The 816,604-nt window shown below is 35.8% G+C and overlaps 4 protein-coding genes and 3 pseudogenes across 15 annotated transcripts; 4 read left to right on the top strand and 3 right to left on the bottom strand.

Moving 5' to 3' along the window:
- Nucleotides 1-10,722: 10,722 nt before the first annotated feature.
- LOC124982858 (T-complex protein 1 subunit gamma-like) lies at nucleotides 10,723-25,494 on the top strand (annotated as a pseudogene).
- An 80,266-nt stretch (nucleotides 25,495-105,760) lies between these two features.
- Nucleotides 105,761-582,179, bottom strand: Tmem117 (transmembrane protein 117). Of its 4 annotated transcripts, none has more exons than XM_047551639.1 (8): nucleotides 581,826-582,179; nucleotides 572,679-572,983; nucleotides 485,004-485,136; nucleotides 316,132-316,231; nucleotides 259,550-259,647; nucleotides 183,587-183,746; nucleotides 118,337-118,466; nucleotides 105,761-107,474 (listed from the first exon to the last, which is right to left on the bottom strand). In XM_047551639.1, the coding sequence occupies exons 2-8, from the start codon at nucleotides 572,953-572,955 to the stop codon at nucleotides 106,828-106,830; spliced, it is 1,545 nt and encodes a 514-aa protein (XP_047407595.1). In that variant the 5' UTR covers nucleotides 572,956-572,983; nucleotides 581,826-582,179; the 3' UTR covers nucleotides 105,761-106,827. The 4 variants fall into 4 exon arrangements, with proteins under 4 accessions (XP_047407595.1, XP_047407596.1, XP_047407598.1 ...); XM_047551640.1 differs by lacking the exon at nucleotides 581,826-582,179 and adding an exon at nucleotides 547,856-547,923 and having other exon boundaries at nucleotides 572,679-572,748; XM_047551642.1 differs by lacking the exons at nucleotides 572,679-572,983; nucleotides 581,826-582,179 and adding an exon at nucleotides 569,844-569,923.
- Nucleotides 304,865-305,290, top strand: LOC124982165 (40S ribosomal protein S10-like; annotated as a pseudogene).
- Nucleotides 582,180-609,582: 27,403 nt separating the features above from the next.
- On the top strand, nucleotides 609,583-621,970 carry Twf1 (twinfilin actin binding protein 1). Its single transcript, XM_047551676.1, has 9 exons — nucleotides 609,583-609,708; nucleotides 611,260-611,337; nucleotides 613,363-613,541; nucleotides 614,819-614,914; nucleotides 615,974-616,078; nucleotides 617,728-617,853; nucleotides 618,115-618,265; nucleotides 618,435-618,556; nucleotides 619,837-621,970. The coding sequence occupies exons 1-9, from the start codon at nucleotides 609,684-609,686 to the stop codon at nucleotides 620,005-620,007; spliced, it is 1,053 nt and encodes a 350-aa protein (XP_047407632.1). The 5' UTR covers nucleotides 609,583-609,683; the 3' UTR covers nucleotides 620,008-621,970.
- Nucleotides 621,971-640,977: 19,007 nt separating this feature from the next.
- On the bottom strand, nucleotides 640,978-665,750 carry Irak4 (interleukin 1 receptor associated kinase 4). Of its 7 annotated transcripts, XM_047551193.1 has the most exons (13): nucleotides 665,672-665,719; nucleotides 664,710-665,423; nucleotides 659,862-660,031; nucleotides 657,617-657,762; nucleotides 656,628-656,810; nucleotides 655,864-656,024; nucleotides 654,960-655,024; nucleotides 652,267-652,381; nucleotides 651,739-651,848; nucleotides 646,798-646,981; nucleotides 645,930-645,992; nucleotides 643,180-643,338; nucleotides 640,978-643,054 (listed from the first exon to the last, which is right to left on the bottom strand). In XM_047551193.1, the coding sequence occupies exons 3-13, from the start codon at nucleotides 660,020-660,022 to the stop codon at nucleotides 643,019-643,021; spliced, it is 1,383 nt and encodes a 460-aa protein (XP_047407149.1). In that variant the 5' UTR covers nucleotides 660,023-660,031; nucleotides 664,710-665,423; nucleotides 665,672-665,719; the 3' UTR covers nucleotides 640,978-643,018. The 7 variants fall into 7 exon arrangements, with proteins under 7 accessions (XP_047407149.1, XP_047407147.1, XP_047407148.1 ...); XM_047551191.1 differs by lacking the exon at nucleotides 664,710-665,423 and having other exon boundaries at nucleotides 665,672-665,750; XM_047551192.1 differs by lacking the exon at nucleotides 665,672-665,719 and having other exon boundaries at nucleotides 664,710-665,663.
- Nucleotides 665,751-665,921: 171 nt separating this feature from the next.
- Nucleotides 665,922-700,901, top strand: Pus7l (pseudouridine synthase 7 like). 3 transcript variants are annotated; one of them, XM_047549392.1, is made up of 9 exons: nucleotides 665,922-666,019; nucleotides 669,040-669,963; nucleotides 676,287-676,446; nucleotides 678,219-678,411; nucleotides 681,789-681,887; nucleotides 685,165-685,246; nucleotides 688,706-688,983; nucleotides 692,094-692,147; nucleotides 693,360-700,901. In XM_047549392.1, the coding sequence occupies exons 2-9, from the start codon at nucleotides 669,057-669,059 to the stop codon at nucleotides 693,678-693,680; spliced, it is 2,094 nt and encodes a 697-aa protein (XP_047405348.1). In that variant the 5' UTR covers nucleotides 665,922-666,019; nucleotides 669,040-669,056; the 3' UTR covers nucleotides 693,681-700,901. The 3 variants fall into 3 exon arrangements, with proteins under 3 accessions (XP_047405348.1, XP_047405347.1, XP_047405349.1); XM_047549391.1 differs by having other exon boundaries at nucleotides 665,950-666,358; XM_047549393.1 differs by lacking the exon at nucleotides 681,789-681,887 and having other exon boundaries at nucleotides 665,950-666,358.
- LOC124982164 (40S ribosomal protein S6-like) lies at nucleotides 685,427-686,172 on the bottom strand (annotated as a pseudogene).
- Nucleotides 700,902-816,604: the final 115,703 nt, after the last annotated feature.

The following is an 816,604-nucleotide window of genomic DNA, read 5'->3' as shown; positions in this document are numbered from 1 at the left end:
GTGCCATCTGTTCACTGCCAGAATTCTGACAGATATACATAAGGAGGGGAATGTGTGAAGGTTGGAAATGTCTTCAGGAACTGGTCCTTCACATTGATATATAAATCCTTCTCAAGGTTAGGAGGAATTATTACATTCCATGTTAAATCTTTCCATGCACCAAAATCTCAGATGAAAAACAGGCTATTCCCAATAACAGAAGTTATTCCAGTAGAGCTCGATACTTATATTTTTGTACTAAGGTGAAAAGGAAGTACAAGTATTGTTAAATTAATTTTTACTTGCGTGGAGGCATTTTTCTTTAAAGAAAAACTGAAATGAAGGGGAGATGACCACTACAAGCTACAGAAATGGTAAAGTGGCTTTTTTTCCATTGCTATGGAAACAAACTAACATAAGGTAAGCTGGGGAAAATTTATAAATTTTTTAATACTTTGGCATGTGTGATATTTATTGCATGTGTAAATTCAAGTATCTCTATATTAAATATAATGATTTTTCTGCTGCCTTTTTATATTTAATCTAAAATTTCAGCAGAATATAAGGCTTATTTTTATCAGCAATATTACTATGATAAATAGCAATTGAGTATCCAAGAGAACTAATTTAAAGTTTTTTCCACACGATTTTTTTCTCTTATGTAGGTTTGAGATTTCATATTAAATTCTACTGAAAAAAAATATGGTTTACTTGTTTTTATGAGGAGAGTAATAAATTGTGTATGTGTGCATGCTCACACATCTACATCTGAATACATATATATTCTTTATTTAGAAATGTCATGTCTTTCTGGAAAGAAGGGAAAAGCTGGAATTTTATATCCCACATCTTTTTCTAAGTTCTTACAGTGTTTTGAGCATACTGGTCGCTTGCAGACTTCTGCTTTCATATACAAATGAAAGAAAGAAAGTCCTTAAAATGCTAAGAATAAAAAAGGGAAAAAAACAAGACCATGGCTCTTCCTGGTACCATAAATCTGCTCACATTGAACTCCCCACCACCCCTGCCACCCCCCCACTCAAGGTTTAAACCATCAATACTTTATCCCCAGGAAAATTATTATTTTATCTATAGACTCCTGCAACAAATAATAAATGTTTATTAAGAACCTTGTCCCTTGAAAATGAGGTGTTTAATGCTTTGTATCTCTCTGGTGGTAATAGACAAAAGTGCCAACCTTCTGGGAAAGTGAGAACTAAGAGGCATGAATTTAATTTGAAAGTGCTTGACTCCTTTAAGTTAACCCAAGCTTTGGTAGAAATAGTCCTCAGTACATTTCCTATATACCCTTTTCTGAAATAAAACAAAAAGCACAAGAACGTTTAAATATGATTCTTTGGTAAGTAATATATGGTAACCTGTATCATTTATCTCCTTTTTTAAAGACCACTGTATTGCTTTTTTGTTCTGCTTTATATGCTGGTAAAGAGAGTCATGGGTTTGTTCAATTACACTGTAATATCACAGAATCCCTTTTATCTTCCCAATAACTTGGCTATCTATAGCCAATGTTGAGATGCTCTGTAATTGCCTTTACAAAATGAACGGTATATCAAAGCTCTAAAACAGCAGTCAATACTCTCGAGTGTTGGAATACAGAAGTTATTCAGCTGAACAAAGCTGAAACTACATGTACTGAATAAAAGATGAGCTTCAGTTCACTAAGCATTATCTCATCTATCAAAATTCCACATTGCTGACTAGTTAGGAGTTCTGAAGGTCACCAGATCCCACTAACATCTGTGTGGTCCCAGTCCCCATGGATCTAGGGCTTAAGCACTGATGATACCAATTGCTTTTAGAACAAGGCTTTTTGCTTTTTAGTTTTTCAGTGTAGAGTGTTCTTGGTGCAAGAGCAAATTGATCTCAGAGAGTTTCATGCTGAAAGGATCCTTGAAGGCAGTAAGTGAATGCTTAAGCTCTGTGTACGTGCCAGGAACTGTGGCACCTAGATGCTCCCCCTCTGCAGGGGCTGTTGCAGTGAAGTTGGCTCCTTGTGTTCTCACTGACCTTTCATTATTGATGTACTGTTTTCCACCTTAGAATTCAATATCTTCCATAAAGGAATTGTCACCTCTTTGCAGAGTAATTGCCCTTAGTTAATAGACCTGCAGGTAGAAAGGCAAGAGTGCCTTGGACTATAGTGGCTCTAGATCTGTGGCAACATAAATTGGTAAAGAACAGAACCATTGGAGGAGTTTGGAACAGTATAAACTGAGTAACAATTTTTTTTTTTTACATTCTTTCTATTTTCCAGGAGGCAAGAACAACTCCTCCAAACCTTTAGTGTCTGTCCTAAGATTAAATCATTTTCCACAGACTGTTTGCATAACAGATTCTGAAATTCCTCTTTATTCTGAATGACAGATGACACAACATATTACCGTCACCACCAAAATATTGCATTTAAAACATGTTCTCCTATTTATCTCTAGTGCTAGGTACTTTAAAAAAAAATGGTCTGAAATAAGAGAGTGACTATATGCAAGAGTATAAATTATATTGAGTTTATTTTTGAATAATTTTATGCATGTAACCATAAATAAGGAAAAATAGAAAATTTAATTTTCTGAAAAATATAAGAAATCCAGGAAATATCTCTATCAAAAGAGATGTATGACCTTATGGAGAAAATGTAAACCCATACTTAACAAGTCTATGTGAGGACCTATTGATATCCCAGACACTGTACTGGGCACTGTGTACAACTTACCTCTTGTACGAAATTCACTGCAACAGAGTCACTACAAAGAGGAAATTTCCAGGCATCACAATAAACAAAATATGACAGACCATAAGCATTTATTTATTGTTTTCTCATTTAGTACACATTTCAGAGGAAGAAAAAATTAGCAAATAAGTAGATACTATTTTAGGTGGTAATTAAGTGCTATGAAGAAAATTAAGCAGGGTTAGGGTAGTAATGAGAACAGGGTGATAGTTTAGATAGAGTGGTAAGAAAGACCTCTAAGGTCAAAAGGCATTGGAGCAAATACTTGAAGTGAGAGAATGTGCCATCTGCATACTGGGAGGGGAGGATTACAAGCAGGGGGACTGTGCTACAGATCTGAGGTGGGAACTTCCTATATGCATCAGTGGCGTGAGCAAGCTGAGGCCTGCTTGTGGACAATGCAGTCAGAGCAGTCCCTGGTGACTAAGTGAGGTCTTCTGAGACCGTTAGTAGGGTTTTGGAATTTTATTCTCAGTGATATGGGATTCATTAGACAGTTTTGAGCAGAGCTACATCATCCTCTGATGGTTGAAAGATTTACCCTGGCGATTGTGTGGAAAATAGGGGTGGGAGGAAGGGTGTGGGAAGTGGTAAGTAGGAAGCAGGAGGTTCATTTTAACCACAGAATTTCAGACACAATGTGAGTGGTTTGGACTAGAATAACTAACTGTGGAAACCAAAAGGACCTAATGCTAAAGAAGATCCAGTTAAAGAAAGAAATGTGTAAGAAGGTTAAATATCATCAGAAAATGCCAATTCTCCCTAGTAATTCTAGCAAGGAAAAAAAAAAAAAGAGTTCCTAAAGCTGACTCTGAAGTATTAGAAAAAAACAAATGGTCGAAACTATTTTGAAGAATTACATTTAAGAACAAAGGAAGCTATATACCAGGAAGATATAAAGTTGTAGGAATTAAGAGTGACTATGGCAATAAAAAAGAGAAGTCACGGATCAGTATAATAGATATAAAAAGTAGCAGCAAGACCTCAGAAACCAATCAACCCATGCATATTTAGATACTTGATAAATAATAGATGTTACACTGGACAAGTGGACCTGTAAAGATTGGTTATGGGAAAACCAAATCATAAAGGTTTATCCTTATTTCATACTAGTCAATTCCACATGGGTCAATGGCCTTGATATGGAAAGTAAAATAAATTTATAAAAATATGTAGAACTTTATTATTCTCAAAATATTTTAAAACAGACTCAAAAAATCATATACTAAAACCATAATTAAATTCTCCTATAGTTAATAAATGAAAAGATCAAACACTTGAAAAGATAATGCTATTATGTATGTAATCACAAAAATGTGGTAACTGGAAGGAGCGGGTTGCCTGCTGCCCAGCAACTCTCTCATCCATCTGCCTGAATCCAACCTAACATCCCAACCTTTTTGGTGATCTAGGGTGCTGAAGTCCATCTGGCTACTTCCTGCTTATTAGGACGTGTCGTGGGGAAGGGAAGATTTGGTTGCCGATTTGGTGGGGAGGCGGCTATGAGGGTGCAGCAGCATTTGGTTGTATGTTACCCTGGCAACTTCACTTACACAGCTCCGGGCAAACCTGAGGAGACAGGGAGAAATCATTGAGTCCTATCACTAGTATGGGAGTGAGGATGGGGGTCAGCCAGGTGACAAGAGTGGGGTTCAGCCATCCTGGCCAAGGGTCATTCGATTGTTGTTGCTTCAGCTTCTCACTCAGACGTCTGAGAGTTTTGACGGTCTTCTCCACCGCCCAGTTTCATTGATGTAGTAGCACCATTCTTCTTTTACGAACAGACATGTTCCCCCTTTGTCTGCTGTCAGGAAATTCAGCGCTCGGCGGTTCTGTAAGGAAACTTGGGCAATAGATGTTATTTGTCTTTGTAGGGAGGCCAGGGAGGCAGCAGATGCCTCTACTACCTCTTGGAGTTGCTGTTCCAGCCTTTGGGTGGCAGTGACTGCATACCAAGTCCTCCTGCTCCCAACCCCAAGGCATGAGTGAGGAGGCTAGGGAGAGTCCAAACACAACCAGTGGGAAAATGGCCTGTTTCACCCTAGGGATGGAATTTTGAGCAAGCCAGATTAATTCAGCCCAAAGGAGTCCGTACCCCACTCCCCTCTCTCATCCATCCGCCTGAATCCAACCTAACATCATCTATATCTATAGATTTTTTAAATTCCTAACGAAGAAGAAAAACAAAGTATCCCAGAGAAAAATGGACAAAAGACATGTATAGTAGGTATTTCACAAGAAAGGAAACCCCAAATGTCTAATGAACATGTGAAAACTGTTTGATCTCACTAGTAATCAAGTAAATAAGTGTACCTAAAAACCACAACAAAACTTGGAAAAAGTGAAAAAAGAGGAACTCATTCACACTGTATACACTTCTAAAGCCACTTTGGAGGACAGTTTCACAGTGTGTAAAACTGAGTCTTCGCACCACTCATGACCTAGATATACATCTAAGCATCTGAGTTCACAATCTAGACCTCCACGGTCAATGACCATTGGCCATCTGTGACTACTACATTTAAATTAAATTAAAGTGAATAAATATTCAGTTCCTTGGTTGCATGATCCACATTTCAAGAACTCAGTTGCCACTCTGTCACTAGTGTCTAGAGATTTACTATTTTAGACAGCACATTCTACATTTCTTTTTTTTTTTATTGTAAACAAATGGGATACATCTTGTTTCTCTGTTTGTACATGGAGTCAAGGCATACCATTTGTGTAATCATAAATTTACATAGGGCAATGTTGTTTGATTCATTCTGTTATTTTTTTTCCCTTGCCCCCCACCCCTCCCACCCCTCCCACCCCTCTTTTCCCTCTATACAGTCCTTCCTTCCTCCATTCTTACCACCCTCCTTATCCCTAACCCTAAACCTAACCCTAACCCTAACACTAACCCCTCCCACCCCCCATTATATGACCTCATCCACTTATCAGCGAGATCATTACATTTCTATTCATTGTAGAAAGTTCTATTGAACAGCACTAATGTAAAAAATTTCTTATGCATGTGTACAAGAGGACACATAAAAGATATTCAAAATAGTATTAATTATAATGATAAAATATCAGAAACCATGCAAATATCAATCAATAGGCTCACTAATAAAACATAGTATATTTGGAACACTCTACAGCAATGAAAATTAATAAGAATTGCATATAGCAAAATGGATGAGGCTCAGGAACAATGTTAGGAAACTATTAAAATACATGACTGCACCACCAGTGAAACTCCACATCATGTACAGCCACAAGAATGGGATCCTAATTAGAATAAGTTATACTCCATGTATGTATATGTCAAAATACGCTCTACTGACATGTATATCTAAAAAGAACAATGAAAAAACAAGAATATCAAGAGGCAGAATATAGATACATAACAAGGTATTTATATATATATTTTTTTAAATCTGAAAACTAATTTGTGTTAAGGAATCTATATATATATATGTGCAAATATTTAAAATGCATGGGAATGATAACCATCAAATTAAGACAGTAATTATCTTTAAAAGGCAGAAGAAGAGTGCCAGATATATAGGATGTATAACTGTGGTATTAACATTCATATTATTTCAAATATACTATTTCCAAATAATGCTATTTCTAATATTCAGGAACATGAATTTACAAATTGATTAAATGTGTTATTTATTTATTTTTCATTCTAGAAATATGTGTATATTTGTATTCAAATATACTAAATATAACACACAATTTTATTCTAAACATATATTTATATTTATACTCTCCAGATTAAACCAGTTGGTTTTTTATATGCATATGGAAATGTTATGTTTATTGAAGCAAATCTTCAAAAAAGTGTACACAGTTATGCCTAAAAAATTTTCGTTCCTGATTTTTTACTTAAATATAGTGTGACTTTAAAGACAAACTATAAAAGAAATACTGATAATCTTGCCACCTTTGTTATTACTTTTACTTTTTGCTCTTTGCTTATTCATCTGTCTAAATACTTAGTTACAGTCATGATATGCATTATTTTTATTTCTACCTTTGCTACCATTTTATCACAAATAATTATTATAATAAAATTATTGTTTTCCCACAAAATTTTAATGACAGGTAAATTTTTTTTTTATTTTTTGGAAATACAGTTTATTTCTATTTTCTTTTGCTATTTTAGATGCCTCCGTAACTCACGTAAGTTATTTTCTAAGACAACATCAAGAGTTGATTTAATGAAGTCAGCTCTGAACACCTCTTTATGGTATGATTTAACTTGTGTTATTGCTTGTCTGAAGACTATACCAATGTATAATACCACCAGTGATATATGGAATTAGTTTTAAAACAATATTGCCACTGTTAGATAGTACCAATTTAATTTTAGTCCTCTACTGTGTTTCTTTTATATACAGTGATACACTTATTTTATTTTGAATTTCTTTAAATAACTGTAAGGTTAAAGATTTTCAGTGTTTATTCTATCATGTGTGAGCTATCCACTTATGAAGACATTGTTAATGTGTCCTATGTCCTGGGTTCATGTATCTACTGTGTTTTGTTTTATAAATCAGAATGAGATACTCATGTGTGATTGTTAGAAATCTAACACTTTTTTTTTTTTTTTTTTTGCCTATGGTTTCCTCAATATGTTAGGTGATTTTATATTTTATTTATTTTATTTTTATTATAAACAATTTTAATATATCTTCAATGATTTCTATTTTAACCTATTTATTCCTTTAAATTCAGAATTATTATTCTTCCAAATAACTATATATGCATATTCCAGAAATGGGATTCTTACCACCTCCAGAAACTATCCACTTCATTTTTGGAATCTTCTATTTGAATTCTTGTGAACCTTCACCTAAAATTTGTTTTCCTTAAATTTCAATTAACTTATAGAATGTTGGTCCTAATTTTACTAACTACATCATACTGACAAGCTCTTCTACCAATGTCCTTCCAGAATCCTCTTCAAGAGCAAATGCCCTCTGTTCTCACGAAAGATCTCAGTTGCTCTTTTCCTCACGTTCTCTAGTTGCTCACTTGCCTGTGTGTACATCATGGCCAGAGCCAACCACCTAGGCCAGGAATATTTTTAGCAAAAATTTACTTGATTAAGAATCTGAGACTGAATTGGGACTCCTTTACTGGACGTCTCTATCTTACTATGAAGAAAAATATATTTTCCCCCAATATACCAAGTGATCTCTTCTGATATATCTGAAATTCATAAAAATTGTAAAATACTAAATAAGAATACATTTGTATTCAAATTATGCCCTCCCAAGTGTGTTTATGAAATCATCTTTCTAAAAGCATATTCAACACTGTGTAAAATCACTTTCTACTCAGTAGTATATAACTATTCCATAAAGAATCCAATAGCATGTATTTTCTACTTGAAATTGAATTTTTCTAGTAATTTGGGTTTTTTGTCTATAGTAAACACATTTCTCAGCACAGGATTATAGTAAACAGCATTTTTCACAGGTCTTTGTACATTATTTCATCATTTCTAACAGATATTCCAAGGAAAGTTACCTTTGCCTTGCTACAAATAAAATAACTTGATTTTATTTTTGTAGTTTGAAACATTTTAACTGCAAAACAATGTCAACAGAGATAGAATTATATCACCTTGATTAAATTCTCACTACATAGAATAAGACATTAGTAAGACACTTCACCAAGTGATTAACAATAAAGACAGAACTGTTGCATTGACACATTCAGCCCATGTTTTCTACACATTAGTTTTAATTTTATATGTGACATATATTAGCAATTCCAGAGTTTTGTTTTTTATCCAACTGCTTGAAGATTGCTCTCCTTTGAGTTTAATCAGACATGATCTATTTTTATGCACCACTTTATTCATTTTTTAAAAAAATTACTGCTTCCATAATTTCTTTCCATCCTATCACTTATACTGTCTGAGAAGAGTCACTTGTTCATTATTCTGAGGGACAAGATCACCTATGCTGCTGTGCTCTGAACCTTAAAGAAACACCTTTAACACTGTTCTGATGCAAGGACAAAACTGACACTGATGTGCTTGAATAGGAGAGCAGGGAAGACCATGGAAGACTCTTAGCCTCTAACTCGCCCCTTCATCGAAGGATGAAGAATGTTCTTCCTCACATGGGGTCCAGGGAGTTGACCACAGGTAGGTTTGAAGCTAAAGCCACCTTTGCATCCCCTCAACTCTCCACTGTGGGACAAAAGCAGCTGTATTTGAAATGTAAATGAACAAGAGCAACTGTGTTCCAACCAAACTTTGTTTACAGAAACAGATGGCAGGTCGTTCAGGATCTATGGGCCATAGTTTTTTGACCTCTACTCTAGGGGACAGACACCCTAGGAAATCTGCTACAGCAATGAACATAGCCTACTGACTATTCAACACCAAATTTATTTTTCCACTTTTTTATATGGAAACACAGAAGAAATTCATGATTGAACTCTCAAAAGCAGTTTAGGAAATCCAAAGTGAAGGAGACCACATTTTCAGACCATGAATTCAAATGTAGCCATGCTGCCCAACCAAATCAATCTTGCCCCCCTCTCCCTTTAGCACTCAAACTCCCTGCTGTTCACTCTGAGTCAATTAACACTGAAGATCTATGACCACAGTAAGGCCTCTGCCTGTCTAATAACCTACCAAGGTTTTAACGTTATAAATGTCAAGACCTCAGAGCTCGAGAAACTGATTCTTAGGATTTTCTAGGCATATGGGTCAGAACAGGCAAACCAGCATCCAGGATTTTCTCTCCTTATTTGAGTATACAAGCAAGGGAGTGTACTTTCCCTAATTCATGGGCAGAATAGAACTGCCATTTTTGAAACCCAGGGAGGCTGACTCAGATATCTTCTAAAGGCTTTGGAGCTTCAGTGTGTTCATCTATAAAATGGAATTAACAAAATTGCCTACCTCATAGGGTTTTTTTGAGGATTTAATGAAAATATCCAGAATCTCCTGAAATATCCTAAAAGATCTGAAAGATTTTAGAAACAAAGAATGTGTTGAACTTGGGTCTACATTCCTGTTCTACACTTACTAACTTAAATTCGTTGAGCCTTATGGGTATATACTTAACATAAAATATGTTTTGATTAAAAATAATAGCTATAGCTAACATATAAGGTTCAAGAACATTATATTCTTTTATTTCTTTAATTTTATTTAGTATCTAAAACTAAATAAGACTTAACTTGGAAAATAAAATTCAAAAAGATTAATCATAGGACAAAATATGCAGTGAAGTTTGATATAAATAATTTTGTGAGTTCTAAAATTAAATGAAGGAAATTTAATAGTTATTCCTGAACTTTAAAATTACAAAAAAAACAAATACAATGAAAGACATGATCAATATAAAGAAAGAGTGGAAGAGTAAGAGCTTTCCCTGGATCCTGGTCATCTCAGATACCATGCTAGGGTGCCCTTAGGAGGGGAAGTGTAACAGCTACTTAGTGTCCTTTCTCTGCCATGGGCTGGGTCCTATAGCTGAGGCTAATATGTACCTCTCTGCTGACTGGAGTTTCTGGATCATTACTATCTATGGAGAGTTCAGGAGATATTTTAAGAGCTCAGTTCTCTGGTAGTTGACTTCAGTGAATCTTGTTCTTCATATGGATCTAACATTTGGTGTAATTTGACTAAGTTTTAATGCTTCTCTAATTTCTCAATTCCTATTTATTCCCTGCAGTACATTCTCAGAAACTTTATGTTTGGAACCTTAAATTGCTCTTTCAAATTCCTTTCCAAAAACTAGAGTCTGAATCACTGTATAGAAAGCTTCTCTGTGAACATCAAATTGGATTATGGCATAGATGAGAAATGAAATTTAATTATGTTAAACTACTACAATTTTAAGGTTGTTTTCTACATCACTTAGCCTAACTAATAGCTAAAAATTCCATCAGAAATTAAGGAATTTGCTCTTTCCAGAAGGTTCTGCTGTTCTTCCAGCTCTAGGTACCCAGATCTGCATTGTGTTGCCATGATAGGCCACCGTTCTGTGCTTGTGCTTAACCAGAATACAAAGTGTTAATCTGGAAGAAAAGTTCAATCTGGAAACATCAATGCTGCTAAGACTATTGCAGATATTATCTGAACATATGTGGGACCCAAGTCCATGATGAAGATGCTTTTGGACCCAATGGGAGGCATGGTGGTGACCACTTATGGCAATGCCATTCTTCAAGAGATTAAGTTCAACACCCAGAAGCCAAGTCCATGATTGAAATTAGCAGGACCCAGGATGAAGAGGTTGGAGATGGAACCACATCAGAAACTATTCTTGTGGGAGAAATGCTGTCAGTAGTTGAGCACTTCCTAGAGCAGCAGATACACCAAACAGTGGTAATCAGTGCTTACCACAAGACACTGGATGATATGATCAGCACTGTGAAGAACATCAATATCCCTGTTGACATCAATAAATGTGACATGATGTTGAACAACACAAACAGTTCCATTACCACCAAAGTAATTAGTTGGTGGTCCTATTTGGCTTGCAACATCACCCTGGATTCTGTTAAGACTGTACAATTTGAAAATGGTTGGAAGGAGATTGACATCAAGAAATATGCAAGAGTGGAAAAGATACCTGGGGGCATCATTGAAAACTCATGTGGAGTCATGATTAACAAAGATGTGACCCATCCATGAATGTGGTGTTATATTAAGAACCTTCATATTACGCTGCTGGATTCTTCTCTGGAATATAAGAAAGGAGAAAGACAGACTGACATTGAGATTACCTGAGAGGAAGACTTCACCTGAATCCTTCAAATGGAAGAAAAGTATATCAAGCAGCTCTGTGAGGACATTATCCAAGTGAAGCCTGATGTGGTCATCACAGAAAAAGACATCTCATGTTTAGCTCAGCAGTACCTCATGTGGAACAATATCACAACCATCCGCAGAGTCCAGAAAACAGACAATAATCACATTGCTAGAGCCTGTGGAGCCCAGATAATCAGCTGACCAGAGGAACTGAGAGAAGACGATCTTGGAATAGGTGCAGGCCTGTTGGAAATCAGGAAAACTGGAGATAAGTACTTTACATTCATCATTGAGTGCAGAGACCCCAAGGCCTGCACTGTTCTCCTCAGGGGAGCCAGCAAAGAATTCTCTCAGAAGTAGAATGCAACTCCCAGGATGCTATGCATGTGTACCAAAAGGGACTAGGGCCTCTGAGATGGCTGTGGCCCATGCCTTGACAGAAAAATCCAAGGCCATGACTGGTGTGGAACAATGGCTGTACAGGGATGTTGCCCAGGCTTTCAAATCATCCCTGGTACCTTGATTCAGAACTGTGGGGCCGGCACTATCTGTCTACTTATTTCCCTTCAGGCCAAGCACACCCAGGAGAACTGCAAGACCTGGGGTATAAATGGTGAGACGAGAACTTTGGTGGACATGAATGAACTAGGCATATGGGAGCCATTGGCTGTGAAGCTGTAAACATATAAGACAGCAGTGGAGATGATAGTTCTGCTACTGTGGATTGATGACATCATCTCAGGCCACAAAAAGAAGAGTGATGACCAGAGCTGGTCAGGAGTGAGTGGTGGGCAAGGCAATTTCAATGCACAAAACCAGCAGTCTCCCTCTTCCTGAGGCAGAGAGCCAGGAACACTGTGGACATCTTTGTTTGAAAGGGATCAAACTGAGGGGCAGCCTCTAATCCATTTCTGCCCTAAATCAGTTTGCAAAAGACACTGACATGCAATTCTTTCTATTGTAAGCTTCCCATTTAGTTTGCTTGTGATAATTAAATATAAGTCATTTGAAAAAAAAAAGTAGTAAACAAGGGAATCTGACATATCAGTAGGAAGGTGCACAGAAAGCTGAAAATCGGGAAAAGTATGCTGCGGAGAAGACATTTGCAATATTGTGTTGCCGGTAGTAATTTGGTAGCTAGATGTGCTTCTTGCATAGATCTAGAGGGAGAGTTGGAAAACAATGTTAATAGTGTAGATCAGCTAGTACTTGGCAGGGTATGTGAGAAAGAGATCAGTTTAGGAAAGAGTTGGTCACTTCGTAAGAAGAAATGAGAGAAAATATAAATGGCTAAAAATCTAAGCTATTCAACAATTGGAAATATCTATTACTATGGCATTAAGATCCCAAACACAAAGTCATGTGATTGAGAAAGACTTTGAGTAACCAAAACGTCTGTGGATCAAAGTGAATAGTCTAGCAAAAAAAATCACATTAATATATATTTTAAGCCACCTTAAAATAGCTGAATGGTTTTAGCCATCTTAAATTAAAAGACAAGTTGTCAATTCTGAAAATAAAATCAAGCTGATTTGGGACCAACACTGAGAAGCAACTTTGAATATTGTCTTAGTTCATTTTGTGTTGCTAGAACAAAATGGGTGGTTTGGGTAGATTGTAAAGAAGAAAGGTCTGCTTTAACTCACAGTTCTAACAGTCCAAGAGCATGGTGTTGGCATCTTCTTGGCTATGATAAGGGCCTTGTGGTAGATAGCATTACATGGCAGCAATATGCAGAAGACATCACATAGAAAGAAAGAAGCAAAAATCTGGGAAAAGGGTATACTTGCTTTCTGTAACACCTGCTCTTATGGGGACTAAACTGATCATTTGAAAACTACAATAATCCAGTCCAAAAGTTATGCCCCATGACCTAATTACCTTCTATTCGGCCTCACCTCTTAAAGATTCTGCCATGTTAACATCATTACACATGAAATTCAAGCTTCCTGTATTTGAATCCCTAGGGAATTAAGCCTCAACATGATTTTTGGTAGTGACAAACCACATTCAAACCCTAGCAGGTGTGGCCACAAGTATAGTACTAATTGCATCCAAACATCTGCAGTTTTTTTTTTTTTTTTTAATAAGGACATTGCATGTCAGATAAAACCACAGGATGGTCTGAAGGAGTTGTAATTACATAAAGGTGCCAAAGCTATGCAACCCTAAGAAAGTGGTAGGTAACTTCAGCTGTACCAAGGAAGATAAGAAAGAACCTTCCAGAGGGTCGAGTGGTGGGGAGGGTATAAAATAATGTGCAGGGGAGTGTCTTTCAGACAGCACATCTAGGAAGGACTCGAGGGTCTGAGAGTCTCCTGTGCTCTCACAGTTGGAAGCCTTCAGTGTTTGCCCAGTTGGATTATCCTTGGCCAGTCATGGCTCTGTCTCCCTTTTTTGCCCTTTCTAAGTGAGATTATTGTTACAGTGTATATCAGGGACATAGGCTATAGAACAATGAGACATTACCACTGATATGATATGAAGAACTTGCATTATAATAAGGTCCAAGACTTTGAGCTGGACTTTGGAAGTGAGTATAATCTACATGTAGAAATAGGTGGGGGGAAATGAAAATTTGGTCACTAGAAAGAGCAAACTATGATAGAGATGTATTTGCACAAATCCATGTGCTCTTCTTTTAAACAGAGAAACTATGGTTTCCCAGCCCCAGCCTCCCTTGCAGTTTTGTATGGTCAGTTGATTGGGTTCTAGCTTATGGAACATGAGAAGAAATGAAGTCTAATTCTAGCACAGATCACAAAACATCTTAGTTCAGTGAAGAACTCTGAAACCCTACAAGTCAGAAAATGACAGCTCACATCTGACTCATTTACCTATCTTTGTACAGCCTAAAACACTAAAATGACTATGTTCTAAAATTTTTATATTTTAAAAATATGAATAATATTTCATAACACAAAAATTATTTAAAAATTTAATTTTAATATCACAAATAAAGTTTTATCAGAACACATACATGTTCACATTTATTTGTATATTAACTATTGCTATTTTCATGCTACAATGGAAGAGTCAAGTGGTTGCCACAGAGAATATATAAGGTTTTCTTATTTCTATATTCTGCTAATTACATATTATTGAAGGGATATTGTTATAACTTGGCATTATTTGAGCCATGAGTATTGGTTATTTTTCATGACATTTTATTTTATGTTATTTATTTATTTATTTATTTATTTATCTTACTATCTTCATACCCATCAGGCCAAGGGGAAAAATAACAAAGAAAAAGAAAAAGGAAAAAATAAGTAGACTTTAAATGGTGCACTTTTAAGGCATAGTGGAATGTGGATTATTTTGTTATAAAATTAGATGGCAAAACACTTTGTATTATATACAATGATATTCTACTATGTTAGGCAAAATAAGAGCCTCCCAAAGATGTTCATATCGTGATCTCTGGAACCTGTTAATATGTTATCTTAGATATTAAAAGGGACTTTGTAGATATGGTTGAGTTAAGGAATCTTGGAATGGAGAGATTAAGGTAATGGTTTCAATGTAATTATAATGGTCCTTAGAAGAAGGAAACAAGAGTGTCAGTGTCATAAGAGGAAATGGGACAATGGGAAACAAAACTAGAGTAGTGTGATTGCTGATGGGAATAGCAGACTGTGACAGAAATGCTAATCTTCACCAAATCCATGTTCCCTTTTTTGAACACACAGATCAACTATGATTTCCCTGGGAGCTATGGGGTGAGGAATTCAGGAATCCTAGAATCTGCAAAAAAAGCAACAAATTTTTCAATAGATCCTCCAAAAGAGAAACAGCTCAACTCCTTGATTTTAATCCAGTACTACTCCCTTTAGATTTCTAGTCTCCAGAACTATAAGTCAAATCTGTGTTGTTTTTAATTACTACATTTGTGGTAATTTGTTAGAACAGCAAAAGAAAACTAACATAATACTCACTCATAATTTCAAACTAAGTACTCATCACAATATTCCCAATTCACAAAAAAGCAATGTCCAAAAGGGAAAATTTAAAATAAGGTATCTTACACATTAGAAATTCTTTATAAAAACAAAAAAAAGGAATATGAGACTGCGACCTAAGTAATTTTCCATGTGTCTGATTTTGTTAGCTATGCAAATAAAGTGGTTAACTGATGGCGAATTAAACTGTTTGATTATAGTAGCCAAAGAAATGTGTCCAAAGAAAATGAATCCTTTCCATCAAAATTAACCTTTTGATAAAAATGAGGCATTCAAAGAGTTAAGGATATTGGGAGCAATATCAACAGTCAAAAAAACATGGCAAAAGTTTTGAGTCATGTATCTTGGTTCCTAATAAGTAGATGTTACACACACACACACACACACACACACACATATTTGTTGTTCTTAGTTACTCAACATTGAGTTTGAAGTTTTTGAATCATTGGTGTGGAATAAATATAGATGACCATATTTTAAAGAAGCTGAAATACTATTAATTTAGTACAACCTGAAGTAGAATCTGTTAAGATGTGTTACAATGGATGATAATAAAATCATGTAGAGCAGAAAAAAAAAGGTTTAGTTGAACAAATTCACATATGCAAAAAAATAAAGCATTTAAAGTATATGGTTGTGAGTGTTACCTTGCAGAAAATATTTAAATGATCATGTATTATTGAACCAGAAGAATCAACAGTGATTTTTATTTGCTCTCATAGATTTACCCATCATTGGTTCCATTAATTTTTGTCATAAATAGAAACTGTATATATTGACTTTTCCTACCATATAGCAGATCAATGGTTATGGTTTAGTGTTTTTAGTGATTTCTTGTTTTTGTTGTTGCTTTTCTTTTGCGACCAGGGTCAAAATTGAAAATTTTCTGAACAAGTGAAACTACTCAGCCATTTTAATAAACACTAAATGACTTTGGAAAACAGCTTTTCTCACAAAATTGATAGCATTATTGATTGCTACCTAAAATTTTGAGGTAAAATATAAAACTTTAGGAAGTGATTTCCATAGAAACTGATGCTGTTTGAGTAGCAAACTATATCAACATGTTTTATATAGTTCCTGTGCTGTACATTTAAATCAAAAAACAAATCTCTATTCTCACACTAATTTGTTGTGATTTTTTTTGCTCCAGTTCTAACTATCATTCCAATATTAGTATTGGTATCACAATGAAAGTTCAAAAGAATTTTCCATATTTCAAAGTTCATATGTCCATGACTCAAAATTTTTAAATTAAGAAACTTCCTCTTAATCTTCAGTTAAAGGTGATTTGTCTGCAATGTAATGACATATTACAAGGAACTAACATAATAGAATCCCACAAATGCCTTTCAAGAGATAATATGGCCAAGTAAAATTATGTTTACAGACCAATATTTAGCAAAATTTACCTCCATGAAAAGACATTTTCAATAGATGAAGTGTAGAAAGATGAAATACATAAATATTTTTTATAGATCAGCTTTAACTTATGAGAATTCATGATCATTTTGATAAGGAAACTAATTTTGAACACAAATAGGTAAAAGCATATCCTCCCCAACAAAATAATTCAATTTTTTTCTCATTAGTAGGGTTGTATTACAAAAAATTTTACCCTTATTATATTTTAAATTTCATCAAAATAATACTTCATTTTTTTTCTTGTTATATGAGTACCTAGATGATATTTTTGATTTTTATCATTTGACTGACAAATCTAAAATACTCACTAGCTGGCCTTTTATAAAAATATTTTCTGATCCTTGCTGTAGAAGATGGTGGAGTCACTTGATGCAAAGTATTCCCAAGCCCTATGTGAAAGACTGATTGCTGAACATTCAATTGAATAGTGGCATGAATGACAAATTAACTTTCATCCTGATAAGCCATTAAGATTTATGGATTGTTTGTTACAGAAGCCAGTGTTATTTACATGACTAAAACCACCTCTTAATTCCATGATGAAAATCTACATTTAAAGAAATCTTGGAAGACACAAGTATCTCCAGGAAATATGAAGTGACTTCAGGAAATGACTACCAAATGCATTATCTGACACAAAGTGAATCAGCTTGGTGAATGCATTCTTTCATTAATTCAGTCAACATTTGTTCAAGGTACTGTGATAAAGGTAGTATGAAAAGTTGATCTGAATTTTTTTTGAAATTATAAATTTTCATTATTGTTGAATTGAGCAATTTAATATATTTAAATCAATAAATCATCAGAAGCTCCATGCAATCATTTGTTCTTTGCTCAAAGAGAGAACAGAATTTTTTCCTTTTCTAAAATGAAAAATTTCTCTTTCTTTTAGAATGATGCTAAACTGTTCCCTGCTTGAAAACTAAAAGAGAATGAATTTCAAGGTCTGAATGGGACATTACTTTGAAATACCCCAAGAGAGAGCATTAGGAAAACTCCTGTAATAAAATGCAGTCATCAGATTGCCAACATTTGTCCCAATTGTGTGGGGAACTAGAGAGCAAAACACAAAGGAGAGAATTTTTTTCTCCATTTGGCAATGTGGAGAACAATTACCTGAGGTGAAAAATGTTTCACTTTCTGATTCAGAGGAGAATTGGGTCTATAAAATTAAATGATATGTCTGGCCCAGTCTTAATAATTTAAAATCACACCTTTCAAAACATATTTTTGGACATATGTACTATGAATGAGTATCTCAGATCTCATCCTGATCATCTCAAATATTCCCAAATATTTTGCAGCATAAAAATTACTGAGGAGGTGTCTGTTAACACACTGGTTCTTGTTTCCCAGAATCTAATTCAATAGTATGTGAGGAAGGCCCAAGATTACACACTTCGCTAATTCACTTTGAGGTTAAAAATGTATGCTGGATATTATGAAGTGACCAACTTGGCCTCTGTTCTGACTTTTTAGACTCCCTTGCAGCTAGGGTTCTGGCTGCAAATTAATTTCACTAATTAGATGCACTCGCAGAAAATTCAGAAGATGAAGCAAGGTAGAAAATATTTTTTGCCTGGTTTTGGCTATTTTTGCTATTGAGCATGGCTGTAGTCATGAATTTTCACAGGTAATATTTCAATGTCTATCATTTGGTATTCCATGTGTTGAGCACTGGCAGTTTTAGGGGGATCAAGGGTGTCTTTTTTTCCTGGCAGAGTTTCAGTGGTTACCTATTGTTCTAGAACCGACCCTGAAGGCCTAGACAGGAAATTACCTTAAATGACTTTCAGCTATTTTGTGAGCATCGGATTCCCTATATTAAGCCAGTTCCTGTTTGAAATACCTAGAATGGTTTTGTTTCTTGAACTAAAATGTTGAATAATAAAGAACATGACATCAGTGTTGCCATTAAGCTACTGTGATTGTAGAGCAGCATTCGCATTTGTAGCTCTTAGATACGTAGTTTCTCATCATATGGGAAAGCATTAGTGAGAAGAATTCACTATTTAGCATCAACACTGCTACCCTACACCCCACATACCTACCAAAGGACCAAGGATCACAGTGTTTAACCACGGCTGGAGACTGCCCTGAGGTGGACTACAGGCCCTTTCAGGGAAGATTGGAAAACACATGATAGATGAAGGACACATACCAGAATATAAACTTCATGAGCTTAGATGTGTTTGCTTGTTCCCCACCCCTCTTCAATGCTATAATCACTCCACCCAGGAAGTGCCTGGTGATTGATTATAATTATAGAAGTCATTCAATAAACATAAAAATGCATTAATGATGAATTAGTGTTGGATAGTATAAAGAAATTACTGCTTTTTATTAAGGTAAAGCTTCCAGAGCCATTTGTTTCCTCAGGACTAGAGTGGAATTGTAGGGCTTTAAAAATGAGTTACCAAGGTTTAGCAACAAGCAGAGGATCTAAGAAGCCTGGGTTTTGTCTCTAACACTGAATTTCCAAATACCATTATTCTTACCTTTATGATTTGCCAACAGGTTAGGGTACCCTGTGACCCCGTGTTTTGTTCTCAGCTGTTCTTCTGAGCTACTATTTCTCTATGGTCAGTCCTCAAGTCTTAAGCAGTAGAACCAACTGCTATATTCCACCAGAAGCCCAAATCTAGCCTTGCACTGTCTTGGCTTTTAAAGCCCTTTGAAACTGACTGTGTTGAGTAGAAGCTATGTTTTAGTAAAAAGAACAAAATCTACATTAGCAAAATCAGCACCCACCTCTATAATCAAGCAACCATCAGGAGACTTAAAATTGAATCCCACACCACTGGACTTGTGTTGATTCTATTCCTCCTACCTATAGTCAAGATAGGTCACAGTTTTGGAAGAGCAAGTAAGTAGTGGTGGATATCAAGGTATAAGAGCTATGAGAATAAGTGAGTTACATGGGTTGAAATAAGTTTTAGTGAGAAAATTTTCATTTTATGTATTTGCAAAATTACTTAATGATCCTCATAATCAGAGATGAACTTCCCATGATTTTAACTGATGGAAGGTCTGAGATGAGAATCTCTGAGCAATGTTCGTCTAATTCCATGACTTACACCTTCCTCCCAGGGCTCCCCAGTCCCATTATCATTGTCACTATTCATGCATTAAAACTCTGATCCCAGAATTGAAAAAAAAAAGTCTACTAAAACTATTAACCTTCAACAAAACTGAGATATTTGGCCTTTAAAAATTACTAGTGCCTTTGCAGTAGATAAAATTAAATGAGAATAGAATCAATAAATGGGATGGACTCAAACTAAAAAGCTTTTTCTCAGCAAAGAATATAATCAATAATGTGAAAAGAGTCTACAGAGTGGGAGAATCTTTTCACATGCATTTCAGATAGAGTACTTATCTCCAAAATTTATAAAGAACTTACAAGACTTTACACCAAAAATACAAAGAACCTAATCAATAAATGGCCAAGGAACTGGACAGACACTTTACAGAAAAAGACATACAGGTGATTAATAAACATATGAAAAAGTGTTCAACATCTCTAGTAATTAGAGAAGCACTAATTAAAACAACTAAGATTTCATCTTCCTCCAATTAGAATGGCTGTTATCAAGAATACAAACCATAATAGATTTTGGCATGGATGTGGGTAAAAAGGCACACTTATACATTTCTGGTGGAGTTGCTAATTGGTGCAGCCATTCTGGAAAGCAGTGTGGAGAATTCTCAGAAAACATGGAATGGACCCACCTTTTCACCCAGTTATCCCACTCCTCAGTTTATACCCAAAAGACTTAAAATTAGCATACTACAGTGACTCAGCCACATCAATGTTTATAGTGGCTCAATTCGCAATAGCTACATTGTGGAACCAACCTAGATATCCTTCAACAGATGAATGGATAAAGAAACTGTGGTATATATGCACAATAGAATATTATTCAGCCATAAAGAATAACAATATTATGGTATTTGCAGATAAATGGATGGAACTGGAGAATATCATGCTAAGTGAAATAAGCCAATCCCAAAAAAACCAAAGCCTGAATGTTTTCCCTGATAAGTGGATGATGATATATACTGGGGGTGGGGAGGCAGGGAGTGAGAGAAAAATAGAGGAACTTTAGATTATGCAGAAGGAAATGAGAGGGAGTGGGGTATGACAAATGGCAGAATGAGACAGACATCATTACCCTATGTACATGTATGATTACATGAATGGTATGAATCTACATCATGTACAACCATAGAAATGAAAAGATGTACCCCATTTTTATACAATGAATCAAAATGCAGTCTGTAAAAAATAAAAAATAATTTTTTAAAACATGAAAAAAAAAAAAACAGAAAACAAAGCAAAAACAAAAACAAAAAAAGGAATAAAAGAAACTCCCTTCTGGCTTGCATAAAGGCCTGATTTCCACTCTCTTTGATTCTCACCTATTTCCATGAAACAAGTACCATTATATCTCTGTCTCAGATTTTCTGATGAATTTACCAATCTTCTTTCTTAGACAAAAATACCTTACACTCCAGTATTTATTGAAGCTCTTCCCCCACAACTTCCTAGTGTTTCTAAATCACTAAATCTACATCACTCGGCCCACATCAGAGAAAAAGAGTAGATTTTATTTTGATGAGACACTTTCCAATAACTGTTAAAACCTGGTACAGAACCACAGAGTTAATGTAGTGAACATATATTGAAACCCTCTCATGTATCAAGTTCTGTGCAAGGTTCTAGGTATACAGGGACCAGCAGCCACTGCATTTCCCTTCAAAAAACTGCCTGCAGTACTGTTATGGTTTAGATATTAGGTGTTCCTGAAAAACTCATATGAGAAACAGTGCAAGAAACAATGCAAGGTGAAATAACTGGGTTATGAGAATCTTAACCTAATGGGTGCATTAATCCACTGAGAGGAATTAACTGAGTGGTGACTTTAGGTGGTGGGTGGCTGGAATAGATGGGTCCCTGGGGGTATGCCTTTGGGATATGTATTTCATCCTTGTTGAGCAGATCTCGATCTCTCTCTCTCTCTCTCTCTCTCTCTCTCTCTCTCTCGATCTCTCTCTCTCTCTCTCTCTCTCTCTCTCTCTCTCTCTCTCTCTTTCAATTCCTGGTGGTCATGTCCTGAACTGCCTTCTCCCTCACACTCTTCCACTATGATGTCCTGCCTTACCTTGGGTCCTGAGGGATGGAGTCAGCCATCTCTGTTGAAACCATGACCCCCACATAAACTTTCCTTCTTCTAAAATTATACTTGTCAGGTCCTCTGGTCACAGCAGTGAAAAAGTTGACTAAAACAAGTAAAATGGATAGTTCTACAAAAACCCAAAAGCAGGCAAACCATGATAAGATTTGAACTGAACGATAAAACTAAATTATCAAGGTAACTACCAAATTTGGCAGGCATTGAGAGAAAGAAATGTTCCAGTTTGTTGGATACAGCAAATACCCACTGGAGACATTTAAGAGAGTAATTTTGGCAAGTTTAGACTGTACTGTCTTTAAGATATAACATTTCTAAAAAATATTACATAAATTTTGAAAAAAGTCCCTTAGTTTATATTGAGTGATTTTTTAATATTTAAAATAAATAATCTGGGGTCAAAACAATCTTCAATGGTTTATGTTTGTTTTGGTTTTTAAAACCCCTTTCATTTGAAAAGAGGAACCTACAAAAAACTTGACCATAAATTAAAGAATTAGAAAGTTAAAATTTACTAACAAATAGGCTTTATAGATTGATCTTATTCTTTCTAAATCTCAAGAAATCAGCAATTGAAAGACACAGCCAATCTTATGAGTATTCAATAAATCTTCTCATGTACTAATTAGCCGTTTCTTATTTTCTAAATAGATATGGCTTCATTTAAAACAACAACAACTTATTTTAGAATAATTCTCACAAAATTTCCTAACTTGGGGACTACTTGTTGCCTTGGAATGTCTCTCACTGCTAAACATTTTCACTTTTACTTAACAAGACAAAGAGTCAATGGACTTATTACAAGAAACTATGGATCCACACAATTGTTCCAATGTGCCTGAAACATTCACATTTGGTATCAACACTTGCACAGTGTCACTGAAAGAAGAGTTCTGGGAATTATTGAATCCAGTTCCCTCTTTTTACTGAGGAGACTCAGAAAACGAACCAGTGTGTTCAGGGCCACGCATTTTTCTTAGTTTATGGCAAAAATGAGAATAAAACCCACAGTTCTACCTTCCTATTTTAGGACCCTTTTATTATAATACAAATACCTCCTTAATTAACTATAAAATGGTAAAAGGTCACTTTGAAGTAAAAGTTTCTTTATTATGCCCCAGACACTTAAATATACTGTGATAAATACTGGTATGAAATCTCAGCTTTACAACTCAGGACATTTAAGAAAATTTCACTTAAAGCAATGTTTGACTTAAGAGATAAGCAAGGTGTAATTGTAAGTCAACATAATACTCTAATAGGTATTATTGTAAATCCTTTCAATCAATAAGCATTTTTTTTTTAACATTCCTCTCTGCAGAGCACTGTCCCAGTTCTCAGGGAAGGCAGTTGGGGTGTTTGGGAAGGACTAAAGAGAAGGAAAGGACATGGTTTTTCATATTTCAATAAAACTTCAATGAGAAGTGGGAAAAATTCATGAACAAATAAAACAACTTTCTTATTGATTTTTGAAGGTCTTCTAAATTTTTTATTTGCTAAGATATAGCAAGAGAGGGAATCACTCCCAAACTCCTCTCTTACACCCAAATCCTATTCCAAGTATAAATATTATACCTGTTCTTAAAAATAGCTCCAGAATCTGATCACCTCTTACATCTCTACTGTTATGTAGTAAAAAGTCTGGCTCAAGCTTTTGATATTTGACTGTTTACAGTTTTTAAGCAGCCTTCTTTCTCTTACGCCCCGTATCAGGGAAAACTGATGAGGGAGCCCAGGTGCCCTCTTTTTGCATTAGTGAAAGTTTAACTCTCAACTTAGCCTCCTTCCCTGACTGCCTGCCATAAAACCCCAAGCTAGTCCACTTTCCCTGCTCTCTACCAAGGGCAGCTTTGGTCTTTATGGATCATTTCAGGAGGTCTGACTTGTTCTCCTCAAATCCCATTGTGTGAGTAATAAGCCTTTTCATGCTCTCTTAGATTATGTGTGTGTCATTACCAATCTCAATGTCAGAGTCAATTTTGTGGGGGAGGGAGGACATCTCACTTTTGTGGAGTGGCCACCACCTGTGATCAGGTTAGTTTAAGTTGTCACCATGTGCTTGGATTATCATGACTTTCTACCTTCTCACCTCCCAGCTTTAACTGTTATCCACTTTTGTCTGTTTTCCACAGGACAAGGAAGGTGATCATTTAACAATATGTTTGATGTGTTGCTCCTTCATTCAGCTATTCCCATGGAGTCATTCAGAGAAAGAGTCAGAGTCCTCACCATGCACAAGATCTTTTACAGTGTTCTGTGATCTTCCGTCTCCTATCACTTGCATCATATCTTGCCTCTTACCGTTCTCCCCCTCTACCCTTTCTCCCTGCCTAGAGCAGCAGCTTCCTTATTCCTTAAGTGTGCTAAGCCTGCTCCTCCTCATTTTCACTGGCTGTGCCCTCTGCTGGCTTTCTGCTCCTTTGCTGTTTCTCTAGATTCCTTACTGCCTGATTTCTCCATTTATAGCATATTTCTGCTCAAATTCTACTTTATCAGTGGCACCTTCTCAGACCACCCATATAAAAATTGTAATTCCTTCACTCTCTGACACCCCCAGCTTGGTCTCCCCGCTTTATTTGTCATAGCATTCATTATCCCTGTGCATATTACACATTATCACTACATCTGCTTATTTTGTTTCCAAGCAGAAGTTAAGCTTCCTGAGGTTGGGGACCTTGTTCATTACTATAGCTCCACTACTTATCAGTTCCTGGCACAGAAGATGTCTTCACTTAATATTTGTTAACACACACACACACACACACACACACACACACACCCTGGAATCCATAGTTTAAAAACATACCCTGTATAGGAGATCCAAGATGGAGGACTAGAGGGAGGCTGTCTTTCCTTGTTACTCTGTAACTTGGGATTCAAATAGCAGAAAATCTGTTTCTCTGTGAGACAGTCTTTGCTGCTCATCAATCCCCTGCTGTTTATACCATTCATCCATCGTGACCACTTGCCATCTGCCAGCATATTGCCTACTTTTTGAGTGCAGATCGCTTACTGACTGCTGCCTATCATCCACCATTTGACCATTTGCCTGCCTCTTGCCTGCCCATTACCTGCCTTTCACCTACCCATCACCCACTGCCCAAGGTTCATCTGCCGACCATCGCCATTAGCCTGCAGACTTCCCACAGACAACCAGCAGATTGCCTGCTGTCCATCATTGCCTGGAAGTCCACTGTCACAGAATAGGCAGGTTTTGTTACATGTATCTGCCACTATTTTGGACAACAGCCAGGACCTTCAGAAACCCTGGGCTACCCACACCCCATGCAGACTTGGCACCCACATCTGGTCACACCCATGCTGCAGTCCTCATTTGCCAACACTTTGGAAGCTAGTGCAGCCATCTTGGATTATTCTGGAAGCAGAAACCGCCATCATTAGGTGGGGAAACTCCCATACTGAGAAGCCTGCTAGAGTCTGAAAGCTGATTGTCATGTACTTCTCATGCATCAGGCTACTGAAGACTGGGAGGTTTGAATAGTATATGACTGTCAGAGTGTAGATTTTTTTCTCCTTTTTGGAATTTTTAAGCTCTTATTTCTTTATTTTTCTGGCTCTATTTTCCTTTTGTTTACCTATTTCCTCAGAGTTTCTTTGTCCCTTTTCTCATGCTAACAATCAACTTCTTTTGATCCCATTTTCACTCTTCCTAAGATCTAGTACCACTACATACTCTTTTCTTACGCCATTAACAGTAACATCCTACAACCCTCCCTATCACCTTTGCCCACCATTAGAAACTGCAGACCTCATTGCAAATCTTTTGGTTATACCATAGATAATAATTGAACTCATTCTTTCTGTTTATTATAACAATACTGTTAACACCTTCATAGGGGCTATTTGGTTTAGGGCTGCATATTGTCTGTACTGGGTGCTGCTATTATTGATCTCCTGCATAAAGGAGAGGTTTTGGAAACCTGCAGGTCACTGTAAGCCTATGGGGGGAAACTGCAGTACCCCAGATCTGCACTGCTAGAGGGGAAGAAGGGAAAGATACATGAACAACATGAAAAAACAAGGGAAAAAAGTGTTCCAAACAAACCAAGATTCTATATTAATAGAATCCTGTAGAATCCAGCATGGTAGAAAAAATGTCAGAAAAGGAGTTCAGAATATACATAATTAAAATGATCCATGAAGCAAACCATGAGATAAGAGAGCAAATGCAGGCAATGAATGATAACTCCAATAAACAGTTAAAAGAGCAGTTGCTAAAGATCATTTCAATAAAGAGAGATTCTGGAAAAAAAAAAAAACAGAAATACTTGAAATGAAGAAAGCAATAAACCAAATAAAAAACTCAATAGAAAGCATCACCAACAGACTAGATCATTTGGAAGACAGAACCTCAGACAATGAAGACAAAATAATTAATCTTGAAAATAAAGTTGTCCAAACAGAGAAGATGATAAGAAATTGGGAACAGAATCTCTAAGAACTATTTGATATCATGAAAAGACCAAATTTAAGAATTATCAGGATTGAGGAAGGCATAGAGATACAAATCAAAGGAATGAACAACCTATTCAATGAAATAACATCAGAAATTTTCACAAACATGAAGAATGAAATGGAAAATCAAATACAAGAGACTTACAGAACACCAAGTGAACAAAATTACAGCAGATCCACACCAAGGAACATTGTAATGAAAATGCATAATATCCAAAATATAGAATTTTAAAGACTGTGAAAAGCATCAGATTACATAAAGGGGATATTAAAACATATATCAGCAGATTTCTCAGCCCAGATCCTAAAAGCTAGAAGGACCTGGAATAACATATTTCAAGCTTTGAAGGAACATGGTTGCCAACCAGAATCTTATGCCCATAAAAGCTAACCTTCAGATTTGAGGACAAACTAAAATCCTTCCATGATTAACTAAAGTTAAAAGAATTTACAAATAGAAAGCCTGCACTACAGAACATTCTCAGAAAAATATTCCATGAGGAGAAAATGAAAAATAACAATGTATTTCAGCAAAGGGAGGAACTACCCTAAAGTTAAAGCCAGTCAAAGGAGAAATTGAGCCAAATTAAAAACCGATAATAAGTCAAAATGACTAGGAATACAAATTATATCTCAATGATAACCCTGAATGTTAATGGCCTAAACTCATTAATCAAAAGACATAGACTGGAAGATTGGATTAAAAATAAAGACCAAACACTATGCTGCCTTCAAGAAACTCATCTCATAGTAAAAGTCATCCATACACTAAAGGTGAGAGAATAGCGAAAAATAAACCATGCACATGGACTCAGTAAAAAAGCGGGGGTTTCTGTCCTCATATCAGATAAAGTGGACTTCAAGCCTAAGTTAGTCAGAAGGGATAAAGAAGGACATTTCATACTGCTTAAGGGAACCATAAATCAGGAAGACATAGCAATCATAAATATTTATGCCCCAAACAACTGCACATCCATGTATGTCAAGCAAATCCTTCTCAATTCCAGGAACCAAATACACCACAACACAATAATTCTGGGTGACTTTAACACACCACTCAGACCACTGGATAGGTCTTTCAAACAAAAACTGAACAAAGAAACCATAGAACTCAATAACACAATCAATAACTTAGACTTAACACACATATGTAGAATATTCTATCCATCAACTCATGAATACACTTTCTTCTCAGCAGCACATGGCTCCTGCTCTAAAATAGATCATATGTTATGCCACAAAGCAACCATTAGTAAATACAAAAAAATAGAGATACTACTTTGTATTCTATCACATCATAATGGAATATAATTAGAAATCATTGATAAAATAAAAAACAGAAACTACTCCAACACCTGGAGATTAATTAATACACAATTGAATGATTCATGGATAACAGAATACATCAGGGAGGAGATAAAAAATTCTTAAAGGTAAATGATAATGACTATACAACATATCAAAATCTCTGGGACACTATGAAAGCAGTACTAAGAGGAAAATTCATTGCATGGAGTGCATTCAAGAAAAGAATAAAAAGTCAACAACTAAATGACCTAACATTACATCTCAAAGACCTAGAAAAAGAACAGAACAACACCAAAAGTAGTAGAAGACAGGAAATAATTAAAATCAGAGCTGAAATCAATGAAATTGAAACAAAAGAAACAATTCAAAAAAAAAAAAGAAACAATTCAAAAAATTGACAAAACAAAAAGTTGGCTCTTGGAAAAAGTAAGCGAAATAGATAAACCTTTAGCCACACTACTGAAGAGAAGGAGAGAGAAAACTCAAATTACTAAAATTCATGATGAAAAAGGAACTATCACAACAGACACCATTGAAATATATAACATAATTAGAAGCTACTTTGAAAATCTATACTCCAACAAAATAGAAAATATCGAAGACACTAACAAATTTCTAGAGACATATGATCCACCCAAACTGAATCAGGAGGACATACACAATTTAAACAGATCAACTTCAAGTCATGAAATAGATGACATCAAAAGCCTACCAACCAAGAAAAGCCCAGGACCAGACAAATTCTCAGCTGAGTTCTACAAGACCTTCAAAGATGAACTTACACCAATACTCCTCTAAGTATTCCATGAAATAGAGAAGGAGGGAACCCTTCCAAACTCATTTTATGAAACTATTATCACCCTGATACCAAAACCAGACAAAGACACATCATGGACAACTTTAGACCAATATCTCTGATGAACATAGGCACAAAAATCTTTAACAAAATGCTGGCAAATTGCATACAAAAACATATTAAAAAGAATACATCACAATCAAGTGGGGTTCATCCTGGGGATGCAAGGTTGGTTCAATATCTGGAAATCAGTACATGTAATTCATCATATCAATAGACTTAAGGTTAAGAATCATGATTATTTCAATAGATGTGAAGAAAGCATATAATAAAATATAACCCCCTTCATGGTCAAGACATTAGAAAAAATAGGGATAGTAGAAACACAAACTCAACATTGTAAAGACTATCTATGCTAAGCCCAAAGCTAACATCATTCTTTTTTTCTTTTTTCTTTTCTTTTTTCTTTTTACAGACTGTGATTAGGTTCACTGTACATAAATGGGGTGCAATTTTTCATTTCTATGGTTGTGCACAATGTACATTCATACCATTCGTGTAAACATACATGTACATAGGCTAATGATGTCTGTCTCATTCCACCATTTTTCATACCCCTACCCCCTCCTCCTTCTCATTTCCCTCTATGTAATCTTAAATTCCTCCCTTCCTGTCTCACCCCCCCCACCTCCCTACTCCCATTATATATCATCTTTCACTTACCAGGGAAAACATTCAACCTTTGGTTCTTTTGGAGTTGGCTTATTTCACTTAGCACGATAGTCTCCAATTCCACTGCAAATGCCATAATATTATTCTTCTTTATGACTGAATAATATTTCATTGTGTATATATACACAAACATCATTCTTAACACAAAACACTTAAAGCATTCCCTCTCAAAACTGCAAAACAACAGGGATACCCTCTTTTACAACTTCTATTCCACATCATTCTTGAAATACTAGCCAGAGCAATTAGGCAGATCAAAGAAATTAAAGGGATACAAATTGGAAAAGAAGAACTCAAGCTATCACTATTTGTCGATGACATGATTCTATATTTAGTGGGTCAAAAAAAAAAATCCAGCAGAAAACTTATAAAACTCAAAAATGAATTCAGCAAAGTAGGATATAAAATCAATACACATAAATCTAATGAATTTTTATTCATAAATGATGACTCTCTGATAGAGAAATTAGGAAAACTAACCCATTCACAATAGCTTCAAAAAAAAAAAAAAACAAGAATACTTGTGAATAAATCTAACAGAAAAGGTGAAAGACCTCTACAATGAGAACTACAGAACACTAAAGAAAGAAATTAAAGAAAACCTTAGAAGATAGAAACATCTCCCATGTTCTTGGGTAGGCAGAATTCATATTGTCAAAATGGCCATACTTCCAAAGGTGCTATGCAGATTTAACACAATTCCAATTAAAATCCCTATGACATTCCTCATAGAAATAGAGAAAGCAATCATCAAATTCATGTGGAACAACAAATGACCCAGAATAGCCAAAGCAATACTGGGCAGGAAGAGTGATGCAGGAGGTATCATAATACCAGACTTCAAATTCTACTATAGAGCGATAGTAACAAAAACAGCATGGTTTGAGCACCAAAACAGACAGGTAGACCAATGATACAGAATAGAAGACACAGAGACAAACTCACATAAGTACAGTTATCTCATACTAAACAAAGGTGCCAAAAACATACAGTGGAGAAAAGATAGCCTCTTCAACAAATGGTGCTGGCACAATTGGAAATCCATATGCACTAAAATGAAATTAAACTCCTATCTCCCACCCTGTACAAAACTCAACACAAAATGTATCAAGGATCTAGAAGTTAGATCTGAGACCCTTCACCAAATAGAAGAAGAAGTAGGCCTGAATCTCCATCTTGTTGGCTTAGGACCAGACTTCCTTAACAAGACTCCCAGAGGGCAAGAAATAAAAGCAAGAATCAATAAATGGAATGGATTCAAATTAAAAATGCTTTTTCTCAGTAAAGGAAAATTCAAGAATGTGAAAAGAGAGTCGAAAGATTAGGAGAAAATCTTTTCCACATGCACTTCAGACAGAGCACTAATATCCAAAATTTATAAAAAATTTACAAAACTTTACACCAAAAATACAAATAACCCAATCAATAAATGTGCTAAGGAACTGGGCAGAAACTTCACAGAAGAAGATATACAGGTGATCAACAAAAAATATTTGAAAAAGTGCTCATCATCTCTAGTAATTAGAGAAATGCAAATCAAAACTACTGTAAGATTTCATCTAGCTCCAATTAGAATGGCTATTATCAAGAACACAAGCAATAATAAGTGTTGGCATGGATTTGGGGGAAAAGGCACACTCATACATTGCTGGTGGAGTTGCAAATTGGTGCAACCACTCTGGAAAGCAGTATGAAGATTCCTCAGAAAACTTAGAATGGAACCACCATTTGACCCAGCTATCCCCTCTTTGATTTATACTCAAAGAACTTAAAATCTACATACTAGAGTAAAGCAACCACATCAATGTTTATAGCTGCTCAATTCACAATAGCCAGATTATGGAACCAACCTAGAAGCCCTTCAGCTGATGAATGGATAGAGAGACTGTGGTATATATACACAATGGAATATTATTCAGTCATAAAGAAGAACAAAATTATAGCATTTGCTGGTAAATGGATAGAGTTGGAGAATATCTTGCTAAGTGAAATAAGCCAATCCCAAAACACCAAAGACCGAATGTTTTCTCTGAGAAGTAGATGAAGATACATAACAGGGGATTGTGGGGGTGGGTAAGAGAAGAATGGAGGAACTTTGGATTGTGTATAGGAAAATGGGATGGGAAGGAGTGGGGGAAGGAAAGATATTGGACCGAGACAAACATTATTATCCTATGTATATGTATGATTACACAAATGGTGTGAATCTACATTGTGTACCCTCATAGAAATAAAAATGTGTACCCTGTTTGTGTACAATGAGTCAAAATGTAGTCTGTAAACATTTTTAAAAATTTTCAAACAGGAAAAAAATATCCTGCTTAGTTAGCTAACTAATTAATCCCTTCTGCTTTCTATAAACACACAGATACATAATGAAGAACATTCACAGTCTTTTCTGATCTTTCTCCCAAATCTCTATTCCCCCTGGGCAAGCGGAAAAGGAGCACTATGCAGAATTAAAGAGTAACACTAAAAGCATTTAGTTTTCCTTTCTGATATTATTCTGGACATAGCTTTTGCCACAAGGAATTTCAAATGGTCTAGTGTTTCTATGGAGAATATTAAGCTACATCTTAAACCTGGAGCTGTGTGCATGGTTTACATCCAGGGAGATGGAAAGGGGGAAAGCTAGGTTCAGCTGGGCATGACCCTGATCACGTTAGCCTAGTTTGACATCAGACATGGTGGTAATTAGATAATCAAATTATTCTACAAGCTGTTTTCTGATATCTTCTCCTTTTCCTTTGATTTCTGCCCAGCCAATTTTAGGTGGAGGGGCTTGCAGGTGCTATTCAGAAAGCTGCATCATCTTAACTTTCTGTGCTATTGAGTTGAATTGGTGTGACTTTTTTGAAGTCATTGAGAGCTGTGTGTTTGCATTTCCTCCAGAGAGGCACACTTGTTAAAAGCTTAATGGAGAATGTAAAAATCAGATCATGCCAAGCAAGTGGGTTCCTACAGAAAGTTTCATGAAGCAAGAGTCTCACAGGAGCCTGCACATTTAATACATTTTTATTTTCTATATCTTTTGTTGTTGTTGTTGTTTAAAAGTACATGTCAACTATACTTGGATGCAAGGACTGAGGGTACAAAGTGCCCTGACAAACAAATCATGGAGATCTGGTCTTACTGCATTTTAGCCTTGTAGCAATTCTGGCACTAGATGTGAAGTAAAACTCTGGGTTTCTCTTAACCCGTCTTTAAATAAGCCACTTTGAAAAAAAAAAAAAGTTTTAATACTTCAACTTTGCCTTTACTTTTAGCTCTCTTTAGGACACTTAACATGTTATGTATGCCTTGTAAACTTTTGTTTCTACCATTTTTCTTTTCATTTTTAGTTGGTCTATCTATTGAAGTTGGAATATATATAGGTTGGTCTTCCCCAGAGTAAAAGTTGCTTGAAAGCAAGGAAGGTTATTTTGGGTAAGCGTCATAACCTTGAGCCACATTCACCAGAAATCAGGGAGTTTGGATGCAGTGTAAAATCGTGCTACTTACTGTAAGGCAGCATCAGGGTTCCTTAGCCTGGACCACAGGTTTCTGTCCATTAAGAAATAATGTATAAAATAAAAATAAAACAATAGCCCTTTTAAGCCACTGTTCAGCTGTCAAAGGTAGCTCATTAAAGGGGCAGGAGGATGAGGGACCTCCAAGGGTAAGATTGCCACACCCCATATGTGACTCTTGTTCCAACAGCTATTCCTCCTTGTGGGGCTTTCCAGCTGTCTTGTTTATCAGAAGAGACAGTGGCCTGTTTCCTCTATATTTTTAGATTCAAACAAATTTAGAATTGTTACATATTTTTGGTGGATTAGCACTTATCCTAATGGAATGTCTCTTTGGGTCTCAAATAATGCTCTTTTCCTTATAGTCTTACATTGTTTTTTCAAGAAGTGATTGTATCAGGTCTTTTTCCTACCATTTGTTTTCAGTCTTTTCTTACTGCATGCTTCTGTAGGTAGTCTATCTTTACTTTTTCACCAATAACTTGGCTTTTAATGTATAATAAAAATAATTACTTTTCCTATATCCCTAGTGAGGTTAGAGCCTTGGAACTTTTAAATTTCATTTTCTTTTCCCTCCTATTTTTTTGTTCTAGTCTCTTTTGTGAAAGATAGCATTCCATTGTTCCCTGGCTATTGTCATTTCTTTGCTGTATTAAAACAGCCACATTTCTGCTCGCTAGCTTATTGCTTTTATCTTTTCTTGTTTTTAGGCAGTTTTACTATGATGTCTATGTATGTTCTACTATTATTTGACTAGGGTTTATAGAAATTCTTGACAAAGTGGCCTGATGTCTTTCATCAATTTTGGAAAATATTGTTGAATACTGACTATTCAAATATTATTTCTGCTCTATTCTCGTACTCCTTTCTACTGAAATTCCCTCCATAATATAATGTTCTTCTTTAAACTCTTTAATGTCTTTAACCCGAAATTCCATTTTGACCGATTTCAATATTGCTGCGCCTGCTTCATGTTTGCATTTTCCCAGTCCTGTGTTACCCATCAGTCTCCTTTTTCACAAAAGGATTTCATTATTACTTTATTTGTGCAGGTTACATAGAAGCAACATGAAGCTCCTTTTGTTTTGTTTTAAACACAATCTGACAGTTTCTGCCCTCAAATTTTTCACCTACATGGAGTATAATAACCAGTATATGTGATTTTTATGTGCTCATTTTCACTATACCAGCTTTTTCGTATTCCAGCAGTTGCTTGACTCTAGACAAATAAGCACTTTGGAGCTGTTTAGGAAAAGGAGACTGAATTCGGGTACCTATGCTGCCAGAATCCCCCCATACATGCCTCTTATATGACATCTCATTTAATCCTCCTACACAACCTTTTCAAGGAATATATTTATTTCTCCAAGGTCTGTGTTAGGATAACCTATGTGATATTACATAGTGGCACTCACCTCTCTTTGGAGCTCAGATGAAGCACAGATTTCTCCCTGGGTACAATGTGAAGTCTATTCACCCCTCTGGAAACATCTCCACTTTATCAAATACCACAAATAGTAGGAAGCTTTTCTATGTTACCTCTTCATACAACTCAGGTCTGCGTCCACAGCGGCATCCCATGGCTCCTCAAGACAGAGAGTAATACAATAACAACAGCAACTACAATGATGTTTGTTACCAATAAATGATTGTTCACTTTGCACCACAAAGCAATGAGCAGAAAATATTAACCTTCAAAACTTCACAGGCCAGTGTAATTATCCTCTTATTGTAGATGAAGAAACTCAGGCTTTAGAGAGTAATAAACTTGCTCAAATTCATTCACCTCCTCAGTGAGTGAGCCTGTGGCAGGCCACCTTAGTCTTCCTATTCTTCTTTTCTATTGCATGACAGGTGATTATCCTAGACTCAGAGAAGCCCCAGGGTTTCCTTGGAGCCACCTATGGTAGGAAGGATTGAAGTGGTATAGTTCCCGCCTCATCATGCTTACACCCGAGAATCGCAGCTCAGGTGGTAACTGTAATTGAGCATGGCCTGTCTACCTCTTCTATTTGGATTAACTTCTTTTCTTCCAACAATTTCTTTATTGTATGCTATGCCAGGTGGCATGTTGAAGTTCTTTTCCTTCTCACTAATATCCTCATTTTCCACCTCTGTTTCCTAATTCCTATTGTGAGCCCTGAACCGTATTCTTTTTTCTCTCTTTCTTTTTTTTTTTTTTTTTGGTACCAGGGATTGAGCCCACAAGTGCTTAATTACTGAGCCTCATCCCCAGTCTTTTTTTATGTTTTTTTCCCAATCTTTTTATTTAGAGACAGGATCTTGCTGAATTACTTAGATGCTTTCTAAGTTGCTGAGGCTGGTTTTGAACCTGCAACCCTCCTGTCTTAGCCTCCAGAGTTGCTGGGATTATAGGCATGTGACACCATGCTCAACTGTGAACCTTAATCTTAACTTTGACTGATTCCTGTAAACCTTTAAATAATCACTAGTAAAACTCAAGTTGCAAGGAGACTTTAGAGACAAGATGGGCCCACCCTCTTTCCAATAGTAGATGAGGCAGTAACTGAGGCTTCAGGAAGTTTTATGGCCTGCTGGAGGTGAGGCCCCAACTCACGGCTTGTCCCTTACCACATGTGCCTTCTGTGAGACCAATGTCTTGGCTCATGTGTTTGAAGGCATGATTTCTCTCAAAGATTATCCAGGAAAATACTTGAAGAAGTAATGCCATATGAACATTGGTTTCCCTCACCCTACTTCCTCCAAAACATACTAACTTTGATCTTGAGAAAATAAAATTCATAAAATTCATATTCTGACTTTCTTTCATTACATATAGCAGAATTGATGGGTAAAGACTGAAGCTATGAAAACTAAATGTGATGTCTACCTGCCTACTAATGGCTATCACTGGCTATCAATTTATATAATTGTGCTTTTATCTTAACTATTTACTTATGCTTTGTAACTTAAATTTATATTAAGGATTAAATAAAATGTTCCCTGGAGGCCTGTTCTGGTGTGTAAGTGTGTTCTTTAAACAATGCCCTGAACTTGTCAGAGCTGATACAAAAATAAAATCACTGCTTTGGACTCAAGTTCTAAAATTATCACAGTAGATTCTAACACACATTTACTGTCCCTTGTCTATTACTTTCCCTCTCTGTCTCCTCTTTCTTCATGCAGTTGTGAGAGACAATTGTTTTCTGCAGGTGGGCAAGTGTTTCTTCTCTAGGTCTTCTTTTCTCTTGAGGCAGGAGGAAAGGAAGTCTCTGAAGCTTCAAATTAGAGCAGAGGCACTATGAACTTGGTACCTCACTTTTATATATGAAGTCAGAGGACAAAACATTGGTGCTTTAGTTAAAGATTTTTAATTGCAAGCAACAGAAATCAACTTTAGCTTATGTAAGCCAATAAAATATTGAAAAGATTTTGGGAACTCATAAAATCTTGAGAAGTATGGAAAGCCAGGCTTAGAAAATAGTCCTAAATAAAAAAGTCTTGGCAGCAAGAAACACAGCTGGTCCTAGTACAGATAGATCTAGTGAGAGCAACTAAGTAGCCACCACTACTAATCAACAGTCCACAATCGGCTATCATTAGATTCACAATCTTGCTTCTGGAAATAGGGTGTTGTAGTACATTCAGGTTGCTATAACAAAAAATATCCCCTATAGTCTGAGTAGTTTATGAACAACACTTATTTATCATAGTTCTGGTAGTTGGAAAGTCCAAGATCAAAGTGTCAGTAGATTGTGTCTGGTGTGGTCTTGCTCTCTTTCAGAAATGGTAACTTGCTGCTGCGTCCTCAAATGGTAGAAGGACAAACAGGCTCCCTCAATCCTCCTTTAGAAGGGCATTAATCTTCACCATGAGGGCAGGACTTAAACGGCCCCACTTCTTAATGTTATCACACTGGGGATTAGGTTCCAGCATATGAATTTGGGGGGAATATCAACATATGGTAACAATTTTCTCTGCCTTTTTGCCCAGTTGTCTTCAGATTCGAAGTTCAAGGTGAGCGCATTTGACTGTGCTAGCCTGAGTCACATACCTGACACTGGGGGGTGAGAAGAGAGGGTCTCTTGCTCCTTCCATTCTGCATTCTTACATGATCAGTAGAGTACTCAAACATTAGTTAAAGAATTCACTATGAAAAAACAAATAAGTAAAAAAAAATACACTCAGTGAAAAAAAAAAAAAAAAGAATTCACTATGAAATAAACAATTTCCCAGTTCATCAGAGAGTTATCTTGGCCTAATTTCACATTATTCTGATGAATCTCAACAGAGTCTTTATAGTTCTAAATTAACTGGGTGAATGATGACGGTCCCTTTTGTCTGTGAGTCCTGATCAAAGTAGAGGAAGACCCTTTTCTGTGAGAAATACATATGGAGGAAATAATCTCGATAATGAGGGTACTTCAACTTCAAAATAATTCCAGGCTGAAATGGCCTTCAAATCTAGAGAAAAAGTAGTCTTTATAAAACAACATTTCATGTTATGCCTGCTACATAGTAATGCTCAATGCATGGTTTTTTAATGAATACTAGTTAAGAGGCCACTTTTTACTTGGCATGTAGCTATATACCAGGCATTGTGAAAAGCAGTTTATATTCATTATCTAATCTGATGGTCACTAATATTTTCCTTATTTTATAATGAAGCAACAAATGTGATAAGGTTAAATAACCTGTTCAAGTTCACAGTAGTATCTAGTGGCAGCATGACCAGAGTCCTGATCTGTCTAGAGTGAGCCTGGAAATGGGGTACTTCCTCCAACATGTGTCCTACACTGCTCCCAAGAAAGGGCTGCTGTCACTTTTATTTTGTCTCAAACATTATTGAGCTAAGTTTTATCATCATGTAAAGTGTATTTTAGAATATAAACAGAACAGAAACTAGAAATTTTATCTTCCCCCTCCATCTGTAACTGTTTACTTGGGCAGTTTAACCTGACTTTTATTTCTTCTCTTAGTGAGGTTAGCGAGGACCTAGACAGGAACAAACACTATCACCTACAAGAGTGACAGGATTTGGGGACATGGTCCAAGGCTATGACTTTAGGGGCAGAAAGAAACAGGAAGAATTTTCTATTCCATTATAAAGGTAGTATGTAAGTCAATTCTTAGACAGAAATTTAACATAGAAAAGAAGCCATGCATCCTTGAGAGTTTAAACAAAAAAAGTTGACAGCTGCTAATTGGTTAATTAGTTTGTAAGTAAAGTGACTCCAAATTGATCACTCCCAGATGAACAGTAGGCAAAGTAAACAGGAAGCAAACTCACTGCCCTGATGTGGGTGCATGTGGCTGTTAGATAGCAACTGGCCTGTTTTTCTACCCACTCTTCTTGAGGTGGTCCAGTATTTTCCTGAGGCAACTTGGGAAAATGCATGGAACAAAAGGGATCGTCAATAAATAGTTCAGTTTCCTCTTCCATCCCACCTTACTTCCTGCCTATAAAGAGGGGATCTCAGGTTACTCCACACATGCATTCCTTCCTTCCACAGCTTTGCCTGCGTGTCTGTTACATGTCATGCATTGGGCCCCAAGTGAGACACCAAAGCAAACAGACATAGCACTTCCCATTGCTAACAATTAAGCAAACAGACAAGGTTCCTCTTCTTGCTTAATTTGTCTTTCACAGGAATACACTTGAAATAAATGATCAACTGATCTTCATTATATAAATTATGATGATAAAAGGGGCAATGATGAAGAATCTAATAAATGTAAAGGAAGAAAGTCCAGATCCTGAAACAGTCTCTTTTCTTTCTTCTTCCTTCCCCAGCTGGAGATGACACACCTGACAAAATCGGCAAGATTTGAAGAAGAGGATGTGATGGTGTCAGCACTGGCCTAAGTCAGGTTGCACCTTTACTCCAGCTCAGAGGCAGACCAAAACCTCTGGAGAAGTGTGTGTGGAGTTTGATCCAGTGCTCCTACTGAGCCTGCGTGTGTTCAGCCACTTTGAGATTCCCTCTTTCCTCAGGAAAGCTCCTGGCAATGTGTTCTTAGCCAGAATCTCAGGTATGCTTAAAATAGTCCAGTAAAAGGATGTCTGAGATGGCAATTACTGTGGCTTCCATGTCATATAAGGATGATAAGTTTGCATAGTCACATTCTCTGTGCCCTTAAATCTCCATGTGGCTTCACAGCTAAGCCACTGCTCTCATTGAGGCACTGAGTTTTCAAGATCTTTATATCATAAAATTACAGGCATACCAAAGTTGCCTAATGTTTCTGGAAGCTGAAAACAATTTCTTAATAATAATAGCTAACATTTATGAAGTACTTACATATTATTTCATACATGATATCGTAAAGGCATTGTTAACTGTTACAATTTAGATATTAGATGTCCTCCAAAAGCTTATGTGTGAGACAAGGCAAGAAGTTTTAGAGGTGAAATGTTATGATTATGAGATCCTTAACCAAATCAGTGAATTAATCCCCTGAGAGGGATTATCCGAGTAGTAACTGAAGGCAGGTAGAGTGCAGCTGGAGGAGGCGGGTCACGAGGTGTGCACATTTGGAGTTTATATTTTGTCTGTGGTGAGGAATGTCTCTTTCTCTCTCCCTCTCTGCTTCCTTGTGCCATGTCTGCAGCTGTTTTTCTCTGCCACACACTTCTGCCATGATGTTCTGCCTCACTTCAGGCCCCAAAGAATGTCGTGGGCTGTCTAAGGACTGAGACCTCTGAAACCATGAGCCCCAAAATGAACTTGTCCTCCTCTAATTGTTCTTGGCAGGTCTTTTGATTACAGTGGCAAGAAAACTGACTAAAATATTATCCTACTTCATGGAGCCTGTGAGGCTATAGCAAGCCAGGACTGGGGGTTTTGAAATTTACTTCATTCCCTAAAAGCTTAAGCATTTCATGTCTAACAGACGACTTCAAGTCAGGATCTCAAGCTCTATTTAATTTCAGGGCAATGCTTTTTACAATGTCACTTAAGGCAAGTTATTTAGACCTTTGGGCATTGCTCTTAAAATGAAGAGGTTAAACTAGATCAACTTTAAGTTCCTTTCCAGCTGTATGATCTTTCTAATTCAAACCCATGAATCTTGCCTTTTGCATAAAAGAGAGGGTGGTCATAGGGAGTTTAAAATCATCTGCTTTCACTATTCAAGGGGATACACTCAAAAAGGAAAAAGAAAATCTTATGTGAATGTCACCTAACAGAAGCAGTATTTCGTGTCTGTTTAGAAAAATGTTTTCCATTTTCCCATGGGTATTCTTTAGAAATTTTAGAAGTGAAGCTGAGTCTTTTCCAATGAATCTAAAATGAAATCCTAATGAGGATATGCTATGTCTATGTAATGGTGAAGGTAAGAGGGTGATGATTTTCCCTACTATATTTTCAGCAATTTAGATTTTTCAGTCATCCCACACTGTCTAGAATTCAAACCTCTAGGAAGTTGGAAATGAGTACTGTCCTCTCAACCAGAGCACAGACTAAGTTCTATTTTCTGCCTTATCCCCAAAGTTTTTGTGTGATTGTTAAAAAAATAAAATATTTAAAGTGACTCTTGCAAATTTTTCTGCCTTCAAGCAGAGAAAATAAAATATTTCATGCCTCACCAGAGTGCTATGAGAACTCATTTTTGTTTGTAAATGTTAATCAAATGATAGGCATGGATACTTGCAAAATACAGTTTCTCTCAAATTTAAAATTGGCCAGGTTACTGACTGAGGTCTGAATAATTATTATAGCTTGAGTTTGGTGTGTAATTTGGTGACATTCTTCCCTTCACATTAATTTGGAGCTACATGGGAGCTTTAGGGCTTTTCATGGAGACAGTGCCTATAATGATTTATTTAAATTCTGAACATGCTTTCTAATTATGTAAATATTCAATCATCTATCTTGCTGACTTGACTCTTAAGATGTTGAGAACATTTTCTATACATAATACTTGGCAAAGTTTCTTGGTTCCTATGCATTAAAAGCTATGAGAAAATATCTGTTGCAAAGAAAGAAGAATGAAGCAGCATGCTTTTCAATAATTCATCACTCTTTCAAGGTGAAAATCCAGCACTTACATTTATAGGCAATATCCATACACCTAGCAAAGCTAAAATTGCTTTTCTACACTGGAAGAGCTGGGTGTCACCAGAACCTTTCATCCTTTAGGTGTGCAAACACCTGAGTGGTAACTTTTGGCTGTTTCAGGAGTGGTAGTATATACTTGGTTCTTGACTGAATTTGTAGTGATGAGCTTTGGGTGTTCAAACCTATTCACGTGTGCTCCCAGAGAAAAGAACCAAATATTAGTAACTTTAATAATTTCTCATTCTTACACTCTGTTATCTCCCACTTTCTCCCAAATTTTCTGACTTCCATCTGCCAGAACTCTCCCTTCTACTTACTGCATTGCAGCTATAACGACTTTCTTTTTGTTTCCTCCAATTCCATGAGGCAAAAACCACCTACCTGCATCACTTGGGGCCAGAACTACTAATCCTACAAAGACTGCAAGGTCTGCTCTCTACTTCCTTCTGATCTCAAATGCTATTTACTACAAATATCTTCCCTGACTATCCTCAATGCACCTCCCTGCCTACTTTCCCTCTGGACAATTATCTATCTTCTCAAACTGCTTGGTTTACTTTCTTCATTTGACACCATTACTTGGCATATATGTATTTCTTTACCTATCTTCCCTCACTTATTATCTCAACATTTTTCTCAACGATTCTCTCCATATGCCATTTATATACTGACTATATGTGATTTTCGTCTCTCTCCTACCTTATGCTCATGGTTTGAATAATACATCCTCAAACAATGAATACCTGTTGATTAAATGAATGACAAATCATGATCAATAAGATTTTCTAGAACTTAACCTGGTTATGAAATATCCCACTATCTTAAAAATATCTCAAGTTTTTAGCATAACATTGAAGGTCTCTTAAAGTTAGGTTCTCATTTTCTCGTATAATCTTAACTCCAGCATATTCAATCTTCTCTTAATATCTTGGTGGGTACTTCCTGCACCTCTTGCAGATGTCAAAATCCATGCTGATATCAAATTCCTTATACAAAATGACATAGTATTTGCACATGACCTATGTATATACTCCAGCATACTTCATTTTATTTTTACATATGTACTTTCTATCATTTCTAGATTACTCACAATACCTAGTACAATGTAAATGCTATGCAAATAGTTGTCATACTGTGTTGTTTAAGGAATACTAACAACAAAAAGTCTATACATGTTCAAAACAGACACAATTTGTTTTTGAATATTGTGGGTGTGTGATTGATTGAATCTGCAGAAGTGAAATCCATGGATATAATGCTGACTATATGTCTTCTAGCCCTTGCAACATCTGTTTGACTCTCAGGGAATATTGATTGTTCCTAGGATACACTCAGCATTCTTCACACTCTAGGCCTTTGTTCAAGCTGTACTGTGCTGCATTCATTTACCTGAGGGAATCTGACCTTTCTGTATTAGACTGTTAGAGCTGCCACAATAAAGTAGTGCAAACTGGATGGCTGAAACAACAGAAATTTATTGTGCACAGTTCTGAAGGCATTATGTCTGAAATCAGATGTCAGCGGGGCTCTTTCTGAAGGTTGTCAGGCAAAGACTCTTCTGTGCCTCTTTCTGCTAACATCTGAAGCTTTGCTTGCAATTCTTGGTCTCTGATACATTTCCTGGCCTCTACATTCATCTTCACATGGTGTTGTGCCTGTGTGTGTGCTGTGTTTGAATTTCCCCTTTTCCTAAAGATTCTGGTTGTATGGATTAGGGACTCATTCTACTTGGGTTATGACCTCTTCGTAAGTTCTCATATCTACAACAAGTTTATTTCTAAATAAGGTTGCTTTATGAAGTACTGGGAATTAGTACTTCAACATATGAATTCACTGGTGACTGAGGGTGGGGGGGTGTATGTGCACAGTTCAATTCATGGAACTGTACTCAAAATCTAGAGAAAATATCACTTTCTCCAAAATGTTTTCATCAAAGCTTTTAGTTAAACTCTCTTTCTTCTGTGTTCTCCTGTTGCTGGGTTCATATATGAATTCTTCCTTTTATAATACTTATTTCATTGGCTCATTCATTATCCATTCAATACTTATGAGTGAGCTGGAAACAATAATGATTTTTTCTTAATCAATAGGTTCCTATTTGGAACAGACCTCTATAATGAAAAACAGATTAACAAAAGAAAATCAAACAGAAGTTTATTGGCTTGTATATTTCACAGGGAATGAGTCATTCTCTAAGAGGTGGCTTTGAATTCCAGCTTACATAGAATTTTCAGTAAAGAACCATGTATTTTTAGAGAAGTGGCATGACTATGGAATAGGACAAGTCTCTAGGGTGGCAACTTGTGCAAACGTAAACAAATGGCAGGTAAAGTCTGGTTAGTAAAGTTTGTTGACGTGATCCCTCTGACTCCATCTCCAGAAAATAAAGGGTCTATAGCTGTCTTCAGTAGTTAGCCTTTGTTGTTCCTGGTAGAAAGGAACGCCTTTTATCTTCATGAATCTACTTCTTGTGTTTAGGAAAAGAGAGGGAGGACAGAATATCTCCTGTTTCTGCTTCATGGCAACAATCTTTCATGTTTTGAGGAGGCGTGAGCTGATTTCCCACAGGTGTTAACTCTGTATCTGGAAACAAGAATGAGACATACCTTCTGTCCCTATGGAGTTTTACACTAATCAGAATGAGACTATAAACTACAGAAGGGCAGAAAATACATCTCTTGGTAAATAGTCCATAAATTTTGATTGAATTCAATAATCTTCAACATAATAGCTTTTAATGATAGATATATAAAGAAGCAGTGGGTAACAAAGGAAGGATATTTCTTGGGACAAATGCTTGCTTACTTCAGGATAAATGGATGAGCATTTGGCAAACTAAGTAGGGAACAGCAGAGATTTCGAGCATAGGTGGCAAGAGTTTGGGAGAGGTAGGAAAGAACCAGTCATGTGTGGGATGCTCCAAGAAGTGAGAACACCTGGAATGTAGGATCACCTGGCAAGGTCTGAGAAGTAACCAGGAGTCAGAGCTTGAAAACCTTTTGAGTAATAATTAAGAAATTAGATGTGACTGCATATTGAATTATTCTATTCAATTTTATTTAAAGACTCAAAGTTGAGGACAAGTGCCTTTAAGAGGTACAGCAGACACCTCATTAGTTCTTATCAAGAACAGTCCAGAGTTGTTTTTCTCCTCTTCTCTTCACCCTTCCTTCTAGCTTATTTAAGAATTCAAGGTGTTGAAGAGAGGGTTAATAGAGGCAGTGACTCAGGTTTAACAGGAAGGGACTTTGCATTTCTTCATCCCTTCCCTTCCTCTCCTAAGCCAAGAATGAAAGAGAGTAGGTGAGGCCAGTATTTCATTCCTGAGCTGATGCCTGCTTAACTATGTTCCTTTCCATGAGTGCTGCCAGTGTAAAAGGTCACAAGTGGATCCCTGGGAAACACAAGTGACCCAGAGGCTGTGTATGTTTCCTGACTAGGGAATCCTGAAGGTGACCAGCTGAGTGGAGGTACATGTGGCAGCAAGCCTGGAGCAAGGGTAACAGTCAGGCAGTTTGTACTCTCAGTCTTATTGTGACCCATCCTGCCTCATCGATGGCCACCTACGGAAGAACTGGGTCCCAGGGTGATGATGCCTTGGTGATAAGGCACAGTGCCCAGTGTTCCTGTCCAGCCAGGGCAGGAAATGGTAGGGGTTGTGGAAGGGTCTCAAACAGGCTCCCCAGAGAATGCTTCACCCAGTGCATGAATCGTGTCTTGTAAGGATTCCTCTAGAGAGCCTGCAGATGCATTTCACAAGAGATTTAGCATTTAGTTGCTAACACTGGGAAGGCACTAAGGGTTAAAAGAGAGTTAGATGGAGTCCCATCTGACTGAATAACTCTACCACCAATTTGTCTTAACCCATTTTTCACTACCCCAAATCCTAGAACTAGAAGTAACTAAAGAGGGGAAAGAAAAGCAAGTGTTCCCGTACCTCTTCCTTATTGCAGGACCCTGAGCTTTGAATTGAATACTACACTTGGGTTTTCATTCAGACTGGGCTTGATTTATTTTTACATCTAGCTGCAAATTTTACTTTCTCACTCAGTTAATTTAATAAGCCTGTTACACACACCTCATCTTGTAAGGGAAGCAGAGTGGCTAAAGCTTTTAGGTCGAGGAGTCATGTCATTTCAGAAGATAACAACAGTAAAATCTGCACTTCACTCACAGTTGGACCATTACTTTCTCAGGTGAGCCTCTCCCTCCTTCACCTTGATCAGTTATTCCTATTTCTAATATTTGTGCTGATAGTAGTTTTTGCCTTTCTTGTAGAGAAGTTAGACTGATTATTCACTTCTTGTGAACGTTCTTTGATCAATGCTTCTCTGCCACCCTTACCTGGATACTTAATGAGGATAAAAACTGATTTTCTTTCTTTCTTCTTTTTGCTGTTATATTCATGAAAACCCTAGATAAAGGAAGAAAAGTTCAAGTGTGTACATATATATTGTTTTCTATGACTACACTGTTAATTACCTGAAAGTGGAGACCATGACCTGTGCAGATTTATATCCATAAATTTACCTGGAAGAGTAGTAAATAACTCTTTGTTGAAATAAACTTAATTTTAAATTCTTTCTAGTGACTGAGATCTACTAACTCCCATATGACACTGGAGCCTCTGGGTGTTCCCTGTTGTCTATTCTTTTCTGCTCATTTTCACTCGTGTTCTTTTCTCCTCATGGGCTTTGTTTTATCATTGACTGTGTGCAGGACTTTGGTTCGAAAAAAAAATCCCAGAAATAATTTGAATAATAGAGTAATATTATATTCCTCTAGGAGAACATTTTATTTGCTTCTGCAAGTCCCTGGGAACATTAATAACCAGGGATTATTTTAATCCAATTTCAAAGTGAAATTTTTCTGGGCAATCTGATATTGAGGAATCAGGCTACAGTGAGGGAGAGGCTGGTTTACTTCTTGGTCATATTTACTCATGAAATATAGTGATCCAAAATGCTGGTGGTTTACCAAGCTTGTTGTTCAGTTCCTACCCTTTTAAGAGTGTGAAAATTCTGTTAAGTCCTCAGCAGTCTCATTAAGATCACAAATTCTCCTAGGGCAAAACCAGTCCAAACTCATGGGCTAACCTTTCAGGATTTGCACTCCCTTCTCTTTTTCATCTTGGCCTTATATTTCTCATTACTTTGTCTTCTCTGATTCTTTCAGGTAGATGATTTAGATCTCTGGTCCATCTTTTCTAGCTGTCCTCAGGGACTGAGTTGGTTCAAATTACCTAGTTCACTATTATAGATGCTAAAGATTTGGAAAACCATAACGTTGAATTGACTTAATGTTTATTTTCTAACTTTAAAAGAAGGACCGTTGGCTCTGGTGGATTTTAAATTAGGCATAGCAGGATTCCTGGATTGTTGCCTGAGCACTGGGTAACAATCTGAAAGCCCTAGGAAATGTTAATGAAATATCAGATTCAATGCCTCCACAGTTCAGCCAAGTGCCTCCTCAGTTTCAGACTGATATGGAATACATTTAAACTTCCAGGCAAGTCAGTTTCAATTCCCTATGAATCTGCTTTTATCTTGGTTACAGTAAAGTATAAGAATTAACATTGTGGTAGCTTAAATTGTTTCCGTGGAGAGTTCACTTATGAAAACAACAGGACTTGTGAAAAGGCAGAAAGAGAGAAATTAAACAAAGAAGGCAGGCAAATCAGACCCCAAGTACAAGATTTCCTTCTACAGTGACTAACATTATTGATCCATTCCTGCTTACCCAAACATTTATTAGAACACTGTGGTAAGCCAGGAATGGTGATGGATGCTGGAAGAGGAAAGAAAAATTGAAAAAGGAAGCCAAAGTTCCAGTTCTTCCACTGTACTGTTACTCCCCACCACTGCTTAATGTATTATTGCTCTTAAAACTTTCCAAACACAGCCCAAGTGTTTTATTTGTTCCACTTCCCAAACACATTTGGAGTAAGTCCAAAAAGTGGAGCTTCATGGCAACAAGAGGAGACCATCTGCTGAGAGCACAGTGAAGAGGGGAAGACAAGAAGAATTGGCCTGAGATGGGTATTTCTGACAGTGCTGGTTGGACAAGGTGGCAGGGAAACCAATCTTCCTGGTCTCCTGAGTTCAACTTCCCCATCAGTATCTTCCCTGTGTGTGGACAGATCATTCTTGTAAGAGAATCCCTTTCTTACACCTCATGTCTCTAACTATAACCACACAAATACTGTAGGGAGAGTTCTGATCAGACGAATTGGCAGCTACCTGGAATGGCTTCACAGGTAGAATAGTATGGCTCCCTCCATTTTTATAGAGGAAAAGCTTTTTTTTTTTTTTTAAAGGCTGAGTGAGAGAACTAAACATTTTCAAATTCAGTAAACTTATTCCCTAGACCCTTTCTAGGAATTCCTGACATTCCCAAGGGAAGCGACTGCTGTCTTAACACATTTCTTAAGTATGAAAGAGAATTTGGAAATTAAACAGACTAAAAAAAAATGCTGTGGAAATTAATCAAGCTTCTCATATTGATTTTTCTTGTGTCTTAGAACCGGGACTAACTCTAGCAAGTCAGAATGCCTCCCTTTCTTTTCTCTGTCCATTGTAAATCATTCAACCAAAGCGACACATCTCGGTGAAATTCAAATATTTATGAATACGCTGGCTGAACAAACCTGCCTTGCAGCTTGGATGTGGAAACCAAGCAGACATTATAATATGACAGAGTTAAGGAAAAGGTAGTCTAAGGGTTACAAATATGAAATATTTGAGAATTCAAGGGCCAAAATTGGACAGTAAATACAATTGCATTACCACCACAATAATTCACATTTCCTGGGGAAGCTAATTTGATTTTGGCTATCTTAATTGCAAAATTGCACTGTTTTTACTGTTAGGTTTCTATTATATTAGTTAGTTAGCTAAATAATTGAAACTGAGCTTGTTTGTTCAACTACATTTTAATTAATACAATAATTGGAACCAGTCACAGAAAGCATTGCTTACTAGCAGCCCTTTGAGCCCTGTTTAATGAACAGATCAAAATGATTTATAATTAGGTGTCAACTATTTATATGTAAATGATATTACTAAAGAGCCTGAGGGCATCTTGAAAGTTTGTTCTTAAGAGGTTTAAATTTTCTTCCTATGTATAACCTTCCATATATACATAAAAATATATATAAAATGTATATATATAAATTTCTTAGAATAACATTTCACAGAGACTAAAACAAGACTACAAGGAGTATAAATTTGTTTGTATAAATTCTAAACATATGGCAAGTGAATTAGTAATGTTTTCTTATATTTTATTTGGTTTAATCATTCTGAAAAAAGTTCATCAGTGAGAGTATTGTGTCTATCAAGAATCAGATGGAATAAATTCAACTTAAATGAGATTCTTTTATTTCTGGTTTTTAGAGAAAGCCTGTCATAAACTAGATTGACTGATGGAGTCTCTCCCTTTCTTTCCATCTTTCCTCTTTCCCTCCATCCCTTATTTCTTTCCTGCTACTTTGCAAAACAGCCCTAAACCTTTATGTCTGTGCATGGGAACACATGGATCAAGTTTTTATTAAATTTAGTTTTTATCAAAGACATTTTGTATACATGGAGAGCTTGTGTGGACTTTTTTCTTTTAATCCTCATAAATATTTGAATATATTTAGAAGCAACATTTTTTTCCATTTTAAAGATTGGAAACTAAGGTCCATAAAAGCAAAGTATCAAACTTATGATTGACAATTACTAAGTAATGGAATTACTATTATTGTAATACTCACTGATATAGACCAATTTTACATGTTGTAAAATTATAGGGTAAAATACCTGTGTAAGTTTTTGTCATTATGTCTCAGGCATATGACAGATCCTGATCTGCCTACCAATATTTTTTGTCTTTCTATTCACTGATTTATCCCACCTCTCTCCTGATGCTAAGAGAAAACTAGCCTCTCTCATTTTTGCTCTCCAGAGTCCTAAAATTCAACTTGAAAAATTCAGAATATTTTAAATGGTCTTTTTCCTCTTTAATTTTGCCTGCAAATGTTCACTTTTGACCCTAGGTCAAGACTACTTTGTATGTTGCTTACAAGATGAGATCTGGGTCCTTATGTAATGCTTTTCCCATGAAACTAGACAAAAGGGTCACACAATCTAAATGGAACTTTGACTTGTGATTTTTGTTAATGTACCTACATTGAACCAGTGTCACCTTGCCTATTACAGTTTTACATTTGTACTTGTATAAATGCCCAAAACTAAGCATTTTTTTTAATTTTTAAAATGTCTAAAGCAGTTTTCTTTAACAAGTACATCTCTCCCTGTAACCTTTCTGAAAACGTTAAAATTTCCTAACTAGATGGATTTATGAATTTAAAAAAATGATTGATAGGACAACATGTCCCCCATTAACCTAGGACAAAAGTGGGCTCATCCATTAGAATCCACTGCCCCAAAACAACAAAAAACAGAACAACAACATTCCATGAAAATATTCCTAAAGAGTCAAATACAGTTACAGTTGAAGAGTTGATAATAGAAATAGGAATTTGAACCATAAATACCAAATATATATGAAACATATATGTGTGTACATAAAAGTAAAAATATGTTTGAACATGTGCACATAAGCTAATATTTATGTCTGTATTGTTTTTGTCACAATAATATTTTATATCTTTATTAGTATATTATAATTATACATAATATTGGAATACGTTGTGACAAATTCATATATGCACATAGCATAATTTGCTCCATTTAAATCTGTATATATTTTATACAGAAACATTGTGTATATTCATGCCAGAAGATTTTCTCACTTCTCCTTAGGTGAGCAATAAAAACATGATTATATTGACAGATTTACTTCATTATATTTTAGCAAAAGATACAGTGTTTTAACTGAGGCTCTGACTTATGGCTTTATTATTGTGTACATTTTGCTCTCATTTCTACAGTGACTAAAGCCCTAGCAGAAGAAATAGAAACAGGAACTGGAAGATATGGGAGAACATTGGAATTGTATGAAAAATTAGTGGATGTAAACAGCTGCATACATTACAATTATGCCAATTACACTGTAGTTAAATAACCTTAACTACCATAGCTCATGGAAACATGTTGCCTATTTAGAGGTCCTCTCTCATCCCATTCCACCCTCTGTAATCCTACAAGCCCAATTGATAGAAGCTAAACAGGATAAAATTTGATTTGAGTTTATAAGGCATTTTTAGCTTGTGGGTAGAAATGAGGTTATTGTTGGAGTATTTATTTTATTACTTATAATTTCATAATTTATTTTTATAATAAAACTAAATAATATTAGAAATAGATTTCATACTATCTTATATCCATTTGTACTCAGCTTCTGCATTGTTCACCACCAAGTATTTCTAGGAAAGCCAAAGGGTGGTTCATGTGTTCTCATGAACAATTATGCCGACTTAGGACTTTGCTGCTGCTCCATTAGCTTCCAAATGTACCTTTGGGCACCATAATCTTCTAGTAGGCTCTGCCATTGCTCCCCTAAGCATCATTGCCAATGCATGCAAATCCCATAGTAGATAAATGTAGGGGTAGAATGCCTCTCTTTCCTTTGTTTTATAATTTGTCAGAGGAGTCCTGAAGCAGCACTACCTATACACCAACATTGTCAGTGTTTTTATGTGAAATCACTCTTTCGGTTTTACAGTATGTTTTCCTCTACTTCTAGACAGGTATCTGGGCTGGAGATGTGTTTGAGTGACAACCACTATGTTGTACTCAAATTTCTTATTCTCCTTCAACAACAAATCTTTGTTATAATTGTGTCATGGCTGATTCCTCCTTCAGTATAGATGAATTCTTTTCCAAGAATCTTCTCAGACCTCACGAAAATAAACTTATGAGTCAAGGCCATACCAAAGTTTTCTAGACATATCAGAATGTCAGTGTATGACAGAGATAAAATTTTCGCTGCAAAAATATGAATAGTAGAAAGGAAAGGTCAGTTAATACTCTGATGTTTCATTCAAAGATAAATTAATGATAATTTCAGAGGAGAACAACTTAATTCTTAATAGTCATAGTCTTTTGGAAAGATGAACCTAAGTGAAAACTGTATAACTAAGTGTTCCAAAACTGACCAAAAGTTCTTGAAGAAAATAATTCTGGAGATGGAGGCTTGGTTTCATCAATTATTTCTCATTAAATCTCTTATGAAATCTCTCATTTGGTCCTAATAGAATATGGAGAAGGTTATGAACTTAAGTGCTGCAATCCTCCCTTTAATATAAAACTGCAATAATTTTTTGTTCCTTTCAAAAAAAGGAATTTCTTGAATTTTATTTTTAAAGTGATAATATTTGTGTCTTTTATAAAATGATACTTGTAATGCATGGACAGCAAGGGAAGGTTATTTTGATGGTTCACAATTATATAACTTAGACAAATCAGGATAAGACAGCCTGGATAGAGGCTCCTTCTCACACGAGCCCCCCTAACCTGGCTGCATTGTTCTCTGGGCTGGTTCTTCAGAATGGCGTGCTTAAGGTTGCTGCTCAGAGACTAAGCTGGAACAGAGGAGGGAAGAAAAGGTCCACATTGATGCTGGTTATATCTCTCCTTTTTCCTGGGGACCCTGGAGAGTACTATAGAAAAGTGAGGAGGGGATGCTAAGACTGAAGGCATTTTATTTGCACATGCTGAGCACTCTGAGCTGCTTTATATTTAAGCCCTGAATTTCTCAGTCTGATTAAGAACCAGAGATTAAAGTGGAAGTTCTTGATTCTTCGCTCAGAGTTCACCAAGCTCTTCCCTTGGACCCCATTTTTTCTCTCATTATTGAACTGCTGAGGTGACTTGGTATACAGTAAAGCATCATATGAATGTTATTGGAGTAATTGTCTTGTGTGGCAGAATATCAGCTGATTCATTAAGCAGGATTTACTGATCCTACTGAGGACAAGAGTTCCAGGGAAGAGTGAAGTTATGTATTATGAATGTGATGCCTATCACCTAGCATATCAGCCAAGAAATAGAAATTGAAGTTCCAACAACAGAATCCATTCTCCACTCTTAACAGGTCACCTTGATTAAGGTCCTTTTATTCTGGGAGTCTTTGGGGTAATTTCTCTTTGTGCCCTATCCTGTTCTCCACTGAGATCATATTTGTTATCATTGAAGCCAAACATGTGCAGTCACCAAGACAGGACATCCTCCCGGTCCTCAGTATTGTGACTATTCTAGATGTTAATTGTTCTGGCTTAATGTTGGGGTGGCTATGTCCACACTATGCTTCAAATTGAGCTAGAAATGGGGATCCACATTTTCTGCTCTATGGTGTAGACTCCCAGGCTGCAGAGAAGAGCTACCTTGTCCTCAGCCATGTCTAAAATCTTGGTACGATAGCTCTTTCAGGTTGCTTTTGGATTTCCCCACTTTTTGTCAAGGGGATGGGTGAGAAACTCCATGTTTCACCCAAAATTGTCCTTCCCTTTTGTCATTAATTTTATTTTCTTTAATGACCCATTGCCCTTTGCCCAAACTTATGGACCTCAATCTTCAATTCCTTTAGATAAACTTTTCCTCAGAGGACTGTGTTTTCTGTTAAAAAAGCAAATAAATTTATGGAATGTTCATTATCATTGTCTTCCAGAATTATTTTAGTCAAGTCTAAACTTAAGAATGAAATAAAGAAGTCCCATGTTTGCCAGAGTGGGTCTCTCTGCTATAAAAATAAAATCCACTTGTACATTCTTTACTGTGGGACATTTTTTTAAAGAAGATTATGCAACTAGTTGTCTGAAAAGTTATTCTTCTTTTTTAAAATGTAAGGGAGAGAAATCTGTGATTCAATTGGTGGACTTTAAACTAAATTTCTACTAAAACTTCAGTATTTCATCCTCAGGTAAGGTTCCTTAAAGGAAACATATCACTTCTGGAAAAAAAAAAAACCTTATCTTTACACTATTGCTTATTTGTTTAAGAATTGCTAGTATGTACTGTGTGCATCATTCAGTATCCCAAGTGCTGGGCTGTGGCAGTGAACAAGGTGACAGTGTCCTAGCCCTATGGAGTTAAACAAACAAACAAGATAAATCCAGGTGGTGATATACAGTTTAGGAAATTGTGTTAATGTGGGCTGCCATTTGTAAAATACTATAAACTACGTGGTATAACAACAGAAATTTATTTCTCACAGTTCTAGAGACTGAAAAAATTCAAAATCAAGGTTTCTGGCAGAGTTCAGTTTCTGGTGAGACCTCTCCATGGAGTTTGCTGGCTCACGTTCTCTCTGTGTCCTCAGATGGTAGAGAGAGGTGGAGAGAGTAGTCTCTCTGGTGTCTCCTTATAAGAGCACTAGTTCCATCATGGGAATCTAAAGCTAATCACCTCCCAAAGGCGCCATCTCCAGATACCATTATACTGGGTTAGGGCTTCAAACTGTGCATTTTGGGGGGACACAGTTCAGACAATGCAGAAATAAGTACAGTAATGTGGCACAGGGATAAAAGACATACTTCTGCATGGAAAGGAAGAACTCTCTGGGAAAATGATATGGAGTTGAAAACTGAGAAGTTAACCACCTTTTGAGAAGCTTAGGTGACAATCATTCTGGACTCAGGAACAGCAAATACAAAGTCCCAAATCTATGGAGTACAGAAGATCTATATATGATGTCACTGATTAGGATGGTGGCTCTGTAGTTATAGGGCAATGAATGAATCAGAAACACAGGACTCATGAATTTGATGTGGAAGATGAGGAAGAGGAATCAAGATGACTTCTGAAAAGCTAGATTCACTGTCCACTCAGGAGTGGCTTGTGACCTTATGATTCAGGAGAGCAAGAGTGACTCTTTGCTTTTCTGTGTAGAAAACCATCACACAAATGACCTCACAAAGATACATAGCTATATGTTGATCATTCTGAAATATAATAATGCTTCATCAGAATAAGTTCTTACCCCATATAAGTTTCTAAAATTTCAAGGCTGGTAAAAAAAAAAAAATGGAACTGATCAAAATCAAGTCATGGGTCATGAATTAATATATTACATTTGGATGTTCCTTCGCTCTAATTATTTTACAATTGTGAAATAATATCTTTGCTTATAATAAATTATATTCTATGCTAAAATAAACCATGAATAATTATAATAACCAATGTTTATATTACATCCACTTTGTTCTACTAAAGGTTTCATATGTATTAACCAAGTTATTTAAATAATTAATTCTTTCTTACAACAGTGCTATTATTAGGCTCACTTTATACATGGTGAAACTGAGGCATAATTAGCTGAAATGAGGCATCAGAGCTGGTGTGCGGGCAAAGGCAGGGCTTAAGCTCAGCAATCTGGAACAGAGTTCCTGTTGTCATCCCTTCACTAAAATGTCCTCATTCAAGATTAAGAAGACCTAAGAGACAGACATCATTACCCTATGTACAGGTACGATTACACAAATGGTATGAATCTACATTGTGCTCAACCATAGAAATGAAAAGTTGTACTCCATTTGTGTACAATGAATCAAAATGTAGTCTAGAAAAATTAAAAAAAAATTTAAAGTGAAAAAAAAAAAAAAAGAAGAAGAAGACCTAAGAGGTTGGGGCAGTGTTAGCCTAATGGATTAAATACACTTGCTTATAGGACTAATGATTTTGGAAAAGGTATTTGTACTAGATAGATCAAATAAAGCACAACTTCCAAGTATGTGAAGATCTTTATGAGACAATGAGGACCTGTGTGTGTCAATCAAATGAACTAGCTGTGAGAGGAAATGAACCTGTATTATGATTTCTCTCTGGAATTTGAGTATTGCTCCTTATTGCCCTCTATAAGTTGTTTGGTCCATTTCACTGTGAACTATTAAATTCATGCCAGTTAATCACATTTACTTGTTTGTCAAGCTGTCAGCAGATGTCTTGATCTAAGAATTATGGTCTGACAAATCAAAAGCAAATACATATATATTTTTCCAGTGTGTGTGTGTGTGTGTGTGTGTGTGTGTGTGTGTAAATATATATATAAATATATATATATATATATATATATACATATATATATATATATTTATTTCCCATGTATCGGCCACTGTCCTAGGCATTGGGTCTATCACAGTTTTAATTCCTTCTTATGGACATGAAGCTTAGCTTCCTAATTTGAATACATTAAAAGATAATGCCTGAATTTTTAATGTGACATTTTTAGACCCAAAAGTTACTTTCTATTCATTTCATCTTTTCTTCTTCATCATGATGCTGTTTTCTTCCAATGAGTAATACATGAATGCCTCTGAAATGATCCAACTGTCTAGAATGATTTTTCTGGAAGAATATGGTTTTTTTTAAATGTCATCTATTTGCAGAGAAGGAAGCGTTATTAATAGTTAACATGCTAGTCTAGCATCGCACTTAATGGCAGAATAAACCTTTAAATGTTTCATACAATGGTAACTTGCTTTGTGTTCTGAGTGGTACTTTCTAATTAGTTCTACATGTTGTCAAAACTTTTCCAACATTTCATTTTTATAGCATAATAACCTTGGCCTACTTCTTACCAGGAATGTACTTCTGCTACTTTTCCTCTACAGATTGTATGGTGTGAGGAAAATCAATAGCTCATTTTTATCATCAGTGAGATGGATAAGCCCAGAAGAATTTCAGCCAAGCTTTGCATCCTCCTGACAGGGAAATACATGTTTTTCCTATTTCAAGCTGCACAGTTTACAAGCAACAATTGACAGTTTAGCAGAACTTCCTGAGTTAGATCTATCACAGTGGCTCTTTAAAGTCTTACTGAGTGTGCTATGAGTGTATCTATAACCCTTTCCTGCCAAGTTCAATTCCATAAGAGTTTTCTACCCTTGATTGTACTCAATAAAAGTTAAGGCTGGCGAAGTAACAGGAAGAAAGCTGTTAATCACCTGCAAAACCAGATGGTAGTGATTGAATAGTGAGAAACCCGAATGCTTCCTATATGCCAAAAGGTGCAAGGTTAGTGTGGATTGTGTTTTTCACTTTAACTACCTGTCAAAGGTAGCATGAACTGCAATCTACTTCATTTTGCTGATGGTTAAAGAAAGGAATGGTGGGAAGCTCAGAGATGAAGGCCATTTTTGTGCCCTTGAGCATAATTAATTCATGCATATATCCTGGAGGGTTTATAGCTATTACTTCTTTTTAGAACATCTGAGTGGGAAATTACTTGGGAACAAAAATCCTTTCTTGTTATTGCTTATAATGTTAGCATGCATCTTTATTAAAAATTATAACTCCTAGAGAGAAACAAAAGTAGTCACGATCTGGAATGTCATTGAAATAAACACCGCTAGGGCTCAGCAATTACGAAAATAATCTCAGTATTTCTGCACAGCTCTAAGCCACTTGCATCAATTGCCTGTTCATGTGGGGGCTCCACATCAGGATGATTGAATGAAAATCTCTTTTAAGAGATTTAAATAATATTACATGGAACTCCAATGCATTCTCAGTCTGAAAATACCTGTGTCCTTTCATGACATCTTTGAGAAAATCATGATTTGTTTCATTAAATATGAGACTTTGAGAAAAACTGTATGCTTTGTTTCCTTGTACGTTAGATCTTTGAATGAGCTTTATCTGTTTGTTTAATGCGTTCCATTCTTAGAACAAATCCTGCTGTTGCAGGTAACAGGCATCCATTTTCCTGCCTCTCTTTCCCCAGTGCCTCTGTAGATGGAGATTGAGACAATGACAGGAAAAGGAATTTGCCCAAAGTCACACAGTACATTCCAGTTTTGAAAGCATTTTTGCCATTTAGTTATACAGTACAACCACTAGAAATCATTTGAGCACGTCAACTTTGCTAAGTGAATCTGCATTAGATGGGGAAAATACTTATGTTTCAGTAATGTTCCTTTCCGTGGTGTGGTTTGTGTCAGTGCAGACATTGTGAATGGAGTGTAGATCTTTTTCACTAGGAGTAATGAGCAAATCTCCACCAAAAATACGATACAGTTCTTTGAGGGCTAGTTTTCACTCAAGTTCCAATTGATTGTATTATATGTTTGGGTCTCCAAAGGTCTAATTAGAGAAAACAGATGTGATAAATTCAAAGCCCTCATGATGGGTTGAGGGGAATGCATTCTTTGGTTAGAAGAATGATATTAGATTGACTGATAACTCTACTAATATGGAAAACATGGTCTTTGACTAATGGTACCTTCAGATTTTGGTGTCATTTTTGAGAACTTTTCTATTTGAGGTACTGAGAAGGAACGTGACATTCACCTAAGATGATATTTTTTATTTTCTGCAGTAAAAACTCATGTGCAATGGCATGGCAAATTACCATTAAAAATAGCAAGCCAAGCAAAAATAGCAAGGAAGTTCCTTATTGAATAGATTAGTAACTCATTATTTTATCACTTCCCCTTCCCCCATTTCCCAAGGTTATATCCCCTTCCTGCAGAGTTCAAGTCCTTTTCTCAATCTGGGGCACTCTGAAGGACCCCTTCAGCTCTAGAGCTCTCTTGGGGTTGGATGAGAGTCTTGTTGGAACTCCCCTCAAGTCCATGTCTCCTTCTCCCAATCCCACTTCTTATCACAGGTATAGATATTACAAAGAAAAAATTTTCCAACACACCTAATGTATACAAATCTCAGTCTGTCTCTAGAAAAGCAGTCCCACAAGTGAGTCTTTAAAAGACAATGGGTAAACATTGCCTTCAAATTTAATAAAGGGTGCTGAATACATGCTGAACACACTGAACAGGGAGAAGAACTAGTCTGAGTCTATGATGCTTTAGCAAACATTTCAGCCTGTTTGAAGCAAGAATTGAAGAATGAGCACAGACTTGAAGAAAAATTAGATTTTCTCATTCCTTCCCTGTGACCCTCCTTTGCCCATCATTTCATGTCAAGGAAGGGAGTCCTAGAAGAGCTTTCAATTGAGTTTGGGGGTGTCCACACAGAGAGACATTTTATCACTCAACTGAAATTTACCAGACCTGTAGAATTTTGAAACCTGAGGTTTTTATGTGGCCCTGCAAAAATACTGTGAGAGAGTTCTTGAAGAGCTGGACAAACATCATCTAAAGTTTGGGGTACAAGTTAATATTTTGATCATTTTACTTTTCAAGAAGACTAAAGGTAGATAGGAGGTTGGAATAACTTTGGTAGGAGAGGGAAGAAGAGAGTAGCATAGAAATCTGTAGCAAGGGACATGAATGTTCATATTCCAGGTGGATGCTATGGAAGGTGACTGTCCTAGAGCTGTCTTGATATGACCCAAGTAGTAAAGGGCCAACTGATGTACATCCAGGGACAAAATCTGAAGGAAAGGCACAGGATATTAGCTGGAGAGGGCACAACTCATGCCAGTTCCTGGGCTCTGCTTCCAGATCTCCTGAGGGACTTTCATTGGCCATCACTTCTCTGCAGACTCTATATCCCCAGGGTTTATATATCCATTTCTCTCTTCAGTCTCCTCTCCTTCATCCCTTCTCCCCAAATGATTTCCTTTCAATCCTTTCAAATTCTCCTTAAGTGAGTGAGGTAGTTCGGCTATCTTGCTTTTTATCTATAATGAATAAGTTCTTTGGTTAACTCAGTGGTTCTCAAATTTTCTGAATTCAGAACACCTTAATATCTGCCGAAAGTGTAAAAGTTACAATTTATTCTTATTCATTATCAATTTACTTTATTTACTTATTCAAAATTATTTGTTGGTATTTTAAACGAAAAAAATATTAGAAAGAGGAGACAATCCCTTAACTTTATGAAAAAGAATTCATTGTTATCAGTTACCCAAGATGATTTGATTACTATAATTGGGTCTTAAATATAGCTGAATTAAATTTCCTGGCAGTAGAGCAAAGAGAGAGGATGTGTGACTTATGACATATTGACATTCTAGCAGAAGCAGGCATTCAAATTTGTCAGTAGAGAAATTTTCACAAATTAAATGCAAGCATGAAATAATTGCAAGAGTTATTAAGAGAAACTATGACTTTCAAAAGATACACACGTTATTAGAATACACATCTCTTGAGTGAACACTCTAGAGACCTGATGGTATAATATTACATTGTTTTAGGGCAATTCTGTGCAATAGTGGCAAACACACCAGAACTGGAATCAAAAGATCTGGGTTTGAATCCTGGATTTACAACTGGAGGGAGTTTGTTAAATTTACTGATTTCTTATCTCTGGATGTCTTCTTGTGGGTCTTTGTTTTTTCTTTTGTGGAATTAAAATAGTATACATGAAATGCATACATTTGCGTGACTCAACCTAGGAGATCATTGTTTCTTAAATTTTAATATGAGAAGAAATGGAAATAAATTCATCTATCAAGTAAAAATATTTTTCCATAGCATTTGCTCTTAATTTTACATTTTATGTACATGATGTTCCTTCTCTCAGGATTCTTTTACCTAGAAAATGAAGATTTGGGATCTCAGAATGAGCGTAGTCAGCAGAGTTCCCTAGACTTTCAACAGTCAAAACAATAATACTACAGTAGTACCATCTTGCTCATCTGTTCTTTTGAGGACTTGGTGGCATTCTTGGCTTCTGAGGCATTTCAGGGCAGGTCTGTAGAGGCTGGGCACTCTATCTCTGACCTGGGGAGATGAATAGGTTTCATAATTGATAGGCGACAAAGCAGAGCATTTTCTGGAACCCAAGAAGGAAACTGATGGCTCTCCAAATTAGCCCACAGGAAAAGCAACTGCTACATTAGCCCACAGGAAAAGCAACTGCTACATTCTCCCAGCACGCCAAGGAATGCTGCTGCCCCAGAAGCACCAGTAGCTCAGCTAAGCGCAGTGGGAATATCTCCACATGTGGCCAGCAAAACAGTCACTTCTAGGGACCAAGGTACCTAGACAGTAAATTATAGCTCCTTAAAGGGCTTGTGTGTATATATATATATATATATATATTTATTTTAATAATTTGTAGTTAGAAAGAATGACTTTATTTTATTTGTTTAATGTTATGTGGTGCTAAAGCTTGAACCCAGTGCCTCACCCATGTTAGGCACTCAAGCACTCTGCCTCTGAGCTATAGCCCCAGTACTGATTTTTCAACTTAAAACATTTAATGAATGAATAAAAGAAAAGATTTGTCACTAGTGAGACTCAAAATTAAAACCTAAAGATTAAGTGGAAGAAATGTTTTGGAGCATAGAGAAAAGAAATACAAAAGGAGGAAAACCATGAGGGAATGCATAAAAGACTGGAAAGCAGATCTAATGAACTTAAATAATGGGGATTCCAAAATAAGAAAAAGAAATATATGGAAGGAAGATTATATTTTTAAAAAATAAGTAAGAAAATTTACCTCAGTTAAAGAATGACTTGAATCTCAATATGTGGATTAGAAGGACTTGCTGAGATCCAGCAAGATAGGAACAAAAATTATAAAATTAAAAAAAAATTAAAAGGCATACATGTTTGGATATCCAGGCAAAATTTTTTAATACCAGAGGAACATTTATCAATTTCCCATGAAAATTCCATACAAAAGAAAAACAATTTGGCATCAGGCTTTTCAGTAGCAGCAATAAAAAATGCCAGAAAATGAAGAAGAAAACCTTATAAGTTCATGAGAAAAAAATACAGCAGCCCATAATCTCACATCTGGGGATGATAGTATATACCAATTAGAGTGAAAAATATTTGGGAAAATGCAAGAATTCAAATAATTTCTGTTCTACTCCTCTTCTCAGAAAATATTCAGTTATATATATGTGTATATATAATAATCTAGAAGAGAACATTTAATTTCTAAGAAGAGAAACATATGTAAATAATTCTGTATCTTGCCAAATTGAAATGGATAATATAATGATAGAGTGATAGGTAATATACAGACAAGATACTAAATCATATAATTAAAAAGAAGAGACACATAGGAGGCAGGAAGATTCCTAAGAGACACGAGAGACAGGTGTCCCAGAACACCTTAGACAGTGTGTAGTAGGGAGAATAATGTTCTGCCCAATGTAGGTCCACATCAGAATTCCAATAATACAAGAATATATTATTTTATGTGGCAAAAGGATTTTGCAATGTGACTAATCTGTGAGCCTTCAGATGGAGATATTAATCTAGATTATTTGGGTTGACTCAATCTGAGGACACAAATCCTTCCAAGACTTGGAAGCTCCCTGAGTATGGTCAGTGGGAAGTCTGATTACAGAAAATGCTCAGAAAGGTGCAACATTGCTGGATTTGAAGGAGAAAGAGGGCTCCACTCAACAAGTGCAGGAGGAACCTGGATGCTGAACTGAGCAAGGAAGCAAATGCTTCCCAGAGCCTCCAGAGAGAAACACAAAACCCAGTGAACGCCATGTCAGAGTTCTCATCAAGAGGACTATACAATAATAGGTATGTGTTACTTTAAGTCACCGAGTTTGTGGTAATTTGTATTAATGTACCACGTCATCCACTCAAGTTGTTCTTGAAAGAAGACCACATGGTAACAGATAGCATGATATGTGACAGGAGTGGTCAGTGGGTTAAAAAGTTTGCCTAAGTATATTAAAGTAGTTTAATAAGTATACTAATGTATATTAAAATGATAAAATATAGAAAATAATGAATACAAAGTTATGCTGACAATATTACTTATCAAGTAAGGGAGAATTTAAGTCTAAAAGCCCTAAATAGTCAAGATGTTCATGAAGACAAGAAAGAGTACATTATATACAACTCATAGTATTGCAGCCAAGCAAGTCCTTATTAGAAATGCAAGAAAAATATTTAAAATATTGTTATACTAGGGGATTTCATAGTATTTCCTTCAGAACTAGACAAATAACATAAACTAAAAATGAGCAAGAATGGCATTTGGATGAATTCAATCAATGAGAAAAGATTATGTTTTGAAAGGGGAAGAGTATACTTACATTTTGTTACATGCCTGCAATACTGTAAAAATTGGTCACATACTTGTCCACATATACATGAAAAAAGTTGTAAAATTCTCAAAAGATTTACATATTTCAGGCCACATTTTTTACTTAGAATTAAAGAAGATAATCTGAAAAACACATTTTCTGTTTTGTATTAAGGAGCATCCTCCCAGAGCTGGGGTTGTGACTCAGTGGTAGGGCACTTGATAGCACATGTGAGGCAGGGGGTTTGATCCTCAGCAACACATAAAAAATAAATAAAATAAATTTATTAAAAAAATGGTTAAAATGATAAATTAAAAAGAAACACCTTCCTAAATAACCATTGAAAATAGAAAGGCTACTTAAAAATATACTATCCTGAAAGCAAGCACTAGAGCACACAATGCTGAAATCCATGGGTACTAACTTATATTCAGAGAATGTACGGTCCTGAGTGTCATTAAAAAAAACTACCCATAAAAGAACCTTAAATTTATCTTAAGAAATAGAAGGAAAAAGATAATCTGTATGAAAGAAAAGATGAGAAGGGGTAAAATGCAGAAAGTGATGGATGCTTAAAGGAAACAGTTCAATTTGTTGAAATAGAAAAGATAGAAAGAATAAGAGTTTAAGCAGGGCTCTGAAAAGGTCAATAAATGGAGAGCAATCCCTTGTGAACTTGGTTATGGAAAAAAGGAGAAATAGGGAAAATACACGTATTTAGGCATTAGGAAGAGGACATCACAAAATCATAAGAAATTGGGAAAGAGATAAAACAAAGACAAGAAAGGTTAAAATAATCATAAGAAGTTACTAAATCAATTTAGAAATAACAATTATAGTAAAGTATAAAGTACTAAAATTAACCACCTTAAACTTTTTAAAAAGTTTGATTTCTCAGACAAAGGGGCCAAAAATATGCAATGGAGAAAAGATAGCCTCTTCAACAAATGGTGCTGGGAGAATTGGAAAACCATATGCAACAGAATGAAACTAAACCCATATCTCTCACCATGCACGAAACTAAACTCAAAATGGATTAAGGACCTCGGAATCAGACCAGAGACCTTGCATCTTATAGAAGAAAAAGTAGGTCCAGAGCTTCAACATGTCGGTTTAGGACCAGACTTCCTCAGCAGGACTCCCATAGCACAAGAAATAAAAGCAAGAATCAATAACTGGGATAGATTCAAATTAAAAAGCTTTCTCTCAGCAAAGGAAACTATCAGCAATGCGAAGAAAGAGCCTACAGAGTGGGAGAAAATCTTTGCCAATCATACTTCAGATAGAGCACTAATCTCCAGAATCTATAAAGAACTCAAAAAACTCTACACCAAGAATACAAATAATCCAATCGACAAATGGGCTAAGGAAATGGACACTTCACAGAAGAAGATCTACAAGCAATCAACAAATACATGGAAAAATGTTCAACATCTCTAGTAATAAGAGAAATGCAAATCAAAACCACCCTAAGATTCCATCTCACCCCAATTAGAATGGCGATTATCAAGAATACAAGCAAGAACAGGTGTTGGCGAGGATGTGGGCAGAAAGGAACACTCATACATTGCTGGTGGGACTGCAAATTAGTGCAGTCACTCTGGAAAGCAGTGTGGAGACTCCTTAGAAAACTTGGAATGGAACCGCCATTTGACCCAGCTATCCCACTCCTTGGCCTATACCCAAAGGACTTAAAATCAGCATACTACAGAGATACAGCCACATCAATGTTCATAGCTGCTCAGTTCACAATAGCCAGATTGTGGAACCAACCTAGATGTCCTTCAATTGATGAATGGATAAAGAAACTGTGGTATATATATACAATGGAATATTACTCAGCCATAAAGAATGATGAAATTATGGCATTTGCAGGCAAATGGATGAAATTGGAGAATATCATGCTAAGTGAGATAAGCCAATCTCAAAAAACCAAAGGAAGAATGATATCGCTAATAAGTGGATGATGACACATAATGGGGGATGGGAGGAGTTAGTGTTAGGATTAGAGTTATGGTTAGGGAGGGGGCAAGAATGGAGGAAGGAAGGACTGTATAGGGGGAAAAGAGGAGTGGGAGGGGTGGGGGGAAGGGAAAAAATAACAGAATGAATCAAACAACATTACCCTATGTAAATTTATGATTACACAAATGCTATGCCTTTATGCCATGTACAAACAGAGAAACAACATATATCCCATTTGTTTACAATAAAAAAAAGAAAATAATGAAATATTATTTTAAGAAATTTGCTAATGTGAAGCAATCCCTGCATTACTAGAATATCATACTTATTCATATTAAATAATTTTAGAGACACACTGATGGATTCTGTTTGGTAGTATTTTATTTAGTAAATTTTTCACCTATAGACATAATAATATATTTAAATGTTTGTACTAATTTTAATCAGATTTATTAATAAAGGGAACTAGCTTCCCACACTTTTCCTAAAGATTACATAGTTCTGAGAAAAAAATACTTTAAGTTAAGAAAGAATTTAAATTTGAGATAATGTCTTGTAACTGGTCATTTCTTTTTTTTAATTTAATTTTATTGTAAACAAATGGGATACATCTTGTTTCTCTGTTTGTACATGAAGTAGAGGCATACCATTTGTGTAATCATACATTTACATAGGGTAATGGTGTTTGATTCATTCTGTTATTTTTTCCTTCCCCCCACCCCTCCCACCCCTCCCACCCCTCTTTTCCCTTTATAGAGTCCCTCCTTCCTCCATTCTTGCCTCCCTCCCACCCACCCACCATTATGTGTCATCATTTGCTTATCAGCAAGATCATTTATCCTTTGGTTTTTTGAGATTGGCTTAGTTTCTTTAGTCATTCATCAACTGAAGGGCATCTAGGTTGGTTCCACAATCTGGCTATGGTGAATTGAGCAGCTATGAACATTGATGTGGCTGTATCTCTGTAGTATGCTGATTTTAAGTCCTTTGGGTATAGGCCGAGGAGTGGGATAGCTGGGTCAAATGGCGGTTCCATTCCAAGTTTTCTATGAAATCTCCACACTGCTTTTCAGAGTGGCTGCACTAATTTGCAACCCCACCAGCAATGTATGAGTGTATCTTTTTCCCCACATCCTTGCCAACACCTGTTGTTGCTTGTATTCTTGATAATCGCCATTCTAATTGGGGTGAGATGGAATCTTAGGGTGGTTTTGATTTGCATTTCTCTTATTACTAGGGATGTTGAACATTTTTTCATATGTCCGTTGATTGCTTGTAGATCTTCTGTGAAGTGTCTGTTCATTTCCTTAGCCCATTTGTTGATTGGATTATTTGTATTCTTGGTGTAGAGTTTTTTGAGTTCTTTATATATTCTGGAACTCAGCGCTCTATCTGAAGTATGGTTGGCAAAGATATTCTCCCACTCTGTAGGCTCTCTCTTCACATTGCTGATCGTTTCCTTTGCTGAGAGAAAGCTTTTTAGTTTGAATCTATCCCAGTTATTGATTCTTGGTTTTACTTCTCTATAGTATTACATCATTTACATTTTCTTTTCTAAGAAGTTAAATTGGGTAATTTGCATTTTATTAAGAAAATTGTTTACCATTGTTGTCACTGAATTTTATTTGGTATTTCCTCATATGTTTAAAAAATATCTTCCTCCTTTTTTTTTTTTTTGGTTCTCCATAGTTGGGCTTTACTCATATTTGTACCTCCAACCTGAGTTATTCCTGTTTCTCACTCATCGCCAAGCATCAGCAAATTGTCCACTCCTTCCATGTTCATTCTCATTGAATGTTCTCTTGGCCTTCATGCTCTGATTGAAGTTAGTTTTCTCCTTAATTTATCACTTCCCATGAAGCCTTTTCCTACTAGAGAAAGGCCGCCTGTCCTTTTTACTCTTACTGCTATTTCCAGACCACTCCAAACTTTCCTCTTCTGCACCTTGGTAAAAATTCCATGTGACATCCAACAGCATTCCTTTTTAGTAGTCCTCTGTACTCCATTCTTCCTCATTTTTTCCCCAAGATTTTAGGACCTGGATCACTGTGTTAACTTCAATAGTACTTTGTGTCAAATATGATGATTAACTGTCCTGGTTTAGCTGGGCCTGAGGGACAGTTCCAGTAAAAGTACTGATCTCTGTCTGCAATTGAGTTTTCTGGGACGCAAGATTTTCAATACTAAAACCAGGATTTGGAAGAGTTTCTTCCACCTCGCTCTAACTGGTGATTTTAGTGTCTTCTGATGATTCCTCCAATGTCTTGACTCCTCAGCTCTTTCACCCCTTCCTTGTGAACTTGACCAGTGCTCCTAAAAACTTTTTAAAAAACCCATTGATGGATATTATTAGCATCTATAATTTCTGATCTAAGTCAATGCATTACCATTTTACCACAATGCATACTTGTTATTTCCTATTAGGCCAAAACACACTTATCACATTCAATTTTTAAAATCTCAAAACTTCTTGTATTTCAATAGTTGTAAAGAATTGTGACACCCATCTTTGAAGTCAATGAGAACAAAAATTGTTGTATTTATTTCTTAAGTAATAGCCATTATAATTGTTTTCCTCATTTTCTGGAACATAAATAAAAGCCTTTCATAAAAATAAAGAAAGGAAGTACCTCCTCTTACAGAAACCCTAGAATATAACAATGTTAGTAGCTTCTGAACCATGATATGAATTTTAATCCTCCTCTCTGATTAAAACCTATTCATGTTTGCTCTTATTATCCAAGAGTCAAATTTCCTGAACCCATTCTCAGAGACTCATGCTCAAATTATCTATCACCTTTACTCTGTCTCAGTGTTTGCGTTATAGCTATTAGATTTCAGGTCCCTTCAATTTCACTGTTGTTTTCCTATATTCTGTTCTCCTGTACCTTTGTCTCCCTGTATTGTATTTGTCAGGAAAAACCCTGTTTGTTTGTTTGTTTTTAATTTATTTTTATTGTAAACAAATGGGATACATGTTGATTCTCTATTTGTACATGGAGTAAAGGCATACCATTTGTGTAATCATACATTTACATAGGGTAATGGTGTTTGATTTATTCTGTTTTTTTTTTTCCCTACCCTCCCACCCCTCCCACCCCTCCCACCCCTCTATATAGTCCCTCCTTCCTCCATTCTTGCCCCCTTCCCCCATTATGTGTCATCATCCACTTATCAGCAAGATCATTCTTCCTTTGGTTTTTTGAGATTGGTTCATCTCACTTAACATGATATTCTCCAGTTTCATCCATTTGCCCACACATGCCATAAGTTTATTATTCTTTATGGCAGAGTAATATTCCATTGTATAAATATACCACAGTTTCTTTACCCATTCATCAATTGAAGGGCATCTAGGTTGGTTCCACATTCTGGCTATTGTGAATTGAGCAGCTATGAACATTGATGTGGCTGCATCTTTGTAGTATTCTGCTTTTAAGTCCTTTGGGCATAGACCGAGGAGTGGGATAGTGGGATAGTAGGTCAAATGGTGGTTCCATTCCAAGCTTTCTGAGGAATCTCCACACTGCTTTCCAAATTGGCTGCACTAATTTGCAACCCCACCAGCAATGTATGAGTGTACCTTTTTCCCCACATCCTCGCCAATACCCGTTGTTGCTTGTATTCTTGATAATCGCCATTCTAATTGGAGTGAGATGGAATCTTAGGGTGGTTTTGATTTGCATTTCTCTTATTACTAGAGATGTTGAACATTTTTTCATATGTCTGTTGATTGCTTGTAGATCTTCTTCTGTGAAGTGTATGTTCATATCCTTAGCCCATTTGTTGATTGGATTATTTGTATTCTTGGTGTAGAGTTTTTTGAGTTCTTTATAGATTCTGGAAATTAGCACTCTATCTGTAGTATGAATGGCAAAGATTTTCTCCCACTCTGTAGGCTCTCTCTTCACATTACTGATAGTTTCCTTTGCTGAGAGAAAGCTTTTTAGTTTGAATCTATCCCAGTTGTTGATCCTTGCTTTTATTTCTTGTGCTATGGGAGTCCTGTTAAGGAAGTCTGATCCTAAGCCAACATGTTGAAGCTCTGGACCTACCTTTTCTTCTATAAGATGCAGGGTCTCTGATCTGATTCCGAGGTCCTTGATCCATTTTGAGTTGAGTTTTGTGCAGGGTGAGATATAGGGGTTTAGTTTCATTCTGTTGCATATGGTTTTCCAGTTTTCTCAGCACATTTGTTAAGAGGCTATCTTTTCTTCATTGCATATTTTTGGCACCAATGTCTAGTATGAGAAAATTGTATTTATTTGGGTTTGTGTTTGTGTCCTCTATTCTGTACCATTGATCTACCTGTCTATTTTGGTACCAATACCATGCTGTTTTTGTTACTATTGCTTTGTAGTATAGTTGAAGTTCTGGTATTGTGATACCCCAGCTTCATTTTTCCTGCTAAGGATTGCTTTAGCTATTCTGGTTTTCTTATTCTTCCAGATGAATTTCATGATTGCTTGCTCTATTTCTGTAAGGTACATCATTGGGATTTTAATTGGAATTGTATTAAATCTGTATAGCACTTTTGGTAGTATGGCCATTTTGACAATATTAATTCTGTCTATCCAAGAACATGGGAGATCTTTCCATCTTCTAAGGTTTTTTTTTAAATTTCTTTCTTTAGTGTTCTGTAGTTCTCATTGTAGAGGTCTTTCACCTCTTTTGTTAGATTGATTCCCAAGTAAGGAAAAACCCTGTTTAACTCCAACACTCTACCTACATTCACCAGAGTTTATATCTTGTTTAGAAAAACAAACAACAGTCAAGTTCACCTTGATTTCTCCCCCTCTAACCTCTGTGCTGCTGCTGGTCAGGTAACATTTCCTGGGTTCAGCCTTTCTCCCACCCTCTGTATTACTGTCACAATCTACCCACTCTTTTCAGATCCTTAGCATCTTTTCTCCCTCCTGAGCTAATGGTCTTGCCTTCTCCTTCATTGAAAAATCAGAAACAATGAGAAATTCCACAAGTTCATACCACATCTACCTACTTCTTTTGATCTAAACGCATACACTCTACCCACCCCTCTGTCACTGAGGCTCTGAGGCCACTCTCTCCTTTATTCTCTCACCTCTTCAAGGACCTCACCCAGTAATTATACCTTATCTTTGTCTATTATATAATACCTAAAAACTTGCAATGTTTAGTTCTAGTTTCTATCATAAATGTTCCTACCATGAGTACTTTTCCTTCATCTACATCTCATTTTTTCCATCTTCCCTTATACCAAAGCTGTACTAAAAGAGCTGTATAAACTCATTGTTTCTACTTCCTCCTCTTTAATTATCTCAAAATCCCATTCTAATAGGCGTTCACACCCACCATTTCAGCAAAACAACACTTTGAAAAGTCATCCATGATTCCGACATTCCCAAATCCAACCACCATTCGTAATTGACCTACTGATGGATTAACACTGTGGTCACTCCCTCCTTGAAAACTCTTCATGATTTGGCTTCTTCATCACCACCATTCTCTTGATTTTCACATTTCACTGCCTATTTACGCCAGCAGCCTCCTTTACTGGATCCATCTAAATCTCCTAAATTTCAGAATTCACCCAGGCTGAATACACATCTCTCTGCACTCACTTGGTGATCTCATCTCAGGACATAAAGTATAATTTATGCCCACACTACTTTTAAATTTATATCCCAAACTTGGACCTTGCCCCTGAACTATAGACATAATATTTTACTTGCCAGGACCAAATCCTTGAATCAAGCTTGACCTTGTCTCTTGCTCTCACATAGAGAATTTTATTATATTTACATGTACTTGCATACTTTTATATATTCTGAACATAATTCCTATGTCAAAAATTGCAAATTTTCCCATTGTTGCTTGCCTTTTCATTTTCTTAACATCATATTTTAAAGGGCACAGGTTAAATACATCTTTCTCTACTTCATTCTTTTTATGACTGAAAAATCTTTGCTTTCTGCAGTGTAACATTTTAAAGGCAAGATTTATCTCTGGTTTAAGGAATTTCACACAGGTATCAGTAGAAATATTTATGTGATTGTTGAACTTATGGTTATCAGACCTGGAGAAGCATGGATTCAAAGCAGCTAATTGTCAGCACAGCTGTTTAGTTGAAGTTTAAATATATAAGTGGTTAGCTCAAGCCATATGGAACCCCATCAAAATGGGATTTCATCTGTTACAATGTTCTCACCAACTGATTTGAGCAGCAACTCTTTTCTACAGGCACCGAACAAGTACAAATTCATTATCAGTCACAGAGTTACAAGCAATGGAAACCAGACTTATTTAAAACAATAAATGGATTCATAGGAAGGGTATTGAATAGCTCACAAGATCTGAGAGAATCTGAAAAAGGAGTCTTGGCAAATAAACAGGAATCAAGAAGGCTTTGGAGACTGAAAGGCAGGAAGATTCTGTGATGCTGCTTCTTCTGGCAGTGCTCAGTAAGTTTGTTGACTGCATCTTTGTTGAATATGTCCACTAAGCATCTGAACTACTGCTATCTACCAGTTAAAATGAACTTGAACTCCCTCTTAATTTGTCATTATTTGTTCATAAAATATTTTGGAAAGAAGTACCAAATTTATTCCACATGTCTTTGTTGATCACCTTCTTGTGTGTCAGGCAGTGTTTTAGAATCAGGGGTTTATTGATGAATAAATAGATACAAATACTTCCATTGGTGAAGCTTATGGTAGTGGGAAAAAGACAGGAAATAACAGTATGCTCAATAATCAGTAAAATATTCAATGTGATAATATATTTAGTCCAGGTTCCCATGAAGTAACAAGTCTATCTCCTCATTTGGGTTTGTAAAATAATCAAAATAGGCACTTTTCTGCACATGTGCAATGGGGAGTTCCTCCAATATGAGGAAAGAATTGGGTGCTGAGGAAACAAAAAGAAAGAAAGAAAAATATAACATAGATATTGTCTAAAGAACAGATGAATGATCTTATTTCATACTCTGATATTTTTTTCTAAGCACAGTACAATGTATATTATGTCATTTTATTTTATACTATTTGTATAACTTTAAAATCAGTATTTACTCTTTTTTAAGATTAGGCAACTAGAAGGTCAGAGTGATTATTTAGTTTGTTTGAGGACAGGATTCAAAACCAAGTGCTTTAATTCTATGCCCTATGCATCTTTCTTAATAGAAAATTTTAGTTATTGGAATCCTAAATAAAGGGAAGTTCATTGTGTGTTTGTCTACCATTACATGTCCCTACCTCCATACATGATAAATTCCACCAATGTCCTAATCCCAGAATCAACTTTAATGATTTTACCCATGGCCTTTACCAATATTTCAAAATAATGACCAGCCCCTACCGCAGTCCAGGGCTGATTATTTCCACTTCTGGGAATAAGAAATTGGAGAAAGAGAAGCAATGATTGCATCTGGCTCCAACTGATGTGGTATTGCTCATCCATATCCAGTCAGATCATAAAATATATAAAACTGCATAAGAATTATCAGCAAGTAGTAAAGTGTTTCCACTGACCTCAAAAGTAATCAGAGTCACTGGTCTGGGGGTTACAAGAAGGACCATTATTGTTGCTTGTTTTCTTCCATTAAGTGTTTACACTTGGCATTCTATTTGGCAATAAGCTCAAGGTTATGCTGTCAGTGCAACATCATTAGCTTTACAATTTTTCAAAAAGCGTTTGCCTTAGCAAATGTGCATCCCAACCACCGTGCACATGTTTATGTCCAGGTGTAAATCCTGTTGCTGGAAGAACTGCTTGCTAATTACACTGGCTGCTGTTCTTTATTTCTCTGTGCATGAATTGGGCAGCAGAAATTCATCAGAAACCTTCTCTTCCTGAACGGCATTAGCTGAAGTTTTAGCATAAACTTGGGTAGGTGTGCCTTGGTAAGCAATTTTCTCCTTTCATTAATCCAAGACAAGTTCCAAAGAGCTGTGCCCCTGTCGCTCCAGCATCATCAAGGAAAAAGTGACAAATGTCTAGCTATTTTTTGGTTACATAATGTCAGTTTAATGTTAGAAAATGTTCTGCCTGATGAATATCTCCTCTTTCTGTTTCTCTGAAGATTCCTTAAAAAGGAAGGTTATCATGTTTGGTAGGGGTAAGGGGATTTGGAGGTGACATGAACCTTTATAGAGCAATTAGAGTATGATAGGAACTGTTCTTGGGCTTGTTCTACAAGAATAGCATTGCTGTACTTTCAAAAAAGTGAAAAGCACAATCCTCAGTCTAGGAGAAAGAAGGACATGTAAAGAAATAATTGCTGTGATGTATGGTAATTAGAATAAGTGAATTACCTTTCTTCACAGAGGAAAGAACACAGAGACAAAAGAGATTTTTTTTATTGGAGCAGCCTAATGAGACTTTAAAAAGGAGGTGAGATTATTTGTTGATCTCATAGCAAATATTTGAAATATTTGATATTTTATGGTACAGGGGATTGAACCCAGGGGCACATAATTATTGAGCCCATTCTACCAGCCCTTTTTTTGAATTTTATTTAGAGACAGGGTCTCACTGAGTTGCTTAAGGTCTCGCTAAGTTGCTGAGGTTGACTTTGAACTCGTGATCCTCCTGCCTCAGCTTCCTGAGCTGCTGGGATTATAGGTGTGTGTCACCAGGTTTAGCTTTGGAATATTTCATTTAAAAATATGTTTTGCATTTTACATTTTCAATGTTAAATTGGAATTATACAGTTAATATACGTTATTTCTTTTTCTCACTTGTGCCCTCAGTGACTCTTGAAATACATTTTGTATAACATCAAATCCCAACTTATATATATTTACATTCTTAATTGATTGCTGCCAGCAGTGATTAGGAAACAGTAGTGTTAAACAGAATTCTACCAAATGTCTAGGTGTGGTAAGCAAGAATACACTAAGTCAGGACTTTGCAGAGTCAGAAAACTTGGGTTCCAGTTTTGGTTTGACCATATTGAAGAGGCTTGACTTTATATAAAATCATCTGACCTACTTGTACTCCAAGGTTATGGAGAGTATCATGTTGAATAATTAGGTATTGATTGCAGTTTCCTAGAGAATCAGAACCAATAGGAAGTGTGTGTGTGTGTGTGTGTGTGTGTGTGTGTGTGCATGTGTGTGCATGTATTTGGAGTTCATTCATTTGTTCAAAGAATTGGCTCATGTGTTGAGTCAATGAAAACTGACAAACCCCAAGATCTCCACTAAGCAAGCTGAAGATGCAGACAGCTTAGAGTCCTAAGGTGAGCAGGCTTGAGATGAAGGAAGAGCCAGTGTTTCAGTGTGAGTTCAAAGGCAGGAAAAAATCCAATATCCCAGCCCAAAGACAGTCAGGCAGGAGTCTATTACTTATAGGGGTCAGCCTTTTAATTCTCTTAGGACCTTGAACTGATTGGATGAGACCCACCCACATCAAAAAAAGCAATCTCCTTTACCCAGTCTACTAATTTAAATATTATCTCATCCAAAGACCCCCTCGCAGAAACAAGTAGAATAATATTTGACCAAATATCTGGGTGCTCCATGGCTTAATAAAGTGAACTAAATGAAATGAACCATCACAGTATGCAGAAGTGCTAAGAAAATTAAAATGGCAAATGACTATAAGATATTCACAGAGGGAGTTCACAGAATCCTTACTCATCTATTACATGCTAAGAAACGTGGGTACTCATTCCTTTATTCAGTCATTCGTTATTCATTGGTATTTAAACCCTATCACATACCAGTCAATGTGTTTAGCCCCAGGATAAAATGGTGAGCAAAACAATTCTCATCCTCATTGACATTATCACGTGCTGAAGAAACACACATTAATCAAGTACTCACAAACATAAACATTGATGAATTGTACTTAAGTAGAAAAAGTACAAGAAGACTATAGTCTTGAACTGAGAGTTGAGTGGGAATGTCAGAGAAGGTTTCTGCGTTGGTCAGCTTTCTGTCACTGAGACAAAATACTTGAGATAAATCAACCTAAAACAAGGAAGTTATTTTTATTTTGGCTTGTGGTTTCAGAGATTTCAATCCATTATTTCTTGGCACAGAGTGTATGTTATAGGAGGCCTGTTCACCTCATGGCAACCAGAAAGCAAGGAGAGAGACTGAAGAGGATCTGGGGTCCCCACATCCCCTTAAAGGGCACACCCCAGAGACCCTAACTTCCTTCTATTAGGCTCCACCTCCTAAAGGTTCCACCACCTCCCAAAAGTACCACAAACTAGGAAACAGTCCTTTAACATGTGGTCCTTAGGGAAGATCCAAACTATGGCATTTCCCTGGGGAACATGGATCATAAAATGACACTAGAGGATGAGAAGGGACCAAAATATATGAAGAAAGCAGAAATAAAAGCACTTTCACATATTTGACAAATATTCACAAGTGCCTTCCGGTGCAAGGCACTGTTCTATGCAGTTGGATTAAATCTCCAAACAAATCAGATAAAACTCCAGTCTGCTAATTTGGCAGATCAGAAGATGCCATATTATTTGGAAATTGTCATAATCTCTGATGGAGCAGAGGTGGGTAGTCTATGCTTCCTTTGCCTTATAACCTTGCTTCCAGATAGGATATTACTCTGAAAGTAAGTCTTAAACCATACTCTACCAAATGCCCAAACATAATTGGCAAGGAAGCATGAAAACAGAGTCACACTCTCCACCAGGAACTTTGTAGAAAAGTCTCATAGGGGGCCTGGGATGTGGCTTGGTGGTAGTGCGCTTCCCTAGCATGTTGAGGCACTGGGTTCAATTCTCAGCACCACATATAAATAAGTGAAAAAAATAAAGATCCATCAACAACTAAAAATATATATATAAATAAATTTAAAAAAAAGAAAAATCTCACAGAAAGTGACTTCAGAACTTTCTGAGTTGAGGGACAGTCAACCTTGTAGTCAGGTGAGATTAGTGTGCCCTCTGTGTCGAGGTGATGCCAAATCCTTGGAGCTTTAGCCTCAGGCTCTGAACCTGAGTCTGAAAGGCTTGCTGGGTTCCTATTCCATGTTTGTGCAAGGGCAGTAGAAACTAGAATATTTCTAGCCAATCACACATTCATTTCTTTAATAATTTTTTTAAAGTTCTAATATTCCTAAAAGATAATCATAAAACTCTATGGTCTTAGATTTTGATAATGTGAATTCAAATATTTAAAGCCATCCTTGAAGTATTGATCTCTGATAGGGTACTTCAAAAAATTTCTAAATCCCCTTTATTCCCACAGGGCATAGATTAGAATTAAGTTATACAACTGTTTAAAAATTAAACATGCTCCACAATCTCTGTAAATAAATATTTTAAATTAAATTACCAATATAGTAGGAAGGTCCTTCAGAAAGTTCTAAACTCACTATATATATCTATGGGAGTACTAGTGTATATGCTTAGCACATATTTTCATCTTTAAATCTAAATTTCAAAACAAAGGTTTTCAAAAAGTACAAATAACCATCATCAAAATAAAGGGCATAGATTAAAAAAAAAAAAAAGGACAGAGTCATAAATTTTTTTGCATAATCGCTTTGGGCAGATTGCCAGATTTCTTTTCCTCAGGATAATAGTCATACCGGCCACACTAATTCCATGTATTTACTTATTTATTTATCACAATAAACCTGTGAGGTAGATGTTATAATTATTATTCTACACATATAAAAGAGGAAATCAAGGTACAAGTAGATAAAGTGACTATCCAGGATCACAGTAAAGCGACACAGTGCCTGTACCCTTCATCTGTCAAAGGAAATAAAAGTCCTGATAGTAGATGATTTTACCAAATGAGGGAAATGCAGGAATTGTTTCTTCTATTTTTAGAATAGAAAATTAAGCTACTTTCTTCAAATAAAAGTATGAAAATATTCTGTTTCTTATGAGGGCCAACTCTAACTTAGAATTTAATGAAGCTTCTTAATGAACAATGTGGTATTTGCAAAATAGTGTATTTTTCGGAAGTTTTCTTATTATGGATAAGATCTTTATCAATAATTTGGGAGAAGGTAAACAACATGAAGAAATGTCATTTAAAAATCCAGGATTGAGAATTATGTGGATGATTTTTTCAAATTTATTTTTATTTTTTATTTGACAGATGAAACTATGTATTTATTATATTTGTGAAGCAGCATTTCTCAGTGATAAGGTTAAAGGGGAAGGCAGTCTGTGAGAGTACCCAGAGGAAGAACCTCAGGGTATAGTGATGCTTAGTTATCTCCCCTGCTCGGAAGGAATTAGATGTTTGGCTCATCAGCAGGTCAGGACCAGGGAGCAATAATATTTGCATAACTCTCCCCATTGATTACTGAGGGAAAAGTCCTTATTGACTGCCCCAGAAAGCAGTGCCTCTTCTCTGGGCCAATGAGGTCCTGAACTGAATTCAAGTTTCTTCTGGGGCTGCCAGGTAGAGAGAAACTGTCCACGCCAGTAGCAACATTGGGTCAGCGTTGTGAATTATTCGTGAAGCCACTGTGAACAAATCCACAAGGTGTTTTTTCCTGGAAGCAGACACAGGCAGTGTGGTAAGCTTCCTCATTAAGATGGTTCCAGGGAAAGCAAGCCCTCCTTTAGGAGCCCTGTAACTGGCAGAGGGTGAGATGAACTGTTTTACACTTACAGGACAAAGACACTCATTTTTAGACATTTCCCATGTCCTTTGCAGGTGACTTTAGATAACGGCAGACACTGAGGAATTTATGGTGATACACACAGTCCACCCAAGTCTGGGTCTCTGGTCTGCCCTTACTAGTTGTGATACCTTGGGCACATCATACTTTAATTTCTTCACCTATGAAACTAGAATGATGGTAATATCTATCTCTTAGCTATTGGGAAGATGTTAACAGCCCCCTGTAGAACATCGTATATGTTCAGTACCTGTTAGTTGCTGTAATAATATTAATTATTATTATTTTTCTATTCAATCAGCAAAACTAAGAAGACTAGGATGTCATATTCATCAGATAACTTCATATGTGTGACTCAGTGTTTGTAAAACAAAAGCATTTTATAACCCAGTATTATCTTTAATAAATCAATTACATTACATGTGTATCATGTATGCTTATTTTTCTATTTAAAACATTTATCAAAGAAATATAGAAAAACATCTGGATCACAGAATTTTTTGTAATTAGTCCTGTTTTGTTCATCACTTTTTAAAAAAATATCTACAAGCCTCAGGAAATGGAAGTGGTGGGGCCACTTCTCATTTCAAAAAGTTTTACATTCCTCATGACAACTGTCATCATTCTAAACTGCACACAGAGTGAGCTGAGCATACTTATTGTTTCCTTTTCCTCAATAATTGTTAAAGCAGTTTTACATTTCCAGAAAAATGGGGCAGAAAAGACAGAGTTTCCACATGCTCTTTCACACAGGTTTCCCTGTTATTAACATCTTACAATAGTATATTTGTTAAAATTGATGAAGAACCAATATTGATACATTACTATTAACTAAAATCTATAGTTTATTCAAATTTCCTTAGGGTTTTTGTTTGTTGTTTGTTTGTTTGTTCGTTTGTTTTTTTTTTTAAACCAAATGTCCCTTTTCTCTTCCAGGATCCGTCCAGGATACCACCTTGCATTAGTTACCCTGTCTCCTTAGGCTGTTCTCGGCTGTGATGTTTTCTCACACTCTTCCTGTTGTTAATGACCTTGACACTTTTGAAGAGTACTAATGAGATAGAATGCCTCACTCTTGTAGTTCACATTGCTTTGTATTATAATTTCCAGTGATTAGATGGAGGTTATAGGCTTTAGAGTGAAGATAACCAAGGTAAAGCAGCATTTTTATCACATACTCTCAAAATGACTTCTGTCTGATTTGTGTTGATCTTGATCACCAGGATGTAACTCTTTTTCCTCCTTTGCATACTGTATTCTTTGGAAGAAAGTCACTCTGTATATTCCACATCAAAGAAATGGAGAATTATGCTCTTTCTCTTTCTAGGTTCAAATATCTGCATAAATGTAATTCTTTTGCATGGGGGATTTGTCCCTCCCCTCCACTTATTAAGTTATTCAGTCATTTATTTATGTAAGCACGGGTTCGTGGGTATATTTTTATACTCTGGGTATAATTCAACATGATTATTACTTTGCAGCTCAAACTGTTAACAACTTTGGCCATTGGAAACTCTTTCAATAGGTTTCTATGTCCCTTTGACAAACCCCATCAATGTTTTTGTTTTTTCAGTTCCCTATTTTCTGGAACTACAAGATGCTCCAGATTCTTAGTGTGTATTTCTTGACCTAGTCCTAGAACTGGCCATTTCTCCAAGAAGCCTTGACTAGAGAATAGTATTTAAACCAAGAACTGGGTCCTATGTTTGCTCATTGCTGCTGGAATGCCATTTTTTTTTAGTCCTGTCAGTTGACAGCAAGGAAATGCATGTGTGTAAACTCACTCATGTATTTACTTGTATTCATAAATATTTCTTTCTGCAACTCTCTGGGACTATGTGAGGACACATTGTCTTCATACCGTTATCTGTGATTTTAATCTTTATTACGTGGATCCTTCTAGTCTAATCCCCTTGATCACCTGTAAATTCCCACTCCAACAGTGAGAAACCTCACTTGATGTAACTGTCTGACTCCAGAACACATGCACAGTCTGTTATGAACTGTAATGCTGTGGATGTAAGTACTTATATGCAGTTCCTTTTGCTTCAGTCTTACAATCTCCACTCATTATCAAGTATACTGAGATCAGTGTCTTTTCTCACCACCTCTTCAGTAAGTTTATTTTATACACTTTTAATATAGATTCTCTTGTAATAGTCTGTTTTTTAAACTGAGATGCTCCAACTTCTAAATGAAGTTTCTTAAAAAATTTCCTTACATTAAGGTTCATACTTTGTGCTTTCAAGTTCTATGGGTTTTAACAAGTATATGATGCCATGTTCCCATTATAACATGCATTATTGTTTCACTACCCTAAAACTCCCCTGTCACTTATTTATCCCTCCTAGGAATCTCTGGCAACCACTGATTTTTTTTTTTTTAACTCTCTCTATAGCTTTTTTTACCCTTTCCAAAATGTCACATATTCAAAATAGTTTAAATAATAGAGTTTGTACTTTTTCAACTGACTTCTTTCACTTACCAATATATATAATATTTCTTTCTTTCATATACTTTTGTGATGTGATCTCATTTATTTTTATTGATGAGTAATATTCCATTGCATTGATGTACCATAGTTATTCTTTGATCTATTGAAGGGCATCTTGGCTTCTTCTGGTTGTTGATGATTATGAATAAAATTACTATAAACATTGATGTCCAGGTTTGTTTGGACCTTAATTTTCAAGTCAATTGGGTAATGTATTAGTCAGGGTTCTCTAGAAGAACAGAATCAACAGGAAGTATGATTATTAAAAGGGGATTTATTAGATTGACTTGCATGACTGGAAGCTAAATAATCCACAATGGCCATCTGCAGGCTGGAGAACTGGAAGAACTAGTAGCTGTGCAGTCCAAGAGGTGGAAGCCTCAGAACAAGAGGGATCAACAGTGCTACCCTAGTCCAAGACCGAGGCTTCTGGAAACTACCTGGAGAATCACTGGTAGAGTCCACTTTGGAAGAGTGAAGAAGCAAGAGTCCCATATCCTCAGATGAAGCAGCAATCAAGAACTCATTCAAGAAGGGTGGAACTTGCATCTGCATCTGCTTCCTTGTCCTTCCAACTTTTATTCCGTATAAGCCACCATCCTATTGAGTGGTACTGCCCAGGCTTAGGGAGGGTCTCCACTTCAGTTCACTATTCCAGTCATTCCTAGACTGGCCCTCATTAACACACCCAGAAGCCTTTTAATCAGTGGCATCTCTTAATCCAATCAAGTTGACAATTCAAATTAACCATTACAGGTAAGTAAGTATGTATGTGATTTCTGGAATATGTGGAAGACTATTTAGTTTATAACAAACTTTCAGGTCGTCTTCACAGTTCCTGTATAACGATACATTATTACCAGTAATGAATGAGAGCTCCTGTTGCTTCTTTTCTTCACCAGTCCTTGGTATTAACAGATTTTTTTTATTTTAATGGATTCTAATGTATGTGTGTTGTTATCTCATTGTTGTTTAAATTTGCAATTCCCTCATGCTAAGTGATACTGAGCATCTTCTTGCATGCTTATTTTTTATCCATGTATCTTCTTTGGCAAGATGTCTGTTTAGAGATTTTATCTTTTAATTAGGCTGTTTGCTTTCTTATTGTTCAATAAGAATGTTCTTTGTATATTTTGATACCAGTCCTCTATCAGTATTGCGTTTTACAAATATTTTCTTCCAGTATGTGACTTATCTTTTCATTTTCTCAGCAGTATCTCAAATTGAGCAGATATTTGTAATTTTACAAAATCCCACTTGGTTTTCTCTTTCATGAATCATACTTTTGGTATTGTGTTGAAAAACATTCAAAGCCTACGTTTTCTCTCATGTTTTCTTTAACTAATTTTGTTGTTTTACATTCCTTAATATGATCCCTTTATTTCTGTGGGAAGTATATGGCCTGTGTATCATTACTTTATTCTTTTTGTTTTTCTTTTTTCTAATGCAAATATTCGAATTTTCCAGCATCATTTGTTGAAAAGACTCTGCTTTCTCCATTGCCCTTTTGTCAGTAATTTGACCATTTATTTCAGTATACTTCTGAGTTCTCTAATTTGTTACACTGCTCTTTGTATCTTTTTCTCTCAATAATCTGCTGTCTTGATTATATACTGTAATATCTATTGTAATGTAATTATATAATGTAATTTGAACATCCCCTCAACTTTGTTCATCTTCAATATTGTGTTGGGTATTCCAGATCTTTTGCTATTCCACATTAACTTAGAATCAGAATCAGTTTGCCAGTATCCACAATACAGCTTACTGTGATTTTGATTGCAATTGAGTTAAATCTATAGATCAAGCTGAGAAGAATTGAAATCTTGATATTGAGTCTTCAAATACATGAATATGGACTATCTCTCCATTTGTTTATAACATCTTGGCTGTCTTGTCATCATATTTTGGAGATCCTCATATGGCTCCTGTGTTCAGTGGGTCCATACCCAAATGTTTCATTTCTTTCAGTGTAAATAAATGGTTGTGTACATAATTTCAATTATAGTTGTTCATTGCTGTTGTATAGGAAAGCAATTGACTTTTGTGTTTTAGCTTTATGTCAGTTTGATTTCTTCTTTCCCCAAATGCATACTTTCAATTGACTTTTATTGTCTTATTGCACTAGTTAGGGCTTCTGGTATGACATGATTCTGGGGGACAGTGTTTAGTTTCTCAACATTATGCATGATGTAATTGCAGGGTTTTGTAGATATTTGTTATCAGGTCAGGGAGGTCTCCCTTTTGTACTAGTTTACCAAGGGGTTTTAAAATTAGAAACAGATTTTGCCCAATGTTTTTCCTATTGCTGTGGTGGATTACATTGATTGATTTTCTATTGTTGCACCCGCATTGCATACCTGGACTAAACCCACGTGCCCATGGTGTATAATTATTCTATGCTGTTGACACTGGCCTGCTCATATTTCTTTACTTCTAGATTCTTGAGAGTTATTAGTCTATAGTGTCCCTTTCTTATAATATCTTTATCTGGTTTTAGAGTTAGGGTAATGCTGGCTTCATAAAATGAATTAGTAAGCATTCTTTCTGCTTCCGTGTTCTGGATCAGATTATAGAACACTAGTATCATGTTTTCTTTGATTGTTTGGTAGAAGCCATAATTAAAACTTGCTGGGCCTACTGCTTTCTATTTAGAAAGCTAATTAATTATTGATTCAACAGATATGGCCCATTCAAATGGGACCAATATCCTCTTCTTGTGTAAGTTGAGTAGCTTATTTCTTACAGGATTGATCCTCCAAGTTATCATATTTGTTGACAGAGGATTGTTCATAATATTTACTTATTATCTTTTTGATGCCTATGGGATCAGTAATGATGATTTCTCTTCATTTTTAATACTGGAAATTTGAGTCTTTTCCCTTTTTGTCTTCATTAGCTTGGTGCTACAGTTTGAATATTTGTCTCATCCAAAGCTCATGTTGAAATGTAGTGGCCATTGTTACAGAATGCAGAAGTGGGAGTATGAAAAGGTAATTAGCTATGAGAATTCTGCCCTCATAAATGGATATTGCTGCTATCATGGAAGTGGATTACCTATGAGAGGATTATTCTTTCTCTCTGTCACACACTCTGTGTGTGTGTGTGTGTGTGTGTGTGTGTGTGTGTGTCTAACTTTCTGTCTCTCTCTCTCTCCATTTCACATTTTGCTATGGGATAACAAAGCAAGAAGGTCCTCATCATATGCTGATCCCTTAATCTTGGACTTTTAAGCCTCTGGAACTGTGAGGAATAAATTTCTATTCAGGTAGAAGACAGAGACTGGGAGGAAGAGAGAAGAGTAAAGGGAGATACTGAGGAACGATATTGATCAAATTATGTTATGTGCATGTAGGAATATGCTACAATGAAGTACCTTATACTGCATAATTATTAGGCACCAATAAAAATTTTTAAAAATCCTATTCATTATTAGTTACTTAGCCTCAGGCATTCTGTTACAGCAGCAAGAAATTGACTAATTTTCCCAACTACTGGTTTATCAGTTTTATTGATTTTTTAAAAATTAATGTTTGAGTTTTTTATATTGATTTTCTAATTTTAATTTCATCTATTTCCATTCTGATCTTTATTATTTCATTGTTTTGCTTGCTTTGGATTTAAATTGACCCTCTTTCTATAATTTTCTAAGGTAGATACTTACATTGTTAGTTTTAGATATTTCTTCTGTTCTAATACAGACATCTAATGCTATATATTTCTCTTAAGCATCAATTTTGCTACATTCTACAAATTCTAATGAATTTGTATTTTAATTTGCACTTAGTTAAAAATATTTATAAATGTCTTATAATTCTTTTTTGACCTTTTATTTTTTTAAGATATGTTGGTTTATATGGGCTTTCCAGGTTTTTTTGTTTTTGGTGTTTAGTTTAATTCTGTTATGATCTGAAAAGATATTTTGTTTGATTTCTATTCTTTTAAATTTGTTGATTTGTGTTTTATTAATTGCCCATATATGGTCTATCTCAGTAATGTTTCTTGTAAGCTTGAGAAGAATGTATTCTGCTATTGTTGGATGAAGTATTCTGTAAGTGTCAACTAGTTCAAGTTGATCAATGGTTCTGTGTTGGTCTATCAGACCCTTGTTGATTTTTTGCCTGCTGAATCTTTTTCAGTTGCTTAAAAGACAGCATGAAATTCTCCAACTGTAAGAGTGAAGTTATAAATTTCTCTTTGAAGTTCTATCAGTTTTTGGCTTATACATTTTGGTAACCTATGTTAGGAGCATACATATTAAGGACTGTTATATCTTCTTTGAAAACTGACCCTTTTCTCATTATATAATGCCCTTCTTTATCCTTCATAATTTTCCTTATTCTGAAGCTTGGTTCATCTGAAATAATATAATTATCTATAATCTATATGTTCTATCTATATCTATTAATATAGATAATTCAGATTTCATTTGATTAGTTTTAGCATGGTATTATATTTCCATTCCTTTACTTTTAATATATATGTGTCTTTGTATTTAAAATGAGTTTCTTACTCACAACGTATAGTTGGGTCTCATTTTTTTTTTTTTTTTTTTTAGTCCAGATAATCCCTAACTTTGAATTGGCAAATTTAGACCATTCACATTTAAAATGGCTGCTATAACCTGAACGTTTGTGTCCTCGAATTAATATTTTGACTCTATAATCCTCACTGTGACTGTACTTGGAGATGGGTCTCTAAGGAGGTAATAAGGTTAAATATGCTCATGGGTGAGGCCCTGATCCAATATGATTAGTGTCTTTATAAGAAGGGACACTAGGTCTCTCTCTTTCATCCCACCTTGTTTCTGTCTTCCCTCCATACTCCAGTCATAACACAGATTATGGAAAGTTCACATGAGGATATAGCTTAAAGGTGACTGCCTACAAGCCAGGAAGAGAGCCCTCACTAGACCTCAATTTAGCTAGAAACTTGATGTTGGACTCAGCCCCAAAACTATGAGAAAATTACTTTCTGTTTAAGCAATCTAGTCTCTGCTGGTTTGAAAGAGTGATTCAAGCAGACTAACAGTGATATGAATTATTTACTACTTACCATGTTTGTGAACAATTTTTGTTTCTTGTCCTTTTTTTAAAAAATCTTACCCTCTTTTCTGCTTCCTTTGGCTGGTTTGAGTTGAACATTTAATAGGATACCATTTTCTCTCCTCTCTCAGTATGTCATTTATACTTATTATTAAGGTTTTTTAAAGAGTTTACTTCATGGATGCTTCCTTTCTTTATGGAGGTCAAAATTATGACTTGTATAATTTTTCTTCTCTCTGATAAATTTCTAACATTTTTTGCTGGATATATGTATTCAGTTTTTGTTTGTTTGAGAAAGACTTTATTTCTCCTCTCAGTTTTTTTAATTGAAAGTTCATTTTGCTAGATAAAATATTTAATATTGGTGTTTTTTCCCAAATACCTTAAATATTTTACTCTGTTTTTGCTTGTCTTGTTTCTGTCAAAAAGTCTACTGTAATTTTTATTCTCATTCCTCTATAGATAAGTTTTTTTTTTTTTACCTTTTGCTTCTATTAAAATTCTGTCTCTTTTTCAGCAGTTTGAATATGATGTACTTCTGTGTAGATTAATTGATATTGATCCTTCTTGATGATGTCTATGTTTTCCATATTTGTGGTTTGGTGTCTGTCATTAATTTTTGAAACTCATGGACACTATTACTCTTCATATTTCTTCTCTGTCCTGTTCTTCTCCTTTTGGTAGTCCCAATGCATGCATGTTACCATTTGAAATTGCCCCACTGTTCTTGGCTGTTCTAGCCTTCATTTTTTAACCTTTAAAAAATTTCTCTTTGTATTTCAGTTTAGAAGATTTTATTACCACATTTTCACTGGTTGCTTTCGTGTCCATGTCCAGTCTACCACAGAGCCCATCAAAGGCATTCTTCATTTCTGTTACATTCCTCATTTCTGGTTTTGATTTCTGGAAAATGCTCTTCATAATTTATTAGGATTTCTATCTCTCTACTCACAAAAGACATCTTTTCTTCCATGTTGTCTACTTTTTCCATTGGAGACCTTAATGGTTAATCATACTGCCTAAATCTACTAATAATTCCAAAATCAATGTCTGAATCTGGTTATTACACTTGTTTTACCTCCTTAGACTGTGGGATTGCTTTTGTCCCCCTTGCCTTTTAGCATGCCTTGCAATATTTTTGTTGAAATCTGAAAATGTATTGATAACAAGAACTGAGGTAAATAGACCTTTAGTGTGAGGTTTTATGCTAATCTGAGAGTTGGGCTGTACTTACTGTTCATTGTAGATATTGGAACTGAAGATTTCAGTTTCCTTTAATGTCCTTGTTTCTTCTTCCATCTTGTCTTTGAGTTTTCCAGAGAACTGCTCTTTAAATGAGTCTTTCTTGCAGTTATTTCAATTATAACCCACTGTTATTTACTGGAGCTCTGTTGATGTGAGGTGTGAGGGAGAAGAAGTGTTGTATAATGAAATCTCAGTCTTTTAATGGGTCTGTGTCCTTGGACTATAACTTTTACCATTGCTTAACTTACTTTTTCTCCCCTTAGGTGAGACAGGAAGGAAAAAGGGGAATGGATTTGGATAATTCTTTTTCTTGCAGGTGGAATAAGGATCTGATAAAGTTATTTCTCTTGGAGATCAGGCTTTTGTTGTAGAGAATGTTGCAACAAAATTATTTTATCCCCTTATTCCTCCAGAAATAGGTGGGTTTTGTTTTATTGTTTACTTTTTGCTGTTTACCATCAGAACTGGGGAATTATGGGAGGTAGAACCCAGGAAAGTGTGAGAGTCCCCTAAGACTGGTTTCTCACTCTTAAGCTCATTTACACTAGCCTCCAACAGTTCATAAAAGTTATCATTGAGGTATTTCTACCAGTTTATGGTTCTTGCAGTTCCTGCTCCAGATAAACTGCTCTTAGTTCTGATTCTATTCGACTGTAATTTTTCTGTAACCATCTGTCCTTCCAATTTTCAGGATGATAGTTTGCCCTGACCTCAATTTTTTAAGAAGTTAAAGAGAAGTTGTTGGTTTTCAGTATGTACAACTTTTTCTTGTTTTAAGGTTGGGAGTGATAAGTTGTTAAAACCAAAAGTGTATTGCTCATTCATTTAGTTGATCAACTACTCATTTGTTTATTGCAGTATGATTGCATTTAAACACTTGGATTGGTAATAGCAGGACTATCACAGACTGGTTGCAAATTGTTTCATGAAACAAGATTCTATTAAGTGTTCTGCTGCTCCTCATCATTTCTGACTTCCCAACCCACTTATTATATTCTGTTAGACAACTTCCAGCATTTTGTGCTTAAAATAAGGAAACAATCAACACTGATGGATTTCTGCAGGTGCTCTTTCAGAACAGTTCAACAGAACAAATGCTGTAAATAAGTTTGCATATCGGTGAAACACTGGGACTCTAATTTCACTGGGTTGTCTTGCTTTAGAAACACAGAACCCAAAGAGATAGCCATTCTTCTCTGCCTACTGGATCTCCAGACTTACTTTCCAGCGTAAGTGTGAGTCTTTCCTCACACTGGCTTACACCAGTATTTCCTTGTTCAGGCTCTGTGACAAACTCATAGATAGGATACGGTTCCATAGCCATCTGTTCAGAATTACCTGAACTCTGGGTTTGAAAGTTCATGTACTAGATACCCCAAGCATGTGAGAACTCGTAAATGTAACTCCCTCTTGCTTCCGCTCCAAAACCACCATGGTTCACTTCTCCACTTCAATTTGAATGTCACAGCTCTTAGATAAACATTCAAGAAACCATGTTAAACTGAGTATGAATGTTGTGTGCAATTCAGAGGTATCAACTGACTTCATATACTTTTTGTGCTCTAAGGAACATGAAATAACATAAAAATATGTGATTTATGCCTCCTCAACACTCACAGCTTACTAGGTGGGACAGTCTAAAACACCTAATTATGACACACATCATACTACATATACATGTAGTAATAGAAGCAGGAAAGATTACTTCAGCTTAAGGAACAGGAAAAATCAGTGGAGGGGGTCATTTTGCATTAATCTCTGAAGAACAGAGAAGGAAAGGAGTGTGTTCTAGGCAGGGGGAGCCCAGGAGCAATAGCAAGGACACTGGCAATAACTGGCATGTGTGTGGCAACAGTGGGAAGACCTGGAAGGGGAGGGGAGACTAGAAAGTAAACTGGTGCTGGACTATGACAGAACTTGAACTCCAGTGGAAGAAATTCTGCTTTATTCTTCCATTTTAAAATGAGAGTTGTTACTGCAGAGTTCCAAACAGTAGGTGATATGATTATCACTGTGAAGTGTTATGACAGAAATGTGAAAGACTAAGATGAAAGACAATGGGGCCACGGTGGTATCCGTGTGATAGATAATAAAGTGTTCATCTGGGTGAGTAGCAGCGAAGGTAGAGAAGAGGGGATCTGGAGTATATGAGAAAGGTTTGGATTTGTCCAGTTCAATTTAGAGAAAAATAAGGGTAATGTCAAATCTGACTCAAGTTTCCTTTGGTGTAAGCGAAAGAGTGGTAACAACAATCAAGTGCAGATTCAAGCCTAGAGGACAGGACCCCTGCCTTAGGTGCTCTATTAAAAGTTTCATTTTTATTTAAATATATTTGTAGCTGATACATAAAAAACTAAAAATTGTACATATTCATGGGTGCCCTGTGATGTTTTGATACATGTATACGTTGTGTAATGTTTAAACGTATCTGTCTCCTCAAACATTTATACTCAGGATTGGAGATAGCTTTAAGTTTACTACCTATCTCTAGATATTTTAGATTTATTATGTTCTTGCTTTCTTTTTAAAAATTATTTATTTTTACAGACTGCATTTTGATTCATTGTACACAAATGGGGTATATCATTTCATTTCTATGGTTGTACACCTTATAGATTCATACCATTCATGTAATCATACATGTACATAGGGTAATGATGTCTGTCTCATTCCACCATTTTTCATACCCCTCTAAAAAATTTATGGTGAAAACATTGAAAATTATTTTGTCTAGTTTTTTTAAATATACAGGATGTCATTATTATGTATAGCTACCCTCCTGTTCAATAGCACACCAGAACTTCTAACTCCTATCTGACCATATACATGTGGTCTCCAAAAGTTTGAGGTAAAGAAGGTTAGCTGCTATGCAATAAGGGTAGAATGCACAATGAAAGCAGTAATCAGATCAAATTCTTCCACATATTTAAACATTTGTTAAATATTTTCTAAATGGCATAAAACAATGCATATGACCTGCCTTAAAACCTTGTTGACATTCCATCTTTTTACCCTTTCAGGTGACTGATGGACGCTCACATTAAAACTTCTACGCTCACATGAAAACTTCTATTGAGGCCAACAATACTTTAGGGGAAGGATCCAGTTATGGTTTTCATAGTTACTAAAACTATCAGGAAACAGGATCCTCTGATTCAGTGGCTATATCCACAGCATCCTCTGGGGATCTAGTCTTAAGTGCCCTCTCTAAGAGCAGAGGTCATAGAGCTTGCTAGGATTCTCATTCAGGATTCATACAAGAATGGAAAGTACCATGAAATCATTCTCAAATCATGACTATCATAAGTTTCATGAAGGAGCATTTGTCCATTTGTTTCTGACATTAATTTTATTACATAGCCACATTAGATAAGTGATAAACATGACTAGAACACTGTAGAAGGTCCTTGGGCAGGTAGCCTTTCTGATGTAATGTTAGTTTGCTAGCAAGAAATGGAAATTACTGTTAGGAACACTGACTTCCCCAGAATATGCCTTAAACAAATATGCATACATTTATATCACTGCTTATGGTGAAGTATTTCAAAGTAAAATTCATATATAGTAACACTAAGAGCCGGAATAAGAAAGGAGAAATGTATTGAGGAAAGAATAATTTGCCTATGTAAATCCTGACATTTTACAAAAATATTCACTATACATAATGGGAAGATGTTTGACCATTATAAAGAAATCTCTTTTAAAATCTGCTTTGTCTTTCTTATCTCTGGAACCATGTAAAATACTCTGCCACTAGAAACAAATAACAAAAACTAAAATCAGCTCTCTGTCAGCATTTTTTTCCTGGGGTCTGCATTTGAGAAAGTTGGTTTTCCTATGGGCAGAAAAGCAAGAGTGTAAGCCAACCCAAGAAATGACACATTCCAACATGTATGGATTTTAAATGTGTTAATTCTCTTAGAAGGCAACAGAAAGTGGAAGCAGATAATATATTTGTAATCAAATGTGACTTGGTGAGAATGAACCCCCCCCACACTTTCAATTCTATGAAGTGCTGCAGAGGGGCATGAAAAATAAATTATGTCTTTATAGCTTAGCAAAGGACCACAGTAGCGAAAAGAATGAGTCAAACCTGTATCCTGAGCCTGTCTCTGCTCACTCCCTTTCATACCTCTTGCTGTCTGCTTGCTCTGCTGCACACATGAAATATGGGTGTATAGCACAGAGCAGTAAGTGCCACAAGTTAGATGCTCTCCATTTGAATTTGGCATTATCAAATCCTGGCCTCAGTTTCCTAATCTGTTAAAAGGAAGTAAGAATTGTGTCAGTCACAGAAATTATGTGGGTATTTAAATGTGCCAATACATGTGAAGTGCTTAACCAAGAGATGGCACACCATGAAGGACTCAATATATGTCAAGTGTAATATATTATCACTGCAGTGCAGGATTGGATGAGCCAGAACTCAAATGTTTTTGCAAGAGAACTAGTTTCTGCATTTTTTTATTCTGTTGGGTAAAATCATCAATTTATCTTACACCAGGATTTCTGCATTCAGGTAAGCCAGTTGAGTAGTACTTGTTACGTTATGTAAAGATGAGGATGGTTTCCCTTGAGAATAAAGGAGCAGAGCATTTGATAGTCTCTCTTAACACCCCACCCCTTGGTACGCAGAGGAGATTAAGTTGGTGCAATGGCCAAGGAGTTTCCTGGGAGGAAGAGAGATCTCTGTCTTCTCTTTAGAGGTTCAATATTATCAGAAACTCTCTAATGGACCCCCCATGATTTGAGATTATTCATATAACAGAAGGAACAAGAGTCCCAAATGGTCATGCACCATATGGAAAATCTAGGTTCAAAATTTAAAAATGTTTTTAGGGCTGGTATAGTTTTAGTTCATAATGGGGACAAGATCAGAGGACTCATTGTACCCAGTTCCAAGTCCATTGTGTGATGCTTTGTTTTATTTTAAAGAATTCCCAGCATGTGAGGATAAACTAAATGAATTTCACCTTGGGAACTCAAATGTGAGACAATTTTGGGGGAGTGATTGTTTTTCCAGGGTTACAAACTGGGCAATCCTCTTGAAGGTTTTCAGTTCATAAGGGATCATTTAAGCAGTGTCAAACAACCCATGTAATTAAAAGGGACCAATTTCCAATAGCAACAATGTATGGCAGTGAAGAGATGAATAACGATAATGGACTAAGCAGACTTACCATGTCTCTTAAAAGAAGGTGGGCCTCAGGAGTACCCAGGACTAACAATTGAAATGAGAACACCTTGGGTAGATGATACTGGATTCTGAATAATTTGGGCAAGAATGTTTCAAGAGATTAGTTGGGAAAATAAAAGTAATAAATATTAGGAAAAGAAAAGTAATATATTATGCAAAACTATCACACCCCTATGTTGTATTAATCCATCTATCAATTCATTTATTTCTTCATTTTTACAAAATGCATTTACTAAAGGTGCTGTTAGGGTTTGAATATAAGGTGTTCCCCAATGCTCCTGTTAATGCAGGAATATTTAGAAATAAAATGATTAGATTATGAGAGTTATAATCTGATCAGTGCATCTTGGTTGGACTAACTGGGTGGTAACTGTTGGCAGGTGGGTGTGGCTGGAAGTGGGTCACTGGGAATGTGTCTTGGAAGGATGCTTGTTCCCTGAAACTCCTTTCTCTCTTTCCCTCTTTTCCCCCCCATCTCACCCCGGCTCCTTCCTGGTCCTGCCATAAGCTGAGCAGCTTTCCTCCTCTGAGCCCTTCCTCATGATGTGCTGTCTCATCTTGGGCCCAGAGCTATGGAGTTGGCCTTCTCTGGACAAAGCATCTGAAGTCATGAACCTCAAATAAACCTTTCCTTTTTTAAGTTGTTCTTGTCAGGTATTTTGGTCACAGTTATGCAAAAGCTGACTGATGCAGGTGCTGTTTAGAAAGCCTTATGAAACAGGGATTTTGTTGCCAAATGTGCTGAAATGTTTTACTCTTGTGTTTGCACAAGCATTTGTGTTTAAAGATTCTTGGAACGACAAAGTATATATGCCACTCATTGCTTTGTTTTAGTTCAGTGACTGCTGTTAGGTGTGGATTTTTTGTTTTGTTTTGTTTTCAACACAAAATAAAAAGTCTGAACCACACCACTTGAAAAAGAAAACTCCAGAAAGCATACCCTGGTGAGTTCTCCCTCATATACCAGTGGAGAAAATTCAGTATCAGACCGCCTCCCATGGAAGCACCAATGGCCTGTTTTTCTGATTACAAAGATAGACTGACCACACCAGAAGAGGCATTGATAGACAACTTTCCTAAGTAATGAACACCCTCTACCTCTACCGTTTCAGCCCTTGATTCTAGAATAAATGAATTCCCACCTGTCATGGATTACCAGTTATCTCTGCATCTGTTCAACAAGAGCAATGTTATTAATAGTACAGTAAAGCTAGGACTGGCTGCATCAATGAGCCACTGTCTTTGTTCCTTTCTAATCTTCTGTATTTTGCTTTTGGATCCCAAAATTCTGGAATAAACATGTCCTTGGGATGCAAGAAGACATCTGATCTGATATTCCTTAATTAACCCAATCTTTAAGAAAACATCCCAGTATTCTTAGAAGGTCTTTGAACACCTATGCAGAATGAGGAAAGAGTTCACTACACTTATTTGAAAATTCCTATTCATAGCAGCATCTCGTTGGAGTATTCTAATCAGCTGTCAGGCAGCCAGGTCTCCCCATAGCTTATGAACAGCCCCAAGGCCCACAGAAAGACAGTGGAGAGGGTCAGATTGACAGATTGTTTTTGCTGTCTTAACGAGCACAAATTAACTGATTTTGCTGAAAAATCTCTCTGGATTATGACAGACAAAAAAATCTTTCACAACGTGACATGTTTTCTTTGGATGACTGGTTTCTTCAGAGAGAGGCTGACAGTTCAGCTTACCTTTTCTAGTTTGTTCATAGTTAACACTATTTTTTTTTTCTACAATGAATCAGCCTCATCATTTTCATGAGAACACAAGAGCTTAGAAAACAAAGGCAATCTAATCACACGTCTTTTTCACTGAGGTGTCCATGACAGAAGCTGACATCTACAGCTGAGTCATTTTGTTTCTTGGTTGTTTAATTCCCCTTCCATGATGATCGTGTGTGTGTGTGTGTGTGTGTGTGTGTGTGTGTGTGTGTGTGTGTGTGTGATGAATATATGATACAAAGATCACATTTTGTGATCACTCACTTATGTTCTTACATGACCCCAACTCGTCAGCTAGGTCACTTACTCTGACCCGTAAGTTTATATATATTCTCTAATCTTTGGTAACTTTTCTTTCCACACAAAGTATGTGAGTAGGTTATCCAGCCAAGGCACTGATCATTGAGAAGACTATTTCTCTCAGTGTCATTCAAAGCCAGCCTTGAAGGAGCCATGGTAGAATTGCTGTCCATTTTCAGGGAGCACCCATATTCTAAACCAAGACATACATAAACCACACTTGGATTTTTTTTTCCTTTCCATTAGTTGGAAATTTAGAGTCCCACATTTATATGCTCTTAGGTATGTTTGAGGGAGGAAGGCTATTGTCATAGAGCGGGATGCCATAGGTCCTCTGACCTACCTGTTCATGCAGCTTCCTTGAGCTCTGATGTCCTGCTTGTTTTTCATACTATTATGCCACTTCCATCTTTTAATCAACCATTGCTGCTCCAGCCCAACCTGGTGCCTGAGTGTGATAGCCCTAGCCTGTAATGGGCAATTGAATCGTATAACCCTGGGTGTAACATGGTGTTTCCCTGTGTCTCCTGAGCACCAGTGCTCTGTCTGGAGCTGATTTTTTAAAAAATAATTCTCAACTCCAGATGGTATGGCCTTTTTTCAGAAACTCAGAGGTCGGTGTTGTGGCCTTTCTCTTGTGCATGATACCCATCCTATTTGGCTCCTTTTCTTGCCACTGACGATTTCCAACATACTTGGGTCTAGTGATCTTATGGCCCAAATATTGCCAGATTTTCTTGCCATGAATTTTGGAGTTGCTACATAATTTTCTTCTGTATCAGACCTAAACCCACTTAAACCTGGAAGTCTTTCCCATTGTCTGGTATACTACTGTAACAGTGTTTCTACATGTAAAATGTAGTCTACTAGGCATTGTTCTTTCTGTGTGTGTGTGTGTGTGTGTGTGTGTGTGTGTATACATGTACATGTGCTAACAAGTGCAAGATACACTAATTTGGAGGAGATTTCAGCAAGTTCCTGATCAGTAGGACCCTAAAAATTTTATGACTATGTCCAATCCCCGAATTTTCTCAGGGCCCATCTCCTACCCTATGGGATTCATATCTATTACCAAGTCCTTCTGTGTGATATCTACCTCATGCTGATCTCCCCATAACATATCATCATTGGTGAAAGGGATCTATGTGAATTTCTGTAGGATGCCCAGATGGTCCAGATTTCTTTGGACTATGTTATGACTGAAGCAGTAGAGTTATTCTTGGATAACACTATAAATATATTTTTCTTGGCTCCTTGTAAAGGCCAAGAGTTTCTGATATTTTTTCTGATTAAGATAGGAAAGAATGTATTTGATAAATCAGTGGTTGCATACCACATGCCTGAGGACATTAATTTGTTCTAGCAAAGATACTGAATTTGGAACTGCATTTCAGTTGAATTTGTGGTAGTCTACTTCCTCCAGCATTTATACAATATTTGCAGAGGTCAAAGAAGTGAATTAAACAGAGATACAAGAAGGATGACCATTCCTCCAACTAGAGAGCTTCAAGAATGGCATTAATTTCTTCTTCCACACCCAGTGAAATATGTAGGTTTTACTTACTTTTTTTCTTTCTTTTTTCTCTTCTTTTTTTTTTTTAACCTGCATAGACGGTCAGTTTCAGAGACTCCTACTTAGTTTTTCCCTTCAAGATAGCTCTTAACTCTGACAACCAAGGACAAAATGTAGAGGTTATTTCACCTGCCAAGCGTGTCGGTCCCAGATGCACATTCTGAGATGAAATAAATGAGCAGGGGGCAGGTCCTTGGGTCCAATTAACTTACTGCAAGCCAGATTTTGATCGGGAGTTTATTTATAATCTACACCCCAAATGTTTCCCCATATAACAAGGGTCTATTATGATACTTTGAGAGTCCAGAAATCGCTGTCAATTCAGACCCCATGTTTAATAGTTTTCAAAATATTTCTATATTCTCCTTTCTTCATGCACACTTATCTCAATATGTGGCCATAGGTCCATCTGGGAGCAGGACTAGGAGAATGATTACCACAATGTGTACTGTGGTGTTTTAGGACACTTCTTCATGGAAACCTGGTTCTCTCTTTGGTCAGAGGACTCTGGGTGTTAAGTTGACTCAAGGTCTAGAAACAGCACAAAGATTATGACTTGTTAGAATGACTATCTTTAGCCTCTGTGTCCTTTGGACTTGGTTTCTTTTGCTAGGACAGGCTTATTAGTACTCTAGTCAAATGCCCATTTTTTTTTTTTCTAAAAACATATCTGGTTCATTTGCCATAGATCAAACCTTTGGAAGTCACTTATATTGGCAGAAATTACAATAGCTGTGACATCCTGGATTCTGTTATTTAATGAACTGACCACATCTCTACTGTTTCAGGGTCTTATAGTGCCAATTGTTTTAAGTCAAGTCTGTCACAGCCTTTCTGACCATCAGTTCCAGGCTTCGAAGGGGACTATCATTCTTCTAGCAAAGACACTACATCTGGCACAGCAGCTGTGATTAGAACTACTATTAGGTTAAGCATGGTTGACTACTTGTGATATTGTTGCTCCTCCTACCAGTGCATTCTTTTGTCTTTGGCAAGTGGTGTTATGTTTGGGATCTCCTTTGGAGCTTGATCATCCAGTTGCTCTTCTGACTGTGTCATAGCTCCATTACAGATTGTGTGTGGCTCCGGGAAGGTTATGCCCCTGGAAAAAGTGGCTGTCAGCAACTGAGGCAGGCAGCTGGAAGATGCTGGCAGCTGGAAGTTTCCCACTGACTACTTCCTCTGCAACTGGCAGCTAGTTTTTGGTAAGGGATCTCCTCATCTATTACCAGTCATTAAGATGTCTTTAAATGGTATGGTTGCTGTTTCATGAAAATTACTTACAGAACTGAGATTGTTTTTTAAAAAGAGAACAAACCATAGATAGAGCAGAGACACCATGATGACTTTTCTACTTTCACACATGTCATCTGAATATAGAAATTTCAACTCATCTGTCTCTTTATGTCCTAATGTCTTGCTTAGGTTAACTTTTGAACTTCAATACATATTTCACTTCATTATATGTGTTGAAATATTTGAAGGTAATCCTTTAGTTTTCACAAAGACCTGAGTTACAAGAGCTTCTTTTGGAGTCCTTTAACTGGGTGGCCAAATCATCTGTCACCATTTCAGGGCTGCCTGCCATGAGCACACTAAATTAGAATCCCTGGGAAAAGTTTGGTGTGATATCTTCACATAAGCAGGTGGTGAATAATTTCATTCAATTGTGGAGAAAGGACCTAGAACACTGAAGTCAAAATTAATTCACTCTTTTTTCCTTTTTTTTTTTCTTTTTTAATATTGAATGGGTTTCAACATCCATTCTTTGTCAGTGTAATTTTTAAACATGCTATATCTGAGGATACCATTCCTACTTAAAATTCTTCAGGGATTTCCCACTATACTTATAAGAAAATGCAAATTTCTCAACATGGTCAAACATAACCTGTCACCTGCCCACCTCCCCATGTCAGCATATTCAAGAGAGACACCGGAGATACAGCAGTGAGTCTTACAAAAACTAGAGAGAGAACTACACAGATAATCCCCTAATGCAGTTATAAGAAATATTGCCTGCTATAGTTTTGACTTGTGTTAAATGCTTGGTCTCCAGGTTGGTGCTATTGGGAGGGGATAAAACTTTGAAGAGATAGGGTCTATTGGGAGGCCTTAGGTCACTGAGTGCATGCCCTTGAAGGGGATTGTGGAACCCCACCCACTCCTATTTCTCTCTTTGCTCCCTGGCCCTGAGGTCGGTGAGCATTTCAGCTCCACCAGGTGCTCCCTGCTATTGGCACTGGGCTCCCCATCAAAGGTCCAAAGCAATGGGTCTCTTGATCTTGGATTAGCACTTCCGAAAACTTGAGACAAAACAAACCTTTTTAAAATTTGTTCTTTTTAGTTATACATGACAGTAGAATGTTTTGATATATTTATACAAGCATGGAATACAACTTATTCTAATTATGATCACAGTCTTGTGGGTGCACATGATGGTGAGATTCACTGTGGTACATATGTGACTATGTGCATAGGAAAGTTGTCAGATTCATTCCACTGTCATTCCTGTTCTTATCTCCCTCAGCCCCCTTCGTCTTATCCACTGAACTTCTATTCTTTCCCTCCCCAACCCTTATTTGGGGTTAGCATCCACAAAGCAGAGAAGACATTTGACTTTGGTTTTTTGGGGGATTTGCTATTTCACATATCATAATATTCTCCAGATCCATCTATTTACTGGCAACTATCATGAAGTCATACTTCTTTATGACTGACTAATATTCCTTTGTTTATATATACCACAATTTCTTATCCTATCTTATGTTGATGGGCATCTTGGTTGGTTCCATAGCTTAGCTATTGTGAATTTGGTGCTAAAAACATTGATGTGGCTACGTAACTATAATAAGCTGATTTTTAACTCCTTTGGATACCGAGGAGTGGGATAACTGAGTCAAATGGTGGTTCTTTACCACCAACACCTCAGATAAGGTGTTAATTTCTAGGATATACAAATAACTCAAAAAACTTTACACCAAAAAAAATAAATAAATAAAAAATTGACAAAGGAATTAAACATACTTCTTCAAAAGAAGAAATACTGAATGGTCAACAAACATGTGAAAAACTGTTCAACATCTCTAACAATTAGAGAAATACAAATTAAACTACACTGAGATTTTACTGCACTCCAACCAGAATGACAATAATCAAGAATACAAGTAACAATAAATGTTGGTGAGGTGTGGGGAAAAGGGTACACTCATACATTGTCAATAGGACTGTAATTTAGTGCGACCACTCTGGGAAGCAGTATGGAGATTCCAAAAAAAAAAAAAAAAACAAGAATGTGTCATTTATCTCAGGTATTTTGTAATGGTGCCAGAACACTGATAAATGTACTACTCATTACTTCTATCTTCCTGTATTTTTGAAGTAGTCTCTAGTAAAAGTAAATATAATCTTTTCTGCCTTAGTAATTCTGGTATTATTTCAGTTCTTCGAGTGTGTATTTGCGTGTGCATATGTTCAGTAATGTCCCTACATTTGTGGATTCAGCTATGTTCGGCACTAACTCCTACCAAAGTCCAGCAGTGTCCCAGGAGCCCCATCCTCATCAACGAGGTCTGTTCTCACAAGTCATTTACTCTTGTTTGGGGGACACTGAGGTATTATCTTCCCCCATAGGGTGTGGCTGGTGGGGAGGACTCATCTACCCTGGCCCCTCATCTGTAGTCCAGTTCTACCTGTATGCTGCCCTAAAGCTGATTGGGTGCCAGTGACTGGTCACAAAGTACAAACTGGTCAATCCGTCAGTGGTGGGTTGTCCCTGTGCCCTCCTTTGGCCTCTTTCAGGGATGATTTCTGCTTAAAACTGGTCAGATTTCTCTGGAACCATGATAGCGCCTTGGCAGTGTTGAAGGTGACACACCTTCTCCCTTATGGGGTCTCCTGGATATAAAGCTTATTCTGCCCTCTTAGACATCTACTCCCTGACCCTCTCAAATAAAAGCACTCTGCAGGAAAATTGGGCCCTTGGCCCTGGTTGCTGTTTCCTCAATGTCAGATTTATTTTCCTCTTTTCAGGCTTGAGCTATGACACATATTTAAGCACTTAGGTTTCTTTAAAAGATAAATCATCTCAGCCCTGTCTGTTCTCCTGAAGGGACAACAATAAGTGGGTTGGGGGAGGGACACACAGGAAAATATCTCTGCATTCACTACCTTGAGTTAAGAGGTGACTGATGATAAAATGCTAAAGGGCAGAAAGAGAGGACATGAGACCGGCCTTCCCTGGTATTTCGCCCTCTCACAGTCAGCACTCTGCAGGATCCAGGCTGGCAGGCTGGCTTGGATGCTCACACTTGGACCCTGCACTATTGATTCACTTAGGGCTGTGTGCCAGGTTTCTCTTCCAGCCCCTACAAATCTAATCAAATTAATGGAGGCTGCTGCTGGTTCTCATCAAATACCATTAAAATATAACTCTTTCATGAATAATTCTAAACATTGACTCAAAGCAATTGATTACAAGAACCACATATTTCAAATGGGAGGAATAATTGATGTTTTCAGCATGTAAATAGTCTTGTAAGGAATTTTGAAATACAAGTTATAAGAGTGCAGCTATAATCAGTTCATTTGGGTTTTAGAACTTCTGACTGGTGTTTATTTTTTAGTTTTGGCTTTCAGAGAACAACATGTAAAAGCTGAAAAACTGCTGTATTTTCACAACTTTACTCTGTCCAGTCTTCCCTACAGAGTCACTAAAAACTATGGAGCTGTACTCCTAGAAGGCATCTCAGGACACACAATCAGTCATCACAGAACTGCCTAATCAACCAATCAGAGTGAACTCACACATCAGTAGAAATAAGGATATAGCCCTCCTGTCTCAGAATTGAGATCAGTGGGCTCCCAGCTGCCCTCTCTGGTTAGCAGCTCTTTATAAAGCCATATCTAATACTTTTCCCTGATTGGACTCTTAGTACCTACCTTAAGTCTCCCTTACTTTATATGTCTTTTTCTGGCTTCATAGTGATACTCTCTTTCAATTGGATTTTAAAAAATTTTCTAGACCTTACCCTCTTCCCCATATCAAATGTAAAAATGACCTTGCCTCCCAACCTAACCTAAAGAGCTTGATTGGCAAAGTCTACACCCTTACAAGAACTCTCAGGGAGAAGATCAGATAATTTGAGAATATTATCGGCCTAAATGAGTCAATTCTAGGTATATTACTTCATTCAATACATAGTTATCCATTCAAATTTCATTGAGTCAAAAACTATGATTAAAGTGATGCGTAACCCCTGCCCGATTCCAGGTAATCATTATAGACAGGATCAAATGGTGTATAATCTAAAATGAGATATAGATTGTAAATATATAGAAGAAAGTGCTAAAGGTACCATAATAGATAAGTTAGGTCACATAGGAATGCAGTGAAGGGGCACTCAATCATACTTGGAAGGTGAAGGATAACTTAATAAAAGTGACGATAGTGGTCAGTGTGAAAAAAGGGAATCTCAACAGAAGACACTGAGCAAAAGCAGTACAGTGGTTCATTAGGAGAGCTGTCAATATTCAACATGCCTGAATGACTAGACCCCCCTTTTATTAGTGATTCTCAAAATAATATTTGTAAGAAAATCACCTATAATAATTTAATAACTCGGGTCCATTCCCAAATCCACCGAATTGGAACTTCTAGGCATCAAACATGTCTGAGTTTATTTTGTAAATGCTTCATGACTAGAAACTACTCAGACCTGTTCCCTGTTCTTTGTGTAGATGAATGGCATTTCCTAGAATTCCCTGATACCTGACCTCATAATTGAGTCAGAAATCAGCTAGATGGAATGTCCAAAAAAAAAAAAAAGTGATGTAAACCACTTCCATATCTGTTCCTGGAATTTCCTACAGGATCTTCCTCACCTTCTCTCCTTCCTAATCAGTCAGCTGGGTATTTGGATGACTCTAAGACCCAAGAGAGTCAAGGAGCTATCTGGAAATGTCCCAGTCCTTGAGTCACTGAGTAGAAGGTTACCTAGGGAATGCACAACTTCAGTATGAGCAAGAAATGGATTTTTATTGTGTTAAGACACTGGAATGTTTGGAGTTGTACACAATACTATGAAAAACCACTGATGAGAAATATTGGCCACTAAAAGAATGAAGTGATAGGAACGTATTTACAATCATTTTGGAAAGATTGTTCTAATAGAAGTGTGGAGAACGGATTGTACTATTGATGAAGTGTGAGTCAGGGAGATCAATTACAGTTATCCTAGGAAAAGAGGAGGAGATTAGTAATGGTGATAGGGGGTGTGAGAGTGGACCAACTGTGGGAGATACCAAACTAACAAAATCTATTCATTCTGGAAACCATTTGGATATGTGAATGGTATTTGAAGCTCTAAATATTGCTCCTCAAATTCAAGAGCATTATAACTTGTTCAAAGGCAATTTTATAGTAATTTCATGGTTACCAAATCTGAATAATAATTGTCAGAGTTGTCTTTCCTGACTTGGCCATTGTTCTTTTTCTTTTCTTATAACATTTTATTTCTGTCAGGAATGACTATTTTTAAAGTAGATCTTTTCTAGTGTGATTAGGTTGAAGTCAACTGGACTATACAGATGAAATACTGCATTCAAGGCAAGTAAATCTATAACCTGAATGGAAAATCATGACTCTTTTAGAACATTATTCTACAACACACCATGGTTTGTACACAGTATTGCCTTTATTCCACTGGATGGTAAGGTGAGTTCTTTCTAAAAGGGCAAGGCTGGGGTGACATCCTGTTTCAGAAATGGTTACCTGGACAGCATCCAAAAGTGCATGATCCTGGAAGGCCTGAGGCTCAGGTGTATGTGTCAGCTCTGTCTAAATGCTAAAGGCACAAGCACTTTCACTTTTGGATTTATAAAAGGTGGTGGATTACTGACATGATGAGAAAATCGTGATAAGAAGCAATCATAAAGGAGGAAACTAATGTAGATCTCCAGAGCCTTAGGAAACATCAAAGAATTAGTTTGGCCCAGCAGCTCCAAAGGATTATAGCCATTTATTTTGGACAACATATCCACTTGTGTTAAACTAAGGGATCTGAACTTCTGTTAAAAGGGAAAAGGGATTATTCTGCAGCTTGTAGAGTTCAAAACAATGACCAAGAGATAGAAAATTGGGAGCAAATGGCTTAGCTCTGTTCAATGGCAACATCGACTTGGAACTGCTAGAGAAGGCAAGCTCAGTGGGTGCTGTTGAAAGCAAGATGCTGGAGGGGAGTGGAGCCCACTTGTGATATTTACCTCACACTGGTATGACTCACTGCAGCTCACAGAAAATTTCCATGTTCATAGTCTTATTTAGTCCCCTTCAAAACCCAGAGAGGTTCTCCCACTCTGGGATGATAATAATAAGACTCATAGTGTTCAAGGTACACATCTTCATGGCCAGTGCTTATCCTGTGAAGATACAGTTTGTTCATCTTGCCAAAGATGTTTTAAAATAGTAAGGTTTGAGAAAAAAAAAAAGTCAGTTTTGAATGGTCACTTCAAAATATTTATTTCAGGACCTATATTCAAATTATGCTTCCTAGAACTTTCCATTAGCCAGTATTATTTTTCTCATTTGAATTTCATAACTACCTATTTCTCCTTTGTCATTTATGAGGCAGGGGGTGTCTAAAACATGCAGAGTTCTATCTTCTCACCTTCCCCAAGAAAGTTTAATCACACACACACACACACACGCACACACACACACACACACACAGCCAATCCCAAGGTTAGAAATTGCTTCAGGACCAATCTATGTTGTGGTGTTGTAAATGTACCTTAAATCAAGATACTTGGCAATGAAGTGACTGCATCTGCCATTTAATTCAACTTTATCTGTTTCAATCATATGATTTAACTTGTAAATTGCATCCAGGCAGCAGTATAAATTTATTTAAAAATATGTAACTTAGGATCTTGAGTGATAAGAATTGCTAGAAATAAGTAACTTGTGTTTTTACAACTATTCCCTATGTGATTCAGTGAAGATCTTGTTTGAAATATGCTGGTTTTGATGGATATTTATGAATGGTTGTAGTGGAAAGTTAGAAGGTTAAGAGGACCAAACAAACCTGAGTTCGAATCTTAGCTTTGCATTTGTCCAACTTTGTAAGCTTGGACAAATCAATAAACTTGTTTGTGCTCAGGTTCAAAATCTGTAGAGTGAAATTAATCATACTTACCTCCAAGGATTAATATGAGGATTAAGTAGGCTATTTATGTGCACATAGAAAATATTCAGAATGGTATTATCAATTTGAGGATTGAGCAAAGGTCTGGATAGAGTAATAAATATAATACGGCAAGGAGCACCCATGAATTGGTTTAGTTACTGTAATTCTTTATTTTATATTTTAGAGTTCTCAGTTATATAGGTAAGATTTATTTATTTTTTTGCAGTACTTGGGATTGAACCCTAGGTTGTTTACCACTGAACTACATCTCCAGCCCCCCACTTTTATTTCTCATTTTAAGACAGGGTCTCGCTATATTGCCTAGGCTATTTTCAACTCACACTCCTTCTGCCTCAACTTCTTGAGCTGCTGAGATTACAGGCACATGGGTTAAGTACTTAAGAGGTCCAGTAGAATGACTATTTGTTGTTAAGCATGTAAGACCTTATGAAACACTGGAGGTTAGAGGTAGGAAATAAATCTGTGAGATATATTATCCATATTTCATATATTCACCAAAGCAAAATCATTGATTCTTTACCCAAGATTAAAATATTATCAGGAGTATTTTACACATACTAAATTAGTAATAATTACTTTTCAATTTTGTTTTCCACTAACATTTTTCAGAATCTCTATCGCAAAGCCCCTGAATAATACTTTTGTTAGGAAGATGTAAATTTTAAATGGGGACAATTGCTTACAAACAGACTTTGCCCCTATGTTTTCCATCAAGAATGTTCCAGTCTTCCTGAAGTGAGTGTTAGTTTTGTCTTTCTTTTATGTTGTTCACTTCCTTTCTCTACCTTTGGGGTTTGCTCCACAGTTGCTACTTCTCCTTTCCCAGGTCTCACCATGCTAACTTGGGTAGACAGAATGAGTTCAATGCTTGTAGATTTAAGAGAATATCCAACTGGTCAACCAGCTTTTTCTGTAATCTCCTCAACAGAACATATCTTTTTGAGTTCTCCACCTAACCCACAGGAGTATTGAACTCATCAGAACTGGATGTTCCTTTTCCTTTTGCAAAGCCCTTGATCCCCTCTCTACAGTTTTGAAGCTTGTTCACAGTCAATTGCCATTCTTATTTCTAAGGTTTCATTGCAACCACCTGGACTGATCCTCTGCCATCTGTCTACTAACCCCTTTCCATCATAAATATCCACCTCTTTTACCTCTTTTTCCAGTTATTGTGGAGTGATTGGTGAGTTACAAGCACTACATCTAAATTTCTCTAGTTGTTCAAATGATAATACAGTGCTAGTCTAGCCTAAAGGTAGTTAGACAAGTATTTATGAGCTTGATTCTTTTATCCATATTGGTTCCCATTAATCATAACCCTTTGCATACAAAAATGTATTAAGTCAAAATAGCGGTATTGGGAAAAATAAGAAAAGTGCCGGATAATCTTCTGAAGAACTGATTTTTTCTTACTTTCTTGTATGTGTGACTGGCTAATAAGACAGCCTTGGGTTCTGAGGGACAAAACTGAAGGAAATCGGGCCACACAAAGAAGTGAGCGAAGACACAGTCTCGGAAAAATCACTGTAAGCACCATATTCAAGGTGCAGTTGCATAACCAAGAGTTGGAGTTTAAAATAGGGATCAGTTCTGAGTGAGGAGAGATAGATGATAAGCAGTGGTGGGGTCCAGAGGTCTTAGCTGACTGTCAGATAATCCAGTTGGCATTATGGGCTATCAGTCATAGGCATAGCTAAAAGTGATTTATTAGCACTGTCTTTTTCATGCTTCATATTGGGTCACATTGCTGACCCAAAGGGCAGCCAAGTAATATAACGGAATTGCTTATGGAGTGTAGTGGTGATATATGGTAGACTCCTACTTTTGCATTTGGGTGTCTGTGTTGAACTTCTTCTCATTGCACTGCCCACTAGTAGTGCTTCTGCACACTATAGGTTATAAAATCTAAAGCTGCAAGAATTAAAGGAGACTTTATGCCTGTTTGACTTGAGTTAAATGAAGAAGAAACAATTCTTAACATTTCTAATAAGAATCACTGGAAGTCTTAGATGTGTGAAAGACAAGATAACCTGATAAGTAGCTACCATAAGGGAGAAAACGTGGTAACTAAATATGGTTATATAATACAGATGGGCATGTGGTGATGAGATTTATGTCTCAGTGTATATTATCAGGCATAAATTCATAGTGTTTATTTAATTTTCCATTTAAACTACAAATGAAGTACTCTATAAATGCAGGATACTGAAATTATGTCAAATTAGTGAAAATTCTGCACTGCATGGAAGAAAATATAGTAATTACTGAACAGTAGATATATAATTGTTTATAGTCCTTAAGTATTTCTCCAGTTAAGATATCATATTTGTTATGTTTTTAGAATCAGTGGTTAGAGTTATTTTTAATCCTTTTTTTTAACTCTTTACCTTCTATGTTTGCTACAAGGTTTTTTAAAAATACTCTTAATAGTTCAAAAACTGGGCAGAGTCATAGTTTATTGGTATATGGCACAGGATTTGGGACTAAATATGAATTAAAAGTTTAATTTTAACTTTGATTTTATTTAATTTTATGATCTTTACTTGGTATAAATATAATATCTAAAAAGATATAGCAAAAGAAGAAAAGGGAGCCATTAGTAGATATAAAAGGTCATTACCAGTATATATAATAGAGTAGTGGAAGATTTAAAAGGTTCAAATCTTAAATGTATTAAAATTCTATCTCTGGAAATTATTCCAAATGTTGCTAAATTTATGGAAACTTTAGATACATATTTTCATAGCTGTTGATATAGTCAGCTTCTCAAGCCAGTTACTGGAAACACATAAGCATGGTGCAGGACAGTTGTTATTTTTTCCATCTTACATCTGCTAATTAGATCTTCTCATTCAACTTTCCCCTTAATACTCATGCAAAAATTCTCAAATAATATATTCATAAGGAATGCACTGGCAATACATGCCTACTTTCTAAATCAACTTCCTGTTTTCATCCTACAAGAAAATGACTCTCAGGATAAATAAAAATATGGCCCCAGATGGTATTATTTACTTGTCCCAGAGCTAAGTTGAATGTTCTAGGCTGTATAAATTTGGTAATGGCTAACATTGCCACATGTCAGGGATCACATTTCTTTGGACAGCATGGTCAACAATTACTCTAGTGAACTTGATCTCTGCATTTTCAGTGCCAGAGATATTTATGATTCTAAGTACATCATGCATAGCTTAAAGGTAAAAGAAACAGCAGGGGCATGGTTCCAACTGCTTAATAAACAATTGTAGAAGGATGTTTATTAAAGCTGGCTCTCAAGTGACAGATAAATGCATAGTCTATTATGCATGCTAAATTCAGCATGTGCAAGCTTAAAAGCAGATAGATCAAAACAAGAGAGATTTAAAAAATCATAAAGACAAAATGCAGCTATGTCTGTATGTGACAGGAAAATAATTTTGTCCTAAAAATGATCTCCCCTTAGCCCCTCAAGAAACATGTAACCACGATTTATGGAATAAAATTAAAAGCAAGTTAGTAGTGTTCCATTCCTTAACTTGCCTTGCATAGAGCTTTAAAAACCCATTAAAATGGGCTCTTGTTAAGTCAAGATACCATTCAATCTATAAACAAAAGACTGCATCACTTAATTATGATGAATAATTCTTATTTATTAATATGCGATGTTTAGTTCTTTAAAAAATGAAACCAAAACCAAAAAACGCACACACATGGAAGACACTAAATATTTTCCTCCTTGTACAGTTTTTTCCATCACACAAGATTCCACTGTAGAGCAGTTCACTTGCTCAGGGTTGGCATACTTTTCAATTTTCACTGTCCAGAACCATATTTACACAAAAATGTCCAAATATTGTAGATGGTGAACTGTGCAGCCTCCACATGATTACAAATTCAATTCCTTGGTTGTCTGGGGCTTTGTGTAAATGCCAATGAGTTTGAGAGTTCACCCAACTGCACCTCTTAACCTTTGTTCCCAAAGGTAAAGGGCAGGATTTTTAATCAAGTAGCAATTTATCTTTAATTAGGAAAACATAATTAGGTATTATCACCTAATTGTAATTACTGGTTGGAGAAAGTCACATTTCATGAGTAGTGACCCACATTGGATTACAGTTCTCGTCTTACTGAATTTTGCATCTGTATTTGTATTTGGCAGACAGCCAATACAATATAAAAGGTGATCACTATGCTTCTCTGCAGTGCAGGTGTCAAAGTCACCAAATCTGCTGCTGAAGAGATAACCAAGAGATCCTTCCTGAACCACACCTTGGCAATATCTGTTTCCTGCTCAGACATCAAGTGTAAATCAAAATAGTTGTATAAAAAAAAAAAATCCAGGTTAGAGAACTGTTCCACACTTCATTTCTGGTACAGTTAAAAACAGTTTAATGTCTCAAGGCACCACTATGGTTGAACATCAGATACATGGGTAATTGGCTAATCTACTATGCTGGAAAGTCAGTACATAGCTTGTGCAATTGTGAAAAGCAATCTCTAGAGGACTGTTAAATATATAGTAGGCACATGTATCATAATACAAATAGAAAACAATGAGTCCTAGAAAAAGCATGTTGAGCACCTTTGTGGCATTGTTCGTATTCTTTACCTAGCACTACGTAAACCTTACATTTACAAAAGGAAAGACTAACCTTTTAAAGTTACACTCAAGGTTACTTTTTGTGCTATCTCCACATAAGTGAACCTAGTTCGTAGGGGTACTTTTAGAAGTCGTTGGGTCTTGATCAGCTTCTGTTGCACTGGTGGATTCATTCAGGTGGGAGCTCAAGTTTTCGGATGTCATGTGGGAGGACTTGTAAATAATTTCGTTGAAGTCAGACCTGATGCAAACCAAAGGAGGGTCGTTCAGTGGGTCTTCCACTGAGACCTGGGTATTTTCTCGTGTGATTCCCATGTCTTTGCTGTGTTCTGATGGGGATTTTCTTTTCATGCGAGTGTAAGTTTTGTCTTGATTCTCCATGCCTTGCTCATTTTTCAAAAACCGTCCAAAGAACCAAATGAAGAATCCAAACCACACAAAAGCTATTAAACTTGGAACAAAGGCCAGACACTTGACATCAAGGCTAGCCCCTATGAATCTGCTGTGCAAGAACATGTCTCCCTCAACATATGTTTTATTAGTCTGAGGGTTAGTATGATTGGCCCTCCATTCCCAGGACAGCTTGGTTCTGTTCAAATCCTTTAAGCTTTCTGAGTCTTTCACTGTATATATCTTCTGCCCTGGGCCAATATACTGCCCATATTCATGAGGTTTATAAAATATTTGGTTCTTCCACATATTAAGATCCAAAATCAAGACGAGAAATATAATTCCATAGTTAAACCATTTACCTGCATTTAAAAAGAAATACTGCATTAATCAAAGACCCACAAAATCGCAAAGGGTTTTCTACAATAAAATGAAGATAATGGTATTAATAGGATAGATTGTTCATATTTTAAACCTGTTAACAATTAAATTTTTGACAGTGCTATGCTGGCATAAAGTGAATTGGCAAAGAAAACTTACTAAATTTATTCTAGACACATGAAAAACTTAACTGTAGATTCCTAAGCCAGTAACTTAGGATATTTATAGTAACAAGATTAAGTCCTTGTTTTGTGGGCACCACAGCTATACTCAAATTTGGTTCCATGTAGGTTACTTTCTAGTACATTTTAATTAATGTGGAAAAACAAAGTTCTAATGAAATTCTTAGAAAGTCCAATGTATGATTGAACAGCTCTTGCAGTTTTATAATTATATTTGGGCAAGAAATAAATCATTTTGTAATGCAAGCACAGTAGTATATCAATTGAATTCACATTGCCGTTGTAGGTAACCTGTTGATTAAACCATTAGTTGATGTGATTCAAATCAATAATCCTTGAGCATTCGTTTCAAGACTTTTAAAATAATTGCATCAAATTATCAATGGATGGAATGAATTCATCACGACTATAACCAAAACTAATGAACTACTTTAAAAGACATGATTTAGAGAGGATATAACTACTATGATTTCTTTGCAGTTTTAAAAATAATATATAAACAAGATGTTATTTAGTAAGACATTATTGAGTGGTATCTTTACATCTGCAAATGGAAAAAATGTAGAGAAACTTCCAAGTGATACTAGAATCCATTATAACATTTGTAATACTTCATTACAAATTTTACAGCATCAAATGTATCATAATAATATAGCAATGCCTACTTTGTTGTTTTGTTGTAGCAAATTGGGTGATACATGTAAGAGATCCTAGAAGTTTCAGTTATAATTTTAGATATTATAGTCAAATTATTTTCTTTTTATTTGAAGATAATAGCATTGGACATTTTAAGTTACTACTTCTTTTCTTGTTTTGTTTTATGGTAGGTTCTTAGTATGTGCCTGTTCTAGTTTTGAAATTCTAAGGAGTAACTTGAACTTAGTGCCAAATGTTATAAATATTTTATCATGTCTGAAAACAATATTCTCACTGTTCTAAGTTATTTCTAGTTTGAGTGTGGAAAAAAAAATCAAACACAAGGGTGACCATCAACACTAAATGTTTATTGTGCTCATAATCACTCTGTGCAGGACACGTTGGTAGATGGCAAAGGCATATATTTCTGCTTTCCAGAGGAATTCATCGTCTAGTTAGGGGAAAGGACAAAGACATCAACACATAACAATAAGAGGCCACATTTGAGAGGTACCAAATGAGTAATACAAACAACAAATGCTGTAGATGTTGAGAACATGAAATAAAAATGGAGGAGTAATTTCTCAGTTTTTAGAATTTTGGAGGAAGTACCAATTCATTAAGTCCTTGAAGGAAAAACAGGACAGAGAACACTAAATTTAGGGGTTTTTTTTCTTTTTCTTTTTAGTTTATGCTTTTTTTGTGCTTCAAATAGAATATCATACTGAAAAGGATGAGGTGATATAGAAGAGAAGAGTCGACAGGAGAGAGAAGGAAAAGACTAGAGACTATTAGAGGAAAAGAAAGGCAGGAGAGGGATAGACAGGTGAAGTGAAAAAGTTCAGAGATTCTCTCCTCGTATCAAGCACAGAGGTTGCTTATTTGTGGTGCTGGGGATTGAATTTAGGGCCTCCTATATAGTAGGCAAGTGCTCTATCCACTGAAACACAAGCTTATCACTTATCTGGTATTAAGGAGGCACTAATGTGTAGTTTCCTCAACAAACAAAGTTGAAGAGGGGCTTTGGGTTCTTCTCTGCTGTAGGAGATTCATATCTATTCTCTTGCTATAAATTACATGTGTGGGCTGGGGAGATAGCTCAGTTGGTAAAGTGCTTGCCTTACATGCACAGGGCCCTGGGTTTGATCCCCAGAATCGCCAAAAAAAAAAAAAAAAAAAAACAACTACATGTGTTATCAAAACCAGATTAAATAATAGAGGTAAGGGACTGGGTTGTAGCTCAGTGGTAGAGTACTTGCCTAGCACGTGTGAGGCACTGGGTTCAATTCTCAGCACCACATAAAAAAATAAATAAATAAAAGGTATTGTGTCTATCTACAACAAAAATATTTTAAAAAATAGTAGAGGTAAGAGATCCTTGAGTTTGTATGACTGTTTGCCATATTCTTAACTCACAGAGATCCCCCTCCTTTTTAGGTCTTTTAAAAATAAAATCACAAAATGGATAATCCCTCATAAAGGGTTTCCTGTTACTAAAGTTAATGGGATATCATAAACTGGAGATAGCAATATTCCAGAATCAGAGGACAGAAGAACACTCATAGAGCTTGGCAAAGGATACTTTCCTAGTAGGGAGAAGATGCTCCGTGTGTTCATGGGCAAAGGAAAAAAATAACAATAAAATCACAGAATCAAAGTGGAAGTGATGGGCACTGACTAAACCAAGAAAAAACACAGAGAAGGTGCGAAGCTTTTCTCTATAGTTTTTAATTGCTTTTCTACCAGTTGAATACTGCTGGATCAGTCTGGCCACTTAATTTCCACATGAAATATCAATTTATTTCTCACATGCCCTCAAGTCTGAATATTTAGATGGGGTAGAGGAGAAGCAAATTAAAACTGTGTTGCCTAACTTCAATTAATGGATATCATCCCCTTGCTCCCACACATCCTTACTGATCTGTGAGATAGAGTTCAGTGGGGGAATAAGCAGATGCAGGTCCCGTCCCAACACCAAACTTCAGTAATATGACCCCAGGTTACCTGTTTAGCCTCATTTCACCGCAGTTATTCTATTTTCAAATTGAGGAAACTAAATGAGATGGCTTGCAGTTCTATGATTTTACCTTCTTCCTCCAAATCCTGCTATTTATTACCTCCAGGTAGAGTCCAATTTTTTATTCTGTGAAATGAAGACTAATACCAGTGTAACTACTCAAAAGATTCTTTTTTGGTAAGAATAAAATAAGAGGTTATATATCTGAAATATATTAAGTTTACCCGGAATTTAGGGTGGTATTATTTCTCCAGTTCCTTTCTTTTGCTTCCTCAGTCCAGATAATGGGAAATCTTGGTGAGAGAATAGAGTGAAAGAAAGGTGTATAAGGGTTGTAACAAAGATATATCATTGAGGTGATCAAGGTTTCCTTTTGTATAAATTAGCATGTCTTTCTGAGTGTTGACATCTATAGGTAGGTCAACTAGAACCAGAAATCCAAGAGGATCCAGACTGTAACTACATGTAAATATGCTTCTTTAAATCAGCATATTTAACATCTGAAAAATCCTTAGCAATTGATAGGTTGTCTACATCTTACACTAGCTCTGGACCTGAGAAGAGTCCTTTTACGTATACAGATTTTGAGACTACACAGCAAGGGGTAGCGTTCCCCAGAGTTGAGAGGCCAAGTGCAGAGGGGAGAGATGAGAGATGGGAGAGAGGCAGGCTGCATACTAACATCCTAATTCCTTTTATTTTTCTGTGGATGGGTCAGTCCCTCCACCCACTGTCATGGCCACTCAGTTGAAACTTGAAGCTGTTTAAAAGGGCAGAAGGAATGGTCCTTTTTATTTTTGTTTGTTTCCAAGCACCTGATATAACCTCTGGTCCATTTATCTATTTGCACAGAGGAAGGATATTCATCTTTACCTCTATCATCCATCTTTCCATTTTCTCACACAGCATTTTGTTACCTTGGTAATGCTTTCTCCTCTTTAAAAAAATTATTTTGCCCTTCGAGATGCGGTAAACCAGAAGGCAAAGTCAGGCAGGGCAGCACAATCTCTGTGCTCTTGTCTATGAAGTGAGGGAGTTGAGCTGTATAATCCTTCAGGTTTCTTCCTAGCCTGAAAAGTCTCTTTGATGAGTCTGTGAAATAAACATTGCCTAAACCTTAATGTTTTATGATGGGCCAGAAAAATCTCACCATTAGAGCAAAACAGATGGAACACACAGTTTTCAGATGGAGAAAGGGTTCCTTTAAAAAAAAAAAATGTATATTCTGAGAAATGCTGTTTACCATAAAAAATTAATTTGAGTCCCTGAAATGACCCACATGGAAAGGATACAGACACAAAAAAGAGATAATAGAAAGTGCTTCTTCTGAAGCCATTTTCCCAAGTGTGTTGTTGTGCATATATGATCAACAGTGACAAGAGGTTCAGTGTTTCCACATTAATCACATGAGAGTTTTGCATTTCCCCCGTTGTTTCAACTACACAGCATGATGTAAATCAGCAAGGAGGTAGACTAAGAATCCATACGTTATTCCTATTAATCTCCTTGTTGAAATATCTCACTGTCTTCTTTAATGAGAAATCACTGCATGGTGTTGGTGGGATTACCACTTTCTTGTATTTTGTGCTTTAATGAATCTTACTGATTGTCAAAATGATATTATAATGGAAATTTTATCTTTTACTTTGTGGGAGTTTATAGAATTCTGGGACAGTTAATTTTAAAAGGATTCTTCATTAAATATCACCCTCACTTAACACAGCAAATGACAACAATTTGGGGGAAGTGCTATTTTTATAAGTAAGGAAAAAGGCAATAAAGTGCTGATATTTCTACCATATAATGAATCATTTATGATTCAAATATACAACTATGAGAGTGTGTGTGTGTGTGTGTGTGTGTGTTTGTGTTTGTGTGCACATGTATGTTATTGGCATTAAACACAGGGGTCCTTGCTACTAAGCTATGTCTCCAGCCTTTTTAATTTTTTTTATTTTTATTTTGAGTCAAGGGCATGCTAAGTTGCTGAGGCTGGTTTTGAACTTGGAATCTCCTACCTCAGCCTTTGGAGTTACAGGGACCACCATGCCAGATAACTCTATTTTTTAATCCTTTACTCAGCACAATTGCCAGTGAGCACTATGATTGAGCTGTGCTGTGGGCACCTCGTCCCCCTGGGATTTGACACTACTTGGCCAGACAACCAGTGCAGATGCATTAGAGTCATGCTCCACAAAGCTCTTCAGTATCCATCATGCGACAGCGGGAAACCACAGCCTTGAAGAAGACAAATTTTGGATAAATAATACAGTTTTCTGTCAATCTTCTTGGCCTTATCCAAAGTTCTCTTATCTTGACAAAGTAGTGAAAACAGGGCTCACTGAGATAGCACCTCTTGCGGTCTCTCCCTAGGTAATTGAGGGATCACTAAAAACCACATTAAGTATTTATGTCATGAACAGACCATTTAGTAAACTGAAGATATTTACTTACTAATTTATGAATTAATAGTAATTGAGTTAGTAAAGTACCTTCTTAAGACTTAAAAGCAAATTGATAAAGCTTCTCAAAGTGCCTCTCTTGTCATTGCTAACTTCCTAAGTGGGAGGCTGTTCCTTTCAGAAGTAATTCAATACGACAAGTACAGGTAGTACTTGGTAGATCACTTTGTGAAAATAAAAATAAAAAGAAGAGGTCATGTGGTTGTACCGGATTAGATGACCATTAGCCTATGACTTTCATGAAAATGTGTCACAGGAATGGTGTCATGCTCATTTCTCTGTACCCTCAATCCTAGCCTGTTTTTTGACATATATTAACTCAGAAAATGTCTGCTTAACAACATACAAATTTTGAGACATTGTGCCCAGAAAAATACAAAGAATGAAGTCTTAGTGTTTCCAATCAAATGCGTGTGTTGCAATCATGTGGTGAATTTCAGATATGGGTGAATTTGGAAATAATCTGTAAAATTGTGAAAAGCAAAATATTCATATCTCAAAAATTATGATTGATTCTATATTCTAAGTCCTTCCTCTGGCTGTGAGGACATTCCTGGAGGGGATGTGAGTTTTACTGTAAAAATGCATGAATGGAGACAGTACACCTCAGCTTGGGTTGAGCAGACTAACTCAGGTCCAGTAAGGGTTCACAGTCTATGGGCAAAGCAACCATGGCCCTGGAGATGAGTTTTGTACAAATAAAAGGAATTGTTGCTTTCTATGAAAGTAAACATAGTTAACTCCTAGACCTGTACAAATGCACTGAAAATGAAAATTGCTTCAGGAGAGATTTGGGGGAAAATTCCCTATTGAGAGAATAGCAAGAGGTTTTCGTGTACTCTGGATAAATTTGTGACCTCTGGGGACCACCATTGTGGACAGGATGCATCATATTTCCCTATAACAAGCCCCTTGCTAATTTTGTCAGGCAGACTCTTCTGCTGGATGGACTATCATCCTGCCCCTCCTCAGCACTACCCCTCAGCTGATTGACGTAGGAGAACTCTTTAAGAAAACAATCTCTGGGAACTCATTTGCCAGAAACCGTACACCTATGGAAATAAAATGAAAGGCTTTTATTCATTAGTTTGCACATCCTCACCGTTGTTGAGCACCTGTGCCTTCACACCACTCAGGTTACTGAAAAGGAACACAGACGCTGTGGAAGCTTGTTTACTTCTACGTTTTCCATTTTTGCCGAAAGGGTTCCCGCGGGCATCATTGTGCCAACAGTGAGAATTCTCTCCTTGTGGCTGCACAGGCCTTCCTTCTGGCCTTTCCCTCAACCCCCTCCTAATTTACTCAGATGATGGCCACCGATGGGACACTTCCTTTGTCTAGCTGGGATGACAGATGGCAGAGTTTCCACCGGGATTGGCATTAATAGGACTCAGAGGAGTTTCTGAGACTGAATTGAGAGGCCATTCCTCTCTCGCCTCCAGAGGTTTAATGCATCACATTTTTAAAATCCATCTCTGTACTCACCTTTTAGGTAAAAGGGAAGAGGGCAGAGGGGATAATTATACAGTTACTTTTAGCATTTTCTTTAAGAGAGGAACAATGGACTTGAGCTAAAGGTACCAATGTGATGAATCACTGATCACTTTTCCCTTTGTTAGCTGAAGTCAAAATTCCAAGAAAAAATATGTTTTAACACACCCTTGGATAAAGATGATTTATTTTTATAAGCTGTAGACCATCTTATAAAATGAAAGCTCATACATACTGCAGCAAACCATCTGTCAAGGGGGATCCAGATGAGCTAAACAGATGCAACAATTCAAGTTATTTCTGACATGCATAAATAAAGCTAGCTTGGAATCAGGATTAAAAAATACTCGAATCCTAAATGCTTTTAAAATGTCAATGGGAACTCATCAGTGTCAGATCACCCTCTGCATAGAGTGTTGTCCTGGGAGAGAGCATTTTCCATTCCAGCTTTCTTCTGCCTGAGGACTCATGACAGTAGGTAACAGCAGAGCACTCAGAATTGTGGATAAATGGTAAGAGAACTCTTTCTCAGGTCACCCAATGTTTAGAATTAAATAGGAAACACAAACTGTGGATGAATGAAAGGGAAAGCTTTAGGTCAATATAGTGAAAGCTTACTAGAGGGCAGGCGGTGTTTCAAGGGCCTTACATGTGTTCATTATTTCTCATAACCACTCTATGGAGTAAGTACCATCACTGTCCTCATTTAGGAGATAAGAAACTGAGCCTCTGAGAAATTAAGGAATTGATGAGGAGGATCACACTACCAATAAGTACAGAGCTGCAGCACATGCATCAAACCTTTACCCTCAGTTGCTTCAGAATGTGCTGAATGCCTTGTCTAGGTCATAGAAATGTGACAGCTGGAGCCAAGGTGGGGTCACCTCTGACTCTGGAAGACCCTTGGCTATCCTTTCCCAGGCTCTGCTAGTGAAGAACAAACCCAGGTAGATAAAGCAATGGAGGAAGCCATCTAAAGAGCCAATAGGGTTCCTTCCTATCCCTGGCTGCTGTTTCCTCTCTGGACACCCAGACTAGCACATTCCCTGCTCATTCTCTACTTTGAGACAATTTCTGTTGGATTCTGCTCTGAACTTTCCAGCTTCTGGAAGGAAGGACTCTGCCATGTGCCTTTCTCCCTGATTACCTCTTTTCTATTGAATTTGCATTGTGCACATTGGCTTTTGATTTTGACCACTGCATATAAAAACTAATCAAAGTTGAGACTAGAGGAATTCTGCCTATAGAAATGTTTCTCCAGCTCCAGTGTGTCTCTAAGAGTACTTCTGTGGCTGCCTGCCCTGTTACTACTTTTGGTGTTGGAGAGAATGCTGAATTCAACACTCTGCTCCCATACCACAGGCTTCAGATCCTGGGTGTATGACTTATGGATTTTTCCCTTTTTCTTTTTTAACAAACTCTTCAGGTGATTCTAGCATACACTAAAGTTTGAGATCCATGATGGATATAGGGGGTTTCATGCTTAACCACCTCAGTGTGATATTATATATGTTTATTAAGGAAAGTATTGACGTTTCCTTTAAAAACAAAGCAAACCATGGAGCAGCTGGTCAACAAGTAAGAATTTGCAGTTTACATGGAACACTGCAAGAAGTTTCTCCAAATAACTTTGGAGAATATTAAAATACATGACAAAGCACAGTATTTTAGAAATTTTATCTAAGCTTTTCCCCCAGAAACTACTGTCTTAAAAGGTGAGATAAAGTAGAAGGCCCTTCAGGACTAGATTCTATTCCGTAGTGACATCTGCACCTTGCCAACTTCTTCAACTGATTCACATAAAGGAGGTAATAAGAGAAATAGAGCACAATGAGAGGGAAAGAGTTCTTTCTTCAGCCTACATTCCCAGGAATTTCGATAGTGGGTCTATGGATGCGAGTGAATGAACTGGATTTACCACAAATTAGAGTTAATGGTGGAATCCTCCATGGCAAAGCCCTCACCTACCCTACTTTATTTTGAATTTAAACTCCAGAATCTTCAAAGCCCTTTCCAGCAGATCCAAGTAATAATTATTTTCATGGCCAATTTCATGGAGACATTCTGGACTCATCTGTGGCTTCTACATCAAAGAGGAGTACTTTGAAATGATCACTGTCACTTGGGGAAGTCTTATCCCCTGACCATTTCATTAGGGATGGAGCCCAGTGGTCCATATAAGGGTCTATCAGTGATTTGGCTATGTTTCCACCTTCTGCAAAACTTAGTTATGTGCAATCTCCATTACAAAAATTTAAGTAGTTTTTCTTCCTTTATAGTTTTTAGAAAATAATACTGGGGGTGGGGCAAAGGTTTGAAGTCATGTGTCTGCTTCCCTCTAAATGTATCATGGGCTTTACTTCAATGTTAATATCACTGGAGCTTCAGGGAGTCCTGTGTGCATAGCCCCCTTCCAAGGCACTTCAGATGATTTTTTGATATAGTTTTGTATTCATCTTTTCAAGTAAAGCATTCAAAATTGTGTAAACATTGCTCATTACAAATCCTGAATCTCCCCCCTTCATAAAAGGAGAGTTCAAAATATTTTTTTACTAATGAGTTCTTTGTTTTCTTTCACTTTTTTCCCCTGAACCCAATGCACTTAAGCAGTATATTTTTGACAGGCATTCTGATAGTCAGAGACAATATTAGCACAGTGATAGCCTGGGACAAGAGCTGGTAGCTAGAACAGATGGTCCAGGCAAAAGCCCACCCAAAGGGATATGCTGATGCCATGTGTATGATAGCTGTTTTAGAAGTCCGGGAGGGTAGCATGCTGCAGAGATTAAGTGGGGTCTCAGAAACCACACTATGTGACCTGAACTCAAATTGATTGATTTACCCAGTGAATTTAATAGATGGGACTCATTCATTTTGAATAGGAAAAGAAACCTGCTGCATCTTCCCTATTCATGAGCTCATTCTCCAATTTAGGAAGGTCGCCTCATGCTCAAAGCAAAAAACAGCCTCCAAGCTGGGAAGCAAAGGTTTTCTGCAGTGCTCAGATGTTAAGGTTTTCTGTGCTTGGGCTATTTTTATTCGGCAGCACAGACGGTAGTGTAAGCACAGATTTCTTCAGCAGTTTTTATTATAGCAGCTGTGGGATCCTAGGCCATTGTCCTTAAAACACACACGCCTTCATTCCCTGCATTTGAACAGCTTGGGAGCTAATGCCAATTTATCTGTGATAATTCAGCTGTCTGCTTCTTGTTATAAGGAAAAAGAGGTATAAAATGTAACTCCAGGAAGTCCTTTTTTCCAGATGAGAATGACTAAGATGTCATGAAAGAATATTATAACATTGTTATTTTAGTCATTTCAAAAGCAGGAAATACTTAAAAATGAAATACTCTGGGGGTCTACAAGAGAATCACTTAGGACAAACCCATACTTGGACATAGTAGTCTAACAAAATGAACAGGTGAGTGTCCTAACTCCATAAGGCCATGTGAACTGACTGGAGCATTGGAATCCCATTGTGTTGATCTTGGTAGAAAATGAGGAAGTTTTAATGTTGAAAATGTATACAAAACATTATGAGGAAAGAAATACCCAATGAGCAAGATCAAAGCCACGTGTACATGGAGAGTGGAAGAAGTGTTATCTGTACCTAAGATGTGTCCTCCCCTTTCCATAATCATATACTGAAATGCTTCCATGGCTACCTGACAGGGGTCTGTACTCCCCTGTTCTATTTGACTCCAAGAAGGAATATATGCCAGTTATTGCAATTGGAACCTGAGTAGATGTGACATATTTCTTTCTCAGGCCAAGGTGGTTAAACAACAGGTAAGCCTTAATCATCTTCCCTAGTCATTTATCCTCATCTGCCTGTTGGATGTTAACACTGAAATTGTCAAGGCCATCAGTAGCCTAAGTCCCAGATTGATGGTGTTCAGTCCCCAAGCCAACATGAACCACCTTAAAATAAAAAAAATAAATTTTAAAAAAATGAGAGATAAAATTGAATTTGTGCCTTTCAAATGTTTTGGTAGCTTGTTTACAGCAAACACTGGATAGGACACAATCAAATGGAGTTCAGTTATATAACATACCTGTTATGTGAATGCGGTATTCTTCCTTGAAGATTTTCTGGAAAAAAGGAATCTTGAATTGCATGTGAGGAGTGTGCAAACCAGGGAGGTTTACATCAACATCTCCCATGAAATGGGGGAATTCCCAGTCCTGTCGGAGAAAATCAACATAAAATCATATTTGTGATTTGTTTCATTCCCAAGTAGCAAAAACTTCCACAACTGACTTCTTAAAAGTACTCATTTTAAAATCATTTAAATGCAGCCAGCTGTCAGATGTATCAGTTTCATTCTGTGATGGTTATTTTATGTACATGAGGTAGCAGTATGCATTCAAAATCAAAATTAAGTCATAACTTAGATCCTTAGATTTTCTCTTTAATGTAGTAATAAGAAACTAACACAGGAATGATTTACATCTATATGTGTTTATCTCTTGCATTCTGGAAAACTGATCTTACATTTTTAGAGGAAGGAAGTGATCTGTATTTAATAAATTCAAATAAATTTGTTATATTTTGTTTTGCTATTTTTCAAAAATATGAACCCCTTAATAACATGTGTTGTAGAAAAAGGCAAAGTAAAGAGGATTTCATTCACTTACCCACGTTCTTCAACTTATACCATGGGGCTTTTATTAATTATCTCTGCTAGCAACTGTTCAGAATGTACAATACTAAAGACTCCTGTCCTAATATCTTGGAATTCAGATCAATTTGAGCCAAAAGATGGAGGACCTGTCATGATGGCATGAGAGACCAACATGGAACTAATTCCCACACTGACATTAGTTATTTCCTCCTTGCTAAGGCAAAATCAAACCAAATGACCCTCTTACTCAGAAGGAAGAGAAATAGGTGCAAATCAGTATAGTTTTAGGTATCTCACCTGCTCTTGGTTTTCAGATAGCAGCACCAAATTAAAGTTCATAATGAGTATGTGAATAAATAATATACTAAATTTGAAGAAACATTTGACATAGATTCACAGGGATTAATACACACAATTCTGCTTTAATAACTAAATTATCATGAAATCATCAGTGCTATATTTAATTACTATTTTTAACCAACATGAATATGAAACTCATGAACAAAATACTAATTTGAAACTGCAAATCTATTAGCTCAATGCAAAATAGTTAAATTTATCCAAACTTCTACCTGTGTAGTTGACAGAAGTTTGTTAATAGTACTGCCTGAACTATTTAGGAGTTTCCATGTCCATTCCACCTCCCTCTCTGCTAAGCAAGCTAGCTAAAAGTGAATAAACCTTGAAGGAAGGAGACTATGTGAGTGGAGTAACCAGAAAAGCCTTCATTGTCTATCAGGAATCATTTCAAGCTGATAATAATAATAAAAAAATAAGTACACAGGAAAAAAAAATGAATCAACGTAGTATCATCTTCTCTATCAGGGTGTGTGTAAATCTCATGCTGGTCTCACCTACCCTCCTCTTTCAGATACCAGTAGCAAATAAGACAATTGGAAAGTTCAGAAAACCCAAAGCACTAGGCTTTGTGAATTTGGAATATTTTGATCTAAAACATTAGTAGAAAATGGATTGGTAATGGTACCTGTGGACTATTTCTAAAGCTGTACAATAGCATTTGCCTTTCTTTTTTCCCTCACTAATACCATCTTTGCTCTCTCTGTGCTACTTGCAAAAAAAATGATATTAAATTTAGGCTTTTGTTAAAATATAACTGATGAAAACATATGCTTGGAAAAGAAAATGACTTGTAACTAGAATATCTTTCAGTTGCCCTGGATAAATGACACCTCATTATCAATACAGCAATTCTCTTTTTATTTCTTGGCTTAGGGAAAAGAATATTTCTTGGTGGTAATTGGGCCATTGTATTTAGATTTGACTTCTTTTTAGAAGGGCATTTCTGGGATGCTCCCATTTGGTTTTTTCTTCTGTGAAACTGAACTTTTTCTACTGGGTGTGAAATTGGTTTTGGTTTGAGAGCAATCTCTAGAGATTTCTTGTGGACTGTGATCAAAACTCCATTCACTAAAAAATGGTTTCTCAATTATTTCCCACCTATACTTGGAGATAGAAAGAAGAGTCAAGGAAGTGGGGAGTAGAGGGAAAAGTGAGAAGTAAAAGTCTTGGTGTTTACGTGGAAGATGACCTTACTTTTGGGATTTTTAAAAGAAGATCAGGGAAGGGAATCAGTGGCAGGGGCTAGGGATTAAGATCTGAGAAAAATAGCAGGTGCCATATAAGAAAATTTTTTCAAAAGAGCCTAAGCAAAAGCAAAAAAGATGATGTCTTACTCATACAGTCTCACAAATCCACTCCTTATATTTTATTTTTTATAATGATCATATTTTGCTTTATCAAAACTCTTAATCTCCTAACTCCCTGCCTCCAATCTTTCCTTCCGTTACTCCAATTGTTGCATTTCAATTCCTATTCTACATATCTCTTCAGATTCAATATTCTTGAATCAGTGTAAACTCTGTCCTAATTTGACTTGAGGTGGGATGGTAAGAATTGCTACCATTTTTCATAACATTTAGAGTGCATCTTAATGGAAAATGGGTGTCTGAGGCTAGTGAAACTATGTTCTTTATTTAAAGAAGGCAGAAAAAGGAGAAGGATGGTATTCTGAGCCTTTCTAGGTTTCAGTCTCTTCATCTGCAGATTGTTCTTGAAAATATCAACCTCATGGGGTTTTTAGGATGATGAGGTGAGGCCTAAACAGAGTGGAAAGCCATGGAAATGGCCAATATGCATAGTTAATTTCCTAGCATGATTCCAAAGTCAGGTTTATTCTGAGAGTAAAGCAGAGGAAGCTGATCTGTTTTCTAAGGGTCACATGTTGGTGGTTTTAAGATCTAAAGGATAGAAAGAAAGTTAACATCTTTTTGCTCATCCCTTGCACAGCACTCCCCGCTACCATGCCTCTGGCTGAGACTTTGGGCCAGAGCTGAAACCCACTCTGGTCACTGCCCTGCGGAGGAGCACCTCCCTCAGAGGTATGTAAGAGTGACCTCATGAGGAAGACTTTAGTGTTTCCTGGTGCAATGTGAGTCACACTGTGGTGACCTGCAGAAATAATCGTGGGAGGTCTAAATGGTGCAGAGAAGGACTTCTATGTATACAGGAGAGTGAGTCAGCAACATGTGTAACCAGAGGTTGAGGAAACCCATAGACATTTGTGTTATAAATTATTGAGCACTCGCAATGTTCTAATATCATCCTAAGTTGTTCTTATTGTGTGTGTGTGTGTGTGTGAATTTAAATTCCACATCTATCTATCTACACACATATTTAAAATGATCCTAAAAGCTTGATATTATTGACACATTTCCCTCAGTTTTATTGAGGTATAGTGTACAAATAAGAACTATATGTCCTTAAGGTAACAATGTGATGTTTTGATATCTGTATACATCATGAATTAACTTCCATAATCAAACTAATTAGTATATCCATCCACAGATGGAAATTTGCCTCAGAGAAGTAATTTGTCCAAAGTGGAATAGATGTCATGCAGCAGAGTCCAAATTTTTTCTGGTTCCAAAGAACCCATACTTTTTTCCAGGCCAAGCTGTCTCTAACCATGAAAAATAACATTATTTTCTGTTTTTAATTCACAACTAGAATTATATTTACCTGCTTTGCATTCTGAATGAGAAGCACCAATGATCCCCTACAGCTCTCACTAAGAACCAATGTCATAAGGGTTTTAAACTTTCTCCCTCCAACTCCAGAGGGTTGCCATTTATCTGACCCTAATATAAACAAAAAGACCCACTTTAACTCTCCATAGAACAACTGCCCAGGGGCTGTTGGATTCTGTCAGATTGCCATGAAGCGGGGGGTTTGACCCTGAGATTGTCTTGGCATCATAAATATGGGTGCATAGCCAATTTCACACACAGGTTCAATATGTTTATGTTATGAGAATCATGGCTTCCTTTCCTTCTGCATAAGTGTAAGAATACATATTTTGAATACAAGACAAAGTACTTATTAGGAGAATGATAAGCAAGATGTGTTCAGTTACTAAGCCCAGGGTAGACAGGCCCATCTTGGAAATGCACACTATGAAATGTTCATTTATTTTTTTCTTCAAGAAGTGCTTAGCAATTCAAAGTCTTTTTACTGTTCTTTGCTATTAAATCCAGCAATAACTGGCAGAAGTCTATCAGATTTGTGGTTCAGTGGTGTGAGAATTATTTAGTCACGAGGTATTTTGCTATTCTGGTTCTCATCAGTTCCTGATGATGTCCACAGTGTGAACAGACTACTAGCTTTGCATCTGCTTCATATATGAGAAATAGTTAATTTTCATTCAGATGGGCATATTTCCATATAAAAATAAATGAGCAGTGTCATGATGTATATCCAATCTTATTTCTTACATACTATGGTTTACTTCTGCCTATGGCAATAAAAAGCAGCTACTGATCCCTATTATTTGTGGCCCACATTTGGACAGAATTTCAGAACAATGTTAAGTACATAAGCAAACCAGTCTCAGGACATCCTGGATCCATCATTTCCCAGTGCTTTCTCATTACAATCCATGCCTCAGGGTCAAGGAAAAGAACTTGGTACTATTCAGAGGAACTCGAGCTTGAAACCAACACTGTTTTGAATTCCCTGACTAGCATTCAATTTCCCAAATCAAATGAAGAGACCTCAATTCTATTTAGGAAAGTATTTGATGATGAAAATGTAATAACACTGATTACTCTATCCTGCAAAACTAAAGCCATAGTATCAGAACAGAAGTTATATTTTCTGGGTTAAAGATTAGCCACCTGTTTTTTGAGAAAAGGAAGAAAGAAATTAGATTTTAATGAAAAGTCGATAGCTCTTTAGAATTGAATTGACAATAGATTATTAAATATTACTAAAAATATCAGAATTTTTCAACATAATTTACATATCTCCTCTTTATAGACATTACATTATTAAATTTCAAATTATTTCAAAAGTCAACTTTATAGATATATTTCTTCCCTTCTTTATTAATCTCTATTCCACCATACTTTAGAACTGAATTTAGATCCCTTAATATCAGAACATTTTGCCAAAGATCTTCCCAGCTTGAAAAGTGTCCTTAGCTTTTCCACGCTTAGCAGTGTCCTAGCAACAGGATTTTAGATGACAGTGAGCAGTGGTGGCCTGAAGAATTGTACTTAGGCTTTGGGTGATATTTTTGTTTCTTATTAAGAGACTAGAGTGCCTGATTTCTTCCAGCAAGTCTGTGCTTCTTCTAATTGGCAAAGTTGCCATAGTATTATTTGGGTGAATTAATCCTTGGAAGTCCTGACATACAGTAGGTTTTGTTATTTATTTGTTTATTGCCTGTCTCCCTCACTGGAATGTAAGCTCCAGGGAGCTTAGAGGAATATTTTCCCGTTTTTTTTTTTTTTTTTCTACTGCTGTGTTTCCCATACCTTAAATAGGGCTCAGCATAGAACAAGAACTCAAATATTTGTTAATTGATGAATGGAGTGCTCTGACAGTCATACTAAATCCCTTTTGGGTTTCATGTAAATGGAAACATAGATGAATTTAGTTAAACAGAAACAACACAATAAAAACTTGTTTTTGAAAATAAATATTACACATCACCTAAGATCTATTATTATGAAGAAATTTGTTGTCTTTTTTTTTTTCTTTATTAACCAGGTATACTGGAATTGTATGGAAAGTGACAAAAAGTCTGCACCATTTGCCAAAGATCACAAAAGAAAGAAGAGAATGGATCATTAGAGCAAAGGGCAAGCATAAATATTGTGAGTTGAGTCACTGAATGTTTGGGAAGTTGTTTAAAAATGTGTGTTGGGGGATGAAGGGGGGGCCCCCTTTCAGTTGCCATTTGCAAATAAGCTCATGAGTTATGTGCTACCAAGTTGTAGAACAGGGATAAGAATATAAAGGAGTATGTGATTTGGAAAGGATGGAGGGATGGCTTCCCACAGGGATGACAGGAGGAGCAGTGTTAAGTCAGGGTGGGATGCAAGATTCACCTGGTAGATGTGAAGGTGTTCAAGAGAGGCCACACGAGGACATTTCTTGAAGACCTTTGACATCGACCCTTTTCTCATACATTATATTTTGATTTTCTCTTAATATTCACTATTGTTTTTCCCCTGATAAGCAAATCCATTCTATAGCCTTTTGTAGTTTTCTTTTAGAAGGTCCAGAGGTTATATAAAAAATGTATAACCTTTGGGGGGAAAGTCTTGACTTTCTGGTTGAAGTAGACTTTTGTCAACTAGTAGTAAAGATGGCAGACCTCATTTATCACTAAAACAAATTGAAGCTGAACTGTAAACCCTTACTCAAAATGTTTTAAAGAACTCTACTCATTCATGTATTTCTGTGTATCCTGAAAAGATCTCAGTATTATTGTGACCTAAAATGCAATTTATATTAAGTGTTTATTTTTCAGTGTCATATATTTTCTTCATCAATATTGTTTTTTACTCACAAGAGCCAAGATGAATTTTCCTGGCTAATTTTGAAGACAACATTTACCAGTGAGATATAAGTGTTAATTTAGTGCCTATGTAAAAAAACAAATAAGTCAACCCCAGAGCAGATCTGAAACTAAGTACAGTCTATTACTTTTTAGAGAACTAGCCTAAAGGCTATGCCAAGGTAGCAGTGAGTTTTTAAAAAGAAGTTTCATTACATCTAGACACCTGAAAGCATCATTCCTTTAAACACCAAGATGGAAACGTGTCTGATGAAATGCACTGAGCCTCATGTTCAGATGTCCTGCCTTGGCAGACTGATGTGATGAAGGACAAAATAAAAGTCAGTCTTATAAGTGTTTACAACTAATGGAAATGCATCATGTGGCATCCAGGAATAATGTAAAATCAATACCCCTTACTAGGGCACTACAGTTCACCAGTACAGAAGGCAAGAGTGCTCAACATCTTAAAGACTCCCATAAAAGCAGGAGGGAGCAAGCCTTTGGCTATTAAGAGTTACTGATCACTAAAGTTAGTGCAAAGTCTAAAGAATGCTCAGTACTGGGTCATTTTAGATAGTCTCCAATTTGATCTCTGAGCACTTTTTAAGAAGAAAAAATGTTAAATATATAATAAATTAACATGTATTTTACTCAAAAAAGAATTCCTCTTATAAGTCTAGTTAAAGAAATCTAGTTAAAGAAAGTTATCAACACATTTTTGTGTTCTTTTTCAGACACCGGCTGCAGCATGATAGCACACATCTCCTTCTTATTCTGTGCTTTGTTGTATTTGCACATTTGGTACAAAGTGCCACTGCTCTACTAGTGTCTGTTCTGGCTCTACAATGGTCACATTCAATTGTCTGAATGACTAATTTCTTCTATGGGCTATTTAGGAAAATTAATTGCATACTGTCAAAAGAGTAGATATTATTGTCCTTCATAAATTCTTTATGTAATATTGAGGTCATTTTTCTCCATGAAAAAATAATGATAATGGATATCAGTGGAAAAATGTGATTCAATATATAAATGCCCATCTCACAAACAATGGAGAGAGTATGAAGTTGATCTAAATGTCAGATGGGTGGTAGAAATAAACGGCCTTTAAAGTTTCTTATAGAGGTTTAATTTCTATTATTTTTTCAGGATTTTCTAATGGATCATATATTCTAGTTGGGGACACAGACCAGTCTGTCAGCAAATGAGAATATAACATGATGTCAAATAGTGATAAATGTTCTGAAGTGAGGCAGGAGAGGGATGGCAAGCAGTGAGCTGTCATGGGTGCTATTTTAAATGGTCAAATGTAAATGTATCTAAGGGTGATCTTTCTAAAGAGTACTGGTTCATATGAAGAGAAAGCCCTGTAAAGCTGTGGTGGAGGATAATATCCGCCAGCACAAAGGCCCTGAAGTATAAAGGCATTATGGTTTGAATGTGAGGTGTTCCCCAAAGATCATTGTGAGACAACGCAGGAAGATTCAGAGGAAAAATGACTGGGTTGTGAGTCTTACCCTAATCAGTGAATGAATCCCTGAGGGGATTGATTGAAGAGGTAGGGTGTGGCTGGAGGAGGTGGGAATTGGGGCATGGCCATGGAGTATATATATCGTTTATATCTGGAGAGTGAGTTTCTCTCTGCTTCCTGATCACCATGCTGTGAGCTGCTTCCTTCTGCCACACTCCCCCGTCATGATGTTCTGCCTCAACTCGAGCCCTGAGAAATGGAGCCAGCCCTCTGTGGACTAAGACCTCTGAAACTATGATCCCTCAAATAAACTTTTCCTCCTTTAAAATTGTTCTGGTCAGATCTTTTAGTCACAGCATTGAAAAAGCTGACTAAAACAGAAGGGATGGGACCTTTCTGTGCTCAAGAAGCAGGAAGGTCAGAATGGTTATGGGAATGTGGGTGATGTGGAGAGTGGTAGGAGGAATACAGTCCACCCAGGAGACTGCTGCGGTAGTTCAGGTGTGAAATGATGTTGATAAAACAAGGACAACCAGATGGTCAGGTCAAGATGCATTTTGGAGTTATTACAACTGGTAAATTGCAATGGCGTTTATGGCAAGGAGGAGGATGGAGGATCAATTCGCTTTCAGAAAATGGGGAAGTGGGTAAGAAATTTAGATAGCTATTCAGAATATTCTGATATGGAAAACTTAATAGGTATCTAAGATGGTTTGAATCGCTCCTCTAAACCTCATGCTGAAATTTAATTGTCATTGTAACAGTATGAAGATATGGGGCCTATAAAAAGTGATTAATGGAGTAATGTCATTGTTATGCACTTAATTGCCCTTCTGTCATGTTATGATGTAGCACAAAGACACATCCCAGAGGCTGGTACCATGTTTTTGAACTTTCTAGGACCATGAGTGTTATGGTTTGGATGTGAGGTGTCCCCCAAAAGCTCATGTGTGAGACAATGCAAAAAGGTTTAGAGGAGAAATGATTGAGCAATGGGAACCTTAACCCAATCAGTGAATTAGTCGCCTGACTGGATTAACTGAGTGGTAACTGAAGGCAGGTAGCATGTGGCTGGAGAAGGTGGGTCACTGGGGGGTGTGCCCTTGGGGTATATATGTTGTATTTGCTGAGTCGAGTCTTTCTCTGCTTCCTGATCATCATGTGAGTTGCTTTGCTCCACCACTCTCTTCTGCCATGGTGTTTTGCCTTACCTCAAGCTCTAAGGAATGTAGTCAGCTGTCTCTGGCATGAGACCTCTGAAACTGTGAGTCTTTAAATAAACTTTTCCTTTTCTAAAACTGTTTGTCAGGTCTTTTAGTCACAGAAGTGAAAAAGCTGACTAAAACAATGAGTCAAATAAACTTCCATTGCTTATAAATTACTAAGTCTGTGGTATTCTGTGATATCAGCAGAAAAGGCTAATCCAACATCCAAGTTGAAGTATTATGTAGGTAGTTGGGAAGTCAAGGAAGAGGCTGAGCCTGGTGATACTGATGTGAAGCAACAAGTATATCTATTGATTTAAGGTCACAGAACTGGATAAAATCACTTAGAAAGGGAATATAGAAAACCAAAAGTAGAGATGCAGGGACCTTGCACTGAGTCACTTCAGCATTTAGAATCTGGAAGAGAAAACAATAAAGTAACCTGAAAAGAATAGTCATGTCCTAGAAGCCAGGATTTAAAAAAAAAAAAAAAAAATGTTTCAAGCAGGAAGGAATGATTAACTTTCAATTGTAGCTGAAGGTTTGAGGAAAAATAGGACTGAATATTAATTAGTAGATTTGGCAGTATGAGTGTCATTGGTCTTAACAAGACCTCTGTGCTCCAGAGAAAGTAAAAGTGAAGGACAAAAATATGATAGGAGTTCGTTGAAAAGAAAATGAAATCAGAAGTATAGTCGACTGGAGAAAGGACAGTCTTTTTAATAGATGGTGCTGGGAAAATTAAGTATACACCCTCAGAAGATGAAATCAGAGCCCTATCTCTCACCAGTTATGAAAATTCAGTTAAAATGGATTAAAGACTGACATAAGACCCAAAACAACGAAACTACTAGAAGAAAACCTGGGAGAAGTGTTTCAGGAAATTGGAATGGGCAAGGATTCCCCCCCCTTTGGATGAGATCCTAAAACACAGAAAACAAAAATTAACATAGACAAGTGGAATTATATCAAACTAAATAGCTTCTGCATAGCAAAGTAAATAATCACTGTAGTGAACAGACAATGTAAGATTGGGTCAAAGTATTTGCAAACTTCATCTGATGAGGGGTTAATATTCAGAATTTATAAGGAACTCCCAAAACTCCATAGCAAAAAAGCAAGTAACTCAATAAGATGGTGCACAAATGGCCAACAGGTATATTAAAAACTAAATGTTCAACGTCACAGATTTTCAGAGAAATACAGGTTAAAACCAAAATGAAATATCATCTTATTCTAGTAAGAACGGGCCAATTATGAAAAAGAGAAGATAACAAGTGCTGGTGAGGATATAAAGAAAAAGAACCCCTTGCACACTACTGGGGACAATACAATGGAAAATAATCTGGAGGTTCCTAATGAAACTATAAATAGAACCACCATATGATCCAGTGACCCTCTCCTGGGTATATATTCAAAGTAAATACAATCAGTATGTCAAACAGATACGGTACTCTCATGTTTATTGCAGCACTAGTTGCAACAGTCAAGAAATGGAAACAACATAAGTGTTCTCAGCTTGTGAACAGATAAAGAGACTGTGCTGCATAAACACAATGGAATACTATTCAGCCACAAAAAGAATGAAATCCTGTCATTTGTGACACCTTGGATGGAACTGGAGATAAGTGAAATGAGCCTGGCATAGAAAGACAAGCACCACATGATCTCACTTATATGTGGATCTAAAAGCATTGATCTCATACAAGTTGAGAGTTGAATAGTAGTTACCAGAGGTTGGGAAGGAGAGGGAAAGAGGAAGGGCAAAATATGATCAGTTGGTACTAAGCTACAGTTAGGAATAAGAAGTTCTGGTGTGTTCTTGGACCACAGGATGACTATAGATACTAATGTCTGTAGGTCTGTACAACTGCTGTGTATCTCAGAAAGCTAGAAAAAATGTTTTGAATGTTTTTGTTAAAAACATTGTGATCACACAGTGTATACATGCATTGAACTATTACATGGCACCACATTACTGTAGATGTTCAGAGACGGGTTTGCTGAGGGTGAGGACGAACAATGCCTACCCTACCTAACCTTACCCTGCGCGCTTACCCAGGCATCGGAGATCAAGCTCTGAAGGCATAGATCTAATTTTATTTAGGGTTGCACAGGACATATATAGACACAATTAACATGCTTGTTAAAGTATAACAGAGTCAACCTATAGGTAAACTATACGTTGAGGGTCCAGGTAGGGTAAACAAACCAAGCATGCCTAAGCAATTCTGCCCAGCAACAGGTCTGAGACAAAGGACTGGGGGAATGGCAAGCTCCTGCACACAGCATGAGGCAAGGCAGCACATGTCAGAACGAGGTCTCCCCTTAGCTCAAACTCAGCCTCAACAGCTACAAAGACCTTCACTCCATGGCGAGTCTTTACCATGACCTCAGTTTCTCTGTTCAGACTGTTTGGCTTACTTAGACCATGGTGTCAGTGACTGCTGTCAGATAAGCTTGAGGAATGTTCCCTACACATTACTATGTACAATTTTCATGTTTTTATGTATAAGTATTAATTTAAATAAAATAATGTATACTGAAATAAAAAAATTAAATAGTAGTGCCAATACATATAGAACTTTTAGGAGCTTTGCTGTAAGTTGGAATAGGTTAAAAAGGAAGTCATTGAGGAGAGACCATGATTAAGTTAGTTTCAGACGATTTCCTTAGTAGAAAATAGGTGAATTTTTGTAGACTAGGGGAGTCTGAGACCTCTGATTTCCTTTTCATATTTTCAGTAGTTTTGCAATGACCAGTGTTAAAAACTGGATTGCATAATATGCACATACCAGTTGTTTACAGGTGTGGTCCATTTCTACTGGGCAGTGTCTATTCAGTACTGACCACTGGTCACTACTGCTTTGGCCAGAAGTTAAACATTCTGACCATCACTATCTATAGACTCAAAATGGCAATTTTTCTGAAAAAGCAGAAGTAGACTGAATTCCCTATTTCTTGAATACAGCAGGCTGGGTCCTCACTGCTCTGTACCCAGTGTGGTTTCCTTCTGTTTTCATCTTCCTTAGTAAAGACTTCAGGCTCTGGAACAATCTCAGAGCCCCTGCTTCTGACCCCTTGGACCACTTAATGATAACATGTAACGGAAAGTAAAACCTTTAGAGCAATGAATTTAAACTGTCAGACTTTCCTTGCCTGTCTTCAGTGAATTTTAGGTCAAGAGTGTGTATCCTTTGAGCTCTAGAGAAAAATCATCCACCCTCAAGTAAGAAACCAAAGACCAGGAAAACAAGATATATTGGGGCAGGTTAGAGGGATGGAAAGAATAAAATACGTTTTGTTGTTTCAGAATTACATCCTCAGTGAATTGAAAAATTTCCTGAAACTATTGTTAGTTCAGAGGTCAATGGCCAACAAAAGTCTAACATACATTGCTTTCCTTGTTCAACACCTATGGGAGGGATATTCCATCACCCTGAGTCCTTTTGGAAACAAAACTACATGCTGGGGTAAAGAATCTTCTGTGCAAGTCAGCAACTGCTTATCTTCCTACTGACACAATCCATTCAGGAAAGTCTGATATGGCACAGTGGGCTTGGCCTGTAGATTTCATAAAGCCCTTCTGGAGTCAGTGTGAGGTCTACATTTCTCAAAGAAGTTCCCAATGACATATTTAAGTTCCCCATAGAATGCCATCACATATCACATTATTAATGAACTAACTCAACAGTTATTAAATGCTTAGTGGATGCAAAGCATATTCTCAAAGAATATAAAATGATATTAATAAGTGGAAAAATACATTAAGTTCTTACTTTTATGATCTTATACAATGATGATTATAGGAATCTAACCCCCCCATGTAACACAACTGATTACTAATACGAAAGAGACCAGATGAAATTAAATCAGTAACCCATGAACTATATTCCATTTTATCCCCATCTATGTTACTGAGAAATCTTCATAAAAGTTCTATTTATGAGATTGGATATATTTTCATATTCATTTCAGACTAAGCAAACAAATATTCATTACAAATTTGCTCTGCACTAGTCATTTGAAATACTTAATCTACTGTAAGCCACATGCAAATATGTATGACAGAATTTTTTCTCTTTTTATATGGGAGTAAACTGAGGCTCAGAGAGCAGTCAAATAGTCTACCCAATGCTGGACAAAAAGGATTTGATCCAAGGGCAGTCTAATTGCAAAGACGTTTTTCCTCGCCATATCAAAATTTCTCGTGACATTTTCTTCTATAGAGTTTAATGTTGCAATTATCTACCCACCTAAAAGCCACCTGTCATGCTAATATGTATTTCTGGTTGATAATAAATTGTATCTGTAATGAAAGTGGTATGTTGCAACTCACCTTGAAATAATGTTTTCTCTGGAATATTTTGCTTCTTGGAGCACATTAGGAAGATATCCTGTCTATCTTCCATTACAAAATGAAGGAGTGTCAGTGGGTCTACTTTTATCATGCAAGACATTAACAAAGTCTGCAAAATATCCAGGCTCAGGTGCACACTTAACTCTAGATGGTTTATAGTCATCTTAGAATTTTTAGGGCCAATGCATAAATTAAGCTCTAAACTTAGAATATTTCAAGTAATGAGTATTATCCTCCAAAAGTATTTACTCTGGTTTTCTCACCTGAGGATATTTTTCATCATACTCAGCCACTCTGATGGCAGAGAAGAGAATAGATTTGGGGATGATTTAGGGTCCATCAGTGATAGTTATCAAACCTTGTAACTTGCTAAAAAAGATACAACTTTTAAGTTTCTTTGGAACTTACATAATGGTAATATTTGTGCTTCTAACATACTGTGACTGCACATATCATTAAGTGGTAAAAGTTTTGTATGTGGCAGAGCAAAAATACATTAAAAGATCTATAAGTGTAATTATATCCACATTTTATAGAAATCTAACAAACTTTTATTTGAAGTCTTCCTTTTCTGTGTTTAATTTTTGTATTATAAGGATCCTCACATTTCAAAGATTAGTTCTTTTTCTCATAATTATGGTTGGGAAATGACATAATGTTCATAAATATAAAATTACTAATCCTCTTATTCAATGTTCTTTCTTAAATTTGATTTTAAACAGAATTATCAGTGTGACAAATATTAAAAAGTACAACTGTAATGTTACTATGAGGTCAAAGCTGCATATCATATCTCTGCAGTATATCAGAAATCTAATGAAATATGTCACACTTAGAAATATTACAACCACTATTCTTAGCATATGTGGAAACAACGTAACAGTGAACTTTGGGAAGGAGGTAAAAATGATGAGAAAATAATTTCATGCTACCTCAGGATAATATCTCATAAAATTTTTGCTCATAAAAAATGGTATGCCTATGGTTCTGAAAATTGACTTTCAATGCACAGAAAAGCTATATGGAAGCAATAATGAAAACTAAACATAAAACATAAAATTTTGCCTTCAAGCATTGGATTGTACTTGGTGAGCCATTGGTAAATGTGAAATTATCACATTTGCCAGTTGCCATAGGCTTTGCTTTATGGATATCTGCAATGTTATATACATAAATCAATTAATATGTTATTTTTTTCTATATAAACCCAGGTGCACTTGATTCATTGCCTCTCACTAGAAGAGAAGTTGGCAAATCAACATTATTATGAGAGTGTTCAAGTGACAGACTATATTTAGAAATTAGTTATCTGAAAAAATTTCCATGTTCCCTATGATTTGCCAACTGGTCCCTACCATTAATTTCCAACTTAGAGAATCCTAGACTTTCAATACTCTATTTATCTTTAATGATAAATCCACTTCAACAACTACAAACATGAATCAAATCCCTTAACTAATCGAGTATCATCTGCCTTTCAATTAGCCTTAGCCAGAAATCAGGACTTCCTCACATCTTGTCTTTGGGAACAATACATAGGCAGAATGATTAGTTGTTTTAATGGGAGCACCTGCAAGATATGCAAATTAGCTCAGAATATGTGAAAGATTTCCTAGCCTCAACTGCATACCATGCAAAAGACCAAACGTTATCATCATAAGTAACAATTTTTTCTGGTTTTCTTTTCTCAAATCATTAATGGTCCATGATTTAGCATGGTCTCGCCAACAATTAAAGAGCCTGATCAATAGGTTATTCATGCTCTGATCTAAAATAAAAAGATGACTTCTAAGCTTATTTAAATGAAAGGAAACAAACAAATATTATTAAGTGTTCTGCTCGTCACTCCTCCAGCTGGGCCATTTAACTGGTGTACTATTTTAACAACAGCTGCCTTGCAAGGAGTTCCTATAAGAAACAGTTTCTGCACCAGGATAGTTCTTCACATATATTTCCCTGGCTATTCTATAAAACAGCTCTATAGCATCCCATTTTGCAATTGTGGACACTGATGTTCAGAGAAGGTAACCGATTTGCCCACTGTAATTTTGCTAATAAGTAGAAGAGTAGGAGCCAACCTAGGCATGCCTAGTCCTGTATGAATGTTTTATATATTCCACTGATGAAGTGAGCTACTTAGCTTATCCTGGCTCTAATTTATGTCACTGTCTTATATTTGCTAAATGTCTGTACAATCAATAATTGTGTCAGTCTCTCCTCTAAGCATTGACAAATAGCAATGAATCAGTCTGATGTGATTTCTAGGTTCTGCCTTCATGTGGCTTACAGTTTGAATGTATGTTAAACACATAAACAGAATAATTTCAGGAAATGATTTGCCCTATAGAGAAAAAAAAACAAAAAACAAAAAACAGGATAGCAGTCTGGCATAAGCTACTTTAGCTAAGGTTGGAAAGATCTCTATGAGGATAGAACCTGTACAGCAAATGGCACCAGGTTCTATAAGGTGTGCTGTGGATGCAACAGGAACCCAAAGAGCATGACAGAGAAGTCTCAAATCTAGTGGGAGCAACAGATAAAAGAACTGGTGAAGAGTCAAATAAATGAAATGAATTACAAAGGAGATAAACTAGGAATTGATAAAGAAAATAACAAGGAGGGCATTTGGGGAGGTATTTAAGTAGTGATGGCATCTGATCTGAGAACAGAGGCCAAAAATGACCCAGATGTATATAAAGTAGAGAACACTGAGCAAAGCAAGTGCTCAGTTATCTACTCTATGCCATGAACTCTTAGATTCTAGGAATTAGATTCTCTAATTTTGGGGAAGTTGATGCCCAAAAACCCATGTATATTCTGGTTTCTTGGAGTTCACAGTCTAGTAGGAAGTTGAACATTAATCAAATAATAACGGAAATAGACTTTACCATTTCTGAGTAAACTTGTAGGATCATGCCTATCAATCACTAACTTACGTATCACAATGTCACAATTTTTGTCTTTTGTAAGTCTTCCTTGCTATTTTACTCAGTAAGAGCACCAAAGAACCTTTTGTTGAAAGTTCATGGTAGACTATTGTGTAGTATTAATTATTTTGGAGGAAGGGGAGGGGGCTAGCTGGTGATTGAACTCAGGGGCTCTCAAACATGGAGCCACATTCCCAGCTCTATTTTTTGTATTTTATTTAGAGACAGGGTCTCACTGAATTGCTTAGCATCTTACTTTTGCTGAGGCTGGTTTTCAACTTGAGATCCTCCTGCCTCAGCTTCCCTAGCCACTGTAACTTTTCATATATATGTATCTACCAATATCCAGGATACTTATGGATATTAAAATCCATGGATGCTCAAATCCTTTATATAAAATGAAAGTGAATTTCCTTAAAATCCATGTGCATCCTCCCATAAACTTCAAATTATCTTTTAGATTACTTACAATACCAAATACAATGTAAATGATAAATAAATAGTTGTCATGCTACATTGTTTAGGGGATGATAAGGAAAGAAGTCTGTACATGTTCAGTGTGGTGAAATTTTTCTCCTGAATATTTTCCATCAATAAGTGGGTTAAATCCACATATGTGGAATCCAAGGATACAGAGCAACAACTATATATGCTATATATATATTCCCTGATGGTATAGTTCTTTGAATTTCTTTCAGTCCTTTACACATGCTAAATACATATTAGGGAGATTAAAAAATATAAAATTGTTTGATCATTTACCAATATTTACTAAGTACTTATTATGTGCCAGAAACCATGCCAGGTCCTGGAACACCAAAGATAGAAATCAAAATTTCTGCCTTCATGAAAGCTCATCCTGCAATAGAAGAAGCAAACAAATTAAACAGTACCTATTACTATAATTTGTTCATATGTCATTATTATAGGATTATAGGGAAGTATCATAGTAGAGACTATGAACCTACTGGAGAAAGCATACCTTAATCAAGCTGCAAGAGAATGAATGAATTAACCAGCCATTGTCTATCTTCCATTTCCATGGTGACCACAGGCTGCCAAGATCATATAGATCAACTCCATGCTTTAGGCATGCACATTGCTATATAAATGGATCATCTTTTTTATAATTTGTGTTATTTAAAGGTTCTGGTGTCCCAGATTATCCTGCATCAGTCTGCACATTTGCATCCAACCATAAAACAGATAAAAATGGGCATGCAAATTTTGATCAACAGAATACCATCAAGAAAAGTGATTGAAACTTCAAAACTGTGAGCCCATGGTTCCGTCTATATTCCTTACTCATATTTAAGCTTGTATTGACTTCATATTCTTGTCATTCAGATTGATTGCCACTGGAGTAACACTGGCCTGGCAGTTTCCTTGGTCAGTATTTACATCACATCATCAATTTTTTTTAATGTTTATCTTAACCAAAGTCAATATTTTTCATCCTTGAGGTAATTACTTTGGTAAATGACTATGGCATAAATCAGATAACTATGGAACAAACCTTCATTGACAATAGTTAGTTATATGCATATCATTTTCCCCAGTGCCTCTATAATTAGAGAGAAACTTTTGCAAAGTTATTTACCTTCTTGAAATGGGGTTTCAGGTATACACACACACATGCACACACACATTCCTAATTGTTTTCATAAACATTTAGCCACATAATTAAAATCAGGATGGAAGAAAAATTACCTCATCTAAGTAAATCTATTTTTTTACATTATGTACGAACTTCTATGTGATTTAACCTTCTCTGTTATCTGGCTCCATACTATTAAAGTAATTGAAATAAATGAAGATGTGATGGAAAATAAAATCAAATGACTTTTTATGCAGAGACAAAAAATGACTAACATTTTCACTTTTGAATTAGCTGCTTTGCTAATTTGTAAACATAGTCTTTAGATATTTTCTTATTATTTCCTTTTCTGTATAACATGCTAATCTGGGAGCATGTTTGTGCAGTCATCTTTTAGTAAACTTATACATCCATATTACTCTGCTAATTATTCTTCTCGAAAACTTCTCTACTGAGGAAATGACTTTCAATCTATTGTTATTTATTAGGTGAAGAAGTGGAAAGAACTTTATAACAGATAAAAGTGAAACAATATAGTATGTCATTCCATGGAAAATTATACAGCTACTCAGAATTAAAATTATGCAAGCTTTACTACATATTGTTAAGTGAAAATACATAATACAAAATTAAATATATGCTATAATTTTAAGTGGCTATTTGCAGATGCAGAGTGAAAACAAAACAAAAACTAACAAAAGATGTTAAGGTAATGTATCAAATTTGTTTTGTCATTATAGTAAAATTATAGTTGGTTTTATAATGATCATGTTTTATGAATTTCTGAAGTACTTGAATATTATTTTAATTTTGTGTACCCACATATTAATATGTACATTCTAGATATTTATGCATACTCTAGACATTTTTCCATTTTCAGAGTAATTTCTTTTTTTCACTTTAAATCTCTCTTTAATTCTAACAGTCAATATCTTTCTTTAAACTCTAACCTTATATCCCACTATAAATCTTGCGCGTATTCAATCTTGCTTTTATTTACTTTCAGTTGGAGCAATTCCTTTTCAGTTCAGGGTTCAAAGGTGATATAATATCACCTGCCTTCCTTTATGTCCCCAGAGTGCTGTGGATTTAATGAGATAATGTCTGCACAGCACTTTGTGCTCCTTAGAGAAAGGTGCTATATAAAAACCAATGCATTATAATTATTTATGTTATTACAAAACCCACAGATATATTAGAGCTACAATTTAGCACAAGTAGACAGGGTTGGACTACCTCCAAGTGCAGGTTCGGCAGGGCACGTTAAGAACAAGCTCCCAGGAACTGGATGCAGTTGCTGCTTCTCTTTCCCTGAACCTATTGGTACTAAAATGCAAATTCCCAGCTCTTCTTGATTTTTAAAACATTTATTTTTACTTGATTCTCTGTCTTTCTCTCTCTCTTCTGCTTAGTTCTAATTGGACACATTCCTCATCTGTTTATGGTAAATAAACTTATAGAGCTAAGGTTAAAAGGCAGCTATCACTGACTGCTGGAAATCAGATGACCCAAGGGATTGTGAATTAATGAAGACTAACACAATTTTTGAGCTGATGTAGTACAGCTAACCATTACCCAATGCACAAACCAGTTACTTAGCTACTCACAAGTAATCAGGCATTTTTCTGAGCATTTATAATGATGGAACAAGGGCTAAATTCTAAAAATAGAAGAAAAAGTCTGACACCTAGAATGTTCTACTCTACGTTCACAGCAAGGAATATTCTGTTCTATTGGAGTAAGGAACAAGAAAGTCTTGTACTAAGAAACTGTTGCAAAAACCTAGGAAAGACATGATAAGGCTCTACAGTCTCTTGGTAAGAAGGCAGGAGTGAAATTTGAGAAAATAACAGCACTGCTGTCAACATACTGGGTATGGGAACCACAGCATCAGGAGAAGCACAAGGTAAAACTTTTCCTTACTTGAGAGACAGGATGGCTGGTGGCATCACTAATAACAACAAAAAAGCAGGGGACAGAGCAATTTGGGGGAGAACACTAGGGCAACAATGAGTTTTGATTTGTTAAGTGTGAGGTTTCTAAAGGATATTCAGGTGCAGATGTCCAGAATAGAGCTGAAAATGTGATGTCCAGAAGAGAGTCAGAAATGGAAATAAACTGGGAAAAAAACACTTAGTTTAAAATATGCAGAAAAAAATAGTTTGGATGACCTCAATTGCATACCTACTGAGATTTACTGTGATCTCCTTTCTTCTGTGAATTCTGTCATTTTTTCCAGAGATGCTGTTGACACCACAAGCTCATTCAGAAGACAATAAAATGAATGGAAATGTATGAATGAGTTTAAGTTAACTGCGTTGTGTTCCTATATGTCATGTATTTGAATTAACATTGTTGGTTCCTTCCCATTTATCGGTTTTTCATGTAATCGTGTTTTTTGTCATTCTTTCCTTATTATATCAGAGTATTCTCTCTTCCCCAGCACACCCTCCAGAGGAAAAGTAACTTAAGGATTTTTAAGAATTTTTATTTAAAAAAAAAATGCCCCCTCCAAACACAGTTTCTGGGAAATTACAAATGGGCCTCACAATCACTCAGACATCCAGTCCTCTCTTTTACCAAGTAGCATGTGCCTTGTCTGTGTTTTTTTCCTTATGACTCACCATAGAAGCCTACTACAGAAGACAATGCCTGTGAACCTGCTGGAAAATGGCAGATAGCCAGTGAGTTACCATTGACCTTTGTGGCACCTTTTCCCTCCAGTGCTGGTTTTGCCTCCAGCTAACACTGCCAAAGAGGTTTCCTGTCCTGCTTCTTCTCCAGGGCAGGTACTAGGAGATCCAGCCTCCTGCTGCACTACTAATTCTGCTCTACGTTCCCCCATTCTTCTGGTACCATACAGGCTACAAAACAGAATGCTTTAGTCTTTCCAAAATTTCTGTAAAATTTTGGGAAAGGTGCAGTTGGACTTTATCAACCGCACACTCTCCTAGGAATCAAGCATATGCTGAGGGTGGCAGAATGAACCATGTAACATTCATGTTTGGTTCCTTCTACTTTAAAGGTTTGAACTTACATCAAGCTTCTCTATTTCAACTCTCTATTCCCATAGGATGGATTATGTCTAAGAGATGTCTCAATTTATCAGGCAAATGGGCTCATGGAAGGCCAATCTTCTAGCACTCTTCAGGTATATCTGATCATGTTTAAATTCAGTGAAATACAGATTGGGTGATCATATGTAATACCATGTATTTTAAGTTAGAAGAACCAGAATAGGGTTTAGTAGCCTCTAGATAGCCAATGGAAAGAAAGTGTTAAATCAAACAGAACTAAACATACCTCAGATTTCCATTTTGAGAAACTCAAAACACCATATCACTATTAAATCCTAATAGAAGTTTGATCAAGTCTAAAGCAATAACTACCAGAAGACAGATAGACTTATAAACAAAATATAGAGCTAAAAATGCCAACTTGTACAAGGAAAACTCATATTTCAAATTACTGTGCATCATTTAATTTTTACAACATCATGCATGAAAGTTTAGTTACCTCAGGCTTGGGAAATAATAATAAAAAAACAGCACTGCATATCCATTTACTTTGGGTCTGCTGAATTTATTATTTTTAATACTAATAAAAATTTATATATTATGAGGAAGCTGATCAGATTAATTCTGACTGCATGCTTTCTCCAATAATTATGGTTCTGCATAAAATTTTAAAAAGAATTGAGAAGACATAAAATTTTTTCTCCTATGACTAATTCTCTTTACAGCTTAATACTACTAAAAATTGTTTCCCAGATTAAAAGTACATTTTACTTTATTTTCAGTGAAAAGCTCCTTTTATAACTTTTAGACACTATGTATATATGTCTGTCTTAATGAAACAAAAGAATAAAAGTGAATTAAAATGAAAGGAAGATAAATTTGTTCACCAGTCTCCTATTTGACCCCAACACAGAAAAGTCTGTCCTGAGGATGATTGCTGGGACATGCAATTTCAGTTTTTTATATGACATGGATATATATCATCTACCTATGTCGATGCTATGTGGGGAACAGGAACTTCTTCCAAAAAGCAGTTCAGTTTTCAGAAATCACTCAGGATGCCTTGTCAAAAATACTCTGAGCTCTGTTCTAATTGTTGTAACTCACTTGCAATAGTTTGGCTTCAGTTTTTAAATTATTGTTATTAAAAACCTTCCGGTAAAATGTGATTAAAATTTCCCTGTACACCTCAAGTCAGATTTCTGTGTCACAATCAGAATTTATTTGTAGGCTCTGACTGAACAAAAAAGTGTGTGAGGCAAGTCTTTCCTAATGAAGATAGGCTATTCCCACCCAGGAACTATATTTAGAAGAGATAGAAAATAATTTTCTCTTTCCTAATGAAGATAGGCGATTCCCACCCAGGAACTATATTTAGAAGAGATAGAAAATAATTTTAAACCTGTTTAAGAATATTCAGTGATGTAAGCATACGTTTTGGATAAGAACTAGGTCAGGTGAAAACATAAGCTATTGCGTGTGTAGTGGTTAGTTCACTTCTTCAACCATCCCTATTTCATTTCCTCAAATTGACATTTTTGAAGCTGATTTTACCAGGCCCTTTCAATGATGCCACAGTTGTTTCCTGACTGAATCAGGTGACCTCAAATGTGGCAAGCTTCTCCGATGTGACTGTATACCTTGAAGCCAAGGACTATGTCTTATGTATCTTTTACATTCTTAGCATGTGATACAGTGCCAGGAAAGCAGCAAATGTACCAATTTACGAAGATATCATCAAAACAATGGATGAGTGAGTGAGAGGGTGAATGAATCTCTGTTCCATGAGACAGCTGCAATTTTCCAAATTAGAAAAAGTTGACAGATTAAGCTCTCCTGGTGAGAAGAATACTACTTCCAAGAGTGCTGGCACTTCTCTAGGAACATAAAATGCAGGTTCTGGAATGTATTCTCACATGGAGAGACAAAGACTTCAGCACTCTGAAGGGGATCTGACAAGAATGTCAACAGCCATGTTGACATTAATAATGGAGGACGAGCACTCAGAGGGGAGCAGCCTGCACTGCTTAAACCAACACGCACTGAACAAGACTAATTTCCTCCATTATGAATTCTGCTAAGCACCCACAACTTGATCCAAGTTCATAGCTGTTTAAATAACTCCCTCATTCATATTTTACTGAATGGGTGGGCATAAAGAAGAAATCAACTTACTATTTGTTTAAATAATAGGAAATAGTTTGTATAACAGAGGCCCTGGAGAATGAGCTAAGTGGGTTTATTAGCAATTAGACACATGAAAAATTAAACACACATTTCCAAAAGTTGGAAGATACACTTCATCATACTTTATAATCCAAGTCTTTGAAAATGATAAGGAAAAGCTTTGTTGATATCAGTCTGAAGTACTTCAAGGGGGGTAAAATGCAATTTCTTTGAACTCTAATATCAGTGGATCTTTGTTAAAATTAAATTCTTTATTGATATTAATAGTTTCAGTACTCACTGGGATTGTGAAAGACTTCCAACTGAAGAAGTTTGTTTTAAATAACACCCTGACTAGGAAGTTAAATCTGTAGCTACGGGCTAAGGTAAAAAGGAAGCACTTCTCTCACAATAGTGACTCTGTTTACCAATGAGTAAAAAGTGCTGGGAAACTGGAAATTCATATGTAGCAAAATGAAATTAAACCCCTATCTCTCACCCTGCACAAAAATCAACTCAAAGTGGATCAAAGACTTAGGCACTAGAACAGAGACCCTGCACCTCGCAGAAGAAAAATTAGGCCACCACGTCAGCTTACAATCTGACTTCCTTAACATTTAAGACTCCTAAAGCACAAGAAGTAAAACCAAGAATCAATAAATGGGATGGATTCAAGCTAAAAAGCTTCTTCTCAGCAAAGTAAACAATCAAATAAGGTGAAGAGAGAGCCTACAGAATGGAAGAAAATCTTTACCACATGCACCTCAGATAGAGCACTAATTTTCAGGATATATAAAAAAATCAAAAAACTTAACACCAAAAACACAAATAACCCAGTCAATAAATGGGCTAAGGAAATGAATGAACACTTCATAGAAGAAGAAATACAATCAATCAATAAACATGAAAAAATGTTCAACATCTCTAGCAATTAGAGAAATGCAATCAAAACTACTCTAAGGTGGCTGGGTTGTGGCTCAGTGGTAGAGAGAGCACTTGCCTAGCATGTGTGAGCACTGGGTTTGATGCTCAGCACCACATATAAATGAATGAATAAAATAAAGGTCTACCAACATCTTTAAAAAATTGAAAAAAGTAACTACTCCAAGATTGCATCTCACTCCAGTTAAAATGGCAATTATCAAGAATACAAGCAATGATAAGTGTTGGCAAGAATGTGGGGGGAAAGGTACACTCATACATTGCTGGTGGGACTGCAACTTGATGCAACCACTATGGAAAGTAGCATGGAGATTCCTCAGAAAACCTGGAATGGAACCACACCATTTGACCCAGCTATCCCACTCCTAGGTTTATACCCAAAGTACTTAAAATCAGCATACTACAGTGAAGCAACCACATCAATGTTTAAATAAGCTCACTTCACAGTAGCTAAACTACAGAACCAACCTAGATTCCCTTCAACAGATGAATGGGTAAAGAAAATGTGGTGTTACATATACACAATGGAATATTACTCAGCCTTAAAGAAGAATGAAATTATGGCATTTGCAGGTAAATGGATGGAGCTGGAGAAGAATATCATGGTAAGCGAAATAAACCAAACTCCCAAACCATAGGTTGAATGTTTTCTCTGATAAGTGGATGTTGATCCATAATAGGGGGGTGGGGAAGTAGGGAAGAATGAAGTAACTTTGGATTGTGCAGAGGGGAATGAAAAAAGGGTTGGGGATGTGGAGACAGGAAGGACGGTGGAATGAGATGGACATTATTACCCTATATATATGTATGATTACACAACCAGTGTGACTCTGCACCATGTACAGCCAGAGGAATGAGAAGTTGTGCTCCATTTGTGTACAATGTGTCAAAATGCATTGTACTGTCATGTATAACTAATTAAAAAAAAAAGTGAACCTTGCAGAGATAAACTTGGTGAGAAAAGAGGACCGTAGATGACCTCAACTCTTTACCCTCAAGTTTGTATCTGTTTTAGGGTTTTATCAACACATTCTTGTCCACACGAATCAATGTTCCTTTGCTTAGTCCAAATGCAGACACTACAAATTGACAAAACACCTCTCCCCTTATTCTTTTAAATATAACTTACCATAGCATTAACTATCCAAAGAAAATTTATAAAACAATTTCAAGTGATATAAATACACACCCCCCACGTGCTTACATGTACATTTCCGAGACTATATTAATTAATACCATCACCTAAAAGGCACTAAGAATTACCATCTGTGCTTTTTAAAATCCAACCTTCGTTACTTTCTGTGATGTCCTGTTGTCAAACAAGGTTCCTGTTTTAAGATGATGTCTGTGATCACAGTTTTTACATCTTTTCAAAGTGAAACACAATCTACCCCAGACCCTCTGTTCTTTCACAACCATGTCCAAGTAGGACTTTGAACAAATGCAGAATAAAGTAGTTTCTATTACTATGCTGGTCACTATTTCCTTGTGATACAACTGCTTAACAATGCAAAACCCTCTAAAGTCATGGTGCTTACTCCTTGCTCAGTGGGCTCTGTCACTTGGATTGCTTTTCAATGAGAACCAGGAGTATTTTTTGTAAGTCCTGAAATTATGATATAGAGTCAGATTTGAAACACTACTCTAAGAACCACGTAAGGAAAAATTCTATTGATAGAGTACTAGTAGTAGTAGTAGTAGTACTAGTTAGTGGTCTTTAACTATTTCTCTAAGTTTTAAGAAAATACTGTCCTTGATTGGGGAACTCTTGTAAGAAATTCATTCCTACTGTTCAGAAAAAAAAAGTTTCCCAAGAAGAAAGTAATATCATATCTGAGATTGTTACCACCTTAAATTCTCTTGGGAACAGTGCAGTTATAAGAAAACTAATTAATTATCTTGATGATTGTGATGGTTGTCTCTCCAGAGATCTCCTCTGCTCATATAGGGAGGACTTGGGGTTTATAAGGTTATAGAAGTTTCCTCCTGAAACAGGTAATGTTGAAAGATAAGAATCATTCAGCAGGACCTTTGTCCTCTGTAAGTACTTCAAACTCAAGTTTGCTCAACCCTATAGTATTCTTGGGAACACATCTGAGACTTTTAGGATTCTATCAGAGGCTATGAATTTTCTGGAGCTTAAATTTATTTCTATATCTTTGTAGCCTGAGAAGAGATTTAAAATTCAGGATTTGTGAAGTCCTTCCAGAATCTGTTACCTGTGGGCAAAATTTCAAACGTTTAATCTAGAAGACTATTTGCCATGAAATGAATGGTTACAGAATAGGTAAGATTGATTTAACTGGAAGATTAGACAATGGGAAAAAAGAGACCAACATATGCTCCCTTTCTGTGTGTGTGCTTGTATGTGTGTAAGACAGATGAAATAAAGTTGTGATGAAGATTTGCCAATAAATTATAAGCAGTGGTTTAAATAAATGACAAATTGATATCCTTCTTAGAAAAAAAAGTGACTAAAACTAACTCACTGGCCTAGAAAAACATTCTCCTTCAATATGGGATCCCTCAGAGGAGCATTATTTTCAATGATATGCTTACTTAATACAACCATTTGTAAAGGAACGACTATTATGCCACTTCAGTGAGCTGAAGATTTTACTTATATTTGACTGTGACATCTTTTCCCCTATGTTGGAAAACTCATCAGTTAAAATCCACATAGATTGTCAACTACAGAGTAGGCACTCAGCTCTGAAATCACTCTGCTGATTCAAATTGTGTTCTGAAGGGAATTGGTCAAGCTGCATTTCATACAATGAGGAACAACTCAGCAACATATGCTGAAGTGACACAGTCTGAGAAACAAGGAATAAAGCATGTCCTGCTGCCTGGGACCACTGGTACTGCACAGTGTGTGCAAGAATCTGCAAGACAAACAGACTCCCTGGGCAGTTTTACTACAGGGAAAAGGAAAAAGAGTGAGAGCAAGAGCAAGAATAAGAGACTCTGTTGTGCATTTTGTGTGCTTCATGCTGCCTGTGTATTTTTGAGGAGGAGATTATAGACAACCACACAGTGCAGATTGCAGCAGAATGAAAGAGGACCACATTTATCTGTTTTGTAAGTGACTGATAGAGAATAGGTGTCATTATTCAGGAGCAGAGGGTTGTGCAGGTAGATTCATTCAGATCCATCGTTGTAGCATATTGCAATGATTTACACCATTACTAGCACAACATGCCATTTTAAAATTACACATACTACCAACCATTTTGTTCAAAATAATCAATTCAAGAGCATAATAAAAGGAGAATAGGAAAATCAAATAAGAGAAGCCTTTTTCTCCCAGCTAAGACTTAGATTGAAATGATTTAAGTTAGCTCATTTTAAGGTAACCAAATTAGACAAATGACATGATTTTATTATTATTGAACTGATAGAAGTTTAGGGGGAAATAATCCAATATTTTAAAAGACATAGTTCCACATATCTCAATTGCTGCATTTATTAAAAGGGGAAATATTATTAGATGATCTGTAAGATCTCATGTGGAGCTAGAATATTATGTTTCTATAAAAGTGAAATAAACAACTGTAGTAGAAAATAAGGGATTACGCTGTCCCTAATTCTACATTTATTTATAGAACCATACAAGAGATTCTAACAGCACTAGCGCTCAATATTCAGACATGTATTTTCAATTTTAAAATGTAGAATTAACACATCTGCACGTATAAAACAATAATGACAATCAGAAAATAAAGGGATGTGTTGACCGGGTAATTGAGTAGGAATTAGTGTTTTATTCACCTCAGTCCTTACAGATTTTTGTACCTGTCTATTTGTTACATTTTTAGCCCTTCACCCTGACTAATAATTACACCACTGATTGTATTAACCAAAGACATGAGTCGTTTGATATCTATTTTGCATTTGACATGTTTTTCCTAATATATGGTTCACAGTAACAGCTGCATGTGTGTTTCATCTGTTTGATAAAATAAGAAACTGTAAATTCATCTCAGAAAGGTAAAGTAACCTACTCAAGGTCTCACATCTCTTGTGATAATTTCAAGAATTGAGTTTGGGTCAGAGTGAAGTTGAGGTGCTGCTCTTTCCACATATAAAGCAACTGAGGGAAAAATGCACTAAAAAAATGGGGACTGAAATGAACAGAAATCCAGAGGTAATAAAATTCTCTCCAGACACCCAGCTCAGAGAACTGTGCCTACACAACAGGCCTTCTTACAGCAAGTCCCCTCGGCATGGGCTGAATTCCCTTCCCACCATGGCATTACATCAAAGGAACTTTATTCTCTCCCTTCTGGGCCAATTTCTGTTTTCTCCACATGAGCTCCCAAGTCCCAGCCCACACTTTGAAATCCATTCCCTGTCCTGAAGTCCAGTAGTTAAAATTTCTGGCCCAGCTCCTGATAACTGGTTTAATGCATCTTCTCTGGGCAGGTCCACCCTGCTGGCAGAATAGAGATGACAGATGATAGCCAAGGCAGGAAAAGCAATGTAAGCAATGAGATGTCCTGGTAGGAAGTGTAGGAAACACTGCAATCCTAGGTCAACCCAACGGGGAAAATAAGAGAGAATGTGGTCTTTTTCCTCCAAGATGTTTTTCACATAGCAATGACAGCATGGGTAGAAAAGAAGTGGTGTGGATGTGTAACTACATGACTATATAATGATGCTGACTGTCTAATGACACGAAGGGCTCCATCCTCAGCAGATTACTGACGGGCATGTGTAGAGTCATGTGTTTATATAGTAGCACACATTTCTCTGTCTGTGTTCCTTCTTCGACTCCACCCAAATTGCCAACAGATATCTCCCTCTGCATGATCTGTACCAACCCCACGTCTTTCTATTAAGATTTTGTGTCTGCCCCAGTTAGACTGTGACTCCACCTCCTTGAACTGCCTTGATAGTTTAACCTGGGCAGCAGTTTGATGTTTGATGTTATTGGTGCCAACAGAACTGGGTACACAATTGAGGATTCCACTGAAAGGTGGAAGCCCTTGTTCAAAAAGTGTTAAACATTTCAAGAAGGCAAGAGCTGCACATTAAGCCAAGCACAGGATTCTTTTGAGTGTGGGAAACAGTGTACCTGCACAAGTTATGTGTCTAGGGAGCTGGCCCACGGTGCCTGTTGTCTTTAGCTCTAATTAGCTGTCCTCTGAGGAGACAAGGTAAAAACCATGGGATGTCTCCATTATCAAAACTATGTAAAGCAGCAGACATTTCCTTCTTCTAATATGGTACAACTCTCAGACAGTATTAATAAGTTTCCTATATTTTCCTGATGTTGTAATTCTAGTTTTTAATTTAAGTTTATTTATCCCTCCTTACTTCCCAATGTTAGTATAAGACCAACTTTTATTTTCTCCCTATCCTTTTGTGTGTGCCCAGCACTGGACAAGCAAGGCCACCAAAAATAAGAGCTACTCAAACCCATCTGGCCTTACCCAGGTTTCCAGGTCCCTGCCATAAGGTTAGGCACAGCCCCAACCTCATAGTCTGCTTCAGTGCTAGCCAATCAGACACAAGGATGAACAGCCTATCACCAGGCTTCTCTGACCCAAAATATTATTGCAGAGGAGATTATGGCACTGAGCATGCAAAACTGGAATTCAAAACTCTAGTCACTGCAAAATTCCCTTTGGTTAATATAATTTATTGATTTTAACTTCATTTTAAATCATGGTAAAATAGGGATAACATAAAACTTACCCTTGTAACCACTTTTAAGTGTACATCTCAATAGTGTTACGTGCATTTATATTTTGGTTAAACTCTTTATCACCCATCTTCAGAAATTTCTTGTCTCCTCAAACTGAAACTCTGTACCCATTAAACAACTCCCCCATTTGAACATTCTCCAGCCTCTGGCAACAAATGTTCCACTTTCTGTCTTTATGAATTTGACTACTCTAGATACCTCATGAATTCGATCTTGAATACCCACTAAAAGCCCATGTGTTAAAGACTTGGTCCTTGGTTTGGTGCTACTAGGAAGAGGTGGAGCCTAGTGGGAGGAAATTAGGTCACTGGGCCATATCATGAAGGGAGTACTGGGACCCCAGTCTCTTTTCTTGCATCCTTGCCACCATGAGGTAAACAGGTCTCAATCTGCCACATGTTCCTGCTAGGATGTACTAGGTTGCCACAGGCCTACAGCAACAAGGCCAAGTGATCACACTCTGATACCTCTGAAACCATGATAAAAAGTAGCAGATTCCCTCCTTACAATTTGATTCTCTCAGGTATTTTGTTATAGTGACAGAAGGCTAACACATGGAATCTTTTGGCACTCATCTTTTTTGTGACTGGTTTGCTTGATTTTAACTTTTAGTGTAAAATTTTTAGGTGAGTGTGGTGAACTGGAGGAAAGTCCCATTAGAGATAATCAGTAGACCACCAGTAAGTTTTAGAGAATCTGCTTATTTCTATAGTAAATATAGCCTGAAAGAGTATTGAATTTGGTCCCTGGGTTGTAATATTCTGTCACCGCTTTCCCCAGGCTAAGTCTCTTTCATGTGCTTCTTCCTTATTTGTCAAGAAGAATGTTAAAATGCCTTGAAGTCAAATATATCAATAGATTTGCAAGGTGGTCTATTTTTTGATTTATTACAAAAGAAAAAAATAGTGTCTTTTTGTCTCATTCTAATAAAACTCAATTTACAAACTCTCCATTGTTAGAGATTTAATGTCTTTAAAATGTTTTTTTTTTTTTTTTTTTTTTTTTTTTTTTTTGGCTAATCAGCACTCGTTTCTGCTTTCTTATTCTGTTCACCCTTTGCACTGGGAACACTTTGCATAGATATGCAAATCTTTGCAGGTTGACCTTGATAAATGGTCTGTGTTTCTGTTATTTAGATTAGTTCAGTAATTGTTTGGAACAGAGGCCAGAAATCTTCCCAGGGGTATTAACCATTCACTTTCAGGACTCCGAGGTCTGTGAAGAAGGAAAGATTAGATCCAAGTTCTTCCATCACCTCTGCCCCAAGCCCACACCTGCTCTTGCTGTCTATACACAGATTCTTGGAATCTACCAGCTGGAAACTGGCTAAGAAGGGGCCATAGTACCTAAGATTGTCCTGGAAAGCTGAGATGAAAAGCTGGCTAACCTTTAGAAAAAAGCAGGAAGCAAAACTGAGTGAAAAGATAATAAAAGTGGTCCTATGACCTTTGGACACAAGCAATCTGCTGTGGCTTGGCTTTAAATAGCTGGTACAATAGAATAGTTATTGAGGAACTTGGTGACTGAATTGTAGTTTTACAACATACTTGAAGTTTGTTGTACCATAAACATCTATTCCTTTTTTGTCCTTTAAAGTATCTGGGAAGCAAGTACAAGGAAGGATTACGATACTCTCTAGAATCCCAGATTTTTTCTCTATTGTTTGCATTTTCCTTATTCAACCTATTGGCTCCCACTATGAGAGAACTCCCTCCCTCCCTTATAGCCTTCCTGCTTAGTGTTCTCCTTCATCATCTATCCAACACTGTTTGCTTTAACATCTTCTCTGATGTAGCCAGATCCTTTGAGCCCACAGCCAATATGTCTAAAGCCTCCAGACTCTTTTCCAAGAACACTGCTCCTTATCCAGTTATGTACCTTCTTTCAGGTGCTTGCATCCTTTATTATCTGCTGTACTGCAAATCCCCTCATGTCATGGTTATGTTTCCCCTAGAATGTTCTGGCTTCTTTACAGACCTCTGGTCCCATCTCAGGCTGGGTTGACCACCTCTCAGCAGAACAACATCAACATCAACCTTGTCCCAGAAACTATGTTTCTTTAAAGATATGAAAAAGTTCACATGGTCAGAAACATACCCATTGGCATCTAGATGCCTCCAATATAAAATCAATTCTCTTTCCTTCTCCAAACCTCCAGTCCTATCTCTTCCACAGGCAACTGGTTGGTACCTTTTCAAAGCACGAATTCTCAATTTGCACACCTAAGGAATTAGATGCTTTGGTCATGGGTCTCTGAGCTGTTTCATCCCCAAGTCTGGTATATTTTTAAGGGGAAAGACTCTTGATATAGCCCATAACTGGTTGAAAACAGAGCAGGTAGAATCCCAGAAGTATTCGAGAACTGAGTTGTGGCAATACTAGCTAATCTTTCTGAAATATTAGAAAACACTTCAAATCACAGTGTTTGTAAATGTGATGAGCCTCTTTGAGAAGTTTATTAACCAATTATATTCATCGATATTTTCTTCATATTCATTACTCATCTTTTACCTTCATACATTTGTTTCATTTGTGTCATATTTATTCTTTTGGTATGAAGAATTAGGTTGCGATCCTATTTTACTTTTCCCCCCCAAATATCTAGTCAGGTGTCTCACCATCTATGGAATAAGCTTACCTTTTCCCTAGAGATGTGCTATACCACCTTCATTTTACATTAAATTATTTCTAACATATTTAAGATACACTCCAATTCTTTAGCCTAATTCATTAAACTTCTATTTCTTCTTAATGCAAAATAATTTTAGTTTTTTCTTCATGAACTATTTCAATATCTGACAGTGTCTCTCAGACTATTCATTGCTAACTTTGTACACATAGTTTTCATTTAAATGTAAAATTGTCAGGCTCAAAAATGTCTTCATTTGGGTATATTCATATAGGTTCTATATGTACATTATGTAAATTAATTGTATATATGTAAATGGAGAAAATAATATACCTATATACATCATACTGATTAATTATATGGTTAATTTCAGTAATATGAGAATACTGATAATGAATCTTTCATTTCAGCAAACTATGTTTTTCTATTTGCTTTTTATTAAATACCTGGACAGAATCTTTTAAGGGTTTCTTCACTTAAGACTTATATCTTTTTTGTTAATTTTATGCCAGCTAGAATATTCTTTTTTATTGCTATAAATAGGATGACTCCTTTCATTGTATTTTATAACTAGTTTCTGATTATAGAAAAGCTATTTGATTTGTACATATCAATGTTACAACCATGATCTTTCTGAAACCTAATTGTTTCTCATAGTGTTTGTGTTGATTCTCTTTGTTTTCCGAGTATAGTACCATGTTACCTGCAAACATGAAAATTCTGCATCCTATTTTATTCCATTGATGACTACTTTCAGAGCAACATTTGATTTAGACCTAATTAAAGGGCAGTTGTTGAAATTATAGCCATTTCATTTTTCTTTTCAAAGACTTATCACTTGTAAGAGCCTGGACAACTAAAGACTACATTTCTTAAGATTCCTTGGGAACTTGGATTTTACCTATAATATAGTTTACACCAAGCAGAAGTCTCCTCATGAGATTTGGAGGTAAGAATTAAGGAAAATTGGGCAGAACTTCTGATCTGTTGATTTTAAAAAACAGAATCCTGGTCATAGAAATTTGGGGGAATCCCAGTGCCAATCCCTAGCTTTGTAGGTTTTGAGAGGCAGTGGGCAGGGTGTTCGTTTTGCTACCTTAGGTCTTACTTGTGACACTATAGCCAAGGAGTCAACTGCTGGGCAGCACTCACCACATTCTCCTGAAGCACAAGGATAGTACAGGTATCAACTCTCTTGGCTGGTCAGTTCTGGGTACAGTATTCTGGGAGACAACTTGGAAGTCTAGATCTACCTGGAAGCTAAGCCCACATCTTGCTCTACCAACTCTTCCAACCATTTCATAATCAATTCTGCCATGTAGTCCTTCCTACTTAAACAAGCTCTACTGCTTTCTGTTTCTGCAACCAACTCTGATAGAACACCTCTCTCATTCCCAACTTTAAAGAAAATATACTGATAATTCTAACATTTTGCCACCAGACGATGCTGACGTTTGAAAATGTTTACATGTGTGTCTATAAATACAATATACATAGTGCTTTAAAAATATTACTGAACTATTCCTGTAATTTTTTCTGTATCTCTGGATGTTTACCCTTCTCCTGCTAATTTTATGGGGCATTTTCTTTCTTGGCAATAGCAAATTTACAAAGAAAGTTAATTTTGGGGGGGGAGGTACCGGGGATTGAACTCAGTGGCGCTTGGCCACTGAGTCACATTCCCAGCCCTATTTTGTATTTTTATTTAGAGACAGGGTCTCACTGAGTTGTTTAGTGCCTCGCTTTTGCTGAGGTTGGCTTTGAGCATGTGATCCTCCTGCCTCAGCCTTCCAAGTTGCTGGGCTTACAGGCATGCGCCACTGTGCCTGGCTGAAAGTTGATTATTTAAAAAAATGTTTTACATGTTACTTTTAAGCCTATTTTCCATCATCCTTTCATGTGTGTATGTGTGTGCTTGTGCATGTGTGTTTAAAGGACAAGACTCAGATTTGTCCTAGAGTTTTATAATCCACTATATTACCTATACCATTGAACTTTGTTTTATCTGTAAATTTTACCAGAATAAAATTCTATTTTACTTAAAAATAAAAGGCTAAAAGAATGGGAGTGAAAATAAGTCTGATGTAAGACCTTTAGAAATCACTTTATAAATTGACATAAATTCATTAAGTGACATTTTTAAGTTATGATTTTTTCCGTTTCAAATACACCAAATTATATTCACATTTATCCCACATTTATTTACCTTAATTTAAAATCATGACATTGTGTTAAATTCCACTAATAATCAATTGCCTAAAGGATCACAGTTTCTTTTTAAACATTTAAAAATATTTAAAAAGTACTACTTACAAAAATATTTTAAAAACAAGATTCTGCAAACTCTAGTTCCAATGGAAAGTCTTAATATCCCTAGAAACGGAAATCAATAGTGCTTATCCTTCTACTTTAAACTTTCAGTCAGCATTTCTCACCCTAGGTCAGTGGTTCTTAATCATTCACTGATGTTCCTTTTGTTCTTTGGTTTGCAAAGGGAAGAAACACTGTTAGGCTACCCTTTTCTTCGACAGCATGTGATTTATATGTTTTTGCCCAATCTTTAATTCATTTAATGCCAAGATACACACACACACACACTCACACACGGTGGGGGGACAGTCATGGAGTCAATCGAATCTCTACCCTTCTTGAGTATGACAAAAAAGAAATGGAGTACTGTATTAATGACTATGAGATGCATTTTGATTTGAAAACACCTGTGTTTGAATGGATTGCATGTTATAGCACAAACTCAAGGATGTCTTTCAAGGCTGATCGTCCTCATCTCAATCAGGAGGCACATTATTTGTTTTTCTTTTTAGACGATTGTATGGTTTAGTCCTTTGGGAATCTGGAGTCAGATTCAGAGTCTGGAGCAGAGGATGTCCCTGAAGGATGAATGGAAGGATTCCTTGGAAGCAGGGTCACCCTTTCATCTCTATGAATCTCCTTCTCCGCTCTTAGCAGTTCTGCTACATTCTTACCCTACTAATGCCACCAGGCACTGCTATGGTCTGAATGTGTCCCCCAAAATTCATTGCTGACATTTCATCACTAGTGTGACAGTATTAAGAACTGGGGACTTTAGGGGGTAATTAAATCATGAGGGTAGAGCCTTCATCAATGGATTGATGTCCTATAAAAGGGCAAGTTGCTCATCCATAATTTCTGCCATGTGAGGACACAGTGCAGTACCCTGTGGGGATACACAACAAGGCACCATCTCGGAAATACAGAGCAGCCGTAACCAGAAACTGAACCTGCCAGCATCTCGTGTGAATTTCCCAGCCTTTGAACTGTGAGGAATAAATTTCTATTCTTACTAATTATCCAGTTTCAGTTATTTTATTAGAGCAGCAAGAATGGACCAAGGTTTTCTAGAACCTTCCAACAAATGCAAAGAAATGCTAAACATAACAGAAAGGAATAGAAGATATTGAAGGCACTGAGCTTCAGATATTTTAAAATATTCATTTATATGTTTAACTTCATAATACTACCCTTGTCATCAACTTCAACTGTATTTTTATATATTTTTAGCAACTGCTGTATCCAGGAGAGTGGATGTAGTTGATAGTTTACTCAAATCATTTTGAAAGAATAATTGTGCAACAGATGTAGAAAACAGCATGAGAGGAAAAGGAGGGCAAGAAAGAAACACTAGATTTAATCATTTGTAAAGTTCATACCCAATGATTGATACCATATTTTACATATATAGCTTAGTTTAGAAAAAAAGCTATGATTTCTAAAAATGCCTATAAAATGCAACCCTCAGGCATTTTTCCAAAGCCTAATGGATTGCTCTAAGACATAAAACCAGGAATCCAGAAATTATTTGTTTCTGGTTTCCCATAAAGCTTCATTAATCATCACAGATCACTAAAAATCAGTAAAATGTCATAAAAGCTTACTTTCCATTTTCCTGAAAATCTAAGTCTGACACTTCCATGGTAAAGGGTTACAAAATTGAATGGATTAAACATGTTCTAGAATACAAATTAGTAGTTCATGACAAATAGGAGATACAGGCATGCATGTATCCAAGTAGGCAATGGATGTATAACTGTGGTTTTGCTGGCATGAGAACTTTTTATGGTTCACTATCAGTTCATTTCTTTGTTCCTTCCCTATTTTAAAAACAATTATAGGTAAAAATATACTGAATTGTTATCCTCATTTTACAGAAAATGACAATAAAACTTATTGATGCTGAGATTTTCATAATATCACATAGCAAATGCAGGGACCAGGATTTTTACCCAGCAAATTTGGCTCTAGAATCTGTCCTCAAAGTATCCAGCAATGAATGATCTCATGCATTATTATAAAGCCAGAGTCTGAATCAACTACTCAAGAAATTAAAAGTTAAACATGTTGACTGCCATATCCCAAATTTGATCTGTTTTTGGAATACATAACATGTCTCTTCTACAGAAAAATCAGTCTTTGCAATAAATCCCAATTTCTTGCTTTATTTCTTATACTTAAAACCTTTCCCCCATTTTAGACTGCAGTAAATATAGTTTTAATGGTAAAAAAAATGGTTTCTGACTACTGATACATAAACTAATTAACACATATTACTGTTTGAGCATTATGATACTTGAGCAATATAAATTCAGTTAATCCAGTGAAATCTGCCTAATTCTCTTCAATGCTGTTGTACGGGCTTACAAACACATACATTTTTAATGTAAAATAAAAAAAAAAACAACTTGAACAAAAATCTCTACATGTTTTTGCCAAGATTATGTAATGAAGTTTTCAGACAATGTGAGTTAAAATATGAACTATATTTTTATTATTGTTAGATAAATTTTAATTTCAATGATAGAGATTTAAAATTCAGGATTTTTACTTCTAATCGAGACTTTGCCATTAACTACAAGATGCCCTTAAACACACCATTTAACCTCTCTAAGTATGTACTTCTTTCTCTATGAAACAAATACATATACTACTTCACCTGTTGAACTGCTATGATAATCAATGAAATAAAGAAAATGAGGGCAAGTTATACAGTTTTGGAGGGGTAGTAGGGATTAAACTTAGGGTCACTCGACCACTGAGCCACATCCCTAATCCTATTTTGTATTTTATTTATAGACAGGGTCTCACTGAATTGCTTAGCACCTTGCTTTTGCTGAGGCTGGTTTTGAACTCCTGATCCTCCTGTAATCCCTAGCCTCTGGGATTACAGGTGTGCCACTATGCCTGGCAGAGATTTTAAAGCACAATTTAAATATAAAGAATTATTTTTAAAAGGTTTTGTTCTGTGTCTTAGTTCATTTACACTTGGTGGATTTACTAAAATCTGCTCTAAATACCCAAAGCCTATATTCTGAACATGTCAGGTTTGTGCTCAAAGGCATGGCTCCCCAATTTTGACCCCATTGAGTGGACATTCCTCTTGGGTTTAAGCACCTCCACAACTTCCTCCAGGCTGCATAGTCACTCTTTGTTCCCTGTGTCAATCACTATTGACTCTACTGCTCTTCTCTACTGCTCTTGTCTCCACACTGTCCAGGTCTCCCTGGTAATGCTCCCGCTGGGTCATGTCTGTCCCCTTTTCTACTTCTGCAAATTTTCTTCCAGTCTTCAAAACCCCAAGTTATCTATCTCTGGAGCCTCTGAAGCATTTATATAGCATATGCCTCATTTTATGATGCCTCCCTTAAATTGTCTGTTTTTGTTGTTGCTGTTGTTGTTGTTGCTATTTGTGTTTTAGTCTAGCTCTCCTCATTAAACTATATTCTCCTTATGGTGAAAGGCCGCTCTTCATGCTTTTTCAGAAGATTTCTACAGGGTTGACTATGTAACTGGTGATTTTTTTTCCTCTTAGATTATGCACCAGATACTCATTCAACAATGTCCCTTAAATGTCAGTCACTGTGCTGTGGAGCAAAATGAATACCATGCCATGTCTCATGGAGAGCCCAGTGGGTTGGAGTCAGTCCTGAGCAGACATTCAATGAAGAATTGCAAGGTTCTTCCTCAGGGAATAACACAAACCCAAACTACAGGATTCATGGCAGGTTTCTTAAAGGTGACCCAAACAATAAAAATCTCAGAAAAAGTAAAAATCACCCAGGTGAATTGGGCACGACCTCACCTTCAGCTTCTCCAATTGAGCTAAAAGGGGCTCAGGGTTCAGTACAGATCTGGGCCTCAGTGACAGTCATGACCCCTAACTCTTTGTTCAGCAGCTTTTCTACTAAATCATGTGACTTTACTCAGTCAAGCTAATGGTATGCACGATGCATGCTATTTTCCTAAAGTCAATGAATTCATTCCTTAATTACATTACCAAACACTGCAGTTCAAATAAAAAACCCTAAATTGAATATCAGTATTTCCACAGAAGATATAATTTTATATTATAATTACTTATGATTTTATATTATAATTACTTGTCTTGAAAGTCTTTGACCTGCGTAGAATCTGGAATAATGCTTAAGAAGACTACAACTTTATTAGGCACTAAGAAAAAGTCTATCATCAAAGAGCAATAAGAAACAGGACGCTATTGCGTATTAAATGCACATGATGTGCCAGTCACTTACAAATATATTTTACAGTCTTCAAAATTTCTAATGAGGTAAATACAGGAACTCTTGTATTATAAATGAGAAGAAGAGATGTATCAGCAAGGTCAATCGTCTTATTTCAGTATACAGCAGGTCAGATTTGAAACTCAAGCTGATGTTCCTCCAAAATCCCTGTCATTTCTCCATCACCATCATCACATGGCTGATCACTCAGTTGATCTCCAACCAGGACATGGCAGTCTCCCCCTTTTCATTGCCCTCATATTCCCCCACACTTTTCCATAACAGAAATCAACACAGCTTATGCCTGGTATTTATCTCTATGATTCATTGATTAGTATCTGCTTCTGCATCCAGATTCCAGGTCCCCAAAGACAGTTCCATTTTTATCTGCCACATTTTATGCCAATTGCCTGGCATGTTGTTGGCATTTAGTATTTTCTTATCAAATTAGTGACACTTGCACCATGCATTCTGAAGCAAGACTCTTACGAGAAGTTGAAAAAAAGACACTTGCAGTTAAGATCAGTGCAGTCTCACATTAAGATCAGTGCATCTCTCACATTGGTGAGAGATGTGCCAAATGTTCTGGCAATTTTAACAACACAATTATCAGTTTGAATCATTAAGAAACACTCTTCAATAAGCTTTTGCTTCTTATCAAATTGCAATGAAGTATATAATGTGATAAGAAACTGAAAGTACAAAAAGATTTTTTAAAATCTCTTGATAGCATTTGCAATGGAATAGGCATAACTTTTACATAAAATTATTTTAAAATAAAATTATTATAAAATAAAATTATTTTAAAATTACAGACTTTTTTAGTACTCTAGTATTAGTTAAAGCTGTGTACCCACACACACCCAGGATTGTACCTGTTATGGAAATACAATCAAGCATTCAATTAGGATATTTTGTTTCTAGTCAAGAATTTGAGTGTGTGTGTGTGTGTGTAATTTGTTTAGTTTTGTTTTTATAAACTAGTTGGGAGCTTGTTCTGCCTAAAAATATTCATAGAATTATTCATGCTGTGCTTGAGAATGTAGACTTTAAGTATGCCAGGGTATAACTTTTACTCAAATGATGACAGGGACTTACAACAGTTTTATCAGTGGTCATATTATTATAAAATATTCAAAGGCAACTTTAAACAAACCCACTTAGTTTCTTTTCATTTGGCCTAGGTTTTTGATTGATACAAAGCAATCTGGCATAATCCAGTGAAAGACTGGCTTCACTATTCTAAGAAGATCTCTTTTCACCCCCTAGTAAGAATTGAAATGCTCTGCACAAACTTACAACATTCCTACAAAGCAAAGAAGGAAAGGTATTTAAATAACACATTACATAACTTATTTATTACAGAACCTCTATGTCTTATTGCTCCCATTTTATTGATAATGAAACCTAAAGTCCAGAGAAGTTAAATAACACAGTGGGGATGCAGGGCTCGTAAGTGAGATGGTTGGGTCTTCTCTGGACCTCAGTTTACACACACATAACAAAAAGGTGACTTTTCCACCTCAATGTGCCTGATTCATGTGATAAATTGAATAATAAGTGAGACGCCCCTAATGCACAATAGGTGCAATAGGTAGGAACTCACACAGAATTACTGAACAGATTTTATTATCTTGATTGAATTTATTTTAGACTGCAAAGATAAACCCCATATTTCAAGGTAACAAGAATGAAAGTTTTTCCTCAATGGATTAGCATGTGTCACTGAGCATTGTGACAGAAGTTGGTGAGGGTTGAAAAAGTTGTAGCTGTCGTGGGTTTAGTCCCTAACTAGCTGCCACTTCCTAGATGGAAGGGGAAAATCCAGCACACCAGAAAGGTAAAAAATTGTTAGATTCTATCAGAAGCTTGGAAAGATAATCAATATTGTTCATTAAATTTCAGTCAACTTCACTGCATCATTATTTCATAAACAATTACCCTGCAATCCAAACTGTCAATGCTTAAGCTTAAATTGACAAGAGTGTCCTTCTTAATTGTTTAAAAGCTCTTTTACTGTTTGGCATGGAGGTTGTACAGAGAAGAAATGAACACACAACCCAGAGGAGCACTGACATGGGATTACACCAGTGGCCAGTAGTGACAGTCAGCCCCTGGAGGGATCTGGTACCAGAAACGGTACAGTTGCTGAAGCCGAAAATGTCTCAAGATCAAATATCTTATGTCACAATTTCTGATCTGGTATCCACGGTGTAACTTAGGTTACACTAGCTTACATTCTGTAGATACTAAAAATACACCTAGATAAAACAAAGAATGTGAATATCACATATGTGACTCAAAGTGTCTCTCTAGAAGAAATATCAGAGCCTTTATTTGGGTTCTAAATCAAATACTTGAGTATATATCTCACATACTGGTTAGCAGGAGGTCCACACATCTGTGATCAGATTCTCCAAGGACCTGAACAATGCCTTTCAATGTAGAGTTTAGCTGAAATATTGTTAAGTCACAAAAAAAAAGTATGAAAAAATGCCACTGCCTTGCAGTAATGTAACAAAACAGTGGTGTCTCATTGCTGCTGTCTGCAAAGTCTTCCGTATGTGCATGTGTGTACTTGTGGTCAATGGGCAGATGATGGTGAGATGGCAGGATGGCTCATCTGTGCACAAACTGCCCCTAAAGACAGGATTTCTGCAAATCACATTTGATAATTGGTTGGTTTTGCCTTATTATTTCTCACTGCATTAATGAATATTTCATTAGAAGCAAGATCTTAGACCTACCCAATATGTGAGTCACTAGCCACATATGGCCCCTGAGGACTAGAAACACAAGTAATCAGAATTGACTTGCATTATAACTCTAAAATGCCTGCTAATAACTTAGCAGGGGAAAAAGTGTGAAATAATAATTTTTACATTGATTACATGTTAAACTGATGGCACTTTGAACATATTGGGTTAAATAAAACATATTGTTAGAATTAATGTCATAGGCATTTTTTTGTGTTTTTACATGTGGCTACTAGAAAACTTATATATGTGGTTTGTTCTGCATTTCCATTGGAAAGAGCTATTTTAAAGTGTGGGATTTTAGGAGGTTTGGGGTTTCTAGGAAGTACAGCTCCAAATAATTTAGCTAGAAATAAAGATTTTCTTTAAACTTGAAGGAAGAGTTCATAGTTTTAAAGAGAAAAAAAAAGTATGGCTTATCAGTAGGAAATGCAAATAGAAACCACAATGAGATATTCCTTCACCCCATTAAGATGGTTATCATTTAAAACAAATGAAAACCACTCTAAAGACAACAACAACAAAAAAAAAAAAAAAAAACAAGAAAAGAACACTATCAAGGAGGATGAGAGGAAATTGGAACTTTGTGCATTGGTTGTGGGAAAATTCTGACACAGGCTATAACATGGATGAATCTTGAAGATATTATGTTAAGTGAAATAAGCCCATCATAAATGGACAAATATCACATAATTCCACTTCTACAAGGTACAGACAGTAGTCAAATAAATAAAAGCAATGTAGAATGCTGGCTGCTAAGCACTGGGTGGGCAGGGAATGAGTTATTGCTTAATAGACAAAGATGAAGTTATAGTTGCTTTAAAAGATGAAGTATTCTGATGCTTGTTAATAATGGTGAGGAAGAGTATACATATATTGAGGACTCTGGTGATAGACGTCAAGACTGTCACAACATGGGAGAGACTGGGTTCAACTCCAATAGAGTCAAGGCAGCTCGGGGAGATTTAGCCAAGGTGGAGAGGGGTGGGGTGGGGTGCTGGATAACAGTGTAGGGACATTCTCACTAAACCATCTTGACAGGATTCTTGCTTAAAAGCAGGCCAGGATGATCAGATATCCAAAAAAGGGATACTCTCTGACTAAGTGGTACTTTTGTTACAACTGGGATAGACAGGCTTGAGGACCAGGCTGGAGGATGAGATCTGGGCAGGAGGAGAGATCAGAGAAGCCTGACTACAGTCTGACCAAGGAGAGTCTGTCAATCTCAAAACAATGTGGATATATTTAATGCCCCCGAACCACGCTTGTAGTTCAAAATGGTTAAAATGGTAAGTTTTATGATCTGTATTTGAGCACAATTTTTTTTTTAAATGAATGGCTTCTACATATCATGAGTTCCTTTCCTCTTTCTCTCATTATCTACTACTTTATTTCTATCTCCTGCCAAGATTAGGGCCTTTGTCCTTAAGACAAAGTTAAGTTCAGCCTTACACTAAGTGCTCCATATTTTATGAAAATTATTTTTGGAGGCTGAAGGGATATCTCAGTGGTAGACTGTGTGCTTAGCATGCACAAAAGATGCTGAGTTAAATACCCAGTACCACCACACACACACACACACACACACACAAAATACTAGTAATAACTTTTATTTATTTCCCTTGAGAACTTTTTTCCAATCACGTCTCACTATCTTGGATAATTTCTCCTAAAAATGCTCCAGTTTTATTTATATCTTTCTGAACAAAATTCTAGATGTGCAGGGGTAACCACTTCAGACTAGTGCCCAATCATCACCTCCAATGTTTCAAATTCCATATTTCTTTTAATACAGCTCTGGTCCTCATAGGGGTGTTTTCATGCCCATTGTTACTAAGCTTCTATTCTGATTGCACTTTGATTTTTCAGAACCTTATACTTCTTCCTGTGTTATTTCTTGTTATATTTGGGTCACTATTATAGAAATGTGGTGTTCAAAATATTTTCCACAGTAAAATCCTGAGAGATACTTATTTTTTAGGAATCTGCAATAAAATTGAAAGTGTTCAGATTGAGGCAGAAGAGTTTACATTCCTTTTATGGACACCTATGGCCCCTGTAGCATCACTGTAGAAGTCAGGATTATGAGAAACACAATTTGTGTCTTAAGCTATGAGGATATGTTTTCTTATTTCTAGCATCACTTCAGGTCCCTGAATTCCTTAAGCATCTCATTCCAATCTCAATATGTCATATATGCAACAGAAAACTTGTACTTTTATAAACTACCTTTTTATAACTATTTCTGAACTTTTGACCTTCCTGGTAATGAGATCTTTCTGCTACAGGAGAACTCTAGAATTCTCTAGAAGTGAATAAATCAAAATAGTAGAAAAAATTAACATGAACATTGGAAAACAGGTCTAAGATATCTTCTACTTATAAATTATAACACTGATTGTAACATTTTTCCCATCTACCTAGAACTTACTGCTGTGGCTAGACTGTAACAATAATTATCCAAAAGCAGTGGAATGAATGAACTGTATAAGTTAATAGTTTTCTCCTGGAGTTATTTACTTACTGTCAGAATAAAGTGCAACTGTTTCTGTGAAGCTTCAAACCCTAATAGAACTGAGAATGTTAACTGAGTTGGGATTTTTTTGTTTTGTTTTGGTGGTTACCAGTTGTTGAACTGAGGGGCACTCCACCACTGAGCCACATCCCCAGTCCTATTTTGTATTTTATTTAGAGACAGGGTTTCACTGAATTGCTTAGTGCCTCTTTTTTGCTGAGACTGGCTTTGAACTTGCATTCCTCCTGCCTCATCTTCCTGATGGTTTTTATCTTCCATGGCAAATGAATTTATCACAACTTGCAAGTCAGTTTGAGTTGGTGCATGAGTCTGGAAACTCTTACTGCAACACACTGGCCAAATGGTGGCCATACTCTAAAGATGATGGCTTGGCCCTTCAAGGAGTCCTTAGTCCAGCAGACTGTGCATTGTTTTGGAACTTCCAAAGGAAGCCGGGCATAACCAAGGCAATTAGTATCAACCCAAGATATTCTATAGTGAAAAACTGAAAGGGTTATGCATCATGTTGAGAAAAAGTTAAGGTGTTCGATCAACTATAGATAATGGTCAAACTACATTTGGATGACAAGTCTACTATTTAGAAATTACTTAACTGGTTCACTGCTCCACAGAGAAACACATTTGTAATCTGTCACAGAAGTTCGGGCCCAGGTCTGGCTGTTCAGCCTGCTGTGTGTAATGTAGCTGGATGCATTTGCCTTAACGGGCATTCCATGACAGCCCATTAGCAAGCTCTGGAAGTGTGGAGATACAAATTAAAATACTGGAGGTGTCTGACCTAGGCAATTTTGGTTCTTAGTGACTGGGAACTTCAGCTGCATGGCACAGTGTTATCTGAGAGCACCAACTCCAAATGCAATATACGTGAGTAATTTGTTCCTTGAAAAACTACAACACCTACTTCAAATTGCTATGTAACAATAGGGGAAAAAATGTCTACTTCTATACAGTGGAAGGGAAAATTATCCATTAATGGCCACAATGAAATATAAATATAACAGATGTTAAAATACATAACACGCTCATTATCCCAAGACGTTCAGTGATTAACTATGCACATTTCCTATTGTTATGCAAAAACATGCAGGCGCTTTATTGAACATTATAAGCATTCCAAAGCAAGTAAAAATGAATGTGTCTTTCAGTTAACATACTGTTTAACACCAATCAAATTTTCAATGGAAGCATAAACATCTTCCACTTAATCATCTTGGTAAAAATTGTGCATTTGGATTCAGAACACAATCCTGCTATTTCTCTATACAACTCAAATGAGTTTAATTCTTTCCTTTGATGTATCCTCCTAAACACTGTATTACTGAGGATAGTTTTATGTCTGAAAGTATTATAAATTAACATAAATTTTGGTAACTGCTAAAATGTGAACTATATGGTTGTGATCCCCTCTCCAATTTTTAAATATTCACTAACACTTCCCATTAAATTTTCATTTTTTTTTAGATATTGAGAATCTCAGGGAAGAAGATACGTATTTTATTTGTCTTTGTAGCCCCAGTAGACTACAGCTAATAAATATTAAATGCATATAAGCATATGTAAATACATATAAATACAAACATATCACTGGGTTTTCAGTGATGTGTTTTCTGGGTAGGTCATATGGGTGACATTTCATAGGCAGGATTATGACAAAAACTGACTCCCAAGGATTCTGCCCTGACTAGGATGTGACGTGTGGCTCAGGTTAGAGGGAAGGGGTCATGGCAGATGAGAAAACTTGGGTGGCATCTTGGGTGAGTAGTGTGTAAATGGAGAAAGCTGAGATTGCCAAATGAGCTTTTAATTGTGAAGGGCCTCATAGAAGCTGAAAAGTCTCCTGAAGGTGACAAAAGCCACAGAAGAATCCCAAATTGAGGAGAGACAGGAGCAGTGCTATTTATAAAGGAAAGCCCACAGGGGAAGGTGGACTCAATGCCAGGTTTCCAGCATGCTGCTTTTAATATACACGGCTTCTGATGCAAAATAGAACAGCTACATTCTCTCTTCCACTTGGCTGTCTCTCAGAAACATGGCAGCTAGCATGTTCCTCCTCAGAGTCTAAGCTTCAAGTTTAACATATTCATTTCCTCCATCGTTCTTCTTATGTTACTCTTTCTTGATCTCTCAGCATCCTGTTTGCTGGCCTTTGGACATGCTCTCCAGTATCTCAGTGTCCCTTTTCTAACAAAGTGCCCACAGCTTATCATAAAAGGCAGATATCACAAAGAAAAACATTGGTAAATAAAACCAGATCTATGCGTGAAAAGCAAAGGAAGATCAGTAGAACAGAGGAAAGGGCCCAGGGGTTTGGAGGAGTAGAGAGAGAGGGAAAGTGCTAGGAAAGGATACTGGACAAATTATATTGGTATATTGCTTGCATGTGTAAATATGTAACAACAAATCCTACCATTATGTACAACTATAAATGCACCAATAAAGATATGTGGAGAAAAATAGTTGCCCAACCTTGTCAGTTAAAGAAATAATAATATTAATGACATCTAATAAAAAATATGTTGAATATAAGCTATAATAAACTAAATTATAGATCTCTGATTATCTATATCAGAGTCACATTTGGGCTAAGAGTCAGATTCCAGAGTTCTACATGGACCTATTACATAAATGTTTTATATGGGCAGGAATTTGCATCAGACATGCAGGCATCAGACCCAGTCCCTGACACACACAGACGTGGATACACACTAACCAGGTGATTCTTGGGCAAGAAGATTGAAAGCAAACACCTGTTGTAATTAATCTTAACATATAAAACTAGGAACAAATATTTGTGACATATGTAACAAGAAAGGGGGTAACATCTTTAATGATCAAAGAGCCAGTGAGAAAAATATTACACTGTTCTAACAGAAAATTGAGTAAAGGATGTAAATAAATGATTCACAAAAGAATAAATATAAATAGCCAAGAAACATAACCAAAAATAAGCATCTTCTCTACATGTACACAATCCCTTGTCCTTAATTTTGAAATATAAAAACTTTAAAAGTAAAGACTTGTCGTCTTTCATCCAGCAGCAAAATCTAAACTGGCCTAAGCTCATTTGATGGCAAAACCTGATGACAACAGAGGACAATAATGGTCCCTTCTGCCCCACTTAACCAAGATTTCCATATGCTTCTCTGTAGAAGTGTGACAGGATTCATTTGTTTACTATTTGCTACTTCAGGGCTCATGAGGTAATTACATAATACACTGTTCCATATTATCTTTTTAAGTCTCAAAACAAATTCCAAATTTTGAAAGAGTTTTTGAATTCTGGGTTGTGACGTGTTTAATTAAAGAAATGTAATCAAAATGAAATATTCTTTCTTTTCTGTCAATCAAATAGTAAGCTATTAATATAAACCCAACACTCTTTGTTAGTATTACTATGGGAAATAATCATCTTTCTATACTCATCATGTAATAAAACAACCCCTATAGAAAAGTTTGGCTAAGCATTTAAAAATCATTATAATGTGTAATGCTTTTAACCTAATAATTCCTATATTTATCACTGCATTATGTTTATGGCAGAACCATAAATAGTAATAAAATGGGAAAAATGTTATCAATAGGAATCTGTTAATACCATCAAAGACAAAATTATATACTCATTAATGATCTTTCTGGTTGCCTTCTACCATCCTCTTTCTTTTAAAGACCCTTTGATTACATCGGACCCTCCCGGATAATCCAAAATAATCTTGCTATGTTAAATTCAGATGGTTAGCAATCCTGATTCCATGAACCTTAATTTCCCTTTGCAATGCAATTTAACATATTAGCAGGTTCCTGGGATTAAGATGTGGATATCTTTTGGGGGAATGGGTTATTATTCTGCCTACAATGCCAGGTATTTCCAGTCACTGTTGGTGGGAGAATATATTCTTACAGGCTTTCTGATAGTTTGACATTAAAATGTCCATGTGGATTACTTTATATCACATGACTATAGTTATATACTAATTGGATTAGAAAGTTTCAGTTTTAAAGCATAATTTAAAAACATTTCTCAAAGAAGTGTAGAAAACATTTACACTGGCATTCTTCCATCAAATCCAGTGGAGATGATCTGCTCTTTATGATGGCCTCAAGCAAGTTCCACTCTATGCAGATATGGGAGTAATCTTTTAAAACACAATTTTTAAGTTGGACTTATTCTTAATGACAGATGAGGGAATTGGAAAACCTTTTAGAAGCTTACTGTGACATTGAGCAGAGACAATGAGGTTATCTAAACACTCTAGGTCTGTGGGAATCAATAATTTTTGAAAGATGTCTCATCATTCATTTAAATATTTGCCTCATTGAGTCAATCTCAGAAAATACACTCTGTATTACCTAGAGAATCTTAGAGGTCACACAGAATGTTTCATAGCTACTAACCATGAGAATGCGGACAGAATTCACACCTGGACCATGCTAAGAAGTGAGAACTTTAGTGTCTTTTTTGTGACACTATTTCATCAACATAAATCACCAATTCATTTTATCCAATCAAATTGTGCTCTTGCTATATAGTTTGTTTTCTCCCAGGTGATTATAGCTAAAGATTTTTTCTAATTTAAAAAAAATCAAATTTTATGAGAATCTGTTTCATGTATTTCAATTTGAACTCTTAAAGCCTGCAAACTTTCTTTCCCTCCTCAACAGATAAAACACAACTTTTATTTTATTATACAAAATGTAGTTAATATGTTTAAAGTTACATTAGTCACTGAGCTTGAAACTTTGAGTCACTCAATATAAAAATATATAACACAAACTAGTATTATTATTAATATCAAGTAGTTCGCAGTTGAAAATAGGTGATTGTTACTTTTGCAAATTAATAGAGCACTATGGATTCTCTGTGGCTAAACTTAAGATCTACAAGCTGCCAAGGTTTTAAACTTTGCATAGTTTTTTTCTTTTAAACCATCCAAATATAAGTTTTTACTCCTAATGTGAAAGTCTGTGATTGCAATTTTCCATTTCTCCATTCTTAAGGAAGCAATTCTGGGTGGAAATCACCAGATCTATTTCAGTAGGCAGCAACAATGAGTCCAGGTTTAGTCTTACTATTCTTCCTTCTTTTTCCTCTTCCAGGGATTCAGAAAAAAATGATAATGATAATTTGGATTCAGTTTCCTCACCTGCTTTGTAACACACAGGGAAACAATAACAGTCCCTAATTTTGCCACATTTTTAGCCTCTTTTACAGTTGTCTATAAGAGGTACATGAATGAAATTTATGGAGGATACTAATTTCAATTAATAATTTACTTGAACAAAATCTGGACTCAGGGATGTATGCAAGACTCAAAGAAAAGACTCTACTCTGAGTCTATGATGGTTGTGCTTTGCAAAATATGAAGAAAACTGATGATATAAGTATTTCTAGAGCCTGTATCACATTTAATACATAAGTTGTCTATTGTCAGCAGGAACTTAAATAAGCCTGTGAAAGAAAACATTCCAGTTTCTGGTTAGTTCGAAAACAAATCTTACAAGAAAATTCATAAAAAGTAGCTCATACAAGTGCACTATTCCCAACCCTAAAAATTTAAAAATATAAAATTGTCCCCTATTGACTATACTCTAAAAGCTTTCATTTAAAACGTGAGTAGTGAGTCTCAGTGACCTGTCAGGTACCGGTTTAGGTATTGGTCTAAGTTTAACCAATATCTGTCGAACATTCTCTGTATTTGACCTGACCTATTCCATATAATTCTCTCTACTTTTTAGTAAGATAACTTTACTAAAGGTAAAGGTGTCCTTTAGTAAGGACACATGCAAGCAAAGAAATTCAATGCAACAGTGGAATGACTATTACTGAAATATCTAAACACTGCCATGGACATATAAGAAGGGGCACTGAAGCTTACCTGTGAGAGGCAGGCAAGATTCCTTAGAGAGGTCAGTGTTTCAGGTGAGGGTGGAGGGTTGCCTGAGGGTCATTTGTGTGACAAGTCAAGCATGCATATTGAGGAGAGGCCCTTCCATTGCATGTACAAAATCCTGCACCATAACAACAGCATCACCACATGGGTAACCAGCAGGTGTTTCATCATGGTAAAGGTAAGGAGTCACGTTATGAGAGGGGGGTGGTGATAGTGACCCTAAACTAAGGCTAGCAGCCAATTCTTGCTAGATGAGAAGATGCCTGTGTGGCATGAAAGAAATGTGTACCTGAAGAATTTGAAGGATCATACTTTTACATCAAAAAGATTACTTTGGGGAAATGGGGTAAGACAAAAAGAGAGAATGTTGCGTGAAAAGTCATGGTAACTGAACTAAAGCAGAGATGAGTCTAGGGGAGAATCGAATTTGAAAGGTATTTAGCCAGAAGAACATCCAGACATGACAATTGACTGGAATATAAGTAAGAAAGAGAAATTTTCACTATTTCCAAGGTTTTTGACTTGAGTGTGTAGATGACAGCTGGAATAATTAATGATAGGTTTGTTTTTGGCATGATGAACCAGAGGTATCCATGAAACACTTAGGTGATAATGTTGCTTGGCAGTTAGGTATCCAGGTCTGAAATTAAGCAGAGACATTTGGACCTGAGAAACATTTGAGGAAAAACCAGCCTAAGAACAGGATTTGAAGCCCAAGGGACAGAAATGCCTTGGAAAACAATTGGGATGATAAGATAAGGGAGACGAGGACAGAACTTCAAAGCCTAAGAGGGAGGCAGAGAAATGGAATCTGACAAAATAGATTAAAAAGAAAGAGCTATATGGTTTGACTTTGAAGAAAATTTTAAAAACAGGTAGTTTCACTGAAACCAAAGGGAAAAATATTTCAAATATTGAATTAAAAGTCACTCATAAGATAAAGAAAATGTAACCACCAGGCCTGATTTCCACACTTACTCTTTAGTGTAGGACAAATCTTCATATTTGTGTCATAAGAATGTACCTTGCCATCCAAGACATTATCTCCCTCTCACTCTTTCCTAGAAAGTCAATCTTGAACCTAAAGAGGAAGATAAGGGTTGGGGGGAAATAATTCCAAAAGAACTAGAAAATATACATATTCTTTTTCTAAAATTTTATTGAGATGCTGGATATAGAATGTAACATTGCATGGGACAGGGGAAACATCCCTAAGAATCCTGTCTCTCAAACTCTATCAGCTGTGGCAGTTGCCATCTTCAGGACTTCTCTCTGTCTTTCCCTAAACTTCCAAACCTCTCTCTATATAGTCCTATTGCATACACAGAAATACCCACATAGGTCCCCCAGTTTTTCAATTTTGAATCCATGCCCTCCTCCCTATTCATTAAAATGAAGAGTCTACCTTGGTATCCACCCTCTTTAGAAGGGCTAGGAAGGGATGGAAGTACTTGTAAACAACTACTTTTATTTTTTTCCTAGACATATGTTTTTACATATTAAGTATTTTTTATATAACTGAAATATACACCTTTTAGTTTCATACTATCCCTGTACTTTAAATTTTATTCAACTTGTCAAATAAATAAACTCAGCTATTAAAATCAAACAAAGATTAAGTAAATGCTAAGCATCTCAGATATAAATAACATTTTAGCAAAGGGATATTTATAAAATGCACTTTCATCAAAATTAGAGAAAAAACTAGTAGCATTTAGTTTTATTTCTTCAGCTTTTCATAATATGTACCATAGGAGCAATGCAGTTTTAGAGGAACATACTAAATATTGAAAAATTCTCCAAACTCCATCAAGTACAATAAATTCAGAGAGCCATTTGGCAGTTTAGATTTTCTTGGGGTTCTATCATGCATAGCCATCTGAATCCAAGCAACAGCAAGCATTCACTTATTACCTAAGAACAGTGAGTTTCAGAAAAATTACAATTGGACTAATTAAAAACTCATACTTCCAACCAAATACCCTAGTGTTTCTGAATCCACTACATGAAAGATGAAGACCCAAGAATTTCCTTTTTTAAGTAGCAACTAAGTGATTGTAGTGTAGGTGACTATGGTGTTATGGTTTGGATATATGAGGTGTCCCCCAAAAGCTCACATGTGAGACAGTGCAGGAAGTTTCAGAGGAGAAATGATTGGGTTGTAAGATTCTTAACCCTATCAGTGAATTAATCCCTGAAGGGATTAATTGAAGGGTAGGATGTGGTTGGAGGAGATTGGAACTGGAGCATGGCTATGGGATATATATATTTGGTATCTGGAGAGTGGAGTCTCTCTCTCTACTTCCTAATGATGAGAGCAGATTCCCTTTGCCACACTCTTCCACCAAGATGTTCAGCCTCACCTTGAGCCCTGAGGAATGAAGCTGGCCTTCTATGGACTAAGACCTCTGAAACCGTGAGCCCTCAAATAAACCCTTACTCCCTTATATTTGTACCAGTCAAGTCCTTTAGTCACAGTAGCAAAATAACTGACTAAAACAGAAATTGGTAACAAGAATTATATGTAATGATGTAAATAAAGATTTCCAGTTGCCACTGTACACTTAACAAAAAAAAAAAAAAAAAAAAAAAAAAAACTTTTAGAGATCTGCTAACCTCACAGTTCATAACTTCATAAAGATTCTGGTGATTCTATAATCAGGTAAGAGAATCACTTCCTTAGTGTACACTTCCATTTGCAGGTTATGGCTACACTGCATGGTTTCTCAGACTCCAACTGCTTTACATACCAAAACATTATAGTCTTCCTTAGCTGAAATTAAAAAAAAAAAAAAAGGAAGTCTGGTTGATCAATTGTAATTCAAAGAAAAATTCTAAACATTTATTTATTTATTTATTTATTTATTTATTTATTCATTCATTCATTCATTCATTCAATCATTCATTCATTCAGTGATACTGGGATCAGGACCTCACACGTTAGGCAAGTGCTCTACCAGAGTTACACCCTAGACCTCTGGATCTTTTTTTTTAAACTAAATTTTCTTTTATCTAGCTTGTGTATTTTTGCTACACAAAAATGTCAGACCTTAAGTTCTTTTTGAAATTGATTACCACAGGAATCCTGTAACAAGGGTCAGGAAATTCTGTCATCCTAAAAATGAGAAAATGGCTTCCTGGAAATGAAATGACTTAACCAAAGTCATCCAGTCACTAAGAAATATAGCCCTCACTTCAGTCTATTGCCAGGAGTGTCTCTAGCAGTCACTAAGCTTCCTGTCACTTGTCAAGTGCTTTTCTGTGGACATTGTGTATATTGTTTCTTTTGATATGCCCAATACTATAATGAACTATGAAAAATGTCTGGGCTTTGGAGTCACAGAAATATGTTTTTGAAATCTTTGTTCTGCTGAATCCAGACCCTATATTTGCCTTGGAATATTCTCATTTGTAAGATTACATAGGTAATAATCTATAGATTATCAATTTAATAATATATACTAATAAGACTAAATAGGTCATAATATGAAGATAATAATATCATTTGTGTAGGTTTTAGAAGATTAAATAAAGTGCATTTGTTTTAGTCAGATTTTTCACTGATATGACTGAAAGACCTGACAAGAACAATTAGAAGAAGAAAAGTTTATTTGGAGGCTCTGGGTTTCAGAGATCTCAGTCCATAGATGGCTGGCTTCATTGCTCTGGGCCTGAGGTGAGGCGGAACATCATGGAGGTGTGGCAGAGGAAAGCAGCTCAGAACATGACTCTGGGAAGCAGAGAGAGAGAGTCAACTAGAGTTCCCCTCACCACGGACAAAATGTAAACCCTAAAGGCATGTGCCCAATGGTCACTGCCTCCAGCTACACCCTGCCTACCTATGGTTACCACCTTGTTAATCCCTATTAGGGGATTAATTCATGGATCAGGGTAAAGCTCCCTAATCCAATCAGTTCAACTCTAAACTTTCTTGCATTTTCTCTCACACACACTTTTGGTGGACATCTTATATCTAAACTGTAACAGCATCCAGGACAGTGCCCACACATAGTGAGTGCTAGTCTTCTGTTTTTCCTCCTCCCTGCCTTTCTGCCTCCATCTGTCTCCTCCTTAGTCCAGTAGTGTTTCCATTGTAACACTCTGCCTTTCTTAGTAGCCTATTCCTCATCTATACTATGAAGGGTTCTCAATATGGACTCCTGTTATTGGACATATCTGTAACTAAACTAGACATTGAAACTCTTGTTTGACATCATTCCCTAAGGCTCATTTTCATGTCCATCTCCAGAGTTAGTGGCCCTTGACTTTGGAACTACATGTTAGGGGAATTGGTGGGGGTTCAGAAGCTCATGTTTCAGACTGGGTCCTGCCACTGACTGACTTTATGACATCTGGCAAATTACAGAACCCTCTGGGCTTCAGCTATAAAAATTGGGACATGAAAAAGTGATCCTAAATATTCTCTCTACTCTAAAATATCATGACTCTGTGATTTACTGAACTTGTCTAAGAAAAAAAAAGCTCTTTTTCATTTTATTTTGGCATGAGTTTTAAAAGAATACTCTGAATTACACAGGATTGTTGGTGCATCTGACCTGGGGAGAGGACATTTGAAACAATTATCTACCATATTTAAAGCTTATGTCTAGGTTCATGTCTACATGCCCCAGAAGGACTGGGGGCCTGATACAATGACTGAATGTGCATATCTTCAACACTGCACTTTTTAATCATGCACAAATGGAACAATGACAAGTGGCAACTGCAAAAGAGACTTGCAGGGTCAGCCACGCTACACTTAGAGATGGAAGTGAGGGTGAGGACTGAGACATTCTTTCAGGGTGATGACTACACACTAACCATGAGAGAGAGAAAGTGAAAAAAAAAATCTCCTGGAGAAATACAAATTTGGAAGAGTTATATCTCAATGCCTCAATGTAGCTTTGAAAAAACTACTGCCCATGTGGAGTAGTATAGAATTTATATCTTTCCAGTTTTTAAATTGTGTTCTAGTTTTCTTTTAAGAAAATACCTTAGGGACTGAAGCATTTTCCTTGAAACTGGAATAAAACTTGAATGTCTCGATTTTCCACTTACTTAACCAAATCTTATAATTCCTTCAAGCTACATTCTTCCCACATTATATTTAAAGACTCGAATGACCTTTCCTGTTCACAATAATCCCTCACAGAACTTCCTGCCTCTTCGAAAACCATGATCCATATTATATGCCAAGTAGGCTCTGGGTTTCATTTCCAAGGGAATGTGTTTGTACTACAGAACTCATGTTGAGATCCTAAAAATTTTTGCCGGATAATCCCAATGCTTCCATCTGTCCTATTACCTTCTCCCAAATGCCCTTTGTACCATGGGTCACCTGTTGAGACATCTCCCGTGGCACTCATGCAGACTGCCCACTTGGCTGGACTCCTTCATTCTTCAGAGACAGATCCACTTTAGTAATTCCACTACTATTTGGAGAACCATTGCAAATCAATATAATGAGATCCCCCTTTCTCATTCTCCTTGAACTGTTTTTCTCTCCACTGGATTAGCAGTGATCTGAGAAGGGCAAATAAAGTTGAGATTCAACCTTTTAGGTGTGTACCATGAAAAGAGTGGGCATTTATCATTAATTCAGGTAGTGCTTAAATTATAAGCCATTTACTCTATGCTCTTAGTTGGGACCTGTAACAGAAATCACCCTTACAGGGTTTTCAAGTAGGAGCATAACCCTAGAGTAAGAAAAGTGAATATATTAAACAAATACAAAGAACAGTTTAAAATACTTTGAAGAAGTTATATAATATATTCCTAAAGCTCAAGAACACGTTAAATCTCAGGGACAGTCATTAAATAAACCTTTCCTTCTAAGTAGCCTGTAAACAAAACTAGTTGGAATAACTGAGCCTGAAAATACATTCCAACTTGTCAAAACACCAAGGTTATTTAATTAAAATAGGTTTCTGCTTGTCTCTTTGCCCTATATTCTGAAAAGATTGAATCCACTTTGTACTACTGTGACTTCAAAAGAAGTGACCTACTACAGTCAGGTCAATGGGGTTTTAAAATGAAGTCTACAAGAGTCATAATGTCTATTTTTTTTAACTAGTCAACCTACTTTGCAAAACTATGTATGAAACAAAGAGTAAGCACACTTTAAATCTGTTGCACAGTGAAATGTTTGTAGAATTTAATTTTCATAATTATGTTCCAGTACATTAAGAACTGCTTTTGGAAATATCACTTCTCTCCAAGTGCTTTTGGACCAGACCAGAGTCCTTTCTAACACTTAGCTCTGCAAGTTATTCAGATTTTATTTAGATACTTAATTACTGTAAGATCATACTTCAGTGGAAATGACCTAATATTTTGGATGGTTCATTTACCTGCTGTTAGTAAATCATTGTACCTCTTGAAAAAAACACATGTTCTTTGCTTTCCTGAAATAATGGTATATTCATTCCTTTGTTTATTCTTTCCTTTGGCAAGATAGTTATAATAAAACTGTAATTCACCAAACATGAGCTTGCTGTGGAAATAAACTATTGGTAAAATATTTCCTCTCCTTGAGGGGCTTACAAGTTACAGCAAGTACCCAGGTACATAAGCAACAAACAGGCACATAAGAGAGAAGTATCAAAAAGATGTATCAACAGCATGGGGATTTACCAGCTCTTGTTCTGTTGGCTTTTTTCTTCTTAACCCATTATGTCCCATTATCCCAGATGTGGAGCATCTATAAAAACTTAAATTTAGCAACAAATAGATCACTTATGATAACTCTGAAACAATTACTGTGCTTTTAGAGGTCTATTCTTTTGAGAAAAGTAATAGATATTAGGGCATTCAAAAGTATTTTTGAATTCATTACAAAAGTGGCATACACTTTACTGCAAAAGTTACTTCTATTAAATGTTCAGCTGAACAAAATATAACATTCATAACTGATATTTAATATAAGAAATGCATTCATGAAAGTATTTCCTAGAACTGCGTTGTCATTTTACTTCAAAGGATGTACTATATTTCAAATTATCATTGGTGGAAAATAGCTGTCCTATAAATAGGACACAGGGACAATGTATACTGCATAGTAATGTGCAATGTGCTTGTCTGGATGTTCTGAGCTGCAGACACGATGTCCACCTGCTCTTGTTATTCTCTATTTATACACCAAAATTCATCTTTGCCCCTCTCTATCCTGCCTTGAGTTCTAGGAGGCTGACCTCTAAGGACCATGTCAGCAAGGCTGTTTTCCCTCTGATTTTCTGTTGGTCTTGCCAACGGAAGACACTTCCAGAATTGAGACACAAGGTCAGAGTACTTATTCTTCATGATCCTGTATCACAGGCTGCAAAATGTTTGAGGGTGACCTCTACCCAGAGCCACAACTTTTGCTGCTTTGGCACTCACTGGTTTTGCTAGCAGTTAATAAAGTGAATAATAACTGCCCCATCTGTTGGTAATCCCTGGGTGATTCTCTCTATATGGTTAGTTTCCATAATCTTGTCTATATCTTTGTAAACAGTTTCATTTTTGCACTGCCTTCAGAGATTTCTTTTGTATGCCATTCTTTTTCTGCTGAGGCCTTGACTAACATAATGTCCCTAGGAAATAGTCTCAAAGCAAGTCACATACATAAGTAAATGACATTTTGTGCCTAATACTGTAATAAAGAAAACCGAAAGTATGATGGATGCACAGGTGGATGTTTCTAGCCATCTTCTCAAAATCTATTTTCATTTTCTTCCTTAGGAGTAAGATATTCTATAAAATCCTAAAATGGCAGAGAATCCACAAACACTGTGGTTTTATTTATTTATTTATTTTTGGTAAATCTATTCATTGGTTATGATTTGTTGGTATACCTTTGAAATATTGGATTCCAAGTTACAGGCACCAGGAAGGAAAAAAAGACTAAATTAGTGTCCTCTAAATCCAAAACATTGATGAAAAAACAAGTAAAAGGATCATTTGATTACAGATTTGACATAAATAATGGAATTTTCATTGCAAACTGGTTGGATAATAAATGTGTCATTTTGGGAACAAACACAGTAGAACCATTTGGCAAAGTTCAACGATGGAAAAAGGAGAGTAGAGCCAGTGTGCCTCAACCAAAGGCAGTCAGTGGGCATCTTCGACATTTTCAACGGGGGTGTGGACAGACACAAGGGGTTGGCTTCCAATTATTTCACATTCTATGGAAAAATGACACTGACCTTTATTCACTAATTGATATGTGTATCATAAATGCATGGATTATTCACAAATTCATGAACAAACATATTATAAATTTGTTGGATTTCAAAAGAGACCTCTGCTCAGCATATCTACAACAGTGCCAAGAGAAGCCATCAGGGGGAAGAAAGTGTATCACTTCCATACCTGCTATCCAAGATGATACCGGATTTGACATGAAAGGCCACATTATTTTCAAACAGCAAGAAGGACAACATTGTCAAAATAAGCAACTTCATGGGAAAATGACAACATGTTGTAAAAAATGTTGTGTAACCCTTTGTTTGAAGTGTTGTTCTCCTTTCCACCAAAAACATTATTGAACAGGTAATGAAAGTTACCTCTTTGTATATTATGTAATGTATGCCTGATGTTCTATTTATAGGATGGTCAATACTTATGTCAAATATATCCCAGTGTCCTATTTATAGAACTATCTCTATTTTTGTTCTCACTGATTATAAAGGAAATATGTTTCAGATTATTATAATGCACCCAAGTCATTGAAGTATTTGCAGAACTGAAAACTTGGGACTTAATAGATTAATAGTCTCTCCTCTACATGGCTTCTCTCATCACCTCAGTGTACCTAATTCTAAGATATTATATACAGACACACACATCCATGCATATTATATATGTATATGTATGCATATGTGCACACATATTTATTTCTATGTATTTAGAAATATAGATTTCTGCTGGGTCTATCACCTACTTTTCAATTTTCATCTGCTTTTTTTGTCTTCTAAAAATTTTTATTTCATTTTTAATTGACATAGCAATTGTGTATATTTATGAGGCATAATGTGATGTTATGATAAATGGATAAATTGTGGAATGCATTAACATATCCATAACTTTACACAGTAAGTATTTGTTTAGGGTAATAACTTATAAAATCTAGTTTTTAAACTACTTTATAATATGTAATACATTATTACCATAGTCACCATGTTGTGCAATAGATCACAAAAACTTACTCCCTTTTTTTAACTGAAACTCTGCACACTATCACCAACATCTCCTTTTTCTCTCTCCATCATTTCCAGACTGGGACATCCTGCCATTCCCGCAGCTCCATGTGCCTTACTTCCAAACTCCTGACATTTTTCTCCAAACTATATACCTTGTCACTTTTTTTTTTTAGTCAAATTTTCCACCATTATTTCAATTTATTACTTGAAATCTTATAGTAGCTATTAGTTAACAACATTTAAAAATATCTATAGTGTTACAGAAGTCCTGTAAGAAGCTATAAAGGAGATGAGTATATAAAAGTAATATGTGATTCCCACTTCAAAGAGCTCACGAAATGGCAGGGTGACCAATCACAGCTAATGATGCTATAATAGTTACTTGAGTAACTTTCCTTCCATCTCAAATATGCATAAACAAAACCTGTTATTTTCATTCTCAAACAATATATTTCTGTGTTTATTTCTATTGCCGCAACCCTAGTGAATCCCCTGCTACTCCATCTATTAAATGCCACACTAACCATGCAAAGCTTTCTTCCTTCTTTCAGTACCTCTTACTAAATCATTCTTCAACCTTTAAGGGAAAATTTCTTAAAAATAACCTTTAGTTTCTAGAATTTATTGCTTAGAACTCTAATTGGCTCAACATTATCCTTAGAATAAAATCCAAATACTTCAGAGTTTTTCAAGCCCTTCGGTGATGTGGCTTCAGTCTACCTCTACAAACTTAAGTTTTAGAACTCACATGTAACTCTATTAGCATTCCACTCATTGTTGAGTAGAGTTAATATTTTGTAGTGCTTACAATTTGCCAGCCACAGTTGTATGCAATTCTGAGCTATAATAAACTGTATGAATTAGACCCTAGTATTAACCCAGGTTAATTAAATACCCAATCTCAAAGTCACACAGCTAGTAAAGGCAGAGGCAGAATTTGAACCGTAGATGTCTGATTCCAGACCCTATATACTTAACCACCAAGCTTTAAAATCCAGGTCTCAGTTAGATAACTACATAATTGGCTTAGGACTAATTGCAAAGATGTAGAAGTGCAAAATCTTTTCAAGCTTACCAATATGTTCATAGAAATTTACCTCCCCAAGGCTTCCTCTGCCTGCTGGACACTTGGTATGCAGTTGCCACCTCAGTGCTACATCACATTGGTCCAAGTATGAAATGGAATGTTTTTTTTCTCTAACACCAATTACCTAGAGTCTGGTTATGTAAAGTATCCATGAGAGATGAAGAATAGGTTGAAACTTAACAATGGACATAGCTCCATCACTCTCCACGGTCATCACCACTGCCTAACCCTGCCCCCCAGCCCATCCACACACACTGGAGAATTGTAGGGCTCCTTCACTCGCCTTCACCTATATTCATCTTTCTAGTTCCTCAAATCTCTTTACCTTCAGTTCCTCTTTCTCTGCCTGCTCTTTTACTCTCTCTCTTTCTTGTCTAGTAAAAAGAACACAAAATGTTCTTTATATTATGAAGAAAAACTTCCTTTATTCAAGTCCTCATTCATACCAGGTATGCTCGTTCCTGCAATAGAGAGAGAGATGAATTTCGAAAGTGGCAAGAGTGTAGATATTCCCTTTATTCTTGAAGAATTCTTCTATATAAAAATGGTCTTCCTAATATTTCTCTACCTTTCTACTCATATGTCTTCTATTAAATTATAAATTCTTCTGCAACTACAAACTCTTGTAGTCTTAGTGGTCTTTGAATATCTTTCACTCTATCCTCTGTTCCCAGCACCTGAGGTACACTAGGAATGATCAATAAATGTTTTCTGAACTGAATGGAGTTCTTATTCGATATTTAGGCTAAAGCACCTGACTGAAAAAACAATGTTCTTGCTTCTTGTTTGGTGTTCTCAAAATCTAACTGCCCTTCAGTTCTCATCTCTTTCTCGAAGTTTTCCCCTTCTACTCTGTCTGCATTGGTCTTCCTTTTATGAACTCCTCTGATACTTTCTTTACTTTACTTATTCTACCGCACACATTTTTAGCTCTAATTTGTCTTAGAGATACCTTTTCCTTAACAAAGCAGGAAAGATAGGTGGGTGGAACATATTACAAATCAAATACTTATGCAATGAAATACAAGGAAATATAAAAACAAATGTCATAATAGCAAACACTAAATAGAATTTGAGATAAAATTCTCAAAAGATGTTTTAAAAATTACTTCTTGTATTCTGTCATATATTCATTTGTACAAGTTATGTTACATTCTTCAGGCATCCATCTATGTCTTAGTTCTTAGTGACTTTACTAAAACAACAGAAAAATGTGAAACAACAAATAGTTTTAATAATAGTTTTAATAATAAATGCAGCAAACTCCTATCTCATGAACACCTATAAAATAATTGTTCTTTATCTAAAAGTATTAATAATTGGCTCTCTGATTTTGTTAAAAATAAAATATTTACAGAAATAATATCAAATTCTTAGGGCTCAATGGTAAACCATCCTCATAGCATGTGTAAGACCCTGGGTTCATTCCTGGTACCAGAAAAAAAAATTAATGGTTTATTTTTTTTTAATCAAATATTAAAGTACCTTTCTATAGTATAAGTGGAATTTTCCTATAATTAGAAAAGCCTAGGTCAATTGCTTTTAAATCACTTAAATAATTCTAATGAGGACAGTTCTTTTAATGAAACTGCTCCTTCCATTTCCATTAATTTTACTACTCTATTTTTATTTTATCTGATATATGTGAATATGGGATGGATGAGATCACAATTTAGTTGGCTATGGACTTGTTAGGCCATTTGTATTACATATTTTCAAATGTCCTGAAGACATGTTTTTGGGGCTGTTTCCCTTATTGATCTCCCTTACCACATGAGCCTGTTCCCAGAACTTCTACATGAGGCTCTCACAGAGTAGTTATTACTCTGGGCCTACCCTGTTTTTGTGAGACACTGTGCTAGCAAGTCTCCAGAGATACAAAGAGTAATAAGAAAAAAGTGGTGTACAGTCTTGCAATACAGGTAAGAGGTGCTACCGAAGTTTCAAAGAGGAAGTAATCCCATGACTTCAGTGAAGAGGGAGTAGAAAAGGTCTTCAGTGGTAAGGTCTAGATGAATAGAGCAGGACAGATAGAGTCTAGGGAGGAGAAAGGGCTCCCAGACATCAAGGGCAAAGCAGCAAGTCCTTGGTCTGGGAAGAATGGAAGCACCTTGGAGATACAGGAGGAAACAGAGTCAGGGCCAGATCCTGGAGGACACTGGAGAGTCCCGACTTTATTCTTGGTCCCTGAGGAGTCACTAACAGTATATGGGGCTGAAAAATTAATTATGTGTAGGTCATGACATTTCTGATTTGAGGGTAATGAGAGCAAGCTGTATAGGACGAAGGGTAGATGGGGACATCTATAAGAAGTTTCCATCAATTGTTTTATAATCATTTAAAGGAGAGTCAAGACTGGAATGATGGCAAAAAAGAAATGAGAAGAAAGGATTGGGAAACAAAGAGATGAAAAGATAAATGAGTAAGCCTGACTGGCTGACTTGGTGTTGGGGAGAGGGCAAAGGAGTTGAGATCTACTTTTCGGGGTTCCTTCTCAACGCTTCTTTATATTTCACATCTATTAACTTCATTTTGAGACTCAGTCTCTCCCCCTTTTCTTTGATCTGCCCTGTCTCCACAGCCTCTCACCCTAACCTAGTCAAATGGGGACAGGTGCAGGATAATCCTAACTATAATTGCTGCGTGGGGATCCAGAATTGGTCCTGACAAGTAGAGAGTAACTGCCTGTTGAGCTGTTGGTTGTGGCCCTTTTCTTTCACATGAACTGGAAAACTAAAAGAGCTGCTTTGCAGTTGTGGGGGCGGAGGGGGGTGTAAAAACAGAAGTGAAAAACAAAGACAAGAGATGGAAAATAAAGGCTAGGACTTGTTATACTTCAGTCTCTGCTTTCAAGTGTCTCTAGAGGCAACTGCAACCGTCCACTTGAAATGTGTAGGATGTCCCTATAATGCAGAAATACATTCTCCCTTTGATTAAGTTGCCTTGGCAGGGCTACTGTTACTTGCAGCCAAAGTGGTCCAAACTGATATATTCCTCAGCATGAACTCTTCATCTTCAGTCAATTGGTCTTGGGTTACTCTCTGAACACTTCAGCATTTACTGACTCCTTGCATTTTATGCCATTCTTTCATCTAGAATGTTTTTTCCTTTCCAGTCTTGCTGACTCTGCCTGAATAAATCCTGGCCATCCTTCTTTTCTTCCATCTGTCTTTATTAAGTTCTGTTTGAGTGAATCTATAATATCTGTAAATTGTAATGTTATATTTTTCTACTTGATGTCCCTGGCTTCAGTGAACTTATTTGGAAGAACACTTAAAATTTACATAAATAGGATAGAAAGCAGAGGATGGTAATGGGCAATTGGGAATGTATGTTCTCACATATATAAATGCAGCAAATGGAGCAAATTTAAGGAGATACATGGTCTACTTGGTTACTTAAGACCTTTGACTTAAAGATGGGTTCAGAGAGGTACCACTAGACCATTTAACCAAAGAGGACATTTAACATTAGGATGTATATTAGAAAGTGAAAGAAGATTAAAATGGCCTTTCTACAGTAATGCTTGATGCATTATTGCATAAGTGCCATAAATTCAATTTGCAGCTATCCAGAGGATGTCCTACAGCTAGTGAGAGACATATGTGGAACCTGCCAATGCTGTTCAACTCCAAGTCTAAGGTTTGTTTCACTGTGCTAAATTACCTTACAGGAAGGGAAAAAGAAATTTGTTAATTTTTAGATGAGACAAAAATATTCAATTTTATGTCTTCAAACAATTTTAGGCTACAATGTATTTTAAGATATCACTCATTAAAAATAATAATATACTCTAAGAACCATCATGAACCTATTGCCTAGGATATATTATGTGCCAGTAAGAAGAAACAAACAAAAAACCCCAAACTATTGTTCTCTTTTGAGACAACACAGAATAGCTCCTATAAAGGTCCCTCTTTGCCTCTAGAAATAAGAAAAACAATCTGCTATCCTGCAAAATCTCACATAAATTCAAAATACAATGGAGTCTCCTTTCCCTTTGGCAGTGGTTCCCTTTGTTCTGATGAGTTATAATGCCTCAGGAGGGGAAAGACCAAAATTGCCTTATGAAAGCAATAGGAAAATGTCTAGCAAATGGATGGACATTTAATGAGCAAGATAAGGCACCAAGAAATAGCTAATATCTCTTTCTGCCCCATTCAAAAACACGATTCCTGAAACCCCAAACATTCACACCAGAAGATTACATGAGTCACGCTGGTTAGTATGATGTTATTGTACAAAAAAAATCTGTTGCTAAGCAGGACAGAAATATTGTTTACATGAAAATGGAATCATCTCTGGTGAATACTGAAAGAAAGTAATAATTTCCATAGCTAGAAAAAGCATCTTTACATCACTCCATTTCAACTACTATAAAACCCTGAGTTGCTTTGACAATTGCTTTTCCCTGCTTTGCTGGCTTTATATCATCCTCATCGCTGCAGCTTTCCATTTGCTAAATGACAGGGGGTTTTTGTTTTTGTTTTTGTCTTCCCAACCCACCCCCAAAGCCTTGGCAGAACATGCCACAATGCTGCATAGATTCTAGGGGCCCACCTTGCAAAGTTAATAAAATGAATTTTTGGTGCCCTTCTCATAAAAGTCCAATTGTCTTTTCCTCCCAGTAAACTGCTGAAAGTATGATCAGCGAAAGCCCCATTAATAGCCACTCTAAACCATGCACTTCTCTGGGTTTACGGAGCCTATAGCTTACAGTGTTTGTTATACTGAGAACAAAGCATAGAGCAACTTCAGTGAGAGGAGGGAAACACAAAGACACTTACCTGCATTACAATAAGAAGGTCAAAGACCAAGATGAAAGAAGCAAGGAACGCTCTGGAAACCTCATCACTGGGCAAAAATCCTCGGTTCAGTTTGTCCCAGCTGATCCAGTCAGTTGTAATGACAAGTACGACCACAGAAGTCAGAGTAAAAAGAACTGTCCTGCAAGGTAGAGGACACTCATTACAGTAGACATAATAATATACTGCTAAAGAGTGCATGCTATCCATGTTGTACTAAATGTGTAGCCAACACCTACTCTAAGGCACATTGGCCAAAAGATAAAAAAATAAATAAATCAAGTGTTTTCTTTCAAAAGCAATTAGAAAAAATTATGATAACAGCTCTTCCAAGATTTCCCTAAAGAGCATTAAGATGATAATAAAACCAATAATTAACAATAAAAATATTACAAATGACCTTGATTAACACTGTAAGTGCCCCAAAGAGAACACTGGTGTGTAGCTCTCAGTACATGTACATTGTTGAACTAAGGCAGTGGACATGTTCATGAAAAGCCCAGGAGCTGGTGAAAGACTAATGAAAGCCTTGGATTCCATTATCCTCTTATAGGAAAGAGGAACAGTATGACCAGTTTCATGACCATCCACATGGTCTGATGAGCTCATTAGAAAAACCACTTCTAAAGGAAAATGCTGTAGCCTCTTCTCCTGATAAGGTACATAAAATAGAAGGCTGTGGCCTAATGACTTCCCCTCTTGAATTATCTGCTCCTTGTCACAGATAGCAGGACCCTGAGATTTATCTTACACATCATTGTAACCCCATAAAATTTTGCATCATTATTCACAGGTGGATTTTAATGGCTATTTGTTGAAATTAAAGCTTTTACAAAATCAAAAAATTAGACAAATTAGTCTTTAATATTAACATTCAAAATAGATCTGAAATGTGGGCGGTAGGAATTTAATCTGCAAGGTAATTGTCCAGAAGTCAGGGAAGTCTCTGCTTCCAGGGTTATATTGGTAACTGCATTTTGTACTAGAATTTTAAAAGGAAAGAAAAATTATTTTAAAATTAATTTAACCAAAAAGCATTAAATAAAAGAAAGAAAAAGCAACTAAAGAAAAAGAAGAAAAATAAAGAAACAATGTGGATGTGGAATAAAACAAATTACATTTGCCCTCAATGTTCTACAATAAATGACACCCCCAAAAGAATAATATGAATCTTCCTGCAAGTCTCTGTTTTAATTGTAAGTGTATCATTCTTAAATAAATATTGGGGGTTTCCTTTTCACAGCCCATTATATGAAGTAATTTATAATTTGATAAAATGAATTAAATGAAAACCTCCCTAAACGTTTTTTTTCTCCCCATGAATGAAAAAGATATACACATTTTAAAAGAATTTGACTTGTGATTTCCAAAGTAGAAATTCCAGATTGTGTGCTGATACCGTTTAAAATAACTTTGATCACAGACATTCAAACAGGTTAAAGAAGCTTAGGTGAAAACCTAAAAAAGTTATTATAATTTAACAGAAATGACAAATATCATACAATTATACATATCGATAGTGATATTTTAATAAGTTTCTTTTTTTTGGCTAGGTTAAAGGTTAAAGCAATTTGTTTTTGGTTTTTGAATTTGAGAAACTTTAAGCCATCTGAATGAAATTAACAGGTCTTTTTTTTTTTTTTTTTTTTTTTTGGTCAACAAGAACTATAATAACAACTTCCACAAAGAATAGGGAAATATGGAATATTCTTCAAAGCTCCTTTTGGTAATAAGGATATTTTCTTGTCACCCTTAGCTTTTCAAACACGTTTACTACAAAGACGTCATGGATATACATACTCCTTCAGAATGCATGGATTGTATTGGCTGGTACATAGGAGAGGGTCCAAATTCTATTAAGTTTCCTCTTATTTGCCTCCTAGCCTCCTTTCTCAGGACCCCTCCTCACCTTCCTGCTACCCAACACTGCCTGGTCATCACTTCTATTCAACATAGTACTTTAAGTCCTGGCCAAAGGAATTAAGTAAGAAAAAGAAATGAGCCATCCAAATCAGAAAGGAAGAAATTACATTATCTGTTTGCAGATGACATGATCTTATATACAGAAACCCAAAAAACTACACACACACACACACACACACACACACACACACACACACAATACACTGCTAGAACTAATAAAACTGAGAGAAACTGGAGGATTCAAAATCAACATACAAAAATCATTTGTGTTTCTAAACACTAACAACAAATTATCTGATGATTAAATCAAGAAAATAATTACAATTACTGAAGAATCAAAAAGAACAATAATACTTAAGAACAGAGTTACCAAGGAAGGAAAAGCTCTATAAACTGAAACTGAAAGACACTGATGAAAAAAATTGAAGAGCAAAGAAATAAATGAAAAGATATCTGGTGTTAATAGATTGAAGAATTAGTATTGTTAAAATATTACCACTCAAATTGATCCATAGATTCATTACAATCCCTATAAAGATTACAGTGGCATTTTTCACAGAAACAGAAAACCAATCCTAAAAGTCACACAGTCATAAAAGATCCTGAATAGCAAAAGAATCTTGAAAAAGAAGACTGGAGACAACCCTTTTCATGATTTCAAATGATATTACAAAGTTATAACAATCAAAATGGCATAGAAAGACATAAAAAAGCCAATTAAAAAAAACTACAGAGCACAGAAATAAATCCACATATATTCAATCAACTCATCTTTGACAAGTTTACCAAGAAAACACGATGGGGAAAGAACAGGCACTCAACAAGTGACACTGGAAAAAAAAAGAAAAAAAGATATACACATGCAAAAGAAAAATTGAATACTAAGCTCACACTATATAAAAAAGGTATTCATAACTCAAATGTAAGGCTGAAAATCACAAGACTCCTAAAAGAAAACAGAGAGAAAGCTCCTTACTTGGTTTTGACAATGATTTTTTTGGCTATGTCACCAAAAGCTGAAGCCACAAAAGCAAAAACAAACAAATAGGATTACACAAAATGGAAAAAAAAATTTAAAAAAAATTCTGCACAGCAAAGAAAACAATCAACAAATGAGAAGGCAACCTGTGAAATGGGAGATGACACTTGCAACCTATACCCAAAACACGTAAGTAACTCAATGACAAAAGTCAAAGAAGAGAAAAATCAAGTAACCCAATTAGAAAATGAGTGAAGGACCTAAAGAGATATTTCTGAAAAAAAGACATACATCAGTCAACAGGTATACGAAAAGACCTCACTAATAATGAGGGAAATGCAAATGAAAATCACAATGGGATATTACCTCACACCTGTTAGAAAAAGTGTTACCAAGAAGACAAGTTTTTTTTTGTTTTGTTTTGTTTTGTTTTGCTTTGCTTTGTTTTGGCGGTTCTGGCGTTTGAACCCAGAGCCTTATGCATGCCATGCAATCACTCTACAACTGAGCCACATCCTCAGAATTACACTATTATGTGTAACTATAATGCACTAAAACATAAAAAGAAAAAATGACAGGGTGAAATAAGAAACTTTTTATCTAAAAAAATATATATGAATGCCAATTAGTGATGATTGAAATGATATTTGAAGTGTATGAAATCGAAGGGAAGCATTTTTTGGTTATCTATTTATAAGGTGGCTTAAATGAATGATTTTTCAATTAAATCAACAAAGCTCTGCAGGTTAAAATAAAAAGACAAGAGATAAGTGTTGATGAGGATGTTGAGAAAAAGGAATCTTTGTACCCTGTTGTGGACTGTCAGTGGTACATTCTTGAAAACTGAGGAAAACGGAGGAATGCTGGTTAAAGGGTACAAATTTTGAGTTATAAGAAAATAAGTTCTAGGGATGGAACATGATGTAGTTACATTAATACTCCATACTAACTAGAGTTATAGGACTGTAATGTTCGCTTGTAATTTGCTGAGAGTAGATATTGAGTTCTCACCACCCACAGACAGTCCTATCCCCAGCAATGATTTTTGATGATGTTAATGGTGTCAATTAATTTTATTGTGGTAACTACTTTACAATGTATATCAAATATATGTACACCTTGACTGTGTACAATTTTTACTTGTCAATTATATCTCATTAAAGCCAGAAAAAAGGAGTTATTAAAATAATCTCATTATGAATGAGATTCTCATTCATATGAATAAAGTCATTAAAATTAGTCATTAAATTTTTGTTATAATTTAGTGGTTACCTTGGCAATTAGAATTTGTTATAATGTTTTTGTGTGACAGCTTCCTGAAACCAAATCAGCTCCTATTCACCTCATGGATGTTTACTTTATTTGATGTATTTCATTTATGCAATATATAACATCCTTAAGAGCTCTTCATAAGTGTTTTGCTGGCTTTATTATGTGCTTCTGTTTTGACAAAGGGTATTGCTACAGACCTCAAGAAATAGTTGCTGGTAACATTTTATTACTCCAAAGGGAAATTAAAGGAGTATTCCTCCCGATATTTAATATTTAATACTACAAAAGGAATAAAAATGACAATCATTAAATATGAATGCATACAGCTCAGAGAAAGGGTCCTAAAAATAAAGCCTGAAGAGAATGGAGAAAAGAAAAGAAAATGGGGATCAAATATATTAAGTGGTCATATGACCTCCAAAGTCTTAATCTATGTTATATATATTCATTCATCCAAATGTATTGAAAGTATTGAAATAGTTTGATTTTTGGGAGCCCCTCTTTATAAAACTGATAGAATTTACCACACTGATAATTCTGGTAAAACTTACAGTTTACGAGTCATGACTCAACAACTCACTAAGGTTATATAAAAACAGTCACTTGTGTGAAACTGCCATTAATGAAATGGCAGATAATAGCATTTACTATAAGCCAGGCAGCTACCTGGCATTCATAACATGCCAGGCACTGGCATATTATGCTGCATACAAATTAACTTACATAATCTTTACCACAACATTACTAACATCACTCCTAATAATCAGGTATAGAAATTGAATTACAGAAAGTTAAATAATAAAAAAATAACCATAACAAAGACTTTATAAGTTATATAGACTATAAGGTAGAAGTGACATAGGATGGCTCAAGTTCAGGCTGATTCATGACAGTCTATTATAACCATTGCCCTACACTGCCTCTCATAGGAGACATTGTAATATTACCCTCCTGTGACTACATTTGTAGCTAGAATTTCCTTTGCTTCCGTTTTCATTGTAAGTATAGTATTAGAAAACCTAAAAGTAGTTAATATTGAAAATAAAACTGGAAAGACTGACAGGTACTGACAGGAAACAGATAAAGTGAATAGTCTTGTGGCAATGAAAATGGAATTAGCTGTCAATGCAACATCCTTAGTTTTTATTTAATCAATATGGTTGAAAAGAAAGATGTTTCCTCTGGACCCCGAGTCTTGGGGAGTTCCAGCTTCTCTTTTTAAGTAGTATCCAATTAAACAATTATTTGGATTATTTTCCTTTCTGTCACAGCCAGTGCCAGCATGACATACTGGCTCATCAATTTCACTCCCTCTAGTTTCTGGCCACCAGTCAAATGGAAAGAACTCATACATAATTATCAGCTTGAGTGGTTAGTCTCTTCCCTCTCATGGTTTCAAATTTCCAGTTAATTTGTTCCCTTTTCCTCAGTTGTTGCTAATACCGCTTAAATTAATAGGAATTAGAATGTGAGACCAGAAGGGTTAACAGAGCTTTTCTAATCCAATAGTTCTCTACCTCTGGGGAGGCTCTCAGGCACCACAGAACTGTTGGTAAAGAAGGGTGAATTCACAAGTGCACTAAGTTGTTGGTAAAGTGGACAAACAAAATGCTTCCACAGAGGTTAGGTCACTTGCTTGTGTCCCAATTTGCTAGTGATATGACTAATACGAGTTCAGGTCTGTGTGATACTGAGTAAGGTCTTGCCCCCTTCAGGCAAACATCTGCAGAAATTATCAAAATTGGATATCATCTTGATTTCATCTGTTGGAAACATATTCATTTTACAGCCTACTCAAATGTCTATTATAGATTGTTTAGAGACAGAGAAGCACATGTAAATAAATCTAGATCATGTGAAACATGGCCTAATTCATAATCTGACCCTCTTTCATCCTAGACTTCTGGATTTTAAAATATTCTGAACTTTATAAAAGTGTCTAAATTGTGATATGATTTTCTTTCATTCATAACCTCTTTATGGTATATTTATTGAGTAGTAAAAACAGGTATCAAAAGACAGAAGGACTGACTGGCATCAGATTTGAATAAACCACAAAAGGCTCACTCATTTAGCATTAACTATCATGCAATTTCATTTTAGTTAAACCGAAGAGGAAGATTGTGAAGAATCATCTAATACAAGTTGAATTAAAAAATTGACAATATTTTATGTTTCTTTTCCCTTTTGTGGTGCTGGGGATCAAACTCAGAGCCTCATGCATGCTATACAAGCACTCTACTACAGAGCCCCTCCACCATTTTTTATCCAACTAAAAATAGCAATTTCATGTGACCAAACATAATAAATATGCTTTTCTGTGTTTTAATATGTTAGCCATTATTCATTTTCTAAAATGTTTAAAATTTTGCTTTCAGTCATATATATCATATTGCTTTCTGATCATGCCACACAATTATAGTCTTAAAAGAAGTTAAAAACTACTTATTTCCTTCTATAATACTCATGTTAAAGTGTTGGAACTCAATCAAAACAAGTCAGATCATGTTTCATAGTTTCTCACTGAAAAATAAAAATCCATGAATCCTATTTAAACTGAAAGAATAAAAAAGCAAAAGAATGCATGAATTGCAGTATTGTCTCATATTTCAAAGTGCTAAGTCCATAAAATGGTGTGGCATGGCAAAGGAATTTAAAAGTATTTAATATCATAATTTCTAACCATGCTGGTTATAAGAAAAAAATACAAGTAAAACAAGCAGTCATAAAGAGAACACTTTCTTTCAATTTTTACTGCAAAACCAAGAGCCAATTCAAACACACGGTTCCCCTCTGAACACTAAGTACCAGCACACTGAAGTCACAGATGGTCATTAGAGAATGCCAACACTTTTCATTCTGCTTGTTTTAATTATCAGTGTTGCCACTGCAACTCTGTAAGAAAAACAATCACATTTATGTCCTCAAGCCAGTTCATCCTGAAATGTGTGTTTCCTCAGTTCCACAGCCTAGCTGATGAAGGCAAGGTTGCACCGTAGGAAGAGCAACCTCCTGGTCTCCCACTCTTGAGATCAGGAAGCACAAAGGGAGCACAAAGAAATGTTTGCCAAGTGACCTAGTGAAACAACACAGCTTCTCCATATGGCTTTCATTAAGTAAATGCTACTGCCAGTTATTGGCCAACCTGAACACATTCATTAAGATAGGCTCCTTGAAAAGGAAGATGCAGTTATTAACTCATCTTGTTTGTGGCTCCATTGGGATCAGGAGTCTGTAAAGGAAATTATTAGACTCTAATATTGTCTATTCAACCATACATTTACGTGTTATTTATCTTAATATCTTCCTATTACTTTACCAAGGAAAGTGCCCTGAACAGAGCAAGAGGTCAGAAAACAAATTGAACAAATTGAAGAAATAACTTAGTAACTCCTATTCCTAAAAGCCACAAAAGAGGTGGCTGTAAAGTCACCTGTGACTTGCAGCCTTTGGCCATACAAACTGTAATGCATTGAGACGGTGCCATGGCACCGTCATCTGTGTAAACAATTCCCCCCGGAGTTCTGCAGCGCCCAAGCATCCAATTATGTGAAACCCTGGGCATTGGCAACTTGATGTAAGAGGTGACAGGTGAAATAACCATAGTTCTTTTAGTGATTTGGATTCCTCTACCTATCTCTGAGTGATGTTGCTGTTTAATCAGAGGCACTTAAAAATCACTCATGGGTACTGAGTATGATTAGTTTTGGTGAGAAGGAACAAATTTAGTTTCTTTGTGTTTCACGGTTTTAAGTATGAAATATAATACATGTATTAGGAAAAATTAGTACCTATGAGAGAGCAAAATCCTTAGGAATATGAGCTACATCATTTATTACCAATTAGTATTGACTGGCACATTATTGGTATTTAATAAACAGCTGAATGAATAAATTCATCTATCTAATCTGGGGTAGAAAATGCTCATCTCTTATTCTTTGCCAGGCACAGATGCTACTGTAATTTATGGTACTTCCTCCAGAGTTCACAGAGCAACAAAAGAGGCCTGGGCAATGCTAAATTAGGTTAGGTGGACCAGGTGGGCTTACTGATCTTGTGTCTGTCTTAGCAAACTCACCAGCTCAGTGTTTCTTCTTAGTAAATTAAGTTGTGCATACTAAATGATTCACCAATTCAACAGAGAAAAGTGAGACATTCTCTTCTAATCTTTACTCCAGGTATAAGATATTGCCAGGGCGAGGGCTGTAGCTCAGTGGCAGAGTGCTTACCTGGCATGTGTGAGGCACTGGGTTCAATTCTTAGCACCACATAAAAATAAAAATAAACATAAAAGTATGCTGTCCATATAAGACTACAAAAATTTTTTTAAAAGATATTGCCAGAAGTTCAAAAATAAAAGTAACAATAAAGATAGAGCTATACAAATTACAGATAATGCCAGCTAGAACTACATTATTATTTATTCAATGAAAGTAAAATGAGAGCTATGACACTCCAAATACAGACTTGACATTTAAAATAACACAGTGAAAATTTTAAACACACCAAGTGGAAATTTCAAACACATTGAGACATTGAGTAGCATCTTTTTCCTGCTCTTAACTATTCTTACCAAAAGTAGAAGTAGAAGGAGAAAAGAAACAAAAACTAGGATACTTTCAGGTGGGGGAGACAGGACAAGAGTATGTTTTACTTTAATTTTTTTAAAAATGATGAATTTATATACTGGGTTAAAGAAAATGGTTCTCATAATATTTGGTAACTCTGATAAACCAAGATGTTTATACAAATCAAAACCAAGGACAAGACTATATTTTGAGTTTCACCTTAAACATCACTTGAAGAATGTATATCATTAGGAGACTTTCTATCAGAAAAAAAATATTTTTGTAACTCCCACAAGTAACCCTGGAGGAGAATATCTTTTCCATGGCAATGTGCAGATAATATAATGTCTAGGAAAGATGTTATAAACACAAAATATTCCTCTGCGATGAAAGAAGATTTTAAATTATGCCACATGAACAGAAAATTTCCCTAATATTATTTTTTAAATATTGGAAGGAAGTAATGCTGTGCCAGAATGAAAGATCAATTACTTAGTATTGGGATTCATAAAAGATTTACTTCACCCTTAAATTCTAAGGGAAAAATTTTACAAAGCATCTCAAACTATATATGTGAAAACACATTTTGGTTTTTTGGGGGGAACTCATGAAGAATAATTTATTTAAGACTAATTCAGAACAAACTGGAAAACAACACTGCTTTACTGAAAAATAAAGGTAAATATGCTGGCACCAGACATCAGGGAACATACTCAGTTTAATTGAGAAGTGATTGTTGGCATTTTAAAGACATAGCAGCAACCTTGTCTGATAAATCTAGTGGAGAATTTCGAAGCTATATAAAAAGTGTAATTTCATCAAAATTTGATATAAAATATTACTTCAGTAATGTAAAGAATGAGAAACAGGATTGGATTTGAATGAGAAAGTCATATTGTCATATATCCCAAAGTAAGGAACTGAGGAAGTGTGTGATGAATATCCACCGTAACAAAGACATATGGTTAGATTGTTGGGACACAGGAGTGATCTCTGCCCTTAAAAACCTTGTCATCCACTGAGGAATGCCAATGTATATACACACAATCAAGTTTAAAGTCAAGTGAAAACCAGGATGCTGTGGAAATTCCTGGGAATATGCTCTTTGTTTTCATTTGAATATAAAGGGTAGCTGGGAAGTTTAATAAAATAAACCTAAAAGAGTGGTAGACATATGCAGTGGAATGCATATTTTAGGCAGAAAGGCAAATTTGAAAGGAAATATGGAAATTGTAGTGAGTGTATAGTGAAATATGGAGAAAGGGTGGCAGATGTTTCCAGTTTCTAGATTGTGTCTCTTAAAGGGTTGTAAAACCATGAACTGAAGGGAGAGATATGAAAGGCAGTAGAACAAAACATGAATTTGATTCTGAACTCAGTGAGTTCAAGGGGCAGGCTAGACATTTATACAGGAATTAACAACACTCAGTTGGAGATAGGAACCTGGGCCCAGGAAATGTCAGGTCCTGAAATTTGAATCATTCAAATACAAATAATTATTACAGACACATTTTTTCAGGTAAACAAAATGAAAAAAAAAAAAATAGAGCAAATCAAGGACGGAATCATGAAGATTATTCATTTTTACAGTATAATTGAGGAAGGATGGAGGCGAATAAGATGTGGCCAGAGATAAAGAGATCAGAAGAAAATAGTATAGGTGTTCACTGACTTAAGATAGAGTTACCCATTGTAAACTTCCGTAAGTCAAAAATGCATTTAATATACCTAACTTACCAAACAGCATGGCTTAGCAACGTAATTCAACGTAATTCACCCTCATGATTGCGTGGTTGACTGGGTGCTGCAGCTCACTACAACTGCCTAGTATATGAGAGAGTATTGTACAACATATTGCTAGTCCAGAAACAGATCAAAATTCAAAATTCAGGGTGCAATTTCTACTGAATGTATATTACTTTTACACCATCATAAAGTTGAAAAATAAAGTCAAAAAATCATAAGTCAGAGATTGTCTCTATTATAGAAGCTAGGGGAGAAGAGAACTTGAAAAATGAAGTGGTAGCCCACATTTCCAAAACCCACACAGAGTATTATGGAATAAAAATTAAAGATGGACTAGCATTGAGACCACCTTTGTTTAACACAAGACTACTTTAAATACTGCACACTTGGATGTAAATAGAATTTTAGATATTTTTCTCTGTAAACTCAGATGGGGACTTAATTAGTATTGGGCAAATTGGCCTTGGGTTAAGCAAAAGGGAAGATTATCTGGTTGGGTCTCAATCACATAAGCTCTTTTTTTTTTTTATTTCTAGATATTTTTTATTTATTTATTTATTTATTTATTTATTTATTTATTTATTGTGAACAAATGGGATACATGTTCTTTCTCTGTTTGTACATAGAGTAAAGGCATACCATTTGTGTAATCATACGTTTACATAGGGTGATGTTGGTTGATTCATTCTGTTATTTTTTCCCCCTTCCCCCCACCCCTCCCATCCCTCTTTTCCCTCTATACAGTCCTTCCTTCCCCCATTCTTGCCCCCCTCCCTAACCCTCACTCTAACCCTAAAACTAACCCCTCCCACGCCCCATTATGTATCATCATCCACTTATCAGCGAGATCATTCTTCCTTGGTTTTTTGAGATTGGCTTATCTCACATAAGCTCTTTAAGAGTAGAGACTTTGTCTGATAGCAGTAGAGGAAGTTAGAGACATTTAAAGCATGAGAAGGAGGTTCCCTGTTGCAAAGACGGCGGGAGTCATAGGGCCAAATTTGAAGGGAACCCTAAGAACTGAGAGCAGTATTGAAATACAGACAGCAAGGAAGTGGGGATTTCAGTACTGTAACACAAGGTACTAAATTCTGCCAATGACAGAAATGAGTTTGCAAAAGAACACCAAACTCCAGTTAAGAATGCAGCCAGTTGACAACCTGATTCTGGCCTGAACACAGAACCCAACCACATAAGGACACATGTCTGACCAGCAGAACTGTAAGATAATTAATAGGTGGGATTTTTTGTTTTGATTTGTTTGTTGGTTTTATTTTTTTTAATACACCAAGTTTCTGGTAATTTATTAGAAAAAAAAATACAGCTCTAGAAACTTAATTTCGAGGATCCTAAAATGATTGTTCATTGGAAATATTTCCTAGACCAAAAATAGAAAAGAAATGCTTAATTCTTAATATTTAAGACAATTAAGATCAACTATAAAGGACTGCCTATCTAATCTGGAAAATGAACCTAAACTTCAGGAGAATTTCTAGTCACAGAAAAATTCTTATTGAGTTAGAAAAATACAATTAGTCTTGAAAGAAAATATGGTCCATATACTTGTCCTCAAGTGCATAAATAACTGTATGGATAAGACTGAATGGATGTCTTTTCTTAAAATTCAACAAGAATATTGCCTTTAATATACATTCAGGCATATTAAATTGCTATCTAAAATCTACATGCAATTTCTTTTGTTAAATTCAACTACTATAGTCCCAGAAAATTATTATTCAGAATCTACTCTATAAGAAAAACTATTCATACATTTAAAAAGTAAAGTTTTCAAAAGAAAGAATCTGGCAACTAGTCTGGCTCACACTTTTTTTTTTTTTTTTTTTTTTTTTTTTTTGCGGTACTAGGGATTGAACTCAGGGCCTTGTGCTTTCGAGGCAAGCACTCTACCAGCTGAGCTATCTCCCCAGCCCTGGCTCACACTTTTTAATTGAATTTTATTTTTTTAAATGACAAGTAAAATTTGCATATGTTTATGATGTACAACATAATGTTTTGATAGATGTATGTGTTAAAGAATGTCTAAATCAAGATATTTAGCATACTTATATTATCTCACATGTTTGAAATTTTGTAGTGAATATACCCCAAACCTCTCTTAGCATCTTATCACTCACAGTTAATAGTTAGAATTGTTTCTACAAGCATCTCCTGGCAGGTGAATTTCCCTTTCAGGAGACTCTCTACTTAAACAACTTCACTGCTAGAATTCAGAAGGGTCTCTTCTAGTAAGTAGTGGTATGTTTGATTGGGAGCATGAAGAAGTGGAAGAGGTTGGAACAGAATTGATGCTTAACTGTACATAGAACTGTGTGACATAAAGAGAGGAAAACCATACTATGAAGAGAAAACAAAGGAAATTAGTTTTTATCCTCTCTTTCTGGTATTTGGAATATGATCCTTAATCCCCATTGAGGCTACTGAATCTCTCTCTTCCACTGGTTGTATTCTATACTTTGCTTTGGCAAATAAGCCATGACATGCCCCATATTGCCTGCTAGTGACAAATTTCAAGTTCTTAAATGCACTTGTCAGTGAAGCATATAATTTGTACTTTTTTTCTCCCATCAGCCTTATTTGCAGAATCTTACTCTAAGCAAAATTTAATTCACAATTATATAAAAAGGAAAAATTAAAGTTTTAGGCAGTTACTGTGATATTCAAAACTAAAATTTTCTACTTCACAATGGATAAATTGAGTACTTTTATTAACCACCCCAGACACTTTATTTTCAATGGAGATAAAAACGTAAGTGAGAACATGAGTGACACAGAAATTTTGATAAATGTTCAGAAGAAGAAAAAATGTTGAAACATGGGAACCAAAGCTCAGCAGAGTGGCCGTTAGTCTAAGTGATGCTCTGAAAAGGATCAAGGCAAGGACAGAAAGGGAGGTGTGTTGCACATAAGGTTCTCTGACTTCTCTTCCTTCTTTTCTCTTACTCACTACCCATGTTCAAGTCATGCTAGAAGTAAGTAAAACATGAACAGTTTTACTTAGGTATGAATCTATCAAAATATGTACAAGATCTTTAGAGAAAAATCATAAAACCTTAATAAAAATAAAAATAGATCAAAATGGAAAAACATTCTACATTGCTGGATAGGAAATTCAATATTGTTAAGAAATCAATTCTGATCGAATTGATCTAAAGATTCACATCAAACTCAATTAAAATCCCATCAACATACTTCATGGATACTGACAAACTGATTCTAAAACTTATACAGTAGAATCTGACAAGCGACACCCTCTAACTGTTATTCTTGTTATTAGGTTACAGTATGGTGTACTGCTGAAAGATTACAAAAGCAGACTGATGAAACAGAAAAGAACCCACAAATACACCCACACAAAGAGTCAACTGACCTTTGGCAAAGGAGTTATAGCAATTCGATGAGGAAAAAATAGTCATTTCAACAAATCTGTTGAAACAAATGGGCAAACACATGCCAGGAAAAATCTAAGCAATTACAGGTATTTCAATTCTCAAAAATTAATGCAAAATAAATCATAGACCTAAATGTAAATGCAAAAGTAGAAAACTCTGGAAGATATCATAGAAGAAAATCTAGGTGGCCTTGTGTTTGGTAATAAGTTTTCAGATATAATTCACAATTCATGGAAGAGTATTAAATTAATATTAAAAACTCCTCTTTGAGAAACAATGAACTTGAGATTAATACAAATTAGGTTGTTTTAAGTTAAGATTTTAATTGTAACTACTAGGGCAACCACTTTTTCAAATAATTTTTAAAAATTTATAGTTAAAAAAAAACAAAAAGGGAATTTAGCTCATACACTAGGAAACTAACGCAAAAGAAGGAAGTAAAGGAAATCTATAAGTGTAAAAAAGATAAGACGATGTAGAAAATAAGTAGCAAAATAACACACATACAAGTTCTGACTACACTAAACATAAACCAAGTTAACACTTAAATTTGAAAGGCAGAGGTTATCAGAATAAATTATTTAAAAAATATAGTATCTACAAGAGACATACTTCAGATGCCAAGACAATTTTGAGGTAAAAGTATAGGAAAATATAAATTATGCAAACTGTAACCAAAAGAGGTGGAGTGACTACACTAACATCATAGAGAAAAGATTTTAAAGTAAAAATTGTGACTGGAAATAAATAATTGTGATTTGTATAATGTGAGCTGTATAACGAAAACAGGGTCAATTCATTAAGAAGACACAATATTTATAAAAATATATGCACCTAACAGATCTCCAAAAGAGAACAAATAAATTCATGCACTTAAAAAAGATGATTTGTGTGGGTTTGTCTCTGTGGCAGTTATCAAGAATACAAGCAACAACAAATGTTGTTGAGGAGGTGTGGAAAAAGGTACACTCATACATTACTGGTGGGAATGCAAAATGGTGCAACCATTACGGAAAGCGGTATGGAGATTCCTCAGTAAACTTGGAATGGAACCACCATTTGACTCAGCTATCCCACTTCTCAGTTTATACCCAAAGGACTTAAAATCAGTGTACTACAGTGACACAGCTACATCAATGTTTATAGCAGCTCAACTCACAATAGCTAAACTATGGAACCAACCTAGATGCCCTTCAACTGATGAATGGGTAAAGAAAAAAAAATATATATATATATATACACACATGATAGAATACCACTCAGCTTTAAAGAATGAAATTATAGCATTTGTTGGTAAGTGGAGGAAATTGGAGAATATCATGTGAAGTGAAATAAGCCAGACCCAAAAACCTAAAGGCTTAATGTTTTCTCTGATATGCAGATGCTAATTCACCACAAAGCAGGGGGGTCTGGGGAAGAATAGATTTACTTTACATTAGGTAGAGGGGAGTGAAGAGAGGGGAAGGGGTAGGAATGATAGCAGTGAAACAGACATTATTACTTCATGTACATGTATGACTGCATAACTGATGTTATCCTACAATACATATAATCAGAAAAATGGGAAATTATACTCCATTTATGTATGATCTATCAATATGTATAAATGTGTTCTACTGTCATGTACAATAAATTAGAACAAATTAAAGAATTAATAGTAATAAAGAAGAAAGATGATTCAACAATAATTGTTCGAAGCTTCAATACTTCTTTTTCAATAATGAACTGAACAGCTATACAGAAGATCAGTGAGGAAATACAAGACTTGAGCAGTACCATACACTAAGTAAAAAAACAAATATGGAATACTCCACCTGCAAAAAGTAGAGTGTACATTATTTTCTTTTTTTATTTGTTCTTTTTAGATATACATGACAGTAGAGTGTATTTTGACATATTATGTATACATGGAGTATAACAACCTAATTAGGATCCCATTCTTGTGGTTGTACATAATGTGGAGAATGTGCATTATTTTCAAGTGCACATGTAAAGACCATGTGGTGGGCTATAAAACAAGCCTCAGTAAATTAAACAGGGTTTAAAATAATAGCGTGTTCTCTGACAATAATAAAATTATATTAGACATTATTAACAGAAGATTGGAAAACTCACAAGTACATTGAAATAAAACAATATACTCCAACCAAGAAAAGAATTCATATTACTACAATCAGAATTGAAAGAAATGCTATCAGTAATGATTTTACAAAAATAAATGGATTATAAAGGAATGCCATGAACAACTGCAAGCCAACAAGTTATAAAACAGAGATGAAATGGACTTTTCCTTAGAAAGACACAAACTACCAAAACAAATTTAAAAATGAACAAAAACTCTAAATCCATAACAAGTTAAAAGAACTCAAACAAGTAAGAAATTAATAATTTTAAAACTTTTCAGCAAAAAAGCCCATGTACAGATGACATCACTGGTGAATTCTATTCAATGTTTAAAGAAGATTTAATACCAATCCTTCACAAGCCACTCCAAAGATAGAGGAGAAGGGAGTAATTCCTAGTTCATAAGGTCAACTTACTTTGATAGTAAAAGCAGATAAGACATCACAATAAAAAATTAAAGATCAATATTTTTATTAATACAAATTCAAAAACACATAGTAAAATACTAGCAATCACAATATAGCAGCATATAAAAGGAGGTCAGACAAGACAGTATTTTTCCTAAGAATGCAATATTGGTTTAACAAATGAAATCAGTCAGTGTGATGAACCACATTAGTAGAAACATGCACAAAAGTAAGCAGATGATCATTTTAGAAAATAGGGAAAAAGCAATTGACAGGTCCAAAAATCCTATGACTTTTAATGATGATAGTACTCAACAAATTAGTAATTAGGAACTTATATAACCTGATAGAAGTTGTCTATGAAAAACTCATAGATGCTATCATATATAATGGTAAAATGTTGAAAACTTTTATACTAGGATCCTGAATAAGACAAGGATGTTCACTCTTGCCATTTCTATTCAAAATAGTACTGGAAGTCCCAGGCAGAAAAATTAGGCATGAAAAAGAAATTAAAAGCATCCAAATTAGAGAGAAAGAAACACAAATTATCTCTATTACATTATCATGTCCTTTGATCTTATCTATAGAAAACCCTAGGACTCAATAAAACAAAATAACTGTTAGAAGTAATAAATGAATTTAGTGGTTACAGGATACACAATCAACATACAGAAATGAAAAATCAGTAGCACTAACAATGAGCTATCTGAAAAAGAATCAAGAAAACGATCTCATTTATAATAGCATCAAAAATTTAAAATAATTTAGGAGTAAACTGAATTAAGTAAGTGAAAGATCTGTATATTGAAAACTATGAAACATTAATGAAAGAAATGGAAAAGGCATGAATTAAGGGGATATTCATGTCTATAGATCACAAAAATGAATATTATCAAAATTGGTACATTATCCCAGATGACCTACAGATTCAATGTTGCAATGGCCGTTTCCACAGAAATAGAAAAAGCAATCCTAAAATTCATATGGAGGCACTAAAAAGCCCTAGGTAGCTGAAACAATCTTGAACAAGAAGAATGAAGCAAAAGATTTGAATTATCTGGATGACATGGGCACATTTCTAGAAAAGCAAAACCTACAAAAACTTAATCATGAAGAAATAGAAAATCTGAATAGACCTATAACTAGCAAGCAAATTGAATCCATAATAAAAAATCTCCTAACAAAGAAAAACCCTGCATTTAATGTTTTTACTAGTGAATTCTACCAAATATTTAAATGGAGAATTAATATCAGATCTTCTCAAACTTTTTGAAAAATTTGAGGAAGATGAAAAACACTTCTAAATCCATTCTATGAGGCTGAAATTACCCCAATACAAAAGTCAAACAAACACTTCAAGAAAACTATATATCAATATCCCATAAGAAAAAGATTAATAATAGAAATACCATATTATCAAGCAATCCCACTACTGGGTATATATCCAAAAGAAATGAAATCAGTATGTTGAAGACATATCTGAGGAGGAGGGGAAGGAAAGGGAAGGTGCTGGGAATGAGATTGGTCAAATTATACCCATATACAAATATGGCATAATGACTCCCACTATTATATATAATTATAATACACTGATAAAAATAATAAAATAAAAAAGAAAAGATGTGTGTGCACTCCCATCTCTACTGCAACATATTCACAACAGTGAGGACACAGAGGCCACCTAAGTGTTGACTGATCAATGAAAATACAAAGAAAATGTGTAATGAATATGTCCTACAGACCTATTATATAGCATACTGCTTGTAGTTAATAATACTGTATTGTGTACTTAAATTGCCAAGAAGCAGATCTAATGTTGGCTGTATTTATCACAAAATAGTAATAATAAATAAAGTGGGTGGGAGCAAACTTTGGATGTGATGGATAGGTTTAAGGTATAGATTGTTGTAATGGTTTCATAGATGTACACCTTTCTTCAAACTCACCAAGTTGTAAACATTGAATATGTGCTGCTTTTTTGTGTCAATTATACCTCAACAAAGTGAATTTTTTAAAAAAATCAACTGGATTTCTATATACCAGAAATGAAAAATCTGAGAAGGCAACCAAGAAAAAAATTAATTTATGATAGCCCCCCAAAAATAAAATATTGGAAAATTAAACAAAAAAGTGTAAGATTGTACTTTGACAACTACAAAACATTACCAAAAAAAAATTAAAGACGAATTAAAGAAGATATTCCACATTCCTGGATTAAAAGACTTAACATTATTAAGATGGAAATATTCCTCATATTGTTACATGTATTCAGTACAATCCCTATCAAAATCCCAGTTGCTTTAATGGCAGGAAGTGACAAGCTGATCTTAAAATTCATGTGGGAATGCAAGGGAACCTTAGAATAAGGAAAGATCTGCAAGTCACTAGAATAGAATTGAGAATCCAGAAATCAAACCATATATCCATGATCAACTGATATCTAACAATGATGTCAAGATCATTCCATGGTGTAAAATAATCTTTCCAACAAATGGTGTTGATACAACTGCAAAAGCATATTAAAAAATAGTGAAGTTGGATACAACCTCACACCACATGTAATGATTAACTCAGGATGAGTCAAAGACTTATAAAGAACCAAACTATAAAAACTCTTATATGAAATTATAGGAAGAATTCTTTTTCAACTTGAATTAGACAACTATTTCTTAGAGGTGATAAGTGGATCTTGATCCAATTGTACTTGATCAAAATTAGAGTCTTCTGTGCTTCAAAGAACATCAAAGAAAATGAAAAACAACTCACAGAATGAGAGAAAAAATTTTGAATCATAGATAAGGATCTTGTATTCAGAATATATAAAGAATTCTTACAAGTTAATCATGAAAAGACAACCCAAATTTTAAAATGTGTAAAGAATTTGAATAAACACTTTTTCCAAGGAAGATTAAAAATGTCCAATAAGCACATGAATAGATGCTCCATATCATTAGACATATATGAAATACAAATTAAAATCATTATGAGACACCACTTCACACCCACTAGGATGACTAAAATATAAGTGTCAGACAACAAGTGTTGGAGAGGATATGGAGAAATTGAAACCATTGTCCATTGCTGGTAGTATTATAAAATGATACTGCCACTTCAATAAGCATTTGGAAGTTCCTCAAAATGTTAAATGTTATTGTAGTGCCCAATAGTTCCTCAAATTGTTGTAGATCTACTGTATTATTCAGAAATTGCACTTCTAGCTATACACTCAAGAGAAATAAAAGTACATATTCATAGAAAAATTGGGCATGAATGTTCATAGCAACAATATTTTTAATAGTCAAAAGTGGAAACAATTTGAATATTCATTATCTGATGAATGGATAAATAAAATATATTTTATTTATACAATGGATTATTAAATTTGTACATAAAGAATGAATTATTGATAAATGATACACAATGGAAAAAACTTGAAAGTTTATGCTAAGTGAAAGAATTCAGTCATAAAAGACTATATAGTGTACAATACCATTTGTATTAAATACACAGAATAGGTAAATATATATAGACAGAACACAGATTGGTGGTAGTCAGGACCTGGGAGAAAGAAGAAGGGGAAGGGTCTCCTTAATAGGTGCAGGGTATTGTTTAGGATGATGAAAATGACTGAATTAGGCTGAATAACAATTTGAATCTATTAAATACTACTGAATTGCATATATCAAATGGTTAATTTTATGTCATGTCAATTTTTCCTCAGTTATGAAAACAAAGAAGGCTGAAGAAAACTATATCCAGAATTTACTCTTGTCTCCAAATCCACTACTAACCCTGTAGTGTAAGCTGCTGACCTACTGTTTTCTCTCTTCTGGGCCACTGGCATAGTCTCATAAATAAAATGACAGCTTATAGTGTACCCCGTGATGCACCCTCCACAAAGCAGTCAGAATGACCTGGTAAAATTAGACAAGGTCCGATGACTCCCTCCCAACAACGGCACTTCACTGCATTTGGAATGAAATCCCAGTACTCTACCTTAGTCTGGCATGGTCTACATCTCCTCTCTCCAGTGTCACCTGGTACCACTCCCTCACTTCATCCTATTTTACTTCCTCACAAGCAATCTTCACAAGCTGATATTTATCTTTCACTTATTTCTCGTTTGTTCATCAACTCCTATTCTCAGAACACATATGTTGGAATCACACTGCTCAGTTTCTAATGTCACTTTGGGGACAACTCATATTATTCATACATAATTCATAAGGTTGTTGTGAGGCTTAAATGTGGTAACATTTATAGAATGCTTAAAAACTTTGTGCTAAAAGGCTGTCAAGTATGCTAGGTATTATTACTACTATTTATTTTTTATTCCTTTAGTAACATTCACATAAATGATGAAATTCAGCATTATTTTCATATAGTCAACCAACATAGTTTATCTTTTTCTGTTAGTCTGAGTATCTAGAAAAGTAACTGTTTTATCAGATTTTGTGGTTTAGGGCTGTTTGATCCTTCTTATACAAACTATCTAAATAACAAGGTGGCCCATGATGTCATTCCTTTGCAATAAGGGGACAGCTCTGCTTTCCTTATGTCTTCTCTTATGTCTTCTCATCATCATTCGCCTCATCCCAGGGCTCTACGAGCACCCTTCTGCACTTTGTTCATCCCTACACATGTATGGACGCACAGGGGTGTGTAGGGACACTCCAGTGTCCTGAGAGTTACATGGTTGAGATAACAAAGGGAAACATCACAACTGGTATGTCACTCTGAGATGCAGTGTAGCATTCACATTTGCGCTTGGTGAGGGAAAGGTAAGTGATGTAGGATGACACTTGACTAATTGTTATAATATCAGGCAAGAGCAGCACCCTGGTAATGGATTTGCATTTCCAGTGAGAATGATACCTTTTAGATAGACAACAACAATGAAAAACAATGATCAAATAAACAGATTTATAAAAAGAACTATTCAGAAACAATTAGATGATCTCCTAAACACCCATTAAGTAGACAGTTTAACCATGTTAACTGTCTACCTCTTACATAGGTAGACAGTCCATATTAGACTACTTGCCATTTTACTGAAAACTCTTCAAATTCTTTAGAAAACCATGAAACTGAATTAGCAGCATTTTAGAGCCTAAAACAGAGATTCTAATTATTGAGTGGAATTGTAAAACATTAAACAATCCTATTACTGTGAAAATGTTAATATGATCCTGCAGGATATAAATGCACCTACACTGAAATAAATCATGAACTAAAAGAACATGGCGTGATTACTCTATTTTGTTCTGCAGGAAAGGAGTATGTATATTTTATATTTATATTTTTCATGTGTAGTACTTTTCATGTGTGGTAATATAGTTTTCAATTATTTTCTATATGAAAGGACATAATGATAAATAATTCCAGAAAGGTACAGATTCACTGGCATCGGGCAGGGAAATGGTCGATTCTCTCCAAGGATAGCCCTTTTATCTAGGTGGTATCATCTTGCCTGGAAGTTATTATATCACAGCAGAAATAGTAAAAAATAATAAATACAGTGGTTTCATGCTTTTCTAAATGACATACAGAATTAGATTAAATAAGCATAGAGAAAAATTAGAATAAAAAACATTATGCTATAGGTAAAAGCAACTCTGAATTTATTTTACCCTATCATTAACTTCCCAAAATGAAAGTCTTATCTATTTCAAACAGCAGCTTATTTAAATTAAAGTGGTTGAGTTACAAATGCCATTACCTCTCTGTGACACAGCAAAAGAAAAGTCATAGCCTTATAAGAAAGTGCAATTTCAATAAAGAATTATTACATAAATATAGAGCAGGGATTAACACAAATTATGGTCATGAAACTTTCCTACTAGCTTCTATCTTAAAGTAACTGCTTCATCTGCTAAGGCAGCAATATCAAAAATGAAACATATGCAATGAAAATAGTGATATATCATATTAATTTAGCTACTATAAAATTGTATTATATCTAAAGCAGACCATGTGAAATTTTTACTCTGGTAGCTAACATAAAACAAAGGTATTTGTATCCAGTGATAACTTTTTTATATTGGAGAAAATACCTCCTTCATTTCTCTGGACAGGAAGGTTTGTGGAAGTGACAGGAATGAACAGATTTCTCCATTACTGTTTTTAACCACTGAGTGAGCAAAGGATCCTGGGTCATGCAAAACTTTCTGCTGTAGTTTTCTACTACCTGCTAAAGGGAGTTTCTTTCTATTTCCTTATTTATAGTTTCCTGAAATAAAAAATGTGTGAATGTGTATATACACATTATGCATGTGGATTTATAGAATCTGTAGTATGCACATGTACATTTCATAATGTGCATGTCAACTAAAAATGTTGTAGTACCATTGACAAATTAGCATGCTACATATAGTTAATGGAACCCTTTTACCCATTTCCTTCTTATTTTTGAGGCAGAATTTATATCTTTATGCATCTTTTACATAAAGATGTTCAGAAAAAGCTCTAGAGAAGTTGGTTCACACCTATGTTGATCTTTACCAGTTTTTCTTTTATACAGTCTGCATAGATTTCCTTTTAATGGCAAAAAAAAAATATTGGCTGTTTACATTCCATTTCATTAAACAAGGTAATTTTCCAACTTTGAACAAAGGTCATTATCTTGTAATTCATATCCAAATCAATAAAGTATTACAATAAGAAAAATTTTATAGAACACAAACAAAGAAAAAGCTTGTTGAGACTTCATTCAGATGGATTTCTTGATTTGTTTATAACGTAGGGCTTTGTTCCATACCCCATTAAGAGTGCTGGCACACACAGTTTTCAGACTCCTACTCTCCATTTACCACTAAGATAGGAAAATTATAATGGTTTCTTTACAAATATAAGGTCACAATAGCACCAACAGGATTGTTGGACAACAGAGTACCTTCCATATACATTCCCATTATTTAAGTTGTACTGCTTCCTTAAACTTTCTTTCCTTGCTGCTAGGATCCAAGGGCCATGAGTAGTTTCCTACTATCAAATTAGTAGGGGGAAGTAAGGGTGAAAGATGATTTAAAACAAAATGCATGTCTATCTGCGAACATTTGTCTTTTTACCAATAAACTCATGGAGCCTGAAATATACGTTGTCATGGTAAATAAGGATTACCAAAGCAGCCAATTTTAAAATTAAGGTTTGAAATAACATTTGCCCACCCTACAAGTAATAAATACTGTACAGATTTTTTATCTTTTTGTATTTACTGAAGATGTTCATAATGGGTGATATTATCAGTGGACTGAAAAGAGGAAAATGGAAAAGTCCTTCATTACTAAGAACTTTTTTGTAAGCTTGAAATAAGGCATCCTTTAGATACAATTTCATCTGAAATCACACGCCTTCTCATCTTACATGAAAGGAGTCTATACCATGTACTTGGTGCCCGAGACAGGATCTGAGGAAAAATTTAGAGCCCACTTTGCAGGAATACAGTTCAGAAAACCACAAGCCACAATCACGTGAGATTGTTTTTGTAAACGCAGTGGAAGTGGCAAATTGCTAAAAAGCCATTCTTTCACGACTTCCTCTAACCTAAGATATCTATGGGAATAATGATCTTGGTGGCCGAGGCAGCCTTCTCTGCAGAACTACTGTGCGCTTTGCAAGGATGTTATCACTACCACCAGTTCCTTCCTCTGCCTGGCAGCAAAAGGGAAGTTGCCTATAGCTGATTCACAAGCCAGAACAACCTAGGACAGGCAGGATTCAACACGATGTATTAAATATTAACTCTTCTCAAATATCCTACATTTCTTTAAAATTTTTCATTTTTTAAAATAAAAAGCTATTGGTTTCTAACAAAAAATTATTCCAAAAACTGATGTGCCTCAATCTTTAGCTCATTAAATATTAGTAGTGCTAAATGGGGGCTGGGTTACAATTTAACAATGAGTTTTTAGTACCCTTTTGTTCCAAATGTTTTTTTCTCTAATTCAGAGATAATTTTAATTCAAAATAGGCAATGCTATTTTTAATATGGTCATCATTATTATTTAGTCATTGTAATGATAATTGTGCACAGAAATATTTAGATAAAGGGCCCACTTCAGTGAATGCCATGGTCTACCATTCCATGGGAACGTATTTAACTGCATGCGAACTAAGTACACCTAAAGTTGGAATCGTCTTCTGCAGCTTTTCACCTCCATCATCTGATCAGCATCATCATCCCAAACATAAGGAGACTTTAAAGTACTCTGTTACAGCCTCATCTCTCAGCTGCAGCAGTTAATTCATAAAAACTGGTGAGGCAGGATGTGGGATTGAGAAAAAACAGACAGAGAGAGAGAGAAATAGGGGCTAGGTGCGACACTGACCTATGATGGGGGAGCAGTGACTCAGAGCTAGTACAGAACATTTATTATATAGGTTTCATCGAAAGGTTATTTGTGGGAAGTTTCAACAAAGCAATCTGAAGGACACGGGACTGGCGAGACATTAGGGTTCTCTTGTTATGCTCAGAATTCTGTCCCCAGGAGATGGTGCCTGATAAAGCCCTGCACTTTTTCAGGGAGCCTCCTCTGACTGGCAGCACCATAGCAACTGGGCCATCTTGACCTGAACTTTTACACAGGAAGTTCCCAGTGCAGGGCAGTCAGAGAGACCATGATTCAAGTCACCACTCTCCACAATACTCCTTGCAATAAATCAATCTCTTTACAGAATTCCTGGAATGCCTTCAGATAAAGGTAAGTAGTTCCGCAGTGAGAGAAGGATGGGCTATGAAGATTTTCAACCTTTGATAGGAATACTGACTTAGTCACTTAAGCAGTTTTGTAATATTTACAGTATTTGTAATATTTTGAACCATCTAGACTAAGTTTTCTCATCTTAAAACTGCAGTTATAATAGCTACATCACAGTCTAGCACATTGTGAAGAATAAGTGAGATCATTAATGTAATTCACTCAGCATATATGAATGCTATCAGCATATATCAGATAACCAGAAAATTTAGATTAAGATTTGCCACCTCATAGGAAGACACAGTTCAGTCCATTCAGGAAGCTTCTCTACCTCACACATAGCTTAGTAAGTAACTATGACTTGGGAAATGCTGTAAGGATAAAAATACTAATATGAAAATGAGGAATAGTTTTATTTAAATGTTTTGTACACAAAGACAGAAATAAGACACAAGGCACAAATATGGGCCTTATATGTAAATTTAATCTTACAGTAATCACATTGAAAGAAATTAAAAAGTGACATTAATTCTAATAGCATTTTGATCCAATATAACCAAAGAATTATTATTATAAGATATAATTGGTATAAAATAATTACTGTGATCCTTCACATTCTTCTTTCTTACTGAATCCTGGACAGTATCCTGTGTCCTGTTACACTACTGCATATTTCAATTCAGACATATTTCAAGTACTCAGTGGCCAAATGTAGCTAGTGGCCCTGTATTAGACAACACAAACTAATGGCACATCCAGAGGAGTGAGCTGAATTTATCCATATTCATCTCAATATTTCAGCATCTTATAGACATAGTCACAACTATACCTTTACTAATTTTGTAAATTTCATATGGAATTCTTGAGAAAATCTATCTTCTCCATTGAGATGCCTTGAAAGAAACCCTGACTATTGAATTGTGAAAAGCTTTCCAAGGTAAAATGTAATTACAAATGTTTTGAATCCATCTTTAATGTTTCTTCAAAAGACTTTGAGTAAATATAGATTCTTTCATCTAACAAGGCTGATTTTTTTTTCTACAGTAAGAGTTTAAATAAAAGAAATGTCAAAACACTCTAATCTTTTTTTCCCTGGTGATACTTGAATGTTAAAAATATTTCCCTAGAATATATACCATATGTCATATGGGAAGAAGAAAAATTTTTGCAAGTGAATGAAACTTCATAATCAGTCATATGAGTTACAAATCTTTTCAACTCTTTCATTTAATATCTTCATTTTATTTATCTATCAATTTATTTTTATGTGGTGCTGAGGATTGAACCAGTGCCTCACACGTGTGAGACAAGTGCTCTACCACTGAACTACAATCCCAGCCACGCCTCTTTTCAGCTCTTGAAAAAAATAGAACAGATAATATACAATAAGGCCAAGTCTGTTCATATGTAATAGACAGTAATTGCCTAAGGTAAGGAGAACTCAGGTAAAACAACAAACATCTAGTTTTAAAAAAACAAAATGGAATAAAGAGGGAGGTTCCTTTAAATTTTGAAAGGATTTGTAATGTCTTACATCAAATTTTATATCACAATAGCTAGATTGTAGAACCAACCTAGATGCCCTTCAATTGATGAATCGATAAAGAAACTGTGGTATATACATACATATATATATATATATATACACACACACACACACACACACACACACACACAATGGAATATTACTCAGCCATAAAGAAGAATAAAATTATGGTATTTTTACTCCTATCCATCACCCAATGCTTGAGGTTCACCTCCTGATGGTCCGACAACAGTCAGCAAACTGCCAACCGCCAGTGGAGCACCAGCTACCTGCTGCTGTCTGGAAGTTCACTGTTACAGTACCTGCAGGTTTGATTACACATGGCTGCTGCCATTTTGAGACAACAGCCAGGCCCCATAGGGCCCCTGGCCGAACTGACTGAGCCCTGTCTCCAGGATCCCTCAGCCCGACCGATCACTCCCTGCCTCTGGGGCCCTCACATTGACTGACTGCTCCCTGCTGCCAGGACCCCCAGACCAACTGACTGCGCCCTATCACCGGGACCCCAGACCGACTGATTGCATCTGGTCTCCAGGATCCCACAACCACACTAAGCACACTGGACCTCCAGGACCCCTGCAGGACCAACAATATCCTGTCTCCAGGACCTCCAGATGACCACGTCCACCCCTGAGCTGCAGCTCCCCATTTGCCAACACATTTGGAAGCCAGAGCGGCCATCTTGGCTAATCCTGGAAGTCTTAGCTCCTATCTTTAGGTGGGGCAAATCCCATCCTGAGATGCCTGCTGGAGGCTTGAAGCTCATGGTCAGGTACCTCTCATGCATCAGGTTAATGAAGACTGGGAGGTTTCATTACTATATGACTGTTGTACTGTAGATTTTCTTTTTTCTCCTTATTGAAAAAATTAAGTTTTTATTTCTTTACTTTTCTTGCTCTCTTTTCCTTTTGTTTACCTGTTTCCTCAGAGTCTCTTTCTGCCTTTTTTGCATGCTAACATCCGATTTCTTTTGATTACACTCTCACCCTTTCTATTATCTAGAACTTCTGTATATTCTTTTCTTATCCCATTAACAGCCACATTCTACATCCCTCTGCATCCTCTTTGTCCTCCATTTGAAACTGCAGACCTTATTGCAAATCTGTTTGTTTTACTGAAGATAATATTTGAACTTATTCTGTTTATTATGACAATTTTGTTATTGTCCTCATAGGGGCTATTTGGTCTAGGATTGCATAGTGTCTGAATTGGGCACTGCTAATATTGATCTCCCCTTAAAGAAAAGGTTTTGGAAACCTATAGGACCACTATAAGCCTATAGGGGAAAATCTGCAATACCCCAGATCTGCACTGCTAGAGGGGAAGATACATGAACAACATGAAAAAACAAGGGAAGAAAATGATTCAAACAAATCTAGATTCTATATTAATAGAATCCAATGGCAGTATGATAGAAGAAATGTCAGAAAAGGACATCAGATTATACATGATTAAGATGATTCATGAAGCAAAGGATGAGATAATAGAGCAAATGCAGGCAATGAATGATAATACCAATATGCAGGAAGCAAAAGGTCATTTCAACAAAGAGATAGAGATTTTCAAAAAAAAAAAAAAAAAAAAAAAAAAAAAACCAAATGGAAATCCTTGAAATGAAGAATACAATAAAACAAATAAAAAACTCAATGGAAAGCATCACCAAAACACTAGACCACTTGGAAGGCAGAACCTCAGACAATGAAGACAAAATATTGAATCTTGAAAATAAAGTTGCCCAAACAGAGAAGATGGTAAGAAATCATGAACAGAATCTCCAAGAACTATGGGACATCATGAAAAAACCAAATTTAAGAATTATTGGGATTGAGAAAGGCACAGAGATACAAACCAAAGGAATGAACAACCTATTCAATGAAATAATATCAGAAAATTTCCCAAACCTGAAGAATGAAATGGAAAATCAAATACAAGAGGCTTACAGAACACCAAATGCACAAAATCACAACAGGTCCACACCAAGGCACATTATAATGAAAACGCCTAACATTTCAAATAAAGATAGGATTTTGAAGGCTGCAAGAGAAAAGTATCAGATTACATATAGGGGGAGACCAACATGGATAGCAACCGACTTCTCAACCCAGACTCTAAAAGCTAGAAGGGCCTGCAACAACGTATTTCAAGCTCTGAAAGAACATGGTTGCCAACCAAGAATCCTATACCTAGCAAAACTAACCTTCAGATTTGAAGATGAAATAAAATCCTTCCATGATAAACAAATTAAAAGAATTTACAAATAGAAAGTCTGTGCTACAGAATGTCTCAACAAAATATTCCATGAGGAGGAAATGAAAAACAACAATGGAGGTCAGCAAAGGGAGGAACTACCTTAGAGAAAAACCACTAAAAGGAGAAACCAAGCCAACTTAAAAACCAAAAATAAGCCAAAGGACTGGGAATACAAATCATATCTCAATAATAACCCTGAATGTTAATGGCCTAAACTCATCAATCAAAAGACATAGACTGGCAGAATGGATTAAAAAGAAAGACTCAACAATATCCTGCCTGCAAGAGACTCATCTCATAGAAAAAGACATTCACAGACTAAAGGTGAAAGGATGGGAAAAAATCTACCACACACATGGACTCAGTAAACAAGTGGGGGTTTCCATCCTTATATCAGATAAAGTGGACTTCAAGCCAAAGTTAGTCAAAAGGGATAAAGAAGGACATTTCATACTAATTAAGGGAACCATAAATCAGGAAGACATAACAATAGTAAATATTTATGCCCAAACAATGGTGCATCCCTGTACATCAAACAAATGCTTCTCAATTTCAGGAATCTCATAGACCACAACACAATAATTCTGGGTGACTTTAATGCACTGCTGTCACCACTAGATAGATCTTCCAAACAAAATCCAACCAGAGAAACCATAGAACTCAAAAATACAATCAATAACCTAGACTTAATAGACATATATAGAAAATTCCATCCATCAACGAGTGAATTCACTTTCTTCTCAGCAGCACAAGGAACCTTCTCCAAAATAGATCATATGTTATGCCACAAAGCAACCCTTAGGAAATGCAAAAAAATAGAGATACTGCCTTGTATTTTATCAGATCATAATGGACTGAGAATAGAAATCAATGGCAAAATAAAAAAGAGAAATTACTCCAACACCTGGAGACTAAATAATATGCTATTGAATGAAACATGGATAACAAAAAACAACAGGGAGGAGATAAAAAAAAATTCTTAGAGGTCAATGAGAACAATGATACAACATATCAAAATCTCTGGGACACTATGAAAGCAGTACTAAGAGGAAAATTCATTGCATGGAGCGCATTCCAGAAAAGAATGAAAAGTCAACAACTAAATGACCTAACATTACAGCTCAAAGCCCTAGAAAAAGAAGAACAGAATAACAGCAAAAGTAGTAGAAGACAGGAAATAATTAAAATCAGAGCTGAAATCAATGAAATTGAAACAAAAGAAACTATTCAAAAAATTGACAAACAAAAAGTTGGTTCTTTGAGAAAGTAAACACAATAGACAAACCCTTAGCCACACTAACAAAGAGAAGGAGAGAGAAAACTCAAATTACTAAAGTTCATGATGAAAAAGGAAATATCACGACAGACACCACTGAGATACAGAACATAATGAGAAACTACTTTGAAAATCTGTATTCCAACAAAATAGAAACTACCGAAGACATTGACAAATTTCTAGAGATATATTCTCCTCCCAAACTGAACCAGGAGGACATACACAATTTAAACAGATCAAAGTCAAGCAATGAAATACAAGTAGCCATTAAAAACCTACCATTCAAGAAAAGCCCAGGACCAGATGGATTCTCAGCCAAGTTCTACAAGACCTTCAAAGAAGAACTCATTCCAACACTTATCAAAGTATTCCAGGAAATAGAAAAGGAGGGCACCCAACCAAACTCATTCTATGAAGTTAATATCACCCTCATACTGAAACCAGGCAAAGACACATCAAGGAAAGAAAATTTTAGACCAATATCCTTGATGAATATAGATACAAAGATCCTTAACAAAATATTGGCAAACCGTATCCAAAAACATATTAAGAATATCGTGCACCACGATCAAGTGGGGTTCATTCCTGGAATGCAAGGATGGTTTAACATCTGTAAATCAATAAACGTAATTCATTATGTCAATAGACTTAAGCATAAGAATCATATGGTTATTTCAATTGATGCAGAAAAAGCGTTAGACAAAATACAACACCCCTTCATGTTCAAAACACTAGAAAAAATAGGGATAGTAGGAACATACCTGAACATTGTAAAGGCTATGCTAAGTCCATGACCAACATCATTCTTCATGGAGAAAAACTGAAACCATTCCCTTTAAAAATGGGAATAAGACAGGGATGTCCTCTTTCACCACTTCTATTCAACATTGTCCTCAAATCTCTGGCCAGAGCAATTAGGCAGACTAAAGAAATTAAAGGGATACGAATAGGAAGAAAGGAACTTAAGCTGTCACTATTTGCTGATGACATGATTCTATATTTAGAGGATCCAAAAACCTACTCCAGAAAAATTCTGGACCTCATCAATGAATTCAGCAAAATAGCAGGCTATAAAACCAACACGCATAAATCTAAAGCATTTTTATAAGCAAGCGACGAAACATATGAAAGGGAAATGAGGAAAACAACTCCATTTGCAATAGCCTCAAAAAAAAATAAAATACTTGGGCATCAATCTAACCAAAGAGGTAAAAGATCTCTACAATGAAAACTACAAAACATTGAAGAAAGAAATTAAGGAAGACCTTAGAAGTTGGACAGATCTCCCATGTTCTTGGATAGGCAGAAGTAATATTGTCAAAATGACCATACTACCAAAAGTGCTATACAGATTCAATGCAATTCCAATTAAAATCCCAATGATGTACCTTATAGAAATAGAGCAAGCAATCATGAAATTCATCTGGAAGAATAAGAAACCCAGAATAGCTAAAGCAATCCTTAGCAGGAAGAATGATATTGCAATATCAGAACTTCAACTACACTACAAAGCAATAGTAACAAAAACGGCGTGGTATCGGCACCAAAATAGACAGGTAGATCAATGGTACAGAATAGAGGACACAGACCAAATAAATACAATTTTCTCATACTAGACAAAGGTGCCAAAAATATGCAATGGAGAAAAGATAGCCTCTTCAACAAATAGTGCTGGGAAAACTGGAAATCCATATACATATGCAACAGAATGAAACTAAACCCCTATCTCTCACCCTGCACAAAAATCAACTCACAATGGATCAAGGATCTTGAAATCAGACCAGGGACTCTGCAGTTTATAGAAGAAAAAGTAGGTCCAAATCTTCAACTTGTTGAATTCAGATCAGACTTCCTTAACAGGACTCCCATAGCACAAGAAATAAAAGCAAGAACCAATATCTGGGATAGATTCAAACTAAATAGCTTTCTCTAAGCAAAGGAAACTATCAGCAATGCGAAGAGAGAGCCTACAGAGTGGGAGAAAATCTTTGCCACTCATACTTCAGATAGAGCACTAATTTCCAGAATATATAAAGAATTCAAAAAACTCTACACCAAGAATACAAATAACCCAATCAACAAATGGGCTAAGGATATGAACAGACACTTCACAGAAGAAGATCAACAAGCTATCAACAAACATATGAAAAAATGTTCACCATCTTTAGTAATAAGAGAAATGCAAATCAAAACTATATTAAGATTCCATCTCACCCCAATCAGAATGGCAATTATCAAGAATATAAGCAACAATAGGTGTTGGAGAGGATGTGGGGTAAAAGGTACACTCATACATTGCTGGTGGGGCTGCAAATTAGTGCAGCCACTCTGGAAATCAGTGTGGAGATTCCTTAGAAAACATGGAATGGACCACCATTGGACGCAGCTATCCCACTCCTTGGCCTATACCCAAAGGACTTAAAATCAGCATACTACAGAGATACAGCCACATCAATGTTCATAGCTGCTCAATTCACAATAGACCGACTGTGGAACCAACCTAGATGTTCTTCAATTGAGGAATGGATAAAGAAACTGTGGTATATATATACAATGGAATATTACTCAGGTATAAAGAACAATAAAATTATGGCATTTGCAGGTAAATTTATGAAATTTGAGAATATCATGCTAAGTGAGATAAGCCAATCTCAAAAAACGAAAGGACAAATGATCTCTCTGATAAGCAGATGATGACACATAATGGGGGGTGGGAGGGGGGCAAGAATGGAGGAAGGAGGGACTGTGTAGAGGGAAAAGAGGGGTGGGAGGGGTGGGGGGGAAGGAAAAATTAGCAGAATGAATCAAACGTCATTACCCTATGTAAATGTATGAATATGCAAATGGTATGCTGTTACTCCATGTACAAACAGAAACAACATGTATCCCATTTGTTTACAATAAAAAAAAATAAATAAAGATAGTTTAAAAAAAGAAAACACAAAATCAAACATTATTGTCTCATACTGGGATTGATAAAGACAATAACCTATAGAATCAAATGTGTCTTTTTAAAAATAATGATGATGTTTTAAAGACACTGAGTTTTTTAAAATAAATGAGACTTTTACAGTGTTTATTCCAAATAATGCTATTCTCGGAAACAGAAATAAGTAAAATAAAAGACTGCATTATGTAATATTTTTAATTGTATTCATAAATATTTTGGGGGGTTTATGACATCCAACTAAATTCTAATGCACATATTACTACTGGTTATATCTTTTGTTGTAAAATCCAAGAATCCACAGTGCTCTAATGCAGCAAAATTCCGTATTGTAAAATCCATATCAAAATTCTCAAGAACTAAACATATATTATTTATAAGAGTAATTTCATCTTATGATTCTGATCAAATCATAAATAATGAGAAGAAGCCCAAAATGGAATTTAGTTTTGCTGAAATATGTGATTGCATATTTCTTCTTTTCCTCCTATTTAAAAGGTTAAAACATGACATTTTGGGTCCATATTCAATCCAGTAAGTAGTTTAAATATAATAATGAGATTCCATATTATCTGATCAACAGAGCTTTAAATGCTGCAGGCTGAATGTGGCTGCAATAAAAAAATGCAGAAATGCAATAAAAATGCATTTTAAAAGTCCTGTACCTTTTGAACCTCATACATACACATACACAATAATCTAAGTATATAAAAATTTATATATATATATATATCTTTATCTGTGAATGTGTATGTGTATATATATATGTATATTATGTGTGTGTGTTTATTTGCAATTTATATTTTTTTACAAAACTGCTGACCACAAATGATCTCACTAACTAGTGTTTTCCATGGAAAATAACTGAACTAATAAATTACGGATATAGTTAGTGGGAAATGCCCTTGGGGATCTGAGGCATTGCTTGAATTGGCTCTCTAAGGCAGGTTATTAACAACTTGCTTCACTGAACAACAATCTCAGTTATTATCAGTGTCCAGTAATATTATCCCCATTCTGATACATGGAGTATTGATTTTCAAAATGTATTTTCAATTTAAAAATTATTTTAAAATGCTCATAAATACAGAAGAGTGTAAAGCAAAAAAAATTGCATATATCCTTATAGTAATTCAATGGTGGTTTTCTTGACTGTATTTTCTTATTCTTTGACTATTTTGTTCCAGTATTTTCTCTGCAGCTATGTGGGGGTGGGAGGGAGGGGATGTGTCATTAGGGAATACATATGGGGGGCAGGGTCAATATAGCATAGCAGTTTTTATGCAAGTCTTGAATTCACACTGCATTTATAACTGTGACTTTAGTGCTCACTAGCACACGACCTTGAACAAATTATCCAGTCTCTCTATGCCCAAAATGTGTAAGTGCAATGCATGGATAACAGTAATGTTGGCCTCATAAGATATAAGAATGGCATGAACTCAGCCTAATAGGCAGCTGCCAAACCAATCAACCCAATCCAGCAACTCAGGGTCTAATCTCCCAGAGTCAACTACTTAGACTACTTAGATGTGCCTGTGGGAAAAGAAGCTCCTTCTAACTAACACCTGAAATTCAGCATCTCTGTCCTGGGGATTTCAATTAAGGAGGCCCATATAGTTTTGTTTTTGTCTTTTTAATTTTTTTCCTGTCCCTCTACTAGGTCTCAGCTTCAGAGTCTTGAGAGGATGATCGGAACCCTGTAGGCAGAGTTAACTTTGCACAACTCATAATTAGAGGCTCAATATGGAGAAGGCTCTACAATCCCTTCCTCCCTTCCTTCTTTCCTTCCTTTCTTCCTCCTCCTCCTCCTCTTTTTGCTACATAATTACCCTGAAAAACCATCCATAAAACCTTACTTCATTAGCTTTATTGTTCCTGTTTTGATAGAGAACAGTAAAATCTTTCTGGAATAGAAGTGGAACTGACATATCCTGGTGTCTTTAATGCCGACTCTGTATCAACAACCTGCTAGACGTTTTCTGCAACTCTGTGAGAAAAAAAGGAGGCTCAGAGGGCTGAATGACCCCGGTTGTTTTGCTGAGAAAGGGATTCCATGCCAGTCTAAATCAAACCCATGGAAATATCAAACTTGAATACTAGGAAAGTATCCCATAAGAATAAACCAATGGAAGTAAAAATGAAGAGGAATGATTATATAATAGGAAAGGGGAGAGGATTCCATAAAAAAATCTTGGATTTGAATGGAGTTTAATAGGTGGAAAAAGGAGGCAGGGCCTAGTGGGCAAGAGTAGAATGTGACCATCATCACCAGCCAGGAGACTCATGGCAAGCTGGTGATACTGTCTGTAGTATGTGGATAAACTAAAGTATAGGTAGGTCAAGAGACAGAAAAAGGGCAAAAGCGGCTGATGAAACAGACGCTGTAAACCTTAAACATTATGCTAAGAAGTATGTTGGTTTTTTCCCTGTAAGTAATGAGTCTGGATGCAGGAAGTAGTAAGGGTGAGGTGGGTTGATCTCTGGGTAGGGAATTAGCGCTAAGTAAAGATTTTAGGTGACCTGATGTAATTCCTTTTTAAGAAGTGAATGCTGAATGTTTTTAATTTGTTCCCTACTTATTTGTAACCTCTGCAGAAGTTACAAATGTGCTTGACTTACGTAGTGGTGACTGATCTCAAATATTATCTTTGACCACCAGGATACACAGGCACTGACTAAAAAAGACTAGTTAGGAGTGTTGGTAGATTCAATGTCAGCTAATAAGATTATTTGGTATATCCAATTATTCTGTGGCATAAATTAATTCAATATATAGCTGTTTAAAATGCACATTACATATAAAGGAACAAGCTGTAAAATGTGTCCTCAGTGAACTAGGAAGTGGCCAAACTACACTTGGTCTCATGTTGCTATCAGACGATTAAATGCTGGTTCTCAAGAGAGCTGAACATATCATCTTATAGCCAACCTTGAGGATTCTCTCAGTATAAGAAAAGCATGCAACTGATGGCCTTAGAGACCTTAAATGCTAGTGTCCTGAAAGAAGCTTTGAAAGCCCTGAGCTTTCAGGGCTCATAAATTGGCTATGGCAGATCTGTCAGTAACCACCTTTTAACGCCTCCCTGGGATTTCAGGTTTCCATTTTAGAAGACCTGTTTTCATTTTATATCCAGTTAAATTATGGTGATGCTTCAGTTTTTTACTTTAATAATGTTGTAAATCTATTTCAGCGATGAATGCATGGGCTTTGTAGTGCATCCATCAGAGATGTCATTCACTCTGGAGTACCAGCTCTCATTTCTACAACCGCTTTCAAGGATGGGATGATCTATAATGCCAAAAGTGTCAGGACATGTACCATCCCAGAGAACCCTCTCCAAATCTTGACCCTATGTAGATTTCTTTGCTCATTGTATAAATTCTAGTCACTTGCTAATTCTATTTGCTGCAGACTTTGGTCTAGAATAATAAATTAGCAAATTTGTACATTAAGAGATTTTAAACCATATACCACATACGTCTGAATGCAAATCCCCAGAAAAGAATGAAAGTCCACAATCTTCCCCTATGTAAAATATTTTTCTTCTGTTATTTAAAAGGATGCTAAAGTATATGAGAATATGTTGCCATTTCCTAATGTAGCTTTTTTCCCCAAAACATATTCATCTTTGATTTAATCAGTAATATTATAACAACTCCATTACTCACTATTGGTATACAGTGCAGCTAGTCACTAATATAAAGATTTCTCTTTGTGAGAGAGAAAAGTAATGATCAGAAAATACAGAATGAAATGATAACATAAGTGAATGGTAATTGGAAGGTCTAAGTACCACTGTTGTGAGCAGAAATGAGGGTTTAGCTAATGCTGATACTTTCTATTAAATGGGCTGTAGATTGTCTGACATACACTTAATAGTGCAAATTTATCAATGAGGTGGTGTTGGGTAGCTGAATGCTAATTCCTAACTCCCATTCTTCCTCTTCTGCCTGTATTTCTTGAGATGATTAAAAATAACCACTGTTTCTGAGTGACTGTCAGTCAAAGCTCTGTGTGGGATGCAGTAGATGCAGGGCTCAGAAATGTTTTTAGCCCATCAAGCATCAGCTCACTGAAAGGTGCTGAATAAATTAAACCAAAAATATAAACCCCAGGTTGATGTGTTTGAACTTCTCAGCAAACATTCTTCATACATATTTAATTGCTCCATTGAGACTGTTACTGTTTGGAGAGGTTCCAGGCATTATTTCCATTCCATTAGTAAGCTTGCAGGGTGTCTACTCTTTAACCCAAAATGATTGATTCTATAAATGCCTTTCCACTTACTGACCTAAACATTAATTGAGTTTGTGTATAGATTAAAATAAAAACTGTGTTTTCTGAAAATGTTTAAAATATATTGCTGTCATTTAAATTTCTTGTTGCAGGAAAAAATGGCACATCTAAATGATGACACTAAAGGACTGTTTAAAACATGGTGTGTAGCAAATTCAGTTACGAAGCTTGAAAAATATATAGCTAAATAGATTTTCAATGCAAAACCAGAATGTCTTCTTTAAAGAAAGAGTAAACATTTGTGGAGGTATTAATATCTTATTCTGGCAGTTTCCAGTTCTTATCATGGTGAATGTACTTATTGTAAGAAGACACACGAATTTCTTGTATCCTATTACAGTAATGTAAAACTCAGAATATCTTATAATTTAGTGCTACATGGGAGAGATAACTAAATGTTTCTTCAGATCTTCTACACACAGACCTAAAAATGGTGAAGTGTACAGTACCCTACTTACAAAATAAAACTTCTATCTTCATACATATTTTGTGAAGATAAGATAAACTTAAATGATGCTTACATAATGTGACTTGGCTTGAGAAACTGAGCTTATGATTTTCATACTTATTCAATTCTTTATTACTCTATAGAAGGTGATCAATTAAAAATTTTAATAATCTAGCCTAATTAAGATGAGTGAAAACAGTTTCAAAAAATGCAATTTATAATAATAGTTTTAATGCTGCACATATTGAATTACAGGAATGCTATGTACATTGTACATGTAATGCATTGCTTGTGAATGCTACATATATTTCATATATAATGTACTTTAAATTTCCATTGCCCTTCTATAACTGTAAGCTATTTTTTGATTATAGAGAATTCTGCTTTCCTGACCCTATTACCTTTATTTATTTATTTATTTGGCTAACACTCATTTTAATGTATGCCAAAAGTGCTCTCTGTAGTCCTATTACTATAATAACCAGAGTTCTCAGCAGTACATTCTTAGTTGCTGCTTAAATTGCTTTTCTTAAATAAGTAAACATAAAGAAATATTGATACACAAATATGAAAGGAAAAGTTGAAATTGTCTCTTTGCTGATATATAAAATCTGTAAAGACTCTACCAAAAAGACAAACTGTTAGAACATTTCTATTTGGTACAGTTTCAGAATATAATAACAACACACAAAATAAGTAATATTTCTAAATGCCAACAATAAAGTATTTGAAAGGGAATTAAGAAAACAGTTCTACTTAGAATAACTTTCAAAAAGTAGAATGCTTACGGGGAAATTTAATCAAGGAGGAGAAAGGTCCTGAAAACTATAAAAACATTGAAATATTGAAAAATAGAACCCATTGATGAAAGAAAATACAAATAAATGGAAAGATATCCCATGTTCATGAATAAGAAGAGTTAATATTGTTAAAATTTCTATATTACCAAAGTGATATACAAATTCAATGCATTCCTTTTTAAAATTACAGTGTATTTTCCTGAGAAACAGAAAAAAGAATCAATCCTAAAAAGTGTATGATATGGAACATGAAAGATTCTGAATAAGTAAGCAATATTGTGCAAAAAGAACAAAGTTGGAAGCATCAATCACCTGATTTCCAAATAAACTACAAAATTCTAATAATCAAAACAGCAAGGAATTGGCATAAAAACACATCATTCGATAGAATAAAATAGAAAGTCTAATCAATTGACTTGCAACAAAAGCACTAAGAAAACACAATAAAGAAAGGTAGTCTTGTCAAAAGATGGCATTGATAAAATAAGACATCTGCAATGCAGCACAATGAAACTGAAGCCTTGGTTCAGCCTACATACAAAACATGAATATAATATATAAAACTATAAAACTTGTAGAAGGAAACACAAGATAAAAGCTTTACAACACTGATTTAGGCAATGATTCCTGCATATGATCTCAAAAATATATGCAACAAAAGCAAAAATAGACAAGTGGGATTTCTTTAAACTCAAAATCTTCTGCACAACACAGAAAACAAACAATAGAGTGAGAAGACAAGATAAAAATAGGAGAACAGATCTGCAAATATATGTGATAAGGGATTAATATTCAAAATATATAAGGAACTAAAAAACTCAATATCAAGAAAACATAGAAGATATACAAGTGGCCAATATATGATAAAATATTCAATAATTTCCAAGGAAATTCAAATTTAAACTATAATGAAATATTACCTCATCCTTATTGAAATGTCATTATCAAAAAGATGAAAAATAACAAGTATTGGTAAGAATGTGGAGAGAAAGGAACATTATCACACTTATGATGGGAATGTAAATTAGTACAGTGCAGTCATCTTGGAAAACATTATGAATATTTCACAAAAAAATTAAAAATACAATTACCAGATTATCCATCAATTCCATTTCTATGTTTATGTACAAAGGAAATAAAATCAATGCCTGCACTCCCATGCTCATTGAAGCATTCATTGTTCAACAAACACCAAGATATGGAATCAACCTAAGTGCCCATTAGTGGATGAATGGATAAAGTAACTGTGGTTTATATATATAATGGAACCCTATTCAACCTTTGAAAAGAAGGGGTGTCATCTACAACAACAAAGATTACCCTGGAAGATATTATATTGAGTGAAATAAACTGGGCACAGAAAGACAAATACTGTATGGTTTCCTTAAAATTAGAATTTCTAAAAGTCAAGCTCATAGAAGTGGAAACCAGAAAGGTTATTTGAAAGGAGAAAGATAAAGGAAGAAAGGGGAGATGTTGGTCAAAGAATACCAAATTTACATTAGACAAGAGGATTAAGTTTCAGTGATGTGCTGAAGAACATGATCCGTTGAAGAACATAGTCATATTCAAAACTGTTGGAGAACAGATTTTAAATGTCACGCATAGAGTTACCTTATTACTCAGAAAATTCACTCCCAGGTGTATGTCCCAGGGAAAAGAAACATATCCACAGAGAGTCTTGCACAAGTATGCTCAAGACAGCATTATTTATAATAGAATGAACAAAATTGACACACATTGACAGGTGTGTTATAGAGGAGACCTGTCCATGGAGCTAAAGTGACCATGGGGATCCACAGCCATTGGTTGTCATAACCCCACAGGAAGCATTTTCAGCAAGTTGTGCAGAGAAACAATCAGGAATTTATTAGAAAGAAAGCATAGACATTAGGTCCAGGCATGATGGCTGCCTCTATGGAGGATGGCACGTCTCTGGGATTTATAGGTATTTCTTCTTTTCCTGTTCTCTTACACTCAAACAATTTATTACCTCTTTGTTGAGTCCTCAGCAAATTTTCTTTGTGATAACGTAGTCACAAGTGGTGGGTTGACATGATCTTGTTATAATTAAATATGGCTGGAGGCATACCGATGTGATTTGGCATACCAATTCCCATTTTGCAGATGTTTACTTTGATAAGGTTCCCTGGGATTCCTAGTTCTGTGACCTATGAACTATTTTCGTTGTATATTTCTGACATCCTCCCTGTAAATTACCACCCTTCACTGTCCTTTAGCATCACTTGTTTTTGGTGACTAGCTACCTAGCAGGTGAATACATAAACAAAATAGACCTATACAATATGACACCATTCATCAATTAAAAAGGAATGAAATAATGATACATGTTATAACATGGATGCATGTGAAGAACATTATGCTTAGTTTTAGAGAAAGAAATCAGATGAAAAGACTTAATAGCGTATAAGTCCATTTATATAAAATGTTCGGAACAGGCGTATCTATGGAGACAAAAAGCATTTCAGTAGTTGCCTGGGGCTGGATGTGGGAGCAGGGATTAATTGTAAGTGGGCATGAGGCAATTCTTTGGTGTAGGGTGATGAAAATGTTTGAAAAGTGTGTAAGAATTGGATTGTGGTGATGGTCACAGGAGTCCCTAACTTTACTAGCACATCACTGAATTGTCCCTTACAATGGGTGAATTTTATGGTATGTAAATTTTGCCTCAATAAGAGTATATTGCATTATAAAAGAAAAAATGTTTACACCACAAGGAAATGATAAGTTTGTGAAGTGTTGGACATATTTATCAGTCTAAATTATTCATTTCACAATGTGTGTACATATGTATGTATTATCACATCACATTGTATTCCATAAACCTATACAATCATTATGTGTTAATTAACAATAAAATTTACAAAAAAAGAAAGGAATTTTGAATTTCTTTGTATTTAGTGTTAAACCTAACTTTTTAAATCCTCAGGAACACGTAAACTCTTAGATTTTAATAATGTGCAGAGAACCCTCCAGAGTTTCTGAGGTTTAGCTTTCTGGTTGAGTCTGTCTTCAAATTATATGTGATAGTGACCTTCTAGTCCATTTCTATATATTCTATGAGGACATTCATTCTACTATGATTAATGCCCACTCTAAAACCAAATAGGAAAGAGAAGAGCAACAAAGAAAACTCTGTAAAAGAAAAAAATTGGGGGACTCATTCTCCAGGTATTAAATTATAATATGAACATATTATAAAGCACCACTAATTTGAAAAGTTTAGTATTGACAAAAGGATGTAAAATGGATCAAAAGAGAAGACTAGAAAGTCCAGAGATTAGTAATAATGACAATAATATTTCAAATTCATGGGAAAAAACATTGGACAAATGGACTGGACTGCCAACTTAAAAAATCATCCAAGTTTTTCACTCATTCTCTAAAAAATTAATTAAAGAATTAAATACAAAGAAAGAAAGTTATAACACCACTAGAAGACGCAGAATTGTTAAATGACATACAAATAAAATATTTTCATATGACAAAAAGTCCATAATAATAAAATAAAAATAAAATTATTCTCATTCAAACTAAGAGTAATACAAATTAAAACTAGAAAGACTTAAAATCTCTTTTTTTATCTATCAAAGGCAAAGATTAAAATTTTTGATCATATACTATGTTAATAAAAGTGGTCTGATAAGATAAATTATCAAATAGTACCATACATTATTCAGCCATAGTGAGATTTGCACAAATTTTAAGATAAACAATTTGACACTACTTACCAAAATTAAAAATGCATGTTCTTTGTCCCGATAACTAAATGTACATCAATACATACTACAGTTTCTTACAAGGGTGAAATAATATATGTAGAAAGATATTCATTAGAAACTAAAGTAAAGTTCATTACAACCAAACATATCAATAGAGAGTGATTAAATAAACTGTGGTATATCTATACGAAGTGGAAAGATCTTCAAAATATATTATTAAATGGAAAGCTTTGCTTAGAATACTCTATAATTACCCTCATAAAAGTTGTATGCAATAAACAAAAAAGAAATAACATTATATGTATATATATATATATATATCAATATATAAATTTATATACACATACCATTTCTTAAGTGATACAAAAGAAATAAGCAAGAGATCCTGAGGAGAAGAACTAAGTAACTGGGAAACAAGAATAAGAGAAGATGGCAAAGGCCACCAGTTATTGCATTTCTATTTCTCTCTTTGTTAAGGAGAGAATAATATTCAAAATGCATATGGCAGTCACATGAAAGATAGCCATGTAACTAGATTTGAACCACTGAGATGTAAATAAATATGAGTCTTAAGTGCAACTTTGGGGAGGTGCCTTAAAAGAAGAGAAAGATGTGTTGCATTGATTATTCTCTTCCTCCTTCACACAGACTACAATGTGAAGATTCAATCATCTATTTGGCCCGTAAGGTAGAATGGCAAAGATAGCAGCGCAGCAAAATATGAGGATGTTGGGAACCTGTATTAGTGCAGCCATAATATTGGCCCTAGATTGCTCACTTTTTGACACTTATTAAGCCACTGTTGCTGTCAAGTCTCTGTCACTCAGTAAAACATAATGTAATTAATATAGCAGGAGAATCACTATTGTCCAAGAATCTTTTAATTTCATTTGAATTCTTTTTATTGGTTTGTGTTTTAGTTATACATGACAGTAGAATCTATTTTTGTTTCATATTCATGCATTTCCTATTCAAAAATAAATTATAATTTTGTAAATTATAATTATAAACAACATAATAAAAAGAATATACAATTTTATTATATGGAAAGCAGAAACTGCCAGTGGTTCTTTGGCTTAGGTCTTTTATGTATTAATAATGATCTTTAAAAATGATTTTTTTTTTGTATCAGGGATTAAACCTAGAGTCATTTAACCACTGAGTAACTTCCTCAGCTCCCCTTTTATTTCCTTTTTTTAAAAAATTTGAGACAAAGTCTCATTAAGTTGCTTAGGATCTCACTAAGTTGCTGAGGATGACTTAGAATTTGTGATCCTCCTGCCTCAGCCTACTGAGGCATATGCCACTGCATCTGGCTAAAACTGAAATTTTAACAAAGACATACGAAGTCACAGCTCAGACTCTTGGAGATATAAAGAGTGAAATAGCTACTATCTCTTTTATACCTTGTGTGTGTGTGTGTGTGTGTGTGTGTGTGTGTGTGTGTGTGTGTTTCATGATTCTAAACATCTGGAATAAAATCTATACATTGGTACTGTTGATTGGTCTTGATAAACTTATGAAGAATAGAAAAGAGGCTAAAGCCATGAAGAGAATCAAATATCCCAATTGCCAAAGTTCTATTTTATATTCCTGAAAACAATATGCTAGGAAATTTGATACCACTCATTGAAAATTTTTAATAATTGATTATTAAAGTGATTTAAATCAGTTTTTTGTTATTTTATCACTGTTGATTATTTTGATGACACATTGTATAGTCAAATGGAAATAATTTTCAAAAATAACTACACTAATGTAGATCTCTCCATTTCATAAACTTTACATTTTCTAGTATATGATAAATATGTTTAATAATCTATTGTTGAACTATTTTGAATGAGTATGGAGATCATTAAAAAGCCGAGAGGGTTCAAGTAGAGCAACAATTTTGTCCAGATGAAGGGTTCAATCATGATAAATAAAAGGATCATTAGTTGTAATCTTGATTCAGTTCATTTGATAACATTTTCTGATGGACAATCCTTAATGCCACAGGTGCAGGTGAAGCTTATTCAATGACCATACCCAAAAAGCAGTATATGGCAAAAGCTATGATGCCGCCTGCAGCAGGCACTAGCATCAAGTTGCCGGGCTTGTGTTCAACCTTTCTCTGTTCTACATTTTTATCAACTATTTAGATAAAAGCTAAGAAAGTATACTTGCACAACTTGTGATTAATAGAAAATTCTAGAAAAAAATGGTCTAAAACTGAAATCATAAGAAAATACATTTAAAGATGGAATATTAAAAACTTTATACTAGAAAATGTTAAGTTTTAAAAAATGGAGTATAGTTATTTTTGAAAATTATTTCAATTTGACTATACAATGTGTCATCAAAATAATCAACAGTGATAAAATAACAAAAATCTAAATTAAGTGCAAGCAAAATTCAAACTACAGTATCCAGGACGACTGGCAATGGTTCAAGAGACAGATCACATGTGGAGTTCCATGATCAATTGAGTGCACCTGTCTTAAACGATACATTGATAGAATTTTCTAATCCACTTGAAAGCAGTTGAATTTGCCAATAGGATCCAAAATTAAACCGAGTCCTTTGACTCTAGAGATGATTAAGAAAACACAACTTTGTCTTTAGATAGTATAAAGACTACTACTGAAAATAAAGTTGGGTTTTTAAAATCATAAAACATCAGATATGGTAAAAACCAGAACACATTGCTTGCCTACTTTCCCCTCCCTCTTTCTTTCCTTTATCCCTTCTATAAATTTTTACTGTGTGTTTACTATTATGTACCATTGTATTGGCATTTGAGATACAAAAATCAATTTAAAAGTCACTCTCCTTATGTACCTAAAATCTCAACTATACTTCACACAGAACTGGTACTTAAGTAATGCTTCACTTTCTTGCCTATGTGCAACTTCTTTAGGCTTTGAAATAAAGGTTCAGTTGCAAAACATACAAATATACACTTGCATTTCTCCTTATATGTAATTTCTTCACATTTGTTTAAGTGATGTGAGAATTTAAGCAGGTCTCATTGGTGGAGCCAAAGTCATAAACATTTATCAAGAAAGAATCACTTTCCTGGCTGTTTTCTCTCCTGATTCTATACTGAACTTTAATATCCTAAAACTCTTCACACAGCAGTGCTCAATAAATACCTGCAGTTAATATTGCTTTATTAAGTATTCTTTCATGGAATATAGAAACAGTTTTTCTATTCACATATAATGAAAATGCACTGACTTGTTTTCAATTTGTACTATTTCATCTGTGACCTTAGATTACTTGGTATTCATTCATTTGTTCAACAGTTAAGTATGTAATGCCTATCATATGCTATGAATTGCACTGGATTCTGATGATTAAATGATCAAAAACGATATAGTCCCTGAATCTAAAGTACTTGGAAACTAACAGGGGGTATAAAAATAAATGTAAATTACAATTTCAAATATGTGCTACAATGCAAAGAATAATAAAAGTTAAGTCTATGAGCAGGGAGTGTTCTAGGCAGATGTAACTAGAGATTTCAGTTTTAGGTCAAAATAGAACTATAAAATCTAGGTTAAATCTATTGCTGAATAAACCTTTAAAAAGCCAAATAATATATAAAAACAATATTCTTTAAAAGCATAAAAATGCTACAAGGAAGCGAGGTATTGAGATAAAATAGAAGATAGAAAGATTCCAACAGGAATGCCTTGCAATCAAAGATGGTTTTACTTGGAAGAGAACTGTGAATTCTGACTTTGGCAACTCTTGGAAGCTCATAATCCCAAAAGAAAGCCTAATTGTCTGAAAAGGTGGAGCTCTGACAAATCATTCCTGTCTGGGAGTATGAACAACCATGCCATAAAGACAAGTTGAACTGTGAATAAAACAGTTCTTGCATAAATACTCACGTGAGTTCTTCTACCCCACGTCTTGACCTTGTATTGAGGAGGTTCTGAAGCATTCCCTAGCACAGACAAAAACCTACTCTGAGACAGAAACCATCTTCTTTTTTTTTTTCTTTATTTCAAAGATTTATTCAATCCTATTGATGTTTCAAACTTGTAATATTTTAATAATAGGTCTGCCTCCAAAAGGATTCTAATCAGAAGTAATTTTCATTTTTTGTAGAAGTTCATTACTTTGTATTCATTTGGTTTATGAAAAAATTAAGGGACAGCATTACATTAACCAGTCATGTAATTCAACTTTAAATTACAGCTTTCTTACACATATCCAGTTCTGGATAATGATAGGATCTAGAAAAAGAAAGCACTGATGAACTTAAAAAAAAAAATCTATGGGGGAAATGTTAAAATCATACTTAAATAATTCAGTGAGATTACAATGCAGCAATTAAATAAACATATAATGCCATTATTTTAATGCTGAGAATGACTCAAGTCATGGCTAAGAAACCATCTTCTTAAACATCAAATTATTCCTTAGTGTGCTTTCAAATGCAAAATACCCATGATAGAGTAGATGATTACTAGGTATCTAAGGAAGCAAAGTATTAATACTGACATCCAAGAAGAGCCACCGAAACACAATCAAAATACCCAAATATAACGACCAAACATGGTCTATTAAATAATAGTGCTTACTGTGTTCCATGAAAGAAAAGTCAAGAAATAAAACTTGTACTGTAAAATTTCAAAAAGGGCCCCAAAATTTGTAAAAGAAGTGGCAAGTCTGAGAAACACACAAAGAGAAATTCCTTAGTAAAAACCAATGACTGAAACTAAGAAATAAATTAACAGAAGACTAAGGAGAAATAGTTGGCGAAAAATAGACTAGAAGAACCTATTCAGAACAAGAAAAGACAAAAGGCCACGCAAAAACAGAGGAGAGTGTAAGAGAATCACAGATACAGTGAGAAATTTTGCTTGGCACCCAGTAGAAAAGTGGAAGACAATAGCGGAGTGGTAATGTATGTGTGTGTGTGTTGTGGGGGTGGAAGACCATAAGCAAAGGGAAAAATAGAAAAGAAATTTCTAAAATGGAGGAATGAAATGAAATCCACTGTTTGAATAATCCCAAGAAATTCCAATCACTATAAATAAACTTCAAAAAATCCAATATAGGCAAATCATTCTAAAAGAGAAAGAGACAAGCAAAGAGGAACTCTCCAGAAAAGCTACAAAGGACAGATTACCTTTAAAGAAACTATTATATTGACCATTACCTTTTTAAGAGAGACAAGGGAAACCAGAAGGCAGTGAAATAATACATTCAAAATTATGTATTCAGCGTGATGAACTAAAAAATGAATTTGAACCTAGAATGATTTTCAAAATTAGGGTGAAATTAAGACAGTTTCCAAGAAACAACTAGGGAATTTTGTCACTAACAGATATATAACTAAAGAAATAAAAATCTTAAAAGTTTACCTTAGGGAGAAATGATGGAAAATAACTCCAGATGGAAATAATAGATGCATAAAAGAATAAAGAGAAAAGAAAGCAAACTGGAATAAGAGAAAAGATACTAATAAGTTAATGATACATTTGTTTCAAATTCTTACAGTAACAACTTTCATTCTGATAAGAGAAAATAAATGGAATTATGGATACTATTGATTCAACCAAAAAATAAAAATGACAAAAAGAATAAAAAGAAAAGCACAAATTTAGATGGTATATTTAAATACAAGAACATTAGTACTTACATTAAACAAACATGGGACAAATGTTTCAATCAAAAGAAGATTTTCAGATTATTTCTAAAAATCAATGTGCACTTACAGACATGGATGTTATACGAACATATATACATCTAAAGTATTTTCTTAGTGGTTGAAAACAAAAGAATGGAAAAAACTACACATGACAAATATTAGACAAAGCAGACTTTAAAAGCAAGATGTATTTCCAAAAATACTCACTTCAAAATGAAAAAAGATATAACAATTTAAAATTGTATGCACAATTTAAGATCTCTTTAAAGTAATAAGTGTTAGCACAATAAAACAACTTTTATCCCATGTAGGTTTTTATATATCTACATATTTATCTCTAACAGAAAGTAAAAATTAGATGAACTAAATGCAACTAATACACTTTATCTATATAGAGAACATATACAGAACTATACATGTCCAAAATATAGAATACAGGTTTTAAAATAAGTCAGAAATTTTTCAAAAGTGATCATAGGATCATAAGTGATAAAGAATGTTTAAACAGCGCAAGCAGCTTCAGGGACCAGGACAGGGCAGCCAGAGACTTCCACAAGCAGCCTGGACCCCTGCGGTGGGAGGTGCCTTTCAAGGCTAGCTTCTTGGAACAGACCGCCCAGTGAGAGCCTTTCTACATAGAGCCAGCCACAAGTCCCCGAGCCAACGGAGAGCTTCGATCCGCAAGCAGCCTCTGGGATCAAGGCAGGGCAGCCAGAGACCTCTTCAGGCGGCTCTACCCACTCCAGCCGCAGGCTCTTTCCACGGGACGATTCAAGATGGTGGCCTAGAGGGTGACTGCATCTCCAATCGCTCCAGAACCCAGGACTCAAGAAGGGGAGGCATTGAGAGACTTGGACAAAAATAGAGTCATGGGGTGAGTCTCCCCCACTGGGTGAAACTTGGCCTGGGCAACAGGCACAGATAGGGGTGGCTTATCAGAGCAGGGCAGGGCAGCTAGGGTCTTCCCCAGGTAGCCTTCCACACTCCGGCAGTGGGCTCCTCCCACATGGCCAGCTGCACAGTGCAGGCCCTCAGTGAGAGCCTTTCTGCACAGAGCCAGCTCCAAACCCTGGAACCAGTAGGGGGCTAGGGGCAGCTTTCTTCGGATGCACTGCATTATTAAATTCCTCCAAGACATCAGGCTACTGAAGGCTGGGAGGTGATACACTGGAAATCTACCGGGACACTATAAGCCAATAGAGGAAATCTGCAATATCTAGGGTCCCACTGACAGCTGACCAATATGAGAAAACAAGGGAAGAAACTGTCCCAAACAAACCTAGATACTACATCAATAAAACCCAATGACAGCACAGCAGAAGAAATGTCAGAAAGGGAGTTCAGAATGTACATAATTAAAACGATCAGGGAAGCAAATGAGGAGATGAAAGAGCAAATACAGGCATTCAAGGAGGAGATGAAAGAGCAAATGCAGGCATTAAATAATCGCACCAATCAACAGTTAAAAGACCAAATACGGGAAGCAAGAGATCATTTCAGTAAAGAGTTAGAGATACTGAAAAAAAATACAAACTGAAATACTTGAAATGCAGGAAACAATAAACCAAGTTAAAAACTCCATAGAAAGCATAACCAATAGGATAGAACACCTGGAAGACAGAACCTCAGACATTGAAGACAAATTATTTAATCTTGAAAACAAAGTTGGCCAAACAGAGAAGATGGTAAGAAATCATGAACAGAATCTACAAGAATTATGGGATATCATGAAAAGGCCAAATTTAAGAATTAGTGGGATTGAGGAAGGCTTAGAGAAATAAACCAAAGGAATGAACAATCTATTCAATGAAATAATATCAGAAAATTTCCCAAATCTGAAGAATGAAATGGAAAACCAAGTACAAGAGGCTTATAGAACTCCAAATATACAAAATTACAACAGACCCACACCAAGGCACATTATTATGAAAATACCTAACATACAAAATAAAGACAGAATTTTAAAGGCCACGAGAGAAAAGAATCAAATTACATTCAGAGGGAAACCAATAAGAATATCAGCAGATTTTTCAATCCAGACCCTGAAAGCTAGAAGGGCCTGGAACAACATTTACCAAGCCCTGAAAGAAAACGGATGCCAACCAAGAATCTTATACCCAGCAAAACTTACCTTCAAATTTGACAATGAAATAAGATCCTTCCATGATAAACAAAAGCTAAAGGAATTTACAAAAAGAAAGCCAGCATTACAGAACATTCTCAGCAAAATATTCCATGAGGAAGAGATGAAAAACAACGATGCAAATCAGCAACAGGAGGCGCTAGCCTAAAGGAATAGCCAAATAAAGGAGAAACCAAATCATGTCAAAAACGAATATGAGTCAAATGACTGGGAATACAAATCATATCACAATAATAACCCTGAATGTTAATGGCCTGAATTCATCAATCAAAAGACATAGACTGGCAGATTGGATTAAAAAGAAAATTTCAACAATATGCTGCCTGCAAGAGACTCATCTCATAGAAAGAGATACCCATAGACTAAAGGTGAAAGGATGGGGAAAAACATACCATGCACACGGACACAGCAAAAAAGATGGAGTAGCCATCCTCATTTCAGATAATGTGGACTTCAAGCCAAAACTAGTCAGAAGGGATAAAGAAGGACATTACATGCTGCTTAAGGGAAGCACAAATCAGCAAGACATAACAATCATAAATATCTATGCCCCGAACATTGGCTCATCCACGTACGTCAAACAAATCCTTCTCAATTCCAGAAATCAAATAGACCACAACACAATAATACTAGGCGATTTTAACACACCTCTCTCACCACTGGATAGATCATCCAAACAAAAATTGAATAAAGAATCTATAGATCTCAATAACACAATCAACAATTTAGACTTAACAGACATATATAGAACATACCATCCAAGAAAGAAGGAATACACTTTCTTCTCAGCAGCATATGGATCCTTCTCTAAAATAGACCATATGTTATGCCACAAAGCTACTGTTAGCAAATACAAGAAGATAGAGATACTACCTTGTACTCTATCAGATCATAATGGATTGAAATTAGAAATAAAAGACAGAATAAAAAACAGAAACTTCTCCAATACCTGGAGATTAAATAATACACTGTATGATGATTGGATAACAGAAGACATCAGGAAGGAAATAAAAAAATTCTTAGAAGTAAACAAGAACAAAGACACATCATATCAAAATCTCTGGGACACTATGAAAGCAGTACTTAGAGGTAGATTTATTTCATGGGGCGCATTCAAAAAAAGAAGTAGAAATCAACAAATAAACGACTTAATACTACCGCTCAAAGCGCTAGAAAAAGAAGAGCAGACCAATACCAAAAGTAGTAGAGACAGGAAATAGTTAAAATCAGAGCCGAAATCAACGAAATTGAAACAAAAGAAACAATTGGAAAAATTAACAAAATAAACAGTTGGTTCTTTGAAAAAATAAACAAAATTGATAAACCCTTAGTCACACTAACAAAGAGAAAGAGGGAGAAAACTCAAATTACTAAAATTCGGAATGAACAAGGAAACATCACAACAGGCACGAGTGAAATACAAAACATAATTAGAAGCTATTTTGAAAATCTGTACTCCAACAAAACAGAAAACCTCAAAGACATCAACAAATTTCTAGAGACATATGAATTACCTAAACTGAACGAGGAGGACATACACAACTTAAATAATTCAATTTCAAGCAATGAAATAGAAGAGGTCATCAAAAGCCTACCAACAAAGAAAAGTCCAGGACCAGATCGGTTCTCAGCCGAGTTCTACAAAACCTTTAAAGAAGAGCTCATTCCAATACTCCTCAAAGTATTCCATGAAATAGAAGAGGAGGGAACCCTCCCAAACTCGTTCTATGAAGCCAATATCACCCTGATACCTAAACCAGACAAAGACACATCGAGGAAAGAAAATTTCAGACCAATATCCTTAATGAACATCGATGCAAAAATTCTCAACAAAATTTAAGCAAATCGCATACAAATATATATTAAAAAGATAGTGCACCATGATCAAGTGGGTTTTATCCCAGGGATGCAAGGTTGGTTCAACATTCGGAAATCAATATATGTCATTCACCATATCAACAGACTTAAAGTTAAGAATCACATGATTATTTCAATAGACGCAGAAAAAGCATTCGATAAAATACAGCATCCCTTCATGCTCAAAACACTAGAAAAAATTGGGGTAGTGGGAACATTCCTTAACATTATAAAGGCCATCTACGCTAAGCCCATGGCTAATATCATTCTAAATGGTGAAAAACTGAAAGCATTCCCCCTAAAAACTGGAACAAGGCAGGGATGCCCTCTTTCACCACTTCTATTCAACATCGTCCTTGAGACTCTAGCCAGAGCAATTAGACAAACCAAAGAAATTAAAGGGATACGAATAGGAAAAGAAGAACTCAAACTATCCCTGTTCGCTGATGACATGATTATATATTTAGAGGAACCTGGAAATTCCACCAGAAAACTTTTAGAACTCATAAGTGAATTCAGTAAAGTAGTAGGTTACAAGATCAATGCTCATAAATCCAATGCATTTTTATACATAAGTGATGAATCTTCGGAAAGAGAAATTAGGAAAACTACCCCATTCACAATAGCCTCGAAAAAAATAAAATACTTGGGAATCAATCTCACAAAAAGAGGTGAAAGACCTCTACAATGAGAACTACAGAACACTAAAGAAAGAAATTAAAGAAAGCCTTAGAAGATGGAAAGATCTCCCATGTTCCTGGATAGGCAGAATTAATATCGTCAAAATGGCTATACTACCTAAAGTGCTATACAGATTCAATGCAATTCCAATTAAAATCCCAATGATGTACCTTGCAGAAATAGAGCAAGCAATTATGAAATTCATCTGGAAGAATAAAAAACCTAGAATCGCTAAAGCAATCCTCAGTAGCAAGAGCGAAGCAGGGGGTATTGCAATACCAGATCTTCAACTCTACTACAAAGCAATAGTAACAAAAACGGCATGGTATTGGTACCAAAATAGACAGGTAGATCAATGGTACAGAATAGAGGACATGGACACAAACCCAAATAAATACAATTTTCTCATACTAGACAAAGGGTCCAAAAATATGCAATGGAGAAAAGATAGCCTCTTCAACAAATGGTGCTGGGAAAACTGGAAAACCATATGCAATAGAATGAAATTAAACCCCTATCCCTCACCCTACACAAAACTCAACTCAAAATGGATCAAGGACCTCGGAATCAGACCAGAGACCCTGCATCTTACAGAAGAAAAAGTAGGTCCAAATCTTCAACTTGTTGGCTTAGGATCAGACTTCCTTAACAGGACTTCCATAGCACAAGAAATAAAAGCAAGAATCAACAACTGGGATAGATTCAAACTAAAAAGCTTTCTCTCAGCAAAGGAAACTATCAGCAATGTGAAGAAAGAGCCTACAGAGTGGGAGAATATCTTTGCCACTCATACTTCAGATAGAGCGCTAATTTCCAGAATCTATAAAGAACTCAAAAAACTCTACACCAAGAATACAAATAATCCAATCAACAAATGGGCTTAGGAAATGAACAGACACTTCACAGAAGAAGATGTACAAGCAATCAACAGATATATGAAAAAATGTTCAACATCCCTAGTAATAAGGGAAATGCAAATCAAAACTACCCTAAGATTTCATCTCACCCCAATTAGAATGGTGATTATCAAGAACACAAGCAACAATAGGTGTTGGCGAGGATGTGGTGAAAAAGGAACACTCATACATTGCTGGTGGGGTTGCAAATTAGTGCAGCCACTCTGGAAAACAGTGTGGAGATTCCTCAGAAAGCTTGGAATGGAAACACCATTTGACCCAGCTATCCCACTCCTTGGCCTATACCCAAAGGACTTAAAATCAGCATACTACAGAGATACAGCCACATCAATGTTCATTGCTGCTCAATTCACCATAGCCAGATTGTGGAACCAACCTAGATGCCGTTCAGTTGATGAATGGATAAAGAAACTGTGGCATATATATACAATGGAATATTACTCCGCAATGAAGAATGATAAAATTATGGCATTTGCAGGCAAATGGATGAAATTGGAGAATATCATGCTAAGTGAGATAAGCCAATCTCAAAAAACTAAAGGACGAATGATCTCGCTGATAATCAGATGAGGACATATGATGGGGGGTGTTAGGGGTTAGCATTAGGTTTAGGGTTAGGTTTAGGGTTAGGGATAAGGAGTGTGGTAAGAATGAAGGAAAGAAGGACTGTATAGAGGGAAAAGAGGGGTGGGAGGGGTGGGGGGGAAGAGAAAAAAATAATCAAACATCATTGCCCTATGTGAACGTATGATTACACAAATGGTATACCTTGATTCCATGTACAAATAGAGAAACAACATGTATCCCATTTGTATACAATAATAATAATTAAAAAAAAGAATCGTTAAACATCTAGACAAAATTTTAAATGTTGATATTCTGCAAAGAATATGCTATGACCACAATTCTATTTTGCTAAAAATCAATAACAAATAGATAACTAAAAATACTGACATGTGGTTTAGTAATTATTTTCTGTAATAGACATGTAAGAAAAGAAGTATGTGAAGTAATGAACTAAATATTCATTTAAAGATATTAGAAACAAGCAAAAAGTAGAAAATAATGAAAAAATAACAACAGAAATTAACAAAATAAACATTCGCTAAAAGGATCAACAAAGAAAAATACTCATTCTTTGAAAAGACTAATAATAAGAGACTAAAGAAACTATTTTTTAAAAAACAGAAAAGCACACATAAACAATATCAGGAATGAAAAAGGAACCATCACTACAAATCCTGCAGGTCTTAAAATACTAAAAGAAAATTAAGAACAACTTCATATAAATAAATCTGAAAATGCAGAAAAAGTGGACAAATGAAAGGTATGTTTCATCAGCACAATCTTAAAACCAAAGGAGAAATATGACTATAAAACTAAAAAAATTGAATAACACAATATTTGACAGAGTTGGAACAGAGATAACTTTCACGCTGCTTCTGAAGATTTCAACTGGTATCAGTGTTTTGGAAAACCATAGAGATTTTCTAGTGAAGGTAAAAATACATAGAACATGGTTATATCAATTTCAAAATGAGGAAAACTAAACTGCCCTGTTTGGGAATGCATGTGCAATTGGTGAAACCATAAAGAAAGGAAGGTAGAAGATGACAGTGAAGTTCAGATATTGGTTAACTGGGGAATTGTGAGGAGGAGACACAGGGAGAATAACATCAAAGACATTGGAGAGTCTCTGGAATGTCAAAGATGCTCTCTTTCCTTCTCACTTTAGCAAAGGACATTCAGGGTTTACTCATATAATACATCATGCTTAAGTCTTTTCTGCATTGTATTTTATTTCACAATTTTTTTTAATTCACATATTTTAAGTGCATTAGGCAGGGGATAAAATACTCAAAGACCCTAAGACAAGTGACAGTGTCATCTAGGAATTAAAGACATGTATTATAGCGAGAGCAAAGGGTGTCAAAGGGCATTTCAGGGGGTAAGTTACAAAGGATGCAGCTGAAGACCCAAGGAGTTTCACAAAATCCTGACAATTTTTTTTCTGGAATTTAAAAGAGCAAGGGGAAGCCACTGAACAACTATATACAGAGTAATGCCAGAATAAGATTTGTGTTTCAGTCTTTTTCTTCTGATATTTAGTGAAGAATGGGTTAAGAGGAAGCAAGGATAATAGGCGAGAAATGATAAATGCCTGTTGTGTATTCTAAGCGAAAAAGGATGATCACCTGGAACTAGCAAAATGGCAGAAGGGAGGGACTGTGGTTGTGCCTTAGTGGTAGAGTGCTTGCCTGGCATGTGTGAGGTCCTGGGATTCATCCTCAGCACCACATATAAATAAATACATTAAATAAAGGTATTGTGTCCACCTACAACTAAAAAAAAAATTAAAAATAAAATAAATATAAGATAGGAGAGCAAACAGTGGACCCCACGATTATGAAAAGGAGGAATTTTCAGGACTTGATGAGATGTGGATATAGAGGTGATGGAAATACAGTGAAACTGAGTGGGAGACAGTGCCATACCAAGACGGAGGGTGAGAGGGGTAGGAGAGAAAGGAGCAGAAAAACCAAATTAAAAGGGGGGGATAATGAGTTCCTTTTGGCAATTTTAAAGTTTTTAGATTCTCTAGGATATTCAAGATGAGATATCCAGTAAGCACTATAGGTTTCTCATCCACTTTGACTTATTTGCTGAATGTCTACTGGTCTAAGCACTGAGAATTCAAGGGTAAAACAGCAGAGGCTCTGGCTCTTATGAATCTTTCATATATCTGAGGCTCAGATGAAAATCAGGATGGAGATAGGAAATTTCAAGTCATCATTTGCTTTACATACATATATTAGAACATGACAATTATTAGTGAGTAAAAGTATTTCTACAAATCATAGCTTGTGATTCAGGAAGCTGGGTAAACAGCAAACCAAAAAGAACAGACATTATTGTAGGGCAGGGTGGCATAATTAATTTTTAGACCAAGCTAACTTGATCATCATTCAAAAGTAGGAAATGGAAAATATAACAGTGGGGAAACTACTCCTTCAGAGAGCTGATATGCTGATTAAATAAGGTAGTATAAAAACACCTTGCTCAGAACGTAATAGAGGCTTGACACAGGAATCTGACTCTGAAATGAGCATAATAGCGTACTTTTAGATAACTGTGAGAAAGCACACCATTAGCACATACATCAGGAATGTGACTGCAGAGTTAAGTAGCTCACAAAATTGACAAAGGTGGATTTTTGAAATGTAAAGTTTTAATGTTCAGTTTGTTATTTTTATAAGTAAATATTTCCATTGATTTATTATGTTGAACGTGGCTCTATAGTAAAAGTATACTGGAATTAAAAGGAAATTTTTCACCAAAGCTTACACACGTAATCTACAATAAATTTTCTTCCTATATAGTTAAAGCTAACACTTGTTAAATGTTACAGCTTAATTATGGCTCCCAGAGGATACCTTAAACAGTGGAATAGGGAAACACAAGCATATATATTGTCTATATCTTTACAAAGTGAGAAGGCATATGTGAGGGAAAGGCTCCCAGGGACTAGAGGGAGTCAAGTGATGCTTTCTAGAAAAGTGAGCAATGGAGGAAAATAAAATTCAGAAGCAAGTTGCCCCCAAACCCCCAATGATGCACACAAGCTGTGCTGTGTGCCTTTTCCTCTGGCAGGTGCATTCACCTGGGCTCCATGAGCAAAACTCTCTGGTAGGTAGGTACAAGGAACTGGGACTACATTTCACAAGATGGAAGGTCATAGTGGTGTGACTCTATTCACACAGGTCTTGGGGGTTTGGTTTGGTTAGGTATTGATTTGTCTAAGGGAAAATGAATTCGTATCTAGGCCAGCATGCTTCATTAGTATTTCCAATATGATGTTTAGTGGACATCTTGTCATCATGTATTTTATTGCTGGAATCATAAACCCTGAAACTCACACATTTTTCCTTTCTTTTTTATTATAATCAACCTATTTAACATCAAAACTTGGAGGTCTGGTAGGCACCTGTCCAAAGAGAAGTCTTGATTTTCTTCTCCAAATCTACTCCTCCACTAATATTTCCATCTCTAAATGGTGTCATCTCCAGTGCTCAAGGACACAAGAGTCATCTTCAAATAGTTTCTTCCTGTTACTCCTCTTATCTACTTTCCTCCCAGACATGTGCTCAAACTTTGTTCTTCTTCATCTCTACTGCTGCCTCTTTGGTTCAAGCCAATATCATGTCTTGCCCAGATCACTGTTTTGTATCTGCCTTCCTATAATCAATTCTCCACACTACAACTAAAGCAATTAAACTGACCTAAAATTTACCCTGGCTTCCTGCTACAAGCTTTAGTGACCCACAAGGCTTCATACCACAACTTGCCTGCAACTACTTCTTAGGCCATCTAAGGGTCATGTCAAATGATCCTTCACCTTTTTTACCACATGGTCCTTCTTCCTATGATTAGAACAAGCCAAGTTTGCTCCCTTCCCAGGCCTTATGCATTAACCATCCCTCTGTATGGGATGTTTTATCCTAGATCTTCACATGGCTTATACCTTCCTGTCATTCAGTTCTCTGATTAGGTATCTATGTTACTGACACATAACAGGTAATAAATACATATCAAATTAATAAATAGTACCTCTCATACATAAAATGTGAGCAGATCTAGTCAGATTTTTTTTTCCCTAAAATATTTCTAGAATCTATCTCCATCTTTTCATTTTAGCTGTTTTGTCTGTAGTCCAAGACACCATGACCTCTCTCAAGGGTGACTGCAATATTTTCTTAATTGGTCTCCTTGCTTCTCTCAGTGGCCACAGCAATCTTCCAAAATGTAAATGAAATCACACCATGCCTCTATTTAAAACCATCCATGGCTTCCATCTCCTAGAAAAAAAAAGTTTTCCACATGTAAGATGAGTTAGCCTCTGCCTGCTGCCAGCTCCCTCCTCAATCCTAATTTCTGGGCTGTGTATCTGTCCTCAGTCCTACTTGTCAAGTAAAATTTCTGGATCTCAGGTTCTTCAGTTATAAAAAGTCAGTGTGGAAAGCCACACACATTTACGAGTCATCTGCTGTATGGCAGGAACTATGCAGAGCCTTAAGAACAGTCATCTGAAAGGCAAAAAGTCGCTGTCTTTGAGAAGATTAACACATACACACACACACACACACGCACACACACAAAAAGTTCAGCACAGTGAAAGCTATCAGGAGGGGAAGCTGAGTGATGAATCAAACATTGTTGAGTCTGGTGGAGCCTGAGAAGACTTCACAGAAGGGGAGAGAATGCTCCAAAGATCCTTTCTATGTTGTGAGACACTATGGAAATGCGAAGTGTGAAAAGTAGTATCTTTGTTTGAATTTAGAAGTATGAGGTTTGTTTTTAGTAAAGTCTTTGCAGCCTTGATACAATATTAGCTGTTTGAATAAACTGAATTCCTAGTCAATCCTCAAAACCCATTTTTTCAACTTGCAAATATTTCTAAAATCTAATAATCCATTCTCTTGCTTTCACAAGTATAATAGACTAAATATGATTGAATATTTCCTTTCATAACCACAAATAATAATGTGCCCCAGGGTCAGGTTTCTGCAAATCAACTTACTTCTGTGGCGCTATAATGCAAATATTGAGTAAGTGGGAGATTGGGCATAACCTGTAATGAGTGAAAAGCATCCAGGCCCTAAAAACTGTCTTTGTAAGAATCTATGACATGAGGTTGTTTTTATATTTTTTAACTCAATTGGGAATTAAGGTTAGTTGGTCTGATTTTACTGTGCTTTTATTCTATATAACCATTAGTTTACTGGGGCTGCCATAACAAAGTCATACAGATTGGATGGCTTAAACAAAAGAAAAAACATTTTCTCAATTCTGAAGGATCGAAGTCTGAGATCAAGGTGTTAGTAGGGTTGACTTCTTCTGAAGCCTTCTTCTTGGCTTGTGGATGACTGTCTTTTCTCTCTCTTCATATGATCTTTACAGTGTGTATATGTCATAATTTCCTCTTCTTATAAGGACACCAGTCATACTGCATTAAAGTTCACCCTAATGGCCTCATTTCAATTACCTCTTTAAAGTCCCTATTTAAAATTTAGTTACATTTTGATAAATTGGGTGTTAGGATTTCAATATATGAATTTTAGGAGAACATATTCAGTCCAAAGCAACATGTACATTATATACAAATAATTATAAGAATTGTACATATATTACATACACAAACACACACATGCACACACAGAGAAATACAGAGAGGATAAGAGATGTGAGTGAGAGGAGCCCTCCTTACTACAGGAGAGAGGAAATCTGATATTAAACCCAGGGAGTATGCTGGTTAATATCTTTAGAAAGAAAGAAATCATGCACTCCCATAAAGATATATAAGTTAAAGGTGGGCCACACATAAGACAAAGCTTTCATAAGATTCTACATTTTAATTCACGTAAGCATAATGTGATGTTCGCCCATCAACAAAATCAACTAAAGATGCATTTCTCAGTGTTCCTGTTAGGTGCCACATACCCATAATTAATTCTATCACTGTGCTATTTTAAGGGTATTTCTAGTGACATCTATCTCTGCCTTCCTCCTCCTATCCTTATCCAGAGAGACCACTTCTCAATCTGAAGCCAACTTACAGAGAGAAAATGACTTAGTGACTTAATGGACTGTAAAACAGAAGCAATAAGGAAAATTTCTGAATACACACCGATGAAATTCTGCCTGACTCTAGGTAATCTTGATGGTTCCCCTAAAGAAGAAAGATGCTTCTCTCTGAGGGATATATTATCTTTTACTTTTCTTAAACATTTGGAGTACCATGTAATGTAGAGTCTGTTTTTGTGACTTAAGTTAAATAAACTGGAGTTTCTTACTATATACAAAAGCAACAATATCTACCTCATCAGGTTTTATTAAAAAGAAGTATGGTAATATATTTAAAGCTCCACCCTTAGTAGAGAGTCTCAGAGATGTCAGTACCCTTCCTCACTCCCCAATTCAGTCTAATACTTTAAACACTGTCAGAACAAATCTATTAAAGACTTTCCTACAGTGCAGAAGATTATGGGCAGCTTAACCAAAGTCTTCTACAGTTTAGGATGGGTGAATAGCAAGCATTGATACTAGGTGTCCAATTCATTAACCTCAAAGACCTGAATTTGGCACTACCATATCTTGCCTAGCAAAAGTGCATAGTCAATGATGAAGATGTTTACATACTAAAATTGCCTTAATAAAAATGAATAGTGAATATCTTCCTATAACAGGTGTAAAACCAGAATTCAGTGGAAGAATATATGATTTTGCACACACACACACATGCACATACACACAAATGCATTTTATGCTAAAAGGAAAAACTAAGCTCACTTTTTCAAAAAGAGAAAAACATACTAAATTGTCTTTGATAGTTTCAACCTTGGCAACATTCTGTTCTTTTAATTCCAGAAACTCTGTCACTGCACTATTTTTGCAATGCAACTGGGGTAATTCAAATGTATGCCAAGTACATTTTAATTTAGTTTCATGGCAGTTTTTTGGCCTGTCATTTCCTCTCTGCAATAGTCAAATTCCATTTCATTAAGTACTACATTACTTCTTGGTATGTTACAAGAGAATCCCAACCAGCTGTATTCTAGAAGTGTTAGGGGAAATCTGAAAGTGTTGTGTTCTCCCTCAATTGGATAAAATATGTAAAGTATTTTCCTTTGAAATATAGTCTTTGTTTCTCTTCCTAATTCAAACTGACCCTCCATGGAGACGCATGAAAATTAAGAAAATAGTGCAGCATTCAGTGATTCTATGTTACCAACACTACAGGTATGAATAAATTATGCAAATCCAGGAGCATTGAGTTAACATTCCCACTCCTTATGGAAGGGGAAAGAAGCAGATGCTGCATAGAAGCCTGGTGTTATTGGTGGTTGTTCTACTTGAAACTTAAAGGACACAGTCTTATGGAAATTGAGAGGAGGACTGGGTAAGACTGAAACCAAGTGGTCCCAAGAAGAACAAAGTTATGGTGATTTTTAAAATTTCTCCATTTACCATATAATGACAACTGTGCTCACTGATTCATCATTGCATATCTTATTGCTTCTAGTGTAGTTTAGTTACTAAGAGTATTTGGAAGTAAGATTTGCTTTACAAAGGGATTGAGGGACCACATTTATGTGATAGTGGTTCAGAGAGGAAAAAAAAAAATGTGAAGCTCCTAATGACTTCAGTATACTGATATATATGCTTTCTAATTCTTGACACTTTGCCAAAGATCTCTTTTCAATTAAGACAATATTTAAAAATACATTAAAATCATTAACTATTCCTGGCTCCCTTTTGTTCTAGATTTGGCACAGATGAATGGGTAGAGAAGAGTTACCAATGGATATGTAGACTCTAAGGGTTATGGATGGGGGAATAATGTTTACCAAAAAAGAGGAGAAAACAGTAAATGCATAGCACACATTAAGATACAGGTAAGCAGCAGATCCACAGACAAGATAATGGTTACCATCCAGAAATCCTCACCTTTGGGAAGTTACAAGCCAGTTGGTTGAGAGAAACAATCATACTTTTCAGAAGTTTCTCTTAGTAATTTCATACTTCTGTTGATTATTCACCTGAATTTCTGTTTTTGAACTGGTTTGCTATATAACCTTTCAGTCAGTATAAATATAGATGACTGACTTAGTTACTAGGATGAAACTACAACATGAATAGTAAGACAGGGCCCCAAAGCTTGGAAAACTCATATTTTTTAAAAGAGAAAGAACATTTTGGATTAAAAAGTGAGCAGCATATCCTGAATAGTAACAGAAGTGCCAGCTTAGAGAAAAGTGGAATATTCTGAATGGTCTTTTTGAAGGAATGCATAAAAATGAATTTTACCTTTGTTTGTAACAAAAAAACTCCATCACTCATGCATATAACTACATCACTCAGGCAAGTAGTTCCAAATGAAGGTTCAGCTAGAAGCCACTATGAGGGAAGAAGGTTTAGGATGGGACATTGACAGGATGGAAAGGTTCAACTCATCTACAAGAATCACAGGTCCTATAATGCTGAATAAGAATAAAAATACCCCAAATCCAGATGGAATAGGGCCTGGAAACTGAGGACTGAAATAAATTTAAGGGAAATTTCTGATACTTCTTTTTTTTTTTTGGGTGCTGGGGATCGACCCCAGGGCCTTGTGCTTGCAAGGCAAGCACTCTACCGACTGAGCTATCTCCCCAGCCCCAAATTTTTGATTCTTGATTTACACCTTTTTACTTTTTGGTACCGGGGAGTAAACCTAGGGGTACATAACCACTGAGCCACATTTCTGGTCCTTTTTATTTTTTTATTTTGAAAGTGGTCTTGATAATTTGCTTAGTGCCTTACTAAGTTGCCAAGGCTGGCTTTGAAATTGTGATTCTCCTGCCTTAGTCTCCAGAGCTGCTGGGCTTATGGGCATGTGCTGCTGTGCCTGGCTTGATTTACAATGTTTTATTGAAGTGCATCCTTCATTCATAGTCTCACATCTTCTTGGATACACAACCACCAAAATATATGATTTACAAACTGTAGCACTCGAAAAATTTATATTTCTACAAAGCTCAATATACGGCATTATAGCATTACTTACCTACAAGATCAGGGCAGAAGTGTAATGGGGTTTGTATTTTGGAAACATCAAGTCAACATGTTTTAATCAATGGTAAGTCCTAGTTTTCAATATCTCAGGGTTCCTATATCAAGAGGCCTGCCTGACTTGACCACAGAGTTGGAAATGAGATAAGAGAAACTCTTGTCCATGGAAACAGGAAATCTGCCTTTTCAACCATGAAGTACTATAAGTAAAAGAAGATGAAGAATGAGAAGGCCAGAGTGCAAGGATCTTGTTCCCCTACACCAACATGGTCCAAACTGAAAAGGGAGTGGTGACATGTACAAATGGTCAGATAAATATGAAAGCACTCAAGCACCTGGGGGTTTCTCTGGATGAAGCACAAGGCAGGTGACAGGTCTTCCCTATTAAAAAATGATGTCACAACGTTAGGGCATTTGTGGAGGGATGGTAGAAGTAACAAGAGACTGGACCAGTTTCACATGCCCTCTCTTCTCCCAATAACACAAAGTTCTGAAAATGATCCAGAAGTTTCTGCACCCACTAAGTGGATAAAAAGGCCCTGAGAGGACAGCAGAAGCCTGGAATCAAGGGGAAGAGACCACTGGAAAATGATGGGGGGATGGCATTTGTGACCAGAAGAACAAGACTAGGAAGCAGAAGATCAGACAGGCCAATTGCTCTTCACCCATCACTTTCCACAGAAAAGCCACGGCCAGCAGCTAAGGTAAGCTAAGATACAAAGACATTTCCCTCCTCCATCCTCAAAGTAAGACAAGAAGTCAAGAGGATGGTGAGGAGGAGTAATAGCTAAAAAACCAATATTTATCCAAAATGGACAGACGAATAACACTGAGTCTTCTGAAAGAGATGATTTTTAAAATTATTTAATTTATTTTTTTAATTGACACAATGTACGTATTTATGGGGCATCACATGATGTTTCAACACATGTCTATCTTATGTAATGTCCTAGTCAGGGTAAGCATGTGTATCTCCTCAAACATTTGCCATTTTTTTGTGGTGAAAACATTAAAAGTTCTTTCTTCTAGCCTTTTTTGAAATATACAGGACATTATCATTATCTGTGAGTCAACCTCCTGTGTAATGTAGACCAAAAAAACCTCATTAATTTGTGACTAAAAGTGTTGTGATGATTCACCACACCCAACATCCTAGCAACTAGGAGTGTGCTCATAAGTAAGATATGAACAATTATGGATCATAAAAGTATTCTAATGAGAATATTACATGTTAATACATAAAATTTCATATTAATATTATGTACTAATACATATTAATACATATATGTATTATGTATATGTGTATATATATATGAGATATCACTAATCTGAGATGAAAATAGTATCTGTAAAAATATTCCATAGTTAGAAACCTATTCTAAGGTTGTCATACTGGTGACATGAAGACTGTGATTGATGCAGCCTTGTGGTCTTTGCACAGGTAGACAACAACAAAATCTCTTGCTATAAACAGCTATAGTTCCTCAGTAATTTGGAATAAGACCCCTCAGGTTATCAGAGAAGTGAATACATAAGATTACCTTTTCTCTTTCTGTTTTTGCACTCTTCCTTACTTCTGGCATGACAAGATGCTCCAGGATCATCTATATTCTCAGCCCCACTCCTGGAATCAGTCATTGCCCAACATCCCTGGTTCCTTTAATTGGAGAATGGTATTATATACCAAGATCTGGACACGGAGTGTGCTCATTGCCACTAAGGAGTGATCCTGATTAAGCCTTCTCCATAGAAAAAGTTAGGTAATGCTGTCATGCTTAACAATGCAGATATGTTCTGAGAAATGTGTCATTAAGTAATTTCATCACTGTGTGAACATCATAGCATGCACTGACATAAATTTAAGTGGGATAGCCTACCACCTGCTTAGCCTATTGCTCCTAGGCTACAAAACAACACAGCATATTATTATACTGGATACCATAGGCAATTGTAACACAATTGTAAATAGTTGTGTATTTAAACATAATTAAATATACCAAAGGTACAATAAAAATATTAAGTGGTAGAAAATTTTCAGCTCCATTATAATCTTATGAAACCATCATTGTATATGTTGTCTGTCATTAACTGAAATGTCATTATATGGTGCATGATGGCACCCATACCTACAAACATCTAAGATTATTTCTGAATCTGTCAATCTGTTTATACATTAAGCTAAACATGAGTTAATACTGATGTCTCTCATTGTAATCCAATTCCATATTGTTCATTATAGTCTTGCTTATCTGCAACAACATGACAACCCTTTAATAGTGAGAACTGGCTTCTACCATCCATTATGCATTTACTCATTGATCAATACCAGTATATATGTGTTTTGGCATTTGGGTTGCTGAGACCAAAATTCTTGACAAGAAAAACTTGGAGCATAAAAAACTTATCTGGGGCTTATGGTTTCAGAGGTCTCATTCCATAGACAGCCAACTCCATTGCTCTGGGCCCAAGGTGAGGTAAAATATCATGGGGGAAGTACCCAGCAGACAAAAGTCACTCAGTTCATGGTAGGGTCAGAAGGCAGGGGAGGAAGGAGAGAAAGAGAGAGAAGAGAGAGAGAGAGAGGGAGAGGAGAGAGAGAGAGAGAGAGAAAGAGAGAGAGAGGAGAGAGAGAGAGAGAGAGAGAGAGAGAGAGAGGACCCTGGGAAGATGCACCCTTCTAGGGCACAATCTCTAAAGATCCACCTCTTCCAGCCATGCCCTACCTGCCAATAGTTACCATCTAGTTAGTCCATTCATGCTAGGATTAACTGTCACAATCCTGCATTAATACTGGAGCTTTTGGGGGACACTTATACAAACCATAACAATATGTAAAGTAGGTTCATAATTATTAACTAATATTCCCATCAGGAATAACTTTATCAGTTAAAACATGGATTTTTTTATCTAACTTATGTTGTCTTTAGTTTTACAGTTACAAGTCAAAATATCATTTTCTAAAGTTAACTACAACATCATCTTTCTTTTCCCCCTCCAATCCCATTCTAAAGCACAAATTCTATTGACTGGATAGTTTTCACAGAATGAGCATGCTCAGACTAACTTAACATTTCCTTAGGGTGTTACTTTGAGTTGCTTTAATCATTATTCTAAGTACTATGTGCCTAACCAAATATATAGGTAAACTTAGATATGAAATAGGTTATGTAGAATGGTAGAATTTTAGAACAAAGAACACTGACTATCACGTAGTCTGTTCTTGAAAAAACTTCTGGAACATTCTCTGACACATGTTTTCTGTTGGACCACTGAATTTGCTATTTTCAAAGGCTATAATTTGCTATAATGTTTCATATCTCCTCAGTGGATCCTACTAAAATGCTGGGGTTTTGTTAGAGTTTTTATTGTCAACCTTTAAGACATCACAGTAATCTTTATTTTCAATCTTAAAAATGTGTTTTAAAGAAATTAAGTCCTTGAAAATCCTGAAGATACATACACCAAACAAGAAAAATATCAGTTAGCTTTTCATATGTGAACTTAAGTAAAGCTTTTGTTAATACATCACATTTTTATTGGCATATTAAACTACATATTGTACATCTTTTTGCTCACCTAATTCCTATAATCGAGAGAAAATGATATACAATTACATCAAGTTAAACTGTGCAGAATGTTTTGATTATTACTACTGTCTTCCAAGAGCTGTTACCTTAATATATCCACTTATCAACATATTCTTTTAGTTTGAATTTATTGAGTTTTTAAACAAATAAACAGAAAAAGAATATATGGAGGCAATATTATTCAGTGGAAAGACTATTAGACTAGGATTCAGCAGCTCTGAGCATTCATTGCCCCTAGGAACAATGATAAATTTTGTGACCTTGAGCAAATTACTTACTGTTATTTCAATCTTTGTCAATAATACAAAGACACTAGACCATAAACAGAAAAATTCCAAGGATTCTTGAATTTCATGTCTTTCTTTAGCCAACATACATGCATTTTCAAGGAGAAAGAAAAAGTTATAGAAAACAGACACATTTAAAATATGAGCAATTGTGGTCGAATGTGTTAAATATATGATGCCATTTACTGTAGTATTTGCAGGATTTTGAGATCAACTTTCTTACACTCAGATCTCAGTTGTTCACCAGCTGTGCAACCTCAGCAACAGGTTTTTGTCCTTAAAATAAAGTTAGTAACAATATGTACCTTGTAGGGTAGTAGTGAAAATTAAATGAAACAGTGACTATGAAGAACCCAGTACTGGTGACACGAAGTATTCACTAAATGACATTTGTTCTGGAATAGGATTATAGAATATTTCAATAGATAGGTAATAATAACTGGTAGTTGGTATGTCTGATGTTACTGACAAGTTAAATGTCTTTCTATGTCTAGATAAAACAATTTTGATATCTTTTTTGTTTGTTTCTGTTTTTCTTGCTCAATTGTTGTGGCTTGGATTCCCCAGTAATATGTTGAATAAAAGTGTGAAGAATTGGCATCCTTGCCTGGTTTAGAAGAAATCTTTCAGTTTTTCACTGTTAAATATGATGTTGGTTATGGGCTTTTCATAAATAGTCTTTGTTGTGTTGAAGTATATTCCTTCTAAGTTTATCAAGAGTTTTTTTCATGAAAAAGTGTTGAATTTTGTCAGATGCTTTTCCTGCATCTATTGAGATGATCATATGACTTTTCCTTCATTCTGTTAATGCATTATAATTACACTGATTAATTTGCATGTGTTGAACCATCCTTACCTCCCAGGGATAAAAACCCACTCGGTTTTGGTGTGTGATCCTTTCAATGTGTTGCTCTGTTTGGTTTCCTAGGTATTTTTGAGGATTTTCACATCTTTGTTCACAAGGTATGTGCTCTTGTTCAGTGTTGTTCAGTGCTCTTGACAGGTACAATGCTTAACACCATCAACACATATAATTACAAATGAATAAACAGGGCATGCTTGCCCTTTTGTCTGACTGATAGCAAAGTTTTCCTAGCAAACACATGGAAACATTGCTTTCTGTTTGGTTTCTGATATGTGAGTCACTCATATGCTCAAGTATTGTAGTTTTTTAATTTAAGCTTTGTGAGAGCAAACTAAAGAGTGACTCATCTGATTTGCGACATCTGCCTGTAGAATTTACCTCTGGTTTGTCATAAAAATTCCTAGGTGCGAAAACAGACATCAAAGCATCTCAAACTTTAACACAGTTAATGCATTATCACTTCTTTTAAAGACAGAAGGCACCCACAGAAGGAACTCTGACCAGAGGTGAAAATAATATTCTGAAAACAAGAGTGGACATTATGTAACCAGCACTGCCTGGGAAATGCATGCTGGATCTGGGTGATAGCAACAGTCTGACCCCAGAAAGACTGATCAATGATGGGTACTGTCACCAGGCTCAATGTGTCCTGGGTGAACATTCCCCTGTACTGTGTACCTCTCTTAGTTTTGATCCATGGCTCACAAAACACATAATGATTCATCTGCACCTTATCATGGTAAATAAGTTGCCCTTAAGAGGACACCAGAATATTAGTTACTAGCAATTCTGAATTGAAAACCAATCAGCTCTCAGTTTCCAACAATGTCTAATGCAGTACAAAATTTAGCTTATGGATTGCCAATCTCAGAACCAGATCTGAATCATGGGGACCAAGCAACCAGCTATATCTTCAGAACACTGTTTCATTGTTCTCCCACTAAATTTGCGAAACAGCCAATGGACAGTTATGATCCAGATTATTTAAAAAAAGAATGACAACTACTCTGATGTAATTTCCCCCTGAACAGAAAATCTTAATTTAAACAAGCAGATCTTGATCAAAGAACACAAAACTAAACTTTGTTTTTATTAAAGAGACCTCTTATGCTAGCAAAATACATTATTGTTAAAGTAACATTTTTTTCAATGAGGAACTTGCATAGTGGTCATAGTAAATATTTGAAAAATGAAGATAAATACCTCAAAGTATTTCACGCAGTCACCAGAAGATGTGAGTAAATAGCAAGAATGAACATATTTGCACTTTCTAATAGGCCAAGTTATAGTGATATTTGAAGTTTCATTTTGTGTGGAAGACCATCATTTTTAACATATAAGAAATGATGGGAGGGATCTGGGCATTAATTATGGAAAAGAATGAAAAGATATGCAGAGATTTCCTACACTGCTGAAATGTGTCAAGTGTCTAGCTAAACTTAAACATTGCTTTCTCTCTTCTATAATTTATTGTTTCTATTTTAAATTTGTGCATTTATACTATTATGTGTGAACTCAGGGACCTTTGAAAACATGGCCTGTATTTTAGAAACATAATAAATATGACTTAGGTCTTCTGGCACAGAAGCATATTCCATTCAACCAACAAATTAAGGTTGAAAAGGAATAACTGTATTCTCCAAAAACTACTATACAGAGAAACTATGCAGTATCTCCAAGACTTTATTAAGGGGCATTTTCTTTCAAAGACTCATAAATCCATGGATTGTTCTTGGGCTCAACGCTCCTATTCCAAGCTTTAGCAGTTGGAATAAAGTTCTATTATTGGGGGTCCTATTTAAGCAAATTACGACTCACTTATTATTTTTCCTTTAACTTTACTCACCTTTAAGAGATGAAGAAAAAATCTCTAAGACAAAAACCTTCAGGGTCAGTACGGGAATGATCTTGTACCACCATAGTTATACCCTCCTTAGTATTTTAATGGACTTCCTACTTATGAGTACATTATTTAGGATCAAATTGATTTCTTAAAGTACTGAAAATAAATACCTAAAGTTTTTCATTAAAAACTCACAAATATTATAAATCTTATAAAGCATCCATTAATCTCAAAGTCAGAATGCTTTTACTTTATCTATCATTTTATTATTTTCAATGAAGTCCTCAGTCTGAATTAATTTTTAGGAACATCATAGACTACAGCAAATTTGAAAGTTCTCACCAAAGGACTCAAGAGGGACGTATGTAATGCTTGCACTGTATCAGGCACTGTGCCAAGTCCTAGGGTCATGGTAAGTAAAACATTATTCTTACTTACATTATTATAACAAGGAAGAAATAAGTAAAAATACTACTTAATATTTTTACTTTAATGTATTTCTTTAAACTAGTAAACAAATTTTAGTTTAAAATCTTACAAAGTATTTATTCTTAATTGTCGTACAAAAAAATCAGGATTACACAAATAACAAATTTTCACCACAGAAAATAATGATGCTTTAACTCAATGCCTATGCAGCAAATATTCAATTCAGCTCCTTCTCTTGAACAAAAAATGTATGTGTTCTGGACAAGGCAAATCAATAAGTAGCAAAACCAGTAAGTATGTTTAATTTTTTTCCTTGTGAATATTCATTTCTAAATATATATGTCTTTTCAATCTTCCCTCTCACCTTTGGGCTACACTCTTTGTTTCCAATTGCTCCTCACATGATCATGATTTGACCTAGGACAAGTCTAACATCAGTCAGCATTGTTCCAGAAAAACACCACAGACTCATTTTCTACCCATTCTTCAATAAAAAAGCACTATAGGATTTACCCTACCAGATCTTTTGTTCTTACTCTGCATCCACTCACATTCCTCTAAACATCAGGTAGATACCCTCTATATTAAGGGTAGAAGTATAAACCGAAAAAGAACTTTTGCTATATTTCTGCCCCTGACCTCATTCCAGAGCTCCATATCCACATACAGAACTGTCTGTTGGATATTTCCACAAGCAACACATGCTCAACATATTCAAGTCTGAGTTCATTATGCCCCTACCTAAGATTTACTTCTCTATCAAGATCTCCTCTCTCTGTGAACAGTGTCATCATCCATTGAGTGGCAAAAGCCTAAACACTCAATGCTACTCTTGACTTCTCCCTCTTCCTTGCTCCACATACCTAACCAATACCATGTCTCCTCCTGTCTGGTTCCTGCTTATCCTAAGATGACACTTCAGCTTTACAAAAGAATACCTGGATCTTACTTAGCACCAGAGCACAGCACCCACACCTGTGATTGATACTGCATCACTCTCTTTTTTTCTCTCTCTTACTCTCTTTGTATTTTTCATTGTACTAAAAATTACACTGTCAAAGTCCTTATTTTGTCTTTCAAAGCTGTATTCTCAGCACCACGGACAGTGCCAGGTTCTCGCAACAATGAAATTATAACAGAGTACTGAGTAGTGAAACCAAAATTAAATGCCAGGCAGGTGACTCAAAAGGTTGTACTGCTAACTACCTTTCAACATTTAGTAAGTATTTATATAAATAAGTCAATTTAATCATGGTTATTCTTAACTCAGCAATATTAAATCAACAATGACCCCGGGTTGAATTAATGCTCCGGCAGAAGTATATGACTGAGAGTTAAATCTCTCAAGCATGAATATAGATTAATTTTTAATAAAAATCTCCTTAAAATACAACAACATAGTAATACAGTATCAATCACCTTTTTATCAAAATGTAGTACTCTTATGTCTGGTGAGAAAATCAGTTGAAGCACACACATCCTTGGACCTTGCTGCTAGAAGGTCTGAAAAGCCACACTTAAATTGGAGTCTGCTAAATTAGTACCATGCTAAAAGTTACAACAGCTCATTTACTAGGTACAGTTATCTGATTGTGACCAAAATTGTTCTGTTTTTCCTCAATTACACAGGCAACTTTTAATCGAGGATAAACAACTGCTTAAAAAGACATGTTGAGAAAGGATTATGTGAATATATTAATTTTAATTAGTACCTCCTCCATTATAAAGTGGAGACATGCAACATTTTTCTTTTTAAAATGTAGTCATAGAATTTACAAGTTTGATAGAAATTTAAAAGTGATCTCTTTTTGTTTCATTGAACATGAAAATCCTTCTATAGCATTCCTAATTGATCATTATCTAGGTTTTGCAAAGAAGTTCTGATGAGGGATTCACGACATCATCAGACAGGCTCATTCAGCACTGAGAAGCTCATTTGTTTTAGGGAATCTTTCATATATGAAAGTAAAGTCTGCTTCTGTATGACTTACACGCTATAGTCCATATTTTTCCCACTGGAGCAAAGTAGAACAATATTATTTCCTTGTCATTATTTTAACCTTATGATGGAAAACAGCAGTATTGAGCTGAAGAGACTGCATAGTTTAACAAAACATATGCCTTTTTACAAAAAGGAAAAAAAAAAGTAAAAAGGAAATGGAAATCTAAAGTAGACATACAGGTTATGTAGTTTGATATCAGCAGAGTTATTACTAAAATTCTGCTTCACATTTTCCCTGAATCATAGGTGTTTTTATTACTTTATTACATTTTTATTAGCATATTAGTCTCTTACAGTATGAATAATGCAAATTAAACTAATAATTTCTTGTTAAACTCTTATCTGATCAAAATTAGATGACTAAGTTAATTTTGCTATACTTTAAAAAGTATGATAAAGTGGGAGAGGGTTTTGTTCATGTTTGCAATATCACTAATCCCCAAACCTCAGAGATTTAACCTTCATTCATGCTATATGCCCACTGAGTTGTTAAGAATGCTTGATTTATCCTGCATTCTTCCAGCTAGACCCTAGCTTCCACAATAACTACCAACCAAAGAACTTTTATAAACATTTTCATTGGTCAAAACAAAGTACATAATTAGTAGGGACAGAAAAGTGGAATCCTCTGATGCGTCTGGAAGGACAATCAGATCCTCCAATTCTTCTGCCAACACTTCTACTGATGAAAAAAGAGTGTCTCCTTTTATTAAAAAAAAAAAAAAGAATAAACCAAGTCTTTGGGAAATATCAACCCAAGATGCTTCCCATCTGAAGCATACCAATGGTGTCTCTGGAGAAAAAATAAAACAGGGATATAGAAGATAACATGAATATCATATCACTTGTTCTTTGCGTATGTGTTGTTTTACTTTAGACATAAGTCAGTAAAAATGGTAGTTGTCATTCCCTCTGAAAAATAGAAGAGCAATTGTATAGGGTTTATATTCTTAGCTCTTTTGTCTTTTTAATTGTCAAAAGTGCTTTGGAATAGATTTATGAATATTCCTCCTTTCCCAGGTAGTATTCTCAAGTACAGTTATAAAAAGTCTCCTCCCCAGTATGAAAGCTTCATCTTTGCACAACTACAGAGATAAATTGAACCACTTTCTTCAATGTAGAGATATCTAACACTAAGAGTCAAGGAAGAAAACAGTTACACAGTTGCAAATGATATAGTTTCTGACAGACACTTGTGAGTTAAAGCAGTCACATGTAGGTAAGAGGTAATTCACTAGAAGAAATTGCACATTGAACAAACTGCAATGTTGTTCAAACTGCTGCATATAATCACACTGCAACTGATGAAAGATTTCCTTTGCAAAAGTTCTTCTCTAACATGGACTTTTATTTTCCAAACTAATCTCTCTTTATTAACTAGAACAAAACCAAAAGAAAATACCTCCTTTTGAGTAAGTGACATGTAGTTTACAAATACTTTCTTTAACTGAATCTAAAGCCTTGCCAATGATTTCTATATTTTTATCTCCTAAGATTACAAAGAAAAAAAATGCCCTTTATATATAATAAATTCTTTTTATCTGGAAAGAATGAACAAAAAGGAAGATGTCTTTGCTTCTCACATCATTCCATTTTCAACAGTTTGTATTGGATTTTCTTTTTTTAAAATTATGAATACTGTTGTCAAGACAATCTAACTAAACAGAAATGGAAAAATAGAAAAACATATTTAAAGTTACATTTACATTTTTCTTCAGTTATTTTGTGCTTTCTATGATTTGAAATACTGCTTTGAATAAAATAGTGAAAAACTCTCAAATATGTTACTAATTATTAATTTACAGAAACAATGACTGTAAGAATAAGTTTGAATTTTAGTTTGTTCTCAGTTGAAGAATATCTATTTTTGCCAGTGACTATAATTATTATTTTGAAACACTTAAGTTATACTTAACATTAAGAGTATGTTATCACACATGCTCAAAACAATCCCATTTATGTGAGATTGATGATATATGAATTTTAATAACAATGTTCAAGGAAAATTTTACAGAGGTGCTTCAGAAAATATCCAGGATGAATTCCTCTCTTCTGAAACAGTAATTATGATTAAGAAGAGCTAATGACAACAATCATAGGGGCCTTCAGATTACTATATGCATGGCTCACCTTTGCAAATAGTATATGGGTGACTTTGGTAAGTGGTAGCAGCAACCATCAAGAGGCTGACTCTGAAGATATATTAACTAATATAGAATGTGTGTAAACATAGTAAGTGGGTATTGTTTTAAGAGGGACATTCCATAAACCCTTTAAATATTAGTCTCTTCCCTTTCAAAATATGATTTTTCAAACCCCATATTGAATTCTGTAGGGTACAAGGACTCCCAGAAACTCATGTTTTTATTTAGCATGAGAATTAAAAATAATCAAGATGTTTAGAAATTTGCACACCAAGCAGCCTATTGCAGTGATTAATGGTATCAGAGACCTGTGCCTATAATAACAGTACCTATTTTATAGGGTTGTCAGGATTAAATGAGTAAATATATAGAATGTCAAGTTCTTAGCCCAGTGCCTGGAGCAGAACATATCCTCAGTAGATATTTGCTATAATTATTATATATTATTCAGACAAGCTATATGAGGAGCTAACAAACAGGAAAATATATGGAGGTTAAATAGTACCAAAAAAACAGGCCACTCTTGACTCATAGAGACAATGTGTGAATAAACATCTACAAGATCATATTCATTTTCACATTATTGAAAAATCTACTTCTGTTTATCTGCTAAGAATTGAGTTCAAAATGTCATATATCTCTAGCAACATTTAATGATAGTGCTAAAGCACAAAATATAATGTAGAATGCTTATTTTCCCCAAGCACCAGGTTACCATGATTTTTGTAGCTTCAAAAAAAAAGTATTAAATCTAAGAATAAACAAAATTTTCTTCTCCCATTTCAAAAGATAGGTGCATAGTCTGGAATTTTCCAGTTCAAGCTATCATCAGTTACAGTGCTTCTGAACATTAGTGTTCATAACTTTTCATATATCTGGCACAACCACTGTGCTGCTGGAATACCCCACAGCCAGATGAAATCCACCTCTCTTGCTGTCTTGAGATTTCTGTCTTTTCTATTTTAATGTGTTCAAATACACATAAATAATAGTGACTCCACAAAAACAAAATCCTATAATATCCTGGTTGCTTTTTAATTGCAATGATTATGATGAGGCACAAAAAGAAATCATATGATGAAGAAACAGCAGTGAACCAGATGATTTGTAAAAAGGTTCCTTCCTTCCCTGAATTACTTTTTCAGAGCAAAATCATATCCTGTCAAATACACTGGGCAATTTAGTGTATACAGGAGCTAGTTTTATGTATCAGATTTCCCTGATGAAAATTATGGCTTATTTTTGCTGAGTCAAAAACTTACCTCTGGTCAAGTGATGCATTACTGTATTAGCAAAACTTCTGCCTTATAAATGTGTGCATAACACTATGTAAGCAGAAATTAATTAATAAAATAACTAGGATAATAATTTTAATGGAGCATGGTAGCATCTCTAGATAGAACTCTATATATCTAAGAAAAAATGCATCCAAAACATTGTTTTCTGAATGATTGTTTTGTGAATAAATAAAGAAAGTAAATAAAACAAATTCTTACCAGAATAAAATGATCCTAACATTTCCTTTCTTCCAGAAAGCTCTTGCAGATTTTCCCCAATCAGGATAAGGTTTGTCCTGCAGCATCATATCAGTGACCTGAAACAATAACAGGAACTTAACACTTTCAGAAATCACAATCTGAATATTCAGCCTGTAATTTATATTCTAGTGAGATAGACTATGTACATATTAAACATTAGAATATGTGAAAAGATAAAAATTAGAATATATTTCATTAAATTAAAAAATTTACAAGTATTTTATATTTTTTGACGTTATTGCAAATGGAGTTGTTTTCCTCATTTCCCTTTCAGATGTTTCATCACTTGCATATAAAAATGCTTTAGATTTATGCATGTTGATTTTATATGCTGCTATTTTGCTGAATTCATTGATGAGGTCTAAAAGTTTTCTGGAGGAGTTTTTTTGATCCTCTAAATATAGAATCATGTCATCAGCAAATAGTGACAGATTAAATTCCTCATTTCTATTTGTATCCCTTTAATTCCTTTAGTCTTCCTAACTACTCTGGCTAGAGTTTCGAGGACAGTGTTGAATAGAAGTGGTGAAAGAGGACATCTCTGTCTTGTTCCCGTTTTTAAAGGGAATGGTTTCAGTTTTTCTCCATTAGAGAAAAACTCCAATCTAACCAAAGAGGTAAAAGATCTCTACAATAAAAACTACAAAACATTGAAGAAAGAAATTGAGGAAGACTTTAGAAGATGAAAAGATCCCCCATGTTCTTGGATAGGCAGAATTAATATTGTCAAAATGGCCATACTACCAAAAGTGCTATACAGATTCAATGCAATTCCAATTAAAATCCCAATGATGTACCTTACAGAAATAGAACAAGCAATCATGAAATTCATCTGGAAGAATAAGAAACTCAGAATAGCTAAAGCAATCCTTAGCAGGAAGAATGAAGCTGGGAGTATCGCAATACCAGAACTTCAACTATACTACAAAGCAATAGTAACAAAAATGACATGGAATTGGCACCAAAATAGACAGGAAGATCAATGGTGCACAATAGAGGACACGGACACAAATACAATTTTCTCATACTAAACAAAGGTGCCAAAAATATGCAATGGAGAAAAGATAGCCTCTTCAACAAATGGCGCTGGGAAAACTGGACATACATATGCAGCAGAATGAAACTAAACTCCTATCTCTCACCCTGCACAAAAATCAACTCACAATGGACCAAGGACCTTGAAATCAGACCAGAGACCCTACAGCTTATAGAAGAAAAAGTAGGTCCAAATCTTCAACTTGTTGGCTTAGGATCAGACTTCCTTAACAGGACTCCCATAGCACAAGAAATAAAAGCAAGAACCAATATCTGGGATAGATTCAAACTAAATAGATTTCTCTCAGCAAAGGAAACTATCAGCAATGTGAAGAGAGAGCCTATGGAGTGGGAGAATATCTTTGCCACTCATACTTCAGATAGAGCACTAATTTCCAGAATATATAAAGAACTCAAAGAACTCTACACAAAGACTACAAATAACCCAATCAACAAATGGGCTAAGGATATGAACATACACTTCACAGAAGAAGATCTACAAGCAATCAACAAACATATGAAAAAATGTTCACCATCTTTAGTAATAAGAGAAATGCAAATCAAAACTATATTAAGATTCCATCTCACCCCAATCAGAATGGCAATTATCAAGAATACAAGCAACAACAGGTGTTGGAGAGGATGTGAGGAAAAAGGTACACTCATACATTGCTGGTGGGGATACAAATTAGTGCAGCCACTCTGGAAATCAGTGTGGAGATTCCTTAGAAAACTTGGAATGGACCTACCATTTGACCCAGCTATCCCACTCCTTGGTCTATACCCAAAGGACTTAAAATCAGCATACTACAGAGATACAGCCACATCAATGTTCATAGCTGCTCAAATCACAATAGCCAGATTGTGGAACCAACCTAGATGTCCTTCAATTGATGAATGGATAAAGAAATTGTGGTATATATATACAATGGAATATTACTCATCTCTAAAGAATAATAAAATTATGGCATTTGCAGGCAATGGATGAAATTGGAGAATATCATGCTAAGTGAGATAAGCCAATCTCAAAAAACCAAAGGAAGAATGATCTCGCTGATAAGTGGATGATGACACATAATGGGGGGTTGGGGGGAAGAATGGAGGAAGGAAGGACTGTATAGAGCGAAAAGAGGGGTGGGAGGGATGGGGGGAAAGGAAAAAATAACAGAATGAATCAAACATCATTACCCTATGTAAATGTATGATTACGCAAATGGTATGCTGTTACTCCATGTGCAAACAGAAACAACATGTATCCCATTTGTTTACAATAAAAATAAATTTTTAAAAATTTAATAGTTTATTTGACTTTACATACTGTATGAGCACATAGAAGATCATTCAACATATCACATATTGAGACCATTTTTTACAAATCAATTAAAATTGCCTTTGATCTAAATCACCCTTAAATATCAGTGTATCCTTAGGAACAAACGTGTCTAACAAAGAAAATATCACATTCTTTCTAAATTTGTCTAAATTAGGAACTTCAAAATCCAGATCCTTTCTGATGTGTCTAGATATTTACCTATATTATTCGTGAAAATATTATCTTCTTCTTTACTCTTCCTTTTTGCATCCAATTCTATGTGCAATACAGTGGGCTCAATATTTGGTTTTACGGTGTATTTATTCCAATTAGCTAACATTCTCCCATCCACAATTTGATGCCTTCTTCCAAAAGCATTCTTCCTCTTTCCCACATGCAGAGACAGTGCCCATCCTCTGAAGGCTACATCAAGTCCTGTTACCCCCACGATGGCTTCACTTTTCTCTGCTCATAGAGACCTGGGGTTCTTAAAACACACTTCTCATGTTATATATCATGTTCCATCTCTTCTTTTATTTACTTATGTATATAATTTCTCTCTGTACTGTCTTTAAAATCTCTAAAGATTATTTAACTCCATCTCCTTTCTAATGTCTAAGAGTCTTTTATATCATAGAATAAAGTATTTACTCAAAAAAGAAAGGACAAAATGAATTAGGATACTAAAGACCCATTAACAAAGTAAATTGCTCATTAGTCACATCACATATTAATGTTTCAGCAAATGCCCAATGTATCATCAACAGGTAACCTATTATAAAAGTATTTTAACAATCTTACGTGGGTATAAGACGAATTTCCTTCTTTTTCTAAAAAACTGAAATATGTCATGTATGTGCACACACACACACACACACACACACACACACCACTTTCTTCCTTGTCCTATAGTATCTATCCTCTCTTCAAGAAATGAAAACCTTATTCCATTAATTATGATTTCAATTAATAATGTTGAAATTCAAACACACAAAGAAGTTCAAAGTTAAGAAAACTGCACAGGGCAGGGTGGCACATGCATATAACCCCAGCAACTCCGGATGTGGGGGCAGGAAGATTGCAAGTTTGAAGCCAGCCTTGGGAACTTAGTGAGATCCTATCTCAAAATAAAAATAAAAAGGGCTGGAGATTTAGTTCAGTGTTGTCGTATCCCTGGGTTAGAGTCCCAATACCACACACGCACACACACACACACACACACACACACACACACACAACAGAATGAAGACAAGAAAGAAAAACTGGTACAAAATGAGGTATACTGCACTGACTAAGGAAGAAGTTTCATTATCCATTAAAGCATACTTTTCTCTTGCCCTTAAAGTTTTAACATCGTATGTAATTGTAACTTCCAACAAATGGCCTTGAAAGAAGAGAGATTTAATCACTTATGACAGAAGATCGTGAGTTCATAGGGAGTCTTTCTGGATCAGTGACCCTTGGGTAGTACTGGGTTTCCCAATGCTTCTCAAGCAAGCCCATCGTATTGTGCATCGCAGTGTCCAATAAACTGTCCCTTGAAAATATTCACTGGCATGCCAATGCCCCTCAAGTTCACCTAAGATGCAATCAGGATGGTGAATAAGAAGCCAAGTTTCCAGGAAAGACTTCAGCTTGATTCTTATTTATTTCCTGTCTCAATGTTATTTCTGAGAACACAGTTCCCAACATTCTCTCCATTAATGAGAACTAAAGTTAGTTCACTGTCATTCAGTGAGTAACAATGCAGATTTATGTCTGCTCTCCCTAACAGTCCTCCAGTAATTTTACTTGATGTAGCTTCACTATTAAATCTGAAGACATTCAACAAGCATTGATGGTTTTAATATAACTCAGTTACTTTGTCACCTGTTTTGATAAATATAGAAGCAACTAATATTAATAATTTAAAAAAGGAAAAACTTGTTTTACTTGTTTTTAAGAGGAACTAGTTTATGGATGGTTTTCTTATCTATAATTTTCTTATTGATCCTTTAAAATTACAGTGTTTCATTTTCTCACTCAGACTAATGCCCATGGATTGTATTTGCCTTCTAAAGTGATTCATGATATTTATCAAAATGAGAAAAGGGAAGACAATAGAGTAAAGATTACCCATGATTCAAGTGAACTATATCATTAGTAAAAAGTAAATAAAAATGAAAGTAAAGAAATTTAAATCTTACACATTTGGGGGCATAAAAGAGTCTTATAACTTCCCTTGAGGGAAGAACTGTTATTCTTTCAAATATAACAATTTCAGTCACTGCTTCTTCATAACCTTGGACAAAGTTCTTGTGTCAAATGTTTTAATAAAACCTCAAGGTTAAGTAAATAAATACTTAATGAATATTTCATGTTAGACCAGATTTGTTAAAGATTTAATGAATTCTGTTCAGCAATATTTATTCTGTTCCTGAAAGAGTCTGCATGATAATAAATATTTTCAAGGAACAAAATGATTACTGGGTAGGTTTTATTCAGTTTTCAATGTTTTCTCCCAGGCACTTTCTGGGAAATACTTACCATATTTTCTAGAAGGAGGCAATCTGCTACTGTATGACCAATTATTACAGAAGCATGTTTTGTGAAAATGACATCAAGGATAAAGCATTTTCTCAGGAAAATGGCAAGATGAGGCCAAGACTCATTCTTTCTGATGGCAGGCAGCTGATCTTTTCCACCCCAGCTCCAACTATTTATTTTAAGTCATATCATCAGATCAATGTCAGGTCACTTGCAGCTAAATTGGCAGTTACAGAGACAGTCATTAAGGGATGCATTCAATAAAGAAAAATCCAATTACCTTCTGCATTAGAGAAATCAAATTCATTTCTTATGTTAGTCAAGGACAGTCTTTGTGGGAAAGAATTCACAAAAGGAAGGCTGAAGACAATAAAAAAAGGTTGCTGTGCAGTATAAATACAACACAAAACCTGTCGATGCTTCTCCCATAGGGAAATATTAGAATGTGAAATTACAGATCTTTCTTTCTATGTGGAGAGAAATTTGTTTCACTCTTTGAGTCTCACCATCCTTCCCTTCCCTGTTCCTGCCTGCACCCAGCACAGAGCCTCACTGTGGCACTTACCACATCACGCTTTGTTAGGCAGACTTTCTCAGAATATAAGCTGTTTTAGGGGATGGATATTGTGCAGTCTGAGCAAGAAAATACATTTTGAGGTTTAAAAATCAGTAAGGATTGTAAAAACAATTTATCTCTACAGGCACCTAATTGAAATCTGTTCATCTGCGAGTTGGGCCTGAAAGATGCTGTGGCAACAGTGACAGTGTGAAAACAGCACTGGGGACAGACATGCCTTCCACTCACCATAGAGCTTCGTGGATTCCCAACTCGTAAGGGTGTGCTCTTCCTGTTAATTGCCACAGCAACTATAAATCCGGGGATGTTTTAGGACACCCTAACCCTTTGATCTGTGGTAACATTTTTCTGGTGGAGGATTTTTTCAGCTGCTGTTGGATTTCCCTGTTATTTTCTTCTTCTTTTATTCCTAGCAATGATATTCTTACATTGCTTCTTTGGGGACTGATTGCCATAGAATGATGTCAGTTTTTCCTGGACTTGCTCTCTGCAAGAGGTTCATGTTGAGGGGTAACAAGGCCCACCTTCAGCTAACATGCACCCCCCTCATTGTTCCAGCATGTGTAGAGTGTGCCACCTACTTGGAAAAACTGTCCTCTGCCAACATTGCCTTTGATGGGCACCCAACATGTCTTCTCTTAGCATTGCCTTGAATCATGGTTGACTATATTTGGCAATCTACCATAATGGATTGTGCTTCAGAGTTAGAGATGTCATTTAGTCTTATTTAAAAGGTAAAGCTAGTGTTCTTTATTCTTCTTCTAAGTTTTCTTTTGTTTGACTCCCAAAGATTCCCTATTTTAAAACAAAAATTCTATAGTACTATTTAAAAGTATCAATCAGAAGCTTATGTATGACACATATTTTTTACAATTTTCAGTTAATACCAACAAAAATAATTACTACATCTGTGTAATGTTTTTATACTTTTTAATTAGTTATATTTTTATTAATGTCTTTCCCAATATGATTTTTTTCAAAATATAATTTAAAATATGAGATTTTGTAGGAATTTGAACATATGCCATTTCAGTTTTTTTTTTTTTTTATTGTAAACAAATGGGATACATGTTGTTTCTCTGTTTGTACATGGAGTAAGTCATACCATTTGTGTAATCATAAATTTACATAGGGTAATGTTGGTTGATTCATTCTGTTATTTTTTCCCTTCCCCCCACCCCTCCCACCCCTCTTTTCCCCTCTATACAGTGCTTCCTTCCTCCATTCTTGCCCCCCTCCCTAACCCTAACTCTAACCCTAACACTAACCCCTCCCATGCCCCATGATGTGTCATCATCCACTTATCAGCGAGATCATTCTTCCTTTGTTTTTTTGAGATTGGTTTATCTCACTTAGAATGATATTATCCAATTTCATCCATTTGCCTGCAAATGCCATAATTTTATTATTCTTTATAGCTGAGTAATATTCCATTGTATATATATACCACATTTTCTTTATCCATTCATCAATTGAAGGACATCTAGGTTGGTTCCACAATCTTGCTACTGTTAATTGAGTAGCTATGAACATTGATGTGGCTGTATCTCTGTAGTATGCTGATTTTAAGTCCTTTGGGTATAGACCAAGGAGTGGGATAGCTGAGTCAAATGGTGGTTCCATTCCAAGTTTTCTAAGGAATCTCCACACTGCTTTCCAGAGTGGCTGCACTAATTTGCAGCCCCACCAGCAATGTATGAGTGTACCTTTCTCCCCACATCCTCTCCAACACCTGTTGTTGCTTGTATTCTTGATAATCGCCATTCTAATTGGGGAGAGATGGAATCTTAGGGTGGTTTTGATTTGCATTTCTCTTATTACTAGAGATGTTGAACATTTTTCCATATGTTTGTTGATTGCTTGTAAATCTTCTTCTGTGAAGTGTCTATTCATTTCCTTAGCCCATTTGTCGATTGGATTATTTGCATTCTGGTGTTGAGTTTTTTGAGTTCTTTATAGATTCTGGAGATTAGTGCCCTATCTGAAGTATGATTGGCAAAGATTTTCTCCCACTCTGTAGGCTCTTTCTTCACATTGCTGATAGTTTCCTTTGCTGAGAGAAAGCTGTTTAGTTTGAATCTATCCCAGTTATTGATTCTCGCTTTTATTTCTTGTGCTATGGGAGTCCTGTTGAGGAAGTCTGGTCCTAAGCCGACATGTTGAAGATCTGGACCTACTTTTTCTTCTATAAGATGCAAGGTCTCTGGTCTGATTCCGAGGTCCTTAATCCATTTTGAGTTTAGTTTCATGCATGGTGAGAAATATGGGTTTAGTTTCATTCTGTTGCATATGGATTTCCAATTTTCCCAGCACCATTTGTTGAAGAGGCTATCTTTTCTCCATTGCATATTTTTGGACCCTTTGTCTAGTATGAGAAAATTGTATTTATGTGGGTTTGTGTCCGTGTCCTCTATTCTGTACCATTGATCTACCTGTCTATTTTGGTACCAATACCATGCCGTTTTTGTTACTATTGCTTTGTAGTAGAGTTGAAGATCTGGTATTGTGATACCCCCAGCTTCATTTTTCCTGCAAATGATTGCTTTAGCTATTCTGGGTTTCTTATTCTTCCAGATGAATTTCATGATTGCTTGTTCTATTTCTGTAAGGTACGTCATTGGGATTTTAATTGGAATTGCATTCAATCTGTATAGCACTTTTGGTAGTATGGCCATTTTGACAATATTAATTCTGCCTATCCAAGAACATGGGAGATCTTTCCATCTTCTAAGGTTTTCTTTAATTTATTTCTTTAGTGCTCTGTAGTTCTCATTGGAGAGGTCTTTCACATCTTTTCTTAGATTGATTCCCAAGTATTTTATTTTTTTCGATGCTATTGTGAATTGGGTAGTTTTCCTAACTTCTGTTTCTGAAGATTCATCACTTACGTATAAAAACGCATTAGATTTATGAGCATTGATCGTATATCCTGCTACTTTACTGAATTCACTTAGGAGTTCTAAAAGTTTTCTGGTGGAATTTCCTGATTCCTCTAAGTATATAATTATATCCTCAGCAAATAGGGATAGTTTGAGTTCTTCTTTTCCTATTCGTATCCCTTTAATTTCTTTGGTCTGTCTAATTGCTCTGGCTAGAGTTTCAAGGACGATATTGAATAGAAGTGGTGAAAGAGGGCATCCCTGCCTTGTTCCAGTTTTTAGGGGGAATGCTTTCAGTTTTTCACCATTTAGAATGATATTAGCCATGGGCTTAGCGTAGATGGCCTTTACAATGTTAAGGAATGTTCCCACTATCCCTATATTTTGTAGTGTTTTGAGCATGAAGGGGTTCTGTATTTTATCAAATGCTTTTTCTGCATCTATTGAAATAATCATGTGATTCTTGACTTTAAGTCTGTTGATATGGTGAAATACATTTATTGATTTCCTGATGTTGAGCCAACCTTGCATCCCTGGGATGAAACCCACTTGATCATGGTGCACTATCTTTTTAATATGATTTTGTATGCGATTTGCTAAAATTTTGTTGAGAATTTTTGCGTCGATGTTCATTAAGGATATTGGTCTGAAATTTTCTTTCCTCGATGTGTCTCTGTCTGGTTTAGTATCAGGGTGATATTGGCTTCATAGAATGAGTTTGGGAGGGTTCCCTCCTCTTCTATTTCATGGAATACTTTGAGGAGTATTGGAATGAGCTCTTCTTTAAAGGTTTTGTAGAACTCGGCTGAGAACCCATCTGGTCCCGGACTTTTCTTTGTTGGTAGGCTTTTGATGACTTCTTCTATTTCATTACTTGAAATTGGTCTATTTAAATTGTGTATGTCCTCCTCATTCAGTTTAGGCAATTCATATGTCTCTAGAAATTTGTTGATGTCATCGAAATTTTCTATTTTGTTGGAGTATAGATTTTCAAAATAGCTTCTAATTATGTTTTGTATTTCAATCATGTCTGTTGTGATATTTCCTTGTTCATTCCGAATATTGGTGATTTGGGTTTTCTCTCATCTTCTCTTTGTTAGTGTGGCCAAGGGTTTATCAATTTTGTTTATTTTCTCGAAGAACCAACTATTTATTTTGTTAATTTTTCCGATTATTTCTTTTGTTTCAATTTCGTTGATTTCAGCTCTGAGTTTAACTATTTCCTGTCTTCTACTACTTTTGGTGTTGGTCTGTTCTTCTTTTTCTAGGGCTTTGAACTGTAGTGTTATGTCGTTTATTTGTTTAGTCTTACTTCTTTTATTAAATGCGCTCCATGAAATAAATTTTCCTCTAAGTACTGCTTTCATAGTGTCCCAGAGATTTTGATATGATGTTTCTTTGTTCTCATTTACCTCTAAGAATTTTTTAATTTCCTTCCTAATATCTTCTGTTATCCATTCATCATATAATAGCATATTGTTTAATCTCCAGGTGTTGGAGTAGTTTCTCTTTTTTACTCTTTCATTTATTTCTAATTTCAATCCATTATGATCTGATAAAATACAAGGTAGTGTCTCTATCTTCTTGTATTTGCTAACTTTAGCTTTGTGGCACAATATATGGTCTATTTTAGAGAAGGATCCATGTGCTGCTGAGAAGAAAGTGTATTCACTCTTCGTTGGATGGTATATTCTATAAATGTCTGTTAAGTCTAAATTGTTGATTGTGTTATTGAGTTCTATGGTTTCTTTGTTCAATTTTTGTTTGGAAGATCTGTCCAGTGGTGAGAGAGTCATGTTAAAATCACCTAGTATTATTGTATTATGGCCTATTTGGTTTCTGAGATTGAGAAGGATTTGTTTGACATACATGGATGAGCCACCGTTTGGGGCATAGATATTTATGATTGTTATGTCTTGCTGATTTGTGCTTCCCTTAAGCAGCATGTAATGTCCTTCTTTATCCCTTCTGACTAGTTTTGGCTTGAAGTCCACATTATCTGAAATGAGGATGGCTACACCAGCTTTTTTGCTGTGTCCGTGTGCATGGTATGTTTTTCCCCATCCTTTCCCCTTAGTCTATGGGTATCTCTTTCTATGAGGTGAGTCTCTTGTAGGCAACATATCGTTGGATCTTTCTTTTTAATCCAATATGCCAGTCTATGTCTTTTGATTGATGAATTCAGGCCATTAATATTCAGAGTTATTATTGAGATATGATTTCTATTCACGGTCATTTGACTCATTTTATTTATTTATTTATTTTTGACACGACTTGGTTCCTCCTTTATTTGACAGTTCCTTTAGATAGCTCCTCCCTTTGCTGATTTGCTTCTTTGTTTTTCATCTCTTCCCCATGGAATGTTTTGCTGAGAATGTTCTGTAATGCTGGCTTTCTTTTTGTAAATTCTTTTAGCTTTTGTTTATCATGGAAGGATTTTATTTCATCGTCAAATCTGAAGGTAAGTTTTGCTGGGTATAAGATTCTTGGTTGGCATCCATTTTTCAGGGCTTGAAAAATGTTGTTCCAGGCCCTTCTAGCTTTTAAGGTCTGGATTGAAAAATTTGCTGATATCCGTTTTGTTTTCCCCCTGAATGTAATTTGGTTCTTTTCTCTCACAGCCTTTAAAATTCTGTCTTTATTTTGTATCTTAGGTATTTTCATTATAATGTGCCTTGGTGTGGGTCTGTTGTAATTTTGTGTATTTGGAGTCCTATAAGTCTCTTGAACTTGATTTTCCATTTCATTCTTCAGATTTGGGAAATTTTCTGATATTATTTCATTGAATAGATTGTTCATTCCTTTGGCTTGTTTCTCTAAGCCTTCCTCAATCCCAATAATTCTTAAATTTGGCCTTTTCATGATATCCCATAGTTCTTGGAGATTCTGTTCATGATTTCTTACCATCTTCTCTGTTTGGTCAACTTTGCTTTCAAGGTTAAATATTTTGTCTTCAATATCTGAGGTTCTGTCTTCCAGGTGTTCTATCCTATTGGTTGTGCTTTCTATGGAGTTCTTAATTTGGTTTATTGTTTCCTTCATTTCAAGCATTTCTGTTTGGTTTTTTTTTTCAATATCTCTAACTCTTTATTGAAATGATCTTTTGCTTCCTGTATTTGCTCTTTTACCTGTCGATTGGTGTGATCATTCAATGCCTGCATTTGCTCTTTCATTTCATCGTTTGCTTCCCTTATCATGTTAATTATGTACATCTGAACTCCCTTTCTGTCATTTCTTCTGCCATGCTGTCATTGGATTTTATTGATATAACATCTAGATTTGTTTGAGGCATTTTCTTCCCTTGTTTTCTAATATTGTTCAGGTATCAGCGGACAGCTGAGATATTGCAGATTTCCTCTATTGACTTATAATATCCCTGAAGATTTCTGGTATATCCCCTTTTAACCTTCAGTAGCCTGAAGTCTTGGAGGAAGTTGATAATTCGGTGCTCCACAAGGAAGCTGCCTCTGTAGGAGTGGTGGCCTTCAGGTGGGGTATATTCCCTGCTATTGGGCAGAGGTGCCTGCACTTGTTGACCAATGGTCATTCAAAGGGGAACTAGACTGCGGGCTGAGGCAAGGCCTGTTTGTGCCTGTGTCTCTGGTTTTACCGTCCTTGTGGGAAAACCTCACCTGGCAGGGAAGACTCACCCAGTGGGGAGGTCTTGCTGGTCAGTTCTCCTCCTGGAGGTTCCCCTCAATCCACAACTACCACCTGGGCAGGGCAGCCTTCCTAGGCAACGTTCCCAGGGGCCCAGACCTACCTCCTGGGCCTGGGAGCCTTGCCCTTCACAGACGAGTCTCCTTAGGCTGCCCCTCCTCAGAGAAGCCTTCTGCAGTCCTAGAACCTTCACTCCGCCCCTCAGCTTGTCTCTGTGCAGCTCTTCCACCGAGAAGCTGCCTAGGTCCCGGGACCGTGCTTGCACCTAATCGCCTGGCTATGCAGTCCCTCCTCTGAGCAGCCACCTGGAGCCTCGTACAGATGCTCGGAGCCCCAGTGACCCGCCGCACGTCTCTTCCTCCAGGCAGCCACCCGGTGTTTTGCGTAGTCGCTTCGAGACCAAGCAATTCACTGCACACCTCCTCCTTCTCAGGGCAGCCCCCCCTGTTGTCCAGGAGGTCGCTCTGAGTCCAAACAGCTGACCACGCAGTTCCTTCTCTGGGCAGCCGCCGGAGTCCCGGCGGGTTGCTCCGAAACCAAGCGCTGTGCTGAGCGGCCTCCTCTACAAAGCTCCCAGTTGTCCGTGTTCACTGCTCCAGCGGGGGGAGGGGTGTCTTGCTGGGCAACTCAACTTCACACAGTTCCCTGTGTTCCGGGACTACCGTCCCATCTGGGACGCCTCCCCAGTGGGAGAGACTCACCTGGTGGCTTTGAGTTGGTCCCAAGTCTCTCAATATCTCCTCTTTTGAATCCTTAGTCCTGGAGCAACATGAAATGCAGCCACCCTCTAGTCCGCCATCTTGAAAGCCTCCATTTCAGTTTTTTAGAGAGCAAATTTTGAAGACTTTGTTATATATTCAGCTTATGAGGTTACATAAACATTTCATTTGTTTATCTGACAACACACAAATAAAAAGTAAAAAGTAGCTAGCGAATTGAATGCTGAGTTCCATAATAGCATTTAGTATGTGGAGTGTTCCTCTCATCTCTTAAAGATAACAAATAAAATGAGATGGCAGACTTGGGAAAGAAATGCAGAGAGAGAAAACTAGAGAAATAATGATCAAATTGGAATTTCCACAAATGTCATACTCCAGTGGTCCCAAGTTGGTAGGGTCTCTCATCTCTTGAAAATTGCAGAAAAATATGGCACCAGCAGTACATGATTTCATAGACTTCCATAATTATCTTCTAAATGTTTGGGGAATGATCCTGGAGTAAGTTTATCATTGTCAATATTTTCTTTTAGTTCCTTAACCATCTCAGAAAATTGAGATAATTAGTGAATCATTGCTCTATCACTAAAGTACACTTCCTGATTTTGTTGCTGACACTTTTATTTGAATTCCATTGAGGTTGTTGTCATTTTATAGGTACACATCAGTTTTAGAAAAACTCTTTAGGTAAAATTATAAGGTAATACTTTAAGCATGTAAAGAAAATTAAAACCAAACTTTCAATATCAACCCATATTTTGGCACATAGTTTGAAATAGGGAATTTCATAGAAAAAGGATTGGGAAGTTACAGGTTTCCCTTTAATTTGTAAGAGCAGACTTCACGTGTAAGGACTTTTGCTGCCCAAAGATGAATTCTCAGGAAATATTGATTTATAATAGCTAACACCAATATCAAAATGAGAGCATCTTCACACACCCAGGCCAAGAGGAAAGATTGCATATCATTATGAATAACATGAGCTACATGTCACTGGTCACAAACCAGGAAATGTGCCTAACTGGAGAGGAGGAGAGGTGGGGAGCAGAGTTTCATTATTTTTTAAATTGTGATTTAACATTCCTGCTTTTGAGTATGTAGACATGAGTCTACATTTGAACTGCAGATATATCTCTCAAACCTTCTCCCAATCATCATAACTGTAGCACAGAGACTGAACCCTTTTTGGCGGTGGGGGATATCTGATTACTTACAACTTTTAAGCCTCATCCTCCTTCTTCCCCTTTTGCCCACATCTGGGAAAGCTGATAAGGAAACTCTGAGGCATCTTTCTTTGGCACCGACAGGAAATTCATACCATGTGTAGAAACTTCTTTCTCAACTTACCCACTATGCACCATAAAAATTCTCTGCCTTTCTTGTCTATTGAGCCATGTTCAGACCTGCCTGGAAGTCGATGTGCTGAGAAATAAATTTTCTGATTTCCTCTTGGTATAAGTGTGACATCATTGGTCTCAACAGCAGAACAAAATTAGGGCATGAGTCTATCCTATTTGTATGGAGTGGCTGCAACAATAACAAAACCAACATCATCATCATCACAAGTAGAATTTTTGTGGTTTTTTTCTGATGTTTTATTGGGGATCTTAACGTTTCATATGGGATGGTGGCATCTTCTGATACAAACATATTCTCATCAATAAATGGCAGTTCAACAGGTCTCAGAAGAATTGAGATATTTCTAAAAGATTGGATCAAGGAAACGTCAATGTAATCCTGAAATTCCAGCCCCACCCATGTACAAAAAACTGATATTATTCAAATCCTTCCTATAAAATATAGAGGAAGTAAAAGATCCCGATTCTGGCTAACTAAATCCCAAACATAAAGGGAAGTTCTATAAAATGCAAGAGATTAAGGTGGTAGAATTAACCCTGAAAATGTCCCACAATTGCAAGGATTTCATCTGTTTTGTTCACATTCTATCCTCATTATCTAGTGTAGAATCTAGGAGATGCAGGCTGTCAGTAAATATTTATTGACTGACTGAATAAATGAATGAATGAATAGATGGATTGGATGAACAAAAGGGAATCAAGAGGAGCATGAAATGCAAAACAGTTGAGTGAAGAAGACTTGGGCAAATGGCACTCTCCAAGGAGCTCCTATACTGTCACCCATTTAAGGTCTCCTCGGCAATTTCTGAGGTGATGGTGGTTGTGGAGGTGGTAGTAGTGGCACTGACAGTGGTACAAGTATAATGGAGCATTCGTTTCCTCCTGCCCCTGCCCCTTTTATGCCTGGAAAGGTGGAACAACAGAGGAGATGTTAAGATCTCAAAAGAAGTATATGCAGACTTTCTTGAATGCTAGAAAAACTTAAAAAAACAAATATGATTTTGAGCAAAAGGGATATCAAGCCTAAGAGGCGAGACTATTCACATTATCCAAGTGCCAAATATATCTATTTTATTGTGAATTATTTACAGATGAACTAAATAAGAATATGTATTAATCATAAATATAAAAAACTGAACTGTAGTATGCTTCTGTATGCATTATTTGCAGTGTTGTTATATCATACAATTCTGGAGGGGGATGGTGAGTTATGGTGAATGTGGCCTCCGGGATTGTACAGTGCTCAGTCTGTGCATCTTTATGTGATGGCTCTGTTTTGTATTTTCTTATGCACCCTACTTATTTTCCCTTTTGTTCTGCCCTCCCAGCTCCCACCACACACACCACACCACATACAGACACTCTTATATGATCAGTCTTACACAACAGCACTTCCAGCTGAGACAAAGAAAAACCCAAGGTCTAACCAGAAAGAATTACACATACTGAGGAACATTAGCTGACTATGCAATTAAGTAAATGGAAACCATGGATTAAAGTTTCCTAAATTACCTAGTGATGCCTTGAATGAATTGCTATAAGAGTATCTGAAAATCGCTGGCAAACATCTACTTGTGAGCATTAAACCTGGAATGTATTCTACAGCTTTCAGAAGCACAACCAGGATTTCATAAGGCATGAATATTAATGCCCTTGCTTATTATCTCCAATGATAACCTGCACTGCTTTTGTGATGTATTGTACCTTATTGCTGGATCCCTACTGATTTACAATGAGTCATGGACTGTTTTATTATTAACTAAGGAAATTGGGCATGTCTCAGAATATAGAATCATTTAGAGAAAGACACCTGAATCACCTGAACACCGAAATATACACAATCGAAAAGTTCTGCAGAGTTTCAAATAGTGTGTTAACAAATACAAAATAAATATGATGTGCTCCAGTACAATTTGCTTTCCACCACACTGAATTATAATTTAGAATGAATAGGAAAAAGTGAGAATGACTATGGGTTTGCTGAGAAAAAAGCAAGCAGAAAAATATTTACAGCATCTTTTGACATGCTATTCCCCATCACTGTCTAAATTATAAAACAGCAATGGCCCAATATTACATGGTTGGGCATTTATTTTTGGATTTTGCCTGAAAGAAGGAATATCTTTCAGTATGCACACCTGCTCTGGATTGTTAATATAGATAGCTAATTCTTACTAGAAAAAATAATGATATAAAAGACATCATCATGTGATGGTTTTCTAACTGAATATATGAATAGAGGGCCAACTGGAAAAAAAAAGTAAAGTGTGTTTTCAGACGTGTGATTTATGAGAACCAGTATTCAACAAGGAGCCCTTGGGACACAGAAAGAGCAAACATCTCTTCAATGGGAAAAATCATTGTTTTAAGGACACCCAGCATTCCAGTTTTCTAAATGTAATGCCTAACATATGCGACCCCTAATGACAGAGTGAAAAACCCTAACTCAGTCTCCCAGTCCCAGCAGCACCATTAGGTGGCTTGCCATACTGCTTGTATAATTATCATTGATCAGGATGGTTCACTTCACTCTATGGGGTAAAGAATCCAAAGCTGTGTGCCAGTGAAGTTCAACTGACTAGATGCTCCAAAAGTCAATAAATGGCAAGTCCAAAAAGACTGATAAATCAACCATCTGACATAATCATAACCACTTGAGAATTTGAGAGAATACAAAGTAAGACAAAGATGAAGTAACATGGCCTCTAAGTTTAAGCAAGCATTATTTCTGTTTTATTACTGTCCAAGACATATATAATTGTGACACAATGACTGCTTAAGTGACAGTTGTGGTAGCAAGATTAGAAAATCAAAAATTATAACCTAAAAGCATGTCTTTATAAAAAAGAAATGCTATGTATCAACATGTAGTGTCTGAAAACAAATGCAACTATTTTCATCTCAAATAAATTGAAATACTGAATTATAGGGCATATTTTAAAAATGATACCTAATAAATGTGCTTTAATCAAGTTGTTTTCTGTTGATCTGTGGGTCTATCAGTGATAGCTACAAATTCAAGATGTTTTCACTAGAATTATTAAGTTTTATATACATATGCACATGATATATATGCAAGTTATAGAGAATAAGCATACATAGAAAGTTTCTACCTCCTGCCTTGAAAAAAGTGGAACAAAAGGCCCTTCCTATACTTGTCCCCAGTCATTATCTTCTCTACCTCCACTGAAGGAAGTCACTATACTAAATGTTGTTTTTTCGCCTATAACTTTTCTGTTTCTTTATGTTCTGGTATGACTCTGAAAACAGCATGTGCTTGGCAGAATTCTCAAGACCTGCAGTGACCCTTGCCCTTCTATGGTCTGGCTGTGACTGTGACTATCTCTCATTGATTGTTATATTCTATGGTAAAAAGATTTTTGAGTGGGTCTAATTCAATCACACTAACCACTTCAAAGCAGTAGAAGACAGAGAGAGATATTTGAAACTTGAGAAGGATTCAATACAAGGGATATTCTTCTTTGCTGACATGGAAGAGACCATTTGAATGGACTTAGAGTAGCCAGGGTTAACAATCAACAAGCAAACAGGGACATGAGCCCAGTGCAAAAGAAACTGCACTCTACCAACAACCTGAAACAGCTTTGAGGTAGATTTTTCCTCAGGTTCTCCAGATAAGAGCCCGTCTGAAGAATGCTTTGGTTTCAGACTTTTGAGATCCTAAGCAGAAATTAGGATAGAGCCCAAGTGAACTTCTGACCTCCAGAACTGTGAGCTAGCAAACACATCATTTTAAGCTGCCAAATTTGTCTTACCTTGTCTAGGCAAGAATAGAAAATTAAAACACAGCATATAGAAGGAAATGATTTAAGCTAATCTGACAGTTTTTGTCCCTTAAAAGAACAGTCTCATTGATTGGGTTTAACTAACAACCAGTTTTTACCCCTTCATTTTATAGCATTTATTGCAATCTTCTTTTCCTTCAGTTTTGTCTTCTTTCAGATAGACTGAGATTTTATTTGCATTTCTTCTGTATTGTCTTGGATATTATTTTGTTTCTAATCACTAGGAAGATGACTTGGAAATTTTACTTTGCTTAATCAAATTAGCAAAATCTAATAACCAGTCAATGTCACAAATGTAGTCAAAATTAACAACAATCAAAAAAAAAAAAAAAAACACCTCACAATAACTGAACTTGAATAACACCTTCCCAACTCTTTAGAGCAGGCTGTGCCCTGCTCTGAGTTACTCCCTGAGGTAGAGAACAGTAATTATCCGACTGTGCCTAACCTATTACTCCATTTTAAAGGTAGTAGTTTTCCCTAAGTTATTCCATTTTGAGTACAAGTGCTAAAATAGAATCACTTTCCACACTGTATGAGTTAACAACAACCATCTGCCTGACCACAAGGCACAAATTGATAAATAAATTAATTGTAGTAACAAAAATGACTGCCTGTGAACTTACAAAATGAATCAGAAGACATGGATGCTGGGAGTATCAATCCCCTATCATAAACACCAAAAACAACACCCTAAGATCCCCAAAAGGAGGATCACGCCAGGACAGGACATGGTGGCACACTGATCCCATCACTTGGTAATTCATCATGAATCTTGCCCAGGAAAATTGACCCAGCAACAAACCTGTGGTTCCTGTCTCTCCAGGCTTCAGCATAACATGGTTTCTTCTGCCCATGATGGCTACACATGGCCCACTCCAAGCCAAGACTTCAAGTTGACATTCTGACACTGCTATCCATCTGAACGCTGGCCTAGAATGAGTTCTGCACTCTGACAGCTCTGTGTCCTGAGCAAGTCCTTCAGCTGGTATCTAATCTTCTTAGTATCTGCTTTCTGCCTTTGCTCTCAGTTCAGTCTCATGAACTCCTGTGGCCACTATAACCCTTTCTTAGCCTTCTGTAATACATATATATGTGTATAAAGTGTGATGTGTGATTTGAATGTTATAGACAGTAGTAGTTAGATTCAGAACAAAAGAACTTGTGATTGCCCAGCCTATGACTATCAGCTGACTGACAAGTATTTTGTGAATTGCAGCTGCTGAAAGTGGTATAGCTTGTGAATTTATTATTATTCAATGAACTCTGACATTGTGAACAGATGGAAACATATTCGGTCTATGCTAATGACATAGTTTACTCATGATATCAACTTATATGTAAATTTTTCCAGAATTTCAATGCAGTCTGGTTTTTATTAACATATATTTTAAAACATAACTCATTTAATATAGTTAATGTTTAATATGGCTTATGTTCATATATATTTAAAAGCATATTAAACATATAGTATCTACAAATCCCACCTTGCATCTTAGATTGCCTTATTAACGTTTTGTTCTTTCATATCAACTCTGACATTATCTTGAAAATGTTCTTTAGTGAGGGTCTGTTAGGGATAAAGTTGACTTTTATTTTTCTTGAAAATATGTATTTGCCTCTTGCCTTTGCAAAAGACTGTCTATGGGGCATTCTATTCTAAAACAGTTTTATTTTAGTACCTGGAAGATACTTCTCCATGGTTGCTAGTCAGAAATCAACTGTTCCTATCATACTTGCTTTGTCTCTGACACTTCTGTGATTAGTGTTACTTTGATGGTAGTCTTACTCTTATGTGTCTGGACATGAGTATTTATTTTTGTTTTGAATTTGTTGTGATTCTCAGATTTGAAGAGTGATACATTTTGACAATTAGGAAAAATTACAATTTTCCCCCAATATTGCTTATCTCCATATTATCATCTTCAGAAATTTTGATTAGATGCAAAATAGTTTTGCCCTGCATGTGTCTTACCTTATATTAATGTTTTCCATTTTTCCATGCATCACTCTGGAAAAATATAATTTGGATGTATACTATACTTTATTATTATCTTTGTCCAATATGCTCTTTAACCCCCAAACTGAACTTTTCATTTCAATCATTTAAAATATTTATTCCTAAAAGTTATTTTGGGGTAATTTTCAAATGACTAGTCTTTTATTCCTTGTTTTACTTCCAGTGTCCTCTTAATTTACATATATTCCTTAATATATTATTGTACATCCCATAGGGATCATTCTAATATCTACAATCTGTGTGGATTTAATTCTGTTAGTTGTATTTACTATTTTTTCTTACAATATGTGTTTCCATGAGTGTTTTATAATGTTTGATTATGCAGTCATGTTTATCAACACTTTATTTAAGGAGATATTTTAAAGATTGATTTGCTAATGTGCTCCCCAAGAGAAAAGTGACTGATTCTGTGAAAGGCCTAAGGACACTTTCAACCTGAGATTAATTTAAAATAAATTCTTAGAGCACAGGTTTTCTAAATTGCAGATAGTGAGAATTTTGGTTTTCAACACCCTGGAGGAAGAGTTTATGGTTAGAAATTTTCAGGGGAGACTTTAGTTTTGCCTCTCTCTAGAACTTATGAGAGGACAACCAAGTTGCTAAGGTACCTTCTTCTTTAGGGCATTTTTCTTTTCAGTCAATACATTCACTGAGAGTGTAATTTTTCAGGGTTCATGGCCTCCTCTTGACTATTTCTGATTTTACAACATACCTTGTCTGGGCTCTTGTTTTCGTCTTCTCTCCCTCAGATGAGTGTAAAAACAAGAGCTTTAAGTCACCAATGATGGGCAGGTGCCCTTAAGCCAGTTTCTTTCCCACTCCATACTTGGATTTGAGTCACATTCTACTTTTGGTCACTAAGAATATCTTTTACTTTCCAAAAATGTAGGAAGGATTTTAAAAAATTACTATTTTTATCTGTTTGATTTTTTAAAAAATATCACACAGCCAGGGTGTTTCACAATAGGATGTTACTGCTACTATTGCTTTTCCCTGGCTATCTAGCCCACCGTATTTCCGAGAACAGTTTGATTTTTTTTTATACACTTTTTGTCTCAGTCTCATTTTAGCATTGTATAGAATGAAATATTTTAACAAAGCATTCAAGCTTTCATCATTAATCTTAGAATGACATGATTAATGTCTACAAAGTATTAATTCTAGTACGAATAAAGATACTCAATAATTTTCAAAGGAATATATATATATATATATATAGCCAAAGAAACCCCATAGATCTCTCTTTATTTTCTAAGGTCATATTTGAGACATACTTCCCCCCCTCCTCACACATACCTCATGTCTACCTTTATTTCTCTGAAGCAGAGGAAAGGCTAACCAAGTTTTCACTTCATACCATTGGGAAACTAACATATGCTTACTGACAACTAATAAACATGTATTTCCTCCATGATCCCAGTATTATTATATTCCCACTTTTATGAAACAGGGACATGCAGCTTGGAGAGACTTGATAGCTAGTCTGTGGTCACAGTGGAACAATGCTAAGATACAGATTAAATGCACGCATGCCTGATTCTGAAGTCTAAGTATTGTGTGTCCATTCACAATGTCCAATGAAATGATTATTTATTTATTTTCTATTTTCAGAAAAATTTATAAAAATCCATTTTATTAACTCATTGCATTGCATTCATTCAATGCTTCCTGACACTAAATATATAATAATTTCAAAGTACTCTGGCATGTGTACCCATAGACATTCAGTGTCTTGGAAGTTTGACAGTCTTCATTGCACAAATGTTGAAACAGACTGGAGAAATTTCATGATCTGCACAGAGTAATTAATTACAGAGTCCAGTTTCTCTGGAGCCCAAGTAGGCCATTTAATTCTTAATTCTCTTCCTTCACTTATACTTATATTTAGAAAATGGCAATTCTGTTACAAAATAACTGAAAACATTGGACATCTATTAGGTCTGAAAGATCATGAAGCCAAAGTAGAAGTCTACAGCCAAGCCACAACTACAGAGGGCCTTGGATGTTGGGTGTGGCCAACTGACTCTGCTACTGAAGATTTTGCTGATGGAGAGGAATGAGGGGGACATGTGCCCACTCTGCATCCTTTTATCTCAAATACACTGTCTACATTACTAGTGTACTCCTCTAAGATTGAACAAATGTCATTAGAGGAAAGTTTATGAAAATGAATGTGATTACTATACGAATATGAAAAATTATGAAGAAATAATTTAGACATAATTCATTGGCAAACCTATCCTTATACATTCATCTGAATGCTGAATCTGAACATAAATATGTAAGTAATATTGTCATTCCTTGACCATTTTATATTTTTTCATGCTTATATGTTTTATTAAAGCATTTATTAAATATTTTGTTTTTTAAAGTTTTTTGGAATAACATGCACATGTATTTCTTAACTTATAGGAAAACAATATTTGCTAGTCCAACTCAGTTTAAATCAAGTTTTAATTTGCTAAGTACCCATGGAATACTCTGGCCTCCACTACACACTGATAATTCATTAAGTCACTCCAGATTGGTCTTCCTTACAATGGGAAAGGCCCCGTATCCCTCAAAAAATTGCTGTGGGGACTGGAGCAAATACTACTTTAAGTTGTGCAATATGTAAGGTTATTATTTCACACAGGGAGCATGCAAAGTCTCCACTCTTAGAGGGTTTAGAACGAGGCAGTAGAATGCTCAAGTTATTTGAGTAGAACAGAACAACATGTCAACTGAGACCATTACTACAAGTCAAGTTGTGCAATATGTAAGGTTATTATTGCACACAGGGAGCATGCAAAGTCTCCACTCTTAGAGGGTTTAGAACGAGGCAGTAGAATGCTCAAGTTATTTGAGTAGAACAGAACAACATGTCGACTGAGACCATTACTACAAGTCAGCATCTCCTTTCCAAAACTTATTGGAGCCAGGCACATTTTAAAATGAATAATTCTTCACCTTCTAAATGGATAATATAGGACCTATACCTCTAAAACCTCATCAAAATAGCATACTTGTATTTCTCTAACAAAACACATGACTCTGTATACTTGTTGAGGTAAATAACGAGCATGAAAAGCCTCGTGTCAATTTGCAGAGCACGTTTTGCCAGGCAAGTTTTATAAAATCTTTTTTTTTCTTTTTCTTTTCTTTATTTCAAAGTTTCTGAGACATTTGAATTTGAATAAGGAGTTGAAAATATCAGGAGTGTTTAAGTGATATGGTTACTTATCCTGTTTGCTACTGTACACATTCTACACATCTAGACATGAAGTTAAGTGAGTTCTCTTGCTGTAATAACTAGAAACCAATAACAGACAGCAGATTCACCAAGCAATTTTCCTGTCATATAGTTGTGGAGTCTTATCTCAGGACATTTGAATCCTGTTTACTGGAAGTAGGACCCAGGATTCTAATTTTTCCAAAGTCCTAAAAATTACTTTCTCTGCTCCCTTCACTAAGAAACACAGCTTGAAGTGATGACATATTAATATTTTATCTATAAGGATAGGTAAAAATACAAAACACTTATATCTATGAGGCTGAATTGCATAAGAAATTCAATAAGCAAGAATATTTCATATAAAATTAACCACTCCAAAAATTCAAAGTTTTTCTAAAGCTTTAGCATTCTGGATGCTACTAAAAAGTATTAGGATATCACAAAAGTGGGTTGCTCATTTATTAAAATCTTTATTTGAAGTGGCCATTTTCATTATTATTACTTTGCCTAGATAGATACTTCCACAGTCTGAACCAATGCTATGTGCTCAGTTCATGTGGACCAATGCTCGGTTACAGCTGGACCTATTTTCAGCTCTATTCAGTGAAATGAGTAATTTAATATGCTGTTGGCATAGATCTGCAAATCCTCTGTCAAAAAATTATGCTCAATTCACAATAGCAAAGCTATGGAATGAGTGTAGGTGCCCTTCGACAGATGAATGGATAAAGAAAATGTGGTATATATACACAATGGAATATTACTCATTCATAAAGAAGAATGAAATTATGGCATTTGTCAGTAAATGGATGGAACTGGAGACTATCAGGCTAAGTGAAATAAGCCAGTCCTCAAAAAACCAAAGGTTGAATGTTCTCTCTGATATGTGGATGCTAACCCACAACAAGGGAGGGTAGAGAGGGGAAGAATAGAAGTTCATTGGATTAGACAAAAGGAATGAAGAGAAGGGAAGGAGGATGGGATTAAGAAAGATGGTAAAATGAATCAGACATAACTTTCTTATGTTCATATATGAATATATGACCAGTGAATCTCCACATCATGTACAACCACAGAATGGGATCCTAATTAGGATAAGTTATATTTCATGTATATCTAAAAAGAAATTAAAAAGTCATGCTTGATTGTTATTCACTTAAAAACAGGTAACTCCAGAATTTCATACAATTCTCAGTCACCTCCTCAATCACATAATTTCCAAGTATTTAGAAGGAATAATTTAAACTCCAGATATTTATCTACAAAATCTATTTTTTTCCGAAATCATGACTATATTCTATAATAGTGATGCAGAGAAGCTGATTTTGACATTATTTTTATGTTCTTTCCTTAAGTGTTGAAGAACCCATGCACATTGTTGCTTTTCTTTCCCTAGTTAAGATTTCTGAACTGATTTTCTTTCCCTTTTACACAAAAGATCTTTAAGCATTGTAGGTTACTTGGCTTTTTATTTTGTTCTGGAGGAGTTGCAAGGCGAAAATTTATTTTTTCTTTCAGTTTTAGCATGCCGTCATCTTCTTTTGGACAATGTAAGCAAGTTAATAAAATTCATGTTCATGATAACATGAGCTTAAGATAAATACATTTATTTCCCAGAGTATTCTATTGTACAGAAATAAATCTAGCCTTCTTTCAGCTTCTCTAGCTTATCAAATCTTTTCTCACATAACTTTACATATTTTCACTCTGATAGCAAATCCTTTCATACTGAACAGAGAAATACCATTTTCTTGTTAACACAACTGAAAGAAAAATTCCTTTCAAGTAGATATTTGAAATCAGTATTAAGAATGCAAAGTAAGTCTAGTACCAATTCTGACAATTATGTGAACATGGACGTTCACATTAAACATTTATTCAGCATTAGCTACATGCTAAGGCACTCTTCTTGATTCCTGGGCTACCTCAATAAAAACAAATATAAATTAGAGTACATATCAGTGAGAGAATCAAACCTTAAACAAGAAACACAATAAATAAGTTACATGATATATTATAAGGCAATAAGTGACAGATACAAGAAAGGATTGAGTGTGATCAATCAGATGGGATGAGCAGGGGGAGGTGGCAGCAGAGTGGATGGTTGCCAATGTATCCAGAGTGGTCAGGGCAGTAATTGTTGAGAAGATGACAGGGGAGTAAGTGGATGGCAGGTGGGAGAACTATACACAAAACGCAGAGCAGCAGGAGCACAGAAGCTATCTACTCAAGTCGACTGGTCCCCTTAATTCATTATCTCTGTAGACAAGAATCAAGAAGCAACTGCTGCCTGTGAGAATCCCCCAGGTCCTCTGGCCTCCGGGACTGGCCTTGTTAGGGCTGACCTTCTCTACAAACCATGATCATCCACCTATACTCTCCAATTCTGCCTCTTTACCAATAATGAGGCCTTAAAATAGTTAAGAAACAAGATGTACCAAGACTAAAGTGAGTACTGGAAAAACAAACAGGAAAAAATGAATCTGTATTTGTATAAAAGGTAAGCAGAAAAGCAAAATCAAAGTTGATTCTTCTCTGTTCAATTGCATGATGACCAAAATCAATGAAAGAGAATACAGAGCTACAGAACTAAAAGGAGTTCAAATCAGGAACAAACAAATTCTGATAGCTCATGTAAATAGCTCACATGGGCCAGCTAATTTAATGTGATCTGTAAGGGCTGCATTTATGCCTTCCTGCCTCTCTATAATGTCCCAACTATTTTACAGTATTTTATAGTTCCTCCTGCACATATGTTCTAAAAGCTCTATGTATATCTTGTCCTCCCCCCATACCAGATTGAATTTTCTTAATCCATTCTCAGCCTCACCTGAAAAAAGTATTTAATTTCATCAACTGCTTCGTGAAAGAGAAAGCGAGCCATATCGATTCTTCCTTAGAGGTAGTGGTTAGACAGATCAATAGTAAGTGAATCACTGGTGAGAGTGCCATGAGTCAGTTAGGATGTTCCAGAGGGTCTCTTGGCTTGGCATTTGTGTACAATATCTGCCTATGTGGAAGCAGCTCTCTTAAAAAAACAAATGCTGTTCATAAAATGGGGTTATTTCAACAGATAATTGATCCTCAAACAGTAGGATACAGTGCATTGACAGAAAAGTGTCCACTTTTTTTGTTTGATATGGTTCTACTCATGACTCAAGACCCAGCACAAAGGCAGCATTCTTGTCTCCATCATTAACCTGAGTTCCTCCAGGTTAATCCATCTTAATCCATCTGAATTCCTCCACACTTTCTTTGACACATAGTATTAATTCAAAAAACATTAACTGAATATAAAGCTTTAAAATATATATGTCCATTCCAGGGATATTCAAATATTTGATAAATTATTACATTTATAAATAAATATCAGGATAACAACAGGAGTCTGTTTGTTTAGTACTAGAGATTGAACCCAGGGGTACTTTACCACTAAGTGACACCCCCAGTCCTTTTATTAATTTTTTTTTTTTTTTTTAATTTTGAGACCAACCTCACTAAGTTGCTGAGTCTGGCCTTGAACTTGTAACCCTTCTGCCTCAGCCTTCCAAGTCACTGGGATTACAGGCATGTACCCCCATGTCTAGTTAACAACATGAGTTCTAAAGGGCATATATGAGGAACAAACAACTCATGGTCAGTTCTACTCTTCTAGTGTATAATACAAAATAATATACTTTTTAAATAGGAAAATGAGAATTTTGCTTCGATAATCATATGGATCAAAGGAACAGATGAAAATATTAAAGATCATGATGACCTTGATTTTTTCCCAATTACATTTGTCCATCTGGAGTATACTGATATGGGAAAACAAATATGCAAATATAAAAGTCTGGATATAATTAAAAAGCACATACATTAAATAACTTTAAGATGCTGCCCTAGTGAGAGCCCATCTGTGTGAAAAACAAATATGTAGAACAAAACTTATTTTCCTTAAAAATTAAATAAGGCTACCCAAATATAAAATTTCCACTGGCTTACTATAGGATTATTTTATATGTACTCCTGGGTTCTCCCACTGTTCAAATCACTCCCGAGGAGTAAGTAAGGTCTGCCTAAAGCTAGCTTCTTCAGTCTAGCAGGGAGCCAGTACCAAGGAGTATTCTCGTGAGTTGAAATTTTAATGTGCTTCCAAAGCACCAAGAACACAGGCACATAGTAACGATAGACTGGAAAAGAAACTCATTTTGCTTTTCTAGTGCCATTATTTTCTAACTCTTTTATTTATGAATTCATAACTTTGTTTCCTCTTAATTTTCTTCCACAGGAATGTTATAAAGTGAGGAATACTAAGCCTATTAGTCACAGTAAAATTAGCCTTATTGGATATCTAGTGCGGCAACTCGAAATGATTTGAAACCAGAGTTCTGAATATTACCAGAATTTTGAAGCATATGCTTTCTACAAAAATAGGCTATTGTGATAGTAAATTATTCTCATTTTCACCTCCTCCATCCCACAGGAAAACAGGCTAAGTGTGACATAACATATGGAGATGTTTGGCAGTAAGCAGTTCACGCATGCATGGCTCCCTCTCTGCATTTTTCTATGTGCATTTAACAGCTCAGAGAGAACTTGCAAAGTTAGCTATCAATTAAACAAACAAGTTGTAGAATGAAGGATACCACTTTCACTAGACTGACTTTTCTTGGTTTGCCAACCCCAGGTCTCTGGAGGAAAAAATGTTCTGATTATTTTCACAGAGTTGTAAGGTTCACTGGGAAGGCAGGCAAAACAGAGGTTCCTTGACTCAGCTGTCAGTGATGGTACTGGAAGCACTTTTCATGATATCTGTAAGAGCAGATGTCACAATCCTAACCACACCTCATTATCAGAACTCCTAATGGTGCTTTCCACAAAACTGGAGTTTGAGGCAGAGATTCTAGCCAACTCATTTGCTGATCATTCTACATTCCACCTGCTGAAATGTCCTAAGGAATATTGGGTATGCATTACTTTCTGTCTCAAGTTGTTGCAGAACATTCTAGTGACCTGTTAGAAAAGGTTTTTGTGTGTTAGAAGGGGTGGTAGGTAAGAAAGGCACAAACTAATAGCATCATTAAAAATCAGGATTATAGACAGGTATGGAAGCCCACTCCTGTAATTCAAGTGGCTCTAGGGGCTGAGGCAGGAGGATCAAGAGTTCAAAGCCAGCCTTAGCAAAAGCGAGGCACTAAGCAGTTCAGTGAGACACTGTTTCTAAATAAAATACAAAATAGGGCTGTAGATATGGCTCAGTGGTTGAGTGCCCATGAGTTTAATCCTCAGTACCTCCACAAAAAAATAGGATCATATGAATACATATATGTATATAAACATACAAGTATGTGTATACATATTTATATACATATTTATATAATGTTCCTACTTTTTAATTTTATAAAATTATATGTCTGTGTGTGATTTTTCATTAGGTAGGATGGACAGGAGAACCATATAGACCCCTATTTCTCAATCATATTATGTTTGCTAGGTATTATGCTAACAGAAGTGGACCAACCATTAAATGACCCCAAATCCCTGATTTTTATAGAGCAGGGACCACCTACCTAATTTAGAAACTAGAATACCAGGAAATCAGTGCTATTTATAGAACATAGTCAAATACTAGGGTATTTGTATCATATAAACTAAGAATAATTTACCCAATTACTAAAAGATGATGAAATTGTATTTACACAATAAAAATTCACACTATAAACATAAGTTCATGAAATAAAGGTCTTTTTCAGCACCATTATTTTTTGCTAAAGGTTTTGTTTTGTGTTGCTATTATTATTAATTTTCTCTTTTCTTCTGCTTTTATGAACTTGTTTTCCTAGAAGAATAGCAGGTGGCAAAAGTCTGAAATATAATTTATAAGATAAAGCTTAAAACTGAGAAGTTTTCATTGCTATGTTTTCTACAAATTTGCAAAAAAAAAATAATTGCCCAATATTTGTGATTGAATATTTTGGTCCAGCTCATCGAACTTGGTCAAGAAGTTATTGCTCCTTCAATTACAGTTTTAGCAATGATGATTTGCATGCCTCCCAGTGGTAGGTATAATAGTTACTGAAGATTCAAAAGTCAGACAAGATACAACACGTATCAATAGTCATTTTAGGTTGAAGAAGAATAGGGACAAGTAAATCCATGATTGGCAGTGGATAAATTAAAACACAGAGGTATGTATGGATTACTATGGCAGTATGGAGCAATGGCATGGAAATCACACTGACTCATATCAAGGGAAGCTTCCTGAAAATGGTAATACAGTCATTTCAAATGATGGGAAAGGGTTATTTCAAGGAACAAAGAAAAAGGAAAAGGAAAAAAGAGGGCTGAAGGCAAAGGTATTGAGCTTTTGGCATAGGAAGTTATTCTTAAAACCATGGGAATTGTATTGGTTTTCTACTGTACCTGTAAAAAATCGCCACAGATTCAGGGGCTTAAAACAACACCCATTTACTAGCAGGCAGTTGTATAGTCAGAAAAATGAGGCACAGTGTGGTTTTCTGTTCAAAGTTTCACAAAGGTGAAAACAAGGTATAGGCAGCACTCTATTCCTTTCATGGGGCTCTAGGAAAAGGATCTGCTTTCTAGCTCAACCTGTGTCTTAGAGAATTCAGTTCCCTGCATTTGTAATACTGAGGTCCCCATTTCCTTGTGGAATGAAAGCTGGAGCTACTCTCAGGTCCAAGAGGACACCTTCCTTCCTCCCTCTTTGAATCAGGCAGTGGAAGGCTAGGAGGGCCTTTTCATGCTTTGAACCTGTGTGAGCTCCCCTTCTGTCTCATCTGCACAGTTGCATCTTCCTAACTCTTCCACTTTTGTCAGATGCTTTTAAGGTTCATGTGATCTCACTGGGCCCAACCAGAAAATCCAGACCAATGTTTCTATTTCAAGGTCACTGGTTAGAAAACTTTTTTTTTTTTAATTTTTTTTTTATTTTTACAAACTGCATTTTGATTCATTGTACACAAATAGAGTGCAACTTTTTGTTTCTATGGTTGTACACGATATAAATTCACACCATTCATGTAATCAAACATGTACATAGGGTAATAATGTCTGCCTCATTCCAACATCTTTCATACCCCAACTTCCCCCTCTCATTTCCCTCTACATAATTTAAAGTTCCTCCATTCTTCTCTCACTCTCCACCCCCGGACCCCATTATATATAATTATCCACTTACCAGGGAAAATATTTAACCTTTGGTTTTTGGGGATTGGCTTATTTCACTCAGCATGATATTCTCCTTAATTCTATGTACAAAGTCCCTCCAGAAGCATCTACATTGATGTTTGAAAAGCTAAGGAATGGGAATCTTGGATACCATTTTTAGAATTCAGTCTATTACAGGGATATATCTTTTAGGTCTTGAGCCTGGGACAATCTCACTAAGTGTGAAGGAAGCAGCCAGTGGATGAATATGTGGGAAAGGGGTTATTTACTGTCAACTCCCTCACTTCCTTATGTGCCAAAACCCAGGACAAAGGTGTGCCCTGCCGCTTTCCCACCCTTTCTCTCAGCAAACTATTCAGTTGCATGTTAATCCTCTGTGATCGTATTTCTTGTCTAGGGGGACTTGGATCTTATTTCTACTTTCACTTTCACAAAACCAATCAGCATGTTCTATAGATACAAGGACTAATTCTAGTTCTCTAAAATAAGTTCTTCCAAAGACCACAATGCATAACCCTCTAAGACTGTCCAGGAAACATATATATGAAAACAATATAGCGATAATAGTACAGGGACTAGGCCAAAACATGTGGATCACATGCCTTTAGTAAAGTATTGTATAATTACTTGTGTACTTTATAATCAGTCATGTCCAGAATTGTGTCACCTAAAACTGTAAATACCCACAACTCTTACACAAAGTAAATAAATATGTAAATTAGGAGATCAGTGAGCTTACTAAGATTATACCCAGCCACATGCTGGCATTTACAACAATCGTATTGACTTTCATTCAATAATAGGGAATGTTCAAATAAACAATGACACTTTTATGTCCTTACAAAATATACAGTCATTAGTTGTAATTCTTCCATATACATAGAAAAAAAGTAGAATTATATCAATATAACTCAATGTATCCTCTAACTGAGGATTTTTGATGACTTCTTTGATTTTTATATATATCTAAATTTTCTAAATCCTGCATGATTATTCATTTATTCCCATGTATACATACAATTATTATAGATATGTGATAAACAACAAACAACTGGTGGTTATAAGTGGTTAACAGTAATGTTCAGAGAAGTATGTCATTACCCAAAACAAACAAAAAATCAACTGAAGATATGTACTTAGAGTAACTCCTAGATCTAGAAAACTATCCTAACTCAATAATTTGATTAAAAGTGTTGTTTGTTTGCCTATACATAAAAGGAACCTATTCATAATAGGACTACCAAACAGTACAAGCAGGGTGTAATGTCCTTCAGTTGCCCTAAATTTCAGCAAGTGGATGCAATGATAAAAGTCACCAGTATTAATGGACTATTTACTATGTGCCAGCATTATGCTGAGCAATTTATATGCAACACCCCATTTAAGTGTTTCCCAGACTCTGCAAACAAGATATATTATTTCCTTTTAAAGGTAGAAAACATAAAAGAACTGCATAATTTACCCTGGGTGATTAAAACAGTGTATCTGTTACACAACAGATTTGGGAATGATGTCTAGGATCTCTGAGTTTTCAACCCATGCTATTAACTACAATGTGATATTTACAGGTTTGAAATTGGACCTTTTCCAAAGAGTTTGATTAATGAAATCATGCCCACCTAGAGGGATGGTTGAGGTTTAATATATCAATCCATGAATTGCGTGAAGATGTACAGTTCTATGTATCAAACCTGCAGGTGACAGGGAGCTAGCAGAGAGAAGTAGACTAGATGAGAGAGAAAGATCAAAGCATTTATTAAAAGAATGCAGGAATGACTTGGATCTTACAAGTTAAATAAAGTTAAATGTAAGTTTCTATTACAATAACCAATAAAGAAATTGGACAGGTACAGAATAGGGAAAGCATGTTTCATCAGTGACAAAAGTTAGGTAAGAAGACATCCATAGATTCAACATGGGTCAGTAAATTGATGTGATAGTCACAAACAAATGTAATCTTGGACTAAATTAACAGAATACCTAGAACATGAGAAGCGACAGCTTAGGTTTTCTTCTATGGTGGTTAGGACATAACTGGAGTAATGGAGTATGTTGTGGAACCACTCTGGGTTGGAGAGAAATATTGGTAAATGGCAGGGATATCAATATCTTGAAGGTAAGTCAACTGAGAAAAGAGTTGCAGATGCTTTTTCAGGAAGGAAAACACCTAGATGCATTATATTGTGCATCTTTAAGTATATAATAGTGTGTCATATGAAAGAGGAAGTTTTGAGATGGCCTCAGCAGTTGGAACAATAATCAAAGAATGTAAGCTAAAAAAAAAAAGTGATTTGACCTTACCATGAGGACAAACTATCAAATAGTCAGACCTAAAACGTCTAGAGTGGTTTGTCCCAGGAGGTAGGGACCCTCCATTACTAGGCAAGCCTCTGCTAGACCAGTCATAACCGTGTTATACAGAACAACCCAGAGATCATTGAAATTAATAAGACGATCATTACCTTTCCCTCTCAAACTGAGAAATGTTAATTAAATGAATGATTTGTAACTGTAAATTTAATCAATTTGTACCCCCAACAGTCCCCCTTTCATAAACTCGGAAGATTGAATTATTAATAACTTTCCTGAGGCATGGTGAATCGGGTGAGGCAAGATCTAAGAAAAAGAAGAAATATGAAGGGTTTCAGGCTGAGTATACCCAGCACATGATTATTAATTAAATTTGCGAACAATCTGCTTCACTGTACCTGCAGAAGCACAGCCACAGGCAAATGTAGAACACAAATAAGCTATAAATAAATAAATATTTCCATTATAGTTCAGGCTGGTGATTGTGGAAAGAGTAGACTGTTTATAAGATTTAGGTGGTGAGACTGCAAAGAGATTGTTCATTTTGTATTGAGCCTTAAATGAGCTATAACAGTAAATCTTCTGCGTAAAGAAGAAAAGAAAGATAGATGTTCAGTAATATTTTGCCCAGCATAAATATATATATTTTCATCTAGCAAAGTTTACAGATTTAGAGACTTGACCACTTAGTTCAAAACAGTTGTGTATCATTCTGTTCTAAAGCAACATTTCTCTTTTGAAATGTACTGCATTATAAACTGAATGTTCCTACAAGAAACCAGTAAAAAGTGGTACTGGGTTTTGAGCTGGAAATATCACATATTTTTTCATGGTTTGTAGCTCAGTTTTTGTTAATCAGAGAAATGCAGCTGGAACAGCTGTTTCTCAACCTGAATAACTTGATTGCATGGCTGGCTCCCCTGCCCCACTCTTTTTTTTTTTTTTTTTTACACTCAGGACTGAAACCAGGGATGCTTTACCCCTTTTTATTTTTTCATTTTGAGACAGGTCTAACTTAGTTGCTGAGGGTCTCACTACATTGCTGAGGTTCTGAGATTGAACTCCAATTTGTGATCCTCCTGCCTCAGCCTCCCAAGTTGCTGGGATTACAGGTGTGTACCACTGGACGTGGTTTGGCAGAACTTCAGCCCCTTCCTTCCTGAGATATTTAGTTCTCCATTATACCATACCAACCTCCAGTCACTGGTTTTTATATTTTTTATATTCTTAACCTTGTTACTCTATCCCTTCTTGTTTTATAAAAGTCTTTGAGGACAGCATTTTCATTTTCTTGAGACCACATTTTAGCGTGGTCTCCATCAACAGCAGAAATTCCATAGTTTTGGAGACACCTTACAATGCAGAGAAGAAAATGGCCATAGCCAAGTGAACTCAACCAGATTTTAATCACCATACAGGATTATCTTCATAAGGAAACATAACTCCTTTTTGGTTAAGTACAGAAGAGCTTAATTAAGAGCTCAAAGCAAACTCTCTGCCTTGGATCCTAAGTTCTTTGAACTTTCTTCCTTCCCCTAATATGTAAGGCAAGATTTAGTCATTCAGCACAAATAGGTTCAAATGACTTAATGACTATTAAGTGCTAAACTCTATACAAGATGACAGGGAATGCAGATTACTAAATTCTGGTCCTTGCCATAAAGGAGGTCAGAGTTAATGGAGATCTATATACATGAGAGTACAGGTTAACAAATACCAGCACACTAAAGATACCATTTAGACACCTCAAATCAACAAAGATGTATTATTCATTCACTCATTCATTCATTTCAAGACATTTATTGAGCATATACTGTTAGTGAGAAATGTGAAGAAACCAAAATCCTTTGTGTTGCAGGTGGGAATATAAAATTGTGCATCAGCTGTGGAAAATAATATGGTGGTTCCTCAAAAAAAAAAATTAAACATAGACTCATCATATGATCCAGCAATTCTATTTCCAGGCATACCCAAAATAGCTGCCAGCAGTTAATTGAAGAGATGATTATACAACGATATTCATAGAAGACATCTTTGAAATGGCCAGAATGTGAAAAGAGTCCAACACAAAAGGACAAATAATAATAATATACAAACAATAAAAATAATGTACAGATGCAAAAAGAGAAAAAGAAATCAAGTGTTAACTATGGTTTTCACAAGGTAGAGGAATTTGAGTGAATTATTTTGTTTTCATTTCCCATTATTTTTTTCTCTTTTATTTTCCATATGTCCATTTTGTCTTGTATAAATAAAATATGTTTTTGAGGGATTGTGTGAAATAATTACGATAGTGGGTTCTTTAAGCCCATCACCAATCTTGCAGACCCAAGATTTTTCTACCTGGCCTAACTGAATATAGACACTTAAGAGACGAGACTTTGGAACTCTCAAGAGGGTAAATAACTTGGAGGTCTGACTGTGCAGGCACTACATTACACATTAGACCAGTACTAGGTGATGCAAACCTGAGAACTGTGTACCTGTGAACATCATTTTATCAACTCTTCTGGGGAAGAGATGAAGAACAACGATTCTAGCTAATTTCTTACTTGTGGATTGAAATTGCAGAGCTGAAACTGGAAACTCATCATCTGATTCTGTAGCTTGTGTTCTCTATACAGTATCTAGTAGCTTTATTCTACTTGGGGAAAGAAGAGTGAAACTAGGCACCAGAAGCATTGCACTGGTGTCTGAGGCACATTTTAAAAGGCCAACTCTATATGCCCAACAGGGCTCCAATACATTCAGTGTCATTGTGCTCCAGGATTTGATAGTAAAACTATTCAATATGGTCCATAACACTTTAAGTTCTAGTAAAATGAAGACATTTAATTGCATATAGTTTCAGGGAAAATATATATATTCTAGGGGCCATATTTTTCTTTGTTTAATTTTATTTTTATTTGTGCTTTCTAGATATACCTGACAGTAGAGTGTATTTTGACATATTATACATATATGCAGTATAACTTATTCTAATTAGGATCTCATTCTTGTGGTTGTAAATGATGTGGTGTCATTTTAGGAGCCATTCTCATGCATGGATTCTATAATTACGTAAAATTCAAGTGAAAAAAAAATAGATGTTTTAAGACTAAAAGAGACTGTGGCAATCCTTACCAAATAAAGCATATTTTGATGAATCATTGCAAAATCAATTTGTTCATTCAACAAATATTTATTAAGCAACTTCAGTGGGCTAGATATAAAACAGGTATGGAACCAAAGATGATAGGTTTTAAATTTGGACAGACTTTAGTATATTTAAGTTATGATCATATTTGTTAAGATACATTGTAAATGTGGGTAGGAAGGCTAAATTCAGAGAGAAGTATTGGAGAACTTGAAATGCTGTGCTGAAATTGCCCTGAACCACTCAATACAGAAGAGTTTGCAGAATGCTTATATTTGTGTGAACATAAGAGTCTCACTAGAGGACTAATAAATATAATCTCTACTGCAAAGCTTGTAGCAGCATGACCACTTAGTAGTAAAACATGTTTATTTTAGAAAATTTTATTTGTCCACTTAGAAACAGACTAGTCTTGTGTAATTCACTCTATAAAAACTGAACTGATTTCCAAACCATAAGCATTTGCAATTTTTAAGCTGGGTTTTTCTCCTAGTATGTTTGTGTTAAGGAAATTAAAGTTGCCTTTGGCACATTTGGTCCAACTACAACATGAAACTTCATTTTTTTGTTAGTAATAATCCCTGACAAAATTGATTTCTATGAAAGGTTAACTTTGGAGGGAGCCGTTTGCTTTTTAACCAGCTGAAGGTATCAGTACTACTAATCATGAATGTGGTTAAGTTATTCCATTGGGATCATGTTTAAACAACTCTCACAGGTTCGCTGTGTTCACACTTTTTGCTTCAACTGCAACACCTACCAAGTCTAAGGCTGTTAGTCCCCCTAATTCAGAATTCCTCTTACTATACCTCAGAGCTTAAGGAATATTTAAGGCTATTATTTTTATTTCAAAATTCTTTTTCCCATTTTTCCATTCTGTGATCTTTTACCAGAATTTTTTCCAGTTCCTTACAGTGGTATGGTTCCCCTACTGTGATTTATGTTTCAACTCCTGAGTGCTACCTCTCAAATCTCTCTTCCTCCAATGTATTATCTATTCATTCCAGAACCACTGGGAATAGAGAAGATATTGTGTCCAATCCTACCTACCTCCTGTCCCAAGCCCTCAGGATCACTGAGAGTCAGTTCAATTATCTTGGGATCCCTCTCATCTGGGAGGGGAAAAGCAAAATAAAATATTTGAGGAAAATCCAGTTGACTTGGCATATTAAGATAAGTAAATTCAATAACTCTACATGTCATTTAAAGGTATGTTTTTCTTGAAATATAAAGATATAAAAATTAATGCTACCTAGAATCTCACATTTTAAAAATCAGATTTCTGAACACCTGCAAATTGATGGCAATCCAACAATGTTATTGGCATTAGTATATTTTTGTAATGCTCACTTTTTTACTCTGAGAGGAGCCAGTGAAATAACTCTTTCAACCATCTATCTGGCTTAAGCAAAACAAAGCCAGTTTTCTTTTTCTTTTTTTACATTCTAGTGCTATATACTCCCATAAATAAAAATGATGACAATCAAAACCCTTTATCACAGTACTTTCAAAAGTGTTGCACATTTACCTATTGCCTCTAAGGCAAAGCATTCAAAGATAAGAATTTATTTAGTGACTGTTTCTATTATCTTTTTGTACCTTCAGTGAAAGATCATTTCAGAAATGCAGACTTGGCTAAAGATAGAAATTCAATACTATTTCTAGATGAATGTAGAGCTCATTCTGGGAAAAACAAAAAAAGTTTGAGAGCATTTTTAAACTTTCCATGTCCCTAAATGTTATGTCATGAAATCATTTTGCAGACAAAAGATATTAAGAAGGTATGAAAAGTCTTGGTAAGCAAACTTAAAATGATGCACTCACAACAGGAAAATTTTAATCTTATTTCTTAAATGTGGTTGGTCTTGAATTTCTGTTTAAATGCAAACATTTTAGATTTGTTAAATAATTCTTTCATCCACAGAAAGAAATAAACTTTATAGTAAGCTATCTCTAAAGTTTTTGGACCCCATTTCTTCAAATGGAGAATTCCTTCTTTAAAATTTCTGAACAAGGCATGTAAATGAGAAAGAAGAGAGGTCTGAGTCTGAACAGGTAGGATCTTTGGTCCCTGGATGGTGTTTTGGAAATTAGGTATGTGAATGGGTTCAATGTAGCTAACCAGTCAATATATACTGACAGAATCAGTGAGAATTGTTCTAGGCTGCAAAAATCATATGGAAAATCTGGGTTTTTAAAAAAATCTTTGATTCAATAATTAATTTTGAGAGAGACCATCATGGAATATCTACTTAGAAGGTCATGCAGCTAAATGTGCTTTAGTCTACCTTTATGAAATAAAGGCAAGACATCAGAGTTGTTTTCAATAGAACAAGTGCAAGGGTCATTGGATGACCAGAATTCATGCAGTCTGAGAACTACCATAACGTTTCCTGTATTCTTTCATTCAATATCAATGCTAGAGTAAATAGACACATCTGGAATGAAGAAAGAAAAAAAAGGACAAGATATTACAGTTCCATGTGAAAGCAATAATATATTGGTAAGATAAACTGCTTAACCAGGGAAGTCCAAGGTTCCTGGTAATGGATATGCATTAGGTTACAGCATGAAGAGGTAAGAGACAGTTTGAGTGATAGATAAGGGAGTGGTTCTAGTAGAAAAGATCATAGATGAGTTATTTTGTCCAACAACATTCAATTCTAGGAAGAAAGAGAAAATATGTCCTGAGAACAGAGAGAACCTACCACTCCTGAAGAAAATATAGAATATTGGGAAATATTAGGGAAACTGGGACACTGTGACTAAGAAGTAGCACTCAGCCAAGTTTGTATGAAGGTATACAAACTCTATGTCTCTCTTATAGAAGAAGTGAATGCACATTCAAAGGCCAGGGTGGATCACATATTCTTTGTCCACATACAGTACATTTTCTGTACTCTCTAGAATGTCCATGTTCTCTGGATCTTCAACACAGCATACTCCTGTTCCTATTCCTTAAATTAACTTTAACAGTTTCAAATAGCAGATATGTTCTGATTATTTCAAATCATATTGTTTATTAAGAAAGGGACATATGCAACCATCTTCAAGAACATTTCATCAAAACACAATAGGATGGTTTTTCTAGTTTTGTGAGGAATGCCATTGGTATTTTGATGGGGATTACAGTGAATTCATATAAATAAAGCTTTTGGTAGTTTGGACATTTTGATAATATTAATTATGTCTATCCAAGAATGTGGGAGGTCTTTCTATCTTTTGAAGACTTTTTCCTTCCTTCAGTGTTCTATAGTTTTAATTATAGAGGTCCTTCATCTCCTTTGTTAGATTAATTTCCAGGGTTTTTTTGTTTTCCTTTTCTTTTTTGAGTTTATCATGAATGGGATTGTTTTCCTGATTTCTTTCTCAGCAGATTCATTATTGGAGTATAGGAAAGAAAGCTAGACCAAAATAAGGGGAGAGGGATCAGGAATCCATTGAAAATAGAAAAGAGATCAATGGGGAATTGAAGGGGAGGGAGGATAGATGGGAAAAGGGAGGAACAATGAAATTATATTGACCAAATTATCCTACATACATATATGAATATACCACAGTGAATTTCACTTTTTTCATATCAATAAAGCACCAATGTTAAAAAGCTATAAATAAATAGGAGGAGATCAGTAGAGGAAGGGAAACAGGAAGGGAGGAGGAAAGGGAAATGGGAATTACTAGAGCAAATTATATCCCTTGCTTGTATAATTATGTCAAAATGAACCCCAATATTATGTATAACTATAATGAACTAATTTTAAAAATGAAAAAATAATTTAATTTAAAACCACAATAATAATCACAAATTTCCAGGAATTAAGTTGCATTCATGTTAAATATTGAGTGAAAAAATATCTAGTGTGAAATGTTATGCAAAATTCATAATAACCCAAGGCTCATGAGACCTCTTATCATCCTTTAATAACTGTGTAAACTTTGCCACACTGCATCTCCATTCTCTTAACTGTAAAATGGGAATAATTTTTTAAAAACCCTAATAGCATTGGGTCTACATAAATCAATAGATTTAAAATATTTAGAAGAAGTTCTCACACATGAGGCTTAATACATTTGTGTTATTATTGTTACTATGGCAACTACAATAATTCAATTCAAATTGCCAGTGTAAATGGAGGTACTGGTAGGGTAATTTATTATACAATGTAATGAAATCAAACATCATTCAATAGTTGGATTCATGAAAAATTATGTATAGACAAAATCTTTAATATATTAAGTAGCACTTTCTTAAGATAAACTTCACTGATGGATTATTCTCCATTTTAACTATTCATTTCCTTTTATCATTTTTTTAAAGTAAATTTTATTTGGCAATTTACTTTGTCTTTCCCCCCACATTTTATACTGGTGCATTATAGTTGCACATGCTGATTGGATTTGTCATTGCATATTCATACATGCACACAATACACACTATAACAATATAATTTGGCCAATATCACACCCCAGCACTTCCCCCCTCCCTTCCCTCCCTTCACCCCTTGGTCTCTTTCATCTACTGATCTCTTTGATTTTATGAGATCCACCCCCATCTTTCTTTTCCTTTTTCCTTCCTAGCTTTCACATATGAGAGAAAAATCCATGTCCCTTGACTTTCTGGATTTGACTTATTTCACTTAATTCAATGGTCTCTGGTTAGATCTATTTCCTGCAAATGACATAATTTCATTTTCTTTATGACTGAATAAAACTACATTGCCAGATTTTTTTTATCCATTCATCTGTTGATGGGCACCTAGGCTGGTTTCACAGTTTGGTTATTGTGAATTGGGTATGCATGTGTGTGATACATGGGTATGTATGTGTCACTGTAGTAAGATGACTTTAACTCCTCAGGACAATTACTGAGGAGTGATAAAGCTGGATCATGTGGTTTTTCCCTGCCTAGTCTTTTGAAGAGCCTACTGATTTCCATAGTGGTTGTACTAGTTTATAATCCCACTAACAGTGTAAAAGTGTTCCTTTTTCTTCACATCCACTCTGGCATTAAATACATTTTTTAAATGGGAAGGGAAAAGTGAAGTAACCTGGATATTAACTTTCTACATGTGAATTACATAAATATGTGTATTTCTGTGTTTGTGTGTAATTTTTTAAAGATATGAACAAAGAAATTTAGATGCTCAATAAAGTACCATCTAAATGACTTGGTGACCTAAAAGAGTTAATGCTGCTTACGAATGCAGGAACCTTACTCTAGGGAGTGGCTTGGACATCTCATTATTTATTTTTATCCTTGGAACACCTTCAGGAAATGTCATGTTGCTTTCCAGGTTAGTAACAGGATCCTGCTAATTTACAATCTGCCACTTCTCTCTCAGCCTTTGGCCACAGATTTTGTGCTTCCATCCACTCTCTGGTTTGAAACTAGGAACCTGGGTGGAGAAGAGCATTATCCCAAATTGCCCACATTTGTTTCTGTGCCTTCTCTGTCATTTCCACACCAGCATTTTGTTTCTCACCAGGCATCTGGTGGTTTGGATTCTTTTTGAAGTTACTTTTTAGTATCCTCAAGAACCATCTCAATTAAGTTCATTGTGTCAATATTTTCAACAAAGCCCCAAAGTAACTAACAATAATTGTGTTCAGATTTTGACTTTTAATGATATATTTGGGTAGAATAGTAAATATACTTATGTTTTAGGGTATTGGTGCTAATTCATAGGCATGCAGGAATGATATGCCTCACAGTTTGACATCAAATCTTGTAATTATCTGGCTACACATTCTACTCATGAATTTCAAGCATGAATGGGCAAAGCCTTCATTAGAAATTATGGACCCACTGTTTGGGGAAAAAAAAAAAAAACACTAACATCAAAAGGAAGGCTGGCATTTGGTAGGCTTTCAAAAGCACAGCTCTGCAACTATTTCAGCCTGATTAACCATTCACACCTTTATATTTGTTTTAGAAAACTAAACCATCTGCAGTTTTTTTGTTTTTGTTTTTGTTTTTAAGGATCTTTGAAAAGTAAATAATGCTATTGGACACTTCAGTCCATTTTTTCTTCAGCTAAACAGGATGAGAGCTAGAGTCCAGGAAGCTGGTAAGTAACATTTTTCAAAGGAAAGGAAAAGTGAAGAAGGCAGGGATTTTAAGGCAGTTAAATGATGTTATCTCTAAAGAGAAGGAGTTAACATTTTGAATCTCTACTACAAGTACCATCTTTCCTTTTGCCACGGCTACACTATTTGGGCATTATCAATTGTCACCCATGGCTGCCATTGCTGAAATATTATTTGAGAGGCTATGCAATTCCTTCCAATGCACTTCCCATTAAACATTGGTCCTTTGCCCACCCCACCACCCCAATCAGTCTAATTATCACAGAATATTCCTGCAGATCCTTTCCCCTGCCAGTACTGGCCATCTCACAGGCAGCACCCCAATCTCGTGGCTGTTGGCATCTTGCACCATGCAACCCCTGTTCCTCCTCACCACCTTTCTTCTCCACTTGCACATTAGTTACAATCTGTCAGCCAGCTGTACCACAGCAAGGATGCCAAAGAGCAGGGCAGGCACCAACGGCTATTGACAACACGGTCAATAATCACTTGCCTTTTGTGTTGAATTCCTATTGTGTAGAACCCATGTAATTGCCTTTCAAGGCTGGCTACTCTTTTTTTTAAGTTCCCAGATGCAATTTAATTTTTGCAATAATATTTCTAAACTTGATTATTTTCCATCCATAATAAAACATCAGTATACCCAACATTTAAAGTCCAACAATATATGATTAATTTTTTAGATGCCATGGCAACCAAAGATTAAATTTGAATTTAAATAAAAGAACTCAGCCTCCCTTAAATTTTTTTCTCTTAGCTGGAAAGAATACTAATATAATTTTATGTGGAGCCTTGTCAAGTGCATTCAAGAAATGTCAAACTATATTTTTAGCCCTGGAGTTTGCTTAATCCCATAAGACTCTATCTCGCCTTTATGTTGACAAATGAACAGCACTGAAATATCAGGGATCTGAGCTTCTGTCAAGATCCACTTCGCATCAAAAGTTGTTGTTCTTGCACAGCTGTTTTCTCAAAACTTCTGAATTAAAATCTACACTTACCTTACCTTTATGATTCCCCTGGGTTTGCTTTGAATTCCTTTGTTGTCACCCCTTAATTGACTCCAAACTTTACTTTTATAGACAAGTCAATGAAGTGTTGTGGAAACATTAAGCAACAGAAAAATCAGATGAGAGTCTCCTGATTAATTGTCATTGACTAGGAAAGTAGCATCTTCACTCATCTGCTTCTCAAGTTTGTTTCCTGTATGGCATATCTGACACCAATTCCCTTCCCTTTACGTTTTTCTGCATATTATTAATTTTAGAGAATACAAAATTAGTATCTTAATAAAATCTTCTACTTGGACTCTACTAAAAGAAGCAGGGCTAAAAAGTGTATGTATTGAAAATATTTAAAAGAGTGTCTTAATTTTGCTTCAAGTGTAGACTTTATTTAGAATTCAAAACCCATCAGGAGGGAAAATTAAAAGACAAATTTTTTTACAGCAGTTAAAAATTCAAGTTATCCACATCGTGCCAAGACTATGTTGCAAGATTTTACATTTTCAACACCTCTTTTTGTCACTACTATTTGGCCACTCAAGACTCTTCTCATCTTTTGAAAAGTATACCTGAGATAAAAGTATTCCTTAGAGAATATAAACTATTCATTGTGCATTTTCATCACTATACATAATTCATGTAATTCATATCTTAATTCCTAAAGCAGAGAAAATTCTGGCAAATGACATAACACTAGCATCAGGTATATTTATAATTTAGAGTGACCTATTTAAAGCTGACCTCATTTGAAGAGGAGGGAAAAAAGCTTGCTCTGTGAAATAGTGATTATACAATCTTGGTATCAGTTCATATTTGGCTGAGCTACACAATGACAGTACAGTGAAAATAAAGAGGTTAAAATTAGTAAAATGTCTTCATTCAGAAAATGCAAATCGTGAACTATATTTTAAGATGTTCTCATTTATGAAACACTATAATTTTTTAAATTAAGTAACACTAACAGTATTAACAGTCGTAATTCTACATGCTTTATCTGTTATCTCACAGCAGTTCACAGCCATATTCTCTAAGTAATAATTACTAAAAGTAAGCCCACCCCCTGGGCAAAGGCAATAATACTTACTATCATTTAATGAGAGGTAAAAAATCAAATTAAAGCACATGGAGAACTGGAAGAGCAGGTCATTTGCTGGTGGGAGGGTAGATTGGAAGAATTTTGTGTAGATGACACTGTATTATAATAGGCAAAATTTTGAAACGGCTGTTCTCAGTATTATGAGCTAAAAGAGTTGGAGATAGAGGTACTTGTCCTGATAGCTACATAGACGAAAAATTCTTGAATAATTTGATCCAAAACCTAGGCATAGTGATCCTTGCCATCTTTTCATCAAATCTGGTATACTTCTAAGGAAATTTGCTATATCACAAGAGTCTACAAAATTGTTCTGTAAGAAGCCCAAACCAAGTTCTAAACTGCACACTGATGACTAGGTAACATTAATTGAACATTCGAATGGCTTTGTAGCCATGTTTCAGCCTTTAGGATGCTGCCTAAGGGGAAGTCATCCCTCTTCTCATCCATCTTTCCTTCATGCCTGCTTCTCCCAGGCATGTTGTACAGTCTCACAGCACCAAAAAATTCCTCCTCTTGGTTCCCCTTCAGCCTTAATACCTTATGGTTATGATTTCATAATGCCTGATGGTTTGACAAAAGTATGTCAAAATATTCCTATGACCAATTTTCTGGAAGTGGGAGTTCCCAATCCTGTCTCTGAGAGTGGGACACAGGTGTCAGTACTCTTTGAAGCTACCAGGTGATACCAATGTGCAGACAGGTTTGAGAACCACTGACCTATGGAATTCAAGTAAAGATTGATCAGGGCAAACAAGTAGGCTTGTTTCACTGTACCTATATATAAACTGCCTAACAGCTTTATAAATACTGACATCTTAATAATATTTGTATTCATTTAAGATTTGCACAATGCATATTCATTAAGAACCCATCTGCGCACCATTCCTGATGATAACCCAAAGCAAGCAAGTCAGTCAACAAATACAGCATGAGCTTGAGGTCTCTCTGCACCCATGCTGGTAACGGCCAACCTGACCGCAATAACAAGCATTTCATTAACACTTCAGTAAGTGTTATTATGAAAATGTTTTTCTGCCCACTTGAGCCTTAAATGTTTGGGTGGAATAAGTGCTGAGTGGTAAAAGGATTCTGGTGGTTCTTATGAGATATGATTACAATGTGGGGATTCTTGTCTTCCCTGAATTTTAATGGTCATATCAAAACAGGGAGGACTAACCCTTTAGAGAATGGATAAGTTTATGTGGTGTGATAGGGACCTTCCAAAGTGGCACCTGCCCCAAATCCATTCCCCACACTGTTCTTCCAACATTTTTGTCACGTGTCCATTTCCAGGTTCAGGAGCCCTGTTTTAAAAGCATAAAATAGGCATGTCCCTTCCTTATGAGGCTGCAGCCACCACAATGGGAATGTCCAAGAAGAACCAAATTGCCATTATGAATTCCTTTTTAAGGAAGCCAAGAAGGATGCCTAAATGCTACAGCACCCAGAACTGGCAGAAAAGAATATGCTCAACCTTTGTGCCATAATGGCCACACAGTCTCTTAAAACTTGGGACTATATAAGAAGCAGTTTTCCTGGAGACATTTCTACAGGCACTTTATAAACAAGGCATCCAGTATCTCCACGATTATCTCCACTTGTCCCCTAGCACCAAAGCTGTCACTCAAAGGTCTGGAGAGTGAACAATCTGCAAGCCTTGCAAGAGGGGCAACAGAGACACCTGCAGAGTGCTGTGCCCTCTGGTGCTGACAAGAAAGCAGGCACTAGGGCTGGGTCAGCAAGGGAAATTCTAGTTCAGAAGAGGATTTAGTCATAGATGTGGTTAGCCTCCTCATTAATCTTGGAGGGCCCTATATTTGTGTTGAACAAACTTGCAACCAGAAAAATGAATAAAAAATTGGCACAAAACAGGAGTCTCTATCTAGTAACCCGTGGGCAAAATGTGTGCTGAAGTTATATCCTACTTAGCATTAGTGGTATTTTTGTGTTAAATCGAATACAGTGTCTCTTTTCAGGGTTCAACACAGCTCCCCCCACCACCCATACACACCACTTTATCTCATACCAGATGTCTCACAGTTTTACTAGATCAGTCAGGCCTTAGGGACATTCGAATTTGTAACTCTGGCATTTATTATTTATGCAAGTTTAACACAGAAAGACACTGTCACTCATTAAAATCTCACCACAAATTGATGACTTAAGATATCTGAAAGAAAGTTGGTAAGATACAAATAGATCAAAAGGAGTTGCAGGACAAGTTCTGAACAGCATGAGCATTTGCCAACATGCCAGTCTCCTGAGGTAAAGTCCGGACATGTTTACCACATGCAATAGAGCAAAATGTGCTTAGTATATACGTAGTAAATGAATATAATAAATACATCAGTGAGACCCTCAGTGGGGTCTGGAATAATACTAAAAGTCTAATTTAATAAAATATTTGATTAAAATGATGCAGACAGACAACTTATGAGTTTTATCATGTAAAAAGATTTTGGAGGAAATATGTTAGTTTGAATAGAGGCAAAAGGTGATATCTTAGGAAATACATGGACTAAAATAAATCTGGATTATTCTCTAGTTAGTAAAAGAAGCTCTGAGCCTCACAAGTCCCTTGATAACAGAGAAAATATTTTCTCCAAAATCTTATGGTCTATATACGTAGTCAGTTTGAGAGGTCAAGAATTTTGGAAAGATAGCAATGGCACTACAACTCAGACTTATAGAGCTAAGAAGGTATGAAAAACAGATAACAGGAATATTTATTCTATCTTTATTTGGAGTATGTTTAGATTATCAAAATAAGGAGCTATTTTTAGATATTTAGGACCTGGTTAGGCAGAAAATTGATTCATTTCACTAATTTTTTATTTAATCAAAATAAAACACATTTTTTAAAAAATCGCATTTGCAGATTTGCAAAAAAAAAAAAATGCAAAAAACAAACAAAATGAAACAAAACCCTTCCATTGATTCTATCATCTCCAGTAGAAATAGAAAATTCTAACTAGCAATTAGGTTAATTATAATACAGTCAAGGATAAAAGAACTCAGATCTTGAAAATTACTAGCTTTCTTTTTCTTCCCAGTAGCTACAGATTCATAGCATCTTTTAAGATGTATTTTAAAATCTTTAGAAGATACTGTTCCTTTCAATGAAAATGGATAGCTTCTCACCAGGTTTCCTGTTTCATCTGAGCATTTGACTCATTTAGGCACTGCTTCTCACATAGCCTCTGGTTAATAGTCAAAGCAAGAACAACTTGGAATTTTTAAATTAGCACATGTGGTATCCTAACTTTCTTTTTGTGAGCCCTTATCTACAGGACTAAAGAAATTATTGATGTCGACTTTATCTTCTGTTTTAATTGATATCTTTGGGAATGGCAAAGGTATTTATTTGATCTCACACTTGAATAGTACGTAATTACAATTTCTTGCTTAATGGAATCCTTTCCTTATACAATATTAAGTTCAAAATGCAACTCAAGATGTTTCATTGAGCAAGTTGGTAGATTGGCAAAATAGTGAACTCGGGTCCGGGTCTGATTTAATACCAGGTTTATCACAGGTTGAGATCTAGGACAAACCTTATCAGCAGTCAGAATAAAAGAAATCTTTTCATTTCCTAATCAGTCTTCAGATATATAGGATAAAGGAGAAAATATGCCAAACATGGTGTTAAGAAAACTCTCAGGACTGGGGCTGTCATTCAGTGGTTAGAGCACTTGCTTAGCATGTGTGAGCCTCTGGATTCAATCCCCAGCACCACAAAAGAAAATAAAGAAAAGAAATGCATAACCATTTTGTATCAAAAAAGTCTCTGATCATTCAAACTCTTCAATCACTTGAAACATGATGTAATAGTGTTTGTAAAGCAATAAGGACAAAACATAAGTACAAGGTACTTCATTGCTATAAATTTCCTTTTGATGTTCATAGAACATTTAACTACAAATGCAACATACTCTATGAATATAAAATCTTTAGTACTTTCAAAATCCTTGGGGCAAACAACTGCTAAAGGATAGCAATTTCACATAAACAAGACACTTAGCACTTAAATAACCAGGAACTGCAGTATCTATCTTAAACAATGATAGTATAACTTATTCTTTCACTTGATTTCAGTTCTAGAAATACCATGCTTTCCACCACCTATATTTGTCAAAAGAGAATCAGAATAAATAGCTGAATTTGATAAAGTTGAAAAGTAATAGTTTGACTGTATGTAATGGAAATATCACTTGGTGCCTGCAAAGATATGCATTCTCCTCCCTCCATCTGGTTATAAACTTCAGCAAATTTAATTGGCATCCTGGTAGAAAAAATTCAAACAAAAATATGTGTCTATTCCATGGCATATTAAGGTCTGCCATTAAATAGTTCCAAGATTATTAGTTAGCTTAGGAAGATAGCATAGCAATTGAAAACTTGGAACCAGTTGAAAACTTGGCCAGGGTTTAAATTCAATTTCTGGACTGACCACTGGCATGACCTTGGGCAAGGATAAGGCCTTTAGTCTCCCTTGGCCTCAATGTGTCCAATTGTTTTAGGGTTAAGTGGGAAATGAGTGTATATATAACATAAAGTCAATGATATAATGAAATGAATACCAGATATTAATGTTAGCTAAGATTAGAACTTGAAAAAAGAAGGTGTTATCACTTTTATAGTACTTTTAGAAGTAACTGGATTACTTTCCTCATTGTTTCCTTTACCTTTATTCACCACCTCCCATGGGTCAAGCTCTATTCTAAATATGCATGTGTACATGTATACATGTGTGCATATATAATATATGTAAGCATTATTTTGAGCATATAATTACATTATATATAAATATACAAGCAGTACTCTAAATAAAATGCACTTGAAGTAGTGTTTGGCCTACAGGAGGTGCTAAGTAATAGCTAAAAGAAATGATGAGGGAAGCAATCCAACCAATTCTAAAAGAACTACAAAAGAAGCACATAGCTTCTTTTTTTAAAAAAATTCCTATCCCACCAAAAATTAACAACCAGACCTCATTTTATTATAGCATTGACTCTCAGGAGGAAAAAATCAAATATCAGTGTCTTCCTGGCATTTATTTAAACTTCTTCAGATAAATTATGGATAAAGGGTATTTTAATAGGTATGGAACATTATGTAGGAAAATCATAAAGAATGTGTGGACATCGTTGGGTACCGTGGCACATGCCTATTATCCCAGTGGTTTGGGAGGCTGAGGCAGGAGGATCGAGAGTTCGAAGCCAGCCTCAGTAAAAGTGAGGCACTAAGCAATTCAGTGAGACCCTGTTTCTAAATAAAAATACAAAATAGGGTTGGGAATGTGGTTCAGTGGTCCAGTGCCCCTGAGTTCAATCCCACATACCCTTCCCCCCAAAAATAAGAATGTGTGGACAAAAGGGACACCTGCCTTGAAGAATTCTAAACCAAATAATAGAAATAAAGAATAATAGAATTGAAAGAGACTAAAACTGGGAATGGAAAAGAAAAAAGTGAATATCTATCCCTTGCCTCTAGTGGGAATGTACTTTCTATAAGAAACATCTTCAGTCTCTTTCATATTTTAATATAGTCTAATTCAATACCTTTTCCTAAGTATCTTTCATACTCTTAGTGCAACATAGTCCATAAATTTTTAATAAATGAATATAAATTACATACACTACACCTATTACATACTATGGATTTTTTTGATATTTTTGAGATACATTGAAGTTATAAGACAGATTGCAAATTTTTTTTTCAGAATTTTTGCTTCTATTCTTAAATATCTATACACTATGTAATAAGCTTTTTTTACTCAAAATTCCTTTTTTTATTTTACAACATACTCTACTTATATTTTTGTAAAATCCTGAAAATTAAGACTCTTGATTGTCATTTGTGATGCTCTCTGAACATAGGAGGTTAGACCCTCCTGTCTTATTAATTTTTTAGTGGGAACTTATTATTTTGAAGGAACATGAAACACAAAGCTAAAATATTTATAGGGACATTAAAATATTTATACATGCAAAAGCAAAATGACCACATTTAGTTCCCTCTATATTTCCTAATGAATAAAAAAGGAAATGTAAAAATTAATTCCTCTCTTATACTCTGCTTCAGTCAAATGATCAAACAAACTGACAATGCTGTTCTGAAAATTGTAGTTGCCATTAAGTTTACTGTCCTTGGGTTTCTTCTGCACACTAGTTCATATTGGTGCCCTGTCTATATCCTGCTGGTGCACTACGTTCCCAAGAGCATAGTATTTGCCTGGTTGACCAGGTCAAGGGCAGATTCTACCTGACCCCTGTGACCATATCTTTGCTTTCCTATTTTACTTCATCTCCTTCCCAGTTTCACTTAAGAGAACTTCCTCTGCAAGTCATGTGCCACCAAATCCCTGATGTATGCTTTTTTTCCTAGGGAATCTCACATAAAACAGAATCTTTATGGAAAGATAATACATTACTTAATTAAATGTTTAATCTAGTTTCATTTTCACTGTATAATGAAAGATAACACAATTTTCCAAACATGGGTTTAACTAATCAGGAAGAAGGCTAAAGTGGTGAAGTGGTTTCAATGAATAGGAAGGAAGAAAAAGCAAGTGGCAAAACTCAGAGTAATGTTTGGCTCTTGTGTCCAGCTCCAGTGGTTAAATACCTGGTTTGTACCCTTCCATTTTTCACATCCTTTTGCTCATTGAGTTTGCTAACTCTGTCCTTATAATCTATGTTTCATAGTTTAAATTATTTTTATCATAAAGTTCAGCAAAGCTATTATTGCTGCTTTATTTCCAGCAATAAATCAAATTCAATTATGCTTTTTATTCTGTCATTTTGAGATATCAGTGGAAGAGAAATAATTAGAAAACTGGCATTGATCATAACATAAATTGTCAAGCTCAATTCCAGACAGAATAACAAGCCAGATTTGATGTTGGTTATATTCCTGGTTATTGTTCATTGATAAACTTAGCATTTGCAAAAGAGTTCAAAATACAGTGACATGTATATACTAGAAAAATTTTAATTCAATAAGTTATATTTAATTTGTGAAATAACAATAACACATAGATGTTTTGTTCTCTCCCTTTCTTCCTTCAAAACTGTGTGATAAGCATGGAACAAAAGAACATTTACCATATTTTAAAATTGTGTGTATATCTAATCATAAATTATTTTATTTTTAAAAATATTTAAGTTGGAAGGAATACTTTTTCTTTCAAACACCAGAGAAGTACTTCCTTCCTCTATTCTGTTCTAAATTGAAAATAAGTATTTACCAAGAAGGCGAATGAATAATTCTCAAATATATACCATATTTTAATCATCTCTGACTCCCCTCTGAAATTTTACCATCCAGTCTGAAGTAGCACTCTCTGACTGCAAGGACATACCTCACCTCGGCTTCCTTCTCCCCTAGAGCTGGGACTCTAGGGACTACACAATGACAATAACGATTACTATTCAAGGAAAGTCTGGCAGGATCTGCAAAGGTCCACCTTTGTTTTATACTCCTACCCTTTACCTGAAAACATCACATCTGGAAGAATCACATTGATAATCTATTACTTTCACTCAAGGCTATCACAGGCATGTGTCTTCATGGTTAGAGAAACAAATTTATCACAAGCATACCTGTCTTGCCTGGTTTCATGTTGGGTATGTGCTGAGTGCAGTTTTGAATAGGATTGCATCACAGCTCCCTTCAAGAAGCTTTTAGTTAGGGAAAGGAGGAGTTTTCAGATTGGCCTTTTTATCAAACAGCCTTTTGAGAAAAAGATAGCACCAACACAAATATTAATTATAAAATCTCTGAAGAAATAGAAAATATGTGACAAATGAGAAGGCAACATATGTCGCTTAAATGTTTAGATAAATAATGTAGTATTTATATATAAAACAGGTACAGTTAAAATATTTCTAAAAAATGCTTTCTTCTAAAAATCTTGTTCTTGCTGGAGCCTCCAAAGAAATCATTAAGAATATTTAGAATTTTTCTTGTTGTAATACAACTACAAAGAGTACGATATCTTATTGATCCAAAAGCATCTCCATAGGAAGGTACTGAATAAGCTTGTTTGGTTCTAATGAAACTCCAAGTTTCAAGGGAAAAAAAAAACAACTTCTTAATATCATACACAATTTTATAAACCGATGATGACCATATGCTCCTGAAATAAAGGCAAACCTACCTGGTAAGTAACTAAATGGTTTCAGGTGTCTATGACATCACTTTATGGTAGAATCACATGTATGTGACATGTCATTCTCAGGATTACCTGGGTAATCAAAGCCAAGCAATGACCTGTCACTGCTGGAAGTTAATATACATGGCACGTGGAATTTAGGATGAAGGATACTTTGTGACTTCAGTGGTTACCATCAGAATTGTCTTCTTAGATCATGGTCCTACTTCTTCTTTGTATCCCCCTCTTACTTCACAAGAACCCCAAGCCCCATCACTGACAGAAGTCATACTATTGCCAGTTTAAGAGAAAAGCAACTAGAACAGGATATAGTGGGGGCTGGGGAAAGGAGATGGTTTGGTAAAAATAAAAAGGAAGTGCTTTTTCCCTCTGGTATTAAATTTGGAAGAAGCAAGTACCACCATGATATCCACAGAGTCCCCTGCCACCTTAAACCTCAGCAGAGGGTGAAGACAGGGTGGCAGAACTGGAGGGACCTAATGGCCCTCTTCCAGCTCCTCCTTGAGTGGCACAGGGCATAGGCACACACACGGACATGTACATGGTGATGCACGAGATAGCCAGTGTTGTTGTTATATGTGCATCTTCACATACAGAGTTATTTCTTCTTCTGCCAACAGCAGAGGGTCAGTTTAGTGCTGGATTACAATGTCCCTTACTTTATATATTATTTGACCTTAATTTTCTTAGAATCTATTTAACACATTACACACTTCTGTCCTCTGCAAGGGCTACTGAGAGCCAGAATATGTCAGAACTGCTCAGGAAATTGGATCTACTAGAGCTTGACACTCAGTATGAGAGGGCTAGAGATATTTCACAGATTGGTTGATATAAACCTTGTCTTTGGATCACATCAGTCCCAATATTCCTTTTAAACCACGGAAAAGCTTTGAATTACTTCCAAAAAAGTAAAATCCTCCTTTCAAAAATACATTAAAAGGCACCCTTTGATTGTTAATGTAAATAGTCACTTGCTTTTCCACGACAGGCACCATCACCATTAATATTCATTTCATGATGAGAATTCTATACGCAGATGAAGGTCAAAGCCACCTGAGACTCCTCTCATGAGGAAAATAATATTTTTAAAATGTTATCAATGCACACATATGTAGACGTATAAATATTTATACAGAAACTTACTGCCCACTCAGTGAATAGAAGTGAGAATAGCAATATATGCTCTGGGAATCCTCCCTGTGTGACTGTACTTTCAAAGCAGAAGAGCTCGGTATTTCCTTTGCTATTTCTATCCCTGCATCTAATGGGGAAAGGTCAATGTTTCATATAGCATAAGCAGAAAAGAGACTCTGGATTCTGTCCCAGTTTACAGAAAGGAAAAGATGAGAGGCCCCAGAAGGCTAGATGGCTTCAGACACACTGGGAGGTTAAACCTAGAACACAATTTTCTTGACCCTCAATCCAGCCCTAGTTTTGTGGTAAAGTAATAATCTTTGGTGTAGGAAAAGGGTATCAGGTTAGCTAGCAGAAATAGAAAGCATTACAATAGTGAATTTAGGACAAACTATAAAGTGTGGCCAGACCTTGAAGTGAGACCAAGACAATAGGCTGAACTGTGGGGTTCTTTCTATTTCTATCCACAAGAGATGTCAGACAAGCACATGGCAGGAAATTCAACCAGAAAGAATTAAAGGTCTTTGATCAAAGCTGCATCATGTATTTTCCTATTAAGTCTGTCCTAGCAATTAAATCCTAGCTTTTCTTTAAAAAAAAAAAAAAAATCCTAAAAAAAAAAGAAAAGAAACATAACCTGGAAATAGTAGCAGAAATGTATATAGGATAAGAAGCACCATCTTGAAGGAAAGTTTGAGGACAGATTAGATAAAACTGGGTCATAAACAAATAATGTTGTCATAATGGAAAAGAAAATGGTTTATGTATCAACTTTGCCATAAGCCTGCAAACTCAAGTGAGCTTCTAAATCCTGGTAGTCTGTCTCTTCTCCCTGGACTTTTGACAGAGTAGCCTTTGAGCAAAGTCAGGAAGCAATATTCCATATCATCTCAGTCCACCTCAGCATTAGTAATTGGAAGAAAACTCCAGATATTCTGGACACAGGCCTGATGTGAGGTGGGATTATCACATTCCTGGGGTTCCATATAAGGGTGAGGAAGCTTAGGCATAGTCAGGATCAGTGATCAGTTCTTCTAAGTTAGTTAATTCTTTATCACTGTGACCAAATATCTGACATGAACTACTTAGAGGAGGAAAAGTTTATTTTGGCTCATGGTTTCAGAAACATCTGTTCTAGTTAAGAAGCAAAGTTATCAGAGATCCAGTTCACACTCAACCAACTCCATAGCTCTGGGCCCAAGGTGAATCAGAACATCATGGTGGAAGGGCATGGCAGAGGAAAGCTGAGCAGCTCATAGTAGCCAGGAAGCAGGGAGTTACGAGAGCCTGAGAAGCCAGGAACAAAATATATAATCCCCAAGGCACAATTCCAGTGACCTACTTCCTTCAGCCAGGCCAATCCTGCCTATAGTTACCACCTAGTAATCCATTCAAATTATTAATCCACCAAGTGGATTAATCCATACATTAGGTTACAGTTCTCATAATCTAATCACTTCACATTGTGCATAAACACAGGAGCTTTTGGGGGAAACCTCATATCCAAACCATAACACCTTGCCATCACTGCAAAGGACTGGGACCAGCCAAAAATGGGAACAACAGCAATAAAACACTTTATATCTACTCTACACTTCAGCATTTTAAGTCTTATCACAGGGTCATACATTTATTCTTTACAGAAAACATGTTATACAGGTAGGAACGATTAAATCCATTTGAGAAAGGTGCGAAGTGAGCTCTGAGGATTGCATATTTATGGAAGGTCAAATCAGAGGTAGCAAAGCCAGAGAATCCTAATTTTTGAACTCTTGATCTAGTTTTTTTTTTTCCTTTTTATTAAGCAGATTCACCATACAGTCAAAAGTATATTCACAATTAATGCAGAACTTTGTCAAAGACATTATCCCAAATTTCAAGGATATTATATTTTTCAAAGTTTATGTATCTTCTTCTAAACAGCTTTTCCTAATGGAAATTAGGCAGCCTGGTCTCAATGTCTAGCCTCTTCCAGTTGCAATTTCTAGTGATTACAGATAAATCATTTTTTAAGTTTAGAACTTAGGGTTAATGAAATGGGATACACCTGGTAATCCATTCTGTTAACATTCAATCAACGGGGTCACAGAAGGCTCAAAAAGAGACCATAAAAACCCTTTTGTGGTTACAGCCATGAGTCAATTAACCATGGGCCAATGTTTTCAGGCATGTGTACTTAGTCAGTTTTGTGGTTATCTGAACACCAGAAAGTGCACTTCCACAAACCTAGATGGTAGGGTCAACTACACACCTAGGCGATGAGGATATGTACTGTTGTAAATGCAGTCACAGTTGGCCAAAACATCTTTATGCAGCTCATGATTGTACCCAACACTTCTGCAGCATAATCACTGGGTATGGTTAAGTTACTGCATTTTGTTCCCTGAGAAACATCTGTTCTAGTTAAGAAGCAAAGTTATCAATAGAAATGGCAGAACCTCTGTTGTGAAAGTCTACCTGTGAAATCTGGGATGCATCTGTAGAGTCATGTCCACACCAAATCTCATTGGGATCAGACATCATCTTTTTTTCAGTTCTCATTTTCAAGTGAATGGACTGACAAAGATAATCAACTGCATTTATGAAAGGTGTCAATAAAGTGTTGTGTCTATATGGGGTTTTATACTTTTTGCACTCTGCGATTCTCTTATAAATTTATAGAACCTAGAGTCTTTTAGTAATATATATCTTCAAGTTTAATTAACCAATAGTTAAAAACAGAAGTTACTGTGTTAACAACTGAACTCAGCATGAAATATGGATTGGCCTATTTGTTGTAGGCTTATAATAATGAAGAGTAAAAATGCACAAAAAAAGATTGAAACAAAATTCTCAAGAAAGTTTAGTTGCCAATAAGTTAGTAGGTTCAATGAGGAAAATAGAGGTATTTTTTAAGTTCTTAGAAAATGTTTCATATGGTCTTGAGACATGCCAGATCATAATTCTTACCTGAAAATTGCACATCCAAAAAAAAAAAAAAAAAAAAAAAAAGGTCTTCACAGCACTATTTAGAATCTCACAGGGAAGAATTTTAGGAACACCTACATGTTTGTATACTCATATACTCAAATACACAGTGTGCATGTGTGTGTTTGGATGTCCTTGTGAAGACATCATTAATACTCAACTTGCACAGATTTTTTTCTAGTTCCACAGATATTTCATAAACCTCTGGACTTATCTATACTCACAAATTTGTTCTACTCAAAAAAGAAATATTTTTTTAAACCATCAAAAGCCAGTGTCTTTCCAACATTAGGAACACATCTTCTGTCCAATACCAGTTTGAAATGGGAGAAGTTAAAATTTTCTTACCATCCAAGCTGTGACAAAGTCCCCCATCCAGGTCCCTACTGCAGCTAATTTCATGAAACTTTCATTGCGGATGCCCATATAGTCTGTAATGATATATGCTCTGTGGAAACAAACACACAAGACATTGCCCGGACTCAGAGAGCCATTTAGTCAAAGCTTGGTTCAGCAACACACAAAAGGGACTTTCCCTTGGGTCTCAACAAGCTACCTTAGTTTGGTCTCACCACATATGCTTATATATTTGAAAGGCTGGGGAGAGTTCTAACGGTGTCTGGGTCAGTTTCAATTAGATCAGAAGGCTGATTGTGGCTCTAGCAATTACCATGTGCATTTCACATTTGAACTGCAATACTGGCAACAGCTTTTGAAAAATCAAACAGAAATACTCAGCAAAGGCATCACTTCATGCTCACTCAAGTATGAACAGAGCAGAAACAATTCCTGAATTAGATAGCTTGAACAGGGAAGGGAGAGCTAAGTTAGCTGCAGTTGTGTCAACTTCAAGAACTACTAAAAAGGTGCTAGGGTTTTAGATATAGTATCACACCTGGATAATGTTCAGGATAATATCAAGATTTGAGAAAAATTTCCACACAAGGAAACAATGTTAAATTCAAATACACGTGATTTAAATTACTACTAAAATAACAATAACCAGAATATTCAATTTTATCATTTTATTTTTGTATATCTAATTCATGTTTGCTTGGGATAACACCAATTCATATTCTCTACCACTCAGAGAGAGAGCTTCAAAGGAGAAAAACTGATCATTTGATACCATCATTAATAAGACCACGGTCATTTATCAAGCATTTACTTTTCAATTTTCTCATATTCTAATTTTCACTAATTAAGTATTATTTTCACATTTTGTGAATTCGTAGAGAAAATTGGGACTCAAGAGATCACTTAACTAACCCAATCAATAACACATAACTAATGAATGGTTGCTAGGAATCAATTTTCTCTTCCTTCCATTTTATTTTTTACTCTATTTCTGTTTGTTTTTATTTTCTTTGTTAATTCAGATTACTTTTTACTTTAGATTGTGTTCTTTTTGTTATAAACGATAGTTGTACAATTAGGAGTATTAAATTTGGTCATTCTTAGATTAATTTTATAATAGATATGCTTCTTATTTTTCTACTGAAATTGTGAAAAAGCAAGTTTTTCAAATTAATAAGAGGTAAATTCTCTAATTCAGTTGTGTCCCCTCCAACAGAGTTATTTCAAGTTCTTTTGTTACCCATATAATAAATATTCTGGATAATGTTCAGAATAATACCAAGATTTGAGAAAAATTTCCATATAAGAAAGTAATGTTAAATTTGATTTAAATGCATGTGATTTAAATTTCTTATGAAATAACAATAACCAGAAGGTTTCATTTAATAACAAAGGTAAACTTATAAATCCTTAAAGCCATTCTTTTTCCCCAAGTTTCATTCACCTACCTTGTGTTAAAGTCTCACCCCCAAATTATAGATCTCCAAATTCTATGGATCCCCATAATAGCCAAAAAAAAAATTACAACTATAATCAATCACATGCTTACAATGTGCACTTTAAAAACTGTCTCCATCAATTTTGAAAGTTATTATTACAATTTTACAGAAATGGAATTGAAATTTACATAGTTTTTGCAACTTGCTCATGGTAAGCACCTAGTACATGAACAGGATTTGACTTTATTGACTCTCAAATATAGGCACTTAAACTTTATGCTATATCTTCTTCCTATAAGTATTAATGGAGATGTAAAAAAACACAGAATATCTAGTCCCAATAGCCCCTTGCACTGAAAATTTCAGTAACAGCAAAAACCAAGACAAAATGTCCTTGAATCTAAGTTATAAGAAGAAACAATAGTAGCATGCAGAAACTTCAGCTACTTAGAGTTACCATCAAGTCTTGGACCCTCATCATTTTAGGTTCACCAAGTTAGGTAGTGGCTTCTACAAGGAACCCCCAAGTTAATTCAGACAGCTTTGTGTTACTCCCTTCAGTACCATGACCACAGAACAGTTCTGGGGAGTAACCTCAATATACTATAGAATATTGGCCCGAGCAACTGTCCATCTCTTTCAGGGACACCTATTTTGAGGAACTTGCTCAATGTCGCTTCCTACCTGTCTACTTTGCCAATGAATTCTAGAACCATTAGCATGGAATGAAAATTTTAGTGTACTTTCCTTGTGGTTGTAGAGATATGTATAAGGGAAAGCATCATTCTGTTATTTCAGTATCTAAAAATATGGATGGTCTGGATATGTTCCAACCAAGAACAACTAAAATCATCTAAATAAAATACAAAAATTACCCACCCAAAATTCTTAAAGGCATTGGAGAGTTGTTGAAGCAATGAGAGCTAGGAAAAACAAAAAACAAACAAACAAAAAACCCCACTAGATTGGAGAGAATTATAAGAAAAGTTACAATCATAGGAAGGTTAGTTATAGTGTCTATGGACACACTTGGTGATTCTACTTGCAAGGTAAGAGGTTAATGATCTGAACTTCATCTGGCAGAGTGTAGACTCATGAGCTGGATAAACAATATTGGGAACTTAAGGAACCAAGGTCCTAGTGAGAAAGGAGGAACCCGGAGGAGAATATGACATACAGTTGTTTTGCCTTTCAAGACATTTACCAGATTCTGAATTTGTCTGGGGACAAGGCTACTAGATTAAGTAAAAGTCTTTAAAAAGCACTTTGGAAGCTGGGAACAGGGATGTACACCTGTAATCTCAGCAATTTGGAACCTGAGGCAGGAGGAGGCCAAGATCTAAGCCAGCCTTGACAACTTAGACTCTGTCTCTAAAGAACAAAACAAAACAAAAAAGGACTGGGGATATAGCTTAGTGGTACAGCACCCCTGGGTTCAATTTCCAGTAGAGCAAAAAAATAAAAATAAAGCATTTGGAGGTTCAGCAACTTCACAATGCTAAGGAGACTTATTACAGTTCAGAAATTGCCAGAGTGTGATCCAAAAGGATAAGGGCTGTGGAAGTCTAGAACAAAGCATAGATGGACAGACATATCCTTGATAAAAGCATACATCAGTCCTTCTCCTGTCCAGTCTATGACAAATTATAGGGTCAATTTCCACTCTTTTCCCCTAACAGAGGAATGAATGAGCTTTTTTCTAGAAAAACAAAATATACTCTAGATCTTGTATAAATTTTTATACATGACATCTGTCAGTTATTCAAAAAATACTATGAAGTCAAGAAATAGGATCATATCACTAAAAACCAAGAAGAAAAAAATTGAAAGCAAGATAATTAGCTTCAGTAAAACAGGGAGATGTTTTGACTGTTTATTCATGGCTGATTTCCCAGTGCCTAGAACATTGCTTGCAAATACTAAGTGATCAGCAAACATTCGTTAAATTTCTAAATTAATGAAGTGACCAAATTATTTATATCTATTTCCATATGACATGGGTGGATGTACCTAGGATTGAATCACAAAGAACCTTTCCATAAAGAAAGACATTAAAAAGTTTTAAATTATTTGATGTGTTGTTCACCTTACTTCCCAAAGACATAGCTCTTTGCTATCCTGTGTTCACCTAGAATGACAGATCAACACAAAATAAATTATCATTTCCTGTGGCTGTGAGCACATAAGTTCTTGTTGCTGTGACAATGCAGATGAGATAGCACAGATAATTTGTGAAATAGTAAATGTATTAAAAAGCAAAAAGTGATATATGAAGATGAGTAATTATTCTTTGCTGCTTTAGAACAATATGAGGAAGAATTAAAAATATGCAGACTTATCATAAAAATTTTCAACTATTACTTCGTTGACTTCATGTCTATTAACAATTTAACAATAATTCCTGGCTGGATTGTAAAGGACAGCGTATGCATATTTTTCATCAGCCAGTTTGAATAAGTGAAGTTGTGGAGCTTCACATACCCATGAGTTTTGGGAAGTGCTCCAGAATTATATATTTGCTAGGAGGCACTGCTAAAACTTCAGTTTTGTTTGGCACTTCAGTTGATTATTTCAAGTATTCATACATCTTTAGTTTGCTTTCGTTTGTACTTTAGCTGTTATTTCCACTATGCATGAATTTAGAAAATAATACACATCTTATTTAGAAAATAATACAAGCCTTTCAGGTAAATATCAATCATTGATACAGTCTTTAAAGATGCTAAATGAATTTCTTCTTAGTCCACAACTTAAGTTTTTATTTTTCCTTGAGACTTCAAACTTAACTGTCAAGTTCATTACAAACAGGTAGAAACTGCAATAAGTAGGAACTGGGAAAGGTTAATAATCGTCAGAACAACATAACAACATGAGCAAGTAACTCTCACCCCTAAGAGACCTATGTGCTAAATGACTAAACAAAACAGACTCTAACATGAGCTAAATAATAAAACTATAATATTATGAATTGGCCTTATGGATGAGAGTCTTAATCATTAACAATGAAAGTTTCAGTTCCCTTCAGTCTGTTACTCATACCTAAGTGGATGTAGTCAATGCCAGGTGATTTAGGGGTTGAATCTCTGAAAGTTTAACAGGAGGCAGTAAACATAGATCACCAAACCAATATGGATTCATGCTTCACTGAAGATCCATCTGTGGCCAGCTGGATTCATAATGTCACAGCTGTCTCTCCCAGTCATGTTTGGGCAGTATAAACAAGATTGGAGGCTTCATATACAAGTAAATCATGGGTAAGGAGTTTAGGTACATGAGAAAAGTCCTGCATTAAACACAATGAAACTAACACAAAAACTCTAAGTATTCTTAACACATGGAGGTGAAAAGTTTTCACTACAAAATGCCAGTGATTATTGTTGATCACATTTTATTCCCTGTGAACTAAGGAACAAAGTATTTGGCAAGATAAAAGGAGTCAGGGAGCAGGAGAGAATTCAGAGACTGATTCATGTAAAGGCGGAAAGAAGAAACAGGAGAGACCATGGGTGATGTGGGAGTCTAATTTCAATGTCTGCCTGAGAACTGCATTCCCACACTTTGGATTCCAAGGGACACACCTGTTACTACTAGTAGTCACCACCTTCACACCATCTTTGTTCTTAACCTTAATTGACTGGTTTCCTATTAGTTCCAGTGAAAAGTTTTGGCAATTATGTACTATGGAAAAGATATTACAGTCTACAAACACGGTATTGAATATTTTATTTAATTTTAACAATACTTTTATCCCTTTGAGAGGTATATCACTAAACTGGATGCAAGAAAAGAGTCACTAGTGTAGCTGATAAACTGAGGCTGGTTTTCATATTATTCCTCATAAGAACAAGGATAATAATATATGTGTGCCCACCCTTTATGACACTGCCCAAGGCAATGGGGAAGCTTCTGTTTACCTGTACAGATTCCGTAAGTTTGCTGACGTTTGGAAGAGTGCTCTCTTCCTCAATAGAAAATGCTTATGCATGCTCTAAATGAGACGAATCTTTTAGAATGTGTCTCCATTTTGAGATATGTGGGGCAAACTAGGAACATATGTCAAATGAGTGACAGTAAGTGAAGTATCTGTGCCTTGAATAGATAAAAAGCTAGATCAGGAGTTCAGATCTCTCAGCTACCTAATGCAAATGGAGCTTGATTTTGAAATAAAAAGTATCAAAAAAAGACAAAGACATATAATGTGTAGCTTGGAGAGAGTGAAGGCTACATTTCTGACAGATCAAACATTTTTATGTCTCATACAAAGTGTCAGAAGAAGGTAAAAGAAGATCAGAACAAGCAGACATCATATAGCATTGTGAAATAGAGTTGAAGACAGCAACACAGGAGCTTGGAAAAGGATTCATCGTACTGAGTTTGGCAATGACATAAGAGTGACTTAGGTTAGCAAAATACAGGACTTTGAAGCATCTTCCTTTACTGTGCTCAGCTATCCCTGAAGCTCATGGGACATCTCTTTAGTCTGATAATGCCTTATTATTATCAAATGACCTTCAAAGTAGGAGTCATATGGTTCCTATTACTCCATGAATTTGTTCTGCGACATTACTAATTATATAGCTTCATTTGATTTAATAGTAAATAAGTTTATACTCAGTTTTTGCAAAGTGGACTTCACAAGCTTCACCACACCAGCTCACAGTTAAAAAAAAAAAAAAGAGAGAGAGAGAGAGAGATAAAGCTGCATTACCACCCACCTTGTGAACATTTCAGGTCTATCAAGTTCCTCCCAAATAGTTCAATAATTTTTCTGAGACTAAATTTTTATGCTTTTGGAGCTAGTGCTTTTAGCTCCCACATAACTAGTTGCCACATTTATCACTCACTGTAATGAAGTCCTGTTGGTACTGAGGCCAAAGGTGGTTCCAAAGATACTCCTTCCTACTGATGTCCACTGAGGACCCTCCTCATGTTGTCAATGTGTTTGCCAAGACCCAATCTAGGCAATGAAGACATCATTCCAAATTCTACTTCTGCATCCCGTGCCACCCTCACAAATTCAAAGATCAGTGTCAATATACCACATCACCTCACCTGCCTGTGCCACCATAACCCAATTTTGACAGTGTCCCTGATGTACTGCAGTCCCAAATTCCCACAAAGACTATGGAGAAATACCTATTTTAACTTTTACTTGTTCTTGTACAATAGTTTCTTACTTTCCGATTCAGGTGTAAGTCAATGGACTAGGAATAAAATAGATTGTTTTATTTATAATAATATCTTTCGGGGCTGGGGATACAGCTCAGTTGGTAGAGTGCTTGCCTAGCATGCACAAGGCCCTGGGTTCAATCCCCAGCACCACCAAAAAAAAACCACAAAATAATAATAATATCTAGGGGCTGGGGAGATAGCTCAGTTGGTAGAGTGCTTGCCTTGCAAGCACAAGGCCCTGAGTTCGATCCCCAGTACCGAAAAAAAAAAAAAAAAAAAAAAAAAAAAAATCTTTCTTTTCAACACCTGCTCATTGTCTTCAAACCAGATATTCTTGCCTCAACTGTCTCTCGGATGTGATTCCCCAGGAGGTCCTTTGGTGCCACATGTAAATATCACTCTAGAGGTACTTTCACACGTCAACTTGGTTGAGTGAAAAATTATGTTTCCCTCCTCTAGAATCTACCTAAATGACAGTAAAGGAATAAAACATAAATAAAAGAATAAACCTACAGAGTAGGCGAAGACATGACAGATGATGAGAAATTTTAATAAAATGTTAGTTGATTGAGGAATGGTTATGGGAATGGTTTCAGCTTCTCTGTTGTAGTAACTCTTTCCAGGGTACGTCATTAAAAAAAAAGGTGAGTTCTGCCTCTGGACCTAAACAATGCTCAGGGGCTGGAAGCTCAGCATTTCTGAAGGATGAAAGAGAGAAAGGATGGACCTTCTCAGGAGGATCAGTGGAAATGCCACATGAGGAGTTATTAGGTCATCAGGAGCTCCGTCCATTCAATAAAACAAGGAAATTACTTTCATCCCACACAGTTTCAATAATTGATCTATCTACTATCTCTATGGATACATACATGAATGTATATATAGATGTATACATAGATCTATATATAGATGTATGTATAGATCTATAGTGATAGATAGCTAGATCAATCTGTAAGAGTTTCACTATTCACTATGCTGTTTGTCTGGGTTGAAAAGAGAAATTCATCTCAAAGAAAAACTGATAAGTTATGGCATTTTCAGGCAAATGGATGAAATTGGAGAATATCATGCTAAGTGAGATAAGCCAATCTCAAAAAAACAAAGGATGAATGATCTTGCTGATATGCGGATGATGACACAAAATGGGGGGTGAGAGGGAGGCAAGAATGGAGGAAGGAGGGACTATATAGAGGGAAAAGAGGGGTGGGAGGGGTGGGGAAGGAAAAAATAACAGAATGAATCAAACACCATTACCCTATGTAAATGTATGATTACACAAATGGTATGCCTCTACTTCATGTACAGAGAAACAAGATGTATCCCATTTGTTTACAATAAAAATAAATTAAAAAAAAAAAGAAAAACTGATAAGTCATCCCTAAAGGTTTATTTAACCACTGAGAGTTCCCCAGTGAAATAGTCAAATGCCCACAATCACAACCTCTCTCCCCCAATTCTTACCTATCAGCTGGCCTGTCCATGCATGGAAACTTCCCAAACATTTTTTGTTGCCCACACTGAAATATGAGCAGATTTCCGACATTTCCATGTATTTGAGGAAAAATTTCAGAAGGGGCAGAAAAAACTCAGTTATATACTCTCTAAAAAAAGAAAAATCTAGAACTAAGGTTGCCTAAAGGTTAAAGTAAAAAAGTAGATAAAGACAACATGCCAACAATAACAAAAAGAAATTTGATGTACTTATATGAATATTAATATTTTAAAGCAAATTATATCATGGATGAATAGGGAGCCTTCCTAAAACTAAGTTTCAACTCATCAGGAAGATGGAATGTGCACTCAAAATAAGTAAATTAAAACAAATCAACAAAATGACAAGGAAAATCCACATGAAAAAATGTGAGATATCAATGATATTCTTTCAGTAGCCGGTGGAACAAGAAAACAAAGGTTGGGGGGCATAAAGGATTTGAATAAGAGGATTAACAAACTCTACCTAATGGGTATAGAGAGAATAACTCATGAATACAGTCCTATGAAAAGGTGTAAAATTGATCATTCCCTGGCAAGACCCAACAAAATATAAATAGGTACAATCAACCCATGTGAGAATGTAAAAGTGGCATTACTAAAGATACTGCAAAAATGAAACAGGATAAGTATGCATATTAAGAAATTTTATACCAATATAAATAAAAATTTAGATGAAACTGACAAATTTCTAAGGACTATAGAATTTACCAAAATATACATAGGAATAAAAAGGAACCAAAAATAGATCTGTAACTAATTACATAATTTAATCTATAATCAGAAACTTTCCCATTAGAAAACCCTCAGCCCAGATGTGTACATAGGAACCAAGAGAAATATACAGGAATGTTTATAGCATCATTATTTATGACAGCATGAAACTGGAAACAACTTGAATGTCCAACAACAGAAGAATAGATAAATATACAATGGCATAGTCATACAATGGAGACTATTCAACAATGAAAAAGAACAAATTATTGTTAGACAAAGCCTGGATAGGTCTCAGAAACTGTTGTACAAAAGGAACCCAACAAAAGAAACGAGAATATATTGTATAATTACAAATAAATAAAGTTTGGAAACAGACAAAACTAAACTATAATGTTGGAGACATATTACAAGTGATAAATTTTTGCAGCAAACAAGAAAGTGAAGAACCAAAAATTAAGACAGGTTGCTTTGGAGTGAGGGTGAATTATTAGAAAATTTAGCCAGAAGGCCTCTAAATGCGAGCAATCTTTCATTTCACATGAATGGTGATAATATGGTAGTCACTTAATAACAATTTATAATAATTTGCTTTGCCATAATTAAGCTACATATATGTATTACATGCATTTTAATGTAGGTATATTTATTTCTACTTTAAACAATTTCCCAGAAAAACAAGCAATCTATCAGTATAGTAGAAACTTCAGAAATAGTAGCTATTATTATCATTTTGTGGTAGAAACACTGAGGCAATCAAAGATTGACATAGCTTTTTAGAAGAAAATTATTTTGATGTTGAATTAGAGGTTGCACAAAAGGAAGCGAAGAAACAATAGAAGATTCCAGAAGTCTGATCCAGACTCTGCCTATTGAAGCAGTGCAATCAGTGACATATCTTAGCTAGAACAAGGACAAAAGTAAAGGAATAATAAAATATGAAGCTTAAAATTAATGATATAGTAAAGAGCAGCAGGTGCCTACAATGTAATTTAGTACTTACTTTAAAGCCTGTAGACAATTCGTATTTAGAAATTAGATTGTTTGAGCTTCTTCCATAAAGTGCAGCATTTTAAACTCTGCTTTTTAACTGATTACGCTCTTTGGTGTCCTTAATAGACAAGTTATAATATAGTTGCATTCCAGGGTTACCATTTTTACATACAGTAATGCCTGATAAGGTAGAAATTAAGTCAAGTGCCATTTGAAAGACCCATAAAAATTTATATCTATTTTATATATCTCAAAGGGTAAAGGAAGAAGTCACCTCGAGGCAGATGTTCCCTCAGTTTCACTGAGTCATTCAGGTAACTTTCCAGTAGTTCTCTGGGTTAAGATAAGAGTTACGGGGGAAAGGGTATGGAAATGGGTGTAAAAAACTTCCATAAATCTAGCACAGCTCTCCAAGACTCCTGCAAAGCTGATCAGCAGGGAGGAAACATGTAGACCTGGTCCCCAGATGGGAACATGGAGACTTGCTGAGGAGGACCCAGTGGTAAGGAAGAACGATGAGACCTCTCCAAACAAAGCCTGGGGAGTGGGTGACAGGTTGAGGCCATGGGGCACTTACTAAGGGGAACCGGTGGAAGAGCTGTTTTCAGTACCCAGTGTGATGAGTGGAAGATCTTCTGAACTCCACCATTGTGGGTTTAGAGACACCATTGTGGCCTAAGCAGAGTTTGGGCCAGAGAAGGAACTACTGCTTAGTGGACAGAAATCCCTACAACAATGCAGTTGCAGCTACAACAGCAACACCACACAGCAGTACTGGAAAGACACATGTGAAGTAGAACAATCAGATGGCATGGCTTTTTCTTAGGCTGCTATTTGAAAAACACAAACTCAATGACCCTATATTGAACTAGGAAGGCATCAAGTTTAAGGTTGACTGGGAGGTAAAACTTCAAAAGGATATTGTACTCTTTGGTAGGGAATACAGGAAAAACTTTAAATCATTAATTAGAAAGGTTAAAACATATCAGGCCCAATTTTGTATTTTGATTTTGTGAAGCATTATACCACCAATATAATGCCAGAGATTTCTGCACAATCAGCCTAAATCTGCTTGGCATACATATAATCCCCCATAAATAATGACAGTATAGGTTTTTGCAGTAATTAAGGGTCTGTGTGGGGATTTCTCTTCAGGCAACACAGGTCTAAGGAGCTTCAAAACATACCCTGCCCTGAAAGACTAGCGTCTTAGCCTGCCTCCCAGCCTTTCTGCAACTTGACATAAAGGTGGCTGCTTATCCCTGAAGGAGAGAGCCAGATAGTTATTCATTCTTTCAACTATATTGATTGAACATCTCCTATGTGCTGGAAACTGTGCTAGATGCTGGGAATACCAAGATGAATAAGACGTGGTTATTACCATTTAGTAAATGAAAAAAGAATTGCAAACAAACCAGCAAGCCCTGGTGGAAAATGCTATGCATGAGAAGAGAAGCAAGGATGAAAGGCGCCTAATTCTTCTAGTGTGAGGGGGAGGAGCAGGGAGAAGAGAAGGACTCACAGAGCGGGGAAAGCGTTTGAAGTACAAGAAATCCTTCCCCAAAGGGAGAGGACCTAAAGCAGGAGGGCATGCCACAGGGAGCAGTGAGGGCAGCTCTGGGCTGCTTCTGGAACACCCAGGGAGACAGGTGACTCAGGAGGCAGAGGCTACATCTGGCAGGTTCTGCACTGCCTTAAGGAAGCTTGCTTTTAAAAACTTCATTGAAATGGGAACATTAGAAGGACAAGCCTCACTCTCCTTCCACAGCACCTACCTGGATGTTTTCTATTTCATATCTGTAAGACGCTTTTCATTTAGGAAATTGTCAGTCAGGGTTCTCCAGAGAAACAGTACTAGCAGGTAATGGTGAATGACTAAATAAATGATAGGGAGTTAGAGAGAATGTGAGATGAAGCCACACACCTACGTGCAGATAACGAGATTTGTTTTAAGGGATTGGCTAATGCAGTTTTGGGGCTCACGAGTTCACAGTCTGCAGGGCAGGACGGTAAGCTGGCATTTCTCAGGCAGAAGCAAATGTTGTAGTTTTTTGTTCTTTCTCTGGGAAACCTCACTTTTTGTACCAAAAGCTGCCAACTGATTGGATGAGACCCACTCACATGGTAAGAACAGGCTCCTTTCCTTAAAGTCATCTGGTTGTAAATGTTATTTACTTCTACAAAACACCTTTGCAGCAAAATCGAGGTATTTGATTAATAACTGGGGAGCCCAGCCTAGCCAAGTTGACTCATAAAACTAACCAACAGAGGAGCCATATTATCAATTTACTTTTAAATATCCATTTGTTTTTATGTCTAAAACTACAATTCCCTTTGACATCTGACACAATATTTAAAAATTCCTGCAATCCCAATTTTATTTTATTTTATTATTATTATTTATTTATTTATTTATTTTTTTGGTGCTGGGGATTGAACCCAGGGCCTTGTGCATGCAAGTCAAGCACTCTACCAACTGAGCTATATCCTCAGCCTGATTTTAAAATTTAACAGAAGTTCTGTAACATTGCCTCCACTTTCCTCAACACACACACACACACACACACACACACACACACACAAAATGGTACCCGCTCATGTAGAAATGGTACTTCTTATCAATACTATCATTCAGAAGTCAGCATACATGTAGTTATCTCTTAATATTTTGTAATTTTAACTATGGGATTTTATAATACTTCTGAAATTCTAATTTTCATGATTCCATATTGTACTGACATCAGTTATGAGTTTTGTTTCATTTCAACACAAAATTACATGTTTCCTTCTTTCCTTCCAGCTCCTTTCTGAAGTTCTTACTTATACCAGAATTATTAGTGCTGTTAAGCATGTAAGTCCTACCCACATCTGAATGGGTACATGGTTAGCAGGTAAATTGTTCACATTCAGGTCCCACCTAAGCATTCCTTTGAAATCCAAAGGTATTCACTTTGATTCCTCTTGACGCGGAAGTCATGTTTAGGTTAGGTATTTTTATCAAATGACCTATTTTTTTCTGTTAAAAATAGACCATCCCTTCAACAGAATCATATTCTGCAACTAGCACACTGAACTCAGCAGTCGTCAACCTGTGAGAAACACTGTAGAAAGTTCAATAACACAGAAATCACCAATAGTCCAAACCTGAAAGATTAGAAGCCAGTTCTAGAATCCTGATAGTTCTAGGGTACTATATGGATCCAGGCAGAAGTACCTAGCCCCAGTTCCTGAGGCTGCAAGCATTCAGTGAATACCAATTCAATCAAAAGAGAAAGGGAAGGAAATTCCACTTGCTGGTGTTGGATGGGTGAAGAACTAGAATTGGATATCAAAACAAACGGAGTATTGTGCATAGTTATAATCAGTTTATTCATAGAATAGCATATATTTATTACAGATTTGAGGTTCACTCATACTCAAAAATATGCTTTTAGACATCTTCATTAAGTCCTTAATTGAGGTGACTCATTACTTGTGAGCTGGAGGCCTGAAGTGCAGGAGAAGGGGACAAAGGATACATTGCTAAAACTGTTAACTATGATTTCCAGTCATATGTTTGTAACCGGAAGCTCAGTCCTTGTCCCCAATGCCAAATAATGCCAATTTAATAATGAGGACACAATTTTAAGTAAAAGGAAAAAGTGGTTTTATTGCTTTGCTAGCAAAGGAGAAACACAGGGATTTCCTGTCCCAGAGACTGTGATTCTGCCAATCAGGAGGAACAGGATTTTAAAGGAGTTCTTCAAAGGCTACATTCCAGGTGTGCCCTGACAGGTGTTAGAATTCACTTGTTAATTTGGGAGATATCCCCTTCCCGTGGAGCACAGATAACTCAGGGTAATCCTGTTTCCCGCCCCCAGGTTAGGGAGCAGGAGAGGGAGAAGAGGAAAAAGAAAACATGTCCTTTTAAAAAGTAAGCCTCAGAACTATATTCAAAAGGTGTAGTGGACCTCTGTTACATGTCCATGTTTCCCAACAGCCAAAAGCAAGAGGGGTTCCTGAGCAAACAGAGACTGAACTGGGATCCCTCATTTAGGGGTTAGCAGGCATTTGAGGCCAAATTAGAAGTTCTCCACCAAAAATCAAGTCACCCAATCCAGGGAGGTGATTTAATAATAATATGGACACCAGGTTAGGCAGGCACCAGGGAAGCCAGCAGCAACTCCTGAGCTGAAAGGCAGGCCCTCTGGTTACACACATAGCTTTTCATCCTGCTCCTGGAGCTGTGAGCTAGGAGTACTTAAAATGGGCAGAACGGGCCTCAGGACTGCCTCTAGATGAATTTCTGTGTCTAAGCCTGGTGAACCGTATCTGATTATTGCAGTCGAGTGATGAGTGTTCAAGGCAAGGAAAAACAGCTAAATAGCAACTTGTGTTTCACCTTGTGTTGATGACATTTCCAGTGACCCTAGTTTGCCTTACAACCCACATTGAGAATCAAAACTGAAAACAGAAGACAACAAACAGAAAACTATAATTTCAACTAATTTGAAATATTTGTGGTCAGTTCAACTGAATTGTCCCATTTTTCCAGTTCTTTCCTCTTTACTGTATGTAACCTTCCCTGTTTTGAGAACACACTTTCACAGACACCAGAGAGTAGTCCAGGAACCATTTCAGGCCCCATCTCCCACACTCTGCCCTGGGTTTTCATATTCTACAAGTTCTCCAGACTCCATCCTTTGACTTCAAGCTCTTCCTTAATGCCTACATTTTTTTTTTATTTTATTTTTTTTAATTGTATACAAATGGGATACATGTTGTTTCTCTATTTGTACATAGAGTCAAGGCATACCATTTGTGTAATCATACATTTACATAGGGCAATGATGTTTATTTTTTTTTCCCTTCCCCCCCACCCCTCCCACCCCTCTTTTCCCTCTATACAGTCCTTCTTTCCTTCATTCTTACCGCTCTCCTTATCCCTAACCCTAAACCTAACCCTAAACCTAATGCTAACCTCTCCCACCCCCCATTATATGTCCTCATCCGCTTATCAGCGAGATCATTCGTCCTTTAGTTTTTTGAGATTGGCTTATCTCACTTAGCATGATATTCTCCAATTTCGTCCATTTGCCTACAAATGCCATAATTTTATCATTCTTCATTGCGGAGTAATATTCCATTGTATAATATGCCACAGTTTCTTTATCCATTCATCAACTGAAGGGCATCTAGGTTGTTTCCACAATCTGGCTATGGTGAATTGAGCAGCAATGAACATTGATGTGGCTGTATCTCTGTAGTATGCTGATTTTAAGTCCTTTGGGTATAGGCCAAGGAGTGGGATAGCTGGGTCAAATGGTGTTTCCATTCCAAGCTTTCTGAGGAATCTCCACACTGCTTTCCAGAGTGGCTGCACTTATTTGCAACCCCACCAGCAATGTATGAGTGTTCCTTTTTCACCACATCCTCGCCAACACCTATTGTTGCTTGTATTCTTGATAATCGCCATTCTAATTGGGGTGAAATGAAATCTTAGGGTAGTTTTGATTTGCATTTCCCTTATTACTAGGGATGTTGAACATTTTTTCATATATATTTTGATTGCTTGTACATCTTCTTCTGTGAAGTGTCTGTTCATTTCCTTAGACCAATTGTTGATTGGATTATTTGTATTCTTCGTGTAGAGTTTTTTGAGTTCTTTATAGATTCTGGAAATTAGCGCTCTATCTGAGGTATGGTAGGCAAAGATATTCTCCCACTCCGTAGGCTCTCTCTTCACATTTCTGATAGTTTCCTTTGCTGAGAGAAAGCTTTTTAGTTTGAATCTATCCCAGTTGTTGATTCTTGCTTTTATTTCTTATGCTATGGAAGTCCTGTTAAGGAAGTCTGATCCTAAGCCAACAAGTTGAAGATTTGGACCTACTTTTTCTTCTATAAGATGCAGGGTCTCTGGTCTGATTCCGAGGTCCTTGATCCATTTTGAGTTGAGTTTTGTGTAGGGTGAGAGATAGGGGTTTAATTTCATTCTATTGCATATGGTTTTCCAGTTTTCCCAGCACCATTTGTTGAAGAGGCTATCTTTTCTCCATTGCATATTTTTGGAACCTTTGTCTAGTATGAGAAAATTGTATTTATTTGGGTTTGTGTCCATGTCCTCTATTCTGTACCATTGATCTACCTGTCTATTTTGGTACCAATACCATGCCGTTTTTGTTACTACTGCTTTGTAGTAGAGTTGAAGATCTGGTATTGCAATACCCCCTGCTTCGCTCTTGCTACTGAGGATTGCTTTAGCTATTCTAGGTTTTTTATTCTTCCAGATGAATTTCATAATTGCTTGCTCTATTTCTGTAAGGTACATCATTGGGATTTTAATTGGAATTGCATTGAATCTGTATAGCACTTTAGGTAGTATAGCCATTTTGACAATATTAATTCTGCCTATCCAGGAACATGGGAGATCTTTCCATCTTCTAAGGTTTTCTTGAATTTCTTTCTTTAGTGTTCTGTAGTTCTCATTGTAGAGGTCTTTCACCTCTTTTGTGAGATTGATTCCCAAGTATTTTATTTTTTCGATGCTATTGTGAATGGGGTAGTTTTCCTAATTTCTCTTTCTGAAGATTCATCACTTATGTATAAAAATGCATTGGATTTATGAGCATTGATCTTGTAACCTGCTACTTTACTGAATTCACTTATGAGTTCTAAAAGTTTTCTGGTGGAATTTCCAGGTTCCTCTAAATATATAATCATGTCATCAGCGAACAGGGATAGTTTGAGTTCTTCTTTTCCTATTCGTATCCCTTTAATTTCTTTGGTTTGTCTGATTGCTCTGGCTAGAGTCTCAAGGATGATGTTGAATAGAAGCAGTGAAAGAGGGCATCCCTGCTTGTTCCAGTTTTTAGGGGGAACGCTTTCAGTTTTTCACCATTTAGAATGATATTAGCCATGGGCTTAGCGTAGATGGCCTTTATAATGTTTAGGAATGTTCCCACTACCCCAATTTTTTCTAGTGTTTTGAGCATGAAGGGATGCTGTATTTTATCGAATGCTTTTTCTGCGTCTATTGAAATAATCATGTGATTCTTAACTTTAAGTCTGTTGATATGGTGAATGACATTTATTGATTTCCGAATGTTGAACCAACCTTGTATCCCTGGGATAAAACCCACTTGATCGTGGTGCACTATCTTTTTAATATATATTTGTATGCGATTTGCTAAAATTTTGTTGAGAATTTTTGCGTTGATGTTCATTAAGGATATTGGTCTGAAATTTTCTTTCCTCGATGTGTCTCTGTCTGGTTTAGGTATCAGGGTGATATTGGCTTCATAGAACAAGTTTGGGAGGGTTCCCTCCTCTTCTATTTCATGGAATAGTTTGAGGAGTATTGGAATGAGCTCTTCTTTAAAGGTTTTGTAGAACTCGGCTGAGAACCCATCTGGTCCTGGACTTTTCTTTGTTGGTAGGCTTTTGATGACCTCTTCTATTTCATTGCTTGAAATTGATTTATTTAAGTTGTGTATGTCCTCCTCGTTCAGTTTAGGTAATTCATATGTCTCTAGAAATTTGTTGATGACTTCGAGGTTTTCTGTTTTGTTGGAGTATAGATTTTCAAAATAGCTTCTAATTATGTTTTGTATTTCACTCGTGTCTGTTGTGATGTTTCCTTGTTCATTCCGAATTTTAGTAATTTGAGTTTTCTCCCTCTTTCTCTTTGTTAGTGTGGCTAAGGGTTTACCAATTTTGTTTATTTTTTCAAAGAACCAACTATTTATTTTGTTAATTTTTCCAATTGTTTCTTTTGTTGGTTTGTTTCAATTTCGTTGATTTCAGCTCTGATTTTAACTATTTCCTATCTTCTACTACTTTTGGTATTGGTCTGCTCTTCTTTTTCTAGCGCTTTGAGCTGTAGTGTTAAGTCGTTTATTTGTTGATTTCTACTTCTTTTTTTGAATGCACCCCATGAAATAAATCTTCCTCTAAGTACTGCTTTCATAGTGTCCCAGAGATATTGATATGATGTTTCTTTGTTCTCGTTTACTTCTAAGAATTTTTTTATTTCCCTCCTGATGTCTTCTGTTATCCATTCATCATATAATAGTGTATTATTTAATCTCCAGGTATTGGAGAAGTTTCTGTTTTTTATTCTGTCTTTTATTTCTAATTTCAATCCATTATGATCTGATAGAGTACAAGGTAGTATCTCTATCTTCTTGTATTTGCTAACAGTAGCTTTGTGGCATAAAATATGGTCTATTTTAGAGAAGGATCCATGTGCTGCTGAGAAGAAAGTGTATTCGTTCTTTGTTGGATGGTATATTCTATATATGTCCGATAAGTCTAAATTGTTGATTGTGTTGTTGAGATCTATAGTTTCTTTATTCAATTTTTGTTTGGACGATCTATCCAGTGGTGAGAGAGGTGTGTTAAAATTGCCTAGTATTATTGTGTTGTGGTCTATTTGATTTCTGGAATTGAGAAGGATTTGTTTGACGTACGTGGATGAGCCAATGTTCGGGGCATAGATATTTATGATTGTTATGTCTTGCTGATTTATGCTTCCCTTAAGAAACATGTAATGTCCTTCTTTATCCCTTCTGACTAGTTTTGGCTTGAAGTCCACATTATCTGAAATGAGGATGGATACTCCAGCTTTTTTGCTGTGTCCGTGTGCATGGTATGTTTTTCCCCATCCTTTCACCTTTAGTCTATGGGTGTCTCTTTCTATGAGAATAGTCTCTTGCAGGCAGCATATTGTTGGATTTTTCTTTTTAATCCAATCTGCCAGTCTGTGTCTTTTGATTGATGAATTCAGGGTTATTATTGTGATATGATTTGTATTCCCAGTCAATTGACTCATATTTGTTTTTGACATGATTTGGTTTCTCCTTTATTTGGCTATTCCTTTAGGCTAGCGCCTCCTGTTGCTGATTTGCATCGTTGTTTTTCATCTCTTCCTCATGGAATATTTTGCTGAGAATGTTCTGTAATGCTGGCTTTCTTTTTGTAAATTCCTTTAGCTTTTGTTTATCATGGAAGGATCTTATTTCATCGTCAAATTTGAAGGTAAGTTTTGCTGGGTATAAGATTCTTGGTTGGCATCCGTTTTCTTTCAGGGCTTGGTATATGTTGTTCCAGGCCCTTCTAGCTTTTAGGGTCTGGATTGAAAAATCTGCTGATATTCTTATTGGTTTCCCTCTGAATGTAATTTGATTCTTTTCTCTCGCGGCCTTTAAAATTCTGTCTTTATTTTGTATGTTAGGTATTTTCATAATAATGTGCCTTGGTGTGGGTCTGTTGTAATTTTGTATGTTTGGAGTTCTATAAGCCTCTTGTACTTGGTTTTCCTTTTCATTCTTCAGATTTGGGAAATTTTCTGTTATTATTTCATTGAATAGGTTGTTCATTCCTTTGGTTTGTTTCTCGAAGCCTTCCTCAATCCCAATAATTCTTAAATTTGGCCTTTTCATGATATCCCATAATTCTTGTAGATTCTGTTCATGATTTCTTACCATCTTCTCTGTTTGGCCAACTTTGTTTTCAAGATTAAATAATTTGTCTTCAATGTCTGAGGTTCTGTCTTCCAGGTGTTCTATCCTATTGGTTATGCTTTCTATGGAGTTTTTAACTTGGTTTATTGTTTCCTTCATTTCAAGTATTTCAGTTTGTTTTTTTTTCAGTATCTCTAACTCTTTATTGAAATGATCTCTTGCTTCCCGTATTTGGTCTTTTAACTGTTGATTGGTGCGATCATTTAATGCCTGCATTTGCTCTTTCATCTCCTCCTTCAATGCCTGCATTTGCTCTTTCATCTCCTCATTAGCTTCCCTGATCGTTTTAATTACGTACATTCTGAGCTCCCTTTCTGACATTTCTTCTGCTGTGCTGTCATTGGGTTTTATTGATGTAGTATCTAGGTTTGTTTGGGACATTTTCTTCCCTTGTTTTCTCATATTGGTCAGCTGTCAGTGGGACCCTGAGATATTGCAGTTTTCCGCTATTGGCTTATAGTGTTCCGGTAGATTTCTAGTGTATCACCTCCCGGCCTTCAGTAGCCTGATGTCTTGGAGGAATCTGATAAAGCAGCGCATCCGAAGAAAACTGCCCCTAGCCCCCTACTGGTTCCACGGTTTGGAACTGGTTCTGTGCGGAAATGCTCTCACTGTGGGCCTGCACCGTGCAGCTGGCCGTGTGGGAGGAGCCCACTGCCGGAGTGTGGAAGGCTACCTTGGGAAGACTCTAGCTGCCCTGCCCGGCTCCGATAAGCCACCTCTATCTGGGCCTGCCCCCCGGGCCGAGCTTTACCCAGTGGGCAGACTCACCTGTGGCTCTATTTCAGTCCGAGTCTCTCAATGCCTCCCCTTCTTAACTCCTGGGTTCTGGAGCGACTGGGGGTGCAGTCTCCCTCTAGGCCGCCATCTTGGATCACCCCGTGAAGAGAGCCTGCAGCTGGAGTTGGCAGAGTCGCCTGAAGAGGTCTCTGGCTGCCCTGCCCTGATCCCAGAGGCTGCTTGCAGATCAAAGCTCTCCGTTGGTTCGGGGACTTGTGGCTGGTTCTATGTAGAAAACCTCTCACTGGGCGGTCTGGTCTGAGAAGCTAGCCTTGAAAGGCACCTCCCACCGCAGGGGTCCAGGCTACTTGGGGAGGTCTCTGGCTGCCCTATCCTGGTCCCTGAAGCTGCTTGTGTGCCGGAGTACGTTGCGCTGCACTGGCTCCGGGACTCGGAGCTTGTTCTGGTCAGAAAGGCTCTCACTAGCGGGCCAGTTCCGTTCCGAGAACCTGGAGAAGCTGGCTGTGTGGGCGAGGCCCACCTACGGAGTGCGCAGGGCTGCGTGTGGATGACTCTAGCTGCCCTGCCCGGCTCCGATAAGCCACCTCTATCTGGGCCTGCCACCCGGGCCGAGCTTTACCCAGTGGGCAGACTCACCTGTGGCTCTATTTCAGTCCGAGTCTCTCAATGCCTCCCCTTCTTAACTCCTGGGTTCTGGAGCAACTGGGGGTGCAGTCTCCCTCTAGGCCGCCATCTTGGATCGCCCCGTGAAGAGAGCCTCAAATGCCTACCTTTATTTTTACTGACACTTTCGCAAGACACTACTTCCAGATACCTCGGTTCCCTTCACTGCCACACAAGGAGAACATACCCAACTTACCCCTCAGTCCTGCCTGGGCCCCTCCTCATTTTCAGTCCCAGTTACATTAAGAGCCCCCTGGTTACTTTTGAAGAGACACCGTCACCTAGGTCATCCCCAAAGGGTCTGACTTAATTAAGTTGTTGTTAGGAGCAGAAATTAGTACATTCATAAACTTTCTAGTAATGCTAACACAAGGGCAGACTTGACAACTACTGGTGTGGTTAAAGCTCCCATATGCTGCCTGGGTGAACTGGAAGGTAATGTGTGATCAGAGTTACCACATGGAGAAAGGGTCTCATAAGTGACCCAAAGGACCATTGGGAAGTAGAATATGCTGCAAGAATCATCAGCACTGTTAAGAATCATAAGCACCATAATAATTATAAGCACCAAAATGACACAAGTAAGTACATTTGGGTAGATTAGGAATGATCAAAGCTAGCACCCATGAAAAGAAAATATGTACAACCTCTAGTCTTCCAACAAAGGGCCCTCATTTATTCATGAGACAGGGTGTTCACCAGATTAGTAGTCATTCTCTTTTAGAAAAACCACAAACATCCTGCCATCAGGAAGTATCTAGAGTCTACCAGGGTGCTCAGCTTTCAACTCCCCGAATTCCCTGTGCACGCTCATGAAAAAATGATGAAAATATCAAAGAGCAGTCTGTTTCAAAATCATTGATTTAAAAGTACACAGCATATGATGACATAATTATATCTTTGGTGATTAACAAAACCAGAATTACTTAAATTAGAGACCTTCTGGTTGAAGCAAGCTGCCGTCATAAGGTGATGTGCCAGGCATACGTCACAAAGTCACATAATAAGTAAAAATAGCCCCACCCAAACTACTTTTGTTCATTTTGGAGTCATTTTTCACCAAAAATAACTATGAAACATGAGTTATGAGTAAAGATGAGCTGCAGTGTATTTTAATGTTCATTTATGTTATTTAAGAAATTGGGGAAGGTCCAGGCATAGTGGCACACACCTATGATCCCAGCAACTGGGCAGAACAGGCCTCAGGACTGCCTGTAGATGAATTTCTGTGTCTGAGCCTAGTGAACCATATCTGATTATTGTACTCGAGTGATGAGTATTCAAGGCAAGGAAAAACAGCTAAATAGCAACTTGTATTTCACCTTGTGTTGATGACATTTCCAGTGGCCCTAGTTTGTCTTACAATCCACATTGAGAATCAAAACTGAAAACAGAAGACAACAAACAGAAACATACCCTGGAAGGAGAATCAAAAGTTTGAGACCAGCGTGAGCAACTTAGTAAGATTCTGTCTCAAAATAAAAATGTAAAAATGGCTGGGAATCTATATAAAATTATATTCTTTTTAATGAACATATTTTCCCTTTATTTCTTTGCCTTTCTTCTTTTAAAGAGTTTTTAATCATAAAAAATATTCCTAATAAAATATGAAAATCATTAAAAATTGGAAGGAAAATACCACCTAATATTCCATCACTGAAAATATATTCCAATATATTTTCTATACATATTTTTATCTTTTAAAATTAATTAATTGATTGATTTTTTTTTGTTTTTTTTTTGTTTTTTTGTTTTGTTTTGTTTTTGGTACTGGGAATTGAACCCAGGGACGTTTAACCACTGAGGCACATCCCTAGCCCTTTCAATATTTTAAATTTTAATATTTTCTTGGAGACAGGGTCTTGCTGTCGCCGCCTGCGGCAACAATTGCACAAGTATTTATCAGAGGTGGACTGGAATACTGAGCTACTTCTATTAACTTTCTCTTTAGTGCACTGCTTTCTTGCTTGCTTGCTAATTCTCTAGCTTATAGAGGAAGAAAAGCTTGCTTGATTTTAGAGAAAGAGAAGTTTTGAGAGAATGATAGATAGGCTTTGCTTACAGAGAAAGTTTTAGAGAAAGACAGGCTTCTACGCTTATCAGAGATCTATTTCTTCTTAGAGTTCTGCTGCTTCTTCTTAGAGGTGCGTCCTGCGTCCTGTGAACTAAAGGTGCGTACTAGAGGTGCGTGCTCAAGGTACTGTCATATCTGAGGTGCTTCTTAGTGATGCATCCCGCGTACTGCGATCTGTGATCTGCTTCTTCTCACTGCCGCTTCTGCTTACTGCAGCTTCTTTCTTCTAGCTGCTTCTTTTTGCCTTCCGCTTACTGCCTGCTTATATTCCCTCCAAGAGGTGGAGGGTAGGGCCACACCAGTTCCAGCTGCCAAATCACGGCAAAGGTCAGTAGGAGCAGGAGCGCTTGGGAACACATGCACACGCGTTGTGTGCGTGGACTCACCTGAATACAGCCAATAACAAAGCACCTGAGTGTGTTTGCTAACCGACTTCCTCACCACCGATGTGATCAAAACAACTTCTGGCTGGCTGCCAGGTGCCATACTGGCGTAGTCCGCATGGCATAGCCCCCAACATCTTGCTAAATTGCTGAGGCTGGCTTTAAATTTGCAATCCTCCTGCTTCAGCCCCCTGCGACACTGGGATTACAGGCATGAACCACTGCACCTGGTTCTATACAAATTTTTAAATAAAGAAATCAAGATGTGTGTAAGGATAAAACATGTCAGAAGATTAGAGAGGAGACAGAAAACTATATAGGTCATGATTTACAAAAATAAAATGATCTACAAACAAAACTGATAATCCACCTAACAATAAATCTATAACGAAGGTGTACTAAAGATTTCTACTAAGATCTCTTAAAGAAGTAGAAGAACTTAAAGGTGGGCCAAATATGGATGCTCCTCAACTCCAGTATGTTTATGTCTCCATAGACTCACAGCAAATCGAAAACAGCATTAGTCAAAAACATACCCACCTACTGCACATGCTAGCTTGGCAACCCGTTGCACTATAGAACCAGGTTTGTTTATCCCCAGAGCCTGTGGCTTGGTGGGAACTGTGCCTCATCGCCACTGTCCAGAAATGTGATACAATATCACATTGCATATCACTAGTCCAGGAAAAGTTCAAAATTCAAAATTCTACATACACTTTCCACTGAATGCATGTTGCTTATGGCACCACCATAAATTTTAAAAAAATAAAATAAAATAATAAAACTAAGTAAAACCATTTAGAGTCAAGGACCATCTATCTGAATTATCATTAAGACACATATCTTGACAGTTTCCATGCCCAGCATGGATATTATCAAAATCATAGGAAGTTGGCAGATTTCTCCCATTTTCTCTCTTCCTTGCTAGTTGAATTTAAGTTCAAACTGTTACATATTGTTTATCACTAGCCACTGCACTTACAATGACTAGCAGAGGAATCAGGCCAAAGGCATGTCCAGGAGCCCAAGGCAGATAACTATGGGGACAGAATAAACCATGGTAAAACTGATTCAACCAACAAGGACTATAGCTAGATAAAAGAGGACTATTGTTACAATTATAACAATGACAACAATATGCTATGGGGTCAGGGAAAGAAACCATGTGGAAATAGCATCCGAATTGAAATTTAAAGGATAAGGTAATTTATTTTTGGCAAGAGAGGTGGGAGAATTTAAGAAGATATAAGATGTGCAAAAATAATGAAGCAAGAGAGACAATGATACATTCAAAGTCCTTAAGGTACCCCAAAACAAAAGCACAACTAAGGATTCAGTTAATAGAGAGGGGACAGGCTAATGAAGGACAAAGCTGGGAAGGCAGGCAGGAACCAGATCCTGCTGGACACCAAGTTAAAGAGTTTAAACTTAATCTTGAGTAAAGGGAAACTTGTAATTATTCTAAACTTGGGAGTCAGGTGCTACAGATTGTATTTTATTAAGACTAAACTGACAACAACAGCTTGGAGACTTGACGGATAGGGCAATGATGAAATGAAATTAAACCTCTTAGGAGGCTACTGCCATGAATCAGGTGACAGAAAAGGGCCTGGCTAAGAAACTAGCAGCAGAAATGAGTGAAAAGTTATTTTATAGTTAAAAAGCTATTAAGAGATTCCTCCTGTGGTCTAGGCACCATACTAGCCCACAATTCTTGCCATCCATGGTCGTGTGGTCTACTGTGGAAAACAGATAGGCCTTTCCAATAACTGGCACAAAGTTTTATGCTTTTCCCTAAATACCATCATCTTCCATCCATGAAAAAAAAGTTTATATGGTAAAGAAAGATGGATAGTGTTGACTTGAATAGTATTACTTTTCTCTCTACTACACTTGCTAATGTATTCTTTCTGGGTTTATCCAGTTTTGTAAAAGAGTGTTGTCCAGAGTCAGTGTTGCAGAGCTGTTAACAGAAAATGCTGTCCTTGTTCATGCTGTGGACTGTTGGGGATTCTGAAATTGTCTTAACTGATTTCATTATTAAAATCATGCGGTTCTTTTAAAACTGGTGTCTAAGATACCGGGGAGAAAACTCAGGACTCTCAAACAACTGGATACAATAAGTAGCCACAAAGTGTGAGCTTTCTGAACTAAGTGTCATGACTTCTTATGCCTTTTGGAGACTTTACTTTTATCAAGAGCATTATGACCTGATGTACATACATGACTGCATGACCTATGTGATCTTACAACATGTACGATCAGAAAAATGAGAAACTATACTCCATTTATGTCTGATTTGTCAAAGTGTATCAATGCATTCTACTGTCATGTACAACAATTAGAACAAATTAAAATTTTTTAAAAAGAAAAAAAAAGAGGGAAATGAATAGAGAAGAGATTTTGGTTTTGTCTGTCAGATTACTGAAATAAACAGAGCACTGGGAAGGTGTATCCTATGACATGTCAATAAACCATGTTTAGCAGGAAAAAAAGGCAAACAGGGATGAGAACTGATGAATTTCATCATTTAGAGCATGAGGGTAGTAAAAAGAAAGAAGGAGTTAGGAGAAACTTTAATTGTTCTTCAGCAACTGGTAAAGCAACAGAGGTGGCGCCATTCACCAAATTCAGAAATATAGAAAGAGGAGCAGATTATAAGGAAAGAGACACATTTCAGTTTTGGAAAAGTTGAGAGATCTGCCCAGTATGTAGCTGAATATACTAGTCTGCACTGAGATGGAAAGTCAGAGAGTGTTCAGGTTAGAGGTGGAATTTGAAGTTTGTAATTAAAACAGTGAGTAAAATCCACAGGGAGAGGAAGAGGAAATCAAGGTCACCAACCTCAAAAGCATTGGAAAAGGAAAAAGAATCCACACTCTTTAGACAGAGGTCTGTGCTAAAACCAAGAAAGTATTAAAATGAAAGATAATAAATAATCAAGAAAATGGAACAAAATAAGAAATTCTAAAAGGGATTGACAATATGAAATACTTAAATGAAGTGAAGAAATTAAGAATTGAAATATATCTGTCAAATTTAACAGTTAGATCATTAATGGCCATAAAAAGAACAGTCTAGGTGATTAAGAATGAAAGTGAGTGATTAAAGCGAAGTGAGATGGGTCTTATGTAAGAAGACAAGAAACAGAGACCATGAGTATAGGCATTTATTTTAATACAAAGTAGAGTCAGAAAGGGATAGAAAGACACACCAAAAATTAGATGTCATAGGTGAAGCACTAGAAGAAACAATCTTGAAAGAAATCGAACTACTAGGCAGTTTATCATGTAGTATGGCTATTTTTGTACGTGACTTGATTTCCCTATTTAGTTCTAAGTTGCTTGAGTGAGGAGACATTAACACAGGTGTAGTGCACACAGTAGTTGCTCCATATATGCTCCATAATCTATGATAACTGGATGAGTCAATGAGAATATGACGAATACACTGAATGCAGCTAAACCTGAAAATGACAGAAACAGCCTGCTGTCATGGATCTAAACTAGGGCAAACATGTACATCTGGGTTTGAGTTCATATGATACCATAAGTAACATATTATATTGCTTCAGTGAATTACCTTAGAATATTTGAGTTTTAGATTTTTTAACTAAAAATACAAAGTCAGAATTGATCAAGAATGACACAGAGCATTTGATGGATTGTTTGGTTTCCTGGAACACTGTGTTGAAAAGAATTCTCAGATTCTGTTTACACTCAGTGGACTAGAAGGTTTTATCAATGATGTCTGCTATGGGTGCAGATGGAGGAAGAGGTAGCACAAATGTTACACATATGTAAACTCTAAAATAGTTAATGTATTAAGCTCATAAAGATTATATACATATAATCTATTATAATTATAATTACATAAAATATGTTATTTTATATATTACATGCACATATATAATTATATATATAATTTTATATAATTATTCATATATAATTATACATGTAACTTTACATGATTATATACTTAACTAATATAATATAACTATTGTATATATCATATAATTATATATAATTATACATAATTTTGTACATAATTCTATATAATTATACAAAGTTATGTATAATTATATAAAGTTATGAATAATTATATAGAATTATGTACAAAATTATTTATATATAATTATATGATATATACAATAACTATATTATATATGTATATGATACATGGTCTTTTTCTGAAGAATCACTTAAAATAAAGATTTTAAGAAAAAATTTTAAATTCTATAGTGAATTGAACTGACGGTTGGAGAGAGGTTTTATCCATGGCTTAGATCAAATTTTTTCTTAGAAAACTAAACAAGCATGCCTAGAATACAAAGTTCACATATAGGAAATTTGAGATTGGTAGCATTTTTATAGGAAATGTTTATTTTATTATTTAAATACACAGAAGGATAATGTTTCTCTGTCCTCATTCCTTACACTTTCACTAATACTTAGAAAGTGACTTTCAGCATCTACTCAATGGACATTCTTTTATTAATCTCAGAAGACTGACATGATGGAGGCTAGTGTTAAGTGTGATTGTCTCACTGACCAGAAGGGACAACAAGCACAGAGAGAATAAACTAGTTTCAGAGGTTACTGAGCAAAGCAAATAGTGGATGTAGAAATGACTTCATTGGTCAAGCAGATGGAAGGGACTATAGTTTGGGTAAGTGTATCCCAAAGAAAGATTTGAAAAACTTGCAGTTTGGCCAAAAAAATGATAGTAAAACTGGGGCTAAGGAAGTTGTGGTTGCTTAAGACTTTACGCCACTAACAAGATATTAAATACTTTGATCAGAGATAATAGGAAATATGGCTAGAGGGCATCTCAGGAATTGACATGACCACACCCATCTCAGGTTCAAGGATATAAAAGTAAAAATTCCTTTGAGGAGAGACCAGTGGGGCACCCTACTTGCACAAGGGGGTCAAGGAAGTTCTTTCACTATGCTGCAGCCCTGGTCCCTGGTGGCTTGGCTACTACAGACTTTGACATCAGCTGTGTGATGCTGGTTCTGCAGGATTACAGGATGATGGAGTTAGGGGGTCACAGAGGCTTCCACCAAGATTTCCAAGGAAGGTTGGGAGGCCAGACAAAGTGAAGCAGGGTCAGAGTCCCATCGGACAGCCGCTGAGAGGGTGGTTGATAAAGATGTGAGAAGGATACCTAAGCTGCAGTGGATACCCCTGTGACTAAGAGATGCCAGAACTGTGGGATAATTGCCAAGGAAAGCTGCAGGAATTAAACAGAAACAAGCCAAGAAAGAGTCCATGTGGTCTGCAACCAGCAAGGCCAGAGAAGCAGAGTTATACAAACCTTTGGAGAAAATATCACGATGCCATGTGCTCCAGAAGCTACTATTTGCCCTGTTGGATTTCAGTCTTGCTTTGGTCCCATCCCATCTTTCTATACTCCTATTTCTCCCTTGTGGAATGGAAATGTTTCCTCTGTGCCTTTATATATTGGATATATGTAAATTGCTTTTGATTTTTACAGGGACTAATGCTGAGAGTTTGCCTTGAGTCTCAGAGGAGACTTTGGACTTGGATTTTTTGACAATGCTGAAATTGTTAAGACTATGGAGACTCTTGGAAATGGACTAAATGTATTTTGCATTTTGAGATGGGCATGAGCTTTTGGGGGGCCAGGGCAGAATGTTAAGGTTTAGATATGAGTTGTCCCCAAAATGCTCATGTGTGAGACAATACAAGAAAGTTTAGAGGTGAAATAATGAGTTAGGAGAGCTTTACCCTAATCAGTGCATGAATCTATTTAAATGGATTAACTTAGTGCAAATTCTAGGCAGGCAGGATGTGGCTGGAGGAGGTAGGTCCCAGGAATGGTACATGGTTTATATTTTGTCCCTGGTGAGCAGAGCTCCCTCTCTCTGCCTCCTGGTGGCCATGTTCTGAGCTGCTTTTCTTCACCTTGTCCTTCTTCTATGATGTTCTGCCTCACCTTAGGCCCAGAGCTATGGAGCTGGCCCATCTATGGACTGAGACCTCTGAAAACTGTGAATCAAAATAAACTTTTCCTCCACTAAGTTGTTCTTGCCAGATCTTTTGGTCACAGCGATTAAACAGCTGACTAAAACAGTTTGGTTGCCAACTGTGGTGCTACTGGAAGATGACAAAACTTTTAAGAGGTGGAATCTAGTGAAAGGACATTAGGACATTGGGATATGTGCCTTCAAAGGAGACATTATGATCCTGTACCACTCTGCTCCCTCTTTGTTTCCTGGCTGCCATAAGAGAGCAGCATCCTTCACTACACATCCTCTCCATGATTTACTGCCTTGCCACAGGCCAAAAGTAACTGGGTAGAGTGACTACGGACTGAAACCTTTGAAACCACTGGACAAAATAAGACTTTTCACATATTAAGTTGATTTATCTTAGGTATTTGTTACAGTGACAGAAGGCTAACAGAGAAGGCTTGATTTAGTCACTTGCTCAGCTGCTCCAGAGCTATCCAGAGAATGATATTTTTGAGGTCGAAGTTCAGTAGACCTGAGTTTTATCATTCATTCAATACTAACCTAAAAGTAGCCCTCAACTCAAAGGTAAATCTCTTAATTTACCAAAACCAAAAGACCTGTCATGTACAATTTAGAGGAGTAGTCTAGATCTAGCCAGATGGAAACTTTATTTCATAGCCACTCATTTAACAGGCACCAGCATTACCTCCTTACTGGCTGCCATTATGAATACATCTAAATGAGAAGTTGCATTTCTCTTTAAAATAGCAACCTAAACTTGCTTAAGTTTGGCATATTAAACCCGCTTAATTGGTAGAACCAATAAAGAAAAAGATCAAATAAACTATCCCTTTTAAATTCAACTTGCATCAATTCAAGTTCAACAGACCTACGAAAGACAGTTTAGTCTACTTTAAACTATTGAGAAGATTTTACTCATTTTACTATGCAGTGTAAGAATTTAAAAAAAAAATTATAGAAATTAATAAACAAATATTGAAAGCATTTATTTGACCAGGCACTCGTAAACTTTTTTTGCCATGTTATTAAATTGGTTCATTACAGGACATGAGCAATTTCTAGAAGCTCTATCCTACAATGATTGCATATCCCTTTCCCAAATTATGAATGACATGTTCCATGGATATTCTAGCCATCTCTCTATAAAAAAAAGATTGGTTTTGGAAAAGTTGACTTGAGAGTTGTAAGTATTAAAATGATCAAAGGAGTAAAACTCTGAATATTTCTTATGGAGGAAATATTACATAAACTCATAATGGGAGGGTAATTAAATATCATTGAAGTACTTTAAGTGTTACTAGCATTATCAGGAAAATCTAAAATTCAGTGTGTGCTTCTGTTTACCCTTCACTAATATATGTTAATTTTTTTGTGATTAATGTATTCATTTTATTTTTTTATATTTATTTTTTTAAATTTTTACAGACTGCATTTTGATTCATTGTACACAATGGGGTACATCATTTCATTTCTATGGTTGTGCATGATATAGATTAATACCATTTGTGTAATTATACATGTACATAGGGTAATGATGTCTGTCTCATTCTACCGTTTTCAATACCCTCCCTCATTTCCCTCTATGTAATATAAAGTTCCTCCATTCTTCTCTCACCCCCACCACTCCACCCCCATTATATATCATCAGACACTTATGAGGGAAAACATTCGACCTTTGGAGTTTTGGGATTGGCTTATTTCACTTAGCATGATATTCTCCAATTCCATCCATTAATTTTCCATGTCAAACCACATTAAAATACAATAATGCAGTTTATGACTCTTCAACTATGACAGTGCTCATGAACTACTCCACAATAGAGTAAAAGAGGTCTAGGTTTTCAGTAGATTCTTACTTCCCTTCTATAAAAATCAGTAATATAAATACAAGGTTAATTCCTCCTCTCTTTTTCATGCTGGTCACAAATCAATGTTTCTTAAAATGTGCTAATTTGACAGATATCAACAAAGTATTTTAACACTGTGAGTTCTGAGGTTAAGGAGGCCCATGTTCAAGCCTTTTCCCTGCATATTACCAGAAAATGGTGAGTTTATACATAGGGTTATTCTGAGAAATAAATGAGATAATTTCTTATAAAATTCTAAACATTATACCTGATCTGTGGTCAGTACTCAATAAATGTATTTTTTTTTTAATTACACCATCATCAACTTTACTAACAGGTAGTCAAATAATCATTCATCCTGATTGCAATGTGAGAGAAGATCCCTTAGCCTACTAGTGCAATGTTAATAGTAAAACAGCACAAAAAGAAAAAAGAGGTGTAAGAATAACAAAATACTCCATAAACTTTGTATAGGAAAGTCTACATATCTGTCTTAGTCTGTTTTTCATCTGCGACCAAAGGACATGTCAAGAACAACTTAGAAGAGGAAAACTTTATTTTGGCACATGGTTTCAGAGATGCAGTCCACGCTCAGCTGATGCCGTAGCTCTAGGTCCAAAGTGAGTCAGAACATAATGGCGGAAGGATGTGGCAGAGGAAAACAGCAGGACATGGTGTCCAGTAAACAGAGATAGCTCAGCTCACCAGGGACAATATATAAACCCCAAAGTCATGCTCCCAGTGACCTACTTTCTTCAGCTACACTCCACCTGCCTTTAGTTAGCACCTGTTCATTCATATCTAATCATTTCACCTTTGAACATTCTTGCATTGTCACACACATAAGATTTTGGGAGACACCTTATATCTAAACCATAATGATTTTTATGAAAGAAATCAAGTTCAGAAATGAGATGGCAAATATCCAATATGCTACTGATTATAATTAGAATTCATCTTTTATTCCACATGTGAAATACTACATAGCTATAACTTTATATCAATTATTAATTTGGATTATATAATCTATAGAAGAAATATTCTATAATTCAAATGTATTTTCCTTGACATAAAATATACTTTTACTTAATTTTTCATTATTTTTCATTATAAATCAACAACTTATAATTGTGTATGGTTATGGGGTACAAAGTGATGTCATGATATATGTATATATATATAACTATTGTTAATCACAGTCACCATACTGTGCAGTAGATCTCAAAATATTCAGTCCTCCTATCTGAGTGAAACTAAGCACCCTTTGACCATTAGGCACCAAGATATATAATTGTTATTCCAAGTAATGATAACACTTAATTGCCATTCAAAACAAAAAGACCATTGGAACAGCTAAGGTATAATAGAAAGAAAATTTGAATACAATTTTTAAAAGTTCTAGATTCTATATTTTATGGTTATGTTCACTCTCAGGCAAGTTATTTAACCACTTTGAAAATTGTGTCTGTTTTCATATTTTTAAAATGGAGATAGTAGACTTAGGTCTCCAGTCCAGGATGTTCAGGGCTTAGAAACCATCACTTCATGCTAACAGCAAGTAGACAGCAGAACAAACAAAAAAATCAACAACTCTTCTTCAATCCTTCAGAGAAGTGAGGTCACAGGGCAAACCTCTGTCCCCATAACTGGAGGGACAGACAGGGGAATACAGAGAATCACAAGGTAAGGAACAGAAGCCCATGAGTAGAATGCTCTGAGGGAAGCAGTGTGGGATCAGGAAAACCTGAACTGTGATTGATGGGCTGCTGGGGGTTCTGTGTGGACAGTCTAAGAGTAAAGAACTCCAGGGCCTAGAGTCATAGGGAGACCTCCACACTTCTGGAAGTTTAATCCCTGGAATTCTACTAGGTTTTCAAAGTGAAAAATGTATTTTTTTAAAAAATCACCTGTGCTTTTTTAGGAAGGGGAAGAGGGAAGTACTCATTTTGAAATATGCCAGAGCACTCTGTTCTTCACAAGGTCTGTCCTCACAATGAACCATTTTACAGGGCCTATTCTTATTAGAGTTTATTTCTGAGTCCAAATAGAACTGGGGAAAGAAAAGTATGCAACTTTAGCCCCTGTTGGTGGGCAGTTGGGAGATAGGAGAAACTAAGTAGTGGCTGTGAAGTTCACATTCCAGGGTCAGGAGCTGACTGAAGGACTGATCCTAATCACAGAAATATAGAACTCTTCCCCTCCCTAAACATCCTACCATCACATTGCTAACAGCCTATTTCCTACAGTTTCTTTCATCCGATGATTGATTTTAAGGCATACTAACAGCCAAAAAAAAAAAAAAAAAATCAGTTTGAAGAGACTGAGCATGCATCAAAATCAAACCCAGATATGGCAAGAATGTTGGAATTATCAGACCAGGAATCTTTTTAAAAAACTATGAAAACTAAGAGTAATATGCTTAGGATTCTAATGTAAAAGGCAAACAACATGCAAGAATGGGTGGATAATGTAAATTCCCATTTCTGAATGGGAATACTAAGAAAAATAATGCTACAGACCAAAAACACAATAACAGAAATCGAGAATGCCTTTGATGGCTCGTTAGTAAACTGGACCTGCCAGAGAAAGAATCTCTCAGCTTAAGGTTATGTCAGCAGACACTTACAATATTGAAAAGCAAAGAGGGAAAAAAAAAAGATGGAAAAACATGGAATAGAATATCTAAGATCTGTGAAACAACTACAAAGTATGTAATATATAGCTAATGGAAAACGGAACAATAGAAATATTTGAAGCAACAATGACTGAGAATTTCCCCCTAATTAATGTCAGATATAAAACCAAAGGACCAGGAAACTCAAAAAATACCCGGCAGGATAATACCAAAAGCTACAGCCAGGCATATCATATTTAAATTGCAGAAAATCAAAGCAAAAGAAAGAAAATCTTGAAGGACGCCAGAGGGAAAAAATTTGAAAAAAACAAAAACAAAAACAAAAAATCTATCTAGAAAAGAGACTTCTCTGCAGAAACTAAGGATGTAAGAAAAGAATGGAGTAAAATATTTAAAGTACTGGTAGAGAAAAAAAAATCTAGAATTCTGTACCTTGGGAAATTATCCATCAAAAAGTGAAGAAGAAATAAAGATTTCTTTGGGCAAACAAAAATTGAAAAAAAAAGTTGTTGCCAGCAGACTTGCTTTTCAAGAAATGCTAAAAAAGAGCTCTTCAGAGAAAAGGGAAATTACATGTTAGAAATTCAATTCTAAATAAAGGAAAGCAATGGAGAAGCAACGAGCAAAGGTAAAACGAAAATAATAATACCAATCTCAGAGCATTTGTAGGTCTTACATGAGTAAATAAGTGAGTTACTAAATTAACTGATGAAACAAGTAAAAAGTAGGTGCTCAATTTATGACAGAAAAAAACCTAAATCTTACCTGATTGAAAATGTTAAAGCCTGATAAAATTTTTGATTGAGCAGACTGTGTTTAAAATGTTTGTTGAAAAAGTAAAGAGAAGGGGGGAGTAGAAAGAAGGATGAAGAGATGAAAGGAGGGTAGAACTCAATGCTATAATTTATGCAACAGACTATTTCTATTACAGGTAATATACTAACTTTTTATTTCACTTCACAGCAACAATATTTACACTCAGTTCCAAATACATTTTCCAAGACAGTTGTTGCTTAACAGCATGTGTTGAAATGATAGTAAAGAGCAGACATTTACAAACTGGGTGCTCCCTGTCTTGTTTTCAATCAGCATGCTTCTTTGTCTTGTTTTGACTTCTTAGAAATGCCATTTTCATTCTTCTTATGAGAATTTATAATGTAAACTTTTAGTTCTGGGGTCCGTTGGGTTCACAATGAATTTGTGCTAATGGACATTAGCTCATCCTCTTTAACTATGACATGAGAGTTAGTGGGGGCAGAGACGGAACAAAATTAAATTAGTGCTATCTTCTAAAGAGCTTGAGGGGAAAAGCTAATAAAGACCAGATTAAAAAGTCAAAGATGAGATATTGTGCCTGCTCAGGAGAAAAGAAAAAGGATTGCATCTATTCAGCCACATGACTTCCCCACAAATAATACAAACTTGAACACTTGTCACCTCATTGCTATGTGGACCCACTCTATGTCAAGGAACAGGATGGCAGAGGAGGTTACATCCACGAGGAGCCAATATCAGTAAAAGACAAGATGAAATTTTCCCCAAAGGGCTGTATATTAAAAAAAGGACTGAGAATGGGAAAGGATCATAGAGGAGAAATGTAAGGCAAATTTAATAAAAGAAAGAGAAGATTGCCACTAACAGCAGCAAGAGAAAGGAAGTGCAAACATAAGTAAAATGATAATATCAGAAACAACTGCAGTCTAGTAAATTCAATGGCTAAAAATGGAGCCTGCAAAATATAGCTTAACGGTAAGCAAGTCATTCCATAGCATTCCTTCCCCTCAGAGCAATAGTACTGATTAATGTCCCCTTCCCTTGGATTTCTAATGTCATGTAATGCAGCAACTTCACAGTTCTCTGGCAAAATATGCTGTTCACAGGTTATAGGGAAAAAATGCTCAAAAGGAAAAGATCTAGAGTTATGCTGAGGGAAGTATATTGCAAAAGGAAGAAAATCTCATTAAATAATATGAAGTGATCACAAAAATGTCTCTCCTCATTCTCATTAAATAGAAATTTTTCTCTAATCCAAAACATATGCAGTGCCAACCCCCCCCACACACCACCAAAAAATAAAATAAAATAAAATAAAATAAAAAATAAATAAAAAAAACAAGGATTTGAAACCAAAAGAGGAAGAAAATAAGTATTTGGTTCATTTCTGAAAATCTTTTGCTTATGATAAAAATTGGGGCTGGGAGAATAGGGGTTCAAATGAAGTATTTGAGCAATAGTGGAAGAAAAAGAAGAGAGGTTAACAGAAAGAATAAAAGACAAAGAGAAAGCAGTGAGATGGATAGTAGCAAGGAGAGACAGAGAATGATACTGAGAAAATGACTTACTGAAAAGAAAAAAAAGACTGCAAGAAATCACCCAATTCACCTCTTTTCATTCTGGCCTTTTCATACCCAAATTGGTTAGACAGACAAAAATATATCTTTTTAGTTCTATAGATAAACAATTTGGAGAAATTGCATGAATAAACTATTTTAGATAGCCAATTCCCTTATGTGGAAAGTGTTCCTTATAGCAATATAAATCCTACATGCTTTGCTGTGCTTTCTTCTCAGTATTAATGGAGGATGGCCTGAGACTATCCTCTAGGAAATAATTTTTCTTTCTTATATCTCCCCTCAGGCTTTTTCTTTTCTTGCCTGAATAATTGTTCCTTTTCCTGTTCTTTGTGATTCTAATTTTCTAAACTTTTAATTATCTTTATTGGTTTCCTGAGCATCCTCTGCCAATCCCCCCGAGCCCACCTGAGAATGATTTAATAGCAAGAATCACATGAATATGTATAGATCACCTTACAGTGCTTGTAGGAAATCAAGCAGTTGCACAGGCCTTGTTTCCTTTGACCATCCCAGTTCCCATTAAAACAGACGCTACAGTCACCAGAGCAGTGAGGAAAAGACACAGAGTGATAAAACCCCCTGGAGATTGCTAGACAGAGAGAGGAAAACAGACATGTGGGCAGACACATGAGTTCAGAGGCAGCCAATTCCTTTGTGGTAGGGAGGAGAGTGGAAAGATGGGAGGCAGAAACAGAACATGGGAGTTGAACTCCGAGGAGGTTTGTGGGTGACCATAAGGATTCTGTCATTTTATCCATTGGCAATGAATGTTTTGAACAATCCAGGGCAGGACCAGGTTTATTTAAAAGGGAGGCTATCTGCCTACAGTGTGGGGTGTGATCTGAAGCAGGCAAGAGAGGTTTAAACCAAATAACCTGTGAGGATTTGGGAGTCTCTTACAATGAACCAGGCAAGAGGCAATGAGTCCCAAATTAAGGTAAAGTTATAGAAATTGAAGATTTGGACACACACATTAAGGGGGCACTAGGGAACAGGAGATAGCTCATGAAAGAGACTGAAAGGAAGTAGCCATAGAGCAGGAAGAGAAGATGAGGAGAGTGAAACCTAAGGCAAATACCTCTGCTATGGTATGAATGTTTGTGTTCTTCCAAAATCCATATGCTGAAATTCTGACCCTCAAAGTGACAATGGTATTAGGAGGTGAGGACTTTGGGAGGGAGTTCACCTACGGGGTGGCACCTTCATATGGGATCACTGCCCTTGTAAAAGAGGACCAAGAGCAGTTCCTCACCCCTTGCACTAAGTGAGGACAGCCAGATGGCACCTTCTGTGAACCCAAAGACAACCCTCCCCCAAACACTGAATCTGCCAGTATCTTGACTTTGGACCTCCCAGCCTCAAGAACCATGAGAACTAATTGCTCTAGTCTATAAGGTGCACAGCTTATACAGTTTTGTTACAGTGGCTCAGATGAAGTAAGAGATGCATCAAACTTAAGAATGGACGGAAGCAGCACAAAGTCTGCCAAGAAGCCAGATTGGATATGTGGCAGTTCACCAAGAACAGCCCTAATCTGGTCCTTCCAGGAAAAGAGGGAACAGGGGCTGCTGTGAGTTGAGAAGTAAATACTGAGAAATAAAAACTATTCTATCTAGAAGTTTTATGGTGATGATGAGAAACAATGCAGTAACTTGAGAGAAATTTAAGAAGCAGAGAAGGAGTTTTGCTTCTTTTGCAGAGAAGCAGAAGGGATGTTATATACAGAGGAGAATAAGCACAATATGAGCAAAGTATCATCAAGCATTACATTTTTGTAGGTGAAAACACATTATCACTTGGCAATGAGTAAGCTTAGCTAAAAATAGAATGAACGTGGTATTAAATATTCCCATGGTATGAAGTATTATAGGCATTAATGTGTGCAGTAAATCTAAAAGACAATTAGGACATTTAAATAGAATTTATTAGTCTCTGCATGCATAGATATTTATATAAATTTCAAATTCTCTACTAGCACTGCCCTCAGGGAAGGGGGAATGACCAGTACTCCAAATAAAAGGAATCAATCCCAATTCTTTTGAATATAAATTCAGTCACTATGTATCCTTGTCCAACATATTAGTAGGTAATAGAATGCTAGTGATTCCCATCTGGCATGTTTATGGGGCATAAAATAACCCATGATTTGAGTTTTTAGCTCCAGCATTATTTTTAGCGCATCACATAATATGAAAGTACCTAGCATTGTGTCTGGTCTATTACAGCATTACTGACGATAAATGAATTGAACTAAACTTTGTCACTTTCTTTGGAGTCCTGATATGTCTGAATTCCTTGTTCAGAAAGAATCATTCATATCTCAATATGATTTTAAACATCACATGAAAGCTGTTCAGTCTGACTTTGCTATTGCTCTACCATCTGTAACTACCACTCCTATTAGTGCCACAGTAGGTCATCGTTATTGGTGTCTCTACACCCACATGACTCCCTCAGCAATCATTCTGCTATGACTTCTAGGCCCATTTTTTTTAGCCTTCTTACTAATATCTCATTTGTCTTGGTGGACTTTTTAAAGCATCCTTCAATAAAATAAACAAAATAAAATTCTGTGTCCTTCTCATTCTGTATTTCACCAACAGCATTTGGCATTGGAATTCTAATCTCTAGATTTAAAATCTGTGTTTTGTGGAGTTCTAAGCCAGGACTCCATCCAATTCAACATAAAGGCTTCATCTAGAGAATCTGTAATGTTAAAATCAGCGTACAATATGAGGGTCTTGAAAGTTAATCTAAAACAGAGTTGCCCTGCTAACCCAAATGTTTAATAAACAGAACAAAACCAGTTTTAAAATTTTTGACACATTACTCTGACTTGGAAGACTGAGGCAAGAGAGCACGAGTTCAAAGCCAGACTCAGCAAGGCCCTAAGTAACTCAGCGAGACTCTGTCTCTATATAAAATATAAAAAGGGCTTGGATATGGCTTAGTGGTTAAGTGCCCCTGGGTTCAACCCCCAGTACCAAAAAATAAAAAATTCTTTAAAAAACCTAATTAAACTGCTACATATTCAAAATGTTATATCCTAAGAAGTGTTCACTATATGACTTTCCATTTCAATTTGGATGATACTATAGTCTGGATGTGATTTGTACTCCAAGGGTTCATATGTTGGGGCTTGGTCCACAATATGGTGATTTGAGCCATGATAGGACTTTCAAGAGGAAAAGACTAGTGAAAGCTGACTGGGTTATTGGAGGCACTGCACTGAGAAGGGCTTAAGGTAGCTCTCATGGGACCCTGAGTTAGTTCCTGGGAGAGAGATTATCATAAAGAGTGAGCCTGACCCATCCCCACTCTCTGGCTTTCAGTCTCACCATGAGACCTCTTCCTCTTACATGTGCTCCTGCCATGATGCCATCTGCCAGGTGACATAGGCAAGAGGGCCCCCACCATAGCAAAACAAATGTCAGCATCAAGCTCTCGAACCTGCAAAACTGTGAGCTAAGTAAAACTCTTTTCTTTACAAACAACACAGTATCAGGTACTTTGTTATGTCAATGGAAATGAACTCAGGTAAATGAATAAAGTGTACCATTAATACAAAGCTTTTCAGTGAAGTCCACTATGGCATGCCATTTGGCTCATAAGAAATGAATTATCACTGAGATCTGCAAAAGACAGTGGTAAAAATAGATTGTTCCTCACTAGCCAGAAATCTATTTAAGTATTTTTTGCTGAAGGATTTTTTTTAAATTAAGGAAAGAAAAATGCTGATACCAAGAAAAGACTGACTTTGTTAAAGGATAATTAGCTGCTGTCCTACTTAAGATCTCTTTAGAATAACGGTAGTAATTTCATGTTGGTTTTTTTTTTTAATTTTTTTTTAAGATAGCCTAAGGTTCACTTTGCCAGTAACCAAATAATAACAGCAGATTTCCAAGCAGATGGACAAGAACCAGATGTCAAAAGCAAATTAACACATCATGAGACTGTTCCATCCCCTGAACAGTTGAAAGACATCCATAAGATGATGGGTTGGCTCTTTGCCAGCCATACCTGAGGCAGTAGAGGTCTGCAATAAGATGAAATCAACGACAAAGGGAACCACAAAGGAAACAAGAAGAAGAAAAAAAAAAGAGTTTATCTAGCCTATCATTGCTTTAAGCAATCAATTGCTTTAAGCATTATCTCCCAGATCCATGTTGAATATTATTTGAAGTAACTGAATAATATCTATTCCTTCCAGAAAATTTCAGACAGAATAAGAACAACTAGCAGATATATCAGGCATCACCAATGAGCCCAGATAGCAGTTTCTCAAGAAACTCAGAAAGAAGTGATAGTACAGAATTTGGCCCCTAGCCTTCAAGACTCAAAAACTTGACTTTGGCAGCAATCCAAGAAGGGATCCATCTCTTTAGGGATGGACTCACAGTAGACTGTTGTAAAACACAGATTGCAAAGGACCACATTTAAATCGAGAAATACAAACATTGCAGTGACTACAGTCTTCACATTTGCTCTACTAGAATATTATTTCCCAATGGGCAAGTACATCTGTGAGTCCCAATTAAAACCAGAAACTACTCTGGTTAGCATGCACTCAGAAAAAAAACCACATTAGTTGTATGATTCAATTCTTTAATAATAACAAGTAAAAATGCCTACTGTTTCTATCTTCAAAAGACAGGTGTTCTGGGCAATAGAGAATGGTATCATTATCACCTCTCTCCTAGATAAAATACTCATCCACATCCAGCCACCATTCAACTCTGAGAATGTAACACCTGTGAGAGGTCAAGGACAGTGTCTGAATTATCACTATATCCCATGTCTGGCCGGAAGAAGACATTCAATATATATTTGCTGACTGCATGAACTTAACTAACCTTTTTCTATGTTTGCAATGCTTACCAATGCATATTTCACTTTCAAATATGTTAATACTCAATCTGGGCAGTATAGAACTTGCTGACCCAGGGACCACTTTGTTCAGAAGCTGACTTTACTCATCTCTGCTCTAACTTATTAAATTGTACTCTTTGGAGAGTCATCATATTTCTTATTTCAAAATTCATTGTGGATATGTGTTGGAACTGTCCCCAAGCACCAGCAACGTTCATTTTGACCTGTTCCAAATTATTTTATTTTCAATTTGGCTATTGGTACGATCTGGAAGCTGTCTAAGGGTCATGAAAAATAATTCTTAAACTATAAATAAGTGGCAACTTTGAATTGAACTTTTTCTTCTCCCTCTCCCCTTCCTCTCCAGTGCTTTTTACCCTCAACTTTGCTTTAAATCTCCAGATCCACTTATACTTTTCCTTTCTATCTTCGTTCTGATGTATACGCCATCCAGCCTCCATTCTATCCAACTTCTAATAAATGATTTCCATTTTCCCCCAACTTCCCTACTTTTTTCCTAGTAATCACATTAAATTTCAATTTCTAAAAATTTTGTATTAATTTTTATTATGTTAATTGTATATATTTATGGGGTACAGTGTGAAAACTCAATGTATGTATATGTTGTAGAATGATCACATCAGAGTAACTCACATGTCCAACTCCTTGTCATTTCTTTGTGCTTGAACCATTTGGGCTTCTCTTTTCTAGTTATTCATAAATTATATAATGTTATTGTGTCACCCCACTGGGCGGCAGAACTAGAATGTAGTACTTCTAACAGAACACCTACCCTCTTGTTCAAATCCATTTTCAGCATGAACTTCGTTTAAATTGACTTCCCAATCCTAAACACTCAATGAGTTTGCTGATTTTTCTCAGTGCTTTTGAGAACGAATTGTCTGTTTTGATAATTCTGAATGAATAGATAAAAATTGAAGAATATTAAACTGAATAAAGCAAATAAAAATGCTAGTGAGTGTTAAGGCTTCATTGACATGCTGGTATGGGTTCATGCAATAGTCCTTACACATGGGACATATATGTGTATAGTGCAGACAAAAGCTCTTTCATTTATAACACTTATCCCACTGCAGAAACAACAAAAACAAGTTGTAGCAATATAGTGAAAGCCTTTATGCCCAAAGGATATATTTGTACTGTGATCCCATTCTTTTTCCTTCAGTTGAGTGTCCCCTATCTACATATATTACACAAAAATATGAAGATATTATTTCCCTAATTTGCTTTATTAATTAGTTAGTAATGAATAAATTTTGAGAAATATCAATCTGAATGCCCTCTAGATGGATTTTCTAGTAATAATGGAATTCCTGATGCAGGTTCATAATGGGAATGGGAAGAATCAAATACTAGACATGAAAGAAGGGATTAAAGTAGATATTCCTACTGATTGATTTATTCTCTCTTATCAGCCATCTGGACTTGATTTTTGGGCTAGTGATGTCAAAGATAATTTTAAAAATCTTTTTCCCTAATGCTTTTCCTTCATCACTTCTTCTGGGACTTTCTATATAATCAGAAAGCTAGCCAAAATAAAAATTTAGGAACCATTACTATTAATAAATGCAGGCTCTTGCTCCTGAGTAAAGTGTCAAAACATTTCCAGAGGACCAGATTTTAACCTCCAATTCATTCTACTCACTTCTGTCCAATTACCAAATGCATGCCGTTCTAACCAAGGAGCACATTTTTTAAGTTTGACATTGACATGCACCACACAGCGATCAGAATTGGGCAGAAGCCCATGACTTACTATGATTTATATTCTGTCATTGAACCTAATGTATAGTGAATGGTTCAAAATCCTCTTTGCTTTCTCCAGAACTTTAAATGGAATCAAACATAGGCACAATATTAATTTTAAAGTTAACTTACTCTAATTGAATGGCAATGCTTTATTATAGCCGTGTATCAAATAAGGGTCATAATATATCATAAGTGACACAGCTAAAGTAGATCCTTCCAAGTTCTGCTTTACATTTTGCTTGATTTTTCATTCACGAGCTTTTTAAATGCCACTGTTAGTAGATTAATATACTCTGTTGGTAAATTAACATTACTAAATCATCCTTATACTAGCCCAAACATTCCTAAATCATGCACAGTGATGTGCAAACAAGTTCACACGTTTTCAAAGGTATTCTTATGCCACAGAAACTCAAGATAAAGAAAACTTAAGTAGCCAGGTAGTCTATATGCCTTTCCAGAAGAAGAATTGATTTTCTCCCATGTGTTCTATCTCTTTGTCCCTTAGATGACTCTCTTTTAGTAGCATCCAAGAAAAGGAAATGAGTTAATGACATTGCTTAAAAGATCTATATAATGCTATTCAATAAAACAGGATTCTCAGTGATATGATTTATAACTTCTTAGAAATTAAAAATAAAAAAAGGAGACTCCCATGGTTATACTGAGAAATCAAACAGGATTTGTATTATTGTCTGTGCGATTATCCCTGTAAATATTCAATTATTCTAGAACAGAACTGTGAGGTTTGTGCTAATGCCCTTCATCCTCCTTGAGAAGGAATCCTGTACACTGTGATACTTGTTCCTATCAATTGTGAGAAAATAAGCAAAGAATTATGTCAAAACACTTTATAATGTTAAAAAAAGAGCAATGATAATAGTTATAAAGATAGGAATAATGAAAGTAAAAATACCAAAGTTAGAGAAAAGAGTCTGACTTTATATTGTGAGGAGCTGGGGACATACAATTTCATTTGAATAATGTGAGAAATTCTGATGCTACTTTTTCTTTGAAAAATAAATATGACTTAGTTTAATCCAACTCCAAGTCACACCAGTGTTCTTACAAATCCAGAACTTTACCAACACTCACTCAAACTTTCAGTCTGTTTCCCTCTCTCTGAAACACTTACCCCCGCTCCACATCCCATTCCCAGTTTCATTTCTAGTGATCCTTCTTTTTTTTCCAAAGGATCAATTGTATTTTTTGTTACTTTTCCATATTTTTATTGGTTCATTATAGTTGTACATATGGTTATACATATAGTTGTACATATTGTTATATATTCATATATGCACACAACATAACAATATAATTTGGTCAACATCATTCCCCAGTATTTCCTCTTTCCCTTCCATTCTCTCTCCTCCTGGTCCCTTTCCCCCAATTTTTTGATCTCACTTCAATTTTCAAGAGATTCCCCCACTTTTCCTTTTTCTTAATTTTCACATATGAGAGAAAACATATGACCTTTGACTTTCTAAGTTTGGCTTATTTCATATTCTCAAGTTACATCCATTTTCCTGCAAATGACATGATTTCATTTTTCTTTATGGTGGATTAAAACTCCATTGTGTATGAATGCTACATTTTTTTATCCACTCACCTATTGATGGACACATAGACTGGGTCCATAGTTTGGTTATTGTGAATTCTGCTTCTATAAACACAGGTATGCATGTATCACTACAGTTCAATGTTTAGTTATCCTTCTGATTGCAACTTAAATGTCATTGCTTTACTTCAAACTAGGTCAGGTCAATTTCCCTTATTACAGATTTTCAAAACCTTTGTACTTCTCCTTATAGCACTTAAGGAAATAATCACAAAGGTATTTCTCTGTAATCTATGCTCTGTCTGCACAGGGCTCTGTATGTCTTGATATTCTACCATCTGGCATAGAAATGGAGCTCAATTTAGTAATTCTTCTTAGTAGAAGAATGAATAACTAGTGCTCAACCTCCCTATTTCTAATGGAGACTGCAGAAGTTCTTGCATATAGGAGTTCTCCCTCTCTCTCCACTCTGCCTCTCAGTAGGTTTCTGGTTTTCTACAGGGTATGGCTGCTTTTACCTGAGTTCATTATTTTTATTCCTGTGAGTTGGTTTAAACATGGGTATTCCTTTGGAAGTATTACTTCTATATGTAGGGCAATAGATAATGTTATTTCAATGCCTCTGGATATTCTCAAGACAGAAATAAAGTTTGTGCCATCTATATCTGCTATGGTTTAGATCTGAGGTATTCTTCAAAAGCTCCTCTGTTAATTCAGGAGGTAAATGATTGCATTATGAGAGCCATAACAAAATCATTGCATCTTAGTTTGAATGGACTAACTGGGTGGTAACTGTAGGCAGATGGGGTATGACTGAAGGAGGTGGGTCAATGGGGTCATGCCCTGATAGGGTACATCTTCCTTGCATCCCCATCCCCTTTCTCTCTCTGTTTTCTGACTGCCATGAACAGAGAAGTGCTCCTTCACCACATCCTTTTGCTGTGATGTTCTGCCTAACCTTGGGTCCAGAACAATGAAGTCAGCCCACCATGAACTGAAATTTTGAAACTGTAAACCAAAATAAATTTTTCCCCTTCTAAGTTGTTCTTATTGGTTATTTTGGTCACAGAGATGAAAAGCTGACTCATACAACCTAAGACATCATTAAAGTACTTTATCTTCCGTCTCCTAGGCAAAGTGTGATCTACTTGCATGCCACTTAGGAAATTCCTAGTTCTAGGTTTCAAGCTCTGCTTTGTGCTCAGACCACTGTGCTGAGCTCATTCGCTCACTACTTTCCTTTTTTAAAGCAACACCCTGCCAGAGGGTGAAAAATGCACTTTCAGAAATTCTATGACCTTATCAACGTGTGAAGAATCTAGAATGTAATAAATGCCTACACAAGATGAACATGTCATCCCACGCACTAGTAAGAGAATGATTTATTTCTATTCTTAGCTCTGTGTTATTTTATTATAAAGAGAAATAGCTGGCACATATCAGATTCTTCACTATGATCAGCATAACAGTGAACCATGCTAATTCATATTCCAAGATGAAGCATCTGAATTTAGCATCTTCTCATGTCACCAGAAATGGCTATGCCTTTTCCCCCTCATCAGTTCCACAAATCTCATAACTTATAATAAATCTTCTCTGGCCCCATCTATACCACCAGAACATGTGGGTGTAGTATTTGCAATAAACAGTTAACATAGCCAAATAGATGGTTATGACACAGTATGAATAAAAACTGATAACTGGACTATATTTATCAGACGTTTTTCTAGTCCAACAGAAAATAAACTGGAAACATGCAATTTTCAATTGTTTCTGTTTTATAATACAGCTTCTCTTGAATAACGATGACATCAAGACTACTGTCCTTTCAAAAGCCCTGAATTTTAAAAAGAATGGAAAGTTGATTGTATTCTGCCCTCTGTTGTGCCAATGGACTGTGCAAAGCTGAGAACAGAAGTATTTCCTTTCTGACCTCAATATCAATCAGTGGACATTGTCAAACCTGACATTTTATTGTCCCTTCCTTAGTGGCATGCTGTAAATAGAAACATTATTGTTATAAATTGTTCTTTGAAATTTGACATTGTACAAATTACACTGTGTACACTATTTTATTAAATGGTAAAACTCAGCAGGCTTTCTATCAGAAGGCTAACCCATGGTACTTTATTCTCCTAAGAATTGAGTGCTATATTGGAAGGCTAAGCAAAAGGCCTCATCATAACCATTCTGTCAGCAAATAAGTCATAAAGTTTTTTATTTTTTTTCTAGGACACACTTTAAAACATTTATCCTGATCTGTTTCACCATATATCTTAACATAAAGAAGTAATACACTGTATCTCAGCATGAGCCCATGCTTGCACTGAGCTAAAAAAAAAAAACAACAACATATAAACACAAGTCCAAGAATTAGTGCATAAACAAAAAGAAAGTAAAGAGAGATCAAGTGTTTTTCTTGTCTTTAAGTGGTGTTTAAGTCAACCACAAATATCTGAACACATTGAACACACTCCACTTAACATAATGGGATTGATGTGTAGAATATAAAGAATGATAAAGTTGTCTTCATAAAACTCTGAGTCTTGTTGCACAAGTATTGGGTAAAAAAATAAGATAGTACACAATAAGTATTGTTAATTACAATTACGTTGATAAGACTGTATTTTGGCAAGTATAACTAATCTCGGGATGTTCTACAACAAGGATTGGAAAACTATAGCTCTTTGTAAATAATTATTATAAAACATCCATAGATAATTTTATTGGATCAAGGATGCTTTTGTTCTACCACAGTAGAATTGAGTAGTTCCAACAGGGACCTATGGTCTACCAAGTCTAAATGTTTACTGTCTGTACAGAAAACGTTTGCCAGCCCTTACTCTACAAAATTAGAGACGAGAGGTAAAGAGAGCAGTGGTAAAGAAAGGCTAGAAGAATGGGAAAAATCATGAGGAAAGGGAAGGAGAGAAGAGTACTCTAAGCTGAGAGAGACACATGAGCAAAAAGCACAGAAATGTGAATCTATGAGTGGGAAAATATTCAAGTCGACCTGGCTTACATTGGTGGGGGCTCTTTTGGGTAAGTGAAGACCAAGTGGAATAGGTAGTTCTGAGTTTGCAACAAGACTATCACAGTCCCTAAATACCAAGTGAAAAAAGAGGAACTTTCTCTTCCCCAGTCCACACAGGAGAGCTCTGTGGTAGTTGTGATTCAATTTGCTTTGCCCATTTTTTAGCAGATAAGTAAAACAATGAAAGATATAGTTTAGAAAATTTCACTGTTTTTAATTTCAACAAAGCAGTCCTTTTATTTCATCTAACTAGATCAGTTTACTGCGGAGAAAAGATCATCATAGAGCTTTTTATACCATCTCTATAAATTCAGCCTTCCTTTTCATTCTTTTCAAAGAACATTTAACATTGTTATTTATAGTTCCTTACCCAACACATACTTGTATCCCTTACACCTGTGATCCATATTTTCTTCATGTTTAATACTTTAAGAATCAAAGCCCTGAGCAGCAACCAGGAAAAAGAATGGTCTTTGACCCTGTCCCTTTTGATTTACAGGGAGTACAGGTGCTGTCATTTTGATTTGCCCAAAGGTTAAGGCTTAAAGACAGTACAGAAAGTACAGTTCTCCAAAGAGTCAAATACACTAGGGCCAGCTCCCAGGCAAATGGTTTTGATATTTTTGCTCCTGGCTGCTGGCTATTTCAGTCTAGCTGGGGGCAACAGTTGAGCCCAGGAAGGCTTGGCAAGTCTGTGCAGGTAAGCAGAGACACCGACTGGTGTATACCAGGTACAAACCATGGCCTCTCCTAAGAGTCCAAAGAACTCTGGCAGAATTACAGTTTATAATAGGTATATTCCCATAACTACCCAGGATCCATCTGAGGAAGACTCCCCAAATCTTCAGGTTACCCTTGAGCCTAAGGGAAAGGGAAGTGGGATAGATCTGAATGGAAATTCAGACTCAAGAGTTAACCAAGAACATTGGTGTTTTTCTAATGCTGCTTAGCCTAAGTGTGGACCAATAGTGTTGACCTAAGTGCTGTATAAACCCCTAGAGTAGCACATTGAAAGGGTCACCCCCTGGTGGTCCCCCCTGCCCTTGCAAGAGGTCTGTTTCTATTCACACTTGAATAAATCCTAGTCCTTTCACTCTGGCCTTCCATTATCCCATGAATTTCATTCTTCAGATCTGTAAGACAAGAACCTGGAAAGAAGTTAGCAGTGAGCTGGTGGAGTCTATTGCAACGCTGTAAGGCACTGCTCCAATTTAGAGCTGCAACACTGAGAGCTGCAACATACCACTTAATGGTAGCAGAAGACTTGGTAGAGATTCACAGCTTACGCAGACTCCACCATCCAACAGAAGCAGAGAATCCAGTTTCATTTCAAACTCCGTTTTCAACAGGTTTAACTCAGCAAAGCTTGTTTTATGGAGAACTTTTAGATTGTCAAGTATGAAGGGAAATATATTGCCATGGAAAAACCACAGGCTCTGAAATTAGAAGATTTGAGTTTAATATTACTAGTGGAACACCCATGAGTCAATCATGTAATTTCCATGAACGTAAGTTTTTCTTATCTATGAAATGAGATAATTGTAATCTCACAATATTATTGAGAGAAGAAAGGAGAAAAAAATTGTAAACCCACTCTGCAAACTTTAAGTTATTCTATACCTATTCCTTTTTATTACCTCTTTGTGTTTTATACAGCAGTTCCTAATGTGTTGTCAGAAAAGGTCCTAGAGATACAGAGGCTCTTTTGTTTCTGCAACAACAAAACTATTTATATAACCAAACTAAATCATTCTTTGACTTTTTGACTTTTGTATCTCAAGTTACAAGGGAGTTTTCCAGAGACCAAGTAGTATATTCTGACATCATTACTCTATCAGCTGATAGAATGGCATGCTTGAATGGCATGCTTTGTTTTCTCAAATTTTCTAAAGTAAATCATTAGGGTCCTTGATAAATTTTAAGAATATAAAGAAGTTCCAGTGACAAAAAAGTTTGAGAACTACTTTTTTACAACATATGTTTAGAGTTCCTTAAATGCACTTTTAAGCAAACAAAGCTCATATTTGCTCCTCCAATAAATATCTGTGTAGATTGGAGACAAATATTTTTGAATAGTACACATTTGTTAACTTATTGACTTAAAAATAACAAGACAGAAAGAAAAAGGATGGCAAGTTCTGTTATATCAACTATGGCACTATGGAGTGCTTTTTATACTTTTAGCATGTTGTTCTAAGGCATATACAAGGAAAGTCCAACATGCTTGCCACACAAAAAACCTTGAACTAATTAGCAAATAAGAGAGTATTTTATAGAGCAATATGACATGCTGATTAAAATTCCAATTGAGCAATTTTCTTTTGTAAAGGTAGTAATATAATTAGGTATAATTTGAAACTAAATGTACTAATCATGTAGTACAGACAAAAGAAATGAATTAGGATAGGAATAGATCTTTGATGGTTAATGTGTACAGTAGTCTCTCCTTAATCTTGGTATCATTTTCTGCAGGTTCAGTCACCAGAGGTCAACTTCAGTTCAAAAATCTTAATGGAACATTTCAGCAAGAAACAATTCAAAACCTTTAAACTGTTATTCTGAGTAGTGCAGCATAATGAAATCTCACAACATCCTGTTCTGTCCTACCTGGGATGTGAACCATCCCTTTGTCCAGTAAATCCATTCTGTATGTGCTACCCGACCTTAACAGATGAGAGACTGAGTATGAGCTCAATTTATATTCCATTATGTTGTTATAACTGTCCTACTATTATCTATTGTTAATCTCTTTCTATACCCAATTTATAAGTTAAACTTTAACATAGGAAAAAGCAGTATATGTAAGGTTCAGTACTATCCATCCACTAGGGGTCTTGGAATGTAGCTCCCTTCAGAAAGAGGGGGCTACTATATACGAAAAAAAGGCATCATAATTTTCTACCAACATTATTTGTAAAGTCATAAAATAAATAAGTCAGTGTTAATTTAATTAAAATCAGATAAAAATTGTTGTCCTTAGGAAATTGATCCTGTTGGTTGTAATATAAGCTGTAAATATTGTTTGGCCTACATGTATTACACTGCTAAATAAAAAATATTTTTAAAAATTGAGCTTTGGTATTTTGTTTGATAATGAAAGAATCTACCAAAATCTCAAATACGCAGCAGAACAACTTGTAAGGTGTCCCCAACCATTTGAATCTCTGATCTCTCCAAATAGATGTTTGTTTGGAATTTGAGTGCAAAGCAGAGAAAGTCATTTAGGTCTGTTTCTGAATAGAACTGGAGTTCAAAGTCAGCATGCAGAACCAACCTAGTTCTTAAATGGAAAACTGGACAAAAGTAGATGCCAGCAAGATGGAAGAGTTGGAAGCAACATCCAGGAGTCTCTGAGCCAAAGCATTTTAAACATTCAGCATCCACTGGAATAGAAGCTATGGCAGAGACTAGCATTGTTCTCCATTGTTCACTTTCTGGATCACTACACTTTGTTAAAACTCATTGTTGAGAGAAAAATGTCCTTAGATGACTTATAAGAGGAAAACTTTAGTAAAGGAGAAAAACATCATTCAATTTAAAAACTGTTTCTCTCTCTCTCTCTCATTCTCTCTCTCTCTCAACTGTGACTCTAGAAGAAGTTACAATTCTAAGAGGAACTTTACTTTTAACAGGAGCTGTACTTTATTTCTTCTTTCTCCTCTTTGGGAAGATACCTGCAAAAGTGGGACCAAAGGGACAGTATTTTCATGCATTTTTTAATTATTATGTCCAGGAATGATTAGGCACAGGGATACTAAAGATCATTTTTTTCTTCCAATGAGAAGTTACAGAATTTCAAACTAATATGGTTTAAACAACGTAACATCTAAGGGCTAAAGTTTATTATTAGAAACTACCTTGCACAGGTTCAAGGACATATTATGCTTTCCTCTAAACTATCACTCTCAATTTTCTGCGCTGTTATACAAGGACCTTTGAACCCAGGAAGGAGGGAGCTGAAGGTGGCATGTTCTTGAGTGTGCACTTGGATCCAGCTCCCTAGGGATAATTTGGTGATAGTGAACCAGACAATCATCATGTCAGAGTGCCCAGAACCTCTAGCCACCTTGAAATGCTAATGGCTTCATAACCATGATTCTTATTTAAGTGTAATGAGTACTTGTTATGTTTCTACTGCCCACCTTTTTTGTTCTTTTACATTTCTTCAATCTATAGTCATATGATAAAGATGCCCTGGTTATCGATTACTAATTTAATCAGAACTATATTTATTGGCCACATATTAGATACGTAAAGCATTTTTCAGGCAATATGGTAAATAAATGATGCAAAGTCTCTGTCAAATTAATTTTAGCTGATTATAAGAAATAAACCAAGTACAAAAGTAGCCTCCCAAAACACTGTGAAAGATGTCCTTATGTTAAAACAAATAGTTTTAATAACATGGCCTTATTTAATAGCAAAATGTAAAGTGTCCTAACAAATACAAAATCAACATCATTTTCTTCCTTGGTAGCATTTAATGAATGTTTACTACATATCAGACACAATTCTCATTTAAACTTCACAGTTCAATGTGATCTTCAGGAAATCTGCTTATTTTAGATGATGCAAAGATGCAAAGGTCACAGGGAAGTCCTCCCCTATAAGTTTCTTATTCTTCAGAAACCGGATGTAAAAGACACTTTTACCCTACCTGGAGAGAGCAGGTTTAAATGTCTGATGATACCAGGAGGACAGAATGCTCTTTTATTCAGGCAGGCAGCACTAGAATATATTCAGCAGGAACCCCAAAGGGTCATTGTAAGTCACTATAAACATAGGAAGTCAACAAGTAAACTATGCTTAGCATGAGGGCCGGAGAGCCAGGAAGGAGCACTGGAAAGGACAGGTCTTCGGAATTCAAGCCATCTCAACAGGCAGAAAAGAGGAAGTGATAATTATCCCCACGCAGTGACCTTTCCTGATACAGAAGAGGAAAGAATAAAAGATAACACACAGGGAAAACTCACAGTTTAAATAACAAACTGACCTCTTACAGTTGAAATATCACTTTGGAAACAATCAGTGTTTAAATTTGTATTTTAAATCATTAGGAAAATGATATTTAAATATCTTTTATATTGATATGTTTTATTGGCACAAGGATATACTACTAGTCAGGACATTAAAAAAAAAATACAGTAAGGTAGCAATAGCAAAAGTAGATGCCACACTGAACTTTTTAATTTCATTGATATTGGAAGTCTTTCCAAACAAAGTTCAAGTGTAACATGATGATTAAATAATAAGAAATAAAAGTTCCCTCAATTTATCCCACCGATTAGAATCTCAAGGTCTTAGGATAAAGAATCACTCTTAATTTTGGGTTAAAAAAAACATAAATATTCTAAGTACCTAAATATGATTTAATCTGTTGTCTAATTTTAAACACAATATTTTGCAAAAGTCAAGCATTTTCTTATTGGAGATCATCTTAAATAAATAATATTTATTGCTTTAGAGCATTTCCATATTTTGAAATTCTATTATATTCAAAGTATTTTGCTGGTTTTTTTTTTAGGTTTTTTTTATTTGTTTGTTTAGGGTGTTTTTACTTTTAAGAATAATGTTAAGAATTACATTAGGGCATTGGCTAGTAAATGGTTGGAGTTGGAGAATATCGTGCTAAGTGGAATAAGTCAAACCCAAAAAATCAAAGGCTGAATATTTTCAGGGGGGAAGGGCATTGATAGGGAAGAATAGAGTTATTTTAGATTAGGTAGAGGGGAATGAAGGGAAGGGAAGGGGCATGTGGGTAGGAAGGATAGTAGAATGAAACAGACATTATTACCTCACATACATATATGACTGCATGACTAATGTGATCCTACAATATGTACAATCAGAAAAATGAGAAATTATATTCCATTTATGTATGATTTATCAAAATGCATTATGTACAAATAATGCACCAATAAAAATGTGGAAAAATGAAAAAAAAAGAATAATGTTTTATTCAGGAAGATGAGTCTAATATAAATCAACAGAAAAAAATCCAATGGAAAATAGGCAAAATATATGACAAGAAAAAAGGCATTTCATAAAAAAAAGTGATAGTAATAAAATATTTTTAAATGTTCAGTCTCATTGATAATCAAGAATATTAAAATTAGGACAAAATTGTATTATTTCATGTCCACAGATTGACACTAAGAAGTCTAAAAATACCAAATGTCAGTGAGGATGTGAATCGGATGGAATATTGCCATAGACAGAATAAATATATACATTCTAAAAAGTGCATTGTAAGGCAATTTCATGGTTGTGCAAACACCATCGAGTGTACTTGTACTGGCCTAGATGTTGAAGCCTACTACTTACCCAGGTCATATGAGACTAACATCACATAGGAGACTCATCATTGACCCAAGTGTTACATGGTACAGAACTGCATTTATGAATGTGTATATTCAATGACTTCAATTATTTATATGTAATGTTACACAATTATGTTACATAATTATGTTACATAATGTTACATAATTATTATTTTATAGTTGTAATTATTTCTACTCTTTATCCTATACTTCCTAGAAAGTATGGTCATGTAACATATTTGCCTCAAATCCATTGTATTAATCATTTATGTGTGTTTCTAAAAACCATAAGAGGAAAAGGTAGCATGGTATTTACTATTTAGTTTATAAGAAAAAGATTTAAGAATATACTTGTCTGTATCTCTACAGATAGAGTGACTTAGAATAGAAAACCTATAGAAAATAGGAGCTATAGAACCTGTAGATAAGACTTCCTTTATACACAATTAGAGGCTATTTAAAATGGTCAGTAGCATAAGTTATATTTTATATATTCCTAATGAAAAAAATGTTGAATTTGGACAAAGTTAAAGACTCTTAAAAATGTTAATTATTAAATCCTTACAAATTTTCTGTACTATTAATAAACATGACTTCATACTTATTAATGATATGAATGTAATTTTGTTTTATATCAAACAGTATAAAGATTTCTATAGTATCAACATCATTCTAATAGAATTATTCTATTTATTTTATAGATGAACAATATGGTCCTTTCATTGAAATAATCTTACATCTCAATTACACAGCTTAATGTTTCATTAAAATTAAGCTAATATTTTCACATTCTTTACTTAGAGAAGTTCTTCTGATGTACCTGTCTGTTTTAAATGGTTTTAAAAGTTCCTCACATTATGATTTATACAACTCCCTCTCACAATGATTCTGGTTCTGGCTCTGAAACCTAATTTTGTATATGTGACATTAAATTATGCTAATGTGTTTTTATTAATAGAATTGTGGGACACCATGTTTCTAATTTATAAGGCTTTCAGTACAATAACCTGCTTGATGAGATTTAGGATTTATTTGTTTACTAACTTCGTCAGAAGTTTTGCATGTTGAACTTACTCCAGTCTCAAAAGAAACCCCAAGGGAGTCATTAACTTTAAAAATAATTAAAATCAATAATGGAAGCCTCAAACTCAGAACTTAAGAGACTACCAGAAGAAAACCAGTTTACAGAAGAAATCTCAGATTTATATTCCAGGCAAACTAATTATTGATTCTCTGCAAATCAATTTCTTTATGTAAAAATGAATGATCACAGATCACAGACGCTTCTGTCTTTCTGTGCAAATAATCTTAGAGATTTGCATATATTTTTAATACTGCACGGCACAAAGCAACCAGAAGAAATGAATTGGTGACATGAAACACTAGAATACCATGCATCTAATTAGGATTACATATAACAGAGTTAAATCATGCACAAATATACTGTGATTCCACAAATGCATTGTTTTCAAATTTATGTCTATTGATTACTTCAGGGACATGACAAATATTCTAATCATAGTCTTCAAAACTACAGTTTAAACTAAATTAGAACAAAAAAGTAGATGGCCAAAATGAACTACTCTTTAAGAACCCATATTTTTCAGACTTATGTGTCAATTTGTTCTTCCACTCCTTAAAAAAATATTTTTGGGAACCTATTACATGTCATAAAATTGCCACTGGAAAATAATGCTATGGTTCAACCAAACCTGTGACAACTATGTCTTCACACACTAGAGCAGATATAACAATAACATAAAGTTCAATTTAATCATAAATGCCACTTACTTTTTAATTTTGCAATTGTATATCAAAAATAAAAATGAAATGAAAAATTTTAGACTAAGACACAAGTTCAAAACCAGCCTCATCAAAAGCAAAGTGCTAACAACTCAGTGAGACCCTGTCTCTAAATAAAATACAAAATAGGACTTGGGATGTGGCTCAGTGGTCTAGTGCAAGTGGTCTAAGTTCAATCTCTGGCACCAAATAAATAAATAAATAAATAACTGAAAAATTTAGAAGAGGAGTTGGCAAACTTCTTCTGTAAAGGGCCAGGCAATAAGTGTTTTAGGCTTTGTCTCTGTTGCCACAACTCTATCCTGCAATTGTGGCACAAAAGCAGTTATATATAAGGCAATATATATCACACAATACATAAACAAATGAGCATGGCTGTGATTCAATAAAACTTTATGGGTAATGTAATTTAAATTTCAAATTTTCATTCATCATAAGATAGTATTCTTTTGAGTTTTCTCCAACCATTTAAAAATGCAAAAATCATTCTTAGCTCATGGACCATACCAGGTGAAGGGAGAAATCTGTCCCATAATCCATGATTTGCCAACCCCAACTTAAAAACATGAAGTTATTCTCTTTTGGAACTGTTCCTTTAAAAAAAAATCACCTTTATGCATGATGAAAAAAGAATTTTGTGTTTATTTCATGTGTGTTTGTGTGTGTGTGTGTGTGTGTGTGTACTGGGGATTGAGCCCAGGGGCATTCTGCCACTGGGCTCAATCCCCAGTCACCACCACCCCTTTTCTTTAAGTTGTCAAAGCTGGCCTGGTACTTGCAATCCTCTAGCCTCAGCCTCTTGAGTTACAGGAATATAAGTATATGCCCAATTCTAATATAATGTTACAAGTTCTATGATATTGCTTGCATATATATTCAGAGAAAGACTCCTTTTAATGTACTTAATTTGAGTTCATTTTAAATTGTATCTCTTTGAGGTTCAAGAAGTTTATAGTTTGTCTTCTCTCTATCTCATAAAATCTTATCTTACTAGTTCATCAGATCTTGTTCAACATATCTTCATATATTTTTAAATATGCAAAAGCAAAACAAATAGTAGTCCTTCCTTATCCATGGGTATGCTTTCAAAGATCCCCAGTGGATGCCCAAAACGAAGTACAGTACTGAATCCTATATATACTTTTTTTTCTTTTGTCTGTATGCCCTGCAGCATTGCCACATAGCACCATAGTTAATCTGTCCTTCCATGTTTTATGTCCTGATGTTTCCTTTGCTTCACGTTTTTTTTTTTTTTTTTTGGGGGGGGGACATTAAGGGTTACTTGAACACAAGCTCTGCAATACTGTGACAACTGATCTATACCTGAGACACCCATTAAGTAACTAATGGGCAGGTAGTACATACAGCATGAATACACAAAACAGAAGGATGATAAAAGGCAGGACAGAGTGGGATGGCATAAGATCTCACCACACTACTAGAATAATGCACGATTTATAATTTAGGAATTGTTTATTTCTGTTATTTACCATTTGTCCTTTTTAGACTATGATTGACAAGAGTTACTAAAACTACAGAAAAGGAAATGATCGATGAGTAAGGACAACCACATTACAAGTGGAACCCCCAAGAGCCTACTCTATGGTTTATTTAATCACATATCAGCTCTTGAGCTGCTCACAAAGTAATTCCTCTACTGCAAAGGATCCACCATGGATGAACAAGATGGTGTACCCAGCGGCAGAGAATCAGTTTTCCTAGGATGTGAAAGATCTATGTCATGTTTGTTCCATGATCTCTATTCTCAGCCAACTGAGCCAACTCCAATTAATGAATACAATTTTATTAAGAAATGAAATAATTCCATGGGATCTGAAATATTTCTGAATAGTTGGCATATCTTTCTGTGCCAAAGGCATGATCCTGAACAATATTGGATGGAGAAAAAAAAAGAAAAAAGAAATGCTAATAATATGAAAATGTCTTTCAAACAAATGGTGTTCTATTTCTCAAAATTAAACATTTTGAATAATTATACCATTTCCTTTTTCTGAGTTTTTATCATCAACACAAAAGTTATGATTATTTAATTCCTGTAATTTTCCTTTCTGAATTCTGTCTCTTGGTTTTTACATTTCTTTTGAGTTACTTGCTTGTAGAGAATGTCAAAGAAATAATGTTTTTTTTTTTTTTTCCTCTTTGTATAATATAAGTACAACAACATATTTCAGGATCAGAGAATTTATCAGGACATATTTCAGGATCAGAGAAAAATATTTTCAATGAATAAGAAAAGACAGGTATGAACCGAGAAACTAGAACTGTCAGCACAAGTAATAATAGTTATGTTGTTGAAATCATTTGTTTAGTTTGGAAGAACTCTGACAAAATCATGAAGCAGTAACATTTCTAATCCTTTTCAAGGTCACGACTTCAGGTGAAATGATCTTGATGCTTCTAAGTTGTTCTTAGAAAGTAACCCCTTCATGCAGAAGGAAGGAAGCAAGGAAGGAAGGGAGGGAGGGAGGGAGGGAGGGAGGGAGGAAGGAAGGAAGAAAGGAAGGAAGAAAAAAGAAGAAGAAAAAAACAAAACTCAGGATATAATTTAGCAATTGAACAGATGGTATTTCAAAGTGAGAGCAAAATCTTCTAGAAGTCTTTCCCTTCAGATCAACACAACAGTGAAGTGAAATAACCAAGTTCAGAGCCAAAATTTACATTATATTGTTTGGTCACTCAAAAGACTGGAAAAATGTATTAGTTCCAGTCGTTATTTATGCTTCTAAGGAATGAATTTAGCTCAGACTATTCAAAGATAAGAGGGGAAAAAAAAGAGAGAGAGTGTTCTTTTTGGCAAACATTCTTACATAGGGTATAAACTAAGATGGTTCAAATATTCAATGAAAATAAAGCTTAGTACATTTTGCAAAACTTCAGCGTTCTTGATCTGTATGCAGCAGCCTATACCTGTGGAAATGTCAGCCTTGGAGTATCAGACAGTAAAGAAACACAGGTTAGGAAAGCCACATCAACGTGACTCATTTGCACGACTGTTTTAATGAACATTTTTCACTGCTTTCAGCAGGTTAAGAATATTAAAGCTTCAGTCCTGCTGAGCATGCCTGGAGATAGCTTCTATTTGTTAACTCCCCAGGAACTTCTTGTAATGTCTCCTGATGAGTATGAGATGGAACCGCATCCTGTAGTTGCCAGCTGGTAGGAACAAAACACCTGGGCAAGGTACTTGTTAAGTGGCATATTTCTTCTCCGTGGCAGGCTCGACAGACGGAGAAACCTGCTTCTTAATTTGGCCCCTTTTTTTTTTAATTACACAAAGTGTCAAATCAATAGTTTAAGGTCCATCTTTACCTTCCCTGCTTCTAGAAATAGCTGTTTTGTTTTGTTTTTTAATATTCCTCTTTGGATTTGTCATTTTACAACCTGCTACAATGAGTCCACCATTTGTTCTTTATCCATCGCTGTTCTCAAAGGGCTATATTTATTATACCAAAGTTCAATTATTAAAGGGACAACTATTTTTATCCATGCATAATCAGAAATTAACATATTGTTGTGTGGACACTGATTATTCAAATACATAATGGCACCAACTAATTGGGTAACTCTGCTGATTTGCTACCCATATTTAAATCTACCCTGTAAGCATAGGATCACAAACAGAATATCCCATGTACTAAATAGCTTTCAACTTCATAAGCTGACAGGTATGAGCAAGACATGAAAATCCTTCTAACACCACAATAATAATCATTATTATTTTTATAAAGAAGAGATGAATTAGTAAACATTTTATTAAGGATTGCTTTTCCCTTGCATTTAGTGTTCAAGTTACAATTTCCTTGAATGTTATATTGCTTTCTATGTAACTAAAATTCAATTCTTCCCATCACTAATTAAAAGAAAAAGAAGCTCATATGTCAAGGTAACTTTGATGTCACAGGCCACACAAACTCAGAATGCAAGACAGGTCTAATTTTATCAACAACCCACATTTCTCTAATGTCATTTGCTCACAACCTTTTAAAGTACCTTACAAAATCCAGGTATTTTTCAAGGAATGCAGGAAATGTCTCACATGTGTTTTTAATACAGCACCTGAGGAACCACCTGGCACCTGCCATCTCCTTTGTTTTCCTCTTCAGACGTCAGTTTATTTTGGTGGTGGGAGTGGCAGTGGGTGTGTCTGCTATTTGGCTCCCTGAGATACCTCAAAATCTGGAAGGGAGGACTGGGGATGTACTCATTGGTGGAGCCCTTGCCTAGCATGTGCAAAGCCCTTTGCTCAATCCCCAGCACTGCAAAACAAAAACAAGGGAAATTCAAAGACAAAAAGGGAACTTTACCTCCACTGTTGCTGCTGCTCCTGGCACTTAGCCATGCCAATCTCCCAAGCTATGGTGCTGATACCACACCAACACTGTGCCCAGCTTTACTGAAGCAAGACACAAAAGTCTTCATACCATATTGCCTGACCGCAATTCCAAAACAAGGCTACCTTGTGCTCACAAACTCTCCTACATGTGTTAATTTAAACGAACACTTCAATTTTTGTCCTTCCTACCCAGGGCAAGCTAGGACAAAAAACAACATAAGAAATGAACATCATGTGATAATCACATTCAACTTTCCTTTTTAATAAATACTTTGGATTAAACTCATTGCCTGATTCTAATTCCACTGGCATATCCTTTCTTAGGAGAATCCTACATACCCTAAGAGGAAAAAAATATGACTGTTCCTGTGTTACAAATGAAAAAACAAAAACAAAAACAAACAAACAAAAAAACTAAGGCTTAGAAACAAAACTGTTTACCTGATTTGAAAAACACAGGGCAAAATGAAAACATGGGAGTTCCTTGTTTAAAAAAATATTACAAATTTCAAGATGGCAACATAAAACACAGGTGGGGCAACTTGGGTCCCTCCTTAGTATGGGGACTGTGCAACTGTGCAGGTCACATGCCCCTAAAACCCACCATATACAGAGAAGGGAAGTAATGTGTCCACAACCACAGAGCCAGAGCATACCTGACTCTGGACTTGAACACAGAGGGCAGATTCTTGTTCCAAGATTCATGCAACATCCCCACCATCCTTCTCACAGGTTCTGGCTTGAGCAAGACCCAAGATTACTCAATGGCTCAGATTCAAGTTGGGAATCATGAAATAACCCTTGTGGACTCTCACATGTGGACACAGCTATTACTGAACCCATCTGAGAAATCAAAATGCATCACTATGAAAAAAGCACAAGGTTTTTTTTATAAGGGTTTAAAACAGTTTCTGAGAAAATTGGACACTGGAGTGAAAAGGACTAGGAAAAATAAGGCATTGGTGTACATGAGTAACAGTTCATATCCTTTTCTAAATTTTGTCTAAATTGCCTTGAAGCAAGAAATTCTGCCATATTTTTAAGAGTTCTAGGAAAAGGGATCCCAGCCTTCATGGAAATGGCCAATCTACCTCTTCCTCTGAATGCTCATGCTATTTCTGAGACACTGTGAATTTTTCTAAGAATTGTAATTTTTAGTTAAAGACGATTATGATGTATCATTCTGCTTTAGCCCAGAACTGTGGATATATAGTCCGTTAAAGTCAAGTAAGACAAATTTGAAATTAAAGTTTTATTTATGTCTATTACTTACTAGCAAAGGAACCTTGAGGTATCAACATAGCTCTGTGAGTTTTTTATCTACGCCTGAGATATAATGCCTACTAAATAAGCATTCAATAAACATTGATTTTTATTTCTTCCTTTTATTTTAATCCCTTAACCTTTCCTATAGCATGTGCATGGCTGAGTTTGTTTGTTTGTTGATTTGGGTACTAGGGATTAAACCCATGGGTGCTTTACCACTGAGCCACATCACCAGCCCCTTTCTATTTTTCATTTTGAGATAGGTTCTCAGTAAGTTGCTGAGCTGACTTTGAACTTGCAATCCTTCTGCCACAGTCCCCTCTGTTGCTGGGATTACAGGTATGCACCACAGCACTCGGCTGGCTGAGTTCTTATAAGCTTATTTTTTTTTTTACAGGAACTATAGATTTATTTCTGGTATTAACTAATAAATGACTAATGAATTATTTCATAAATAAAAACCACAGTCAGCATGCCTATATGTCCCACTTTCCCAAGACAGTTCAGGTCAACCCTTCTGCTTTTGCTAATAGAGAATCCTCTTTGATTGTCAAAAGTGTCCAATTTTGGATGCTAAATTTTGTGATTACCTTGTCCATAATGCAGGTGGTATATCTTCAGAAGTCATGAGTCCTTCCATCCAAGATAAGTTGTTTATTCTCAAAAATTATTTTTATTGGTGGCTTTGCCAAATCAAAAAGGAAATAGAGAAATCATACTGATTTATTAACCAACATTTAAACAAAACTTTTTTCTTGTGACCCTGTTAGGTATGTGAGTTTGACAAAAATAAAAAGACCCTATCACTAGTTTTCTTGTTGTCTTGTACCATTTGTTTATTTTTCCCCCAAATGGCTCAAGGACTAGAGACATCAAGAACCACATTCCTACATGAAAATGATCACATAGTCTTTGGCTTTCTCTTTTTTAACTTTAATTTTTAATTTTTAAATTTTGATTCATTGTACTCAAATGGAGAACACTATCGTTTCTCTTGTACACAAAGTAGAGTCATACCATTTGTGTCATCATACATGTACATAGGGTAATGCTGTCTGTCTCATTCTATTATTGGCTTTCTCTTGCAGAAGTAGTTACCCTTTTTCTTCTGCCACTTAAGTTTTGGACAGCTCTCAATGTGTGTTGTTAAAAATGGAATGTACGGACAATGAAGAACAATGTGCAAATAATAAAAGCATGGTTGTAAGTCTTGCCTATACCATAGCATCAGGACTGGTTCTCTGTGAAGCTCCTCCAACCCCTCTCCTTGCTTCAACCTCCAACAGCACTGCTTTGCTCTGACTGATTTCAGCATTCATCACATTGCTAATCATCATCCTTTTAAATGAAGACATATTTGTATCCCCAGTTCCTCAAGGGCAGTTGAAAAACCTCAATAATATCACTAATTGAAATTTATTAAACACTAAATGTGTGCCAAATGTCTTACAGTATTTCTTTAATCTTTAGAAACATCCTTTAAAGTATACTCTGCAGATTAAAAATAAAGGGGGCGGGTCTGGAGAGGGAAAACAACTTGGATGAGTTCACCTAGCTAACAGGAAGCAGAAGCAAGATGTGACCCATAGTTGGTCTAATGCTTAGCTCTAACATTCTTTTTCACATGACCTGAATACAGAGAGAGTTCTCCAGGCATCATACATAAAAATGTTCAAAAATGAATTATTTATTAATGTTTTAAGAACGTATATAGAATAGGTAAACAAATTTAAAAGTTTTCAGTGGAAACAAAACGTGACTTTCTAAATCAATTCTTTTAATCATAAATTATTTATCTACTTGGAACCTGACACACATCTGACTATCAGTAGTAACCCCTCAATAATCATTTGTGGAAAGAAGGAACACACTTATTGTCAGGCTTCAGCCATGGGTGTTTTTTGTTTTGTTTTGTTGTTTTCATTGCCAGATTGAGCTCCCTATTTAAAATAGAGCCCCTGCACAGCCTGAGCCCCACATAGGGTCAGACTGCCCTCCAGGAGACCTGAATGCTTGACCTCAACATGGATTTTGGAGACTTGACCAGAACGTCAAGAACCTATCACCAAAGAAACTCAGAACTCAAGAACCTAATGCCTGTCAGGCAGAGGCAAAAAAACATGACATTTTCTTGACTGAGGATTCAAGAAGAAAGAGCAATGGGAATGCAAAGCCTGAGGTGACAAGAACAATATTTTTAGCATCTCCTCAGAAGCCCTTCTAGTATGTCTGAATTGATAAGGGAAATAAAAAAACTATAGATCCAAAGCGGGGGAGAGGCATACTGAACATTTTCCTTTTTGAATTTTTTTCCACTTCTGTAATATTAGGTGTTGTTCTGCCTCTTCAATACAGTCGCTGAGTTCTCAATGCTAGCTTGAGTTCAAACTGGAAATATGGGGAAGTAACCATTGGAGATAAATGTGGCAGATTGTTTCCTAATTATTCCTAGATAGGAAGGCTAGACAGGAAGCCTCTGGATGCTTGTTGTGGTTCTGGCTATAGAATTCCAATTGTAAGCAATGTTTCTCAAAAAACATCATTTGCAGAAAACCTGCATCTGGATGCTTTCTTAGTTATAGATTTCTGGACTCTTCCACACCCCTTCTTAACCAGAACCTTTGGGTTGAAGCTCAAGAACTTGAATTTTAAAAGACATTCCTTATATGATTTTAAGCACACAAGTTTGAGAAACAAACACCAACTTGAAGCAGTCTCTGGCATATCCCATTTATAGGATACATCTTGGTACTACCCATTGTGAACACAGTCTCTGAAACTCCTAGAATGTCACTACTATTCCTAATTTTTCCCTTGATTTTTTGACAGAATGTCCAAGATCCTACAGAAAACTGTTAGTAACTGCACAAGTAGAAGAGACCTGCATCTAAATTCCAATTTTTTTTTTATTTACTACTAATTGTAACTCTAAGAAATTTAACTAACTCTAAATTTCAGGATTTTTTTTTTTTCTGTAAAACAGAAAGGAAACCCAAATGCTAATATCTCATAATACTGTTGTATGAATTAAGTGTAGTTTGCATTTCCAGATCATAAATAAGCTAAAATTCCCATTCCTCATCATTTTTGTCCACTTTTATTCTTTATGCCTAAAACGAGGGCATTGCTGTATTCTTTCATAGCCAAGTTGGAGCCTTGGGTCATTAATTATTGCAGTCCCAAGGTCTCTTGGATAAAACAGCATCAGTCATGTGCAAGGGAAGAGTGAATGCACACCTGGACAGAAAATGAATCTGAACAGCAATACAGTCCTCTCCCAGCTGCATCTACTCAGACAGGAGGAAAAACGCTCGTCTGGCACAGAGTGCAGCTGTTCTGCTTCTCAGAGCTACTTGGAAACCCAGTTTAAACATATCTTACATAGAAAACTATAGGTTTAACCAAAGGGCAAGACAATTGTTATTTTGATAAAAAGAATTATAGCATTAATGAAAATATACTGCTTTTACAGAGGGAGGTCTTCGGGTGCATTTTAAAGGTTTCTGTAGAAAATTCAAGGACATTTCATATTCTATCCATGAATTTCAGGGATTCTTTCACTGTATCATAGGTCAGAAGGAGGACTCCTCCTCTTCCCTCCAAAGAATAATGCTTTTCCTTACTCCTTGGCTTTCTGCATTGCCCTGGGGAGCTCAGTTCTCCTGCACCAGAGAAAAGACACAAGGTAACCATAGTCTCTAAGTTCTCAGAGACAGCAGGAACCCTCCAGGAGTCTGTCATTTACAGAAGCTGAATGCAAACGTTAATGCTTGTGTCCAGGACAGAGTCAAGACTTTCCACATGATTCTAAAGTTAGGTACCGGGATATAGTGAAAAAATCAGCAATGTTTGGTCCCTGTTCTGTCATTAAAATACCTATGAGGCAGTCACTTGGCCTGGGCTTTCTCGTCTCTAAGATGGAGCATACTCTCCCTTCCTGGCTTTCCCGGAAGATCATTACTGGACCCAAAAGTAAATGTATCTGAAAGAGTGTGGTAAACTGACACAGCAGCACGGATATAGTGAATCATGACTGTCAGACACTGTAAACTGACTGGCCCAGCACCATCCCTGTGTTAGTCAGCTTTTCATTGCTGTGACAAATACCTACGAAAAACAACTTGCAGAAGGAGAGATTTATTTTGGCCCATGGTTTCAGAGTTTTCAGTTTATGTTTAACTGACTCCATTGCTCCAGGCACGAGGCGAGGCAGAACATCATGGTGGAAGGGTATGGCAGAGGAAAGCTGCTCAGTTCAAGTCAGGGGGATGCAGAGAGGGCAGAGTCAGATGACCAAGGAAGAAGACAGAGACAGGAAAAGCTCTTCTAGGGTATGCCCCTTGTGACCTACGTCCCACACTATGCCTGCCCTCCCAGAGAGCTTCCAGCACCTTCCAGTAGACCATTCAGCCATCAATGAATTAATTCACTGATGACGTCACAGCCCTCACGATACAATCACTTCCTGAAAGCCCCACCTCTGAATGTTGCTGCACTGGGGACCAAGCCTTCAACACAGGAGCCTTTGGGGGACATTCCAGATCCAAACAATGACAATCCCCTAACTCCCTTCTCCCCTTCTTACCTCTCTGTAGGAGTTAAGAAATGCAAATATTTAACTCTCTCATCTTTCTTTATAGCTACAGCTAATCTTAACACAGAGGCAAGACTTTTCAAGTAGATTGGTTAGCACTTCCTTTCCTTCTTTTTACTTGGAGCATGGATGTGCTTTCTGGAACTGTAGTAGCCATCCTATAACCAGGGGGTCAAAAGTACAAGAAGAAAAGCCAATGAGTGAAGCATGATGGAGAAGAAAGATAAAAAGAGCCTAGGTCCCTGATGGAACTGTGGAAAAACTGAACCAATTCCAGAAACCTCTTACATTTAAGAGAAAAATGAGAAAAGTGACCCACTATTTGTTTAAATTACTATAAATAAGATATCCTATTGCATGCAGCCAAAGGTATTCCTGAGACAAATCAGATGCCAGAATCATCCTTTCTAAAACATGTCAAAACATCTCATTTCTCTGCTTCCAAACACTCCGATGACTCCCCACCTCACTCATGGTAAAGACAGTCTTGTGGAGACCCAAAGGTCAGGTCACTTTGCCCCCAGTGAACCCTCTGACCTCATCTCCTGCATCCTTCCCCTGCTTGGTGCACTCCAGTTACATTAAGCCCAGTGGTCTTGACACAGCAGCCCTGCACACTCCTGCCTCTAGCCTTTCTCTTCCTATAGTGGCCTCAGCCTGGAACTCTCCTTCCACTGCCAGGACTTTGCTGGAACGTCTCCTCTCGTGAAGACGTTCTGTCTCCCGACATCAGACTGCAACAACCGGCCACCCCCAGCACTTCCTGCTTGTCCATAATTTTAAAAAATTAATACAGATCCCCTATAGCTCCTGTACACTCCAGTTTCACATAAAAAGCTGATTTAATACTTGAAGGATTTTTTTTTTCTCTGACCCATAAAAAAGATGAACAACATTTAAAAATCACTTTATTATTTATGCCACAATTCCAAGAGAGATTTGAGATACCTTATAAAACAAGCCACATAGTTTATGCATAGGAAGCCATGACCAAAATAAACATAAACAATTTTGATGATGATTCCCCTTTCTCCATATTCTATGCTCTTTAGTAGGCTTAAACTCTGGTGAGAGTCAGGAAAAGTAATTAATTATGACAACAGGCTGTCATCACTGGTAGATACCCACATCATCCTTTGGAAATGCCTCTATAAGTAAATAAAGTCTACCTTCTCCAAGGTCAAAAGGTTACTCCAAACAATGACCTCAAAACAGAAAAAGTGACAAAGGTAACCCAAAACCTTTAGCTTGTTGACTCTAGCTCACCAAGTCAACAGGAAATTCAACAACTCTGAAAATAGTTCTGGAGACAGTACACAATCTTTCATGTCTAACTAAAGTCAAGGCCAGTCCCCATGAACTCCTTTAGTTATCCCTCATGCCCTTGCCAGACTCTCCATCTGATGTTTCTCAAAGATCCTAACTGGATCTCAAAACTTACGTATGGTTTACTCATTTGAATATGATGATCTCCTTAGAGCATCCTTCACATGGAGAGAGGGACCACGTGACAAGAGTAGCTATAGACCTCTGCCCCACCTGCTGAATTTCAGCCACCTCTGTTTACCTGAGCACAGCTGGGCTTTCTTCTTCATCTGCTCACCACACGGACTCATCTCATTCTCTCTTGCCTATCACAACAATTTCAGCTCAGCATTTTTTTATAAAGCCTGCTACCCCAACTGGGGTATGGATATTTACCAAATAAAATGTGTAATTTGGTAGAGTTTTATTTGGGCCAAAATAAAAAATCTAAACCTATAATTACATACATATTTCTTTATGAACAGTTTCTCCAATTTTTAAAAAATAAGTATTTGTTGTGGTCTAAACAGGTTCCAAGACAGTGAGGAATATGACCTAAGACTGTTTCATGGAGTTCTAGTTTATTTTTATTCTCATGTGTTAATTTTATCACATCACATTACTAAAATTAAAGAGCTGTAGTTTTTTTTATAGATATTTAAGACAGATCACACAATGTTTTGATTTACATAGAAAAATAGTTGCTAGTCAGGCAAATTAACATAGCCATCATCTCACTTAGCTACTCTCCTTTTTTTTTTGGTGAGAGCATCTAAAATTTATATTCATAGCAACTATCCTGAATACAGCACCATATTTTAACTATAGTCCTTATTAACTGTAATCCTCATGCTGCTTGTTAGATCTCTAGATTTATTCATCCTACAGAGCTGCAACTTCGTGTCCTTTGACCTACATCTCCCCATATAAAAGACTGTTGTAAGTGAACACTAAATTAAGTGGAAGCTTCCCAGTGCTTAAAACCAAAGAGAGAAATGGCAGTTTATCATATCACATTAGTAATCACACCATTCAGGAGAGAAAATCCTTTGCTTTAAAAAAAAATTAGAGAAATGTATCACTTGACTCATGTACTAATGCCACTACAAAAACATTTCCTAGAAGCTTTCACCCACAGACTGACAGAACACGCACATTTTTCTCTTCAAAGAGCCACTTGATAAAATACCCCTTTAGCTTAAATAACTTCAGCACAAGTCAGTGACAGTATCGTGGATTTATTTTGGGTTTTAATCACAAGCCCTAAATTTCTTGGAAATTACAAAGTAGCATGAATTTCCAAACTGTTTTCTTATTTAAAATATATAAAATGTACATATGCATAAATAATGCAAATAGCTAGTTTAAATTAACTTAAACATCAATATTTAAACACATGCTGTCTTTTTGAAACAAAATACAAATAATGTCAATTGATTCACACTGCTCTGAGGACTCTAAGGAGAAACCTTCTTACGGCATAGACCTACTTAATTTTTATTCAGCTCTAGAAGTTTATCATCACTCTTTTTAGAGAATCTCTCATGAACTCTGAGGTTTTCTTTTCTGATCTAACCAGATGTAGGTCTCTCTCCAGAGTTGTTTCTCAGCAATTCCTTAAGGAGATCCCTAAGAGGCCTGTAAGTTCACTTTGGTATACCAACCTAATGAAAATCTCTCTAACACTGGAAGAGATTTTCCTCTAAGAAATGATTTTAAATTTCCCTCCTTCCATCTGACTGGTACCATGTTTGAAAGAGAACCTGTTAATTCACTGCCTCTTTGTTGGTTGTCCCTAGCAACCACCTTTCCCTATTTTACTCCCTCAGAATCATGCTTCCTTTATAACATCAGGAAATTGCATATAATTTTAATTGGCTCTATTACATCTTCCAAGTGCAAATGTAATAAGAACAATGTACAGAGTAAAGACACCGACCCAGGATTGACAATTCTGGATCCTATTTAACTATACAGGAACTTTCTTTTTTCAATTGGCAAGCATGTTGGAGGTTATTTTGAGCAATTAGATAGCATTTTGAAAAGCAAACTAGCATGGCTAATAAAATATTCAAGGTTATACAGAGAATGCAAACTGTAAGTGAGGAATGTAATGGTTCCATAACATTCCGTCATACATTAAATTTTCTTTTTGCTTCAAAATAGAAATAATTATACATTGGAGAAATACTAGCGTACATTCTTCATGATTCGGTAAATAAGACAATAATTTAAAAAAAAAAAAAGTCTTGGGAGACAGCCTTTTCAAGTCTCAGTGTCTCTTTCCAAGGCTCTGAGCAAGAGAGTAACTTCCTACAGGAGGAGGGATGGTCAGGTTTCAGGTTCTGCAAAATGTTCTGCCTGCTCAACTGAGGAGACATTGCATGACGCAACAGCAGGTGCCTACATGGTTTTACCCATAAGTCAGAGAGTTAATGCTCTTTAAGAGTAAACATTTAAGATTATATTCTTAGGTTTGCATCTTACTGTCATTTTAGAAACTGAAACTGGAAACATGACTAATCCACCATTAGGACCACAATTAGATTTGAGGACATCCTTGCCATTTCAGTAACCAGTTTCTTGCCTTAGCATTTCTTAAGTAAGATTCCCTGGAAAAAGAATGGTAATGGCCTGACACTCTTTTTTACCTCTTCGGCCAGGTCATGGTCTGCAAGTTACTGACTATTGCTTAGCTGCTCCATGTCAGGGGATTCCCATGTTCCAAACAACTGGTTTCCAGATCTAGTCTTCCTACCAAAATATAACCCTAAACTTTATTTACTTCTACTCCAAATGAAAACATTGCTGGAAACTTTATGAAAACTATCTAATGGTTTTCACAACTCTTCCTCTGCTGCTTGGCAGTCAGTTCTTTCATATGCTCAATCAGATAGTTTGCATCATTTGCCTTTTTAGCCTCACATTCCACCCTGCTTCTACTATCAGTGAATGATACTGCTCTCTACTGAACAGGGAGGCAGTAATGTAGGGCATCTTGGCATCACCTTTTATCTTAAGTGTCTTTCCCAAAATTCTTGTAGGCAAAACCACCAATGCACTTACCATATCCCTGTCTTTCCCAAGCATCTCTTTTTCTCTGCCCCTAAGGAAAAAATGCCTACCTCCTATTTATGACTTACAAACCTATTTTTGAGTTCACCTAATCTCACTTCTATACCTTAATTTCTCACTCTCTTCTACTTTCCTCCCTCACGCCACAAATTTAACAACTTAACTACTACAATCTTAAAGCAATATAAAACAACAATGATAAATTAAATACCCTAAATATGGGTCCTCCTCTTTTTGGAGTGATTATTTTAATAATACAGTAACATTGATATAAATCTCTTCTTTCTCACTGGGGAAAAACTAATCATACCAAACACGTCCTAGATTTTGTACTTTGACTGAAATGTGTGAGGATAACAGGAGGTGTCATGTCACATGAAGCACATATTTCCACTCAGAAAAATCACCATTAGATATATCTCTTTCCCCTGTCTCTCTCTTTTCCTCTCAGCCACCATTCCTTGCCTCACAATCCTCCCATTAAAAAGTGCTGAGACCTTCCTCTTGCTCCCTCATTTAACTTGCAGGGTAAATATGTTTACTTTAATAAAAACATAGCCCAATCAAACAATAGTAGCTCCCTCTTATTATTTTCTCAGAAACTTTCTTCCTACCACAAAGAAATTCTCCTATGAGGTGCTAAGAAGACAAAGTGTTCTCTGTATCATGATCCAAAACACCTCCACTGATCCCAGACACCAAAGATCCACCATCTTATTTTTCTTTCATATTATCTCATTGCTCCAGAAAATCTGTCCTCTGCCTCTAACCACCAACATCTCCTTACTCCCCTGCAATGACTCTTTTTAACCCTCAGCTGAAACAACTTTCTAGAACTTCACCAAAGATCTCTTAACTATCACTGCCAATGGGTTTGTCCAATTTTGTTTACTGTGTCTTCTCAGATCATTTTAAACCTTTCTCTTTGAGTTCTTGCCATGACACTGTTATCACAAGAGCACAGAGAGCAGCTTAGAGATAGATGATCCTTGGTTCAGACCCAACTTTATCACTTAATAAGTTTACAGTCCTATTTAATAACTAAAGCCACCTTTTATGTTCCATAATTCTGTGAAAATATGACTTACTTCATTGGGTTGTTATAAAAATAAACATGAGTCAAAACACGTAAAGCTTCGATACAGCGACTGAACTTGGTAGGACATGAATAAGCCTTTTCCCCACCTCCAAATGTGAGAGTCCGGATATTCTCTCCTTAGAGAGCATTCCTTTATTCTTTTACTGGTTTTGCCTCCTCCTATCTACTAAATATAAGTGTTCACCAAAGTTAGTCAAGTCCTCACCCTTCTCCTCCTCCTTTTTCTCCTCCTCTTTTCTCTCTCTCTGAGAAAACCCACTGAATCAATGACTTCGAGATGTATATTTACACACACAGACACACACCTAACCTTTGACCTGTGCTTCTGTGCCTTCCTCATCTCTTACACTCTCCACATATGTAAAAATAAATATTTTTGTCCCTGAAACGTGCTCTTCTCCAGATACTTTTCTATATAAGCATTGTCACTATTATGGAAAGTAAAATTACTCAAACCCTTCCTCAATGCCTAGACAACAAACTGCAGGACATTTCAGATTGAAACCCTCTACAATCAGCCTCACCACCTTCTCTGTCCCCCATTACAACCAAGAAACACCAAGTGAACCCACTATTGAGCCTTTGCTCTTGCAGGTCCCCTTACCACGGATACTTTCCATTTCCCCCAACCTTAAGCTCTCAATTCCAAGACTAGACAAATTCTGCTTCTCCCTGAATTATTCTTCAATTGCCCCAATGTTTTCTGATGAGTACAGCAATGGTTATTGTTTGTATCATACCCTTTCCATGTCACATTTAATTCTTTCAATGGTCTTGAGAAGAAAAACAGGGACAATGCTAGAAGAGAAGGAAAAACTAATTATCTAATTATCTATGAAGTCCCCACATGTCCTTGTCACTGAGCCAGGAGCTTTCACTGGTCCTCATAGTGTTTCTGAGAGAGACACACTATTGCTGCATGTTTTAAAGGTCCAGGTTAGAAGTAGTAATATTTCTTATATTTGGAAATCTCTTGATGATATTCATTTTCTCATTTTTGTTCCAAATTCCCAAGGTACGTGGGATAGCTTGTGCCTAAAATTTGTCATAACAGAAATGTACGGCTATTCATAAGCTATTTCCACTGTGTTCCTCCTATAGGTTGTCATCATTTAGCTAAGTGAGAGGTTGGGTCTCTAACTTTAGTCCATAAAGCTGTCACCACAATCCTCATGGACAATTTGCAGTGACATGCCCATAGGCATGTCAGGAAGAAATACATATAAGTGTCATAGTCAAATAGTTGGTGGCAATTTATTCTGCTTTTTCTGTTGCTGTAATTTTAATGAGCACACTGCACATTCTCATGTGGGACCTGCAATCCATTAGAGAATGTTGCTGTATACACTATGTAGTCTCCTGCCTGTCACAGAGCGATTTGCTGACAAAACGAAAATCATGCCACATTTTCTCAGCGTGACAAGAGGTAAATGGTGAAAAGTTTTGTAAATTACTTACAAAATGAATGTCATAACCCATTCATACATTTAAAAAAAAAAATGACCTCCCCAAAATGAAAGAGTGAAATTATCACTTATTCTTGAACTGCTGAAATACATTTACTTGCACAAATGTTGACAGAATTATCTCAAAAATTGAATTTCTCTCCTTTTAACAATGGCAAGTCTGAAAAACAATAAGTGGCAGGTAATTCTTTCAGTTATTTACTTACACATTTTCCTTTTATCCTAAAGAAATTTTGATGAAGCAACAAGAAAGTGGGTACCTATAAACTTTTTAATAAATCTATATGTTATTCTAATGTATTTCTAGGCATAGATCCTTTGAACAAATTAAAATATATTCTGTCCTTTCATTAAATTTCTCTGATCTGCAAAGTTTACAGAAGAGAATATACAAAATACCTTGACGACACAGTGAAAAAAAGCTGAAAAAAAGCAGAATCCATATGAGTTTAAAGAGCTCAAATTTCATTTGTTTCATATCCACGACACAATTTATTGCAATAATCATATGTCTGTTATGGAAACCACTTTCCTCCCAGAGAAGAAACCCTTTTCAGCATGAATGTGTCTATACATTTTTTAAATCACCATGACAACTTTTGCTCCTTCAGTGGATGAAATTTGTTAACTGCTTGAAACAATGTGAAGGAAGAAGTATTGTGAAACAAGAAGCAGTGTTTGCTCCATCTTTAAATTGATACAGCAGAAAAAAATTACATAAACCTGAGGAAATGATTACATTGGTATTCACAACATAGAAAAACTGATCCAGGTAATACGGCCTACCAATGTCTTTCTAGCAAACACCTGGTGAAATCACTTTCTGTTGTGATTATGGAAGATCATGTTCAGCAAGAAAATGCAGGTTTTAGATTTTGTCATACTGATTTGACTATCTCCTGTGGCATACGTGAGCTTTCATTTTTGACCACAGGTTGCTGAGATGCTTAGTGAATATGTTACTTTGAGCAGGTTAAATTGCCCAGTATCTGATATCAATAACATAGATGATGAATCTTGCAGAAAACAGCATCTCTATTCCTGACATCTCTATACTGCTGATTCACTCCAAATTGAACAAAAATAAATAAAACAGAGCTGCTCTCAAATAGCTTCTAATCAACATAGCTAGAATAAAAAATGTTTCTGTAATCATTTACTTTCCCTTAGAATAAGCTCAGTTAAATAAAACTGGGAAACCTGGTGAACTGACTGAATAGAAGCCGGAGCAGGCCTTAGGTAGATTCGTGCAATCCCCAGTGCTGAACTTGCGGGCACCACTCAACACAGAACAAATTGGCTTCACACAAGGTCTGCTGCCCAGTGTTATCCTGGTGTGCATATTTTATTTCTATTTCAAAATAAAGAAATCAAGGAACAAACAAGTATATGGTTTACCCTATAGTCACACAGCTAATCAGGTGCAGAATTTGGGCCAGAATAGACACTTTGAAATGTTTTCTGGGTTGCCACTCAATGATTTTTAATTGCTTGATTCCTTTTTTCTTTTCTTTTCTTTTTTTTTTTTTTTTGACGAAGTTTCAGTATTCTAATCCATCAACTGACCATATGCTTCCTATCTTTTTATCCCAAACACTTAATGATAGCACTGGCTTTCTGGGACAAATATATATGACAAGTCCTGTATGACATCAACTTGCAGGGACAATCTTTAACTTCCTTCCAGAGATAAAAATAATATGTGCTTACAGGTGCAGTTTGGGAGGTGGGGTGGTGTTCACAAAACAGTTTCTCTGCATATCACACATAAAAATTCCTTAAGAGCAAGTCTCCTGACTGTCTTAGTCCAGAACCTAGCAGGACCATAACTGGACGTAGTGATCAAGAAAGTTTTCTTGAAGCCCCGGGTGTTGGCATATACCTGTAATCCCAGTAACTCAGGAGGCTGATGCAGGAGTATTGCAAGTACAAAGCCAGCCTCAGCAACTTAGCAAAGACCTAAGCAACTTACCAAGACCCTGTCTCAAAATAAAACATAAAAAGGGCTGAGGATGTTGCTCAGTGGTTAAGCATCTCTGGATTCAATTCCTATTACCAAAAAGAAAACAAAAGTTTTTTGAATAAATGATTCATTCAGAAGACACTCTCATTAACTCAGTAGTTTAGACATACAGCTTGCTCCCTTAATGGAGGCAAAGATTCACAAAACACAGCCAGCACTTTGTACCTGACACTTCAATATAAAATATAACTTTTCAAGCTATATAAATGAAAGACAATCATCATTTAAAGTAATTTTCTTCAAAAAGTTCCAAAGCACAAATTGGGTTGTGATCTCTGGCTTTCTTCCAGAGTCAGTGAGAGCTCTCAGGCTTGAGATTTGCTGTGATCAGAGTTCTGGTTCCCACTCTCCACCCTGCACACAGGTACCTGCTTAGCCTCCTTTGCATAAAGACTTGTGCTGGCCTGCTGTTGGAACCACAGCCTTACTTCCTATTTGACTCATTAAGCCTCAGGTGACCTGAATGAGGCTGCTGTTTCTCAATCCTTGAAATGATGTTGCAGGCAGTATTGATGCCTCCGCCTTCTGAAGGAAATCCTCTCCAAACCCAAATATGTGACTTCTTTCTCTTCTTTGATGCATGGATTAAGGAGTTTGGAAAGATAATTGGTGTGAAGCACAGATTCTCAAGCCAGACTAGACTGCCTGGATTTAAATTGAGACTCCCCTCTTACAGTTACGGCAACTTGAGCAAGTTAGAGAACTTCACTGTGACTCATTCCTTCATCTATAAAACAGACATGACATCACCTGTCCAATAAGAATATTATGAGGATTTGAAATTACACACATACCCCCCCAACACACACACACATACACACCAAACAGTGCCTGCAACATAATGCTAGTAGTTGTTGTTTTTATCAAATTGAATGGGCAATCTGTTATCTGTTTTACTCCTACAACACCCAATTTCCCACAGATGTGCATTAAGTATACTTTATGTTAAAATACAAAAGAGAAAGTCAAGATTGAGAAAGCTAAAGCTGCTAAAGTTGCCATACATTTTTTCAAAGCTGTATTCTAACACCCACAACTGCTATTAATTTTACAAAACTCCCTCTAACAAGTTAAGTATAATTAAGATTAAAATAAAAGCTAAAATGTTAACTTGAGAAATGAGAAGGTTTTTATCAGGAACACCTTTTCCAACATGATGTAAGCAAGTGGTTTGAGAAAAGCGTTTTGAAAAAGGGCAGAAAATATTGTCATAAGTGATGCTGGAGGAAAATTAGTGAGATAATACAAAAAGTAATTGTTAATAATTAAAAATGCTTTCAAATGTATATACATGTGTACACTTGTAATTTTGCTTCTCACAGTTTTTCCTAAAATTATTACTTCTGTAAATTTATATAAAGGTTATACTTTAACCTTGCTTTAAAGAATAAGATGACAAGCTGGCCATGGTAGTGCATGCCTGTAATCCCAGTGACTTGGCAGCCTGAGGCAAGAGAATCACAAGTTCAAGACCAGCCTCAGCAACTTTGTGAGGCCCTAAGCAACTCAGTGAGACTCTGTCTCTAAATAAAATTAAAGAAAAGGGGGTGGGGGGTGGGGATGTGGCTCAGTGTTTGAGTGCCCCTGGACTCAATCCCAGGTACCAAAAAAAAAAAAAAAAAAAGGAGATGGAAACAAGCTAAAGGTACAACAAGATTTTTACTATAATTACACAATAAAAACCTCTTAACTTTTATAATAAAACTGTATAGAATATTAAAGATGAGGAAAATTATCATAACATATGTTAAAAAACAAAGTGCCAGATATGCAGCAGGATAAAATTTTTGCTTAAAGAGGAGGTGTGTATATTGTATTCAAAATATATTTATATAGCATTCAATATGTTTAAAATACTGTTCTAAGCACTATGCAAATATTAACTAATTTAATCTTCATAGTGACACTATAAGGTGGTGATAATATTCTTATCACTTTACAAGTGAAGACAGTAGTGCACAGAAAGGGAAGAAAAACTGCCCAATGTCACACAGCTTACTTACTAGTGGACATGCCAGGATCTGAACCTAAGTATTCTGGCACAAGAGTCCATACACTAATTAACTATTTTTTTTTTCCTAAGGTTAACTTTTATCTACCCATATTTTAAAAATATTCCATAGTAAATGTGTATTACTTCTGTTATAACCAAAGCGATTTTAATTGTATAATAGGAGATATGAAGGGTAACAGCCTTTTCTTATCTGCTCGCAACAGTTTATTCTTTGCCAATGTAAGCATTTATTCCATTGATAATGTTCTAAATGTAAATAATCAGTAGAGATATACAAAGTTATATTTAATATGAGTTTCGCCTAATTTTACCTCTCCTTAAATTTCACAGAATCAAAAGCTTCCTGTTAATCATACCACTTTTGTGGGTTCTTAAAGATAAATAGAGTTGCATCACAGATTTATACTTATCAAGGTTGTTTTCTAGATTAACAGTAGCATGTGAATCATCCAATTTTCTACCTGTTATAGAGAGACTAATAGACATGTAGTTCTCCAGTGAGGATCTCAGTAGGATCAACACTTTGGTAGATTCTGGATGTGGTTATTTCGCACACCATTCTCCACTATGGGGACATGCCCATTTTTAAGAGTAAGACCAGACTACACAAACAATCCTATTGGAATCCTAAAGGAAAAAATCACTACTGCATAACCGAACTCATAGGACAAAAAGCTAGAGGAAATTGCGCTCCAAGAGATTAAATAGTATTTCTAATATTTAAAACATATTTTTCAAAGAAATCCAACGTTGAAATTTATTTATAGACCTCTTTTTAAACCTATGCCATATGGTTTTAAGTTAACCTCTCTGTGGAGCTTCCACAGTTATCATAACCAACACTTTGACACAGTTCAGCTGAATTTCAAAACGAATTCTTCATATATTCAGGGAGATTTGCAATAAAATTGATTTTCAGATTACAAAAAAAGCACTCTCAAAAAGTCTCAATATAACCCCAAGGTGTTCGTCAGATTCTAAGCATTTTATTTCTCTCAACATCCTGAAAATTTACAAATTACCCCATGTTATTCCTTTCCAATTCTCGATTAAGATTTATAGGCACATATATTCTTTCTAAGCACAAACCTTTCAAATGGGAAAATATCCTTCTCAATATATGTCATTGCTCTCAAGGCTTTGGTACCCAGGGGATCTCCATCTAAATCAGTTCACCAAAGGCAAGACCTTCAGGGTGTTTTCAACAAACATTAAAATATGTCAGTAGTTATCAGAGATGCAATTTTTCAACAAGTTCTTTGATCTGCATCATTTCCTTTCAAATATAATTACATAACTTGGTGAAAAAAAGTCCAAGAAACATTTAAAGCTATCACACTCAAATTTAAAGACCACACGTGTCCTATCTGAACTAATATTTATGTTGAAATAATTTTGTTGCACTTTCATTCCATAATAAGAAATGGTATTCTTTCTGTCTCACTTTTGGTTTTAAACCCTTAGAAAACAAGTACCAACCACTCCCAAGTTCCAAGGTTGTGGTAAAATAAAAATAACTGTGTTTGTTCTTTGTCCTGGGTTCCTGGCTCAGAGCTTTAAAACCTTTGGAATTTTCTGAGTGACAGGAGGGTCTATTTAAATTCATATAAGCCCCTTTGGTTATACCTGAATTTATGCTAGCAAGGTGATTTATGAGAGTGGGGTGGCAAGATTGGCTGGGCAGCTCCAGTGTGGGGGCTGGTTGCCAGAAAATATAACCATGTGACTAGGCAGGATGGAACCTTCATTTCCAACTCTGGGGGGTGAAGGAGCTGGAGACTGAGCTCAACCCGGTGGCCACTGATTCAATCACTCTATAAATCACTCAATCAGATCTATAAATTGAAAACTTGCTTAAAACTTCAAACAGTGAAGCTGGATGTGGTGGCACACACCTGTAATCCCAGCAGCTCGGGAAGCTGAAGCAGGAGGATCCCAAATCCAAAGTCAGTCCCAGCAATTTAGCAAGACCCTAACCAACTCAGTGAAACCCTAAGCAACTCAGCAAGACCCTGTCTCAAAATAAAACATAAAAAGGGCTGGCGATGTGCCTCAGAGGTTAAGCGTTCCTGGGTTCAATCCCTGGGACAAAACACAAAAACAAAACAAACAAAAAAACCCCTCCAAACAACAAAACTTGGAGAGCTTCCTGGTTGGTGAACATAGTGAGGTAATGGGAAAGTGAAGCAACTGGTGTGTGGAAATTCCGCACCCAGGACCCTTCCAGACTTTGCTGCTGTATCTCTTTATCTGGCCATTCTTTTTCTAGCTTTACAATAAAACGGAAATTGGAAGCACTTCAGTAACCATGGGGGAGTGGGGAGTTGGTTCCAGTAACCCCTATGGATATCAAAATCCATGGATGCTCAGGTCCCTAATACAAAATGACATATTATTTAACATAACCTGTGCTCCTTCTATATATTTTGTCATCTCTAGATTACTTATCATACCTAACACAATGTCAATGTTATGTAAATACATATTATGCTACATTGTCTAGGGAATAATGATTAGAAAACAGTCTGTATATATTCATTAAAATGCAATTTTTTTGCTGGGTGTGGTGGCAAATGCCTGTAATTCCAGCAGCTCAGGAGGCTAAAGCAGGAGGATTGCAAATTCAAAGCTAGGCTTAGCAAGGGTGAGGCACTAAGCAATTCAGTGAGACCCTGACTTTAAATAAAATACGAAATAGGGCTGGGGATGTAGCTCAGCAGTTGAGTGCCTCTGAGTTCAATCCCCGGTACACACACACACCACACACACACAAAATGCAATTTTAAAAATTATTTTCAATTTTCAGTTGACTGAATTCATGGATACAGAATCCAGAGAGAGAGGGTCAACTTCATGGTGCTTTCCTGAGCTCTATGTCATTCCTCACAAAAATTTAAACCTAAAGGAAGCCTGTGGAGATTCCAAATTTTAGGACAAGTGAACAGAGGGACAGTAGCAGGGAAACTCAGGACCGAGAACTGGTATCTGAAGTAAGGGTAGTCACATGAGACTAAGTCCCTTAACCAGTGATGTCTGCATGAACTCAAGGTAGTGTCAGAATTAAACTGAATTTTCAGACACCCAGGTGGTGTCAGAGTCCACTAAACAGATCTTACAAAGGAGGTGATCAAGAAGTTCTCTTGCAATACTGACCTAGACACCCCCTATGAGGGTAGACAGGCTGAAAATAAAAGCTCAAGCCCAGGAAAAGGCATATTAGAAAGGTTCACATGTGTCTCCTAGCACTAATGTGACCTACACCTGAGAAATCTAAAGGGAGAGACTGGCTGGTTACCTGATTTCACTTGCCAAGAGTGGCACAGGGAATAAATAACAATCACAGAAGGTGCAGGACAAAGGTTATGCAACTATTTCCTCTGAGTCAGGGGGACACTCTTGAGAGGGCTAGCAGGGAGTTGTCTTAGACTCTGCCCCAGAGGGTCGTAGGGACAGAATGGAAATACCAGGAATGAAGGTAGAACCAAACTAACCAGCCAGAAGAGATTTATTTGCCCCCATCAAGGGTATGGCATGGGAGAGATTCCCAGAAACTCTGCAGAAGGATCTCCAAAGAACCTGCACAAGTGCCCACAGCTGCTTCAAGAGTCCCACGTGGGCAGACCATGGCTGTTGCAGTCAGTGATGATTTTTCCTGCTCCTTACTTCCTTGCCCTTTGCTGGAGGAATCAAAGGCAGCTGAAAACATTATGGGGAAGATCAAAGTTCTTGCCACCACCTGCCTGCAGCAATCTGAGACAGGAGGAAAGCTTGGTATTGTAGGCTTGGTTATTGCCATGGACTGAAGTGAGACTGTTTAAGAAGAAATAGTTTCAAATAAGTTTGTATTTACCTAAGATGCCAGGAAGGTCATGAGATAGCTTCTATTTCATTCCAAGAGGATGAAGGGATAAATAATCCCATCAGAACTGTTGCTAAAAAATAGCTAGAATCTTTGAAGAGGTCTAATCATTCAATGAGCTATCTTGCTAGAACTTACCAGCTTTGCTAATATTGATTGAGTTTTATTATGTAAGCATGCATTTAATTCACATGATAACCCTATGAGTGGCAGGTACTAGCATTATGACCCTTTGTATTTAATAAGGAAACTGAAACTTAAAGGAACAAAATAACTTGTCAATATTGTACATGACTGAGAGGCACATCCATCATGTTGACTTGCCCTTTGGATACAGGCTTTAGAAATAATATTGACAAATAGTATAATGATGATGAAGTCCATATGATTCCTTGTGAAGTTGCTACTATATATCCAGGTTCATCAGCTTCTCCAGTAACTTCAAATAATAAGCAGGGTGCATATGGACATTGAGGGAATTAATGTCCCATGTTTTCCCACCTCTGTCTCATCACAGCCCCCACTGATAGTCTTTGATATATGTTTTAAGGCATCTCAACCTCCGTACCACGATGATAAGCTTTCTTCTATCACAGAACTTGATCATAGTCAATTTAAATAGATGCCTCTAACTGGTTACCTGATTTACCACTTGACAGAAGGGGAAATATTTAGTGAAAGAATACATAATGTACAATTTTCCTCTTACAACATTAGTTCTTCCAGAGCTAGTTTTACAATAATTTTTAATTATATACCTCCAGGCTTCAAGTATATTTTATTATTCATTTATTCTTGAGAAACGAAGGAAAATCTGACATTTCTTGCATATATACATAGCATAGTTTTTGTTACTGCTGTTCATTAGAACAGATGTGGATATTATCTATTATCATTATTGTTGTCATTATTATTATTATTCTCCCTCCAGCATCGAATTGCCATAGTGACTGTGAGTTGGGGAGGGTTTACAACACCTCTGACACAGGATTTATCATATTTGAGTCTGCAAGTTTCCCTCAGGACATCCAGGGCATCCATGTATATATCTGCACACATTTCTTTCACTACTCTCACGCTCCCGCTCCATACCCTGAACTTTATATGCAGTCTGTGACACACTTGGGAATCTATCAAAATGAATGACTCCATAGTATGTAACACATAAAGGGATGATTATTGTTGTCTTCAATTATCTCAAATCCCAAGGATCATAAGAAATGAAATCTTAGGAATAATGAAATAATAAATTTTCATTTAGAAGGAGTTACAAATTGAATATCCTTAATACATGCCATCACTTTCACTCCTAGACTTCCTAGGACTTGGGTGATATTGCCCTTGAATGTCCTCAGGGCTGTCAGTAAGATTAAATCTTCAGTCTTTACTGATGTAAATTCTTAACTCAAGGGAATATAAGACATTGTTTGCGAAACAAAAGGTGACAGATAAAAATGGTTTAAGAAATCACTCTTTAGAACTATATTAGCAAAAGATCGCCTAATGATTCTTTACCAGACTGAAAGTTCCTTGAAACTATGTACTTAACAAGCACAATGCCACAAAGCATGCCTGTTTCATCCTCTTGATTTTCCATAAAAGACAAAGAAACATACTGAGACGGTTGAGAAAGACACCAGGAAAGAGGTCCATCTACATACCAGTTTCTCAGAACCTGCAAGTGGTTCATTATCCTTAAAGTTCTGACCATGTTAAGAAACTCTGCTGTTCTAAAGTCTAACCCAACAGACAAAGACTGTGGTCATATTCCCCATCATCCAATTGCTGTATTCGTCAACAGAGTTCCTAGCCTTCCCTCCAACCCCACACCTCACTATTCTCCATTCTGCAATAAAACTGTGAATTATTGATTGTTTTCCTTTATCCGTCCCTCAATTCCCATGGCTGATCAAATATTGACTGTAGTTAACTTTTCTGTAAAATTGTCAAATAAAATAAAACTTATTACTTGCTGAGCATCGATCATTATTTGCTCTGGGAAAGCTGTTCTTTACAAGGTGATAAAATATAAATTAATTCCTCAGACCTTTCTTTCCAACTGAAAAATCATTAACCTAGCCCTTTGTTCTAAGGGCACAAATGATTATGTTTGATGTCACTTTTTTAAATGGTTTGCCTACATTTAAGGTAAATTTTGCTTCAATTTTCATTATGTTTTCCTACTGTCTTATCAGCATTTTATTATATATGACTCAATTTTGAACAAAATATTTTGATGAATCCTTTAAAATATAAAAATCAGCATTTATACTCTTTTCCTATTCTGAATGCACAATAATTTGTAGAACTATAGTCATTTACTTTTGCTTAATTCTTCAAATTATTCTCAGAATGTGTTGTAGACAAAAATAGTTTTTACAGATACTTGTAATTTTAGATGAATAATTTTGTAATATAATGAAAAGTTACCATAGTATATACATGAATACAAATAAATTTGTCTCCTGGTATGCTCACAAAATTCTTCTTCTTCTTCTTTTTTTACCAGGGATTGAACTCAGGGGCACTCAACCACTAAGTCACATCCCCAGCCCTATTTGGTATTTTATTTAGAGACAGGGTCTCACTGAGTTGCTTAGCACCTCACTGTTGCTGAGGCTGGCTTTGAACTCATGATCCTCCTGCCTTAGTCTCCTAGGTCACTGGTGTTATATTGTATGTGTTATTGCTCCTGGTCACAAAATTCTTTTGGAGCAAGGAAATAAGCATTGGATAGGAAGAACCTAAGCATTCTTCAGGCACCATTACAACTAGAATGGAATCCTCCACCATTTAATGTATTTCCTAACATCAGTCATGTAAATATCAAAACATAGAAAGAGCTATATGTATATAAACAAAAATGACTATAGCAATCATGAAGTACAATTTGTTTTGATACTATAGTTCTGAAAGAAATACCCTTTATGGAGTGTGTTTGTATCTCCTATGTTCTGAGTGTTGGTATACATTCACAGTCAATGATAGTGCAATGAATACATCCCACACTCTCTTGGTCAATGGTGTTATTATGTCATGCTAAAAATATGCTCAGCAATGAATATGCTACCTTACTAGCAACTGAACATGTTCTCAAACAATACTATTTAGTTAATTGTAGTCCCACTTTTGCCCTTTATTTTGTGCACTGAAAATAGTTTTGACCTACAATGACTAAAAAAGGATTTGTATATGATAGTACATACCAAAATTTGTCAGATTCTGCTAAAGCTGCATTTTGAAATACACAGGAAAATGTATAATCTTTAATACATATAATTTTAAAAAATTGAAAAATAATGAACTATGTATCTCAAAAATGTATAAGATTAACAATAAAATAAATGAAAAGAAAATGGACAAAGGAAACATTAGAGTAGAAACCAAAGAAATAGAAAACAAACAAAAATTAGAAATCAACAAAACCAAAGATGGATCTTTGGTATAAAACCAAACTTGATAATCCCCTGGTAAGAACAATGAAGAATAAAAGGAAAAGAGTGGGAAAGGAAAGTAATAATGTTAGGAATGAAAGGAGTAACATTACTACAAAATCTGTATATATTGAATATTCAAATTAGAAGAGGGAATGATGAGATTTATGGTAATGAATTTGAAAATGAAATGGCTAAATTGCTAAGTAATATAAAATAACACACACACGCACACACACACATGCACACACAAGAAAAATACCAAGAATTTTCAATAGTCCTATAACTACTAAGAAAATTAAATCTATAATTGAAGAAGATTGTGGAATGAGACAGACGTCATTACCTATGTACATTTATGATTACATGAATGGCATGAATCTACATTGCACACAATCATAGAAATGAAAAGTTGTACCCCATTTGTGTACAATGAATCAAAATGCAGTCTGTAAAAATAAAAATTAAAAAATCTAAAATTTTTTTCCCCAAATTTTCAGGCCCAGAAAGCTTCACTGAGAAATACTACCAAATGCTTAAAGGGAAATATAACACCCATTTTATAAAAAGTCTTCCAGGGAATAGATAAAGAGGAAATTATTTTTAACTTATTTTAGAACAGCACAACTTTGATAGCACACTCTCACAAGAAATTAATGCAAAGTAAAAATTATAGGTCAGTTTCTTGTGGAAATAAATGCCAATATCCTACATAAAATAGTGGTCCACTATATCCAGTAATACATAAAACAAAGGATACAATTTGATCAATTTGATATATTTTTCTGAGGGCTTAGTATTTTGGGTTTCATAGTCTATAATCATGTAAGGACTTAGAGACAGAACCCATGGACAACTCAAGTTAATTAAATTATAGACACCTTCCAAAGCAAGAATTTTGAAAAAAACAATAATTTCCATGAAATGGTGATTGAGGTCATAAAACACACCCTGCAGAATGAAGTGAGAAACTTTATATAAAATTATATTGAGTATGAAAGGAAATGGTTGACTTGGAGATTGAGTTCACAATATTTGTGTGATCAAAATAAACCCAAGTCAAGTTTTAATATAAAGGGATCTAAGATTGCTACAGTCTACAGTTTTAGATGAAGCAAACTCAAATTCTTTCTACAGTAAAACCCTTTACATAAAAAGCTCAAAGAATTCCTACAGATAAAGTTCCATGGATTATGAGCTTCAATAAACAACCAAAATATAGAAACATCAGAAAATAGCAAAATAAGACAAAGACTGATAACCCTGTATTTAGCAGATATCTAATATAAAATAACTATGTTTACTGATATTTGAAAAAAATTGTTAAAATGGTTTTAAGAGAGTTTAGCATAGTGGTACACACCTGTAATCCCAGCTACTTGGGAGGCTAAGAAAGGAGGATCACAAGTTTCAGGTGAGCCAGGCAATTTAGCAAAGCCTGTCTCAAAATTTTTAAAAACTTAAAAGGATTTGCAGTATAGCTCAGTGGTAAAGCACACCTGGGTTCAATGTCCTGTAGTGAAAAAAGAAAGTTTTAAGAATTATTTTTAAATAAATGAATAAACCCCAATTTTTTTTAAACCTAAGAGAACTTCAACAATTGAAAACCATAATTATTAAAAATGAAGTGAAATAAATAGAATAAAAGACAGATTATAGATAACTGCACAGTGCATTTATGAAATGGAATATAAAGGTTAAGACAATACTCAGAAGTAGTACAAGAAGCTTAATCATGGTCAGAGAACATTGAACATCTAACAAGACTTCTGTAAAATTTGCCAACATCTGACATATAACTAATCTACCAAATGACCAATTTTGTAAGCATTCCATTATTGGCTAAGAATGCAAGTATTACTGTATTATTGACTGGAATGTTCTATAATTTTCCAGTAGACAAAGGAGATAATTATATTGTTCATGTGTATTTTTTTTCTGTATACTTGTTTTTCTGTTTCTGTTTTTCTTTCTGTCAGTCATTGCTTTTTCATTTTGACACCATGCTATTAGGTATGTCACAAAATATTTCTGGAAATTGAACATTTTTTATAATAAAGTATATGATTATGTCAATAGATACAGAATAATCACATCATAAAATTCAACATCCCCTCATCTCATAACAAGAAGAAATAATTCTTATCTAACTCTGAATAAGACAACTCCTTTTGTCCAACAAATATATAAACAAGAAACATAAAGTACTTATTTAAATTCAGAAGCAAGACGAAAATGCTTTTCATTACCACTAAAATTAAACATTATAGTAGAGATTCATGTCAATGCAATAACAAAGCAATAATACATAAAATACATAGAAATTGGAAATGGAGAAACAAAACTTTCATTATTCAAAATGATAGGATTATCTACAAAGAAATCTAAAAGAATATATAAATAAATCATTCAAATTATAAATGTAGACAGTTTGACAGATATAAGAACATTATGTAAAATCAATTGCATTTTTTTAAACAAGCAACAAATTGTTACAAAACTCAATTTTAAAACACACACAGAAATGTGTGTGGATATACAAATCTATACGTGTGTGTATATACACACACACAAAAAAAAACATTCACACAGGAGACAAAGAACTTTGACGGTGGTTTCAGGGGACCAGCTTGCACTGCTTAAAAGAAGCCATTGCTAAATTTTCAAGGTTGTTATGAGCCGTTGTTAAATACAACCATTACTGAAAAATAAGCTATGTAAGCTACAATTAAATAATTAAGCTATTGCATCTTGCAATTGCTCATATTATTGAGGTTACTGATATCTGTTGGTTGTTTGGTGTGAATACTATATACCAGTGGGCTACTCAACACTATATACCAGTGGGCTAGTCAACATTTCTTCCCAACTCCATATTCAGTGATGTTACCTTAATAACTTGAAATTGGCTATGGTAGAATTTATAACATAGAAGTGAGCATAGTCTACAAATCTTTTCCCTTATCCCATTCCCAAAAAGATTACTGTTAAGCATTTGCTGTCATACCACTGAACCAAGAAATAAATCTATCAAAAGCTGTAAAAAAGCTTTCATGAAGAAAATTATTTTAAAATTAATTTATTGAGCACCTACTGTGTACCAGGCATAATTCTAGGAATACAAAACAGATAAAAAAAATTTTGTTCTCACATTGTATCAAGAAGAAACAATATGTAATATTAGATTAAGCATGATGATAGTAAAATAAAACAATTTCAGAAGAGGAGGGACAGTACTATAACTAGTGCCTACAGAAAACTTTGAAACATTTAGGAAAAAACACAGGACAATACCCTCATGATCTCAGTTTACAGAGGGATTTATTCAACAAAAGGCAAACACACGATACAAAAAGGAAAGAAACTTGTAAAGTAGACTAAGTGGAAACACTTCACTGAGGAGAAAGATGATGATTAAAGACGTGAATAAAGAGAGGGATAAAAACTAAATGGATGGAAAAGTGTAACAGGTTCATAGATTACAACCTCCAAATTTGAAAGGCATAACTTCACCACAAATTTATATTCCTGTGGATTGCCAATGGAAATCCCGAAAGCTTTTGGTAGAACTTGATCATCTAATTCCAAAATTTTATGAAAGAGCAAAGGTCCAAGAATACTTAAGATTTCAAAGAAGAGACAAGTTGATAGTTCCTGCCCTTTGAATCTTAATTTATTATAAAGTTACAGTGATTAAGATAATGTAGCATTGGCATAGGGATAGACCCTTCCCAAGTTTGGAAAATTGATATACCAGAAAAAGTGGTAAGATCAGTGAAGGGGAGGGGGATTATTATAACTGATGCCTAGAGAAAACTTTAAAACATTTAGAAGAAAGCACAGGACAATCCCTCATGATCCATTTGCAGAGGATTTATTTAATAAGATACAAACACACATAGAGGAAAGAACTATATGAATTCAACTACATTATAATCATGATTTTTGTTCATCATAAAGAAAATCAATAAATGGAAAACAGCCACCATAAAATAATATGCTATCTGGCATTTGCTGGGGGAGGAAGGCCATAGGTTATAAGTAGAGGAATAGATGAAACAAGAGTGACCTAAACTGATGGCTTTGAAGCCTGCTGTGGAGCAGTGAGCACCTGGGGTCCATTGCACTACACTCTCTACTTGTGCTTGTGATTGAAATGGCTGCAAAATTGGGGGAAAACAGTCCTACACGCATACTTTGCAAAAAAAAAATTGATATCTAATGTATTTAAATAATTCTAAATTTTAATGAGAAGAAAGAACTCAACAGGAAAGAAAATGGCCCACAGACATGAATATGTTTTCTAAAGAAGAAGAATATAAAGATTAATAAACATGTGAAAAGATGTTCGACCTCCTCTGTAATCATGGAAATTAAAAATGAAAACCACAAACATCACATATTACATAGATTAGTAAAATGTTAGAGAAGTATGTGAATAAGAACTGATATGTAGCTCATAGGAGCATACATTGGTACAATCAATCTGCAGTAGATGCCCATACTCTACAACCTTACAATTTGATTCCTAATTATATTTGTTATTTGCACATACTTTACACAAGGAAATGTTACACGAATGGTCTTAGTGACAATGCTTGAATCAATAAAAAAACAAAAAACTAAAAACACAAAACAAAATTTTCTCTAAGGACAGATAAGACAACTTTTGTGTTAAATTTTCCTATAAGGTAATACAACAGTTAACATAATGTTAACAGTTAACAATGTTGCCATAAATAGCAACATTGATATGTTTCAGGAAATTTAATTTGATAAAAAAGCAAGTCTTAGGATAATACATTATGCATGATTTGTTTATATTAAATTTCCAAAATGCAAAAATATTAATCAAAATATATTTGTAAGTGATAAAAATACAAAGAAAAGAATTACAAATACTTTATATATTGCCACATTTGATAAGATTTCATATAGTACATATATTGTTTTTAAAATGGATGATGTACACAACTTTGGCAGAAGATATTTCTTTTACTACAAGGCAAGATAACAACCTCTGCAATCTGTAATGATCATGATTTAGAGAATTTCTACTACATTATTAGTCAGAAAATCTGTACAGAATAGCACAAAACTAAACCACACACACACACACACACACACACACACACACAAAAAAAAAAAGCTAGAAAACACTCAGTGGGAGAAAACAGGACATGTTCTCCCATCATGTCATAAAGCACCTGTCATATCTTTCATGTTTGAAAAGTTATTAAGAAAACTCAAGAGCCCTCCATGGTCTCCCAATTGCCTTCCTTTCTCTTCTGGTATGATTCTAGATGTTCTCATCTGGAATCAAAGGATAATCGTATGCAGGGAGTGCATGGTGTGCCCCTCTCCCTGGTGTGTCCTCACAATAATTTGTTGTCTAGCATAACCTGTCCAACTAATTGCAAAAGTGCAACACTTCAGCACAGTTAGCAGGGAAAAATCATCTAAAATCCAAACCAGATTGAGTATGATAAAGATGACAGGTATTAGGGTAACTTCACTCAGTTCACATGTAGATTGAGGTAAAGAGCAACAAATGGGAAGAATCAATACACAGTGCTAACACTAGACTAATGCAGCAGTATCCTAGCTGCTTCATTTCTTTATTTAGTCCATTCCATGTATATATCTAGTTAAATATCATGCTGGGTCTTATTGTTTTTTATTGTTTCTCTTGCTGGACCATAAGTTTCTTGAGCACAGAAACTATATTTCATTCATCTTGAAATGCCAAGCATTAGACATATAGTAAGCACTCCATAAATAGTAAATGAATGAATACATGATCAGCGAATACATGGGCATTCATCTATTAAACTCTTTTGTTTTTACAAGTAAGAAAAATGATACCATTCAGGCTGCTGAAATGCCTAGATGTTTTGTTCTGTTGTTCCCTATACCAGTCAGGGAACTCATCAGAAACAGTAGGAGACACACACACACACACACACACACACACACACAGATTTATTGTGAGAAACTGGCTCTCGTGATTATGGAAGCTGAGAATTCCCCAAATCTGTCATCTGCAATCTGGAGACCCAGGACAGATAGACATAAAAATTAGTGCCAATGCAAGGGTTGGAGAGCTGGGGAGGCTGATGTAGTAAATTCCAGTTTGGGGACTACAGAAGTCAGAATGAGATGTCCCAACTCACGGCAGAAAGCAATGAGGGGCAAATTCCTCCTAACTTTGCCTTTTGCTCTCTTCAAGTCCTCAACAGATTGGAGGATGCCTGCTAATACAAGGAAGGGCAATCTGCTTTACTGAGTCCACTGATTCAGAGACAAAACCACATAAATACAGTCACCTCATACTAGACAAAGGGATCAAAAACATACAATGGAGAAAAGACAGCCTGTTCAATACATGGTGCTGGCAAAACTGGAAATCCATATGCAATAAAATGAAATTAAATCTCTATCTCTCGCCTGCACAAAACTCAACTCAAAATGGATCAAGGACATAAGAATTAGACCAGAGACCCTTCACCTAATACAAAGTAGGCCTGAATCTTCATCATGTTGGCTTAGGACCAGACTTCCTCAACAAATGCTAAGCTTATCTAGAAACCTCCTCACAGACACACCCACAAAAACTGTTTACTCTGGGCAATCTGGGGCCAATGAAGTCGGCACATAAAATTAACTGCTACACTTTGATTTATTGATTTGTTTGGTTTATTTAGTGAATAGCTGTGAACCCAATTTTCATAGTGATATTGAGTCTAAGAAGTCTAAACACAGCTACCAAAAACTGCAAACTGCATTGGCACAATTTTAACATGACTTTAAGGAGTAATCAGAATAGATTAATTGCATTACATATTAAAGTATCTTTAATCAATTTAGACTAATTTAGCAACTATTATTTATATAGTTTTATACTTATTTATATCTACTACCAATGCTAACCAATGCAAGACTGTCATTGATTTCCCTGAAGGCAATTAAAACCAAGGACAGAGTCACTCCATGGAATGTATTCATTCTCTCTTTTCTGAGTGTGGACTCTGTTAATTTCCTTCATACTTTTTATGGTCTCAGGGATTAAGATAAAATGTTTGTTATAACTTATCAAACATTTCTAGATGTTGTAGCAGAAGGATTTTTTCAGATGTAAAGTCTGTCAGAGTGTAATTCATGAAAGTTTAATCTATTTCCTAAGAAATCATTTTCCATCTCTTCATTTTCTCATCCTCTTTTGTGGAGGGACTTAGAATTGTTAAGTGATGTTCTAAGGGTCTTACAGCATCAGAGAATGAATATATGATACTACAAGAATTGTACATATGATCTTTACTGTTGGTCAGGTAGATAAGAATCACAATTAACAAAGTCAGTACATTACTTCTATTAAACTATTTTTAAAAAAATTCTATTAATGGTCTTTGAAATCACCAGCATCCTTAAGCTGAAGGCAAGATAAGTAACATCCTGTTGGCTGAACTCTATCCAGTCTATTACCCATTGCCAATCAAGGATCATAGTATTCAAAGCATTTTTATTAGATTCTACTCAGTCATCCTTGAAGGAAAAAGAAGAAACTTTGAAGTGTATGTCAAAATATTCTTCTAGACTTAAACATTTTTTTCTACTGAAAAGATTAAGAGAATTAGTCACAAATCTGGAGACCATCATTGAAAAAATATTTGGATCCAAATCACACCATGTGTGTGACCTTTGGCAAATTACTCCATAATCCTGAGCCTCAATTTTTTCATCTATTAGCTATGAGAGCCAGCTTTATAGTTATGGTTTCTTATGACTCAATCAAGGACATATTGTGGAGATAATCAAGGGATCAGTTTTTCTGATTTGGCCCATTATTATGTAACAACATTAACGTGAGCATTCTTTCTTCATTCATTCACCTCAAGTCCTTGCTCCAGATTCTGGAATAATGGAAGGGTCATAATGTGATTAAAAAAAAAAAAAACCCTGCACCAAGTCAAACTGCTTATTGTCAGTAAATAAAAATCATATACTTCAAATAGGGAAAACCTGAGTGTGTAATATCCAGCTTAGATCTAACTGAAGAGTGCTAGACTCAAATTCACGCCTTACTTCTATATCTGAACAGTTTTTATTAATGTCACTTGTAGGGCATTCTGTCCATCAAGCAAAAGGTCTGAAGCCCTAGGACAGCTCTCCACCATTCATTCAGTCACATTTAAGAGACAATTGAGCAGGCCATATAGCCCATCTCGTAGAATGACTGCCTCTCATGCTGGAGGCCCGGGTTTGAGTCCCCAGTACTTTGCAATTATGGAAATAACAAACAAAGAGACACAATTGAAATGTGGTCACTGATATCATGGCCCTCGCCATGTGATGCAGCAAAAAGGAAACACCTCTTGTGTTTCTTTCAAAATATAGATGAGGAAGCATCAGATAAACCCAAATTGAGGGACACACCATAATAACACTGATCTAATGTCCTTTATATTGTTCATGTTATAAAAACATAAATGATGGATTGAGTTATAAAGAGAGAAAAGAAATGAAATGAGTCAATAGAATCTGTGATCCTGAATTGTGTCTTGAACTGGTTGAGTTGTTAGGATGATTATTCATGGAATAGTTGTCAAAATTTGTATGCAATACTACAGTGACACAGCCACATCAATGTTCATAGCTGCTCAATTCACAATAGTTAGATTGTGGAACCAACCTAGATGCCCTTCAATTGATGAGTAGATAAAGAAACTGCGGTATATATACACAATGGAATACTATTCAGTCATAAAGAAGAATAAAATTATGGCATTTGCTGGTAAATGAATGGAGTTGGAGAATATCATGCTAAGTGAAATTAGCCAATCCCCCAAAACTAAAGGCCAAATGTTTTCTCTGATAAGAGGATGATGATACATAAGGAGGGGGGTGGGAGGGGGGCAAGAGAAGAATGGAGGAACTTTGGATTGTGTAAAGGGAAATGGGGCAGGAGTGGGGGGGGAGAAATAGTGGACTGAGACAGACATCATTACCCTAGGTACATGTATGAATACATGAGTGGTGTGAATCAACGTTGTGTACAACCATAGAAATGAAAAGTTGTGCCCCATTTGTGTACAATGAATCAAAATGCAGTCTGTAAAAATAAAAATAAAAAAGGGAAAGAAGTAAAATAAAATACTCTAAAAAATTGTTTGGAAGCATAATTGCATAATTGATGAATGTCTTGATCTCTAAAACTATGTTTATGAACAAGAATGCTCTTGATTTTAGAAAATATAGTTAAATTATTTAGGGGCATATACAGGACAATAATATGTACTACAACAAGAAAGTGATAGTACGAATGTGGTGGACATGTTCATGATTGCTAAATAGAGCTACTGGGAAGCTTTTGTACTTTTTTGTACTTGTGTTTACATCTTTTCCTTTAAATTATTTTAAATAAAAGATTAACAAAACAATTGAATGTGTATTTGCAAAAAAATAAAAAAAAAATCTGGGAATGTAAAAGTGTTCCATGCAGACACAGAACCTCCTACCCCCAGGAGTATAATGGAGAAAGAGAGAAACAAGTAAAATGTGAAACAAACAATTGTAAATTGTGATAGGTGATACAAAAAGAAAAAAACACAACACAATAATGGAAGCAAGTGAAAAGGTTTTAGTGGGAATCACTGGTGTAAAGGTCAAGGAACCATGACAAGGTGACAGGAAAACAGAGTACTCTGGAAACCGAGTGGAAAGCAGCAAAGGCCTATAGGGAGCGTGTGCTAAGACCTTGATGTAGGTACTCAGACTTTTAATTGCTGTCTAAACTTACAAAGGACAGTAGAAAACAATATGGCAACCAGGCAGCAGAAGTGCAATATCAGAACAGCCTATGGGATCATTCTGGACACATGGACATGCTTCCAACAAGATAATAACACTGCAGACAGCTAGGGAACAACCACAGCAAAGAGCAAAAAAGGCAATCCTGCAAAACAAACTTTCTCATTCGGGTGAAGGAATGAGAATGATCACAAAACCAAGAGGTGATATCCACATAGTAACAGGGTCACCTGCTATTGTCACAAAGCAGTCAATATGCTTGACCATGCAGAGGGTGGAAAAGATCATGGGTCCACATTAATTTGTATTGACAGCTAAAGAATAAGCACTCTGGGAGTCCTCTTTGAAAGTGAAGGAGAGTGACCTGAACCATCTAAAATTTCCTACAAATGTCTCTATGAAGGGATGGATAATCCTTTGATTATACCAGAATCCCATAAACTCTGTCAAGAATTGTGGCTGTGTAATGAATCTAAATTTGGAGTTCTATCACATATGTAATTGACAGAAGATTTGAAATACCATCTGTTATATTTAAACTTCAGAAATTTTCTCTAAAAATGTTCGTTTCCTCAAGGAAAGTGATTCTTTAATACAAATTTGGTAGAATAAAAAAATGAGATGTTCCAACAGGATGTCAACAGTAACATTTTCCCCCCAAAATATATCTGAATTCAGTAATTGTCTCAGCATTTCATTAGTATTTGTTCCTAAATTCATGAAAAGTCCCTTCAACACCTATCAATATAACAATAAAAACAAGGAATATTTCTCTGCATTTTTGTTTTCTATCTTTAAGTGAGATGAATTCAATTTAAATATTTACCCATTTTTCTATATCTTTAATTATCCATAGTTTATTTCCTAAAATTTTATGAGTTGAAATTTAAACTCTGCCTATTTCTGTATTACCAGGAGAAGCATGGTGACCATGAATATTTATCAAACGTTAAGGGAATCTGGAGGTTACCTAATTCCTTCCTCAATAAAAAATCAATATTGCATCCATCTAATCATTGCATACACCTTGGGTGTGGTGGTTAGGTGCCCTTGAACTATATGCTCAGTTTGCTGTCTGACTCATTGCTTTATTATAATTTTTATTATTATTATTATTATTATTATTATCATCAGTATTACCAGTGTTGAACTTACATCAACATTTTATAGTCACTGCTTCATGAAGTCCTCACAATAACCATTGAGCAAGATTATTTTAATTCTATACTACACAAAACTAGAGCTGCAAAGTCAAGTTATTTGTGAAAGTTCACTCACTCAGTTACTATGTAGTGAGTTCTATGATGTATGTCACCTAGGACCAATGAAGTCCTGTGTGTGTGTGTGTGTGTGTGTGTGTGTGTGTGTGTGTTTTCAAAGGTATAATTTTTTATATCTATAGTAAATAATAGTTAAAATATTTAGGAAATCTAATATAAAATGTTTGGGTACACTCTCCTCTTAATCACTTCAGCCCATTGACTTTGGTTTCATTTTGTGTTTTCCTTCCCTCTCTCTCACCTTTCATTACTCTCTTCCTTCCACTTATTCAACTATATATTACTTTCTTCCCCCCAAATTTTGTAATTTAGTTACTGATGTCATGCAAGGAGACACTAAATAACCCCTTTGCTCTTGTTCTTAATAACCAGTCCTCATCAGTGCCTGTGATCAATCCGTGCTCTCTGGACCATTCATCACAGAAATAAACAGGGGAAGGTTGAGGAGTACTACCCTTCACATCTGCCCAGACAGCAAGAATATTTTTATCCTACACATTATCCAGGTCACCTTATTTTTATTTGACTTCATTTTCCATCAACAGCATTTCTGTTCCTCAGCACGTACTCTTAAGTGGTTGTGTGAATTAACTTCTCTTCACTTTGGATGCACTGTCTTTGCTGCAAAGCCCTAATGCTGTGCACCAGACCACGGCATGCGCTTCCTCAGAGCTGCACTTAGCCATATTATAAGCTGGCTCCCAAAGAGCAAATGCCAGCAGTGCATCATTTGTTCTGATCCCACATTACCATGGTAGTCTTCTGAAAAGGCTTTTCCGTGCACATGTGAACAGTTTAAGGAAGATGAAGACACCTTATTGATCTCATTCAAACACAGTTATTTGCATTTTTCTGCTAGGAAGCTGGGTTTGTCAGTCTAACACATGAGTGAAAACATTCAGTACCACGTTGAAGCCACTGAACTGTAATCTGATCATTACTCTGCTTCCTTTATTTGTTGTTTTTGATTAGATGCCAGACTTCATTGATGTAATTCATTGTCTGGAAATTAAATTAAAAGAAAGGCTTCTTGATTTTCTTTCTTAATCCATCTCTAAACTTGAGTGATATTTTTATAGTTTGAATATAATGTGTGTGAAGACTCTCTGTGAATCATGATAAGGATTATTTTGCTCATTTGGAAGCATTTTATTCTGAGCATTTTTCTCTCCTAACTTTCCATGCTATACACATTTCAAAGTTGTTTTTGCACATAAATAAAGAATCATGCCTAAAGACCTAATGGTTTTTTGGAACTGAACATGACCACTGCTAAGCTTCTTGCTTCTTTGAGATGCTCACTTTCTCCTGACACCCATAGATGCCCTATATGATACTTAGACTCCATTTTACTACTGAAGCACATGCATAATAAGCGTGTCTATCTGTGCACTGAAACGTGTGAAGGAGACTTCCGATCCTTGGAGTAACCCAATGAACAAAGTAGTGTTAGGTCACAACCTGGTCCCAGTGTATGAGAACTGGCCCTAAGGTGCCATGAGACTGCAAAAAAGAGGTAGACAGATTCAGGATAGCATCCAGTGCAATTTCTTGGGGGACTGACTGACAGAAGTGTGATCCTGGGTAGCAGCAAGACCAAGCGGATTTCCTCAATTTGGGTAAGAAAGCAGGGTACATATATTGGTCACTACAAAAGTGACTTGATCCCAGCCAAAATGTATCTAGTTTATCCTAAGCTTATACTAAAAAGACAAGGATCCTGGCACCAGGATCCAGTTAGAAAGGACCACATACCATGCTAATGGTTTTGTCTATTTATAGTCTGCTGGAAAACTGCAGGAAAACCTGAATAGGGTTATCCTGGGGCAATCATGGCAGTTATGATCCATGATGGCTGCAGTCATGTCAGGCTGAATCTATACAAGTAGCATCATTCTACCCACTCCACAATTAAATAAACAAAGTTCAGAGAGATTCTCCTCAGTCACCTGACACCAAAATTTTAAGTTAAAGTCAACACTTTTGATTGTACTGTGCTTTAGAATTCACTACTTTTATACCCTATGTCTACCTCTGTATTACAAGTTAGATTATATGTGTGTGTATAAAGTATTTGGATTACAACATACTATCATTATTATTTTTGGCACTGAAACTGAACCTCAGAGAGGCTAAGTGACTTATCCAAGATCACACAGTTAATAGTCAATATTCAAACTCAACTCTGTTGTGATGTTTCACTATAGCATACTACCTTTAGTGTTCACATAAAAAGAGTAACCAAGATATAATTTCATACCATGAAGGAACAACAATTTTAATGCATGATTTATATAGACTCATTTTCTTCATGCATAGTGAAAAACAACTCAGTCTGGTTTATTTTTCATAAGTGATATAGACATGATAGGTACATGTGGTAAATTCAAGTATTTGGGGATTGATCAAGGAAAAGATAGGGCCATGAGAAGCAGTGCCACATAACAACCTTTTCTGAGAGGCACTTAAGATGGCATGAGAGGGATCTTTCTCTCAGCAAGGACACTTTCAAAGACTGATCAGGAGGCTGCTACACAGAAGGGAAATAGGACAAGGGACTTGGATGGGGAGAAGAAGAAACTGGAGAGGGCACTCACCTATCTGGGTGATGCCAATCAGAAACATGGTGCTCTGGGTCACAGGGCGCAAAGGGCTGCAGGGTTTGGTGTCTTTTATAGCTAGAGCCAGTCTTACAAATGGTTAGCAGATGTTGGGGCAGATTCACAGGCTATGTAAAACAGGCTCTAAATGACTAAACATATGCTCATTGAGGCTCTATTTAGAGCAACTGCATGTGTAAAAACTTGAGGTTGGTGCTAGCTAGCCATCAAGTCTGCCATGAAGATGGAAATAACACAGGGGTGAGTTTAGGCTAACACACCAGAACCACCTTTAGCCCATTTATACAAAAATACACAAATCTCTCAACAAAAGGCTCAACGTCATCAACCTGAAAAATGGAAAAGAATAATAGTTACACCTATGAGCTGTCCTCCTGTTTATATTTTTAATGAATAAGCTTGTAAGTTCTGCCCTGATTTCATACTATAGACAGAAAAGAATAACTGCCTGGTTTTCACAAGCCCTGTAATTTCTATCACCAAACTCAGCTAGCACCAGAAACCATGACAGATGCTATTTACTGAACAAACTGATGTGTAAACTGAAGAACAATCTTGGATTTTGCAATTTTTATGTATTGTAGCCTCCATTCTGTCTTCACCATTTTTTCCCCAAATGGAGTGGAGATAATGGGCTGAATTCTGGTTCCTAGTTTTTTTGACCAACTGTTGCTTTCTTAAAATATACATAAAGTACCCTGACTATTGAGAACTCAAGACATTTTTTTTAAAATAGCTATTTACATGAAAACTCCCTAGCTTCAGGTTTAAATGTTTATTCATAGCCTTAGCTTGTGCCCAGAGTTTTAGTCATATTTGCTGAAATATTTACATAAAACTTTAGGATTAAAAGGCATAAAAGTAATGTTAGGTGACTTCCCCTCAGTTTCTAGATGGGAGTGAATGATTTCCCAAGGTAACAAAGTTAGGTGGCAAACATAAATAAACTAGAAGTCAGAGTCCTAAGTTCAGAATGAGTCCTTGAGTTCCACTAAGCCATTTTACTCACTTTATACATCCTTGAGCCAAGAGAAGATTTCATAGAGAGTGGGTAGTAAGAGGCGTGGTACTCCTGTGTGCTTTTAGGATGCTAATTCTTGTCAGAATGAGCTTGACACAAAACAACTCTGTGAGTAAATGATGTACTGATAATGGTATCTAAACACTGCTAACACAGACCTTTTCTTCATTGAAAGAGTTAAGTTATTTCTGCTGGGTATGGTGGCACAAACCCGTAAATCCAGCAGCTCTGGAAGCTGAGGCAGGAGGAGGATTGTGAGTTCAAAGCCAGCCTCAGCAACAGCGAGGTGCTAAGCAACTCTGTGAGACCCTGTCTCTAAATAAAATACAAAATAGAGCTAAGGATGTGACTCAGGGTTGAGTACCCCTGAGTTAAATCCCCACTATCCCCCAAAAATAAAGAGTTAAACTATTTCTTTTATCAAAGAACTGATCATTGGATTTAACCAAAAGACCTAGAATTCTTTCATCTCAGTTTGTTCTGAATTTTTAGTTTATTTTTAATATGTATGCTTAAAAATTGGAAATTTCTGAGGAAATGCCATTACTGACTAAAACATTCCATTTGCTACAGAGAGGAAGTGGGAAAAGGATTTCTATTTGCTGAGTATTTTCACCAACCAGATTCTATTACAAAGTGTCAACAATCAGACCTTTCATTCTCCTCAAACAAGCTTTTTTCTGCAGTTGGGGATTATCATACATTGAGGAAAATTCAAAGACATTTGGCCAAATGCATTAGTCATGTTCACAGCCTTTATTAAAATGCTTCCAAAACTTTCTAGAGATAGAAATCCATCTGTTGATAATTAGGAATTTAAAAAGGAAAGCCTTCCACATATGTATGTAGTATAAGAAATATCCCTTGCATAATTTATCATCTGTATGTATTTACACTGATTAATGAACCTGCAAACCTAAATGAAAATTAATCAGAAGTTGTGAAATAAAACTTGAAATAAGGACCATATTAAAATTTTTTTTTGTCTTAATGTCTTTATCTAAAAGAAGAAAGAAAAAGAGGAGAAAGAAGAAATGTATAGTGAAGAGAATCCCACACCAAAAGATGTGAGTCCTGTTCCTAAATTCAGTACTTATTAACTTTGCAAATTTGAATGAACCAACACTCTCTCCAAGCCTGTTTCTATCTCTGGCACTCTCTCAGGGATACTGTGGGTAAGTGTGCCTGGGAGATTGTCATGAGTCTTCCAGACAGCAGGTACTGCCTTTGTCCAGTCATTTAGGGAAGTGTGACTGCTCTACAGGATTTGCCTGAGATGATCTTCACCTTGGATTTCAGCATGCATGGGATCGCATTCTGGGGAAATGACCAGTCTGGTCACACCAGATGAACTTGCACCAAACATGTTCCAAAAAAATGGTTGCTGTCCCTCACAAATCCCCACCTGAAACAATTATCTTCCATACAAAAACGCAATTAACAAAACAAAACACTCTACAGGCAATTTGGATACACAAATCTCCTTCCTGTTCTCTGCCCAGAGCTGAGAACCACTGACTTAGATGAAGTATACTGATGGCTAAATGCAGCTACAAGAGTAAATTATCAAGAATATTTTCTGGGTAAAGTAAGAGATAAATTCCTTGGAATTGCTGTTCAAGATTCATTACACAGATTGAGGAATTCATAATAGCATAACAAGGAAAGGAATAAATAGTATGATGGGTTAGTTTCATCATCTAAAAAATGTAACATTTTCATTAAAATAACTGTCTCTAAATTACTGTGGCCATTTCTAATTTAAATTACTTCAGATATGTTTCACCTACTTTATCTTATTCATTAAAAGCTTTGTAAGTGTTATGAGTTCATGAACTTTCATTACATACTGAGAACTTCTATAAATAAGGAAGTTCGGATACAATTTTGACCTTTCCTTAAAGTAAACCTATCATTTTCTAATAATCTGAGAGAAAATCTAAAGTGTATAAAAGAAAAAAATACATATAATGAATCTTTTGAATGAAAGAGTCCTTGCTTTATTTGGTCAGCAAATTTTCATTTTTGACTTCATAACCATTTCAGATATCTGGTTGACCAGGATTAGCATAGTTCCTTAAGTGTTGATGTTTCCTGTCCAAATGCAAGACAAAGGCAAAAAAAGGTTGTGCCTGGGCACAGCTGCAACACACAGCATGAAATGAACCCAGCAGAGTGGCCTAGTCTCCAAGAGCAGCCAGCACATACCAAATTGCCAGTGATTAATGCATGATGCACCAACTAGATAGTCTAATTAAATAACAGTGGTTAATTACTAATTAGTATGTGACTTATGTAAATAGAAGCACTTAGACTTGTCAGATGTTAAAAAGAACATTGAAAAAAATCAGAGCTCTGTCATTTCAATGATCTATTTTAAAATGATGAATCAGGAAGGTTTTCATGCTATCATTTGTCTAGCCAAAGCACACAATGAAGAACTTGCTTTATCCTTCTAAAATTAATGTCCTCAATCTACGTAAGTAATAATATTACCTTTGATGTCATGAAAGGCTATAAAGCTTAAAATGGTATATGATGTTAAAATGTGCAGAGGTAGTGTATGTAGTTCCTATTACCCATTTAAGTACCAGCCCATTTGAATATTCACTACCGATCAACAGGACAAGCTTGCTTCTCACTTCTTACATGTTTATTAAGTGCATATGCAGAAAGACCTGGTTTTAACTAAAAACCCATGTAGTTAGTCAATACAGTGACAAACATTCAGAATATGCAAATCTACTGTCCATGTTGTAGGGGTTAAAGAGGGTGGCCATACAATCTGAGTGTTGGTTTTAGAAATTATATAAGATTTGCTTCCATAACTGTGAGACTTGGGAGCTTGCTTGCTGGTTTTTTTTTTTTTTTTTTTTTTTGGCATCTATAGAAAAAATACCATCTGTCTCCTCGTTACCATAAAAAAAGAAAGAAAAGGAAAAGCTTGATGTGGCATCATGATGCCAACCTTTACTTTCAATTATTCATCATCTAACACACACACACACACACACACACACACACACACATACAACTTCATGAATAATGTTTTCTCCTTTTGCAAAAAGTAGGTGGATATAACATATGTATATTCCTAAATAAGATCACGTCAATGCCCATCTTTACTAAACACTTTTCATAACCTCACAAAAAAAGCCACTAATAATACCTTTCCTATCTTCTTAGTGATAGTGATACATTTGCTGCCTTAAAACAGAAACCCATAAACAAAAGATAACATTCTGAAATCACTTCACAACACGCCCACCAGAAAGTCTTGAGGATGCAGGTCCCATTGCATAATTCATCCATGTGTGGCCAGAATAGTACCCTGATCAGAACCATCCTGGATACTTATATAAAATGCATTTCCTTGAGTCCTGCCCCACACCTTGGGGAATCTGTATTTTTGACAAGTACCCTCAGGTGATACCAATGTGACCTGAATCATGAAGGTGGGCTGTGGTTCTGGGTGCTCACCTGAGACTTCGAGATGCATACACCTACAGACACTATGCTCACCATTCATCTCCACCACCATCACCACTAGCTCTGAGGAAATAAAATTGTGATTTTCTACTACCACTACAGAAGAAAGAAAACGTGGCACTCAAGGTGAGGAACTAACTCACAAGCCATGTTTAGTTTCCTGTCTTGTTAAAAATAGTCATTGATTGAAAGGTAGACTTATATATTGAAAGCTCTAGAGAAAAAAAATGATTGCGTAATTCGAAAACATTAAGTTAGAAAGAAGAAGGTGGAAGAGGGAAGGAGAATAGGGGAACTGTTTCTAGGCAGTGGAACAAGGAGACTACCATGGCCGCGGGGTTGGTCCCATTCCCACTGGGGAAGTGAACTCTGTGAATTCCTAAAACCAGATCTGAGGAGAATGGTGCTGTAAGAAATCCCCCTTGCTTGTCCAGGACTAGGAAGAACAGCTTTGCACAAGGATGGGGTTTGGCTGGACATCAGCCTGCCTTTGAAGAAAAAGGAAAGAAGCAAGAAATGCTACCGAACAGCACCAGGTAGAAAAGCAGAGGTGGCAAAGACAGTGGCCATAAGAAAGCAAAGAAGCAGTGGACTCTAGGAGGAGCAGGTCCTCACGAAGCCCACCCTGACCAAAAAAAAAAAAAAAAAAAAAAAAAAAAAAAGACCTGGCAGGAGGGGGATGTGCTGTCAATCTAGGTAATGGGGGTGCTGTGCAGATTAACAGTTCATTCCTGGGTATTTTTATTTTGTTCTTGTTTTTCAGGGATGGAGATTGCCAACTTTGTAGTATTTCCAAGTCAAGAAGCCTCCAGAATTAAACTTGCCCTCCACCATTGAGAAAAACTCTATGTTTAGGTTTTTTAGACTCCATTTTGTTTTTCTAAATGGGTTGTGTAGTTTTAGTAGGGGTGTTATTATTTTTGTTATTACTGTTTACTTTTATATGACAAACCTGACTTATGATATATATTTATTTATTGGGGACTTAGGAACATACTACTATTTATTCCATTGTTCTATGAAAAAGATGCCTTATGAATTCTGATTAAGGAATTTTTAAACAAATTTGGGGATTACTACAGATAGGTAGTTGAAGATTCCTTGTACAACTAAATTCTGGCAAGTTCTATCTCCTGTGCTTTCATGATTACAAAAGTTTATCTACAGTGCCCTCTAGTGGTTTTAATTCTCATTTCAACACAGACAAAAAGATCCTCTGAGCAAAAGCTTTTCCATGAGATTAAATGTATGTATTTATTTAAGAGTCTTGGAACCAAAAGATCTGAGAATTTTAAATCTAGAAAATATTAAGAAATATTGTTTCAGTTCATTATATACTCAAAAATTAATCACTATTCACTCAATCATGACACAAAAGGAATATGTTCTTTGGGGAATCAATAAAAGGAGGCCTTCCAGAATTTTGTTCTTTTTAAATTAAGGACATTCATGGGGATACAATAATGAGTGATTTAATGGATTCTTTTCCAATTTGAATTTCCTTTGGCATTTTTTAAGTCCATCTTTCCTCTCTCAGATGAGGCATTGTTCCTGAACAGATCATATAGCTAGTCAGAGTAATAACAGCCAAAGAGAAAAATTTTTCCCATGGTAACTTCATCCTTTGTGTCTATAATCTCAAATTTTTGATTTATACATTATTACTGTAGTCACCCAATTTTTTTTTCTCCTCAACTGGTTTACTAAGGTTTTTCAGATGCCTCTGAATAAATAAAAACCCAAAGTAAGGCTAATAATGGGAATTATGGGAGGTTGTTTGCTGTTCTCAGGCTAGATGCAAAGTAATTTATCTTAAACTTAATTAAATCATATTATTTTCTCATACTTATCACAGGATTTCACAGAACAGGGGGAAAACACAACCTCAAATAGAGGTTGTTAAAAAAAAAAAAGATCAGAGTGAGGAAAACAAAGAAAACAAGGAAAGAAAAGTGCCAACATAAAAGCACAACATTAAGGAAACAAAATATAGTGGTAACCAAAAGATGGAAATGCAAGTGTGCATCTTCCTTGCTATGACTAGATGATCAGCCATAAAATAAGGGAAAGTATACACTGTGGAACTGGATAGTGTAATGTGCATTTTGATCGTGCATAGACCTACTTACACTTATCAACTAATATGAGGTTAGGGAGTTGGTAATTGCCCCTACAGAGGTTTTCAAAGTTCTGCCCAGAAGCAGGGGCACCATATCACCTGAGAACTTGTTAAAAATTCACAGGCTCTACCCCATATTTCTATCTATAGCTCACATTCTACTTGAAAGAAAAAATTACAGGGAGCACTTCCATACCACTCTCGGTGGCACAGGAAAATGATTCTAGGCCTGTACCACAAAGACTGGAATTCCATGACCCTGCCTCAGCCCATTGAACTCTCTTGGCCTTTGTACCTGCAGTCATTCCTACTTAGTGTTTCTGTGCTGTGGGGGACACAAGGACTTTCGAACTTGGTTTACCATCTCCCACTCCTCCCACAGTGAAGTGTGTCCAGACAAAACTCCAATTATCACTATTTCCCATCCTGTCCTACCTTATACTGGTGAGAAGGAAAGCTGAGAGCTATTACAACTTAGTGAACAACTCACTGAGGATGGGATTAACAATCCACAGTCATTGCTCTCCCTAAAGTGTACACAGCCAAGATGGGTGTGGTGCTATATGCCTGTAATCCCAGTGACTTGGGAGGCCATGGCAGGAGAACTGCAAGTTCAAGACCAGCCTCAGCAATTTAGCAAGGCCCTAAGCAACTTAGTGAGACCTGTCTCAAAATTAAAGGGCTGGGAATCTGACTCAGTGGTAAAGAAACCCTGGGTTCAATCCTTAGTAAAAAAAAAAAAAAAAAAAAGTACACAGCCAAAGAAGAAACAGGAAGAGGGACAGTATGGTATAGGCAATGAACATCCTTCCTTCTCAACAGTTTGGCCACCTCAGCAGAGACAATCTCAGTTTTCATTTTTCATTTTTCCTTGAGTGTGTGTATATGCATGCATGTGCAAGCATACAAGCAAACACATTCTTGCTGTTCCATTGAAACATAGATAAAGAGAGAGAGAGAGAGAGAGAATATATATTTTCATATATTATATGGAATATATATAATATATATTCCACAGAGGAACCCACACTGTTACAGCAGCTCTCCAAGAATGAATTAAATCAGCAGTTCTGAAGCATAAAACTGAGATGCACTGGTGGTCTAAACTAACACTTGTAATTTCACTGAGCCTGTGTATTGAAGTTAAGAGATACCAACAACATAGAACTTATTACAAAAAAAAAAAAAAAACTATATTCTGAAGGACATCCTCACAGAAGAAGAAGAGGAATCCATCTCAACAGATGTGCAAGTCCAAGACCTCTGAAAACATAAGGGAATAGACAAACAAATCTCCCCCCAAAATTTACAATCCATCAACAAAGAAAGAAGTAGAAATGAAAGGAGATAAAATTTCAGAGACTTTTAAAGTTGATTGTAAGAGTACCAATGGGCTAAAATAATATTTAAGAAATGAATTAAGAAAGCAAATAAAGGAGGTGAAAGACGATTTCAATACAGAGAGATTCTGAAAAGAAACCAATTAGAACCCCTGGAAATGAAAGACACATGAATCAAAAACAAAAAACACAAACCAAAAGTTCACTTCAAAGTATCACCAATATATTAGATTACATAGGAAACAAAACTTAGAACTTTAAAACAGGATATTTTAACTGGAACACTGAGTTGGCAGTAAACAAAAACAAATTTTAAGAGATTATGATAAGAATATACAATAACTCAAGGATTACATTAAGAAATCAAACTTATTAGGATAGGAAATGTATAGAAGTATAGATGAATATCATTAAGAACCTTTTCATATAAATAATAGAAAATTTTCTAATCTTAGGAACACAATGAACAAATACAGGATGTATATAAAAGCACAAATAGACAACATGCAAAAAGAACCTCTCCAAGATACACCTTAATCAAAATGTCTAACATAGGGACTAAAGATAGAATATTTAAAAGTCACAAGAGAAAAACATCAGGTCACAAGTAGAGGTAAACCAATAATGCTAAATCCTGATTTCTCAACTTGGGCTTTAAAAGCTAGGAATGACAATTCAAGTTCTAAAAGAAAACTTTTGCCATCAAAGATTGCTATATTCAGAAAAGTTATCAATCAGAATCGAAAAGGAAACAAAACAAAACAAAACTAAAAGAATTCATGACCACTAAACCAGCACTACAGAAAATACTTAAAATAACAGTATGGAAAGAACTCAAAAACAAACTACAGAGCTCTCAAGTGGATGAAGTTCTCCAGAAAAGTAATTAATTAAATGAAAATTGAGAATGAATTAAATCTATGGAAACAAACCAAAATCACTGGAAGTAATAAATATCTCTCCGTAATAACTCTGAATCTCTGAATGTAAATAGTCTCAACTCCCCAATTAAAAGACACAGACTGGCAGAATGGATTAAGAAACAAGACCCAATCATATGCTATTTGCAAGACACTCACCTTATAAGAAAAGACATTCACAGAGTGAAAGTAAAAAATAAATAAATAAATAGGAAAAAAGATATTCCATACAAATAGAGTTTAAAACAAGCAAGTAGCTACTCTCATATCTGACAAAGCATATTTCAAGCAAAATAAGAAAAGACAAGGAAGACCTATCCATATTGTTAAAGAGAACAATTCAGCAAGAAGATATAATAATACTTAATATCCACGTTTCATATCTTGATGCACCTAAGTACATAAAACAAACACTTTTTTTGAAAATAAGTTCTAGACAGACCCCAAAATATAACATACCCTATCACCAATAGACCAGTCATCCAGACATGAAATCAATAAAGTAATTCTAACCTAAATAATACTATAAATCAAATGGACCAAACAGACATCCATAAAATATTTCATATAACAACACTTGAATATACTTTCTTCTCAGTAGCTCATGGAACCTTTTCCAAAATGGACCATATTTTAGGTCAAAATGCAAGTCTTAGTAAATACAAAAATATTATATCATACAGTGTATCTTATCAGATCATAATAGAATAAAATTAGAAATAAGCAAGAAAAATCATAGAAATCACATAAATACATGGAAATTGAATTAATTCTTCTAAAAAATCAATAGATCACAGAAGAAATGACAGTTGAAATTTTTAAAAATTAATACTTTAAAAATGAGAAGAGTGATACAACATACCAAAATCTCTGGGACCCTATGAAGGCAGTTCTAAGAGGAAAGTTTATAGCATTAAGTGCTTATATTAGAAAAAGAGAAAGTTTAAAAAAAATCTAATGCAACATCTCAAGGCTCTAGAAAAGCAGGAACAAACTATTTCCAGAACCAGTAAAATACAGGAAATAATTAAGATTAGAGCTGAAGTTACTGAGATAGAAAATTTAAAAAAAAATACAAAGGACCAACACAACAAAGAGTTGGTTTTTTGAAAAGATAAACAAGATTGATAAACTCTTATCCAAACTAACCAAAAGAGAAGATCTAAATAAACAAAATCAGAGATGAAAGAGAAGATCACCATAGACATTTCTGAAATCCAAAGCATCATTAGGGTCTGTTTTGAAAATTGGTATTCTAATAAATTAGAAAATCTAGAAGATACTGGCAAAGTTCTAGACACATAATTCCTACTGAAATAGAACCAAGAAGCTATAGAAAAACTAAACAGACAATATGAAACGATGAAATAGAAACAGTAATAAAAAGCATCCAATAAAGAAAAGTCCAGGACCAGATGGGTCCTCAGCTGAGTTTTACCAGACCCTTAAAGAAGAAGCAACACCAATCTTTCTTAAAATATCCCATAAAATAGAAGGGGAGGGAGCACTCCCAAATACATTCTATAAAGCCAGTATCACTCTGATACCAAAACCAGATAAAGATACATCAAGGAAGGGAAACTACAGACCGATATTCCTGAGGAACATAGATGCAAAAATCCTTAATAAAATATCCTTAATAAGGACTGTATAGAGGGAAAAGAGGGATGGGAGGGGTGGGGGGAAGGGAAAAAATAACAGAATGAATCAAGCAACATCACCCTATGTAAATTTATGATTACACAAATGGTATGCCTTTACGCCATGTACAAACTGAGAAACAACATGTATCCCATTTGTTTACAATAAAAAAATTCAAAAAAAATAAACAACAAAAAAAATTAGCAAGTCACATTCCAAAACTTGTTAAGAGGTTACCCAATAATCAAGTTGGATTCATTCAGAGATAAAATGTTGGCTCAATATACATAAATCAATACATATAATCCATCACATAAATAGAATCTAAGACAAAAATTACATGATTACCTCACAGATGCATAAAAAACCCTTCAATAAAATTTAGTACCCATTCTTGTTAAATATGCTGAAGAAACTAGGGATAGAAGGAACTTACCACAATAAACACAAAGCTAGCCTCATACTGAATAGAGGAAAACTGTAACCATTTCCTCTAAAATCAGGAACAAGACACAGATGTCTATTCTAACCAGTCCTATTCAATATAGTTCTTGAAACTCTAGGAAAAGCAATTAGGCAAGAGAAGAATATCAGTGGAATATAAATAGTAAAAGAAGTCAAACAATCTCTATTTGCTGATGACATAATTCTTCACTTAGAGGACCCAAAAACCTCCACCAGAAGACTTCTAGATCTGATAAACAAATTCAGCAAAGTAATAGGATACAAGATCAACATAGAAAAATCAATAAATTTCTTGTACTCCAATAATGAATCTGCCAAGAAAGAACTCAAGAAAAATTGCCTTAACAGGAAAAAAACAAAAACAAAAACAAAACCAAAAAAAAAAAAACCTTAGGGATGAATCTAAGGAGGTGAAAGAACTCTACAATAAAAATTATAAAATACTGAAGAAAGACATTAATAGAAAGACCTACCATGTTCATTGATAGGCAGTTAATATCAGAATATTATTATCAAAATAAAATATCATATTATCAAAAGCAATGTACAGATTCAATACAATCCACATAATAATACCAATTACATTGTTCTTAGAACGATTAAAAAAAAGTCCTAAAATTTATATGGAAGAATAAAAGGTACAGAATAGAAAAAGCAATTCTGAGTAGTGAGACAGGAGACATCATAATACCTGATCTCAAATTATACTACAAACTATAATGACAAAAACAGCATGATACTGTCATAAAAACAGATATGAAGACCAACATACTAGACTAGAAGATACAGAGAAAAATCCACATAAATACAGTAAGTTTATCCTTGACAAAGGTGCCAAAAGCATACACTGGATAAAAGATAGCCTTTTAAACAAATAGTGCTGGGAAAATTAGATATCCATATGTAGAAAATTGAAACTAGATCCCTACCTCTCACCCTGCACAAAAATCATTTCAACATAGATCAAAATCCTAGGACTTAGACCAGAAACACTGTAATCACTAGCAAAAAACAAAGGGTCAACACTGCAATGTATAGGTGCAGTCACCAATTCCATCTGTAAAATTCTTAAAGTCCAACAAATAAAACAAGGAATCAACAAGTGGAACTGCATTAAATTAATATGTTTCTGCATAGCAAAAGTATCAAGACTATAAAGAGACAACATATGGAATGATAGAAAATCTTTTCTAGCTACTCTTCCAACAAGGGATTAATAACCAGAAAACACAAAGAACTCAAAAAACTGGACACCTAAAAAAAACTAATAAACTCAATTCACTCACTAAATGGACTTAAGATCTAAATAGACATTTCTTGAAAGAAGAAATACAAATGGTCAACAAATATATGAAAAAATGTTCAACATCCTTAGCAATCATGGAGATGCAAATCAAAACATAATGAGATTTCATCTTGTTCCAGAGTAGCAATCATCAAGAATACACACAATAATTGCTGGTGAGAATGTGGGAGAAAAGAAACACATATTCTTAGTTTTTTGTTTTGTTTTGGGGTATTGGGGATTAAACTCAGGGTCACTCAACTACTGACCCACATCCCCAGCCCTTTTTTATATTTTATTTAGAGACAGGGTCTCACTAAGTTGCTCAGTGCCTTGCTGTTGCTGAGGCTGGCTTTTTTTTTTTTTTCTAAACATATTTTATTTATTTTTTTTTCCATGTTGTTCTCCTAAAGTCTATTTTTTCTATTATTATTATTGTTCTATTATTATTATTACAAATGGGATACATGTTGTTTCTCTATTTGTACATGGAGTCAAGGCATACCATTTGTGTAATCATACGTTTACATAGGGCAATGATGTTTGATTCATTATTTTTTTTCCCTTCCCCCCACCCATCCCACCCCTCTTTTCCCTCTATACAGTCCTTCTTTCCTTCATTCTTACCACACTGCTTATCCCTAACCCTAAACCTAACCCTAAACCTAATGCTAACACCTCCCACCCCCCATTATATGTCCTCATCCACTTATCAGCGAGATCATTCGTCCTTTAGTTTTTTGAGATTGGCTTATCTCACTTAGCATGATATTCTCCAATTTCATCCATTTGCCTGCAAATGGCATAATTTTATCATTCTTCATTGCGTAGTAATATTCCATTGTATATATGCCACAGTTTCTTTATCCATTCATCAACTGAAGGGCATCTAGGTTGGTTCCACAATCTGGCTATGGTGAATTGAGCAGCAATGAACATTGATGTGGCTGTATCTCTGTACTATACTGATTTTAAGTCCTTTGGGTATAGGCCAAGGAGTGGGATAGCTGGGTCAAATGGTGTTTCCATTCCAAGCTTTTTGAGGAATCTCCATACTGCTTTCCAGAGTGGCTGCACTAATTTGCAACCCCACCAGCAATGTATGAGTATTCCTTTTTCACCACATCCTCGCCAACACCTATTGTTGCTTGTATTCTTGATAATCGCCATTCTAATTGGGGTGAGATGAAATCTTAGGGTAGTTTTGATTTGCATTTCCCTTATTACTAGGGATGTTGGAAATTTTTTCATATATCTGTTGATTACTTGTACATCTTCTTCTGTGAAGTGTATGTTCATTTCCTTAGCCCGTTTGTTGATTGGATTATTTGTATTCTTCGTGTAGAGTTTTTTGAGTTCTTTATAGATTCTGGAAATTAGCGCTCTATCGGAGGTATGGTTGGCAAAGATATTCTCCCACTCTGTAGGCTCTCTCTTCACATTTCTGATAGTTTCCTTTGTTAAGAGAAAGCTTTTTAGTTTGAATCTATCCCAGTTGTTGATTCTTGCTTTAATTTCTTCTGCTATGGGAGTCCTGTTAAGGAAGTCTGATCCTAAGCCAACAAGTTGAAGATTTGGACCTACTTTTTCTTCTATAAGATGCAGGGTCTCTGGTCTGATTCCGAGGTCCTTGATCCATTTTGAGTTGAGTTTTGTGTAGGGTGAGAGATAGGGGTTTAATTTCATTCTATTGCATATGGTTTTCCAGTTTTCCCAGCACCATTTGTTGAAGAGGCTATCTTTTCTCCATTGCATATTGTTGGAACCTTTGTCTAGTATGAGAAAATTGTATTTATTTGGGTTTGTGTCCATGTCCTCTATTCTGTACCATTGATCTACCTGTCTATTTTGGTACCAATACCATGCCATTTTTGTTACTATTGCTTTGTAGTAGAGTTGAAGATCTGGTATTGCAATACCCCCTGCTTCGCTCTTGCTACTGAGGATTGCTTTAGCTATTCTAGGTTTTTTATTCTTCCAGATGAATTTCATAATTGCTTGCTCTATTTCTGCAAGGTACATCATTGGGATTTTAATTGGAATTGCACTGAATCTGTATAGCACTTTAGGTGGTATGGCATTTTGACAATATTAATTCTGCCTATCCAGGAACATGGGAGATCTTTCCATCTTCTAAGGTTTTCTTGAATTTCTTTCTTTAGTGTTCTGTAGTTCTCATTGTAGAGGTCTTTCACCTCTTTTGTGAGATTGATTCCCAAGTATTTTATTTTTTTCGATGCTATTGTGAATTGGGTACTTTTCCTAATTTCTCTTTCTGAAGATTCATCACTTATATATAAAAATGCATTGGATTTATGAGCATTGATCTTGTAACCTGCTACTTTACTGAATTCACTTATGAGTTCTAAAAGTTTTCTGGTGGAATTTCCAGGTTCCTCTAAATATATAATCATGTCATCAGCGAACAGGGATAGTTTGAGTTCTTCTTTTCCTATTCGTATCCCTTTAATTTCTTTGGTTTGTCTGATTGCTCTGGCTAGAGTCTCAAGGACGATGTTGAATAGAAGCGGTGAAAGAGGGCATCCCTGCCTTGTTCCAGTTTTTAGGGGGAACGCTTTCAGTTTTTCACCATTTAGAATGATATTAGCCATGGGTTTAGCATAGATGGCCTTTACAATGTTAAGGAATATTCCCACTATCCCTATTTTTTCTAGTGTTTTGAGCATGAAGGGGTGCTGTATTTTATCAAATGCTTTTTCTGCGTCTATTGAAATAATCATGTGATTCTTAACTTTAAGTCTGTTGATATGGTGAATGACATTTATTGATTTCCGAATGTTGAACCAACCTTGCATCCCTGGGATAAAACCCACTTGATCGTGGTGCACTATCTTTTTAATATATATTTGTATGCGATTTGCTAAAATTTTGTTGAGAATTTTTGCGTCGATGTTCATTAAGGATATTGGTCTGAAATTTTCTTTCCTCGATGTGTCTCTATCTGTTTTAGGTATCAGGGTGATATTGGCTTCATAGAACGAGTTTGGGAGGGTTCCCTCCTCTTCTATTTCATGGAATACTTTGAGGAGTATTGGAATGAGCTCTTCTTTAAAGGTTTTGTAGAACTCGGCTGAGAACCCATCTAGTCCAGGACTTTTCTTTGTTGGAAGGCTTTTGATGACCTCTTCTATTTCATTGCTTGAAATTGATTTATTTAAGTTGTGTATGTCCTCCTCGTTCAGTTTAGGTAATTCATATGTCTCTAAAAACTTGTTGATGTCTTCGAGGTTTTCTGTTTTGTTGGAGTATAGATTTTCAAAATAGCTTCTAATTATGTTTTGTATTTCACTCGTGTCTGCTGTGATATTTCCTTGTTCATTCCGAATTTTAGTAATTTGAGTTTTCTCTCTCTTTCTCTTTGTTAGTGTGGCTAATGGTTTATCAATTTTGTTTATTTTTTCAAAGAACCAACCCTTTATTTTGTTAATTTCTTGTATTGTTTCTTTTGTTTCAATTTCGTTGATTTCAGCTCTAATTTTAACTATTTCCTGCCTTCTACTACTTTTGGTGTTGGTCTGCTCTTCTTTTTCTCGGGCTTTGAGCTGTAGTGTTAAGTCGTTTATTTGTTGATTTCTACTTCTTTTTTTGAATGCGTCCCATGAAATAAATCTTCCTCTAAGTACTGCTTTCATAGAGTCCCAGAGATTTTGATATGATGTATCTTTGTTCTCGTTTACTTCTAAGAATTTTTTTATTTCCCTCCTGATGTCTTCTGTTATCCATTCATCATATAATAGTGTATTATTTAATCTCCAGGTATTGGAGAAGTTTCTGTTTTTTATTCTGTCATTTATTTCTAATTTCAATCCATTATGATCTGATAGAGTACAAGGTAGTATCTCCATCTTCTTGTATTTGCTAACAGTAGCTTTGTGGCATAAAATATGGTCTATTTTAGAGAAGGATCCATATGCTGCTGAGAAGAAAGTGTATTCGTTCCTTGTTGGATGGTATATTCTATATATATCGGTTAAGTCTAAATTGTTGATTGTGTTATTGAGATCTATAGTTTCTTTATTCAATTTTTGTTTGGACGATCTATCCAGTGGTGAGAGAGGTGTGTTAAAATCGCCTAGTATTATTGTGTTGTGGTCTATTTGATTTCTGGAATTGAGAAGGATTGTTTGATGTATGTGGATGAGCCAATGTTTGGGGCATAGATATTTATGATTGTTATGTCTTGCTGATTTATGTTCCCTTAAGCATGTAATGTCCTTCTTTATCCCTTCTGACTAGTTTTGGCTTGAAGTCCACATTATCTGAAATGAGGATGGATACTCCAGCTTTTTTGCTGTGTCCGTGTGCATGGTATGTTTTTTCCTATTCTTTCACCTTTAGTCTATGGGTATCTCTTTCTATGAGATAATTCTCTTGCAGGCAGCATATGGCCTTTTCATGATATCCCACAATTCTTGTAGATTCTGTTCATGATTTCTTACCATCTTCTCTGTTTGGCCAACTTTGTTTTCAAGATTAAATAATTTGTCTTCAATGTCTGAGGTTCTGTCTTCCAGGTGTTCTATCCTATTGGTTATGCTTTCTATGGAGTTTTTAACTTGGTTTATTGTTTCCTTCATTTCAAGTATTTCAGTTTGTTTTTTTTTCAGTATCTCTAACTCTTTATTGAAATGATCTCTTGCTTCCCGTATTTGGTCTTTTAACTGTTGATTGGTACGATCACTTAATGCCTGCATTTGCTCTTTCATCTCCTCCTTCAATGCCTGCTTTTACTCTTTCATCTCCTCATTTGCTTCCCTGATTGTTTTAATTATGTACATTCTGAACTCCCTTTCTGACATTTCTTCTGCTGTGCTGTCATTGGGTTTTATTGATGTAGTATCTAGGATTGTTTGGGACATTTTTTTCCCTTGTTTTCTCATATTGGTCAGCTGTCAGTGGGACCCTGAGATATTGCAGATTTCCTCTATTGGCTTATAGTGTCCTGGTAGATTTCCAGTGTATCACCTCCCAGCCTTCAGTAGCCTGAAGTCTTGGAGGAACTTGATAATGCAGTGCTTCCAAAGAAAGCTGCCCCTAGCCCCCTACTGGTTCCAGGGCTTGGAGCTGGCTCTGTGCAGAAAGGCTCTCACTGGGGGCCTGCACCGTGCTGCTGGCCGTGTGGGAGGAGCCTACCGTCAGAGTGTGGAAGGCTACCTGGGGAAGACCCTAGCTGCCCTTCCCTGCTCTGATAAGCCACCCCTATCTGTGCCTGTTTCCCAGACCAAGTTTCGCCCAGTGGAGGAGACTCACCCCGTGACACTATTTTTGTCCAAGTCTCTCAATGCCTCCCCTTCTTGAGTCCTGGGTTCTGGAGCAACTGGAGATGCAGTCACCCTCTAGGCCGCCATCTTGGATCGCCCCATGGAAAGAGCCTGCGGCCAGAGTGGGCAGAGCCGCCTGGAGAAGTCTCTGGCTGCCCTGCCCTGATCCCAGAGGCTGTTTGCAGATCGAAGCTCTTTGTTGGCTCTGGGACTTGTGGCTGACTCTATGTAGAAAGGCTCTCACTGGGCGGTCTGCTCCGAGAAGCTAGCCTTGAAAGGCACCTCCCACCGCAGGGATCCAGGCTGCTTGGGGAAGTCTCTGGCTGCCCTCTCCTGGTCCCTGAAGCCACTTGCAGGCCGGAGCACGCCGCGCTGGCTCCGGGACTTGGAGGCTGGCTTTGAACTCACAATCGTCCTGCCTCAGACTCCTGAAACACTGGGATTACAGGCATGTGCAACCTCTCCCACTTTATGTATTGCTAATTGGACTGTAAATTAATACAACCACTTTGGAAAGTAGTATTGAGATTCCTCAAAAGACTAAGAATGGAATCACCATGTGACCCAGCTATCCCACTCCTTGGTATTTATCTCAACTAAATACTAAACTAAAATCAGCAAACTATAGTGATAAATGCATCCCAGTGTTTACCACAACACAATTCACAATAGGCAAGCTAAGGAACCAGCCTAGGTTCCCCTCAATATATGATTAAAGAAAATGTGGTACATATACACAATGAAGTTCTATTCAGCCATAAACAAGAATGAAATTATGTTATTTACTGGTAGATGAACGAAACTAGAGAACATCATGCTAAGTGCAATAAATCAGACCCAGAGAAGGGGGCCAAGATGGCGGACTAGAGGGCGGCTGCATTTCACGCTGCTCCAGGACGCAAGATTCAAAAGAGGAGATAGTGAGAGACTTGGGACCAACTCAAAGCTGCCGGGTGAGTCTCTCCTGTTGGGGAGGCGTTCCGGATGGGGCGGTAGCCCCGGAACGCAGGGAATTTGTGAAGTGGAGTTACTCGGCGAGACGCCCCTCCCCCCACTGGAGCGGTAAACACGGACAACTGGGATCATCGTAGAGGAGGCGGCTCAGCATAGCGCTTGGACTCGAGCAGCCGCTGGGGCTCCGGGCGGCTGCCTGGGGAGGAGCTGCGTGGTGAGCTGTTTGGACCCAGAGTGACCGCTTCCGAACACCGGGGGGTTGCCCGGAGGAGGAGGAGAGGCCCGGCGGGTCGCTTGGGTCTAGGAGTGACTGCATCAGAGCCACGGGCGGTTGCCAGAGGAGGAGCTGCGTGGTGAGCTGTTTGAACTCAGAGTGGGCGCTCCTGAGCGCCGGGGGACTGCCTGGAGGAAGAGGAGGAGCACGGCGGGACGCTTGGTCTGGGAATGACTGCATCAGAACCACAGGCGGTTGCCAGAGGAGGAGTTGTGTGGTGAACTGTTGAACTCAGAGCTAGCGCTCCTGAGTGCCGGGAGGTTGCCCGGAGGAAGAGGAGGAGCGTGGCTTGTTGTTTGACCTGGGAGTGGCTGCATCAGAGCTGCGGGCGGTTGCCAAAGGAGGAGCTGCGTGACGAGCTGTTTGAACTCAGAGCAGCTGCTCCAGAACACTGGTGGCCTGCCTGGAGGAGGAGAGCGGTGGGACGCTTAGTCTGTGAGTGACTGCATCAGAACCACAGGCGGTTGCCAGAGGAGGAGGCGAGTGGTGAGTTGATTGGACTAAAAGCAACCGCTCCGGAACACCGGTGGCCTGCCTGGAGAAGGAGCGTGGTGAGTCACCTGGTCTCGGAGCCACCGCTCCTGAACACCCGGGCGGCTACCCCAAGGAGGAGGAGGAGGAACAGGGCAGGTCACTTGGACTTGGAGTGACTGCCTAGGGCTACGGGTGGTTGGTGGGAGGAGGAGACCCAAAGTGAGTTGTTTGGATTCCTAGTGACTGCGTCGGAAACCGGGCGGCTGTCCGGAGGAGGAGGTGTGTGGCGGGTCTCTGTGTCTCCGAGCTATTGTACGGGGCTCCAGGTGGTGGCTCAGGGGAGGGGCTGCATAGCCAGGCGATTGGTGCAGAGCAGGGTCCCAGGAGCTAGGTGGCTTCTTGCTGGAAGAGCCGCACAGAGACACGCCTAGGGGCGGAGCGAAGTTTCCAGGGCGGCGGGCAGACTCTCTGGGAGAGGCAGCCTAAGGAGACTCGCCTGCGAAGGGTGAGGCTCCCAGGCCCAGGACGTAGGTCCGGGCCCCTGGGATCGTTGCAGAAGAAGACAGCCCAGCCCAGGGGGTAGTTGTAGATTGAGGGGAACCTCTAGGAGGGCAACTGACTAGCGAGACGTCCCCACCGAGTGACTCTTCCCGGCCAGGGGAGGTTTTCCCACAGGGACAGTAAAGTCAGAGACATAGGCACAAACAGGCCTTGCCTCAGCCCGCAGCCTACTTCCCCGTTGGATGACCATTGGTCAACAAGTGGAGACACCTCTGCCCACTAGCAGGGAATATACGCCACCTGAGGGTCACCACCCTAGAGAGGCAGCTTCTTCGTGGAGCTCTGCATTATCAACCTCCTCCAAGACTTCAGGCTACTGAAGGATAAGAGGGGATATACTAACAATCTTCAGGGACATTATAAGTTGATAGAGGAAATCTGCAATATCTTAATGACCCACTGATCCCTGAACAATATGAGAAAACAAGGGAAGAAAATGCCCCAAACAAATCTAGATGTTACATCAATAAAATCCAACGACAGCATGGCAGAAGAAATGACAGAAAGGGAGTTCAGAATGTACATAATTAAAATGATTAGGGAAGCAAACGATGAGATGAAAGAGCAAATGCAGGCATTGAACGATCGCACCAATCGACAGTTAACAGAGCAAATTCAGGAAGCAAAAGATCATTTCAATAAAGAGTTAGAGATATTGAAAAAAAAACAAACAGAAATCCTTGAAATGAAGGAAACAATAAACCAAATTAAGAACTCCATAGAAAGCACAACCAATAGGATAGAACAGCTGGAAGACAGAACTTCAGATATTGAAGACAAAATATTTAACCTCGAAAACAAAGTTGAACAAACAGAGAAGATGGTGAGAAATCATGAACAGAATCTCCAAGAACTATGGGATATCATGAAAAGGCCAAATTTGAGAATTATTGGGATTGAGGAAGGCTTAGAGAAACAAACCAAAGGAATGAACAATCTATTTGAAGAAATAATATCAGAAAATTTCCCAAATCTGAAGAATGAAATGGAAAATCAAGTCCAAGAGGCTTATAGGACTCCAAATACACAAAATTACAACAGACCCACACCAAGGCACATTATAATGAAAATACCTAACATACAAAATAAAGACAGAATTTTAAAGGCTGTGAGAGAAAAGAACCAAATTACATTCAGGGGGAAGCCAATACGGATATCAGCAGATTTTTCAATCCAGACCCTAAAAGCTAGAAGGGCCTGGAACAACATTTTTCAAGCTCTGAAAGAAAATGGATGCCAACCAAGAATCTTATACCCAGCAAAACTTACCTTCAAATTTGACGATGAAATAAGATCATTCCATGATAAACAAAAGCTAAAAGAATTTACAAAAAGAAAGCCAGCATTACAGAACATTCTCAGCAAAATATTCCATGAGGAAGAGATAAAAAACAAAGAAGCAAATCAGCAAAGGGAGGAATTATCCTAAAGGAACTGTCAAATAAAGGAGGAACCAAGATGTGTCAAAAATTTTAAATATGAACCAAATGACTGGGAATACAAATCATATCTCAATAATAACCCTGAATGTTAATGGCCTGAATTCATCAATCAAAAGACATAGACTGGCAGATTGGATTAAAAAGAAAGATCCAACAATATGTTGCCTGCAAGAGACTCACCTCATAGAAAGAGATACCCATAGACTAAAGGTGAAAGGATGGGGAAAAACATACCATGCACATGGGCTCAGCAAAAAAGCTGGAGTATCCATCCTCATTTCAGATAAAGTGGACTTCAAGCCAATGTTAGTTAGAAGGGATAAAGAAGGACATTTCATACTGCTTAAGGGAAGCATAAATCAGCAAGATATAACAATCATAAACATCTATGCCCCAAACAGTGGCTCATCCATATATGTTAAACAAATCCTTCTCAATTTTAGAAACCAAATAGACCATAACACAATAATACTAGGTGATTTTAACACGCCTCTCTCACCACTGGACAGATCTTCCAAACAAAAATTGAACAAAGAAACCATAGATCTCAATAACACAATCAATAATTTAGACTTAACAGACATTTATAGAATATACCATCCAACCAAGAGCGAATACACTTTCTTCTCAGCAGCACATGGATCCTTCTCTAAAATAGACCATATATTATGCCACAAAGCTAATGTCAGCAAATACAAGAAGATAGAGACACTACCTTGTATTCTATCAGATCATAATGGATTGAAGTTACAAATTAATGACAGAGTAAAAAACAGAAACTACTCCAACACCTGGAGATTAAACAATATGCTACTATATGATGAATGGATAACAGAAGATATTAGGAAGGAAATTAAAAAATTCTTAGAGGTAAACGAGAACAAAGAAACAACATATCAAAATCTCTGGGACACTATGAAAGCGGTACTTAGAGGAAGATTTATTTCATGGAGCGCATTTAATAAAAGAAGTAAAACTCAAAAAATAAATGACCTAACACTACAGCTCAAAGCCCTAGAAAAAGAAGAACAGACCAACACCAAAAGTAGTAGAAGACAGGAAATAGTTAAACTGAGAGCTGAAATCAACGAAATTGAAACGAAAGAAACAATACAAAAAATTGACAAAATAAATAGTTGGTTCTTCGAAAAAATAAACAAAATTGATAAACCTTTAGCCACACTAACAAAGAGAAGACGAGAGAAAACCCAAATCACTAAAATTCGGAATGAACAAGGAAATATCACAACAGACACGACCGAAATACAAAACATAATTAGAAGCTATTTTGAAAATCTATACTCCAACAAAATAGAAAATTTCAAAGACATCAACAGGTTTCTAGAGACATATGAATTGCCTAAACTGAACGAGGAGGACATACACAATTTAAATAGACCAATTTCAAGTAATGAAATAGAAGAAGTCATCAAAAGCCTTCCAACAAAGAAAAGTCCAGGACCAGATGGGTTCTCAGCCGAGTTCTACAAAACTTTTAAAGAAGAACTCATTCCAATACTTCTCAAAGTATTCCAGAAAATAGAAGAGGAGGGAACTCTCCCAAACTCATTCTATGAAGCCAATATTACCCTGATTCCTAAACCAGACAGAGACACATCGAGGAAAGAAAATTTCAGACCAATATCCTTAATGAACATCGACGCAAAAATTCTCAACAAAATTTTAGCAAATCGCATACAAAAACATATTAAAAAGATAGTGCACCATGATCAAGTGGGTTTTATCCCAGGGATGCAAGGTTGGTTCAACATCAGGAAATCAATAAATGTCATTCACCATATCAATAGACTTAAAGTCAAGAATCACATGATTATTTCGATAGATGCAGAAAAAGCATTTGATAAAATACAGCACCCCTTCATGCTCAAAACACTAGAAAAAATAGGGATAGTGGGAATATTCCTTAACATTGTAAAGGCCATCTATGCTAAACCCATGGCTAATATCATTCTTAATGGTGAAAAACTGAAAGCATTCCCTCTAAAAACTGGAACAAGGCAGGGATGCCCTCTTTCACCACTTCTATTCAATATCGTCCTTGAAACTCTAGCCAGAGCAATTAGACAGACCAAAGAAATTAAAGGGATACGAATAGGAAAAGAAGAACTCAAACTATCCCTATTTGCTGATGATATGATTGTATACTTAGAGGAACCAGGAAATTCCACCAGAAAACTTTTAGAACTCATAAGTGAATTCAGTAAAGTAGCGGGATATAAGATCAATGCACATAAATCGAAGGCATTTTTATACATAAGTGATGAATCTTCAGAAAGAGAAATTAGGAAAACTACCCCATTCACAATAGCTTCGAAAAAAATAAAGTATTTGGGAATCAATCTCACAAAAGAGGTGAAAGACCTCTACAATGAGAACTACAGAACACTAAAGAAAGAAATTCAAGAAAACCTTAGAAGATGGAAAGATCTCCCATGTTCTTGGATAGGAAGAATTAATATTGTCAAAATGGCCATACTACCAAAAGTGCTATACAGATTCAATGCAATACCAATTAAAATCCCAATGATGTACCTTACAGAAATAGAGCAAGCAATTATGAAATTCATCTGGAAGAATAAAAAACCCAGAATAGCTAAAGCAATCCTTGGCAGAAAGAGTGAAGCAGGGGGTATCGCAATACCAGATCTTCAACTCTACTACAAAGCAATAGTAACAAAAACGGCATGGTATTGGTACCAAAATAGAAAGGTGGATCAATGGTACAGAATAGAGAACACGGACACAAACCCAAATAAATACAATTTTCTCATACTAGACAAAGGTGCCAAAAATATGCAATGGAGAAAAGATAGCCTCTTCAACAAATGGTGCTGGGAGAATTGGAAATCCATATGCAACAGAATGAAACTAAACCCATATCTCTCACCATGCACAAAACTAAACTCAAAATGGATTAAGGATCTCGGAATCAGACCAGAGACCTTGCATCTTATAGAAGAAAAAGTAGGTCCAGAGCTTCAACATGTCGGCTTAGGACCAGACTTCCTCAACAGGACTCCCATAGCACAAGAAATAAAAGCAAGAATTAATAACTGGGATAGATTCAAACTAAAAAGCTTTCTCTCAGCAAAGGAAACTATCAGCAATGCAAAGAAAGAGCCTACAGAGTGGGAGAAAATCTTTGCCAATCATACTTCAGATAGAGCGCTAATCTCCAGAATCTATAAAGAACTCAAAAAACTCTACACCAAGAATGTAAATAATCCAATTGACAAATGGGCTAAGGAAATGAATAGACACTTCACAGAAGAAGATGTACAAGCAATCAACAAACATATGGAAAAATGTTCAACATCTCTGGTAATAAGAGAAATGCAAATCAAAACCACCCTAAGATTCCATCTCACCCCAATTAGAATGGCAATTATCAAGAATACAACCAACAACAGGTGTTGGCGAGGATGTGGGGAGAAAGGTACACTCTTACATTGCTGGTGGGGCTGCAAATTAGTGCAGCCACTCTGGAAAGCAGTGTGGAGATTCCTTAGAAAACTTGGAATGGAAACACCATTTGACCCAGCTATCCCACTCCTTGGCCTATACCCAAAGGACTTAAAATCAGCATATTACAGAGATACAGCCACATCAATGTTCATAGCTGCTCAGTTCACAATAGCCAGATTGTGGAACCAACCTAGATGTCCTTCAATTGATGAATGGATAAAGAAAATGTGGTATATATATACAATGGAATATTACTCAGCCATAAAGAATGATAAAATTATGGCATTTGCAGGCAAATGGATGAAACTGGAGAATATCATGCTAAGTGAGATAAGCCAATCTCAAAAAACCAAAGGAAGAATGATATCGCTAATAAGTGGATGATGACACATAATGGGGGTGGGAAGGGTTAGTGTTGGGGTTGGAGTTGGGTTTAGGGAGGGGGGCAGGAATGGAGGAAGGAAGGACTGTATAGATGGAGGGGAAGGGTGGGAGGGGAGGGGGGGAAGGGAAAAAATGGCAGAATGAATCAAACAACATTACCCTATGTAAATTTATGATTACACAAATGGTATGCCTTTACGCCATGTACAAATAGAGAAACAACATGTATCCCATTTGTTTACAATAAAAAGAAAAAAAAAAAAAAATCAGACCCAGAAAGTCAAAGGTTGAATATTTTCTCTGACATGATAAAAAGAATTAAAAAAAAAAAAGGAGCTCTTACAAAAATAGAAGGAAGGTCAGTAGGGCAGAGGTAAGGAATCAAGGGGGAAGAAGGAGTGGAGGGAAAGGGGAAACAATGGGAAATGAAGATGATCAAACTATGCTGTGAACATGTATGAATATCACAACACATTCTAATTTTATTTAGAACTATAATATACTAATTAAAACTATATCAATAAAAACCAATGGAGTAGAGAAAGGGAATTGAGGGAAGGATGATGGACGGGAAAGGGGCAGTACTGGAGATTTAAACAGAGTCAACTACATTATATACATTTATGAATATATTCAAATGAATCCCACTATTATGTATACCTATAATGCACTGATAAAACCATCAAAGATAATAATAGGAACAATGTATTCAATCACTTGTATGTATAGCATGATTTGTGTAAGCAAAATAAATGGTAGCCATGATACAAGGGATGGGAGGGAGGGATCAGGAATATTTTGTTACTATAAGGTACTGGTGCTGCTCATGAAGCAGTACAGTATTAATTGAGAGGAGACTTGGATGGATTGTAAATAAATATTGATAACTTTAAGACAACCATTAAACAATTTTTAAGTAGTATAATTGACATGCTAAGTAAAAGGAGAAAACATAGAATCATAAAATGCTCAATTTAAACTACAAAAGGCAGAAAAGGTATAGAAAACAAAGCAAAAGAGCAACAAAAACAAGACCCAAATATCTTTTATTCTGCTAATACAACAAAAGAATCTGTATTCTTGGCTGAACCCAGACAGCCTTCCTAGTCCTTTGCCTTTCCTTCTGCTAATATCTAGATGACCTTGTTTTATAATTCCCAAGCAACAACTTATAGTGCTGGCAGAACCACCACCTACCTGCAAAATGAAGTCTGTTTTGCAACAGATGAGATGGGTTTTTGCTATAGATATTACTGTACCTATTGATTCCATGGCCCTTTGATCTAAACTTCTAACCCAGCATACATCTCTCACTAGTAAGATTACAGTCACTTTATCTCCCTCCTGCCCTGCACAGTAAATGTCCCTATCACAGAATCTGTTGTGAGCAATAATCTTAGCATGGGTGCAGCACTGACTTTAAGAAGAAACAGGATTGGAATCAAATGTAAACTCCACCACTTTCTAAGTGTGAAACCTTGGGAAAAGTCAGAAAAGATAATTAATCTCTTTAAAGCTTGCTTTCTTCATGTGAAACAGAGAAAACAATAACAAGGATTGGAAATCAATAAAAGCAATAGAACAGGAGTACCCATTGAGCCTTACAGTAAAATTAGATGACATAATACTTATCATGTACCCAGTTCATACCAGGCCCATGGCAAATACTCAGTAAATACTAATGTCAGGGACAATAGTCATGATTATGATGAAAATGAGGCATTACAGTTTTCAAATAGATGTTATTTTTAGAATTTGAGAGGAATGGGTGGGGGACAAAAAAGCAAAGGAAGAAGCTAGACATCTTTAACAAAAGAGCTAATAACTAGTCACAATTGAGTGAGGAATAGGTTAAACTTTAGGGACAGGGTGTAATATTGAGAGTAGGAAGTGGGAATCTAGAAGCAAAAACTCAGAAACTCAAAGGCAGAACAAGGACTGTATTAGTCAGTTGTTATTACCATAATTAAATAGTTGAAGCAGCTAATTTCATAAAGAAAAGAGATTATTTAGTTAACAGTTTTGGAGGTACAAGGGTGTGGCATCTGCATTGGTCCAGTTCTGAGCTAACTTTCAATTTTTTGATTTTGAGACAGGATCTTGCTAGTTGCCAGGGTTGGCCTGACACTTGAGATTCTCCTGCCTCAGTTTCTCCAATAGTTGGGTAACAGGTCCATGCTACCTTGCCTAGCTTTCCTGCTCTTACTGCTATTTTTGTTTTGGAAAACCACATGCAGGGAGGAATCTCAGAAAACCTCTTGGAATATGAATTTTTATGGTCGAGTATGCCAGTTTTCAGTCAATTATATCAAATTTGTACCTCAGTTTGACCATTTTCCAGTTGACCTAATGATCTCTCAGAGCTTCAGTTTTCTGGTCTCAAAACTCTCAAAGTTCATGTCTATATCAGAATATTATGTAGAAAACCACAGAAATCTAACTTGAACTAACTTCAACAGGAAAAAAATTTACTGGATCAAGGCATCCAAAGAAAAGTTGATCAAATGAGTCATAGGAAAGCCAGAGATGAAGCTCAGCATGAGGAACAATGGAACCACAGGTGTTAACTGGATATTTTTCTTGACTTATATCTGTTCTTTGCATTGTCAATTTAATTTTTTTCTCACTAAAACCAACAGATATGGCCTAGGAAAGCTCCCAGAGCTTCAGCTACCAAGGAAGTTGCTATAGTTTGGATCTTGAATGTGCCCCAAAGGCCCACATGTTGAAAGATTGGTCCCCAGAATGGTGTTATTGGCAGAGGATGGGGGTGGGGTGGAAACTTTAAGAGGTAAGGCCTACTGGGAGGACTTTAGGTCCTTACGGTCGTGCCCTAAAAGTATTGTGGAACCCCAGCCTGCTCTTCCTCTCTTATGCTTCCTGGACATAAAGAATTGCCATGTACTCCTGTTTTTTTTTTTTAATGCCAAGTCTCCCTGCAGGCCCAAAGCAACAAGACCAACCAGTTACAGACTGGAAACTCCAAAACTGTCAGCCAAATAAACATTCTTTCTTTATGACTTGATAAATCTGAGGTATTTTGTTGTGATGATAGAAAGGTGACTAACACAGTGGTCCCAAGATAACTCTTTTTTCTGAGGAAACATTCCAATAAACTAATTTTGAGTAAAGTATCCATCTCTAATCCAAACAAATATGACTGATGTTATACGGATATATAAGAATAGGTCTGCTCCATGGTGTGGTATAGGAGAAAACATGAACCTGGGAGATATAGATAGTCACTAAATTGATATTTTAAAACCATTTACAATAATCTTAATAAAAGTCTGAATAATATGTTTCAGTGAAAATGGATATGTTAACTTTAAATAAAAAACTATATGTTGAATACAATCTCAATTTTACAAAGCATAGGTACCAGAATCACTGTAAGAAAATTCACTAAAACATTAATAGTATTTATCTTCTTGGATAAGGAACACATTGATAATTTTCATTTTTTTCTAAATGTTTTAACTGCTACATATTTTTTCTAAACTAGGCTTGTATTGCTTTTATAATCCAGAAGAAAACAATGAAAGAGTTCCATTGTTGTTCTAATATCACCTACCTCTTTTAGATTAAATTCTGTAGTATCTAAAACTCAAATTCATAACTTGCTCAGTTGAAGTTCTATATGTCTTCTGGTAACGTCTATAGGAATTATGGAAATTATCTGGAACTTATATGTGCTTACTTAGAAATAGAACTATAGGAGAAAGTTTTCACAGATAACCCACTTAGTTCACATAGGTTAATTTTATAGTCTGGCTATTTATCACATTACCATTATTGCTTCAGTGAGGTGTGGATTATTGGTCAACTTTTTTTAGATCCTATACTTCTGATCATTCAGTATTTCCACAGTTCATACAGGGCCAGATCACTAACTAGTACTAACTAATGAGAGGACAACTAACTATTAGTGATGCCTTCATTTTTTGAAGGTTATTTCAGCTCTTCAAAGAGAGTGGGTAGGGAGTACCAGTTTACCTGGTAACAGTAAGCAGTCCCTATGTAAAACTGATTCATCTACAATTAGCCTTTAGAAGATACCAAGTTTTGCAAAAAGTATGTAAGGGATGCAGGACAGAGTCAAAGTTTAGAGGACAAAGCAAATTCCTTAATTTCTACAGCTTCAATTTTCACCTACCGTAAAAATACTACATCTAACTTATAACAGGATTGCTCTAAGAATTAAGCAAGGAAACCAGGCAGTGTACTCATGCTGGGCCTGACACATAGCAGGCACTCATCAAAAGTTCAACCCCATCATAAATCCATTTCTTCCCCTTCTCCCCAACCCAGCGAGGACCCTTTCCCTTCCACATAATGTGTTGACTAAGTAAATGCAAAACGTGATTTTCCTTGAGCATATATATTCACTAAGACAAAGGGATCACTGAAAAGGAATAGTAGCTGTGAAGTACTCTGCTAGATAAAAAAGAAAAAAACATATGAAGTATTTGGACAATATAACTATTACTAATGTCCAAAATCCTGGCCTTTACTACTGTTTCATTGTTGCTTCTTATGTGTATATTCATTTGTTTCCAACCAGGTTCCTAGAGATTATAAAAAAGTTACTCTATGGAAAAAACACTTACACATCAAATGCTAAATTTAAAATTGACCTAGAAAACTCCTGTTATAACAAGGTACCAGAATATATGAAGATAAAGAGATATCAAGTTTTATTGAATCATAATATTCTATTACTAAATATTTTGAGGAGTCTATTATTAATACACATAACCCCATTCCTCAGATATACAACACATTGACTTATTTCTAATAGAAGAAAGCACAAAAATGCCAACATTTTTTGACAGGCCTTCTACATCATAATGGTGCCTCTTCCCAAAGAGTCACAAGTATATTTATAATACTTGGCATTGTTTTAGCTCAGGTAGTTAACTCTCTCCAGAAGATAGTTACAGGCTTTCCATGGATACAAGTCTGCGCCGCTCGGCAGGATTAAAATACCTAAATATTCTACATTAACATCTCCATTCTTATGAAAATAGTCTAATGATAAAACTAGAGTTTTGAAAAGAAAAAAATATCTGAATTGTAGGTACTTTAAAGGAATTTAATGTAAACTGTTCTATATCTGTGGCCTGAAACAGACAAGTTGCGAATTTTTTAAAATCCCCTTCTCCTATTTTCTCCTCACAGGCTTCACCTGCTCCAACTTGTGGGACTTGTCCTCTCAGTCCCACATTCTACTACCAAAACCTAGTGCAGACACCAGGGATCTGTGTTCCAATCACCAGGCTTAGCAAGAGAGCTGACATTTACACAATCTGTCCTGGAAAGAGTTAAGAATTTGTTGAATTGAGATGAGGTCGATGGTATAAGTGATAACTGTAAGTGTGACAAACACCAGTTGTTGCGCATCCATTATGTGCCAGGCACTTTACATTTGTGATATAAAGTCTTCTCATCATGCCTGCAAAGTAGTTGTTGTTTCAATATCCATTTTACAGATGTTTAGTATCTCAGGGCTAGGAAGTGGCTGGGTTGGGATTACATTCCAGCACAGACTCTATAATTTGACTAACTGATGCCCTTGAGGTTAGTTTGAATTCCTTTAATCCAGAAAGATCAAGAAAAAGATGCCAGTTCAAATACTTCCATTTCTCTGACCCTCCATTCTCTACCTATATAGTCAGGGATGATCTCCACTTTCTGTAATTTTTCTCACACTTTTTTTTGAGTCAACTATGTAACTTGTGTTCCTTGCTGCTCTGTATAGTCATTCAACATAGATGTATTGAACATCAGTCATGTGTGAACAACTGGACCAGTGAACGAGACACAGTCTTGATCTCAAGACTCTTCAGTTTAAAAGTGAAGAGGGACAAAAAGGTTACAGTAATTGAGTGTGAAAGGTAGGTAGGAAGGCAGGAATAGAAGTCCATGAGAGCACCAAGCAATCAGCGAAGACTTCCTGGAGAAGGCATATAAACTGAACCTTGACAGAGAAGTAGAACATCCCCTGAAAAAGGGAAGTGAAAGAGGATCAGATGATGGGCGTGCCACTCAGGCAGGAAGTAGAGACCTACAGACCTCGGAGAGCATGTAAAGTGGGCACCACTTCCACATTTCAGAATCTGGATCATGGAGGAAGAGGACTTAAGTGGTACAAAGAAGTCTGAAGAGGCAGCTAAAGGCTGGATCATGGGGGATGCTGTCAGTCTCAAAAGCTAATTCAGAATGAAGCACATGAGGAGCAGTGAATTTTAAGATGGTGACTAGCATGTTCAGACTTGAATTTTTATTAAGTTATCTTTGGTTTCTGAGTGGGAAAATGGTTTGCAAAGACGGAGACTGGAAACAAGGAGGCCAGTTTTGGAGACTGCTACAATAATTCTAATGAAAATGATGATGCTCTGATTTAAGGCAATAGGATGGAAAACGAAATACAGAGACATAATAATAAACATCTGCCTTTATCCCTTGCACTCTTGTTCTATTACATCTGTCCATAGATAATAATAATATTTGTAAAGCATTTATTATGCAGCAATCTTTCTTAAAAGCTTTATATTTGACTCATTTAGTCTTCAAAATAAGTCAGTTCTTCATCATGTAAATAAGGAAACAAATTTAAAAATAAAGTAACATGGCCAAAGGTCTTGAGAAATGTCGTCTTATATATTTTTCTAAATACTGATGTGGAGAGGGAGAGGAAATCAGTAAGTATTTGTGAACTAGATACAATTTTTCACCAGTGGTATGAAATTTCATGGAAATTTCATGGAAAAGAGACCCATCTCCCAAAGAGCTCAAACAGAGACTGTGCGATGACTTGTCAAGTACGCTTTGGAAACAGAATAGTACATTTTGTATTATACTCAGAAAATCCTAAGTCCTCCCCATAATACTAACATTCCTGTGGCTTTATGATTCAGTGAATTTAAAGGAGTCACGACTTGATAATTAGTGGGAAAATCTCTGAGCTTGCAAGATTCTCCATGAGCAAAAAAATCATCACTAATCTCAGTGACACTTGGGAGTCAACATGTTCCCCTCTGACTACTATCTCTGAGCTTCTCCTGCAGGGCTCCCACATGACTGGACAAAAGGAGGCAAAGGAGGCACCCACTTTTACATAGAAAGAATACTTCAATCATACATATTTCCCTAGAAACCTAATCAAAGTCTAATAGAGAGAAAGAGATATTTTATTAAATGCCTCTTTGGTCCACTTTAATTTCCTAAAGCATTGGCATGTAATAATATGCTAATTTTCATGGAAAATGTAGCAATTTAAAGTGAAATTAGGGCTATATTCTGAGGAAAGGTTGAAATCTCTCAAATAGGGGACTGTGCCTTTATTGCTTTTCTGCTATTAACTTGCTCTGGGATTTCGAGCAAGTCTCTTAAGCCTCTCTCAGCTTCATTTGTATCTCATTTGTAAAATAAGGAATAATACTTAACAACTACCTCACAGGGACATACTGAAAAAATAATGAGCTAATGTAGATCAGCAAGATGCTTTGAGATCTTTGGATGAAAGATTCAGCATATTAAATCCTAATTAATTTTAATGAATTAAAGAGACACAAATCCTATTAAATGTATACACTTCAGAGGAATGGTCTGTGAAATCATAAGCTATTTAAAATTTTTATGGTGTGAGGCATGAAAACATTTAAATACAAGATCATTTTCTAAATGTTCATTCCTTTTAGATTAAAAGCCAGAAGTGTTCAATTTCATCTTCTTCTAAAACTCCAGAGGATAGTGGAATGTCCCGTGATAGTATTTTAAAAGGAAATGCAGAGTTACCTTGAAATCATTTCTGGATAATAAAATGGTATAAAGTCTAATTTTTGAAACTGCAGGGACCTCAGACACACTGGTCCCTCAATTCCCATGCTCATCCACATTTCTTAGGTGGGCTTACGGCAGGCATTATGTTAGCAGCTGCCAGTAATACAGGGGTTCTAGACTGAAGGGTGATGACCACTGCTCTAGCATTCTCTATTGCAAGCACTGCCTTTCGGAGGTTATTTTTAATAATTTTTTCTATAATTAATATTTCCTAAGGCGATCAGCTTCCACATTAGGAAATGTTGGCCTTGATTTATGTACTAGTTTAAATATCACCAAAAGGCATGCTTCTCATTTTGGAGATATGACCTAAAATACTATTGGAGAACTAGTATATGATATAGTCATGATTTTATTGCATTTCAGGAATGCAAAAATAACAGAAATACAAATCTATTTCTTTAAGGGTTAGGAATTGCCACTGATCCAGAAGATAAGATTGATTTTAAGATCTAAGCTCCTAAATGAAAGTCAGTTAGTTCAGATTTTTGAGCATGAAATCTCTAGAAGAAAGGAAAATAATAAAAGTAATTCATAATAATGATTTGGTGTATTGAAGGACAGGATCTGTGGAACTGGAATTCCTACCAAGAGCTATGAAATTCTTTAAGGCTTAAATAGCTAAGTACAGAATCCCCTAAGTTGGGGAGAATTGTCCAATAAATACATACATACAAATGGAAAGAGGTCCTGAATCTGATTGGAATCTGGTATGTCAGAACTGAAATCTCTGATACCCAAATATTAAGTCACTTTTTCAAATACCAAACAATCTTTTTAAAAAATAGAGAAACCATCAATTGGTAGAATAAACTTCAGAAGGTAGACTAACACTGCCGTTAAATAAAATGTGGCAGTAGAAAGATTCTAGGTCTTATTTTTGTCAAACCAAAATAAAATTTCAAATACAAATAAGTCATTGGGAAAGTCCAACTGCAAAATTGCCTGTCAGCCTACTTTCCATTTACAGGGAGGTCTGAATCAAGCACACTGACTAGAAAGCAATGAATACTATCAACATGTGCTGAAGAGAAATTCTGAAAACCCATCACAGAAACATGAATATAATATTGGAAGGAATAAAGTCATACCCATTTGTAAACCTACTTTTAAAATAGTTTATCAGGACCAGTTAACAAAAGATAGGCTGTGGCCTACACTATCCTGGCACCCAGAGAAGAGCAGGTGAATCGCTCAGGTACCATCCCTCTCTCTCGCCCACAATAAGCATCCCTTACTGAATATGAGTGCTTCCCACTAAGCAGAAAGAGTGCTTTAAATACTTTTAAAAATACTGCCCCTCTTAGTCATCATCTGTCAACTGGAATTGGATTCTGAGGTGACAGCTATTTATCTTTAGCTGAAATACTCATAAGGAAAAGTTGCATATAATTAAAAAGCTGTGGTTTCCCTTATGGGTGTTATACTGAGCAAACACTTAAATATCCACTTTTAAAAGTTTTGAAAAATACCAACTACCATTCAGAGGAACTTCTGAGAAGTTCCCCCATGCAATTCCCATTGGTAACCACTGTTAAATACTTGATATAATTCCTCTAGACTTTTAAAAATGCACTACAATCCATCTTTCTTCAAGTATAAATGTTTTCATTCTAATTTGCAGCAATACATATGACAACAGCTTTCCTGAAGGAAAAATTTCTAAACACTACCATATGAATGTAATGACAAATTATGACATTGCAACATTTGTCATTAAATTTTGAAAAATGTATGTCACATATATTTACACAAACTAAATCTCATAACTCACATCCTTCTACATTATAAGCTGAATTAAATAACACAAATACACATACCTAGGCCCCATTTCTCTACAAGCTGTCAGTTATCATACATATATAAAAATATGTATATATATATATAGAATAAGCACACATATAGCATCATATATATACACATATAGCAATATAGCATCAGATATATATATATATATATATACACACACACATACACGCATATACGTGAGTGAACCTGCTATGCCCTTTCTGTAGAGGTCTTTTGTCACAGTATCTTATTTTGTTGTTATGACTTTTTTTTTATTATTTTATTGTTGTTTTGACATTTAACTGAAATCTTTCTATTATAATTTTTCAAGTTTTCGTGTATTCCATAAGCACTAACATCTTTCCTAAGGCTTGCTCTACGATTCTTAAGGCATTTCAACCAAAAAAAAGTATGTTATTTTAGTTGATTCAAAATTAGAATATAATCACAATACCCTGACAAATTGAAATCGGTGGTTTCCTATGATTAACTGCAGTTATTAAATCAAGTTGAAAACAAGATTCCTCCCTACGTTAAACACTCATGTATTTTTCTGACAAATATAAAAAGAATAAGAATTTTCAAGTTAGTGAAGGAAGTCAAAGAAAACCTATAAGTTGCAGACATCACAGAGTTCAGAAATGGATAACATGGGATCATCAGATGAAAATGTAAGCTGATTCATATACTTCATCATTGTTTTGAGGAGTTTATACAAGAATTGGCTTTAACTTTACAAAAGAAGAAAGGCATGTAACCAAAAATCACATGAAAAAATTCTAACTTGGTACCTAAAATAATAAAAAAATTAAATAATATCCAGTTGTGTTCTCAGTAGGTTATTATTTTTTTAAAATGACCCAAGACACACAAGACTCCCAGGAAACAAAATTAATTAAAAACCTCACAGAGAGATTTATTCACAATAAACTGCACAGGTTACCCATGGCAAAGTAAATATCATAGGGATAAGACAGCAAGAACCAAAAATAAAATTGAATAAAATACATTTAAAATAATTATGGAAATTAAAATAAATAAAAACTACACTGAAAAATTAAACATCCTAGTATGTGCCTGAATTTGTTCAGTCTGCCGTAATAAACATAAAAGACTTGTTGGCTTCAAAAACAGAAACATATTTTCTCACAGTTCTGGAGGCTGGACATCTCCACAGGGGTAGTTTCTTCTGTGGACTTTCCTTGACTGGCAGGGTGCACTGTCTTGCCACGTGTTCCACTGTCACCTCTCGGTGTGCCTATGCTTAGTGTCTTAACACCCTTTCCTAAGGTCCCAAGTTGTACTGGTTAGGGTCCAATCATGTGACTTCATTTTACCACAGTTATCTCTCCAAATGCCCTATCTCCAAGTACAGTCACATTCTGAGGTACTAGGATTAGGACTCCACACACAAACCTGGGGACGGGGCATAATAGAGCACTTCCTATAGTGCGGAAATAATGATTTAAAAAATAAGAAATAAAACAGAATAAAAAATACAAGTCTGAAATTTAAAATCTACTTGGTAATTTAAACAGTAGATGGTTTTATATATATATATATATATATATATATATATATATATACACATATACATATACATACAATGGAATATTAATCAGCCTTAAAGAAGAATGAAATTCTGGCATTTGCTGGTAATGGATAAGAGTGAGAGAATATCATGCTGAGAAAAATAAGCCAAATCCAAAAAACCAAAGGCCAAATGTTTTCTCTGATATGCAGATGTTAATTCACAAAAATATTATTTAATGATTAATTAGTGAAGTAGAAAATATCTATGGATTAAATGCAAAATGGCACAGAGAAATAGAAAGATAAGAGAACAATAAAGTATGATCCCTGGAGAAGAACAGGAAGAGATGGTCCAATTTTTCTCACTGAAATTTCAGAAAGGATTTTACAAAGTGAGGAAGAGGCAATATCTAAAGAGATAATGGTCAAGAATTTTCCAAACTTCAGGAGGGACACTAACTAAAATTTGGGAATCCTGGGAAATTCTAAGCAAGTTAAATTGAAAGAAATCTACATCAAAACATAGTATAGCGAAATGCAGAACTCCAAACACAAAAAGGTTTTAAATGCAGTAAGAAAGGGAGGAAAGATCATTATCTACAATCCTGGAATAAAAATTATAAAGAGATCAGTCACAAGGGATGTCACAGGACAGCACAGTAACATCCCAAAGTGCTAAAGAATAGTCAATTTCCACTTTTATATTCAGTTACAGCACCATTTTAAGTAGAATGTAAAAGACAAAGGAAAAACACTTAGATACACTTAGATGTATTGATAATAAAAATCTGACCATGATTACTTCCAAGAACGTTAATTACAGATGACTTTTTATTTATATTTTTTGTATTTAAAAAAATTCTTCAATGAATCAATGTTGCTTTTAATCTCTTACACTTCATCATTAACAAATTTAAACAATTAAAATGTATACATATTTGTTATAACAAATGAAGAAAAATAACTTCATAGTCATTTTCTCCTCATTAACCAAAAATCTGCTTTTCAAGAAATAGAATTCATTTAAAGATTATCACTCCTTTCCAATAAAATCTGTGGTTAAAAAATGACAAGAAGTGGCTAGGAATGCAGGTATCACAGTATTACAAAATTTTGTCAACAAAACATTATTGAACCAACAAAGTCTGGAACTACAAAGAGTCAACTCTAACTGCAGGTTTGTTTTTCCAGCACCAGCCTTTTACATCAGCAGTCAGAAGTATAGCCGAAGAGTCGAGGCAGTAGTTTTGTTGGAATTCCGCATGCACTTCATCTTAGCTTGTTTCAAAAATTAATTTCTGTTAAATACTTCCCTTTTCAGTTTCTAGCATTTGCTTACCAATATCTTGATTGTTTTTACTAACACAAGAAGCACTAATTAAAAGCTGAGTATTGTTGCTCAATCAGTCCTTCCAAACAATACCTTATACACAAAACATTTGAAAATAAAATCAGCCAGACATAATCATGCCACAACTGCACACTTTTAAAATGAAAAACTATCATAATTAACCTGTGCTATGTTCTTTGTTATAATTTCTTAAAGTTGGAATGATTATCAGAATAGATCATGACAAACTAGCCACTTTTAATGTCTCTAAAAATTACATCACCTTTTTTGTCTGAATATTACTTTTATATAAATATAAAGCTTTGACCTTGTAATTTTCAATATTTCAATGCAATTTTACTGACATTTGAGCTTTGACAGAATCCTGCTGTTTTCCTTGCAATAAAATGACTTTAAAATAACTTTCCAGCCCACACTCCACTTGGTGAGCCCAGAAGATGATGACTTTAAAAAAATCTCTAATCAATCCATAAAGCACTCAAGAGAATTTCAAGCAACTGTTTGCATTCTTTGTATGAAGAGGTTTGTAGCAATTTATGGACATTTTCCTCCCATTGTTTTCTATCAAATGATTCCCAGTTTATTAATTTGTGATCTCTATTCATGTTGGGTATATATGAAAAAAAAAAAATCTCAAAGGGAAAAGTTTCAAATAAAGTCATCACCCAGGAACTCATTTCAGCTCAAAGCAACTTTTACTAGAAATGTGCCTATTTGTTGATATTTCCTTAAAAGTCTCTTTATCCTCCAAAATTTAATGGAATGGTTTCATTTTGCAAATAAAAGAAGACATTTCAGTATGTGAGCTGATTTTAAAATGAACATTCCATTTTTACATGATCGAAGAGAAATGAGATTAGCAAAGAAGCAGTAATAGATTGTGACAGGATGCTTTCCTCTTACCTCCTCAGACACAAAATCTGAGTAACAAACGCTTCTGTTTAAACCCAGGCCTTTGCTTCCAAACTATTTTGGCACATCCTGTGTTCCTTTATTGGTTTCTAAAAGGGTCTATCAATAAGGGAAATTTATGTCCTAATTTCTTCCATTCTAGAATTCACATCTTTGCCTAAGGTCATGATTTTCTTTAAGTCACAAAGAAATGTTAGTAGATGCTGATAAAAAGAGATTTAGTGCAGTGGGAAAGGTCAGGTGCTTATCACACGATTAAAACGCTATGTCAGTGTAATGCAGTAGCCAAGGTACACCTTTCAGATAAATCAGGAATGGGAAAGCAGGGTGTATTTTCAATACCCCTCATTTTGAGCACTCTGGTTTTACATGCTGAAGGAAGCCATGCAGCGTGATGGAAGAGTTTTCAAGTTCTTTAGAAAAAACAACACAATGGGAAGAATTCTACATATTGTGATCCAACATACAAAAACAAATGAATTTATGAAATAGTGCTTATCCTTAATATAAACCTTCTCTGATATTTTTTATTCTGCTTGTTTTTTGTTTTGTTTTTGTTGGTTTTTGTTTTTGTCTTTATTTTTTTGAACTTACTGAGTCCCATAAACTGTAGTGTGAATAGCTAACTGTGACCTTGGATGAGTTATTTACCCTCCGTGCATCTCAAGGTTTTAACTCTAGTTTTACAAAATAACATATATAAAATTCTTGGCACTTCATGATCTCTCAAAGTATTCCATCCTGTACATCCTGTACACTCTTTTTACTTTACATAAAGTCAATCCTCATGTTGCACAAAACCCAAAGTTAAATGTATCAAAAAAACAATAAAAATTACACACAAACTGTAATTACTGAAGGTAATGACCCTTCACAAATCACACTTCCCTGTATCCACAACCCTGTCTTGTCCTCTTTCTGATGAACTCTGGGCCTGTTCAGATGACCTTCTTTGACCAATGGGATATTAGCAAAAAGACATAAGCTGAGGCTTAAAAATTACTTGTGTATGTGGGGCTTGTCCTCTTGGTGCTGGAACCTCTCTCCTGTTACCTTTGGAATGTGACCCGCCATGTGAACATACCTACACAAGAGAAGTGACCAACCAACAGACAAACCCATGAGAAAGGCCATCTTACAGCACATCACACTACAGCCACAAAAGACAAGCAACAGTATACCCAGTTAATCCCAGATGGAATTGCTGATCCATAGAACATGAGCAAATAAAACAGCTTTGCTAAACCTCGAGGTGGTTTATTATGCAGCCCTTTCAAGTGCATGGCTATTTTCAACTCTGTAGTAAGAATCGAGAAACAAGATGTTAATCTGCTAGAGAAGCCGCATATTAAGGAAATCCGTGGGCAGGGAAAATGTGGTACTATACAAAAGAGGCCAAGGACTTTTTCAAAAAAAAATATGTACTTCAAATTCTTGACAGCTGAGCTCCTAAACAGAATGTATAATACATAAACATTCTCTATATTTGGATTGACAATACCACAGGACAAATAAGAGAAGGATCATTCTATTCCGAGTCTATGTCCCTGGGGAGATTGCAACTGAAAAGTTTAGAAGGAGAGAAGCAGATGAGATGACTTTAAAAAAGATAAGAGTTCCATCAGCTCAGGAGGCTGAGGAGGAGGATTGCAAGATCAAGTCATCTCAGCAACTTAGCAGGCCCTATTTAACTTAGCAAGACCCGGTTTCAAAATAACAAATTTTAGTTCAATCCCCAGCACCGCCAAAAAAAACGAAAACAAATTTTAAAAAGGAGTGGGGATGCTCAGTGGGGATGCTGGGGTTAAAGCCCCAGCACTAAATAAATAAATAAATAAATAAATAAATAAATAAGGCCTTTTCCTAGTAGGAGCTAAGGGGAAAATACTAAGATGCCATCTCAAAAACTTGTCAATCTTATCTAAGGAAGTAGATCAAATAAACAATTAAAAAATGTAGGAAAATAAATCAAGGTAAGTTCACCACTAATCTTGAAAAGTCTTTATCACTGGTCTTTCTGGACATTCTAATGTATTGATACATCAAAGTAAGCAATTTTTTAAAATATGGGTCACAATAAGATTCTTCATGAGAAGTTTGGCCAATAAATCTAAGTAGAATCTAAGCAAAAGTAAATAAATGTACTCTAGGGCAAATAAGATAGGTACAAGTCCACAGATTTGGCTATAGCTTGATTGAAGGCATTCTTTTTTAATGTGTTTCATTAGAAGAAAATTGGGTAGAAAATAAGTGTGTGGATTTGTTGGTGGGACCCATCTTTTCCTGCATCTGATGTCAAGCCAACACACAGACTGATGTTGCCTAGCAGATTTCTTCCTTTTGTGGAAATGGATACCTTAGAACCCAATGTCATTAATCACTTCATGGTACACTTATCTCCCCCCTTTACAGTGGTAGAAATGCTATAGTGCCCCGATCATTGTTGGCTCCTCAGGGAAACTAAGCTGACCCAACTATCTGGTTTTCCTAACATCCATAATCTTATCCTAAAACAATAAATTCTCATTTCTATGTATAGATAGAAATAAAATTGTACTTAATGCTACAAAAGAAATGTTAACATCTCTTGAAAAGGTAATTTTTGTGGCAGAACTACTTTCCTCTAATTGTGTGAGGCAATGTTTTGCTTTGCAAACATTTATGTCTTCTGTTTTTCTAAATTAAAGACTTTTAGACTTGGTAAAGACATTAGAGGTCATCAGGTCTAACCAGTCATTCAAAGGATCTATCCTGTCTATATTCTCCTGGATAGGCAGTTCATCCAGGAGCTACTTGAACACTTCTACTGGCAAGGAACTTGTTGCTATACCAATGAAACAGGCATTTTCATATCAGATGCCTCTAATAGTTAAAATGTTCATGCTTCTATTTAGTCCAAGTTGATTCTCCATAACTGTGATCCATTCATCCTTTGATTTCTATACTGTGGCATTACAGAGTAAGTCTATTCCCCATTGTACATGACAGTCATCAGCTATTTGAAGATGGTGATAATATTCCCCAGGCTAAAACTCAAATTTAACAGTACTCAAATTAAATTGTCAAGAAAGTCCTTATCAGGGTGTACTGGCCTCCAAATGCAAGCAAATGCCAAATGAATCTTGGAGAATATGGACTGAGATCCAATCAAAATTCTCTAGATATGGTCTGATACTGAACAATACTAATAATTTTCTTATTTTGAATTCATTACTACCTATGATTGCATTAGTTCTTTTAACAGTCATCTCACACTGGTTACTTCTATTCAGCCTCCAGTCAGCTAAAAAATTTAGAGCTTTGTACAAACAAACTTCTGTTATAAGTACAATCTGCAAAGATTTAACATTCCTAATTCGAAAATCCAAAATGAAATGCTCCATAATTCAAAACTTTTGAATGTAGATAATGCACAAAATGTTTTGGATTTTAGAGCAGTTCTAATTTCAAATACTCAAAATAGCAATGCTCAGTTAGTAAATTCTATGCAAATATTATAAAATCCGAAGAGCCCCAAACCTGAAACACTTCTGATTCCAAGCATTTGGAAGAAGGCACACTCAACCTTTTTTTTTTTTTTTTCCTGGTAGACTTTTAATCCAGGTGAAGAATGTGAAGTTGTTTCTAATTTTAATCTTGCTATTTTCAACCCACCACACTCTCCTATGGAGATATTCTTTGATGCTGATTTCTGTAGCTACTTCCCTCAATTTCTTTACCTTCATCGCAACTCCTGCTAGGCGGCTGGGTATGTCAGGGGCATATCCAGAGCCCAGTGACTTGCTAACAGATGCTGGTTAGGGTCACAGTGTTGTTGTGTTTTCAAGATGTCCTTTTTTTTTTTTTTTTTTTTTTCATCCTAAACTTGTTCTCCTTTAGCTTTTTATTTTTCAGCATAAGATTATGAATCACTATCACAAAAACATTGGGTTTTCAGCAAAAGATCACCTTTGTTAATGGAAAAAGCAATGCACTCTGACAGTCTGCTAAGATCTGGTGTAAAAAGATTGCTTCTTAAACAGAAGAGAATGTATTTGTTTCAGACATTACATTGCTTAATTACCTAACTAATCCTATCAGGTATGTGCGATCATTTTTACTTTATGGCTGGGGAAACTCATTGTAGCTACACCTGCAGGTTGTCTGGAGCCAAAGTAGCTGCACTTGAAATCTGACTCTGCCTGAGATGGTATCAACCATATGACAGTCAGCTCAGCCTCTGTTAGGGTCGGTCTCGTCTCCTGAGGTTGTCATGAGCATTAAATAAAACAATACATATAAATCATGTTACACGGTACCTGGAAAATCAGAAGGTCTTGGAAAGTGTTATCTATAATTATTACAGCTCAAGACAAGAGGTAGAAAAGCAGCAGAGGCAGGATTTGAAGCAGAATCTGTCTGACCTTAAAGTCAGTACAAAAATGTGCAGTCAAGGACATACAGAACTAATTTTATTTTTTCCTCTAGCAAATACAATTTGTCTTCTTGAACATATCCTTCAATACAATAAAAAATAAAAATAGGATTTTGAGACTAATAAAAGAAACAATGCAACCAAAGACATAGCGCAGTTACAGATTTTATGGCAACAACTTAAAGACAAAATCCAAGCTAAGGAAGAATTAGGTTGCTGAAAAGATGAATTACAAGGCAGGCAGACACATAGCTCAAGGCAGGACATTTATGAAGTAACAATGTATTTATTTGTTGCTATGTATCTGAGGGCAAATACCGAATGGCATATTGATTTTGAAGGGTTAAACACATTGCCCCGGTTCTTCCCTAACCTTCCTGGGTTTTGGACTGACCCCTACACTTTCTTAAATAAACACTACACTCAGGAAGCTAAAATATTCAATAGCATCACATATCATTAACAGACAGGGCACTATTACTAAGGATATAAACATAGGAGGAGACCTAATTATCTATGATTTTTTGCAAAAAAATCAAAATCTATTTCCATGTTGTTAACAAAGTTGAAACTATATTAAATACTTGATAAATGAATAGAAGAAAAAATGTGCAGTTGGAATAAGATAAGATACATAGATAGATCATGAATTTTGCCCATATTAGCAAGGTTATAAGAGGTTAATAAGAAATAAGAACAGAAATTCCAAGAAGTACTTTTCTCACTGTCAGCTAACAAACTACAGTGTATTTTATCATAAGTACTCTTTAAAAATATGTTAAAGAAACAAGAACTCAGAAACAGCAGGTTATTCACAAAATATTCTTTTCAAAGCATAATACCCACTTACGTATTCCTTAATTTTAAGCAATTTCAGTATTTTCCTATAAAATAAAACCAGATTTTAAAAGGATGAAGTTTACTTTATGGCCTCTAATGTTGGAACTCACAAGAAAAGTATGCCCAGGGTTTCTCTAGACACCAAAGTCCTTGAAGAAATGGAGTGAAGTACCACCTCTCAATGCCAGGTTAAAAAAAAAAAAAAAAAAAAAACGACAATAACAAAAAAAATTAGAATGATACAGACAGATCTTCCCAGCGCCTCACAAAGGCAGGAAACTCTTCTCTTCCAAGTGGTTTGAAGAGAAGTCACTGAAGAGAATGGGACAAGTTACTTAATTCAATTTAATCAAGCCTTTCTTTCTCTAGTGAGCCGACTAGAATAGTTCTGTGGAAAAAGCTAAGTCAACCACAATTCTAATATAACCCATAAGACTTCTCGTTTAATGTACCTAAACTGGCAAAAAGATGCAAAATGGAATTTCTTTTAGCTTCTGAAAATTCTCCTTATTCAAGCAAACATCACCACTTTAAAAATTAGGAAGTCACTAAAATTACAGCAAATAAAAATGGTCATCATCTTGATTTAGAAAGAGCCAAAGATGCTTACCTGTAGAGTCCTTTAAACAGCAGGTATCTAAAGCAGTATCCCAGTAAGAACTATGCCATCTTGGAAACTAATCCAAAACCAAGAACCCCAAATTGCCTGAGCAGCTTTGAAGGCCAGGCCATGCCGCAGTAGGCATGTGAGAATCTGAGAGCGCACATGCCACAGAGAGCTGCAACCTGTTTCAGACTTCCCAGCCACCTGTACTACAAAGTAGTAGCCACTTCTTAATATGCTCTCCTCTCTGGAGAAAAACAAATCAATAAGGTAAGAGCAACAATAACTCCACAGCTGAAAGAGCTACATCACTTGACACTGCATGGAATTTTCATATCTATCATCTCTTCAAAGCAAATTGAAAAGGCATATTTTTTTCAACTTACAAATGGAAATAGAGTCTCAAAGACCTACACAACTTACCTAATGCAAGACATCTAACAAACAGACACAAGACTCGAATCATCTTATGTCCTCCCAATCACATTCATGGTCCATCTACATCCCTGACCCTTCAAGGGTGATCTGTTGTTCCATTCCTGAGTCTGACTTTCTTGGTTCTGCTCTATGCCCTTTTCCTTTATGAAGAACAGCAAGAAATATATGTTAAAAAGTGCAGCACTCCTCTGACACTTTTATTTAAAATTAAAATCATATTTCCTCACAAGGATAAGATCCATGACAGCACAGGAAAATAGTTAAGATCTGGAACAACTACCAGCAATACATCTCAGAGCACATTCCCTGTTCATCATGCTTACTGTGGTTAAAATGACCACAGACAACCTCTTTTTTTTTTTTTTTTACTGCTGGAAGAAGAGCTAGGTACAGCTATAGAGGGTTTGAACCTTTGCTCTGCTCACGTTAGCACTATCCCTGACCCAGTATTCCTGTATTGTTAATGCAATTTAGGAACCAAAACAGAAAACTTATTTCACCCAGCCAACTCTGCAATTGTCACCTTCAGACTAGAGATATAAAGGTACTTCCATGAACTAAAAATACTTTAATGTTGCAAAAATGCATGCATCCATCCCTTCCCTCAAAGTAACCACTTCTGGTTAGAGCACAGCTTTATATTTTCTTCCTCTCTGCAAACTCCCTCTCATGTAGAATTGCTGACAAAAGTGATGAGCAAGCTGAAAAGTTTGGAAAGGCTGACTGAAACTGAAGAACAAAAAATAAAATGTCCTTATTAAACACAGTAGTTCTATGGATGCATGACTCATGTGTCTCTGGACACATGACTAAGTGCATATCTTATTAATATTTGGTCAGTAATGTTATCTTTTGATGGATACCGTAGTGTTATGGAACTAAACCACTCAACCATTTAAAAGATTTTCCTATGTGTGTCAGTCTTTCATTTTCTGGTAGCAATTTACAATTACGTTGATTTTTCAGTTTACTTCAGTACCACTTAAAATTACAGCTTTATAGGATACTAAGTAATACATCTGCTGGAAATAAAACCCAATAAATCCATTCAATTTACAAATATTTATCAATCACTTATTATGTACCATGTAGACACTGGACTAGATTCTGTCAACACTAAAGAAAAGAAAACAAACACAAATCCTACCCACACTGATCATAAGAGGCTAAATAATCCTGTGATAACAAAGCACCAGAAATCTTAGTAGTTTAACTCAACAGACATGATCCTCAGTTACATGATCCACGCAGATCTGCAGGGGTTCTGCTCACTCAAGGACAGGAGTTGGCAGACACACATCACACTGAAGCTGTACCATCTAAGCTTGTGGTCTTCTCAGTCACTACAACAGAATAAAAGCACACAAAGAACCATGTGCTAGGGGAAAGGGCTTTGGAAATAAATGGAACCTATCATTTCTGGTTTCAGTTACTTGCTCTAATTTCAAGGGGGCTTGGATGATAGAATTCTGTATTCAGGAAACAGAGAAGAATCAAATGTGGTTGAGCACAGATAAAACTGCCCTTATAAAACTCATAATTCGATGGTAAATATATACAGAGGAAAAGATAATTAAAATACAGTGTGGAATGACCTCAGCAAGATGACAGAGTAGGAAACACTAGACCCTGCTTCCCAAGAACTCTCTTTGTGAAAGTCTGTTAATGCACTCCGAAGTTTCTACACTCAGGGAGAGCGGCAAAGTGGCCAAATCTAGGCCAATAGGAACCGTGGAGACACCCTCCTGCCATAATCCTCACTCCCAGAGCACAATCCTATGTGATCAGGAGAAAACACGCAGTTCCCAGTTTCTCCAGGAAAGGGTGGGACCACACAGGAACATTCTGATTTTTCTGAAAGCACTCAAAGCACAGCTCCTATTTTGCCTATTTTGCAGCATTGTTGGGACTTGGCATACTCTAGATGCCTCAGGGCCACTGATACAAAGACAGCAATTGAAACTAGCACATTGGCACTCACCATGCTCACGTATAGGAAGAATTAATACTGTTAAAAGGTCATACTGCTCAAAATAATCTACAGTCGATGCACACCGTATCTAAATCCCAGTGGCAGTTTTACATTAATGGAAAAGAGAATCCCAAAATTCCTATAGAACCAAAAATAATTCTGCATGGTCAAACAATTTTAAGAAAAAAGAATGAAGCTGGAGGAATCACCTTTCAAAACTGTAGTAATTAAATCAATAAGATGCTGGTATAAAGACAGACATACTGATCAATAGAACAAAATAGAGTCCGGAACAAAAACCATGCATATGTCATCAACTGATCTTTAGCAAGGTGCTAAGAATGCACAATGGGAAAGGATGGTCTCTTCAATAAAGAGAATAGTGTAGGAGAGTTGAATATCCACTTGCAAAAGAATGCAAATGGAACCTTATTGTATATAATATTTAAAAATAAACATAAACTAGACAAAAGAACTCAAAAATAAATCCTGAAACTATCAAATTCCTGGAAAAAAACATATAGTGACACAACCAAAGATAGACAACTGGGGGCTATATCAAACCAAAATGTTTCTGCATCACAAGGAAATAATAACAGAGTGAAACAGCAGCCTATGGAATGGGAGAAAATGCTTGCAACTCGTACATCGGGTGGGTGCTAACATCCTACACATAAGGAATTTCTTCAACAGTAGCACACAAACAAAAACCAAGAAGCCAATTTTAAAAGTGGACAATGAACCCAAATTGATATTTCTCCTAAGAAGACATACAAATGACAAACAGATAAATGAAAGGCTGCCCAACATCACTTGTCATCCAGGAAATGCAAATCAGAACCACCAGAAGATACCAGCTTACAGTTGTTAGGATTGCTGTTACCAAAAACAAAAAGATAGCAAGTGTTGGCAGGAATGTGGAGAAATGAGAATGATTTCACCCTACTGGTGAGAATGTAAATGGTACAGTTGCTGAGGAAAACTGTATGGAGGCTCCTCAAAAATAAACCTGAAAACAGAACTACCATACAACCCCAGAAAACCCACTGCTGGGTATATACTGAAGGAAATAAAATCAGTACCTTGAAAAAAGCACTCCCAAGTTCATTGTAACTCCATTCACAATAACCAAGGTACACAAACAACCTAAATGTCCATCAGTGAGTGAATGCATAGAGAAAATCAATCTTAAAAGACAAGAAAATCCTGCCAAATGGAAAGTATGGACAAACCTGAGGACAGAAGGCTAAGTGAAATAAGTCAGTCACAGAAGGACCAATACAGCGTGATTCCACTTACATGAGGAATCTATAATAGTCAAACTCGCTCAACCCAAGAGTGCAACAGTGCTATTGGAGGAAGAGGAAAATGGGAGGCTACTAATCAATGGGTAGACAGTTTCAGTGACACAAGATAATTAGGTTCTGCAGATCTGTTACACAACAGAATGCCTATAATCATCAATACTGTGTTGTACCTTTAAAAATTTGTCAAGATAGATCATAAGTCAAGTCTTCTTACTACCATAGAAAATAAAAAACTTTTTGTTAAAAGAGCATTGTGGGGTCTTGGATGGTAACTCAGTGGTAGAACACTTGCCTAGCATGGGTCAGGCCCTGTGTTCTACCCCTGGCACTATGAGAAAGAAAAAAAATAGCCCTGGGGCACAAAGTATAGCGTGGCAAACATCATGGTATGGATGCTAGTGTGGTGCTATGGGAACACATGAAAAGAATATTTTACCTCACCTTAAATAAGATATTAGAAGAGGTGTCCCAGAGGAAGTGACATCAAAGCAGATACCTGAATAATGGATATGAGTTTGCGAGGGTATTAGCAGTGAAGGGGTGGAGGATGGGGACTGGAGGTACTTATTTCAAGACCCAGAAGTGAGAAAGAGAAGGTTCTATTGAAAGAACTAAAAGAAGTTCACTTTGCATGAAGTTCACTCTGCAAAAATAACAAAGGACAGAACAATGAGATGAGCTGGGGCTACATTGTTTCAAATCTTATAAGCCAAGGGAAGAACCTGAACTTTACCATGGAGATAATGAAAATCCTCTGAAATGTTGGAAGCAGGGACATACATGTTTTAGAAGATTTGCCAGTATAAAGAGGTAATGAGAAAGGCAGTTGTTGCAGTAACCCAAGGAAGAGATGATAAAGAGACACTTAGCCAATAGAATAAATGAGTCCTTGTGATTTACTGCAGACATGAGATAAGAGAGAGAGTGAATGATATTTAATTATCTGGCCTTGCAATTGGGTAGATGTTAGTGCTATTCATTTATATAGAACAGAGAAGGTTAGCAGGGGTAGGCTCTGCGGAGGGAAATGGGTTCCGTTTTGTATTACTGAGGTTGACTATTGTTGAGCTAGTCAAACAAATATTTCCAGAAGCTAGCAAGATAGTCAACTGGAGAGGAAAACCGGGGATAGACAGACGTATCTTAGAATCATGAGCATAAAGATAGTCAATCAACCCGGGAACGCAGGTCTCATACAAGAGGTTTGGCTAGAAAGGAAAATTAAAATCCTGCATGATAAGGGTATTAAAAAAAAAACTGAAATTTTTGATAGAGTAGGAGATTGTATGGAGTTAGGCACCAAGGAAATATAGCATTTCCAGAAGTCAAGAACGGTGATAAGTGAGTAGGCATGGAGGGAGAGGTCAGGCAGAATAAAAACTGAGTGATATTCCCTAGAGGATTTGCCGAAGAGACTAGAGGTGAGAGAACAGGAATTTTAGACACACTTGGGTGGCAGCAAGACTTGCAGCAATGAGCAGTACTGCAAGACATGCACTCAAATCTTTCAGTGGGTGAGGGAATAATCAGTAAGTTAGTGGATGATGACTGGAGTAAGTACAGGTGAATGCCAGAAGCCTCCAAGGGTTTTCATATGAGGGTGGAGATGGAATTTTAGATTAGTTTTTAGGGAGATGATAAATCTTCGCTGCACACCAACAGACATCTATCACAAAGAACATTTTGCTCTATCCTTTCTTGAAAGCAGTTAAAGGGTATTTCTACTTCATTCAGCAAAATAAAAAGATAATTCTGTGGCTCTGTTGTGCTTCTTTGATTAGCGATGCTGTGACACCACCAGCTGAAACAGTGTTATTGTATCTTTTTTTATTTCCGCTCATGATATAATTCTTAACTCCTGAAGTAAAATTCAAACTCATTTCCTGCTAAAAGGATGTACATATAAATCTGTGTGTCATACAAAGCTCAAGAGGAAGTGTTAAGTGATTTTAGTAAGAATTATTTGTCCACATGCAAGCTGCAGTAAAAACTGCCAAGACAGAAATAGTTTTAAATACAGGTATTTTCTCATGCCTCACTGAAACAGCATTGCACCATTTTTCCTAAATTAAAGTGGTATATGGCACCTATAATCTCTTTAGTCCAAGAAATTTTGTTGTGCTAGAAAGAGAAATTTTAAAAATCTGCAAGGGGTTTTACCTCCCCCAAAGTCAGAATAATGTGAGAAGTAGACTGGACTTAACCTTCTCTAAGCAATTTTCCAAGCTGAATATTCACCTTTTTGAAATAAATGCTAAAAGAAAAATGAGTCTAGACAACAAATCAGAGATTTATATAACTGTAAAACAATTAAGATGTTACTTGTCAATTGCTTTCTCCTTCATTATAAATAGAACTTGAGACTATCCCCCAAAGATCTGCATCTGCAGAGGAACCTCTTTGTCATGATGCTTGATAACTGTTGAAATGTTATATGCAAGAATTCCCCCTTGGAGACTAGTAAATTCCACTTACGTGCCATCCATACAGTTAAGCAGGTTCTTAAAACCAGAATAAAGACCATGGGCTAACAAAATTGCTCTGTTTCCTGTGAGGGTGTTTTTAGGTACGTCACTGACAATGTTATTCTCTAGGTTTTAGAGGGTCTTCTTTATGAAAACTCACAGGGTAAATTCTCTATTCCAGCAAGGAAGATCAGTAGTGCTTATCCCAAATATATGCTGTATGATATAATATCTGGTCTTTATGCCTTAGGTTGAGTTCTCTGGGTGTGATTTGCTCATAATCCAAGGAACTGCTCTAAAGACTCCCATCATGAGGATGGAAGAAGATATTCAAAGGAACATAGGGCAGAAAATGAAATTAATGCAAAGAATGAAAGGAATAAAAGGAAAACTCGGACCCATCACATGTGGGGATTCTACAGTCAGTCTGGATTTGTGTGGGTGTGTATGTGTGTGTACATTTCCATCACACATACAGAACACATCATACTAAATGCAGTATATCAGTAGTCTAAACTGGGAGACAAATTACAACAAAATAGAGCAGTTTAAAATAGTAAACATTTATTATCCCACAGTTTCTGTGAATCATTAATCACACTTTGGGTCCTTTGGCTCAGGGTCTCTCATAAGGTACCATATCGGCTGAGACTACAGTTATGTCATAGCTCAACTCGGGGAAGATCTGCTTCCAAGCTCACTCACATGACTTTTGGGAAGCCTCATGTCTTTGCTGGTTGTTGTCTGGAACAATTCCTTGCCCTGTGGGCCTCTCTGTAGGCATATCCTTGCTTATTTCATGGTAAGGGTTCTGAGAAGAAGAGCAAGCAAGACAGAAGCCTACCTCAGAATAGTCTCCCAGGGCCTTTATCAATTTTTTTTCTTTAGAAGCAAGTTGCTGAGTTCAGCCTACACTTAAGGGGAGGAAATACACAAGGGCTGGGCTTGACTTTCAGGAGGTGGGAATCACTAGGACCATCTCAGAGACTGCCCACGGCACAGTGATCTTTCTCACATTACACACTCTTCTTCACTCCTGTCAGGATCTGGGGTTTGATGTTTACCTTAAGCAAAATGGAACTGATTTTAATTTTCTTAAACTGGAGTCATGGACACAGAAAACACAATCAAACTGGTCAGTGACTCCTTGACTTTGTTCAGTCCTCTGTCCACCACCAAGACTTTTCTGATGTTTCACTAGAAATGTAGATTTCTATGATGCTATTTATTTCCTTTTAGCTGTTTATTACTATGTGATAAATAATCTTGACACCAATTATTTCTGCAAAACAGATCATTTTTCTTAGAATAATCTCCATCTACTGGTCCCTATTAGAACTGAAATTTGCTGAAAAATTAGCAGCAACCTCTATGGATATTCAATGTGCATTGAAACCAACACTTCCTTCTAGAGCATCACAAAGTGACCTTTTCTCTCCCTCCAACCTACTGATTTTAGGTAACACGACCACAAATTTAAATTATCCCTGGACTTCACAGTCCATGCCTTTCTTCCTATGTTTTTATTGACAATGACCCCTTTCATTTCAGCTGTCCTGGTTTCAATGATAAGCATGAAGTCATCTTATTTTCAGGTAGTGTGTGTCGTTTTGCTTTATTCATGTTCTGGTTTTTATTAGGATTTGTTTAGAAGCTATAGAGAGTAGGGTAGAGGAACTGTCTCTTCCTCTCTCCTTTTTCTTGTGGGAAAGGTTCAGAGGAGAAAATAGAAATGAAAAGAGTGAAGTGCTCATTGCTGACTCTTCCCCGTTTCTTAGTTCTTAAAGCAGAGGTGAACGTTTGACATATATTTAATGAAAGCAGCAAAAGCTCAGATCAGAATTTGAACAGATATAATTAGCAAATATGAATATGCTGAAGAATATTAAAGACAAAGTAAACAAAATTCACAGAAAAATATGGGCAAGCCTTTTCTGGCTCCCTCTTGACCCTGCTGGGCAGATGATAATTTCCTAGGTGAGAAGCGGATGGAGCAATCTGCACAGTAGGTGGTTTTCCAGCCCTGCTTTTGGGGGGTGGGGTGCCGTGATGGAAGAGATCATGTAGGTTATATAACCACCTGATTTACTATCTCCGGACTTTAACCAAAATTGCAGAAGAAATGTGCTATGTGTAGTGCTATGCCCGGAAGCTTTCAGGCCCAGATTCAATTGAATTCTTTCTTTTTAACTCAAATTCTTCCCTTTCTGATCACATCCTTTGCCTTCAGCAAATGCCTTCTTTACTTTTCCCAAAGTAGGAGATGACTTGAACACATATTTCCCTACCTTCAGTTACTACCTCACTTACACTGTACTATTCCTAGCATGGGAAGGGAGCCCATGGAGGGAAACCAGAAGGCGTGTGTAAGTTCAGCCTCAGTTGGATCTTCTCTTCCCGTTGATCAAATTCCCCATGTTCTTGACTCATTTCAATTTTGTAGGCAAGAAGGTAATGGATTTTAGCGGGACATGGTGGTGCATACCTGTAATCCCAGAAACTCAGGAGGCTGAGGCAGGAGGAACTCAAGTTCCAAGTCAACCTCAGCAATTTAGAGAGGCCCTATGCAACTTAGCAAGACCCTGTCTCAAATTAAAAAGTAAAAAGGCCTAGGGGTATAACTCAAGGGTAAAGCATCCCTGTGTTCAATCCCCAATACAAAAAAGAGGAAGGGGAGAATGAGAAGGAGAAGAAGGAGAAGAAAAAAGTAAAGGATTTAATAATTCCTCTTACTATTCAAATTTTACCATATCTTCATAAATTCTCACTGACCAGTACCTCTCCTTGATTTCACTAACTCATTAGCACATTCATTTCCACTAACCAGGGATTGATATTCAAGGTATTTAGGATAAACATGGCATGAGAAGTATCAGAATAGACATAGTCACCAAATCAGAAAGTGTATTATCTGTGGATAAATACCAGTGCACACTAGCCACCAGGATAGTGTCTATCTGATCTTAATGCTTTACCTTCCTCCTATAAAATACATTTCTCTTCTAATCAGTTATTGCACATTTAATGTCCTGACTGGCTAAGGAAGGGAAAGGTATTGTATATAGGGAGGAACAACAGCATATTAGGAAGTATAAAATCACTTTGTAGTTGAGGCAGGAGCACTTCCACGTGTGATCAGCAGTGTTGTTCCTGAAAAAAAAAATTCTGGTTCTTCCCATTCCAGGTACCTAGTATGAGTGTCTTTCCCAGTTTCCTTGTGCTTGGGTGGGCCAAATAATTAGTTCTAATAAAAGAATTGTGAGCACAAGTGATAAACGTCACTTTCAGGCAGAATATTTAATTCTATGATTCTCCCCAAAACAACATAAGCCGCTTTTTCAGCCTGGATTCCAGAGGAAAAAGGACTAGAAGCAGAACCCTCTAGCTGACTCACAGTAAAAACATAGCAAGAAATAAATTTTGTTGCTTTTAGCCATTGAGATTTTTGGACTTTGTTACTGAGATGTAATCTAACACATCCTGACTGATATATTTATTTTTAAGAGCTTATTGTTGGGGTCTCCTTTTTATTATCCTACTTATGAGATACTTCAGCAGTTTCTAACATGAAGTCCATAAACTCTCTCATATAATTGTATGTAAAATTGGGAGGGTGGGGGAAGAAGAGAGTTCATCCAGTTCTCCAAAACTGCTAAGGAATCCACAAGTTTAATCTGTAACCACAACCTTGACTTGGATCTCTTAATCCTGGATTCTTACCTTGTTTTTGATACCCCTTCATTGTCTAGCTATGATCAGGTATGTTCATGCCCTGCTTCTAGAATCATCTCTGGACACACACTTATTTGACTTCAGAGAGATCTATTCTTAAACTGTGACTGGGGATTGGTGCTAAAGTAAAATGCTCAAATATACTTTCCACTTACTTTTTTAAAACCAGTGAGGCCAAACCCAGAGATATCAACAGTGTCAACAGCTCTAACTGTCTGAAAAATTGTTCCTAAGAAACATAAGGAGTGACTGAGCCCCCCACCACCACCACAGAGGGACACTACGCCTGCCCCCTTTGCTGACTCAGTGCACCCTTGCTGGGCTCCACAACTTCTTTGGAGGCTGGTGCAGGCATTTTGAATTACCCCTGAGGGCGTGGTTATCATCATCGGAAGGGCAGCTTCCTTCCTGAGACACTTACAGGAGACTGGAGGCTCTTTGACATGTACCTCTATTTACTCACTTACATCCTACACCCTACCCCATCCTCTTCATTCACAACTAGAAATACTATAAATAGTAACTGAACTCATTCTGTTTATTACAATAATGTTAAAGTCTTTATAGGGGCTGTCTGTTTCAGGGCTGCATTTTCTCTGTATTGGGTGCTGCTATTGCTGAGCTCCCCTCCAAAGGAGAGGTAGTGGAAAACTGCGGGGTCACAATAAACCTGCAGGGGAGAAACTTTAGTACTTCAGATCTTCACTGCTAGAAGGGAATATACAGAAACAATATGAAATAAATCAGGGGAAGAAAGTGTCCCTAACAAACCAAGATGCTATTTTGATAGAATCCAATGATAGCATGGCAGTAGATATGACAAAAAAAGAATTTAGAATCTGCATACTTAAAATGATCCCTGAAGCAAAAGAAGAGATAGGAGAGCAAATGCAGGGAATGAATGACCATTCCTGTGAACAGTTAAAAGAGCAAATGAAGGAAGCAAAAGAACATTTCAAAAAGAGATAGAGATTCTGAAAAAACAAACAAACAGAAATACTTGAAATGAAAGAAACAATAAACCAAATTAAAAACTCAAAAGAAAGCATTACCAACAGAATAGATCTTGTGGAAGACAGAATCTCAGACAAGGAAGACAAAATATTTAATCTTGAAAGTAAAGTTGAACAAACAGAGAAGATGGTAAGAAGTCATGAACAGAACCTCCAAGAATTGTGGAATATCATGAAAAGACCAAATTTTAAGAATTATTGGGATTGAGGAAGGCACAGAGATACAAACCAAAAGAATGAACACATGTTCAATGAAATAATATCAGAAAATTTCCCAAACCTGAAAAATTAAATGGAAAATCAAATACAAGAGGCTTACAGAACACCAGGTGCACAAAAGTACAACAGATCTACACCAAGAAAAATCATCATAATGAAAATACATCACATATAAGATAAAGATAAGATTTTAAAGGCTGCAAGAGAAAAGCATCAGATTACATATAAAGGGAAACCAATACAGATATCAGCAAATTTCTCAGCCCAGACTCTAAAGGCTAGAAGAGCCTGGAACAATGTATTTCAAACTCTGAAAGAACAGGGATGACAACCAAGAATCCTATACCCAGCAAAATTAACCTTCAGATTTGATGATGAAATAAAATATTATCATGATAAACAAAAGAGAAAAGAATTCACAAATAGAAAACCTGCACTACAGAACATTCTCAGCAAAATATTTCATGAGGAGGAAGTGAAAAACAACAATATAAGTCAGCAAAGGGAGGAACTACCCTAAAGGAAAAGCCAATCAAAGGAGAAACCAAGTCAAGTTAAAAACCAAAAAGGAAGCCAAAATGACCAGGAATACAAATCATATCCCAATAATTACCCTAAATGTTAATGTCCTAAACTCAATAATCAAAATACATAGAGTGGCAGATTGGACTAAAAATAAAGACCCCAAAATATGCTGCCTGCAAGAGACTCATCTCATAGAAAAAGACATCCACAGACTAACAGTGAAAGGATGGGGAAAAACATACCATGCACATGGACCCAGTAAAAAACCAGGGGTCTCCATCTTCACATCAGATAAAGTGGATGTCAAACCTAAGTTAGTCAGAAGGGATAAATAAGGTCATTTAATACTGCTTCAGGGAAACATAAAAACATCAAGACATAACACTTTTAAATATTTATGCTCCAAACAATGGAGTATCTATGTACATCAAACAAACTCTTCTCGATTTTAAGAATCAAATATACCAAAAGACATTAATAGCTATTTAAAACACTGCTCTCACAACTAGATAGATCCTCCAAACAAAAACTGAGCAAAGAAATTATAGAACTAAATAATACAATAAATGATATAGACTTAATGAACATTTACAGAGTATTTCATCCATCATTGAGCAAATATACTTTCTTCTCAGCAGCGCATGGATTCTTCTCCACAATAGACCATATGCTATGCCACAAAGAAGTCATTAGTAAATACAAAAAGTAGAGATACTACCTTGTAACCTATAGGACCATAATGGAATGCAATTACAAATCAACAATAAAATAACAAACAAAAACTATTCATACACCTGAAGACTAAATAATATGCTATTGAATGATGCAATGATAACAGAAGACATCAAAGAAGAAATAAAAAAAATTCTTAGAGGTAAATGAGAACAACGACACAACATATCAAAATCTCTGGGACACTCTGAAAGCAGTACTCAGAGGAAAGCTCATTGCATTGAGCTCATACATTTAAAAACAAAATAAAAAGTCAACAACTAAATGACCTAACATTACATCTCAAAGCCCTAGCAAAAGAAGAACAGAACACCACCAAAATAGTAGAAGTCAGGAAATAATTAAAATCAGAGCTGAAATCAATGAAATTGAAACAAGAGAAACAATTCAAAAAGTGACAAAACAAAAAGTTGGTTCTTTGAAAAAGTAAACAAAATTGATAAATCCCTAGCCACATTAATGAAGAAAAGGAGAGAGAAAATTCAAGTTATTAGAATTCATGATGAAAAAAGAAACATCACAACAGACACCATTGAAATACATAACATAATTAGAAGCTACTTTGAAAAATATACTCCAACAAAAGAGAAAATATAAAAGACACTGACAAATTTTTAGAGACATATGATCCTCCCAAACTGAATCAGGAAGATGTACACAATCTAAACAGATCAATTTCAAGTACCAAAATAGAAGAAGCCATCAAAAGCCTACCAACCAAGAAAAGCCCAGGACCAGATGGATTCTCAGCCAAGTTCTATAATACCTTTAAAGAAGAACTAATATCAATACTCCTCAAAGTATTCCAGGAAATAGAAAAGGAGGGGACCCTTCCAAATTCATTCTATGAAGCTAGTATCACTCTGATACCAAAACCAGACAAAGACACATCAAGGAAAGAATTTTTAGACCAATATCCCTGATGAACATACATGCAAAAATCCTTAACAAAATACTGGCAAATCGCATAGAAAAATATATTTAAAAGATAGTGCACCAAGATCAAATGCAGTTTATCCCAGGAATGCAAGGTTGTTCAACATCCAGAAATCAATAAATGTTAATTCATCACATCAACAGGCTTAAAGTTAAGAATCACATGATTATTTCAATAGATTCTGAGAAAGTTTTTAATAAAATACAGCACCCCTTCATGCTTAAAACACTAGAAAAAATAGGAATAGTAGGAACATTCCTCAACATTTTAAAGGCTATCAATGCTAAGCCCATGGCCAACATCATTCTTAATGGAGGAAACTGAAAGCATTCTCTCTAAAACTGGAACAAGACAGGGATGCCCTCTTTCACCACTTCTGTTCAACATCATCTTTGAACACTTCCCCAGAGCAATTAGAGAGACCAAAGAAATTAAAGGGATACAAATAGGAAAAGAAGAACTTAAGCTGTCACTATTTGCTGAGGACATGGTCCTATATTTAGAAGATCCAAAAAACTCCACTAGAAAACTTCTAGAACTAATAAATGAATTCAGCAAAGTAGCAGGATATAAAATCAATATGCATAAATCTAATGCATTTATATTCATAAATGATGAATCCTCTGAAAGAGAAATTACAAAAACCACTCCATCCATAATAGCCTCAAAAAAATAAAATACTTGGGAATTAATCGAACAAAAGAGGTGAAAGACCTCTACAATGAGAGCTACAGAACATTAAAGAAAGAAATTGAAGAAAACCTTTGAAGATGGAAAGATCTCCCATGTTCTTGGATAGGCAGAATTAACATTGTCAAAAAGGCCATTCTACCAAAAGCACTATATAGATTCAATGCAATTCCAATTAAAATCCCAATGACATTGCTCATAGAAACAGAGAAATCAATCATGAACTTCATCTGGAAGAACAAGAGACCTCGAATAGCCAAAACAATTCTGAGTAGAAAAAGTGAAGCAGGAAGTATCACAATACCAGACATTAAACTACACTACAGAGCAATAGTAACAAAAATGGCATGGTATTGGCACAAAAATAGACAGGCAGATCAATGGTACAGAATAGAAGACACAGAGACAAAACCACATAAATACAGTCACCTCATACTAGACCAAGGAGCCAAAAACATACAATGGAGAAAAAATAGCCTCTTCAACCAATGGTGCTAGAAAAACTGGAAATCCATATGCAGTAAAATGAAATTAAACCTCTATCTCTCACCCTGCACAAAACTCAACTCAAAATGGATCAAGGACTTAGGAATTAGACTGGAGACCTTGCACCTAATAGAAGACAAAGTAGACCCGAATCTTCATCATGTTGGCTTAGGATCAGACTTCCTCAAAGTCTCCCAAAACACAAGAAGTCAAAGCAAGAATCAATAAATGGGATGGACTCAAACTAAAAAGCTTTTTCTCAGCAAAGGATACAATCAAGAATGTGAAGAGAGGGCCTACAGAGTGGGAGAAAATCTTTTCCACACACACTTCAGATAGAGCACTTATCTCCAAAATTTGTAAAGAACTTACAAAACTTTACACCAAAAATAGAAAGTACCCAATCAATAAATGGGCCAAGGAACTGAACAGATACTTTACAGAAAAAGACACAGGCGATTAATAAATATATGAAAAAGTGTTCAACATCTCTAGTAATTAGAGAAAAGCAAATTAAAACAACTCTAAGATTTCATCTTACTCCAATTAGAATGACTATTATCAAGAACACAAACAATAATAGATGTTGGTGTGGATGTGGGGAAAGAGGCACACTTTTACATTGCTAGTGGAGTTGCAAATTGGTGCAGCCATTCTGGAAAGCAGTGTGGAGAATCCTCAGAAAACTTGGAATGGACCCACCTTTTGACCCAGTTATCCCACTCCTTGGATTTAAAATCAGCATATTGACTTGGACTTAAAAACACAGCCATATCAATGTTTATAGCAGCTCAGTTCAAAATAGCTAGATTGTGGAACCAACCTAGATGCCCTTAAATAGATAAATGGATAAAGAAACTGTGGCATATATACACAATGGAATATTATTCAGCCATAAAGAATAATATTATGGCATTTGTAAATAAATGGATGGGATTGAAGAATATCATGCTAAGTGAAATAAGTCAATCCCAAAATACCAAAATTCGAATGTTTTCCCTGATAAGTAGAAAATGATATATAATGGCAGTGGGGGGTGTAGGGAGTGAGAGAAGAATGGAGGAACTTTAGATTATGTAGAAGGAAATGAGAGGGAATGGGGTATGAAAAATGGTGGAATGAGACAGACATCATTACCCTATGTACATTTATGATTACATGAATGGTATGAATCTACATCATGTACAACTATGGAAATGAAATGATGTACCCCATTTGTGTACAGTGAATCAAAATGTAGTCTGCAAAAAAATTAAAAAATAAGTAAATAATTAAAAACAGAAACATAAGGAGAAAAGTCTATTGCTAATTTTAAGAGCATTCTCAAAGTTTGAAGGGTCTAAGTGAATTCTCTGGAAGCAATTCACCGAATTGATGCAGAAATCAAGCTTTATTACTGGCTTAGGTGATTGAATTTTCATAGATTTTCCATAAACCGACTCTCTATCAGATGATGTAGTGAAATGATAATCAAAACCACCTTCCCCAGACACCCAAATTATTTAAGAAGCTGGAATTTCCTAGTTCATCACTCTTCTTTCTGCTGAGCCCTAAATTAACTTGATAGGATCCCAGCATACATATCACACTTGCTCTTCCATTAAGACCTATCCTATGAAATCCTGTTCACTACCCAGTTTATGTATACACACATATTCAATTAAGATGCCTCTGTAAGGTTCAGAATACATCTCTGTGAGGTTAGTTATTCTCAACTATTTTATCACCAGTGATTTATTTTTATACTTAGCTTTAAATTTGCACATCAAATTCTCAATAAAAGTAAAATGTCAAAGGAGTCTTATTAAGGAAGTTAGTGCCTGGGCCAACGTGTTGGAGTGTTGACCCTCTGTTTTCCTCTAGTGATTTCAGTGTTTCTGGTCTAATTTCTATGCCATTGATTCACTTTGAGTTAATTTTTGTGCAAAGTGAGAGATAGGGGTTCAGTTTCGTTCTCATACATATAACTATCCACTTTTCCTAGCACCATTTGTTTAAAATGGTGTTTTTTCTCCAATGTATGTTTTTGGCACCTTTGCCAAAGATCAGATGGCTATATCTGTGTGGACTTGTCTCTGTGTCTTCTATTGCCTTGGTTTTTGTGTCTGTTTTTATGCCAATAATATGCTATTTTTATAACTATAGTACTGTAATATAATTTGAGATGAGCTATTGTGAAGCCACTAGCAACACTCTTATTGCTCAGAGTTGCTTTGGCTATTCTGGATCTTTCATTTTAGGTTTATTTTTTCTAGCTCTATGAAGAATGTCATTGGTATTTTAATGATGATCTGTATGTCATGCTTGGTAACATGGCCATTTTGACAATATTAATTCTGCTTACCTAAAAAACTCACACTGGATATTATGCATATGTGCACATGTGCACACATATAATAGTATATTAAATAATGTATATTATTAATAGATGTTTTGTAATATACTAAAAATAGGATATACATGTGTAGATAATAGCATATAATCTAGAAGCAATCAAATCTATTAAATAGTTTTAAGTATTTTATATGTGATGTGTACATTCTTTCCTGTTACCACATAGGATACTGAACAACTTGTGTTTTGCAACATGCCTAGGAACTATCCTCCTAATCTTTTAAAACACCTATTTTAGGGAGAGAGAACAAAACTATGCAGGCTGCAAAATATACCTCAAAAATTCAATACCTTCTTTTCTTTCTTCATATTTGTTTTATTTTAGTGACATAAAATGGTGACTTTTAAAAATTAGGTAAGGGTATTCATTAGTAGGTTGATTAAATCAGGTCTTATAGTATCCCATTTCTAAAGAATTTCAATATTACCAATATTATTCCCTTTTAATGCATTTAATTCCACGTCTTTTGACACCAACTTATACAATTATGTTAAGTAGAGGGTACCCTGGTGGTAGTCTAAAGGAGACCAAAGCAGACAGAATTTAACCATTTCCAACATGGTTATGTCCTTGAAAGTCCAGGCTGTTCATCATTCCACCACAATGAAACCAATATTTTTCTGATCTGCTGCCAAGGATAAAAGAGATTGTAGACATTCCTAACCCAGCAGTAAGATGCAGTTGTGCTATAATTGATGTTTTCTTAGCAAGAAGATATTTGAATACTGAAATATTTTATTAGTAGAACTCTGTTTTTGTTCTTCATCAATCCCTCAAGAATGACTGTGGGGTTAATAAAGTACAAATAGTATAACTTGTCACAGAAATGTCATTTCCTTAGATGGTGCTAGGCTATCTCTCATTAGTTTGTTAAATCTGACTATGTAATGTTCGGTAAGCCATGAGCCTTGGGCTATAATATACATCAGTTCTGCATGTCTGGAAGGTAATCATTTCCTGTTTTTTTCATCACTGGGAAGTTGGAATTGAGAAGGAACTTAAAGGTCTTCATTATTATGTGTACTCTAAATAAGAGATTCACAGACGCATACACATACACAGACTGCTATGCAAGCAGTTAGCATGATCTCATCATAATCCCATCATATTTTCCCCTTTATTTTCAAAAACATCAATATTATCACATAACCATTTAATAATATAACAGATACACAATTTCCTCTCTTCAACCTTAATGAAGTATTATATTAGATTTCTGTATTTTTTCTCATTGATGGAAAACAAAATAGGAACAGTTTATACACATTCATAGAGATGAGTTGCAATAGCTTTCGAGCCAGAAGCCATGAATTCCATGTACAAATTTCATGTTATAAGTCAAGTGTATTTATGATTATATATTATGCATTATATGGCATAGGAAATTCACATTTACTGAAGACCTATTGGTGCCAGTTGTTCATTCAGACACTTTTGTATGAAAGTAGTAATATTATTAAAATTTTATAATAATAATATGATAAATTTTTTGTCATAAATTTGATTATCTTGGGGTTGTGGATGCAGCTTAGTGGTATAGCACTTACCTAGCTTGTGCAAGGCCCCAGGTTTGATTCCCAGTCCTCACACCCACACACAAAAGATCATTTCATTACATTAGCCAAATACTGTTATTACTATAGCAACTAATTTGTTGAGAACTAATGTATTTGCTAAACTAATGCATACATTTTGTAGTATTATAATATCAACTAACATTTATTGGGTGCTTGTTATCATGTGAGCATCATACCAAGTGACTGGTACACACAGTCTTCTTGGTTGTTACAACAGCCATGAGTACTAATATCCCATTTTGCACTTGAGGAAACTGAGGTTCAGAAGGGGAGGTTTACCCTAGCTCATATAGTTGCAGGATGTTAGGACAAAAGCCCACCCTGTTTCTACTACACCTTCCATACCAAACAAAGCTAAAGGCAACTGAGATTTTCAGTGAACTTGGGTTTACTTTGCTTCTGCACTGCAGAGGCAAGTATTTCCTCCAGATTTAATATTGGTGATGATGCCGTTGTGAGTAGTGATAGTGTGACAACGCTATCAAAAATGAGGAAACTATAACACTATTCCACCATTCGTTTTTGCAGTAAGTGACTAAGATAAGGCTAACATCCAGGTATTCTATTTCCTAGATTGGAATTTTTCTCCTGTGACAAGCCGATAAAATATTTAATGAGAAAGTTGGGGGAAACAACTGTGAACAATGATCACAGAACACCTCTTAAGTTTGTAAACTCAGTGTTGACTCTGGACAGATAATAATGTACTCTCACAGAGTAACAAGGATATAGCATTGATTGTGTTTTTTAATAATGTTTTAAAACTTCATCGATTCAGACAACAGTAGCTGAATATATGATAATTTGGATATGTTACACTATTTTACCTTTGTGCTATTAAAACCAAGTATTGCAAAACCAATGCCATTTAAAGCAAGAAGTTGTACCCTACTCCTGAATTTTCTAGTTAATTAAGTCCCATTCTCCCTCTCTTACACTCCCTTCCTGGCCTCCCCTCCCCTGCTCCCTCTGTCCTGTGGCCCAGCAGGTCAACCCTCTTGACCAGAACCAGCAGTTCCTTTCAGAAGTTGTCCTTCTCACCAACCCATTCCCAGCAACCAGTTTTGCCCCTTCCTCCAGCCTTACTAATTGATGGTGCTATTATGGTGAATTAATTATACAAGCAAGTCAATGTTTAGCCTAATTAAGAGTGAAGCCAACAAATTATTTAAAGCACCACTCTAGCAGAATTTGCATTCAGCCTTGTTTTAGCAGCCCAATCAAGCTTTTCAGCCATTGACTTGAGTACTTCGAGGCCTCATTAAAACTTACAGCCAAGCTCCCTTCCCACTCAGCTTCAGAACCCTGCCCCAATTCTCCACCAGCTACCCATCCTAAACACATGCCTCATTATATACCTTTGGAAATAATGTGTCTTTTTAATTCACCACAATTCATGTCAATAGCTTTGTAATTAATTTTTGCCAGCTTGGGTCATACCAAAAGACTGTAGTTTAGTGTCATTAAAGACCATTTAAGTTTTTTCTTACCATTTACCCTGAAATAAATATAACTCCTTTAAAAAAAAAGAAATAAACATAAACATTCCTTCTTTAGAAGAAGCTATCAATGTAAACAGTGGTAACAAGCTAACCAATTTTCTACTTAAGAGCAGCAAGTAAAAATAACAATTCTTAATAAAAAGGCGTACCTGGCTGCTACTTCTAGATCAGTGGTAACTAGATGCACCAAATCATCACACCAAACACCATCAGTGCGTGCAATTATTATGAATCCATTTAAAATGCTTAAGAAGTGGTAAGAAGAAGAAGAAAGGAAAAAAGTTCTAGTAAGGGATTTAAAAACATTAGTGAAAGATCGTGAAAATAGCAAACGTAGTCAAAAAATCAAAAAAGTACTGTCCAAAGTGAAAGTTCACCCTGAATCTCTCCCACTAAAGGGTGATCCAGCCTTGAGAATGATGTCGTGCTGAGACCTAGACCGGTGGAAATAGACACAGACCAGAGTCTTTTCTGGTATGATGGGGGACACACCATATGAATGTAAGTGTCTCAGAGGCCAAGGCGTAGGTCGGCCATGGACCCTGAAAGCATTAGATCTTGAACAATTTCATCCAGTCCTCCAAGTCTCTGCTAGTCTCTCACTTGTTTCTTTTTCTTATTCATCCTTGCTTCTTTGGGCTGACCCTCTGTATGCAGAAAACATGCATTTTAGATCTCAGGAAAGGGTCCATTCAAGTCCCTACCACCTGCCCTAGTTCCCTTGTCCTTGTCAGCACCCACTTCCTGAGAGTGCACGCCACGCGGTGTAAACTCCCATATGGTTTCTTACTGAACTTCATCAGAAAGTAGACAGAAGAGAGATCAAATCTATCCCCTTTTCATTATGCCCACCACCTAATTCATATGTTCCCTATCGAGGTCTTAAATATGAACATTAATAACTAAGTTCCAACATTGTTTGTATCACTTTGTCTCATTTCACAAGTTCTCTCTCTGCCATACTTAATATGTGTTAATACATTAATAAATATTTGTAAAAATTCTCTGGAAAGGACTTTGTATGAAAAACATGAAACTTTTGGGTATAAACCCAGGAGTGGAATAACTGGGTCAAAAGGTGGGTCCATTCCAAGTTTTCTGAGGATTCTCCACACTGCTTTCCAGAGTGGCTGCACCAATTTGCAACTCCACCAGCAATGTCCAAGTGTGCCTTTTTTCCCACATCCACACCAACATTTATTATTGTCTGTGTTCTTGATAATAACCATCCTAATTGGAGTAAGATGAAATCTTAGAGTTGTTTTAATTTGCTTTTCTTTAATTACTAGAGATGTTGAACATTTTTTCATATATTTATTAATCACCTATTTATCTTCTTCTGTAAAGTGTCTGTCCAGTTCCTTGGCCCATATACCCAAAGGACTTAAAATTAGCATATTATAGTAATGCAGTCACATCAATGTTTATAGCAGCTCAATTCACAATAGCTAGATTGTGGAACCAACCTAGATGCCCCTCAATAGATGAATGGATAAAGAAACTCTGGCATATATACACAATGGAATATTATTCAGCCATAAAGAAGAATAATATTATGGCATTTGTAAATAAATGGATGGGATTGGAGAATATCATGCTAAGTGAAATAAGCCAATCCCAAGAAACCAAAAGTCAAATGTTTTCTCTGATAAGTGGATGATGATACATAATTGGGGTGGGGGGTGTGGAAGTGAGAGAAGAATGGAGGAACTTTAGATTGTGTAGAAGGAAATGAGAGGGAGGAGGGGTTGGGGATATGAAAGATGGTGGAATGAGACAGATATCATTACTTTATGTACACATATGATTACACAAATGGTATGAATCTATATGATGCACAACCATAAAAACGAAAATTTGTACCCCATTTGTGTACAATGAATCAAAATTCAGTCTGTAAAATTAAAAATAAAAAATGAAAAAATGAAACTTTACTTTGTGATTAACATTAGAAAACATCACCATCTTCATATCTTGCCCTAAATACTATGTATGTACTATTTGGAAACTTACTCCAGTTCACAGAGGAATTTTTTATCAATGAATCAAATGTCTAAGTTCCTCGGTAATAAACACAGTTCTTACCACTTTAAAATACTAAAATAAGTCTAAAAACATGCAGATATATTTGTATGAATGTGTTTATAAGTACCATTATTTAAGCCTACATTAGAACATGAGTCGGAGTCAGGGACTTCACAAAATAATCAGTGCTTATTATAGAGTTCAATATGTGGATTTCTGCAAAAGGTTCATGTACAACAAGACAGACTAATATTTTAACACAGGTTTTAGAACTGAAGAGGAAGATTCCCTTCTTTTCCAGAAAACCTGTTACTCATTCATGAGCTGATCAGTGCTGAAAGCAAGCCCTTTGCTGCCATCAAGTGGCTCTTTTCGGAATAGTCTTTTGAATGGCAGCCTTGGTGTGCTAGCTTTACCTCCCCACCACTTCATCCTTTGACATCAGATATGCATTATCCTTTGGAGAATGAGGATATTTGAAAAGATCAAGCAAGTCTTTCTTAAATTAAAGCTTTGTGCTATTGGTGCTATAAAAATTACATTACTGGGAAATATTTCTAGTTTTCAGATACTTCAAACACTTTGAAGTTGTCCTTCTGAAGAATTTCAGAAGTGACCTGCTCAGTTTCTAGTCAGCAAAGACCTTGACCTGGATTTTGGAGCACATTTCTCCTCATTCCTACTAAATAGAGAATGTCTAAGTGGAGTGTCTGTAAGATGCCTAATTGAACACAGAGGGCCTTAACAAAATTCATCTGAAACCATTTTCCAATCAAGTTAAATCTCAGTACTGTGGGAGAAAATGGTTTCATGGTTTCATGTTTCTTCCCTATTAATGTCTCATTTTTCTGGGGACTTTTGTTCCTGTAAATAATGCAGTATTGTCATATTGTCACTTCAGAAGTTTAACTGGTTTCTACATAACTATCCTTTTTTTTTTAATTTACATAACTCTCTTTTTGAATGATCACTTCCTTGCCCCTTTTTCTTCAATTATCATCCCTTTTTTCTCCCAAGAGATAGCCAAACAGATAGTAGAATGAAAGTAAAATAAACAATTACTACTTTAAACACAGGCCAAAACACTGGCAGTGGCCCACTCGCATCCTGAGAAGGCCAGCGTTCATCTCAGAGTACTGGTTCTTTTGACTGAAAAAATGCATTTACACGATTTGGTTTATGAAAACAGAGGCCCCAAATAAATCAAGATGACAGAAGTTAAGGAAAAAAGGAAACAAAATTGCTCTACCTAATAAAACAAATTCTCCAAACTATCATGGGGGCTCCAGAGAGAGGTAAGAATCTGAAACTGGAAGAAGTGAATATACAGGCATGTTTGGCAGGTGTGGGTTTTAAAAATTCTAATGAAAAGAAACTGTACGTTAAAGCCACAAACTGTGTCTATATGAGTTCCCTGGGCGAATCCCCCTCCCCAGAGTCCAGTCCCTGTTCCTGTTCTGTTTCCAGCCCCTCTTCCTCCACAGCCCTTTGCAGAACCATCTAATGTGAAGACTTGCTTCAATGTCTCACTTAATGTAAGAATCAGTTCTTTCTGGTCCCTAGAAGAGAGTAAAAATTCAAGTCCTTAAGTCACTGTCTCTGAGTATCAGCTCACAGTTTTGTGGGCCTGGTTTTCAGGTCCTTCTGCTTTTCTATCCTTGAGTTTTTCCTTACCTTTGCATAATCTCAGCTATGCATAATAAAAGAGCCTATCTGGCTGCGTTATAATTTCCAGCAGTTCTAAGGATTGTGAAGCAGAAGCCTCAAGTTACTTGCGTCTGCCACCTTGTGAGGAAAAAACAAAATTGCCTCTAAAATGGTTAGAAGCAACACTGCCCAGGACTAGCACTTTCTCTACAGCCCAAACCTCACCTACAACCTTATTATTTATATAAAGGTGATTAGCTTCATGTTGGCGAACAAAAGGGTTTTTTAAAAGCAGCATTTTGGTGCTGTGAGGTGTGAAGGGGATGGAAACAGAATCAAAGGAGGGTGGAGTTTTTCCTCCACAGTACCAGGACATAAGGATGGTCTGAGTCTTGGTGCCTTTTAGCCCCTTCAATTACCTTACTCTTTCGCTGTCTGTTTGACAGACTCTCTACTTGGCTCCCCCAAGGTGTCTAAAACCATAAGAATTAGTGACAATCACAGGGAATTCCCTGTAATGAGAAAACAGGGGCCAGGCAACTTGACTCTTATTAAGTCAGTTGTGGCTAGCTTCTTTTCTACATACACCTAGTGATTTTGTGTTCTCCGTGACAAAACATCATGGGATTCCAGTTAAGCCTAAATTTATATCCCGTTCTAAAATGGGCAAAATAAATAAATAAACAAACAAACAATTTTTTAAAAGTGGACCAGTTTGGGAAAATTTCTTTCTTCCTCTCTGAAGCAGTACAGCACTCACTGTTCATCCTTGTTTGGAAAAGGAGTCCTAAAATACATGAACTCAAGTCTAGCCTTCACTGAAAATTCTCAAAACACTTTTGGGGAACTGTGCTAGGCTAATGTTCCTAGAGACATCCATAAACAAGGACAGACTGAAATCCTCTATGCAAATAAAATTCAGTAAATAAGAATCCTGAATTCCTTCCTACCACCAGCAATCATCTGATATAAAACCAGTCCACTGAGACATCTGGGTGTTTAGTGTCCTTTCCACACTCTCAGGCCATCATTTTCTGCCCCACATAGGATGAAGCAACGCCTCAGATAATACAGTGTCTCCTGAAGAAACTCTAAGTACAGCTTACCTGTTTGCTCTAAGAACTGAATTTCCTTCAGATTTACATTCCCACTTTGAAGTGTTCACTAGTTCAAACGATGTGTATCATGAAAGTTGGCAAACATGTTTTATAAAAGGTGATTTTTTTTTTTTTTATCTGTAGAACTAAATAATTTGTTCCTGGCTTTGGATATTTTTTAAAAAATGAGACCTTTAAGAAATCTTCTCAGCAAAAGATCCTTTTCCAGAAAAAATACGGTGTGTTGCTAAAGGTTCAATGGTTACATAGAAACATGTAAGAATGTGTTCAGTCTGAGAATAAAAGAGAACCACTTATAACTTCATTAAGATATTACACATAAATTCTGAACTATTATCTTATTTCCTGCATGTACTTCCTACTCCTTTCAATTTTCAAACTCAGCTTATGAGATTGAAATAAAGACAGACTAGTATGCATGGGGCAAATGAGTAGCAAGACCAGCCATCAGTCAGATCTGTGCTAGCTTTTCAATGGGTTGTTACTAAAATTTACTACTTATTTCTCAACTCCTTTTCTACTATTGCTGAAAATGAATATTTAATTAGAATGTAAACTTGGGCAAGTGGTAAACCTCTCTAGTTCTTGGTTTCTTAATCTGTAAAATGGAGTTGATACCTCTTGCACAGGGTCAGTGTGAGACAATTCATGTCTCATACGAAGTACTCAGTAATTGTTAGCTGTCATTAAGATTAGTTCTATTATTAGCTACTACATGCTTTGCAGTGTGCAAGGGATTATTACCACATTTGATTCAAAGCTTTGAAATCTCCTTTCCTCAGAATAAGCATTTCTGTTTAACATATTCCTCACTAGCTCCATATAAAAATACAAATAGATGAAAAGGCAGCTTCTGAGCAAAGAATATATTTATAAACTACATATTATTATTTCTGTTACTAGAAATAATACATATTCTAAGCAGCCCAGGTTAGAGCCTGTAACTCTGTCATTTAAAAATAGATTCAATATTAATAGCATCAATTCTAAGTACAAGAAATAACTACAAAGCAATTAATAACTTTATAAGGCCTGAATATTGATCTAAAATCGCATTCTTGAATTTATCACTGCTAGCAAGGACTAAAGTATAACCTTATAAAATATTTTCCTTTTACTATTCATTTCCCTTTAGAGGTGGAGGAAAAAAATACCAGAATTTTAAATTATCTTTCATTTTAGCACTGAACATGATGCTAAAATCTATGTATAACATCAAAACAACTACATAGTATAGAACTGGCAATAATCTTGCCTAGCCTATTACTTAGAACAAAAGGATATTATCTGGTTTTTCTAATCTGTTGGAAGGGTAAATCAAGACCTTCCTTAGTGATTATTTCAATCAACAACAAATATCTAAGGTGGTTTATTATTAACACTGAGCTATTACTTAATGCGGTAGGCTAAACCAGTCTCCTTGTATGCTGCCTTTAAAACTTACTGAGGGCAAACCAAGAGGAAATTAGGCCAAAAGACAATTTCTTATATTTCATTATATAATTAATGAACTGGAGAAAGTTTGAAAAAAAGTTACAATCTACTTATTAGCACATCTTCATGCTATAATGATTTGATAAATATGGATAGAACGCTGCATTTAAATCAGGGTAGCCTACTTTTGAATGATCCACTTATAACAAAGATTTCTCTATTAAACTGTCAAAAAAAATAAATAAATAAAATAAATAAATAAATTAAAAGCCACAAAGATCAAGCACCTTATTTAGCCAGGCATTGCAGAGCAATAGAAATGCAAACATGAAGATCCTCATTGCAGCCCTGTTCTGCTAACTAGGTGAATATAAGCAAGTCATTAAGTTTCCTGCTTCTCATACTCTGTCACTATGAAACTAATACCTGCTCTCAAAGTACTCCATAAAAAAGTCTAAAAATATAAGGAACAAATCTAAGTATTATAAAATGCTATGTCTTTTGGAAAAAAGATTTTACACCCTTTAGGGAAAACACAAGTCTCCCTATCCAGGTTAGGCTATTTGTAAAGGAGAGTCAAGTTACTACAAACTAAAAAATTCTGATTGAATTCTTATGAGTTTCAAACATAACACTCACCACAGTAGAAAGGGGAAAGATAACCTACCCCATGTTCCCATCCATCAGAAGAATCGTGTTATATATGTGAGAGAAGATGAAGAGAAAGAGAATTGTGCTGAAGAACATCGTCATCCAAGATCCATGATCCTCTCGAAACATTTTTAACCGGAGCAACTGACCTGAAATACAAATGGTATCAGAAATCAACATACATTATAAACCAAAATACACACATCTTTATTTTATTAAATCTTGATTTTTCTCACTAAATTATGAATTTTTTGCCATAGGACCATTTTCTGGTTGAAACCAATATATAATATCTTTTTCACTCTTTTGCAACTAAATGATCATGAATAAAGTCTAAGACAATTCTCATATCACACTTTACACTAGAGCAAAATGATCCGAATGTGAAAATTTAGTATCCAGAGACTGTTCACTATGCTGGCATGGAAACAAGAATTAACACACACTACTTGCTATTTTTTATTTCATGACTATGTCATTGGTTCATGGCAAAACTACTTAAGGCAAGTGATAAAGAAGTTTCATGAATTTCATATCATTTCCTCTTGCTTCATTAGATCCATTCTTAATGCTGGTCAGATGATAAAATGAAACACAACCTTATTTACAAAAAGATACAATTATTGTTTAAGGTATATGAAGACTTGAAAAAGAAATGAAATCTTTGTAATAAGTCACAGATGACTTAGCCTCACTCTTAGCTAAAATAGTTCATACTCAAGAACAGTCACATGAGCAACACCAGGAGTAGGAAGTATGGATGAATATTATAGAGGCTGGTGTGGTTCTCAGCAAAACATGATTTCCATCTAGATCCTAAAACCCCATTTACAGAGACAAGTACTAAACTTAAATGTTAAAATGCAAATACTTTAAGAAAAAAAATATTTTAAATAAACACTGAAGTAAAAATTACCAATATCACAATTAGTCCAAAGAAATTTTTTATATTTATGGTAAAGAAGAAAAATGAGGGCACTAGTATCCTGAAAGGTTATAAAGATTTAAAAACCATTAGAATAAGAAAAAAATTGAACACAGGTCATCCTGGTCTCTCCCAAGATAAATTTTCTCTATTATACTTATCTCTATTCCTGACAAAGCATGTAAAATAATAAGGCAGATTATATAGATATAAGAATTATAATTAACACTGGGTAGATCTGAAATCTTACAATAATATTTATCACTAGATAAAATATTCCCTTTTTTAATAACATAAAAGTTATGAAATTATGTGTGCGTGCGTGCATGTGTGTGTGTGTGTGTGTGTGTGTGTGTGTGTGTATGTGTGTGTGTATGAGCGCTTCCACCCGGAAATGACCACTCTAGCTCTCATATAGCTATTGAGCATAGGAAAAAAATAATCTTTTAAGGTTTAACTATTAAACTTTCCCTTGTATCTCACTTTTATTAAAATAGAATAGCACGTTAATGTCATTTGGAAACAAGGCTAACAGAAAGACGATCCTAGTTAAATTCTTAGATGGAGCTAAAATGTACAAAGGCAGATTGTGTTATATTACCTGGTTTCTTGACCTGTGCTAGAGAAGCAAAGGGCAAATATGAAAGTCACCAGAACATGACTACATAACTGAAAAGAAAATGCAAAAAACTCTCTGCTGAAACAAATGAAAACATGGAAGATTATAAGACTATAGAACTTGTTGATTAATTGATCTAATTAATTAATTTGATTGATTCAATTAATAGCCTGATATTTTCAAGCCTCCACACAAACATTGACAGGAATATGACAGTAAATAGATATCAAGCATAGACTCCTTGAAAGTAAAAATACATGGCATATATTTCTTAAAGCAAACTCTAAAGAATATTTATTCATACCTTAAGCAAATATTTAATGTGTGACTCTTATATGCCAGACAAGGTCTGAGGTATAAGAGACACAGCTGTAAGCAAAGCAGGAGAGGGCTCAAAGTCAACCATTATTTGGGCATGTAGGGGAAATATGACCTTGTTTTAGGTTTATGGACTCTCTTCACTCAGTAATCCATTTGTTGCAAGTCCTTCTGGCTTCAAACCAAGACCTATTTATTTAATTCAGTAATTTATATCCAAGAACCACAAGAACTGGAAATTAGAGTTCCTTTGATATTTAAATGTGAATTTCTTTCTTAACATATGCACATGTCAAAAAATTACTAATGGATGTACTTTAAGAGTCAAATAATAATGGTGGTGATTTTAAGAGTGTGTGGCAAATAAAACATTGTGGGTTGACTTGCACCGGCTGAAATAATGAAAAGTTAATAAAAAGGAGAAACATGACAGTACCATTTATGCTGTCACTGCAAGTTGATTGTCTGGCACTAATTTCAGCCATTAGAGTCATTAGAACAAAATGGCAGACTGACATGACTTGAAATTCACTGGGGAAAAAAAAACAATAAAAAAAGTGCTACAATATATTAAGGCTAGAACTGGCATGACCCAATTTTTTTAGTCAAATTGCATTGTAAGTTTCTCATGAGCAACTTTAAAATTAACTTAATGATTGAGCACCTACATACAGGCTGCCATCTGATGACTGCTCTCACAAATGACGCTTCCATACAATCCAATCAAACCAAGAACCTTGGAGTTACTTGAGGATATCTCATGAAGATACACCATCTCTGTCCTGTAGGGTGACCATAATGATGTTGGCTTGGGATAGTAGTGGTTTATAACTATTATCCTGGAATAATTAATAATAGCGACCTCCCCTCCTTTTTGAAGTATATTGGTTTGGACGATAAATTATAGTTGTCTCTCAGAATCCACAGAGGATTGATTGCAGAACCTTCTGCAAATACCAAAATCTATGGATGCTCAAGTCCCCATAAAACAGCATGGCATTTGCATATAACCCATGTACATCCTCCCATACACTTTAAGTGATCACTAGATTATTTAAAATACTTCGTACAATGTAAATGCTATTAAAATATTTGTTATAGTTCATTGTTTAGAGAATAATGACCAAAATATAATCTGTACATGTTCAGTACACATGTAATTTTTTCAAATATTTTTAATCCATGATTGGTTGATATGCAGATATGGAACCAACAGACATGGAAGGCTGACTGTATGTGCCATATTTCCTATAGGTCACAAAATTTGCAGATTTGTAACATTTTTCATTAGAGGAATTTCAGAAACTGCCAGAGTAAAAACATTCCTTATAAGTCAACAGAAGTGACAAGCATCATGAAAAGTGGTATATTTCTGTGACTCTGGAGGCTGAGGCAGGAGGATCAAAGCCAGCCTCAGCAACTTAGCAAGGTCCTAAGCAATTTAGTGAGATCCTGTCTCAAAATAAAAAATAAAACGAATATGGAAATGTCTCAGTAGTGAGCACTCCTGGGTTCAATCCCCAGGACCATAAAAATGAAGTGGTACATTTCTTATTATTTTAATTATATACTTACTTATAAATCTGAGTGTATGTTTATGTTATCTATCAATAAAATCCATCTTAACTATGTAGACCATCAATCTTGATATGGTGAAGGTAATTGGAAATACGTTTTATAGCAGAATAATCCTGTCACACAACCCTACATTATCTGTTGGGGGTGAGGTGGGAATGGGACTGACAGTTATAATATTAGCTAAAATCAACTGAAATGGCCTAGAACATCAGAATTTATCCTTTATATGATGTGTTCATACACTTTGTGGAAGACATGGGTAGACAAGTTTAAGAGAAAATTCTTCAGCAACAATTTTGCTTCTGCATTCTCATCAGGAAAAGAATGGAAAGGAACATTTCATTTCTACCTCACTGCCAGACTTTTTTAAGTCATGATTCTTCTCATGGTTCTCACAAGGATGCCTGTGAATAGAAATAAACTGAGGAATCTCAGAGAAGACAACAAAAGTGTTTATGTTTCCAGATAAGAGAACGGGGCAGCCCTACTCTTGGGAGGTTGTTAATGCAGAGGATGAGAAAGATGAGAAGCATCTAGATTCATAAAGGATGCAAGTACTTAGGTCTCCAACATGGCAGAGCTTCATTTGGGAATGCTTAGGTGAATTCTGGTGAAGGTCAAGGTATCAAGGGTCATGGTCTTGCAAATCTAGGTTATCATAATGAGTTAGTCTTAAGGGAATGGTGCAGATAGGGCATCCACCCACCTCCATTAGGAGCACATGAGCTGGATAGACGAATCACATTAGTGCAAAATAGATGGTAGAAGACCATCACTCAAGCAGCATTAGAAGAAGGGGTGGAGAGAGGAAAATTCAAACTGGAGGATTTATTTTCAGAACCCCTATATTCCCAGAGACTTCCATAAACCTTTACTGATAGAAACGGTCATCTAAAAAATTTACCAGTATTGTACTCTCTACTCATCTCATAAGGCAAAACTCTGAGCAAGATTATTTGAATTTAGAGGAAAAAGTCTGGCACTACATATAAAATAGCAAAAAATATAAAAGGGAAAATGAGGAGATACTTTACTAAAGAGGACTCTAAGCTGAAATTAACACTATCATCCATTAAGACTTTTGCCTCCAAACTTCCTATATGATTTGGCCAGCCACGTACATAAGAAATGAATGGCACTTGCAGGTATTTAAAGGAGTATATCTAATTTTACATAGGTAAAGTCAAGTTACCAGACATTACACATACCAGTGAAGATGTTCTCTATTGAAAATAACAAAAACAAAACAAAAAACTAAAACTAGTTTAAATTATAAGGAGTCTTTCTTTATTGACTTTCTTCTCAAATTTTCTACCTTTTTATCATTTTTTTCCCTAAATCACAAATAACTAACTTTCTGCATACAATAAATGTTCAGAAAATAATGCAAACTGCTTAACTAAATGGATGGAATGACTTCAACCAACACATGATCCAGCACACAAATAATATTGTTGAAGGTTTGATTTATCTCCATTTCACAATTTCGAACTCCTTAGGTTGGAATGTTATCATAACTAATGTCATCTACCTTCTCCTCCAATGCATTTTTCAAACCCTTTTTGTTCCCTGGAGGACAGTAGCAGTGTTAAGGAACATGTCTTCATTTTTCTCCAGGGAGGAGAAGATGATGCTTTTACACTAGAATTTCTAGAGAAAGTCATGAGATTCATTCTAGTTGGGCTTGTTTGGGTCCTAAACATCCAGAAGTTATCAAAAACAATGATTAGAGTTTTTCGAGATGGTGAAATAGAGGTCACTCTCTTGACTGGTCATGACGTGAAACCAAGGAAGCAGATAGGCAGCTTCTCAGCAAGGTGGGTGAACAAAAAATAAGGGTTGGGGGGGACTTTACTGAAATGTTATACTGGAATTTCAAAGCAGATGGGAGTTTCAGAGGTTAAATATAATAAAATAAGGATGAAATCCGCAATGCCACAGCTACTGCTTCAGCCACAGGCACCAGCCAGGGCAGTCCCTCCATGAGCAAAGTGAAGGGATAAAGGAATTAAAGGAACTTGTATTTTTAAGAGACCTGAGACATGTCTAGACACAGAGAATTAGGAGATCAAAGACACTGCCCAACTACATTGAAAGGCATGCTGCACAATGTCCTTGTGCAGGAAATAAGACACATCTCTCCCAACTGTGCAAAGAGAACAGAAAGAGGAAACATTTTTTATCCAAGCTGAGAATCCTTTGAACTCCAACAGAAACAATTCTTTAACTTTTCTTCAATATCTTTTTTTTTCCTTTTCTCTAATTGAGACCTTAATGATTTGCAGAAATTTACATATATTCAAATTTTATCTTTGTTCCCATTTCTAGCATTTTTGAAGGCAAGTATTTTTCATGGATCAGTATTTTAAGGACTGAGATGTTTGATTAATATATTTGTTTTGTTTTGTATACTTTCATTTTTATTTTTAATTTTTAAAATTTTAACTTTATATATTTATTTTCCCTCACTTGTCTGTTTCCCTTGATTCTCTTTCTCTCTTTTTTCTGGTAATAGCCAATCCTTATTGTTCTCTCTTTAACTCTTCCTTTAAATTTTTACATTTATCTTCTTTCCTATACTCTCATAATCATCACATCCTACATCACTTCTTGTTCTCTCCTGTTCAGCATTTGAAATTATAAACTCTTTTGCAAACTTGCTGTTTTTATTGTAGGTAATAACTGATCATATCATTCCTGGTTTTTGTGGCAATTAACATTGTAGACATACTAGCAGGAAGTAGTTGGTAGGATGCTGTATATTGATTTCATTGGTGATTGTTATTTGTCTCCCCCTATACAGTGAGGTACTGGAAACCTTCAGAGACACACAAACAACATGGCAAAGAAGGAACAAATCTCCCCAAACAATGGATTCTTCAATAACAGAATCTATTGACACCAAAGTGGAAGAAATGCAGAGAAGGAGTTTAGAATGTACATATTTAAACTGATCTACAAGGTAAAGAACAATGATAGGAGTGAAATCAGAGAGAAAATACAGGAAGTAAAAGATGACTTCAATAAACAGATAGAGATTCTGGAAAAAGAACAAAAAAGCAGAAATCTTCAAAATGAAGGAAACAATAAAGAAAATGAAAAATTCAATGAAGAACATCACCAACAGACTAGGCCCTCAGAATACAGAGTTTCAGGCAATGAAGACAAAATATATAATCCTGAAAATAAAGTTGACTATGGAGAAAAGATATGAAGAGACCATGAACATAACTTTCAAGAAATATGACAACCTAAAAAGACCAAATTTAAAATGTATCAGTATAAATGAAGGCTTGAAGATAAAAACCAAATGAATGCACAATATTTTCAGAGAAATAATGTCAGAAAATTTCCCAAACCTAATGGATGAAATAAAAAATCAAGTACAGGAGGCTTAAAGGACCCCAAATATACAAAATAAGAACAGATCCACACAAAGGCATATTATTATGAAAATTCTTAATATACAGAATAAGAATTTAAGGTCTGCCAGAGAAAAATGTCAGGTCACATATACAGGGAAACCAATCTAGATCTCAGCTGATTTCTGAACCCAGACCCTCAAAGCTAGGAGGTCTGGGAATAATACATACCAAGCTCTGAAAAAGAAGCAAATGAATTCCAACCAAAAATACCATCCCAGCAAATATAAGCTTCAGATTTGATGAGTAAATAAAAACCTTACATGATAAATAAAAGTTAAAAGAATTCACAACTAGATACTCTACACTACAAAAGATACTTAGCAAAATATTTCATGAAGAAGAAATAAAAAATAAAAGTGAAAACCAGAAAAGGGAGGAACTACACTTGAATAATAGTCAATAAAAGGAGAAACTAAAAAAGAGAGAGAGAGAGAGAGAGAGAGAGAGAGAGAGAGAGAGAGACTAATTCAAATTAAAAACCAGAAATAAATAAAAATGACAGGGAATAAAAAACATTTCTCAATAATAACATTGAATGTAAATGACTGAAACGCCTCAACCAAAAGACATAGACTGGTAGATTGGATTAAAAAACAAGAACCAATAATATGCTGCCTCCAAGACACTCACCTCAGAGGAAAATATATCCACAGATTGAAGGTGAAAGAATGGGAAAAAATCATATTCACATGGATCTCATAAACAAGCAGGGTTTCTATCCTCATATCAGATAAAGTGGAGTTCAAGTCATAGTTAATCAGAAGAGGTAAAGAAGGACATTTCATACTAATTAAGAGAATTATAGATCAACAAGACACAAAAATCATAAATATTTATGCCCCAAACAATGGAGCATCTACGTACATCAAACAAATCCTTCTCAATTTCAAGAATCAAATAGAGGGGCTGGGGAGATAGCTCAGCTGGTAGAGTGCTTGCCTCGTAATTGCAAGACCCTGAGTTCGATCCCCAGTACCACCAAAAAAAAAAAAAAAAAAAAAAAAAAGAATCAAATAGACCACAAAATGTTAATACTGGGGAACTTTAACACACCTCTCTCACCACTGGCTAGATGCTCCAAATAAAAACTACATAAAGAAGCTAGAGAACTAAAAAATGCAATTAATAATTTAGCTTTACCAGACATATATAGAATATTCATCCACCATGACTGAATATACTTTCTTCTCAGCAGCACAGATCTTTCTCTAAAATAGACCATATCTTAGGCCACAAAGCAACTCTTAGAAAATAAAAAAAAAGTTGAGATACCTTGCACTCTATCAGATCATAGTGGAATGAAATTTGAAATCAATGACAAAAGGAAAAATAGAAGCTACTCTAACACCTGGAGACTGATTAATATGCTATTAAATGATCAATGGATAGCAGAATAAATCAGGAATAAAATTTAAAAGATACTTAGAGGTAAATGAGAATAGCAATACAATATATCAAAATCTCTGGGACACTATGAAGGCAGTGCTAAGAGAAAAGAGAAAAGTTCACTGCACTGAGCTCATTCATTAAAAAAACAGAAAGTCAACAAATAAATGACCTAACATTACATCTCAAAGCCCTAGAAAAAGAAGAACAAATCCACACCAAAAAAGGAAGAAGACAGGAACTAATTAAAATCAGAGCTGAAATTAATGAAATAAAAAATATAGATGAAATAAAAAGTTGGTTCTTTGAAAAAATAAATAAAATAGATAAACACCTAGCCACATTAACAGACAGGAAAAGAGAAAACTCAAATCACTAAAATTCATGATGAAAAAAATGAAAAAAACATGATGGACACTACTGAAGTAGAAATGATAAACAGGAACTACTTTTGAAATTTATACTCTAATAAAATAGAAAATCTTGAAGACATTGAAAATTTTCTAAAGACAGATGGATGACTTACCCAAATTAAATCAGGAGGACATAGAAAATTTAAACAGATCAATTTCAAGCATTGAAATTGAAGATGCTCTCAAAATCCTACCAACCAAGAAAAGCCCAGGACCTGACAGATTCTCAGCCAAGTTCCACAAGACCATTGAAGAAGAACTAATACCAATACTCCTCAAATTACTCCATGACATAGAAAAGGAGGGAACCCTTCCAAACTCATTCTATGAGACTAATTTCATCCTGATACCATAATCAGGCAAACACACATCAAGGAAAGAAAACTTCAGACCAATATCCCTGATGAACATAGATGCAAAAATTCTTAACAAAATACTGGCAAGCACACAAAAAAAATATTAAAAAACTAATGCATCATGATCAAGTGGGGTTCATCCCAGGGATACAAGGTTGGTTCGATATGGAAATTAATAAATGTAATTCATCACATTAATAGATTTAAAGACAAGAATCATATTATTATTTCAATTGAGGCAGAAAAAGCATTTGACAAAATATACTGCATCCATTCATGTTCAAAACACTAGAAAAACTAGGAGTAGCAGATACCTCAACTTTGTAAAAGCTATATACATTAAACCCAAGGCCAACGTCATTCTAAATGGAGAAAAACTGAAAATATTCCCTTTAAAAACTGTAACAAGGATGCCCTCTTTCATCACTTCTATACAACATAGTCCTGGAAACTCTAGCCAGAGTAATTAGACAGAAGAAAGAAATTAAAGGGATACAAATAGGAAAAGAAGAACTCAAACTATCCCTGTTTGCTGACAACATGATTCTATATTTAGAAGACCCCCAAAATACCACCAGAAAACTTCTAGAACTCATAAATGAATCCAGCAAAGTGACAGGATATAAAATTTACACCCATACATCAATTGCATTTCTATACATCATTGATGAATCAACTGAAAGAGAAATTTGAAGAACTATTCCATTCACAATAGCCTCAAAAATAAATACTTGGGAATCAATCTAACAAATGAGGAAAAAAAACTCTATAATGAAACCTACACAACAATAAGGAAAGAAATTGAAGAAAGCCTTATAAATAGAAAGGCTTAACATGTTCTTGGATAGGCATAATTAATATTGTCAAAATAAACATACTACCAAAAGTGCTATACAGATTTAATGCAATTGCTGTTAAAATTTCAATGACATTCTTCATTGAAATATGAAAAACAGTCATGAAATTCATTTGGAAAATATAAGAGGCCCAGGATAGTCGAAATTCTCAGTGATAAAAGTGAAGCAGGAGGTATCACAATACCAGACCTTAAATTATACTACAGAGCTACAGTAACAAAAACAGCATGGCATTGGCACCAAAACAGACATGAAGACCAAAGGTACAGAATAGAAGATACAGAGACAAACTCACATAAATACAGTTATCTCATACTAGACAAAAACACCATAAACATACATTGGAGAAAAAATAGCCTTTATAACAAATGGTGCTGGGAAAACTGGAAATCCATATGTAGTAAAATAAAATTAAATCCCTATCTCTCAACCTGCACAAAAATCAACTCAAAGTGGATCAAAGACTTAGGCATTAGACCAGAGATACTATCAGTCAACAAATAGATGAAAAAATGTTCAACATCTCCAGCAATTAGAGAAATGCAAATTAAAACTACACTGAAAGTCCATCTCATCCCAGTCAAAATGTCAATTAAAATTAACAGAATACAAGTAATGATAAATATTAGCAAGGTTGTGGGAAAAAAGGTTCACTCATGGTGACATTTCAAATTGGTGCAACCACTCTGGAAAGCAGTATGGAAATTTATCAGAAAACATAGACTGGAACCATCATTTGACCCCATTATCCCACTTCTCAGCATATACCCAAAGTACTTAAAATCTTTCAGCATATGATAGAGACACAGCCACATCAATGTTTATAGCAGTTCAATTCACAATATTTAAGCTATGGAACCAACTTAGATGCCCTTCAACAAATGAATGGATAATGAAAATGTGGTACAATTAGGAATATTACTCAGCCATAAAGAAGAATGAAATGATGTCATTTGCAGATAAATGGAAGGAACTGGAGACTATCATGCTAAGTGGAATAAGCCAATCCCCAAAACCCAAAGGCCAAATAGTCTCTCTAATATGCAGATGCTAACACACAATAAGAGATGGGGGAGGGATTAGACAAAGGGGAATATAAGGAAAGACAGTAGAATGAATTGGACGTAACTTTCTTATGTTCATATATGAATACATGACCAGTGTAACTCCACATCATGTACAACCACAAGAATGGTTTTATTCCATGTAGGTATAATACATCAAAATACACTCTACTTTCATGTATATCTAAATAGGACAAATAAAAAATTAATCAAAAAATTAAAACAATGATTAGCTAAGCCTGTGTCACCTGCTACAATCTGAGATCCACATGAAATTAGTTCCCTGGCACCTTCCTGATCCCCAATGCAAGTGAAGTTTGGCCAACATGGTACTGAAAAATGCTGAGTCATAAGATGGAAGCCTCCAGAGTCCTTGAGTCACTGTTTGGAACAGAAGTGATATGGCAATTTGGGGTTGTATGTGAGTAAGAAATTCAATTGGTCTAAGGCACTATATTTTTTGACAATTTTTATAATATTGTCTTTTTATTATATTTTAATTTATTGTATTACCTACTTTGTAGATACTACACCATCTATAAACTGCAACAAAGTGGATGCCTTTTGTATCCACTGGGTCCCCACAATATGTGCTAGGATTTGACTAGAGTTGGTAAGTCATGATGGCTTCATATCCCCAACTTAGTTGCTGTCACCACATCGCACATTAATGGGCTAAAGCTTTTCCTTGTCCTTGTCAATTCTCTTTCCATTCTCCTCAACATCTATTTCAAATTTCCCCTCAGAGCTCCTAGGTAAAGTCACTTTCACTCTCAGAATACGACCTTAGTCCCAACCTTCAAAAGGTACTATTGCCATCAAATATGATTTCCTTCAACCTCCTGCCCACTCACACTCCATTTGTCTACCTTCAGGGATATTCCTATTTCTTCCCTCACTTCTCAGAGGATGCAGTAATCCTCTCAGAAAAGACCCTATCTGTGGTTTTTAAAAAGAACACCCCCCTGTTCCTTAGGCTCTTGCTCAACCATCCTTCATCTTTTTGTACATCCAAGCTCTCCTTTTCCTCACTCTTTTTCTTCTGCCTCAAAAGTTTCTTAAGTTAATCCTAAAACCCATACTTACTTAATCTCATGTCCTTGAACTACCATCCACTGTCTTTGTCTTTTCATGCAGACTTTCATGAAAGGACAATCACGACACCCCTCATGAGATCTTACTTGCCATGCAAACACAATACCGAAACTGTTCTGGCCAATGTTATTTACCACAATCACTGCCAACTCCAGAAGAAATATATCGACCTTTCAGTTACTAGATATCTTGGCTGCATATGACAGAGTATCCATTTTGACATTTTTCTTTCTTGAGTTCCCTAACACCAATACACCTTTTTTATTCTTTCCTTGTCACATAAATTATAATGTTCCCATGGTCTGTCCTCAGTCTTGTATTTATCATAATACAACATGGTTTCATCCACTCTCATGGTTTTAACATTCAGTATCTCCAGCAGAGAAGTCTCAATTGCCCACTGTCCTCCAGGACATCCTACTGGAAAATCAAATTCAGTATATAAAAACAAATTAGAAATTGTCACTCTTTTCCCCAACAAATAATAATGACCCCCCATCTCCAATGTGGCCTTTCTTGTCTCTAATTCCATGCCTACTTCCAAATTTAATATCTTATCATTTTCAGAATTACTCCAGGTAGAATCCATTCTTCCTGCACACCTTCCATTTCAATCAACAGTCCTATTACTTTATGTCCTTACTTCCATATTCTTCTTTCAAAACTTACGTTCTCATTTTCTCTTGATGATATTTTTGCAACAAACATATAACTGGCCTTTTTCACTTCAGCCTTTTCCATCTCAAATTCAGAGTCCATAGATCTAACTAAAATGCAAATATGGTCACATCACCCCTTTCTTTAAAGCATTTCAGTAATCACTATTTCTCCCACAGTATCAAATCTAAGCTCTTCAACATGGTACACAAGGCATCACTTGGTTTGACCCAAGCTTTTCTCTCATTACTCTCTACCTTCCATTCTGTTTCCACCAAGACTCAGCAGGTTGAGGGTTTTTATGCTGAGCTCTCTGCCTGTGATACTCTTGCTTCCTTTCCCATCACTTGGCTAGCTCCTATACTTCCTATACTCCTTAAAATGCATATCAGAGGTAATCTCCTATAGGTCACCTTGTTAAATATTTTATATATTGAAGCAATCATCCAAAAGAGCTTGTAGGATGAACTCAGGAAGAACTAAGTTCCTTCCAGTGTAGACAAGGAAGGATAGTCACTTGCCAGATACAATATAAGAGATTTGATTATACAACTTTTCAGATCCAGTCCAATTCTGGAATTGTAAAATTTGCTTTGTCAGTAAAAGATTAGCTCAAACTCTGATAACTTAAATGACTACTAGCTTTTTGAAAAGTATTATCCTTATTAAAAGATGAAGTGTTCCTCCTTATGTTTTATCTGCCATCATATGCCTCTCTAATATATGAGACTAACCTAAAGTAACATACTGATAATATTCTTTAAAGGTCAAGTTAATATTTAATATTTTAAATACTAGAATACTTGACTAAATGCAAGCACTATTTCTTGTGGCTAGAATAAAGAATTGAAGATAAACTGAAACTGGATCCCAGTATCTGAAAATTAATCACTTCAAATCAGACTAAAATGAGTACATGAAGCACTCATTACAGTTTTGTGTAATCTTATAGTTTCTAACCACATGATTCCTATTTCTTTCCTTCTCATTTTTCTTTAAAATTTACTAACTGAAAAAATGGTAACACAGTATAAATAACTATGAAAAGAGAATTAAGGCTGATAGTGTAGCTCAGTGGTAAAGCATATTCTTAGCATATATGAGGTCCTGGGTTCAATTATCAGCACCAAAAATAAAAAATTAACATAAGTAATAGAAACAAATGAATGAAGAGGGATAAAGGAATCATTCGAAGTTTGAGATATCAACAAAGAAAATTATCTAGCAATATCATAGAATATCCTTAGGGAAAAAGGGGCTCTTGATGGACAAACTTGGCTTTATACAATAAGATCATAAAACTTTTGTTCCCCACAGGCATTGATCCATTAATATTCAGATCAAATTTGGTTATTTCAGTGTACAAAGAGAATTTTAAAACACTGAACATATACTTATCTCCCCTTTTTAGAAGTAGAAGCTTACTCATAAAACATGTTATTCACTAAATTTGACAGAAAAATAAACATTGAGAATTGAAATATAATTCCATAAAATACTAAAAATATTATTAAATATGAAATTAAAGAGGTTCTAGAAAGAAAGTGAAGTAAGAATGTGATTAGAAATCTGCAAAAATGATAGTGCTCCCAGACTGAGTTTAATGCCAGTTTCAAAAGTATATTAAGATAAAATTTTAGGGGCTAGGGTTGTAGCTCAGTGGTAGAGCTCTTGCCTGGCATGTGTGAGGCCCTGGGTTCAATTCTCAGCACCGCTTATAAATAAACATAAAAATAAAACTAAAGACCCATCAACAACTAAAAAATATTTTTAAAAAAGATAAAATTTTAATAAAATAAGAATCTCATAATTAAACATGTTGAATAGACTATTCTCAGTGAAAAACAGTATTAAATCTTCCATTTCATTGAGTCCAAATATAATGTTTTGCTATTATAATTTGACTCTGACCATTAAACCAAGCTTAAGCTTAACTAATTTAAATCACTTATTATTTCTCAACAGAAAAATCCTGACTCCAAAGGGAAAGAAAAGGTATTCATTTATTATTATCTACTACTGTACCTTTTACATAAAACTAGTCACAAATAAATAAGAAAATAAATTTACATTATATCTTAGCTGGCAGTCCAAGAAAATATTTAGTAGCATACTTAATTATTTATATGTACAATATACTTTATAATTTTGATAAAATTCATTTGGTCTGTATTTTGCATGTAGATGTACCAAGTGCAATCATATGAAATAAAATTTCGAAGGTCAAAACCCAATTTTATATTGTTCAAACCAATAAGCCATAATAAGCTACCTTGGATTTAAATCAATTATTTAAAAAACATAATTATTTCAACATTTAACAATCAAAATTATTTTAATCCATGCTTATAATCAAGTGGAAACAAATAAAATATTTTCTGAAATGTTAGAATTGGTAATCATGACAATTTTATGTTTTGAAATTGGCAATGGGGGAAAATATAGCTCCCTATTCTTCAAAATTAATACCACTACTATTATTTAATTCTTACATGTTCATCATTATACCATTATACCATTATACTAATGCACCAATTTTTAAAAACAACAATACACTTTAAAAAATAGGTTCTTATTAAATTTCAGGCATTATATTAACCCAGCTAAAAAGGAAAGGCTGACTTCCCTGGTTCTGAGCTATCCCAAACAATTATAAGCCTTGGAAGCCGGGCCCCTGACCATAGGCAGGGGGGAAGAGAGGAGAGAGTCTGTCCTCCTACAAACAGAAATGAAGGGAAAGGAAAGGAAAACCAGGTGAGGGGTCAAGAGTAGGTCATGATATTCACATTCCCAGTACTTCTATCATCTGTCTCCAGGTATCCAGTTCTCTGACTCTTTTCATCCTGAATTCATTTTACATTCACAGCTCTCCTCTAACTCTTGTAGACTGGTATCTTGTACTTGAAAATTTATTATTCTTTCTACACCTCACATTTGTAGATTTACTAAATAAAGATATTAAAAATTCATAACAGAAATCTAAATGATAGATTAGTAGTATCAAACAGAGAGAGAGATTAATTACAGTTGCTTCACTTTTTAATCCCCCAGTAATTTCTCAGAATAATGTATTATAACTCCTTTGTTTAATAAATGAGAAAACTGAGGAATAGTAGAAATAACCCATGAATGGTCACACACAAAAACTTTTAAGACAAAGTCTAGGACTCTTTTGAAGAACTTTAAGGTGAGTAAAGGAAAGTCTATCAATTATCATTTATTTCAAATCAAGAGTAAGAACCTTTTGGGAAATTACCTAATACCCTAAGGCTAGTTTAAAGTGAATCAAAAGATCAAGGTTCAGCAAACACTTGGGTAATCAGCACCCAAAAAGGGTGTTTTTACTTCAGTGAAAATAAAAAAGTATATACTGCTTTAAAAAAATATCATTCTTATGAAGTGGAAGAAAAGTAAATCAGAATAAGAATAATAATAATTTTTGCTTAAAAATTAATAAAGGTTGTTTTACATAAAATTTTTTATGTGGTAAGAGTCACTTTCCCTATTTTATTCAGACTCCAAGACTAAAAAAAAAACTAGAAATAGTAGTATGATTTTAAATACTGTAGGCTTTTGTATCTATAGTAGTAGGTCATATGGCAAAGTATTATTTTAACTGAAAATACTTTCATAATTAAAACAGGCATTTACTACATATTTGTTGAGTACCTGTGATGGATTTAGCCAGTATTGTGTAACTTAAATATAATGGCAAGTGGGGAAAACAGAGCCAACATATATTTCATGCATAGCAAGGGAAGTTGTTAGGAGACAGGAAGACTAGTAAGATAAAAATGAAAGAATGCCAGTAAGAAAATTTAAAATCTAGAGTTTCTTGAGAGCAAAAGGCCCATAAGAACACTGAGAAAATAAAACAACACTAAGTCTGAGGATACTGCAAAGTGGAGGAACTGAACCTGAGTCTTCAATAGCAATCAGAATCTTCCAAAGAATCTGAAGTTGCCTTAAAACTATAGTACCTCCTGGATTCCAAATTTGGCAAATGCAAATGCTCTCTGGAGAAAAACAGGCTTAATTTAAATTCTCAAAACTTAGATAGATTTTAGTATTAAAGTATGAACTAAAAATAAAAATTCACCCAACATAAAAAGAAATAAGAGAGTTGACAGAAATAGCAAATAAAGTATCTGAGCAATACAAGGACTTTAGATTTGGAATTATGAAATATAAAGCATTTTAAATCTGCTATATCCCAACTTCACATGCTTAGGCATTCTTCTTCCCTCTTAAACATATAGAACATAGTTACAATTTTTAATATCTTCATGTACTTATATGATCAGTGCCATTACTAGGCCTTTCTATTGGGTATTCTTCTCATTATAGGTCATATTTTTCTCCATCTTTATGTGTCTGGTGATTTTTTATTAGATGCCAGGCATTGTGAAGTTTTACCTTCTTAGATAATAGATATTTTTATTTTTCTATAACTACTCTTGAGTTTGTTCTAGGATGTATTTAAGTTACTTGGAAATAGTTTGATTCTAATAAGTCTTTCTTTTAACCTTTGTAAGACTGCAGGACTAAAGAGGTCTTTAGGGTTAATTTTGTCCCATTAGCATCCCTCTGAATACTGTATCTGAGGCACCATAAATGACAAGTTTTGTCTTTCTGCCTTGTGGGCACACTATTCCTAGTCCTATGTGAGATCTAAGAATTCTTCCTGGGTTCCTTTTGTGGTTATTTTCCCAGTCTTAAGTGGATTCTCACATACCTGTGCTGATCATTACTCTGTTAAAAAATTGAGAAAATGTGCAGCTTTCCAGAGTAATTTCTCTGTGCTCTTCTTTCCTCTGTGGCACTCTTCCCTCAAATTCTAGCTGTCTGATCCCCTGCACACAAGTCTAGACCAGGCTGGGAGTGTTGGCGCACACCTGTAATCTCAGTGACTTGTGAGGCTAAATCAGGAGGATTGCAAATTCAAGACCAGTCTGAGCAACTTAGTAAGACCACATCTCAAAATAAAATAAAAAGTGTTGGGGTCGTAGCTCAGTGGCAAAGCAACCCTGGGTCCAATCCCCAGTACCACAACAAAACAAATTCTACTCTGTTTCTACAACTCAGGGCAACTCCAGGTTCTATCTGATTTCCCCATTCCTGCACTGAAGTCAAGAAACTCTGTCCAGGAAGTAAGCTGGAGTAATTGTAGGGCTCATTTATCTTAAAAGACAAAGAAAAGATCTTAAAATCAAACAATGAAGTTACTCTACAGGAATGATAATTACAGAAGACTTCCCAACAGCAATAGTGGATGTCACAAGACAGCGTTTCAAAGGGCTGACAGGAAATAACTATAAACCTAGAACTATGTACCTAGCAAAATTATCTATCATGATGAAGGAAGCTACCTAAATTATCAAAGAGCGAATGAGGCAACTGAGATTGCTAGGAGAAGGAAATGCATTTAAATGAGACCTGTTTATCGCTGCTCTTCCCCTTGAAGATTTGCTGATTTTCAATGCCATATAGGGACCACATGGAAAACTATGGCCTACATTTTGAGTCAGAGTCAATGGTTCAGAGACACAAAAATTGAAATTGATGTCTACACATGAAATCAGAACACAAGGGACCAAAATATCAGAAAATAGGAAATTATGAAAGTGACTCAAAATTCTAACACAATCTCTCACAGAGCTTTCTCTGACACCTAAACTATGTAGGTGAGAGGAAAAAGCAAGTAGAAAACAGTTGATAAGAGAAAAAAGCTAAGTACACATTTAGGTAGTATCAGTATGCTGAGAAAATAAAAATTGGAGTTCCTGGTACATCAAAGTAAAAGAAATCTGGGCAATGTCAGACTTTAATTCTAATACATGAAGGGCTAAAATGTAGGAATGAGCCAGAAACAGACCAGTCAAAAGGAATACTAACATACAGAATTTTCATGACAGAAAAAATTATTTCCTAGGGAAGATAATATAAGCATGAACATATACTATTCTTCAAATATTATATTATTCAATTAAAATTATGCATACAAGGAAATAGGAACAAAAAAATCACTGAAAACCAAGAGAAAATTAAATTATATAAGCAGACTCATTAATAATGCAGGTATTGGTGTTATAAGACATAAACATGAAAATGACTATAACTAACATGTTCAAAAATGCATGAAGAGATTATGAATTGTTCCAAAGAACTGGGATCTCATTGCAAACTAAGCAGAACTGTAATTGCCTAGAAGTGTGGAAGGACAGACAAGAGGAATTACAAAAGCTCACAAAGAAATTTTTACCCTAATTGTAGTGATGGCTTTACAGGTATAAGCACAGGTCAAAATATACAAAACCACACATTTAAATGTGTGCGGTATCTTGTATATCAACCTTGCCATAATAAAGTTGTTTTAAAAATAAAAAGAATAATAGCATTCAAGATGTTAAACATGTTGGAATTTGATTTTTTAATAAAAACAGGTCAAAGGCAGAATGAGGTAAATAGAGTAGATGCTATAAAGTTATAGGAAAATGTTGGCAATAGTAGTTAGACACTAATAAGTTAGTTATCTGTGTTTGACTTTCTAGGGTAATCACAAAAAAGAATAAAAGCATTTGTAACTAACAAGTAAATAGAGTGGAAAAGATGAAATGTGAAAATATTTGGTTTATCCAAAGGAATGCAAAAAGAAGGAAAAAAGAACTAAATAAAGAAATATAAATCAAATCAATAGTAATAACAGCAAAACAATATAAATCCAAGTATATTGATTATATAATGAAAAACTATTAAATATCACAATTAAAAAAACAATTGTCACAAAGATTCTTAAAATGAATGAAAAGAAAAACAAAAACAGAAATAGCATAACCCCTAAATACCTCCTTTTCTAAAGATTATATTTCAGGAAGAATGAACCTAACTCCTGAAGTGAACATAGAAGAAATATCTGAGACAAGAAGGAATGTTGGATATGGAAAAAGACAAACCCCAAAATAATGTGGCCCAGGGAGAAAGAATGAGGGAGTCACTATCTTTCCCAGTGACAAGACAAGCCCTGGGAAGGAGCTATCCATCAAGTCTGAAAGGACAGTTTCTGGGAAGAGATGAAAGCATTGATCCCACCCTAAGCAAATTCTTTCCCAGATACTGATCCCACCCTAAAATTGACCCCACACCCTCCATCTGCCCAGTAAAGATAAATCCCTGGTACTGACTACTGACCCCACACCCACCATCTGTCCCAATAAAGATAGCACAAACTTACATGCTCATTAATCGAGTCTCCTCCTAGTGTAACCTATAAAAGCCTAAAACTCTCCTTTGGCTGGTGGCTCATTTTCCACTAGGAAAATGGGTCTATCAGATGTGTTCCTCGGTTCCCAAATAAAAGTCATGCTGAGCTGATCTGTAAAGTTTGCATCCTGCCCAGTCCTTTTGTGCTAACAAGGAACAGTGGAATAATTAACTGATAAACATCTATCAAATCTAAAAAACAAAAATTATACTAAACAATAAAATTAATGCCTATTCTCCAAGTCTAGAAAAGAAATAGAAAACTAAACAAAATACTATGTAGGTAAAAGAGGTTAAGAAACTTTGACTATCTGGAAGGCAATTAAGATACTGATTAACTATAGACTTGCTGGGTTTTTAAACATGTGTCCTAAATTTCCCATCATAGACACTAAAATGATAATACTGAATGCATAATTTCTAAACCCAGTAGAAGAATGAAGAAGGGATAGAAGAAAGCACATGAACAAACTTCAATCAATCCAAACGGGAAAAAAGAAGGAAGGAAAAAAACAAAAGAAAGAAGGGAAGAAGGGAGGTGTGCTAATAGAGAATACAAAAAAAAAGTCTGCAGAATCAAGTCCTCATAGAAACGCAACACATTGATCCTGCTGGTTGAAAACAATAATTGCTAGATAAAAGACAGTCGATTGATCAAAACACAAAGGTGAAGACGTATGTTTACAGGAAATGTATACAAGAATACAGAAGTGTTGGAAATAATAGACTGTAAAATTATATAGCAGACAAAACTAACCAAAAGCTAGGGCAGTTGTTAATTTCAAACAAAATAGAATTTAAGTCATAAAACAATATTAGGACTAAAGGGGGTCATTATGTTATGACAAATATTATTCTTCAGGTAAATACACTGATTTTTAAGTGGATAGAAAAGATAAGATTAAATATATAATATGGTTGAGTCAACAATATAAAACAAAATTTGATAGAACTATAGGGAAGATTTTTACGTCACTCTACTTATTGATAGGTCATGCAGACCAAAATACAAGACAAAAAATTTGACAAAGAAATAGAATATTTTAATAAAACAATTAAAACCTGATTAATGGACTTTATGAAAAGTGAAAAGGCGCCCAGACAAACCACTCTGGACCCGGAACCCACACAAGAGATTGTATTATGCAGACTAATAGTGTTTGCCCTGAAGAGAGAGAGAGCATGGGGGGTGGGGGGGAAGGCTTCCCTTAAGTAGTTGAATTTCCCGGGCTAAGGACGATGGGGCCAATTGCTGAGCAGTTAAAGTTCCCAGGCTACGGGTTAAACCAATGGCTGCCCAGCACAAGCTGACAGGTGGACCAATGGCTGGCTAGGATGGCAGACTGACCACAAGGTCCTAGGATATGCTGGTCTTACCCAAGGCCCAAGACTGCAGGGCAAACCCCGTGCCCGCCTGCTGCCTGCCTCGGCCAGCAAACAGCCAGCGGGTTCATGTGTGCAGAGTGCTGCATCGGCAGCTGCAGACCTGTCCTGCCGCATCCGCCCGCAGGGCAACCCACAGAGCAGCCCACAGAGCAGCCCACTGAACACTACATTTTACATTGAACTTTCCAGGCAACAATTAAAATTTTCTTCTAACATACATTGAAAACTTTAAAATTAACTACATAATATGCTATAAACCATCTCATTAAATCTTTTTTGTTTTCATATTTTAATTTTTTATTTGTTCTAATTAGTTATACATGACAGTAGAATGCATTTATGCATTTTGATAAATCATACATATATGTATAACTTCTCTTTTTTTTTTTTTTTGGTTGTACATATTGTAGGATCACATCGGTCATGCAGTCATGAGGTAATAATGTCTGTTTCACTCTACTATCATTCCTATCCCCAAACCCCTTCCCCTCATCTCACTCCCCTCTACTTAATATAAAGTAACTCTATTCTTCCCTAGCGCCCCAACCTCTTATTGTGAATTAGCATCCACATATCAGAGAAAACATTCAACCTTTGGTTTTTTGGGTTTGGCTTATTTCACTTAACTGGGCTAAGGAACTGAACAGACACTTCACAGAAGAAGATATACAATCGATCAACAGATATATGAAAAAATGTTCAATATCTCTAACAATTAGAGATGCAAGTAAAAACTACTCTAAGATTTTGTCTCACTCCAGTCAGAATGGCAATTAGCAAGAATACAAGCAACAATAAATGTTAGCCAGGATGTGTGGGGAAAGGTAAACTCATCTATTGCAGGCAGGAATGCAAATTGGTGCAACCATTATAGAAAGCAGCATGGAGATTTCTCAGAAGACTTGGAATGGAACAACCATTTGACCCAGCTATCCCACTCCTTGTTTTATACCCAAAGGACTTGAAATCAGCATATTACAGGGAACAAAAAATTCATTCAGCACTTCAGGCAACTTATAAAGAGAATGACACTTAAGGAGGTTGATAGAGGAGATCTTTCAAATCTTCAAGTAACAGTTCTCATCTTTCACACACTCTTCAAGACATTTATTGTTCATTTCTAAAGTCTGTAAGAGTAGATATTTATGACTAATGTTCATTTAAATCTGAAATTCAGATGGCATCATTTGCAGTTATCTCAGGCTACATTCTATAACACATGAAAATATTTCTCAGAACTTCACTACCACTCTTGAATTTCTGTATGAGTGGAGCTTAGGAATAACAATCTGATTGGAAATGTATTGAATCTACAGTTACACAACACTCTACATAAAACAGAGGAAAAATCAATTATCCACATATGGAGGGATATGCCAGTCAGTGTTTGAAGGACCAAAGTTGTCTAGTGCTTCTATGACTTTAGGTAAGATTGCACACGGACAATTTTGAATTATTCCATTAAAATGATGAATATTTCCTGACAGATACATGCAATGAATAATTTCAAGATAAATGAAAACAAAATCTAGATATACTGGATTTTTCTAAATATATATTTAATGATCCTATAGTTTAGCAACTTCTTAATTTCAACTTTCTTCAACAAATATTACTTATGCAGATACTAAAATGTACTGGGGATAAATATATTCAACATGTTCTGTGTTATGTATGTGTGCCAAGTGACTGATTTGAGCCTAAAATTGGGATTCAGGTGGGCCCAGTGAATTAAATGGAAAGAATTTCAATAGTTTCAATGATTTACTTCTGAAAGAATTCTGGCTAGATGTAAAGTTAAAGAGTATGACAACATTCTTTATGCAGCACATGATGGTAGAACTCAGTCCACCAATCCAGGTCTGACCCCATAAAACATAGCAGCAAATTCTCCTGATATATGGGAATAAATATAATTGTTAAAAATGGAAAAAATCCTTTACTACTGGTTGGAAATCAGTAAAAATTTAAAATAAGAGTTTATTGAATTTATCTTTATTTCAGCTTAGGGTTTGTGAACTTGGGAGCACTGGAGAAAACCAATTGTGTGGATCCCCAACAAGGTGAAATCCTGAAGGTATAGCAGTGGTCATTCACCAGCCTCAAAGAGCTCGTGGAAAGTCAGTAAACATCAATAGAGGCATCAGCATGGAATATGATATAAATAAGTGTTTGAGATTTTAAAGGTGGCTAGAAATCTGGGCTTACAAAGAGTCAATGAAATTGGTTCATACATATAAATGTAACCCTCTAATCCAATTTGATAATTTTAATCAAATTTAAAAAGGTGTTGTAATATGTGGTAGCCAGTATCCAAGACAGTTCCACAGAGTCTTACCTCTTCTAGTCACCCCTGTATCATATCCTCCCATGCTGAATTCTGATTGGCCAGGGTTACCCATAAAACATAGCTGAAGTGACAAATGAGTGACTTCTAAAACTAGGTTGTGAAAGTTATTGCAGTTTCCACCTAGGTCTCCTTGAATTACTCACTCTGCGGGAAATTAGCTACAATGTCATGAGGACCATCAAGTTGCTCTATGAAAAAGCTCACCCAGGCCAAGTGGCCATCCATTTGAGAAGGACAAGGCTTCAGATGATTATAGCCTTTCCTGACATATTGACAGCAACCTTATGGGAGATCCCAAGTCAAAACTAGCCAAACGACTCCCACAGAAAAACTGTGAGATCACAAATGCTTGACCTTATTTAAAGCCACTGAGTTTTAGGTTAATCTGTTAAAAAGGAATAGGTAACTTTATGTTCTGTGATTATTCTGAAAACTAATAGGAGTTTCTTTGATAAACCCTTAGTCACACTAACAAAGAGAAGGAGAGAGAAAAATTACTAAAATTCAGGATGAACAAGGAAATATCACGACAGACACAATTGAAATACAAAATATAATTAGAAGCTATTTTGAAAATCTATACTCTAACAAAATAGAAAATCTTGAAGACATCAACAGGTTTCTAGAGACATATGATCCACCCAAACTGAATCAGGAGGACATACACAATTTAAATAGATCAATTTCAAGTAATGAAATAGAAGAAGTCATCAAAAGTCTACCAACAAAGAAAAGTCTGGGACCGGATGGATTCTCAGCCGAGTTCTACAAAATCTTTAAAGAAGAGCTCATTCCAATACTCCTCAAAGTATTCCACGAAATAGAAGAGGAGGGAACCCCGCCAAACTCATTCTATGAAACCAATATCACCCTGATACCTAAACCAGACAAAGACTCATCGAGGAAAGAAAATTTCAGACCAATATCCTTAATGAACATTGATGCAAAAATTCTCAACAAAATTTTAGCAAATCACATACAAAAATATATTTAAAAGATAGTGCACCATGATCAAGTGGGTTTTATCCCAGGGATGCAAGGTTGGCTCAACATCTGGAAATCAATAAATGTAATTCACCATATCAACAGACTTAAAGTCAAGAATCACATGATTATTTTGATAGATGCAGAAAAAGCTTTTGATAAAATACAGCATCCCTTCATGCTCAAAACACTAGAAAAAACAGGGATAGTAGAAACATTCCTTAACATTGTAAAGGCTATCTATGCTAAGCCCCTGGCCAATATTATTCTAAATGGTGAAAAACTGAAAGCATTCCCCCTAAAAATTGGAACAAGGCAGGGATGCCCTCTTTCACCAGTTCTATTCAACATTGTCCTTGAAACTCTAGCCAACGCAATTAGACAGACCAAAGAAATTATAGGACTATGAATAGGAAAAGAAGAATTCAAAACTATCCCTATTTGCTGATGACATGATTCTATATTTAGAGGAACTGGGAAATTCCACCAGAAAACTTCTAGAACTCATAAATGAATTCAGTAAAGTAGCAGGATATAAGATCAATGCTCATAAATCTAATGCATTTTTATTCATAAGTGATGAATCCTCAGAAAGAGAATTTAGGAAAACTATCCCATTCACAATAGTCTCGAAAAAAAAATACTTGGGAATCAATCTAACAAAAGAAGTGAAAGACCTCTCCAAAAGAACTACAGAACACTAAAGGAGGTTCTTGAGAATTTGACACATAGAAATAATAACACGAAAATCTATGATATTTTGTTTTTATGAGGAGAGAGCTGAGATCATAAAACAGAAATAAAAGTATAATACTCATGGTAGAAAATGCTTATTTTACATTAGCAAAATGTTTGACATTATGAAGAGAGAGCAAAAGAACTTCTGAAAAATAACCTTTATGGCATGAAAGCCTTCAAATAATCAAATAATTTCAAAGGGCAACTTTTGTGTAGTAAATGTCACTAATGACATTTTTTATCTCTACTATAATTCATACAATGTGTCATATTTTCTTACTGTATTTTCTATCCTTTTAGTCACAATGTTGATGCCTATATTAACAATAAAATAGACAGGAATTATTTTATATGATCAGTATCTATGCAAAGTGAATAAATAATAAAGTTCCATAGTTTAGATGTTTAAGTTCTTTCATCTTTAAGCATTCAGGCAATATTATCTCTAAGTTTTAATCTACTGAAATTTGTAACTTGTCCCCAAAATAGAAAAACTAATAAGCAAAACAAAGAAGTAACCACACTATCCATACTCGGGATAACCAACTAATCATATTTACAGAAAAGACATGAAGATTAAAAAAAAAAAATGTTCAGTGCCAGAGTTGCTTGAAATTTCACTCTTACCAAACTCACTATTTTATTTTGTTCTTACTTAACACTTACATAGTGATACTGTGTTCTAGGCTTAGTTATAAGTGATCTATTAAATGGCAATTTATTTAGCCACAATTCTAACATTTGATGTCTATTACTTGATATTTATGTATTATAAATTGCATTCCCATACTGAACTTCACAAACATATCTTTCTATGAGTTGAACACTGAAGAATATTACTGACATTTACTTTTCCATATATGAGGGCATAAAAAATCTGTGGTTAGAACATTGGTATATTTATAAATACTTTCAATTCCAAGAACCATAATGCTGTTACATGACTATAGAAAATGAAATTAATTATTCTTATACTACATTAACTTGAAATTTTGACAGAAAAGTTATCTCATAAGGTTTTACTTAATTGAGTATACAAACCTGCAAATTAAAGTTGTTAGTCGGGAAATTTTTCCCAACACAATTTAATCTGAATTAATATCTTGCACAGTCTGAGAAATAATTATTTGTCAGTGCCTGTGAGAGGTAATAACTTATAATGAGTTTGCAGTAAAGAATCTGATAACTGAAATAGAAACTACTGTGGTTTATCATTAACATGGTAAGATAAACCAGTGATTGAAGGACAGGGTTACCTACCTGTCCTCCTACTCCACCCTAAACTCATCCCATTACCTGGTCCTGCCCACCAAAAAGGCCCACCAAAGTAACTCCTCCTATGATCTGGTTCTGCTAAACCCCATAAAATCCAGACCCTCATGATGACCTGTAGTCATTTTGCCCCCAAAGATGTGCCCCTCCAGTGCTGAATAAAGCATTGCTAGTCCATGAGGTCTCCCTCCACTTTATTTTTCCTTTTGTATTCTCTTTATTTTGCTTTCATTTTGTTCCCTGACCATGAACAGATATTTTGGGGGTTAATTTTACTCCTTCCTGTTCCAACAAACCCCCAGTTTTTCTCTCTCCTTGAGACCTCCAGATCAGAGGTCACTTTCTGCCATTTAGTTCCTGCATGCAACACTGGCCTTCTCATTCCTCAGAGAGGTAAGATACCTTCAGATCTCTTGAAGAAGCTGAGACCCTTGCCTTTTGGCTCTCCTGGATCCTGGTGGGTCCCCCACCATTGAGACTGGAGAGAAGACATTCTCACATTCTCCAGTGGAACTGTCTGGTGATGGGAGATTTAGGGGGATGCCCTGATCTCAACTGCCACCCCAGTTAAACCTCTCCAGCATGGGAGCTACCTAGTTCATACCATGGAATTCCCCCTTAGGTTGCCTCATTGCTCATTCAAAACCCAATGTTCCTCCACCAATCTAGCTACAATCTAAATTAAGCAACTTGAGTCAATGGCCCAAATTCGGAATTTGTGATCTTTGACCCAAAAATCCTCCAAGACTTAGACAATTTCCTACAAAGAAATGACAAATGGCCTGAAGTTCCCTACCTCCAAGCTTTTTTTTAACCTCTGCTCAAAGCCCTCATTATGCCAACCTTGCTCTGCTCTACAGTTCCCACAGACACCCCGCTCCATAAGCTCCCTAGATCATATCCTGAGCCCCATCCCTCTTCTTCATTTACTGCCCCCCCAAACAGTAGTGCACCAGGCTACCACTTGCCCACAGATCACTGACAAGAGTTGGTGCCACCCATGGCTAGATGTGTGTTGGAGAGAGCACCAGTCCACATTCAGGTCACTATCTGTGCCCAACAGTGGCCCACACAGGCTGGTCCCTCTCCCCGCTGTCTCCCCACTCCCTAGAGCCCCTGGCTGCCACCACTGCTCCATGGTCCGGGCTACTCTGATGGTCACCACTGCCTGTGCCCTCACCCACTCCACCAGGATGTGGTTCATGCCATGGGAAGAAGTGTGTGTACAGGGCCACACCCCAGTGGCTGCCTGAAGGGCATCACAATGTTGTCCACCATCGAGCATGAAAACAAGTGGATTGGATTACCCTTCAACCAGGTGCTGGGAATGTCTGTCTTGACTTGCTTCACTTTCTTTTCTGTGGGAGAAATTTTGTGGGTGGGACAGAAGAAGACAAGAAAACTGAAGGCAGCCGGCTGAGGCCACCCTCTGGGCTGTATGAAGATCTCAAGTCCCGAGTCTGACCCACATTCCCCATAACTCTCATAACTAACATTCTTAAAGATTCACATTCCCAAATAAAGACCTTGTCCTCACTGGCCTTGTTATGGGAACAACCTAGCTCTTACACCACCTGATGAGAAATTAATCATTTCTATCATCTTCATTATATTCATTGACATGTTCCAGATGCTACAACCTTTATTTTGTATTAATCTCATTTTAGTAGTCATGTCTTTTTGTTTCTCTCATAGAAGCACCCACCTCCCAGATGACTTTGCAACCTGTTCTTTCTATCCCAGGCTTTAGCCACAGACTCCCTTCACTGAACCAAGACATTCTAAGAGGGAAACCCAAACTGCCTGCGCCCCACACTGTCAGGGGCGGGCTCTGAGGGCCCCAGAGCCCCACCGTGGCCTGATCTCTAAGATGGCGCCTGGCAGCTTGCCAGACATAGCTGCACTCATAAACAAGTTTTAGGAAGTAACTCTGGTTGGCTGTTGTACATGAGGCGATCCTGGTATCTGCCTGGAGACTGTTCCTTGATAGGCTGACTTTCCTGGTAGTCTACTCTCTGATAGGCTGATGTTCTTGATATAAGTCTGAGACTTGCAGAATAAACGCCTTTTGGTTCCTGTGATCAAGAAGAGTGTACGTGTTGTGATTGTCCCCGCGGGTGGTGGGCGATCATATCACACGGCCCCCTCAAAACTTGAAGCAGCCAGAGTAATTGCCATCCATTTTCCTCTAACAGAACTTAAAATGATGTTTTCCAGGGGGCAGGGGGAATGAGGCTGGGGGACAAAAAGACAGTCAGTGTAGATAATAAATAATTGGGTCCAAATGGGAAGATGGGGGCTGGTTGTAAAGGAAAGGAAAAATATGCTAATATCTCCAAAGCCCTACCCCCTTATCCACCTGTTGCCAAGGATACCTGCCTTCAGGGAATTGTTCCTCCCTACAAGGAGTTGTTAATGAATGAATGCCCTCTGGGCAGCTTCATTCCAGCCCTTGGATCACTCAACCCTTAGCCCACCTTTTGTCACTAGTCAGAAGAATGGGAGGAGAGAGAGCATGCTAAATACTCACCCCCACCCACATGCTTTCTATTCCAAGAAGCAATTTATCTGCAGGCCTGCCTGGCCTCTGAGGACAGGATATGCCACATTCCTTAGCAAACTACCTGTTCACTGCAGGAGAAATGCAGACCCAAAATAATGTTGATAAAAGAAACCAAGTTTCCCTGAAGGAGGAGACTTTTATGACCTTCTCTAGACTCTCATAAGACACATTTTCTCCTGTACTCCCTTCATCTGGCAGGAAAAAGACCAGAAAATCTGTCTCAGTTAATTAGAGTGAAACTATCCCTCATCTCTCCTAGTTCAAGACTCCAAATTATTCATTTTCTCTAGTGGAGACTTCACCCAGAACATTAACAGGCTTGTCTCACAGTTCAAATTGAGGAGCATAATGTGAATGGTCCTGTGGATATGAGGACCCAAAAGGACAATGAGAACATATAAGAATTTTTAAGGGCACAACTAGCTGTAAGCTGGCAAAGGTCCTCCCTTAAATTAAAATTATTATCAAAAAGTTAATATCCTCCATTCTGAGTGAGGCCCCAGCCAGTGAACAAGGGAGGAAAGGCAAAACTGTTGACCCCTAGAGGCTCTGGGATCAGGGAGCTGCCCCCTAGTCAAAGAAACAGGCAGCCATATTTCTGTTTGTAAGCTCGAGGGCAAGGGCTGGTGGCCAAATAGAAATGGCGGAAGCAAGCTTTTATTGGAATTTGGCTCTCGGGTGAAATTCCCAGCCCTCCAGAGTACAGGTCAGCATGGAGAGCCAGAGAAAATCGCACATGGCCCCAGCTGCTCAGAGTCTTTATAGGCCGGAATAGGTGGGGGTCCTGCTGAGTGATAGCTGGATGTAAAGGTCAGTGGAGTTTATCTGTCTGTGTTTGATTGGTTGCTCTTTGGTGTGCTGCCCACTGCCTCAGTTGTTCTGTTCCCTTCCACGTAGCTACTCAAGTCCCAACCTAACACTGTTCTCTTTATTTTTAATAGAGGGAAGCCTCATCCTCAAAAGTAATAGGGGATGACCTAATCACAGTTGAGATAAAAGAGATGCCTAATAATTGTAAGAAAAATGTGGCTCAGCTCAGGTCCCAAGGCAGCTCCGGCCCTTAGATCCAGGGGAGCAGGCGTTCCGGATGCCCGGTCTGAGTTACCGTCCAACAGCAGGACCAGTAAGCCACTCTGGACATGAGACCTCACGCAAGAGATTTTATTATGTGGATGACTAGAGCATCCGCTTGGGGCTGGAAGGAAGGAAAAAAGAGAAATGGCCGTGGGCGCTTCTCCCAGATATTGGAATCTCCCCAGCTGGAAGGAACCAATAGCAGAGAAGAATACTTGCAAGTTGACTGATGAGCCAATGGCTAGCTAGGATGTTCACAGGCTGACAAGCTAGGATGTAACTTGGGAGGCAGGAAATGACTGCAGCATAAGGGGTGGAGAGAGCAGCTTTCAGACTGACAAGCTAGGTTGTGATGCAGCAGAAAGGGGGGGGGGCAGCTTTTAGACTGACAAGCTAGGTTGTGGTACAGCATAAAGGGTGGGGGAGCAGCTTTGTACTACAATAATTGACTGCATCAAACCTGGCCTGATTACCAACCGGGGAGTAAAAATGGTTCAAATGCCCTAGGCATGAGGTGTAACTCAAACAGCAGATTTCCTTGGCTTCTGCTAGATCTCACCAAGGCTTACATTGAAATGAAAATGGCAGAGGCCTGCCCAGCTTTCAGGACTTGGGACCAGAGGGGAAACAAAGGTGCCACTTTAAATTCAAGCCACTTGTCTTCTATACCTTGAGAATCTTTACCCAAACATTTTAGGGTACTCTCTTATTCTTTCAATATCTGAACTAATTTGAGCCAAAAAGTAAACTGCACCCTGCTTTACTAATTAATGGTCATTTTTTGTTTGTTTGTTTGTTTTGTTTCATTTTGTTTATTCTCCTAGGACTCTTTTATTTTTAATTCATATTTTTGAGCTCTTGGTTTTATGGTAAATTCACATTTTCATCCTGCACACCAAGATTAATATGTTTTTCTAATCAGTCATATTTTATCCAACCAGAGAAGTTTTTTTTATACTCTGCTTTGTTCAGAGGTTTTTGGTACACTCTGTTCAATTTGCACGGATTAACTCTTAAAGTAATGGGTTTTAATAAACATCTCTAGCATTACAATGGAGATATACCTACAAAAAGCTACAAAGTCTTTGTTTCTTGTTTGTTTTGTGTATGTTTGCACACCTGTGTACATTGTGTTGTCATGTCTACATATGTGCTTGTGATACATGGTATCAAAATTGGCATATAGATTAATTAACACTCATAAATTAAAATTTAAAAGAAAAATGAATCCAATATCTTTGTTCATGTGATTTAAAAGGTTCAGTTTAAATTAGGTAAACAGATAAAAATAACGATATCTTTAAAAATACTAACTCTCAAGTTTTTCTAGGTGGTCAGAAAATTAAGAGTGTTAATTTCTACAAAATGTCCAGCAAGTAATATCCATTGTTTCTAGGATTTTTCTTCAACACAAAGAGATGGCTAATGCTGTTCAATATGCTTGTCTGATATATTGATTTTTACAGTTTAAAATGAATAAATTAGACCTAACATCAATGTGATTAATCTTCATAAATGTGTTTGTTAGAGACATCTGATTAATTTATAAAGTTAAAGTGCTAAGACATCAACTACTAAATATCAAGTCAAGTACTCTTAAAATTCCAAAAGGAAATATATTTAAACATTCTGTGTGTTTTCATAAATTGGTAAATGGAAAAATTTGTCTAAATTCAGAAAATTCATAAGGGTTAGTTCAGGATTTTATTTCTTTTAAATTTTAAGAAAAGGGTTAACAGCTAGGAAAGAGTAAAGAAGGTCCTAAGCATGAAAATATGTTTAGTAGAAGGAAAAAGAAAATGTTCCTGGGTAAGAAAGTCTTTGCGTGGTAAAGTTGTAATATATCTAAGTAAGTGACAAGAGGGTCTATGTAAGTGAAGGGTAAATTTCAAAACGTTTGTGTGTAACTAAGTTGGTTATACATAAGTAGCAATCAGTTAAAGCTATTCAAGGTTTTTCCCTAAGGTCAAATATTAATGTACTGACTAAACCAAAAGTTTAATAAACCAGTTTAATCTATGTGTTGAGGTATTTCTTAGAACATCAATTTACTCTTAACATTGTGTCTGTTATTTTTTAGAGCAACTAGTCTTGAATTTGGTTAATATAAAAATATCAGTATAATTGTGGCTTCTTCATATACTAAATGTGTTCATATCTTCCAGATATACAAGTGTTTAAAGTAGGAGATTTAGAATAACATTTTATCAAACATGTACTCTCCAAATTAAAGTTGTCTGTAATGGGAATTTTAGACTTATAAAAATAATAAATTGTACTGGGGATTTATTTGTATCATTTAATGTTCTGTAACTGGACCTGTTGGACCTGTTATCAATAAGATATATATATATATATATATATATATATATTACTTTTTATACTGGGGTAGAAATTTAAATTTAAACATATTTTTAAAAGATAATAAGAGCCTGATCTCATTAAGATTAATAACCTGTTTAAAGGTTAATATTGTGAAACATGTTATTGTGTTAGCTGACATTTTTATAGACTCAGGAAACAATATGTGAAATTTTGTAAAATGGTATTTAAGGAAGAGACAAAGATCAGCTTCAGAAATAGAACACTTTACCTAAGATTTGCCTCACCTCACCTGTGTTAAGACTCTGCCTCTCATCTTACTCCATGTTAAGATAATTTCAAAGTAGATAGACTTAAGTTCATTTAAAGTTATGTTCAAAAGATAATGTTTTGTTATAAAGATTATTGCAATCTCAAACAGGAGATATAATATATAACTAAATAAGGTTTAAGAAATTAGGTAATAAAAATTATGTTTCTTAATTCTTAGTTGTTATACAAACTCAATATGTTTTTATTCATTTTATTTTGTATGTTCCTTATAAATTTTAAATGTCATCTGTTAGTGCCTTACAAAAGTGTAACTTTCAATTTAACAACCTGAGTTAATTTGAGATAACATCATGTGTAGACACACAGGATATAAGACTAATTTCCAGTACTAATGCTGACCCCAATTAAACAGAAGGAGTAAATGACTGTAAATGACATTAATATTAAAAACCAGTTCCTTTACTTTAAGACTAGTGAAACTGGCTTGTTGAACGTTTAAGACTAAGGCTTGGAGATTAAAGTTAAGGAAGTAAAAGGGCCAAGAAAGAAAATAGTAAAAATTTGGCTCTTGCCCTCTGATTCAGCTTGAATACAGGGAATAAGGAAACTTCTCTAAGGGCTTTGTAACTCTGGGCCACATGACCTACTAATCAGGGGTCACTGAGACCCTGGAGAACAAAAAGCTGATCAATGCACATTCTGCAAAAGAGGAAGGTCATTAGAAAAGGGAGATATCCCTGACACTTCCAAGGGAAGTCATGTGATCAGCAAGACCCTTGACCTATCCTGCAGATGGCACTAAGGAGCTAAGATGCTGCTCCCAAGCTTCCAAGAGTGAGTCCCTGAAGGGACTCGGCTGACTACTAACAATAGACAGAAACAAGGTCAATTTGACCAGTTTGGCAAAAACAGGTATAACCAAAGTACAGTTATACTGTGCATTTAAAAGAAAAGACAATAGTTCTTTCAATGGAACTTAAGAGGTACACCTGCACCAGCCCCAAAGCCCTGGTGCCCCTCCAAATTCTGAGGCATTTTGTACTGTGGTCTTCCTTACTCCTCAAACTGACATTTTACCTAACAACCAAAAGTTTGCCTATCTGGTAAGAGCACATGCCAGACATAAGAGAGTTTTTCACTTTATTCCCTTTCTCATAGGGCTAGAGAAATCCACCAGGATTGGCACAGGAGCAGTTGGATTAGGAAACTCTGTTCACTACTATAAAAGGTTGTCACAAACAGGTTATTGAAGATATCCAATAGGTCACTGATTTGGTACTGAATCAATTGGATTCCCTAGCACCTATTGTCCTGCTATATCACCAAGGCCTGGATTTCCTTGCTGATGAACAAGGTGGTCTCTGCCTCTTCCTTGGGAAAAATGTTGCTTCTGTTTCAATCCTTCAGGACTGGTAAGGGATAAGGTTAAATACAGGACTGATTGGAACAATGGAGGCAAGAACTAGCTGATTCCTAAAACAGTGGACTTCCTGACTTCTCCCTCTTTTAACCCCTCTAATAAAATCTCACTTTTTTTTGTAATAATCTTTTTTCCTTCTTTGTTAACTTTATATAGAAGCAACTTCTGGACAAGGTGACTCATCTAACCCAGACCACCTCCCAAGAACATGAAAAAGCCATTCTCTTTCACTTACAGCATGACTCTCCTGAGCACTAGAAGGAAGGAATCATACACAATGATGTCCAAGTTTCCTCCCTCTACACCAGCCTCATGCCACAACCACCAGAACTCTAGAGTAGCCTAAAATAAACCCCCAACTCCTTATCCTCTTTCAGATCTCTGAGAGGAGATCCCCTTTCCAGCAGGAAGTAGCCAGATATGATCATGTTCCTCCAACTCATTATACCCCTTTCAGAATCTGGAATGAATGACATGGTTACCTACCTGTCCTCCCACCCCACCCTAAACTCCTCCCATTACCTGGCCCTGTCCACCAAAAAGGCCCACCAAAAGTAAATCCTCCCATGACCTTGTTCTGCTAAACCCTATAAAACGCAGACCCTCATGATGACCTGTAGCCATTTTGCCCCCAAAGATGTGCCCCTCTGGTGCTGAATAAAGCATCACTGGTCCATGAGGTCTCCATCCATTTTTTTTTTCTTTTTTGTATTCTCTTTTATGTGCTTTCAGTGATGCCCACTATAGAAGCACACTGAAATCGGTGTCACATTGGTGAAAATGCCAATGTATGACCAGGTAACACCCTGGTTGTGCACACAGACTATATTAAAAAAGTCATTTTAGATACCATTTAAATGCAAATAATTGCCTGAAATCTCAACTATTCCTTTCAGTAAAGATGTTGATACAAATCCATTATAATTGGTCATATCATTTTTGCTGACAATCAGATTATCATAAGAGGGTGAACCCTAGAGAGAGTGTCTCTATTCCTTAGTCCAGGTTGTTTCCTCCCAGGTAGAAAAGAATCCACTAGCTAAAATCCTCCTAACATCTCCACTTCCAGGGTAGAAGAATCTTATAGACCATTTTGGAAGAAAATTGGCATGCCTAAGTCAGATTCTTCTCTCTAGAGCTCAAATCTCTCCTGGAGAGCACTCCAAATTTGGTTCTGTTCCCTCAGAGAGATATGTCTGGTAGTGTCATTGTCCAGTACTGCAGAAACCTGTTTAACTTTGGAGTTTAATATTAGAACATCCCCTTGAGGCAAAGAGAAGCCACATTCTCCAGTATCTAGTCTTCCAGGAATAAAGATGATATTTTAGTCACCATAAGCTTTATTTGTTCTTATTTCTTACTTTATTTAGAACTTAGACAAGGATGAGAGGTACTTCTTACTGTGCTTCCTAAAGGACTTACAAGTATCAGTGATAAAAACAATGAAATATTCTACAAATAATCAAATCCAACCACCTGGACTTTAACCAGCATTTTCATGAGCTCCAACTTTTATATTTTTCAAACTACCTAGACTGCTTAAAGTTACAATGAAAAGATGCAAAATATGAGGTAAAGGTAAAGTTAACTGGTATGGATTTGATACTGTTCCGTGCAGTTCAGGAAGGGGTTTTTATTCCCCAGTGTTGAAGAATGAACACGGAGAAACGCCAAGGCAAGTGTTACAAGCAAATTTTATTTAAGAAGGTGATAGAGGACAGACTTCCAGAGAGGAGGGGGCCTCAGAGCAGAAAGCCCATGGGAGGGGGTACAACTTGCTTTCTTATAGATCCCAGAACCCCATCTTTAATTATTGTCTTCTCTTTGTTCCCTGAGTACAGGAGCAAGAGTGCTGAGGGTAATTGTTAGCAACCCAGAGTGCAGAACACAATTGTGGAGGTTAACCATTAGTAACCCATTGCTCTGACTTTGATAACTAGTTATCACCCTCTCAACCCCCACCACTCATTACCTACACTGACTGTCTGACCTTTGCCCCTGCCTCACATTGGCCAAGAAAGCCACCAAGCAAAGGCATCCAGGACCCTCAGAGGTCACCTGGAAAGTAACTAGGCAACGTCATGCTAACAGAAGACCCCAATTCACCCAATTTGCTTTTGCCTTAGAAACACAAGCACATATTTAAATTATTAAATATCGTTAGACCAAAATCAAAAATAAAGGCTAAATTTGCCTGTGTGTTAATTCCCTTTGCTTTCACCATCAGGAAGTCATTGATACTCATCTTGTAGATCAGGAAGAGGACCATGTTCCCCAGTGTTGAAGATTAAACACCTGAGAAATGCTGAAGCAAGCATAGAAAGCAAGTTTCATTCAAGAAAAGGAGAGAGATAGACTTCTCCAAAGAGAGGGGACCCCAGAGTTGGGTGTCCACAGGAGGATGTACATCTTGCTCTTTTATAGACCCCAGAATCCCTTTTTAAATTACTACTTTCTCTTTTTCCTCTGAGCACATGCCTGGAAACAGGGATGAGGAGTTAACTGTTAGTAACCTGGAGGACCCAGGAGCAGGACTACAGAAGTTAACAACCTATTGTCTTCTCTGATAACCAGTTGTCATCCTCTCAACTCCCATCATTCATTAGCTACACAGCCTACCTGACCTTTACCCCCTGCCTTAGTTTGTTGAGGAATGTGACATATCCTGTCCACTCAGGTCAGGCAGGGCTGCAGGCAGATTGCTTTTGGCAAAGAAAGCATGTGGGGATTCAGCACAGGGGGCCCGTTTTATAGAATTATTTTCTTAACCTCATGTTTCCACCATCCTCATCTATCTGTCCCCTTATTTCATTACAGATGCCTTCTTTTCTAGTATATCCTTAAATTCAAACTGGGGGGGGACACACAAAAAATAATTAGAATTAATAATCAATCTTTACAGATAGTTAACTCACTGGCCCAATCTCTAACTTTATATCCCTTTCATTAAGAGAAGCCACTGTACGCATATTGCCTTCTAGTGCCAAAGAACAGAGACTATACAAGTGTTGAGAGAAACCAAAGTTGGTGTGATATTAATTGGTTCACTTGTTAAATCCAACAAAAAGATTATTTACTGTGAAATGTCCTGGTCCTTCCTAGAGCAGGTAATCTAATATGGGCAATTTGCATGGAGATTTAGCTTAGAGAAAGAAAGATCTAGGGCTTTCTACAGTAGGATTCAGGAAGAAAGACCACATTGAGAACATGAGATCAGGTTTTTGTGAGACAAAGTAAAAACAAGACAGCAGGCAGAGGCAGAAATGGAGAAACACTCACGTGGAAAGTGAGTAAAGGGAAAGAATGTCAGCTAAACAGGGTGTACCTGTAATCCCAGTGACTCTGAAAGTTAAGATGGGAGATCACAAGTTCAAGGCCATCGTGGGCAATTTAGAGAGAGCCTGTCTCAAAAAAAAAAAAAAAAAAAAAAAAAAAAAAAAAGGCAGGGGTGGCTATGTAGCTTAGTGGTAGAGGGCCTCTGGGTTCAGTCCCCAGTACTGCAAAAAGTTGGGGGAGAGGAGATGTCAGCTAAGCAAAAAGATGGAACTCATTTATTCACTGAATATTTATGGAACAAGCCTCTGTGGGAAGCCTATATGTTGTGAATATAAACACTGTTCCTTGCCTCAAGAAACTTGACATTTAACTGGGGAAATACTATGTACAGATAGAAAAAGGCAAATAACATTAAACAGTGATTAAGTAACAACTGAGTTGGATAGCAAATGTGATATATGAGAGTAGGGGGGAAAGGGAGACAGACAGGGTAGGAAAAAAAAAAACTTTTATTGAGCGGTTCCTCTTTACTAAGGTCTTTCACATAATATCTTATTCAAATATCATAGTAAGCACTGGATATAACTGACCCAATTTTATAGACAAGAGAGCAGAGGCTCAGAGAGATTTCAGATTATTCCAGGTCACACAGTTAGGAAGTGTGGACTTAAACTTAGCTCTATCAGACTCCAATTCTTCTCTTTCCACTAGGCAATACTATTTTAGAAGAGATTAGATATAAAGAACACAGCACTGTAAAATGAGCAAACACATTCCTTCTTCCAGTCATTCACCAAATTGTTACTGAATACTTGCTGTATCTGAGTAAACTACCAGTGAAAAAAATATTCAAAATGAGCAGCATTTTGCTACATTTTTGAAGCCTCTAGGCTAGTTAGACAATTTGATAAGTACACTCAAACCAAAAAATACAAAGAAATGTGGAACTCATTAAAATAAGTACCACAGGGGAAAAAAATAGAATATCCTATGGATTTCAAATGAGGAGAGATCACATTTTAAAAGAATCAATAAAGCCATGACAAAGATGGAAAGGTGGAAAACTTTGTAGTTGGAGCCAGAGACTCTAGTTAGAGGACAAAAGGAGTTAAGATGTAGAAGTGAAGCTCACAATAGAGACCAAGGACCAACAAAAAGCATCAGTGTGACTGAAGTGCAAACAGGGAAGGGAACACAGGAGCACAGGGCAGAAAGGCAGGCTGGGTTCAACCTGGGAAAGACTGCAAAGAGCGGACTAAGGGTTCATACTGAACTTCCAATGCAATGAATAACTAGATTTCCAAGCAAGGAAGAGGCACACTCAGAATGTTAGTTAGAAGACAGATGTATACAAAGTAACTCAAATTTTAAAGGGTGATCTTTAAAAGGTTACTGAAATTACACAGTGGATATCACTATAGGTTTGAAGTAATATGATGGCAAAAAGTATTTTTAAAAGAGGAAAGACGTATAAAGATACCTTAGGGATTAAACCTACAAAATGGGATAACTGATATTCTGTTAAATGCAAGAGAGAGGGAACTTGGTCATTGAGGAAATGATAATGGCAATAATAGAAAAGCAGAAGTTGCAGAAACTAACTGCTGGTATCAGGGGTGCCGGGGAAGGGTCCCAGTAAAATATCAGAATGGTGAGAAAGGTCTTAGAGAGAGATGGAAATATTGTGAGTGATGCTGGACCTAGAGTTTTAATTGGAACTGCATCAATTTAGATCTGATCTTGAGATCTAAATTCTTGAGATCTAAACTCTTGATCTAAATTCTTGAGAGTTTATTATAATAACGATACACAAAGAGCACTCCTATGTCCACTGCAGTACTATTCACAATAGCCAAGATATGAAAACAACCCAAATATCCATTGAAAGATGAATGGGTAAAGAAAATATGGTACATATACACACTAGAATGTTATTCAGTCTTTAAAAGAAGGAAATTCTGCAAAATGGACATCAGTAGACCCTGAGGGTATTATGTTAAGTGAACTCAGCCAATCATGGAAGGACAAATGCTGCCTGGTTCTGCTTCTATAAGGTCTCTGAAATAGGTTCAGAGTCTTAAAGAGTGGTATACTCCCTGAGAGAAGGAGTATGGGGGGTTACTTATCAATGGGCATGAAATTTCAGTCCAGTAATATGAATAAGTTTTAGAGATCTGCTGTACAACTTAGGGCCTACAGACAACAATATTGTACACTTAAATAATTGTTAAAAGGTTGGGCCTCAGGTTAAGTGTTCTTACCACAATAAAATAAATTTTTTTAAAAAAGAGTGAAACCATAAAATGAGAAAAGGAGGGGACAGATCAGGGCCAGGGACACAGTATTGGAGTTTCTGAACCACAACAGCAGCATCTTGTGTGGTTCACTGAACAGTTGGAAGAAACTGGAAGCTAAAGAAGAACCAATAAAAGAGCCAACAAAAGTAATATAGAAGACAATTTTCATCATCAAAGTCAAATAACAAAGCATTTAGGGAGAAACAGTTTACAGCATCAAATTACACAGAGGTTAAAGAGAATAAAGAAAGAAAAGAGGATATGGTGCTTAAATGATCAACTGAGACTGAAGAAAGCATTTTCAGAAGCATGTTGAGAAAATGAATAATTTTGAGTATTTATGCTACACAGTTGTGGAACTCAATATCACACACTATAATTCCCAGCATTCAGAAGGCAGGTATGGAGGTAAGGGCTAAGAACCCCTGGAAGCTTCTATACCAGGCAAGCATCAAACTGGTTTTAAAAAAAGAAAAAATAATTCAAAGAAAAGGTCTAGAGCCAAGCAAGCATTTATCTTGAAAAATAAAACGAGAAGTAGCTTCTAATTAACTAATTAACTACCTAGCTATACAAAGCTGTGCAAAAGGATCAGCCTTAGGTGAAATACATTTCTGTTTAGGCAGTGATTAATTCTCAAATGAGACTGGACTGACACACTTTGCTGTTAACCTTGGTAATAACTTGGTGACAAGTTAAGAAGAAAAGTCAAAAAAAGCATCCAAAATTCCTGCAAGGGATGTTCTAAAAATGGAACAAAATTATGATTGCTGACGACATAAAAATAACCATCAACTTTAATCGGACTAGACCAGATGGAGCCTGCATACACAAAAAGGGCACTGTCACTAATTACATTAAAAAAAAGAAATGTTCTGGGAGGACAGAATGACGTCCCCTTGTAACAGCTGTAATCACAGCTCCCTGCGGCCTGTCCCACAGCATCATGTAGGCAGTATTTTTGTCAAACAATGTGAATGCCTCTGACAGTAATGTTCTATCACAGGCTGTGCCCTTGATGATAAGAGTGCTTTGGTGGATCAGAAATAGAAACTGAAGGATTCCCCTACTGACTAGAGAATAATACTAAGATATCAATCTATCACGCTGGTGAGGATGACTCAAAGCCACAGACCAAGAGATCAAGTCTTTCTACAGAAATCTAAATCAACTTCAACCAACCAATGTCTAAAATTATATCCTAATTCTGTGCAACTAGGTGACAGGTCAAGGGAATTACTTTGATTGTTCACTCCCAGCTCCAACATTCGGAGTATATAAATCTTCATGAAAATTTCTGTTTTATGCTGACAAATATGTAAAAGAAATCTAAAATTAGACATAAACAATTGGTTTGAAAACTAGTTAAGAATTATGAACCTTTATGATTTTATTTTGTCCAAGAACTTTAAAAAAGTAAATTACTATGTATATATTTGTCATATGTATAAGGAGTAAGGATGAGGCTCAGGAGACAGAAAACTGAGGTTTGATAACTGGTTTAGCCACTGTCTGTCAGGGTGACAAAAGGCCAGTACAACTAGTCAGTTATTTCTTCTTCCTGTCTCTGCTTCCTCATATGTAAAATGTGGATAATAACTATTTCATCAGATTGTTGTTAGGCTTACAGTGTGATTTCTATAAACCTTTTACTAAAGTGCCTGACAGATGGCACACCCTCAAGATGAGTTAGCATTACTACTACTTTATCACTATAAGTCAGATTTGATCTCTGTATGCAATTCATCACATCTAAAAGGAAGCTCAGGAAGGTCTTGATTAAATGGTTTAGTCAACCAAAGGCTTCAGGTAATCTGAATATGCACAGAGGGCTGCAATCTGGACAGGGATCTGACTATAGCAAGGAACCTGAACCACCAGGAGGAGCAGCAGAGGGGAGTATGGGCTCTAATGCTGAGGAGAAACTTCCATGTACTTTCCGTCAACGAGAAACCAGAAAGAGCCAGAGTCTCTGTGGCATACATCTACTGACTTATGGTTTAGTCCCTTCAATACTTGGTATGGAGTGGGAAAGCTGCAAGAGACCAGCTTTGGCTTTTTATTGTCAGGATCTGAAGAGAGAGCATCATCAGGACCCAGCAGTTACATATTTCAGCAGCAGTAATACAACAACACCTCACTGTGTTCATCCTTCTGAACGTGTAAAAAAAATTATATGGACAAAGATGTTCATACCAGGACATTAAGTCGCAAAATAAAGGCAGTATTCAATACACGTCCCACATGTTCAATAGAATATAGATGCTCCTCAACTAGTGACGGGCTACATCTCAATGAACACTGCATAATTAGAAAGCAAAACAAGACAAAAATGGGTTGTCTACACCTCCCCTGCTGAACATCCTAGTATAACAACACAGTACACTGTAGAGTGAGGACTGTCTCCCCTCCTGATCACATGGCTGACCTGGCACTTTGGCTCACTGCCACAGCATCATGAAAGAGTATCATACGGAACATTGCTAGTTCAGGAAAAGTCGAAATTCAAAATTCAAAGTGTTATTTCTATTGAATGCGTAATTTTTTCCAAACCGTTGCAAAGTCAAAACATGCCAAGTCAAGCAATCATTAAGTCAGAAAACATCCTATCATGGTACAGGAGGTAACAGCATCCTGCAGTCATTAAGATGTACTTCTAAGGGATACTTAATGATATGGGGGGTAAAATTAGTATTAATATTCAATACACACCATAAGTTTACATTTTATAGATCCATAAGAAAACATACTAAAATACTAACAGTGGTGACCTCTAGATAACAGGATTACAAGAGAATTTTTTCTTTTAACTTGCTACATTTTTCTAAATGCTAGACAATGTTCTTTTTTAACTTAATAATTTAAGCAAGATATTTAAGAATGCAAAGAGATTAGTATGGTTTGCATTAAGTCACTGAGAACATTTGGCAGTGAAAAGAACAGTGGGAGGTGGGAAGTCCTCTCTTTCCCCCTAATCCTCCTCCATGCCTTCCCAGGGGGAAGAGGATGGGTTAGTAGGGAATGAACTTATTCTCCTCTTTTTTTCTTACCCAACTCTTCTTTTCTCCCTGCCACTATTTGTCATAACTGACCACAGTAGTCTCTTTTTCTAGATCAGACAACAAAGTTGTTAGGGTGAACTTTGGAATGGAGGTAAAGGATATACACCTGCCACACCTGCCACAGCAACAGTGAACTGGCCATATCCTTTCATTCTGAAAGACAGGTCCACCCTCACCCTTAGCACCTCCTCTACTTTGAGGACACCACATATGCAGTGAATATTACAGGGTTTCCCTCCCTCCTCCTTTCTTTCTTATACCACTATTTTAGATATTCACAAGTTACACTATGAGAGTCAAATAAAGTCAAGTTCCTACCCTCTGAAGTTTCCAGCTTCCACTCCTTTTGATCCCCAAAGTCTCCAAATAACCAAATGTTTTGCCCAGTTCCTTAATGCAAAATGAATTGATTTCATGAATGAGAGCGAGAGGAACTACTGTTACTGCCCAATTTCATCTGTCACAGCCACACTTCCACATGCAGATATATTGGTCAGAGACAGGAAAAGTAACCCATTGCCCCCCACTATTTTTCTCTTCAACCCTCTCATGCATTCAACCAGAGACTGCAAGCTCCAGGGTGGCACTGTGTCTGTTTTGTTCTCCACTGAACACCTAACATAGAGTTTGCCACACAGAAGCATGCCACAAATACTCATGAAATGAAGAAATTAGTTCATTCAATCACAAGATCATATCTGGAGCATGGGTAAGAAAGGATAAAATTGTGATCACAATCTAGAAGAAGAATGTGTTTATTAACACCAAGATTCTTAGGAGACCCGCAAGTCTGAAACAAGCATTAGTGATGGAGAGGAAAATGAGTAAAACCAAAGCAGAATCTGAGTACATTTACTAATTCAACTTTTTTCCTCCATAGATGAATGTTCACAGGACCAAGCTTTCCAAGTGCATAGGATAACTCTCTTCCTGCCCACCACTGCTCCACACATTGGTATATATTAAATGTTGGGATCACAGCTTGCATGTGATTGACTGGATTTAGCCAAAGATTTGTGATCTTTTGTCTACCCTAGAATGCATCAGAGGAAGTATGGAAAGAATAAAGCATTTCTACCTTTCATATCTGTGTATTTATATCTAATTACCAAAAAAAAAGTCTATTGAAATGAATCAATATAAATGGAAAAGCCCATGAGAACTTTTGTCTTATTTGACAAGATATATTTAATATTTGGTTACTTGTAATATTACAGCTTTCAATAGTATTTCTGTAAACATAAATGAAAAATAAGTATTTTTCTTTGCTATGTTGGAAGTGAACAAAATGCACAAAAGATTTTAAATTTTCCCTTTAATATTTTGTTAAAGTGCATTGTGTGAGTCTGTGCCTTGCATAAATCCAATTTGTATTGATTTTCTGGATATAATATAATGCCTGCTGTAGGGCAATTTGTCAAACAGTAGCAAAACTGGGAATGACTCATAAACCTACAGAACAACTGGTTATTAGATTTAAATAGAGTGACAGCTGGACATGGACAGATTTACCTCTAACTGCCACTCCTTCCTCCTGTGCTCAGTTCTACAGATGCCCATTCCAGTCCTCTATAAGGAAAAACATCCCTCTCTGTTGGCTCCCTTCCCCTCAATTACAGTAAAGTCTATACCACAGTGCAACAGACTGATACCTAAGAGAAACTTTATTAACCTAAATAAATATGTGGGCAGCAAAAAATTTAAAACATGATCACAAAACCATATGACTTTGATACTATTGTTTTAGTCAATCCACATAGGTCACTCCTGTCTAGTGGAGGATGAGTTGCTGTCCATGGACTTTGAGTTTCATAAGTATGCCTTAGAGTCTAGTTTCCTAACTGGAGTCCAGGGACCCATACACATTCCATGGATAAGCTTCCAGAGGTCTAGAAATCCTTTAAAGTACAAATGGCGTGTTTACCTGTTGGGATGTGCATTTAACAGGGCCACATGTTCAATAGATATCGAATTCTCAAAAGGACTGGTAGCCCCAACAAGGTTAAGAACCACTGCCTCGAGGCTTAAAAAGTATCCCATTTCTCAAAACATTTCCAGTTGCTTGAAGTATTCTTTGAACTTTTCCTCTGGAATGTTTCAAAGTGCAGGATAACTTTTGAGAATAATCTCAATGATGACAAGTCTTTCTTGGAGAAGGGGTCTGATTTTTAAAGTTGTCTAAAAACATGGTAGGAAAATATGATAGGTAGATGAATAAACTGCAATTTATTTTTGTTAAAGTTAACAAAAATATGAAATAATGAGACATTAGGGAATGTAAATTAGATTAAATGGTATATATTAATTAAAAATTGCATGGGCAACACTGGTAAAAGCATTAACACTTTACAAATAATATTAACCAAAGCAGGAGAAGTCACATTTTACTTTTTATTCATTGTATAAATGTTTACCGAGTGTCTCCCACATGTCAGGCACTCTTGTAAATGCTGAAGATACGGTAGTTAACAGAAGTGCCTATTCTCAGAGAGCTTCCATTCTGCTACCTGTTTAACAATTCAATTTGTCAAACAATATTGCTCAACAATTAATATATAAATATTAATAGGACAAAAATATAAAACACAAAATAGAAATTAAAGGAAAGTAAGCTATAGAGGAAATGGGTAGAAAACTCTTAATGGTAAAATACAATCTAATGTTTTAGCATGTGAGTAAAAATATTTGATAAAAATAAACTAAATCAGTCTAACAAAAACATAGAAATAAAGAGGTAAACAGTAATGTATTGTGTTTGATAATTCTCAGAAAAAATACATAAACATATATACATGTGGTATATATGTTATATATATAGTTTAGCATATTCATTCACCTGATATAAGCAAAAACTACAGTAAAGTTTTGAAGCTTTGGGAGCACATGATCATAACAGGGAAGCAATGGAAAATAAGATGCTCATCAGACTGGAAACTGAGTTTGCTCCCTTCTCCATAAAGCATAAGGACAGGCCAGATCCAGATATTCATAGAATAGAAAGTTCTGACTTCAGACCTAAATCACTTTCCTAATTTACGTGAGTAAATTAGTCTTCACCTTCTCTAATCTGAACACTTCAAGTTGTTTCTAATACACTTACACTGCTCATCAAAGATTGCAGAAGTACAGTTTTCTGACATCATTCTCTAAACACACATACACAAGAAGAATTAAAATTACATGTGGTTTTAAAAGTATATGTGTATAAGAATTGATAAAATGAGAGAAATCTAAGAGGAAAATGTCTTGATCCATGGGGTCTGCCAGGAAGAAAGAGAAGATAAATTATTGTCTGCTGCCCATTGTCCCCCAGGATTGCCCATTGCTCCTCTCATCCTGTGCTTAGAAAATTCAAAGGGGTGCATGGTAGTTAAGAAAATGAATAAGGACTCCCCAAGTATTCCAGCTTGAGTACAGAGAAATTCGTCTGATGCCTTTCAACTGAACCTGCCATTTCAAACCTTTTTCTGCAATTTAAGGGGGATAAGAAGTCTTTGTGAGACCACACACACATGCAGACACATACACTTAAAAGGGGACATTTTGATAAACAAATGTTGAGGGAAGTGCTAATTGGAATGAAAAAACCTGTGAAGGAGTTTTCTTAGGTACAGAGAACATGAGCTGGATGATTATTTATTTCTTCTTCTGATGGGTAGGATCAAGGAGATGGAGACCAAGGCACAGATGGGGGTATGGGAGGAGTGAAAAATGATCAACTGATACAAAAGAGCTGGGTGGGATCTAGGAAGATATAACCCTTTGTGCAAGGACATGGTGAGGAGTCCAGGGCTAGGGGTAGTAAAACCAATGCTAACATTTATGCTCTTAGCCATCTAATACACTCAGGTTCTCTTCAGGCCTGAAGTGCAGAGTAGCTTAATATATGCAAGTTGAAGAGAAGTGTATGTGTTGACTCTTCACATTATGAAATGGGTGCATATAATGCAGGGTACACTTAGAAATTCTTATTCAAAAGATGAAGAATGTAATTCACATCACTAATATAAATAATTATTAAAATAAGAAGTTGCGTTTAAGGAAATAAACTTTCTTTTAGTGAACTTTTTAATGACTGTTTTATTGCATGATTATAAAGAAATTTTAAAATTATTCTTGTTCATCTGTGAAGATGTCAAGCTGCTCACGCAAACTGACCTTGGAAAAATCAAAATATAAAAATACTTCTTTTCTGAAATGATACTATCTGGTAAAATGACCACACATTCACTTACAGCACAATACTCAGTGAATGTGTGATCATTAAATATGATAACGATGCAAGTTAAAGAATTGGGCTTTGTTTTGTTTCATAAAGGAAGAAGTTCAGCCATCAGAATGATGCTATTTGAGTACATAAAGGAGTCATTGAGGCTGAGTTAAACACTTGCTCAGCCACTCTTGGTGGTAGGAAGATGAGAAAGGACAGGATTCCTATTCCAAGAGGTCAGATAACCAGATAACCATGGTGTACAAATGGCCCAGGCTGAGCTAAGCTATAACAAGTATTGCCTGAGTCAAATAATCTCTCAAAAACAAACTTTAAAAATTTTAGATACAGAAAACTTACTTAACATTTTCTCTAATGTCAGGCTCCTCCAGAGCCCACATCTCAGACTACAAATGTTCCCTCATCACTGCCACATCATCTTTCTTTATCTAAAAAGGAACTAGTCCATTTCAACAGATAACTTGTCAAATATTACAACAATTTTAAATGAAGTTAAAGGCAGGTTATTAATGAGACACATAATAATCAGCCTAACAAAATTTTCCACTGCTCTATCTTCACTTAAGAAAAGTGGGATGACTCATCCTGATGTCCTTTCAGCTAATCTGTACTTTATTCTATATTCAATAACCACCCCCTGTACTCAACTGACCTCATGTCTCAACACTCAATTTCCTAGAAAAATTCTCATTAAAATAGCAGCAAAAGCAGTAATTACTGGTGCTTAATGACCTTGGCCCATCCAACACTAGGGAAACCAGATTTTTCTTTTCATAATTTCAAAGTATCCACTTTCCATGGCTTATAGCCAAAACAAAAGCAGGGGAGGAATTAAAAAAAGAAACTCTGAAAAGTACCTGCCAAGTAGCACCAAGATAGGTCTGATAAATATTTTATTCTTCTTGTAAATGTAACTGGACTCCACAAAATCAAATAAATTTCAGGAGACCTTAAAACTGGCAAGAATAAAGTTACTAATATCACAATTTAAAAATTCCATCAATTCCTCATGAGTTTTCAAAAGATCAAACAGAAAATAAAGGTCTTCAAGCCTTTGATCTGTAATTTAGAAGAAATAATTCACATATAGCACTTGTTTCTCTGTTTAAAGGTAGTACTGTGCTTTTGTCCTAGATAAGTTACTGTTGGGTTTTAATTTTTTATAAAAACAGTTTTTTTAAAAAGATGATGTTGAATTATTTTATTTCCAAATATGTAAGTGATTATTCGTATTTAATGTCATTTGAGTAATTAATGATTTATTATCTGATTTTTCAATTTAATGGAAATGTTAAATAGCACTGAACACAGAGCTGGCTCTTCTGGGTTGCCATATATCCCTTTTACTTCTAAAACATTCATAGTCACCTTTGGGTGATACTACCATGATCCGTCTTGTTCCAATAACCTACCTTGATGCCTTCTCGCCTCACAGTGGGAGCCACTTAATCTTTCTTGGGCGCTGGGTCTTATCTCAGGTTTTGGACCAATAGCATCCTCATGAGAAGGGAACTTTAGCTCAATATAGAGCACCAGATATCAAGTCAACTTTGCTATTAGTCCAGCTCTGATAACCAACTCTTTGGCAAAGTTCTAATGACAGGCTCTGCCTTGTTCCTGAAACCAAGTCTCGACTGATCCTCTAGATGTGGTAACTAAGTCCCCTGATCATTTCCCTCCAGTCCTAAGTCTCTATCCTGATAAAACCATCTCTGTGTTTCATAAAGTAACCTCTTGAATGAATTTTACCCCCAACGTGTATAGTTATGTCTTCGTCTCACATCCCATTCCCAACCTCTCCCACCCAAAGCTATGCCTAGTTCTAACTCCCACATCCCCAGATATTCTCTGTCCCAGTTGAGCTAACAATGTCATGTCCGACTCTGTCTCAAGATATATGACAACCTCTTGTAAATTCACCAACAAAATGCTTAATTGATCAAACAAGACTTTTCATAGATTTATAAATTTATGTAGGTTGAATGCTCAAAAGTCTTACCAAAGTCTTAAAATGTTAGCAACATGATTCTCTCTCTTTATATATATCATTTTCCATATAATAAACCAAAGAAACAGTGCAAATTTTTATATAATGCCATATGAAATTGTACCATATTTATTGAATTTTGAGTCTCATATTTTCTTAGGCTCTAGAAACAAAGATCAGGCAAAAAGATTCAGAATTTTGTGAAATAAGCATATTTTTTTTTCTTTTTGAAACATGGATCTTAAACAGACTTTCAGAGGCTTCATCTATTTTTTCACGAATTCTCCAAAAATATCAGTAGCTTTGTGATAAGAGTTCTGCTCCCTTGTTTTGTATAATAGCAATTTCACTTTATTTTATAATGTTATTGGTAGGGAAAATGGCAAATGCAAATTAGTTAAAGGGTACCAAATGAATGATCTATTGTTGAAAAACAGCATGTGGAAAAAAGTAACTCTCATATGCCACTGGCAGTAACATAACTTCTATTCTTTTCAAAAAGCCATCGCAGGCCCCATTTGTGTACAATGATCAAAATGCAGTCTGTAAGAATTTTTTAAAAATGAAAAAAATAAATAAAAATGAAAAAAAAGCCATCACACAATTTGTTTCTGAAGCTTCTTTAAAGTCAATTTGTTTTGACCAACAATAATTTCCTATGTAGGAGTACTTCCCAAAAGTAAAATTTAGACACTTATAAAAAGATTTATATGCAAAGATGTTTCAGTGATATCAACAGAATAAAATAGCCTAAGTCAGCATTAAAATTCCTTTCAATAAATTGCAGAACAGCTACATGATAAAAAAAAATAGTCTTTTAAAATTATGTTATCTTATAATATTTAAAGAAATGGGAAAACCTAGAAACAAAATCAAATTTTGTTTAGTCAAGAATAGTGGAACGGGGACTGGGGCTCTAGCTCAGAGGTGGAGCGCTTGCCTAGCATGTGTGAGGCACTAGGTTCAATTCTCAGCACCGCTATAAATAAATAAAGGTCCATGGACAACCCAAAATAATAATAATAATAATAATAATAATAATAATAATAATAATAATAATGGAGGAATGTCAGATTTTAAGTTTTTCTTTCTTCCTCCTCCTCATTTGCTCTTTTTGTTATATAATTTCCAAATGCTCTATACTAAACATGCATTGCTTTTAAAATATCCCCCCTAATTAAAAAAAATAAAGAATTATAAAGAATGTAAAATATTTTAAGGGCATGAATATATCTTCAAGTATCATAAAGTAAGGATCTATTTGGTTTCTCTTCTAACTCCTTAATAAATTAACAGGAGCAATTTTCAAAAACAGCTGCTCCTAGCCAGGCATGGTGGTGCTTGCCTGTAATCCCAGAGACTCAGGAGGCAGAGACAGGAGGATTGCAAGTTCGAGGCTAGCCTCAGCAACTTAGCAATACCCTTCTCAAAATAAAAAGCAAAAAGGGCAAGGTGTGTGATTCAGTGGTAGAGTACTCCTGGGTTCAATTCCCAGTAATAAAACAAAAACAAAACAACCACTTGAACTTCCTAATCTACCTCTGTGTGGCAGCCCCCCCATCCTGATGTGGCACCCCCCCACCCTGATGCAACAGATCTCTAAGGTGAACTTTAAAGAAAAAGCAAGAGAGCAAACAAAACAAAATAACACTGCTTAACACTATCTGTAAGCACCTGTTCAACAGTATGGCGTCAGAAACTCTAGCTGTTTAATCCCACCTGTAGATTTATACTGCATTTAGGAGAAGCAGACACTTTGAGAACATACTAAAGAAATAGTGTGGTAGTCTCAAAACTTAAAAATAAAAACTAACCTTCAATTTTAAACCAACCAGTTTAACAGAAGAGGATTATGCATGATATAAACGTTGAGTGTTTCCAATTTTGACCAACTTTAAATTCATAAACACATGAAGATAAAATGAACATATGTGAATCCTTATCATAAACTTCCTCAGCAATAAGGAAAACAGTTCACACAGGGTCACCTAACTAGGCAGTGGCAAATCCGGCTCTGCCTACCTCCAAAGCTCATTTTCATTCTAATATACCACTTAGGAGTAATGATTCTACCAATTCAGAAAACAAAGAAAATGAATGTAAAATACTTTGCACTGTGCTAGCATTGAGCAGGTACTTATATTTTTTGTAATTGCTGAAAGCTAGTGACTTTTATACACTGTGATCTCAAAAAGAACTGAAATGTTAGAAAAACACATATAAAATGAATTGCAAAGGTTTTTTGTTAATTTAATTGACTTATTAAGAAAACAAGGCATAATGTCCTACATGACTCTAAAAATCTGGTAAAATTCCCATTTTGAATAAATCGTCTTCTTGTTAAGACTACTTCAAAATACATATATGAACTATCAATGTGTTACGTTGCATATAAACTCCCCAACACATACTAAAAATGAATTTATCTTTTTGTTGATACATAAAACAGTTCAGAATCATTTACAAATTAGGAACATAAATTGCCACTGGTCTAGAGGAGAGGAACCATCAATAAAAATATTCAGTACACTGAACTTTAGATAATTCAATTTTTACCACCCTATAAAGTTCATTACTAATGGGATGCTCTTCAATAGGTACTAAGGGAGATATTTTGGTTTCCTCGTTAAACATATTCAGGACCAGACTTCAAATAATTTAAGTCTAAATAATACAGAATGATCATCGGCTACTTTCATGTGACAAGATTAAGACACATGTTGAATTCTCAATAGTACGAAAGGTTCTTTGGTGAGGGTGGGAGCTGCGTTCTCAAGATCTTCTTGATCTTGTCCAAATGTCTGATTATCTACACATAGCATATACTTGATAGTTATCACATTGACTGACAGTTGATCCATCCAAGTGGAAAATGATGATTGTTGTGCTTCTTGGCTCAAGTGAGAACCTGGAAGTTCTCAAATTAGTCGAATAGGTTACTTTCTAACTACTTACAAGGCCACTATTGTCTGAGAGCCAATTCTACTTTCTGTAGATCTCCTCAGACTCTCTGATTCTATTGTAAATGTTAACAAATCAGTTCAGGAGTTGAATTTCAAGGAAAGTGTAATGTAAGAGAAGCAATCTATTAGAGCACACTACTACTGTGCTGGACATTGTGAAGTAAGTTATTTAACACCGGCATCACATGGTGTGTTCACCCATGGAAACCTACTTAGGGGACACTATAATAGGTCAATGAGATCAACTCACTCCTGAAACGCTTGGAGGCAGTTTTTTCCTTGCATCCTAGATAACAAAAATGGATTACAGATGAGAAGAAGACAGCCTACCATCTCACATCATGATCTAGCTCAGGTCTGGAAATGCAGGATTTAGGTAGAGTCTATCATTATTAATTATTACTCGGATGGAGTCTATTATTAGCCTTTATTAATATATCCTGAAAGTCTAGTTTGACACTGAAAATACCTACAAGGTTATGAAAAAGTTATAGCTAGCCTACTAAGAGAAACTTATACCATTAACAGAAAATAAAAAGTCACAAGAACTCAGACTCACAGGATTAAGAGTGAAGAAGAACTTTAAAATTCATCCAAAATCTATACAAACTCACCTTGGGGGAGAGAGAATGAATTCTGTTTTGATCTGTGAAGTTTCAAATGCCAATAAGGAAACAGTGGAAATTAGAAGTCAAAACTATGAAGTGTTCACATGTACTCATGTTTCTGTCTGTGTGTGTGTGTGTGTGTGTGTGTGTGTGTGTTTAGTATATTAATCAGACCATCATCCATATGACAGTTGATGCCATGGGAATAAATAAGAGCAATGAGGAAGCCATCCACAAAGGAAAAGATGGACAACAGCAACATTACAAGAGTGCCTACAATTAGTAGAATAAAAAAGAAAGGGTCACAAAAGGCAAGTACAGAAGGAGCTGTCAGGTGAGAGAGGAACTGGGATAGTTCGGTACCAGAGAAGCCAAGGAAAACAACAACTATTTCAAGAAATCATCCTGGACAGGAGTTGAATGCTGAGAGATTGAGGAATATGTGCTCTGAGAAGAGGAGACTGGATCCAGCAATACTTCAGTAAAAGCATTTTGGGTAGCAGGAAAATACTCCATATAGTTCAAGTGAAGAAGTATTTACTTAATGACCTGTAGGGAAAGAAACTACAATTCAGTCCTGTAAACACTTCAACTGGGAAACAACCAAAGTCATTCAGAGTTTACATGATGAAACGCATCTTCTCCATTTTTTTTTCCTTGAGTAGCTTCTTTTCCTTTTGCACAAACAATATGACTAATATGATCACCTGACTCAAAAATAAATTAGAAGGCAAACACCCACAACACATGGAAACTTCACTTTCTTAATGCAAACTTGTAGAGAAATTGGTAAGCTGATAAGCTGTAGGTCAGCCAGGGATTGTGTCGACTTTGGGTCATGTACACATTCCTGTCCAGTCAACTGCAGTGAGGGTGGGGCAAGGGATATGGTAGAACCATGGCCACCAAGACTGTCAGCAAAGGCCGCAGACTGAAGCAGAATTCAAAAGGGATCTGAAGGAGTGGTAGACCTTGAAAAATGTGTTTATTTCAGGCAACCTAGAAGTGTCTGTTAGAATTAACTCCATGCCCACCACCATGAGGGTGCCTACACTGTGCTAAGTACTATAAACTGTTGCTTTCAAACAACATAAAACATATATTTCAAATGTTTCTCCTCGAATATCAGCAGAGTAGGAGACTCAAAAGAGTTGGAGACAATCATACAGCTAAAAACTATGAACACAATGAACATTGCCACTTAAAAGTAACCAGAGGAAATAGAAATGACTTTAAAAAGGATTTGACAGTTTTGCTCAGAAATGAATAGAAATCTCACAAGAGATGGGAAAAGGGAGAGGGAGAGGGAGAAGGCCCCATCTAAGAGACACTGTCTCTCCACTAGACTGCAAGCCCTAGAGGGGAGGGAATATTCCCTACTTACTTTTTTATCTGCCATTCCTAGTGTAGCATCTTAAACAAAGTAGAACCTCAATTAATATTTCCTTTCATCTGTCCACTGCTTGCAACCTTGTACAAGCCTCTGAAATGTACTGAGGCGTCTAGAACAGCATTTGATTTATCTCTGTGCTTTTGCTCCTGCCTCTTAGAGTTATCATTGACACAACAAATATGATAATTTAAAATGAAGGTCATGTCACTCTCCATTCAAAACAACTTGAAAAATATCTACCACACTTAGAATAAAATCCAAATGCCTTTTCTTGCTCCGTAAAAGACTCAGCATAATCTTGTCCCTGCCTATTTCTCCAAACTCATCTCTTTCCACTGTCCACCTTCCACATACCACTCCAGCAACACTGGCCTTCTTGTTGTTTCTGGAACACACAAGGCTCATTAACTTCTGGGATTTTCATTTCTGGTTCTGCCTGGATGCTCTTTTAAGTCTAAGATAATTTTTTGCTCCTTCAGAGAGGTCCTCCCTGTTCACCCCATTTAAAATAGGTGTCCACCCATATCATTGTTCTTTTCCCCATTATACTTCTGTATCTTATTCATATTCTTCTATACCACCTGGCATTTATTATAAATTTTTCACTTACCTCTTTACAGTTTTCCTCTCTGATAGATCAAAACACCAGACAGGAATTTATATGTATTTTGTTCATCACTGTATCCCTCATTCCTAAAACAGTGTCTAATGCATTGTGGATGCTCAATAAATATTTTATGGATGAATAATTGATTGAATGAATGAATATATAAGCTATAGTTTAGGAGGAATGTGAAGAAAAGAGTTAACATAGCAGGCTAGAATTTCTATTGTTAGAAAGGTCTTCTTATAATTTTGCCCTTGACTGGCTTCCAAGAGCTTGGATTTAGAGAGGGTTCCTACCGTTCTATAATTAGTCTGGCTCATGGTGCGCTAAACTGTTGATATAAACACTCTGATTTATGATGAATACCTCCATTTCCTGCTGGGAATCTGGACTTTGGTTATGTGCCAGAGGGTGCCAATGTGATCACCCCTCAATAAGAAACAACATGGATGCTGAGTCTCAAATGAACTTTCCTGGTGGCAACATTTCACATGTTTTTACAGTTTGAATGTGAGGTGTCCCCCAGAATCTCATGTGTGAGACAATGCAAGAAGGTTCAGAGGAGAAATGATTGGGTTGTGAGAGTCTTAACCCAATCAGTGATTTAATCCTCTGATAGGGATTAACCGCATGGTAACTGACGTGGTAGGGTGTGGCTTTGAGTATATATTTGTATCTGGCCAGTCTCTCTCTCTGCTTCCTGATCTCATGTGAACTTCTTCCCTCTGCCACACACTCCACCATGATGTTCAGCCTCACCTCAAGCCCAAGGAATACAGTCGGCTTTTATGGACTAAGACCTCTGAAATTGTGAGCTCTCAAATAAACTTTTCCTCCTCTATAATTGTGCTTGTCAGATCATTTAGTCACAGCTGACTAAAACACATGTGCTGCCATAACTCCTTGCTAGGGGAATTAAGTATGACTTGCATGCCTTCACGGGGAAAGGACTCTAAAATTTGTGCCTGATTTGCCTCATGCACCTTTTCCCTGTGCTGATTTTACTTTGGATTGTTCATCATAATAAATCCTAGCCATCAGGCCCAGTACACACTGAGGCCTGTAAGTCCTCTTCATGAATCATCAACATGGATGGTCTGAATCTTCCAATACAAGGAACATTTGGCCAGCAGCTTACAAAATAGATTTGAAGACTACAGTAATTATTGCCAAACAAGGAGGTTAGGGAAAAGACTATTGCTATGGTCCAAAACAGAGGTGGAAAGTTAAAAGGGATACTGTGAGACTATATTTTCCAAGGCGCAGTTTTGACACTTCCGATAGAACACACTGGATTGCAACAGATTAAGGAATGAAAGAGAATTAAGGGAGCTGAGATAGTGAGTGCAGACTACTCAGAAAATGAAGAAAAAAATATGAGGGTATGGTGGTTTTAGGGTTGCTTGAATCTGAGAAAATCAAATTAGACTAAGTGGTTATGAGTAGATTTTTTTAAAGCAGTCATAAAACTTGAGAATTTGAAAGATGTTTCCCAAAGGAAACAGTTGGAGATAGACTTAAACACAGAAATGGGACCAAAAATGGAGATCACACTGAAAGCTCAATGAGAACAGGGACTTCTGTGGGTTTTCCTCACTAGCATGTTGCAAGCATGTGCAAGCATGCCTAGTACACGGGATGCACTCAGCAAATACTTTTCAAGTGGTAAGGAAAGAAGACAAATCATATTTTAAAAATAGGCAAATCTTGAAGCATGGGGGAAGAAACTGGAGAGACATCAAGTAGGATTATCTGATACTTGTCAGCAAAGTAAGAAGCTGGTGAGTTGGGGAAGAAGATAGCTCCTGAATAGAAGAACATCTGTGACCACTTCTCTGGGGAAATCATTAAGGAATCAATAAGAAATTAAAAAAAAAAAAAAAAACACTGTTTTTCTGTCCAGATTTCCTTTTTAGAGGAAAGAAAAAGTCATATGAATTTTTAAAATACTTTTAGAATATATATAACATGACACCTAAGTGAACTCAGTCAAATCAATGTCTTTAACAGTGTTCCTAAGGAAAAAAAAAAAAAAAAACTCTTGGATGAATTCTTTATCTCTAGGTCTAAAACCTGATGAAAAAGAAAAAAGACACTGCTTTTATCTTAAACCCATCTAGAATGACAGGACATTGAAATGATCTTCATTTTAACTAGGAGAGAAAAGGTACTTTTACACTGCATGGGGTCAGATTTGCTGACAGACTTTCACTAATGGTCTTAGAGTTCTGACCAAAGTACAGAAACAGTCAACCTTAAAATTGCAAAGGAAATTGTTAGCATTTGAAAAGAAAACGTTGTTAATTAAACTTCAAACACTATTTTATCACTGCTTCAAAAAACAGAACATTAAAAATAAGCCTATAATCCTACATTCAAAGTTACTTTCTTCTTTTTTATGAATCTCATATTATGGAACACATTCTGGTACTGTGCTGGGCATCCCAAATACCACTGCAAGACTGAAGAATTTATTTCCCAAGCTGCTGGGGAGGTTGACACAGGCCTTCTCTCAAGCCTCAGACCTCAGTTTTCTCCCAGAACAGTCCTAGTCTGATGAGAGTTCCTGTCCCAGGTTATACTCCCTTTTCAGAGCAGCCCTCATCCAATGGTTGGTTTCTGTAGGGGTCTAGAACCCCAGCTCTGGGCTGAAGGTGTAACGCAGTTGTAGAGCATGTACCTAGCATGTGCTAGGCCCTGGGTTGGAACCCTAGCACCACAAAACAAACAAAATAAAATTCAGTCCTCCTCCCAAATGTAGACTACTCTATAGGACTATTCCAGCCTCAGAACTCCCTGTGCAGGGTTGGCTGGGATCTTGTGGCTATATTGAATTCAAATTCTCCATCTGTCGTATTCTGTTTTGCTTTTTTCCCTTTCCCAAACCATTCCCCATTGGACTTCCTACACCTCCTTCTCAGAGTCTGCTACCCAGGGAACCCAATCTGTAAGGAAGTTGCAAGAATCACCCATTATTCTAAGAATGAAATGTTAAGTGGAATTTATGTATTGCCTTTTTTCATAACTTCTGTAAAGTGGTTATTGTAGTCTATAGCCCCCAGATTATCTTGTCTTAAAAAAATGCAATGTGAGAAAGAGAAAAAATATACATTCTGTTTTCAAACAAAACTATGCCAGTCCCATCATTAATTATCTACATAAGCTTGGACAGCTTAATTTCTTTGATCCTCAATTTCTTCAATATTAAAGAAAAGATAATAGTACCTACTTCATTATGTTGTTGTAATGCTTAGTTAAGGTGAGGAACACAAAAATACATAGTAAGGGCCCACCAAATGTCACTTCTCTTCTCTGCACACATTATGGTACATTTAGAGTTACATTCCCCTGTTACAAATTCCTGATAATTAATAGCATGCATTATGAAAGTTATGTAGTTAGTGGATGGCATACCAGATCCATGAGTTATGAGAAAGTATTATTCATACTATATGGAATCAAATACAGAACAGTAACTTACCATTTACTGAGCATGTGTGATATTGCAAATACACAGTATTTTACATTTTATGTTTTATTTCATTCTCTAAACAAAACTGTAAGGCAAGAATGATGCATCTTTTGCAGATATAAAACTGTCCATGCTCAGAGAAAGTAAACTCTTTGAGGCTACACATTCAGTAAGTGGCAAAACCAATACCTGAACATAGTTTTTCTGTTATCTAGGTTTGTATTGTACTATAAGATCTCTTGTGCTTTACTAGTCTTCTACAGACCTGCACCAAATAAAGGCTTCTGGCACATCAGCTATGTAAAACCACATGGAGTCATCTTAGAGACCCTAGCCTTCAAACGCCACAGAAAGAAATGAATTGTAAGTCCTAGTTAGAGTCTCAATGAAAAAAAAAAATGATAGCAAATAGTTGAGTACAATTTACTCTTTAGGACACATCATCATTGTGTCCACACCCAGTCCATGGAATCTTCCTTCTCATCACTGCTGTCCTTGAAGCAGTGTCCCAGTTATTGAAGCTACTCCAGTCAGTCCCCAATCTGATCCTAAGTGAGCGCAAATTCTGCTGACCTTTCTGCCTTGTGGGCCTTGGCAGTGAGAAGCAGCACACTGGATGGAGCTCCTAGAGTCAGTGTTTGACTCTCCTACAATAGGGGTCCCTGTTCTGAGATCCCATGTTTGCAGTGGCTGAAAGGCATGGTCACAAAACAGACTAAATCCTTAGCAGACTCCAGCTACATCTTTTTTAAAGAGTATCCTTATATTGTTTTTCTGTGAAAGCCCCTATATTTGCAAAAAAGGTTGCCTTTCAATTGTTTAATTTTTCATGATGCTATTTCAACAACCTGCAATAATTTGTTTTAATCAGTTTTGTGAACACTACAGAAAGTGGCAGGGAGAAAAGTACATTCTTTATACTTAACTTGAATTAATCATTACTCTCTCCAGGGAGTAGCTACTTACAAGATGCCAAATATAATTTTCTCCTGGAAATCTCTTGAATACTGGATTCTAGCTTTCTTCCAAGTTGGTAGCTCTGCTTCCTGCTTTGGGAGAGAATGACAGTAGATGCCATTACACAATCCCTCACTGAAAATAGGCGAGGCCTTTAAATCTCTATCAAGAGCAAGAGCACAGAAAGGAGGAAAGCTGCATCCTGTTCTCTTTGAAGGCTCACGTGTTGACAACAAGCCTACAGAGGCATGGGTACCTTGATCTCAAACTCTGTCCTTACAGAACCCGCCTTGACTAGGACCAATGCACACAAAGGTGAATTGTTCATGCCAAAAGAGGCCAGGTGGCCACTCTGCTCTCAAGAGACTGCAACTGGTACTAATCCATGAAGTGATTTTCGACTCACTGCCTTGTTTTCACAAATGGGATGGAACAGGAAAACAAAACATGAAGAGCAGGGTAACAGTATGGGAGATGGTGAAGACAGTTGTTTCGAAGATTCCACTTGAGTGCATAGTCCCATACCAGAAGGAAAAAACATCCCTGACGGGATACTGGATCAAGACCTCTCATTGAAAAAGCCTTTACTGGAGTCCCAAAACAAGCACAGATTTCTGGAAATGCTAGAGAGAACTGAATAATAGTTATCATTAAAAGCAAATGCTATAAACCTTAAAACTGACTTTTTGGGAAAGTGGGCTTAAATATATTTTTAATTTAATCAAGAACCAATTTATCTAGTAAATAATGAAAAGAAATATTATGTATTATTAAATACAATGATCAAAAAATCTATCAGCACATAAAAACTCAGGAAAACATTTTAACTAATAAGCAATGGACAAAAAATATTTTCATAGTGATGAAATGATTATTTCATCTATTTCTGTCCATTTGGTTAAATTTTGGCTCCTTTTGCTGATGGAGTAGGTCACTACATTTCCTTTTTTAGGATAGATTTGGTTGGCTGATTCTTTGGTTTTGTTTATCTTCAAATAACACTGGTATTTGTCTTGTGTTTTCATATTGAGAATTGCTTTTCATGTTATTATTGAGTTCCAAAGAAGGTAATATGCATAAATCAAGCACAATTTTAGAAATGGGTGGTCAGGGTCTCCACATTAAGAGGAAATCCAACTGATTCATTCCTTTCTAACAACTCATAACTCTTCTTACCTCAGCCTGCAAAGTCCAGAAACGCTTTGGAGAATTTTGGTTAGCCGATTGGCTGAATGTTGGTTCATAATTATTTTGCTGGACTTGAGAAATGTAATTCCAAGTTATGAGAAATCTATTTTGTTTACAGTATTAAGATCTCAGTAATGTAGTTATTTCTGGCAGATTTTGAATATGAAATGTAGTGGTAAAGAGATATGAATTGAATAATTAATTTTGTTTGTATATATAATACATCAAAAAGGAACATTAAAAAAAAACCAAGAAATTCATGATTCAGAGCCTTTTAATAGTTCCCCTTTTTTTAAAATGCAATTCTCCAAAATAACTAGTATCAATTCTTAAGAAAATGTAATATGACTTTTACACACCTATTCTTTGTCATTTATCTGATAAAGCCTTCTTGTTTGTATTAATAATTTAAAAGTACACTAAAGTTTTACATAGAAAAAAGACAAGCACATAGAACTAAGAGCCTCAGAAATTTTTGGAGGAAAAATAAAAACGTGATTGAGAGCTTTGCATTTTTTAACAAGCACTTCAAAATCTGAATCCTCTTATTAATTTTTTTCAATCTCAGCATTGCTTAACCAAGAAAAATAATTTCCAGAACTGAGACCCAGTTATGAAAGAAGAGACTGCAGAAAAGTGAGTATCTTTAGCATTAGTCTCAGATTTCTCCCCCTCTAAAGATCTGAAATAAGTTATTTGCCAATTCCAGGATCTTAAAATCTACAGCTGATAGCTGAATAAGCTGCTATATTCAGTACTTTCCACAAGAAGGTGCCATTTCCTAGGAAGAACAATTCCTTCACAAACAGCAAGTTCCATATATAATTTTAAATTTTCTAATAACCATATTTTAAGTTTTAAAAAGTGAAATTGATTTTAATAACATCTTTACTTAACCCAATATATCCAAAATATTATCATTTTTACATGTAGTCAATATAAAATTATCAATAAAATATTTTATATTTTATTTGCATCATCCTAGTATACATTTTATGCCTACAGCACATTTCAACTGCTCAGTAAATACATGTAGCTAATGGCTATTACATCAAATGATGCACATCTAGAGAATTCAACCTATTTCACTAAGGACCAAAATGAATTTATGATTATAAAAAAGCAAGCACTGACCTATATTTCTTGGGCTTTATAATATAAACATACAAAAATGCAAATCATTTTTTCTTATGCTTGCTGCAGTCAAAGGAATACACAAATGCTTTTTGGCTATAATCACATGAAAATAATATGAAAATAACTAGTCTAAACTCTCTAATCTTTTAACTGAATAACAGCTTATAAATTAAAATAAAATAAATCCTGGTCTTGTTTCATAATATCAATGTTGGTTATAATCAAGTATAAAATATATAGAAAAGTATAATAGACCCAAAGTGGCAAGCTCTTATATACATAAGATGAACACTTTATGTCATCAGCACAATAAAATTAAAAAGCATTAAAAATTAATTTAACAAGTATCTCCTCATTGTAGGGTTTAGAGTTTCTATTTAACCAGTTTTAGTAGTTAGAATACCTGAAACACAAATGGAAGATATAAATGGCCTGTTTTTCAGTTTTAATTCTCTTCTTTCATGATATATTGCTCTTCTAAATGAAGAATGGCTACTTGATACAAAAACATTCTTAACAAAACGGAAAAGGCTTGACTTTTTATAAGGCCATAAGGTCCTGAAAGTAGACTGGGTTTTGTTTCTCTGGTCAAGCAGGAGTACAAGTTTAAAAGAAAACCATGTTTCTTTTACAAGATGTGTTTATGAGAGCGGTGAAAGATAATCACTTTGAGAAACTGCAGTGGCAAGAGGTCACACGGCTTTGATTCTGTGGACAAATGAAGGGAGACACTGTCTCTGTGTCTGTGGGTGATTCTTCAGGGTCCTTGCACCCAGATCCCAGGCACTACTAACGGATGCTGAGCAAAATACAATTTATTTTTAGAACTGCACACCCACAGGCTAAGCAGAAGGATTTCAAGTTCAAGGCCAACAAGGGCAACTTAGTGTCATCCTGTCTCAAAATTTAAAAATAAAATGGGTTGGGGATTATAGCTCAGTAGTTGCACTAGGTGCTAGGTTTAATCCCCAGTATCACAGGAAGAAAGATGAAAGAAAAGGAAGGAAGGAAGGAAGGAAGGAAGGAAGGAAGGAAGGAAGGAAGGAAGGAAGGGGAGGGGAGGGAAAGAGAAAGAAAGAAAGAAAGAAAGAAAGAAAGAAAGAAAGAAAGAAAGAAAGAAAGAAAGAAAGAAAGAAAGAAAGAAAGAAAGAAAGAGAGAAAGAGAGAGAAAGAAAGAAAGAAAGAAAGAAAAAGAAAGAAAGAAAGAAAGAAAAAGAAAGAAAGAGAGAGGGAGGGGAGAGAGAGAAAGAAAGAAAGAGAGAGGGAGGGGAGAGAGAGAAAGAAAGAAAGATAGATACACCCAAAAGGAACAAGCATCATCTTCAATTCTTTATGCTCCCCAAATTTCTACAAACCTTAACTACTTAATTCTGCAAAACAATTTTGAAACTGGCTGTGAATAACTGACAGGCTGATCTTCTTTCTGTATATGAAAAACAAAAGAGGTAAAAATCCACGTTAGTTAGACACAATCTTTTTTAGGTTCTCTGTGTAACATGATTGGTTTTATGTTGTGGTATTCAAATAACAGCATATCATTCAAGAAGTTATGAAAAGTAACAAACAGGCAAAAACCACACTGATAAAGAAAACTATGGCTTAGAGTAGCTTACAAATTTATTATGTATGGGAGCCTTCGCATCCCCTTATCTGATCTTCACAAATTTGTAGACTTGAGGACAGTTCTAATTATTTTATTTTATAAATGAGAAAACTAAAAGTCAGTGAAATAAGGAAGCATAAAAATTGTTACCTGAAACATACCAGAAACACTCTAATGACTTGAAGAAGGGTTTAATTTATATTCCTTACATAGGAATCATTTTTCTTTCTTGGTGGAACATGTTTCCTACCTAAGGGTCTATCACAGTACTCATGTTAAATTTCTCTAGCTACCTGGAATCACTTTCAGTTTTGCTGAAGTGAAAAGAACATCTTGGAGGCTTAGCAGCAGCTTCTATAGCAATGTGTCTCTGTGTACCAGCATGCTCTCAATTATTCAAGATAACATTGAAAGGCCTGGAGATAGATTACTTCAAATACAGCAGAAACAAATTAACAGCTGAGTTAGATAAACTTGAATAAAATAACATTTAAAGCTGGGTATGTGTATACAATGTACACTGATGAAATCTGCAGAATGAAGTCAGAGCACTCCTTAAAATATAGCAAGTACAATAGGATGATTCGGAATCCAAATCCTCCACAGAGAAGCCACAGCCTACAAGAGACCCTGAATAGGAGGCATGACTACATCTCTCTGCATCTTGGCTACACACACTGGTACACTTGTCTTAACCAACTGCAAAATTCTACTTGTTTATTAATTAGGACCTGCACCAGGGTATCTTGTAAGAATTTGTCACAGGATTACATGGCATTTACCTGACCTAGACAATGGGCAGCAATGGAATTATATATGGAATTATGCACCGTGAAATGTAACACCAATGAACACCACAGAAACTTTTTGTTTCTATTTCAGCATTCAGTTTCATTGACACTGAAAAAAATTGTTCAAAGTTCTTTCTTTGGAGGATGAAGTTTAGAAAACACAAAATAAAATCTGCCTTACTTATTAATCCATTACCATCTATTGATGACCTATATAAAAATTACAAACTGTGTTTAAATCCTGAGACTCTTATAGGAATTGAATAATTTCAGTATACGCTTTGAATAAAACTGTTCACATGTGCATCCAAAATATACCCATATTAAAATAATATTAGCCTTATAGAGTTTTCAGATCCATGATCTAAAAATTCTTGAAAAGCTAATTTACTTGTCAGTATCTGGCACCTATAATTTAACTCAAATATATCTGGCTTACTGGCTAATATAATTACTAGCACCTATAATTTAACTCAAATATATCTGGCTTACTGGCTAATCCAGTATAAGTACAGATTTTCAAGAACTCTTTTCACTAGACATTTTCAATATATCCCTGGTACCCACTTATAAACTTAACACCTACCACATTTAAGTCACTGTTCACCATCTTTGCTCAAGGACTTTCAATGATCAAGACTTTTTCCATGAGCAATAACAATTTTACTTTTCTAAATAAATACTTGTTTTATTTTTGTTCTCTAAATTACTAAACCAACTATTTTTAATGATTTGTATAGAGTGCTATCAAACTTTAAAATCCCTAAGACATACAAAGGGTTTTCTTTTTTCTTTAATAATATTCTTCAGAAAGACAAAATTTCAATCAAAATTATATTATATAATTATATCAATAATATAACAAGTGATTTAATAAAAGCACAAAGTTAGCTACACCTTATTGTTATCACCTCATTTGATTCTTCTTTCTTAACTGCTACAAAAATTGTTCCTTCCTATGAACATGGAAGTATAAGTTATTTCTGAAAACAATTTCCTAAATTGATATACTATGCTATTTCATCTTCTATTTCCTCCACTGAAAAATTGGATATTTGACATAAACCAGGTCAGGATGTTAGCTGACCATATTTTCATCAGCTATCTGAGGATGATTACCACTGAGAACATCAATAACTGAAGAAATACCAGTAGTTTAGCTGTTATCTTGTATAAAATAATATACCAATTAAGTTAACTATAAAAAATCATCCTGACTTCAGGGTACATCTTCAAAGCTCCAAGATTCCTCTGAGGACTACAGAAAACTGTCTCGTTTAGAAAGCACAGTTTGCAGAAAAGTGAGGGTCTTGACTTTTTCCTTTGACTTTCTAACTTTTTATTACAGAGTAAAGTTTCTTCATTGTAACAGGTGAAACATTACAAAGATATCTTCAAATACACCAAGACACAGTTTTAAGAACCTTAGTATATCTTTTCACAGCTTCCTGTACATTCAAAATATACACATATATAAAGAGCACTTATATGTGTATGTGTGTGTATTGTTCTGCTTTTTGTTTTTACAGAAATAGAATCATACTATACACACTAATCTGTAACTTGTATTTCTCACTTAGCACCATGGATGCTGTCATATATTAACAGATGTGGACCTGTGGCTACTTAATATTCTATAGACGATACGGTCCATGCTTTATGGAAAGCTCTTCTTGCTAGGGCACTGTGGCACACGTCTGTAATCCCAGAGATTCAGGAGGCTGAGGCCGATCACAAGTTTGAGGTCAACCTTGGAGACTTCAAGGCCAGCCTCAGCAATTAAGAGAGAACCTCTGCAACTTAGTGAGATCAAGTCTAAGAATAACAAACAAAAGGGGCTAGGGATGTAGCTCAGTGGTAAAATACCTCTGGGTTCAATCCCAAGTATGACAAAAATAACAAAACAAAACAAATGAACAACAACAAAAAAAAAGAAAACTTGACATTCACATGATTTCAGCTATTTACCATTACCATCCCCAAAATACATATGCGTTAATAAAAAAAATATTTTTATAGGATAGATTCTCCAAATTAATGGGTGAAAGATTATGGATTCTTTTAAACAAATGAATATTCTGAAAACTGAAAATCAACGTTCATAGAACTAGAAATATGTAACAAGTCAAAGATTTGCAGATCCTTGGACTCAGAAATTCTGATTCTAAAAATTTTTCCCAAAGAAGCAATTGAGCAATATGCATAGTTTTGTTATGTTGTTGTTGTTGCTTGTTTGTTTTTGTTTTGGGGGTTATCTATTTGGTTTGGGAAGGGTTGTTGTTGTTTGTTGATTGGTTGGTACTGAGGATTGAACCTATGGTCACTTTACCACTGAGCTACATTCCCAGTCCTTTTTACTTTTTATTTTGAGACAGGTCTTAATAAGTTGCTTAGGGCCTCACTATGTTGCTGAGACTACCCTCCAGTTTGTGATCCTCCTGCCTCAGCCTCCATGTCACTGGAATTATGGGCATGCACCATCATGCCTGGACAAATGAGCATAGATTTCAAAATACATGGATATTCTCTGAAGCCCTGTTTACAAAAGACAAAAATGGGAAACATCCAAAAATTCAAGAAAACAAATTATGTTAAACACACCTAATGGAACAAAAAGCATATGCTAAAATTGGGTTTATAGTATTTATGTATTAAAAATTATAAAATATATACTATTATTGATTAAAATATTCCTAAATAAAATAGAATGAAAATATCTAATTGAATGTAACTACTGCAAAATAATCCTAAATAAAGAATACTGAAGGGAAGGATATGCAAAATGCTAGTATAACAGCTATTTCTGTATAGTAAGATTAAATATTTTTCACCTCATATTTGTTTGTTCAATATTTGTTCAACAAGTATTTATCGAGTAGCTATATATCAGGTACTAGGTTATGCACAGTGTGAAAAAAAAAAGCAATAACTTAATAAAAAGAAAAAAACTACTGCTGTCTGTGAGGACAAGCAGAGATGGGGACTCAGAAAAAATAAGGAGTGGGACTTTAGAAGAGAGAGGGGGCACGTCAAAGGCTCAAAAACATTTGAAATTATATAATTCAACTCTGTAATTATAGAGATACTATCATATGCAGTGTACTGTAAAAATTCTATAAATTACCTAAGAGTACGGAGTAAATAAGTGACAGAAGATTGGATCAGATCTTAAGATTACAATACTCCTGCCACTTGAGTGTCAGTGGAAATAATGTATGCCACTTCCAAGCAGAAGTGGCAAGGAGAAAGGACATCTTCTCCATTCTCTCACCGTACTTTGTGCTGGATCTGAGCTGGGGGCCCTTGAAAGCCACATCTGGAGGCTCAGTCTAAGCTCTCAAATGACCCTAGGGGTGACGCAACAGCACCATAGGAAATGCTGGGATTTTGCAGCCTGGTTGGACCCACATGGCAAAGAAGAGGTGGGACCCCAAGGTTAGGAGACCTCAGATACCCAGAGAGAAACCCAGGAATGCCACCACAGATGAACACCTAGAAAAACCACATCATGAGTTATACCAGCTGCTAATCTTTAACAAAAATGCCAGTAAGATGAACAATGGAGTCACAGGGACAGAACGAGCCATTAGACACCACACAGATCATGGAAGTCATGTTCTTCTCCCATCCTTACAGAGGACATGTTGGAAAAGATAGGGAAGAAATCTGAGAACAGAAATATTTTAGCCAAAGGAATGAACTCAATCAATACTATCCAAAAAGGTTTTCAATTGTGAAGACTAAAAGGTTAAGCCATTCAAATTATTCCATATGAATAAGTTTATCTAGGGGAACTAAATGAAGGGGTTTCCAGCTACACAGAGGATGAGACTTGTGGACTGGTATCATGTTGGATTTTTTTAAAAGATAACAAAATAGGAAAGAGAAAAGCAAAGAACATGAAGGCAAGACAAATGCCCTCAGATCTTCTCTTTCCTTGGTAGTCAAATGTAGCAATGGTGTGATACTTTATCATCCTTCCTTTCAACAATAAATAAAGCAGCTCAACATAGTTTTGTTCTAGGCCCTCTACCAAATTGAATTTTTCGAATTTTAAGAAGGGAGATGAGCATCCAAACAAAGACACAGAGGAAAGGGGAAAAAAATCAAGAGATTGAAAAATGAATTTATGAAAGAAACTCTACTGGACATGATCCTGCATGACTTTTAGAAAGGGAAATGAGGAAAATAAAAGACAAGTTGAATTGTTTGAGCTAGTGAAAGCATGAAGCAAAAACATATTCCAAAAACTCAGTGGCAGATTTCCAGCATCTCAAAAGATCCCAGATAAATGTGATCCAGAGCTCTTAGCACCTAGGACAGTCAACAGTGGGGGACATCCATCACAGGATCTCCTGGACAACCCAACAGGCTCTCAGTTTATCTGTGGTCCTTTTTGCTTATCCTTTGACTCTGTTTACACATATACACAAGTGTGCACTTGCACACACAGATTCACACACACATACACATTTCCCCCACCATCCTTTTCAAGTCCCTGCTCTGAGATGAGGTCAATCTTAATGCTGCAAAGCTACTATTTGTATTTCACTGCTTAAAAATACATCATTTACTAAATAATTTTAGACAACTATTACTTGGAGCTCAAAATAATTGAAGTTACTTGTTTTTTCAGAGGAGAATTAAGATACTTTGTATGACCCAATTCAGCTCCCCTGGGGATCTCCTATTACTTGAGAAACTACAAGAGAAAACTTATCAAATACCAAATGTTATTTACTAGTGAGAGAGTGTAATTCTCACCTTCCCTAGAGGGATTTCAGTCACCCTGGCCTCACTCCATCCCACTGGGCCCAATTTGACAGCACCATTTCCCTTCCAGAAATGAAGGATTCAAGTGTGTATTTAGATGGTAAAGAAATCAGTACAGTAGACAGTAGTTCAAATGAACTCAGCTGATTCTTATTGAGGGCTTACTGTATGCTGGACTAACAAAAGTCTTAAACTAAAGAGCAAGTGACACTAAAAAGAACACCTAAAAGTGGAGAATCAATTATTCAAGAGATTATGTAGCCTAAAAACCAAAAAAGGAAGTAAGAGTTGGGGAAAACAGACTATATATGATATATATACTATATCTTCAGGATTTAATATTGTTTTATAAGCCTTTTTGACCGCTCACTCCTAAAAAGACTCCAATTTAAATCCCCTAATTTTAATTACTGTTTATTTTTTTAAGTAAAATAATAAAGTTCAGTTTTATTAATCCAAAGAGAAAAACATCTGCCACTTCAAAAATGAGAAAAATGAGAGTAGAAAAATAAGAACAGAAAAATAAATGAAAAAAAAGAGATCAAATTAAAAGGCTAGTGAAAAGATATATGAATTTTTTAGCTCAGATTATAAACAAATTATAACAAAAACAATTTTAACCCACTTTTTGTAATGATAAATGTTCACAAGAGTGTTGAAAGAATAAAAAAATGAAAAAAGTATATGTTTTATAGCTTTAAGCAGAAGAAAAAGGAATGCAAAAAAACAAAAAAAAATAGTAAAAGCTTAACTACTACTAATGCTGGTAGAAGCAAGAAACAAACTCAGAACAAAATTTTTAAAAAAGCAAAAAAGCAGAAAATAAAGGTACAGGAAAAATAGGTGAAGCAACATAGTAAAAAATTTAAAGGTTAAAATAGAAGTGAACAAGTAATTTTTTAATGACATAAAATTAACAAAAATGTCTTCCTGCCTCAACACAAGCCTCAGGTTTTGGCTACCATCATAGCAATCAAGAAGAATAGCTAATTTTTCATTATATTCTGATACCAAAATTAATTATTAAATACAAATTTTATTAGAGCAGTGAATCTTTGAGTGCTGGAGTAACATATCATATGTCAGAGCTAGTAGAATTTCACATATATTTGTAAAATATAAATATACTCTCATATACTAAAAGATTTTGATTAAAGTGGATTCTCAAACAAATAATTAACTTTAAAAATACTTTCTGTGCTGCATAGTATGCAATGTGATAGCTTATACTGTACTAAGGCTATTTAAAAGAAAAAAGAGATGTTCTTTAATATTTAAGCTGTGGGAATTCAGATCTCTAAAGTGTCATTATTTAATAAAAAGAATAGAATGAAAACAGGTGTGATTAGAAATTGTTGATTCTATTATCATTATCACCACACTTAACCACTCTGTGTGACATCTTTCTGTCTTTCCTAAAGCATTCAACTCTACTGAGCATCTGCTTCTAGTTGAGGGCAGTTGAGCCCAGGGGTGCTTTACCACTGAGCTACAGCCTCAGATCTTTTATATTTTTTCTTTTGAGACAGGGTCTCACTAAGCTGCTGATGGCCTCACTAAATTGCCAAGACTGACCTCGAATTTACAGTCCTGCTGCTCAGCCTCCTGAGTTGCTGAGATTACAGGAAAAGCACCCAGCCATCCACTTGTTAAAGTTATATTTCCCACTGCATCTCTCTACTGATCTTCCAACATCCTCTTTGCCTACTTCTCTACACTTTAGACTCTGACTTATAATCTTTTATTTTAAGACATTTTCCTTTGCAGTAAAATAACCTCATTTGCATCATCATTTCTCATCTTTCTCTCTTTGCCAAAAAAGAAGAAACAGGGTGGGGTGGGGGGAAAGAAGGCTATATTCTGTGTATATTAAAGAAGTTTTATAATGCTATTAAGGGTATTAAGAATTCAAAGACTGGCTACTTTTCTTTTTGTACCATAAAACAAGACATACTACTTGATGGTAGATTGGGGAAGTATGTTAACTATCATCTTAACTATCACAGTTGGAAGATGGAAAAATTCAAAAGTACCTTTACAAGTGGGAGAGTATCAACAAATTATGCTCAACCTCTTTCTACACAGTATGCCATATGATGATGTATGGTTTTTCCATACTTGAGTAAGCTCTGATAACATAAAGCAACACACAAAAGTTCAGTAACAAGAAGTATTTGGAACCCTCAACTAAAAGTTAGCAAACTAGGTCCAAGAGAAAGTATTGTGCAGAAAAGTTTCCAACTTCTGAATACCTGCTGTGTCACTAGCCAAATATTCACAATGCCTTAGTCATAGGTTTTCTATGGTTAGAAGCAGGCACTTTTTACACTTATTTTTAGAAGAGTATTGGTACTCATAAGGATAGTCTGTGCCAATACTGTTTCCAAGCCAATCCTTGATAACTATAGGCTATGAGCCAAAAGTGGAAAATGATGAACCTGCGGTTGAGATGGCGGCAGGTGGTTCTGAAGACAGAGTGCTCTAAAATGCCTTAGTCACAACTCCAGAAAAAGAGCAGAGATCACCACAATCACATCAATAACCTTCAAACAACTTGAACATATAGGCAAAGCACAATTATATATGATTAATATGAATAAGTATTGAGTAACTAATTAATATGAATAAGTCAATTAGGAAATGAAGAACTTAATTAGGAATGTAGGACCCACTAAGGTTGCTTTATGTAGATATATATATATATATATATATATATACACATATATATATATATATAATTTTTCCTATTAGAACAATAACTGGAAGAATTGATAAAGATCCAATAGAATCTTCAACAAATACTAGAAAAATATTCTCCAATTAATTCTTCATGAATCATTAGTTTCTTGTTGGCACATATCAGTTATCAAAAATTATTGAATCAGATAAATAACAACTCAATTCATTTTTCAAGTATTGCACAATTGCTCTGTAATAGCTTATATAGTTATATTAAACACTAATCACTGTTGTGGAGACAGCCAAAGGCAGATATTTATTAATTTCCAGTCACAAAATCATGATACCAATGAGGATGAAGTTGGAAATAAGAGGTTGCTTCTTTGCATCATCTAACATAATAGACAACTTCATTCATTTGTCTCTTCATGGAATTCATTTTAAAATGTTTATTAAACCACTGACGTTGACCAGGTGGTAAAAGTTTATAGAAAGAAAAATCAGGGAGTAACATTTGAAATAAATTTTGAAGGGCAGATAAGATTTCAAATGTGGAGATGCAAGGGAATGGACAGCATGAGTTTGAAAGGCAGAAAATGACAAGCCAAGAACAGGAAACAGAAAGAATCCAAGTTTTGTCTCATATCCTGTGTTTCAACAATTGTTTTCCATTCAGCATATAGAAACAAAATGAGAGTAAGGCATCAATTGATCATGCCATCCGAGTACACATTTTAAAGCATGTTTCAGTTTGCCAACAAATTTCTGGCAGTAGTGGATAGAAAACAGTTTATACTATTTTGCATATATTGTGGAAAATCATCATTCCTAAACTTTCCCTTCTTGTCACATCCTTACTATGATTCATGTCTCTGAAAAATAAGATATTATTTATAAAGCACTTAAAACAAGCAGTAAATAAGCATTAAATAAATTTAATACACAAGTAAAGCTCTGATTCTTCCATTTGCTTAGAAAAGGTTAGAAGCTACATGTCCTCAAGACCACAAACACACAGACCTCAAGTGTACAATGAATCAAAATGCAGTCTGTTAAAAAAAAAAAAAAAAGAATGCTGGGAAAATTCTTTATGGAAAAATATTTTATAATGAATTAGATTTTTTATATAAATACATAGCTATTCAGATTATTTCTTCTTGCATCAGTTTTGTGAAATTATACAAATCAATAAATTTATCTATTTCTTTTTCTGGGGTTTTCTGGAACATGCTGATATAAATTAACATTCTCTATTTTCTACCTGTTTAAAATCTGTAGTCATATTCCCTCTTTCATTCTTTTTTTTTTTTTTTTTTTTTTTTCCTGGTACTAGAGATCGAACACAGAGCACTTTACCACTGAGCTACATCCCCAGCCCTTTTTATTTGTTTAATTTTGAGATTTTGAGACAGGGTCTCGCTAGACTGCTGAGTCTGACCTTGAACTTGTGATCTTCCCGCCTCGATCTCCAAAGCAGCTGGGATTGTAGGCATGTGCCTCCATGCCCAGATTCCTTCTTTGGTTCTCAATATTCATAATTTGTGCTTTCTATCTTTGCTTCTTGATCAGCCTTATTTGAACTTACCAGTCATATTAATGTTTTAAAAATTAACATTTGGATTTGTTCATTTTCTCTATTGTTTGCCTTTTTCTTCTTTATTTCTCTTCTTATTTGCTCTTTATTATTTCCATCTTCCTATTGACCTCTAGTTAAATTTGCTCTTCTTTTTCTAATCCCTTAAGATGGAAACAGAGCAATGATTTAGAACCTTTTTGCTTTTTTATAATCTAAGAATTTAAAATATAAATTACCTCTAAGCACTACATTTGTTACATCCCATCAATTCTGATATATGCCATGGTATCAAACAATTCCAAAATTTTGGGACTTTAGAACAAAACAAGTTTATTCCTTTCTCACTCTACATGTGCACAGAGGGTCAGTCACAGGCTCTGCTCCACACTGTCTTCATACCAAGACTCAGGCAGATGGTGCAGCAACTATCTGGAACACCAGTGGTTGCCAAGGAAGAGAGGGTCTTGCATGTGTAATCAAATGCTCCTGCTCAGAAACAGCACACCTCACCCCTGCTCTCACCTAGCCAGCCAGAACTCATCACAAGAGCAAGTATTTGAATCAGAGATGATGACACAAATATCTGATGAATTACATGAATTACCACAATAATGTATATTTTCCCTCACTAGAATATATGACCTATAAAAATGAGAACATTGGGGCTGGGGATATAGAGGGCTTTGCCTTGCAAGCATAAAGCCCTCGGTTCAATCCCCAGCACCGCAAAAAAAAAAAAAAAAAAAAAAAAAAAAAAACATTGTGTGTTGTATTCACTGCTGTGTCCCCAGTACCTAGGACTGAGCCCCCTACACTAATGGACACTCTAGAAGTACCTCTGGAATGAATGCTAGACATCTCTTTTATTGATATTTCTTGCATATCTAAGGTTAAAATATGTCTAGATTTGCCACAGTATTGTATCTACAGATCTTCCACCCACTGCTGACAGTTTTCTGAGGTACAGTAAAAATATTCTTCTTTTGCATTCAGTTTGATCTGTCAGCTAGAATTCAGCTGTTAAGTAAATGTCTGTCCTCTCTTAAACATGAATCGTCAAGCACTTGTGTTTACAAAATTCTGTAGAGGGGACTAATTCAGTAATCTGTTTAGACTCTAAATAGAAGCAGGAGAGCAATCTCAAAATACATGGACAGGGTTATTTTCAGATGCCTAAACTCACAGACTCTGCTGGGATTATAAAGGGGAAGAACCTGGGTAGGCCTTGGGGCCCCATCACTACCAACCTTCCTGCTCATGTGGACAGAGCATCTGTTCATCCCCAGAAAAGAAAGATGCTTTTCTTATTCCATGGGGCATCTGAGAGTCAGAAGATTAAAGACTGATGGTTGTCCCCATGATATCCAACTCCAGGATGAACTTCCCTACCTTTATTGCTAGAAATACCATCACAAAACCAGCACTGCCAGGGATGGGCCAGAAACACAGAAGGACACTAAGAAATATCTCACTCACTATAAAACCCAGCTCTCTGCACTTCCATGTGTGACTGGAAAGAGGAGTGGGGTGGAAGCCCTCCTCAAGAAACAAAATGGGGATTTCAGAAGAGTAAAGAAGTTACCAAAAATGAACAATCATCTGTTATGCATCATCTCAGAGGAAACCCAGAAACAGGGCTTAAGGATTTCCCCAAACACCAATTTTAAATACATTATATTTAAATCAGAAACTAAAAAAAGCTACACAGGCGTATTTGTTTTTTAGTGCTTCCCTTTCACTTAAAAGAACTTTCTCAAATGAAATCTATGATCTTGCTATCCCACCTTACCCCCACTTTTTCTCCTACTCTCTACTCTGCTTGCTTAGAGTCAGCCATTGGACTCTTTCCTACTCATCAAATGCTCTTAATATACCATGACCTGGTGGTTTCTCCCCTTGACCTATTCTTCTCATGGAATGTTTTCTCCTAGAAAGATACATAGGTTGCTTCTTCATCTTCTTCAGGTCTTTATTCAAATGTCATCTTAATGGAGAGGGAATTCCAGAAACTGGTTGGGCCTCCTCCCCCAACTCCTCCTGCTTGAGGTACCACAGCCTGTCTGCCCTCTGACATAACATATAATGGCATATTGACTTGTTTAGTTTCATTTCCCTCTAGAATGTAAGCAGAGGCTTTGTTGTGTTCAATGCTCTATCCCAAGAGCCCAGAAAATGCTCAGTATTTATTGAATGAACAAAATCAAGACTTACATTAAAGGCTCCCATACTCTGCAAATGAGTGGAGACAAACCAGTAAGCAAGATCCAAAGAGTTCAGGAAAAAAGAGAAACTCAATGACATTAATACCTTCACAGCTTAACACATACATCTGTGAACACAATCTGCTTTTTCTTAGCCACTCCTAGTGTTGCAGATAGCCAGAATTATACATTCGTTTCTCTCAGCAAACTTGGAAAATAAAGTAGGATGATCTAATGAGAATTTAAGTTTCCACTTTTAGAAATAGATTGATATGTCTTATGTTCAGTATATGATGGGAGTGGACTCAGGGAACAGGAGTCCTTAAAATGAAGATGTTATTTTAAAAAACAGGAGGAGGAAGAGAGTGTACTTGTGCTGTCAAGTCTTCCTCACATGCTGTTTTCTTCCTCCTCCTCCCTCCATCCTCCCTGGTACCACTCCTAAATGCAATATTGATTGCTGAGGTCAGGTGAACCCCAGCACCTGTAGCACGCCTGGCTGCCTCAAGGTCAACTAATCCTGCATCTATCTTCCCACAACACTATTTTGATTCTGTCATTCTTGTGATCAAAAACTTTTAACTTCCTTCCTTGATGTCATATATTTTGTTTTTCCCCCACAATAAGCTTATGTAACCTTTTATATTTAAAATTCTAAAGGGAGGGATATGATCCATGGCTTCTTAATGTTTTCAGGTTATATTTTAAGTTCCCAAACCTCAAAGTAAAGACCCTCCCAAGTTTACCTTGACCTATCTAATTCCTGCCTCTAGTCCACCCCAAATCTCCCAATCCAGAAAAACTGCCTTGTGCATACCCTACCCCAAAACTATTTGCCCTTTCCTTCCCCCAAAGCTTTGTGTTTGCTTGGAATACCCTCATCCCCTGTGGTGCTGCAAAACAAAGCTCAGATTCAAACTCAGTAAGTGTTGACCATACTGAGGGACTTCTTTCAGGAGATGGCGAGTTCATCACTATCAGAGGTACCCAGAGATAGCTGAAGATGGAACAAGAAAGCTCTTACCAAATGCATTCATCCTGAGAGTCCATGGCTTCCACCAAACCCTACTTCAAATAAAGCCTTATTTGACCATTTCTGTTGCAAATGACTTCTTACCCCTTCAGAGTAGATGGTCTATCCTACCTATGTGGCAGTTATCATGGGCTGGCACTGCAGTGATCTTAAGAGTATGTTTTCATATATCTAGATCTGATATTGGCTATATTTTAAAATTTTTTTGTGGTTGCTTTGCCAGACTTTAACCTTCTAAAAGACCGAGACTCATGGCACCTAGCCCTGCCCCACGCAAAAAATACTCAATATGTTTGTCAGTGATGATGCTAAAAAGAATCTGCTGTTAAAACAGGAATAAACTGGAAGGACATAAAGAGAGAGAGAGACAGAGAGAGAGACAGAGAGACAGAAAGAGAGAGAGAGAGTTATGAAGCAGAAGGAAATATTAACTTCCCTGGACAGCTGAAGGGTAAGTTCAAGTTCATTATCTCAAGTTTATATGTACACAGCATGTATACTCTGAGTTGGTTTGTCCATTTCAATGGTCATGTCCTCAAGGACACATGAAGTATCCTAACAAGCATGGACTAGGCAAGGGACATCTTGATGTGTAATCACATTCCTATAAGTTAAAGCAAAGATATAGAGCCCAGCTAGAAACATTAGGGTTACAAATGGCTGCAAGGGTAGGAAGTTTTGTGCTCAGTTTCTCTGGGTTTAGCTGCAATGACAGACTGTGCTAGAACTGTACAACTTCTTGCTGGGTCAACTAAATGACTTTCTTTAAGCAAAAGAAGGGGCTGGGCAGGTAAGAAGCAGTGCCAGAAAAGATCCCTGAACACAGACAATGTGGAGCAAAGCTGTAGGGAGTGACCAGGCACAATCCAGTCCTGAGGCAGACGAGGCTTGCGGCTGCCAGTTCGCCATCTGGGATGACTGTCTGGGAATCGAGAGGCTTCAGTTTATGTTCCAATTTTACTGCTGGCTATTGTTGATGACCTTGGAGTTAGGCAAATCAACCCTGTACACTTCTGTTTACCCATCAACAATAACTCTGGGTCACAGCCATAATAAGAATACAAACCAAAAACTACAAAACAGCTTCTACCACCACAGATATTCATACTCAAAGACAGTGTCAGGACCACTACTATAAAGCAACAAAGTCTGCAGAAGTCCTTATTCCAGTCTGATGCCCCCTGTGCCATGTCCTGTAATGGCCTTTTTTTGCCTCCTTTTATCCAGAACCCTGCAAAACAACACAGCCAAGATATCAAAACACTCTCCTTACTCCCACCTTGTTAGCATCCTCTCAAATCACTCTCCTGCTCCAGCCAATACTAATTACCCCATTATTTGAACAACAAACAGGACCCTCTATTAATGTAGTTTTAAATGAATTAAATAAACAAGTACTCTTCACTTTCAATTTCATTACCTATTATTTAATCGGTTGTCAAGTTCCACCTTGGATTAGTTATATCCAATGGTGAAGTGGTTTTTCTTTGCACTGTATGTATGGGTCTGCCTTCTGCAATTCCACTTAAGAGTTGCCTTCATAAGAAACTTCTACCATTAACTCCCATTAATAAGAAATGAGAAGAGGAGGTGGAAGCAATAACTGAATGTGGAACAGAAAGGGTCCCTTGGCCCCCGAATGACTCCTCCACATAAAACATACCTAGAAAGGTACCCTGGTTAATACCTGCTTAATTATAATGCTCTAGTCTGAGCTAGTTTATTAAGTCCTTGAGGTGTCTTTTTTACAGTGCTTGAATTCTCTGCCCTACAGGAACTAGAGCAGCCGGACGAGTCTATCACATTGAAGGCTACAGCTGATTGCCCTTTAGTGCTAATGGATGTGCAACTGACTGCACTGTGAGCTAATGAAGACTCCTAATAAGTAGGTGTGGGAGGAGAGGGCTGTGCACTTGGGATTTCCACCCTCACCTTCCTTTCCTGTTGTATGAAAGAACATTAAATTTACGGGATAAGTTTCTTGTAAAGGGCTACAAAGTTCAGTTACTCTTATATACCAAATTTCCCTATGGAAAAAAAAAATTCTCTGGGAAGTTTTAAAAGTCTCCAATATTAATTATTTTCCACTTTACTTTTCTTAATCTAATTTATTTATTTTTAATCTGTGCTTTTTTTTCTATTATTCTTATGCCACAAGATCACTCCAAGCTTTGGAATAACATTTCCCCCCTATTTGAATTTTTTAGTCCTTTCTGGTTCTAAAATCATTTCCTCTGTGAAAAGGAATTGTGTGTTGACACAGAAAAATGAAGATACTAGCACTCAGTAAGACTGGTTGAGGATGAAGATGATGACATAACATTTAAATAATATTTGTCATGAATATTAGATATTGTATATTTTGAGAGGACAACATTTAAAACTATATATACTCTAAGAAGCATCTGGCTACATATATAGAATTTTCTGAAATAATTCCCCTAAAATGAAGTACTTATCATCTTGATAATACAGTACTTAAAATAATCAATTGTTGACATTTATGCTGAGTAGACACAAATATACTTTTTAAAAATGTACTCTTAACTAGTATAATAAACTTGAGGGTCATTTATACTGTTCAGCTATTTGGACACTGAATTAGTACAAAGGAAATCAAACCATACCCATATCATGGTTTTGAAATAATGGTTTTTCTTTTCTAAATATTTGACTCTCCATGTTTTGATAGTACCGAATCACCATGACTTATTACCCACATTTTCTGGAATATCCAGATCTTTCCAGTTTTGAAATAAAATCATGTATGTAGCTCAAAATACAAAGAAAAAAATTTCAAACTAGGCTTAAAACTAAGACAATAGAAAACAAACAGGCATTTAGCATCATTAATTCACCAAATGATAAAATATTATTAATTTGGGAGATGTCCTTTTGTTAAAATAAAACCAAAGAAACAAGGTAGAATTTATCCTCTCAAATCTCTCAATACTGAGGATACTTTTTACCCAAAACTTCCTGTTTAAAACTAAAACAGACATAGGTACCCAGGAAAAAGTCAACCCCTTAATAGTTTACATAATGTAAGCACAAGAAAAATATACCTTCGGCATGTATTCATCTATTGCAGCCCCTAATTATCATTCTTTTTACCCATCTAGAAACAATTTCATTTTAAAAATCACTTCCTTTTAAAAAAGAATAATGATTTTTAAATACTTATTAGTGCATTATAGTTATGCATAATAGATGGGTTCATTTTGGTATAATCAAACATGTATGGAATTTAATCTGCTCCATTTCAGTCCCTAATGCCTCCTCTTTCCCTCCCCTTCTTTCTTTCCCTATTCCCCTTCATCTTCTCTACTGGCGTTCTTTCTGTTTATTGTTTTTTAATTGGTGCTATACATACAGAAAGGTAGAATTCACTGTGGTATATTTATATGTGCACACAGCAAAATTTCATCAAATTCATCCCACATTTCCCATCTCTCCTCTCTCTCCCTCAATCTCCTTCTATTCCATTGCTCTTCCCTCTATCCTTATGAAATCCTTCTGTAGCTGGATACTTTGGGGAAGTCAAAATTGTGTATGAAATCCAAAAGACTGATCTTTGTAATTAATTTTTTTGGTATTTGTAGCTAATATATTGGCAAGCCCTGACCAAATCTGATCTTTTCTTTCTTTCCTTTTTTTTTTTTTTTTTTTTTTTTTTTGTGGTACTAGGGATTTAACCCAGGGTCACTCTACTACTGAGCTACACCCGATTCCCTTTTTAATTATTATTTTTTTATTCTGTGACAGGGTCTCACTATGTTGAAGAGGCTGGCCTCAAATTTGTGATGTTCCCATCCCAGTATCCCAAGTCGCTGGGATTATAGTCATGCACCATTGTGCATGGACTAAATCTGAATTATAGCAATAAAAGCTAATGTGGACTTCCTTGAGCACTGATTTTAGCCTTCATGTGAATATCCACAGAAATAGATATTTAATTACAGAACTATTAGTGTGTTTGACAATGGCGTATTTAGCAGAGTGGCACATACACTAAATTCTGAAAAATCTGGCCTTAGGATTTTGAATTTCAAAAAGAGGTCCTGGTTTAAGCTTGGTAAGGTACACTGCTTGCTGTTTTGAGTACTATTCAATGTATATGAGTCATCACTTATGTACTCAGTACCTGAAGTATCACTCACTGAACTCAGTACCTTCTTCTCTAACCAATTCTCCTAATGATTTTCTCTCCTTCTCTCTCTCAATACTCTCCCAGCCATCCAGGTCAATCCTCCTAGTTACCTTTAACTTCACCCTTACTCTCACCTGTTCACATCCATTAGTTGTGGAAGATTCAGTCTCATTTACTTCTGTCCTGCTTGACTTCCCATTGTTCCTCCCCTAGTGCCGCCAGGCCTGAGCAGTCTCAACCCTGAATTACTGCCCATAGCTCCTAAAATGCCTTCCTGATTCCTAATTACTCTCCAATTTCTCCCTTGCCAATTCTCCTTAGATTCTGCTTCAAGATTAGTCATGTCATTGTCTCACACCTTATTCAAATACTGTCCTTGATTAGAAGATCACAAAAGGAGGAGATTAAAGTCCAAAGTTAGGAGACCTAACCTACCTTTCCACTGCCTCTGCTATTCTTTCCTGACAAAAACTCGTTCAGGAAAAATAAGCCCTCAGGTTTCTTTTCCCTCATACAGAAACAAAAACAAAAACAAAAAACACTGCAACAGTTGTTCTTATCTCCTCTGCTCACTTTCATGTCATTTCTGACTATTTTAATGCCACTCACACCTTAGCCTCAGTTGAGACCCACAATGGCAGCAAAGCTTTCTTCAACCTTCCTGGTCCACTGTGCTCTTCCCCTCTTAAATTCCCACAGCACTCACAGTCTGCACTATTCATTTGATTTTGATATGCACTTCCTTGTATTATCAGAGTATTTAATTTTTCATGTATATATACCTTGTCTCTTTAACCAGATTTTAAATACCTTATCTCATATTTTATGGATGATCAAATGAGTACCCTTCTATAGCTTAGACTAAAAAGGCAACATTAGCAAAGTTAACCTGCAAAAGATGAAGATATATTAATTTATTTTTTCATTCAAATTTAATAAACACTTTTATGCCATGCATTGTTTAGGCACTGAGGATTAAATCCCTGCACTTATATGGCTTATAGCTGGGAAATCAGACTTCAATGAAACAATTATACATGTCTGAGGGTAAATATGAAAAGACTTAAAATCATTTCAGATGCTACACGTATCAAATCATTCTGAGTCTGCCTGCCTTCCATCCACTCCAGTTCCAGTTGGGTCCTGCCTTCAATGAATAAGCAGTGTGTCTTTTTTGTTCAAAGAGTCTGACAGTTCCTTCAGGTGGAATTCTTTTGACAATGTGTTAAAAAAGCAGTGTTAAGGGGCTGGGGAGATAGCTCAGCTGGTAGAGTGCTTGCCTCACAAGCACAAGGCCTTGAGTTCGATTCCCAGTACTGCAAAATAATAATAATAATAATAATAAATAAGGAAGCTTTAAAAAAAAAAAAAAAAGCAGTGTTAAGAACAAAATTGCAACTAATGGAGACTCTTGGCCCATGTCAGAATACAAAAAAAGGAGGAAAGATAAACAGCAGAAGAGATGCAGTTTATTTGAGAAATGGATTTGTTGCAATCTTGATGTTCTAAGATCTATCCTTGGATAATATTATTCAGCCAGAAGGCATTACTTGGACCCTGATTGTTCTGCCCTTCATAGAATTGCTTCCATGGAATAAAGTATAACAAAATTGATTTTATGCTGAAATACTACATTCTATTCATTAACAAAAGTTTGTTTTAAGACTCAAAAACATGAAATCTATTTCTGCATTTATCAATTCACCATTCAATATTTCCTGTAAAAAACAGAAGAAAAAAGAAGAAAACTACTAAAATTTAGAGCAAGAACATCTAAAATTTAGGGCAAAGAAAAATCCCCATGTAGAATTTGAAATGTTTATCATTGATAATAACCAAAGGTGTATAATATATCACATCTTCCCTTTTGCTCAGGCTCCAAGAAAGCTCAAAAATGAGCAAGATAACAAAATTCATGTGGTCCTAATTTTCTATCCCTGCAGTATTATGTATATATGTTGTTGTAAATAATTTCAATTCATTTTTGAAATAAATAATATTTCTTTAATTAGCTCAAGAAATCAAATTCCCTTTTGTATATGTCTTATCATCAGCAGAACAACTTTGGATTTCTTTATTCATAAATATCTCTAAAATATCCCTCCTTCCCCCATCAAAGTTAGTCATCGAAGCAAATGGGAAAGAGGGGCACTGGAAGAGTATAAACTGACATTCCAGTGAAATCTAATTTTCATAAATCCTAATCTTATACCTTAATAAGATTTAGTTTTAAAACTAAAACAATTATTTTGAATGTATCAATTTTGGATTACATTTTGTTCCTAAAGTATATTTATATCCAAATCACTAAAAATTGTAATATTTATGTCTGATAGAAAAATGATAACCAATGAATTGGATTATATTATGTGTTTGCAGAATTGATCCCTCTTCTTCACTATGTTTTAAACTGATAATGTTGTGCTGTCCTTTTGCTGTTTACAAAGATGAGATTTACCATCATGAAATAAATGAACTAGGCAGGGTGCATGCCTGTAATCCCAGAGACTCAGGAGGTTGAAGTAGGAGGATTACATGTTTGAGACCAGCCTCTGCAGCTTAGCAAGACCCTCAGCAACTTAGCAAGACCCTGTCTCAAAATAAGAAAGTACTGGGGATGTAGCTCAGTGGTAAAGCACCCCAGGTTTAATCCCCAATACAAAAATAAAAAAATAATGAGAGAAAACTCACCAGTTAATGAAATGAAAGAAACAGTAACATTCTATTTAAATATGTTTGGTGTTTCAGTAAAGAATGCCAAAAAGTGACACTGTTTAATTGATGCCACAAAATTATTCTGATCATTTTGTAAACCATCTCAATGTTTCTGTAAAAAAATTTCTGTGCTTGCAATTATCAGTCCCCCTCCCAACATCAGACACCATCATCGTCACCCTCAACACCACCACCTACAATAAGCTTGTACTCACAAATTGTTAAAGGTTTAAATATAGCCTTTTGAAATGAATTATGTATAAATGCTAGTTATTTGGGAACAAGGATGGAAACATTTATCACACTCCAAGTCAATAAGAACATTTGTGTTTGCATTAAATTTTGGATTTCTTCCCATGAAGCTGCAGGCTGTCAGTTCCAGAGCACCCTGTTGTACTCTTTTGGTTCATGTGGTCACAAATGGGAGCTGAAGAAATGATACCTTAGGTGTAATAAGAAGGAGTCAAAGAAGGCATCACAGAGGAGATAATGCTTGAACTAGAGCTTAGAAGCAAGCCAAGTTGACAGGAAGGGAATAAACATGATGGTCATTGCAGAGTACAAGTGCAAAAGGCACAGAGGCATAAAGGAACATGGCAGGATTGAGAACCAAAAATAATTCTGTGCAGCATGGAGTATCAAGAGATAAAGTTTGCAGTCAGGCAGGAATAGGTCATAAACAGTTTTGGAAATCAATAGAAAGAGTTTAGATTTTATTCTGTGGGTGGTAAGAGCCATTTAGTAATATAGAAAAATTATTGTCAGATCCATAATGAACTGGAGGAGGAGGAAATGATTAAGAGTTCATGAACCAAGGAAACATAGTTCATGAAATAATGGCCATGAAGAGAGATAAAGGGAAACAGAAAGAGAAGATAAGCTTGGAGTTCATTAGGAAATTGAATCAAAAGTCCACTATCTTACTTGCCAAGATTTACAAGTTATCATTTCTTCTCTAGTACCCCATATGATTTCAGATTTTTTAGTAAGGAATAAAAAGATAAGGAAATTATCAAAGTGATAAAGCTGACATTACAGAGTCTTTTTGATTATAAGTAAAAAAAATAAGATATACTTTTATATTATTTGAAAATAATTTGCACTCAGTAGACCACTTGAAATCTAGTAAGCTTCTTTGGTACTAAATTACTTATACTAACAGGAGAATTAAAATGTAAGCCATGACTGAAATGTGATTTTAGTACAAGAGATAAGAGTTTGCAACAGAATGACTTACAGTGTTGGAATCACAAAAATCAAATGACATGTCCTTCTTAGTAACAGCAGCACCTTAAACTTATGATTCTCAAGCAATTTTTAATAAAGGAAAATAACCCTTCTCAAAACTGAATATTCTGGTCTAAATTTGTCATGACTTGCTACAATGAAAAAAATTCCCCAAGTGGGTTACAAACAAATTCAGCAATAAATTGTAGTGGATGCTTTTTGGGTGCCATGAACTCTTCACCCACTTTTTCCAAAATGACTCTCTGTTATTTTAGGAGACGGGGTCCCATTGAGAGTGAGTGATGACGATGCCTACCAGTCCAGACATCAGAGACCAGGCTCGAAGGCACAGATCTCATTCTACTTAGGGATTGTTCAAGACATATACAGGCACATTATCCAATCAGGTTAAGAGGCTTGTTAAAACATAAAAGAACCAACCTATAGATGAGCTATACATCTTAATAATGTAAACTAACCAAGTATCCCTTAGTGATTCTGCCCAGCAACAGAGACGGTCTGAGACAAAGGACTGGGAGAAGGGCAAGTTCCAGCACATAGCATGAGGCGAGGCAGTACGGGCGGGCGAACTCACATCACAGCTTGCTGGGATGCTTGATGAGCAAGGCTTCCCCTCAGCTTGTAGCTCAGCCTCAGTAACTGCAAAGGCCTTCAATCCATGGCGAGTCTTTACCATTTCCTCAGTTCCTCTGTCCAGACTGTTTGGTTTACTTAGACCACGGTGTCAGCGACTGCTGACAAATAAGCTTGAGGAATGTTCCCTACAACCCTCTCACACCTACCACCCACAATTAACTTCTTCTATCCATGATTACTATGCACAGCACTATGCTCACTCAGTATTTGATAGATAACACAACCAACACCCTGTTACTTCATAACCTCTGTGTCAATGATCTGTCTCTGCGCTCCACTTTAGTACACATACTCAAAAGTCCACACCCTAGATGGAAATCACCACTACAGAATGACCGTACATCTGTTACAACATGTCATTCAACCACACCCACCATTCCTGTGCCTTTTCTTACTCCCATTTCACCTGTTCAGTTGTCACCCAATCTCCAGGCCCTTGTCCACTTCTTCCAGACCACTATCTCCCATCATCTCCTTTTCATGTCCATTCAAAACTCCCTGTTGATCAAATTAGTAACTCTGTTGCAAGAACTCTTCCTTTATCTTCCATCTTTTGTTTCCAACAGGGAAAGTCTGAGCAGTCCCATGCAGATGAATCACTCTCAAATTGTGTTCCAGGTGACTGAACTCTCAAAGAGAAAACTGCTCAACATTCAGATTAATATCATTCAAATTTATGGTGGCTAACTTCACTGGCCCTTAGTGACAATAAGCAACCCTTTCATTTGTGTATAGTCAGTTCACTTCTGTACTCCTGAAGATCACCATTCCAACCCTTGACCACTTTGTTAAGCCTCTATCATCAAACCCTTCCATATTTTTCTTCAGCTCTTCTTCATAGTAAAATGAAGGTTATCAGGTAGAGAAATATTCCCCTTCCTACTCCTCCACCTGAAACATATCTATCAGAGCACCATTCCTTATCTTACTCATGCCCAGGATCTCAGGAGCCAGGGTCTCTCCTCTTGTCTTTTTTCCCCTTAATTATAAGTAATTATTATTTCATTTATTGATTTCTAACAAATTACACAAAAATTCAGGACCTCTGGCTGTAGGTCTTACATGAGGTTGCAGTCAAGCTGTTGTCTGAGGTTCCAGTCTTATTATGTGAAGGCACAACTAGGGGAGGATCAGCTTCCCCAACTCATTCACATGATTATCGGCATGATTTACTTCCTAGTAGGCATTAGGATTGGAGACCTGTCTTAAGGCCACCATTTTTACCTGTGTCCTAAGTCCCAAAGACCTTCAGAGATATTTTCTACTATATTTTCACTTCAATCTAACTCCTTCCCCTGCAACTGTAAGCAGGTCAGTTAATCTCATTCCTCAGATAAAACCACCAACAACTCAACCAACTCAAAAATCTGCCCATGCTCCTTCTTCCATTTTTAGCTATTTCCCTATATCTTCCATTGTCTCATGAAATTTCTTGAAACTGTGTATATACACATGCACATAGATAATAAATATAAAGTATGTTCATTTCATATATTTATGTGATAGAAACAGATGGCAACAGTTTGAGAAATAGGGATGAATTGTATGTACATGTATATATGTGAATATTTATTTGCTAATTCCTTAGAACATTGACATTGTTTCTCAACCACTTCTAGACTGCAAATACTCTGTCACCTATGATCTTATAATTGCCAAATGCAAAGTTTTCTTATTAAATTCTCTTCTTAATTGATCCAGCTGCAGCATTTAAAACTACATATTTTACCCCGTGGTATGTATCACCTCTTCATGTATTAGATATACATTTGTTGAATCTCTCTTCTGTAGGAGGTAAGTTTTTATGAGGACAGTAACCTTGTTTGTTTGAATCACTCTCTAAAAGAGGGTCTGACATGTAATAAGTAATCAGGGAATATCTGTTGAATAAATACCACCCACCTCTTAGTCAAATTGATTAGGCTGAAGTGGGAGCCACCACAAACTGGTCAACTCCAGTCCCTTCTCTGAGAGTTTAAACTAGGGACCAGGAAAGTCAAGCCAGTTTCTCTGGGTGGATATAAATGGATCTTCAGGGTGAAAGCAGAATGCAGCAGATATGATAGAGAAGTTGAGACAAAGAGCATCCTGACAGAATTCAAGGCCCTGGTTCCATCCCATTGTCTAAAATGAACTCTATCCTGGGTCTCTGTGAAATATCCCAATATCCCTATCATAAGTTACCTTTTTTTAAAAAAAACTAATTTAGTCTCTTTTTCTATTATTTACTACTAAGAGACTCCTTACTAATGTACTGCTCTGTGAATGACCAGGTACAAAATAAACATCGTAAAGCCAATTTTTAAAAAAATGATAAGAAGTTAGCGTTCTAGTTCTCATGCCCTGATTGGCCAATAAATGGCAATGGTTAGCTTACTTTAATGAAAATATGGTGTGATAAGGAGTCATTCTTTTTATAATTTACAACCTCTTTCCTGTACCTCACTTAGGTACTACCTACTTATGAGAAAGGAGCTATTTCCATGTCTTCCCTAGATAAGATTATATACACATTCATTTATCTCCAAAGCCATTTATAATGAAGTCTGGTACTAATTTTGCCTTATACTAATTTCACTCCTTAGGCAGTAAAAAAGTACATCATTAAATAGAGAATAGTTGAAAAACCTAGTTACGGCAATGCATTACAAATTAAGGCTGGAGGACAAACTAAAATGCACATAAATTGGCTCTTAGTAACATAGGAGCTCTATCTTGAAGAATAGAAATTAAATAATTAGCAACATTACATTTCATGGGTTATGCTACTTACCAAACAAACGCTGATGGAAGAGAAATTTGCCAGCTATTAGTCCTATGAGAATGGCAAGTAGCCATAGAAGCACCTTCAAAATCCTCCAGCCAACTCCTCTAGGGTATTTATTTGTTACAAATGAAAAACAGTTTCCAACAACAATAACATTGGCTTCTGTTTGGCTGTGAGAAACTGGGTCCTCCGCAAAGATTAAGAAATTAAAGAAGATCACCAAGTAAGCCACAATCATGCGAGACCAGGGATGCTGGAAGTAATAGCGGAAATCTTTACCCATCCTTCAAAACTTCGATGCCGCAGTTTACCTGTGTGGGAAGAGAGAAACAGAGTTTAAGTGGGAAACAAGTAGCAGTCTCTTCCTGTTATTTGGTCAGATTTACAACAGTTCAGTAAAGAGGTACCTGGATGAGATGATTGATGCCTGTTCCTACTGGCACCAGGACACAGTAGATTGAGGAAGGTTAATATTTTCCCCTCCCTGCTATCTAATCATACCTCTTTTAGTTGGGAATTTAGGAAAAAAGGGGAATAAAGAGTAGGGGGAGCCAGGCGTGGTAGCACATGTCTGTAATCCTAGCAGCTTGGGAGGCTGAGACAGGAAGATTATAAATTCAAGGCCAGCCTCAGCAATTTAGTAAGGCCCTGTCTCAAAATAAAACAAAAGAAGAAAGGGGATGGGGTTTGACTTAATAAGTTAAATAAGCACCCTTGAATTAATTCAATCCCTGGAACCAAAAAAAAAAAAAAAAAAAAAAAAAAGATTAGGAAGAATGGAAGGGATGTGAGAGGACAGGACACATGAGAGGGCAGGACACCATCCAAAATTGGGATGATAACTGAGATGACATGGGGAGAAAGAGGCACAGGGTATAAGATCAATGCAACTGTTTTCCTATTTTAGATTATTTCACTTTACAACCATAGTCATCTAAAAACTGGAATAATACAGAAGTAAACTGAACACATAATAACAACAACAATAATAATGAAACACCCAGGCTGGGGATATAGCTCAGCTGGTAGAGTGCCTCCCTCGAAAGTAAAGGCCCCGGGTTCAATCCCCAGCAACACCAAAAAAAGAAAAAAAAGAAACACCCAATAAACATTCTCCTCTACCTAATTCCCTCTCCTCAGAGTCATGATCACTTAATAATTTGGTAAATAAACTTTTCCAATCTCTTTCTATTCGTGGATGAATGTGCACCTGTGTATGAACTTCTGTAATACCCAAAGGCATAGAGGCACTGCAAAAGCTTATAAAATGCCTACAGCAATGGGTCTTAACCCAGACCTGCTCAGGAAGCACAACCACCTTAAAATGCAAATGTCCAGGCCCCACCTCCAGAGGTTCACTTTGCTTTTCCTCTTTCCTCTTCAGGAACCAGCCTGCCCCTGAAGCACACCAGCTGAGACTCCCACATGGGGAGGCTTGTCTAAGTCCACTAAGTCTTGTTAGTAGGTATCCAATTCTAGGGTTCATTTTAGTGAACTCATTTAGCTCTCAGACTAAGCTACATCTGCTTTTTCAGCAATAAAACTGTTTAAATCTTGAAAACAAAAGTAATATTGGCAGTAATTTGATGACCATATACCAATTTATTTTTCTTTTTTCTCAATTTATTTAAACCTTAGAGCGGGAAGAAGAACCCTTGCAAAGTATACAATCCCTAACATGACAGGCTCTCTACTGGATGTCTGCTTGCAACATTGTGGCATTTTTGTCATAACAAGCCACTGGAACACTATTATTATTATTATTATTATTATTATCATTCCCATCCCTTTAATTTATAGGGAGGGAATTAAGGCTCACATGGTTACAACTTTCCCTAGGTCACCCAGCAGGAGAGAGCTGATCTGAGCCTCTGAAGTATGACCCCAAGGATCATCTACACACTTTCCCTTTCTCATGGAAAGATCCAGGGCCCAATCCCAAGAATGCCTTCTTCTCTAGATGCAATTGTATACTTATATAGGACAGGTAAAATTATGTAAGTAAAAAAATCCTTCACTGATTCTGGACACTTTGGGGATGAAATTCATTGTTAAACCTCATTTTACAACTGGCAAAAAGTACAAAGATTACACCACAAGCCTGAAGTGCTTCTAAATCAATGGAAGATCTAAGAATAAGTTTCCAAGGGTCCCAAATCTCAATCAATACTCTGGGCTGATGAATGTCAATTAAACTCACAATCTAAGTTAATGAAGACATGCCACAACTATTTTAGAAAAGCAATGTAAACATGCAAAAGAATTGGCAATGTAATTCAGCTAAATCCATAATCACTGCAACCTTGGATTCATAAGGCCTCTAAGCAATTTCAGGTCCCTTATGATCTTCATGAACACTCTGAAATATCTGTTCCAAGCTCAGATCACTTAGGAATGGTGACTTTCACAAGATGGGTCTTTCTTTTCCTCCTTCCCTCCCTCCTTCGTTTCTTTCTTTTTTTCTTTCCATGAGACTATCACCCACTACAGCAGCTGGGACCCATGTGTGTGGTTCTCACACAGAGAACAGAACAAGTAGTAAAGTATAAAAATGAGCATTGTGAATTTTCATGATATCCAGTGTGCAAAAATGCAGAAATACATCAGTTTTCAATTCAATTTCATGCAACATCTTTCCAAAGATCACCACCAAAGAGAAATTCACAAAAATCTTCTCAAGGACCAATGACTCTTGAAGGAGGACTTGTGCTACATGCCCATCAGCACTGCACAAAGTATCCTTTAGAAAGTTTCTATAATGCCTTACTTCCAATGAGGCACCTATTAGCAGTGAGGGATTCTAGGGAGTGCCACCACCACCTCCCCTCCCACCTTGCACACACATAATCAACACAGCAGAATTCAGACCACTGAATATACATGACCTTGATTCTTTTTTTAAAACACTTTGTGGAGGACTGGCATATACTTATTTTGTTGCTATTTTTAACCTCAGAATCTTGCTTGTGGGCTATATAATTTCCACATGCCCAAGTTAAATTAGAACATTCAAAAAATTTGGAGACAGCTGTTCCACTCCTGAATTTATGCTATTTCAGGACAGAGAACTATAGTACTGAGCAACAATCCTGCACTAGTATCTAATCTCATTTAATTCCCACAGCAATGCTAGGAATGCTACTGTCACTCTTATGTTACAGTTAGGAAGATCAAGGCTCAAAGTAGTTGTCCATTTAGTTCACATACTCAGCAAGTGGAAAAGACAGAATTTGAATCCACACTGATACCTAGTCCTTAATCTTTCTAATATGCTACAGAGCTGGAAGCGCTTTTTCAGTAAGACATTTCCAGTCATGCTTATAGTTCATTCTTTATTTCTACTAGTAAGGACTAAAAAAATGATATTGATCATTTCATCATTTTATTTTATTATAAGAATAAATACTTTCCACATTATCCAGAAGTTGACATGATCTTCTGGGGGGATCCCAAATTTCAAAAGTTTACATAATAGCTTGAATAGTTTCTGCTTATCCTACTTTACAACACAAGATTGCCAAAAGTTTGCCTAGTCATGTTGGCCCTGTTGTCTAGTTCCTTACGTACCCTGGTATCATTCAAAGCACTAAAATTGCTTTCACCTCTATAGTTCACACAAGTATTTCTATAATCAATATGATTGATAACTATACTGTTAATAATTTAGAAATGAGGTTTTCAAATTGACTATGCTACATGGGGTACATAGTTTGCAAAACTTTTTCATATTTAAAAATTCAATTCTGCAACCATAGATGAGAGTGTGCTTTTATCTTAGCAGCCTAGTGAAATTACCTGTATGTGTTTATCTCCCTCACTTGGTTGTAAGCTCCTCAAAGAGGTCTTGAGAAGCTGTTTACTTCTTGGGCACAGCACAATGCTGTGGGCAATCCATAGACATCTATGAATGATCTGAGTGGTACACTCAGAAAGAGAAACTCCTTCATTGTTTAGGTGAAATGAGAAAAAGGCAGAGAAACCTGACATTCAACTTCCACTAAAGAAAAGAAGAGCAGCCAGGTTCAATGACTGCAGTGGTGACTTGGCCAGTAACAGCACTGATTTACCCACACACAACCCCATTCCATTTAGCAGCAGGCTCCACATATCATCATCGTCATCATTATTACTCAGGGCTAACATTTAACGAGGACTTGCTATATGCCAGACAGTATATTAATGAGCTTTATAAGTATCTCTTAAATTTAATAGCAGCCCAGAGAAGAAAACGCTCTTACTTTCCCCATTTCACAAATGTTGAAACTGAGACTGACAGTTTAGTAGTAGTGTTGGTGTTGTTTTGCTCGTGTTTGTTTATTCGTTTTTGTAGTATTGGGAATTGAAGCCAGGGATACTCTATCATTGAACTACACCCCCAGCCCTTTTAATTTTTTTTATTTTGAGACAGGGTCTCATGAAGTTGCCAAGGATGACCTCAAACTTGTGATCCTGCCTCAGCCTCCTGTGTAGCATGCATCACCACAACCCACAAATTTGGTAGACTGTACAAAAGAATAAAACTTGTCTACATCAGAGCCAGGATTCAAATTAAAGCTACCTGGCCTCAACACTATACTACGCCTTTCCTGTGCAACAACATAAATTCCAATATCTTGCTCTTCACATGTTGGTTAGAAAGTTTTTGATAATAAAACTTTCTGATATAAAAGATTCACAGTACTTCCAGGAAGAAAGGAGCTATTACTATTCAAATTGACCTTGATAGCATGATCAGAAAGAAATGGGAATCATGTAACTACAGGAGTACTTGAATTCTTTCTTCTTTGAGCATTAGTATAAGTAATTGAGTTGATCTGATTTTCCTTTTGCTATATATCACTGATATGCATTCTGCACCTTAGAACAAGACTATTTGACACAAACTTAATTTCTTCTCATATGTAATGACATTATTAGGTAGATGTTCCTATTTCAGAAGCCCCTCCTTTTTCATATAATAGCCACAATAATGTTTTGGTAAGATTAGGCTAAAACTGAAAACTCATAGGCCTTCCATTCACTAATGGTATCCAACTCTGGAGGAACAAGTATTTACTGAATACTAGTAGAGTCAAAAATTTTAATTCAAGTCAGTATTTCAAAGGAATTCAAAGGAACAAAAAAAGAGAGAGAAAGATGTAAGAACTATCAAGTGGGAGAATGTTTTAAGTCAAGGGACAGGGGAAATAGCCTGGGACCAACACAGAGACATATCAGTAGTTCTGTGTGGTTGGAACACAGGGTGTTTGGAGGTGTCTTGTGAGAATTTAGAATGATTTGGGGTCAATTCAAGGAAAATTATTTTTTAAAAAGTGTTGGTCTGTATTGAGTAGAGATTAGGAAATCATCAAACATTTCAGAGCAAAAAAGTGAAACAATCACACATAAAAAGTGATGAAGTCAGATTTCATTCCATATTAACATTCATTAATTCACTTGTTCAATATTTACTAATCACCTATTTTGTGCTAGACAATAGCCTACATGCTGAGGTTGCTTATTCCTACCTAGTAGGCAGTCAGCAAATATTTTCTGATAGATAACTACATGAATAAAGAGATTTGTGGTTGATAAACAGACCAGGCTGAGGTAATAGAAACACACTGAGGATTTCATTCCAGAGAGAGTAGACTCTGGATCATAAGGTTACTAATAGATTCCCTGTTTCCAAGCATCTGATAGTTTCTTTGTAGGGAGCAAATCCAACAAAATTAAATACATAGTATTTCAAAAAGTGGGTAGAGAAAATTAAAGCAAGGAAAAGTCAATAGGGAGTCAAGAGTGAGGGAAGTTGAAGAAGGTCTCACTACAAGCTGACAGAAGAAGACACAAATGAAAGAAGGGCCAGAGGCCAGAAGATAACTATATATTGAGAAAGAATCAACCAGATAGAGGGACAGAAGTTGGAAAGGCCTGTTGCCAGGGGCATGCTTAGTGCATTTAAGGTAGTACATGAAGGTTAATATGACTGGACAGGATATGGTACTGGGGAATAGGGAAGAGATGAAGTCCAGGAGGAAGTATTTCATCATGATCAGGCCTTGAGGCCATCCTATGTTGTGAGCTTTCACCCTGATTGAACTTGGTGATACAATCTGACTTACATATCAGAAGGGCCACTTTGTCTGCTGGTTTAAAATACTTTGTAGGAGGCAAGGAACAGAAGAGGGGAAGCTATTGCCAGGTACCTTGGACTAGACAGGTATAGATGAAGACAGTTTAAACAGCTCAGCTTCTGAATACATTTAAAAGAAAGAGCCAACAAGAGTTATTAAGGGAGCCAGGTATGGTGGCTCATGACTGTAAACCCAGTTACTTGGGAAGCTAAGACAGGAAGGTGACAAGTTTGAGGCCAGCCTTAGCAGTTTAGTAAGACACTCAGAAACTTAGGGAGATCTGGTCTTAAAATAAAAAAAGGTCTAGGGACGTAGCTCAGTGGTAAAGCACCCCTAGGTCTGATGCCTAGTACCACCCCCCACCAAAAAAAAAAGAGTTATTAATGGATTGCATATGGACACGGCCTACACAAAATCCAGAATGGAATTGCCATTTCCTGAGATGAACAGAGGTTCAGTAGATGCAGTCAACATACGCATACTAACAGTTTGAGTGTTTTTTATGGGTTGTGCTGTTGGAATGCTCATTTCACTCACTATTTCAATTAGTCCTTATACCAACCATTTGTATTGGCCAGTGAAGAAAAAGAGATTCAGAGAGGTTGTAATGTGCCCAAGATCATACCGCTACCAACCAGCAGAAACAGGTACAACTACTTCTATATAAATCCAAAGTGCATACTTTAAATTACTGTCATATTCCCTACACTGTGAAGTATAAAATACAGAATAAAATTTCAATGGGTGATGACTTGCACCTAGTAAGCACTCAATAAATATTTACTAATGAATGCATAAATTAATAAATAGATGTGTGGGTGATGAATGGATAATAGTACAGCCTTGGATAAGAAAACAAACATTGAAGAATCCATTCCAGAGACAGCAGACTCTGGATAATGGGACATCCAAGTCTATAAAAGGAGAATTGAAAGAAAAGTAGATAAACCAAATACATACATGCTTGACTGGACCAACTCTAACGTAAGGATAGGTCACAGTATATAATCTTAGATGATTATAGAAGACAGGTGAAGGGAAATGATACAAAGCATTTTATATAATGCGAGTGCTTAATACAGGTTTAAGAACTACAAATAGCAATAATAACAAAAGTAAAGCTGAAACTCTTAATCCAATACAAAAGACCACATAGCCTTTTAAATAAAAAGCAACCTTTTAAGTCAATCAATGAAACCACCATAAATGGTTCTGCACAGATACCAGGACAGCATTTGTGGTGCCCTAGCTACTTTAGAGGATCCCAACCATAAATCACATCCTAGACTTTCTCTTCATATTGTTTCAACCTTTAAGTGATTTTCTCCCCTTTGTTATCCTGCAGTCCTTGGGACAACAATCAATGAAAGTTTTTAAGGCAGAATCTGAAAGTGAAGTAAGTCTGAGTCCTTCAGACAATGACAACTTTCTATTGGAACAGCAAAATATTTTAAAGTCCCATCATGTTATAATGTTAAAAAGTAATCAAACAGTCACCAATAAATTCTTTAAAAGTGTGAAGTTCCTTCTAGTGGCATCTGTTTCTGATAAAGAATGAATTGCCATGGTCATACTCTATAAATAGTGCCAAGGCAAATATTCATTAAATATTATTTTATATATTAAATAAAATTCACACGTTTGAAATTATTTTTTAAATGACTGGCAGCTTAAACAATCAAATTAAATAAGACTGACAAGTACTGGCTTTTCTTTGTTTTTTGATCCTGGGGATTGAACTCGGAGCCTCACACATGCTGAGCAACCACTTTACCACTGAGTTATGTCCCCAGATCTTTTTATTTTATTTTGAGACGGGGTCTTGCTAAATCACCCAGGCCCGCCCTAAACTTGCAATCGTCCTGCCTCAGCCTCCAGGATATCTGGGATTACAGGCATGGGCCAGAGTGCCCAGCTGACAAGTACTGGTTTCTGATCACATGGATTTAATGAAAGGTTGGAGGAGAGGGATAACTACCTGAGTCAAAATGTCAAAATTCCTAATTGTTTTTTAAACTCCAAAGACTGGTGGAGTAAAAGAAAGACTTATGACTTTTTTTTAAGTCAATACTTTTTTTAACAAAAATAGATTTTTACAGGGATCCTACTACTTTTTATATTCAATAAATTGGAAGTAGTTGTTTCTGAAAACAAAACAAAACCCCAAAAGCTTCCCAATGGTCCTTCCTTGCATGTCAGTCAATATATCCCTTATAATTAGAGGGGAAATGAATGACCTTATATTTACCATTCTTTCACTCAATTTTTCGTTTCTTTTTGGTTAATGAAACTTATCTCCAAACATACATACTAAAGCAAGCATGTGATGTTTACTTGTCCCCCCTCAACTCCCCAAACACACACTTCATTGTTCCACAGACAGTAGAATGAATAATGACAGCCAAAAGCTACTACATTGGTCAAACACACTTGTGGGTCTGTGGCATTTTCAAAAATAGAAAACGAAAAAATAGTTTTATTTAGTCACGATGAAGTTAGCAAACATCCAAACACACAAGTCGGTAGATCTCCTCTCTCCTCTCTCTCTCCTCTCATTCTGTCTTCTCTCTTCTCTTCCCCCACCCCGTTTTTTTTTTTTTTTTTTTTTTTTTTAAAGGACGACACCTATGAACTGCAACCTGTTCGTTTCATTAACAAAAACAGGGCTTGTATTCATGTCCTATCCAAGGAATCACTGAAGCGAAGAAAGTTCAAGGACTGCTCTACCATCCTTTACCCGCCTGGAGCCCGGGACTTTGAGGTTCCCACCAAGAGCCTTGAGCCTGGGAGTCTCCTCCGCCCTCACCCACGGGCTGGTGCGTCCGTCTCCCTCCTTGACACTTTACCCTGCCTCTTTGGATGCCATCCTCCGGGAGGGAGGAGAAAGGCGCCGGGGAACTCGGGGGCCGGGCCGGGGTTCCGCGGCCGCTTCCGCATTCGCGGGAGGCAGCTGGGGCTGCGGGCGGCGGGGCCGGCCGGGCTGGGCTGCGGCGGGACCGAGGGCGGGGAGGCGCCCGGCGCGGGGCCGCGTACTCACCCGAAGGGGGCCGAGCAGGCTCCGGGCGACTGCACACGGGAGACCGGGTCAAGCACAGCTCTCCGGCGCACCGGCGGCCTCGCTGGGAAGCGCAGCGAGACGGACCCGCGGCGTCGCTGCCGCCGCTGCTGTCACCGAGCTATAAATACCGGCTCGGCCCACACCCGCCGCCGCCTACGCCGGGCGCCCTCCGTGCTGACTCTCGCCGCGCACTGTGAAGTCCGCCGCCGCCGGCTGGACACCGCGAGCGCAAGGGCGATGGCGCCGCGCAGGTGACCGCGGCCGCTCCAGCTGTGCGGCAGCCTCCGCAGCTGGAGGCATGGCCTCCTGCCGCCCCCGCCCTCTCCCCTGCCTCCCGCCCCAACCGCGGGCCGACTCCAGCCCGCGGGCCCCGAGCGCCGCGGCAGAGCCTGCCCGGGCTGGCCCGCCTCTGCAGAGCGGCAGCCGCAGGCAGAGGAAGATTTAGGAACCTGGAAGGGGGGTGGGGGCCGCTGAGTTTCAGCCTAGGGTGTCAACAGCCGTCCCTTCCTCCTGCGGGAATTGGCAGACTTGTACAATCCACATCCTGCAGGTAACCAATGAGGTTCCCAGTGGAATGTCTTTAAGGAGCAGCAAACTTTCTAACGCAGCTTCAGGTCACAGAGCATCCTTCTGCTCCTGGGTCTTGGTGATGCCAAAGATGGGGGTGGGGACAGCGAGCCCACAGGAGTATGAGAAGTCTTATATCTTATACATACTTTGCAGCTTGTCTATTTTCTCTCTCTCTCTCTCTCTCTGTCTCTCTCTTATCACACATATACAAACTATACAAATATATTCACATATGTACATACATGCATGAATATACAGAAAGCATACAAATTCATAAAAGACATGCACAAATACACGTCTTCACGTGTTTACACACATATAAATACACACACTCATGCATACACACATTTTTATAAACATAGATGAGCAAACACATGCGTAGTTGTTATACTTTTTGCAGCCTAAGGCTCTCAGGAACCTCTTTCTGTAGTATTTAAATGATTCTCTGCAGCCTGGGGCAGGAAGGACCTTGGAACACATTTGAGGAATTCCTTTTTTACTTATGTAACCTCCTTTCCATCATATATGTTGGTCTCTGTTTCCTTCCATAGCTAATGACAGCTGCTATGCCAGTTTACTGCTTGCTTATATTATGTTTAAAAGCTGCTATCTGGTATGATGATATTGCATAATAGTCCTTGCTAATGGAAGTGATCATTAGTTTGAATAGTCAAATGGAAACTGGGGTAATTCATATGTGCCTAGAGTAGCAAATTTAGGAAGAGAAAAGTAGCCCTTCCTGAAATAATGATTCAGAAACTGGTTGAGTAGCAAGAAGAGCTGAGATGTCAGCAGATTTTTGAGATGGGATGGAGAGAGTCATTCCCAAGTCCTGCAATGTAGCAGATCTGCACAGGGATAATTGGAAGTTCATGGTCATATTTTTCATTAGTTTGACATGTTTCTAGATTTTAAAAGTAATCACATACATCTACATTGTAGTCATAGTTTAAAATCATTTAATGGAATTCTTAGCTTAGTAAGATTCTCTTTTGTAATGACTTCAGCAGATTTTTCCAGAAAGAGTTGTTTCCCATGCACTTGTACATTCTGTTTAGACACTTTTTTTGTAGTACATTTGCAACTTCTTTTTCTTCCCCACCAAGCCATGAATTCTATAAAGGCAAAAACTAAATTTTACCATTTCATCTTCAGCACCTAATGTAGTAAATTAGAGCAATGAATCAAACAAATTTTGAATTCATTACATAGATTAATTATCAGATTCTACTGTAACTTTATAATTATAATTGGGATTATTTTCCAAAGAATTGTTAAACTGTATAACTGTTTCACATGTGTTACATGTGTTGTGTTTTCCTTGGATCTCCATTTAAAGGAAGGACTCTAGTCAGCTGAAACAGGAAAATATTAAATTTCTTGTTTCAATTACATGGAACTTTTTACCCTAGCTTTAGATCATGCTTTGTTTAATATTATTTTTAAGAATAAATTTGATCATTGCTATTATCTCTTAAGAGGACTTGGGTTAGAGAATATGTTTCTTCAAGACCATTCTAAGCAAAAGAATGAAATGGGCAAGGTTTGTTTTCTATATTGAAGTTCTCTTTTCACCAGAGACCAAGAAACTTGTTCCCTTTGCTTTGGGAGATGCCCAGGATCTCTAGTTCAGGACCAGGCAGAGGAATACTATTTATATTTTGATCTGTCACAATAACACATAATAATAAAGTCTCAACTTATTGAAGGCTTATTGTGTGTCATGTTCATTTCATTTATTAAAACATTTAAACTCTTGACAATCCTGTAAGATAGTTGCTACACATGAAGTAGAGAATACACGTTTTCCTTTGGGGAAAGAGGCGCACAGAGACTGAGTACCTCATTCTAGATCTCACAAGTAACCAGAGTGGTAGAGAAGGAATCAGAAGCCAGGCAATGTGGCTTTGAAAGCCCACATTTTAACCTCTCATTGTATACTTCCTTCCCATCTATCAGGAAAGATGTGAGCTTTATAGTCAGGAGACTTGGAATAAGGAATGTTAGTGTGAATTCTGGTTCTAGCTATAATCTTAGGCAAACTGCTACTATTAAATTACAATAGGAATCCCTAGCTCTGCCTTTCTTCATCACTGAAGTGGTAAGATGTTCAGTCTGGACATGGATTTAGGGAACTTTCAAGAATATATCCTACTCAGATTTTGGGCTACTGCTTTTCCCACTTTTCAGTCTCCTTCCATCTCAGTCACTACTACACAGAACTGTTACGAGTTTTAAATGACCTGAGATGTACAAAACACCTATTTGTTGGGTGTATAATAGATACTCAATACAGGGCACTTTTACTTCCCATCAAACTCACTAGTCTATAAAAACTATCCTCAGGGTCAACATCTATTAGCCTAATATTTAAGTGGTGATTGCTTTCTCACAGAGATTTGGTCATTTCTTCCATGTTCACCAGTTTTCAAAGGGCATAGATAGAAGTTCAAAGAGAAACCAAGATGATAAGGCTTCAGATCTCCCATTCCATCATCCACATTTCAATTCAAACAGCTCCATTTCTTTTAGATATAGGAGTTCATTACCCTGACATTGACAGAAATAAGTTAAGTAGGATTTTTTATTTTTTTATACCAGGAATTGAACCCAGGGGTGCTTAACCACTAAACCACATCCCCAGCCCCTTTGTGTCTTTTATTTTTTATTTTGAAACAGGTTCTCCTTAAGTTGCTAAGGCCTTGCTAAGTTGCTGAGGGTGGCTTCAAACTTGCACTCCTCCTGCTTCAGCTTCCTAAGCCACTGGAATTACAGGTGTGTGTCACCACACCCAACTAAGTAGGAAATTTTCAAATCACACTAGCCCATCATCTACTTACTTGACTTCTACACACAAAGCCTTGCAGATAGGCTTAAAAATATGTCTTGATTTCATATAATTCCTTAGTAAAATCTGATGCAAGTGTTCAAAATCAGAAATAACCATGAGACATGTTTTTCTGTTCACCTCATTTATCCTAGAAAGTCCATTATACAATTTACTCTGTATTGCAAAAAAGAGAAAAAGACAAGGTGAATATATACTTCAATCATTTTAAAACATTTGATTATGAACTAATTGTATCTTAAGTGACCCTTTTAAAGCAAAAAGAAACCATAGCTGGAAATATCTGTACCCTCTACCAAGTCAATCAAGGAACACTTTTGTCCATGAATCAATGGATGCCAAGCAAAATTATTTTTAACTTTCAATAAGTCAATTGGGATGATGCTAATTGCACATTCTAAATATAAATGGTATAATATTCTTATTGCTAAAGAGGCAAGAAAAGTGAATATGATCCATCATTTTATTCTGGTATTTAAAGGGCAGTAACTCTATTGCCAGAACTTTCCTCAGCGGTCCTAATTTCAAATATTCATTCCCGTTGAATCCAATGTAAACTGATATATTTTAGGCACATGTCCTGGATTTTGCTTGGGAAAAGTTGGTTTTCACATGTCTATTGCTTGGAATATTAAAACCTTGTGTTCTGGAATCCTGGTTCTGTCAAATAGCAATATGATTCTAAAGAAATTATCCTCCTTTTACATTAGTAGCAGGTGCTTCATAAGTTGTTATAAGGATTAAATAATGTATGTTTTATTTTAGTGTTTGGTCTGGTACATATTAAGTTGTCCATAAATGTTGGCTTTTATTATCATTAGTATTCATTTCGCCCTTGCCCTTACATTCTTCATGTCCCACAGAGTTTCTTTAACTAAAGGACTAATTCACTTAGTCTTCACTTAACCCTGTAACTGACTGGGCATAGGCACTTTTCTTGTTTTTAAAGCAAAGGAGTCATGCAAACAGGGTAAACTAAGAGTCTTGCCAGAAGTGAAGCTATTGCCTGCTTGGTGGCCAGCATCGATGCCACTCACACTGGCTGTCTTGCAGAATTTGCACAAATGCAGTAGCTGCTCAAAGGGACATTCCTCCTGTAGGGACAGGCAAGGGCAATCGTGCCACCCACTCCCTTTGGTTCCTTTCACCACCTCCTCTTACTTTCTCCTCTGCTGCACGCTCTCTCTTGCACAGAGACCCTGAGAACTGACCAGCGCCTCTTTTCTGGTTGCAGTACTTGATCCTGATGACCTCACCCACAGGAATGTGACTGCTGGTTTTAAATGGCAAAATTGCCTGTGGGCTGTTTTGAGCTGACCTTCTCTTTCTTTCTAGTTTGGTTTCTCCTGAAACAAATGGTCTTTTTCTCTTCTACTACAAAACTCTTTTCAACAGGTGGCACTTAGATAAGTTTTAGGAATCTAACCCAAAGCAGGTGAGACTTAATTTGGGGAACAAAAAGATATCAGTTTATAAGAACTCTCGACTTCATGAGAAGTATCAAACACACCATCCAGTCAATAAATGTACTCCAAGCAACTAGTCTGTCTGTTGGGGTAAACACCAGTCGGTGCCTGAAAGACCTGTTTTTTCCTGCAAGTGAACTAAGAAGACTCCGAGAAATGTGTTGGGGCAGCCAGGAAGAGGGAAACTGGGCATTTCCATTGTCTCCAAGTCTTTATGTGATCAAGGAAGAAGGACATTGGTTGTGAACTAAAGTCATATTCCTGTAAAACATCTGAAGAAATTCATATGTGCGGCTGGCAAGCCATCTATCCTGTGTACACTCTCCTGCTTATAGGCATGGGGTGGTCCTTCATTTTGTTCTACGATGCCACCAAGGAGTGTGAGAGTAATAAAATATCCAAACCCTCTCCTAGTTCTTTCTTTGGGATTGGTGAACTGTATGCTGGGGTGTTCACAGCCCTGAGGTCGAATGCTATCAAAGCACAATGACATGCTGAGGTGTCCAGGACAAATAGAGTATGTATGTTTCCTTAGGGAACTTGTGATCCAAATGAACAGAAAAGAGACGGTTTATAATCACCCTGAGTAGTTATATAAGGTGACATAGGATCAGGGCCAACTGCATTTTCCTTACCAGAAGGGCTGTAGAAATTTGAAATAGAGAAATAAAACTAACCTTAGGAATTGCTCTAGAAAGCCAGATGGAAGAAGCTTAAGGTAAACATTGAGCGATAAGGAGATTTTAGATAAAGAAAAAGGGATGGGGAGGAAGAAATTCCAGGCAAAGGGAGCAGCCTTACCCAGAAGGCTCTCAACAAATATGTGCAGAAACAGGAGAGAAAGACAGAGAGAGGAAGGAAAGCAGGGAGAGGGTGAAGCAGAGGAAGCTGTAACAGCAGGAATGGTGTGGCCCATTCTCAGAAGCAGGGATTTGTGGGGTGTTGAAGTACATTATTTGGAGAAGTAGGGAATGCCAGGTTGTTGAGAACAGACTTCGTAGTTCCAGCTGTTTTATCAGTAAAGAAAGAGTCAAAGAGACAGGATATGGATGGGTAAAATGGAAGACAAGAGGAATAATTGGCACCAAGAATTTTAAATAATAAGAAGAGAAAATCATTTATCTATTTATTTTGTATTTGAAGACAATGGTCATGTTTACTGTAGCCATGAAATGAAAAACAGTAAGCCTCAGGCTCTATCCATAGGCTGGGAGGGCAGATCTCCCTGCATCCTTCAAGGACAGAGGGGAGGACCCTTGCCTTCTACTTTCCATATGAAGAAATGGGTGAGGGGCTTGGAATTCCTTCTGCCAGTGGGCTTCCTTAGGGCACAACTGGAGCCCCTTGAGTACCATAACCAGAGACCTGAATGACCCATTCTCTGTTTTAGGACAAGTCTCATACACAGCATTATGTGCTCATAGTGAGCTTTCATGTGCATTAGGTGTAATAATAATACTTAATGTCAAAAATTGTAGACTGATTTATCTGTGGCACAACCTATATATTCTCCTATTCACGAGTTAGTAAAGATATCCTCTTCCACTCTTAGCTTCCTAGAGTGCCACAACAAATTACCACAACTTGGTGGATTGAAACAACACAGATTTTTTTTTCTTACAGTTCTATTTGTTTTAAATACTTTTTAGTTGTAAAAGTTGTATTTTATTTATTTATTTTTACATGGTGCTGAGGATTGAGCCCACTGCCTCACATGTGCTAGGCAAGCACTCTACCACTGAGCTACAAGCCCAGTTCCTTTTTCTTAACAGTTCTGAGGTTCTAAGAGCAAAATCAAGTTGCCAGCTGAAACACACTGCCCCTAATCCCACCTCCTTCCCCAGGTTCTAGAAGAAAATTCTTCCTTACTTCTTCTGGTCTCTGATGGTTTCTGTTAATGCCTGGCTTACAGAGTCATCTCTCCAATCTCTACCTCCATCTTTGCATCATCCTCTTTTCTTTGTCTCTGTGTGTCCAAATCCCTATCTCCTTCCTTTTAAAAAGAAATAAGATGTTCCTCAACAGGACTCCCATAGCACAAGAAATAAAAGCAAGAATCAAGAACTGGGATAGATTCAAACTAAAAAGATTTCTCTCAGCAAAGGAAACTATCAGAAATGCGAAGAAAGAGCTTACAGAGTGGGAGAAAATCTTTGCCAATCATACTTCAGATAGAGCACTAATCTCCAGAATCTATAAAGAACTCAAAAAACTCTACACCAAGAATGCAAATAACCCAATTGACAAATGGGCTAAGGAGATGAACAGACACTACACAGAAGAAGATCTACAAGCAATCAACAAACATATGAAAAAATGTTCAACATCTCTAGTAATAAGGGAAATGCAAATCAAAACCACCCTAAGATTCCATCTCACCCCAATTAGAATGGCGATTATCAAGAATACAAGCAACAACAGGTGTTGGCGAGGATGTGGGGAGAAAGGTACACTCTTACATTGCTGGTGGGGCTGCAAATTAGTGCAGCCACTCTGGAAAGCAGTGTGGAGACTCCTTAGAAAACTTGGAGTGGAACCACCATTTGACCCAGCTATCCCACTCCTTGGCCTATACCCAGAGATACAGCCACATCAATGTTCATAGCTGCTCAGTTCACAATAGCCAGATTGTGGAACCAACCTAGATGTCCTTCAATTGATGAATGGATAAAGAAAATGTGGTATATATATACAATGGAATATTACTCAGCCATAAAGAATGATAAATTTATGGCATTTGCAGGCAAATGGATGAAATTGGAGAATATCATGCTAAGTGAGATAAGCCAATCTCAAAAATCCAAAGGACGAATGATATCGCTAATAAGTGGATGATGACACATAATGGGGGATGGGAGGGGTTAGTGTTAGGATTAGAGTTAGGGTTAGGGAGGGGGGCAAGAATGGAGGAAGGAAGGACTGTATAGAGGGAAAAGAGGGGTGGGAGGGGTGGGGGGAAGGGGAAAATAACAGAATGAATCAAACAACATTACCCTATGTAAATTTATGATTACACAAATGGTAGGCCTTTATGCCATGTACAAACAGAGAAACAACATGTATCCCATTTGTTTACAATAAAAAAAAAGTCAAAAAAAAAAAAAAAAGAAATAAGATGTTGAATTCAGGGCCCCCTCCAAATCTAGAATGATTTTGCCTTGAGATGGTAGTTGAGCATCCTTAGAACATGCTGTGAGAAATGCAACTTTAGGCAATGTCATCATTGTACAGATATGTTTGAGTGTACTTAAACAAACTAAAATTGCTAGGATTTCACCAGGAGATGCAATTTTTTGGGACCACCATCATATATGTAATCTGACATTGAGATGTTATTATATGGTACATGACTGTAATTACATTTGCAAAGATCCTATTTCCAAATAAGATCACAATCTGAGGTTCTAGGTGAACATGAATTTTTCAGAGACACTGTTTAACCCACCACATTCACATTCATAAATAAGCCAATATTTCTTCTATAAATGTCACAATTTTATGTATAACACCAGGTTATTTCTCTGATAGAGGGTGGAAATACATTGAAGAAGTCATTTACTTAAGATAATTCATTTTTTGTAAATATCTTTCCAGTCAATGTTATCCAAATCTCTCACATTTACTTTAACATTTTACTGCATTGGATTTTTATTTTGTTTGTATTTACAAAGACATATATTAGGCAGCTGAGTGCCAAAGTATTGCATGTTACTTAAGTTTCCATTCCAAAATGTAAAACCAACATTTTCAGGAAGCTCTTCTGTGTCAGATATTTCTATTTTTGGTGGAGAAAAAGATGAAGTTCATGCTCTGATACAGCTTATTGACATACAGTAAACACAATGTGTGTTAATGATATAATATCACCCGGTAAAGTGTGCTATTAAGAAAAGTAGAGGGTGAGGGATATAGCTCAGTGCTGGAGTGCTTATCTAGTATGCATATGGCCCTGGGTTTCAACTCCTGCCACTGAGAGAGAGAGAGAGAGAGAGAGAGAGAGAGAGAGAGAGAGAGAGAGAAGAGGATGGAATCAGAACATTGAGAAGGACATGGGTCACAATTTTAGACAGGATGACCAGAGCAGATTTCTCCAAGGGGACATTTATGCAGAATAATTAAGCTAGTTCCTTGCTGCTATAGTTTTATGTCTATTTCTGCCTTTGCATCCTTAGTAGAGGTGGTAAACAGTCCACATACTACATTAAACATAATCTTCTTATAACTGAATATGATGTTTAAATAATACTTATTAATATAATCTCAATTCTTTATGTCAAGGGAGCATTTTTGTCATTGTATTGTCAATGAGTCATAGATCAAAATATCTGTGGTGTATCCCTTCATGATCACTTTAGTCCAGGCACTATTTATTCTAGATGCAGCCAGATACAGAAAAAAATCAACACAACAAAAATTCCAGTATCACACAACTTGACTAGAATGGAACTTGCATCCCATTATTAAAGAGAGAAAACCGAGGTTTGATGTCCAACTCTCTCACTCCATTCTTACCCTTAGTAAATCACATGAGAGCTCTAGGCTTCAATTTCTAAGGAAAGTGTATTAGACAATCTCTGAGTTCCCTTCTAACTCCTACACTCTGTGGTTTCAGGGTAGCAGCAGCCTGACTGACAATAGCTAAGGAGACAGGCGAAATATGATTTCAATTTAGGCTGTCACCAATAACCCTGGAATCATGAGAAGAGAATAGCAGAAATCTTCAACCAGTGTGGGTGGTCTCACTGTGGAAAGATGACATTATTCTGCAGCAGAGGTCTCAGTTGGCAATTAAAAATACAGGGAGGAGATATAGCCCCAGGGATTATTGAACTGCCAAAAACTAGACAGAGAATTCAGTGACTTCAAAACAAGATTGAGTTAAGACATGCAAAATGAAGAGGGCCTGACCTAGTGTAAACCTCAATAAATAAAGTACTCGTTACTATTGGCTTCTCTCAGAACTGGATGACACTTCAAAAGCCAAGATAGAACAACTGAGCAGGCATGGCAAGACTTGGATAGAAAAGCAGCTATTTGGAGGACATGCTGTTACCTGCCACATACTCCGTGCACCCTGAATGGTAGTCCTCATCCACCCAAGGTGCAAGGGCAAATTTCTGGCTTTGGCAACTAAGCTGACGGTACTCTTCAATGGATTAAAGAATAAAAGACTTGTGTGTAGGCTATGAAGCAACATAGTAAATTTGGGTACAAACAATAGTAAGTTCAAGATACACAACCGGGGATGGTAGAGATCTCCAGCAGGCAGTTGCTTACATAGATCTATAACTCAGGTAAGAAACAAGCTGAAATAACAGATGTGCTAGCCATCAGCATCCATTATGAGTCAGTATTTCTCAAAGTGTGGTCTCCAGACCATCTGTGTTACAGTAAACTAGGATAAGTGTTAAAGAACAAATTCCAGAACCCTACCTACTGAATCATAATCTCTTAAGGTGGAAGTTAGTAATCTTCATTTTAATACACTTTTAGTGATTCTTATGCACGTTTAATTTGGAGAGTCATAGATAGAAGGAATTATTGACGTAATGCTCTACGGATATAGTTACCTAAAAAAAATACAGAAAATTAGGACAGAAGGCAGCTAAGGAAGGTTTTGATGTAGCCCCGTGGCATTCAAATCCATTCACTTCCTAGCACCAAATTAGTGCACCCCTCTCTTCCAGACCCCTAAAACTTGTGAAATGGTGGTGATATGGCCTGTGGATCATTTTCTGGGACTTAAGCACTACTTTAGAGATTCACCTTAGTTGCAAATGTTTCTTAAAAACTGGTAGATTTAACATAACAAAATAAAAACTGATTTCTAGCTTCTCACAAAACCCAAAACCACTGGTCATAGTGGGCCTTCATCCTTGAATGGCAAAAAGTTGCCCAATAGGGTCTTCAGTCATTTAGTTACCCCTCTGGTTGCTTGGCATCTAAAAGCATTCAAAGCCTAAAATGGACCTTACGGAAGGACTTTCTCACTTCACTCACCTCCACAGATCCCAGGCCCAAAGACATGCTCTCTTGTCATAGATCCCAGAATCCCCATGAGCTGGCATGAGTTGTGAAAACCACATGAAACAGGCCGTACTTTATTGGGGGTTTTATCTTCTGCTTCTAGAACCCATTTCTTGAAACTATAGTTGTTAAAGTCTCAGGTCTCTTGGAAACATCTGGAAACACTGTCCTGGAAACAGCACTTAACTCAGGCCAAGGTGAATACCTTTACTTGCTACCAACAGTGCTAGATTCCTAATTAACCACAAGTCAACAGGACACCTGGGTCCCCCCGAATGAGTCTTGGCAAGCCCTTAGAGCTTCAGGAAAATCACTCTTCCTCCAGAGGCATCAGAACCTGCTCATTTGAATGAGAGTGTCTGAAGGTCTTGGAGGACTGCATCAGAGTCCATGAATTAAATGGATGGATTTAATGAAAGGAATTCTAAAGCTTGCCCCTCCCTCAAGAAATGAACTTCCTGTTTCCCTTATATCACCAACATTAGCTAATTGGTGGGTCACTATTTTAAAAAATATCAGTGCTAGGGATGTATAGATGATTTTTATCCTTTTAGTGCTGTGAGGATGTATTTATTAATCTAAGTAATTTATCACTTGAAATTATAAAACTGGCACAAAATATTTCTTTCTGCAATAAGACGAAAACAATGGAAAATTAGTTTGTGAACTGGTATGGTAAGTGTTTCAACTGATTCATTTTAGCACATAAATTTTTTTTTTACAAAACCTCACTTATACAATTTTGTTTTCTGTACTTTGAGATGATTTTCAGACAGACTTAAAGGATTATGTCTATCTTTTTCTTGACCATCTCATTTTTTCCCTTGAGTAAATGTGTAGTATAATTGAAAGGAGTAGATTTTTGAAGTTAGATGGGCTTGGGTTCAAACCCTACTTTGCTATATGTGCTGTGAACTTGGCCAAGATGTTTCACCTTTCTGAAACAGATACTCTTGTCTGAAATTTTTGCCTAATATGTAGTTTATATACCACAGTGAGGATGAAATAGTAAAAATAAACATCTGGTATATCCTGGCACATCTTTTGTTACCTTCTTTAAAAGCTATTTCTTTCCAATAAATAACATGTCTATTGAAAGGTCTCAAATTTTTACAATAAAATTTATATATGACTACTTGACCAACATTTGTGTGAGAAAATATTATCAAATCTTCATTTAGTATCTCTTAAACATGTGTTGTTGATTCTTGGTACAGTAAGTCTAATATCATAAATACTATTAAGTAGAATTATCTGTAGAGAAAAAATATTTTAAATTTCAATGGACTTATACTTATTTCAAGCAATACTTGGAAGACCTGACAAGAACAATGTAAAGGAGAAAAAGTTTATTTTGGCTAACAGTTTCAGAGGTACAGTTCCTTGTGGGCATACTCCATAGCTCTGGGCACACAGGGAGGCAGAACATCAAGGTGGAAGGGCATGGAGGAGGAAAGTTGCTCAGGACACAGGCAACAGGGAGAGAGAGAGAGCTGCACTCACCAGGGATAAAATACAAACACCAAAGTCATGCCCCAGTGACTTACCTCCTACAGCCACACCCTACCTGCCTATAGTTACTACCCAATTAATCCATATAAATGAATTAATTCATTGATTAGGTTACACCTCTCATAATTTGATCATTTAATCTGAAAATTCTTGCATCGTCTCAAGTAATGAGACATGAGTTTTTTGGGGACACCTCATATCTAAACCACAACATTATCTTTCAGCAAACATTTACAATATGCCAGAGAAACAAAAAACAAGACATTGTCCCTGTGCTTCTTACAGAGAAAAAGGCAGACAGGTAAACACATCATCCTTACACTCCAACAGAGGAGCAAAGAAATAAGTGTCCTAAGAGAACACGGAATACCGAACTGCTAGCTTCACTTAGAGATGTGAAGATTCACAGAAGAACTAACAAGTAATATTACAAAATTACTCGAAATGATTCAAATTACATGAAAATTATTTTTACCATGACAAATAGAGCTTGATTTAGTGCATTTTACTTGTATACTACTTTGCATTAATTTATATTCTGCTCTGTCAGTCCATGGATTGCTTTGTATAAAAATGTGTTACCCAAAATAAATGCATGTATTTAGGGGAACTATATCCAGAGAACTTTAAAAAGATCTCATCAATAAATATCATTACATAGAACTGGACAATATCATGCTAAGTGAAATAAGCCAATCCCAAAAAACCAAAGGCCAAATGTTCTCTCTGATATTTGGATGCTAATTCACAATAAACTCCAGTGGTGGTGGTGGTGGTGGTGGTGGGTTACTGGATTAGCCAGAGGGGAATGAAGGGAAGGGAGAGGGAAGGGGAATAGGAAAGACAGTAGAATGAATTGGACATAACTTTCCTATGTTCTTATATGAATACACAATTTGTAACTCCACATCATGTACAACAACAACAATGGAAAGTTATACTCCATGTATGTATGTCAAAATAATCTACTGTCATGTATAACTAAAAAGAACAAGTTAAAAATGAATAAATATCATTACAGCATATATTTTTGTTAAAATATTTATTATTAACAATAGAAAAAGTTAAAGTATTCCTTAAGCTCTTGAAGGATTTTGTAAATAGCAAACTACAGCCATTTATAAAATTGTTAAAATTAATTTTGTCCCTAAACCAAACAATTATAATATAGAATTAATGAAAGAGCATTAATCTTGATTTACTTGAATCTGAAAAACCAAAGAGTTAATATTCTCTAAGAATTTCTCTATAGGATTAATAGTAAGAAAAGAAAATCTTATTTTGAGTTGGTCTCTCATAGAAGTCGTTCACACTTGTATTTTAGCAAAAATGCCATATGCACATGGGGTGCATCTTAGATGCTCAGAGAGGTCTTGAAATCTTGAAGATCAATTATATACCCACAAATGTGTGGACTTACTAAAGTTTTTTGTTGTTGTTGTTGTTGTTTTTGTTTTGTTTGGTTTGGTTTTTTGTTTGTTTGTTTTTTTGCTGTTGTTTTTTTGGTGCTGGGAATTGAAACCAGGACCTTGTTCATGGAAGGCAGGTACTCTACCAGCTGAGTTATATCCCCAATCCCCTTAAAGTTCTTTTTAAATGCATTGAGGCCCATAATATTTTACTTCTATTGCAATACTAAGAATGGAACCCAGTGCTTTGTGTACACTAAGGAAGGGTTCAACCACTAAACTACATCTCCATCCCCTACCCTTTTTAAATTTTGAGACTAGGTCAGCACATGCTGGCCTTGAACTTGACATCTTCCTGCCTCAGACTTGAAAGTACCTGAATTACAGGCATGTGCCATCATGCCCAGCAACCTTTTACTTCTTTCTTGTCATCTTTGTAGTCATTCCCACAAGAGATAGATGAGACTGAACAACCACACCCACATGGCCACACTCACAGATGGGTCATACAACATAGTGCTCTCAATCTCCAGGATGATAGCTTAGAAAAGTATAAAATAGGGGCTGGGACTATAGCTCAGTTGGTAGAGTGCTTGTCTCACAAGCACGAGACCCCGGGTTCAATCCCCAGCACTGAAAAAAAAAAAAAAAAAAGTACAAAATAAAATAATGCAAATTTTATCTTTCCTGATGGAATCCAAATCTTTACCCTTCCCCACTAAAGAAACCCAATGATCTCCTTAGGTAACCTGCAAATAATCACATTTGGAATATAAAAAAAAAGGAGAATGAAATAGAAAGTGTGAAAGGTGGATTTGAATCAACTCTGCCACTGCCTATCTGAATCATTTTGGTGAGTTATTTAATCTCTATGCCTTCAGCACCTCATTTTTTATGAGAACTTTTATAAACTTAAGTAGATCCAAACATTTGTGAATATGGTATTAATATTCAAGACTTCAAGACTTCTATAGGTACCCAAGCTTCTCTCCATGTGCATCTATGTATCTTTACTATGGCACAAGACTTCTTCCTGTGAAAAATAAGGGTAGTGGACAAAAGGAAAATTAAGTCTACTTAATTTCTAAAATTCTGTAGTTCTAAATAATTTTTATCAAATGGCAATAAATTAAAATCTTATCATTTTGTGCCTTTACTTCTTGTAGAAAGAGACAATTAGGTGAAAATTTAACTTTATATTTGTGTGTTTGAGAATTTGTCTTACATTTATGAGTGAGGATTGCTCCTTCTACTGCTGTCTTCTGATCATAAGGACAGTAAAGTGGGCAAGATGCACGTAATTACATATCAGTAGAATAAAGAATGCTTGCTACATATCCATCTTCAGTAATGTATTGATTCTATTTGAAAACTACATGCCAATAAGAACTAGATAAGCCAGGCACGGTGACGGTGGTGCATACCTATAATCCCAGCAGCTCAGAAGACTGAGGCAGAAGGATTCTAACATCAAAGCAGACTTCAGCAATTTAGCAAGGCCCTAAGCAACTTAGCAAGACCCTGAATCTAAATAAAATATAAAATGGACTGAGTAAGTGGCTCAGTGATTAAATTCCCCTTTGTTCAATCCCAGGTTAAAAAGAAAAAAAGAAATCGAGAGTTGGAATATCTGAAAAATATAAGCAGTGGATACTCATAGGTTTTCTTCTTTTTTTAATTTTTTTTGTCCATGTTTATTCAACTTCATGAAATGTAAGTTTATAAGATATAAGAAATATGTTTAGATATTTTCCATATAAAAAGAGACTACAAAATATTTAGGATAGCAAATACAACTCTTTTCTAGAATTCAGCATCAGCCCACAGTTACACTCTGTAATGATGCTGAGTTCAGTTTAACCACCCAGTCATGGTTATAATAGAGAAAATCAATGCTATTGGGTCAGACATCCCTTCTGAAATATCATAAGGGGAAATGTGATACTATTCTGAGAAATAGGATAGGGAAGTTCATCTTACAGTGGAGTCTGCCCCCAATCAAGCTTTAGAATTGAAAATCAGAAAAACTTACAATAAATAGACTCAGAACCAGGTAAGACTTCTGTTATTTTCTTCCCTTTGGCAAAGTTAAGGAACAAGAAATAAAGTAAAAAATTGCTATAGACTGTGTCTACAGCACTCCCTAAAAAGTGAATTGTTATATCTACATACCACTGACTTAACAAATCCCCCTCCCCAGGTACATAGTGGCTTCATCAGTAACTGCGGTGCAGTGTTGCCCCTCTTTCTATGATTCTGTGCCTTTAGCTTCTTTTTAACCCTGTGTTCTCAATTTATGCAACACATCATGGAGAACTATGGAAATTCCATTAGTTTTGCTGGAGTGATGTGTTATGTTTCAAATTGAAAGAGCAGGTGATAAGAAAGAAAAAGGAAAGTTATAGAAAGAAATAAAAAATGGACAGAGGTATTATGAAGGTATGTGTTTCCTTTAAACACCATGGATATATGGATTAATCTAATCTCCATTCCTGCCTCCATTGGAAAAAAAAAATGTATTGAAATCTGAACAGAGACTGTAAGGGTGATAATGTTAAAATATAAATTTTAATAGAACAAATACAAAATTTAAAAATATGGAAAGTAAGGTAGGGAGGATGTGTATACATACAGATTACTTATAAATTAGAAAAAAAATTGTGTGTTTATCAGTTGATTTTGCTATGGTGCATGCCTGTAATCCCAGTGACTCAGGAGGTTGAGGTAGGAGGATTGCAAATTCAAGGCCAGACTCTGCAACTTAGTAAGGCCCTAAAGAACAGAGAGACCCTGTCTCAAAATAAAAATTAAAAAGGGCTGGGGCTGTAGCTCAGTGATTATCTGTCTCTGGGTTCAATCCTGGTACCAGAAAGGAAAAGAAGAAAAGAGAGTTGATTTCACTTTCCAGTCAATTTTACAAAGAAAAATTGTTACACTTACATTTATGTACTTTCTATTTCACACAGGAAACTTTATTCATTCAAACACTTAGGACTAACCATACATAAAGGGGTAGAAGTGAAAATCTAAAGCTACTTGTAAGACTTTATCTTGAAGTTTTGAAAAGCATATAGGGAAAAAAATTAAAGTCCTTTTTTTCTAATAACACTGTGAAGGTGCACTTAAGATTCTACTAACTCATCAGAGAGGCGTCCTTGCAGAGTAAAACTTCTTCCCTATGTTTTTCAGCTGCTAAGTAAGTGCATGCATATACCTGTACTATAACTAAGTACACATTTTCAAGTAAGATAAGTCAAATGTGGGCACAAAGTCTCTCCTTGCTTCAGTATGTTTTCAAAAAATAGCATCATCCCTCATAAGATAAAATGAGAAATGACTCTAAATTTAGTTCACGAAACTAATATCTCTGAAGTGTAAAACTCTTCTGCTTGCATTAATACAACTGCTATAAGTAAGTATTATGCAAGTAGGAAATGGTGAAATAATTCACAGTATAATTCTGAGCTTAGAAAAGGATTGCAATTTTATTTTTCTGAAATCAACTAACCTAATATAATGTCCCTTCAAAAATACTCAGGACAATTGTTTTCAACATAATTTATGGTAAGAAAATCAAATATTCTTTTTAAAAATTCACAGAAATTGTGTAGTTTCTTGTCAGTTGATATTTAAATTATTTCTACTGCTTTCAGTACTAAAAGATCTTAGGTGCTGCCAAACTTACGAAAATCCTGAGTTCATTCTACTAATTTAAGGTCATATTCAAAATTTGCTTTTGTCAAGTCAGGACTCCAAATGGAAATAAACAAATGTACATATTCTTCTCCATCACACAATAAACAGAGAATCACCTTCCTCCAAGAGGAATCTATACTTGATTATTGTATTTTAAAAATATAACTCTTACTAGCAGAAATATATTTTCCTAACCAGCGTGTTATCCCTTCAGGTAAGGCCAATGCCTTTGACAGAGATCTAAAAAAACCCATGATTTTCCCAGAGTAGGTCAATAGGCAGTTTGTGTCCAGCTTGCTTTTCCAAACAATTTAAAACCATATAAATTTTTGTTCAAGCCTATTGCTTATTATTATTTTTAAAAGAGCATATTAAAACTAATATTTTTATTCATATAAATATGGGCCTTTCAAAGGCCCTGTATGTGTCCAGATACTGAAGAATTCAGCATGCTTGTGAAGACTAACAGGACTGGCAGTCAGGATATGTCTGTATTCTGTGATAGCTCCCAGTGCCCAAATAACTGTCACTTATTTTAAACTCTTAATGAACTTCAGGTCATGTGAAATTTTAATTATGACATTTTGCATAGAATAAACATAGTTATCAGACAAAATAATGTTAGCATGACATCATATTTTGGGTGTCAGGTGATTTATGCTCAATAACTTTGACAGTATTGATATTTCAACTTAAATAATCTTTAGTTCATGATAGTTAAGTCATTTTTCTTAAAAAGTAATAACGATAGAGCAGGTACCTTTAGAATCCTAAAACATTTGGAGGATTGCTTGAATCAAATCACCAAAGTGAAAAACACTGGCATGTGGCAGGTAAGTCTTTCCCTTCTTGCTAACTAGTTTCCAAATGTAGTGTTTATCAAAAAACCCTGTTCTCTGTCAGTTACTCTTTTATCTTGACCATCTCTCTAGAGTTTTAGACTGTTATGGATAATGGAAAGGGAGTGAGTAAAATGAGGAGAAATGACTGTGGAGTAGAAAGGAATGAAGTGACATTGAGGCAACAGAGCAGAACCAACACCACCGCCCACGCTTATCTCCCACAACCCAGAGCTCTGTCTACCTGCTCCCTCTGTCTACCTGCTCCCTCTGTCTACCTGCTCCCTTTTTCCAAAGCCGAGGAGACCATTGGCAGTTCAAATGCCATTTGAAGTGATGGCCATGGGCTTTGAGCTTCCAATCCTTATAACTTGCACACAAAATAAGTATTTTAAAAAATCCTCCCCAGGAAAAAACAATCTACAATAGCAGAAGGCCTACTTGATGTACGAGAATATGCAAACAAGCAGATGTTTCATGCAGGCGTTCCAAAACTTGACACATTAAAATCTTAGGCCATAAACATTTGAAAAGAACAACACAAACTTAGGTGACAAACAAAATAAATGGAGAGTTTTACTTCCATTTTCTCATGGGTTGCCTTTCTACTCTCGTGTACAGTCAGCTATCTGGTCTGGCTATTTAGCATTGTCTCCTATATTCAAAGTGCTGCTGCTGATGGCTGATGGTATTGTTTTGCATGTGTGCAAGGATTGCAAAAATATGATTGCATGACCAGCAGTTCTCTCCACCCAGCATATGTGGAAAGGAAGCCCTTGGTTTATGGCTATTGTAGCAATTTTCACAGCCTGTTACTGTTTATGGCTTTAGGCTCTTCACCTTGTATGCTATCTGACACCTTGACTACAAACAAGTGACCTACTTTTCAGTTCATGATCTGCAGTTGCTGTTTCCTGGCATTTTATAGCCAGGCTGCCTCATTTGAAAATGTACCTCTGTGTATCCTTATAACACCTCTACTCTGTCTTCAGCAATTCACTCTGCTTCAGTTCCTCAGACAGTTGATACTGGGTATTCTATTGTCAGAACTAAGGCAACTGGTGTTGATGAGAGGCAAGGGGCAACTTTCCTGACTCCCTAAATATTTCTGACCAACCTGACCCAAAACTAAAATTCTTACTTGTCAAGGCACTGGCAATTTACATCCAAACTCAAAGCATTAAAGGCCCTCATAAACAATATATGGAAAAATAAACAATAATATAATAATAGTCACTATTTATTTAACATCAACTCTGAGCTCTCCACTGCATCTACTCATCCTTAAAACTCAAGAACTCCTATAAGATCCCACCATTAGCCCCATTTTAGAAATGAAGAAACTGAGACTTCTGAAAAGATTAGGTAATTTTTTCTGGATGCCTCATCTAGCAAGTGACAGGGTGAGATTTGAACCCAGGATTGTCCAAACCAAAAGCCCAGGTTGCTCCACTAATCATTGATAATGCATCACAAGAGCCTTGATCAGTCATTGACATCTAGCACAGGAGCTGGGGCACTCAATAAAAGTTTAATGAATCAGTGAATGTGCACCTTGCTGTGAATTAGTTTACCACATTGGCTTCCAGTTACCTGGCAAGTTTTCTGAACAAGTTGAGACCCTGGACAAGTTAACTGTGTTAGCAGGAAGGAACACTGTAGTCCAAAGCAGGGGACTCAGCACAAGCAGGTCTCGGTGAGACACCACCCAGAGAAACCAGGAGAGAAAGATCATAAAAATACTATAATATTAGAAAGATGGTAGAGAGGTGAACAGAAATAACTCAGCAAAGATGAAAAAGGAACCAAAACAATCTTGTGCTAATACTCTTGCTCAGAGATGACACTGCTGCTGTGGTCCTCTCCTTTGCCTTTTTACCATCTCTTATTCAAAATCACACAGGCCAGCAGTCATAGAAGTGAGACTGGAACCCAGAGATTTTTCCCATCAAGAAACACTGCCTTCTGTATATGGATTAGAATTTTGAATTCTCAAAAGTGCAATTTAACTCGCTGAGAGCTATCATTTTCTCACGAACGTTGCCCATTATTTCAAATGTATTTCTATTCCAGACTTGAATTGTAGAACAGAAAGATCTGTATTCTTTGGAGCACTTTATTCCATCTCCATTATAGTCTATCTCCATTATATCTAAGATGGGCTGTAACAATAAGAATATACCTGAGAACCCACTGGGGATTTCTCCCCTCTATTCAACTTCACTGTTAATGAGCTAGAATCGTTCAATGGAAAATATCAGGGTTGTGACAATGATTCTGAAAGAAAGAGAGGAAAAGAGGTAGGGAGGGAGAGAGAGGAAGCAGAGAGAGACGGAGGGAGGGAAGGGGGAAAGAGGGAGAGAATGGGAGAGAAACAATCTTTAAAACAAATGAAACAAGGTTGAAGTGGATTGTAAGTTATCTGGCTAGAGTCAGGAAAAGTGAGCTATGATTTAGTTGTACCTGTGCTCTTGCTCTGTGAAAGAACAAATCAGGAAGGAGCAATATTCAACAAGTTAGAGCCCTTGAAATAAGCTTCTTTGAGAGGGAGTGTAATGAACACTGACAAGAGAAATGAACTGGAGAGGTCCATGTAGGCCAGCCATGCCAAAGGACCAAAGTGTAGAGAAATAAACTAATGTTATCTAACTAATGTTAAAAAAGAAAAAAGAAAGAGTTCGGGATGTGAAGGGTGGAAAGGAAAATCAGTTCAGAATATCTGAATGAAAAGCACTCAGCATCGTTGGGGAGGCTGCTCCGAATATTATTATAAGATCAATTGGGATGGACCATTGAGTCAGTGAATCCAGGGACTCCAAGTAGAATACTGCAGTTCTCTAACCAGGCCAAAGGGAAAACTGGACTCAGGAGTCAGAGTGGCAGACTCAGCTTCTTAATGAGAGAGCGCAGTCTAGTCCCAGGATCAAAATCAATTGGTTTAATAAGATTAATCAGAATAGTCGATTACGAGGGCTAGAGATAGACCAGGAGGCATAAACCAGAAGAATCTGATTAAATTATGAATCTTTTACTTACTTAATAATTAAATAGGACAAAAGAAGGATCTGACATTTTTCTCACTAGTATATGTATATGCCCAACTTTATTCTTAATGTAGTAAATCCAAGATACACTTTAATTGCAGTGAATTTTGCTGCATTGCAGTGAGTAAAGGAAGAGACCGAAAAGGCAGGACAAGCTTCATTCTTGTTTGGTCCCATCCCATCCAATGCTCCAACAAGCTTGCTTCTCCAGACAACAGGTCAAACATTCTAACATAAAACAGCAAAGAGAAAGCATTCCCAAGGGTTTTCTCTTTTAGTAACTGTCTCTGAAAATTCATGTAAGAGAGAACAGATAAAACAGTGTCAGGTCAAGACTGTAGGTAATAAAAAGTACAATACAGGATTATATGATTACAGTACAAATTCAGAGAGAAAATATTGGTTCCTGTTTACAGTACTCTTCAGTTACTCCATGAAGTCATCAACAAATAGAATCCTAAACATTTTTGAAGATAGTAAAGATCTTTTTAATTCTTATGTAAATTTGGGGTAAGTCAATCTTAAAGAAAATGTTGAGATTCAGAAAACGTATGCATCTCCTATAGTATTTTCAATTACTATGGAAGTGAATCTTATTACAGTTGAAATTTTTTTTTAAAGAATAGAGAGATATTTATGTATTTTGAAAGATCTTCAGTATTTTAAAATCTGATAAACAGTGTTTATCTACATTTGCACAAAGGAATATTTTTGGGTCTAGGCTGATTGGCTTCTCTTTTTAGCTAAATTATGAAAGTTCTTTGCCATTATCTTGTTACAGGCAGGGAATGCAGAATATCAACTAAATAATTTTACCTTTAAAACTATATGTGTGTCTTGTATCCAAATTTTCTCTAATTGTAATCTAAAATTCAGGAACCAAATAATTTGCATTTTACAGCATTTTACAAACTTGCTATCCAAATTCTTACTCTAAGAACTAAAGAAGCATATAATGATGGGTATTTGTACATAATAGTTTGGGTAAAGTAAAATGCCTCACTTAAAAAAATATATTTGGTTCCTCCCAACAGAGACTGGAAATAACAATGGGTTAAACTGAGTAGTATACCTTTCTTGGGTATAGAATAAATCTGGGGGTATCCATGACAGGGCTGGTAAGGGAGTACAGTACAAGGATCCATGTTCTTTTCTTCCATCCAAATTTATGGTTTTTATTATTACAGTTGCCTCAGGTATAAGACAGCAGCTATCACATCTTTATTCCAATAGGAAACAGGAGAAAGTGGGATGGGGAAGTGAAAAAGGATTCTTATCATCTAACCAGTCCTATTTTAAGAAGACTTTCAAAAAAACTCACCTAACAACTTTTCCAACCCATGTGGGAATTTAACTACTTCTAGCTTCAAGGGCAGTAGAAATATAAACTTTTAGCTAGGCACCTTGCCACAACAAATAAAATCTGAGATTTGTTATAAAGAGTAAGAATACTGTGTAGTGACTGTCCATCTCACCAAAAGCTATTGTAAAAACATCAAAATGAATGTGTTCTAATATAATTATTTTGATGACTTTTGAACAATTATTTTTCTTCAATTTGTTGTATCATGTTCCCATATTAACAAAATATGAAGAGTTAAATCTTTTACTGGAACATCCCTAAATAAAGATCACCAGGCTAATCTGGCTTAGTTCTAACAAACAAACAAACAAAAACTAGAAGAGATACATTGAAACTGTTTCATAAAGTCCTTGTTATAGAGCAGTACTTAGTGAAAAGTTAGTCCGTTTTGGATCCCAACTCTGGGCAGAGTCTCCATTCAGCTCTAAAAACTAGTTTAACATGGATATGAAGGGACTTTAACTCTCTCATAATCTACCTGAGCATTGTCACCCACCCCTGTCTCATCAATTATTTGCTATGAACTTTTTGTTTCTAATTTACTCTTTAAAACATAATGCAATAGGGCTGGGGGTGTAGCTCAGTGGTAGAGTATTTGCCTAGCACATGTGAGGCACTGGGTTCAATCCTCAGCACCACAAAAAATAAATAAAACTAAGGTATTGTTTTCATCTACAAGTAAACAAATTTTTAAAAAACGGTAATGCAACAGAATAAAACAAACAAAACCCTGCTATGCACATTCAGCTTTACATTTTTGCTTGCACCATCTCCCAGTCAGACTACCAATTCCTAAATTCTTCCTCTAACATGGAAGAACTGGAATCTATTGTGACTACAAAAATAGTCGAAAGACATAAAAAGTTGCTCCCCATATTTGACTCAGTATTAGAGAGTATCTCCTGTACATGCTGTTTAATCATCAGAGGAGCTTTGTAAGTGTTAATTAACATCGCTAGAAAAGATTTTTAAAACAGGGAAAGAGACAGCATTGTTATGTTCAAAGGGATTTGCAAATATTACCATTAGCCATTTAAACCATCCTACTCCATGTGAGATATTAGAGATAACGAGAAAAAGATTCAGGATGCTGTTGCTAAGGCACTTCTCCAACCCAGGGTGAAAATCCCACTATAAATAATACATTAAAATGCTGGCTGCTTCGAGCTTTCCTGCACTTTCATTCCAATATGCATCCTTATCATTATCAACAACTCGTTTGAACCAAAATGTTCCCTATTTCTTTCATTAGAAAATACAAATCATTTATTGGGATTACTTCGGTCCAGATTTCATTTGGGAGAGTAATAAAAGGATATTATTTCCTTGAACTGATCTTTAACCCAAAAGCTTTGTTCTGTTTCTCAGTGACTCATTCAAACACCAGCCTGACCAGATTGAAAGGATCTTCTGTTATAAATTCCATTTTGTTAAAGTTTTAACAGTCTTGCCAGGTGTTCATTAGAGACCATTGGGGGTAATTACGTGCATATAATAAAAGTTAATTTTAGCTATGTTGCTTTAATGCTTGACCCTCATTTTTATGACCCAAAGAGTTCCTTTTATTATTTGATGCTTTATAAATCTAAGGATGTTATATAAGACTCAGTAATTAACAGTGATACTATAGATTTATTAACCAAAAGAAGAAACCAACTTTGGATAATTGATCATGATGCTTAGAAATCCAATATAACCTTATTTGCTCTATTATGATTATTTTGAAATACACTGTATAATAACATATTATGTTGGGATTAATGCTGTCTAGCAGACTTGAAGCCTAACACACATTGAACATCTAAAAAAATAGCTTTATAAAGGCATGTCTCACTTTATTTCCATGATAATTATAAGATATTACTATTGGTATATGACTAAAGAGAAAATTAAAACTTAGGCTAAATAATTTCATTTGAAGTCATACAAATTCATAAGTCACTTTTTAATCCTACATCAGTTTCTTTTATAGAAAAACCTAAAATAAATAATGCAGCATTTTATAATATAATTATTTCACAAATGAAATAAATGATTCTCTCCAAATAAAATTTTCTAATTCAGAGAAGAAACAAGATAGATGAGGGATTCTTGATATGGAGGTTTCTTTATAGTTTTATGTGTATGTGCTCTATATACAAATGTGTACTGTTCACATTAATGTTGTACAAGCCATATTCTCTTCTGTATAAAGAATTTATGAAGGATCTGAAATTTTAGATGTCATTATTTGACAATTATCCATATAGAAGCTCCAGGTCACATTCTTAAATGAACAACAAATCCATAGACCAAATCTCACCTGCATGTATGGTTCTCCTATATTGCATACTTTTAAAAGTTGAAATAGAGATTTTACATAAAATTCTAATTTCTGAAATCACTTAAAAATCAGAAGATCTGTTACCCTGGGCCTGAATTCCCACAGGGCATCAGTTGGCTGGAGTTGAGGTAGCAGCGACTCCCTTTAGGGGGAACATGTGCTCCTGGGTGCCACAGTCAGCATTTGTCAGCTTAATTTATGTTACTTAACTGCCTCCCACTCCTGCATGCATGTGGGTTTGTGACCTTGAACTTAGGTTCTACTACCAGCTTTACTGAATTCTAAGTCTGTGTTTCAAACCCAAAATTCATATCCTCTTCTATGGTAATTGCCTTTTATTCATGGGCACTGTGATCTGGGTGAAGCAGTCAGTGGGACCAAGACAGAATTGACACCTGAACCAAGAGCAATCAATGATATGTTTTCTCCTAGGAATATGGAACTCAGACTGATTTTTTAAAAAGAAAGGAAAGAAAGACTATTAAATCCCTGCATGTAGCTGGAACTGAGACTGTTAATTTGTGGCCATAATCTGTTTTTTTGTTGTTGTTGTTGTTTGTTTTGTTTATTTGTTTGATTTTGTAGTTTGCCATTGAGCAATATCCCCAGTCCTTACTATTTTGAGACAGGGTCTTGCCAAGTTGCTGAAGATTGGACTGGCCTCCTACTTGTGATCCTCAGCCTCCCTCCCAAGTTGCTGGGATTATAGACAGGGCCACCATGCCTTGCTATATTCTGTCATTGCATCTGCATAAACAGACTCCATTTGGGGGGAGAGAGAAAGAGTGGGGCAGAGACACTAGGCCATTAGGATCCACAAGATTCTACTATATCCTCATAATACAGAATCTTTTTGTAGACATTGTCTTAGAATGGTTTCTGTTCCTTATACTTGTCCTAGCCTTGAAACCTACTCAGTTCCTCTATGCCTCAATTTCCAAATTTATTAAAGTTAAAAATAAAATAAAATAAAACCTGACAGACAGTGTTATGTCAGTCATTCAGCCTACTAGACTGGGTCATATTGGTGCTAACTTTTTTTTTCTTTGAAAACTGTGAATCACTACAAAAGTCTAAGGACAGCTCTGACAAATGTTCAATAACGGGAGGCACAATAGATGAGAAAAAGAGAAAAAGTGAGAAAATTCTTGTGGCTAAGGTGGAGCAATGCAACCAAGGCTCTTACAGCTTTTATTTCAAACTACTGTGGAAAATAAGTATTTTGGTAGAAAATAAGCACTTTCTGGAGGATCCCAGAGTGGTCCCAACTTAACTCAACTTCCTTCTTCTTCAGGGCTAAGCATATCATGGTCCTTTCTAAGCATGAATATGGGAGAGTCTTTTTTTTTTTTTTTCCTACTCTTCAGTACTTCTGAGCAGTGCCAACTTCCTTAAGCAATTTTCCCTAGTCACCAGGACATGAATCAGCCAAAAAATTGCAAGTGAATTCTGCAATTTTTTTCTCTGCTCAACAATGCAATCAAAACTGGTAAATCAGGGTGAACCATTGTGTCAGGAAGAACTCAGTTAGAATTAAATGCCTCCCTTTGTTTTTAAATCCAAACAAGTCATGAAACTCAGATTAAATTGTGTTTATTCCTGAATACAAGGATTTGTTTGAGGACAAGTTTAATAACAAGTAACAAAATGTAGCAACCTTGTGTGCTGTGGTCTCTGTAAAGGAAAACCTCACCCATCAGCTTAGTAACTAATGTAAAATACATTGTATTCAAAGAGTGATTTTATTAGTAACTAATGTAAAATACATTGTATTCAAAGAGTGATCTTATTAATTTATACTTACATTGCTGGTCTGAACAGTATTTGTTCATTAGTAGATAGTTTGTGTATTTTTTAATCCAAGGCCCTAAAAACATAATCTTAATTCATACCTAGGAGTAGTAGAAAAGTTGTATAAAAACATAAACACTAAAATTATCTTTCAGAAGCGAACAGTACAGAGAATGAGTTTTAATTAATATATGCTGTTATCATACAAATTATTTGAATAATTGTCTAAGAGACTAAAGGGTCACTCTAGAGCAGAGCAGTATTATAGTTTCCTGGGGTAGAACTGACCAAAGAGGAATACTCAAGTCAGCTAATCTTTTCATTCTCAGTGACTGCATCTTTTGGGAATAAAGAGAAAGAAGAACGTGGTTTAAATATGCCCAACTGAAAAGTCAATAGTTTGAGATTAATTTAATTTAAATAACGGGGAAAATAGATTAAAGACCTTCTTATATGTTAATTTTCGTTTTTAAAAGGGGGAGAGGCAGGAAAGGCCTTTTTTTTTTTAACATCATATGGCCTGGATCACAGGAACAGTAAACCAAGAAGGAGGTTGTGTACATCATCTAAGGTGAAAATGAATGCTATTAAAATGGTCATTTCCACTTTTGAGCATCCCTCGCAGAGCCAGCGTGCAGCGGGGTCTGCAGAGGGCTATCCTGCAGACTCCGCCGTACTTCCAGGCTGGTGGAGCCAGAGGGGCGATGGCAAGAGACTGAGGGTACTGACCCCTGGCAGGGAGCGGGGCGCGGGCGAGCGGGGGCGTGGACCTGCGGCGGGCGGCGGGGACGCTTGGGGTGCAGTCAGCCTCGCGGGGCGGGGCGGGGCGGCCGCGGGTCGCGGGTGGATGACGCACCGCGGCCGGCGAAGGACCCGCCACTTCCTGGAGCCGCCGGCCGGGGCCGCTCGCTGCACTCAGCGCCGGAGCCGGGAGTCCGCGGCAGCCGCCATGTCCCACCAGACCGGCATCCAAGGTAACGGCGCCCGGCGCGGCCCGCGGGGAAGGGGCTCTCGGGAGGCGCCCGGGAGTCGGCGGGCTGCCGCGCGGGGAGTGCGTCTTGCGGATCGAGCGGGCCCCCGCGCCTCGGGCGCTCCAGTTTCCCGGTTCCTCCCGGCCTGCGTCCCTCCCAGCCCGGGTCGCCGCCACGTAACAGGCGACCCGCAGTTCGGAGGAGCGAAGGAAATGAGTCCGAGGCGGCCGGTGTGAAGGGGGCGTGCCCTCCACGCCCCGACTTTAGTCCAACTTTCCCCCTCTTTATCAGACTGGGAAGAACTGGAAGAGTGGAGGCGCCTGAGGCTCCTTTCTCTGTCGAGCTGGGCGAGTTTTCTTTTCACCGTCAAAGGAAATTGTTACAAGATTTTGATTGTAAAAAGAAACGTATCAGAATCTTTCTTACATCTGTAGGGTGCTCCCCAAACTCCGCATTTTCTTCCAAATGAGAGCATAGATTATGTAAAGAGAATCCCGAGGATGGGTGTGTTTTGGTCTTTTCCTAGGTATTCCAGGGGAACTGAAAAAGTCTGATCTCTGCCTTTAATCATCCCGTGTGAACAAAGTGCAATTACTGTGTATCCGACCTCCATTATTTCCTGGTTTGAAAATGGGCAGCCTGGAAACGCTCACCTCATCAGAATCAAATAATATGTCCCGGGGTTACTCACGATCTCTTAATTAAGAGTTCCAGTATAAACTCAACCTCTTCCTGTTAATAGGCAATGAATCCTTCCCCCAGATGTACACTTAATTGTGTGTGTTATTCTTAAGGGTCTTCTGACAATTCACAAACATCTAGCCTCACGACATACAAGCAAAAAGTCTCAGTTCTAAACGCATTGTTTTATTTGTCCGCATTAATTTTGATGTTTAAATATGTAGTTATTGACTTTCATGCCTGGACCTCATAGCAAGCACTGCCTAAAGCGTCCTCTTGCTGGTAACAGACAAAACAGAAACGAAATTAAAGTTTTAATAGGTGCAGAAAGGTTATGTTATTGTGTGTTTAATGAGTTTAACTTTTGGGGAAATACAAGAAAAATATAAGAAGCATAAGATCTAATACGTGTTACTGGCTTTTTCTTTAATCAGGATAGAGTATCTGATACTGTTATTTTTAATGGGCTTATACAGAGAATTAATTGATTTAAAAAAGCTATCACAAGCTTGAAATTGAACCAGAAGAGAATGAAAAGTTTTCTACATTGTTCAAACAAGTAATAAAAGTGTTTTTCAAAACAGTCATTTATCCATTATTTGGTTTGAGTACCTTCAATATGTTCACTTATGTTTTATTTCTGCTGCAGAATTATCTAGCTAAGACAGATTGGAATTGACATACTTTAAACATATTCATATTTCTTAGCTGTCAATGCCCACTATTTTATACCTTTAAATTTTATAATACTGATAAGAGGATGCTCCAACTTTTCCTTTGAATTGTAATTTATTTTTTCATTATAATTAGATAGCAAAATAAATACTTCTAAGTATAAAAACTAGGTTTATTTTTCCTTATCTTTCTCCACAGCAAGTGAAGATGTTAAAGATATCTTTGCCAGAGCCAGAAATGGAAAATACAGACTTCTGAAAATATCTATTGAAAATGGTTAGTTATACTTTTTAAAGTATTTTGTGTTCCTGGACTATTAGGTGTTATATTTTAAATGTAAGTGTCATCAGTAATTTGAACTATAAATTAGTATGAAGTAAGTTCAAACTTTCACTTAAGAAGTTTGGATTTCTCAGGTTTGGTGCAGGTTGCTAAAGGCCCCTCGTTTTCTTCTCAATTCAAGGAAACTCTAAGTTTATTTTTAGTGTACATCTTTCTTATACTTTTTTGTGTCTCAATTTCTACATCACTATCCATTTCTAATGTCAATGGAAAAAAGGTAGCTTGTGAAATTATTATTTGGTCGTTTGTTTTGAAGTACTCTATCATTTTTTCCATCTGATTGCAATCTGTGCTACAGGTATGATTACCTTTTCTTGTTTCGGTCAAGACTGAGAATGTAACAAACTCTAAGTTGACTTTTTAAAAATAACTGTATAAACTGGGAAAATGGTTAGTTTGGGAGAATTTTCTAAACCAGATAGAGTTGAATTTGTACAGTTCCTACTATAAGTACTTGATTGTGAATGTGTTAAGATACATTTCAATGACCTACTTTTAAAAAATACTTTGAAATATTTGCTTTGGAAAAATAACTTGTTCTCCCTTAAACTGAAAGTAAATCTACTTTGTTTTCCATGTTCTGCTTGTATATTGAAAATACCAGAACAGCTGTGTGCAGTGACACACACTTATAATCCTAGCTACCCCAGAGATACACTCAGGAGATTCAGGCCAGCAACAACTTAGCAAGACCCTATAACAAAATTGAAAAACAAACAAAACAGCTGAGGTATAGCTCAGTGGTAGAGGGCTCCTGGATTCAATCCCTAATACTGCAAAGACAGAAAAACAAAACCAGAATAGTTTATAAAATCTACATTTGTTCTATAGATACTACAACATTCAACAGGAATAAATGTATACTGTAAAGCAGCATATTTTAGCAATATTAAGCTAAAATTTTAAGTGTCATTACTTTCTAAATAACTAGTTTAAGTAACTAAAGAAAAGTTAAAGTTCATCTAACTAGCATCTCTTCAGAAGGAAAACTATTCCCTATGTCATTATTATCTGGGTTTTTTGTTTGTTTTGAGAAAAAAAAAATTCCAAAGAATAAAATTATAAATACCTATATCTTCCTTCAACTTAACCTAAATATTTTATAATACTTGCTTCAAGCCTTTTTTTTTAATGAAATATTTTTAAACAATTATTTATTTATTTATATGTGATGCTGAGGATTGAACCCAGTGCCTCACATGTGTCAGGCAAGCAGTATGCCATGGAACCACAACCGCAGCCTGCTTCAACCCTTTTTAAAGTCAATGTTATAAGTTTAAAAATTTTTTTAATTTAATGATTTTTTTTAAAGTTTAATGATTTGTGCAAACTATTTTTTACATGTATCCCTAAATAAAAGATAGTGCTCTTTTGAGTTTTTTTAAATTCACATAAACTGCGTACTATCTTATTCTGCATCTTTTCTTTTTCTGTAAATGTTATTTTTATAATGCATTTTTATAGAGTGTGTGTGAATCCTATTAGAATGTTTTCATATGACTCTGCCATGTATTACTTGTTCATTTTTATTGATGAGCCTTGAGGCTATTTCCAGTTTTCACTGTTACTGTATAGTGCTGTAGTGAATACCTTTGTGCATATGTGCAAAAAATTCTATGTGAAGAATACATCCACAATTTTACTCAGTTCTGGCAGATAGAAAGGGGCTATACCAATTTTTGCCATGAGGCAAATTTTAAATCTGAGCAAAATTTAAATCTGGTTTTATTTAATATTTCTTATAGTTCAATATTAATTTCAGAAATGCTAATTTTAAGCAGTAGTATAGTTATTTAAATGTATTTTTTGTACTTTATAGCATAGACATTCTGAAAGAAATATAATCTATCACTGTTATTTAACCTTTAAACTCAACTATTATGATCATTTGTATATGTTTTATTTTTAAATAGGTATTTCAGACCATTTATTTGTCTTTTTAAAAATTTCTTTTCATAGAGCAACTTGTAATTGGATCGTGTAGTCAACCTTCAAATTCCTGGGATAAGGATTATGATTCCTTTATTTTACCTCTGTTGGAGGACAAGCAGCCATGCTATATATTATTCAGGTTAGATTCTCAGAATGCCCAGGGATATGAATGGATATTCATTGCATGGTCTCCAGATCATTCTCATGTAAGTAGTTTTTTTGAGTCTGTTTTCCATTAAGTGCTAGAATTATTTTTCTGAAATATTTCCAGGTCAAAAGAAGGCTAATAAACGGTAGTCATTTCCAATAGATGGGAATGATAGATCATGTGGATAATTCTTAGACTGGTATTGTGGAATGAGGAATAATAGATTCAGAAATTTTGTCCTTGAAATCAAAAGAATTATTATTGATTTAAAATTTTAAAATCTGTGGCAATTGTAATTGACCGTGCCTCCGAAGAATGATGCTATTTTGCCCTGAGAGTAATACTTGTAATAATTCTGATAATTGAAGACTAAATTTTGTTAATATTCATATTGTTAATGGTTATCATTCAAATGATAGGCATGTACACTAATAAATATTTCTTTTAGGAAGGTTGGTAGTAGTCTGACTAAATAGATGAATTTAATATATGAATACTAACTAGTATCTTAAAGATTGTCAGGTTTCCTATTAAAAATTAATTTTTAAAACTATCTAGATATCATTTGCAAAACATGATCCCATATTAATTTTACATAATCTCTCTAAAAGAAATATTGGGTTTTACCATTTAGAATTATGAAATTATTTCTGGATTATGAAATTATTTAGGATTAGGAAAACTAGTTAGTCGTTAACTTCAGTAGCTTTCCATAGATACTAGTAAACTCTTACATAATAGTATGTATTGTATTTCTTTTCATTTCTGTGCTCCTCATAGAATGGTAAGTAAGCCATGAATGTTTGATTCTTAGTAATTTCAATATCTGATCTAGCTTTGAGAAAAATGACACTATCCAGGTTACTTCATTTCAGTATTTATCTCCTCATATTTTAAAATTTTTTTTTTTTTTTTTTTTTTGGGTGCTAGGGATCGAACCCAGGGCCTTGTGCTTGCAAGACAAGCACTCTACCGACTGAGCTATCTCCCCAGCCCCTTAAAAAATTTTTAAGTAGTGTTTTTTACTTGGATTTCAAGTTGTACTTTAAAAAATGGGTAATTCTTTTTAAAATTTTTTTTCCACATAAAAAAATGTGACATATTATAATTTGAAATATACCATAATAGCCATCGATAGTTTGGATTCTCATGTTATGATGGTTATTAGTATACATATTCTTTACATATTATAAACTTTATAATATGAACTTCCACTTTACCAATTTATTTTTAATGTGCTTAAATATTTTCATATATTAAAAATTTGCTCTCCTTTTTTTTTGTAATGGTGTGTTTTCATCTATAACTTCTAAGTAAATTTTCACAACTGAATAGGTTCGGCAAAAAATGTTATATGCAGCAACAAGAGCAACTTTGAAAAAGGAGTTTGGAGGTGGCCACATTAAAGATGAAGTATTTGGAACAGTAAAGGTATAAAACTTATATGTACATATATATAATTTTTTTTTTTTCTTTAAGAGATAAGGTCTCACTGTGTTTCTCAAACTGGTCTCAAATTCCTGAAGCAATTCTCCTTTCTCAGCTCCCTAGTAGTTGGGACTTCTACGTGTGCACTACTGTGCCCATCTAAACTTACATTTTTATGTGAATTCTTGATGTTGTAAATAAAATAAGAACTCCTAGGTAATGGGTGATTGATAGGAATTCAGATTGGTAAATCAGTAAATAAAATGATAAGAGAAAAAATGTTGTATTTCATGATATGTAAGTTAACTCTAAAGAATATATGATTTTGAATTCATAAAATTGGTACTATTAAAACATACTTATTCTTTTGAAATGTTCACATGGCAAATTTGTATATTATGCACATACACACAGATTAAGAAAATTGAAATATATTTTTAATAGATTTTTTCATTGTCATTTGTTCATAGCTTTTCTGATTCATAAAGCAATATAATCTACTAGATAGCTCAAAAGAATAAATGGGAATACAATGCTTGTTTACCATTAATTGTGAATTGGGCTGGTTTCTCATTTTTCTTTGGATTTTTTTCTTCCAAATCATAAAATTCTTATGATGTGTAGACCTCTTTGAAGTATTTTTTTCTTTTAACATCAAAACCATAATAATGTCCTATGAATAATTATAGAGAAATTATATAATTATATTAATATAGATTTTAGAATGTTAATATTTTTTATTGCATAATGATTGGACAGTTATTCCTGGAGGAGTAATTAGAATTGTTTTATATACTTGAATCATGACCAGCATCACCAGCACCAAATTCATATAAAAAATATAATCACTATAAAACTTCAGGAAATGAAGAATAGACACTCCCCTTAAATTTGAAATCTTTAAAATAGAGAATTTTAAAAAAGAGAAATAAAATTCTTAATGCTATTTATTTTTATTTCAAATCTCTTCTAGTAAATTAATTGTTTTGCTTTTCCTAAAGCAATCTTGCTCTGATTTTATTTCCAAAGAATACTGATAATAGTTAATTTCTATGCTTACAGGAAGATGTGTCATTACATGGGTATAAAAAATACTTGCTGTCACAATCTTCCCCTGCCCCACTGACTGCAGCTGAGGAAGAATTACGACAGATTAAAATTAATGAGGTAAATTACAACTTTGAAATGCTTGCAAGATTATAAGTGTTTCAGAATATCCTATTTTTAATTAACAGATATGATGGTAACTAGAGAATAAAGATATTAGGTCGGTTAGGTTTATTCTGTTTAGTTTGGAGTTAAACTTGTGTGGTCAATGCATTTTCATTAAAAAGTTAAAAATAAATATTAAGCTTCACATCAATTTACTAAATAGCTTTCTCATCAAATGTACATGTTGTAACAATAAATTCTTCCTGTTAGAAATACAACAGTTGTTAAAACTCTGTACTTTGAATATTCTATAAATATGGGAAGTGTGTATTGCAAAGAATTTTATATCTAATAAGGTTGCTTAAAGCAGTTTTTCTAATGTTGTTTCAGAGAATAGTAAGGGTTAAAGAGAAAAAAATAAAAATGCTATAGAATGTACAAGATTTCTATAAGCTTTGTAATTCACTTCTATGAACTTGGATGGAGATAAATGTGGAAGATTTTTATTTGAGTACTTATGAGCATATGAGTCGATAAATTTCAGCCACATTATAGTTTATCATATTTTAATGTGTTTTCTGCAGCCATTCTGATTGAATATTGGAATTACTACTGTATTTCTACTTGGATTTTATAGAAAAGAACAAGTAGCCCAGTAGTTTGAGTAATGGATGAATAGGAATTGGTTTGGAAAACGGTTAAATATCAAATATCATTAATATTAAATTGGTAGCAAGGATCTATCATTATATTAACTCGTTATTTGAATAGGGTTTTTTTATGTGATTTTTTTTTTTTTTTTTTTTTTACAAGTTTGATAGTTTGTTTTATTCCTTGCAATCAGAACCCAGAGGATCATATTGGGGTATGCATTTGGATATGTTCTATGATGTTTTCATTATCCAGTATCATGCTGTAGAATCTCCATTCATTTTTTTAAAAAGTAAAATTTGTATTTGACTTTCTGATGAAACAGCAAATGAGACTCTTATCCTAGCTATCATTTATGAAGTGTAAAAATCTTAAATATGTTTATTGAAAGCTTTCTTGAAAAATCCTCCAATCCATGCACACTCATACTCTTAGTAAAGAAAACTCTAAGTCTGGAACTTCTGCAGTAGTATAGCTTGTTGAGCTGTGTTGTGTCTTTGCATATTGTTTGTACTCCTTTCAATTCAGTGCATGGTGTTTGTGTTGTATTTTATGTCCAAGAGAACCAAGTAAATTTCTACACATAGTTTATGATTCATAAATTCATCAAGTAAAAATTTGTACCTAAAGAGTTGATCTGGTGACACTTTAAAAAGTTTATATATCTCATTGAAATTGTGCCAAACCAAGCACAGTGAAGATTAAAGAGAACAAAACACAACAAATTCCCACTAAAACTGCATACTTACTCAAATATTCACTCCTAACATTTTCATAAAGATGTGTCATGGACTCTGCATGTCAACCAAGTGCCAGTGGACCATGAACCAGATATGAAAAGTAATTCGCTTTTTAAATTCACAGTGTTTTAGGCATTAATCTTAATTATTTTAATTATAGGTTGGGAAAGGGTTGAATGATGCTATTTTATAGGTGTTGGGTTTTCTCATTTTTGCCATAGGACACTGCTAATTGCTAAAGTTTTGCCAACCAATTGTATCTATCATACTTAGGTACAAACTGATGTGGGAGTGGACACTAAGCATCAAACACTACAAGGAGTAGCATTTCCTATTTCTCGAGAAGCTTTTCAGGCTTTGGAAAAACTGAACAACAGACAGCTCAACTATGTGCAGTTGGTAAGAGATGCATAATGGTTGTTATGAAGGTCTACTCTTTTTGGTAGTTTACAGCTTATATAAAGTTTATTTTCAATGAACTTTAAATTTTTTAAATTTGCTTCTTGATTATTGTTACTCATTTTTTAAAATTACAAAAACTATATGTATTCATTATGAAAATGTCAAATAATTCAGAACTAAGTTCTCTGTATTATGCTTTTTTATTATAAAATTTTAACTTAATGTCTTTAATGAACATATCTTTTTTCTTATTGATAGGAAATAGATATAAAAAATGAATTTATAATTTTGGCCAATACAACAAATACAGAACTGAAAGATTTGCCAAAGAGGATTCCCAAGGATTCAGCACGTTATCATTTCTTCCTGTATAAACATTCCCATGAAGGAGACTACTTAGAGTCCATAGGTATATGGTACCTTGTTTTTAAAATGTTATTTTCACTTTGCTTATTGATATTTCAGCACTATATTCTTATTTATTTCTTGCCAGTGGGCTTAGTTGTAGTTTTATGTGATTTATGTACTTGAATTAATTGGATATGCTAATTGTATTTGTTATTATTTTTAACTTACAGTTTTTATTTATTCAATGCCTGGATATACATGCAGTATAAGAGAACGAATGCTATATTCTAGCTGTAAGAGTCCTCTGCTAGAAATTGTCGAAAGACAGCTACAAATGGATATAATCAGAAAGGTAGGCTCACCTATCTTAAAATCTTTAGTTTTCTCTTGATTTTTTTCTTGTCATTTCCATGTAGGACAAGATACTTTATGAGTTATAAATGAAAACATTTATTTTTAATGTTCTTATCCTGAATCCTTAGGGTATCCTATAAGTGCATGGAGATAAACTATCATTCTCATTTATCTACAGATCTGCACTAATATGGTAGCCACAAGTCATATATTGCTATCTAAATTGAAATATAATTGCATGTAAAATTTAAAATCGAGTTTCTTAATCACACTAACTACATTTCAGGTACTCATTAGCCACATGTGTCTATTGGTGACGCTATTGGGAGGTATAGCATTTACAGAACATTTCCATCCATTTAAAAAATTCTGTTGGACAGTGCTGCTGGAGCTACATACTTTTGATTATTTCTGGACCTCTTATTAATACAGAACTACAGTCTCCATTTATAACTGAATCTGGGGATGGCTGGGAGTCATTCCAATTATTAAGGAAGGAGGTATTTGGCATAAACATTTGAGTTTTGGAAACAAAGCTCCCAGTATTCTTAAATTTATTTTATTCAGTGCAGATAAGCCTGGAGGAAAGGTATGGTTTATTCTTGAGCCCTTCATCTCTTAAAATACAGGTCCTTTCAGACTACCAGTGTTTTAGATATTGAGTCATTTGAGCCATTAAGATTGTAAGAATGACTGTACTATGGATAACACCTTCTACAGCAGGGCTTGGCTGATTTTTTTCTACAAAGGATCAGATAGTAAACATTTCAGGTTTTGCTACAAATATGGTTCCTGTCACATGTTCTATTTGTTCTTTTTTTTGTTTTTTACAACCCTTTAAAAATTTTGACTTGGGCTGTGTTTGGCCTGCAGGCCAGTTTGCCTACAGTTTGTTCTAGCATGATTTGAAGTGAACCAAGAGATGAAGTAATGAGTAATGTTTCTTGAGTATAAAATGAAACAAAGCAGAACAACTTGAGCATATAATAACTGGCTTATACTTTTAAACCTACTTAAATAGGAACAGTAAGAGGAAACCAAATAGAAAGTGATTATAGTTGGATATGTAGTTTAACAACTCATTTAGCAATACCCTGAAAAAAAGATGAAAGTGAAACAATTTACATATATGGTCCTGGATTCTGTTTCCCTGAAATGGGTATTATGCATTTGCTTATGAGCATTCACACATAAAAACTGGCTTTTTGCTTATATTAGGTTTTGAATGTTATGCTTTTTTATATTGTGTCACCACACTACTAATTTCCTCTTTTACAGATCGAGATAGACAATGGGGATGATTTGACTGCAGATTTCCTTTATGAGGAAGTACATCCCAAACAGCATGCACATAAGCAAAGTTTTGCAAAACCAAAAGGTCCAGCAGGAAAAAGAGGAATTCGAAGACTAATTAGGGGTCCAGCTGAAACAGAAGCCACTACTGATTAAAATTGTTGTATTAAACATTGCAATACTAGTTTTTTAAAAGTACAGCTTTTAGTACGAGAGAACTGAAATCATTCCATGTTGATAAATAATAAGGAGAAAAATTGTACTTTTTGAAAAAAATAGCACTTTTCACTTCTGTGTGTTTTTAAAATTAACATTATAGGAGACTCATGATTTCTATTTTTGAGTTAAAGCTAGAAAAGATTTCAACCTAGTAATGTTTAATTTTGCCACACTGTTTTCATAGACTATTGATTCCACACTTTCACATAATTCTTAAAATTTTATATAGATGGGCCAGTTTCCAGAAAGTCTGATGTCTTAAAGTGGGATCTACTTATATTACTCTTTGGTGAGACATCTGAATTTTTTTTTTTTTTTTAGGGGAAGCAGAAAGACATTAAAATATTCATACTACTTGATAAGTACTTAAGGACCAGGTTAGATTATTTTCTAAGATGAAAATTTAGTATGCCTAGGAAAACATAGAAAGTTGCTTACTTCGAGGAGCAGTGCTGACAGACCGGGATCATATCTGCAACTTTTAGAAACAGTGCTTTACTGCAGCAGTCTTTTCTATTTGACTTTTTGGTTTTTTAATGGCATTAAAATTTCCGAAGATCAGCTCACTCTGAAACTTTAAGGGTACTAGATGTTTTCTATATTGCAGTATCTCTGATAACATCAAAAGACTTTAAAAACTTTAGTAAGTTCTCTTTTTAGTGCTTTAAAAAAAATCTATTTTCAAAGTGATTCATTTCATTATAAGTACTGTGAAGCCAAAATGTTAATGTGCAGAAATTTAAATTAATGTAATTCAAAAAGGATACCAAACTAAAAGTAAAATATGTTGAAAATTGTTTAAACTTTTTTTTCTCTAAAACCATGTAATTATAGGCAGTTTATGTTCTATATCACTTTCAAGCAAATATTTAGATACAAAAGTGGTTTGAAGTTCTAGTGGTTAATAACACAGATAAACAATTAGCTGAATTTTGTTTTAATGAGTATCTTATTTCAAAACACATTGAACTGTTCTCTAAATCTTTGCATTTTCATTTATAATCTAGAGAGATTTTGAGCCTCATATTTCTTTGATACTTGAAATAGAGGGAGCTAGAACACTTCATATTTAATCTGTTAAACCTGCTGCAGAGCCATAACTTTGAGGAGTTTTCAAAATGAACTGTGGGTATCCAGAATTTGGAATTTCTTGACCTAAATTTCATGCTGCGTAAAACATCAGAAATGCACATTTCATAGAATAAAATATGAAGCACTCATTGCTAAACCTTATTATCTAAGGTAATACATGCACCTTTCAGAAATTCAGTGTGTGTTTAAGTAAAGTATATAAGAATAATTATGGGTTGAAAGATTTTAAAATAGATTAAAGAGTACTTGTGTGGGGTTTTTGTTTGTTTACAAATAATTAGACTATAATATTTAAATATGCAAAATAGTTGACAGTAATATTGCACTTGTTTACTAAAGATACACTTTTAAGTTGTTCCATGGGTGTACCAGTAGACAAACATACAGAAATTATTGTAGTAAGAATCTGGAAGCTATGTTGCAGACCATAGCTGATGCTGTCATTTTTCAATCAGGAAGAATATTACCTGTCATAAAGATATAAAATAATTTAGTAGTGAATATTTTTCTGTACCATCCATGTGCAATTATACTCTAAATTCTGCTACACTACATGAAAGTAAATGGACATTCCAGAATATAGATGTGATTATATGATCTTTAATTATTATTAAATCAATGATTGCTGAGAATCAGTGATGCATTTGTTTTAGAGTATAACTCATTGTTTACAGTATGTTTTAGGTGACACTAAATGGTGAATAACATATTCCCAATAAATTTATATAGCAGTGAAAAATAACCTGCCTTCTGTGGACATTTTATAAGTGCATTTTATATCACAATAAAGATTCTTTTTCTCTTTAAATTGTGTATGTTTTATTTTGGTTTTCTAGTATGACTTTTTTTATGTTTGAATAATGTTGCACAATTAAATAACTGGTGATAAGTTAGAAATTCCATTCATCTATTTATTTATTAATCAGCCTGCCTAAGTCCCAAAAGGATTTTAAGTAATTTGAAACCTTGGCAAGAATAGTTGTGATTATACAGTGCTTAATTTAGATAAGAACTCTCCCACTCTTTTAGCATTGATGAAAATTCCACAAGTTACTCAATTCCTACTGTGATAGAAGCACCCAGTATAATACATTGACTAGCTTGCCTGTCATTAAATTCTTAGAGACTTGCCAATCATCCAAAAGTATTGAATGCATTTCTCCTATGTAATTCAGTATCTAATAAACCCTTTTTAAATTAAGGATATGTTACAAAATAGATGACTTTGATAGCAGTTTTACAGAAGATAGAGAATCTTAAAAGGGTTAATTTTAATTAAGTTTTTTGAAAACATTTCTACTCAAAAGAACTAAGATAATGTGCCTGAAGTAATATTGTAAGTAGTTTGGCGCTTATTTTCATTACACATTTAGCCATACATTGTAAGCATGGAAGGTTTTTTGTTGTCGTTGTTTCTTTAAATATATAAAACATTGATCCTGAAGAAAATGTGGTATATATACACAATGGAATATTGACCATAAAGAAGAACAAAATGGCATTTGCCAGTAAATGGATGGAACTAGAGACTATCATGCTAAGTGAAACAAACAAATCCCAGAAGACCAAAAGCCAAATGTTCTCTGATACGTGGATGCTGACTCACAGTAAGTCAGGGTGGGGTGGAAGTTCATTGGATTAGACCAAGGGGAATGAAGGGAAGGGAGGAGGGATGGAAATAGAAAAGACAATAGAATGAATCAGACATAACTTTCCTATGTTCATTTATGAATACACAACCAGTGTAACTCCTCATCATGTTCAACCACAAGAATGGGAAATTATACTCCATGTATGTATGACATGTCAAAAATACACTCTACTGTCATGAATATCTAAAAGGAACAAATTAAAAAATAAAACATTGATCCTGTATCTTCATATTGAGAGATTTTGATACAGTAGGTGGGTCCAGGAATGAATAGTGCCATGAGTGATTCATGTGAAGCTGACTGGGAACAGTTTACCTTGAATGGTATAAATTATGTTACCCTCCATGATCCATCCCTCCCATTCTTCCAGCCAGCTATCCAGCCAGTCAGCCGCCCCTCCAGCTCCGTCTCCTGAGCACCCTCTCCTGGGCTTGGTGCAGGCCATAATCTAGGACCTCTGCCGCCAGATGCTCCTGATGTGGTGGGGAAACGCGTGTGGGAAGCCGTGTGCAAGTTCCCAGGAGCACAGTGAACTGGACCAGGTGGTTACATGCTGAGGCTGGGGTCCAGGGAGGCCTCAGATCACAACCCGGACCTGTGTTCCCGTCAGAGGGGTGGACTGGCTGTGAAATAAAAGCTATGAAAATAGAACCACAAAATAGACACAAAAGACCAGAAAAACATTTTAAAGAGCGGGGGCAGTGATGGGTTAAGCTACCAGAGGGGTATGGCTTCTAACAAAGATGGAGCCCCTGTTTGCTTTATCTATAGTGGTACAGATCAAGGGGGATTTGTTAGGTCTAAGGTTTCGGTGTGGGAAGAGTCTTGTCTTGATGCTTGCTTCTTCAGGAGAAGCAGGATGTGGGTGGGTGTAAGCAGGCTGTCTGGCTCTTAGTAGGTTACTCCAATCTTGGAGGCTAGTGAACCCTGAGCTACAATAGTGCGCCATGTGAATCAGGTTTCCCTGAACTAGGAGATTCTGACTGGGGTTTCCCAAAACCAGCCTTCCCTGTCTAATGGCTTGGATGTTGCTCAGTCCACACATTGCTCATAGATGACTTTCTGCAGGCCTGGTGTTCCAGCTCTCCCTTTAGCCACATCATTGCCTACTTCCCCTTAGGTTTCCGATTTAAATACCAAAATTGTTTGCTTACTGATCTGTGGACAAAGGACCTTTGTATTTGTGATTCAATTGACTCTGATACACTGTATTGCAAATATGGCTTGAATGAATTTCTTTCTTTTTTAATTAATTTATTTATTTTTACAGACTACATTTTGATTCATTGTACACAAATGGGGTACATCATTTTGTTTCTATGGTTGTACACAATGTAGATTCATACCATTCACATAATCATACATGTACATAGGGTAGGGTAGTGATGTCTGTCTCATTCCACCGTTTTTCATACACCCCTCCCTCTCATTTCCTTCTACATAATCCAAAGTTCTTCCATTCTTCTCTCACCCTCCACCCCCACAACCCCCATTATATATCATCATCCACTTATCAAGGAAAACATTCCACCTTTGGTTTTTTGGGATTGGTTTATTTCACTTAAGCATGATATTCTTCAGGAGACTCATAGAAGATGGATTTCTTTTTAATTAAAAATAATAATAATAAAATAAATTGTGTTCCTCCTCTCCAGTTCAACAAATAAATGGTGTGCGGTGTACACATAATGGTTATGACAGTGATTTTAATCTCAGTAGAATAAAATCTCATCTTTATAGTTGCTCACTCTCCTTCCTTTGCTTAATCTGCTCCAGCTCTTTGACTGTTCTTCCTGCATGACCTTGGAAACACTGTGCTGTTCCCCACCCTAGACCCTCTAACCTATTATTTACATGTCTTCCATGTCCAATGCAGTTCTTTTCTCAAGTGTCATCTCCTTAAATTTCCGTGGACCTTCAATGTGATTGCACTATTTACCCCTCTCTTCTTTTAATTCTGTTTTATTTTTTCTCACAATATTTGGCATTATGTATCCATATATATTTTCTTGTATCCTCAACTAAAATACAAGCTCGATGGGGGCAAGGAACTTCATTTTAATCACTACTGCATCCTGAGCATCTAGGAGAGTCTAGGACTTGGCAGACACTTTGCTGAATCATTAAATGAATGAGTTTACCTTTCTACAAAGACCAGCTGTGTGAACGGAACACACGCCTGCAGTGATGGGTAGAGCAGAGGACTTAGCCTCTATGGCTGCATTTCTGGCCACAGCAAACCTCACCAGCATTGGTAGAGCCTCTTGCCCAGTGAAAACCATAGTTTCTACCACACAAAACCCCAGTACTGACTCATTCCTGAGCATCAAGTATCTTACAGTGGACATCCTCACTCAGCTGAGTCTGCTCTGAAAAGACTAGGACCAGTCTACTGAACTGTCAGGGTTGTTCTACCACAATCTGCACTTGATTCAGCTAAGCTACAGTTTTTCCATGAACTCTGGGTGCTTAGTAGGGAAAAGGTAAACCATGAGTGGAGGTTAAGTTGTGTGTTTTAGTTTCCTATTATTAAGATATATTAATAAGATGACCTAGGCCGTATCTTTGTGTGTTTGAGACTCTGCCCCTTAGCCAGTGATGTGATTGAATCAGTTATGTACTGCAATCATACTAATGCATAACAAACTACCCCCCATCAAATACTGGTTTAATACAATAGTGACTATTTCTCACAGGTCTACAGTTGACTGACCTCTTGTATACATCTGTGGTTAGCCAGCAGGTTGACTGGTTGAGGATAACCCCATCTGAGATGTCTTGTCTCTATTCTGCATGATCTTTCATCAGCAACCTGTTAACCTTCTTGGCTTGTTCATATGGCTGTAGCAGGAGAGAGAGAACTAAAGAGGAGAAGAAGGAGGAGGAGGAGGAGGAGAGAGATGGAGGGGGAGGAGAAGAGGGAGGGTGGAAGGAGGAGAAAGAAGTAACCAGAGTCCTGTGACCTAGGCTTAAGTTCAAAACTGCTTTTGCTTTCATTTATTCATAGAAGCACATTACAAGACCAGCCCAGATCTAAAGGTTGTGGAAATAGACTTCACTTCTTGCTGGGAGGAATTACAAAGTCATAATTCAAAGGGCATGAATATAGGCATGAGCAAAGAATGCTCATCTAACAATCTAACACAATGAACATGGAAAAGAAGTTACTTGATCTTTGGGGGCCCAATTTCCACAACAAGGAAAAGAGAAGAACCCATGCCATAGTTTATTTGCATTATTTGCATTTTATATGCATGTATATGAAGCATGAAGCACGATGCTTTAGCAGAATAGTTAACTCTCAACACATGATAAGGAAGGTGATTAAGACCAACACGACAACAACAGAGACCCAGATGGAGTACAGTGATAAAGATTACACCGTCGTAGAGTGAGGATGCTGGCTGGGAAACACCTGATGCTCAAGAGTAGATCAATACTGGAGTTTTTTGTGTGAGAGAAACTATGGTTTTCACCAGATGCCAGTTGCCTAAAAATCCCTACTCAAACTAGATAATTCTTGTGCACCTATCTCAAGCAATTAAGATTTTGCATCATCTTGGGCAAATTACTTTGCTTCAATTCTCCATGTGTGAAATGTGGAATATTACCAAATTCATAGGATTGTCATGAGGATTAAATAAGATAAAGCACTTTGAACAGGGCTCATAACGGTTTAATAATAACAGTGTAATATATGTTTTAAAAATTGTTTGTATATTAATGTACTTATGTATTTTTATTGTTGCTAGGATGCTAAAAAAGAGAGGCACCTATTTCCACCTGGGGAATCAGAAGACTGTGGAGTGGATACTTGCATGGAATCCTAAGGAAATGATGAGTGTGTCAGGTGGACAAAGGAAATAAAGGCATTCTGAGCTCAACAGAAGGGTGGTTAGGAGACACAAATACACAGCAATGTCATAGTCAAGAAATTCTAAGTTCAGTTTTGTTGAGAGAAAAACTAAAGGAAAGAACTAGACAAACCTAGTTGTCTGCATATGGATGAAGGAGGAGCTTCATCAAGCTTTCGATCCTTCTGCCTCACCCTCCTGAGGATTACGGTCATCACCACCAAATCCCACTAATAATGCGCTTTGACACACAGAAATTTTAAAATATTTGAAAATTCATCATTGGACAGGATAGATGTCTAAAAAGATTAAATGAGTATCCAGGAAAGAATCATCAAAACAGGATAGGAGGGCAAGATAAGCATTTAAAAGGAACCAAAGAGTTGAGATGTAAAAGGAAAACCAGAAAGTCAAGAAAAAAGAAACTTTCAAGAAAGAGGGTGTGGAATTCTATACAAATTGAAAATGAAGTCTGGTGGCTTTTGCCTTCAGTGAGAGTCCATCAGGTAATTCAGATCAAAACTACTCCTGAGATATCATCCCTTTGCTGGAAGGCATTAGAACACTAATTAGTAAAGAAATATAGGGTCAAGAGCTGGGAAAGGAATGAAATCAGAGAAGAACCCAACAACTGGGGCCAGTATTTCCCTGGGAGCATATGCTAGTTCAGGAAGAAGCTATGAGCAAATATGCATATACATTTGTTTGAGTATTTGTTTTCATTTCCTTTTGATATACATCCAGGTGTGTAAATTCAAATCATATATATCATATGGTAATGTAATCACATGTATCATATGGTAATTCTGTTTAACCTTTTGAGGAACTAACAAACTGTTTTCTACAGCTGCTGTACCATTTACACTTTCATTAGCAAGGTACAAGTGTTCCAATTTCTCTACATTCTCACAATATTTTCCACTTGTGATTTTTAAAAATTTGTTTTATTATAGCCACTCTAATCAGTGTCAAGTGATATCTCTTGTGGTTTGGATTTGTCTTTCTGTAATGGCTATTGATATTAGGTATCTTTTCTTATCCTTATTGGCCATTAGTACATCTTCCTTGGGGAGATTTTCATTCAGATTCTTTACCTACTTTTAAACCTGGGTTATTTGTAATTTTATTATTGAGTCATAAAAGTGTTTTATATATTCTAGATAGGCAACTCTTACCACACATATGATTTTAAAATATACCATATCTTTAAAGATTTTTGAAGATGTTCCTTTTCCTTCTCTTTTATACTGGGGATTAAGCCCAGGGCCTTGGTGCATTTTGGCAAGCACTCTTCCACTCAGCTATATTCCCAGTCTGTTTTATTTTTAATCTGAGATGAGGTCTCCTTAAATTGGCCAGACTAGCCTCAAGCTTGCGATCCTTCTGCCTCACCCTCCTGAGGATTACGGTCATCACTACCAAATCCCACTAATAATGTCCTTTGACACACAGAAATTTTAAATGTTAATTAAGCCTCTATTTATCCTCTTTTAAATCTTACTTAGGTTTTTGGTGTCATCACTAAGAAACTTTTGTCTAATTCAAGATCATTAGTGTTTATACCCTTGTTTTCTTCTAAGGGCTTTTTAGTTTTATCTCTATCTTTAGGTATTTTATTTCTCACGAATTAAATTTTTACATATGTGTGAAGTAGGTGCCCCACTTTATTCTTTTGCATGTTGATACTCAATTGTCCTAGCACCATCTTTTGAAAAGATTATTTTTCCCTATTGGATGTTTTTGGAATATCAATTGACTACATACAAACAGTTTATTCTTTAATTTCAATTCTGTCATTGATGTATATTTCCGTCTTTATGTTGATGCCATATAGTCTTGTTTATTATATTTTTGCAGTAGGTTCTTAAGTTGGGAATTGTGAATTTCCCAACTTTGGGAAAAACTTTATTATTCTGGTTTCCTTACGTTTCCACATGATTTTTTTTATTTATGCAAAAAGTTCAAGTTGGATTTTGGTAAGGACAGCACTGAATCAGCATACTGTTTTGTGAAGCAAAATATTGTCTTCCAATCCATGAATATGAGATGGCTTTCCATTTATTTAGGTCTTCTTTAATTTTTGTTCAACATTGGTTTGTAGTTATCTTTCTGAAGTCTTACACCTCTTTAATTACATTTATAAGTACTTTATTCTTTTACATTCTATGTAAATGAAATTTTTAAAAAAATTTCCTTTTCAGATTTTTCATTGCTAGGGTATATAAATGCAACCCATTTTTCACACATTTTTATCTTGCATACTGCAAATGTGATGAATTTACTCATCAGTTCCAGTAGTAGTTCTCCCTGCTGTATATATAAAGTTGTTAGAGTTTTTGTATTTAAGACATGTCATCTACAAATAGTTTTACTTTCTTTCTAGTATGGGTTCCTTTTTTTCCATCTCTTCTTTTCATTTTATTCTTTTCCAGCTTCTTCTTTTTCCTCAACCACATTCTCTTCTTTCTCCTTTTTCTTTTGTTTTACCTGATAATCCTTGCTAAAATCCCCCTTCAACATTGAATAGAAATGGTGGGAGCAAATATTTTTGTCATGTTTCTTATCTTAGGGAAAAAATTTTGGTCTTTTACTGAAGTAGACACAAAAATCCAAAAACATTCTAACAAATTAAATTCATACGATAAGAATTATGTACAAACATGAAAAAGATTATATAAAAGTATTTTATGTTAAAACTAGGTAGAATTTATTCAAGGGACACATGGTTGATTCCACATACAAAAATTAATCATAAAAGGAGGTTGGTGTGATGGACTGACAGATCTGACTCCATGAGAATGTTATAGGCCAGACTCTAAGGGAAATGACTATACAGACTCCATTTTGCTCTGAGACTCCATGTAGGAAATAAGCTTCTCCCATGGGAACACACCGCCTCTGTATCCTTCATCAGTTACTTGGTGTGACATGTTTAGTAATATACAATGGCAATTCCTATGTAGTAAAAATTGCTCTCTTTTGATTCCTATTGCTCCTATACAATGTACCATGTGAACAGTGATTGTGTGGATGTTAGCAACCATTCTTTAGTTTGTACCTAGGTAAGGGTCATTTTGAACCACTTCCCCCTCTGTCAATGATCTCATGATGTTAATGTGTAATTTCGGATCATAGCAACAGACACGTATGATTAATGTGATTTTTGGTATAAGAACCCCTACAACCTTGTGGGCAGGGCTGTTCTCCCAATAGCCATTTTTTTGGGTCATTGTGTGAGACAGTCAGCTGGCCAGCTTAAAAAAGACTCTCAAATTTGGACTTCTCAGTGGTGATTGGTCTATTCTTAAGTTGCGTCCCATAACAGTTGGATTTTGTAAAATACATTCTCTATATTTATTGATATGATCATGGAATTTTCTTTTTTTCTATGAAAATGGTATATTCACTCACTTCTGTTGAGTTTGAGTGTTGCTAAATCTTATTAGTCAAGGGAATCTCTCTTGATGACATAGTTCTAATGCTTCCATAGTATTTATCACTACCTGATATTCTCTTATTTGTGTATCACATTCATTTGAAAAGACTTCCTCCTGAGAACAAGTTCCTAAGAATTTTGTACTGTTTATATATTTTATGCCCATTGCCTTTACAAGTACCTAAACCAGAGAAAATGATCAGTAAATATTTCTTATATCAATTTATTCATTATTATGTTAGGTAAGAGTATTCCATAAAAGTTTTTCCTAATTTCATCAGAAGAATCAGATCTTAGCTTAATTTTGGAGTTCCATTGCTATGGCCTCCATATTGACTTTATTTATTTGTACTGATTGAATCCAGGGGTGCTTGTCAGTTTTTCATTGCTGTGATCAAATTACCTGATAAGGACAACTTAGAGGAGGAAAAACATATTTTGGCTCATGGTTTCAGAGGTTTAGTCCATGACTGATCAACTCCATTGCTCTGGGTCCAAGGTGAGGCACAGCATCATGGCAGAAGGACATGGTGGAGGAACACTGTCCATTCATGGTGTCCAGGAAGGTGAGAAAAAGAGGAAAAGGAGCCACAGGGAAGATAGACCTTCCAGAGCAACCGTCAGTGATCTATTTCCTCCCACCATGTCCTACCTGCCTCCAGTTACCACACAGTTAGTCCATTCATACTAGGATGGGCTGATTTAGGTTACATCTTTCATCATCTCATATCCGAATATTCCTGTAGCAACACAGGAGCTTTTGGGGGATACCTCATATTCAAACTATAACATTTTACCCCTGAATCTCCAAAGTTCATGTCCATCTCACAATGCAAAATACATTTAGTTCATCTCTATAGTTTCAGTGTTGTCCAAGTGAAAAGCCTCATCTGAGACTCAAGGAAAACTTGGCTTTGAACCCCTGTAAAGATCAAAAGCAAGTTACATATATCCAATATTCAATGGCACAGAGTAAACATTCCAACAGAGAGGAACAGAGGCATAGAAAGAAGAGCTAAAACAAGAGCAAGAGCTAAACCCAGTCAGGCAAATATTTCCTGTAGTTCTACATCTAGCATCTGGGACATGTGATGGGGAGATGTTATTTCCAAAGGGCTTTGGCAGCCCTGCCACTTTGGCCTGGCTAGTTGTACACATGTGGCTTCTTTCAATTTTGTTGTCTCTGCAGCCAGCAGCTTTCCTCAGAGGACAGACCATGTTACTAGCATCTGTTAATTTGAAGGATCTCCATTGTAGCTTTGGCTTTCTTTTCATGGCTTCACATATTGTCCTTGTCAGTGCTGTATGCAAATATTTTGATATTGCCACATTTTTCCCAGTCTCCCTGGCCTGCCTTTGAAATTTTGGTAGAAACCTCCAGAACTCCTTAACTCCAGCATCCTGCAATCATGAAGAACTAGTGTCACATGGATGATGCAAAGGTTGGTTGCCAGCTTGAGCAATACTCAGACCACTTTGGACTATGACTGCAAAGGCATGTGAGTGTTTGTGTGGTTGAGCACAATCATATGAATTTTGGGAGAACAATTTTCTGGGCACCCGTGTGAGCAAGATGTCCCCATGGTTTTGTTACTGGGATTGAACCCACTGCTTTCACTCTTCATACGATCTAGTACCTCTATATACTCCCTTATCTCATTAACATTACATCCTATACCATTCCCCCATCTTCTTTGTCTATCATTAGAATTGAACCCACTGCTTAAGCACTGAGCCACATCCCCAGTCTTTTTATTTTAAGGCAGGGTCTCACTCAATTTCTTAGGGCCTTGCTAAGTTGCTGAGGCTGGCTTTCAAGTTGCTATCTTCCTGCTTCGTCATCCTCAGTTGCTGGAATTACAGGTGTGTCCCACCATATTGGTCCCCATGGGAACTTATAGGGGTTTTTAATTTTTACACCCTTGAGCCTACAATGGGCTTGGACTTGAAAATTTCCTGAGATGCTATCAAGGCATTTTTCCTGTTGTCTCTATGCAAGACACTTAATGTCTTTTTGGTGTCTATAATCTCTTTAACTACCACAGCTTCATTGGTCCCAATTTTATATGCACCTTTCTCACTAAAATGCAAGTTTTAAAAATCATGAAGTTCACAGCCCTGTGTGGCCCAGATTGGATCTCCAGTGCCAACCCAGGCCCAGACCCAGCTCTGTGCAAACTCAGTGCCACATGCTGAGGCTCCCCATCTACCAATGCATTGTGACAACTCTGCTGCCATCTTGTATTATCCTTGACCTTGACACCACCATCTTTAGTTGGGGCAACTTCCATCCTGGGTCACCTGCCAGAGACTAGAAGCTCATTATCAAGTACCTTTCATGCATCAGGCTACTGAAGACTGGGAGGTTTGAATAGTATATTACTGTTTCATTGTAGATTTTTTTTTCATTTAAAAAAATTTTTTCTCTCCCTCTGTTCTCTTATACGTTTCCTCAGAGTCTTTTTCCCCCTTTTCTCATGCTAACAACCAACTTCTTTTGATTCTGCTTTCACTCTTCATACAATCTAGTACCTCTATATACTCGCTTATCTTATTAACATTACATCCTACACCACTCCCTCATCTTGTCTACCATTAGAATTTGTAGACGTTATTACAAACCTAATGTTTATGCTGTAGATAATAATTGAACTCATCATCTCCATTTATTATGACAATACTGTTGATGTCTTAAAAGAGGCTATTTGGTTTAAGGCTGCACATTGTTTGTATTGGGTGCTGCTAATACTGTTCTCCCCTTTAAAGGTGAGGTATTGGAAATCCACAAGGACACTATAAACTTATGCAGGGGAACCTCATGCCTCATATCCACACTGCTAGAGGGGAAGATATAGGAACAACATGAAAAAACAAGGGAAGAAAACACCCCAAACAGACCAAAATGCTATATTAATAGAATCTATTGACAGCACAGTGAACAAATGTCAGAAAAGGAGTTCAGAATGTACATAATTAAAATGAACTGTGAAGTAAAGGATGGTACTGAGAGCAAATGCAGGCAATGAATGATCACTTCAATAAACAGTTAAAAGAGCAAATGATTATTTCAATAAAGAGATCGATATTCTGAAAAAAACCCATACAAATCCTTGAAATGAAGGAAACAATAAACCAAATTAAAAACTCAATAGAAAGCATAACCAACAGACTAGATCACTTGGAAGACAGAACCTCAGACGATGAACTTAAAATATTAATCTTGAAAATAAAGTTGACCACAAAGAGAAGATGGTAGGAAATCATGAACAGAACCTCCAAGAATTATGGGATAACATGAAAGGACCAAATTTAAGAATTATTGGAATTGAAGAAGGCACAGAGATACAAACTGAAGTAATGAACAATCTGTCAATGAACAATGACATAATATCAGAAAAATTCCCAAACCTAAAGAACAAAATGGAAAATCAAATACAAGAGGCTTACAGGACACCAAATGTACAAAACTACAACAGATCCACACCAAGGTAAACTATAATGAAAATGCTCTACATACAAAATAAAGCTGTGAGAGAAAAGTATCAGATTACATAGAGTGGGAAACCAATACAGATATCAGCAGATTTTTCAGCCTAGACTCTAAAAGCTAGGAGGCCCTGGAACAACATATTTTAAGTTCTGAAAGAACATGGATGCCAACCAGGAATCTTATACCCTGCAAAACTAACCTTCAGATTTGATGATGAAATAAAATTCTTCTATGATAAATAAAAATTAAAAGAATTTACACATAGAAAGCCTGCACTACAAAACACTCTCAGCCAACCATTCCATGAGGAGGAAATGAAAAACAACAATGAAAGTCATCAAAGGGAGGAGTTACACTAAAGGAAAAGCCAATCAAAGGAGAAACCAAGTAAAGTTAAAAACCAAAAATAAGCCAAAATGTCCAGGAATACAAATCATATACAATAATAACCCTTAATGTTAATGGTCTAAACTCTTTAATCAAAAAACACAGACCGGCTGACTGGATTAAGAAACAAAAACTAACAATATCTGCCTTCAAGAGACTCATCTCATAGGAAAAGACATCCACAGACTAAAGATGAAAGGATGGGAAAAAACATATCACACACACGGACTCAGTAAAAAAGCAGGGGTTTCCATCCTCATATCAGATAAAGTAGACTTCAAGTCAAAGTTATTCAGGTTATTCAGAAGGGATTAGGAAGGACATTTCATACTGCTTAAGAGAACCATAAATCAATAGGACATAACAATTGTAAATATTTATACCTTAAAAAATGGAGCAAACAAATCCTCCTCAATTTCAGGAATCAAATAGATCACAAAACAATAATACTGGGGGACTTTAACACACCTCTCTCACCACTGGATAGATCCTCCAAACAAAAACAGAACAAAAAAAATAGAACTTAATAACACAATCAATAATTTATACATAAAGACATATATAGAATATTCCATCCATCAACCAGCAAATACACTTTTTTCCCAGCAGCACATGGATCCTTCTCTAAAATAGATCATATGTTATGCCACAAAGCAGCTCTTAGTAAATTCAAAAAATATTCTTGTATTCTATCAGATCATAATGGAATGAAATTAGAAATCAATGATAAAATAGAAAATAGAAACTACTTCAACACCTAGTGACTAAATAATACACTGTTGAATGATGCATGAACAGCAGAAGACATCAGAGAGGAGATAAAAAAATTCTTAGAGGTAAATGAGAATACCAATATAACATATCAAAATCTCTGGGAATCTATGAAAGCAGTACTGAGAGAAAAATTTATTGCATTGAGCTCATTCAATAAAAGAATAAAAAGTCAGCAAATAAATGACCAAACATTACATCTCAAAACCCTAGAAAAAGAAAAACAGATCAACTCTGAAAGTAGTAGAGAACAGGAAAAAATTAATAAAATCAATGAAAGTGAAACAAAAGAAACAATTGAAAAAACTGACAAAACAAAAAGTTGGTTCTTCGAAAAAAATAAACAAAATTGGTAAACCCTTAACCACAGTAATGAAGAGAAAATGGAAAATTCAAATTACTAAAATTTGTAATGAAAAGGAATGCCATGACAGATGCTATTGAAATACAAAACATAATTAGAAGCTATTTTGAAAATCTGTGCTCCAACAAAATAGAAAATCTTGGAGACATCAACAAGTTTCTAGAGACATATGATCCACCCAAAATGAATCAGGAGGACATACACAATTTAAACAGATTAATTTCAAGCAATGAAATAGAAGAAGGCATCAAAAGCCTACCAACCAAGAAAAGCCCAGGACCTGAAGAATTCTCAGATAAGTTCTACAAGACCTTCAAAGAAGAACTAATACCAATACTCCTGAAAGTATCCCATGAAATAGAAAAGGAGGAAACCCTTCCAAACACATTCTCTGAAGTTAGTATCACCCTGATAACAAAAGCAGAGAAAGACATATCAAGAAAAGACTAATATCCCTTATGAACATAGATGCAAAAATTCTTAACAAAATTCTGGCAAATCACATATAAAAACATATTAAAAAGATAGTGCACCATGATCAAGTGGGGGTCATCCCAGGGATGTAAGTTTGGCTCAACATCCAGAATTTAATAAATGTAAATCACCACATCAATAGACTTAAAGTTAAGAATCATATGATTATTTCAATAGATGCAGAGAAAGCATTTGACAAAATACAACACCCTTTCGTGATCAAAACACTAGAAAAATTAGGGATAGTAGGAACATACGTCCCTCAACTTTGTAAAGGTTACCTATGCTAGGCCCATAGCCAACATCATTCTAAATGGAGAAAAACTGAAAGCATTCCCTCTAAAAACTGGAACAAGGACTGGGGAGATAGCTCAGTTGGTAGAGTGCTTGCCTTGCAAGCACAAGGCCCTGGGTTTGATCCCCAGCACCACAAAAAAAAAAAAAAAAAAAAAAAAAAAAAAAACTGGAACAAGATAAGGACGCCCTCTTTCACCACTTCTATTCAACATGGTCCTTGAAAATCTAGCCAGAGAAATTAGAGAGACCAGAAGAATTAAAGGGGTATGAACAGGAAAAGAACTCAAACTATCACTATTTGCCAAAGACATAAATCTATATTTAGAGGATCCAAAAAATTCCACCAGAAAACTTCTAGAACCACTAAATGAATTCAGCAAAGTAGCAGGATATAAAATCAACACTCATAAATCTAATGCATTATTATTCATAAGTGATGAATCCTCTTGAAAGAGAAATTAGAAAAACTACCCTGTTCGCAATAGCCTCAAAACATAAAATACTTGGGAATCAATCTAACAAAATAGGTGAAAGACCTCTACAATGAAAACTACAGAACACAAAAGAAAGAAAAAAACTTAGAAGATGGAAAAATCTCCCATGTTCTTGGATAGGCAGAATTAATATTGTCAAAATGGTCATACTACCAAAAGTGCTATACAGATTCAATGCAATTCCAATTAAAATCCCAATGACATATCTAATAGAAATAGAGAAAGAAATCATGAAATTCATTTGGAAGAATAAAAGACCCAGAATAACCAAAGCAATCCTGAGCATAAGAGTGAAGCAGGGGGTATCACAATACCAGACCTTAAACTATACTACAGAGTAAAAGTAACAAAAACAGCATGGTATTGGTACCAAAATAGACACATAGACCAATGGTACAGAACAGAAGACACAGAGACAAACCCACATAAATACAGTTACCTCAAACTAGACAAAAGCGCCAAAAACACACAATGGAGGAAGGATAGCCTCTTCCACAAGGTGCTGGGAAAACTGGAATCGATATGCAGCAAAATGAAATTAAATCCCTATCTCTCATTCTGCACAAAACTCAACTCAAAATGGATCAAGGACCTAGGAATTAGACCAGAGACCCTGTACCAAACAGAAGAAAAAGTAGGCCCAAATCTTCATCATGTCAGCTTAGGGCCAGACTTCCTTAACAAGACTCCCAAAACACAAGAAATAAAAACAAGAATCAATAAATGGGATGGACTCAAACTAAAAAGCTTTTTCTCAGACAAGGAAACAATCAATGTGAAGAGAGTGCCTACAGAGTGGAAGAAAATCTGCTACACACATTCCTGGTACAGCACTAATCTCCAGAATTTATAAAGAACTCAAAAAATTTTACACCAAGAATACAAATAACTCAATCAATAAGTGGGCTAAGGAACTGAGCAGACACTTCACAGAAAGACATATAAGTGATCAACAAAGATATGAAAAAATGTTCAACATCTCTAGTAATTAGAGAAATGCAAATCAAAACTACCCTAAGATTTCATCTCACTCCAATTAGAATGGCTATTATCAAGAATACAAGCGACAAGAGGTATTGACGAGGATGTGGTGGAAAAGGTACACTCACACATTGCTGGTAGGATTGAAAATGGTGCAGGCACTCCAGAAAGCAGGATGGAGATTCCTCAGAACACTTGGAATGGACCCACCATTTGACTCAGCTATCCCACTCCTCCATCTATATCCAAAGGACTTAAAATCAACATACTACAGTGACGCAGCCACATCAATAGCAGCTCAATTCACAATAGCTAGAGTATGCAACCAACCCAGATGCCCTTCAACAGATGAATAAAGAAACAGTGGTATATGTACACAATGGAATATTACTTAGTCATAAAGAATAATAATATGGCATTTGCAGTTAAATGGATGGAGTTGGAGAATATCATGCCAAGTGGAATATGCCAATCCCAAAAAACCAAAGGTTGAATGTTTTTTCTGATAAGGGATGCTGATACATAGAGGGGTTGGGGGGAGCAGGTGAGGGAAGAATGGAGGCACTTTGGATTTTGTAGAGGGAAACGAGGAGCGTGGGCAGAAGGAAGGAAAGATGGTGGAATGAGACAGACATTGTTACCCTATGTTCACACAAATGGTGTGACTCTAAATCATGTACAACCAGAGAAATGAAAGTTGTACTCCATTTGTGTACAATGAATCAAAGTGCATTCTGCTGTCATGTATAAGTAAATAGAACAAACAATAAAAAATAAATAGATAAAAATCATTAAGCTCTTCTTTGTGCTTCCGATTCTCACTGTACACCTGGATAAAAGATGACTGCAAATTCCATGCCATGGCCTGAATGCTGTGCTGCCTTGAAATTTTTTCCACAAGATTAATTAGCCTATCACATTTATTTATTTATTTATTTGGTATCAGGGATTGAACTCAGGGTTGCTTTACATCCCCAGGGAGCTACATTTCAGCACATCTTATTTTCTTATTTAGACAGGATCTTGCTAAGTTGCTGAGCTGGCTTGAACTTGGAATCCTCTTTCTTTAGTCCCGTGAGTCACTGGGATTTCAGGTATGCATCACTATACCCAGCAGTCCATCACCTTTAAACTCATTCTCACACAAATTCTCAGGACATGTACAAAATGGTAACAAGATATCTACCAGAATGTAACATGAATGACCTCTAGTCCAACTTCCAGTAGCATGCCCATTCCCTTCTGAAACTTCATGAGCACAGTATTTATTGTCGGCATTCCTCTTAGCATGCTGGTCTCCTGCACTCCCTCCAAAACCACCCATTAAGTTCTGCCTATCAAATTCTAAGACTTTCCTAGCCTGCATCTCCAGATCGTTACAAATTCCTTCCATGAACAAGCTTCAAAGGATTCTGAACTTCACAGTCAGATAAGTCACATACAGGACCCCACTTCTAGTACCAATTTCTATGTTTATTTTTTGTCTCTGTGACCAAAACAACCTGACAATTACAAGTTAGAGGAGGTAAGTTTATGTTGATTCATGGTTTCAGAAGTTCAGTCCATGGTAGAATATGTTAGAAAAGTCTTGGTGAATAAAGGAGCACTGCTCAGTTCACACAGGTCAAGAGAGAGAGGAAAAAAGACAGAGAGGTGTCCATGGGGAGGAAGGGAATGCAGGAAAGATGAACCCTTCCAGTGACCTACCTCTTCTAGCCATGCCCTACCTGCCTACAGTTACCTCCCAATTAATCCTTTCTAGGATGAACGAATTAGGTTACAGTTATCATCATCTAATCATTGCACCTCTGAATATTCCTGCATTAACACAGGAGTTTTCAGGGTATGTCTCATACCCAGACCATAACAGTACTTTATCACTGAGCTACCTCCCAGGTCTTTTATTATTATTATTATTATTATTATTATTATTTTATTTTTTGGACAGGGTCTTGCAAAGTTGCTGAGGGTCTTGCTTTCCTCAAACTTATGATCTTCTTGTCTTGGCCTCCCAAATTGCTGAGATTACAAAATGTGTGCACCCTGACCAGGGAATATTAACTATCTGACACTAGAATCTGGATGATTAAAATGGCATTCTGTTTGTGTTCATTCTTATAATGGAATAGTATAAATTTATATGAATTTCTTAGCTCTATGACCATTTTATAATATTATGGAAAAACAAAGTGACAGAGCAATAAATGCTTTACAAAATCTTAAACCTGACGTTAGAAAAGTAAAGCAAAACACTAAGTGTTCCTAACACCTACTTGTTCTTCATAGAACATATTAAGAGAAACTTAGAATTAAAACGTTTTAACTGGCCAACTAGCAAACTAGTGGGCCAGATATATGATTAGTTGTTCCTTCTGGAAAGGTGGTAGGCCAGTGTTTCTCACCCATGCATCATTATTCATTGGTTTGCACAATCAGTTGTTGGAGGCAACATGAAAGTATCAAAGTCTGCAAATCATCCATCCAACATTGAAGGACTGCCCCAAGCTATGTGGTTAGCGCTGAAGGATGATGTTTGACTATGGCGCAGGCACACCTGTGACCTCTCAGAAGCAGGCGGCACACCCCTGTTGTGAGTCAAACTCCTTTCAGGCACACTGGAGGCAGGCACTTCCTCTTCCCTTATAAGGAATGAGCACAGCTTAGCACTAGAGATACACGCTAGCACCCTTGCTCTAAAGACATTCCCCTTGTCGCTGATTGGCTGCTTGAGAATATAAAACCTGTGTGTTTCCGCATTAAAGTCGAGTCTGCGTCAACTGAACCTGGCTCCCGGCGTGGTGTGTACGCCATCGCACTCATCTTCCTGAATCCTGCCAGGCTGCTCAGCGTCCGAATCCCAACACAACGTTTTCTCAAAAATTCTCTTTTTTGGTTGTTTTTATAAAAGATCAGTGGGAAACATATTTCAAGTAAAGTTAAAAAAAAAAAAAAAAAAAAAAAACCCACAGAACTTCAACTAGATGTCACTCCAGGCCCTCCATTATTCTTTCTGGAGGGAAAAAAACAAAAAGGGCCTGCACATTATTCTGCTTGGAACTTTTGTACAAGTCATGTCCTGTGTAAGCTGAGGGCAATACTCTCATAGTTTATTCCCATATTCAAGTGAATTTTACAAACACAGGGATCCAAGAGAGATCAGATGCCTTCAGGTTCAGGAAAGAAACAGTGTGGTTAAATAGTCCCTTTGGTAGCTTTAATTTGCTGAATTATTGCTTTCAGGAGTTGGAGTTACAGTGTTACCTGAAAAAGAAGTTAGGACTAATTTTCATAAAACTGATACTAATTCCACTTAATGAAATGGAAACATCAATTGAATTATTTTTTGATTTTCAAAATTTATGTAAGGATTAACTTATTTTTTAAGGTTTCATTATTTTTTGGTACTGGGGATTGAACCCAGGAATGCTTTATCACTGCGTTACATCCCCAGTTCTTTTTTTTTTTAATTTTTTCTTTTTTTTTATTTTGAGACAGGATCTCACAAGCTGCTGATGCCTCAAGCTTACAATCCTCCTATCTTAGCCCCCCAAGTGCTAAGATTACAGGTATACACCACTGTACCAGGTTTATTTAAAAACTTTTATATGGTTTTGTCACAGTCCATAATCAGAGCTACATATACATGCTATTTTATATACATGCTTTCATTTCAAGAAATAGTTAAATCTTCAAACTATATTTAAAATTATCAGCTATATTTAAAATAATATAACTATCAACAATTGTATGTCTCAAATTATGTTGGTTCCTGTCGAGATTAATTTGGATGCGGTCTTTTTATTTACTCATTTTTCTTTTTAACCAGCAAATAAATTGCTTATATTTCAGTAAGTTGTGGCAACCACTTACATACTTAATTTATAAAGGCGATTTGAAAGATATTCTATCTTGTGGATGGGGAGGGGGGGTAGGGGGAAAAATGGCAGAATGAATCAAACAACATTGCCCTGTGTAAATTTATGATTACATGAATGGTATGCCTTTACTCCATGTACAGAGAATCAAAATGTATCCCATTTGTTTACAATAAAAAAAAAAGAAAGATATTCTATCTTCATTTCCCAGGACAGCACTTAGGAAGGACTAAATGGTACATAATTTATGTACTATTGTACATATTGTATCATATGTATGTATGATAATTTGCTACAGCTTGCCTTATATGCTCATGTTCTGGGTGTAAAATAAAAGAACTAATGACATAAAAGTTACTGAATGAATGAAAAGTTACTGATACTAGGCATTATATTCATACATAGTCATTTTTCTGTCAGTCAGTTTTCATACTTAAGTAAATTCCTTCCTTCTGTTCATCTAAAGCTATAAAATAGACTTTCAAATAATATAAACCAACTATGAACTTTAAATGTAGAATAAATAGTTAAACATCATTTAACAAATCAATTGGCCACTACTGTAGGAAATCTCTCACTATGATAAAACAAACAAATTTCAAAAGACTAGGGCCTCATGAAATGAAGAATTCAGTGAAAATCAGTACATTACAATCCTAGGGTATACTCATACTCAATTTCTAATTTCCAAACACCCTCGAGCATACGTAGAATCTATAAATATGATGGGATCATCACAGGCAAATCATCCTGAGAGTCTCTCTCTGTGTTCATTTTCTGTTGCTGTATAACAAATTATCATACTCTTAGTGGATTGACACAACCCATTTATTATCTCACAGTTCTACATATCAAAAGTCCGGGTAGCTTGGACAGGTCCACATTCAGTGGAAATCCAGGTGTCAGTTGGGGCATTGTATCATCTGAAGGTTGCAATATTCTTCTAAGTTCTTTCAGGTTGTTGGCAAAATTCAGTTCCATGTGGTTGCACAACTGATGTCCCATTTGTTTCTTGCTGACTAACAGCTCTCATCTGCTAGAGGCTACCCTTTAGTTTTGGCAATATTGCCCTCTTACAACATGGTACTTAGTTCTTTGAGACCCATAGGAGAATCTCTCTTTATTTCCTGAAGAGTTCACCTGATTTGGTTAGACCCATTTAAAACAGGATTCCTTTTATTACTCAAAGTTAGCTGATTAGGGGCCTTAACTGAATCTGTAAAATCCCTTCAACTTTGCCATGTAATATAACCTAATAACAGCCATATCATCAGGGCAGTATCATTAGGGGATATTTAGTTTGTGGCAAATGATTGTTGAAAATAGAATAAAGTGAACACAAGCCTGTAGACATCTGACTATAATAGAATTTTATAATTACATCTATAAACTTTAAATGTTTTTATCACTTCACTATTTACACAGTGCCTGTACATATTCTGCATCAGTTGATTTTCATGACCACCTGTCAGGGAGGCAGAAAAATTCAGTCCATGTTATTAAGGAAAAAAAAATGTTTTTAACTATGTTTGATGATGTTCAAAGTCGATGTCTCAGGGGTTACTATGAATACTGAAGTTGATACTAAGTGGGTAGGGTTAAGTGTTGATGTGGTGGCTTTACTTTTATTTGTTCTATATGTTGGAGGTTCAATGCATGCTTTAGAAACCACTGCATTGCATCATGATGTCTTGTTAACGATAAAGAACATCTAGAAAAAATAGTTTAAAAATGGTTTAGATAACTATATATAAAAATCAGGTGGCCTTTCCTACACAGTTTTAAGAAGCTGTCATCTCTTGCAGCATCTGTTGAACCTTTTAAGAAAAAAGAACAAAAAACTACATTACACAGCTGGTTTGAAACATACACTTAGGAAAAAAATGACAAACCCCATTCCCTTCATTCCCTTTAGTTTTTAAATAGTGTAAAAAATTGGTACCTTCTTAATGTCTGGTCTTTTATTTTTCTTTTCATGAAGACACTGACTAGCAACAGAGTACATAGCTTCAACTGAAGAGGAATTGGTATCATTCATCTTCACATCAATATAATCTTCAATTGTCTTTTCTTCATCTTCAATTTCTTCTTTAATATCTAGCTTAGAGAGTGAGTGTTAAAATTTTGTTAAGAGCTTCAAATACAAGAGAAATAAATTAAATATCAATTTTAATTATTTTAATTAACCTACTTTGTAATAATATGTACTCTCATTTCACTATCTTCTTTTATAATGATTTTAAGAATGGAAGATACACAGAACAAACATTAAATAAGTAATTATTTAGCCCCCCTAAATACTTTTAAACTCTTGCCTTCTAATTTTTGCATTTACATGTGAGTTAATTGCTCATGTGTTCCCATTAGTAGTATTTAATAGGCAGGCAGTGCAGGGTTATGTGCCTCACGATGTGCTTCTGCTAAAGCAAGTCCAACTTCTGGAAGTAGATTCCCCTCCCTGCACCTGAAAAACTTCTCTATAGGTACTTAGATTGTTTTATCAAAGAGAAAAAGGGAAGAGGCAGAAGGGAGAGGCCAGGGTAAAATAAGTATAGGAAATGAATAAGGAAAAGAAGTGTAGGGCTATGGTAGTACAGAGGTAGCCTCCCAAAGCATGTCTGTTTCCTAATTCCTGGAACCTGTGAATGTGACCTTATCTGGAAAAACTACATCTTTGTAGACAGTTAAATATCTTGAAAGGAGGTCATTCTGTATTCTCCAGATGGCCACTAAATCCAATGACAAGTATCTGTATCTGAAACAAAAAGAGGAAGAAAGATATATAGAAGACAATGTAATTATATAGAAGACAATGTAATTACAGAGGCAGAGACTGGAGTGGTAGAGCCATAGGTCAAGAAATGCCATCAGAAGGTGGAGGAGGAAGGGAGGATCCTCCCCTGGATTCTTACGAGGGAACAGCCTTGCTGACACCTTGATTTCAGACATTTGGCCTCCAGAAGTGTGAGAGAATAAATTTCTGTCACTTTAAGTTTTCTAGTTTGTGGTATGTTTTACAGCAGCTCAAGGAAAATAGTACAGAAAAGATTATTTATGAGAAGTAGATTGTAAACATAAGAGAAAACTTTCTAAAAGATGAATTTTGAAAGTGGGCAATGGCAGAATCTAGTGACATAAGGGCTTATTAAAGCATCACACTCTTAGCTATATTTGCATTAAAATCTTATTATTTTATAGTGATACAATATTCAAGCCTTAAGAATAGGTGAAAGAGTATAATCTTCCCTGAAGTTTTATGATGTTCACTATTAAATTATAAAGTATAAAACTTGTGACTAAGAGAGAGATTCTATATTTTTCTGTATTACATCCTCACTTAAGCCAAAGTTGTGAGGCTCTTAATACATTCTGAAGGGGAAAATGTTATAGGTAATAGTACAGAAAATTGAGGCCTTTAGGCAGGTAAGCCTTGCCTAAAAAAAGTATAAGCTGAAAGTTAGTGAAACACAGGGTTCCATCTTTTGCCCTTGGTACCTCTTTTTTCTGCCCTCCTGTACTTTTAATCTATATACTTTGTCTATATAATTCAATCCACACCCAAAACTTTATCTGTGTACTTAAACTACTGGCTCAAAAATAGTATCTCCAATCCAGGATTCTCTATCAACTTCCAATAACTAATTAAACATAATTTTATTTCTCTGATTATGATGAAATTTTACTTTTTAATGTGCCATTTAAAAATTTAAATATTACTAAAACAATAACTTTTGCCACAATGTTCTATAAATGTACTGATATGAAATAGTACATAGCATGCATGTACTACTGCACAATTACATTTCCAATATACCATGAAAAAATTTATGATGTGCATTTTTATAATGGATACTTATAACAATATTATTAACATACAGATACTTTACTTATGGTTTCCACCATATGGCAGCAGATCCTTGAGCAAATAAATCATATCCTTTGATTTTCTAATTCCATCTCCAGGTACATAATCTGGTATATGAATATTTTCTGAATTGGTCATACTGGTTTGTCCCATTAGGATACATAAATCAGTAAAGAATAATATCAGTGTAGGTAAGTATCAAAGTTTAAGAAAAATGTGTACATGATATTACATAATTCCATCAGTCTTTAATTTTATAAAAATTTCAAAATTCTTAAAATTTGTGACAGAGGGGAAAAAAAAAGAGCAGGGCATAATTTTCCCATAGTTTTATTTATCATTCAGTTAACCTACTTATAAATTGTCACTGAAATGTCCAATACATAAAATTACATAATGTTTTTCTATGATAATTTTATAAATAACCTATAATGTAAATAGAGAACTTTACTAGAAAATTCTGTTCTGATACAAATTTAAATGGAGTAATTTCTTTCTGAGCTGGAAAACTGTTAGTAACCACCCTGGAAAGTAAAAAATTAAGGTAAACCGGAGAGGATCTTAGAAATCATTTAGTTTTGTTCTAATTTTAGTCACAAAGAAGGTGGAACAAAGAATATATGTGACTGCACTAGGCTTCACAAATACTTCACGGCAGAGTTGAGAATAGAAATATTTAATGCTCTTGCCATATACCATTATGTATTGCCCATACAAATACTGGTAAAAGAAAATTCCATTTCTAGATGTCAAATTTACCGACATATATATTTAGACTATAAATGCAAAGAGAAGAGAACTAGAAAAAAAATGAATCTTTTAGTTACTAATAACTGAGGTTCACGGTGTTCATCCACAGCTGGAAGTCCAGTTATTATTTCTAGTAAAACCTATGAAGACAAAAAAATCCATTAATATAATACTTAGGATAGCATATAAAAATCAGAAGGAATATGAATCTTGATTATGAAATCTGGTCAATAATTTCTGTACAAAGTATATGGTTTTTAGATATTACAGCAGAAAGAATATGAACCACGGGCATTTCTCATCACATTCCTTCATGGATATCTAGGATCCCACCATGCCTCCCCTGCCCATAAGCAATTCTTTCCTATTGGCAACTTGTAAAAGAATCAGCTCCAATTAACATGTGTTCTGGGAATTCCCAATCCTTTTCCTGTCTTTCAGGTACTTATTCACAAGAATGATTTTATCTGGCTCTCAAGAATCTTATTTTCTAAACACTAGACATATTTTACAACCCCATGCCTTAATGTCATAGTGCAGTGAAGTTAACATTCCACATGTGAAATATATTTGAAAAAAGACTAGATGAAGACATCTCCAACACACTCTCTTACTCAATCTTAATAACTATTAGGAACAGACTACTAGATCAGAAAATGCCAAGAAGAGGGAGACGAAAGTACATATTGTATGACATGATTCATTTTATATACTGATTTAATTTAAGCTCATTCAGTTCACAAGAACAGGTGGCAAAAAAATCATTTATTACAATAATTTTAAAAAACAACTCAAAAATGTTATGCATTGGGAGGTTTTTATAAACTTGCTGATGTAATCGAAGGTTAATACGAATGATTTATATCTTTAAACAAAAAAGCTAAGCAAGAGAGGTATATTAAACTACTCTTTTAATTTCATACTTGTATATTGTATGTAACATACCACACCAAAGCTGTAGACATCAGACTTGGCTGTTATTTCTCCTCGCAAAGCTTCAGGTGCCATATAAGCTGTTGTGCCCACAATTCTGCTAGTCATGACGGTCTGGGCAAACTTCTCAGAAGCCCGTGCGAGTCCAAAGTCTGATATTTTGGCAGTAAAGGCTTCATCTAGTAAGATATTTGCACTGAAAAAATTTAAAATTTGGAGAAAAAATGTTTTTCTTTCCAAGGAAGTCGAACAGTTCCTTAGATAGATGTATGAAAGTATATATGCATACATATATGTACATATATATTTACACTGTTTGCCATTTTATTGTATATATCATAAAAGCCTGAAATTGTATAAATAAGTCTAGGATTCAGATTATAGTCAAAGAGAAAGGGCTGTTTTCCTTATTGTTTCTTGAGGAAAAACATTTAGAAAACTAAAAATGAAACAGAACATTCTATGCTAGTGAGAGATATTTTCATTACTTCAAAAATAAATTTTTACAGGGTGTTTTAGTCAGCTTTTATGCCACTGTGACTAAGAGACCTGACAAAAACAATTTTAGAGGAGAAAAAGTTTATTTGAGGGCTCATGGTTTCAAAGGTCTCAGGCCATAGACAGCCAGCTGCATTCCTTGGGGCTCAAGGTGAGGCTGAACACCATGGCAGTAGAGTGTGGCAAAAGGAAGTGGCTCACAAGATGACCAGAAAGCAGAGAGAAAGAAAGAGACTCCACTCTTCAATACAAAATATATATCCCAAAGCCATGCCCTCAATGGCTCACTTCCTTTGGCCACACCCTACCCACCTTCAGTTACTACTTGGTTAATCCTCATTAGGGGATTAATTCACTGATTGTCTTAAGGCTCTCATAATTCAATCATTTCTTCTCTTAACCTTCTTGCATTGTCTCATACATGAGCTTTCTAGGGACACCTCACATCCAAACCATAACACAGGGTAACTTCCCAGTCTTCCAAAGCACCATTTTATTTTTCTTTGTGTATAGGGGGTTGAATTCAAGGTCTTGAATTCAAGGCCATATACTAGGCAAGTGCTTGCCACTGAGCTATATCCCAGTCTACAAATCACCATTCTAACAAAATTTTTATTTTTTATTGAGATATAATATTTGTGCATCTTCGTGGGGTATTTCATGAGAATTTGATAATATATATAATGTGTAATAATCAAATCAGGGTAATAAGTAGTTGTATTGCTTTATAATCATTTTTATGTGTTGAGAATTTCACACTCTTCTAGTCATTTCAAAATATATCATAGGTATTATTTTAACCTATAGTTACCCTGTGGTACTACAGAAGAACCAGAAGTTATTCCTCCACTGTTTTTTGGTGTCCTATGAACTTTCCTTCTCACCCCTCCTTCCAAGTCTCTAGTGACAATTATTCTATTCTGTTCTTCTATGAGAGATTGACTTATTAGTTTCCACAAATGAGTGAAAACATAGGCTATTTATCTTTCTGTTTCCAGCTTTGAAATAAGTTGAAAGCACCATTCTTAATTCCTTTCCTAACATTACTCAATTTATTTAAAAACAAATTTCCAAAGTATCTCAATTATTTATTACTTTTAACTATTTTTGTACCATCTGGAATCTTGTAAAGGGAAAGATTATAGTTAAAAGGTATTAGTAAATTCATGACATGCATTCATTTATATATTCATATTTTCATTCAATAAAACCTCATTGAGAAAACTTTGTTTTATAGTGTTTAAAGTTGGTGCTGAATATGGGGTGAATCTTAGAATCTTATCTGTGAAAAAAGCATATGAAATTTTTTTTTAAAAACCAGTATTACATGATGAGACTATCAGATACCAAATACTGGGAGAACAATTGTGCCAGAAAGCACCACAGAAAATTCCAAAGAGAAGGTATGCAGTATGCTGTTTTGGAGGATTATTAGAAGTTGATGGTTATATGAAGGAGAGAAAGGTGTATCAGGAAAATGGATTAACATGTACAAAGTAATACAAACATGACAGCATATGGTATACAGAATCATTTTAAAAACTAGTATCCACGGAACATGGAGTGAACTTGAACTTTACCCTCTGAATAACAGGATAGCATCTAAACTTTTCATAGAATGGAACTGATGCTTTCAGAATTGACTTTTAGAACCATAACCTGGCAGTGTTGTAGTGAATAGGTGAGAACTGGTACAGACTTGTTTTAGGTTGACTAGGAAGGTTTGAAATAAAGCCAATAAAAGATAACAAAGATCTAAACAGAGGCAGAACACTGGCTTTGATGAATGGGAAATGCACATTTTCAGACATAGAAATCTGTGACAACAGGATATAGAGAATGAAAAAATTTTAAGTTTGGGAAACTGAATAAAGAGCTACTTCATTTGATTACAAAGGAAATACTTTGTTGGGAGCCCTGAATGAATTAAGGATTTGTTTGAGCCACCTCAAGACAGGAGCCTTGCTCTTCTGAGAACTCTTGGTGAAATCTTACCAATTCCAGACTTCTCAGTTGCTAGAGATACCTGCTCAGAGAAAATTTTGTCTTTTACTGAATTTATTGGTTCAAACAGCCCTAGGTGCAAACACAGCTGCCTGTGGGTGGAAGAGGTATCAGTGCACTCAAACAGCCTTGAGGCATCAGCTGCCTGGAGGAGGAAGAAATACTGCCCAAGTTGATAAGCTCCTAATTGTGCAGTGTTCCCCCCAGCCTCACTTTTGTTTATCTTGTAGAAGTTTCTCTCACAATAAATTGCTTTGATGTGTTTGCATACCAAATAAAGCACACAGAGCCTCACTTTTTGTTAGATATCAAGACCCCACCAGGGCTGATTTACCCACCGAGCCCCACTATTAATCTATTGATTCTTTGTCTGTATTTCTTATATTTCTTATTTCTAAACCCCTCATCGGCCCAAGTTCAGGTAAACTGAGTAAATGTTATGCAGGTCATGATAAAACAGGAAAAAGTCATTTAGTTGAAGGAATAGTTTGATTTCTAAGATAGTTAGAAGCTCCTGTGGGATACTCAGGCAAGGAGTTTTGGTATGGGCACACATTGAAAATACAGGATTGAAGCTGATGATTCTGACTTGAGAGTCACCCAAACTGCCCTTGAACTAAATTGCCAGGTTGCCTTTGAAATTGAAATCCTTCTATCTCAGTCTCCCCAGTAGCTGTGAATATAAGCATACAGCACTGCACCTAGCTCTGCTTCTTTATCTTAAAAGAACCTCAGACACAACATGTACAAAAGAGAATTCATATTTCCATTTTCCCAAACACAACATGCACAAAAGAGAATTCATATTTCCACTTTCCCCAACACCACCCCAACAGGGACCTCTCTTTCTATATAAGTGAATCATGCCACAATGATTCCAGAGTACAATTGTGGATGTCATAATTCCAAGAGTTATTCCTGATACTTTCCTCTCCACATGTCCCCTCTACAACCAAGATATCAGCAAGGTATGCTATCTTACTCTCTCCAATTTGCTCTCTTCTCTTCATGTTAACTGCTATGACCAGGATTTCTGTGATAGGCTACTAACCACCCCTTCTTACAAACTGTTCTCTACACTGAAGTCACAATGATCTTTGCAAAACTTATATGTCACTTTCTTATTATAATTTTCAATAACATCTCACTACACTTTAATAAAACTTAATCACATATAAATCCTTACCTTGGTCTATCAGGTCCTATAGGTTTTATCTCCCTACCTATTTGTTTAATTTTATCTCAACTCTTCCATCCCTTCACTTTCTATACATCTAACTTCATTTATTTCACTCCCTAACTCATTATGCTCCTATATTCTCCCCAACTACTGGTCTTACAAACATGATTCCTTCTGTCTGGATTGTTCTCCCCATCTTCTATAGCTACCTTCAAACTGTCCTTACTTATTTCCTACTCATTTTTTGGATCTCAGATTAAACGCCACTCCACCAGGATGGAGTGGTGTATATATAAATGTACACACACACACATATATCACATATACATACACACACTAATCGTATAATAAATACTATGATTCTATTAATTATTTTGTGATTATTCAATTGATATCAAACTCTATATATGCCAGTTTGCTAAATTGCAATATCTACTGTGCTTAACATATAGCAGGTTAATATTTAACTAGAGAAATATAAATACATATATGGTTTAGATATGAAATATCCCCAAAAGGTTCATGTATTGAAGGTTTGGTCTGCAATAAAGTGATGTTTAGAGGTGGGGATTTTGGAAAATGATTGGATCAGGAGCACTCTGACCTCATTAACTGAACTACTGAGGGATTTGTAGTTAATGGTATTACTGGGGGGGGGGCCTAGTTGGAAGAAGTAGGTCAATGAGGCATGCCTTGGAAGGGGAAGGTATTTCCTGTGACTTCTTCCTCATTCCCTCTCTCTGTTTCCCGCTGCTATGAGGTGAGCAGTTTTGCTCTACCATGCCTCAGGCCCAAAGCAATGGAGCCAGCAGACCATGAACTGAAAACTCTGAAACAGTGAGCCAAAATAAATCTTTCCTTTCTAGTTGTTTATGTTGAGTATTTTGTCACAGTGACACAAAGCTAATATAGTACTTAAGAAGGAAGAAAACCGAAAAGTACTCATGGAGGATGAAGGTGATCCAGAAAATAGCAGTGATACTAAGAAAGAAACTAATTTCCACAGGCAAGTGTTCAAGAAGAACAGAATAACCTACTGTCAAAAAAATAAAGGGAAAAAATCCAAGTAGGATGAATATTAGAAATAGGTCACTGGGTTTGAAATAAAGCAGATTATAGATGTACCCAGTAACAAGAGCTTCCATGAACTGATGGAGACAAGTATCTAATTGCTCCAGGTTAAGAAATACATGTGAATAGTGAATAAACAGAATGAGAACAAGTTATTCTTAAAAGATGGCTTTCTAAAAATTTTTCACAGCTGCATTTACCTTTTAATATCTCTATGAATATGATGGTTTTCATGTAAAAAACCGATGCCATTAGCTGCACCCTGAGCAATCCTGCATCTTGCGTGCCAAGAAAGTGGTGGAGTACCATCCTTATGAAGAAACAAACCAATTAATAAAAAAGGAATAAAAAATCCTTAGAAAATATGTAACTCAAATATTTTTTCTAGGCAACAACTGAAAAACGATATTTTATCACTAAGAATTTAGGACTGTAATTGTTTAAGTTGTTAAAATTATGTCTAAATAAGATCAAATGGGTTAGCATTTCTTATTTGAAGATAAAAATGTATTAGATAATTTCAACATCTAACCTAGACTGGTAATTTTCCATTTTAGGTGATCACCTAAAATTGGCAATCCTAGTTGCTTACACATCAACTGGACACTTTTCATTGAGCAAGAAAAATATTAAGTTTAGTGTGATTTAAATGATCCTACACAAAGTAAATATTAATATTCTAACATAGAAACAGAGAGTCAAACAATCTAATGAACAAAATATCTTACCAAGCAACACAGTCTGTCTAGCAATGAACCATTGGGCATGTAAACATACACTAAGCACAGATCATCGCCATCACTTGAGAAACCAAGCAGTTCTACTAAATTTTCATGTTGACACCTGTGACAAATAATTTTCCATGCAGATCATTATAATAATATTTGTAAATATTCAATTTAGTGTTTTAACAGAAAAGATTAAGAAAATAGTATTATATATGAAACATTATATATCTATGTTTTAATTATATAATTATAATTTTCTATAAATAGTTCTCTCTTCAGAAATACTGACCAACATTAGAAGTTAAACTTCTTTCTTTTTTATAGTGAAAACTCAATAATTTGGCTCATTAGAACTTGTAATAGTTTGGTTAAAGACTAGGCTGATGCCTATATTTGTTCAGTACAATTTTCAATAGCATAAGATTTCAAGAAGTCTGCTGAAACTTTTATAACTCCTCAAGAATTCTCTCACAGACCCAAATACTCTTTCACACACTGATTTACAGACAGGATCTTTAATTGCATCTAAATTATACATTTCTGATCTTTCATCAGATCTGATTGTCTATGTTTTTTTATATATACTTGAGGGGAATAAAACTAAAGAGAATTACAGTATAACAAAACTTCATGGATCTGTGGTTCAGCAGAGAGAAAACAGAGATGAGTTCAAAGTCAAGATGAAAGTCTAACTTTGCCATTTCTTAAATATGTGACCTGAAGCAGGTCAACAATCTCAAAGATACTCAGCTCCTTAATCTTCCAAATGCAGAAAATAGTACTTAACATGTAATACGAATGCTGTGACAATTAAATGAGCAAATATATGAGAGCCTAGAAACATACCTGGCACATAAGTGCTCCATCCAAGTGCTTCCTCACTTTGTTCATTCAAAATGCTTAATAGTTCTAGCGTTTCCTTATATCAAATCAATTACCTCTACTTTCATTAATATTTTGAGAAGTATAAATTAAAACAATAATTGCCCCATTTTCCACCCAATTGACACATTTTAAATATTACTAGTTAACACTTACTGAATTTATTCTATCCATAAGGTACTGTGATGATTCACTTACTTTGTTTTATTTAATCTTCACAACAGGGTAATATTATCCCATTCTATAGATTATAAAACTAATGGATAGAGAGTAAGAAACCTGGTCAAGGTCATTCTTCTAGTAAGATTCAGAGATTGGCACATATTACAAAATAATAATAGTCAATGGTGATTATGTAGCAGTAATACTCAAAATTATGTAATACTGCTAGTAGAAGTAAAATGATCATAATGTGGGGTGAGGGGTATAGCTCAGTGGTACAGCATGTGGTTAGCATGAGTGAGACTCTGGGTTCAATCTCCAGCATCAGAAAAAAATTGAATAAATTATCATTACTTATGTATAAAAAGTCATTTGGACATGTATTTGGGAAGTCTTGAAAAGGTTCATGTTTCTGACCTGGTAAGTCTAGAAATTTATCCTGATGAAATAAGCAAAAAGTACACTTAAATATTTAAATATTTAAAGATCTTTGTGATCTTTAAAGGTGTTTCAATTTGTAATACTGAAGATTAGAAAAAAAATCTAGTAGGGTAATGGTTAGATAAAATATGGTCTTTATAAATGATAGAATGTTGTAAGTAACTTAATTTTTTTAAATTTATTTTTAAAGACATGGGAAAAATGCTACCCACATCATAAAGCAAGTAAATCAAAATATTAGCAATGGTTATCTCTAAGTTATATATTTAAGAGTTTGGTTTTTATTATTTAAAAAAGATTTTTCTATATTTCCCAGATTATCTACTTTGAACAGATTACTTTTACAACTAGAGAATGGAGGTAAGGGTGGGGAGAACAAATTCTCTTTTTTTCAGTGTGCATTATGTTTGCTATATATGAATCAATTTCAGTTTTTAAGTATTTCCTGAGATTAAGCAAATAGAATTGCTAATTTATAGCAATAGGCCTCAGGGATATAATTTGTTAAATCCCATTGAGATTCAAATCCAGAGCTATGGCTCTGGAATTGGACAGATCTGGATTTGAATCCCATCTCTAAGCATTTACCGGCTATGTGATCTTGGGCAAGTTATTGGACACTTCTAATCTTTGTTTTAAAGGGTGGTTGTAACAGTTATTCTGAGAATTAAATGAGTCAAGATAAATAAAGTATGTAGCACAGAACCTGACATATTATATACACTCAAATATCAATCAGTATAAGTAATAAATACATTTCTGATTTGTTTCTCCTACCTTTCTTGATGATATCAACAATTTCCCAGCATTCTGGGTCAAAGTCTTCTAAACATCTTTGCATACAATACTTCCCTGGTTACTTTATGACTATTATCTAAGGGTCTATTATTCTATAAAGTTTTTTTTTTAAAGTATCTCTATAACTGATCTCTCATGAGTTTTGGGTACAGAAAACTTAATAATGGAAAACTGCTGAAATTCCATGCAACTTTGTCATGATTTAAAATACTAACTGCTGTTTAATCTACAAGCATATGAATGTATGCAGTCATAGAATTGAGTTGATAGCACTTGTCTACACCCTAAACTTTGATTTTATATGTACATTTGCAAATATCCTTAGCTCATAGTACACTTTGGTAGAAACCAGCTTCCTTGTAACTTGTCTGGTTCTTTTCCCCTATATCACATCAACAACTAATACTTACTTTGCCATTACTTTTATTTCTTGATCAAATTGTTTTTTCAATTCTTCAGTACTAATGTCAACCATCTGAAAAAATAATATGCAACATAATACAATACCATCACCCGTGACTTTTAAAGATGGGGCAGCTCAAGTGATACCTGGCTGATCTGCTTCCTATAAAATAATAAGGGATACTATTTTCCTTATTTTATAGAACAACTGATATATAGAAATACTAGCGATTTGTTCAAGGTCCATAAGTCTCCCTATGTAACTGTGGGAACAAAATGAAATAATATGAGACTTAACTGCATAGAAATTTTGAAAAACATTCTGTGTGACAGAAAACAAGCAAATTTGAAGGCAAAAAGAAAATATTTGCAACATATATGACAAAGAGTGAACATGTTATAAACATATGCAATTTATTGATATTTTTAGGATACAACAGATTTTAGAATATAACAAATCAATAAGTAAAGGGTGAATATCTCAATAGAAATGGGAACAAAGGACACAGATAAGAAAATTTTAGTCTTTTTTCTTGACATATTTTCTAAACTGTATTTTTAAATAAGTAATACAAATAAATATATAAATTTTCTTAATATCTTATCATTTTTATCTTAATTAGCCATGAGGTACTATGTGGAGCAGAGCTTATCAACTTTATTTTGCAAATATCTCAAAATTATACGTATGATCATATGTATGTGTGCACAATTGCATTTTTCTAGGTATGGGGTCCATTTCTTTCAATCAATTTTTATATGTTAAGGACTACCAGCTTAGGAAGGCATTCATCAGAAGAAAATACATGGTGAAATAATATATTTCCTAAAGATTAACTTAAAGCTTGTTATATCACACACTAGGAAGCAACTACTCCTTTCAATCTTTTTATTCCTCAAAACATTACTTACAGTTGCAAGCTTCTTCACCGCCACAGGTGTGTTGTTCACATAGCCTTTATATACAACTCCAAATCCTCCCTCTCCCATTTTATTGCCACCAACAGAAATGGGCCGTTCATCAAAATCATTTGTGACATTCTTCAATTCATAAAATGAAAAACTATGAAAACCTATGTCAATAAAATAAGGAAAAAGTGATTAAATTTAAAGGAAATTGGTTTTAATAATTTTGATATTTTCTCAGCTTAAGATTTTATATATATGCAGATACAAAAGAAGATGGGACAGATGGGATGGGGTAAAACCCATATTTAAAATACAAATCATAAACTTTATTATGAGAATTATGTTTAGTGATCCTACCAACCAAATATTCTAGTTACCTACCCAAAGTCAAATCACATAATTTCTTTAAAAAAAAAAGTCCCTTGCAAGTTATGTAAATTTTACTTATTTTTTTCCTAGTTTCTATGTTTTTGTCTGTGTGTTTGTGTGTGGTACCAGTACTCAAACTTCATGTGTGCTAGCACTCTACCTCTGAGCTAAATTGCCAACCTACCACTTTATATGTTGTTTTCCACAACTTACTCTAATCACTGATACTTATTGATGCAACGAAGACAGTACTTTTAATAAATTAAGAGGAAAAAACCACGAAAAAGCTATTGCCAGTGTGCCTTTGTTAAACAAACGAAAGGAGAGATTTATTTTAAAACAGTGATTGTCACCATTACAAATTTACTAGTAGAGAGAGCATGTAAAATGTTACTTACGTGTATCACTAACTTCTAAACTTATATTTTCTGGAGTTGAAGAGTCAGGTAGCATATGATTTTGTTCAAGATTCTGCACAGGTATCATAGATGTCCTGTCTTTTTCATAGAAAGGCATCTGTTTCTGCTGAACTACTGTAGCTTCTATAGATGGTACAGTATGAACAGTTTTGGGAACAGCATCTTCAAAATGGAATAAGAAACAAGTTGTCCTTACATAAGAAGTGTTTGTAAAAAAGTTCAACTAGGAACTCAGTTCATTTAACAACATGCCAGTTTCCTATAGGTTGGTCCTATATTTTGACAGCATACATAAGAAGCTACCTAGTAAGAACTTGTCAGTCATAATAAAGATTGGTAGAGAAAGGCAGTGTTTAAAAAAGTGGTTCACATGCCACCTACACCAGAGCAGGTGTAACACTTGTACACTGAAGTACTTGTTTAAGAACACAGACCTTGAATCTAACTCCAGAAGTTCTAAGTAGATCTGGAAAAAGACCTCCTTGTTCAACAAGAACCCCAGGTGACTCTTATGCACAATAAAGATTAAGAACCAGTGATATAAATGGCACTGAAGGGAGAAAAGTAAGGTTATAAGGAAGATAACTAGATACTAACACACCACAATGCAAATGTGAGGTAATCATAATTATAGAGGGTCATCAGGGTAGAATTTGAAGGTAGAAAAAGCAGGAGATCAAAAGAATAATTTTTTATAGTCTACACAAGATGTCTAAAGTCTCTCTAAACTTCCCACTGGCACAGAACTATCTAATTTTAATGGCTGAGATCAGACTCACTTTAGCAGCAGTAGAAAGTGTCCTATGTTTGCTTGTTAAAGAGTTGGGGAGAGCTCCAAGAATGAAAGGCACTCTTAAGTGTAAGGTTCATTTAATATGAGAAAAAAAAGTAAAAGTAAAAGTAAGTTTTCATTTCTGCCATTTGTCTTTTTACCCTAATTGTTGACACCCTGGTCACACTCAGTTTACCTGGAAGCAAAAGACTTGCAGGAGCAAAAAACTCATTTTGAACCAAAAGATCCACAAGATCACCAACTGTGCAATTTGTGGTACCCCAGTCAAACAGTAATTCACAAGTGGGACTTTTTCCAGTTTGAAGTAATGCTTCAAATCTCCTTAAAAGCAAGTAACAAAGAAACAAATTAGGATATAATTTGAGTTCATATGAAAATAGGAATTAATCTCCTCTGCCCTTGTCTTGGTGACAGAATCTCCCATAAAATTAAAAGAAAGGGAGAGCAGGAGAACGAGCAAGCATTATAAGCCAGGATGGAAAGGCAGGAGAAAAGATGCAGAAGACAGTGATAATAAAAGTTAACATTTACTGAGTACTTACTAAGTGGGCTACAGGATGCACATACATGAACTTGTTTAAGGATACTTTGATTACCATTTTAATTTACTAATGAGAAAGCCAGAGTTGGACAGGTAGAGTAATCAGTCCAAGGCCACACAGCCAATAAGATACATCCAAGTTGAGATCCAAATTCAGATTTCTTTTCACAGAAGGATGTGCTTTTAACCTACTAAGCTATATTACTTTCTAAATGACTTATTAACTTTGCTATTTGATTTTTTAAAATAAATCAGACCCATTACTTAAACAAATAGAATACACATACATTTAGGAAATTACTAAATACATTTAGTTCAATTTTAACTATATTTAATATTTAATTAAATTTAAAGAAAAATAGATCCTTTTTTCATTCATTGCTTTAAAATTAAAAATTAGTTTCATGAAGTAACATTTAAAAACTTAATTAAATTGCTTTTTCTGTTTTTCCTCCAAATATTTTATTTGGAAAATTTCAAACTTAGAGAAAAGTTGAAAGAATAATGCAATGACCAACCATTTACCTACCCTTCATCTAGAGTCACCAATTGCTAACATTTTGCTACATCTGTACTCTTGCCATACTGTTTTTCAATCTCTCTGGGCATGAGGGTTTTTGGAATATAAGACAGATGTCTTGTAGAATGTCTCACAGTCCAGATTTACCTGACAACTTTCTCATGATTAAAGTCAGGTTACAATTTTTGGTAAGAGCACTATATACGTGACAACATACCCTCCCCACTGTAGCATACTTGGAAGTACAAAATGCCATTTTCTGTCATTACTGGTGACACTAAGTTTGATCACTTGTTTAAGGAAGAGTGCTTCTGATTTCTTCATGATAAAAGTAACTGTTCCCTTCTTAATTTGAGGGTAATATATGGAAATCTTGTGTACGTCCTGTTCATCAACAACCTTTATCTTATGCTTTTAAGTTCACTGATGAACAAATTAACATTAGCAGTTGTAAACTGGTAACTTTCTAATTCTGTCATATTTAAATCATTATTTCCTGGCATTATTCTGTAAAGGAGAGCTTTCTTCCTATCCTCTTGCTCCAATTATCAAGTTTTGAATAGTAATATATTAATGAACTATCTTTAAAAAATAGCTTTCAAGTTTTAAACTTGTGACTCTCCCAAGTGATACAGGATTCTTACCCTTCATATGAGCAAATATTTCCTGGAAGAACTAATACAGGTATCAAGGCTTTAGATTCTTTGCCAGGTTAATGGTGAAAATCAAAAATAGATTTCCTCTTGTTTTCAAAGACAGATTTTGACATAGGTCTTAACTATAGTGACTGATAAAAATAAACATATTTTACACTAAATCAAACAAAAATGAGTAGAAACAAAGTATGGAAATCATGTGAAGATAGTATTGAAAAATTTTGGGTATGATCTAGAAATTACATTTGTAGATATGTATACTTACAAGTAACAGCCTTAAAATCAATTTAAAAAACTGCTAAAATACATTGGTAAGTGTGCCTTAGAGATTCACACACTTACAAGTTTAAACTCCAGAATTCTGCTAGAGAGTCTTACATCATTATTATGTTCCTTCAGTCTGAAAATTAAAAGGGTAAGACAGTGAACTGTTCTTGGTTTGACAGAGAACTAGAGCAAAGATGAGAATCTTGATTCTAACTCAAAAACTTATTTTCAAGATCACAATATTAGCCCAGCTGACATGTTGGAGAATGAAGCAAAAATTGCAAAAGGAAAAGAAAAAACCAAAAAGAGGTAACTTAGTACCCACAGTAGAAAGGTTCACTTTCTATACTTCGATGAGACAGTTTTTCTACTTACTAATCATTCTTGTACATTTGTGATGTACAAATTTAAAAAGAAAAAGAATTTTATATGTTACCTTATGTGAAACTGATTGTATCTATCATCACCAGATGGTTTTTTAATAGCTACAGCTAATTTCTTCCATCCTTCTTGAGGATCAATAAAATCTGACAACTTTCTAATTAGGCCAACATTGAGGCAGCGCACATATGTTGATGGTGTTATGGGTTTGTTCATCTTCTATTCCTGAAATGTGAAAAAATTCTCATTAAAATTTTACAGTAGTTTTGGAGGTGACATCTGTGAGCTCATATATCTTACTTTGCAATAATGCATGAAATGTTGGCAACTGATCATAATACAACAAAGCAACACTCCAAAGTCAACTAGTTGATGTCCTATAAGAAATTCAAATTGAAATGCATTTGTCAAGTTGTCCTCTGGTTTTGCCTTATTTTTCCACCTATAAATATCAATAAAAATTGAAGGGCTTTTTTCTGATACTGATATTTGAAAGTGAGATTTATACAATGCAGCAAAAAGTTTAACTTTATCAGAAAAATTCCTGTGAGCATGTTTGGGAATTGAATCTATTTACCATTCCATTTAAAAGATGATTTTCTCTATCAGTACTTAACTATTAAAATATATGCAATACTGTTTGGTAAAAGTCAAAAGTAAATATACTGAAATAATTTTATGGCATTAAAAGATGTGATTCAGATGGTTGTGGTGGCACTTGCTTGTAATCCTAGTGACTCAGGACACTGAGATGAGGAGTACAAATTCAAGGACAAGCTTGGCAACTTAGAACAGCAGGAGGGAGGCCACCCTGGGCAACTTACTGAGATCCTGTCTCAAAATAAAAAAAAATTAAAAGGGTTGAGGATGTTGCTCAGTGGTGTAGTACCCCTGGGTTCAATCCCCAGGACCACATACATACCAACACACACACACAAAAGATATGGTTCATTCACCTACTTTGTTAGTAAAAATAATTGACAGAAGAATATCTGTTTGTCTTGATTAATTGACCCCTTCATTCTCCTGCATCCCCCAGTACTGAGGATTGAAGCCAGTGACACTTTATATCACTGAGCTATATCCCTGGTTCTTTTTATTGTTTCACTTTGAGACAGGGTGTCCATAAGTTTCTGATACTGACCTCCAACTTAGAATCCTCCTGCCTCAACGTACCCTAATGGCTGGGCTTGCAAGCCAGCACTACCAAGCTGGATCCCCTTCACGTGTTACGAGTCCCTGAGATCTGCCTTACCACAATTCATTCCCTACTAAGCCAAAATATGTGGTTTGCTATTTCAACTTTTCTCCAAACAGAACCTTTATTTCCTCAATCCCCTTTTTCTTCTATTACTTCACTCTGAAGAGCTGAAGCCAGAAAGAAGTCTCATGAGCTTACTCGTCTACCAGAGCTGTACAATACAGCTGTAGAGAACTAGATAATGGAACAGACTGGTGTGAACACATATTTACGATAACTCCCTTTCAACTGGGCTTTCAATGTTGGTATGAATCTTTCACTTTTCTTTTCTCATTGTCCTTAGTGACTATTTCATATTTTTACCTCTCTATGTGGTTTTTACTTTTCTCCATGTCCCTCATTCTTAGTAGGTGGTGATCTTTCCTTCCAATTAATCAAGACAAACAGGTATTCTTCTGTCAATTATTTTTGATTCCCTCTTTTTCTGTTCTTGAAAATACAAAACAACATTATTTCCAGAGTAAAAAACACATTCATAGGGTACAAAATTCAAAAACTAGAGTAGAAAGCAAAGTCTCTCTATCATAGGCTTCCAGGTCAGTACTCACTTCTTCTCTTTGTCCTCCCTTGACTACCATATCTAAATAGGTTACCTGCCCTCTACCTAGTTATCTTTCCTCAGTACATATATTTAGTTGTTACTTGTTTACTATCTGTCTGCCTCATTAGACTTTAAGCTTCATGAGTTTGGGGACCAAGCTGATTTTATTCATTAATATATACCTAGTGACTTGCATATTGTAGATATTGGTGTTCTGTGCATATATTAGGAATGAACAAATTTATTGCTGATTACCTTACTAGGTAAATAATGTATTTCATTTAATCCTTTAAGTAACTAAGACAATTTTGTCACTTTTTTGTGGGTTGGTACTGGGAATTGAACTCAGGGGCACTTGACCACTGAGCCACATCCACAGCCCTATTTTATATTTTATTTAGAGACAAGGTCTTTAAATGAAGTTGCCTATTAGCAATATATAGAATGGGAAGGAATAAAATAAAAGAACTTTAAAAAGTACTTGATAAGTTATGGAGGCAAAAACCAAAAATCAGGACAGTACCATATTAGATTTCTAGAATGGGGATTGGTTGGGCCCATTCTAAAAATCTAGAGAGGCAAATAAATACTAATAGGTATGTAAGATTTGGAAACCCAAAGGTCACTGGTGACTTAAGAACAGTTATAGTGAACAGTGAATGAGTGGTAAAAATAGATTTTCTAAGATGTATATCTATGAAGGGAAGAAGAGAAACAGGGGAAGGGAGTGGAAGGAAAAGAAGCTTCGATGTGGAATCTGAAATTGTTATCAATGAACACTGCACATTAAAACCCACTAACTCAATGAATCTTTTACCCATATGTGATTTGGACCTTAGAGACTTCCTGAAAGATTTTCAGGGACCCTTCCTCACGCTTTGAGAACTGCTGGTTTAATAGTTTAAGGCTTAAGCTGGTTGTTGATACAAATGAAATAGTGAATAGAGTATAGATGAAAAGGTCAGTGGTGAGCAGAAGGAAATCTCTTCCTATGATTCTAGAAAGAGAGAAGTAGAGAGAGAGAGTTCCCACACAATGTCATTTTCTCTATGAAGTAGGACAGAGGTCATCTAGGGCTAGGTAAAGTAAAATTCCAAGCACCTTAAAAGCCATCTGGTAAATGACAACTAGCCCTCTGAGTCCAACTCAGAAGGTAGTATTGGCTTTCCCTGAAAATAAAATCTTTTGCTCCAAAATGTCACCTGGTCATTCCAATATAAAATAATTATTATATTTTATTGTTTGTGTTTCTGTCTTCCCTGCTAGAGTATTCTTCTGGGTAGGGATTCAACCAAATTTACTTTAGCAGCTACAGAAAACATTTGTGTTGAATGAAAGGCTGATTTTTTTAAATTAAGAAAACCCATCTACTTATAGATTATACAATTTTCAAGTTATTTTTCCTTATATATCCAGATTTCTCTCTGTAAGAAATATGTGACCGACAAAGCTAGAAAGGTAGAAATGCTTAATAATCCCAAACATTACAGCTAAAATGCAGGGAATTGAGAACTAAAACAGCCTATCTCAGGGTCAGGAATAAATTCTGTAGCTTTTCTGCATCCAGATTTCTAGCAGAGGTGATGGTATAGGGACACCAGGAAAAGCAAGGCCTTTCAACAACTCCTCCACAGCTAAATGCCCAGAAGTTCTACATTTCAGAATTTAAAATTTTACTTTAAACACATTTTTATACCACCCCAACCACATATTTGGAAGAACATAAACTAAAATATTAACAGTGGTTATCTCTTGATGATTATTTTTTTTCTATTTAAAAAAATTTTTTTATTTAGTTTTTAATTTTTTACAGACTGCATTTTGATTCATTGTACACAAATGGGGTACATCATTTCGTTTCTATGGTTGTACACAATGTAGATTCATACCATTCGTGTAATCATACATGTACATAGAGTAATGATGTTTGTTTCATTCCACCATTTTTCATACCTCCCTCCCTCTCATTTCCTTCTACATATTCTAAAGTGATTTTATTTTCATTTTGCTTTTATGGCTTTTTGATAATTAAAAAAAATGCAGAAAAACTAAGAAAGTGTCATCTTTTTTGAACTTAAGATTTACTTTGGTATACTCTGGATTAATAGAAGTGGTACAGGATATATTGCTTAAAAGTGAATAAATAAATATTTTCATGATTATTTTCTCATATAACTAATTTTAATGGTAAAGAAAAACCATTCATATTTTCAAATAAGACAATGTGGACATATATATAAGGTGAGGTGGCAATATGCTAAAATTGGTGTCTGTGTGTGAAATTCAAATGCCTTTCCATTCATATGCCCATTCTCAAACAGAAAAAGTACTGGGTCCCAAACAGACTTCAAATCGTTTTTGTTAAATGAATTAATATAATTTAAGACTGTGATAAGAGGAAGAGAATGTATTACAGGTTGGGGGAAGATGGGCTTTGGGGTTGCATGGCTCTGGGAATAATTATTGACTGACAGAATTTATTACACAACATATTGCTTTTAAATCTAATGTGCAGAATTATATTTAAGCTCAATTTTCAGAATAGTGGTGAGGGGCTCTTGGTAGGGTACAAAAATAGATCTGAGAATATAGCTGCCAGTAGATGCTGGCACTCTTATTTGATCAAGCATAGTACTTTTTAATATATTTGTAACCCTTATAAAATACATTATTTGCTCTTATGTGTTCTTACCAAAATATGCCAGATAGTCATTAATGTTTATTTTTAAAAACTTCAATATCATCGCTATATACAAAAGCTGATACCTTCTAGAAATATGAAATTCTACAGGGCAGCCTTTTTCAAACTGGGATATGTGGTGGTGTACTGTAAATAAACATATCTTTCTCAAATACTGACTTAACTTTATCATAAGTAATTTAAAAAGCTTGGGGTATATTTAAAAACATATAATATCATTCATTCATCAAATATTTACTGAGAGTCTTTTTGTGCTGGAAAGCTCCTGGAAACAAAACTCTAGGGAAATTTAGGAGTGAAAATTAAGAATGAACTGAAACTTATTCTAATAGAGAAGTCAGGCAACAAGCAAATGAATGAAGGACACAGAAGCAGGAAGAGACAAATTAGGAGAGTGTACCAACGATCTCATGGGAAATGCTGGCGATTGGACTAGTGGGTAGAGCAGAAAAGGTGCAGAAGTCCCAGGATACTGTGTATATTCTGAGGAAGAGCCAGCAGAATCTTGTGTGTTGATGAGGGGAGCGAGAAGATGGCACCAAAACTTTTGAACTTGAACAAGTTTCCTGACATGTACTGAAATGAAGACTGTGAAACAGCAAGTTTGACCTGGAAGATCTGAAGTCGGTTTGGACAGGTAGAAATCAAACTTCCAATGAATGTTTAGAACGAAAACAGAAGAATAAAAGTCTGAACTTCCCAACAGACTTCTACAAGGATTACTCCCAGAAAGAGAAAAAGGCAGATTTTAAAATCCTCTGCTTTTAAAGTGCCTAGGGCAGGCAGGTTTTTGATGCACCATTAGCACTGTTTCTATTCTCAAAGGCTAAAAATACTTTCTCAGGGTTTGCTTTTCATTCTTTTGTCTCCTCTTTTGCTTCCGAGTCGTCAGGTATGCTCCAAGTCTGGTAATGTATTTATCTGACCCTACAATGCCTCTCCACTTTCTCACTGGAATCTTGAAGGCCAGAGAAACGAGCCGATTAGAATCCCGTGGAGGCTACGACTACTTCCCACGCCACGAGCATCTCCGTGGGTGCTGACTTTAACTTCCTGGTTCTGAGGAAGACAAATTTCCTCTGATAAACCGGCTCGGGAACACACTCCCTGGAAGCTGAGAAACTTGAGGTTAGGTCTGAGCCGACAAAAGGCTGGGTGCCGCCCCTCCATGCCTCAGGTTCATCCTCTGGTTTGACGAACTTTTTGATCCCCTGGGACCCACCAAGTCGAAGAAAGCTGTCCATGCAGCCTACTTCCTAACTTTTTTGACTTTGATGGTAAGGCGATTTGAGTGAGCAAAGAGACCGAGGCGTGGACCTCACACAACCTTCCATGGAGACACACAGGCGGGGAATCCCTTACCTGCCTGGGACTCAGGTACGAGGCGCTGAACCCGCACAGCCAAGCCCAGCGAGCAGCTGAACGCCAGCGCACCCGGAAGCTCCGGAGCGGGGCGGTGCCAGCGTTAAGACCACGCCCCCTGATTCCTCTAGTTACCTCTAGGCGGCTCCACGACTGGAGAAACTCCACGTCTTGCGAAGATCCAGTATCTAAAGGTGAGTCTGTCCCTTTAAATATGCCTTCGTCAGAGACTGAAAAATCAAAAGCTTCCGGACATGCGCACAGCGTGCAGAGGAATGCCTTCACCTGGAGGTACACGGGTGCGAGCTTCTGGTGCCACATGGAGGACCTGTACGTGTTCATGACCAGGTCGGGATTGAGAATTCCTACCCTTTGTCCCCAAGACAAGGGCGACGTGGCCGGCGTCTCGCCTTGGGACTGGCGGGGCAGAGGTGGGAGAAGAAAGTCAGTGTCAGCGGATGGAGGATGTTTGGATGTGAAGGCATCGCCGCTCGAGGCCGTAGTTCTGCGGAGGGGTGGCTTCTGTGGGAGTTTCACAGGCCTGGGCGACTGAAGAGGATGAAGGCAGAGGAGCTGGCTTTCTCTGTTTCTAACACTCAACCATGGAAAGGCCAAACTGCGCTCGGACCCCCACTCTTCTCAGCAGACCGCTGCTTGGGAACACTGCCTATTTCTGCTTAACTCCACGTGGGTTCCCTTTCCACCCTCAAGTTTGCTTCCACTCTTTCACTAAAATGCTTGGCTGGAATTCCCTCGTCATTACAGCCCCCTCTCGTTTTTTCTACCTATTTCATCAGCTTAGAAAGTTTTCAAATCTTTTTCCTTCTCGTGGGGAAAGAAAAAATCATTCTTCCAGGGCCAGTTCCTACAGCTGTGGACCCCTTGTTTTCCTTCCCCAACTCTTACTCCATCAGATGCAGCCTACTCAGTTCCCTCAAAGTCATCTTAGACAAATGTCCTTTTGGATTGCGTTTTTTTCCTACTCAAACACCTCCTGTGGTCATCCAGTGAAGGTGCACTCTTTGACAAGCCATTTGATGTCTTTTCATAGTCTGGCCTTAATCTAGCTGTTTTTTCCAAAACTGAATCAAAGTCTGCCCTACCCTCACCCCCAACTGCTCTGCATCTGGGCAATTTTTCTCTAACACATTGCATATTTTTTTTGTACATTACTTATGATGTCTCTGCCATGTGTCTATCTTTTGGATTATTTCAGGGACTTAGATGTCCACTTCTTGCATTGTGCCTCCTGATTATCCTAGGCAAAAGTCACCCCTTTCTTCCTTTTCATTCTTAAATCTCTTATTTTGTATTAGGTGTTTCATTTAGCAATCAGTATTGATCACAGACCTACTGTGCGCTTGATGCTATTCTAAACGTGGGTTAATCAGTGCATAAGGCAGACAATTCTTTTCATATGGAGTTGATATGAGGTTTGGGGACATAGTAAATAATAAAGAGAAACTTTAGCTAGAAATGCTATGGAGAAAATTAAATAGGATTTTGTGAAAGAATAACTTGGATATTCCTATAGATTATCCATCAGGATAAACCTCTCAGAATGTGAATCCTAAATGATCCAGTTATATGATTAAGGACAAATTTAAGCAGCAGGAACAGTTATGAGGGTAGTGAAGAAGGCTGTGTAACTGGCGTATAGTGTGTAATGAGATAAAGGTGCAAAATGAGTTTGGAGAAAAAAAGTAAGATGTCTTTGAAAGCCAGAACAAATAATTTGAACTTTGTTATAAATGGAATAAGAGTGTTTTAAACAGAGTTGCGAAATGATTTACCTTTTAAAACAACATTCTGTTTACTACATCGAGTATAGACTATAGTAGGCTGGATGCATCAACAGGGTGTAGAGGCCTTTACAATGTCTTGAGAATTTGGGGGATGGACATATTTAAAGTAATGGTAATGGAAGGATATTGAGAGTGATCAGGGAGTCATATCCTTACAGTTGGTGTAGATTTTGTTGGTGAGAAAGTCAAAGTTGTAACCATAAGAAGAGATAACAAAATAAAGTGGAGGTGATGATCCATATCTGTGATCAAGAGGTCATGCTGGATATGAATATTGTGAGTCAGTAGTTATCATTGAATAAAGAAGAGTCATCAGGAGAGAGAGGATGGCAGTGGAGGGTAATGCCTGATGGAATGATCTGCAATGGAATTGGAATTTTTGGAGGTAGAGAGAGGGAGAGATGGTAGGGAAAGATCAGTGGCAAACAGTACAATCTCCAGGTCCTCAGCTAGATGAGTATTGAAACAAACAAACAAACAAACAAACAAAAAAACACTTTACTTGAGAGGACTATTGAAGAAGGAACTTGGGGAAATAGCCAGGTTTTAATAAGGGCAAGAAATAGAAGGGACTTGCAGGAAACTAAGGAATTAAGGAAAATACGTAAATCCTTTTACATTTCCTAGGAAATCGGGATATAGAGAATTTGCTGTGATTTCTGCATGGCACAATGGAAAGAACTGAGAAGGGAAGTGGTTTGCTCAATTGGTCCAGTTTAGTACAATATATTGTAGAAATGGGATGAAGGTCCATATGATGATAAATTATCTGAATAGTATGAGTAACACAAACTAAGTAATGAGGCCCCAGGACAATTTATCTTTCCAACAGCTCCATGGGTTATGGGTTATGGTAGCGGTGGATTGTATGCCGACTAAGTGAAGGTGTTCTCAGAGAACTATTCTCTTGTCTACTGCTCCAAGAAAACCCTGTAAGGGTTTCTTTTCTATGATGCCAAGGATATGGTTGCAATTTTCCTCTGAATCAACCTCAGATTTTTATACCTATCTTAATAGCTTTAGGGAAGTCTTAAAGTCCAGGACTAAACCTAAACCTCCCATGAAATATAAACTCAGCAAGGTGGCATTTAGAACTTCCTTAAGCCATCAATTTTGACTTTTATTTATTTATTTATTTATTTATTTTTTTGGTCTTGTCCCCTCTCATGTTTTAACCTCTAATATATAAAACCTAGCCACCACTTCTATGGAATTAGTTGGAAGTTTTAGGCTCCAGAGATGGAATTGGACAAATCAATGTACAACAGTCTTATATACTTGTCTTTTCTTTGTGGACCTACATATAATATTTTTTAGGTAAGCTTGAAATTGATCTTTTTAATTCTGGATAATAGGCAGAAACCTAGAGTAAATAATCAATTTATAAATTACTAGTTATACCAAAAACGAGTAAAGTGCACATGATCTATAGTCATTAATGTCATTTAAGAGGACTCAGGATTGAAAGGAAGACAGAACTATGTAGATCTACAAACCTTTTCCTTTTTTGTTAGCCACAACTTCTTTTTCTGCTAACTAATTGTCTTTTTGTTTCTTTTGTAGACATTATTGCTTAAGAAATGGAAGAGGATACAGATTTTGGAATCAGGTTTAGTTCTTTGTGTTTCATCAATGAACACGTTGGATTTCAGGGTACTATAAAAAGCTCACCAGGTGACTTTATTGTTATTGAGATTGATGAACAAGGACAGTTAGTTGATAAAGCCATTGATGAACCAATTAATGCAATTAGTAAAATACCTGAGGTAAAAGATTTTTCCAAAAAGCCAAAATTAGATTTTCAAAAGTTGTCCTTTGAAGGTGGAAGTTACCAAGAACTTAATACTTTGTCTAAGTGCTCTGATGGTGACCAAAATCATCAGCCCGATTCAGAAAAAGAAGATACCATCAGTGACAGAACTTCCAAGTGTGAAGAAGAAAAAGCTGATGTATTAAGCTTTGTTTTAGATGAAAAAACAAATGAGTTACTGAATCAGTTTGCCTGTGATATAAAAGAGAGGTGGAATTCAGAAACTGAGCTAATTGGGCCATCTCCTGAATTCTCATTAGGCAGGATCCTTGACAAAAACCAAAGGGCTATTTTACACAGTGCTATTAGGCAGAAATTCCCTTTCTTAATAACTATAGGAAAAAACAGTGAAATTATTATAAAACCAAATCTTGAGTATAAAGAACTTTGTCATTTGGTATCCGAAGAAGAAGCACGTGACTTTTTTAAATATTTGGATGCAAAGAAAGAGAATTCCAAATTTACCTTTAAACCTGATATAAACAAGGACCACAGAAAAGCTGTCCATCATTTTGTCAATAAGAAGTTTGGAAACCTTGTGGAAACCAAATCTTTTCCTGAACAGAATTATGGTGCTGGTGATTCAAACATAGTGATAACAGTAAGATTTCGGGAAAAAATAAAGCACAGGAAAAGATCTCTTCTTGAATGCCAGGAAAGAGAAGTTATATATACAGGTAATTGAATCAATCATTTCATGGATAAGCTTACTTAAATTTAAAATTGTATGGAAAATGAATACTTTAAATGAATTGAATAGACTTGGCTAGAGAGATATTGGAAAAAAATATATTGGTCTGTTACTCAAAGGAAGATGAAACCTTCCAAATTATATTAGTTTAAATATTAGCCTTGCTATTGAAAACTTGGGTAAGAAAGACATTTATAGTTAACATAATCACAAGTGTATAATGTTGAATCCATGGTTTTTGTGTTCAAAAAGTTTTATTGATTGTATAAATCAATTAAAATTAAGTTTTGGAGATAAGAAGAATTTGTTTGATATGTTTGGAAAAGTTGAAAACAACCCAAAACAATTAAATAAGGAATCCTCAAACTAGACTCTGTCAGTCTTCTCTAGGATGTGCTGAAATTTTAGCATGCATTATAATCACCAAAAAATTTTGGTAAAATGAATTTTTGAGTCCCATTCCAGTTTCTGATTCAGAAGGATTGGCGTGGAACTTTCACAAATCCCCAGGTGATGCTTTATCTGCTGGTTTGGAGACTACTTCATGTTTAGAATCACTGTTTTAGGGGATATATATAAGTCCTGGGTTGGATGGAACTGATGAAATCCCACTGTGCAAGTCTAGCTGACAAATTTTAATTGGTCTGTATCTTGTTTGAAAATTGGAAAGTATTTCCTATGGTCATGTTTTACATGTTTACTTAGTGAATCATTTAAAAGAAGACCAGTAACCCAAGTTTGCACCGTTAAATGTGGCACAGAAACAGGATCACACCATGTACGGACTTTGTGTTGTAAGTGAAAAAGAGTTTGGACTTTTGAGCTATGTGGATTTATCTTTTCATTATGACTGGTTCACAAAAATATTTATGAAATTTTAAATATCTTTAAGTCCCTTAAATGTGAAAATGGAATAATACTCTAGACAAGTTATTCAACAATTTATGACTTTTTTTATTCTCCCTGGTATTGGGGATTGAACTCGGAGCTATCACTGAGCTACACCCCCACCCTTTTAATTTTTTAGTTTGTAGCAGAGTCTTACTGAGTTGCCACGGTTGCCCTTAAATCTGAGAACTTCTTGTCTCAGCCTCCTGAAGCACATGGTGTGCACTACCATGCCTGGCAACAATACATAACTTTTTAATGGTACTTTAAAAATGGGATAGTAGTAAAGCCTTACAATGATATTCTTAAGATTAAGTGAAACTCATGGGATTATTTAGTATGTAATAATTACTTAAAGGTTAGCATCTTTTTCCCTCCTGGTAATTTCTGTCTAGTTGTATGACTTGTCTTTTCCATGATAAAGCTGCTAATGCAGAACTTGACATGTCAGGCATGCAATAAATTTTAGATAGGTCTATAATGAAGGAAAAATTTACAGTATTAATTTTACACGTAGGGAGAAGAATTGCCGTTAAGTGATTTAAACAGCTCTAGGAATTCCTATTTTGTAATACTACTTAAAATTCTAACAGTACTAATTTGAGTTAATAAGTCAAATGTGGAAACTTTTTATGTTAACTTAAATTAATTGCTAAAGCTATGAATGGTTGGAGGGATATATTAAAAGAGGAATTAATGGTTTTCCTGAGGATGATATGAAGGTACTGGGATTCCCAAAGCCCAAGAACAAAGAAAGAGACCAAGATAAGTTTTGCCTACCCTATATTTTGCTTAGGCAATCCTTTATAAGAATCAAAGTATAAATATATTTAACAAGTAGATCTGTCTAAAACCTGGAGCATTTTTTTTTAAATCCTCAAAAAATTTTAATTACCGTAAAATTTACCATTTTAATTTTTTTTAAGTGTATAGTTCAGTGGTATTAAGGGCATTCACACCATTGCACCTTATTGGTCTCCAGAATTTTGTCATCTTCCCAGTATGATACTTCATGCTCGACTCATTAAACAAAGGTTTATTTTACTTAGCATAATGTCTTCAAGTTTCATCCATATTGTAGTATGTGTTAGAATTTCCTTCTTTCTTAAGGCTGGATAAATATTCTATTGTGTGTATATACCACATTTTGTTCAATGCCAATGGATATGGATCACTTCCACTTTTGGGCTTTTGTAAATAATGTTACTATGAACATGGGTATGTAAATATCTGTTCAAGCTGCCATTTTCACTTCTTTTGGCTATATACCCAGCAGTAGAATTGTTAGGTCATATGATAATTCTGTGTTTAATTTTTCTAAGACTTGTGCTGCCATTTTTCTATGATACTTTTTGAAAGACTTGTAAGAGACTTTAAGCATCCAATGAAATTTTCATTTTAGATGTTTATTTTCCATTGCTAAAGGATTGATTTGATTCATAGGTCCTGAATTTCCTCACTCTGTTTACATTTTCCTTTAATCTTTGAGTATATTTTTAATAAATCCTTAAAAAGGTTTACTAATTCCATCTCTTTCATTTCTTGGTCTGTTAAATGACTGATCTTTATTTGGGTTATTTGTTTATGCTTCTTTGCATGTCTGATATTCTTTTTGGAGGTCAAATATTGTGAATATTGCTTTGTTGAGTATGAATTTTGTTGTACTCTTTTAAAGCATGTTGAGCTTTATCAATTAGAAAGTATTTTGTAGACTCATTTGAAGCTTCATTTTAAATTTAAAGGGAAATTTAGAGTAGGCTTTACTCTGTGATCATTATATAGCTCTGATCTAGAAGTCCAAGATCAAGATCAGTGTGCAGTAGGGTTTAGTCTGGTGAGGATTCTCTCTTTAGTTTGTGGATTACCACCATCTCTCTCACATGCCCTGAAAATTGCATGCTTTTGAGGGAAGAGAAAGAGAGAATGCTCTGGTGTATCTTATAAAGATGCTAAACCTATTGTGTCAGGGTTCTACCATGATGACCTCATTAACCTTAATTATTTCATTTGAGGCCCTATCTCCAAATTGGCCATACTGGTATTTGGGGCTTAAGCATATGAATTTTCAGGGTATACAGATAATCAGTACATAACAGATAGTAAATGGTTATTATTATTTTATGTCACTAAGTTTTAGTGCAGTATTCAGTCATTAATAGTGATTTTGGTATCAGAAATGGTTGCTGCTACAACAAAAGCCTAAAATTGGTAAGACCTTTTCTTAGACAGAAGTTTGAGCGTCTCTCCAGAAAGCTATCATGAGAGTTTAGAGGAGAATATTAGAATCAAGACAAAATGAATCCTTGTTATATAGTGCCTGAAAATTTAACATTATGTTAATCTTTAGTTAAAATGGAAAGCAGAAAATGTATCTGTTGAAGGAATGCTCTAACTGAAAGATTTCCAAGTGTTGAAATGCGAACTGTCCTTTTACTACTTATAGTAAAATTCTAAAGGAAAACCAGTCAAATACAAAAGAGCTAGGATATTTTGTGTCCTAGCAAACAAACAAACTCTATGCATATATATTTAAACTTCCAGTTACTTCAGGTAGCACATGATGTTTAAATTAAGAAATGGCTTCCAGGCAAAGAAAATATCCATGGCAAGGTCAAGACAACATGTTCTAACAAGGAAATCGAGATGTAATTTTAAAATCCTTTTGTTAAAATTTCAGGAAGATCTGTAATAGTGCTTTAGAGAATAGTTCAGACAGACAGAGGCCCTCTAAGGATTCTAAGGGTGTAATTCTTGGACTCCTGTGTTAAATAGTAGTTCTAGGTTTTGCGGGGGGAAATATACTTTTGTGGCTTCAGCCCAAAAGTAGAAAAGGTCTTTCTTGACAAATTGGAGTATCTTTTGTCTAATGGAGTGAATCCAAAGAAGACCCACACAGTTCTTTTAAAGGATCAAAGACAGTACTAAATAAAAAGAGACATTTGAACTCCGAAACTCGCAAAAGCATTCATTAGTCTGGGAGAACTACTCTACTACAAATAGGCTTTTATGGAAAAAGGCGTTTTTTTATTTTTATTTTTTAATTCTTCAGAACTAAGATCCAGAGGTAAATCCAAGAGCCATTAACATAGACATTGATAGGACTAAATTTTAATAAAGGGACTGCTAACATTTACTTAGCTAGATTGGAATTGCTATGGGCCAGTGACTTCTAGATAATTCCAATTTGAATGTGGACTCTAGAGGGCTTATGCCATGTGTGTCCCAACATATTGAGGTGTGTGAAAATCAGATATGTTTCTTTCACAGTTCTTTATATCCTTTATATTAAAATAAATTGTATTTGAAGATGCAAATTCAAGAAAATATACCCAAGGAACTTTTTTACATATGAATTTGATATAGATGAAGAGATCCTAGAATATGAGCTGATGTATTAATAAGATGAGTCTTTAAGGCCATCGATAATACATATATTTTGAATAGGGTTGGAACATTAAATATGAATCAGAGCATGGATTGTGTTTTTCAGCATTCACGACGGCTCTCTGTGCCAATCCTCCTGATATTGTCACAGTTTGGCCTGAGTGACCACAGTTTGGCCTGAGTGACCACAGTTTGACCTGAGTAACCAATAGGACAGAAATTGTGGTATATGATATAACTTCTGAAGCTAGGTCTTAAAAGTATTACACTTTTAGTCCACTTTTCTTGGATTGCTCACTCTGGGGAAAACCAGCTACTATAATGGAAGATACTGAAGCCATCCATTGGAGAGGAACTAAGCCCTACTACCAACAGCCAACACCAAATCACTTACCACGTGAGTGCTCTTTGGAAATGGATTCTCCAGTTCTTCTTAGGCTTTTAAATCACTGTAAACCTAGCCACATTTAACTTGAACTTCATGAGACCCTAAGCTAGATCTCTGAAACCAAGATGCCCTTGAATTCCTGACCCAGAGAAACCATGAGAGATAAATGAACTTTGTAAACCACTTGTTATGTAACATTAGATTAATAATACATAGCCTTTAACCCTAGATATTCACAAGTTGTTAATCAGCAACAAACTCAAGGGACTACGTATTCTGATTTCTGGAAATCCTTCTCATCTGGTTTGCCTGGTGAATTCCAGCTCACTTAGCCTTCCTGAACTCCAGTCTCTACCCTTTTAAGTCAGCAAGACTATTCTATCTGGATTCTGCCACCTTATGCTGTGGTTCAGAAGTATTTCTAGGTAGAAAACCAGGGCATTTCAGGACTCACCTCATTTGTTTTTCTTTTTGGAGTACAGTTTGTTGGCCTCTGTAATTCAGTTTCCAAAAACAACTGTTTTATATATTTTGTCTAGTTTTCTAATTGTTTACAGTGGGAATTTGTCTGGTACCAATGATTCCAACATGACTCAAAGTGGAAGTCTGAAACTAAAAGATTTAGTATCATCGATTTTCTTTGTAAAGCTCCATTTTTTTTTACAAAGAAAATGTTATAAATCTTATAAATTTAATGACATTTAAGTTTTTGTAAGTGTTCCCATGTTGTCTAACTTCAATAAGATTCAATGTAGAAAGATAAATCGATTGTTTTTAGTTGGAACTAAGAGTTTCATTCTTTTAGCTTTCAAGTATATAACTTCTATGTAAACGTAGGTTACTAATATCATAGTATCGTTGATTTGATTCTCTAAAATATTTATATGAAATTCTAAATCTTTATGGATTCAAAAGTGCTTATTTCCTCAGGCTGATCCCCAAAAAACTGATATCTTAAGTGAGTTGGGAATTCCTTCTTATATGGCTGAGCTTTTCAAATGACATCTCCAAGGCTGTCAGGAATATATATGACATGTTGAACCCTGGTCTTTAATCTCCTACAGTGAACATTATTGTACAAAATTTAAATTGGATTCCTGGCCTAGAACTACCAGTTATTGAATATAATAGTTAATAAAATAAGAATAATCCATTTTGGGGGGAGCATTCAACCTTGGAAACTAAAAAGAATTTGAAGGAAAGCTGCTGCTCTTATTAGATCCTGAAGAATAAATAGAAGTATGATGAGTAATACATGGAAAGAACACATTTTAGACAGAGGGACTCATGTGCAAAAGTACAGAACTGTGGAAGGCTCTAGTCTATCCAAGGATTAAAAGAAATTCTCTGTGTCAGAATTATAGGGTACACAAATGAAAGTGGTGCTTGTGGAGATGGGAAAGCTAAATTTGTACCAGATATGAATGACAGTTTAAGGGATTTGAATTTTTTTATTTTTTTATTTTTAGGCCATTAATGAGCCAACTGCATTTTAAAAATAACAGCTGAAATCTATAATACTGATTTTGTATTTCAATTAAAATGTTTTTTATCTAAATTGATTCATTATCGTGATCTGTAGTCTGCTAACAGTGTAATAGATATGTGGTAGCTACATTTTTAATAATCTAGGGTAATTTGTGTTTCAGCTTTTACCTTACGAAAGGAAAATCTGGAGATGTTTGAAGCAGTTGGTTTTTTAGCTATCAAACTTGGTGTGATTCCTTCGGATTTTAGTTATGCAGGCCTTAAAGACAAGAAAGCCATCACCTATCAAGCAATGGTTGTTAGAAAAGTGACTCCAGAGAGGTAATAAGGTATTATTATATTTACCTACCAACATTAATTAATTTATTACAGACCAAACAGAATACTCTTCGTTAAACATATAATTGTCTGCTGCATAGAGTTATATCTTAAGTTTCCATTGAAAATATTGTAAGTTTTAGAATAAAACTGAGAAGTGACACTTTTTAAATTGTCCACATTATTTCTAAACATCCTGGACTACATTTAGATATGTATTATGTTTAGAAAACTGTCATAAATAATTTTTTCCTAATTATTTTAATACTTTTATAACTATTATCCTTATTTAGAATATATCCTTGTTAAATAGAGTATAAAGTACTCTAGCTTCCCTTTAGCTTAATCAAGTTTTAAAAATAGTTTATGTAATTGTAAAAATATTTTTGTAAAAAAAATTACAGATTTAGAAAGTAGAAAAAAGCATAAAAATAACTTAAATCACTATTCTAAGAAAAAGCTACAATAAAAATTTTGATTTATTTATTTCAAGTCATTTTTCAAAGACTACCATGTATACATATCACACATTTATTATATTTATTATAATATGAAAATTATACTGTATATGCAGTTTATATTATACTTTTCAAAATAAAATAAATTATGTGAACATTTTTGTCATCAAATATTTCAAAATCATGTCCATAATACAGATTTATTAACAGTCCCCTATTTTTGGAAATAGGAATTCTTTCCATTTTTTTTACTATAAATAATACTATGATTAATATTCTGGTACTTAAGTCTGTACCTCATGCATACTTTCCTCAAGACAAACATCAAAAAGTTGAATCATTGGGTCAAAATTCAGCCTAATTTGATGTAATATTAATATTTTAATCCTTAGCTATCTTATATTTAAGTATTCACCTATTTACAAGTAGACTTGTCCAAGTTCTGAGATCTTGTATGAGGGACAAAAAATTGTGATTTGGTTTTGTGATCAAGAAGTGCAGTATAGGTAAGAAAGAAGAACTTTAGATTTTAGAGTATAAAAACTAGCGTTTGAGACAAAAGCTAGTTTTTAACAACTGAAGAAAACAAGTGTTATTAGATCCAATCAAGAGAGATTACTTTCATTTATCTCATGGGTTTGTGGTTTTAATTACTCTTCAAGTAGTAGCAGGATTTTAGGAGATGCAAAAAATCAAGAGATATATTTGAAGGGGCAATAAGATAATCTTCCTAATAAAACACAATTTTATAAGGATTAGAAAATATGAATGTAAAGGAAAATTTACACTGGCTCTTACAGAACCTTAAAATTCATGCTAAGAAAGCTGAGATCTATTCTTTAGGTGTTGGGTAAGAATTGAAAGTTTGAGTAAGGAAGTATTCAAGATAGAATTTCAGGAAAATTCTCTGTGCTAGAATTCTCTCTCTCTTTTTTTTTTTTTTGGCAATTTTGGGAAAAGAGACTGACAAGGAAAGGAGCAGAGTCTAGGGACAGGAAGGAAGATCAGGGGAACCATTGGGACCTTCTAACATTCAAACTAAGGAGAAATAAGAAGTTCTATGTAGGTAATGTGTGATAGCATTAGGAGGTAATACATGTTCAAGTTCCTAAACTAGTTCTGTTAGTATCTGTAGTCTACAGTAGTAACTAATGCATAATTCTTGTTGAAATAACATCAACTTTAGAATGTTTCAAAAAAGTACTATATCAGTATTCTGGTATAAGGAATTACATGGCAACTATCATTTCAAATCTTATATTAAAGTAATTTTTAAATGTAAGATTCAACCAAATCTATATGATTTATCATTTGCAGGTTGAAAAATATTGAAAAAGAAATTGAAAAGAAAAGAATGAATGTGTTTAATATTCGATCTGTAGGCAAGTCCCTTAGACTTGGACAACTCAAAGGAAATCACTTTGATATTATCATCAGAAATTTACAAAATCAAATAAATGATTCTGCAAATTTGAAAGAGAGAATTTTCGAGGCAGTTGAAAATGTTAAGGTAAGAAAACTCAATTTTAAAACTGTATCACAGGAAATCTTCATAGTCCCTTTTTTACAGTGAAGTGAGAAGGGAAACTTGTTTTCTTCTGTATCTTTATGTGCATGTATAATTATTTTTAAAATGATAGGGTTATTTGACTTGTTTTCTGTTTTCTTATAGTTTTATTATAATAACATAAATATAATTTTAAAAATACAATGTATGGAGATTTCCTAGAGAAGGGAGAAGAATCCCTTGCTTAAGAAGAGATTTTTTTTTTTTTTTTTTTTTAGCATCTTCTTTATAGAGTATTATTTTAGTCAAGGGAGTTTAGTTATTTAGTTTTTGGAAATTTTTTTCAGTAGTTCTTTTAGAAATCTTTGTTCAGTCATTTTCAAAATTATACATAACAATCATTTTTCTTTTTAATCTGATTTAAAATATTCTTCAATATATAAACATTATAGATCATGCACATTTTATTATGTCTTACAGTAAAAAGTTATTTAAGTTTTTAAGTGACATCTGCCAGGCATTAAAATATGCATATACAACGACAGTCTTCAATCTAATCATCTAGACTAGGGCATCTGCAAATTTTTCTATAAAGGGCCAATGATAAATATTTTTGGCTTTGTAAGCATATGGTTCTTGTTGCAGCTAATCAAATGATCTTGTATAGAAGCAGCCATATATAATACATAACTGAATGAACATGTCTATAGAAGTTTATTTTTAAAAATGAGTGTTGAGCCAAGTGTGACCTGTGGGCTATAGTGGTTTGCCAACTCCTAATTGAGATCAGTAATTCTCAAACTGGGGAGCTTTTAAAAAATTTCAGCAATCAATTTCTACCTCCAAGTCAATTAGATAAGAACATTTGGGGTGTGGCTTTGGCATTTGTATTTTTAAACAGCTTCTTAAGTAATTCTACTCTGCAGCTAACATAGAAAGACACTGATCCAAGTTTCTGACCACAAAGACCTTTTTGCATGATTTTATACTTCTCTAATAGGAAAACAAACAAAGCGTGGTTTTTGGCTGACTTACAGTTGGGAAAATATTCCAACTAAAGAGTTTTAAAATTCAGCACTTCGACCTAGGTATAGGAATTCTCTGACTATATACTCTATGCTTTTTATATTTTTTCATGACTGATCTGTCTAAAAATTTTTCCCCTAAGAAAAAAAAAAACTGTTACTAAAATGATATATATTTAAAAATGGAGGGGATTTCTCTGAATTTCCATTACTTTTATTACTAGTCATCCATTTGTACTTATTAAGATACAACTACATATTATAAAATTTCCATTAGAAATAATCTTAGCTTTAGCCAGCTTTCTTTCTTTCTTTCTTTCTTTCTTTCTTTCTTTTTTCTTTTTTGGTATCAGGGTACTTAACCACTGAGCTTTATTACCAGTCCTTTTTATTTTTTTATTTTGAGACAGGATCTCACTAAGTTGCTTAGGGTCTTGATAATTTACCAAGGCTTGCCTTTGAACTTGTGATCCTCCTGCCAAATCCTCCTGAGCCACTGAGATTACAGGCATGTGCCACTGCACCTAGCTCTGCATTTTTTTATTGGTGCATTATAGTTGTACATACTGATGAGATTTGTTGTTACGTATTTATACATGTGCACAATATAATCCTCCAGTATAATTTGACCAATATCACTCCACAGCACTTTCTTCATCCCTCCCTCCCTCCAACCCCTTGGTCCCTTCCTTTACTGATCCCCCTTTGATTTTTAGGAGATACATTCCCACCTTTCTTTTCCTTTTTCTTTTACAACTTCCATATATAAGAGAATACATACAACTCTTAACCTTCTGAGTTTCACTTATTTTGTTTAACATCCATTTTCCTTCAAATACCATAATTTCATTTTTCTTCATGTCTGAATAAAACTCCAATGAGTATATATACCACATTTTCTTTATCCATTCATCTGTTGATGGACATCTAGGCTGGTTCCATAGTTTGGCTATTGTGAATTGTACTGCTATAAACATGGATATGCATGGTATCACTGTAGTAAGATGACAAATTCTTTAGGATAAATACCAAGGAGTGGTATATAGCCGGGTCATGTGGTTCCATGCCTAGTCTATTGAGGAGCCCCCATATTGATTTCTGTAGTAGTTATACTATCTTATAGTCCCACCAACAGTATAAAAGTGTTACTTTTCCCTACATTCTCTCCAGCATTTAATATTTATATTCTTGGACTGCCATTCTGACTTGTGTGAGATGAAATCTCAGTGAAGTTTTGATTTGCATTTCTCTAATTGCTAATGATATTGAACATTTTTTCATTTATCTGTTGGCCATTTATATTTCCTCTTATGAGAAGTGTATGTTTAATTCATTTGCCCATTTATTAGTTGAGCTATTTGGATTTTGGTGTAAAGTTTTTTTGAGCTCTTTATGTATCCTAGATATTAATTCTCTGTCAGATAGTAATAAACAATTGTCATAAACCTTTTCTTATATATAAGTAATTTAGAGGGATAGTTAAAATTATCCTGGTCATTCTAAGTTATTATCTGACATTATTTTTTTCAAATTTGAAATAATTAAAGATATTCAACTATGAGATTTAATGCAGAGTACTTTATCTACAATTGATTTTGTGCATGACATAAAGATGCAGTTCCTTTTATACCATAGTGATAAAAAATTGTCTTAGCATCTTTTATTGAACAGTCTTTGAGCTGTTGCTCAGCAATAACTATTGGCTGAATAAACATACACTTTAGTGCAGTAAATTACTGTTTTCTATTTCTTCTGAGTCCTCCGGCAGTTTGGAAACATGGCGTCAAGATTCACCTCCATCAAGAGGTGAATTCTGTGCCCCATCCTGGAATCTAAGTTCTATACTGGTTTAACCAGTGGAGTACTGCTGGAGTGATACCATGGCTTTTTCTTGACCCAGCCTTTAAGAAACTAGTCAAACCGAATAATAAATGAATATATAAAGGAGCCAAGACTTATGAGGGTTGGAAAGAAATCTGTTTCTTGTTCCATTTCTTAATAGCAGAAGAGTCTCAAAATAAGAAAAAACCTAAGGGCAGAGATGGTTAGGTAACCAACTCATTCCAGTTTTCCTAGAACTTTCCTGACTTGAACGCTGAAAGTTGCATGTTCCAGGAAACACTCAGTATTGTAAGTGGAAAGCTTACCTATTTTTTAAGCATTTTTCACTGGTCTGATGTGCTTTTAATTATGTCTTCTCCTTTCTAGTTATTTGCTCCCTGAGTACATATTACTGTTTACAGGATTAAAAAAATAAATATGAAAAGCATATGATTATGGTAAATTTTTGACACAATGATTATATTTATTTATTTTGAATTTATTGACTATTTTTTGACTATTTTGTATTCATAGGATAAAGGTTTTGTGAATTACTATGGGCCACAGAGATTTGGGAAGGGAAGGAAAGTTCATACAGACCAAATTGGATTGGCTTTGCTGAAGAATGAAGTGGTATGATTTTGAACATATAATCTTATCTACTGAGTCATGTATACTTATTACATAAACCAGCCCCTTGCTTTCTCAACTTTAGCATATGAACACTTAAACACACATAGATTATGTATTATTGAACATATATTATTAAGCAATTACTGTTTTCTTGATATCACATTATAAGGAAGCAAACCACATGTGATATCCCTTAATAATACTTATTTGAGACTTGACAGAGAACTGACCAATACTCCTTCAATTTTCAGTGAACTGAATAGAAGATTTAAAAAAAAAAACTTACTGTTATGGTTTGCATGTGAGGTGACCCCAGCTTGCATGTGAGACAATGCAGGAAGGTTCAAAGGAGAAATGATTGGGTTGTAAGAGTCTTAACCCAGTCAGTGAATTAATCCCTGATGGGATTAATTGAAGTGGCAGGGTGTGGCTGGAGGAGGTGGGAATTGGGGTGTAGCTATGGGGTATATATTTTATATCTCTCTCTTCCTCTCCCCCACCCCTCCCCCACCCCCTTCCTGATGACGAAAGCTGCTTCCCTCTGCCACCCTCTCCCACCGTGATGTTTTGCCTCACTTCAAGCCCTGAGGAATGGAGCCGGCCTTCTATGGACTAAAGCTAAACCATGAGCCCTCAAATAAATCTTTCCTCCTTTACAGTTGTGCTGGTCAGATCATTTAGTCACAGCAGCAAAAAAACTAACTCAAACATACCCTGTATATACAGAAATCAGGTATCAGATTGTTATGGTTTGGATATGAGGTGTCCCCACAAAACTCCTGTGTTAACGCAGGAATATACAGAGGTGAAGTGATTGGATTGTGAAAACGGTCACATAATCAGTCCATCCTAATTTGAATGGACAGATTGGGCAGTGACTGTAGGAAGGTGGGGCATGGCTAGAGGTATTCCCTGGAATGGTTCATCTCCCATCTGGCCCCTTCCCCCTTCTCTGCCATGAGCACCAGGAGCACAGCAGCACTCCTCTGCCACACCCTTCCACCATGTTATTCTGTTTCACTCCAAATCCAAAGCAGTGAAGTTGCCTGATCATAGACAACCTCTGAAACTGAGCTAAAAATTGACTTTCTTTCTCTAAGTTGTTCTTGTTAGGTATTTTGGTCACAGTGACAAAAAGCTGACTGCCACGCTGATCATATAAAAGAAAGTCTAGAGACTAAAAGGGAAACAACAAATTTGAAAACAAAATCTGACTAGTCTCAAATGAAAATAAGAATGTATGTCACAAATAAGAAGATGTGTTTCTCCAATTAAAAGTTGTATGTGTATGCACACATATATTTGTACATATATACTTTTAATATATATATATAATTACATGTTATATTCACATATTTTTACATTGGAATGGAGTGCACATAATGGAGGAAAATCACAAAACTATAAACATTGTATATTTGAACAAATGCAAGATTATTCATATGATGGTATAGTGCTCACTCATTTGTGTTCTAATATTTTGAGTGAAAGAAAAAAGCAGCAGAACTTGTGAGAAGCACTGTGCATTAAATATCATCTTTTATATGGAAGTATGGCTAAGAGCTGTATATTTAGACCACATCTTTCGTATTCAGTTCTGGGCCTCACATTTTAGGAGGGACTTTAACAACTGTGAAATAACTGATGCCATTAAGGTTGGTCCAGAAGCCATATTGATGAAAAATGTTTAACGAACAGTCTAGAAAATTCTGAAGTGGAAATTAACTTAGGAAATATTTGAAATTTTCTTCTCTTAAAGAAGAGATGTTTGGGGTTTGCAAGCTACAGCATCCATTCTACGCAAGTTCCACCATTTGTCAAACGTGTTGCTATAGGGAAACTACTTAACTTTCCTAAGCCTAGGTTTTCTTATCTGTAAAATAGAGATAACATGTTTAGCACAAGATTTTTGTAAGAAGTAGAGCGTAGCTTTTGTCAAAGTCAGACCCATAGCAGATAATTGTTCAAAAGTTCAGTTGAACTAATAATGCTCTGGTTTTCTTTTTTTTAACATTTGCTTTCCTATTTACCAGTTTATTCTTTTTAAACAATTTTTATTGATTCTTTTTAGTTATACATGATAGTAGAATCAGTTCTGATAAAATTATACATACAGATTTATATGTTATTCTGATTAGGACCCCATTCTTGTAGGTATACATGATGATGGGATTCCCTTAGGTTTTTTTCATATATGTCCATAGGAAAATTATGTCAGATTCATTACACTGTCTTTCCTATTCTTTTCCCCCTCCTTTTCCCTTCATTCCTCTTTGTCTAATATACTGAACTTCTCTTCTTCCCCCACCCTCTTATTGTGGTTTAGATTCCACATAGCAAAAAAAAAAAAAAAAGACCTTTGATTTTTTTGAATGATTGAATACTATAAAAGAAGCTTGAGTGGGAGATTGGGTTGAATGACCTATTTTAAGATTCCTTCTACTCTTAAGATATATGCTAGAAATAAATCTCAGTGCTGAAGACAGTGATAAAATATAGGAACTGAGTAGACATCATTTAAAAAAGAAACATCATTTAATCCTATTTAGGATTTAAAACAGAACATTAAAATTGAGAACCTTTTCATTAGGATTTTGGCAATTATTTTTAAGATCAAGAACTTCAGGGAATAGGGCTGGGGTTGTAGCTCAGTGGTAGAGCACTTGCCTCGCACATATGAGGTACAACACCGCATAGAAATAAATAAATAAATAAAATAAAGGTATTGTGTCCATCTATAACTAAAAATATTTTAAAAAAAGAAAAATTCAGGGAATTGAGAACACAAATGAAATGAAATTAATGGCTTGCCATTTCCTGTACTTGCTTCCTTCCCTATTTTGTTGTGTGTGTTGGTCAAAACTAAATATTTATGTCATTATTTTATACTTGCGTTCATATTTCCATTGAGGAAAAGAATGATGGAAGTAGAATTATGGAAGTGATTGGAGGAGGGGGCACTTTTTCCAGTCTATAATTTTTTTTTTTTGTGGTGCTGAGGGTTAAACCCAGGGCCTTCCAACTGAGCTATATCCCCAACCCTAAGTCTATAATGTTTTAAGCCTACATATAAAATTAGTTTGTATGAGAGGTTTAGTTTTACATTTAACATTAACTATTAGCTTTTTTGAAAGCCTACCGAGAAAATTACAGCATGAGATATCAATCATTAAATGTCTATCCTATTAGGGTGTTCAAGAATTTGAATCTTTTTTTTTTTTAAATGTAATTTGAGATTTTCATTTAATATATATTTGTTTGCTTTATTTTTTTCAAGGTGAAGGCCATAAAATTATTTTTTACACCAGAAGACTTGGATGATCCTGTAAACAGAGCAAAGAAATATTTTCTTCAAACTGGTATGTTAGTTTCTGTATCCCATATGTAGCCATACTGATACATAACATAATGTGGTATCTTAATTTTCCTTGGCTGAAACCCTCTGCAGAGAGGAGGTCCAAATTTTATTTTATTTAATTAATTTATTTATTTTTGAAAGTCTGATCTTATTTCTTTGTTACACTTAAAAATTCTTATTTTTATTTGGACTCAGACTTAGAAATAGAAGCTCTCAGAGAGGACAGTTTACATCTCTTGACAAGCTGTTCTTGGCGTTTTTCTTTGGCTTCTGTCATTCTCTTGGCCAGAAGTTTGGCATATTTTGTAGCTTCTTTCTTATTTTTCTTACTATGCTGTTTCTTCAGAGCAATACACCAGTGCTTGTGCTGCAGAGCGATGTGTGGAGTAATGAGACTCTGATTCTCTGGTGCTTTCGTCCTGGGTTTTTTACCTTCCTTGTTTAAGGGTTTTCTGACAACATAGTGATGGACATCATCTTCCTTAGTGAGACCGAAAAGTTTATGGATTTTACTAGCTCTTTTGGGTCCTAGTCGACGAACAGCATACATAAGTACTGTAGTATCCAAAGTCCAGGAATATCCTTCTCTTCTTTGTTTATAACAACCAAGTTGAGAATGCTCAGATTGGCATCCACAATGCAACCTCAAACAGATTTGCACTTTGTCTCTCCAGTTCGCCTTGGTCTATAACAAGAATGCCCCCTACTCAGCAGCCGGCGAACAGGGCTATGGGTCAAGACACTGCTTCATGGGGAAACCTTGTTTGTCCTTTGTGCCACTGATTCAGACCACATAACCCTTCCATTCTTCACCCAGAGCATTAGCAGCAACTTCTGTGTCTATATGCTTCTCGTAAAAAGTATGAAGTTTGCGTTCATTGTCCACTTCAGTGAGTTTCTGGCAGGGAAGGAGATATTCAGCTTCATCTTGGAGTAGCTGATCATATCCACAAGGTGCCATGAAAAAAGAGTCCAAATTCTAAATGGTACTGATGGCAATGTAATTCCTTAGAACCAGAGAAGAACTGAAACATAATCTAAATAAAAGTTCATTTTTGATATTCAGTACTTTCATGTGTTGTTTTTGATCTAGTTACAATATATTCTGGTTCTCAGTCTTCATAATTTTAGATTGATGTGATTGTGTACACATAGAACACCTAATGGGTTGCACTGAAGAAAAGTGACTGTGAGTGAGGCTATAGTCAAACTGCATGGGCTTCACTCTTCACTTAAGTGCTTTCCACCTGTATGATCTTGTGCAGGCGATTTGACCCCATTGTTTCAGTTTTCTTGTCTGTAAATTTAAGCTAATAATAGTACCTAAAAGATGTTAAGAGATTTAAATGATACTCTTAAAATAGTGGCTGGCATATACTCCATACTGGATAAATATTTCTTATACTTAAATAATAACAAAAGCAATCATACCATTTCAGCTTCATTCAAATTCCTGATCAACATACTTATATGTACTAAATTTCACTTACATTGAAATAAAGGATACCAGTTTTCAAATATGTCTATTCATGATTTTAAATTATATACATATTAATATAGATACTTGCAGGAGAGAAATATTTTTGTGCCCCACCATGATATATAAACAATATGAGCATTTCTGACTTTATGAATAATCTAAGTAATAATAAAGACATTTCAAGGTGACTTATTCCTTTATACTTTACAGTATAGTGTCTGTGAAGATAATTTCCTCATATCAATGTTTCTTAAACTTTAATGTGCATAAGAAACACCTTGTGTCTTTATTAAAATGTCAGTTATAAGGCCCTACTTGAATGAGCATTTTTGCAGTACTGCTCAATAGTCTACATTTTAAAAAGTGTCCCATTAGTGAGGTCTAATATTGTACTTAAAGGATCCAGATCTCAACCCTTTGTTACTCTAAAAATTCTGTGTATATGTCCATAATAACTCTTTAAAATTCTTTAGTTCCTACTGACTTAGCAACTTATTTAATTCTTAGGGATATTTGTTGTTGCTGTTTGTTTTGGCAGTCCTCAGGTTAGTTTAGCTCTATTCTAAATGACGGAATGCTGGCAAGCCATTACTGATGTTGATGTTGGGTGTTGATGTTGGGTGGTGGTGTTGTTTTTAGCAGGGAAAGCAAAAGGAAGGCCAATACAAAAAAAAAAAAAAAAAAAAAAAAAGCTCTAGCTCTTTAAGGATAGCTAGGTTTACCTGATAGTGTTAAAAATCATCTTCAAAACAATTGGCCCAAATCTCCATCATGTTGGTATAGGAATCAAATACCTCAAGTGCAAGAAGTAAAATAAGAATTAGAATCAATAAATTGGATGATATCAAACTAAAAAGCTTCTTCACAGCAAAGGAAACAATCAAGAACATAAACAGAGAGCCTACAGAATGGGAGAAAATCTTTACCACATGCAGATAGAGCACTAATCTCCAGGATATACAAAGAACTCAAAAACTTAACACCAAAAAAAACCCCCAGTTAATAAATGGGCAAAGGAACTGAACAGATGCTTCACAGAAGAAAGATGGTCACCAAATATATGAAAAAATGTTCAACATCACTAGCAATTAGAGAAATGAAAGTTAAGACTACACTGAGATTTCATCTCACTCCAGTCAGAATGGCAATTATCAAGAATGCAAGTAACAATAAATGTTGGTGAGGATGTAGGGACAAAGGGTACTCTTATACATTGCTGGTAGGACTGCAAATTGGTGCAACCACTCTAGAAAGCAATATAAAGATTCCCTAGAAAACTTGGAATGGAACTACCATTTGACCGTTATCCTACTCCTAAAAGGACTTAAAATTAGCCTACTATAGTGACACAGCCACAGCAATGTTTATAGCAGCTCAACTCCCAGTAGGTAAGCTATGGAATCAACCTATGTACCCTTCAACAGATGTAAGTATAAAGAAATGTGGTATGTGTACACAATGGAGTATTACTCAGCCATAAATAAGGTTGAAATTATGGCATTTGCTGGCAAATGGTTGGAACTGGAGGCTATCATGTTAAGTGAAATAAGCCAATCCCCAAAAAACCAAAGGCTGAATGTTCTCTCTGATATGTGGATGCTGACTCACAATAGGTGGTGGGCAGAGAGGAGTGGAGGTTCACCTGATTGGGATGGGGGGCAGGGCAGAGGGGAGGGTTGTGGGAAAGGGAGGTGGGATGGGAATGGGAAAAACAGTAGAATGAATCCTACATAACTTTCCTATGTTCATATATGAATATATGACCAGTGTAGCTCCACATCATGTACAACCACAAAAATGAGAAGTTATATTCCATGTGTGTATGATATGTATGTATTTGTCTATCATATAGAACTAAAAAGAACAAATAAAAAATGTCATCTTCATGTATATGTTGATTGCCTCATTTAGACAGCATAAGAAAGACCTCCATAGTGGCTTTTAAATAAAGATAACTGTCTGATTTGCTTTTCATTTCAGAGGATGCTAAAGGCACACTTTCATTGATGCCTGAATTCAAAGTTCGAGAGAGAGCATTGCTGGAGTCATTACATCGCTTTGGCATGACAGAGGAGGGTTGTATCCAGGCGTGGTTCTCTTTTCCCCATTCCATGCGCATATTCTATGTTCATGCATACAGCAGCAAAATTTGGAATGAGGCAGCATCTTATCGACTTGAAACCTATGGATCAAGAGTAGTGGAGGGTGATTTGGTCTGTTTGGATGAAGATGTTGATGAGCATTTCCCAAGTAGTAAAGTAAGTATTTCATCAAGTAGATTTAATTATCATACTAGGGACATGCATTTTCAGAACCCCTGATTGGAAACACTTTAACACTAAGCATACTTTTTATATATTTATTTTTACTTAGTCTTACTCATCTGCTTCTACTCTGTTATCAATTGAGAATTAAGAAGTCAGAAAATGGAGAAATAGAATTTTATGATAAAGATATGCAGAATATATAATGTATTTCTTTTCTATAAATGATTTTATGTAAATGTAAATTCATAACTGCCCTTTTCCTCTTAACAATGTTTTAATGACATTTACATTAATGAAATTATAACCATTTGTATCATAAAAGGTGATCCTTTCATTTCTTCTCTAAGTAGTGTTTTTATCTCTGTGGGTTTCAACTAAATTATGAAACTGGATTCCACAAATCATGTGAGAAAGCTTATTTTATAATATTGTAATAAAAGAGGAATAAATGATTATTCTCCATCATTATCTTAAGTCAGTCTTCCAAACAGGTTTTAGAAATTAGTGCAAGGATTTGAGCAATGCTTTCGTATATTACATCCTACAAGCAATTAAATTTGAAAGGAGAAAAAAATTTTAGAGACTGACTGTTTTTTGACTCCCATTTTATACATAATAATTGAGATCAGAGTCACACTAGTAACAGAACTAGAAAGATCCTGCTGCTTGACTCCTAACCCAAATTGGGCTCTACTACATGAAGATAAAAAAGGGGTCAACATGCAGAGCTAGATCATGGCCCAATTTTTCAAAAATGAAGGAAAAATAGATTTGAAGTCTATGTAAAGGAAGCATTATCTAAGTTAATGGCAGAACTCTAGATGTGCGTTTTAGTTTTAAGTAAAACTAATTTAAGGAAAAATCTCCAGGAATTTATTCACCCTTATGACTGAGAGTCCATTATTGATTCAGGTGCAGCTGTATCCAGAGGCTTAAGCAACATCCTGAATAATCTGTCTTTTTTTCCTGCCCCATCTTTCAGCTCTGCTTTTCTTTCTATTAGATCCATTTCCACTCTGGCATATATTTTTGGTGGCTAGATAGTTATTGGAAACTCTAGGCTTACTTCTCATAACTCTACTCATTTTTTCTGCAGGAAAGAGGGATTTTTTTTCCCCCAAAATGTCAATAAGAGCCATGGAATTGAATCTTAGTGGCTAGGAATGGCCTGGCCTGGGTCACATGTCCAGACCAAACCAATTAATGTCGACTACAATACCTGACTAGCTAAGTCTGTGTTCCTGGGACCATGCCACCAATTGCATATCTGAGATCTGGGAGGAGGTCCCTTGGAAAATGAGGGTGCTAGTACCAGAAAAGTGAGAGTAAAGGTTGTACAACAGATGTGTACTTCACTGTTTATTAAAAGGATGGTTTATGAGTATTGAGGTAAGAAAGTGATCACATATTACTAAGAATGGTCATTTGATTGAGACAGAATCTCAAACTGTGGAAAAAGAAATTTAGCAGTTTTGTAGGTTTTGTGGTTATATCATGTGGGCAAAGATAGGTCAGTGATCTTCTAATAAATCATTAAAAATCATAAAAAAAAATTGAGAAAGCTGATCCACTTATATATTACCTGGGTAGCACATTATTTAGTAAGTTAGTCTTTTCTAATTCAGATTTTTAGATGTTAAGGATTACTTTCATAAGGTATAGTATGCATGTTTTATAAGACTTCATTGTTCAAATAACATTTGCAAGGATAATTTTGTGATCAGAATTGTATCTACTCTTCCTTTTTTGGAGCTGTAGGAAAAGGAAAGCTTGCAGAATTTCGTTTTGCTAACAAAAAAAAAAAAGCTTTATATATTTCAAGTCTTATTATTTATATTTTATTAGCACTGAGAAAAGAAAAGGCATGACTTACAAGGTACAAACTAAAATATGAAGAGGAAAAGGAATAAGAATACTAGCAAATAGTATATTGGGCATGCAGTATTGTATATCTGTAATTAAAAATTGTAGGAAACTAATTTCATTTCTTCTTTTGATTGGCTACTTTAGATTAACAGCTGTATCTATGTGTTACTTAGTATGCCTGTGGATCTGTGAAAGACAGATTATACGTATGTCTGTGACTCTATGGAAGACGAAAAACTGGAAGTTTCAATGCAAGAAAGATCATAGTTCCATGTCATTTATCTGCCTCTTGTATTTTGGTCAGATCACATCTGGACAGTAGAACTTTATAGCCATTTCTGAGTGTAGTTGTTAAAAGGGGCTGTTTACTGATAATTGAACAAAATAAACTTAAAATGAGAAAAAGAGGAGGGGCATTTCTGATGAATAGGGAAAATTGAGGGGAAAGCAAGTAGACTTGGGGTATAGACACCATATTGTATGATGACTGCTTTAGGAATATCAGAATGCTTTTAATCCTTGTGGAAAGATGGTAGCTGCCTTTATACTTGAGCTTTTATATAGAAGAGAAATCAGAATTATATAGAAGGGTTGCAAGTTCAAAGCCAGCCTTAGCAACTTAGTGAGGCCCTAAGCAACTCAGTGAGACCCTGTCTCTAAATAAAATACAATAAAGAGCTTGGTAAGTAGACTTGGGACATAAACACTATACTGTATGATATATAATGTATACTCTATATTAAATGTTGAGAGCAACATTTTTCAAACTTAATTTATCATGCACATATTTTTTTTTTTCCTACCTATGACACCTCTTACTATTCTATGAAACAAATGTTGACAAACACCACACCTGCATAGAGTATTATGATATTTGTTGGGTCCAGAGTTTGGTGGCATTAGAGGGATTGGTTTTACAGATGCAGACTTTTGATTCACCATAATAAAGAATACCTTATAAATCAGGAAAAGATTGTTGGTTACTGAGGTGAAAGTTGCTTCACATTAACCCATTATTCTCATTTTCCAACTTTAGTTATTAGCAGTTAGAGCAGGAAGAATTATTCTAATTTTTATGTAGTCTATGTTTCCAGAGATAAATTATGAAAAGATCTTGTTTAACTGTATGCATATTCGGTGTGAGAATTAAATTATACACAATAGAGTTAGAGAAATTTGAGGTAATTTTAACATTTGGGAATCACTCATATTTTCATCATTTTTTAAAAAAATAGGTTCATCTGGTAACAGAAGAAGAAGCGTCAGCTAATACATATGCAATACACCAGGTAAATTTGCTTAAAAAACAGTCACTAAGATTTAAGTGTAAACCTTGTTCCCTAAAGACAGAATGTTGACCAGTTCCCCCTGCTTTAGAGAAACATTTAAGAACTTTTAAATTGTTATAATTAATGTATAAATTCACTTACTTTACAGTTCTACGTGCTTTAATAAACATATACATTCATATGACTGTCATAAAAATCAATATAAAGAGTAGTTTCATCTCTTCTCCAAACTTCCCCATGTACTTTTTTCTTTTTTTTGGTACCGGTGATTGAACCCAGGGGTGCTTACCCACTGAGCCACATCCCCAGCACTTTTTTGTATTTTATTTAGAGACAGAGTCTCACTCAGTTGCTTAGGGCCTCACTAAGTTGTTGAGGCTGGCTTTGAACTTGTGATCCTCCTGCCTCAGCCTCCTGAGCCGTTGGGCTATAGGCATTGGCCACTGCACACAGCCTCCATGTACTTTCATAGTTAATACCCACTCCAGCCCCTGGCAACCACTGATTTATTTTATGTCAAATGATTTTGCTTTTGAAAGAATATCATATGAATGGAATCACATCTTGCTTCTTTCACTTAGCATAATGAATTTAAAATTCATTCATGCTGTGTAATATTTGATTTTTTTAAAACCTTACTCCTTTTTATAATTACCTTCTGGTATTATTCAAGCAACCTGTCTAGAAGTTATTGGCAGAGGAGGGAAGCCCCACAAAATGCAGTGTTTATTCATAAGTAGTTGAGAAATTAAACATTTTTGCTGTGACTTGTTTGCTTTCTTGTTTATAAATAAAAGGAGTTTAAAAATTGTCTCTCAGAATAGCTGTTATGATTGAGCAACAGAGGCCATTCTGTATTACAGAAATAATATGACTTTGGGATTGTATGATTTCATAGAGATTTAGTTTTTATTGGTTAATTAAATATAACTAAACAAGTTGATTACTGACTTCCTTAGTTATTATGAGTCCTTGATTTTAGATTTTTTCTTTACTTGGCAGCATTAAAAATATTGTGGTTTAGTATTCAAAGCATGTTGTAGGCTGACTGTAGCATGTATATATGTGTATGTGTGCATACACACACACACACACACACACACACCTTGAACTGTTTTTATAGCTGTAGATCTCAGTAATAAAAGTAAAATATGATCATTTGTATATCTTTCTGAAGGCTGTTTCATGTATTTTTTTTTTTCTCATTCACAGGTGGTTCTTCCAGTACTTGGATACAATATTCAGTACCCAAGGAACCAAGTAGGACAGTGGTACCATGAAATACTTAACAGAGATGGACTACAAACATGTAGGTTTAAAGTACCTCCTCTGAAACTGAATGTACCAGGATGCTATAGACAGATTTTGAAACATGCCCATAATCTTTCATACCAACTAATGGGAGATCATGATGTCCGAATGGAAGGTTCCCATATTGATGAATCAACTTTATCTCTTTTGATCTCTTTCGATCTCGATGCTTCATGTTATGCAACAGTTTGTCTGAGGGAAATAATGAAGTACGACATTTAAAACTAATAACCCTTGATATAATCATGTATGTGTCACTCTTTGAAGGAAAGGGAGCTAAAATTTCTTGACTGTCTATCATGTGCTAGGAGCTTCGTAATTGTCTGCTTTGATTTTCCCAGCAGATTGAGAAGTTGGAATTTGATGCTTTAAAGTTCCAGGGGATGTATGGCAATTAAGTGTCAGGGTCTGAATTTAAGATCTATGTGACAGCCTGTGTTCTTTCTATTTACCATGTTTCAGTGAACTTTATTCTGTGTCATAAAAGTTCCAATTTTTTTATCTAAACCTAGGTTGCAATGAAATCCTTTATGTTTGGAGAGAAACAGATGAAGCACTTTATTAATTAATAATGTCATCCTGGGTTGGGATTGTGGCTCAGTGGTAGAGCGCTTGCCTAGCCCATGTGAGGTTCTGGTTCGGTCCTCAGCACTGAATAAAATAGAAGTATTGTCTCCATCTACAACTAAAAATATTTAAAAAAAAATAATGTCATCCTTTCCTGTTTTTGAAATTATTACCCATAACTACATATGAGGAAAATATTATCTCTCTTTATGATAGCTATCCCAGGCTAGGTTATTACTCCTTTAGGAAATAATCTTTGACATAACTTGAAATAAACATTTTCATATAATTTTTATATCTCAGTGTATATTGACCCCTGACTTTTTGGGTTATTATCTAAAACACAGTCTTTAGAATCAGAGCTCTGCTCAGATCCAGCTATGACAATTTACCAATGACTTTGAATATGCTGTTGATTCTTTTTGAGAATCAAGACAATATCATTTTTATAAGTGATAAATAAGACAATTATTCCTACTTTTTCTGTTGCTAGAAGAAGAAAACATTTTGCCCATTTGAAAAACTTAATGTTTGTTGGTTTCACTGTCCCACTTAATGATTTTATATCAGTTAAATTGTGTTTGAGGGGGAGAGGGGTGACTGATACATATTAATTGAAAAGAGAAACTCTGAGCATCCTTTCATTACATTGTATCATGATGAAGTCTAAGAAGCAGTGTGGATCATTATATATCAATAACAAGACACTTTTATCTACTTGTCAGTGTAACCATTTAGGGAGAGTTAGCATAAGAAAATAAAATTCAAAAGAAGGAAAAAAAACTATGCAATGCAAATTTTGCTTGTTGCAGCATTTTTACAGTAAAAGAAATTAGAAAGAATTTCAAAGACCGCATTAAATAACCAATGTAAGTTAAATGAAATATACCAAGTTAATGGCAAACATGTAGTTATTAAAAATGGTGGGCTGGAGCTGGGGTTCAGTGGCAGAGCATTTGCCTACCAGGTGTGAGGCACTGGGTTCTATCCTTAGCACCGAATATAAAAATAAGCAAATAAAATAAAGGCATACTGTCCACCTACAACTTCAAAACAAAAATTTTAAAAAATGATGATGAAGGATTTAGTAACATTAGAAAATGTTGCCCCCTAAAAACAGAACGTGGGTGTTACAAATGCAGTAAGGTACTGAATTCAGTTTTACAAATGAAAGGCATGTTGACATGGTGATTAAAAGCACAAATTTTGGAGACAAACTCCCCCAGTTTGAACCCTGGTTCTGCTAATTATAGCTTTGGGCAAGTTACTTAAGCTTCTGAGCTTTAGTTTCAACATTTATAATAGGTATGTTAATATAGACATTACTGCATAGGATTTATGTGAGGATTTTTGAGTATTAACTAATACATTAATATGTAAAGTAGCTTTAAGAAATGCCTAGCATTTAAGTTATTATTAAAAAATGTCTTCAGGTGCAAGCTTGGAAGAGAAAAAAGAAAAGAAAATGTTCTTTTAAGATGATGGAGTGTTTGATTTCTTTTAAATACTAAAAAGTTACTGTTTTGGCATTATATAATTTGGCAATAAATCTCAAAACCAAAAAAATTGAGTATTACAGTACCATTGGTTTTTTTAAAAATTTCCTGCAGAGTTTGAATGTTTATTGAGGATGAAGTGATGAGCTTCAGGTAGTAAAATTTTTTTATTAGAAAAAGTGTTTTAACTTTATTTCATAAGATATATCCTGTAAATGTAATTAGAAAATGAGTTATATAAATTACTAAAATCCTACTTTTCTTGTAAATGTTGAGTAACTATTAGAAAATATGAAAGGAATAAAATTTGCCATCTTACTTTGCCTCTAGATGGCACTGTAATTTTAGATATTTTATTTATTTATTTATTTAGTAAATACTTCAGCCATACATGAAGGAAGAAAGGATCTCTTAGTTTATTTCAAGCCACTATAAAATATGTTCAGATATTATTCATGTGGGAAGTCATTTTATATGCCAGTAATATTTGCCTTGATAATTTTCTTTCTTTCAGTTTTGGGACTGTATTATTGTACTTTGGACCAACTGATGACCAGTCACAGTCATCCAGGTTTTTAAACTTTCTCTAGGGTATTTCAGATCTTCATAAGCATGGCCTTTGGTTTAGTTTTAATTTTAAAGGTTGTATTTGAAACTGAATGATAGTTCTTGCAGATTAGTACAGGGGAACAATTTTGAGTTCTTTTTATCAAGATAAAAACACCTGTCAGTTTAATAAACTAAAGGTTACATGTAACTTTTGCCCCAACTGTCATGTGTTGAATATCTATTGTGCCAGTTTGTTTAATTTTATCCATATACCCACCCCATGGGGAGGTAGCATCCCCCTCCCCTCTTTTTTTGTAGATTAGAAACATATCTGAGTGGTTTACTGACCTATTTAAGGTCAAAGAAGATAGTGTATAGTTCAATTTGATTATGCTTCCTAGATCAATACTATTTTATTTACCCAACATTTACCTTCTGAAGATAAGAATGTTTACATAAGTTCATTTCTGCCAGCTTGATATTGCCTGCCATTAGTTAATAGGCATATTGGAGTGTGTCTTGAGAGAAAAAGATTCCTTTTGAGATTCCTGACTAAAATAGAAGTAAAAGAGATCCTTCAGGAAATTTCCAAATCTTTTTGAAATATTTTGCAAAATATTTTAGGATTTGTACTGTAGTGAAATGCAAAACCATTATAGGTCCTAGGAAGTTATTTTAAATGGTGCCTAGTCCGATGTAAAATATTATTGAAAAAGCATAGTGAAGAAGTTGCTGAATTTTCTCTTAGTCCTCTCATCAATCTTTCCGCTTAAAGCTGATTGATACTAATTTACATATGTTAGTAGTTCTTGCTGATTTTCTTTTTTAGTAGAAATAGCTAGGATCTTATGCTCAGGAATATCAGCAGGCAGCAATATCTAACTAGAATTTAATAAGATTGCTTTGTTTCATTGAATGTATTTTTCCACTTAATATGTATTTATGGCAAACAATTTTGGTGTCTATTCTATGTGATAATACTGTATTTCCTTTAAAACTAAATTTAATTTTTAAAGGAAGAATCAGTTGAAAAGTATTTAGTAAATAATAGTGAAAATATAGCAGTAGTTTATGACAGTAATATGTGAATAATTAAAGTTTAATAAATACTGATATAGTTGAGAATCCTTGAACTCACACACAGGCTCCACCACTGCTTTGGTTACTTTAGTAACCCATTGAATTTATCTATCAAACTGCTCAGATGTGAAATAACATTAGTTTTTGTTTTGTCAGTAGCAGGTAATGTTATATCAAACAAATTATGAAAGTATACAAATTCAAGATACTATGAATCGAAGTACTAATGATCACCTATGCCATATCTTAAAATTTTACTGATAAGGAATTCATTTTAGAAAATCCTGTGAAACAATGAGAATAATGTCTGGCACCTAGTAAAATGCAGTAAATTTCAGCAAGTGTTTTTAAAGTTAATATTACTTTTCTATACTGTCTTATAAAATTCTTAATGACCTTTCCTTTGAGAACTGATGTGTCTTGGCATAAAGTAATTAAAATTCACTTTCAGAATAGGCTTTTTTTTTTTTTTTTTAATAAGTAGAAATGACTGTCTCTAAATCTGGAGATTCAGCAGTTCTTTGAAGTTAGGATCTTTAAGAACTATCTAGGTCAGTGTTTCCCAAAATTTTCTCTCTGGAAACAACCATTCAGAGACCAAAAAGAGCATGAAACCTTGCATAACCCTGCATAACTAAATGCAAAATTTTCTTGCATTAATGAAAGGTTGGAAAAGAAATTGGAGGAATGTATAGAAGTTAGCAAAATGGGACATTTTTTCCTCAACTTATTTCTGAAATGTTTGAATTTTATTTTTTTTGGTACCAGAGAATGAACCCAGAGGCACTGCATCACTAAGCCATATCCCCAATCCTTTTAACTTTTAAATTTTGAGACAGGATCTTTCTAGATTGGTTAGGTCCTCACTAAGTTGTTGAGGCTGACTTTGAACCTGCCACCTTCTTTCCTTAGCATCCCGAGTAGCTAGGATTACAGGCATGCGCCACTCTGCCTGGCTAAATTTTAAAACAAGAATATGATTGGGTATTAATTCTGCAATTAAAAATCTTGAAAACTACTTAAGGTTCAGAGAATGGAAGGTAAAGGAATTGATGGATTATGATTATATTTGTTCAGAATGGTTCTGGTAGTCCATGCCAACATATATTGCCAGGGAGATAAATCTGTGCATTATATCTTTTAATAGTGCCAATGACAGCTTATATAAGTACTGTAGTTTAAAATTTAGTGCCTATATTAGGAATTTTTCTTTCACATTTCTAGTAGAGTCTATCTTAGCGATAGCTGATGTCTTATGGAACTATTTTAATCTGGTTTTCTAAACCCTCTGCTTTACATTTTTTAATGGCTACTTAGCAGTGCCAAATATGATCATAATAATCTACAAATACTTGAATGACCCTAAATTAAAGGCACTCTGTGATCTGCAATGTGAAAAACAAAAACAAGATAATAGCCCTATTTTTGAGGGATTAACAGTGTTATATTCTACAAGTTTTCATTTGATTTGAAATATCACTTGCAAATATAATGTGCAGACTAAATGACGAAGAGAAAAAGAAGCAACATCTTCATATTTCATGGCTCACTATATGTTTCTTGACCTCTCAGCACCCTACTCTAATCTTTAAATGATACTTGTATTCGCATTTCTAAGAAGTTTGAGATCTTTTAAAATATGCTTTGAACTATTCAGTCTGAATACTGCTTTCTAAATATCTACTGGTTTCAAGAATGGGAAATAGTGTTAATGGAGTTAATCTTGTGTAATTTCAGTGTGGATTTTCAGAAATACCTCTAAGTAAAGAAAATGACTCTAATCTTCTTAAGCAATTTATTTTCTCAGAGACTTTGAGGCAGGAGTTAATTTACTCTGACCATATACTTAGACCCTCTATTACTAAAGAAATATTTTGATTATGGTAAGAAGTCAGGATATCCATGAAATTATTTAAATTTAGACATTGGAAAACATTAAAATTGTAAGATATTAAATTATCTTCTTAATTTTAAGTCTTCTTAATAAATACCCAACTCAGCTACCAATGTAGAAATAAAACCCTTGTTATAAGAAGGAAAATTATACAATGAAGGCAAAATTAGAGCTATTTGGTTGTTTTAAAAGGGAAAAGATCAAAGAACTGGTCACTCTTTAGCTGAGGGTATTTGGGCAGCAGAATGGGGTGGAGAGTGGAAGGGGATGGGAACTCAATTCTTTATGCTTTTTTTATACCAAGCTACCCTTTTGCAATAAGCCTTAGTGACATTTTCTTAGACTGGTTAGGTCAAGATTCTTAATTTTTCACTACAATAGGGTTTTAACCTTAACTGATTGTTTCCACCCCCACCCCTGGTCATAAAAGACTATTGTTCTTTTCTAGAAAAGGAAGATGAAGAGTCTATAAAAACCTTTATAATTCCCTTAGGTTATAAAAAAAGGGATTTTTTGTGTGTATGATTTTCAAGAGGAAACTAATTTTAATTGTATTTATCTATGAAATATCTTAAGGGAATCCAATAAATTTTTGTGCTATGTAAACAATAATTCAGTTTTCACATTGGGGGGCATTCTGAGGTCAAAGCACATTCTCTTTAAATTTCATAGTGAAACTTTCGATGACTCTATTTTCTATGTTCATATCTTCTCTCCTTTAGATTATTGTGCTATCTCACTGGGTGGTCTCTATTATTCACTCTAGCCAGTCCACCTTCTACACTAATGCCAGTAATTTTTCTAAAAGTAGAAAATCTGATCCTGTCATTGTTTTTAGGCTATAAAATGTTTCAGTGTCTTCCTAGTATTTATGTAATATAAGTCAAAGCCTCTCAAAGTAGCACATGTGGATGGAATGTGATAAGCATTTTTATGCCAAAATTTAGATAAAATGGAAAATTCATTAAAAATATAATGACATCATGTCACCTAAATAATGCTATAATTGAATAATCTTATAACAGTTAAATGAATTGAACCAGTTGCCTAACGTTTTTCTGTATAGAAAAGTTCAAGCCCAGATGACTTTAATGAATGGTTTTATTAAATATTCAAAAAAGTGATAAATTCAAATCTATACTAATTCTTCCAGAGATTAGAAAAATGTGGAATAGTTCCCAACTTACTTTATGAGGCCACAGGTCTAAATGAATGTTGCTGGCGTTCAAGAAATCCTCCCTACTAACAAATCCCCACCCACTGAAGTTACCTTTATTCCGACGTTTATGATAATTGCCTTCCTTTTCTTTATAGCTTTATCGCCTCTTATTTCATTATAAATAAAATAGTATAGGTTAGCCCATTTTTCAACTTTATGTGAATGGAATTATACATATCTATATTTGTGTCTTGTTTTTGTCATACTGTTTCTAAGATCACATTATTTGTTAATATGTTGTTTAGGATTTGGGCATCTATTTCAGTATGAGCTTGGAGTGTAAATTTTTATTTTCGGATTGTATTGCAACCTGGAATTGGTTACATAAGTACATGCTTTTAAAATATTCTTTAAACTTTACAAAAAAACACATATTGGACTTGCATTTTAAATGTTTTAGGGCAATAGTTTTTGGGATAACTCCTGAACACAGCAAAGGAAGAAAATACAATGATACTTTTGTCTATGGAATAGAAAAAACAATTGACAAACCATGCATCTAATGAGGGATTAATGTTCAAAATATATAAAGAACTCAACCCCATATGAAGAAAGCAAATAACTCAATTAAAAAATAGGCAAAAGTAAGATACAGTGATGTACTCCTGTAATCCCAGTGACTCAAGGGCTGGTCACTGGGCAGGAGGATTGCAAATTTGAGACCTGCCTCAACAATTTAGCAAGATCCTGTCTCAAAATAAAAATTAATAATAAAAAAAGGACTGGAGATGTAGCTCAGTGGTAAAGCTCTCTTGGGTTCAATCCCCCGTATCCCTCCAAAATGAGCAAAGGACTCTAATTAACATTTCTTAAAAGAAAACAAATGATCAATAAGTATATCAAAATTTAAACATCCCTGATCATCAGGGAAACATAAACTAATATTTTAATGAAATATCACCTCACACCTTTTAGGATGGCTATCATCAAAACGAAAGATAGCAAGTGTTGGAGAAGACCTGAAAAAAGGGAACACTTATACACTGTGAATGGAAATGTAAATTAGTCAACCATTAGGAAAAATAGCATGGAGTTCACACACACACACACACACACACACACACTCACACTCACACTCAAATACTACCATATGATTCAGCAATCCTACTGCTGGGTACATAGTCAAAGAAAACGAAATCAGCATGTCAAGAAGATAATTCAATCCCCATGTTTGTTGCAGCACTATTTGTAATAGCTAAGATGTAGGTAGAATCAACCTAAATGTCCATCAGCAGATGAGTGGATAAGAATACAGTCTGTATACACAGTAGAATGAAATTATGCCTTTAAAAAGAAGGATATTTTCTCATTTGTGAAGACCTGAATGGTCCTGGAGGACATTATGTTAGGTAAGATAAGCCAAACAGACAAGTACTGCCAGGATCTCACTCATATGTGGAATCCAAAAAGTTGATCTCATGTAAGTTGAGAGTAGGATGGTGGTCACCAGAGGCTGGAAGAGGATGGAGGATTGGTGGGGGATGTTGGTCAAAGAATACAAAATTTCAGGTAGACATGAGGAACAAGTTCAAAAGATCTGTCATACAACATGGTGACCATAGTTAACAACAATGTATTGTATACTTGAAAACTGCTGAGACTAGATTTTAATTATTCTCACCATACACACTAAAATGAAGTAATGCATATGCTAATTTAGCCATTCCACATTGTATACATATTTTAAAGCCTCATATTGTACACCTTAAATATATTCAATATTCATTTGCCATTTAAAAAATAAGTCATGAAAAATATTTTGAAAATGAACTGTTTTTTTTTTAAACTTCAGTTTTGTAACTTACTTTTTTTATTGTGTTATCTTAAGAGAGACATTACATTGGGAATGATTTTTATCTGACTTTCCTGAATAAAGTTCAGTTAATAAAGGTATGCTCATTTAATTCAGTAATCGGTGCCTCTTGGGAGTGACTAATTTTGTTTAGATGTTTGAAAAAGTCAAGAGATTCTTAAAACCACAAGTGTACATCAGAGAGAAAACAGCTTTAGCTTAAATGCTGTCCCATTCTAAAAAGCACTACAGGGACCCCTTCAGAAAGCATCTTGAATATCTCACTTTCCAAATACAAATCAGTGGTGTTTAGGAACTTTGTCACCATTATTCCTCCAACACCCACATGATAAATTGTACCCATATAATTAATCAGTATAAGTGAGCTGATTCTCAATTTGTGCTTACAGGTCTCTGGTCCTCCCCAGGAGGCTTTCAGGAAATCTGAGATCAAAACTAATTGGCCACTAAGTTGATATTTGTCTTTTTTGTTTCACAAAAGTTGAATGTTACATGACACCACAGGAGATTCAGTGCAGAAGTATATGGGGAAATCCAATTGTCTTTTATTGGTCTTGATATTAAAGTGATTCTTTTAAAAATATAAAACTAAACCTCTCTTCTCACTAAATTTAATTAGAAATTTTTTATTTTTACTGAATATGTAATGTATTCCAGCAGGTGGTACATTTATTATTGTCATTTTAAATGAATTACTATCCAAAAACATTCCTCGGTTTCATTTTCTTTTTTTTTTTTTTTATTTTTTTATTTTTTTACGTTTACATAGGGTAATGATGTTTATTTTTTTTCCCTTCCCCCCCACCCCTCCCACCCTTTTCCCTTTATACAGTCCTTCTTTCCTTCATTCTTACCGCTCTCCTTAGCCTAACTCTAAACCTAACCCTAAACCTAATGCTAACCCCTCCCACCCCCATTATATGTCCTCATCCGCTTATCAGCGAGATCATTCGTCCTTTAGTTTTTTGAGATTGGCTTATCTCACTTAGCATGATATTCTCCATTTTCGTCCATTTGCCTACAAATGCCATAATTTTATCATTCTTCATTGCGGAGTAATATTCCATTGTATAAATATGCCACAGTTTCTTTATCCATTCATCAACTGAAGGGCATCTAGGTTGGTTCCACAATCTGGCTATGGTGAATTGAGCAGCAATGAACATTGATGTGGCTGTATCTCTGTAGTATGCTGATTTTAAGTCCTTTGGGTATAGGCCAAGGAGTGGGATAGCTGGGTCAAATGGTGTTTCCATTCCAAGCTTTCTGAGGAATCTCCACACTGCTTTCCAGAGTGGCTGCACTAATTTGCAACCCCACCAGCAATGTATGAGTGTTCCTTTTTCACCACATCCTGGCCAACACCTATTGTTGCTTGTATTCTTGATAATCGCCATTCTAATTGGGGTCAGATGAAATCTTAGGGTAGTTTTGATTTGCATTTCCCTTATTACTAGGGATGTTGAACATTTCTTCATATATCTGTTGATTACTTGTACATCTTCTTCTGTGAAGTGTCTGTTCATTTCCTTAGCCCATTTGTTGATTGGATTATTTGTATTCTTCGTGTAGAGTTTTTTGAGTTCTTTATAGATTCTGGAAATTAGCGCTCTATCTGAGGTATGGTTGGCAAAAATATTCTCCCACTCTGTAGGCTCTCTCTTCACATTTCTGATAGTTTCCTTTGCTGAGAGAAAGCTTTCTAGTTTGAATCTATCCCAGTTGTTGATTCTTGCTTTTATTTCTTGTGCTATGGGAGTCCTGTTAAGGAAATCTGATCCTAAGCCAACAAGTTGAAGTTTTGTACCTACTTTTTCTTCTATAAGATGCAGGGTCTCTGGTCTGATTCCAAGGTCCTTGATCCATTTTGAGTTGAGTTTTGTGTAGGGTGAGAGATAGGGGTTTAATTTCATTCTATTGCATATGGTTTTCCAGTTTTCCCAGCACCATTTGTTGAAGAGGCTATCTTTTCTCCATTGCATATTTTTGGACCCTTTGTCTAATATGAGAAAATTGTATTTATTTGGGTTTGTGTCCATGTCCTCTATTCTGTACCATTGATCTACCTGTCTATTTTGGTACCAATACCATGCCGTTTTTGTTACTATTGCTTTGTAGTAGAGTTGAAGATCTGGTATTGCAATACCCCCTGCTTCGCTCTTGCTACTGAGGATTGCTTTAGCTATTCTAGGTTTTTTATTTTTCCAGATGAATTTCATAATTGCTTGCTCTATTTCTGCAAGGTACATCATTGGGATTTTAATTGGAATTGCATTGAATCTGTATAGCACTTTAGGTAGTATAGCCATTTTGACGATATTAATTCTGCCTATCCAGGAACATGGGAGATCTTTCCATCTTCTAAGGTTTTCTTGAATTTCTTTCTTTAGTGTTCTGTAGTTCTCATTGTAGAGGTCTTTCACCTCTTTTGTGAGATTGATTACTAAGTATTTTATTTTTTTTGATGCTATTGTGAATGGGGTAGTTTTCCTAATTTCTCTTTCTGAAGATTCATCACTTATGTATAAGAATGCATTGGATTTATGAGCATTGATCTTGTAACCTGCTACTTTACTGAATTCACTTATGAGTTCTAAAAGTTTTCTGGTGGAATTTCCAGGTTCCTCTAAATTTATAATCATGTCATCAGCGAACAGGGATAGTTTGAGTTCTTCTTTTCCTATTTGTATCCCTTTAATTTCTTTGGTTTGTCTGATTGCTCTGGCTAGAGTCTCAAGGACGATGTTGAATAGAAGTGGTGAAAGAGGGCATCCCTGCCTTGTTCCAGTTTTTAGGGGGAACGCTTTCAGTTTTTCACCATTTAGAATGATATTAGCCATGGGCTTAGCGTAGATTGCCTTTATAATGTTTAGGAATGTTCCCACTACCCCAATTTTTTCTAGTGTTTTGAGCATGAAGGGATGCTGTATTTTATCGAATGCTTTTTCTGCATCTATTGAAATAATCATGTGATTCTTAACTTTAAGTCTGTTGATATGGTGAATGACATTTATTGATTTCCGAATGTTGAACCAACCTTGCATCCCTGGGATAAAACCCACTTGATCGTGGTGCACTATCTTTTTAATATATATTTGTATGCGATTTGCTAAAATTTTGTTGAGAATTTTTGCGTTGATGTTCATTAAGGATATTGGTCTGAAATTTTCTTTCCTCGATGTGTCTCTGTCTGGTTTAGGTATCAGGGTGATATTGGCTTCATAGAACGAGTTTGGGAGGGTTCCCTTCTCTTCTATTTCATGGAATAGTTTGAGGAGTATTGGAATGAGCTCTTCTTTAAAGGTTTTGTAGAACTCGGCTGAGAACCCATCTGGTCGTGGACTTTTCTTTGTTGGTAGGCTTTTGATGACCTCTTCTATTTCATTGCTTGAAATTGATTTATTTAAGTTGTGTATGTCCTCCTCGTTCAGTTTAGGTAATTCATATGTCTCTAGAAATTTGTTGATGTCTTCGAGGTTTTCTGTTTTGTTGGAGTATAGATTTTCGAAATAGCTTCTAATTATGTTTTGTATTTCACTCGTGTCTGTTGTGATGTTTCCTTGTTCATTCTGAATTTTAGTAATTTGAGTTTTCTCCCTCTTTCTCTTTGTTAGTGTGGCTAAGGGTTTATCAATTTTATTTATTTTTTCAAAGAACCAACTATTTATTTTGTTAATTTTTCCAATTGTTTCTTTTGTTTCGATTTCGTTGATTTCGGCTCTGATTTTAACTATTTCCTGTCTTCTACTACTTTTGGTATTGGTCTGCTCTTCTTTTTCTAGTGCTTTGAGCTGTAGTGTTAAGTCGTTTATTTGTTGATTTCTACTTCTTTTTTTGAATGCACCCCATGAAATAAATCTTCCTCTAAGTACTGCTTTCATAGTGTCCCAGAGATTTTGATATGATGTGTCTTTGTTCTCGTTTACTTCTAAGAATATTTTTATTTCCCTCCTGATGTCTTCTGTTATCCATTCATCATATAATAGTGTATTATTTAGTCTCCAAGTATTGGAGAAGTTTCTGTTTTTTATTCTGTCATTTATTTCTAATTTCAATCCATTATGATCTGATAGAGTACAAGGTAGTATCTCTATCTTCTTGTATTTGCTAACAGTAGCTTTGTGGCATAAAATATGGTCTATTTTAGAGAAGGATCCATGTGCTGCTGAGAAGAAAGTGTATTCATTCTTTGTTGGATGGTATATTCTATATATGTCTGTTAAGTCTAAATTGCTGATTGTGTTGTTGAGATCTATAGTTTCTTTATTCAATTTTTGTTTGGACGATCTATCCAGTGGTGAGAGAGGTGTGTTAAAATCGCCTAGTATGATTGTGTTGTGGTCTATTTGATTTCTGGAATTGAGAAGGATTTGTTTGATGTACGTGGATGAGCCAATGTTTGGGGCATAGATATTTATGATTGTTAAGTCTTGCTGATTTATGCTTCCCTTAAGCAGCATGTAATGTCCTTCTTTATCCCTTCTGACTAGTTTTGGTTTGAAGTCCACATTATCTGAGATGAGGATGGATACTTCAGCTTTTTTGCTGTGTCCGTGTGCATGGTATGTTTTTCCCCATCCTTTCACCTTTAGTCTATGGGTGTCTCTTTCTATGAGATGAGTCTCTTGCAGGCAGCATATTGTTGGATTTTTCTTTTTAATCCAATCTGCCAGTCTGTGTCTTTTGATTGATGAATTCAGGCCATTAACATTCAGGGTTATTATTGTGATATGATTTGTATTCCCAGTCAATTGACTCATATTTGTTTTTGACATGATTTGGTTTCTCCTTTATTTGGCTATTCCTTTAGGCTAGCGCCTCCTGTTGCTGATTTGCATCGTTGTTTTTCATCTCTTCCTCATGGAATATTTTGCTGAGAATGTTCTGTAATGCTGGCTTTCTTTTTGTAAATTCCTTTAGCTTTTGTTTATCATGGAAGGATCTTATTTCATCGTCAAATTTGAAGGTAAGTTTTGCTGGGTATAAGATTCTTGGTTGGCATCCGTTTTCTTTCAGGGCTTGGTAAATGTTGTTCCAGGCCCTTCTGGCTTTTAGGGTCTGGAATGAAAAATCTGCTGATATTCTTATTGGTTTCCCTCTGAATGTAATTTGATTCTTTTCTCTCGTGGCCTTTAAAATTCTGTCTTTATTTTGTATGTTAGGTATTTTCATAATAATGTGCCTTGGTGTGGGTCTGTTGTAATTTTGTATGTTTGGAGTTCTATAAGCCTCTTGTATTTGGTTTTCCATTTCATTCTTCAGATTTGGGAAATTTTCTGATATTATTTCATTGAATAGATTGTTCATTCCTCTGGTTTGTTTCTCTAAGCCTTCCTCAATCCCAATAATTCTTAAATTTGGCCTTTTCATGATATCCCATAATTCTTGTAGATTCTGTTCATGATTTCTTACCATCTTTTCTGTTTGGCCAACTTTGCTTTCAAGATTAAATAATTTTTCTTCAATGTCTGAGGTTCTGTCTTCCAGGTGCTCCTTTCTATTGGTTATGCTTTCTATGGAGTTTTTAACTTGGTTTATTGTTTCCTTCATTTCAAGGATTTCAGTTTGGTTTTTTTTCAGTATCTCTAACTCTTTATTGAAATGATCTCTTGCTTCCGGTATTTGCTCTTTTAACTGTTGATTGGTGTGATCATTTAATGCCTGTATTTGCTCTTTCATCTCCTCCTTCAATGCCTGCATTTGCTCTTTCATCTCCTCATTAGCTTCCCTAATCGTTTTAATTACATACATTCTGAACTCCCTTTCTGACATTTCTTCTGCTGTGCTGTCATTGGGTTTTATTGATGTAGTATCTAGGTTTGTTTGGGACATTTTCTTCCCTTGTTTTCTCATATTGGTCAGTTGTCAGTGGGACCCTGAGATATTGCAGTTTTCCGCTATTGGCTTATAGTGTCCCGTTGATTTCCAGTGTATCACCTCCCAGCCTTCAGTAGCCTGATGTCTTGGAGGAATCTGATAAAGCAGCGTATCCGAAGAAAACTGCCCCTAGCCCCCTACTGGTTCCACGATTTGGAACTGGCTCTGTGCTGAAATGCTCTCACTGTGGGCCTGCACCGTGCAGCTGGCCGTGTGGGAGGAGCTCACTGCCGGAGTGCGCAGGGCTGCCTGTGGATGACTCTAGCTGCCCTGCCCGGCTCCGATAAGCCACCTCTATCTGGGCCTGCCCCTGGGCCGAGCTTTACCCAGTGGGCAGACTCACCCGTGGCTCTATTTCAGTCCGAGTCTCTCAATGCCTCCCCTTCTTAACTCCTGGGTTCTGGAGCGACAGGGGGTGCAGTCTCCCTCTAGGCCGCCATCTTGGATCGCCCCAAGAAGAGAGCCTGCAGCCGGAGTGGGCAGAGCCGCCTGAAGAGGTCTCTGGCTGCCCTGCCCTGATCCCAGAGGCTGTTTGCGGATCGAGGCTCTCCGTTGGTTCGGGGGCTTGTGGCTGGTTCTATGTAGAAAGTCTCTCACTGGGCGGTCAGCTCCGAGAAGCTAGCCTTGAACGGCACCTCCCACCGCAGGGGTCCAGACTACTTGGAGAAGTCTCTGGCTGCCCTGTCTGGACCCTGAATCTGCTTGCGTGCCAGAGTACGCTGAGCTGCACTGGCTCCGGGACTCGGAGCTTGTTCTGGTCAGAAAGGCTCTCACTAGCGGGCCAGTTCAGTTCTGAGAACCTGGAGAAGCTGGCTGTGTGGGCGGGGCCCACCGCCGGAGTGCGCAGGGCTGCCTGTGGATGACTCTAGCTGCCCTGCCCGGCTCCGATAAGCCACCTCTATCTGGGCCTGCCCCCTGGGCCGAGCTTTACCCAGTGGGCAGACTCACCCGTGGCTCTATTTCAGTCCGAGTCTCTCAATGCCTCCCCTTCTTAACTCCTGGGTTTTGGAGCGACAGGGGGTGCAGTCTCCCTCTAGGCCGCCATCTTGGATCGCCCCGAGAAGAGAGCCTGCAGCCGGAGTGGGCAGAGCCGCCTCTCATTTTCGAATACAGTAAACATTGATACACATAACCCTCAGAAAATACTCTTTGAGGTCCTCTATTTTTTAAATTTTTATATATATATTTATATATATTTATGTATATTATATATATTTATATATTTTTCTATATATATTTATATTAATTAAATATATATTTATATATATTTTTAATTTATCTTTTAATTTTTACAGACCGCATTTTGATTCATTGTACACAAATGGGGTACATCATTTCATTTCTATGGTTGTACAGAATGTAGATTCATACCATTCGTGTAATCATACATGTACTTAGGGTAATGATGTCTGTCTCATTCCACCATTTTTCATACCCCCCTACCTCTCATTTTCTTCTTCATAATCTAAAATTCCCTGGTCCTCTATTTTTAAAGGTATAAAGGGCTCTTGACAAGGATGCCCACTCTCACCACTACTATTCAACATAGTCCTTGAAACTTAAGCTAGAGCCATCAGGCAAGTGAAGGAAATTAAAGGGATGTAAATAGGAAAAGAAGAGGTCAACTTATCTCTGCTAATGACATAATCCTGTATTTAGAAGATGGAAAAAACTTCACCAGAAGGCTTCTAGAGTTGACAAATTTAATAAAGTAGCAGGATATAAGATGAACATACATAAATCAATCACTTTTCCTGTAGTCCTATAGGAACATAACATACATAAATCAGTTGCTTTTCTATGCTCCTATAATGAATCTGCTGAAAAAGAAATTAGGAAAACTATCTCATTAACAATAACCTAAAACAAAACAAAGAAAAGCAAAACCTGGAAACCTGGAAATTAACAAAGGAGGTGAAGGACTTCTACAGTGAAAACTATAGAACATTGAAGAAAGAAATTGAAGAATACATTTGACAAGAGAAAGACCTCCCATATTCTTGGATAGGCAGAATTAATATTGACAAAATGGTCATACTACCGAAAGAAAACAGGTTCAATGCAATTCCCATTAAAATACCAATGACATTCTTCTTCACAGGACTAGAAAAAGAAGTACTAAAATTTATTTGGAAAAATAAGAGACTCAAAATAGCCAAAGCAATACTAAGCAAAAAGAGCGATGCTGGAGGCATCACAATACCAGATCTCAAGTTATACTACAGAGCTATAATAATAAAAACAGCACCAAAACAGACATGAAGACCAATAGAATAGAATAGAAGAAAGAGACAAACCCACATAGAGTTGTCTGATACCAGACAAACATGCCAAAAACATGTTGGAGAAAAGATAGCCATTTAAACAAACGGTGCTGGGAAAACTAGAAATCCATATGTAGAAGAATGACTCTTGACCCCTCATCCTGCACAAAAAAATCAACTCAAAGTAGATCAAAGATCTAGAAATTAGACCAAAACAACTGCAACTGCTAGAAGAAAATGTAGACCCACACTCCAACATGTTGACACAGGAACCAACTTCCTTAATAATGCCCATAAAGTATAAGAAATAAAACCAAAAACCAGTAAATAGGATGGCATCAAATTAAAAAGCTTCTGCACAGCAAAGGAAATAATGTGAAGAGAGAGCTTACAGAATGGGAGATCTTTGCCATTTGCTCCTCAATAGAACATTAATAGCCAAAGTATATGAAGAACTCAAAAAAAACTTAACACCAAAAAACCTAAAAACCCAATTAATAAATGGACAAAGGAACTGAACATACACTTCACAGAAGATGAAATGTGAATGTTCAACAAATACATGAAAAAATGTCAACATCACTAGCAATTAGAGAAATGCAAATTAAAACTACAGTGAGATTTCATCTTGGAATGGCAATTATCAAGAATACAAGTAACAATAAATATTGATGAGGATGTGGGGAAAAGTGTACTCTAATACATTGGTGGGACTGCGATTTAGTGGAAAGCAGTATGAAGATTCTGCAAAAAACTCGGAATGGAACCACTATATGATCCAACTATCCCACTCTTTGGTATATATTCAAAAGATTTAAAATCAGCATACCATAGGAATATAGTCACATCAATGTTTATAGCAGCACAATTCACAGTACCCAAGCTATGGAACCAACCTAAGAAAATGTGGTGTGTATACACAATGGATTATTAGTCATAAAGAAGAATGACATCATTGGATAGAACTGGAGACTATCATGCTAAGTGAAATAAGGCAGACACAGAAATTCAAAGGTCAAATGTTGTCTCTGATATGTGGAAGTTAGTTCAAAATAAAGAACAGAGAGAGAAAGAAAAGAAATGGGGGTGCAGGGTTCCATTAAAATAGAAGAAAAATTAGTGCAGCAGAGGAAGGGAATTGATAGGGAGGGAAGAGGAACAGGGTAAGGGAAAAACAGTGGAATGAATCTGACCTAACTTTTCTATCTACATATATGAATATACTATAGTGAATATCACCATATGTACGTCCACAAGATGTTAATTAAAAAAATTAACAGAATGATCATTAGAGTAGAGGAAAGGGAACAGGAGGAGAGAAGAGAGGAGGGTGAAAGGGACTGAGTTAGAGTAAATTGTTTTCTATGCTTTTGTAATTATGTCAAAATGAATCATAGTGTTATACTGATATGAACCAATAAAAAAATGAAACAAATGGGGATTTTGAGAAGTAAGTTTTGAGAACAAATAGCACTGAATAAAGTACACTTACAAATGTGCAGTGTGCGTTAAATATTAACATGGGTAGGGGATTGAGGCACTAAAAACATTTGATCATTTTGCCACTGGGATTTAGAATCAAACTGGACTCCTAATTTTGAAGTTTGAGCTATAATGACCTGCACTTGTCTGTGTTCCCTAAAACCACTCCAAATTTCTCTCCAACATTACCAAAAGTATCCCTCTCTGTGACTTGTAGCTACTATTATTCATTCCATTGTGTTAAGGAATGAAAAGCCTCAGTTCAGCATATTATTGAAGGGGCAAGATCTTATTTCAGATTCCTAACCCTTGTGCTACAATACACTGATAAGCAGCAAGATATGGATTCCCTAAAACTTCCAAATCTCCAGATCCTTCAGGACAGTCACAGTGATCATGAGTGATCTCACTTAGGACTTCATGAACTTCTAACTGGACTATGTCTCGTGATGTATTTTGAAATCACCAAAGATGGCAAGTATGATGGATGACATTTGTCATGAGCTATCAATGTGTTGAGGATAGCCAAAGATTTGTTTATCACCTGTATATCTGCTTCATCAGGAAATTGCCACTTTAGCAGGGTGTGCCCTGGGTTAGGAACCTGTGGACCTAGAGAAGAGGTCATATTCCAGGTGGCTTAAGTATGACTGGTAAAGGGTGGAGAGGCTGTAGCTCTAGGTAGGAGCCACAGATCTCTGTCTTTCTATATATGAGATTTTTCTTAGGGTCTGGGACTGATTTGTCTTGTTAGTGTTCAGACACAGTATGAATCTAACAATGTATGGCTTATAAATTAGAGCTTCATGATTAGTTTAACATTCTCATATGAAAAATTGGATTAAATACAAGATTCATTTTCATTATTATGCAAGTTTTAACATTGTTTTTCAAGAATAGGAAGAGTTGTTAGCTTTTTCAAGTATAACCTCAACCATTATAGACATCAAATGACTATAAAAATCTCAAAATTTTTCTTATGAAATTTTATATGCAGTTAAATAACACTATTTAGTAAACACTGTCACAAACACTTTATTATTATCTTAATCATAAATTTGGGCCAGGAAGTATGTGTAGCCATTTTGTGTATAAAATCCACTATGAAAGTATAGTTAGAAAAGCAAATTTAAGTTTCTCATTAAAAAACTAAAAATAGTTTAGTTTGAAACCTTACATAAACTCAGTATTTAGTAGTTGTGTTTTTATCATAATTATATAAAACATAATAAATACTTCACTAAATAATACCAGTAATCTATGCTCTATTTTGATGTAATGCAAGTATCATTTTCTGCACATGAGGAAAAAAATGGGGGAGTACCACATGATCTGGGGCTAGAGAGAGAGAATGGGGGAATGGTATGAGGCAAAACTCCTCAATATCTTTAAAAATTCTTCATTTCCAGACATTAAAGCCAAAATTTTTATTTAAAAACAAAAGTTTCATAAATATACATAAAAATAACATTTATATCTATGACCTTGTGTGTTTCTCCTTCATTTTCTCTTCTTTATAGTTCATGCCCCCATGCTCCCAGGCCTTCATTTGACAACTGACTTGATCAATTCCATAGCCACAAAAAGGCATATGTGGTTAGTTTCATACGATACTTCTGTGACCTTTGTACTGATGGTTACTTAGTGTTCCCAAAAGAAAATGCACAGGGGGCTAGCCTTCAACTTCAATGCCTACTCTAATTTCACAGTGAAATATATCCTTGCACTTATAACCTCCCCATAGCTCATCTAATTTTACTAGGTATTCTTCATACTTTAGTTCTCTAAGCAAACCTGGGGACCACCTAACAGTTTTCTCTGCCTATTTCTCTGCCTATTTAAAATGCTTATTTTACCATGCAATCACTTTCTAGATGATAAAGTATTTTGATAATTGAATTGCTCTAATAATTTCAGATGAATAGAATTTCTCCTAGAAGACACTATTGGGAAATGTCACATACTTCTTCTTTTTTAAATATATTTTTTAGTTCATTTTATTTATTTATATGTGGTGCTGAGGATTGAACCCAGTGTTTCACACATGCTAGGCAAGTGCTCCGCCGCTGAGGCACAACCTGAACCCCCATATGCCTTCTTTAATAAGACAAATTAGTGAACTTAGCATTTTTAATTCTTGATTACTGTGTTTCTAATTGTGTTTTACATTATCCAAGAGAGCAGACAAAACACTGTGTCTTAAGACATGAGTTAGAATTTAGGCATCTACCAAAATACCTTTAGGTGAGGTCTGATACAAACATGGTTATGCAAGTGGGCATTTTCCCCTTTCTCTTGGAAATCATACGAAAGCAGTAAAGAAAATGACAATTTAAAAAACCTGCAAACAGCATAATAAACAAACTCAAAGTACATGCAATAGCTACCAAGAGCAGTTGGGATCTGGAAAAAGTTGCATGATTGGAAGTGAAAAAGTGACAGAAGTATTCAATAACAGGAGACCTCAACAGCAACAAAAGAAAAAAAACAGGTTTTCTTAAGAAGAAAAGTTCTATTGCTTGTTTGCAATGGTGTAAGAAATTAAGGAAGGATAGAGGCAGAAACTGCTGAACCTGGCTTGGGGCTAAACAAAGCATCACAAACACTCATGTGCTGTATTTATAGGGAGCGGAGGAGGGAATTTTTTAGTTCTAAATCCTGGCAAATTATCTTGGCCTCTCTTTCCTAACCAAGAAACTCCTGAGTGGCTGGTCCAGGAAATTCACCCCATTCAATAACAAGTAATAAAGAATACTGGCACAACCCCAAAACAGATACTATAAGATAAACATGTGGAAGAGAGCAGCACAATTCACCAGCTGACTACAAAAAAGTATCCATGAAAAATTGTGACAGACCTTTTAATTTTTTTCTTGTAAAACAGTAACTTATGTGAAGAAAGACTACAGAAAGGAAAGGAACAAGCAAAAAGAATGTAGGGAAGATATGACAAAACAAGAGGAGGAGAGATAGTAGATCTCAGGAAAGATGCAAAAACAAAATCAGAGAAATGAAGATAAATGGAAAGAAACACTGGTAACAATGGACAATAAGGAACCCACTTTAAGGGACAAACTAGATTGCAACTAGGATACAATTGAAATATTCCAAATGTTAATGATTAGGATGTCAAAGGATTCAAAAGCTCTTATTGGAGGTAACAAGAATATAGAAGATAAAGTAAATACTATACTTTTCTATGGAACTAATACAGTGTCTTAGATACATGGGAGCCTCAGTGGACTAAGTACTTGGGTGAAATGAATTCTTTTTAGTCAAGCAAAGTCCTATTAATTCCCATTCTGTGAGTAGGTAAACTCAATGTAACTAACCTTAGACAAGACTCAACTTGACTCTAAACCTAATTAGAATCAGACTAAACAGCCTTTCCTCTAATTGACAAATAAGAAAAAACTTGTACTATTTGACAAATAAAGCAACCTTGGTATTTTATACTTACTGTTAGGAATAAAAATTTAAAAATAAGACATTAAGTGGAGCAAGAGCATTCAATCCATAGTAAAAAGAAAACTTAGTGGTGAAATGTTGAACAACTTCTCCTAAGGGTCAGAGGTAAGGCAATAATATCTGTTCTTACCACTTCCATTGTACTCATGGTCCTAGCCAGTGAGATAGAACAGGAAAAGAAATTAAATGTATAAACTGAGAAAGGAAGAAATCAAATTTTTATCTTTGAAAGATATGATGTTGTACATAGAAATACAAAGGAATCTACAAATGAAAAGCTAGGACTAATAAATTATTTTAGGTAGTTTGTGTACTATATGGTTATGGTGTAAAAATTAACTATTTCTACATAATATCAACGAAAAATTAAACAGTGAAAATTTTTAAAACAATAGCATAAAAACATGAAACATTGAAGAATATATTTAACAAGTGATTACTTGTTTTTTACATTGTTGACAAAACATTTCTGAGAGAAAAAGATCTAAGTAAATGGAGAGATATATGCTGTTCATTGACTGGAAGACTCAGTGTTGTTAACATGTCAGTTTACTCCAAAATAGTATAGACTTAATTAATACCAATCAACACACAGCCAACTATTGGTGAGAAATGGTACAAATGATTTGGAAAACCATCAGTTTTAAATTTAACATACACTTACCAAATGATTCAGCAATTCCATTCCTAGATATTTACCAAAGATTAATGAAAACACATGTCCATGCGCACACACAAAAGTAACCTTGAATAAAAAGTATTCACAGTAACTTTATTTATAACAATCAACAACTGGAAAAGTCCATGAAAGGAAAATGCATAAACAAATGGTATATTCATACTATGGAACAAAAAGTCTAAAGCTACTATACATGTATGAGTATTAAAAAAAAAAAAAAAACATTGTATTGCATGAGAGAAGCCAGAAACAAAACAGAACATGTGGTCTGATTCCATTTAAATGAAGTTCAAAGCAGTCAAAATAAACAATGGTAATAAAAATCAGAGCAGTGGTTGCCTCAGTGTATATATGTGTGTGTGGTGTATGTGGGGGGAGATTGGTAGGCAGAGGGGAGTGGGCTGATTGGATCTCATGGCCCAAGGCAACTTTTCTGTGTGAAGAAAATATTCTATACCTTGTTTGGGACAGAGTAAATGGATTTATGACTTTGTCAAAACTTGTTTGCTGTGTACACTTAAGATCTGTGCATTTCTGTATGTTAATTATATTTGAATAAAAATATTATGAAATGTGTGTGGCATCCATAGAGATCTTTCATTCAGATGCTCTTTAAGAGTAAGTCTAGGACTGGGGTTGTGGCTCAGTGGTAGAGTGCTTGCCTGGCATGTGTGAGATCCTGGGTTCGATACTCAGCACCACATATAAGTAAATAAGATAAAAGATCCACTGACAACTAAAAAATATTAAAAAAAAAAAAAAAGAGTATGTCTGTCTTGATATGTGCAGTTCAGTATAACCTCAAGCTGTAGCACCTCTGGCATGGGCAATAGTATTGGGGCCACAAATATGTTCTTCCCAGAAGCTCCAACCAGTGATTTGACATGGCAGGGGTATTAAATACTGGTCATTTCTACCCAATTTGAGACTTCTCTGATGCACTATCTTTGTTCTGGAACTCCCTGAAAAGTTGGCTATGGCTTTTTCCAAACTGCACTGCAGTGGGAGGCTCTTCCTATCCAATTGTCCTCTCCCTCCCTTTTTCTTTCTCAAGTTTCAGACCTATAGCATGGTCTGAAGGCTTCCTCTGCCTACACTTGCTCCTTTCTATCTGCCACAGGCTTTCCACCCAATACATCTCCTGCTTGACTAATTTCATTCTGGTGTCTGATACAAATTGCCAATTTAAATTATGATGGAAATGAGGCCAGATTTAAGTCATACCAATACATTTATATTGGATTAATTAACAGAAAAAAACATTTTTTAACAAATCCTACTTTATGAGATTTAAGCCATAGGCTCACCTGACTAGATTCAAAATGGGTAAGTGAAAAAGGCAAATAAAAACAGAAAACAGAGGTTATGATCTTAATAGCAGATTAGGATGAATTCAAACCAAAACACAATAAATGGGACAAAAAAGGAGCTAACATTTCCAGATCACAGAATTATAATGGATTTAAGTAGTTATGAAGAAAGTAGTGGCATCAATCAGAAAGCATTTAGTATGTAGGAAGGAGAAATAGAAATACACTACTTTTAGGACACTTCTTCCTTCTACCCATAACAGATTAAGTGGGAAACAATGTGTATGAATATAGAAGAATTATTTTAATAAGATAGACTTTGCATAATAATATAAGCTATATACACAGAATAGAGAATAAAGTTTCCATTCCATTGCCAATGCAATATTCTAGGTAAACTTTGTGTGGCCATATATTAGCAACATAAAAATCGATAAATCACAAAACATGGAAGGACTGTAAAATTTTAAAATTGCAACTCAATTAAAGAAATAATAATGAACACAACAAAAGCACAAGAAGAAATAAAGGAGAAATAACCACCAAAAGAGGAGAAAGCTGCCAGGCACAATGACATCTGCCTATAATCCCAGCTACTCAGGAGGCTGAGGCAGGAGGATCACTATTTCAAGGCCAATCTGGTCAATTTAGCAAGACTCTGTCTCAAAATGAAAAATAAAAAAGCCTGGGGTAAAGTGAGTGCTTGTCTAGCATTCACTAGGTCCTCTGTTCCATCACAGTACTGGGAAAAGAGTGGGAGGAAGGGGAGATTGAAAGAATCGTAGTTGTTCTTTTACTCAACTTTAAGCACATAAATTTGAAAACAAGCATGAAATGCACAATTTTCGAGAAAATATCATTAATGACTAGAATAAATAAAAATCTAATCAAGATTAAAATAAATTTTAAAAAAAGAACTGCAGTTATCAGATATTTGCAAAAGTTCCAGGATCAGATGGTTTTATAAGGAATTCGAAAACCAAAGGCCAAATGTTCTCTCAGATATGTGGATGCTAACTCACAGTAAGTGGGGAGGAGTAGGGAATAAAAGAAGTACTTTGGATTAGACAAAGGGGAATGAAGGAAAAAGGGGGAATGGGAATAGGAAAGATAGTAGAATGAATTGGACATTGCTTTCCTATATGCATATATGAATACAGGACCAATGTAATTCCACATCATACACAAACAGAAGAATGGGAAGTTGTACTCCAAATATGTCAACATGCATTCTATTGTCATGTAGAACTAATAAGAACAAATAAAAAATACAGAAACTATTTCAGAACATAAAAAAGACCATTTCCAATTAAAGCAAAGATAATGAGACCTGTTATAAAGGCTGCTAATTGCTTGTGAAAATCTCTCTTCCCTTCTTTCACAGTAACATACTTGTTTCTGGGTTCATAGATCTCCACCTAAGATTCCCTTGTACTTGAGTATGAACACATGACTAGCTTCTTGCTAATGTGAGTAGGAGAATGTATAGTGCTTCCACCTCTGGGCCTCCAAATATTGAATGTGTATCCTTCAGCATCCTTTCCTCTTGTCAAATGCTGGAATGTGACTTCTTGCACAGATTCAATCACACTGAGAAAAACAGCATTAGAGGGTTTGTTGAAGAAATAAACTGGAACAAATGTGTCCACATAGATAACCATGTCAAATAGTAACTTGACTACTTACCTCAAAAAAGTGATGTGATGGACAGATGAACTTTCCATTGTATGCTTAGTCCTCCTTGTTAAGGCAGTTTTGATTTTCTTTTAATACCAACAACTGAAATAGATTGAACAAAACAACAAAATTGCAGATCAATTTTACTGAGAATAATTATGTAAAGATGTTAATATATAAATGTATATGTCTATTAGCTTATTACCAAGCAGAATCCAGAAGCATATTTAAAAAGTAATATACTATAACCCCATTTTTTAAAATTCCAGGAATGAACTGATGGTTTTACCTATAAATACAAACCTACTAACATATGTTATCATATAAATAGGCTATTTAGAACAATATTATTTGGGCATTTGCAGATACTGAGAAGAAACTTGGAACAACTCATCATCTATTTTCTTGATTTTAAAACTAACAAAGAAAAAGAGCTAGAGGAATACTTCCTTAACATGACAAAATAAGACATATTTTGGTCTCATTTTTCAGAATGAGACCATTCTGAAACCATTAGAATAAGAGAAAACAGAGATAGTCTCAGTAACACCAGGAACGAAACAAGGGATCTTATGGTCACCACTATTACTTAACCCTGGACTACATACATGAGCTAATACATCAGATGAATTGAAATGGAGAGATACAATTATCACTCTTTAAGGTAATATGATTGTATACTTGGAAAACCTAACAGAATCAATGGAAAAATGAGTACACATTCAAATCATACTGGAGTATATAACAAATATGTAATTATATGGCCCAATAATTTATATATACACAAAAAGTCAGTTTGAAGATACAATGAAAGATTCTATTTACATCAACAAAAAGAACAAAAAACTAGAAATAAACTTAGACAAATGTGTTAGACTTCATTAAAGGAAAGCTTAAACCCACTGAAGTATTCAAAAGAAGATTTAAACTAATCAGACACAATATATTCATTTTTCTTAAACTAATACATAACTTCAATGCAATCCCAATTAAACCATATAATAGATTTTACTTTTAAAAAAATCTGTTCAGCCTGATTCTAAAGGTTACATGTATGTATCAGAATTGTAAAATTTTGCAAAATAAAAAAAGGGATAACAGTAGCTGACTTGAGTAGATATTAAATATATTATAAAGCCTGCAATGATCAACTGTGTACAAATTCAATGGAATTGTTGGGTACCCAGGTATATGATTAAGCATATTTCTGATTGTATCTATGGGAGTATTTCTAGAAGAGATTAGCATTTGAATCAGTGGACTACATGATTTTGACTGCCTTCCTTAGTATAGTAGGCCTGAACAGAACAAAAATGTGGAGAAAGGGAGAATTTACCCTGTCTGCTGAGCTAAAACATAAATTTAACATTATAATTAAAATCACAGATTTTCCTGTCTCGCCAGCTTGTGGAGGGCAGATGATAAGATTGCTGAGCCTCCACACTTGTGTGAACTGATACTTTGTAATAAATCTATTCCGATAGATACATCTTATTGGTTCTGTTTCTCTGGAGAACCCTGAATAATAAAAAGCTTCAATAGTTAATGAGCATCAGTCAGAAATAGAAGTAGGGTAGAATGTCCATAAACAGACCCAAATTCATGTAGAAATTAGAAATTATAAACATATACTCTCAAATTATAGGGAAAGTGGATTGTTCAACAAATAGTTCTGGGATAATGATCTAAATCATTTGAAAAACAAAGTTATATCCATGTCATGTACTGCAAAATATGAATAAAAAAATAGAACAAAGATTCAAATGTAAAATATGCATTTATTTAAATGGAGAAGACATGGTGAGTGAATTTTTGTATAACATTGGAGTGCAAAAGGCCTTCTTTACCACAACCCAAAATCTGGAAGTTGAATCCTCAAAAGAAAAGATTTATAAACTCAAGTTTATAAAGGCCCTGGGTTTGATCCTCAGCATCCCCCCCCCCAAAAAAAAAAAATGAAACTTCTGGATGACAATGTCAAAATGTAAACAACTATGTAAAAATGTAAGCAATATGTTGGGAAAAATATTTGCAAATTACATTACAGACTAAAGCTAATTTCCTCAATATATGGAGATCCTAGAAATAAGTGAGATACAGATTGATAAACCAATAGGAAAAAGAGTATAAAATATGAAGTTTTTATATGAATAGACTGTATTACAGAAAAGTATATACAAGTGACTCAAAAGTTTAGAAAAAGATGTTAAACATCATTTATACTAAGAGAAAGTTAAATAAAGGTATAGACTAAAATACCATTTTCATCCATTAGATTGACCAAAATCTAAAATCTTAATTATACTCTGTTAGTAGATCTAGAATGAGTGGGGGGAGTCAAATTCTTCCATTATATTGACCCAAATCCAAAAACTTGATCATACTCTATTGGTAGAGTATGTGTGTGGGAGGTGGTGGTGGTCAATACAACCTCCGGCATTACTTGTGTGATGATAAATCACCACAACTACAAAAACAGATAAAGTCTACAAAATGACAGATGCATTTACCTCCTGAATATTCGTTCTACTTCTGGGAATACAGCCTACAGAATATGTGCATGCATGGGAAATGTATATCTGTTACAAAATGCAAAAACATTAGAAACAGCAAAATAAAAATTAGGGGAATCTCCTTTATATGGAATAACTTAAAATGTTATTTCTATAAAATCGAAATCTATGTGGTTAGAAAAAGAAAAATTTTCTTATGTACTAACATGAAAAATCCTCACAATATATTAAGTAAAAAAAACCCCACATACAGTGTATATGGTATTTTATGAGTTATTTTATTTCTTTAAAGAGAAAATAATAAGACTATGCAGTTCATATACACAGTGAAACTAAAAAGCTACTGGAAAAATCGATAACTTCTGTGGAATGGAACTGAGGATTGGGAATTGGGGTAACAGGAGGTAAGTGTGGGAAAGAAATTTTTCTGCATATTTTATGTATGTGTAAATATATGTATGTGAATGTACTGCCTATAGAAAAAGGAAAGAAAGAACCAATGGAAGGAAGGAAGCAAGTGAGCAAGCAAGGGAGGAAAGGAGGGTGGGAAGGAAAACTGAGGGAGGAAGGGAAGAAAAGTGGAGAGAAGAAGCGGGAAGGGAGGAACAACAGGAAAGAGAAGGGAAGAAAGAAGGAGGAAAAGGAGGAAGGGAGGGAGAAAAATGAACAAATGAAAGGGAAAAGAGGGATATTGAGAGCAAGTAAGCATGAAATGTTTACCATAGGATTTACACACTGATAAATTTATCAAGAATTGATCTGGAAGTATAACTTAACAAAACTATAGATACTATATTACAGACACTTGCAAATGTAGAGTGTATGTACAAATGGAGGAATATATTTATACTCCTTCCCTAGGAATAGAAGGCATTCTGATAATGGTAGTAATCTATAAGCTATATAAAATAATCCAATATTTACCTGTAACCCAGGTAAGTGTCAAGTGTTCTGTGATTTTTATTCTTGAATATTTATTCCAGGAACATGCAATGTTTAAATAGTTCCCATCATGCATATCTACTTGTATTACATCTTAAGTGGGAAAAAGACAGAAACTGAATCTCTCATTATCAACCAGAAAGGATATAACAAATTTTTTTTATCATATAAGGTTATTCATAGCAAATTGTTTTCTTCTAAAATTAGATTTAATTTAAGAATTTCTTAGTAATTTTATGAAATTGGCTTACATTATTGAAGGTACATTCAAGACATAGAAATGAAAGAACCATCAAAGTATCCAAAATAACACCTGAACACCTAGAACACTTTGAAAATAATTTCCGAGGTGCTAGATAAGTACAGTATTTCCACCTGTAAAAACACCAGTACTTTTTTTTTTTCCTTTTGTTGGATGATGGTTTAAATTCTTAAGTAAAGTTGTTATTCAATCCTTCTCATGTCAAAGGAACTCAGTGAGACAAACAATTCAAAAGAGGAAATACTCATTTTGAAGGGTAAAGAAACATTCCAAACACTGGTGACTTTAAAGGCAGCTAATGAACTTAAATATGAACATAGAGAAAATTTTCTTTGAAAATAAATATTTGGACATGTTAGTTGTTCCATAGTTAATTTAAATTAGCAAACCTTTGTGGATGAGCCAAAAATACCAATTTATTTAATCTATTTCTCATTCAGTTATCTTCCTTTCATAATAACCAACATATATGTTTTGTCTGACAAATGTTATAACATCTGGTTTAAATAGTTATGCATTATAATTTTCACAGTAATCCAAATCCATTCCTTTGCACTCATATAAGTTGTAATTATAAGTCTTTATTTTGGTGATTATTTGATTAATGTCATTCTCATCATACTATGAGGTCCCATGAGACTAGGCACAGGGCCCTGGCACATAATAGGTACTTAGTAATTCTTATGAATGAATAAATGAAAACTAAAAGACAATACTATTGATATAATTTCTTACGAAGTACTATAACTAAATTTTTTCCTTCTGCATGAAAGTCTTTCCGGAGGCAGAAAGATGCTGTGATCATTCACTAATTCATTCATTCACTCACTGTGGCAGACTCTATACTAAGCATGGAGTGAGCATGGGCAGAGCATTGCTCCTGCCCCTGAGAAGGAGCTTACCATCTGGCAATAACTTCTTAAACTTATCAACCCTCTATTTCTGAATTTTTATATACACCTGTATTATCACTTGTACTAGTACTCTTTGGAAAGCTCTCTTGGTTATTATCTTATTTGATTCTCACAGCATAGAGGTTTTCTCCATTTCTCACATAAAGGAGCAGATTTTTTTTTTTATTGTAAACAAATGGGATACATGTTGTTTCTCTGTTTATACATGGAGTAAAGGCATACCATTTGGGTAATCATAAATTTACATAGGGTAATGTTGTTTGATTCATTCTGTTATTTTTCCTTTCCCCCACCCCTCCCACCCCTCTTTTCCCTCTATACAGTCCTTCCTTCCTCCATTCTTGCCACCCTCCCTAACCCTAACCCTAAACCTAACCCTAACCCTAACACTAACCCCTCTCACCCCCATTATGTGTCATCATCCGCTTATCAGCGAGATCATTCTTCTTTTGGTTTTTTGAGATTGGCTTATCTCACTTAGCATGATATTCTCCAGTGTCATCCATTTGTCTGCAAATGCCATAAATTTATCATTCTTTATGGCAGAGTAATATTCCATTGTATATATATATACCACAGTTTCTTCATCCATTCATCAATTGAAGGGTATTTAGGTTGGTTCCACAATCTGGCTATTGTGAATTGAGCAGCTATGAACATTGATGTGGCTGTATCTCTGTAGTATGCTGATTTTAAGTCCTTTGGATATAGGCCAAGGAGTGGGATAGCTGGGTCAAATGGTGGTTCCAAGCTTTCTGAGGAATCTCCATACGGCTTTCCAGAGTGGCTGCACTAATTTGCAACCCCACCAGCAATGTATGACTGTACCTTTTTCCCCACATCCTCGCCAACACCTATTGTTGCTTGTGTTCTTGATAATCACCATTCTAATTGGGGTGAGATGGAATCTTAGGTAGTTTTGATTTGCATTTCTCTTATCACTAGAGATGTTGAACATTTTTTCATATATCTGTTGATTGCTTATAGATCTTCTTCTGTGAAGTGTCTGTTCATTTCCTTAGCCCATTTGTTGATTGGATAATTTGTATTCTTGGTGTGGAGTTTTTTGAGTTCTTTATATGTTCTGGAAATTAGTGCTCTATCTGAAGTATATGTGGCAAAGATTTTCTCCCACTCTGTAGGCCCTCTCTTCACATTACTGATAGTTTCCTTTGCTGAGAGAAAGCTTTTTAGTTTGAATCTATCCCTGTTGTTGATTCTTGCTTTTATTTCTTGTGCTATGGAAGTCCTGTTAAGGAAGTCTGATCCTAAACTGACATGTTGAAGATTTGGACCTACTTTTTCTTCTATATGATGTAGGGTCTCTGGTCTGATTCCAAGGTCCTTGATCCATTTTGAGTTGAGTTTTGTGCAGGGTGAGAGATAGGGGTTTAATTTCATTCTGTTGCATATGTATTTCCAGTTTTCCCAGCACCATTTGTTGAAGAGGCTATCTTTTCTCCATTGCATATTTTTGGACCCTTTGTCTAATATGAGAAAATTGTATTTATTTGGGTTTGTGTCCATGTCCTCAATTCTGTACCATTGATCTACCTGTCTATTTTGGTACCAATACCATGCCGTTTTTGTTACTATTGCTTTGTAGTAGAGTTGAAGATCTGGTATTGCGATACCCCCTGCTTTGCTCTTTCTGCTAAGGATTGCTTGAGCTATTCTGGGTTTCTTATTCTTCCAGATGAATTTCATGATTGCTTGCTCTATTTCTGTAAGGTACATCATTGGGATTTTAATTGAAATTGCATTGAATCTGTATAGCACATTTGGTAGTACGGCCATTTTGACAATAAAATTCTGCCTATCCAAGAACATGGGAGATCTTTCCATCTTCTAAGATTTTCTTTAATTTCTTTCTTTAGTGTTCTGTAATTGTCATTGTAGAGGTCTTTCACCTCTTTTGTTAGATTGATTCCCAAGTATTTTGTTTTTTTTCGAGGCTATTGTGAATGGGGTAGTTTTCCTAAATTCTCTTTCTGAAGATTCATCACTTATGTATAAAAATGCATTGAATTTATGAGCATTGATCTTGTAACCTGCTACTTTATTGAATTCACTTATGAGTTCTAAAAGTTTTCTGGTGGAATTTCCGGGTTCCTCTAAATATATAATCATATCATCAGCGAACAGGGATAGTTTGAGTTCTTCTTTTTCTATTTGTATCCCTGTAATTTCTTTGGTTTGTCTAATTGCTCTGGCTAGAGTTTCAAGGATGATGTTGAATATAAGTGGTGAAAGAGGGCATCCCTGCCTTGTTCCAGTTTTTAGGGGGAACGCTTTCAGTTTTTCACCATTTAGAATGATATTGGCCTTGGGCTTAGTGTAGATGGCCCTTACAATGTTAAGGAATGTTCCCACTATCCCTATTTTTTCTAGTGTTTTGAGCATGAAGGGATGCTGTATTTTATCAAATGCTTTTTCTGCATCTATCGAAATAATTATGTGATTCTTAACTTTAAGTCTGTTGATATGGTGAATGACATTTATTGATTTCTGTATGTTGAACCAACCTTGCATCCCTGGGATAAAACCCACTTGATCGTGGTGCACTATCTTTTTAATATGTTTTTGTATGCGATTTGCTAAAATTTTGTTGAGAATTTTTGCATCAATGTTCATTAAGGATATTGGTCTGAAATTCTCTTTCCTCGATGTGTCTCTGTCTGGTTTAGGTATCAGGGTGATATTGGCTTCATAGAATGAGTTTGGGAGGGTTCCCTCCTTTTCTATTTCATGGAATACTTTGAGGAGTATTGGAATGAGCTCTTCTTTAAAGGTTTTGTAGAACTCGGCTGAGAACCCATCTGGTCCCGGACTTTTCTTTGTTGGCAGGCTTTTGATGACCTCTTCTATTTCATTGCTTGAAATTGATTTATTTAAGTTGTGTATGTCCTCCTCGTTCAGTTTAGGTAATTCATATGTCTCTAAAAACTTGTTGATGTCTTCGAGGTTTTCTGTTTTGTTGGAGTATAGATTTTCAAAATAGCTTCTAATTATGTTTTGTATTTCAGTCGTGTCTGTTGTGATATTTTCTTGTTCATTCCGAATTTTAGTAATTTGAGTTTTCTCTCTCTTTCTCTTTGTTAGTGTGGCTAAGGGTTTATCAATTTTGTTTATTTTTTCAAAGAACCAACTCTTTATTTTGTTCATTTTTTCGATTGTTTCTTTTGTTTCAATTTCGTTGATTTCAGCTCTGATTTTAACTATTTCCTGTCTTCTACTACTTTTGGTGTTGGTCTGCTCTTCTTTTTCTAGGGCTTTGAGCTGTAGTGTTAAGTCATTTATTTGTTGAGTTTTACTTCTTTTGTTGAATGCGCTCCATGAAATCTTCCTCTAAGTACTGCTTTCATAGTGTCCCAGAGATTTTGATATGATGTCTTTGTTCTCGTTTACTTCTAAGAATTTTTTAATTTCCATCCTGATGTCTTCTGTTATCCATTCATCATATAATAACGTATTGTTTAATCTCCAGGTATTAGAGAATTTTCTGTTTTTTATTCTGTCATTTATTTCTAATTTCAATCCATTATGATCTGATAGAGTACAAGGTAGTATCTCTATCTTCTTGTATTTGCTAACAGTAGCTTTGTGGCATAAAATATGGTCTATTTTAGAGAAGGATCCATGTGCTGCTGAGAAGAAAGTGTATTCGTTCTTTGTTGGATGGTATATTCTATATATGTTGGTTAAGTATAAGTTGTTGATTGTGTTATTGGGATCTATGGTTTCTTTATTCAATTTTTGCTCAGAAGATCTATCCAGTGATGAGAGAGGTGTGTTAAAATCGCCTAGTATTATTGTGTTGTGGTCTATTTGATTTCTGGAATTGAGAAGGATTTGTTTGACGTACATGGATGAGCCAATGTTCGGGCCATAGATATTTATGATTTTATGTCTTGCTGATTTATGCTTCCCTTAAGCAGTGTGTAATATCCTTCTTTATCCCTTCTGACTAGTTTTGGCTTGAAGTCCACATTATCTGAAATGAGAACGGATACTCCAGCTTTTTTGCTGTATCTTTGTGCATGGTATGTGTTTTGCCATCCTTTCACCTTTAATCTATGGGTATCTTTTTCTATGAGATGAGTCTCTTGCAGGCAGCATATTGTTGGATTTTTCCTTTTAATCCAATCTGTCAGTTTATGTCTTTTGATTGATGAGTTCAGGCCATTAACATTCAGGGTTATTATTGTGATATGATTTGTATTCCCAGTCATTTGACTCATTTTTGCTTTTTGACATGATTTGGTTTCTCCTTTATTTGGCTATTCCTTTAGGCTAGTTCCTCCCATTGCTGATTTGCATCGTTGTTTTTTATCTCTTCCTCATGGAATATTTTGCTGAGAATGTTCTGTAATGCCAGCTTTCTTTTTTGTCAATTCTTTTAACTTTTGTTTATCATGGAAGGATTTTATTTTGTCGTCAAATCTAAAAGTAAGTTTTTCTGGGTATAAGATTCTTGGTTGGCATCTGTTTTCTTTCAGGGCTAGGTAAATGTTGTTCCAGGCCCTTCTAGCTTTTAGGGTCTGGATTGAAAAATCTGCTGATATTCTTATTGGTTTCCCCCTGAATGTAATTTGATTCTTTTCTCTCGTGGCCTTTAAAATTCTGTCTTTATTTTGTATGTTAGGTATTTTCATAATAATGTGCCTTGGTGTGGGTCTGTTGTAATTTTGTATATTTGGAGTCTTATAAGCCTCTTATACCTGGTTTTCCATTTCATTTTTCAAATCTGGGAAATTTTCTGTTATTATTTCATTGAATAGATTGTTCATTCCTTTGGTTTGTTTCTCTAAACCTTCCTCAATCCCAATAATTCTCAAATTTGGCCTTTTCATGATATCCCATAGTTCTTGTAGATTCTGTTCATGATTTCTTACCATCTTCTCTGTTTGTCAATTTTGTTTTCACGATTAAATATTTTGACTTCAATGTCTGAGGTTCTGTCTTCCAGGTGTTCTATCTCATTGGTTATGCTTTCTATGGAGTTTTTAACTTGGTTTATTTTTTCCTTCATTTCAAGGATTTCTGGTTTTTTTTTTTTTTTTCAGTATCTCTAACTCTTTATTGAAATGATCTCTTGTTTCCTGTATTTGCTCTTTTAACTGTTGATTGGTGCGATCAGTTAATGCCTGCGTTTGCTGTTTCATCTCTTCCTTGAATGCCTGAATTTGCTCTTTCATCTCCTGATTTGCTTCTCTGATTGTTTAAATTATGTACATTCTGAACTCCCTTTCTGACATTTCTTCTGCTGTGTTGTCATTGGGTTTTATTGATATAGTATCTAGGTTTATTTGGGACATTTTCTTCCCTTGTTTTCTCGTATTGGTCAGATATTGCAGATTTCCTCTATTGGCTTATAGTGTCCCTATAGATTTCCAGTGTATCGCCTCCTAGCCTTCAGTAGTCTGAAGTCTTGGAGGAACTTGATAATGCAGTGCTTTCGAAGAAAGCTGCCCCTAACCCTCTACTGGGTCCAGGGCTGGGGACTGGTTCTGCGTGGAAATCCTCTCACTGGGCGGTCCTGCTCCTAGAAGCTGGCTATAGACAGGGCCTGCCCCTGCCTGAGGGAGCTGGGTTGCTCGGGGAAAGCCTCTCCCTGTCCTGCCTTGGTCCCAGAAGCCGCCTGCGGGCCGGGGCCCACTGCTGGGTTCAGGGCTTGGAGCTGGCTCTGTGTCTAAAAGCTCTCACTGGGCAGGCCTGCTCTGAGAACCTGGCTGTGGACTGGGCCTGCCGTGAGAGGGAGCCGGGCTGCTTGAGGAAGTCTCTTGCTGCCCTGCCCTGGTTCCAGAAGCTGCCTGTGGTCCGGGACCCACTGCTGTGTTCAGGCTTGGGTTGGCTCTGTGTGGAAAAGCTCTCACTGGTCAAGCCTGAGGAGCAGATATTAAAAAGATAAACTCTACGTTTAAGCAATATTTATTGAGTGCCCACTGTGTCAGCGTTATTACTAACAGCCAAGAGAGAAAGAAATGAACATGACAGAGAAAGATCCTTCACTTCAAGGGTGGTAAAAAATTAATAAAGAAAGAAAAAAGATAATTTTTTATGATGTCCTATCCTTTCCTCCCCCTTTCCTTTATTTTACTCCAAATTCCACATATGAGAGAAAACATTTGACCTTTGAATTTCTGAGTTTGATTTACTTCACTTAGTGTAATATTCTTCATTTCCATCCATTTATCTGCAAGTGCCATTATTTCATTCTTCTTTACGGCTGAGTAGAACTCCATTGTATATATATATATACGTGTATATATATATATGTATATATATATATATATATGTATATATATATATATGCCACAATTTCTTAATCCATTCATCTATTGACAGGCACCTGGGTTGAAGGATAGTATACTATAAAGACAAAGGGAAGATCAACAGTGTAAAAGATGGAGGCTGAGAGACAGAATGAAGGGATGGAAAAGGGGAGGTAATGCAGAATGGATTCTTAAAAAATAATGTTATATAAATATGCCACAGGGAATTTCACCTTTATGTATAGTACAAAGAATCAATCAAATATAGATCAATAGATGAGTGAAAGAAAGTCCAGCAGAGTAGAGGAAGGAGAGCAGGAGAGGGGAGGGAAGATGGGAGGGCAAGAGGTGGGGTTTGTGATCTGAATTCAAATTTCACGCATGTATGAATTTGTTGGGATGAACCCAACAACTATGTATAACTAACTATAAAGTGCTAACTTTAAAAAGATAAATTTTAATAGTGATAATAACTATGATGAAAGAAACAGAGTGATGCAATTAGGGAGTGACTACAGAGAGGGAATTCAGGGAGGGACCCTCTTGAGGTGGTGACATTGGAACTGAGAAGTGAAGAGTGAGAACCAACTACTTGAAGAGTCATGGCAAGGCCTTCAGAGAGAGCGTCGAGTCCAAGGCATTGAGCAGGGTGTTAGCTTGGCACAATCAAGGATGGAAAAGAAGGCTGATGGTATGGGGGCAATGAGTTACATAGTAAAACACCCAGGAAGACCCGTCCTGCAAGGCTTCCTAAGGCGTGGATTCCACTCTTTATGCACTCACACAACTTACTGAGTGTGGATACTCACAGATGAGATTGTTTGGTATTAAGTATAAAATAAGTAAATTGTGCTTACATTTGATATCTAAGACAACATGAACTCAATCAAGAAACTAAAAGGGGTTATCTTACAATCAGTCAGAAAGTTCTTGAGGCCAATAAACCATGTTGGAGACCCTGAAAATGATCTCCTTGGGAAGTAGAGGGAGGAGAGATTAATGCCAGGAGACACTTTCCATTTCTGGAAAGATTCCTTTTTAGGAGGAAAAGGATGTAAATTGAACTTTTAGGTTTAGGTGGATTCAATGGCAAAACACTCCCACATCTTTAGGGAGGAAAAAAGACAGTAATTCTGGGTCTTTAGTCTTTAATACAGTAAAGAATGGGAATAGCCCTTTGTGACCTTGGAAATCAAGTGTGGAGCATCCTCAGTGGGATGAACATGCACAGTTTTTAAAAGACTCTAGCACTAAATTTCAACATTAACATCCAGTAGCAGAAAGAAATAATGGCAGAACCAGCTTTCTCTCTCTTTCTCTCCCACTCTCTGTTTGACTGAAGAAGGCAGAATGAACTCTTCTACTGGGTTAAGCCAGGGATTTTAAAAAATTCTAAGAAAAAGAGGCGCCCACAGGGAGATGCCAAATTGACTATTTTTTAATATTTTTATTTTTTTTTTATTTTTACAGACTGCATTTAGATTCGATGTACACATTTTGATTCATTTTGATACATGGGGTACAACTTTTCATTTCTATGGTTGTACACAATATAGATTCACACCATTTGTGTAATCATACATGTACATTGGGTAATGATGTCTGTCTCCTTCCACCATCTTTCATGCCCCCACCCCCTCCTCCCTCTCATTTACCTCTATGTAATCTAAATTTCCTCCATTCTTCTCTTATCCCCCCAACTCCCTACGCCCATTATGTATCATCATCCATTTATCAGAAAATATTTGGTCTTTGTTTTGTTGGGATTGGCTTATTTCACTTAGCATGTCCAATTCCATCCATTTATCTACAAATGCCATAATTTTATTCTTCTTTATGGCTGAATAATATTTCATTGTGTATATATATACCACAGTTCCTTTATCCATTCATCTGTTGAAGGGCATCTAGGTTGGTTCCACAATCTAGCAACTGTGAATTGAGCTTCTATAAACATTGATGTGGTTGCGTTACTATAGATAGTATGCTGATTTTAAGTCCTTTGGCTACAAATCGTGGAGTGGGATAACTGGGTCAAACGGTGGTTCCATTCCAGGTTTTCTGAGGACTCTCCATACTGCTTTCCAGAGTGGCTGAACCAATTTGCAACTCCACCAGTAATGTACAGAAGTGTTCCTTTTTCCCCACATCCTTGCTAACACCTATTATTGCTTGTGTTCTTGATAATAGCCATTCTAATTGGAGTATGAAGAAATCTTACGGTTGTTTTAATTTGCATTTCTCTAATTACTAGAGATGTTGAACACTTTTTCAAATATTTGTTAATTGCCTGGATATCTTCTTCTGTAAAGTGTTAAAGTGGCAAGTTGACTATTAAAGTATGGACACAAGCAATTAATTGGGAAAACAAAAAAGAAATCTTTGTATGTTTCCCAGTTTATAAAGCAGTTTGTGTTCCATAAGTTATCAGTTTCAAGAATTTTGCCTTGTCTATGGATGAAAACAGTATTTGTGGTACACAAAGTCATATGAACTATTTGAAATTAAATAGCTCATTAAGGATTACAAAACTATGTTGGTCTCAGGGTCTATGCTCTTATCCAATAGTATTTATTTTATTTTATTTTTTCCTTTACTCATAATTATTTTTAAAACTCTGGCATCTTTATTTTGGCATTTTAAAAATTGCTTTTTGATTTCTGGTTGGTATGTTCTATGTTCATTCCTTTTCTCAAGTGCTTAATACTGAGTTATTTAATAATTTATGTTCTGTGTTCTCAATGAATGCACATTTGCATTATTTCTTTCTGGGCCACTACTTTTAGATGTCCTGGGCTGCTTTACTTGAAGATCTTCCATGAAAATTCTCAATTGTAGCCATTTGCTTATTTTTTTTTTCCTGCCCAGACTCTTTTCCCCTTTACTAATGTCACCTTGATTTTGTTCTTTTCATATTACTCTCCTTCATTGTGTGAAGCCTGAAGTTGTATGAAATTCATACATTCATACATTGTATGAAATCCAGGTGCCTAGTTTGCTCTGAGAGAAACCAGATAAATTCTTTGGATTTTTCTGCCAAATGCTTCCCATGAACTTCCCAGTACTGTCAAGAAGAAAGGATGTAATGAACATGGTCAATCAGTTACTCTTCTGGGATACTGACTCTTCAGTGAAGTAATGTAAAGATAGGAAAAAGAGTTGTTCATATCTGTGCGGTGGTGGTCATTTGGGATTGGAAAGATCTTTTGAAGTTGTCTGGTTTCACTTTTCCCATTTTTTCCTCAGTCCTCCCTTAGGTCCTAAGAGCTGTTCATATTATGTTTGCTTTGACTTAAGTTATCCAAGTTTGGTTTCTGTTGCTCGTTACTAAAGAATCCTAAATAATACATAAGCCATGCCAGTGTCTTCTCTAATTTTCCATATAAGAAGTCCTCTGGGGAAATTAGCCCTGCCAGGGAAATAGATAGCTAAGCTGATAATGAATGTTAATCATGGTTTTAATCATAGAATGTATTATTCTTGCCAGATACTGTTTGCATTGTTATAAGAAATACCTTAGTGGAAGAAACATTTTGGTTATTATATGGTAAGTTCTTACTCAAAAACTTCCCAGAGACTATTCTGAACAATATTTCTTACTCTTGCAGTTCCACAGATAGCAGTCAGAGCTCATACCTTTGTCAGAGGTCAAAAAAGCAAAGAAGGATGCAAAGAGATGCAGAAAGCAGGAACTGGTTTCAGATCTATGCTTCATAAATGCACCTCAAAGCTTTAGTACTCTTCATTTTAATTTAAATGCAACTCTTTTCTTATATATTTTAACTTTGGGTTTCCAGAATGAGCTTCAACGTAGTGTTTTAAAAATTCCCACAGAATAAAAATAGCTTATATAATGCAGTTTTTATACTTTGTAAGTTAGCATTATAATAAGGTTTAATAGTGTTTAGATAGGACTAAACCATGAGTACTTTTTTTTTCATAGTCTCTTTTGAGGCCAATGAAAATAAATATTTTGGAGATCATATTTTATTAAACCTGAATTCTGAAAGAAGCTTTAAAATTAAGAAGCAATATTTCAAATAAGACTTTTTATTTTTTTATTTTTTATTTTATTTTATTTTTTCACATAAGGGAGTTTATTAAGAAAACAGAGTGTCTCCCTGCAGGGTAAGAGAGAAAATGAGAGGAAAAGAGAAAGGAAAGGGACGGGCACGTGCTAGAGTGGAAAAGCGAGGAGGAGAAACAGTCAGTGGGAGAGAAAACATGAGAAAAGATCAAGACTTTTTTTTTAAAGAAACTACTATTGAATGTAAATATAAAAATATTTTTAAAGCTTATGCTTATTTTGATCTACATTTTCTTTTATTGATTTTTGATTCCTGGTTGGTATGCCCCATAATCATTTACTTAAAAATAGTAAATAACAAATTGTTTTAATAACTGCATCCTATATGCTGGTATTGAATCAATATTTGCAGCTCAAGGTAAGCAGTATTTTGAATTTCTTTTTTTTGCAAAGAAGTCTTTTATTTTCTTTTTTTAAATTTTATTGTAAACAAATGGGATACATGTTGTTTCTCTGTACATGGCGTAAAGGCATACCATTTGGGTAATCATAAATTTACATAGGGTAATGCTGTTTGATTCATTTTGTTATTTTTTTCCATTCCCCCCCACCCTCCCACCCCTCCCACCCCTCTTTTCCCTCTATACAGTCCTTCCTTCCTCCATTCTTGCCCCCTTCCCTAACCCTAACTCTAACCCTAACACTAACCCCATAATGATTTTTTTTTTGGGGGGGTGCTGGGGATCGAACTCAGGACCTTGTGTTTACAAGGCAAGCACTCTACTGACTGAGCTATCTCCCAGCCCTTTGAATTTCTATTCTATTTTGCAATTATTTCACATAAATGGAAATAAGTAATCTGAATAGCTATGCTTTATATTTTTAGCCTTTTTATTTTACTGTTTTTCTGTTCTTATTCCCTCATTCTTATTAGCCAATTCCAACCATGCCCATAAGCATAACTCCCCTTCTTTCTCCTTGGAGGTCTTCTAAGGACATTCCAATGTAAACCTCCCTGAGTCTAACATTCATCTGACAAGAAATCCTGGCTCCTTTGTGACCTTTTCTAGTCTTTATTATTCAGCATTCCATTTACTTTCTCAAATAGATTGTACATTTCCTGAAATTGGGGACTGAGGCAGTATAGCCAGATTTTTGAATCATGGACTTCATCATAGCCGCACTTCCTTGGGCAAATGTCTGCTCTGTCACTATTTCCCTGTGGGTATATGACTCCACTTCTCCAAGTAGTTTCCTCTTCTGCTTAAAAGTACTCTAAAATAAATATTTGCTCATTTTTTAATAATAATAATCATCATTTTTATGTATATTGGATTTAATCCTGATTATATTCTACTAAATAGGCTTTTATTTCCACTTAATAGGCGAAGATTCTTTTGCTCAAAGGCAAGAGCTTGCATGAAGTGGTGGGAGGGTAAGAGGAACGCTAAATGATTGAACCTAAGACCTTTCACCTATACCATATCCTTTGCATTCTGCAGTTACTAAATGAGGTAATCAACGACTTGTCCTTTGCTTGAAATCTCTTTCTCCTTGATTTGTCTAATATAACTGTTATCAATTTCTTCAAGTTTCCCACCTGTTCATTTCCCGGGAAATTCCCATCTTCCTACTTTCAAGAATTTTGAGAATGAGAGACAGTTAATTATGTATCAAATACCATTTCACTATGTTTAATCAAACTGAAACAAATTTCAGATTTCCTGCTTGACTTGCAAAGGCAATTTCTGTTCATTCATTTTGTACTTTTCTAACCTCTTTTCCCTGGTCACCTTTCTGTGACTGCAGCTGAGTCACTCTTTCCTGTTCACTGCCCCACTGCTTACTTCCTTTCTTCCCCTCAAGCCATTGTATCTGTCCTTCCTCACAAAATATGTTTCTTGTTGGTTGAATCTGTTTTTAATTCAAGTCTTCAGTCATCCTTCATTGCCTGGAGTACTTACAGCTTGTCTGAAGGCCCATTTTGTAATTTTACCCCTTTACTTAAGATTTCTTTGCTCTCTTTCTCTCTTCCTTTAGAAATCAGTTCTGTTGATTTTCTAGCAGCAGTATCTCTTTATGCTTGTTCGAACTTCATTATTTTTCTATGCTGAGTACAACAGAACGAATTCATCTATTCATATCACATATATACTATTAGAGTTCATAATTTAGCTACGTGTGGGTGGAAAAAAGCCCATCTCTGCCTTTCTTTTAATCAATCTAAATTTATAAACTAGGATTTTATATTGTTTAGTGATGATGGGATTGGAGGAGTAGGTAAAATCTGAGTAAGTGAAGAGTTTCTTTGAAAACTTGCTAGACTTATATCCTACATGAGCCAATAAACAGATTTTGATGTAAGTAAGTGTCTGCAAAAGGCTTGAGCATATCTTTGTGTAAAGGTAACTCACAATACTGCTTATTCCTATAACATGATTGTTTTTTCCTTACAGCAGTATTCACAGTATCTGTTTTGACCTAAGGTGACTCAGCTTCTAGGATTCGCATTCTTAGGTTTGAAACCAAATATCTTATTTCAGGTTCCCAGCAATAATTTAGATTGTGCATTATCCTTTTTAGACACAAGACAGGTCAGCATACTTAATTCTACCAAAGTAGAATGTGATAAGAGTCTCCACTAAATTTATCCATCCCTGGCCCCCCAATACCGAAGTCAGACTCCCGTCACTGAGCCCACACCCCACCACGGACAGACCGGTGCTGAGCTCCCCAACACACCCCCATACCGAGGACGGAGGCCAGTAGCTGAGCCTGCCTGCCTGCCTCCCTATTGCTGAGGGATACTGTACCTGCTAAGTACTGACTTAGCACACCCCCCAGCTTCTTTGAAGGCTGGTGCAGGGGCATTTTGTATTATTCCTGAGGGTGTGGCCATAATCATTGGACATGCCACTCTCTTTCTGAGACACCTACAGGAGACTGGAGGCCCTTTGACAGATACCTCTATTTACTCACTTACATCCAATACCCTTCCCCATTCTCTTGTTTACAACTAGAAATACTGTAAATAGTAATCAAACTGATCCTGTTTATTTTAATAATGTTAAAGTCTTTATAGGGGCTATCTGGTTCAGGGCTACATTTTCTCTGTATTGGGTGCTACTGGTATTGATCTCCTCTTTAAAGGAGAGGTAGTGGAAAACTGCAGGGTCATAATAAACCTGCAGGGGGGAACTTCAGTATCTGTGATCTTCACTGTGAGAGGGGAATAAATAGAAAGAATATGAAAAAACAGGGGGAAAAAGTGTCCCTAACAAACCAAGATGCTATTGTGATAGAATCCAATGACAGCCTGGCAGTAGAAATGACAGAAAAATAGTTTAGAATCTGCATAATTAAAATGATCTGTGAAGCAAAAGATGAGATAAGAGAGCAAATGAAGGCAATGCAATACCATTCCAGTAAACAGTTAAAAGAGCAAATGCAGGAAGCAAAAGAAAACTTTAATAAAGAGAGAGATTCTGGAAAAAAACAAACAAACAGAAATACTTGAAATGAAAGAAACAATAAAGCAAATTAAAAACTCAATAGAAAGCATCAGCAACAGAATAGGTCTTGTGGAAGACAGAATCTCAGACAATGAAGACAAAATATTTAATCTTGAAAATAAAGTTGAACAAACTGAGAAGATGTTAAGAAGTCATGAACAGAAACTCCAAGAATTGTGGGATATCATGAAATGATTGAATTTAAGAATTCTTGGGATTGAGGAAGGCACAGAGATACAAACCAAAGGCATGAACAACCTGTTCAATGAAATAATATCAGAAAATTTCCCAAACCTGAAAAATGAAATAGAAAGTCAAATACAAGAGGCTTACAGAATACCAGGTGCACAAAAGTACAACAGATCCACACCAAGACACATTATAATGAGAATACCTCACATACAAAATAAAGATAGGATTTTAAAGGCTGTGAGAGAAAAGCATCAGATTACATATAAGGGAAAACCAATATGGATATCAGCAGATTTCTCAGCCCAGACTCTAAAAGCAAGAAGGGCCTGGAACAATATATTTCAAGCTCTGAAAGAACATGGATGCCAACCAAGAATCCTATACCCAGCAAAACTAACCTTCAGATTTGACAATGAAATAAAATCTTTCCATGATAAACAAAAGTTAAAAGAATTTACAAATAGAAAGCCTGCCCTGCAGAACATTCTCAGCAAAATATTTCATGAGGAGGAAGTGAAAAGCAACAATACAAGTCAGCAAAGGGAGAAACTACCCTAAAGGAAAAGCCAATCAAAGGAGAAACCACGTCAAGTAAAAAAACCAAAAATAAGCCAAAATGACCAGGGATACAAATCATATCACAATAATAACCCTGAATGTCAATGGCCTAAACTCAATAATCAAAATACATAGACTGGCAGATTGGACTAAAAATAAAGACCCAACAATATGCTGCCTTCAAGAGACTCATCTCATAGAAAAAGACATCCACAGACTAAAGGTGAAAGAATGGGGAAAAACATACCATGCACATGGACCCAGTAAAAAAGCAGGGGTCTCCATCCTTATATCAGATAAAGTGAACTTCAAACCTAAGTTAGTCAGAAGGGATAAAGAAGGACATTTCATACTGCTTAAGGGAAGCATAAAATAGCAAGATAAAACAATTTTAAATATTTATGCCCCAAACAATGGAGCATCTATGTATATCAAACAAACCCTTATCAACTTTAAGAATCAAATAGACCCAAACAGATTAATAGTGGGGGACTTTAACACACTGCTCTCACCACTGGATAGAACCTCCAAACAAAAACTGAAAAAGAAAAGATAGAACTAAATAATACAATCAATGATATAGACTTAATGGGTATTTACAGAGTATTTAATCCATCATTGAGTGAATATACTTTCTTCTCAACAGCTCATGAATCCTTTTCCAAAATAGACCATATGCCATGCCCCAAAGAAGCCATTAGTAAATATAAAAAAATAGAGATACTACTCTGTAGCCTATCAGACCATATGGAATGCAATTAGAAACGAATGATAAAATAACAAACAAAAACTACTCATACACCTGGAGACTAAATAATATGCTATTGAATGATGCAATGATAACATAAGACATCAGGGAAGAAATAAAAAAATTCTTACAGGTAAATGAAAACAATGACACAACATATCAAAATCTCTGGGACACTCTGAAAGCAGTACTAAGAGGAAAGCTCATTGCATTGAGCTCATACATTAAAAAAAATTAAAAAGTCAACAATAAATGACCTAACATTACATCTCAAAACCCTAGAAAAAGAACAGATCAAACCAAAAATAGTAGAAGTCAGGAAATAATTAAAATCAGTAAACAAAATTGATAAACCCCTTAGCCACACTAATGAAGAGAAGGAGAGAGAAAATGCAAATTACTAGAATTCATGATGAAAAAGGAAAGATCACAACAGACACCATTGAAATACATAACATAATTAGAAGTTACTTTGAAAATCTATACTCCAACAAAATAGAAAATATCAAAGACATTGACAATTTTTTAGAGACATATGATCCTCCCAAACTGATTCAGGAAGATGTACAGAATCTAAACAGATCAATTTCAAGCACTGAAATAGAAGAAGCCATCAAAAGTCTATCAACCAAGAAAAGCCCAGGATCAGATAAATTCTAGTCAAATTCTACAAGATCTTTAAAGAAGACCTGATACCAATACTCCCCAAAGTATTCCAGGAAATAGAAAAGGAGGGAACCTTCCAAATTCATTCTATGAGGCTAGTATCACTCTGATACCAAAACCAGACAAAGACATATCAAGATGCAAAATTCCTTAACAAAATACTGGCAAATCGCATACAAAAATATATTTAAAAAATAGTGCTCCATGATCCAGTGGGGTTTATCCCAGGGATGCAAGGTTGGTTCAACATCCAGAAATCAATAAATGTAATTCATCACATCAGTAGGCTTAAAGTTAAGAATTACATGATTATTTCAATAGATGCTGAGAAAGTGTTTGATAAAATACAGCACCTCTTCATGCTTAAAACACTAGAAAAAATAGGAATAGTAGGAACATACCTCAACATTGTAAAGGCTATCTATGCTAAGCCCCCAACCAACATCATTTTTTTTGTTGTTGTTGTCAATGGACCTTTATTTAATTAATTAATTTATTTATATGTGGTGATAAGAGTCAAACTCAGGGCCTCACACATGCCAGGCAAGTGCTCTACCACTGAGCCACAACCCCCCAGCCCTTCTTATTTTTTATTTTGAGACAGGGTCTAAGTTTCTTTTTTATTTTTTATTCCACATTTTTATTGGTGCATTATAATTATGCATAATAGTGGGATTCCTTGTTACATACTTGTACATGTGCATGATGTAACAATGTAATTTGGTCCAAAACCATTCCCCAGAGCTGGGGCTGTAGCTCAGTGGTAGAGCACTTGCCTAGCACTTACGAGGCACTGGGTCCAATCCTCAGCATCACATAAAAATAAATAAAGGCATTGTATCCATCTAGAACTAAAATATTTTAAAAAATAAAAAACTGTTATCCAGTATTTCCCCTTTTCCTCCCCTCCTCCCTCCCCTGATTCGTTCCTCTGCTGTACTGGAAAGGTCTTATCTTTTAATCTCATATACAGGATAAATAATACCTACACCAATGTCCATGTGAAAGCATGGTAACATGAAAATTATGTACTAGGATCTGAGTTCATTTAGCATCATCAAACACTTCTATAATAGTATAAGAATCAGTTTTCAAGAAATGGCATGCCTAAAACTGTATTTAATCTTAAAAGGTATTAATGACAGTAACAAGACCAAAATGAAAAACAAAACTTGTGAAAAATTAATACCATAGATATTTTTAAATAATCAATTTTCAGTTTCCTGAATTCTATATTCATATTTTTTTTCCTCTGGTGCTAGGGATTGAAACCACGGCCTCGCACATGCTAGGCAATTGCTCCAACACTGAGCTACATCCCCAATTCCATATTCATTGTTTTTTTTTTAATTGTAAACAAATGGGGTACATGTTGTTTCTCTGTTTGTACATAGAGTAAAGGCATACCATGTGTGTAATCATAAATTTACATAGGGTAATGTTGGTTGATTCATTCTGTTATTTTTTCCCTTCCCCCTACCCCTCCCATCTCTCTTTTCCCTCTATACAGTCCTTCCTTCCTCCATTCTTGCCCCCCTCCCTAACCCTAACTCTAACCCTAAAACCAACCCCTCCCACACCCCATTATGTATCATCATCCACTTATCAGCGAGATCATTCTCCCTTTGGTTTTTTGAGATTGGCTTATCTCACTTAGCATGATATTCTCCAGTTTCATCCATTTGCCTGCAAATGCCATAATTTTATCATTCTTTATGGCTGAGTAATATTCCATTGTATATATATGCCACAGTTTCTTTATCCATTCATCAACTGAAGGGAATCTAGGTTGGTTCCACAATCTGGCTATGGTGAATTGAGCAGCAATGAACATTGATATGGCTGTATCTCTGTAGTATGCTGATTGTAAGTCCTTTGGATATAGGCCAAAGAGTGGGATAGCTGGGTCAAATGGTAGTTCCATTCCAAGTTTTCTAAGGAATCTCCACACTGCTTTCCAGAGTGGCTGCACTAATTTGCAGCCCCACCAGCAATGTATGAGTGTACCTTTCTCCCCACATCCTCGCCAACACCTGTTGTTGCTTGTATTCTTGATAATCGCCATTCTAATTGGGGTGAGATGGAATCTTAGGGTGGTTTTGATTTGCATTTCTCTTATTACTAGAGATGTTGAACATTTTTCCATATGTTTGTTGATTGCTTGTATATCTTCTTCTGTGAAGTGTCTGTTCATTTCCTTAGACCATTTGTCGATTGGGTTATTTGTAGTCTTGGTATTGAGTTTTTTGAGTTCTTTATAGATTCTGGAGATTAGTGCTCTATCTGAAGTATGATTGGCAAAGATTTTCTCCCACTCTGTAGGCTCTTTCTTCGCATTGCTGATAGTTTCCTTTGCTGAGAGAAAGCTTTTTAGTTTGAATCTATCCCAGTTATTGATTCTTGCTTTTATTTCTTGTGCTATGGGAGTCCTGTTGAGGAAGTCTGGTCCGAAGCCGACATGTTGAAGATCTGGACCTACTTTTTCTTCTATAAGATGCAGGGTCTCTGGTCTGATTCCAAGATCCTTAATCCATTTTGAGTTCAGTTTTGTGCACAGTGAGAGATATGGGTTTAGTTTCATTCTGTTGCATATGGATTTCCAATTTTCCCAGCACCATTTGTTGAAGAGGCTATCTTTTCTCCATTGCATATTTTTGGCCCCTTTGTCTAGTATGAGAAAATTGTATTTATTTGGGTTTGTGTCCGTGTCCTCTATTCTGTACCATTGATCTACCTTTCTATTTTGGTACCAATACCATGCCGTTTTTGTTACTATTGCTTTGTAGTATAGTTGAAGTTCTGGTATTGCAATACTCCCTGCTTCATTTTTCCTGCGAAGGATTGCTTTAGCAATTCTGGGTTTCTTATTCTTCCAGATGAATTTCATGATTGCTTGTTCTATTTCTGTAAGGTACGTCGTTGGGATTTTAATTGGAATTGCATTGAATCTGTATAGCACTTTTGGTAGTACGGCCATTTTGACAATATTAATTCTGCCTATCCAAGAACATGGGAAATCTTTCCATCTTCTAAGGTTTTCTTTCTTTCTTTAGTGTTCTGTAGTTCTCATTGTAGAGGTCTTTCACCTCTTTTGTGAGATTGATTCCCAAGTATTTTATTTTTTTCGAGGCTATTGTGAATGGGGTAGTTTTCCTAACTTCTCTTTCTGAAGATTCATCTCTTATGTATAAAAATGCATTAGATTTATGAGCACTGATCTTATATCCCACTACTTTACTAAATTCACTTATGAGTTCTAAGAGTTTTCTGATGGGATTTCCTGGTTCCTCTAAGTATACAATCATATCATCAGCAAATAGGGATAGTTTGAGTTCTTCTTTTCCTATTCGTATCCCTTTAATTTCTTTGGTCTGTCTAATTGCTCTGGCTAGAGTTTCAAGGATGATATTGAATAGAAGTGGTGAAAGAGGGCATCCCTGTCTTGTTCCAGTTTTTAGGGGAAATGCTTTCAGTTTTTCACCATTTAGAATGATATTAGCCATGGGCTTAGTGTAGATGGCCTTTATAATGTTAAGGAACGTTCCCACTATCCCTATTTTTAATAGTGTTTTAAGCATGAAGGGGTGCTGTATTTTATCAAATGCTTTTTCTGCATCTATTGAAATAATCATGTGATTCTTGACTTTAAGTCTGTTGATATGGTGAATTACATTTATTGATTTCCTGATGTTGAACCAACCTTGCATCCCTGGGATGAAACCCACTTGATCATGGTGCACTATCTTTTTAGTATGTTGTTGTATGCGATTTGCTAAAATTTTGTTAAGAATTTTTGTGTCGATGTTCATTAAGAATATTGGTCTAAAATTTTCTTTCCTCGATGTGTCTCTGTCTAGTTTAGGTATCAGGGTGATATTGGCTTCATAGAATGAGTTTGGGAGAGTTCCCTCCTCTTCTATTTCATGGAATACTTTGAAAAATATTGGAATGAGCTCTTCTTTAAAGGTTTTGTAGAACTCGGCTGAGAACCCATCAGGTCCTGAACTTTTCTTTGTTGGTAGGCTTTTGATGACTTCTTCTATTTCATTACTTGAAACTGGTCTATTTAAATTGTGTATGTCCTCCTCGTTCAGTTTAGGCAATTCATATGTCTCTAGAAACTTGTTGATATCTTTGAAATTTTCTATTTTGTTGGAGTATAGATTTTCAAAATAGCTTCTAATTATGTTTTGTATTTCAAGCGTGTCTGTTGTGATATTTCCTTTTTCATTCCAAATTTTGGTGATTTGGGTTTTCTCTTGTCGTCTCTTTGTTAGTGTAGCTAAAGGTTTATCAATTTTGTTTATTTTTTCAAAGAACCAACTATTTATTTTGTCAATTTTTTGTATTGTTTCTTTCGTTTCAATCTCGTTGATTTCAGCTCTGAGTTTAACTATTTCCTGTCTTCTACTACTTTTGGTGTTGGTCTGTTCTTCTTTTTCTAGGGCTTTGAGCTGTAGTGTTAGGTCGTTTATTTGTTGAGTTTTACTTCTTTTATTGAATGCACTCCATCAAATAAATTTTCCTGTAAGTACTGCTTTCATAGTTTCCCAGAGATTTTGATATGATGTTTCTTTGTTCTCATTTAACTCTAAGAATTTTTTAATTTCCTTCCTAATATCTTCTGTTATCCATTCATCGTATAATAGCATATTGTTTAATCTCCAGGTTTTGGAGTAATTTCTGTTTTTTACTCTTTCATTTATTTCTAATTTCAATCCATTATGATCTGATAGAATACAAGGAAGTGTCTCTATCTTTTTGTATTTGCTAACATTAGCTTTGTGGCATAATATTATTTTAGAGACGGATCCATGTGCCGCTGAGAAGAAAGTGTATTCACTCTTTGTTGGATGGTATATTCTATAAATGTCTGTTAAGTCTAAATTATTGATTGTGTTATTGAGTTCTATGGTTTCTTTGTTCAATTTTTGTTTGGAAGATCTGTCCAGTGGTGAGAGTGGCGTGTTAAAATGACCTAGTATTATTGTATTATGGTCTATTTGGTTTCTGAGATTGAGAAGGATTTGTTTGACATACATGGGTGAACCACTGTTTGGGGCATAGATATTTATGATTGTTATGTCTTGCTGATTTATGCTTCCCTTAAGCAGTATGAAATGTCCTTCTTTATCCCTTCTGACTAACTTTGGCTTGAAGTCCACATTATCTGAAATGAGGATGGATACCCCAGCTTTTTTGCTGGGTCCATGTGCATAGTATGTTTTTCTCATCTTTTCACCTTTAGTCTATGGGTATCTCTTTCTATGAGATGAGTCTCTTGCAGGCAACATATTGTTGGATCTTTCTTTTTTATCCAATCTGCCAGTCTATGTCTTTTGATTGATGAATTCAGGCCATTAATATTCAGGGTTATTATTGAGATATGATTTGTATTCCCAGTCATTTGACTCATTTTATTCATTTATTTGTTTATTTTTGACACGACTTGGTTCCTCTTTATTTGAGAGTTCCTTTAGGATAGCTCTTCCCTTTGCTGATTTGCTTCTTTGTTTTTCATCTCTTCCTCATGGAATATTTTGCTGAGAATGTTCTGTAATGCTGGCTTTCTTTTTGTATATTCTTTTAGTTTTTGTTTATCATGGAAGGATTTTATTTCATTGTCAAATCTGAAGGTAAGTTTTGCTGGGTATAAGATTCTTGGTTGGCATCCATTTTCTTTTAGGGCTTGAAAAATGTTATTCCAGGCCCTTCTAGCTTTTAAGGTCTGGATTGAAAAATCTGCTGATATTCTTATTGGTTTCCCCCTGAATGTAATTTGGTTCTTTTCTCTCACAGCCTTTTAAATTCTGTCTTTATTTTGTATGTTAGGTATTTTCTTGATAATGTGCCTTGGTGTGGGTCTGTTGTAATTTTGTGTATTTGGAGTCCTATAAGCCTCTTGAACTTGATTTTCCATTTCATTCTTCAGGTTTGGAAAATTTTCTGAAATTATTTCATTGAATAGATTGTTCATTCCTTTGGTTTGTTTCTCTAAGCCTTCCTCAATCCCAATAATTCTCAAATTTGACCTTTTCATGATATCCCATAGTTCTTGTAGATTCTGTTCATGATTTCTTACCATCTTCTCTGTTTGTTCAACTTTGTTTTCAAGGTTAAATATTTTGTCTTCAATATCTGAGGTTCTGTCTCCCAGGTGTTCTATCCTATTGGTTGTGCTTTCTATGTAGTTCTTAATTTGATTCATTGTTTCCTTCATTTCAAGGATTTCTGTTTGCTTTTTTTTTCAATATCTCTAACTCTTTATTGAAATGGTCTTTTGCTTCCTGTATTTGCTCTTTTAACTGTCGATTGGTCCTATCATTCAATGCCTGCATTTGCTCTTCATTTCATCGTTTGCTTCCCTTATCATGTTAATTACGTACATTCTGAACTCCCTTTCTGTCATTTCTTCTGCCATGCTGTCGTTGGATTTTATTGATGTAACATCCAGATTTGTTTGAGGCATTCTCTTCCCTTGTTTTCTCTTGTCGTTCAGGTATCAGTGGACTGCTGAGGTGTTGCAGATTTCCTCTGTTGACTTATAATGTCCCTGAAGATTGCTAGTGTATCCCCTCTTATCCTTCAGTAGCCTGAAGTCTTGGAGAAATTTGATAATGCGGTGCTCTCCAAGGAAGCTGCCTCTCTAGGGGTGGTGGTCTTCAGGTGGGGTATATTCCCTGCTAGTGGGCAGAGGTGCCTCCACTTGTTGACCAATGGTCATCCAAAGGGGAACTAGGCTGCGGGCTGAGGCAAGGCCTGTTCGGGCCTGTGTCTCTCGTTTTATCGTGCTTGTGGTAAAACCTCACCTGGTGGGGAAGACTCACCCGGTGGGGAGGTCTCGTTGGTCAGTTCCCCTCCTAGTGGTTCCCCTCAGTCCACAACTACCGCCTGGGCAGGGTAGCCTTCCCAGGCAACGTTCCCAGGGGCCCGGACCTACCTCCTGGGCCTGGGAGCCTCACCCTTCGCAGATGAGTCTCCTTAGGTTGCCCCTCCTCAGAGAAGCTGCCCGCAGTCCTGGAACCTTCGCTCTGCCCCTCAGCTTGTCTCTGTGTAGCTCTTTCACCAAAAGGCACCTAGGTCCCCGGACCGTGCTTTGCACCTAATCACCTGGCTATGCGACCCCTCCTCTGAGCAACCACCTGGAGCCTCGTACATATGCTCCGAGCCCCAGTGACCCGCCGCTCGCCTCTTCCTCCAGGCAGCCACCCGGTGTTCTGTGTGGGCGCTTGTAGACCAAGCAACTCACTGCGCACCTCCACCTCCTCAGGACAGCCCCCCCCATTGTTCAGGAGGTTGCTCTGGGTCCAAACAGCTCGCCGCCCAGCTCTTCCTCTGGCAGCTGCTGGAGCCCTGGTAGGTTGCTCCGAAACCAAGCGTTGTGCTGCAGGGCCTCCTCTGCAAAGTTCCCCGCTGTCCGTGTTCTCTGCTCCAGTGGGGAGAAGGGTATCTTGCCGCCTGGGCAGGGCAGCCTTCCAAGGCAACATTCCCAGGGGCCTAGACCTACCTCCTGGGCCTGGGAGCCTCACCCTTTGCAGACGAGTCTCCTTAGGCTGCCTCTCCTCAGATAAGCTGCCCGCAGTCCTGGAACCTTAGCTCCGCCCCTCAGCTTGTCTCTGCAGCTCTTCCACCGAAATGCCGCCTAGGCCCTGGGACTCTGTTCTGCACCTAATCACCTGCCTATGCAGGCCGTCCTCTGGGCAGCCGCCAAAGCCCGGTGGTTTACTCTGAAACCAAGCGCTGTGCTGAGCAGCTTCCTCTGCAAAGTTCCCAGTGGTCCGTGTTTACCGCTCCACAGGGGGAGGGGCGTCTCGCTGGGCAACTCCACTTCACAAAGTTTCCTGCGTTCCGGGACTACCGCCCCATCCGGGACGCCTCCCCAACGGGAGAGACTCACCCGGCCACTTTGAGTTGGTCCCAAGTCTCTCACTATCTCCTCTTTTGAATCCTGAGTCCTGGAACAACATGAAATGCAGCCGCCCTCTAGTCCGCCATCTTGAAAAACCCCCAACATCATTCTTAATGGAGAAAAACTGAAAGCATTCCCTCTAAAAACTGGAACAAGACCGGGATGCCCTCTTTCACCACTTCTGTTCAACATCGTCCTTGAAACACTTGCCAGAGCAATTATACAGACCAAAGAAATTTAAGGGATACAAATAGGAAAAGAACTAACGTTGTCACTATTTGCTGATGACATGATCCAATATTTAGAAAATCCAAAAAACTCCACTAGAAAACTTCTAGAACTAATAAATGAATTCAGCAAAGTAGCAGGATATGAAATAAATACATGTAAATCTAATCCATTTCTATTTATAAGTGATGAATCTTCTGAAAGAGAAATTAGGAAAACCACTCCATTCATGATAGCCTCAAAAAAAAAAAAAAACAAAAAACTTGGGAATCAATCTAACAAAAGAGTCGAAAGACCTCTACAATGAAAACTACAGAACATTAAAAAAAGAAATTAAAGAAAACCTTCGAAGATGGGAAGATCTCCCATGTTCTTGGATAGGCAGAATTAACATTGTCAAAATGGCCACTCTACCAAAGGTGCTATACAGATTCAAAGCAATCCAATTAAAATCCCAATGGCATTCCTCATAGAAATAGAGAAAGCAATCATGAACCTCATCTGGAAGAACAAGAGACCTTGAATAGTCAAAACAATCCTAAGCAGAAAAAGTGAAACAGGAGATATCACAATACCAGACATTAAACTATACTACAGAGCGATAGTAACAAAAATAGCAAGGTATTGGCACCAAAATAGACAGGCAGACAGTTGTAAAGAATAGAAGACACAGAGACAAAACCACATAAATACAGTCACCTCATACTAGACAAAGGAGCCAAAAACACACAATGGAGAAAAGATAACCTGTTCAACAAATGGTGCTGGCAAAACTGGAAATCCAGATGCAGTAAAATGAAATTAAACCTCTATCTCTCACCTTGCACAAAATTCAACTCAAAATGGATCAAAGACATAGGAATTAGACCAGAGACCCTGCACCTGATAGAAGACAAAGTAGGCCGAATCTTCATCATGTTGGCTTAGGATCAGACTTCCTCAACAAGACTCCCAAAACACAAGAAATCAAAGCAAGAATCAATAAGTGGGATGGACTCAAACTAAAAAGCTTTTCCTCAGCAAAGGATACAAACAAAAATGTGAAGAAGGCCTACAGAATGAGAGAAAAATCTGTTTCACACACACTTCAGATAGAGTACTTATCTCTAAAATTTATAAAGAACTTACAAAACTTTACACCAAAAATACAAAGAACCCAATCAATTAATGGGCCAAGGATCTGGACAGACATTTTACAGAAGAAGACATACAGGCAATTAATAAATATATGAAAAAGTGTTCAACATCTCTAGTTATTAGAGAAATGCAAATGAAAACAACTCTCAGATTTCATCTTACTCCAATTAGAATGACTATTATCAAGAACACAAACAATAATAGATGTTGGTGTGGATGTGGGGGAAAAGGCACACTTTTACATTGCTGGTGGACTTGCAAATTTGTGCAGCCACTCTGGAAAGCAGTATGGAGAATCCTCAGAAAACTTGGAATGGACCCACATTTTGACCCAGTTATCCCACTCCTCGGTTTATACCCAAAGGACTCAAAATCAGCAAACTACAGTAACAGCCACATCAATATTTATAGCAACTCAGTTCACAATAGATAGATTGTGGAAACAGCCTAGATGCCCTTCGACAGATGAATGGATAACGAAACTCTAGTATATATACACAATGGAATATTATTCAGTCATAAAGAATAATAATATTATGGCATTTGCAAATGATGAAATTGGAGAATATCATGCTAAGTGAAATAGGCCAATCCCCAAAAATTGAAGGCTGAATGTTTTCCCTGATAATGTAGAATGATATATAATGGGGGTGGGGGAGTGGGGAGTGAGAGAAGAACTGAGGAATTTTAGATTATGTAGAAGGAAATGAGAGGGAGTGGGGTGTGAAAAATGGTGGAATGAGGCAGTCATCATTACCCTACATACATGTATCATTACATGAATAGTATGAATCTACATCGTATACAACCATAGAAATGAAATGATGTACCCCATTTGTGTACAATGAATCAAAACGCAGTCTGTAAAAAATTAAATGATAAAAAAATTTAAAAATTTATCACTTCATTTAAAAATTTTTAATTTTTTAAATTATTAATTTAATTATATGTTTATGGGGTAAGTGTAATAATTTGACACATCTACAGTATGTAACAATCAAATCAAAGTAGTTATTATTTCTATTTCTTAAACATTTAACATTATTTTTATTAGCATGAAAAATATACATATTTATGGCTATAGTGTGATATTTCAATATGTATATATAGTATGTACTGATTCAATCAACATAGTTAATATTTCTATTACCTTAGCATTACTTTGAATTTGGAGCCTTCAAACTCCTTTCTTTAAGTTGTTTACAAAATATGTAATGGGTTATTGCAACCCATAGTTCACTCACTCTCCTGTATTTAACTGTCTTTAGGTACCCATTATATAATCTCCCACCTTCTTTCTGCCCCCAACTTTTCCCAGTGTCTATCACTATTACATATTCCAATCAACTTAAAAAAATATCTATATATGAGTGAGAACACATGGAATATGGCATTTGACATCTGAATTCTTTTACATCAAATTATGTTCACTAGTTTCATCCATTTTACTGCAAAAGATAGGATAGGCTTAATAATATTGCACTGGGTATATAAACCACATTTTCTATATCACTCATCCATTGATGGGCATCTAGGTTGGTTCCATACTTTAGCTTTTGAGAATAATGCAGCAACAAACTTGGGTGCATTGTGTGTCTTTGATAGACTGATGTCAAATTTCTTTGGATATACATCCGTAAGTGGGATAGCTGATTATATGGTAGATCTATTTTTAGTGTCTTGAGGAAACTCCAGACTCTTCTTCATAGTGGTTATACTAATTTACGTTTTCACTTTTCACCAAATCCTTGCCAGTATAGTTAATTTTTTTTTGACTTTTTGATAATAGTCATTCAAACTGACGTGGGATGATAATTCATTGTAATTTTTGCTTGCATTCCCTGACAACTAATTGAGTTTAGTATTTTTTCACAAATTTGGTGACCATTTGAATTTCTTCTTTTGACAAGTGTCTGTTCATGTCCTTTGTCCATTTTTAAATTGGATTATTGATTTTTTGATATTGAGCTATGTTCCCTATATATTTTGGATATCAATGTTTCATCTGATGAATAGTTGCAATTTTTTCCCATTCTGTCAGTTGGTCTTGATTTTGTTGTTTTCTTTGATGTTTTATGTATTCCAATTTATCTATTTTTATTTTTATATACTGTGCTTTTAGGGTCTTATCCAAAATAAAAATCATTACTGATACCTTAAAATGTTTCATTTATCTTTTTTTTTCCAGTAGTTTCACAGTTTTGGGAATTATTTTTAGTTCTTTGACCCATTTTCAGTTTATTTTTTATAAGATAAAAGATAGGGGTCTAGTTTCGATTTCTTTCACATAAATATCCAGTTTTCTCAGAACCATTTATTGAAGAGGTTGTCATTTCTTCAATGTCTGTTTATGGCACCTTTGTTGAGAATCAATTGACTATAAGGGCATGGATCTATTTCTCAATACTCTATTCTATCCCATTGGTCTGGGTGTCTGTTTTTATTTCAACATCATGTTTGAATTACTATGCCTCAGTAGTATACCTTGAAATCCAGTATTGTGATACCTCTACCGTTGTTCTTTTCATTTCTTTTTCTTTCCTTTTCTTTTTCTTTTTTTTTTTTCTTAGTACTAGGGACTGAACCCAGCCCTTTTTATATTTTATTTAGAGACAGGGTCTCACTAAGTTTCTCAGGGCCTTGCTTAGTTGCTGAGGCTGGCTTTGAACCATCATCCTCCTGCCTCAGTCTCTCAAGTCACTAGGATTACCGGCGTGCACTGCCACGCCCAGCTCCACCTTTGTTCTTTTTGCTCAAGATGGCTTTGGGTAGTTGAGGCCTTTTGTGCATCCATATGAAATTTAAGATTGCTTTCCAGTTATGTGAAGAATGTCATTGGTATTTTGATGAAGATTGAATTGGTAAATGACTTTGGGTAGTATGGACATTATTCTAACCCATTAACTTGGGAAATACTTCCCTTTTTCTTTTTAATGTTCTCTTAAGTTTCAGAGCCTTAATATTTTCATTGTGGAGGTCTTTTTCTTCCTTGGTTAAATTTATTCCTAGGTAGTTTTTGATAGCTAATGTTAATGGAATTTCTTTTAATACTTTCTTTCTCAGCAGTCTCATTATTGATTATATAAAAATGCATTCTAGAGAACATTCCACGTGCTGATGAAAAACGTGTGTATTTTGTAGCTGTCAATGAAATATTCTGCAAATGTCTGGGAGTCCATTTGATTTATATTATAGTTAAATTTGATGCATCTTTATTGATTTTTTTGAAGTCACTCACTATTGTTGCATTGAATCCTATCTTTTATTTTAGCTCTAATGTTTGTTTTATAAAATAGGGTGCTCTGGCATTAGGTGAATATACATTTATGATTGTCCTGTCTTCTTATAGAATTGACCCCTCAGTCATTATATTGTGACATCCTTTGTCTCCTTTTTACAGTTTTTGTCTTTAGGTCTTGTTATGGTTTAGATGTGAGTTGTCCCCCAAAATCTTGTATGTGAGATAATGCAAGAAGGTTTAGAGGTGAAATGTTTGGGTTATGAGACCCTCAACCCAATTGGTGAATTAATCCCCTGACAGGAATTAACTGAGTGGTAACTGTAGGCAGATAGTGTGTGGCTGGAGAAGGTGGGTCCTGGGAGTCATGCCTTTGGGGTTTATATTTTGTCCTGGTGAGGAGAATCTCTCTCACTTGCTCTGCTTCGAGGCTGCTTTCCTCCACCACACTTTTTCAGCATGATGTGCTGCTATCTCACTTGCGCTCTAAGGAATAGAAGTGGCTATCCATCAACTGATATTTCTGAAACTGTGAGCCCCCAAATAAACTTTTTCTCCTCTAATTCTTCTTTTTAGGTCTTTGGACCCAGTAGCAGGAAAAAAAAAATGACTACAATAGGTCTATTTTTTCTGATATGTGATTGCTACTCTTCCTCCATTTTGGTTTCTTTTTGTATGGACTTATCTTTTTCCATCCTTCCATTTTCAGCCTGCATATCTTTTTTGGTGAAGTGAATTTCTTTTAGGCAAAATATGGCCAGTTTTTGAGTTTGTATTCATTTAGCCAATCTAGGCAGTCATTGAATTTAGTCCATTTACATTCTAGGTTATTATAGATATGTAAGGACTTAATTCCCAAAGTCCATTCATGGTTTAAGTTCACTGTTCCATTCAAATTCTACCAGGCAGGAAGGCAAAATAGACCAAGAAAAAGACAAAAAGTGTGCCATTGGTTTTTAAAATTCTTTATTCATGCATTTTAGTAATATATGATAGTGGGATTCATTTTTACATATTCATACATCCACACAAGATAACAAAAATAATTGGTGAATTGAATTCTCCAGTGTCTCCTCATTTTTTTTAAGTTCAAGAGATGTATTACACCACAGTGACTATGAAACAATGGTTCCTGAAGATCACGATGGGACAGGATTTTGAGTGTTCTAATTACACACACACACACACACACACACACACACACACAATAAGTATGTCTCATAATGCATATGTTAACTACCTTGATTTAGACATTCCACAATATTTCAAACATCATGTTGTATACAGTGGACATATGCAATGTTTGTCAATTAGAATACTTAATAAATAGACTTTTTAAAAGATGGTTAAGCAGAAATCTGGGTAGAGTAGGTTCTCTGGTTATTGCACAATAAAAAATGAACTCGCAACTTGCTTAAGTACCTTTTAAATCAGATTTTCTGTTATAAGAAGTCAATATAGTCATAGCTAAGATATTTATCACTGTCCTACTTAAAATCATCTCAAGTGCCACCATTGGTTTTGGCGTTGCACTTTGATAATTGCTCTACTAATTGAATGTATTGTATTGTAAATTGTCTTTCTTGAGGGCAGAGTTAATTTTTTTAATAGACAGCTGTTGTTCACATATTCTTGCTAGAATTCAGTCATATGCCTCATGAAGCTACAAGGGCAGCCAGGAAATGTTGTTTTTATTTGGGACATCTGTGTTAGTTAGGTCTCCGTCACTTTAACAAAACACCTGAGATAATTAACTTATGAAGAAAAAAAGTGTGTTTTGGTTCATTATTTTAAAGGGTGCAGTCCATGATTGGGTGGTCCTGTTGCACTTAGGACTCTGGTGGGGATGCCAAACAACAATGGCCAGGAGCACAAGGCAAAGCAAACTGCTTACCTCATGGGCAGGATGCAAAGCAGAATGAGGACAGGGGCCAGGGTCTCCTATGATCCTCTTTGAGGCCAAAGAACCTCCCACTAGATCCTCCTCCTAAAGGTTCCATCAACTTCTAGTAGCACCACCCTCAGTACTAAATATGTAACTCACGGTCCTTTGGTAGAAACTCAACATCCAAACTATAGCAACACCCATGAATCTATCTAAAAGTTTAGAAGTTCTTTAATAATGGATGAAGAGAGAAGGACTACTGGAGGCAATGGGGAGTGTGTCTATCACTGTATGTAAGTTATTTTAAGCTAAAGATGCTCTGAAAATAAAAATTGAAATATTTCCATTTGCCACAGTAGTCAAGATAGCCTGTAATATTTTAATATAAAAATCACAATGTGTTTATGTCTTATAACCTACCATGTTTGTTTTCAGCTTAAGAAATTAAATATACTTGGAATAAGACATTAAAAGTAGTAAAAATAAAACATTAGCCATATGCTTCGATTGTTTATTTATCAAATCAAGTCATGTACAAAGAATATGAATTGTTCAAAATTATCTGAAATTGAAATAAATGTCCTTAATCAATTAGCATTTTAATAATTTTATATTCCTGTATTGCTGCTTTGATGGTGAAGAAAAACACTTGGTTGAAACAAATGAGATGGATGAGAAATTCTGACAAACAACATTTAGCAGAAGGTAGGGGCTGGCCAGGATAGCATGAAAGACAACTAGGAAGACATCCACAAATTGTAGAACAAAAACTTTACAACGAAATCTGACTGCAACTATGCTAGCTTTTGCATTTCTTTGGTATTTTTGTATCATGTATGAAAATTTTTAAAATGAGGAAGAAATGTCTAGAAACTTAAGTTTAAAGAGAATAAATATTAACTCCAGAAATTTCCAACTTTACTGATCTCTTAATTCATTGTTTATATCACTTGTTTTTCACAATTTTCTCCTTTTTCTTGCATCTGCATTTTCAAGATATAAAAAATGTGCGACTCTTCCCCCTCCTTCAGAAACACTTTATTCAATTTATACTTTACTTCTTGATGGGGAGCTTAGAGTTCTCGGTGTTTTTTACACTTGAAAAGACTGAATTATCTAAAGTTACTTTCAAACAGATGTCATTTATTAAATAATTATATTCCCTCACTAATCTTAGCATTTTTTCCTCATCTCTCCTGCTATGAAATTGTAACCAAAATAAAACTTTAAGGACTGTTCAAGGCATCTACTGCCCACTCCCTTCCTTTCTTTGCTTCTGGAAGCAGCTGTGTTTTAGAATAAGGTGGGATGATAATACAAAGAGGTCTTTCTTGGCCTCTTACTCAACCATAGCCAGGAATTTATAATAACGTTGACATATATTTTGTAGGACACAAGAATGATCAGTTTGCTATTAACATTCTGTACAGTAAAATAAGAGTTCTACAAACTATCCTTTACCCTTTCTACTTAGAAATTCAAACTAATTGAAATTTTTCATCCTTCCTTTTTCCTTTGGCTTACCAGGTGATATCCAAGAGCCATGAGGATGCTGACATGCTAAGAAAATGCATTCTCTTTACTTTTCATGGGGAGAAGTCTCAACCACGAAAGGGAAAGGGAATGTCTTTTCAAGACTGAAAAGAAGGGATAGATTCTAGTTTTCTGAGGCCTGAAATTCACTTAATATGGGAGGGAGGAGAATTCTCTTTAAGTATAAGAATACAAAATATTTTTGAAAGCTTAAAAAATGACCATGAATCCACAGTTCTGAGGTCCAATCTTGGGTCTTTGAAGTTGCCTGTGCAAGTGAGAGGCCCTGAAGTTTTTAGCATCACTGAGAGACTGCCTCTGGTCCACAGTGTTCATGTGTAATTTTAGAGACTTTGCCATTGACTTGTTATACTTAATCTGATATTCCCTCTTTTACTTAGCAGACATTCTTGGTATTAAGCATTGTATTTACTAAGTGACAGAATAGCAGTTGGATGGTGCATCCCCAGCTTCTGACTGTTCATAGGGAAACTATTTCAGCCCATGTGCTAGAAATTAGAGAATGCCCTTTTGTTTTCTCTTTAACAAGAGATTATACGGCTTATTTTCTGAAGGGAAGTGATTAATAAAGGATTTTCCTTTTGTAAAAGACGATGTTAAGCCATGTCTGTTCAACCTGTATATATTGATTATCTGGTATAAAAACTATTTCAAGTAGAAATCCAAGTACCATGAAACCTAATGAGTATAACTTACCTATAATGTCTGTGATTTCCACATAAATTAAATCATAAAATAGAAGGTTGGGTGTTGGGTTAATTGAATTTTTAGAACTGTAACCAATACCTGAGATGATCAACTTAAAGAGAGGGAAGGTTTATTTTGGCCCACTGTTTTGGAGGTTTCAGTCTATGGTTGGTTGGTCTGTTCCTTTGGAATTTGTGGTGAGCCAGCAAATCATGGAACACTGGTTGGAGGAAGCTACTCATGGTAACTAGGAAGTCAAAGAGAGAGGAAGAGGAGGGGCTGGGATCCCAATATCTCCTTCAAGGGCATCTGCCCAGTGACCTAATCCTAACTTATCTTAGGCCCTACCTCCCAGATGATCCACTGCCTCCTAAAAGCACTGCAGACTGGAACCAAACCTTTAATACTTCGGCCTTTGGGACACAAAAATTTTTTTCAAGTTCCAAATATAGTAGATGTGTTTGTGTATGTGAATGTATGTTTACTTAAAAAGTAAAGAATTTCTTGACACTTTATATTTATGTATTATTAATATACAGAGTTTAACTGTAAAGTAATGGGATTCATTTTTAGGTAAATATACTCATTTTTTTTAAATGATTTGTTTTTCCTTTAAAATAGAGTCATTTTTGGAAGTGACATGGTTATTCACTTATTTCAATAGTGCTTGAAATAAGTAGAATTTTGGAATTTTCTGCAGAATTCATTTTTATCTACATACATGAAAACAAGTATGTACACAGCACACATATGTATATGTATATGAGGTTTTTTTTCCTAGAATGGCCTATATGAACTATGTATTGAACATGTATGTATGTAGCACACACACATACATACAAAATACATATTCATGGGTGAAATTATTTCAATGCAGTGACTGATTTGTGTAAAAATGACAAAATCTGTCATGGTTGTATTTATATATGTAGGAAAATAAATGGATAAAATAAATAAAGGGGAAGAACATATAAATTGTTCTTGGAAACTATCAATAGGGTAAGAATGTTATTTCTCAACATATCGCTCTATAATTAAATGCATTTCCAAGACTTAATTTTGTAATATTTTGCTTTACAGTTTGAAAAAGAAAAAAATGTATTTTATAGTGTATTTAGGAAAAATAAGTGTGAAAATAGTGAGGCATTTTTTCAAAAAATAAAAAAGAATAATAACCAAGAATATATCCTATCATAAATGTTTATTTTAAAATATAAGACTTTAGTCATCAACATGTATTAAATTAGCATATATTGTGTAATTAAATTAGTATTGTAACAGTATGAAGCTGATACAATGGGAGGTGAGCCAAAATATCTCTTACGAGTTAGTATATGAATGCAATGATATGTGAAGTTATTGGGCAAGGTCACATCATAACAGCATTTAATGGGTATTCACTATGCGTAGGTGCTACTGTAAGCACTTACGTATATTATTTGATCCTCACAATAACCTAATGAGGTTGAATTAGTACCATTTATAGATGTGGATACTAAGACATAGAATGTTTTAAAAAGTTGACAAAGATCATATAGTTGCTAAGAGAAAGAGGCAGGTTTTAAACCTATCAGTCTGGCTCTGAAGCCAAGTGCTTCACCACTAGGTATTGCTGTTCTTGGTGGCCCTTGCTAAATTTGGATACTGATTATTTTGGAACATTGTTGATATAATGGGCAAAACAATTTAAAAACAAATTCCTTATTAAAATTGAATTGTTATTAATGGGATTGAACTTTAAAGAATGTAATATATTCTTATTTCTTTTTTGGTGAATTGTCTCTTCCCACTGATAAAAGCAAACTTTTCCTATTGATTTGCAAGAATTCTTCATATAGCAAAGATATTAACTCTTTGTCTCTTAAAAAATGTATGTCTCTAGCCAAATGGACTTGATTAATTTTCCTCTGAATTACATATTCTATCTAACCCTGGTTCATCTGTTGTACTGTTTTCACTCTTCCTGAAACACATTTTTCCAGTATAACTGGTGTTCTTCAGAATCTCAGTTTAAATATCTTAAAATATTCACTGAACCCCCAGATTGAGAGCCACTTCTAGCAATCAAATACCTTTCCCCCTCTTGCAAACCTATACTTGTTGATTCAAAATCTATCCATCTGGTAGAAGATAAATTGTTTGAGTACAAACATCTTGTCAATCTTGTTTACCTCTAGGACTGAGCAGGACTTGGCACTCAATATTTGGACAGTAATATGAATGGTCATTTGACAAAACTTATCAAAACTCAACCTTTAACTCAGCAATTTCATTTCTACAGATATTTTAAAAATAAATAATTGGACAAGTTTTCAAAAATGTATGTATCAGGTGGCTTGTTGTATTACAATGATAATAGGAAAAGCAAATTTGAACCTCTTGAATTTCTAACAAGAAGTTGATTAGATAAGTTGTGGTAAAACCAACAGTGAAATCTATGTAGCCAAATAAAATTAATTTGTGTGTGTATGTGTGTGTGTGTGTGTGTGTGTATAAAATGTTCATAAAATACTTTCAAATGAAAAAATAGGTTATAATTACAGTAACAATAATAATTGCTTACAATTAAATAGCATTTACTTTTTGTTACAAAAGTGTATGTGTGACTTGATAATAAGTTTATAAACATATTCCTACGTAGAAAAATGTCTGAAAAGAGATATACCAAATCATTCCAAACAGGAAACTTTTACAAGGTTGATAGAAATTTTCCTTTTGCTTATTTATTTCCTAAAATAAATATGTACACTCATCAGCATTTGTACATTACCAGATGGATTTAATTCTTTAAAGAGCTGGGAATCATCTGGGGTTAAGTCTGATGAATGAGGCAGATAATGCTACATTGTGTGTAATTATGCAGCAGTAAAGTTGATTTTCTTGCTAATTTATAAAGAGATTCTGAAGATATGTCCAAAAGTAGAGTTCCAAAAATACATTGAGCAAAAGCTGTATAGTGGTAATGAGTGCACTCCTCCTGGGAGGATCGTTTTAAAACACAGCACTTAACTTGAATGTAAAATTTGCTGGTTTAAAAAAGATTCATCTTTATTTCTCTTCTGACCTTATTTCTTTCCTTTTACTAATTTAGGGTCTTTTTTAAAATTAATTTTGTTCCTGTTTTTCTAGCTCCTTGAGATGCAATAATAGGTTGTTTGAGATATTTTTGCATTTTTGATGTAGGTGTTAATTGCTATAAACTTCCTTCTTATTAATGTTTTGCTTTATCCAGTAGTTTTGGTATGTTGTGGTTACATTTTCATTTGTTTCAAGAAAATTTTAAATTCCTTCCTGATTTCTTTCTTGATCCACTGGTTGTTCAAAATTAAGTTCCATATACTTGTATGGTTTTCCAAAGTGTTTCTTGTTGATTTTTTCTTGTATTGCATTGCGATTGAAAAAGATACTTCATATAATTTCAATTCTAAAATCCATCTACTTTTCCTTTTGTTATTTGTGCTTCTGTGTAATATTTAAGGAATGAACACCTTTTTCTGAGGTAAAAATTTACTTTTTTTTTTTTTCAGGGTTTCTGTGGTTTTAATGTTTACATTTAGTAGCTTGTATTTTGAGCTAAATTATAAATATAGTATGCAGTAAGGGTCTAACGATTCTTTTATACATGTATATCCAGTTGTGCCCATATGATTTTTTGATAAGATTATTCTTTCCTTATTGTATTTTCTTGGCACTCTTGCCCAAAATCCATGAATATAAAAGTTTCTTTCTGGATTCTCATTTCTATTTGATTGAGCTGCATTGCATTTCTAACCTTAGATCATTACTCCATTGTCTTAATTATGTAGTAAATTAAAAAGGACAAAAAAAAAAAAAGGAAAAAAGAAAACCAAAATAAAATTAGAAAATAAAAAAGAATTCTCCAACTTTGTTCTTTTGAAAGATTGTTTTGTCTGTCCTGGGCCCCTTACACTTCTATATGAATTTTAGAATCAGCTTATCTATTTCTTCAAAAGAGTCAGATGAAATTTTACAAAGAATTTCATTGAATCTGTAGTCAATTTGCAGTGTACTACATTTGAACAATATTGTTATTCAATCCATTTACAAGCAATATGTCATGCATTTATGTCTTTAATTTGTCTCAATGGTATTTTTATTTCAAATTTAACAAAAATTCCTTCATAAATGTTTTATTGTTTTTATAATATTTTATTATATTATTATAATTGTAATGGTTTTGAGTTTCATCTATAAATTTTGCATCATTTAATGAGTTTTGATAGCCTTCATAGATTTATTCAGTCTCTTACCCAATATTTCAATTGTTGTGTTTCTATGCAGAAAAAAGTCATCACAATTTCAAATAAGACATTTTAATGTGAAAAGTCAACCAATGTATGTTGGCATTACTTCCTTGCTACTTAGATGACAAGTTCATACTCTAATCAAATGTTTTCCAAAGTTTTTTATGTTTTTTCTACCTTCATATCTACCTGCTATTTAACATATTTTTTAAAATCAAATCTTTTCTAAACTCTAAGTTTACCTGAAAAGAAATTTTATATTATTGATTTAAGGATCTAATCCATTAATATCTTCTACTGTGTATTAAATTAAATATACAACTATTAAAGTTCATGTACTACTTGAATTAGTTTCAGGTAATCATAAGTTTACTACTCTTTTGGAAGCCCTGTTATAACTACTTTAATTAATCAGATGAAATGAAAATTTTTCCTAAAGTTGGTTTCATGGTTGCCAGATATTCCCATAATGAAATGAAGCACTACTAGAACATCTATGCAAAAGAAAGGAATAATCCCTCCAGTTCTTGATTGTGCTTTTCTAGAGAACATCTAAAGTATATATATATGAGTTAGTGATACTTTCATGATTAAAATTTGCTCTCATTCAGCACTGCATGGATTACATCATGCTGCTATCTCATAAATATGAGTAATTTCCTCCTAGAGGGTAGGGACTGTGTCTATTTAACTTGCCTCATACAGCACGCAGCATAACATTATGTTCATTTGGGCACTTAATAAATGCAAGTTGATGATATAATGCATTTGTTAATCACCAATCATCCTGAAAAATAATGATGTACCCAGAGCTGATGGGTCCACCCCAGAGTTTTCTTATTGAGGGTTGAACACTATTGAGAGGCCTCCACTTAAAAGGAAACACAGTAGAAAATTGTTCAGCTTTTCAACAAAATGAGGGGGCTTTTGTCCTTGATAATTAAATTTCTTTCAAAGCTCAGAATTACCTGAATGTTTATTTGACTTGGAGAATAACAATATTTATTTAAATACCCACTTAAAGCATTTCATCTAGAAAAGAAAAACTTCTGGTCTATATTTTTAAGCAAACTTTCAATAAAAATCAGGCCCCAGAATCTTGACCAGAAGATTCAGTTAAGGATTTAGTGGTAGGAAGCAGAGATTCTTGGCTTATCCCTTGACACTAGAGTTTTGAAACATTTAGAAAAATACCACAGTAACCTTATTCCCACCCCCCTGTCACTTTTGCCTCAAATTCTGGGTCTGTGGGGTGAGGGACAATCTCTGAGAATAGAAAGGGCCTTATCGTTACTCCTGTAGTTTAGGAATTTGAGGGCTGAGAGTAATTGTAATCTCACTAGGAACTGTTTGTATTCTCACTAGGTACAACTGTCATGATTTGATTTGGACACAAAATTTCTTAGATTTCACCCATCAGGAAAAAAAAAAAAAAAAGAATCAGCACAGCAAAAGAAGGTGAGGGGGGTTATTGATGAATAAACACACAAAGTTGTTCTAAAAGCTTTATAATCTAATATAGACTGAGAATCAGGTTATAGACTGTTGCTAGATTGCTGTAGGCCTGAAAGAGATGTCTAAAATGAATTTGAGCATGGTTTTTGAAAACTGTGATTTTGTCAAAGAAGCAGTGACAGCCTTTTCACTAACAGCAAACAGTTCATTGTAGTGTGTTGGGATGTGACGTTGGTCTTTCCCTCCTGGCAAAGGCATGCTTCTCTGTCTCTTTTGGTTGCATTGTGATCTTGGCTGAAGAGATGTTAACTTGATTAAAAAAATGATAGGGCATCTATTTGACTGGTAATCTAAATAGGAATTCCTGCTCAAAGGTGTCAGGAAACTCCTTGATCAAATTTCTAGACTAAAGGTAATGTAATTATTTATCTTCCTGTTGAAAATGCCCTTCATAATTGAAGATGTTTAGATACTTGAATTGGGTATTTGGGATTCATGAAATGATTGGTATTCCACAATCCAAAATTAAACATCTATAAGGTCATAAATCTATTTGCCTGTTCTTTTAAAAACAAAGAAGTTTGTAGTATCAAAATGTAAAAGCAAGGAGAGGATGAATGGTTTTGTAAAACTAAAACCCAAAGTATATTTCCTTTCCTAGTTTCTTTTTTTCTTTTGTACAGAATAGCAAACATAGCAAACATATTTTGTACAAAATAGCAAGAAAAGTAAAGCAGAGAGCATTTGTGTGTCTCTGGTACTTGGAATTCAACCCAGGACTTCATGCTTGCTAGGTAAAATCTCTACCATTAGACTATATGCCCTAGTCCCAAGTTATTGTTTTTTAAATAGAAGAAAACTGAGGCAAGGGGTTAAAAATCTCAGATCTAAGAACTCTTTGCAATGGGAAACACCTATTTTGTTAGCATTCATATCCTTTTACTCTGACGCTGTTGAGGTTATTGGAATAATTTTCCTTCCCCACTTTGAGTCTCCTTGGTATTGGGCACATATCTGGCCCTCCCTTGCATTTTCTCACCCTCTTTCTTTACCTTCCTTTTCTTATTCTTTACCCCTAATGTCCTGGGTTTACCTCCCTCATTAAAATGAGAGATTCCTCAAGAAACTAGAAATGGAACTACTGTATGACCCAGCTATTCCACTCCTCAGTATGTATTCAAAAGAACTAAAATTGGAATACTACAGATACAGGCACTTCAATGTTTACAGAAGATCAATTCACAAAATCCAACATATGGAATCAGCCCAGATATCCATTAGTAGATTAATTAACCAAGAAAATATGGTATATAGATACAATGGAGTTTTACTCAGTCACAAAGAAGAATGAAATAATGGCATTTGCCAGTAAATGTGTGGAACTGTAGAATAACATGCTAAGTGAAATAAGACAGACTCAGAAAATCAAGAATCATATGTGGAAGCTAGAGCAAATAAGGGAAAGAGGATGGTGGGGTGAAGATCAGATATCTTAATATATAGGGAAGAACAGTGAAGTACAAGAAGAATAAGAGGGAGGGAGGAAGGATGGATGGGGGAAGAAATATGAAATGAATTTAACGAAGTCATGTTACATGCATATATAAATACCAAAGAGAATTTCACTTTTATGTGCATGTAGAAAGTATCAATCAAAAATAAAGTTGCAAAAAAATGAAAACTTTACTTCAGAACCATACTGAGAAAAGTACCTGTAATACTTATTTTCCATAAAAATGTATATGTAAATATGGATTTAACTTCTTATGACCTGTGACCATAAACTCTAAGTTTAAAAAGTTTCTCAATTATTATAATAATGAATACATAAATGATAAAAAAATGAACATATGCATTTTGATACATGAGTGGTAAGTATAAAAATAAACTCTTATGGGTAATATGGCAATAAGTGAGAGGGGTAGGGGACTATTTTCCCTAATTAGTTTGTATCTGTGGCATTTACTAAGACAATACACATAGTAAGATTCAGGGTGGGCAAGAATATCTTCTCTCTTTTTTTTTTTACATTTATACGGAAAAGCTTTATAATTTATTTAATTATCAAAAAATGACTGCATATTATTCACAATGATATAGCAACCTGTGCCCATTATTGATGGTTGCACCTAAACCATCAGCTATTAATTGACCAAGAAAATATGGTATATATTTTCAATCAGCTATTTCAGAGTTGCTGCAATCTGTTTTCCTACTATGAGCTGATACCACCAGGGCGAATTACAGAAAGGGTAGGGCTATCAATTAATTTAAACTTTTCAAAATGCCAGATAAATACATATGCTCCTTAATGTATGATGAGGTTATACCCTGATAAAATCATAAATCAAAAATATTATAAATCAGAAATGCACTTAATATACCTAAACTACCAAATATCATGGCCTAGCAACATAGGCACTGTACAATATTGTTTATGTCCTGATCACATGACTGACTGGAAGCTACACCTTGCTGCCACTGTTTGGTATAAAAAAAATCATACTATATATTGTTATCCTAGGAAAGGATCAAATTCAAAATATATCTTCTATAGAATGCATATCACTTTGACACCATCATGAAATTCAAAATTTAAGTCAAGCTATCGTAGATTGGTGCCCATTTGTATGCTCTTATTGTTGTTTTCTTTTGTTTTTATTAGTAGGATCAATTTTTTTTTCAATTTCCATAGAGAAAAATTAAAGAACTTATTCTGCCAGCTCTTGTATGGTGACAATCATGGTAGAGTCCTGGTGGGAACAGCTTACCATGAATTCCTTTAATTCATTGAGCAGTTTATAAATGATAATTTTCTTATTCATTGTGTGAATAGACAAAGAAGAAAGTGGTACCAACTTCCCACACTCAACATAGCCCCACCCCAGTTTCAGGAAATGGTACCTATGTAACCATTGCATCCCCTCCTTAGGATAGATGTGGCTGCTGCTGATAAATGCATCCCTGAAACTTGACTCAGCTTTTCTGAAAGACTCCCACTTAAGAAGGGGAGTCAGAGGATTAAGAAGGGGACTTGGGGCACTAAGAAAAAAAATGCCTGGATTTTGGCATGTATCTTCTCCTGTAGAAGGCCTACGCATAGGATAAAGACTGCATCTAGCAATATTATCCTTGAGAAGGCATTCCCTTGTTGCTATGCAAGCTCTTAGACTCCCAAAGAACAAATCACTGCTTGTTCAGTTGAGGTCCAGTGGAAGAGGTTGTTTTGTGTTTAGGGGCCATGCTGCATGAGGAATTCAAAATATGGATTCCTGCAATCACCTCCACACAGTGACATGCTCATGCTATGAGGCACTTGGGAAGTGAAAGAAAAGCAGATGCACACCTCCCAGCCATTCCTTCTCCTAGGCAGACACTCACAGCAGTGGGCAGCAAAATCACCAGGACCACAAAATTTTACTTTTCTCCTGTGTTTCACTTCCACTCCCTTTCATTTTATGTGCTGAGTTAGTTGAATATCTAAAGCTTATAAGCTTAAAATATGTGACTATTTCATCACAACCAACAACCCCCACCTGTGAATACGTCACAGACATTTATTGCACTCTCTTTCATTCCCGCAGAATAATGTGCACCTCAGACCCTCCAAGAATCTCTCTCCACTCCCATTACAATATGAGGGACAGTGCCTACTTTTCACTGGCTTTTAATCACTCCAACTGCCCAACTGTTGGAAGTGGAGATTTAATGATTACTGGCCAAACAACTGTATCTTCCTTCATGACGAATTCACTAATTCTAAAAATCAACATTGCTATGACTATGACCAGGTTGTGTTAACCAGTAAACAGTTGTTTCTACTTTATCATGCATTTCTTTTTTTTTTTTGATTTGTTCTAATTAGTTATATATGGCAGCAGAATGCATTTCGACTCCTTGCATACAAATGGAGCACAATTTTTCATTTCTCTGGTTGTACACGATGCAGTCACACCATTTGTGCAATCATATATGTATATAGGATAATAATGTCCATCTCATTTCGCCATCTTTCCCACCCCCATACCCCTGAGCCTCCCTTCCCTCCCCTCTGCTCTATCCAAAGTTCCTACACTCCTCCCTCGCCATCCCCCCATTATGGATCAGCATCCACTTATCAGAGAAAATGTTTGGCCTTGGTTTTCTGGGATTGGCTTACTTTGCTTAGCATGATGTTCTCAGCTCCATTCATTTACCTGCAAATGCCATAATTTCATTTTCCTTTAAGGCTGAGTAATATTCCATTGTGTGTGTGTGTGTGTGTGTGTGTGTGTATAAATATATATATATGTAAATATATATATATATAACAGTTTTCTGTTCATCTATTGAAGGGCATCTAAGTTGGTTCCAAAGTTTAGCTATTGTGAATTGAGTGGCTATAAACATTGACATGGCTGCATTAATGTAGTATGCAGATTTTAAGCCCTTTAGGTATAGATGGAGGAGTAAGACAGATGGGTCAAATGGAGTTCCATTCCAAGTTTTCTGAGGAATCTCCATACTGCTTTCCAGAGTGGTTACACCAATTTGCAGTTCCACCAGCAATGAATGAGTGTACCTTTTTCCCCACATCCTTGCCAACACTTATTGTCGATTGTATTCTTGATAATTGCTATTCTGACTGGTGTAAGATGAAATCTTAGAGTAATTTTGATTTGCATTTCTCTAATTGCTAGAGATGTTGAACATTTTTTTCATATATTTGTTGATTGATAGTATATCTTCTTCCGTGAAGTGTGTGTGCAATTCTTTAGTCCATTTATCAATTGGGTTCTTTGATTTTTTTGATGTTAAGTTTTTTTTTTATTGTAAACAAATGGTATACATGTTGTTTCTCTGTTTGTACATAGAGTAAAGGCATACCATTTGTGTAATCATAAATTTACATAGGGTAATGTTGTTTGATTCATTCTGTTATTTTTTTCCCTTCCCTCCCACCCTTCCCACCCTCTTTTCCCTCTATACAGTCCTTCCTTCCTCCATTCTTGCCCCCCTCCCTAACCCTAACTCTAACCCTAACACTAACCCCTCCCACCCCCCATTATGTGTCATCATCCACTTATTAGCGATATCATTCATCCTTTGGATTTTTGAGATTGGCTTATCTCACTTAGCATGATATTCTCCAGTTTCATCCATTTGCCTGCAAATGCCATAATTTTATCATTCTTTATGGCTGAGTAATATTCCATTGTATATATATACCACAGTTTCTTTATCCATTCATCAATTGAAGGACATCTAGGTTGGTTCCACAATCTGGCTATTGTGAATTGAGCAGCTATGAACATTGATGTGGCTGTATCTCTGTAATATGCTGGTTTTAAGTCCTTTGGGTATAGGCCAAGGAGTGGCATAACTGGGTCAAATGGTGGTTCCATTCCAAGTTTTCTAAGGAGTCTCCACACTGCTTTCCAGAGTGGCTGCACTAGTTTGGAGCCCCACCAGCAATGTATGAATGTACCTTTCTCCCCACATCCTTGCCAACACCTGTTGTTGCTTGTATTCTTGATAATCGCCATTCTAATTGGGGTGAGATGGAATCTTAGGGTAGTTTTGATTTGCATTTCTCTTATTACTAGAGATGTTGAACATTTTCCCATATTTTTGTTGATTGCTTGTAAATCTTCTTCTGTGAAGTGTCTATTCATTTCCTTAGCCCATTTGTCAATTGGATTATTTGCATTCTTGGTGTAGAGTTTTTTGAGTTCTTTATAGATTCTGGAGATTAGTGCTCTATCTGAAGTATGAGTGGCAAAGATTTTCTCCCACTCTAGGCTCTTTCTTCGCATTGCTGATAGTTTCCTTTGCTGAGAGAAAGCTTTTTAGTTTGAATCTATCCCAGTTATTGATTCTTGCTTTTATTTCTTGTGCTATGGGAGTCCTGTTGAGGAAATCTGGTTCTAAGCCGACATGTTGAAGATCTGGAACCACTTTTTCTTCTATAAGATGCAAGGTCTCTGGTCTGATCCTGAGGTCCTTAATCCATTTTGAGTTTAGTTTCATGCATGGTGAGAGATATGGGTTTAGTTTCATTCTGTTGCATATGGATTTCCAATTCTCCCAGCACCATTTGTTGAAGAGGCTATCTTTTCTCCATTGCATATTTTTGGCCCCTTTGTCTAGTATGAGAAAATTGTATTTATTTGGGTTTGTGTCCGTGTCCTCTATTCTGTACCATTGATCCACCTTTCTATTTTGGTACCAATACCATGCCATTTTTGTTACTATTGCTTTGTAGTAGATTTGAAGATCTGGTATTGCGTGACCCCCTGCTTCACTCTTTCTGCCAAGGATTACTTTAGCTATTCTGGGTTTTTATTCTTCCAGATGAATTTCATAATTGCTTGCTCTATTTCTGCAAGGTACATCATTGGGATTTTAATTGGAATTGCATTGAATCTGAATAGCACTTTTGGTAGCATGGTCATTTTGACAATATTAATTCTTCCTATCCAGGAACATGGGAGATCTTTCCATCTTCTAAGGTTTTCTTTAATTTCTTTCTTTAGTGTTCTGTAGTTCTCATTGTAGAGGTCTTTCACCTCTTTTGTTAGATTGATTCCCAAGTATTTTATTTTTTTTGATGCTATTGTGAATATGGTCGTTTTCCTAATTTCTCTTTCTGAAGATTCATCACTTATGTATAAAAATGCATTGGATTTATGAGCATTGATCTTATATCCTGCCACTCAACTGAATTCACTTATGAGTTCTAAAAGTTTTCTGGTGGAATTTCTTGATTCCTCTAAGTATATAATCATATCATCAGCAAATAGGGATAGTTTGAGTTCTTCTTTTTCTATTTGTATCCCTTTAATTTCTTTGGTCTGTCTAATTGTTCTGGCTAGAATTTCAAGAACAATATTGAAAAGAAGTGGTGAAAGAGGGCATCCCTGCCTTGTTACAGTTTTTAGGGGGAATGCTTTCAGTTTTTCACCATTTAGAATGATATTAGCCATGGGCTTAGCATAGATGGCCTTTACAATGTTAAGGAATGTTCCCACTATCCCTATTTTTTCTAGTGTTTTGAGCATGAAGGGGTGCTGTATTTTATCAAATGCTTTTTCTGCATCTATTGAAATAATCTTGTGATTCTTGGCTTTAAGTCTATTGATATGGTGAATGACATTTATTGATTTCCTGATGTTGAACCAACCTTGCATCCCTGGGATGAAACCCACTTGATCATGGTGCACTATCTTTTTAATATGTTTTTGTATGCGATTTGCTAAATTTTGTTGAGAATTTTTGCGTCGATGTTCATTAAGGATATTGGTCTGAAATTTTCTTTCCTCGATGTGTCTCTGTCTGGTTTAGGTATCAGGGTAATATTGGCTTCATAGAATGAGTTTGGGAGGGTTCCTTCCTCTTCTATTTTATGGAATACTTTGAGAAGTATTGGAATGAGCTCTTCTTTAAAGGTTTTGTAGAACTCGGCTGAGAACCCATCAGGTCCTGAACTTTTCTTTGTTGGTAGGCTTTTGATGACTTCTTCTATTTCATTACTTGAAATTGGTCTATTTAAATTGTGTATGTCCTCCTCGTTCAGTTTAGGTAATTCATATGTCTCTAGAAACCTGTTGATGTCTTCGAAATTTTCTATTTTGTTGGAGTATAGATTTTCAAATAGCTTCTAATTATGTTTTGTATTTCAGTCGTGTCTGTTGTGATATTTTCTTGTTCATTCCAAATTTTAGTGATTTGGGTTTTCTCTTGTCTTCTCTTTGTTAGTGTAGCTAAAGGTTTATCAATTTTGTTTATTTTTTCAAAGAACCAACTATTTATTTTGTCAATTTTTTGTATTGTTTCTTTTGTTTCAATTTCGTTGATTTCAGCTCTGAGTTTAACTATTTCCTGTCTTCTACTACTTTTGGTGTTGGTCTGTTCTTCTTTTTCTAGGGCTTTGAGCTGTAGTGTTAGGTCGTTTATTTGTTGAGTTTTACTTCTTTTATTAAATGCACTCCATGAAATAAATTTTCCTCTAAGTACTGCTTTCATTGTGTCCCAGAGATTTTGATACGATGTTTCTTTGTTCTCGTTTACCTCTAAGAATTTTTTAATTTCCTTCCTAATGTCTTCTGTTATCCATTCATTATATAATAGCATATTGTTTAATCTCCAGGTGTTGGAGTAGTTTCTGTTTTTTACTCTTTCATTTATTTCTAACTTCAATCCATTATGATTTGATATAATACAAGGTACTGTCTCTATCTTCTTGTATTTGCTAACATTAGCTTGTGGCATAATATATGGTCTATTTTAGAGAAGGATCCATGTGGTGCTGAGAAGAAAGTGTATTCGCTCTTGGTTGGATGGTATATTCTATAAATGTCTGTTAAGTCTAAATTATTGATTGTGTTATTGAGATCTATGGTTTCTTTGTTCAATTTTTGTTTGGAAGATCTGTCCAGTGGTGAGAGAGGCGTGTTAAAATCACCTAGTATTATTGTGTTACGGTCTATTTGGTTTCTAAAATTGAGAAGGATTTGTTTGACATACATGGATGAGCCACTGTTTGGGGCATAGATGTTTATGATTGTTATATCTTGCTGATTCATGCTTCCCTTAAGCAGTATGAAATGTCCTTCTTTATCCCTTCTGACTAACTTTGGCTTGAAGTCCACATTATCTGAAATGAGGATGGATACTCCAGCTTTTTTGCTGAGCCCATGTGCATGGTATGTTTTTCCCCATCCTTTCACCTTTAGTCTATGGGTATCTCTTTCTGTGAGGTGAGTCTCTTGCAGGCAACATATTGTTGGATCTTTCTTTTTAATCCAATCTGCCAGTCTATGTCTTTTGATTGATGAATTCAGGCCGTTAACATTCAGGGTTATTATTGAGATATGATTTGTATTCCCGGTCATTTGGTTCATTTTTAAAATTTTATTTATTTATTTATTTTTTTTTTTTTTGACATATCTTGGTTCCTCCTTTATTTGAGAGTTCCTTTAGGATAATTCCTCCCTTTGTTGATTTGCTTCTTTATTTTTCATCTCTTCCTCATGAAATATTTTGCTGAGAATGTTCTGTAATGCTGGCTTTCTTTTTGTAAATTCTTTTAGTTTTTGTTTATCATGGAAGGATTTTATTTCATCGTCAAATTTGAAGGTAAGTTTTGCTGGGTATAAGATTCTTGGTTGGCATCCATTTTCTTTCAGAGTTTGAAAAATGTTGTTCCAGGCCCTTCTAGCTTTTAGGGTCTGGATTGAAAAATCTGCTGATATCCGTATTGGTTTCCCCCTGAATGTAATTTGGTTCTTTTCTCTCACAGCCTTTAAAATTCTGTCTTTATTTTGTATATTAGGTATTTTCATGATAATGTGCCTTGGTGTGGGTCTGTTGTAATTTTGTGTATTTGGAGTCCTATAAGCCTCTTGAACTTGATTTTCCATTTCATTCTTCAGATTTGGGAAATTTTCTGAAATTATTTCATCGAATAGATTGTTCATTCCTTTGGTTTGTTTCTCTAAGCCTTCCTCAATCCCAATAATTCTCAAATTTGGCCTTTTCATGATATCCCATAGTCTTGGAGATTCTGTTCATGATTTCTTACCATCTTCTCTGTTTGTTCAACTTTGTTTTCAAGGTTAAATATTTTGTCTTCAATATCTGAGGTTCTGTCTTCCAGATGTTCTATCCTATTGGTTATGCTTTCTATGGAGTTCTTAATTTGGTTTATTGTTTCCTTCATTTCAAGGATTTCTGTTTGGTTTTTTTTTCAATATCTCTAACTCTTTATTGAAATGATCTTTTTTCTTCCTGTATTTGCTCTTTTAACTGTTGATTGGTCCTATCATTCAATGCCTGCATTTGCTCTTTCATCTCATCATTCCATGCCTGCATTTGCTCTTTCATCTCATCATTTGCATCCCTGATCATTTTAATTATGTACATTCTGAACTCCCTTTCTGTCATTTCTTCTGCCATGCTGTCTTTGGATTTTATTGATGTAACCTCTAGATTTGTTTGGGGCATTTTCTTCCCTTGTTTTCTCATATTGTTCAGGAATCAGTGGGTCATTAAGATATTGCAGATTTCCTCTATTGACTTATAATGTCCCTGAAGATTGCTAGTATATCCCCTCTTATACTTCAGTAGCCTGCAGTCTTGGAGGAAGTTGATAATGCGGTGGTCTCCAAGGAAGCTGCCTCTCTAGGGGTGGTGACCCTCAGGTGGGGTATATTCTCTGATAGTGGGTAGAGGTGCCTCTACTTGTTGACCAATGGTCATCCAAAGGGGAACTAGGCTGCGGGCTGAGGCAAGGCCTGTTTGTGCCTGTGTCTCTGGTTTTACCGTCCTTGAGGGCCAACCTCATCCGGCAGGGAAGACTCACCCGGTGGGAAGGTCTCGCTCGTCGGTTCCCCTCCCAGAGGTTCCCCTCAATCTACAACTACCGCCTGGGCTGGGCTCTCTTCCTCTGCAACGTTCCCAGGGGCCCGGACCTACCTCCTGGGCCTGGGAGCCTCACCCTTCACAGACGAGTCTCCTTAGGCTGTTTCTCCTCAGAGAATCTGCCTGCAGTCCTAGAACCTTTGCTCTGCCCCTAGGCGTGTCTCTGTGCGGCTCTTCCACCAAGAAGCCGGTCCTGGTACCCTGCTCTGCACCTAATCACCTGGCTATGTGGCCCCTCCTCTGAGCCGCCACCTAGAGCCCTGTACAACAACTCCGAGATCCAGAGACCCGCCACTCACCTCTTCCTCCTGACAGCCGCCCGGTTTCCGATGCAGTCACTAGGAGTCCAAGCAACTCACTTCGCGTCTCCTCCTCCCGCCAACCGCCTGTAGCCCTAGGCAGTCACTCCGAGTCCAAGTGACCCACCCTGTTCCTCCTCCTCCTCCTCGGGGTAGCCCCCCGGGTGTTCAGGAGTGGTCGCTCGGAGACCAAGCGACCCACCGCGCTCCTCCTCCAGGCAGGCCACAGGTGTTCAGGAGCGGTCGCTTTGAGTCCAAACAACTCACCACTCACCTCCTCCTCTGGCAACCGCGTGTGGCTCTGATGCAGTCACTCCTAGACCAAGTGACCCGCTGAGCTTCTCCTCTTCCTCCGGGCAACCCCCCGGTGTTCAGAAGCGGTCGTTCTGGGTCTAAACAGCTCGCCACGCAGCTCCTCCTCAGGCAGCCACCCGGAGCCCCAGTGGTTGCTCCGAGTCCAAGCGCTGTGCTGAGCCGCCTCCTCTACGATGATCCCAGTTGTCCGTGTTTACCGCTCCAGCGGGGGGGAGGGGCGTCTTGCCGAGCAACTCTATTTCACAAAGTTCCCTGTGTTCCGGGATGCCTCCCCAACGGGAGAGACTCACCCGGCGGCTTTAAGTTGGTCCCAAGTCTCTCACTATCTCCTCTTTTGAATCCTGAGTCCTGGAGCAACATGAAATGCAGCCGCCCTCTAGTCCGCCATCTTGAAAACCCTGATGTTAAGTTTTTTGAGTTCTTTATATATTCTCGGGATTTGTGCTCTATCTGATGTGCATGTGGTAAAGATTTTCTCCCATTCTGTAGGCTCTGTCTTCACATTATTGATTGTTTCCTTTGCTGTGAAGGAGCTTTTTAGTTTGAATTCATCCTATTTATTGATTCTTGATTTTATTTCTTGTGCTTTAGGAATCTTGTTAAGGAAGTCAGGTCCTAAGCCAACATGATGAAGATTTGGGCCTGCTTTTTCTTCTGTTAGGTGCAGAGTCTGTGGTCTAATTTCTAGGTCCTTGATCCACATTGAGTTGAGTGCAGGGTGCAGGGTGAGAGATAGGGATTTAATTTCATTTTTCTGCATATGGATTTCCAGTTTTCCCAACACCATTTGTCAAATAGTCTATCTTTTCTCCAATGTATGTTTTTAGCACATTTGTCTAGTATGAGATAACTGTATTTATGTGGATTTGTCTCTGGGTCTTCTATTCCGTACCATTGGTCTACATGTCTATTTTGGTGCTAATACCATGCTGATTTTGTTACTATTACTCTGTAATATAATTTAAGTTCTGATATTGTGATGCCTCCTGCTTTACTCTTCTTGCTAAAGATTGCTTTGGCTCTTCTGGGTCTCTTATTTTTCAAATGAATTTCATGATTGCTTTTCCTATTTTTATGAAGAATGTCATTGGAATTTTAATTAGAAATACATTAAATTTATATAGTATGGCCATTTTGACAATATTAATTCTGCCTATCCAAGAACAAGGGAGATCTTTCCATCTTCTAAGGTCTTCTTTAATTTATTTCTTTAGTGTTCTGTAGTTTTCATTGTAGAGATCCACTTTTCTTGGATCAATTCCCAAGTATTTTATTTTTTTTGAGGCTATTGTGAATGGGGTAGTTTTTATAATTTTTTTTCAGAGGATTCATCACTGAGGTACAGAAATACATTTGATTTGGGGTGTTGATTTTATATCCTGATACTTTGCTGAATTCATTTATTATTTCTAGAGGTTTTCTGGTGGAATTTTTGGGATCCTCTAAGTATAGAATCATGTCATCGGCAAATAGTGATAGTTTGAGTTTTTCTTTTCCTGTTTGTATTGCTTTAATTTGTCTCTCTTATTGTTCTGGCTAGAGTGTAAAGGACTATGTTGAATAGAAGTGGTGAAAGCGGGTATCCCTGTCTTATCCCAGTGAGAATATTATCTTTCCTTGCAAGGGAGAAATATGGGGAAGGAAAAAACTTGCTCTTTAGCCAAGGTACTTTTTCAGTCAGGGTCTTGGGATATTTTAGGATCCCTATAAAAATGATCACCTGAAAAATATCCTTGTGTTTGTGCTATCTGGGTATGTCTGGGATACATATATGTCAGGTTGAAGGCTGCTAATTTAGATAATGACTAATAGCCTAGTCCAGTCCTCTGCTCTCCACCAGAGGCCAATGACCTTCTTTGATATAGAAGCCCTGGGCCAAAGTAAGCTCATTGTAGTCTGGGTCTATGGCATGCTAATTCCACAGTGTCTGTAAACAACCAAGAGACCCCAAGAGTATTCCAGAGAATCCAGATTTTCTTCATGATATACCAAAAACTTTGGACTTGTGTAAGAACTATATTAATTCAAAGGCAATGGCTCTTTGATTTATGGACATTAATCCATTTTAGAAAACTATAATATTTAAATCAGTTTCCTATATTGGAGAAGTTTAGCTCCAAAGTGAAACTGTCTATTAAATACTCGAATTTTTTCACAGTCTCTCAGAGTGATTCTCCTTCTCATCCTCCTTTTCCTGTTGATTGTTGTCCTCTTCCTTTTTAATTTGAAAAATTCTAAAAAGGAAGAAATTAATAATGACCACAAACTATGACTAGAACCAATAACTGTTAACATTTTAGTTTTTTTGACTTTTCTTTTTTCTCTGTGTATTCTTTTAAAAGATTGCATAAAGAACATATTTTACTAATTTCCTGTGGCTGCTATAACAAATGATCACAAACTGGATAACTTCAGATAACAGAAATTTATTCTCTCATGGTTCTGTAGGCCCTAAGTCTTAGGTCAGTTTTACTGACCTGAAATACAGATGTCAGTAGGGCTGTGTTACCTCCAGAAGCTCTTGATATTCTATTCCTCACCTCTTCCAGTTCCTGGGGAATGCTGTCAGTCCTTGGCTATATGGCTGTATCACTCCAATCTTCAAGGTCAGCATAACAAATCTCTCTCTGGTCCTTCTTTACATTAGCTTCTCCTCTGTGTTTGTGCCAAATAGCCCTCTACCCCTCTCTTATAAATAGGTTGATATTACCTTTAGGACCCATCTAGATAATTTAGGATAACTTCTTCATTTCAAGATCCTTAATGTAATTATATCTGCAAAGTCTGTGTTATGGTTTGGATCTGAAATCATATTAAAGCATGGTCCTCAATGCAGCAAGGTTCAGAGGTGGGACTTTTTGGCAGTAAATGGATCATGAGGGATTTGATGTCATCAGTGAATTAATCCATTAATCCAATGATTAATCCATTGATAGGTGAATGAACTACAGAGAGTTGGGACCTAGTTGGAAGAACTAGAACATAGGGGTGTACCCTGGAAGAGTTTATCTTCTCCCTAGTTCCTTCCCCTCTCTCTCTGTCTCTGCTTCCCAGCTGCCATGAACTGAGCAACTTTCTTTTGCCACACTCTTCTGCCATGATAGTCTGCTTCCCTCAGGCTCAAAACATGGGGCTTGCTGACTGTAGACCAAAATACCTAAAACTGTAAGCCAAATTAACACTTCCTTCCTCCAAGTTGTTCGTTAGGTATTTGAGTTACGGCAATGAAAAGCTGACTACCTTGCCATATATGGTTAATTAGCAGTTACGTGGTCTAGGACTAGAACAGACAAGCTCTTTTTGGGGAATGGAGCATATTCATCCCACCACATATATAAATATATGGTCTATTTGAATTAAAATTTAGGATGTTACAGTGAAAGCTAAAATCCCATTTGACTTCCATTCCTGATTTTGAACATCTCCACAATTTTCAAATGTTACCACCATATTTAGTTCACTATATTAGCACTTATTTTCCTCTGTAATATTTTAAAAAATTTTTAATGTGTTCTTCTTAGTTATACATGACAGTAGAATGTATTTGGTCATATCGTACATACATGGAGTACAACTTCCCATGTTTGTGGTTGTACATGATATGGAGTTTCACTGGTGGTATATTCATATATGAACTTAGGAATGTTATATCCAGTTCATTCTACCATCTTTCCCATGTCCCTACCCTCTTTGTTTTCCCCCACGCCCCACTGTTCAATCCCGTGAACCTCCACTCCACCCTCCCTACTGTCTATTGTGAGTCAACATCTCATATCAGAGAAAACATTTGGCCTTTGGTTTTTTGGGATTGACTTATTTCACTTAGAATAATAGTCTCCAGTTCCATCCATTTACCTGCAAATGTCATAACTTCATTCTTCTTTGTGACTGAGAAATATTCCATTGTGTTTATGTACCACATTTTCTTTATCCATTCATATATTGAAGGGCACCCAGGTTGGTTCCATAGCTTAGCTGTAGTGAATTAAGATGCTATAAACTTTGATGTGGCTGCCTCACTGTAGTATGCTGATTTTAAGTCCTTTGGATATGTACCAATGAGTGGGATAACTGGATCAAATGGTAGTTCCAATCCAAGTTTTCTGAGGAATCTCCATACTGCTTTCCATAATGGTTGCACCAATTTGCAGTCCCACCAGCAATGACTATATTAGTACGTTTGAAAGCCTTTACTACTCTATACATACACATCCACAGAAAATATCAAGTACTGTTTTTTTCTGTTTACACACACACAATTTAAATCTCCAAAAAGTTAACAATTTATACAAATTAGTATATATCCTGGCTTCTTTTTCACTCCAAATGTTTCTGAAATAAACTTACATTGACATAGTTAAATGTACTTTATTTTAATTACAGTATTCCATCTTAAATATAACCACATTTTATCCATTCCCCTATTTATGGGTATTTGAATTTTTCTAGTTTTTGTTATTAAAGGTGCTCCTTGATTTATGATGGGGTTTGGTTCCAATAGGCACATTGTAAGTTGAAAATATCCTAAGTCAAAATACATTTAATACAATTAACAAAGCAAACATGAGTTAGCTTTGTCTACCTTTGCTGTACTCAGAATACTCACATGAGCTGACAGTTGGTCAAAATCTTCTAACACAAAAGCTATTGTATAGTAAAGTGTTAAATATCTCATGGTATTTATCAAATACCATACTGAAAGTGAAATACAGAATGGCTGTTCTGTATCACTTATCTTTAAAATTCAAAATTCCAGGTGTAGTTCCTACTGGTTGCATGCTAGTGTCCCATTAATGTAAATTTGGAAACTTGCAAGTTGAACCATCATAAGTTAGGGATCATCTGTGTCAATAATGTGGCTATTATAGACAGTATCCTGGTAGATGGATTTTTCTGTGCCAATGTAGTACTAAAAAGTGTAAGAACAAATAAAAAAATTTCAAAAGTGTGTGAAGGAACATCTTTTCTTCACAACCAGACGTATATTCTCATGTATTTTAATTTGTGTTCAGATTATTGATCCATCTAGGTTGTATTTGTGTGTATTTTGTGAGGTAAAGTTATAATTTTGTTTTTGGCCTTTTGTTAGCCAGTTTTGAAAAATTGTTTATTGAAACTTCCATGTTTTCCCCATTCATCTCCTCTCTCAGGTATCAGTTTAGGGTATATGTTTAAGTCTGTTGATTGTGTTTCTATAACATTAAAATATTTCACAGTAATTCTATTTGCCTATTTTCATAGTACTTCTTTTCCCTGAACTTGCATATTTGTTCATAATCTCTTTCTTGCTACTGTACTTGTAAACTGTTGATTTGTTAATTTTATTTCCCCAACACATAAAATAATCCTGTCACAAAGTAGCTCAATAAACATTTATTGAACAAATAGGCCAGTTTACTTATACAGAGTCACTTAAAATGATGTCTTCTCTGATATTATATGTGTGTCTGTGTGTGTGTGTATGTGTGTGTATCACTGGATATATGATTTATTTAGATATGTGGCTGTAAATTATATCTGAAACTTCTCTATAGATCTCTCACTTTGCTACATATCTTGTAAGCAGAGACACTGAGTACCTCTGTTTTATACTATATTTTCAAAGATGTTTTTTGTACCATAGATGGACACAGGTCAGGTCAATTCAATTTACCATCTGTTGTTTATAAATAAAGTTTCACTGGACATAAGTCCACTTATTTACATATTGTCTGTTTTTGCTTTTTTATTACAATAGCAAAGTAGTAATTGCAACAGAAACTATATGGCCCAGACAAGCTAAGCAATTTTCTATCTGTCCTCGGAAAAATGTTTGCTGACTCCTGGTATAAGAAATGGACTTGGAAGAGAGAAATAGTAGGCTTCTCCAAAGCAAAGAGAAGGTTTGTTTATTATGCAGTAGCCTAAATATGTCAGTCTTTAGTGCAAAGTCAGGTGGGCTGATTACTCATTATGAAGATCTGGGTTCTCTAAGGCTCAGGATTACACTTCTGAAATGCAACTCTCTATGCATGCAGGCATCATGCATAGTTTGTCAATTGCAAAATTCAACTTAAAAAAAAAAACCCAATCATAGATGATAAGGTCTTATATGGTCTGAGTATTTACATGATTCCCAGATTCATATGTTGACACTGAACCCTCAAGGTGATAATATTACGAGGTGAGGCCTTTAGGAGGTGATTAGAGCATAAGGATAGAGCCCTCATGAATGGAATTAGTACCCTATAAAAGAGGACCGAAGAGCTTATTTACTCTTTGCCATGTGAGGACACATAGAAGGTGACATGTATAAGGAATGGGCTCCACCAAATAATGAATCTGGTGCATCTTAATCTTGAACTTCAACCTACAGAGCTGTGAGAATAAATTTCTGTTTACCAAAAATAAATAAATAAAACCCACTCAAAACCATTCAAGATAAGTGATTTTATCATGGAATAAGGAATAGCGAAGGATATCTTATTTCAAAAATAAGTTTTTATCTATTTTGACATATGAATGGAGTAACACTTTTGTAATAATAGACATTTTTTTGTGTGTATGTGGTGTCGGGTATTGAAGCCAGGGCTTTACACACGCCAGGCGAACACTTAACCACTGAGCTACATCCCCAGCCCTAATAACACTTTTTAAAAAAGACAGAAGCCAAACAACCAACACATATCATGATTAGAAATATTTAAATTAATGTGAAGAATGCATTCCAAAGAAGAAAACTGTTACAAAGAGATAGAATTATCTTTATCTCTTTGAGCAATATCAGAACTGGTTATCTGAAACCTACTTTAGATTTTCCTAGGACTGGGTAGTCTTGTGCTCACCAGTCATTTTTACTTCCTGATTGACAAAGAAATTGTCATTCAGATTAATAATTAGTGGGAAAAATATTCTTAGAGACTTTAAAATAAAATGTGTAATTATACTTTTATCAGTAAATGTTGCTATATAAGTCAATATGTAACCATTAATCTTCCTAACAGGTAAATGTCAACATTAACCATAGACCACTATTATGAGACCTTGAGATTTGGTCATATTGTTGATTCTCTCTTCTACTTTAAGGCTTTCTAGGCATTTCCTTATATGTTAACCTCTTCATTTATATAGCTCTCCTGAAAAGTGGTGGATCTGTTTAGCTTCTTCTGTGTTTCCCACAGTTATGCCAAAAGCCTGCATTTAGACCACTATACTCATTTCTTTGCTGCCTGCTTGGCATATGGACAATATATTTTGCTTTAGAACTATTCGACTATCTTCTCTTCACACAAGCCAAACTCAGCTTCAACTATGACAGCTTGGCCACATGCCAAGGTCTTGCTTTTAGTTATTCTTGCCTGGTTATTTACTATGAAGAATGTGTCACATGTAGTTCATTATGAAAATGTTACCAACTGTACAGAGTTAAAGCTGTGATAAATTTTAAAATGTGGCATTAGAGAATCTGTTCTTTGATTAAGACTAGAAAAAAATAGTTTGATAAGTTAGAATCAGATAGTAGAAAGTTAGGGCTTGTGAAAGAATTAACTAAATTACAAAGGGGAATTTCTCATTTTGTGGTGCTTTTCATGTGTGATCCATACACCAGCCTCAAGAGTTAGATCTTTTTTGTAGCCCCATGTACAATTGAGAGCCTGAGAGGAAGACTAAATTACTTGTCCTAAGAAATATACTGAGTGAGTGGCACAGAGGGTCTCAAACTCTGACACTTAACTTTTTCCCTGGCAATGTGCTGATCTGAGGAGTGAAAGTAAAAATAATAGTAAAAGTGCAGAAAAATGGAGAAGATGGTTCAGTTTTCACCCAGTCTCAAAATGTAAACCAGAAATATTATCTTTATTCCAGATTATTGTTAAAATGTATTTATTTTTGTGAGGAGTGGCGGGTGGTTTCAGATTTTTCTATCTATCTCTGTTAGATAATTTGAAAGACATAGAGGAGGATGAGAATGGAGAAAGGCAGTTTTAATAGGAGACAGGGATTTGCCTTGAAGGGGGTTGTGGCATTGCAACCAGGAAGATGCAGAAAGAGGACAGTGTGAGGTTTGAAAGGTAATAAGAAGGAACTCAGATAAATTTAGACCATCTACTGTGGTAAAGGCCAGACAAGAAACCTGGCATGGAAGTAAGTCAAGACTAGGGTCTACAAAATGATACTGGGATTCAATTTTCTTTCCTGCCTCATTCATCTTATCCTGGTTCTGCTAGATGTTTAAAGTCATAGCTGAGAGCTAAGGTTACAGGCATGGTGGAGCACTTCTGTCCATGTCAGTTAATAAAAAAATCTGTTGCAGTGAAGATTGACAGGGCTGAACTGAGGTGGTAGGAGGCCCGGCACTAGCTGCTTCTAGTACTTTGTTCTATCATTAATGGGAAACAGACATTAAAATACCAATTGAAAATGCTCAAATTTACTTCAGCCAGATATGTGAGGCACTCTTATGGTATCCTTTCTTCTGTCCTTATGCTGTGACTGTGAATGAAGACACTTGCAAAGAAGGCACATCAGTTTTGTAAAACTCTCGACTAGATGAAGACTCACAGGAATTGAAATGAGTGAGCTCTGTCTTAGAACTGGGTTATATGCTAATGCACATACATATTTGTGTTTTTCAGGCCCATTCTTCACAGTGACCCAAAGGGCAGCTAGGCATTTTATGTAGGAAGAAAGAATTCTTTGTGACAATGCCTCATATTTGGTGAAGAAATTTTACCTAAAATTGAAATGTAAGAAAGGAGTTACAGATTCTGTTTCAGTTTAATAACTTTCATGTCCTTCAAAACAGAAAAATTTATTTACAAACCTGAGCTATACCTTTCCAAATAGAATAATCTTTCCACACAAATTTCTCCTCAGTCAGAGATTTTTCCTACTTAGAAAATTTTTGTTCCTTAATAATTTGTATCCATTGATGAAAAGATGGAACCATTAGAGATAAAGCCAAATTAAAGAAAAAAGAATATAAATATCATTAAACAATGTGTTAAAATTGTTTTTAGAAAGATTAAAAATTTTTAAATAAACATACTAAATTCTATGATTATGTTTTTCTCTAATTTCTTGGTGGACTAGATCATTAATCAGCAGGGTATAATTTATAAGTCAATAACTACCCATGAGAGATAATAATTTGTAGAAAAATAGCAGAAGTGCTTTGTTTGGGTGAATTCAACATATACTTTTCTATTTGTAAGTTTGCCCAACTTGATTGTAAATACTGCTTTCAGGGAATTTACCAGAAACATATATATTAAGTTTATAAATGGTTATTTTAATATAATAGCTGTCCCTTAATTTGAAGGGACATTTAGAATTTAAAATTTACTGTCAGTTTACAGTGAGGTAAACAACACTGCTTTACTGACCCAAGACAAGTGTTTGACAAATGTAAAAATTGCTCCTCATTTTTTTTAAATCAAAGGACAAGTTAATTTAAATACTATCTGGTACTTGTGAAAGTCATAATTTTCTAACATCTGGGTCAGTATTCTCTTGGCCCGTATTCTGTACTTTCCTTTTAATTGTTGACTTGTAAATTCATGTGTAGTTTAAGTCAGTTCAAAGTAAAGGGAAAGCTTCAGGCTATTAGGTGGAGATTACAATTATGTTCTTATTTCCCATGTAGAAAGGGCCAATTGTGAAATGCTTCTAGAAAGAAACTATTCCAGTCTCTGAGTTGTGTATGAGGTTGAACTCCTGGTGGTTAGCTGGGTTGTCTTTGAAGGGTTTGAGAGAGACAGAGTAACATATATCTTATCAATCTTGTCATTTATCATCTGAACTCTGAAAATTCTGATTTATCTTGAAAAGCAACAAAACAAAACAACAAACAGAGGAGATCCTTAAATTTTAAAAGACGAGCAAAACAGAAGATTAAATTTGTGGCCATTTCCTTTTCTGGATTTTTGTTTTTTCAAGGATGATAATACAACTTCTCATCATGCATTTGAAATTACTTGAGATATTTCAGTCAATGGAGGTGGAGTTGGCAGTAATTCTAATTGATTCCGACCCAGGCAAATTCATTAAATCAGAATTTCTGGTAACATACTAGCACATGTTAGATTTTATTTCTTAGACTATTTAAATTTTTGGTAATAAGTACTTCATAGTGAAATTGGATGCAATATTTAACCAACTTAAATGTCTCTTTAAAGCTTTAGTATAGGAGTAATGGATGTGCAAATTATTTTACTAAATAAAAATATTATATATGTTAAAAAGTTGAACAGAACATCTATTTTGAAATATATTCAAATAATTATACTTTGTGTGTGTAAGCCATAATTTTTTTTTTAGATTTTTCTGAAAAGTTATTAGCTTTTTGATGCTATATGCATCTATAATTTGGACACTCCTTGGGCCCTTGAAGGAAAGATAAGAAATTGTCAGAAAAGGAAGGATCCAAACAGGCAGAAACACACTGATTAGAAAGCCAGAAGAGATTATTGTCAAGGTTGTCAAAGGAGTACTGTTTCAAGAAGCAGTCCATGTTGACAGTGTTAAATGCAGCAGAAAAGTCCAGTAAAACAAAGGCTAAAAAGCTCCCATTGCGTTTGGCAATTGGGGATTCATTGGAGAAATTTCCAAGAGCACTTTGATTAGAATAGTATGGTGGGAAATCGGATTGCAGAGCTTGAAAGAGAAAATGCAAATTGAAAAATTAGAGACAAAAGATCAGTTTAATTTTTAAAGTCCTGATGGTTAGGGAAGGGGAATAGAGTGGCAGAGGAAACCGCAGGGGTTGGGGAGAGTTCTGAGGAAGAAAGTTGATGGAACATGCCTACATGAACAGGGTCAGCCATGGTCAAGGGAGAAGAGAAAAGGCAGTGAGAAGAGAAGCATCTAACATATGCTAGAATGCTACCAGAAATTCTGATTTAATGAATTTGCCTGGATCTGAATTAATTAGAATTACTGCCAACCCCACCTTCCATTGGTAAAAAAAAAAAAAATTGAGTCACACCAAGTACTAATTTATTTGAATTCTGATTAAAATTCAAAATCAAAACAAGGTAAAAAGAAGTTTAAAAGTTACAAAATTGTATGCATCTTCAAAGTTCATGTTCATAATCCCACAAGGTATTTTAAAAATTGACTCCCATCATTCTTTTTCCTTATCAGATTTCATCAATTGGGAAGTTGCTATTTGGAAACGTGTAAGATTGCTATTCTTTCTTAAATATTTGATGGAATTCAATAACATACAACTGTGATTAGATTTTTCTAGGTGCATTCTTTTCCTTGTGTATTCTTCATTGTTTTAAATATATTTGTCTGTTTCTCCTTTTAGTTTTTAATCAAATATCACTTTGTATAGTTTGGGGCTATACTATTACATGCAGACTTCCTGGTGGGTTGACATTACCATAATGAAATCTTTCTCTCTATCTGGAGGATGCCTCTGTCTTGACGTTCACCTTCACTGATACAGCTATTGCTATCAGCTATATCAAGTACAACTATTGCTATCTTTGCTTTTTAATTATTAATATTTACATGGTATACCTTTGTTAACTCAATGTGTTACTTAAATATGTATAGTTGATTCATTTTAATAATATGATTTTTTAGCTGAGGTATTTAGGTTTTTTATATTAATTTAATTGTTGGTATATATAACAAATCTATTATTTTCTTGTGTTTTATATTCCCTTTTCTCTCCTTCTTTCTCTAGAGTTAATCAAGAAATTTTTTTTAATCATTCTACTTTTTATATAATGTTAATGTTTAGGAACCAAAAAGATAAGAAATTGTGCTCACTTTTTTTTTGGTGATTTTATGCTTTCATGAAATCACATTTTTTGACCTTATTTAAAATAGATATTATAAAAATAAAGCTATTTGATTTGATCAGAATTTCTGAGAGGTTATTTTGGATGATTTATTATAGCATTTTCTAGTATCTTCAGGTGCAATCAGTGAAGGTCGCGTTATCTGGAAATTTTCCAAGGCTTTTTTTAAAACAGGTAGTGAGTCATGACTGAAATGAAATAAGTAGGCTTACTCTTTGCTACTTCTTGTGGGTGAGAAGTGGTCATGATTAAATTTTATTGTTGCCAATTAATCATTAAGGTCGTGCTTCCTTTTATAGGAAAAATCTGCTTCAAATCAATAAGATAAAAAATAAGAAAATTAAGTTGTAATAGCTACTATGTAATTTTTTAAGTAAATAAAGACGGAATAATAAACTTACAACTATCACAACATGTAAAGGTTATACTGCTCCTTTAAATATTTCAGTGGTATGTACATGATTGTTGTAAAGTGTTGAGTCTTGTTTTTGCTACTAAGTTAGATTAAGGAAAATGTGACAAATATAGAAGTGTTCTTTTGGTCCAATGCTTTTTCTATTAGACTCTAGGTAAATTCCTAAAAGTGTTTGTGCAGGGTAACTTAATGTCATTGCATTTCATAATTGTGCTTCATTCTGTCAATCTGCTTGAACAAGAGAAGGCAATTATGAGGTTAACCCTAATTTTGAATTTTTTTTTGTGAGTCCCTGAAATTTCCAGTTTTTATTGAAGTCCTCCAATTCAGTTGATGCAAATTGAATTTGGGTTATTTTTCAAGCCTTTTCCCAATGGACTTTAAACTTGGCTTTAATTTCCTCACCCGTTAGTTAAAACTTCATAAAATATTTGCCTGTGGTTGTTTCTGTAAAGCGAAGTAACTCTAGTGTGTTTTACAGTTCCCCAGGAACCAGAAATGCTGCATCCTGAGGGAATTTTCACTCTATTCATGGTAAGAAAAGCAATGATGTAATATAGATTACTTACCCTCTTTTGTTTTTGTCTTGTTCTATCCTCAAATGAGACCAAACCACATAAATAGTCTTCTGGTGTATGAGACATGTTAAGAATTGATAAAGTGGTACACCCTCCAAAAAAATTGATAAAGCAACCAGGTGTGATGGTGCATGCATGTACCTGGGATTCCAGCTACTCTGGAGGCTGAGTATAGGGGATCCAATTTTGAGACCATCATACACAACTTGGTACGGTTCAGTCTCAACAAGAAAAAGAAGGTCTGAACAGTTGAATTGCTCAGTGGTGAAGTGCCCCTGGGGTTCAATCCTTAATACAAAAAGAAAAAAGAAAAAAAAAAAGATAAATCAGTCAGAACAAGGAGAAAATAGATATTCAAGTTATTTCTAAGCACAGAATACTTATGTAATAGTTATCTAAGTTTTCTAGCACTTACCATGTGCCAGACCTTGTATTAAATAAATATTTCAAAACATCAATTCATTTTAAATCCCCTAACACTCCTAAGAGGTAGATACAAAATTATTATTACCCACATTTTACACACAGAGAATTTAGTCATTGCAAGCTGGAATTCAAATTCATGCATCTGTGTTCTCAGCTACCCAGTTGCTCTCTTGCTCAGAAACTGATGATGAATTTGCTGTACTGTTTTAAGTTAAAATTAATGACCTGGTAGATTTCAGTCTTTAGAGTGAGTACTTTGAATTATTATCAGTGTGTAACATACTGGCCTGTCTCTCTTATTAGATGGTAAGAAATAATGAGGACAGAACCATGATCTGATCCATCTTTGTATCCTCTAAATTTCTTAGCAAACAACAACATAAGCACTTAACATTTGATTCTACAAGTAGAATCTTATTTGCAGATAAATGAATAATCCCAGTCACAAATCTTGTATTGCTGCTCCGTTACATCTCTAACTTCTCATAGTGTCTAATTTTCCAGCAAATTGGCCCAAGGTAATTGACACCTCCAAAAGGTGCCACTCCCATAGCCTACATGTCCAATGCACAGAATTTATGAACAAGAGCCTTGACCCTATTCTACAAGTCAATATTCTTGGATTTAAGTCATATTCCTGATTGCAGTTTATTAGAGCAAGAAATTACAGGTTAAAATGGGCAGAGGAAAAAGGCACATAGGGTAGAATCTAGGAGAGATAAGGTACAAACTTTCAGGTGCTCTCTCCCAATGGAATCATAAGACAGCAGACAGCACTTCATTCTCTCAGTTACACTGTGTGGCCAAACAGAAAAGTTCACTTTAGCATTGGTGTCCAGCACTGGGGGTCAGTCATATGGGCATGGAGCAACCCCATGACCAACCTTAGCTTCTCGGTCTACAGTTTCTCCAGGTCAAACAGATATGGAATGACTTAAGGAACCAGTAAACAAAAAGAGGTATTTATCATCAATTACATTATTTGTAGAAAGCTAATAATGTAATTGATGATAAATAATCAAACACAGGTATACAAAAACACTGTTATTAGGCAAGATATTTCAAGGGCTTACAGGTTATCTCCCAGGAGATCATTGAGGGCCAGTTTTGAAGACCTTTGAAATGTACAGGATTTGGAAAGCCCAGGCGTGAGTTAACCCTTTACTGCGTATACATATTACTGTGCTCTAACCTCATCACTCTGAAATTCATTGAAGCATAATACTCCTTGAAATGGTATTATTAGGTAGAACCTTTTGAGAAGTGATTAAGTCTCAAAGGTTACACCTTTATGAAAGGATTTGTGCCCTTATGAAAGAAGTTGAAGAGAGCTTTCCAGTCCCTTTTGCCATATGAATTACCATTCTCTCTTTCTTCCATGTAAGGACACAGTAAGAGGTGCCATTTTAAAGAAGGGATCAAAATCTCACTGGACCAAATAAATGGATGGAGTTGGAGAATATCATGTTAAGTGAAATAAGCCAAGCCCAAAAAACCAAAGGCCGAATAATGTTATCCCTGATAAGCGGAGAATGATATATAATGGGGGTGGGAGTGTGGGGAGTGAGAGAAGAATGGGGGAACTTTAGATTATACAGAAGGAAATGAGAGGGAGGGGGTATGAAAAATGGTGGAATGAGATAGACATTATTACCCTATGATTATACAAATGGTATGAATCTACATCGTGTACAACCATAAAAATGAAATGATATACCCCATCTGTGTACAATGAATCAAAATGCAGTCTGTAAAAAATTAAAAGATAAAAAAAACTCACTGGGCATTAAATCTGCTGATGCTTTGATCTTGGACTTATCAGCTTCTAGAATTGTAAGTAAAGAAGCTTCTATTTTTTATAAAATAATCTATGGTAATTTTATTATAGTTGCCCAAATGGACTAATACAAACATACATGTAAATATATATAAATATACATATGTATATAGTTTTAAGATTTTTGTGAAAAAAAATCATTGTGTTACCAATTTTAATTTTGCAAATAAATCTATTAAGACTGTATTAAGGACTAGGGTTGTAGCTCAGTGGTAGAGCACTTGCTTAGCATGTGTGAGGCACTGGATTTGATCCTCCACACCACAAAAAAATAAATAAATAAAATAAAGGTATTGTGTCCATCTATAATGAAAAGTAAAATAAAAATTTTAAAAAGACCATATTAAACTACCACCATCATTTCATAAAACAAAGATCATTTTACCAGCAAAAAAATGTGGACGGACACAGTACAGAATAAAAATGACCTCATCAGGAAAAAGTATTCATGCACACACATGCAAATATGCAACACAGTTCACAAATATTATTAATACATATAAATTTATAATATAAAATTTTATTTTATGGTTCTTCTCTATATAATTATTTCCTTGAAAATTGTTAATTTGGAATTCCATATTTGATTATATATCACAGAACTCATTCATCTAACTTTTTGCTTTACTCCTGTATTACTTTTTTATAACAATATAAAAAAATACTATTTCACTTAGATGTCATGTTCTGGGAAAACTTTGAAAGTCAAAGCAATGATTGCCCTTTGCCTTTGGCTGCAGTTTGGGTGGGCTGACCAGTGAGGACTGCAGCAGTGGTGCTCAAGGGTGCTCCTCTCCCTAAGCACAGTGAGCTTGGGATAGGGAAGGATTGCATACCAACTGCCTCCAAGAGAAACAGTCTAGGATGTATCTGAGAAGCATGGTTTGCATAAGACCATGGAGAAGTATTTGGAAACCACTAAGCTGGCTGAACTTTTTGAGTCTTAATACATAATACCTGATTTGTGGAAATACAAATTAGAATAATATGTAGATATTGCTTTCAAGGAGTCTGTGATATAGCTACAGATATAAAACTAACAAATGAAACAATACAAAATATTTAAATGTAACTAAATGGATTAACTACATAGAATTCAGAAGACCTTAGAATGACAGAAAACTTAAGATGTGAAATTCTGGCCATAGAAACTAGTAGGATTTGGAAATTCAGGAGAACAAAACTTTCCAAGTAGGAGGAAGAGCATGAACTGAAGCACAGAGAAGGGGAATGATGATAAGTCATGCCAGCACCAAGGGTGGTTGGGCCAGCTTAAGTGGAATTTGGTCTTAAAAAAATAACAATATTGACTTCATAGGGAAGAAATAAGTCAGAGAGGTCTAGAAAGCTAGGCAATAAGTTGAACTGTAAGTGTGGTAAATATAGTGTACAGACTTTTGAGGAAGAGAGTGACTTTAATTTATTGAGCAAATACATATTGAGTGTTACTGTGTCAGACACTGTACACAGTACCTATAATGAGTGATTACTGTGTGATTTGTACTGTTACATGTTTAAGAACTGGCTCCCTGGGGAAAGCCCTGATTTAGAGTATTTGCTGATTTCAATGGCATATGTACACCCAGAATGGACAATTTTAAGCTCTCCACATGACATCATTGAATGTGAAGTTTGAGAAGAAAGCTCATAGTCCTCTTTCTCCAGCTGGTGTGAGCCTGCTGCAGCACACCACTGGATGATCCCAGCATTCATGAATCCTGGAAGTCATACCTTTGGAAGAATCCTCGAGTAGTATTGCTGAGGGTGACTTGGCAGAGGAAGGGGATAGCAGATGGAAGTTGCCTGCTATAAGCAGGCATAGAGTAATAAAAGCTACACTCCAGTGGTGGTTGTGCAAGTGAGAAGCAAAGTGTGGATAATGCAAATATTTTAAAGGAAGAAATAGTGAGATTTGTAAGAACAACTATGAGTGATTAAGGAAAAGTCAAAGATTGATTTCAGGACATTGAATTCAGTAGACAGGGAGGTTATTATTAGAAACAGAACTGTTGGTATGTTAGCTGTCCTAACTCACCACTCCCATAACCTTTCACCCCAGCAGCTGAGGTTCTTTCACTTCTTTTTTTGGCTTAATCCCATCTAAGGCTCTGAAACTAATCCTGGCCTATGCAAAGGAAGTTCTTAAAAAACTTTATGAGAGGCAGCTGTGTGATCAAATGAAATGAGTCCTGGGTTCGGGAACTGAAACTTTGGTTGTAAATCCTTGCTCTCTAGTACTGTGACAAGGAGCAGTTTACTTTCAACCAGTAGCTCTCAGTTTCCTCATCTGAAAACATGTCCTGACCATATTATACTTTAATAGACACTATCTCATTTAATCCTTAAAACAACTTGACCAGAAGACCAGTCAGGTATTATTAATGTCCCATATTACTCATGAGGAAAATGCAAGGCAAAAGATCTTGATGAATTGTCTATAATTCAGCTAACTTTAGAAACAGGAATTCAGATGATATTTTGGCTACAAATATTAATGATGGTTTTGGTATTTTGAATCCTACCTATGTGCCAGGGATTTTACACCTGCTAAGTGATTTATCTATTTCACCTTGATTTTTCTTACAATCACATTTTTCTTTTTGTTAATGTTTTTATTAGTGTATTACAACTATACATGGTAGTGGGGTTCATTGTGACATATTCATACATGCAAATGACATAATTTGTTTTAATACATCCTTATTTATAGAAACTGAGGTTTAGAATTTAGGTAAGTTGCCTAGATGGAGATTCACTAAATACTAAAACCTATGCTTTCTCCTCAACACACTAACTCTCTTCTAAGGGATGATAGATGTACAAAATGATCTAACAGAGGCAAAAATACTTTGTAAACATAACTCCACTGTGGAGTCCATGTTGTTATTGTTTTGGTATTATCTACCTTTTAAGTTAAATAATCAAATCTTTGATCTCGTTTGAAATTAATCACAAATATTACAAGAATGCAAAAAAGGTAAATAAATTTCAATCCACTCACTGTATTTTAATAAAACCATGGCTTTATTGCTCTGAAACTAAAGTATAAAATTATATTTACTCATAACATATTTTAATCAAATGATTTTTATTAAAAGCATGAGTACACAATTAGAATTTGAAAGTTAATATTATATTAATAATATAATCATAAATTTAAGGATATGCTAATTTGCACTTTAAAATGTGTATTAAAACTCTAATTTTTTTATTATTTGAAGTTATTTTTGCTTTTCTTGGAGGTACAGAGGTGATCACAATTTAAGAAAATTTGGGAAACTCTCCAAAATTCAAGAAGTAAGTTTAAATAATGTGATTAGTAGATTATGAAGTTTGATTCCTTTCCAAGAAAGTATTTCTAGGTAATGCCTGAGGAGAATGTCATCTGACCAAATCCTATTCAAACCTCCAGGATGCAAGAACAAACCTGTACTACTTTAGGAAATTATATTTCAGTTGCTTAATTATCAGTTTTTCCTAAAACTCTAATTAAACATGATTCCAACAAGTACATACACTTATAAGCTTATACAATTTATGAACTGACTTATAAAAACTATACATTACTGGAAAGTCAGCAAGGTAAGCAAATGTCTTTTTCTTGGGATATTGGACAAAATTGCTCTTAGATTAGTGTCAAATTTAAAATGTATTCCCTGAAAATTCAATATCACACCAATGCCTTTACTTAGAAATATTTGTTTTCATCACGGCACTGAAATGGCTTTATTAGGTCTATTTGGCTAGATTTAATGAAAGCTTCTGATGACTAAATAGGAAAGTGTTACTAAGGCATATTTTATTTCCTAGATACTCCTTGCAAAATGTTGCAAGATGAGAAAGTCATTATAGTTTCAAGTTTTTCTGTGTATTTGATCAAAATAGAGAGAAATGTTTTTATAAGAACTAAATAGACTTCCACCTACTTGAAAATCAAGTACATTCAAAACACTCATTAAGGCATGTTATTGAGTTGTCCACATGGTAGCAAAGAGATGCATTTCATGCTTTGCACTTAGAACAGGAAGAAGGTGGAAACCATCACTGATCACTAGAGGAGAAAGATTTTATAGTAGAGAACTTTTGAAAAGACACAAAATGTGTTTACTCCAGACTCCTCTTCCATATGAAGGCTGCCCTCTACTGCAGAGTAGGGGTCTTGGGGAAACATTTATAAAAGAGACAGTGACCTCCTCATGATTTTGTGAGTGGAGCTTGGCCTCAGTATAATGCTCTTTATCCTGTCGGCTCACTTTTCTAAGCTAGCATTATGTGTGTACTTCTGGTTATTTTTCCATACATACATATTCTTCTTACATGTTCTTTAGTTGTTTCTGTCAGTGAACAATTCTCTTACTTATTCGATAGATTACATCTGACTAATATTTTAAAAAAATCACTCCAGTGTCACACAAAAACAACAGTACAGAAATCCTACAGAATGTTATCATTAAAAATAACCTAATTGTTCCATTTTCTATAATTCCTTTTGGGACTGTTTTAATCTAAGACTAAAGTCAACTTCTAAAATTATTGCTTTAACTTAAATTCTAAAATATTTCCTTAAGTAATATGTTCTTCAGAATTTAAACAAAACAACACATGCGAAATATGTATTAGAAAGTCTGCTTGGAGTCAACAATGAGGAAAGGTTGTGAAGGGATCAGTATTGCACAGAGAGAGAAGGTGAACTACCATGTGATATAATAAGGGTCTCATCTACTCCTGAGGGAGCTCTGGACCTGGGCCGATCCTTCAAATTATCCCAAGTTGTGGCTAGGGAATGGACTTTATATTTCTACATGGGTCAATCATCAATGTGACCTTGGAAGGAGACATGAGTACACGAGACAAATTTCTTAACACAAGGCATGCCCCCTAAAGAGGGCTGATGATGGAGGGCTATTTCAGGCTACATGTCCATTGACTGGGAGAATAAGCCCTTCCTCCTTGAAGAACAAGCTGAATGTCTACAGCAACCATCTTTGATCTAATTTATCCTGACTTGATTTCATCTCCTTTCATACTCACTATGAATAAAGATAAGCAAGTGGCCTGTTACTTAGACACCATACCAATTTTGATTGGAGGTATTCCTAGAAAGAACAGATTTAGTGCAATTTTTCTTCAGTAACACACATGATTACATTCATAGTTGGATTGATACTTAGAAAACAGAAAGAATGAAAAAGAGAATAACATTTTAATGTATACAGTTCACTTTATCACCATAAACTATTATGGACTGATAAAAAATGGAATAAGGTAGAGAGGTATTTTTTACAAGATAAATTCTTGTAACCAAATGTCAAATGGTATTTTTCTTGTTTTCCTCAAAATTTATGCTAAAACCAAAGCCAGGCATGGTGCCACATGCCTGTAATGCCAGTGGCTCAGGAGGCTGAAGCAGGAGGATTGTGAGTTCAAAGCCAGCCTCAGCAAATTAGTGAGGCCCTAAGCAACTCAGTGAGACCCTGTCTCTAAATAAATACAAAAAAGTGCTGGGGATGTGGCTCAGTGGGTAAGCACCCCTGGGTTCAATCCTCAGTACCAAAAAAAGATTATGCTAACACCAAAGCTGAGAAGCAAAGTTTCTAGAAGTTTTATATTTCATATTGAAGGAACTTCCAGAAGTCAGGCTAACCACTCTTTTGTAAGTCTTTCTTAATTGTAAAACTCACCCTCTCACCAACAACCACATTTACCCCCTCTCCTTCAAGTCAACATAAAAATAGACCCAACAGAGGACAAGAGTAATTAAATTTTGGAAATGATAGTGTCCATGAAGGGAATCTGAAGTGAGGGGGCTATTTTCAATCTGCCTATATCAAAGAGAAGTGATCTAAGACGATTGCTTAAGAAAGATTGAGGATTCAGATAAATAGGGAGACTGGAATTTTATTCGCCAGGTGGAAGTCAGTTACTCAGCAGTTTTGTTGCTTTAACTTTGGATCTTCTGAGCGGAGAAAGGGAGAACTGGAAGGAGATATGAGGCTTACAAAAGTGTGAGACCTTCACTCTCACTTTTTGTCCTGGCATGCATACACAAGTTCCTCACAGAATAGATTTGCTCTTGGCCTCTGTTGCTTATATCTCTTGTGTATGAAAAGCCTCAGTAGCAAGAGGCTGCAGGCAGTCTTCCTTTGGTGGGGTCTGGAATATGAGGACAAGATGAAGGTGATTTGCTATGTTAGGGAACTTCTTCAGTGGTAAGTTTAAGTGGTTAGTGTTCTGAGGTCATTGGCAGTTGATTCTGGACAATGAAAGAGTGACCTCTCCAAAAGTCATGAGAGGTTTCAATAAACCAGAAGCCTTTCACTTCCTTCACTTTCCCTGGTTCAGAAAGCTGGACTAGAATGGGTAGTAATGCAGGCATTACCAGGATATTTGATGGATCCAAAGTAGTCTCCTATTCTGCTGATTCCTACTTTGTCAATCAGAGTTGAGTCTACAGGTGTAAAGTTCTCCATGATCGCAGTTGGAGAAAGATTACCTGGGATTTTATAAAATTCTGCCTTACTAATAGTGTATCTTGGAATGCCTAGTGAATAATTTTGTGCTCCAGTTTACCTAACTGTAATTTGACGGTAATAAGAATGCTATGTTACTGTGTTGTTGTGAAGTTTAAGTGCACATAGTTCTTACAGATTACTCAGCCTGGAGCCTGGGATATTTTTTGTCTTCAATAGTTGACATTAATGTTTACTAATAATGAGTGCAGTCACAAACTTTTGTTTCATATTGAACTGTGCTATGAATCTGTAAGTTCACATAATTGGGGCTCTGTTGACATCCTTCTCAACCTTTGCAAGTCAGTTGAATCTGTTATCTGGAATCACAACCATTGGCTAAAGTCAAATCAAATTCCTGTGTTGCTGGGTGCAATAGTGCACACCTGTAATCCCAGCTTCTTTGGAGACTGAGGCAGGATGATTTCAACTTCAAGGTCAGCCTGGGAAACTTAGTGACACTCTGTCTTAAAAAACTTAAAAAGGGCTGGGGATGTTGCTCAGTGGTAGAGTGACCCTGGGTTCTATCCCCCGTACCATTAAAAAAAAAAAAAAATCTATCATTGTCATTTTCTTTTCTAAGACACCAGTGGTTTCCAAAAATCATCTACTTAGTTGGGGAAATTTCTAAAAACATGACTCTTCATATGTAACTCACAGAAATTCAGTAGATTTGGGGTAGAGTGCAGAAGTTAGTCTGTAAATCGCACTTCCATAAACACTGACCTAGAGTAGCACTGTAGCATTCTGTTGGTGTTAATCCCTCATCTTCCAGCACCCACTTGAATATTGATGGCCTAGAATTGACAATTATTTATGGAACATCTACTGTGTGCCAGGCACTTATATAAGTGTCAGCAATATGATTGTAAATAAGATAATCTGCCAGTCCTCAAGTAATTTCCAGTCTAAGAAGGCAACCTATTGTTCCACCTGCTGAGATTTCTGTTTCTTCCCCTCTGACCCAGTTAACGAGAATTCATGCTTATTATGGTTTCTTCCTGGACCTCCTTGGCTAGTTCAAATACCCAACTTATTCTCTCATAGTGCCATGATTCTCTTTTGTACTCATTTTACATTTTTCCTTATTTAATTAATTTTTCCACATTAGACAGCTTCTTGGCACATAATTTGTCTATGTTTACTTATCTTTGTATTCCAACCACCTAGCATTCAGTAGTTATTGATTGAATGAACATAGGATGGAATAAGTTCAGTGATAAAAGCAAATGAAAGATAAGACAGAAAGAAGTATATAGGAAAGATAGTATAAATGGTCTTAGGAGACTGGAGAAACTTCCTCACAGAAAATGCTACTGCAATCTGAACACAGAATAAAAGTGAGCCATGCAAACATATGGTGGGTTAAGAGTAATCTAGTAGGTGGTTTGGTGTATGAGACAGAGGCTGAAAAATTTGGTTGCCATGAGCATACAAATAGTAATTGAAGCCATAGGTCTGAAGAATTTTATACAGGTAGAGTGTAAGAGTGCATAGTATGGTAGGTTAAAAAAATGGTCAGAGGACAAAATTCTGAGGTTTTAAGAGATGTCATCATATCTTGAGTTAAAGCACTTCTTTTAATTTTAATATAGCCTATGCTAACAGGAAACTGTCAGTATAACCAAAATCTTTAATGAGCAGTGGCCTTTACAGACATTTTTATGTTCTTATGTAATATGAAAAGTGTTTGAGAATTTGGTGAATAGTTTTACAAAATAAAAGGTGGAGCCCATTTCCAGGGAGCCAGAAAATGAAAGATTCCTAAACGTGTCGTGTGTAAACATTGTCTCCATTGGATCAAGTATAACTGTTTATAATTCAAAATGTTCACAGACTCAGTGCAAGATGTGGGCCTGGTCTTGGTCCCTGTGTTCAAGTAATATTTGATACATAGATTTCAAAGTGTGGAATATCTAGGGACTTAAGATCACTAAGAAAGATTTTTGCCTTCAATATCTAATCCAATAGAAATTAAATAAAGACCTTACCCTATGCATGTGACTCCCTCTTCCCCAGTTCCCTAATTTGTTATCCATCAATCCATCAATCCATCTGCCTATCACCTCCCAAAACTGCAGGGAGAGAATGAATGAAGATGATAAGGTAAGTATAGGGATGGGGTCCTGAGGGAGGGAACTTGAACCTAGGTTCATGACCCCAGGAAAGCAAGCAAAACATAGGCTCTCTGAGCTCTGAAAGGGAACTAGAGGGTTCCTTCTGCAAAGCACTCTTCTGTAGTTCCCCTTCCTGTAGACTCTTTAGAGGTGTCACTATGTCATATATGAAAAGACTTCCTTGTGAATTAAAACCCTGTGTTAATTATGGTACCAGATATTTTCTAGGGTATTGAAGACCTGGTCTTTGGTCCCTGGAGCTAGTCCAGTTGTGTAGATAGTAATATGTAACCAAAGTGTTTCCTTTAACTAGAAGATTGCATGCAAACCTCTCTGAGCTGAATCTACCCTTATGTCTTAATAAAATCTTGAAATCCCTGGGATCACTTTAAAACAGTTTTAATGTGAAAATTTGGATTTCTAGTTTCTCTTAAAATATTAGAAAGTCTGTCAATCCTGGTCTAAACACTTCCTCATAGCAAAAACCATGTCATTGTAGGGAGCCATGGAGCAGCTGTCCCTTTTCAGGCGAGACAAACCTTCCAGTGCCCACCACTCAGACAATACACCTGTCTGGCTAGCATCTGTGGGCTTATGAGCTTGTAATTTCTACATTGCTCTTCATGAACTGTAAATACCTTCTCCAGCTGTTCCCCAGTCTGCAGTATTTAAGCTCTTTCATGCATGAAGTCCAAAGGTCCAATCTATCCCTCTCCAAGGCACTAACTAGTTCCTCCCTTTTATCATCCATCTGTAAAAGAACATGGGGGATTCCTTGTAGACCGTATTGTACCAAGGAACTGACTCATTCCACACTTGAGTGAGTCAGCTTTTCAAAAAATTACTCAAAACAAAAAAGTGTTTTATCATATCCTCTGGCAGAACAATAGCATTACTAGCTGAACATTTACATACCTAAGGGAGGCCATGTCAGAGATTGTCTGCAGAATAAGCAAAAATCTCTCTTTAAGGCTACTTATACTCTGCCTAGAATAATGAAGTCCAGGAGCCATACATCACTAAGAGACAAATGTGTCTTCATAAAATAAAGTTACAAATCTGTTCTCTCCTGGATAATGCCACTAATTCCTTGCTCTCCTTGTAAGGAGAGAACTAGAACACTGTGAGGAGGATATTTTGAAGATCTGAGCCTAATACTTGAAATTTAGTTCATAAACTTTAGTAGACTCATTGACCAGTTGGTATTAAAACGCTGAATGTTTTCCCCAATGTTTTTCACTTATAAAAATTAAAAACATATGGAATCTTGCCTGAAAACAGTAGCATTGAAAATTCTCGTAAAACTTAAAATACTTATATTCCAGCCTTGTTTGTTATTGCAAGTGAGGTGAGGTAGTCTTCCCCATTCCCATTGGAAATACCAACTTGAAAGTATACAGGTCTTCTTAGTTCTTATTTCATAACATAATGTTCACACCAATAAAGCTGAGGGAACCTTTAAAAATCATTCAATACAGCCAATGTATTTCGTTGTTGCCCATGAAATCCTTGACAGAGGTCATATGTTTTTCTCATATGTGGAAGCTAGAGAGGAAAAAGGAAAATAAAGCAGGGGGCGGGAACCTCATGAAAATCAAAGGGAGATCAGTAGAGTAAAGGAACCAGGGGGTTGAAGGAGGGGAAGGAGGTGGGAAGCGTTGGCTAAGTTATATTGTTATATTGTGTGTATGTATGAGTATGTAACAACAAATCCCATCATTATTTACAACTATAATGCACCAATAAGAAATGTGGAAAGGGAGAAAAAAGGGAAAAAGAAACCCTTGACAGAAGTTTTAAAATCTAGTCGTAGTCAATTCCTTCCCATTATGTTGGTAGGCTTTGATCTGGAGGATTCCTTATCTGTGGTATACATAGGATGAATCAAAATCATCCCCTTTCATCTCCTGAGCTTTGCCCTGCGAATCATTTGCTTGGCCCTGCTCCTTGTTAGATGATGACTGTTCCTCTCATTGGTTCCTGGTAAGGATTCTTTTTCCTTTGATGAACCAATTCCTTTATCCGATGCTACAAAAGGGCCCAGCAGATGTCACTTCACATTTGTCAAGTGTAAACCACATAATCTTTTTAGTATGGGATATTTTACAATCTCTTCCTGGGTCTTTCCTTTTAAAATCTTTAATTAATCCCCCAAAATTGTTAAATAATTGAACTACGTGATCAGGAGACATTGGGGAAAACTTGAGAAGAAGCCACAAACTTTGTATCTCATTTCCATATACAGGCAATATTGTATGAATGATTTGGGATGGTTCACACAGTTGTCTGAATTTATAGTTTCAGAACTTAGGGCAGCCACATTTTAAATTTAATCACCAGATTTACAAGATTTAGATATTTAAGTCACTATTTTAATGACACTGTAAGGTGGTATAAATATTGTAAGTTAATATTTCTAGAAGGCAGTATTTAATAGTTACTGTTAAGTCAGTCTATCATGGTGGTAATAACAGACAGAAGTTGAAAAATATTTTTCCTTCACTGGGCATATTTCCATTATTCTGTCATTCCATATTTTATCTAAGTCCTTATTAAATCAGTTTAAAACCTGTAGTTAATACTTCACTCTAATTCTTTCCTAGGAGAATGTGTAATTTATTCATATATTCACAAGCAATGTAAAATATATATTTCCTAGAAAACCACAAACATTTAAAAGAATTTTATAATTTAAAGTTTAAAATTCATTCTGCTTTTAAAATTATAGTAATCTGTTCCAAATATCATGTTCACTTCTTAAAATGATAGTTATTTTTTAAACAAAAGCTTCAAAGCCAATTTCCTCATAGTTCACCCATCATGACTTTGAAATAACAAATTGATAATGTGTTTTTCTCTACAATCATTGTGTATGTAATACATTTTCCCTCTGTGATTACTTTCCAAGTTCTGTGTACGAACCCCTAAAGGAAACATAAAAATCTGTTTTTGAAACTATTTTAAACTTGTTTTTATGGGAATGACATGTGAGCATAACCTATGTTAAATCCTAACAACCTAGAATTAATCAACACAAATCTGAAATAGATGGTATTGAAAAAATATATAAAGTCTGAATTACTAGAAAATTTTGTTTGACTGAATCTTAGTTGAAGTTGTTATTATGAATTTTATAGTCATTCCATATCAAACTTTAGCTTAAAGTAAAATTTTCTGATTAAGTTATTAATCACTAAATGTAAGGAGTTAAAGGAACTGTTGACAACACATAATTTAATCATTGCAGAACTAATAGTTCTAGTTTAATTAAAGGCTAGTTTAATCCAAAGATTCTATAAAATTTACTTAGTTTAACTTTAAGAGTATGTTTATAGTGTGGTTTGTTTGATTAGAAAGGCTCTCTGTTTTTCTCTGGTGCAATGTAAGTATCTCTCCAGGAATATATATTATTACCAATGTACTAGATGTATTAACAAAATTTGTTAAAACCCACAGAATCAGAAAGTTTAAGATATCTCTGAGTATTTTGCTACTGAGATTTACTGAATGAAGATTTCCATGTGATTTCTTCTTTCTAAAATTTTACAGATGTTAGAATAAAGTTTTTATGGAGTTTATGAATTTCCTTAATAAACAGAAGGCCCTGTGTTGTTTGCAAGGACTAATTCATTATGTAATGGTCAAGTCAAGTCTAGTCAACTGCTGTTAAATTTAGACCAAGTTATTTATTATTCCTATTATGATATTATCCAAATGCCTTTAATGAATTAGTAACATTCAACATGTTCAAGAGAAGATACATATCCTTATGTTTATGAAATCCACGTTGAGATTCAATTTGTATGGATTGCTTACATGCTTATTCCCTGTGTTTTGCCAGTCTCCTAGGACTTTTCATGGCCTGATTCATGGGCTGAATCACCATTTCCACAGCTCTCACTTTCCTTTTCAACATTTGGCATTAAGAAACAACATGTAATAGAACTTTTTTTGAGTGCATGTACTCCATTGTACCTGGACAGTATCAGGATGCATAGAAGTCTAAGTGGAAGTTGTTTTTCAAGGTCTGCCTGGAGCCTGGGCTAATTCTAGTCCTAAAGGCCTTGAACTCCTGAAGCTAGTTCTGAAAGTCCCATCAAACCCTAAGAACTCAGAGTTCAGGATCACCATGATGAACTTCTTCAAGGGATATGAGAATTTACCTCATTTTTCTGTGAGGACCGACGAATTGTTATGGGAGAGACAGTTCCATTGGAATGAAATCCCTTGACACTCTAACCATTGCTGTTTTGACCCTGAACTTTGGAGGCAAGAAGAATTCTGATGAGCGTTAGCAAGGCTACTGAAATAAACATTCTATCATATCTTTCAGTTGTCTCTGATATTCTTTTCAGGATGAATATTGATGTTGTCCCACATTTTCCCTTAACCATTTTGTATTTAAGTGCATCACAACCACATTTTATCTGTAACAATGGTACCCACAATATATATATATATATATATGATGTATTTCTATATTAATTATCATACTATGCATGTAATATACTATAAAAATATTCACTTAGGGACACAAAGACTTTGGATGAAGATACCTCCTAGCAAATTACTAGGATTAAGAAATTTTTTATTGTTAAAATATATAAATCACAATTCACTTATGTAACTTTTATTTTATATGTATGCAAGAGAGAGAGAAAGAAAAAGAATAAGAGGGAGAAAGAGAAAGAGGTAGAGAGAGAAAAGAAAAAGATTATGGGCTGACTACATTTATACATATAGAATCAAACACTATGATAACTTCAAAAAACATTCATGACCTGCTAATCCAACCCCAGGAAGCTCCAGCTTGGTTGTAACTTTGATCTTCTGAATTTATCAATTCCAGAAAATTTCAGAGGCTATTAGAGAAGAAATAATGAGAAATGATCAATGCTAATAGGGAGGTCTAATGTAATTTTTACCTGTGAATGACCTGGAATTCAGTAGGCTTTTATATGGATATTAACTTTGCTTATAATCTACTTGTCTCATCTTTTCTCTTTGGAAGCTTATTTAGAGCAGTGATGAAGTCTCTACTACTTGGGAACCTTCTCTGTTCTGTGCTATATCACTTTCGCCAAAGCAATGATTTACAGTGAAGCAGAGATGAAGAATATAGGGAAAAAGGACCAAGGGTATGCCTTTTATGAGTCTTTGTTCTGAAAATACACTTTTTTTATATTTTAATTTTTAAAGTTGTTCTAATTATACATGACAGTAGAATGCATTTATGCATTTGATAAATCTCATAAGTTCTGATAAGTTCTCATTTTTCTGATTGTACATGTTGTAGGATCACATCGGTCATGCAGTCATATATGTATATGAGGTGATAATGTCAGTTTCACTCTACTATCATTCCTACCCCCATACCCCTTCCCCTCCCTTCACTCCCCCTTACCTAATCTAAAGTAATTCTACTCTTCCCTAGTACCCCTTCACCTTATTGTGAATTAGCTTCCACATAACAGAGAAAACATTCCACCTTTGGTATTTTGGGTTTGGCTTATTTCACTTAGCATAATATTCTCCAACTCTGTCCATTTATCACCAAATGCCATAATTTCATTCTTCTTTAAGGCTGAGTAATATTCCACCATACATATATATGGATATATATATATCCAGGACCAGAAAGATTCTTGACTGAGTTCTGTAAAACCTTCAAAGAAAAATTAACACTAATACTCCTCAAATTATTCCATGAGACAGAAAAGTAGGGAACTCTTCCAAACTCATTCTATGAGGTTAATATCACCCTGATACCAAAACCAAAGACACATCAAGGAAAAAAAAAACTTCAAAATAATATCCCTAATGAACATAGATGCAAAAATTTTTAATAAAATTCTGACAAATTGCATACAAAAACATATTAAAAAGATAGCGCACCACAATCAAGTGGGGTTCATCCCAGTGATGCAGGATTGATTCAACATACAGAAAAATATAAACATAATTCGTCACATCAATAGACTTAAAAACTAGAATTATATGACCATCTCAATAGATGCAGAAAAAGCATTTAACAAAATACAACACCCCATCATGTTCAAAACACTAGAAAAACTTGGGATAGTAGGAACATACCTCAACATCTAAAAGTCAAGTATGCTAAACCCAAGGCCAACATAGTTCTAAACAGAGATAAATTGAAAGCATTCCTTCTAAAAAATGGAACAAGGCAACACCACTTTTATTCAATATAGTTCTCAAAACTCTAGCCAGAGCAATGAGACAGAAGAAAGAAATTAAAGGTGTACAAATAGGTAAAGAAGAAATGAAGCTATCACTATTTACCGATGACATGATTCTGTATTTAGAAGATCCAAAACCTCCACCAAAAAACTTTAGAGCTAATAAATGAATTCTGCAAAATAGCAGGATATAAAATCAATATCCATAAGTCAAACACATTCTTTTACATCAGTAATGAATCTACTGAAAGAGAAATAAAGAAAATTTCCCCATTCATGGTAGTCTCAAAAAAAAAAAAATACTTGGGAATCAATCTAACAAAAGAGGTGAAAGACCTCTACAATGAAAACTACAGAACTCTAAAGAAAGAAATTGAAGAAGACCTTAGAAGATGGAAAGACCTTGCATGCTCCTGGATGGGCAGAAATGATTTTGTCAAAATGGCCGTACTACCAAAAGTGTTGTACAAATTTAAGGCAATTCCTATTAAAATCCCAATGACATTCCTCATAGAAATAGAAAAGCAATCATGAAATTCATTTGGAAAAATAAGAGACCCAGAATAGCCAAAACAATCCTTAGCAAGAAAAGTGAAGCAGGAGGCATCACAATACCAGACCTCAAACTATACTACAGAGCTATAGTAATAAAAACAGTATGGTTTTAGTACCAAAATAGACATGTAGACCAATGTACAGAATACAAGACACAGTGAGAAACCCACATAATACAGCTATTTCATACTAGACAAAGGTACCAAAAGCATTCATTGGAGAAAATATAATCTCTTCAACAAATGGTGCTGGGAAAACTGGAAATCCATATGCAGCAAAATTAAATTATACCCCTATCTCTCACGCTGCACAAAACTCAACTCAAAGTGAATCAAAGACTTAGACACTAGAAAAGAGAACCTGCACTTAGCAGAAGAAAAAGTAGACCCAAATCCTCACCATGTCAGCCTAGGATCTGACTTCCTTAACAAGACCTTTAAAGCGCAAGAAGTTAAATCAAGAATCAATAGGTGGAATGGATTCAAACTAAAATGCTTCTTCTCAGCAAAAGAAACAATAATGTAAAGAGAGAGCCTACAGATTGGCTGAAAACACACTTCTACTTCCAAGTTTCCATGAATTTTGCTCTAACTTTCTCTTTATTCACATTCTTTCCCTGTGCAACTTTTACAAAACCCTGCCTATTTATCAGTGTATGAAGCAAATGCCAATGTGGTGATGATATCCAATACACCTAATAAATTTCAAGTTTCCCAATGTCTATATAGTTATCTGCATGTCAGTCTTAAGAGTCACAGAGCTACCTCTGGAACTAAGCGGTGATTCAAAGGCAGAGCCCTGGAGAAGTAGGGTGGGAAGGATTCAGACTCTTAATGCTATTTTAGCCAGAGACATTTAGCTCTGTGATATGTATCAGGGAGAGCCAATATAATTTAATTGATAAATTGTTTTAACTGCTAGAAACCAAAGCTTAAAGATGACTACAAAATTTCTAATTGCTTGAAGGATTATTTTATTAATTCCTAGGTTATGGCAAACTTGGAATAGTTTTCTAGTAAATGGATACATCTACCTTGGGAGATAATTTGGAAGAACTGTATTGTACTTTAGCTTAAAATGCACTGAATAAGCTACTGCAGCTTGAACACCATTCTCTGTCAAGAACACTTGAGAGAGACAGAGTCTCAAATGTGGGTAGGAGTGGCAGGAGAGAATAAAAGAATCAGGATCCCTGGAATTTATTTATGAATAAGGGTGGTGAGACTTTATGGAGTGGGAACTAATAGATGGTCCACACTTTTATTCATTCCCACAATTGCCCGTCCTTGAGCCACCCTTGGAACATACATTCTGTATTAATGCAAAGCCAAAAGGCTCTTTGGAAGATCTGCTGGAGTCATATATGTAAATAGCGCTTGCAATCCTAATGGTGACAACTCAGCATTCTTAGTCTCCAGATTCATAGTTGTGGGTATTCTGGGTGATGAGTTTTTTATTCTACATAAAGACTGTCTTACCAGACATGATTTATCAAAAGCACAGGAGTCACAGGTGTGCTTTTTAAGCCTCTAGTCTAGACAGAAGTTATGAAAACATTACCTCCCAAATTCATTTAAATGAATCAAGATTTGTTTTCCCCTAAATGCATTTAATAAACCTATCACCATTTTTTTATTCTTAAGAATTGTATATAATAATGCATCCTTCACATTTTGACATTTTTGTTAAAAAAAAATTTGCCCTCAGGTAGCCTATACTTCATGACAGTCAATTCATTATCCTGTGCCACAAGACAAGTTTTTTTTCTTTTCTTATTATTGCTATTTGAATTTTTTCTTTTTAGATATACATGACAGTAGAGTGTATTTTGATATCAAGCTAAAATCTTTCTACAGGAAGGATACTATGGTAGATCAATTCTTGCTTGACCTTCTGGGAAGTTGGGGAAGTTTAATTTCCCTTCTAGAAAAGTCCTTGATATATGTGAAGGTTCATATGATGCCCCTGCTTGCAACATTTTTGTCTTCTACGTGAGGTGTACATACTTCAAAACCATTTTTCATGGAATATAGATTCCTGGGTCCTCACTATTCTGGTCACATTTATTAGGAACATTTTCTAATTTGTCAGTATCACTCCTAAATTGATGATAAGTGGATTTTTATAACTTTTTTTCAATGAGCTCATATATTTCCAGGGATCTAGGGAATTCAGATTTAAAATAGCATCAAAATCAGAATACTATAAAAAAAATGGCAATTCTGAATAGAAATAGCAGGAATTTAAAGATCAATTTATTTAACGATTATTTATTAAACTCCACTCATACAGCAGACATGGCAATAGGCATTGAAGATACCAAACTAGGTAAGATATATTTTCTAAGGTCTTACACACATTTGGGTGTGATGGGTAAATAGGTAAGTAATTACAACACTACATGTTCAGTTGTATAGTGTAAATCCACAGTACTATCTGAGACAAGAAAAGGAGAGGAAGTCAAAAAGAATGAGTAAAGGCATCAGTGAGGAAATCACTTTTAAATTGTCTTGGATTATGTGACAGATTTGAGGAATAAATATGGAAAGAAAATTGTAATGGGGATATGTAATGTTGTTTTTTGGAGTGAAGTTGAGTGTTGGAAGTTTAAGATGAAACACTTGAGAGTGGGGTAGGAGCCTATGAAGTAGGCCATGCATGTGGGGTAACCTGGAAGGATACCCAGGGAAAGAATGAAGAACCGATGAGATCCAGGTGAAAAAAAATGTTGCACATTAGTCAGAAGAGAGGCCACCAAGACCTTAATGAAGAGAGTAGCAGGGGGAGACTAAGATATAGAAAAACAAGAAATTAATATGGTCAGGTTGACAAGATTTAATGAGCAATGAGTAGAATTAGGTGGTTGTTTAGCATTACCTCTAGATTTCTGAATTAAGTGTCTGGGTACATAGGTTTGAGTTAGAGAATATGGAGGATAAAAGAACACAGATTTAAAGATAAATTTATCTAGTTTTGTGTGTGTTAAGTTTGAGAAGTTTGTGAGGCATCCAAGTGTTGTTATTTAGAGATAATAAGATACATACAAATAGACATGGGAGAGACATGAGGTAGAGAATAAGATTGGTGGTCATCAGCACACATATTCAGTCGCTTAAACAGCAAACTTTTATTGAGTACCTACTTGAAACAAAGTATTGTGCTTTTGGCACAGGGGGTACTGGATCAAGATATCCTAGGGAAAATATGAAGAAAATATGATCCAGGCTCTGCAAAAATACCAATAAAAAAAAGGGAGAGAGAGAGAGAGAGAGAAACTACCAGAGAAAAAAAGAACTGATGAAGTAGATTGAAAATGGCCAGTCAAAAAGAACATCAAGACATTAGAGAATATCATGGTGGAGGAGATGTTTCATGGTATAAAGTTCTACTGAAAGATAATTATAGTAAGAACTTGAATCAACCAGATTTCTCCCAAGAAACCTCTAGCCTCTTCAAATAGTATAACTAAGAATAGAATGGGTTGCGGGGGGCACTTATAGAAGGCCTCCTGATATAGGTTGTGGTCATAAGCAGAACCACGGTTGCTGCCAAAACGGGGTGTCAGGAAGAGGCTGGGGGAACACCTAACATCTTCTGGTCTTCTATGGTGACGCTTATTGGCAAAAACTCAACTGGATGCCAGAGGAAGGAAGAGCTGGTAATGTAGTTCTTATAGGTCAGCTTCTCTCAGCAAGGAACAGAGTGGAGATGGTGGAGAATAAATCTGGTGGGGTACATGAGGAGGAGTCTTCTTAGGTAATAAAAGACATTGCTGTACTTAGAAATTTGGAGATCAAGGGTATAGTGAAAGGAGACCATGAAATAGAGGCAGTTGCAGTAGGTTGAAGGGCAAATGAGAGGTGTGAAAATACAAATACACCAGACTGTCAAAATCTTTAATCAGGAAGGGAAAGAAAATAATAAAAACCTAGGGAGCCAGGTAACATGTTATTTGTATAACCTTTTATCAGGTGCTCAAAAATAGTTAAAAACCAACTGGGCACAGTGGCGCATGCCTGTAATCCCAGTGGCTCAGGAGGCTAAGGCAGGAAGGTTGCAAGTTCAAAGCTGCCTCAGCAACTTATTGAGGCCCTAGGCAGGAAGATGCAGTGTGTGGGAACTCCAGCGAGACAGGTTTAATGATAAAAGTTGAGCAGAAAGAGTGATTGGAGAGATGCATATCTAACGAGGCAATGTCTAAGGAACACAAGGGAACTCAGGTCCAGAAGAGGAGAAAAGAGTAACTTTGGACATACTGAGTGACTAGGTTCTGTGAGATTGACAATTATGAAAATATAACAGAAAAGAGGATAATGGAAAGCCCGGCCAGGATTATGGGTCCCATGGAAGACTGTGGTTATTGCCTATGGAGTGCTTAATACTTAGTCTGATGTGGACATTACAGTTCCCAATAGAGACAAAATGCCTTCAAACTGGTCCACTGGTCAGTAGAGGTTTGCTTTTTTCCACAGGTATAATTTTTGAAACCTCATCCTTGAGGGAATTCCCTGAGAAAAAGTCAATGGTCTCAGACTCCTTGATGTGCAGAGATGCAACTTCTCTTGATATTTTAGGTTTTCGTTCAGTCATCTTTGCTTTTCTCCATGCTTCTGTCCCCGCTCCTGCACCTACGCCTTTCAATTTTTGTTACTTATCTTTCTCAGCGTTGAAAATTGCTGACACCTCACTAGCCATCTTTAGGCTGGAGAGGAGGACGTGTAGGGTCCATTGTCCACTAAGCCAAAGCTAAGAGCATCAGAAGGTCCCCTCAGAAGGGAATATGAATAGGGTGTGTGTTCCAAAGCACCACTATTTCTTCTTTTAAGCAGAATTTTTATTTCTGCTCCATATAATCTATTTTACTCCTTAGATAATGTTTTATTTAAGAAATTTTACAAACACTCATATTAACAGCCTTTGAATTTAAAAGTTGCATTTTCAGGCTTGGTGCTTGTGGTATATTAATTCCAATTCACCTCAATTTTTTATGCTTGACAGATTAGATTAAATGATCATATTCATAATACTGAGTATTCTGAGTAATAGATGTATAAGACTTTTATTGTAAAATAGCAATGTAGCATGGTGGACAGTAACAGCAATTAAAAAAGTCTAGCACATACTTACAGTTGGCACCACATATTGGCTTTGTTTCTGCCTCACTTAACTCTGAGATTAAGATTTGAACATGATCTCCTTGTCCTTGAGTTTATCTACCTCTTTTTAAGAAAACAAATTATTTGTGTCCAAAGTTAATTATAATTTACATGCAGTAGACTTACTAAATTGCTTCCAGATCTGCACTTAAATAAGCATACTGGAAAGAAGTATTTTCACTGTAAAAAGAATCTTTGTCTTCGTCCAAATGTACATTTTCCTTAACTACTTATGTTCAGCTAATTTTCTCTACAACCAAAAATGGTACCTAGAAAACCTTGAAAGACATTAACAATGATTCAATAGTTTATTGCTTTCTCCATCCACTATTATCTTATAGGAATGCAAATTCACTTGTAAAATTTGGAAAAGTGCAATTTACTGGGAAACTTTTTGCCACTAACCAAAAATACAGAAAGAAAACACAATTCCTTTCCTGTTTTAATGACTGATTGGCACTGACTGCCTTAGAGCTGTGGTGAGACAGATTTTGAGAATGGGTGATGTAGTTATGCAGAGCTGTTCAACTAAATGATCTAAGCTGTAATCATGGATTAGGAAGCTGTATTGTGTAGCTTCCATCCCAATATAAATACCATGCTGGAAAAAAGTGAGTAGCATTTCTGCTAAAAAAAAAAAAGAAAAGGCATGTCTGTGAAAACAGAATTTAGGACAGATAAAAAGCATGCATGACTGTATTTACTCTCATGTATGACTGTATAAGATTCTCTTAGATATAGCAGTCAGAGGCATTTGAAGTGAGCAACATACTCTCATGCCTCCTACCTAAACTCTTGGTACTTACTGGACATGAAGCTACAAGGACCTTTATCCAGAGCAGTAGTTATAATAGGAATTCTACTAGAAAATTAACAATGAGGTGCCACAACTCACACATTTGAATATATAATATTTCAAAAACTGGTCATAGTAAGTGTTGTTGAGGATGTGAACCAACTGAAATGCTCATTACTACTGAATGGGTTATAAATTGATAGGACTTCTTTGGAATGTTTTGGCACTTTCTTAAATGAATACACACATACCATATGACTTCGATTTTTTACTCCTAGGAATATTCTCAGTATAAAAGAAAGCACAACTCCAAACAAAGATTTGTACACAATGCTTCATGGCAGCCACAAACCAGTAACTACTCAAATGTCCATCAAAACAAGAATGTATCAACAAATTGTTGTATATTCATAAAAGGATATTACTCAGAAATAAAAAAAGAACATATTAATATAAACATCCATATAAGTGAGTCACAAAATTATTATGCTGAATGTAAAAAAGCAGGAGAAAAAAGTATATATTCTGTGATTCCATTTACATAAAATTCTAGAAAATTAAAAGTGATCTATCTATAGAGGCAGAAAACAGTCAACCATTGCCTATGGCAGGGGTGAAGGGAGTGATAAGTGGCAAAGAGGCATGAAAACTTTTGGAGAGGATTGAAATGTTTTTTCTTGATGATGGCAAGAGTTTTACAATGGTATATTGGATCTGATGGAATTACAGAACTGAATTTTATTTACCTTACTTACAAGTTGATATGGTTATAAAATAAACCTGCATGAATAGATATTCCCTATGGTTTGATCCTAGACAAAAGCAAAACATGTTTTCTCCTTTGGAACATGAAATAAAATATCCTGAAATATTAATTTGTGAATCACAAAAAACAGAAAATCTGAACAAACTAATAATGAGCAAAGAGATTGAATCAGTATCAAAAGTCTCCCATCAAGGAAAGCCCAATATCAGATAGCTTAGTTGCTGAATTCTAGTAGATATTTAAGAGCAATCATTTCCAAACTCTTCCACAAAATTGAAGAAGAGGGAATACTTCCAAATTTGCTCCACGAGGCCAGAATTACCCTGATACTAAAGCCAGACAAGGACACTCAAGAAAAGAAAATTATAGGCCAATAGCCCTGATGAACATAGAGGCAAACACCCTCAATAAAACACTAGCAACCTGAATTCAATACCAGGATAATTTGTCATTATCATCATCAAATGCAATTTATCCCAGAGATGCAAAGATATTTTAACCTACAGAAATCTACATGAGATACTCTGCATTACACAATGAAGGACAAAAAATCCTATGATCCTCTCAGATGCATTTGACAAAATTCAACATTTATTCATAAAAAAATTGTACACAAGTGAGGTACAGAAGGTATGTACTTCAACAAAATATAAGCCATATATGACAAGCTCATATCATAATGATCCATGAAAATTTGAAAGTTTTCCCTTTAAAATATGGGTCAAAACAAGGATAACTATCTTCACCACTTCTTTGCAGCATAGTACTGTAAGCACTAACTAGGGCAATTAGGCAACGGGAAAAAAATAAGAAAGGAAGAATTTAAATTGTCCCTTTTTGAAGGTAACATGGTCTTTATATATAGAAAACTATAAAGATTCTACACATAAAAAAAATCCGTGTCCTAATAAAATCAGTATAGTTGCAGGATATAAAATCATCATACCAAAACAGCAACATTTCTATACACTAACAGTGATTTAATTAAAAGAAATCTAGAAAACAATGTTATTTATAAAGGCTACAAAAATATGATATTAGGAATAAATTTAATCAAGGATATGAAAGATCCATTCATTGAAAACCATAAAATATTGACAAAAGAAGATACAAATAAGTGGAAATAAATAGCATGTTAATAGATTAGAAGATTTCATATTGTTAAAATGTCCATAGTAACCAAAGTTATCTGAAGATTTGATTCACTTTTTATTAAAATTCCAATTGTAGAGTGAGAGATAGAGATTCAATTTCATTCTACTACTTATGGGTTTCAAGTTTTCCCAGCACCACTTATTAAAGAGGCTATCTTTTCTCCGGTCTATGTTTATGGTGCCTTTGTCTAGTATGAGATGAGATAACTGTATTTATGTGGGTATGTCTCTGTGTCTTCTATTCTGGTCTGTTGGTCTTTGTGTTTATTTTTGTGTCAATACCATGCCTTTTCTGTCATTATAGCTCTGTAGTATAATTTAAGGTCTGGTATTGTGATCCCTCCTGCATCATTTTTCTCTCTAATGATTGTTTTGGCTATTGTGAACCTTTTTATTTTTCCAAAAGAATTTCATGATTCCTTTTTCTATTTCAAAGAAGAATGTCATTAGAATTTTAATAGGAATTGCATAAAATATGTATACCACTTTTGGTAGTAGATCATTTGGACAATATGAATTCTGCCTATCCAAGAATATGGGAGATCTTTCCATTTTCTAAGGTGTTCTTTAATTTCTTTCTTTACTGTTCTTTAGTTTTCATTGTAGAGGTCTTTCACCTCTTTTTGTTTGATTGATTCCCAAATACTTTACTTTTTTCTTTTTTCAAAAAAATAATTTATTAATTTTGATTCATTGTAAACAAATGTGGTACAACTTATTTCTCTGGTTGTACACAAAGTAGAGTCATACCATTTGTGTAATCCTACATGTACATAGGAAAAGGATGTTTGTCTCTTTCTGTTATTTTTCCTTCCCCTTACCCCTCCCACCCCTCTTTTCCCTCTATACAATCCATCCTTCCTCCATTCTTGTCTCCCTCCCACCTCCCATTATGTATCATCATCCACTTACCAGATAGATCATTCATCCTTTGGTTTTTTGGGATTGGCTTATCTCACTTAGCATGATATTCTCTAACCTCATCCATTTGCCTGCAAATGCCATAATTTTATTCTTTATGACTGAGTAATATTCCATTGTGTATATATAACACAGTTTCTTTACCCATTCATCAATTGAAGGGCATCTAGGTTGGTTCCACAATCTAGCTATTGTGAATTGAGCAACTGTGAACATTGATGTGGCTGCATCACTGTAGTATGCTGATTTTAAGTCCTTTGGGTATAGGCCAAGGAGTGGGAGAGCTGGGCCAAATGGTGGTTCCATTCCAAGTTTTCTAAGGAATCTCCACACTGCTTTCCAGAGTGGCTGCACTAATTTGCAGCCCTACCAGCAATGTATGAGTGTACCTTTTTCCCCACATCCTCACCAACACCTATTGTTGCTTGTATTCTTGATAATCACCATTCTAATTGGGGTGAGATGAAATCTTAGGGTAGTTTTGATTTGCATTTCTCTTATTCCTAGAGATGTTGAACATTTTTTCATATATTTGTTGATTGCTTGTAGATCTTCTTCTATGAAGTGTCTGCTCATTTCCTTAGCCCATTTGTTGACTGGGTTATTTGTAATCTTGGTGTGAAGTTTTTTGAGTTCTTTATAGATTCTGGAAATTAGTGCTCCATCTGAAGTATGTGTGGCAAAGATTTTCTCCCATTCTGTAGGCTCTCTCTTCACATTACTGATAGTTTCCTTTACTGAGAAAAAGCTTTTTAGTTTGAATCCATCCAAGTTATTGATTCTTGCTTTTATTTCTTGTGCTTTGGGAGTCATATTAAGGAAGTCTGGTCCTAAGCTGACATGATGAAGATTTGTATCTACTTTTTCTTCTATAAGATGCAGGGTCCCTGGTCTGATTCCAAGGTCCTTGATCTATTTTGAGTTGAGTTTTGTGAAGGGTGAGAGATAGCAGTTTAATTTCATTCTGCTGCATATGGATTTCCAGCTTTTCCAGCACCATTTGTTGAAGAGATTATATTTTCTCCAGTGAATGTTTTTGGCACCTTTGTCTAGTATGAGAAAACTGTATATTTATTTGGGTTTGTCTCTGTGTCCTCTATTCTGTATGATTGATCTACCTGTCTATTTTGGTGCCAATACCATGCAGTTTTTGTTACTATTGCTCTGTAGTATAGTTGAAGTACTGGTATTGTGATACCTCCTGCTTCATTCTTCTTGCTAAGGATTACTTTAGCTATTCTGGGTCTTTTATTTTTCCAAATGAATTTCATTATTGCTTGCTCTATATCTATGAGGTACGTCATTGGAATTGCATTGAATTTGTATAGCACCTTTGGTAGTATGACCATTTTGACAATGTTAATTCTGCCTATTCAAGAATGTGGGAGATCTTTCAATCTTCTAAGGTTTTCTTTAATTTCTTTCTATATTGTTTTTATTGTAGAGGTCTTTCACCTCTTTTGTTAGATTGATTTCCAAGTATTTTATTTTTTTCTTGAGACTCTATGGGATAGTTTTCCTGATATCTTTAAGCTGTCTCTCACTCTGCAAAAAACTCAACTCAAAGTGGATCAAGAATCTAAGCATTAGACCAGAGACCCTGCACCTACCAGAAGAAAAAGTAGGCCCAGTTCTCCATCATTTCAGCTCAGGAACTGACTTCCTTAATAATACTCCTAAAATGCAAGAAGTAAAATCAACAGTCCATAAATGGGATGGTATCAAACTAAAAAGCTTCTTCACAGCAAAGGAAACAATCAAGAATTTGAACAGAGAGTCTATAGAACGGGAGAAAATCTTTGCCACTTGCACCTTAGATAGAACATTTGTCTCCATGATATACAAAGAACTCAAAAAACTTTATACCAAAAACCAAATAACCCAATTAATAAATGGGCAAAGGAACTGAGCAGGCACTTCACAGAAGCAGAAATATGAATGGTCAACAAATACATGAAAAAATGTTAACCATCCCAGGCAATTAGAGAAATGCAAATTAAAACTACACTGAGACTTCATCTCACTCAAGTCAGAATGGTAATTATCAAGAATACAAGTAACAATAAATACTTGTGAGGATGTGGGGGAAAACATTCATTCATACGTTGCTGGTGGGACTGAAAATTGGTGCAACTACTCTGAAAAGCAGTATGGAGATCCCTTAGAAAACTTGGAATGGAACCACCATTTAACCCTGTTATCCCACCCCTCAGTACATAGCCAAAGGACTTAAAAGCAGCATACTACACTGTTGCAACCACATCAATGTTTATAGCAGCTCAAGTCACAATACCGAAGCTTTGGAACCAGCCTTGGTGTCCTTCGACTGATAAATGGATAAAGAAATGTGTCACATATACACAATGGAATATTACTAAATCATAAATGAGATTATGGCATTTGATAGTAAATGGATGGAACTGGAGATAATAAAAACCAAAGGTTGAAAGTTCTCTCTGATATATGAACGCTAACTCTTAACAAGGGAGGGTGAGGAAGGGAAGATTGGATTAAACAAATGGGAATGAAAGGAAGGGAGGGAAGATGGGAATAACAAAGACAGTAGAATGAATTGGACATAACTTTATTATACTCATATGTTGTAGTCAGCTATTTCACTGCTGTGACTAAAAGGATCTGACCAGCACAACTGTAGAGGAGAAAAGGTTTATTTGAGGGCTTATGGTTTCAAAGGTCTTAGTCCATAGAAGGCCGGCTCCATTTCTCAGGTCTTGAGGTGAGGAAAAACATCACGGTGTAAAAGCATGGCAGAAGAGCATGGCAGAGGGAAGCAGCTAGTATCATCAGGAAAAAGAGAGAGAGAGGAGAGAGAGAGAGAGAGAGAACCACTCTTTAGATACAAAATATATACCCCATAGCCACACCCCAATTCCCACCTCCTCCAGCCAATCCCATCGGGGATTAATTCACTAATTGGGTTAAGACTCTTACAACTCAATCATTTCTCCTCTGAACCTTCTTGCATTGTCTCACATGTGAGCTTTAGGCGGACATCTCACATCTAAACCATGACATCATATATGAATACAGGACCAGTGTAACTCCACATTACGTATAACCCACAAAAATAGAATCCTAATTAGAATGAGTTATACTCCATGTATGTATAATATGTCAAAATACACTCTACTGTAATGTATATCTATAAAGAATTTAGAAGTTCCAATAGCATTTTTCACAGAAAAAAAAATCCTAAAATTTATAATGGAACCACAAAAGATTCCAAATAGCCAAAAAAATCTTGAACAATAAAGGCAAAACTGGAGTCATTACTACCTGACTTCAAAATATACTGCAAACTAATAGTAATCAAAACAACATAGTACTGGCACTAAACAGACACATAGAATAATGGAATATAAATACATAAATCCAGAAATAAATCTATGCATTTATGGCCAATTGATTTTTGGAAAACATGACAAGGATACCTGATGGGGAAAGGAAAGCCTCTTCAAATAAATTGTGCTGGGAAAATGGAATATCCACATGCAGAAGCGTGGATTTGCACCCTCATCTTATACCAGGTATAAAAATCAAGTCAAATGATTTGAATATTTAAACATGAGACCTGATATAAAACCTACTAGAAGACAAGATAGGGGGAAAGCTCCATTACATTGGTATGTGAAAATCATTAAGAGGGACTTAAAATGTTCTTACCACCAAAAATTATGACTTCTCTCTATAATATATGTAATTTTATATTGTCATGAAGTTATAACGTCTTGGGTGATAAGGGGCATGTCTTTTGCCTATCTTCCACTGAACTTATACAGTGATATTAATGGACTCTTAGCGCCTGCTTTATGGAAACATCTTTTATTAAACTACAGAAGAAAAGGTGGGGTTGGGTCACCCACCTTTTCTGATCAAGCTCTGCTGAAGATTGTTTAAAAGAATGAAATGCATAAAAACATTTTAAGATTAAGGAAGAATGGAGAGGGTTGGGGGCAGTTGGTAGGTCAGTGGTGCCTAGCATGTGTGAGGCACTGGGTTTGATCCACAGCACCACATTAAAAAAAAAATAAATAAACAAAATAAAGTTATAAAAAATTCAGAACTAGAATTTTTTACAAAAAGAAAGAATGGAGAATTACCTAAGAGCATTAATAGAATAAAAAAATGAATCTTCCCTGAGACCATCAGTATCTTATCAGGACATGAACTTCTAAAAATTTTCAACACACACACACACACACACACACACACACACGTCTTTGCAATAAAGAAAAGGAGAATCATAAATTGGAGACCCCTCACACTGTATTTAAAAGCAACCTACAATTAACTTTAGAACATGTTACTTTATCCAGACTAACTGAAGGGTAAAAGCTTTGAAAAAACCCAGCTGTTCCACTTGGTACTTTCATGCATTTAAGTAATGAGACATGTAGAGATGCTCTGTTTCCTGCCCTACACCAAGAAAACATGTGTAATGTTGCTGTCTGACATCCCATCCCCAGCACATTTGCTAAGTGATTTCCAGTTGAGGATCTCTCTTGGTCACTTAATATTTTTCCCCTCAATTTTTTTATTGTTT

Source organism: Sciurus carolinensis, chromosome 4, assembly GCF_902686445.1.
Source record: "Sciurus carolinensis chromosome 4, mSciCar1.2, whole genome shotgun sequence".
In the NCBI taxonomy this organism is placed as follows: domain Eukaryota; kingdom Metazoa; phylum Chordata; class Mammalia; order Rodentia; family Sciuridae; genus Sciurus; species Sciurus carolinensis.
The sequence above is the reverse complement of the archived record's forward strand: the minus strand, read 5'-3'. Positions and strand labels throughout refer to the sequence as shown.

Excerpts from the sequence above, each read along its gene's own strand:
- Irak4 (XM_047551191.1), bottom strand. The coding sequence starts at position 660,022 with ATGAACAAACCCATAACACCATCAACATATGTGCGCTGCCTCAATGTT. Across the intron at positions 656,025-656,627 it reads TTTAGAAGTTAGTGATACAC|GTTTTCATAGTTTTTCATTT; the intron begins GTAAGTAACATT and ends TTATTGACATAG. Across the intron at positions 643,339-645,929 it reads ACCGTGAACCTCAGTTATTA|CTAGATATTAAAGAAGAAAT; the intron begins GTAACTAAAAGA and ends TCACTCTCTAAG.
- Pus7l (XM_047549392.1), top strand. The coding sequence starts at position 669,057 with ATGGAAGAGGATACAGATTTTGGAATCAGGTTTAGTTCTTTGTGTTTC. Across the intron at positions 678,412-681,788 it reads AGGCAGTTGAAAATGTTAAG|GATAAAGGTTTTGTGAATTA; the intron begins GTAAGAAAACTC and ends TTGTATTCATAG. Across the intron at positions 681,888-685,164 it reads CTTTGCTGAAGAATGAAGTG|GTGAAGGCCATAAAATTATT; the intron begins GTATGATTTTGA and ends ATTTTTTTCAAG.
- Tmem117 (XM_047551639.1), bottom strand. The coding sequence starts at position 572,955 with ATGGGTAAAGATTTCCGCTATTACTTCCAGCATCCCTGGTCTCGCATG. Across the intron at positions 183,747-259,549 it reads GTTAGGATCATTTTATTCTG|GACAGTTCTTTTTACTCTGA; the intron begins GTAAGAATTTGT and ends TCTACCTTGCAG. Across the intron at positions 107,475-118,336 it reads ATACCGCATTCACATAACAG|GTAAATGGTTTAACTATGGA; the intron begins GTATGTTATATA and ends TTTTAAATGCAG.
- Twf1 (XM_047551676.1), top strand. The coding sequence starts at position 609,684 with ATGTCCCACCAGACCGGCATCCAAG. Across the intron at positions 613,542-614,818 it reads GGTCTCCAGATCATTCTCAT|GTTCGGCAAAAAATGTTATA; the intron begins GTAAGTAGTTTT and ends ACAACTGAATAG. Across the intron at positions 618,266-618,434 it reads AGACTACTTAGAGTCCATAG|TTTTTATTTATTCAATGCCT; the intron begins GTATATGGTACC and ends TTTAACTTACAG.